This window comes from Loxodonta africana, chromosome X, assembly GCF_030014295.1.
Source record: "Loxodonta africana isolate mLoxAfr1 chromosome X, mLoxAfr1.hap2, whole genome shotgun sequence".
NCBI classification, from domain to species: Eukaryota; Metazoa; Chordata; class Mammalia; order Proboscidea; family Elephantidae; genus Loxodonta; species Loxodonta africana.
In genome coordinates this window covers 125,586,374-126,739,806 of record NC_087369.1, presented here as the reverse complement: position 1 = coordinate 126,739,806, position 1,153,433 = coordinate 125,586,374, and the positions used below count along the sequence as shown (strand labels likewise).

Genomic DNA, 1,153,433 nt, shown 5'->3' with positions numbered 1-1,153,433 from the left:
TGTGATTTCCCTATTTGAGTTGATATCAGGATGTTCTGTTTTGTGACCTTGTGTTGTGCTGGTATCTGACATTATTGGTTTTCTGACCAAACAATTTCCTTTAGTATTTCTTGTAGCTTTGGTTTGGTTTTTGCAAATTCTCTAAGCTTGTGTTTATCTGTAAATATCTTAATTTCTCCTTCATATTTGAGAGAGAGTTTTGCTGGATATATGATCCTTGGCTGGCAGTTTTTCTCCTTCAGTGCTCTGTATATGTCGTCCCATTCCCTTCTTGCCTGCATGGCTTCTGCTGAGTAGTCTGAACTTATTCTTATTGATTCTCCCTTGAAGGAGACCTTTCTTTTCTCCCTGGCTGCTTTTAAAATTTTCTCTTTATCTTTGGTTTTGGCAAGTTTGATGATAATATGTCTTGGTGTTTTTCTTTTTGGATCAATCTTAAATGGGGTTCGATGAGCATCCTGGATAGATATCCTTTCGTCTTTCATGATGTCAGGGAAGTTTTCTGTCAGCAGATCTTCAACTATTTTCTCTGTGTTTTCTGTCCTCTCTCCCTGTTCTGGGACTCCAATCACACGCAAGTTATTCTTCTTGATAGAGTCTCACATGATTCTTAGGGTTTCTTCATTTTTTTAAATTCTTTTATCTGATTTTTTTTCAGCTATGTTGGTGTTAATTTCCTGGTCCTCCAGATGTCCCAGTCTGCATTCTAATTGCTCGAGTCTGCTCCTCTGACTTCCTATTGCGTTGTCTAATTCTGTAATTTTATTATTAATCTTTTGGGTTTCTACATGCTGTCTCTCTATGGATTCTTGCAACTTATTAATTTTTCCACTATGTTGTTGAATAATCTTTTCGAGTTCTTCCACTACTTTATCAGTGTGTTCCTTGGCTTTTTCTGCAGTTTGCCGTATTTCGTTTCTGAGGTCATCCCTGATGTCTTGAAGCATTCTGTAAATTAGTTTTTTATATTCTGTATCTGATAATTCCAGGATAGTATCTTCATTTGGGAAAGATTTTGATTCTTTTGTTTGGGGGGTTGTAGAAGCTGTCATGGTCTGCTTCTTTATGTGGTTTGATATTGACTGCTGTCTCCGAGCCATCACTAAGATATAACAAGATATAAAAGTGGTTTATTCTGTAATTGCTCACTGAGTCTTGTTTTGTTTTCTTTCAATATACGTGGATGGGCTACTAGATTGTGCTGTCTTGTTTGTTGTAGCCCTTGACTTACTTATGACCTATTACCAGCTGGTTTGGGCTGTTGCCAGATATATATGCCTGAGTCTATTCACTATTCTTGAGTAGAATCTGATTTTGGGTCATCAAGTGTGTGGTGCACCCTAACACCTACCCACCTCGAGAAGTAGTGGTGATAGTTGAGTGCACCAGATTCTATTAGCAGCTGGTGTTCACCCTCCGGGGGGGCAGGATGCTGACAGGCTTCCCCCAAGTGTCAGTGAGGTAGGTGTGTCTCTATTCCTGTAGCACCTTGGTGGGAGGGCACTGCAGCTGTACCTTAGGACCCCAATGCAAGTTCCTCTACTGATTGGTAGGTGTCACCCTCCTTAGACCCCTAAGGCAAGAGGCTAGGTGGTCTGGGGGGAGCTTCAACCCTCAGTTCCCTGTTGTGGGTCAGTTAGGGCTCTGTTGAATAAGCAGAGATATCAGACCTGGGAAACTTGTTTTTTCAGAAAATCCACTAAAAAAAAAAAAATAAAGTCAGATCCCTATCAGAACTGCCTTTGGATTATAACCGCCACCTTGTTCCCTGTAAGGATGAAAGTCCGAGATTTGGATCATATATGCTTGGCTGTAGCTGTTTCTGTGTTTTTAGTCCAATTAGGGAAGGATTTTTGGTCCCTGGGTTTTTTGTGGTTCCTTCTCTCAGGCCGAAAGAATGGGTTAGGAAAAGACCAAAAAAAAAAAAAAAAGGGAAAAGCAAAGCTGCTGCGGAGCCGGAGCCGTTCTCCCTCTGGCTCAGGAAATTCCAATGTTAATGAAGCCGCCTGGGAAGGGTGGGGGAGGGTTCAGAGAAACAGGAGAGTAACCCCCCAGAATATAGCCAAAGTTGCTTATCTTGCTTGGAATGACTATTTTATCTGAGATTCCTGAGGGGCGTGTCGCCTATGTGTGCTGGCTGTGTGGAGATTGTCCCCGAGGGTCTGGCCCGCTGATGCCACAGTCAGATCCTCTGCTGCCAGTCCAACGCCCAGCGTCAAGGTTCCCCTGCTGGGACGCTGCACTCCCGGCTCCAAAATCAGTTGCTGCCTCCCGGGGACTTCTTGTCCCGCCAGCCGTGTCGCCGCGCCACCTCCGTGGACCGGCTGGGCCCCCTTCCGGGGTCAGTTCAGGGGAGTAGGGCTGCGCCCCTTGTTTACGTCGTCACAAGATTTTGAGTTTAGCTCCCCTGGGCCCAGACCTAAGCCCGGCGCCAAGGTTACCTGACTGGGACGCTGGCTCCAGGCTCCGAAAACAGTCACTGCTTCCCCATATTTGTTTGTTCTCCGTCTCTAAGTCTGTGTTTGTTGTTCAGGGTTCGTAGATTGTTATGTATGTGATCGATTCACTTGTTTTTCCGAGTCTTTGTTGCAAGCGGGATCCGAGGTAGTGTCTACCTAGTCTGCCATCTTGGCCCCGCCTCTTTATCAATTTTTTTGACTTTTTCAAAGAATCAGCTTTTGGTTTCATTGATTTACTCTATTGATTCCTGTTTTGTTTGTATATACTTTTTTTTTAATTTCCTTTCTTCTGTTTATTTTAGATTTAACGTGCTCGCCTTTCTTTAGTTTCCTAAGATAGAACTTCAGTTTTTTTTTTTAATTTTAGCAGAATGAGTAGGGAAAATGTCTGTATTCCATCTTATGCAGAACTTGAACTCTTTTTATATTTTAATAGTTTTTATTTATGAATGAGCTTAAAATGTTGAATATATTTTTGGTACAGATGCACCTGCTTATATTTTATTAGATAGATACATAATTATTGGCAGTTTCCTTAGCCTAAGTGTCCACAAAATGGAGCCTGATACAAGGGTTTGCATGTCAGTAGGTTATTTCGTACGTGGTCCTAGTGAGTCAGAGTGAGGGAAATGAATATTGAAACAACGAAGGAGGAAAGTCCAAACCAGGACTTTGAACTGGTTCATTCTGGTTTGACACCCTGCTGAAAATTTGCATTTCTAACAAGTTCGCTTCTGAGAATTTGCTTCTGACAAGTTCCCAGGAAGTTATACATAAGAATCACCTGGGAATCCTCAGGTGATTAGACACCACTACAGGCAAATGGTGCTCAATCCTATGGGGGCAAAGTTGGTATCCATTTTTTAAAAAAATTTTATTGTGCTTTAGGTGAAAATTTTCAGCTTAAGTTAGTTTTTCATTTAAAAATATATACACATTGTGATCATTAAGGTTGTGTGTCAACTTGGCTGGGCCATGATTCTCAGTGGTTTGGTGGTTATGATGTAGTTTGGCAGTTGTATGATAATGTGATCATTTCCATGATGAAATTTGATATAATATGATCACCTCCATGATGGGAGCCGCTGTGAGTAGCCGATCAGTTGAAAGGGATTATCCTTGGGGGTGTGGCCTACATCTAATATAAGTAGGCTTTCTGGCAAGGCTTGCAGGTTTTTGCTCACTCTGGATACTACAGCTGGCTCTTGTTCATCTGACCTCTGGTTCTTGGGACTCGAGCTAGCAGCTTACTTGCTGTCTTGCCTGTCGATCTTGGGATTCATCGATCTTCGCAGCCTGTGAGCAAGAGCCCTGCTGTCTGACCTACTGATCTTGGATTTGCCAGTTCCTGTGGCTTCGTGAATCAGGAGAGGCCTCTATCCTGACCCATGGGCTTGGGATGTTCCAGCTTCTACAATCACATGAGCTATTTCCTTGATATAAATTTCTCTCTCTCTCTCTCTCTCTATATTTATATACTTGTTTTGCTTCTCTAGAGAACCCAGCCTAAAACGCATATTGTTTTGTGACATTAATTGCAATCCCCCCAATGAGACAGCACTCTCCCCCCCCTTTCCATCTCAGGTTACCAGTATCCATTCGTCCAATTTCTGTCCCTTCCTGCCTTCTCACCTTGCTTTTGGGCAAGATTTCCCCACTTAGCCTTGTATATTTGATGGAACTAAGAGACACGTTCTTAATGTGTGTTATTTTTTGTTTTATAGGCCTGTCTAATCTTTGTCTGAAAAGTGGGCTTGGGGATTAGTTTCAGTTCTAAGTTAGCAGGGTGTCCAGGGGCTGGTATCTATTTTTGTAAGAATGAATAACTCCCACCTCCAAGATGGAATGGATGCAGTGCATTCACACTGGAATCAAGTAACTGGATGTTCTTGAGGGAAGGTGCTGAAACAAGAGCCCAACATCAGACATTGCCCTTTGAAAGTTATACATTTAGCAGTAGCAGGATCTTGATCAGCCTTGGTGAGAGAGAATTAATACTGTTAAGCCCATGCTTAGGACACATGCTTGCCACCAGGATAGTTTATGGATCCATGGTGCCAGAACTAAGATGATTAAGGAGAGAAGCTATTTTCCTTGTTCTTCTTGCTAAACTCAATAACTGAAGTTTCACCTTAGGAAACTAGAGAAAAAGCACATTAAATCCAAAAGAGAAAAAAAAAATTAAAATTGGAGCAGAAATCAAAGAAGTTGAAAATAGGAAAACAATAAATAACCACAGCATGAGTTACTATGTCCACTTGGTTGTTGGGTACCTTCTCTATATTAAGTTCTTCTAGATGGCCATTAATAAGGCACAGAGATTTACAGGCTTTGTTTCCATTCCCATCAGTCCACCCACATGCCTCTTACACAGATTTTCAAATTTTGATCCTTCTAATTCCAAGTCCCTGACATACTAGCCAAGTCATTATCCACACTCCAGGAGACCACCTCAGGCTATTAATCCTTCAATATAGGGAAGGAAGCTAAGTGTGATGCTTACATTTCTGTCCACTGGGAGTTTTTCCCTTCACTACTATTCTTTACAGCTACTCCAACTGAGGCTGAAGTATGGCAGCCGTCTGTTTTATAACTACCATAGTTTCATACTGATGTACCTGTAGACCAGGCTTGATATTTTTCTCTTCTGTTAGTTGTTCATAGATCACCCCCTATCCCATGAGGTCATAGGAGTTGTTATAGATTGAATTGCGTCCCCCCTCAAAAAATGTGCCAACTTGGCCTGGCCATGATTCGCAGTTTTGTGTGATTATCCACCATTTTGTCATCTGATGTGATGTTCCTATGTGTTGTGAATCCTGCCTCTATGATATTAATGAGGTGGGATTAGTGGCAGTTATGTTAATGAGGCAGGACTCAATCTACAAGATTAGGTTGTGATTTAAGTCAATCTCTTTTGAGATATAAAAGTGAGAAGCTAGCAGAGAGACATGGAGACCTCATAACACCAAGAAAATAGTGCCAGGAGCAGAGCATGTCCTCTGGGCCTGGCGTCCCTGCACTGAGAAGCGCCTAGACCAGAGAAAGATTGATAACAAGGACCTGCCTACAGAGACGACAGAGAGAACAAGGTTCCCCTGGAGCTGATGCCCTGAATTCAGACTTCTAGCTACTAGACTGTGAGAGAATAAACTTCTGTTTGTTAAAGTCATCCACTTGTGGTATTTCTGTTATAGCAGCACTACATAACTAAGACAGGAGAGATTTGAGGGAGAGGCATTATCGTAACAGTGGTCAATGCCATGGGGATCTGGGCCATCTGCTGATTGATTTATTTGTGCCTTCTCTGGCTGGATCCTGAATGTTTCCATCACAGAGTGGACTGTTCCTGAGCCTGCCAGATTTTATCATATCCAGCATATGATGAGCAGCCCCTGTCATACAGTTACTTGCTGTCCCATCGTTAGGCATTCCATAGCTACTAAAACCCAACAGCATACAAAGAGCTGCTTTATAAACGGCAAGTCATTTGCTAGCACACAGAGTGTATCTTTTTTCCAGCACCCCAGGATTCTGCTTTGCAACTCTCATGTTATGGCTTGCAAGTGAATAGATACCACATCCTTATCCATAGGTATCTTAAGCAGTATCAGCCATGCTGGACAGAGCTTGAGTAGCACAGCAACTTGCAGATCTGGAAACTGGGTGGGGGACCACAATTTTCCACTTCAGTAGCTAATAGACTTTGGCTTGTCAGGTAACATTTTAAAATTTTTATACAAAAAATAATACACCAGTCATCTGTGCATACACGTAGCTCAGGAATGCTATGATCTATAGGGCATCGCCATAGATCTCTGTTGGTCCAATCAGCCTGACTCCATTCTAATCCTGCTTCCCATTATGGTAATTATGCTCACCTTCCCCATGAGGTTTTGTGCCACCACCTGGGCCTTTCCATTCTGAAATCCCATCATCCCCAATGTCGGTAGTTCACTGTAATATCTCTTGGTTCAAACCATGGCTTTCAGAAGAGAGCCCACACTAAGGTTCTCAAATATGCTACTGTTCCCCCTCAGCAGCACATTATTAGCCTTTTCTCCTCCCTCCCAGGGAACAGAATTCAAATATAGGTCCTGTGTTCTCACACAATAAATTATTTCTAAAACCCCCATTCCCTTTGACCACCTCACGAATTCCTCACTGCTCTGTCAAGGTAGTTCCAGTATCTCCATCACATTTACTGTAGGCCTTTGTTATCCAGGCTTGAAGATACCACCCCAGCAGCATATTAGGCCAGCTCCAGGACACTGGACCCAGAATCAAAGGTGTGTGCTCTCATAAGCTCTCCCCTATCTTAACTTACTTTCTTTCCCCTTCCCTTGCCACCTTGGCACTCTCAAAATCCATTCCCACATATATTATCCCAGTTCATGCTAGTACATAATAGCCATGTCCTGCAGTTTCTTCTGAATATGTATTTTACCTAAACAGAGACTTTTTTTTTGCTACTTGTGCTGTGATGATACCTTCCCTTTGTCATGAGTTGGAGGCAATGAAAACCATCAGCCGTGAATGCTGAATAAGACATATGTCTTTTGAGGTAGCTGTCTTGATTTTTTTTGGTTTTGGTCTTTGCATGGTGTCCAGAAATGAGGAGCCTGCTCACTAACAACATGGGTTAGGGGGCTGCTTCTGCCAGGCTGAGGGTTCAGGGGATTGTAAGTATTCAAGACTCTCATGCTCAATGCCATTCCAGGTGTCAAGGTTCCATTGTTTCCCTATCAGCATCTATGTATTGATATAAAACCCAAAACCAAACCCAATGCCATCAAGTTGATTCCGACTCACAGTGACCCTATAGGACAGAATAGAACTGCCCCATAGCGTTTCCAAGGCTTTAAGTCTTTATGGAAGCAGACTGTCACATCTAAATGCTGTGCGTTCAGTTTCCTTGCAGCTCTGAAAAGCTTGCAATTAGAATCTGTGCCTGATATTTAGCAGTCTGCCTGTGACTGGAGGAGATCAGGGTCTTTGGAATCAACTAGGTTAGGGTGGATGACAGGTTAGTCTTTCCCATTAGACACACAAATCTGTTAAGAGATTCAGCTGATAGCCATCATACAACCCGCCTTAACAACTGCTCAGGCTAGAAAAGGATCTGAGTCCACACAGCCCCAAATCCATTCGCATGTGCAAATGTCATCTGATGGTCCCAGATCCAAAGAAGAGAATACATGCTTGTCTGAGGCATTTCTCTCGCACTTCAACCTATGCTATGATAAAAATGACACCCCAGGAGGCATCAGGCCCCTCCCTTCACCTCACACCAGACACACACAACTCACAAATATGGGGAAATCTGGGACTCTGGGAATTTCAAATTCAGGCAGTCAGCCCACAACTCTGATAAATATTTCTCACCATGAGAATGAAATCGTACATTCCAATCATCTTAGAAATTAGACTGTCCCCTGGGTCACAGGATTAACATATCCTTTCTATGGTACCTGGAATTTATCCTCAGAGCACAGCCTTAAACCACACCTCAGCTGGTCTCCACCTCACGATGCCAAAAAGAATTAAAACTTAGATACAGAGACGGTTCCGGAGAGAAAGCCAAAGCTAGGTGATACGTTGTAATCAGACTGACAGTGCTATAGATTAACTAAAGTGTGTTTTCCCAGGGAGTAAAGTCCACATAAGGTAGAGGGTCAGTGAAAAAGAAGACCCTCAATGAGATGGATTGACTCAGTGGCTGCAACAATGGCCTCAAACATAGCAATGACTATGAGGATGGAACAGGACTGGGCGGTGTTTCATTCTACTGTACATAGTGTTGCTATGGTTCAAAACCGAATCGATTGCACCTAACAACAAGGCCCACATATATAGCACGGTGATGGTCTGTTGTCAAATACTTCTCAGGGCCTGGAGCGAGTCATATGGATTTGCACAGGCAATATGCCAGATGAGTCTAGGTCTCTTTCAGACAGGGTCCAAAGGGGGTTCTGTGGGATCAGAAACTTAAGTGATTTGGAAAGTCCTCTTCTTAAAAAAAAAGACAAAATCGTACATGAAGGTGAGTATTTATTTAGAATGACAAGATACTTTATAATGAGCATGAAAAAGGTGACAATTACAATCAACAAAACTTCCAAGCAAATTATATGTATTTTTTTTTTAATATACAGACACACCATTTATGTGATTGTATAATCTGTACTATGACATAGCAGGAGACCTAGGTGAAAGATACAATGGATAAGTTGTTTTGTTTTGAAAACTGAGTACCTAACTTTTCCAAGTTAAACAAAAAACAGGTGGCCATGAGAACACATAACAAGAGCCCATGAATGACATATAACACACTCTAAGAGGTAAAAAAGCAGTCAGATTTATGTTAAGCCTTTAGGATTTATTTTCACATGAAGTTATTAAAATAAGTTAGCTTTTATAACATTCATTCTCACAGAAAGGCTCATCTCAAGGTAAGAGAAACCATTCATTAGCTTCAGATTGTAACTTATACATTTAAACATGCCTGAAGATTAACCACTGAGGCATAAAGAAGTGCACTATTCATCAACTCCTGTCGCCCACTTGTTGAGGGTAGCTCCTAGGACGTTAATTCCCCAATACTTTCAACCTACCCTGTGCACATGGGCCAGAGATGCTCCCAATTGAGAGAACATCCTCAGGCAGAGTGATGCAAGAGGTCATCAGTGCGTAAGGGAGCCATCGATGTGCAATCTGCCAGTGGCTTCTAGGCTAGATCTGGGGATGGCGGTAGAACACTGACATCATCTGCTCCAGAGTAATACATAGGATCTGTGGTATTGTTGCTTAGGTGTAATGGTTAACTTTGTGAGTCAAATGGTTAATTTTATTGCATTGGGAAAATCTGCTGCAAAAGACTTCTTTAAGGTGTTGAAAAAGCAAAGATGTCACTTTGAGGACTAAGGAGCACCTGACCCAAGCCATGGTGTTTTCAATCGCCTCATACACATGGGAAAACTGGAGAACGAATACGGAACACTGAAGAAAATTGATGCCTTTGAATTACGGTGCTGCTGAAGAATACTGAATATGTTACGGGTTGCCAGAAGAACAAATCTGTCTTGGAAGAAGTACAGCCAGAACGCTCCTTAGAAACGAGGATGGCGAGACTTAGCCTCATGTACTTTGGACATGTTATCAAGAGGGATCATTCCATGCAGGAGGACATCATGCTTGGTAGAGCATCAGTAAAACGGAGGAAGACCCTTGACGAAATGGACTGACACAGTGGCTGCAGCAATAGGCTCGAACGTAGCAATGATTGTGAGGATGGTGCAGGATTGGGCAGTGCTTCGTTCTATTGTACATAGAGGGACACTATGAGTCAGTGGCACCTAACAACAATGAAAAGAATATTTGGATAACTGCCATATTTCACTGAATGGAGCCTTTTTTTCTGTGACTCATTTCCAAATTCCCAGATTCTGGTCCGTCTACTCCTTGTAGCAGCCTGGAATGACTTACCAAACAGCATTTATACTGTTGGAACCTGTTAGAGATACCCTATGAATAAGCCAGATGATAAAGCTTGCTTGATCTGCGACAAAATGACTACATTTTTGAAGATAAAAGACTCAGAAAAAAAAGTGCTTTTCCTACAGTTTATATAAAACTAGAAGACCTCTTAAGAGGTCAGCCTGGACTCATAGGTCTAGAGCAGCCAGAGTGTAAATACAATGACTCTAGCTGCCTTCCACGTGGGGCAGACAGCTATTAAGAAGATCCAGTCACTTCCAGTTAAGACAGCCACTAGTCGGTCTCTTTTAAGAAACCATTCAGCCATCGAAGAACAGATGCTCCCATAAATGGAATTCCAAGGAAGTGAAGGGAGAAGAATCTTGCTTAAGGCTTCCAAAATGATCTTCCGCTTGCTGAGATGTCATTCACCCACTTAAGGACTACATGCAGATAATCCACTAACTTTATATTTGAATTTAAGTTTGTTTTCTTGCAAAAGCATTTGAAGTTATAATATATAGTAAAGCATGTCTATCTTTGGTTCTATGTGTTACAGATAAATTTTTTCCAAAAATAAATAGGCATGGCAGGAAAAATAATTCAACTATCTTAAGAGAAAACCTACTATTTTATAAAAATTAAGCAAAAATATATATACTTGATGCTTCTTTTCCTGGTTATCTTGCTTAATATCTGATACTAGTGCATTTTTAATATGAAAATGATTGCACACAGTGTCTTTAGCTATAGACACAAAAATGTCGTAAAGCAACATAGTATTTTCTCCCTAAAATTATTTAGCAATTACGCATTCTCAAAATGTACAGGAAAGCAGAATTGCTGAACTGTGTTAACAAAACTGATTTTGAAGAAGCACAAGGGAAGAAATTAAAGATATAGTGACAGCCACAGATACTATAGATCTCAAAAACTGAACACAATCCCCAAAGCCTTTCATTTCCAGAAAATATTTACATGTTAGAGAAAATGGTTGGGAGATTTTTTTAAATGAATATTTATGAAAACTCCCTGTTATGGTTTAGACTCTCAGGAGATTTAATGAAATTCGTTTGTTAGTGGTTTCCTTCTCTTTCCAAATAGGATTTTTGAATCAAATAATTCTCTTTCCCTGTAGCCTAGAGATGGCCCTTTTAGATACTTTGCTTCAGCCTCCTTGTAATCTAATCCATCAACAGCAGAAATTGAACAAATGATTGCTTCTGGCAGAAGAACTTCCAGGATAAATTTAATTTTATCAGTTTTTATCATCGTCAGCATGCTGTCGTCTATGTCTTTGGATATTTCTTGTAAATACTTTACCACCTCATCCAACTGATCTTCATCCTCAAAGTATGTTTCAATACTGGGGATGAAATTTTTGGCGTGCAAAAATGATTGCAGCCACCTGGACTTTTTCTTGCCTTTTAAAATGTCCAGGAGATGGCTGTCTGTTCCCCTTGCATTCACGATGAAGTCTACTAGGTTCTTGTTGGCTCGGTCTCGAGCAGCCTTCATTCGGTCAGGGAGAATTTTCTGAAAGGACATTTTCTTGGTCTGGGAAGTCACAACCATAGTTTCCACAGTACCTTGATTATGCAGTTTTGGAAAAATGTCCCTCAAGGTATCCTGTTTCATTTCTTTTCTAATCGGATAACTAATGTCAGCTCTGTAATACTCAAAAAAATTGCCCACAAAAGAACCACAACCTATCCTAACTCTGTAGTCACAAATGAGTGATAGGCACCAGTCAATACTTTCATGGTAAGCCTCCCTGGCTTTTTCCACTAGTGCTTGTTTTTCTTCACAATCAAATTTCTTTAGTTTTCTAAAGGGCACTCTAACGCCTCGCTTTTCAGGACTCATGTTCACCTCAACAAAAAGCACACTTGCTTTCCTTTCTTTTCGTCTGATGCTTTTTACCACTGCTGGCCAAAATGGGTATTTTTGATATTTAAACCAGACTATTGCTCCTGTCTCAAGTGGACGTGGCTCATAATGAAAAACTAGCCGAGGAAGTTCTTCATCTTCCTCATCTTCATCTAACACAGAAGTATCAATATGATTTAGATGCACTGACTTGCCTTGAAGTTCTTCTTCAAGGTTCTCAAAATCCAGTCTGTGAAGATTTATTCTATCATTCAAAAGATGGCATGAACTATCTAGGACACGGTTAGAGGTACCAGGTGAACACCAGGATTCTCCTGAACCATGCTTGGGGGATGTCATAACCTGCATCTCTGAATCTATGGAAGGTCGATTTTGGATGGCATCTATGCTTGAATTTGAGGGACCCTCTCCAGGATCCTCAGTATTCTCTGAGACAGTAGAGTATTCATGGGAAGTAGCCAGGGTCTCTGGGAAGGTGTCATCCGCCTCTTCTTTCAAAGCTCTGGGCACAGTGACAGTATCTGATGGGAAAAATGGAACAAACTTTTCATCTTTAACATATTTTTTCTCCTCTTTGATTGTGGAACACAAGGACGTAACTGTCGAGAAGTCAATCTTTATCTTGCTCTCTTTCTCATCATCATCCTCTGAAAATGAAGAGAAACTCTGGCACCAGCTGGAGTTTTGTGATGGCTTTGTTTCCATTTCACTTGTGTGCACCTGTGATTTATCATCATACAGGGTATCATCACTCTCTGAAGATGCCAACAGGAATGCTGGGTTTTCACTTTCCTCTAGACACTCCCCTAAGTCCCCTTTGCACTTCCGATACTTGTTCAGAGGGGGTGAATCAGATCGATTTTGTGGTACATCTTGAGAGAGTGCAGTGATCTCTTCTTCACCTGCAGGGCTGGCTTGACCGAAATGTGTTCTCTCATTCAGAATATCCAGTGCCACTTTAAGTGATCTTTCATAGGCTGTTCCTTCTCTATCACTGACCTCTGACTGTGATGCTAGTGAGGAATACATGTCTTCAATTTGAGACTTATTTAGGCTCTCTACTTCTGTGCTTTCCACTGTAATTTTTTCATCTAATGAGAATATTTGAACTTCTAGGGGAAGTGCCTTATTTATCTGATCAGTTGATGAAGGTTCAGATCTGGATAAAACCTTTGCTGGCCATAACTGGTTTTTATAGATGCATAAGACATACTCGTCATCCATTCTGACTTAGACTTGTGTGTCAGCAGGTTATTATCAGAGGTTGAGGTGTCTGACTGTTGTTGCCACTGCAGGCAGGTCCTTCCCAAAACAATATTCTTAATGAGGCCTCTTTTGTCTTAGTACTAAAAAGGGTTTACAATTTCTGCAGCCTGTCCTCTTCCACCTGAATCTCTGAAGGATTCTTAAACACGTGGTCTGAATGGAATAATACTGGAAGATACTGAAATGGGGAAAGGGAAAAGAAGTATCAGCAAATGAAATTATTTTGAAAAAGTAGAAGATGAACAACTGTGAATAGAAAAGAGATAAAAGGAAAAAGAACAATGTACAGTGAGGCATCAGACAGAGGAGGAAAAGGCAACATAATGCAGGGTGGGGGACAAGAACCAGAGAAGTGATTTTTAATTATCTCAATTCCAAGAAGGTGCTTTTATTACTGTACACGCTGATTGAGGAGTGAATGTGTGCACGTGCCAGTGGAGGTGGGGAGAGGCTGCAGTGGTGGGTCAGGGATTCTATGTATTAGACACTTTGGTAGTTTTGTGCCCTTAATTCTTCACCTTCGAGCAATGGCTCTCCTAAATTAGCATGCATCAGAACCATCTATAAGACTCGTTAAAACTAGATTTCTGGCCCCAATTTTAGAGTCTTATTCAAAAGATCTGGGTTGGACCGCAAATTTTGCATCTCTAAGAAGTTCTCAAATGATGTTAATGCTACATGTTCAGAAACACTTTTTTGAGAAGCACTGTTCTAACAGAATGCACAGTTTCATAATTTTAGGTTGTAGGTGCTTCCCTGTCCACCTAAAGCAGCCAGACACATCTACTAGAATCTGTACCTCCTGGACTCAGATAACTACACAATGAACTCATTAAAAGTGAGCTTAGGGGCAGAAATTGGGTATGGTTGTTATGGTCACTAACAGGATAGGGTAGTTACCAAGGATTTCTTGAGAGACTGACCATTGTCTGGAATGTCAGTTAGACACCTGAATGCCTCTTCAATGAGCTCTACATAGCATTTTAGTACATTAGATTCATTCCTGAAACTAGAAGCTCTGACTTTTAATTACAAAACGTTATGGCTAAAGAACAGGGAGCAAAATAAATTATGCCCCAATTCTCAACCTTATATGATTTCAATAGGAATTGTGACTCTTAATACAAAGTGCTTATGGCTGAAGAGCAGCAAGCAAAGTAAGTTACTCCTCAAGTTCTCAGCATGTTTGTGACACGAAATGTTTTGTAAAATGGGAACAGCCTTACCCGGTGTCAGGGTGTGGTGGTGGGTCTGGCCTGTGAGCAGGCTGCCTGGATTCTCACTCCAGCTGCTCATCCAGCAGAGCCCTTACCCCGCTGTGCGCTCCTGTAGTGGCACGGCCTTTCTGGGGCTCAACGGGCATCACGTGCAGACTGCCCAGGTACTTGAATCTCTGATACTACACTAGACTGTCCAAAGAGAAGACAGGAAATCAGATCAATTACCTGGAAAAGGTGTAAAGAAATCTCTCTACCAAAACTCTGGCAGGCATGCCATTCTGAAACACAGGAATGAGATGAAATCTCATCCACAATAGAGCTGTCATGATTATTTTCCTCCTTAATCTTATAATGTAGGACGTTCTGTGTCACAGGCATGCCGTTCATGTTGAAATTACCTCTGTCAGGAAAAGTATGAGGTTGGACAAGAGAGAAAGGAAGTAACAATCACCTTGTTTCTCCTATGGACCAGATTTTGTATGTTTTCTGTTTGAATCCTCACATCAGGGTATGAGGCTTTTCCTGTTACACACGTGCAATTTTTTCAATGGAACTGCAGTCATACCTTATATGCTGCCTCATAGTCTGCTAATACAAAACGCGTGCCATTACTTTTTTTTTTTGCCCACTTCATAAAAACGGTTGCCTAGGTTGCCTAGAGGAAATTTGGAAACCCTGGTGGCGTAGTGGTTAAGTGCTACGGCTGCTAACCAAAGGGTTGGCAGTTTCAAATCTGCCAGGCGCTCCTTGGAAACTCTATGGGGCAGTTCTACTCTGTCCTATAGGGTCGCTATGAGTCAGGGTCGACTTGACAGCACTGGGTTTGGTTTTTGGCTAGAGAAAATTTAGGAAACCTGACACACACCCCCTTGCGACCAGAGCCAGAACTGTGGCCTGCTCAGGGCCTTAACCAAACCAAACCAAACCCGTTGCCATGGAGTCGATTCCAATTCATAGCAACCCTATAGGACAGAGTAGAACTGCCCCATGTGGTTTCCAAGGAGCGCCTAGTAGATTCGAACTGCCAAACTGCCTTTTGGTTGGCAGTCCTAGCTCTTAACCACTATGCCACCAGGGTTTCTAAGGCTGTATATCACCAGGGACACAGACTGCCACATATGGAGCAATTGGTGGTTTCGAACCGCTGATTCAGTTCGCAGTTGATCACTTTAACCACTGCATCACCAGGGGTCCTTGCCCAGGGTCTTAGTCACTACCAAGTCTTTAAGAGAGAAGCTGGAAGCTCCAGTCAGCCAGGCATCTAGAATTTTCTATGCTAAGCTTAAGCATTTTGTTGTGTAGGATCATAACAGGATCATTGTCTTCATCTACAGTATTTCTGACTTTCTAAACCTCCAGAAGCTCATTGAAAATTGAAAAGATACAAAAACACATATAAAAAGTACGACTCTAGAACAATCACTATCAATATTTTCTATGTATTTTTTCAGAATTTTTTTACATATGTAGATGAATGCATATTATTTTGACCCCACTCAAAAGCATGGTCTGAACATCATCGTATATCAATAAGTATTTCCACATGATTTTTTACGAATTACTTCAAATGAGGTTTATCCCAAGTTGGTACCATTTTAAGTCAATATTTTCCCTGATGATGTAAAAAAATAAACAAGTATATGTTAATAAGCTTTTAAATAGAGAATGGTACAGCCTGCTCTGTCTCTCCAATTATACAAATAATGCCATTAACAATTCGGCAGTTATGTTTCCCAGTTTTGTTGCATATATTGTGCTAACATACATATACTAATACACATACTCACTTTTAAGTGAGATCATATGGTACTTGCCATTCTACAATTTGCTTTTCTACCTAATACTACTTCTCAGACTCCTTTTCCAATCACTACAGGCTCATGTTTCCATTTATCAGTTCACAGCATTCCATCGCATGGCTGCACCTTGCCATATATAATATTTTAGAAACTGCATTTACAAATAAACTAAATTCTCTGTCTCACTCTAAAACTTGGTAGATATAGAAAAATGGTTCTTGCTGTCCACAGCCATACCTGTGGCCTGAAAGAATGGTTTGCAAGGAGGACACATGCAGAGTGGCAGCTGACACAGCCACCAGCCTACCAGCTTCATCAGGTGCATGAAAAATGCCACTATTGACAAAAGACAAGAGGGGTATGTGTGTGTGCATGTCTCTGTGTGTCTATGTGTCTGAAACAAAATGGGTGCACAGTTTTCAACCTCAACCTCATTTTTCTTTATGATCTAAAAACAGTCATGAAGAAAACAACTCTGAAAATACTGAAATATGTTTAAAAATAATATTAAAATAGTAACCTGACCACCCAGAAATGCTGACTGTTATCCTGGGAGTTTATTTCCCTCCAGATGTTTTTCTAATCATACATACAGGCATGCGTATGTTATGTGGAAATGTTTTCACTCAACTGCATATTTGATGCCCTTTCCACGCTCATGTGGCACAGACATAAAATTGATTGCGTCACTCAACTGATAGGAGTACTTTCCCGATGCTGTCAAATATTCCTGTCAGTTATTTTTCTCTGTAAATTCACAAGTGCTTTAAAAATTCCAACAGTAACGGGGTGTCTTGCGAACACAGAAACATGGAATGCGAAGTCAATACATTAGCATGAACAGCCATGCCGCACTGAAGTCTTAATTTAGAGGCTGTAATCTGATCACCCGTTTTCTCACTGTGGACTTTTAAAGCATTGGGAGATACAAAAATTCCAGAGGATCAATTCCTTCAAAATGCCAGCAATTCTTTCAAAACCACACATCCTTCCCACCATTCCAAGGCCACAGTTTATATTTTCATCTTTACTCTGAGGCCCTGAGAAGTCCCAAGAAAATAACTAGCTTTAAGACAGCCATTACCTTGAAGCTTCTTGTCAGCTGCAGCCTCTGTGAAATGCAGCTCCTCCCACAAGACTGGCCAGGCTCAGCTCACTTCCAAGCTTCTCAGGGGATGCTCCGCCCCCGCCCTGTGATGAACAAGGCAGAAGGTCCTTCCCTGAATTTGAGGAGGGAGAATCGCCAAGTCAAACTGTTGAAGTGTAAAAAGGTTGAATGTTTCTTTTTAAAGAACTTTAAAGTAAAATGGCAACAAGTGGCTGTTTAATTTCCATACAAATCCTTAGGGTGGGCTGATTTCTTGGAGGAAAAGGGATAGCAAATCACTTTATCATATAAAATTAAGACCCAGTTAAAAATATTCCTTCTATATTTTTTTTTCTTGCCTTCTCTGGCACCTTATTTCTACAGATGAGTGTCAGACCCAGTTGGTCAAGCTTACTGCAAACACCCGCTAAGGATCTTTGGTTTGCACTGAAACTATACATTATTTTAAGGAGAATGACTTCCTTATACTAGTCATTTTTCTGTTTCTAGACATGGTATGTGTCTCCTTTTATATTCGGTTCTTCTCTTAAATCCTTCAGGAAAGTTCAGAGATTTTATCACGAACATGGGTATTTCTGACCAGAGGCTGAAAATAATTGGTTTGGCAGGAAAGTACTCGCATCACATGCCCTTGTCAATAACTTTGGCAATTCAATGAAGGGAAATTTTTTTATATTTGCATTTCTTTGTTTATTTATCTGAAATATATTTTATATACTTTGTTCATCAAAATTCTCCCATATTAAATTTCTGATTTGAATTTGAAAGCCAATTTTAAGTATCTTTAGTGGTAATTTGGGGGAATGAAAGTATCTGGGGATGAAGTGTTTTACTTGGCCTCTGTATCACATGTATTATGGTTGTTGTATGCCATTGAGTTGATTCCGGCTCATAGAGACCCTATAGGGCAGAGTAGTACAACTGCCCCATAGGGTTTCCTGTGGAGCCCTAGTGATGCAATAGTTAAGAGCTCCCTGGAAACCCTATGGGGCAGTTGTACTCTCTCCTTTAGGGTCGCTATGAGCCAAAATCAACTCTATGGCAATGGGTTTGCATTTGGATTTAATCTTTACGGAAGCAGACTGCCACATCTTTCTCCCATGGAGTGGCTGGCAGGTTCGAACCACAGACCTTTCAGTTAGCAGCAGAGCAATTAACTGTTTGCATCACCAGGGCTCTGTGGTGTATTATTAGGGGCTCTAATAATTTTTTAATAACTAGGGTATGTAATGCTTTGTACATGGTGCCCTGGTGGTACAGTGGTTAATTGTTCAGCTGCTAACTGAAAGGTCAGCAGTTTGAACCCACCAGGCGCTCCACGGGAGAAAGATGTGGCAGTCTGCTTCTGTCAAGATTTACAGCCTTGGAAACCCTATGGGACAGTTCTACTCTGTCCTACTGGGTCAGTTGCTACTATGATTTGGAAACTACTTGACGGTAATGGGATAGTGGGTAATGCTTTGTGCTATAAACAGCCCCTAAATCCCAGAGGCTCAGCCCAATTAAAGTTTCTTTCACTGATGCCAAAGTTCAATGTAGGCCATTAAACAGTCAGAATGGGGAGGAGTTCTATTCCAAGCCATCAATAAGAGACCCAGCCTTCTTCCAGCCTACGCTCTACCATCTTCTTGGGCCTTGGAATCCCCAATCGCATACTTTGCATGTGGCTGGCAGTCTAAAAAAGGGAGCATGGAGAATCCTGCAGAATGTTTAGGGACTGGGTCTGGCAAACATCATTTCCGGCCATGCCGTCCACTAGCCAGAACTCAAGCATGGAGCCCCAACTGTCACAGAGGTTGGGAAATGTGGCCTTCTTGTGGTCCCATAAGGAAAATGGAACAGTCTGGTGAACGTGTACCATTTTCTCTGCCACAAGACATTCTCCTTTTCAAACTTTATAGACATCTATTAGTTGAATGCTTTTTGTAACCATGTATCAGATTTATGATTGGGACAGAAGCCTCTATTTGTCCACTTTAGATTGACTCTGCATTCTTCCTCATTAGCAGGACTCCAGTTGTTTTGAGGTTGGCAATGTGAACTCTTAAACATATTACATTTCCCAGACTCCCTTGCTGCAAACCATGTGATGAAATTTCTTGCTAAAGAATGCAAGCAGAAATTTTTGTGAAGCTTCTAGGTAAAGCACCTCTAAAGGATACTTTTTCACTTTCTTCCTTCCTTTTGGCCCTCACCACCCCAAATCTGGAATTAGAGTTCAGACAGCCATTCTGGATCAAAAAGTAATTTAGAAAAAGGATGCAATTAGGGATTAAAGATCCTTGAGCCCCCGAATAATGGGACCACCTCATTCCAATCTCTTTAACTCAGCAGAACAATGAATGAATTTCCTTCTTATGTCAGTAACTGTGTTTTCCAGTCTCTTTCTAGCAGAATAGCTGATCACCAACCCAAAATAATGGACAGCTGATCACCAACCCAAAATAACATTATTCATATTATAGAATTAGTTCATTGAAAGCTTTCAAAGTATTACTATAGAATCTAAACATGATTATTAGAGCAATATATATATGGCTTTATTTAATGAAGAGGTCTATTCAATTACATATTTTATACTGTTAGATTACTCATTCTGCCTTCTCATTTCACATGCTTAGGAAATAGAAAAAACCAAATGCACATACAGTCATTACATTAAAAACTATACTTTATTATATTTACCTTGCTTATATGCTACATTGCATATAAATCAGGGAACACTACACCATCTCACCACTTTCCAAATAAATTGCAAAGAAAAAGACCACTTCCATGGATAATTGTTTACATTTCACTGTTTTGTGATGGAGGAAGGATAACCAATAATAAATGATGATGAATGTAGTTGTAGTAATAATAACTATAAAATATCTATATATCAGGCACTGTTCTCAGCACTAAACATATTACCTCATTTAATAATCAGATGGTTAACTTCATGGAGGAGAGTCCCGTAACAACGATAATATTAATAACGACAATGGTAACTGAAGTCAAATGTGTTTCTTTACAATGTACCAGGCACTCTGCCAAGTGCTTTATATACATCATTTCCCTAGATTCTCACAAAATCCTGTTAGGTGGGTATTATGATTATTCCCTTTTTGTGGATGAGCACTTAGTGGGGTTAACTTTTACAAGGGCACCTAGTGAGAATGTGGCACATGAGATATGAATCCAGGTAATTTGACTCCAGAGCTCATCCTGTAACCATTAAGATACACTGTACCCTACCTCATTGCAAATGGAAAATGTTTTAGATGCGTGTTAGATACATGGGTTCATGAATTTGAAATAGTTATGTCTCGGGAGTCACTGGAAATTAAGAGAACACTTCTGTACCTGGTTCTGCATCTACCTTACCATCTTTACACTTTTATACATCAAAGAAAGAAAGAATCACACTCATGAAGACTTGTGTATACACAATTTCAAAATGGTTTTGACAGGTCCTTTCCACATTTCTACCCTTGTCTTACAGGGTTACTATGAGTTGGCATCGACTCAACAGCAACGGGTTGGGTTTTCACATTTTACAATTCCTTGTCATAGGGTCGCTATGAGTTGGAATTGACTGGACGGCAACAGGTTGATTTTTTTTGGTCATGTGTGCTTGTGACAGAACTGCACTAGTTTGCAGGTGGGTGGCAGAATTCTCCTTTTGGAAGCAGTTCTTGTTTGAGGGCTGGAATAGAAAATGGTTGCCTCCCCACATTTTTTTTTTTTTTGCCAAACTGTATTCATTAATTTAACAAGTATTTATTCACTTCACATTTTATGTGCCAGGTAATGTTCTAGCCACTGGAGACACCCTGATAAGCAAGAAGCCTGGCTCTCATTAAGCCTATTTTGTGGTTGTGGGAGACAGAATATTAAGCAGGGGACATGAAAAGAAGGTTTTGGATAATATTTAGAATATTGTACATTTACAAAACGGAAATGGTCTCAGGGGCTTCCCACAGTTCCCTGCCATGTCACCCTCTCCACAGCAGTGCTCAACATGGCTGTTTGCTTCTTCAAAGCCAGTAGGAGAAACAGTCTCAATCAATCAAATCGCTCTCTTTCTCCAGTCTACTAAGATTGTGTCTTATGTAACATAACATAATCATGTGAGTGACATCCTATCACCTTTGTTGTATTCAATAAGTTAGAAACAAGTCATAGGTGCTGCCCACACTCAAGGGGAAGGGATTATACAAGGACATCACTCACTGGGGGGGGGGTCATTCCAGAATGTGTCTTCCACAATACTGTATGATTCCACTTACATGACATTTTCAAAAAGACAAAAGTATAGTGATTGTGAACAAATCAGTGCCTGCCAGGAGTCAGATGTAGGCGGAGGGTGTAACTATAAAAGGGTAGTACAAGGAACTTTTGGGGGTGATGGAACTTTTCTGTATTTGGGCTGTAGTAGTAGTGTTATGTACATTATAAAAAAAAAAAAACCAAACCCACTGCCATCGAGTCGATTCCAACTCATAGCGACCCTATAGAACAGAGTAGAACTGCCCCATAGAGTTTCCAAGGAGCGCCTGGTGGATTTGAACTCCTGACCTTTTGGTTAGCAGCCGTAGCACTTAACCACTACGCCACCAGGGTTTCCAGTGTTATGTGTATATGTGTTAAAATCCAGAGAACTGTGTATCTAAAAAAGTCAAGTATAGTGTAGATACTTTAAAGTACGATTTTAATGTAAAATAATTTTAGAAAATTTAAATGGGAAAAATACAATAATATCCAGTATATAAAATACAGTTCCTTACAAGTATGCTTCAGAAACCACGTGTCTTCCTAAAGCATATTTAAAAACAAAGAAAATAACACCGAGAACACACATTACTATAAACAGTCTTGCTTCTTAGGATGTAAAAAGCTATATAAGAATGCCACTCACAACAATGAGAAAAATCCCGACAATCTACAAAATTATAACTTTTCTTGAGCCCATCAGAGAACTGAAGGGAAGCTGAATTTCAAAGGGCGACCAGCCACTTTAAGGAGAGTCAGGGCATATGCACCGTTTTTCATCTTTGGCAGAGCATGGAGACAGAAGTGGCTGTCACATAAGCAGGTAAAAAGAAAACTGTAACGAATTCTTAAGTGCGAAGTACGGGCTACTGTTATCGGTTTGGGATATCTGGGAGCTCTAGATACTTAAAACTCACTGCCAGGTTCTTAAACAGGACCTCACAAAAATGAGAACAAAGCAGGAGAATGAAAAGAGTCCAGTGGATGGTTCAAGCATGCATGAGGCAACCAGCTGCTGCTACAGACCTAACACACAGCCTCACACACTTACCCAAACCACTTCTATCATGATAAGCAAAAGCCTTAAACCACTAAGAGAGAAGCAGCAAACTCTCTCCCCCAGGACACAAGCAAAAGTCCATTGCTTCTGGGAGAAGATGAAACAAAATCCATCAGCCTGGGGAGGGGAAAATAAATCCACCCATCCCCAGGACAAAGGCAAAGATCCACTGCTGCTGGGGAAGAAACAGAAGCAAAAATCCTCTGCCCCTGCTGAGGAGCAAGAAACTCTCTCAGGCCCAGGATCCTAGAGAGATAATAATCAGTGGTCTGCTACTGCTGGGAAAAGGAGAAGAAAATATCTCCCAGCAAAGACCAACCAAAGATACAAAGCTGGTCAGCTGTCATTCAGAGGTGGGGCAAGAATGCTGAGAAAGCCCTGCCCCTAAGGTCCAGGTGCATAGGGTTTCCCTGAGATTGAAGCTAGACAAAATATTAGCGAATACTCTTGCCCCATATGAGCCTAAAAAAAAACCTATTGCCTTCCTCAGGTCGATTCCGATCATAGCGACCCTACAGGGCAGAGTAGAACTGCCCCATAGAGTTTTCAAGGATTGCCTGGTGGATTCAAACCGCCGACCTTTTGGTTAGCAGCTGAGCTCTTAACCACTACACCACCAGGGCTCTACCATGAGACTAGCCTCTAATAATAACACTAGCCTAATTTTTTTTTTTTTACTGCTACAGAATGGGCAAGAGTATGGACAGTGACCCTCTCTGTGGCACAAGTGTGAAGGAACTGTTAAAATTTAGGATGAAGATGAGACAGGAAGAACTAGATGGTGCCTGGCTACCACCAATGACTGCCCTGACAAGGAACACAAAAGAGGATCCTTTAGGGAGCAGGAGAAAAGTGGGGTGCAGACCTCAAATTCTAGTAAAAAGACCAGACCTAATGGTCTGACTGAGACTGGAGGGACCCCAGAGGACATGGCCCCCGGACTTTCTGTTAGCCCAAGCTAAAATTATTCCCAAAGCCAACTCTTCAGACAAGGACAGACTGGACTATAAGACATAAAACGATACTGGTGAGGAGTGTGCATCTTGGATCAAGTAGACACATGAGCCTATGTGAGCAGCTTCTGCCTGGAGGCAAGATGAGAAGGCAGATGGCGACAGGAGCTGGTTGAATGGACATGGGAAGTACAGAATGGAGAGGAGGAGTGTGCTGTCACATAGTAGGGAGAACAACTAGGGTCACGTAACAATGTGTGTCTAAGTTTTTATATGAGAAACTGGCTTGAATTGCAAACTTTCACTTAAAGCACAATAAAAAGAGAAAGAGAGAAAAAAATTAGGATGAAGAAAGATCACTGAGAAAAATCCTCTGGCACTCCAGGCCCCACTCTAATCACAAATAACATAAGCCAGGCAACCCAGATTCAATGAGGTAAGAAAAGGTGGGAACAATCCTCCAAAACATTTTATGATGCCAACATAACCTGATACCAAAACCAGGAAAAAAAGAAAAAAAAAAAAAACAACCAAGTAATGAAAATTACAGACAAATATCCCTCATAAACTCTGACACCAAAATCCTTAAAAAAATACTAGTAACCAAATCCAACCATACAGGTAAAGGATAATACATCATGATCAAATGGAGTTTATCCTGAGAAGGTGAAGATGGTTCGATATTTGCAAATCAATCAGTTTAGTTCACCATTATTGACAGACTAAAAGGAAAAAAAAAATTTTAATCCATGAAGAAAAAGCATTTGACAAAATTCCCCCCATCCCCAGGACAAAGGAAAAGAACCATTGTTGCTGGGGGAGAAACAAGAACTCATGATTAAAAAAAAAAAAAACCTCAGTGAGCTGAGAATGAAATGGATCTTCCTCAACTTGATAATGGACATCTACAAAAAACCTACAGTTAACGTCAAATTTAACAGTGAAATAATAAATGCTTTCTCCCCTAAAATCATGAACAAAGCAAGGATATCTGCTCTCATCACTTTTATCCAACTATTTTATTTCTATACGATAAAAATTGGAAGCTGAAGTGAAAAAAAGAGTATTATTTATAATAGATCTAAAAACACGAAACACAGAGACCAAGTCTGACAAATTTGTAGAAGATTTGTATGCCAGAAACTTCAAAACACTCATGAAAGGAACTAAACAAATAAATGGAGAAACATACCATGTTCATTGACTGAGTCAATATTTTTAGAATGTAACTTCTCACCAAACATATCTATAGAATCACTTGATTTCAAACAAAATCCCAGCAGACTTTTTGTCGAAATTGACAAAGTGATGCTAAAATGTGTACAGAAAAGCAAGCAAAGAAACTAGAATACTGACACTCATTTTGAAAAGAAAATACAAAGTTGGAGGACTCTCACTAACTGATTTCAAGATTGTTGGTATAAAGATAGATATATAGATTAATGGAACACAAATAGACCAGAAAATATAGTCAATTGATTTTTGACAAAGGTGTCAAGGTAATTAAATGATTTAACAAATGATGCTGGAACAACTGGAAATCCATATGCGAAGACCTTTTATTCTCAGCCCCTTAGTTAAGACCATAAACAATAATTAGCTCGAAATAATAGATTACTGACCTAAATACAAGCCTAAAAACTAAAACCTCTGGAAGAAAACGGTAGAAAATCTTTGAGCCCTTGGTTTGGACAAATATTAGGACACAAAAAGCATGGACCATAAAAAAGTTCATACACTGCACTTTAAAACTTCTGTTCTTCAACAAAGAAAATGAAAAGAAAATCCACAGAGTGGGAGAAAATGTTTACAAAAGACATATCTCATAAAGGATCTTTTTTCCCCCAGATATATAAAGAATTCTTATAAGTCAAACAATAAGATTAACAACTTAATAAAAAATGGATGAACAATTTAAATAGACATTTCACTAAAGAAGATATATGAATGGTAAATGAACACATGAAAATATGCTCAACACTATTAATAATTAGCAATATACAAATAAAAGCATAAGGAGATACCACTAACACCTTTAAAACCAGTTGCCTTCAAGTGGATTCCAACCCCATGTGTGAGCACAGGGTTTACAATCACTGATTTTTTGGAAGTAGATGGCCAGGACTTTATATTGAGGTGCCTCTGAGTGGACTCCAGCCTCTACCTTTCATTTAGCAGCTGAGTGGGTTAACCATTTGCATCACCCAGGGGCTCCAAGGCATTGGACAGAAGAGTAGATTATTGGTAAGTAATTGTTAAAAAAAAAAAAAAAAACAACCAAGAAAACACCAGAGAATCCTACACCATTATATGAATGGCTAATATTAAAAAACAAACAAAAACCTGACTATCATCTGCTGGCAATGATGCAGAGAAACTGGATCTCTCATACATTGCTGGTGAAAAGTCCAATATTGCACATTCATTTTAGAAAAGTTTGGCAGGTTCTTAAAGGGTAAAACATACCCTTACTGTACAACACAGCAATCCCACTCCTAAGCATTTTCCCAAGAGAAACAAAAACTTACGTACACAAAAAGACCTGTCCTGTAATGTTTATAACAATTTTATTCATAATTGACCAAAACTAAAACTCTACTGGTGAGTGGATACACAAATTGTACAACATCCATACAATAGACTACCTCTCAGCTATACCAAGGAATAAACTACTGATATATGCAACACCACAGATGGATATGAAAAACATTATACTAAGTGAAAGAACCCAGATACAGAAGGCTATGTACTGTATAATTCCCTTTATATGACATTCTGGAAAAATGAGAAACTATAGGGACAGAAAGTAGAACAGTGTTTGCAGTGGAGTTGGGGTGGAGGGAGGCTACTGACTACAATGAGGCAGGAGGGAACTTTTGGGAGTGATGTAAGTGTTCTATATAGTGTGACTGCAGTGGTCGTTAAATGGCTGTACATGTTTGTCAAATCTCATCCAACTGTACACCTACAAGAGTGAATTTAACCATATGTAAATCACGCCTCAACACACCTGAATCTTTAAAGGGTATCGAATTAGGATATGACCTATGTAAGGAGTTTGCGTTTTACTTTGAGAGTATCAGGATATATAAAGAGACTGTGATTTGTACTTTAGATCAACAATTGCCAAAGAAGGTTGTGGGTACCACAAGGTATGTGTAAAAGTATCCTCTGGAGTGTTGAAAGAAAATGTTAGACATTCAAATTATTTTAATCTGTTTTAATTTTTATTAACTTCTATTTTTGAATTAGCTTTAAAATGCTGACATGTGACTTCTGATGCGGTTATATAGCTCTTTCTATAAATTTGTATCTTTGTGAAATATCTCTTTCATTGAGAGTTAGCACAGGACAAATGTCAAGAAGCCAGATGATATCAACACACATATTATAAAAAAAAACCCACTGCCAAGCACCTGAAATTTGTCCTTAATGGCAGAGCCTTTAACCACACTGAAGTTCTCACATGCCATTCAATCATACGAAGGGAAGGAAAGGGAGAAAGGGAGAGAGGGAGGGAGGGAGGGAAGAAGTAGAAGCTAAAGGGCTACAGTTTGGAGACAGAGATCTGGTTAAAAATGTGTCTCCTCCAAAAGGGCCACATGAACTAGAGACATACATCATCCTGAGACCAGAAGAACTAGATGGTGCCCGGCCACAACCGATGACTGCCCTGACAGGGAGCACAACAGAGAATCCCTGAGGGAGCAGGAGAACAGTGCGATGCAGACACCAAATTCTCATAAAAAGACCAGACTTAATGGTCTGACTGAGACTAGAAGAATCCCGGTCGTCATGGTCCCCAAACCTTCTGTTGGCACAGGACAGGAACCATTCCCGAAGACAACCCATCAGACATAGAAGGGACTGGACAATGGGTTGGAGAGAGATGCTGATGAAGAGTGAGCTACTTGTATCAGGTGGACACTTGAGACTGTGTTGGCATCTCCTGTCTGGAGGGGAGATGGGAGGATAGAGAGGGTTAGAAACTGACAAAATGGTCACAAAAGGAGAGACTGGAAGGAGAGAACTGGCTGACTCATTAGGGGGAGAGTAAATGGGAGTATGTAGTAAGGTGTATATAAGCTTATATGTGACAGACTGACTTGATTTGTAAACTTTCACTTAAAGCACAATAAAAATTATTTTAAAAAATGTGTCTCCAACAGAAAAACAATTGAAAGAATTAACAAAGCCAAAGCTGGTTCTTTAAAAAAAATTAACAAAATTGATAAACCATTGGCCAGACCGACTAAAGAAATACAGGAAAGGAAACAAATAACCCGAATAAGAAACGAGATGGGCCACATCACAACACACCCAATTGAGATTAAAAGAATCATATCAGATTATTACGAAAAATTGTACTCTAACAAATTTGCAAACCTAGAAGAAATGGATGAATTCCTAGAAAAACACTACCTACCTAAACTAACACAATCAGAAGTAGAATAACTAAATAGACCCATAAAAAAAAAAAGATTGAAAAGGTAATCAAAAAACTCCCAACAAAAAAAAAAAGCCCTGGCCCGGACAGCTTTACTGCAGAGTTCTACCAAACTTTCAGAGAAAAGTTAACACCACTACTACTAAAGGTATTTCAAAGCATAGAAAATGACAGAATACTACCTAACTCATTCTATGAAGCCACCATCTCCCTGATACCAAAACCAGGTAAAGACTCCACACACAAAAAAAAATTACAGACCTATATCCCTCATGAACATAGATGCAAAAATCCTCAACAAAATTCTAACCAACAGAATTCAACAACATATCAAAAAAATAATCCACCACGACCAAGTGGGATTTATACCAGGTATGCAAAGCTGGTTTAATATTAAAAAAACCATTAATGTAATCCACCATAAAATAAAACAAAAGACAAAAAGCACGATCTAATCAATTGATGCAGAAAAGGCATTTGACAAAGTCCAACATCCATTTATGATAAAAACTCTCACCAAAATAGGAATTGAAGGAAAATTCCTCAACATAATAAAGGGCATCTGTACAAAGCCAACAGCCAACATCACTCTAAATGGAGAGAGCCTGAAAGCATTTCCCTTGAGAACGGGAACCAGACAAGGACGCCCTTTATCACCACTCTTATTCAACATTGTGCTAGAGGTCCTAGCCAGAGCAATTAGGCTAGACAAAGAAATAAAGGGCATCCGGATTGGCAAGGAGGAAGTAAAATTATCTCTATTTGCAGATGACATGATCTTATACACAGAAAACCCTAAGGAATCCTCCAGAAAACTACTGAAACTAATAGAACAGTTTGGCAGAGTCTCAGGTTATAAGATAAACATACAAAAATCACTTGGATTCCTCTACATCAACAAAAAGAACATCGAAGAGGAAATCACCAAATCAATACCATTTACAGTAGCCCCCCAAGAAGATAAAATATTTAGGAATAAATCTTACCAAAGATGTAAAAGACCTATACAAAGAAAACTACAAAGTACTACTGCAAGAAACTAAAAAGGACTTACTTAAGTGGAAAAACATACCGTGCTCATGGATAGGAGACTTAACATAGTAAAAATGTCTATTCTGCCAAAAACCATCTATACATACAATGCACTTCCGATCCAAATTCCAATGTCATTTTTTAATGTGATGGAGAAACAAATCACCAACTTTATATGGAAGGGAAAGAAGCCTTGGATAAGTAAAGCATTACTGAAAAAGAAGAAAGTGGGAGGCCTCACTCTACCTGATTTTAGAACCTATTATACCGCCACAGTAGTCAAAACAGCCTGGTACTGGTACAACAACAGGCACATAGACCAATGGAACAGAACTGAGAACCCAGATATAAATCCATCCACATATGAGCAGCTGATATTTGACAAAGGCCCAGTGTCAGTTAATTGGGGAAAAGACAGTCTCTTTAACAAATGGTGCTGGCATAACTGGATATCCATTTGCAAAGAAATGAAACAGGACCCATACCTCACACCATGCACAAAAACTAACTCCAAGTGGATCAAAGACCTAAACATAAAGTCTAAAACGATATAGATCATGGAAGAAAAAATAGGGACAACGTTAGGAGCCCTAATACAAGGCATAAACAGAATACAAAATATTACCAAAAATGATGAAGAGAAACCAGATAACTGGGAGCTCCTAAAAATCAAACACCTATGCTCATCTAAAGACTTCACCAAAAGAGTAAAAAGACCACCTACAGACTGGGAAAAAATTTTCAGCTATGACATCTCCGACCAGCGCCTGATCTCTAAAAACGTATATGATTCTGTTAAAACTCAACCACAAAAAGACAAACAACCCAATCAAGAAGTGGGCAAAGGATATGAACACGCACTTCACTAAAGAAGATATTCAGGCAGCTAACAGATACATGAGAAAATGCTCTCGATCATTAGCCATTAGAAAAATGCAAATTAAAACCACGATGAGATTCCATCTCACTCCAACAAGGCTGGCATTAATCCAAAAAACAGAAAATAATAAATGTTGGAGAGGCTGCGAAGAGATTGGAACTCTTATACACTGCTGGTGGGAATGTCAAATGGTACAACCACTTTGGAAATCTGTCTGGCATTTTCTTAAAAAGTTAGAAATAGAACTACCATACAACCCAGAAATCCCACTCCTCGGAATATACCCTAGAGAAATAAGAGCCTTCACACGAACAGATATATGCACTCCCATGTTTATTGCAGCTCTGTTTACAATAGCAAAAGGCTGGAAGCAACCAAGGTGTCCATCAACAGATGAATGGTTAAATAAATTGTGGTATATTCACACAATGGAATACTACGCATCGATAAAGAACAGTGACGAATCTGTGAAACATTTCATAACATGGAGGAACCTGGAAAGCATTATGCTGAGTGAAATTAGTCAGATGCAAAAGAACAAATATTGTATAAGACCACTATTGTAAGATCTTGAGAAATAGTATAAACTGAGAACAACACATACTTTTGTGGTTACGAGGGGGGGGAGGGAGGGAGGGTGGGAGAGGGTTATTTACTGATTAGTTAGTAGATAAGAACTACTTTAGGTGAAGAGAAGGACAATACTCAATACACGGAAGGTCAGCTTAACTGGACTGGACCAAAAGCAAAAAAGTTTCTGAGATAAACTGAATGCTTCAAAGGTCAGCGGAGCAAGGGCGGGGGTTTGGGGACTATGGCTTAAGGGGACTTCTAAGTCAATTGGCAAAATAATGCTATTATGAAAACATTTTGCATCCCACTTTGAAATGTGGCGTCTGGGGTCTGAAATGCTAACAAGCGGCCATCTAAGACGCATCAATTGGTCTCAACCCACCTGGATCAAAGGAGAATGATGAACACCAAGGTCACATGATAACTATGAACCTAAGAGACAGAAAGGGCCACATGAACCAGAGACTTACATCATCTTGAGACCAGAAGAACTAGATGGTGCCTGGCCACAACCGATGACTGCCCTGACAGGGAGCACAACAGAGAACCCCTGGGGGAGCAGGAGATCAGTGGGATGCAGACCCCAAATTCTCATAAAAAGACCAGACTTAATGGTCTGAGACTAGAGGAATCCCGGCAGTCATGGTCCCCAAACCTTCTGTTGGCCCAGGACAGGAACCACTCCGGAAGACAACTCATCAGACATGGAAGGGACTGGACAATGGGTTGGAGAGAGATGCTGATGAAGAGTGAGCTACTTATATCAGGTGGACACTTGAGACTGTGTTGGCATCTCTTGTCTGGAGGGGAGATAGGAGGGTAGAGAGGGTTAGAAACTGCCAAATTGCCACAAAAGGAGAGACTGGAAGGGTTGACTCATTACGGGGAGAGTAAGTGGGAGTATGGAGTAAAGGTGTATATAAGCTTATATGTGACAGACTGACTTGATTTGTAAACGTTCACTTAAAGCTCAATAAAAATTATTAAAAAAAGAATGTGTCTCCGGTGAGAAAGCAGAAACTGAATAACATATAAGGGACAGACGGGGTATGAAACAAATAAATGTCAATATTTATAGTGCACAAGTTCCATATAAAAAAAATTTTTTTTACAAGTTCCATATATAGAGTAAAAATGATCCAATTAGAATACTCTCAAAGACCACGAGGGGGCTAGCTGCATTAGCAAAACAAGGTGTCATGGATTGAATTGTGTCCCCCTAAAATATGTGTATCATGTGTGATTGTCCATGATTCTGTCATCTGATATGATTTTCCTACGTGTTGTAAATCCTACCTCTATGATGTTAATGAGGCTGAATTAGAGGCAGTTATGTTAAGGTTGTGTCTTAAATCAATCTCTTTTGAGATATAAAAGAGAGGTGCAGCAGAGAGACATGGGGACCTCATACCACCAAGAAAGCAGCACCGGAAGCAGAACATGTCCTTTGGACTTGGGGTTCCTTCATGCAGAAGCTCCTAGACAAGGGGAGGATTGATGACAAGGATCTTCCCCCAGAGCCAACAGAGAGAGAAAGCCGTTCCCAGGAGCTGACACCCTGAATCTCGACTTGTAGTCTACCAGACTGTGAGAGAATAAACTTCTCTTTATTAAAGCTATCCACTTGTGGTATTTCTGTTATAGCAGCACTAGATGACTAAGACACAGGGTATCTTACATATTTCATCGATATTAAAAAAAATTCAATGATCCCTAAGACACAGGCACAGACAAATGACACTGCCCTGTAAACAAAGAGTTAAACCTTATTATTAATGTTCATGAAAAAGAGGAAGACCCTCGATGTGATGGACTGACACAGTGGCTGCAAAAATGGGCCCAAATATACAAATGATTGTGAGGATGGCACAGGACCAGGCAGTGTCTCATTCTGTTGTACATAAGGTCGTTATGGGTTGGAGCTGACTTGACAGCACCTAACAATAACATCAATTAATGTCCACTAGCTGAATGTCCGTCCATCTGAAAGGCAAGACCGTGAAAAGAAAATGTACTAAGGATGAGCATCCCAGGTATAGAAAAAGACAAGCCAGATGGTAAATCATTGCCAGGACTAAAAGAACTGAGTAATCTCTGGTCAAATATATGTGAACATGGTACAAAGAAAAAGAAAAAATATCAACCTGTGACCTAGGGTCCACAAGAGGATAAATCTGCTGTGCTGTATTCCCCAGGCAATGCTGAAATATACACAGTGCCAATGGATAAAGCTGCTAGGAATCAAGTCTCATAGGATGATGGAATGGAAAACATTTTTTAAAAGAATGAAATGAAAGTAAGGTTAATGAGGACCTCACAACCCCATCATCATTGCACATAGGCATACAAAGCTCTACTATGCTCTGGGTATTCTAGTAGAGAGACAGAGCTATAGGGTTCTTCCTGGGGTTAACAAACAACAAGAAAGACCTTTCTGTGGTCTATCTTGGAGAATTTAAAAAAATAAATAAAAAAGGTGCCCTCTTCCCATTACCTGAGACATCCATAGGAAAAGATCCAGGCTGACCATAATCAGTCCTGTAACCACTCTAAATTAACATATTTATCAGTTCTTTTGGAGCCCTGGTGGTGCGGTGGTTAAGAGCCATGGCTGCTAACCAAAAGGTCAGCAGTTCGAATCCACCAGGCACTCCCTGGAAACCCTAAGGGGCGGTTCTACTCTGTCCTATAGGGTCACTATGAATAGGAATCGACTGGATAATAGGTTTGGTTTTTAGCGTCAGTTCCTTATATAAGAGACTGTTAAAAGCCCAGTGCTAAACTTCAGAGTTTCTCAGGCAGGTATTATGAGAAGGTTGTTCTGTGTTTGAAGCTCTCAGACAGACATACGGACCTGTATTTAGGACCCAGCTCTATGTAACATGGGAATGAGTTGAAATCTTATCCATAATATAGATGCCATGATTATTTTCCTCCTTAATCTTATAATGTAGGACATTCTCTGTATCACAGGCATGCTGTTTAGTTCATGTTGAAATATCTCTCAAGGGAAGTATGAGGTTGGCCAGGAGAGAAGGGAAGTAACAATCACCTTGCGTACTATGGACCAGATTTTCTTTGTTTTCTGTTTGAATCCTTGTATCAGTCCTCACGTGGGGCTTCTTCTGCTACACAAGTGCAATTTTTGCAACGAAATAGCAATCACCCTCCTTACATGCTGTCTCATAGTCTGCTAATACTAATTAAAAAAAAAATACATTGCTTTATTTGCCCACTTCACAAAGATGGTTGCCTAGAGAAAATTTAGGAAACCTAACACACACCCTCTTGTGACAAGAGCCAGAACTGCTGCCAGGTCCTTCTTACGGGGGAAGGGTGGGAGCTACATCCTGCCAGTCAGCAGCTTTCTCAGGCTTCTGGAATATACCATGCTCAATTTTTGAGTTTTGTTATGTGTTGCACAAAAAACTGAATCATAGTGTTTTCATCTTCAATGTATCTAATCATTAAAAACATCACCACACTTACTGAAAATTGAGAAGATACATAAAAATAAAGTAATTCTGCAGAGAACCAATATTACTATTTCCTTTATGTATGTCCTTATTTCTTACATATATATATATATATTCCTTACATATATATGTATGCGTGTGTGTATATATATATATATATATATATATAAATTCAATCTAGCTTTTTACTCTTTTACTCAATGCATGGCTTAAACATCTTTTCATATCAGTAAGTATTTTTCTATGTGATTTGTTAATGATTAACTTCAAATGTGATTCTCCCACCAAATTTGTAAGATTTAATCTCAATCTTTTTTTCTGATGGGTAAAAAAAAAAGACTACATATGTATTAATAATTATTTGTACATAGAGATAGTAAATCCTGTCCTGTCTTGCCAACCACACAAATATTCCTATTAACAGATTGGCTTAGATATTTTTTATTTGCTTTTACATATTGTACTAACACATATTACTTTATATTTAAGTGACATCATACAGTGCTTGTCATTCTGCAATTTGCCTTTTCCACCTAATACTGCTTCTCAGGAACCTGTTGCTATCAAGTTGATTCTGATTCATAGCAACTCTGCAAGACAGAGTAGAATTGCCCCACAGGGTTTTCAAGGAGCAGCTGGTGGATTCGAACTGCTGATCTTTTGGCTAGCAGCCGAGCTCTTAACCACTGTGCCACCAGGGTTCTCTACTTCTCAGACACCTTTTCAAATGACTGCAGGTTTGTGTTTCTATTTGCCAATCTCCAAACCAAACTAAACCCACTGCCGATTCCAACTCGAGGTGACCCTATAGGACAGAGCAGAACTGCCCCGTAGAGTTTCCAAGGCTGCAAATCTTGACGGAAGCAGACTGCGGTATCTTTCTCCCATGGAGTGGCTGGCGGGTTCGAACCACCAACCGTTCGGTGAGCAGTTGAGTGCTTTAACTACTGCACTACCAGGGTGCCTTCTACTTACCAGTTCATAGTATTCCATTGTATGGCTGCACCACGCCATACAGTATTTTAAAAACTGCTTTTAGAAGTAAATTAAATCATCCCTCTGTCTCACTCTAGAACTTGGAAGATAGAGAAAAATGGTTCTTGCTGTCCATGGCCACACTTGTGTCCTGAAAGAATGACGTGCAAGGAGGACATATACAGGGTGGTAGTTGACAAAGCTTCATCAGGTCTGTGAAAAATTCCAGTATCGACAAAAGACAAGAGGGGTGTGTGTGTGCGTGTCTCTGTGTGCTTGTGTGTCTGAAACAAAATGGGTTGCTGTTTCATCTTCATTTTGGTCTTCTAATTATAAACATGATCATGGAGTAGAACAATTCTAAAAGTGCTGAAACCCAGCATGTATATGTGCATATACATATTTATAGACACACACACATTCAAGAGATTTTGACCACTACCATGGGAGTCTATTTTCCCTCCACAAGAAAAAAATACATATATTTTCCAAGTGTTTTCACTCAACAGCACATTTGAATCCCTTTCCATATTCTTGTACATTTACATTTGTGTTTGCAGATGTCAATCATTTTGTATGTTTACATTTTTCTACTAGTTAATTTTTTTGCATAGAATAACAAATGTTTAAATCAAAATGTAATAAAATCTGTAATGAAGATAGAAACATTAAATACCAAGTAAAAAATTATCCCGAACAGCCATGCTTCACTGAACTCTTAATTTGGAAGCTGTAATCTGATCGCCCATTCCTCGACTGTGGACTTTAAAAATATCAGGAGAAACAAAAATTTCAGAGAATTCCATCACAGTAATGGCAAATCTTCCCAAACCATATTCCATTCCCTCCTCTCCAAGGCAACAATTTCTATTCTATTCTTTTTTTGTTCACCTTAATGCCAGGGCCCGAAAAAATCCCCCAAACTAGCTTTGAGACAGCCATTACCTTGAAGCTTCTTGTCAGCTGCAGCCTTGTGAAATGCAGCCCCTCCTCCTAGACTGGCCAGGCTGAGCTCACTTCGAAGCTTCTCAGGGGTTGCCCCACCCCTGTCCTGTGCAGGGAAAAGCAGGGGGGGGGCTTTCCTTCAAATACAGGGAGGAGAATCATCAAGTTAAACTGAAATACACTTAATAAGAAGAAATGTTCATTTTTGAAGAACTCTGAAGTGGAATGGTAACATGTATCTCTTTAATTTCCATTCAAACCCCAGGAGTAGGTTATTTCCTGTAAAGAAGAGGCAGCAAATAAATACCTTTATCATGTAATAAAAAACACAGTTAAAGATGTCCCTTACTTGTTTTTCTTGCCTTTTCTGGCATCTCATTTTTACAAATGATTTTAAGACCCAGTCGGTCATTAAAAAGAACCGCTAGGTCCTTGTTTCTGACTGCAGTGAGCAAGACATTCTTTGGAGAATTAATCCACTACAATTTTAATTCTTCTCTCCTTTTAGTCAGGTCTTCTCATTCATCCTTCAGGAAGTTTTGGAGTTTTTTCAACTGAAGTCATTTCTAAATATAAAACATCAACTGTAATCCTTCAAGAAAAGAGGTATGTATCTGAAAATACCAAAATTGCAAACACGCACACACACACTATGGTAAAAACACAATATGCCAAAGTTGAAAATAAAAGAACCTGACAAAATTGTCTTCAATACAAAAAATATCTCTAGCCTGAAGTAGCTCTACAAATTAATAAAAAATACACAACAAGGTAAATAAAGGGGATCACCCCCCAAAAAAACCCAAACCCAGTGCCATTGAGTGGATTTGGACTCATAGTGACCCTACAGGACAGAGTAAAACTGCCCCATAGAATTTCCAAGGAGCGTCTGGTGGATTCGAACTGCGTACCCTTTGGTTAGCAGCTGTACATAAACAGGCAGTTCACAGTGCTCTGAGGGATTAATCTTCCTTACTCCTTATATTTACTTCCCCATGAAGCAAGTTCATGCAGTTCACCTACAGGTATCACTCTCCTTCTTACAGGGTTGCAAGCTTCTAGGCTGATCGGGTAACTTTGCTTAAATCTAGGGTTCTGTTACAAGCCCATTTGACCCTCACGACAATCAACACCCTGTAACTTACTTTACCTTTGTAATAAAGCTGATATTTTGGCTTCCATCTGCAATGCCATTTTTTTAAAATCATTTTGTTCAGTGGAGAAAGGAAGGTGTTATTTATCGAGGCCCCTCAAAACCCAAACATCTCAAATAAAAACTAAAACTAACACATAAAAGATATTCACCTTCTCTAATAATGCAAATATAAACAGCAATGAGATTCCATTTTCCCACCTAATTTGACTGATAAAGAAATCAGGAAATAATACATTGAACAGTTGGCAAGGGAATGAAGACACAGGCCCTCTTTCTCTCATGCCCGTGGTCACAAAGCTGGGAAGAGGGCAAGACAAAATCAAAGTCTATCTGACTCCAAAACAGGAGGACAGTGCTCTCTCTCTGCCAGTACTCACTGCCTCCTGGGCTTAGAAGCCTGCCTCATTGGTAGAACCAAGGATGACGGCATTTACCTTCAGATTCTAAGGAAACTGTGAACTGTGACCCCAGAATGGGTGCTGCTTCATCTCGTGTTCCTGCTGGCGAACACGCTGGTGATCTACAAATATCTTTAGTAATGACCATACTTACCCATTCACTCTTAAACAAACACATACATTCCCCCCATACAGATTAAAAAAATACTTCTTCTGCACCATGGTTTTGCACTTACAATAGTATTCACTCGGCCATTGAACAGTTATGATAGAAGTCTCTTCTATGCTGCAGGGGCCTGGCAGTGCCTCTTCTTTCAGAGCTATTCCTGGACAGGGACTGAAAATCATTTGTTATGCAGAGAAGTACCTACTTCAGTACACCCTTATTAGCAATTGGCAATGCCTTGTTTTTGTGCTTTTTCGTTTGCAATTGTCAACTCAGTATGGGAACATCGTATTTCTATCCTCATTTATTGAGCCTTTCTGTTCACAAAATATCCAAGAAATTAAGATTTAAATTTAGATTTTTTTGGTTTTAACTTATAGGTGTTATTTCCCGGGAAGTGCTAAAATCTACACACTGCCAATGGATAATGATGCTGCGGGTAAGTCTCTGGAGATAATGTTTACACTAAGTTTAAAAACAGAATTTATAAAAATGTTAAGTAAAGTTGGAGAAAACAAACCAAAAACAAACCCACTGCCGTCGAGTCGATTCCGACTCAAAGCGACCCTATAGGACAAAGTAGAACTGCCCCATAGAGTTTCCAAGGAGCGCCTGGCAGATTTGAACTGCCAACCCTTTGGTTAGCAGCTGTAGCACTTAACCACTCTGCCACCAGGACCTCACAAATCCATTATCACAATGAACAGGTAAACCATCTCTTGCCACATTCTGTGTGGTTTAGAGAAACTGAGCAGCACTATGACACAGCTCTTCCTGTGATTAACAGTGAGAAAGAAGGCATTCTGTGCTGGGGACTCTAAAGAAAGAAGAAGCATCATTCTTTGAAAGACCCATAGAAGAAGGGTCAGGCTGGGTCAGAATTATTCCCATAACCAACCTGAATAACAGACATCAAAGGTTCTTCGATGAGGCAATATGGATTTCTCTTGGCAGGACCCGATGTCTAACCTTTGAAAGTTTGTCACAGAAGCATTATGACAGGCTTACATTTTAAAAAATTTCCTATAGGCAGGCAGCCAGACAGACAGATGTGAGTTTGAGGCCTTTATTAGCTGAGTGGAGGAAAAACGGTCAAGTCCTTGACAACTATGCTACCTTGTAATCTATACAGACTACATAGCATAGTTAACGAAAACACATGGATCACAGTCATCTCTGACATTAACTTTTTGCTGCTGTCAGGTGCCACTGGGTCAGTTTTGACTCCTAGCAGCCCCACATTAATCTAGGCTGCTCAAATATTAAATATGAAAACATATTTAAATGTTAAATAATAAAAAGAGTTACCAGTCTAAGTGTGTGGTAAGAGAAAGATGAGACATAGGAAGGATGGGAAAAGCAGCCTTAAGTTAACCACAAAGAAACTGAATTTATACGTGTCTGGTTAGTGCAAATTAATACAGGCAAGAAATAATCAGTGTATACAAATATTATGGAAAAATCCATAGGTCACTGGTCTGGTTTTAGCTGCCTAGAGGAGAGGGTAGAACTGCCCCATATGGTTTCAAAGGGTGGCTGGTGGATTCAAACTGCTGACCTTTTGCTTAGCAATGCTGTAGCCTATTCTTATCTACCTGAAACTTCACAAGGTACCTGGATAGTGTTCGCAGTGGGTGATACCAGATTTGGGGGGAAAAAAAGGCAAAGAAGAAAAAGGATCAGAGAAGTTTGCTTTGCCAGAGTAGTGAGAAAGTGGACAATGAGAATGGAGAGATGCAAAGCAGAGGAAAAAACAGTGAGTATTGAACAGAGGAGCTCCGAGACTTGGAAAATATTTTGCGTGGATGAGAACAAAGTCAGAGAAGCATTATAATCCAAATTCAATATTCTATCTTCATTATTTCTGTTGCATAAGAAGGGGCTCTGGGGGCGTCAGGGACATTATTTGTGTTTCTGCATAATTTGGGTCTTTTGGACTCCCTGGTTTATTGTAAGGAATTGCTGCTTTTATGCTTTCTAAGCTGCCAGTGCTGCCCCATCTACCCAAGGCAACCACAGGAGGTCTCATGGACACAAGTTAAGAATATGAGCTTAGGAGTCAGGGATTTGTGATGGTTGCTGGGAAATAATTCCATGTGTTAAAACACTACAAACTATTACCTAAGAGGATATACAGGAGTCTAAGGAATGTTATTAAGACCTTAAAAGGGCCTTAAGAAATTTTTGTTAACTAAGCTATCTGGTGGTACAATGCTTGTTTGGCTGCTAAATGCACTGTTAAACAAAAGGCCAAGGGTTTGAACCCACCGGCTGTTCTGCAGGAGAAAAGACCTGGTGATCTGCTCCTGTAAAGATCACAGCCTAGGAAACCTTATGGGGCAGTTGTGCTTCGTCATGCAGGGTCTCTATGAGTTGGAATCTACTCAAGGGCATACAACAACAACAATATGCTACTAGTATGTGGTGATGACAACCTGGAATAGTCGTTAAGGATTTGAGAGACAGACTGTTGACACCCAGATGCCTCTTGTATGATCTATACATAGTGTTTTAAAACATTAGATTCTTTCCCAAAACTAGAAGCTCTGTCTTTTAATTACAAAACGTTATGGCTAAAGAACAGGGAGCAAGATAAATTATGCCCCAATTCTCAACCTTATATGATTTCAATAGGAAATGTGACTCTTAATACAAAGTGCTTATGGCTGAAGAGCAGCAAGCAAAGTAAGTTACTCCTCAAGTTCTCAGCATGTTTTTGACACGAAATGTTTTGTAAAATGGGAACAGCCTTACCCGGTGTCAGGGTGTGGTGGTGGGTCTGGCCTGTGAGCAGGCTGCCTGGATTCTCACTCCAGCTGCTCATCCAGCAGAGCCCTTATCCCGCTGTGCGCTCCTGTAGTGGCACGGCCTTTCTGGGGCTCAACAGGCATCACGTGCAGACTGCCCAGGTACTTGAATCTCTGATACTACACTAGACTGTCCAAAGAGAAGACAGGAAATCAGATCAATTACCTGGAAAAGGTGTAAAGAAATCTCTCTACCAAAACTCTGGCAGGCATGCCATTCTGAAACACAGGAATGAGATGAAATCTCATCCACAATAGAGATGTCATGATTATTTTCCTCCTTAATCTTATAATGTAGGACATTCTCTGTACCACAGGCATGCTGTTTAGTTCATGTTGAAATATCTCTCAAGAGAAGTATGAAGTTGGCCAGGAGAGAAGGGAAGTTAACAATCACCTTGTGTACTATGGATCAGACTTTGTCATGTTTTCTGTTTGAATCCTTAGATAGTCTTCACGTTGGGCTTTCTCTACCACATACATGGAATTTATTGAACAGAATTGCAACCACACTCTACACGCTTTCTCTCCTACATGCTGTCTCATTGTCTAATGCAAAATTCGTGTCATTGCTTTGTTTGCCCACTTCATAAAAAAATAGTTCCCTGAAGAAAATTTTGGACACTCGGCAAGCGCCCTCTTGTGACATGAACCAGAACTGCAGGCACCCAGGTCCTTATTGGGGAACGGTGGGAACTTTCCAGAAAGTAATCTTTTCAGGCTTCTAGAACTTTCAATCCTCAGATTAAGAGTTGTGTCATGCATGTTATACAAAAATGGGATCATAGTGTTTCATTCTAATGTTTTTTTTGTTATAATAGCTCTCTAATGCATATTATGTATTTTCCTTCATCTTTTGAATTTCCAAAGAAGGCAAATCCTCACTATAATTATGAAAATAGTTTGCACTATGTATTTCTGGATGTTTCCTATACATACTTATAGAAGTGCATGGCTTTCAAAACCAGCCTTTTTATACCGCCCAAGAGTATGTTTGAATATCCTTCCATATCAATAAATATTTTTCACATCATCCTTTGTAAACTACGTCACAAGATTTTTCCATGTTTCTAAAATTTTTAAATCTCTTTTTTCTCATCATGAAAATCATTCAAGCTTGCTTTTTTTAAAATAACATTTAAAAAATGGAGAAATGTTATATACAAGTTTAAAACGTCCTGTTTGTCCAACTACATTTATATTTCCAATTAATAAATTAGCATGTATATTTCCAGAGTTTTCTTGCATACATTATACTAATGCACACACATCCTTTTCTCTAAAAGATGGGATTTTTATGATACAGGCCATTCTGCAATTTGCTTATTTTTAGAATATACACTGGAAATCTTTTCTTATTACCTTTAGAGTTAATTCATTGTTTTTACAACAGCTATACAGTATTCAACATTACGGACGTACTGTCCTACATGGTATTCCATAATTCCCTTCAAACATTTTTAAAATTCTTTTTTCAAATGTACATAAAAATTCAAATAGATATCTTCTGCCTAAACCAAAGTCTGATCTTGGACTTTGAATTGCAAAGAAAGCACAAGCAACCAAGTAACCAGCCTTCTCAGATCCACAGAATAATCCACCTTTAAAGACAAGGGAAGGTGCCATGTGTGTGGATCTGCTTAAGTGTCGGTAGCAAAATGGATTATTCTCTTTTCAGCTTCAACGTGTTTCCAAAAAATGCAAAAGGTACATAAAATCTAAAGACGAAAACACACACCATCTAACCCCTAAGTTCTTCACTGCTTGTTTTTGAGTCTTAATTCTTTTGATTTTTTTCCCTAATCAAATTCATACTTGAGTACACTATCTGAAATTACATTTACTCACTGATATATTTTAATTTCTCTCCATGTTCATATATGATTACACTTGGGGGCAGAAACATTTCTCCCCAATGTTTTTAAATTCTCATGTTATTTTTGTGCTGACATACGTACTACATGCTAAGTGAAATGTGGAAGAAAGAAGTGCAAAATTTCCTCCTTTTTCAGGTGACCCTTTCCCAAGACATCCCTTATTGTTTGGAGTGTTTTGTTATGTTAATATATGTCTTGATTTTCCCCTAGTTTATTATCCTTCAGGTATTTTTCATATTGCAGTACAAATAAGAATATACCATTCCATTGACAGGTAGAGACGTAGACACAGATAATCTTTTGCGCATCTGTAAAAAAGCGATTTTTAAAAAAGACACTGACTATCCCCTGACGAGTAACCAAAACTCCTAATTCTGAGAGGTACTCGAATCTCCAGTTATCTATTACTTCAAATTATTACTATACAAACTCCACCAAAACAGTAAGATTTGTTAGAAACAGAATCAGCACGACCAAAGTAACGTAAAATGCCAACGGCCCCCGCCCCCAAACTAACAACTACATTTTCTATTTAGGATTATCACAAACATTTTTTCAAAATAAAATTAATTTTCCACGTTCTGTTTTGTCATTTATCTCAGCCACTACTGCTTTTTGGTTGCAATATAAAATGCCCTACGCAAAAGTCAGCTTTTGCAACCTAATGAGGCATTTTCCGCAGGTGTAATCTGATCACCGATTCCCCCCACTGTGGACTTTTAAAATATCTGGACAAATACAAATTCAGGTACTAATTCCCTCACAGTGACAATAACTCTCACAAAACAGCACTCCTTTCCCACTATTCCAAAGTAGTAGTCCCTTCTTCTTTTACCTTTACTCCCAAACCTCAAGAAATTCCGGAAAATAACTGCATTTAAGACAGCCATTACCTCCAAGGTTCTTCTGTTCAACCGAAGCCTGCGAAGCCTGCAGCGCAGCTCCTCCCACAAGACTGGCCAGGCTCAGCTCACTTCCAAGCTTCTAGAGGATGCTCCGCCCCCGCCCTGTGATGGGGAAAGCAGGAGGTCCTTTTCCTCCTTTAGAGGCAGGAGAATCGCCAGTCAGTTTAAGCCGAAATGCAGTTAAAGGGCAGAAACGTTCCATTTAAAGAACTTTAAAGGGTAATGACAACGCATGTTTCTTCAATTTCCATCCAGACCCCTAGGGTGGGTGATTTCTTGAAAAAAACAAACAAAAAGATACCAAATCTCTTTATCATGTAATAAAAATTCAGTTAAAAATATTCCTTATATATATATATTTTCCCCTTCCTCCTCTGGAACCTTATTTCTGGTGAATTTAAAACCCACTGGTCAAGCTCCATTAAAAAAGCATCCTAAGGACCTTGATAGGGATTGTAGTGAATCAACACTTTTATCTTAGGGAGAACTAATTCTTCACAATTTTGAGTCTAAACCTGGAACATAACATGCCTCTCCTATTTTTCGGGTCTTCTTGATACTTCCTTCCATAAGTAATTTCTGAAGATAAATCCTCGAAAAAAAGAAAAAAAATGATTGCATTGAAATTAAAAAAAAAATTGTAAAATCACAATAAACCAAAGTAAAATAGCAGTTACAAACGTGGAAATGCTTTTCAATGTATATGATTGAATAAATCGAAATATGCCTAAACTTGCTATTTTATGTCAATATGAAAGAAATGATAAACAGAAACGAGCAAAGGATACAAGCAGACAATTCACAAGGCTCTTCACTGCTCCTGGTATTTACTGCCCTGTAGTTTTTTTTTTTTTTAGAGGAAGTAGAGGAAGCTCAAGCTCAAGTAGTACAGCTCCTGGTCTCTTTCTGCTTTTTCTAGATTAGAGACAGATCTGTAAACTGATGGGTAGTTTTGCTTAAGTCTGGGGCTCTGTTAGTCCCATATCACTCTCAACATAAATAATATCCTGCAATTTACATTCGCCTGGTAATAAAACATGGTGGCACAGTGGTTAAGGGCTACGGCTGCTAACCAAGAGGTCAGCAGTTCAAATCCACCAGGCGCTCCTTGGAAACTCTATGGGGCAGTTTTACTCTGTCCTATAGGGTCACTATGAGTCAGAATTGACTCCACAGCAACTGGCTTGGTTTGGGTTTTGATAACAAAGCTGGGGGGAATACTGATCAGCTCTTCCACAGGCTCTGGTAACAAATATTTTAATCTCTCTCAGTTAAAGTCTATTTATTTTGATCTCAGTGTCTGATATGATTTTTAATACCAAATTCCTTCAAAGGTTCTGATATAATTTCAAAAACCAAGGCTTCTCAGTACTGCGACTCAATAAAAATAGTTCCTGTTGGTGAGAATCTCTGTAAAACTGTGGAACTGATTCTGCTAATGTGCATCAAGGACGTACTACTAAGAAACACTGTTCACTGAAGCCGTATCAATATCAGGAGACACTTTGTCCTTTAAACATGTAGGACTGTGATAAACGTTGGTGTTTAGAACAAAAAGATCCTGCTTGGAGTGGTTACTTTTTTGTTTTTGCTGATATTATTTGTGTTTTCTTTGGTATTACAAAATGTCACGAAGGCTGGATGAACCCCGGAAACTATTGCCCTGAGATAATGTTTAAACCTTAAACCAAAAATCTTCCCTGAAGTCTTCTTAAAACCAAACAACAGTTTTGCTTAACTAAGAAAAAAAAAGTGTTGTTGGCCTTGAGCTCTTTTAATAACTAGAGCGTTGTGCTCTTTTAAGAATTATCTTTGTGGGATCAAATTGACGACAGCAACTTGAAAGAAAGATTAGATAGGAACCTTAGGGGGCAGTGAGTTTATGTTAATGGGGGAGGAACAACTCGGAAAAGGAGAGTGAGAATGGTTGCACAACTCAAAAAATAAAATCAATGTCACTGCATCGGACATGTAGAAATGGTTGAATTGGTGTATGTTTTACTGTATATATTCTCAACAGAAACAAAATTTTTTTTAATGCTTTAAAATATCAAAAATGCCAAGTATTGGTGAGGCGAGGAGCTGTTGGAGGCTCATTACACTGCTGATCAGAGTATAAATTGGAATAAATATTTCAAAAAACATTTTGGCATTATCCCCTAAAGCTGAACCCTATAGGGGTTAACAGAACCATTTGGTGCTTTAAATAAGGGAGCCACATGTCTAAATTGACGCTAGAGAAAGGGTCTCCACAGAGAGCTAGGAGTACCCCGAGCATATGTAAGACTATCCAGTGGGACCTGAGAAGTAAATATTAAAAATTCAGTTTATTCATTGTGATTTCTTTAATAAGCTCTTATTTATGAATATGTTTTAGAATGCACATAATAAATTACTAGCACCATATTGGAGCTCTGGTGGCCCGGTGGTTAAGAGCTTAGCTGCTAACCCAAAAGGCCAGCAGTTGGAATCCACCAGCCACTCCTTGGAAACCCTACGGGGCAGTTCTGCTATCTCTACTAGGGCTGCCATGAGTCAGAATCAACTCGATGGCAACAGGTTTTTTGGTTTTATACTATATTATATACGTTACAAAAATAGGCAATTATTGGGGGGTACATATTCAAAAATTTTTACGGAGGTGATAATAAAAATATTTGGAGAGCTCTGCTTTATAGAACTCACAGCCCACATAGCATTCCCACTTGTCCTCTTCCTGATTTGCATGACTTGAAACTATATTCTCATAAAAAGACTAATTAATCTGAACTTCTTAGGTTTCCTGTATACTGATTCCACTAGTCAGAGAAGCTAACATTACTCCCACTAAATGTTTAAAATAGTGAGATACTGAGTTATATAATAAGTCATGTTTTTACAAAAGGATTCTTTCTTGCAAACTTCAGACAATGCTACAAAATATGTGGGCTTACGGTTATTCCATTTGGACTATATAAGAGTTTTCGATGCATAATGCCACCAAAATTTTAATATCAACAATGATTGTGTTGTTCTCTAATGTCAGCCCAATTTAATTTCTAAGTTCTCTGACTTTGAGACATTGAAAATAATTAGTGAATGATTTTTGGATACCTAGAAAATTTCTAAGAAAATCGAAATTTATAAACACAAAACATCAAACTTACCACGTTTCAATGCAATAATTTTTACTTAGATTCTCACTTACTTTGGTGCAGTGAATTATTTAATATGGCCCTTCTAACCATAGTCTTTGTAACTCACAATGATTGAGTGAGACTATACAAATAAGGTGCTTGTGGCCCACCAAGGGGATTGGACAGCTTGCTTCCAATGCAAATAAGGTGTATGGAACGTATGATGGTTAAGGTTATGTGTCAGCTTGTCTGGGCCATGATTTACAGTGGTTTGGCAGTTATGTAATAATGTAGTTTGGCAATTATGTAATGATGCAGTCATCCTCCGTTTTGTGGTCTGATGTAATTGTCCTCCATTTTGTGACCTGATGTAATTATCCTCCATTTTGTGACGTGTTGTAAATTCTAGCCTGTGGTTATGGTCCCAATTGGGTTGTCTGTTATGTTAACGAGGCAGGATTAGGGTGGGATGTATCTTGAGTCACCATCTTACTAGAGGATGTGACTCAAATCACCACCCTTACCTAGTTACCACCCTGATCACCTTATTCAAGTCACACCCTTGCACTGCCTTACCCAAGTAAGGAGGTTTTCCTTCAGGGTATGGCCTGCATCCGATATATGCAAATATTCTAGCAATTTCTCTCTCTTGATCTCAGATCCTGTGTCTGGCTCATCATCATCTGACCTCTGGTTCATGGAACTTGAGCCAGCAGCCTATTGTCTGACCTAATTCGCCAGCTTCCATAGCCCTGTGAGCCAGCAGCATGCTGTTTGACCTGCCAATTTGAGTTCATCTGCCTCTGCAACCATGTGAGTTAGGAGAAGCCACAGCCTGATGCTTGACCTATGGATTTAGGACTTGCCAGCCTCCACAACTGTGTAAGCCACTTCATTGATGGTTTGAGAGTTCTGTGAGACATCGCAGTGAATTACAGAACCCAAAGATGGGAGGGAGTGTACTGAGGGGAGGAGGAATAGTTGATGTTAGAAATGATGGAGTGATACAGCAATTTGGAAAAGTTGGGCATTTGGGACATCTTTAATCTCCACCTCATAGGAGCCAGCTTTGTACTGATTCTTATAAATTATTTTTTCACTTACATATAAGCACACTTGCTCTTCATAAGGCTCAAATTAAAATGGTAAAATCAATATGGCATGTGTATCGTCTTATAATATTTTGAGAAGGTTAATTATATTTTAAAGCTCAAATTTAAACCTTTCTATAATATGTATTTTTATGTGTTTATCTGGGTCTGTAAGTTTAAATATATACATTTAATGGTATATTGATTTAAATAAGAGCAGCTTAGTAAGAACAGAAGGGAGAAGATTGAAAAACTAAAACTTTAAATGGTCTTAGAATATACAATTTTGTTTCACGATGGGATCAGGTAGACTTACTATTTATTTTTTATATATTCTATCCAGATAGCAAACAATTTCATATGACCCAGCTGTATGCACATTTTCAATTGTTAAATTTTATCTTTTTTTGCTGTGTCTTATCATACTCATAGATTTCTCATCTTCAGGAAGAGTTAAAATATTTGTTTATTATGATGCTTCTTTCTGCAATGTTTATTTTTTTAATAAGTTTTATTGTGCTTTAAGTGAAAGTTTACAAATCAAGTCAGTCTCTCACACAAAAACCCATATACACCTTGCTACACACTCCCAATTACTCTCTCCCTAATAAGACAGCCTGCTCTCTCCCTCCACTCTCTCTTTTCGTGTCCATTTCGCCAGCTTATAACCCCCTCCACCCTCTCATCTCCCCTCCAGGCAGGACATGCCAACATAGTCTCAAGTATCCACCTGATCCAAGAAGCTCACTCCTCACCAGCATCCCTCTCCAACCCATTGTCCAGTCCAATCCATGTCTGAAGAGTTGGCTTCGGGAATGGTTCCTGTCCTGGGCCAACAGAAGGTCTGGGGGCCATGACCACCAGGGTCCTTCTAGTCTCAATCAGACCATTAAGTCTGGTCTTTGTATGAGAATTTGGGGTTTTATGTCACTGCTCTCTTGCTCCCTCAGGGGTTCTCTGTTGTGTTCCCTGTCAGGGCAGTCGTCAGCTGTAGTCAGGCACCATCTAGTTCTTCTGGTCTCAGGATGATGTAGTCCCTGGTTCATGTGGCCCTTTCTGTCTCTTGGGCTCATAATTACATTGTGTCCTTGGTGTTCTTCATTCTCCTTTGATCCAGGTGGGTTGAGACCAATTGATGCATCTTAGATGGCCACTTGGTAGCGTTTAAGGCCCCACACACCACTCTCCAAAGTGGGATGCAGAATGTTTTCTTAACAGATTTTATTATGCCAATTGACTTAGATGTATCCTGAAACCATGGTCCCCAGACCCCTGCCCCTGCTATGCTGGCCTTCAAAGCATTCAGTTTTTTCAGGAAACTGCTTTGCTTTTGGTTTAGTCCAATTGTGCTGACCTCCCCTGTTTTGTGTGCTGCCTTTCCCTTCACCTAAAGTGTTTATCTACTATCTAATTAGTGAATACCCCCCTTGCTCCCTCCCTCACCCACTCATAACCACAAAAGAATGTTTTCTTCTCAGTTTAAACTAAACTATTTCTCAAGTTCTTATAATAGTGGTCTTATACAATATTTGTCCTTTTGCAGCTGACTAATTTCACTCAGCATAATGCCTTCCAGGTTCCTCCATGTTATGAAATGTTTCACAGATTCCTCACTGTTCTTTATCATTTTGAAAAGGAGAAAATATGTTGCGAGGTATTAGGATCCCAATATGACATGCAGTCTGACAGATATGAATTTATTTCCCAACTCTGCCAACGTATTAGTTGTGTGATCTTAAGTTCCTTAACCTATGCGTGCCTCAGTTTCCTCATCTATAAAATGTGACTTATCTTAACACTTACTTCCAGAGTTGATAACCTAACCTAACCTGTTGCCATTGAGTCGATTCCAACTCACAGCGACCCTATAGGACAGAGTAGAACTGCCCCATGGACTTTCCAAGGAGTGCCTGGTGGATTTGAACTGCCCACCTTTTGGTTAACAGCTGTAGCTCTTAACCACTATGCTACCAGGGTTTCCAGAGTTGATAAAAGTAATCAAAACCATACTTCAGCTTACCTGAAATCAAAACAAATGTGTAACTTGGCTGTACCACAAAAGTCACATTTAAAGGTAAAATCACCTAGTCCGAATTGACGAGCCTGCCATTAAAAAACAAGAACCATGTTTGATAACAATGCCTAAAAACACCTCCCAGGAAACTGCCTGGTACTTGCTCTGTTGCCTAAAGAGTCCCTGCATTACAGGAGGTAAAGAATGTCTCTTTTCTGAAAGGTCAGAAACCTTGAAAAATCCGAGGGACGTCTGGAAATGTGGAATAACCTCACGGTAATAGGTATTGCAAGCAGATGGAGGTGAATTTATTGGTCTTTATTCTCTAGTTTTGGAGGAGATAAGCTCATAAAAATGATTAAAAACAAAAAATATGTTTCTGGAGTAAGAAGGACCACTTAAAAATAGTGCTTTGGATTCCTTTCATAATGTTCAGACAAAATGTATCCCTTCTTGATAGTTTCTTACCATGATAGAGTTGTTAACTATACAATAAGGAGGCTTTTTTTCTTTATATAGGTTTAGAAGCACTCTTGATGTACCTGTGTAAATGTATCAGGATATGTAGAAAAATAACACATTCAAAAAGCCCAGGTTCATAGACAAAATTAATTTGTTACCACAAAAATGGATTTACTTTGGGATTTTGGTGGGAAATTCTTCCTAGATGTTGGAAACTTTTAAAAAGAATAATACAAATATTAGTACCTTGCTGTAGTACTAATGGTCAAGGTTGTAATAACAGCATGAGGGTAATGGTGTTTCAATGGTAGAATTCTTGCCTGCCAAGTAGGAGACCTGCCTGGGTTCACTTCCCAGCCAGTGTACCACAAGTACAGCCACCACTCGTCTGTCAGTGGAGGCCTGCATGTTACTGTGATGCTGAATAGTTTTCAGTGCAGCTTCCAGACTAAGACAGACTATGAAGAAAGGCCTGGCAATCTACTTCCCCAAAAATTAGTCAGTTAAAACCCTGTGAATCACAACGGTCTGATCCTGTTGCGCATGGGGTTGCCCTGAGTTGAGGGCCAACTCAACAGCCACTAACAACAACAAATAACAGCATATAAAGTTAACCTATGTTTAAGTTTTGCTCTATTTAAAAAATTACAAAAAGTGATGAATCAAATAATTTGTTATAATAATAATGATTATTACTTTTTTTGAGACCAAAAGAAAGGACATTGAAATGAAAAAAACATTGTCCCTAAACTAAGAAACAGGTCAACTGTGTATTCAGCATTTTTGTTTGCAGCTTGAAAAAAAATCAGGGGCAAGAGCTTGTTACTTCCTGCTCTGCCTCTCATCTCTGTTAACTTTGTTTCATGGTTTCCTGCTAGAGGCCCCATTAGATACTATTGTTGGAGCCTGAAAACTTGTCATTGCAATCTCAGGCAGATATATTCTTAACATTTGCTACTTAAATATGCTGTTTTATATTTTCTGACTGATAGTGGCATGGACCATGCAGTCACAAGTTTCCTTTCTCACAACTGGCAGGAACATTATGTGTTTAAAACTCTGTGAAAGGAAACTTTCTTAGTTAAATATGCAACCATTCCAATTCCATATTCTCTCAGACTGGGCATACACTTAAAAACACACACACACACACATATATATATATATATATATATACTTTTTTTGGCATCCTGCTAGTTCTCTTGCTAGTGAGTTAATAAAATTTGACAGGTGTTGAAAATTGTTCCTAGTATTGGTGGCTGTTGGGTCAACCTCAACTCATGGTGACCTCATGTGTGCAGAGCAGAACGATTCCATGGGTTTTCAGGGCTGTGACCTTTCGGAAGCAGATCACCAGGCTTGTTTTTTGAGGCCCAACTGGGTGGCTTCGAGACGCCAGTCTTTCAGCTAGTGGTGGAGCGCTTACCTGTTTGCACCACCCAGGGAAATGTTGAAAATTCATTTGTCTAAAATAAATTTTTGTCAGGTGATATGTTTAGTTTGTAGCAACCCCTAATGCAGAGGCATTAACCAATATACACTACTGACTGCAAACAGTATGATCTTAAGCATGCATACTGTCTGAATGTCAGCCCATCTTAAGTGCAATTCCAGAAGAGATCTTACTGGACTTGAGTCCACCAGATACAGAGAAAGACAAACTAGTCAGTGAGTCACTGCTAGGGCTAAAAAGGGTCTGAGAATTGTCTGACCAAATGTGTGTGAACATACTGGAAAGAGAAAAAGTGCTTCCATAGAAAACGCTCTGACACGTGGCCCACAGGGATACAAGTTTGAGTTTGCCACATGTGGGGATTTTGTATTCCTGAGGCAGAACTAAAACCTGTACACTGCCGACGGTTAACAATACTACGAGTTACATTACTTAGGATATGATGCTCAGATTTTTTTTAAAATGTAAGTAAGGTCGGTGAGGACCTGACAATTACGTCATTATAGTTTTTTTGGGTTTAGTCATTGTTGTTGTTAATTGCCTTTGAGTCAACCCCATACACAACGGGATCAGACCACTGTGATCCACAGGGTTTTCACTGGCTGATTTTTGGAAGTAGATTGCCAAGCTTTTTTTTCTAGTCTCTCTTAGTCTGGAAGCTCCACTGAAACCCATTCAGCATAATAGCAATATGCAAGCTTTTGCTAACAGATTGAGTGGTTGCTGCCCTTAAGGTGCATTGGCTGAGACTCGAACCCTTGTCTCCCACATGGAAGGCAAGAATTATTGATGCACACAGTTTTAAAAAATAAAGAAAAAAATCTCCATCCTGCACTCTGAGACCACAGGTTAGAGAGACCGAGCTTCAGTGTGACATTAACTCTACTTGGGATTAACAAGGATAAAGCAGGGCCCTCTGTAGTCAATTTTGGGGACTCTAAACCAAGAAGGAAACCCTGGTGGCATAGTGGTTAAGAGCTACAGCTGCTAACAAAAAGGTCAGCAGTTCAAATCCACCAGGCGCTCCTTGGAAACTCTATGGGGTGGTTCTACTCTGTCCTATAGGGTCACTATGAGTCAGAATTGAGTTGACGACAATGGGTTTGGTTTTTTTGGTTTTACTCTAAATAGAGGTCATCATCATTTTCTAGTGAGGATATAGGAGACTGTTCACAAGGGCCAGTGTCTAGCCTTTATAAATTGTCGAGGAGGTATTATGGCATGTGAATTGTATATTTGATACAGTAAAACCTGTGAAAGCTGTAATTTGTGTTAGGCAGAACCTGTCAGAGCAGGAAAACTCAAATATTTTCCACTAACAGAAAGCAATAGAAAAGTGATAAGCTGTATCCTGACAAAGGTAGAAAACTTGTGAGATCTGGAAAAACAACACAGTCCCGTCAAGTTCTGGCTCTCACAGGTTTCACTGTCTCTTCAATACGACAAGCAGTCTGACAGACATAAATTTATTTCCCAGCTCTGCCGCTTATTAATTGTGTGATCTTAAGTTCCTTAGCCTCTGTGTATTTCAGTTTCCTCATCTATAAAGTGTAAGTAATTTTAATACCTACCTTTAGAGTTGATACAAATAATAAAAACAATTATTATTTTCCTCCTAAAGGTGTTTACCTGAAATAAAAATATGTGAGACTTGTCAGTAAACTTTGGGGAAAAAAGTGTAAGTAGGACAGACTAGCAGTGCAATATATGAAATGGTATTACAGAATTAAAATTGAAAAAAATTGTTATCAAGTAGATTCTGACTCACAGGACAGAGCAGAACGGCCCCACAGGGTTTTCAAGAAGCCGGTTGGTAGGTTTGAACTGCTGACCATTTGATTAGCAGCCGCAGTTCGCCATAGCTCTTAACCACTGCACCACCAGTGATAAAAAGTGTTAACTACCAACTTACCTAGTAATGTAGCAAGAGGCTAATGAAGACATAGCAAGAATGGGAGAAGGGGGAAAAGAAGTGCAAAATGAACCACAGAGCATCTGAAGTACATATATGGTCCTTTGACGCACATAAATATAGACTAGGAATCTAGCATGGATTCACTGTGCTCTGGAAAAATCCTTGGGACACTAGTCAATGTTTAATTCCTGATTCTCTACTAAAGCAGTGTTTTTAATCAGGCTCTTTGTTTTAGGATTACTCTGACCTTTGGTGCCATCTTCTTTTCCTTCTAAAACTCCAAGGGGACTTGAACATTTGTCTCAAATGGACAATGTCTGAGGTTACTGGATTAAGGACAAGGCAGAGGAGAAGGATTCGAAAAGGAATTTCTTACTTCTAAGTAGGAATTCGGTCAAGGAGAGTGCAGCGGAGATACCAGAATGAAGAGAAAAGAGTCAGAGGCGGCGTCGTACATGGACTAGGGGAAAAAAAAAAAAAAGAATCGTAAGAGTACTATTATAACATTTCAAGGCCAATATATTTTCATTATTGCTAATTTTGTCAGTGTCTGCACTCCTGTGTGTGAAAGAACAACACTGATGTTACTGAAGCCCACATGGTCAAAGTCACCTGACACTTTTGTCATCAGAGCTAAAGTCTACAAATGCTCTGAAGTTATGGGGATCAAAGCATACAAGTGCTATGCTACCAAAAAAAAAAAAAAAGGCTGCAGGAATTCCCGCTGCCACTGTTAAAACCAGAGCCAGGAGCACACCTCTGCCTAGACTGTCAGAACATCTGTAATTTGCCGCTATTGCCGGGACCATTCCACCTGAGCAGGAACCAGGAGACCACACTGAGGAAGGCACACTTCTGCTGAGGAGCCTACCTTTTAGCAGTTGTTACAGCTGCAGTTGCAGGAAGCATTGCCAAAAACAAACAAACAAACAAACCAAAGAAAAAGAACAGTGAGTTCTCTCTTCCTCCCACCTTCTAATCCCCTGCCAGTGCCTCTCATTGACCTAACCTAATAGATATCCAGCCGGCAAGGGGTTCTGGGAAAAGTAGTCTATAGGCTTCTATCCCCTGTAATACAGAAGGACAAGGAAAGGAACTGAGAGCAGCAGATATAATAGAATTATAATATTTTTATTGTCAATATTTTTTTCTGTAAAATAATTGCATATGCTCATGGAAAATACAAAAAATGCAAAAAATACAGAAAGATATAGAAGACAGTACAACACACCAGAGATGCTCACTGTTAATATTTGTAATGTTCATCCTCCAGAATTTCTCCTACACACACATATACTTGTGGATATTATTTGAAACTGTGTGTTTTATTCCCAATATATTTGAACACTTGCTCATCAAAAATGTTCTTTCATCACTTAAAAAATTTTTTTGAACAAGATATTCCCTATGTTTCTAAAATGCTATCTCACTGTTCTGGTAGCAAAAATAATAAATGTTACTTTCTTAAGAAACTATGAACAGTAGAGAATTGTGTAATACAGAAACTGCTACTGTCCTGTATTTCAACCACTCCCACCTACCTACCCAGATATACTCTGTTAGGAGTTGGCATATATTTTCCAGATTTTTTTGCATATTGGTCAAACACATGTATTCTGCTTCAAAAATGGGACCATAATATACATACCATTCTGCATTTTTTAACAAAAGATGACATTTTCCCATTTCACTACATATGTATCAGCCTCACTCTTTTTAGCGATTTCATACTGTAGTATTTTATGGTTATACCACATGTTATGGATTTAATTGTGTTCCCCAAAAATGTATGTCAACTTGGCTAGTCCCTGATCCCCAATATTGTGTGGTTGTCCACCATTTTGTGATCCGATGTGATTATCCTAAGTGTTTTAAATCCTAACTTCAATGAGGTTAATGAGGCAGGATTAGAGGCAGTTATGTTAAGGAGGCAGGACTCAATCTACAGGATTAGGCTGTATCTTGGGTTAATCTTTTTTGAGAGATAAAAGAGAGAATCGAGCAGAGAGGAGAGAGACCTCATACCACCAAGAAAGAAGTGCTAGGAGGGGAGTGTGTCCTTTGGACCCCGGGTCCCTGAGCTGAGAAGCTCCTAGACCAGGGAAGATTGATGACAAGGACCTTCCCTCAGAGCTGACAGAAAGAGAAAGCCTTTCCCAGGAGCTGGCACCCTGAATAGTGACATCTAGCCTCCTAAACTATGAGAATAAATTTCTCTTTGTAAAAGCCATTCATTTGTGTTATTTCTGTTACAGCAGCACTAGATAATGAAGACATCATGTTACTTAGTGCTTCATAACCTTCTTTTCTTTAAACATATTTTTGAGGCATAATTGACATAAAATAATATGCACATATTTAAAGTGTGCAATTTAATGTTTTGACATATGTGTACACCTGTGAAACCATCACCACAATTGAACATATGAACATATCAATGAACATATCTATCATGACCCAAAGTTTCCCTATGCCCCCTTGTAAATCCTCTTCCTACTCAGGGCCCACCTTTAGTCAATCACTGATCTGCTGTCGGTATAGACTTGTTTTTATTAGACTTTTATATGCAGGCACTGTCCCAAACCAAAAAACCAAACCCAGTGCCGTGGAGTCGATTCCGACTCATAGCGACCCTACAGGACAGAGTAGAACTGCCCCATAGAGTTTCTGCGGAGCACCTGGCAGATTCGAACTGCCGACCTCTTGGTTAGCAGCCGTAGCTCTTAGCCACTATGCCACCAGGGTTTCCAGGCACTGTACAGTCAGCAATTATTTCCATTTTCTGGCTCTTAAAAATAAATCTATGAACAGCCATGTGAAGTCTTCGTATGGACATATGCTTTTCTTCTCTTGAGTAAACATCCAGGAGTGAAATGGCTGGATTACATGGTTGCAAATCTTCTCGTAATAATAAAGACCAAGTTCTTAACATTCCCTTGAGAAAGAACATTCTTGGTTCTTGGTGTACCTTTACTTCGCCAGATGAATTTTATAGTATCTTGTCAAATATTTAAAGTAAGAAATCACAACAAGGCAAAATATAGTGCTATATAAACTTGCAATAAAATATTTTAAATATATAAAACAGGGAGTGATAAAACTTCAATAAAATTGACATGATCATTTTGGGAAATTTTAACATACCTTCCTCAGAAAATAAAAAGCAGTACAAAAAAAATCGTGTAAGAATATAGATGAATATAAAACCACAAGTACCAGGCATGGTCTAACAGAAACGTATAGAACTTGTGTCCAGAAGAAAGAGAATACACATTCTTACGAATATGTACTGGAAAACTGAACATATTTGACAAAACCCAAACCCACTGCTGCTGAGTTGATTCTGACTCATAGCGACCTCATAGGGTTTCTGAGGCTGTAAATCTCTACGGAAGCCTACAGCCACATCTTTCTCTGTCGGAGCTGCTGGCGGTTTCGAACTGCCAACCTTTCCGTTAGCAGTCGATTGTTTTAACCACTGCACCACTAGGGTTCCTACATTTGACAAGGCATTCGTAAAATATACCTGGAAAATACTAAAAGTTTGATACCACCCAGTCTACTGTTGTTGAACATAAGTTGTAACTCAATTTATCAACAATCAAATGCATTAAATAAAAACTGTACGTATGAAAATGTAACAAAGTAATATTTCTGAATTCAGAGAAAATAAAATATACACACACATAAGTATAAAATATACAAGAAACAGTATTGTCTGCAAAGTGATCATGATTTGGGGCAATTTAAAAAAATAATCAGACATTATAACTTCCAAAAAAGAGTTCAATGAGGAAAACCAAATGCCCAAAGAACACATGAAAAATTTACCTGACATTAATAGTAATTGGAAAACATGTATATGAAAACAGCAATGATGTACTGTTACCAAGGGCCCCTTCCTCGGTTGAACCCAACTGGAATCCTGCCGCCCAATAAGACTCGACGGCAGTGGATTTGGTTTTTTTTTTTTTTTTGGAGTCACAGAAGCAAATTTATTTTGCCAGCAGCTAGCAAAAGAAGACAGTAAGGGCTAGGACCTTCGGAGAGACTGTCTCACCGATTTGCCTACATGCCAAATGTTTAAGGGTTTCAGCAAGGAAGGGAGGAGGGGTTTTGATGTTAATTCATGAGGTTCTGGGGGGGCGGAGATTTCTGAGAAGGGGTTGGGTTATAGTCCTTCGGTTCCCCTTGACATAACTCATTATGGGATGTGATGCAGGCGCACTGGTTCCCTTCGTCACATCGCCCCCTTTGGTGGGCACGAGCAGGACAAACAGTGATCGCTTTTACTTCCTTTGCACACACTCTGCACCTGTGCGCTCCGGCAAGATCTACATTAACAGTTTATTTGCAACATCTTGGAACATTTCAGTTTGTTCCATCCCACAGCTGCAACATTTTGCCCCGAAGGGCCTGTGTGTTCTGTTCTACTCTCCCGGAGGTGGGTTATGGTTGCGCCAGGTTGTTTATTCCACTCTCAGTCCTGCTCGATTTCCCCCCCGCGCCTATATGCAAAAGGCGGGGGGGGGGGATGGCAACCGGCCCTGCTCCAGCCTAGTCCTGTCTTAGTACCACGTAACATCCAATAGGTTAAAAAAAATTAAAAAGTTTGGTAGCATTGTGTCTTGAGGCTGTGAGGAAATGGGTACATGCATAACCTCTGTTGGGAATTTAATTTAACAGACAGGGCACCTTGAAAGGAAAGTTGGCAGCCTTTACAGAAATTAAAAATAAGCCTACCTAGACTTCTGCTTTTGGAAATGACGAACTAATTTCTTTCACACCAAGTCTTTTGAGAAAAGCATATAGGAAAGTGGAATAAAGGATAACAACTATCTGCTTGAAGGTACAGAAAAGCTAACTAGGCAGTCGAGTGCAGGAGACAAGAATCCAGAGAAAGAAAGCAAGGATGTGAGGCCAAAATTTGGAGGGTATTTCCCCGTAAGATATTTGCTTATTTGAAAGCAGCGGCTGGGAGGTTGTGGAGCTGAGCAAACCTTCCAGCAGTGTCACAGAGCTTGAGGAACAAAACCTGGATTTCAGAGTCTGATAGAGAGAAAAATCCCTGATGTATGCCCAAGGATTTCAGTACAGAATCATGAAGGGCTAGAGACTAAGAACACAAACGAACTGAAAATAGATCAGCCTTCCAAAGATTGAATCCTAGCTATGAAATTCACCTGCCTGGGTTAAGGTCCTCTGCCTTAACAGATTACAGCCTTGGTGCAAAGAACGAGGGGATGTGTAATCAGTCTCAGAAGGAGAGGGGATACAGAATGAATGAGAGAAATATTGGAAATGAAAATAACTAAGAATTTCTAAAAATACTGAAAGATTCAAAACACGTATTCAATAAATGCTTCAAACACAAAAGTGAATACAAATAAAATCACACCTAACTACATTATAGTGATATTACTGAAAATCAAATGCAAACGGGGAAAAAAGTATAGCACACAGAAGTTACTTAAATACACTTTAATGATGAATTGGTTTAGAAAATGTTATAATTCCTAAAGGGAACAGAAAAAGACAAGGAAACATGGAGGTAGCACAGAGGAAGTAATAGCTGGAAATGACCTACCACCACCAGAGATACGGTGAAAAGGGCATCGAGATGGGGATTATTCAAACATGTTTAGGAATCTCTGCTTTCTAGAACTCAAAAATTATGAAAACTTTCCATTTACAGAATAAGGGAAAGACAGATGCTTCTTAGAGGTGAGGGTGGAGAGTCTTGCTTACTTTGAACATGTTATCAGAAGGAACAGATTCCTGGAGAAGAATATTGTGCTTGGTAAAGTAGAGGGTGAGTGAAAAGAAGGCCCTGAATCTTGGAGAGCTTGATTTGTTCTATAAAAATGGTGCAATATATTATTCTGCATAACCAACATACATACATTTTTTATGGTTTGCATTTTGTTGGCAATTTTTTCCAGCTTCTCTTTGGTATCTCCTTTTTGTATCTGGTCTTCAGCAGTATTTTCTAAGGCATCTAGAATATACGATCCCAGGATGGTACTCATTGCTATAGCATACACTTCTAACATGTATTAGAAAGACATTTTAATACTTGATTATTGCCTAAATATGTTTTAAGAACTGTCCATCAGTGAGTCAAAAAACCCATTGCCATAGAGTCGATTCTGATTCGTAGCGACCCTAAAGGACAGAGTAGGACTGCCACGTAGGGTTTCCAAGGAGCTCCTGGTGGCTTCGAGCTGCCAACCTTTTAGTTAGCAGCTTTAGCTCTTAACCACTACGTTAGCAGGGTTTTCCATCAGTGAGTAGAGGTGGCAAAAAATCTGTAGAGTAACTGAACAGTAGAAACAAAAATCAACTGCTTCCAGACAACAATCTACTGTGCAAGATTAAGTGAATGTACACCACGTGGTATGAAAATGGCATATTCATTACCTTCTAAAATCTTCTGTTGCATGCCTTTATAATGCCCTGACATATTGGCAGCATCATCATAGGACTGGCCTCTGCACTTAAAAAAAAATCAGTTTTGCAAACTGCACACAAATAGCGGTTCTTGTTGTTGTTAGGTGCTGTCCAGTTGATTCCAACTCATCGCCACCCTATGCACAACTGAACGAAACACTGCCCAATTCTGCACCATCCTCACAATTGTTGCTATGCTTGTGCCCATTGTTGCAGCCACTGTGTCAATCCATGTTGTTGAAGGTCTTCCTCTTTTTCACTAACCCTCTACTTTACCAACCATGATGTCCTCCAGGGACTGATCCCTCATGATAACATGTCCAAAGTATGTGAGATGTACTCTCGCCATCCTTGCTTCTAAGCATTCTGGTTATACTTCTTCTGAGACAGATTTGGTCATCCTTTTGGCAGTATATGTTATATTCAACATTCTTCACCAACACCACTATTCAAAGGCGTCAGTTCTTTCTGGTCTTCCTTATTTGTTGTCCAGCTTTCGCATGCATATGAGGCAATTGAAAACACCATGGCTTGGGTCAGGAGCACCTTAGTCCTCAAGGTGACATCTTTGCTTTTCAACACTTTAAAGAGGTCTTTTGCAGCTGATTTGCTGATACAACATGCTGTCTGATTTCTTGACTGCTGCTTCCATGGGTGTTGACTGTGGATCCAAGTAAAATGAAATCCTTGACAACCTCAATCTTTTATCTGTTTATCATGCTGTTGCTCGTGGGTCCAGTTGTGAGGACTTTCGTTTTCTTTATGTTGAGATGTAATCCATACTGAAGGCTCTGGTCTTTGATCTTCATCAGTAAGTGCTTCAAGTCCTCCTTTGCTTTCAGCAAGCAAGGTTGTGTCATCTCCATAACACAGGTTGTTAATGAGTTTACCTCCAATCCTGATGCCCCATTCTTCTTTGTATAGTCCAGCTTCTCAGATTATTTGCTCAGCATACAGATTGAGTAATATGGTGAAAGAATACAACCCTGATGCACACCTTTCCTGACTTTAAACCATGCAGTATTCTCTTGTTGTGTTCCAACAACTGCCTCTTGATCCATGTACAGATTCCTCATGAGCACAATTAAGTTTTCTGGAATTCTCATTCTCTGAAATGTAATTATTAATTTGTTATGGTCCACACAGTCGAACGCCTTTGCATAGTCAACAAAACACAGGTAAACATCTTTCTTGGTATTTTGTGCTTTCAGCCAGGATCCATCTGATATCAGCAATGATATGCCTGGTTCCATGTCCTGTTCTAAATCCAGCTTGAATTTCTGGCAGTTTCCTGTCAATGAACTGCTGCAGCTGCTTTTGAATGATCTTCAGCAAAAATTTGCTTGCATATGATATTAATGATCTTGTTTGATAATTTCTGCATTCAGTTGGATCACCTTTCTTGGGAATAGGCATAATTATGAATCTCTTCCAGTCGGTTTGCCAGGTAGCTGTCTTTCAAATTTGGCATACACGAGTTAGCACTTCCAGTACTACGTCTGATTGTTGAAACATCTCAGTTGGTATTCTGTCAATTCCCGGAGCCTTGTTTTTTGCCAATGCCTTCAGTGCAGCTTGGACTTCTTCCTTTAGTACCATTGGTTCCTGATCATATATTACCTCCTGAAATGGTTGAACCAATTCTTTTTGGTATAGTGACTCTTTGTATTCCTTCCATCTTCTTTTGATGCTTTCTGCGTCATTTAATATTTTCCCTGTAGAAACTTTCAGTGTTGCAACTTGAGTCTTGAGTATGTTCTTCAGTTCTCTCAGCTTTAGAAATGCTGACCATGTTCTTTCTTCCTTTTTGGTTTTCTATCTCCAGGTCTTTGCGTGTGTCATCATAACACTTTACTTTGTCTTTTCAAGCTGCCCTTTGAAATTTTCTGTTCAGTTCTTTTACCTCATCATTTTTTCCTTTTGCTTTAGCTACTCTGTTCAAGAGCAAGTTTCAGAGTCTCTTCTGACATCCATCTAGGTCTTTTCTTTCTCTAATATTTTTAATGACCTCTTGCTTTCTTCATGTATGATGTCCTTAATGTCATTCCACAACTCATTTATTCTTCTGTCATCAGTGTTCAATGCATCAAATCTATTGAGATGGTCTTTAAATTCAGGTGGGATATAGTCAAGGTCGTATTTTGGCTCTCCTTGACTTGTTCTAATTTTCTTCAGTTGCAACTTGAACTTGCACATGAGTAATTGATGGTCTGATCCAAAGTCAGCTCCTGGCCTTGTTCTGACTGATGGTATTGAGCTTTTCCATCGGCTCTTTCCACAGATGTAGTTGATTTGATTTGAGGTCCATGTGTATAGTTGCCATTTATGTTGGTGAAAAAAGGTATTTGCAATGAAGAAGTTTTTGGTCTTGCAAAATTCAATCATGTGATCTCCAGCATTGTTTCTATCACCAAGGCCATATTTTCCAACTACCGATCCTTCTTCTTTGTTTCCAATTTTTGCATTCCAATCACCAGTAATTATCAGTGCATCCTGATTGCATATTTGATCAATTTCAGACTGCAGAAGTTGGTAAAAATCTTCAATTTCTTCATCTTGGCTTTAGTGGTTGGTGAGTAATTTTGAATAATAGTTGTATTAACTGGTCTTCCTTGTATGCTTATGGATATTATCCTATCACTGATAGCGTTGTACTTCAGGATAGATCTTGCAATGTTCTTTTTGGCCATGAATGCAATGCCATTCCTCTTCAAGTTGTCATTCCCAGCATAATAGACCATATGATTATCTGATTCAAAATGGCCGATACCAGTCCATTTCAGCTCACTAATGCCTAGGATATGGATGTTCATGCATTCCATTTCATTTTTGATGATTTCCAGTTTTCCTAGATTCATACTTTGTACATTCCACATTCCAATTATCAATGGATGTTTGCAGCTGTTTCTTCTCATTTTGAGTCACCCTGCATCAGCAAATGAAAGCCCCGAAAGCTTAACTCCATCCACGTCTTTAAGGTGGACCCTACTTTGAGGAGGCAGCTCTTCCTCAGTCGCATTTTGAATGCCTTGAGGGGCTCATGTTCTGGCACTATCTCAGACAATGTTCTGCTACTATTCATAAGGTTTTCACTGGCTAATTCTTTTCAGAAGTAGACTGCCAGGTCCTTCTTCCTAGTCTGTCTGAGTCTGAAAGCTCAACTGAAATCTTTCCACCATGGGTGACCCTGCTGGTATTTGAATACTGGTGGCATAGCTTCCAGCATCACAGCAACACACGAGCCCCCACAGTACAACAAACTGACAGAATCATGGGGGACATAAATAGTGAAGTACTTGATTTCCAATTTCTTTACTGGTATGTGTTTTTAAGCTAGTAAATGTTATAAATCGTTTGACACATTTTCCATCTGTTGGAGATATATATCTTAAAACAATACTTAGCTAATCTGTAGGAGAAAGATCAGGAATGGAATCTACAAACTGAAATATTGAGCTATACTTATTTCACTGAAGACACTTAATAGAACTTTATCACTTATTAAGTTTGTTAATTCTTCACATGCTCTTTTAGAAATATATAATGGGTTGCTCTTTCCTATGTTACCATATTTTGAGATGTGGCCTGCCAAAAATAGATGAAACTGAGCAGCAAGTTCAAGTAAACTTCCCAAATTTACATTTTGTGAGGACTACAAATACTTAATTTCTTCCTCAAAAAAATAGTCCACATTCACTGATTGTTATGACAGCAACAATACTTTGTAAAATCACCTTACAATACTGACCTTCTTCATTAATTTGTGTTTCCAGTTCATGAGTTAATCCAAAATAATGTCTTTGGTTTAAACGTGACAACATGCAATTTCTGTGAATTGACCTGTTTTCATGTTTATCAATCATATTTTAGTTGCACCAATTGTTAAACTCATCAGTAGCAAATCTAGAAATAAATGATTTAGGACTGAATAGTTTGCAAAGAAAACAATATACAGAACCGACTGATGGAGAATACGGTAACCACTCCCTCTTATAATTTTCACCAATAGCTATGCACCCTAGAAATATATTCTGGCTACAGAACCTAGTTTGCTTACCATGCAGAAATTTTGACACCAATTTTCAAACGGTCTACTGTGATACGACAATCACTTGGCCTTCTTTTGAGCCAATAATTTACATCATTAGAAGAAAAATTATTCCACAAAGCAGAATGTATATTTCTGTTTTTTGGGGGGGTCTGCAAATGTTGCAATTTCAGTCTCTAAAATAGCTTTACTTTCTACACCATTATTAGTTTTTTTTTTTTACTACAGCAAGGAATGGACGCAGAATTTGGAACAAATTCTGTTATATTCATATTGCTATTAGTAATCAGCACTAGTGGTACTAGAACAATGATTTGCACTCATTAAACTAGTGCGTTCAACAGAAGTCTCTTCTGATTTTTTGTTTTAAAAATGAAGTTAATTTTGGAATTGTTTTTAGGGATTCACAAATCCTTTTCTTTTAATCTTCTGCAAGCTTTTGTTTTTGCACTCCCTTTGGTTGTTGCTGTTTCATTTTACCTGGATATAAAATCATGCCACTTTTAAAATGTGGTTCTACCATAACAAATAAATTTGAATAAATAAAATTTATAAAACAAGTAAAATTTATAAAATAAAATTTACATTCAAATTTAGATGTTGACAAAAAATTTTTATTTTAAAATTTATTTTAATTTTAATATTTGAAAATTAATAAGTAAAAATGATTTGGAACGTATAATTTTGTTGTTTCAATCTGAGATAGTCAAAAGAAATAGTACTTACAAGGCAGTCAGAAACAATTTCATTTTTTGTTACACGATGTTTGCAGAGCTCCAAGCGTGTTTTTCATCTTGAATAATACTTAAAAACTTGCCTACTTCTCTTCCGTCCTTTGATGCTGCATCTTCACAGTTCACTGGACTCCTACTGATAACCAATGGGGGCCAGAGTGATCACAAAGAGCATGATACAAACACAAGGGTATCTTCGATCTGCAGTTGATTTTTGGTTTGATTTGCACAGGACAGGACCATGCACATCAGGAGTCATGTGATTATAGCACCACTGGCACGTTCTTACCTGGTCCATGAGAAAGAACTGAGTGTGAGGTTATACCTGATCAGTCCGAAACGAAAAGGAAAATATAATTGTTATCACAATCAAAATTTATAAAATGTACATTTTATTTCCTCGTGGAATTACTTAACTCCCATATTTGGAGATATGCATATAATGGATGCAACAATAGCACCACTTCTCAGTGAGCAAGTTTATTTTGTGAGTCATGACAATACCAATCAACTTCTTAAAAGAAAGTCAGTCTGAAGGGAAGTGGAAAATAAAATACATTTATATAATATTTATTATCTAAATATTCATTTAATTTATTTCCTCAAGGAATTGTTCAATTTACTTAAGTGGAGATACACAAATATTCTGATAAAATATAAATGTAATATTCTGATAAATGCCCTTTGTTGCTTTCTTGGAAGACAAATTTAGAAACACACTCATAACACACTCGTTGCAAAACAGGAACATATTTTGCACAATAAATATTGAATTTTGTGTCCCCGTAATGTACCTAATACCACATTTATTAGCATACATAGAGTAATATCAAGCACTGTGTCCCACGCAACAGACAAAAAGAAAATGAAACTCACTTGATATATAAATTAAAACTTTTCATGTTAGATAAATAATGTCAAAGTTTCCAGTATTTTTGGACGTTTGCTATGTTAGTATTATATTAAATCACCACCCATGTTAGTATTATACTAAATGTTTGCTCAGTTGTGTCTGCATGTATGCAGAACATATTTTAAAGTTAAATTTATAAATATTATTGTTTACAAAACTTAGGACATAACTGTACATAAATGCTATATAGTTAAAAAGTAACTTGATTGAATTAATTGCAATGGTTGATTTATTTGAGTTGCCTCACTTTTTCTTATCATCTGGGACTGGAGTTCTCATTAGTTATTTACCAGAACGTATACAAGAGCATACCCTTGTGTTTGTGTCATGGCAAAGAGCTTTGCTGGCTGGAGTTGCTTGATCAGCAGAGGTTGATGTACAAGATAGTTCTTTCAAAAGGATCAGAGATCTGTTATCTATTAATATAATGAGTCTTTGCCCAGTAACCACTCATGGTGGATCCAGTTGCATATTGGGTGAATGTAGCAAGAGTTAGACTTGACAGCCCATCCCCACCTCTTGTTCATTAGAAAAAAATAGTATACTCCCAAGAGACCCATCAAGATATGGAATTCTAGTTACACAGGAAGGGACTGTAGGAGACAGATGTCAACAAAGGCGTTGAAGTGGTAGAAGCCTCATAGCTCAAACAATTTTGCGCATGGGTGACCTCATGATTCAGCATGAACTTTATTTCCGGCCAGCACATTCTCACACACTGGAGCCAGTATCAATTTAATTAAGCGCCCTTCCAGTTCCCTTCCACTGCAATACTTGATTTTCCTTGTGTCCTGTCTGCTTGGTATCTATGGGTCTTTGCTTTGGACACTGGTGTCCCTGTTTTGTCATTACCCTAAACATGTGCTTACCTGGCTTATTGGGTGATCCATCCTTGGCTCAAACATACCCACTCTCGTGAGGATGGCGCAAGTCTGGGCAATGTTTTGTTTTATTTACATGGTGTCGCTATGAGTTGGAGCTGACTCGATGGCATCTAACAGCAACAACAACAGAAGATGGCTAAGACGTCAGTCTTCTGTCAACAGGAGCATCCAGCTTCTCCCACACAACAGGAGTGGTCAGGTGGCCACTGACGGCAGTTATATCCTCCCTCTCAAAAAAATACAAAAGCTCACAGTAATAGTAGACAATCAGTAGATCTGGTGTTGATGTGGGGATTCCTCCTTTCTTGCTTGTAAATATGCTGTTAAAGATTTCTGCTTCCAGGATAGAAAGGCATAGCAAAATGTTATCATAAAGTTCTGATTGTTGTTAGGTTTCTATGAAAAGTGGAGAATATAAATTCATCCTCAGAGGTAGACACTTAATCTAGATGTCAACCATTTCTAACCCTCCTACTAATCCAATAAATGAATTAGTAGATAAAGTATTAAAAGTAATACCAACAATTCTCTCTCTCCTCCTCCTCTCTCTCTCTCTCTCTCTCACACACACACACACACACACACAAAGATGATGGCAGAGAAAAGCTTTTCAAACAATGATTTATGGAGGACACAAGGAAACATTAACAAGTTTGACTTTCCCAGCAGACACACTGACATGGGTTCCAGTCCCTTTTAAGGACCACCTTCTACCCTGCCGCAACCAGGGCTTTGAACCGGTTCGAAGTAGTTCAGTCATGGCCAATGAAGTGAAACCAGAACAGACCCAAATTTTTATGATTTTACAACTTGGGTGATCCGGAACCATAATCAGAATGGGAAAAATTACCAGTTGAAGCCAAACGGGAGATTCAGAAGTGGCATAGTGAGCTCTTTCAGAAGCCTGATGTGAGAGATTGGATTATTGGCAGGCCTGTGGAGAGTGACACACATTCTAAGTGGCACCGTCAGGTGCCATCTTTGAGTGGAACACTGCTGTTTCTGACTCTGCTCAAAATTTGTTGGGCAGGAGATTTGGTTGCTATGCAACGCGTACGCTGCCCTTGTTTTCTAAGAGGGAGATTAGGTTTCTAGCAAGGCTTCGACCCATAATTTTTCCCATTCCGGTTATCATTCCAGTTCACCCAAATTAAAAAAATTTGGATTTGTTCCAATTTCACTTCCTCGGCCACGACTGAACTGGGAAGAACTGGTTCAATGCTCTGGCTACAACAGATCTCGAAGTCCACACAGCCCCAAATCCAACTCAGTTGTCACAAATGACCCCAAGACTTAAAGTTGAGGAGAGTGGGGGCATGTCTAAGACTGGTCTGGTGCCTTTCCCCAAAGGCCTCAGATCTGAATCACTTTGCAAGGGGCTTTAGGTTCTTGGTCTCCACCCTCAAGTGAACACCCATTTAAAATTTACAAAAGTTGGTCCATCAAAGATTTCTGATATCAGATTCAGGTATTCAGCAGATCATTTCAGTGCATAACTGTGCTTAATAGCTGGACCTCCAGGCATAAATTACTTTATTCTTGTCTAATATAGAAATTAAAATGCCACATGGGTCACAAGATTAGCCTGTCTTTTCTATGGCTCCTTCACAAGCATAGCCTTAAACCACCCCTTGATGTTCAAACATTCCCCCCAAAGCTAGAAATGAATGAATTGATGAAGCAACAGTGAAAATGCTAGAACCTGGAGACAGAGATGACTTGGTTGAGTTTAGGATATATTGAGTTAGAGATACAGAGCTGTATTATGACCTGGGTTTGGGGCAATTAACAAGAAAACAGATAAACTCCTTTGTGTCCTGGCCTGGATACTCTCAACAAGATAAAGCAAACTCGTACCCCCTGGGACCCACAGAATAAGAGTCATCTTGGACCAGATTATGATTTAGCCAAACAGGGGTTCTCACTACTTTCAGTGAGAAAAAACAAAACAAGAAAGCCATATTCAGAAATAAAGTAATTAGAGAATAAATAGCAGTACGATTCCATTTTTTCAACCTACTTGGAATGGCATAGACCACTGGCAGGGGTGTGAGGAAACGGGCACTCTCAGGCATGTGCCCAAGTTCACACAGCTGGGAAGTAGGAGAGCCCAAGCTGGAATCCAGTTCTGTCTTTTTCCACAGCAGTCAGACATGCTGTCTCCACCACTCTTCCCTGCCTCCTGGGTGTGTAATTCAGGCATAGTAGTAGATCTCAGGCTTATGTTTACCTATAGACTTAGTGTGAGTTTTGCTTAATTCCATATCCCTCACAGGCATTTTTGGAAAGCTCTGGCCATTTTAATTAAAATAAGTCTTATTCATATTTCTTCACTATTCCTCTTACTCACATAATTTCACCCTTACTTTTGCACTCTCATGGTCATACTCACATACTCATTCTTACACTGTCACTCCCAAATTTCCACATTCTTACACTCTCACACTCATTGACACACATTCACATATTCTTAAACTCACTCTCAACCTTAAACAAAACACACGCTCACACATATCTTTATGAGCACTCATTTTACCCTTTGTAAGATTCTTTGTCCTGCTCTTAGGATGATCTTAGTCAGTGCCTCACAGACACTTTCAGACAGACAAAAGGCCTTCTAAGAATCAAAAAACACCTTTCAAATTAAGTTATAGAACTTATAATCTCAAGGGTGTTTCCATACACTAGCCTCATAAAAAGCCCAATGTGCAGGAGATATTTCTAGGCGTGACTTTTGTTTAACGGGGTAGATTAAAAATTGACACAGAGAAAGCCCATAAAAGTTTTAAAAGGAATTACTTCAGTTTGAACTGAAAGGGCCAGGGATTACACAAAATGAAAACAGGTGTTTGGACCATCAAACTTTTATGAGAGGGTAGAGTATTGAGGTTATTCAGTTTTAAACATAGGCCACTTCTTATGGAAAAAGGAAGATAACCCAGAGAGCAGAACCAAGACCCCACAATGCAAAGCCAAAGAGCCACAGAGAACAGCTCCCAAGGAGTAGGATTACTACTAATCAAGGAACTGCAAAAGATGCCTAGTTGGATTTTAAAACTGGTATGTTCAGTGGCTGCCGTGTGCCTCTTATTTCCCTCTTTTTGAATGGGAGTATCTGGAGTAATTTTCTTGCGTCTGTCTCACATTTCATGTTGAGAGTGGAGGGCAACAATAACTTGTCTCATTAATTCACAGCTCCTCAGATTGAGAGGAATGGTACTCAAAGAGATGAATCTGAAGAACCGTACTGAAAGAGCCTCATGTGCACCAAGATCTGATTTAAATGATGAGATAGTGGACTTGAGCAGATGCCCTAACTGTATAAGACATTTGAGAGGTCTTGGAGGAGCCAAGTGTAATTTACATGCTGGAAGGATATAAGTAGTTGTTTCCATAAGGCAGATTGGGGCAGATTGCATTTTCTAAAGATGGCCACCACATCATTTTACATCCCTCGTGCTCATCAAGAATCTTGTTGCATTACATTGACAGATGAAGTCTATGTCCCCTCCCCTTACAACTGGGCAGCCTTTCGGGAATGTTTCATCTAATAAAGTTTGGTGGAGGTGATTTCCAAGGATAGACCATGAAAGTCAATGCAGCTTCCATAGTGCTTTCTGGAACATTTGCTCTTGAATCCACAAGCCGCCATGTAAGAAGACTAAGTATCCTGAGGTCACCATGCTCCACGGAATCCAAGCCACATGGAGAGTTCGAATGCATGTATGTGCTCTGGTTAGCAGTCGTAGTCTCTGAGTACTGCCAGCCCAGGCACAGCCATCTGAGTGAATGTGCTTTCATTGTATTCTATTTTCCAACGACTGGGTGACCCCCTAAACCTCAACTGTGTCTAGATGAAGGCCCAGACATCATGCAACAGAGATAAATCTTCCCTGCTATGCCATTTCAGAATTCCTGACCCACAAAATCTAACAGCATAATAAATTGGCTGGTGTTTTACACCACTAAGTTTGGGATTATTTGTTACACAACAATAATAAATGAAACCGGAATTGGTATTGGAAGTGGTTCCAGAGGAACCAATCTGAGGATAGGTTCTCTGAATTAGTTCTTGGTTATTGGGAGTTGGTTCTCTGATCTGATTATACTTGAAGACTTTAATGACTCTGTTTCCATTGGTAAAGAGTATGCTGGTAGACCACGTCGTGCAATAGCAAAATAATTACTTATATTATCACTTGCAGACAGTTGGAAGTAAAAATGTATCTACATGGCAAGGCTTTAGGTGAACAAATAATATTTGTGGCCATAGAAACTTTTAGTGAAAATAAAGATTATAATGGGATTGGTTTGTTGCTTCCAACATTTTCCTGAGAGCTACATGCTGCAGAAGAACAAACAAATATGCCTTGGAAGAAGTACAGCCAAAATTTTCCTTAGAAGCAAGGATGGTGAGACTTCATCTCACGTACTTTGAACACGTTATCAGAAGAGACCAGTCCCTGGAGAAGGACATCATGCTTGGTAAAGTAGAGGGTCAGTGAAAGAGATAAAGACCCTCATTGAGATGGATTGACACAGTGGCTGCAACAATGGGCTTAAACATAGCAACGATTGTGAGGATGGTACAGGGCCAGGCAGTGTTGTTCTGTTGTGCATAGGGTCACTATGAGTCAGAACTGACTCAATGGCACGTAACAACAATAAGTTCCAGAGAAGTTGGGAGAGAAAGTGATGATCGCAGTGCTTTAAATTATTAGTTCAAACTCCAGGCAAGAGACTTAAATTCTTCCATCATTGCCCTAGAAGAAACAGTTACCTCTTGTAGCCATGGGCTAAGATTTCCAAAAGGCAAACCTAAAGCATAATCTTGTGGGTGACTAAAATACCATGTAAACTGATTTTCCAACCTCATGAGTTCTCTTATGTTAAAGTTAGGGCATTGATAGGGAAGGAATTGAATAATGAAAGTTTAGATTAGATGGGGGCATATGGAAAGATTATTATGAAGGTGGGGTCCTTGAAACCTTAAATTATGCCAATTTACCGTGGCAATTAGTAGCTAGCAGCTTTCCTACTCATGTCCAAGGAGATCATGAGCCCCTAGCATAAGAACCATGTAATGGACTTACCTAAGGCAGTTGCCTTGTGAGGGACTATTGAGCTTCCTCAGGGTTTACCTACACCACGTATTATTGCTTTTAGACCTATAATCAGACAGCAGCTTCCACGGGATGAGGTACAAAGGGTGACCTATGATGAGGTGTGATGCACGCCAAAAGAATTGCATAATTTGCCAATTTATGTTGACAGAAACCTGAGTAACTTGTGTGGCAATAGATCCTAAAGTTGTATGAGGGTGAAAAAAACATGTTATATCGGGTGAAATTATTGATATGATCTCATTAATCAAAGATTCTAGATTTTATTGGTAAGCTTGAGTGGTTGAAGTGGCTCTGACAGTTTGCTTGCTTGCTTGATTGAAATCTGGACCCAAAGATGTCCTACACTAAATGAAGTTAAAATTCCAGAACTTCCTTGGAATACTATAGAAGAAAGTATCCAAAGGCTTAGAGGTATTAGAATGATAGAGTAGGTTTATTATGCAAAACCTACCCCCCCACCCCACTATGACCTCTAGACAGGTCCAGAGGACACTCCCTTTACCAAAACTGTGAGAAGCACATTTGTGAGTGGAGCCCCAGCATCACTGAAGTGCTCTGTGATGTGTAATTTCTGTAGGGCAGCAATGACAGTGGGAACTCCCGTCATCAAATTGGACTCCCTGAATTGAATGGTGATAGACTCAACAGCACACAACAATAACAACAACGACACTGTTTTCCAGGTGTGGCATGGGCCAAGTAGCAATGTGTAATTACCAAAGACAAGGTGGATATGGTTACCGTAATAGGCAGCAGAGCTTAAACAGTAATCAAAATAGTCTGACCCACAGTGAACGTTGGTCTTGATGAGTTGATCATGGTGTCTCTAAAACTAAAACAGATGGGCAGATTACTAAATACTACCTCATCTGTCTGTATAGGTTAAACAGCTCTAGGTCTAGCAAATGGAAGTCTGATGTGAATCACTAAAACAGAGTTATAGCTCCACAACCAATTCCTAAACCTGAGCCACTTTAGAGACCCAGAGCCCCGTGAATGAAGGGGAAATCAGATTTCCTTGAAAAAGGACTCTGCAGTACAGCCACAACGAATATTGTAAATTTTCATACTGGCCTTGCCCAGGGTGCTTGTGCACTGGGGAAGGAGGGAAATAATCAGACGTTTCGGGGATTACTGGACTCTGAAATAACCCTAATTCCTGGAGATCCAAAATGCCTTTGCGGACAACCATTCAGAGTAGGGGCTTAGAATATTTCTGTATGGGAACACAACTTACTCTATGGCTACTTCCAAGGAAGTTCAACCATTCAGGTCAGGTGATTGGTAGAGTTTTTTTTTTCTTTTTTTATTAACTTTTATTGAGCTCCAAGTGAACGTTTACAAATCAAGTCAGACTGTCACATACAAGTTTATATACACCTTACTCCGTACTCCCACTTGCTCTCCCCCTAATGAGTCAGCCCTTCCAGTCTCTCCTTTCGTGTAAACTTTGCCAGCCTCCAACTCTCTCTATCCTCCCATCCCCCCTCCAGACAGGAGATGTCAACCCAGACTCAAGTGTCCACCTGATATAATTAGCTCACTCTTCATCAGCATCTCTCACCTACCCACTGTCCAGTCCCTTTCATGTCTGATGAGTTGTCTTCGGGGATGGTTCCTGTCCTGTGCCAACAGAAGGTTTGGGGACCATGACCGCCAGGATTCCTCTAGTCTCAGTCAGACCATTAAGTCTGGTCTTTTTGTGAGAATTTGGGGTCTGCATCCCACTGATCTCCTTCTCCCTCAGGGGTTCTCTGTTTTGCTCCCTGTCAGGGCAGTCATCGATTGTGGCCGGGCACCAACTAGTTCTTCTGGTCTCAGGATGATGTAGGTCTCTGGTTCATGTGGCCCTTTCTGTCTCTTGGGCTCCTAATCACCTTGTGTCCTTGGTGTTCTTCATTCTCCTTTGATCCAGGTGGATTGAGACCAATTGATGCATCTTAGATGGCCGCTTGTTAGCATTTAAGACCCCAGACGCCACATTTCAAAGTGCGATGCATAATGTTTTCATAATAGAATTATTTTGCCAATTGACTTAGAAGTCCCCTTAAATCATGGTCCCCAAACCCCCGCCCTTGCTCTGCTGACCTTTGAAGCATTCATTTTATCCCGGAAACTTCTTTGCTTTTGGTCCAGTCCAGTTGAGCTGACCTTCCATGTATTGAGTATTGTCCTTCCCTTCACCTAAAGCAGTTCTTATCTACTAATTAATCAGTAAATAACCCTCTCCCACCCTCCCTCCCTCCCCGCCTCGTGACCACAAAAGTATGTATTGTTCTCAGTTTATACTATTTCTCAAGATCTTATAATAATGGTCTTATACAATATTTGTCCTTTTGCCTCTGACTGATTTCGCTCAGCATAATGCCTTCCAGGTTCCTCCATGTTATGAAATGTTTCACAGATTCGTCACTGTTCTTTATCTATGCGTAGTATTCCATTGTGTGAATATACCACAATTTATTTAACCATTCATCCGTTGATGGACACCTTGGTTGCTTCCAGCCTTTTGCTATTGTAAACAGAGCTGCAATAAACATGGGTGTGCATATATCTGTTCGTGTGAAGGCTCTTATTTCTCTAGGGTATATTCCGAGGAGTGGGAATTCTGGGTTGTATGGTAGTTCTATTTCTAACTGTTTAAGATAACCCCAGATAGATTTCCAAAGTGGTTGTACCATTTTACATTCCCACCAGCAGTGTATAAGAGTTCCAATCTCTCCGCAGCCTCTCCAACATTTATTATTTTGTGTTTTTTGGATTAATGCCAGCCTTGTTGGAGTGAGATGGAATCTCATCGTAGTTTTAATTTGCATTTCTCTAATGGCTAATGATCGAGAGCATTTTCTCATGTATCTGTTAGCTGCCTGAATATCTTCTTTAGTGAAGTGTGTGTTCCTATCCTTTGCCCACTTCTTGATTGGGTTGTTTGTCTTTTTGTGGTTGAGTTTTGACAGAATCATATAGATTTTAGAGATCAGGCGCTGGTCGGAGATGTCATAGCTGAAAATTCTTTACCAGTCTGTAGGTGGTCTTTTTACTCTTTTGGTGAAGTCTTTAGATGAGCATAGGTGTTTGATTTTTAGGAGCTCCCAGTTATCTGGTTTCTCGTCGTCATTTTTGGTAATGTTTTGTATTCTGTTTATGCCTTGTATTAGGGCTCCTAAGGTTGTCCCTATTTTTTCTTCCATGATCTTTATCGTTTTAGTCTTTATGTTTAGGTCTTTGATCCACTTGGAGTTAGTTTTTGTGCATGGTGTGAGGTATGGGTCCTGTTTCATTTGTTTGCAAATGGATATCCAGTTATGCCAGCACCATTTGTTAAAAAGACTATCTTTTTCCCAATTAACTGACACTGGGCCTTTGTCAAATATCAGCTGCTCATATGTGGATGGATCTATGTCTGGGTTCTCAATTCTGTTCCACTGGTGTATGTGCCTGTTGTTGTACCAGTACCAGGCTGTTTTGACTACTGTGGCTGTATAATAGGTTCTGAAACCAGGTAGAGCGAGGCCTCCCACTTTCTTCTTCTTTGTCAGTAATGCTTTGCTTATCCGAGGCTTCTTTCCCTTCCATATGAAGTGGGTGATTTGTTTCTCTATCACCTTAAAAAATGTCATTGGAATTTGGATCGGAAGTGCATCGTATGTATAGATGGCTTTTGGTAGAATAGACATTTTTACTATGTTAAGTCTTCCTATCCATGAGCAAGGTATGTTTTTCCACTTAAGTATGTCCTTTTTAATTTCTTGTAGTAGAGCTTTGTAGTTTTCTTTGTATAGGTCTTTTACATCTTTGGTAAGATTTATTCCTAAGTATTTTATCTTCTTGGGGGCTACTGTGAATGGTATTGATTTGGTGATTTCCTCTTCGATGTCCTTTTTGTTGATTTAGAGGAATCCAAGTGATTTTTGTATGTTTATCTTATAACCTGAGACTCTGCCAAACTCTTCTATTAGTTTCAGTAGTTTTCTGGAGGATTCCTTAGGGTTTTCTGTGTATAAGATCATGTCATCTGCAAATAGAGATAATTTTACTTCCTCTTTGGCAATCCGGATGCCCTTTATTTCTTTGTCTAGCCTAATTGCTCTGGCTAGAACTTCCAGCACAATGTTGAATAAGAGCGGTGATAAAGGGCATCCTTGTCTGGTTCCCGTTCTCAAGGGAAATGCTTTCAGGCTCTCTCCATTTAGAGTGATGCTGGCTGTTGGCTTTGCGTAGATGCCCTTTATTGTGTTGAGGAATTTTCCTTCAATTCCTATTTTGCTGAGAGTTTTTATCATGAATGGGTGTTGGACTTTGTCAAATGCCTTTTCTGCATCAATTGATTAGATCATGTGATTTTTGTCTTTTGTTTTATTTATGTGGTGGATTACATTAATGGTTTTTCTAATATTAAACCAGCATAACCAGCATACCTGGTATAAATCCCACTTGGTCATGGTGGATTAATTTTTTGATATGTTGTTGAATTCTATTGGCTAGAATTTTGTTGAGGATTTTTGCATCTATGTTCATGAGGGATATAGCTCTGTAATTTTCTTTTTTTGTGATGTCTTTACCTGGTTTTGGTATCAGGGAGATGGTGGCTTCATAGAATGAGTTGGGTAGTATTCCGTCATTTTCTATGCTTTGAAATACCTTTAGTAGTAGTGGTGTTAACTCTTCTCTGAAAGTTTGGTAGAATTCTGCAGTATAGCCATCCGGGCCAGGGCTTTTTTTTGTTGGGAGTTTTTTGATTACCGTTTCAATCTCTTTTTTTGTTATGGGTCTATTTAGTTGTTCTACTTCTGAATGTGTTAGTTTAGGTAGGTATTGTTTTTCCAGGAATTCATCCATTTCTTCTAGGTTTGCAAATTTGTTAGAGTACAATTTTTCGTAATAATCTGATATGATTCTTTTAATTTCAGTTGGGTCTGTTCTGATGTGGCCCTTCTCATTTCTTATTCGGGTTATTTGTTTCCTTTCCTGTATTTCTTTAGTCAGTCTAACCAAAGGTTTATCAATTTTGTTAATTTTTTCAAAGAACCAGCTTTTGGCTTTGTTAATTCTTTCAATTGTTTTTCTGTTCTCTAATTCACTTAGTTCAGCTCTAATTTTTATTATTTGTTTTCTTCTGGTGCCTGATGGATTCTTTTGTTGCTCACTTCTCTATTTGTTCAAGTTGTAGGGACAGTTCTCTGATTTTGGCTCTTTCTTCTTTTTGTATGTGTGCATTTATTGATATAAATTGGCCTCTGAGCACTACTTTTGCTGTGTCCCAGAGGTTTTGATAGGAAGTATTTTCATTCTCGTTGCATTCTATGAATTTCCTTATTCCCTCCTTAATGTCTTTTATAACCCAGTCTTTTTTCAGGAGGGTATGGGTTCGATGAGCATCTTGGATAGATATCCTTTCGTCTTTCATGATGTCAGGGAAGTTTTCTGTCAGCAGATCTTCAACTATTTTCTCTGTATTTTCTGTTATCCCTCCCTGTTCTGGAACTCCAATCACACACAAGTTATCCTTCTTGATTGAGTCCCACATGATTCTTAGGGTTTCTTCATTTTTTTTAATTCTTTTATCTGATTTTTTTTCAGCTATGTTGGTGTTAATTCCCTGGTCCTCCCGATTTCCCAGTCTGCATTCTAATTGCTTGAGTCTGCTCCTCTGACTTCCTATTGCGTTGTCTAATTCTGTAATTTTATTGTTAATCTTTTGGATTTCTGCATGCTGTCTCTCTATGGATTCTTGCAACTTATTAATTTTTCCACTATGTCTTGAATAATCTTTTTGAGTTCTTCAACTGTTTTATCAGTGTCTTCCTTGGCTTTTTCTGCAGTTTCCCTTATTTCATTTCTGAGGTCATCCCTGATGTCTTGAAGCATTCTGTAAATTAGTTTTTTATATTCTGTATCTGATAATTCCAGGATTGTATCTTCATTTGGGAAAGATTTTGATTCTTTTGTTTAGGGGGTTGTAGAAGCTGTCATGGTCTGCTTCTTTATGTGGTTTGATATGGACTGCTGTCTCCGAGCCATCCCTAAGATATTAAAAAAAAATCTTTTGTTTGGGGGGTTGTAGAAGCTGTCATGGTCTGCTTCTTTATGTGGTTTGATATCGACTGCTGTCTCCGAGCCATCACTAAGATATTAAAAAAAAAAGATATATTAGTGATTTATTCTATAATTGCTCACTGAGTCTTATCTTGTTTTGTTTTCTTTCAATATACGTGGATGGGCTACTAGATTGTGCTGTCTTGTTTGTTGTAGCCCTTGACTTACTTATGACCTATTACCAGCTGATTTGCGCTGTTGCCAGATATATATGCCTGAGTCTATTCACTATTCTTGAGTAGAATCTGATTTTGGGTCATCAAGTGTGTGGTGCACCCTAACACCTATCCACCTCGAGAAGTAGTGGTGATAGTTGTGTGCACCAGATTATATTAGCAGCTGGGGTTCACACTCCAGGGGGGGCAGGATGCTGACAGGCTTCCCCCAAGTGTTAGTGAGGTAGGTGTGTCTCTATTCCTATAGCACCTTGGTGGGAGGGCACTGCAGCTGTACCTTAGGCCCCCAATGCAAGTACCTCTACTGATTGGTAGGTGTCACCCTCCTTAGACCCCTAAGGCAAGAGGCTATGTGGTCTGGGAGGAGCTTCAGCCCTCAGTTCCCTGTTGTGGGCCAGTTAGGGCTCTGTTGAATAAGCAGAGATATCAGACCTGGGAAAATTGTTTTTCCAGTAAATCCACTAAAAAAAAAATACAGTCAGATCCCTATCAGAACTGCCTTTGCATTATAACAGCCACCTTGTTCCCCGTAAGGATGAAAGCCCGAGATTTGGATCATATATGCTTGGCTGTAGCTGTTTCTGTGTTTTTAGTCCAATTAGGGAAGGATTTTTGGTCCCTGGGTTTTTTGCGGTTCCTTCTCTCAGGCCAGAAGAATGGGTTAGGAAAAGACCAAAAAAAAAAAAAAAGGGAAAAGGAAAGCCGCGGAGCTCAGGAAATTCCAATGTTAATGAAGCCGCCTAGGAAGGGGAGGGGAGGGTTTAGAAAAACGGGAGAGAGTAGCACCCCGGAATATAGCCAAAGTTGCTTATCTTGCTTGGAATGACTATTTTATCTGAGATTCCTGAGGGGCGTGTCGCCTATGTGTGCTGGCTGTGTGGAGATTGTCCCCGAGGGTCTGGCCAGCTGAAGCCGCAGTCAGATCCTCTGCTGCCAGTCCAAAGTCCAGCGTCAAGGTTCCCCTGCTGGGACGCTGCCCTCCCGGCGCCAAAATCAGTCGCTGCCTCCCTGGGACTTTTCGTCCCACCAGCCGCGTCGCCGCGCCACCTCCACGGACCGGCTAGGCCCCCTCCCGGGGTTAGTTCATTGGGGTAGGGCTGCGCCCCGTGTTTGCACCGTCACAAGATGTTGTGTTCAGCTTCCCTGGGCCCAGTCCTAAGCCCGTCGCCAAGGTTACCTGACTGGGATGCTGGGTCCAGGCTCCGAAAACAGTCGCTGCTTCCCCGTAGTTGTTCATTCTCCGTCTCTGTCACTCAGGTCAACTCTTTAAATCTGTGTTCGTTGTTCAGGGTTCGTAGATTGTCACGTATGTGATTGATTCACTTGTTTTTCCGAGTCTTTGTTGCAAGAGGGATTTGAGGTAGCGTCTACCTAGTCAGCCATCTTGGCCCCCCCCTCGATTGGTAGAGTTTTGATTCAAGTTTATTTCAAAGTGGGCTATGTGACGCATGTCCTGCTATCCTGTTTTTACCCCCATGCTAGAATACATTGTTGGAACAGCCATGTTCAGAAACTGGCAGAATCCCTGCACTGGCTCCCTGACCCATAGAATATGAGCTATAATGGAAGGAAAGGCCAAGTGGAAAGTACTAAAATTGAGTATCTACCAATATAGTAAACCAAAAGCAATACTCTATTCCTGGTGGGGAAGCCCTGGTGGGGTAGTGATTAAGTGCCACGGCTGCTAACCAAAGGTCAGCAGTTCAAACCCACCAGGCGCTCCTTGGAAACTCTACGGGGCAGTTCTACTCTGTCCTATAGGGTCGCTATAGGGTCACTATGAGTCGGAATCAACTTGACGGCAATGGGTTTGGTTTTATTTGGTTTTTATTCCTGGTGGGAACTTCAGAGATTAGCATCTCCATACAAGACTTGAAATATTCAGGGAGTGGTGATTCCCACCACATCCCCATTCAACTCCCCTATCTGACCTGTGCAGGATAGAAATGGATTTTGGAGATGACAGTGGATTATTGTAAAAGCAGTCAGATAAGGACTCCAATTACAGATATTAAAGATGTGGAGGGAGAAAAGCAACACATCCCCAGGCACCTGGTATGAAGCTATCTTTCTCTATACTGTCTTTGGTATAGTAAAACCTGCAAAAGCTGGTACCTGTGGAAGGGAGAAACCTGTGAGAGAAGGAAGACTCAAATATTTTCCACTAAAATTAGCAAAAGTGGTAACATTGCACCCTGTAAAAGGCCGAAAAGTTGTGAGGCCTGGATGTAGTCCTTGAAGGACTCCACGGGAGCAGAGTGTGTGCAAAAGTAGTAAAAGCGACCACTGTTTATCCTTCCTGTGCTGGCCAAAGGGGGCGATGTGACAAAGGGACCCAGAGCGCCTGCGTCACATCACATAATGCGTTATGTCAAGGAGAACCGAAGGACTTCCATCTTGAAGAAATCCTGCCTATGCACCTGTATTTGCATAACCCAATCCCTTCTCAGGAAGCTCCGCCCTTCCCTCCTGCCTCCCAGAACCTCATGAATAAACATCAAAACCCCTCCGCCCCTTCTTGTTGAAACCCTTAAATACTTGGCTAGTAGGCAAATCGCTGAGACAGTCTCTCTGAAGGTTCTAGTCCTTACTGTCTCCTTTTGCTAGCTGCTGGCAAAATTTGCTTGGGTGACTCCAGGCTGCCTAAATAGTCTTACTGGGCGGCATGAATCCGGTTGGGTTCAACCAAGGAAGAGGACCTCGGTAACACAGAGACACATCCTGACAAGTTTCTAGCTTCTTTGTCATTTCCTTGGTCTTTGCTATGAAAAATAAAACTGTTCTGTAGTGTATCTCAGTCTGTATGTAAGGAGGGAAAGATATCAAATAGGATACAGACAACTCAGACCTGAGAAGCACAATGTTCTTAGAAGGATTGTGCTGTTATTGAAGGGGAACAACAACAACAACAAAAAGATGCAAATACAGATTTAGGCCAGTGTTATTTAACTAAAAAATCTGCAGCTTCTTCATTTCAAAGACACTTTTTTTTGGGAGTTTAAGTCATTTATTGAATGAATAGCTTATACAAGAATACCAATAAAACTAATACTGCAAGCTACAATTTTGAAAATAAAGCCGATATAACAGGAACAAAATATACATAACGTGAGAGGATTATTTGATTTTGACCCATAATGCATTCTTTATAATTAACCTAAAGAAAATTGTATACTTCGGTCTAACTTTAGTGTTTTTTAAATAAGCAACAATACTACAGCATACTTTTTATTTTACTTTGTGATATTTACGATTCATGCATTTGTTTAAAAGTATATACTGTATTTTATGCAAATAACATGTACCTTCTGTTTGCTAGCCATGCCCTCCCTGCATGAGGCACCCTCACAACCACTGTCATGCCAATCTTCTTCCACATGTTGCTGTAAAAATAACTCGAGGGGGGAGGGCGCGGCCAGCAAACAAACACAGAAAGCATGTGTTATTTTCGTAAAAGTACAGTAGATTCTAATTCAACAGTAGATCTACATATCTTGTTATTCTCTTAATATTTTGAGTAATATGTACTCCTGAACAAGTACTACCTGAAATTCTAAAATTTCTGAGCTTTGAAATAAAGTTTATTTAAGTAGTGGGTTTTAATAAATGGAGATGAAAGTAAAATTAACTTTTCCCATAACCCCATGGCCAGGAACAAGGGGCTCTCATCAAAGTATAGAAACTAAGTCTATCTTTCTATTCAAAAGAATATTTCTTACTAACATTTCTGATAAGGCAATAAATGCACCAGGATAATCTTCAATATATGCTTGCATAGGTTACACTGTTTCGTGTCAACAACAAAAGAAAAAGGAAAGAAAGAAAAGACACTTCCAAATTTCAAGTTAAAATATGTATAAAACAGTGTTGTTGTTAGGTGTCATCAAGTTGATTTTCAATTCATAGTGACCCCATGTGACAGAACAGAACTGCCTCATAGGATTTTCTAGGCTGTATTCTTTATGGGAGCAGATTGCCAGGTTTTTTCTCCAGTGGAGCCTCTGGGTGGGTTTGAACCACCAACCTTTTGGTTAGCAGCCCAGCTCTTAACCATTGTGTCACCAGGCCTCCTTGCATAAAACATTAATGACAGTGTATTTTGAAATGATACAAATATTATATACTTATCAAATAACATCATGCTTATTAAAATTACAATTAAGGGATATATAGTAAAAACACTGCCGAGGTACATTTTTCTAAATATTAATAAACCAACAGAAACCAGTTGCTGCTGAGTCGATTCTGACTTGTGGTGACCCGGTGTGTGTCAGAGTAGACTTGTTCTCCATAGAGTTTTCAATGACTGATGTTTTGGAAGTAGATCTCCAGGTCGTTCTTCCAAAGCACCTCTGCGTAGACTTGAAACCACCAACCTTTCAGTTAGCAGCAAGCACGTAAATCAGTTGCACGACCCAGGGATTCCAAAATATTAATTGCTGCTAGGTGCCATGGAGTCCGACTCAGAGCAACCCCATGTGACAGAGTAGAACTGCTTCACAGAGTTTTCTAGGCTGTAATCTTTAAAGAAGCAGATCACCAGGTCTTTCTCTCACAAAGTGGCTGGGTGGCTGGGTGGGTTTGAATCGCTAGTCTTTCATTTAGCAACCTAGGGCTTAACCGTTGGTTAAGTCTCCTTATCACAATGTAATTATTGCCCCAAAGATGATGATGCTACTTGGGAACATAAATACTTTACACTTTTTATGCCGCAATGAAAAAATGGATAGAGAATCAATACATTGGAGTTTATAACAAAGGTGACTTTTCACGTGACTTCACTTTACATTCCAATATTTAATGAAATACAGTTAGTCAGTCATACACACTAAGAGAAATAAGTAACCAGCAACTTATCTAGCCAACCAAAAGGTAAAATGTTTTTCTGGTTGCTAGTGTCAAGCTTTGATTTTTAACCTGAACAAATGCAGCCAAATATATCTGAACAACTTAGGAGAAAAGTCAGATGTCAGTCTAAATCACTTTTTCAGTGATGAACCTTGGAATTAAACCAGGGCTGATAAAATTCCTGTGGGCTACAGGAAAACAGAAAATCTCAAATCTGTGACGAACGAATTCATTGTTTCTTCCTCCATCTCTGACTTTCTATGCCTTCCAACTGTAGGATGAAATAAGAGAAAATTAATAGTTGTATACCATTATCATGCACCAAAGACTTCCTGAGGCTAGGAAAACAGTCAATCTTATGCATGTCTATTGTTTTAGCAGGACAAAAGAGTAAACCAGACCCTCTGATATCACGGTACTCATGCATCCAAAGACTTCAATCATCTTCTTTGCAAACATTAGGAATTTTTTTTTTTTAACTTGAGAGACCATTCTGGGCTTTAAATAAGTCTTTCCACTTTAAAAGCTGATGCTCTTGCCATAAACCATACTCTCTTAATCTCCCACTTCTGAGTTACTTTATATGTAAAAAAGAAAGAGAAAGGAAGAAAGGACAGATGAGCTATAAGCTAACACATAATTACCATTTCAGTGATAAACAGTAATCTTGCTATGACTGATTTTCTTTTTTTTGACTGTCACATGAAATTCAAAATTTTACAAATGAATGAATAGTTAAGTATCAACCACTGAATGCGGTCTTTCTTGAAATTCTTAATTTCTTTCAACTTTGTAAGTAGTCACATTCTCAAAGGCATTGTCACCTAGTTAGTATAAGAAACGAAGGCCCAGGTAACACATGGTCCAATTGTTTTAACCACTTGTTCTTCTGGTAACCATTTTCTAAACAAGTACTGGTCTTGGCTACCAGGTCCGATAAATTTCCCACCTGTAGTAGTCTTACAACTATAGGTCAATAGACTTGTAACTGTGAATGAAGTATATTTCAGAATATGCTTAATTCTATGTTATCTGGTATTCAAGAGCACTGTTAACATTAAACTGGTTTTTAAATAAATTTTAACAATTTTTTAAATTATTTAGTTTACTGAAAAATTTAAAAATAAAACAGGTTGATATTCAAAGCCATGGGAAGATACCTGGATTCTCCGGTGCTGTCCTCTACTAGGATCAGATTCTTTTTGGGTCCTCCTTCTGGTTCCTCATTTTTGTCCTCTTTTTTTCCCTCCTCACCTCCAGCTTCATGACCCTCTTCATCAGAATTACATTCAATCGCCTCTTTAGTGAAGAATAACACAGGCTTTGGGATCAGAAGTTCACGGAAAATATATGCCAATTTGTAATCAACAGCAACACCCAGTAATCTACCCTGGGGAGAATCAGGAGGATAGAAGTAGGTAAAAAAAGAACGGCTGGGCACCTTGCTTCTGGTTGGCACAACACTTCCATGGCCCGCACACTGTTGCAGATTGAGTGTTTTCATGGTGACATTTTTTCCCTGTTTCCAGTAAATCTTACAACCTGAGCTGCTGATTATTTCTGGCCCTCGGGAGAAGAAGGGATCAGAATCATCTGGGTGTGATCGCATGTGGTATGTTTTTGTCAGAACTTTGTTGAAAAAATACTCAGTTGACATAAAGACAAATTCTATGGTGAAGCTCATTGGTTCCTCAACCCCCGAAAATTTAATTTTTACATCTTTCAAGTGTGCCAGTATCAGTTCATCATTTTCTTGGATCAACTTACGAAGAATCTTTATATTTTTAAAAGCTGTCAACCAAAAGCGAGGTATGCCATTTACTGGTGGTTTTCCTTCAGGCTCGCTTTCTGTTGCTTCACAAACTCCTTTCTGAATACCTACTTCCCACTGACACTCATCTTCTGTGGGCTCATAAATTGCATTAATGATATCAGATCTCTTATCGAACAAAGGTTGGTAGAAGGCAGCATACTTTGTCTCAAGACCGTAAAGGTCTCTGTAGAACTGGGCTTCTATCTGAGCATATTCTGCCTGAAGATTTTTGAGAGCATTGATCCGGCGCTTAACCACACGAGGCAAGCCTTGAGCCCGGCCTCCAAGTGAGCCAGCTGCCTCAATAGAGACTACAAGAGCCTGAGGATGTTGCCTCCCGCTGCCAGCGTCAGCCTCCTCGGGTGCACAGCCCCCCATCTCATCATAGGGCATGATGGCTCCAGTGATATCCTCACCCTCGCTGACCCTGGCCTCTGGTGTGGGTTCCTCTGCCTCTTGGGATGCAGCCCACTCTGTGGGTTCCTCAGGTTCCTCTGGCCCAAAAGGCAAGATTCCCTCTGCTAGGTCTGCACCTTCAGAAGGTGCGGGACCCTCTCCCGGGTTCTCTGGCTCCCAGGGGCGGTGCCTTACTGCCACTCGACCTGTGTGGGATCGGACCAGGATATGGTTGTTATGATGTAAACGGCGCAGAAGGGATCGCATCAGATCCCGGAACAGGATCCGAAACACTGCCACACGAAACTCACGGTCACCCAAGAGTAATTCTATATGATCCTCACCAACTACTTCTTCGTGGTCCTCCTCGTCCCAGTCTTCCTCGTTTTGTCTGTCCTCACTTACTGCCGCCTCCTCGTCTTCCCCTTCATCTTCCTCCTCCTCTTCATACTCCTGGTACTCATCCTCCTCGTATTCCTGGTACTCATCCTCCTCGTACTCCTCGTACTCCTCCTCCTCTTCGTACTCCTCATACTCCTCCTTCTCTTTGTACTCCTCCTCCTCCTTTTCTTCGTACTCCTCCTCCTTCTCCTCCTCATATTCCTTCTCCTTGTCCTCCTCATGCTCCACGGGCCAGAAATTCAGGTCCTCCATGCCTGTGGGCCGGGCACCCTCCTGCCTACCCTCGTCCCCTCCAGGAACTCTAACGACGGCCTGGGAAGTGTGATGGGTAGTATTCCCTGTGTCTCCAGCCACCCCTTCTCCAGTTACTGCGCGGGCCCTGAAGGACCAGGGAGAGCTGCTGAATCTACCAGCCTCTCTGTCCTGGCTATCTAAGACTGAATCCCGCTCCGCTGTGGCAGACATGCCAGAAGGGATGCACCAGCCACGACCTTACGTGAGCCGGCGATCAAGCTGCAGTGACGGCTGCGAAGATGGCGGCCGCTGTGGTGGCTGTCGCTGAGGTGAGGTCTTTGGCAGTGGGGCTTGTCCCTAGTCGATGGGGGCTGCTGAGGTGGCGTCCGGAGAGGGTGTAACAATCTGCGGCGGTGCCTGTGGGGACCCCACGACAGGAATGGAGGCGGCTGGCCCGGGGAGCCTCCCACCAAGACTGCGCCTGTGGTGGCAGCGGACCGGGCGGGAAAGATTCTGGTTGGCGGGTGACGGGGGCGGAGCCACCAACGGTCAAGGAAGAGCACCTCCCCCCCGGGCACGAGCTATAAGGTCATTTGCTGAGAGGGAAGATTGACAAGTCCTTCTTCCAATGAATCATCAAGTCCCTCACAGTCTGGAGCTCGGGTCTCACCTATTTCTCTTGGGTTAGGGTCCTGGGCTACCCTTTAGGCCCACACAAGTTCTGTCCTTGTAATTTTACGGTCGTCAGCAAAACTATAGTGTTCCAATGTGATCGGGCTTTGGGGCACTTAGAGGCTGCTCATGCCAGCAGGGACCAAAACCAAACCCACTGCCGTGGAGTCCGTTCCGACTCATAGCGACCCTATAGGACAGAGTAGAACTGCCCCGTAGAGTTCCTAAGGAGCGCCTGGCAGATTTGAACTTCCATCCTCTTAATTAATGGCCATAGCATTTAACCACTATGCCACCAGGGTTTCCCATGCCAGCAGGGACAGAGTTGTAAAAAACTTACATAGCTTAGACCTCGGCTGTGCAAAAACCTCGTAGAAGAAAGAGAAAATAATTTGGACGTTTTAACAGTTATTAAAGCTATTAAAGAGTAGCCCCGGTGGCACAAGGCTTGAGAGCTCGGCTGCTAACAGAAAGGTCGGGAGTTCCAGCCCAGGAGTTCGAACCCACCTTCCACTCTGAAGGAGAAAAGATATGGCCATCTGCTCTGGTAAAGATTCTTGTTGTTTGTCGTGGAAACCCTATGGAGCAATCTTACTCTGTAAGACTCTGGAATCCACCGCATCTAAGGACGACAACAACAGGAACAAATCTACTTAGTAAAGAACGCAAACATTGAAATGGGTGCAGTCAGAATGAAGAGTTGAAAAAGTGTTAATAACAGGAGCTGGAAGCTCTTTAACAAACTCTGTCAAATTCACTTCAAGCCTCCAAAGAAGAAAGCTGAGATACTTTTTTAAAAAGCAAACACAACAGACTTTAAAAGGGCATGTTTTCTAGGATAATTTTTTCAGTCAACAGTCTGAGACTTTTTGCTGTGTTCCACCCCACTTAGCCAAGAACGCATTGTAAATAATTCTTAAAATTATGGAGAAATCAATCGCTGTCTTATAATAATAAAAAAAAGTTTTGTAACTCTGAAATATTTTTTAAAATTAAAAAAATTTTATTGTGCTTTAAGTGAAAGTTTACAAATCAAGTCAGTCTCTCATACAAAAACTTATATGCACCCTGCTATATACTCCTAGTTGCTCTTCCCATAATGAGACAGCACACTCCTTCTCTGCACCCTCCATTTTCGTGTCCATGCAGCCAGCTTCTGTCCCCCTCTGCCTTCTCATCTCCCCTCCAGATAGCAGCTGCCCATGTAGTCTCATGTGTCTACTTGAGCCAAGAAGCTCACTACTCACCAGTATCATTTTCTATTTCATAGTCCAGTCCAATCCCTGTCTGAAGAGTTGGCTTTGGGAATGGTTCCAGTCTTGGGCTAACAGAGGGTCTGGAGCCATGACCATCAAGGTCCTTCTAGTCTCAGTCAGACCATTAAGTCTGGTCTTTTTACGAGTATTAGAGGTCTGCATCCCACTGCACTCCTGCTCCATCAGGGATTCCCTGTTGTGTTCCCTGTCAGGGCAGTCATCAGTTGTACCTGGGTACAATCTAGTTCTTCCGGTCTCAGGCTGATGTAGTCTCTGAATTATGGAGCCCTTTCTGTCTCTTGGGCTCATAATTACCTTGCCTTTGGTGTGCTTCATTCTCCTTTTCTCCAGGTAAGTTGAGACCAACTGAGGGATCTTAGAAGGCGGCTTGCTAGTGTTTAAGAGCCCAGAAGCCACTCTCCAAAGTGGGATGCAGAATGTTTTCTTAATAGATTTTGTTATGCCAATTGACTTAGATGTCCCCTGATACCATGGTCCCCAAACCCCCGCCCCTGCTAAGCTGGCCTTGGAAGCATTCAATTTATTCAGGAAACTTCTTTGCTTTTGCTTTAGTCCAGTTGTGCTGACCTCTCCTGTATTGTGTGTTGTCTTTCCCTTCACCTAAAACAGTTGTTTACGATCTAATTAGTGAATAACCCTCTCCCTCCCTCCCTACTCTCCTAACCACCAAAGTATATTCTCGTCTCTGTTTAAACTATTTCTTGAGTTCTTATAATAGCAGTCTTATACAATATTTGTCCTTTTGCAACCAGCTAATTTCGCTCAGCATGATGCCTTCCAGATTCCTCCATGTTATGAAATGTTTCACCGATTCATCATTGATCTTTATCGGTGCCTAGTATTCCATTGTGTAAATATACCATAATTTATTCATCCATTCATCTGTTGATGGGCACCTTGGTTACTTCCCTCTTTTCGCTATTGTAAATAGTGCTACAATGCACATGGGTGTGCATATATCTGCTCTTGTTTCTCTAGGATGTATTCCAAGGAGTGGGATTGCCGGATCGTATGGTAGTTCTATTTCTAGCATTTTAAGGAAGTGCCAAATTTATTTCCAAAGTGGTTGTACCATTTTACATTCCCACAAGCAGTGTATAAGTGTTCCAGTCTCTCCACAACCTCTCAACATTTATTATTTTATGTTTTTTGGATTAATGCAAGCCTTGTTAGGGTGGGGAAACCCTGGTGGCTCAGTGGTTAAGTGCTATGGCTGCTAACCAAAGGGTCAGCAGTTTGAATATGCCAGGCGCTCCTTGGAAACTCTATGGGACAGTTCTACTTTGTCCTATAGGGTCGCTATGAGTCGGAATCGACTAGCGGCACTGGGTTTTGGTTTTGGTTTTTTGGTTTGTTAGAGTGAGATGGAATCTCACTGTAGTTTTGATTTGCATTTCTCTAATGGCTAATGATCGTGAGCATGTCCTCATGTAACTGTTAGCCACCTGACTGTCTTCTTTAGTGAAGTGCCTGTTCACATCCTTTGCCCATTTTTTAATTGGGTTCTTTGTCTTTTTGTGGTTGAGTTTTTGCAGTATCATGCAGATTTTAGAGATCAGACGCTGATTGGAAATATCATAGCTAAAAACTTTTTCCCAGTCTGCAGGTAATCTTTCTACTCTTTTGGTGAAGTCTCTGGATGAGCATAGGTGTTTGATTTTTAGGAGCTCCCAGTTATCTAATTTATCTTCTGGTGTTTGTGTATTGTTAGTAATATTTTGTATAGTGTTTATGCCATGTGTTAGGGATCCTAGCATTGTCCCTATTTTTTCTTCCATGATCTTGATCTTTTTAGATTTTATGTTTAGGTCTTTGATCCATTCTGAGTTAGTTTTTGTGCATGGTGTGAGGTATGGGTCTTGTTTCATTTTTTTGCAGATGGATATCCAGTTATGACAGTACCATTTGTTGAAGAGACTGTCTTTTCTCCATTTTTCAGACTTTGGGCCTTTGCCAAATATCAGCTACTTGTGTGGATGGATTTATGTCTGGATTCTCGATTCTGTTCCATCGGTCTATGTATCTGTTGTTGTACCAGTACCAGGCTGTTTTGACTGCAGTGGTGGTATAAAAGGTTCTAAAATCAGGTAGTGCGAGGCCTCCCACTTTGTTATTCTTTTTCAGTAATGCATTACGTATCCGAGGCCTGGTTCCCTTCCATATGAAGTTGGTGATTTATTTCTCCATCTCATTAAAAAATGTCGTTGGAATTTGGATCAGAATTGCTTTGTATCTATAAATCACTTTTGGTAGAATAGACATTTTTACAATGATGAATCTTCCTATCCATAAGCAAGGTATGTTTTTCCACTTATGTAGGTCTCTGAGTTTCTTGCAGTAGTGTCTTGTGGTTTTCTTTGTATAGGTCTTTTATATCTCCGGTTAGATTTATTCTTAAGTATTTTATCTTCTTAGGGCTACTGTAAATGGTATGGGTTTGATGATTTCCTCTTTGATGTTCTTTTTGTTGGTGTAGAGGAATCCAACTGGTGTTTTCATGTTTATCTTGTATCCTGATACTCTGCAGAACTCTACTATTAGTTTCAGTAGTGTTCTCGTGGATTCCTTAGGGTTTTCGGTATATAAGATCATGTAATTTGCAAATAGAGATACTTTTACTTCTTCCTCACCAATCTAAAAAAAACACCCAGTGATCTAGATGCCCTTTATTTCTTTATCTAGCCTAATTGCTCTGGCTAGGACCTCAAGCACCATGTTGAATAAGAGTGGTGAAAAATGGTATCCTAGTCTGGTTCCTGTTCTCAGGGGGAATGCTTTCAGACTCTCTCCATTTAGGTTGATGTTGGCTGTTGGCTTTGTATAAACGCCCTTTATTATGTTGAGGAGTTTTCCTTCTATTCCTATTTTGCCGAGAGTTTTTATCATGAACGGGCGTTGAACCTTGTCAAATGCCTGTTCTGCATCAATTGATAAGATCATGTGGTTCTTCTCTTTTGTTTTATTTATATGATGGATTACATTAATTGTTTTTCTAATGTTGAACCATCCCTGCATACTCAGTATGAACCCCACTTGGTCATGGTGAATTATTTTTTTGATATGTTGTTGAATTCTATTGGTTAGAATTTTGTTGAGGATTTTTGCATCTAATTCATGAGGGATATTGGTCTGTAATTTTCTTTTTTTGTGGTTTCTTTACCTGGTTTTGGTATCAGGGATATGCTGGCTTCATAGAATGAGTTTGGGAGTATTCCATCTTTTTCTATGCTCTGAAATATCTTTAGTAGTAGTTGTGTTAACTCTTCCCTGAAAGTTTGGTAGAGTTCTCCAGTTAAGCTGTCCTGGCATGGCTTTTTTGTTGGGAGTTTTTAAATTACCTTTTCAATCTCTTCTTTTGTTATGGCTTTATTTAGTTGTTCAACCTGTGTTTCTGTTAGTCTAGGTAGGTAGTGTGCTTCTAGAAATCCATCCATTTCTTCTAGGCTTTCAAATTTGTTAGAGTACAATTTTTCATAGTATTCTGATGAGTCTTTTAATTTCATTTGGATCTGTTTTGATATCACCCATCTCATTTCTTATTTGGGTTGCTTGCTTCCTCTCCTGTTTTTCTTTTGTCAGTTTGGCCAATGGTTTATCAATTTTGTTGACCTTTTCCAAAAAACCAGCTTTTAGTTTTGTTAACTCTTTCAATTGTTTTTCTGTTCTCTATTTCATTGAATTCTGCTCTAATTTTTATTATTTGCTTTCTTCTGGTGCATGAGGGTTTCTTTTGTTGCTCTCTTTCTATTTGTTCAAGTTGTAGGGATAATTCTTTGATTTTGGCCCTTTCTTCTTTTTGTATGTGTGTATTTATTGATATAAATTGATCTCTGAGCATTGCTTCAGCTGTGTCCCAAAAGTTCTGATAGGAAGTGTTTTCATTTTCATTGGATTCTATTAATTTCTTTATTCTATCCTTAATTTCTTTTATAACATGGTCATTTTTGAGCAGGGTATTGTTCAGTTTCCAAGTGTTTGATTTCTTTTCCCCGTTTTTCTGTTATTGATTTCTACTTCTATGGCCTTATGGTCGGAGAAGATGCTGTGTAATTAGTTTGATATTTTGGGTTCTCTTAAGGCTTGCTTTATGACCTAATACATGCTCTGTTCTAGAGAATGTTCCATGTGCTCTGGAAAAGAAAGTGTATTTGGCTGCTGTTGGGTGGAGTGTTCTGTATATGTTTATGAGGTCAATTTCCCTGATTGTGGCATTAGATCTTCTGTGTCTTTATTGAGGATCTTTCTGGATGTTCTGTTCTTCACTGAAAGTGATGCATTGAAGTCTCCTACTATAATTGTGGAGCTGTCTATCTCACTTTTCAATGCTATTGGAGTTTGTTTTATTTATCTTGCAGCCCTGTCACTGGGTGCATAAATATTTAATATGGTTGTATGCTCCTGGTATATTGTCCCTTTGATCATTATATAGTGTCCTTCCTTATCCTTTGTGGTGGATTCAACTTTAAAGTGTATTTTGTCAGAAATTAATATTGCCACTCCTGCTCTTTTTTGATTGTTGTTTGCTTGATATACATTTTTTCCATCCTTTGAGTTTTAGTTTGTTTATGTCTTTAAGTCTAAGGTGTGTCTCTTGTAGGCAGCATATAGACGGTTCATTTTTTTTTATCCATTCTGCCACTCTCCATCTCTTTATTGTTGCATTTAGTCCATTTACAGTCAGCGTAATTATGGATAGGTATGAGTTTAGTGCTATGATTTTGATTTTTTTTTTAATAATTTTTATTGTGCTTTAAGTGAGAATTTACAAATCAGGTCAGTCTCTCACACAAAAACCCATCTACACCTTGCTACACACTCCCAATTACTCTCCCTCTAATGAGACAACCTGCTTTCCCTCCACTCTCTCTTTTCATGTCCATTTCTCCAGCTTCTAACCCCCTCCACCCTCTCATCTCCCCTCCAGGCTGGAGATGCCAACATAGTCTCAAGTGTCCACCTGATCCAGTAAGCTCACTCCTCACCAGCATCCCTCTCCAACCTATTGTCCAGTCCAATCCATGTCTGAAGAGTTGGCTTCGGGAATGGTTCCTGTCCTCGGCCAACAGAAGCTCTGGGGGCCATGACCACTGGGGTCCTTCCAGTCTCAGTCAGATCATTAAATCTGGTCTTATGAGAATTTGGGGTTTGCATCCCACTGCTCTCCTGCTCCCACAGGGGTTCTCTGTTGTGTTCCTGTCAGGGCAGTCATCGGTTGTAGCTGGGCACCATGTAGTTCTTCTGGTCTCAGGATGATGTAGTCGCTGGTTCATGTCACCCTTTCTGTCTCTTGGGCTCGTAATCACCTTGCGTGATGTCTTTTTTTGTGTGTTGCTGACAGTTTCTTTTTCCTGCTTAATTTTCTGTGCTGAGTACCTTATCTTTGTGTATTATCTTTTCCTTTTATTTGTTGTTGTAGATTTTGTTTTGGTGAGTATTTTTTTCTTGTATTTCATTTTGATGAGTAGCATTGTTAGTCTCCTTTGTGGTTACCTTAATATTTACCCCTATTTTTCTAAGTTTAAACCTAACTTTCATTTGTTTATATTGCCTTGACTTACTCCCCGTATGAAAGATCTATGGCTACATTTTTTAGCCCTCTTTATGGAAACACTGGTACTGTAGTGGTTAAGTGCTACAGCTGCTAATGAAGAGGTCGGCAGTTCAAATCCGCCAGGTGCTCTTTGGAAACTCTATGGTGCAGTTCTACTCTGTCGTATAGGGCCGCTATGAGTTGGAATCGACTCGACAGCAGTGAGTTAGTTTTTTTTTTTTTAATGTTGTCATCTTTTACATAATGACATCACTGTTTCCCTTTTTTGAGCATTTTTTTCATATTGATTTATTTTTGGGATTTCCCTATCTGGGTTGACATCTGTTTGCTCTGTCCTGTGTCCTAGTCTTGGGCTGATGTCTGATATCATTGATTTTCTAACCAGAGAACTCTCTTTAGTATTTCTTGTAGTTTTGGTTTGGTTTTTACAAATTCCCTAAACTTCTGTATATCTGGAAATGTCCTAATTTTGCCTTCTTATTTGAGAGATGGAAACCCTGGTGGTGTAGTTGTTAAATGCTACAGCTGCTAACCAAAAGGTCAGCAGTTCGAATCTGCCAGGTGCTCCTTGGAAACTCTATGGCCCAGTTCTACTCTGTCCTATAGGGTCTCTATGAGTTGGAATCGACTCTTGGTAGTGGGTTTTGGGTTTATTTGAGAGATAGTTTTGCTGGGTATATGATTCTTGGTTGGCAATTTTTTCCCTTTAATTCTTTATATAAGTCATGCCATTGCTTTCTTCCTTGCATGGTTTCTTCCGAGTAGTCCGAGCTTATTTATTTATTTATTTTTATTAACTTTTATTGAGCTTCAAGTGAACGTTTACAGATCAAGTCACACTGTCACATATAAGTTTATATACACCTTACTCCGTACTCCCACTTGCTCTCCCCCTAATGAGTCAGCCCTTCCAGTCTCTCCTTTCGTGACAATTTTGCCAGCTTCCAACTCACTCTATCCTCCCACCCCCCCTCCAGACAGGAGATGCCAACACAGTCTCAAGGGTCCACCTGATATAATTACCAAGCTTATTCTTATTGACTCTCCTTTGTAGGTGAATTTTCGTTTATGCCTAGCTGCTCTTAAAATTCTCTCTTTATCTTTGGTTTTGGCAAGTTTGAGTATAATATGTCTTGACGACTTTCTTCTGAGATCTACCTTATGTGGAGTTCAATAAGCATCTTGGATAGATATCTTCTCATCTTTCATAATATCAGGGAAGTTTTCTGCCAACAAATCTTCAACACTTCTCTCTGTATTTTCTGTTATCCCTCCCTGTTTTGGTAATCCAATCACTCGTAGGTTATTTCTCTTGATAGAGTCCCACATGATTCTTAGGGTTTCTTCATTTTTTTAAATTGTTTTATCTGATTTTTCTTTAAATATGTTGGTGCCAAGTGTTTTATCTTCAATCTCTCTAAGTCTGCCTTCCATTTCCTCAGTTCTGCTCCTCTGACTTTCTATTGTGTTGTCTAATTCTGTAATTTTATTGTTAATCTTCAGAATTTCTGATTATGTGTCTTCTTGTAGCCTATTAAAATTTTCATTATGTCCTTGAATAACCTTTTTAATTTCTTCAACTGCTTTATCTGTGTGTTCCTTGGCTAGTTCTGCATTTTGCCTGATCTGGTTCCTGATACCCTGAAGAGTTTTATGTATTAATCTGTTGTATTCTACGTCTGGTAATTCCAGGCTGCTTGAGGGAGCTAGGTTGATTATTTGTGCCTTTGAAGCTCTAATGTCCTGTTATGAGATGGCTAGAGCTGTTACTAGGTATATGAGCCTAGGAGTTCATTCACTTTCTTTGTATGGACTCAGCTCAGGTGTCCAGGTAGTTTCTCATCAAATGTGTGGTAGAGGCTCTGTCCTACAGTCTTAGAGGGGCAGGGGTGATTGGTGTAGGCACAGATATCTGGTTGCAGCAGGGGGTCACACTGTGAACCAGACAACGAGTTGACAACCACCCCCTGAGTGTCTGTGAGGAAAGCACATCCCTGTTCCCTAGAGCGTACAGGTGGGTGGGTTCTGCAGCCGGACTATGGGCACCCAATGCTTTTAGTTGTAAGGACTGGGAATTACCACTTATCTCCTTGGACCCCTGTCACAGGTGGCTAGTTGATATAGGTGGAGCCACCAGTGCTTAGGCCCCTGAAGTGGGTAGGTAAGAACCCTGTTTAATAAACAAAGTGGTGTCAAACATCAAAAACCCACCTCTCCACCGCACAGCTGAAACAGTTGCAGTATGCCAACAAGGGCCTATTCTCCTGAAGTACGCCCACACAGGTCCGTGCAGGGGTGAAATGTATTCTATGTCTGTGGAACATTTGTGCCTGGACAGGAGCTGCTTCTGTCCTGAGCTCCCCAGCTTAGTGGACCTGGCAGGTTATCTTTTCCCTCAGTTGTAAAGTTATTCCTTCTCCAAGGCTGGGAGAATGGCTCAGAGTGCACAGCAGGACCTATCTCAGGCCGAGGGAAATCAGCAGCCACTGAAGCCAGCTTGGGACCTGGGAGTGCGGTAAAATAAATGCAAGTACTTAGCTTTTTGTGAGAGCACCGTTATTCTTTGGTTCCGGAGGTGTGAGTAGGCTGTATGGCTCGCTGTCTGTCCCTGAGGAAACTAAGTTCAGAAAGCTACCTCCAGCCCCGCCGTGGTCGCCTCATGGGATCGTGCCTGAGGGTTCCCGCTGAGCCGGGTCCGGCAACTCCTCACTGGCTTCTGTACCATCTCTCCCTCCCCCTGCCACTCAGTCCATTTTCTAACTTTGCCTTTGGTGTTCAGGGCTCCTAGCTTATCATATATATAATTGTTTCACTTGTTTTTTCAGGTCTTTGTTGTAAGAGGGATCACCAGAAGTGTCTGACTACTCCGCCATCTTGTCCCTGCTTCTGAAATTTTTTTCTTAAAAAAAACAAAGCAAATGACTTAAGAAATATAACTTTTTTTTCCTTTTTTTTTATTGTGCCTTAGGTGAAACTTTTTTTTTTTAGGTGACAGTTTACAGCTAAAGTTAATTTCTCACACAAAAATTTATACAGATATTTTTCTGTGACATTAGTTGCAATGCCTACAATGTGACAGCACACTACCCCTTTTCATCCCAGGTTTCTTGTGTTCATTCAACCAGTTCCTGTCCCTTCCTGCTTTCTCATTCTGCCTCTGGACAGGAGCTGCCCATGTGGTCTCCTGTATCTGCTTGAAATAAAAAGCATACTCTTTGTATGCATTCTTTTATATTTTATAGTCCAGTCTAATTTTTGTCTGAAGAGTGGATATTAGGAATGGTTTCAGTTCTGCATTAACAGAGCATCGAGGGGGCATAGTTGTGGGTTTCCTCCAGTCTCTGTCAGACCATCAAGTCTGGTCTTTTTAAGTGAATGTGAGTTCTCGTCCACAATTTCTGCCCATTCCATCTGGGACTCTCTGTTGTGTTCCCTGTTAGGGTGGTCATTGTTGGTATCCGGGCACCATCTAGAACTTCTGGTCTCAGGCTGATGGAGTCTCTGGTTTATGTGGACCTTTTGTCTCTTGGGCTAATATTTTCCTTGTGTCTTTGGTGTTCTTCATTCTCCTTTACTCCAAGTGAGTTTGAACCAATTAATGCATCTTAGATGGCTGTTCTTAAGCTTTTAAGACCACAGATGCTACTCACTAAAGTGGGATGCAGAATATTTTCTTAATAAAATTTGTTATACCAGTTGACCTAGACATCCCCAAAACTATGGTCTCCAGGACCCAGCCCCAGCTACTCTGTCCCTCAAGGTGTTTGGATGTGTTTAGGAAACATCTTATGTTTTGCTTTGGTCTAGTTGTGCTGATTTCCTTTGTATTGTGTGTTGTCTTCCCCTTCACCAAAGATGATATTTGTCTACTATCTCGTTAGTGAATTTCCCTTTACCTCCCTCCCCACCCTCATAACCATTAAAGAATGCTTTCTTCTGTGTTCAAACCTTTCCTTGAGTTTTTATAATAGTGGTCTCATACCATATTTGTCCTTTTGTGACTGACTAATTTCACTCAGCATAATGCCCTCCAGATTCATCCAGGGTGTGAGATGTTTCCCAGATTGGTCATTGTTCTTTATCCTTTTGTAGTATTTCATTGTGTGTATGTACCATAATGTATTTATCCGTTCATCTGTTGATAGGCACCTAGGTTGTTTCCATCTTTTTGCTGTCATGAACAGTGCTGCAATAAACATGGGTGTGGATATATCTATTCCTGTGACAACTCTTATTACTCTAGGGTATATTCCAAGGAGTGGGATTGCTGGATCCTATGGTACTTCTATTTTTAGCTTTTTTAAAAAAAGTTTTTTTTTAAGGAAGTGCCAAATTGATTTCCCACCAGCAGTGCATAAGCGTTCCAGTCTCTCCACAACCTCTCCAACATTTATTATTTTGTGTTTTTTGGATTAGTGCCAGCCTTATTGGGGTGAGATGGTATCTCATTGTAGTTTTGATTTGCACATCTCTAATGGCTAAAATTTTTTTTTAATGGCTAATGATCGTGAGCATTTTCTCATGTGTCTGTTAACCACCTGAATGTCTTCTTTGATGAAGCATTGCTTCATATCCTTTGCCCATTTTTTAATTGGGTTATTTGTCTTTTTGTTGTCGAGGTTTTGCAGTATCTTGTAGATTTTAGAGATAAGACCCTTATTGGATATGTAGAAGCCAAAATTTTTCCCCCAGCCTGTAGGTTTGTTTTCTGCACTTTTGGTGAAGTCTTTCGATGACCATAAGTGTTTGATTTTTAGGGCCTCCCAGTTATCTAGTTTCTTTTCTGGTGTTTGTACACTGTTATGGTTTGCATACTATTTGTGCCATGCATTAGGGCTCCTAGCATTGTCCCTATTTTTTCTTCCATGATCTTTATCATTTTAGATTTTATATTTAGGTCTTTGATACACTTTGAGTTAGTTTTTGTACATGGTGTGAGGTATGGGTTTTGTTTCATTTTTTTGCAGATGGATATCCAGTTATGCCAGCACCATTTGTTAAAGAGACTGTCTTTTCCCCAGTTAATGGAGTTTGGGTCTTTGTCAAATATCAGGTGCTCATAGGTAGATGAATTTATGTCTGGATTCTCAATTCTGTTCCATTGGTCTATGTATCAGTTGTACCAGTACTAGGCTGTTTTGACTACTGCGGCGGTATAATAGGTTCTAAAATCAGGTAGTGTTATGCCTCCCACTTTGTTCTTCTGCTTCAGTAATGCTTTACGTATCTGAGGCCTCTTACCTTTCCATATGAAGTTGGTGATTTGTTTCTCCATCTCATTAAAAAATGTCTTTGGAGTTTGGATCGGGGTTGCATTGTATCTGTAGATCACTTGGGTAAAATTGACATTTTCATAATGTTGAGTCTTCCTGTCCATGAGCATGGTATGTTTTTCCACTTATGTAGGTCTCTTTTGGTTTCTTGCAGTAGTGTCTTGTAGTTTTCTTTGTATAGGTCTTTTACATCTCTGGTTAGATTTACTCCTAAGTAATTTTTCTTCTTGAGGGCTATTGTAAATAGTATTGATTTGGTGCTTTCCTTTTAGAAGTTCTCTTTGCTGGTGTAGAGGAATCCAACTGATTTTTGTATGTTTATCTTGTATCCTGAAACTTTGCTGAAATCTTCTATTAGTTCCAGTAGTTCTCTTGTGGATTCTTTGGGTTTTTTTTTTTTTTTTGATCATATCGTCTGTGAATAGGGATACTTTTACTTCTTCCTTACCAGTTTGGTTGCCCTTTATGTATTATTCTTGCCTTTTTGCTCTGGCTAGGACCTCCAGCACAATGTTGAATAAGAGTGATGATAAAGGGCATCTTTGTCTGGTACCTGTTCTCAAGGGGAATGGATTCAGTCTGTCTCCATTTAGAATGATGTTGCCTGTTGGCTTTGTATAATGCCCTTTATTATGTTGAGGAATTTTCCTTCTGTTCCGATTTTGCTGAGAGGTTCTATCATGATGGGTGTTAGACTTTGCCAAGTGCCTTTTCTGCATCAATTGATAAGATCATGTGGTTCTTGTCTTTTGTTTTCTTGACGTGATGGATTACATTGATTGTTTTTCTAATGTTGAACCATCCCTGCATACCTGGTGTGAATCTCACTTGATCATGATGAATTTGTTTTTATATGTTGTTGAAATCTATTGACTAGAGTTTTGTTCAGGATTTTTGTGTCTATGTTCATGAGGAATATTGGTCTGTAATTTTTCTTTTTTTGTGATGTCTTTAACTGTCTTTGGTATCAGGGTTATGCTGGCTTCATAGATGAGTCTGGGAGTATTCCATCATCCTTTTCTATGCTCTGAAATACCTTTAGCAGTACTGATGTTAACTGTTCTCTGAATGTTTGGTAGAATTCTCCAGTGAAGCTGTCAGGGCTCAGGCTTTATTTTGTTGGGAGGTTTTTTTTTTAAACCTCTTCAATCTGTTCTTTTATTATAGGTTTATTTAGTTGTTCTACCTCTGTTTGTATAAGTTCATGGAGGTAGTGTGTTTTTAGAAATGCGTCCATTTCCTCTAGGTTTTCAAATTTGTAGGAGTACCATTTTTCACCATATTCTGTTGTGATACCTTTTATTTCAGTTGGGCCTGTTGTGATATCCCTCATCTCCTTTCTTATTTGGGTTATTTGCTTCCTTTCCTGTTTTTCTTTTATCAGTTTGGCCAGTGGCTTATGGATTTTGTTGATCTTTTCAAAAAGCAAGCTTTTGGTCTTGTTGACTTTTTCAATTGTTTTTCTATTCTGTATTTCATTTCTGCTCTAAGCTTTATTATTTCCTTTCTCCTGGTGCCCGAGGGTTTCTTTTGCTTCTTTCTTTCTATTTGTTGTAGGGTTGATGTTTTGATTTTAGCCCTTTCTTCTTTTTGGATGTGTACATTTATTGCTATAAGTTGACCTCTGTGCACTGCTTTTGCTGCGTCCCAAAGGTTCTGGTAGGATGTGTTTTCATTCTCATTTGATTCTATGAATTTCTTTATTCAGTTCTTGGTTTTGATTTCTTCTATAACCCAGTAGATTTTAAGCAAGGTGTTGTTCAGTTTCCATGTATTTGACATTTTTCTCATTTCTGTTATTGATTTCTACTTTTACAGCTTTATGCTCAGGAAAGATGCTTTGTAATATTTCCATGCTTTGGATTCTGTTATGGTTTGTTTTGTAGTCTAATATGTGGTCTATTCTGGAGAATGTTCCAGGTACATGGAAAAAGAATGTATACTTGGCTGCTGTTGCGTGGAGTGTGCTGTACATGTCTATGAGGTCAAGTTGATTGATTGTGGGATTTAGATGTTTTGTGTCTTTGTTGAGTTTCTTTCTAGATGTTCTGTCCTTCACTGAAAGTGATGTGTTGAAATCTCCTACTACTATTGCGGAGCTGTCTATTTCTCTTTTCAATGCCGTTGTAGTTTGTTTTATGTATTTTGGAGCCCTGTCATTGGGTGTGTATACATATATTATGGTTATGTCCTCCTGGCATGTTGTCCCATTAATCGTTATATAGTGCCCTTCCTTATCTTTTACGGTGGATTTTGCTTTAAAATCTTTTTTTGTCAGAGATTAATATTGTCACTCCTGCTCTTTTTTGTTTGTTGTTTGCTTGATATATTTTTTTCAATCCTTGAGTTTTAGTTTGTTTTTGTCTTTGAGTCTAAGGTGTGCATCTTGTAGGCAACATACAGACAGATCATTTATTTTAGTCCATTCTGCCACTCTCTGTTTCTTTATTGGTACATTTAAACCATTTATATTTAGTGTAATTATTGATAGGTATGAGTTTACTGTTGTCAGTTTGATGTTTTTGTGTGTGTGTTGTTGACAGTTTCTTTGTTCCACTTAATTTTCTGTGCTGAATTGTTTTTCTTTATGTATTTTCTTTTCATCTATTTCATTATTGTTGATTTTGTGTTTGGTGAGTCTTTATGTGTTTCTTCTTTTGATGGGTAGATTTGTTAGTTTTCTTTGTTGTTACCTTAAAATTTACCTCTAACTATGTTGGCATCTCCTATCTGGAAGGGAGATGAGAGGGCAGAGGGGGTTAGAAGCTGGTGGAATGGACACGAAAAGAGAGAGTGGAGGCAAGGAAAGGGCTGTCTCATTAGGGGGAGAGCAATTAGGACTACATAGCAAGGTATATATAAATTTTTGTATGAGAGACTGACTTGATTTGTAAACTTTCACTTAAAGCACAATAAAAATTAGAAAAAAAAGAAAGATAAAAAATTACCTCTATTTTTCTATGTTTAAACCAGTCTTTTATTTCTCGATATTGGTTTAAGTTCCTCTCCATATGAAAATTCTATGATTACACTGTTTAGTCCCTCTTTTTTGTTTTAATATTGTCATTGTTTACATATTGACCCTTCTGTTTCCCTATTTTTAGTTTTTCAGCTTTGACTTATTTTTGTGACTTCTCCTCTGGGTTGATATCTGGTTGTTTTGTCCTGTGTTCTCATCTCTGGTTGTCATCTGATATTGTTTGTTCTCTAGCCAGAGAACTCCCTTTAAGATTTCTTGCAGTTTTGGTTTGGCTTTTACAAATTCTCTTGACTTGTCTATATCTGGAAATGCCCTGTCTTAGTCATCTAGTGCTGCTGTAACAGCAATACCACAAGTGGATGGCTTTAACAAACAGACGTTTACTCTTTCACAGTCCAGTAGGCTAGAGGTCCAAATTCAGGGTGCCAGCTCCAGGGGAAGGCTTTCTCTTTCTGTTGGCTCTGGAGGAAGGCCCTTGTGATGCATCATCTTCCCTTGGTCTGGGAACATCTTGGCGCAGTAACCTCAGGTACAAAGGATGCGCTGTGCTCCAGGCGCTGCTTTCTTGGTGATATGAGGTCCCCATGTCTCTTGCTTCCTTCTTTTATATCTCAAAAGAGATTGGTTTAAGACACTATCTAATCTGGTAGGTCTCACCAATATAACTGCCACTAATCCATTTCATTACATCATAGTGATAGGATTTACAACACATAGGGATATTACATCAGACGACAAAACGGTAGACAATCACACTATACTGGGAATCATGACCTAGCCAAGTTGACAGATATTTTGGGGGGACACAATTCAATCCATGACATGCCCTAATTTCACCATCATATTTGAGAGACTGTTTTGCTGGATATACAATTCTTGGATAGCAATTTTTTCCCTTCAAGCATTTATATATGTCATCCCATTGCCTTCTTGCCTGCATGGTTTCTGCTGAGTAGTCTGAGCTTAGTCTTATTGATTCTTCTTTGTAGGTGACTGTTTGTTTATTTTTAGCTGCTCTTAAGATTCTATCCTTATCTTTGGTTTTGGCAAACTTGATTATACGTCTTGGTGACCTTCTTTTGGGATCTACCCTGTGTGGGGTTCAATGAGCTTCTTGGATAGATATTTTCTCATCTTTCACGATATCAGGGATGTTTTCTGTCTGCAAATTTTCAACACTTCTTTCTGTATTGTCTGTTATCCCCTGTTCTGGTACTGCAATCACTTTTAGGTTTTTCCTCTTGATAGTGTCCCACATAATTCTTAACGTTTTTTCATTTTTAAAAATTATTTTATCTGATTTTTCCTCAAATAAATTAGTGTCATGGGGTTTATCTTCCGTCTCACTAATTCTGACTTTCATTGCCTCAATTTTTCTCCTTTGACCTTCTACTGAATTGTCCAGTTCTGAAATTTTATTGTTAATCTTTTGAATTTCTTTTTGCTGTCTTTTTATGGTTCCTAGCAGCCTGTTAAATTTGTTGCTCTGTTCTTCTTTTGTTTTCCTGAATTCCTCTATTGCTTTGTCTGTGTGTTCTTTGGCTTGGTCTGAGTTTTGCCTGATTTCATTCCTCATCTCTTGAAGAGTTCTGTATATTAATCTTTTGAATTTTAACTCCGGTATTTCCAAGACCTTCTCTTCCACCAGGACGTTTCCTGGTCTTTGTTTTGTTCACTTGCTGGAGCTGTCTTGACCTGCTTCTTTATGTGATTTGATATTGATTGCTGTCTCAGAGCCATCAATAAATTATTATATTTATTTTTTGTGTGTTTGCTTACCGTGTCCTAGCTTCTTGTTTTGCTTTGGTACGCCCAAGTAGGCTGGGCTTTTGAGCTAGTATGGTTATTGGTGTCTTTGAAGCTCTCACACCTTATTACCAGGTAGTTAGAGCAGCTACTAGGTGTGTGATCCCAGGAGTCTATTCACTTATCTTGTGCAGATTCAGCTCAGGAGTCCAGGTCATCAGTCACTGAGTGTGTGTTGCAGTCTCTCACCTACAGTCCTAGACTGGCAGGCCTCTTAGGGGTGGTTGAAGTAGGCAGAGGTATCTGGTTGCAGTAGGGGGCTATGTGCTGAGCAAAGCAGGCGGCTGATGGTTGCCTCTGAATACCTGGGTGGAAGGTGTGTCCCTGTCCCTTACAGTGTGTAGGTGGGTGGGTTTTGCAGCCAGACTTTGGGCACCCAATGCTGTTGGCTGTAAGGGCGGAGAGGTACCACTTATTCTCAGACCCCTGTCATGGGTGGCTAGATGAAATGGGTGATACTGCCAGCTCTCAGGCCCCCGATGTGGGTGGTTGAGGACCCTGCTTAATGTGCAGGACAATGTCAAGTGTCACATATCTGCAACTCCCCTGTGGCTGCTGAAGTTGCAAATAAGCTTCAGGTATATGCCCTATTGTTCTATGCTAATGAAGGCCTATACTGTTGAATTGGCCCACACAGGTCTAGGCAGGGGTAAAGGGCATTAGAAATCCACGGATGCCTTATGCCAGCACCTAGGCAAAGGGGCAGTGCCTGCCCTGAGTTCCTGGCTTAGAGGGCATGGCAATTTTTTTAAAGCCACGAGACTGGTTTGAGCTCAAATAGTCCTGGGTTCCCAGCTTAGGAGACTTGGCATTAATGAGGGCCTGCAGTATTGAATTGGTCCACACAGGCCTAGACAAGGGTGAAGGGTGTTAGAAGCCTGTGGACCCCTTATACCAGTGCCTGGGCAAAGGGGCAGTGTCTGCCCTGAGTTCCCAGCTTAGGGTGCTTGGCAGTTTTTTTTTCCAAAAGTTGTAAGAATGATCTGGGTGCAGGAGCCCTTAGTTCTGACTTAGGGGGCGTGGCATTTGCTGGATACTGCTGTACTGGTGTAGGAGTGAAGTAGGGAGGGTGGTGGGTGAGAGGAAAGTGGGACTTTCCTGTTACAAAATTCCCCGAGGTGGAGGGGTTATTTTGACCCCGTGCAGTAGGTTAGATGCTTGCACTTTACTTTTGCAGGTTCAGTGCTGCTTCTTCTTGGCTCCAGAGGCTTATGTAGGCTGCACCACCTGATCTCTCCTGATGCAGTGAAATGCATCCCGAGTGTTACTGCTCACCTCAGTCCACGTGTGCTGGTCGATCCAGTCTGCAGGGTGCTGGCTACCTCATGACTGGCACTTCTTCACTGCTTCTGAACTGTCTCTCCTTCCCCCTGCCACTCAGTCCAACTCCTCAACTTTGTCTTTGATGATCAGGGCACCTAGATTGTCATATATAATCAATTCACTTGTTTTTTCAGGTCTTTGTTGTAAGAGGGACCACAGGAAGCATCTGACTATTCTGTCATCTTGGCCCTGCCCCAAGAAACATAACTTTTAAGAAAAATAACATCAACAAATCCCTTGCATCATCCCCAACCAAACTTCAAAGTTTTTAATTTTGCCACTGGTGCCACCTCAACAAGGGAGCATGACAGTGTCATAAATCATGAATTTAAATTTTTAAGGGGATGGAAAAAATCTCTAATTCAAATTCTTCATTAAGAGAAAAACTGAGGATAATGTGAATCTGGGATCTAGAACTGGTTTTAACACTTCCGTATGTGAGTTTAGAAGGAGCCCTGGTTGCACAGTGGTTGAGCACTAGGTTGCTCACCAAAAGGTTGGCAGTTCAAATGCACAAGCCTCTCAGCGTGAGAAAGATGTGATTGTCTGCTTCTGTAAAGATTTACTGACTTGGAAATCCTATGGGGCAGTTCTCCTCTGTCCTATAGGGTCACTATGAGTCAGAATCAACTCAACGGCAATTTTTTTTTTTAATGTGAGCTTGGTGAGTTACTTATCATTTCTGAACTCAGTATTTTCAAATTATTACCTAGCTACTTCACAAGGTTTTCTAAGAATCAAATGAGATAATGCGCATGAAGATAAATTATAATGGGCCTGTAAGTAAACTATATCAATAATATCTTTGTCCCATTCTTGAATTAATGCAGAGAAGCTATTGATTGGTCACTGGAGCCTGCAAGGTGAACCCTCTAATTCAGTTTTGGTAGAATCATTTTTCCCAGGTACATGGAGTTAAAATGCTTATTTCATTCCTGACTGTGTTAGACTTTATGCTCAACCTTCATTCAAGGTTTGAGGTAGAAGGTGGGATGTGATTGGATTGTATTTACATTATGAACCATATGCAGAAACCATTTTTCCTAGCTTGTGCTTTGCATTCTAAATTCATTAATGTTTCTAAGTACACAGTTTTTTCATTTCTATCTTGCAAAATCTATAAACATCTTCTTTTTCAATGTTTCTCTTTCCTTTCCTTCTATTTTATTCTACATTTTCTTATTGTTTGAAAGTCACATGAATGTTTACATTCAACTCCTTAATCTGTCTGGAATTACTATTGACATATGAGATTAAAATTTCAGTTGGTGTCTTAGTCATCTAGTGCTGCTATAACAGAAATACCACCAGTGAATAGCTTCAGCAAAGAGAAATTTATTGTGTCACAGTCTAGTTGGCTACAAGTCTAAATTCGAGGCATCAGCTCCAGGGAAATTCTTTCTCTTGTCAGCTCTGGAGGAAGGTCCTTGTCATCAATCTTCCCTTGGTCGAGGAGCTTCTCAGTGCAGCGACCCCAGGTCCAAAGGATGTGTGCTCCTGCTCTTCATTCTTGGTGGTATGAGGCCTCCCCTCTCTGCTTGCTTCCGTTTCCTTTTTATCTCTTGAGAGAGAAAAGGTGGTGCAGGCTACACCCCAGGGTAACTCCCTTTACATTGGATCAGGGATGTAACCTGGTAACAGCTTTACAATCCCAAGGTAATCCTCTTTAACATAAAATTACAATCATAAAATGGAGGACAACCACAGACTTCTCGGAATCATGGCCCAACCAAATTGATACACACATTTTTGGGTGGACATAATTCAATTCATGACAATTCACCCTTTGGCCCCCCCCCAAATCACATCCTTGCAACATACAAAACATATTCATCCCGTCATATCATAGCAAAAGTCTCAACTCCAAGTCCAAAATCCAAAACTTCCTCTTCATTGGTGAAATGTAGAATACAAGTTATCTGCTTCCAAGGGTATAATGGCAGAACAGGCAACAGCTAGACATTTCCATTACAAGTGGGAGAATCTGGAGGAAAAGAAGGGATAACAGGCACCAAGTAAGTCAACGGAACACATTAAATTAGTCCTCAAGTCTTTGAAAATAATTCTCTATTCTCTGAGACAATTTACACAATGGCCGTGCCCTCCAGACTCTAGGTATTGGCCACACTCTCCGGATTCTGAGTGGTGGCCCCTTGGCGATGGGCTTCAGCTCTGACTTCCAGAACCACTGGGACAGCAACTCTGCTTCCTTGGCTTTAGGCACACCATTCTCCTAGTCCATCTGAGTGGCAATTCTACCGTTAGAAACACCAGAGGCCATGGCTCCACCGTATCGAGTGGCCTGTAAGCCTTCCACTTTTCAGTGCAGAACCGAGCAACAAAAGGCATGAGATAAATTAACCAGGCTACTACTTCAACTCTCCCACTAGTGCCCTGAGGGCAGAACTTAAAATTAGAACTTTCTGATACCCCAAAATTTGCTTCCTGGAGCCTTTTGTCCAAATAGACAGGTAAACACCTACCTATGGGCTTTTGGTGTAAACGGCCCCCAGACTCAGCTCAATGGTATTCGTCACTAGAGAGGCAACTCCTGGCAGCATACTGGGAACTTATTGAAACTAAAGTCTTTACTGAGGTGGAGTCAATTACCTTGTTGTTGTTCTTGTTAGGTGCCATCGAGTCGGTTCTGACTCATAGCGACCCTATGCACAGCAGAACAAAACACTGCCTGGTCCTGAACCATCCTTACAATTGTTGTTATGCTTGAGCTCATTGTGGCAGCCACTTTGTCAATCCACCTTATTGAGGGTTTTCCTCTTTTCCACCGACCCAGTACTTTGCCAAGCATGATGTCCTTCTCCAGGGACTGATCGCTCCTGACAACATGTCCAAAGTATGTAAGGCGCAGTCTCGCCATCCTTGTCTCTAAGGAGCATTCTGGTTGTACTTCTTCCAAGACAGATTTGTTTGTTCTTTTGGCAGTCCATGGTATATTCAATATTCTTCGCCAACACCACAATTCAAAGGCATCAATTCTTCTTCGGTCTTACTTATTCACTGTCCAGCTTTCACATGCATATGATGCGATTGAAAATACCATGGCTTGGGTCAGGTGCACCTTAGTCTTCAAGGCGACACCTTTGCTCTTCAACACTTTAAAGAGGTTCTTTGCAGCAGATTTACCCAATGCAATGCATCTTTTGATTTCTTGACTGCTGCTTCCATGGCTGTTGATTGTGGATCCAAGTAAAATGAAATCCTTGACAAATTCAATCTTTTCTCCGTTCATCACGATGTTGCTCATTGGTCCAGTTGTGAGGATTTTTGTTTTATGTTGAGGTGCAATCCATACTGAAGGCTGTGGTCTTTGATCTTCATCAGTAAGTGCTTCAAGTCCTCTTCACTTTCAGCAAGCAAGGTTGTGTCGTCTGCATAACGCAGGTTGTTAATGAGTCTTCCTCCAATCCTGATGCCCTGTTCTTCTTCGTATAGTCCAGCTTCTCGTATTATTTGTTCAGCATACAGATTGAATAGGTATGGTGAAAGAATACAACCCTGACGCACACCTTTCCTGACTTTAAACCAATCAGTATCCCCTTGTTCTGTCTGAACAACTGCCTCTTGATCTATGTACAGGTTCCTAATGAGCACAATTAAGTGTTCTGGAATTCCCATTCTTCGCAATGTTATCCATGATTTGTTATGATCCACACAGTTGAATGCCTTTGCATAGTCAATAAAACACAGGTAAACATCCTTCTGGTATTCTCTGCTTTCAGCCAGGATCCATCTGACGTCAGCAATGATATCCCTGGTTCCACGTCCTCTTTTGAAACCGGCCTGAATATCTGGCAGTTCCCTGTCGATATACTGCTGCAGCCGTTTTTGAATGATCTTTAGCAAAATTTTGCTTGCATATGATATTAATGATATTGTTCTATAATTTCCACATTCAGTTGGATCACCTTGCTTGGGAATAGGCATAAATATGGATCTCTTCCAGTCGACTGGCCGGAAGCTCTCTTCCATATTTCTTGGCATAAATGAGTGAGCGCCTCCAATGCTGCATCTGTTTGTTGAAACATCTCAATTGATATTCCATCAATTCCTGGAACCTTGTTTTTCGCCAATGCCTTCAGAGCAGCTTGGACTTCTTCCTTCAGTACCACCTCTTGAAATGGTTGAACATCAACTAATTCTTTTTGGTATAATGACTCTGTGTATTCCTTCCATCTTCTTTTTGATGCTTCCGGCTTCGTTTAATATTTTCCCCATAGAATCCTTCACTATTGCAACTCGAGTGTGTTCTTCCCTTTTGGTTTTCCATCTCCATCTCTTTGCACATGTATTATACTATTTTGTCTTCTTGAACCGCCCTTTGAAATCTGTTCAGTTCTTTTACTTCATGAATTCTTCCTTTTGCTTTAGCTGCTCGATGTTTGACAGCAAGTTTCAGAGTCTTGTCTGACATCCATCTTGGTCTTTTCTTTCTTTCCTGTCTTTTCAATGACCTCTTGCTTTCTTCATATATGATGTCCTTGATGTCATTCCACAACTCATCTGGTCTTCGGTCACTAGTTTTCAATGCTTCAAATCTATTCTTCAGATGGTCTCTAAATTCATGTGGGACATACTCAAGGTCATATCTTGGCTCTTGTGGACTTGCTTTGATTTTCTTCAGTTTCAGCTTGAACTTGCGTATGAGCAATTGATGGTCTGTTCCACAGTCGGCCCCTGGCCTTGTCCTGACTGATGATATTGAGCTTTTCCATCGTCTCTTTCCATAGATGTAGTCAGTTTGATTTCTGTGTGTTCCATCTGGCGAGGTCTATGTGTATAGTCGCCTTTTATGTTGGTGAAAGAAGGTATTTGCAATGAAGAAGTTGTTGGTCTTGCAAAATTCTATCATTCGATCTCCGGCATTGTTTGTATTACCAAGGCCATATTCTTCTTCTTTGTTTCCAACTTTCACACTCCAATCGCCAGTAATTATCAATGCATCTTGATTGCATGTTCAATCAATTTCAGACTGCAGCAGCTGATAAAAATCTTCTATTTCTTCATCTTTGGCCCTAGTGGATGGTGAGTAAATTTGAATAATAGTTGTATTAACTGGTCTTCCTTGTAGGCATATGGATATTATCCTATCACTGACAGCGTTGTACTTCAGGATAGATCTTGAAACGTTCTTTTTGACGATGAATGCAACACCATTCCTCTTCAAGTTGTCATTCCCAGCATAGTAAACTATATGACTGTCCAAATCAAAATGGCCAGTACCAGTCCATTTCAGCTCAGTACTGCCTAGGATATTAATGTTTATGCATTTCTTTTCATTTTTGACAATTTCTAATTTTCCTAGATTCATACTTAGTACATTCCAGGTTCTGATTACTAATGGATGTTTGCAGCTGTTTCTTCTCATTTTGAGTCATGCCACATCAGCGAATGAAGGTCCTGAAAGCTTTACTCCATCCACATCTTTAAGGTCAACTCTACTTTGAGGAGGCAGCTCTTCCCCAGTCATCTTTTGAGTGCCTTCCAACCTGGGGGCTCATTTTCCAGCACTATATCAGACAATGTTCTGCTTCTATTCATAAGGTTTTCACTGGCTAATGCTTTTCAGAAGTAGACTGCCGGGTCCTTCTTCCTAGTCTGCCTTAGTCTGGAAGTTCAGCTGAAACCTGTCCTCCATGGGTGACCCTGCTGGTAGCTGAATACTGGTGGCATAGCATGCAGCATCATAGCAATATGCAAGCCCCCACAGTACGACAAACTGACAGACACATGGGGGTCAATTACCTTATGGACTAAAATTTCTATTATCTGCTGGGTCATGGAAAAAGCTTCCTGTAAAATTGAATCGGCAACAGAGACGTTCGTACTAAAATGGAAATGGTATCTACAGGATCAGCAAAACCTGGCCCTACCGGAGTGTCACAGTTCCATGAGGAAATAGTCACATATGCTGCCAAAGCCCCTAGAATTACCCCTGCCTTCTACGAGGCAGTTCTACTCTGTCCTACACGGTTACTATGTATTAGAATCGACTCGATGGCAATGGGTTTCATTTGGTTTGCTCAAAGGGGACTGGAGGAAGGATAGTCAGTGCTGTCAAAACAAGATGGAGCAAGCATGGGATATAAGGTAGCCAGACAATGGACAATCAAAATCTATCACCTCTATTCAAATACTTCAGTTTTCATACAGGGGCTACACCAAGGGGCCCAATGGACTGAGCTGCATGCAATACTTTTAACAATAGAGTACACCCCCCATAAACATTTTCGTAGGATACATATTTTTTTTTATGGGCTATAGGGTCACTATGAGTCAGAGTCAACTCGGTGGCAATGAGTTTCATTTTGGGGGATTTTTCTTGGTCAGTGGCTAATATGCTGACTACTGGGTCTGTACTTTGTCAAAATCAGGGCTGGAAAATACAAGAATGAAACATTTGGGATAAAGAGATGTGGGGGAAAAAATCCCACATTGGCTCGTACTCTGTCCAGCTTGGTGCACCATATCTCAGCTCATACAAGACAAGACATGGAGGAGGCACGATATAACGCGAAAGTTGATGAACTAACCAAACCACCAAGGTGGGTAAGCCTCTTGAACTTTGGGATGAGCCACCCTACCCCTTCATGAAAGGTCAGGGCATTTGGGCATCATGGGATTGTGAAAATCGATTGTTAGAGAAGTTGACCCAGCAGAGAAACGTTTACACATGCCAGAAATCTAGACACTGGGACTACTGCATGGGAGAAGAAATTTACAAGGAAGAAGGGCCACATCATTGGGCCTTTCTCCGCAGCAGCAGAAGCCATTAAATATGTCTTAGCAATGGCAGATACATACACAAACCTATTGGCTTACCCATGTAAGGCATCAACCTCTGCTAATTTTATTGAGGGATTAACAAAAGAGCTTTTATAGCCTTTGGGAGTGCCACAAGTTATATAGTCAGATGAAGGCCTCCACTTCACCACAAAGCAAATGCAACAATGGGTATTACAAAATTACATTGCTTGGGTTTTTCACCTACCGTGTCACCTATTGCAGCAGGTGTCACAGAACAACAACGGGCTTTTAAAATAAGGGCTATTGTGAGATATTGGAAGGTAGTGGTCCCCAAAATGGATAAAAGTAACCCCAATGGTCCTAATCAATCTAAATCCAGCCTGTTATGGCATCCCTACACCATACTTAAATTCACAACAAATTAGGAGACCATCAACAGAGACACTGTGACCTCTGCTAGTGTATACATCCACACAGGATACAACACAATTACCAGTTTTAAGGGACATGGGAGTCCTGAAATTGCATGGTACTTTTGTTTCCCCCTTCTCCCTCACAGGAAATCCAGAGCTTAACCATCTCCCCTCAATCCTTTTGAGGACCTGACATGAACTACCAACTTTGGGATATACTCAGCCTGTGCCCATTCATCAGCCAGCATAAGCTAGCAAACTACCCACTATCTGGAGGGAGAGGTGTCTATACCTGCCACCCATGTACTACTTTGCTCTACTGAAATCATGGTGGAACAAACCAGGACCTCCTCCAGAACTGGGCAACACCATTTTGGCTATACCCAGGGGACAATCATATCCCTTACTGCGGACTGCAGATGACCTCCAACTTTAACCACTCTGTTGCTGTGTCCCTTTCTTACCTTAGCAGTTCTTACCCTCACCAGTGTTGACTACATGCTCATTGGTGGATCGTCTTAGTCCTGGTAATCTACGCCCTACTGCTGACAAGGTATGTCTGAAAACAACATGCCACATATACATCTTAGGGAGACACACAACATGGGTCAATGCTGTGGGCTACTCAAGTTGGCTAATCCTACTAACGCAACCACAGACATCAACACTGAGGCTAGCACTCCTCCTCCTACCTCTACTACTACTAGCAACACTCATTCTGGCTAAGACAGACTATTCCATTTGTGACTCATAAATACCTTTTAAGCAATATGGAGCAACTTTCACTTAAGACAAAGCACTATTCTTAAATGGTGTTACCAAACAAATAGAGCAATGGACCACTACCTATCAAGTCTCAATTAAGAAATTCCTAGAGTTAGTAAGCACCTAATATTACAACCAGTATGCCCATGATTGGTGCAAATAAAAAATGTAATCCAGAATCAATACCAACAATCTCTATTACAAAAATAAAATGATAGCTCTTAATAATGATAAATATAAACCCTGTGAACAGTGTATGCTCCTTATTTATTATAATGATCTTACTCTCCCTCCAGCACAAGCCCCATCTAGTGAGGTGGAGAGATATTGCAATAACTAAGTGGTCAATTTATTACAACAACTAAGTGGTCAAGGCAGGGACATTGGTGGTTCAGTAATAGAATTCCATGCAGAGACCTGGGTTTGATTCCCAGCCAATGAACCTCATGTGCCGACACCACTCATCTGTAAGTGGAGGTTTCTGTGTTGCTATGACGCTGAAAAGGTTTCAGTGGAGCTTTCCAGCTAAGGCAAACTAGGAAGAAAGGCCTGGTGATCTGTTGTTGTTGTTGCTAGGTGACGTTAGTCATTTCTGACTCATAACAACCCTATGTACAACAGAACAAGCACTGCCCGGTCCTCCATCATCCTCACAATTGTTGTTATGCTTCAGCCAATTGTTGCAGCCACTATGTCAATCCACCTCGTTGAGGGTCTTCCTCTTTTCCGCTGACCCTGCCAAGCATGATGTCCTTCTTCAGGGACTGATCCCTCCTGACAACATGTCTGAAGTATGTAAGATGCAGTCTCGCCATCCTTGCTTCTAAGGAGCATTCTGGTTGTACTTCTTCCAAGACAGATTTGTTCCTTCTTTTGGCAGTCCATGGTATGTTCAATATTCTTCGCCAACACCACAATTCAAAGGCATCAATTTTTCTTTGGTCTTCCTTATTCATTGTCCAGCTTTCACATGCATATAAGGTGATAAAAAAAAACCATGGCTTGGGTCAGGTGCACCTTTGTCTTCAAGGTGACATCTTTGCTTTTCAACAGTTTAAAGAGGTCTTTTGCAGCAGATTTGCCCAATGCAATGTGTCTTCTGATTTCTTGACTGCTGCTTTCATGGGTGTTTTTTTGTGGATCCAAGTAAAATGAAATCTTTGACAACTTCAGTCTTTTCTTTGTTTATCATGATGTTGTTTATTGGTTCAGTTGTGGGGCTGTTTGTTTTCTTTATATTGAGGTGTAATCCATTCTGAAGGCTGTAGTCTTTTATCTTCATCAGTACTTCAAGTTCTCTTCACTTTCAGCAAGCAAGGTTGTGTTGCCTGCATAATGCAGGTTAAAAAGCCTTCCTCCAATCTTTTTTTTTTAATTTTTATTGCGCTTTAAGTGAAAGTTTACAAATCAAGTCAGTCTCTCACACAAAAACCCATATACACCTTGCTATATACTCCCAATTACTCTCCCCTTAATGAGACAGCCCGCTCTCTCCCTCCACTCTCTCTTTTCATGTCCATTTTGCCAGCTTCTAACCCCCTCTACCCTCTCATCTCCCCTCCAGGGAGGAGATGCCAACATAGTGTCAAGTGTCCTCCTGATCCAAGAAACTCACTCCTCACCAGCATCCCTCTCCAACCCATTGTCCAGTCCAATCCATGTCTGAAGAGTTGACTTTGGGAATGGTTCCTGTCCTGGGCCAACAGAAGGTTTGGGGGCCATTACCACCAGGGTCCTTCTAGTCCCAGTCAGACCATTAAGTCTGGTCTTTTTATGAGAGTTTGAGGTCTGCATCCCACTGCTCTCCTGCTCCCTCAGGGGTTCTCTGCCGTGTTCTCTGTCAGGGCAGTCATCGGTTGTAGCCGGGCACCATCTAGTTCTTTTGGTCTCAGGCTGATGTAGTCTCTGGTTTATATGTCCCTTTCTGTCTCTTGGTCTCGTAATTACCATCTGTCCTTGGTGTTCTTCATTCTCCTTTGATCCAGCTGGGTTGAGACCAATAGATGCACCTTAGATGACCGCTTGCTAACATTTAAGACCCCAGATGCCACTCTCCAAAGTGGGATGCAGAATGTTTTCTTAATAGATTTTATTATGCCAATTGACTTAGATGTCCCCTGAAACCATGGTCCGCAAACCCCTGCCTCTGCTACGCTGGCCTTGAAGCATTCAGTTTATTCAGGAAACATCTTTACTTTTGGTTTAGTCCAGTTGTGCTGACCTCGTCTGTATTGTGTGCTGTCTTTCCCGTCACCTAAAGTAGCTCTTATCTATTATCTAATTAGTGAATACCACTCTCCCACCCTCCCTCCCTCCCCACTCTTGCAACCATCAAAGAATATTTTCTTCTCTGTTTGAACTATTTCTCGAGTTCTTATACTAGTGTTCTTATACAATGTTTGTCCTTTTGCAACTGACTAATTTCACTCAGCATAATGTCTTCCAGATTCTTCCATGTTATGAAATGTTTCACAGATTCATCACTGTTCTTAATCGATGTGTAGTATTCCATTGGGTGAATATACCATAATTTATTTATCCATTCTTCTGTTGATGGGCACGTTGGTTGCTTCCATCTTTTTGCCATTGTAAACAGTGCTGCAATGAACATGGGTGTGGTTATATCTGTTTGTGTAAAGGCTCTTATTTCTCTAGAATATATTCCAAGGAGTGGGATTGCTAGCTTGTATGGTAGTTCTATTTCTGGTTTTTTAAAGAAGTGCCAAATTGATTTCCAAAGTGGTTATACTATTTTACATTCCCACGAGCAGTGTATAAGTGTTCCAATCTCTCCATAGCCTCTCCAACATTTATTGTTTTGAGTTTTTTTGATTAATGCAAGCCTTGTTGGAGTGAGATGAAATCTCATTGTAATTTTTATTTGCATTTCTGTAATGACTAATGATCGTGAGCATTTCCTCATGTATCTACTAGCTACCTGAATGTCTTCTTTAGTGAAGTGTCTGTTCATATGTTTTGCCCATTTTTTAATTCGGTTATTTGTCTTTTTGTAGTTGAGTTTTTGCAGTATCATATAGATTTTAGACATCAGGCACTGATGGGAAATGTCATAGCTAAAACCTTTTTCCCAGTCTGTTGGTAATCTTTTTAGTCTTTTGGTGAAGTCTTTGGATGAGCATAGGTGTTTGATTTCTAGGCGCTCCCAGTTATCTAGTTTTTTTTCTACATTCTTTATAATGTTTTGCATATGGTTTATGCCATGTATTAGGGCTGCTAACATTGTCCCTATTTTTCTTCCATGATCTTTATCATTTTAGATTTTATATTTAAGTCTTTGATCCATTTTGAGCTCGTTTTTGTGCATGGAGTGAGGTATGGGTCTTGTTTCATTTTTTTGCAGATGGATATCCAGTTATGCCAGCATCATTTGTTAAAAAGAGTGTCTTTTCCCCATTTAATGGTTTTGGGACCTTTATCAAATATCAGCTGCTCATATATGGATGGATTTATGTCTAGATTCTCAATTCTGTTCCATTGGTCTATGTATCTGTTGTTGTACCAGTACCAGGCTGTTTTGACTACTGCGGCGGTATAATAGGTTCTAAAATCAGGTAGACTAAGGCCTCCCACTTTGTTCTTCTTTTTCAGTAATGCTTTACTTATCTGGAGCCTCTTTCCCTTTCATATGAAGTTGGTGATTTGTTTCTCCATCTTATTAAAGAACGTCATTGGAATTTGGATCAGAATTGCATTAAATCTATAGATAGTTTTTGGCAGAATAGACATTTTTATAATGTTGAATCTTCCTATCCATGAGGAAGGTGTGTTTTCCACTTATGCAGGTCCTTTTTGGTTTCTTGCAGAAATGTTTTGTAGTTTTCTTTGTATAAGTCTTTTACATCTCTGGTAAGATTTATTCCTAAGTATTTTATCTTCTTGGGGGTTATTGTAAATGCTATTGATTTGTTGATTTCCTCTTCGATGTTCTTTTTGTTCGTATAGAGGAATCCAACTGATTTTTGTATGTTTATCTTCTATCCCGATGCCCTACTGAACTCTTCTATTAGTTTCAGTAGTTTTCTGGAGGATTCCTTAGGATTTTCTGTGTATAAGATCATGTCATCTGCAAATAGAGATACTTTTACTTCTTCTTTGCCAATCTGGATGCCCTTTATTTCTTTATCTAGCCTAATTACTCTGGCTAGGACCTCCAACACAATGTTGAATAAGAGCGGTGATAAAGGACATCCTTGTCTGGTTTCCGATCTCAAGGGGAATGCCTTCAGGCTCTCTCCATTTAGGGTGATGTTGGCTGTTGGCTTTGTATAAATGCCCTTTATTATGTTGAGGAATTTTCCTTCTATTCCTATTTTGCTGAGAGTTTTTATCATGAATGGGCGTTGAACTTTGTCAAATGCCTTTTCTGCATCGATTGATAAAATCATGTGATTCTTGTCTTTTGTTTTATATACATGATATTCTAGTAATTGTTTTTCTAATGTTGAACCATCCCTTCATCCCTGGTACGAATCCCACTTGGTCCTGGTGGATTATTTTTTTGATATGTTGTCGAATTCTATTGGCTAGAATTTTGTTGAGGATTTTTTCATCCAAGTTCATGAAGGATATACTTCTGTAATTTTCTTTTTTAGTGGCGTCGTTACCTGGTTTTGGTATCAGGGATATGCTGGCTTCATAGAATGAGTTTGGGAGTATTCTGTCCTTTTCTTTGTGCTGAAATAACTTTAGTAGTAATGTTGTTAACTCTTGTCTGAAAGTTTGGTAGAACTCTGCAGTGAAGCCATCCGGGCCAGGGCTTTTTTTTGTTGGGAGTTTTTTGATTACCTTTTCAATCTCTTCTTTTGTTATGGGTCTATTTTGTAGTTCTACCTCTGTTTGTGTTAGTTTAGGTAGGTAGTGTTTTTCTAGGAATTCATCCATTTCTTCTAGGTTTTCAAATTTGTTAGAGTACAATTTTTCATAGTAATCTGATATGATTAGTTTAATTTCAGTTGGGTCTGTTGTAATATTGCCCATCTTATTTCTTATTCTGGTCATTTGCTTCCTCTCCTGTTTTTCTTTTGTCAGTTTGGCCAATGGTTTATCAATTTTGTTGAGTTTTTCAAAGAACCATCTTTTGGTCATGTTAATTCTTTCAATTGTTTTTCTATTTTCCTTAGTTCTGCTCTAATTTTTCTTATTTGTTTTCTTCTGGTGCCTGTGGGTTTCTTTTGTTGCTCTCTTTCTATTTGTTCAAGTTGTAGGGATAATTCTTTGATTTTGGCCCTTTCTTCTTTTTGGATGTGTGCATTTATTGATATAGATTTACCTCTTAGCACTGCTTTTGTTGTGTCCCAAATGTTCTGATAGGAAGTATTTTCATTCTCATTAGATTCTATGAATTTCTTTATTCCATCTTTAATATCTTCTGTAATCCAGTCTTTTTTGAGCAGGGTATTGCTCAGTTTCCGAGTGTTTAATTTCTTTCCCCTGCTTTTTCTGTTATTGATTTCCACTTTTATGGCCTTATGGTCAGAGAAGATGCTTTGTAACATTTCAGTGTTTTGGATTCTGCTAAGGTTTGCTTTATGACCTAATATGTGGTCTCTTCTAGAGAATATTCTATGTGCACTAGAAAAGAAAGTATCCTTGGCTGCTGTTGGGTGGGGTGTCCTGTATATGTCTATGAGGTCATGTTGGTTGATTGTGGCATTTAGATCTTCCGTGTCTTTGTTGCGCTTCTTTTTGGATGTTCTGTTCTTAACCGAAAGTGGTGTGTTGAAGTCTCCTGCTATTATTGTGGAGCTGTCTATCTCATTTTTCAATGCTGATAGAGTTTGTTTTATGTATCTTGCAGCCCTGTCCTTGGGTGCACAAATATTTAATATGGGTTTATCTTCTTGGTGTATTGTCCCTTTAATCATTACATAGTGTCCTTCCTTATCCTTTCTGATGGATTTAACTTTAAAGTCTATCTTGTCAGAAATTAATATTGCCACTCCTGCTCTTTTTTGATTGTTGTTTGCTTGATATATATTTTTCCATCCTTTGAGTTTTAGTTTGTTTGTGTCTCTAAGTCTAAGGTGTGTCCCTTGTAGGCAGCATATAGACGGATCTTGTTTTTTAGTCCATTCTGCCACTCTCTGTCCCTGTTTTGGTGCATTTAGTTCATTTATATTCAGCGGAATTATGGATAGGTATGAATTTAGTGCTATCATTTTGATGTCTTATCTTATGTGTTGTTGACAGTTTCTTTTTCCCACTTAATTTTATGTGCTGAGTAGATTATCTTTACATATTGTCCTTTCCTCATATTTGTTGTTGTTGATTTTGTTTCTGCTGAGTCTCTATTTTTTTCTTGTATTTTATTTTGATGTGTAGGATAGTTTGTCTCCTTTGTGGTTACCTTATTATTTACTCCTATTTTTCTAAATTTAAACCTAACTTTTATTTTTTTGTATCATCTTATCTTCTCCATATGGAATATCTATGACTAAATTTCTTAGTCCCTTTTTATTGTTTTACGTAATGACATTGCTGTTACCCTGTTTTGAGCATTTTTTTAAATCTTTCTTTGTTTTTTTGATTTCCCTTTCTGGGTTGACTTCTGATTGCTCTGCCCAGTGTTCTAGTCTTGGGTTGATACCTGATATTATTGATTCTCTAACCAAAGAACTCCCTTTAGTATATCTTGTAGTTTTGGTTTGGTTTTTACGAATTCCCTAAACTTCTATTTATCTGGAAATGTCCAATTTCATCTTCATATTTAAGAGACGATTTTCCTGGATATATGATTCTTGGCTGGCAAATTTTTTCATTCACTTTTTTAAATAAGTTATCTCATTGCCTTCTTGCCTGCATGGTTTCTGCTGAGTAGTCCAAGCTTATTCTTATTGGCTCTGCTTTGTGGTTGACTTTTCATTTATCCCTTGCTGCTCTTAAAATTCTCTCTTTATCTTTAGTTTTGGCAAGTTTGATTATAATATGTCTTGGTGACTTTCTTTTAAGATCTACCTTATGTGGAGATCGATGAGCATCTTGGATAGATATCGTCTCGTCTTTCACGATATCAGGTAATTTTTCTGCCAATAAATCTTCAACAATTCTCTCTTTATTTTCTGTTATCCCTTCCTGTTCTGGTACTGCAATCGCTTGTAGCTTATTTCTCTTGGTAGAGTCCCACATGATTCTTAAGGTTTCTTCATTTTTTAAAATTCTTTTGATTTTTCTTCAAAGATATTAGTGTCAAGTGATTTATCTTCAAGCTCAGAAATTTTGCCTTCTGCTTGCTCAGTTCTGCTCCTCTGACTTTCTAATAAGTTGTCTACTTTTGTGATTTTATTGTTAATTTTCTGAATTTCTGATCGCTGTCAATGGATTTTTCCTGCTTATTAAATTTTTCATTATGTTTCTGAATAATCTTTTTAATTTCTTCAATTGCTTTATCTCTGTGTTTCTTGGCTTGTTCTGTGTATTGCCTCATTTCCTTCCTGATGTCTTGAAGGGTTCTGTATATTAATCTTTTGTATTCTGCCTCTGATAATTCCAGGAACGCACTTTCATCTAGAAGATCCCTGGATTCTTTGTTTTCAGAGCTTGTGGAGGCAATCATGGTCTGTTTATTCAAGTGACTTGATATTGACTGTTGTCTCCAAGCCATCTAAAAGTTATTGCATTATTTTATTTTATGTTTGCTTACTGTGTCATAGCTTCTTGCTTTGTTTTGTTTTGATATTCCCAAATGGATTGCTTGAGTGAGCTAGCTTGTTTTTGCCTTTGGAGCTCTGATGTCCTGCCCCCAAATGGCTAAAGCTGTTATAAGATATATCAGTCTAGGAGTCCATTCCCTTTTCTTGTACGAATTCAGCTCATGTGTCCAGGTTGTTGATCATCAAGCGTGTGGTACAGGCTCAGTCCTGCAGTCTTACTGGGCAGGAGTGTTTAGTGTAGGTACCGGTGCCTGGTTGCAGCAGGGGGTCACACTCTGAACAAGGTAGAGGGCTGAGAGTCATCCTTCACCTGTCTCGGAGAAGAGCATGTCCCTGCTCCCTAGAGCATACATGTGGGTCGGTTCTGCAGATGGACCATGGGCACCCAATGTTTTTGGTTGTAAGGAGTGGGAGGTACCAGTTATCCTTGGACCCCTGTCATGAGTGGCTGGCTGACCTGAGTGGAGCTACCAGTCCTTAGGCCCCTGATGTGGGTAGGTGAGGACTCTGTTTAATAGGTAAAGCAATGTCAAACATCAAACACCCACCTCTCTGCCACACAGCTCCTGAAATAGGCCCATACAGGTCCATGCAGAGGGAAAAGGTTCTCAAAGTCCACGGACCATTTATGCCTGGACAGGAGCTGCTTCTGTTCTGAGCCCCCCAGTTAGTGGAGCTGGCAAATTATCAATTCTTCCAATTGCAAATTTTTTCCTTCTCCAAGGCCTGGAGGATAGCTCTAGGTGCTGAACAGTGCCTATCTCAGGCCCAGGGAATTCAGCCGCTGAAGCTGGCTTGGGGGCGGGGGGAGGGGGGAGGTGGTGGTAAAATATATGCAAGTACTTAGCTTTTGCCGAGAGCGCCGTTTTTCTCTGGTTCCAGAGGTGTGAGTAGGCTGTGTGGTTGGCTGCTTCTCCCTGAGGGAACTGTGGCCGAACGCTAGTATCAGCCTGCTGCCACCACTCTGGGAATAGTGTCTGAGGGCTCCCCGTGATTCAGGTCCGGTAACTCCTCTCTGCTTCTGAGCCGTCTCTTCCTCCCCTTGCCCCTCAGTTCGTTTTCTAAGCTTGCCTTTGATGCTCAGGGCTCCTAGCTTGTCATAAATATACTCGTTTCACTTGTTTTTTTTTTTTTTTTGGTCTTTGTTGTAAAGGGGACTCACTGGTAGCGTCTGTCTATTCCGCAACCTTGACTCTGCCTGTCTTTCTCCAATCTTGATGCCTGTTCTTCTTCATAGAGTCCAAAAAACCCCAAAAAACCCAAATCTGTTTCCATCGAGTCAATTCCGACTCATAGTGACCCTATAGGAGAGAGTAGAACTGCCCCATAGGGTTTCCAAGGAGCGCTTGGTGGATTCGAACTGCCGACCTTTTGGTTAGCAGGCTTAGTACGTAACCACTTATGCCACCAGGGTTTCCCCATAGAGTCCAGCTTCTCAGATTATTTTCTCAGCATACAGATTGAATAGATATGGTGAAAGGATACAACTCTGACACACACCTTTTCTGATCACCAATTAGAAGTAGCCTGGTGATCTACTTCCTAAAATCTACCAGTGAAAGCCCTATGGATCACAATGGTTTGATTTGCAACCAACCATGGGGATGGTACAGTATAAGGCAGTATTTTGTTTGGTTGTGCATTGGGTCACCATGATTTGGGGCCCAACTCGATGGCAGCTAACAACGACAAAATGGCTAAGGGCATGTTAACATAGTCCTCCTGCTTGGCTGGTAATCAAAATAAACAAGGAAGACAATGTATTCAACATAATGTTACCTGGGCTAAGGCATGTCTAAAACATCAGGGACTATGGCTAGCTTGGAAATCTTTCCCTAATCTAACTTTCTCATAGACCAACTACAAGGTTTACATAATGCTCAATGGAAATGCATTCCACAGGAATTGCAGTGCTAGCTGCCCATAGTAAACGATCATACCTTTTGGGTGTTATGACAAAGAAAATTCCTACAAAAATCATATTTGATTCCATAGAAAATCTGTCCTCTCTCTGCGTGGAAGTTTCCCTCACCCAAATTGACAACCACCGGCTTACAACTATTACAAAATTTGCAGGGCCAACCAAGACCATCATTAATTAGGACTTGGGAAATATTTGAGGGAAATTTCTGCCCAACATTGCTCTCCTGGGGATCCTTAAAAAACATACACATCCTACCTTAAAGAAGATAGAAATAATAATGAAAAGCCCAGTAGCACAGCTAACCTGGGAGAAAACTTTCTGGTGCAGTCACACTATCACCTTCCAAGGGGCCACCCTGATAGAGCCTTTTAAAGCTATACAAAAGAGTTACCTAGATAGGTTACCCCAAGAATGGAAGCTATGAAGCAAGTGGTCACTTACTGAAACACAACAACCTCTGAATAAACAGGGACAAAAATGGGCCAAAAATACAATTGATGTGTATTTTTGGGATAACTTGACCCATCTGTGAGCATGTCATATGTAAGTGCCTCATCATTAAGGATCTAGTTTGGTGTGTGGCTAAACTAGCAACTTTTTTCAAACCTCTGCAAGTACCTGTGAAGGGTATCCCATGCCATAGAAACTAATCGAAAGCACCCCTCTTGAGAACCAGGGCATCTATTCTGACAGACCCTAAAGTTTCAGGGATGGGAATGATGTGTGAGAGGAGGCAATCTGATTTTCACCCTTTGATACTCAGATTTAAAAAAAAAAATAGTACCGTAGATTTAGAGGAAACAGCATCAATTATGAGTTTTGGATTCAGTGCATACACCAGATCCTGGAGGAACATAGCCCAACTGTGCAAGGTATTGTACCTGAAATGATGCATTAGCTGAGCTGTTCCACATGCCTGGTGGAATGAAGCCAAACACAAAAGAATTGAAATTGATAGCAGTCACACATATTGTGATCATTAAGGTTGTGTGTCAACTTGGCTGGGCCATGATTCTCAGTGGTTTGGCAGTTATGATGTAGTTTGGCAGTTGTATGATGACGTGATCACCTTCATGATGAGATTTAATGTAATGTGATCACCTCCCTGATGGGATCTGCTGTGAGTAGCTAATCAGTTGAAAGGGAGTTTCCTTGGGGGTGTGGCCTGCATCCAGTATAGGACTTTCTGGCAAGGCTTGTGGGCTTTCGCTCACTCTAAATCCTGCAGCTGGCTGCTGTTCCTCTGACCTCTGGCTCTTGGAACTTGAGCTAGCAGCTTACCTGCTGTCTTGCTGCTGATCTTGGGATTTGTCAGTCTTTGCAGATGGTAAGCAAGAGCCCTGCTGTCTGAGCTGCCGACCTTGCGTTTACCAGACCCTGTGGCTATGTGAATCAGGAGAAGCCTCCACCTGACCCATGGACTTGGGATGTTTCAGCCTCTACAAAGGCATGAGCCATTTCCTTGATATGATGGCAATGGGTTATATATTTATATGCTTTACTGATTTTGTTTCTCTAGAGAATCCAGCCTAAGGCACATACTGTCACTGTTCATTATGAATGTAGTCTAAGGATAGACTGTTATCCATTACAACCTTGTAAGGAAGTTTAGATTGATTTGCTGATCTTCTAGAACATGTGCCATCTGGTTGGCTACAGTTCCTGACCATTGTCTCTAGGCTGTGGACACTGTTCAAGGAACAGTACTTGCACTGCTGTATGGAACCAGGAGTCAATGTGTACTGCAGGCAGTGCACCCTCTTTACCTAGCGGCCCAACAAGTACCCAAGGGGTGATGTCACTTTCAGTAATTACAGTGAGCAACACAAGAGCCAAACAGTCATTCCCATTCCTGATGGAAAGATTTCCTCCAGCCGATTCTACAAGATATCAAACATAAAACCCAAAGAGACACGGGGCACTCCAGCCTGAGATTTCTTGTTACACTTGATTTGGATCACCCTGACATTGATTTGGTTAAGCCACATGGGAGGTGTCATCGAGTAGATTCACCATTGATAGCCATCCATGTCATTAACCCAAGGCTGCCTGGGTGCCGGAGAAGCATATAAATTCCCAAATCTATATAGATGGAGATGACAAACCCAGCAGAGGATCAGATACTTCGCTTGACTCAGGCAGATCATAGGGTTGTTTTGCTTCTAAGAGTCTAAGGCATGCCACCCAGGTGCTGGGGTTGTTATTCTCCCACCATAGCCACATAGCCTATTTGTTCTAAGTCTGTACCTGTTACTTCTTCTTCCACCTAGCCATCTCCACCTATAACCAGAACTGTTCTGATAGATCAGGGGTCTTGGGGGCTTGGGCACAGTAGTAGAAATTTCAATGGTTCATGATATCCTCTATTGCTGCTTTAGTGGGTCACTGGAAGCTTCATGAATTCCTCCATGGACCATTATCTTCACAGTCTATAAAATACCATATCTAACAACTAAAACTCAGTAATAGTAGAAGTGATAGGTCACCCTCCCCTTGTTGTCTAAGTGCTACCCTAAGATAAAACCAGTTCAGTTTTCCAAACACTATGGTCAGTGAACAAAAAGAAAGGTGATGATTAGAAAGTGGATATTCCCTTGAGTGGAAAAGCCACATTCAATGCCCACACATTTTGACTATGGTAACTAGTCCACAATGCTGGTAATGAAGCCTGTTCAGCAATATTTTTTCTGTTTCCTTTTTTTGTAACATTTTATTGAGGTATAATTCACATACCATAAAATTCACCTATTTGTTGTTGTTAGGAGCCATTGAGTTGGCTGCAACTCATTTCTCCCTTCCATCTCCCTTATAACACTACTGTCACACATTTCAATTACCCAAAAGTAATAATAATCCAATATACATTGTTGCAATTATTACTTTGAACAAACTTTTATCTGTTAGATTACTTAAGAATAATAAAAAATATTTTATCTCCATTTATTCCTTCTCAACTGTTCTCCTTTTCTTGATGCAGATTTGAGTTTCTGACCTATATAACTTTGCTTCTCTCTGAAGAATTTTTAAATTTCTTACAAGGGAGTTCTACTGGCAACAAATTCTCTCAAGTGTTTTTATCTGAGAAAATATTTCTCCTTCACTTTAGAAAGATAATTTTACTGGTTTTAGAATTCTAGATTTTTTTTTCTTTCAATGTTTTAAATATTTCACTACACTCTCTTCTTGCTTTCATGGTTTCTAAAGAGAAGTCTGATATAATTCTTATTCTTGTTCCTCTCTAGGTAAAGTGAATTTTTTTTTTTGCTTTCTTGCTTCTTTCAAGATGTACTCTGTGTCTTTGATTTTCTGCTCTTTGGATGTGATATGCCTAGATGTAGGTTTTTTGATATTTATCCTGCTTGGTGTTCTCTGATCTTCCGTAATCTGTAGTTTGATTGCTGTCAAAAGTTTTGGAAAATTCTCCACGATTATTACTTCAAATATTTATTCTGCTCCTTTCTTCTTTCTTTTGGTATTTCCATTATGCATATGTTATACCTTTTGTAATTGTCCCACAGTTTTTGATATTCTGTTCTGTTTTCTTCACTCTTTTTTTTTCTCTTTGCTTTTCAGTTTGGAAATTTTCTATCGAGATATCTTCAAACTTACTGAGTCTTGATACTGTCTAGACTATTGATGAATCAACTCTAGAAACTGCTCTCTCCCCCCCCCCACTCCCCATCCAGGGATTGCTATTGTTTTTTGCTTTTTATTTGCTTATTAAATGGCTGGATTGTTTTAGTGAAGTCTATCCCCTCACCCCCTCCCCCAGAGTGTGAAGCCTCTGATGTTGCTCCTTAAGCAGCATAGCTTGGCTATGCCCATAGTCCCACAGTCACCATGGGATGACAGTGGTTTTGCCAGGGCTCCCTTTTGTCTCTTTCCCTGACTAGACTCAGCTGTTAACCAAAAAAAAAAACAAAAAAAACCAAACCTACTGCTGTTGAGTAAATTCCGACTCATAGCGACCACATAGATAGGACAGAATAGAACTGCCCCATAGTGTTTACAAGGCTGTAAATCTTCATAGAACCTGACTGCCATATCTTTCTCCGTGGTGGGTTTGAATAATTATTTAGGGCTCCTTATTTATGCCCTAGCCAGCCAGCAATTAGTGGTCAATACCAGGTCAAGAACCTTGGTGGCACAGTGGTTAAGTGCTCAGCTGCTAACTGAAGTTCAGCTGTTCAAACTCACCAGCCATTCCTTGGGAGAAAGATATAGTGGTCTGCTTCCGTAAAGATTACAGCCTTGGAAACCCTATGGGGCAGTTCTATTCTGTCTTATAGGGTTGCTATGAGCCAAGATCCACTCGATTGTAATAGGTTTGGCTGGGTTTGGTAGGGCATAAATTGCCCCACAGACTGATCTAATTAAATTCAGACTCCTTTGAAAGGATAATGTTTGAGTTCAGGTTTGACATTTATTCTGACCCCAGGAGGATTCTTATTAGCTGTCTATTTCTCTGGGTCTCTCTGGTAAATTAATTGTCCTACAGTTTAGTTTATATCTCTAATGGTTCTGGCAATTTCCCCTTAATTTCTTTTAACCGCAACCTCCACTGTTTTTAAGCATCTTTAAACTTTAACTTCATGCTCTGCTGTGAATAGATTCAGGTCATTTGGGAAGATTCTGAGCCCTGTATCTTATGACCTACTTCTACCCCTGGGTAAAATCTCTGAGCTAAAGATCTGGAGCTGGGGGTGAGGACAATAACACACTTCTCTATGAGTGACACCCCTGCTTTAGGAGCTGGGCATATGGTGAAGGACAGGTCAGTAGCTTCAGGTCATTTCAGCTTACTGCTCTGTCTTAGGAGCCAGGGCATGGAAGTTCAGAACTCCAGTATTCTCAGCAGTGTTGTACCCAAGGTGGGGCCTCCATCCCTTGAGCAGAGGCTGTACAGAAGGAGGCAGTCCCCACCTCTAGGCCACACTCACCTGGAACTTAGCTTCAGTAAATAGTAGCTGGGATAGGATGAGAAATGCTGATGTGCCTCCCTTCCTAGGAAGATAGCTCACTGACTGGAAGCTGCAGAAAGAGGGAGCCCTGTTATCTTGGCTGTACCAGTCTGGAGGGGATTTCCATCTTGCTGACAATGGAGAGGGGAAGGGGTTTGTGGGTCTTGGTCCAAACACCGTAGACTCTTGCTGTTCTTACCAAGTTTTAGTAGATTTCCTTGAATAAAAGTTTCTTGTTTGCTGTATGCCCTTAGAACCATTTCTAGATAATTAAATGGTTGGGTTTAAAAAAATAATTTTTACCAGTTTTACTGGCGAGCAGATAAGCACTGTCATGACAGAAGTGGAAATCCCAGAAATCTTTGTCAAATCTTTAAAGGCCCATTCTAACACTTGATAATGCCAGCAGCCTGAATATGAAAAGGGGCAGGAAATGATCACTGAATACCATGTCCATTAGAGTATTGTTGGGTCTCCTTCGCCATGAACAGCATGCTCTTGTCTGGCTGTAAGTGGCCCAGTTACCCAAAAACATGGCAGAACTTGATCTCAAGAGCTACCATTGTATGACCAGAATCTGCCACTGACATAGGAATGGAATCTCCATAGCCAGAACAAGTTGCAGTGCATGTTAGACACCAAGGAGAGCCATGCATTGGCAGCAGAGGACATATGGAGTCCATTTCACAGGAACAGGCAGGGCCCACTCCTTGAGCTACACGTTTAAGTATTTGCAGTACTTCTCTGTATTAAAAGGAAAGTTCCAAATGGAAAATATCAAAATTAGAATAGTGATAATGGGACAAGTGCACAACCAAGAGCTCATTGGTCCTCTTGAACTAGTTATGTGGTTACTGTGAAGCAGAACAAAACACTGGAAAGAGAGCTTGAAGCCCCAAAAGGGAAGAATTGAACCAAATATTTAACATGGCCCATACTGGAAACATTTGCAGGGTTAAGGAAAAACCTTCAATTGGGGCCTATATTGAATTATTTGAAATGTCTAACTCAACTAATAAACATTTCCTTCCATGACAAGTATAAGTTTATGTAGACCTGAAAGGCTAGGTTTGAATTTAGAATTCCTAGACTACTCTTAATTTCTGCACCATGATCCTACTTCCTCAGCTTGTTTTTTGTTCTCTTTGTACCCTGATTTCCATCTGCCACTCCGGGGGGGTGTCACCTGCATACATGTGACACTCCAGTCTCATTCATCCTCTGTTCACTATGTATGACCACCCTGTAGCCACTTCTCAGGCCTGACAGTACATATACTAGCAGTGCAGTCAGTCTTCAGAAGGACAACCCAATGAAGAGGAGCATGCAGTTCCTGAATCAGGCATGGGGACATCTGGGTAAAGAGTTAAGTGGTCCCACGTATCTGGAGGATGGTCTGGAGGGGGTACAGATTCTGAGTGCGCATATATTCCCTTGGGCCTACAGAGTGAACTCCAGGCTCAGTATGAAGAGTATAGCAGGAAGAGGGCCAAAGAGGGATCTCTAAAGCATGAAGTGTGGGATGGAGGCCCCTCTTGACAGGGTCTATGAGTAACACCATATTTAACAACTGGTACAGCATAAACACTAATCAGTAAGAAACAATTGAGGCCCTTCAAATTATACTACACAGAAAACTGTCTACTTGGTCTGCTTTTTCAGTTTAAAAAATGACAACAAAGGGCTAGGCATCTTCTGTTTCACCATGCAATTCAAGCCGTAATGAATAGTACATGACAATGTGTTTGAAAATGTCAACATTGGTGACAAAAGTGGAGTTGTGGATGCGTTGTTAACTTTAAAAAACATTAATAGAACATTTACTAAAGGGAAAACTCAGCGCTTAAAAAAAAAGATAAAGCCTTTTAAGATACCAATCACTTAAAATTTCACAATCCCTGGGATCTCAGGAGAATGGGAGTAGATTCACATATATACATAGTGGTAATATTAGGGAGTCCCTGGCTGGTGCAAATGGTTGTCCTTGGTTGCTTACCAAAATATTGGAAGTTCAAGTTCACCCAGAGGTGCCTTGGAAGAAAGGCCTGGCAATCTACTTCTGAAAAGTCAGCCACTGAAAACCCTATGGAACACAATTCTACTAATACACATGGGGTTGCCATGAGTTGGAGTCAACTTGCCAGCAACTGTTAGTAGAATTGGTACTACTAGTTAGAATGAGATGTGCTACTACAGAATATGTATGAATTACTGTACACTAGAGAGCATCTGGAAACCCTGGTGGCATAGTGGTTAAGTGCTACGGCTGCTAACCAAAAGGTCGGCAGTTCAAATCCACCAGGCGCTCCTTGGAAACTCTATGGGGCAGTTCTACTCTGTCCTATAGGGTTGCTATGAGTCGGAATGGACTCAATGGCAACGGGGTTTTTTTTTAAGAGAGCATCTAAGGAGACCCAGTGGTGCAATGGTTATGCACTCAGTTGCTAACTGAGAGGTCAGTGATGATTGGAACACACCAGCGGCTCCATAGGAGAAAAGACCTGGCGATCTGCACATGTAAAGATTTACAGCCTAGGAAACCCTATGGGGCAGTTCTACTCTGTCCTATAGGATCGCTGTGAGTGGGAATTGCCTCGATGGCACACAGCAACAACAGAGAGCATCTAGGCAGACTTATCTAAATGTAGAAACAAAGCCCTTTACTCTCAAATTCCTGGCTTTTCCCCTTTCTCTGACCTCTACTCTCGTCAACTACGACCTCATTTTTTTTTCTTAAACAGCTTCCAGATATTAGGCTCATTTTATCTTTTTTCTCTTTAATATTGCAAATACAGTTGGACTCCAAGGTACACCCCTCCTCAATTGAATTATCTGCCCTCTCTATGCACAACACTTAATCACTCTCATAAATAGTTTATCATTCTCATACATGTCTTTCTGCATACTCCGTACATATGCATTGCTCATATGCATGCCTTTTTCTACATATATATGTATCCAGACTCAATATACGGTGATCTGCATGTTTCAAAACTTCCTATACCAGGTATAATGTTCGTATCTTTCTGAAGCTAGTTTTTTCCCTTATCTATTTTTTCACTGTTACTGCCTGATCTTTGCTCCTCCAGTTGGTCTTTCTCTGTGTCTCAGGTCCCTGAGAATTGTAGTATCTTTCCCAGTCCAGCCCTTACCGCCCTATTCAGTTTATCTTCCACAGTCCCAGCTCAGTGAACTAAGGCTGATCCTACCTTGGTGATGCTCAACATTTTACCCTATTGCTTTAAACCAGTGGTTCTCAAACATTAGTGTGCTTCAGAATTACCTAGAGGGCTTGTAAAACCCTGATTGCTGGTGTCCTGCCTTCAGATTTCTGATTCAGTAGGTCTGGATTGAGGCCTGAAAATCTGATTTCTAACAAGATCCCAGGTGATGCTAATGCTGCTGGCCCAAAGCAGCGTAGGAGCACCATCTGGCCTCCAGCCAAGCTAGGGCACCCATTGGTTTCTTTCAATAAAATGCAGCAGATCGCCACCGCCACCACCACCACCACGGAAGGAGAGACCAGCAAGAGAAGCCCTGCAGCAGAGACTCGGCAGCAGGAGACTGTGTGGCAGGCTTCCCTGACCACGGAGAAAGCTGAGTGTCTTTGGGCAGAGACTAAGGGCCAGGGAGAGCCGTGTCTGTGAGCACAGCTGGGGAGAGGCTATCCTGATGGAAGAACTGTATCCAGAGTGTTCCCGAGCCTGAATTGTAATTGTTACTTCCCCAATAAATCCCATAATTTTGAATATGGTCTGTGAATTGTGTGGCCATTGCAATGAACTATGGAACGTGGTGGAAAGTGCTGTGGGAGGGAGGGCTGGTGTCAGGCTTAGTAAAGATGGCAGAGAGAGAAGGCTTGTCTGGGTGGCCTCCGCCTCATAGGAATTAGCCTTGGGCTGTTGATCCTGCTTCTCCTTCCCCCTTTTGGCTTTGAAGGAGGTCAGATATCGCTCCCCAAGCCATCTTTACAGACAGTAAAGTGGGACAAAACAAGAAAAAATGCAGAGATGTGAAACACTATTACTTACCAAATACAAATCTGCAGCTTATTCATTTCAAACAAACTTTTATTATTAATGTGAATAAATGCTGTCAAATATATCTGAAAAATGTTAATACAAAAGTCAGATGTCAGTGGATGTCACTTTTTTGGGTGATGAACTGTGAAACAACCCAAAATTCCAACAGGAATTTTGATATGGGAAACAGAAAATCTCAAATGCACGATGAACAAATTCATTGCATCCTCCTCCATCCATGTCTGTCTATGCCTGCCAACTGTAAAATGAGATAAAAGAAAATTAGCAACTGTACACCATTAACATGCACCAGTGATTTTCTACACCTTAGGATATAATTAATCCTACGTATGTCTGTTGTCTAAACAGGGGAAAACAGCATCTTTGTAACCCAGGCTTTTGGATATCAGGGTGCTCATGCATCCAAAGACTTCAATCACCTGATCACACCAATGTCATTTCCCTCTTACCAAACACTAGGATTTTTTTTTTACTTGAGAGGTAATTCTGGGATTTAAATAAGTCTTTCCACCCTAGAAGTCTATGCTCTTTCCATAAATTATACTCTCTTAATCTCTCAGACTCAGTTTCGGTATCTGTAAAGTGAGAAGGAGAAATGCAGAAAAGACAGATAAAAAATTTAATTACCACTTCAATGATAAATAATAATCTTGCCAGGACTAATTTACTTTTCTTTCGACTGCCACATGAAATACAAAAATTTACAACTGAACAAATACTTAGGTATCAGTCACTGAATATGGTCCTACTTGAAATTCTTCTTATAATTTTATAAGTAGCCACATTCTCAAAGGCATTATCTCCTAATTAGTACAAGAAACTATTTCTGTGGCCAAATGATGAAGACCCAGCTAGTGCACAGTCCAGTTGCTCTAACCACCTCTTCTGATAACTATATCCTAGACAAATACTGGTCGAGGCTACCAGGTCTGATATGTTTCCCACCTGTTGTAATCTTACCACTACAAGTCAATGGGTATTTCAGAACACACCACGTCCTATATCATCTAGTTTAAAGAATATTATTAACATTAAACTGGTTTTTAAAACTAAATAAAAAATTTTAGTTATTATTTCACTTACCAAGAAAATTAAAAATATAACAAGTATAGGTCAGAAGTGGTTAAGTAAATGCTCAAAGCTGAACAGAGATACCTGGATTTTCTGGGGCTGCCCTCTGCTGGGCCTGGATCCTTTTCGGGTCCTTCTTCTGGTTCTTCATCTTCTTCCTCTTCTATTTTCTCCTCCTCACTTCCAGATTCTTGGCTTTCTTCATCAGAATCTTCATAGTAACATTCAATCGCCTCTTTAGTGAAGAATAACACGGGCTTTGGGACCAGAAAATCACGGAAAATACATCCCAGCTCATAATCAACAGCAACACCCAGTAATCTACCCTGGGGAGAATCAGGAGGATAGAAGTAGATAAAAAAAGAATAGCTGGGCACCTCATAAATGGTTGACACAACACTTCCATGGCCCTCACACTGTTGCAGATTGAGTATTTTCATGGTGACATTTTTTCCCTGTTTCCAGTAAATCTTACAACCTGAGCTGCTGATTATTTCTGGCCCTCGGGAGAAGAAGGGATCAGAATCATCTGGCTGTGATCGCATGTGGTATGTTTTTGTCAGAACTTCGTTGAAAAAATACTCATTTGACTTAAAGACAAATTCTATGGTGAAGCTCTTTGGTTCTTCAACCCCCGAAAATTTAATTTTTACATCTTTCAAGTGTGCCAGTATCAGTTCATCATTTTCTTGGATCAACTTACGAAGAATCTTTATATTTTTAAAAGCTGTCAACCAAAAGTGAGGTATGCCATTTACTGGTGGTTTTCCTTCAGGCTCGCTTTCTGTTTCTTCACAAACTCCTTTCTGAACACCTACTTCCCACTGACACTCATCTTCTGTGGGCTCATAAATTGCATTGATGATATCAGATCTCTTATCGAACAGCGGTTGGTAGAGGGCAGCATACTTTCTCTCAAGACTGTAAAGGTCTTTATAGTATTGTGCTTCTATCTGAGCATACTCTGCCTGAAGATTTTTGAGAGCATTGACCCGGCGCTTAACCACATGAGGCAAGCCTTGAGCCCGGCCTCCAACTGAGCCAGCTGCCTCAACAGAGACTACAAGAGCCTGAGGATGTTGCCTCCCCCTGCCAGCCTCGGCCTCCTCGGGTGCACAGGCCCCCATCTCATCATAGGGCATGATGGCTCCAGTGATATCCTCACCCTCGCTGACCCTGGCCTCTGGTGTGGGTCCCTCTACCACCCCGGATATAGCCCCCTCTTCGGGTTCCTGTGCTTCCTCAGACTCCTGGGATTCCTCAGGTTCCTGGGGTGCATCTTCCTCTGTTAGGTCGTCACCCTCCCAATGTGCAGGTTCCTCCTCTGGGTCTTCGGGCTCCCAGGGGCTGCCTTCGAGCACGTCGAAGCCCGGGTGGGGCCTGACCAGGATATGGTCGTTATGATGGAAATGGTGTAGAAGGGAATGTAACAGGCCCCAGAGCAGAGACCTAAACCGTACCATGGGGTACTCACGGGGGCTCCCGATGGCGCCTGCGAGCTGCTGGCCATCCTCCTCTTCCTCTTCACTGTCTTCCTCTTCCTCGTCCTCACCGTCTTCCTCGCCCTCATCATCTTCCTCCTCTCCGAAGTCCTCCTCTTCCTCTTGATCTTCATCATTACGGAGCTCGTTGTCGTCATCCTTCTCCTCCTCCTCATTCTTATACTCCTCCCCGTGGGCCTCCACATCTACCTCCTCCTCCTTCCCATGCTCTGTCTGCTGGACATGCAGGGTCTCCTCTGCTGCGGCCCGGGCTGCCTCCTGCCCACCCTCCTCTTCCGGAGGGGCTCGCTCGGCCACCTGGAAAGCCTGAGGGGAGGCAGCCTCCTCAACTCTGACTTCTTCCGCAGGCACTGCGTGACTCTGAATGGGCCCGGGATCGCTGCCTGCCCCGCCAACAGCTCCGTCCTGGCCACCTGGGGCCAGATTTTGCTCCGCTGTGGCAGACATGGCAGAAGAAGCCAGTACCTTACTTGAGGCGGCGATCTGCTTGCAGTGACGGCGGCAAAGATGGCGGCCGCTGTGGTGGCTGTCGCTGAGGTGAGGTCTTTGGCAGTGGGGCTTGTCCCTAGTCGATGGGGGCTGCTGAGGTGGCGTCCGGAGAGGGTGTAACAATCTGCGGCGGTGCCTGTGGGGACCCCACGACAGGAATGGAGGCGGCTGGCCCGGGGAGCCTCCCACCAAGACTGCGCCTGTGGTGGCAGCGGACCGGGCGGGAAAGATTCTGGTTGGCGGGTGACGGGGGCGGAGCCACCAACGGTCAAGGAAGAGCACCTCCCCCCCGGGCACGAGCTATAAGGTCATTTGCTGAGAGGGAAGATTGACAAGTCCTTCTTCCAATGAATCATCAAGTCCCTCACGGTCTGGAGCTCGGGTCTCACCTCTTTCCCTTGAGTTAGGGTCCTGGGCTGCCCTTTAGGCCCACACAAGTTCTGTCCTTGTAATTTTAGGGTCGTCAGCAAAACTATAGTGTTCCAATGTGATCGGGCTTTGGGGCACCGGAACTATGATTTGTTCCCCCATTTCCACTTGGGGGCCGCTTGTGCCAGCAGGGGCAGAGTCGTAAAAAACTTGTATAGCTTAGATTTCAGCTGTGTAAAAACCCACTAGAAGAGATATAAAATAATTTGGACGTTTTAACAGATATTAAAGTTATTAAAGAGTATCCCTGTTGGCACAATGCTTGAGAGCTCGGCTGCTAACCGAAAGGCAGTTTGAACCCGCCAGCTGCTCTGCAGGGGAAAAGGTCTGCCAATTTGCTCTCCTAAAGACTACAGCCTAGGAAAATATATGGGGCAGTTCCCGTCATATAGGTTCGCTCTGAGTGGAATCCCCTCCACCCCATCTAACAACAACAACAAAAACAAAGCTGCTTAGAAAAGAACACACAAGGTTGAAATGGATGCATGCAGTCAGAATGGAGAGTTGAAAAAATGTTAAAAATAGGAGATGCAAGCTCTTTAATAAACTCTGTCAAATTCATTTCACGCTTTCAAAGAATGGATAAAGAAAGCTGAGATACTTAAAGACAAACATGACAGACATTAAAAGGGCAGGTTTTCTAGGATAATTTTTTGAGTCAAGAGCCTAAGACTTTTTGTTGTGTTCAGCCACACTTAGGCAAGAACTTGTTATAAATATTTCTTAAAATTATGGAGTAATCAACCACAATTTTATATTTATTCTGAAAAGAATAATGTTTTGTAAATCTGAAAATAATTTTTTTCTAAAAAAAGGCAAAGTAAATGATTAAAGTAGTATTACATTTAAGAAAAATAACATCAACAAATCCTTTGCATCACCTTCAACCGAATTTCAGTTTTTTAAAAATTTGCCTCTTATCCTCCCTCAGGAAGGGAACAGGGTGTTGTCATTAATCACTGGTTTAAAATTTTAAGGGAATATAGGAAACCTCTAATCCAAACTTTTCTTCAGTACAGTAAAACTGAGGCAGAAACTCAATCTGGGGTCTACAGTTGGTTTTAACACTTAAAAAAAAATTTTTTTTTCTTTTCTTTTTTTTTTTTCCCCTGATATGACTCCTCATTTCTAGTCCTCAGTATTATCACTTGTCAAGTTAGGATAATGATTCCCTAGCTACATCACAAGCTTGTTCTAATGGGTGTGAAAGCTCTTTTCCTATTGTGAAACACTATGCAAGTAAAAAGTTTTATTTTGTGTCTTACTTATCTAGTGCTGCTATAACAGAAATACCTCAAGTAGGTGGCTTTAATGAACAGACATTTATATTCTCACAGTTTGTTGTTGTTGTGTACCGCCGAGTAGCTTCCGACTCATAGCAACCCTGTAGGACAGAGTAGGGCTTCCCCATAGGGTCTCCTAGACGGTAACCTTTAAGGCAGCAGGTTGCCAAGTCTTTTCACTTGTGGAGCTGCCGACCTTTTGGTTAGCAGCCTAGCTCTTAAACACTGTGCCACCAGGGCTCCTTTCTCACAGTTTAGGAGGCTGGAAGTCTGAATTCAGGGTGCTGGCCCTAGAGGAAGGCTTTGTCTCTCTGTGGGCTCTGGGGGAAGGTACTTTTCTCTTTACAGCTCCTGTTCTTTGGTTCCTTGGTGATCTTCATGTGGTGTGGCATCTGTCTTCCCCTATCTGTGCTTCCTTGCTTCTGTGCTTCATCTGCTCTTTTTAAATCTACCCTATTCCCAAACGATATTACATCTACAGGTATAAAAAAAGAGGTTAGGATTTACAACACATAACATTGCGTCAACAATAACTTTATCCTACTCTTGAATTGTTGGAGAGAAGCTATCGATTAGTTTCTTGGGCCTTGAGAGTGAACCCTCTAATTTGCTTTCGGAGAATTCAGTGTTTTACAGGCACATAGTATATAAACACTTCTTCCCTGGCTGACTGGGCTAGAGTTTACTCCCTGCCTTAAGTCAAGCTTGAGAGAGGGGTTTGGATGTGATGGGATTGTATTCAGGATATTAACCATTTGCTGAAACCACTTTTCCTAGGTTGCTTCTTGTACTGTAAATTGGTTAGTGATTCTGTTTTTCATTTTTATGCTGAAAAAGCAATAAACAAGTTCTTTTTCAGTGTTTTCCTTTTAAACTTCTAAATTTTATTCTATATTTTCTTTTTGTTGAGAAGTCATCTGAATTATTACAATTACTTAATCCATGTAGAAGTAATATTGGCACATGGTTTTAGATTAAAATTTCAGTTGAATTTTATTTTAAATAGCAACATACAGCACCATTTGTTGAGTAATTCTCCTTCTCTTCCCCTATGTGTGACCATCAGCTTAGTCAAACTGACACATTACAAAGCCCTTGTGAACCTGGCACCCATACGCACCTCTTTAAACCATAATTTACTTCCAAATAAAGACAAGAGTAAAGCCATGCTCCCACTTATCCTGATTCAACTATCCCATGTACAACTGAAAACATGCAGAACCTCTCCACAAAAGAGAATACGTTTCTTTATCCATCTTTTAGCGACTCCTTCTTCTTCTGAGTCCACTCGGATATTCTATAATCTATATATTAACATATAAAATTAACTACATTTAACTTCTTATGTAAATAGGAAGAAATAGTAGAATAAGAAGATGGAGGAATAAAATGTTAATATACGTACAGTCATGTTCATAAGAAAATAAAGAAGAAATATGCATAACTGCTCAAGTCCTAGTTTTGTCAACTGGCCACATAATTATAACAGGTATATTTATTTACCTTCTTCCACTACCCGCTCCATATGCCCTTTGCCCTCAGCAATTACCATAGCTAGTCATGTTTCCTTGTCTGGTGGAGTGACCCAAACCTTCATTCCTGAAAGGTCTGAGCTGTTATGTGTCCCGCTTGTATAGATTACTGTAGTTTTCCATTGACCTAAGTCATAGGACATTGCAGTAAGTGTCTATTCTGGTGATATTTAAAAAAAAATTGCCACTTCAATGATGGAAATGGTCAAAAGTACCTGATCTGACACCAGGTAGCTGGATGGTCTCCTCCAGGAATGGTGCCATATTGGGGGCTCTGTGTTGATATCTGCAGTGGCTGTAGCCAGATCGACCTTGGCGAGTGGAAGTCATCTCGCTGAGCTGAGCCCATGCATAATCTCCCTTCCAGCTGATGTGGCCACTTTCTTCATGAACCCTTCAGATAAGGCTAGAGATGTTTAGGGAGAGAGGCTGACTGACATCTATGGAATGCATCATCTTATCCACTTGATTATTAAAATTATATTCTGCTAAGCTTGCACTTCGGTGAGCATTCACACTCTGTGCCCATTTACAGTGGCCTACCCACATACCTTTTTCCAGGCCTCCTTATCATATATGTTCCAATAGTGTCACTTCAAGTCTCTAATGACCCAGTAAAACTATTAACCAATACTCCTGAATCAGGGTAGATGCATACCTCTGTCCATGTCTCCTTCCGGGCAAAAAGAGCGAGCTTCCCTAGCATTCCTTTTCATTTTTTTATAGTCTCAGATCCTCCAGTAAATGCCTTTACCCTTTAGGCTAGCCGCAGTAAGTTCTGTTATTTGGAGCCAAGAACTCTGACTGATATAGACATTAATATCAGGAGTTAGGTTTCATGCAATAAAATTTAAGTGTATTGTGGAAACTTGAAGTTGGTTATCTGGTCTAGTAGGGCTAAAGCCAGTTGAAAACCTCATTTATATTATAGAGGGGGAATATGGCAGCCCATGGCATGAAGTGTGACAAGGCAAATCATTAAGTAGCCCTCTGAAAGGAAGAATCTTTTTTTTTCTTTTTCTAAACATTTATCAAAATAGAAGAAAATAGGAGATCCTCCTTGACTATGAAATCACTGCAGCAATTTCCATTCATTACACGTTTGCTTCTCAGTGCCTACTATGTAGTGACGTAAGAATGAATTCTTCTAACTTGGCCCATACCTAAAAAAATGTTTCTTCTGGTTCTGTTCTTTGTTCTCCTCTTGTTGTACACATTTAGATGATCTTCTCATCATATATGGCTTTAAGAATCATCTGTGTGCTTGTAACTAAAGAACCTTGATTTGAATAAACTTACTGACTTTATATTTATTTTGGAAAACAGGTTTCTCAGTAAGTATTTGTATATAACAAAACTCACGAATTTCAGTTGCATAAAAAATGAGATATATTTAATCTCATGCTGTGGTTCTGCAGGGCAGCTGGGGTGGCTCCTCTTCTTGCTGCAGGGATATAGGGCAGCTTGGGCAGCTTGGTTTGCACAGTAAGTCTTTGGAGGACCTCATTGCTGCCATAAATAAGTCTGGAGCATGTAAGGAATTCAAAGATTATGAGATGAGTTGGAAGCTTCTGATGGCACTAGAAAACTTACAAAAAGAATGACAAGCTCAAAATCCTAAATTCTTGGCTCAAGGGTGGATGGAATAACTGAAGCCAGGCAACATGCACATAAAATTTCTTAGCTAATGCAGGTGGAGGGCTAAGTTGGGCAAAATGTAAATGCCATGTTTGATCCTGTGAATTACCAACTTATAGAATTAGTTCATATCCCAGCCTTGACAAACCACTTTTCTCAAACTTAGTCACTGAAATAAAAAGATTGAGAACTCAAGACTAGGAAAATTGAGAGAAATAAAAGAAACTCAAGACCAAAATGCCCATTTAGCTTTCTTTTCCAGCAGAAGCATTCCCTCTCTTTCTCCAATGAGGCTATTTCTCTTTTACTTAAAGACTCAATAACTTCCTTGCCTGTAAGACTTAATTGCAAAAGGAAGAAAATTTTACTAATGCCACTGTCCCACACCTATTATTGTCTCCAGACCTATAACTAGAGTAAGATTCTACCACTTCCCCCCACACAGGGTTTGAGGGTTAAGTATCGCCTGGACGAGGAGAAAAATGCTTATACACACACACACACGCACACGCACACGCATATGGACAGCCCCCCCCCCCGCCACACACATAAAAAAATCCTGAGGAACTTTGAGCATTTTCAACAACAAAACTCTGAAGAATTTTTTTTAAAATTATGCTTTAGGTGAAAGTTTACAGCTCAAGTTAATTTCTTAAGCAAAAATTTATACACATATTGTGACATTAGATGCAATCCCCACAACGTGACAGCACAATTCCCCTTTCCACCCTGGGTTCCCTATGTCCATTCAACCAGTTCTGGCCCTTCCTGTCTTCTCATCCTGTGTCTGGTCTCATGTATCTGATCGAACTAAGAATCACATTCCTCACATGTAGTATTTTTCATTTTATAGTCCTACCTAATCTTTGAAGAGTGGGTTTCAGGAATGGTTTCAGTTCTGGGTTAACAGAGCATCCAGGGGTCATAGTTTTGGGGGTTCCTCCAGTCTCTGTCAGACCGTTAAGTCTGGTCTCTTTACGAGAATTTGAGGTCTGCATCCCACTGCTCTCCTGCTCCCTCAGGGGTTCTCTGCTGTGTTCCCTGTTAGGGCAGTCATTGGTTGCAGCTGGGCACCATCTTGTTCTTCTGGTCTCAGGCCGATGTAGTCTCTGGTTTATGTGACCCTTTCTGTCTCTTGGGCTCATAATTACCTCGTGTCTTTGGTGTTCTTCATTCTCCTTTGCTCCAGGTGGGTTGAGACCAATTGATTCATCATCTTAGATGGCTGCTTGCTATCATTTAAGATCCCAGATGCCATTCTCCAAAGTGGGATGCAGAATTTTTTCTTAATAGATTTTATTATGCCAATTGACTTAGATGTAGCCTGAAGCCATGGTCCCCGAACCCCGCCCCTGCTACGTTGGCCTTCGAAACATTCAGTTTATTCAGGAAACTTCTTTACTTTTGGTTTAATCCGGTTGTGCTGACCTCTCCTGTACTGTGTGTTGTCTTTCCCTTCACCTAAAATAGTTCTTATCTGCAAATTAGTGAAAATCCCTCTCCCTCCCTTCTTTCCCACTCTCGTAACCATCAAAGAATATTTTCTTCTCTGTTTAAACTATTTCTTGAGTTCTTATAATAGTGGTCTCATACAATATTTGTCCTTTTGCAGCTGACTAGTTTCACTCACCATAGTGTCTTCCAAATTCCTTCATGTTATGAAATGTTTTACGGATTCATCATTGTTCTCTATCGATGTGTAGTATTCCATTGTGTGAATATACCGTAATTTATCCATTCATCAGTTGATGGGCACTTTAGTTGCTTCCCTCTTTTTGCTGCAGTGAACATGTTTGTGTAAAGGCTCTTATTTCTCTAGGATATGTTCCAGGGAGTGGGATTGCTGGATCCTATGGTTATTTCTACTTCTAGCTCTCTAAGGAAGCACCAAATTGTTTTCCAAAGTGGTCGTACCATTTTACATTCCTGCCAGCAGTGCATAAGTGTTCCAATCTCTCCACAACCTCTCCAACATTTATTATTTTGTGTTTTTTGGGTTAGCGCCAGCCTTGCTAGGGTGAGATGGTATCACATTGTAGTTTTGATTTGCATTTCTCTAATGTCTAATGATCATGAATATTTCCTCATGTGTCTGTTAGCTGCCTGAATGTCTGCTTTGATGAAGTGTCTGTTCACATTCTTTGCCCATTTTTGAATTGAATTATTTTGTTAATTGCATCTTTTGTTATTGAGGTGCTGCAGTGTCTTGTGGATTTTAGAGATTAGACCCTTATCGGATATGTCATAGCCAAAATTTTTTTCCCCATCTCTAGTTTCTCTTTTAACTCTTGGAGAAATCTTTTGATGAGCATAAGTGTTTGATTTTTCAGAGCTTGCAGTTATCTAGTTTCTCTTCTGGTGTTTGTGCATTGTTATGGTTTGTATACTACTTACGCCATGTATTAGGGCTACTAGTGTTGTCCCTACTTTTTTTTTCCATGATCTTTATCATTTTAGATTTTATATGTAGGTCTTTGATCCATTTTTAGTTAGTTTTTGTGTATGGTGTGAGGTGTGGGTTCTGTTTCATTTTTTTCCATACGGATATCCAGTTATGCCAGCACCATTTGTTAAAGAGGACTGTCTTTTCCTTATGTAATGGACTTTGGGCCTTTGTCAAATATCAGCTGCTCATAGGTGGATGGATTTATGTCTGAGCTCTCAATTCTGTTCCATTGGTCTAAGTATCTGTTGTTGTACGAGTGCCAGGCTGTTTTGACTACTGCGGCGGTATAATAGATTCTAAAATCAGGTAGTGTGAGGCATTCCACTTTGTTCTTCTTCTTCAGTAATGCTTTACTTATCCGGGGCCTCTTCCCTTTCCATATGAAGTTGGTGATTTGTTTCTCCATCTCGTTAAAAAATGTCATTGGAGTTGGGATCAGGATCGCATTGTGTCTGTAGATAGCTTTGGGTAGAATTGATATTTTCACAATGTTGAGTCTTCCTGTGCATGAGTGAGGTATGTTTTTCCACTTTTGTAGGTCTCTTTTGGTTTCTTGCAGTAGTGTTTTGTAGTGTTCTTAATATAGGTCTTTTACGTCTCTAGTTAGATGTATCCCTAAGTACTTTATCTTCTTATGGGCTATTGTAAATGGTATTGATTTGGCGATTTCTTTTTTGAAGCTCTCTTTGTTGATGTGGAGGAATCCGACTGACTTTTGTATGTTTATCTTGTGTCCTGATATTTTGCTGAAATCTTCTGTTAATTCCAGTATTTTTTTTTGTGTGTGGATTCTTTGGGGTTTTCTGTGTATAAGATACTATCTGTGAATAGGTATTCTTTTACTTCTTCTTTACCAATTTGGATGCCCTTTATTTCTTTTTCTTGTCTGATTGCTCTGCCTAGGACCTCTAGCACAATGTTGAATAAGAGTGGTGATAAAGGGCATCCTTATCTGGTTCCCATTCTCAAGGAGAATGCTTCCAGTCTGTCTCCGTTTAGAATGATGTTAGCCGTTGGCTTTGTATAAATGCCCTTTATTATGTCAAGGAATTTCCCCTGTATTCCTATTTTGCTGAGAGTTTTTGGTGGGAATGAGTGTTGTGCTTTGTTAAATGCCTTTTCTGCATCAATTGATAAGATCATGTAGTTCTTATCTTTTGGCTTATTTATGTGATGGATTACATTGATTGATTTTCTTCTAATGTTGAACCATCCCTGCATGCCTGGTATGAATCCCACTTGGTCATGATGTATTATTTTTTTGATATTGCTGTTGAATTCTATTGGCTAGAATTTTGTTGAGGATTTTTGTGTCTATGTTCATGAGGGATATTGGTCTGTAATTTTCTTTTTTCTTTGTGGTGTCTTTACCTAGCTTGGCTATCAAGGTTATACTGGCTTTCATAGAATGAGTTTGGTAGTATTCCTTCGTTTTCTATGCTCTGAAATACCTTCAGTAGTAATGGTGTTAACTCTTCTCTGAAAGTTTAATAGAATTCTCCAGTGATGCCGTCATGGCCAACGCTTGTTGTTGTTGGGAGCTTTTTTAATCACCTCTTCAATCTCTTCTTTTTTTTTTATTGGTTTGTTTAGTTTTTCTACATTGATTTGTGTTGGTTTAAGTAAGTAGTATATTTCTAGAAATTTGTCCATTTCCTCTAGGTTTTCAAATTTGTTGGAGCACAATTTTTCATAGTATTCTGTTATGAGCCTTTTTATTTCAGTTGGGTCTGTTGTGATATTGCCCATCTCATTTCTTATTCAGGTTATTTACTTCCTCTCCTGTTTTTGTCAGTTTTGCAAATAGTTTGTTGATTTTACTGATCTTTTCAAAGAACCAACTTTTGGTCTTGTTGACTTTCTCAATTGTTTTTCTATTCTCTATTTCATTCATTTCTGCTCTAATCTTTATTATTTTCTTTCATCTGGTGCTTGAGGGCTTCTTTTGCTTCTCTCTTTCTATTTGTTGGAGTTTGTAAGGTTAATGTTTTTACTTTGGCCCTTCTTTTTAGGTGTGCATTTATTGCCATAAATTGACCTCTGAGCACCGCTTTTGCTGTGTCCCAAAGGTTCTGGTAGGATGTGTTTTCATTCCCATTTGATTCTGTGAATTTCTTTATTCCATCCTTAAATTTCTTCTATAACCCTGTAGTTTTTAAGCAAGATGTTGTTCAGTTTCCTTGTATTTGATTTTTTTTTCCTTGCTGTTTGTGTTATTGATTTCTTCTTTTATGGCATTATGGTCAGAAAAGATGCTTTGTAATATTTTGATGTTTTGGATTCTGTTAAGGATTGCTTTTTGGCCCAATACATGGTCTATTCTGGAGAATATTCCAGGTACATTGGAAAAGAATGTATACTCGGCTGCTGTTGGGTAGAGTGTGATGTATATGTCTATGAGATCATGTTGATTGATTGTGGCTTTTAGATCTTTTGTGTCTTTATTGAGTTTCTTTTTAGATGTTCTGTCCTTCACTGAAAGTGTTGTGTTGAAGTCTCCTACTATTATTGTGGACCTGTCTATTTCTCGTTTCAGTGCTGTTAGAGTTTGTTGTATGTATTTTGGAGCCCTGTAATTGGTTGAGTATATATTTATTATGGTTATGTCTTCCTGGTGTATTGCTCCTTTAATCATTATATAGTGTCCTTCCTTATCCTTTATGGTGAATTTTGCTTTGCAGTCTATTTTTCAGAGATTAATATTGCCACTTCTGCTCTTTTTTGGTTGTTGTTTGCTTGATACATTTTTTTCCATCCTTTGAGTTTTAGTTTGTTTGTGTCTTTGAGTCTAATGTGTGTCTCTTATAGGCAGCATATAGATGGAACATGGTTTTTAATCCATTCTGCCACCATCTGTCCATTTATGGGTGAGTTTAATCCATTTACATTCAGTGTAGTTATTGATAGGTATGAGTTTATTGTTGTCATTTTCATGTTGGGTTTTTTTTTGGTGGCGACAATTTGTTCCACTTAATTTTCTGTGCTGAGTCATTTTTCTTTATGCATTTTCTTTTCGTTATTGTTGATTTTGTGTTTGCTGAGTCTTTATGTTTTTCTTTTTTAATTTGATGGGCAGGTTTATTAGCTTCCTTTGTCTTTAGCTTAAACTTTACCTTTATTTTTCTAAGTTTAAACTAATCTTTTATTTCTTGATGTTGAAACTCTGAAGAATTTGTGTGGCAGTTGATTATAATGTTGTTCATCCAAAGAGGAAAATACATAATTTTAGATCTGATTGAATTTATTGACATGGTAACACTTCCTGGAGATTCTGTAATCCATGTGCTAGCTCCACAGCCCAGCAGCTTTACACAAGACAAATTATTGTGTTAAATATACATTTGTAAGAAGATCTTACACCTTAACAATCAATTTCTTCCTAAGGGGAACGCATTTCCAGTGAACAGAACTGAGCAGTAGTGAGGGGCCGTGGACTCCATGCTTGGCATGGAGAAAAAGAATCACTATAGCAGATGCAAGGGCAAGGAATTAACAGCTGATGGATACCTACTATGTGCCAAGCACTGTGATATGACATCACCTTTAAATTTCATTTGATACTGTCAATAACCACATTATGTGGAGGTTATTAGCATTTCTACTTCAAAGGTGAGGAAACTGAGGTTCAGGCATATTAAGTAACTTGCCGAAATCATACAGTTAGTACGTGGCAGAGACATGACAGGAGCAAAAGTCCAGTGCCTCTGACTCCAGAGCACATGACAGGGGAGCCTGGGAGGGAGGGATGACCTTCTCATATTTCAGAGACAGGCCTTGCAGTTACTAGCTGTTAGCAAAGCTCAGCTGACTCAGATGCAGCAGGAAACAAAGCTGTGTGATTGTCTGACTATGCCACCAGAGGGCACATGTTTGGACGTTTTCTTTTTAGGTAGTCTTTTCCTGTTTCTTCTGAAGGGACTTGCTGTAGCTGAGGGAGCCAACTGTGTATTGTATTACCAGGAGTGAGTATGGACTGGCCTCATAGCGGGGAGACTGAGCTTGCCACTGACCTGTTGTGTGACGCATGCACCAGTAATCGTCCTGTATGTGAGGTGCACCCTTTCCTATTCCAGTTAGGGTAGTGGGTGCCAGGTGGTCAGAAGGATCCCGTAGATTCAGGACCAATAGTTACCACTCCTGAAACCTCACTGCCTAGTGTGGTCCTTCCACATACTAGGAGCTTAGTTAATTCTTGGTTGAGAGAAACAATGTTGCAGGATAGTTACTCCTTATCTGCCTTGTGAAAGATCTCTCGGGGGCTTCCCAATGCCCTCCAGGTGAAGTCTGAGCTTTCAAGTCTCATCATGGACTACATCTGAAATTAGCTCAAAGTATGTCCATTGCCTCCACCCCTCAGCACACACATAACACATGTACATCTTAATGTAGTCCTAAAGCAAGACGTCTTTGAACCAGATGCTTTGCATCATGCTCTGCATATGGTAAATACTCAATCAGCAGGAGTAGCTGTTGCTGCTATTGTTGTTACAACTACTACTAGAGCTAGAAGGTGGCAGAGCCAAGATTGAACTCAGGTCTCTGACTGAGTCCACTGCTCTTTCCTCACACAGCTTCTTTGTGTTTTGTTGGTACACAGTTAACACTGAATGAATTGGATTCTTCTACATCCTTTTTTGGAGTCATGTGGCCCAGGGAATGGTACAGGGGGTTTTAGTGACCATAGGATGGGAATGGTTATCCCCCTAAGTAGGCATATGTGCGCTCAGCATCAGAAGCCTTGAGTTCAAAGCTGGCTTTGACATCATTGCCTCCAGGCCAATGCATACATAATTTCTAGTACACCCCTACGAGAGGCTCACCCAGCCTCTGCCTGTGTGCTCCTTTCCCTCAAAAGTCTGCAGATCCCAGCACTCTTTGGCCCTGATGGGAAGAACGGTCTTTTTCCTGCTGCTTCCTGTCACCTTTGCCCATGGCCTTCATTCAGCCTGCTTAAGAGACACTTTTGCTGGCATGAACCTGAACCTCCCCCAGCTCTGACAATCCTTTTTCTCTTTTGTTATAGATGAAGTATCTGGCAGCCAAAGCAATCATCCAAAGTTTCATCCTTATCGTTTTTCACTTTGTTCCTCTTGGCCTTGGTTTTGGGCATTGGCTTTGGAAATATCATCCCAGGGTTAATGTCAGGATTAATGAGTAACTATGAGTGTTCTAGTTTTGCAATACAGGGCACATTATAAAGATGGGAAGGTTTTGCTTTCTGAAAGATGCAAGTGGCTTCTTGGTGGTGTGCTGTAAGTACTTTTTTTTTCTCTTTGGGAACTTTGAACATCTCTGTCAGAGTCCCAAATCCCTATGAGCTCTGAACTCCTAGCATAGGGGGTCAACGTCTATGTGTGGTCATCTAATAATTGGCCTCCGACCAGCCTTGGTGATTTTTATAGAAAGAGGACCCTGGTGACAATGTGGAGACTGGAGAGAGTTGTGGAAGCAGGAGAGTTGGAGTAGAGAGACTGGAGGTGGTGTGACCTGCCAGGAGCTGATGCATTAGTTCAGGCCATAAACTGAAGCAGTGGCAGTAGAGGTGGAGATGAGGGAGAAATTTTTGAGAGGTGTTTAAGAGACAGTATTCATAGGGCATAGCTACGGCTGCTAACCAAAAGGTTGGCAGTTTGAATCCCCCAGGCACTTCTTGGAAACCCTATGAGGTAGTTCTACTCTGTCTTACAGGGTCGCTATGAGTCAGAATCGACTCGACGGCAGCGGGTTTGGCTTTTTTTTTATATTCATGGGGCAGGGAGCCCTGGTGGCACAATGGTTAAGTGCTCAGCTGCCAACTGAAAGCTCAGTGGTTCAAACCTCCCAGTTTCTCTGAGGGAGAAAGATGTGGCAGTCTGCTTCCATAAAGATTTACAGCCTTGGAAACCCTATGGGGAAGTTCTATTCTGTCCTATAGGGTCACTGTGAGTCAGAATCGACTCAGTGGCAGTGGGTATTCATAGGGCATCATGACTGATTGGATTATGAGAATGAGGAAAGCCCTTAAATGACTCCTAGGTTTCTGACATGGGGATCTCAATAGGCAGTGATGAGGAATGAAGGAGAAAGTAAAGGTTTGAGGAGTCAGGAAATGATGAGTTTGCCTTTGGAAACTTTGAGATTGAAGCACATATGGAACATCCTGGAGGATATATCCATTAGGCAGCTGGAGAAATAACTAGAAACTCAGGACTAGAGATATTCTTCTGTGAGGTGGAAGTTGAGTTCCTGGAAGTGAATGGGAAAACCCAGGAAGAGGATGGAGGTCTGAAGAAGGAGCCCTGTCCTGACTCCATGGAACTCTTCCTTCTGACCACTCATGACCACAGCTGACCCCTTTATCCTGTTGCATTCCACTGTTTCAGGCTCAGAGCATTTTACACCATATCTTTCTGGATCCCTCTTTAATAATTTAAAAATAATGTGAATGGGTGTTAAGATGTCTTACAATTTACAAATGCCTCTTCAGATGACAGTGATGTTGAAAGAGATCTAAAATGCACACAGTTACATTTTCATCTTCCTGTTGTTTGGAAATATTTCCATGGCTTCCAAGTGTTGCACAAATGAATGTATTTCAGCTCATGACCTTGTGCGTGACTACATAAACTATCACCCTTCCATTGCAGCTACACATATTTTATGAAAATTATTCTCCTGTTTTTAAGCCAAAGAAATTAGAGATATTTCCTCATCTTATCTCTTATAGATTTTATCTTAAGAAAATGTCAAATTAAAAAAAAAAAACCAAAAAAACACGATCCAAATTTCTAATCTACAAAGGATAATGTTGCAGAGGGGGTGTTAGTTTTGCCTCTCTCTCCAAAAGGTTGTCTCTGGTTCAAATAAAAAATGATACAATTTTCAGAAATTTAATTTACTCACAGCATTTTCATAATGTCCCTATTATATCTGAACAAAAATCCATTTAATGATTTCTGTGGTCCCAGCAAGCCACCTCTCCTACTTCCTGCTCCCATTAGATATGTCATCAGTTTTTCAGGGGTGAGAGGCCTCCACTGTCATTTTTTTGCTATTGTCTTATTAATAATGATGGATAATTATGTGTCTCTGGCTCAGAGAGTATTTCATCCAGTTAACGTTTCCCAATGGTTGTCTCATCTCATCTCTTATATAGATTACATTCCTTCCAAAATGTCACCGTCCCTCTGTCTGGTTTTCTTGTTACTTGGGCTTCATGTGACAATCCATTGTACATCACCTAACAGCTCTGAAGGCAAAGTAACCACCTGCCATTCCCCCCAACAAAATGTCACTCTTCATAAGATGTCATCCAACAATGCCGACTTTGCATTCAACCTGTACCGAAGATTCACTATGGAGACCCCAAATCAGAACATCTTCTTTTCACCTGTGAGCATTTCTGCTGCTTTGGCCATGCTCTCCTTTGGGGCCTGCTCTAACACCCAAACTCAGATCCTGGAAAGTTTGGGATTCAATCTCACAGTCATCCCAATAGCAGAGATCCAGCAGGGCTTCCAGCACCTCATCTGTTCACTGAATTTTCCAAAGAAGGAGCTGGAATTGCATATGGGAAATGCCCTCTTCATCGAGAAGCAGCTGAAACCACTGGCAAAATTCTTGGATGATGTCAAGAGCCTTTATGAGACCGAAGTCTTATCTACCGACTTCTCCGATGTTTCTGCAGCCAAGCAGGAGATCAACAGCCATGTGGAGAAACAAACCAAAGGGAAAGTTGTGGGCCTCATCCAAAACCTCAAACCGAACACCATCATGGTCCTGGTGAACTATATTTGCTTTAAAGGTAAGACTGTCAGATGTCTGTTTCAAGGTCAATGTTTATATAACTTTTTTTTTGGTAAGGGAGGGTTTCGGGGAGTAAGCTCATGGTCTTTTCTCATTGGCACAGCAGATGTCCCTCATACCAAAGTGACCTGCTCCACTGGGTATAGCTGCACATAGTGCTGGCTCTCCCAGGAAGGACAGACAACTCTGTGGATGAGCCCAGGAAATTTCTAGAGAGAGGACACTTTCAGGGAGGTGGGTGACAATGGCATGAACATCCTGCTCACATCTGGCTAGAACATCACATTTCCCAAACAATCCTGGGCTTGCAGGCAGACAGACTTGAGTTTAAACCCCACTGTGACCCTTGCTTATTGTGTACTTTTGGGCATGTTACATGAATATTTCTATCATATACTCGGCAGTCTCTATGTACCAAGCACCATGCTACATTTGTGGTTTACACAATTGTCTCATCTACTCCTCACAAAAGTTTCACATATTTAATACAGTTCAGAGCTGGTATTTCCATCCAGGTCTGTCTGACTCCAAAGCCGGTGCCTGTAACAACAAGAATCATTTAACTCTTTTCTGAAGGTGCTGTGCCCAAATGATTACTCCTGAGTCTACAGCACATCTCAGCCACATTTGGTGGATGAGTGAACAGATCGGTTGTCTCATTTCACCCTGTGTGTTGAATGTCCTTATACCTTTTTACAGAAGAGGAAAATGTGGCTTTGATGGGTTAAGTGTAAGTATAGTGGTTTTGAATACAGAACATAGAGCCCAACAGCCCTGAGTGTGACTCCTGCCTCTGTCGCCTGCTTGCTGGGTGACCATAGTCAAGTCATTTTCTCTTCCTGATCTTTAGTTACTCACTTGTAAAACTAGTTGACAGTTTGTACGTACCTCTGCCTTAATTATTAGAGTAAGAGGACTAAAAACTTTCATATAGGTACTAATTCTGGCTTGAAATAAACACTCTCTTCTCTCTGTATTTTAAGCACAGTGGGCAAATCCTTTTGATTCGTCCAAAACAGAAGAGGGCTCCAGCTTTTTAGTGGACAAGACAACCACAGTGCAAGTGCCCATGATGCACCAGACGGAACAGTACTATCATCTGGTGGATACGGAGCTTAACTGCACAGTGGTGCAAATGGACTACAGTGAGAAATCTCTGGCACTCTTTGTCCTTCCCAAGGAGGGCCAGATGAAGTGGGTGGAAGGATCCATGTCATCTAAAACACTGAAGAAGTGGAACCGCTTACTCCAGAAGGGGTAAATGCCTTAGAGATTGTAAGGGGTGGAGGGTGGGCATAAACAGTGCACCTGAGACTGAGCTCAATGAAAACGCAGAGATAGGAGAATCACTCTGAAACAGCTAACATCTGTAGGACCACTACAGCATGTTGAAAACATACCATGTGCCAGGCTGTTTGCAAGGCAATTTATATACTTTGTCTTGGTGATCTGTGCACATCAACAAACTTGCAAAAGAGGTAGTAGTATCATTTACGTTTTTCAAATTAGGATATCAGGGCTAGAAAGATAAAACGAGCTCCTCAAGGTCAGTGAGGTAGTAAATTGATGCCTTCCTAGAGGCCAATTAGAGCATGGAGGATGGATAATACCTAGATGTCAAGAGTTGGTGGGCAGCCATTCTGGGCTCAGAGTGCAATATGGAAAACCATGAGCTTCATTGACCTTTACATCACTGGCTCCCCAACTTTGTCCAACACCCCAGCCATGTTTCCTTTTGATTATAAGGGAGATCTATCTCATTACTCACAGTGCTCCAGCTCAACATTGGCTGAATCAGAGCTATTTCCCCCAGAATAACTTCTGTGGTTTTGTGCCATGTGTTGACCTACACAGCAATGGCTTTCAATGGCTGTCCAGGGGAGGAGAAGAGCCCAAAGTAAAACCATGGTGAGTGAGAGAAGAAGGGCATTATGAGCTTGGTGTGGTGATGGCCTTGTGTCCTGACCCTTTTTCCACAGGTGGGTTGACTTATTTGTTCCAAAATTTTCCATTTCTGCCACATATGACCTTGGAGCCATCCTTCTGAAAATGGGCATCCAGGATGCCTTTGCTGACCATGCTGATTTTTCTGGACTTGCAGAAGGCAATGGGCTGAAACTTTCCAATGTAAGTTGGTAGATTAGAATCCTTAAATTTCTTGACATAGAAGGGACCTTGGGAGTCAATTACTTCAACTCTCTCATTTTACCAATGAGGAATCTGAAGTCTAGAGAGGCAGTGTGACTGTCACCAGGCCAGGCTCATTGAGAGTCATTCTTGTCACTCCAAAAAAGACACTGTAACACAGTTCCTTCATTCCTGATGTTCATGTCCTGAAATGACTCTGATAGCAGAGTTTAATATTCAGAAGTTGCACCAGTGAGATTTAGTTCTAGAGGTGGGAGAAGCTGGAACGGTGACTCTGAGAGGCAGAGGGCCATAATGAAAGAGGTGGTTTCCGACAACTGGCCCTGAAAACCACCAGAGATTCATTTACCTACACTTAGCTGAGAAGCTCTGACGTTCAATCACCATCAACAGAGTATAGCACAAGGGTAATCGCATCTCTTCCTCGCATGCTTACAAACCCTCCCAAAGACTGTTTCTTTAAGGGACCAGCAGTGTTCGTTTTTCCCTGCAGGCCGCTCACAAGTCAGTGCTGCACATTGGTGAAAAGGGAACCGAAGGTGTAGCTGTCCATGAAGATAGATTCCTGGACCAGCCTGAGATGACTGCCGTTTACCCTATCATCCAATTTAAAAGACCCTTCTTGCTGTTGATTTTGGAGAAAAGCACCAGGAGCATTCTCTTTCTAGGGAAAGTTGTGGACCCAACAAAAGCATAGCTTGGGAAAGAGGCAGTTGGTTAATTGCATGTGCTTATTGCAATGGGATATAAATAAATAATATAGTCTGATGTGATCCATGTGGGCTTGGAGTCTCACCTTGTGCAGGGGTGAAGATTGGATACTTGTAGAACTGTGTTGGCTGTGGAAAAGGTCACTCCTGTGATTAAACTTTCAGATAGTCAATGAGTGATTCAATATTACCCAAAACACAGAAACCCCCCCAATTAGTTAACTCCAAGGAATTTGACTGGGTTGGTAAATGCCCCCTTCTATGCCCTCTGGGAAATAGTTGAAATGCAGATCCAGTACTCTTATCCCAGTATTCCAATCATCAATGAATATAAAAAAGTGCAAATGCAATGGCTTATATGTGAACCTTCAACCATCTTCCCCTGCCCCATCGGAATAGCTCCCAGTGCTCTTGCCAGAACTGCTATTGGTGGGCTGTGCAAAGGTGCTTCCACTACAAGCCTGGGTCACAGGCCCAGCCACTGCTGGGGATGTGGCTTTTGTGACCTGTACAGGCTAAGGAAAAGGAACAAAAGTGACAGAGATGAACTCCCCCTGTACAAGCCTCTCATCCCCCCTTCCAAAAGGAGTGAGTGGAGAGTCGAAGTCATTCATTCATATCTTATGTCCCCTCCTTATCTGCAGCCCAGTCAGACTCCTTTCCAAATGTTGCACTCCTCTCCCACTTACTCATGTAGCAACCCCCTGGTTAGTCTGTCTCTTGTCTCTACTGTCACTGAAGTTTGGTACTTCCCTATCCCTAGATCCTTCAACAATCTCCCCTTGCCTGTGCACGCCAACTCACCTTCAACTACCAAACTAGATTTCATCTCAGGCAAAATGCATTCGAGGCCCCAGTATTAGAATCTGGTACACGTAAAAGGCAGAGTGTTAGTGATATAGTATTCAGATAATTCTAGCCCTAAGATGCAACCCTTTAAAGACAGGAAAATAATAACAAATGAGTAAATGCCGTTGCAGATATTGTGTTTCTCGGTTGAAATAAATATGTACTGATAGAAAAGCATGTGGCCCACAAACCCTTCTAGTTTTTCAGTATCAGACCCATTTACATGCAGGTTTGTTTATTCTTGGTCTAGCTCACATTTTGGTTTTAAACGTGGATGAGAATCAGGGAATCCAGAGATGGAAAGTGGCTTGTGGCACAGAAAATTCTTTTATAACATGGTGTTTGGTTCCACTGAAGTTACATACAACCCTGGCTCTGTTACTTATACAATTTTGTAAACTTGCACAAGGCACTCGAACCCCGCACACCTTATTTTCCTCCTCTATAACACAAATAATATCCATCTAAACAGGATTTGGAGCCCTGGTGGCACAGTGGTTAAGAGCTCGGCTGCTAACAAAAAGGTCAGCAGTTCGAATCCACCATGCGCTCCTTGAAAGCCCTATGGGGGAGTTCTACTCTGTCTTATAGGGTGACTATGAGTCAGAATCGACTGGATGGCAATGGGTAATCATGATTTTGTGGAAATTCAATGGCGCAAAGTATGTAAAGTGCTTATCACAGAGCCTGACACCTAATAAGAGTGCAGTCCATATTAGTTGATTCAGTATTGTTGCTCAAGATCAGACAGCAGGCTGGTGTCAGAACCAGGGTTGTAATGTGAGCCTCCTGGTTTGCAGGCTTCTGTTCTCTTGCTCAGGGCCTATCTCCAGAGGCCAGAATAAATGCCATACAGGCCCCTTCCCAAAACTCCCCACATGAGTTGGACCATAGGTTGTTCTGGGAAAAATATCAGTATCTCCAGAGGGGACCCAGGAATTAACAAATGACTGTCCCCCAAGTAGTTCATGTATCTTGTCACGATACATGTCATTCAATCATTCATTCCTATAACTGGATCATGAAGGGCTACCATTATTCATCTTATAAGTCTCAGATCATTCTAGCAAACTAGGAATAGCAGATAACTTCCCTAAACTCATAAAAGTTACCCATCAAATACTATAGGGAACATCTCACTTAGTATTGAAACTTTAGCAGAATTTCTACTAAATATAATAAATGCCCAGAAAGCAAGAAGAAAATGACATGAAACTCATGACGAAAAAAGGGAAAAAAAAATTGAAAAGCCAGTCCTGAGAGGAAGAAAAATGATTGTCCAATAAACCTATGAAAAATGCTAATAAGTGGAGCCCCCACAAACGAATTGAAACCAAATCTCTGGAGGTGTGGCCTGAAGCACATATGGTTATTTGCTATTGAAGTAATTTTCTTTGTGTGTGTGCTTTAGGTGAAAGTTTACAGTTCAAGTTAATTTCTCATTCAAAAATTTATACACATATTGTTTCGCGACATTGATTGCAATCCCCACAATGTGACAGCATGCTCCCCCTTTCCACCCCAGGTTCCCTGTGTCCATTTGTGCAGTTGCTGTCCTTTCCTGCCTTCTTGCCCTGCTTTTGGACAGGAGCTGCTCATTTGGTTTGTATATTTGATTGAACTAAGAAGCATGTTCCTCATGAGTGTTATTTTTTTTTTGTTTTATGGGCCTGTCTAATCTTTGTCTGAAAAGTAGGCTTCAGAAACGGTTTCCATTCTGGGTTAGCAGAGCGTCCAGGGGCCATGGCTTCAGGGGTTTCTCCAGTCTCTGTCAGACCATTAAGTCTAGTCTTTTTATGTGAATTTGAATTTGAGTCCCTGCTCTGTTTGGGACTTTCTGTTGTGTTCCTTGTCAGGGTGGTCATTGGTGGTAGCCAGGCACCACCTAGTTCTTCTGGTCTCAGGCTGGTGGAGTCTCTGGTTCATGTGGTCCTTTAGTTCTTTAGGCTAGTATTTTCCTTGTGTCTTTGGTTTCCTTCATTCTCCTTTGCTCCGGGTGGGATGGGACCAATAGTTGTACCTTAGATGGCTGCTCACAATCTTTTAAGACCCCAGACTGTATTCACAAAAGTGGAATGTAGAACATTTTCTTTATGAACTCTGTTATGCCAATTGACTTAGATATCCCTCAAGACTATGGTCCCCAGGCCCCAGCCCCAGCCCCAGCTACTCGTTCCCTCAAAGTGTTTGGATGTGTCTGGGGCACTTCTATGCTTTTGCTTTGGTCCAGTTGTGCTGACTTCCCCTGTATTGTGTGTTGTCCTTCCCTTCACTGAGCTTGATCCTTGTCTACTATCCAGTTAGTAATTTCCCCTTCCCCTCCCATTCCTACCCTCATAACCATCAAAGAATTTTCTTTCTGTGTGTAAACCTTTTCGCTGAAAACCCTGGTGGTGTAGTGGTTAAGTGCTACGGCTGCTAACCAAAGGGTTGGCTGTTTGAATCCGCCAGGCGCTCCTTGGAAACTCTATGGGGCAGTTCTACTCTGTCCTATAGGGTCGCTATGAGTTGAAATCGACTTGACGACACTGGGTTTGGTTTTTTTTTTTTTTTTTAAATCTTTTCTCCAGTTTTTGTAATGGTCTCATACAATATTTGCCCTATTGTGACTGACTTATTTCACTCAGCATTTTGCCCTCCGGATTCATCCATGTTGTGAGATTTTTCGTGGGTTCATCATTGTTCTTTCTCATTGCATAGTATTCCATTGTGCATATGTACCATAATTTGTTTACCCATTCATCTGTTGATGGGCATTTAGGTTGTTTCCATCTTTTTGCTATTGTGACTAGTGCTGTAATGAACATGGTTGTGCATATGTCTATTTGCATGACTACTCTTATTTCTCTAGGGTATATTCCTAGAAGTGGGATTACTGGATTGTATGGTATTCCTATTTCTAGCTTTTTAAGGAAGCACTGTATCATTTTCGAAAGTGTTTGTACCATTTTACACGCCCATCAGCAGTGCATAAGATTTCCAATCTCCCCACAACCTCTCCAATATTTGTTATTTTGTCTTTATGGATTTGTGCCAGCATTATCTGTGAGATGATATCACAAAGTAGTTTTGATTTGCATTTCTCTAATGGCTAATGTTCTCAGGCATTTCTTCATCTGTCTGTTAGCCAGTTGAATATCTTCTTTGGTGAAGCATCTGTTTGTATCCTTTAACCATTTTTTAATTGGATTATTTGTCTTTTTGTTGTTGAGGTGCTGCAGTATCTTGTAGATTTTAGAGATTAGACTCTTATCAGATATGTTGTAGTCAAAATTTTTTCCCCAGTCTGTAGGTTCTCTTTTCACACTTTGGTGAAGTCTTTTGATGAACCTAAGTCTTTGATTTTTCAGCGCTTCCGGTTACCTAGATTCTCTTCCGGTGTTTGTGCATTGTTAGTTATGGTTAGTTATGGCCTCGGTGATAGAAACAATGCCGGAGAATGAATGATAGAATTTTGCAAGACCAACGACTTCTTCATTGCAAATACCTTCTTTCACCAACATAAACAGCGACTATACTTTTTTTTTTATACACATGGACCTTGCGAGATGGAACACACAGAAATCAAATTGACTACATCTGTGGAAAGAGATGATGGAAAAGATCAATATCATCAGTCAGAACAAGGCCAGGGGCCAACTGTGGAACAGACCACCAATTGCTCATATGCAAGTTCAAGCGGAAACTGAAGAAAATCAGAGCAAGTCCACGAGAGCCAAAATATGACCTTGAGTATATCCCACCTGAATTTAGAGACCATCTCAAGAATAGATTTGAAGCATTGAACACTAGTGACCACAGACGAGTTGTGGAATGACGTCAAGGACATCATCCATGAAGAAAGCAAGAGGTCACTGAAAAGACAGGAAAGGGAAAAAAGACCAAGGTGGATGTCAGATGAGACTCTGATACTTGCTCTTGAGCGTCGAGCAGCTAAAGCAAAAGGAAGAATTCAGGAAGTAAAAGAACTGAACAGAAGATTTCAAAGGGCCTCTCGAGAAGACAAAATCAAGTATTATAATGACATGTGCAAAGAACTGGAGATGGAAAACCAAAAGGGAAGAACACGCTCGGCGTTTCTCAAGCTGAAAGAACTGAAGAAAAAATTCAAGACTTGAGTTGCAATAGTGAAGGATTCCATGGGGAAAATATTAAATGATGCAGGAAGCATCAAAAGAAGATGGAAGGAATACACAGAGTCATTATACCAAAAAGAATTAGTCTGTATTCAACCATTTCAAGAGGTGGCATATGATCAGGAACCGATGGTACTGAAGGAAGAAGCCCAAGCTGCTCTGAAGGCATTGGCGAAAAACAAGGCTCCAGGAATTGATGGAATATCCATTGAGACGTTTCAACAAACAGATGCAGAGCTGGAGGTGCTCACTTGTCTATGCCAAGAAATATGGAAGACAGCTTCCTGGCCAACCGATTGGAAGAGATCCATATTTATGCCTATTCCCAAGAAAGGTGATCCAACCGAATGTGGAAATTATAGAACAATATCATTAACATCACACACAAGCAAAATTCTGCTGAAGATCTTTCAAAAACGGCTGCAGCAGTATATCGACAGGGAACTGCCAGATATTCAGGCAGGTTTCAGAAGAGGATGTGGAACCAGGGATATCATTGCTGATGTCAGATGGATCCTGGCTGAAAGCAGAGCATACCAGAAGGATGTTTACCTGTGTTTTATTGAATATGCAAAGGCATTTGATTGTGTGGGTCATAACAAACTATGGATAACACTGCGAAGAATGGAAATTCCAGAGCGCTTAATTGTGCTCATGAGGAACCTTTACATAGATCAAGAGGCATTTGTTCATACAGAACAAGGGGATACTGATTGGTTTAAAGTCAGGAAAGGTGTGTGTCAGGGTTGTATTCTTTCACCATACCTATTCAATCTGTATGCTGAACAAATAATATGAGAAGCTGGACTATATGAAGAAGAATGGGGCATCAGGATTGGAGGAAGACTCATTAACAACCTGCGTTATGCAGACGACACAACCTTGCTTGCTGGAAGTGAAGAGGACTTGAAGCACTTACTAATGAAGATCAAAGACCACAGCCTTCAGTATGGATTACACCTCAACAGAAAGAAAACAAAAATCCTCACAACTTGACCAATGAGCAACATCATGATAAACGGAGAAAAGATTGAAGTTGTCAAGGATTTCATTTTACTTAGATCCACAATCAAGAGCCATGGAAGCAGCAGTCGAGAAATGAAAAGACGCATTGCATTGGGCAAATCTGCTGCAAAGGACCTCTTCAAAGTGTTGAAGAGCAAAGATGTCACCCTGAAAACTAAGGTGCGCCTGACCCCAGCCTTGGTATTTTCAGTCACATCATATGCATGTGAAAGCTGGACAATGAATAAGGAAGACCGAAGAAAAGTTGATGCCTTTGAATTGTGGTGTTGGCGAAGAATATTGAATATACCATGGACTGCCAAAAGAACGACCAAATCTGTGTTAGAAGTACAACCAGAATGCTCCTTGGAAGCAAGGGTGACGAGACTGTGTATTACACACTTTGGACATGTTGTCAGGAGAGATCAGTCCCGGGAGAAGGACATCATGCTTGGCAGAGTACAGGGTCAGTGGAAAAGAGGAAGACCCTCAACGAGGTGGATTGACACAGTGGCTGCAGCGATGAGCTCAAGCATAACAACGATTGTAAAGATGGCGCAGGACCAGGCAGTGTTTTGCTCTGTTGTGCAGAGGGTCGCTATGAGTCGGAACCGACTCGACAGTACCCAACAACAACAGTTATGGTTTGTATGCTATCTATGCCATATATTAGGGCCCCTAGCTTTGTCCCTACTTTTTCTTCCATGATCTTTATGGTTTTAGATTATATATTTAGGTCTTTGATCCATTTGGAGTTAGTTTTGTGTATAGTACAAGGTATGGGTCTTCTTTCATTTTTTTGACAAATGGACATCATCATTTGTCAATGAGACTGTCTTTTCCCCATTTAACAGACTTTGCACCTTTGTCAAATATCAGCTGCTCCTAGATGGTTGGATTTATGACTGGGTTCTAAATTCTGTTCCATTGGTCTATGTATCTGTTGTTGTACCACCACCAGACTGTTTTTACTACTGTGGCGGCCGTCTAATAGGTTCTAAAGTCAGGTAGTGGGAGGCCTCCCACTTTGTTCTTCTTTTTCAGTGATGCTTTACTTATCCGGGACTCCTTTTCTTTCCATGTAAAGTTTGTAATTTGTTTCTCCATCTCGTTAAAAAATGCTGTTGGAATTTGGATTGGGATTGCATCGTATTTGTAGATTGGTTTGGGTAGAATTGACATTTTTACAATGTTAAGTCTTCCTATCCATGAGCATGGTATGTTTTTTCACTTATGCAGGTCTCTTGATTTCCTGCAGTAGTGTTTTGTAGTTTTCTTTGTATAGGTCTTTTACGTCTCTGGTTAGACTAGATTTAGTCCTAAGAATTCTTGGTGGCTACTGTTTTGTTTTGTTTTTTTCTTTAATCTTTTTTGGGGCTATTGTAAATGGTATTAATTTGGTGATTTCCTTTCAAAGTTCTCTTCATTGCTGTAGAGGAATCCTACTGATTTTTGTATGTTAATCTTGTATCCTGGTAATTTGCTGAAATCTTCTATTAGTTCCAGTGGCTTTCTTGTGGATTCCTTGGAGTTTTCTGTGTATAAGTCATATCATTTGCGAATAGGGATAATTTTACCTCTTCCTTAATAATTTGCTTCTTTTTTACAAATTTTTATTGTGCTTTAAGTGAAAGTTTACAAATCAAGTCAGTCTCTCATACAAAAATTTATATACACCCTGCTATATACTCCTTTTTTTTTTTTATATATACTCCTAGTTGCTCTCCCCCTAATGAGACAGCATATTCTCTCCGCCCTCTATTTCCGTGTCCATTCAGCCAGCTTCTGTCCCCCTCTGCCTTCTCATCTTCCTTCCAGACAGGCGCTGGTCACATAGACTCCTATGTCTACTTGATCCAAGAAGCTCCCTCCTCTCCAGTATCATTATCGATCCCATAGTCCAGTCCAATCCCTGTCTGAAAAATTGGTTTTAGGAATGGTTCCAGTCTTGGGCTAACAGAAGGTCTGGGGACCATGAACCTTGGGGTCCTTCTAGTATCAGTAAGACCATTAAGTCTGGTCTTTTTAACCAGAATTTGCCATCTGCATCCCACTGCACTCCTGCTCCATCAGGGATTCTCTGCTGTGTTCCCTGTCAGGGCAGTCATCGGTTGTACCTGGGCACTGTCTAGTTCTTTTGGTCTCAGGCTGGTGGAGTCTCTGGTTTATGTGGCCCTTTCTGTCTCTTGGGCTATTAATTATCTTGTGTCTTTGGTGTTCTTCATTCTCCTTTGCTCCAGGTGGCTTGAGACCAATTGATTTATCTTAGATGGCTGCTTGCTAGCGTTTAAGACCCCAGATCCCACTCTCCAAGTTGGGATGCAGAATGTTTTCTTAATAGATTTTATTATGCCAATTGACCTAGATGTCGCCTGAAACCATGGTCCCCAAGCCCTGCCCCTGCTATGTTGGCCTTTGAAGTGTTCGGTTTATTCAGGAAACTTCTTTGCTTTTGGTTTAGTCCAGTTGTGCTGACCTCCCCTGTATTTTGTGTTGTGTTTCCCTTCAACTAAAACAGTTCTTGTCTACTATCTAATTAGTGCATACCCCTTTCCCACCCTCCCTTCACACTCTTGTAACCATCAAAGTATATTTCCTTCTCTGTTTAGACTATTTCTTGAGTTCCTATGATAGTGGTCTCATACAATATTTGTCCTTTTGCAGCTGACTAATTTCACTCAGTATAATGCCCTCCAGATTCCTCCATGTTATGAAATGTTGCACAGATTCATCACTGTTCTTTATCGATGCGTAGTTTTCCATTGCATGAATATACCATAATTTATTTGTCCATTCTTCCGTTGATGGGCACCTTGGTGAACATGGGTGTGCATACATCTGTTCGTGTAAAGGCCCTTATTTATCTAGGATATATCCCAAGGAGTGGGGTTACTAATCCTATGGTAATTCTATTTCTAGCTTTTTAAGTAAGTGCCAAATCACTTTCCAAAGTGGTTGTACCATTTTGCATTCCCACCAGCAGTGTATAAGTGTTCCATTCTCTCCACAACCTCTCCAGCGTTTATTATTTTGTGCTTTTTGGATTAATGGCAGCCTTCTTGGAGTGAAATGGTATGTCACTGTAGTTTTGGTTTGTATTTCTCTGATGGGTAATGAGCGTGAGCATTTCATTATGTATCTGTTAGCTACCTGAATGTCTTCTTTAGTGAAGTGCCTGTTCATATCATTTGCCCACTTTTTAATTGGGTTGTCTTTTTGTTGTTAAGCTTTTGCAGTATCACGCAGATTTTAGAGATCAGACACTGATCAGAAATATTATAGCTGAAAACTTTTTCCCAATCTATAGGTAATCTTTTTACTCCTTTGGTGAAGTCTTTGGATGACCATAGGTGTTTGATTTTTAGGAGCTCCCATTTATCTAGTTTCTCTTCTACAGTGTTAGTAATGTTTTTTATACTGTTTATGCCATTTATTAGGGCTCCTAGCATTGTCCCTATTTTTTCTTCCATGATCTTTATTGTTTTAGATTTTGTATTTAGGTCTTTGATCCATTTTGAGTTAGTTTTTGTGCCTGGTGTGAGGTATGGGTCTTGTTTCATTTTTTTGCAGATGGATATCTTGTTATGCCAACACCATTTGTTAAAAAGACTATCTTTTCCCCATTTAACTGTTTTGGGGCCTTTGTCAAATATCAGCTGCTCATATGTGGATGGATTTATGTCTGGATTCTCAATTCTGTTCCACTGGTCCATGTATCTGTTGTTGTACCAGTACCAGGCTGTTTTGACTACTGTGGCAGTACAATAGGTTCTAAGCTCAGGTAGTGTGAAGCTTCTCATTTTGTTCTTCTTTTTTGGTAATGCTTTACTTATCCGGGGCCTCTTTCTCTTCCATATGATGTTGGTGATTTGTTTCTCCATCTCATTAAAAAAAGTCGCTGGAATGTGAATTGGAAAATTTTTTTTTTTTTTTTTTGTAGATCACTTTGGGTAGAATAGAGATTTTTACAGTGTTAGGTCTTCCTATACATGAGCTAGGTATTTTCTTCCACTTATATAGGTCTTTTTATATATAGGTCTATTTTGGTTTCTTGCAGTAGTGTCTTGTAGTTTTCTTTCTATATGTCTCTTACATCTCTGGTTAGATTTATTCCTAAGTATTTTATCTTCTTGGGGGCTACTGTAAATGGTATCGATTTGGTGATTTCCTCCTCGATGTTCTTTTTTTTTGGTGTAGAGGAATACAACTGATTTTTGTATGTTTATCTTGTATCCTGATACCCTGCTGAGCTCTTCTATTAGTTTCAGTAGTTTTTTGGAGGATTCCTTAGGGTTTTCTGTGTATAGGATCATGTCTTCTGCAAATAGAGATAATTTTACTTCCTCCTTGCCAATCCGGATCCCCTTTATTTCTTTGTCTAGCCTAATTACTCTGGCTAGGACCTACAGCACCATGTTGAATAAGAGTGGTGATAAAGGGCATCTTTTTCTAGTTCCCATTCTCAAGGGGAATGCTTTCAGACTCTCTCCATTTAGGATGATGTTGGCTATTGGCTTTGTATAAGTGCCCTTCATAACGTTTAGGAATTTTTCTTCTATTCCTATTTTGCTGAGAGTTTTTATCATGAATGGATGTTGGACTTTGTGAAATGCCTTTTCTGCATCAATTGATAAGATCATGTGGTTCTTCTCTTTTTTTTATTTGTATGATGAATTATATTAATTGTTTTTCTACTATTGAACTATTCCTGCATGCTTGGTATGAATCCCACTTGGTCATGGTGAATTTTTTTTTTGATATGTTGTTGAATTTTATTGGCTAGACTTTTCATGGGGATTTTTGCATCTAAGTTCATGAGGGATATAGGTCTGTAATTTTCTTTTTTTGTGGTGTCTTTACCTGGTTTTAGTATCCTGGATATGCTGGCTTCATAGAATGAGTTTGGGAGTATTCCATCCCTTTCTATGCTCTGAAATACCTTTAGTAGTAGTTGTGTTAACTGAATGTCTGGTAGATCTCTCCAGTGAAGCTGTCCAGGACAGGGCTGTTTATTGTTGGGTTTTTAAATTACTGTTTCAATCTCTTCCTTTGTTATGGGTTTATTTAGTTGTTCTACCTCTGTTTGTGTTAGTTTAGGTGGCAGTGTGTTTCTAGGGATTCATGCATTTCTTCTAGGTTTTCAAATTTGTTAGAGTACAATTTTTTGTAGTAGTCTGATACAATTCTTTTAATTTCATTTGGGTCTGTTGTGATATCGCCCCTCTCATTTCTTGTCCAGGTTATTTGCTTGGTCTCCCGTTTTTCTTTTGTCAATTTGGCCAATGGTTTATCAATTTTGTTAACTTTCAAAGAACCAACTTTTGGTCTTGTTAACTCTTTCAATTGTTTTTCTGTTCTCTGTTTCATTTAATTCTGCTCTAGTTTTTATTATTTACTTTCTTCTTGTGCCTGAGGATTTCTTTTGTTGCTCACTTTGTATTTGTTCAAGTTGTAGGGATAATTCTTTGATTTTGACCCTTCTTTTTGTATGTGTGCATTTATTGATATAAATTGAACTCTGAGTGCTGCTTTTGCTGTGTCCTAAAGGTTCTGATAGGAAGTGTTTTCATTCTCATTGTATTCTATGAATTTCTTTATTCCATTCTTAATTTCTTTTATAACCCAGTCATTTTTGTGCAGGGTATCTTTCAGTTTCCAAGCATTTGGTTTCTTTTTCCTGCTTTTTCTGTTATTGATTTCTTCTTTTATGGCCTTATGGTCAGAGAAGATGCTTTGTAATATTTCAATGTTTTGGATTCTGTTAAAGCTTGATTTATGACCTAATATGTCATTGTTACCACAAATCGTAAATTTGATCCACCTGCTGCAAAGCCAATACTGAGACAGAAGGAGGTAAGCAGCAAAAGGGCTTTATTGAACACCGGTGTACCAGAGACAGAGGGGTTAAAATTCTCCCAAATTCTGTCTAACTCTAAAGGCCTAATGGGAGGGTTTTATAGCTGGAAAGTCAGGGTTACCCAATGTTTTTAAGCACGTAGTCCACAGATGGTCTCATACCTCACAAAACAACTGCAAGAAACTCTTATTAAACTAAAGGTGTGCATGTCAGACATCTGGATTCTAATCTGTATGTTTGTAACAGGCTGAAAAGACTCACATAAGAATCTCTCGGATAGTGGAACTGTTCTGCCAAGTCTACTCTGACTGAGATAAGAAGCAAGAAAGAAAATTGTAGATCAAAAGTGTGAGGAAGGCTTTCTAGCTGCTGTCTTGAAGGCTGAAGGCCATTTCTGAAGAGAAGAAAGACCAAGTCCACAGGAGCTGAGAGAGCTCTGCACCCCTGTGGAAGAGACCAGTGCAATAAAAAAAATGGTTTTAGAGATTACTTATAGCATCATTATGGCGTTAGTTATGTCAACTCTTAATCACACATTTTGAATAAGAGAAACCATGTTGTAAGGTATTAGGGTGTTTGCTATGTTAAGAGTGGAACAGGCTGCTCAGCCATATCTTGAACAGAACCTGCACCATTTTCCAAAGACTAGAGATTAATCACAACTTATATAGCTATACTAAAACAAATGAGAAAATATATTCTCACTACTTTAATATTAAAACACTACAGAAAATGTATTTTCTCTAGTTCATCATCTATTCTACAGAATGTTCCATGTGTGCTGGAAAAGAAAGTATACTTGGCTGCTGTTAGGTGGAGTGTTCTGTATATGTCTATGAGGTCAATTTGGTTGATTGTGTTATTTAGATCTTCTGTGTCTTTATTAAGCTTCTTTCTGGATGTTCTGTCCTTCACCGAAAGTGGTGTGTTGAAGTCTCCTACTAAAATTGTGGAGCTGCCTGTCTCACTTTTAAATGCTGTTAGAGTTTGTTTTATGTATCTTGCAGCCCTGTCATTGGGTGCATAAATATTTAATATGGTTATATCCTCCTGATATATTGTCCCTTTAATCATTATATCGTGACCTTCCTCTTCCTTTGTGGTGGATTTAACTTTAAAGTGTATTTTGTCAGAAATTAATATTGCCACTCCTGTTCTTCTTTGATTGTTGTTTGCTTGATATGTTTTTTTTCCATCTTTTGAGTTTTAGTTTATTTGTGTCTTTAAGTCTAAGGTGTGTCTTTTGTAGGCAGCATATAGATGGATCACGTTTCTTTAATCCATTCTGCCACTCTCTGTCTCTTTATTGGTGCATTTAGTCCATTTACATTCAGTGTAATTATGGATAGGTGTGAGTTTAGTGCTGTCATTTTAATGTCTTTTTTTGTGTGTTGTTGACAGTTTATTTTTCCCACTTAATTTTTTTGTGCTGAGTAGTTTATATGTTGTCTTTTCTTCTTTTTTTTTCTTCTAATTTGTTGTTGTTGATTTTGTTTCTGCTGAGTCTTTATTTTTTCTTGTGTTTTATTTTGATGAGTAGGGTTGTTAGTCTCCTTTGTGGTTACTTTAATATTTACCCCTATTTTTCTAAGTTGAAACCTAACTTTTATTGCTTTATATCAGCTTGACTTCCTCTCCATATGAAAGATCTATGACTACATTTCTTAGTCTCTCTTTATTGTTTTAATGTTATCTTCTTTTACATAATGACATTGCTGTTTCCCTGTTTTGAGTGTTTTTTTTAATCTTGATTTAGTTTTGTGATTTCCCTATCTGTGTTGACAACTGGTTGCTGTGTCCTGTGTTCTAGTCCTGAGCTGATATCTGATACTATTGATTTTCTAACCATAGAACTCCCTTTAGTATTTCTTGTAGTTTTGGTTTGATTTTTGCAAATTCCCTACACTTCTGTTTATCTGGAAATATCCTAATTTCACCTTCATATTTGAGAGAAACTTTTGCTGGATATATATTCTTGGCTGACAATTTTTTTCCTTCAATGCTTTACATAAGTCATCCCATTGCTTTCTTGCCTGCATGGTTTCTGCAGAGAAGTCTGAGCTTATTCTTATTGACTCTCCTTTTTAGGTGACTTTTTGTTTATCTCTAGCCACTCTTAAAATTCTCTCTATCTTTGGTTTTGACAAGTTTGATTATAATATGTCTTGGTGACTTTCTTTTGAGATCTACCTTATGTGGAGTTTGATGAACATCTTGGATTGATATCTTCTCATCTTTCACCATATCAGAGAAGTTTTGTGCCAACAAATTTTCAACAATTATGTCTGTATTTTCTGTTATCCCTCTTTGTTCTGGTACTCCAGTCACTCGTAGGTTATGTCTCTTGATAGAGCCCCACATGATTCTTAGGGTTTCTTCATTTTTTTTAATTCTTTTATCTGATTTTTCTTTGGCTATATTGGTGCCAAGTGTTTTATCTTCAGTCTCACTAATTGTGCCTTCCACTGCCTCAGTTCTGCTCCTCTGACTTCTATTGAGTTGTCTAATTCTGTAATTTTATTGTTAATCCTCTGAATTTCTGATTGCTGTCTCTCTATGGATTCTTGTAGCTTATTAAATTTTTCATTATGTTCTTGAATAACCTTTTTAGTTTCTTCAACTGCTTTATCTGTGTGTTCCTTGGCTTGTTCTGCATTTTGCCTGATCTCCTTCCTGATCTCGTTCGTAATGTCTTGAAGAGTTATGTATATTAATCTTTTGTATTCTGCATCTGGTAATTCCAGGAAGGCACCTTCATCCAGAAGATTCCTTGATTCTTTGTTTTGAGAGCTTGTTGAAGCAATTGTGGTGTGCTTCTGTACGTGATTTGATATTGACTGTCATCTCTGAGCCATCTATATGTTATTGTAATAGTTTATTTTATGTTTGCTTACTGTACCCTAGCTTCTTCCTTTGTTTTGGTTTGATATGCCCATATAGGCTGCTTGAGTGAGCTAGCTTGATTATTTTTGCCTTTGAAGCTCTAATATCCTGTCATCAGATGACTACAGCTGTTACCAGGTACATGCACCTAGGAGTCCATTCACTGTTCTTGTATGGATTCAGTTCAGGTATCCAGGTAGTTGGTCATCAAGTGTGTGGTACAGGCTAAGGAGACTTTGGACAGCATGAGGAACCTGTAAATTAATATCATTTCTTATGATGAGGTCTGCTGAGGACTTGATTAATTTTTAGCTGAAGCTATACCCTTTTGACAGGTAGTAAAGCATGGGCAACTACATAAAGCTGCATGGTATAATAAGTGATAGGCCTCACTCTCACTCCATGTTCTTGAGTAAGAACTACTAAGGCCTGATTATTTTTCTCAGGGACAAATAAGGTAAATGGTTTCAAATGATTTTGTTGTCCTAATGTTGTTGGGACCTCAGAAGATGGAACACACAGAAATCAAATTGACTACAACCGTGGAAAGAGACGATAGAAAAGCTCAATATCATCAGTCAGAACAATGCCAGGGGCCGAGTGTGGAACAGACCATCAATTGCTCATACACAAGTTTGAGCTGAAAATGAAGAAAATCAGAGCAAGTCCACGAGAGCCAAAATATGACCTTGAGTATGTCCCACCTGAATTTAGAGACCACCTGAAGAATAGATTTGAGGCATTGAACCCTGATGACCTAAGATCTGACAAGTTGTGGGATGACATCAAGGACATCATTCATGAAGAAAGCAAGAGGTCACTGAAAAGACAGGAAAGAAAGAAAAGACCAAGATGGATGTCAGACGAGACTCTGAAACTTGCTCTCAAATGTCAAGCAGCTAAAGCAAAAGGAAGAATTGATGAAGTAAAAAAACTGAACAAAAGATTTCAAAGGGCCTCTCAAGAAGACAAAGTAAAGTATTGTAATGACATGTGCAAAGAGCTGGAGATGGAAAACTAAAAGGGAAGAACACACTCAGCGTTTCGCAAGCTGAAAGAACTGAAGAAAAAAATCCAAGCCTTGAGTTGCAATAGTGAAGGATTCTATGGGGAAAATATTAAATGATGCAGGAAGCATCAAAAGAAGATGGAAGGAGGGGAGGCGGGGCCAAGATGGCGGACTAGGTAGACACCACATCGGATCCCTCTTGCAACAAAGACTCGGAAAACCAAGTGAATCGATCACATACATAACAATCTACGAACCCTGAACAACAAACACAGATTTAGAGACGGAAAACGAACAAATACGGGGAAGCAGCGACTGTTTTTGGAGCCTGGAGCCATCTTCCCAGTCAGGTAACCTTGGCGCCAGGCTTCCGGGCCCCGGGGAGCTGAACTCAAAAATCTTGTGATGGCGCAAACAAGGGGCGCAGCCCTACCCCCCTGAACTGAACCCGGGAGGGGGCCCAGCCGGTCCGTGAAGGCAGCGTGGCAACACGGCTGGTGGGAGAAGTCCCCGGGAGGCAGTGACTGGCTTTGGAGCCGGGAGTGCAGTGTTCCAGCAGGGGAACCTTGGCGCTGGGCATTTGACTGGGCGCTGTCACGGCACAAGCATGGGGCGCAGCCCTACTCCCCTGAACTAAACCCGGGAGGGGCCTAGCCGGTCCGTGGAGGTGGCGCAGCGACGCGGCTGGCAGGACGAGAAGTCCCCGGGAGGCAGTGACTGATTTTGGAGCCGGGAGTGCAGCATCCCAGCAGGGGAACCTTGACGATGGGCTTTGGACTGGCAGTGGAGGATCTCACCGCAGCTCCAGCGGGCCAGACCCCCGGGGGCAATCTCCACACAGCCAGCACACGTAGGCGACACGCCCCTCGGGAATCTCAGATAAAATAGTCATCCCAAGCAAGACAAGCAACTTTGGCTATATTCCAAGGTACTAATCTCCTATCTCTCTGAACCCTCCCCCACCCTTCCCAGGCGGCTTCATTAACATTGGAATTTCCTGAGCCAGAGGGAGGACGGCTCCAGCTCCGCGGCGGCTTTGCTTCCCCCCCCTTTTTTTTTTCGGTCTTTTCCTAACCCATTCTTTCGGCCTGAGAGAAGGAACCACAAAAAACCCAGGGGCCAAAAATCCAACCCTAATTGGACTAAAAACACAGAACCAGCTACAGCCAAGCATATATGATCCAAATCTCGGACTTTCATCCTTACGGGGAACAAGGTGGCGGTTATAATCCAAAGGCACTTCTGATAGGGATCTGACTGCATTTTTTTTTAGTGGATTTTCTGGAAAAACAACTTCCCCTGGTCTGATATCTCTGCTTATTCAACAGAGCCCTAACTGACCCACAACAGGGAACTGAGGGCTGAAGCTCCTCCCAGACCACCTAGCCTCTTGCCTTAGGGGTCTAAGGAGGGTGACACCTACCAATCAGTAGAGGAACTTGCACTGGGATCCTAAGGTACAGCTGCAGTGCCCTCCCACCAAGGTGCTATAGGAATAGAAACACACCTACCTCACTGACACTTGGGGGAAGCCTGTCAGCATCCTGCCCCCCCGGAGGGTGAACACCAGCTGCTAATATAATCTGGTGCACACAACTATCACCACTACTTCTCGAGGTGGATAGGTGTTAGGGTGCAGCACACACTTGATGACCAAAATCAGATTCTACTCAAGAATAGTGAATAGACTCAGGCATATATATCTGGCAACAGCCCAAACCAGCTGGTAATAGGTCATAAGTAAGTCAAGGGCTACAACAAACAAGACAGCACAATCTAGTAGCCCATCCACGTATATTGAAAGAAAACAAAACAAGATAAGACTCAGTGAGCAATTATAGAATATAGAATTATAGAATAAACCACTACTATATCTTAGGAAAAAAAAATATATAGTTTTTTTTTTATATCTTAGTGATGGCTCGGAGACAGCAGTCGATATCAAACCACATAAAGAAGCAGACCATGACAGCTTCTCCAACCCCCCAAACAAAAGAATCAAAATCTTTCCCAAATGAAGATACAATCCTGGAATTATCAGATACAGAATATAAAAAACTAATTTACAGAATGCTTCAAGACATCAGAAACGAAATAAGGCAAACTGCAGAAAAAGCCAAGGAACACACTGATAAAACTGTTGAAAAACTCAAAAAGATTATTCAAGAACATAGTGGAAAAATTAATAAGTTGCAAGAATCCATAGAGAGACAGCATGCAGAAATCCAAAAGATTAATAATAAAACTACAGAATTAGACAACGCAATAGGAAGTCAGAGGAGCAGACTCGAGCAATTAGAATGCAGACTGGGAAATCGGGAGGACCAGGGAATTAACACCAACATAGCTGAAAAAAAATCAGATAAAAGAATTAAAAAAAATGAAGAAACCCTAAGAATCGTGTGGGACTCTATCAAGAAGGATAACTTGCGTGTGATTGGAGTCCCAGAACAGGGAGGGAGGACAGAAAACACAGAGAAAATAGTTGAAGATCTGCTGACAGAAAACTTCCCTGACATCATGAAAGACGAAAAGATATCTATCCAAGATGCTCATCGAACCCCATTTAAGATTGATCCAAAAAGAAAAACACCAAGACATATTATCATCAAACTTGCCAAAACCAAAGATAAACAGAAAATTTTAAAAGCAGCGAGGGAGAAAAGAAAGGTTTCCTTCAAGGGAGAATCAATAAGAATAAGTTCAGACTACTCAGTAGAAACCATGCAGGAAAGAAGGGAATGGGACGACATATACAGAGCACTGAAGGAGAAAAACTGCCAGCCAAGGATCATATATCCAGCAAAACTCTCCCTGAAATATGAAGGCGAAATTAAGATATTTACAGATAAACACAAGTTTAGAGAATTTGCAAAAACAAACCAAAGCTACAAGAAATACTAAAGGATATTGTTTGGTCAGAAAACCAATAATATCAGATACCAGCACAACACAAGGTCACAAAACAGAACATCCTGATATCAACTCAAATAGGGAAATCACAAAAACAAATTAAGATTAATTAAAAAAATGCTCATAACAGGGAATCATTGAAGTCAATATGTAAAAGATGACAATAATCAAAAAGAGGGACTAAATACAGGTGGCACAGAACTGCCATATGGAGAGGGATACAAGGCGATATAGAACAATACAAGTTAGGTTTTTACTTAGAAAAATAGGGGTAAATATTAAGATAACCACAAAGAGGTATAACAACTCCATAACTCAAGATAAAAGTCAAGAAAAACGTAACGACTCAACAAACATAAAGTCAAACACTATGAAAATGAGGATCTCACAATTTACTAAGAAAAACGTCTCAGCACAAAAAAGTATGTGGAAAAATGAAATTGTCAACAACACACATAAAAAGGCATCAAAATGACAACACTAAACACTTATTTATCTATAATTACGCTAAATGTAAATAGACTAAATGCACCAATAAAGAGACAGAGAGTCTCGGACTGGATAAAGAAACACGATCCGTCTATATGTTGCCTACAAGAGACACACCTTAGACTTAGAGACACAAACAAACTAAAACTCAAAGGATGGAAAAAAATATATCAAGCAAACAATAAGCAAAAAAGAAGAGGAGTAGCAATATTAATTTCTGACAAAATAGACTTTAGACTTAAATCCACCACAAAGGATAAAGAAGGACACTACATAATGATAAAAGGGACAATTGATCAGGAAGATATAACCATATTAAATATTTATGCACCCAATGACAGGGCTGCAAGATACATAAATCAAATTTATCAGAACTGAAAAGTGAGATAGACACCTCCACAATTATAGTAGGAGACTTCAACATACCACTTTCGGAGAAGGACAGGACATCCAGTAAGAAGCTCAATAGAGACACGGAAGACCTAATTACAACAATCAACCAACTTGACCTCACTGACTTATACAGAACTCTCCACCCAACTGCTGCAAAGTATACTTTTTTTTCTAGCGCACATGGAACATTCTCTAGACTAGACCACAAAAAAAAAAAAGACCAGACCACATATTAGGTCATAAAACAAACCTTTGCAGAATCCAAAACATCGAAATATTACAAAGCATTTTCTCAGACCACAAGGCAATAAAACTAGAGATCAATAACAGAAAAACTAGGGAAGAGAAATCAAATACTTGGAAACTGAACAATACCCTCCTGAAAATAGACTGGGTTATAGAAGACATCAAGGAGGGAATAAGGAAATTCATAGAAAGCAACGAGAATGAAAATACTTCCTATTAAAACCTCTGGGACACAGCAAAAGCAGTGCTCAGAGGCCAATTTAGATCGATAAATGCACACATACAAAAAGAAGAAAGAGCCAAAATCAGAGAACTGTCCCTACAACTTGAACAAAGAGAAAGCGAGCAACAAAAGAATCCATCAGGCACCAGAAGAAAACAAATAATAAAAATTAGAACTGAACTAAATGAATTAGAGAACAGAAAAACAATTGAAAGAATTAACAAAGCCAAAAGCAGCTTCTTTGAAAAAATTAACAAAATTGATAAACCATTGGCTAGACTGACTAAGGAAATACAGGAAAGGAAACAAATAACGCGAATAAGAAACGAGAAGGGCCACATCACAACAGACCCAACTGAAATTAAAAGAATCATATCAGATTATTATGAAAAATTGTACTCTAACAAATTTGCAAACCTAGAAGAAATGGATGAATTCCTGGAAAAACACTACCTACCTAAACTAACACATTCAGAAGTAGAACAACTAAATAGACCCATAACAAAAAAAGAGATTGAAACGGTAATCAAAAAACTCCCAACAAAAAAAAGCCCTGGCCCGGACGGCTTCACTGCAGAGTTCTACCAAACTTTCAGAGAAGAGTTAACACCACTACTACTAAAGGTATTTCAAAGCATAGAAAATGACGGAATACTACCCAACTCATTCTATGAAGCCACCATCTCCCTGATACCAAAACCAGGTAAAGACATTACAAAAAAAGAAAATTACAGACCTATATCCCTCATGAACATAGATGCAAAAATCCTCAACAAAATTCTAGCCAATAGAATTCAACAACATATCAAAAAAATAATTCACCACGATCAAGTGGGATTTATACCAGGTATGCAAGGCTGGTTTAATATCAGAAAAACCATTAATGTAATCCACCACATAAATGAAACAAAAGACAAAAACCACATGATCTTATCAATTGATGCAGAAAAGGCATTTGACAAAGTCCAACACCCATTTATGATAAAAACTCTGACCAAAATAGGAATTGAAGGAAAATTCCTCAACATAATAAAGGGCATCTATGCAAAGCCAACAGCCAAGATCACTCTAAATGGAGAGAACCTGAAAGCATTTCCCTTGAGAACGGGAACCAGACAAGGATGCCCTTTATCACCGCTCTTATTCAACATCGTGCTAAAAGTCCTAGCCAGGGCAATTAGGCTAGACAAAGAAATAAAGGGCATCTGGATTGGCAAGGAGGAAGTAAAATTATCTCTATTTGCAGATGACATGATCTTATACACAGAAAACGCTAAGGAATCCTCCAGAAAACTACTGAAACTAATAGAAGAGTTTGGCAGAGTCTCAGGTTATAAGATAAACATACAAAAATCACTTGGATTCCTCTACATCAACAAACAGAACATCAAAGAGGAAATCACCAAATCAATACCATTCACAGTAGCCCCCAAGAAGATAAAATACTTAGGAATAAATCTTACCAAGGATGTAAAAGACCTATACAAAGAAAACTACAAAGCTCTACTACAAGAAATTCAAAAGGACATACTTAAGTGGAAAAACATACCTTGCTCATGGATAGGAAGACTTAACATAGTAAAAATGTCTATTCTACCAAAAGCCATCTATACATACAATGCACTTCCGATCCAAATTCCAATGTCATTTTTTAAGGGGATAGAGAAACAAATCACCCACTTCATATGGAAGGGAAAGAAGCCTCGGATAAGCAAAGCATTACTGAAAAAGAAGAAGAAAGTGGGAGGCCTCACTCTACCTGATTTCAGAACCTATTATACAGCCACAGTAGTCAAAACAGCCTGGTACTGGTACAACAACAGGCACATAGACCAGTGGGACAGAATTGAGAACCCAGATATAAATCCATCCACATATGAGCAGCTGATATTTGACAAAGGCCCAGTGTCAGTTAATTGGGGAAAAGATAGTCTTTTTAACAAATGGTGCTGGCATAACTGGATATCCATTTGCAAAAAAATGAAACAGGACCCATACCTCACACCAAGCACAAAAGCTAACTCCAAGTCGATCAAAGACCGAAACATAAAGACTAAAACAATAAAGATCATGGAAGAAAAAATAGGGACAACCTTAGGAGCCCTAATACAAGGCATAAACAGAATACAAAACATTACCAAAAATGACGAAGAGAAACCAGATAACTGGAAGCTCCTAAAAATCAAGCACCTATGCTCATCTAAAAAAAAACTTTTTTTTTTTTTCTCATCTAAAGACTTCACCAAAAGAGTAAAAAGACCACCTACAGACTGGGAAAGAATGTTCAGCTATGACATCTCCGACCAGCGCCTGATCTCTAAAATCTATATGATTCTGTCAAAACTCAACCACAAAAAGACAAACAACTCAATCAAGAAGTGGGCAAAGGATATGAACACAAACTTCACTAAAGAAGATATTCAGGCAGCTAAGAGATACATGAGAAAATGCTCTCGATCATTAGCCATTAGAGAAATGCAAATTAAAACTACGATGAGATTCCATCTCACTCCAACAAGGCTGGCATTAATCCAAAAAACACAAAAGAATAAATGTTGGAGAGGCTGCGGAGAGACTGGAACTCTTATACAGTGCTGTTGGGAATGTAAAATGGTACAACCACTTTGGAAATCTATCTGGCGTTATCTTGAACAGTTAGAAATAGAACTACCATACAACCCAGAAATCCCACTCCTTGGAATATACCCTAGAGAAATAAGAGCCTTCACACAAACAGATATATGCACACCCATGTTTATTGCAGCTCTGTTTACAATAGCAAAAAGCTGGAAGCAACCCAAGGTGTCCATCAACGGATGAATGGTTAAATAAATTGTGGTATATTCACACAATGGAATACTACGCATCGATAAAGAACAGTGACGAATCTGTGAAACATTTCATAACATGGAGGAATCTGGAAGGCATTATGCTGAGCGAAATTAGTCAGAGGCAAAAGGACAAATATTGTATAAGACCACTATTATACGATCTTGAGAAATAGTATAAACTGAGAAGAACACATGCTTTTGTGGTTACGAGGTGGGGAGGTAGGGAGGGAGGGAGAGGGTTTTTTACTGATTAATTAGTAGATAAGAACTGCTTTAGGTGAAGGGAAGGACAACACTCAATACATGGAAGGTCAGCTCAATTGGACTGGACCAAAAACAAAGAAGTTTCTGGGATAAACTGAATACTTCAAAGGTCAGCGGAGCAAGGGCAGGGGTTTGGGAACCATGGTTTAAGGGGACTTCTAAGTCAATTGGCAAAATAATTCTATTATGAAAACATTCTGCATCCCACTTTAAAATGTGGCGTCTGGGGTCTTAAATGCTAACAAGCGGCCATCTAAGATGCATCAATTGGTCTCAACCCACCTGGAGCAAAGGAGAATGAAGAACACCAAGGTCACACGACAACTAAGAGCCCAAGAGACAGAAAGGGCCACATGAACCAGAGACCTACATCATCTGAGACCAGAAGAACTAGTTGGTGCCCGGCCACAATCGATGACTGCCCTGACAGGGAGCACAACAGAGAACCCCTGAGGGAGCAGGAGATCAGTGGGATGCAGACCCCAAATTCTCATAAAAAGACCAGACTTAATGGTCTGACTGAGACTAGAGGAATCCCGGCGGTCATGGTCCCCAAACCTTCTGTTGGCACAGGACAGGAACCATCCCCGAAGACAATTCATCAGACATGAAAGGGACTGGACAGTGGGTGGGAGAGAGATGCTGATGAAGAGTGAGCTAATTATATCAGGTGGACACTTGAGACTGTGTTGGCATCTCCTGTCTGGAGGGGGGATGGGAGGATAGAGAGAGTTGGAAGCTGGTAAAATTGTCACGAAAGGAGAGACTGGAAGGGCTGACTCATTAGGGGGAGAGCAAGTGGGTGTATGGAGTAAGATGTATATAAACTTATATGTGACAGACTGACTTGATTTGTAAACGTTCAATAGAAGCTCAATAAAAGTTAATAAAAAAAAGAAGATGGAAGGAATACACAGAGTCATTATACCAAAAAGAATTAGTCAATTTCAACCATTCAAGAGGTGGCATATGATCAGGAACCAAGGGCACTGCAGGAAGAAGTCCAAGCTGCTCTGAAGGCATTGGCGAAAAACAAGGCTCCAGGAATTGATGGAATATCAACTGAAATGTTTCAACAAACAGATGCAGCAGTGGAGGTGCTCAATCATCTATGCCAAGAAATATGGAAGACAGCTTCCTGGCCAACTGACTGGAAGAGATCCATATTTATGCCTATTCCCAAGAAAGGGGGTCCAACCGAATGTGGAAATTACAGAACAACATCATTAATATCACACGCAAGCAAAATTTTGCTAAAAGATCATTCAAAAACGGCTGCAGCAGTGTATCGACAGGGAACTGCCAGAAATTCAGGCCAGTTTTAGAAGAGGACTTGGAACCAGATATGTCATTGCTGATGTCAGATGGATCCTGGCTGAAAGCAGAGAATATCGGAAGGATGTTTACCTGTGTTTTATTGACTATGGAAAGGCATTCGACTGTGTGGATCATAACAAATTATGGATAACAGTGCGAAGAATGGGAATTCCAGAGCACTTAATTGTGCTCATGAGGAACCTTTACATGGATCAAGAGGCAGTTGTTTGGACAGAACAAGGGGGCACCGATTGGTTTAAAGTCAGGAAAGGGTTTTGTTCTTTCACCATACCTATTTAATCTGAATGCTGAACAAATAATGCAAGAAGCTGGACTATATGAAGAAGAACAGGGCATCAGGATTGGAGGAAGACTCATTAACAACCTGCATCATGCAGATAACACAACTTGCTTGCTCAAAATGAAGAGGACTTGAAGCATTACTAATGAAGATCAAAGACCACAGCCTTCAGTATGGATTACACCTCAACATAAAGAAAGCAAAAATCCTCACAACTAGACCAATGAGCAACATTATGATAAATGGAGAAAAGACTGAAGTTGTCAAGGATTTCATTTTACTTGGATCCACAATCAACAGCCATGGAAGCAGCAGTCAAGAAATCAAAAGACGCATTGCATTGGGCAAATCTGCTGCAAAGGACCTCTTTAAAATGTTGAAGAGCAAAAATGTCACCTTGAAGACTAAGGTGCGCCTGATCCAAGCCATGGTATTTTCAATTGCATCATATGCATGTGAAAGCTGGACAATGAATAAGGAAGACCGAAGAAATTTGATGTCTTTGAATTGTGGTGTTGGCGAAGAATATTGAATATACCATGGACTGCCAAAAGAACGACCAAATCTGTGTTAGAAGAAGTGCAACCAGAATGCTCCTTAGAAGCGAGACTGCGTCTTACATACTTTGGACATGTTGTCAGGAGGGATCAGTCCCTGGAGAAGGACAACATGCTTGGCAGTGTACAGGGTCAGTGGAAAAGAGGAAGACCCTCAACGAGGTGGATTGACACAGTGGCTGCAACAATGAGCTGAAGCATAACAACTATTGTAAGGATGGCTCAGGACCGGGCAGAGTTTCGTTCTGTTGTGCATAGGGTCGCTATGAGTCAGAACAGTCTTGACCGCACCTAACAATAACAACACAATGTTGGGGCAGTTCTACTCTGTCCTAGAGGGTCACTATGAATCGAAATCAACTTGATGGCAATGGGTAATGTTGGAGGTGCCTGAAGTGCAAGTTTTAGGTCTGTAAATGACTGCTCATGTTTTTTCTTCCAAGGTAAAGGTTGAGAAGTTGTTGCCTTGGTGAATTCATATAATGGTGAAGGCTTTAAAGAAAAATTGAGAACTCAATGTCTACAATATCCAGCCAGTCCTGGGGAAACTCTTGAATAGTTTGAATTCTTCTGGTGGATAAATGAATGCCTGTAGCATTTAAATCATGACCTAAATAGTGGACAATTTCTAATGAAAACTATAGTATTTCCTTTGAAAATTTATGTCCCTTGCGTACCAGCTGTAAAGAGAATCCTGGATGGATGGTTGTTTAGTGACAGAGCACAGTAGGATAGCACACACATATTGTAAAAGGGTTGAATTTTGGGGAAATCGTAAGGTGTAGCACTTGTGAAAAATAAGAAGGGGCTTCCATAAAACCTTGAAGCATAGCAGTCCAGGTGTATTGATTACATCAGGTGAAGGTAAACAGGCATTGGCTACTTGAATCTACAGGGATGCTTAAGAAAGGTGAGCATAAATCTGTCACAGTAAACCATTTCACATCTGGTGGTACCTGAGACAAAATTATGTTGGGGTTTGGAACAACTGGAAATTGAGGAATCACCATCTTTTTAATGATCCTCAAGTCTTGGATAAACATCTGATCCCATCTATAATGTTTGTGGACAGGTAATATTGGTGTGTTACATGGACTCATGCAAGGGATAATTAAGCCCTGAGAAATTAAATCTTCTGTTATAGGGGTAAAACCCTGAACATAGGGGTAAAACCCTGAATAGCTTCAGGTCTTAAAGGATACTATGGCAGTTTAGGGAAAGGTTTGGTTTTATCTGTTTTTATTTTTATAGGTTCGACACTCTTAATTCTTCCAATATCTGTGTTAGAGATTTCCCATAAATGTTCAAGCACCTTGGATAATTCAGGGATTATATAGGATGGTTTATTTTTTTGCACTGAGAAACAGGATGGAGAATCTAAACAATTTCCATTATTCCTCCTCCGTAACCAAAGGAGCACTGATGGTGCAGTGGTTAAGAGCTGAGCTGCTAACCAAAAGTTTGGCAGTTCAGATCCACTGGCAGTACCTTGGAAACCCTATGGGGCAGTTCTCCTCTGTCCCATAGGTTTCCTATAAGTCGGAATCGACTTAATGGCAATGAGTTTGGTTTGGTTTTTACGATAGGTTGAAGGGAGTGTAACAGTTGAGGTTCTGGTTGCGGAATAGAATTTCAAATTTTCATGGAATCCAGAATTTCTGGAGCAAATGAGACTGGATGAACCCCCGAAATTATTGCCCTGAGGTAATCTTTAAACCTTAAGGCAAAAAAAAAATCCCTTGAATATAGGTTAGCTTAATTGGTAAAGAATGTCTGACTTAAGCATCGTGTTTGTTTAAAGAACAATCTATATGGGATCAAATTTAACAACAGCAACTAGAAAGGTTAAATGGAAATCGTAGGGGGTAGTGAGTTTATGTTAATGTGGGAGGAAAAATTTGGAAAAGGCAATTGAGAATCGTTACACAACTGGAAGAATGTAATCAGCGTCACTGATGTGCATGCAGAAATTGTTGAATTGGTATATGTTTTGCTGTGTATATTTTCAGCGATAAAAAAATTACAAAAAATACCAAATAAAAAACACTGATGATTTATGGACACATATGCATGAGGGAAAAACATAGACTGGAGAGATATACATCAAATGCATGATAATGCTTCTGCGGAAAGGATGGCGGTGATGGCATTGAGTAGGAGAAAAAAGAGGAATTCATCCATATCTATAATTGTCCATTTAATTTTTCTTTCTAAAGAAATATGATAAAAAGAAAAATATTAATATTTTATAGTACTGTGTGATTGGCACCTAGGTGTTGTTATGTTATTCTCAGTATTTTTCTGTATTTTTGAAACTTTTAAACCTTAAAATAGAGAACAGTTCAAATATCACTTCTCTGGTGAAGGGTTAGGGGCCCTGGTGGTGCAGTGATTAAGTGTTCGGGTGCTAACTGAAAGATCAGCAGTTTGAAACCACCAGCCACTCCGTGGGAGAAAGATATGGCATTCTACTTCTGTAAAGATTTACAGCTTTGGAAACCCTATGGGGCACCTCTATTCTGTTCTATCGGGCCACTGTGAGTTGTAATTGGTTTGACACCTGTGGGTGCTGTGGTGTGGTAGTGGAAGGTTCCTGATTCTCTCAAACCAATTTAGTAGCTCCCTTCTCCCTATGTTGTTGTTGTTAGGTGCCATCAAACCGGTTCTGACTCATAACGTCCCTATGCACAACAGAATGAAACATCGCCCTGTCCTGTGCCATCTGTACAATCGTTGTAATGCTTGAGCCCATTGTTGCAGCCACTGTGTCAATCCATCTCGTTGAGGGTCTTCCTCTTTTCTGCTGACCCTGTCCTTTGCCAAGCATTATGTCCTTCTCCAGGGACTGATCCCTCCTGACAACATGCCCAAAGTATGTAAGATGCAGTCTCGCCATCCTTGCTTATAAGGAGCGTTCTGGTTGTACTTCTTCTAACACAGATTTGTTCCTTCTTTTGGCAGTTCATGGTATGTTCAATATTCTTTGCCAACACCACAATTCAAAGGCATCAATGATTCTTCAGTCTTCGTTTTTCATTGTCCAGCTTTCACATGCATATGATGTGATTGAAAATACCTTGGCTTGGATCAGGCGCACTTTAGTTTTCAAGGTGATATCTTTGCTTTTCAGCACTTTAAAGAGGTTCTTTGCAGCAGACTTGCCCAATGCAATGTGTCTTTTGATTTTTTCACTACTGCTTCTGTAGGTGTTGATTGTGGATCCAAGTAAAATGAAATCCTTGACAACTTCAATCTTTTCTCCGTTTATCATGATGTGGCTTATTGGTCCACTTGTGAGGATTTTTGCTTTCTTTATGTTGAGGTGTAATCCATACTGAAAGCTGTGGTCTTTGATCTTCATTAGTAAGTGCTTCAAGTCCTCTTCACTTTCAGCAAGCAAGGTTGTGTCATCTGCATAACGCAGGTTGTGTCATCTGCATAACGCAGTCTTCCTCCAATCCTGATGCCCTGTTCTTCTTCATATAGTCCAGCTTCTCAGATTATTTGCTTAGCATACAGTTTGAATAGGTATGGTGAAAGGATACAACCCTGACGCACACCTTTCCTGACTTTAAACCACTCTGTATCCCCTTGTTCTGTCCAAACAACTGCCTCTTGATCTATGTACAGGTTCCTCATGAGCACAAATAAGTGTCTGGAATTCCCATTTTTTGAATGTTATTCATGATTTGTTATGATCCACACAATCGAATGCTTTTGCATAGTCAATAAAATACAGGTAAACATCCTTCTGGTAGTCTCTGCTTTCAGCCAGGATCCATATGATATCCCTGGTTCCACGTACCCTTCTAAATCTGGCCTGAATTTCGGCAGTTCTCTGTCGATATAATCCTGCAGCTGCTTTTGAATGATCTTCAGCAAAATTTTGCTTGCCTGTGATATTAATGATTTTGTTCAATAATTTCCGCATTTGGTTGGCTCACCTTTCTTGGGAATAGGCATAAATATGGATGTCTTCCAGTTGATTGGCCAGAAGCTCTCTTCCATATTTCGTGGCATAAATGAGTAAGCACTTTCAACGCTGTATCTGTTTGTTGAGACATCACAATTGATATTCCGTCAATTCCTGGAGCCTTGTTTTTCGCCAATGCCTTCAGTGCAGCTTGGACTTCTTACTTCAGTACCATAGGTTCCTGGTCATATGCTACCTCTTGAAATGGTTGAACATCGACTAATTCTTTTTGGTATAATGATTTGTATAATGATCTTTTGATGCTTCCTGCATTGTTTAATATTTTCCCCATAGAATCCTTCACTATTGCAACTTGGGGCTTGAATTTTTTTCTTCAGTTCTTTCAGCTTGAGAAATGCTGAGTGTGTTCTTCTCTTTTGGTTTTCTATCTTCAGCTCTTTACATATATCATTATAATACTTTATTTCATCTTTTTGAGTCACCCTTTGAAATCTTCTGTTATGTTCTTTTACTTCATCATTTCTTCTTTTTGCTTTAGCTGCTCGATGTTTGTGAGCAAGTTTCAGAGTCTCCTCTGACATCCATCTTGGTCTTTTCTTTCTTTCCAGTCTTTTCAATGACCTCTTGCTTTCTTCATGTATGATGTCCTTGCACAACTCGTCTGGTTTTCGGTCATTAGTGTTCAATGCATCAAATCTATTCTTGAGATGGTCTCTAAATTCAGGTGGGATATACTCAAGGTCATAGTTTGGCTCTGGTGGACTTGCTCTGATTTTCTTCAGTTTCAACTTGAACTTGCATATGACCAATTGATGGTCTGTTTCATAGTCGGCCCCTGGCCATGTTCTGACTGATGATAATGAACTTTTCCATTGTCTCTTTCCACAGATGTAGTCGATTTGATTCCTGTGTATTGCATCTGACGAGGTCCATGTGTATAGTCACCATTTATGTTGGTGAAAAAAGGTATTTGGAATGAAGAAGTTGTTGGACTTGCAAATTCTGTCATTCGATCCCCGGCCTTGGCCATATTTTCCAACTACTGATCCTTCTTCTTTGTTTCCAACTTTCGCATTCCAATCACCAGTAATTATCAATGCATGCTGATTACATGTTCGATCAATGTCAGAGTGCAGAAGCTGATAAAAATCTTCAATTTCTTCATCTTTGGCCTTAGTGATTGGTGCGTAAATTTGAATAATAGTCGTATTAACTGACCTTCCTTGTAGGCATATGGATATTATCCTATCACTGACAGCGTTGTACTTCAGGATAGATCTTGAAATGTTCTTTTCGATGATGAATGCAATACCATCCCTCTTTAAGTTTTCATTCCCGGCATAGTAGACTATATGATTGTCTGATTCAAAACGGCCAATACCAATCCATTTCAGCCCACTAATTCCTAGGATATGGATGTTTATGTGTTCCATTTCATTTTTGATGATTTCTAATTTTCCTAGATTCATACTTTGTACATTCCAGGTTCCAATTATTAATGGATGTTTGCAGCTGTTTCTTCTCATTTTGAGTTGTGCTCCATCAGCAAATGAAATTCCCAAAGGTGTGACTCCATCCATGTCATTTAGGTTGACTCTACTTTGAGGAGACAGCTCTTCCACTGTCGTCTTTTGAGTGGGTTCCAACCTGGGGGGCTCATCTTCCGGCACTATATCAGACAATGCTCTGCTGCTATTCATGAGGTTTTCCTTGGCTAACCCTTTCCAGAAGTAGACTGCCGGGTCCTTCTTCCTAGTCTGTCTTAGCCTGGAAGCTCAGGTGAAACCTGTCTTCCATGGGTGACTCTGCTGGTATCTGAACACTGGTGGCATAGCTTCCAGAATCACAGCAACACCAAGTCCCCACAGTACGACAAAATGACAGGCACGTGGGGGCCTCCCTATGTCCCCAAGTTTTTCTTCCAAACATCTACTGTTGCAGTACAAATCATATTCTATTTTGATCATCTATTGCTCACATGTTGCTACCTTCGTATGAAAAAGTATACCAGGAACCAGCTCACACTATTTTGAGAAATTAGAGTTTAATTAAATCAGAATAACTGGGAATTGGGTCCAGCCATGAGTAGTTTTTAAAACACTTCAAGTGATTCTAATGTGGAGTCAGGGGTAAGAGCCACTGCTCTAGTTTTGAGTTCCCTGAGAGCAGGGATTCAATAAGAGTGGAGACCAGGTCTCCCCTGTCATTCTTTGTGTTTAAGACTTAGCACAAGGAATGGCATAAAGCTGGTTGTTTGTCTGGTGTCATCTTGGAACCCCACCTGTGCTAAAAAAAAAAAAAAAAGCACCTACTGCCGTTGAGTCATTTCTGACTCATAGTGACCCTATAGGACAGAGTAGAACTGCCCCATACGGTTTCAAGGCTGTAATTTTTACAGATGCAGACTGCCTCATTTTTCTCCTTTAGAGCAGTTTGTGGGTTCTAACGCTGACTTTTTGGTTAGCAGCCGAGCGCTTAACTGCTGCAGCACCACCTGTGCTACACCGAATATTTGCTTGGGTTCGTCCATTTCAGAAGACCATTTAGGACCAAAAACAAGTCACTAGCAGCTACAGACCTGGTAAGAGCAGCAGGCATCTCTGGAAAGTCATGTAAGTCACAGCTTCCCTCCTTTAGTCCTAAAGGCTATATCCTTGAAATCTCTGGTCTGGTTCCATGTAGGACGAGGTCCACTGATCATTGACTGCTTTCCACATTGTGGGGCCAAATACACTTCATATATAATTCTTTTTTGAAATTTATTCTCCTTTCTTATAGGGAAGTTTGGGACATTTCCCTGAACTAGTTTATGGAAGGTAAAAATAAAAAATGTCTCTCTTTTCCTATAATTGAACTGAAGTTTGTTCTTGATCACTCATCTTTTTTTTTTTTTTGGCAATACACCGTTTGATTTCTTTTTTTATTGTACTTTCAGTGACAATTTACAGAACAAACTAGTTTCTCACTAAACAGTTAGTATACATATTGTTTTATTACATTGGTTAACGACGTGTCAACACTCTCCCTTCTCGACCTTAGGTTCCCTAATACCAGCTTTCCTGTCCCCTCCAGCCTTCTAGTCCTTGTCCCTGGGCCATTGTGCCCCTTTAGTCTCATTTTGTTTTATAGGCCTGTCTAATCTTTGGCTGAAGGGTGAACCTCTGGAGTGACTTCATTACTGAGCTAAAAGGGTGTCCAGGGGCCATACTCTTGGGACTTCTCCAGTCTCTGTCAGGCCAGTAAGTCTGGTCTTTTTTGTGAGCTAGAATTTTGTTCTACATTTTTCTCCAGCTCTGTCTAGGACCCTCTATTGCATTCCCTGTGAGAGAAGTCAGTGGTTGGTAGCTGGGCACCATCTAGCTGTACTGGACTCAGTCGACCACTCATCTCCTTTAATATCACAAATACTGATTTAGTCATTTCAAATCAAGCTCAATTACTTATGAAGATTTCTTCTCTTTTGGGTGTATACATGCCAAATCCAGGTCTCTCCCCTACCTTATTTTCCCCTGCCCCACCCTCACAGTGATTTAACTAACATAGAAGGTGGGGGCTCCGTCATGTATTGCCCTGATATCAAGGGAGAAGTCTCTCGTTCGGGGTAGTTTGCTTCTGTCTACATTGGCTTCTTCCATCCCTACTGGCTGACATCCAACCCTCCTAGCATTGGCTGAGTAGGCTCCGGTCTTGCCATGACCACCAGTTCACAAGGGTACTGACTAAGCATTGTCCTGATCTCAATCTCAAGTACTTTTTGGACCCCTGATCCTACTTCAAACTTTTATGAGAACCCAAGGACAAGGGGACTGCCAGCTGTTCTCCCCACATCACACAGGGCTGCCAGGGACTCTGTGAGGTTGTCTTCATGCACATGTACCTCAACACATCTCTCAGTCATTGCTACTCTTCTGCAATGCAGCCATGTTAGATGTGTAGCTCATCCATAGGGCTTTCAGATTTCTAGGATAACATCCCAGAAAATGAATCAAGGTCCTTACAATTTATCTGGAGTTTATTTTGTGCTGTCCACCTGGAGCTCAACCAAGGCAAAAGGAGGATGCAGGATAGGAAGAGTGTGTGAGTTCCTTACTCAAGGGCTGGTGCATCTGCTAAACTCTGCTGCCCAGGAATGACACTGAAAAGGATCTCATGCACCTGGTCTGGTGCCTCCTGAAATGTGGGAACATATTCTATCCTGGAGAACCAAGATCATGGAGGTCTCTGATGTACCTCTGAAGAAGCCATGCCTGAGACCCATGGCTGAAAGGAGGGGTTCCATACACAAGGATGAAGGATTTTCAAGGACAAACAGGCTTGTCCTGAGGAGGCATGCATTGTGAGTCACACTCAAGACTAATGTACACGTGTGCCTTAGGAACACTGAACCATCAGAGCAGCCACCAGAGGATATTTGCTTGAGTAACCCAAGGCTTCCTGGACAAAAAGGTGAAGGTGACTTTGGAGCTGATGATCAGGTCTGAGGTCGCGAGGACTAAGGACACAAAGGCTTTCCCAGATAATCCAGGTTAATAATCCTCATACTGGGAAGTCAATTATCTTGGTTTTGTGTGGTTCTATCACGATGCCTTTGAGCCTTGCCCTTGAAAAATGGTTCCAAGTTCCTTGACAGGCAGGGTTCATTAAATGGCCTGAGAAAGTGACATGCCACTCTGAGGCAAGACCACCCCATTTGGGTGAAAAATGCTTCTCAATATTTATTACCCTTTTACCCAAAGAGTTAAAGGCAAAGCAGCAAAGGAGAGTGGATAAGACATAGTGAGAGAGTGGTAGCTGTGGATGAAGAGTAGAAATGACCAGAGTAATAATAGAGGATATGCTATATCAGGGGTTTAATTTGTGCCAGGGGCTGTGCTACATGATTAACAAATATTATCTGAAGTAACTTTTATGGCAACCCTATGGAGGAGTGTGACAGAATCAGCTAACTGTCCTGTTCCATCTCCATAGTGAAAGCTTGTTTCTGGTTAGTGGCTGCTCAGTAAGGGGCTACATTTCCCACCTACCCTTTTGCATTTAAATGGAGTAATGTGATCAGTTCCTATGGTAGGCTGAATATTCCACGGAATCTGTTAATGTCAATTTATATGGCAAAAGGGATTCTCTGCAAATGTAAGGATCCTGATATGGGGAGATAACTCTGGATTATGCAGGGGGACCTAAATGTAATCACATGTGTCCCTATAAAAGGGAAGTAGAGGGAGATTTGACAACAGGAGAAGGCAATGAGACGATGGAAGCAGACAGATATTTGAATATGCTACACTACTGGCTTTGAAGATGGAGGAAGGAGCCATGAAGCTGAAAAAGGCAAAGAAATGGTTTCACTCCCTAAAGATTTAGGAGGGAGCATGACCTGAGTGAAACCATTTTGGACTTCTGGCCTCTAGAGCTGTAAAAGAATAAGTTTTTGTTGTTTTCAGTCACTAAGTTTGTGGTAATTTGTTACAACAGCCATAAAAAATTAATATAGTTCCCAAGAATGATATATGAGTAGAAATGTCTCCAGGGCCACATTATAATATTAATGGGTCCTCGGTACTTTTGGCTTCATGGACCCTGTCTTAGTAACGTAGAGCTGCTATAGCAGAAATGTCACAATTGAGTGGCCTTAATGAACAGAAATTCATTTTCTTACAGTTTAGGAGGCTAGAAGTACGAATCAGGGTGCAAATTCTAGAGAAAGACTTCCTCTCTGTCAGCACTGAGGGAAAGTCCTTGTTTCTTTGTTCCTTGGTGATCTTCATGTGGCTTCCCCCATCTCTGACGCAGGCAGCCTCAGAGCCTAAGCCTTCTAAGAGACATCTGATTTGACTTATCCTCCTACACTGAGCAGAATAAGCTGCCCTTTCTTCTGAAATTGTCCTTGACAAGATAACCACAGAATGGGCCATAGATGGCCTCAATCTGCCTGTGGGTGAAGTTAACATCCTAATGAAGAAAAATTCATCCCTTCCTCCATTCTAGGGGATCAAACCCTTGTCTAAAGAAAATTCGTATTCATCCCCAAGCTTTGAGTGGATGTGTGAAAGTCAATCGTGAATATTCACGATGAATTTGCATTTCATTGTCAGTTCTCTGTAAAAGCCCACCTCCCAAAGCTTCCTGCAAGCAGTCTTGGAGACAGGAGCCCCGATTGCTCCTTTCCTTGTACTATGAAATAAAGGCATCTTTCTGATCTCCCACCTCAGCCTCTTGTTTATTGGCTGTAACAAGTCACGCCAAGCAAAACCTGGAGTTTTCACCTGGCAACATCTCTGCTTGCTTAATCTGCTCTTTTCATATCTCAGAAGAGATTGACTCAAGACATACTTTACACTAATGCAGCTTCGTTAACATAACAAGGAAAAAACATTCCCAAATGGGATTATAACCACAGGTATAGGGGTTAGGATTTACAATACATATTTTGGGCGGACACAGTTCAATCTATAACAAGCCCCTTCCCCCATAAAAATATATTAAAAACTATATTTTATGACATCTTTGGTATAAAGATTAATACGATCCAGGCCAAAGTCACTGTTACATGTTCATTAATATGATGTTCATTTTTCTTTTGCTTTTAAAATAAGTTAAATATATCTGTGGGCCACTGAGAATACCATGGAAACCCTGGTGGTGTAATGGGTAAATGCTACAGCTACTAACCAAAGATAGGCAGTTTGAATCCACTAGGGGCTCCTTGGAAACTCTATGGGGCAGTTCCACTCTGTCCTATAGGGTTGCTGAGTAGGATTCGACTCAATGATAATGAGTTTGGTTTTTTGGAAGAGTATCATGGGGTATTGGTGGTTCAGTGGTAGAACTCTCACCTTCCATGCAGGATACTGGGTTGTACCTCATGCGCAGCTTCCACCTGTCTGTCAGAGGAGGCTTGGAAATTGCTATGATGCTGAATAGATTTCAACAGAGCTTCCAGACTATGTAGGATTAGGAAGAAAGGCTCGGTGATCTACTTCAGAAAATCAGCCACTGAAAACTCTTTGGATCACAATGGTCTTATCTGCAAATGATTATGGGGATCACATAGGACTGGACAGCATTTTGTTCCATTCTGCATGGTGTCACCATGAGTCAGAGGCCAACTTGACAGCAGTTAACAACCAAAACAAGAGTATCTTGGGCCCTACGCACCGTGCCTACTGTGCCTAATGGATAAGCCACTGATGTATGTTGCTTCTGGGCAAGGAGCTAGTGTGCATTTTCCACTTTTTTCATCCCAGAAAAGAACTATCAGACTCCAGCAGCATGCACAAGAAAAATGGATTCTGTTTTCTCCAAGTCACCATTTGGAGGACAGTTACTTTCTGCCTGTGAACACTCACATTGTACTGTTAAATAAGGGAAAGTTAAACTACTGTGTTAACTCACAGAAATGTTGGGAAGTATTTGTTATAGCAGCTAGCATTACGCTAACGAATGTAACAATCTTGAAGTGGGATTCAACTAAAATTAAAACCTACAATATTTGGCCTTGGCTTAGTGGTCAAGTTGTGTGTAGCAAGGAAAGTGATATTGGAAACTGGAAAGATGGAGGCCCAAGTTTTGCAGTGGTAAAATATTCAGTGAATTTATCATGCATGATAACTTGAAGTCGGACCAAAGACCGACTAAGGCTGAAGTTCTAAGAGGAGGGATTGAAGAAAAGAAGGTTGGTAGTGGATATTGGTTGCTACTTGCTGCATTAAGTAAGGTGTATCAAGAAAGGAATTGCACAGGCAAGAATTGCCTGCTCTGAGGGCAAAATCAGAAAGCAATAGAGAGAGTCCAGCCATTGGTGGCTTGGCAGGGTTTAAAACATTAATTGCTGCTTGACTCCAAATAGAAAGAGTTCTCACTAAAAAAGTTCTTGAGCAAAAAGTTTCAATAAGACATCTCAGAGTGAAAAATGCAGAATAGAGAACTCCAAAAGTTCTGCCTCTCCAAAAAGTAACCAAAAACTGGCAAAAACTGTTAGAATCAAATTTTTTCAGAGCTCTAAAAACTGACCAAAATCCTGTAGCAACCAGGGGAATGCTTAATCAAGAAAAAAATCAGCTGGATTTAGGTAGGAACAGAGAGCTTTGTGGTATTTTAACTTAACATGATCCCATCCCCCACTTCTCAGCTCAATGAAGGCCTTGACGACAACAACCTGCATTCCTGGTATAGGTTCTTGTACCAGAGGGAGCAGAATAGACATTTTTCTCAAAGAAATGTGGTTATTTGTTTTGATGTATGTGGTGGCTCCCTGAAGGACCATTTCAAAGGGCTTACTTTGATCTTGCCTAACTCTGAACTCTCCCAGTCTGCGGTGGCTAGCTAGGGAGTGTTTGTCAAAAACACTTAAAGGAAAATGCTTTAGTCACTTCTGCCTAAGACAATGGATAAAAGTTGGAGCAAGCAATACAAAACCAGGTGCCATCGAGTCAACTCCAACTAAAAAAAAAAAAAAGCTCCCCTAATTGGCCTACAGATCCAATACAATCACTATCAAAATTCCAAGAGCCTTTTTTTTTTTCCAGAAATGGATAATAAGAATCTGACGCTAAAACTTATATGGGAGTGCAAGGGACTCCAAATAGCCAAAATAATATTGAAAAAGAAGAACAATGTTGGAGGACTCACACTTCAATGTTTTCAGAATTTATGACAAAGCTACTGTAATCAAAACAGTGTGGCACAGGCATAAAGATAAACATAGGTCAGTGGAATAGAATTAAGAGTACAGAAATCTACCCATACATCTATTTTCAATTGATCTTTGACACAAATACCAAGAGCATTCAATGGGAAAAAATTGTCTCTTCAACAAATGGTGCTGGTATAAGTGGATCTTCATATGCAAAAGAATGAAGTTGGACCCTTACCTCACAGCTTATACAAAAATTAACTCCAAAAAGAGTTCAGATAGAAAAAGTCTTTGAGCAAAAAAGACTCATTAGAACCTCTCAGTTAAACAGATGGACTCAGCCCTTCAACAAAGATTAGATTAAGAGTGTTTCCTTCTCACATTGGGTGTGGTTGCTGGCACAGGGGACTGATTGAATGCAAATAGACCAAAAGTTTACTGAGTTTTTCAGGTAGCCCCTGACTTACTATGGGGTTTGGTTCCTATGACTCCATCATAAATAAGTCAAATACCTCATTTTTTTTTTTTTTAGTTTTCATTATTATTTCCATTTCTCATCAGTATCTTTATAAATCTGCTCTCTATTTGTCTTTGGGGGTTGAAAACATTACATATAAACTTACAGATATATTTTAATACATACATACATAAAAATACATAAATCATAAAAATTTACTATGACAATGAAGAAGAGTTGGACAATGTTGGCATTTTGTTAGTTGTAGCAATAACTCTACTTGTGGAGGGTTCTATACCATCTGGATTATCCCTGGGAATGGGAATGGCATTTCTAGTCAAAAAACTAGTTAGAGTTGTCTGTATGGTCCCTTTCTTTTTTCTTCATATATTTCATGGTAACATCTCACTGCTTCCTGAGGCTGTATATCAACTTTAGCAAAGCGATCAGCGTTTGGGTCCGTGTTTTCAATTAACTGAAACCTCAGATTTAGTTTCGAAAACTAAATCTGTACGGCAGTGTTTTGAAGAGTAAATCATGAAGTCGAACATCTGTGAGTGAATATCTGAGAATGATAATATCAGCAAATTACATGCTAGAACATTGGATGTTGTATGCATTACTAATCATAAGATGTGGAAAAAAAACATGTCGTAACTCGAATATGATGTAAGTTGGGGACTACCTGTAATTGCATTGCCAAAGAAAACACAATCTTGATCTCTTTAAAAAGCCCATGATTGTATAACAATTTCCAGGCCTTCAAACTTTTACCAGTTGGAAGAAGGCAGTGAAAATTATGCATCTAACAAGAGGGCAAACTCCCCAAAACTCACTTAAGATGTAGCCAAAGCAATGGACAAGAGAGATTCCCACAGGGAGCAGAATCAGGATCTATTCAGGGACCCTTCCCCACTGCCAGGGTAGGGTGTCTTCAGAGTGCCTGACCAGCAGGAATCCATCATTACTACAGGTTAGCAATCATTGTATGTCTTTCATTCTTCTGTTTTCTACTGGGGTTATTCTGTCCCCATTCCACCATTGTATATTGTGGATGTGCAGGAGGTAGATAACGTATCTTTTAATTTAAAAGAGCCACCTGTGGACATGATTCAGAGGACTGTGCTTCACTTAGAACTCTTAGATTTTGAGCTGAATGTAGTAACTGGATTGTCTTCCTTGGGGAGGGGAACGTGTAGTCTAGGTGTGAGAAAGTAGGTGCATGCAGTTATTTGGTGGCCACAGGAGTCCCTGGGTGGTGCAAATGGTTAAGCACTTGACTACCGTATTTCTACGCAATTATCGCTCACCTTCTATGCTCGTTTGCCAACCGCACCCTCCCCCTGAGAGGTATTTTCATAAGCGCCCCAGTGCCAATTTTTTAAAACATGTTTCTGTAAAAAATACTGGCACGGGGCCCTTGTGAAAATATCTCGGTGGAACGAGGGGAGGGCATCGTTGGCAAATAAATGTAGGAAGCACACATTATTTGCATAAAAAATACAGTACTATCTGAAAGGTTGATGATTCAAACACACCCAGAGGCATTTCAGAAGACAGGCCTGGTAATCTGCTTCTGAAATGTTAGCCTTGAAAATCCTATGGAGCAGTTCTACTCTGCACACATGAGGTTACCATGAGTTGGAATTGATTTCACGGAAACCAACAACAAAAACAGGAGCAAACAGAGATAAGCAGCCGTCCTACAAAGATCTGTGCCCTGCTTTCTATCTGATAAACTTGTTGTGAAATAGCTGCCTAGCCAGGAACTTTATTTCAAAGACTGCCTTACACATAGGTGGGTCTTTATGAGTAGTGCTTGCCAATGAAATATGAGTGGAAGGGATTGGTGTCACTACTGAGCCAAGGAAATTAAGAGGAAGATGAGCCCTTTCCATCATCTCTTTCCTCATTTTGCCAGCTGGAAGCAGGCACCCCAGAGTTCTAGGGTGTGGAGGAAGTCATAAGATGGAAGGGGTCTCTATCCCTGAATCACCACATGGAGGGAACCACCCACCTATCATGAATACTGGTTTCTGACTCTTAGGTGAGAGTGAAATAAACTTCTAATTTATTAAATCACAGAAATATTGGATTTTATTTGTTAAAACAGCTAGTGTTATCCTTATCTAGAAGTGTACCAAGATTATCCACATTTTACAGGTGAGGAAATAAAAGCTCAGGAGGTTAAGGAAGTTTCCCAAAAGCAGATATCTATTTAATGGTATAGGTAGAATTCTCACCCAGGCCATCTTACTCAGGAGCCTCTGCTCTTGGCTAGGATCTTACTTGCCCCCTGGGCAATGGCAGGAACAAGGGCAGTGCCAGAAGCACTGGTCTCTTCTAATACTACTTTGTGCTGCAGCAGAGGTCACCCAGAAGCTAAAGAAAAGGGGTCAGAAAGCTTCACTAGTTTTTAGGAAGGACCTACGAGTTTCCAATGAGCCAACTGGAAAGTGGAACTGTGTTTTGGAGTCCCAACATATCTATCAGAAGGAGGGAATCACAAATCCTCATGATCATTCATGAATTCCTTTATTCAACCAACATTTATAGAAAACCTACCATGTGCCAGGGTCTGTTCCAACATAACAAAAATTCTCAAGGAGCTTACATTCTAAATGTGGGGTGATGGAATTTAAATTAACTAAGTAAAATATACCCGGTATTAGTAGGTAACGAGTGCTACAAAGAACAGTAAAGCCGGGAAGAGAGAAAATAAAGCAGGTCAGGCATAACTATCCCCTTCTGCTGGCTGGAGAAACAAGGGTTACTCTCTCTGTTTGATGCACCACACTTCCCAGAACCTGAGATGAAATGCTTCCACAAGGTCTAAGTTGATTTTTGCTCCCCATTATCTCTTATTTGTTTCATGTCCCTGCAAATGATTAACTTTGCAAGGTGAGATTTCGTAAGGGCCTCTCTCAGTCTGCATCCCCCTTCCTCCATCTGTTGTGGCAACTGTTTTATCTGCTTTCCATCTTCCTACTACCTACCCAACAGGCTTGCTCTTTGTTGACTGTGGGCCTACTACATGAACAAATTTTATTAACAACACAGGACACTCTGATCCTGTTGCATTTATTCCCTGCCTCCTTTCTCTGTCTCCACCTATTTCCTCAATGAGTCAGTCTAGCATCTCACCTGTAGGTTTTGGAGTCAGAGGTATCTGAATTCAAACCTTGGCTTTCTTGATTACTGGCTACGGGAACTTCGGCAAATTACTTCTTCATACCTGACTAGCAGTGTTCCCATTTGTGGTATAATGCTAGTAAAACATTCTGGAGTAGCACCTACATCAAAGTGTTGGTACTAGAATGTAAATCAATCCAGTACTTCTCATACAGGACATTCAAGGGGTCAGAGCAACCCATAATTAAAGTTTGGGTACACCACTGGGCAAGGAACTCCAAATGATGAGGTGCGGGTGAAAGGGATATTAAATGGACAGTGTAGGAAGGAGATCATAAATACTACATACGACCTCAAGACCAGCTGCAAAACTGAGGACTTTGGTCTTTACAAATGTGGCCTTTCTTGCTGGTCATGGATATATACCTAATTTTTTAAGTAGTGTATATTCAATTTCTTCTAAAACTATACATAAGTCATGATTATCATGGCTAAATTTAGTCCATAGGTTGAAGAATATTGAGACATGTTCACAATGGATCTAGAGAAGGTATGAACATCATTCCTTGCCCCTGGAATTTACATTGGGAGAGCTTGGAAGTGAAATAGTTTGTTTTGTGTTTTACGTGAAATAAGTGCATATTTTCAGGCAGGGACGTTTTTGAAAGCACGTGAATGGGAGGAAGGATGTGTAGATGCTGCACAGCCACAAGCATGGAGTGTAGTGGACATATATTGCTTTTTGGCAACACAACATCAATTTTTACTTCCTGATGGTGCTCTGATTGACTTTAAAAAACGACCCCTTGCCCTGTATATTAAGCCTGCTGAAATCAACAATACTACTCTCCTCTGGGAGTTCCTGGGTGGTGCAAATATTTAACCCACTCAGCTGCTAACCAAAAGGTTGGAGGTTCAAGGCCATCCCTAGGAAGAAAGCTCTGGAGAACAACTTCCACAAAACCAGCCGCTGAAAACCCCGTGGAGCACAGTTCTGTTCCGACACCCATGGGGTCACCGTGAGTCAGAACTGGCTTGACAGCAAAAGGGTTTTTAGTTTACTCTCTTCTAACAAGGGGTAGGCACATAATCCAAGTTGGGCTAATCTAATGCTTTGAGGCTAAATTTTAAATCTTAAGCATAGGGGAAAAAAAAAAAGACTGAAAGTGCATGAGGGCCAGTCAATCAACTTGTCAGTATCCTAATCAGACTAATCTTGCTACAACACCACTTTTGCCCATTCCTAGTCTCTTGATGGCTCTTTGAGTCCATAATAGCATTCTAATAAATTAACTTTTGCTTAAATTGGTCTGAGTGGGTTTCTATTTTTTCTAACTTCTACAGAAAATAAATAGAAAGGCAATATATAAAATACTGAGGACAAACATGGGTACTGGCATCAGAGCATGGGTTTGAATTCTGGTCCCACCACTTATTTATCCTCTCAGAGCCTCAGTTTCCTTATTTTTGAGAAGGCGTTGATAAAAATGGTACCTTCGCCATAGATTTATTGCATGGCAAGTGCCTGTTATGGATTGAATTGTGCCCCCCAAAAATGATTGTCAACTTGGCTGGGCATGATTACCAGTAATGTGTGATTGTCCACCATTTTGTCATCTGATGTGATTTTCCTATGTGTTTAATACTACCTCTATGATGTTAATGAGGCAGAATTAGAGGCAGTTACGTTAATGAGACAGGACTCAATCTACAAGATTAGGTTGTATCTTGAGTCAATCTCTTTTGAAATACAAAAGAGAAAAGTGAGCAGAGAGACAGGGTAACCTCATGCCACCAAGAAAGTAGTGCTAGGAGCAGAGCACATCATTTGGACCGGGGGTCCCTGCACAGAGAAGCTCCTAGACCAAGAGATGACCGATGACAAGGACCTTTCTCCAGAGCCAACAGAGAAAGAGAACTTTCCCTAGAGCTGGCACCCTGAATTTGGACTTCAGTCTACTAGACTTTGAGAGAATAAACTTCCTTTTGTTAAAGCCATCCACTTGTGGTATTTCTGTCATGGCAGCACTAGATAACTAAGACAGTGCCCAATAAATGTTAGTTTTTAGTATTGTGTAAAGGGACTAAATAAAAATAATAATAAAAAGTTTAAATATTCCATCCCTTTCCTCCTTCACTACCATGTAACAAAGGAATCATCCCCTCTTGGATGGGAAACTCCCAAGAATAGGATTGTGTTGTGCTGATTGGAATAAAAAAAAAAAAAAAATGGGTAGAGCTGTAAAACTAAAGGCCTAATAAGGTTAGCTGGTTTTACATTAGAAAGGGCCAGGAACTATGCCTAAAAAAAAAAATGCAAAAAAAGTGAATATTTAGATTACTTTTCCATGATGTTTGGCTATTAGCCTGGAGTCTTTTGAATATAACGCTGTAAGGTAACTGGCCAGTGACAACAAGCTTTATTTTGTATTAATTAAAATAAATGAGGTGTGTGTGAGATGGAGGACATCTTTCCCTTGATCTGGTACTGAATGGGACCTTCAACTGAAGCATTCTGTCTTGGGGCCCCTGGCAATTTCTTTTCCAAGAAAAAAAAAAGTCATCAATATTTCCTCGATCTGTGCCCATTTTCCTATTATGCATTTTGATCAAGTCTTCAGCATATATAGTTAAAATTTTGACCTGAATAGTTCCTATGGTTCATCAACTTTCTAAATGCCTGTCTCAGAGTTCTAAAACATTTGGCCAGCATTATTTCACTAGTGTTTACTTTGAAAACACTGAGGACCTTTAAAACTTCTCCCTATTAACCACTTTTCGTTTTTCATCTGGCAGCTCAGTGTTTTGCTCTAGGCAGGGTTCAAATGCCTTTCCCCGATGCTAGAACAGCACTAAACCAAAAAAACGAAACCCAGAGCCGTCGAGTCGATTCCGACTCTTAGCGACCCTATACGACAGAGTAGAACTGCCCCATAGAGTTTCCAAGGAGCGCCTGGTGGATTTGAACTGCCGGCCCTTTGGTTAGCAGCCATAGCACTTAACCACTATGCCACCAGGGTTTCCAGAACAGCACTACTTGAGAAAAATCACTGCTTTTAGTAAAAATGACTGAAACTATAAGGTGGATGCCATTTCCAATTGTTTACCCTAATTTATGTTTCCAGAATTTGGGAATTCTACAGAGGTCTGAATTTATTTAGCCATAGATCTTTCTAAAAATGCAGCCCTTTCACTCCTCAAAAATGCTGCATCTGTAGAGAAAGGGTTTGAAAATCAACTACATTTCAATATGCAGGCATACAAAACTTTTATGAGTAGTTGGCCCTGAGGAGTGGGGGGTAGAGGAGTTGGAGGTGTGGACATAAGAACTTCTACTTACTATTTTATGCATTTTTTTAAAAAAAATAAGGAGCATGTGAAGCTTTTACAATTATAGATTTTTTAAGGCAGTAGATTCTTTTTTCGAAGCCATTTTCATGAGAAGCCCATTATAATAGGGCATCAGTCAGTGTTCTCCAGAGAAACAGAACCGATAGGGTGGATATATATATATATATATATTTTTTTTTTTATATAGTGCCATTACTTACTTTTGTGTGTGGCCTTTCTAGCCAGGGTCTTGTAACTGCCACCCAGGTAATTGTATGATAGGGTAATTGTGGCCTACCAAAGGGAGATTGGTCAGTTTTGCCTTAAAAGAGAGCCAATTCCAGTGCAGGGAGGAGCATCCTACCACTACCAAGGAAGAACAGCCAGGAGCACAGAGCTTGTCCTTTGGACCTGGGATCCCTGCGGTGAGAAACTCCTGGAAGCAGGAGACAGAGAGAGAGAGAGAGAGAGAGAGAGAGAGCAAGCTGTAATCCTGAAGACGGTGAGAAGTGGTGGCAGGAGAGACTGGCAGCAGAGACCAGGCAGCAGGAGACATTGCAGTGAGCTGGCCCAGGGAGAGAGAAAGCTGAGTGCCTTTGGACAGAGGCCTAGGGCCAGTGAGAGGCCTGCTTGAGAGCATGGTTGGGAAGAGGCTGTCCTGATGGAAGAACTTTATCCTGAGTGTTCCTGAGCCTGAATTGTAACCTGTTACATCCCTAATAAACCCCATAATGGTGAGTACGGTCTGGGAGTTCTATGTGGCCACTGCAATGAATTATCAAACCCTGTAGAGAGTGCTGTGGGAGGGACAGCTGGTGTCAGATTTAGTAAAGATGGCAGAGGGAGAAGGCATGTCTAACCTCTGCCTCATAGGAATCAGCCTTGGGCTGTTGATCTTGGTTCTCCCTACCCCTTGTGAAGTTAAAGGATGTCAGACACTTCCCCAAGCTATTTTTACAACATATATACATAGAGAAAGAGAGAGGCAGAGAGAGAGAGAGAGAGAGATTTTAAGGCTTAGCTCAGGTGACTGTGGGGTCTGGCAAGTGCCAAATCTGGAGGGGCAGGCTTGCAGGCTGGAAACTCAGACAGGATTTCTATGTTACAGTCTTGAGGCAGAATTCCTTCTTCTCCAGGAAACCTCAGACTTTGCTCTTAAAGCCTTCTACTGATTGAATGAGGCTCACCCACATGATCAAGAGTAATCTCTTTTATTTAAAGTCAGTTGATTGTAGGTGTCAACCACACGGGTAATATAATGTAGCCAAGCTGACACATAAAACCAAACATCACAGTCCACTTCATCAACTTGGCACCCATGCACATCTCCTTAAATCTTACTCAATCTCCAAAAAAAGACAATACCAAAGTCATACTTCCACCTAACATGATACAACTATCCTATGTTCAACTGAAAATGTGCAAATCTTTCCCCAGAAGAGAGTGGAAAGTCCTTGGGAGATGTTTACTCTTCTCCTTGATACCATATAACTTAACTACCGTCATGTTACATTAACTATCATCAATGTGTTATATGATAAGGGGATAATAAGGGCAATAAAACAAAAATATTATACACACACAAATCTATTCATAAAAAATAAAGAAGAAATATAACAATTATAGTCCCTTTTTTCTGCAGCTGGTCATGTGGTCACAGCTGGTAATTATCACGACCTTTTTCCACTACCAATTCCATATTCCCTTTGCCCTCAGCAAGTACCTTAACTGGTTATGGTTCTTTGCCTGGTGGGGTGACCAAAACTTCATTCCTGCCTGAATTGGGTTGTTGTAGTTTTCCATTGATTTAAATTACAGGGCACGGTAGTACCAAGAGATACCCTAAAGGGTCTCCTGTATTTTAGACATACCCTTCTTTTTTTTTTCTTCTTTACCTTTATTGTGTAATAACAGTCCAATTTCCCCTTGGTAATCGGTATCAATAACACCAGCCAGTACAGTAACTCCCTTCTTTGCTGATGATTGTTGATTCAGAGGCATGAGGAACCCAAAGTGGCTGGGTGGCAGTCTTCACTTGCAGTTCAATGGAACCATTATCGTGTCTCCTGTGTAAGCATTCCTCCCTTTGGAACTAAGACCTCTAGACAAGCAGAGAATAATGTTGTGGGGGCAGGAAGCAACAATTTTGCTAGCGGATCACTAGGTATAATAGTAGGTGGTGCCACTCCCATTTTCACCACTTAAATCTTGAACCCCTATGGGAGAATCTCCCTATGGCTATGGGAGAAATGGCACCATATATTGGACACTGATTTAAAACATTATGCCAAGTGAAATAAGCTAGATACAAAAGGAAAATTATTGTGTGATTCCACTTACATGAAAGAGCTACAATAGGCAAATTCGCAGAGACAGTAAGCAGATTAGCATTTACCAGGAGCTGGTGGAAGGGAGAAATGGGGAGTTATTGCTTAATGGGTACAGAGTTTCTGTTTGGAGTAATGAAAAAGTTTTGGGAAATAGGTAGTGGTGATGGTTGCACAACATTGTGAATGTAATTACTGTTACTAAAATGTACACTTAAAATGGCAAATTTTATGCTAGCTGTATTTTAGCACAATACCTTTTTTAAAAAATTAAAAATACATAGATTGCCAGAAAGCATTGTAAGAGAGAACCAACTGTATGTTCTTTTCAAGAAACCCACTTTAAATATAAAGACTCTGGTTAAATTAAAAGGGTGCAGAAAGATATATACTAATCAAAAGAAAGCTAGACTAGTGCATTAATTTCAGATAAACAAAGGCTTCGGAATAAGAAAAACTATCAGAGATAAACAGGGCCATTACATAATGAAAAAAAAAAAGAAGGCATAACAATCCTTGTTGTTAGATATTCACCTAACAACAGAACATCAAAACACACAAGGCAAAAACTGATAGAACAGCAAGGAGAAATAGAAAAACCGACTATTACAGCTGGAGATTTCAAAACCCCCTGCCAATAACTGATATATCAAATAGACAGAAAATCATTAAGGATATAGTAGATCTGAACAGCACTATCAATCAAGTTGATCTAATTGACATTAATGGAATACTCTATCCAATGACAGAAAAGTACACATTCTTCTCAAGCTCACATCAAAAATTCACCATGATGGAACAGATTCTGGGTCACAAAACTCACTCAACAAACTAAAGTAATACAAATCAAGTTAAATATATTTTCAGACCATAATGATAGCTGAAAAAAATCCCCATATTTTTGGGGATTAAGAACATGCTTCTAAAGAATTCATGGTGTCTTAATTATCTAGTGCTACACACTATAACAGAAATATCACAAGTGGGTAGCTTTAACAAACAGATGCTTATTCTCTCACGGTCTAGTAGGCTAGAAGTCCAAATTCAGGGCGCCAGCTCCAAGGGAAGGCTTTCTTTCTCTGTCGGCTCTGGAGGAAGGTCCTTGTCATCAGTCTTCTCTTGGGATGGGAGCATCTCAGTGCAAGAACCTCAGGTCCAAAGGACACACTCTGCTCCTGGCGCTACTTTCTTGGTGGTATGAGGTCAGCACCTCTCTGCTTGCTTCCCTTTCCTTTTATCTCTTGTAAAATAAAAGATAGTGCAGGCCACACCCCAGGGAAACTCCCTTTACATTGGAACAGGGATGTGACCTGAGCAAGGGTGTTACTTCCTTCCCTAATCCTCTTTAACTACAGGCAGAGATTATGATTTATAACTCATAAGAAAATCACAAACTGGAGGACAGCCACACAATACTGGGAATCATGGCCTAACCAAGTTGACACATATTTTTGGGGGACACAATTCAATCCATGGCACATGGGTTGGGGATATGGGAATATAGTTTTTGTATGTTACTGAAGTTAAGTTGGTATCAACTGATCCCATGGACATTTGAAGGATAATAAAGAATATTATGAACAACTCTAGATCCATAAATTTGATACTTTTGATGAAATGGATCAATTTCTTAAAAAACACCAACTACAAGAATTCCAACTCATAGCGACCCCTATGTACAACAGAACAAAACACTGCCCCCTCCTGCACAACCCTTATAATCATTATTATGCTTGAGCCCATTATTGTAGCCGCTGCATCAATTCATCTTGTTGAGGGTCTTCCTCTTTTTCTCTGACTCTATACTTTACCAAGCATGATGTTCTTCTTCCGGGACTCATCCCTCCTGATAACATGCCCAAAGTATGTGAGGCCTCTCTAAGGAACATTCTGGCTGTGCTTCTTCCAAGACAGATTTGGTCATTCTTTTGGTAGCCTATTCAATATTCTTTGCCAACATCATAATTCAAAGGCGTGAATACCTCTTTGGTCTTCCCTATTCATTGTCCAGTTTTGCATGCATATGAGGCAATTGAAAACACCATGGCTTGGGCCATGCCTACCTTAGACCTTAAAGTGACATCTTTGCTTTTTGACACTTTAAAGAGGTCTTTTGCAGCAGACCTGCCCAATGTAATGCAGTCTGATTTCTTGACTGCTTCTTCCAAGGGTGCTGATTGTGAATCCAAGTAAAATGAAGTCCTTGACATTTATCATGTTTATCATGATGTTGCTTATTGGTCCACTTGTGAGGATTTTTGTTTTCTTTATGTTGAGGTGTAATCCATACTGAAAGCTATAGTCTTTGGTCTTCATCAGTAAGTGCTTCAAGTCCTCTTCACTTTTAGCAAGCAAGATTGTGTCATCTGCATAATGCAGGTTGTTAATGAGTCTTTCTCCAATCCTGGTGCCTCATTCTTCTTCATATAGTCCAGTTTCTCAGATTATTTGCTCAGAATAGAGATTGAATAAGTATGGTGAAATGATATAACCTTGACGCACACCTTTCTTGACTGTAAACTGTGCAATATCCCCTTGCTCTTTTCAAATGACTGCCTCTTGATCTATGTACAGGTTCCTCATGAGCACAAATAAGTGTTCTGGAATTCCCATTCTTCACAATGTTATTCATAATTTTTTAGAGACCAATATCTATCATAAACATAGGTGCAAAAATCCTTGCCAAGATATTAGCAAATGAATTGAACAGAGTATAAAAAAGAACAATATACCACAGCCAAGTTGGGGTTTATCCCAGGTATGCAAGGCTGGTTCAATATTTCCAAATCATTTAATGTTATTCATCTTATCAACAGCTTAAGAAGAAAAATCTTATGCTTATATCAATTGATGCAGAAAAATCATTTGACAGAATTCAACACCTATTCCTAATAAAAATTCTCAGCAATTTAGAGAAGACATTTCTTAACTTCATAAAGAACATCTATAAAAAATGTAAAGCTCAACATCCTTTCATGATAAAAGCATTCAAAAAGATAGGAATATTTGGGAAATTCCTTAATGTAGTAAGGGGCATTTATGACAAACCCACAACTAACATCATACTCATTGCAGAAAGACTGAGAGATTTCCCATTAAGGCCAGGAACAAGAGAAGGATGCCCACTGTTACCACTGCTATTCAGCATTGTACTGGAAGTCCTAGCCAAAGCAATTAGGCAAGGAAAAAAAAAGTAATCCAAAATCAGGAGGGATAAAGTGAAACTACTCCTTTCACAGATGACATGGTGTTATATATAGAAAATTCCAAAGATTCCACAAGAAAGCTATTAGAACTAATAAATAAATTCAGCAAGGTTACAGGGTACAAGGTCAACCGACAAAAATCAGTCGAGGTGCTATACATCAGCAATGAGCAAGGTGAAAAGGAAACTAAAAGGAAACAATGCCATTATAATGGCATCTAAAAGAATATAGTACATAGGAGTAAATGTAACCATTAAGGTAAAATCTTCTATGCTGAAAACTATGAAACATTGCTAAAAGAAATTAGAGCAGACTTAAATGAATGGAAGAACATTTCATGTTCATGGATTGAAAGGTTTAATGTTGTTAAGACGTCAGTTCTATCTGAAGCTATCTGTAAATTCAATACAATCTCCCACCAGTTTTTTTGCAGAAATGGAAAAGTCAACCTTCAAATTTATATGGAATGGCAAGGGACCCCGAATAGCTAAAGTAGTCTTGTAGAAGGATAGATTAGGAGTACTCACACTTCCTGATTTCAAAATAAACTATAAAACCCATTGCCATTGAGTAGATTCCAACTCACAGTGACCCTATAAAGCTACAACAATTAAAACAGCCTGGTGCTGGTATAATAATACACACGTAGACCAATGGAATAGAATTGAGAGTCCAAAAATAAACCCATACATCTATGGTCGACTGATTTTCGACAAGGTTGCTAAATCCATTAAATGGGGAAAGAAGGTCAACAAAAACTAAATAATAGGAGTGTGGACATATGTGTATGTGTGTATGCATACAAGTGTATGGGTATGTATATGTGTGTATATAGGTGGGCATACATAGATGTATCTATATGCATGTGTGTATATATATTAGTGTATGCATCCATATGTATTCATATATACACTAAAGCATATAAGTGGCATAAACATGATACTTATTAAACACCTCACAGGATTGGTTTATGGGGGTCTGAAGGCTTAGGACCAAAGCCTCGTGGGACAACTCAGTCAATTGGCATAATATAGTACTTAAATTTTATGTTCTAAATCCTAGTTTGATGAGTAGCATCTGGGTTCTTAAAAGGTTGTGATACTTTGGTCTCTGTGTGTCTGGAGTAAAAGAGAATGAAGGAAACCAAAGACTCAGAGAAGAAATTAGCCCAGAAGATTAATGATCCACACAAACCATGACCTCATCTACCCTGAGACCAGAAGAACAAGATGGTGCTCCTTCATTAGACATTTGGGAGATGCAAATCAAATGAGCTACCACCTCACCCCACTAGAATGGCTTTGATAAAAAAAAAAAAAAACAACAACAGGTATTGGTGAGGATGTGGAGAGACTGGAACCCTCATCCATTGCTGCTGGAAATGCAAAATGGTACAGCCACTATGGAAAACAGTTTGTTGATTCCTCAAAAAGTTGAACATAGGACTACTATATGACCCAGAAATCCCATTCCTGGCATATACACTACGGATTTGAAAACAGGAACACAAACAGAAGCACTATTCACAATAGCCAAAAGGTGGAAACAACCTAAACGTCCATCAACAGAAGAGGGGATAAGCAGAATGTGGTATTTAAATACAATACAATACAATACAATACAATACAATACAATACAATACAATACAATACAATACAATACAATACAATACAATACAATACAATACAATACAATACAATACAATACAATACAATACAATACAATACAATACAATACAATACAATACAATACAATACAATACAATACAATACAATACAATACAATACAATACAATACAATATTACTCAGGTATATAAAATAAAATAATTTTTTTTTATAATGAGAAATGAAGTCCTGATACATGCCACAACATGGATGAACCTTTAAAATATACTGAGTGAAATAAGTCAGTCACAAAAGGGCAAATACTGTATAATCTCACTTACATGAAATAGGCAAATAGGTACAAACCAAAGCTTAGTAGTGGTTACCAGGCATGGGAGGAAGGGGAAGGTGGGAGTTACTGTTTAGAAGCCACTGAGTTTATGTTAATGGTGATAGAATAAGTTGAAAAAGGATAGTGATAATGGTTGTACAGCATGAAGATTGTAATCAATATCACTGAATTACACAAACAAAAAATGTTATGTGTATTTTTACCACAATAAAAAAAAGTACAGCTGACATCATACTTAATGGTGAGAAACTAGATGCTCTCTCCATAAGATCAGGAACAAGACAAGTATGTCTCCTCTCACCATTCCTATTCAACATTGTACTGGAAGTAGTCCTAGATAATGCAATAAGACAAGAAAATGTAATAAAAGCTATACAGATAGAGAAGGAAGAAATAAAACTCTCTGTTTCCAGATGGCACGATTATCTATGAGAAAATCCCGAGGAATTGACCAAAAAGAAAAAAAATCCTGGAACTAATAAGTGAGTATAGCAAGGCCACAAACTTCAAGATTAATATGCAAAAATCAGCTGCTTTCCTATATACCTGCAGTGAACAATTGACATGTGAAATTTATGAAATACTATTTACGATAGCACCAAAAAATGAAATACTTAGGCGTAACTCAAACAGGACCTATATGCAGAAAACTATGAAACACTAATGAAATAAATAAGCAAGGTGTAAATAAATGGAGAAATATTTCGTGTTGATAGATTAGAAAACTCAGTTTTGTTAAGATGTCAGTTCATCGCAGATTCAGTGCACTTCCAATCAAAATCTCAATGTTATTTTGGAGATATCGACAAACTGATTCTAGAGTTTATTGATGGAAAGTCAAAATATCCAGAATAGCCAACAAAATGCTGAAGAAGAACAAAGTTGGAGGACTCACACTATCCATTTTCAAGATGTTTTTACTATAATACTACAATAATAAAGACATCATGGTATTGGCTAAAGAATAAACATTATATATATATTTATCAATGGAACAAAATAGAGCCTAGAAATAGTCCTACAAAATATAGCCAACCAATCTTTAACAAAACAAAGATAAACCAATGGAGCAAAGACAGTCTTCCAACAAATGGATAACTATATACAAAAAAAAAAAAAGAGCATAGACACAGGCCTTTCACAGAAATTGACTCAGAATCAATCATAGAGCTAAATGTAAAACACAGAAGTGTGAGACTTCTAGAAAAAATATAGAAAAAATATAGAAAAAGTCTAGGAGACTTTGAGTCTGATGATGAGAGCCAGAAGCACAATCCACATAAAAATAAATTGATAAGCTGGACTTTAATAAATTTTTTACTCTGCAAGAGACACTGTTTAGAAAATGAAAAGACAAGCCACAGACTAGGATAAAATGTTTGCAAAACACGTATCTGATAAAGGACTTATGTCTAAATATTCAAGTAACTCTTAAAATTTAACAATAAGCAAATAAGCAACCAAATTGAAAAATGGGCAAAAGATCTGAAGAAACACTTCATGAAAGAAAATATACAGATGGCAAATGAACATAGGAAAAGGTGCTCAACATCATTTGTCATTAGGCAATTGCAAATTAAAACAGCAATGAGATAATACTACATACCTATTTAAAAAAATACCTATTAGAATTGGTAAAATAATAATGAAAAAAATTGACAGTACCAATTATTGGCAAGAATGCAGAGCAACAGGAGCTCTCTATCATTGCTGGTGGGGATGCAAAATGGTACACCCACTTTAGAAGACAATTAGGCAATTTCTTACAAAGGTAAACATAGTTCTATCATATGATCCAGCAATTATTCTCCTAGATATTTGTACGAATGAATTGAAAACTTCTGTGCGCAAAAAAACCTGCAGGCAAATGTTTATTGCGATTTTATTCATAGCTGCCCAAACTGAAAGCAATCAAGATGTTCTTGTATAGGTGGCTGGGTAAACAAACTATGGTACATTCATACAATGGAATGTAATTCTGTGATAAAAAGAAACGAACTATGCAGCCATGAAAAGACATGGATGAATCTTAAATGCATATAAAAAAAAGACATGGATGAATCTTAAATGCATATTGCTAAGTGAAATTAGAAGGTCCTCAAAAATGAAGGAAAACGTCAATGAGATGGATTGACACAATAGGCCCTACAATGACTCAAACATATCAACCATCATAAAGACGGCACAGACCAGGCAGTTTTGTTCCGTTATACATAATGTCACCCTGAGTTGGAGCAAACTCTATGGCATGTAACAACAAGTGTAAAAAAAGCAACTCTGAAAACACTACATGCTGTATGATTCCAATTACAGGATATTCTAGAAAAGGCAAAACTACAGAAATAGTAAAAATACCAGTGGTTGCTAGGGGTTCAGGTTCAGGAGGAGGGAAAGAGGGTTGAATAGGTGAAGTTCAGGGATCTTTTTGGGCAGTGCAACTATTCTGTATGACACTATACTGGTGGATACATGGCACTGTGCATTTGTCAAAAACCATGAAACTTTACAGCACAAAGTCTGAACCTTAATGTATACAATTAGACAAATAATTTCAGAGACCAGAGAATCTCATGAAAGAATGCAGACTGTGACAAGAGAATTTAACTGTATTACAAATGTGTGAAATAACCTCACTGAAGAGGCGGATGTGGTTGCTGACTATCACGGATTGAATTGTGTCCCCCCCAAAAACATGTATCAATTTGGCTAGGGCCTGATTCCCAGTATTGTGTGATTGTCCACCATTTTGTCATCTGATGTGATTTTCCTATGTGTTGTAAATCCTACTTCTATGATGGTAATGAGGTGAGTTAGGTGGCAGTTATGTTAATGTGTCATGATTCAATCTACAAGATTGGATTGTGTCTTGAGCTAATCTCTTTTGAGGGGCCTCATACCACCAAGAAAGCAGTACCGGGAGCACAGAATGTCCTTTGGACCTGAGGTTCCTGTGCAGAGAAGCTTCTAGCCCATGGGAAGATAGATGACAAGGACCTTCTTCCAGAGCCAACAAAGAAAGCCTTCTCCTGGACCTGACACCCTGAATTTGGACTTCTAGCCTACTGGACTGTGAGAGAATAAACTTCTGTTTGTGCAAGCCACCCACTTGTGGTATTTCTGTTACAGCAGCACTAGATGACTAAGACACTGGCCTAACTAACTTTAGATATGAGTGGAGTCTGTAAGAAGAAAGGCAGAATGATCTGCACTTAAGCAGTATACTCTGGTTGATAAAGTTAGTTTCCACAAGGATATGGTTTGTTATTTCTGAAACTACTACTTTTGCATATTGGAATTGAACAAAAGGCAAATATATGGCATATGGTGAGGGCTACATTTCTCAAGATTGGAGTGGGAGGTTATAGATAAACAGAGGGAAGAGGCTAGAATGACCTATGTGGGAATGGACTGGAGTTGGTAACCATCAGTATATTTAGAAATATTTATAGATTCTTATATACAGTCACGTTGATAGTATGTGCACTTGATATATTGTGATAAAATGGCACTTTACCTCTGTGGTGTTCCTCAAAAAAACCCAAAATCCCAGTCAAAACAGGAGAATAACATGAGAAAAATCTGAATTGAGGGATAGTCCTCAAAACTATCAAAGTCAAAAAAAAAAAAAATGGGGAAGTGGAAGAAACTGTTACAGCCAAGAAGGGCCTAAGGAGGCAAGGAGATTAAATGTGATGTGGTATCCTGGATGGGATTCTGGAACAGAAAAAGTACATTAGGGAAAAACTAAGCAAACTGGAATAAACTATGGATTTTATTTCATAACAACGTATCAATATTGGTTCATTAAATATAACAAACTTCCCATCTTAATGTAAGATGTTAATAGAAGAAACTGGTTATGGAGTATATGGGTACTCTCTGTATTCTCAATTTTTTTTCTGTAAATCTAAAACTGTTCTGAAAAAAAAGTTTATTTTAAAATCTGAATAATTAACTTTATTGAGTTATAATTTATGTGAAATAAACTGGAGCTATTTAAAGTATATGAAGAGATCTTTTAATAAGGTTTTTTTTTAATTTTAGTTAATTGTAGATTCACGTGCAGTTGTAATAACACAGAATGGTCCCATGTAACTTTAACCCATTTTCCGCAGTGATGATATATTAAAAACTTATGCTTCAACATCACAACCAGGATATTAACGTTGATAGAGTCAAGATATGTAACAGTTTCATTACCACAAGAATCCCTGGAAATGGGATGAGAGGGAAGGGAGGGTGGGTAAGACTATGAAAGGGAAGCAGGAGGAATCTTTGCACTGATGAAACTGTTCTATATCTTGACTTGTACCAATGTCAATATCCTGTTTGTTATATTGTAGGATATTACAAGATGTTGCTGTTAAAGGAAACAGGATAAAGAGTACATGCAATCTCACTCAATTATTTCCTCCTGGCATTTTGATTCTACCTTAATCTTACTCTGTTTTTATTCTCCCCATAACCTTATTACATCATAATATTCTATATAATTTATTTATTATTTTTTGTCTGCCTCTACTAAAATCGGATCTTCATGAGGGCGTGAATCTTTGTATGTTTTGTTCATAGATGTATCCCAAGTGGCTTTAACAGTCCCAGACAATATTAAAATCCATTGCCATCGATTTGGTTCTGACTCATAGCAACCCTATAGGACAGAGTAGAACTGCCCCATAGGGTTTCCAAGGAGCAGCTGGTAGATTCGAACTGATGACCTTTTGGTTAGCAGCCAAGCTTTTAGCCACCATGCCACCTTGGCTCCCAGACAATATTAGGAGATCAAAAATATTTGTTTTTGATTCATGGGCTTTGGCCAATGGTTTGCCTCTATAGTCAGGGACTTGGAAGGAACACGATTGAAAAACTGGTGACAAGGAAGTATGGGGAAGAGTTATGTGGATAAATCTCTCTGATGGCAAAAGATGGGCAAAATATGTGAGGAAATTTGTGTCTTATGTGAATGTTCACCAAAGGGTGATCTCAAGAGAGGAAGATTTTAGTAATCAAGTGGATAGGAGAGTGCATTCTGTGGACACCAGTTAGCCTGTTTCCCCAGCCACTCCTGTAATTGCTCAATGAGCTCATAAACAAACTGGCCATGGTGGCAGGGGTGGAGATTATGCATGGGCTAAACAACATGGACTTCCACTCACCAAGGCTGATGTGGCTACAGCCACTGCTGAGTGCCCAATCTGCCAACAACAGAGACCAATACTGAGTCCCAGATATGGCATTATTCCCTGGGGTGACCAGCCAGCAACCTGGTGGCAGGTTGATTACATTGAACTGCTTTCGTCATGAAAAGGGCGGTGTTTTGTTTTTACTGGGATTGACACTTACTTTTGATACGAATTTGCCTTCCCTGCACATAATGTTTCTGCCAAAACTACCTTCTGTGGACTTTCAGAATGCTTTATCCACCATCATGGTATTCCACACAGCATTGCTGATCAAGGAACTCACTTTACAACAAATGAAGTGTGGCCAGGGGTCCATGCTCACAACTCTTAAGTACTTCTATTCTTCCTATGAGGTTTTCATTGTAATGATTATTTCCTGGCTATGGTTCTTGAAACTGTAAGAAAATGCCCCTATCATATCCGTACACAGGTTTAGACGGGTCTAATAGTAAATATAACGTGTTGCCGTCAAGTCAATTCTGACTTATAGTGACCCTATGGGACAGAGTAGAACTGCCCCATAGGGTTTCTAAGGAGTGCCTGGTGGATTTGAACTGCCAACCTCTTGCTTAGCAGCCATAGCTCTTAACCACTACGCAACCAAGGTTTCCTTTCCTTTCACCATACCTATTCAAACTGTATGCTGAGCAAATAATCCGAGAAGCTGGACTATATGAAGAACAAGGCATCAGAATTGGAGGATGACTCATTAACAACCTGCATTATGCAGATGAGATGACACAACCTTCCTTGCTGAAAGTAAAGAGGACTTGAAGCCCTTACTAAGGAAGACCACAGCCTTCACTATGGTTTATCCCTCAACATAAAGAAAACAAAAATCCTCACAACTGGACCAATGAGCAACATCATGGTAAACGGAGAAAAGATTGAAGTTGTCAAAGATTTCATTTTATTTGGATCCATAATCAACGGCCATGGAAGCAGCGGTCAAGAAATCAAAAGACGCATTGCATTGGGTAAATCTGCTGCAAAGGACCTCTTTAAAGTGTTGAAGACCAAAGATGTCACCTTGAAGACTAAGGTGCGGCTGACCCAAGCCATGGTATTTTCAATTGCATCATATGCGTGTGAAAGCCGGAAAATGAATAAGGAAGACCGAAGAAGAATTAACTCCTTTGAATTGTGGTGTTGGCGAAGAATGTTGAATATACCGTGGATTGCTAAAAGAACGAACAAATCTGTCTTGGAAGAAGTGCAACCAGAATGCTCCTTAGAAGCAAGGATGGCAAGACTGCATCTTACATACTTCGGACATATCGTCAGGAGGGATCAGTCCCTGGAGAAGGACATCATGCTTGGCAGAGTACAGGGTCAGTGGAAAAAAACCCTCAACGAGGTGGATTGACACAATGGCTGCAACAATGAGCTTAAGCGTAACAACGATTGTAAGGATGGCTCAGGACCGGGCAATGTTTCGTTCTGTTGTGCGTAGGGTCGCTATGTGTTAGAACCAACTCGACAGCATCTAACAATAACAACAGTAAATATGCAAAGGACTCCTGTAATATAGCACATATAGTTTTATGCCCACAGTAATTTCATTCCCAAGTACACAAAGATGCTTCTTGGGAGTAGGGCCAGGGTGGGTTCAGGCATCTTAGACTGAGTATGCCTTAATGTTGTCAGAATGCCACATACTGTACGGATGTCTTTTGTTCTCTAACCCTGGGTCTCTGTTGCATGGTTTGACTAATTTTGCTAGACTCTATGTGCTGCTGTCTTAGTCATCTTGTGCTGCTATAAGAGAAATACCACAAGTGAATGGCTTTAACAAACATTTATTTCCTCACAGTCCAGTAGGCTAGAAGTCCGAATTCAGGGTGCCAACTCTAGGGGAAGGCTTTCTTCTCTCTGTTGACTCTGGAGGAAGATCCTTGTCATCAATCTTCCCGTGGTCTGGGAACTTCTCTGTACAGGAACCTTGGGTCCAAAGGACATGCTCTGCTCCCAGCACTGCTTTCTTGGTGCCAGGAGGTCCCCCTGTCTCTCTGCTCACTTCTCTCTTTTATGTCAAAAGAGATTGACTTAAGACACTATCTAATCTTGTAAATCTCATCAATGTAACTGCCACTAATCTATTGCATTACCTCATAGTGATGGGATTTACAACACACAGAGAAATCACAGCAGATGACAAGATGGTAGACAATCATACAATACTAGGAATCATGACCTAGCCAAGTTGACAGATATTTTGGGGGACAAATTTAGTCCGTGACAGCTGCCATCTTGGATTCATTTGCAGGTCTCTGCAGTCCCTTCTGTGGTATCCTCCCCATAGAGTTCAGCAGATGTGCCTGTATACACATAAATCTTTAGTGCAGAGATAAGTCAGGTTCTTTCTTGGGAGATTAATTGCATCTAATAAGGGCCTTTGTCAAGGATAGCACCACCAAGGCCTGGTCAACACAGGCTCATTCTCCTTTTCCTGTCTGTGAAATGTGTCTACAAAGATGTTTGTGTGACAATTTGAAAGCAGATTTCGTTTCATGGAGTCAGATGCCTTTATCTCTGGAATATAGTGCCCTAGCAGTGTCGAAGAAAAAGGAATCCCAGGGTTTCTCTTTAGCTGTATCTGTTGAAATGTTATTGGGAAAAAAATCACTATAGACTTACACACTGGGTAGCCCTGTTCTGGAAAATAGTATTCTTGTACAGCCGATAAGGTCGAAAGCCTGACTGCCTTCCTGTTTTTGTTCTCCATATGAAAAACACTTTCTCTTTATTCTAGTTAGGACTAGGATCTGCTGCAAACGACTAAAAAAATCAAAATGTCATATGCTTGAATACTTGAGAAATGTATTTCTCATGTAAAAGTCCGGAGCTTCACAGTTCAGAGTTGATGTGGCGGCTCTGATCAATGAAGTCCTTGAGAATTTAAGCTACTCCAGCTCACTGCTCCACTGTGCCGAGTGTGGCCCTCATCCTTAGGTCTGAGGCATCAGCTGCTTTCCAGGTAGCAGGATAGAGAAAGGGATGAAGAAAAAGACACATAGTTCAAGCTCCAGCAGTTTTTTTTTTTTTTTTATAAGATATATTCTCGAAAGCTGCCACTTCTACTTACATTTCATTTGCCTCAACTGAATCTCCGGGCTACATGTAGGGAGGCGAAGGGATGTGTTTTATTCTGGAAAGCCACATTCCTAGCTAAAAATGCTATTACTTGTCTAATTAGTTCTAAGGGTCTGTATTAGGCTTAAAAAGAATGGATATTAAGAATAGTCTCTGCCACAAACATTTCCATCTAAGTTACTTTCCTTACAGAGATGTGGTGTAAGTTAGTATCTATATGTATATGTAAGTCTAATGTGCATGTTATATATGTATACGTACATACACATGTATATATAGTAGCTTTTATGGGATAGGCAGTATGAAATGAGACAGTGTTTAAAAACATGAACTTGAGTCAGCAGTTATCAGATTTAAACTGCAATTCTTCCTTTTACAATCTTTGCGATCTTGGGAAAGTAATTTCACCTGCCCAAACCTCAGTTTCCCATCAGTGAAATGGCGACAACACCAACTTTTGGTGTTACTATAATTTTACTATGAATAATGTCTATAAATTTCTAAGCACAGTGCTTGACACAGTAAGTAAAATAAATAGAAGCTTCTGCTATTATTTTCAATATTTATGTGTATGTGTAATTATTCATGCAAAAATTATCCACATATCCATAAATGCTGTTCAAATAATAGTTTCAAAATCCTCGTGACATTGTGTATGATTTTTCAGAGATGATGTAACTTTCTGGAAACACCCTAGTCAAGAGAGCTGAATTTTAACTCTGATGGCCTTGGGGAATTCACTTGCTATTTTTTTTCTCTACTTTTTTTAGTTTCCATTTATTCTTACTTTGCACTGTGGTATCAAGGATCATGAGAGATAATGCGGAAGCATTAGGAAGAGTATAAAGTAATTCCCTCATCATCACCCCTGGCCTCTATCCACTAGATATCAATAGCATCCCTCCAACTGTGATGACCAAAGCATGTCTCTCTTTGCCATTGAGTCAATTCTGACTCATAGCTACCCTATAGGACAGAGTAGAACTGCCCTGTAGGGTTTTCAAGGCTGTAATCTTTACAGAAGCAGGCTGCCACATCTTTCTCCCATGGAGTGGCTGGTGAGTTCGAAACGCTGACCTTTTGGTTAGCAGATGAGTGCTTTAACCACTGCGCCACCAGGACTCCTTAAACGTGTCCCTGTTGTTGTTAGGTGCCATCGCATAGATTCTGACTCATATCGACGCTATGGACAACAGAACAAAACACTGCCCCATCCTGTGCCATCATCACAGTTGTTATGCTTGAGCCCATTGCTGCAGCCACGGTGTCAATCCATCTCGTTGTGGGTCTTCCTCTTTTTTGTTGACCCTCTACTTTACCAAGCATGATGCTCTTCTCCAGGGACTGGTCCGTCCTGATACCATGCCCAAAGTATGTGAGATGAAGTCTTACCATCCTTACTTCTACGGAGCACTCTGGTTGTATGTCTTCCAAGATAGACTTGTTATTCTTCTGGCAGTCCATGGCATATTCAGTATTCTTCACTAACACCATAATTCAAAGGCATCAATTCTTCTTCAGTCTTCCTTATTCATTGTCCTCCTTTTGCATACATATGAGGTGAATGAAAATATCATGGCTTGGGTCAGGTGTACCTTAGTCCTCAGAGTGAAATCTTTGCTTTTTAAGACTTTAAAGAGGTCTTTTGCTGCAGGTTTGCCCAATGCAATACATTGCTTGATTTCATTTTAAGTAAGCATTTTGATTATTTTTAGTTAGAGAAAAACAGCTTTTTCCTAGGGCGACAAGTGAACTGAAGGTCAGAAGGAAGCCGGGTGTAGGTTTCTCACAAGCTCTTTCTCCAAACTCCAGAAGCGGTCAGAGGAAGGGTCCTCTTGGAGGGAACTTGGGAGTGGTTGGCACAGCATGCGGATTCCTTTGGTGGGCTGGGTGGAATGGTCTAGTCCACCCTTGGCCACTAGGTTAGTGAGAGTGGGCTCTTAGGTGATTTCCACTTGTGATAGGTTGGCACGACACTATTCTTCTTGGGGGCATTAAATTAAGGAATAACACAGGGAACCAAGAGAGTGTCTTATTCATTTGGATTCTGAATCACAATCAGGAAATGGTCTTTATCTGGTGCAACCACAATTTCATTTTTCTTGGAGTGAATTCGAAGGAAAGTGAGATTATTCTTGGGGTCATTTTTACGTATGGCATTCTGTACCTTCAAGATGCAGTTGTGCGTGAGGTTGGCGTACTGCGTGTTAGTGGAATTGTCCATGGTGTTCCTAATGGGAATGCCTTCTGTGTTCACCGTGATGATTCACTGCGTCCCCTTCTGGCTCTGAAGTCACTTCAGGGTTTTTTTCACCTCTGACTCATAGGGCTGTGGTGAGGATGAAAGAGGTAAAGCACTCAGCAGTGCCTAATACATATTAAGCTTCCAGGAAACATTATCATTATTGTTTTCACACAACAAGGCCAGGATGCCAGGACGCTGGTGCTATGGGCTGGCCTACCCCCTCAGTTGGTTCCTAGCCGAGGCCCCATGTCATTTGATTTCTTGACTGCTGCTTCCATGGACGTTGAATGTGGATTCAAGTTAAATGAAATCCTTGACAACGTCAATCTTTCCTCCGTTTATCATGATGTTGCTTATTGATCAAATTGTGAGGATTTGTGTTTTCTTTTTGTTGAGGTGTAACCCATACTGAAGGCTGTAGTCTTTGATCTTAATCAATAAGTGCTTCAAGTTTTCTTCTCTTTCAGGAAGCAAGATTGTGTCATCTGCATATCGCACACGTTGTTAATGAGTCTTCTATTAATCCTGATGCCACATTCTTCACACAGTCCAGCTTCTCGGAATATTTGCTGAGCATATAGATTGAATACGTGTGGTGAAAGATGCAATCCTGGCACACACCTTTCCTGACTTTAAACCACTCAGTATCCTCTCGTTCTGTTCGAATGAGTGCCTCTTGGTCTATGTACAGGTTCCTCATGAGCACAATTAAGTGTTCTGGAATTCCCATTCTTCACAATGTTATCCATAACTTTTATGATCCACATAGTCGAATGCCTTTGCACAGTCAATAAAACACAGGTAAACATCTTTCTGGAATTCTCTGCTTTCAGCCAGGATCCATCTGACATCAGCAATATCTCTGGTTCCATGTCCTCTTCTGAATCTGGCTTGAACTTCTGGCAGTTGGCTATTGATGCACTGCTGCAGCTACTTTTGAATGATCTTCAGCAAAATTTTACTTGTGTGTGGTATTAATGATATTGTTCGATGATTTCTGCATTCTGTTGGATCACCTTTCTTTGGAATGGGCACAAATATGGATCTCTTCCAGTCAGTTGGCCAGGTAGCTGTCTTCCCAATTTCTTGGCATAGACAAATGAGCACTTGCAGCACTGCATCCGTTTGTTGAAACATCTCAATTGGTATTCCGTCAATTCCCAGAGCTTTGTTTTTCGCCATTGCCTTCAGTGCAGCTTGGACTTCTTCCTTCAGTACCATGGGTGCTTGATCACATGCTACCTCCTGAAATGGTTGAACGTTGACCAATTCTTTTTGGTACAGTGACTCTGTGTATTCCTTCCACCTGCTTTTGTTGCTCCCTGCATCAAAATGAATCCTTCAAAATTGCAACTCAAGGCTTGAATTTTTTCTTCAGTTCTTTCAACTTGAGAAATGCCGAGTGTGTTCTTCCTTTTTAGTTTTCTAACTCCAGGTCTTTGTACACTTTCTTATAATACTTTACTTTGTCTTCTGGAGCTGCTCTTTGAAATCTTCTGTTCAGTTCTTTTACTTCATTATTTCTTCCATTTGCTTTAGCTACTTGTAGTTCAAGAGCAAGTTTCAGAGTCTCTACTGACACCCATTTTTGTCTTTTCTATCTTTCCAGTCTTTTTAGTGACCTTTTGCTTCCCTCATGTACGATGTCCTCGATGTCTTCCCACAGCTTGTCTGGTCTTCGGTCATTAGTGTTCAATGTGTCAAATCTACTCTTGAGATGGTCTCCAAATTCAGGTGTGATATGCTCAAGTTTGTATTTTGGCTTTCTTCGTCTCGTTTTAGTTTTCTTTGGCTTCAACTTGAACTTGCCTATGGTCTGTTTTGCAATTGGCCCCTGGCCTTCTTCTGAGTAATGATATTGAGCTTTTGTTTCATCTCTTCCACAAATGTATTTGATTTGCTTCTTGTGTTTTCCATCTAGTGGGGTCCACATGTATAGTTGCCATTTATGTTGTTGAAAAAAGGCATTTGCAATGAAGGAATCATTGGTCTTGCAAAATTCTATCATGCAGTCTCTGGTGTTGTTTGTATTACCAAGGCTGTATTTTCTGAATACCTATCTTTCTTCTTCGTTTCCAACTTTCGAATTCCAATCACCCATAATTATCAATGCATCTTTTTTAAAAAAAAAATTTTTATTGTGCTGTAAGTGAAAGTTTACAAATCAAGTCAGTCTCTCACACAAAAACTTATATACACCTTGCTACATACTCCCAATTACTCTCCCCCTAATGAGACAGCCCGCTCTCTCCCTCAACTCTCTCTTTTCATGTTCATTTCGCCAGCTTGTAACCCCCTCTACCCTCTCATCTATGCTCCAGGCAGGAGATGCCAACATAGTCTCAAGTGTCCACCTGATCCAAGAAGCTCACTCCTCACCAGCATCCCTCTCCAACTCATTGTCCAGTCCAATCCATGTCCGAAGAGTTGGCTTTGGGAATGGTTCCTGTCCTGGGGTACAGAAGGTCTGGGGGCCATGGCCACTGGGGTCCTTCCAGTCTCAGTCAGACCATTAAGTCTGGTCTTTTTACAAGAATTTGGGGTCTGCATCCCACTGCTCTCCTGCTCCCTCAGGGGTTCTCTGTTGTGTCCCCCGCCAGGGTAATCATCTGTTGTAGCCGGGCACCATCTAGTTCTTCTGGTCTCAGGATGATGTAGTCTCTGGTTCATGTGGCCCTTTCTGTCTCTTGGGCTCATAATTACCTTGTGTCCTTGGTGTTCATCATTCTCCTTTGATCCAGGTGGGTTGAGACCAATTGATGCATCTTAGATGGCTGCTTGCTAAAGTTTAAGACCCCGGACGCCACTCTTCAAAATGGGATGCAGAATGTTTTCTTAATAGATTTTGTTATGCCAATTGACTTAGATGTCCCCTGAAATCATGTCCCCCAAACCCCTTCCCCTGCTACGCTGGCCTTTGAAGCATTCAGTTTATTCAGGAAACTTCTTTGCTTTCGGTTTAGTCCAGTTGCATTGACCTCCCCTGTATTATCAATGCATCTTGATTGCATGTTTGATCAATTTCAGAATGCGGAGCTTGGTAAAAATCTTCAATTTCCTCATCTTTGGCTTTAGTAGTTGGTGGGTAAATTTGAATAATAGTCATATTAACAGTCTTCCTTGTAGGCATAGAGATGGTATCCTATCACTGACATCATTGTACTTCAGGATAGATCTTGAAATGCTCTTTTTGACAATGAATGAGATACTATTCCTCTTCAATTTGTCATTCCTGGCATACTAGACCATATGATTGTGTGATTTAAAATGGCCAGTACCTGTCCATTTCATCTTACTAATGCCTAGAATATTATGTGTTTCATTTCATTTTTGATGAATTCCAATTTTCCTAGATTCATACTTCATATATTCCACATTCCAATTATTAATGAATGTTTGCAGCTGTTTCTTCGTATTTTGAGACATGCCACATCAGCAAATGAAGGTTGTGAAAGCTTCACGACATCCACTTCATTAAAGTAGACTCTACTTTGAGGGGGTGGCTCTTCCTCAGTTGTATTTTGAGGGTCTTCCAACCTCAGGGGCTCATCTTCCTGCACTATATCAGACAATGTTCCACACCTACTCATGAGGTTTTCATTGGCTAATTTTTTTCAGAAGTAGACTGCCAGGTCCTTCCTAGTCTGTATCTTAGTCTGGAAGCTCTGCTGAAACCTGTCTACCAAAGATGACCCTGCTGGTGTTTGAAATACTGGTGACAAAGCTTCCAGTATCACAGCAACAAACAAGCAAGCATAGTACGACAAACTGACAGAGGCATGGTGGAAACATGCTCCTAAAACAAACAAACAAATAAATGCGTTGCCATCGAGTCAATTCTGACTCATAGGAGCTTGGCTGCTAACCAGAGGTTGGCAGCTCGAATCCACCTGCTGCTCCTTGGAAATGCTATGGGGGCAGTTCTACTCTGTCCTATAGGGTCACTATGAATCAGACCATGTCCCTAGAGTTTGCTAAATGTCCCCTAGGGGGTAAAGTTACTCACTGTGGAGAACCACTTCTCTAGGTAATAAGATATTAAAGAGCAAACGATGGAGTCAATTATCAATGTGAATGGTTTAAAGAAAACAGTATTAAATATGATACAAACTTAAGGCATTTTTCCTTTCCTGTCTCCTTGCGTATATAATTACGATATGTGTTCTCAAAAATCACAGATGCATAGAAAAATGGCAAATAAAATGCAGGAAGCTGGAGTTTTCAATACAAAGACAACATTCTACACTGCTGAAATTGTTGTAAATAACAGGGTATGACATGGAATAATGGAAATGAATGTCACCTAAGTATCCCAATTTTAGCCCTTCTAAATGACCACACCCAGCCCTTTGACATTATAGTTTCTGAATAGTCATTTTGAATAAGGGAGTGGAGTTTTGGTAGGAAAACGGACCTGCATTTTCGCTATTACTCTTAGAGAACTCCAAGAGCCTCATTATATTTATTTTCATAAAATAATTGAACTCATGGCTCACATATCTTATACTTGAGCCTATGGCTCCACTTAGTGGCCAGTATGGCTCATAGACTAAACAGGCTTAAAAGAGATTTTTCTTCCTGAATCTAGTAGGAAAACAGATGTTGTTTCTTTGTTCTGATTCTGGTACACAGCACTTACTTAAAATAATCAAGTGCAGTACAACTATAATCCAAATATCAAGCAATCGTAGTTTCATCTAAGCTCAGAGAGAAATTGTGCTCCCTGCTGCCTATAGATATGGTGTTGGGGACCTGAGCTCAAATTTCCAGGGAAGAGTTTTTTTTTCTCTCATCCTGCCCCATTTTTCTCCAACAGCCGCATTTAGACCAAGGTAGAGGAGTCAAACGAAAAAGAAGGAGCTGAAAGTAGGAGAAAGGAGCTTTGGGGTGAAGAGGGCGGTGGTGACATCCAGATATGCCATGCCGAGTTCATAGGAAGAAGATTTTTGTTTGTTTGTTTTGAGGAGAGAGGCCTTTATTGCTATTTTATTATGAAAGTAACAGATGCACATCAAATAATTTGGAAAATATAAAGAATAAATAAGATCATGTGTAATCCTACCCACATATAGGTAATTACTTCTAACAATTTGGTGTGTTTCCTTTTTCTATGCACAAGCTCTATAGAACAAAATTTTCTCTCTGGAACCAATAGAAAAGAGTATAATAAAGATCAATTTCAATTCCAATTGATAAGCCCAACATCCATTATTTATTTGTTAATTTTTCATAACTGAAAAAGTAGTATATGGGCATGATTAAAAATTCTAAGAATACAAAAAAAAAGAATACAAAGGGATAGAAAATGAAAAATAAGCATCACTCCCTCCTAGATCTGATTTTTCCTCCCCAGATGCAATATCTGTTAACATTAAAGTTATTATGTAATATAATGTATGATATAAATAAAGTAATCATCAACTTCACTATGTACATTTTTGCATCTTCCTTTATGTCTTTAATACAACTGAGAGATTTCCCCATATTCGCACACAAAGATAGATCAACAGAAAAGAATATACAAAACAAAACAAAAATAGACGTGTACAAACATGCCAACAAATTTTTTACAAAGGTACAAAAACAATTCAGTAGAGGAAGGATAGCATTTTTAACCAATGGCGCCAGAACAATTGGGCATGCATAGCCAAAAAAGTGAAGTTCAACCTAAGTCTCAAACCTTATACACAAATTAACTCAAAATGGATCATTGACTGAAATGCAAAAAAAGAAAGAAAGAAAAGTGGCAACACCAAATAATACTGGCAAGGATATGGAGAAACTGGGTCACTTATACATTATTGGCAGGGATATAAAATGGTACCGCCATGCTAGAAAACAGTTTCACAGTTTTCTTATAAAACTGAACATGCAATTACCATCCCACCCAGCGATTGCAATGCTGGGCACTTATCCTAGAAAAATGAAAACTTATGTTCTCACAAAAACCTGTACACAAAAGTTTATGGCAAATTTATTTGCAACAGCCCCAAACTGGGAAACAACCCAGCTGTCCTTCACTGGATGAATGGTAAACAAGCTGTGGTACATCTATATCAGGCAACAGTACTCAGCAATAAAAGGAACGAACTTTGATACATACAACAACTTGGATGACTCTCCAGGGAATTACGCTAAGTGAAAAAAAGCCAGCCCCAAAATGTTACATTCTGTCTGATTCTATTTATATAACTTTTTGAATGTTTACTGTGGTGGAATATATATAACATAAAATTTGCCAGTTTTTCTCATGGCTTTGAAATTCTTTCTTTAATATACACTAAATTCCCATATATTTTGGAAGTTTCTTTTACGTTCACTGATCTGTTTCCATTCATGTATCAATATCAAATTGTTCAATTATTGTCTTTTTAAAATAAGTGTATTGCTTGGTAGGGCTAATGCCCCTCTCATTACTCTTTATCAGAAATTTTATGACTTATCTTTCTTGCTCTAATCATGTACATAAATAATGATAACTTTGCTGACTCCTTACCAATTTTATCACCTCCTTCTTCTTTTTTATCTAATTGCATTGACCAGCACTTCTAGGAAAGCTTAAAATAAGAACGCTGATAGTGAGCATCTTTGTCTTCTTTATTCAGACTTTAACAGGAGGTTTCTCATCATTGAGCATTCTGTGGCTTTTTGTTTAAGATATATTTATCTATACCTATATATTTTTTATGTTTATATATCTATCTAAAATGCATGTATGTGTATAAGATACAAAACAGATCTTACAGAATATATAAAATTTATCTTATTTATATGTACATATACACATACAAGGAAACCCTGGTGGCATAGTGGCTAGGAGTTACGGCTGCTAGCCAAAAGGTCAGCAGTTCGAATCCACCAGGTGCTCCTTGGAAACCCTACAGGGTCACTGTGAGTCGGAATCGACTCAACGGCAGCAGGTTTTGTTTTTTCATACACACACACGCATACATACATACATATATATGTATATAGACAATGAGAAAGACAGAGAAAGTCCATGGGTGGCACAAACAGTTGACATGCTTGACTGATAACTGAAAGTTTGACGGTTCGAGTCCACCCTGAGATGCTTTAGAAGAAAGGCCTGGTGATTTACTTTTGAAAATTCAGCCATTTAAAACCCTGTGGAGCACAGTTCTACTTTGACACACATGGGGTTGCCATGATTTGGAGTAGGCTAGATGGCAAGTGTTTTGGTTTATATGTACATGTCTGTCTGTCTGTCTATCTATCTATCTATCTATATAATGGATGGAGGCCTGGTAGCATAGTGGTTAAGAGCTTGGCTGCCAACCAAAATGTCATCAGTTCAAATCCACCAGCAGCTCCTTGGAGACCCTATGGGGCAGTTCTACTCTGTCCTATAGGGTCGCTATGAATCAGAACCAACTCAACGACACCTAACAACAATATATTTTATGTTATATATATTCTACCACAATAAACATGCAAAAAGTTATATAAATAGAATCACACAGAATGTCACATTTTGGGGCTGGCTTTTTTCACTTAGCATAATTCTCTGGAGAGTCATCCAAGTTGTTGTGTGTATCGAAGTTCATTCCTTTTATTGCTGAGTACTATTCCATGATATAGATGTACCACAGTTTGTTTACCATTCATCCAGTGAAGGACAGCTGGGTTGTTTCCAGTTTGGTGCTGTTACAAATAAATTTGCCATAAACCTTTGTGTACAGCTAACTACTTGATGTCAGATTGGCCCCGTCTTATGCTGGATAAGGTAGCAATTTTTTTCTGGGATAGAAGATAATTCTGGATATGCATTTGACTTATCTTTCTGCAATACTTTTTCTGTGAGCATCACCATTTGTGGACTTACTGATCATCTTATTCACCATCATGATATCCCACACAGCATTTGTTTTTGACCAAGGAACTTATCTTAAAGCAAAAATCTGAGGCATTTGGCTGATATTCACAGGATTCATTGGTCTTACAATGTATCGTGTCACTTTGAAGGAATTGCTCTTAAAGAATAAATAAAGGAAAGGTCAACAAAAGACTCAAATATGTTGCCACTGGGCAACAACACCTGGAGTGATTGCACTGCCATCCTTTAGGATATAATATATGTTAGTTACCAATAACTAATATATGGTGATGTTTTTCCAATAGCTGGAACACATGGGAATCGTATTAGTTTCCTGGGGCTGCAGTAAAATATTATCACAAGTTTGATGGCTTTAAAAAAAAAGAATTTTATTCTCTCACAGCTCTAGAGGCCAGAAGTCCATAATCAAGGCGTTGGCAGTGTTGGTTCCTTCTGGAGTCTCTGAGGGAGAATACATTCCATGCCTTTCTCCTAGCTTCTGGTAGCTGTTGGCAATCCCTGGCATTCCTTAGCTTATAGATGCATCATTCCAGTCTCTGCTTCTGCCTTCTCTTCATTGTACTCCTCTTCTGTCTGTGTCTCCTCCTCTTCTTCTAGGACATGGGCCATTGGATTTATGGCCCACTTTTTTTTTGTTTGGTAATACAGGATGATCTCATCAAGATCCTTAATTATTTATCTGCAAAAATGCCTTTTCCAAATAAAGTCCCATGTATAGATTCCAGATGAACATATCTTGAGGGAGCCACCATTCAACTTACTACAGGAATAAAAATCAAGAGTGGAATTGGGAGATAACACCTTTCACTATTATACGTAATGACTCCCACCCTCAAAATTTTATCAGTCATCTTTATGACCCCGGACTTTGCTGATGTACATGTCTTAGTATCCAAAGGACTGCTCCCAATGGGAAAAACAATAATAATTACACTTATTTGGAAGCTGAGACTGCTATATGGCCATTTTGGGCTCTTCATGCTACTGGGAAAACAGACAAAAATGGAGTCACTTTGCTGACTGAAGTGAGTGACCCTGAAGATCAAAGAGATACTGAATTTTTAATACGCAAGGAGGGAGAGGAGGAGTGTATCCAGGACCTATGGGATCCTCTGGGGAAACTCCTAATTCTGCCATGTCTAATTGTAAAAGGACATGTAAAAATAGAAGTTTAAAGCAATTCCAAGGATGCAGGACCATTGGATCCTTGAGGAATGAGGATTTGGAACATCCCATCAGCAAAAGAATGCCAATCAGCTGAGGTGCTGGTTTTGGGAAAGAAAATATGGATTGATTGCTGAAAGTGAAGAGGACTTGAAGCACTTGCTAACAAAGATCAAAGACCATGGCCTTCGGTATGGATTACACCTCAACATAAAGAAAACAAAAATCCTCACAAACAGACCAATAAGCAGCATCATAATAACTGGAGAAAAGATTGAAGTTGTCATTGGATTCATGATTCTATAGAACTAAGGTGTGTCTGCCACAAACCATGGTGTTTTCAATCACCTCATATGCATGCGAAAGCTAGACAATGAATAAGGAAGACTAAAGAAGAATTGACGCCTTCAAATTATGGTGTTGGTGAAGAATGTTGAATATACCATGGACTGCCAAAAGAATGAACAAATCTGTCTTGGAAGAAGTACAGCCAGAATGCTCCTTAGAAGCAAGGATGGCAAGACTTTGTCTCACATACTTTGGACATGTTATCAGAAGGGATGAGTCCCTGGAGAAGGACATCATGCTTGGTAAAGTAGAGGGTCAGCGAAAAAGAGGAAGACCCTCAATAAGATAGATTGACACGTGGCTGCAACAATGGGCTCAAGCATAACAAAGGTCATGAGGATGGTGCAGGACCAGGCAGTGTTTTGTTCTGTCACTAAACATTCTAAATTTAACATGGCCAAACTTCTTTTTTATTCAGAAAACAAAATCAGATTTTTTGAAGTAAAAAAAGAAATATATATATATATATATATATATATATGAATGGGTAAAAGGATCTGTATGGAAGCTAAGTAGCCAAAGGGTGGACAGGGTTCGAAATGGTTATTTATCACTCAGTATCCATTCCCAGAATTTTCTAGTATGGCATCCTATATTGCAAAGGCTATGAAACCGAAAGTCACATTTCCCAGATTCCCTTATAACTTGAGTTCTAGATGCAGATTACGTTCCACCAATTATGTGCACTCATGTGAGATTTGGAAGGCAGAAGTGAGACAGAGGGCACCTGCCATCTACTTTTGACTATTGGCAAGCAAAGTCATCAAGATGTGAGACTAAGAGTCTGATGTTATGGGCTGGTTTTAATATCATACCAGTTCTCTAATTAATTAATGAGTTGAACACATTATTTGACATATGTTCATTTTACATTTGCGTGGCAGTCATGATTTTACTTTTTTGAAAACTGCAGTTTAGCAGTTTTCGAGGTCATTCACCAAGTGAAATCAGCTGAGGGTACCAATTAAACAGCATATTTTGAGAAGTGCTTCTCAGGGGCTGCTTGAGCCCAAGAAAAATCTTTTCTTGGCTCCCAGAATGAATCCCAAATGACAATACAACTCAACTTTGCTGATTTTCTCTTTTTCTTGGTTTCCTCCCTCCCCCCATATTGATTTTGGAAACTCTGGTGGCATAGTGGTTAAGGACTACGTCTGCTAACCAAAAGGTCGGCAGTTGGAATCCATCAGGGGCTCCTTGGAAACCCTATGGGACAGTTCTACTCTGTCCTATAGTGTCACTATGAGTTGGAATCGATTTGACGGCAACAGGTTTGGTTTTTTTTGGTTTTATATTGACTTTGTGTTTGTGTTTGTATCTATGTGTCTGAGGCTGGGTTCTCTAGAGAAGCAAAACCAGTGAAGCATATATACACACATACCTATCTATCTATCTGTCTGTCTGTCTATCTCTCTCTCTCTGTCCCTCGCTCTCTCTATCATCTATCTATCTATCTATCTATCTATCTATCTATCTATCTATCTATCTATCTATCTATCTATCTATCTATCTATCTATCTATCTATCTACCTATCTATCTATCTATCTATCTATCTATCTATCTATCTATCTATCTATCTATCTATCATCTATCTATCTATCTATCATCTATCTGTCTGTCTGTCTATCTATCTATCATCTATCTATCTATCATCTATCTATCTATCTAATCTATATCTATCTGTCTATCTATCTATCTATCATCTATCTGTCTGTCTATCTATCTGTAGAGAGAGATTTAGCTCAAGGAAATGGCTCATGCAGTTGTAGAGGCTGGGAATCCCAAGTCCCAGGCTGGAGGCTTCTCCTGACTCACATAACTGCAGAGGCTGACAAATCCATGATCGACAGGTAAGTTGCTAGCTCAAGTCCCCAAAACTAGAGGTCAGATGATGAGGAACCTGATGCAGAGTCTAAAGTGAGAGCTTTGTCAAAACATCCATTTATATGTTGGAGACAGGCCACACCCCCAAGGAAACTCCCTTTCAACTGATTGGCTGCTCATAGCAGATCTCATCATGGAGTTGATCACATCATTACATAGCTGTCAAATTACAGCATAACTGCCAAACACTGAGAATCATGACCCAGCCAAGTTGGTATACAATCTTAACCATCACACTGTTTCTGGTTTCAGTATGAGGATAAATTATTCTCCATCGATGTCAGCAGTGATTGGGGATTTCCTTTTATATATAGTCTGATTATTTGATGATCATTGTCCTATGAATGCTGGAGATATATTCTCTGTTGGATGAGAAATGGCAGAAAATCTGTTCTGTTAGTCTTTTTGTTTATTTGCCTCTTTGTTGGTGACTCCAACTCAATTAAGAAGTCCATCCTTTCTGTGAAGCAGAACAGTTCTCTGAGATCTGGAACAGTGAGATTTTTGTCTCTGTTTTTAGTTTTCACCTATGGCTGAATTTGTAGAACTGAAGCTATGAGCTCTCTATGCATCTCTATGTCTGAATGTACATAATTGAGCAAGGCCTTTACCTTTCACTGTGTGATTGTGAAATATTTTCCTACCTCTAGAGGGCTTAAATAAATTAGATTATAATATCTCTTATATTAAAGGAGATGTGTTCTGATTTGTTTATAGAGGTAAATTAATGCTTATATAAGTCAATAGTTCTGTAATTTACAGAAAATAAAGAGGTTGACCTACCCATACTTTAAATGTGCTAGGCTTTTAAGAAATAAAACCCTTCTTACAGAAACTACTCTTCAGAAACTATTTAAAAATCCAAGTTCACATGATTAAGGTAAATATTTGACATAACAGCTAAAAAGAAAAGCTGCATATTTTCTGTGATATATCAGAATTAAGTATAATAAAAGCAAATTAAAAAATTGCATTTGTTTTCTTAAGAAGAGACTACTTAATCTGAACTTCTTAATCTTATACAGGGGTACTCATCAAATAAGCAAACATTACTCTTACATAGGAGCCCTGGTGGCACAGTGCTTAAAGTGCGAGGCTTCTAACTGAATGGTCCGTGGTTTGAACCCACTAGCCGCCACCTCACCGGAGGAAGATGTGGCAGTCTACTTCTGTGAGGATTTACAGCCTTGGAAACCCTATGGGGCAGTACTACTCTGTCCTATAGGGTTACTGGGTTGGATTTGACTTGATGGCAATGGGTACGCCTACATAATATTTAAGATTAAGAAAAATAGAGATTGTTTTCAACCAAATTGAACCTTTGAATTGTGGTGTTGGTGAAGAATATGGAATATACCATGGACTGCCAAAACAACGAACGAATCTGTCTTAGAAGAAGTACAACCAGAATGTTCCTTGGAAGCAAGGATGGCAAGACTGCGTCTTACATACTTTGGACATGTTGTCAGGAAGGATCAGTCCTTGGAGAATGACATCATGCTTGGCAATGTACAGGGTCAGTGGAAAAGAGGAAGACTCTCAACAAGATGGATTGACACAATGGCTGCAACAATGGGCTCAAGCATAACAACAACTCTAAGGACGGCGCAGGACCGGGCAGTGTTTCGTTCTGTGGTACACAGGGCTGCTATGAGTCGGAACTGGCTTGATGGCACCTAACAACAACAACAACACAAATTGAACCATTATTCTGACAAAATTTTATAACAGCATTCATTATATTTTGTAGTTTACCAGTTTAAATATAATTTCCAAGATTTTTAGATAACTTTAAATCCTGGACTAATATTGAATTGAGTAAGCAAATGGATAATTCTTGGATGCCTAGATAATTTCTAAATAAACTGCCACACTGAAACATTGACTACTAAGTATAATTTTAAGCTACGCTTAGTTTTTCCTTTTTATTTGTAAATGTTACAGAGAAACTATAACTCTGGGTCATGTTTATGATACTGGCTGTATCACTGTGTCAGGAATGAGTACAGTTTTACTATTTTAAGAAAATATAAAAGTATTGCGTGTGACTGTAAAAAGTTGTGCTATGTCTGAACATGAGATTTGCTGGTCTGTTAAAATGCTTGTATATGACAGACAATTCTCAATTGCCTATATCCTAGTTTTCTCCCCGCCACGTGTCTCTCAGTTTGTCCTACTGTGGGGGCTTGCGTGCAGCTGTGATGCTGGAATCTATGCCACTGGTATTCAGATACCTACAGGGTCACCCACGGCAGACAGGTTTCAGCTGAGCTTCCAGACAAAGACAGACTAGGAAGAAAGACCCGGCAGTCTATTTCTGAAAAGAATTAGCCAGTGAAAAATTAATGAATAGCAGTGGAACCTTGTCTGATATAGTGCCGGAAGAAGAGCCCCTCAGGTTGGAAGGAACTCAAAGACGATCGGGCAAGAGCTGCCTCCTCAAAGTAGAGTCGACCTTAATGACGTGGATGGAGTCAAGCTTTCGGGAACTTCATTTACTTTTGTGAGACAACTCAAAATGAGAAGTAACAGCTGCAAACATCCATTAATAATTGGAACTTGGAAGGTACAAAGCATGAATCTAGGAAAATTGGAAATCATCCAAAATGAAATGGAAGGCGTAAACATTGATATCCTAGGCATTAGTGAGCTGAAAAGGACTGGTATTGGCCATTTTGAATTAGACAGTCATATGACAGCAGTGAGTTTTTTTTTTTTTTTATGGTCTACTATGCCAGGAATGACAAATTGAAGAGGAATGGCAACCCGTTCATCATCAAAAAGAACATTTCAAGATCTATCCTGAAGTACAATGTTGTCGGTGATAGGATAATATCCATACGCCTACAAGGACAACCAGTTAATAAGACTATTATTCGAATTTATGCACCAACCACCAAGGCCACATATTAAGAAACTGAAGATTTTTACCAGCTTCTCCAGTCTGAAATTGATTGAACATGCAATCAGAATCCATTGATAATTACTGGTGACTGGAATGCAAAAGTTGGAAACAAAGATCGGTAGTTGGAAAATATGGACTTGGTGATAGAAATGATGCCAGAGATCACATGATAGAATTCTGCAAGACCAATGACTTCTTCATTGCAAATGCCTTTTTTCACCAACATAAATGGCGACTATACATTGTGGACCTCTCCAGATGGAATACACAGGAAATAACTTGACTACATCTGTGGAAAGCAACTATGGAAAAGCTCAATATCATCGGTCAGAACAAGGCCAGGGGCCGGCTCTGGAACAGACCATCAATTACTCCTATGCAAGTTCAAGTTGAAACTGAAGAAAATTAGAACAAGCCGATGAGAGCCAAAGTATGACCTTGAGTATATCCCACCTGAATTTAAAGTCCATCTCAAGAATAGATGTGATGTGTTAAACACTGATGACCAAAGACCAGACGACTTGTGGAATGACATCAAGGACATCATCCATGATGAAAGCAAGATGTCATTAAAAAGACAAGAAAGAAAGAAAAAAAAAACACCAAAATGGATATCAGAAGACACTCTGAAACTTGCTCTTGAACTTCGAGTGGTTAAAGCAAAAGGAAGAAATGATGAAGTAAAAGAACTGAACAGAAGATTTCAAAGTGCTGCTCAAGAAGACAAAGTAAAGTATTATAATGACATATGCAAAGAGCTGGAGATAGAAAACCAAAAGGGAAGAACATGCTCAGCATTTCTCAAGCTGAAAGAACAGAAATAAAAATTCAGGCCTTGAGTTGCAATAGTGAAGGATTCCATGGCGAAAATATTAAACAATGCAGGAAGTATCAAAAGAAGATGGAAGGAATACACAGTCATTATACCAAAAAGAGTTGGTTGACGTTCAAGCACTTCAAGAGGTAGTATCTGATCAAGAACTGATGGTACTGAAGGGAGAAATCCAAGCTGCACTGAAGATATGGTGAAAACCAAGGCTCCAGGAATTGATGGAATATCAACTGAGATGTTTCAAGAAACGGATGCAGTGCTGCAAGTGCTCACTCATCTATGCCAAGAAATTTGGAAGACAGCTACCTGGTCAATTGACTGGAAGAGATCCATATTTATGCCTAGTCTCAAGAAACGTGATCCAACCAAAATCGGAAATTATCGAACAATATCATCAATAGCATACGCAAGTAAAATTTTGCTGAAGATTGCTCAAAAGTGGCTGTAGCAGTATCAACAGGGAACTACCAGAAATTCAGGTTGGATTCAGAAGGGGACGTGGAACGAGGGATATCATTGCTGGTGTCAGATAAATCCTGGCTGAAAACACAGGATACCAGAAAGATGTTTAACTGTGTTTTATTGACTATGCAAAGGCGTTCGACTCTGTGGATCATAATAAATTATGGATAAGATTTTGAAGAATGGGAATTCCAGAACACTTAGTTGTGCTCATGAGGAACCTGTACATAGATCAAGAGGCAGTTGTTTGAACAGAACAATGGGATACTGATTGGCTTAAAGTCAGGAAAGGTGTGCGTCAGGATTGCATACTTTCACAATACGTATTCAATCTGTATGCTGAACAAATAATCAGAGAAGTTGGACTCCATGAAGAAGAATGGGGTATCAGGAATGGAAGGAAAAATCATTAACAACCTGTGTTATTTCAGTTTCGACTTAACTTTGCTTGCTGAAAGTGAAGAGGACTTGAAGTACTTACTGATGAAGATCAAAGAACACAGCCTTCAGTATGGATTACACCTCAACATAAAGAAAACAAAAATCCTCACAACTGGACCAATGAGCAACATCATGATAAATGGAGAAAAGATTGAAGTTGTCAAGGATTTCATTTTACTTGGACCCACAGTCAACACCCATGGAAGCAGAAGTCAAGAAATCAAAAGATGCATTGCATTGGGCAAATCTGCTGCAAAGGATGTCTTTAAAGTGTTGAAAAGCAAAGATCTCACCTTGAAGACTAAGGTGCTCATGACCCAAGCCATGGTATTTTCAATCACATCATATGCATGCGATAGCTGGACAATGAATAAGGAAGACTAAAGAAGAATTGATGCCTTTGAATTGTGGACTTGGCGAAGAATATTGAATATACCATGGAATGCCAAAAGAATGAACAAATCTGTCTTGGAAGAAATACAACCAGAATGCTCCTTAGAAGCAAGGATGGTGAGGCTCCATCTTACATACTTTGGACACATTATCAGGAGGGATCAGTCCCTGGAGAAGGGCATGATGCTTGGTAAAGAACAGGATCAATGAAGAAGAGGTAGACCATCAACGAGATGGATTGACACAGTGGCTACAACAATGGACTCAAGGGTAACAATGATTGTGAGGATGGTGCAGGACCAGGCAGTGTTTCACTCCGTAGTACATACGGTTGCCATGAGTCAAAACTGACTGAAAGGCACCTAACAATAACAGCTGTTTTCTCTGAATTATGTTAGCTACTTTGGTTATAAATCATAGTAATATGAGTGGTTTAGATTCTATTAAGAACAATAGTTACAGAGAATGGTTTTTGTTTTCAAGAGATGGATAATGTAATTTTGTCTTTATGTGTCAATTTGTACCAAAATATGAGACAGAATAGTGAAGGACAAAACTCCAACGTGTATAGCAATTTCTAGAGGATTTGAGGGCGATGAATTTTATTTGCTTTCATTTATAATACTTGAGTCGGAAAAGAAGTTATGAAATATGTTTCAATCCGAGGGAAGTCCTCTCATTTACAAAGTAATTATTTTCTAAAAGGAGTTTGTGAGTCCTTTACTGCTAAATATTATACTAATGCTAAATCAGAACTTGGCTTTCGCTCTGTTAAAATGATAAATTCTTCTTAGAGATATTATGAAAGGATAGTAAAAGATTATTTTTTACTTTCAGTGTAATCTGTGTGGATAGCAGAAAGTCTGTATCCTACTAGAATAATTTTCTGTATGTTATGTTAACTTTATCGGATCCTAGATTATTTTAAAAAATGAGAAAATACACCCAACTGCTGCAAAGTATACTTTTTTTTCTAGCGCATATGGAACTTTCTCTAGAATAGACCACATATTAGGTCATAAAACAAACCTTTGCAGAATCCAAAACATCAAAATATTACAAAGCATCTTCTCAGACCACAAGGCAATAAAACTAGAGATCAATAACAGAAAAACTAGGGAAAAGAAATCAAATACTTGGAAACTGAACAATACCCTCCTGAAAAAAGACTGGGTTATAGAAGACACCAAGGAGGGAATAAGGAAATTCATAGAATGCAATGAGAATGAAAATACTTCCTATCAAAACCTCTGGGACACAGCAAAAGTAGTGCTCAGAGGCCAATTTAGATTGATAAATGCACACATACAAAAAGAAGAAAGAGCGAAAAACTGAGAACTGTCCCTACAACTTGAACAAAGAGAAAGTGAGCAACAAAAGAATCCATCAGGCACCAGAAGAAAACAAATAATAAAAATTAGAGCTGAACTAAATGAATTAGAGAACAGAAAAACAATTAAAAGAATTAACAAAGCCAAAAGCTGGTTCTTTGAAAAAATTAACAAAATTGATAAACCATTGGATAGACTGACTAAAGAAATACAGGAAAGGAAACAAATAACCCGAATAAGAAACGAGAAGGGCCACATCACAACAGACCCAACTGAAATTAAAAGAATCATATCAGATTATTACGAAAAATTGTACTCTAACAAATTTGCAAACCTAGAAGAAATGGATGAATTCCTGGAAAAACACTACCTACCTAAACTAACACATTCAGAAGTAGAACAACTAAATAGACCCATAACAAAAAACGAGATTGAAATGGTAATCAAAAAACTCCCAACAAAAAAAAGCCCTGGCCCGGACGGCTTCACTGCAGAGTTCTACCAAACTTTCAGAGAAGAGTTAACACCACTACTTCTGAAGGTATTCCAAAGCATAGAAAATGATGGAATACTACCCAACTCATTCTATGAAGCCACCATCTCCCTGATACCAAAACCAGGTAAAGACATTACAAAAAAAGAAAATTATAGACCTATATCCCTCATGAACATAGATGCAAAAATCCTCAACAAAATTCTAGCCAATAGAATCCAACAACACATCAAAAAAATAATTCACCACGATCAAGTGGGATTTATACCGGTATGCAAGGCTAGCTTAGTATCAGAAAAACCATTAATGTAATCCACCACATAAATGAAACAAAAGACAAAAACCACATGATCTTATCAATTGATGCAGAAAAGGCATTTGACAAAGTCCAACACCCATTTATGATAGAAACTCTCAGCAAAATAGGAATTGAAGGAAAATTCCTCAACATAATAAAGGGCATCTATGCAAAGCCAACAGCCAACATCACTCTAAATGGAGAGAGCCTGAAAGCATTTCCCTTGAGAATGGGAACCAGACAAGGATGCCCTTTATCACCGCTCTTATTCAACATCGTGCTAGAAGTCCTAGCCAGGGCAATTAGGCTAGACAAAGAAATAAAGGGCATCTGGATTGGCAAGGAGGAAGTAAAATTATCTCTATTTGCAGATGACATGATCTTATACACAGAAAACGCTAAGGAATCCTCCAGAAAACTACTGAAACTAATAGAAGAGTTTGGCAGAGTCTCAGGTTATAAGATAAACATACAAAAATCACTTGGATTCCTCTACATCAACAAAAAGAACATCGAAGAGGAAATCACCAAATCAATACCATTCACAGTAGCCCCCAAGAAGATAAAATACTTAGGAATAAATCTTACCAAGGATGTAAAAGATCTATACAAAGAAAACTACAAAGCTCTACTATAAGAAATTAAAAAGGACATACTTAAGTGGAAAAACATACCTTGCTCATGGATAGGAAGACTTAACATAGTAAAAATGTGTATTCTACCAAAAGCCATCTATACATACAATGCACTTCCGATCCAAATTCCAATGTCATTTTTTAAGGGGATAGAGAAACAAATCACCAATTTCATATGGAAGGGAAAGAAGCTGCGGATAAGCAAAGCATTACTGAAAAAGAAGAAGAAAGTGGGAGGCCTCACTCTACCTGATTTCAGAACCTATTATACAGCCACAGTAGTCAAAACAGCCTGGTACTGGTACAACAACAGGCACATAGACCAATGGAACAGAATTGAGAACCCAGATATAAATCCATCCACGTATGAGCAGCTGATATTTGACAAAGGACCAGTGTCAGTTAATTGGGGAAAAGATAGTCTTTTTAACAAATGGTGCTGGCATAACTGGATATCCATTTGCAAAAAAATGAAACAGGACCCATACCTCACACCAAGCACAAAAACTAACTCCAAGTGGATCAAAGACCTAAACATAAAGACTAAAACGATAAAGATCATGGAAGAAAAAATAGGGACAACCTTAGGAGCCCTAATACAAGGCATAAACAGAATACAAAACATTACCAAAAATGACGAAGAGAAACCAGATAACTGGGAGCTCCTAGAAATCAAACACCTATGCTCATCTAAAGACTTCACCAAAAGAGTAAAAAGACCACCTACAGACTGGGAAAGAATGTTCAGCTATGATATCTCCCACCAGCCCCTGATCTCTAAAATCTACATGATTCTGTCAAAACTCAACCACAAAAAGACAAACAACCCAAACAAGAAGTGGGCAAAGGATAGGAACACACACTTCACTAAAGAAGATATTCAGGCAGCTAACAGATTCATGAGAAAATGCTCTCGATCATTAGCCATTAGAGAAATGCAAATTAAAACTACGATGAGATTCCATCTCACTCCAACAAGGCTGGCATTAATCCAAAAAACACAAAATAATAAATGTTGGAGAGGCAGCAGAGAGATTGGAACTCTTATACACTGCTGGTGGGAATGTAAAATGGTACAACCACTTTGGAAATCTATCTGGTGTTATCTTAAACAGTTAGAAATAGAACTACCATACAACCCAGAAATCCCACTCCTCGGAATATACCCTAGAGAAACAAGAGCCTTCATGCAAACAGATATATGCACACCCATGTTTATTGCACCACTGTTCACAATAGCAAAAAGCTGGAAGCAACCAAGGTGTCCATCAACGGATGAATGGGTAAATAAATTGTGGTATATTCACACAATGGAATAGTACGCATCGATAAAGAACAGTGACGAATCTGTGAAACATTTCATAACATGGAGGAACCTGGAAGGCATTATGCTGAGCGAAATCAGTCAGAGGCAAAAGGACAAATATTGTATAAGACCACTATTATAAGATCTTGAGAAATAGTATAAACTGAGAAGAACACATACTTTTATGGTTACGAGGGGGGGAGGTAGGGAGGGAGGGAGAGGGTTTTTTACTGATTAATTAGTAGATAAGAACTGCTTTAGGTGAAGGGAAGGACAATACTCAACACATGGAAGGTCAGCTCAACTGGACAGGACTGGACCAAAAGCAAAGAAGTTTCTGGGATAAACTGAATACTTCAAAGGTCAGCGGAGCAAGGGCAGAGGTTTGGGAACCGTGGTTTAAGGGGACTTCTAAGTCAATTGGCAAAATAATTCTATTATGAAAACATTCTGCATCCCACTTTGAAATGTGGCGTCTGGGGTCTTAAATGCTAACAAGCGGCCATCTAAGATGCATCAATTGGTCTCAATCCACCTGGATCAAAGGAGAATGAAGAACACCAAGGTCACACGACAACTAAGAGCCCAAGAGACAGAAAGGGCCACATGAACCAGAGACCTACATTATCCTGAGACCAGAAGAACTAGTTGGTGCCTGGCCACAATCGATGACTGCCCTCACAGGGAGCACAATAGAGAACCCCTGAGGGAGCAGGAGATAAGTGGGATGCAGACCCCAAATTCTCATAAAAGACCATACTTAATGGTCTGGCTGTGACTAGAGGAATCCCGGCGGTCATGGTCCCCAAACCTTCTGTTGGCACAGGACAGGAACCATCCCCGAAGACAATTGATCAGACATGGAAGGGACTGGACAATGGGTTGGAGAGAGATGCTGATGAAGGGTGAGCTATTTGTATCAGGTGGACACTTGAGACTGTGTTGGCATCTCCTGTCTGGAGGGGGGATGGGAGGATAGAGAGAGTTGGAGGCTGGCAAAGTTTTCACGAAAGGAGAGACTGGAAGGGCTGACTCATTAGGGGGAGAGCAAGTGGGAGTAAGGAGTAAGATGTTTATTAACTTATATGTGACAGACTGACTTGATTTGTAAACGTTCACTTGAAGCTCAATAAAAGTTAATAATAAGAAGAAAAAAGAAAAAAAAATGAGAAAATGTTCCTCACTTGTGAAAGCACTGAAGTTCTGTGCATTACCTCCTTAATTCTTTATTTTAAAGGATTTTATTGTCAGTTCGACTAAATGGGTAACCAATGATTATTTCTCAGGTACCCATCATTCTCTCTTAATCAAGTGACTAAATCTCCTTTGATAACTTCTTTTGATTTTGGTTCTCAAGATCAGATACTAAATTTAGAAAGATAAAATAAAAACCTGAAGATATGCTTTGCAACTAAAACTATCTTTGAGATTTCCCAGAGGGTCTATGGAAAACCACCAAGATTTTCTTCTTTCACCTTATTAAAAGAGAATTACTATTCCATATTCTTAATTAGTTTAACAATATTGTAAAATCTTCATGGAAAAAGGTGCCAAATTAGATGAGAAACTCAGCCTTCTCTAGTTTAAATTTGTATCAGCAAAACATTATTAATATAAATATTTCAAAAATGATATACTTTATGGAAAGGCCTTGGAGATTGTGATGCCTGCACTGTCCATAAAATGCTCTTGCCAGTGCTTCAAATCGGTTTGTTTCATTTCGAACCCCTGCTGAAAATTTGCATTTCTAACAAGTTCTCTGCTGAGAATTTTCATTTCCATGCCAGATATACTGAATCAGAATCTATATTTTAACAAGATCCCTGGATGATTCTTACGTGTAACTTCCTGGGAACTTGTTAGAAATGCAAATTTTCAGGAGGAGTTCAAAGCCCTGATTCTTATCCTCAGAGGTAACATTGAATAAACCCTTATGAAATAGTTATGAACCATACCCTGATAGAGATTTTACTCTCCTCCATTCTGATATTGGTGACAGTAATAAATTAAGCACAGGCTCTCAATCTCATTATTAAATAATTTTCTGTTTTCAGTTCCTTGCCTGAAGTTGTTGCTATATACTACTTTTTTTTAGAATATGTGTTTTCCAGAAAAAAAACAGTCTTAGGGCCTCATGGGAAGATGTGCACCATGTACTCTGAATTATTGATACTTCAAAGAATGAAACTCTTGAGTACAGGCTTCCAAGCTGGAAACTTTCAGACTACACCAGTGTATTGAGTCAGGATTTCTAGGACTCTTTTCAGTCCAGAAATAAACATACTCCATGAAAGCAGACTGATAATTCAAGATCCAGTGGAGCAAGAATTAATTACATAGAAGCAAATGAATTTATGAGGAAATTTAAATTCTGAATATTTGTTTGGAATATTATTGGTATTATTTCTAACAGCATATGAATATATATCCTAATGTTTTCATGTTCTATGTATTATGTATACATACATGTTCTATTTATCTATTATGTACATTATATATGTCATAATATACATAATAGATAGATATATCTATTATATTTATATATAATATAAATATATATTATATATATACGATCAAGAGGAACCATTTCTCTTTCTTTTTAAGCTATCAGTAACCATCAAGTTAGTAGACTATGTTTTGTAAACAGAAATGAAACATTTTAAATGGTATCCAATTCTTACACCCCTCTCTTCTCAAATTCAGAGATATTTACTGTCTCTCTGCTTCTCATGGAAATATAGTTATTTGCATGTGTTCAATAAAAATACACCTTTCTTTTTATTGGGATATAATTGAACAATTTGATTGTGCAACCAAGGTGATATTTTAAAATGATTCTCATTTAATCGGGTATGACAATTTCACTGTTAATGAACAAAAGTAAACTTTATATAAGGAGCATAACCTGCAAAATCTACCTAGCCAGGTACCTAGCCTGGTACCTAGCTTCTAGGGTCCCAGCCTCACTGGTGGTAAGGAAAATCACTTTCTAGCAGACAAGAGAAGATAGGAATTCACACACATTTATAGGTACTGCAGATTAAATTTGGTGGAGAGTTTCTTGAGCTTGATTTCCTAACTTCAGAATAGCAAATGGCAGACACTTTTATAAGTTCAGTCAAAAAAACCTTATAAAACTTTCAGAAAGAAAGTAATTTCCTAGATTATTGAAGAAAATTAAAGAATGTCTATATGGATAATTAACAACCTTGCTGCATTCTTGCTGCGTATGTGTAAACAAATTGAGCTGATAGTGAGATTAGCCTTTTTGTGATCAAAGCTTACTTTTAGAGATTATTTATGATCACAAAAGGGGGACTGTCAGGAAAAATTGCCCAATACTTGGAAATGGGAAACAAGTTTAATTGATCCTTTTATTAAAAACCCAAAACCCATCACTATAGTGTCAACTCTAAGTCATAGTGACTCTAGGACAGAATAGAACTGTCCCGTAGGGTTTCCGATGCTGTAATCTTTACAGAGGGAGACTGCCACTTTTTCCCACAGAGTGGCTGGTGGGTTCAAACTGCTGACATTTCAGCTAGCAGTTGAGCACTTAACCACTGCTCCACCTTTTATTAAAGCATTGGGTATTCTCTAGTGTGCTCTCTGGGAATCATCTGATTCTAAAAGGTGTACGTATTTGATTGAATTGCTATTGACTAAGCTGTTTTATAGAATCGGTATGAGTCAGAGGAAACCCTGGTGGTGTAGTGGTTAAGAGCTATGGCTGCTAACCTAAAGTGGTGGCAGTGCGAATTCACCAGGTGCTCCTGGCAAACCCTATGGGGCAGTTCTACTCTGTCCTATAGGGTTGCTATGAGTCAGAATCGACTCAATGGCAATGGATTTTTTAATGAGTTGGAATCGACTTGACTACACACAACAACAAGCTAATTTTCAATTCTTTGAGGGTAGAAAAATGAGAGTAATGCAAATGCTTGCTGTCTACAGCAATGCAAATCATTCCTGTTCATAGGATTGCAAAATAATTTTTAGCCACAGAGAATGAAAATCTTTGTAAGCCTAATTTTCATTTGGACCAATTTTAACATCTCATTGGTTTCCTCATTAAATAATGACTTGAATAAAATCTTCAAAAAACAGTCTGAAAACAGATATATTCAAAATGCTGAGAGAAAATAACAATGAATCTAGAATTTTATATCCAACTAAATTATTAACATAAAAAAAGACATTTCTAGACAAACAAAAATGTTACCCCCAGGAATCCTTCACTAAAGGAACTTCTAAAGGTTGTACTTTTTAAGAGATGAAAATGAACCAAGAAGGAAGGACTGAGATATAACAAGGAATAGTGAGCCAAAAAATTTGTAAACACATTGGTAAACGTAAACAAATATTGGGCTTTTCAAACAATAGGAATATAAACCAATTTGAAATTTCAAAAACATTGGTGTCAGGATGATTATATGGGTCCTTTGTCTTCATACAAGAAATAGAAATTTATTCTCACTGAAGTAGTTTTTATTTTGAATATGAATTGCCTTCATTAGTAATAATGTAAATTAAAAAAAATTTTTTTAAAGCAACCATAAAATATTGAAACACACTATCGGTCTGGTGACAAATAAGCATCTGACAATACAAAGTATTGCCAAGCATGTAAAACAACAGATACTGTCATGTAATGCCCATTAGAATGTATCACAGGACTTGAAAAACTGCTAAAGTTCATTATATAGTTTAATATTTGTGAAGGCGAGTACCCTATCATTTCTTATCCAATGAGAGAAGAAAGGGGTGAAAAAAATACTTGAAAAAATAATGGCTGAAAACTCCCCAAATTTGGTGGAAAACATTAATCAACTCATTCCAGAAACTCCAAGTAGAATAACCTCAAAGGGAACCACGATTAAACACATCAAAATTAAATTGTGGAAAGACAAAGACAAAAGCAAATTATTGAAAGCAGCAAGAGAGAAATGACTCATAATGTACAGGGGACCCTCAGTTAGATTAACAGCTGATTTCTAATCAAAAACCATGGAGGCCACAAGGAAGTGAGTTGACATACTCAAAGTGCTGTAAGAAAAAGACAATCAACCAAGAATTCTATATCCAGCAAATTATTTTTCAAAAATATAGGCAAAATTAAGACATTCCTAGATTAAAGAAAAAAATACTAAGAAAGTTCCTTGCTGCCCTACAAGAAATACTACAGTCCTTTTTTTTTTTTTCAGATTGAGATGAGAGGACACTAAACAGTGACTTGAATCTACATGAAGAAATAAAGAGCACTGGGGAGCACTGGTTAAGGTAACTACATAGGTAAATATAAAACAGTATAAACATATTTTTTGTTTGTAACTCATTTTTTCTCCTATCTGATTGAAACCGTGGTGGCATAGTGGTTGAGAGTTTGGCTGCTCACCAAAAGGTTGGAAATTAGAATCCACCAGGTGCTTATTGGAAACCATATGGGGAAGTTCTACTCTGTCCTATAGGTCTGCTATGAGTTGGAGTCTACTCAATGGCAATGGATTTGGTTTTTTTTGGGGGGGGTTATCCGATTTAAAAGTCAACTGAATCAATAATTAACTATAAACCTGTGTTGACAGGCATACAGCGTATAAAGATGTATTTGTATGACAATAAAAGCATGAAGGAAGAGGGGATAGAGCTATATAGGAGCAAAGTTTTTGCATACTATTGAAATTTAGTTAGATTAATCTGAACTAGATTGTTATAAATTTGAGATATTAATTACAACCCTTAGGGCAACCATTAGTAAAATAATTAAGAAAATCTATAGTAAAGGAAATGACCAGGAAATTAAAATGGTACACTAGAAAAAAAGTGACATATAGAAAAAAATACAGCTACTCTTTACTTATCAACTATCTTGTTATCTGACATTTCAAATTTATGACAATAGTAAAAACTCTACTATCTGATAATTTTGTACATTAATGATGTATATCTGGCAGTAATGAACACTGAGGTGTGAGGCAAGAGTAACTGTCTGTGATGGTCATAGATATGTGTCAACTTGGTTGGGCCATGATTCTCAGTGGTTTGGCTGTTTTGTAATGATGTAATTTAGCAGTTACATAATGATGTAATTTGGCAGTTATACAATGATGTAGCCATGCTCCATTTTCACTTAATATTGATTTTTGCATAATAACTTGGTCTTTGGAACCTAACCATGTCGATAAGTGAGGAGTGAGTGTAGTAAAATGGCGGACCTAAATCCATAAGTTGGTCAGTTAAATTTCAACATGTGTAAGAAGATAATTCAATTGGCAAAAATAGTCTTCTCAACAAATGGTGCAGAGGCAACTTGATACCTCCATGCAAAACAATGAACTTGGACGTAAATGTCACACCACATACAAAATTTAACCCCGAATGGATCAAACACCTAATGTGGGAGCTAAAAGTATAAAAGTCTTAGAAGAAAATCCAGGTGTAACTTTTTGCGATCTTGGGTTATATAATGATTTCTTAGACATCACACTAATGATACAAGCAACTTAAGAAAAAATAGATATTTTAGACTTCATCAAAATTAAAAACTTTTGTCATGCAGTGACATCATCAAGAAAGTAAAAAAAAAACAACCTACAGAAGGGAGAAAATATTTGCAAATAATATATCTGATAAGGCACTAGTATCTAGAATATAAAAAGAACTCTTACAGCTCAATAATATAAAGATACATACAGGTGAGGCCAAGATGGTGGAATAGTCAGACACTTCATGTCATTCCTCTTACAACAAAGACCTGAAAAAACAAATGAATATATATGACAATCTAGGAACCCTGATCATCAATGACAAAGCTGAAGAATCGGACTGAGTGGCAGGAAGAAAGAGAGACAATTCAAAAACAGAAGAAATGGGGAGCTATGGATCACTGGCATCCTGCTAGCTGAATCTGCACAGTGCACACAGGCTCAGGCAAGCAGCAAAACCACAAGCTGAAACCTACCCCATCTAGTGCAGCCAAGCAGCAGCAAATCTGCATACACCTCCAGAACCAAACAGGTGTGACACCAGATCTGCAAAAGTTAAGTGCAAGCTCCCAACCCACCATGTATGCTGGCACCAAAAAGCCTCACCCCACTAGAGCTCCATGGCTGAGGTACATTCCCTTTCTCTCATCCACCCTATACCCTGCTCCGACACCAGTTTTGTGGCATTCAACAACTCCAAGCTCCCTAAGCTGGGAACTCACAGCAGGCCCGGAGGCACCTGCCCCTTTGCCCAGCCACTGGCATAGGGGGCCCACAGACTTGCAGCACCCTTCATTCCCCTCTTCACCCCCACTCCAGTGCCTTGTGAACCATTTCAAAACTGCATGCACTCATTAACATTAAATGAGCAGGGGATTCACCTGAAGCCCATTTTCACCTGCAGCAGCCAAGTAGGAGCTGCAGATTTGTGACATTTGACCCTAGGAAGGGGCCTCACCTATCCACACCAGGGGCCTAAGGACTAGCGGTACCACTCACTCCATCTAGCTGCCTAGGGCAGGAGTACCTCCTAATTCCTCTAGACAACAGCACTAAGTGCCCAAGGAAAGTCTGTACTATCCCCCCACTACGCACTCTAGGGGACAGGAACATGCCCAACATCCAGTCACCGGGGGGCACCTGACAATTCCCTGCCTTGCCCCACACATCACCCCCCACTACAACTAGAGACCTGTGCCTGCTCCAAACACCTCCACACAGCCCTACTTACCTAGGACTGTAGGTGAGACTCTCTGCACCAAAAACTCAGTAATGAACTACCCAGACATGTGCACCCTGAACAACTGCATCTCCACAAGAACAGTGAACAGACCCCTGGGCTCACACACCCAGTAGCTGTTCTGACCACCTGGGGATAGGTGAGAACTTCGTGATGCCAACAACCAAAGTAGCACACATTCTCAGCCTACTTGGATATATCAAATCAAATCAAAACAAAAATACAGGACTCAGTAACAAAAATACAATAAATAAAATAACTTATTGATGCCCCAGAGCCAACAGTCAATATCAAATTACATAAAGAAGGACAAGATGGACCCAGCAGCCAAAAAACAGCAGGAGTGGCAACACTGATGTCAGATAAAATAGACTTTAAAATAAATTCCACTGTAAAGACAAAGAAGGGAAGTATATAATGATTAAAGGGACAATCCGTCATGAAGACTTAACCATAATAAACATCTAGACATCCAAAGAGAGGGCTCCAAAATACATAAAACAAACTCTAACACTGAAAAGAGAAACTGACTGTTCCACAATAACAGTAGGAGATTTCAACACACCACCCTTGGTAAAGGACAGAATATCTAGAAAGAAACTTAACAAAGATACAGAAGAGATAAAGAGCAGAATCAGCCAACTTGACGTCATAGGCATATATAGAACACTCCACCCAACGGCTGCAAAGTACACATTCTTTTCCAATGCACATGGAACTTTCTCCAGAACAGACCACATCTAGGTCACAGAGCAACACTCAATGAAATCCAAAACATTGAGATAATACAAAGTATCTTCTCTGACCACAATGCCATCAAAGTAGAAATTAACAACGGGAAGAGTAAGAAAAAAAAAATTACGTGGAAACTGAATAACACCCTGCTTAAAACCAATGGGTAATGGAAGAAATCAGAGATGGAATAAAAAAAAAATTCCTAGAATAAAATGAGAATGAAAACACATCATACCAAAATCTTTGAGACACAACAAAGGCAATCCTCAGAGGTCAATTTATAGCAATAGATGCACACATCAAAAAATAAGGGACACAACTTGAATAATAAAAAAAGGAGAACAGCAAAAGAAGCCCACAGCCACCAGAAGAAAGGAAATAATAAAGATCAGGGCAGAAATAAATGAAATAGAGACTAGAAAAACAAAATTTGCTTCTCTGAAAGGATCAAAAAATCGACAAACCACTGGCTAAACTGACAAAAGAAAAACAGGAGAGGATGCAAATAACCCAAAGAAGAAATGAAATGGGGGGCATTGCAACAGACCCAACTGAAATAAAAACGATCATAATAGATTTTTATGAAAAACTATACTCCAACAAATTTGAAAACCTTGAGGAAATGGACAAATTTCTAGAAACACACTACCTACCCAAACTAACACAAAAGGATGTTGAAAATCTGAACAGACCCATAACAAGAGAAGAGATTGAAAAGGTAATTAAAAAAAAAAAAACTCCTAGCAAAAAAGCCCTGGTCCAGGTGGCTTCCCTGGAGAATTCTACCAAACATTCAGAGAAGAGTTTATGCCACTACTACCCAAACTATTTCAGAACATAGAAAAGGAAGCGATACTTCCAAATTCATTCTATGAACACAGCATAACCCTGATATCAAAACCAGGCAAAGACACCACAAAAAAAGAAAGTTACAGACCAATATCTCTCATGAATATAGATGCAAAAATTCCCAACAAAATTCTAGCCAATAGAATTCAGCACCATATCAACAAAATAATACACCATGATCAAGTAGGATTCATACCAGGTATGCAAGAATGGTTCAATATCAGAAAATCAATCAGCATAATCCACCACATAAATAAAAAGAAAGAAAAGAATCACTTGACCATCTCAATCTATGCAGGAAAGGCATTTGACAAAGTCCAACACCCATTCTTGATAAAAACTCTCAATAAAATAGGTATAGAAGGAAAATTTCTCAATGTAATAAAGGACATATATGCAAAACCAATGGCCAACATCATTCTTAATGGAAAAGGGCTGAAAATATTCCCCTTGAGAACAACAAGCCAAGGATACACTTTATCACCACTCCCATTTAACATTGTGTTGGAAGACCTAGCTAGAGCAATAAGGCAAGAAACAGAAATAAAGGGTATCCAAATTGGTAATGAAGAAGTTAAACTGTCCCTATTTGTGGATGATATGATATTAAACATAGAAAACCCAAAAGACTCCATGAGAAAACTACTGGAGCTAACAGAAAGATTCAGCAGACTAGCAGGATACAAGATAAACCTACAAAAATCAGTTGGACTCCTATATACCAATAAAGAGAATGATGAAAAGGAAATCAGGAAAACAATAACATTTATAATAGCCCCTAAAAAAATAAAATACTTGGGAATAAATCTAACCAAGGATGTAAAAGACCTATAGAAAGAAAACTACAAAACACTACTGCAAGAAACCAAAAGAGAGCTACAGAAATGGCAAAACATACCATTCACATGGATAGGTAGGCTCAACATTGTGAAGGTGACAACTCTACTGAAAGCAATTTACAAATACAAAGCAATACCGAGCCAAATACCAACAGCATTCTTTAAAGAGATGGAAAAACTAATCATTAACTTCATATGGAAAGGGAAGAAGCCCCAGATAAGTAAAGCACTTTTGAAGAAGAAGAATAAAGTAGAAGAACTCGCACTACCTGACCTCAGAGCCTCCTATATAGCTACGGTAGTCAAAACATACAGGTACAACAACAGATACATTGACCAAAGGAACAGAATTGAGAACCCAGATGTAAATCCATCCACCTATGGTCACCTGATCTTTGACAAGGGCCCAAAATCCAACGAATGGGGAAAAGACACTCTTTTTAACAAATGGTGCTGGCAAAACTGGATGCCCATCTGCAAAAATAATGAAACAGGACCCATACCTCACATCATACACAAAAACTAACTCAGAATGGATCAAAGACCTAAATATAAAGCCAAAAACCATGAAGTTCATAGAAGAAAAAATAGGATCAACACTAGAGGCCCTAATACATGTCATTAACAGGATACAAACCACAATGAAGAACACACAAGCTCCAGAGGATAAGTTAGATAACTGGAATCTTCTGAAAATTAAACACTTATGCTCATCAAAAGACTTCACCAAAAGAGTAAAAAAAGAATCTACAGACTGGGAAAAAAATTTTGGCTATTACAAATCAGGCAAAGGTCTAATCTCTAAAACCTACAAGAAAATCCAACACCTCTACAACAAAAAGATAAATAATCCCATTAAAAAATGGGCAAAGGAGAGGCGGAGCCAAGATGGCGGACTAGGCAGACGCTACCTCGGAACCCTCTTACAACAAAGACACGGAAAAACAAGTGAATCGATCACATACATAACAATCTACGAACCCTGAACAACAAACACAGATTTAGAGACAGAGAACGAACTAATACGGGGAAGCAGGGATTGTTTTCAGAGCCTGGAGCCAGCGTACCAGTCAGGTACAGCACAAGCACAGAGAGCTGCTACACCCCCCTGAACTAACCCCGGGAAGGGGACCAGCTGGTTCCGCGGGCGGCATGTGACGCAGCCGGTAGGAGAAGTCCCCGGGAGGCAGTGACTGGTCTTGGAACGGGGAGAGCAGCATCCCAGCTGGGGAACCGTCCTGCCGGGATTTGGACTGGACGCAGGTACGGCTTAAACACGGAGAGCTGCTCCACCCCCCTGAACTAACCCCGGGAAGGGGCCCAGCCGGGTCGCGTGGGCGGGGTGGGACGCAGCCGGTAGGAGAAGTACCCGGGAGGCAGCGACTGGTATTGGAGCAGGGAGAACAGCGTCCCAGCCGGGACACTCGGTCACGGCACAAGCACGGGGAGCTGCTCCACCCATCTGAACTAACCCCGGGAGAGGGCCCAAATGGTTCGCGGGGGAGGCACGGCCACCCGGCTGGAGGGACGAGAAGTCCCCAGGAGGCAGCGAATGATTTTGGAGTCGAGAGTGCACCGTCCCAGTAGGGGAGCCTTGACGCTGGGCGTGGGGCTGGAAGCGGAGGATCTGACCGTGACTCCAGCGGGCCAGACCCCCCGGAGGGAATCTCCACACAGCCAGCTCACATAGGTGACGCGCCCCGCGGGAATCTCAGATATAATAGTCATTCCAAGCAAGACAAGCAACTCTGGCTATATTCTGAGGTGCTACTCTCCTATCTCTCTGTTCCCTCCCCCACCCTCCCCAGGCGGCTTCATTAACATCCGAATAGCCTGAGCCAGAGGGAGAACTCTGATAGGGATCTGACTGCATTTTTTTTTTAGCGGATTTTCTGGAAAAACTAGTTTCCCAGTGATGACTCGGAGACAACAATCCATATCAAACCACTTAAAGAAGCAGACCATGACAGCTTCTCCAACCCCCCAAACAAAAGAATCAAAATCTTTCCCAAATGAAGATACAATCCTGGAATTATCAGATACAGAATATAAAAAACTAATTTACAGACTGCTTAAAGATATCACAAATGAAATTAGGATAAATGCAGAAAAAGCCAAGAAACACACCGATAAAACTGTTGAAGAACTCAAAAAGATTATTCGAGAACATAGTGGAAAAATTAATAAGTTGCAAGAATCCATAGAGAGACAGCATGTAGAAATCCAAAAGATTAACAATAAAATTACAGAATTAGACAACGCACTAGGAAGTCAGAGGAGCAGACTCGAGCAATTAGAATGCAGACTGGGACATCTGGAGGACCAGGGAATCAACACCAACATAGCTGAAAAAAAATCAGATAAAAGAATTAAAAAAAATGAAGAAACCCTAAGAATCATGTGGGACTCTATCAAGAAGGATAACCTGCGGGTGATTGGAGTCTCAGAACAGGGAGGGAGGAGAGAAAACACAGAGAAAATAGTTGAAGAACTCCTGACAGAAAACTTCCCTGACATCATGAAAGACGAAAGGATATCTATCCAAGATGCTCATTGAACCCCATTTAAGATTGATCCAAAAAGAAAAACACCAAGACATATTATCATCAAACTCACCAAAACCAAAGATAAAGAGAAAAATTTAAAAGCAGCCAGGGAGAAAAGAAAGGTTTCCTTCAAGGGAGAATCAATAAGAATAAGTTCAGACTACTCAGCAGAAACCATGCAGGCAAGAAGGGAATGGGACGACATATACAGAGCACTGAAGGAGAAAAACTGCCAGCCAAGGATCATATATCCAGCAAAACTCTCCCTGAAATATGAAGGTGAAATTAAGATATTTACAGATAAACACAAGTTTAGAGAATTTGCAAAAACAAACCAAAGCTACAAGAAATACTAAAGGATATTGTTTGGTCAGAGAACCAATAATATCAGATACCAGCACAACACAAGGTCACAAAACAGAACGTCCTGATATCAACTCAAATAGGGAAATCACAAAAACAAACAAATTAAGATTAATTAAAAAAAATACACATAACAGGGAATCATGGAAGTCAATAGGTAAAAGATCACAATAATCAAAACGAGGGACTAAATACAGGAGGCATTGAACTGCCATATGGAGAGTGATACAAGGCGATATAGAACAACACAAGTTAGGTTTTTACTTAGAAAAATAGGGGTAAATAATAAGGTAACCACAAAAAGGTATAACAACTCTATAACTCAAGATAAAAGCCAAGAAAAACATAACGACTCAACTAACATAAAGTGAAACACTATGAAAATGAGGATCTCACAATTTACTAAGAAAAACGCCTCAGCACAAAAAAGTATGTGGAAAAACGAAATTGTCAACAACACACATAAAAAGGCATCAAAATGACAGCACTAAAAACTTATTTATCTATAATTACGCTGAATGTAAATGGACTAAATGCACCAATAAAGAGACAGAGAGTCACAGACTGGATAAAGAAACACGATCCATCTATATGCTGCCTACAAGAGACACACCTTAGACTTAGAGACACAAACAAACTAAAACTCAAAGGATGGAAAAAAGTATATCAAGCAAACAATAAGCAAAAAAGAAGAGGAGTAGCAATATTAATTTCTGACAAAATAGACTTTAGACTTAAATCCACCACAAAGGATAAAGAAGGACACTATATAATGATAAAAGGGACAATTGATCAGGAAGACACAACCATATTAAATATTTATGCACCCAATGACAGGGCTGCAAGATACATAAATCAAATTTTAACAGAATTGAAAAGTGAGATAGATACCTCCACAATTATAGTAGGCGACTTCAACACACCACTTTCGGAGAAGGACAGGACATCCAGTAAGAAGCTCAATAGAGACACGGAAGATCTAATTACAACAACCAACCAACTTGATCTCATTGACTTATACAGAACTCTCCACCCAACTGCTGCAAAATATCCTTTTTTTTCTAGCTCACATGGAACATTCTCTAGAATAGACCACATATTAGGTCATAAAACAAACCTTTGCAGAGTCCAAAACATCAAAATATTACAAAGCATCTTCTCAGACCACAAGGCAATAAAACTAGAGATCAATAACAGAAAAACTAGGGAAAAGAAATCAAATACTTGGAAACTGAACAATACCCTCCTGAAAAAAGACTGGGTTATAGAAGACATCAAAGAGGGAATAAGGAAATTCATAGAAAGCAACGAGAATGAAAATACTTCCTATCAAAACCTCTGGGACACAGCAAAAGCAGTGCTCAGAGGCCAATTTAGATCGATAAATGCACACATACAAAAAGAAGAAAGAGCCAAAATCAGAGAACTGTCCCTACAACTTGAACAAAGAGAAACTGAGCAACAAAAGAATCCATCAGGCACCAGAAGAAAACAAATAATAAAAATTAGAGCTGAACTAAATGAATTAGAGAACAGAAAAACAATTGAAAGAATTAACAAAGCCAAAAGCTGGTTCTTTGAAAAAATTAACAAAATTGATAAACCATTGGCTAGACTGACTAAAGAAATACAGGAAAGGAAACAAATAACCCGAATAAGAAACGAGAAGGACCACATCACAACAGAACCAAATGAAATTAAAAGAATCATTTCAGATTATTATGAAAAATTGTACTCTAACAAATTTGCAAACCTAGAAGAAATGGTTGAATTCCTGGAAAAACACTACCTACCTAAACTAACACATTCAGAAGTAGAACAACTAAATAGACCCATAACAAAAAAAGAGATTGAAACGGTAATCAAAAAACTCCCAACAAAAAAAAGCCCTGGCCCGGACGGCTTCACTGCAGAGTTCTACCAAACTTTCAGAGAAGAGTTAACACCACTACTTCTGAAGGTATTCCAAAGCATAGAAAATGACGGAATACTACCCAACTCATTCTATGAAGCCACCATCTCCCTGATACCAAAACCAGGTAAAGACATTACAAAAAAAGAAAATTATAGACCTATATCCCTCATGAACATAGATGCAAAAATCCTCAACAAAATTCTAGCCAATAGAATCCAACAACACATCAAAAAAATAATTCACCCTGATCAAGTGGGATTTATACCAGGTATGCAAGGCTGGTTTAATATCAGAAAAACCATTAATGTAATCCATTACATAAATAAAACAAAAGACAAAAACCACATGATCTTATCAATTGATGCAGAAAAGGCATTTGACAAAGGCCAACACCCATTTATGATAAAAACTCTCACCAAAATAGGAATTGAAGGAAAATTCCTCATCATAATAAAGGTCATCTATCCAAGCCAACAGCCAACATCACTCTAAATGGAGAGAACCTGAAAGCATTTCCCTTGAGAACGGGAGCCAGACAAGGATGCCCTTTATCACCGCTCTTATTCAGCATCGTGCTAGAAGTCCTAGCCAGGGCAATTAGGCTAGACAAAGAAATAAAAGTTATCCGGATTGGCAAAGAAGAAGTAAAGTTATCACTATTTGCAGATGACATGATTATATACACAGAAAACCCTAAGGAATCCTCCAGAAAACTACTGAAACTAATAGAAGAGTTTGGCAGAGTCTCAGGTTATAAGATAAACATACAAAAATCACTTGGATTCCTCTACATCAACAAAAAGAACACCGAAGAGGAAATCACCAAATCAATACCATTCATAGTAGCCCCCAAGAAGATAAGATACTTAGGAATAAATCTTACCAAGGATGTAAAAGACCTATACAAAGAAAACTACAAAGCTCTACTACAAGAAATTCAAAAGGACATACTTAAGTGGAAAAACATACCTTGCTCATGGATAGGAAGACTTAACATAGTAAAAAAGTCTATTTTAACAAAAGCCATCTATACATTTAACGCACTTCCGATCCAAATTCCAATGTCATATTTTAAGGGGATAGAGAAACAAATCACCAATTTCATATGGAAGGGAAAGAAGCCCCAGATAAGCAAAGCACTACTGAAAAAGAAGAAGAAAGTGGGAGGCCTCACTCTACCTGATTTCAGAACCTATTATACAGCCACAGTAGTCAGAACAGCCTGGTACTGGTACAACAACAGGCACATAGACCAATGGAACAGAATTGAGAACCCAGATATAAATCCATCCACGTATGAGCAGCTGATATTTGACAAAGGAGCAGTGTCAATTAATTGGGGAAAAGATAGCCTTTTTAACAAATGGTGCTGGCATAACTGGATATCCATTTGCAAAAAAATGAAACAGGACCCATACCTCACACCAAGCACAAAAACTAACTCCAAGTGGATCAAAGACCTAAACATAAAGACTAAAACGATAAAGATCATGGAAGAAAAAATTGGGACAACCCTAGGAGCCCTAATACAAGGCATAAACAGAATACAAAACATTACCAAAAATGACGAAGAGAAACCTGATAACTGGGAGCTCCTAAAAATCAAACACCTATGCTCATCTAAAGACTTCACCAAAAGAGTAAAAAGACCACCTACAGACTGGGAAAGAATGTTCAGCTATGACATCTCCGACCAGCGCCTGATCTCTAAAATCTACATGATTCTGTCAAAACTCAACCACAAAAAGACAAACAACCCAATCAAAAAGTGGGCAAAGGATATGAACACACATTTCACTAAAGAAGATATCCAGGCAGCCAACAGATACATGAGAAAATGCTCTCGATCATTAGCCATTAGAGAAATGCAAATTAAAACTAGGATGAGATTCCATCTCACACCAGCAAGGCTGGCATTAATCCAAAAAACACAAAAGAATAAATGTTGGAGAGGCTGCGGAGAGATTGGAACTCTCATACACTGCTGGTGGGAATGTAAAATGGTACAACCACTTTGGAAATCTATCTGGCGTTATCTTAAACAGTTAGAAATAGAACTACCATACAACCCAGAAATCCCACTCCTGGGAATATACCCTAGAGATACAAGAGCCTTCATGCAAACAGATATATGCACACCCATGTTTATTGCAGCTCTGTTTACAATAGCAAAAAGCTGGAAGCAACCAAGGTGTCCATCAACGGATGAATGGGTAAATAAATTGTAGTATATTCACACAATGGAATAGTACGCATCGATAAAGAACAGTGACCAATCTGTGAAACATTTCATAACATGGAGGAATCTGGAAGGCATTATGCTGAGCGAAATTAGTCAGAGGCAAAAGGACAAATATTGTATAAGACCACTATTATAAGATCTTGAGAAATAGTAAACCTGAGAAGAACACATACTTTTGTGGTTACGAGGAGGGGAGGGAGGGAGGGAGGGAGAGGGTTTTTCATTGATTAATCAGTAGATAAGAACTGCTTTAGGTGAAGGGAAAAACAACACTCAATACATGGAAGATCAGCTCAATTGGACTGGACCAAAAGCAAAGAAGTTTCCGGGATAAAATGAACGCTTCAAAGGTCAGCAGAGCAAGGGCGGGGGTCTGGGGAACATGGTTTGCAGGGACTTCTAAGTCAATTGGCAATATAATTCTATTATGAAATCATTCTGCATCCCACTTTGAAATGTGGCGTCTGGGGTCTTAAATGCTAACAAGCGGCCATCTAAGATGCATCAATTGGTCTCAACCCACCTGGAGCAAAGGAAAATGAAGAACACCAAGATCACACGACAACTAAGAGCCCAAGAGACAGAAAGGGCCACATGAACCAGAGACCTACATCATCCTGAGACCAGAAGAACTAGTTGGTGCCCGGCCACAATCGATGACTGCCCTGACAGGGAGCACAACTGAGAACCCCTGAGGGAGCAGGAGATCAGTGGGATGCAGACCCCAAATTCTCATAAAAAGACCATACTTAACGGTCTGACTGCGACTAGAGGAATCCCGGCGGCCATGGTCCCCAAACCTTCTGTTGGCACAGGACAGGAACCATCCCCGAAGACAACTCATCAGACATGAAAGGGACTGGTCAGCGGGTGGGAGAGAGACGCTGATGAAGAGTGAGCTAATTATATCAGGTGGACACTTGAGATTGTGTTGGCAACTCTTGTCTGGAGAGGGGATGGGAGGATAGAGAGAGAGGGAAGCTGGCAAAATTGTCACGAAAGGAGAGACTGAAAGGGCTGACTCAAGAGGGGGAGAGCAAGTGGGAGTAGGGAGTGAGATGTATGTAAACTTGTATGTGACAGACTGATTGGATTTGTAAACATTCACTTGAAGCTTAATAAAAGTTAATTTAAAAAAATGGGCAAAGAAAATGAACAGACACTTCACCAAAGAAGACATTCAAGCAGCCAACAAACACATGAGGAAATGCTCACAATCTCTAGCCATTAGAGAAATGCAAATCAAAACCACAATGATATACCATCTCACCCCAGCATTACTGGCACAAATCAATAAAACAGGAAATAACAAGTGTTGAAGAGGCTGCAGGGAGATTGGAACACTTATGCACTGCTGGTGAGAATGCAAAATGATACAACCATTTTGGAAAACAATATGGTACTTCCTTAGAGGGTAGAAATAGAAATGCCATATGATCCAGCAATCTCACTCCTGGGAATATATCCTAGAGAAATAAGAGTCATCACACGGATAGACATATGCAGATCCCTGTTCATTGTAGCATTGTTCACAATAACAAAAAGATGGAAACAACCTAGGTGCCCATTAACAGAAGAATGGACAAACTGTGGTACATACACACAATGGAGTATTACGCAACAATAAAGAAAAACGATGAATCTGTGAAGCATCTCTCTCATAACATGGATTAATCTGGAGGGCATTATGCTGAGTGAAATAAGTCAATCACAAAAGGACTAATACGTATGATATCACTACTGTAAATACTTGTGAAATGGTTACATACAAAAAGAAACAATCTTTGATGGTTATGAGTGAGGGGAGGGGTGGGGATGGAAAAACACTGAATAGACAATAGACAAGTGGAGACTTTGGTGAAGGGTAAGACAGTACGCAATGCTGGGGAAGCCAGGACTACCTATACAAGGCAAGGTCCCTCCCTGAGGGACCGAATTGCTGGGCTGAGGGCTGTGGGGACCATGGTCTCGGGGAACATCTAGCTCAATTGGCATAATACAGTTTATAAAGAATATGTTCTAGATTCTACTTTGGTGAGTAGCATCTGGGGTCTTAAAAGACTGTGAGTGGCCATCTAGGATGCCCCCCTGGTGTCAACCCTTCAGGAGCAAGGAACAATGAAGAAAACTAAAGACCCAAGGGAAAGATTAGTCCAAAGGACTAATGGATCACATCTACCACGGCCTCCACCAGACTGAGTCCAGTACAGTGAGATCTAACCCGGCTACCACCAACAACTGCTCTGACAGAGATCACAATAGAGGTTCCTGGACAGAGCTGGAGAAAAATGTAGAACAAAATTCTAACTCAAAAGGAAAGACCAGACTTGCTGGCCTGACAGAGACTGGAGAAACCCTGAGAGTGTGGCCCCTGGACACCCTTTCAGCTCAGTAATGAGGCCACTCCTGAGGTTCATCCTTCAGCCAAAGATTGAATAGGCCCGTGGAACAAAACAAGACTAAAGGGGCACATGAGCCCTGGGGCAGGAAATGGAAGGCAGGAGGGAACAGGAAAGCTGGTAATAGGGAACCCAGGGTTGAGAAGGGAGAGTGTTGACATGTTGTGGGGTTGTTAACCTATATCATAGAACAATATATGTACTTTTTAATTAGAAACTAGTTTGTTCTGTAAACCTTCATCTAAAGTACAATGAAAAAAAAATTGTTAAAAAAAAAGATGGACCCAGCAAGTGACCAAAATAAAGAGCCAGGAAACCTGGAGGAAGATAAGGCAAAGAAAACTCCTGATAAAGATTTCAAAAGGCTAATATACGGAGCTCTCCAAGAAATGGGGAAGGAGATCAGGCAAAACTAAGTCCAAATCAAGGAACACACAGACAAAGCAATAGAAGAATTCAGGAAAACAATACAAGAACAAAACAACAGAATAAACAAGCTACTAGAAACCATACAAAGACAGCAACTAGAAATCCAAAAGATTAATAATAAAATTTCAGATTTAGACAACTCAATAGAAGGTCATAGGAGCAGAACTGAGACAATGGAAGTCAGAATCAGTGAGATTGAAGATAAATCCCTTGACACCAATTTGTTTGAGGAAAAATCAGAAGAATGAAAAATTATGAAGAAACCCTAAGAATTATGTGGGATACCATCAAGAGGAAAAACCTACAAATGATCAGAGTACCAGAATGGGGGTGTGGGGGGGGGGATAATGGAAAACACAGAGAGAATTGTTGAAGATTTGCTGGCAGAAAACTTCCCTAATATCATGAAAGACAAGAAAATATCTATCCAAGAAACTCAATGAACCTTATACAGGATAGACCCCAAAATAAAGTCACCAAGACATATCATAATCAAATTTGCCAAAACCAAAGACAAAGAAAGAATCCTGAGAGCGGCTAGGGATGAACGAAAAGTCACTTACAAAGGAAAACCAATAAAACTAAACTCAGATTACTCAGCAGATACCATGCAGGCAGGAAGGCAATGGGATGACATATATAAAGCCTTGAAACAAACAAACAAAAATTGCCATCCAAGAATTATATATCCAGCAAAGTTATCCCTCAAATACAATGTTCAAATTAAATCATTTCCAGGTAAATAGAAATTAAGGGAGTTTGTAAAAACCAGAGCAAAATTACAAGAAATATTAAAGGGAATCAACAACATCAGACAACAATCCAAGACTAGGGCTCAGAACAGGTCAACAAAATATTAACCCAGACAGGGAATCATAAAAACAAATCAAAACTAAAGACTGAAAATAGGGAACCAGTGACGTCAATACGTAAATGATAACAACATCAAAACAAAAAAGAAGGAAAAAATGCTGTAGTCATAGAACTTGCGTATGGAGAGGAAGTTAAGGCAATATCAGGAAATAAAAGACTGGCTTAAACTGAGAAAAATACATGTAAATTTCAAGGCAACCACAGAGCAAGCTAACAAAATTACCCATCAAAATAAAAAAGAAAAACATCAGACCCAGCAAACACAAAACCAACTATAATGAAAGAGATGAAAAGAAAATACATAAGCAAAAAGAACTCAGCACAGAAAATTAAGTAGAACAAAAAAACTGTCAACACCACACACACAGAAAAAAAACAAAAAACAAACATCAAAATGACAGAAGTAAACTCATACCTGTCAATAATTTTTTCTGACTATAAATGGCCTAAATGCATCAGTAAAGAGATAGAGAGTGGCAAAATGGATAAAAAACACGAACCATCTATATGCTGTCTACAAGAGGCACACCTAAGACACAAAGACAAACTAAAACTCAAAGGATGGAAAAAAAACATATCAAGCAAACAATAAAACAAGAAAGAGCAGGAGTGGCAATATTAATCTTTGATAAAATAGACTTTAAAACAAAATCCACCATAAAGGATGAGGAAGGACGCTATATAATGATTAAAGGGTCAATATACCAGGAGGACATAACCATAATAAATATATATGCACCCAATGGCAGGGCTTCAAAATGCATAAAACAAACTCTAACAGCATTGAAAAGAGACATAGTTCCACAATAATAGTAGGAGACTTCAACACACCACTTTCACTGAAGGACAGAACATCTAGAAAGAAGCTCAATAAAAATATGGAAGATCTAAATGCCACAATCAACCAACTGAACCTCATATATAGATTCAGGACATTCCACCCAACAGCAGCAAAGTATACATTCTTTCCGAATGCACATGGAACATTCTCCAAAATAGACCACATTTTAGGACAGAAAGCAAGCCTTAAAAAATACAAAACATTGAAATTATACAAAACATCTTCTCTGATCATAATGCCATAAAAGTAGAAATCAGTAACAGAAACAGCAAGGAAAAAAATCAAATACATGGAAACTGAACAACATCTTGCTTAAAAACCACTGGGTAATAGGTGAAATAAGGATGGAATTAAAAAAAAAAATCATAGAATTAAATGAGAATGAAAACACATCTTACCAAAACCTTTGGGACACAGTAAAAGCAGTGCTTAGAAGCCAACTTACAGCAATAAATGCACACATCAAAAAAGAAGAAAGGGCCAAAATCAAAACATTAACTCTACAACTTGAACAAATAGAAAGAGAGCAGCAAAAGTAGCCCTTAGGCATCAGAAGAAAGGAAATAATAAAGATTAGAGCAGAAATAAATGAAATAGAGAATAGAAAAACAATTGAAACAGTCAACAAGACCAAAAGTTGGTTCTTTGAAAAAAATCAACAGAATTGACAACCTATTGGCCAAACTGACAAAAGAAAAACAGGAGAGGAAGCAAATAACCCAAATAAGAAATGAGATGGGGATATCACAACAGACCCAACGGAAATAAAAAGGATCATAACAGAGTACTATGAAAAACTGTACTCCCTCAAATTTGAAAACCTAGAGGAAATGGACAAATTTTTTAGAAACACACTACCTACCTAAACTAACGCAAACTTAGGTACAAAAACTAAACAGACCCATAACAAAAGAAGCAATTGAAGAGGTAATAAAAGAACTCCCAACAACAAAAACAAAAAGTCCTGGCTTTTAAAATTTTTTAAAAATTTGAATGAGTTGCAAACTGTCACCTAAAGCACATTAAAAAAAAAAAAAGATAAATAATACAACTAAAAAGCAAGCAAAAGACTTTAATAGACATTTCTCTAAAGAAGATATAAAAAATGGCCAACAAGAACATGAAAAATGCTTAACATCGTTTGTAATTAGGGAAATGCAAATGAAAACCACAATAAGATACCACTTCACACCCACTAAAATGGGTATACAAAAAAAAGTATTTTACTCAATGAAGTAGGAATAAAGGTCGTTAGGTGAGAATGAAAGAGAGAGTTCTGGAGGAGAATAAGAATGAGAGAGGGAGTTTTGGAGGAATAAGGACAGAAGAGAAAGTATGAAATTTTCATCTAGGAGGGTGGGTGAATGAGTGGACTAGGAGAATGTAGTATAGGTTGCCGGATGGCATTGCCAGCCCACTGTGACTTTCATTCATAAATTTAAAATGAGATAAGTTAGCACTGTTGTGTGTTTTCTATAGCCACAGTGGACTGTGCTGGTGTGGGTTTGGAGGAGACAGAGAGTCCAACTCAAGGAAAGTTGTGATTTTTCCAAGCATTGGAATTAAAGGTGCATACAAAGAAGTGATTATGTTGACATATCATGGAATTTTAGCTGAGTAAGTAAGGGATTAAGAACTTATATGGGCGAGGGTGAAGAGGAATAAGAACGTATTATGATCAATGGAGCATGGGTCCATATAGAGTCAAATAACTTTCAGAGTCTAGTAATAGTGGAAGTCATTTCAAAAAATGAAGATAGTGAGACGCTAGAAAGTCATCTTGTGAGGAAGGTAGAGTTATTAGTAATGATGTGGTCTAGAGGGTATTACGGTGGAAGTGGGAGACAGATAATGTGGTCAAGCTTATTGGATAGGGAGTCATAGATTTCAGAAACAAAGATATTGGCAGAATCATTTAAGTAGATATTAACGTTATCAAGAATTACAGAGGGTGTATTTTTGGAGGAAATAGTAGATAACACATTACCCATTGCCATCAGGTAGATTCCAACTCATAGCGATCCTGTATGATAGAGTAGAACTGCCCCATAGAGTTTCCCAGGAGCGCCTGGTGGATTTGAACTGCTGGCCTTTTGGTTAGCAGCTGTAGCACTTACCTAAAATCTTTAAGTAATAAGGAGAAATAAAGTGGAAGTCTATATATGACTGCAATAAAGAGGGCTTGTTATTGTTGTTAGGTGCTGTTAAGTCGATTTTTTGACTCATGGCAACCCCATGTCCCATAAGTTTTTAAATATTTTCTTGTATTTTTGGTGAAAGTTTACGCAGCAGTTTAGGTTCCTTCAACAATTTCTACACAAGTTGTTCAGTGACATTGGTTTCATTCTTCATAAAGCATGAACATTCTCATTATTTCCATTCTGGTGATTCCGTTTCCATTAATCTAGTTTCCCTGACCCCTTACATTCTCGTCTTTAAAGTAATTGTTGACTGTTTGATCTCATATAGGTGATTTTTATTTTTTTATTGTACTTTAGATGAAGGTTTACAGGACTAGCTTCTCATTAAACAGTTAGTACACATATTGTTTTATGACATTGGTTAACAACCCCACGACATGTCTACACTCTCCCTTCTCGACCTTGGGATCCCTATTACCAGCTTTCCTGTCCCCTCTTGCCTTCTAGTCCTTGCCCCTGGGCTGGTGTGCCCCTTTAGTCTCGTTTTGTTTTATAGGCCTATCTAATCTTTCTAATCTTTGGCTGAAGGGTGAACCTCAGGAGTGACTTCAATACTGAGCTAAAAGTGTGTCCAGGGGCCATACTCCTGGGGTTTCTACGTATAGGTGATTTTTCAAAGGACCACAGTACTTACCGGTGGTAGTCATTATTTTTTGAGCCAATTTGTTCTTTAGCTACAAGATGACCTCAGGGGTTAGCCTTGGTTCAAGTTTTGAAGAGTATTTCAGGGCACTGGTCTTGGGGTGTCCTTCAGTCTCAACCAGTCCAGTAGGACTGCCTGTTTTTTGTTTTAAAAATTTGAGGTCCTGTTCCACATTTTTCTCCCATTCCATCAAGGCCCTTCTATAGTGGCCCTGATTAGGATGGTCGGTAGTGGTAGTCGGGCACCATCTAGTTCTTCTGGTCTCGGGGTAGATGAAGCCATGTTTTGTATAGACTATTTGTAATGTAGACTAGTTTCTTCTTTGAGTCTTAGGTTTCCTCCCATAGGATTTTCTAGGCTGTTTTTTTAATCTTTATAGGAGCAGAGAGGCAGGTCATTCTCCCAAGGAGCCGCTGCGTGGGTTTGAATTGCCAACTTTTCAGTTAGCAGAAGAGTGCTTTAGGTTTGCATCACCCTTCACAAAGAGAGGTAATGGATAGTATTGTCTGATATTGTCTGATAGCAGGAGATTTAAAGGTGAGAGATGTCAGGGAGAAAGGAGGAACAATGACCTAGAAGGGACAATGGCTTGGAATCTGCCACAGGGCACAGAAGAAGGAATTAGAGTACTAGGGAGAGGATCATAGATGGGGTGATTAGAGATGATTAAGAATTTCTGGCTTTCCTTGCCAATAGCAGTAATATTCTCATTTAAAAAGATTTGCATTTATCTGATTATCGGTTAAGTTGCAAATTTTTCATATGTGGTTGACAAGATAATCGTGGGCTTAATTTATTTTTTGTTCTCACTGAATTTCCCCTGCCCCAGTTCAACGAAGTTTCCTTTTCTCGGAAATGTGGGTTGTGCAGCAGAATCAAAAGCAAAAATTGTCAGAAAACTTCTTGTTAGCCTTTTTTAAAACCTAAGCTCTTTCAAGTCATTTTATTAGGTCATTCTCAAAAAGGCAAGTGAAAGAGGTAAGTTCCTATTATATGAGATGGGGTGGGGACAAGAAGTACTAGCTGAGGGGAGAGAGGGAGATTCCCCAAGAATGGGAAAGGATAGAGGAAACTGGTTTCTAAAGCAGCAGGGACTCATGCCTACCAGCACCCAGGGAGGTACTGGGACCACAGTGGCTATGACCCCCTAAGTGTCTTGGCTCCTTGCCTTGACAAGGATTTCCATGACCACACATGACACAGCAGTTCCAGAGCCACTGCAAGAGACTAAGTGAACAAAGGAACATATCTGCATGGACTGGTGTAGACTACAGATCAGTGAGGTACCTACCTCTGAATTTTCTGATCTGTAAGAGACGACTGGCACCTTTGTACGACTCTAATGGATGAATGAGGAAAGCTCATGGAATGTTTAAATTTCTTCTCAGCTTGGTGGGATGGAAGTTAAAGAGTTCAAATAACTGAGTTTTTTTTTGTGTGTGTGTGTGCGTGTGTTTTTTTTTTTTTTTGGTACGTTCAAGTTTGTGGAGTAAGTAAAATTCACACATTTTACTTCAAAAAAATTTTTTTTAATTATGATGACCGTATTTTCCCAGCTGGTCATATAATTTTACCTGTGCTTTTACTTTTTGCATAATCCAATTTTCTTTGAACTTTGTATATTAATTTCTATTTCAACTGTTGAGACTCAACTTCATGGTGTTGCGTGCTCACTTTTTAGACTTCTGGATAGATGGACCCATGTGACATGCGTTTAGTGGATACCTACCCACCTGCAGGCAGACTCTATTTCATCTGCTCAGGAGGCGTTTTTAGGGAATGCCTGAGATCTGATATATTTGTTTATGCAAACATATTTAAACATTTTTTGAATGAAAAAGTATCATACTGACAAGCTTCAAAGACCTTTAAATAAGTCTCAAGATGCCACAACATAAGAGTCTGTCTTGTGAAAAAGAAACACATTCAAACCAAACTTTTGTGTGTGCAAAAAAAAAAACAAAACAGTAGAGTGGCTTGATTGTTCATTTCTCACAGTTTTTATGTTTTTAAACATCTGCCATTACTCATGAGCCTTGGGTAATTAATTACTAAAGGGGTCTAAAACCAAAACCAAACTTGTCGCCACTGAGTCAATTCCGACGCACAGCGACCCTACAGTACAGAGTAGAACTGCCCCATAGGGATTTCAAGGAGTGGTGGATTCGAACTGCTGGTTAGCAGCTATAGCTCTTAACCACTGCGCCAAAGGGGTATAGTGGCTCCTAATGTGTTGCTTTTAAAGAAAACAACAATAATAATAAAGCCACGCCTTTTATATTGACTTATTCTTGCCCTCATTTCAGGTTTGAGGAGTGAGATGGTTGGAAATTACCCCAAACCGAAAAACCAAACCCATTGCCATTGAGTCGATTCCGAATCATAGCGACCCCCCGTAGGGTTTCCAAGGAGAGGCTGGTGGATACGAACTGCTGATCTTTTGGTTAGCAGCCAAGCTCTTAAGCGACTGTGTCACCAGGGCTCTGGAAATTACCCCAAGGAGGGCATTAGCCTTTGGTTACCAGAACTCTGATGGTGCTTTAATGAATCAGTAAATGGGTTTGTGAATTTTAAACCTTTGTAAATAAAATAGCACTTAGGACAATCCAGGCCAAAAAAAAAAAAAGGTCCATTTTTCCCTCTTAACTCGTGTGTTTATTGAGCCTTTGTTGCACATGATGCACCAAACTAGGCACTTTGACATGTGGGATGGTAAATTTATAAAAAAGAGTTAATCCCAAACCCGATTTTGTATTTGTCTACAAACTAGGCTGTGGACCAGCTTCTGAAAATACAAATCCATTTTTTACTCCCTCTGGAACTCTTCTGGTTATTCCTTTTTCATGGTTGTAAACAATAAAATATACAATGTGACAACGCGTTCTGAAATCTGCTTGGGCTTTAATTTCTTAATTGCTTCATTTTCTTATAAAATGAGTGGCCACACTCACTGGCTTTAGTATCTTCAGGAATCAGAGTTTTCTTAAGTGAGGGGAAAGAGCTTATGAATAAAAAGTACTGTTGGAATGGAAATCACAGTGCTGTTAAAATATTGTCAAGAGACTTGCAACATTAGGGTCCTTAAACCCACTGCTCCCTTTGTGAGTGAGAAAGTTACTAATAGTGATTTCTACTCATGACCTACCCTGTCTCCATGCCTTGGTAAATTTTCCCTAGGATAATGCCCTCTCTCAGCCTTGGGGATTCACTGTGCAATTCCAATTTGTAATGGCACTTTTCCTTGGCCCACAACACAGTCCGTTAAAGTAGTTGATGTCTGTGGACCCTATATATAGAGCTGAGTTCATCTGATTGTAATAAAACATTTTGAACTTAACCTCTAAAAGCCTGGACACACTTGATGGGTTTCGGTACCCCAGCTCTGGAATGCCTGGCCACAAATGACAAATTAGAACCACACCCAGCTGGCCCTAAAGGGAAGGCTTGATAAACATCTCTCCAGAATGACTGGAGACAATAGGACGTGCTTGGGACCCTGCCACTAATGCTTCACTGCTGAGACCTGCTGAAAGAAGTGCTGTTGCTTTTCTGGCCACAAAGGAAGGGCTTAGTTTTCCTGATAACTTGCAGGTTGCCATAATTACTCTACCTTCCGTTTTTCACCATCAGCCTGCCCTACATCCTTTCATGAATGGTAACCTAACCTAACCCAGTGCCATCGATTCCGACTCATAGTGACCCTACAGGACAGAGCAGAACTGCCCTATAGTTTCCAAGGAGTGCCTGGTGGCTTCGAACTGCCGACCCTTTGGTTAGCAGCTGTTAGCACTTAACCACTACACCACCAGGGTTTCCTCATGAATGCTAAGAAACTATAAATCTTTACTCCTCTCTCTGAAAGGGTTCCTTCTCTTTTTCTTCTCCACTGAACTCTCAGATACTGGGGTGGGTGGGAAGGAAGGCACCATTTAAATTTGTTTGGGTTTCATCCATACGTGTGAGACTGTACCCGTTTCTTATTCCACCACTGTAGCCAGAAAGTTCTCATCAGATTAACAGACCCCCTGCGTGGCCAGAACACCTAATGGTAGAAACAGGCAGAACCGCTAATACCTTCCCAGCAGTGCATTATTCCATTAAATAAATGAATTTTCAGACACTAGGCAAGTATATTTCAATAATGACATCAATCATTTGAATAATTTTTATTTTTACAGGATAAACACTGATTCATTGCAGATTTTCTGATAAAACAATTAGCAGTCTCAAAGATTGATTTGATATATTTTTAAGTTAGAACAGATTTAAATAGGCACATTTCTCAAAACTAATTGAAAAGAGTACTTAAAAGATCCCATTGAAGGCACGTGGCATTATTCCTAGTTTTATGCGTCCTGTTTCAATTAAATGAATCTTGGCAGAAAATAGTGATTAATTTATCTAGAAAGTGGTAGCACTGAAAATACTAAAATCTATGCGTGCTAATGCTTTGTGTGCATGTTTATGTGTGATTCTGTTGTGTTTATTTTCCAGTCTTAATAATGATTATCCCCCTCTTCCTTCTGCCTCCCCTGAGGAGCTTACCTTACCTCAACAGATGTAATCACTCAGAAATCTTCTTAGCACCCCTTTTCACCCATACTTTTCTAATTTGCAATAATGCCATTTATTTTGGAGAAGGGCTTTGGTGGCAAAATTAAATTGCACTAAAATAAGACTATATAGTGCTGTCCCTAATGCTGCTCATAACCAGGCAAACTTTTCATGCTTCAAATCACAGGACTAGGAAAACTGGCTTGCCAGGGTCCCCCACCCGTGCTTCTGTGATGGGCTGGGGCTTCCAGGTGCTATTGCTGCAAGGTGGGGTGTAGATATAATTTCCTCAAATACAAAGTGCACTGACTATGCACTGTCATTGTCCCTTCACTTTTGAGTTTTAGCTGGCAAAGGATCTAAAGGCTCCAGACGAACATTTCTGATTAAATCTATTACCTATGAACTACTTTAAATATTTCTAATCCTTTCTCTTTGGCCAGAATCCCTGGGTGGTGAAAGCAGTTAATGCAGTCGGCTGCTAACTGAAAGGTTAGAGGTTCAAGTCCACCCAGAGGTGCCTCAGAAGAGAGGTCTGGCAATCTACTTCCAAAAAATCAGTCACTGAAAATCCTATGGGCACAGTTCTACTCTGACACACGTGGTCTTGCCATGAGTTGAAATTAACATGGAGGCAACAGGTCTTCAGCTCTGTTTGGCCACCCAACCTTACAACCATCCTTCTTGATCTGTGCCCTGCTTCTTTTCTTCATTAACACCTTATCCTTTAAAGTTCAGTTATAAATCTGCAATCTCTCTTGCTTGGTTACTTTGGGACACCTTTGTAGATTCAGTTAACAATGTCCAATGTTTACTGGAATAACAGCCACAGAGCACAATGGGAGTTGATATACTAAAAGAGTTACCGCCCTTAACAGTATGATTTTAATATAAGATTTAATTTTGAACCTTAACTTTGAATAACTATTATGAAGAAAAAAAAATGAATTTGTAAAAGACTTGATTCTACACTACTTATATGAGAACAATTTCTGAAATTCAAACATAGCAAGCTCCATTTGCTCAGCGATGAGGTACTTGCACAAAGTTCCCCATGGCCTTTTTGGTGTACAAATTTATAATAGTGAAGATTATTTCTAAGGAAATAATTTGACGTAAAAGCTTGTTTGTTTTCTTTTTAAACTACTGTATTTAAAAAGTCATTCGAGTTGTAAACGCTCGTCAAGGGTAAGCCAGTTTTAGGGTCACATTATTGTGTCACAGTAACAGAAATGTGAATCACATTTATTTCTTTAATTCATGGATTCAGGTTCTCCTAAATTCTCAATATTGAGCTATGACACTCTTGATATAAGTTGTTAGGAAAATCCAAATCTTCAGTTCTGGCACCCTGGGTGCCAGAAATTATGTACTGTCCTGAAATCACACATAGTCAGCTGCTTTGGATTTTGGTTAACCAGGTAGTTGGAAATGATTATTCCACTAGCACTGTCTTCCAATTTTAGAAGCAGAACTAGAGGAATTACACTGAGGTATACTTTGTGGTAGTTCTGCTGCTTCTCTCCGGCCCCAGAACTAACCATGGTATTGAGGATGAATATGCAGAAATTATGCTTTTCACCAGGTAGCAATTACTGCAGGTGACCAATGCCACCTAGCTATGGCGTCTATATTTGGGTGATGGACTAATATGATTTTCAATAATCAGTCTAATTTTGTGGACTTAGATAGTGATGAGATTATATTACTTTTTTTCACAAAACCTTAGAAGTTTTTTAACCTGTAACATTGTCTCTAAAAAAAAACATTGTCTCTACATATGGACTTATCACTGAAATGTTTTCGGATTAATTTTTGATTTCACAGAAATAAAATCACAAAAAAGACAACTATCAGCAGGCAAAGTTTTTTGTTATTATGTTTTCTGGTTTTTGTTTAATAACTAGAAGGCAATTTTATATAGTTTAATATGGTGTTGGGAAAATATGTGTTGCTATCTGATGGTCACACTGTTGGCCAGATAAGAACCCAATCCATCTTTGTAGGAGGAGTTGACGCCTACTTTAAAGGATTTAAAAAAAAAAAAGCAAAAAACTCATTCTACAGTACACGTATATAGGAGATCAGTCCTGTATTCTGGCTTGCAAGTGTTATTATTTGGTGGTTTGTAAAAACAGCTATTGCACATCTTTGGGGTTCTGAGACAAAACAAGTATCTGAGGTTTTCTTCTTTATCAGGAGAAAACTAGCTTAATATGGGTTGAAAAGCACCCAACTGGTCTCTATCTGTGAGTTTAACTGTCATGGAGGTCCTTCAAACAGTGAGGAAATGGGTGGCTCTTCTCCCTTTATTGGGCATCCCTGGATGGCACTACCAGTTTTAAGTGCTTGGCTGCTAACTGAAAGGTTAGAGGTTCAAGTCCACCCAGAGGTGTCTGGGAAGAAAGGCCTGGCAATCTACTTCTGAGAAATTGGCCACTGAAAACCCTATGGGGTATAGTTCTACTCTGACACATCTGGGGTTGCCAGGAGTTGGAATCGACTCCATAGCAAATGTTTGCTTTTTTTTTTTCCTTGTTTTCACTGTAGCTTCTCTAGGTATGAACTAGTTAGACATTAGTCTGCTCTACAGCATAGTCCTTACTATTTTCATTTCATGATCCAACCTTTGATTCTTTATATGACTTTGGACAAATCACACATGGTTGGTTGCTGACTTTCTTTTCCTGAAAATTTTCAGTCAGGGCCAATTCTTCTGAAAACCACCTGGACTCTAGCTCATAACAGGTTTCTTGACTGCATGTTGTAAAATCTGGATATAGATACTGTCCAAACTGTCCAAAGAGTAATGTTTGAATTCACAGTAACAAAAGTTACAAAGTTTGTGCAAAAGACATTGTACACCATTGGAGTACATAGAGCTTGCTATAGTTAATTTTATATAAAGCTGCATTGCTCATTAAAACTACTCTGTGCTACATTAAAAGTTAATTCTCTGATTGAATTTTCCCTAACAACAACAACAACAAAAAGCTGAATGCTCATTTAATCTCAGAAATTTAAAGATGCGAATTACATATTTGTGATGCTTGTAAATGCTGTCATAATAAATCACTGGAATCTTTTAAACACCGTAATTGCTTTGGAGCTCTTCAAGTTTTCCGAGGGTCATAAAGTAAACCCGGCTGTGGTGATTGCGCAGGGTAGAGGTAAAGAACAGCTGCAAAAAAAAAAAAAAAAAAAAAGAGAGACACCATCAGTAGACATTTAATATATTTTAACCTTATATTTGATAGACAAAAGTTTTAAGTACTAGGATGCAACTATAATTTCAAGTCATCTTCATCTGCCAATAAAACTTTAAACCGTACTTTTTTTTTCTGAATAGAAATTAAAAAAAAAGAGTAAGAATTTAAATTAGTATGGAGTCTAAATTATATATGAAAAAAATAAACTCATATTCTATATAGTTTTAGTTTGTATGGCTTTAAAAAAGTTAGTTTGTTGTGGGTGGCATTCATCTGCTGAAGTTCTTGATTAGTTTTAGTTTAAAATTCCCTTTTTCTTTTTTCTTTTCAATAGTCTGCTATTGTTGTCTTTTCTTTTTCTTCTAAGATAAGGAAACAGTTACATTATTTAGCTGCTGTCTGCCATTGCTGCTGGTGTTACGTGACTACTGAAATTTTCTACTTTGTGATTCACTATTCAGTGACATGGACCAACACCAATAGACTGATATGCGTTAAACACAATGGCTCAGACAAGGACATGTTGGGTAAATGTGGTTTGTGCCATAAAGATAATCAGACTAGAACATGGACATAAATATCAAACAGGGGCCTCTTTGTCATGACTGGGGCTTTCAATATCTACAATGGTTATACTTAGGAGGGCTTGTGACATAATAATAATGATGATGATAATGATAAGATATACTATCTACTCTTGACTTAACACCTTTTATGTGCCAGGCACTCTGTGAGATGCTTACTATATACACATTACCATTAATTCTCACGATGATCTCCAAAGCAGTTATTAATATCCCCATTTTGGAGATGAAGAAACTAAGGCTGAGAAAGATTAGTCAAACTTTTCAGTTTCTCACACCTAGTTAGGTATCAGAGCTAGTACTGCATCCTGGGTCTGTCTGACCTCAAACACTGGCACTTTCCATGACATACATCCCTTTGCACTGTAAATCAGCACCTTTCCTTGATATGCTTTGCTTTACCCTAGTTGCTCTGATACTTGAATCCTCTGCAGTGTTGTTTAAATGTGAATGTTTTCTAATTCTAGCTTTGTGATTTTATTTCTCATAATGTGTAGGGACTGATTTTACGTAATGATCTTTTCAATATAAACCATCTGAAATGGCTGTCAAAACTGATTAAAGTTACCCAAGTAACTGCCAAATCTCAACTTCATTTTTCTTTGGTGCAAAATGGAGATAATAATGCCCACTCGCGATGATTAAACGAGATGCCTTTTCAAAGTAGCTAGCACAAGGCCTATCACATAATTTTTTCCGCTTTCTTTTATTGGATTATTATCTAAAGGTCTAAAAGGCAGATTTGCTCAAGCATTCTATTTAAAATATCAGTTTAATATGAAAATGCAAAGGGTTATGGATCAAATACAATAATGGATTTCACATCAAACAAGGTAATGGCAAAACTTCGCTTAGGACATGACTAGAATTTTTACCTTAAAAAAAAATGGTTCCCTTTTGAAACCAAATTTTACCATTTACCAAATCAATATTTGGATGCAAAATTTTACATTGTTTTTATCAAAAGTATGTCAGTTTGAAAAATATAGCACAAATGCTTTCATAACTGGAAGGAAAAGGATATAACTTTCTTTAGCTAATTTTTAATGTTTGCTTTATTTTTGTATAACTGGGAGATGTAAGCTATACCTTGTCCCCTCGGGTACACAGGAATCTCAGCTTCTTAATTGACCTGCGCTTCAGCTCGTTTTCCAGAACCCTTGATTGCAAAGAACGCACTTCAATGGCCTTTTGGCCCCATCCTGTGGTTCGCTGTGTACACTCATAAGCTACGATAAAAATTAACAATTATAAAAGCACAAAATTTTTCCAGCAGTGAAAGAAAATTACAACCACGGTCAATGTTTGATTATTAAGAGGCTCACTCTTTTTTTTTTCCTCCTTCTACAGTCAGTGATTTGGCAATTTTGCTGCTCAGGAATGGTGTTCGAACCAGCTATCTTATGATACCATTGTGACCAATACTGAATTTCTAGATCTCCTGGCTTTACCAATATCCCAGAAAAAGTCAAGGGTTACTTATGGACATTCAAATCTACCCAGTCATTCTTTGTTTTAGTCTCAGTAAAGTACAGCATTCCATATGGGTTCGTATTTGTACTCAAGTGGCACACATGGAAACCTGACTCTTAAAAATGAAAACTGTTAAGAAAAATGACTTGCCAAAAGAATGACGTTGGCAACTCTAATGCAATTCAATAAATTATGATTTATAAACAGAACTGAAGCTCGTTTGAATCTGTTAAGGCTTTCTTCTGCTCAGGATATTTTGATTTTAACTTTTTGGTCACGTTTATTTTACTTTGTGACAATAAAGATGATGATAATAATTACCTTAAAGCAGAAACCTCATTATGTAAATAGCCATACTTGCCAGCTGGTGTTGTAAGGTATTTTCGAGCATAGGGAAAAGCATAACTGTTAAGTGTCCAACTTTCAAGTTGATAATCTTTATATTTTTTAACAGGAAGAAAATTCCCATAAATAAATACAATTCTAGTATTTAAAATATCAAGGTTTTGATTAAAGTTGAAATAGTCTGGAAAACACCAAAACAAGGCACCCTCATTCCCATATCAACACATCAGAAATCAGTGAATTAACTGGACTTTCAATTTTCTTATATTATAGAAGTTCAATGTTGATAAAATTACTATATATATATAGTATTACATATATGTATGGAAACACTGGTTGTGTGGTGGTTAAGTCCTATGGCTGCTAACCAAAAGGTCGGCAGTTCGAATCCACCAGGCGCCCCTTGGAAAATCTATAGGGCAGTTCTACTCTGTCCTATAGGGTCACTATGAGTCGGAATCGACTCGACGGCAATGGGTTTGGTTTGGTTTTGGTATATATATAAAACCAAGTCCATTGCTGTCCAGTTAATTCTGACTCATAGCGACCCTACAGAGAAGAACTGCCCCATAGGGTTTCCGAGGAGCGGCGGGTGGATTTGAACTGCTGACCTTTTGGTTAGCAACCATAGCACTTAACCTCTTCACCACCTGGGCTTGGAAATTATATATGTATACACACACACATACACACACACACACACATACATACATATATGTATCAGAATCAACTCGACAGCAATGGTTTTTTTGGGTATATATATGTATATATATATTTCCTTAGCCTTTCTCAAATGTTCTAGAATGCCTTTGTTTAAACAAAAATTTATCTGGTGTGTGCTTGCATGCATTAAATATGGATAAAAGGACTCATGAAGATATTATTGAACTTGTATAAAAGTGGCTCTTTATAGGCATAGTATGAGCCATTTCGAATCCTTCAACTGAAACTTATGAAGCATTTATTATCTCCTCCTTCCTTTTACATTAAAATTCAAAATATGATGCATATGAAAATGATAGCAAAATTGTGATCAAATTACAATCTTTTTGATTCAGAAAAATTGCTCTCCTGGAAGACGACTTTATACGTTCAGTTTCAGATTAGACTTACAATCAGCGCAGACATAAGGGAAGCAAGGGAAATCACAGTGGCCTGGGTGACGGGAACAAGTTAATAGATTTAGTCTATCTGGACTTGAATTTATTCACCTATGTGACTACTTCATTAAAAAGTGGTATTTTTGTCAACAACCTCACAGGGCAAAGATTTCTACACTTAATGCATAGGCCACCTGCTGAATCCAAGTACACAATTGATATGGCATCCCCAAATTTCCACCTTAGTCTTGAAATCAAAGCCTGCTGCAGAATTTGACACATAAATTCACCACTTAAGCCTAGCTACTGAGTAGCTATATGGGACAGCTTGCTTTCTGAGGCTGGACACTTAGTAGTACTTGCTGTGACTGCTCTGCCTCTAAACATTTGTTTGGAAATTCAAAGCAATGATCCTATTACTAAAAATACTTATTATTGCTTGAGGAAGTATAAACTTTCAGACTGAGGACATCTGGATCTGGGCTAGTTTTAAACTGCTAAGAAGGTTTTTTTTTAGACAGAAAATTAGAGTAATTGATGTATTTGAAGTTACTATTATACTGGAATCTTTAGTACAGTCTCAAAAATTTTTAATAGGCCAACCAAAACATCGTGCTCTTATAGTATTATAATTTATTTTACATATAGATAGATGTCTTTCAAATTCTATCAAATTAAAATAGCCTTTTCTTTTAGGTCAGAAGGTGTCCTAATGACAAGAGCTGTGCCTGATGACTTTTCAAGATCTCTTTGATTTCTATGATTGTCTAGTGGCATAAATACAGGGGTCTGTTCAACCTCTCATTTGAGTTGAATTTCCTTATTCCCATTTCTGATTAACACGCTGATCACAAAATTACCACTCTAAAGATTAGAAAAATATTCTTTATTTTTAGTTCCTTTTGCCCCAGATCTGTCAATTATGTTGTAAGCGTATACCTACTGTCGCTTAGAACAGTTATAAGCCCTCTGTGAGTTCTTACCTGTTTGGAGATAACAGAAAAGGTTTTCAGGACAATCCTTAACACTATTGTATGCAAAAAAAAAAAAAAAGGGATTCTGCAGATGCAGTGCAAAGTGCCGTTATCCCATAATGAAAAATGACCATTAAAAGGTGGTTCTTTCAAATTGGTCCTTAAAGCCACATGAGAAACACATGTAGCAATTTCACAGAGATTTCAAAAGGCTCTGGGTTCTTTATTGACAGACTACTTTTTCTTCTTTCTCTTCTTCCTTCTCCTCCTTTCTCTCTTTCCTTCTCTCTCACCCCTTTATTTATTCCATTAAATTCCTCCTTATTTCATGAGTATTTATTGTCTATCAAATCTTTCTGCCTTCTCTAATATTTCTAACTTTCGTATGTATTCTATTCTCTATCTACAATCACCCCTACATTTACCAAGCCTCAGAGACATACACAAGAATTATTCTGATTTCCTAGTTCAGCAGCCCTGAATGGTTAGGAAGGAAAAAAAAAAAAAGAAGTCCTTGTCTGATGAAGATGAAAAGGCAGTTTACTTTGCCATCTGGGTGGTATCTAATAGGCATTCCAGTCAGTCATTAACTATCTTTTTTCTAAATGAGGAATGATGAAATTTTTGTGACAACCAATAGGTCACTTATTCAGTTTATATCTGATTCTTCACAGAAGTATCAGTCATTAAACAGAACACTACAGACTGTGCGAAATAGAAGCATTTTGCTCTTTTTCATGACCATTTGGCAGTTTCTTAAGTGTAAACCCCAAAAATCAATGTGATGGAAAGAAGCATTTTCAACATCTGTGTAACATCTGCAAGCAAAGAGAGTTAAAATAAAAGTATAGATTGTTGTGGAATAGCATTAGTTCCTGTTTCAATTATTTCAAATGAACAACAAAAGCAGCTTCTTAGTGGTATTCCTGTGAAGGCATTTAAGCATATCACACTCACACTCACACACACACACACACACACACACAGAGTTTGTCTTCCTAAACGACCAGGTGTGCAGGATCCCAAATTAACCCTACGTACCTTGAGAAAATGTGATAATAAAAGCAACCTTTTATTAGGACATATTTTTTACTCTCGCAAAGCTGCTCTGGGATCATCTAAAAGAGTAGGAAATTTTATACATACCTACAGAGGATGGTATGTCTTTCCACACTTCAAGGATCTTCTTGAAAAGTTGTTCATTTGCTTCTATAGAGAGCGCTTCAGCATTGAAGGTGAGCATCATGCCAATTCCCAAGCAATCAGGTAGAATGATGATATTCTGTGGTATAATGATTTCCAGGGGCTGGAATTACGTTTCATAAAGATTTATACGTCCAACATTTTATCACTATTACTTTAATTGAAGCAACTTGACTGAGCAATAAAGACCAAAAAGAGGTTCAAAGTGCAGGGAAAGGAAGAGAAAGCCTCTATTTCCAAATGAAACTACATGCCATCCCAAACTTGAAAAGAGCCTTCCTTATGGCCTAAAGTAGTCACTGTGCAATATTCCTTTACATTTCTGAGAAATCCCTTCTTGAAACAAGTTCAGATATATCTCCAACACAGAGAAAGCTGCTGCAATTTCGCAAGATGTTACATATAATAAAATAAGAAATGTTGCTTCTACAGAGTTGAATTTAAGATTCAATTCAGCACATCTATGAACACTTTAATAATAAATGTGTGAACCAATCACAATCACAGATTATCAGCCAATTCAAATCAGAAATAGAAAATTAACTTAAAAATAGCTTGAGCTGGAAATGTGTATAAAAGGGAGCTTTATAATATTCTTCACTGCTTGATACAGCAGTCACCTTTCCCTCCTCCTCACCAAACCTATGCTTTCTTATCTAACGTATATAGTCTTAAAATACATTCAATATGCAAAGGACTATGACTCACAAAAGCCAAGGAACTTACCCAATTCAGAGACTTAGTAGATGGCATGAGATACTATGAAATATCTAAGCACTCCTAATTTTTATGCTGCACAAAACAACACGTGACAAAATTTGCTTAAACTACAGAAACTGTCACATTAAACAGTATTTCCCCGATCCATGAGCAATTACACTACTCTATCATGTCTCGAATTTAGCAAATTACAGGAAGAAAGTCAGAAACTATACTTGCCAAACTGATCACACTTGGGCCAAGTGCTTGAGGCCATGTCTCAGCAACTACTATCCTTAAAACTAAAATGGGAATCCAGAGACGAAAAGCAATTTTAATGCGTTGCCTGGGCACTCGCATGAGCAACTGAATCAGAAAAGAGATAAAGAGAGAAAAAAGTGCCAGGAAGACGGCTGTCTTAAAAAAATAGAATAAGACAGGACTGGTGCAAACCCAGAAGGCTTCAGATATAAATTCTCTTACTTCTCAGATGATTCCTGAAGTAACCAATTAGTCTTTAGCACACATGGCTCCCTTTTGTGATCTAGCACTCTTGGGGAAAACACTATTTTTAGCATGTTCCATTTCAGAAGACACCCTTCCCTCTCTTGTATTAAGAGTCCTTTCTCTCTTGATGGGTCAAGACACTAGGGTATGTAGCTAAAAATATTATTTTTGAATATACATAAGACATCTTAATTAGGTCAGAAAACAGTTTTAAAGAAACTCATCTTCTCTTATTCTAGCTTCTACAATAATTTACTAATGATTGCCTCACAAGGAAATAATTCTCCTTACTTAGTAGTCAAGTGGCATATAGGACTCAGCTTTTTGGAATGGCTTCTCAAACAAGTGTAAACTTGGACCACTACTGTAATGTTCAGCACTGCAGTCACTTTTAAATAAAGGCTATCTGACACAACATTAAAAAAAAAAAGATGCAGAAAAAAATAAGATGCAGGAAGCTGTGGAAGACACACCCATCCAAAGAGTAATATTTATCTCAAAAATAACATGACCTCATAGTTAGGTGACTTGCCTGGGCTTGGTTCAGTATTTTCTACATTTTCAGGGTGATTTCTATATAATCGTACATGATAACTAGGTGATCAGCTAATTAGATTATTAATATGACCAAAACCCTTTTTTTTAAATGTCCCCACCATGATCTGACAATTGCTCTCTGTAATTTCTCAGAGATGTATGAGAAATCCTGAAATCTGTTCAAAATACCACACAGCTACAGTTATTTAATACCAATGGCCATGAATATGGTACAGGACTAGGGAATATTTTGTTATGTTATACGTAAGGTCACCAAGAGCCAGAGCCGACTGGGTTGCAAATAACAACAACAACAATCCTGAACCCATTGCCTTTGAGTCGATTCTGACTCATAGTGGCCCTACAGGACAGAGTAGAGCTGCCCCATAGGGTTTCCAAGGCTATTATCTTTATGGAAGCAGACTGCCACATCTTTCTCCTGTGAAGTGGCTAGTGGGTTTGAACCACTGACCTTTCAGTTAGCTGCTGAGTGCATTAACTACCGTGCCACTAGGGCTCCTTAGAAAAACACAGGGATTTAAAAATATTTAAGAGTTTTCTCCTGGAATTTTTATATAATACTAAACAGCTAAAAATTTTAGTTGTCTTTTTTTTTTTTATATAAAGTAGGGAATTAAGAAAAGGTGAAGCAGAGAAATGCTGGTCCAGTCTTTCTTTTTAAAAATAATTTTAAATAGTACAAAAGTCATTGCTATCATCAAATTTGAGATACAGTGGAATTATATTTTATATGGTATGTGTGTGTCTGTACTATGCTATGTTGGTGCTTTTCGTATAAATGATATTCATTGTATTTTTATAGCTAGTCATTTTTTAGGTGTTGGGCCATATTTTCACTATTTATAATTATTTTAGAGGTTAAAAGTTGAGGTACATTGGCTTTTAAAATACTGAATCCTTTAATCAAAAATCCCAACTATAATTGATACTATAAGAGAACACTGTGATAGTCTGTTATACAAAACAGTTAAAGTAATATGATATGGATAAAGACGAGGAATATACATACGAATGGTTCAGATTTTTATACTCACGTATTTTTAAAGAATCTGTTGATGCATTATGGGGGTGCTCAAGGATTGAAGCAAGGATCGCAGATTCAAATACCTAAAAAGGGCTAGTTATGCTAAATCCATAAAGTGGATGGCTAGGGCATGTACAGCACGGACCCCGTGTAAAATGGGGCAAGCACAAATCAATTCCAGTTGATAATGGCCAGATAGAAATGTGGACCTGGTTTCTCAACAGAAGTACAGATTTTCAAATGTAAATTTTATTCGCTAAAAACCAACAAAACAGACAGTTCTAGACAAACAAAATCTATCTATTGTATAGACTCACCTGTCTGGACTAAGAAAACATCAGCAATTTTTGTTTCTCCATGAACTACCTGCTGGTATTCTATACTTACCTTTTTGGTCTCAGTTCCCAAATATATATTGCTAATCATATTTTTGAACCTTTAAGGGTTTTGACGGTTGAAAAAACTCTAATACTGATGACTCATAATTTCTAGGGATCTGAAGGTATTATCTTACGTTATTGGGTAGGGTCACATCAGACATAACCTCAGATTCTGCATCGATAATGTGATATCCATCTGCTGAGCTGAAGAAAATCTTTAGTCTTTTTTCAGAACCAATAGCCAGGTCAACTGTCACTGGCTTACGACCAACTGTTGGAAATACCTGCAAATATAAAACCAAATATGGACAAAAGGCCAAAAATGATACTTTGACTAAGGCAAAAATTCCCCCACTATTTGCTTAGTAGGTTTTTAAAACTCAAGTTTATTTTTAAAATGGCACTATGTATATAAAGGACTATATAACTTCTCTTAGGTCTCTTATTGTAAAAAGGAACATATTTATATTCAGATTATAAATCTTGAGTTTCCCTTCAAAGAGCAAATTGCCAAGGATCATAAGAGCCTGGCATGGTAGTGCACTCTGTTTGTTATCTTTAAATTCCTTGCCTTGAGCTTCAGCAAATGAAGGAGCTCATCTGGTCTCTTAAACCGATTCGCTGGATCAGCTGCCTGTATTTTTGCGAGTATTCGTATATACGCTTCATAGGACATGTAGTCTCCTTCAGAGTCTGCTGATTGATCAATGCATACTTGGTAGGGAATGAAAAAAGTCAGACATGTTAACCTACCACAGAATGGGAGTACTCTAGGCTCCTATGGTTCCTAGTCCAAGGACACCGATGGCCAAACCAGGATTCACTGCCAAGGCAGATCGGCGTAGAAGACTGAGTATCATGGTATTCATCATACTGGAGTCACGAGGTGGGATTCAAGAACTGAAATGAGGACTTGGAACAGGAACTGTGTATCAAGCTAGACAGAGGTTGGTACTTATCTCTTTCCTTTCCAGCTCCATACCAGGCAGCTCTGACCAATCAACAGACCCCCAAGAACAAACCCATATCCAAATACTGACAGCTGACCCAAGGCTCAGTTTAGGGAGATCAGATCAGGGATGTAATCTGTGTCAGGGCAGACCCAGATTGCCTATATAGTTCTCTATGTGCTGTTTATTTATTGTGCAAATAGACATTGAAAGACAGTCATAAGAATTAGGCCATCTTTATCGTATACGTATGATGTATTGGCCTATAAAATATAACACGTAAACAGATCCTGATTGAAGGTACAACAGTAGTTCATGCATAAGTCTTGAGGTCTATCAGGATGTATGTATACCTATCAGTACTTTGTAAACACTCGTCCACAGACCAACTAGTTCAAAATCAACCAGGCATTTGTTAAAAATATAGATTCCCAGGCCCCACTCCAGACCCACTAATTTCATCTGGGGTTGGGTCTGAGATCTCAATTTTCAACAAATGCTCCTGGTGATTCTGGTGTACAGTTTAGGTTAGGAGCTACTGGACTCTATATAAAGCCACCAGTTTATTTACTCATCCTTATTACTATCAAATAAATGGAAAATAATCCTATTCAAGTGGAATGGCATTAATTTTGATGCATTGTAAGTTACTCTATATAAAACAGTCCTCAGTTTATGGAACATGATAAAAAAGAAATCATTAACTTCTGAAGCTGATCCATAGAAATTTAGCTAAACAACACTAACGGTGAAAATACTACTAGGAATCCACATAAACTTAACCACCATGCCTTACAATATTTCTAGAGAGAAATGTGTTTAGAGTTCCAGCTTGGAAGGAATACAGACCCACTCCTTTTCTCCCACCCCCATCTTTTGGAGTCCTGGTAATTGGAGCAAAGGCTTTGTTCTCCCTTATACCTCCTCCAATGGGATTCCACTCTCTACCATTGCTGCATCTTTTCTTACCTTCCCTCCGCTCCCCACCGCCCCCCCCACTAAGAGAGAATAAGGACTTTCTCAGTTTGAAGCCATTGTGGTGGTACCCAAAGCCTGTGTTTGGGGTTCTAGAAGAAAGCATCTTCATGTTGACTACAGTAATTGGGAGTAAGGAGCTGGTGGGAAAGGGAAAGGTCAGGGAGTTCCCTCATACTCTCTCTTGTTGTGGTGCCTGTGAATTGTCTAAAAAAGGGTTAAACAATAATTATTGAAATGATATATTCAAATTACATTAATTGTAGAAGAATGATGTATATTTTTTGCACTTATATTCCAAAACGTTGCTGTTTATAATTTCCTGTGAAAAGAAAAACAGTATAGTCCAAATGAAAAGGAGATCACTCACTTTAATGGCAGTGCTTTCATCAAAGGACTTTGGTGCCCACACATAAAGGTGAATTGATGATTTCAAAGCAATTGCAATATAAGTTGTTTCTTCATGTTGAACTACAATGATAAAATATAAAGAGGTAACAATTCCATAGAGTTAACAAAAATAAAGTATTTGTATTTGCCATTGAAAATGTCACAAGCACGATATAAAAGCACAGAACACGTATTTTGAGAAAAGCTACATGGTTAAAATTTGATGTCGCCATAAAGGTGAAAAAATTTATAGTTTCACCACTTAGGTCAAAACACTTTAAATTGTACACTGAAAACTGAAAGAAATTAAGGAAGACATAAATAAATGGAAAACCATTTCATATTCATGGATTGGAAGATTTAATATTGTTAAGATGACAATACCACTCAAAGCTATCTACAGATTCAATGTAATACTTATCAAAATCCCAACGACTTTTTTGTAGAAATGGAAAAGTTGATCCTTAAATTCATATGGAGTTACAGGGGCTCAGAATAGCCAAAAATGTCTTGAAAAAAGAAAACGTTGGAGGACTCGTACTTCCCGATTTTAAAACTTACTACAAACCTACAGTAATCATAATAGTGCGTGGTGCTGTCATAAGGATAGAAATATAAATCAATGAAATAGAATTGAGAGTCCAGATATAAACCCACCCATTTATGGTCAATTAATTTTTGACAAGGGTGCCAAAGATTATTCAATGGGGAAAGAATAGTCTCTTCAACAAATGGTTTTGGGACAACTGAGTAGTTACATGCAAAAGAATGCAACTGGATCCTAACTTCACACGGTACAGAAAAATTAACTCAGCATGTACCAAAGACCTAAATATAGGGGCTAAAACTATAAAAATGTTCAAAACAAACATAACGGTAAATCTTCATAACCTTGCATTAAGCAATGGATTCTTAGATATGAAAACAAAAGCACAAGTAAAAACAAAATATTGGTAAAGCTGTTAAACGTTAGAAACTTTTATGCAGAAAAGGGCATTGTCAAGAGAGTTAAAAGACAATCTACACAATGGGAGGGAGTATTTTACAAATCATGTATATGATAAAGGTGCAACATCCAGAATATATTAAAACCGTTTACAACTCAACAACAAAAAAGGCAAACAACCCAAATAAAAAATAAACAAAGGCTGGGGTGATGAAAAGTTTTAGAACCAATAGTGGTGATGGTTGTACAACATTGTGAACATAAGCAACGGCACTGAACTGCACACTTAAAATGGCTAAAACTGCAAATGTTATGTTATATATATTTTAGCTCAAAAAATGGGTAAAGGACTAGAAGAGACATTTCTTCAAGAAGATATGTAAATGACCAACGAGCACATGAAAACATGCTCAACATCATTAGTCCTTAGGGAAATACAATTCAAAACAACAATGAGATACTACTTCACACCCACTAGGATGGCTATATTATAAAAAAAAAAAATTGGAAAATAACCAGTGTTGCAGAGGATATGGAGAGATTGGAACTCTCATCCATTGCTGGTGGGAATGTAAAATGATTCAGCTGCTGTTGAAAACCATTTGAAAGTTCCTCAAAAAGTGAACCACTGCTCTAAACCAAATCTGGGCCCATGCCCAATAGCACCATCTAGCCAACAGGCAAGCAGGGTCATCCATAAGGTTTTCTTCAAAAAACATGATGTCTACCCTCAGAAAGTTAAGCATGGAATTATCATACGACCCGGGAATTCCTCTCATAGTTAGATACACAAAAGAATTGAAAACAAGTATTCAACCAAATACTTGAACAAGGATGTTCATAGCAACCAAAAGGTAGCAAAAATCCAAATGCCCATCACGTTATGAATGGATAAAACAAAATGAGGTACATCCACACAGTGGACTATTATTGAGTGAAGTACCGATACATGCTACAACATAGATAAAACTCTTAAACATTATACTAAGTGAAAGAAGTCAGACAAATGATTCCATTTATATGAAATATCCAGAATAGGTAAATCCAGGGAGACAGAAAGCAGGTTAGTGGTTTCCAGGGGCTGGGGGAAGAGGAATAGGGAGCGAATGCTTAGTAGGTACAGATTCTCCTTTGGGGGTGATGAAAATGTTTTAAAAGATCTAAACTGTTAAACAACATTGTGAGTGTACTAAATGCCACTGAACAGTACACTTCAAACTAGCTAATTTTATGTTATGTGAATTAAAAATAAAAGCACTCTAAATAAAGAACGATATTCCTATAGTATCTTCTCCCTGCCCTTTTTCTATTTTATTTTCCCAAAACACGTGGGTCAAATTACAGCCAAAATAAATACACACACTTTCTTTCTTCTTCTTCTTTTTTTTTTTTTTTTAACATATTGGGAAACCCAAGCTAGGTTGTAAAGCGTAACTAGGCCTCAGTCTAAAAGTACTGGCAACATCTGCCAGTTCTGGTATTTCTAATCACTTTACCTTTTTAGACTGTTATATAAACTTAAAGGATTTAAGGGTATCGCGTTATACAATATAATACTGGTGCTCTTCTCTCTTTTTATTGTTATTAATAACACTTCGGTTTCCATGGATATGGTATTTTGTACATTTATATACAAACTAAAAACATTATGGGTAGCCAGAATGAGCCACAAAACAGATAATCAGCATATGAATAATCAAAGTTATACACACACACACACACACAACATTAAGATGGGAAAAATAAATAGTAGTGCCAGTCACTATTCTAAGTGTTACACAAATTTTAATTCATTAAATCCTTAAAACTACCTTATGAGTTATTATTTTCCACATTTTACAGCTAAGAAAACTGATGAACAAAGAGGTTAAGTATAAATCATATATCTGATAAGTGACTTGCATCCAGAATATATAAAGAACTCTCCCAACTCAAAAATAAGGCAAATTACCCAACCAAAAAATGGGTAAAGGACTTCCGTAGACACTTCTTCAAAGACCATACGGCCAATAAGCACGTAAGATGCTCGGCATCATTAGTCACTAGGGTAATGCAAATCAAAACCACAACGAGCTATCACTTCATACCCACTTCATGGTTATAATAAAAAATATGCAATAACAAGTCTTGGGAAGGTTGTGGGCAAAATGGAACCCTTATACATTGTTGATGGGAATGTAAAATAATGCGTTTTGAACAACAGTTTGGCAATTGTACCTGAGAGAAAAGAAAACATACATATTCACAGACACATATATGATAATGTTCATAGCAACATTATTCACAATAGCTGAAAGTGGAAAAAGTGCAAATGTCTATAAACTGATGAATAGATAAAGAAAAGTGGTGTATTTACAGATTGGAATGTTATTCAGCCATAAAAAAGAATGAAGTACTGATACATACCACAACATGGATGAATCTTAAAAAAAAAAAAATCATTATGCTAAGTGAAAGAAGCCTGTCACAAAAGACTACATATTGAATGATTCTATTTACATGAAAAACATCCAGAATAGGCAAATCTATAGGGTCACTACGAGTCAGAATCAATTAGATGGCAACGGGTTTGTTTTCTTTTGTTTTGTTTTTCACAGAGAAAGAAAGTAGATCAGTGGATTCCTAGGAGTGTGGGAGGAAGAGAGGTGGAATGGGAGGTAACTGGTAATAGATGTGGGGTTTCTTTTTGGGGTGATGAAAATTAGATATTGGTGATGGTTACGCACCTCTAAACATACTGAATCTATTGAATTGTACACTTGAAAAGCATGCATTTTATAGTATGTAAATTATATCTCAATAAAGTTGTTTTAAAAAGAAAGGAAACAAAAAAATATTAACTAGCAATGTGCCAAGTCACACAGCTAGTAAGTGGCTGATTCCAAGCCAGCCTGTCCACCTCTATCTGCACCCTTAGTCACTACATTCCTCTGTCACTTTCTCCAGAAAAGAACTTTGTAAGACAGATAGTGCTACTTTTTCCCTTGATTCTGGACATAGCCTCTCTGTGCCTCCTCTTGTATGACTTCCCTGGACTCAAGTTCTTGCCAACTTGGCCTATGGTATCTGGTTGCTCTCAGTTAGCCCTTCTGGCTTTTATGGAATTTGTTATCTAATCTGCTAGACCTGAACCTTGTGTTAAAATCCCTTTTCCTTGGCTGGGGTATTGCTTTTGGCCTCACTAGCCAGACTTCATTGTAGACGAATACACAAGTTCTTTCCCTGTTGATCTGAGGCTAGCTTATTCTTTCATTGTTTTTTGTACTGTTCCCAAGTAGGTCAAAGAAATATGGTCAATTAACCCCAAAAAGCAAAGGAATTCCTTGTTAAGCAAATGCTTATTATAAATTTAATGTAGGGTAGTAATCCACATTATTTTGTGGGTCTTGGAAGGCTATGAAAATACCATGCATGTATGAGTACAGTGCTGTCCTGTGTAAAGGTGCTACTGTTCCACTTGTTAGTGGGATAAATGCTTTTAGTTGTTGCGAGCTGGGCTGGATTGATATGAGGTCAGCAAGGAAAACTGGAGTTACCTAGTCTATCATCTTACCAAGGACACAGATTTGCAAGATGACTACATTTGTAGTGATCTCTTATTGAACTAACAATATACAAGTAAACAGGAGGCAGTTCTGTTATAGAAATTCCTGATTTAACACATAGGGTAGGGTATCTTTCATTTCCGGGGCTTCCAAATTTACTTGGAGAGAAGTTGTGATACTTCAAACTAGAAGAAAGTGGTGTGTTTATTTAACGCCTAAATTATCTGAGTATCCGATTCTTCCTTTAATGGTGTGTGTGTTTGTATGGGTGTGTGTGATACCTATCCTGGGAAAGCTACTTTATGTGTAGAATGGAAATGACCAGTCAGGATAGAAGTATCCTGTTGCAATTTATATAATGGGATCCCAGCTATCTCCCACATATGTCACTACTTCTGCTTGAGGGGGCAATTAGTGAAGAGAGAAAGAAGAAAAAGAAGGCTGAGAGTAGCAGGGATTTGCTTCAAAATGGAACAGAGTGGGATGAAATTACTTCCCAGTTTCTGACAGCTGAGAAAAAGATTCTGAGACCCTGGAGTTGCTCCTCCATTTCGCAGTGGATGACTGTGAAGAGACAGGGTGTATGAAAACACTAACCAGACAAGAAATATCTGGCAATTATACTCATGAACATCGACAGTGCGAGCAGTTCACAGAATAATTTTCTTTTTGACATGCAACTTTTTTTGGTCAGTATTAAGAGGGATTTTACAATAAAAAATGAATTCTATTTTATTGCTGTTCCAAAGAATGAATATTTTGTGAAATCTCCTTGCAGGTTGCTAAGGATACATCAAGAACATTTATATACTTGAAGCTATCTAGGAGCAAGGAAAAAATACTGGTTTATCTGGAATATCTAGACTGCCTGGGAAGGGGAGAAAGGTGTGAGAGAAAACCAAATGTAACTTCAATAGCTATTTCAGTCAGTCAACATTTTCACAGTAACAGCCATGATTGTAGCATAAAAACCTAGACAATGTCTCAATGAAATCCATTCTTCTTTGTATTTGAAGTTGTAAGTCCTTTCCTTTCTCTATTTTGCTTTTCAAAACAATGTACTTCACTGGATGAAATGAAGGAAAATTCATATAGATATAATAAACTTTAAATGGGACTTACGGACACTGAAGTGTTCACAGCCTGTCAACTTATTAATAGCTTTGCAAGCTTCCTCTGTCTTTAGCATTTCCTCTTGCCTTTTCTTACTTTCTGGATCATCATTTAAAATCTTGTTCCTCAACCAGGTCAAATGATACACCCGAAGTCTGTTCTTACGGCCTGATAGATAAGAAAAGATACTTCAACTCAGTCTATGTTTCATGTATTAGAAGAACAAAAGAGTAAAAGTTATTTTGCCTTTTAACCAAATGTTTGCATTAAAGTAAAATTATTGTTAAAATACCCATTGCATCAATGTCTTCTCTTCTGTTTGGACATGTGATAGCAAAGCCTCTCTTGATTCAAAAATAAACTCACTTCTTATTTACCAGCTCCCTAGGTGCCTGTCGAACGTGGGCATAGCACACTCCTTTGGGGCAGGTTAAAAGTGTCACTGTGCAGACAACAGAATTACCATCCACTCATTTGTACCTTGGCTTTTGTCTAAGTTATGCCCCTTATGAGGTTCAGAGTCCCAGAAGGTGTCCCGGGTAGTGTCGAAACATCTGTATGTGTGAGAGGGGTATGTGACTGTTTGGGCTTTTGGAGCCAGTGGGATGAGGCACTTGTGGTCTGTCATTCTAGCATGCTTAAAACATAATCCAATTTACCTTTAACGCTAATTTTTAATTGTGAATCCTGTCAAATTTTATAATTTATTTAAGGAAAACAAACCATTGAAATTACATATTTATATTCACTTTTAAAGTCATTTTCAGGGTTAAGATTTCTAGGAACAACAATAAGATTCTTGTGTGATTAATCTTTAATGTTTTATATAACATTTTGAAACAATGTTAGGGTTCAGACATCTATGTCTATTGTCATTCTTTTCTAAAATGTTAAAATAAATCTAGCCTTTAAACTACTGGGTATCTTTCTAGACTGATCTTCTCAGTACAATTTGATGCAAATATAATCCACATATGAGAGAAATTCAAACATTAAAGGTCAAATCTGGGCTATAAAAAGCTGGGTAATAAGTCTCTAAACCACCCAGATGTTTTAAAAAACTAAATGTTGCTCTTGTGTACCTCAAACAATTTAAATGAATGATAACAAATGATGACTAACAAATCATGAAGTCTGAGAATACCTATAGAGGGTGTTATCTAATAAAAACGTAAAGCAAAGTTAACCATATTTAAGAATGTACATTATCATGTGCCACACGGCTGTTAGACAGAGAATACACAAACTGACATAACTGACTGCGATTAGCATCATTTGAATCTAAGATTTTTTTTTTGAGTTTTCCTCTTCTTTCGTTGGTCATCTTTTATCTTTCATCAATGAAAATGTTTTCCCGATATCAACTGTTTTGTAATCACTATCATTGTTAATACCCATTTACTTGCACTATCCTTGACTTGATGACAATGGGTCTCATATTCAAAGGTCCAGGTTCTGACAACCCCAAACCAAAAGTTCAACTACTATGTGAGGAGAGTGCAGAGGATTTTAGGGCTCCATGTTTGCTTCTGGCCCCATCTCCAAGATCTTGTGATAAGGCTGTGTTAGGGACAACAGAGTCACTTTCTTATCCAATTATTGTTCACTTTGTTTTCTGTTGCTTCTAATACATCACAAGGAACGGGTATGTGATTGTTGGTGGTTGGTCCCACGTGTATGAGTGGGTGAGCATTTGAGCTGTGAAGCTGTAGGGCGTTACTTCGGAAACAACCTTCAAGGATGCAAATGGTTTCATTTTTCTTATCCCTGACCTTGGCCAGGTGCATTACAATCGAATATCCAGGCATCAAAGGTGATTCAGGCTTATTGAGAATGAACGCCTGAAACTAATGCCCTGAGATAAGTAAACCTGAAATGGAAAATAGCCCCTGAGGTCTTCTTTAAACCAAACGATAGCTTAGCTTAATTAGTAAAGGTCTGCCTGAGCAGAGTGCTCTTTTAAAGAACTAACTAGATGGGATCCAATTGACAATAGCCACTTGAAAGATTAAATAGGAAGCTTGGGGGGGTAGTAAGTTTATGTTAGTGGGGGAAGAACAATTTGAAAAAGGAGGGTGAGAATGGTTACACAACTTGAAGAATGTCATCAATGTCACTGAATTGTGCATGTAGATATTGTGGACTGGTGAATGTTCCGTGTATATTTTCAACAAGAACAAGAAAAATCAATTATTTTTTAAAAGGCAATTCAGTTTTAACATAACCCAGAAGTTTTAATTTAAATTGTAAATAGATAAGAAAAATACAAATAGCCAAGTCTGGAGTCCCAATTAAATGTTATATTTAAAGTGTTCTCCTCTGAACACTTTAACCTGAGAAAATCTTTAACCCAGTTTGCAACCTAATTCATCTGCATAATTACTCAGTTAATTTTAGTTCTTAAACAAACCGGAGATGGTAATCAGCAAATTGAGTGGCTCTACAACTTGAATCTGACGGAATGGTCTTCGCTTGATAAGTTTAGTAATGTCTGCCTTTCCACTTCTGTCCATCAGATACAGGTTCGATCGGGTTCCCAACAGCAAATTCACTCCTGTTTGTATTTAAAAAAATATGATATATTAACTCAGATCATTTTTTAGAACTGCATTTCTGTTCATATTTTTGCTATTGCAGTGTGCTAATCTAAAGAGGATTTTTTATCACTTTAGACTGTTAACCTCACTCTGTGTAACTGTGAACTCTGCCAGCAGAAGAAATTTCATTCAAATACATTAAAATATAGAAGCTAATACCCTCTGGCAATATTCTACTGGCTGGTTTCTGGTTCACTGTCCCACAAATAGAACTTTACGTATACCTCAACACTCTTTATTAGTGCCCCAAACTTTATCAAAGTCTGTCAACCCTTTTGAAAGTCACCTCTATGCAGTAAAGCTGCCTAACACATACAAAGATTTCAATTCTGGTGGTTTCTCATTCCTAACTATACCCTAAAGTTTTAATGCTTTTAAAATAATTATATGTAGAATAATCATTTCTAAATTTAATGATTTATATGTTCATCCATAAATTAAAAAAAAACCCTGTTATACTGCTAAATGTCCATGAAATTAGTTCCTACGTTCATGTATATGTGTTCCTACACTCTTGTCAGCTGGCTCTATTTCTTCAAATAAAAGCACTGTTTAAAGACCAAATGAGAGGACCGAAATAAAAGTTGGAACTAAAGTTAAATTATACTTCAAACCACTGTGGATTTTCCCCCATAAACTGAAAGACAGGAGACAATAAGCCACAGTACTATAACAGTCTCCTTCCACTTGGACCATATTTGGATTCTGTGGGTAAAAGGAGCCCTGGTGGCATAGTGGTTAAGAGCTCCTCTGCTAACCAGTTCAAATCCACCAGCAGCTCCTTGGAAACCCTAGGGGGCAGTTCTGCTCTGTCTTATAGGGTAACTATGAGTCAGAATCCACTTGACTGCATCAAGTTTGGATAAAAGAATTGTCTTGGCCTTCATTTTCCCACTCTGTCCTCCATCAGTTCTTTAAGTCATATCCAATCACAGGTTTAGGAATTGCCTTTTCCTCCCACAGGAGAATCATGGAGGTGGGGGGAGGGGAGTGCAGTCAATTTTGATGACAACTTTTTTTTTTCCAAAGTATAAAATCATAAATTATAAAAATGAATTACTAGACAATAAGTGTAGCTCTGGGTAGTTGCCTGACTGAAATGTTAATAATGTCAACCTTGCTTTCTTGTTATCTGACACATTAGCAAAACTTTGAGAATGACATGTTTTTCTCGGTTGTTTGATCCATATAATTTTAATGTTTGCTACATGGCTCTATTTTTAATTTAAAATCCTGTCCCCCATTCAATCATATATCAAAATCTGTGTTGGAGGTTGGCATTTATTTCTCATTTCTCCTTGCCTTAAATTCATTTATTCTATTTCATTTATGATTCCAAGTGGCTTGAGGTAAAATATTGTCTCGGCACTATCAACGTGGCTGTAAATCTTCAAGGAAAAAAGAGTTGAAAAAGTCTGTCAAAGTTAAGACATTATATAAGGAACTTCCTCCACAAATTCTAAAGACTATTTAAAAACAATATCCTACAAAACTCTTCCTTGTAATATCTCATTATGTATCATATGTTGCATACTTCCCTAACTTAGAAATACTAAGCTCAAATTTTCAAATAAGTATTTTTTATTCCAATTTTGTATTTTTAAACTGGCAAACCCTGGTGGCATAGTGGTTAAGTTAATTCAGGTTAAAAATAAAATAGAATAAAAAGGGGAAGGGGAGTCAATTCAAATATCAAACTGCATTGAGTGAAAAAAAATCAGGCAAACCAACTCTGAGCAAATTAATTACTAAAAATACATGTAAAAAAATTGACTGGTCATGGTTTGGTAGAAATAATAGCAGCCAAGTGGCATAAGACTCTGCTTTTCAAAAGCTTGCTACGTAGTTAAAAATGTGTTCTTAAAACAAAACAAAACAACAATTGGCAACAAAACGAAATCGAAACTCACCCCACAAAGAACCACAGCAGATCTCAGAAGTGAATTCCTTTTCATACATGTGGATTAGTGGTTTTTTACATGCAGACGAAGCATAGAGTGGGTTAACATTGATATCAGAGGGTTGCTTAGGAGGTTCCTCAGGTACTTCCACTAATCCGCCATATGCTGGGAGAAGAAAGAAGTTATTGAGAGAAATTACTAGTCTATACACCGTATGTGCTTAGGGGTTTCCACAAATGAGACACCGCCTAGAAAAGTTCCTTTTATTTCACTGTATTTTATTTTCTATTGGAAGTATCATTTCAGTAACCCCTAAACCATCCATCAGATAGCACAAATCATGATGGGTTAAAATATACTGCTGAATATGAATGTATTTTAAGTTACTGTGACTAAAATCCAAAAAGAAAAAGACAATCCAGATGAAGGACTCAATTTCTCAATTGTTTTTTAAATTTAGGTATCATAAAGATTCAGTAAGGGGTAGATTTTTTTTAAAGCCCATATCAATCTGAATTTATGTCAAGTGAATATCAGAACGGTTTGATTATTTCCAGAGCCTGAACTGGTGGGTCAGGCACTGTATTTAATATGCAAACAGATAACATTTGGAGAGTGTAATGAATTGAACTGTGTCCCCCCCAAAATATGTGACGAATTCCTGCCTCTTGTATTTGTGGATGTGATCCTGTTTGGAAATAGGATTTTTTTCTTTTGCTGTGTTAATGAGGTCATGACAGTGTAGGCTGGATCCTAAGACTAGTCACTTTTAAGTTATAAAAAGACCAGAATACACACAGGGACAAACACACGGGGAAGACAGATGCCATGTGAGGATCGTCTAAAAGCCAAGGAACACCAAGGAACCAAGGAACACCTGGGGCTCCCAACAAGAAAGGAATCAACATGGCTGAGACCCCAATTTGTGAGCCCCCAGAAGTGTGAGAAAATGAATTTCTGTTCTTTAAAGACACCCACTTGTGGTAGTTCTGTTATGGCAGCACTAGGTAACAAAGAGACCATATCAAACACACAGATGGCACTGGTAAAATCACCATTAGCAGCCCTCCCAGAACCTTTGGAAGATGAATGGCTGGCAGAAAAACCTGAATTTGTTGATGAATCTGATATATCCTTACTGTCATTATCAGGTGCTGGGGGTGCAGCAACTGAGGCAATGATATTTGAAGCCTCACTTCCACCACTTGGCACCTAAAGGAACAAACAAAATCCATTTTATTAGGAGGTTAATAGCGGGAGAAATATGCCTGGGGGTCGTTTGAAAAAGGAACACAAAATTTGTACCATCTCTTTAATAGTCTTATAAAATCCACATTTCCTAGTAGAACTCTAGAATGTTATCAGAAGGGAGAGAAAAAATCTATATTGAGACGACTGATGTTAGAGGAGAAATGCCAAGGAGTTTCATGCCTCCAACTGTACAATTTGGGAGCTTAGTATTTGTGGGAGCCTGAGCGGCTTAAGCAGTTTGAAATCAGCTACTAACTTAAAGACTGGCAGTTTGAACCCGCCCAGCAGTTCCATGGAAGATAAGCCTGTAACACATGAAGTTGCTGTAAGTCAGGGCCAAACCGACAGTGGCCAACAACAACATCTGTGGAACTTTTACCATGTATCAGGTACTGTGCTAAGCATTTTATTCATATATTTTTGTGAATCCTTACAACAACAAAGTAAGTATAATTATTTTCATTTCACTAATAAGGAAACTAAAGCTCAGGGAACTTTAATAATTTATTCAAGGTCATAGAGGAACCAGAGTTTCAAAGCAAAGACTGATTCTAAAGCTTACATTCAGCTATGCATGTCAGATAGCCACTTAAAAAAAAAAAAAGCACCGGTGTGGGGGTATCAGTCCCAGAACTGGGAGCATGAATAATTCACAGTGAGGATTTTCATATGGCCAAGTTGGTGGATGATCTACCAACAGAAATTCTAGATTGGGAACATGCTCTTGTGCAAGCTATTCCCTCTGCCCAAAAGGCTGCCCCCTCACCACTCTGGCTTAATGGACAAATCATCCTTCACGATTCAACTCAAATATCATCCTTGACTTTTCAAGGCAGAATTACATACCCCTTTTTTTTCCTCTGTGCTTTCAAGTATTTTGGCCCTAGTTTCATTACAGTACTTACCACACTGTAGTTTAGTTATTTATTTACTTGCATTTCTGCCACATTGGATTCTGAACTCCTAAAAGGCAAGGAACTATGTCTAATACATCCTTGATTATTTCTCTTTATCCAGTCACTCAGCCTTAGGGCCCAGTCTAGGGCCTGGCCTTAATAACTATTGACACATAATAATTATGGAAGAAATCAATGAAGGAAGGAAACAAGAAAAAAGGGAGAAGGGGAACTTCCCAGATGGTTTTCAGTGGGAAAGCAGTAAAAGTCAGAAAGTTATCTATCTGTCTGTCTGTCTAGAGGAGCCCTGGTGGCGCAGTTGTTAAGAGCTCAGGCTGCTAACCAAAAGGTCCGCAGTTTGAATCCACCAGCTGCCCCCTGGAAACCCTATGAGGTAGTTCTACTCTCTCCTATAGGGTCACTATGAGTTGGAATTGACTCAACGACAATGGGTTTGAGATTTTTTGGTATCCATCTAGAGTCCCTGGGTGGTGCAAATGGTTAATGTGCTTGGCTGCTAGCCAAAAGACTGGAGGTTCAAACCCATCGGAGGTGCTTCAGAAGAAAAGTTTGGCAGTCTATTTCTGAAAGGTCACACCTTGAGCACCCTATGGTGTACAGTTCTGCTCTGTAATACATGGGGTCACCATGAGTCAGAATTAACTCCGCAACAACTGGAAAATATCTATTTATCTAATTCAAAGCATTAAAACATAAGTTTTATGGCACCCCAGGGTATCTCCAGTTATTATAAGGAGAATTTTTGAAATTTACGGAGTATGGATCTTCTTTTCGTTTTAAAAAAGTACATGACACCATACAGCACTTTTGTGGTTGGAAAGGTCATAAAACCTGTCTACGACAGGGCAGCACATCTCTCTCCATGCCAAGAATTACTACTTAGACACACAGAAGAGCTTATCAAACAGATAGACTGTTAGTTACTATGTTTTTCCACAGGTTACATTATAGCATCCCACATAAATTCTGTCACATTCTGTGGCTCTTATTCCTGAGTTTCTTCTCTGTACATTAGTGTAAGCAGGCTATATATTTCAGTGAAAAACATTTAAAGCTTTGTGGTAGAAGGTTAATATCTGCTTGGAATGGCTGGAAACACTACATATCACAAGAAGGAACATTCACGATGAGATGAGTTCACTCTCTTTTCTGAATGGTGCCTTACCTCCTGTTGATGTTCAAAATCCTGGGATGCTGGTCTCTCCAATCCTGGAACATCTGCCTCTGCACAATTTTCTCCTCCACTGAATTGGTGGGCTCCACTCTCTTCATTGGCTCCACTGACTCCTTTGCCTCCACTTCCTTCCTTGCCTCCTCTTCTTCCACGGTCTCCAATAGCTGCACTCTCTCCTTGGCTTCTACTGGTTTTATGGCTCCCATTGCCTCTATAGGTTCCTCCTCTTCTATCACTTCCATCTCTACCATCTTGTTTGCAGCTTCCACCTTTTCCATAGCTTGAACTGAAAACAAACTCCAATTAATGAAAGAAAGAAACCCAACAAAAATACATTTGAAAGGCACCAAATGAAACAGAATTAGGATGCCTCTTAAACATACCTACCACGTCCAGGCACGTTTTCGCTCAATGTGAACACTTCAACTTAGCTTACTGCTACAGCACAGGTAAGACAAACGTCTATATGTCCCGTCAATCTTAAATACCGAATTAACACCATAGCCATCTGAATGGCAGAAGCAAGAGAACTTGCATTGTTTGTTAAGAATATGTGTTAGGTTAGTAGCAAGAACATGTATTTTTCCTTAAATAAAACAATATTTCACACATTAATAACTTCACAACCATATGAATCATCAAGTCCATATTTTCTGCTCAGTCACAACATATTTAAACAGTTTGTTTTGCAATTCATGTAATTTATGGTATGATGATTTTAACATCTGCCTTGATTTTCTTAACACGTGTATAAACTGCTTTGCTATGCAATCTCATCGGCCTATTATTACCACCAGGAGGTTCAGTAACATAGATCTCATATCTTATAGAGCTATGATAGCGATTTACTTAGTTGCTAAGTACGCCAAACTTAACAAAATGTCCCAATGATCTATTTTGCATAAGAGACAACATTAAACACATGTGCCTTTGGTAATTTTAAAAGCAAATTTACTTGACAAAGGAATTCCTGATGGATTTTTTAGTTGGCAAAAAAAAAGAGCTCTTGGCAATTTCTCCCCCAATTAAACACATGAAGATCATCTTCCTACTCATTTACATTTTTTATACACATGTTGATATCTCAACTGTTTGAGAAGTGTATAACCATGGAAATTAAAATTGCTATGTGGAAATTATCTAAAAGTTATCCACAACGGTCATGCCTACTTATACATAAATTTTCTCATAATGATAGAGCACTCCACAACCACCCTTTTTAATAACGTTTTCCTCCTGAACTGTTCCTGTTGCTGCCCATCAACAAAAAATTGAGGCAACAAGGGAAAAATGAAGCATTGGAAAGATTAGCCTTTAGTGACTTCTGTTCACTATCCACTTGAACATTTGATCTCCCTTATATGACATTTCTAAATGTTGTTTAGATTCTGGAGACACAAGGGGCACGACAACAAGAGAAATGGGCCCTGAACTACCTGGTTGGCATTTAACAGGTCTAATACGATGGGGAAGAAAAATAATAAGTCTGGACAGACAGCCCAAAATTGAAGCAATTAAATCATTCACTCAAGCATAATTCAGATTAAATACAGGTAAATCAACAAAGAATAGTTTGCACAAAGTTCTTCAGTTTTTCCTGGGTGGTACAAATTCTTTCATTAAACACCAGATTTCCCCAATTCATTAAAGAGACATTGCTGGACACATGTGCCACATCTAGGAAAGCATTAGTGTGTACGGGAACGTTAATAAATTTTCTCAGAATTTCAGCTATAAAATATTTCCATTCCAGATCGAGCTGCAGGGGTTCTGATTTAATGCAGTGGTTAAGAGCTGGACCGCTAACCGAAAGGCTGGCAGTTTGAATCCACCTGTCACTCCTTGGAAACCTATGGAGCAGTGCTATTCTGTCCTATAGGGTTGCTAAGAGTCAGAATCGACTCGACCTCAAGGGCAATAGTTTTTTTTGGGTAGGGCCCAAGCAATAGCACGGTACTTTTTTAAAGCTGCTTCAGGTGAGTCAGATGTGCAGCCTGGATAGAGAACCACTGATATCAAGGATATGAGTTAACTGGGACAAATCTTTTGACTAAAACCATGCCCAGTAGAGATGGAGACATTAATATTAGACATGATGAGATCTTATTTGCAAGAACTAGTGCCCTGTTCAGGAGATAAGCTTTGACTTTCTTTTCAGACAATGAGCTTTTGTTTGCATAGCAGGAATAGCTTTACAAATGAACACAAATGGCAATGCTGTGCATCTCTAGGCCAGTGGCTCTGAAACTTTAATTTATAAGGGATGCTCTACTGTAGGACATTTGTAATGGGGCTAGTATTCTCCACTTTTAAGAAGCATCCTAACAGATTCTATTGCAAGTGGCTTTTAGACTAAAACTCTTCTATAAAAGAACAAGCTTCACAGACAATGATAACACAAATGGAGAACACTGTGATTTAGTTATATATACTCTGCACTGTGCACTTATTCCTAGAAGGTTTGATTTCACCACAGTCATAATTATTTAATGTTTTTGTTAAATTTATATCACAATTTATTTATATTTTATATACATTCTTGTCTTTGGGAAGTTTTTCTAAAGTGCTGAGTGATATGTAGTCTATTCTGGCACGTATGCTCCCCCAATAACATTATTCAACAATTTAGCAAAATGATATGTGAGTATTAATATTATAAAAAACAACAACAACGCCATTCTCCCACTGTGAATAATTTACCTAAAAATGCAAATATATATTATAGGGTGACTATGAGTCAGAATCAACTCGACGGCAACAGGTTTTTTTTTAATACTATAATGTTACCATTAAATATATACTATATACTAATGTAAATACTATACTATACTACTAGAGGAGCCCTGGTGGTGTAGTGGTAAAAGCTCAGTTGCTAACTAAAAGGTCAGCAGTTCAAATCCATCAGCGGCTCCTTGGAAACCCTATGGGACAGTTCTACTCTGTCCCGTAGGGTTGCTATGAGTCAGAACTGACTCAACAGCACTTAACAACAACATACTCTACTAGAATGTAAATACTAAAATGTAGATATATACTATATATAGATATAGTTTTTTTATATATAGATATATATGATACTATACTAATTTTCTTTGATGCAGTTTAAATGGAAACCGTGAGCATATGTAAAACAGAAAACACTATCTGATTAAAGATAAGCAAAGAACTTCATTGACAGCAAACAACTGGTGGCATGCTAAAAGCATTATTTCACCAAATATCATCACTTTGGGCAACTACTCTATAGGAAGACAAAAGTGATTGAGTACTGAATTGTTACAGCAGTTTCCAGAATTCTAAGAATAACACTACTTTAGTAATTCGCAGCCTGAAAATAACAAGCAATGAGAGTCAATTTTGCAATTCATTTTTCTCAACAAATTTAGAGCTTTTGTTTACAAATACCAGGGCTTCATCTTACAGTTATTAAATAGCACACTTCATTTGCTACATCCTTTTTTATGCCACTGTGTCTTTACAGGGTAGGATGACTTATTAATTTTAACAGAAACACCCAGACAGTTTCAGTTGTAAAGAACCCAATAAATACTTGAATGTTAGCAAAAATGTAAAAATAACACAAAATTAAGTGTGCTGCATTAAAAAACTTAAAAGCTCTTATTGAAAATGAAGCCATTTAGTATACACAAGTGCAATTCATTCATCCTCTTGGTAATGGATTTTTGAAGTAAATGAAATATGCACATAGTTTTGAGATTGTATAACATGTATAGTATAAGTCATCCCGAAAAACCAACCTTGGCCAACTAGGACCGTCATCGTGATAACTGTCTTCTTCAGCAACAGCCTCATCACTGTTGTCATCATCATTATAGTCTTCACGGACATCATCAGCCTGATCAATTTGGTTATCAAAGTCCTCGTTCTCATTTTCATGGTCATAGGTATCTTCGTAAGCGTCATTAGAATCATCATCATCATCATCACCATCAATATTAGCACCAGCATCGTCATAGAGGTCAACATAATCACCATCCTCTTCAGGTGGCTGAATGACGCGTGCAGGAGTTACCCAATCATTCCGGAAGATTTCAGAGAGTGCATTATAGCCTACCCACTCATTTGTCAGGTACACGGGGGGTGATATTTTTCCTACTTTAAATCCATCTGGTACCTGTGTGTACAAGAAAGGTTAATGTAGTCTCAGCAGCCTTTCATTTTCTTCTAGACTGGAAAGTTTCCAAGCTGAAAACATTAAAAAAATATATTTTCAACTGAAATGAAGATGTTCAGTCACTGGAGAGAGCCAACTTTTAGTGAGGATCAGATGGCAAAACCCAAACCTCAGACTGGCTTTTCTGGATCACACACGGCAAAATCTAGTCATTTTGTTTTTTTATTTCCACTTCTTATCTGCTTAAGAGTAGATATCTGATTTTGATGCAAGAGAGTAGGACAGGTAATCTGATGCTCTATAGATGCAGTCATTTTTTTCCTTTTATTTTATCCCGATATATTGGGATTAACACAAGGCTCTTAAATTGATACGTTAATTTCTCAGCCCTGGTTTTACAGGTCATGAGATGTCTTAATATATCTCAAATACCTCTAAAAAGCAAATTAATATAAATCCACATTTTAAATACGGTACGTACGATATAGCACCTTTGGAGTGCCTGGGTGGTGCAAATGGTTGAGCTCTCAGCTATCAACTGAAAGGTGGATGGTTTGAGTCAACCCAGAGGCACCTTGGAAGAAAGACCTAGCATCTACTGTTGAAAAATCAGCCACTGAAAACCCTATGGAGCACAGTTCTATTCTGACACACATGGGGTCACCATGAGTCAGAGTCAACTTGACAGCAACTGGATGGTTTGATTTTGGTCACATAGCACCTTTAGGCAGTCTGGAAGGGGTGCGTGTATGGTGGGGTGGGAGTAATTATAAATGCAAAACAAAATAATCTAAAAGCATAACTGCAAAAAAGTTGGAGAACCTTTTTATTTACGCATTCAGATGTCACTTTCTTTTTCACTACTTGTTTTATTATATACATTGCCTCATCCTCCAAGAAATTATATTAGACAAAAACTGAACATCTAACCTCAACCCCTTAATTTGAAGTTAGCTTCTATAAATAGCTCTTTATCATTCTCTCTCAAAAATGTTCTGACATAAGAGTGTAAAAGTAAAATATTTTCAGATCAATTGTTTTCCCATTTCAAATATAATTTCTAGATTTCATATTCTGCACGCTAACATACCAATGGAAATCTGTCTGAAAATGATTAATGAAAAAAATTAACTCTAACCCTTTCCCTCTTTAAGTGAAGATGAAAATGGAAGTAAGAAAGAATTAAAATTAAAAAGAACAAACATAAATGTGTTAAGATGGAAACCTACATGGACGTCAAGCAGCAACTTCTGGTCAATAGTGGAATAAGGTGGTGATGACTGGGACCTCCTCCCGGTCACGGGACTCTCCTCCTCAGAAGAAGATTCTGTGGAACGCCAAAGAGGCGTTAGCAACACTGAAGAGCACAGCCATTACCTTCACTGTGCAGTTCAATCCCCCAGTATTTTTTTCATATCCTCTTATGATTCTATTCAGAAATGTCAGCTGAAAAATTCTCATGAGGACAGGACCTTCAATTCTGTTTGCAGGGGCAGGATCAAGTTCTATTCCCTCTGTAGACCTACGTGGCCATTCCGTTTTCAATATTAAGCTTACACTGCTAAACATTTCTCTCTAATTGTCTAAGAAGGGGTGGCACACAAAGGAAGCTGACTGGTACCAGATAGTTCCATTAGAAAAAAAAAAGAATGTACAGTATCAAAAATAGGAAGGGCTGGGTGGTACGACTGGCCTCACATGCTAACGAGTAGAAAAAGGATCTAATGATGTGTTGGAAGATGATGGATTAGCCAAAAACCTCAAGAAAAGAGTTGACTCTGCAACCTTAATCCCCCAATTTACACTCAATGATATATCCTTAAGTATTTCAATACACCTGGGGAACGCACAACTGAAGAGAGAAAAACTTAACCTTTTATAAAGCCAGGAATCTTTCTATAGCAGGACTGTGCAATAGAAATTTCTGTGCTGATGGAAATGGTCTGTATCTGCATTGTCCAGTACAGCCGCCACTAGACACATGTGGATATTGAACAGTTTAAATGTAACCAACGTGACAGAAGAACTGAACTTTAATTTTATTTTAATTTTGATAGTCACATATGGCTAGTGGCTATCGTATTAGACTGCTCAATTTCATAGTGTGAACACTTGCATTCATAATACAAATTTATCTACTTTGGAAGTCTGGCTTTTGATAGTAAGAGCTGTGGTATGTTAAGTAACACCTGTGGCTAAAATCCAGTGTGAATGTCTATCAGGCTCAAGAATCCGAGAGGTCTTGGCATGCTTACTTAGAAAAAGCTTTACTAAGGGGACATTCAGGCCCTCATTTATTGTTGCTACGTGCCTGAATACTGCTGCCTCTCTTTTTTTTTTTTTTTTTTACAGCTTAGGTATATACAGGCAAGGTATAGGCACTACAACTCTAAAAAGCATGTATTTGCAAACACTGCTGTCTTTTGAGAATATTATACTGAACATATTCCACGTTATGTGTCCCCATACTTTGGCACTACTATATTTTTGCCATTTACTCTTTTTCTGCAGAAAAGCATTTTCTCCCAAGTCTCCTGGGATAGTATTAGACCAAAGAAGAAGTTTGGGTGATTGTTTGAGATTTTGAGATAAATTTGTAGTAAGGTACACTTATTTCCTGCATGATGAAGCATGAAGCTCATGGGAACCTCCAATGGTCTACGCAACACACATAAAATCATCAAATTTTAGAACTGGAAAGATCCTTAGCTATCATCTGCACAGATGTTATCCCCATCTCCCTCTCAGTACTACTCATGACTGCTCTGGGGCCTAATACAGAATTCCTTTATTTCAAAAAGTCAAAACTCAATACGCACGAATACATATGAATAAAACTTGAGTGTTTGTTTGCCTAGTATGAGCAAAATTAACCCTACTTAAATCTAGAAAGAAAAGATTCAGAGTGTGGTAAGGGAATTCCAAAATTACTCTACACTCAGGCTTCTCTTATTTTTCACAACATAGTATTTCTGAATGAGGTGATACTACTATTTAAAAGAATTTTGCCACTATTTGAGTCTCTTCAAAATAAGACCTATGAAGTTTTTAAGTTCAGATCTTTGAATGTTTAGATTTAATAAAGTGAGGTACACCTACATATCCTTTTTGTTATTAATGTTTTAATAAAAATCTGTATGATACATTTTAACAGATGATTCAGGCACTCAATCGGGCATGCATAACTTCCCTGGATTACTTAATTGGATATTGCCAGATTTTATGATCTAAGCCATACCTTTTTGCTTTGTTTATCCTAATATTCACAAATCTGTGATTCATCTAAACTCTCTCAAAAGCACGTGTTAACTGAAAGCACTTGTCTGAAATTTGTATTGCAATTTGTGAAGTTATTTTCTATGATTTGATTAGTTTATCATGTCTTCTTAGTAAAAACACCAATTTGTAACATTTAGAGCCCTGGTGGCACCAGGGTTAAGAGCTTGGCTGCTAACCAAAAGGCTGGCAGTGTGAATCTACCAGGCACTCCCTGGAAACCCTATGGGAAATTTCTACTCTGTCCTATAGGGTCACTATGAGTTGGAATTGACGGCAATGGGTTTGATGGGTATATATCTTACTTTGGTGAGGTGAAATTACAAATTGATAAATAAAACATATGCCCACAAGTACTCCATCCAATATTCTAAAGGTTGCTTATAAATTTTAATCTGCTGGAGAGGATTCTGCTAAGCTCTTTTCCCATATTTTCTCACCTGGTGCATAAGCTAATAAAGATGACTCCCCTACCTCCCTAGACACATTCCTAACTACTACAAAACTGAAAGAAGAAACTTCAGAAAAATTATGTTCCATTTCTCAAAGGTTTCCACTGACCACCCAATTGGCAAATACAATGGCCTCCTGGTGCTACTCCTACTTGGGCTTCCTTGACACTTTTGATCCATTCCTTCTTGGAATTCTTCTTTCTCAACTTCTGCAATATAAACATTAGCTCTATGTTTGACTGTTGAAACTTTGTGGTTTGAATCACCTGATGCTGCTGGAAAATTCTGAGCATTTGGTGAACTCCTTTGTCTGATGTCAATGGGCTTCTGAGCTTGTTCCAAAAGAGACTGCTGAGGAACACTAATGAAAAGACAAAAAAACATGTGACATGTTTAACATTCATAAAGAGAAACTAAAACTCAACAAGAAGACCAGCACAAAGTTTTTGCTTAAAGATATGGCTATATATCAAACTGAAAAGAAGTAGAACTTCAGTAATGTTTTCCAAATTCCGTTTTTCGCCTATCTCCTATCTTATTTAGAACTGAGAAATAATTTCCAAAATATAAAAGTAAAAAAAAAGTTTCCACATAGTAAATGTGTACTTCACACATATGATTTATTTCTTTAAAAATTTCTATAAACTTTCTCTAAGCTAACATTCAGACAATATTATTATCTAGGTAACACAACAATAAATATAACCATATAGTGTATGGGAGAATTTGAACATGATAAAAAAGCTAGGATGGATAGATGGATAAAAAAAAAAAAGTTTTTTTAAATTTTAAACACATTTTCTTTACACATTAGTTCTTACTATGCAAATTCAGGGAATATTTAGAAAGTTCCTTTGGATAAGTGCTGTTACATTTTATAGTTGCTTTGGAATTTCTATGTAGAAAGATTGTTGACTCAGGGTGGAACAGACAAAAAGTCTTTCTATGGCCCCACATTTCAGGGAAGTCTCACATTTCATTTAAATTAGTTTTATAAATTTAGCCATATTTAAAGGCAATGTATTTGCTATCTATAAACTCAAAAGTCCTTTTGTAAAATGAGCAATCACTTCTTAGTGTAAGAGTAAGTTTGATTTTTACATATTAGATTGTCTTATGATATCAAAAATAGCTACTCAAAACAAAACTAATTTATTTCCTTTGTGGCCAGAAGGACCATGCCAACCCATTCCTGAGTGCAGATAAGGAGAAAGTTCCCAGTTTGTTTCCTAATTTCCCAAGATTTCTGAACACCAGTTAAATCTGAGGGTATACATATAAGGAATTAAAAACTAATTGGGTAGGAATATACACACTCCATACTCTCAACTCTCAGCCATCTGACCATACTGTCCAGAACTGCAATACACTAAGAGCTCAATCAATATTTACTAAATGTCCGAGTGAATGGTTCTCTCCATTACCATTGTGGTTGGAGGGAATATGATTTTCAAGGAAAATCTACTTTAAAATTTGGCTTTCAAACATAAAACATTGCACACAACATCTAAAATATGAAACATGATCTTTAAAAATTACCAATCATCACTGGTATTACAGTGATAAAAAAAAAATACAGTGGCTAGTGTCAGGATTATAGAAAACCAGAAACCAAACTCAACCCGTTGTATTGCCGGGGAGTCAATTCCAACTCATAGGACAGAGTAGAACTGCCCCACAGAGTTTCCAAGGAATGCCTGGTGGATTCAAACCGCCGACCTTTTGGTTAACAGCCACAGCACTTAGCCACTATGCCATTTTATTATATAACATTTTGAGTTTTAGATTTGATTTTGATTATAGGTCATTTTCGATCTTGCTTATTCTGTGACATTAGCTTCTGAGGTTACGGATCATTTGTGAGAGTACTTTATCATGTGGTACATGCAAAGATAATCACTTTGAAATTTCACCTGTCTTTTTATTCTTTTTATGATGAATTAGTAATTTAAAGTTATCAAAGAATTCATTGTTTTGGTTTTCTTTTATTAAATAGTAGATCTCACTGATAATTGTGAATTTAAATGACACTGAAATTGTAATACACTCAAATGGGAAAAGACCTAGGTAATGAATCACTGAAGTTGAGATTTTAAATGTGGACCAGTGACGTCAATGATGATGACGTTGTCACTAGCAATTTAGTCTCGATTTCATTCAGAGCTTGGCATCAAAGAAACACCCTTTTGTTTTCCATGTAATGGGAAAATGTTGGTAATTTGAATATACGTACCTCGAAGAGAATGTGACACGGTGCGCACGATCCTGGTTGTAAGGCATAGAAGTAGATCTTTCCTGGACCTTAAAGACACAACTCAATACTTCAGTACAATTCTCAATCATAATTTCTTATGAGTTATTACTTTATAAGAAAATGTCTTTCTTCGGATATATTTTCCTAAAGGATCCAACTTGTAAAAATATGATTTCATACATAGAGATCCTACTTTCACAAAAGCTTGTAGCCATAACTTCTGATGATATCCTTGCCTCCAATCTCATCATTAGTTATAACATGACAGAATTTTAGTGCAAAAACAAATTCTGGATATCATATAATCAAATACCCTCATTTTATTGTTGAGGAACCTGTAGCCCAGAGAGAAAATGACTTTTTGAAGAGTTTTACATCAAGTCAGTGGAAGATCTAGAACCAGAATACTGGTCTCCCAAACTCCTAATTTAAAGATCTTTCCATTTTATCATATTGTCTTTTATATCAACGTTAAACTTCTCACACAGAATTCACTTACCCTTTTAAGCTGACCCTGGTAGCATAGTGGCTAAGCGTCCAGCTGCTAACTAAAAGGTCGGCAGTTCAAATCTACCAGACGCTCCTTGGAAACCCTGTGGGGCAGTTCTACTCTGTCTTATAGGGTTGCTAGGAGTCAGAATCGACTCAATGGCACTGGGTTTAGTGTTTTTTATTTTTTAAGCTAACCCCAGATTTTCAAAAGTTGTAACACATCATTAAAATCTCTCAAGAGTCAGTTTTCCCATCCTTAAGAAAGCACGATTTTTCACTTTACACTGTCATAAAGTGTTCCAAACACTTTTTCACTTCCAAATGAATTAATTTGGATCTTACTGAATACTCACTCATCTAATAACAGCAACACACTCAAGAGAGAGCCCATGTAATGAGCCATATTCCATCAGTGAGGCACCTTTTTTTTCTGCCAATATTGGTAGCCAGGGCCATGAGAAGTTACTTTGCTTCACTAAGATTTGTATCACCAGGTTTCTACACACAATAGTATTTAGCTGCTAAAAAAAAAAAGTTTATTCTGACATGCAATGAGGCAGTTACATTAGGTTATTTAGAAAGGACATTCAACGTGCTTCTTTAAAAAAAAACAACAAATCTACTATTTTCAGGCTGGTAAAGTCATTCTATAGTGTCTAGATACATATGATTTAGAAATTAATAAGCTACTTTGTTTCCTCTTTAAAAGTGACTTATCAAGTTTGTCTTTATACCCTAACAGACAGATAGGTAACAGATAGGTAATAAATGAAAAATATTGTCAATCTTGCACGTTTTGCTCATCAGTGTTTCCAAATATAACCAGATCTGTGGCAATATTCAGAATAAGCATCTGCCTAACTTTTTTTACTTTCAATTCAGGTGGCTGGCATCATATTAGCCCAACCTAGGTCTCCTGGTTCATGAAGAGCTGATCTCAGAAAGTTTATTGATTCCTATAAACCATAGGTCAAAACTACTTGGAATAAATAACAGCCAAAAATAAGACAATGCCTATAATGAGCTGGCAATATTTAGCCTGAAAAATAGGTAGAAAAAATTATTAGTAAGAATAGCATATAACTAGGCAAATGATGTATTCCAAACAAGTCAAACATAGCATATTATATTTCCCACTTAAGGTGCCATAATTAAGGTAAAAACTATTAGCTGAGAGTTTAATAGTAAATTCATCATTTAATAAGGCAGAGGAAGATATATTGCCTCTGCTAACTAATAAAATCTGGCTTATATTCCTTTTGCCAGTGGGTTAGTATTTAGAAAGGAATATATTTGGTTACTCATTTCACAGGACTATTGGTATCAGGGCGAACAGATTTAAAAAGAATTGTCCGGGAAAGACTTCATAGTAGACTTCTGTGAAGCATTCACAAAGAAGTAATGTAGTGATCTGGGGCCCTTCTGCTGATGAGGAACAACAACGAAGTCATGACTCAACATCAACAAGGGAATAATCTGAGTTCTTCACACACTCGCCTATTCAGCTTTGTTGCTATTAGGTGCTGTCAGGTGAGTTCCGACTCACAGCGACCCTAGGTGCAACAGAATGAAACACTGCCCGGTCCTGTGCCATCCTCACAATTGTTGCTATGCTTAAGCCCATTGTTGCACCCACTGTGGCAATCCATCTTGTTGAGGGTCTTCCGCTTTTGCACTGACCCTGTACTTTACCAAGCATGATGTCCTATTTCAAGGACTGGTCTCTCCTGACAACATGTCCAAAGTATGTAAGACGCAGTCTCACCATCCTTGCTTCTAAGGAGCATTCTGGTTGTACTTCTTCTAAGACAGATTTGTTCGTTCTTTTGGCAGTCCATGGTATATTCAATATTCTTTGCCAACACCGTAATTCAAAGGTGTCAATTCTTCTGTCTTCATTATCCATTGTCCAGCTTTCACATGCATACGATGCGATTGAAAACACCATCGCTTAGGTCAGGCACACGTTAGTCTTCAAGGTGACATCTTTGCTTTTTAAGACTTTAAAGAGGTCTTTTGCAGCAGATCTGAACAATGCAATGTGTCGTTTCATTTTCTGAGTGCTCCTTCCATGGGTACTGATTGTGGTTCCAAATAAAATGAAATCCTTGACACCTTCCATCTCTTCTCTGTTTGTCATGATGTTGCTTATTGGTGCAGTTGTGAGGATTTTTGTTTTCTTTCTGTTGAGGCGTAATCTATGCTGAAGGCTGTGGTCTTTGATCTTCATCAGCAAGCGCTTCAAGTCCTCTTCATTTTCAGCAAGGAAGGTTGTGTCATCTGCATAACGCAGGTTGTTTATGAGTCTTCCTTCAATCCTGATGCCCCGTTCTTCTTCACATAGTCCAGCTTCTTAGATTATTTGCTCGGCATACAGATTGAGTAAGTATGGTGAAAGGATACAACCCTGACACACACTTTTCCTGATTTTAAGCACCCACTATGCCCTTGTTCTGTTCGAATGACTGCCTTCTCTTGATCTACGTACAGGATCCTCACGAGCACAATTAAGTGTCCTGGAATTCAAAATGTTATCTATAATTTGTCATGGTCCACACAGTCAAATGTGTCTGCATAGTCAATAAAACACAGGTGAACATCTTTCTGGAATTCTCTGCTTTTAGCTAAGATCCATCTGACATCAGCAATGATGTCCCTCGTTCCATGTCCTCTTCTGAATCAGACTTGAATTTCTCGCAGTTCCCTGTTGAGGTACTGCTACAGCCACTTTTGAATGATCTGCAGAATTTTACTTCTGTGTGATTTTTTAATGATACTACTCAATAATTTCTACATTCAGTTGGATCGCCTTTCTTTGGACTAGGCATAAATATGGACCTCTTCCAGTCGATTGGCCAGGAAGCTGTCTTCCAAATTTCTTGGCACAGACAAGTGAGCACTTCTAGCAGTGTATCTGTTTGTTGAAACATCTCAACTTATATTCTGTCGATTCCTGGAGCCTTGTTTTTCGCCAATGCCTTCAGAGCAGCTTGGGCGTCTACCTTCAGTTCCTGATCATATGCTACCTCTTGAAATGGTTGAATATCGACTAATTCTTTTTGGTATAATGATTCTGTGTATTCCTTCCATCTTCTTTTATTGCTTCCTGCATCGTTTAATATTGTCCCCGTAGAGCCCTTCACTATAGCAACGCGAGGCTTGAATTTTTTCTTCAGTTTTTTCAGCTTGAGAAATGCTGAGCATATTCTTCCCTTTTGGTTCTCTAACACCAGGTCTTTGCACGTTTAATTATAATACATTACTTTGTCTTCTTGAGCCACCCTTTAAAATCTGTTCAGCTCTTTTAAGTCATCATTTCTTCCATTTGCTTTAGCTACTCTATGTTCAACAGCAAGTTTCAGAGTCTCTTCTGACATCCATTTTGGTCTTTGTTTTCTTTCCTGTCTTTTTAATAATATCTTGCCTTCTTCGTGTATGATGTCCTTGATGTCATCCCACAGCTTGTCAGATCTTAGGTCATCAGGGTGCAATGCCTCAAATCTATTCTTGAGATGGTCTCTAACTTCAGGTGGGATATACTCAGGGTCGTACTTTGGCTCTCATGGACTTGCTCTAATTTTTTTCAGCTTCACCTTGACCTTGTATATGAGCAATTGGCGGTCTGTTCCACAGTCGAGCCCTGGCCTTGTTCTGACTGATGATATTGATCTTTTCCATCATCTCTCCACAGAGCAGTCAAGTTGATTCCTGTGTATTCCATAAAAAAAAAAAAATCTGTATAGTCGCTGTTTATGTTGGTGAAGAATGATATCTGCAATGAAGAAGTCACTGGTCTTGCAAAATTTGATCATGCAGTCTCCAGTGTCATTTCTATCACCAAGGCCATATTTTCCGAATACCGATCTGCCTTCATTTCTAACTTTTACATTCATTGCATCTGGTGAGGTCCACGCATATAATGGATGTTGTTGAAAAAAGGCATTTATAATGAAGGATCGTTGGTCTTGCAAAATTCTATCATGTGATCTGCAGCATCATTTCTGTCTCTAAGGCTGTATTTCCCAACTACTGATCCTTCTTCTTTGTTTCCAACTTTCATATTCCAATCACCAGTAATTATCAGTGCATCCTGATCGCATGTTCGATCTATTCCAGACTGCTGAAGTCACTAAAAATCTTCAGCTTCTTCATCTTTGACCTTAGTGGCTGGTTTGTAAATTTGAATAATAGCCATATAAATTGGTTTCCCTTGTAGGCATATGGATATTATCCTGTCACTGACAGTGCTTTACTTCAGGATAGATCTTGAAATGTTCTTCCTGATGATGAATACGACACCATTCCTCTTCAAGTTGTCATTCCCAACATAGTAGACCATATGATTGTCCGATTCAAAATGGTCAATACTGGTCCATTTCAGCTAACTCATGCCTAGGGTATCGAAGTTTAAGTGTTCCATTTCACTTTTGATGATTTCTAATTTTTGTATTTTCATACTTCGTACATTTCACATTCTGATTATTAATGCATGTTTGCAGCCGTTTCTTCTCATTTTGAGTAGTGCCACATCAACAAACGAAGATCCCGAAAGCTAGACTCCACCCACGCCATTAAGGTTGACTCTTCTTTGAGAAGGTAGCTCTTCCTCAGTCATCTTTTGAGTGCCTTCCAACCTGAGGGGTTCATCTTCCACGGCACTATATCTGACAATGTTCCACTGCTATTCATAAAGTTTTCACTGGCTAATTCTTTTCAGAAGTAGACTGCCAGGTCCTTCTTCCTAGTCTGTCTTAGTCTGGAAGCCCAGCTGAGACCTGTCCACCGTGCGTGAACCTGCTGGTATTTGAATACCTATGGCATAGTTTCAGCATCACAGCTACACGAAAGCCCCCACAGTACAACAAACTGACAGATGTGTGAGGGTAATCAGCCTTAGTGACCAAGAATTTTTAAGATGGTTGTCTGTTAGGAATGTTGACTATGGTGATGCTACCTTGTCCACACAGGAACTGAACCTACAACTCTGGCCTTACCAATACCACATGCAAACTAACATTTATGATATGATTAATGTAGTAATGAAACACAAGTCAGTCAGGACATTAGGACTGACTTAATTATTCTTATAAATTTAAGAAAACAGACTACAGATGAGATGATTCAGATCATGTCGCAAACTGCATCCCAGGGCAGAGACAGTCGAGGAAAATTACAAGTCCAATTGTGTTACAAGCTGAAGTATCCACTTTTTTAATGGACAGCATTTTTTTCTTGAAGAATAACTAAAAAATTATGGTCATTCAGACTTTAGTATTAGCCAAACTCATTGCCATCGAGCCTATTCAGACTCATAGTGACCTTGTAGGACAGAGTAGAGCTGTCCCATAGGGCTTCCAAGGCTGTAATCTCTAGAGAACCAGACTACCACATCTTTCTCCTGAGGAGGGGCTGATGAATTCAAATTGCTGACCTTTGGGTTAGCAGTCCAGCGCTTAAGCACTGTGCCACCAGCACTCCTTCAATATTAGCAGATATGTTGTTTAAAAAGAATGAAGAAAGCCTATCAATTCAATGAAAAACAACTGATGGTATTTATTGGCAACGATACAACCAGAGCTTTCACATGAAGATTAGAAGTGTGAAAACTTGTATCTCCCACCGCACTTGATAGCTTCCCAATACTAGCAACTCCCACCACACACTTGATAGCTTCCCAATACTCAATAACTTTTATGATGAAATTAATGGTCATATAAGCAAATGTGATTTTTTGATATTGTATATTAAAATGTGTAAACATATCAAAGATTTGCATACACAGTGAACTGATATTTTCCAACTGACCAATGCATGATGTTAACAAAATCGTGCATGAGCAAAAGGTCTATTTATAGCACAAGATAGACCAATGGATTTTTTTCTTTAATTTTTTTATTGTACTTTAGATGGTTTACAGAACAAACTAGTTTCTCATTAAACAGTTAGTACACATATTGTTTTATGACATTGGTTAACAATCCCACGACATGTCAAGGCGTTCCCTTCTTGACCTTGGGTTCCCTATTACCAACTTTTCTGTCCCCTCTTGCCCTCTAGTCCTTGCCCCAGGGCTGGTGTGCCCCTTTAGTCTTGTTTGTTTTTTTTTTTATGGGACCTGTCTAATCTTTGGCTGAAGGGTGACCCTCAGTGGTGACTTCATTACTGAGCTAAAAGGGTGTCCGGGGGCCATACTCTTGAGGTTTATCCAGTCTAGACGAATGGATTTTAATGTTACTGAGTATACAAAAATTCACTGATGTCATTTTAGATTCCATTTCTCTAGTTTTGCTGTATTACCAAAGAATATCCACAATTATCTTAAAAGAGCTATGAAAATTCTGCTTTTCCAGCTTCCCATCTGTAAGAACCCAGCTTTTCCAAAACAACATATGGAAACAGATTTAATGCAGCAGCAGATATGAGAATCTAGTTGTTTTCCATTAAGCTAAATAGATTAAAGAGATCTGCAAAAATATAAAAACATGTCAATCTTCTCTCAATTTTTTTGTTTTGAAAAATATAGTTTAAAATATAGAAACCCAGAAACCCCAGTGCCAGAGTAGTTAAAAATACAGAGTAGAACTGCCCTAGAGCGTTTCCAAGGAGCAGCTGGTGGGTTTGAACTGCCAACCCTTTTGGTTAGCAGTCAAACTGCTTAACCACTGTGCCACTAGAGCTCCTACAATTAATGTCACAATACCTTGTGCTGAGAAATTTACCTCATTTCCTTTAGGACTGGAAACATACGGCTGCAATGGTTCTATTTGGACTTCAGCTTGAACGGAATGAAATACTTCATTTTCTGATGACTCATCTTCTTTGTCCTTTAAAGCAAAAAGGAAAACAAACATTTTAATTGCTGTTAAAATGCAGATGATAGGAATAATTACTTCATCCTAATATACAACCGAAAAAAGTAATTTCCAAGTATTAAAAATTGATTTAAGGGCCACATGAACCAGAGACCTACATCATTCTGAGACCAGAAGAACTAGTTGGTGCCCGGCCACAATCGATGACTGCCCTGACAGGGAGCACAACAGAGAACCCCTGAGGGAGCAGGAGATCAGTGGGATGCAGACCCCAAATTCTCATAAAAAGACCAGACTTAATGGTCTGACTGAGACTAGAGGAATCCCGGCGGTCATGGTCCCCAAACCTTCTGTTGGCACAGGACAGGAACCATCCCCGAAGACAACTCATCAGATATGAAAGGGACCGGACAGTGGGTAGGACAGAGATGCTGAAGAAGAGTGAGCTAATTATATCAGGTGGACACTTGAGACTGTGTTGGCATCTCCTGTCTGGAGGGGGGATGGGAGGATAGAGAGAATTGGAAGCTGGCAAAACTGTCACGAAAGGAGAGACTGGAAGGGCTGACTCATTAGGGGGAGAGCAAGTGGGAGTACGGAGTAAGATGTATATAAACTTATATGTGACAGTCTGACTTGATTTGTAAACGTTCACTTGAAGCTCAATTAAAGTTAATAAAAAAAAATTGATTTAAACCAGTGGCTTCTGTAATTTTTAGTTCTGGATCCCCTTCAGAATCTGAGGATTGGTCGTATTTAGTAAGCTGTTACAACTCTGAAGTTTGGGCTTCCTGCTGCAATGGGAGATCTGTAATGTTGCGGTGTAAATATTTCTAATTGAACCCTAGGACCTTAGGGAAGATTCTGTTTTCCCATTTGAATCAATTTTATCTCTTTGACTCGAAGAGAGTAATGAAAATTTGTTTTCTTTCCTGTTCGTGAGTGGGAACACCCACATATGTTTCTAATAAACTCTAATAGAATATCAGGTATTTCAAAAGATGTATGACTTTGACTACGGTATCAATAATTTTCTTTTCCTTTATTTTTTCTTTAAGGATCACAGATTAAGGTATGAATGCCCATACAATATTCTTGGGTCATAGAATTGGTAACTACTATTTACTGACTTTTTTTTCCATTTTACAACGGCTGCCTATATATATATTTAAAACATTGCATGGTAATAAATATGTGCCATGCTGGTAATATTGAGTCTTTCAGGGATGCATAACAGTGTCTTTCCTTTCCTAAATACTGTAATGGATGACAGTGGTATAATATTTCTGTTTAGGAGGTGGCAAACAAACATTCACAATACTCCCTAGTAAGTGGGAGAGCATTGTTGATAGTGACTATGTAAATTCAAAGCCAGAGATGAAAAACAAGGAAGATTTCTCCAAGGACATTTAGCCAGTGTTCCATTCTTTCTAAGGGCCTAAATTTCTCATAGCCAATTGCACTCTGTCATATTCCATCAGCCATGTTATCAGTGCTGCATAGCTTTTTTCTTCCTTTACATCACAAATGCAAACCCTTTTAGCTCTAATTTGTTACTAGGGCTCATTTGAGAAAATTTATTAGTGGTTAAGTGCTACAGCTGCTAACCCAAGGGTCAACAGTTCGAATCTGCCAGGCTCTCCTTGGAAACTCTATGGGGCAGTTCTACTCTGTCCTATAGGGTCGCTATGAGTCGGAATCAACTCGACAGGACTGGGTTTGGTTTTTTGGTTATTAGCATTTTAGATGCCCGACCCTAGTGATTGGGAGCCCTGGTGGTCAAGTGGTTAAGAGGTACGGCTGCTAACCAAAAGGTCGGCCGTTCGAATCCACCAGCCTCTCCTCGGAAACCCTATAGGGCAGTTCTACTCCATCCTATAGGGTCACTATGAGTTGGAATAGACTGCACAGTAATGGGTTTTATTGCGATCCACTTCCGGAAAACTAGTCATTGAAAATCCCATGGATCACATTACTCTGACACACATGGGATCACCGTGAATCAGAATCAACTCAAAGGCAACTGGTTTACCATCAGGTAAATACCACCATTCTAGACTCACACCTCTCCTCTATCTGGTTTCTTTCTCTTTTTTTTCCTCCCTCCATTTCTGGGAGCTAGGCATCCCTTTTCCCTTTTAGGCCTTCTCTGGTTCAACGTGTTCGACATATCTGGGAAACAGCATCTTTCAACTGGCTTAATGGACACAAACCAAAAGACTCACCATCCAGACACTCAGACAAGGTCCATTTGTGATTACTACCACATTATTAAGTAAATGGTTGTGGATACCAGGGCTTAAGTTAGGATCATCACAATGAGGTAAATGGATGTTGCTAAGAATTAGAAAACAACTCTTCTCCTAACCTTGTTTACCTTATTAATTTGCTTATCAGACCCACAAACCCTTCATTATCAGATTATATTTAGCAAATTAAATTCAACAACTCCAGCCAAATTGCATGTACTTATATTAAAAAAAAAAATGTACTTATATTAGAGGATTTCAAAAAAATGAAGTTTTATTGGCTGTTCATAAATAAGATAAAGAGGGTAATATACCACACCCCATATTTCAACTGTGCAGAGACCAATTTGTACTTTTCTCCATGTTTTGAGCAATTACATAATTGATTAATTGTATAAAATAGGTGGCAAAGTAGTGAGACAAGCCCTAAATATGATATCCATATAAAAAAATTTTTTTTTATACAGAGTGTTTTCAAAACTACTTTTTCTTCTCATTGTTTAACTTTGATTTAAATATCCTGAAGTACAAAAATGAGTGGAATTCAATTAAATAGTATATTTAAGTGAACTGTATGGAAAGAAAGAGCAAATAAACTTACAGGTTTAAAGAATTAAACAATTTTTTTGTTTATTTTGAATGAGTTATAAAGTTTTGAATTACGAAAGTAATTTTTAGATCAAAAATATTAATTTTCAAATTGAGTATGATGTCCCTTCATTGGCTGGTAACAGGTAGAAAACGAATAATTAAAGCTCTGTCTTTACAGAGTGGATAATCTAAGGAATTACCTGAAACATTCAAATAAAATTTTTTTTTTCCCTCAAATACAGTTGTAATTATCTGGACATTTCGGAACAATTTATTTGAAGCAGAAATTATTCAGGTAACCTCTGGAACACAAGGAATATTTATTTCATTTGGTTTTACAGAAGAACACCCGAGTATAAACCTAGTACATTTTCTCTGCACATTTGACTCCAAATAAAAATGTCAGAAACTCTTACATTTGCCACTTGTCCCAATTCTTCTTCATGCTGATTAAAGATATCCTCCCATCTGTACTGGTGCCTTCTTCTGCGGCCTTCTAAATCTGAGAGTTCAAACTCTTCAGGTCTCTGTGATGACTTTCCCCGAAACCTCTTTGGTGACAGTCGTTTTGCCAGTGCCTGCCTTAGACTAGAAACCTTTGATTTTTTCTTCCGTGCCTGTTCTGGTTGAGAGTAAAACACGTTTGCTGACAGGTTTTCCATCAAGGTTTGCAGTGGACCAAGTGGCTTTGAGTTATGCGAGCCTGGTGCTCGAAGCAAGTCTCTTGATAGTCCCTCTATCAGTGCTTGAACTGAACTAACTACCTGCGGGGGCTCTAGCGCCCAGGCCTGTGCCTGAGCTGACTCACCAGTTTGTCCCTCTACAGGAATAAGCACCTGAGTATCTAAATGTAGTGGCAACAGCACATGGTGGTTCTGGGACAGTAACGGCAAGAACACCTGGGCATGTATTTGTAATGACTCAGGTTCCTGTGCTTCAGTCTCTTCCTGGACAGGCTCAACAGCCTGCTCCTGTACCTCCTGCTGTTCATTCTGCTCCAGCTGCTGTTCAGGTACCTGCTGTTGGCCCTGCTGCAGTTCACGGGCCTGGCCCTGCCTTTGCTGTTGTTCAGGTACCTGATCTTGCCCCTGAAACTCCTCTGGAACCTGGTCCAGATCCTGTGGCTGTTCTGATACCGGGGCCTGGACCTGATCCTGCTGTTCTTTGAGTACCTGGGCCTGTACTTGTATAGGCCTAGGTGCCTTAACCTGAGCCTGTAGTGGCGTGAGCACCTGGGCTGCCCTCCGTAGTCGTGGAGGTGCCTTGACCTGCATCTGTAGAGGCCAAGATGCCTTAGCCTTCACCTGAGCCTGCAGTGGCATGAACACGCGAGCTGCGCCATGTAGTCGCTGAGGTGCCTGGGCCTGCCCCTGTAGAGGGCTAGGTGCACTGTCCTGAGCCTGTAGTGGCATGAACACCCTGGCTGCTCCCTGTAGTTGCTGAAGTGCCTGAACCTGTGGCTCTACTTGATCAGGTAACCACCGTGGCTGAGAGGGTTCTCCATGGAGGACTCTAAGTGGTCTGCATCTGCTGCTGGTTGGCAGTTTCAGAAGCTCATGAGTACAAGAAGGTCCTCTAAAATTAAACATACAAATGATTGTCGTGCAATTAGAATTTGCAGTGTATGAAGCCATTCAGGGCAAGTGATTTCATTTTAAAAGATGAACATTTTCTGTAACAAAGATATTTTCAGTAAACATTTCTTGAATCATTCCTGTAATGTCTAAAATAGCCTTTGTATTATTAACATACCCAGTTATTAATGGAGCCTGATAGTATACTTGATCATTCTATTGTCAGATATTAAAGAGCCTTTGGGTAGTAATAAAATATTCTCAACACTTCCACTTAATATCTTTTGAAAACAGAGACCTGTTATGTGTTGGATCAGAAAGGATTAATTCTTTCTGAGTGAAATGCAACAGTACAGAGTCAACTGCCTTACGTGAACTGTTGTCATCAATTTATATATGTAATTGGTTTAACACACCTGAATCTTCTCATGTTGTACTGTTCTTTGATAGCTTCTTCTCTTTCAAAGACCAGAGGTATCCCTTTTTATGCAAGAGAAAAGAAGTAACACATAAACAGTCAGCAGAGACCTGCAATCCACCTTAGTCACTGTGTACTCTTCAGTGCTCAGGACATGGAGTGAATTCACAAGGGCAAAAAAGTTACCCTCCCAATGACACTATGTTGGTGGTGTAAACAATATTCTAGTCCCTAGGCCCACTTGTGCAGCTATTTCATACAGATTAATTTTGCTGGCGGGTTCGAACTACTGATCTTATGGTTAGCAGCTGAGCACTTTAACCACTGCATCACCAGGGTTCCTTTCTCTCTGGGCATAGGAAAAAGAATTTAGCAATCTGATTGGTGCAATTGACAGGAGAAAGGAGAGGCAAAGGCAGAACGGAACAACAACAACGTTAGAAGGTAGGTAAGCATGGCTTGTAGCTGTGGGCCCTGCATGTGAGGACTTTAAGGTCTAGAATTGATCTTTTGTCTTTTCATTGAGAATGTAAAATCTTAATTCTGGGTTTACATTTAACACATTTAAAACATTCTGCTTCTTTGCTGTCAGCTGTGCTGCTACTTCTGAAATATATAAGCTTACAAACAAAAGAGCTTTCCTTCGGATTTCCTATATCAAAGTGTTTAGGGCAACTATATTTGCATCTTCCATACAAACGGGACTTTTCCTGCAGGTAACATTCTGGAAACCATGGAACTCTAGAAATTAGATAGTTCTCAAGTAGATGCATGGTCTTCTTGCACCCATCTGAGATTGGCTGGCCTCCGTGATATTGTTCCAATAAGTTATAAACCATGGTTGAATAAATTAATTCCTGCTGTTCCTCGCTTCAAACCAGGATACATATAGTTATGCAGACGGAAGAAGCTCCAGTGCAATAAACTTGCAGTAGATAAGAGGATGCCTGTTATCTTTTTCAGGTTCCCTCTTTTTCACTGGAAATCCTAGTGGTGTAGTGGTTAAGAGCTGCAACTGCTAAGCAAAGGTTAGCAGTTCCAATCCACCAGGTGCTCCCTTGAAACCCTGTGGGGCAGTCCTACTCTGCCCTATAGGGTCACTATGATTTGGAATCGACCTGAGAGCAATGGGTTTGATTTGGTTTTTTTCTTCACTTTCTCACCACTCTCAACCCTGCTTCAGGTCTCCCAAAGTCAATGTGGAACATGCCACATAACCTACATTTTAAGTTAGAGCAAATACTTTCCTCTGAATTTGGTGAAAATTCTTCCTGCCATTTTTGGTGTTAATAGATAGATGCTTACTTTTATCTAAGTTAGTTACTTTAATTACATCTTTTAGCTCTAAATTGGTATTATAAAACTTGCTTTCTATGGTGCATATACACTACTGCAGAATTAACAGACAATAAATGGTTAATTGCATATCCTATCTCAGTAGGGAGCTCTGGTGGCATAGTGGTTAAGATCTCGGCTGCTAACCAAAAGGTCGGCAGTTCAAATCCACCAGTTGCTCCCTGGAAACCCTATGGGGCAGTTCTACTCTGTCCTCTTGGGTGGCTATGAATCAGAATCAACTCGACGACAACAGGTTTGGTTTTTGGTATCTCAGTAGAGTTGATGAAAATATCAGCCAAAAAAGAACAATAAAATACAAATCTTTTTCCTTTCTATTCATTTTATTTCTTTGCTTAAGAGTTTACTTAAATAAAATTGGCATATTATAAAATTCTATTTAAGACTTTCAAGATCTTTGCAAATATGAATACTTCTTGCCAGTTGTAACTGGAAGCAATAAGTATACACATACATATTCAGGCCCAGAGAGGTAATGAGTTGCTTAGGCACCATTAGTGAAAAACCTATATATCAAAGGCCTCAGAAATATTACTTTCAGTCTAATTCTTAAACAAGTATTACTTTTTTTCCTGAAAATAAATGAACGAATTCTGCTCACATCTGAATACTCATTCCATTAAATGAAACTTCGCAAATTCTACCTTTTTTCTGTCTCTTTTTAATGATCCCAGTAAGATGCTTCTTAAATGACTCTACAATGTGCCTTTCATTTTTTATATCTTCAACAAATGCGTGATGAAGCATGTTAGCAGAAGTGGGACGAAATAGGAAGTTTTTTATCATGCACTTTTCCATGAAATTGTGGAATTTGCGGGACCTAAAAAAAAATGAATCAAAGGGAATAAAAGAGCATTCTCAGGCCTGCAATACCACCTCCCATTCCCATGCTCATGCCACTCTGTAGGTTATAGTTTCAGAGATGGTTGCCTCTAGCTATAATTGTCTTTTCAACTGCCAAATATTCTGCAGCTTTACAATATACACTATAGAGCAATGTCATTGAAACCTCAGAAAAAAGAGGCAACAGTCAGTGGCATTGTCTACCCAAATTGTAGCAGAAACTTCAGTGAGATCATCTGTCTGTATACGGTAAAAAGTGAAGTTGCAGATAAGGCAATTAAGTAATTAATATAATACATGTAGACTACAAGACTGCATTGGTCAGCCCAAAACCGTCATCCTCTGAAGCCTGAATGTTTCACTTTATACATGCACTTTGAACTATGGATGCACAGATATAATGATCCAATAAGTATGTGTTACTAGCACCAGGGCTAACTAATTTTATAAAATGACCCATAAATACAAATGTGGCCAGAGAGTCTGACTCTGTGGGCAGGGTTAAACAAAATTACAAAGAAGAATGTCAGCAATCAAGCCGTAGTCACCACTAAGCAGTAAATACTAAGAATAAATAAGAGTTTCAGGTATTAGGTAAACAAACTTCAGTTAGAAGGGTTCCCAAGTTTAGCTGACCTCTAGCATCTTGGGAGACGAAGTCCTCTGCTTAGGTCTGTGAATGTTTAATTTAATGGGCCAAACAATAGTGCTGTCAGTCACAATCACTGTTTATCTAAGTACAATGAGCAATTTCATAAACAGTTGCCATTGGTCCATCCTGTTACTGGAGAAACAACTGAAAATGCCCATTAAGGGCAGGGCAGTAATGCCATCATAATATACTATGAAATTACTTATTTCTACTTGGCTAGTTAGGGCTTCATTAAAGCTGTCATTTAGACCTCCCAGTTAAAATACTGTTGTTTTAGAAAATATTGTCCAACAAGGATGGTGAAGTAGGACTGACCAAGTGAATTAAAACTTCTTTGCTACATAAAAATGTCAAGTCAACGTGTTTAGGAGATTAAAATATTCATCTTTACCATCCACTGGATTTGACGGTGGGAGCTGATTCCCGCAAAATAACGAAGAGGGCTTCCAAGGGCTGAAGGTTACACAGGGCTGCAAAGGGAAACAGGTGAGTTTAGAAAAAATGACAAGTACAGAGTACATTCCTCATTCCAAAGGGGATTCTCAGTGTTCTTCGACATAGTATGCTGAACAGGCACCAAGGAACGAATGAGTACAAAAAAAAAGTGCGTGAAAGGAAAAGCTTATTTGCATTATGGAAGATTTTAAAGCTCCACCACCTCCAGGTGTGTAAAATGCAATTGACAAATCAATACTAAATGAAACTAAATAATTTTTTTGAAATGTGTCATTGATGATTTATATCTAGAGAAGTAACCCAGAAGTGGAGACAAACACACTTCTATTTTTGTATTGTAGGCAGGTATCTACCTTTGTACAATTGGAATATGTAATTTATAGGCTGAAAAAGTCAACTAGGCTGGTGTGTAAAATTATATATAAAGATGATTTAGTACTTTAAAAAGCTGAGAAGAATCCGTTTTCAATGCTGATAGTTCTAGGCACTAAGAGCACACCCTCTAGAATAACATTGCTGTTGTTAGTTACTGTCCAGTTGATTCTGACTCGTGGTGATCTCATGTGTGCACAGTAGTACTGCTCCCTAGGGTTTTCAAGGCTGTGACCTTTTGGAAGCAGATTGCTAGGCCTGTCTTACAAGGCGCCTCTGGCTGGGTTCGAACTGGGTTCAAATCCTACCTCTGTCTTTGTGACCCTGGGCAAATTACTTAAAGTATGTGCGCTTTGGTTTCCTCATCTGAAAAACAGGAAATATATCAGGAATTCCTTCACTGAGTTGCTGTGAAGATTAAAGGGCAACTTACATGTAAATGTGTCTGCCATATAGTAGGCACTTAATAAAAAGCGGCTATTAATATTTTAACAAAGATTTTAATTATCTGGCATTTCAAAGCTTTGCCAAATTACAGGGATTTCATTCTCTTTTTTATATACACAGCTACACACAGAAAAGCCTATTCCAGTATGTTCTACATAAATTAATTACCTCATTGATTTTGGAATTCTGGGTTTTCTATAAGCATTTAAATATGTGTCTAACTTCACTTATTCCTCCTTGTATTTTGATTAAAGAAAACTGGCAGTGCAAAAAAATCTCCAAAGGAGAGCCACAGTGTAAATTTCATCTAATGCTATCAGCGTGCCGTTCATGAGGACAGTTTGATACTAATGACTCTTTAGGGTCATCCTTCCTCTCCCAAAATACATCTGCAAGAAAACAATGACAAACTGGCCTCTCATAGTAGGAGAAAGAACTCTCTACTGTGATGTCATTAGAGTGATATAAATGCAACTGTTCAAAGTCAAGCTTTGTTCTCAATTACATGGATATAATTTAATAGAAGGTTTAAGTTTATAACTGAAGTCAGGATTTGCCCCAAGCTCAAAAGATCAGTATCATATTTGATGTGTTTCATTCCTTTACTGTTTCCAGTCAGTCACTAAGATCTGTTCTTTAAATGTAAGGGAGTTGTACAATATTAAACAGTTATCATCTATTAACATCTGCACATCATTCAGCCAACTATCAGCATCTTGAGGAGTCACGGGATAGGACATACACTAGGTAAGTTTCCATTAAGAGAGACTTTTTCAACATGGCGCTATAGACAGAAGCACTATGCCATCCCTCTTCGGCAAAAACCGGAAAAACTAAGTAAAGCTGATACAGATGTCAATCCTGGAACCCTAAGCATCAAAGGATAAAAAGAAGTTGATCAAGTACCGAATGGAATAAGAAACTCACAGAGAACGAGGAGAATTATGAAATGGAGATCACCTACCAGCTAACACGTAACGGATTCGCCATCTTGCGCTACGGCCATGAAGGAACGCAGACAGGGAGTACAGGAAGGTAACTTCACAGAGCTCCCAACAGGAGACAAAGCACCTGGTAACCAGGGATACACGGTTTCCCACCCACCACCCTTCTTTTCTGTACATGGCCTCCTCCGCTTTCCAATAGGCCACAGTTGCTCTGCCAGAGAGACACCAGCTCACTGCCACTTGGATTCTCCATCTGGGACCTCAGCCACCAAGGACTGTGGTCAGAGAGCACAAAGAACTTCCAACAGGAGACAGAGCACCTGGTAACCAAGGATACATGCTTTCCAATCCTCCACCCTTCTTCCCTCTATGCAGCCTCTGCTGCTTTCCAACTGGCCATGGTCACTCAGCTGGAGAGACACCAGCTTACTGCCACATGTGTCCGCCCCGCCCCCATTGGCTGGCCCCTTCATTGCCATTTTTTTGTTTGTTTGGTTTTTAGGCTTTTTTGTTGCTTCTCTCTCCCTTCCTTCCTTTTTTCTCTCCTGGACAGCTAGCCCTGTGTGCCATCCCCTTTCCTTCTTGATGGGCTGTGCCACACCACTCAGCTAGAGAGCCACCAGCTCATGGCCACCTCTGGTCTGCACTGCCCCTTCTGGCAGGCTCCCTCAGCACTTTTTTTTTTCTTTTCCAGTTTCTTTTCTCTGCCTTCCTTCCTTTCCTTTCTCCAGCCCACCTAGACCCGTGTGTTGCAGCACTCAGCTAGAGAGCCACTGGAACATGGCCTCCCTAGGTCTGGGCCACCCCCAACAGCTGGCTTCATTGGTGCTATATTTTTTTCTTTTTTTTCTTCTCTTTGTATCTTCTCTCTCTATCCCTTCCTTCCTTTCCTTTCTCCTCTCAACCAGGCCCCATGTGCCATCCCTGCCCCTTCTCGATGGGCTTTGCTGCACCACTTGGCTACAGGGCCAGCTCCCTCAGCACCATATTTTTTGTTTTGTTTGCTTTGTTCTCTCTTCGCTTTTCTTTTTCTTCTCTCTCTCTCTCTCATTTCCTTTTGCCATCCATCTAGCCCTGTGTACCGCCCCAGCCCCTTCTCTAGGTGCTGTATTATACCATTCAGCTAGAGAGTCACTGGCATGCAGCCTTCCCAGGTCTGCGCCGCTGTCACTGACTGGCTCCCTTGGCGCCATTTTATTTGCTTATTGTTTGTTTTTGTCTTTCTTTTTTTGGTTTTGTTGTTGTTCCTTCTTCTCTCTCTCTCCCTTTCTTCCTTTCCTTTCTACCACCCACCTAGCCCTCTGTGCCATGCCTCCCTTCTTGCTGGGCTCTGCTGTACTGCATGGCTGGAGAGCCTCTGGCACGTGGCCTCCCTGGGTCTGTGTTGCCCCCAAAGACTGGCTCACTCAGCACCATATTTTTTTTATTTTTCTTTATCTTTCCCCTTCTCCCTCCCATCTAGGCCCTGCACTGTCTCCGCCCCTTCCTGGCAAGAGAGACATCAGCTCGCCTCCACCTTAATCCCACTCTGCCCCTGAAAGCCGGCTCCTCCACCACGTATCTTTTTATCTATTTATTTATTTATTTTTGGTTGGTTTCTTGTCTCTCATTTCCTTTTTCCTTTCTCCCACCCCCTAGTCCCATGTGCCACCTACTCCCATTCTCAACAGGAGGAACTGCACTGCTAAGCTAGAGAGCCACTGGCACACTGCTTTGCTGGGTCTGACCCACCCCCACCCATTAAATACTACTGTGCCATCGTTTTATTTATTTTTCTTTTCTCCTTCAATTTTTTCTTTTTTTTTGCTTTTGTTTCTCTCTCTTCTTTTTTTTCTTTCACTCACCCATTAGCTCCACACGTCACATTCTGTCCTTTCCCTCCTGCCTAACTGTACCTACCATATGCCAAGTGCCGTGGCCACAAGCAGCACCAACATGGTCTCGCGGATCCACCCTGCACTGCCCCCTGGCCCCACCTCATCAGCCCCAGTTTGTGCTGCAATCTGCCCATCTCGCTCCTCCACCCCGGATGAACCCACACTGCTGTACCATAGCTGAGTGACTGGCCCTGTCCACTTGGATAAGGTGGTGAGAATTGTTGTGCCCACAGGGGAGAAAGCAACAAAACAGGCCCAGCCTGCCTGCCCAGAAATAACCAAATAAAACAAAAACGCAGGATGAAACAAACAAATCAACCATCAATAAATGAAAAAAAAAATGATTCCTGAATGTCCCAGAGACAGCAGACAATATCAAACATACTAAAAAAAGACAGGATGACTCCAGAAAGTGACCTATGTAAAACACCAGATGACCTTCTGGTAGAAGAAAATACACTGGAACTACCTGGTAGGGAATTTAAAACTCTAATATTGAGGGCGCTCCAAGAGATGAAGAAAAATGTAGACAAAAATTAGGAAAAAGTAGACGAAATCATGGAAAATACAGACAAAATCAGGGAAAACATAGACAAAGCAATGGAAGAATTCAGAAAAATAATACAGGAGTAAAATGTCAAAATAAATAAACAACTAGAAATTATACAAAAACAACAAATAAAAGTTCAAAAGATAAACAACAAGATTTCAGATATGAACAGTACAATAGAAGGTTTTAGGATCAAATCTGAAACAACAGAAGACAGGATCAGCAAAATTCAAGACAAATTCCTGGATACCACTTTGAGGAAAAATTAGAGAAAAGAATGAAGAAACCCTGAGAATAACGTGGGATACAATGAAAAGCAAAAGTCCCATGTGATTGGAATTCCAGATCAGGGGGAGAAAATGGAAAACACAGAGAGGATCACTGAAGATTTGCTGACAGAAACCTTCCCTAACATCATGAAAGATGAAAATTCAACCATCCAAGAAGCTCAAATAACCTCATATAGGATAGACCCCAAAAGAAAATCACCAAGACATATCGTAATCACACTCACTAAAACCAATGGCAAAGAAAGAATCCTGAGAACAAATCGAGAAAAATGAAAAAGTCATATACAAAGGGGAAATAATAAGACTAAGCTATGATTACTCAGCAGAAACCATGCAAGCAAGAAGGTAGTGGAATGACGTTTATGAAAGCTTGAAAGGAAAAAACTGTCAACCAAGAATAATATATCCTGCAAAAGTCTCGCTCAAATAAAATGGTGAAATTAGAACATTTGCAGATAAACAGAAATCAAGGGAATATGTAAAAACCAAACAAAACTTACAACAACTGTTAAAGGGAGTCCTTCGGTTAGAAAACCAACAACATCAGACAACAATCTGAATCTAGGACACAGGAGAGCATCAGCTAGATACCAATCTAGGCAATGAACTATCAAGTGTAAAACAAAACTAAAAGAATTACAACAGGGAATCAGAGAGGTCAATCTGTAGATGACAATAATGTCAGAACAATAAAAGAGGGAATGGAATAAACACTGTAGGTACAGAACTTTCAAATGCAGAGGAAGTCAAGGTGATATCAGGTAATAAAAGACTGGTTCAAACTTACGAAGATAGGGCTAAATTTCAAGGTAACCACAAAGAAAGTTAACAAACCTACTCATCAAAATAAAGAAGAAAAACATAAAGTCTCCGTAAACACAAAATCTACAAAAATCAAAGAAACAAACAAAAAATCCACAAGTAAAAGTAATTCAGTACAGAAGAGTGAAAGGAACAAAGAAAAGGTCAGCATCACACATACACAAAAAAAGCCCTACAAAATGACAGCAATAAGCTCACACCTATCACTAATCACACTGAACATAAGTGGCTTAAATGTACCCATAAAGAGACAGAGAGTGACAGAATGGATAAAGTAAAAAAAAAAAAAAAAATAGGATCCATCAATATGCTGTCTACAGGAGACACACCTTATAAACAAAGACATAAATATACGAAAAATCAAAGGACAGAAAAAATGTACCAAGCAAACAGCAAAGAAAAAAGAGTAGGAGTGGCAATAGTAATCCCAGATAATATAGACTTTAAAACAAAATCCACCATAAAAGACAAGGAAGGACATTATATAATGACTAAAGGGACAATCCACCATGAGGACATAACCATAATAAATATCTACACACCCAACGACAGGCTACAAAATATATAAAACAAACTCTAAGAGCACTAAAAAGAGGAACTGACAGTTCCATAATAACAGTAGGAGACTTCAACATACCATTCTTGGTAAAGGACAGAACATGTAGAAAGAAACTCAACAAAGATACAGAAGATCTAAAGTCCACAATCCACCAACTTGACCTCATAGGCATATATAGAACACTCTACCCAACAGCAGCAAAGTACACATTCTTTTCTAGCACACATGGAACGTTCTCTAGAATAGACCACATCTTACGCCACAAAGCAACCCTTGCCAACATCCAAAAGACTGGCATAATATAAAGTATCTTCTCTGATTACAACATGATAAAAGTAGAAATTAATAACAGGAAGGGAAAGGAAAATAAATGAAATACATGGAAATTGAATGACACCTTGCTTAAAAACCACTGGGTAATAGAAGAAATCAGAGATGGAATCAAAAAATTCCTAGAATCAAATGAGAATGAAATCACATCACACCAAAACCTTTGGGACACAGTGAAGGCAGTGCTCAGAGGTCAATTTATAGCAATAGATGCACACATCAAAAAAGAAGAAAGGGACAAAAATCAAAACATTAGCTATACAACTTGAACAAACAGAGAAGAGGAAAAGAATCCCACAGCCACCAGAAGAAAAATAATAACAAAGATCAGAGCAGAAATAAATGAAATAATAAAAAAAGACTAGTAATACAATAGAAAAGAATCAACAAAACCAAAAGTTGGTTCTTTGAAAGGATAAGCAAAATCGACAGACCACTGGCCAAACTGACAAAATAAGAACAGGAGAGGATGCAAATAACCCAAATAAGAAATGAAATGAGGGACACTACAACAGACCTAACTGAAATAAAAAGGCTCATAACAGAGTACTATGAAAAACTATCCTCCAGTGAATTTGGAAACCTAGAGAAAATGGACAACTTTCTAGAAACACACTACCTACCTAAACTAACACAAACTAAGGTCGAAAATTTGAACAGATCCATAACAAGAAACGAGACTGGAAAAAAAAAAAAAAAACTTGCAATGAAAAAAGCCCTAGCTCAGATGGCTTCACTGGAGAATTCTACCAAACATTCAGAGAAGAGCTTACACCAGTACCACTCAAACTATTTCAGAACACAGAAAAGGAAGGCATGCTTCCAAACTCATTCTATGAAGCCAGCATAATTCTGATACCAAAACCAGGCAAAGACACCACAAAAAAAGAAAATTACAGACCGAGATTTCTCATGAATTGCAAAAATCCCCAACAAAATTCTAGCCAATAGAATACAGCATCATATAAAAAATAATAATACACACTGACCAATTGGGATTCATACCAGGTATGCAAGGATGGTTCAACATTAGAAAATCAATCACCGTAATCCACCACATACATAAAACAAAAGAATCACATGATCCTCTCAATGGATGCAGAAAAGGCATGTGATAAAACTCCAACACCTACTCCTGATAAAAGCTCTTGATAAAATAGGTATAGAAAGCAAATTCCTCAACATAATAAAGGTCTCTACACATAACCAACATCCAACATCATTCTTAAGGGAGAGAGGCTGAAAACATTTCCCCTGAGAACAGGAACAAGACAAGGATGCCCTTTATCACCACTCCTATTTAACACCGTGCTGGAAGTCCTAGCTAGAGCAATAAGGAGAGAAAAAGAAATAAAGAGCACTCAAAATCGTAAGGAAGAAGTAGAACTATCCCTATTTGCAGATGATATGATGATAGTATACATAGAGAACCCAAAGGACCCCACAAGAAAACTACTGGAACTAACAGAGAGATTTAACAGAGTGGCAGGATACAAGGTAAACATACAACGCCCTGTATCCCACTTTGGTGAGTGGTGTCTGAGGTCTTAAAAGCTTGGGAGTGGCCATAGATACATCAATTGGTCCCATCCCAGTTGGGGCAAAGAAGAACGAAGATGACCAAAGACATAAGGAAAATATTAGCCCAAAGGACTAAAGGATCACATGAACCAGGGACTCCACTAGCCCGAGACCAGAAGAACTAGATGGTGGCTGGCTACCACCGATGACTGCCCTGATAGGGAACACAGGAGAGAGTCCTGGACAGAGCAGGAGAAAAATGTAGAACAGAACTTTAATGCATGTAAAAAGACCAGACTTATTGGTCTGACAGAGAGTGTAGAAACCCCCGAAACTATGGTCCCTTCACACACTGTTAACCCAGAACTGAAACCATTCCTGAGGCCCACTCTTCAAAGATTAGACAGGGATGTGCTTCTTAGTTCAATCAGATACATTAGACCAAACGGGTGACTTCTGTCCAAAAGCAGGATGAGAAGGCAGGAAAGGACAGGAACTGGTCAAATGGACATGGGGAACCGGGGTAGATGTGGGGAGTGTGCTGTCACACAGTGGGGATTGCAACTAATGTCACAAAACAATATGTGTATAAATTTTTGTATGTAAACTATCACCTAAAGCACGATTAAAAAAAAAAAAGATAAACATACAAAAATCAGTTGCGTTCCTATACACCAATAAAGAGAACCGCAAAAATGAAATCAGGAAAGCAATGTCATTTGTAACAGCCCTTAAACAAATAAAATACTTAGGAACAAATCTAACCAGAGACATAAAAGACCTATACAAAGAAAACTACAAAACACTACTGCAAGAAACCAAATGACACCTACATAAATGGAAAAACATACCATGCTCATGGGTAGGCAGACTCAACATTGTGAAAATGTCAGTTCTACTCAAAGCAATCTACAAATATAATGCAATCCTGATCCAAATACCAACAGCATTCTTTAATGAGATGGAAAAACTAATCATTAAGTTGACATAGAAAGGAAAGAGGCCCCAGATAAGCAAAGCACTTGTGATGGTTAAGGTTGTGTGTCCATTTGGCTGGGCCATGATTTTCAGTGGTTTAGCAGTTATGATGTAGTCTGGCAGTCTTATGATGTTGTGATCACTTCCATGATGAGATTTGATGCAATGTGATCACCTTCATGATGGGATCTGTTGTGAGTAGCCAGTCAGTTGAAAGGGAGTTTCCTCGGGCATGTGGCCTGCACTGAATATAAGTGGACATTCTGGCTAAGACTTGGGGGCTTTTGCTCGCTCTGGATCCTACAGCTGGTTCCTGTTCGTCAGACCTCCAGTTCTTGGGACTTGAGCTAGCAGTATACCCGTGGTCTTGCCTGACGATACTGGAACTCTTCGATCTTCATAGCCTGTGAGCAAGAGCCCTGGCTCTCTGACCTGCTGATCTTGGGTTCACCAGCCCCTGTGGCTAAGTGAATCAGGAGAAGCCTCTATCTTGACCCACGAACTTGGGATCAGCCTCTACAACCACGTGAGCCATTTCCTTTATATAAATCTCTCTCTCTCTCTCTACTTTTTTTTAATATATATGTATATGCTTTACTGGGTTTGCTTCTCTAGAGAACCCAGCCTAAGACAGCACTATTGGAGAAGAAGAATAAAGTAGGAGGACTCATACTACCTGACCTCAGAACCTACTATATAGCTATGGTAGCCAAAGCAGCCTGGTACTGGTACGACGACAGAAACACTGACCAATGGAACAGAATCGAGAACCCAGATATAAATCCATCCACCTACAGTCACCTGATCTTCAACAAAGGCCCGAAGTCCATCAAATGGGGGGAAAGACAGTCTTTTTAACAAATGGTGCTGGCAAAACTGGATGTCCATCTGTAAAAAAAAAAGAAACAGGACCCATACCTCACACCATACACAAAAACTAAATCAAAATGGATCAAAGACCTAAATATAAAACCAAAAAATATAAAGACCATGGAAGGAAAAATAGGGTCAACTCTAGAGGCCCTAAAACACAGCATAAATAGGATACAAGCCATAATGAACAATACACAAACATCAGAAGATAAGCTAGATAACTGGGATCTTCCAAAAATTAAACACTTATGCTCATCAGAAGACTTCACCAAAAAAGTAAAAAGAGAGCCTACAGGCTGGGAAAAATTTTTGACTCTGACAAATCTGACAAAGGTCTAATCTCCAAAATCTATAAGAAAATCCAACACCACTACAACAAAAAGACAAATAATCCAATTTAAAAATGGGTAAAGGATATGAACAGACACTTCAGCAAAGAAGACATTCAGGTGGCTAACAAACACATGAGGAAATCCTCACAATCATTAGACATTAAAAACAACAAAACCCAGTAGACATTAGAGAAATACAAATCAAAACTACAATGAGATACCATCTCGCCCCAACAAGGCTGGCACTAATCCAAAAAACACAAAATAATAAATGTTGAAGTGGTGATGGAGAGATTAGAACACTCACACACTACTAGTGGGAATTTAAGATGGTACAACCATTTTAGAAATCAATATGGCATTTCCTTAGAAAGCCAGAAATAGAAACACCATATGATCCAGCAATCCTACTCTTAGGAATATATGCTAGAGAAATAAGAGCCATCACATGAATAGAAATATGCACACCCATGTTCATTTCATTGCAGCATTGTTAACAACAGTAAAAAGATGGAAACAACTTAAGTCTCCATCAACAGATGAGTGGATAAAACAAACTATGGTACATACACACAAAGGACTACTATGCAACAATAAAGAACAATGATGAATCTGTGAAACATCTCAAAACATGGATGAATCCGGAGGGCATTATGCTGAATGAAATAAGTCGATTACAAAAGGACAAATATTTATGAGACCACTACTGTAAAAACTCATGAAAAGGTCTACACACAAAAGGAAACAATCTTTGATGGTTACTGGGAGTTAGGGGTGGGGAGTGGAAAGGGAAAAACATTAGACAATAGATAAGTGCTAACTTTGGTGAGGGGTAAGACAGTACACAATACTGGGGAAGTCGGCACAACTTGACCAAGGCAAGGTCATGGAAGTTTCATATACACATCCAAACTCCCTGAGGGACTGAATTACTGAGCTGGGGGCTGGGTACCATGGTCTTTGGGGACATCTAGATCAATTGGCATAACAAAGTGTATAAAGAAAATGTTCTACATTCTACTATGGCAAGTAGCGTCTGGGGTCTTAAGAGCTTGTGAGTGGCCATCTAAGATACTCCACTCGTCCCACGCCGTCTGGAGCAAGGGAGAATGAAGAAAGCCAAAGGCACAGGGGAAAGATTAATACAAAGGACTAATGGACCACAACTACCACAGTGTCCACCAGACTGAGTCCAGCACAACCAGATGGTGCCCGGCTACTACCGCCGACTGCTCTGACAGAGATCATAATAGAGGGTCCCAGACAGAGCTGGAGAAAAATTAGAACAAAATTCTAACTCACAAAAAAACGCCAAACATACTGGTCTTACAGAGACTGGAGAAACCCTGAGAGTATGGCCCCTGGGTACTGAAGTTACTCCTGAGGTTCACATTTCAGCCATAGATTAGACAGGCCCATAAAACAAAATGAGACTAAATGAGCACACCAGCTCAGGGGCAAGAGTGAGAAGTCAGGAGGAGAGAGGAAAACTGGTAATGGGGAATCCAAGGTTGAGAAGGAGAGAGTGTTGACGTGTCGTGGGGTTGGCAACCAAAGTCACAAAACAATATGTGTATTAATTGTTTAATGAGAAACTAATTTGCTCTGTACACCTTCATCTAAAGTACAATTTGAGAAGGGGGTGGGGAGGGAGCTGTCCATAGAGGAACAGAGTGTAGGGTGGGTACAAGAGCTATGACAACACCACCTGCGGATGGTTTCCAGTACAGTCTAATCTGGAATGCTGGTAAATGCCGCCTCCCTCATATCTCTTAAAACTGCCTAAATTTTCACCAGTAAGGGCTCATTCCTTTGAGATAGCGAACCTTCTTTAAAAAATAATCTTTTGAGGGGTGGGAAACCTCTTAAACTGCACTTAGTCTGCATTTGTTTAATGTAATTTACTCCTAATATATGTTGAGATCTGAAGGAATCCTCTGAATAATGAAGGAGAGGATCGCTTGATGGAGCAAGAGCAAATCTGAGTCCTGAGGCACTCCTGGAAAGACTGACATGGGGTGTGAGAGAGGGACACTACAAGGCATACAAGTAGGACTATAAACAAGCATGGCTGACAACCTTAGAAGTAATCTCTACAATAGCAAAGAAAATGCTAAAATACAGGATAATATAGTCTAGATTAAAATAAGTTGACCCTTACACCCTTGACAAGGTAAGGGAATCAGAGTAAACTGTGTACCCTATCCTGCTCCTCCCACCACACAACAATCTATCAATAGTAGACAGGATAGGTGAATATTCATCTACTCAACATTAGCCAGCCTGTGATAATCTGTCTTCTGGCCTTGGTTTAAAGGCTCCATATTAGGATTGAATTCCTACTCAGAGCCCAAGGACTGAAGGAGCTTGGAAAGGTTCTGGTATGCAAAGGTCCAGATCTTCTCTCTGCTTAGAGCCTCCACAGGGTGCTTTCAGTGAGAAGAAGCTGTTCTTCCTCTCTTTTTACTTCTCTGGAAGAGACTTACCAAAGAAATACCAAAGGGAAGGGTATTTTGTTATCTGAATCTCAGAGGCAATAGTTGCATAACTATCGTTTTGGAAGACCATCCTCTCTAAGATGATAATTACTATAACCTGGAGGAAATCTGCAGAATTATCCAGAGTTAATGCTCCAGGCAATAAAGGAGGTTGATAAAAAAGAAATGTTTTAGCAAGGTGGCTATTTCAAGCTGCTTGTGGTAAAAATCGTGCCATTCCAATTGCTTACACAGGCGGGTGGGCCCTATTTTCTCTCCTGTGAGTTCAGAATCTCCCGCTCCTTGCCTATCTTTTGCAAGAAGCTTGCCAGGTGAATACCTCAGGCAAAATTCCTTCTCTGCTCATCACCCCTTTTTCTTCCATGACTTAATATTTTAGACTGAAAAAGTGAAAAAAACAAAACAAAAAGATGAACCAAGAAGTGCAAACCTGCAAAGCACAGACAGCTGGTTGTTTGAAAAGATAGGGTGACAAACACTCAGAAACAATGGAAAAAAATATACTACTTGATACAGTTATGCATCCTAACCAAGTCCATGCTTCAAAACCAACGTCAAATACTATATTGTATAAAGTGAGAGAGAGGGAGAGAGGGGTTGAATTTAATATAATCTAAGCATGTTTCCCAAACAGAAATAATGGGGAGATGATGAGGAATAACAGGCTTCTCCCCAGTTTCCATTCAATTTTACTTATGCTGCACATGTAATTTTTTACAAATTATAATTTTTTAAAAAATTAGTCATCCAATTTTGGCCTTTGGTACTTTGTACATTTTGGAGCACTAGTATAGAGACATCGGCAACCCGTTCTCCACATCTGTCCTAGCTTTATCCCAGTCCCTCTGTGATACTCCAAGGGACACCAAAAATTCCCAGCAATTATGGGAATTTTTCTACTATTTCTACTCCTTGAAATTCCTCCCATTGGCCTTGAAACACAGTGATAAGATAGTCAAAGCTTATAGATCTTGGTGGGTGGACATTGTGCAGATGGGACATTTAGGAACATAGGAACCTATGGAGTCTGGAGGAGAAAGAAAGCATTTCCCCCACAAACACACCCAGGAATCTCCGCCACTTTTCATCCAGCAATACCAAGAATGCCTGTTTCATTTACACTTTGCATTTAGGTACTGAGGACAGCAATTGTGCTATCCTTATGGAGTTATACATTATTAGATGGTTATCAATCAATTATACCTAAGTTCACGTCTCATTTTCACTTTGCTAACTACAAGCAGTGCCTGGAGAGAACTAGATGCTGGCAGCCATTTAAATGATGACGAGGAGGGGGGGAAACACGAGGAACTGCTCCTATCTTCTGTGACAACATAATGAAGCCTTCTGGGTGGCTGGGGGCACTAAGGTGATTGAAAGGTGCAAAGAAGGAGTCAAAGGTGAACTGGATCAGCTCCAAGGGGATAAAAAGGCTTACTTCCCAAAATTGTTGAGGCTTTGCCCAATTTCAATGAACAACTGTAGCTTTTTCTCAGCTATCACAGAGAGTCTGAAGCAGCAGCAGTGTGTGACTGTAAATGTTCTGGAACCTCAATTTCTACCAGTCAATATAGACCGGAATTCTTTGGATTCTGGTTGGTCAGGATTGTCACGACCAAATACTACTGAAGCTAAATTGAAATGACACTCAGTGTAACATAAGGTATCATAAGAGAGGAAAGCACAAATATTTTTTATATACCCATATCTGGCCACTCAGATGATAGCGTTTGGTAATCACTGAGAAGGCAACCACTTACAGTTTCACACTTAATGTGGCACCTGTGTGGCCAATAAACTCTGAATAGTACAAGTGAACATTCCTCCTCTTCCACAGAGACAGATTTGTACAGTATGTTACCCTAACCTGTAACAAATATCAAACATTTTTACTCACGAGGAGCCCCTTCAGCCATTTCAATAGCAGTGATTCCCACAGACCACACGTCACTCTGCAAAGAAAAAGATGACAAACAGCATCACTTAAAACTAGAAAACTGGCAACAATCTTTGGATGCAGGAGGTGTCAAGCCAGAGCCATTTTATACTTTTTCTATAATGAAGCTTCATTACAATCTGATTCTCCAGGAAGACATTATCTGAGCTTATGACAAGCCAACATCTCACGACACAACTGCTTGATATGGGATGGGATTCAGTGTACGGAAAGTTCACCTTGGATATACCACTGTTGTTGCCTTAATTGAAATACCAAAAGAAACTTGCTACAGGAAGTCCTATCACATAGATCTACTAGCTGTATGATCTTAGGCAAATGATTTTATTCTCTGTACCTCAATTTTACCCTATGTAAAATGGAGATAATAATAGTACCCACCTCATAGTACTGTTATGATTATTAAATGAAATAATATATGTAAAGCTCTTTCAGCAGTTCCTCACATATAGTAAACTGAGGATTAGAATTATAGTGAGATGCTAGAAAATTATCCTCACTTCTAACTGTACTTAATTTTCTAGAATACAGAAAAAGAGTATAGGGCAGAGGTACACTGACTGGCTGTATGACCCTCAACAAGTTAACTGAATTCCCAGAACCCTACTTTATAGATTAGTTAGCTTCAATGCATTGCTGTGATAGTCTAAGCTTAGGCTCTCTTTTAGCTACAGGGGGCTAAAAAGTAAAAATTAACTAATATGAGTGAAGGTACTTTGAAGCCTACAAAAAATAATTACACAGCTATGAAAAAGCATTATTTTTACAGTAAACCACTTGGAAGACCATTATGCTTCCATATACTCCATAGTTCCTAATATAGCTGATTCTGACTCATAAAAAAAAAAAAAATTTATAGTGACCCCATAATAGGCCCTCAGTAAATATTTATTTTGCCAATCAAGCAGAGAGAATTTAAGGGAAAGGGAAAAGAGATAAAACTTAAATTAATCAATGTCAAGTATTGACTCCTAGGTTCCACTCACCGAGACCACAATGAATTGTTTGGATGACTTATGATGTGGAGACTGAGTGAGATTTTCCAGTCTATAGCAATGGAGAGTTTTCTTTCCACATCAGCTTTTTGAAATGTGTACGTAGATGTATATTGTCCAGATTGCCGCTTCAGTGGAAATTTTAATAAATAGTAAGAATTGTTACTTAATTTCCACTGATTTTCTGTGGTTTTGGAGGTGAACCATGCCAAGGACTTTCTCTGTTACCCTGAGTAATCAAATTATCTTTCATCTTGGAGCAAAGTTACTGTGGGGATTAATAATTGGCCTTACATTTATTCATTTTTAAGTTTATAGAGCCCTCTGCCCCTGGAAGTTAAATTTCCATATAAAGCCACATAATATAATATTTTTACCCAGACACTGCAAGCAATTTGAACTAGACATTCTTCCTCAAATCTGGATAACTCCCAATGGTCTACTTTGTCTCAGTTCTCAGAAAACATTATTTTTATGCATATGATCAAACCACATAAGGAATCAAGGCTAATTAGAGCGTAGTGTGAAAAGAGGAGCCACTTGCTTTTTATTCTTTTATCATTAAAAATAAACATTAGTCAAAAATCCTTTTCAAACGTTAGTCCTACTATTTGAATCTTCGCACTCACTCTGTAATCATAGGAGCGTCTTGGGTCCTCATCACAGTTAATCACCTCAGGTGCCATCCAGTATGGTGTCCCAATGAAGCTATTTCTCCTCCCATTAGTTCTGCTCACCTGAGCACTCACTCCAAAATCCACTGAAAAATTCGGCATATGTCAAAATAATTAATCAGTAACAAAAAGCATAATAAGTCATTGCTTTAACTTGGAAAGCCAATACAAAACCCACAATGGATAACAGATTTTCATTCCAGCCCAGCAAACTTTACCATGAAGTCTACTCCAGGAATACTGGGAAATAGGCTTATTCTGCTATTTATGTTGGAAAGAGATTCAGCAGTGCTACTATAAATCAATGGTAGGTTTGGCTGAATGTTTATCCTGAATATTAAAAATAAAGTTCCATCAGTACACCCTGAACCTCTGAAGTGATAACATATGTAGTGTTTGGACCTGCCACCAAGCTGGAGGAAGAACAGCACTATAAGCGACATCTAAGAAATGTAAAACCTATTACAGATGACTAGGGAGCTTCGCACATGACATTAGAAAGGCCTATCACATTGATGAAGAAAAATGAGTTTTCTGCTAGAATTTGGTTTAAGTTTTTCTACAGATCCTTGGAATCAAATGCAAATATAAATACTTCAGTGGCTTTTCACTTACTTCCAGTTTTTCTTCTGTGCTGCAAATACTTGGGTTGGCCAGCAACTTGACCGAAGTATGTGGAAATGTTGCTCTATATGAGAATATAGTGCTGAGCCTTGTGGTAGATTATCCACTCCGTGCATTTGAATGTGAAATCTATATGACCCTCATGTATTTTAACACCATTTCTTAAAATTATGTTTCTAGCTTTGTAGTGTTTAGACACAAAAGAGATAATACATTTGCTCGAAATTATCTTTCACTTATTTCAAGAACAATTACTACCTAATGCTTCTTCCACAAACATTCAGTGAATGAACAAAATACCTACTCTGGTCCTATTTTTTTAGCAGGAAAGTGGGAGATATCATCTTAAGGCTCATGTTAGGCAAGAGTGGATATAATTTTTAAAATCATAAATACAGCAATTGAGACCAATGATTTGTTCTGTATCAATGGGGTTATCTACCGTTGCATAATACTGCCATAATTAATATGGTATTATTCAAAAACTAACCCGAAATATAAATTTTAAATGTGACAGTATACAATATATTCTTCCTGTGTGCTTGTGAAGACAATAAGTGTGATTATTTTCAAATATATTGCACTTCTCTGAATCCTGAAATAGAAAGCCAGAGACTTCCTGGTCTTTTAATATCTTTTTCTTTTTTTATTGTACTTTAGATGAAGGTTTACAGAACAAACTAGTTTTTCATTAAACAGTTGGTATACATGATGTTTTATGATATGTCAACACTCCCCCTTCTCAAACTTGGGTTCCCTATTACCAGCTTTCCTGTCCCCCTCCTACCTTCTAGTCCTTGCCCTAGGCTGGTGTGTCCCTTTAGTTTTGCTTTATTTTATGTACCTGTCTAATCTTGGGCTAACGTGTCTGTCAGTTTGTCACACTGTGAGAGCTTGCGTGTTGCTGTGATGCTGCGAGCCATGCCACTGGTACTCAGACACCAGCAGGGTCACCCATGGAGGACAGGTTTCAGCTGAGCTTCCAGACTGAGACAGACTAGGAAGAAGGAGCCGGAAGTCTACTTCTGAAAAGATTTAGCCAGTGAAAACCTTCTGAATAGCAGTGGAACATTGTTTGATACAGTGCTGGAAGATGAGCCCCCCAGGTCGGGAGGCTCTTAAAAGAGGACTGGGGAAGAGCTGCCTCCTCAAAGTATAGTCGACCTTAATGACGTGGATGGAGTCAAGCTTTCGGGACCTTTATTTGCTGATGTGGCACGACTCAAAATGAGAAGAAACAGCTGCAAATATCCATTAATAATCGGAATGTGGAAGGTACCAAGTATGAATCTAGGAAAATTGGAAATCCTCGAATGGAACATGTAAACATCGATACCCTAGGCATCAGAGAGCTGAACTGGACTGCTATTGACCATTTTGAATTGGAGAATCATATGGTCTACTATGCCAGGAATGACAACTTTAAGAGGAACGGCATTGCATTCGTTGTCAAAAAGAACATTTTGAGATCTATCCTGAAGTACAATGCTGTCAGTGATAGGATAATATCCATACATCAATAAGGAAAACCAGTTAACACGACTGTCTTTGTCACCTAGTGCTGCTATAACAGAAATGCCACAAGTGGATGGTTTTAACAAAGAAAAGTTTTTTTCTCTCACAGCCCAGTAGGCTAGAAGTCCAAATTCAGGGCACCGGCTCCAGGGGAAAGCTTTATCTCTCTGTCGGCTCTGGAGGAAGGTCCTTGCAATGCATTAGCCTTCCCTTGGGCTGGAAGCATCTCAGCACAGGAACCTCAGGTCCAAAGGACTTGCTCTGCTCCCAGCACTGCTTTCTTGGTGGTATGAGGTCCTCCTGTCTCTCTGCTCAGTTCTCTGTTTTATATCTCAAGAAAGATTGGCTTAAGACACTACCCAATCTTTTAGACCTCATCAACATAAATGCTGCTAATCCATCAATCTCATTACATCATAGTGACAGAATTTACAGTACATAGGGAAATCACATCAGAAGATAAAATGGTAGACAATCATACAAGGGAATCATGACCCAGCCAAGCTGACAGATATTTCTGGGGGACACAATTCGTTCCATGACAACAACTATTATTCAGATTTATGTACCAACCACTAAGGCCAAAGATGAAGAAATTGAAGATTTTTACCAACTGCAGAACAGACCATCAACTGGTTATATGAAATTGAAAGAAAATTAGACCAAGTTGACGAGAGCCAAAGTATGACCATGAGTATATCCCACCTGAATTTAGAGACCATCTCAAGAACAGATTTGACATGTTGAACACTAATGACTGAAGCCCAGACAAGTTATGGAATGACATCAAGGACACCATACATGAAGAAAGCAAGAGGTCATTAAAAAGACAGGAAAGAAAGAAAAGACCAAAATGAATGTCAGAATAGACTCTGAAACTTGCTCTTGAATGTCGAGTAACTAAAGTGAAAGGAAGAAATGATGAAGCAAAAGAAGTGAACTGAAGATTTCAAAGGACAGCTCAAGAAGACAAAGTATTATAATGACACGTGTAAAGACCTAGAGATAGAAAACCAAAAGGGAAGAACACATTCTACATTTCTCAAGCTGAAAGAACTGAAAAAAAATTCAAGCCTTGAGTTGCAATATTGAAGGATTCTATGGGGAAAATATGAAATAACACAGGAAGCATCAAAAGATGGAAGGAATACAGAGTCACTATCCAAAAAGAATTGGTAGATGTTCAACCACTTCAGGAGGTACCATATGAGCACAAACCAATGGTACTAAAGGAAGAAGTCCAAGGTGCACTGAAGGCATTGGTGAAAAATAAGGCCCCAGGAGTTGACAAAATACCAACTGAGATATTTCAACAAATGGATGCAGCCCTGAAAGTACTCACTCATCTATGCCAAGAAATCTGGGAGACAGCTACCTGGCCAATTGACTGGAGGAGATCTGTATTTATGCTTATTCCCAAGAAAGGTGATCTCACTGAATGGGGGAGTAATCAAACATATCATTAGTATCACACACAAGTAAAATTTTGCTGAAGATCATTTGAAAGCGGATGCAGCAGTGTTATCTACAGAGAAATGCCAGAAATTCAAGCCAGATTCAGAAGAGGACATGGAATCAGGGATATCATTGCTGAAGTCAGATGGATCCTGGCTGAAAGCAGAGCATACAAGAAAAACGTTTACCTGTGCCTTATTGACTATGCAAAGGCATTTGACTGTGTGGATCATAACAAATTATGGATAACATTGTAAAGAACGGGAATTCCAGAACACTTAGTTGTGCTCATGAGGAACCTGTACATAGATCAAGAGGCAGTTGTTGGAACAGAACTAGGGGATACTAAGTGGTTTAAATTCAGGAAAGGTGTGCGTCAGGGTTGTATTCTTTCACCATACCTATTCAATCTGTATGCTGAGCAAATAATCCGAGAAGCTGGACTATATGAAGAAGAACGGGGCATCAGGATTGGAGGAAGACACATCAACAACCTGCGTTATGCAGATGACAGAACATTGCTTGCTGAAAGTGAAGGGGACTTGGGGCACTTACTGATGAAGATCAAAGACCATAACCTTCAGTATGGATTACACATCAACATAAAGAAAACAAAAATTCTCACAACTGGACCAATAAGCAACATCATGATAAATGGAGAAAAAGATCGAGGTTGTCCACAGTCAACACCCATAGAAGCAGCAGTCAAGAAATCAAAAGACGCATTGCATTGGGCAAATCTGCTGCAAAAGACCTCTTCAAAGTGTTGAAAAGCAAAGATGTCACCTTGAATACTAAGGTGGGCAAGCCATGGTATTTTCCAATTGCCTTCTCTGCATGTGAAAGCCAGATGATGAATAAAGTAGACTGAAGAAGAATTGACACCCTTCAATTGTGGCACTGGAGAAGAATACTGAATACACCATGGACTGCCAAAAGAACAACCAAATCTGTCTTGGAAGAAGTACAACCAGAATACTCCTTAGAAGCAAGGATGGTGAGATTGCGTCTCATATACTTTCAACATATTGTCAGGAGGGATCAGTCCCTGGAGAAGGACATCATGCTTGGTAAAATAGAGGGTCAGCAAAAAAGAGGAAGACCCCTAATGATATGGACTGACACAGTGGCTGCAACAATGGGTTCAAGCATAGCAACAATTGTGAGGATGGTGCAGGACCGTGCAGCGTTTGGTTCTGTTGTACATAGGGTTGCTATAAGTTGGTACCAACTCGATGGCACCTAACAATAACAAACAATCTTTGGCTGAAGGGTAAACCTTGGGAGTGACTCCATTACTGAGCTAAAAGGGTGTCTGGGAGCCATACTCTTGGGGTTTCTCCCATCTCCATCAGGCCAGTAAGTCTGGTGTTTTTTTGTTCTATATTTTTCTCCAGCTGTCTGGGACCCTCTACATGATCCATATCAGAGCAGTAGTCAGTGGTGGTAGCTGGGCACCATCTAGTCGTACTGGACTCAGTCTGGTGGAGTCTGTGGTAGTTGTGGTCCATTAGTCCTTTGGAGTAATCTTTGCCTTTTATCTTTAGTTTTCTTCATTCTCCCTTGCTCCTGAAGGGGTGCGACAAGTGGCGTATTTTAGAAGGCCGCTCATAGGCTTTTAAGACCCCAGACGCTACTCACCAAAGTAGAATGTACAACGGTTTCTTTGTAAAGTATGTTATGCCTGTTGAGCTGGATGTTCCCCGAGACCATGGCCCCACAGCCCTCAATCCAGCAAATCGTTCCCTTAGGGAGTTTGGATAGGTTTATGGAGCTTCCATGCCCTTGCCTTGTACAAGCTGTGCTGGCTTCCCCCGTGTTGTGTACCACTTATCTATTGTCTATTTAGTGTTTTTCCATCCCCGCCCCTCGCCTCCCTGGTAACCATCAAAGATTGTTTCTTTTTGTGTGTAAACCTTTTCATGAATTTTTACAGTAGTGGTCTCATACAATATTTGTCCTTTTGTGATTGACTTATTTCACTCAGCATAATGCCCTCCAGATTCATCCATTAGATGCTTCACAGATTCATCATTGTTCACTGTTCTTTACTGTTGCGTTAACACTCCATTGTGCGTATGTACCATAATTTGTTTATCCATTCATCTGTTGATGGGCATCTAGGTTATGCCCATCTTTTTTGCTATTGTGAACAATGATGCAATGAACATGGGTGTGCATATCTATTTGTGTGACAACTCTTATTTTGCTAGGATATATTCCTAGGAGATTGCTTGATCATGTGGTATTTCTATTTCTAGCTTTCTAAGGAAGCACCATATTGTTTTCCAAAACGGTTATATCATTTTGCATTCTCACCAGCAGTGCATAAGAGTTCCAATCTCCCTGCAACCTCTCCAACATTTGTTATTTCCTGTTTTTTTTGATTCATGCTAGTAATGCTGAGGTGAGATGGTATCTCATTGTGATTTTGATTTGCATTTCTCTAATGGCTAGTGATTGTGAGCATTTCCTCATGCGTCTGTTGGTCGCTTGAATGTCTTCTTTGGTGGAGTGTCTGTTCATTTCCTTTGTCCATTTTTTAATTGGATTATTTATCTTTTTGTTGTAGAGGTGTTGGATTTTCCTGTAGATTTTAGAGATTAGACCGTTGTCTGATTTGTAATAGCCAAAATTTTTTCACAGTCTGTAGGTTCTCTTTTTACTCTTTTGGTGAAGTCTTTTGATAAGTATAAGTGTTTATGCTCATCAGTTATCTAACTTATCTTCTGGAGTTTTTGTGTTGCTGGTTATGGTTTGTATCCTCTTAAAGCTGTGTATTAGGGCCTCTAGTGTGAACCTACTCTGTCCTATAGGGTCGCTATGAGTCGGAATCGACTCGATGGCAACAGGTCAACAGGTTTAGTGTGAACCTATTTTCTCTTCTGTGAACTTTATACTTTTTGGTTTTATATAAATAAGTCTTTGATCCACTTTGAATTAGTTTTTGTGTACTGTGTGAGGCATGGGTCCTATTTCATTTTTTGCAATGGACATCCAGTTTTGTCAGCACCATGTGTTAAAAAGACTGTTGTCATGGTTAAGATTGTATGTCAACTTGGCTGGACCATGACTCTCAGTGTTTTGGCGGTTGTATAATGTTGTGATCACTTCCCTGTTGAAATTTGGTATGTGATCATCCCCATGATGGAGTCTGCTGAGTGGTACCAGTGGGGGTGGGGCCTGTGGCGGCTCATCATCCCCTCAGCCTTCATCTCTCTGCCCTCTGCTGCCTACTTCCTTCCTGGTCATCTTGAAAAGGTGGTTGGCTTGTTCTAGATCCAGCAGCTATCTCTTGTCTGACCTCTGATTCTTGGGGCTTGAGCTAGCAGCTTACCTGTTCATCTTGGGATTTGTCGATCTTCATGGCCTGTGAGGAAGAGTCCTGCTCCCCAACCTGCCTATCTTGGGGTTGCCAGCCCCTACAGTTATGTGACTCAGGAGAAACCTTGAGGTCTTGCCTGCTGACCTTGGGGATTCCTCGACTGTCACAGCCTGTGAGTGGGAGTCCTGCTCTCCGAACTGCTCATCTTGGGTTCACCAGCTTCTGTGGCTCCGTGAATTGGGAAAGGCCTCTATCTTGATCCAAGGACTTGGAACGTTTCAACCCGTACAATCACGTGAGCTGTTTTCTTGATATAAATCTCTCACTATTTTTTTTTTATATATACTTATATGCATTACTGGTTTTGCTTCTCTAGAGAACCCAGCCTAGGACAACTGCCTTTTCAGCATCTGATGGACTGTGGGCCCTTGTCGAAGATCAGGTGACCATGGGTGGATGGATTTACATCTGGATTCTCAATTCTGTTCCACTGGTCAATGTACCTGTCATTGTACCAGTACCAGGCTGTTTTGACTACCATAGCTGTATAGTAGGTTCTGAGGTCAGGTAGTATGAGTTCTCCTACTTTCTTCTTCTTCTTTAATAGTGCTTTACTTATCTGAGGCTTCTTCCCTTTCCATATAAACTTAATGATTAGTTTTTTTCATCTCTTCAAAGAATATTGTTGGTATTTGGATTGGGATTGCATTGTATCTGTAAATTGCTTTGTGTACAGTTGTCATTTTCACAATGTTGAGTCTACCTATCCACGAGCATGGTATGTTTTTCCATTTATGTAGATCTCTTTTGGTTTATTGCAGTAGTGTTCTGTAGTTTTCTTTCTATAGGTTTTTTACATCCCTGGTTAGATTTATTCCTAAGTAATTTATAATAGACCCTAATTGTATTATTAGGGTCTATTATAAATGGTATTGTTTTCCTGATTTCCTTTTCATCGCTCTCTTTATTGGTGTATAGTAATCCAACTGATTTTTGTATGTTTCTCTTGCATCCTGCTAGTCTGTTGAATCTATTAGGTCCAGTAGTTTTCTCACGGAGTCTGTTGGGTTTTCTATGTATAGTATCATATTATCTGCAAACAGGGACAGTTTAACTTCTTCATTACCAATTTGGATGCCCTTTATTTCTTTTTCTTGCTTTATTGCTCCAGCTAGGACTTCCAGCACAATGTTAAAAAGGAGTGGTGATAAAGGGTATCCTTGTCTTGTTCCTGTTCACAAGGGGAATATTTCCAGCCTCTCTACATTAAGAATGATGTTGTCTGTTGATTTTGTATAAAAAAAATAGGTGTCCTTTATTATGTTGAGAAATTTTCCTTCTATGCCTATTTTATTGAGAGTTTTTATCAGGAATGGGTGTTGGAGTTTGTCAAATGCCTTTCCTTTGGTCTTTTAATTTCTAATTCTGAATTTGATTTGGATATTGTTAGGGCATCATTTTTGATCAATACAATTTCTTTAAATATTTGAGAGAAAATTCCACAGAAGAAATTCATTCTTATGTATTTTACAAACTGTTTGATATTCTGGGGGAAAATATGGCTCTGTGATAGAAGCACTATTTTTTTTAATTCCTGTATATGCACAGAAACTTGCACGTAGTAAGCATTAAATTAAATTGTTGAAATAAATATAATATCTATATCTAACAGAGGGCAAAACAATGACCAAAAAGTTGGAGAAACCTCTGTTATAATTAAAAACTTGTTTTATCTACATGATTTCAAAGAAACAGTTAAGTACAACCTCTTCTATTTGCCCTTCCTCCTTTTCCAAACAAATTTTCAAATGTTAACTGGCATTGCAGGCAGACACTATCAATAAGCAGAGGATACTGGCAATGACAAGATAGAAAGCACAGGTATCTTAAAGAAGTTTTCCTCATTAAGATATTTTGGGCGCCACATAAACCAGAGACTACATCAGCCTGAGACCAGAAGAACTAGACAGTGCCTGACTACAACTGATGACTGCCCTGACAGGGAACACAACAGAGAACCCCTGGGGGAGCAGGAGAGCAGTGCGATGCAGACCTCAAATTCTCGTAAAAAGACCAGACTTAACGGTCTGACTGAGACTAGAAGGACCCCGGTGGTCATGGTCCCCAGACCTTCTGTTAGCCCAAGACAGGAACCATTTCCAAAGCCAACTCTTCAGACAGGGATTGGATGGGACTATAGGATAGAAAACGATACTGGTGAGGAGTGAGCTTCTTGGATCAAGTAGACACAGGAGACTATGTGGGCAGCTCCTGTCTGGAGGGGAGATGAGGAGGCAGAGGGGGTCAGAAGCTGGCTGAATGGACACGAAAAGAGAGGGTGGAGAGAAGGAATGTGCTGTCTCATTAGGGGGAAAGCAACAAGGTGTATATAAATTTTTGTATGAGAGACTGACTTGATTTGTAAACTTTCACTTAAAAGCACAATAAAAATAAAAAAAAGATATTTTGGGTGCAATCTAAAGTATTACAAGAATAAACTTACCCAGTTTGACTTCAGCATTATGAGTCAGTAGCACATTCTGACCTTTGATGTCCCGGTGAATTACTCGGTGTGCATGAAGGTGAGCTAAGCCCTGTATATATGAATATATATAAAAAAAGCCACATCAGCATATGTTTTTCCTCTTTTCTGGTTCTGTTCTTAGTACTTTTTTTGTTAAAAAAAAAAGTCTAGATTTGATTTTACAGATGAAATTCTTTCTTTAAGTTGGAATTACTACAACCAGTTCCAAGAAATACTGCTTTTGGCTATATAAAAAGGAAAATAAATCAGGACACCCTTGAAAGAAAAAGAACACCTCCCTTTCTAGCCTCCATATTTCCAACTAACCATAAGAGTAAAGAACTGGACATCATAAATATCCTAGCTCAGCCATTGTGCTCTATTCCTCATCCAACCATTTGTTTAGTCCAAAATATTTTCTAGTCAGACTTGTAGGCTGAGAAAATTGGAGAATATGGAAATTCATTTTAAAGCGTTTGTAATTTGTATTGGCTTACCATACTGGCTTTAGCCCATTCACCACTAAATCTAATCAGTGACCTGGTATGTAATGTTAGGCTGCAGTGAGATCTCTCCAGATACTGAGGATTAATAATTGTTTTGGTGCACCATCAAGTTGATTCCAACTCATAGTGACCCTATAGGACAGAGCAGAATTGCCCCATAGGGTTTCCTAGGCTGAAGTCTTTACAGGAGCAGATCGCCAGGTGTTATCACTCATGGAGCAGCTGGTGGATTCCAACAGCAGACCTTTCGGTTAGCAGCTGAACACTTAACCATGTGCCACAATGGCTCCTTGATTAATAGTAGTAACCATAAAAACAGCTAACACTTATTATTGAGTCATTATTTCTGCCAGGCACTGTGGTAAAAGCTTTACATGGAGTAAATTATTAAATCCTCACAGCAACCCTGTGCAGAAGGTATAAGGAAAGTGAGACTTGGAGAAATTAAGTAACTGACTCAAGGTAACAAAGCTAATACGTGGTGAAACTAGAATTCAGCCTCAGCCGAGAGCCAGCACTCTTATTAACCATTACACTATAATCACAGGTGGATCCAGCCAAGATGGGAGAAAGGGCATTCCAACGCTGTGAGTGGAGCTCTTAAGTTCTGCTAATATCCTTCTTGGGTGACCCACTTCAATCAGGAAGAAAAACTTGAGTTCGGTAGGTCAAGTAGATTTTTGCTGTTATCAAATTTGGTGTTAGAAGTAAAGAAAAAAAGGGGGGGCAGTATCCATAGGAGATTGTCTTCAAAAAGGTTTCAGATGGTTTTGGATTTTTCTGGAAATCACTGACTTTTCCTGCCCCATCTTGGTCTCTAATGATAGTGCTATACTATTTTTTTTAAGAACTCTAAAAAAATCATAAAAACATAATAATACTCCAAGTCATTTCTTTGATCCATTGAACACAGTTATCTGACTCTGATAGAACCACTGAGGGTCATGGTTTGGAAGGGCCTGGTTACCCATTTTGCAATCTACCTTAAAAATTAAGAACATCACCTTGAAATCTGCTTTTTTGAAAGCCTTTTGCTCATCGTACATGTCCTGCTCCAGAGGTTATGCTTAAAGTTCTTAAATCATAGTGATTAAATGTGAGCAGGTCTAAGGTATGTATTTTTTTATTTTTGTAGAAAGACACATAACACAATGTTTGCCAATTCAACATTTTGTGTGCGTATAATTCAGTGAGACCAGTTACATCAATCATGCTGTGTAACTGTCACCGATATCTGTTGCGAAATTTTTCTATCACCATAAAAGTAAGCTCACTGATTCCTAAACAATTTTATACATTACTCTCAGGTTGTTTCAAAGTTATGGGAGAACGACTTTATGAAGACTCACCTGAAGGATTTCTCGGCAGACATAAGCAATCCAATCTTCTTTTAAACTCTGATTTCTGGTCATCCTCACCACATCAGTGACTGAGCCTGCTGCACATAACTCCATCACCATCTGCAGGGAACCCAGCAAAGTATCAAGAATTTGAAAGTTAATTCTTTGAAAATATCTGGAAATTCTTAGGCCATATGGTTGGTAATATTTAGAGATTAAGACTGGCTCAATAGTCTGGTAGAAGTCTCCAAAGGCTAGTGGAATCAGAAAGAGTTGGATAAATCTCGAAGATTTGTGGAGGGAGCGAAGCCAGGTACCAGACCAGCATACTTAACTAGAAGGTAAGATTTAAGCTAAGCCTTGTTTTTTTTTTTTTTTTGAAGGATAGATAGTATTTGTATAAGCTGTGAGGAAAAAAGAAGACTATTCAGCTTATGAAAAAACAGAATGAGCACATGCCCTTGGGAAGAAGTTTGTTGCAGGGGACAAGCTCAAGTGGTGACTGGAGTGTAATGGATAGTTGAGGGAACAGTTTGATTGGAGGCGAAGATGCAGGTTTTGGAGCGTCTTGAAAGAGCTTACACTTCAACATTGAGACCAGGTGTTTTTTTGTTGTTGTGTTGTTTTTAATTTTCAATTTCCAGATGATTTTTTCCCAAGAGACTGGCAAATCACAACTCCAAGGCGATAACTGTCAATCGAAATTCTTCCCAAATGGGATGACTGATGAGGCGACTCCATTTTAAGGCTACTATCCTTGACAGAAGGAGCCCTTGTGGTGCAAAAATGTTGGTGGTTCGAACCCACCAGCCCTCTCAGAAAGATGTGGCTGTCCGCTTCCGTAAAAATTACAGCCTTGGAAACCCTATGGGGCAGTTCTACTCTGTCCTATATGGTCACTATGAGTCGGAATCAACTTGATGGCAATGGCTTTTGAGGGTTTTTTTATCCTTGACAGTGTGTCATTCAGATTTTACCTCTTACTAACAAACTCAATTTCTCAGAAAATCTGTTTTTGCCACAAATGCATTGAATGTCCAACTAGTTGTTAATCTTTAGGCACTGAATTCTCCTCCAGATACTATTAGCTAACTGGAGGACTGATCAATGTGAAGAAGAATGCTAACTATTATAGTCAGCCTAGTGTTTAACAGGAACTTTTTCCTTCATGACAGGTTTATGCATTACTGCTCATATCAAAACTGCTTAATCAATACAATAAAACATATCTTTTCTTTTTGAAACTCTAAGGAATTTAATTATTGCCCAAAATCATGAATATTCAAAAGAAAATTACCTTATTTCTTTTTGGAATACTAAGATTTTCCTTCAGAAAACTACTCCCCTAATTTATCTTTTCTCAAAACTAATATTATTGCATTTCTTTCACCTGAGCACATTTTTTACCAAAAAGAAGAGGAGAAGAGGTGGCCAAGCAAAAGCAGTAATACAGATAAACCACGAAAGGAAAATGTTCATGTGGAGAATTCCGGGCTAACTATATTGAATAGACACAACATATATACTGTGGTAACGGAAGGAAAGGGGCTCATATTGAACCATGATGAAAGCAAACTAAAACCATTCACCAAGATGTATATCCTGAAAGATGTTCCTAATATGACCTGAGTCAGAACTCTCCTGTGAAAGGAAAGTACAGAATTCTCATTTTCCTAGGTTTTTAAGCACAGTGCCTGGTACATACTCTTTATACACAGTAATCATCGAGCCATTTAATTTCTATTTGTTGTTCTGATTTACTTGAGTAAGAAAGTGTGAATGAGTCCATGAAATTCCACAAATAATTAATTCTTCAAGTGCCTATTCATCTTTCAGCTTTATTTTCAAGCTTTATTTCTTCAAGGAAGTGTTTCTCATTCCCCAGCTTAAATCCGGTTCCTTTGTTATTCGCCCACATACCCACATAAAAAAAAAAATCTGTGTTATTTCCCTTCAGACCAATTATACTTTCATTTGTGTGATTAATATTGTCTGCACAAACAGACTGTAACCTCCAATGGGCCAGGGGCATATCTACTCAGTTTACCATGTATCCCCAGCATCTGGCAGAATGCCTGGCAAATAGATGGTGTTCAATGAATATATGCTGAATGCTTGAATGAATTGAGTACTAATAACATATATCCAATTAGGAGACTTCAACATTTCTCATAGTTTGTCATACTTCAAGAGGAAAACATTTCTAAGTAAAAATATATGAAAAGAGAAATGACTTATGTCAAAAAACAAACATTAGCCATTAAAGCTGTGCATCAATATTTAATAAAATGTCAACTGCAACTGTCCTAGAATAAAGGATTCCAGTTAACAGGACATTTGGGAGAAATTAAGGTTAAATGAAGATCTTTAAATTTGGTGGTTCTCAAAGGAGAGTACCCAGACCGGAAGCAACAGCACTACCCGTGAACTTGTTAGAAAGTGCAAATTCTTGGATCCACCCTCCAAACCTATTGAATCAGAAACTCTAAGGATGTGGACCAACGATCTGTATTTTATCTGGCCCTCCAGGAGATTCTGATGCGTGCTAAAGTTTGAGAACCAATGTTTTAATTCAATCCCTTGTTAAAAACCTTTCTATCATGTCCACTGTCCTCATTACCTCAAGTCCATTATATAGAATGTAGCTGAATCTTTCCTTGACACTTAAAGATCCTGAAAAGTCTGTCATTATTTTGAAAAGAAATTACTATTATGGACTTTGACTGGAAATAGAAACATAGCAAATATAGAGATTCTGGGTATTCTGACTCCAGCATATGTTCTAAATATTCTTTTTTCAGTATAAAGACATCCTTGACTAAAACTCACTTTCTTGTGATTTGCCTATTTTTCCTAAAGCAGATGGCAGCAATAATTCTTGATAACTGAGGCTTAGGTAGTGTGGATTACAGTTAGCCAAATTTTTCTGTAATTTATATCTCATTCATCTAGAATTTGTTATACTCTAGGCATGAAGACTAAGAAGAGAGTAAGTCAATTAACCATTTGGAAAAGAGATTCTAGGAGTTATGCTTATATATCAGTGCATATACTTCAAAATACATTCATTTGCTCAGGCCAAGTGCTAATTAGATTGATCCTGGTTCAGCCATTATTTGCCAAGCCAGTAGGTAGTCTCTTTGTCCATATCTCTAATTTACCAGCTAGTGTGGTAGTTAGATAAAGTTAAAAGCAACAAGCTGTATTTTAAGAGGAATATGTTAGATTTCTTCAGTGGTCATTTGAGTCCTTCCCCATGCCACTCCCAAGTCCCCTGCCAGACATTCCTATTTCCATATCCCTGCCTACCTAGCTCCAGGAATCAGAGCATATTTTGTCATACTACCTTAAGCAGTTGAGTGTTTAAGTTTTTCTGTGGGTACACAAAAGTGCCATCTCAGCTTGTGAAAGTTTATGTCCTTGGTTAAGACTTATTCTTATGGAATAAGAGTAGGGTAATTAAATACATACCCAAAGTTGGTGCCTCTGGCCAGGGGGACTCAGTTTAAAAAATGCACCATAGAAGGACACAATGTTTTTGTGAAAAGAGTATTTCTTCAGAAGGTTGAGTTCAGTTCTCAGATCCTCTTCCTCATCCTGTGGAATGAGAATAGACATTAAAGCTCTTAAGCTATGCAATTCAATGATATAAAAACCCTTTGTTCTCGAGTCAATTCCAATTCAGACAGGCCCTATAGCGACCCCACAGGACAGAGCAGAACTGCCCCATAGGGTTTCCAAGGCTGAAATCTTTAGGGAAGAAGACTGCCACATCTTTCTCCCACGGGGCGGCTGGTGGGTTCCAACCACTGACCTTTCTCAGTTAGCAGCCAAGTGCTTAACCACTTTACCACCAGAGTGCCACTCAATGACTACAGGTCCCTAAATTATAGTAGATCAAAGAAGGAAAATCCATTACAACCCACAGCAATGTATTTAAAAAGTCTTAACTGGAATTGTCAGCAAATGAAGATTAACGGGATTTGGGAGACAATAAGGGAAAATCGAAGATTTTTAATTCAGTGGTTCACAACGTGTGGTCCTTAGAGCAGCAACACTAGGTATTACATAGTTTTCATGGAATGAAATAATTGCTTTCATTCAACTTTTTGTTTGTTTTGTAACAGATTTTTTGAGATAAAATTTACATTTAAAGTGTACAATTTTATGATTTTTATTATATTTACAGAGTTTGAAACTAACAACACAATCACTTTCAGAACATTTTTATCACCCCAATTGAAGCTTCGTGGCTTTTAGCTATCTCCCCACCCTCCTCCTCCCCTCCCGGCCTCAACCCTATGAAACCACTAATTTACCCTTTCTGTCTACAGATTTACCTATTTTGGACATGCCATATAAACGAGGTCATATAATATATAGTCTCTTTTGACTGGCTGTTTTCAACATTCATCCATGTTACAGCATGTATCAGGACTTCATTCCTTTTGATTTACCGTTCATCAACTGATAGACATTTGGGTTGTCTCCCTCTTCTGGCTATTATGAATAATATAGCTATGAACATTAATATGGAAGTTTTTGTGTGGACATGTTTTCATTTCTCTCAGGTATTTACTTAGGAGTGAAACCGCTAGGTCAAATGGTAACTCTATGTTTAGTCTTTTGAGGAGCTGCCAGACTGACTGTCCAAGTGGGTGCACCATTTTACATTCCCACCAGCAATGTGTGAGGGTTCCAGTTTCTCCAGATCCTCACCAACGCTTGTTATTTTCCTCTTGTTATACCCATACCACTGTGTGTGAACCGATAACTCATTGTAGTTTTACTTTGCATTTCTCTGATGACTAACAATGTTGAGGATATTTTCACGTGCATATTGGCCATCTGTATATGTTCTTTGGAAAAATGTCTATCCAAATCCTTTGCCTATTTTTTAATTTGTGTTATTTATCTTTTATTACTGAGCTGTAAAAATTCTTTTATATATTCTATATACAAAGTGCCTTATCAGACATATGATTTGCAAATATTTTATTCTATCCTGTGGCCTGTCTTTTCACTCTCTTGATAGCGTCCTTTGAGGAACAAAAGTTTAAAATTTCGATGAAGTCCAATTTATCTACTTTTTCTTTGGCTGCTTGTGCTTTTGGTGTTGTATCTAAGGAATCATCGCCTAATTCAAGGTCATGAAGATTTACTCTAAGAGTTTAATCACTTAAGCTCTTACCTTTAGGTCTTTGATCCATTTTGAGTTAATTTTCATATGAGGTAGGGGTCCCAATTCATTCCTTTGCATGGGATATCCAGTTACCCCAGCACCATTTATTGAAAATACTATTTTTCCCCCACTGGTCTTGTGGGTGCACACTTATCAAAAATCAACTGAGTTTCGGAACTCTAGATTCTATTCCATTGATCTATATGTCTATTCTTATGCCAGGACCAAACTGTCCTGATTATTATTTGTGAGTCATTACATTTTAAAGGGGTTGATTTGATCCCTGTTAATCTCTTTTAAAGATACATTTAAAATTATTTATTTTCCTAATCATAACAGAGGTAAATACACAGAAAAAATACATAAGCAATGTGAAGTAAAATATGTAAGTGGTCTACTCTCACTGCTCATTTTCCCCAACCAATGGTAACAACTTAGCGTATATCCTTCCAGACATTTTTATGTGCCAGTGCATAGCTAAAGACGTGACAAAGACAGACAGAGATATGTTCTATGGTGTCAGAGACTGAATTGTGTCCCCCAAAAATATCTGTCAGCTTGGCTAGGCCATGATTCCTAGTATTATGTGATTTTCCATCATTTGTCATCTGATGTGATTTTCCTGTGTTGTAAATCCTATCTCTACGATGTTAATGAGATGGGATTACAGCAGTTATGTAAACTCAATCTACAAGATTAATCTACAATTTAAGCCAATCTCTTTTGAGATATAAAAGAGAGAAGCAAGCAGACTCGGGGACCTAATGCCACCAAGAAAGCAGCACCCGAAGCAGGGCGTGTCCTTTGGACCCAGGGTTTCTGTGCAGAGAAGCTCCTAGATCAGGGGAAGATTTATGACAAGGATCTTCCCCCAGAGCCGACAGAGAGAGAGGGCCTTTCCCTGGACCTGGCACCTGCATCTGGCCTTCTAGCCTACTAGACTGTCAGAGAACAAACTTTTGTTTGTTGAAGCCATCCACTTGTGGTGTTTCTGTTATAGCAGCACTAGATAACCATTTTTTTTAGATAACCAAGACAGACATATATGAATACATTAAGCATTTATTGCTACAATTCTACAACTTGAATTTTTATCCATAAATAAAGAGCATCTTTCTATATCAACAAACATAAATGCATATCCTTTATATGGTGCAAACAGTTAAAGTCTTGACTACTAGTGGAAAGGTTGGTGGTTCAAATCTACCCAGAGGTGCCTTGGAAGACAGGCCTGGCAATCTGCTTCCAAATGATCACAACCTTGAAAACCTTATGGAGCAGTTCTATTCTGCATACACGGGGTACCCATGAGTCAGAATTGACTCAAAAGCAACTAAACAACAACAACAATGGGATTGCATAACATGGAGATATGAGTCTGAAGCTCAGGACAAGTCAAAGATAGAGGTATCGTTTGAGAATCATCTATATAGTGGTAGTTAAAGTCATGTGGGTGGATGAGATCACGGAAGGAGAGCATGATATCAGGCAGAAAGTGCACCTACGTTGGGCAGTAGGTCATCTGAGTTTTGGCACTAATAGCCAAGAGTGGAAAATTCACTTAATCTTCTCAAGGTTCAGTTTATCCTCAAAACAACTGATGCAAAATGCTACTATCTCCATGGAACATTTGTGGGACCAAATGGGAAAATATACATAGTGTTCCTTGAAGTCCATGGGAAAAAAATGCTATAAGAGTAAGTTATTATCACACAGTATCTCCATTACTTGACCTAATCTGAATTAGTCAGGGTGCTGTCAGAATTACATACCTCTCTCTCCACTTTTTGCCCTAATCTGTAAACAACAATACTCTTTAGTCCTAGCACATCTGTTTCAGTGGAATGAAATGGGGGTAGTAATCTCTCCCTAAGCTTCAGCTATGTCTGCTTGTACACCAGGACAACCAAGTGATTTTGATAACCTGTTATTTCCCTCGACAATATTTTTTTAAAAAACTATTTTCTTCTAAAAACATAATTTAAAAATCGTCACATCAGACAGTTTTGTATAGACAGGTCTAATCCACTGGAAAAAAAAAGATTTAAAAACATTAAAACCCTTTAACTTACAAAAAATAACAAATTGTTGGGAATATTCTATGAACCTATCAAGAGGTTATCCATTTGGTGTTACAGTCCTAACTTAAAGGAATTCACAATCTAGGGAAATAAGATTAACATAACATGAATGACACAACAAGAGATGACTATAAGATAGTACATAATGAAGTGGAGAGTGATATTAGATAACTCAGAAAACAATACTGTACTTGACAAATGGATTCACCACTGGGCTCCTTTGAATTCCTTTTAGCTCTAAACTTTACTTGATTGTAAATAGAAAGCTCTCCTACTGAATCTATAGAAATTCAATTTGTAAAACCTTTACAGAAATACTATTGTACTAATTAGCATATAGTTGAAAGATACAAAGAAAACGCAACTAAAAATAGTTACGCTCCTATTCTGAAATCCAGTGAAAAAAGATACCTTTGACATATTTTGGGTAATGAATTAGGAAAGGGCGGATTGCTCATGAAAAGCAATTAAGTAGTTAACTTCCAACTACCTTTATCTCCTTGCCACCAGGTCATAAAGCCAGGGTAGCTGTAGAAAGTGCTTGGGAGAACTAGTCAGTCTTTTAGCCTTTAAGTTGAACTGAATATATAACTGAATATATCCACTTAGTTATCACCTCCCTTCTTAATCATCTCTAAGCCTCAGTAGGAAAGGTGTGCAATTGCTTTTTGCATTTAGCTATTCTGTGGCTGGGCTATATAAATTCTGATGAAATAAATACATAGCAATGTACTAGTTTCTGTAATGTCTCCAAGTTGATTTGATATTTGTTTGTAAATTACCCCTTTTCCCCTAGAACGTCCAGGACTCATAATACATCTTCTATAAAAAGTTTGAAATCTTAGAGAAATGGCTAGAAGCCCAAGAACATTCTTTAGCATTTCCCTAGGACTTTATAGTGGATTTATCCATAAACATTTAACTACTAGAAAACAAATCTAGATACCCATTTGTCTTTTGGGGGAGGGAGTAGAGCCTGATTTGTCTAATTGGAGACCCCATGACAGATTCTTTCTGTTTATTATGTAATAAAGGCATGAAAAAAAATCAACTTGTAGCATAATAATTATATGGAAGTTGGGTTCAAGCCACATTCTATCCTCTGAAGAAAGTTCATTTAATAAGTTTGTCTCAAATACCCCTCGCCCATTTTCTACAAATATAAAAGATGAATTGTGTGGCTTTTATTCTCATGTAGGGCCCTAAACTCATCTGCTTCCTCTGTAATGTGGCCCTCCTTTGAAATAGTAACAATATATGCCATCAGATAGAAATAAACCACAGGTACTAGCAATTCTGTATATAAACGGGCAATCTCAGTTTCCAGTAAAATACCAAGATCATGCTGAGAGGATATGAACTCATATAGTGCAATAAACAGCAATAAGATGATGATGTGAGGTTAAGAACAGAGAGCTCATGTTAAACAGAAGTGGGAGGAAAGACTGAGTCCACTGAATTGTTTGGTAGGTTGATGTCAGGGAGCTTCCCTTTCTTTCTGGGTTAGAAAGCTTATGTCCCCAAGCATAAACAGGAGAATGGCATGCCTTAGACTGGGCTCTAGGCAGCTATATAGTTGAATTTGAGAATACTTCCAACCCTTTTTATTGTTGTTGTTGTTGTTAGGCGCTGTCAAGTCAGCTCTGACTCATAGTGACCCTATGTACAACAGAACAAAACACTGCCCGGTCCTGGACCATCTTCACAATCATTGTTATGCTTGAGCCCATTGCTGCAGCCACTGTGTCAATTCATCTCATGGACGGTCTTCCTCTTTTTCTTTTTCACCGACCCTCTACTTTACCAAGCATGATGTCCTTCTCCATTGACTGATCCCTCCTGATAACATGTTCAAAGTATGTGAGATGTAGTGTCACCATCCTTGCTTCTAAGGAGCATTCTACCATACTTCTCCCAAGACAGATTTGTTTGTTTGGCAGTCCGTGATATATTCAATATTCTTCACCAACACCATAATTCAAAGGCATCAATTCTTCTTCAGTCTTCCTTATTCATTGTCCAGATTTCACATGCATATAAGGCAGTTGAAAATACCATGGCTTGAGACAGGCACACCCTAGTCTTCTAGGTGACATCTTTGATTTTCAACACTTTAAAGAGGTCTTTTGAAGCAGATTTGCCAAATGCAATGCGTCTTTTGATTTCTTGACTGCTGCTTCCATGGGTGTTGACTATGGATCCAAGTAAAATGAAATTCTTGACCACCTCAATCTTTTGTTCATTTATCATAATTTTGCTTCTTGGTCCAGTTGTGAGGAATTTGTTTTCTTTTTTTTGAGGTGTAATCCACACTGAAGGCTGTGGTCTTTGATCTTCATGAGTAAGTGCTTCAAGTCCTCTTCACTTTCAGCAAGCAAGGTTGTGTAATCTGCATAACACAGGTTGTTAATGAGTCTTCCTCCAATCCTGATGCCCTGTTCTTCATATAGTCCAGCTTCTAGGATTATTTGCTCCACATACACATTGAATAAGTATGTTGAAAGGATATAACTCTGACACACCTGTCCTGACTTTAAACCACGCAGTATCCCCTTGTTCTGTTCGAACGACTGCCTCTTGGTCTACGTACAGGCTTCTCATGAGCACAATTAAGTGTTCTGGAATTCCCATTCTTCCCAATGTTGTCCATAATTTGTTATGATCCACACAGTCGAATGCCTCTACATGGTCAATAAAATACAGGTAAACATCTTTCGGGCATTCTCGAATTTCAGCCAGGATCCACCTGACATCAGTTATGATATCCCTGGTTCTGTGTCCTCTTCTGAATCTGGCCTGAATTCCTGGCAGTTTCCTGTTGATACACTGCTGCAGCCGCTTTTCAATGATCTTTAGCAAAATTTTACTTGTGTATGATATTAATGATATTGTTCAGTAATTTCCACATTCTGTTGGATCATCTTTCTTTGGGATAGGTGTAAATATGCATCTCTTCCAGTCAGTTGGCCAGGTAGCTGTCTCCCAAATTTCTTCGCATAGACGAGTGAGCACTTCCAGTGCTGCATCCGTTTGTAGAAATATCTCAATTGGTGTTCTGTCAATTCCTGAAGCCTTGTTTTTCGCCAATGCCTTCAGTGCAGCTTGGACTTCTTCCTCCAGTACCATTACTTCCTGAGCATATGCTACCTCCTGAAACGTCTGAATGTCGACCAGTTCTCTTTGGTATAGTGACTCTGTGTATTCCTTCCGTCTTCTTTTGATGCTTCCTGCGTTGTTTAATATTTTTTCCACAGAATCCTTCAAACTGCAACTTGAGGTTTGAATTTTTTCTTCAGTTCTTTAAGCCTGAGAAATGCCTAGTCTGTTCTTCCCTTCTGGTTTTCTATCTCCAGCTCTTTGCACATGTCATTATAATACTTTACTTTGTCTTTTTGAGCTGCCCTTTGTAATCTTCTGTTCAGCTCTTTTATTTCATCATTTCTTCCTTTCGCTTTAGGTACTCGACGTTCAAGAGCAAGTTTCAGAGTCTCTTCTGACATCCATTTAGGTCTTTTCTTTCTCTCATGTCTTTTTAATGACCTCTTGCTGTCTTCATGTATGATGTTCTTGATGTCATTCCACAACTCATCTGGTCTTTGGTTATTAGTGTTCAACGGGTCAAATCTATTTTTGAGATGGTCTCTAAGTTCAGGAGGGATATACTCAAGGTCATACTTTGGCCCTCATGGACTTGTTCTAATTTTCTTCAGCTTTGGCTTGAACTTGCATATTAGCAATTGATGGTCTGTTCCACAGTCAGTCTCCGGCCTTTTCTGACTGATGATATTGAACTTTTCCATCGTCTCTTTCCACAGATGTAGTCGATTTGATTCCTGTGTATTCCATCCAGCGAGGTCCATGTGTATAGTCACCATATACATTGGTCAAACAGGTATTTGCAATGAAGAGTTGTTGGTATTGCAAAATTCTGTCATGGGATCCCTGGCATCATTTCTATCACCAAGGTCGTATTTTCCAACTACCGATCCTTCTTTCTTTCACATTCCAATCATTGCTAATTATGAATGCATTCTGATTGCATGTTAGATCAATTTCAGACTGCAGGAGTTGGTAAAACACTTCAATTTCTTCATATTTGGGCTTACTGCATAAATTTAAATAACAGGTGTATTAACTGGTCTTCCTTGTAGGAGTATGGATATTATCCTATCACTGAAAGCATTGTACTTCAGGATAGATCTTGAAATGTTCTTTTTGATGATGAATGCAACACCATTCCTCTTCAAGTTGCCATTCCCAGTACTTTTAGACTATATTATCTTCCAATTCAAAATGGCCAATACCAGTGCACTTCAGCTCACTAATGCCCAGGATATTGATGTTTATGCGTTCCATTTCATTTTTGACGATTTCCAATTTTCCTGGAATCATACCTCATACATTCCACATTCCAATTATTAATGGATGTTTGCAACTGTTTCTTCTCATTTTGTGTCATGCCACATCAGCAAATGAAGGTCCACAAAGCTTGACTCCATCCGTGTCGTTAAGGTCGACTCTACTTCAAGGAGGCAGCTCTTCCCTAGTCCTCTTTTGAGTGTCTTTCAACTTGAGGGGCTCATCTTCCAGCACCATATTAGACAATGTTCCGTTGCTATTCATAAGGTTTTCCCTGGCTAATTCTTTTCAGAAGTAGACTGCCAGGTCCTTCTTCTTAGTCTGTCTTAGTCTGGAAGCTCAACTGAAACCTGTCCACCATGGGTGACCCAGCTGGTATCTGAATACCACTGGTGTAGCTTCCAGCATCACAGCAGCATCCAAGCCCCTACAGTACGACAAACTGACAGATGTGTGACGGAATCTTTTTTATAGATAGGCCAAATATTCTGGTGCCATTTTATCTATGAGGAACTTGAGGCCTACAAAGGTAAGAAGACCTCTTGAAGCTTGATAAGCAGCAAGCAGATGATGTATAAGTCACACACTTCTTATCCCAAAATTCCAGATGATTTAGAGATGCTAGCTAAATGATCAGTTAACAGTTATTTTTTAAATAAAATATATGCTCGGAGGATTCAAAGCCTCTGAGTAGAAAAACTTCTAAGAGTGGGGTTCTCACAGTAAAATGTAAAGCCTCCCAAAACAAATAAACTAACCTGAGGTATGTTTGGAAGTTGAGATCGTGAGAAACACGTAAGTATATTATATCCATCAGGCCAAGTGGGTAATTTAAATCTCTCACACATCTCCCAGTAATATGATGCCGCAGCATTTTCTGGCTCAGGACCATTTGATCCCAGAGTGGCCTGAATATCCTGCTTTTTGTCAAGAAGAGGCAGCTGAAGGATACCAGAGCTTCCTTTGTAGCTGCACCCAGTTCTGGGTTCAAAATCCTTCTCCCTCTGGAAAGAACTATCAGACAGTGTTTGGGGGAAGATATTTAAAGGAGTTTCCAACACAACAGATGTTTGATGAGACCAGAATTGGTCAAATAATTATATTTTTCTTACCTTATCTCTTGCAGCTTCTTGATCTACCAACCCACCCATTGCCATCGAGTCGATTTCGACTCACAGCGACCCTATCAGACAGAGTAGAACTGCCCCACAGGGTTTCCAAGGAGCACCTGGTGGATTCGAACTGCCAACCTCTTGATTAGCAGCCGTAACTCTTAACCACTATGCCACCAGGGTTTCCTGATCTACCAAAGCATGTTATTAATCAGTTCTAGTTGTTTCCTTTGGATAAGCTTTGTCTCCTGAGATACATTATAAATAATACAAGAGCCTAGTGTACTTAATAGATGAATCTTGAAGCTGTTTCACAATATGAGTAGAGAAATTCTCTGAATGTGATTGTGAATGGGACAGGTTGTATTTAATGTGCCTGAGAGTAAGCCTATTTGTTAGGGCACACAAAGTTGAAAATATCTGCATCCCAAATAGTTGACAGCGGGGGAGAAAAGTAGCTGGAAAAAAAAAGATATGGATGAATTATATTGTTAGTAATAGAAATTCTTCTTTCAAGCCTGAAGAATATTTTGATAGATCACCAACATCTACCGAAAAAGGGCAACAGTCTTTGTCTGATTTTATTCTAGAAACAGAGGACCACTGGAATGAGAGGTGCTGCATTTTGGGGAGTCAAAAAAGTTTCAAGTAGAAAGCAACTTCATACTCCATCATGTGTTCAAATACACTGCCAGATGTATGCAGATTTTTAAGATGGGTAGACTGTCTCCTCTCTACCATTGTTTTTACAATTAAAAAATTCCATGCACATTTAGCTCATATACAATGGCGACGTTTCTTAGAATCATAATGGAGGAAAAACCCACTCATTCCAGAACACCATGTAAGAGGTTTGAAAAGGACCCTGCCATGGGTAATTTTAGGCAAAATTTGCTCTTGGTCCCAGTACCTCCTCATTGGTTGCTACCCAGCTATACATAGGGCTCTAAATTAGGATGGCAAAACTTAGCCTCACGTAGTCTGGACATGTTATCAGGAGAGACCAGTCCCTAGAGAGGGACATGATGCTTGGTAAAGTAGAGGGTCAGTGAAAAAGAGGCGGGCCCTCAATGAGATGGATTGACACTGTGGCTGCAACAATGGGCTCAAACATAGTAAGGACTGTGAAGATGGTGCAGGACCAGGTAGTGTTTCCTTCCGTTGTACACAGGTTCACTATGAATGGGAACCAACTCAAGGGCACCTAACAACAGTGCTCTGTAGGTTTACTCAATCCCTCACCTCCAGTTAACAGTTATCTGTTCAGGGACACATTTTTTTCTAATCCTGCTCTCTGACAGAGGCTAGTGTTCAAATATAATGAATGAATCTGTGTAAATATGTTACAGTATATAAATATGTTACCACTTGCAAGCAAGAATGTTTTAGTGGAGACCTTGTAGAGATAAGAACAGAACATGCAACACAAAGAGATGAGTTTAAAGCTGAAAATTAAAGGACAGAATATTTGGGGGCTAATGAGGACAATACTCACGCTGTATCTCCACCCGACAGATTTTTGATACTTATTCACTCTCACTCGCCTTCCTATTTCAGGTAAAGCGGTCTGCAAAACCAATAACAAAATGTTATTAGACCCATTGGTACTCCCTGAAAATGATTTATGCTTAAATACTTTGTGCTTCTTTAGTGCTCAAAGATAATATTATTCGTCTCTCAATTTTCACAGTTTTAATAAAAAATAATCAGATTTTTACTATATACAAAAACTTGATAACAAATTCTAGTAACAAATTTAACTGCAATAGCAATGAGACAATTGCAATTTGATATTAGTAAAGTCCGATTCTCCCTTACGAAACCATCTACAGGTTGAACATGACTTTTAAGTATTTCAAAAGTCTCAAGTATCTAAAAAGTTGATTAACTGTGGGTCAAGTTCTCTCAAGTTAAAACAAGGAAGCAAGTATAACCATTTTAGAGTGTGCCACTAAAAACGTATAAAGTTGGTCATTTAGAAGCCATGGTTTGTAGGGCAAAATGAATCCACGAAGAGTCAAAACCCTTGAAACTCACATTGGTTTGTAACATTTGGCATTCCCTGGCAAAGCAAAAAGCATGCAACTCTTTAAATAGTTTCAACAATTCACTCCCTGCACCAACTGGAAAAGAAGAATTTGTGGCATTGAAAATAGCTCAGTGAATCTGTATAGTTTTCAAACACAGTATTTGCGAGCTTTCCTTTAGGGTGTAGTGAAATCAATTTTTTTTTTGACCTTTGCTATGTTCATGCTAATATTATCTTGGGAAAGTGAGATAGTCATGCTAAAGAAAGAGAACAGAAATCAGTGCTTAGCAAATTCTATGACAATATGTTCTGAAGCGTGACAAAACTTCATGAATGTTAGCGGGAACAGTGCCAATTAAACTGTCTCTCTTGCTCATCTGTCAGAAAATACATGAAAAATGTGCATCTCTGAAAGTTCTTCTCTTCTACCTGTCATTGAGTCTCTAATGGCCTCAATTCTCAGAAGGGATGTTTGGTGAGGGAAAAGAATATTATGGAGAAACAGCAGGATTAACACAATATTAGAGAAAATCTCCTATTTGCTCTCCCTGGAAACAATCAACTAGAAATAGATAAGAATGCAGATCTTTTCCTCTGCATTATAGTATAGCAAAATATGTGGAACTTTCACTTGGAGTGAAGTCTTTTTATGTGAAAATATAATAAATACACTAATTAATATAAATAATATTGAATGATAAATATAATAAATCTAGATTGATATAATTTAAATTATATATAGCAACGATTTTAAACTAACTACACTAGTTCCTGAACTGTTTATCCCAAAGGCAGTGTCCCTTAGGGGAGTAGAATACAAAGTGGATATAATATTACCTTACGAGCACTCATTACTTTAACGGCTGTAAACGCACCAGTCTTTTCATGGAGACCCTGAAACACAGGATAGTGATAAGCATCAAATGCTGGCTAGATAACCCAGCAATCAAGAAGAAAGCAAAGTAAGAAAATAAAATGAAATAAAAATAAATAAGGTCAAACACTATAGCACCCTATAAAATATTACACAGAGATTAAATATAAGGTATTATATAGAGAAGAAAATAAGAAATTATTAACATTTTAAAAGATACCCCCACTATTTCACTTGAAGAGTCAAGCAAGTTTATGGAGTAAATTTGCTTTTTTGTTTGTATTAAATAGTGGATATAACTGGCCATTTAAATTACTGCTTTCTTATTATCTTTAGTCTAGGTTTATATGGCACCAAACATCAGATGAAGTGTGAAAAATTCAGGTTTCAGATGAGGAATAAAAGGAGATATTCTACTGAACAGTTTTTTTCAGCTGGTTATGTGGTACCATGCAGACATTTTTCCACTGGACCCTTCTTGATACACATAAACAAACTTCTCCATAATGATTACTATAAGAGTGATACATTATTAATTCAATGGTCTCCAGACCAGTACGTCCTAGATCATATAAAGCAGAGGTTATGAAAGGAGAAAGTTCTGGAAGATTCTTTCTTATTGAAAAATTATGAGTAGTAAGAACTTAGTCTTATCCTAAATGCAATTAAAGTTACAGATTTATAATTTAAAGAATGGACATATAGGTTTGGAATCAAAACTCTTAATTTGTAGCTGGTACCTTTAAAAAAAATAATTCAAGCTGTAGTCACAGAAAAAATTTTTAGTCAGCTGCAGTAAGGCTTCAACTTAAAACAGAATGCCTTCTCTGATAGTTTCCTAGCAGAAGATTTGTATCTGGGGCATTCGAACCAAACAACTGTCACTAATCGCTGCTCCCATGTGAAAGACAGCAACAGTTTTACGGAGAATGATCACACGAGGGCTGGTACACCCTGATACTATTGTTAATTAGTTTTGATAATATTGTTAATATTCCTGAAAAGAAGGAATTTATGTCTTTTGCAGATTTCCTCACTTCTGCAAATCTGCAAAAGACATAGATTGCTTAATTTCAGGAATTCGACATTCAAATATATTGATAGTTTGTTATCAAAACTCTTTTATAAATCATTTACTTGGAACTATGTGAATACCTTTTTTTTAGATCATCTCTACTGTTTTACCATCAAAATAAAGCCATTTGATCAAAAACTGCTCTAACATGACCACCAATGTTACATGTTACATATGAGTATCCACACTCCTCCACTTTGCTCACTGATCAGACAGGATTTGAGCCCATTCAATCCTAGCGAGCAACCTTCTCCTAGCAATACTTTTCCATGATCAGAAGCCACTGTCTGTGAATGGGGTCATGTGTCAGAAATGTATCAGAAGACTTTCCAGGAAAAACAGTAACTCTAGACACACTGGCACCTTGACTTAATCCCAGTTCTTGCCAAAAAAATTAAGCATTAAACAACTATACTGGTTAGATGGTTGTAGCATTGATAGGAAGTGGCGGCGGGTTGCTGATTGCTGGGAGAGCCAGGTCAGGGCTAGAAGAGACGGATGGAAACTAAGCAATTATGTACTGAACTTGGGATAGGGTTCATAAACTAGTTCTGAAAAAAAGGAAATGCCTAGAATCAGACGACAAGTTTAGGGTGGGACGTGCTAACTACCCAAAGATACAATTTCTAAAGGAAAAAAAAAAAGTTGGAACTTATTGATTGGAAAAGTAGAAATCCAAGATCGAGATCAGCTTGCTTAACCTAAAATCTTGGAAAAAATACCAAAGGCAAAATCAGGGCTACATGAGAAATGTAAATGAGTCAGAGTTTGTAAGAATCAATCCACAAAGCAATAGTACCAAGTTCTAGAAACAATCTTCTCTTTCCTCAGAGAACAATCAACTCCTCTGCAATCTGTTTAGCTGGAGTTTTGCTTTTACATTTTTCAAAAGAGCATGATCTTTTGTTATCTTGTCATTTATCTTAACTTGGGCAGCCTGTTTGGATGAGGTGAGATTATTTTCCACTGGACAGCTCCAGAAAGAGTTTTAAGGTGTTCTTCTTTTTATAGGATTATGACAAAACCTGCAGTTTAGCTGAGTTTATAAAAACATTTGAATATGTTGGATGTCTCTCAAGTTTATTAACTTCTCTGAGAGAAATTATATATTAATTTAGCCTTTTTCATGAACTAGAAAGTATTATTTTCCTAATTATTCATATAAACACTTCCTAGTCAAAAAACTTCCCACAGATGTATGCACAAATATAACATGTTGCAAACAGGTTGTCACACAGCCCTTAATTAGAGGAGATAAAGTGTTTCCTTCCTTGATTCTAAGAGCTCATTTACGGGCCAAAATACTATTTTGTACAACATAAAGTATTTGGCATGTCAGCAAACATATTAGCTATACATTGTCTGATCCAACCAATGGGAAGCGGTGGCCAGTAAGCTACCAAGTTTTCAATGTCTGGAATGTGCAGCCATCGTACTTACACATTAGCGAGATAACAGAATGTGACTGAAATACATCATCAACAGCCATAGAACAAAGAACATTAGGTTGATTCTATCCTCATTATCCAAGATTGTTTCTCTCACTTGAAAATGGCAATGTATCCTAAGGTGGGTTTGGGAAAATAAGCTCATTGTGCCTATAGAAGAATAAAACCCAAAGTCTTGGAACCATGTACTGGATTAATATGTCAAACCATTATATAACCGTCCACAGAAGTCTGGTATATCCAGATAACAGAAAAATGGAAAATTGCTATCTGTTAGCTAGCATTTGATAGAGTTTCCCCTGTGTCTTGACTTTTTAGAACTTTAATTTTGAAATAATTTTAAACTTAGAGACTAGTTCCAAAGACGGTAGAGAGAATTCCTGTATATCCTTCACCCAGCTTCCTCTGTTAATATCTTTTATGACCATGGTACAATTAACATTGATACAATACTCTTAACTGGACTGTAGGCTTTATTCAGCTTTCCTTAGTTTCTCCATTAATGCCACTTTTTCAATTTCTCACATTCAATTTAACTGCCATGTCTCCGTAGGCTCTTCCAATCTGTGACACTTCCTCAGTCTTCTTCATTTTTCAAGACTTTGTCACTTCTGAAGAGTACTGGTCAAGTATTTTGTAGAATCTTCCTTGATCTGAGTTTGTCTGATTTTTTCTCATGATTAGACCAAGATTATGGATTTTGGGTAATACCACAGAGGTGAAGTGACTTTCTCATCGCACCACACCAAAGGGTACATGGTATTAAAATGACTTATCGATGGGGATGTTACCCTCTGAAGAGGGATAACACTATTCTTGAGCATGTATCTGGAGAACCTGGAAGTCATCTTGAGATAAGTTAATTGTTCAGGGGTGCCATCTTGTGGTTCACTGACTGTATGGAAGCTGTTTTATGATCTAAACTGAAAGTCATGTTTTCATAGACAGATTGTCTCCCTAAATGACATGTTGAATCAGGATCTGCAAATCCAGTTTTTAGGACGTGCTTTCTTTCAGTTACGATGTCTATTTTACGACAAACTAATCTAAAACATTTCTTGTAAACACACACAGAATGACTGCTAAGAAAGAAGTTTGGGTTTTGATTCTAGATTGGATGTTAAATAACCTCACAATTGCTATTGGCCTGAGTGAACATTATATGGAAAATCACAAAGAGAGCCTTAAATTATAAATGTGGTATTTTTATCTTTTTCCTACCATCAATAATACCACCAACATGATACAGGAGCTACTAGCTGCACTGGTCTAACAATGCACCCTCAAATACTCCTTGAGTGCAAAGAGTGTCCTTTTAATTCTCCAGCATCAGAAAACAAGAAAGAGAAAATTCTCCTGGCTCTCATTCCTATCACAAGAAAAGAAATTGCTGCTTCAGTCTTTGTACAAGTTCATAGGCCCTCTCGTATTTGAGGAACAGAAGACAATACGCAGTAACAATTGCTTTATGGCCATTCCAACTCTAGGATCAAGTCTGTTGGCATTTGAAATCAAATAGTCTACCATGTTCACCTCAGTGAACTCTTTCTCTTGTCAGAAAACTCATTCAACTTATTCAAGATTAGTTATTAATATATGCAGCTCATATACTATGATTTTAGGGGCAACAGAAGGTCCACTACTCAAAATAATTCCCTCTATCACACAACCTACTACAAAACATAAAAATAATTTATTACATCCTCCATTTTATTAAGGTAATGAAATCCCTGATTATTCAAATGTTAGCTGTGGGAATGAAACATTAAGGTATTATTTGTCACTAACACTTGAACATAAATTAGATTATCAGATTAGGTGAACTGCAATGATGGCGATGAAGAAGGTAAGTTTTGATGGAAAGAGAAGCTGGAGGAAGGAAAGGAGCTCCAGGAGAGGTTGTTCCTCAGTGAAAGTGTCATACTTAAGGGAACAGGAGGGAAAAGGGGAGTGAGCATGGCTTCTCAAAACCGTGAAGGGAGAATAAAGCAAGGTGTGGGGTGATGGAAAGGTGGAGAGACAAACTGTGCCAAATCATAATTTTATTTGTGGAATTTCCAGTTTTTAAGATGTATACACTTGAAACAATTAGAGGACAAAGAAAAACGCAAGGACTAATTACTAACATAAATTCTTGAGTCCCAAATATTGTCTGTTTAAAAGGATCAAGAGAGTGTGTATATCCTACCGAGTGAAGGATTTAAGTAAGGTTTTGAGAAACTTCCCTGATGAATTTATCCCCTCACAACTATCTCTATTTCCTGGAGGCACACTCCAAAAGACAGTAATTATGGCAAACATGTATTCTCTTTGCAGGACCATTTGAAATGTTCAGTAAAGAACACAAATTTCTCAATATCGTACTTATTTCAACTTGGCAAGGATTTCTGTTCTTATTTAATTAGATAAAGAAATAAGCAACTTTATTTACTTTGCTCCCCTAGGAAAAGCAGAGTTCATTACTGTGCTATGGCTCTTCAATGGCTCCAAACTGAATCTCAGTACTTTGAATCTGTGCTATGAACAGAAAATGTGACATATCCCTGATTTTAGAATATTGGCCACATATAAAAAAAGGTTAAAAGGTACATTACTTTACACAAAAGCTAATGCAGGATAATCATTTTGTCCCTCCACCTCTCCACCATCCCCCACCTTGCTTTATTCTCCCTTCAGTTTTGAGAAGCCATGCTCACTTACCTTTTCCCGCCTCTCCATCCCTTAAGTATGACACTTTCACTGAGGAACAACCTTTCCTGGAGCTCCTCAATCACCAGCCCTTTCCTTCCTCCAACTTCTCTTTGATAATGATATATATAGTTGTATGCCATCAGTTGATTCCGACACATAGCGACCCCATATGACATAGTAGAACTGCCCATAGGCTTTCCTAGGCTGTAAACCGTATGGGAGCAGATCACCAGGTATTTTCCCCTGCGGAGCACAGAGCAGCTGGTTGGGTTTGAACCGCAGACTTTCTGGTTAGCAATCAAACGCTTAACCATTGCACGACCAAGTGCATGCTTTCTCTCTCTCTCCCTCTATCTATATAAAACAAAGGAAGGGTCATAAAAGATTTGTCCAGTTTATAGATAGAATTGTACTAATATTCATTTCAGCACCAAATTCCTCAAATCAATTTTTTTGAAAGTCAAATTGCCACATTTTAGGTTACTTCCAATTTTAGGGAATATCTCAAAAGTAATAAGCAAGGTAAACTTGTACACTGGGGAGCCAGATATAAAACTATAGGTTGTCCAACGATTGCAGAGGAAAGCTATGAATTGCAGTGTTCTGGTCATCTGAGATTTAGACCTGATGACCTTTAATTGCCTGACCAGTCCACCACGGTCCTCACCAATACTTCCTTTTGGCACACAGCTCCTCGAGAGTTCCACTTTTGTTTTTATAGGTCTGTGCTCTGCCTTTGGGACTGTTCTGATGGAGACAAACAGATAAATAGCTCTTCAGTTGTTCATTTTGCTTTCTGTTAGCAAATCTAAGAGACAGGCTTAGATGAATGCGGGGGCAAGGAGTAGTGGTAAAGCAGGGAAGAGGCGATTAATCTAGGTGAGACCCAGTCTTCTCAAATCCTCTGTAAGTACAGAACCATTGACCATGACCAAGGTACATGGGAAAATTAATTAAATATAGAAAGCGATAATGGAAAAATACAGTAAGGCAATAAAGCCTAGTTATCAAGCACATTGCTTTATCAAGGATTCAGTCACTCCGTCCATCAATAAAAGTGGGCAAACCATAAAAGTCCTTGAAGTCTGGAAATATATTTCTTTTATCTTGGTATTTCTAGTGCCTAGCACAGTGGCTGGTACATAAGACTCTTGATTTATACTGATGGAGTGAATGATGAAAAGGAGTAACTGGGAAAGCTTCCTGGAATAGGTGGAATGTCAATTTGGCCATAAAGATGGGAAGGCATCTGAACAGATTCAGAAGGGCAGGGTGGGCCCAGTGGGTGGGACTTCATGAGCAAAGCACTCTGAGGTAATGCGAGTATGAAGGCACAGTCACTGAGAAGAAAAGAAAAGGAAGAGGAGTGGGGTGACTGGTGTCCATGAAGGGAAGAGAGTTGAAAAAGAGAAAATGAGAGCATGCACTTGTTTTTTGTCACGCCAGAAACTTCCATGTACTTTTTTTAAAAAATAAAATTCTGTTTCAAAGAAGACACAGTGATCGTTGAGAAATGAGCCATCAGTAATTTAGCACTTTATGACTGGCTTTTGTTAGTTAATGGTCTGATGCAAAGTTCAGGGTTGTTAAGGCATTGAAAAACCAGCATTGAATTGTAGCAGTGATCAATTTCTTGGGGGATTACACATTTTAAACCATAACAAATGATTTAAAATAGCAATTCTGACAGCTGTGTTAGAAAAATCCATCATTCTGTGGCAGTTAATTACCACGTTTTGCCCTGGAAAGACTACAGGACAGTACTTGATGGGCTTGTAATTTGATTAGGTTAAAACAGTTTTTTAAAGAAACTGTTGTGGAAAGACTGCCGATTGCTCAGCGGTTCCTACATAGTCCTTACAGTATTTGCTTTGCCTTCTATTGGCAAATCTAAACCACATAATCTCCGAGACTTTCTTCCTTTTTAATTGGTTTTTGGTGATAGAAGGCCACAGGCACTCACTGCACTTATGTCCATCCTGTAGCCTTGTTTTTCATTTACGAAGTTTTGTCCCTCTAGTCATTTGTTTGGGTTCCAGATCTCTCCTAGCAAACAAACCAAGTGATCCTTCAAGGCGACCAAGGGTACAGCCTTAAATAGCATCCAGAGTACTTAGTGCTGTGCTGTAGAGTGATGAGACAAGGTGGCTAAGAGGATAGTTTATGTTAGCATCACATCCGTGTAGAAAAACAAAGATATGGGGCTAGAGAGGACTTTCCAAGGTCAGCAAGTCCATATCCCTGCCTCCAAGCAAGACCTTTCTGTATCTAATGCTTGAGATGGGAAGTGATGGTGGTTTGGTTCTTATTTAGAAGTCTTTACATTTTGCTTCCTTTCTTAGTCTTCATCACTATGAACAACTTCAATAAAGCCAATGGGACAGTTGGGTTAGGAGCAGTCAAGGTTAGAGGTGTGGCTGAGGTCGGAGAGGAAATAGTATAGATTGTTAGTAGTTGTGGGACAGTAGAGTGGAGGACAAGCAGGGGAGCAAATCAATCACCTTGCACCTCACATCTAATCCATCAGGAAGAATTACTTCTAATGATTGCCAAAGGAGGATATGTAGTCCCTTTGGGGAGCTCCTTAAAGGAATTAAAGAGGAAATACAGCCTATTTGGAGAGCTTCTCAAAGGGATTCTACAAACTTCAACTTCAGATTTGTTTTAAGAAACTTTAAGGAACTCATAGATGCGCAGATTTTGACAAGTGTTATTTGACAATTGACAGGTTATTAAATCTTACACTTTTTTTTAACTCCCCAAAAGCCTAGTACAGGCCACAAAAAATTATGCTTATTGCAATTTGAGGGAAAATAGTCATTTAGTTGCCAAAGGACAATAATGATTCTCTGATTCTATGCTTGTGTGAGTACCCCATCATCAAAAAGGTTTCGATACACCCGAATGCATCAAAGTTGAAAAATTCTTCTTGGGTATGACTTTCTCCTTTTGGAGAGAATTCAGAATAAGCAGGAGCAGATATTTCTGGATTTGAGCAGATGGAGCCTGGAGTTGAATAAATACTATTTTAACCTTGACACTTTAGGATTGAAGGCTTCTATAATCAACCTGCTACAATTTTCAGGGCAAGCCTTCAAAGTTACAGAGAGGGAAAAACAGAAGCTACTCTTCCTTCAAGAAGAGTAAGTCAGAGTTGTTGCTGGACTTATTAATATTCTTTATGACAGTCTTCACTTTGAGGCCACTGACAAGAAATTATCATGTCTTCACATAGATCTTAAGGGTAAATTTGCATTTAAGTTGTTTCAGCAACATAACTGAAACACATTATAAATGGATATTTTTTTTTATATTCCTGAGGCATTAAATTTCTGCCTGTTTGATCTGTTTACCTATCCAGTTCCTCCACTTGACTGGGAGCTCTCTAAGGCATATTTTCTATATATACAAATCTTCAGGGTCTAAGCACAGTGCCTGGCATATCACAGGCACTCAACAAATATGTGTTGAACTGAACCAAGGCAATCTGAACATGGAGCTCTAAATAGGGGATAAGATATATGGGCGATGGTGGGGGGCGGGAATGTAAGGATAATATTTACTCCAAGCTCTGTAGGAGAAAAGGTAGAGAGGGCCCACAATCCACTGTGCCCCAATGATACACTGGGGTTTCCTGACAAAGGCTGTGCAATGCTGCACCACAGCAGAGTTCTCCAGAAACTCAAAGGCCATTATTTGTCCATAGGTGAATTTCTTTTTACAACCTTATAATCATCTCTTTGAGTCCACTGTGAATCCACTCAAAGTTCCTCATATATCTCTTCAGTTAGAGACCCTCAAGGGAGAAGGTATGAGCTAATCAAGGCCAGAGGGCATGAGGTCACAAAAGTAATAGAAGTACCCAGGCTCTTGCCAAACTGGTACAGGTTTGGCTTGTCAGGTGACATTTTCTAATTCTCATTCATGCTTCCCCCAACCCCTGGCTGCTAATACCAAACCTCCTTCTTCACAAAATTTCTTCTGTTTATATATCCCTTGTTGTTATATCAACTATGGGGACATGAGATGGTGAGAGCTTCAAGTTCCTTACGTTTTTTTATTTTTATTTTTTCTTAGCAAATTAATTGCCCAAACCTTGGCTGGATGGAACTAAGGATTCTATACTGAAACAGAAATTTTTTAGCCAAAAAGCTACTGAAACCCCAGCATAATCCAACAGAATAATGTTTTTCCTCTTCCAGAAATCTGGGATACTCGTGGCCATGCTTATTAGAACTGTGAAAGGAGTCAGAAGAGGGCCTTCGTGGTTTCAGAGGCTTTGTAGCTTAGAAACTGTTCTGTAATTTGAGGCAGTTATGTGTGCTTATACTGCAGCTTCAACTGAGTTTTATTGCCCTTGTTATTACTCCTACAGGGAAAAATAGGTCAAAATACATAGTAACACCATTTGCAAATGGAGCTACTCTCTATTGCGCTACAGCACTGAAATGGCGAGCTGCACAAAATGGACAATACAGTTCAATGTTCTTGGCTGCAGGATACACACAACATTTTCTGGAAGTAAATAAAGAGCTACTAGTGGGCAACTAAGGGAAGACCTCAATACACTACTATGTGGCACAGCCAGGTCTACAGGGGACAAAAATACAAACCATTGTTCAGTGTTACAAACAGATGACATCTTAAAACCTTCGCTGCTGGCAACAAATTCAAGTTTAAAGTCACAGGTTGTGACTGTGCACATGCTGAGGAAACTATATAGGGATGATGTGAGATTAGGGCCCACACTCTCTGAAAACACTTCCAGGCTGCTTTATCTATAAGAGTATAATGGAATCATGATCAATGGAGAGCTAACTATTTAGTTCCCCAAGTGTGAAGCTTCCCCACAATGACATTCTTCTTTTTTCTCCTCTGAAGGATCATACACTACAAAAATAAAAAGGAACTCAGCTACCAGAAACCACTTTTGTCCCCAGATTTATTTCCTCTCAGTGCCTATTGTCTCTTATTGTTACAAAGTATATAATTTCGTTTTGTTTTATTATTTAAGGGTTGTCTGGGCTTGACTGTGGGGGAGTAGGTAAGGACATAGTCAAGGGTAAATAACCAAGCCCCCTATACGTAAACAGTTTTCAGCACACAGTGTTTTAGCACAGATTGTTTTCTTTATGAAATGCATGAATCAGTTAAAACTCATGCAAAATGCATTCCATCTGCTCAGACAGATGTAAGCTGCAGTGTTTCTAATTCTACCAAACAGAAAAACTAGTTAGAAAAAAAAAAACAAAAACACTGAGACAGATGGGCAGTAGGTGAAGAGAGAGGCTCAACCAAAAGAAGCTGCTTTGCCTCAGAATCCATCCAATCAAAACAGGCTTCTCAGTTCTCCCAAGTCTGTCCACAGAGGCACAAATGTAACAGCCGCAGATGAGTATGAAGGTAAGGTGAGAGGATGTTGATGCCTTAAAGAAAAATGTCCTTATAAACTGAATTGTCTCCATGATCTACATCAGTAATTAGTGGTTCTCAAAGGTTTTAGGAGCACCCTCAGGATCTAGTCAATGCTCTTAAGCATAGATGTAAAGAAAGTAAAGGACATCTTCAAAATCAATTTGGTAAAAAAAAAATTTTTTTTTCCATTCCAGGCCCTGCCAGCTTCAAAATGTTTGAGAGTCCTTATTTTATCCCCTATGTTGACATAGGGTTATTGCTTAATGGAGTCATCACCTTGAGTTGACCTTCATGGGTAATGTTCCACGCCTCACATGTTCACTCCCTTAACTCTCCACTTTGCTGCCCCAGACCTCTAGGATCCTGCTCTGGCCTTCTAACCTTCCTTTACGCATGTATTGGGAAGGTTTTATCTGGTGACATCCCCTTCTCATCAAGGTACTACGCGTGCAATTGGAGCAATCTGTTTTTTTGAGGGTCTTTTTAACTCTAAGGAATTACCAAGGTGGCAGGAATTTCAGCACATTTTGGCTACTACAGTGCTGGCTTTGCCCATGACAGGCTGTTTAACATCAACCCTACAGAAATGAAATCTGAAGAGTGTGAAATCAACTAAAAGGCCCACAGTTAAACCTCTCAGTATATCCTTCACAGTTGTGTGGGGGAGGGGGGGGTGTTGAGGGAAAGGGGCGGGGGAATATAGCCACACAGAGAATGCTGAGCGGAAAACTGTAACATGATAAAAGGAGAATGGTTCTAGTACACAGGACAATAAAATCCAAGCAGAGGGAGATCTTAGTTAAGTCTACCCAAAACAGGAAAGCCACGGAGGCCATGTCAAATCTAGAAGACAATATGGAAGACTAAGGATATACTTTAGCTGAAAACACACCTTTGTATCAAATATCTTGTTATTTCAAGCAAATCTATATGTACGTGTACCTATGGGAGGAGGGTGTAGTGGGTAGCAGTGTGTTCATGCAGCACTTATGATTCCTAGGTTGGAGAAAAGGAAGGGAAAATATCTAAAGGATCATAAACCTGTTGCCGTCAAGTTGATATTTTAGTATATTTGAATATTTTCACATCTCCAGTATATTCTTGAATTCAAGCACCTAATATAAGGTATAGGCAACATGGAAACGTCTAGAAACATAATGGCTACATTTTGTTAAGTCATAGGGTCTAGACCATCTCACACTGATTCTAATACCATATATCACTGTTTTAATCATAAGCTTCAGGATGGATCCGTGATTAAATTCTATGGAGCAAATTGCTAATATTTGGAAGATATACCAGCAAGCTGGTATAACAGACTGATTGACTTTTTTTTTTTAAGTTTAATTTCCATTCACAAAGAAAGAGTTTCAACTATAAAGAGCTTTGTAGAGTCAAATGCAAGCACAAATACTGTCTAAATATTACCTTAACTTGTTAAGTGTATGACAAAGTTTAGAGTTATTAAATAATAAAAAATATGCTTGATGACATTTATTTTCAAGGTGGACTTGTATACAAGGCAAGATTCAGGGATGGAGGTTCATTTCTTAGTCTGGAATTAGGGGTAAATTTAGGTGGCTTGTCTATAACCTTATCAAGATCATCCTGGTTAATCAGCAGATGTGTCCACATCTGGTTTATAGAACAGAGTACGAAGCCCGGAGAAGACACTTCACTTATACATGACATGAGCAAGACAGTATCTTTAGACGTAGTTTTGAGAATCACTTTGCTTATTCAAAGTTTTTTTAATAGACTAAACTATATTATATATAATTTAGTAAAATTGTCAAGAATGCGAATCTGAATTACTTCAAAATCTAAACTGAAGTAACTGCAATATAAAAATCAAGGGTGCCTAATAGAGAACCTTGGAAAACCCACTTCAATGATGGGGTAAGAATCACTTTTCAGTTGATTCATCAAGAATATAGCAACAAATTTTCGATTCTATACAATCCAACAAAAATTAAATGAATGCCTGTTTGCAAAGCACTGTGCTAGGAAGTATGTGATAGAAAATCTAGTGGTGCCAAAGGACTTGAAAAAAAATTGCTATCTTAGAGTAATTGTTCTTCTTACAATTTTATCTATTATATTAATTTGCTTTACAATGCTTTTTTTCCCCAAGCAATCAACACATATTTATGAGTCATTATGCTATGGACTTATTATTTCGTATGCATGGGGGATCCAAAACACTCTTTTCCTATTTTATTGAAGGTATATTCTAGTTAAAGAAATAATTATTTTTTGAATTTACATTAAAATATTCATTTGCCTATGAATTATTTAGACATGTGTTCAATTTCTAAACACAGGATTTTTTTGTTATCATCTTGTTGCTTTCAGAGAGTACATTTGAGATTTTCTTTACAGCCAAGCATATAATCAATCAGTTTTTTAAAATTTACTATGGAAACCCTTGTGGCATAGTGGTTAAGAGCTACAGCTGCTAAACAGAAGATCGGCAGTTCATATCCACCAGGCACTCCTTGGAAACCCTATGGAGCAGTTCTACTCTGTCCTATAGGGTCCCTCTGAGTCAGAATCGACTCGATGGCAACAGGTTTGGTTTTGGTTTATATGTGCTGGAAAAAAGAATGTGTATTTTCTAATTACTGGATGCAGAGTTATATATATTTCTAAGCAATCAAGCATTCTAAATGTATGGTTCAAATCTATATTCCTATTATGAATTTTGTTGCCAACTTGATCTACAGAGTTCTGAGACAGATATGTCAAACTCTTCCACTATGATTGTGGATAGATCAATAAAAAAAAATTAGCTCCTTGCAATTCTATCAATTTTGTTTCATTTACTTTTAGGGTATATTTCTAGGTGTGTATGCAGAGAAATTTTGGTTTTTAAAATATTTTATCAATAGATTTTTAATTTCATCACTATACTACAAGCCCCTTTTATCACTAATAAAAATAAATTCAAGCCAAGAAAAAATATTCATTCGGACTTCATAACAAAGATTAAAACGTACCATGAAAAAGTTCTGTTAACATTTATTGTTATTGTTTTTTGCTTTATGAGCCTGATTTGCACTTTTTGAGAGCTATGCCACCTAGAGTATTTGCAAGGTTAAGCAGTGTTCCTTGGGTCAGACTTTGAAAACAAAATACTGTAACTGACTGAACTGGCTTTCTCCTGATTTGACCGACAAGTGGCTGTGTTGGCAGAATCTAAATGAGAAAAAGATTATCTTGCCATAGCGATGCCTACAAGGCTGTAAAACCAAATATCTTTTCCCTAAATAAGGCTTCAACAGACAATAGAAGCAGAGCTAGAGGCCTGAAAAGAAAGGTGGCAAAGGCGGATGGTTTATTTTCCTTCTTTACTCCATTTTTATTTGTTAATACGCAAAACACAATTCCTTTCAGGCCCAAATTACAATATTTACATAAATAGCATCTCAGCAGCCTTTGCCACTTGTGTGGGTTTCAATGCTTGTTGCACCCCTTAACAGCTGCTGGAACATATTGCAGGGTTCCCACTTCAGCAAGCCAATTATAAAAGAGACCCCACTATCTCTCTAAGCCCACACCTGGGGCTTCACAAAACCAAAGTACTCTGACTCCAAGGGTCTTCACTGGCATTATGGCCATGACTCACTGTCTGTGAGCTAGTTTAAAGGCTGATCGTACTTATGGTGCACCGGTTAAGTGTTTGGCTGCTAACGTTTGGCTGCTAACCAAATAGGCCAGTGGTTCGAACTCACCAGCCGCTCTTTGGGAGAAAGATGTGGCAGCTGGCTTCTGTAAAGATTAATCCATTGCTATCGAGTTGATTCCGACTCATAGCAACCCTGCCTTGGAAACCTTATGGAGCAGTTCTACTCTGTCCTATAGGGTCACTATGAGTTGGAATTCACTCGATGGCAATGGGTATACCTTTATTCCATTGTGAACTATATAGTGACTCAGAAAATGCCTGTACTCCTTCAGGGCCTGTACCTGAAAGAGTGTGAGCTCAGGAGCCTCCTTAGGGAGGATACTGCCCCTATGAAAAGTAAGCCTTCCCTCCAAGGGATGCACTGCTACACTCCACTACCTTCCCTCCCACTACCCCCAACCCATCACCCCAGGTGTGGGCTTAGAGATATAGCGAGATCGTTTTATAATTGTCTTGCTGAAGTGGAACCACTGCAATATGTTTCAGCAGCTGTTAAGGAGTGCAACAAGGATTTAAATGCAGGGGAGATTCACAGTTTAAAATAAACATCTAAGCCAACTTGAAGGGGAAAAAAGTCTCCCAAGAGGAGCCTGAAGGGGAGCTTGGAGAGCTGTGTAGAACGGCGGAGGAGTAAACCCATCCACTTTGACTGGGTGATGGTGGGAGTGCTGATGGGCTGCTTAGCTGTAGGTTGCCTTCTTGCACTTCCTAATGAGAGAAGGACAAAGTGAGAGAGGGGAGGGGAGAGAGGAGAAGATAGGAGAAGGGGGAGGAGAGGAAATAAGGGGTGGGGAGGAAGAGAGGAGTGAAAGGAAGAGGAGAGGGAGAGAAGACTTATTCTCTGTGTGTAAGTGACAGAATGCTGTTGATTTGGTTGCATGCCCTGGAGTTGATTCTGACTAATAGTGACCCTATAGGACAGAGCAGAATTGCCCCATACAGTTTCATAGGCTGTAATCTTTACTGGAGCAGATATCCAGGTCTCTTCTCCCGCAGAGTGGCTGGTGGGTTCAAGCCATGACCTTCTGGTTTGCAGCAGAGCACTTAACCATTGCACCACCAGGGCTCTAGGGTGGGGCAATAAAAAAAAAATAGAGTGGGGCAAAGTTTGGGGCCAGACCAATTTATCTGGCTTGTTCTTTCTGCTTAATCTGTGATGTTTACTAGTCTCTCAGCAAAATCCATACACCCAAAATGACCTAGTTTTATTCCCACAAATATCCTCTGGCCTGATCAAGTCTTGTCTTACATAAAGCCAAATGTAAACCAGTTTTTCTACCCCAACAAGTTTAACCACCAAATTAAATCATTAAGATTGTTCAGGTGTTAATATGTGTGCGTCTGTGTATGTGTGCCTCACTTAATATGCGTGTATTCATTTAACTTTGAACAACTTCATAAATCTCTGCCACCAGCTAAAACTGGTTTCTTCCTCTACTTGCTGTATATGATGGTTTCAGAGTTTTTCAACTGATGCTTATTTTATTCCTTTACTTTTAAAAGATTTAAGAACTTCAAGCTCAAATGCTATGAAGAGATTTTCCTAGTAAATAAACCAGTTTCTGTTGAGTTGATTCCAACTCATGGTGACCCCATGTGTGTCAGAGTAGAACTGTGATCCACAGGATTTTAAGTGGCTTAGTTTTTGGAAGTAGATCACCAGGTCTTTCTTCCAAAGAGCTTCTGGATGGACTCAAACCTCCAACCTTTCAGTTCCAGCTGAGTGCATTAACTGTTTGGTGCCATTGAGTAGGCCCCCCACTCATGCTGACCCCATGCACAAAGGGATTGGACTGCTGGGATCCACTGGGTTTTCATCCACTGATTTTTCAGCAGTAGGCCACCAAACCTTTCTTCTTAGTCTTAGTCTGGAAGCTCTGCATCATAGCAACACACAAGCCTCTACTAACTGACAAGTGGTGGCTGGGCTTGAGGTGAATTGATTGAGAATCGAACCTGTGTCTCCCGCATGGAAGGCAAACATTTTACCACTGAACCACCACTGACCTCCTAATAAATAAAAAAAGAAAAAAAAAGAGTGAGTTAATTTTTAGAATTGGCCAGTTATAACTGGACAGTGGCCCAGAGATCTTTCAAGATCTCTACGTTTACAAGGTAACAAATGTACTACACAGCATTACAGGCTTAAATATCTCTGTATGGTCTGAGTTTCATTTAGATTTGTTATATTAAGTAGCACCGAGAACTGTGGAATCCTTTCTATACAGATTCATAACTCTACATTCTGCCCTTTAAATGTATGAATTCGATCCTGCATATCTCTGCAGTATACGTTCTAAATAAAGCCATAGAAACAGGAAAAAAAAAACTGTCTTAATTCAAATTTTAATTCCCCATCCAAATTACAGCTCTATATTGTCATGAATGGCACTGAATGACCTTGAATAAGGGAAAGCTTGTAAGATTATCCTCTTGTAAAAGGTGATTCAATTTAGTTAAACAAGTTGCTTTCATGGGTTAATGACCAAACTGACTCTAAAGGCAAAAACTTTTCAGAAGTGCTTTGGTATGATAAGCCTTGCTTATATAGCTGTCAGAAATTACCGCATAGGATGGTGAAAAAATGGCAGTCTGAGAAACGTCAGACTGAGAAAGTCTTCTAGAAGGAATTTTTAGAATGTAAGGCTCCCTCTTTCATCTGAAAAACTATAAATAGTGCAGACTCTCCTGAAAAGACTCTACTTAAGCCAATTTGAGCATTATTGCCTTTTAAAAAGAATATACTTTTATAGAGGATAATGAGAAGTGATTGAAGGGATGGAAAATGAATCTTTCTATAAAAGTTTGGTCCACTCCTTGGAATATACCCTAGAGAAATAAGAGCCTTCACACAAAGAGATATATGCACACCCATGTTTACTGCAGCTCTGTTTACAATAGCAAAAAGCTGGAAGCAACCAAGGTGTCCATCAACGGATGAATGGATAAATAAATTGTGGCATATTCACACAATGGAATACTACGCATCGATAAAGAAGAGTGACGAATCTGTGAAACATTTCATAACATGGAGGAACCTGGAAGGCATTATGCTGAGCGAAATTAGTCAGAGGCAAAAGGACAAATATTGTATAAGACCACTATTATAAGTTCTTGAGAAATCCTATAAACTGAGAAGAACACATACTTTTGTGGTTACGAGGCGGGGAGGGAGGGCGGGAGGGAGAGGGTTTTTTACTGATTAATTAGTAGATAAGAACTGCTTTAGGTGAAGGGAAGGACAATACTCAATACATGGAAGGTCAGCTCAACTGGACTGGACCAAAAGCAAAGAATTTTCCGGGATAAACTGAATGCTTCAAAGGTCAGCGGAGCAAGGGCGGGGGTTTGGGGACCATGGTTTAAGGGGACTTCTAAGTCAATTGGCAAAATAATTCTGTTATGAAAACATTCTGCATCCCACTTTGAAATGTGGCGTCTGGGGTCTTAAATGCTAACAAGTGGCCATCTAAGATGCATCAATTGGTCTCAACCCACCTGGATCAAAGGAGAATGAAGAACACCAAGGACACAAGGCGATTAGGAGCCCAAGAGACAGAAAGGGCCACATGAACCCGCGACTACATCATCCTGAGGACAGAAGAACTAGACGGTGCCTCGCTACAACCGATGACTGCCCTGACAGGGAGCACAACAGAGAACCCCTGAGGGAGCAGGAGATCAGTGGGATGCAGACCCCAAATTCTCATAAAAAGACCAGACTTAATGGTCTGACTGAGACTAGAGGAATCCCGGCGGCCATGGTCCCCAGACCTTCTGTTGGCCCAGGACAGGAACCATTCCCGAAGACAACTCATCAGACATGGAAGGGACTGGACACTGGGTAGGAGAGAGATGCTGATGAAGAGTGAGCTATTTGTATCAGGTGGACACTTGAGACTGTGTTGGCATCTCCTGTCTGGAGGGCGGATGGGAGGATAGAGAGAGTTGGAAGCTGGCAAAATTGTCATGAAAGGAGAGACTGGAAGGGCTGACTCATTAGGGGGAGAGCAAGTGGGAGTACGGAGTAAGGTGTATATAAACTTATATGTGACAGTCTGACTTGATTTGTAAATGTTCACTTGAAGCTCAATAAAAGTTAATAAAAAAAAAGTTTGGAGGTATTAGAGTTGTTAATCTGAGAGAAAAGAAGGTTCGATGGTAACCTGGAAGATTGTTTTCAAATATAGAGAAGGTCATTGATGTTGCGCTGAGTACAGGAAACTGATAAAAAGGCAATAGGCTTTAAACAAAGCAGGAAAGATTTTGATTAAACATCAGCAAGAATTCCTTGACAATTAGGATGATAACACACTGGAATGGGTTACTTCTTCACAGAGATTTTTTAAATTTGTGTTTAACTATCTAACTTGAAAGTATGATGACCAGCCAGTCTAAATAGAGGGAGCTGGAATAAAATAATCTGTTTCCTGATAGTAAGAGTATTCAATAATACAACTGCCTTCTTATCTTTTGCAACTTCATCATCCTTAGAATCATTCCTAGTGTCTTCATGGGGACTTTTCTTCTTGCCTTTTAGGAAATGCAATCTATGATATCTGTGATGTGAAATCATGGGCTCAAGTTTCATAAAAATTATATACCATACAACAACCACAACCACTACCACACCACACTATACCATATCACAGGGTCCTTAGGTTACGCAAACGGTTAAACACTCATCTACTTCCTGAAAGGTTGGCTGTTTGAATCCACCCAGAGGTGCCACAGAAGACAGGCCTAGCAATCTGCTTCAGAAAGGTCACAGCCTCGAAAACTCTGTAAGGCACAGTTTTACTTTGATACACATGGGGTCTCCATGAGTCGGAACTGACTTGATGGCAACTAACAACAACATTAACCATAACTTAACTATTGTTCCTTAGTCACCATTTATTTATACAATATTGGTCTTGCTTTTCCCTGGCCTATACTGGCAGATAAATAGGAAATAACCTCTTATGGTACTTTCTAATGATTAAATTTTAAAGTCTTAATTTTTGAAGGCTTTAAGAGAAGTTAAAGCTTGAATTCGCTAAGTACTATGCAGGGCCTCTCTGCCACAAATGTATTGCCCACTGAAAACATTAAGGACAGAATAAACACAAACTCCTCCACCCTGGTTTTAACATCTGCCATTAATTGTATCCATTATAAATGTTGACTGAGAGAAGTTAAGTCATGAACACACCCATTTCAAAACAAACTTTTTCTCTGTATAGTTTGTTTGTACATCAAATGATCCATATCCTCGTACCAAAATATTCTGTCACCCGTTGCTATTCTTTGGAACAAATCTCTGGATAATCTCAGCCAAAGAAAAATCATAAGGAAGGAAGTACTTCAGATACTCAGAAATGTATTTCTTCTTTATTTTGATGATGGGTGATGACTTTCCAATTATTCTTATTTATTTTTTTAAGTGTTTTATGATTAGGTTTAATTTGTGCAGTATAATTATCGGGCTAGCTTGTCTTTCTTGCCTGGAAATTTTAGAAGCTAACCAGTAATAAATTCTTCTTGGGTTTAACAGAAGTCTTGGATTTAGTAACACACGTACGTAGTATCTTATTCAAAAGCAGGTCGTGGGTAATCCATTTCACAGTTAAGGTTAAACTACATAAAATTTTTTTTTTTATAGCAGAGAATAATAATATATTGTAACAAAGCCATCAATACATTTAAAGCTGAAAACCACTAACTTTTGCCTGTTTGATAACAAAATTCTTTCAATAATTATTTTAAAGCAAGTAAGCACAATTTGTATATGTCACTCTCTGCTTTTGTGTGAAGTTCAAATGTCTCAATCAAATTTGCAGCAGGCATAAAAAAGTTTTTATATCTCGATGAAAATAAGTTAAATAAATATTCACATTTATGGTCAATTGATTTTTGAGGGTGCCAAGATTAAATTCAATAGGGAAGAAATAATCTTTTCAACACATGGTGCTGGGACAACATGCAAAAGAATGAACGTGTACCCCTCCCTCATACCACATGCAAAAATTAACTCAAAATGGATCAGAGACCCTAAATGTTAAGACCGAAAACTATAAAATTCTTAGAAGAAAATATAGGAGTAAATTTTCATAACCTTGAATCAGGTAATGATTTATTAAAATCAAACCAAACACATTGCTACTGAGTTGACTTCAACTCATAGTGACCCTATAGGGCAGAGCAGACCTGCCCCATAGGGTTTCCAAGGCTGTAATCTTTACAGACGCAGACTGCCACATCTTTGTCCTGTGGAGCAGCTGGTGGTTTCAAACTACCAACCTTTCGGTTAACAGCCAAATGCTTAACCACTATGCAACCAGGGCCCCTGAGTCACATCCTAAATGGGCAGAAAAAACAACACACACACACACAAACACAAACACACACCCAGAAAACAATGTCCGTGAGGATGTAGAGAAATTGGAACTCTCATACACTGCTGGTTGGAATGTAAAATGGTGGAGTTGCTGTGGAAAACAGTCTGACAGTTCTTTAAAAAGTTGCACACAGAGTTACCATATGAACCAGCAATTCCACGCAGAGTATATGCCCAATAACATTGAAAACATATACCCATACAAAAACTTGTATACACATGTACATTATAGCCAGCACAACTTGTACAAGGCAAGGTTGTGGAAGCTCCACAGACACATGCAAACTCCCTGAGGGACCGAATTGCTGGGCTGGGGGCTGTGCGTACCGTGGTCTCAGGGAACATTTGGCTCAATTGGCATAACAGAGTTTATAAAGAAAATGTTCTACATTCTACTTTGGTGAGTGGCATCTGGGGTCTTAAAAGCCTGTGAACGGGCCATCCAGGATACTCCATTGGTCTCACCCCCTCAGAAGCAAGGGAGAAAACAAAAGATGCAAAGAGAAAAGATTAGTCCAAAGGACTAATGGATCACAACTACCATCGACTTCACCAGACTGAGTCCAGCCCAACTAGATGGTGCCTGGCTACCACCACTGACTGCTCTGACAGAGATCACAGTAGAAGGTCCTGGACAGAGCCGGAGGAAAATGTAGAACAAACTTCATACACACACACACACACACACACACACACACACACACACACACACACAAACGACCAACTGGCCTGACAGAAACTGAAGAAATCCTGAGAGCATGGACCCCGGACACCCTTTTAGCCCAGTCACTCCTGAGGTTCGCCCCTCAGCCAAAGATTAGACAAGGCCCATAAAACAAAATGGGACTAAAGGGGCACACCAGCCTAGGGCAAGGACTAGAAGGCAGGAGGGGACAGGAAAGCTGGTAATACCAAACCCAAGGTCGAGAAGAGAAAGCGTTAACATGTCATGGGGTTGTTAACCAATGTCATAAAACAATATGTGTACTGTTTAATGAGAAGCCAGTTCATTCTGTAAACCTTCATCTAAAGTACAATTTTTAAAAAAAAGGATTTTATGAGACCCTGTCCAAAAAAACCAAACAAACTTGTACACACATGTATATTGCAGCATTATTAGTAACAGTCAGAAAGTGGAAACAATACAAATGTTCATCAATGGATGAAGGTAACAACAACTTGTGCTATAGCCATACAACGGAATATTATTCAGACATTAAGGGAATGATGTACTGATTCATGTGGGGCTGGATTAACCAGTAAGTAAAGTACACAGGGCTTACAATAAGGGAGGTACACCCAGGATTAATTGTGTTTACTTACTAATCTGTAGTGCACAATTTCACACGGGTTTCACCACATCTTTGGTACAGGTTTTTCCCCTTTCTCTAATTCAAAGCGATCTATATGCGCAAGTAATTACAGGAGAGTGAGACAGTAAAATATTCAGAAAATGATACCTACTTGTATTGGAGGCAATCTTTATTCTTTTTATACGCAGCAATTTTTACCCTATACTTTTCCCCGTTCTCTTGCACTGAGAATAACTTTTCATTAATTAACTTTCCATCTTCCCCCATTACCTCCAAGGAAAAATTCTCCAAAAATTAAAGAAAATGAAAACAATTCCAAAAACTATACAACTGAAAATTGTCTTTTTTTGCACTGGCCTAAACATCTTGGGCCAACTAGATTCTGATTTTGGCAACCCAATACATCACTTCGACCCAGGTGGCTCCACACTGACCCAGACACGACTATAGGCGAACAGATGTTTCTCAAATTTCACATTACATTATCCATTCCACCTGTTTTTGTGACAGATGATTTACTTTCTGACACTTAAACAAATCTCCACACTCACCCCTCCCACCTTCCCCAAAATCAGGCCACCTCAACAGAGAATTGCCTGAGCTTAATAAGAATTCTAGTCCAATCCTTTAAGTTTATAGAGGCAGAAACAAACTCCAGAAAAGGAAAGTAACTTTTCTGGTGTCACTTGAAGGAGGGGAGCGTACTTAGTAGTGTAGTTGAGCCTGAAAGTACACCTCTAGGGTCTCAGTCTCAGTGCTTTTCTGTAACTACACCAGCTTAGCTTTCTTCCTAAAAATATTTTATTTTGAATATCTATCCATTCATCGGGAGCCCTGGTGGCACAATGGTTAAACGCTTGGCTGCTAACCTAAAGGTCAGCAGTTCAAACCCACCAGCTGCTCTGCGGGAAAAAGGTGTGGCAGTCTACTCCCCTAAAGATTAAAAAAATTACAGCCTAGGAAACGGTATCGGGCAGTTCTACTCTGATGTATAGCATTGTTATGAGTTGGAATCAATTCAAAGGCAAAATGTTTTTTATTGAAATATAATTTACATTAGCAAAATTCACCCATGTTGGTGTAGAGTTCTATGAAAATTGACAAACATACGCAGTTGTGCAATGGCCACCACAGTCAGGACATAGAATAGTCTCATTACCCCAGAATATTCCCCTAGATGGCACTTTTTTCTTACTATACTGACAGTGTTGATAAAGAGACTTATCAGTTAATGGAAAAGTTCTGTGTGACTACATTTGTATCTTAACTGAGAGGTAACCACAAAGCCCTTTTAACCCCATTTGCTGAAAAGCTTTCTAAAATACCAGGGTTCATCCACAGCCTTAGCAGAGAGAAAAGTGGGAAATATGGGGCAACTTTTCTTGTCAGGTAGGTTTCCTCAGGTAACATGCCTGGGATACTAACACACAAGAAAAAAAAAAAGGGAGAAACAACAAAAGAAGGAGGGGAGATGGCAAAGGAAATTTTGCTTATTTATTAAAAAAAAAAGTTGCCAAGTCAGTAATTCTGACTCATGGTGACCCCACATGTGACCCCATGTGTGTCATAGTAGAACTGTAGAACTGTGTTCCATAGAGTTTTCAATGGCTAACTTTTTGGAACTAGGTTACCAGGCTTTTCTTCCCAGTCATCTCTGGGGGGACCTGAACCTCCAACCTTTCAGTTAGCAGCCTAGTGCATTAACCTTTGTATCATCCAGGGACTCCTGCTTATTAATACATCTTTCAAAAGATCGTTCTTTTTTTAATTGTTTTATTGTGGTAAAAAAAATATTCCGAAACATTTGCCAATTCAACATTTTTACATGTATAATCCAGTGACATTGATTACGTTCATGTTGTACAACCATTACCAGTATCCTTTTCCAAATTAGTTCATCGCCATTAACAGGAACTCAGGGCCCCCTAAGCAATGACTTTCTGCAAAGGATTGTTCTTTTTTTAAAAAAAAAAAATTTTATTGTGCTTTAAGTGAAAATTTACAAATCAAGTCAGTCTCTCATACAAAAATTTATATACACCTTGCTATATTATATACTCCTAGTTGCTCTTCCTCTAATGAGACAGCACACTCCTTCACTCCACCCTCTATTTTCGTGCCCATTCAGCCAGCTTCTGACCCCCTCTGCCTTCTCATCTCAAAGAGTTATTCTTGACTGTCGTAGACACAGGTTTGTGAAGCCCTGCTGAAGGAATGTTCTATCCCTCCCCAACACCCCACACCCCTCCACTGTCACAAATGCCTGGAAATAGCCTTTTAAGCTTATTTTGTTCTACAAGTTATTTATGTAACCAAACTCCCAGTATATAGAGAGGAAGAGGGGGACTCATTGCTTAGGGGGCATTGAGTTTCTGCTAATGGTGGCAGAATAGTTTGGAAAAGGATAGTGGTGATGGTGGCACAGCATGATGAATATAATCAATATCACTGAATTATACAGGTAGAAATTGAATTGGAAAATGTTTTGTTATATGTATTTTATCACAATTAAAGACAGTAAATTAAGGACTCCCTTTGGGCAATTGGGCTTAAACAATTAAGATTTTACTGCAAAAAATAAAATTAGCTTTTTTCTTTCTTTTAAGAAATATAGGTTCTGTATCTTTGGGGGGAGGGTGGGCCCTACGATGCCAGGAAACCCACATCATTAATATGTAACTGAATTCATTATCTTATCTTAGAGATACTTGGGATAATTCTTCTTCTAGTTGGTTTCTGATCTCTTACCTTGATCTTAAAAATGTGTACAAATTCTCTGACAAAAAAATTTTTAAAGGCACGGTTTAATCTATAAATTGTTTACAACTGGTTGCTTGGTGGAAACTCTGACGGTGTAGTAGTTAAGAGCTATGGCTGCTAACCAAAAGGTCGGCAGTTCAAATCCACCAGGTGCTCCTTGGAAACTCTACGGGCAGTTCTACTCTGTTCTATAGGGTCACTATGAGCTGGAATCAACTTGAGGGCAATGGGTTCGGTTTTTATTTTTTTGGTTGCTTAATAACTGCCTAAAAGAGTGCCATAAAGCATGAATCTGTACCACCTTTTCCTTCTTAACCACTAGGCCATATTTAAAGAGGTGTGTGATTCGAATCCAAGAGTATAGAGAAATACTATTTTCTTTATATTAGAATAGAGCAATAAACGATAACCTACAATGATACGGTGTACTATGCTGGGGATGACAAATTGAACAGGAATGACATTGCACTGATTGTCAAAAAGAACTTTTCAAGCTCTATCCTAAAATACAACACTGTCAGTGATAGGATAATATCCATACAAGTACAAGGAAGACCAGTTAATACAACTATTATTCAAATTTACGCACCAACCACTAAGGCCAAAGGTGAAGAAACTGAAGATTTTTACCAACTTCTACAGTCTAAAATTGATCGAACATGCAATCAAGATGCATTGATAATTACTAATGATTGGAATGCGGAGGTTGGAAACAAAGAAGGATCAGTATTTGGAAAATTTGGACTTGGTAACAGAAAAGATGCCAGAGATCGCATGATAGAATTTTGTAAGACAAATGACCTATTCATTGGAAATATCTTTTACAACAACATAAACTGCAACACAAAGAGACATGGAGAAGCTCAGTATCATCAGTCAGAACAAGGACAGGGGCTGACTGTGGAACAGTTCATATGCAAGTCAAGTTGAAGCTGAAAAAAATTAAAACAAGTCCACGACAGCCAAAATATGACCTTGAGTATATTCCAACTGAATTTGGAGACTGTCTCAAGAATAGATTGGATGCAATGAACACTAACAGCTGAAGACCAGATTAGCTGTGGGATAACATCAAAGACATCATACATGAAGAAAGCAAAAGGTCATTAAAAAGACAGGAAAGAAAGAAAAGACCAAAAGATGTCAGAAAAGACTCTGAAACTTGCTCTTGAACGTCGAGTAGCTAAAGCAAATGGAAGAAATGATGAAGTAAAAGAACTGAACAGAAAATTTCAAAGGGCAGCTCGAGAAGACAAAACAATGTATTATAATGAAATGTGCAAAGGCCTGAAGTTAGAAAACCAAAAAGCAAGAACACGCTTGGAATTTCTCAAGCTGAAAGAACTGAAGAAAAAAAATCAAGCCTCGAGTTGCAATGCTGGAGGATTCTCTGGGCAAAGTATTGAATGACAAAAGAAACATCAAAGAAGACGGAAGGAATACACAGAGCCACTGTAATAAAAAGAACTGGTTGACATTCAACCATTTCAGGAACAAGCATATGATCAGGAACCGATGGTACTGAAGGTAGAAGTCCAAGCTGCACTGAAGGCACTGGTGAAAAACAGGGCTCCAGGAATTGATGAAATAGCAGTTGAGATGTTCCAACAAACGGATGCAACGCTGGAAGCACTCGCTCATCTATGCCAAGAAATTTGGAAGACAGCTACCTGGCCAACAGACTGGAAGAGATCCATATTTATGACCATTCCAAAGAAAGGTGATCCAACAGAATGTGGAAATTATCGAACAATATCATTAATATCACACGCAAGTAAAATTTTGCTGAAGATCATTCAAAAACAGTTGCAGAGGTATATCAACAGGGAACTGCCCTGAGTTCAAGCCAGATTCAGAAGAGGATGTGGAATGAGGGATATCATTGCTGATGTCAGATGGATCTTGGCTGAAAGCAGGGAACACCAAAAAGATACTTACCTGTGTCTTATTGACTATGCGAAGGTATTCTACTGTGTGGATCATAATAAATTATGGATAACATTAGGAAGAATGAGAATTCCAGAACACTTAACCGTGCTCATGTGGAACCTGTACATAGACCAAGAGGCAGTCCTTTGAATAGAACAAGGGGATACTGTGTGGTTTAAAATCAGGAAGGGTGTGCGTCAGGGTTGTATCTTTTCATCATACTTATTCAATCTGTATGCTGAACAAATAATATGAGCAGCTGGACTATATGAAGAAGAGCATGGCATTAGGATTCAAGGAAGACTCATTAACAACCTGGGATACGCAGATGACCTAACGTTGCTTGCTGAAAGTGAAGAGACTTGAAGCACTTGTTGATGAAGATCAAAGACTATATAGCCTTCAGTACGGATTGCACCTCAACATAAAGCAAAAATCTTCACAAGTGGACCAATAAGCAAGATTATGATAAATGGAGAAAACAGTGAAGTTGTTAAGGACTTCATTGAGCAAATTTGCTGCAAAAGACCTCTTTAAAGTGTTGAAAAGCAAAGATGTCACCTTGAAGACTAAGGTGTGCCTGACCCAAGCCATGGTATTTTCAATCGCTTTATATGCATGTGAAAGCTGGACAATGAATAAGGAAGACCTGAGTACCGTCGATACTTCTGAATTATGGTTTTGACAAAGTATATCGAATATACCACGGACTGCTAGAAGAACGAACAAATCTGTCTTGGAAGAAGTACAGCCAGAATGCTCCTTAGGAGCAAGGACGGCAAGGCTTCATCTCATGTGCTTTGGACATGTTATCAGGAGGGACCAGTCCCTGGAGAAGGACATCATGCTTGGTAAAGTAGAGGGTCAGCAAAAGAGGAAGACCCTCAGTGAGATGGATTGACACTACGGTTGCAACAATGGGCTCAAGCCTAACAATGATTGTGAGGATGGCACAGGATTGGGTAGTGTTTCATTCTGTCGTACAAAGGGTCGCTGTGAGCCAGAACAGACTGGATGGCACCTAAGAACAACAATCATTGCTTAAAAAAGGAGGTAATTAATCCATCTCAATCCCAATTTGTTCAATATGCTGGTTATCGTGTCACAATTATTCCAGGAAAAAGTGCATTTGGACTCAACTAATCAATAACAACAATAATAATGAATTTAAAAACTAAGTTGATTTACTGTGTATTAGGTACTGTTCTAAGCTGTGTTACATATATTAACACAGTGATTCCTCACAACTACCCAGTGAGGAAAGTAGTATACTACACACACTTTACAGATGTGAAAATGAAGACACAGAGAAGTCACAAGTTCAAGATCACACAGCTGCTTAAGTGGCAGAGCCAGGATACAAATCCAGAAAATCTGACTCCGGATTCCATTTTCGTAACCATTTTACAATACTGCCTTTCGCTGTTTGTTGGGTCAAATCATATTCCCTTAATTGACTCCCCACAACCCACTTACTGATCAAACCTACTTAATTTTGCATCTATTTGAAACAGCCTCAGATGTATGGATAGTTAAATTTAGTTAATGCTGTACCTAAGGAAATCAGGCCCTTTTATCTCTATCAGTGGTCCTGAAGTCCCTATTACTATAGCTAGATAGTGGACTTATCTTTAGCCTGGTATATTATGTTATTTCCCTTTACTGAAACCGAAATGGCTTACAAGCATCATCAATATTGATATTACTTTGCGCTGCTGTTGCATCTATGAAGGTTCTTCAATAACTAACATGCACATTGGCAATATCCATGTGGTGCCATAACATTCAAATGTTGTCAAATATCCAGATGTTTAGCATCTTATGTACATGAGCACTAATCCTATGGTATAATGGACTAAAAAGAGATTTTCCATGGCATTCCAGGAGCATTAGTGTTACTTTATTACAGACTGTTTACATAGCATTGAAGATCAAGTGGCAGAAGTTAAGAATAAACACAGCCCCAGGATTTGGAATTCCTTTAAGGAAAAGGATTCTAGGGAGAGTTCTTTGTTAGGTATCTAAACACTTCCTCAGCAAAATTTTCTCATAAATTTTGCAGTTTTCAAGTTTATTTTAAGAAACTATTAATGTGTCTAAATAACAAAAAAATCATTGGCAAGACTCTCAAAAGATGTTTTTCTTTTTTTTTAATTAAAGAAAGAATGATCACAGGAATAGAGCAGTAGAAGCAATAAAAATGTTACTGCCTCAAATTTTCCTGTCTAGTGTGATTGATAGGAGCCCTGGTGGCACAGTGGTTAAGCGCTCAGGTGCTAACTGAAAGATCGGTTGTTCGAACCTACCAGGTTTTCAGAGGGAGAAAGAAGTGGCAGTCTGCTTCCATAAAGATTAAAAAAAAAAGATTACACCCTTGGAAATCCTATGGGGCAGTTCTACTCTGTCCTACAGGGTTGCCATGAGTCAGAATCAGCTTGACGGCAATGGGATGGGTTTTTCAGTGTGATTGATACAACTGGAAAAAATGAGTGAGGTAAAAATTACTATTTTCACGAAACAAATGGCTCTCAGCAAAATTAGAAATATTGTTGTTTGACTAATAACTATAGAATGACTATTACTTATAATGATCCTTAGTTTCTTCATTTCCTTTTTTGTTTCCTTAATGTCAAGTACATTAAAACGAGTTGCCATGGAGTCAATTCCGACTCACAGGACCCCACGCGTGCAGAGTAGAACTGCGCTCCAAAAGGTTTTCCTGGCTGTGACCTTTCAGAAGCAGATGGCCAGGCCTTTCTTTCCAGGTGCCTCCTGGTGGGTTCGACTGTCAAACTTTCAGTTAACAGCCCAAAGCTTAAACATTTAGGCCACCCAGAGACTCTAGGTACATTAGAAAAACAAACAACCTGCTGCTGTTGAGTCGATTTCAACCCTACAGGACAAGGCAGAGCTGCCCCACAGAGTTTCCAAGGAGTGCCTGGTGGGCTCGAACTGTCAACCTTTTGGTTAGCAGATGTAGCCCTTAACCACTACACCACCGGGGTTTCCAGGTACATTAGAGTGGTGTTAAAAGGTGAGGCATGAATTGAGACCTTAATTGCGTACTTAAACTTACACACGCACACACAAAATGATATGGACGGTGGTCTAGTGAGTCTCATGTTATCCTCTTTTTGTCAGAAGTTAAAATAAAGAATATTACTGTCTCCAAAAAAAACTGAGGTATGCATATCTATTGGTCCCTACTGCCAATAATTTTCTTCCATTCTTTTGTTTTGTAAGTTAGATAAAGATCATCATTCAGGAGATAGTTACCTGAGGAGATATCAATTATGTATGCTGCAGATGCAGACTTGTCTCCCAGCTAGAGGGCTTAAGGAGAAAGCTTCCAGAAACTCCCCTTCCCCCAATCTTCTCAATCAGAATAATTTCAATCTCTCTCCTTCCTCTCCAAACTCCCACTGTCCTTTGTAGCTCTCTTAATAGTATGTATTACAGTATGCATTGTATTCCTATGATTTCTGCATGTTAAAAAAAACCCTAGTTCAATTATAAGACTAGTTTCTCCTCCTTCCCTGTCTCCTATCCTCCCAATTCTATTTTTACTTCCTCCCTTAGAATCGTGTACTTTCATCTTACCTTTTCATATTGTTTCTTTCATTGAATCAAAACTGTTTTTATCCTTGTTACTACATCACAGCATAGGGGCCAACCTCAGGCCCTTTCCCCTCCTATTTCTCTCTGTCCAACCAACTTATACATTACTCATGCCTAGGACTCATGACTAACTGGCAGGAAGACAAGCAATATACTCTCTCCAGGTCACAGGGGCGACTCAGTGTTTATGCCTCTTTATTAAGATTAGATTTTCAAGTCAATATTCATCCTTTGTCCTGAAAGGGGGTTACTAGCATTTACTGAGCACTTCTTATTTGTGCAGTGGTTAAAGCGACAGCCTGCTCACCGAAAGGTTGGCAGTTCGAAACCACCAGTGGCTCCTTGGGGAAAAGATGTGGCAGTCTGCTTCCGTAGAGATTTACAGCCTTGGAAACCTTATGGGGTTGCTATGAGTCATAATTGACTCAATGGCAGTGGGTTTGGGGTTTCTTAGGTACCAGGCACAGTATCCTGGGAGGTATTGTCATCCTTAATTTTACCAATAAGGAAACCTGAGGCACAAATAAAGTAAATTTGCCCAAGCTCGCACAGTTAGAAAACGGCAGAATTAGGGTTAAAACCCAGGTCTGAGCAACTCCGAAAGCTCATGCTTTATGCAACACACTATGCAGCTCCCTAAGGCAATCCAGGTTTTATTTAAAAGAACAACAAAAAGAGCTGATACAACTGAGAAGTCCCTGGTAAATACTGAAACCCAATCTGAGAAAGAGCAGAAGAACATTTATCACCTGACATGTCCACTTAAAATGTTAGTTACCAGACCATAGTGAACCTGGGTTCAGTCAAATTGGGCGCGGGTTAAAAAAAAACACAGGTGAAGTATACCACTAGGCTGTAAAAGGTTTGGTATTTTCTCTGACTTAAATGATTGTTTTATCTGAAGCCCGTTAATCAAATACAAATAATTTTTATGTGGTTTGCAGATGTTAGTTTATTTATTAGGAGTATATCCAAACTTAAGCTATGACCTGAGGCCATTTGTCTTGGATGCAATAATCGAGAATAATTAACCAAGGATTAATTTCGTCAAGCAATTGGTTTGAGAAAGTATCTTTTTTTTTTTTAATTAATAAATTGGTCGATTGACCAGGATGATTGGAATAGACCAATATTTTTGGCAGCCAAAATGCAAAGTCCTCAAGTCATCTACAAAGTATCTCACTCTGTAAATCCTACCAGAAGGGACAGATCCTACAGCTCTTTCCATGACCTTCCTCAACTTCTGTCCTTTCTGGGAAATCTTGTCCACATTTCCGGATCTGAAAGTTCTGGAGAAACATTTAGTGAATTCTAAGTCATCATCCCTGCGAATGCTGTTACAGTACTCCAAACCATGCCACTAAGCTGCCACCAGTAAGTTGCCAAGTAAGAACTTTGTGGGGGGGAGGGGAACCCCAAACCTGTTGCCATCCAGTAGATTCCAACTCGTAGCAACCCTACAGGACACAGGAGAACTCCCCCACAGGGTTTCCAAGAAGTGACTGGTGGAGTCGAACTGCTAACCTTTTGGTTAGCAGCCGTAGCTCTTAACGCTATGCTACTGAATTGTGTACTAAGATGTAAGGTACAAATTGTTTAAGTTTCCAATTCATTAACAGGATATATATGCAAAGCAATGAAAAGTAACTAATTCTATAATCAAACCCAGGGCTACATGTATTTCTAAGCTTTCAGAGATTTGTGGTGTGTGAGTGGAGGAGTCAGGAGATTTGCTTTTATCAGTGTCTAAAGACATGCTTTCCTAGTATATATATATATAGTAAAATATATATATATATACATATTTAATTGTGGTAAAAATACATAACCTAAAGTTTTTCAATTTAGTCATTTTTAAGTGTACAATTGAGTGGCATTAATTACAATCACAATGTTGTGCAACCATCACCACTAACTATTTCCAAAAGTTTTCATCACCCTGAACAGAAACTCTGTACCCGTTAAACAGTAACTCCCCATTACCCTTCCCCGCAGCCCCTGGTAATCTCTATTTTCTGTCCCTATGAATTTACTTCTTCCATAAAACTCATATAAGTGGAAACACAGAATATTTGTCCTTTTGTGTCCAGCTTATTTCACTCAGTGTAATATTTTCAAGGTTCATCCACATCATAAAATGTATCAGAACTTAATTTCTCTTTATGGCTGAATAATATTCCATTGTATGGTTATACCACATTTTGTTTTTCCATCCATCTGTTGATCAACATTTGAGTTGTTTCTACAGTTTATGGTTTTTGTTGTGAGAGAGAGTCCTAAATACCTTTCTGAAGTTTATATTCTCTAAGCATTTAATCTATATAAATTGATATGCCTGACCTGGGGAAATTTTGCTTACTTCACACTTCTCCTAGGATTCACTGAGTGGGAGAGAAAGAACTATTCTGTTTGTTCTCCCATCCAAAAGAAATGATGAATATTTTTATCTCCTAACTCTGTGTGTGCATGTGTGTGCCTCTGTGTGTGTGTGTGCGCGCGCGCAAGGACTGTTGCCAAACCACCTTGAAATTCCAATGAAAATGTGATTTTCTTCTGTTAGCACCTGATTCTCATTGGAGGAACAAAAGGGCACCTTCAAGGATGGGATATGACTGAGGCATGTAGTTAAAGCACAGCTTCTCAAGCTTGTGCGTCAGGCGTCAGAATTACCTGGAGGGACTGTGAAAACACAGGCTACTCCCCTGCCCACCGCACTTCAGCATTCCTACTCCAGAGCTGGAGTTTCCGATTCAGTGGTTCTGGGGTGAGGCCCAAGAATTTGCATTTCTAATCAGTTCCCAAGAGTGACACTGATGTTGCTGGTACAGAACTGTTAGTGGTTTGAGAACTACTGTACTCAGATTTACATGTGAAAGCAGATCTATGAATCAACCACTCCAAAAGGACATAATGCAGAGAATGAAGAGTCCTTCCACAGACCGCTGGGACACAGTGGTGAACTCGAAAGAAAGAAACTGTTAAGCCAAAGTGGGGGGGCGGCTAATTTCGTTACTTGGCTGATAAGATTTCAAGGGTGTAGTAGGTTATTCAAAAATTTTTTAAATTACTGCTTCCATTTTCCTTTCCCACCAAGTCTTGGGAGTTTGCGGAAGCTTGAACAGATTTCCAGTGAATCCACAGTGTCTAGATTTTAATTCTACTATATTATCTGCCAAGACTTTAGGCCTGCGTCTGGGCTTCCCTTAAGAAAGCGGTCCACACTCGTGCCACTTCAACTGGGATAATCTCTGGCTTCCTTAATTGAAAACATTGGTGCTGCTTTAGAAAACAGATGTAACTTGGGGGGAGGGGGTGTGGGGCAAGCGTAAGAAATGTATTTGGCTTGCTTTAAATCCTGCTGTTTCGATTTGATACGTGCTTTAATCCCTCTTTTACATGACCAAATATGAAAAAAAAAAGTCCAAGGCTCAAGTCATCTGACCAACGAGCAAATGGATGATCCAAGAGCAGACAAATCAAAATCACATTTTTTTTTTTAAGGGAACGTAGTTCCTTAACTAGAAACCCTGGTGGCGTAGTGGTTAAGTGCCACGGCTCCTAATCAAAAGGTGGGCAGTTCGAATCCACCAGGTGCTCCTTGGAAACTCTACAGGGCAGTTCTACTTTGTCCTATAGGGTCGCTATGAGTCGGAATCGACTTGATGGCAGAGGGTTTGGTTTTGGCGGGGTTTAGTTCCTTAACTGTATGCTACTCTGAGGACATCTAGGTAAATGGGCTTTACTGATACCTGGAAAATATAAGAGCTAGAGTAGAATTTGTAGTTACTGATGTCCCAAAACTTCTTCTACAGCCATGACCAGAACTTTTACCATTTCGCTATTTTTCAGTTAATACAAAGCAGCCAAATCTACATGATAATTTCCCTCATTCCCTCTATCCCCCCTTCAGTCCCTGTGCTTGTTATCATTTCAATATTTTCAGCATATTGAAGGGTTCTGACAATATTTTCTTCTTTCACTCAAAGGTCAGTTCCCCTGTTCTACAGAGAAGTTAGTTGTTGTCATTGTTAGTTGCCATCAAGTTGATTCCTACTCACGGTGACCCCATGTGTGCAGAGCAAAACTGTTCCATAGGGTTTTCAAAGCTGTGAACTTTTGGAAGCAGATCGCCAGGCCTGTCTTCTGAGGCAGGTGTCCCTAGGTAGGTTCGAACCACCAACCTTTGGGCTGGTGCAGTAGTTGTGCGCTTAACCATTTGCGCCACCCAGGGACTCCTCCAGAGAAGTAAGAAGGCCCCACAACTCTGGCTGAGGTTCAGGTGAGCAAACAGAAAATGGCATTTGCAAAGAGATTGAAAAAGTTGTTTCTCCATTGGTCTAACATGGTTCAAAGGTTTTCCTTGAATTGACACATAAACTCAAACAATTGCTTTGAATGTGTGTGTGTGTTTTCACTGAGCAGGCCAAATCAATCAGCTGTTTAATACTGTGAAGTCTAAATGGTAGGATCAGGTTTCTCCAGCTTTCACCTTTTGTTGCTTTGCATTTAAATGAGCCAGGGTCAGTGGAGGGTCATTCTGAAAAAGAGACTTGAACCTGTAAGAGTGAGAGAAGCAGACTCCTTCCATCAAGGGCAAATGAATAACCTCTGGCAAGACTGTAGTTTGCCTTGCTCCCACCTGGCCCCTCCCGCATCACCCTTCAGGCTCTCTCCTCTCACTGAATCGCTGTATTTGGCCTTGCTTTCCCTGGGAACAACTCCCCAGGTTACAAATCTCTCTCTCTCCCGTCGCTCACAACCCTCACAAATAATTTACCTGCCTTGTGCCTCATTTCCCTTGGGATTAAGGTGAAAACTAATCTCATCTGGACTAAAGTGTTAATTATGGTGGTTTAATGCATTACTTAATGTAGTCTATGCCTGTGAACAGGTGATTTCTGCTAGGGAAATGACTTAAAAGTCCAAAGGGATAATTCTCTAATAATCGGAATTTCGAGGAATGTGGCAAGCTGGTCTGCAGGACATATTTTTGGTCCGAGATATCTTTCCTGAAAATCACAGCATATTGAGTCAAATATCTGCCTTCCCCAACACATGTGTTTGTTTTTTTTTTTCCTCCAGCTTATGAGAAAAGCAATAAAAACCCTATGTGAGATTTTTTAGTTTACACCTAGAACCTCAAGTTCAGCTAAGCAGTGGTTCCCAGTCAGAACCTATTAGGGTGGGTCTTGAGCATCTCCATTTCCAAATGATCTCTCCAGAGGATTCTGATGTACATCCCTGCTTAAGGACCGCTGAAACAGAGAAATGAGGCCTTTCCGCTTGGTCAAAGGGCAGCAAGCCCAGGCCTGCTACTGCCTCTGCTCACGACGTTGCGGAAAACAGTTTCTCAATTCATATCAAATTGGAAAGCATGAACCTTTGAGATCCGTGATCTAGTATATATTCTCATTTATTGTCGCTCCTTCACTCCCTCCTGTCCCTCTACACATCTAGTATCAGCAGTCATCTGACCTGCTACAGGACCACCTAAGGGACAATGCGGAGACACTTTAAGGCGAGGCAAGCCAGAGCCTCACTCCTGATTCAGTGCTTTCCAAAGCTCCTCGCCATCCAATATTCCTGAGAGAAAATACTCAGAATTTTACAGAACAATACAAAGCATATGCAGTTAAGCACGGTGCGAAGTCAGCTAATACATTTCTTTTATCTCCAGATCCTGTCCCAAGATATTAGACTCCATAGTAGTCAAAATTGTTAACCACACTAAGAATTGTTAGTATCTAAAGAAAAAATAAGGAGGGGGGATGTAAAATAGAAATAAAAGAACTTGTCAAGGGAAAGAGATGTGAAGTGGGGCTGAGGTGAGGTGAAAATGGAGGATTCATTTTGGGGGGCGGTGCTGGGGTAGCACAAGCCTCATTTATGAAATAATTCTCTCCTGGCATTTTCATCAACATCAACAAGCCCCCTTAACATAAACTGGATAATATTTTTTTTTGGCATTTTCATCAACATCAACAAGCCTCCTTAACATAAACTGGATAATATCCTTTAGTCATAGCTGTCACTCATATGATTTTGGGGGTACATTTGAATTTTCATTCCTGATTTCAAAAACATGGTTCCACTGGCATAATAAGACAATAGCTATTACTATAAACTTGAATTATCACCATTTTAATTATTCACAATCTGGAATGAGAAGAAAAAATAATGGTATTTCACCTTTAGCTCCCTAGAAATGAGTAGGATACTTAGAGGATGAGACTTAGAGGATAACTAAAAAAAAAGGAATTAAGTTCAGATCTGCGTCATACCAAAGCACATGCTCTTACTATGGCTGATTTTGATCATACAAAATGGATGAAAGCTGCATACTCCAAACTGTGTCAAAATAAGTCCCTAGATGAATTTTTAGCTGACTACTTAGAATGTATTCCATGAACCTAAACCAATACCTCCCCAGCCAGGGCTTTTATCAAAGGGATTAGTCTCTTTTTTTTTTTTTTTAATTTTACTTGTTTTGTTGTTGTTATTGAGAGTATACACTGCAGAACGTTCAACAGTTTCTACATGTACAATTTAGTGACACTGATTACATTCTTGGAGTTGTGCAACCATTCTCATCCTTCTCTTCTGAGTTGTTCCTCCCCCATTAACATAAACTATCTAAATCTTTCAAGTTGCTGTTATCAGTGTGTCTGCTGTCTAGTTTTTTGAGAAGGGCATTCCCTCTTGAAACTGTATAGCGCAATATTGATGGCATGTCTCATTTGTTTCTTTTTTGGTTGGTTCCAAAACCTACATTGTGCACAAGGCACTTTGCTACCGAAAGATTTTACATAAAATTTATCCTTAAAAAAAAAAAAAAAAAGCTAGCTCTCAGTGAGAAATTTTAATTGAATTCTTCTTAAATATTTACTATTCAGAACAGGCACTTTATGAATGGCTAATTAATTTCTCACGTAGCTTCTAATGTTCCCCACAAAATGTACCATGTAATTTGCCTTTGTCAATTGACTGAAAAGATAATTCTCTAATTCTCTCTGTCTTCACCAGAAAGGCTCTTTGAGACTTGACTGGAGAGAAACAATAAAGCTACTAGAACTGTGAGCATTGTGTATACTGGGGCCTCATTACAAACACTCCTTGGGGGTTTGGTGGTCCTTGGTGATGCACTGTATCATGCAGAAAGGCTTTCTATTTTGTATGCAACAATTCTCTTATAATTTCATACAGCATAGTTATGTGGGGGCTTTGCAGGTCAGACAGACTCGGCTTCAAAACCTGGCTCTGCCATGTACCGTGTGACTTTGGGCATGTCATTTAACCTCCCCATGCCTCAGTTTTTATATAAAATGGAAATAATATTTATAAAATTTACCACATGGGATTGTTATGAGGGTCAAATGAGTTAATGCCTACAAAGTATATAAAACAATGTCTGGCATACAGAACACAATTAATGGTAACTTTAAATTGTTATTGGCCATAACTCAAAATAGATTTATAATGCAGGGCCTCCCCAATGTTTTAATTAGGAACTACTTTTTTCCTGAAGCATTAGAAAGGGAGTTGATGATGAAAGAAGGTGCAGCAAATTAAGTCCCTGAGAGGGCTTGGAGGAGTGGCACTGTTGCTGGCTCTAATTCTTTCTCTACTGGGAGTCTTAGCAAATTCAGAGACGGTATAACTAACTTGTCACATGAACTAGAGATCTCCAGTATATCTACTTAGCTAAGTGCAGCCCCTTTTGGAATCTTTTCAGAAAGAAGCTACTGAAGCATTCTTCCTTTACAGATGGTCAGTTGTCCTTGAGGGAACATTATTTATAAAATGGAGAAAACGGATAATATATTCTTTGGGTCATGTTGAGGGAATTAAGAAGAGGTGTCGTGAAGGTTGGGTATAAACAATTCTGCTGGTAGTTTATCTCTGTTGCCCCCTATAGACCCAGTCACGCCCTAAGTATCCTTCCTTCAGGCAAGACTTCCAGTTTCACGGAGGATACAAATGGGTGATTTAACTCACAAAGGAAATGGACCACATGCGATCGGGCTCTAAACAACACAAGTGGTCTCTCTTTGAACAATCTGCAGATTGAAGCCAGTGATAGCTTGGCCTGTGAAAGAGCAGAACATAGGTCTTTCACAGAAAAAATAAACAAATCAGCATTATGATTAACATGATTGCAATTCTACTATGGAATTGGATCCATACTTGGTACAACCAAGCTGGAGAGTGCCTAGTCAAGTCGCCAGACTCGGTACAATCAAGCTGGAGAGTGCCTAGTCAAGTCGCCAGCCTGGAGCCCTTCCACTGAGCAGACAAAATACTCTTCTAAGCATGTCAAGGAGAAAACCTTCCTTCCTTCCTCCATCCGACTCCTCAGTTTGAGGAGAGAATTATTCACCTGGATTCAGTGGCCCCCCTACAGCTGCCAGCAAAGCAGCTCTGCTATGCAGCTCTGAGCGCAGCACAAAACATTTTCCAGAAGAATCTGGGAGGAGTAGCAGCTGTTTTGGGACCAGAAAACCACCCCCCTACCCACCCTTTGGCAGTTTATTAAAAAAAAAATGCCATCAAGACAATCCCTACTCATGGCGACCCTGTGTGTTTCAGAGTAGAACTGGGCTCCAGAGGGTTTTCAGTGGCTGCTTTCTTCAGAAGTAGATCACCAGACCTTTCTTCAAAGGCACCTCTGGTTGGACTCAAACCTCCAACTATTCAGTTAGCAGCTGAGCGAATTCACCATTTGCACCTCTCAGGGGCAGCTTCTTAGATCTGCTAAACTGGCATTCTCTGCCATATCACAGCCTCCCTCTTATTCTTAACACAGCATTGTTGTTGTGTGCCATCAAGTCGATTCTGACTCACAGCAACCTTATATGACAAAGTAGAACTGCCTCATAGGGTTTCTTAGGCTGTAATCTTTACGGGATGAGGAGCCCTGGTGGTGCAGTGGTCAAGCGCTCAGCTGCTAACTAAAAGGTCAGTGGTTTGAACCCACCAGCTGCTCCACAGAAGAAAGATGTGGCAGTCTGCTTCTGAAAAGATTACAGCCTTGGAAACCCTATAAGGCAGTTCTACACTGTCCTATAGGGTCGCTAAGAGTCAGAATTGATTCCATGGCAAATAACAGCAATTTTTATGGGAGCAGATCGCCAGGTCTTTTTTCCCACAGAGCCACTGGGTTGGTTTGAACTGCTAACCTTTCAGTTAGCAGTCAAGCGCTTAACCATTGCACCAGGTTAATGAGTGGCAAACATGACCCAGTAAAGTCATTAGTATGTACTTATGATAAAAAAAAATTGTTTATCTAAAATTCAAATTTAAACTGGGCATCCTATATTTTTATTTGTTAAAGCTGGCAACTCTAGTTCTGGGGTCTCTGTTACCCTTCTACATTGCTCCTTTTTTTCCTATCCCCACCCTCATCTGATAATCATCAGGGCCCTGGAATATAGGATTTTAGAAAAGAAAACCACAAAAATATAGAATTAACCAACAAAATTTGATTCCACACAGCGCTACTGCAGGAGTATTAAAGAAGCAATGTATATTATCTAGTTCTTGTTCTCTTAGCTTTATTAGAATGAAAACTTTATTGCGGCCAAGTGCAGTTGTTTGGGTCTACATCTCATTCTGCATGTTTTATTGCAAATTGAGGGCAAGTTGCATCCTTAAAGACTCAAGTGACTTTTGCTTCCATAAGAACCTCGAGACACATTCTCAGGCACTAAATCTCTGTTACTATAATTCATTCAAGCTGAATTGTAATTTCTCTACCAAGTGCATAATGATATATAAAATGGAGTAAATGGCAAGATAATTCACAGCACCAAAAAAACTCTAAAGAAATGTGCACTTACAAGGGAGATGAGAGCATATTACTAACCACCAGCTGCTGTAGAGAGGCAGCTCCTTTGCCTATTTAAAGAAAAAGCACAAATGCTCCTGTTTTGTAGCGCGAGGAAGGCTTTACAGCTCAGTCTCTATGCAATCATGGAAAGAGTTACTCTGTTATTTCTTTCTTTAAATGAATTATCTTGTATAAACTAAATGGCCATATTCTCATGAATTCTGTAAACTCTTTCCCCACTCAACCCACTTATTCCCCAAAGTCCAAAATTCAAAAACGTAGAAGGAATGGGGGTAGTTCATCTGGAAAGTTCTGACCTCATACTAGGGCATCCCATTTGAAGGGTCTCAGGGAAGTAGGCTGACAGCGAGTCATGCTTCTCTAGTCTCCCTCTCTGGAGTCCAGACATTCAGCTCTGCCTGAGAAGTCCCTTCTAAAAAGCATTTTGGAGGCACTGTAAGACATTCATTTTCCACTTTAGTAAGGGATTTAGTGTGTACTAAGTGCCAACAAACATTTTGGCAAATTCTGCCAACTGTCATTCGATTATGTCTGTATATTTTGGGGGGTGGTGGTAGCGGTGAAGAAATCAGTCAACCAATTTCCGCATTTCATTGGCTGGGATAAAAACAGAGTCCGCTCCCTACAAATATCAACATTCAGCTTTTTTTTTTTTTACTTCTCTTAAATTAGTTTGCACTTTTCTACTCATGTCTACTACTTCTGCACTGAGTGCTGGTAGGGGGAGGATACCACTATCTCTTACCAAGTGCAATATTCCATTCCAGTATGAAAGGGTATAAATCCAGCATATACATAAAGTGACCGACCATCCTGAAATAATGGGAGTTCCCAGGATGTGGAACTTTCACTTTTCAGATTGGGAAAGGACTCAGCAAAATAAGATGAGGTGGTCACCGTGCATATATGTAACAGCATAGGACCTGAAATATCCCTGCTACTGAAACTTTCAGAGTTTAACTTTTTTGTTCCCTTAATTTTTGAAACTTACTAAATCTAAGGTAGTTTAAAAAAAACCATTACAGTGACTGGCAAGCGTGGGTAGAGGACTAAGAGAAGCAAGGACATCTGTAAGCTTTTATTTATATGTGTTTTTCTTTCTAACGACTGCCAATCTTCCAAGTCAGGAAATATTTGCACATGTTCTAGACATCTTCCTGAAGGTATGAGGCTTTCTTGAAACCATCCTTATACTGGGCCATGCCAACAACACTACAGAAAACTACAGTACCCGGAGAAAAAATATACTCTTTCAAGCTTCCTAAATGACTCATTCAGCAGAAAGTAATAAAATAAGTAAGGCCAATATTTCCATCCTTTGGAAATATTTATCTCTACACAGTGCCACTTTTTTTTTATAGTCAGAGAAGAAAGTTACTTAGGTGGTATGATTTTGAAAGGCCAACACGTCTCCAGCATTGGCTTAACAGGGTGTCATTAGTCAATCCTTTCCATCAAGGTACATCTGCAGAGAGCCCCTGTTAAATATGTCATTTGGGAGAGGGTTCACACATCTTTTTATTCTCACAGGTAATGGCACCAAGCACCTATGTGTATAAATCATTGTGCTACTCCCAAAGAGATTGCAAAGGTAAGGAAAATAGATATTCTGGACGTACCTAACTTTGCTCACAATGGCTACTTGGAGAATGATAACACTAATAATAAAAGGAAAAAGAACATGAGTGTGGGCAACAGAAAATATACTAATAACTTGACACTGACATTTTTGCTTGTCACATATCCCTAGTGTTTTTGTCCCTACTATTTGCAAGACCCTTTACTAGGTGCTCTGGGGGTATAGCAGAAATGAACAAAACCTGATCCTTGACCCTGAAGAAATTTTCAAACTAGTTTTAATGACTACTAAATTCTTGGGCAGCCACCCCGAGTCTTGCTTCTGGTTTTCTATGGTCATTGCACCACTTTATTTTGTGACAAGGTAGGAGGAACTCAGGTGCTTGCAAAACTCTTGTCGAGGTTAACCACCAGAAAAGCCTTAAGCTGTAAGTGCTGTTCAAACCTGCAGTCCCATCTGATGGGAACAATACGAGAATTTGACTTGAACAACACACCTGGTATTCACATCCTCATTTCAATGCCAAGCCCTTATTGTCTCCATCTCAACTCTCTACCTCTGCCACCCTCTAACCTTCCAAGCTGTGCCCACTTTGCCCCTACATGTAACTTATTCCAGTCCAGACTCTGGTAAAAGTTCTTTGGCAGAGAACAATAAAGGCACTCCAAAGAATATTTTAACATATATATAATAACATATATACATGTTAAACCAATCCTTCACAAAGCGGACATTCAGGTTCTGTTTCACCTTTGAGCAGCAGTAACCTTCAACGATCCTTTGGTGTTTCTCTACTCCCTGGGGCTCCTAGTAGGAGTGCTAACTGAGGAAAAATGCCTCTGGCCCTGGAGCTGCGCACTAGATTAGACTCTTTTAGGCAGAGGGTGAAAGGGTAACATCAAGCTCTTCTGTGCCTTCCTGGTGCTTCCAGGAGTCTGGTTAAGAATTTGGTTGCGTGCTTTGAACATCCTCTAAAGTCTATCTGCTTGTCCCCATCCACTTCTACAATTCTATTAAGTCCGATTGGAGAGGTACTCCCTAGCACTTCCAGATTCCAACAGAGAAAGTCATCACGAAGCATTTCGGACTAGTGTGTGCCTTAGTGCCCATCACAAAGGAAACACATATGCTGGAGAGTCACATCACTAATGTTCTTCATTACTGACCTCGGCTCACCAGTTTCCAGTAAACTTTCGCACTTACACAGATCTTTTTTTTCCAACTGGCTGATCCAGCTGAATACTTTTTTCACCCTGACTTGTAGCAACAGTCTGCGCTCAGCTACAAACCAAAAGGTTGACTCTTTGAAACCACCCAGAGGAGCTGCAGAAGAAAGGGCCTGATGATCTTCTTCCAAAAAATCAGCCACTAAAAAACCCAGCGGAAATGCTGGTGGAGCAGTGGTTAAGAGGTACGGCTGCTCACCAAAAGGTTGGCAGTTTGAATCCATCAGGCACTCCTCGGAAACTCTATGGGGCTGTTCTACTCTGTCCTTTAGGGTCTCTATGAGTTGGAATCGACTGGACGGCAACAGGTTTGGGTTTCTTTGGGTTGGTTAAAAACCCTGAGGAGCACAGTTCTACTATAATACACATGAGGTTGCCATGAGTTGAAACTGACACAAAGGCAATGGGTTTGCTTTCTGGTTTTGTGCATGTTCAGCTGAATATAATACAGTGGTTGAGAGCACAAAGCTAGGGGCCGGGCAAATCTTGGTTTGACTCCTGACTTTGCACTTACTAGTCTGGTCAACTTGGCCAGTTACTAAGCTTTTAGGTCCTCAGTTTTCTCATCTATGAGATGGGAGGAGGATGATAACAATGATATCTACCTCATAAAGCTATTATGGGATAGGAATGATATAATGCAAATAAAGCACTAGACACAATGTAAGCACTCAATAAGCTCATTTTTAGGAAGTTGAAATCACAATCTCTAAAGTGACTGACATTTCAATCTCCATCTTTTATATTTCCGTCCAATCTGTATGCCAAATAATTTTATTTTTTTCCCCTCAGACTCAAAGAACAGTTGTCCTTCTCTGAGGACTCTTAGACTAGTCCTTTTTGATCATGGTGGTCATGGTGGTGTTTTTGTTTCTTGTTGTTTTTTTTTTTCCCCCTTCAGAGTTAATGATTTATACAAAATGTTACTGGCAGTGCTTAGAATATAATCAATCTTCTTTTCCCTCAGGGGACCCTGAATAATCCAACCTCCTTTTCTTAGCCATAAAGGGACTCTACCTAAAAAGGACATACTTAAAAGGAGCTTTTTAAAATATTTTTCCAGCACAAATTATACATAAGCCACCTCCATATCATTATTTCTTCAATTGAAATGACATACGACTTGTCCCTCCTTTTTTTTTTTTTTTTTAATTTCCCTCTCTTTCTCCGTGCTCTGGTAGAGGGGGAATTTATTATAACCTGGGTGGTAGCTGAGCAGGGAAAAATAAGACTAGAGGTGAGGAACTGCTGATATCTTTTTTCATATCCTTTGATAGTTTAGTGTAATTTTTCTTACAGGTCTTTTTTAGTAAGAATAGCTTACTGCCTGCCTTCAGAGTAGCTCCAGCCACATAAAACTGTAAGATTTTCCACTTTTCCTCTGGCACCCCAGAGAGCTACAGTGGCATATTAATTTCTAAACGCAATTTTTGCATCACCCACAAAAGCACTTTAAATAAAAACAAACCAAACCCATTGCCGTCCAGTAGTTTCTGACTCATAGTGACACTGTAAGACAGAGTAGAACTGCCCCATAGGGTTTCCAAAGCTGTAATCTTTACAGGAGCAGACTGCCGCATCTTTCTCTGGTGGAACGAACTGCTGACCTTTCGGTTAGTAGTCAAGTGCTTTAACCACTGTACCACCAGGGCTCCAAAAGCACTTTAGACCAGATAAACAAAAATTATAGAAAGCTGGAAAGTCTCATCCTAAAACTGAGTTAAGAGTCATTTTTATTTCAAGAGTAAGAACTGCCTAAATGCTATTTTCCAAAGGGTTTGTTTCATTAAACACAGTAAATACCTAGCTAACTAGTTTTTTTTTACTGTCAACTACTAGAGGATCAAAGAAATCAAGAACTCTTGATACTTCAACCGCCTTCATATTTCTTACAGTGCCCCCACCAACCCTGATGACTCTTTAAAGTGATTCATAAAAACTTTTTCCATATAAATTTCCATAGGACCGACATAAGAAAAAACACCTTTCAAGTATATAAGCTAAACATCAATCAGACAACTTTGTATGTCTATTTTTAAGTAACTACATTATCCCCCCCCACACACAAAGAGTTATACTTACATTTTATAAAGATTTGTATAATAATTGGGACTGTTATCTGACTAAAACCACCATGTTATAAAGAGTTTATTAGCCTTGGCTTTTATTTAGAAATGCATATTTCTCTCCAAACATTTAAATTTTTCTTTCCTGCCCCTGGAACAACTTTATAAAAACCAACTCAGTTAAGTTATCTGAATATATGAGGTAATGATTTTTGCCTTACCGTAACACGCCAAATACAGAATTTAAATTTCTCAGCAAGTACATCTGTGGGCTTATTAAACAGATTAGAGTAGTTGTGGAAAAATTTAATTGTGGCCTCTTGAGAACACAAACCTCCCATATGACTTTTACTTTCCCCTTTTTAGTTCCTATCACACTACTAACTGCTTCTTCCTCTCCCGAGATTCACTGGGAGCCGGATGTAAATTCTGGTATAATACTGAAAGAAAAAAGCAAGCCTACAACTCGAGGTCTGGGTGATATTTCAGGGCTGGAGAGATGTCATGGCCAAGATAGAAATATTACATTTTCTCCAAGGCCTTTAAGCCTCAGCACTTTCCACTCATTTGGTCCCCTGAGTCACAATTTTTTTATTCTGCTTCTTTTTACCCCCACTGCAAATACTTAACCTCTGTTCTCTTATTGAGGAAAAACTTGTTCCTGGGTTCTCATTTAGAAGGTTCATTAGGCATGTCTACATCCAGGATGAAAAACTGCACCACCATTTCCTCACTTCTTTTACCCCAAATGCATTGCCACTGAGTCAATTTCGAAGCATGGAAACCCCACATGTTTCAGAGTAGAACTCCACTGCAAAGGATTTTCAATGGCTGTAATCTTAGGAAAGTAGATTGCCAGGTCTTTCTTCTGAGACACCTCTGGGTGGATTTGAACCACCAACCATTTTGTTAGTAGTCTAGTGCAAATGATTTGCACCACTCAGGGATCCTTTCTTTTACCCCATCTCAACCTATCTCTCCCCTTCCTTTCTGTTATCCATCAATCCTTCCTCAAATACAGAAGCCATAGTCACATGGGAAATGCCTCTTCCTTGTCCCTACTAACACTGAATCAACAGGAGTGAGTCTCCCCCTAAATTTTTTCTGATCATTATAACTAGCACCTAGTGCCTTGCACAGTACTTGGGACGGAGTGGGCATTCAATAAATACATTTTTGAAGACATTTTATTATAGAAAATTTTAATCGTTCAACACAATGTTTTTTTGAATAGATATATTAAGTGTTTCCTATGCTGACTGAGGGTGACTTAGGAAAGACCAATCCGTCCTTCTGAGGCATATTATCTTTATTTGAGGCGCATTACAGGGGGTGATATCATAGGGAGAAGGTGGGAATGAAGAGGTGGCACTGGACTTATGGTACTGCACTAGGAAGAAACAACAACCTGGTATGCCTCTGGCCTCAACCCAGCTTCTGCTTCTGAGGCTTGCAATGTATAAAGAAATGCACAGTGTTATGCACTTTATGGGCGCTCAAGCAATATTTGTTGGCTGACTGAATTGAGCTATATTTGCAAAATGGCAAGGATGTGAGGAAACTTTCCTACCTAAAAAGAAAGCATTCACAGTGCTAGACATTTGGTAGGCAAATAAACAGTATAATTTCAGCCTGAAAGGAAAAATACTCAAACCCCTATCCAATAGGCCTAGTGGCTTAGCAACCCAAATGTCAGTACCATGTTTCTGTAACTTAATTTAAAATATCATAAATCATGTGTCATCAACTTTTAAGGACAGCATTTCTTCCTTCCCTTCTGTTCCCATTACCAGTCCTAACCTCAAATCCAGAAAACATTAACTAATAAAACCTAAACCTCACCTGTTTGGTGAGGCTTGCAAATAAAAACAATGTGTCAAGTAGCAATTAAAAAAAAAAAAACAAATTTAAGAGGGATTCATTGGACATTATTTTGAAAAGCATTTTTCATATACAATGGTACACTTTCAGAGTGTAAGGTATTCAGGAATTTGCTCATGACTGTAACGATACACCTTTATATACCTGACTTAATCTACTGACTACCATGGGACAGATGACTGCTCTAACCCCTTAAGAATGGATACTTACTTATGCCCAAGGTATGTTTTTAAGTTTTTGAACAATAATAAATTTATGACCATCTTTTTTCCACCTACTAGTATTAATTAATAAACTATGTGCCAGGCACTTGTGGCAATTAGGCTTTAGACCCAACCATAGAGATTTATCCTCTTTTCAGGTGAATTTTTCCTTTGTTTAAAAAGGTTGCCTTGAACCTTTTCCCATTCCTTTTTCTGTCCTTACCACCGGCAAATGCCAATGTGAGAATAGGTGATGGAGGTTAGGGATGTAGTCAAGACCTTATGAAGATCAAGGCAAGCTTTCATTCTACAGAGTCAGTTCATTGTCCTACCTTCCTAGTACTATGTTTAACAAAATAGTATTAGTTAAGAGTTGTATATAATGAAGCATCTCTTTCTTCCCAATATACCTGCTATCCAGTTTTGCATTAGTATTGGGTGTCATTGTAGTTAAAAGACTCATTGCATCGAGTCTATTTTGACTCATCATGACCCTATAGGGCAGGGCAGAACTGCCCCATAGGGTTTCCAAGGAGCAGCTGGTGGATTCGAACTGCTGACCTTTTAGTTAGCAGCCAAGCTCTTAACCACTAAGGCGGGGGGAAATATGAGGAAAATCATTTTATTTACTGAAATGTTTAACTACTGCAACTAATAAGCAATAATCAACTTCCATTATGTTAGGTGGTAAAAGGACTATTAAAAAAAAAACAACAACAACCCACTGTCATCGAGTCAATTCCGACTCATAGCAACCCTAAAGGACAGAGTAGAACTGCCCCATAGGGTTTCCAAGGAGTGCCTGATGGACTCGAACTGCCGACCTTTTGATTAGCAGCTGTAGCTCTTAACTGCTACACCACCAGGGTTTCCGAAAGGACTATAGGATAGTTATTACTACACTGATGGCTGTATGAATAAGAATAGCTTCCATTTTGTTGAGTGCCAGGCAATTCTCAGATCCGTAAGAAACCCTGAAGATTATCTAGTCTAACACATTTATATTATTGTTGAGGAAATGGGACCAGAAATGTGAAGCGACCTGTTTAGTGTCAATTAGAGGCACAGTCAGGTTGCCAACTCCCACTGGGCAACCCTAAAGAGCACTGGACTCTTTCTTAATAGTTTAAAAAACAACCGTGGTCTCTCTGTGTACACGGCTCTTTGGAAAATTGTTCTTTTTTTGTTTTGTTTTTTTTTAAAATAGTACCCTTAGAAAGTAAATTCCAGCCTAGTTTCTTTTTGCTAATATGGTTTCACAGGACCAAATTCTAAATACTCCTCCAATTCAAAGGATGATCCTTAAGCAGCTAAAGGTGAAGAGGAAATGACATTTTCTAACTCTACTGGGGGAATTCGGAAGAACACTATTTCTCTCTCCTAAAAGAGAGAGAGAGAAATAAAACCCACAATTTTAAGTGAGGTTTGTACTGGCAGGAGGTGGGAAAGGGTGGGAGGATAGGCACCTAATTAAAAGAAAAAGGGTTACAATGAGGAGTGTGCAACCTAGCCTTCACTGTAATGTGCACAGGCCTCAGCAGACAGCTGGAAACCTGCCAGGGACCGAAGCCTTGGAAACAAGCTGGAAGATACTGGAGAGATTTTAACCAAAATAAACACCAGTAGGGGATGCGGTTGGCAGCACTGAAAAATCAAAAGGACTCTATGAGTCACACTTGACATTAATTTTGAATGGTATCATGCTTCCATTTTCTTGTATAGAGTATTCATACAGCATTTGGTACTGTCTACAATATATACAAATATGCATAAGATAAATATATATTATATTTAAAGATATACTTTAAGATCTATACATACACGTGTGTGTTATGTTCTTTACCTAAGTAATATAACATTACAGACATTATAAAATGTAGAACGGAAAAAATTCAACACAATATCTCACTTCTGTAACCAGTTACTTCACCGTTTTTCATAAGCATGTTTTAACATAGCTGTAATCAGAATGTACATACAATATGTACGTATAGAGGTTTCTACTTTGAAGATCTGATGGTGGGGGTATTCTCTACCTCGGGATCTGAACATTTATACATAAAACTCTTAGGAATTATAAATGCGTGTGGGACCTAGCATATGGTAGATACTTCATGAAGATTCAGTTGAAAGGAATTGACATGGACATATGGCTTCTAATGAGGACGTGGAAAGCTTGAAAGACTGTCATTCCCACTCTAACAAAAAAAAAGCTGAATAATCTACAAAATCATAACTTTCTTGATTGAGCCCATCAGAAAAATGAAGTCTCAGGGCAACTAACTAGCCTGAAGTTTGAAGAAAGTACTGGCTCACCTGTGGCAGCAGGAGGAAGATGAAGTCACCATAGAAACAGGTAAAAATAATTCAGTTAAATTTTTAACTGAATTTCTAAAGGCCAAGTATGGGCTATCATGAGAGTACAGAACCCCTGGGAGTCACAAACACTGGGGAATCCATACACACTTGCAGGTTCTTCTCCACAGACTTGTGATTCAGGCGTGGTGGAGAGAAGTCACCAGTGTGAGAAAGGCATGAAATCATGCCCAGTTTATTTTTCCCTAAAGAACAAAAGCCTCGAACCCTAGGGGAAGGGCAGCAAACTCTGTCACCTCCAGGGTATAGATGAAGAGCTACTACAGCTGGGGAAAGGTAAAAGAATAAAGGCCTCTACTTCTAAGGGAGGGGAATTAGGTCTGGGCCCAGACCATTATAAGTGTCCCACTTTGGGTGGGGAAGGATAACTAAGAAAAACCCCACTCCCAGAGGCGTGGGGTCTGCCTAAGAGTGAGGTTGAATTAGGAAAACAGAGAATACACACAGACACAGAGACACACACCCACCCACCAGGCTAGCAAGCATTGAATGAGAAGCAGTATACCACTAAAAAAAAAAAAAAAACTAGTAGTATACCACTAGGGGAAGGGAAAGCGCATGGGGGCACAGGTGCACAGGGAAGGTCTAAAGCTGAGGGTGGAGCAGCAACATTGAGAAAAACCCTCCATCAAACCAGCCTCACTCTAAGCAAAAGGTAACAGGAATTTGAAGCAGGTGGTGAACTGAAAATAACCACAGAAACAGCATAAACCAAGCCTGGTTCATCTCCTAATTAGACTGGCTCAACGTCCCACATTAACTGCCTAGCAGGAAAAGTGTGCCCATTTTGAGGTGTAAATACTATTTACTTCATCTCTACTGTTCTATATACTATGTCCGGCATTCAAACAAAAATTTTGAGATACATAAAAAAGCAAGGGGAAAAAAAGCCCACTCTCAAGAGAAAAGTAATCCATATAACCAAACTCAGAGATGATCTAGACGCTGAAACTATCACAGAATTTAATAAAACTATGATTAATATGGAAACCCTGGTGGCGCAGTGGCTAAGAGTTTGGCTGCTAACCAAAAGGTCGACAGTTCAAATCCACGAGGCGCTCCTTGGAAACCCTGTAGGGCAGTTCTATTCTGTCCTATAGGGTCGTTATGAGCCGGAATCGACTCGACAGCAGTGGGTTTTTTGGGTTTGGGGTGATTAATATGTGAAAAGCTTTGGTGGAATATATAGAAAACATGCACAAATGGGAAAGTTCAGCAGGGCTATTAGCTATAAGAAAAATTCAAATGGGAATGCTAGAAATGAAAAACATAGCAATACAGATGAAAAATGCCTTTGAGAGTCTCATCAGCAGACTCAAAATACCTGAGAAAACAATCATTGACACTGAAGAGAGAGAAAAATAGTTGATCCAAATTGAAACACAAAGAAAAAAGAGAATGAAAAACAGACAAATATGCCCATGCACATGTGCGTGCGTGCACACACACACACACACACATATCCCCAGAACACAGCACCCAAGGGTGGTCCCTCCTGATAACATGTCCAAAGGACGTGACATGAAGTACACTTAAAGGGGTGAATTTTTACCATATATATATTACACCTCAATAAACCTGAGGGTTTTTTTTTTCTTCTTTTAAAGAAATTGTCATGCACAACTTACCTTTTTTACCTTCTTGACTTTTCTTCTTTTTTTATGGCAACACAGTTGATAGCTGATGATGAGAAACCATCTTCCCATGTTACCTAAACTTACCTTTGCTTTTTACTTTATGTGACACCGAGGTTTTTACTTCTAAAATCTGGTGGTGGAGAGAGTTCTATACCTCCTAATAAGAATGCGTACACACACACACACACACACACACACACACCCCCACACACACCCCTCAAGAATTAAAATACGTATAACCCAAACCACCAAACCCACTGCCATCAAGTCCATTCTGACTCATAGAGACCCTATTGGACAGAGTAGAACTGCCCCATAGGGTTTCCAAGGAGCAGCTGGTGGATTTGACTGCTGACCTTTTGGTTAGCAGCCGAATGTTTAACCACTTCGCAACCAGGGCTCCAAAATACGTATACAGCCATGGATACTATAAATATGACATAAAGACAAAGAATTTTTCTGTCTATGCATAGATGTCTCTATATAAGATGGCACAGCTGATCCAGATCACACAAATGTAAACTAGTCACCCAGTCTATGATACAACTGAGGTAACATGCACAACATATCTGCATCTGAATTACAAAAAATCTCCTTCCTCTGGGTGTACAACAAGACACCTCTACATAACCTATGTGTAGAAGACCTGTGATCAGTCTAGAGAAAGGATTGGCCTAGGGACAGTGATCTGGTTTTTGAGGAACAGGCCTAAGAAGGGCAGCACTGTGTTTATACAAAACTCCCCATATTAGAGAGTAGGGGAAGAGTACCTCTACCTGGAATGCATTCATATCATCCTACACAACCACATCTTGATTAGCTCATTTCTCCTCATGGTATCAGTTTAAATGTCACTTCCCCAACACTGACCCTTCAATATAAATCAAAACGAGGTCACCCTGTCCTATCCTTGCACATCACTGGGGATTTTCTTACAGACCATATCTTATAGTTGTAATTACTCAGTTATCTGTGTGCTTATTTACGTAACATATGTGCTTTCCCCCACCCCACCCTCCGCACATACACATACGTAACTACTTACTCATTTCTAGGCTATAAGACCCAGGAGAGCGTGAGTCTTGTCTGTTTTGTTCATCACTTTATTCCCAGAGACTGTCACAGTGCCTGCCACATACTCGGTGTTTAATAAATAATCATTAAATAAATGCAGAACTTTTTTTTGACGGATTCTTCCGCAAACCCTCTTACACATGTATACTCATGTACACAGTATGAAATGGAATGTAATGAAAACTTTTCATTTTAGAACACTCAGTTTAAAAGTTGAACATGGGTCATTAGAATGATACGGATGTATGACATAAAGCAAGTGACATTTTCATTTGGGTACACCTTACTTAAATTAGTTCCTTTTTTCCATTGTGATTTTATCTTATTCTCTTTCTGCTAATAAATTATAGATCTTACGTATGGTTGTTTGGTTCGCTATAGATTGAACAATCCATTCCTTTTGTAATAATAAACAATAATTCTTACTTAATTTGATTCATTTCTCAAGGTGAGGTATTGTATTTTACATTATTTGATTTGCAGTTTGGGGGTTTGACTCACAATTATTTCTGCTATTAGAAAATGAAGGATTAAGCTAACTCCACTTACCAAATAGATTCTGCCATAAGTACCAAGGCCAATGGTTTTGTCCAGTGAGAATATTCCAGTTGGATCCTGCAAAAAGTAGAACAAAAACTGTCATTCTTGTTGAAAATATAGGTAAGCATTCAAGTAGCTGGAGTGGTATTTCCAAACTGCTTTGTTCCCTTAGAATTTTCATGGGAAGAATCTGAAGCTTATTTAGCAAAAGAATACACATCACAATCTCCTTGGACTGAGTGTAATCATTTATAAAAAGGAAACAATGGTGTCTTAGTTATCTACTGCTGCTATAACAGAAACACCACGAGTAGACGGCTTTAGCAAACAGAAATTTATTCTCTCACAATCTGGGAGGCTAGAAGTCCAAATTCAGGGCACCAGCTCCAGGGAAATGCTTTCTCTCTCAATTGGTTCTGGGGCAAGGTCCTTGTCATCAATTCTCTCCTGGTCTAGGAGTTTCTCAGCACAGGGGCCTTGGGTCCAAAAGATGCACTCCCCTCTGGGTTCTTCATTCTTGGTGGCATTAGGTCCCTCTGTCTCTCTTCTTGCTTCTCTCTTTTATATCTTTAAAGAGATTGACTCAAGAAACAACCTAATCTTGTAGATTGAGGCCTGCCTCATTAACATCACTACGTCTAATCCTGCCTCATTAACATCATAGAGGTAGGCTTTACAACACATGGGATAATCACATCAGATCACAAAATGGTGGACAATCACACAATACTAGGAATCATGGCCTAGCCAAGTTGGCACACATTTTGGGGGGATATAATTCAATCCATAACATTCCACCCTTTGGCCCCCAAAATTCATGTCCTTGCCACAAGTAAAACACATTCACCCCATCATATTACAGCAAAAGTCTTAAATCAACTTCAAGTTCAAAATTCAAAAATTCCTCTTCACCTGTGAAACAGAGAATACATGTTATTTGCTTCCAAAGCACAATGGTGTAATAGCCACAAGCTAGATATTTCCATTACACACAGGAGAAACTGGAGGGAAAGAAGGGATAACAGGCACCAAGCAAGTCAGCAGAACACATTACATTAGCTCTCAAGGCTTGAAAATAATCTTCTGTTCTGAGACCACTTAGGCAATGGCCCTGCCCTCCAAACTCTGGGTGTTGACCATACTGGGTAGAGGCCCCTTGGCCCTGGGCTTCAGCTCTACCTTCCAGGCCCACAGGAACAGCAGGTCTGCTCCCCTTGGATTTGGGTGGCCCATTCTCCTAGCTCATCTGAGTAGTGATCCTACACCCTTGGCCCCTGCAGGACCATTCTTCTGCCCCTTGGGCATGACAGCCCCACCTCTCAGCTCTGGGCAGTGGATCTGGCCCCATCCCACTGGCACTCGTGAACAGCAGGCCCACACTCCTGAACTGAGTTGGTGAAGATCTGACTCTTTGAAATCTAGGAGGCCTGGACCCACCCTTTGATGCCCCAGAGGCTGCGGCCCCACCCTTTGACAACCCAGAGGTCGTGGCTCCACCCTTTGAGACCTCAGACTGTGGACCTACCCTTTGAGACTGAGGCAGCTCTGCTTCCTGGGTTGTCTCTTCATCTTTTACTTCCTGGTTTCTTGGCCTCTCAGCCCCTTGGGCCTCTCTGCCTGCCTCAGCCCTGCTGGGACAAGTGTTCCAAAGCTCTGTAGCTCCACCTATAAGTGCCTGGAGGCAACCTACTTCACCAGTAAACTTCGACCAGAAGCTGCTCAGCTCTCTTCCTCGGTGAGTCCGCAAACCTAGCTTCGTCAATAAGTGCCCTGAGGCACCTCACTCCTCCAGGAAGCCTCCTGCGCACAGGCACTCAGCTCTCTCGCTCTGTGGGTTGGCTCCAGCACTGTGCTGCACTGTTTTCCTGGCTCTGCTGCTGCTGGTTCTCTGCTGCTGCTTATTGCTGTCTGCACAGTCTCTGGTATAACAGCGCTCCTCACTTTCTTCTGAATACTCACCAGAATTGTCTTTGATGCCCATAATTCCACCAACAGTCTCTGCAAGGCAATCTAGGCTTTTATTATTAGGCACTTTAAAACTCTTCCAGCCTGCACTCATTCACAGTTTTAAAACAGCTTCCATATTTTAGTTATCTGTTAGAGCAGCACCCCACTCTCTCTGTACCAAATTCTGTCTTAGTTATCTACGGCTGCTGTAACAGAAATACCACAAGTGGATGGCTTTAACAAACAGAAATTTATTTTCTCACAGTCTAGGATGCTAGAAGTCCAAATTCAAGGCACCAGCTCCGGAGGAATGCTTTCTCTCTCAGTTGGTTCTGGGGGAAGGTCCTTGTCATCTATCTTCTCCTGGTCTAGTTGCTTCTCAGCACAGGGTCCAAAGGATGCATTCCCCTCCTGGCTCTTCATTCTTGGTAGCATGAGGTCCCTCTGTCGCTGTGCTTGGTTCTCTCTTTTATATCTCTAAAGGGATTGACTCAAAATACAACCTAATCTTGTAAATCGAGTCCTGCCTCATTAACATAGCTACCTCTAACCCTGCCTCATTAATATCCTAGAGGTAGGATTTACAACACAGAAGAAAATCACATCAGATGACAAACTGGTGGACAATCACACAATACTGGGAATCATGGCCTAGCCAAGTTGATACACATCTTTGGGAGACACAATTCAATCCATAACAAATGATATGAATGTTAAGTGGTTGTGTAATTAATTCTTGTAAAGTTGTAAAATGCATACAATTATGTAAAGCTGAACTATATTCATGATGTAATCAGAAAAATAATTAAAATAGAAATAAACTAATTTACTTACCACTGAAGTTCTTTTTTAATATCCATCTTTTGAGTGCTAACCAGACAGGCAGAAAGTTTAACATACAGCTATGATGAGTAAATAGCGGATATAAAATCTAGATGACTTATTTATGTAATAGAAATGCCTAAGAAATATTGTCTTTCTAAATATGATTAACAAAGCAAGATCATGGCATTAAAAGAATATAAATTTGGGGGGAAAAACTAGACAATGTTTTTGTTTATTTAAGTTAATCTTTGCTTCAGCTGAATACATTACCATGCCATACATTTACTGATTTTTTTTCCTGTGCTTTAATCCTAATATGACATCATAAGAGAAAAAATATATATATAATGTGTTTAGAGACAGCTTCTTAAGGCTTCCATATCCATCCTCAAACATTGTTTTCTTACCTTAAAATACAGGTATTCCTTTCTTGTTCACAACAAAACATAGTTTCTTTAGTTTTATCACTGCTTAAATTTTTAGGCTATCAGCCTGTTCTCCTATTTCAGCCAAACTGATATGAGACATGAGTAGATGCCTATTTATATATAATATGGTGGGGGCATTGGCAAATTTTTAGAAAGCACATTTTATGTACACAAACATTTTTATCATCTTTAAATGAGAGCTAAACAGAAAAACTGTTGAGTACATGCAAAGTACATGGCTGAAATTACAGACTACTTAAAATTGATGTGATATTTGCATCATCTAGCAGAACTGTCATAGGAAAATGACACAGCTCCGGGATTACTTCAGTCAACATGTACTCAACTGGACAGTGTCAGGCAACTTGAGTTTTAGCCCCAGCTCTGCCATTAATTATCTACATGAGCATCATTTACTCTCTCGGGGATTCAGTTTTCTTACATATAAAATGCAAGTGCTCTGTTAGGTGATTTCTCAGCTCTAAAGTTCTATAGGAAAAAAAAATCAGATTCCACCATTCTAAAATCCAGATGTTTCCAGTAGATTGATACAACTCTTGTTAGAGAAAGCAGCCATGTAATTCCTCAAAATTATCATCAAAATTAATGTCACAATACTCACAATAGTATTAATAAGCAAATAATTCAGGGAACAGGCTCCTAGGAAAATGTAAAAGTTATTTAAAATTACAATTTCGAGAATTCTGGGGACGTAGAATTAGATTATTACAGGACTCTTGATATTAAACATACCGTTTTTGTTATAAGTCATTGAGAGATACATAGGGAAATGTTAGCCAACAAAGGAGTTACTAAGGATTGGCTTGAAGACTTTATCACTTTGGCATATTTCTTTGGAGGATATGATTGAGGGACTTATATTAGAAATTATTTACTCTGGAGAAACAGTCGCTGGCCATCCGTTAAAAGAATCAAATATGTTAGCTGATTCCTACTGGTGAACCATTCTTTGTTATAGTCAAGGCTACATCTTAGCTGCAAAAAACACCATATAGTAGAGAATTACTATATTGTTTGTCCAACCTTTATTTCTGAATCTTTGAGCACAGTGTTACATTTCTTTAATCCTTTTTCTAGCCCTCAATAACATAGGTACCTTACGCAGATTTGGGCTCAGGTATCCAGTTACCGGGCAACGTTTTATACTATTATACGCAGGGTCTCTATGAGTTGGATCCAGCTGGACAGCACTTAACAACAACATGTAATTACTCAAAAGAGACACCAAGGAAATGAACTGGGACAACAAAATATCTGTGGAGGTTCATGGAAGCTTTATTTTATCCACATTCAACTTGTTAGGAAACAGCTTCCTGCTTGCAAATGATCAAACCGTCTTAATTGTCCTGGTGCTCACATTTAATAAAATAATGATTCATTTTTTAATCTACTCTGTTCTTAAAGGCAACTCAAGGAAGTACTTATCTATTCTAAGGCTATATTTTTATTAGTTTTAAGTAATATTTTTTGTTCCCCCAACTCCACGCTATTATGTCTCCAGATTAAATATTTGTTGAACTAGGAAAAACAGGCAAGAGACTAAGCTAATTACCAAGATAATAAGACTCAATTTTTTATATAATATTTTCCACTGAATTATAGTCAGAGCAAGTTCATTCTGGAACCCCAAGGAAGGAAGCATTGAAAAGGAACCTTCTTTTTGGTCACGGAGAAAGTAAAAGGTCCCCACCAGAGAAGTCTCCATGACTACTTGGTCTTCTCCTCTACTCTGCCACCCCAAGATAAGAAGAAAACTAGAAAATATCTTTATATGTATGACTGCTATATCAACATGGAGACCTGGGGGTTCGTTATGCTTTGGTGTCTCATTTGAGTAAACAATATGGGCAGAAAACAAGAAACCCTAGCTCTGTAAAAGCTGTTCTCAAATGTAATCCCTAAAAACCTGAGTCATAAAACGTTTCTGAACCATAAACTACTAGGCAAATAATTTATACGTTTTTTTAATCTTTCTGTGTATCTCAATTATCTCCTGCAATTTAGACATCCTTGTCTGGCTGCTCCCTAAAACCCAGAATTTTGGGGGTTGTTTCTGTCTTTTGAAATCAGAGGAAAGGGGAAAGAGTGAGCACCTTGATGGATACTTTTATTAAGGGTTGGGGGGGGTAATAGGAAGAAAAGAACCACTAGAAGGCAGTGTTTACTGGCCAAGGGAGGACTTTCAGAGGCAGAGGATGATCTACAGGACGAAATATGGCAGAGGTTAAGGAGAAAGGGGACCGATAAATGGTCAACAGGGGTAGCAAGAAAGTCGCTGGTCAAATTTGAGGTGATTTCAGATTTGGGACAGTAAAGAAGGAGAGTGAGAGAATATGTTCCAATAGGCAGGCAGCAAAAGGAAGGGAAGAAATTGCATAGTACCTATAAGGCGATAGCAGAGGTTTTCTTCTTCTTCTTTTTTTTTAATACTACAAATAGCGATTTTATGGGAAAAAATCATGAAGAGAGAGCCTGAAGGTGGTGGATATGGCAAAGTGAAGTGCCAGAATGAGTTTCAGAGACACTTGGAAGAATGGGCTTTACAATTCAAGTGGCGAGTTTAGAAAGGGAGGTCTCTTTCTCTAGACCAGTGTTTCTCAAACTGTGGGGTGCATGAACTCCCTCTACGTGTGACTCATCAACAGAATCTACTTAAAAATAAGGATTCTTTGGTCCTACCATGGAACTATGAAATCACAATCGCTGGGAGTAGGTCCGAGGAATCTTCATTGTAACAAAATCCCCAGATAATTTTTGTTCACCAACATGTGAAAACCACTGCTCTAGACTGGAAAAATAAAATCAAATAAATTGAAGTAAACTGTTATACTAAGGTGATGCCCAAGGATAGGTAACGGAGCATATGCTAAATGTATCAATCCTAGCAGACTCAAATGTAAAATTACTTCAAAACAGGTGGGCTAAGGGACTTGGTATGCTGGGAAGGTTTTCATGAGCGAAGTATGGAAAGCAGACTTGGTCTGGGAGGTAGAAGGCTGGGAAAGCTGGCAGTTATATTTAAATATAAACCTAATGTAATTCAAATATAGATTTTGGATCATGTGCTATTTCAGATCATCTCTGCCACTACTGCCCTCCAGGCCTGTCTAATCCTGACCCCAATATAGATTAGGACTACACATGGCAGTGTCAAATACCGAGACCACAGCCGTGAGGAATGTCATTACCATGCTGGGCACAGAAGGCAAAGGGAACTATCATAGAGAAAGACATGCCAGATTTGTAGATGAAGACACAGTTTCCAGTCTCAAGATTTGGGTAACACAGGCGTTATTGGGGGGGGGGGGAATACACACACACACACATGCATACATGCCCAGATACTGCTGCAGATATGGTGAATATGCAAACACACACACACACACACACACACACAGAGGCATGTATAAAAACGTAAGGTTTTACAATTCTCTTTTCAAAAAGGAACCACAAACCACAGATCTCTGCATTTCTTTTTTTTTTTTTTTTGGTTTGTTTTATCATCAATAAGAAATACTTATTAACTATTAACTCAGGAAAAATTGGAGCCACCCTTTAATTAACAAACATAATGGAGTTGACTGGTTGGTCTCTGATAATCGGGTTGGCTCTTTTATGTCTCTAACTTCAAGGCATTCTGAAAAGAAAAAAATCTAATCCTCCCCTTCCCTACTTTCCCAGCTTTCACTCCTGCTTACAATTAAAAAAAAAAATTATTTTGGTGAAAATATACATAGCAAAACATGTCCAATTTCAAGAATTTCTACATATATAATTCAGTGACATTGATTACATTCTTCAAGTTGTGCAACCATTCTCAATATGCCTAATCTTGCTTACAATTTAAAGTATAAAAATAATACCTAATGGCTATCTACTAATAAAAATTACAGATAACCTTCCTCAACTTTCTCTAAATCCCAATTGGCACAGCAAGTCTGGCCTCTCCCAAGAGGCCTTGCCTTATGGTCACTTAGCTGGCCAGCCTTATAAAGGGGATGATGCATCAGTGTTTAAACTAGACCCATCTTTAATTACTCTGCTCTTCTCTGCATGATTTTTTAACCGAAAATTCTTGGATTCTTTACTCTAAGGTCCTGAATCTCCCCTTGTTGTCTGACTATTGCCAAAATAGTATACTTGGTGTTAACAGATGCCAACTTTCTGCAATTTTATTGCAAGGTACCCTAGGACATGTAGGTTTCTTTACTTGCTTTGTCATCTCCATCTTCACTTTGCATAAAAACGAAAACTTCGAAACTGCTGACTTAGATAGCTCTTGGCCTCTTCATTTACTTTTACTTCTTCAGAGGCTCAGGAAATAAATTAAAAAAAAAAAATCCCAAACCTCCAGTATATACCTCAGTGGCCAAAGCAACAGTGGACTTTTCTGGTTTTCTGAATACTTGATCTAAAAGAAATTTTAAAGGGAGTGCTGTTCTTCTAGATTTCCTAGGGATTGAACCTGGGTGTTTGGAGGGGAGAATTATGCATAATGTGTTTGGATGGCTAAGCCTTCCACAATGAGACAAAAATGGCTTCCATACGCAGTTGAGAAATTTAGTAATTTTTAGAAGCAGAAGGCTCTATGAGGCGTTCCTGAAGTCTATAAAATGGGCGCAAGTAGCAATCCCTGAAGTTTTGTGTCCCTAAAGGGCACGTTAAAATGTCTTCTCCCTATTGCTCCTACTTTAAAAACCAACTTCATCTTTTTCCCTCACCCCATTTCCCCTCACCTCCAGAAAAGTAATACTCCACTGGGCCGCAGTGCAAAAAGGCTGGAGCCTTTCCTTTTATCTCCTCGGTTCTCACCAAATTCTTATATCCCAGAGCCCTGACCGGGTCAGTTAGTCTGGGCCATTTCCCCCCATTTTTGTGGCAATAAAATATTTTCTTCTTTTTCTCCTTGGGTTTGGAATTCCCTGCCCTATCATTTCTATGAGATCTTTCCTATTCCTCTCTTTGTCATTTTTAGAAAGCAGTTTATTTCAGTTTGCCCACGTGTGGTTTCACATATTTGCCCTAATTTGCTTTTTTTTCCCCTTTCCCCCACCATACACAGAGAAGGTTGGAGGAGGGTAACATTTCATTCTTTGGTTTTATACTTTTACTTGGGAGTAAATCTAATCTGGATATGAAAGTTCTGTTCAGAAAGGAAACCACCAATTGAGGCCCCCATATTCCAGAAATCTCTTGTGTGCACACAGAAAGGAATGAATTCTGGTGCAAGTGGGATGGAGAAAGGTTTAACTTTTATAAAGTTCTGCGACTTCACTTTATGAAGCAGCGTCAGTTAAGGCAATGCCAATATTCATAATTCAACATGTTTGCATCGCAGTTTTTTTTTTAACGTCTATTAATTTGCTAAAATATTACTCAGGTGGTGCAACACCTCCCGCTACCTCTACCCCACTCTAGTATAAAATTATATAGGCGAGGCTTTGGGAACACTCCATTTGTTGATGGGCCAGGCCTCTGACATCATCAAGAAGACAATCTTTAAATACTAAATATGTATAAAATTAAGGCAATGCTGCTTTGAATAGTCCTATAACCTCAAGGTTAATATTTAGCTTTCCCCAAAGCAATCAGGCCACTGCCCTGAACTACACTTGCCTGGCGATCATTCCAGCATGGTGCCTGCTTATTCCTTTTCTGAGAGTCCAGGGGCCCTTTGCATTCAAGAGAGGGTGCGAGTGAAATGCCAATCTAAAAAGGGAACTTAAAAAACGGATTTGGGTGGGATCCAATATCAGCCAGGAACCAGATGCCAATAAAATAAGCGACGCCACTAAAATAATAAATCTACTAATATCCACAGCAATAATAGCTCACCAATCAATTACAACACCGGAGGAAAGCTAGGCATTCGGGAACAGGAAAACTCACAAACGAAAACCACGAGAAACAGCAGTATCTGGTTAGCTTGGGAGCGCAATATTTTTTTTTAAGGGGTGAGGGGTGTAGAATTCACTTCTTCCCTCAGCAGCGTCGAGTTCTTTTGCACCAGCAACGCTAGATAGGGGAACATTGCCCTGGCAAGAATAAGGTTTTGCAAAGTGCTATTAAAGGGTGAGAAAGTAAGACTCCAAAACTTTGATTAATTTTCTAGCCGTGTCACTTAGAAGTAAAAGTCACGCGGGGAGTGGGCATCTCCGCTGGCAAAAGAACCAAGGACGGGGGGTTGGGGGTAGGGAGGGGCAGCAGGGTGTGCTCTCAGGAAGCCACGCGTCCTCACGCTGTTTGGCCTGGCCTTGCGCCCCACTAGGACAGGTACCGGAGCGTCGCTAGAGGCCAAGGGGGCCACGGGCGCGCTGTTTGGGCCTGCACCACCCCTGTGTCACTCCCTCCCCCAAATTTCTTTGCTTTTCGGAAGAGTTTGGCGCAGCCCGGTGCCCAGGGGGCGTCTTTTTACACGCCCGTTCCCGGGGTCCCCTCCCGCGCCCGATGCCCCGTCGAAGTCCTGGCCCAGCCCGTTTTACAGGCGTTCGCCCCCTCCCCTGGTGTTCAGAACCCTCATAAGAGAGCACTTCGGGGACCGTGGGCGTTTTCTACTCACCGGCAAGTGGCCCAGATCCGTGACCTCCTTGTCCCTCCAGCCCCCAGGTCCCGCCATGGCTTCGAGCCCTCCGGGAGCGGGCTACTGAGGTGGGCGCTCGCTGGGTGTCTGAAGTGGAAGCAGAGGAGAAGTTGAAGGGGAAGGGAGATGGGATTGGGAAAAAGAGTGGGGGACTAGGGTTGGGGGTGCTAGAGATAGAGGAGCAGAAAGTGGAGGGAAAAGAGCTGGGAGAGGAGGGAAGCCGGAGTTCCAGAGGCGGGAAAGCAAGTTTGGTTAGGAGAAGAGAAGCGCCTGAGCGTTGGTCCCGGAGACCAACAAGCAATAGGGGTGCTCCGCCGGCCAGAGCGCAGAGTCTGCCCAGGGCGGGTGCGCCTCTTTCAGGGTGGGGAGGGGGGCGGTGCGACGGGGGCCCCCGGAGCAGCTCGAAGGGGATTGGTGCAGCGTCACGTCGCCAGGTGGGCAGCCGCGCCGCAGCGAGGCTGGCGAGGGGGGGCACGAGCCCAGGGAGGTGCCGAAGGACTATAACGGTTTGCAAGCCGGCCCCTCGCGACCGCTCCCCCCTCCAGCCTTTCGCCTCCTCCCACGTCCACTGCTACACCCGCCACCCCCACCCCCGCTGGCGAGTGTTCCACAGGAAACTTTTTCGAGGCAGCTGCCAGCCCCGGAAAACCGGTCCCGCTCCGCGTCGCTCCCAGTCTGGGCCCCACAGCTCTGCCACAGTCCAAACAGCCCGCGTCCTCAGCTCCCCAAGAAACACTAGTGACTTTTCTCATGTCTACTTTTCTCTTTCTGCTCTTCTAATTTTATTGCTCCGTTTATTGCAAAGACATATCGAGTCAAAGAAGGACGCGACTCGCTACTGGGTTACGAATCAAACCTTGGCGAGCCCCGGTGCAGGCAGTGAGAGGGTACTGAGTGCTGCCGGAGTTCAGCCTTCGAAAGCTCTAGCGGAAGGCAGTGCAGCGTGGACGGGGCGCTGCGAAGTCTCCTGGCGGCGGGCCGCATTTCCTCTAGCCTGGGACGATTTGGTGCCAAGCTCGGGCCCGCTCACTCGGAACCGCCCCTGTGAACAGGTGCTAAGGGTTCGGGGAGACGGACTTAGGTTTCTGAAAGCCAGGTTGCCCCGAGTCCCAAGTTTGCAGATTGCCGCGTTCGCAGCGCAAGGAAAGTTCCTGTGTCCTTCCCAGTCTCCAGCGCTTGGGTTGAGTTTCATTCATTCGCTCATTCATTGCAAAACGTTTGGGCACCCAGGATGTTCGCCTCCTTTTCCCCCTAAAGCGCAGTGGGTCGAATGCACCATTTAAATGAATCTGACAAACACGATTTCGCCTTGAGAAGTAAGGCGCCCCTTCAAGCGATTATGGCAAAGAAGTCGGTGCGTAAAACTAACCACATTCTAAGCTTTTGCACTGCAAAAGCACTTCAGAAAATGTCCTGAAGCTGCTCACTTTCCCTGGAGCTCACAGGCTGCTTTCCGTGCACCGGCACTCTGGGGTCGAAACGCGATGTGGGGGGTTTATTTCCTGTTTCTCTTTCTTCTTTAATTACAGAATTTCTACCTCCTCTACGAAGATTTCTCGAAAAAACTCTTCTCACGGACCTTGAGCTCACCGTTTCTGACACACGCTCATAAGTTTTGTAATTATTCTCCTTACATATTGGTGGATTTTGTTTATTTCGTATCTGTTTCAACGCCGGAGTTTGAGTTCATTACATTCCTTAGCCTTCGAGCCTCGGTAAGCTCTGTAATGGCCACAGCCTGTCTGAGGAACCGGGTCTTGCTAAATGAAGAAAATTCCCTGTTAACGTGTGTGGAGAAATCAACCACCACCTCCACCACCCCCCACAAAAAATAAACCCGGGTATTCTGGATCGAATTTTCTCGTTAATTCAAACGTTATATATACCATTACAGAAATTACATTTTCCAAGAATGCTAATTCTGACGAGTCCACCGCATAAAATCTTGTCCCTTTAAAACACAATTGAAGAATTCCTAGATGATCAGTAAAACTCTGCTGGAACTTGTTAAATGTGAGTCTGAAAATCACTTTTTGTAACTAGAGAAAGGCAGGTGAACTGGTTAATAGAAAGTTACACTTTTACGTACATATTTAGTTTTTAGGCATCAAGTCATGAGAGTCAAGAAATACAACATTTAAAGGAACTCTGAAGAGAGTCATTGCTAAAGGGCAGAAGCGTTCATAAGTTAAGACTTTTATTTTTTTTTTTTTGACAATGCAGTTTGCTGAAAGTAGGGTGTGGGGAAATGCCCCGTGGCCCCCAATGGCAGAGGCTGTTTTAGCCTGTCTAAAGGGGCAAGTCAAGACCGGGCAAAAGAATCTAGACTAGATCGTTGGACTCTCTGGTTGCAAGGCGATGTGGGAGGCTATCGGCTTCATGACTCCATGGGGATTAATTAGCCACATTGCAGGTTGGGACCCCTGAAGAGGGGTGCAGGGAAGCTAGGAGTTTGACCAGAACTTGACAGAGGAACTACCTGTTTTAGAAGTTATTATGTTCAAGGAAAAGAGAGGCATGGAAACTTTGCCTTGTAAACTGACATTATGAGAATTTTTGTGGCAGACTTGAGGAAGGTCAACCCGGCTAGCAGAACAGAAGACAAATGGATAGCCCCTAAGCAAGGGGCTGAACCCTGGGCACAACCTTGAAATATGGCACTTATTTTTCAACTTCAGGGCTTCTTTCCCTCTCATCTCGCTGTAGTCTCTCCTCCCCTCTTCCAAGGCGTTCTTTCTTCTCTGTTTCTTTTCGATTCTCAAGCTGCACAATAATAACCCCCTCCTTTGCCCTAATCTGTTAAGGGTCCAGGATTTGGTCAGATTGTGTTTTACCCAGAAATGGCTCTTCTGCCAATACTTCGTGTCCCATACGTATTCCATCTTTTTTCCAATTTGTTCGGTTATCTTAAGGCTTGAGCTGTTTGTAACTTTTTGATTGTTTGCACTTTTTTAACAGCTAAGATTTACTGAGTACTTACTCTGTAATTTGGCTTAAGTGCTTTGCAAGTATCACCTCATTTAATCTGGACAAAAACCCTTCCAGGCTTTTATTATTATTATTCCCATTTCATAGGCAAGAAAAATTGAGGCACAGAGAGATGAAGCAATTTGTCTAACGCCTCACAGCTAGTAATTGGAGGAGAATGGCTTCCAACTCAGTCTGACTCCAGAGCCCACTTGTCAATGACTGTTGAAGGACCGGTGCATATTTTGAGACTGTGTGAAGAGGAGCCAAATTCAAAAAAGCCTCAGAGTAAGAGAGATCGGATGACATTAGCTAGGCCCCTGAGCTATCCAGTTCCCCCTTCCCCCTTTCAACTCTCAATCCCTGCTAACAGAAATAACATGGACTTTATAAAAAGAAATGGAACCCAGTCATAGCCTAAGAGTAGCCAGTGGTCTCCTGGAGCTGAGATCACTGAGTGGATCACCTCCCAGAGAAAAATCATGGATTTCAAGCTTAAGAAAATTCCAGAAAAAAAAAAAAACAGCAATTTTCTATTCTTAAAAAAAAAAATCCATTGCTGCTCCTTCCAGAGAATTTTTTTTGGCTAGGAACAAACCTTATTCAGTGAGAACTTGAAGGACACTGTGTTTTTGAGCAATCGTGCTTAGCAGACAGACCTGAGATGCTAAATGTTATTCAGTTGGTAGGAATCCTGCAGACATGGTGCCAAGGGCATGGGTTTGATCTCCCAGTGGGCCAGTGTGAATCTCTCCACACTATGGCCCCTGATAGTACCTCCCCCTGCCCAGACAGAGATGCCTTTTACTGGAAAAACAACTCTGAACTCAACACTTTCATCTTTGTATACTAAGGACTGCATATTTTTTTTTTTTATGAAAATTGAGAATCACTAAAATCTGGGGAAATTTACACTGCAAGAGCATATATGTGTTACGAAAAATACACATACAAGAGATTCTAAGCTTTTTTTTCTTTTCACATTTAAGATTGCAATGTGTATCTTAGTAGACACTTAAAAAATTGAACCTCATTAAGTACTTTATAAAAATTTTCAAGTGTACAAAAAGATTTATCATTTACTGGTTTTCCTCTCCTCTGGCATCTCACATATGAAAATGAGTTGGTATCTTGCAAACTTCTGTTAGCACATGTTTGCTGTCTAAATTACTGGGTCCTGGGTGGGGATAGTTAAGTAAGGTTGTTTAGCAATATTCTTGAAAAAATAAGTTCACATACTTGTGATTTCAACGACTCCAGGCCCAATATCTTCCAATATACCTATGAGGACCCTCAGGAAGTTCCTAGTTCATGGGAGGAATCTCCTTTGGAAACTACTGGGCTAAAGGACTTTCTCGAGGTTTTCTTTATCCTTTATGGAGATGCCTTTGCAATATAGAATTTCTGCCACAGTTCCCAATGCTTTTGTCGCTGCTTCTTTTAATTCTCCTATGTGCCACTCCTTAGGAGACAAACCAACAAGCCACCTGATGTTTCTTAGGCTAAAGGTCATGAAATGTGCCTTCTGACCATAGTTTGCAAAGCTTCTGTCGCTTGTCATGGAATGCTCTTAAGCTCGGTATGATTTGAGCTATGCTAGTTTCTAAAATGGGGCCCTAGAAACCTGATCCTAGCTGGACACGGGTCTCATTGCTATTGAAAACTGGAATGCTAACTCTAAAAAAAAAATACAATATTTTAAATAAAGAGAACTAAAACAGGAAAATTAAAACTAAAAGATAGATTTCTGAAGTTGGTCTTGAGGCCTCCTTTTTTTTTTTTCCTTAGCCTTTTCCAACTCTCTGGAGGCCATGCCATCTTAGTCCTGGAATTCCCAACCAAGCAGTTCCACCAGGCTACCCATCCTCCATCACCGGCCCAGATGCATACAGGCACAGATTTATTGGGACACTAATGAAGCTTAAGCTTTAAGACCTTTCACTTGTACTTCCAAGGCCCTGGGAGTATCACCAGTAGTTTTGTATTGATAATTTTTTTCCTTTTTCTCTTTTTGAAATGGACTCCTGCAAGTTATAAAAGCTTCAGATAAAAAAAAAAAATGGATTCAGCCCTGAATGTACAACATAGAGAATACAGTAAACTCGAAATATAAATATGTTGTTAAGAATATACATTTCAAGCTTAAGAAAATTCCAGAGAAAAATCCAGCAATTTTCTATTCTTAAAAAAAAAATTAACCATTCCCACTCCTTCCAGAGAGTTTTATATATTCTCAGTAACATCACCCCATAGATGGAAAGAAGGACTAGTACGGAGCTTTAAAAAAAGTAAGTATCTATGTAGAAAGGAATACATTCCATAAGCAGGATGGATATCATTTTGATTGAGAATAAAAAAGAGGAAACTGAAGTGGTATCATTATGGGATATACTACAGACTGACCACATAAACTATTATGGACAGTAGTTTCCTAAATCCAGATCACAAGACCGCCACAAGGGAGCAAAAGCAAGTAGTAATGGTACAGAGTGTATTTTTAACATCTCATATTATTGGATTAGAAAATTTACAAAACTAATATATGCTCATTGCAACAAGACAAAAATCAAAAGTGAATAGAGAAAAAGGTAATAGCCTCTACCTTCTCCATCCAATCCCCCGACCCCACCATCACCCCTTCTCTCAAGATAATCAATGTTAATGATTTGCTGTGTATCCTTTTACACCGTTCTCCATAACCATAAACTTTATGTAAATACACACACACACACACACACACACACACACACAGTTCTCTCTCCCTGTTATCTTGTTCTCTTTCATTTTGAACAAAAATGGGACCATACCAATACGTGTTACTCTGCAACTTGCCTTTTTTCTCAACAATATATGTAAGTATCTCTTCAGGTGAAACATAGAGATTTAATTCATTTAGATTTTTGTAAAAGAATTAAAAAAGAATCTGCTAAATTCTTCAGCTACCATGCAGTCAGTTTCACTTACTGGAAGATAAAGAAAACAATGAGAAAAGCTACTAGTCTGGATTTAATTCTGAGCAAAAACCAAAGCTGATTGGTGACCTTGAAATGACAGGATATGTAGGATAAAGTAATCATACTATTTTGGAGATTTTAATAGAGAAATATGTGAATACTGTGCACAGTCAATCATACACAATAGTTTGAAGGAATAAGGTGATTGTAAAAAATTCAGAATATGTGCATGCATGCATGTGAGTTTGTGTGTGCGTATGGCACCATTCCATCCATGCTGTACTCAGCAAATACTCTTTAAAGGAATGTGGTCCAAGAGGGATAGAAAAATCAAACCGGTAAAAGTCTTCATCTAATAATATATATGTATACGTAGAGATAGATATAATTAACATAGAAAAATAGTGTTCCTCCAGCTGACAGAACACCAAGTTTCTTAAAAATGCTAGAAAACTAACCCAAATTGTTTTGATTCTGTGTGTATGTGCGCATGCATACGTGCGTGTGTGCCTGTGTTGCTCAGTAAAAGACAAATCCATGGACAAGAATCACTCCTTGGGGTAGATTTAAGGTACAGTCATAATTGATCACAAGGATTAGGAAAATGGCAATTCCAATTTTACTTCTTTTTTTTATCAGTGAGAATAATATTATAATTGTAACGAGCTAACCAAACATCATTACAAGGAACTGATGATGCTCAAGATCCCAGAGAACAGTCGTTCAAGGAAAAATTATTGTCAGGCACTACACAAATTTTGGGGAGAAAAGAAAATGGATAAAGAATACTCAGCTATTGTGCAAAGGGCAAGTCTTCAGGCCCAGAAAACCAACCAACCAACAAACAAACAAAAAGCAAAAAATTCTGCAGATGTGATTGTGATGATTTTTGGAGCATAATAGAAGGGCCACAAGTTTGGAAAAAGGCAAAATTTCGATTTTCAAAACCGGACAAAACGGTAGAATCCAGAAACTATAGACCAGTAAACTTGATGTTGGCTCTAGGGGAAACTCTCGCAGAATATTATACAGATGGCTCCTGGAAGATACTTCCTAGGAGCAAGCAGAGGGTCCCTAAAAATGAGCTATGGAAAACTAGCTCATTTTTTTTTTTGAATGGTGTGATATCAAATCTTCAAGGTGGCATCCATTGGGTTAGATATCCATGACCTTGTGAGGTCTCCTCCCTCCAATAGAATAGGATGGAAGTGATAATGTATAACTTATAAGGCTAAGTCATAAAAGTCATTAAAGATTCTAGCTGGGTCTCTTTGATTGCTTGATTTGAGAGAAGCACTGAGGATTCTAACAGAGCAGTTTGGTGAGGCCTACATGGAGAGCTAATGCCCCTGGCAAACAGCCAACTTGCCCGTCATGTGAGAGAGCTAATTTGGAAGTGGATTTTCCAGCCCCATTCAAGCCTTAAAATGATAATAGTCCCAACCAACATCAGTCCCAAACAACATCTGACTGCAACCTCTTGGGAGGCTCTGAGCCAGAACCATCCCAGCCAAGCCACTCCCAAATTTCTGACCCACAGAGAACATAAGAAATAAGAAAGGATTATTGTCGTTTTAAGTCAATCGTATGATTTTTTACAAAGCAATAATAACTAATCGAATGGGTTGCTCACTGAGTAGACCAGTGTACTATTATAGTCTATGTATTTTTATTTCAGCAATGACTCTTAAGATATCAGTTTAGAATCTGCTGCCTTCAAGTCGATTCCAACTCATAGCTACCCTATAGGACAGAGTAGAACTGCCCCATAAAAAAAAAAGAAAAAATTTTTTAGGGATAGAAAAATATGGGCTGGATGATAGCACAAACAGGCAGATTAATGATTGGTTGAACTACACAGTTGACTAATGAATCATTGGAAAAATGAAATGAACTTGCGTTACTGATATAAAGTTATGCCAAAAACCCATTGCCGTTGAGTCGATTCCGACTCATAGTGATGCTATAGGACAGAGTAGAACTGCCCCATAGTTTCCAAGGAGCACCTGGTGGATTCAAACTGCTGACCTTTTGTTTAGCAGCCATAGCTCTTAACCATTATGCCACCAGGGTTTCCTAAAGTTATGCCAGGCATAATCAAATATATACTCTAGAGCAGCACTATCCAATAGAACTTTCTATGGTAGTGAAAGTGTTTCATATCTACATTGTCCAATACAATTGCCACTAGACACATGTGGCTGAACACTTGAAATGTGGCCAGTGCAACTTGGGAACTCAATTTTAAATTTTATTTCATTTTAGTTAAGCTAAATTTAAATAGAAACATGTGACTAGTGGCTACTGTATTGGACAGTGTAACTCCAGATTTTTAAGAAATCAGATTTTTTAAAATTTAGAGAAAAAATAAAGGTTCTTGGGTGGCACAAATGGTTTGTACTTGGCTGGTAACCAAAAAGTTGGCAGTTCGAACCCACTCAGTGGCACCGTGGAAGAAATAGGCCTGGTGATCTGCTTCCGTAAATATTACAGCCAAAATAACCCTATGAAGCGGTTCTGCTGTGTAACGCATGGGGTCTCCTAAGTCACAAATCAAAAATAAAATCAATAATGGTATTTATAAAAAGAATAAAGAGGGTCCAAAAGCTCTAAAAAGGAACAAAGTATAGGTTTTTCGTCCTTGCCCTGCTTTAGGTGACAACATGAAAAACATGCCATAAAGCATTGTTGATGAAGCCAAACTGGGAAGAATTATTAATATATAGGTTGAAAGTATTTAGGTTGAAAGTATTTTTCCTGGGTCTGGCACTCCAAGGTTGGAGCAAGAAGGGAGTAGAAGTAAGGAAGTGATTGGGCTGAGACATAAGGTCATCTTTAGGGTTAGTTCAAAGGAAAGTGTCCAAGACCAGAACAGAGCAGGGGAGGCAAGCCATAAATTGGACGTAGGTTTGGGAGGCAGCTAAGCAGACAAGCTGAGAAGATAAAACTACAGATGAGACTGCAGCTGACAGGAAACCAGAATGATGAACGAGCAAGGGGTTAGAAAAGGGAGGCAGGGGCCAAACTGAAATGGAGCAAGGAATAAGCACAGATGAAGGCGGGTTCACGCTGGCTTTTGGTGGCCTTGTCCCCCTGTTGCTATTGCTTATGGCTTTTTGCATTCCCTCTGGGCATGGGCCGGAACACTCTCGAAGCAGCAGGCATTCTGGACAAAATCAGACTAGTAGCCTGGAATTATTGACCTAAACCAACCAGATGGCATTTCACAGATAAATGTGGAACTCTTCACCTAAGTTTAAAAAACAAACGAACAATCCCATAAACATGGGATGTGATAAATCTAAGTTTAAAAGGCAGATTTAATTTAGGGTTGCAGTGATACTAGTGAGACCAGGATAATATGCAATCCAAGGGCAATTGCCTTGATTGCACCATATGCCAGGTAAAGAGATCTGAAGAGGCGTGATTCTTTAAGAGTATTAAATACTTTCCAAACTAGGGAAAGTAAGGTAGTGAATAATCTAGATATCATGACACATTTGGAAAGGTTGAGAGACTAATGGCATACAACCTTTTGACAACAAGGTTTAAGACAACTCAGTAGCTGTCTTCACATATTTTTAATGGGATGTCATAAGGACGATGAATATTACAAAATGGTAAAATTCAGAGCAATTTAAGGAAGAGCATTCTAACAATTGTCAGTACGAAGAGTTAGCTGCTTTATAAAGGAGAGAGCTAGCTTTAACTGGAAATATTTCAGGAAGAGACTAGACGGTCACCTGGCATGAATTTGTAGAAAGAACTCATGGATTAGAAGATAGCTAGAATTAAAGCAACTCTAAGTTTCCAATTCTGAGAAATTGCAATGACTAATTTTTTCCTTTATCATTGTGATACCTAGCTATTTACCCAGAAGACATTGCTTTTCTGTTTTCAACTTAGGGATATGTATTATCCTTAAGTCACACCCGTGAAACTACATTTTACATAAGGTCACAGAACAAATGCTACACTTGGTTAGAACTCAAAGGCATAACTAGCTATTTTTACATGTGAAGCAAGTGCCAAGCGATGCAAACATTGCCACCACTCCTTTTCCCTTTAAGCCCCTCCCACCCTCAGGCATTGCCCTGCAAAGCGCACTTTCCTCACAGTATTCGAATATCTACTTTCATCTCCTCTATTTTTCCCTTTAAGGTGTTGGAACAATAAGGAGGGTCTTCAAGATCAGGTAGTGTGTCACCTCTGGGAATATACCTGTGCTACTCAGCCCACCAAATGTTACGGAACAAATCCAGTCAATTATTCCTTTTATAGTGGTCCCAAATGGAATCTCTGATAGTGGTGCTTGCCCTACATGATACATATTCTCTTCTGAGGAAGATGCTGACAGCACAGCAGTGGTACTGTTTAAGATGTTTTCCATCTATTGGATGCTTTAAATTTCATAATAGTCATACACCCATGTTGTATCAGGTCAAACCATACAGGGATATGTAAAGAGAAAGTTAAAAATTGCTTCCTCTCTGCCTCCATCTCACCCTACTGAGATAATCAGCGTTAACAGTCTGGGTTATATCTTTCTATATCTTCACCTTTGCTCATGTACATATACACAAACATACACATAATGAGTTCTCTCTCTTTTTTTTAATAGGAACATAGGGTCATAACATACATATTAAAGCAGTAACTTATTTTGTTTCACTTAATATGCTACAGGTGTCAAGACATATAGATCTAACTTATTTTTTAAGAACTGCAGGAAAAGAATGACAGATTTGATCACATAAAAACTAAAAATTTCAATGAACCTGGGAAAATATTTACAGTACATAAGGCCAACAAATGATTAATATCCCTAACAGGCAAAGAGGTCTGACAAATTGATAGGGAAAAGGAAACTATCCAATGGAAAAAGGGGCCGAAGCTATGAATGAACAAGTTCTTCACAATATGAAAACTTGCTCAATTTCACTAGTAGTCAGGGAAATGCATATCCAAAGAAAAAGGAAATTTCATTAAAATTATGAAAGTATTAAAACCTCATTGTAAAAACAAGCTAACAGTCAAACTGTATGGAGGTATGTAAAGAAAACCCAGTTAGTCCCACCTTTGCTCCGGCAGTTTCACTCCCCCGATATAACCATATTTTCCAGTTACCACACAATTTTCTATGCTCTTATTATAAACACATGTAAATTCTTAACGATGGCTATTTTAAATAGAAGTGGAATCTACTATATCTACTGTACCTTGTAACTTAATTTTTTTTCACTTAATTTTTGCGGACATCTTCCTTGTCAGTGTGCAAATATCCAGCTCATTATTTTAATAGCTACATAATATTCCATAGGATAGAGCTATCAGAAATGTATTCAACTTATTGATGAACTTTCAAGTAGTTTTCAGATTTTATTTCTTTATAAATGATCCGTTAGTAAATATCCTTATAGGTATATCTTATGTAATAATGCTTTTATTACCTAGTCAGATTTCCACAACTGAAATTTCTGGGTCAAAGTGTATGTGCACTTCAAATTTTTAATAATCACTGCTGAAAGTGAAGAGGACTTGAAGCACTTACTAATGAAGATCAAAGACCACAGCCTTCAGTATGGATTGCACCTCAACATAAAGAAAACAAAAATCCTCACAACTGGACCAATGAGCAACATCATGATAAATGGAGAAAACATTGAAGCAGTCAAGGATTTCATTTTACTTGGATCTGCAATCAACAGCCATGGAGGCAGCAGTCAAGAAATCAAAAGACGCATTGCATTGGGCAAATCTGCTGCAAAGGACCTCTTTAAGGTGTTGAAGAGCAAGGATGTCATCTTGAAGACTAAGGTGTGCCTGACCCAAGCCATGGTATTTTCAATCGCATCATATGCATGGGAAAGCTGGACAATGAATAAGGAAGAGTGAAGAAGAATTGACGCCTTTGAACTGTGGTGTTGGTGAAGAATATTGAATATACCATGGAGTGCCAAAGGAACGAACAAATCTGTCTTGGAAGAAGTGCAGCCAGAATGCTCCTTAGAGGAAAGGATGGCGAGACTGCGTCTTACATACTTTGGACGTGTTGTCAGGAGGGATAAGTCCCTGGAGAAGGACATCATGCTTGGCAGAGTACAGGGTCAGCGGAAAAGAGGAAGACCCTCAACGAGGTGGATTGATACAGTGGCTGCAACAATGAGCTCAAGCATAACAACGATTGTGAGGATGGCTCAGGATCGGGCAGTGTTTCATTCTGTTGTGCATAGGGTTTGTTTGTTGTTTGTTTCTTTTTAAATTTGCTTTTTTGCTGTTCTTGTTGTTGTTAAATAGCAATGGGGTTTTCATGCTGCTTGCTTCGTGAAGAGCTATAAGCCTACCAGTGTTCATGCATGTCAGTTTGGCTAATTCTTCTGATTTGAAAACAAAGGCAACAATAGATGTATCCATTATTCAACTGTATGTGTTTAAATTAAAAATCATTTTGCAGGATCATAAATATTTTGATCTTTTAAGTATATGGGTTGGGGGTGGGGAGTGGTGATGGTGGGGTTGTTACTTGCTGTACAGTCACTCTGACTCACAGTGACCTTATGAATAACAGAATGAGATGTTGCTGGTTCTGTACCATGTTCATGATGTTTGCTATATTTGAGACCATTATAGTGCCTATTGTGTCAATCCATCTCATTGAGGGTTTCCCTCGTTTCCACTGGCCCTATACTTTCTTTTTCTAGCATTTGGTCTTTCCTGATAATGTGTCCAAAGTAAGTGAGCCATCCTCGAGGAGCACACTGGTTGCATTTCTTCTTAGACTGATTTGTTTGTTCTGGCTGCCCACGATATATTCAATATTCTTTGCCAACAACACAGATTGAATATATCAATTCTTCTCCTGCCTTCTTTTTTGCACTATCGCATGCATATGAGGTGATTGAAAAGACCGTGGCTTAGGTCAGATGCACCTTAGCCACCAATGTGACATATTTGTTTTCAAAACCTTTAAGAGGTCTTTTGCTGCAGATTTGCCCGATGCACTATATATCGTTGGCTTATCATTCATTCTATTTTATCTAATGCTGCAGAGTTTTTGGTTTCAGCTCATTTCTCTGGTAGACTGATGAGAAGTCTTGCAACTTATACTGCCAATGTACCTGTTGTTCTTAGGTGCCATTGAGTCGCTTCCGACTCATAGCAACCCTTTGCTATGTTTGAAGCATTGTTGCAGCCACTGTGTCAATCCATCTCATCGAGGGTCTTCCTTTTTTCCACTGACCCTCTATTTTACCAAGCATGATGTCCTTCTCCAGGGACTGGTCCCTCCTGATAACATGTCCAAAGTATGTAAGACATAGCCTCCCCATCCTTGCTTCTAAGGAGCATTCTGGCTATACTTCTTCCAAAACAGATTTGTTCATTCTTCTGGCAGTCCATGGTATATTCAATATTCTTCACCAACACCACATCACAGGTGTCAATTCTTCTTCACTCTTCCTTATCCATTGCCCAGCTTTGAAATGCATAAGAGGTAATTGAAAACACCATGGCTTAGGTCAGGTACACCTTAGTCCTCAAGGTGACATCTTTGCTTTTTAACACTTTGAAGAGGTCTTTTGCAGCAGATTTGCCCAATGTAATGTGTCATTTGGTCTTTTAACTGCTACTTCCATGGGCGTGGATTGTGGATCCAAGTAAAATGAAATCTTTGAGAACATCAATCTTCTCTCCGTTTATCATGATGCTGCCTAATAAACCTTTAAAGTTACCATTTCTGCACACTACCTGGCCAGTCCAGCATGAAAACTATCGTTTCTCTGAAGAATCTTTAAGTTATCATTATAGTAGTATGTTTTTTATAGAGATCACTGTAGAGACTAACGGCTTACTTGGTGCTAAATTTGGGGTAAGAGAAAAAATAAGAAATATTGAATGGTTTTCCAGATGTCACTTTACAATTTCTTATCAGAAATCCCTTAGTAAAAACATCAGGACCGCCAGTTAGGGCTTTTCATGCCCATACAGCCCAGCACTATGTTTGACCCAGAGACGACTATTTGTAACAGCTTTCATGTATTAAATTTGTAAAACATGTCAGACACTGTACTAATATTTTACATTCATTATCTCATTTGAATCCTATGAGGGTACTATTAATACTTTTTGAATAAGAAAACTGAGGCTCAAGAGGATAAGTAATTCACTCAAGGCAGATTTTAACTTCAAAGCCACTATGGTCAATGGCAGGATTTGGCAAACTTTTTCCATAAAAAAGCTAGATAGTAGATATGTTTGGATTTGCAGGCCATACAGTCTCTTTCACCAATACTTCACCCACTCTGCCATTATAGCATGAAAGCAGCCATAGGCAATATGTAAACAAATGAGCATGGCTGTGTTCCAATAAAACTTTATTTATGGACAATGAAATTTGAATGTCACATAATTTTTGCATGTCAGGAATTTATTCTTCTTTTGATTTTTTTCAACCAGTAAAAAATGTGAAAACCATTCTTAGCTCATGGACTATACAAAAACAGGTGATGGGCCAGACTTGTCCTGCGGGGCCATAGTTTGCTGATCCCTGCTCTATGGCATCTGAAAGTTTGCACAGCATATCACCACATAATTAAAGGAGTTCATCAACCCCCCTACTTTTCCTAAATAATTCAACATGGTTCAGTCATTCATGCACATATCTAAGTATTTTTTTGGAGCTGTCTATTCAGTACCATATATGTACTGATTTTATCTGACACAGACTAATCCTCTTCTAAAGATCCATTCCAATATTCTAGCATTTGGTGAACAAGCCTGTATTTACTGCATTCTTTTATTATTTTTTTTAAACCTGGCTCTTCTTTACTTCACATACCATGCCAAAGGTTTTCCATCTGTGCCAGCATTTGTTCTATAACATATTCATCCTCCAACACCTTAGGGGCATCTTGTATGCAACAATTAGTAACTCTCATAAAAATAACAAATAGGTAACTTTTTCAATATTGAGAGTGGTTTAAAGGATTATTGTCAGTGATTTCAACAATGGACAGCCTTATAAAAAAAGCTCTTAAACATTGCAGTACATTCCAAGAAATGCTCTTTTATTTTTCTTCCCTGATCCCGTTAACACTACACTTTTGCAGTATATCCCTCAATATGGAAACAATGAGATTCATGAAAGCAAAGGTCTTCCTCACCAGTGCCCAGCACAGTGCCTGTCACAGAGTAGGTGCTCACTTGTTGAATGTCTAAATCATTCAGTATTAACCATCCCCCCTCATTCAGATAACAGAGCACACAGGGCATAAAGCTAAGCCCACAGGTTAGCTGGAAGATGCATACACCCGTTAGAAATCATGTATTATGACGACTTTGGTGAGTCACAGCATAATTAACAGTTCCTCAACATGCTATAAAAGAGCCCTGTGGTACAATGGTTAAGTACTTGGCTGCTAACCGAAAGACTTGTGGTTCGAACCCACCAGTTGTTCCACAGGAGAAAGAGCTGGTGATCTGCTCTCATAAAGATTACAGCCTAGAAACCCCTGTGGCGCAGTTCTGCTCTGCCACTTGGGGTCACTATGAGGTGAAATCAACTTAACAGCACCTAACAACAACAGAATGCTATAAGATCAGGGATTTTCTGAAGTTTGAGGAGGGAGAAAAAACAGAAGGTGTTTTCTAGGCTTTCTCATCAGAGGGATTCTTGGTAGACCGGGAAATGGTTTACCAAGAGAATGCACTGTCTCATCATCCACAACTTGCCGTGATTGATGGGGTGGAGGATCTGTGGGCTTAGCTTTATGCCCTTGTGCTCGTGGAAGGGGGGAGAGGTTAATAAGACCTAATTCGTGGGTGTAGTTTCCATGTGAGTCTTTTAGTTTTTGCCGTGTTCCAGAATTGCTGGCTCTAGCATTAACCATGATCAACTCTATGGTGGAAATATGTCTTAAATCATAAGATAGGCAGAGAGAGTGTGCATGAAACAGTACAAACCTCTCTTCACTATCTTGAAAATAGTTCAAAGTGTATGTCTTACTAGTGATGGTGTATCAGAAGTGTCTGCCAACTTAGAAAAGATTTGCAAAGGGAAATGAAAATAAGTAGGGAGTGAGCAAAGGTTATCATTTCAGTGTGAAAAATAAGGAAGTTATCTGTCTTATCTACAGGCAATGATGGACCAAGGCAAGTAGAAAAAGGTCATTGAATTACATTTGACTTCTTTGAAAAGAAGTGGAATTAATTCATTTAAGGAATATTTATGAAACACCTGCTGTGTGCCAAATAGACAAATAAAATAATTGTGTCTTTGACAAGTTCTAGGAAAAAAATAAACAGGGTTCAAGAAAGAGAAAATTATAAAGGAGACTGACTGTCCTTTTATAAGGTAGGCAGATAAAGCTTCAATGAGGAGGTGACATTTAGCTGAGAATGCAAACTTCCAGTCATACTTCCTGCTTCATTTTGTCCTACTTTAAGTCCCTCTCTTTTTACTGGGGTGAGAAGAAGCTTTTCTAAAAGAGATTTTCTTCCATTAAGAGAATAATCTCCCTAGGACATTAAAGAGCAGTTAGTTAGGCTCTGTGAAGAAAGGAGCTGACATTTATTGAACATTTGCCCTGAACTAGGCCCTTTACATCCACCACGTGTCTGTCAGTTTGTTGTACTGTGGCGGCTCATGTGTTTCTGTGATACTGGAAGCTTTGCCACTGATACTTCAAATACTAGCAGGGTCACCCTTGGTGGACAGGTTTCAGCAGAGCTTCAGACTAAGACAGACTAGGAAGAAGAACCTGACAGTCTACTTCTGAAAAAAATGACCAATGAAAACCTTATGAATAGCAGCAGAACACTGATATAGTACAGGAAGATGAGCCCCTCAGGTTTGAAGGCATTCAAAAGACAACTGTGGAAGGGCTGCCTCCCCAAATTAGAGCTGACCTTAATGATGTGGATAGGGTCAAGCTTTTGGGACCTTCATTTGCCGATGTGGCATGATTCAAAATGAGAACAAACAGCTGCAAACATCCATTAATAATCAGAACATGGAATGTAAGTAGTATGGATCTAGAAAAATAGGAAGTCCTCAAAAATTAATAGGAATGCATAAAGATCAATATCCTAGGCATTAATGAGCTGAAATGAACTGGTACTGCCATTTTAAATCAGGCAATCATATGGTCTACTATGCTGGGAATGCCAAATTGAAGAGGAATGGCATCTCATTCATAGTAAAAAAAAGAATTTTTCAAGATCTATCCTGAAGTACAACACTGTCGGTGATAGTATAATATCCACAAGCCTACAAGGAAAACCAGTTAATACGACTATTATTCAAATTTATGCACCAACCACTAGTGCCAAAGATGAGGAAATAGAAGATTTTTACCAACTTCTGCAGTCCGAAATTGATCAGACATGCAATCAAGATGCATTGATAATTACTGGTGATTTGAACGCGAAAGTTAGAAATGAAGGAGGATTGGTATTCCGAAAATATGGTCTTGGTGATAGAAATGACACTGGAGACTGCATGATCTAATTTTGCCAGACCAATGACTTCCTCATTGCAAATATCTTTTTTCACCCACATAAACACTGACTCTACATGCAGACCTTGCCAGATGGAATATACAGGAATCACCTCCACTACATCTGTGGAGAGATAATGGAAAAGCTCAATATTATCAGTCAGAACAAGGCCAGGGGATGGCCATGGATCGGATCATCAATTGCTCATATGCAAGTTCAAGTTGAACTGAAGAAAAAAAGAAGTTCACGAGAGCCAAAGTATGACCTTGAGTATATCCCACCTGAATTTAGAGACCATCTCGAGAACAGATTTGACTCATTGAACACTAATGACTGAAGACCAGGTGAGTTGTGGAATGATATCAAGGACATCATATATGAAGAAAGTAAAAAGTCATTAAAAAGACAGAAAAGAAAGAAAAGACCAAAGTGGATGTCAGAAGGGACTCTGAAAATTGCTCTTGAACATAGAGTAGCTAAAGGGAGAGGAAGAAATAATGAAGTAAAAGAGCCGAAGAGAAGATTTCAAAGGGAGACTTGAGAAGACAAGCCTCTAGTTACAATATCGAAGGATTCTACAGGGGAAAACATTGAATGATGCAGGAAGCATCACAATAAGACAGGAGGGATACACAGAATCACTGTACCAAAAAGAATTTGTTGACATTCAACCATTTCAGGAGGTAGCATATGATCAAGAACTGATGGTATTGAAGGAAGAAGTCCAAGCTGCACTGAAGGGAATGGTGAAAAACAAGGCTCCAGGAATTGGCAGAATATCAATTGAGATGTTTCAACAAAGGGATGCCATGCTGGAAATGCAATGCGTCTATGCCAAGAAATTTGGAAGACAGCTACCTGGCCAATCAACTGGAAGAGATGCATATTTGTATCCATCTCAAAGAAACATGATCCAACAAAATGCAGAAATTATTGAACAATATCATTAATATTACATACAAGTAAAATTTTGCTGAAGATCATTCAAACGTGGTTGCAGCAGTACCTCAACAGGGAACTGGCAGAAATTCAAGCAGGATTCAGAAGAGGACGTGGAACAAGGGATATCATTGCTGATGTCAGATGGATTTTGACTGAAAGCAGAGAATACCAGAAAGATGTTTATGTGTGTTTTATTGACTATGCAAAGGCATTTGACTGTGTAAATTACAACAAATTATGGATAACATTGTGAAGAATGGGAATTCCAGAGCACTTAATTGTGCTCATGATGAACCTGTACTTAGACCAAGAGGCAGTCATTCAAACAGAAAAAGCGTATACTGCGTGGTTTAAAGTCAAGAAAAGTGCGTGTCAGGGTTGTGTCCTTTCACTGTACTTATTCCATTTGCATGCTGAGCAAATGATCCAAGAAACTGAGCTATAAGAAGAATGCAGCATCAGGGTTGGAGGAAGACTCATTAACAACTTACAATATGAAGATGACACAGCCTTGCTTGCTGAAAGTGAAGAGGACTTGAAGCACTTACTGATGAAGATCAAAGACTACAGCCTTCAGTATGGATTATACCTCAACATAAAGAAAACAAAAATCCTCACAACTGGATCGGTAAGCAACATCATGATAAACCGGGAAAAGTTTGAAGTTGTCAAGGATTTCATTTTACTTCGATCCACAATCAATGCCCATGGAAGCAGCAGTCGAGAAATCAAAAGAGGCATTGCATTGAGCAAATCTGCTGCAAAATACTTCTTTAAAGTGTCAGAAAACAAAGACGTCACTTTAAGGACTAAGGTGCATCTTACACAAGCCATGGTGTTTCAATTCTCATATGCATGTGAAAGTTGGACACTGAATAAGGAAGAACAAAGAAGAAATGATGTCTTTGAATTGTGGTATTGGTGAAGAATATTGAATAGACCATGGACTGACAGAAGAATGAACAAATCTGTTTTGGAAGAAGTATAGCCAGAATGCTCTTTAGAAGCAAGGATGGCAAAACTTAATCTCACATACTTTGGACATGTTATCAGGAGGGACCAGCCTCTGGAGAAGGAAATCATGCTTGGTAAAGCAGAGAGTCAGTGAACAAAAGAAAGACCCTCAATGAGATGGTTGAGACAGTGGCTGCGACAATGGGCTCAAGCATGGCAGTGATTGTGAGCATGGTGCAGACCTGGCAGTGTTTCGTTCTCTTGCACGTAGGTTCACTATGAGTCAGAACCAACTCGAGGGCACCTAACAACAACAAGGCCCTTTACACATATTATTTCATTCCTATAATAATCCCATGAGGTCTATATTATTATTTCTGTTTTGTGGATGAATAGGCTAGAAACTCAAGAAGGTTAAATAATTTTTGTCGATAACATGTTATTGTTGTAAGTAACATAGGGGGCTGGTATTTAAAATTAAGGCTGTTTTGTGTCTAAAATCCATGCTCTTGTCATCTTACAGTGATGGTACCCAACAGTGTGAGCTAATTCACCAAGACTATTAATTAATTGCTGCCATTAGTGAGGAGATAGTACACTAATAACTTTAGGAATATGATTTCAACCCTCAATTAGCCCTTGCCCGTGAGGCATGAAGCGCTAACCCATTCTATGTATGAATAAATTAAGGTTTAGGGAAATTAAGCAATTTGCTCAAGTCATATATATAGCTAGTCAATTATAAATACCCACATTCATCACCTGATAATTTTTTAGGAGTCGATCTGCTTTTCAAGATTTAGACATATAACTGTACCAATCTGGTGTTTCCAAAGTGGCTCTGTCCTGATGACAGGCTGAAGGGAACACTAGTCATTCAATTGGGTTCTCACATTTCTGCAGTTCAGGTCTAGCTTCTCTGGGACCGAGGTGAGGCAGTGAAGCGAGGTCATTCCTCAAATGAAAAACAAATGGAATGAGACAGAAAACACAACTTATATTTTCTTTTGTCAAAGGATTTGCTATTTTTCGCTAGGAAATGGAACAATCTATCAGTCACTTGGGAGCCTCAGTAAGCGAGTGAATGATACCTATAGTGGGAAGAAAGATGGCTGTCTGTGAGTCTCCCTTCCTTGTACGTGTAGCTTTTAATATAGTCTTCTCATTTTAGGTGTGTTTTTGAACATCGTTGTCATGAAGACAGAAATTTAGAAGCCACAGTTCTACCCAAACAAACAATAATCGAAAACCTGATTTGCCTAAGCAGCTGGAGAACATCTGAAACAAAAGGGAGAAGGGCTGGGTTGGGCCTTGGAAAAAATTGTGAGGTTGAGGGTGCATTTTAGGTTCCTTGCTGCTCTTCATGCATCCCCATCTCTCACTAGAGTGGTGATTTCTCCCGCGACCACGCACAGCCTCCTCAATAACCCAGTGTCCTCTTTGTATTTTCATCTCATCAGGATCTTCTCTGAAGAAGGAAGCTTCTAAACTAATCAAAAAATGACTGATAAAGTAAAATATGATATGTTTCTCTTCCTGGGGTGGTTGAATTTAATAATACTAATAGCTAACATGTATTGTGAACTTACTCTATGTTTGACATTGTGCTAAGTACATTATCTCCTTTAATCTACATGATAACCTGGTAAGGTAGATATTATTATTGTTATTGCCTTCATTTTATAAATTAGGAAAAATCGGCTCAGAGAGATTGACTAATTCTCCCAAGGACACTCAGCTAATAAGTGGTGCAGATGTGACTGGATCACAAACAAGTCTGACTGAATCTCAGGCATGTTCTCTTAACTCATTCTACACTACCTCAAGTCAAAAGGATAAAGCAAGAACTGTGAAATTTAGGTATCAGCAAACAGATGAGGAGGTATGTGTGGGGAGAGGGCAAATAGGAAGAAGGCAGAGGATGTTCTCTTGATATCCCCATAATCAAACCATGAGTTGGGGGACTTATTCCACTCAGTATTCACAATGATGAAGAACAGCTATTCCATCCCCAGTGTCTTCCATTTTCTATCCCTACTGAATGTGTTAGAATTATGATTTCTTTTTTAGTCCTAAACATGAATGATCCTGGCTGGTTCTATTGCTAAACTTTGCCTTTTCGGAGAAAGGGAAAAACAAAAAGAAATATTAAAAAATATATTTAAAAATATTTTTCCTAGGATGTACCCCCCCAGCCTCAACCCTCCCTCCCAAAAACAACAACAAAAAAACTTGCCATCACATCAATTCTGACTCATGACAACACCTTGAGTGCCAGAGTAGAACTGTGCTCCAAAAGGTTTACAAGGCTCTGGTGGTTTGGAAGCAGATTGCCAGGCCTTTTTTCTAAGGTGCCTCTGGGTGCATTCAAACTAACAACCATTTGGTTTGTAGTCCAGTGCTTAACCATTTGTGCCACCCAGAGACTCCAGGATCTGTCCCAAGGCATTTTATATTCGTATACCCCTTGATACTTACTTTGATTTGTTAGCACCCTTTGAAAGTGAAGAAACATTGTTCAGTGGTGTAAAAAAAAAAAATAGGATTCAAAATTGTACTCAGGTTTCCTTTTCTTGATTTGTGGGCTCTAACCACTTTGATCATTATGCCATGATCAGTTTGCAAGTGAATGAAATAGCTCTAATTCCCAGAAGAATGGAGATTAAATACTGAATTGTATGGCGCAGGTATGATTTTGGGGGTCTGTCTTAGTTACTAGTGCCGCTTTAACAGAAATACCAGAAATACCACAAGTGGACGGCTTTAACAAACAGAAATTTATTCTCTTACAGTTTAGGAGGTTACAAAGGTGCCAGCTCTAGGGGAAGCTTTCTTTCTCTCTCAGTTCTGGGAGAAGGTCCTTGTCATCAATCTTATCCTGGTCTAGGAGCTTCTCAGAGGACACGAGCTCCTGGCTCTTCGTGTTTGATGATAATGAGGTCTCCCTGTCTCTCTGCTCGCTTCTCTCTTTTATATTGCAAAAGAAATTGACTCAATATACAACCTAATCTTGTAGAATGAGCCCTGCCTCATTAACATAACTGCCTCTAATCCTGTCTAATTAACATCATAGAGGTAGAACTTATAACACATAGGAAAATCACATCAGATGACAAAATGGTGGATCATTTGGACAGGGAGAAGACAATGGAAATTTTATGTAAATATATGTGGAGATACTTTTGGGAGGCTGCAGATCAAGTAGTGAGGCAGTGCTCTGTTGGTTCTGAGAACAATCCAGGTAAAATCTACTAACCTTCACCAGGGAGATACTCCCTGCCTAAGCTCAAATGACAGATGGATGTTATTCAACTAACTCCCTCCAATGGTTATAAATTTGTTTTATTCATGATTTGCAGATATTCATGTTGGGTACAAGCTTTTTCCTGTCGCCAAGCCACATCAACTTTTGTGGCTATGAAATTGCTGGAAAATATCATTCCCTTTGCAACAATAGAGGTACTCACTTTACTGAACAAGTCATCACTGCTATTTGTAGAATATTTCCCATTTTCAGCACCCCATTGTCCTTGAACTTGTAGAAAGTCCTCTGGACTTGCGGAAAGGACCAAAGATATTATGAAGACCCAATTGGCAAAACTTTTGTTTTCAGTGGGTCTGACCTGGCTGTAGGTCCTGCAACTAGTTTTAATGAACCTGAGAGCCACCCTCTTCAGCCCGCATAAGTTGACCCCTTATGAGATAATTATAGGACAGCCAATGAATTTACCTTATTTATCAATGGCTGCTGATTCAAATTTGATCCAAGCCAATTTGTTAAAATATTGCCAGGACTTAATTAATTATGTCAAAGGTTATGCCAAACTCCTCAAGCAAGAATTTGACAGAAGGAGGCACTGAACAGCCCACAACATCTCTTCATGTGCCTGGCACCTATGTTTATTGGAAGAGATACCAGTTAAAGGATCCAGTTGAGTCTCATTGCAATGGTCCATACCTAGTCCTTCTATCTAATGCTTGTGCTGCCAAATTACAAGGAATTAAGGTGTGGATCCATTTATCTCAACTGAAAATGACCATAGCTAGTACCTGTTTGGACTAGTCAACCCAGAGAAGAACTCAAAGTGAAATTCACTCATTGCTCAGACATGAGGTATACAACTGTGAGAGTGGATAGCTTACCCCAGGCCACAGAACTAGACCATGCAAGTGGCTGAGGCCTTTAGACTTTGTGTTGTACTGCTATCCTAGCTTTAGCTATTCTGTATCAGTTGTGTATTTTAATAATTATTTTTTGGTAAACATTTATGCAACCTTTGAAGATTTTTAGACTTAGTTTGGTAATTATAGGCACAATTATTTTTTCTGAATGTTTGAGGTATTATTCCTTTTTGATATCCCTGTTCTAATGATGTTGTTGTTTCCTTTTTCTATTGCTTGGCAAGAAAATGCTTTTATCAAATTAACTCAATCAGTAGCCCCCTAGCAATATAACTGAATGCTAGATATGTTACTCTTCCCCTCGAACTACACAAGGTCATACTGATTCTTTCACTGTACTGGTATTAGATTATAAGTCCACACCTAATTTTACTATTGATTTTGAAAAAACGTTTACATGGACTATTGATGTCAAATTATGGCTACCTTCAGAATTGTCCACATATCCATCAGCTCCCTGTTTCAGTCTTACCCATGCATGTTTAGAATGTTTTATTCTATCCACATCATGCAATCTTTTTATTAATGACACTCAATATTATTACACAGTAGCAGATAAAAACCCAGTCCAGTGCCGTCAAGTCGATCCCGACTCATAGCGACCCTATAAGATAGCTGTCTTAAAAATAATCAAAATTTCTTAGTTTGTGCCCGACTCCAAGATCCCCTAGAATTTGGAGAATTATCCATTTTTGATGATTCATTATCTGAAAACTGGCTTGAAAAGGCCAGTCAGTTCATTCCATTTCCTAACGTTCAAATCAGGGGAGCTATGTTGTGTGCCCCATCTGGATATGTTTTTTTATATGGAGGATGAGCTTACTCAAGGAAAAAGTCTGATAATTCACCCTATACTTGGGCTTTGTCGTGTTTACATGGTTGGAATATGCTAGACCAATGTAACTTAGGGACACTAGAGTTCCCATGAGTATCCATATACACGATGACAGCTTCCTATGGACGTGCGACTTGAAATTAATATCCATACAGAAGAGAAAATTTATCCTCTCAGGTAATCTCATAGCTGATTGCCTGGAATGGGAGAGGCCTTTCTTACACACCACTGTGCCCTGGTTTGGGACTGTGCAATTAAAACAGTCCATTCACAAACTATCTGCCACTATGGCTCCAGTTACTGATGATGTGGCCAATGGAATGCCTACGCAACAAAAATCTTTATATCTTTGGCAAAAGCAGTACTGGACAATAAAGTAGCCTGTCTTAGTTATCTAGTGCTGCTGTAACAGAAATACCACAAGTGGATGGCTTTAACAAAGAGATATTTATTCTCTCACAGTCTAGTAGGCTACAACGCCACATTCAGGGCATCAGCTCCAGGGGAAAGGTTTCTCTCTCTGTTGGCTCTGGAGGAAGATCTTCTTGTCAATCTGTCCCTGGACTAGGAGCTTCTCTGCGCAGAAACCCCGGGTCCAAAGGACGCACTATGCTTCTGGTGCTTCTTTCTGGGTGGTATGAGGTCTCCAACTCTCTGTTTGCTTCCCTTTCCTTTTATCTCTTGTAAGATAAAATGTAGTGCAGGCCACACCCCAGGGAAGCTCCCTTACGTTGGATTAGGGATGTGACATGAGCAAGGATGTTACACCCCACCCTAAACCTCTTTAACCACAGGCAGACATTATGATTTATAACACATAAAAAAATCACAAAATGGAGGACAACCACACAATACTGGGAATCATGGCCTAACCAAGTTGACACATATTTTTGGGGAGCACAATTCAATCCATGACATAGCCCTAGATTTCCTCCTAGCCCACCAAGGAAGGGTTTGCACTGTTGCTAACACCTTCTGTTGCTTATGGATTAACGCCACTGGAGAAGATGAATCATATACGCTAAGATTCAACAAAAAGTTGTTTGTTTACATTGTACACCACCATCTTAGTTATCTAGTGCCGCTTTAACAGAAATACAAGTGGACGGTTTTAACAAACAGAAATTTATTCTGTCAGAGATTAGTTGGCTAGAAGTTCTAATTCAGGGTGCCAGCTCCAGGGGAAAGCCTTCTGTCTGTGTCGGCACTGGGGGAAGGTCCTTGTCATCAATCTTCCCCTGGTCTAGGAGCTTCTCAGTGCAGGGACCCCAGGTCCAAAAGACACACACGCTCCTGGCTCTTCTCGTTTGGCAGTAATGAGGTCCCTGTCCTCTCTGCTCACCTCTCTCTCTCTTTTTTTTTTTTGTGATACAAAAACAAACTTTATGTTTAATAATTAGAGGAATGGGACAAATATAAAAACTGTGGAGTAATAATACATAGAGAGAATAGTGAGTAGACATGCCACTTAACAATTATAACAATTTTTTAATCGTGCTTTAGTTTGAAGGTTTACAGAGCAAATTAGTTTCTCATTAAACAATTAATACACATACTGTTTTGTGACGTTGGTTGCTCACTTCTCTCTTTTATATCTCAAAAGAGATTGACTCAAGATACAACCTAATCTTGTAGATTGAGACCTGCCTCATTAACATAACTGCCTCTAATCCTGCCTCATTAACATTTTGGAGGTTAGGATTTACCACACATGGGATAATCACATCAGATCACGAAATGGTGGACAACCACACGATACTGGAAATCATGGCCTGGCCAAGTTAACACACATTTTGGGGGACACAATTCAATCCATAACATTCTACCCTTTAGCTCCTCAAAACTCATACCCTTGCCACATGTAAAACACATTTACCCCATCATATCATAGCGGAAGTCTTAAATCAACTCCAAGTCCAAAATCTGAAAATTTCTCTTCATTTGTGAAATCTAGAATATGAGTTATCAGCTTCTAAAGTACAATGGTGGGACAGCCACAAACTAGACATTTCCATTACAAATAGGAGAAATTGGAGGAAAAGAAGGGATTACAGGCACCAAGCAAGTCAGTGGAATACGTTAGCTCTCAAGGCTTGTGAATAATCCTCTCTTCTCTGAGACCACTTAGGCAATGGGCTTGCCCTCCAGGCTCTGGGCGTTGGCCACACTCTCTGGATTCTGAGTGGAGGGCCCCTGGCCTGGGGCTTCAGCTCTGCCTTCCAGGGCCACTAGAACAGCAACTCTGCTCCCTTGCATTTGGGCAGCTCTATTTTTTTTTTTATTCTCCTAGTATATCTGAGGGGTGATTTCACACCCTCGGCCCCAGTAGACCCCGTTCTTCTGCCCTTTGGGTATGGCAGCCCTGCTCCCTCAGCTTTGGGGAGTGGATCTAGCCCCATTCTGCTGGTGCTCGTGAAAGGCAGCTCCACACTCCAGAACCAAAATCTGACTCTTTGAAGCCTAGGAGGCCGTGGCCCCACCCTTTGAGACCCCAGAGGCCATGGCTCACTCTTTGAGACCCCAGAGATCATCATCTTACCCTTTGAGACTGAGGCAGCTCTGCTTCCTAGGCTTCTTGTCTCTTCAGCTTCTGCTTCCTGGTTCTTTGGCCTCTTGTCCTCTCTGGCCGCCCGCATCTGCCCTGCTGGGGCAAGCATTCCAAAGCTCTTTAGCTCCACCTATAAGTGCCTGAGGGCACCCCACTCCCACCAGCAAACTTCAGCAGAAAGGCACTCAGCTCTCTTGTTTCTTGAGTTGGCAAGCCTAGCCCCACCCATAAGTGCCCGGAGGCACCCCATTCCTCCAGGAAACCTCTTGTGCAAAGGCACTCAGCTCTCTTGCTCTGTAGGTCATGGGTTGGCGCCAGAGCTGTCTCTTGATGGTCTCCTGATTCTGCTGCTGTTCTTTCTCTGCTGCTGCTGTTTCTCTGCTGCTGCTTATTGCAGTCTGGCAGGCACCAGTGTAACACCTCTCTTCACCTCCTTCTGAGTCCTCACCAGAATTGTCTTTGGTGTCCATAATCCCACCAACAGTCTCTTCAAGGCAATCTTAAAACTCTTCCAGCCTCTACCCATTCAGTTTGAAAACTGCTTCCACATTTTAGGTATCTGTTGGAGCAGCACCCCACTCCTGGTATCAAATTTTGTCTTAGTTATCTAGTGCTGCTATAATAGAAATACCACAAGTGGATGGCTTTAACAAACAGAAGTTTATTCTTGGTTTAGGAGGCTAGAAGTCCAAATTCAGGGTGCCAGCTACAGGAGAATGCTTTCTCTCTCAATCAGTTCTGGGGGAAGGTCCTTGTCATCTCTTCCCCTGGTCTGGGAGCTTCTCAGTGCAGGGCCCTGGGTCCAAAGGACATGCTCTGCTCCTGGCATTACTTTCTTGGTGGTATGAGGTCCCTCTGTCTCTCTGCTCACTTCTCTCTTTTATATCTCAAAAGAGATTGACTCAAGACACAACCTAATCTTGTGGATTGAGTCTTGCCTCATTAACATAACTGCCTCTAATCCTGCCTCATTAATATCATAGAGGTAGGATTTACAACACATAAGAAAATCACATCAGATGACGAACTGGTGGACAATCATGCAATACTGGGAATCATGGGCCTAGCCAAGTTGACATACAGGTTTTGGGGACACCGATCAATCCATAACGGGATCTTAAATCATATTGGTCTTTTATCAGTAAGGGGGAATGACATTGGCTTTTTCTTCTCCATAGACCTACTGAGGAAAGGAATATTACTAATGTACTTTCTATTTAATATACTTACTTTAAAAAAACTTTAGGAGACAGTAATTTAAAAAAACTTGTATTTCTCTGAGACTACTGACTTCATTTCAATGAGAAATTTTAATTTCTCCAAAGAGAAATTTTAATTTCTCCAAAGAGAAATTTCACAAGAGTTATCCGTTACTCCCTATCCCTGGGTATTTCCCCCTGGACTAGGCAAGTTGGAAAAGGAGGGTCTTAATAATTTAATCATATTGTAACTTTGGAGCCCTAGTAGCAAAGTGGTTAAGAGCTTGGTTGCTAAGCAAAAGGTTGGGAGTTTGAATCCAGCAGCTGCTCCTTGGAAACCCTATGAGGTAATTCTACTCTGTCCTATAGGGTTGCTATGAGTTGGAATCTACTCAATGGCAACAGGTTTGGGTTTGGTTTGGGTTGCTGTAACTTTGGTCATCTTAATCCCGTTAGCTGAATTTGAGCTTCAGATCTCATCCAGGCTATTCATTGGACATTCAGAATGGTGCTCTTTGATGATTTATTAAAAAATATATACCCTATTGAGTCAAAAAATATCAACGCTTTCAATTGTGCAAAGTAGCATTTCTCAGCAACGTTTTTAGCTTCCTTAGAAAAAAATTTTTTTTTTTTTTTAGGATGGTCATATATACCTTTTGCTGACCAAATGATAGCCTCCGTGCTCGAAGCCTGCCCCGTGACATCATGACGTTATTTCAATATGCTGTTTGGAAACTTTCAAGTAATGCTGGTCATGGTGGTGCTTTGTTTGCCTTTTCAAACATACATTCATGCAATGAATTTTCCTCTGGGACAATTCTCCACAATATTCACACAGACCTGTCTGGCTATCGAAATCCTATATCTTTTGTTTAGTGGGCTAAGATTTGGTGTCCTTTGGTGTATGCCATCAGGTTCAAAATTCCACTGATTTGGAATTCAATTTAAACTATGCAAATGAGGGCCCCAACTTATCCTCAGCTTTGGGCTAATATAGATGTGTCTCCAAAACAAACTACTTCATCATGGGAAGAAACCGCCAAACTCATCAACAAAAATGCTGTATTTTGTTGATTTCTAAAAGACAAAAATTACTCTCAAGTCCATTTAACGGAGTTTCACTTTGACATACAGCTGTTTGTTTTCTAATATCCATGTTGTCAACTTTCCCTGTCACTGAAAGGCCAAAGGCATTATTATGTAATGTATGGTTACAGGATCAGGATAAACTAAGTTTCTGTGAAAAGAAAAATGCTTCCTAATTATATATCTTTGTTTTTCTCTAAATTTGTATTTGGAATAAATCACCATGGTGTCTAAATATTTTCTGCAGAAATTCTGGTAGAAAAATGTCATTCCATTTTAATTTTCAATTTGAATAGACCTTTAAAATCTTTTTTTGATTGTTTTTGTTTTGATGCCAGTGCCACTTCCCATATGAATCATTCCTTCACTCGGCTGTTAGAAACTATGTGATGGCAGCAATTTTATGAGGAGTGAGAGTACTTGTAAACCCGTATCATATCTGGATACCTACCCCTGGTTAGCTAGCTGGCCTTGGAAGGCGAAATGAGAGGCTTAGTTCTGTTTAGGGTGTCATGGGGAACACTCATAGAACTTAGTACCTTTACATAAATGGATATGTGTTTGCTACATTCCAGTTAACACTCTGCTCCTCTTGGGGAAAGTAGTCGACTTAATTCTTACTGCTCCCTGATTGATTCCTCCTTGTTTCGGTATCTTGGCCCTCCTTTGAAGAAACATCATTCTTATCTTTTTTTTTTTTTAATTAGAAACTTGTGCCATTTATTTATTTTTTTTTAGTTAGCTATTCCCAGTGATTGGAAGATTAGTACTTGAAAGGGTTGGGTTGGGTATGGGCTGAGAAGAGTAAAAAAAAGTAGAGCAGGAAAAATATTGCACCCATATTTGTGCTTTGTTGCATTAAGTCTGGTCTCTGGCCTTGAAGTTGCCCACTCATAGTTCCTGCCTCAGACAAGCGTTTTGCGCTCCTTTCTCATCAAGTGGCAAAATATGCATTGCATAGGTTGGGATGTTGAGGATATTAAATGATGTGTGTTATTGGGAGATATATTTTCTCTCTCTCTCTATCTCTGTCTTTCACCTCTCTTCTCTCTCAAGCTTTGATTAGTATTGAACTTGCGTTTGACTAATGCAGTCTTTGTAACCCCATTGTATTATTGTATTTGCTTTGTCTTATAGTTATCAACTTTTAAAATGGCCCTATTTCTCAGCAATTTGTAAGCAATTTGTACATTGATAGCAGGAGCCCACTCTATATGGGGTTCTCTGGTGTGAATTGAAAGGTGCTGAAATCCCTCCTTGCCCCACTCAATCGCTCTCTAGTTGGCCTATGCCATTGCATAAAATTCCTACCATTAGAGAATCCCCTAATCTCTTGGATTAAGTCTTTGCTGAAGTCCCCTGCTAAAATCTGTACATACCTGGGGGTAATAAATCACCTTGAGCCTTTTAATTTCTTAGTTTAAATGAATTTATCAGATTGTATCTAGTAGAAAACAGGCTACTAAAGGAATGGGGCACAGGGTAGAAAAGCTGTAATAGGAAGAATGGGGGAGGGAAAGATCTTGAATATTTTTGCAGACTGGGGAGCAAACTGGAACCCAGCTGGAAAAACCCAACAGTTTTGCCTACTGATCCTTATTTAAGGCATACTCAAGTGGCCTAACCCTGCTTGTGTAGCAACATTTTGTATTAAAACATTGCCAATCTCACATTATTGCTGTTATTTCTTTTTATTTGACATTGCTTTGCTTTTCCTTTCCCCATCTTGCAAATCACATTGGAGATCTTCTTTCCTTTCTTTTCATCTTCTTTTTAAGCCTCCTTTGGTCTCTATCTCTTGAAGGCCATTTTAAATGTTAAATTCCTCTCCTCCCCAAATGGTTTCTAACTTTGTGTAGAGATATGAGGCTGGAACTTGTTTACTGATAGGTTAAGACAGATAAAAACTGAGAAAATTACTTAACTTTGTTTAAAAAAAAATTACCCTTTGGCATTAAAAAAAAATTCAAGGAATGACTGAACATTTTTTTCCTTTCAGATAAGGGAATTTCTGTCTGCTGTCCTTGTAACTCACTGAAGTGAAATGCTACAGGAGATTTAACAATGTCTGCATAAAGGTTAACATCTTTCCCCCAATCAATAGAACTTAGTGTAATTAGGCTTACATTGTAGTTTCCAGTTTCTCATCATTGAGATCATGGTGGTCTCCTTCCCAAGCTTCTTTTTTTTGACATTTTAAAAAATTCATTGTGCTTCAAATGAAAGCTTACAAATCAAGTCAGTCTCTCATACAAAAACTTATACACACGTTGCTATGTACTCATAGCTGTTCTCCCCCTAAGGAGACAGCACACTCCTCCTCTCCACCCTGTATTCCCCATGTTCATTCAACCAGCTCCTGTCCCCCTCTGCCTTCTCATCTTGCCTCCAGACAGGAGTTGCCCACATAGTTTCACGTGTCTACTTGATCCAAGAAGCGCTGTCCTCTCTAGTATCACTTCCTGTCTTAAAGTCAAGTCCAGTCCATTCCCTGTCTGAAGAGTTGGCTTTGGGAATAGTTCCAGTCTTACGCTAACAGAAGGTCTGGGAGCCATGACCTCTGGGGTCCCTCCAATCTCAGTCAGACCATTAAGTCTGGTCTTTTAACGAGAATTTGAGGTCTGCATCCCACTGTTCTCCTGTCCCATCGGGGATTCTCTGTGGTGTTCCCTGCCAGGACAGTGGTCGGTGGTAGCATCTAGTTCTTCTGGTCTCAGACTGATGGAGTCTCTGGTTTACATGGCCCTTTCTGTTCCCAAGCTTCTTGGGTGACAATTTTATGATAATTAAGAAGTGAGAGTAAATGGTCAAAAAGAGAAAGGTAGAAGCAAATTGAAACATGTAGTGCTAACTGGAAGGGTACTTCTCACAAGGAATAAGAACGAGTATAAAAGAAAGATAAGAACTTGGTCATTCCAGAAGTATCTTCTACAAGACTTTATATTTAGGTTTGCGTTTATTCTTGGGAATAATAACACCTGCTTCATGGGTTATTATGGAAATTAAAAGAGATAATGTATGGGAAAATATTTTGTAAACTATAAAGAATCACACAAATGTAATTTTGAAAGTCAGTCAGCTAGTGTCTCTGTCTTTCTGTCTCTCTCTCAAAAGAACCTAGAGAAAACTTTGTGGTTCTTTCTTCTTTGGCTGTAACTCTCTCAGAGTTGAGTATTGGTTCTGGAGTCAGGCTATCTTCGATATGACTCTCAATTCTATCATTTTCTTGTTGGATATTATCATTAGACCAGTCACTTAACTTCTATGGGCCTTGATTTCTTCTTCTATAAAACTGGGATGATAATATCTGCCTAACACAAATATTGATAAGATTAAATAATATAATATACTCAAAGTGTATGCACAGTGTTTCGAACACAGTAGGTACTTAATACATTTTATGTCCCTACTCATTAGTCCCATTGTTGACAACAATCAAAAGCATGAAGAAAACTTTGCCCAAGTAGAAGTTCTGCTTTGCCTTACTTATTGAATCCCATGTTTTCCAAATGTCAAGATCTCCTAAGGACCTTCTTATTGATTTTAAAGTTTTGGTGGTAGTGATGATTACAGAAGCAGGTAAATTTAAACTGAAATCTGCAATAATCAGGCTGCAGCATTGCTCAGTCCTCCTTGTGGGTCTCCTGTGGAACTGCACACTTGTTGGAATAAGCTGGCCTTCACAGAGAGGCCCCATATTCTTTGGTTAAGGTTACAGTAGCAGCTGTGCAACCCTGTGAAAAGCTTCCAGATAAATACATTGGCACTTCTGATAACCTTTTCTCAGTGTGTTGACATTTCTGTTGGCTTTGAATAGCCCTTGATATTTTAATACATTTAGGTAGAGTTGATAGGCCATTTCCTAGCAAAGCAGGACTTAGCAAAAACAGGGCCTGCTGGTTTCCATATGTGGGCCTTAATATATGAATTACCTTCCAAGGTTTGATTTTAGGATGCTTGACAGGCCCATAAATTTACTGATAGCAACCTCATCTGTCATTATAATTCACAAATGAGGTTTTCATGTATGAGTGATATCCTTTCCTTTCTAACTAGGCATAATCTTCCAAGTATGCCATATGCTCTAGATTTCTTTTGTCTTTTAGGACCCTCATGGAAGATTTGCCAGAATTAAGGAATATCAAAGTTCTATTACAAACATGGTTTTATTACTGATGTGGGAGTTGAGACGTAGGGCAAAGGGTGAAGAACATGTCAATTAAGTTATAGCTGAAGTTGACCCTTTCTACATCGTAGTCCTGGTTATACACTCCCCCCCCTCCGCCCCGTGGTACTTATATACATTAGTGACCTACAGGCCCATTCAGCTTTTAAACATAAACTTGAGGACTTCTGCAAAGCAACTAAATGAAAATGGTAAATTTAGTGTGCAGGAGTATAGAACCACTTGATTATGGGGGCTTTTACATTTTTCCCTTTAAAATATCCTAGAGAATTCACAGAGAACTTTAATCTAAAAAATGGATCCTGTCAAGTTTAACCTGACCTGAGAAATCATTTGGGCCTCAGCCCATGTTCAGTAGGTGCAAGAATGGACATAATTCAGGTTTAGACTAAACTTGATATGGGAGGAAAGAGGAACATGAGTAGTTTTTTCCACTTTTCTTACCTTCTATGACCGGATATAATCTGCTTCCCATCGTCATAGGAGAGTCAAGTAGAGGAAAAAAAGGGAGTGGGAGGGAGATAAAACAAGGGAAAGGTAGAAAAAACTGGAAGGCAGAGACTGGAGAAAATATCAAGGAGAAGCCATACAGGGTGTTACAGTGTAATTTGTGCAGCAAAAGGAAGCTTGCAACCAGAAACTCCAAGGGACCAGTGTGGTCTTAAGTGTGTAGGTGAAGCATGGTCTTAGGGGACAACTTAGTCAATTGGCATAACAATTCACAAAGATAATGTTCTACATCCTAGATTGATGAGTAGTGTCTGGTGTCTTAAAAGATTGCGAGTGGCCATCAAAGATACAACCATTGATCTCTACTCACATGGAGCAAAGACAATGAAGGTAATCAAAAGCTCAAAGAAGAAAATACTAGTACACAGGACTAACAGCCCACACAAACCACAGCTTCCTCTAACTTGAGACCAGAACTAGATGGTGCCTGGCTACCACTACCAACCGTTCTGACCAGGGACACAATGGGAGGTACTGGATAGAATGGGAGAAAAATGTAGAACAAAACTCAAATTCCTAAAAAAGGCTAGACCTACTGGACCAATAGAGATTAAAGGAACCCCTGAGATTATCGCCCTGAGATAACCTTTGAACCTGGATTTGAAGCCATTTCTGTAGGTCACCTGTCAGCCAAATAATAGATTGGCTTATAAAATAAACAATATCACCCATGAGTAATGTGCTCCCTGAAGTGATTAACTTCATGAGACCAAATGGTCAACATTACACAAAAGCAAAGATGAGAAGTCAAGGAGGGGAAGGGATGCTAGATCAATGGAAACAGAACAAACTTAATGGAAATAATGAGAATGCTGACACATTGTAAAAGTTGTAACCAATGGCATGGAACAATTTGTATAAAAAATTGTAAACCGGGGAAAAATGTCACTAAAGGGCTTGCGGATTGTAAAAAAAAAAAAGAGTGTAGGCAACAAGGGGTTACTTGGTTTTGGTAAAGGTCTGGGAGTCTGAGCTCGCTTTCTTTGTGTAAACGTATCTCAAGTCCTAGATTTGGGTCTTTTGTTATGAAGTTGTATCCTGTTATACAGCACGAGATTCACCTATTGAAATAATTTTGCTTTCTCTTCTCAGGGTGTCCACTCAGGTGGGTCTATTGGAGCAGCCATTTGGATAATCATTAAGATCATAATTATTTTACTGTTAGGCATATTTTTCCTTCTGTATTGCATTTATCTATGCAAATTTTCAATGTGTCAATTAAAATATCTTCTGCTTAAAGGGAATAAACCCCATCGTACCCCATGAAGGGGGTACTACCAATACTGTACCTTCGAGAATTAAAAAAATGAGTCATGTACCGTACCCTCAATGAGTTCACAGCCTAGTTGGTCTTCTCCAAGCTTGTAGAATCCCCTTGGTTTTGCAGTTCTTATTGGGTAGGTTATACCATAATAATACGCCAAAATCACAATAATTAAAAATGTCTGATATTTGAGCAGGATCTCACACTCATCTGTATGGAAGCTTGATTTCTCTTAAAATAAGAGTGTGTGTAGTATATGGAAAGCGGGAGGTACTTGCCTGCATACAGATCTGAAGATTAGAGTGATTGATACTCAGCCAGCAAGGTTTTTCCATCCATTATCTCTTTTCTTCTCTCCACCCAAACAAGTTGGCTTTGTAACTCTGGAAAAGTTATTTAACAGTGACTGAGCCTTAATGTCCTTATTTTATAATGGGAATAATATTATTTACCTTACAAGGTGACTATGAAGATGGATGAAATAAAATACATAAGATACCTATGGCAGAAAATGTGAATTGCCCCCAATATCCAGAACTACCCTTCCTTCTTAATAATACAACCATTAACTTTATCTTGGCACATGGCCACCTGGATAGACTTCATTGTCCAGGCTCTTTTGCAGCTGAGTACAGCATGTGACTGAGTTCTGACAAATGGGATCATGTTGTAGAGGTAAGAAACTGGCAGGGAACAGAGGGCAGCCTCTAGGGAACTGCCAACAAAGAAGTGAATCTTGCCCTCTGCCATGTGAGTAAACTTGGAAGCGGATCCATCCCCAGGCAAGTCTTCAGATGAGGCTACAGCGTCAAGTGACACCTTAATTACAGCCTAGTGAGAAGCCATGAGACAGGCAGTGCAGTTAAGCAATGCCTGGATTACTGATGCACAGAGCTGTGAGTTGTTTTAAGCTGCTGAGTTTTGGGGTAATTTGCTACATAGGATAGGTAACTAATAGAGGGATAAAAGTGGGAGTGGGATATGTAACTTCCATGATGTGTCCTTAGAGAGAGAGGGTGTGCTGTGCCATTCTTCTGCTCCTTCCTCTTGATAGTTGGAATGACGATATAATGGCTGGAGCTCCAACAGCCATCTTGAACATGTGGTGACCTTGGGAACAAAATTCTAACAGAACAGAAACAACAAGTAAAAAAGGAACCTGGAAGTTATAAAAGTGGGAGTGGGATATGTAACTTCCATGATGTGTCCTTAGAGAGAGAGGGTGTGCTGTGCCATTCTTCTGCTCCTTCCTCTTGATAGTTGGAATGACGATATAATGGCTGGAGCTCCAACAGCCATCTTGAACATGTGGTGACCTTGGGAACAAAATTCTAACAGAACAGAAACAACAAGTAAAAAAGGAACCTGGAAGTTTACACACAAAAAGAAACAATCTTTCATGGTTACAAGGGAGGGGAGGGGTGGGGATGGAAAAACACTTAATAGATAAGTGGAAACTTTGGTGAAGGGTAAGACAGTACACAATACTGAGGAAGCCAGCACGACTCGTACAAGGCAAGATCATGGAAGCTCCATAGACACATCCAAACTCCCTGAAGGACCTAGTTGCTGGGCCGGGGGCTGTGGGGACCATGATCTCGGGGAATATCTAGCTCAATTGGCGTAACATAGTTTATAAAGAATATGTTCTACATTCTACTTTGGTGAGTAGCATCTGAGGCCTTAAAAACCTGTGAGTAGCCATATAGGATACTCCACTGGTCTTGCCTCTTTGGGAGGAAGGAATAATGAAGAAAACTAAAGATACAAGGGAAAGATTTGTCCAAAGGACTAATGGAGCACATCTACCATGTCCTCCACTAGACTGAGTCCAGTGCAACGAGATGGTGCCTGGCTACCACCACCTACTGCTCTGACAGGGATCACAATAGAGGGTCCCGGATAGAGCTGGAGAAAAATGTAGAACAAAATTCTAACTTAAAAAGAAAGACCAGACTTGCTGGCCTGACAGAGACTGGAGAAACCCTGAGAGTATGGCCCCGGATATCCTTTCAGCTCAGTAATGAGGTCACTCCTGAGGTTCACCCTTCAGCCGAAGATTGAACAGTCCCATGGAACAAAACAAGACTAAAGGGGCGCACCAGCCCTGGGGCAGGAACTGGAAGGCAGGAGGGGACAGGAAATCTGGTAATAGGGAACCCAAGGTAGAGAAGGGAGAGTGTTGACATGTTGTGGGGTTGTTATCCAATGTCACAAAGCAATATGTGTATTAGTTGTTTAATGAGAAGCTAGTTTGTTCTGTAAACCTTCATCTAAAGTACAATAAAAGAAAAAGGAACCTAGATTCCTGAGATTATTATGTGTAATAATACCCTGGATCACTTCTGAGAGAGAGCAATAACAACTTTTTTGTTTAAACACTTTTGTTTTGGGTTTTCTGTCACTTGAAGCCAAACCTAATCCTAAGTAATAATGGTGTCCAACCCTATGCCTAACACCAGATAGATATTTAGGAAATACTAGTTTTTTTTTTTTTTCTAACCCACCATCATGCATGAATAAATACAAAATATCTTGTGGCGTCGTTCTTGTCTTTCAGGAATATGCAGTCTAATTTCAAAAGAGTTTTAATATTTTAACTAACTTTTTCTCATTAACTTTCACCTCCAGCAGCCTCCTTCTTATGTAGTTAAACTCTTAACACTTAAATATACTGGGCTCTCTAAAGAATGGTGAATCCTTTTTTGTAACGGGGAAAAAAATCATTTTGTGATGGCGATAGTCCCTAATTCTATTGATTTAGAAATGGAATTTTACACATTTTACATAATCTTTACATAAAGTGAGTTCCAATTTTGTCACTGGCAGGTTATATGAACTTGCTCAAGTCCTTTACAATCTCTGAACCTCAGTACCCCCACTGGCAAAAGACGATTAATAATATCACCTTCCTTATATGATAGATTAAATGGAATAATACACTTAAAACCTTGAGCATATTTGTTCCACACAAGTAAACACTACTTGTTTGGTAACTGCAATTATCATATTTTTTGGAATGCTATTATCAGTGCATTTCCCTAGGGCAAAGACTGAGTGTTGATCCTGGCCTTATTTGGTTCTAAGATGTTAACATGTGGGCTTTTAACTCCCCTGGAGATAATGCCTGAACCTAAAAGAATGAGTCTAGGGTTGAAATTCTCAGGCACTAAGGCAAATTAACAGGTCAATTTTTTTTTTTTCCTCAGGGAGTGAAGCTTTTCATGTAACTTTCGAATCATTCTCCACAAGGAAGAGGCACCTTCTATTCTTGTGCCCAAGGCAGACTTAATAAGGGCAACCGATGATTACTTTTCTTTATTTCCTTTTTCTTGCTTTCTTGCTTTTTCTTGCTTTCTTTCTCTTTCTTTTCTCCCTCCATCCCTTCCTTTCTTTCTTCCTCTCTTTCTTTTTCTTGAAGAATTCCACAGATTAAAAACTTTCCACACCCTGTCTTGCCTTTCTTAGTCTTCCATTACATTGTCTTGACCCTCAGATGTTCAAAAAGCTCTTCCATAAAAGGGCCTGATTTATACATCTGGGCTCATGGAAAAATCTAGATACCTATGTTTCTTTATTATCTGATCAGTGGTATCATTTGCAGCTTATAGAGTGTATATATGCAAAGACAAAACGTTGCTCAAATTTTGGTCTCTGCCTGTGGATTTTGATGCTGCTTGTTGCTGTGGATCATCTGTGGGATAATTAATTTTGGCAAGTGTTTGCTGGCCTCATTTGCTGGAAGTCAGGGCTGGTCGTATAATCATATCCCTGGTTCATATGATTTGCTCTGTGCTGTTCTTCCAGCTGCTTTGGCTTGACAGAGACTGCTCAATATCAGAATTTTCATACAAAGCTCTTTGCTCTCCACCCCACCCAAGAAGCTTAGTTCCCTCAGGGGTGTGATAAGAATTGAAATCACTGGAAAATTATTGTAGCTTTAATTGATGATAAAGAAATCCTGTGCTGGCCCCAGGGCTTAGCAGGATTAGATATTTTATAAAATGAGCTTTTGACAGAGCAAATGGCATCTACAGGCTTTAATATTAATGAAGAAATTTATTTTTCACAGAAGAAAAATGTTCTAACTAGTTGCCAGTGATTTCAGTGTGATTTTCTTTCTTTTTCTAGTTGTGCGGTTAGGTCCAGTCACAAACTTTCACCTAGTCTCCTTTTCAGTATTGAGGTTAATATACGTATATAACCTCTAGATGACAGATTTCGTTTAAAAAAAAAATCCATGATATTCATGACTGATTTTGGCTATGGTTTTAACCAAAGGTGCCAGCTGTCTATAGATTTTAAAGCTCTTGGAAGAGACCAAATAAAGGCTTCACCTGCTTGACATAATAGCCCATCAAAGTGGTCTTGAAGTAGATTTTCTCTCCTTGTGTTGTGGCAAATTCTATTTTATTGTTTTAACAGGAAACTTCACTGACTTCTTTAAAAAGCAGTAGGCACTCATGTTGCTTTCATAGAAATGAGTGTTTTGGCAGTGAGGCTTATATTTCACATTTTTAAAATGATTTAGGTTTGGGGGCAAAAGATGTACAAAAAGACCTCCTTGAGGTAAGGTAGATATTTTTCAAAACTAGTGTTAGCCGTTTCACAGCCCCCATATCAAGTTAAAAGACTCTTTACAGGCCATCTGTTGTTGTTGTTTATTAAGTGCCATCAAGTTGGTTCTGACTCATCCGCAGCTACCCTATGTATAACAGAATGAAATACTGTCTGGTCCTGTGCCATCCTCATGACCATGGCTATGCTTGAGCCCATTGTTGCAGCCACTATGTCAATCCATCTTGTTGATGGTCTTTCTCTTTTTCACTGACCTCTACTTTTATGTCATCTAGGTCAACCTAATCCCTAATTATCACTCTCTTAGGTGTGATAGATTGTTGCCATTGAAAAATCAATGGGCCTAACTGAAGCACCAACTTTCTTCTGTTTAAATTATCATATGTTATGTTCCAGTACCAATATTCTAGCATGCGTAGTATTTCATTTCTTGATTCCATTGTATTTTATGTCCCTTTTGCCCTTCTTTCCCTTGGCAACCTAGTAAACTACTTCTCTTCTAGACCTAATTCAAAGTGTTACCTTCTCGAACAGACTTAGTTTTTCTTTCCACTGTTCTACCTGGCATCTTGTTCATACTTCTAGTAATTCACTTAATTATAATTACATGCTTGCATGTCTATTTCCCCCCACAAAACTGTGAGTTCCTTAAGAAGATGAACCATGTCCATTTTGCTCTCTGCTGTGTTCCTAGTGACAGGAAAAGTGCAGGCCGTATAAGAGAAACTCAATAAAGTTTGTTGAGATAATTATACAAAAGTAAGTATGATAGTTTCTTGGAGGCAGGAAAATAATGAAAAGATCCTTGGAAACCTAGTGGTATCTGAGGGTAATTTTGGCTGCAATAGAATTGTTTTTGAAAATTTTAGCCCCAAAGAATCCTGTCTCAAATCTTCAATAACTTATCTTCTCCCAAGATATGATGTCTCTGCTGGTTTGTTCCCAGCTTCTGCATTTGAGAAAGGTTCCTGATTATTTGTCCTGGCAAGAATATTTCCTGTAGATGCTCTTAATGTAAAATACAGCATTCTGAGATCATGGGATCTACACTGAAGAGCATTTTTTTCCCCCTACTTGTATCTGCTGCCATGGCCCAATTGTTCTGAAGACTTGGACACTTTTTTTGTGACCTGATTTTCTCCAAAAAAGAAAACTCCCTCATCCCTAGAGCCGTTGAAGGTCTCTAGAAGCTTTAGCAAGGCAGATGAGCCCGCCAACCTCAGCACTCTGCCAGTTTCCATCCTGTACATGTTTTAACCCTCAGGGTAGAGTGAATGCCTGGAGATATTCTTTCATAACATTTGTTTGGCAAGAAAAATAGAAAAAAACTGATAGCAGCCAAAGGTCACAATTTCTACATTCTGCAAGAATATCTTTAAGCACATTCTGCTTTTATTTTTGCAGAGTAAAAAGGCTCAGAGTTTTATGAAAATTCCTCATGTTATCTTTCTTTGCTTTGTTCCTGAGATGGAGCTATAAGCTATAATTTTAGATTGCACACATTCTTTGCATTTTTGTGTCACTTGAAAGTCTTGAGTTATATCCTGAACCTTCCCTTGTCCTAGGTGATCACATGCTTAGTTTTCAACTTCTGGAAGAGGCATTCTTAATCTGGGAACCACTGACCCTTAATGACATCTATGGATAGGTTTCTGGAGATACATGAACTCCAAATTATGAGAAAAATCATGTGCATTTTTTATGCCTGCATTTTTTTTTCTGAGGGAAAAGATCTATAACTTTCACCAGATTCTTAAAATGGTCCATGAGTCAAAAATAAGTTCAGAACCATTGTTATACAGAAACTTAAACAAATCTGTTTCAAGGGAACTCTTTGGAGAACAAAATAAGGGTCTCTGACTCAAAAGGAAGCTTTCTTCCAAGAGGAGCTTTATCTTTCTTTAGGGAGTTCTCATAAAATGGACTAGCAGTTTCTGGATTGTAAAAGCTGATTTTGGGATCGAACTCTCACACTCTGAGATTTTGTCTCCTTATTCAAGCTTCTGGAACTTAAAGACCACTAGCTGAGCTGTTAGAAGTCACATAAAAAATCACCAGATGTAGCTCCTAAAGGAGGAACAGCAAAGGAACTGTTGCTGGACTTATAAATCTTTTTTAAATATCTGAGGTCCAGTTGTTATTTGTAGGTTGCTGGAGAAAATGTTCCAGCATATTAATATCTGTGAATTTATATGTGTAAACCTGTGTACATTTCTTTATCAATCTGCATTTATTCAGCACTCTAACATGATTTACACTCTCCCAGTCCCTGAAAGCCCTGAGGACAGAGTGTTACACATACTCCCAATTATTTATGCATAAAAATATGAGGTTTGGCCATTGGACCCACTGACATAGCTAAACATTTTTGGCCTTCTCACAAGGTAAAGAGTGGAGATGTGGTGGTTTGTGGACTCACATTCCATAGTCTGCATTGGTCTGTGGGGGAAGTGAAGAGTGGGGAGAAAAAGAGCTCCTTCAATTTCTTGGGCTACTCTCTCAAAAACAGGGTTTCATCCATTGAGGCACAATATTGGAATTTTGTCATTTTCAGGTTGTGTCAACTTGGAGTTCTAATTTCTACCCTTAAGTCATCCCCTTCCTCAACACTGTTCCCCAGACATATACTTGGTTTGGCCTGGTGAAAGGGGTATATATGTATTAAGTGCTTATATTTCACACCTGGCACTCTTGTATCCGCAGCTATTCAAGTAGACCTGATGGACTTTTTGCTTACCTACCATATTTGATACATTTTATTCCTTATCTAGTATTACTAAAAGCAGGGGCCATGACTTATACTTCAGATTTCCTTGCATGTCTAGCACAATTCTCAGCTTATAATAGATACTCATTAGCTACTATTTGATTTTAATTTTCTTGTTGACTAGCTGTTTCTGACCCTTAAGACATCCAAACCCATTGCCATCAAGTCCATGCCGACTCATAGCAACCTGGAGGACAGAGTAGAACTGCCCTATAGGGTTTCCAAGGAGCGGCTGGTGATTTCAGACTGCTGACCTTTTGGTTAGCAGCCAAGCTCTTAACCACTGTACCACCAGGGCTCCTCCTGACCTTTAGTGGCTTAAAATATCTCTTACTCTTAGAGATGGGCAGGTCAGATTTTCATTTAAAGATATAAAACCAAAGAACAGGACTCATTGGACAGATGTGGCTTTGGACAGCCAAACCCAGTCATTCTGTTCTTAGTGGTAGTCAAGTTGGTTTGGATCTGATTAGACTGGACAAGACTGTAAGCTTCCAGGACTTACTTTCATTCACACCTGCATAGATGACCCTTCTAACGGGTACATTAGAACACAGGGGAGGGAATCCAGTTTCCAAAGTTGTTCCACATGGTTAGGTCAATGTTGTTTAGTTCAAGTCAGTTTGGTGGTATACTAGGAAGTTTTACAGAATGGCACATCAGACGAACTGTTCTTTCAACAAGTCCATCTTTTGTAGAAATTTTTCTCTTTATTTGTTTTAAAAGAGCTTATCCACCATCCATGAGTTCTATGGAGGTATGTATTTTTATCTGTTTTGCTCACTGCAGCATTCCAGTTACTAGGACAGTGCCTGGAAGAGATGGTGTTCAATAAAATTTTCCAAGTAGACTCAATCAATCAATAAGCGCTTACTGAATAGTACCTATGTGCATAACAAAGTGGTAAGATCTCTGGAAATTAAAAAAAATTTAATGGAGCAGCCCTTACTCTTAATGAGCTTAGAATCCACCTGAGAAGATGACCTGACCAACTGTAAAACAATTACATGCTAAAGCACCCAGACCAAGAACAGAAAGGTTTGAGTTCTCTTTCTGGTCCTGCTACTAACTAGCTGCATTGACTCAGATGAGTCACTTTATTTTGGGGCATCGAAGTTTCTTCATTTGGAAAATGGTGGATTGGATGAACACATACTAAAAATATGATAGTCTTTGTTTACAAATGCAGAGAAACAGGAGACACAGTGGGTTGTAATAGTCAAAGAACGTGTCAGGTAAAATATGGATCAGAATTTGGCCTTGAAGGATGAGTGACATTTAAGTTTGTGGAGAAAAGAATTGAGAGAATTTCATGAAGAAGTATAGCGCATACAAAGGCATGAGCTTGATATGGCTAAAAGCTAGGATGGCTTAAGTAGAGAAGAATGTTTGGGAGAAGAGGGAAAAATAAGGTTGCCGAGAGGAAGGAATTCAGGTAGTACAAAAACAACAACAACAAAAAAAAAACCATTGCCGTAGAGCCTATAGGACAGAGTAGAACTGCCCCATAGGGTTTCCAAGGAACGTCTGGTACATTCGAACTGCCAGGTTTTTTGATTAGCAGTCATAGCTCTTAACCACTGCACCACCAGGGCTCCGTTCAGATAGTACGAGGCACGAATGTCAGGAATGAGGTTTGGATCCCATGCAGTAGATAGGAGGCAGCCATATATAAAGTGTGTTTTTGTGTGTGTACACGTATGTGCATCCATGCAAGGGAGAGGAGAGAAGGATGCAAATAAAAGTTGAGTAGAAAAGATTAGTCTGAAGACAGTGGTGTTTATGGTGGATTAGAAGGCAAACCAGCTATAGATAATTATTTCAGCAATCTGAACATACAGCCATGGCGCTACAATCATAGATTAGAGTTGGAAATATTCTTAGATATCAACTATTTCAGCCTCACACTTAAACTAGAAATCCTTTCTCCATACCCAGTCTCTGACAATTTGTAGTGACGGAGTTTACTATTTTGCAAGGCAGCCCATTCTGTTTATGGGTAGTTTGTATCCTTAGACAGAGCTTTCTGATCCTGAGCTTAAATTTGTCCCCTCATGAATTCTACTTCTTTTCCTGGTTCTTCCCTTGGGATTACACTGAATATGTCTAATTTTGCTTCCACATCACATTCTGGCTAAATTTGCTCTTTTTCAGGAAAAAACACTTCCAGTTCCTTCAATCATTCTTTCCATGGCATGATTTCAGAAACTTTACCATCTGGACCATCTTCTTCTGAGATCTTTCTGGACTGAAAAAGTTCCTATTAGAATGTGGGCGCCCAGAAATTAACACAGCATCCCAGATGTGGTCTGACTAGTGCCTGGTTCTTCTCTTCAACTGGGCTCTTGACTTGAATTGCTTTATTCTAGCCCTGCATTTGCTTTCTAAGCAGCTACATCACACTATTGACTCATTTCAGCTTGTCAGTGCCTAAAAGCCACAACTATGCAATGGCTTGTTGACCTGGTAAACTTCCTCTTTATTATTTTGGCCTTTCAAGCCTGTTGAGATCTTTGTGAGTGGAAAATTCAGGGAGCTTGGCAGGTTGAAAAACTACTGCCTTGTAAAGAACGTCTAGGCTTATCATTATTTTTTGGGCTCGGGGTGTGTGGAGATACAATCACAACCCAATAATTCCGAGTAGTTGGAGGATCTATTTATCAAGTTAGTGAAAAGTATGAATTACAGTCTAATTTGAAAAAAAAATGCTATTTGAAATAAAATAGTAATTGTAATAAGACTATGATGATGTTTTTAAGGAAAGGACCTGCTCAACCAGCTCTAACGAATAGATATGACCAGTAATCAGCAGCACCCTTCCTTGTATAAACCGTATGAGTCCCCATAATGGTCAATGCTGAGCACTAATTTGTTGAGCCATCTTTTTTTTCCCCTGTATAGCACAGAGGTAAATATAAGTAACAGCTAAGACTTTTACAGAAATTACTAGAAATGAGGCTCCCTTCTAAGCACTTTACACACGCATTTAATCTTGCCAACAATTTTATGAAGTGAGCAGTGTTGTTATCATCATCCTCTTCATTCCTATTTTAGAGCTGAGGAAACTAAGGCAATGAGAGTTTAAATAGTTTTCTCGAAGTGAAATAGTAAATTGCAGATCTGGAATTTGAATCCAGGCTGTCTAGCTTGATTCGATGCTCTTAACATCATAGTTCTTCTCATATCCTAAAACTCACCTCAATCAGAATAGTAGAATCCAAATAATGTCTTACAGTTTCTAGAAAACTACTCAAACTTGCTATGGCAAGAAAGACCAAATTTAATGGCGCATTACGCTTCCATAGTCCAGACTAATATGTCTTTTCTCCTGCAGGTGGTGGTGGATATTTTCAGGGAAGAAGCTTCACAATTGATTCCGGTCCTTGTGTATATGTAGTATATTCAGTTAAATGTTTGAGGATCTCACAGAAGGCTCTAAGTGGCATAAAGATGTTTGAAGGGACAAAGTTTCATGAATTGGCAAGATATGTGGCTGCCCTCCACCTAAAAAGGTAGATGAATGGATGAATAGCTTAGGAATTCAGCCTATGAATCGTTGAGAGACTTAGAGGGATAGTGGAAAGACTATTGTAAATAAGGAATCCTGGATTCCAGTTTTGGCTCTGTCACTAATTAGTTCTCTGACTTTGGATAAGTCATTTAACCTTTCTGAGTCTCAGTTTTCACATCTTTAAAATAAGACTAGATGATCTCTCAGGACCCTTCCAACTCCAGCCTTCCATATTTAAAGAGATAAAAGGAAACCAACAGTAAAGAGTAAAGTTTAAAGAACTGCCATGAATGAAGGAATAAAGTGTAGGCTTGGCTCTACCATGCTTAATAATCCTTGGGTTGTGGCTGGAATTGAAAAGCAAGGAGGGAGATCGATGACCCTCATCCTCCACAACGTGGCTCGGAACTGGGTTTGCTCACATTAAAGGAAAGGAAAAAAGAAATCTTTCAACTCAATAAAGCTAGTATCATGTGAATTGGCATCATTGCAAAATAAATTAGATGAGTACTTTACAGTATATCTCCCATAATATTTTGGCTTTTCTTGAAACATTGAGCTTTTTAAACAAATTTTATTGCCTGGTCTATGGCTTTGTGGTTCCATCGTGCTCAAGGAAAAGTGCTGACAACTTGTTTTCTGTTTCCACTGGCAGCATTACTGTTTTGAAATTGAAATGATAAATGGTTGGGTATGGTGCAATGGTTAAGCCCTAAATTCTATACTGAGATTCTAAATTTCTCTTTAATGCACACATGTTTATTCCCAGGTAAATTTCCAATGTTAGACAAAATGGTAATCATGTGATAAGTGCAATAAACAAACAATTCTCTGGATTTTTGTCCTAATACTTGAAAAAGATATGTCCTAGTTTACGACTGTTCATTGTACGGGAGTACTTTTGAGAAGACCAGGGAACCCAGATGAGAAAATTCTTCTTTGTTTTTTCTACTTGGGGAAACCCAGGTGTGCAGAATATTTTCCCAATTTATTTTATCCATGCCTTTCAAAGCATTTGAGAACAGTTGATTTGTATTTTCTCCACATGCATTGCCAAAGAGTGGCTAGAGTCCTGGAAAGACTCACTTTGATCCGAAGGTAGTTTTGCTTGCCATGCGTTTGTGCAATTGAACACTACCTGATAATCAAAACCAACTCCCCAAACCTGAGCTTAGTTCTTCAACGCCTTGAGTCCTTGGAAAAAGCTTAAACATTTATTTCTTCATTTTTCAAATGAACTGATTCAGGTCCCAAGCAATATTATGCTGTCATTAGGTGCTGTCAAGTCGGTTCCAACTCATAGCAAACCTATGTACAACAGAATGAAACACTGCCCGGTCCTGTGCCATCCTCGCAATCACTGCTATGTTTGAGCCCATTGTTGTAGCCACTGTCTCAATCCATCTCGTCGGGGGTCTTCCTCTTTTTGGCTGACCCTTTACTTTACCAAGCATGATGTCCTTCTCCAGGGACTGGCCACTCCTGATATCACATCCAAAGTACTTGAGACGAGGTTCCACCATTCTCACTTCCAAGGAGCACTCTGGCTGTACTTCTTCCAGGACAGACTTGTTCATACTTCTGGCAGTCCGTGGTATGTTCAATATTCTTCACCAACACCACAATTTGAAGGCATCAGGTCTTCAGTCTTCCTTATTCATTGCCCAACTTTGGAACGCATGTGAGGCGATTGAAAATACCATGGCTTGGGTCAGGTGCGCCTTAGTCCTCAAGGTGACATTTTGCTTTTGAACACTTCTTTTGCAGCTGATTTGTCCAATGCAATGCATGGCTCGATTTCTTGATTGCTGCTTCCATGAGTGTTAATTGTGTATCCAAGTAAAATGAAATCCTTGACAACTTCAATCGTTTCTCCATTTATCATGATGTTGCTTATTGGTCCAGTTGTGAGGATTTTTGTTTTCTAAACAAAAAATATTTTACTCAATAATTTTTAACCACTGTGGAAGACAGGGCAATGACAAAAAGGTTGCTGTTTGTGTTGTGGTGTATATTGACAAAATTATTCAGAGATAAAGCTTATTTATTTTGGGATTCCTATGATTCCTCCGCTCGGTGTCCACCTAACTCCCACTCCTATCCTCAGCATATTCCCAGGATTCTCCATGTGCCCAGCGCCTTCATGAATTCCAGAATTCCTCCTACTCCTACTCCCTGTCTCTATTTCCTTCACCTTTATCAAAACTTACCTATCAGTTGCCTCATAATTGTAGGTTTCTGTATTACGTGGTAACAACATTTATCACCTGAGCAAGTCACTTAGTGTCCAGGACTTGGTTTTCGCATAAGTAAAATGAAAGAATTGAAATAGATGAACTCGAAGGCCCCATTCAGTTCTAAATTTCCATGCGTCAATACCTGCGTTAATGTGTTATCTAGCAAATGTTCCTCCCTTCTTGACAGGGGAATTGGTGGAACCGTAGGCCAGATTGTGGCAACCTCCTGGGAACATTATGATTTAATCTAGTTAAAATTCTTTTAGGACACTAATGATAGGAATTTCAGGGACTTCCTCATGAATTTTGATTTTCTTCAAATTGCGTTCCATAAATAACTAAACTAATCCATTGTGGTCGAGTCAGTTCTGACATATAGCAACCCTATAGGACAGAGTAGAACTGCCCCATAGTGTTTCCAAGGAGCGCCTGGTAGATTCGAACTGCCGATCTTTTGGTTAGTAGCCATAGCTCTTTTTTTTTTTTTTTTGGCTTTAACAAAGAGAAATTTATTCTCTCACAGATTAGGATGCTAGAAACACAAATTCAAGGCGTCATCTCCAGGGGTAGACTTTCACTGTCTCTGCCAGCTCTGCGGGAAGGTCCTTGTCATCAGTCTTCCCCTGTCCTAGGAGCTTCTCAGCGCAGGGACCCCAAGCCCAAAGGATGTGCTGTTTTTCTGGCTCTTGTTTCTTGGTGGTATGAGGTCCCCCATGTCTCTCCGCTTGCTTCTCTCTTTTATATCTCAAAAGAGATTGATTTAAGACAAGACCTAATCTTGTAGATTGAGTCCTGCCTCATTAACCTAACTGTGGCTAATCCCACCTTATTAACATCATAGAGGTAGGATTTATAACACCTAGGAACATCACATCAGGTGACAAAATGGTGGGCAACCACACAACAGTGGGAATCATGGCATAGCCAAATTGACAGATATTTTGGGGGGACACAATTCAATCCATGACAGTCACCTTTCAGCCAAATAATAGATGGGCTTATAAAATAAACAGTAACCCAAAAGCAAAGATGAGAAGGCAAGGAGGGGCAGGGAAACTGGATGAATGGAAATAGGACAGGCGGGGTGGAAAAGGTGAAAGTGCTGACACATTTCAGGGATTGCAACCAATGTCACAGAACAATTTGTGTATGAATTGTTGAATGGAAATCTAATTTGCTGTGTAAACTTTCACCTAAAACACAATTTAAAAAAAATTTTTATTGTGCTTTAAGTGAAAGTTTACAAATCAAGTCAGCCTCTCATACAAAAATTTATATGCACCTTGCTATATACTCCTAGTTGCTCTCCCCCAATGAGACAGCACACTCCTACCCTCTACTGTCTATTTTCATGTCCATCCGGCCAGCTTCTGTCCCCCTCTGCCTTCTCATCTCTTCTCTGGACAGGAGCTGCCCACATAGTTGCATGGGTCTACTTGATCCAATAAGCTCACTCTTCACCAGTATCATTTTCTATCCCATAGTCCAGTCCAATCCCTGTCTGAAGAGTTAGCTTTGGGAATGCTTCCTGTCTTGGGCTAACAGAAGGTCTGGGGACCATGACCTCCGGGGTCCTTCCAGTCTCAGTCTAGCCATAGCTCTTAATCACTATGCCAGCAGGGCTTCCAACTCCATAAACGGCTACCTATTTTTGTTTATGCCCACAGCCAACTCTCTCTGTTGGTTTCCAGGTAGTAAATTTCCACATTTATTTCATAAACAGAAGGAGAGATTTATATGCATTGTTTTGAATTTAACTCTTTGCACATTTAGTTGAGGTCAGATTCTCTTTAGGAAAGAAACAATATTTTTGAGGTGTTTCTTTAGCAAACTTTCCTTTACTGTTGGTATCATCCCAGGCATACTTTTCCATATAACTCCTCATGATAAACTCATCCAAGATATTGTCTCACTCTAGAAGCAACTGTCTCTCACAAATGCTACTCATGGATCATATGACTTCTTTAAGTTAAAAAAAAAAATCCCCGCTTGAAACAGACGTCATCTATTGATATTATCAACAAGCTTCCTACCTAATCAGATTTTGGGCATTTTAAACTTCTGTAACAAGAAACCAGCATGATTTTACCCTGGTTAAGGTAAAGACAAACTATGGTGAATTTTTGTTTGTTTGTTTTATTTCTTTTCTTTTGGCTTCTCTTTCTTTTAAAAGAAAGAACAAAATGACAGATCCAAATTCGAGACATCTGGATGTTTCCCATCATGTGGCTTAAACATCTGCATTTTTTCACTTCTCATCCAGATGTTTTGGTTTTATGTAAACCTAGCTAAAGTGAAGCAGAATATCAAGCAATCATCTGGGGACTTTGATTAACATGGACAGCAAATCTGAATAATCCATGTTCTGAGAGTTCTGTTTTTTGTCTAGCTCAGAACACATTACTAATGAGGTCAAAGTTACTGTAGGTTTGTTCCTTGTATGGTCCAGTTAGCTCTGATCTGTTCCGTGACCACAGAATGCACCTCTAGGCTCAGCCAGCTGTCTGGAAAACGAGTGTCCTTGGTCCTACAGGCAGTCAAGCAAGAAATAGAACAGTCAATCTCGACCACTTGGGATGTAAAATAAAAATGCATTTCCCATGGTTGGGGGGTCAGCAGTGGCATTTTTGTACAAAATAGTAATTATAATTGTTGTTGTTACATGCTGTTGAGTTGGTTCCAATTCAGGGACCCTGTGTACAACAGAATTAAACACTGCCTGGTCCTGCGCCATCCTCGCAATCATTGCTATATTTGAGCCCATTGTTGCAGCCACTGTGTCAATCCATCTCACTGAGGGTCTTTCTCATTTTCACTGACCCTTTACTTTATCAAACATGATGTCCTTCTCCAGGGATCGGTCCCTCCTGACAATATGTCCAAAGTATGAGAGACAAAGTCTCACCATCCTTGCTTCTAATGAGCATTCTGTTTGTACTTCCTCCAAGACAGATTTATTCAGCCTTCTGGCAGTCCATGGTATATTCAGTATTCTTTGCCAACACCATAATTCAAAGGCATCAATTCTTCTTTGGTCTTCCTTATTCATTGTCCGGCTTTCACATTCATATGAGGCGATTGAAAATATCATGGTTTGGGTCAGGTGTACCTTAGTCCTCAAGGTGACATCTTTGCTTTTTAACACCTTAAAGAGGTCTTTTGCAGCACATCGGCCCAATGTGCTTGACTGCTGCTTCTATGGGTGGTGATTGTGGATCAAAGAAAAATGAAATCCATGACAACTTCAATCTTATCATGATGTTGCTTATTGGTCCAGTTTTGAGGATTTTTTTTTTTTTATGTTGAGGGGTAATACCTACTGAAGGGTGTAGTCTTTGATCTTCATCAGTAAGTGCTTCAAGTCCTCTTTGCTTTCAGCAAGCAAGGTTGTGTCATCTGCATATTGCAGGTTGTTAATGAGTTTTCCTTCAATCCTGATGCAGTGTTCATCATTATATAGTCCAGCTTCTTAGATTATTTGTTCAACATACAGATTGGATAAGTATGGTGAAAGGACACAACCCTGATGCAAAGTTTTCCTGATTTCAAACTAGGAAGTATCCCTTGTTCTCTTCAAACAACTGCGTCTTGGCCCATGTAAAGGTTCCACATGAGCACCATTGAATGTTCTGGAATCCCAGTTCTTCTCAGTGTGATTCATAATTTGTTATGATTCACACATCAAATACTTGTGCATAGTCAATAAACATAGGTAAACATCCTTCAGGTATTGCCTGATTTAGCTAAAATCCATCTGACATCAGCAATGATACATGTTGTTCCACATCATCTTCTGAATCCAGCTTGAATTTCTGGCAGTTCGTTCTCAATGTACTGCTGCAACCATTTTTGAATGATCTGCAGCAAAATTTTACTTGTGTGTGGTATTAATGATATTGTTGGATAATTTCCACATTCTGTTGGATCACCATTCTTTGGAATGGGCATGTATATAGATCTTTTCTAGTCAGTTGACCAGGTAGCTGTTTTCCAAATTTCTTGGCATAGATGAGTGAGCACTTCCAGCATTTCATCTGTTTGTTGAAACATCTCAGTTGGTATTCTGTCAATTCTTGGAGCCTTGTTTTTCCACCAATGTCTTCAGTGCAGCTTGGACTTCTTCCTTCAGTACCGCTGATTCTTAATCATATGCTACCCCCTGAAATGGTTGAAGATTCATCAATTGTTTTTGGTACAGTGACTCTGTATATTCCTTTCATCTTCTTTTGATGCTTCCTGCATTGTTCAACATTTTGCCCACAGAATTATTTAATGTTACAATTTGAGGCTTGAACTTTTTCTTCAGTTCTTTCAGTTTGAGAAGTGCCGAGCATGTTCTTCCCTTTTGGTTTTCTAACTCCAGATCTTTGCACATTTTATTATAATATTTTACTTTGTCTTCTTGGGATGCCCTTTGAAATCTTCTGTTTAGCTCTTGTACTTCACCATCTCTTCCTTTAACTTTATTTACTCTATGTTCAAGAGCAAGTTTCAGAGTCCCTTCTGACATTCATTTTGGTCTTTTCTTTCTTTCCTGCCTTTTTAATGACCTTTTGCTTTCTTCATGTATGATGTCCTTGACGTCGTCCCATGACTTGTCAGACCTTAGGTCATCAGGGTTCAATGCATCAAATCTACTTCTGAGATGGTCTCTAAATTCAGGGGGGATATACTCAGGGTCGTGCTTTGGTTCTTGTCAACTCATTTTCATTTTCTTCAGCTTCAACTTGAACTTACATATAAACAATTGTTGGTCTGTTCTGCAATCAACCCCTGGTCTTGCTCTGACTGATGATATTGAACTTCTCCATGGTCACTTTCCACAGATACAGTCAATTTGATTCCTGTGCATTCCATCTGGTGAGGTCCACGTGTATAGTTGCCTTTTATGTTGTTTAAAAAAGGCATTTCCGATGAATAAGTCATTGGTCTTAAAAAATCCAATCATTAGATCCACCTCATCATTTTGATGACCAAGGCCATATTTTCTAACCATAGATCCTTCTCTTCTGTTTCCAACTTTTGCCTTCCAATCATCAGTAATTACCAATGCATCTTGATTGTATGTCTGAGCAATTTCAGACTGCAGAAACTGGTAAAAATCTTCAATTTTCATTTTTGGCATTAGTGATTGGTGTGTAAATTTGAATAATAGCAGTATTAACTGGCCTTCCTTGAGGGTATATGGATATTATCCTGTCATTGACAGTGTTTAAGACGGACCTTGAAATGTTCTTTTTGACAATGAATGTGATGCCGTTCCTCTTCAATTTGTCATTCCTGGCATAGTAAACCATACGACTGTCCAATTCAAAATGGCCAATGGTAGGCCATCTCAGCTCGCTAATGTCTAGGATATCTATCTTCAAGTGTTCCATTTCATTTTTGACAACTTCCAATTTTCCTTGATTAATACTTCGTACATTCCATGTTACAATTACTAACAGATGTTTGCAGCTGTTTCTTCTCATTTGGAGTCATGCCACATAAGCAAATGAAGGTCCTGAAAGCTGGACTCCATCCATGTCATTAAAGTCAACTCTACTTTGAGGAGGCAGCTCTTCCCCAGTTGTCTTTTGAGTACCTTCCAACCTGCGGGTCTCATTTTCCAGCACTATATCAGACAATGTTCCACTGCTATTCATAATGTTTTCACTGACCAATTTTTTTTTTTTTTTTTACAGAAGTAGATCACCAGGTCCTTCTTCCTACTCTGTCTTAGTCTGGACGCTCCTCTGAAATCTGTCCATCATGGGTGACCCTGCTGGTATATGAAATACAGGTGGCATAGCTTCCCACATCACAGCAACAGACTAGCCACCACTGTATTACAAAACTGACTGATGAGTAGTGGAATGGTTGTAATAGTAACCCTTATATAATGCTTACTCTGTGCCAAACACTGTTCTAAGCACTTTACATACATTAACTCATAATGTTCACAACTCTATGTGTATTATTTTTATCCCCATTTTACAGATGAGGAAACGGAAGCACAGAGAGGTTAAGTAGCTTGCCCAAGTTCAAAATGGGTGGGCATTCTCATTTTTTCTGTGCATTTTCTATGTATGTTCCCACATCCCCTCCATTAAGAATGTTGGGGGATAAAAGAAGATCGGGGACTCTCAATGTATTGGCTGTCTAGAAAACAGCAAAAGAGGATAGGAACTCGGAATTTTCTCCGTACTAAATTCATTGGTGGAACTGCTACTGTGGCACACCCCGTGCCCAGTAAAGTAGGTTAATCTAATCCCTATCCTTCCACCCAATAGACTAACTATAAGCATAAAATGTGTCCTTTGCAGAAAAGAAAGGCAATGTTTTTGTTGGCAATAAATCAACATATTAAAATATATATTTGGGAAAAAGGACTATGTGGTTAGGAGCAATGAATTACTTTGGGTGGCTTCACAGAACTAAATTGTCTGAATGCTCTGAGGAAGAAAGATTTGTTTGGCAAAATGCTTAAGAATCTTTGATCTCCAACCACAAATTGACTTAAAATCCTAAAATCCTAGACCTAGACATAGAGAGATAATCTAATCCAATTTTTTTTCTTTTCTCTCTCTCTCTCTCTTTTCCCCTCTATTACCCTGAAAGCAGCAAAAGAAAACTATATGCAAGAAAGACACTTCCCTTGCATATTTTTGGAGGACCCCAGGCATTGAAACTTCATAATTGTTCCCAAATTCATTTATCCATTTAATCAACAAATGTGATGTGAGCACCTACTTTGTGACCAGCACTGTTAGGGTGCTTGGACTACAGCAAGAAATAAAACATGGTGGCTGATCTTCAGAAATTTTCATCTATTCTGGTCTTTTCTCTTTCAGAAGGTCAAGGCTGTCCTTCCTATACACTTTTCTGCCTATTTTCTTTGTTTCTTCTTTTAGTATTATGGAAAACAATTACTTGGCATCTTATTAACAGAGGCCATGTTCATTATACCCATTTCCTTTTTCTTCTGGGCACAGAACTAGACTACATTTCCCAGTCCTCCCCTAGCCCTTCATCCCCTCAACCCCCTCACAACCACTGCTTCGAATGTGAATGTTTTATTTTTTTTTTTAATTTTTATTGTGCTTTAAGTGAAAGTTTACAAATCAAGGCAGTCTCTCATACAAAAATTTATACACATCTTGCTGTATACTCCTAATTGCTCACCCCCTAATGAGACAGCACACTCCCCTACACTCTCTCTTTTTGTGTCCATTCAGCCAGCTTCTGACCCCGTCTGCCCTCCCATCTCCCCTCCAGACAGGAGATGCCAGCATAGACTCATGTGCCTACTTGATCCAAGAAGCTTACTCTTCACCAGTGTCATTTTCTATCCCATTGTCCAGTCCAATCTCTGTCTGAAGAGTTGGCTCTGGGAATGGTTCCTGTCTTGGGCTAACAGAAGGTCTGGGGACCGTGACAACCGGGGTCCCTTTAGTCTCAGTCAAACCATTAAGCCTGGTCTTTTTACAAGAATTTGGGGTCAGCATCCCACTGCTCTCCTGCTCCCTCAGGGGTTCTCTGTTTTGTTCCCTGTCAGGGCAGTCATCGGTTGTAGCCCGGCACCAACTAGTTTTTCTGCTCTCAGACTGATGTACTGTTTGGTTTATGTGGCCCTTTCTGTCTCTTGGGCTCATAATTACCTTGTGTACTTGGTGGTCTTCATTCTCCTTTGCTCCAGGTGGGTTGAGACCAATTGATGCAACTTAGATAGCCGCTTGCCAGCGTTTAAGACCCCAGACGCCTGTCTCCAAACTGGGATGCAGAATGTTATCTTAGTAGATTTTATTATGCCAATTGACTTAGATGTCCCCTGAAACCATGGTCCCCAAACCCCTGCCCCTGCTACGCTGGCCTTCAAAGCATTCAGTTTATTCAGGAGACTTCTTTGCTTTTGGTTTAGTCCAGTTGTGCTGACCTCTCCTGTATTGAGTGTTGTCTTTGCCTTCACCTAAAATAGTTCTTATCTACCATCTAATTAGTGAAAACCCCTCTCCCTTCCTTCCTCCCCCCTCTCATAACCATCAAAGAATATTTTCTTCTCTGTTTAAACTATTTCTCCAGTTATTATAATAGTGGTCTTATACAATATTTTTCCTTTTGCAACTGACTAATTTCACTCAGCATAATGCCTTCCAGGTTCCTCCATGTTATGCAGCGTGTCACGGATTCAATATTGTTCTTTATCAGTGCATACTATTCCATTGTGTGAATATACCATAACTTATCCATTCATCCGTTGATGGGCACCTTGGTTGCTTCCATCTTTTTGCTATTGTAAACAGTGCTGCAGTGAACATGGGTGTGCATACATCTGTTCGTGTAAAGGCTCTTATTTCTCTAGGATATATTCCAAGGAGTGAGATTGCTGGATATTATGGTAGTTCTATTTCTAGCTTTTTAAGGTAGTGCCAAATCAATTTCCAAACTGATTGTATCATTTTACATTTCCGCCAGCAGTGTATAAGTGTTCCAGTCTCTCCACAACTTCTCCAAGATTTATTATTTTGTGTTTTTTGGATTAATGCCACCATTGTTGGGGTAAGATGGAATCTTATTGTAGTTTTGATTTGCATTTCTCTAATGGCTAATGATTGTGAGCATTTCCTCATGTATCTGTTTGCCACCTGAAAGTCTTCTTTAGTGAACTGTCTGTTTGTATCTTTTGCCCATTTTTTAATTGGGTTATTTGTCTTTTTGATGTTGAGTTATTGCAGTATCATGTAGATTTCAGAGATCAGACGCTGATTGGAAATGTCATAGCTAAAAACTTTTTCCCAGTCTGTAGGTAATCTTTTTACTCTTTTGGTGAAGTCTTTGGATGAGCATAGGTGTTTCACTTTAAGGAGCTCCCAGTTATCTGGTTTCTCTTCTGCATTGTTAGTAATGTTTTGTATACTGTTTATACCATGTATTAGGGCTCCTAGCATTGTCCCTATTTTTTCTCCCACGATCTTTATCGTTTTAGATTTTATATTCAGGTCTCTGATCCATTTTGAGTGCGTTTTTGTGCATGGAGTGAGGTATGGGTCTTGTTTCATTTTTTTGCAGATGGATATACAGTTATGCCAGCACCATTTGTTAAAGAGACTGTCTTTTCCCCATTTAACTGACTTTGGACCTTTGTCAAACATCAGCTGCTCATAAGTGGATGGATTTATGTCTGGATTCTCAATTCTGTTCCATTGGTCTATGTATCTGTTGTTGTACCAGTACCAGGCTGTTTTGAATACTGTGGCAGTATAATAGGTTCCAAAATCTGGTAGAGTGAGGCCTCCCACTTTGTTGTTCTTTTGCAGTAATGCTTTATTTATCCGGGGCCTCTTTCCCTTCCATATGAAGTTGGTGATTTGTTTCTCCATCTCATTAAAAAATGTCTTTGGAATTTGGATCGGAAGTGCATTGTATCTATAGATTGCTTTTGGTAGAATAGACATTTTTACAATGTTAAGTCGTCCTATCCATAAGCAAGGTATGTTTTTCCACTTATGTAGGTCCCTTTTGGTTTCTCGCAGTAGTGTCTTGTAGTTTTCTATGTATAGGTCTTTTACAGCTCTGGTGAGATTTATCCCTCAGTATTTTATCTTCATGGGGGCTATTTGTAAATAGTATTGATTTGGTGATTTCCTCTTCGATGTTCTTTGTGTTGGAGTAGGGGAATCCAACTGATTTTTGTATCTTTGTCTTGTATCCAGATACTCTGCTGAACTCTTCTATTACTTGCAACAGTTTTCTTGAGGATTCTTTAGGATCTTTAGTGTTTTCTTTGTATAAGACTCTGCAAATAGAGATATTTTTACTTCTTCCTTGCCAATCTGGATGCCCTTTATTTCTTTATCTAGCCTAATTGCTCTGGATAGGATCTCCAGCACAATGTTGAATAAGAGTGGTGATAAAGGGCATCCTTGTCTGGTTCCCGATCTCAAGAGGAATGCTTTCAGACTCTCTCCATCTAGGATGATGTTGGCTGTTGGCTTTGTATAAATGCCCTTTATTGTGTTGAGGAATTTTTCTTCTATTCTTATTTTGCTGAGAGTTTTTATCACGAATGGGTGTTGAACTATTTCAAATGCCTTTTCTGCATCACTTGATAAAATCATGTGATTCTTGTCTTCTGTTTTATTTATATGATGGATTACATTAATTGTTTTTCTAATGTTGAACCATCCCTGCATACCTGGTATGAATCCCACTTGGTCATGGTGAATTATTTTTTTGATATGTTGTTGAATTTTATTGGCTAGAATTTTGTTGAGGATTTTTGCATCTACATTCATGAGGGATATAGGTCTATAATTTTCTTTTCTTGTGGTGTCTTTAACTGGTTTTGGTATCAGGGATATGCTGGCTTCATAGAATGAGTTTGGGAGTATTCCATCTTTTTCTATGCTCTGAATTTCCTTTAGTAGTAGTGGTGTTAACTCTTCTCTGGAAATTTGGTTGAACTCTGCAGTGAAGCCGTGTGGGCCAGGGCTTTTTTTTTGCGGGGGGAAGTTTTTTGATTACCCTTTCAATCTCTTCTTTTGTTATGGGTCTATTTAGTTGTTCTACCTCTGTTTGTGTTAGTTTAGGTAGGTAATGTGTTTCTAGGAATTCATCCATTTCTTCTAGGTTTTCAAATTTGTTAGAGTACACTTTTTCATAGTAATCTGATATGATTCTTTTAATTTCAGTTGGGTCTGTTGTAATGTCACCCATCTCATTTCTTATTTGGGTTATTTTCTTTCTCTCTCTCCTGTTTTTCTTTTGTCAGTTTGGCCAATGGTTTATCGATTTTGTTAATTTTTTCAAAGAACCAGCCTTTGGTCTTTTTAACTCTTTCAATTGCTTTTCTGTTGTCTATTTCATTTAATTCTGCTCTAATTTTTATTATTTGCTTTCTTCTGGTGCCTGAGGGTTTCTTTGGTTGCTCTCTTTCTATTTGTTCAAGTTGTGGGGATAATTCTTTGATTTTGGCCCTTTCTGGAATGTGAGTGGTTTTTAACGGCCAACTTGGGCCAATGTCCTTGCTCTTTCTCTTTATCCATCTACTGGCTGAACGGAGAGGACTCCTTGGACCTAGAGGAGAGCAGAGTAATCAAATGGAAGCAATGAAATGGAGTAATCAAAGAGTGGTCTTTGAATAACCATATGGAGCACAGCCTATCCCCATAACCCTGTCCAATCCATACTTGACTATGATGTGAGCAAGCGGTACATTTTTATTGTGTTAAACTGCAGAGATTTTAGGGATTGTGGTTAATAAAGTTACCTACCCTAATACAATCTCTCTTATAACATTTCCTTCATAATTTTAAGAATGGTTATTAGCTAATCATTTTGTCATTAACTTTGGTGAAAATTGGGTTCCTTGGGTTCAAACATTACCAGATTACCAATCCCTTTCATTGTTTTTCACAGGGCCACTCTGTGCACTTCCTCCCACCACAACAACATACTTGAACATATCCTTTGTTACTCTTTGTGTGGCTTACCCAGTTTCTCTATGTTATTTTAAATATGGTGACAAATACCCCCAACCCCCCTGCCTCCTGGACTTTGTTTCCCTCTGATTCAATCACTTCAGTGCCTTCTTTTTAAGATCAGAACTCTTTATTCCAAAGTAAAGTACAGAATTTAAATAGAATAAGAAGATGAGACTCATCCGTAAACCAGTTTTGAAGGACAACTTTACCTTCCTTGACCATTACACTCCTCCAAACACTTCAGGGGTTGCTCCAGTGGTTGATACACCTATCACGGTGTTTCTATTCTTGTCCTTACAGTTTCAGGATGCTCAGTTAAGAAGGTATGTTAAACACTCAAAAGAAAAAAAATTTCCTTTGCTGCAACTGACACTCTTGATCCTTGGAGTCTTCGTTGACTCTTGCTTTTTTCTTCATTTTCCACTTTTTTCAAGAGCCCATCAGCCTATTTCTCTTCCTCCTCAGATCTGCCTTTTTCAGAGAATATTTTTACCCTATATCCATCTCTCATCACCTCACACCTGGACTATGATAACAGCCTCTTAGCTGGTCTCCCTGCCTCCAGTCTGCCTCCCTATCTAATTCTTACTTCATGTTGCTATCAGATGAATGTTCCAGCATATCTCCTAGCCTTATTTTTTATTATACCCTCACACAGATTTCTGCTCTTGCTAGCGAAATGCACTTGCTATCAGCTAAATATGACTTGTTTATTCTTCCCTCAGTCTTCACATGTGCTAGTCTCTGCATTTGGAAAATTCCCTGTATTCACCACTATTCCTTCTATTCCAAACTTATCTCTTGGCCCACGTCGGCACTGAATCAACCTACCTCACTTATCTACTCTGCATTTGCAATGTTAATTTTCATACACTGGAATGTGTTTTTGCAAATAGTCCTTTCTTTCATGCATATGATTTGTAAACTATTTGAAGACAGTGACTTCAATTAAAAAATTCCTTATACTTTATGCAGTGGCCATTATACAGTGGGCACTCAGTAAAGATTCATGATGACTTTAGTACCATCTGGAGAAAATCTGGTTGTGCAAACAGCAGTAAGCATTTAGGAAGACAAGTTTAGATGGGTGTAGGTGATTTTACAAGTTCTGATCTTATGGTAATTAAATAGAGCACTGAGTAACCGTCTTAAATTGCCTATGGCTGATTTCAGCTCTAAAAAGGTCAAGTTTGATATGAAAGTGTTTGAAGTGAATGATTACTGTTTATCAAACAGCCCCATACATTTATCAGAGAGCCTTACTGTTGAACTGTTAAACACTGTGACCTCCTATCAAACATCTTAGAACAAAAATGCATGAGTAATAGAGATATTGGAGCCAAACAATTTTCAACATTAAATTCTCTCCCCGAAAAAGAGCAACAACAACTGCAAGTGTTCAGTCTTAACTGGTCACTGTGGAACGATTTTGTGTCTTAACTTGACTCCGATTTTATCACTTCATTATCTCACCTCGGGAAATGAATACAAGGAGTGCAAAGATTTATATGTGCAATTCCTAGGATATTTCCCTTGGTCATTACTTAACTTTCTAGAAACACTTGGTGTAAACGAACCAGTTTATTTAAAAATAAAATGCCAAAGGGCAGTAAATGCTTTAAACCAGTGGTTCTATACTCTCATAAACCCTTCAAATACCAAGTGTGTCAGGGAGTCTTCTTTCCTTTCTTGCCAGAATTTTCTTCCTTAACATATGCCATTTTCCAACTTGTTGTTGAAGCAATCCTTAGGATGCTAGTCATTTCCATGTCCTCTTGAACTTCTTCTTTTTCATAACTAAACTCTGATTCTTCCTCTCATTGCAACCTGTCCCCTACTTTTAAGCCCCACAATGTTATGTGGCCATCAATTTTCATACAAAATGTCAACTTTTTCACTTTATGCTACCTTGGGTTCAAGCCTTAATAGAAGCCTGAAAGTAAATTTGTAAACCCCACCCTACCCCTTTTTTCTTTTTATGAGAGTGACTGAAAGTGGAACAGATTTGCATCTAATTCAATTAAGGCTTAGAGGACATGAGGAGAAATATCTTCTTACTTCTTTTTAGGAACCATCCAACTACCTTTGAGAGTCTCCTTAGTTAGACAAGCTCCCATAGATTACTCAACCCATCAGATTTCATATTTTGCCAAATTAAACCCACGTACATGTTGTCCATTTCCCTGAGCATTGTTTGTTCTTAACGAAGTTTTCATTTCCTGTGTTATCTATTGCTATTGTGCATTTGTCGTTTGCCTCATCATTTCTGACGTTTTCAGAATGTTTTGCTTTAAAGTAACCTCAATGCCAAATGATACGTGTATTGTTGATGGATGAGCTAAATAAATTTGTTAAGAATGTATCGGAACAATTACAACAGTATTTTTCTAGATCTCCAAAATCCATTTTGGTGAAAAATTAAGAAAAAAAAATTTTCCTACAGTTAAAGCAACTGGAAGAATACATCACGTTCTAGACTACATACATATTATACCTTTATGGGCTATATCTTTAAAAAAAAATCTCAGATGAAAATCAACTTTTGAATTGCCATCTAGAAATAAATTTTTATAGATAGTGTACACACTGGTTCCTGAAAATGGTAGAAAAGGTTTCTTGTCAAGTTCCCCAGCACAAGTGTGAATGCTCTGTTTTTGAGTACCTACCAGTAGTGAAAGGACACATTGTGGCCAGCCAACTCAAATTGCTACCCACGTTTAATCATTGTAAATAAAGGAAGCAGAGAGACCCAGGGTATATTTTCAGAACTGGCATGCTCAGTACAGAACTATTAGTTTAAAAATACCACCAAACATTCTATTTGAACTAATCTAGACTTCTGTGAAAAACAAGATACGAAAAAATACAATTGGTCACTTAAACATATACTATTCACTTCATGCAGGTGATTAACCTAGTAATTACACATAGCATTAAAGAACAAGAGTAAATAACAGTTTTATAACACTTGAAAAACAGGTCAAATTGACAAATGTCCATTTTGAAATACTTATAGTTTTTTTACAGAAGAAAAATCACCTTTGTTGGTGGGAAAAAGGAATACATCTATGAAACACCTACATGTGTTGAACAGGACTAACCATCCCACTGTGAAATGAGCCTGTATTACTGCTAAGCTTTCACGTACTGTGGGCGCATAATGCATCTTCTGAAAGGCTGGATATAGAGAGGCAACAGAGAAATGAGCACTTGGAACAAAACCCATGGATCACAAGGAATCAATAATGAAAAGATGCTGAGAGAAATAATCAAAGCGTATTACCTAATGATCTCTTACACATTTGAGTTTCACAATTACAAGGGCTGGGCAAGCTCTTCATTTTTACATACCGTGTGCATTTGTCCTTGTTTCCATTTGTCTCCAAATATGATTTAAAAACCATTTGCAAAATGTCAGAATCAAACTTGTTTAACCATTGACCCCCCCACAGGCATCTAGGTGAGGAGCACACCAAATGTGACTAATTGAGAAGAACATAAAGTAGTAATCCACAATAGATACTCGAATAGGGGCACAGTCCTAACAGCAAATATGCAATATCTTATTCACAGGGATTTCCTGGTGTGGCACAGTCACAGTCACTACAGGAGAGTGTGAGAAGTTCAATCTATCAAACACACTATTGGAAGCACGAGGAAGAGATGTACTTCTGCAGGAGCCTTGCACACATGGCAGAGCAGATACCGTGTATGTACAGGATTGTCTGTTTCACAACGTTTCAGATGAGAATCGCTGCAGTTGCTGCTCCACCCCTAGTAACGGGAATCATTTAACACTTCATCTATATTGAATATCGTCGTATTAATTTCTTTTCTATTGCTGACACTCGCAGTCAATATGTATTTAGTTCAAACTCCAGTGATGCTGGGAAAAAAAAAAAAACTAGGAAGATGCTCACATCTTCGTACAAAGCTTATAGCAGCTCAAAAGATCTTTTGGGGGAAAAATCCAAATGTGAATTTGTTATCAAACAATAAAATGTGCACTTTAAATGTGTTTTCAAAGTTGGAAAACTTTTGAAAGAAGCTAGAAAGCCATAAGGGTTGCACAAAATCATCCTAAAAGAACTAACAGGTTGTCTATTAATTTGCTTAAGAAATGCACGTCATTTACCTACCTACCAGTTTGCCTACAGAAGTGACTGCCTAATGAAACTAAAAGCTGTGATTATAAGTTATTGATTTAGTCTACAAAAGTTGTCCATTATGTTGAAGAAATTCTAAATGTTTCAATCACATTTTTCACAGCTGATCTTCCTTTACAAACAATCTTCCAATGGGGATGCCTCAATATTTCTTTCCTGAGAATTCCTGGCCTTTCAGTTACTCTCTAAAAGTATTCTTTCCCCATTAAACTTAGTTGAGAATTTTTTAATTCAATGGAAGTTTTTAAGTTTTCCTTATTTTAAATACCCTGTAAATACTAACATGTTCATAAACACAGTGAAGATAGCTCACCTACTAAGCTTCCAGTTCATGTATCATAAAATGTCCTCTAAAACCACAGGGTGTGCATTTTTTTTCTTTTCAAGAAGAAACCAAAACTGTACATTGGAACAAGGTACCATACTACAAAAGCGGGTCCTTCTTTACCCCCACTATTCTGGAAATGTAAACAAAAATATTTAAGTACAAAACAATTTCTGTGCCTTTTCCTTTAAACACTTTTGCAGCACCTCAGTGATATTAGGTGAACTTTCTGCTTGGGTTGGCAGAAGCTATGTATGCTCACGTAGCTGTTCAGAGGAATTCGGATTTCTCACTACCAAATATCACTGGTGAAGCTAAGCTCTTTGGATGATAAAGGTAGCAGAGAACTGTTCTTATGAAATTCCTGGGCATCTTTCAGGCTGTTATTAACGGGTAGCTGTCCATTGAGTAGTGTGAGAGGCAGGTTACAATAAGTGTGGTGGTTGCCTAAGGAAGGTAGCGGCAAGGTAGATGCTGGCATCTCATGTTTATAGCCTCTGCAACAGTGCCTCATTGGCATGGAATCCGAATGTTGGAAATCAGGGAGATCAGCTTGAGAGGACACCAGAGTGGCCGAGGTGCTGGTCATGGCAATAGAGGGTATAGGCTGCAGTTCTCCAAAGAGTCCTTGTTCTGCAGAGTCCAGAACATGGCACCGAGATAGCATTTCCTTTTTCTTGATGGGCATTTCATACACTAAATGCTTCCAAAATTTAGAATTTATTTTGCTGCTTTCGGGTCCCTTCCACTTGATCAGGGACAGAAGTTTGATGCTGCGCTTTAGTGATTCCAGTTCCTGGTAATTCACCTTCCCTTTTAATTCTGTACACTCAATCAAAATCACTTTGATTTCTCCACTGACTAGCATATTATGGAGTCTGCTTTCCAATTCGAAAATACTCCATCCTCGTCTGAGAATATAGTCTGGAGTTAGCACGATAATAAGTCTTCTGCTTTGCTCAACACATCTTGTGAGATCTTCAACGTATGCTACAAATCACAGAAAGAGAGAAAGAGTAAAACAAAGACATTTCCAGTCTTTAAAGCATTAGGTTTGTACTCTAATATAGCAAAGATCCAGTCTTTCTCTAAGGTACAAGACATTTTCTTTTCTTGTACTGCACATTCAAAAAGCCCATTTCCTTAAAATTATTTTTTTTTTGAAAACTAATGGCTTATAATCCTTATTTTCTTTCCCCTCAGCATTACTTACAGTGTTCTTATTGGCTAACATAAGCTCTGACTTCTTCAAAGCTTAGGTGTATTTCAGTGATTTCTATTTATTTAATCATTTAATTCCAGGCAGGCTTCCAGGCTAGTACTCTAAGTGAACAAGCAATCAACAGGTTGATGAAAAGAGAAACAGACCGTTTTAGTAAATGTGGGGTTACAGTATTTATGGGCAGGTTTGCTTCCCGTCCACCCCAGTTTTCAATGACTAAACAAGTACAGGATCTACATATGCCAACTACATAGAAGATAGTTGTGATATAGAGATGCTGGAAAATCTCTTCTAGAATCACAGTCAGCTTGTTTCCCAGAGTACCTTCTGGCATTTGCAACCTAGGTCCTCCATTTTGCCTTTCAAAGCCAGAGATAGGGAAGTGGTGTGTGTGCCCATGAGTTTAATTTGAACCAGCTGCTTTTTCTTCAGAGGGAGAGTGGAGGGGGTGCTGGAGCTGGGGGATGGTGTGGAATGAGCAGTGAAGGAGGAGGGGAGGAGTCTACCAACTGAGAAGTCTTTGCCCTACTCAGTGGAGCCCTTCTGAAAGTGAGATGAATACATTATGGCCTTTTCAGGGTAGAAAAAACACTCAAACTAAGTCTAGATTTATTTATTACGTGGAATAATCCCTTTGTAACCATGCTTCCCAAAGTCTGATCCACCAAAAAGGGGAACACATGCATGTGTTAACAAATGGAGACTTGGACACAGGTGCTGCAACAGAAAGCTGTCTTTACTAAGCAAAGCACAGGCCTTGTCTAATATACAGTGCCCTCTAGCAGAAGCAGTGATCACAGAAGCAAGCATTTGTCACTGCAAATCTGCCCAAGGTTACAGACTACTTTCAAGGAGTCACGTCCGGTACATAGTGTGGGGGCCACCAAACAGCCCAGTACAAGCCATCTGAAAAGAGCTTAAACTTATTTTACAGACGCATATTTTACAGATGATCTCTCCTTTCCAGGGTTATATTTCCACCATTTGGCAGCCAGAAAACTTTCACAAGTGAAAATGAGCAAACTTTCTACATACCCTATAGATAAACAAAAAAACTTTTGAAGAGATACACATAGACATGGCTATTTAACAAGTTGCTCTTACTGTTGTTTTCATTTTTACTTAACACATTTCAGGATTTTCTTATGCAGTAGGTACAAGGAATTTTATCTGAGGGGAGAAGTGAAATTCTAATTGGGGAGGGAACCTCTAAAGAATTTTAAATGTTTTATTTTAGAGAGTACGGACTCACGGGGGAAAATCAGCAATGAAATCTGAAAACAACAAACAAACGAAAAACCCCAAACCAAAAACAAACAAACAAAAAACACCACACCGGTAGTAATGGGGAAGTTATCACTCAGAGAAGTGGTGAAACAGAATGGAAGGAAAGGTAGAAAGTTTCAATAGAGTGGAAAAATATCCCAGTGTATCAACAGCTCTGACTCTTCATTTTCTTCCTTTCTTTCTGCTCCTAAAAACAAAGAAGTTATGTGGAAAGCTTCATCATTAGGAGTTGGATCTGTAAGATATAGTAAAATAAACTATCATGCATCTTTCCCATTATTCTTTTCACCTTTTCTCAAAAAACAAACAAAAAAACCCAAAACAAAACAAATCCAGAATCATGGTATTCGTGCAGGAATTCATGAAAGTACAGTTTTACCAGATAAATTATGGGTCACTTATTAATTTTATAGAAGGTTTCTTTACAAAATAATTTATTGAAGGGTTATCCTGAGTATTATTCATCCCTCATTAATTTCATTTATTAATTTAAATTTTCAAAATTGATTTGTACAAAGCTTGTCAGGGGCACTTCTGTCACATAAATTATACCCCTACGCATAACACCATCCGTATGTGTGAGGATGTAGTCTAAATTTATTTTTTTTAATTATACTTTTAAAAACAAAAATTGTGTCTGTATATCTATCTCCATTAATTTAAATAAGCAATAAGCAACATCATAATGAATGGAGAAAATATTGAAGTTGTCAAGGATTTCGCTTGACTTGGATTCACAGTTAATGCCTATGCAAGCAGCAGTCAAGAAATCAAACGGTGTTTTGCATTGGGCAAATCTGCTGCAAAAGACCTCTTTAAAGTGTTAAAAAGCAAAGACCTCACTCTGAGGACTGAGATGTGTCTAAACTAAGGCGTGGTATTTTCAATCACCTTATAGGGTCGCTATGAGTCAGAATCGACTCAACAGCAGCAGGTTTGGTTTTGGGCATATGCACGCCAAAGTTGGACAATGAATAAGGAAAACTGAAGAAGAATCAACACATTTGAATTATGGTGCTGGTGAAGAATCTTGGCTATAACCCGGACTGCCAGAAGAACAAACAAATCTGTCTTGGAAGAAGTACAGCCAGAATGCTCCTTAGAAGCAAGGATGGCGAGACTTCATCTCACTTCCTTTGGACTTGTGATCAGTAGGGACCAGTCCCTGGAGAAGGACATCCTGCTTGGTAATACAGAAGGTCAGCAAAAAAGAGGAAAACCCTCAAGGAGATGGACTGACACACTGGGTACAGCAATGGTCTCAAACATAGTAACAATTGTGAGGATGACACAGGACCAGGCAGTGTTCCACTCTGTTGTACACAGGGTCGCTATGAGTTGGAACTGACATGAAGGCACCTAACAACAACAATATCTACTTAAAAAATTAAAAAAAAAAAAAAGACATCCCAGCTGTCCATAGTCTTAAAAGAAAATGTACAGATACACACTAATTACTTTGATTGGGATCTCATCAATTTTGACTTTGCTATTCTCTTTCTGAAGTGAGAATGGCAACAGGGTAACATTTTTTCCCATTAGTAGAGTCCTCCCCCCCTTCACCCTTCTACTGTATTTTGCCATTTGACAGCTAAGTAAAAGGCAACATTTAGGGTTCTTGGGGCTTCTTAGGGACTCATTAGACAGAATTTACATTTGCCCCCAGAAGGAATGCCTGTCAGGACAGATCCCACTCAGCTCAGCTGCACAGGGTGTGGGTGTTGAAGGGAACCTTGGAGAGAGGGAGTGGTCCCTGTCTCCTGCATACTACACTGGCTGTGTTTATCCTGGCAAAGTCGAATGGAGAGTTGAGGCAACCATCCAGATAATTCCGGCTGAAAACCTGCTGTGGAAGAAAAAGGTCTGAATTATCCTGGTTTGCCCTATATATACATTAATCATATGCATTGGAGTCAGTCAGTCAGTACATCAAAATTTTCCCTGGGTAGATACAGCCCAAGTGTCCCAAAGAAAACATGAACCATTTGCTTGGGCCCCGACTCTTATGTTCCATTTCACTTGGTGAAAAACCAAGTGGAAGTTTTCAGATGTGAAGCCCACATTTCACTTCTTGGGATGGTGATCAGTGGCTGGGCAGCAACCTCAGTGTTTGAAAGCAGCTGGGAAGGTGCCTCTAAGTGCTGCCTGGCTCTAAGGAAAAGAAGGAGAGACTGTGCCGTAGCTTCCATACTCTGGCTCTCTCTCTGTTTTTCCCTTTTTCTCCCCCCTTTTTGCATGTCTACCTCTCTCTTTTTCCCTTTCTTTTTACTTTATCTTTTCTCCCTCTTTTCCTTTTACCTCCTTCTTTGCTTTCTTTCATACTCATTCTTTTTACCTTTCCTCTCCTCCTGTCCCTTCCTCTCTCTCCTATCTCCCTCTGCCACATTGCTCCGTCCCTTCTTATGTTCTTTCTCTCTTTCTGTTTTTCTTTGGGAAAACAAATAGTAACCTAGCCGTCATGGAAGATATAATTAGGAAGAGACAAGGTAGTGTTAATATTTTTTACTTGCTAGTCTTTTTTTTTTTTTTTTAGTCTTTAGCCAGGGAGTTGTTGCTGGCTTCTATGCAGCAAGTGCCCAAAACAATTTTGACTTCATCCTCGGGGGTTGCATGTCTGCATTTAACGACTGAGAATTGGAGCCTGAGCCATAAGGCCCATGTCATATTTTTGTATGGCCCATGAACTAAGAATTTTTTTTTACATTTTTAAAGAGCTATTAAAAAAGAAATAAAAGAAAAAGATGATGCAAGAGACCATATGTGACCCACGAAGCCTAAAATATTTACTGTCTGGTCCTTTACAGAGAAGTCCTGGTGGTGCAGTGGTTAAAGCACTTGGCTGCTAACTGAAAGGTCAGCGGTTCAAACCTACCAGCCGCTCTAAGGGAGAAAGATGTGGCGGTCTCTTTCTTAAAGATTGTTGTTGTTGTTTGTTAGGTGCCTTTGAGTCGGTTCCAACTCATAGCGACCCTATGTACAATAGAACAAAACATGGAACACTGCTCAGGTCCTGGGTCATCCTTAAATTGTTGGCATGTTTGAGCTCATTGTTGCAGCCAAGTCCTATGGGTCAGTTCTACTCTGTCCTAAGGGTTGCTATGAGTCAGCATAGACTCGATGGCAGTGGGTTTGGTTTGATTTTGGTTTGGACCTTTACAGAGAAGTTTTGACGGCCCCTAAATTAGAGAGCAATCAGGCTGTTTGGGTTTGGAAAAGTTCCAAATAAACTAAGCAGAAAAAAGGTATCAAGTTAAGACATCGCTAGTCCATAGCATAGTGTAGTCCGTGGTGTAATCCATGACGGGCAGTGGGGTTTGCCATGGTAGGGTTGTGGTTTTGTGGGAGATTTTAGAAACCTTTAGGAACTATTAAAAAAAAAAAACTTGTTACCACGAAAAGATAATATGAAAACTTAAAAAAAATCCCTAAATCTACAACACATATGAATACGCATTAAATGTTGCCCTGACTTGTTCAGGCAAATTTAGCAACTGAGTAGCAGGAATCCCTTTGAAGACTTTCCAAGCAAAAATGTAGAATATTTCTTAAATAAAAGGTCATTAAGTCAGTTCTTTGCGAAATTTGGGTTAAAGTCAGTCCATTATGATGACAAAAAAAGACCAAAGGGGTCTGTGTCTGATAGTCTTCTGTTTCTCTAGACCAGGCTGTGAAACCACACCAGATTATCACGTATGAAACAAAGCCAATTAACCTATCCACTGTGATTTTCACAATTAGGTATCAAGAAAAAACCCCATAAACATAGTTTTTACAAAAAACAAAACAAACCCATTGCTGTCAAGTTGAATTCCGACTCATAGTGACCCTCTAGGACAGAGTAGAACTGCCCCATACGGTTTCCCAGGCTGTAGTCTTTAGGCAAGCAGACTGCCACATCTTTCTCCCGTGGAGCGCCTAGAGGGTTGAAACAGCCATTCTTTTGGTGAGCAGCCAAGAGCTTAACCACTGTGCAACCAGGGTTCCTTGTAGTTTTGATAGGGGTGCTTAATTTGGTATAAATTTATTTTTCACATTAAAAGTGCAACTGCAAAGAAACTTTTGCATTTATTTATGATGGGAGCTGATAGAGGAGAAAATATTCTAGAAGAAAATACATTGTCATTAGGCTCTTCTTGGGATATGTACTTACTTATGAAATGTACTTACTTATGAAAGGCAGAAATGACATGCCAGTAGCATCAATGTTAGGAATAGCAGGAAGTAAGGAAAGTGACTACCTAAAACCTTATTAAAAGCAAAGCTAACTTAATTTTAAAATCTCTTCCAAGGGGCAGTTTTAGAAACCAAAATTCCAGTGCATTTACAGGAGAATCTGAATTCGATATAGAAATGTGACTTGAAAACAAATTAGGAGGCCCCTAACATTTATTAACGAAGCAAAAAAGCAAACTGAAGGAGGAAACACAAAGGCAAAATAGCAGGAGGAACGGCAGCCCCAAGAAAATGGTCTTAATGGGATGCATATACTTTTCCGTAAGGACTCAGAACTCTCCTAATTTTTTTCTAGATCATGCTGAGTCAGCTGCAGCTGTAGGCAGAAGGACAAGGGAGAAAAAGCTCTATATTCATGAATTTCCTTGTGGCCTTGCTACTGCCTACTAACTATCTGATTTCTCAAACTAATAAATTCCTACTTGTAAATTATCTTTGTGTTGGCGCTTATACTCATGTCAAGGTCATTATTAGGGGCGGTGAGCATAGTTAAAAAAAATGAAAGTTAAAAACCAAATACTTAGCCTATAGACAAAAGCATAATTTATTACTTTTCAGGCTCAAATAATAGTAATTTGATATGCTTATATCCACAGTTATGCACAGCAGTCATTAGTTAAATAGACATGTTAGAATGAGACAGGATGCATCAAAACAGATAATATTCCACTAATTTTTGGTGAACATTAGCTACTTAATAACTATCAGCAATGATATCTATAAAGCCTATAGGTTAATATTTTAAGACTTAAAATCAAGCTTTACATTTTTGACAGTGATTAAGATGGATCCTTCCTATGCCTGGTATTGGGAAAACAGGAAAAATACTGTAAGTTTCACATATGTATATATATAACATTTTGCCATCACTACACATAGGGAAATAATCAGACCTTTGGTATAATTAGAGGTTTACAGCGAGGCACTTTATAATGTAGTCTTATTAAAAATACTATCTGTTTTTGAAATAATGATATTAAATACTAACCTACTGAAAGAGCTACACGGGTTGACGATCTGACACTTTACCTTGGCATACGTTGCTAAGGCTTTTGGGTCTTGATTCTGTGTTGTCTGCCATATAGATGGAGGCCGCATGATTTTTATTCAGCCACGTTGGGGGATGGAGAAGGGACAAACTTTCTAAATTGTGTGTGACATTGCTTGCCCTACCAAAACATTCCCTACTCCCCTCCTCCTCCAAGTCCTTGGCTTGATAATTCACAAATAATTAGCTAAGCTAAATTTCTTCAGCAGAAGTTTAGTTCTCTACTGGTGTGAGGGTCCTAATTAATTCTGATTAATAGGTAGACCGATAGTCAAGATGGATTTTCTGAGACCTCATGGATGCAGGGAACTACATTTATTTATAGTTCTGACTTTGGAGGCTGTATTTCTGGTAATGAATCTTTTACTCTTGCTATTCTATTACACCTGTGGGGGTGCAAGGGAGCCTGAGAGTTGGCAGAGTCCACTCAGAAATATTGTCCACATCTATTTTGCCTTGTAGATTGTCCCCCAGTTGTCTGTGCCGTACACATATTTTTTTCTTTCCTATCTTCTCTTTCTTCTCTCCTCACTTTCTCACTGAGAGCAAAGGTGGATAATTGGGGAAATATAAGAGAGGGTAGACAAAAGCCAAGAAAGAGAGCTTGCAAAGTATCCTTCCTCTTCTCTTTTTTTCTTTCACCTCATGCCCTAGAAACCTGTAGATATTAACTAATCCAATCAGTGTAATCTTACTGAATATGGGACAAGGCTCCTTGCTACTTATACCGTCTTTTCTGTGGTTCCTTCCGTGCTTAAGACAATTAATCTTGGCCTTTTGCTCTGTTTTTTTTTTTTTTTGTTTGTTTTAAGCCTCCCTGTTCTTTGTGCCACCCAAATAGTATGTCTCCTGATTGAAATTATACCCAAGTATTCTACTTCTACCTCAAATTCTCATGAGAAATTTCAGTCCAATAACCTCACTCCGTTTCTGGGCTTATAGTTCTCTCTCTCTTGGCGCTAATATGAAGGGGATGGTGGGTATACCCAATTTTACCCCGTGTAAGGAGCAAATTGCACACAATGTGTTAAATTTCCATGGTCGTTCATGTCACCCCTGCCTCACACTTTTTAGGTCACAGACATTAGATTGCCTGGAAAAAGATTTTATTACTCCCCAAGGACAATTTATTTGAATGGTATCCAATCTGTCCGGCTATTAGAAGAGCTATTGGCAACGAATACTTCCAGATCCATGTACAAAAATGTTTTTTGCATGCCTCACTTTAGAAGTGACTAGGGATCATCTGATACCAGATGTATTCTCCAGTCATTTGTCATTTCATTGTCAGCACAATCACATGGCTAGTGCTAAGCGCTAAAGAACTAAAGATTAGACTGGTGAAGAAAGTCTTGCAAATGCAAGAACGTAATCAGACATTATAGTATTTCCCTTAAATTACTGAAGGAGTCTTAGGATTCTTGAGATAGAGAAACCCAGGGAAAATTGGGCATGAAAACAAATGGAAAGATAACTTGTCTTTCTCTGGTGAAGCCATGCATGGGTAACTAGCACAGAGACAGTCTGTGTCTGAGTAGAAGGGAAAGTTGAGGTAAAAGCCTTTGAATGTGGAACAACCAGAACTAAAATCAAGAGAATGTTCACGCATTGTGAAGAATATAACCAGTCACTGAACAATTTGTGCAGGATAGCAACCTAAACTGCTATATAAACCTTCATTGAAAACACAATAGAGTTTTTTTTTTTAAAAAAGGTAAACTTTGAAAAAATTAGACTTTGAAGGGTTTTTTCTCTTCAAAGTCCATTTAGACATCAACAGCTTTTTAAAAAACTTCAGTCAGAACTGGCTTAATTTATAATTGTTAATATATTTGCATATACACTTATAAGCACCTTCGTTGCTTTCTCTTAAAGGGAAACAAAGGCTACAGGATTGGCCTATTTCTACTTTCAGTCTTAGAATGCTATTTTCTCTATCTGACCAGTGGCCCTCAGCCCAATTTAATAACCTTTTATATTTTTATGTTTTCTAGTTTTTTTAATCTCTGCAGAAACACAAGGAGATATATGGGTCCAAGAGCCTAATTAGTACTCATCCAAAAATGTCCCCAATCTCAGGATCTCAATTGCACAGCTGGGTTCTGTTGGTCACATGTCAGCTTCAGGGCACATCTGTTCATTCCTCAAGGATCCATGAGGCCCCGTGAACACAATGTGCTCTGTGTAGAGTACTTTATACCACAAAATCCAGCAGCTGCAGGAGTGAGAAAATCTCTACTTCTCAAGTTTGTGTCTCTAGGCAGTTTGAGTAGGGTGTTTTCTATCTGGCTTTCTTTGGGTTGCCTGTCACTTCTGACATTCAGACGCCTGTTTGGCAACAAAATTGCTTTTGCTATTCTCAGGGACAGATGTTTCTAGCCTGGGAAGAGACAGACCACATTTTTACTGGAAAGTAAGAATTTTTGCCACATTCAGGCACCCAAACTGAGAAAATACGAGTGTATCCTAGCCACAGGCTCAAGAATGGAAAGGTAGGTTACTGTCAGGAAAATAATGTCATGATCTGAAGACTTGGTTTCAGCATTTAGAAAAAAAATATATTTGCATCCAATGTCCCCTTCTCTGCTGGGTCATGATGGTCAAAGGACAATGCTTCTCTGGTAGGGCATGTGAGAAGGGCACAGACATCTCCAGCTCACCTTGGAAAGTGACATCTTTGTATCTAAACTTTACAAAAACTTTTGTAATATGAAAGAGAAGGAGAGAGACCTATTTCTGTTCTTTAGAGAACTGTATACGTTGGAAACTTTTATGGGTTGATAAGGTTGAGTTGGGGTACCATGAGAGTGGTGCAAAGGAAACTGAAGATACATCAAAAGACATTAAATATAAATGAGTTTATGTCACAGACTTTGCAAACTTGATTCATAGAAAATTATTGTTATAGATCAAGAATAATCTTATGAAGTCCGCTTTTACAGTCCTCAAGGCTTCATTGCTACTGTTTAGAGGAAGGAGTAGTCTTGGGTCAACATGTCTTAAATGAGATGTGAGGGACAAACATAGCTTATAATATTGTAACTAGTTCCTCCCCCTCAGGAATGTGTCTATATTTATATAGCATAACCTGTTAAATCTGTACCAATGGCTGCAAATACAGACCACAGAAGCTTCTTTAATAACATACATACTCCAAGTCCAAAATGTTCTACTCTGTCATTCATGTGTAAATCAAGTATATTATTCATATACTTCATCAGCTTCCTGAATGTGTGCTAAAAATGCCAAGGAAAAACTCGTTAATCGTGACATGGTGACTGCTCAGCTAGCTCTGAAATGTTGATGGAAAAGAAAAAATTGTCAAAGGGCCTTTATAAGAACCTTTGCAGGTAATACTCGCAAATCGGAATTCAGAGAACATGAATTTCCTCATTCAGGAAGGAAGGATTAAAATCAAACACCCTCCAGTGGATGCATCTAAAAACTGCATAGTTGTCCCAATGGTTTATTTTGTAAAAGGAGTCTTCCTGTGCACCATTGAGTACTCAGGGTTCAAGTCCCTGCTCGGTCCCATGGTTATACAATCTCAAAAAAATTAAAGTGATCTTCTACAGACTAAAGAATCTCTGCCCATCCTGACAACATCTTCTTAGGTGTTTTTACGTTTGCGTTCCTTTAAGTGCCAGAGTAAATTAGGTGGCTACCTCCTATCATTTTTTACTCAGTGTGTTACAGTCTTCAATACTAAAATCTTGTAATTTTGAGCTAGGAAATGAGGCTTGGGTAAGCCTCATAACTCCATGGTCAAGGAGGGCTTTCATATCATCTATGATATACCAAACAACTAATCAGTTTCAAACAATTTAGCCAAAAAACCAATTGACTCAATGAAGTGAAAAATATTCTATTACCCATCTGGCAGACAATCCCGGAGCTCTAAGAAGACACAACTTTGGAATGAATCTCTCTTGCGCTCACTCTAAGCCATGCACAGTCCCTGCTTCTTTGACACAACAAGCCATTGTCATCTACTGAGTCTCAGGTATAGTGGGTCACCTCTATTTCATATGGTCCCAATTTCCCTTTCAAATGTGTCTGATGGTGAAACAATGTTTTCACATTCAGAAGAAAGATAATTAATGTTGAAATGTTAAGCCATGAAGACTGACATTTTCCACTCGCTTGGTGGAGCTGATAAAGACTGCATATAGTACTGCTCACTTTTTTGCAATGCAAGAAGGTAGAAAAGTGCAGCACCATATTGAATCCTATTAAGGATGACTTGACATATGATTGAAATTCCAATTTGGCAATGATTTTACTTTAATGCAGTTTAGGATATTTTCACTTTAAATATGGATTTTGAAGACTTTTTACACTTAACAAGATTAAAAAAAAAAAACCAAACCCAGGGCCTTCGAGTCGATTCTGACTCATAGTGACGCTATATACTCTTGGCAAAAATATAGAAGGCATACACAATGTAATGAATTAGGCCAAAAATTAGGTAGAGAAGTATTTTTAATTTTTATCAATGATTTTTCAACCCCTTATAGGTAATCTCTCTAATATCTAAAATAATAATAAAAGCAATATTCTTACTAGCTTGTTTTAAGAACTTAGATTTTTTTCTATGAATTACCCACAATTTTTTTTCCTCCAGTAGACAGATCCTTCTTAGCTTTCACATTCATCTTCTTAAAAGAAAATGCCATTCAGATACTGTCACACGAAAATATAAACCCTTATTTATTTCATCCTTATTTTTTTCTCCTGTCTCAAATTAACACTGTTCAGATAAAATCAGCAAGTATCTGTGGAGCACCCAATGAGGTCAAGGCTTCTGCTAGATGATAACAGCGGTGTGAAGACAAATGAGACATAGTCCCTGCCTTCATGGAGTTTATAGTCTTGCTGACCAGACAAGATATAAATAGATGGAAAGCTACATAAAATTATAAAACAATACAAAAACATCACAGATCACAGGAGCACAGGATTTATAGTCAAACAAGTGATTGAGATGTTATACACCATTAACTCCAGGGCTGGAGAGAGTTGTATGGACTTTTCACAGAGGTAGTGATATCAAGAAGGATAAATAGAATTTGTAAAGGCAAAGAAGACTAATGTGAACAAAAGCGCTGCAGTGGGGTCGTAGGGACATACAATACATGCTAAAGGCACAGTAAGTAAGTCAAACTAGTTAGGCTAGAATGGAGGGTATGAGTAGGGGAAATAGTGGGAGACAAGGATGAGAGATACTCTGGGGTGACACCAGACCATAGAAGTGTTTAGCTAAGGATTATGAATTTTATCCTATAAGAAATGGTAAACAATGAAAGGGTTTTGAACAGGGGAGTGGCATGATCAGAGGTGTACATGATATTAGGAGGGCAGGATGAATGGGAGGAAAGATAGGGCATATGGAGAGATAATCAACATTGCAGAAGTGGGGTGATTAGGACCCATACTAGGATAGTACAAGTGGGAATGGGAAAGACGTAAAGGACATTGGATTTGGGACAAAGGTACAGAAGAATCAAAACTTACTCTGAGATATCATGATGTTCCTCAGAGATGAATCAAAGTAGAAGTGGTATTTCAAGTCATGAAAACGGAGAAAATTACAGAAAGAAATGGGACGAATCTTGGGGAATTTTTACATTTGTGGGGAAGAAAAGTAATGGACAGTAAATATGGTCTTTTTTGTTCTTTTCCAGGCACATGTAAGTGTGCATACTCACATGCACACAGAAACACACACGTAGCCTGAGAAAATAGATGAATAATCGAAATTCAGGCATTTTGTCTCATGTCAGTTTAGTGACCATGGCGGATGGGTGGTAGCCTGAATGAATGTTACTGAGGGACAGCATGGTCTAGCTGAATGAGAACCAGAGTCAAGCAGATCTAGGTTCTAATCTCAGCTCTATCGTTTGCCAGCTGTCTATTCGTGGACTTGTTTGAGGCTTTGTTTCCTCATCTGTAAGATAAGGATTACAATACTTGCCCTCTCTCAATATACGGTTTTTGTAAAAATGGAAGAATGTATGTGAAAGCATTTTATCTACTGCCAATTACTGAAAATATAAGTCTTTTTGTTTTGTTATTATCATATGTGTCTAAATTACCATGTTCTGATTTGTGGTCACCAATTCAATCTCCCTCTCCCAAGGAAATTAACACAGACATACATGCAAACTTATTCTAGCACTTTTATTTCCCTTCAGTGGCATTTAAAGCTCTTTGAGGGCAGGGACCATATCCTTGGCTTGTATGTATTTGCCTTATGCTATACAGCACTCTTTGACTAGAAACTGAATTCATTCTGAAAGCTCGAATGTAGATTCCAATACATAGTATAACTTAAAGGTGTCATTCAATCCCATAGTGTCCATCACTTCTTGAAAATAATTTGAATACACAGTGAAAGTGCTGTCCCCAATGGCTTTATATACCATTTTAAGTGGATTTTTCCCCATAAATCTGAGAATGAATAACAAGGTTGAAAGGCACAGATTCAGAGTTACTAGCGACAGTGATTATAGGTATAGAACTGAAATGCTTTGAAAGGCTTTAACTGAGTTGTACAGTTACTTTTTTTTTTTAAAGGATCATCATTTTCTCAGAATACTAAGGAAAAATAATACAAAGGACCATCAAGGCACAGCTTCAATTTTAAAACCTAAAATACAAGTGAGAGTGCCTTTTAAAACATTCACATGCTAGTATATCAGAACACAGACTTTGGGTAGAAGTGTGAATTTAATAAAATCTTCTGTGAGAAGCAAATGTCTACATACTTAACTCTGATGTTTGAAATCTCCATATAACTTGCTGAAAAAAAAAAAACAAGCATTTTCAATACAAACTTGAAAGTACTTACTTCCACTTGGAATCAGGTCCCTTTCTGGGATGAAGAGTTTATATCCATAGTGTTTTTCCAGGACATCTGGCAGTATTTCAAGAGCGAAATGCTCTTCTTCAGGATTGTCACAATCTAAGGTATCTTGGTCCACTTTTGTGTAAGAGAGATAGGCATCATATTCCTTGTTGTCTTAAATGTAAAGAACAATAAAAGGGTTTTAAGTATTTACAGGTTTTCTTTAAGTACTAAAAGTCTATAACCACTAACAGGTTTGAATAAGCACTATACTTAGTGACTGTCTTTAATAATTGGAAAAAAACAATAAGTCACATGCTGTTACAGGAAACATGGTCCGTTTCAACATAACCTAGTCATATAATACGGAATTAAACTGCTATGCAATGGGCCACCTGCAGTCAAGACAGAATAAGAGACAGAATTATTATTTGTGACTTTAGTGACTCTACCTACCTGTGATTTTCAGTAACGTGTGAGTGATTAGCTCAGTGCGTTTGTATGCAGGACTAAATAGACCCAAGTCATGGATTTGAACCCTTTCTATGCCAGTTGGCTTGGCTCTTTTAGTTGGTCACAGACTATACCTTGTTTGTACAAACATGTGCAAAAGATCCAAGAGGGGCTGGGCTCTAGAGTGTGGAAGATGGAAATAATCCAGCCTTACTCCTGGAGACACTACTCACAGCACATACCACATGTCCAGTTGGTTACTGTCGTCATCTTCATATACAAAAAGCAGTTCATTACCAAATATTAGAGACAGCAGCTGGGTTTTATACAAATGCACTCCCTATTATTCTTGTTCAATCCATGGCCAACTAATTTGACACAAGCTTCCAAAAGAAACCTTTGTTTCGAAATATACATCCTTCCAGTGTTGCCAAATTAGGTTTTCCCCCCTCACACATTTAGTCAGGGAGATAACTATGCTTTGCAAGTGGATTTTTTTCTCCTTTGCTGTATTGGCTCACAGCCAGCCTCTCCAAAAAGAAAATATGTGCGTGCATGCACGCACACATACACACATGCATTTCTTTTTCTGAAAATGTTACTAAACACAGCTATTCAAAGTATTAGTTACCATAAATTTTAGAAGGGCCACATTGGAAAAGCAACAGTATTTTCAAAATTCCCTTATTTCTTAGTCATCTACTGCTGCTGTAACAGAAATACCACAAGTGGGTGGCTTTAACAAACAGAAATTTATCTCCTCATAGTTTAGGAGGCTAGAGTTCCGAATTCAGGGCGCTGGCTTTCTCTCTGTCGGCTCTGGAGGAAGGTCCTTGTCTCTTCTTAGTTTCTGCTCCCGGGCAATCTTCATGCAGCTTGACATCTCTCTTCCCCCATCTCTGCTCTGCTGGCTTGTTTAATCTCTTTTATATCTCAAAAGAGATTGACTCAAGATACACCCTACAGCATCCTTTCCTTTCATTCTTTCTCTGCCTCCTTCAGTTTAAGCTGATGGGTTTTCTGCTGTGGTTAGTTGGTTAGATCTATCAGTCACAGTCTTAATCTCTTTAACAAAAGACTGTGTAGCAATGTCCTTGGTGAACATTCTAGGACATGTGTCCCTAGTTTGTACAATAGAATTTTCCAAATCTTTAAGTTTTGTTTTCATTTTGCACAGTTCATTTTTGAGTCTATTTCTTTCGTCTCACATTTTACTACAAGTGTTAAGGAGAAACCAAGCCACCCCTTTAAGATCTTAGAAATCTCCTCAGCCAGATATCCAAGTTCATCACTTATAAGTTCTACCTTCCACCAAACATTCAGACAAGCTCTTTACCACTGCATAAAAAGCATTGCCCTTCCTCCATTGTCTAATCACATGTTTATCATTTTATTTTAAAGTCTCACCAGAAGCACATTTAACTTCCACATTTCTAGCAACATTCTGTTGCGGGTGCCATAAGTATTCTCTCAGACAATAGAGACTATCTCTATAGCTCTCCTTCTGAGCCCTCACCAGAATTGCCTTTGACATCCATAATTCTGCCAACAGTCTCTTTAAGCCAATCTCGGCTCTTACTATTAAAAAAACCAAAAACCAAACCCAGTCCCATCAAGTTGATTCCAACTCATAGCTTTTAATATTACTCTTCCAGCCTCCACCCTTTGCCAAATTCCAAACCTGCTTTCACATTTTAGGTATCTGTTAGAGCAGCACCCCACGCTGCTGGTGCCAAATTCTGTCTTAGTTATTTAGTGATGATGTAACAGAAATACCACAGGTGGATGGATTTAACAAACAGAAATTTATTTTCTCACAGTTTAAGAAGCTAGAAGTCTGAATTCAGGGCATTGGCTCTAGGGAAAGGCTTTCTCTCTCTCTCTCTCTGTCGGGTCTCTATCTCTTCTGAGCTTCTGTGCCTGGACAATCTCCATGTGGCTTTGCATCGCTCTTCCTCATCTCTGCTCCGTTGGCTTGTTTAATCTCTTTTATATCTAAAAAGTGACTGACTCAACATACACCCTACACTAATTTTGCCTTATTAATATAAAAAAGACAACGCATTCCCAAATGGGATTATACCCACAGGCACAGAGGTTAGGATTTACAACACCTATTTCAGAGAACATAATTTAATCCATAACATCTTATATATAGAAAAAAAGTTTTTAAAAAGTTACTGTAGAGAGCATAGAATCATATGGAACTGTTAGTAGTTATTAAACTCAGTTATCTGTAAATAAAAACTTTGAAGACTGGCAGACATTTCTGGATTTGTCTCTAAAACTCATGAATCTTTTCCATTGATACATAGGTGATTTAAAATATAGCTAAAACCTAACTAAAAGTTAATTTGTAGAATGAGGCAGACCCTCACTTACCCACACCATTAATGATTTGGGTCTACCTGCTGAAGGAGGAATAAACTACAGACACACACAGAGGTATAAATATCCCATGGTAGGATTAGGTGGGACCTCCCCCCACCCACTATCCAGAGATATCTAAGGTAGGATAGTATTGTTCCAATTCTAATAAGATTCCAGCCTTCACCACCTCACGTGAAAGGAACTCTGGTTACTTATGTAAAGACAGTGCCTAAAGCCAGGAGGAAGGGTTAATGTTCTTTAGCATGTCCTCTGCCTGGAAAAGGGCTTCCATTAACCTCGATTGGGTTACTTAGTTGCCTAGAAGCAGATGCACATGAAGGACTGCCCTGGATAGTTGAGAAGATCACTTGGCTTACAACTGGGGCACATTCTGTTGTTAAGCATAAAACTCCATTTGGAAGTGAGAATGTTCATAAGCAATGCTAATGTAAGAACCTCCTGGTAATCCTATCACCTCTGCCCCTGTTCCAATCAAGAGCAGGATGCACCTGCAGGCCCTTGACTTTCTCCTACTATAATTACACACCTGGGACTCAGGGCTACAGATGATACACAGCTGGAAGAATAAAATAGGCCAAAGGACAAACAGCTCCATTCCTATAAGCAGAGTATATTTTTGTGTTCTTGGTGGATACTGTTGCTGCCTCAAACTGGATCCTTGTTTGCTCTGATTTGGGTATCTTCCCTATCTCACAAACCTCCCTAAACTCAACTATTATTAATTCTTTCAACAAACTCTAAGCTATCCCTCTGTAATGGCTACCCGACTCCTTTACCACCTGACGAGACCTTCTAGACTCCTGCCCCATTGCTTGTCATGACTACAGCTTTTTTTTCCCCCTCCAACTATGTCTAAACTCACATATGCCTTGTCCTACCCTCACTTGCTCCCATTTATATCCTGAGATTACAGTTCAATCCTGCAAGAAGACTTTCCTCTGGAAAAGTATTGCTATATTTGTATATCCCCTATCAAGTTATGACAAGGAACATGGATGCTTTCGATATTTGTTAACCATCCAACACGTCTGGATAATATATTTTACCTAGAATTCTCAAAGCACACTATTCTTTAGAAAATGTTTGCTTCTGATTTCAGTTATGTCCCTTTAAGATGAACTAAAGTTGAAGAGCTCATGGTAGCTGGCCAGAGCAGGAAGACAGCTCTCAAAGCCACCATGTCAGATGTCCCAGAAGTTCTAGGATGCCAGCTAGTAAGCCAGCAGTGACGCAGATGGCCACAGTATAAAAAAATGCACTTCAGCCTTATGTAGACAGCCAAGAAAACCTCATGAATAGCCACAGCTGTTGTTCACAAAGAGAAGCAAGATGGATAGAGCAAAAGCAAGGACATGATGCAAATAAGGTTAACAGCAAGGCCTGAAAATTGTTTTAAAACTGAATGGCAATTCTGCGACCCCAGTTTGCTAGGAAGGCTAATGAGCTTTCCTCTGTGCTAAATCATGCTGACTAAGCTCATCTACGGAACCAGAAAATAGAGCACAAAGCAAACAGCATTATAAGGAAGAAGGCCGGCACAGTGGTCACCATAGGTATTCTGTTCCTAATGAAGAGAGGAGTCATGAGGACGAGAAGAGAGCCAAACTATCTGTGGAAGAATTTTCCTGTTGTCACACCTGTCCTTCCCTGCTTATAAATCTAATTTTAATCCTATGCACCATCAGGAAGCCATTCCTGTTTACAACCCAGTTCTTCTGGGGCTATACTAAACATAGTGTTAAACCCTTAGCTTCTTAAGTGCAAAGACTGTGTATTTTGTTGATTACTGTATCCCTAGTGCCTACTGTGGAGCCCTGGTGGCACAGTGGTTAAGGGCTCATCTGCTAATCAAAAGGTTGGTAGTTCAGATCCTCCGGCCACTCCTTGGAAACTCTATGGAGCAGTTCTACTCTGTCCTATATGGTTGCTATGAGTAGGAATGGACTCAACAGTAATGAGTTTGGTTTTTTGGTTTAGTGCCTACTGTAGTGCCTAGGATTCATATTTGTCATCAATCTTTCCTTGGTCTAGGAGCCTCTCAGTGCAGGGACCCCAGGTCCAAAGGACACACTCTGCTCCTGGCACTTCTTTCTAGGTGGTATGAAGTCCCTCTCCTCTCTGCTAGATTCTCTCTTTTATATCTCAAAAGAGATTGACTCAAGGTACAACCTAATCCTGTAGATTGAATCCTGCCTCATTAACATAAACATAACTACCTCTAATTCTGCCTCATTAACATCATAGATGTTATGATTTACAACACAGGAAAATCATATCAGATCACAAAATGGTGGCCAGCCTCACAATACTGGGAGTTATGGCCTAGCCAAGTTGACACACACTTTTGGGGGCCACAATTCAATCCATAACAAGTAGGCTTGTCAGAGTATGGAATTATACTTTGAACTGGCCCTAATTTCCCATTTTGAGAATATGTCTGAATAAGAGTTGGTCATACTTTTAAACAAGCTACTGTGTTAGGTAAATGCACTGCTTTGAAAATGAGCATGCACACAGACTCATCAAACAGCATTTCTCTAATTTACTATGATAAAAGTCAATGTAGCACAAAGTCATCTTATTGTTTACATAATAGTAACAATAAGACCTAAATAAAAGATTAGTCAGAAATTTTGACGTTACAGTCACCCCTCTGCCCTTCATCTACCACTACAAAAATAAAGCAAAATCACATAACTGTTTCCTTTGAGGCAAGACCATCAAAACAAAACAAAACAAAAGCTCTAACCCTCATTATTTCAATACAATGAAAACTAATTTTTAAATCTGTCTTTTTAAAGTAATGACTTACAATGGACTTCTTTTTTTTTTTTTTATCTTGACTTACCTAAGGCACTCCAGGCACATGTTCCCAAAGCTTATGGTAGTTTGTGGCTGAGGATTTTATGCATAAGGAGCAGCGTGTCATGATTTCTTATTGTTATTGATTATGTACATTCTCTTGAAAAAAATCAAATCATTTTTGGATGTGCAAAGAAACAAGGCACCACACAATGCTTTACTGATATATTTCATTTGCAAGATTTCCAAAGGTCATCATAAATGGAAAACACACGAAAATTAGAAGTCACAGTCTGAATTTCTATCCTTTGAGAATGGTGTTATAATCATCCAAAATACGTGGGTCCAGATGTCCTTTGGATTTTATAAGGCACACCTCTACAACTTTGAATTTGTTTCTTGCATGATTGATTTATTTTCTTAATGCCAGGAATAGATAAAAATTATTTGTATCTAAATTTGAATTTTCTGGAAGAAAAAAATGGAACTGATTTCTAATTTCTTTCTTACTAAGGGAAAGAGCCTTAACAGCATTTGTCTCATCTTCTGATCAACTAGTAATGTTTCCTTGTTAAATACTGTATTTGGAAATAATTTCAAACATACAGGAATATTAGCAAAAATTTTCAAAGAATAACCATATATCCTTTACCCACATTTATATTTGTTAATATTTTCTCTCCTTTGCTCTTTCTTGATAGATACAGATTTTTTTTCTGAGCTGTTTGAGGGTTAGTTGAATATGTCATAGCTCTTTACCCTTAAATACTATACTATGTATTTTCTAAGAATAGGGGTATACTCTTACATGGCCATAAACTCATATCTTTTAATTGGATTTGAACAATAGAAGACAGCCTACCATCTGTAGTTTCATCACCTCCAAAATGCTGTCGGTAGAAGAGCATTAATTCAATGTTGTAGCATTTATAGATGATCACTAGCAGTATAAGAAGAAGGAAGATTGCTCCCAGGCCCCCTGCAAGCTCAATTTTGTAGATTAAATCTGGAACAAATAGAATAAACAGGAAACAGTAATTAAATCAGAAACACTTGGAACCTTCCAATATTTTTACTCTCTAAGATGCACTACCCATCCTGCTCCCCCCGCAAGAAGATTCTTGTTTAACACAGTACCTTTGCTCTTGATAAATTTGTATCAACCAAATTTTTATAAAATTTATTCTCTTCTAAAGATTCAAGTAATATACTAATGAAAGTGGTAAATCCATCTGAAAAGGAATAGTCACATCCCAATTCATTCGGAATCCATCTAGATTTTCGCATATATACTCTTGCTTTAAGTGTATTTCAGGGAACTATTAGGGCTGTCTTATTCTGAGTCCAAGGCCAATATTTTGTTGTTTCTGTTAGATTATCTTATTGGTTTAGCAAGATTATTATCTAGTACATCGCAGGGCACAGGTCCTATTCTTCTACAGGGAAACAGCATCATAAAATTACTCTCAGAATCAAATAAAATCTAATGAGCTTGCAGGATTTAACTGTTTCATTTAACCCCAGTACAAAGTAAGCAGGGGAAATTAGCTTATCCATTTCCCCTACTTATCTGAATAAATGACTATAATATGCATGTGATATAATACACCCAGTGGGGCTAAAAGAGAATGAGAAATCCAGGCTAATCACTTAGCATATCCAGCTATCGCTGGCTACCTGGTAGTACTCATAGGCTACTCCAGTGCGGCACCCCTAGAACTCTGAGATTTGGAACAATTAAATCAACACATAATGGAAGAAGACATAATGTCTCCCAGGCTCAGGGAACAGTGACTTGCCTGTAGCTTAATTAGTGACTTAAAAAAAAAAAAAAACTAAAAATGTATCATCAAAAACAGGGATGACATCATGGAATTTAGAGAAATGGGAAGTCAGAGGAGAATCTAGAATATGAGTTTAGCCATGTCTGGGGGAGAAATGCCGAATCTGGGAAACACCAGACCAGAGACATATTTTTCACCGTGGGACAGGGATATTTCATTGGTCTCAATACAGAATTAATTGTCTATAAGATTAGTTAATCTCCCTTTAATCAAAATGCATAATTACCAAGTGATTTTTTTTTATATGAATTCCACTTACCATGTAACTAGAAACTGGGAAAGGGAGTGGCATTCTAGTTTGTACCTCAGTTGTTTGTGAGTTTGGTTGGCATCAGTCAGTCTCCCCAGATGGATCACTTCTGGGGCACTGTCAAAATCAAATTTCTGGCCATCTTGAAGGTCTCTTGACAACCAGATAGACAGTCTTTCTTTGGGAATGTCCCTCACCTCTTATGGCTTATTGCTTAAGAAAAATTAGTCAGATTCAATATAACACTTAGGATCTGTTTAGCACTATACAGTTTATAATAAAGATAAATATATTACAAATAACTTCAACCAGTCTATGTTCTCCAAATAATCCTTTAGGACAAGAATTATTACTTCATATTATAGATGAAGGATCTGAGACTTAGTATCTTAAGTCACTTACCCAACATCATACGCCTAAGAAGTGGCCAAGATGGGAATTGAACCCAGGTCTCCTAACTTCAAAATCAAAGCTCTTTGTATTAAGCCACAATTTTAGAAGCTCTTGCCTGGAAAGCAGCAACAGAAAGTCCTCTCCCTTTTCCGCCATAGAACTGTTGGTAATGCTTTCCAAGAACATTTGAGTTACAATGAATTTTGTCTCTTTCTTCCCTTTCAGATCCAAGGGAAGAAGATACAATTCACCAGGCTGAATTAAAAGGACTAGGCAGATTTCTGACACTCCATTGACAGTTATTGGAGAATCCTGTAACTGCAGCCGGGGAGGAAGGAAAGGCTCCCTGGAGTCCCGCGTAAGAAGAGCGTTAAGTTTTGTGGGGAGAGAAGGAATTTGGTCTTGAAAAGGAGGTGGAGTGAGGGAGGAGATGATGGTGGCCAGGGAGAAGACAGCTAATCAGAAGAGCCATGGAGTGGAAATGTTAGAAACACAAATAAATGTCACTCTGTGAATAAGAAGACAGGGGGAAGGATGGAAAAACGAAGTGAGCTGGGCTGCTGTAAGGACAAAACATGGCAATAAGCAACATTATGAGGAGACACATAATGACTGGGGTAGGATACTGGAATCGATCTTTGTCCTACCTGCTGCAAGTGGTTTTCATTTTGAAAATTAAGTAACAAAATTTCAGGTTAACAACAACAACAAAAGAATCCCACCACACATTAGCTTTGCCTACTGGCTTCGATATAGAATGCGGCTCCCCAGGCCTCTACGTGGGTGGTGATAAGGCAAGCTTGCTTCTGAGACCTCTGCGAGGCTGCAATATCACAATCTTTGCTTGTTCTCTCCCCATCTTACATCAATTATACATTCTTAATAGCCAGTGTTACATTGACAGAGCAATACATTCTTTTCCTACTCTGAAAACCGACTTCCCTTTCATCTCTAGGGCACTGATTGTCTTGATTCAATATGTTTTTTTTTTTTTTCCTGTTCTAAGATGTTCATTTTATGCTGTAAATTTTTTGGTCTCTCTCTCTCTCTCTCTGTCTGGTCAGAACAGCTTTCAACTCTTTCCAAAGTCATCAAACGGGAATTTTTCAGCAATTTCTATCTTATTTACAGTGTAGAGTTGCTATTAGGTAGATGGAAAACTTCAGCAGCAGAAACAATTTGCACTTCTAAGTAGGATTCACCTTTTTCAGCAGTAAATTTACAGAAGAAAAGCGTGGCAAGAAAAGTACCTTTGTGGTTTTGGGGTCCATTTTATAAAAATGTCTCTGAAAGATATTACCTAATGATGGCTGTTTAAGTTAAAAACTGTGGCCCTAGGCCCTGTGATTCAACCAGTATTCTTTGATTTAGCCCAGGCAGTCACATTGAAAGGGAAACATCTATCCTATAATCACAGTGCAGAGTTGCCATCACCCAAATGACACCTGGCTTTTCTCTTGACTTCTGTTTTCATCTGCCATTTTCCATCTCAGCAGGACCTATACTTCTAGGGGCATTTCCTGACTGAGAAGCCGCAAGTAAGTTTTGGGGGGCTGAGTCTTGGATATGCTTCACAAGGATTGCTGTAGCCAAAACAGCAAATATTTATGGGGTTATGACTTTTTCTAGGCACCCAAAGTACAAGCATAGTTCTTTTTAACCTTCTTAGTTTGACCCAACTATTTCTCCGCTGTGAACACAAAGATCAGATACTTTAGGATGGGCCAAAATAGCAGCTGAAGGCAAGGGACTGAGGAGAAGGCAGGCTGAAATGTCTTGAGATAATGAGCTTGTTTCTCTGACTCATAAATTGGGAGGCAGGTTAGCAGATCCCACCTTAGGGCTTCCTTTACATGTTTAGTGTCAGGGTGGGGTAGCAGCACTGGGAACAAAGAGATTCAGTGATACAGCTCTATTTTTGTGGGAAAAGGAGTGTGTTCAGAGAAGCAGAATGAATTATCAAAATTTCTTTAGCAAAAGTTTAAATTATTAGTTCACCAAAGAAAAAAAATTAGGATGAACTTCTTAGTAAAATGTTAGTTGTACTTACTGGTGAGTAGTTCATCAGGGAGGGAGAGACTGGATAGGTGCAGGTAGAAGGTGCAAATGTAAGGGGCAGTTTGAACTTAGAAAACCTGAACCTGATAATCTCATATAGTAGGAGTTTTCATTTTACCAAAGGCCTTTTCACGTGATGAAAGGATTCATCACGTGTTTCTTCTCCACAGTGATTGCTTTGGGCATCTTAAATACTTGACTTACAGTATATCGGGTAGTTATTGTTCCATCAAAAAGCCATACTTGTATTTCAGGCAGAAGCACTGCAGCCGCTGAGGCCAGGCTATGATGTGACAGAGACCTAAAATGTCCAACTCCAAAGGAAAGTTCTCCTGACTTCACTTTCCATACTAGACTCCTTTAAACTTAAACTCTATTTTTTTTAAGACGGAATTAGGTCCAATAGAATAAGAAATGGCACTAGAGAGATAAAAGCTTTATTTTCAGAATAATGACATTTCCCTGCTTCTTCTAGAGCTGCTTGTCAAGGTCAAGTATTAGGATTGGCTGGAAAAGAGAAATTTCATCCTGGCCAGGAGGTACAACTAGTGACCTTGCTGATTGGATCTGTTGTACTGCTCTATAGCCTAGGCAACAAGAACACTGATTGAGAACATTTGTTTTGCTACATTTACAAAACCTTTGCCAGACCCACACAGACAGAAACTATTTAGTCTTCCGCAATAATCAAGACAGAGTCATGGCAAGGTGAGAGCCAAGCTCAGATGCTGCTCTAGCTGCTGAGATTATTGTTCCTACGCCTACTTTTATCTTCTTTATCTGTAAATTTAGAGCTGCTTTTGTTTGCATGTTATATACAATTTCCACCCATCTGGAACCAACTTTAGAGAATGATCTCCATAAATGTCAAATTATTTAGAAATATATACACCTGCTAAAGGCCTCTTAACACAGGGTCATATCATGAAATAGTGGTTAAAATCTGTATAACACTTGTAGGAATATTATATGGGACTATTCGTTATTTTTATTTATTTTTTCAGTTAGGGAATAAAAAAGTAACATTGCTTCTAATTCAATGGTAAAATCTCTAGCATTTCATTTAAGCAATATAAAATTATACCAACCAAACCAAACCTGTTGCCATCGAGTCGATTCCGACTTATAGCGACCCTACATGACAGAGTAGAACTGCCCCATAGAGTTTCCAAGGAGTGCCTAGTGGATTCGAACTGCCAACCTTTTGGTTAGCAGCTGTGGCTCTTTGCTACGCCACCCGGGTTTCCAATATAAAATATAGGAAGGTAAAATATGGAGAAAACATGGGATGTTAATGTTTATCAAATTTTACATAACACTTACAATCAAGGTACGTTTTATCTCGCTTGATTTAAGACAGAATAATACTCCATTTAATTTATCCACTCCCTAATGACATTAAAGCTCATAGGCATTTTACACTAATATCCACAGCAAGAGAGAAATTTGTCCTTAAAAAGACAAAAATGTTAACAGAAGTTTATACTAAACGATAAAATAGGGCCAGGAAACTTATCTCTCTTCACTTCAATAATTACTAGTAGCTAAACAAACCGTAGTGAAAAATAAATACCCTTTTTACGCAGCAGAACGCTGGCATGTTTTCGTCCATTTCGGTTTTCTACATGGCAAGTATAATTCGCCAGGTCAGCCTCCACCACTGAGTCAAAGATGAGTGCCAACTCAACTTCTTTTTCTCCAAGATGCTCTTTGAGGAGCCTGAAATAAACACAGTATACTGGGCTTAATTAGTTTGATTTGGGGATAGAGCAGCCAGGCAAAAACTACAGATGGTTATCTAGCTCACAGGAGTCTCCAGTGGGCACTCAAAGTCCTGGATTGGTGTAAGTGTGGGACCTTCAACAAGAAAACACAAAAATGGTTCTCGACCTGAAGACCAGATGGAAAAGAAAGAAGTGAGGAATTCACTCAGCAAAATGAAATGTTAAAGGGGACCACTAGGCTTAGTGTGGAAACCCTGGTAGTGTAGTCGTTAAGAGCTATGGCTGCTAACCAAAAGGTCGGCAATTCAAATCCACCAGCCGCTCCTTGGTAACCCTATGGGGCAGTTCTCTTCGGTCCTATATGGTCTCTATGAGTTGAAATCGACTCGACAACAATGGGTTTGGTTTTTTTTTTTTAAGGCTTAGTGCAAATTGTTAAGCGCTCCACTACTAGCTGAAAGGTTGGTGGTTTGAACCTACCCTGAGGCACCTCAGAAGACAGGCCTGGTGATCTCCTTTCAGAGAGTCACAGCCTTGAGAACCCTATGGATCAATTCTACTCTGCACACATGAGGTTGCCATGAGTCAGAATCAACTCAAAGGCAATAAAGAACAACTCACTACCAACCAACGACAACAACAAGCTTTGATAAATGAAACCAACGTGATTTGTGTGGCAAAAAAGAGGAAACATTGGTTCCATGTTCTTGCTGAACTTATCAAACATAATTGGATCTTTGTACCATGGCATGAGGGAAAAAAAATCTGTAGGTGTGTAGGTTTTGGTTTTGCGTTAGAGGTTAGAGTTTTGATAATAGTGGAGGGAAGGGGGTAAAGAATGGGATCTTGAAAATGGCTGCCTTATGAGAAGTGAACTAAGGGTGGTGAGGGGATTTACTATGCCCAAATACCAGGGAGAAACCTGTTCTCTACTTCTTTTTTTTTTCCAATGCAACCATGTGTCCTGCAGCCCTAATCCCCCAACTATGTTAGCACACCTTCACCCTCCCACCCTCAGCCCTGTTTTCTTCGGACTCTGCTTTATCACCCTCATCCCCAGAAGAAAACCTGCCCAATGTGCCATTTTCTCAGTTCTGCTTTTTTTTTTTTTTTAATCTTTCAAGGGAACTTGCAAAGGGCCTTGAATGGCCAGGAACAGGTGTTCTCAGAGAAGCTGAGTTGCCAGGAAACTTTCCTGAGGAGTATGTCTCCTGTTTCTTTGGAGAGTTATACTCTCGCCAATGACCAGCTACCTACTGGTTGAAGTGAAAGTAAGTACCCTGTTAACTTTTGCTTTTCTGACTCCTCCTCCTGCTTTTGGTCAAAGAAGGGGGAAATAATGATTCCACATGGTGGCAATCCTGCCCTTAAGTTGCTGGGTGAGGTTCTTCAATACATATATTTGCAAGTATGGAATATTTTAGATGGAAAACTGAGGCACCATAAGTAATTATTTTCTTTGTTTTGGACACCTGGGTGTGAATGCAGAGAAGGCCCCTCTGATTTACTGGAATTTAGCATGAAATTGGAAAAGAACACTGAACTCAGAGAAAACTATGTTCTAATTACAGACCTCCCATTTACAAGCCGGGTCCTTACAAAGTCATTAACGTAATGGTGCCTTAATTTAACTCATCTTTAAATTGGGAAAAAAAATACCTATCATACTTAACTATGTTGCAATTTGAAAAGTAACACTTCGTACACGCACAGGAATGTTATTAAACACCACTCTTCATTATCCAAAGGTCAGTTGTTTACATTTTGGATCTTCCAAGTAAATTTGTACTTACATTTATTGACATTGAAGATTGGCTTGCCTTAATCCCTCTGGTTCCCATTTAAGAGAAGGAATGCCTTAAAGTTGGGTTGATGGAAGAGAGTTCCTAGAATCTGAGCATCTCCCATACTGAGATCTGAGGTCCAAATTACATTCCAAATAGATATGCTTTTAAAACTAAGCCTATTTAGATTCAAACAGATACATGTACACCAATGTTCATTGCAGCATTATTCACAATAGCCAAAAGGTGGAGACAATCCATCTGAATGGATAAACAAGATGTAGTATATACATATAATGGAATACTACTCAGCCATAAAGAGAAATAAAGTACTGATACATGTTATAACATGAACAAACATTGAAAACATTATGCTGAGTGAAGTAAGTCAGACATAAAAGGTCAAATACTGCATGATCCCACTTATGTGAAATATCTAAAATAGGAAAATGCATAGAGACATAAGTTTTTTAGTAGATGCCAGGGGCAGAGGAAAGAGAGTAATAGAAGTTATGGCTCAAGTACTGAGTTTCTGTTTCAGGTGCTGAACAACTTTTGGAAATGGATAGTGGTGATGGTGGCACAGCATGGTGAATGTAATTTCTGTCACTGGATTATACACTTAAAATAGTTAAAATGGCATTTTTTTGTTATATCTCTTTCTCTGCAATAAAATAAGAAAAAATTAAGCCTATTTCTGCTCTCTTCCAATAAAAACAATTTTTTTTTTCCAATAGGATAAATACTTCAGAGTTGTCAATGCTGGTGTTTGTAGTTTCAGTACGCTTCCTTCTCCTGCCCTTTATATTTATGGATTTCTTAGTACCATCACCAAACTAGATAAGGGATGAAGTGTAAGCTGCCCAGACTTTTGTTAACCAGATTTTTGGGACCACATTTGCCAGTAGCCTCTCTATTAATTGTCTTTCTTCCTGCGTAAAGCTCTGGTTTTCTTTTTTCTTTCCTCTCCCAACTTACACTTGGCCAAAAAAAAAAAAAAAATTGAGAATTTGCTGTCTTTATGGCTGACTTTGACTTTTGCTCTCTCCAATTTTTCTCCTGCTAGGGAGCCCTGGTGGAATAGTGGTTAAGAGCTTGTCTTCTAAAAAAAAGGTCAGTAGTTTGAATCTACCAGCCGCTCCTTGGAAACCCTATGGGGCAGTTCCACTGTTTCCTGTAGGGTCGCTATGAGTTGAAATCAACCGGATGGCAATGTTTCTTTTTTTTTATTTTTTAAATTGGTAATTCCTAGCACACTCAAGTACTTTAGCTCTAGGTAACCTGCTGTGGAAGAACCCCCTTTAGTTTCAGAAGCTGCTTAAACACCACAAATCCAGCTTGATTTAAAGCTTCACATGTAGGACAGCCAGGCACAGGGCAGAAAGCTGATACTGTCCCTCTGGACCAGGACTTTCTCTCTTCATTTCTAATATAGTTTCCAAAAACAGCTCTTCACGGACTGCAGAAAGAATCTGAAGAGAGGATTTGAAAAATGATCCTTGGTCCATCTATTAATACATATGAGGTGTCTTAATTATCAGCTCTTGAAAATCTAGAGGTGACTTGCTTTTTTTATTAGAATTAAAGAACAGATTAGTGTTTGTCTATAAATCACTCTGTAGAGCAGTCAGTTATTTCCCAGCAAACATTGAATATGTAACAATTTATCAACGATTCTTTGTCAATCCCCTAATGAGCGCCTAGCTCTGTGATAGATAGTTGCTGTAAGAGAAAAATAAAAATTAAAAGACCTGGTCCTTGCTCTCATGAAGCTTCAAAATTTGAATGAGGAGAAAATGAATTGAAAAAATGAAAAAAAATTATAGAGAGAATAAAGTAAGGCACTGTGATCCAGCCACGCTCAAAATGGAATTTCAAAAAAGCCAGAGGCTATTGTAGACTAAGCTAGCTGAAAAAGATTGAGAAGATACTGGCTAGGCAAAAGGAAGAAGGAAGGGCTTACCAGAGGGAAGATGGGCAAGTCTTTGCAGAATGTGTGAAAGAAAGACACTAAGAAGACTGGATTCAGAATGGATGATACAGGTGAGGGCATCATGGGATATCCTTCAAATAACTTAGGATGTATCTCATTCCAGTGATTACCACTTAAGGCAAGTTACATGTAACAGAGAACACTGGCATAATAAAAAAAAAAACAATAAATTCAGGCAGCAGAAATCCTATCTTCAAAAGTTTTATTTAGTTAGACCCTACTATCAAAAAGTAATGCTAGAAAAGCACTTTATTAATGCAATTTGATATAATCCAATGCCACCAAATGGATACTTTAAAAGCTCTATGTGCCTAGTATTGTGATGTGCTGGGACATATTAATAAAATGAAAGCTGTCTCAAAATTGTTTCACATTACCACTTACTGACTTCCTCTAACAAAATTTAGCTATGGCAAGGAAAGGAAAATGTAAAAAAGGAAATACTTCATGAACAGGGAAAGTCCAAACTATTTTTCAGTTTTTTTTTCCAGCTACGAGGGTATTTTTGAAATGTTTATATAGATGCTGAATTGCCACCAGAGAGCCCACAGTTCACATTTCGTAGTGCCTGCCCATATCACCAACACAACTACTACCACTACCACTGCCGTCATCGTTGAAAAGTATTTATTAGTAACCAGCAATCTGCTCTGCTGGACACTGTACTAATCTTTGCATAGAGATGCTCCCTGATCTCCTAAAGGTTTTATAATCTAAAATAAACAATTCCAAACGGAATAGTAACATACCATTCAGAGAAGGATCCAAAATACAATGAAATTTTGGTTAATGGAATTGTTCAGGGAAGGGGATTCTGGCTAATTAGATTTCCTGTTCACCTGTGATTTAAATAGAAAATCCTGTTTCTTCCATTGATGTAAATAATTCTAAAATATCTAACGCCAACTTCCATTCATAATACATAGTTCCTTGAGTCAAACTGGGAAGCCCTGGTGGTGTAGTGGTTAACAGCTACAGCTGCTAACCAAAAGGTTGGCAGTTCAAATTCACCAGGCGCTCCTTGGAAACTCTATGGGGCAATTCTACTCTGTCCTATAGGGTCGCTATGAATCAGTAATTGACTCGACAGCAGCGAGTTTGGTTTTTGGTTTTGAGCCAAATTGAGTTCTCTGACACGGAGCTCTGGTGGCGCAGTGTTTATGCATTTGGCTGCTAACCAAAAGGTTGGTGGTTTGAATCCACCAGCCACCCCTTGGAAACTCTATGGGGCAGTTTTACTCTGTCTTATAGGGTGGCTATGAGTTGGAATTGACTCGATGGCAATGGGTTTGGTTTTTTGGTTTGACATGTAGGTATGCTGCAGTTATTATCTTGATATGAGTAATCATTGTCCAGGAATGATGGGGAATATGAAGGATAGCAGGTATGTTTTTTTTTTTTTTTAGGAAAAAAAAAACACTTAAACAAATGCTCTCTTTTGGTGCCATTTATTTTTTTTTCCCGTTAATGCCTAATTAGCCAAAAACCAAGGACAAGTTTGTAGTCTAGCAAAATCATATTTGTTGATTCAATGTATCAAGGGAGGGAAACTCCTGCGGAACAGGATTGCTCTTTGATTGGAGGGAAGAATACAGCTTCTTGTGTAAAGTCTGGGTCCCCACTGAAGGATTCTGAGGAGGGTCTAGGGAAGCTAGGATAAGTTCTGTGTTGGTTGTGCTTTCTGAGGCAGGATTGGGCGAAAGGGCGATTGGCTAGGGATTGGATGGTGTCATGAGGTGAGGGAGACTTAGCAGTTGGGTATCCCCAGTAATAAATGAAAATAGCAAAGCAGGTCTGGGGCACCATTAGTAAGAAAGCAGTAGTCACCCAAAGAATGAACAGGAGCATTATGGCATTTTACAACTGCTGCCTGCCCTTGGGAGAAACAGTGTTTTCTGTTAACTGTGCAGCTGGCTTTATCTGTGTCTGTCCTCCCAGCCTGATTAATGGCAGGGCTGCTTTTTCTCAGGCCAAGCTGATTTTCACTCTTTCAGTCCCAGACAGGTTTTGACTCTTGAAAGCCTAAATATGAAGTACGATAGAACATTCTGGGCAACTGAGCATTCTTGCTAAGTGCGTTTTCATCACTTTGATCTAGCCCCACTGGAACTGTGAACTGCTCAAGGGCCCCTCTTCCTTGGTCTCTAAACTTCAGTTTCTTTATCTGTAAAATAAAAGCTAACATTGTTTATCTCAAATGGTTGCCATGAGAATCCAATGTGATTTGGGACGCCGAAATTCTTTAAAAATTAACTGAGCATTGTAAAACATGAAATGGAATTTTTATTATTATTTACTAATTACAGGTTCTTGTCTAGAGCAGTTTATAATCCCAGATAATATGGTTGAGGCGAGGCATCTAGAGCCTGCTCAGTAAATGAAGAGAGATGACAAATCTTAGGTAGGCTTTAATATTTTCTGTATAGGCCAAGGCTAAGACCCACTGTGGAACTGTGACTAGCAGCATCACCACCATTCCCCAGACAACATCCTTCAGATGGCTGGAAATTAAGGCTTACCCTAGGTAAAACTAAGCTGTCTATCAAGCTTATCTTTTCCACTGAAGCTTCCTCATGTCTTATAAAATCCGCATTCATATACAGATATTATGAGATCTGAAACTTATTCAAGGCATAAGCGAAGTGATTGATTAAAGTGTTCCTTCTTTAAGTAGGATGGGCTGAGAGTGGCGGGGGTGGGAAGGAGAGGTGGCATTTTGGGTTTTATACCTCAACTTTGGGAAGGCCAAGACAGGTGGAGTGCTTCAGGGCACTGAAAAGAGTGGTGAGAAGTTGCTAAAATGGAGCCCATCATCTTGCCCATGCTGCCTAGGACTTGATAAACCAGTTGCCTTCTAATTGACTCTCACTCATGGTGACCCCGCGTGTGTCAGAGTAGAACTGTGCTCCATACGGTTTTATTGTTATTATGTTATTATCATTTTATCATTGTAAAGATATATATAAAACACCAAAAACAAAACAAACAAACAAAAACAAACCAAACCTGTTGCCATCGAGTTGATTTTGATTCACAGTGACACTACAGGACAGAGTAGAATTGCCCCATACGGTTTCCAAGGAGCAGCTTGTGGATTCGAACTGTCGACCTCTTGGCAGCAGAAAAATGCTTAACCACTGTGCCACCAGGGCCCCATATATAACACACATTTGCCAATTAAAGATTTTTTCACAGGTACAATTTAGTGACACTAATTACATTCATCATGCTTTGCAATCATCACCAATACCCGCCACCAACTTTTCTATCACCACAAACAGAAACTCAGTGTTCCCTAAACTATGCTTCCCATTTCCTTCTTCTTTCCTGCCCCTGGTAACCACTAATAAACTTTGGTCTCTATACATTTGTTTTTGTCTAGATATTTCATATGAATGAGATCATACAATATTTGTCCTTTCGTGATAGACTTAGTTTACTCAGCATAATGTTTTCAAGGTTCATCCATGTTGTAGTATATAAAAAAAAATTATATATTATATTATTAGGACTTAATTTCTCTATGGCTGAGTAATATTCCATTGTATGTACGTACCACATTTTGTTTATCCATTCATCTGCTGAAGGATATTTAGGTTGTTTACACTTTTTAGCTATTGTGATTAGTGCTGCAATGAACACTGGTGTACATATGTCTGCACGTATTACTGCTTTTGAATTTCTTGAGTATATACCTAGGAGTGGAATTGCTGGGTCATATGGTAGTTCTATCACCACAGATTATATATATATAGAACTGAGCTGTGGTGGCACAGTGGTTAAGAACTCAGTTGCTAACCAAAAGGTTGGCATTTTGAATCTACCAGCCGCTCCTTGGAACCCTGTGGGGCAGTTCTACTCTGTCTTACAGGGTCGCTATCAGTTGGAATTGACTTGACTGCAACAAGTACGGTAGTTCTATATTTAACTTTTTGAGGAACCGCCAAACTGTTTTCCACAGCAGCTGTACCATTTTGCAGTCCCATCAGCAACGGACAAAGGCTGTAATTTCTCCACGTCCTCACCAACATTTGCTGTTCTCTGAGTTCTTGATCTTAGCCATCCTAGTGGGGGTGAAGTGGTATCTCATTGCAGTTTTGATCTGCATTTCCTTAATGGCTAATGGTAGAGGCCTGGTTGTGCAGTGGTTAAGTGCTCAGTTGCTAAGTGAAAGGTTAGTGGTTGGAACCCATCAGCCACTCCACAGAAGAAAGATGTGGCAGTCTGATTCCATAAAGATTGCAGCTTTGGAAACCCTATGTGGCAGTTCTACTCTGTCTTATAGGGCTGGTATGAGTCAGAATATACTCGACAGCACCTGATGACAACAACAACAACCTATCTTCTTTGGCGAAATGTCTATTCAAAGCCTTTGCCCATGTTTTGATTGGGTAGTTTGTCTTTTTCTTGTTAAGTTGTAGGGTTTTTTTTTTTTTTTTAATAGTTTCTGGATATCAATCCCTTATCCGATATATGGTTTACAAAAATGTTTCCCCAGTCTGTGGGGTGTCTCTTCACTTTCCTGATAAAATCCTTTGATGTACAAAAGTTTTTAATTTTGATGAGGTCTCACCTATCTATTTTGTCTTTTGTTGCTTGTGCCTTTGGTCTCATATCTAAGAATCTGTTGTTGAAGACTAGGTGCCACAGAATTACCCCTATGATTTCTTCTAAGAGTTTTATGGTTTCAGGCCTTTCAGTCAGGTCTTTGATCCATTTTGAGTTACTTTTTGTATACGGTGTGAGGCATGGGTCCAACTTCATCCTTTTGCATGTAGAAATCCAGTTATCCCAGCACTATTTACTAGAAAAAAAAAAACTTTTTTATTTACTAGAGGGACTATTTTTCCCCCATTTGATGGATTTAACACCCTTGTTTAAGATCAACAGATCATAGATGTACATGCTTATCTCTGAACTCTAAATTCTATTCCATTGGTTTTTATATTTATCATTATACTGGTATCAGATTGATTTGATTACTGTAGCTTTATAATATGTTTTGAGATTGGGAAGTGTAAGTCCTGCTACTTTGTTCAGCATTTTCAAGAATGTTTTGGCAATTCGGGGCTGTTTGCAGTTCCATATAAATTTGAGGATTGGCTTTTTCATTTCTGCAAAGAAGGTTGTTAGAATTTTGATGGGTATTACATTGAATCTATCAATTGCTGTAGGATCTTGACAATATTAAGTCTTCCGATTCATGAGTATGGAATGTTCTTCCATTTATTTAAATCTTCTTTAATTTCAGTAATGTTTTATAGCATTCGGTGTATAAGTCTTTCACCTCCCTGGTTAAATTTATTCTTAGGCATTTTATTCTTTTAGATGATATTGTAAATGGACCTTAGTCTCCTTCTCAGATTGCTCATTGCTGATGTATAAAAACCTGAGTGATTTTTATGTGTTGACTTCATATCCTGCCACGTTGCTGAATTCATTTATCAGCTCTAATAGCTTTCTTGTGGAGTCTTTGGGGTCTACTATATGTAGGATTATGTCATCTGAGAAAAGGGATCATTTTACTTCTTACATCCCAATTTGAATAGCTTTTATTTCTTTTTCTTGCCTAATTGCTCTGGCTAAAACTTCCAGTACAATATTGAATAGCAGCGGTGATTGTGGGCCTCCTTCTCTTGTTTTGATCTTAGATGAAAAGCTCTCAGTTTTTCTCCACTGAATATAATCATAGCTGTGAGTTTTTCAAAAGTGCCCTTTATCATACTGTGGAATTTCCCTTCTGTCCCTTGTCTTGTTGAGTGCATACTAATCACATGTCTTGCAATAATTCCCCAACAGTGACCATAATGACTATACATTTTAGCTAATTGTTGCATATTGTTACCCTTTAGTTTCTATAAACTCTTGGATGGATGCCATATCATGAAAGGGTGTTGAATTTTGTCAAATGCTTTTTCTGCATAGATTGAGATGATCATATGGTTCTTTTCCTTCGTTCTATTAATGTGGTGTATTACACTGATTGATTTTCTAATGTTGAACCACACTTGCATTCCTGGGATAAATCTCCCTTGATCATAGTGTATAATCATTTTAATACGCTGGAGCCCTGTGGCATAGTGGTTAAGAGCTCAGCTGCTAACGAAAAGGTGGCAGTTTGACCCAGTTTAACCCTATAGAGCAGTTTTACTCTGTCTTATGGGGTCGTTATGAGTTGGAATCGACTCCGTGGCAGTGGGTTTAATATTTTGTTACGGATCTTTCCTTCTGTATTCATAAGGGATATTGGTCTGTAGTTTTCTTCACTTGTGGTGTCTTGTTCTGGTGTTCATATCAAAATAATGGTAGCCTCATAGAATGAGTTAGGAAGTTTTCCTGCTTCTATTTTTCTTGGAAAAGTTCAAGGATTGGAGTCATTTCTTTAAATGTTTGTTAGAATTCTCCAGTTAAGCTCTTTGGTCCTGGACTTTTTTTTGGAGGTGGGAGATTTCTGATTACTGATATAATTTCTTCACCAGTTACAGGTTTGTTGAGATCTTATATTTCTTCTTGAATAAGTGTAGGAAGTTTATGTGTTTCTAGGAATTTGTCCATTTCACCTAGGTTATCTAATTTGTGGGCATGCAGTTAACTGCTCATAGCAGTCTCTTATGATCCTTTTTACTTCTGTAGGGCCTGTTGTAATTTACCCACTTTCATTTCTGATTTTAGGTATTTGTATCTTCTTTCTTCTCTGTCAGTCTAACTAGTCTTGTCAATTTTATTGATCTCTTTTTTAAAAAACAATGTCTTAGTTATCTAGTGCTGCTATAACAGAAATACCAAAAATGAATCACTTTAACAAACAGAAATTTATTCTCCCACAGTCTAGGAGGATAAAAAAAAAAAAATTATTTATTTATTTTTTTTTAGAAATCCAAAATTAGGGTGCCAGCTCCACAGGAAGGTTTTCTGTCTCTGTCAGTTCTGGGGGAAGGTCCTTGTCACCAATCCTCCCCTAATCTAGGAGTTCTCAGTGCAGGGACCCCAGGTCCAAAGGATGCACTCCCCTCCTGGCTCTTCATTCTTGGTGGCATGAGGTCCCTCTCCTCTCTGCTCTGATTCTCTTTTTTATATCTCAGAAGAGATTGACTCAACATACAAAATAATCCTATAGATTGAGTTCTTCCTCATTCACATAATTACCTCTAACCCTGCCTCATTAACATCATAGAGGTAGGATTTATAACACCTGGGAAAATCATTTCAGATCACAAAATGGAAGACAACCACACAATACTGGGAATCATGGCCTAGCCATGTTGATACACATTTAAAAAAAAAAAAAAAAAGGGGGGACAAAATCCAATCCATAACAACCAACATCTGGTTTCATTAATTCGCTGTTATTTTTATATTCTATATTTCATTTATTTCTGCTCTCATCTTTGTTATTTCCCTCCTTCTAGAAACTTTGGGCTTGGTTTGGTCTTCTTTTTCTAGTTCCTCAAGGTGTCTAGTTAAGTTATTTATTTGAGATTTTTCTTCTTTTTTAGTGTAGGCATTTACTGCTATAAATTTCCCTCTGAACGCTGCCATCGCTGCATCGTCTGGGTTTTGGTAGGATGTGCTTTCATTTTCATTAACTTTTATTTTGATTTCTTCCTTGGCCCACTGGTTGCTTAATTTCCATGTATTTGTGTATTTTCCAGTTTTCTTTCTGTAATTAATTTCTTATTTCACTCCTTGTGGTCAGAGAACATACTCGTATGATTTCAATCTCTTGAAGTTTATTAAGACATGCTTTGTGACCTAACATATGGTCAGTCCTGGAGAACATACACTGGAGAAGAATGTATATTGTGCTGTTGTTGTGTGGAGTGTTCTATAAATGTCTTCTAGGTCTAGTTGATTTACAGTGTCATTCAGGTCCTCTATATCCTTGCTGTTCTTCTTCCTAGATGTTCTTCCATTGTGGGAAGTGGTATAATGAAGTTTCCTACCATTATTTTAGAACTGTCTATTTCTACCTTTAACTTTGTTGAAGTTTGCTTTATATATTTAGGGGCTCTGGAGTTAAAAAAATTTTTTTTTCTGGAGTTAGGTGCATATATATTTGTAATTTTTATATCTTCTTGACAAATTGACCTTTTAATCATTATATAATGTCCTTTTTTATCTATTAGAACACATTTGGACATAAAGTCTATTTTGTCTGATATTAAAATCATCACACCAGCTCTCTTTTGATTATTATTTGCATGGAATATTTTTTCTATCCTTTTCCTTTCAACTTATTTGTGCTCTTGTGTTTGAGACGTGTCTCTTACAGGCAGCAAACAATTGGGTCTTGTTTTTTTTTTTTAATCCATTCATCCACCTCTGCCTTTTGATTGGGGTGTTTAGTCCATTTATATTCATTGTAATTACTGATGAAGAAGGACTTAGTTCTGCCGTGTGTGTGTGTGTTTTAATCTTATGTGTTCTTTGTCCCTCATTTCCTCAGATACTGCTAACTTTTGTGTTTTATTTTTTATATTTTGTAGTGAATCATTTTGATTCCTTTCTCCTTTCCTTTTCTGTATATTTTTAGGTATTTTCTTTGTGGTTACCATGATGGTTACATTTAACAACTTGCATTATAGCTACCCTACTTGTTATTAATTGATAACTTCAGTAACATACAAAAACTCTTTACCTATACCCTTCCTTCTCTGTTCCCCAATTATTTTATTGCCATCACCTATTGCAGCTTTATATATAATATGCCCTGTAACATAAATTTATACTTACATTTTACGCATTTGCCATTATAAGGCATGATGAACATAACATTTGAATTATTAAGCCGTGATTCCTTAAAACTTGCTGGACCACTTGGGCTATTCCTCTGCTGTCGTGGAATGGGGAGAGGGGGACACCCTGAATAGTCCATCACTGAGAGCTCTGCTTTTAGTATTGGAGCCAGAGATTAGGGGCCCTTCCCTGTGAACCAGAGATCACTGTGCCAGCTGGTGGTGGTGGGGGGGGGGGTTCTGGGTGTTCCTCTGTTATGTTGGGAAGGGGACAGGTGAGGGCACCCTGAATAGTCTTCCCAGGAGATCTATGCTTTTAATTTTGGGATCAGTGGTTAGGAGGCCCCTTTCTGTACATCAGAGCTCCATGAGATGGCTGGTGGTGTGGGGCAGCTCCAGGGTGTCCCTTTGCTGCGCTAGGAGGGGTGAAGCAGGAGCAGTTTGAATGTCTGCCGGGGAGATATGCATTTTGTTTTGGAGCCAGAGTTTAGGAGGCCTCTTCCTGTACATCTAAGACACTGTGTGCTGGTTGGTGATGTGGGTCAGCTCCCAGGAGTCTCTCTGCTGCCCTGGGCGGGGAAGGGGTGGTGGCACCTTCACCCATCTGCCCAGGAGATCTGCTTTTGTTTCTGGAGTTTGAGGTTAATAGGCCCCTTCCTGTGCTCCGGAGATCTGTGTGCCTACCGATGGTGTGGAGCAGTTCCCCGCATGTGGTTGGGTGGCTTTCGGGCTTTCCTCCACCGCGCTGGGAGGGGGAAAGATACGGGCATCCTAAACCATCTGCCGAAGAGATCTGTTTTTGGTTTCGGAGCCAGAGAAGAGGGGGGCCCTTTCCTGTGTGCATCCCTCTGCCACACCGGGGAGAGAAGGGGCAGGGACAGTGAAAGGGCTGCCTTTTCTACTTTGTGATTTATCCTCGTTTTAATTCAGTTTTCAGTTCCTGGTTGCTGTCCATTGTCCATCATTTTAGACTTTCTGTAGGGCTGAATGGAAACCCTGGTGGCCTAGTGGTTAAGTGCTACGGCTGCTAACCAAGAGTTTGGCAGTTCGAATCCACCAGGCGCTCCTTGGAAACTCTATGGGGCAGTTCTACTCTGTCCTGTAGGGTCGCTATGAGTCAGAATGGACTCGACAGCAGTGGGTTTTTATAGGGCTGAATATGGGATTCTAATTTTATAGTTGATTTTGTGGGGAGAGTTGGGACTTTGGCTCTGCCCATGCTGCTCTCTTCTGGGAAGTCTTCTCCGTGGGTTTTCAAAGGCTGATTTTCTGGAAGTAGATTGCCAGGCCTTTCTTCCAAGGTGCCTCTGGGTGGACTCGAACCTCCAACCTTTCAGTTATCAGCAATGTACGTTAACCCTTTGCATTATTCAGGGACTCCAGGACTTCAATAGTTTCCTCTATGTTTGGGGGAAAACTACATACGCACAGCACTATGTATTTTTTAAAAGGGTAGGTTATTAGTAGGTTATTTTGCATCTTTAAGACTGACTCACCTTATTTCATGAATAAAATCTTTTCAGGTCTATATCATTCCCTCTTTTTAGGACATTTTACTCATTCAAGGAAAGGATGTTAAGGTAAAAGGATAGAACAGAAGGCCAGAAAGTGGTGGAAGCAAGAGTGTGGGAACAAAAGCAAAAAAACAAACAAAAAAGAAAAAAATCAAAAACAAAAGAATCATATTCAACTTGCAGCCTTTCATGAATTGAATGTAAATGAAATTATTTGCATTTTAAGGAGCTTTTCTGAAAAATTGAATATTTTTTTTTAAAGTCAAGAATTATAAAAGATTTGGTAAACTGTTTTATGGTATTGCCTGAGGAAGAAAACATTAGGTATTGATAGGATGATTTGTAAAGTGAGATTTATAATCGAAGATGACTCCCTGCTGGGGCAAAGCAATTGTATTGAAATCCACGCAGTCTCCTTCAGCAATCAGATGCAATTTACAACCCTACAGGCAAGCTTAAAAGACTATTATTTCTTGTTTAATAGGACTAGTTCAATTTCTATGGCATTTTTTATTAGCACTGTGGAATACATACCTTACTAGCACATTCTTCTTCTTATTTTTATTCTTAGGCCTATTGTAAGACTAATTAAAAGGAAGTTCTGTAGAGGTGTGGAAGTGGGGTTGCCGTCCTAGAATGTTCACCTTCAAAGGCTACTCCTTTTCATGCATTCTCTCATCCCATGTTGCAAGCAGTTCCCACTAAGCTTTAGCAGAGGAACAACAATTAGGAAGTCCTCTCCTGATGATGGTTCCCACTGGGTCTCCTCCAAATAATTATTTGACTTTTCTGAATAGACATTGTAGAGCTCGCAGAGAACAGCTTGTTGCAATGACTTTTAAATGCTAGATAAATATACTTGAACTTGTACAATTGCCACGTATGCTTCTGCACACACCAAACTCCCCTATCACTTCTACAGATTACAGCTTCTGGGGTCGGTGGAAAGTTGTGATGCAGTTGTGTGGGACAGGCTATAAGTCGTGAATGGTACTACATTTGGGTTCAGATTTCCTTGGTGCTCAATCCTATGTCACCATTTGTCTCTTAGCAGCATCAGAGATACAGGAAGTCTTTGCTAATATCTACTTAAGGGAAGACAAAGGGGAATCTGCATGCCCAGAGTGGGGCTTAAGTGCTGTGGCAATGGATTTCATGTTTAGGAGCTGATAGGGACCAGGGCGGTCAATGAGACCCAGAGAGGAAACCAATGAGTACTCCAAAATTCTGCTCAGGCTTTTGTCAAATATGCTAGCCAAGCTGCAGGGGAACTGCTGAATATAAAGGCTATACTTGCTAAAGTCTGAGTGACATTATCTAATCAGGCCCTCTGTAAATATCCAAGCTTTTTCTCTAGGTAGAATTTTTTTCAAAGTCCTCTTTTTCTATTCTCTGGGCAATACTAAGAGATAAAAAGCTATAACACATACTTCTAGGATAAAGCTGGTGCCCAGGAAACAGAGAACCTAGGCTGCATGGTCAGTCTTCCTGTCAGATCCAGTGCCTCTGGGGCAGCTTCTCAGCAAGTCCACTGTGTAAGAGTAATTTATTTACATCCCCACTTAGATCTACTGGGCAGTGCACTTCTGACACGCATCACAACACTAGCGCTATGATTCAACTAAAATATGAGCCCGCTAAGATACACTGAAGGAGAGCCATGCATCCAGAAGCAACATTTGTTTCCACAAATGCTTTGGAGAGGAATCCCCAAATTAGCATCCTCAGCACTCTGGTGTCAGAACCTTTCCCTTTCGGAGAAAATGCATGTCACTATGAGTCGGAATTGACCTGAAGGCAGCGGGTTTGGTTTTTTTGGTATGAAAGAATAGTGGATCTTCTGGCTGAAATAATGGTATGATTAGCACTTTTTGTTTCAATTAAACTACCAGATTTGTTCCAATCTGCTATGCTGTGTAAAAATCTTACCTGCTTTGTTTCAAGGACATTGGCTTTCGAGGCTAGAAGACATGATCTACTAATTAACTCCTGTGTTACAATAAATGATCATAGCTTAAAGGAATTCCCACACCCACACAGCTCCCAAATAGATCATAGATCACATAATTAATATTATAAGATGGCCAACTGTGTGTTTATCTTGGCCAGGAATTCCTGCCTTTATGTTTGCACTTCTCTGAAGGTATCTCTAGTTGGTTAATGGGATCTCGTGAAATTTTAAAAACAAATTCCATGTTAGTTTTCTCCCCTGCAAATATAGAAATGTACCCTCCTTTTATCGGGGGGATGAGGGAGAGTTGAGAAAGGAGATGTAACATAATTAAATAGATAACAGCATTTTGCAAATCCTGAAAAGTTGGCTTCCCATAGCACTTACTATCTGGTTCACTCATTTGGCATCTAATCATATGGCGACTTGGGCTGGATTGAACTGTTTCACGTATGTAAGTTTTGTCTCCTACCGCTGTATCATTTGCTCCTAGAGAACAATAGCAGTGCCTAACTTTTGTCTTGTAAAATGGTATAATCGGTTTGAAAAACAGTTTGGCAGATTCTTAAAATGTTAAAAGATCCTGGAGCAGAAAAAGGGCATTAGGTAAAAACTAAGGAAATCTAAATAACGTATGAGTGCAAAGGTTAATATGCTTGGCTGGTAACCAAACGTTTGGTGATACAGTCCTCCCAGAGGCACCTGAAAAGAAAGGCCTAGGTGATCTACTTCTGAAAAATCAACCGCCGAAAACCCTAAGGCGCTCCCGGACACCCTGCTAACTCAGAACTGAAACGACTCCCAAAGCCTACTTTTCAGACAAAGATTAGACAGGCCTATAAAACAAACAGTAACACACGTGAAGAATGTGCTTCCTAGTTCAATCAAATATACGAAACCAAATGGGCAACTTTGCCCAAAAGCCAGACGAGAAGGCAGGAAGGGACAGGAACTAGACGGATGGACGCGGGAAACCCAGAGTGGGAAGGGGGAGCATGCTATCACATTGTGGGGACTGCAACCAATGTCACAAAAAGAGTATGTGTATAAAGTTTTGAATGAGAAATTAACTTCAGCTGTAAACTTTCACCTAAAACAAAACAAAATTAAAAAAAAGAAAGAAAACCTTACGGAGCACAGTTCTACTGTGACACACATGGAGTTGCCATGAGTTGGACTTGACTCCATGGCAAATAGTACTGGTTAGTTAATATAATGTATTGATGTTGGCTCATTAATTGTAACAAATATACCATAGTAACATAAGATTTCATAATAAGGAAAATTGGGTGCAGGGTATATGAGAACTCTGTACACTCTATTTGCAATTTTTCTGTAAATCCCAAAGTATTCTAAAAATAAAGTTTGTTCCAAAAAAAAAAAAAAAAAAGATAGCTGAAAACAAAACAGAACAAAAGTTAAACATATACCTACCATATAATTCAGCCACTCCACATCTAGGTATTTACCCAAGAGAAAAGTACTATATGTGCATATAAAGACATGTACACAAATGTTCATAGAAGTTGTATTTGTAATAGCCCCTAAACTGTAAACAACCCAAATGCCCATCAACTGGTGGATGGATAACAAAACTGTCGTATATCCAGGCAATGGACTACTACTTCACAATAAAAAAATGAGTGAACTATTTATAAATATGATATGGATAAGTATAAAAACCATTATTTAAGTGAAATAATCCAGACAAAAAAGAGTATATACAGTATGATTTCATGTATAAAAATTCTAACAAATACAAACTAACTTATAATGACAGAAACATCAGTGGTCCTGGCAGGAGGACAGGAGGTAGGGATTACCAAGGGGCACCAGTAAACTTGGGGATGATTGATAGGTTCATTATCCTGATTGTGGGAATCACAGGTGAATTGTACACTTTAAATATGTACAGGTGATTGTACACTTTAAATATGTGCTGTTTACTGTGTGCTGATTATACTCCAATAAAACCGTTTATTAAAAAAAATGATTTTTTGGGCTCATATAATTACAGCGCTTGATCAGCAAATAGCTCAGGGGTTTTTTGGTAGTGGAAACTCTGCTACTATGTACCTACCATTGTAGCTATCACTAGCCTTTTTGGCAACCAGTTTCTTTCCCTAAAAATGAACAGTGACCCTTAAGGTCTTTTACAGGTAGCTACGTTAATGCTAATCCTAAACATATATCTTCTAAAATAATTTAAAAGAAATTCAGTTGTATATATTTCAAATAAACTTTAATGTCAAGTAGACTAACAAAGTGTAAGTAATTACCAAACCAAACTCACTGCCTTTGGGTCGATTCTGACTAATAACAATCCTATAGGACAAAGTAGAACTGCCCCACAGGGTTTCCAACGCTGTAATCTTTACAGGAGCAGACTGCCACATCTTTCTTCTGAGGAGCAGCTGGTGGATTTGAACTTCTATCCTTTCAATTAGCAGCCGAGTGTTTAACCATTGTTGCACCAGGGTTCCTTTGTAACTAATTAGGAGTCCCTGGGTGGTGCAAGGTCCTGGTGGCGTAGTGGTTAAATGTTTGGCTGTTAACCAAAAGGTTGGCAGTTCAAACCCACCAACTGCTCCTTGGAAATCCTATGAGGCAGTTCCACTCTGTCCTATTGGGTCACTACGAGTTGCAATTGATGCGATGGCAATGGGTTTTTTTTTTTTTTTTTTTGAGTGGTGGAAATGGTTAAAGTGTTCAGTCCCTAACTGAAAGGTTGGAGGTTTGAGTCCACCCAAAGGTGCCTCAGAAGAAAGGTGTGGAGATTTACTTCCAAAAAATCAGCCACTGAAAACACTACGGAGCACAGTTCTACTCTGACACACACGGGGTCTTTATGAGTTGGAATTGATTGAAAGGCAGCTGGTTACTGACTAACTGGTTAAAGGTCAAATGGGAATCAATTGTTGTTAGGTGCCATAGAGTCGATTCTGATTTATAGTGACCCTATTTACAACAGAGCAAAACACTGTCCGGTTCTGCACAATTCTCCCAATCGTTGTTATATTTTAGCCCACTGTTGCAGCCACTCTGTGAATCCATCTTGTTGAGAGTCTTCCTCCTTTTTAACTGACCCTCTGCTTTACCAAGCATGATGTCCTTATCCAAGAACTGGTCCTCTTGATGACATGTCCAAAGTATGTGAGATGAAGTCTCGCCATCCTCATTTCTAAAGAGCATTCTGGCTGTACATCTTCCAAGACAGAATTGTTCTTTCTGCTGGCAGTCCATGGTACATTCAATATTATTTGCCAATACCCTACACCAAAGGCATCAATTCCTTTTCGATCTTCCTTATTCATTGTCCAGCTTTCACACCTTGGTCCTCAAAGTGACATCTTTGCTTTTCAACACTTGAAAGAGGTCTTTTGTGGCAGATTTGCCCAATGCAATATGTTGTTTGATGGCTTGACTGATGCTTCCATTGGCGTTGGTTGTGGATCAAAGAAAAATGAAATTCTTGACAACTTCAATCTTTTCTCCGCTTATGACGATGTTGCTCATTGGTCCAGTTGTGAGTATTTTTGTTTTCTTTATGTTGAAGTGCAATCCATACTGAAGGCTGTGGTCTTTGATCTTCATTAGTAAGTGCTTCAAGTTCTCTTCACTTTCAGCAGGCAAAGTTGTGTCATCTGTGTAATGCAGGTGGTTAATGAGTCTTCCTCCAATCCTGATGCCCCGTTCTTCTTCATATAGTCCAGCTTCTCAGATTATTTGTCCAGCATACAGATTGAATAGGTATGGTGAAAGAATACAACCCTGACACACACCTTTCCTGACTTTAAACCAATCAGTATCCCCTTGTTCTGTCTGAACAACTGCCTCTTGGTCTATGTACAGGTTCCTCATGAGCAGAATTAAGTGTTCTGGAATTCCTATTCTTTATAATGCTATCCATAATTTGTTGTAATCCACACAATTGAATGCCTTTGCATAGTCAAGAAAACACAGATAAACATTTTTCTGGTATTCTCTGCTTTCAGCCAGGATCCATCTGACATCAGCAATGACATCCCTCATTCCAGGTCCCCTTCTGAATCTGGCTTGAATTTCTGGCAGTTCCCTGTTGATGTACTGCTGCAACCCTTTTTGAATTATCTTCAGTAAAACTTCACTTGCATGTGATATTTATAATATTGTTTGATAATTTTCACATTCTCTTGGCTCACCTTTCTTTGGAATGGGCTTGTATATATATGGATCTCTTCCACTCAGTTGGCCAGTTAGCTGTTTTCTAAATTTTTCGGCATAGACAAGTAAGTGCTTCCAGCACTGCATCCATTTGTTGAACATCTCAATTGGTATTCTGTCAATTCCTAGAGCCTTGTTTTTCGCCAGTGCTTTCAGTGCAGCCTGGACTTCTTCCTTCAGTACCACCAGTTCCTGACCATATGCTACCTTCCAAAATGGTTGAACGTTGACCACCTCTTTTTGGTACTGTGATTCTGTGAATTCCTTCCATCTTCTTGTGATGCTCCCTGCATTGTTCAATATTTGCCTATAGAATCCTTCAATATTGCAACTCGAGGCTTGAATTTTTTTCTTCAGTTCTTTTGGCTTGAGAAATGCTAAGCTTGTTCTTCCCTTTTGGTTTTCTATCTCCAGGTCTTTCAATATTTTATTATAATACTTTACTTTGTCTTTTTGAACCACCCTTTGACATCTTCTGTTCAGCTCTTTTACTTTATTTCTTCCATTCACTTTAGCTACTCTACATTCAAGAGCAAGTTTCAGTGTCTCTTCTGAGATCCATTTTGGTCTTTTCTTTCTTTTCTGTCTTTTTAACGACCTTTTGTTTCTTCACGTATGAAGTCCTTGATGCCATCCCACAATGAGTGTTTCAAATCTATTCTTGAGATGGTCTCTAAATTCAGGTAGGATATACTCAAAGCCATACATTGGCTCTAGTGGACTTGTTTTCATTTTCTTCAGCTTCAAGTTGAACTTGTATACGAGCAATTGATGATCTGTTTGGCAGTCAGCCCCTGGCCTTGTTCTTACTGATGATGTTGAGTTTCTCCATCATCTCTTTCCACAGACGTAGTCAATTTGATTTCTGTGTATCCCATCTGGTGAGGTCGACATGCATAAAAAAACCAAAAAAAAAAAAGTTTTAGGTGCTGTTTATGCTGTTGAAAAAGGGTATTTCCTTGGTCTTGCAAAATTCTATCATGCAATCTCTGGCATCTTTTCTGTCACCAAGGCCATATTTTTCAACTACTGATCCTTCTTCTTTGTTTCCAACTTTTGCATTCCAATCACCAGTAATTATCAATGCATCTTGACTGCATAATTGATAATTTCAGACTGCAGAAATTAGTAAAAATCTTCAATTTCTTCATCTTTGGCATTAGTGGTTGGTGCATAAATTTAAATAATAGTTGTATTAACTGGTTTTCCTTCTGTTGTTGTTGGGTGCTGTCGAGTCAGTTCTGACTCACAGAGACCCTATGTACTACAGAACAAAACACTGCCAGGTCCTGCGCCATGCTCACAATCGTTGTTATGCTTCAGCCCATTGTTGCAGCCACTCTGTCAATCCGTCTTGTTGAGGGTTTTACTTTCCTTCGCTGGCCCTCTACTTTACCAAGCATGATGTCCTTCTCCAGGGACTAGTCCTGACAACATGTTCAAAGTACGTAAAACGCAGGTTGTTGCTGAGTCTTCCTCCAATCCTGATGCCACATTCTTCTTCACATAGTACAGCTTCATGGATTACTAGCTCAGCATACAGATCAAATAGGTATGGTGAAAGGATACAGCACTGATGAACACCTTTCCTTACTTTAAACCACGCAGTATCCCCTTTTCTGTCTGAACAACTGTCTCTTGATTTATGTACAGGTTCCTCATGAGCACAATAAGTGTTCTGGAATTCCCATTCTTTGCAGTGTTATCCATAATTTGTTACAATCCACACAGTCGAATGCCTTTCCATAGTCAATAAAACACAGGTAAACATCTTTCTGGTATTCTCTGCTTTCAGCCAGGATCCATCTGACATCAGCAATGATATCCCTGGTTCCACATCCTCTTCTGAATCCAGCCCGAATTTCTGGGAGTTCCCTTTCAATACACTGCTGCAGCAGCTTTTAAATGATCTTCAGTAAAATTTTACTTGCGCGTGATATTAACGATATTGTTCGATAATTTCCACATTCAGTTGGATCACCTTTCTTGGGAATAGGCATAAACATGGGTCTCTTCCAGCCTGTTGGCTAGGTAGCTGTCTTCCAGATTGCTTGGCATAGATGAGTGAGCACTTACAGCGCTGTCTCCATTTGTTGAAACATCTCAACTGGTATTCTGTCAATTCCTGCAGCCTTGTTTTTTTGCCAATGCCTTCAGTGAAGCTTGAGCTTCTTCCTTCAGTACCATCAGTTCCTGATCATATACTACCTCTTGAAATGGTTGAATGTTGACCAATTCTTTTAGGTATAATGATTCTGTGAATTCCTACCATCTTCTTTTTTAAAAAATTTTTTATTGTGCTTTAAATGAAAGTTTACAAATCAAGTCAGTCTTTTATACAAAAATTTATACACACCTCGCTGTATACTCCTAGTTGCTGTCCCCCTAATGACACAGCATCCTCCTTCCCTCCACTCTCTATTTTTGTGTCCATTCAGCCATCTTCTGACCCCCTCTGCCCTCTCATCTCCCCTCCAGGCCAGAGCTACTCACATATTCTCATGTGTCTACTTGATCCAAGAAGCTCACTCTTCACCAGTATCATTTCCTATCCCATAGTCCAGTCCCATCCCTGTCTGAAGAGTTGGCTTTGGGAATGGTTCCTGTCTTGGGCTAACAGAAGGTCTGGGAACCATGATCCCTGGGGTCCTTCTAGTCTCAGTCAGACCATTCAGTCTGGTCTTTTTAACCAGAATTTGAGGTCTGCATCCTACTGCTCTCCTGCTCCCTCAAGGGTTCTCTGTTGTGTTCCCTGTCAGGGCAGTCATTGGCTGTAGCCGGGCACCATTTAGTTCTTATGGTGTCAGGCTGATGTAGCCTCTGGTTTATGTGGCCCTTTCTGTCTCTTGGGCTCATAATTACCTTGCATCTTTGGTGTTCTTCATTCTCCTTTGCTCCAGGTAGGTTGAGACCAATTGATGGCCGCTTGATAGCATTTAAGACCCCAGATGCCACTCTCCAAAGTAGGATGCAGAATGTTATCTTAATAGATTTTATTACGCCAATTGACTTAGCCTATCTCCTTTTGGTGCTTCCTGCATCATTTAATATTTTCCCCATGGAATCTTTCATAATTGCAACTTGAGGCTTGAATTTTTTCTTCAGTTCTTTCAGCTTGAGAAATGCCGAGTATGTTCTTCCTTTTTGGTTTTCTATCTCCAAATCTTTGCACATGTCGTTATAATACTTTGTCTTCTCGAGCTGCCCTTTGAAATCTTCTGTTCAGTTCTTTTACTTCATAATTTCTTCCTTTTGCTTTAGCTACTTGATGTTCAAGAGCAAGTTTCAGTATCTCTTCTGACAGCCATTTTGATCTTTTCTTTCTTTCTTGTCTTTTTAATGACCTCTTGCTTTCTTCATGTATGATGTCCTTGGTGTCATTCCACAACTCATCTGGTCTTCGGTCATTAGTGTTCAGTGTGTCAAATCTACTCTTGAGACGGTCTCTAAATTCAGGTGGAATATACTCAAGGTCACACTTTGGCTATCGTGGACTTGTTCTAATTTTCTTCAGTTTCAACTTGAACTTGCATATGAGCAATTGATGGTCTGTTCCACAGGCAGCCCCTGGCCTTGTTGTGACTGATGATATCGAGCTTTTCCATCGTCTTTTTCCATAGATGTAGTCCATTTGGTTCCTGTGTATTCCATCTAGTGAGGTCCATGTGTATAGTCACCATTTACGTTGGTGAAAAAAGTATTTGGTTTTTTTTTTTTTTTTTTTTTTGGTCTTCCTTCTGGATGTATGCATGTTATCCTACCACTGACAGCATTGTATTTCAGGGTAGATCTTGAAACGTTCTTTTTGATGATGAATGCAACACCATCCCTCTTTAAATTGTCATTCCCAGCATAGTAGACTATATGATTGTCTGATTCAAAATGGCCAATACCAGTCCATTTCAGCTCACTAATTCCTAGGATATCTATTGTCAAGCATTCCGTTTCACTTCTGACAACTTCCAATTTTCCTAGGTTCATACTTCGTACATTCCATGTTCCGATTATTAATGGATGTTTGCAGCTGTTTCTTCTCATTTTGAGTCGTGCCACATCAGCAAATGAAGGTCCCAAAAGCTTGACTCCATCCATGTCATTAAGGTCAACTCTACTTTGAGGAGGCAGCTCTTCCCCAGTCATCTTTTGAGTGCCTTCCAACCTGGCGGCTCATCTTCCAGCACTATATCAGACAATGTTCCGCTGCTATTCATAAGGTTTTCACTGGCTGATTGTTTTCAGAAGTAGACTGGTGCGTCCTTCTTCCTAGTCTGTCTTAGTCTGGATGCTCAGCTGAAACCTGTTCACCACAGGTGATCTTGCTGGTATTTGAAATAATGGTGGCATAGCTTCCAGCACCACAGCAACACACAAGCCCCCACAGTATGACAAACTGACAGATGTGCGGTGGGGGAATTAGTAGTGAAGAGTTATCTGTAAGCAGAATATTAGTTTTTCATTTTCTTTTCTCCACAACTGCTCTATGGCAGGCAATCAACTCAAAGGTTTTTTTTTTTTAACAGCATTATTGTATAATTCATACAATATACAATTCACCCATGTAAAGTGTACAATTCAATGGTTTTTAGTATATTCACAGACACGTACAACCATCACCATAATCAGTTTTAGAACATTTTTATCACTTTAGAAAGAAACTCCAGGAACCCTCATGTATTACTTGTGAGAATGCAAAATGGTGCAGCCACTGTGGAAAACAGTTTGATGGTTCCTCAAAAAGGTAAACATATTCTTTTTTTTTTATTAACTTTTATTGAGCTTCAGGTGAACATTTACAAATCAAGTCAGACTGTCACATATAAGTTTATATACACCTTACTCCGTACTCCCACTTGCTCTCCCCCTAATGAGTCAGCCCTTCCAGTCTCTCCTTTCGTGACAATTTTGCCAGCTTCTCTCTCTATCCTCCAACCCCCCCCTCCAGACAGGAGATGCCAACACAGTCTCAAGTGACCACTTGATATAATTAGCTCACTCTTCATCAGCATCTCTCACCTACCCACCGTCCAGTCCCTTTCATGTCTGATGAGTTGTCTTCGGGGATGGTTCCTGTCCTGTGCCAAGAGAAGGTTTGGGGACCATGACCGCCGGGATTCCTCTAGTCTCAGTCAGACCATTAAGTATGGTCTTTTTATGTGAATTTGGGGTCTGCATCCCACTGATCTCCTGCTCCCTCAGGGGTTCTCTGTTGCGCTCCCTGTCAGGGCAGTCGTTGATTGTGGCCAGGCACCAACTAGTTCTTCTGGTCTCAGGATGATGTAGGTCTCTGGTTCATGTGGCCCTTTCTGTCTCTTGGGCTCTTAGTTGTCGTGTGACCTTGGTGTTCTTCATTCTCCTTTGATCCAGGTGGGTTGAGACCAATTGATGCCTCTTAGATGGCTGCTTGTTAGCATTTAAGACCCCAGACGCCACATTTCAAAGTGGGATGCAGGATGTTTTCATAATAGAATTATTTTGCCAATTGACTTAGAAGTCCCCTTAAACCATGGTCCCAAAACCCCCGCCCTTGCTCCACTGACCTTTGAAGCATTCATTTTATCCCGGAAACTTCTTTGCTTTTGGTCCAGTCCAGTTGAGCTGACCTTCCATGTATTGAGTATTGTCCTTCCCTTCACCTAAAGCAGTTCTTATTTACTAATTAATCAGTAAAAAACCTCTCCCACCCTCCCTCCCTCCCCTCCTCGTAAAAAAAAAAAGAATATAAGCTTCTAACACAGGGCCACAAACAGAGCTGGAGAAAAATGTAGAATAAAATTCCAACTCTAAAAAAAGACCAGACTTACTGGCCTGACAGAGACTGGAGAAATCCTGAGAGTATGGCTCCTAGACATGTTTTTAGCTCAGTAATGAAGTCGTTCCTGAGGTTCACCCTTCAGCCAATGATTAGACAGGCCCATAAAACAAAATGAGACTAAAGGGGCACACAAGCCCAGGGACAAGGACTAGAAAGCAGGAGAGGACAGGAAAACTGGTAATAGGGAACTCATGATCAAGAAGTGGAGACTGTTGACATGTCATGGGGTTGGTAACCAATGTCACAAAACAATATGTGTACTAATTGTTTAATGAGAAGCTAGTTTGTTCTGTAAACCTTCATCTAAAGTATAATAATAAAAGAAAGAAAGAAAAAAAATAAAGCAAGGACCAAAGAGTGACCTCAAAAAAAAAAAAAAAAAAAAAAAAAGGTAAACATAAAACTTAGCATATGACCCAGCAATCCACACCTAAGTATATACCCAAAATACTTGAAAGCAGGGACTCAACCAAATACTTGTACACCATTGCAGCACTATTCACAATAGCCAAAATGTGGAAACAACATGTCCATCAACAGATGAATGGATAAACAAAACATGGTCTATCCATACAGTGGAATATATTTCAGTTGTAAAGAGATACATGCTATGACATGCATAAGCCTTGAAAACATTATGCTGAGTGAAATAAGTCAGACACAAAAGGATAAATACTTCATGATCCCACTTATATGAAATAATTAAAAAAAAAAGATGAAATAATTAGGATAGGCAAATTCATTGGGAGTGAAAGAAGATTAGACTTTACCAGGGGCTTTTCAGAGGTGAGAAGAGTGACTTATTGGCTAGTGAGTACTGAGTTTCTCTTTGGGGTGATGAAAATTTTTAGAAATAGTGGTGTTGGTTGCTCAACATTGTGGATGCAATTAATGCCCCTGAACTGTACCTGTAAAAATGGTTAAAATGACAAATTTTATATTATATGTATTTTATTACAATAAAAAAAAGAAACTCCAGACTCCTTAATGCGTACAAGGTTTCCTTTTGGTGTGATATTCTGGAACTAGATAGTGGTGGTAGTTGCACAGCATTGCGAATGTACAAAATACCTCTGAATTGTACATTTTTAAAATGGTTAAAATTGTAAATTTTATGTTATATGCATTTTACTACCAAAAAAAAAAAAAAAAAACCTTATATACTTTGTCACGCCATCCATACCCTCCAGCCTTAAGCAACTACTGATCTACTTTCTGTGCTCTATAGATTTCTCTGTTCTAGTCATTTCATATAAATGGAATTAGATGTGTAATCCTTTGTCACTGGCTTCTTTCACTGAGAATGTTTCAATGTTTCAGGGTGTTTCAGTACTTAACTAATTTTCATGATCAAATAATAGTTCATTCCTATGGATATGCCACATAGTATTTATCTATTCTACAGTTGATGGACATTTGGGTTATCTTTACCTTTTGTTTTTTATGAATGATGCTGCTATAAACACCCATGTGCAAGTTTTCGTGTGGATATATGTATATGTTTTGACTTCACTTGGGAATATATCTAGGTGTGGAATCACTGAGTCATATAAACTGCCAGGTTGTTTTCCAAAGTGGCAGCACCATTTTACATCCCCTCCAGCAATGTGTTAGAGTTTCAATTTTTCCACATCCTCATCAACACTTGTTATCATCTGTTTTATTATTATTACTATTCCCATTCTAGCTGGTATGAAATAATATCATACTATGGTTTTTATTTGCATTTCCCTGATGAACAATGATGCCAAGGATCTTTTCATGTGCTTTTTGGCTATTTGCATATCTTCTTTGGAGAAATGTCTATTGAAGTCTTTTGCTCATTTTTTAATTGAGGTTTGTGTCCTTTTATTATTGACTTCTAAGAGCTCTTCACATATTCTAGTTATGAATCCCTTATCAAATACATGATTTGTAAATATTTTCTCCTATTCTGTGAGTTTTGCTTTCACTTTCTTTATAGTGTCCTTTGATACATCAACATTTTTAATTGTGATGAAATCCAATTTATCTATTTCTTCTTTTGTCACTCATACTTAGGATGTTCTATCTTAGAATCTGTTGCCAAGATCAAAATCAAATTAAAATTTACCCCTGTGTTTTCTTTACATTTAATTTACCCTTGTGTTGTATAGTTTTATAAACACTTAAGCATTTCATGGCTCTAGTTTCTATAATTTGGTCTTTGATCCATTTTTAGTTAATTTTTGTCCATGGTTTGAGATAGGGGTCCAACTTCATTCTTTTGCTTGTGGATACCCAGTTGTCCCCAATACCATTTGTTGAAGAGATTATTCTTTCCACCGTTGAATAGTCTTGGCACCCTTGTCAAAATCATTTCTGGACTCTTGATTCTATTCCATTGGTGTATATGTCTATGCTTATGCAGGTAGCACACTGTTTTGATAATTGCAGCTTTGTATTAAATTTTGAAATTTGGAAGTGTGAGTCCTTCAAATTTGTTCTTCTTTTTTAGTGTTGTTTTAGTTATTCTGAGTCCCCTGAAATTACATACAAATTTTATAATCAGCTTGTCAGTTTCTACAAAGAAGCCAGCTTGGATTCTGATTGCGATTGCATTGAAATCGTAGGTTACTTTGGGAAGTATTACCATTTTGAGAACATTAAGTCTTCTGACCTGTGAACATGGAATAACTTTCCATTTATTTAAGTCTTTAATTTATTTCAGCAAGTTTTGTAGTTTTTAGTGTACAAGTCGGTCGACTTTATTCCCAAGTATTTTATTCTTTTTGATGCTATTGTAAATAGATTTTTTAAATTTCATTTTCTGATTTTTCAATTGTATACAAATTGAATTGATTTTTATATAGTGATCTTGTATCCTGCTATGTAGTTTCTCCTTGCTGCTTATAGTAAAATGTGAGAGGAAAGGGATGGACTTAACATTCAACTGTGTAAAATGAAAATAAAATTTAAAGATTTAGAAAATTCTGTTATACAAACTGGATCCGACCAACTACCATAGCAGAAAACCCCTCAGCTTAGACTGAAGGGGACAGAGAAAGAACGAAAAGAATGCTATCTGCCTCCTGTAATTCTACAGGCAAGAAATAAGCCAAAGGAGCTACATCTGTTGTCCTCCAAGAAAAGGACCATTCCTGGAGCAGCTTGGAGATCATCAGAACTGCTGGAAGAAGCATGGGAAGCAGGGCTTTCTAGGTTTCAAAGGGTGAGGCCACAGTCTCCTGGATCTCAAAGGTTGGAGCCACATCAACATAGGTTTCAAAGAGTCGGATCTTCACCAACTTGGTTCTGGAGTATGGGGTTGCCATCAAGGTGTGCTAGGGGTTGGGGTTGCCACCCAAAACTGAGGGGGCAGGGCTGCCATGCCCAAGGGGCAGAAGGATGGGGCCTGCTGGGGCCAAGGTAGTGGGGTCACCACTCAGAGGGACTAGGAGATTGGGGCAGCCTAAAGCCGAGGGAGCAGAGTTGCCATTCCAGAGGGCCTGGAAGGTGGAGATGAAGCCCAGGACTGAGGAGCCTCAACCCAGAATCCAGGGGGCATGGCTAATACCCAGAGTCTGGAGAGTGGTGCCATTGCCCAGATAGTCTGAGAGAAGAAAGGATCATTTTCAAGCCATGAGAGCTAATGTAATGTGTTCTGCTGGGTTTTGAACTTGCTTTGTGCCTGTCATCCCTTCTTTCCCTCCAATTTCTCCCATTTGTAATGGAAAAGTACAGCTTGTGACTGTTCCGCCATTGTACTTTGAAAGCAAATAGCTTGTATTTTAGATTTCACAGGTTCTCAAATGAAGAGGAATTTTGCCCCAAGGTGGACTATGCCTAAAGTCTCATCCATAATTGATTTAGATGATTCAGATGATAAGATTTTGGACTTGGGGTTGATTTAAAATTTTTGGGACGATGTGATGGGGTGAATGTGTTTTACATGTGGCAAGGACATGAATTTTGGAGGGCCAAAGGTGGAATGTTATGGATTGAACTGTGTCCCCGTAAAATACGTGTTGTAAATTCTAATCTCTGTCCCTGTGGTTATAATCCCATTTGTGAACGGGTTGTCTTTGTTATGCTAATGAGATAGGATTAGCATAGGATGTGTCTTAAATTAATCTCTTTTGAGATATGAAAGAGATTAAACAAGCAAGCGAGAAAAGAGATGGGGGAAGACACGTGCCAAACCACATGAAGATCACCCAGGAGCAGAAGCTCAGAAGAGACAAGGACCTTCCTCATGAGCTGAGTGAGAGAAAGCTCTCCCCTAGGGCTGGCACCCTGAATTTGGACTTAGAGCTTCCTATCTGTGAGAAAATAAATTTCTGTTTGTTAAAGCCACCCACTTGTGGTACTTCTGTTATAGTATTGCTAGATATAACCGAAACAAGAGTTTACCATATACATCTTAATTTAATAGAATAAGCTTCAGATTGATACTAATTTAATTCTAGTGAGATATCAAGAGGTTATTCCTGTATAGCTCTATTACCTTTCCTCCTTTTCTGGTATTATTGTTGCACATATTACATCTGTAAAATTTACCAACCCAATGTTACATCGTTATAAGTTTTAGTTTATGTAATTTTATGTATTTTAAAGTAGCTGAGAGAAGAGGAACAGGAACATATTTATAGCTTTTATTATATTAGCCTCTTTATGTATCATTTCTGAATCTCTTCATTTGCTCCTGGGGCTCTGAGTTACCATCTAGAGTCATTTCCTTAGCCTGGTACAGCTCTGCTCCTGTGCATCACCTTTGTGCTGTTATTGGCAAATACATTACATTTCTACTTGGTATAGGCCCAACCATATAAGTATATACATATTTGTTTTATACAATTGGTTTTTTAAATCAATTAAGAGATGATAGAAAAAGAAATATGCATTTATGCTTTTTTTTTAATATAATTATATAACTACCTTTGCTGGTGCTCTGTGTGTGTGAATCTGAATAACCACCTGTAGTCACTTGCTTTCAGCCTGAAGAATTTCCTTCATTATTTCTTGTAAGACATGTCTGCTAGCAAAAAAGAAAATTCTCCCACTATTTGTTTATCTGGAAATGTTTTATTTTGCCTTCATTTTGAAAGATAGCTTGGTTGACAGTTTTTTTCTTTGAACCTCTGAAATATGTTTTCCCACTGCCTTATGGCCCCCATTGTTTCTGATGAGAAGCTAGTGTTAATCTTATTGGGGTTCCCTTGATAAGCGACAAACCATTTTTCTTTTGCTGCTTTCAAGTTTTTCTCCTCTTTGGCTTTTGGCGTTTTTACTATTTTATGTTTGTTTATGGATTTCTTTTCATTTATCCTATTTGGAGTTCACTGAGCTTCCTGAATGTATAGATCAGTTTTTTCAATAAATCTGGGAAGATTCCAGCATTATTTCTTTTTTTTGCAAATAGATTCTTAACACATTTGAAAACTGTTTATTTTCTTACCTTGTTTACATTTCTTCTCAAAGGGCAATTCAGCAGGCTAAGTGAGGAAGGAAAGATGACCTATTCCTCCTTTTTACAAATGAAAAGGTACTACATAGGATTAGAAAACCAGCAGAGTTAATAATACACCAGAGAGGTATCTATATACAATGGAGTGAAAAGATGTCTAGGGAGGAGCTAAAGTGAAGAATCAGTCATATTCAGGATGAGCCATGGCTACTGGGAAAAATAAACACTATTCAACAAGAGTCAACAGTTATTTTGGCTGAGTATCCACTTACTACTGCCACCACAGCTTTACACCTATGACATATGAAGGCTGTCCTCAGGGAATGAATGAGCATTTGCCTAGTGGTCTGAGGAGTCACCTGCAAATTTTGTACTTTTGCTGTGACCGAGTGAAACAGCAATGACCTAAACTTTAGAAACTCAAAGGAGTTTGCTTAGGCAACTTTATGGGGTCATTAAACCTTGACGGAATATTCTCAGAACATGAGAAAAACCTCCTTATAGTGGGAGCCTATACCTTTGCATTTCTTAGGGCAGTCAGCTTCACTCACTCCACAAGAGAAGCTTTGAGAGAATGGAACGATTTGGAGTTGCAATTAAAGCACTGAGTAGAAGTGCTTCTAGGACATTTCATTTCTTAACTACAAAGACAGCAAAGAAAAAATAAGCAATTCAAGTCCTGTACCTTATTTCACCTTCTCTAATGTGACCTGCCAGTTCTTCAATAAACTTCTCCCCTTTCATCCAGTAGATCATTGGTCCAGACTCTCCACTGAATCCAAAGAATGCTTTGCAAGGTATGTTCAAGGGTTTTCCTGAGAATGACAGAGAAAAGTAAATGAGCAAATGGCTCCTGGTTATCACTGAGAGACAGGAAGGGGCCATTTAACATCCAAAGGAAAACTCAGAAATGACCCATTTTTCAACTCCTCTTCCAATCATCTTTGCATTGTACATGAGAACAGTTTTAAATAGTTATGAGGGCTTCTGGGAAATTTTAAAATTCAAGGCTTCTAAAAAATAATGTTCCTCGATTTTTAGAACTGCTTATTTTTATTGCCTTCCTCCCAGGAACTAATATGAAAGAATCAAATAGACAGGATCACTTTTTATTTTTCTCTTTTGAGAGTATTAATTACTGCTTACGTTCTACTTGTACTTGTCTTTGAAGCTACCATTAATCAAAAGTATAAGTTAATTTCTGATTGGTGAAAAAACATCATAATAGGGTTGCTACTACTATTAAGATTGCACAGGGAAATATGTTTATTCTATTCTAAGAAAAATTGGATAATACAAACCAAAGGGAGATTTTTTATTACAAAAATACCCATAAAAAGTATATATACAGGGAAAATTCAATTTAACCAACTCTTATACATTCTTTATGTCACTTACAGTACTTAAATAATTCTAGGCAACACTTGAGCACTTTTTATTATGAATCTTTGTGATTATAGCTAAAACCTTTGTTTAACTGTAAATTACTCATCAAATACATAAGAAATTGTTTTTTGCTGGCATTGATTTTATTTTCTTCTTGCAAAAAAAAAAAAGATCAATAAGAGAAGAATGGTAGAGAACAATCTTGACATTTCTGACACCTACAGGAATTGCTCAATTCATAAATTGTATGTATATATATATATATCATATCATTTTCTCTATAACACGAAATTTTTGCCCCGGCTGGAGCACTACTAGTTGCCATCAAGTCAATTCTGACCCATAGCTACCCCATGTGTTTCAGCGTAAAACTGCGCTCCATAGAGTATTCATGGCTATGACTTTTTGGAAGCAGATTGCCAGGCACCTCTGTGTGGGTTTGAACCACCAACCTTTCAGTCAGTAGCCCAGAGCTTAACCATTTGTACCATCCAGGGACTCCTGGCTGGAGTGCTAAATAATACGATTTCACAAATATTGTTTCTTGCAGAGTACATGATGAACTTGTTCCCATCGTTGCTGTAAGCCATGGACCAATTCTCTATTCTATTCTTAAATTGATCCTAAACTTCCACGTTCTAAGAACCATTACTTCCTGAGATCCTTTCATTTTAATCATTAGAACCAGTAGATGGGTTTCTTTGAGAACTATTGTTACAAAGAAACAACTTTAATGGGAGTTAGGGTCTACACTAAGAAAAAACAGAGATTGAGAAAACATAAAAATGTTTTATATTACCCATATATTTATACGGGTAACAGGCTGGGCTTACCCACTAATATGTGACTTGTTGCCAAATATCAGTCTCATTCTGGTGCGAATTTATACCTCAGCAAAATGACATGTCATCGACATTTGAAAGCACCCAGTAATTGTCAAAACCTTTGATGCCAAGAGTCTGTCATATGTATCTAACACAAATCTAAGACAAGGTTATTCATTGTTGCTTTGAATATGTGTTCTGTCATATAAACTTGTGTAAAAGTAAAAGGCAGCCTGGTACAATGGAAAGTATACTGGACTAGGAGTCAATAGACTTGAACCCTAGTTTTGGATCTATCACGGACCAGCAGATGGTCTGGCCCTGAGCAGATTACCTAGCCTTTTGGAAACTGATTTCTCATACATGTAATGAGGGTAATAATAACAATAATTGCCTCAGATAAGATAGTATATGCTAAAGGGTTTGGTGAACATATAAATTCTGGTTGCCATTCCATTCCTTTGGGCTATATTGAAGGAATATATCAAATAAAATACCTTTTAGTGATTCCTATGGGTACCAAGTGGGCGCACAGGCCTGGGTTAATTTTAATGAAAAAAGACAATTATAGCAATGTACAAAAAGTGCCCTCCTCAAGGTGGTCTATCAAAAATGACAGCATTTGCCTTTCCTTGGCTGTCCATACTGTGTACTGACTACTGCAGCAATCTCTCCTGGAACTTTTTTTACTCTCCCATCAGATACATTCTTGCTAAATAAATGCAAGAGATACAGATATTTCGGTGGTCTAGTTTATACAAATGCTGAATAAATATGCTGAAGCCCTTTGCCAATGGTAGAAACAGGAAAATCAGCCAACCATCATACGCAACACTCTGAGGAGAGTCCCAAAACAATCAGCTCTTGATCCAGATAGTGAGGCTCAATGTGTGCCAGGGAGTGGGCCTCTCCTCTTCCAGAACGCGTGGGTGGGATCTCTGCATTGATTGGGCAAATAACCTGAAACAGAATCTCTTCAGGCATTGCTAAAGTTTGGCTTGTGTGTAAGCTCTTATCTACCATTTGCATCTGTGTGCTACTGTACTGCTTTGCCTCCAGACATTTTCAGTCATTCCTGTATTACTGTATGCCTTACTAATAGGGATGGCCAACTCATATTTGCATCTAAAAGGGATAGCAGTGTAGGTTGAAAACTATCAAAATAAAAAGAAAGGGTGGTAGGTAATGAGGTAAGTGAGGTTTGCTGGAAAGTGGCATACATGGAGAGGATTGGATCTCCATTGTCCTAGCATTCCTTCAATTCCCTTTCTCACAGAGCTCTGTGGGCATCTACATTGGAGAAGCGTGCTTAGAGACCTTAAAAATCTAGAAATTTCAACAGGTTCAAATCTTTATAGCAATATATTTCCTGGGCACTTGTCCTGAACTGGATAAACTCAGATTATCAATGTGTTTGAGAGTCTCTGAAGAGAGCTCAGACACGTATATCACATTAGGTTTTCTCGGGTGTCAAAGACTAAACTTTTCAAAATCAGATTATGAGGTAACAAAACCAAGTGTAGGGGAGGTTTTGATGATGATAATCGCAGTGGGGTTTGTGTGCCTATGTACACAAGTATGTATGTGTTTGTGTCAAGGTGGGGTTAGGAAGGGAGTGGGAGTTGGAGATAGATGGATAAGACCCAACCCACTGCCGTCACGTCGATTCCAACTTATAGTGACCCTATAGGACGGAGTAGAACTGCCCCATAGAGTTTCCAAGGAGCGCCTGGCAGATTCAAACTGCCGACCTCTTGGTTAGCAGCCATAGCACTTAACTACCATGCCACCAGGGTTTCCAGAGGTGGATAGGATCCACATCTTACAATTCCTTCCATTTCTAAATAAAGAAGATATACATCAGGGGTGTGTTCATAAATATTTAACAATCAGCTTTCTGGAAAAAAACATATGCATATAATTACATACACAAGTTTATCATAAACTATACTGATATAAAATATGTGTACCACACAAGTTACAAATAATAATAAAATACAGAATATTCATTACTGTGAATTCCTTATAAAAAAATTGATTTTCATAGAGTGCTTTCGTTGATTTTTGCTGAAATTTTTATCTGTTGCCAACCTATGTCTGCAAATGACAAACAAGTGTAGTTCCAATATGAATGTTAGTTGATATTTTCATTTATATTAATGATGAGATGAAAGTGAAACAACAGACAAATATCAGAACTCTACTCACTCTTCAATTATGTGAGCAACTTTGCTGAACTGGATAGTGTTTTTGAATACCAGAAGATTATTTTCTCAGTTTTTTTGTGCTATTCACAAGGTAATGGCTATAGATATGAATCATCTTTAGTTTTATTCTGCATTCTTAACATTTTCTCTATCACTTTCTTAAGTCTAGACAGTCAACAAAACATATGTCCATACAAAGACTTGTAAGTGAATGTTCAAAGCAGCTTTACTTTTGATAACTCAAAACTGGAAATAGTTTAAATATCCATTAGTAGGTGAATGAATAAACAAAATGTGGTATACCCACATGATGGCATGTTATTCAGCCATACAAAGGAATGAAGAACTGATACACTACAACATGAATGAATCTCAAAACAATTATGCTGAGTGAAAGAAGCCAGATCAAAAAACAAAAAAAACAACTTTATAATTTATATAAAATTTTAGGAAGTAAAAATTAATCTATAGCTTTCTTTAAAAAAAATGAAATATATACCTACCATATAATCCAGTCATTTTATATCAAAGTATATGTCCATACAAAGACTTGTACATGAATATTCATAGCAACTTTACTTGTAACTTAAGAGCTCAACTGCTAACCAAAATGTCGGCAGCTCAAATCCACCAGCTGCTCCTTGGAAACCCTATGGGGCAGTTTCTCTCTGTCTTATAGGGTTGCTATGAGTCAGAATCCATTTGATGGTGACAGATTTGTTTATTTGTAATAGCCCCAAACTGGAAACAACTCAAATTTCCATTAATAGGTAAATGCATGTTGTTGTTGTTGTTAGCTGCTATTGAGTCAGCCCTGACTCATGGCGACCTTATGTATAACAGAACAAACTGTTGCCCGGTCCTGTGCACATAAACTGTAATATATCCATACAGTGGAATTCTACTCAGAATAAAAAGGAACTGATACATGCTACAATGTGAGTAAACCTCAAAACCATTATTCTAAAGGAAAGAAATCAGACACAAAAGGCTACATATTGTATGGTTCTATTGATATGAAATTTTTAGAAAAGGTTATTACTATAGAAACAGAAAATATATCAGTAGTTACTTGGGTCTGGATGGGAGCAGGGACTGACTGAAAACCTTTAAGAGAAAACTACTGGGGAATGATGGAAGTATTCTCAAGCTGTATTGTGCTGATGGCTGTACAACTGTGTAAATTTACTAATAACCATTGAAGAGTACATTTGCGATGGGTGAATTGTATGATGGACACTACACATCAGTTAGGAAAAAAATTCCTGGCCTCAGGAATTTTACATCTGGGGGGGTGGGAATAGGTGATGAACAATAAGCAAAAGAAGTACAATGCATGTTGTACACAGGTTCTAAGAAATCTCAATCCTTGTGTTTTCAGAGCTGAATGCATCACACTTGCCATTGAATGGTCTATGGATACGTCTCCAGCCAGGCCTCTGAGAATTTTTTTTTTTTTTGCATCTCGAACCCATATAATTGCTCTGAGATAAACTTTAAAAAAACCAGAGACTAAATTACCTGAATTGGTAATTGTGGTGAGACAGCCCTAACAGTACTATACTAAAAACCCTATTTTCTTTGCTGGGCTTCCTCCCCCCACCCCCACCCCCACCCCCAGCTTTGCATTTGAATTCTGCTTTTATGTAAACCACATTGTGCTTACTTAGTATGATTAAGAATGTTGCTGATGTAATTTTTACGGAGTCGCTACTTGTAAACCCCTTTAAAAGTAACTGGCCTGTCCACCCTTGGCGAGAAGTCTTGGCAACAGCAGCTCTGACTGGTTCCTTTCCTCGGACAATGAAACACAGGTGCCTTTCCTATTCTCCCACTTCAGTCTCTTATTTATTGGCCAGTATGAGTCAAAAAAAAAAGTTTTTTTTTTTTTTTTATGAGTCATGCCAATCAAGAACCTGGGGTTTCTACCTGGAAATAGATAAAATCTATTTTATTTTGGCCACATATCTTAATCTCTTTATCTACCAAGACTTTTAAAGCATTTCTCACTGTCATAGGCAACGATACGATTTTCAATTCCTTTATTTAGCTTTGGAAACCCTGGTGGTGTAGTGGTTAAGTGCTATGGCTGCTAACCGAAAGGTCAGCAGTTTGAATCCACCAGGCACTCCTTGGAAACTCTATGGGGCAGTTCTACTGTGTCCTATAGGGTTGCTATGAGTCAGAATCGACTGGATAGCAATGGGTTTGGTTTGGTTTTGGTTATTTAGCTTTGTCCTCATCATATTAAAAAAAAAATTTTTTTTTTTTTACGGGCTATGAATTCTATAAAGGCCACAGATAACCATCGATGTCCTAATTCTTGCCACATGGTTTTCTTTTTTCATTCTTTGTTTTTCTCTTTGAACAGTTTCCAACGAACCTCTTTTAACATCTTTTAAATTGTTCTATTATCTCTATTTCTTGTGATGCAATTTTTTTCCTATATGTGTCAGTGGAAGCACCCTCATGGTGGTTAATTTTCTTGTGAGGTTTGTAATGTTAGTACTGTGTTTTCATCTACAACAGGGATTGCTTTCTGTGGGAGTCCCAGGTGCTGAGGGCTGTGGAGTCATTCCCTTAGAGTGCTTTCAAGTTTGCCTCTGCCAAAACTCTACAAGTTTCACTGGTTGGGAACCAGTTTTTATGTTAATTTCTTAGCTTGAAGGTTTGTGCCCCATGTGGGTTGTGTAAATTTAGAGTCCGCACCCACGCTTGGTACAGGTTGAGTTCTGATTTCTCCTGTCTCTTTCTATTCATGGTCATGGCTCTGGACAGAATGTGAATTTCCTGGCTGCTTCCCTGGGCTAATGAGTAGTTTTATAGATCCTATTTCATAGACTTTAAAACCTTTCAGAGTTTCTAAATTTTTGCTGAGATGTCAGTTCTAGCTCTATGCTTTACACAGGTCTATGGCCTTGTATAATGTCGCTATGAGTCAGAATTGACTCAAGGGCAACAGGTTTGGTTTTTGGTTTTGGTGGCCTTATTGGAACCCCGGTGGTGCAATGGTTAAAAGCTTGGCTGCTAACCAAAAAAGTTGCCAGTTTGAATCCACCAGCCAGTCCTTGGAAGTCCAATGTGGCAGTTCTACTTTGTCCTATAGGGTCACTATGAGTCGGATTCAACTTGTCAGCAATGGGTGTGTAATGGGTGTGGCCTTATTGTCTGAGCTGGAGCCCAAGGCCTTAGACACCTAAGGTCCATATCTGGTTCCAATATACCCAGGAGGTATCCAGCTGGAATTTATACTCCCTTCCCTGGCTTTGCATTCCCATTTCATTCCCGGAACCTGGGAATTTCCTTTACTTGCTTTCAAGCTAGGCTCAGCATCTTACTGTATTTTGACCAGCATTTTTCTGTGTTTAGAGAGGTGGGTCTTTAACACATCAATTCTGTTTACCATATTGACTACATGTCCGAAGGTCTGCCGCAGGAATCTATACACTGTATATCTTTGTCCCGAATGACCAACTTAACTTTCATTTTCACCATTCTGGCCGAGGAGTTGCACCTAGAATTTCTATTCCTGTTCCTGCTAACATAAACAGAGGTTTTCATTTCTTCCCCGGGCTCACAGAATGAGTTGATAAGAGGATTAGATAGTTGTGATGCTAATTGTGAAGCCATTTACTTTCCCGCTGTGCTTTATGTTCCTAAGTTTTTAGCTTCAACATTCTAGAGTTTTATTCCTTCCATAAGAAGGAAATCCACAATTAAGATACACAACTTTTGTTTTTCTGTACACTAGGTGCTGAGAGTGCCCTAAACCACTTGCTCCAGTCCAGTAGGTCAGTGTTAGGGTACATGAGACACAGGGGCATGTTACGCTCAGTTGTGAGATATGCTTTAAGAAGTTCGTTGTTAATAATGTACCCAAGTTTATGAATTAGCTCCTCAAAAAACTAGAGCAGTGCTTAGGTCATCATTATATTAATGTCACTCTTACTCATATGCATTCCAGTATACTTTTCCTTGAGTGGGAAGTAAGGGGTGGAGTTATAACTTGCACATGGGGAACACCTATAAGAATGTCTCCTGAGGTGAATGTCATTTGTCAGGTGTGTTAAGAGGAAAAAAGTTAAAAACTACTGATCCTCGTATATGGTTTGCCTGGGATGTAGAGAAACATACATTCCCTCATTCTGAAAATTATATATATATATATATAAACTAAACCCATATATATATATAAACTAAACCCATATATATATATAAACTAAACCCATATATATATATATATATAAAACCAAACCCGTTGCCGTCAAGTTGATTCCGACTCATAGTGACCCCACAGGACAGAGTGGAGCTGCCCCATAGAATTTCCAAGGAGCACCTGGTGGATTCAAATTGCTGACCCTTTTGCTAGCAGCTGTAGCACTTAACCACTATGCCACCAGAGTTTCCACTGCACCACCAGGGCTCCACACACACACACACACATACACACACACACACACATTTATTTATTTATAAACATATATAAGACAAAATAACTGTGGTTTTGTCAGAGATAGTGCCTCCTTTCTCACACTGGCCTTTCTTATCAGTCTAATCAGATATGTTAAGCACCCATTTGCAGCCAAAGCTATACTGGTGAAAACAGTAGGATCCTCACTTTCTCTGATATTCAAGTCTCAAACTGAATGGATCACTGAAAGTGAAACAGGCTTAGACAGAAATCAACTGACTTTCTCCAGGTCAAAGAATGAGCCAGCTTCAAGGTTGAAGAAATACTTCATGTCTTCTGATATCTAGTCAGTGTTCAATCTACTAGAGACTGTGGTGCCTCTCCATTTTCATACACCAGGAAAAGAGAGCAGCCTGATATTTCAGGGTGATTCTGTGCAGCTTTTTTTCCCTCCTTTCTAAAGAAGAGGCCTCTCCCCATTGCTTTCTTTCTAAATTAAATGATACAGCTATTGAGGTAAAATCTAAATTATAGCTGAGAGCAAGATATTATGAAGCTGGAGGCATGAAGAAAGAATATATTTCTTTGAGTAAAACCCAAAGGGAGATAAAAAGTTGATGAGGCAGAGAGACATGAGTTAGTTGTCCCAGATGGTGGGGATTGTAGAAAAGTATGGTTTTCTACTAAAAAAAATTATAGGACTTTGCGTGAGAAAAACGTGGGTACAAAAGCTAACTGATCTGGGAAAGAAGAAGACTGGGAAAAGATCCTTGAGTGCCCTTCAACCAACAACCAGTTACTGTGGAGTAGATGCCTACTCATGGTGACCTCATGTGTTTCAGTGTAGAATGGTGCTCCACAGGGTTTTAATGGCTGATTTTTTGGAAGTAGATTACCAGGCCTTTCTTTTGAGGTGCCTCTATGTGAACTCGAAACTTCAACCTTTTGTTTAGCAGTCGTTTATACCTCCCAGGACTCCTGAGTACCTGTAGATTAGAATAATTATTTAGAAATGGTTAAAATTGTATGTGTGTGAGAGAGAGAGAAAGGGAGAGAGAGAATGAATAACCCTCAAACTTTCTACTGTTGCTTGTTTTACAATGCATGTGAAGCCAGAACAACCTTTTGGGGTAATGGTGGGAAACATGCCTATAGTTATTTGCCTTTGCTAGAGGCAAGTAGTACAGCAGCAGGCCTCAAAGTAAGATGAGATAGCAACAGTGATATGGTTGCTTTGGTCTACAATTGACTCAGAGGTATAAGTGGTGCAAAATTCCACCTGAGGAATTGTTCAGACTTAACAAGAGCTACCTAGTTGAGCCATCTAGTAGCCTCAATTCCCAACGAACAAAAGTTTCTGTTACTGAATTTGATCAAGGGTGAATGAGCAGAACCCCTAATTGTGACTACATATCATGCTGATAAATCTTGCTTACTTTCTCCTCTTTCATCTCCTTAGACTAGGGATTGGTTGGTGTAATGGATCGAATTGTGTCCCCCCAAAATATGTGTCAACTTGGTTAGGCCATGATTCCCAGTATTGTGTGGTTGTCCTCCATTTTGTGATTTTCCTATGTGTTACAAATCATAATCTCTGCCTGTGGTTAAAGAGGATTAGGGTGGGATGTAACACCCTCACTCAGGTCACATCCCTGAGAGAGTTTCCTTGGGGTGTGGTCTGCACCACCTTTTATCTCAAGAGATAAAAGGAAAGGGAAGCAAGCAGAGCGTTGGGAACCTCATACCACCAAGAAAGCAGTGCTGGGAGCAAAGGGCATTCTTTGGACATGGGTTCCCTGAGCAGAGAAGCTCCTAGTCTGGGGGAAGATTGATGAGAAGCTGACAGAGAGAAAAAGCCTTCCCCCGGAGCTGACACCCTGAATTTGGATTTCTAGCTTACTTTAAGGTGTGAGAATGAATTTCTCTTTGTTAAAACCATCCACTTGTGGTATTTCTGTTATAGCAGCACTAGAAGACTAAGAGAGTTGGCTCAGTGTCTGAAGACCCTAGTTTTTTCAGTCGTATCACCCACTGAAGGGTAAGGAAGCAAAATTCCACGGAAAGAACACTAGGGTCAGGACACATAAGTTGTAGCCTCAGCTCTTCCACTAACTCAGTGTATGATTTTTTTTTTTTTTCTTCTTGGCAAGCCCACTTCTCCAGCGGGCCTCAGTTTCTTCTTCTGAAAAATGATAGAGTCAGCTGGGGGAATCTCTAGGGACCCTTTCAGGTCTGATATTCTTGTATTTTAAGTAGCTGGCCTAAAATAGTGAATGTTAGGATTTTCTAGGTGGACAAGTTGCTTCATTTGGAGTCCTAACCCTGGAGTACCAGTCATTGGTTCTCTTTGCGAAAGGAAGACAATATAAGTTTCTCTGCTTAGGGTGGGTTTTGGCTTCAGCTCCAAGGTCCCTTGGCCCTGGTGTTTTGTGTCTGAGTCTGCCTGCCTGCTGTGCTTGGAGTCCCAGTTCCTGTGTATCCCCTAACCTCTGACTGTTTACTGCAGAGTGGGTTTCCTGCCTATGTACCCTACCTTGCACTGAACCCTATTTCCTCTCTGCCCCGTTGGCCCCTGGCTGCTTATGTTGGCTCTGCTGATCTTGGCTTATGGCCCTGCTTTCCTTGACCCAGTGCTTTCCATATCTCAGTTTGACAAAAGGATTTTCAAAAGTTCCCCAGGGGAAAAGACAAAGTCCTTGGATATTAACTCATTACACTAGCAAGTCCAACTCATACTCAGGAAACTGAGATGTCAGGAGAGTTGATGTAAGCAAATATTACGTGTGTGTGTGTCTGTGTGCATGTGTGTGAATGCAAGTGTGCTTATGGTTGCACAAGAATTCATTTGGATTGAATTAATAGTTCAAAATTAAATGCACATGATTCTCTACGTTGTGTTAGGTGAAGGAAAAAACACACTACTTCCATAAGTACTTTAAGATTAAATGACTTCATTTTTAACATTTCCTTATTGATCTAGAAATATAGGTTTGTAGAGCAGCCAACCTGTGTAATCATAGCAATTGAAAAATGATATATTTGATTCATATCTAAATTAAAAAAAAATTCTGTTATGTTTGAAAGCTATTTATTTGGTTTTAAATGACATGAAATTAAGTGTTAAGGCCTAGCCTAGCAGTCAGACAAGAGAAAAGTAAAATTAAAACATGGAGTAACCCTTGCTTCCTCTAAATGAGGCCACCTTTGTCATTTGAGAGCATTTGATTGGAAACAGAAATCTTTTGCCCTTTCTGCATCATCAAAAGTATTTGTGAATCCCTCACTGATAAGATCACAACCGTGGTACTAGGAATGACTTGCTAGTCAAATCCTGCTGTACAGGTTCGGAGGAGAAATGCATCAATACAACCACGGCAATTCCTATCGTGTATCTGAAGATTGATCCAGGTATTATATGGTGACTGAAGAAAATACTGGTGTGTTTTCTGAACATAATAGTGTGATTTAAAATGTGGCTGTGGTTTTAACACAGGTGCCATTCACTTTGATAAGTCTTGTTGGCTGTCTGCAGAATCTGACTCCAGAAATGATGTTTAAAATAATCCCACAAGGATCCTTTAATCCTTCAGAAAATGGAATTATCAAGGTTTAATGCCTAAAAAAAAAAAAATTTTTTTTAATGCCTAGTTGAGAAAATGAAACTGAAAGCTATCCACAGATTACTGATCAGATTCGTGTCACACTATTGATCTTCCAAAGCCCTATGTGGTTCTTTTGGACTATTAATTTTTCTTGGCCACAAATCCCCCTGCTCTTGCCATTTATTATACTCTATTTTACTGCCTATTTGATTGGCATGCCTTTACCTTCCTCCCTTGTCCATTTAAAGTCTCACCCTTCAAGATGTAGCTCAAGTGTCACCTATACCATGAAGCCACCCCTGACTGCCCTAGGTGCACATCGCCTTCTCTCCTTTCTCTGAATCTCATTTGCAGATGGTCACAAGCAGTTAAAAATGTAGTTGTGATCTGCTTCATATAATTATTACAACAAAAATAATACCTACCTTTAAAATTGAGCACTTGTCTTGTGCTAGGCATACGGCTAAGTGCTTACTATGTTTTATCCAAGTTAATCCTCACAGAAACCCACTGAGTAAGGTATTATTATTCTCACTTACAAATGGGCAAACAGAAACAGAGAGAGGTTAAATAAATTGTCCAAAGCCACAAATACAGTAAGTGGCAGAGATTGACAACCAGACAGTTTGGCTCAAGAGCCAATGCTCCTAACCACTCTTCCATACTGCCTTTCACAGATGTTTGTCTCATCTTCCCAATTATGTGTAATGGCCTTTAACGGTGGAAACCATATCTTATATTTCATTTGTATTTTCTTATAGGGCCTGGCATGGTGCAAGGTACATAGTTGTATTCAATTAGACTTGCTTGATTCTCGAAAGTCTAGCTCAAGTTTCCCAACTTTTCATATTTTTTAATTGCTTTATTTTTCTTACAGTTTTAAATGCATGTTTGTAAGCCATCAGAAACCCATTGTGGAATAAAGCTAGGTATAGATAATAAATGAACTACCTGCAGTTCAAAGTTCTCCCTTTTTTACTTACTCCTCTTAAATAGGGAGTAAGGAAGACAGTAAAAAGGAAGAACAACTGTGAGCCTTTGGAAAACTTCTACCAAGGCAGGGTTAACAACAAAATGGGAGGAAAGAACTTCAATGGTTATAAACCAGACCAAATCTGTTGCTGTCAAGTCAATTCTGACTCATGGTGACCCCATTTGTTACAAAGTAGAACTGCTCCATAGGATTTTCTTGGAGGTAATCTTTACAGATCACCAGGCCTTTCTTCTGCATGCTACTGGGTGAGTTTGAACTGCCAAGCATTAGGTTAGTAGGCGAATGTAAAACATTTGCACCATAGAGTGCTGTGTTCAGGCAATACTAGTCAGAGATGGTCACCACCTCTTTTTACTTCAGTTTTGGATGTTTGTCTGGAATCACTCTGTGTATGGAATCTTTCCCTCCCCATGTCCGTAAGTTCCAGAGAAGGGAAGGGGATGAGTAAAATAGAACCAGAAATGGAAGTGAAACAGTTACATTCCATTCATGTAATAAATTCAAATAAAGTTTCTGTTCTTTGAAGATAAAATACAGAAACAATAAAAATAGAAGATTTTGAAGCTAATTATTACAGTTAGCAATATCGGAATACACCAGAAGTCACCTCCTCTTTATGCCTCTGCTGAAAGGCGTGATAATTAAAGGAAACAAATCTCTATCATTGCTCACAAGAGGAAGTTAGAAATCAAATTCTGAGTCTTATGCCAGGAACATCCTAACACCAAATTCTGAAGTCAGTGAAGTATGCTTTGGGGACCTCTTGTGTCTTCTGTGCTTTAGCCCCATTCCTTCAGCCAAATAATCCCCAGCTCTTGGTCCTCACTTTGATCCTCCAACACTGAGCCAACCACCTTGATAGGAAGGATCCTCAGCCCCATCCTTGCCCTGTTGGCCTCGTGCACTGCCTCTAGCCATCCAGCCTTGCTAGCTTAAACACCCCTTCCCCACTAGAACTTTCCACTACTAATCCTTCCATGGTGAAGCAATCAGCTAATTTTATAAAATAACCCCTGATCATTTGCTAATTTGGGATAAAACTAAAGAAGGGCGTGCTCTATACTTTTCCACACAGTGTGTAGCTTTTTTTTTTAAAGTAATATGTCTTTAGCAGTCTCAAATGACAAGGAAATATAAGAATCGCTTAACACAGCAGAGCTTTCTAGAAGTCCTCTCACTCATCTACTGACTCAAAGTCCTCAAAGCAGCTGTTCAACAGTCTTTTCTCTCCTCCAAAATTCTCTCCCCAATTCAGGGAATTCTCCTCTCTCCGTAGTCATCCCCACCCTTTCTGTCCTCTAGATCCATGAATAGTTCCCTACCCTTTCCTTTAGAAAGGTTCTAGAAAGCTGTGATTTTTAAATATAAAACAATAAATGTCTATAAAATTAAAACGCTGTATAAAAAAAAATCAAAGTCCCCTATTCTCACACACTGCAATCTCCTAATTCCACCGTTAATTGTTTTAATAAATATTTTGTAAGTAGGCTTCTAGAAACAACAATCTCCCTCTATTTTGAATTTCTATAGCTTTTGTGGCTGGTTCCCAATACCACTTGACTTCAACAAACATGAAACAAGTGTCTACTTGGGGCAAGTGAGGCATTGGTGGTTCAGTGGTAGAATTCTCACCTTCCACGTGAGGGACCATGATTCAGTTCCTGGCCAAGGCACCTCATGCCCAGCCAACCATCTGTCTGACAGTGGAGGCTCGGATGTTGCTATGATGCTGAACAGGTTTCAGCAGAGCTTCCTAGATAGGCTAGGAAAACAGGCCTGGAAATCTAGGAAGAAAGGCCTATCAATCTACTGAAAAGTAGCCTCTGGAAATGAAAACCCAATGGATTACAAGGCTCAATCGACAGCTGATCATGGGGATGGCACAGGACCAGGTGGCATTTAATTCCGTTGTGCATGGGGTCACCATGAGTTGGGGGCAACTTAACAGCAGTTAACAACAACAACAGCACTATGGGTAAGGTCCATTTCCTAGGTGTTGAAGGGATATACAGTTAAATATACAGGAACAGTCTCTTCAAGGATTTCAAAGTGTCACTAAGAACTCTATCAAAGATAGCTTCATGGCATTTCTTTGATAGTTGTCATTTCACCTGTTTTTCTTCAGTCTTCCGAACTATTCACAAGTTTCCTGGGGTCATACCATACCTTTGACTGTCTCATATTTCTCATAGTATGAATGTTGTACAAGCAGTAAGCTAGGAGTGACCTAGTTGGAAAAAAATCTCAAAGCCAGGTTTTTCTGTCACCTCCTTCTCTCTATTTGACTGGAGCCCTACCAATATTCATGGTCATCAGATAGAAGAGGTGGCCTACCTATTTGCAAGGAGGCATGTCAGTTTTGGTTGAGGAAAATTTGCCAGCTAGAAGTGGGCTAGGAAGGCAGCTTGTAAAAACTGAGGAAACATGTACACATCTCTAGGGAGAAATATTCAGGTTGATAATGACGGCAATGGGTTTTTAATGTCTAACAGCATCTGCCACTCGGAGTACAGTGCTGATGCAAAAGACCCAGTGCTCTTGTTATCTCTGTTCCTTGTATTTCTCATCAGAACCACACAAACCTGTTGCTGTGGAGTTGATTCTGACTCACAGCAACCCTACAGGACAGAGTAGAGCTGCCCCATAGGGTTTCTAAGGAGTGGCTGGTGGATTTGAACTGCTGGCCTTTTGGTCAGCAGCCAAGCACTTAACCACTGTGCCACCAGGGCAGTTCTCAATTTTGTACTGTTCTGCATATGATTTTCTCAAGAGGATCACACATTGAGCTCCATGAGGATAAAGAACTGATCTCTTTAGTAAACAGCACAGTGCTAGGCAACCAGAAGTCTTGAATTGATTTGCTGACTGGAATACTCCTAGTTTTATTATGGTTGGGATTGCATATAGAAAAGGAAGGTGTGCTTGTTTTAATTAAATCCTGTGTTTTGACTATCCTTTTCCTCTTTAAGGAGATTGTGCTCTGGGTCACAGTTCCGTTTTCATTATTCTCACTTTTTAAATATCTGAACAACCACCACTTCCAGGCCTTGTTTAGCAGTCTATTCTCAATTACACTTCCTCTTAATTCCTTATTCCTAATGTTTACCCTAAACCTTTCCTTTCTTACCTGGAAATGGCTGGTCTTAGCTTTCCCAAGTTCTGTGAATCATTTTCTTCCTGTGTTTCTATTGCTACCTTGAGTGTATTTATAGGTCTCCACTAGAATAACCTCTTAGACTTAGCAGCTTCTTTCTCTCCCTAAGTTTTTCCTTAGAACATTCTTGGTTCCTGTCTTTGTGTTTTAGATTTTCTTCTGTTTATCCACACCCTTCCTACATAGGTTACAAGAAATACATGCAACATTCTAGATGTTGTCTTTTCAAGGTCAAAATTACCTGAACATAATTACTCATGGTTATCTGCAAAGGGGGTACAGGGAAAGCAGAGTTTATTGAAATCCATAAATAATATAAAACCACATTTCGTGTATTAGTTTGAACTTCTCTTCATAGTTTCTTTCTCCCAAAAGATCGCTAAAGGGGCCAAACTGCCCTGACTGTTAACTCCATTGTCGGAACCATTCACTAAATAAGGAAAGAAAACCAGTGCAATAACTTAAAAAAAAACAAAAACCAAACCCATTGCCATTGAGTTGATTCCAACTCATAGCAACCCTATAGGACAGAGTAGAACTGCTCCATAGAGTTTCCAAGGAATGCCTGGTGGATTCGAACTGCTGACCTTTTGGTTAGCAGCTGTAGCAATTAACCACTACACCACCAGGGTTTCCAGTGCAGTAACTTAGCAGGTAAAATAAAATTAAATAAGGCATCCAAACTATGTAACTAATTCCTGAATAGTTGCCAGTTGCCTGTATTTTTTTCACTTTTGCCTAGTTATATACACATCTATTCACACACATATATCCACTCGTGTAGCTATTTTTATTTAATATATATGTATATGTGTGTGTGTGTGTGTATATATATATACACACACACAACACACATACAATCATATATATGAATGACATTTGATTTTCTCACTGAATTCATTACATCTGTCTCTGTCACAGCCTCCTTACACAGTGTATGTTGCACGTGAATGTGTATGTATCTTAGAAATTATCTCAAGTATGACCTATTAGCCAACATGGCACATCTGCTATGTTCATAGCTCTACTAATAGCCTGAAGAGAGGACAAAAAAGCAAATAATAGAAAATAACTCAACAGGAGAAGTATTCTTACAAAATTTCTACTTTGTTATATGACATACAGTAAAGTCTTAACGTGATTTAGAACAAAGGTTGTTAAAGCAATAAACAAAATAGTATAGATGAAGACTTTAGAGAGGTATTTAAAGTGCCAGATACTTTAAAAAGGAGAATGCTCTCACGGTCTTTAGAAGCACCCATTCACATGTAAGCGATGTACTAGTTTCCAACCACTCGTGTCTATTTGTTAAGGCTCCACAGCAAATGAAGTCAGCCTGTGTGCAAAACGATTAACAATTAAGTTACATGTTACTCACACATCTTAACTGAGTTAATGGATAATTGTTCAGCTTGTGCTTTTTTTTATTTTTATTCAAATAGCTTTAGCAACTCGATGAAAAAGTCGGGCCTATTTTTAAGAATTGATTTGATTAGTTGTTAAACCCTGAATTCATCTGTATTCTATACTTTTAAACAATTCGAAAATCAGCCCGTTGATATATTTGAGACTCGCATACACTTTTGTGTGGTTTGTTTGGAATGTACTGCACTCTGCTGTATATTATATTTAGTTGCGTTCATGGCTGATCTCCTTTACTGTAAGCTCCATGGCAGGTCCTCTATCTAACCTATCTTTGTATCCTCTGCAAAACCTAGCCCAGTGTGTTGTACTTAGAATGCTTCCCGTAAACACTAAATTAATTCATTAAAGCTAGCTTCCAAAAGACTTCACCTAGACAACATTCAACATCTATGTTCTCAGTACTCCATGTACTTGAAATTAATACAACAACACATCTTTAAAATTCATTTCATGATTCAGATTTTTCACTATTTATGACTTGCCTTTTCACCCAGCTGAATCTGAGACAGTGAGGTCATGCTATTTGTCTTTACACAGAGAAGCCAGACACACACTTGATACCCACCAAGATTCTTTTAAATGACATATGAAGAAGAATGGAAGCAGTTAAAGTTAGTGACAGCATTTGTATATCTGTCTCTGACAGACACAATATATTTATTGGAGCTAGAAATGAACTTTGAGATCATCACATCCCATCTGCTCACTCTGTAGATGAAAAATGGAGAGCACAAAAGTTTAAATGACTTGTCCAGGAACATGTAGCTGACTGTCGGCAGAGCTTTCAATGCAGTCCAAGTGCCCTGGCTCTTAAGTTTAATGTTCTTTCCAGTATGGCAGCTGCCTCTGGCCCTTACACTGAAACTTACTGTTGTACCCTCCTAACAGGACTTTTTTTGCCTTCAGTCTCTTCCTCCCTTCAATTCATCCTGTAGGCTTCTGTCATATTCATGTTTTGAAGCATAGATGTATTTATGGCACTTCTCTAATTAAAACTCTGAAACCGCTCCAATAATCTACCAATTTAAGTGTTCTCCACAGGGGACAATTTTGCCCCAGAGTGGACATTTGACAACATCTGAGGACATTTTTGGTTGTCACAAATGGGAGATGTATGTGTTATTGGCATCTAGTGGGTAGAGGCCAGGGATGCTGCTAAACACTTAAAATGCACAGGGCAGCCTCCTCACAACAAAGAATTATCTGGCCCCAAAATGCCAATAGCACTGAGGTTGAGAAACCCTGTTCTTGAATTAGAGGACTTTTTAAAAAATTTTTTATTGTGCTTTAAGTGCAAGTTTACAAACCAAGTCAGTCTCTCATAAAAAACATTTATATACACCTTGCAATATACTCCTAGTTGCTCTCCACCTAATGAGTTAGCATACTCCTTCACTCCACTCTCTATTTTTGTGGTCATTTGGCCAACTTCTGACCCCTCTGCCCTCTCATCTCCCCTCCAGACAGGAGCTGCCCACATAGTCTCATGTGTCTACTTGATACAAGAAACTCACACCTCACCAGCATCTCTCTCCACCCCATTGTTCAGTCCAATCCACGTCTGAGGAGTTGGCTTCGGGAATGATTCCTGTCCTGGCCCAACAGAATGTCTGGGGGCCATGACCACTGGGGTCTGTCTAGTCTCGGTCAGACCATTAAGTCTGGTCTTTTTATGAGAATTTGGGGTCTGCATCCCACCAATCTCCTGCTCCCTCAGGGGTTCTCTGTTGGGTTCCCTGTCAGGGCAGTCATCGGTTGTAGCCGGGCACCATCTAGTTCTTCTGGTCTCAGGCTGATGTAGCCTCTGGTTCATGTGGCCCTTTCTGTCTCTTGGGCTCTTAGTTGTCGTGTGACCTTGGTGTTCTTCATTCGCCTTTGCTCCAGGTGGGTTGGGACCAATTGATGCATCTTAGATGGCCGCTTGCTAGCATTTAAGACCCCAGACACCACTGAATTAGAGGACTTTTATGTCCTGGTCTCAACTTTCTATTCCAATCTTATTTTCCACTACCTCTCTACTGAGAATGATTGAACTACTTCCTGTTTCTTGCATATGCTCTACACTTTCCCATTGTCCTTATTTTACTTAATTTCGAATGGTCTTCTTCATCTGTCTACATTCTTCCTATCTGTTAAAGGCTGAACTATACATGACTTCCTCCATAAAAACCTTCCCTGACGCTCACAACCAGATCATCTTTCACTCTACTCAAGCCTCATAGAAATTTGCAAGACTTTAACAAAATATATATATATAATTTTGGCAAAGTGTGACTATTAGACTATGAAGCAGTTGTGAGAAAGAAAAGTACATTAAGCTTGGAGTCCAAAGACTTATAACTCTACCATTTGTTAAGTGTGCTTAACCTTGGACATGTCATTTAACCTCACTGGGCCTCATATTTTTCATCAGTAAAACGGGACAAATCATGCCTATTTCTTAAAGATGGTGAGAAGAGGAAGTAAAATTATATGAATGAAAGCACTCTGTAAGCTTTTTAAAGCATTATTCAAACATGAGGGAATGTTAATTTTTTTACCTCTTGTAAGCAATAAGCAATGCCACTGACCATACTGGAAATTTTCTGGTTGACCTTGTGAGAGGGCAGTGCTTGATGCTCAAGTCTACTTGAATTTTGCCCACTAATGATACGGCATGTTCTTTGTGCTTCGTATCTACTCAGTGTGGTGGTAAGGAAAACACTTTTCTTTCTCTGAAGAAGAAAGAGAACAGGTGAGTGCACCAGCCAATTATTCACAACAGGAATGCCAGAGGCAACAAGAGACCCTGCAAAACACTTTTTCTGCAGTGAAATACAACCAGCTCATACAGAATGTCTTGATTTACTTCCAGTTCCTTGCAAGGGCACTTTTGGAAGTGTTGTCCTTGCCATCTCAGAGTCCCCAGAATGCACCTGTCCTTTAGTAGCCGAAGTTTGGAAATAAAATAGATGAGCAATAATAAGAGGAGACCTGACTTAGGGTTTTTATTTTTGGATAATAATAATTTCTCATATTTGTGGAGATCCGGCTAGTTATATTTCATACAATACCAACATCTGCTAAAATTAGGGCTGGATAAGAGGCCCTGGAGCTTGAAATTATAACTATACAGATGTTTCACACTAGAGGTCACCCTTGCAATCTAAGAACAAAATTCTGGAAATAAGAAAACACAGCAAAACAAAACAAAAAGCAAATACCCATCAACAACAACATCACAACATGCACACAACATCGATGAAACAAGAATATGGTTTTCCATTTTAAATCTATGAAAATGCTCTTAAAAATGATCAAATGAATGGGATGGGCAATCATAGAATGCAAGGGAGGGCTGAAAGATAACAAGTGCTCTACCTGGCAGGCAGGTGAGCGGCCAGGTAAGCCTTCCATTCTTCCCTGACTTGGATATCAACCCACAGCTGCACCGTAGTGATCAGCTTGATATAGATCTAAGTAGACTGGAATGACATACACATTTAAAACCAACTGAATAGCTTATAACAGCAACTGCAGGAATTCGACACAGCAATATACTGAAGAATAAGTACTCTGTCTGGATGTTTAAAGAACAGTATTTTATTGTGAAAATTCACTTCTTAAACAGATGTCAATGTCTAAATAAATGAGCTGATTTAGAATCATCCTGTGAGTTGCCTCAAGGGCTAGGCACATACTTGTGCACAACAGACTACTATCTACGTGTTTAATGATGTAAAGGATCAACCTCTTCTCTTGTTTCTCCATACCCTTCATTCCTCCTGCAAACCTAACTGACCTTCAGTTGTCCCTTTTTAAAATTCAAAAACTCCTGGGAGAAGAGAACAAGAGTGGTAACAGAGAAAGTTATTCTCATCATTCAAACCTCAGTTCATTTTTAAGGTGGACTCTCAATAGGGCACCTGACAAAAAAGCCCAAAGGAGACAGGACATGTGGCCCAAGAAGAAATATTGAGGTGGTAGTTCAAAGAAGAGGGAGGACAGGCTTGGAGAGCAAAACATGGGCACCACCGGGGAGTACATGAGGAGGGAAGGAGACACTGAAAAAGGAAAATGGGATAATAAAGATTTCAAATGCTGTCAGGCTAGTAGCATGAAAGAGATTTAAAAACCCTACTTTTCATCTGCAATTCAAATCAACATGATCATGAAGAGATCTTTTTAATTTTTCTTTATGAAAGAGAGAGGTAACATAATAAAAAATATTATTAAATAGACCTTAGTCAGTTTTCAACCAGTAACAGATTAAAGGATTACTGAAGCAGTAAGTTTGATCTCTCTAACACGTCCTCTTTCTTGAAGACATGTTTAAAACAAAACCATAGAAGTGGGCTTTGGTTTCAAAACCTAGAATGTTTTGTTCACCAAAGCACATTAGCTAAATGTCACTGTAGAGACCCACTGGGATTTCAGCACTTTTCAAGAACTTCAACCTTGAGTGCCTGGCAGAATGGTAGACAGCTGTGCTGGAATGAGGGAATCAAATTATAGGATATGAGTCCGGAAGAATAGGTGAGTCATTTAGGGAAATTCTTTTCACAACGTATACCTTTGAATCAAATGAGATGATGTCTAAGGTTCTGTCTGAACATGGAGAAGAAAGTGGTTACATGGTTCAATTATCTCAGTAATTCAAGCCCAAAATAACCCACTCTTGTCTCAGTTTAAGTTTTAGTTCCCTGACAAATTTTTCCAGGAAATTGACTTCAGCATATGCTTTTCTCTGAATGCATTGATGGAGGAAAGGTACTGCAGAAAAAGTGACTCTTACTGAACAGCTTACCCAAAAAACCCAATGCACAGCTTAGCCTACTCCAATTTATATTGCTGCTTTTACTGTGTTCCATAGCCTTGGCACTGTTTTTGTTGCCTTGGGAGAATTTACCCTTTCTTATTATTACCAGGCATTTCCACAATGAATGTGAAAAGTGGAAGAAATTGCCAGAGAGAAAAACTGTTGGCAAGCAAAAACAAAAACAGCATATATAAAACAACAGATAGACTGAGAAAAAAATTCAATGGCTGCTGGAAGACATTTGAAAGGAGTAATCTCCTATTCTTCTTTACCTAGAAAGTCCAAGAATCTGTTCTCTGTAACATGAGCTAACTGCTACTTGGAAACTCAAAAAATCTAAGCGGTGACCTGGAGATAAAGACAAAAGGGCCCAATAAGTTTACGTTCTGGATGTGTTTCATCCAAAAGAGAAAATAAAGCCTTCTTAAAATTATGTAAGCCTCTCTAAGAAATGTAACTTGCTTACTACTAGGACCCTTCAGAAGGTCTCAGGGATAGCAAAGATTTGTCGAATTGTTGTGGTGTGCTGGCTTGCCTATTGCGGTGATGCTGGAAGCTATGTCACCGGTATTTTAAATACCAGCAGGGTCACCCATGGTGGACAAGTTTCAGTGGAGCTTCCAGACTAAGACAGACTAGGAAGAAGGACATGGCAATCTATTTCTAAAAAAATTGGCACGTGAAAACTTTATGAGTAGCAGCGAAACAAAAAAAAAAGGAAAAAAAATTTTTTTTTTTTTATATAGTGCCAGAAAATGAGCCTCTCAGGTTGGAAGGCACTCAAAAAATGACTGGACAAGAGCTGCCTCCTCAAAGTAGAGTCAACCATAATGATGTAGATGGATAAAGCTTTAGGGACCTTCATTTGCTGATGTACCATGACTCAAAATGAGAAGAAACAGCTGCAAATATCCACTAATAATAGAAATGTAAAATGTATGAAGTATGAATCTAGCAAAATTGGAGGCTGTCAAAAATGAAATGGAACACTTGAAGATAAATGTCTTAGTCATCTAGTGCTGCTATAACAGAAATACCACAAGCAGATGGCTTTGACAAAGAGAAGTTTATTCCCTCACAGTAACGTAGGCTGAAAGTCCAAATTCAGGGCACCAGCTCCAGGAGAAGGCTTTCTCTCTCTGTCGGCCTTCTCATCAATGTTCCCCCAGACTAGAAGCTTCTTCATGCAGGGACCCTGGGTCCAAAGTTCCCGCTCTGCTCCCAGTGCTTCTTTCTTGGTGGTATGAGATCCCCCACTCTCTGCTTGCTTCCTTCTCCTTTTATCTCTTATAAGATAAAAGGTGGTGCAGGCCACAACCCAGGGAAACTCCCTTTACATTGGATCAGGGATGTGATCTTAGTAAGGGTATTACAATCCCACCCTAATCCTCTTTAACATAAAATTACAATCACAAAATGGAAGACAACCACGCAATACTGGGAATCATGGCTCAGCCAAATTGATACACACATTTTTGGGGGGGACATAATTCAATCCATGACGATAGATATCCTAGGCATTAGTGAGCTGAAATGGACTGGTATTGGCCATTTTGAATTGGACAACCATATGGTCTACTATGCCGAGAATGACAAATTGAAGAGGAGTGGCATTGCATTCATTTTCAAAAAGAATATTTCAAGATCTATCTTGAAGTACAACACTGTCAATGACAGGATAATATCCATGTGCCCCCAGGAAGACCAGTTAATACGACTATTATTAAAATTTATATCCTAACCACTAATGCCAAAGATGAAGAAATTGAAGATTTTTACCAACTTCTGCAGTCTGAAATTGATCAAACGTGCAATCAAGATGCATCAATAATTACTGTAAGTGGAATACGAAAGCTGGAAGCAAAGAAGAAGGACCAGTAGTTGGAAAATACGGCCTTGGTGATAGAGTCACTGTACCAAAAAGAATTGATCGACGTTCAACCACTTCAAGAGGCAGCATAAAATCAAGAACCGATAGTATTGATAGAAGAAGTCCAAGCTTCACTGAAGGCACTGGCAAAAAACAAGGCTCTAGGAATTGATGGAATAATAATTGAGATGTTTCAACAAATGGATACAACAATGGAAATGCTCACTCATCTGTGTGCCAAGAAATTTGGAGACAGCTACCTGGCCAACTGACTGGAAGAGATTCATTCATATTTGTACCCATTCCAAAGAAAGATGATCCACAGAATGTGGAAATTATCCAACAATATTACTATTACACACAAGTATAATTTTGCTGAAGACAATTTTAAACTGGTTGTAGCAGTACACAGGCAGGGAACTACCAGAAATTCAAGCCAGATTCAGAAGAGGATATCCTTTCTCAGGATATCATTGTTGATGTCAGATGGATATTGGCTGAAAGCAGAAAATACCAGAAAGATATTTACCTGTGGTTTATTGACTATGCAAGGTCATTTGACTGTGTGGATTATAACAAATTACAGATAACCTTGCAAAGAATGGGAATTCCAGAACACTTACTCGTGCTCACGTGGAACCTGTATACAGACCAAGAGGCAGTCATTCAAACAGAACAAGGGGATACTGTTTGGTTTAAAATCAGGAGAGGTATGCGTTAGGGTTGCATCCTTTCACCGCACTTATTCAATCTGTATGCTGAGCAAATAATCCGAGAGATTGAACTACGCAATGAAGAACAGGGCATCTAGATTGGAGGGAGGCTCATTAACAACCTGTGATATGCAGATGACACAACCTTGCTTGCTGAAAGCAAAGAGGACTTGAAGCACTTACTGATGAAGACCGAAGACTACAGCCTTCGGTAGGGATTACATCTCACTATAAAGAAACAAAAACCTTCAGAGCTGGATCAATAAGCAATATGATAAATGGAGAAAATGCTGCTATTGTCAAGGACTTCATTTTATTTGGATCCACAATCAGCACCCAAGGAAGCAGCAGTCAAGAAATCAAAGGATATCTCGCATTGGGCAAATCTACTGCAAAAGACTTCTTTAAAAGTAAAGATGCTACTTTGAGAACTAAGATGCACCTGACCCAAGCCGTGGTATTTTCAATCACCTCATGTGCATGCGAAAACTGGACAATGAATAAGGAAGATCGAAGAAAAGTTGATGCCTTTGAATAATGGTGTTGGTGAAGAATAGTTAATATACCATGGACTGCTACAAGAAGAAACAAATCTGTCTTGGATGAAGTACAGCCAGAATGCTCCTTAGAAGGGAGGAGGGTGAGACTTCATCTCACGTACTTTGCACATGTTATCAGGAAGGACCAGTCCCTGGAGAAGGACATCATGCTTGGTAAAGTAGAGGATCAGAGAAAAAGAGGAAGACCCTCAATGAGATGGATTGACACAGAGGCTGCAACAACGGGCTTAAACATAGCAACGATTTTGAGGATGGCACAGGACCAGGTGGTGTTTCGTTCTGTTGTACATAGAGTTGCTATGAGTTGGAACCAACTTGGGGCTGCCTAAAAATAACAGAAATGGATAGACTCCAAATGCCATTACACAGAGGAGCATAGTAGCTACAGTAAGAGTCACTGTAGGTTAAGCTAATCAAAGAAAGAGAAAATAACTGGAGGGAGACCGTCAGGGCTGTAGTAGAAGATTATTTACTCATTTTTAATTCTATGACACAGGATAAATAGCAACAAACATACTATTTTAGATAACTTCACTAGAATGTATGACTGTGGGGGGGGATTTTTGTCTGTGATGGTCATTGCTATAATCCCTTGGTCCAGAATAATGCTTAGCACATTATAGGTCCTCAATATTTACTTAAAGACTGAAAGAGTGAGGTGCATCTCTGTAATCTGTCAAATGTAATATACCAAGTAATATTGTGAAGGTTAGGTGACAGAATGCATGTATAGGAACCAATCCAGATTTTGTGGCGTAAAGCTTATACAACTCAAGAGGATGTCTTTAAGAAAGAGAAAACAGGATCACAAACACAAAATTGGTATGAAAGTGAAAATATTTTTGAGAATGAAAGAAGAAACCATCTTATATTACATGTTTTTAAAAGCTGATAAATGCCACAAATGTCACAAAATTCCAAATATATATATATATCATTATTAATTAACTGCCTGACACACTTCTATAATTCTTCTATTCCTTATGTTTTTTGACTGCATACTCTTTGTTTTCCTCTTCACATGACAAGTTTGTAATATTTTCTATAGACAGAATGGAAAGATACATCAATCTTTCCTTTAGCATGGCTGATTGATTTGTTTTTATAATTGGCAAGTTTAGAAAAGTTCCCTTTGGCTTCACAACTGGTTATTAATGGCATGTATAGTTTGAGAATTGCTGTCAAATTTGGAGAATCATCTAGCAATTTTTGAAAATCAATTTTCTATTAGATACAGGAATAATTTCCCACAGACTGATTCTAGCTGTATGCATTTCAAAGCTTATTTTGCATACGCTCCCTTATACTTCTGGTGCCAAACACCTTACCAAACCCACTGCCATTGAGTCCATTCTGACTCATTGTGACCCTATAGGACAGAGTAGAACTGTCCCATAGGGCTTCCAAGCCTGTAAATCATTATGGAAGCAGACTGCCACATCTTTCTCCTGCAGAGTAGCTGGTGGGGTTCAAACTTCCTACCTTTTGGTTAGCCACCAAGCGCTTTAAGCACTGTGCCACCAAGGCTCTCCAAACACCTTACCCAAAAAACACCCCATAGGATATGCTATTATTGTGCTATAACTTCGGGTTCTGCACCTTCGTGTTACTGGGTGAGTGGATGAGTTGGCACAGGGCGTGGTAGGATTATATTTTGGAAGCCATTCCATACAGGGGTGGCTAGTCTAATTTAAGTATATGCAGAAGAGACTGTGAATCCCATGAATATGTTCTACTAAATGCAAATTAACTTTTTTTCTGGCCCACCTTCTCCTCAGCTGGATCCCTAAAACACTCACGGCCACTCTAATGCCACCAGGCAGGAAGGGAAGTGTCATAACTGAATTCAGTTAAAATATCTTCTGCAAATTTTACAAAAACATATGACCAGGCAGATACATTGTTAAGGCCACTCACAGGGACCTGGAGGAGGCCTATGACGCTTACAGTGTTCCACTGCTGTTTATAAGGTTTTCACTGATGGCACCTAACAACAACATAAGGCTAACACTTCTCATTAGCTTCACAGTAAATCTACCTCTGAGTACATGAGTGTACTTGGTAAATTCCAGAGTGTTTTTTTTATACAAATATTGGTATGATGATGATGATGATGATGATGATGATGATGATGATGGCTGTCTTGTATAAAATGTGACATAGTAACATTTGTAACAGGAACAAGTTATTGGAGAAGGCACATTCAGCCATGGAACAGCCAGTTAGATACTGCGCACACTCTCATCCCTTGAGCTTCACTGGAAGGAACCACATTCTGATGGTCTGGCCTGGATCTCAGGAACCAGGAGAGGAAACCGTTGGCTTACATAAGTGTGTCATTCATGCAGTGATTCTTTTTAAAGGGGGCTTCATAATATGGCCCCAGCAATGTCAAAAATTCCCTGAATTAACTCTTTTAGTATGCAATTTTTGAGAAAAATATATAATGACAGAGTGTTTACTAATTCAGTAATGCTTTGAAATAAATTGGTATTTTATTCTTCACAACAGCATTTTCATGCAACTAAAAATGTCAGTGGCACATATATAAGCAGGATGTATTATTGATTCACTCCTCGGGTATACTTGCGTGCATATGGCTTCATAAGCCCCCTGCAGTTTCTAAGGCAATTCTGACCTGAGCGGAGAGCACACTAGGACTCTCCAACTCATGAATGGGCGGGGTCTGGACTTCATCTTTCTATCTTGATATCCCTTAAGCTACCATATCCACTACAACACTCAACCAGTCATCTGGCATCATGTAAACACAAGGCTCAATCAATCTCTCACTACACACAGCTGTAGCCCTGAACTGCTTGCCCCTACCTATTCTGAGCACTTTATCTTACTGAACTCCTGATTCCTCTGCCCTAATCTCCTTATTCTTTCTCCTATTTATGTCCTGCTTCAACCTTCAGGCTTGGCATTTGACATTGCATTTTTACTTAGGACCTTGCCTTCCCTCTTCGACAGCATTTTTGCTTATCTTTTTCATCTTTGTTACCTCATGCCACTCAAAATAAATAAATACCCCATTCTGGCTATACCTGGTTCCTAGGGCTTCCTATTCTGGCTAGATTTTCCCTGGTCCCAGGAGTGGAAACTGGATAATAGGGCCAGTGTATGATGATATGCTTAAGATGAGCCCTAGATGTTCACATGGGCCCCAAGCCACAGACTTTTTCTTATCCCTGCCATGTTTACCCAATTTTAAAACTTCCTTGATGAGATTGGTGACTGGCCCTTAACCCTAGACCATTGGCCAGAACCATGATCCTCTGCCTAATTTTTGCCAGTCCCTCAGCCCTTACTTGGGGGCTAGGTGTAGTACCCTAGCCCCCAAGTTATTCATCATGAAGAATCACAATGTACCCACCAGACTGGAACTTCTTAACTATTAACCATAGTCCAGATAGGCCACATTTCCTTTACATGGTACAACTTTTTAGATGATAGTTTCTCACCTAGAATCAAGCCCTCCTGCTGTGTTAGCTCCCCCTCACAGTAGTCCTGGGCTGGCCTACCTGTCCTTCTCTAACTGTTTTATGTAGCTGCATTCTCACGTGCCTCAAGATATGACATAGCCAATTAAAACATTTGCTTTTATATAGTTTTCTATGATTCTCTAGGTACTTCGTGTGTTAGGCTTATCTCTCTAACTAGATCATGAACTCTTTGAGGAAAGGAACCATAAATTATGCTTACTTCTTTCCACAATCCTGGATATATAATAAGTATTAACATACTCTGTTTGAGTTTTCCAAAGCAGAGAGGAGAGAGAGTTGGGATTCATGGGTTGGTAAGGTAACAGGACTGGGGCGGGGGGAGGGTGGTGAGAGGAGTAGCAATTGAACGGGGGTCCAAATCCCAGTCCTCCAATTCCACTCCTGGACTCAGATGGGCACTACTCTAGAAGCTCATGTACAAACATTATAAAAAAAAAAAGAAAAAAGATCAGTTGACTAAGTACATGGCTTTGGAGTCAGGCAGAAGAGGATTCGAATCCCGAATTCAGTTTCCAGCTTTGTCACTTCCTAGTTGTGGGTATTTGGTCAACTTACTTCTCTCCACTTCAACTTCCTCATTAATAAAATTATGAAGGTAACAGTATCTACTGTACAATGCTTTTATGATAACTAAATGAGATGGTACCTTAAAATGCCTAGCCACTGCCTGGCAAATAGTAAGCTCATTAAGGGGTATGTTTTGTATTATTGGAAACCCTGGTGGTGTAATGGTTAAATGCTACGGCTGCTGCTAACCAAAAGGTCAGCAGTTCGAATCCATCAGGTGCTACTTGGAAACTCTATGCGGCAGTTCTACTCTGTACTGTACGATTGCTATGAGTTGGAATCGACTCGACAGGAACGGGTTTTTTTTTTTTTGTATTATTATTATAGCTACTTGGTTTGTAACCTAAGGCCTACACAAGGCCATAGAGGTACCAAGGAGGCAGCTGCGTTTCTCTTCTTAGATTGCTTTCTATAAACTTCTAAAGATAATAACGATAAGACTAGCAGCTACCATTTAGTGAATACTTATTGTATGTTGGCTCGGTTTTCTATCATAGAAAACAGCCCCTAGGCTAATACCATTTAGCTGTAAGCCTCATGGAAGTAATATGTGTATTCACTATACTCTGTATTTGGTGGCATAGGGATTTTAAATGTGAAAGTTTACTTTGGATCTGACAGTTTTTTCCTTGAAAATAGGATAATTTTTTTTTGTTGCTTGACTACCTCACGTATTTATTCATAAAATAATGTTAGAGTAACTGTCTACCAAGATTGAACAAAAAAATAGAATGTAGCTTTTTACATGGAAATTCAAAGTAGGAACATTTAGAAGCAATTTTTTTTTGATAACTTTAGGAACAACACCATTTACCATACTCATCTTTGCAATTTTCCAGATACTATATGGAGAGATACATACACAGTTGCTAAGGAAACTAGCTACATGATATAATAGTTCTTAAGAAATGAAGCTAACCTCCCTCAACTTTGGGTGTTTGTTACTTCCTGGCTCATTAATGATTCCCAAAGAGAGAGGAAAAAAAAAATCTCATTTCCAGGGAAAGAAGTCTTAAAGGCCATTCCTTCCTTTATAAGCCAGACCCCATAAAATGAAATCCTAGTCAACTCAGCATCTTATGTCTAGTGTCCTCTTAGTGTGATTACCAAAATAAAGTTTTATTTGAATCTGCATTTTCATTATTAACATCTCCTTCAATTTGCCCACACTATCTGGCTTGAAATGGATTGCTGTTGCTGTACCAGTTATATAAAATCCCAAGAGTTAAAGTAAGAAGAGTAAAACCAAAAAAACCAAACCCACTGCCACTGAGTTGATTTGAACTCATAGCGACCCTACAGGACAGAGTAGAACTGCCCCATAGAGTTTCCAAGGAGTGCCTGGTGGATTCAAACTGCCAACCTTTTGGTTAGCAGCTGTAGGTCTTAACCACTACGCCACCAGAGCTTCCAATAAGCAGGGCATATTTCCATTAATCTGGGATCTCAGGTGGGGCAGGGATATGGGGATATATAAGCAACATAGTCCAGCCAGGAGAAAAGATCAGGGGGTCAGGAGTCTTGTGTTGTAGTTCAAGCTACGGGGTATCTGACAAATCATTTCATGCCTCTGGGTTTCAGTTTTCTCATATTCTAAAGGTAGGTGATAATGTTTACTTGACTTCACAGGTTTGATGTGAAGCTCAAATAAGATAATAAAAGCTTTGGAACATAAAAAGTGCTGCTTTTGAGTAGGTTGACTCTTTTCTTCTCCCTCAACCACCATATCTAACTAACCATCAAATTTTGATGATTTTACCTACTAAATATCTTTCGAACATCTCCCTTTTTTTCAATCCTCTTATACCGCTAGGTGCTCCTTGGAAACTCTGTGGGGCAGTTCTACTCTGTCCTATAGTGTCCCTATGAGTCGGAATCGACTCGACGGCACCGCATTTGGTTTTTGGTTTTATAACAACTTGGGGCCCTCGTGGTGCACTGGCTAAGAGCTATGGCTGCTAACCAAAAGGTTGGCAGTTGTTCGAATCCACCAGCTGCTTCTTGGAAACCCTATAGGGAAGTTCTACTCTACCCTACAGGGTCGCTATGAGTTGGAATTGACTCAATGGCAAGGGGTTTAGCAACTTAAAGGAGGCCTGGTGGTGCAGTGGTTAAGCACACAGCTGCTAACCAGAAGGTTGGTGGCTCAAAGTCACCAGCTCCTCCATGGGCGAAAGATGTGGCATTCTGCTTCCATAAAGATTTATAGCCTTGGAAACCCTATGGGGCAGCTCTACTCTGTCCTATAGGGTTGCTATGAGTCAGAATTGAATCGACAGCAGTGGGTTAATTTTTATAGCAACTTAGTTAAAGCCCTTTTTACTTCTTATTTGGATTACTCTGCTTAACTGGTTGTGATGGATTTTAAAAAGTGACAAATTCTTTACAGTTCTTCCTGTCAAGAGATGGAATCTATTTCCCCACCCCTGAATCTGGACTGGCCTTGTGACTTGCGTGGCCAATAGAATGAGGCAAAGTTGATATCGTGCCATTTCTGAGCAAGGCCTCAGGGGGCCTGGTAGCTTTTGTTTTATTTACTCTCTTGATGCCTTGAGATTGCTGTGTGTATTGGTTTCCTATTGCTGGTGGAACAGATTACCACAAACTGAGAGGCTTAAAACAACACAAATTTATGTCATACAGTGAACCCTGTGAGAGCCAGAACTCAACAGGATTGCCTTGTTTTTCCAGGTCTTGCAAGTTTTTCCCCTTTGACAGGGTGCGGTCTTACCATTTTTCTAACGTTCATTTCAGTGGAAAAATATTTGAGTTTTCCTTCTCTGACAGGCTTTTGCCTTACTCAGGTTCTGGCTTTCATAGGCTTTACCGTAGTTCTGGAGGTCAGAGTCCAAAATCAGCCTTACTGTGCTAAAGTCAAAGTGTTGGCTGTGCTACATTCCTTCTGGAGGCTCTAGGGAATAATCAGTTTCCTTGCCTTTTCCAGCTTCTAAAGGCCACCTGCATCCCTTTGGCTCATGGTTCTTTTCTCTGTCTTCAAAGCCAGCCATGTAGCATCTTCAAATCTCTCTCCAACTCTCTCACCTTTGTTTCTGTCTGTCACATTTCCTTCTCTGACTTTGACTGTCCTGCTTCCTTCTTATAAGGACCCTTGTGATTACATCGGGACTATCCAGATAATCCAGGATAATCCCATCTCAACATTCTCTACTTAATTACATGTGAAAAGTCCCTTTTGCCATGTAAGGTAATATATTCACAGGTTCTGGGGGTTAGGACATAGATGTCTTTGGGGGGGGGGTCATTATTCTGCCTACCAAAGTATGTAGAGAAATATAGGATAGGCTCCTTGAAGGTGAGAGACTATGGGATAGAGTAGCCCAGGAAAAAGCTAGCACTAATGATCAGACATGTGAATGAGGCCATCTTGCACCATCTAGCCCTGGCTGAGCTGCTATAAGTGACCCCAGGACAGAGCTACAGAAGAACAGCCCAGCTGAGCACAGCCTAAATTGCTAATCCACAAAATCTAGAGCAAATAAAATAGTCCACTAAATTTTGAAGTGCTTTTTTTACGTAGCAACAGACAACTAATACACAGGCCTCTCTGGATCCAGACTTCCAAAAACCAAACCTGTTGTCCTCAAGTCAATTCCAACTCATAGCGACCCTATAGGACAGAGTAGGACTGCCCCATAAGGTTTCCAAGGCTGAAATATTTACTGAAGCAGACTGCCACATCTTTCACCCTGGAGCCTCTGGTGGGTTTGAGCCACTGAAACTTTCAGTAAGCAGCTGAGCACTTCACCACTGTGCCACCAGAGTTCCTGAATCCAGACTTCCTGCCTGTTTAATCCTTTTTCCACACTGTTGCTAGAGTGATTGTTCTAAAATGCAATTCTGATTATGACACTTCCTGCTTAAAACTCTGCAATAGGTCCCCCATGGCCTTCAAGATAAAGTCAAAGTCACGTAACATGGAATTTAGACCCTCCCCAAACTCACCCATATCCATCTCTCCTACATTTTTCTATGTCAGTAAACTGCTCACTCCTGTTGCTGTGGAGTCGATTCTAACTCATAGCGACCCTGTAGGACAGAGTAGAACTGACCCATAGGGTTTCCAAGGAGCGGCTGGCGGATTCGAACTGCTGACCTTTCGGTTAGCAGCTGAGCTCTTAACTACTTAGCCACCACGTATCGTGCCTTATAATTGTCTAGGTACATGTTTTTCTCTGTCTCTAGGCTGGGAAATCAAAGCCCTGTACACTGTTTCACTTATAATCTGTATTTGCAGCACGTAGCATGGTAGAGAGAATAAAGTAGCATTCAATTAATAATTATTGAATGAACCAATGCAGGAATAAGGGAGCATTCTGTTTTCAGGGATGTTTAGTTTTCTGCACTTTGTAGATCCTATGAATCAACTTTTAAAACCCAGTTGAGATTCACCAAATAACCAGCTCACTTCTCAGTGGCCTTGCTACTACCACTTGCTAGCTGTATGACTTTGGACAGGTTATTTCAATTATCTGTGCCTTAGTTTCTTCATCTATAAAATGGGGATACTATTAGTGCTTATGGGACCCTGGTGGTGCCATGGTTAAGCGTTCAGTTGCTAACCAAAAGGTCAGCAGTTCAAATCTACCAGCCGCTCCTTGAAAACCCTGTGGGACAGTTCTACTCTGCCCTATAGGGTTGCTATGAGTCGGAACCAACTTGATGGCAACGGGTTTGGTTTTGGCTTATTAGTGCTTAACTCATAGAGTTGTTCTGGGGAATAAATTAATGTATGTATGTAAAGTGCTTAAAAGCATGCCTGGCACAGAGTAGGTGATATGTAAGTTCTAAGTCTCGTTATTATTATTGTAGTTGTGGTGGTGGCAGTGATGGTGGCTCTTACCCCCAAATTCTATGGGTATGTGTAAACTCAATTGAAGATTAGCCTGAACAAAACCATGTTAGGACTGTAATCGGCAATATTCCCAACAAAACTAATTACAAAAGCTATTCTAAAATAGAACAGTTCAAAATTATTTCTATTCTTATAAAAAATTTTGTGTTTAAGTGGAAAACTTGTGGTTTGTCTGATTCTTTTGTTATTAGCTGCCATCACCTTGGCCCCTGACTTGTGGTGACCCCCTGCACAAAAGATTGGGCCGCTGCCATCCATATGGTTTTCAATGGCTGATTTCCAGAAGTACATTACCAGGCCTTTCTTCCTAGTCCGTCTTAGTCTGAAAGGTCTCCTAGAACCCGTTAAGCATTACAGCAATGCTCAAGCCTCTACTGATAGATGGGTGGTTTAAAAAAAAAATCCATTGCTGTCGAGTCGATTCTGACTCATAGTGACCCTACGGGACAGAGTAGAACTCATCTCAACATTCCTTTACTCCATATACATTTGTAGTCTTCTGACTTATCATTTAAACCTGTTATAATATCTGCCTGGTTAAAGTCTTTAATACATATGCTCATTTTTATAACTGTATGAGAGCCAAGATGTTAACATTTTCTGAAAATTATATTTTAACAGTTTTAGCCCAGGCTTGTTTTTTCTTGGCTCCCAGGGGTGAATCCAAGTGGCAATAGAACTTTGCTGACTGTTTCTAATTTAAAATTTTGTTCTGTACAAATTCATTTTTATTTGTTTATGGCCAATAAGTTATTCCGCACTTATGATTTGGTTTTATGGTCTGTCCACTTGGTGATCTCTGTAAATAGATTAATGGTTTGTTGAGATCTATTCTTTGTTGGGAGAGAGACAACAGTGAATCTGATTTGTTAGCCTTTTTGATTGGGACTTTGGTTTTATGGTCTGATCCTTTGGCAATCCCCATAAATGGATTAATAGTTGTACAGAGATCCTTTCTTTCTGTTGGGTGAGAGACAACGGAGAATCTGGTTTGCTAACCTTTCCTGTGTGTTTGTCTATTTTGAGCTTAAATCAATTAAGAATCTGTACCCACTAACAGAGAACAGCTCTTTGATATGGACCAGTAAATTACATAATTCTGTGTTTAACCCACGGATGCAATTTTAGAATTGAAGTTATAACCTCTCTCTCTCTCTGTGTCTGCATGTCTTTGTGTCTTACTTCAGAAGGGCTTTTACTTCTTTTTGTGTGAGGGTATAATATTTTCCTACATTTGGACTGTATTAACAAATTAGACTTAAAATTAGTTATTGTTGTTGTTGTTACTGACTGACTCATAGGTTAGAGCAGAACTGCCCCATAGGGTTTCCAAGGAGCAGCTGATGGGTTTAACTGCTGACCTTTTGGTTAGCAGCCGAGCTCTTAACCACTACACCACCAGGGCTCCAAATTAGTTATGAAGTCTCTTAAATTAAAGGACCTCTATTCCAATTGACTCACAGAGCTTATAGAGATAAATAAATGCTTATATAAGCATTTTCTGGTCTTCCTTATAGGTGCATGGAAATTATCCTACCACTGACAGCATTGTACTTCAGGATAGATCTTGAAATGTTCTTTTTTTGATGATGAATGTGACACCATTCTTCTTCAATTTGTCATTCCCAGCATAGTAGACCATAATGTTGTCCAATTCCAAATGGCTAATATCAGTCGATTTCAGCTCACTAATGCCTAGGATATCTGTATTTATGCATTCCATTTCATTGTCACTTTGAGGACTAAGGTGCACCTGATCTAAGCCATGGTATTTTCAGTCACCTCGTATGCATGTGAAAGCTGGACTATGAATAAAGAAGGCTGAAGAAGAATTGATGCCTTTGAATTATGGCGTTGCCAGAAGAATGAACAAATCTGTCTTGGAAGAAGTACATCCAGGATGCTCCTTAGAAGCAAGGATGGTGAGACTTTGTCTCATATACTTTGGACATGTTATGAGGAGGGACCAGTCCCTGGAGAAGGACATCATGCTTGGTAAAGTAGCGGGTAAGCAAAAAAGAGGAGGAAACTCAATGAGATGGATTGACACTGTGGCTGCAACCATGGGCTCAGGCACAGCAATAATTGTGGGGATGGTGCAGGACCAGGCAGTGTTTCAGTTTGTTGTACATAGGGTTGCTATGAGTTGGAACTGACTTAATGGTACCTAAGAACAACAACATAAGTATTTTCAGTGTCCTAGATTTAAAAGGAGCCCTAGTAGTAGACTGGTTAAGAACTTGGCTGCTAACCAAAAGTTCAGCAGTTTGAATCCACCAGCTGCTCCTTAGAAACCCTGTAGGGCAGTTCTACTCTGTTTTATAGGGTCATTATGAGTCAGAATCGACTCAGACGTAATGGGTTTGGTTTGGGTTTTTAGGCTTAAAAAGTATTCTTACAAAAACCAGTTCAGAAATGTTGTAAGAATTCAAATTCTCATAATTTAGGTAAATCTTTGGCAAATGAGACCAGTTTAATATTTTTATTTGAATAAAACAGCTATACCCTCTCTGATTGATGAGTATTAATATAAATGCAGATTTTCATTCTATTTGGGTATGTTCTTCCTAACTTATAAAGGTTTACTGATCGAATAAGTTATCATTGTTGCTGTTGTTGTATGCCCTCAAGTCGATTCTGACTCATAAGAACCCTATCGGACAGTGTAGAACTGCCCCATAAGGTTCCCAAGGCCGCAATCTTTATGGGAGCAAATCGCCAGGTCTTTTCTCCTGTGGAGTCACAGTGGGTTTTGGTGAGCAGCCTAGTACTTATCAACTGCTTCTACTTAATGTTTAACATTATGAAGAACGTAAATTTGTACTTAACCAAATGGGATCACTATTATGACAAACTTTATTTCAATAGTAATTATGTTCTGTAGTATGTCAGTTTGAAGGTAATTTCCAAGATCTTTAAGTAACTTATAGTCTTAGGCTGATACTAAATTGAGTTAATTAATGGATATTCATTAGATATCTAGGGCAATTCTAAGTAAGATGGAATACTGAAACATTGATTACTAAGCATAATATGAAATTAATAGGCCTTGCTTCCTATTTTGATATGCTACAGAGAGATTATATCTTCATGTCTGTTAATAAACATGCTCATTTTTGTCACTTTGAAAGAAATTGTATAAAGTATGGCTGTAGAAATTTGTGTTACGTGTACTCATGAACTCTGCTAGACTCCAAGGACATGATGTGTAACACAGTTGTGCATTTCTCTACCCTCCACCCTCCCTAGCTACCCATCTCTCTACTCCTCTTCTCCCTAACCACCCCAGTTTTCTCTGTGATATAGAAGTAATTTGGGTTAAAATTTATAACTAATATACATGGAGGAAACTCTACTAGGAACATTAGTTTCAAAAGAAATACAACTATATACATAATTTTATTTTTCAAGGAAAAGGATAGTTTTTTAAAAAATTTTTATTGTACTGTAAGTGAAAGTTTACAAATCAAGTCAGTCTCTCGTACGAAAATTTATATACACCTTGCTATTTTTTTTTATGTACTCCTAGTTGCTCTCCCCCCTAATGAGAGTGCACTCCTTTCCTCCACCCTCTATTTCTGTGTCCATTCAGCCAGCTTCTGTCCCCCTCTGCCTTCTCATTTCCCCTCCAGACAGGAGCTGCCCGGATAGTCTCATGTGTCTACTTGATCCAAGAAGCTCACTCCTCACCAGTATCATTTTCTATCCTACAGTCCCGTCCAATCCCTGTCTGAAGAGTTGGCTTTGGGAATGGTTCCTGTCTTGGGCTAACAGAAGGTCTGGGGACTGTGAATCCTGGGGTCCTTCTAGGCTCGGTAAGACCATTAAGTCTGGTCTTTTTAACCAGAATTTGAGGTCTGCATCCCACTGCTCTCCTGCTCCCTCAGGGTTTCTCTGCTGTGTTCCCTGTCAGGGCAGTCATTGGTTGTAGCTGGGCACTGTCTAGTTCTTCTGGTCTCAGGCTGATGGAGTCTCTGGTTTATGTGGCTGTTTCTGTCTCCTGGGCTCATAATTACCTTGTGTCTTTGGTGTTCTTCATTCTCCTTTGCTCCAGGTGGGTTGAGACCAATTGATGCATCGTAGATGGCTGCTTGCTAGTGTTTAAGACCCCAGACGCCACTCTCCAAGATGGGATGCAGAATGTTTTCTTAATAGATTTTATTATGCCAATTGACCTAGATGTCCCCTGAAACCATGGTCCCCAAACCCCTGCCTCTGCTACGCTGGCCTTCGAAGCATTCAGTTTATTTAGGAACCTTCTTTCCTTTGGTTTAGTCCAGTTGTGCTGACCTCTCCTGTATTGTGTGTTGTCTTTCCCTTCACCTAAAATAGGTCTCCTCTACTATCTAATTAGTGAATGTCCTTCTCCCACCCACCCTCCCTCCCCCCTTTCGTAACCACAAAAGAATGTTTTCTTCTCAGTTTAAACTATTTCTCCAGTTTGTATAATAGTGGTCTTATATAATATTTGTCCTTTTACAACTGATTAATTTTGTTCAGCATGATGCCTTCCAGATTCCTCCATGTTATGAAATGTTTCACAGATACATCATTGTTCTTTATTGATGCATAGTATTCCATTGTGTGAATATACCATAATTTATTTACCCGTTCATCTGTTGATGGGCACCTTGGTTGCTTCCATGTTTTTGCTATTGTAAACAGTGTTGCAGTGAACATGGGTGTGCCTGTTATCTGTTTGTGTAAAAGCTCTTATTCCTCTAGGATATATTCCAAGGAGTGGGATTGCTGGATCATATTGTAGTTCTATTTCTAAATTTTTGAGGAAGTGCCAAATCGATTTCCAAAGTGGTTGTAGCATCTTACATTCCCACCAGTGGTGTATAAGTGTTCCAATCTCTCCACAACCTCTCCAAGATTTATTATTTTGTGTTTTTTAGATTAATGCCAGCCTTGTTGGAGTAAGATGGAATCTCATTGTAGTTTTGATTTGCATTTGTCTAATGGCTAATAATCGTGAGCATTTCCTCATGTATCTGTTAGCTACCTGAATGTCTTCTTCAGTGAAGTGCCTGTTCATATCCTTTGCCCATTTTTTAATTGGGTTATTTGTCTTTTTGTAGTTGAGTTTTTACAGTATCATGTAGATTTTAGAGATCAGACGCTGACTGGAAATGTCATAGCTAAAAACTTTTTCCCAGTCTGTAGGTAATCTTTTTACCCTTTTGGCAAAGTCTTTGGATGAGCATAGGTGTTTGATTTTTAGGAACTCCCAGTTATCTGGTTTCTCTTCTGCATTTTTAGTAATGTTTTGTATACTGTTTAGGCCATGTATTAGGGCTCCTATCACTGTCCCTATTTTTTCTTCCATGATCTTTATCATTTTAGATTTTATATTTAGGTCTTTGATCCATTTTGAGTTCCATTTTTGTGCATGTTGTGAGGTATGGGTCTTGTTTCATTTTTTTTGCAGGTGGATATCCAGTTATGCCAGCATCATTTGTTAAAGAGACCGTCTTTTTCCCATTTAACTGACTTTGGGCTTTTGTCAAACATCAGCTGCTCATATGTGGATGGATTTATGTCTGGATTCTCAATTCTGTTCCACTGGTCTATGTATCTGTTGTTGTACGAGTACCAGGCTGTTTTGACTACTGTGGCAGTATAATAGGTTCTAAAATCAGGTAGTATAAGGCCTCCTTACACTCATGGAAACTCTCGTGGTGTAGTGGTTAAGTGCTACGGCTACTATCCAAGAGGTCCACAGTTCGAATCCACCAGACGCTCCTTGGAAACTCTATGGGGCAGTTCTACCCTGTTCTACAGGGTCTCTATGGGTCGGACCCGACTCAATGGCAACGGGTTTGGTTTTTGGTAAAGCCTCCTACTCTGTTCTTCTTTTTCAGTAATGCTTTACTTATCCGGGGCCTCTTAAGGAAAAGAATAGTTTTGTCCTAAAGGATTAGTTTTGTTGGTTTCCAAATGAGTAATACCTTTGAGATCTTAAAGTTTACTGAGGACCCCAGAGATTTCTTTTTGTGGGTTATAATTATTGATATTTACCATATTGGAAATTTAAACAAATAAAATTTTAAATGCTTCATTCAAAGATAGCTATGATGAGCACATTGCACATTACTAGCACTTTATTAACACTATGAAATTAGTTCTGATCTTGTGGACATCCTGAGATTGTTCCTAAATTGTCAGTTTTTTCCCAAAATGTGAAAGAGCATAATGGACAACAACATTTGGAAAAGAATTTTATTTACCTTGGTTCATAATACCTGTGTTTGAAAACTATGAACTATGTTAAAATCTTAGTAGTGTTTGCTCAGTTTTGGTGGGCTTGTTTGTTTGGTTTACTGTTCAGTGCCTTCATTTACAAAATAAAGGGTTATTCACTGCTTTGATTTGTTTTGCATTGTTTATTCTGTTAATCTTCCTCGATAACAAAGATTCTGTGTCCTATCAGAAAAACCTTCTGTGTTGACTTTATGATATCCTTGATTATTTAATAAAACAAAGGTTTCTCACTTAGGAAAGAGCTAAGGGTACTTTACAATCATGTTAACTTCTATATTGTTTCTGTTTATTTTTGTTTTATTGTCCCTTTGGAATGAATAGCCAAATATTGTTTCTCATGTACCCATGATCCAATTCCTATCTTAAATATTCAAATGTCCTGAAAATATTTTACTTTGCCTTCCAAAAATTGAATCCTAAATGGAAAATAAAGTAAAACTTTCAGGATATCTTTTACACTTAAAATTATCATTAAGATTTCCCAAAGGCTCCCTGGAAAGTCACGAAGATTTGTTCTTTCATTTTGCAAAGAGAAATGCCAGAAATAATAGGGGCCATGGTGGCGCAGTGTTTAAGAGTGGTTATAATTTTTTTTTTAAGAGCTACGGCGGCTAACCAAAAGGTTCAGCAGTTTAAATCCACATGCCACTCCTTAGAAACCCTATGGGGCAGTTCTACTCTGACCGACTCAATGGCACCTAACAACAACAGGAATAATTAGGTTTCCTTGATATGTTACTAATGATGAGTTGCGTGGAAAAAGTTGTCAAATTGGAAGAGATGCTGCATCATCTCTAGGTTAAGTTTGTATAAGTAAAATATTATTAATATAAATATTTCAGAAATTATATACTGTATCTATGGTAAGTTCTAAGGATCCCTGGTGGTGTGATGGTTAAGTGCCAGGCTGCTAACCGAAAGGTTGGTGGTTCAAGCCCACCCAGGCACTCCTCAGGAGAAAAGACCTGGGCGATATGCTTCTGTAAAGATGACAGCCTAGGAAACCCTATGGGAAAGTTCTACTCTGTCACATGGGGTCTCTAAGAGTTGAACTCTCTATTAGACAGCACCTAATAACAACAACAACGACATGGGAAGTTCTAAGAGATTTGTCAACATCCTCACTATCCATGATATGTTGCTATTTATTAGCATCCTGATAGTAAAAAAAAGTAGATCACAGCAATATAGTGTTATCAGGCATATTGCACTTATGTTTAAAATGTTAATTTGGTTGCAACTTTGCTTCTTTAATTTGAATCTAGTGTCTTCTGGGCCAGTTGTTTTTGAATGGGGATTCAAATTACTTACCTATGGAGTTTTCATAATATACAGATGTTTAGGACCTACTCCAGACTTACTGAATCTTTCTACTTGATATTTATGTATCCTTACTACATGTTTAGTGTATTCATGGTATATTATGTCAGCATTGGATTATGTTACATCTCAAGGTATTTTTTCTCTGTAACGATTATGTTCATTTTTATAAATTAGATGTAACCTTCATGGTCTTTGTTTGAAAACAGAGCTAATCACTATGCTTATAATTCTGTCCAAAACTTTTAGATTGACCTTCTTATCTTATTTTGCATGCCACAGATAGATACAACCAAATATCCTCACCAGTTGCATTATTCTTACAATGAACTCTCCTCAGATCTTTCACTTTTGAAAATTATCAGTAATAAGTTAACCGCAGCCATTTTAAGTCTTGCCATTTGTAAATATCTTTGTTTGTTTTACTCTGATGCTTCCCCGAAAGCACTTGAAATCAGCTACAGGTTTAGTGCTTCATCTTCCACAAAAAGACTGTCTCAGAGCCCAGTGCAAAAGGATTATGGAAGATACTTTTGGGTACCGGCTTTTGCTAACACAAGGTCCATTGGAACAAGAATTAATTATGTAGGTCTAAATGAACTTATGTGGTTATCGTTTACAATATTGTTGATATTTTAATGTTTTATTTTCTCTCTGTATACAGAAGCCCTTTCTCTTTCTTTTTAAGCTATCTATAAACCAGTTGCTGTTGATTGATTCCGACTCATAGAGAACCCATGTGTGTCACAGTAGAATTGTTCTTCATAGGGTTTTCAATGGTTGATTTTACAGAAGTAGATCACCAGGCCTTTTTTCTGAGGTGCTATGGATGGGCTCAAACCTCCAAGCTTTCGGTTAGCAGCTGAGCATGTTAACTGTTTACACCACCCAGGGATTCTAACATTCCTTTACTCCATATAAATTTTTGCTCTTTTGACTTTTCCTTTGAATTAACTATAATATCTGACTGGTTCCCTCATATCATATGAGTAAAATAAAATCTTTAACACATGTTCATTTTTAGATCTGTATGAGAGTCATGATTTTACCTTGTTTTTGAAAATGAACTTTTAACAGTTTACTTCATTCTTAGTTACCCTTCTGAATTTAGATCATAGAGTTGACTGTGTTCTCTTTTTCAAGGAACTTCATGGTTTAAAAAAAGCGATCATGAAAACAGGTGCCTGACCTACTGTGATGTATGGCTTGGGTGACTACTTAACAAGTAGAGCCCCAGGTGCCATTTTAGTTTCACAGTCTGTTCTGTATCCATCTTTCACTATAATTCTGTAAAACAAACATGTCTAGGGCAACAAAGCTGTGGAGAATAATCAAGGAACAGCTCTAATAAAAATGAGGAAGACTTTTCTGGAAGCCACCCCTTGACATATTTGGAGGATATAATTCACCCCCTAACCAAATTGTATCTGTATCTATACTTATTCATTTATGCTCCATTTCCTCTTTTCCTGGTTGCACATGCATATTTTAAAATTAATGTTTCTGTGTGTTCGTTTAGAGAAAATTATTACTATTAGATACTGAATACAAATTAGCCTTTATAACCTTCTAGTTATAGGAGTCCTGGTGGCGCAGTTGTTAAGTGCTTGGCTGTTAACCAAAAGGTCGGTGGTTTGAACCCACCAGACGCTCTGTTGGAGAAAGATGCGGCAGTCTGCTTCCACAAAGATTACAGCCTTGGGAACCATATGGGACAGTTCTATTCTGTCCTGTAGGTCGCTGTGATTCAGAATTTTTTTTTTTTTTGTGGTTGTTACCTTTCGGTTGGCTTAAGAAAGAGTTGTTGCTCTCTAATAAGACTTGGAGATCCCCTTAGGGCCCTGCGTAGGCATTGAGAGGGTGAAGTATCAACAGATTCTAATCTAAAAACACTTGCCACTGTGGCTACTCCCCTGTTGACTCCTAGTGTAAACTACTCAGAAGACAGTACATGACAAAGAAATCAATGGTGGTCAATTCTATAACCTGAAGAGCAGCTATCAACTTAGACTTTTCTATAAAAAATGGATGACCGTCTCCTACTTCCATTAAGTCTATTGCTCCTTTATTACCCATGCAATCATGTTAGTAATGAATCTTATATATTAAAGTATCTATATAGTATTTCTATTTATTCTCTTTTCTATCTACCTCTACTCACTATTCAAAATATTAAAAATATCAGGAAAAATTTCTCTTCATTACAGGCTTAAACCTTCCTGTTTCTTAGTTTGGGTCACTAATCAGTGGATTATGGATTTATACTGTTGATATCGAGTGAGGACTAGAGCTTCCAGCAGTGACAGATACTCCCTCTTTGTACTTCACTAGAAAAGGGCAGGGGATACAGTTTTCCTCTCAGGAAACTGTCCTCCTGGAATAGCTTAGCCTCAATAATAGGCTATGATTTGTAGTAGAATTTGCCTTTACTACAATCTCCAACAGAACTTTAAAAGAAAAAAAAACTTCCATTGAAGCTTCTCGCAGTACGTGTGTAGTACCATAGTTCCAGGAAATTTTATCCTCCAGGGGATAGTTGGCAACGTCAGGAGCCATTTTGGGTTGTCACAACTGAAGAGGAGTGCTACTGGCATTTAGAAAATAAAGGCAAGAGATGCTTCTAAACAATAGCACAGGACAGCCTCCCACACACACACAACAAAGAATTACCCATCCCTAAACATCAATAGTGCCAAGATTGAGAAATCGTGGCCTAGAGTACCAACCATGTTATCATCCTCCTGATATTGAACTGCTTTCATTTCAAATAAGAACTATCCTGAAAAAGCACTTTTCTGCCTTTCTTAGAATCAGAATATTAATGTTGTCTGTGATTTCTTCTCTCTTATTCTATAGAGCCTGGTGATAAGGAGGGTGGGGTAATTACAGAAGCATAAGTGATACAGAATGTGGGAAGTAGTACATGTTTTCCAATGTGCAGTACACACAGATGCTCAGCGAATGAAATCATTCTATAAAGTTAAGCAAATTTTACTTATCCTATGGGTTCCAATGTGTGCATTTCATGCAAACAGGCAATCTATCAGGAACTGTTAGAACTGGTGACATTTTCTTTGATCTAGCAATTTCTCACTGATAGCAATTCTCCCTTATAATCGAAATTATTGACTTTAAAAATTTTCAACACACAGGGCTAGAAACTATACTAAATTATTTACATTATTCAGTTACAGAGTAAAGTGCCTCTTAAATGCAACACAAGTGTTAATAAAAAGCTGTAATAAAAAAACAACAATAATCATAACACCCTCAAAAGACATTTGAAACCCCAAAAAGTGGGAAGTTTACTTTATGTAGCAAACAGCAGAAAATAATGAAATTATAAAAATTCTTCAAGAAAAGAATTTTATGTCCTACCTGGTTATTTAGTAAATAAATATGTAGCCACGAAAGCATTGTGACTTAGTATCTTGCCGCTTCTCTGATATAATAGTACTACTTGAGGGAAATGTAAAAATACTGTGTAATTATTACCCAGTTTTGACAAGGTGCTGTGTAGTTACACATGCGGTTGTTGCTATGTAATTATTGAGGAAGCCATTCATCTAACATGTTCTGTGCCTTGGGTGGCAGTCCCTGCAATATGGTACCAAGCAGAGGGTAATGGTGAAACAAATCTCCCAAAATTTGTAACAGTAATCTTTAGCAGATCCCTCCAGGGATGTAGATGTTCAAGTCATAGAGATTCTCTTTGGCCAAAGGGGGAGTCATAAGGTACAAGGGAATGCCTTTTCTTACATTGCTTTAATTGGGCCCATTTTGCTAGCCTGTGAACAGTACCTAAGTGGATTCTAATGAGCTTAATATCATCAAGGAAAAGACAATTTTTTTGTGGCCTCTTTGTAATAAACTTCTACCACCTATGGAGACTCTGAAAAGCTCTCTTGCCTTCCAACTGACCAATAAAAGAGAAATCGTGTCTGAGAGAATTTTTTCACTACCAACAGACTATATCAAACTACCATGAGATGAAAGCTACTATGGATGGGCTCAAGTCTGGTCTGTGATGTTTCAGTGATCTTGAAAGAGCTATTACCTTTTGTCAATGGGCAAGGAACCCAGGTGAACACAATTTGTATTTTTAAAAAATGCTTTAGAATGTTTCTACTTCTGGGAAGATGGAGTAGATGTACTTTCCCTATTCCTCCTGCTTAGTATAACTAAGAAACCTGGACATTATATATAAAACAAACTTAAGACTCTGAAAGGTGAAGAGTAGAAGGCAGACACTCTAGGGACCTCAGAACAAAAGGAATGACATGGCGATAAGTTCCCTGGTTTTGTGTGTGTGTGTGTGTGTGTGTGTGTTTCCTACATCTTAGGCTTATTGCTGAAGAAGCCAGCAACCCATAAATGCCAATGAGCACAGACAAAAAGCCCCCAAGACAGGCCTGGTTCCTCTAGCTAAAGGACAAGGAAAGGGGTAGCTTCACAGGACAGGAAACTTTTAGACAATAACCACTCTACTCCAGCCAAACACCACAGGAAACACTGTGGCCCCACCCCCAACAACACCAGCAAAGGCTGACTGGGGAGCCTAAACAACCATCCTTATGAGGTACAAGATGCCCTGACATTCCTATCAGGGTGGTGTCAGAGAAGGCTAAATAGGGAGTCAGGACTTTTATTCTTACTAGCTGGTAGTGAAGCTTATCCCTTCTTCCCATGACCCGGCAGTGTTACTGGAGACCACATGGAGAGTCTGTATTCACCCTCACCCAGCTGTAATGAGGCACCACTCCATCTTCCCACTGGGAAGGTATCAGAAGAGGCCTTTCACCATAGCTCAGTGGTAACCAGGCCATGCCCACCATGGTGCCAATGGAGACCAGTAGAGAATCTGAAACTCCCACCTCCATCTAGCAGTAAGGAGGAACTCTCTACCTTAGGTGTTAACAGAAGCTGAGTGGGGAACTTGGACTTCTGCTTCCACCTGGCAGCTAGGTGGTCCCCCCTTCTCCTGCTGGATGGTATTAGAGAAAGCCAGCTAAAACAGAAGGTTTAAATAAGAACATGATATAAAAATTTCTAGGCTTAAATTGAAAATCACTAGTCATATCAAAAGCTAGAACTATCTCAAAGTGAATGAAAGAAGGCAATCAATAGATGCCAACACCAAGAAGATATAGATGTCAAACCTATCTGAAAAAGATTTCAAGCAGCAATGAAAAAAATGCTTCAACAATTAAGAACATACTTGAAACAAATGAAAGAAAAAAAAAAGTCTTAGCTAAGAATTAGAAAACCTATAAAGAACCAAACGGAAATTATAGAACTTAAAAATAACATAACTGAAATAAACAGGTCAGTGGAAGGACAGACACATAGATCAATGAAACAGGAGAGAAATATACCCAGAGAAATACGTGCCACTGATTTGTTTTTTTTTTTTTTTTGGGTAGCTTCAAACAACAGAAATTTATTCTCTCACAATTCTAGAGGGTAGAAGCCTGGAATCAAGGTGTCAACAGAGCCATGTTCCCTCTTAAAATGCTAGGGAAGAATCTGTTCCATGCCTCTCCCCAAACTTCTGGTGACTGCTGGGAAATCCTTTGAGTTTCTTGGCTTGTAGATGATCACCCAAATCTCTGCGTCCATCTTCACATGGCATTCTCCTCTATGTGTCTCTGCGTCTCCTCTGCTCTTCTTATAAGGATACCAGTCATATTGGCTTCAGGACCCACCCTAATCCAGTATGACCTCATCTTAACTTTAATTATGTCTGCAAAAATTTTATTTCCAAATAAGGTCATGTTCTGAGGCTCTGCGTAGGCATGAGTTTTGAGGGGGCACTATTCAGCTGAATACATATCTTTATAGCCAAGGTTCTTAATAAAATAGAAAATTTAAAAAAATTAGTATTTACATAGTTTTAAAGTACAGGAATACCTCACTTCATTGTGCCTCACTTTATTGTGCTTCACAGATACTGCGTTTTTTACATATTGAAGGTTTGCGGCAACCCTGCGTCAAGCAAGTCTATTGATGCCATTTTTCCAACAGCATATGCTCACGTCATGTCTCTGTGTCACACTTTGGTAATTCTCACAATATTTCAAACTTGTTCATTATTATTATATCTGTTATGGTGATCTGTGATCAGAGATCTTTAATGTTACTATTGTAATTGTTTTGGGGTGCCACAAGCTGCACCCACATAAGATGGTGAGCTTAACTGATAAATGTTATATGTTCTAACTGCTCCACGGATCGGTTGTCCCCCCATCTCCTTTTCCTTGGGCCTGCCTATTCCCTGAGACATGGCAATATTGAAATTAGGCCATTTAATAACCCTACAAGGGCCTCTAAGTGTTCAAGTGAAAGGAAGAGTTGCATGTCTTCTCACTTTAAATCAAAATCTAGAAATGATTAAGCTTAGAGAGGAAGGCATGTCCAAAGCCGAGACAGGCCAAAAGCTAGGCCTTTTGTACCAAACAATTAGCCAAGTTGTGAATGCAAAAGAAAGGTTCTTGAAGGAAATTAAAAGTGCTACTCCAGTGAACACACAAATTATAAGAAAGTGAAAGAGCCTTTCTGCTGATATGGAGAAAGCTTTAGTGGTCTGGATAGAAGATCAAACCAGCCACAACATCCCCTTAAGCCAAAGCCTAATCCAGAGCAAGGTCCTAACTCTCCAATTCTATGAAGGCTGAGAGAGGTGAGGAAGCTGCAGAAGAAACATTTGAAGCTAGTAGAGGTGAGTTCATGTGGTTTAAAGGAAGAAGCCGCCTCCATAACATAAGAAGTACAGGGTGAAGCAGCAGGTAGTAATGTAGAAGCTGCAGCAAGTTATCCAGATCTAGCTAAGATAATTGATGAAGGTGGCTACACAGAACAACAGATTTTCAATGCAGATGAAACAGTCTTACATTGGAAGAAGATGCCATAGCTGGAGAGGAGAAGTCAATGTCTGGCTTCAAAGCTTCAAAGGCCAGGCTGACTCTCCTGTTAGGGGCTAATGAAGCTGGTGACTTTAAGTTGAAGCCAATGGTCATTTACCATTCTGAAAATCCTAGGGCCCTTAAGAATTATGCTAAATCTACTCTGCCTGTTCTGTATAAATGGAACAACAAAGCCTGGATGACAGCACATCTGTTTACAACATGGTTTACTGAATATTTTAAGCCCACTGTTGAGGCCTACTGCTCAGAAAAAAAAAAAAAAGATCCCTTTCAAAATATTACTGCTCATTGACAATGCACCTGGTAATCCACAAGCTCTGATGGAGACGTACAAGGAGACTAATGTGGTTTTCATACCTGCTAACACAACAACCATTCTGCAGCCCATGGATAGAGAAGTAATTTAGCCTTTCAAGCCTTATTATTTAAGAAACATTCTGTAAAGCTATAGCAGCCATAGATAGTGATTCCTCTGATGGATCTGGGCAAAGTAAATTGGAAACCTTCCGGAAAGGATTCACTATTCTAGCTGCTAGTAAGGACACTTGTCATTAATGGGAGGAGGTCAAAATATCAACATCAAGAGGAATTTGGAAGAAGGCGATTTCAACCCTCTTGGATGACCTTGAGCCGTTCAAGACTTCAGCGGAGGAAGTAACTGCAGATATTGTGGAAAATAGCAAGAGAACTAGAATTAGAAGTGGAGCCAGAAGATGTGACTTAATTGCTGCAATCTCATGATAAAACTTTAACGGATAAGGAATTGCTGCTTACGGATGAGCAAAGAAAGTGGTTTCTTTGAGATGGAAACTACTCCTGGTAAAGATGCTGTGAACATTGTTGAAATGACAACAAAGCATTTAGAATATCACATAAACTTAGTTGATAAAGCAGCAGCAGGGTTTAAGAGGACTGACTTCAGTTTTAAAAGAAACTCTACTGTGGGTAAAATGCAATTAAACAGTACTGCATGCTACAGAGAAATCTTTTGTGAAAGGAAGAGTCAGTTGACATGGCAAACTTCATTGTCTTGTTGTAAGAAATTGCCACAGCCACCCCAACCTTCAGCAACTACCACCCTGATCAATCAGTGGACATCAACATCAAGACAAGACCCTCTACTGGCAAAAAGATTACGACTCGCTGAAGGCTCAGATGATGTTTAGAATTTTTTAGCGATAAAGTAATTTTTAATTAAGGTATGTACTTTTTTTTTAGGTATAATTCTATTGCACAATTAATAAATAGACTACAGTATAGTGGAAACCTAACTTTTATATGCACTGGGAAGCCAAGAAATTGGTGTGACTCGCTTTAGTGCGATATTCACTTAATTGCGGTGGTCTGGAACCAAACCTACAATATCTCCAAGGTATGCCTATATTTGTTTCAGAAAAAAAAAATCAAAATCCTGTTGAAATTTTTATATTTATTTTACAGTTAAGTAATATTCTTATTTAGAAGTGAGTATTTTTTTTTAAGTAGGAGAGGCAGAACCATAATATTTTTAGTGCTTATGACCCCAATATGGGCAGGTCTCATGCTTGATATCACTTTTTTCAACATTTTATTTTTTGTTAAAGTTTACACAGCAAATTAGTTTTCCATTCAACAATTCATACATAAATTGTACTGTGGCATTGGTTGTTATCTCTGCAATGTGTCAGCACTCTCCCCTTTTCCACCCCGACTTCCCCATTCCATCCCTCCAGTTTCCCTGCCCCTTCTTGCCTTCTCATCTTTGCTTTTGGGCAAATGTTGCCCATTTGGTCTCATATACTTAATGGTTCTAAGGAGAACATTCCTCACAGGTGTTATTATTTTATAGGCCAATCTGTGATTTTCCTGAAAGGTGGACTCCAAGAGTGGCTTCAGTTCCAGGTTAAAAGTGTGTCTTATGACCATAGTCTCGGGGGTTCCTCTAGTCTCCATCAGTTGATTAAGTCTGGTCATTTTTATGAATTTTAGTCTTGTCCTACATTTTTCTCCCATTCTAACTGGGACCTTCTATTGTGTCCCTGGTCAGAGCGGTTAGTAGTGGTAGCCGGGTACCATCTAGTTTTTCTAGTCTCAGGCCAGAGGAGGCTGTGGTTCATGTGAGCCATTAGTCCTGTGGACTAATTGCTTCCCTGAGTCACTGGTTTCCTTCACTCTCCTTTGCTCCAGACGAGAAGAGACCAATAGCTGTATCTTAGATGGCTGCTCACAAGCTTTTAAGACCCCAGACACTACTCACCAAACTAGGATGTAGAAGAATATCTTTATGAACTGTTATGCCAATTGACCTATATGTCTCCTGAGACTATGTTCCTTAGCCTTCAAGCCCAGTAACTCAGTCCCACGAGGTATTTGGATATGTCTAAGAAGATTCTGTAATTGTGCCCCCTAAATGCTCTATTATATATATCAATATATATGTAGCACATACAAATATGTACAAATGCCCACATCTATACCTATATATGCATGTGCATGTACTCCCATATGCCCTACTACACCTATATAGCACACATATATACCTATGTAACCACTCACAGATTTTTGGATATATTTGCAGCATGTACAAATATGTATACAGAAACCTCTGGCAAACCTATTCAGCTTACATATCTACCTATGTATCCACTTGTAAGTTATTATTTATTACTGTTATTGCAGGATTTTGTTTGTAATAGTATTACAAATAGTATTTGTAATAGTATTCACCATTGTTACCTTTTACTCTTGTGTACCTTCCAGTGTCTTCCTTTGCTAACCTCCCCCTTATTGTATTGACTTTGCCTTCACCCAAGTTAATGTGTCTACTATCTAGTTAGTGATTTTTCCTCCCTTCCCCTGCCATCCCTAGTAACCATCAAAGAACGTTTCTGTGTGTAAACCTTTCCTTGACCTTTCATAACAGAGGCCTCATACAATATTTGTCCTTTTGTGATTGACTTATTTCACTCAGCATAATGTCCCCCAGATTCATTCATGTTGAAAGATGTTTCACAGACTCATTATTATTTTTTATTGTTGCATAGTATTACATTGTGTGTATGTACCATATTTTATTTATCTATTCATCCATTGAGCACCTGGCAGATACTCCTTGGAAACTCTATCGGGCAGTTCTACTCTGTCCTATGGGTCGCTATGAGTCGGAATCAACTTGATGGCAGTGGGTTTTTTTGGTTTATTCATCCATTGATGGCCACTTAGGTTGTTTCCATCTTTTTGCTATTGTGAATAATGCTGCAATGAACATAGGTGTATGTATGCCTATTCCTGTGACAACTCTTATTTCTCTAGGATATATTCCTAGGATTGGGATCACTGAATCATAGAGTATTTCTTTTTTCTGGCTTTTTGAGGAAGTGCCATACCGTTTTCCATAGTGGTTGTACCATTTTACATTCCCACCAGCAATGTATAAGAGTTTCAGTCTCCCCACAACCTCACCAGCATTTGTTTTTTTCTATTTTTGTGATCATTGTCATTTTTGCAAGGGTGAGATGGTACCTCATTGTAGCTTTGATTTGCATCTAATTTTTTTTTAATGGCTAATGGGAAGCCCTGGTGGTATAGTGGTTAAGTGCTACGGCTGCTAACCAAAGGGTCGGCAGTTTGAATCCGCCAGATGCTCCTTGGAAACTCTATGGGGCAGTTCTACTCTGGCCTATAGGTTCGCTATGAGTCAAAATCGACTTGACGGCACTGGGTTTGGTTTTTCTGGGAATGGCTAATGATCGTGAGCATCTCTTCATGTGTTTGTTAGCTGCCTGAATGCCTTCTTCGGTGAAGTGTTTGTCCATGTCCTTTGCTCATTTTCGATTGGATTATTTGTCTTTTTGTTGTTGAGGTGTTGAAGTTTTCTATATATTTCAGAGATTAGACCCTTGTCAGACACATCGTTGCCAAATTTTTTTTCCCTTTCTGTAGGTTCTTTTCTTAGTCTTTTGGTAAAATCTTTTGATGAGCATAAGTATTTAATTTTTAGGAGATCCTAGTTATATAGTTTATCTTCTGTTGTTTGTGCATTTTTAGTTATGTTTGATAGTGTATTTATGTCATAAGTCAGGACCCCTAGCTTTGTCCCTATGTTATCTTCTAGGAACTTTATAGTTTTAGGTTTAATATTTAGGTCTTTGATCCATTTTGAGTTCGTTTTTGTGTATGATGTGAGGTATGGATCTTGTTTCACTTTTCCGCAAATGGATATCCAGTTTTGCCAGGATCATTTGTTAAAGAAACTTTGACCTTTTGTTGAAGGTCAGCTGTCCAGAGGTGGATGGATTTACTTCTGGATTTTCATTTCTATTCCATGGGTATACGTGTCTGTCATTGTACCAGTACCAGCCTGTTTTGACTACTGTGGTTGTACAGTAGGTTCTGAGGCCACCTATTTTGTTCTTCTTCATAATGCTTTAACTATTCGAGGCCTCTTTCCTTGCCATATAAAGTTGGAGATTAGTTTTTCCATTTCATTAAAGAATGTTGTGGGGATTTGGATCAGGGTTACATTATATCTATAGATCACTTTAGGTAGTATTGACATTTTCACAATGTTAAGTCTTCTAATTCATAAGCATGGTATGTTTTTCCATTTATGTAGGTCTCTTTTTTTTTTTTGTAGTAGTAGTGTTTTGTAGCTTTTCATATAGAACTCTTTTATGTCCCTGGCTAGATTTATTCCTACGTATTTTATCCTTTTAGGGGTATTGTAAATGGTATTGTTTTCTTGATTTCCTTTTCGGAGTTCTCCTTTTTTAGTGTAGAGGTATCCAACTGATTTTTGTATGTTGAACTTGTACCCTGCCACTTTACTGAACCCTTCTATTAGTTCCAGTATCTTTCTTGTGTAATCTCTGAGATTTTCTATGTACAGGATCATGTCATCCACAAATAGGGATAGTTTTACTTATTTACCAATATGGATGCCCTTTATTTTCTTTTCTTAATGCTCTTCCTAGGGCTTCCAGTACAATATTTAATAAGAGTGGTGACAATGGTCATCCTTGTGTTGTTCCTCCTCTCAAGGGAAATGCTTTCAATCTCTCTCCATTGAGAATACTGTTGGATGTTGGTTTTGTATACATGCCCTTAATTATGTTCAGTAATTTCCGTTTTATTCTTATTTGCTGAGAGTTTTTATCAGGAAAGGGTGTTGTATTTTTTCAAATGTCTTTTCTGTATCGATGGAGATGATTTTGTGATTCTTTCCTTTGTTTTAATTATGTGGTGAATTACGATGATTGATTTTCTCACATTGTACCACCCTTGCATCCCTGGTATAAATCCCACCTAATCGTGATGTATTATTATTATTATTATTATTATTATTATTATTATTATTATTATTATTATTTATATGCTGTTGTAGTCCATTGGCTAGAATTTTGTTGAGAATTTTTGCATCTGTATTCATGAGGCATATTGGTCTGTAATTTTTGTGTGTGTGTGTGTGTGGTATCTTTGCCCGCTTTTGGTATTAGGGTTATGTTGGCTTCATAGAATGAATTAGGAAGTATTCCTTCCTTTTCTATATTCCGGAATAGCTTGAGTAGAATTAGTGTCAACTCTTCTCTCAATGTTTGGTAGAACTCTCTAGTGAAGTCATCTGGGCCAGGGCTTTTTTTTCATTGCGTTTTTTTTTTTTTTAAATCACATCTTCAATTTCTTCTTTTGTTGTGGGTCTATGTAGGTTTTCTACCTCTGTTTGTGTTAGTGTAGGTAGTGTATTTCTAGAAATATGTCCATTTCTTCTAGGTTTTCAAATTTTGAAATTATACAATTTCTCTTAATATTCTGTAATAATCATCTTTATCTCAGTTGGTTCTGTTCTAATATCGCCCATTTCATTTCTTATTTTGGTTATATGTGTCTTCTCATTTTTTTATCTTTGTCACCTTGACCAGTGGTGTGTCAATTTTATTGATCCTCTCAAAGAACCAACTTTTAGTTTTATTGATTCTTTCTATTGTTCTTCTATTTGCTATTTATTTCTTCTCTGATCTTTGTATTTCCTTTTTCTGGAGACTGGACTTCTTTTGATGTTCCCTATCCATTTGTTCAAGTTGCCAAGTTAAGTTATTCATTTTGGATCTTCTTTTTTGATGTGTGCATTTATTACTATACATTTTCATCATAGGAAGCACTGCTTTTGCTGTGTCTCAGAGGTTTTGGTATGTTGTGTTGTCATTTTCATTTGATTCTAAGAATTTTTAATTTCACTTTTAATTTCTTCTATGACCCAGAAGTTTTTAAGTAAGGTGTTATTCAGTTTCCATGTATTTAATTTTTTCCTTGCTTTTTTTGTTATTGATTTCTAGTTTTATAGCATTATGATCAGAGAAGATGCTTTGTATTATATCAATGTTTTTTAATTTATTGAGGCTTGCTTTTGCCCTAGAATAGGGTTCTACTCTGGAGAATCATCCATGTTTGTTGGGGAATAATGTGTAGTGTACTGCTGTTGGTTGGTGTGTTCTGTATACATCTATGAGGTCAAGTTGGTTGATTGTGTTATTTAGGTCTTCTGTATCTTTATTGAATTTCTTTCCAGTTGTTCTGTCCATTGTCAAAAGTGGTATGTTAGAGTCTCCTACTATTACTGTAGAACAGTCTATTTCTCTTTTCAGTTCTGTTAGAGTTTGCTTTATGTATTTTGGAGCTCTGTCATTGAGTGCACAAAGGTTTATTCTTCTTATGTGTTCATGGCGGATTTACCATTTAATCATTATATAATGCCCGTCTTTGTCTCTTATAATGGATTTTGACTTAAAGTCCATTTTATCTGAAATTAATTTTGTTCCTCTTGCTCTCTTTTGGGTATTGTTTGCTTGATATGTATGTCTTTTCCATCCTTTGGCTTTTAACTTGTTTATGTCTTTGTGTCTAAGGTTTGTCTTGTAGGCAACATATTGATGGCTCCTTTTTTAAATCCATTCTGCCCTTCTCTGTCTCTTGACTGGTGCATTTAATCCATTTACATTCAGCATGATTAATGATAGATACAGATTCATTGCTGTCATTTTGTTAAAGTTTTCTATGGTATTAACAGTTTCTTTGCTCTTAAATTTCCGTGCTGAGTTCTTTTTGTACATGGATTTTCTTTTCCCATCAGTTGTTGTTTTTGTGTTTGCCGAGTCTTTTTGGTTTTCTTCTTTATTTTGGTGAGTAGATTTATTATGTTTCTTTGTGGTTACTCTGAAGTTTACTTTAATCCTTGTTATGCATTGAATTGTGTCCCCCCAAAAAATGTGTGTCAACTTGGCTAGTCCATGATTCCCAGTAGCGTGTGACTGTCCACCATTTTGTCATCTGACGTGATTTTCCTATGTTTTGTAAACCTTCCCTCTGTGATGTTAAGGAGGTGGGATTAGAGACAGTTATGTTAAGGAGGTAGGACTCAATCTATAGGACTAGGTTGTATTTTGAGTTAATCTCTTTTGAGATATAAAAGAGAGAAGTGAACAGACAGACATGGGGACCTCATTACCACCATGCAAGGAGAGCCAGGAGCATGCATCCTTTGGATGTGGGGTCCCTGCACTGAGAAGCTCCTTGACCAGGGGAAAACTGATGACAAGAACCTTTCCCCAGACCCAACAGAGAGAGAAAGGCTTCCCCTGGAGCTGGCACCCAGAATTTGGACTTCTAGCCTCCTAGACTATGAGAGAATAAATTTACCTTTGTTCAAGCCATCTGCTTACGGTATTTCTATTATAGCAGTGCCAGATAACTAAGACAATCCTCTTACAATTAGAACAGTCTGTTACATCTTGAAATCAGCTTGACTTCTTCCCCATATGGAAGTTCTATAACTACATCTTTTATTCCTTTTTTGTTTGTTTGTTTGTTTTGAAGTTGTTGTGTATATCTTAACTCCTCTGATTCCCTGTAGACAATTTTTTAGCTTTAAGCTTTATTTTGCTTTTGTGAAGCTTTTATCTAGGTTTGTATCTCGGTGATGTTCCTGCGTGTCTTTATCTCAGTTTGTTTGCTAATCTCACTGGTTCTCTGACCAAAGGACTTCCTTTAATACTTTTTGTAAGGCTGGTCCAGTTTTTACAAATTCCCCAAGTTTCTGCTTCTCTGTGAATTAGTTTCACCATCATTTTTGAAGGACAATTTTGCTAGATATATGATTCTTGGTTGGCAATACTTTTCCTTCAGGACTTTATATATGTAATCCCATTACTTTCTTGCCTGCATGGTTTTTGATGAGAAATCAGCACTTAGTCTTATTAGTGCCCCTTTGTAAGTGATATTTTGTTTTTCATGAGCTGCTTTTAGAATTCTTTGTCTTTGGTTTTAGAAAGTTTGATTACAATATGCCTTGGGGATTTTTTTTGGGGGGGGGGTGGTCTATCCTGTATAGGGTTCATTGAGCTTCTTGGATGGTAAACTTCTCATCTTTCATGGTATTTGGGGAGTTTTCAGCCAATATATCTTCAAAAATTCTCTCTGAAGTTTTCTTTTTTTTTTCTCCTCTTCTAGAATTCCTATTAAGCATAAATTATTCCTCATGATGGTGTCCCACATAATTCTTAGGCTGTTTTCATTTTTCTTCATTCTTTTTTTCTGATTGATCCTCATACAAATTAGTATCAAGGGATTTGTCCTTTATTTCACTGACTGTCTTCTATTCATTCAATTTCACTTCCATGTCCTTCCTTTGAGTTATCTATTTCTGATACTTTATAGTTAATCTTCTGAATTTCTAGTTGTTGTTTTTGTATGGTTTCTAATTGTCTACTGAGTCTGTCATTTTAGTCTTGTATTGTTTTCCTGAATTCTTCTAAGTTTTTTTTGTTTGTTTGTTTTCCTTGATCTCTTTGAGGATCCTAAATATAAGTCTTTTGAATTCCTTCTCAGGTTTCTATTACCATTTCTTCCTCTGGAAGGTTTCCTTTCTCTTTATTTTGTTCACTTGTTTAAGCCATCTTATTATTTTTTTTTTCATGTGATTTGTTATTGTCTGCTGTCTCTGAGAAATTAAGGTGTTATTTTATTTATGTATTCATTGATTGATCATATGCTTGTTTTGTCCTGATTTTTGTTTTGTTTTCTTTTGATATATCAGAGTAGGCAGGGCGGGAGTGCTCCACTGATCACTGATCTGGTGGCGCAGGAGTGCTCACCACTGTTGCTGGGTGTGTGGGGCAGTGGTGGGTAGGGTGAGTATACATTGCTGTTCACTGGGCATGTGTGACAGCCGGGGGTGGCTAGGTGGGTGTGGGCTGTCTCCTGTCATCAGTCCAGTGCTGTGGGAGCATGGGCAATGGTTTTTACCAGGTGGGTGGGGCAGTGGGCCACTGGGAGTGGCAGGCGACCAGCAATGTGGGTGCGCTTACTGCCGCTCACCTGGTGGGGGGAGTGGTGGGGGGATGGAGTGGATGAACAGTGGGGCAGGTGTTCTTCCTGCTGCTTGCTGGGTAGGTGTGGCAGTGTGGGGGGTGGGGTGAGTAACTGGGTGCATGCAAGTACTCTCTGCCACTTCTGTGGGGTATGGTGGCAGGTGGAGGGACGTGTCAGGCAGCCAGTGGCATGGTCATGGCCTCTGTTGCTCACCTGGTGTGCGGGGTGGCAGGCGGTGGTGTGGTGGGTGACCGGGGGCATGGGGCACTCTTCATTGCTTGCCAGGTGGGCACAGCAGTGGGCAGGGGTATGTGGCAGCTGATCGGTAGCGCCAAAGCACATACTACCACTTGTTGGGTGGGCAAGGTGGTGGGATGGCAGACAGGGCTGGATGTGGTAGGGAAGGGAGTCTCGTACCATGGTCACTGGGTATGTGGAATGGCAGGGGTGAGGGGGTTCATTCCGCTAATCACCAGGAGGGTGGGGTGAAGGCATGCTTCTCTGGTCACCAGGCATATGTGCCTGGGCACTTCCCGTTAGCTGCAGCCAGCAATTGGGACTTGGACCCAATCAAATGTGAGGAGGGGGAGCTACCCTGAGTCGGTCAGGAGGGGGCCCTCTGCTGACACTCTGTGGATCTATTACTCTGTGTCTGCCACCCACCCTAATGGTCAGGGACCTCTACTGGTAAGCAGTTCTGTCTCTGGATCCTGGCTCTCTCCATGCTCTGTGGAGGCCAGGATCCCTGGAGCTCTCACCATCCTTCATGTATTGTCCTTCTTTAGATCCAGTTCATGTCCTGCTCACCCTGCTTCACTCCAGGTATGTCTACACAGTTTCTCTGTCTCCTATTGGGAATTCTATGAAGTTGGATTTCTGTGCTCCTCACCCAGGATCACTGCTAGCTTTGTCTCAAGGTGGCCACACTGTGCTAGTCTGGCTGGCGGGCACCTCTGCTCCATATTTCTCTTCAATTCCTGTTTTTGTTCAGTTTCTTCTTCCAATTGGTGTTTGATCTCTTTTTTGTTTATTTTATTGTGCTTTAGGTGAAAATTTACAGCTCAAGTTAATTTCTCATGCAAAAATTTATACACATATTTTTATGTGACCCTAGTTGCAATCCCTATGATGTGACAGCATACTCCCCCTTTCCACCTCGCATTTCCCGTGTCATTTCAACCAGCTCCTATCCGTTTCTGCCTTCTCATCCCACCTCCAGACAGAAGCTGCCCATTTAGTCTTTTGTAACTACAGGAATTACAAAGCACACATTTCACGAGTATTATTTTATGTTTTATAGTCCAGTCTAATCTTTGTCTTAAGAGCTGGCCTCGGGAATGATTTTAGTTCTGGGTTAACGGAGACTCTGGGCACCATGTCGTCTGGGGTTCCTCTGGTCTCAGTCAGACCATTAAGTCTGGTCTTTTCACATGAATTTGAGTTCTGCACCACACTTTTCTCCTGCTCCATCAGGGACTCTCTGTTGTGTTCCCTGTCAGGGCGGTCATTGGTGGTAGCCAGAAACCATCTAGTTCTTCTGGTCTCAGGCTGATGGAGTCTCTGGTTTATGTAGCCCCTTTGTCTCTTGGACTAACGTTTTCCTTGTGTCTTTGGTATTCTTCAATCTCCTTTGCTCCAGGTGGGTTGGGACCAACTGATGCATCTTAAATGGCCACTCACAAGCTTTTAAGACCCCAGACGCCACTCACAAGCTTTTAAGGCCCCAGATGCCACTCACCAAAGTGGGATGAAGAATATTTTCTTAATTAACTTTGCTATGCCAATTGGCCTAGATGTCCCCCAAAACCATGGTCCCCAGACCCTAGCCCCAGCTACTCTGTCCCTCAAAGTGTTTGGTTGTGTTCAGGAAACTTCTCAGGTTTTGGTTTAGTCCAGTTGTGCTGACTTCCCCTATATTGTGTGTTGTCCTTCCTTTCACCTAAGATAATTCTTGTCTACAAGTAATCTCAAATATTGTATGAGATCACCATTATAAGAACTCAAGTAAAGGTTTAAACACAGATGAAAACATTCTTTGATGTTTACTTGTGTTTTATTGACTATGCGAAGGTATTCATCTGTGTGGATCATAACAAATTATGGATAAGACTGGGAAGAATGGGAATTCTAGAACATTTAATTGTGCTCATGCAGAATCTGTGCATAGCTCAAGAGGCAGTTGTTCGAACAAAACAAGGGGATACTGCCTGGTTTTAAAATCAGGAAAGGTGTGCTTCAGGGTTGTATTTTTCACCATACGTACTCAATCTGTACGCTGAGCAAATGATCTGAGATTTTGAACTATATAAAGAAGAATGTGGCATTAGTATTGGAGGAAGATTCATTAACAACCTGCAATATGCAGATGACACAACCTTGCCTGCTCAAAGTGAAGAGGACTTGAAGCACTTACTGATGAAGATGAGAGTACAGCCTTCAGTACGGATTACACCTCAACATACAAGAAAACAAAAATCCTCACAGCTGGACCAATAAGCAATACCATGATAAACGGAGAAAATGTTGATGTTATCAAGGATTTCATTTTACTGGGATCCACAATCAATGCCCAAGGAAGCAGCAATCAAGAAATCAAAGGATTTATTGCCTTGGGTCAATCTGCTGCAAAAAAAAAAAAAAAAAAAAAGCTGCAAAAGACGTCTTTAAAGTGTTAAAAAGCAAAGATGTCACATTAAAGATGTCACTTTGAAGACTAAGGTGCACTTGACCCAAGCCATGGTACTTTCAATCGCCTCATATGCATGTGAAAGCTGGACAATGAATAAGGAAGACCAAAGAAGAGTTGACGCTTTTGAATTGTGGTGTTGGAGAAGAATATTGAATATACCATGGACTGCCAGAAGAACAAACAAATCTATCTTGGAAGAAGTACAGCCAGAATGCTCCTTAAGAAGTGAGGATGGTGAGACTTCATCTCACGTACTTTGAATGTGTTATCAGGAGGGCCCAGTCCCTGGAGAAGGACAGCATGCTTGATAAAATAGAAGGTCAGAGAAAAAGAGGAATACTCTCAACCAAATGCATTGACACAGTGGCCACAACAATGGGATCAAACATAGCAATGATTGTGAGGCTGGTGTAGTCCTGGGCAGTGTTGTTGTTAGATGGCACCTAACAACAACAACAATTCACAAAAAATAAATATATTTTACTTATATATGATTGTGGAAAACATTGCAAAAATAACAAAGAAATCAGCTAGTTCTGAGGTATATATTGCTACTAAAATAATGTTAGATAAGATCAAAGCTTTATGAAATGGATCACGAAAACTAAGTGTTTTCGATTTTTTTTTTTTTTAGCTTTTAAGTTGGGGCAGGTTAGTAAACAATTCCATATTTTGCACTCCACGTTTGCTCAAAGAAGCAAAAATCCATTTGGAGAAAACTACAGTAAACATATACTCAGCTAGTGAATCAATATTTTTACTTCAGTCACTCAGTAAACAATTTACAGTGAAATTTAATCTTTTCTAATCTGTCAAAATGAAGGAAAACATCTTGTTATTTGTCTTTTTCAAAAAAACAGTAATGTTAAATAGTATTATGGTGGATATAGTTTTTAAAAAGGTCAAATGTTTTAGAAGTTTATCCATAAAAATGTATCAGGTTTTCTCTTATAGTTAGGCTTCATTCTCCCAAGTGATAGAAGGAAAACAGTACGACATGCTGCTGTATTAAGGTGGCTAAGGGTAGCAAAATTTTATACATACACAAAAAAAAAGCTCATTAAATTTCATTTTATGTAAGACCTAGCACCTTGGTTTATAACTATTCAGGACAAAGGTCAGAATATGCCAAGCCATTCTGCTTGACAGCTTGAACTATCATCTATCAACTATAGGTAAGTATCATATAGAAAATACCCTTAGCTTTTTTTGAGAGATGATAGTCTAATTGATTAAACCTATTAAGGTCTGTATTAATTATCTATTGCTATGTAAGAAATTACCCCTAAGACTTAGTGGCTCAAAACAACAAACATTTATTTTTTCACAGTTGGGAGCAGCTTTGCTGGGTGCTTCTGGAGTGGCATCTCTCATGTCATTATAGTCAAGCTCTTGGCCAAGGCTTCAGTCAACTGAAGTCTTCACTGAGGCTTTGGGATTTGCTTTTAGGATGGCTCACTCACATGGCTGTTAACAGGAGGCCTCAGTCCCTCACTATGTTGAGTCTCTCCATAGCAGTTAACTTCTCCCAGAGTGAGCAATCTAAGAGACAGCAAGTGAAGTGGAAGCCAGAGTGCCTTTTATCTAGTCTCCAAAGTCACACAGTCATTTCTGCTTTATCCTATTCATTAGAAATGAGTCACTAAGTCCAGCCCATGCTCCAAGGGAGAAGAATTAAGCTCCGCCTCTTAAAGAGATGTGTTTCAATGCATTTGTGAACATATTTCAAAACCACCGCAAGTGGCCTACTCCAGTTTATTCTTTGTATCCTGCCTTGCACTCAGTTAAAACTCATATTAGTCACATATCAGATAAGATTTTGGTCACACAGAACTCTAATCATACAAAACAAAGCTCAGCGTCAGTCAAAGAATGGAAACCATGATGACTCAAAACTTGGGATTTTAAAACAGAGGCTTCTGAGAGTTCTGTCTAAGATGTAGAATCACCTTGTAAAGTGATGTCCTGCTAACAGAGGTTTCCCAGGTGGCATCCCTACGCATAAGCATGGGAGTTCTTTTAGCATTCTTACAAGAGCTTTCTATGTACATAAAAAAAAAAAAAAAACATTGTTATCCTTTCAAGGGCTTTGGTGGAGAATAAAGGGTAAAGTAGGAAGGCAGGAGTGGAAAAAAGGAATGAGAGGGAAACGCTGATCAAAATACTGAAGATTTGGGTAACACAGGGAAAGTTTCTATGAGTGACAACAGGGGAGGTACGCTTTAGATTTGAGTATATTACTAGACAATTGGCTAGTGTTTTAATAAATTGTTTTTATTGCATTTTTTTAAATCTGACGTTTGTAATGGAATGAATTTAACTCAGTATTGCCAAATGTTACTTTGCAGTAAAGATTTAAGAACACAGACTTTGTAAGTAACTCCATGTCCTTACTAAAGAAAAAGAAACAGAAAAAGGAAAAAAAATAAAATCACATTAATGTCTATGGATTACTTTTAACTACTTTTACAGTTAAACTAGGAATTCCAGTTTTAACTGGGAAGTAGGAAGGGTTTGTAGAATGTCTAACTTCATTTTTTGGAAGATGATAGAGTGCTCTATGAACAAGCTGATAGAAATGAGATAGCTGACAGGTATTAAACAACCATGGTATTTGGGGCTCTCAGAATTGCATTGTATCTCTCAAGGAAAGCAACAAACTTACAAAATCCTTTCTCCAACTGATGCATCAAAGAATGAATCGTTTCTCAGGATCAGGGAAAAGATGGTTTGACTTTTTATATAAAAGGATATTTTCTTATTCAAAAAGAGAAATGCATACTGTAGGACATGGAGACTTGAATGCCAGTCATATTCCACATGTGACAGAATCATTCTGTTGGTTCATTCTCTGTGTTAATTATGAGCCATGTCACAATCTCATTGCCCACAGGCTGCTACTGCCACCAACAACAACATTAGGAGTAGCGAAATCTCACCAGATAAGCCATACTTAGGAAACTGGGCTCAAGATAATGTAAATAACCAATAACTTGAATAGGTTCTTTTGTGACTTCTTAGTTTCTTTTTTTAGTCCATGCAGCTTCCTGGGACAAGGGCGGGTCTTATATATTATTAGCTCATTTTAGTAGCTCACATAGGCTAATAGCAATTAATATACTGTAAGGTCAAAAAAAAATTTTTTTTAAGGTCTGCTTGGCCATGCATGTTATAATAATCTTATTAATGGGACTGTTTAAGAAGATTCTCGAAAGTCCATTTTCTTACTTGCTGCTCCAAACATAATAGATCCCTCACTGTACAGGCTATTATAATGATGATGATTTAAATCTTTTAATACACTACTGCATGCTGAACTCTCTACTGAAAGGTGAAAACGAAGTAAGATATACCTCTCAGTCTAAGACACTATAGCCTTGAGAAAGGTAGATGTTCACAAAATCATGACAGAGACAAATGAGCAAACACAAAATTGTTCACCAAATCATTCAAGACTACTCAAAAGAGAGAATCTTCTTTGTAGATAATTTTTGGAAAACTGAACAGAACACTTACACTTCCCACAGTGGGTAGTAGACACATAGAGCTTGTTATGTCAAGAGGTGGAACTGGCTGAGAGTATAATTAGTCTCAAGGAAGATTTAGAATAAATTCCTAGATGATAGACTCATAATAAATTAAGGACAGAAATATTTTGTTCTGTTATACATAAGGTCACCATGAGTTGGAGCCAACTTGATGGCAAAAAAACAACAACGGAAATATACAGGAAAATCCCTTACTATCTGAGGTTGACATCGTGGATAACGTCATCCTACTGTGACCATATACCTCATTGCTCTTGTCAGGAATAGCATGAGTGTGAGTGTGTGTAGGGGTGTGGGTGATGGTAGATTTTGTACGGCCTATTTTTTTATAAAAGAAGGAGGGAATAGACTATTCACAAATGTAAAAAAAAATCTAGAATTGTTTGCCATGGTTAAGGATATTAATGGAAAATCACGTGCAACTTGTGTGTGATCCATGAGCCTAGAGCAAGCCAGAAGTAGAACAAACAACATCTGAACAGTGAGTTGTTGCTGTCTTTAGAACAGAAAATGAATGCTTTTTGTGTCGTTAAATCCAGGACTGCTGGTTTGAGAGACAGAGGACTCTGTGATATCCTTTATAAACTATACCCTGTGAAAAGAGAGGAAAGAATCAGAAGATCTCATGAGCAAAAGGTACTTCCAAAAAGGCCAGTAGAAACCAAGATACTACATTTTAACAGGGACACACATGAATCATGGGTTAGGTCTTATGGTCTCCACCTTGCACAGAAAACAAAACAAAAACAAAGATAATGCATATACTTGAAGAGAACAAATAATAAAATAGCCATTGGACAGTACACTCTTTGGAGGCATAGCTCCATATCTCAGCCATCTTGGGTCTCCCAGAGCACTCAGTATAGTGCTTTGCACAGAATGGTGCTCAATAAATATGTTTTGTTTTTTCTTGTTTGCTGAATAATATATATTTTTTAAAGGCTGTCATATGAAGACTTGCTATTAAGGTTTGGTAATTCTTTTCCTCCCATTGTCTACTCTCCACCCCCAAAGAAAGAAATAATAGCAGTATGCATACTCTCCATCAAAAATTGGTTCCGTTTATACATCAATGTTCATAGCAGCATTATTCACAACAGCTAAAAGGTAGAAAAAAGAGTGTCCACTAACAGATGAATGGATAAACAAAAGATGGTATACACATGCAAAGGAATATTATTCAACCATAAAAATAATTGAAGGTCTGATACACACTACAACATGGATCAACTTTTAAAATGTTGTTGTTGTTAGGTGGCCTCGAGTCGGTTTCAACTCATAGCAACCCTTTTCACAATAGCTAAAGGTAGAAACAACCCAAAATGTCCATCAGCAGATGAATGGATGAACAAAATGATGTATACATTTTGTGCTATACACATACAATGGAATATTACTCAGCCAGAAAGGGAAATAAAGTCCTAATGCATGGCACAATATGAATGGGCCTTGAAAACATTAGCTTGGGTAAAATAAGCCAGTCAAAAAATAACAAATATTGTACAGTCCCACTTATGTAAATATACAGAATAGGCAAAGGCTTAGAGCCATAAGTTTATTAGTGCTTACCAGGGACAATTAGGAGGCGGAAATGGGGAAATATCGCTTAAGGTGCACTGAGTTTCTATTAAAGGTGATGAACAAATTTGGAAACAGATTGTGGTGACGGTTGCACAACATGGGAAATGTAAATAATCTTACTGACTGGTACATGCAAAAATAGTTGAAATGACAAATGTTTTGTTGTATGTATTTCACCACAGTAAAAAAAAAAAGCTCTGTTTAATACCCCAAATTTGAAGTAATATAGTTGCAAAATAACCTGGATCTATTTTTGAAATTTTTGCAGCCATGCCAGTCTACTGGAACACAAGAAGAACAACATATTTCATGGACAATGATATTATAAAGCCCAACAAGCTCAAATGTTATCAAGTAATTGGCCATATAGGAAACAATTTCAGGAATAGAAAAGAAATGCTTATTTTGTAATAAAATAAAATATGTGTGTATATGGAATGGTATGGGTTGAGAGAAGACGAAATGGGTTAGAGTAGAGGGGAGAGATGGGGTGTCCTACAAGTCTTAGTGCTCAAGATACATGTTTGGCTTCAGTCTAGAAAAGTGTTAAGAACAGAACTGCAGGCTCAATAGATCAGGGGTATGACTGAATGGTACTTTCCTTATGCTTGGCTCCCAGCAATAAGGAACATGCAAATAAAATTCCAAAGTACCAAATGGAAAAGAGTCGGCCTGCACGGTCCTATTGAAGAAGCTTCACTTTCAGAACAACATGAGGGTTTTCCACCATTTCTAACACTGTTTGAAAGTTCCACATTTCCCCTGAGCTTCTGCCTACTCTGCCCCAGGGAATAGGCCAGAAAGGGAGAATTAAACTGGAGTGAGCTGTTCCCAGGTCTCACAGACCGTACAAATTCATTTTCTTTCAGTCAGAATTCTGATGACAGGAAAAGAAGTTGATGCGTTTCTGAGAGCCACAGTGGAGTGTTCTGAGAAGCAAAGACCGAATTTTTTTCTAAAATGAGAAGTCAATAAATCCTACAACCATGGCCTTGGGTATAGTATTAAAATGCGGCCTGCTTATTTGTTGAAGAACAAACAAAGAAGTCTTTAGTCTGGGAATAGGTATTCATACACACACAGTGGAGGACAAGAGGGAAGGTTCGGGCATTTTACTTGTTTAATAAGGAAAATATTGTGACTCAAAATTGTTGAAAAAGACCATATTTGATACAGCTTCCGAGGCAAGTCACTTATAAACTTCTTGAGTTAATATGGATATAATCCATGTTAATATTGGATAGTGAATATGATATTTATTCACAATATCAGAGAAAAAAAACCTCTTCATTTCAGGCTTAAACCTTCATGTTTCACAGGCTAAGGAAAAGAGTTGAAAGGAGGTGAAAGAAAAGTGAAATTTGAGCCTATGAAGTGTTGACCTAAAGAGGAGATAAACGGCTTAAAAGTAAAACTTTAGCTCTTGCTCCCCTGTTTGGGTAAGGGAGAAGGAGACCTAAGTCCTATTTTCTCACTGGCCTCCAGTAATATTGACAGTTCATGACGCTTTACAAAGTTTTTCTGGAGGGAGGAGTTCAAAAGCGTGAGTATTCAGTTTCAGTCAGTGCCTCAAAGGTTGAAGGATGACTAACTCACAGCCCAGTCACTGGACTCTCCAGGGCTTGCTTGTGACTTTTCTCTGGCTTCTTTTTTGGCTCTGGAACAAATTGGGCACATTTGAATCATGTTATTTGTTGCACTTCTGTTCTCTAGCATGTGGGGTGTGTGTGTGTCTGTGTGTAGTGGGAGCTACAAAGTAAGGCCTCAAAATCGATTCATAAAGGAGACTGGTATTCAGTCTCCTGAAACACCCCTCACTAATACATGCACAGGCAAATGCACACAGACACTCAAAGTACTGAGAGGTCTTGGTTCTCTTAAATCAAAACGTTTTACCTCAGAGCAGAAACAACATTTACCTTGAGAAATTCTGAAGACATAGCTTACAGATAAAACTTCATATGGATAATAATTGTCTGGGGGTAAGAAAGGAAAAATATTTTTCTAGATTTTAAAAAATGCTCTGTTTCCAGGGAAAAAAAATAACATGACTATCTACCTCATTAAAAGAAAAATTATCAGGAAAGAAAGAAAGACCACCTAATTAGACACACAAAGTATCATTTTTATATGAGGTAAGGTGTGAATCCCTATGCCTGGATTCATAATCTCATTGAGTTTGAAAATGTTTCATTTTATGCTCGCATAAGTGATATGCCCTTATTATACCAGTGTGTAGAGGTTCTGCTTTTCAGCATCATAAATTCTTATATAATTCTGTCGTTTCATATTCTCATGTACTTTTGTATGCTAGGTATAAGGAAAAGGGAAAATCCAAGTTGTCAAAGAGAACTAAAATCCTAAAGGAGAGTATTTCCTCTGGATCCCAAGATATTCTTCTTCCACTCCAGTACTGCATAGTTCAGTGCCATGTTGGTGTTGTTTCTTTTTGTTTAGTTAACCGACTTATTGTATTGTCCTCTGTAAGTATAAATTTCTTCTTGCTTTCCCATCTAGACTGTGGACAGAAGCAACATTTCTTCCTTCCCTTTTATCCTTCACAGACCATAGCATGGTATTGGGTATACAGTAGACACCTGGTAAATATTTATTAATGCAGTGATAATACACCACTGGAGCTATATCCATAAAAACAAGCCAGTGCTGTCCAGTCGGTTTCAACTCATAGTGACCCGAAAGACAGAGTAGAACTGCCCCATCGGTGCTACAGGATGCAAATTTACCAGATCCTGATTGCCCCTTCCATCCTCCTCCTTCCCTCCCTCCCTCTCTCCCTCCCTTCCTTCGTTCCATAGAATACCATACAGGTAGTTCCTGACTTAGGACATATTCAAGTTACAACAAATCGTACTTATGACTGTCCCTTTTTTTTGTACATCTTATCATTAGTAATATGTACTATGTACAATGTCGCAGTGCATAGTTTGTTGATGTTTTTATTCTCATGCCAACCCCCAAAGACAAATAAAGATTGGATTTATAAAGATACTGATAATAAAAGGCAATAATAATGAAAACTAAAAAAAAAAAAGAAATGAGGTATTCAACCTAGGCCAGAACCCATTTATGACAGAGTTGTTGGAATGGAACCCCACCATAAGTTGGGGACTACCTATATTTACTGTGGGCCTACTCTGTGTTTTGCACTTATACTAGTATAAAAATAAATATAAGCCACAACTGTTCCCTTCAATGAGTTTACAGTTTAATCAGGGGAAAATATTTACATGAGAAGCTAACCCAGTGTGTTATTCAATAGGTATCATGAGTTCCGAGAAGGGGACTTTACTGGGGCTTAATTGGCTAAAGAGGTCTCTTGGAAGAGGTGCTACTAGAAATGAGCTCTGATCGATAGTGTCTACCTCACAGTGTTCTTGCACATACTGAGATAATAAATCTGAAGGCTTGACACACTGTTGTAAACAGAGTAAACCATCAAAACCAGTCAAACTCATTGCCATTGAGTCGTTTCTGATTCATAGCAACCCTGTAGGACAGAGTAGAACTGCCCCATAGGGTTTCCAAGGCTGCAGTCTTTATGGAAGCCGACTGCCACATCTTTCTCCCATGGAGCGGCTGGTCAGTTCAAACCCCTGATCTTTTGGTTAGCAGATGAGCGCTTTAGCTAGTGTGCCACCAGGGCTCCTAAGCAATCAAAAAGTAGTATCTGTGATGACGATGATGATGGGAGAAAGATGAAAGGAAGGAAGATTGACTTGATGGAGAGGCTGATAATTTCCATGTAGTGAAAGCACCTGAGCAAGCAACTGTTTTAAGATGAGCCTGATATGATGGGAACAGTTAACTTATAAAATGGTAATTAGATATAAAATTGTCCTAAAACACTCTAGGTGCTAAATGTTGTGCAAAGTCTTCAAGTGCTCTCTGGAAGTTTATGCAGGAGAGTGAACACATAACTGAAAAGTGGATAAATTAGAAAAAAGAGAAAACAAAGAGTTTAAAAAGAGAGGAAGATCAGTGAGGCAGTTAGTTTTCCATCATTCAAGGGAGTAGATAAGTCGCATAAACTTCCATAACTGGGAGTGACTGAGCAACTGAAACTTCATCAAGTGGAAACAATGCAAAAAGCACATTGCAAAACCAGCACTTTAGGCGACATGGTACAAATAATAAAGACACAGACTTCATACAATGATAGGACTAAGAATCTTCAGAAATCATTTTATCCATTCCCCTGATCTTCAAGCAAAACCTCACCTAAACCATCTCAGAGAAGAGAGAATCCATCCTGTTTGAAATCAAAATGTAAAACAGCCCGGAGGTCATTTCATAAGCTTTATAATACTTTATTCCGATGTTCGACAGCCTTCACTGCCAGTAAATACTCCCTTAAACATTTGCATGCTATAGTCTCATTTCCTGTGGTTCTGCCCTCACTGCAGATGAGGAGCATCTGGTCCCAATGATTGTCCTTCAGGTCCTAGAAGATCATTACTAAGTCACCTCTTAGCCAGCTCTTCTATGGGCTGAACAATCTCAATTCCCCTTGGTTTTCTCTTCTTCAGCTTATTTTTCTGCTGTTTATCATCTAGGCTCTGGGATAGCTTCATAATAAGAAAAACAATCTTGCTGTCTTTCATGCCAAATAGTTATACAATTAAAGCTCTAACTTAAAAAAAAAAAAGCATATATCCGTCTAGGTTCCTAAGGCCAAGAATATTAAAAAAACTAGCCTCTTTTCCTTCTCTACATGACAAATGCCAGTGGAAAATCTTACTTAACCTAAAAAACAGTATTTCTCTAAGGAGTTGAGCTGTGCAGAAGAACTATTTCTGCTGTGGACAGAGATCAACTTTTTTTTTTTCTATCTTCATGGGTAAATTGTGGTTACATAGAGGGAAAAATTACTCAAAGGGCCACTGACATAGAAAGTTTTACCAACTTACACAGCCTCAGGCAAAGGTTATATTCTTGAACTCTGAACCTGCCTTTCCTAGTTCTTCTTAGTAACCCAAGTAGAGCTAACGGTAGAGGAAAAACCCCAGGCCTTTAAATGATAAAGTTAACTTTCCCAAAACCTAAGGGACAAAGACTAACTGTCCTAGGGTTGAGAAAGCCTTAACCAATTTTTAAAAATATCTGACCCATAAAATATAGTATGCCAACTCTAAACCACTACCTAACCCCTGCGATTCAGGGGAAAGCTTTACGTATTATGCTTCTAAGGCAATACAATTTACCAACACAATTGTATATTATATAATTTACACCACTTAGAACTTGGGTCCCTGCACCCCTGCTAGAATTTAGCTATTAGCCCCATAATAAAGAGGTCAAGAATGTAGCTTGATGCTCATGTGAGTTTTTTAGCTTCACCCTGTTACGTGGGCACTGGAAACCTTGTGAATCTCTTCTATAGAGCAGGTGATTTGCAAATGTTCTGTTATTTACAGAAGAAGTTGGCAAGAAAGTGTGGACAACCCAGAGTAAAACTCCATCTTTCTTTTAAGAAGGGCAGTGCAATATTATTATTTCTATAAAGAGAGTAATTTGGGAAAATGTCACTTTTTAAAATAAATAACAGATGTTTTCCTCAAACTTCACCAGTTTGATTTGGTAAAAATTCAAAGAATATGAGTTCCAGTAACATTGCTCACAAACAAACAAAAACACATAAGGAACTTAACTCTGTTAGAGTAATAGCTGGAACTCAGCAGCCCTGGGAGAACACCGTCACCCCCTATGACCGTGAGAGTGTCTCTCCAAATATTCCTGTAAACCAATGGTTGTCAAGTGGGGGTAATTTTGTCCCCAAGGGACATTTGGTAACGTCTGGAGACATTTTTCTTTGTCACAACTGAGGTGGTGGTGGTGCTACTGACATCAACTGCCCCAAGGCCAGGAATGGGGCTAAACATCGTATAAGGCACAGGATGACCTCTGATAACAAAGACGTCAGGAATGCTGAGTGCAAGAAACATTGGTCTAGTCTAAAGAATGCCCCTTGACCAGTACTACTATCTAGTCAGGGTAGTTCTCGTTGTGGTCTCAGCCCTAAGTCAGTCTGTCTAACTCGGGCTGCTGCTTCTCTGTCAATGTGCTATCTGCTTGACCCTACTACATCTCCCCTGCTCCCTATTTTCTGAAGGATGGAAAGACCTGAGAAGTCCAAAGATACCTCTCCTCACTTCCTTGGGAAGACAGTGCCAAATCCCACCCCAATGGCTGTATATACTTCCTACTGCATGATGCCCAATCTTTAGTCTTGTGGGAAATTCCAGAGGGAGCATGTGTCCTTGCCTTTATGAGTTGACAGCAGTGTTCTTTCTACTGCACAGAGGGCCAAACTTCTCCTCCCCACCCTTTGAGCACTTCCATTTCTACCTCCAAGCACATATCTTATACTCCCCAGATTTGGCCTATATCTCTCTGTAGCTGTTGGGTACACTTGTACGCACTCAACTAAAGTATCTTTTGGGAAGTTTCCTATAATATGATTTAAGCCTGACTAATATGTTTTCAAGTTTGTAATGACTATAATTTAGTACTGGAAGCAGCATGAGTCATTCTGGTTAATCAAAAAGTCTGGTTAACTGAGAGTCATTAGAGATGCCAGACAAGAATCGACTGTTTTATCAAGGAGTTGGAAAGAAATCGAATATACTAAACACTATAACTAGAGTGAACTTCATTTAATCTTTAACTGACAATTTAAATGGCTCATTAGGATCTTTTATTGCCTTCGGGTCATTGTTAGAAGCCTGTCTCCCTATCCTTTTGCTTGACTGATGCTGGGTAGAAGAATTGGTTTTGTTAAAGAATTCTGGGAAACAGAATTGGGCCCTTAGCAAATATTATTGGCTGACTAAGGCAAGGCAAGAGGATAGAGGCGATCCAATTGTGGAAACCTGTTGCCTAAATCTTGATACATTTTTCATCTGGAAACATGAGAAGCAAAGAGCTAAATATGGTGTGCTATTTTTTTACCCTCGGTTGTGTGTTGGATCTAACTCTCAGTTACAATTTCCTATCATCATGTGCCATTAACTTAGAAAATGGTATTTTTGCCATCAATCTTAGCTTTAAAAAAACATACTGCCTTCCCTCACCCACTGCTGCCCCTAGGTGCATTGTATTCTGCTTTGGCACTTGGGGGATTGACTGCACTGGAAACCTCACCCTGTTCCTCCTTCACTGGCCCTTTTGGTCACCTTACATGAATTCTCCACACTCAGGCAAGTACATGAACTTGGTGACCAGCTTGTCTGTGCCTTTTGCCAAAGGAGGGATCACAGTTTTGTTTTGTTGCCTTGGAAAACATAACACACTACGATAGCTCTGTGCCAAGTATGTTAAACACATAACAGCTTCTCCTTCCCTTACAGCCAACGACACAATGTCATAAAGATGCAGCCCCAAGTGGATCAGAATTCAGGGTTTTGGTTTGTTTGTTGTTTTTATTTTTTTCTTCTTGCAGAGCACCTCACATAGTGTGTGTAACAAATTCTCTGCAGTATCACAGGCTCGGCAAAGTTGTTGAGGAGAGTTCACATAGCCAGGTCTCCAAATTTGATTATAAATTTGTATCTTAGACCTTGAAATTCACTTTTTTTTAAAAAAAAGTCTCCATTTCTTTGTTTTCTAGTCCCTGGCCAGCCTGCACAAAGCAAGCTGGACAAGTTCCTAGCATGTTAGGTCACAGTCAGATTTTCCAGGAGCCCAAACCCCTATATAGAACATCTTCTACCTCTCTTCATTTCTACCAGAAAAGAGCAAAAACTACAGTGATAAGCACCATAAAAATTCCTGATTCCTATCTTCAGATTATCTACCCTTTTCCTAGTGAGAAAGTGGTGTCATTCATTTGCAAAGTTGCTGCATGAGATCTGCTAATAGTAGGAAAGTTATTTTCTCACTAATATGCATAAACGTATCAAGTGCTTACTCTGTTATGGAGATTTTGCACACGTTATTATGATTCTTCTCCAAAGCACTGCAAGGCAGTATTATGAACCCTGTATTATAGATGCTATGGGTTGAATTGTGTCCCCCCAAAACATGTGTAGAATTCCTGGCTCTTTTACCTACAGGTGTGAATTTATTTGGAAATAGGATTTTTCTTTTGTCATGTTAATGAGGTCTTACCAGTATAAACCTAATCACAGTTGATATAAAAATAACAGAAGAGACATAGAGACACACACACGGTGAAGGCAGACACCATGTGAGGGCTGTCTACAAGCCAAGGAAAGCCAAGGAACTAAGGAATTCCCAGGGCTACTGACAAGGAAGGAATCAACACAGCTGAGATCTTGACTTGGACTTTTAACCTCCAGAACTGTGAGAAAATAAATTTCTGTTCTTTAAAGCCACCCACTTGCAGCATTTGTGTTACAACAGCACTAGGTAACTAAGATAATAGATATGGCAACAGGCTCAAAGTACTTAAGTGAAGGGTATCTGTTCTTTTTCTTATACTATGCCATGGCTACTAAATTATTGGACTGCTCAATTGGTCTAACTTGTGACCAAGACACAGCAGCAAGTCAGCTGGCAGAGCTGTAGGATGTGTTAGTTCAAGTCCTTGAAGAAGATGCCATGACAGGATTAGACTTGAAAGAGATTTATTGGGGTAGGGGGAGATTCTGTGAGAGAAAATAAGGAAGGAGACAAAGGAGTTTGGGAGAGCCAGTGGACTGGGAAGCAGGTCTGATCCTTGTGGAGGACAGAGGGAAGGAAAGAGGGTTAGTTAAGAAGAGTCTTAAACTGCGAGGCAGTTCTAAGAAAGTTTCGGCAAAGGCAATGGGGAGTCCTTGAGCTAAAGTCATCCATCAGAGGAGTTCTGCACCTCCCAGGAATGGAACGCCTGGGTGTCCTTGGTCAGTCATTGACTAGGAGCAGCCTGTGTTGAGTGCGGCCCCTAATGCAGTGGTAGGTTCAGAGTACGACAGCTGGGGGCTGTCAATTACACTCCCCACATTAGGAGAAAGGGCCCTGGTGTTGCAATGGTTAAGTATTTGGCTGCTAACCAAAAGGTTGATGGTTTGAACCCAACCAGTGCCTCTGCAGGAGAAAAGACCTGGCAATCTGTTTCCATAAAGATTACAGCCTAGAAAACCCTATGGGGAAGCTCTACTCTGTCACATGGGGTCACTATGAATCAAAAAGTGATTCCATGGCACACAACAACAACACAGTAGAAGTTAGAGGCACATTTTCATTGCTGTCACAGCGATAAAGTCTAGGCTAGATTCAGGGGTTGACTCAGGCCTTTCAGGCCTTTGCCCTCATTAGGAAAGTCAATTTACCCACCTTTTATCATCCAAACACTTTTGAGAGCAGGTTATATCTTTTCATATCTTTAACAGTAACTGATTAGGCACAAAATAGGTACTCAGTGACTGATATTGACTCAATATGATTTGGCCAGCAGCAGTCTGCCCTCTTGCAAAGTAATGAAAATGATTTGATGACACTTTGCAAATAGGGATGATAATTTCCTTAAACGGCTCCTAAAATGACTAGCCCTAAAAAAAGCAAAGCTGACAAATACTGCTAATTGCTATTACAATCATTAAGAATAAGAGCAGTAATTATAATCCTTTGCCCTTCCTGATCTAGCCCCTCTTCACAGAATGAAAAGTCTGAAGATCTTAACTATTAGACAAAGCCTTAAAAAATCACAAATAAATCGAAGCACACAAACCCAGATGCATGCACACACACGTGCACACATACTTACCCTCCCACACAATGCTGTGATTTAATTTCAACTTAATATAATACAGTCAAGCCTTCACTCTGAACACAAAAGAGTTTTCCTCACCTCCGGACTTCACACTAAAGAAAAATGGAGAGCTTAGGAAAGCTCCTGGGTACCCAGTGTGGAATAAAGCCTGTGCCATGGGAGGGATAGGAAGAGAAAAAGGGAGCAAGAGAAGTAAGGAGTTAGGGAGAGTTGAAGTAATGGGGCGGGGGGGATAGGTGAGAGCCCAAGAGGAGAGAAAGGAAAATAAGGCCGAACTATGTTGGAGATAGTAGCATATCTGTAACGATAATCTTGGGGGGCAACAGGGCAGATCAAGGCCACAGATTGCCCATGCTGGTGACTGTAGATACTAGAGCTCAATGGTTGGGCAGTTAATCTGAATAAACTTCAACCATAGTAATAGCTGCCAAGTATTTTTAATACACATTTTGTACCAGATACTGTGTTAGGCATTTTACATGAGTTATCTCAAAAAAAATCTTTTCATAACCTTCTGAAGTAGATATGAATATACCCCATTTTCAGATGAGACAACTAAGGCTCCAAGATTGAGTACCCTGATGAAAGTCACACAGCTTCTAAATGGCAGAGCTCAAATGTGAACCCAGTTCTGTCAGATGCACTTACCCTCTACACTATTTTGCTTCCTTGCCTAGCAAGACTATTCATATTACTCATTTACATTATTGTCAGAGCACATTATATTTGATACTATGAGTCTATAGCTAAGATTAGATACGTATCCTGCTATCAAAGATCACAGATTTTACCATCCGACTGGAGAAAGTAGACTCAATCCCTTAAAACAAACACCCAAAAGCAACCAGGAATTTAAAAATAATTCCAAAAGTGTATTGGCAGGAGGGAATAATTATGGCAGGTTGAAGACTGAGCTGGGTTTATCAGGGGAAGCTTCTTGAGTTTGTGGCAACCTTGAGCTACAAAATCAAAGAAGGAAGAAAATACAGTACGATTGGATGTTTAGGACAGAAATTTGCCATCATTTTATGAAAATAAATGATACAAGAACTGTTGCAGGACTTCCTGGAAAAGGAGTGCTGAAAACTAAGACAGCAGACCTGGGAACTTATTCCTGAAACAAGAGGTGCGATGGAAAAGATTGCTTGAATATATAGTATTGTGCCATAAGACAATGTTGTCAGTGTCAATATGGGCCAGACAGGTTATCATCAGAAAGTGTTACCACTTGATGTGATCAAATCACCAGCACAAATGGCACCCTCTTGAGCAGTTTCAGCCAAGATGCCAAAGGTTGACTGGCAGGTGGACAGCGCCAACAAGAAGCTTGCCCAGCTGCTGACGCTGTATAAAACTGTCCAGCTGCTAATTTTTTTCTGGGCCAGAGTAGGTAAAATTCTAGGACCATCAACCTGACTCCAAGTTTCTTGCCAAGAAGCAAAGAGCCAGAAGCAAGACTCAGGGAGGGCACACATTTGAAATGTTTTCTGAAAACCTCTGGTGTTTTCTCTGTTCCTGTGCCTGGTCCTTTACATAGGTTTGGTCCATCTCTGCAACATGCTAAAAGAAGCACACAAAAGCCCAAGTGTAGGCAACAGCACTCTGCCTCAGGTATTTGCCCTCTTGCTCTTCTACTTGCCCATTTCAGCCAGGTCTTCTTTTACCTGACTCTCAGACCCTAACCCAATGGCTCTGTATTATGACTGCTAATGCTTGCCTTAGGCACTCCTTGCTTTGACAATCTATTTAGACTTGTTTCTCTGGTTTATTTACCTCGGCTCTCCATATATGATTTTCAGCTTTCAACTTTGTACATGCAATAAGCATCACAAACACCTGCAGCTCTGGGCAAAAGAGAGCCTTGCCACCTACCGCAGCCCTGTAGGGCCTATACCAGCTATGCCAGCTTGCCTGGAATCCTTGCCAAGATAAAAGATGGGACACCTGGTATAGAAGAATATTTCTCCATCAGAAAGGTAGCGTGAAAAATCCAAAAGTTGTATTTAGTTGCCTGCTCAGGCTTCTAAAAGCCCAAAGGAGAGTCACGGGGAACAGAGTCTTGCCAACTGAGATAATTAATTCTAATATGTGAAAGGAAATTGTGTCTAGAGCAAAACGGGTGATGGCAGCAGGATACCCACAGAGGCAATTGTGATACAGTAGAAAGGAAACTGGCCTAGGTATCAGGACACCTGGGTTCCAGCCATAATCGGCTACTAATAGTCATGTGAGCTTGGATCAGTCCTGTCTCCTCTCTGGGTCTCAGTTTTCTAATCTAATAATGAAGGGATTGGGTTAAATGACTTTCAGAGGTCAACTCCACTTCTCATCTCCTAGGACTAATTAATTTCTAGAACAGGCAGTCACAGGTCAAGAGGGTAGAAATGACTCTTGTGGGTGCCCTGAGCCTGATCGTCGATGAGGCAGCTTTACTGTTGGAAAATAAAACCAATAAATTGCCAATCTGAATAAGAGAGATCAAGAATTGGTTGTTGGTTGTGTGTTGTGGGTCAAGAGAAGGGGTGTGCCATTACTGAGGGATAATTCACTTGCAGTAAAGACTTTTGGTGGATTAAAAGTCCAAAAGTTGAGTTTTTAATGAAGCTGGAGTACATATGTTCAATGACGTTTAGGTGTTTAAGATGTTTAAAGTGCTTAAGGAATACTGACGGGACTCAACTGATGCCAAATGCCTTCTCTGCTATTCAACCATTACACTTGTAAATTCCACGTTGTTTCTGTTAGAAATCAGGTATATCACTGAGTAGGTATGGCAAACAAAGTCAGTTTTGGTCACTTACACCTGAGCACAAACTAATTTTTTCAGATTAGCTGACCACCTACCAGAGCTCTGAGGGTATGTGACTCAGGATAAGTAAATGTTCATGGGGGCAGGGGTGGAAGGCAGGGGATAATGTCCCAAAGTGTGGAGGGTTATTTAGAAGTAGAGATCAGGTAACACACTCTGCCCTTCTCCAGTACAGATCCCTAGGCAGTTAGTGAATACTGTGAGGACAATAAGGAACTTGAAGAAAGCTTTTGGGGTTGCTGTTGTTGTTGTTAGTTGCTCCAACTCTTGGCAACCTTATGTATAATCTAACGAAATGTTACCTGGCCCTGCACCATCTCCATGATCTTTGATATGTTTGAGCCCACTGTTTTGACTACTGTGTCAACGCCATCTCGTTGAGCATTTCCCTTGTTTTCCCTGACCCTCTACATTATCAACCACGATGTCCTTTTCTAGTGATTGGTCTTTCCTGATGATGTGTCTGAAGTAAGCAAGCCAAGTCTTGCCATCCTGGATTCTAAGGAGCATTTTGGTTGTATCTCTTCCAGGACTGATTTGTTCCTTCTTGTGACAGTCCAGGGTATGTTCAATATTCTTCACCAACACAATTCAAATGCATCAATTCTTCCTTTTTCATTGTTCAGCTTTCGCATGCATATGAGGTGATTAAAAAGGCCATGACTTGGGTCAGGCACACCTTAATCATTAAAGTGACACCTTGGCTTCTTAAAACTTTAAAGAGGTCTTTTGCAGCAGATTTTCCAGGTAGAATACATTTGATTTCTTGAATGCTGCTTCCATGGATGTGATTGTTGATCCAAGTAGAATGAAGTTGTTGACAACAATTTATCCATTTATCATGATGCTGTTTATCAGTCCACTTCTGGGGTAATACAGAAAGTGTCAGAAAGTGAAAGCAGAGGCACAGGCTTTGTAAACAGTTGTTATAGACATACAATCAAGTATAAAGTTTATGACCTTTTGCCCTGGTGGCATAGTGGTTAAGAGCTCAGCTGCTAACCAAAAGTTGGCAGTTTGAATCCACCAATCACTCCTTGGAAACCCTAATGGCAGTTCTACTCTGTCCTATAAGGTCGCTATGAGTCGGTTGGCAGCGGGTTTGGTTTTGGTTTTGGCCTGAGCTCCAGACTAATATATTCAATTATGTACTGGAAATCCACATTTGGACGTCATACCAAGCACCTCAAAAATGAAACATAACTAAAATATAAGGTATCACCAACATCTTTGAATATCTTCCTCTTGCATTCTTCCATCTTGATTGATGGGACCACCATCCAATTGCCTTGTCACCCAAGGCAGAAACTCAGAAGTCCTTCTAGTTTCTTTCCTTTTCCTCATCACTCTGACTCTCCATTCAACTATCACCAAGACCTTAGAGTCTAGCTTTTTTTTTTTTTAAAGCAATTCAGATATTTGTCACCCCTTCACCATTCTCTCTGTCATTGCTTTAGTTCAAGTCTACCTTGCTTACTGTCTGGATTACTGCAACAGCCCTCTAACTGATTTGCCTGTATCTACTTTCCTCCTCACTAGCCCCCATCCTTCATAATGCTGTCATAGTAATATAAGATATAATCCTACTCATGTCATACCTTTGCATGTCTAGTTACCTATAGGATAAACCCTAAACTTCATAACATGGCTTATAAGGCATGATTTGGAATCTGTCTACCTCTCTACTCTTGTCTTCTATCACTTTCCCACATGTTGCCTCTACTCTAGCCTACACCAAATTACTTCTTTACCCAAACTTGCAATGCTGTTTCACATTCATGTGCCTTTGAATTTACAAAATCCTCCGTCCGTCGTCCACTCTGAGCAAGTTAACTTCTCATCCTTTAGGACTCAGCTCAGGCATTACCTCCTCAAGGAAGCCTATATCTCTTCCTCCTCTACTCTTCCCCCAAATTCATGAAGTAAGCTTCTACTATGTTCTCACAGCATCTTATGCCTAGCTCTGCTATTGTTTCTGTCACTGTATCAAGATTGTCTAGTTATTTTTCTGGCCTCTCTACTAGATTGTGATCTCCTCCAAGACAGGGGCTATATCTTGTTCATCTCTGTACCCTGCAACTAGTAGAGTGCCTGGCATAGAGTTTGTCCTTAGTAAATGTTTGCTGAATGAATGAATGAGCAAATGAACAAGTAACTCAAGGATTTTATTTTAAAACAAGTTGTTGGATCTCATCTTCTAATGAGCAAAAAAAAAGCTTCAAGTGCAAATTAAGGGTTTTTGTGGGTAGACATATCAACTCAAGAAAATCTATTTTTCCCAATGGCCTCACATCCCTATAGGCTGAATAGATTGTAGAACCTGAGATGTTAGCCTAAGGTCTTCTAATCTTTAGTATTTATAGTCTAAGTCTAGCTACTTTGTGCTTAATTTTCCTGAGTTTGCCATCTATTTTCAATACTGTATTTACTCAGCTATCAGTTCCCTTTGTAAAGAGCTACTCAGTTAGGGTTCCCACAGTGCTTACGCTGGCATTGTTGCGCCTGTCAATCAGTTCCAGCCATTAACAGATTAGTTGGGAAGCACAAGAGCCTAGGCTTAAAGGAGGAAAAAAAAAATAACACAAAAGGCCAAACCAGTCTGGCTGTCTTAATATATTTTTATGGAAAAGCCTTTACGTACCTTAATGACCAATCCTTGCATTATTTTTTTAAAACTTGCAAAACAGTTTGGGGCTTTTAGGTAAATAGCTTGTTGGTCCACCCCAGTCTTTTTGGTCATATCTGTGCACAATGAAAGCAAACATGATCAGCAGTTTAATCTCCAAACACAAAAATCTGGCCTATATGATCCTCTTGTAACCGGGCCTCAGTGGGTGTGGGTATTTTGAGCCTGTTGCAGCATTACTACACTAAAGAAAATACACTGAAATAGCAAGAGAATTCTGTCCTGGCTGATACAGACAGGGGAGGAGGGAGGGTTCTGGGGGCGATGTCTGGCAGTAAGTCTGTGACTGGTCCATGCTGATGCTAGACATTCCTGAGCAGCCAGGCAACTAAAAGTTTTCTGCAAATTCATTTTTTTCAAGTGAGTTCTTGGCTCTAGTTCAAGTCCCAAACACAAATCTGAATGAATTGTTGTTGTATTTAGCTGCTATCCAGTTGGATCCTGACTAATGGAGACCGCATGTACAATGCAATGAAATGTTGTCAAGTCCTGTGCCATCCCCATGATCGGCTGTGGATCAAACCTTTGTGATCCACAGGGTTTTCATGGGCTGATTTTTGGAAGTAGATCACCAGGCCTTTGTTCCTAGTCTGTCTTAGTCTGGAAGCTCCACTGAAACCTGTTCAGCATCATAGTAACATAACATGTAAGCCTCTGCTGACAGATGGGTGGTGGCTGTGCATGACGTGCTTTGGCCAGGAATAGAACCCGGGTCTCTCTCATGGAAGGCAAGAATTCTACCACTGAACCACCAGTGTCCCCTAGAATGAGTTTAAGCATGCATTATATCAATAGGAACAACTACTAAAAGCCCCTCCCATATATGCCACAAAACTTAATTACTATAGTCTTCAGCAGGATATAAACATGATAGAAATGGATAGATAGATACGGTTGTGGCTTTTCACAAAACCTCTTTGGAGCTTTAGCAAATGTAAATGACGGTAAAGGGCAGACTCCAGGTTCGACATGACTTGATTGGCTGCAACGGGAAATGAATGACCCCTCAGAGGGTCATGAAAACTAGTATGCCATACGGTGCCCGTTCTTTCTGCTAATGTGCTTCACACCTTGGGTATTTTTATCTCGTGGCTTTTTTGTGCGTGAGTTTGGGTTTTGTTTTCTTTTTTTATTCTTTCTTTTTCCTTTCTTATTTTTTTTTGGGGGGGAGGAGTTAGAGGAGGTAGATGATAGGAGAATTTAGTTAGAAAAAAATGGAGCTGGGAACGGGTAGTTATTCTACAATAAAGATGGCCAATGATGATTCTTGGTGTGAAGGTAAACTACATTGTAAAATTAAAAAGCTTCTATGGGGAGAAAAAATAATTCCAGTTTTCTATGAGGGTTAACCTTTTTTTAGGCTCTCCATTTCTAGAAGATGCTAGCTTTAATTCCGAGCACAGAGCTCTTCTGCTTTCAGATGTGTTCTAGATCTCCTGTTATTTGCCCTTTTAGAATTTCTATTTTCAGTATCTTCTTAATGGTGGCATTCTCAAGTCTGCACAAATGTTCACATCTTACATGTGCCCAACTTCACAAGAGCAAGAATTAAACTTAGCCGTGTATGAAAAATGCCCTGTGGGGAGTTATAATAGATTATGTCCCATGCAATGCAGTGAGTTTCCTGATGGCTAGTCAATGAAGATTAAAAATGTTATAATCATGATCTAAGATCAATGCGTGAAATAAGTGTTTGAGAAATTATAAACTGATATAGCACAGAGATATCCAGAGTGGTCTTAAGTTAAAAATATCTACTGGCTTTTCTCCTAAGCACAAATCTAACAAAATCCATACTGGATAGTAGTATCTAATACTAAACTACAAAAAAACTAGACACTACTTAATACTAATTGGAAAGCTCTGACAGGAAAAGGAAAAATAAACCTCTCCAAATGGAACTTATATTTCTACTTAAGTCCCTCTTTGGCCAAACTATTAAATGCTCTACATGCTAATTCAGATTTAGGAATAAAATATTCACTTGGTCATTAATATAATTTTCTTCTTCTTTTTTTTCCCAACAGGCATCATTCTAGGATGATTATGGACAAAGAATAAGAAAAAAATATAACTCAAGTCAACATAAAATCCTGAGCCAGATCAGGGGAACCTCAGCATATGAATAAAAAAACCTCTTTTTTTTTTTTTTTCAGAAAAAAATCTACCCTGTACCATATATGGTATCCATAAGTGTACAAAATCCCTGGTACTAAAACTGAACTCTTTCTTTTTTTAAATAAGATTTAACTCAACAGCCATTCAATTTCCTCCAACCATTTTAATTATTTAGACTTATACCGCTTTTTCCCCCCTTTTCCCTTGAAAAGCCATATTTGAAGCAGGAGTTCATTTCCAAAGCTTTTGTATTGATTAGAATTATGCTTCTTCTAACTGTTACAGGGATCTCTAAAGGAGGATACCTTTCCAGGTACAAGAGACAATTTTCAGTGTTGCAGGGCTAATGTGCATCTGTAGGTCACCTGAGGATCATAAAGCAGAACCTTAGACTTTTCAAGGTGAAAGATCCCCTTCTTCCCTGTTCAAACCGGTAAGCCATCCAGGATATATGGCTGTGTCTTTTCCCCCTCAAATTGTCTTTAGTAAGCATGTGTTCTTTTATAAACAACTCCTCTCTCCCCCTGACATTAAGAATAACAACATAGAAAAAAAGAGAAGAAAACCAAGGACCTTTTTAAAATCTCCAGGAGCACAAAGCCCACGATGTCTTCCAGCGCCACCAAACCTTGTATTTTATCTATTAGGTGTTCTGCGTTAAGTCTAAACACAGTCCTTCTTGCTTCATTTTAAGGTTACATATTATGGAAATAACACACGCTTTCTACGTTTTTATTGTCAACCACACACTCCTCCCATGATGTATTTTCTTAAACGCGCTATGCAACATTAAAAAAATTCTTTTTTTGTAAAAAAATCAGCACAGTGTGCTTATGAAAATACCTGGGTGGAGGGGGCACAGTTGGCAAAAATAACATAGAATGCCACGTTATTTGCGTAAGGAAAGAAAATAATACGAGAATTTAAAAAGCAAACTGTTTGAGGTGAGTCTTTCAATCAAATGTCCAAGTCTGCAAATGAATGGAGATGGGAGGGTATGTGTGTCAACGAATTTAATACTAAGAACAGACAATTGCTATTCAGAGTTTCTTCTGAGACTCATCACCATGCCAGGGCAGAAGGATGCAACAGAGTATGTCTGATCAGATTCAGGGAGTCATTTCAGAATTTCCTCTTTATAAAATTTAAATTTAGCTTTGAATTTCCTAGAGTGTCTGCTCCAGATGGGCCAAGTGGTTCAGATAAAATAGAAACTGACCTACAAATCATGTTTCCTGCTTCAGAGAAAGGAGAAATAGAGTTTGGTTGAGGCTGAGGTTGTTTTTCATTTCTAAGGTGAGATATATTCACTACCGTTTTCATGTAGAAAAGGGCGGAAGAATAAAGATGAAAACAAGGTGAGTGGTGTGTATGCAGAGAAGGCTTTCTGCCCAGCAAGCAGAAAGATCTAATAGGGAGGTGGCTGTTCTTTCCTTCCTTCTTCCTCTAGCCCCTCTCCATTTCCCTTTCCACTTTGTCACCTTCTCAACCCTAGAAAAGGGAATGTTATCCATTTAGATTATTATTTAGAACCTATAGTCCTCATCTTCTCCTACAGCCCAATAGCCCGAAGGTTATATTTAGAGTCCTTATATACCACCCCCCTTAGACTTTCAGTTCAGTGACCTTGATATCAGACACTGAGGATGAAGGAGGGTGGTAAGTTGCAGCTGTTGCCTGTAACATGATACCTTAGGGGAATGCCTGGCCCCTTGTGCTGGTCCCTATAAAAGAAACAGTACAAGGTCAAAATGCAGCTCAAATTGGGAAGCCTTCCCTGAGCCCCCGCCCCTTCCTTACCCTGTGCTCCAGTATTTCACGGTTTTTACCTCTATCACAGCATCCATCATGCTGCACTCTACTGTGTTGATTCTCTGCTTCCTCCACTAGGCTGTGAGCTCTTTGGAGATATGAGTTCTTTTATCTCTGTCTCCCCGACGCCTAGCACTGAGCCTGGCACAGAGCAGACTTCCAATGAATGTTTGCTGAATGAATGACAGGTTCACACTAACACTGTCTGTGTGTGAGAGTCACCTGGGGGAGGTATACATTTCTTCTCTGTTTCCAACATTTCTATGAAAATTCAGCTATCAGAGAGAAATAGCACATTATGTTATTATCTAATACATTGGCACCTTTAATTTGTTCATTATAACACCTAATTAATTATGTTTAGTGTTTCATATTCATTTTCTATTTTATTTATCATATCCATGTGAATAACAGTTCATATAATATATACCAATTATAAGCAATTATACTCACCCAAGTAAGGTGCTAACTAGGAAGTCACATTTTGATGGGATCAGAGAGAGGAGGAAAAGTTAGGAAAATGGGTTACCTAAAAAATGCCTTTCTTTTTTACTAAATTGAAACTTTTCCCTTGTCCTCTTAATCTTACCCTTCCCTTCTCCCCCACATTCCTATTCCGTAAATTATGCCCTTTCTCTCTCTGTCCGTTGGCTACTCTTCAACCAACAATAGGCTAGTCCTCCCCTATCCTAACAGATGCTTCCCTTGACTCTTCTATACCCTCAAGCTACCCACCCGCACTATTTACCTTTCTTTGCCAACCCTTCTGAACTGTAGACAGAATAAGTTGATACTCCTAACCTCTGGTGTCTCACCGCCCACTCATTCCATAATCATTCTCACATCTGTCCAATCGATTTTCCAATCAATCTTTGCTATCTGACTCCTACCCTTATTATTCTGCTGAAACCTCTCTCTCAAAGGTGACCTCCTGGTCAATAAATTCAATGGCAGCAGCTCTTAGAGATTAAGAACATAGATTTCAGAGTTAAACAGATTTGGGTCTGAGTATACACACTGTGCCTCTTAACTAACTATGAGAACTTGAGCAAGTTTATTAACCTCTCTAAACTTCAATTTCTTCATCTGTAAAACGGGGAAAATAATAGTCCCTACCTCACAAGATAGATTAGGAAGAAAGGCCTGGCAGTCTACTTCCAATGAAAACCTATGGATCACAATGTTACGATCTGCGACTGATCACGGGGATGGCACAGGACCAGGCAGCGTTTCGTCCCATCGTGGATGGGATCACCATGAGTCGGGTCTGACTCATCGGCAGCTAGCAACTACAACCTCACAAATAGTTCTGAGGTTTAAATGGAACAATTCCTGTAAAGTACCTAGCACAGTACTTGGAACATAGAGAGTAATAAATAAGTGGTAGTAATTTAGTCAACTATAAACCCTGATTCTTTCTAATTTTTACAGCATTTGACACTAGGGGCTAAATATTATTTTTGGTCACCCTGGCCTTCCATGGCCTCCACCACACTGTTCACCTCTGATTTTCCTCTTACTATTCTAACTGCTTTCTATCCATCTTCATTGCTAATGACTCTTCCTCTTCCTACCCCTTCAGTGTGATCACATCCTCTGGTTCTGTTGTTGGCCTATTCTATATTCTCTCTAAATCTCTCTCTCAGTGAAGATGGAAATATGGGTCAGGAATTCAAGAGTGAGGTTATTGCATGTCCACAGCCATACTCACCTTTCCTTCCAAACTGGTTGTCCTCCTGATTTTGCTCTTTCTGTTACTAGCACCACAGATTTGGCTTTATTCCAGGTAAATTTTACCATTTGCAACCCTCTAAACACATCACATTTTTGCTTGTATTAGTCTTTCTTTCCTGTTAAAATCCAACCCATTCCTCAAACACCATGTCAAATGTTATCTCTTCTGTGAAATCTTTCCTGTCAACATAGGCTCTAAAATAATAATCCCTGTTCTACCACTTTCCAGCTGCGTGACCATGGGAAAGTTACTAAATCCCTCAACCTCAGTTTCCTCATTCAGAAAAGGAGGCTACTTATGTTCCCTAACTGATCAAATTGGTATGAAAATTAAAATGAGAAAATTCTTACAAAAGTGCTTTGCATTCCCATTGCTATCCAGTCGATTCTGACTCATAGCGACCCTATAGGACAGAGTAGAGCTACCCCGTAGAGTTTCCAAGGCTGTAATCTTTATGGAAGCAGACTGCCACATCTTTCTCCCATGGAGCAGCTGGTGGGTTCGAACTGATGACATTTTGGTTAGAAGCTGAGCACTTAACCACTGTGCCACCAGGGATTCTTTTATAATAATAATAAAAAAATCATTGTCATTGAGTTGATCCTGATTCATAGCGATCCTATAGGACAGGGTAGAACTGCCCCGTAGTGTTTCCAAGGCTATAATATTTACAGAAGCAGCCTGCCACAACTTTCTCCCGTGGAGTGAGTGATGAGTTCAAACCACCGACCTTTTGGTTAGCAGCCAAGCTCTTAGCCACTTTGCCACTACTTTGCATAGTATGTGAAATATAATAAAAGCTCAATAACCAACCAAACAAAAAAGTTGCCGTCGATTCTGACTCAAAGCTCAATAGAAACTAGTAATTATTATTGTTGATATTTGAAACTCCAAAACAATTAGGTTTTGCCTTTTTTATTGAACTTATCTAATTCTAATTTTTATTAGGACTGTTTATCTACATGTTTGACACCTGTCACTAGCCCCCTCCAATTATTAGAATATGAGGACAAAGACCACATTTTGCTTATATTACCGGGTAGGGCCCCAATATGTTTTTGTCATTGTTGTTAGGAAATTGAAGCCCATTTCCTGTTGGTCCCTTTTGGCATTTTTTTGTTCCCTCCTCTTTTGTTCAGTTCCAAAGGAAGCAGTGATTAGTGTAAGAATGTAAGACACTACATTGTAATATGTTCCTTCTGCTTCTGAGTAGATTCTGCCTTTCCTTTGCCTGGTGTCTCACGGCAACTTGTTTATTTAGGGATTGTGTTGGCTGGAGGTAAGCGGGCAGGCAGCTTAACCTTATAGTTCATGGTAGAAATTCTAAGGAGGGGAAAGCTTACCTTTCCTTTCTGTGCTGTTTTCAGATACTATCATTTATGCTTCTCTTTTTGGACTGGAAAAGTCAGTCAATATTGTTCATTGACTCACTTTCTGTGCAGTCCTTTATGCACTGAAAAGCATATAAGAGAAGCAGAAGACACGCTTTCAACCCTAAGAAGAGCTTAATTTAGCTCCACAGTCCCTTTCCTGAGCTGTCAGAGAGCAGACTAAAAGATGAGGGAAAGGAAAGGAACTCCAAGAGTAAAAACCAACACCACTGTAGGCATTATTAGAGTCAAATCTAAGCATAATCACGAAATAATCGCATTTGTCGTGTGTCCATGTACTTTGCCCCCGATCCCTCTATGTGACCATTTCGTGGCTTACTTCAGGTTCTGGGCACCAAATATTTTCTCCCTAGAATCCAATCCAAAACCAATTATCACTCTCTCATTCACACTCAGGTATAAATCACTGAGAAGAGTTTAGGGAGTTTCTCTCTCTCTCTCTGTGTATGTGTCTGTGTTATGTTTTTAGTAAGAATCAAAATGTTAAGACCAAAAGATGACACTTTGATGACTGAATTTAAACACTAGTCAATAGCTGAAAGTGGGATAGGAAAGCTATTCCAGGGCTTTTGTGTTCACATTACATAGGTCACCTTCTCTGCCTACACGTAATGCTCACCCTAGCAAACTGCTTTCAAATGGTATAAAGCTCAATACAAAACTGTTAGCTTTGATCTTGCATTTTGGAATTTCAAAACTTAAAGTATAGAGTTGTTCCTATATTCACATTTTCTGAAGATCTATAAACAAGGTGGAAATTGGTATGCAATTAGACAAGCTTAAGTAAGATGCTAACTAGAGGTCACTTCAGGTTTATCATATGTCCCTGGGGAAAATATAAAGCAAAGAGTAATTATCAAAAACATCCTGAGTAAGGACTTAAGAATTTATAAATGTGTTCATTCTCTAATATGCTGCATAAAGACCCAGATGATTTAATTCTTAATTGCCCCCTTTGTCTGCAAGGTCTTTTGGACTAGATGCCCATATGAAAGTAAGGAATTGTTTTGTTTGTTTGTTTGCAAGGAATAAAATAGTAAAAACGGGTGGAGAAACAGCATCTTTAGGCTCAATCCACTTAATCTGGCTTCATGCTTGGTTTGTAAGTCCGTATTTCTCTTTTCCCTCTGAGGGATGAGAGAAGAAGTTTCCCTAACTGGGAGGAGAACGAGATTAATGGAAGTGTTGATGGTGCACCTCCACACTTAAATACTAAGATACAGTTCTGTGCCAAACTGCTTTCTTCAAGGCAGCGAGGGCGAGAAACCGGGTTTTGCGTAAAACTTGCACAACTGGATGTGGCTGAAACTCCCCTCAGTGAGAACTGGCATGTGTGATTAGATCTGTCTGGGACTATGGCTTTCCCAATTGAGAAAGTTAACCATTTTGATTTGTTGTATTTTGAGCCGTTTCCTCAGTAATGACAAGTTTTACATAAGTCAGATTATATGGCCTCAGTGAAGGCATGTTATAATGGGAGGGTGAAAGATCCCACAGCCTATTAGAACTCAAGTATTAAAACTTCTGTCCTATTCAGCAGAAAGAAAACTTGGATAACATCTTCCTTAAGAATTTGGAGTCACTTTCTAAAAGTGAGAGGTTTGTTTGGGGGCAAAATAGAAGAGTGATTGTTGCCAAGACTTGTTATAAAGAAGTTCCTCCAACTCCTTGCTCCACTACCTTCAATAAAAATGACAACTTTGACTTTCCTCTTGAGGGTGTTAATGAGCCTCATTCAATACTGATAAGGAACATTAAAAATCTGTGGTCCCTCAAGCAGGCCAAATTCTGAGTCCTCACGTCAATGTCAAATTCTGCCAGCTGTTGAAAAGCTAAATGTCTTATTCCCAGAAACATGCGGAAGCCTAGAGAATGATTCGCCCATTACATTTAGCTAAAAAGGATTTGTTTACCATTTGCTCAACATGCAGTCCTAGACACTGTGGAGAATGCAAAAGTATATGTCAGGGTCTTTTTTAATCTCAGGTAGTTTATGAAGACTACACGTGAATATCCTGAAGGTCAGGGGCCAATGACTTCTTTAGTTCCGTGTGGCTGTCAGCAGAGTTAAGCCATAGTGAGCCCAAACAGGCTTAAGGCACAGGTAGAAAAGAAAAAAAAAAAAAAAAAAAAACCAATGGAGGGGAATAAGAGAGGGCCTGGGAGAGTAAGAGGAGACAAAGGAAAGATTGGGTGAGAATGAAAAAACTGACGGTACAAAAGATGTGGGTGAGGGGAACATTGGTGAGGAAGAGGAAAGACTGTTTTAGGGACTTAAACTTCAGGGATTTCATAGGTGGCACAAACATTTAAGTGCTCAACGACTAGCCAAAATTTGGTGGTTTGAACCCATGCAATGGTCTCTTGAAGACAAGCCTGGTGCTCTGCTTCCAAAATGTCACAGCCTTGAAAACCCTAATGAGCAGTCTTACTCTGCAGACACGAGGTCACCATGAGTCAGAATAAACTCGAAGGCAACTAACAACAAGAATAACCTCTTTAATATCCATACCAACTTTAAAATGGCTGAATTTCTTAAGTCAACACTCAGGATCCACAGGTGGGTTAGCTGTAGTTTTGTGCTAAAGGCAGCTGAAGGAAGGAAAAGGGACAGGGATCTTTAATGTAATTGAATTCCTTTACTGCCTATTACAGTGTCAAGGCTTTGGAAGTTCCTAAGCTTGCACTGTGAGTGAATCTTGCCTTCTAATTGCAAAAGACATTACAGCTTGAAGAGTGCCAGACCATGTTACTTTTTACAGGGAGGCTAAATTTTTGGTCCATACACAGCTGGGCTACTATATTGCTCCCTGCAGAGGCAAGCCTGAGTTTGTTTGTTTGTTCATTCCTGAAATTGGATTCCAGATGCTAGAGGAAGGAGCGGCTGTTTTTTTTCAGGAAATCAGAGACTGTGTCAGGGCAGCATGCCCTCACCATCCCTCTCCATTTGCTGTGAAGAGGGACCAGGCGGGATGATGGATGGTTGGGGCATTCGTGACTGTTGAATATGCCTAATGTGAATTCTCGGCAATTAGGCCTATTCAGCTTTAACCCTTTGGCTGGGCTATTTATTTCATCAGATGCACCAGATGCACTGACTAAATCTGTCTTCACTTCTCTGGCATCTCCTGTTTGCCTGGACACTTTCCCTCAGCCACAAATGGGTTCTATTTAAAAAGACACTATGGACACATTTCAAAGAATAGTTGTGGTATGTACAACTTTTTTTTCCCCTATCACAATTAGGTTTTGTACAAAAGGGATTATTCAAGTTCCCTGCTGCTTTTCCAGACATATACATTTCCTTAAAAATTTCTTACCCCACAATCAGATCAGATCCCTGAATGAAATCCCCATATTCTGTCTCCGTTGTTAAATTCCAGGTGATGGAGGCAAAAGAGCCCTAAGCTATCAAATCATCACAGAATCTCAGCCAGAGGAACTAGAGGTCATTTAGTCATCATCACTTAAGAAATGAGGAAATAAAGAACCAGAGAAGAAATGAAAGTTGCCCAAATTCACACAGCAATTTATGGCAGAGCTGGGGCCTCTGACTTGCACAGGGGTGTATAAGTAGGTTCATAAGAAGTTTCACACTTAATGTCTCTTAGGTGATTTATTCATCTAATACTTCAATTTTCAATTAATTGGCACTTAATTCACTTCACATTTATTTTCCAGACAGCTTTTTTTTTTTTTCCTTCCTGAAACCAGAATGAGTAATCAGTTTTCCACTTTGGTTAAAACCTCTTTAAGGATTGTGGTTGAATCTTGTACAACTTTTTGTTCTCTACAGTGCCCATCGTAGTTCTTGTGCATAGATGGTTTGATAAATACACGGGGGAAGGTATGCAAGGATAGTTCAACATCAGAAAACCAATCAATGGGATGTACAACATAAATAAAACAAAAGGGAAGGACCACATGATCTCATCAATCGACATAGAAAAGGCATTTGATAAAATCCAACACCAATTCCTGATAAAAACTTTCAGCAAAATAGAAATAGAAGGGAAATTCCTCAATATAATTAAGGGCATATACCAAAACCAACAGCCAACATTACTCTCAATGTTGGCAGATTGAAAGTATTTCCCTTGAGAATGGGAACCACACAAGGATGCCCTTTATCACCACTCTTATTCAGTATTGTACTGGTAGTTCTAGCCAGAGTAATAAAGCAAGAAAGGGAAATAAATTTCCCTTGAGAATGGGAACGAGACAAGGATGCCCTTTATCACCATTCTTATTCAATATTGTACTGGTAGTCCTAGCCAGAGTAATAAAGCAAGAAAGGGAAATAAAAAGCATCCAAATTGGTAAAGAAGAAGAAAAACTATCCTTATTTGCAGATGCCCCCTCATGTCTGTCAGTTTGTCATACTGTGGGGGCTTGTGTGTTGCTGCGATGCTGAAAGCTATGCTACCGGTACTCAGAAACCAGCAGGGTCACCCATGGAGGACAGGTTTCAGCTGAGTTTACACACTAAGACAGACTAGGAAGAAGGACCTGGCAGTCTACTTCTGAAAAGAATCAGCCAGTGAAAACCTTACGAATAGCAGTGGAACATTGTCTGATATAGTGCTGGAAGATGAGCCCCCCAGGTTGGAACACACTCAAAAGATGACTAGGGAAGAGCTGCTTCCTCAAAGTAGAGTTGACCTTAATGACGTGGATGGAATCAAGTTTTTGGGACCTTCATTTGCTGATGTGGCATGACTCAAAATGACAAGAAACATCTGCAAACATCCATTAATAATCACAACATGGAATGTAAGACGCATGAATCTAGGAAAATTGGAAATCGTCAAAAACGAAATGGAACACATAAACATCAATATCCTACCCATTAGGGACCTAAAATGGACTGGTATTGGCCATTTTGAATTGGACAATCATATGGTCTACTATGCTGGGAATGACAACTTGAAGAGAAATGGCATTGCATTCATTGTCAAAAAGAACATTTCAAGATTTATCCTGAAGTATAATGCTGTCAGTGATAGGATAACATCCACATGTCTACAAAGAAGACCGGTTAACACAATTATTATTCGGATTTACGCACCAACCACTAAGGCCAAAGATAAAGAAATTGAAGATTTTTATTAGCTGCTGCAGTCTAAAATTGATAAAAAATGCAATCAGAATGCATTGATAATTACTGGTGATTGGAATACGAAAGTTGGAAACAAAGAAGAAGGATCAGTAGTTGGAAAATAAGGCTTTGGTGATAGAAATGATGCCGGAGATTGTATGACAGAATTTTGTAAGACCAACAACTTCTCCACTGCAAATACCTTTTTTCACCAATATAAATGGCAACTATACACATGGACGTCTCCAGATGGAATACACAGGAATCAAATCGACTACATTTGTGGAAAGAGACGATGGAAAATCTCAATATCATCAGTCAGAACAAGGCCAGGGACCGACTGTGGAACAGACCATCAATTGCTCATGTGCAAGTTCAAGTTGGAAACTGAAGAAAATTAGAACAAGTCCATGAGAGCCAAAGTACAACCTTGAGTATATCCTACCTGAATTTAGAGACCATCTCAAAAATAGACTTTACACACTGAACACTAATAACCAAAGACCAGATGAGTTGTGGAATGACATCAAGGACATCATACATGAAAAAAGCAAGAGGTCATTGAAAAGACAGGAAAGAAAGAAAAGAACAAGATGGATGTCAGAGGAGACTCTGAAACTTGCTCTTGAACATCCAGTAGCTAAAGCAAAAGGAACAGAAGATTTCAAAGGGCAGCTCGAAAGGACAAAGTATTATAATGACATGTGCAAAGAGCTGGAGATAGAAAACCAAAATGGAAGAACACACTCTGCATTTCTCAAGCTACAAGAACTGAAGAAAAAATTCAAGCCTCAAGTTGCAATAGTGAAGGATTCTGTGGGGAAAATATTAAATGACACAGGAAGCATCAAAAGAAGATGGAAGGAATACACAGAGTCATTATACCAAAAAGAATTGGTCGATGTTCAACCATCTCAAGAGGTAGCATATGATCAAGAAGACCAAGCTGCTCTGAAGGCACTGGCAAAAAACAAGGCTCCAGGAATTGACAGAATATCAATTGAGATGTTTCAACAAATGGACGCAACACTGGAAGCGCTCGCTCATATATGCCAAGAAATCTGGAAGACAACTACCTGGCCAACTGACTGGAAGAGATCCATATTTATGCCTATTGGGTAATCCAACCGAATGTGGAAATTACTGAAAAATATCGTTAATATCACAAGCAAGTAAAATTTTGCTGAAGATCATTCAAAAGTGCCTGCAGCACTATATCAACAGGGAGCTGCCAGAAATTCAGGCCAGATTCAGAAGAGGATGTGAAACCAGGGATATCATTGCTGGTATCAGATGGATCCTGGCTGAAAGCAGAGAATACCAGAAAGATGTTTACCTGTGTTTTACTGACTATGCAAAGGCGTTTGACTGTGTGGATCATAACAAATTATGGACAACATTGCGAAGAATGGGAATTCCAGAACACCTTAGTTGTGCTCATGAGGAACCTGTATATAGACAGATGATAGATAGATAGATAGATAGATAGATGATAGCTAGCTAGCTAGTTAGATCGATCGATCAAGAGGTACTTGTTGGGACAGAACAAGGGGATACTGCACCGTTCAAAGTCAGGAAAGGTGTGCGCCAGGGTTGTGTCCTTTCACCATACCTATTCAGTCTGTATGCTTAGCAAATAATCCAAGAAGCTGGACTATATGAAGAAGAATGGGGCATCAGGATTGGAGGAAGACTCGTTAACAACCTGCAATATGTAGATGGTACAACCCTGCTTGTTGAAAGTGAAGAGGGCTTGAAGCACTTACTAATGAAGATCAAAACCACTGCCTTTGGTACGGACTGCACCTCAACATAAAGAAAACAAAAATCCTCACAACCAGACCAATAAGCAATGTCATGATAAATGGAAAAAAGATTGAAGTTATCAAGGATTTCATCTTCCTCAGATTCACAATCAACACCCATGGAAGCAGCAGTCAAGAAATCAAAAGACTCATTGCATTGGGAAAATCTGCTGCAAAATACCTCTGAAAAAGTCTTGAAAAGCAAAGATGTTGCTTTGAAGACTATGGTGCACCTGACTCAAGCCATCTTGTTTTCAATAGCCTCCTATGCATGTGAAAGCTGGGCAATGAATAAGGAAGACTGAAGAGGAATTGATGTCTTTGAATTGTGGTGTTGGAGAAGAATGTTGAGTGTATCACGGACTGCCAAAAGAATGAACAAATCTGTTTTAGAAGAAGTACAACCAGAATGCTCCTTAGAAGCAAGGATGGCGAGGCTACGTCTTACATATTTTGGACATGTTGTCAGCAGAGGTCGGTCCCTGGAGAGGAACATCATGCTTGGTAAAGTACAAGGTCAATGAAAAAGAGGAAGGACCCCAATGAGATGGATTGACGCAGTGGCTTCAAAAATGGGCTCGAGTATAACAATGATTGTGGGCGTGGCTCAGGACCGGGCAGTGTTTCGTTCTGTTGTACATAGGATAGCTGTGAGTTGGAACTGACTCGATGGCACCTAACAACAACGACATTTGCAGATGACATAATCCTATACATAGAAAATCCCAGCGATTCTACAGGAAAGCTACTGCAACTAATAGGAGGATTCAGAAAAGTGGCAGGGTACAAGATCAGTATACAAAAATCAGTCGGATTCCTCTACACTAACAAAGAGAAGTCTGAAGAGGGAATCAAGAAAACAATACCATTTACAACAACCCTCCAAAAGATAAAATACTTAGGAATAAACCTAACCAGGGAAGTAAAAGACTCATACAAAGAAAACTATAAAACACTACTGCTGAAGCTCCATAGACACATCGAAACTCCCTGAGGGACTGAATTGCTGGGTTGAGGGCTGTGGGGACCATGGTCTTGGGGAATATCCAGCTCAATTGGCATAAGATAGTTTATAAAGAAAATGTTCTATGCTCTACTTTGGTGAGTAGCGTCTGGGATCTTAGAAGCCTGCGAGTGGCCATTTAGGATACTCCACTGGTCTCACCTCTTTGGTTGCAAGGAATAATGAAGAAAACTAAAGATGCAAGGGAAAGATTAGTCCAAAGGACTAATGGACCACATCTACCAGGGTCTCCACCAGACTGAGCCTAGTACAACTAGATGGTGCCCCGGTACCACCACTGACTGCTCTGACAGGGATCACAATAGAGGGTCCCAGAGAGCTGGAGAAAAATGTAGAAGGAAATTCTAACTCAAAAAGAAAGACCAGACTTGCTGGCCTGACAGACACCAGAGAAACCCCAAGAGTATGGCCCCTGGACACCCTTTCAGCTCAGTAATGAAGTCACTCCTGAGGTTTATCCTTCAGCCAAAGAGTAGACAGGCCTATAAAATGAAACGAAACTAAAGGGGCATGCCAGCCCTGGGGTAAGGACTAGAAGGCAGGAGGAGACAGGAAAGCTGGTAATAGGGAACCCAAGGTTGACAAGGGAGAGTGTTGACATGTCATGGGTTTGTTAACCAATGTTATAAAATAATATGTGTACTAACTCTTTAATGAGAAACTAGTTTGTTCTGTAAACCTTCATCTAAAGTACAATTGAAAAAAAAGAAAGAAACCTGTATAAATGGAAGAATATATCATGCTCACGGATAGGAAGACTCAACATTGTGAAAATGTCAATACTACACAAAGCAATCTATGGATATAATGCAATTCTGGTCCTGATTCCATCAACTTTCTTTAAAGAGATGGAAAAACTAATCACCAACTTTATACGGAAAGGAAAGGAACACCAGATAAGCAAAGCACTACTGAAGAAGAACTAAGTAGGAGGTCTCACACTTCCTTGATCTCAGAATCTGCTAACAGCCACAGTAGTCAAAACAACCTGGTATGGATACAGTGACAGACACACAGACCGATGGAACAGAATTGAGAACCCAGAAGTAAATCCACCCAGCTACGGGCAGCTGATCTTTGACAAAGGGCCAATATTCATTAAACGGGGAAGAAATAGTCTCTTTAACAAATGGTGCTGGTAAAACTGGATATCCACTTGCAGAAAAATGAAACAGGCCCATACATCACACTGTACACACACACACACACACACAAAAAAAAAAAAAAAAACTAAATGAAAATGGATAAAAGACTTAAATGTAAAACCTAAAACTATAAAGATCAAGGAAGAAAAAATAGGGGCAAACCTAGGGGCCCTAAAGTATGGCATAAAAAGACTATCAAAATTAGCTAAAAACGTACAAAGAGCAGAAGATATACTATACAATTAGGAGAAGATATACTATATGATTGGAACCTCCTAAAAATTAAACACTTGTGTGCATCAAAAGATTTGTCCAAAAGAGTGAAAAGAAAACCTACTGTCTGAGAAAAAATTTTGTGCGATGACATATCTGACAAAGGACTAATCTCTAAAATTTACAGAGAACTTCAACACCTCAACATCAAAAAGTTAAATACTTATGTTCATCAAAAGACTTTACCAAAAGAATAAAAAAAGAACCTGCAGACTGGGGGGAAAAAATGGCAATCAATGATGTACCTGACAAGGGTCTAACATCTAAAACATATAGAAAACTTCAATACCTCAACAACAAAAAGCAAACAATTCACTTAAAAAATGTGCAAAGAACATGAATGGACGCTTCACCAAAGAAGACATTCGGGCTGCTAACAAACACTTGAAGAGATGCTCGTGATCATTGAGATGCAAATCAAATCTCCAATGAGATACTATCTCACCCCTGCAAAAATGGCAATGATCACAAAAACAGAAAGCAACAAATGCTGGTGAGGTTGTAGGGAGATTGAAACTCTTATACAGTGCTGGTGGAATTGAAAAATGGCACAACCACTATGGAAAATGGTATAGTGCTTCCTCAAACAGCTATAAAAAGAAAAACCAGATGAACCAGCAATCCCACTCCTAGGTATATATGCTACAGAAATAAGAGCAGAACATGAATAGATATATGCACACCCATGTTCACTGCAACATAATTCACAATAGCAAAAAGATGGAAACAACCTAAGTGTCCATCAATGGATGAGTGGATAAACAAAATGTGGTACATACACACAATGGAATACTATGCAATGACAAAAAATAATGATGAGTCTGTGAAATATCTTATAACATGGATGAATCTGGAGGACATTATGCTGAACGAAATAAGTCAATCACAAAAGGACAAATATTGTATGAGACCTCTATTACGAAAAGTCAAGAAAAGGTTTACACACAGAAAGAAACATTCTTTGCTGGTTACCAGGGATGGGAGGGGAAGGAAGGGAAAATCACTAACTAGATAATAGACACGTATTAACTTGGGTGAAGGGAAAGTCAATACACAGTAAGGGGGAGATCAGCACAACACGACCAAGGCAAAGGAAGACATGGGGAAGTATGCAAGAGTAACAGGCAACAACAGTAAATACTATTACATACACAATCCTGCAATAACAGTAATAACAAACAATAATTTATAAGTGGATACATAGGTAGATATGTAAGCTGAACAGGTGTGGGATGGTGTATGGGAGTACATCCACAAGCATATATAGGTTTGGCAGAGGTTATTTCTACATAAGTATTTGTATGTGCTGCAAATATATCCATGTATATCGTAAAGCACATAGTGGGCAAAGTTATAGAAACATCTTAGCCATAACCAGACGCCTTGAGGGATTGACTCACTGGGCTTGAGGGTTTAGGACCATAGTTTTGGGGGACATTTAGGTCAATTGGCGTAGTATCATCCGTAAAGACAATTTCTACATCCTATTTTTTTTTATTTTGTTGAGTAGCGACTGGGGTCTTAAAAGCTTACGAGTGGCCATGTAAGATACAAATTTGGCCTCTTTCCATCCGTAGCAAAGAAGAGTGGAGAAAATCAAAGAATCAGGGAGACAATCAGTGCAAAGGAATAATGGACCACACAAACCACAGCCTCCACTATCCTAAGACCAGAAGAACTAGATGGTACCTGGCTACCACTACTGGACACTCTGATCGGGACCATAGTGGAAGGTCCTGGACAGAGTGGGAGAAAAATGCAGACAAAATTCAAATTCATAAAAATACCAGACTTACTGTTCTGACAGAGATTAGTGGCACCCCCGAGATTGTGGCCTTTAGACACCCTTCAAACCTGGAACTGAATCCACTCCTGGAGATTACCTTTCAGCCAAAAAATAGACCTATAAGAGGGGCATTCATTAATTAGATAGCAGATAAGGACTACTTTAGGTGAAGGGAAAGACAGCACACAATACAGGGGAGGCCAGCACAATTGGACTAAACCAAAAGCAGTTTCCCGAATAAACTGAATGCTTTGAAGGCCAGCATAGTGGGGGCAGGGGTCTGGGGACCATGGTTTCAGGGAACATCTAAGTCAATTGGCATAATAAAATCTATTAAGAAAACATTCTGAATTCCACTTTGAAGAGTGGTGTCTGGGGTCTTAAATGCTAGCAAGCAGCCATCTGAGATGAATCAATTGGTTTCAACCCACCTGGATCAAAGGAGAATGAAGAACACCAAGGACACAAGGCGATTACGAGCCCAAGAGACAGAAAAAGCCACATAAACCAGAGACTACATCATCCTGAGACCAGAAGAACTAGATGGTGCCCAGCTACAACCGATGACTGCCCTGACAGGGAACACAACAGAGAACCCCTGAGGGAGCAGGAGAGCAGTGGGATGCAGACCCCAAATTCTCATAAGACCAGACTTCATGGACTGACTGAGACTAGAAGGACCCTGGTGGTCATGGCCCCCAGACGTTCTGTTGGCCCAGGAAAAGCCAACTCTTCAGACATGGATTGGACTGGACAGTGGGTTGGAGACGGATGCTGGTAAGGAGTGAGCTTCTTGGATCAGGTGGACACTTGAGACTATGTTGGCATCTCCTGCCTGGAGGGGAGATGAGAGGGTGGAGGGGGTTAGAAGCTGGCGAAATGGACACGAAAAGAGAGAGTGGAGGGAGAGAATGGGCTGTCTCATTAGGGGGAGAGAAATTGGGAGCATGTAGCAAGGTGTATATGGGTTTTTGTGTGAGAGACTGACTTGATTTGTAAACTACCACTTTAGGCACAATAAAAATTATTAAAAAAAATAGGCGTATAAAGTGAACAATAACACCCATGAGAAAGGTGCTCCTCAGAACAATCAACTACACAAGACCAAAAGGGCAGCATTTGCCCAAAAACAAAGTTCAGAAGGCAGGAAGGGGCAGGAAAGATGAGTGAATGGAAATGGGGAACCCAGGGAGGAAGTATGTGGAGTGCTGTCAAATTTAGGGGATCGCAACTAATAAATTGTTGAATGGGAAACTAAATTTGTTCTGTAAACTTTCACCCAAACCACAATAAAATGTTCCAAAAAAAATATGTATGTATGGGGAGGTGGCATATTTTGGTGAATAAAGCTCTGGATTTGAAGATAGACAGACTTGGTTTGCATCCCAGCACTGAAGCTTACTAGCTTTGTGGACTTCTGTAAGCTATTTCCCATATTGGAGCCTTATTTCTGCATTTATAAAATGGAACTAATAATAGATAGGTGATAACCAGTCCAGTAACTAATAATATTATCTATCTCTTGGGGTTGTGATAATTAAAATAATGTGTATAGAGTGCCTAGCAGAGTGCCTCCACTGGTAAGTGCTCAATAAATGGTAGCCATTCACATGACTAAGTAACTGAAGGGGTGTGTGAATACTTGAAAGTAAAACAAAAAACCACTACCGTCGAGTTGATTCTGACTCCTAGTGACCCTATAGGACAGAGTAGAACTGCCCCATAGAGTTTCCAAGGAGTGCATGCGGATTCGAACTGCTGACCTCTTGGTTAGCAGCTGTAGCACTTAACCACTATTCTCAACAGGAAGGGCATAGGGAAGAGTTAAACAGAGGGTCAAAATGGGAAACTGAATAGCTTCCCGGTGTTCCCTTGAGCTAGACTTCGAATTACTTTTGTGCTTCACTCTTGGCTTAATATCCCACCCTAGAATATTCCAAAATTCTCAGAGCTGGAAGGGGCTTTAGAGATCACTTTGTTCAAATCTCTGGTTTTACAGAGTTGCAAACTGAGACTCAGAGAGGAGAACTGAATTTGTCTTGGTCATAAACCTAGTTGAGATAGGGCCAAATTTTGAGTCTTTAGGATTCCTTTCCCGTACTTTTTTTCAGTATAATTTAACGCCTGCTTCCATAACACACATCTGATTTCCAACATCATCACAAAACTACACTCCAAAGCCACACCTCATGTTTGGGTATCACCTGCCATTTTAGATCAGCCATGTCTCTGCTCCTCTTCTTTAATGTGAATAATTGGATGGATGGTAATATAATTAGAGGGTAAACTTGAACATTTAGTTCCTAAAGGATGCATCTATGTGTGTATGATGTGTGTGTATCAGGCCTGTCTGCATATACTCTTAGTGAATGAAACACACAGAAAAGAAAAACAGAGAATATGTCAAATATAAGACTGAAAGGAAGCACCAAATCAAAAGCAAACTGCTATGACAAACTGGGCCTTATGGCATGGAAACCCAATGGGGAAAATGTGACTTTTTAGGTGAGGTCATTAATCTCCTGTTCTATTCAGTATTCCGTGATATTGCAATGGAACAGTGCCATTTCAAAAGAGAGACAGGGAGAGAGAAAAATAATCCAGTGGCAGGCTGAAGGCATCCTAAAATAAGGTTCAAGGAATGTTTTGTAACTTGGCCAGTGCAGGTATACAGGAATCAAGGAGGATCCAGAGTCTGTGGCTTCTAGCCCAATGGTTAGTCATGCCAAGGCCTGAGTCATTTCCTCAAATACAGTGTAGGGAAAAAAAAAAAGTCTTTCAATGGAAAACTATGCTGTGTTTAGATGACACTCTTTCAGGTTATCTGATGACAGTCATTCACTATTTTTGAGCAATTTTAAAACTCTGTAAACTGTAGGTAACGGAGAGCAATGTAAAATGATTCTTGTTCATAGACATATAAATTCTGTCTAGTGGATGTTCAGTTAACACTGCCCCTATTTTGACAGAAGACAGTTTGCCTCCATTGCACATCTATTTCAATATTCTTGATCTATAAATATGTCCTTTTTTTTTCTTGAAATCTTTCTGGGACTGGTTGTAACACCTCACCAGTTTCCTCATTAATAAGTTAAACAAAATTTTTAACATGTGTTCCTTTTTATATCTGCATAGGAGTCATGGCTTTACTTTTATTAACAGCCATGGGGAGGATAGTAAAAGCCCCATTCCTTAGATATGCAGACAACATATGTAGCAGAAGGTAAATTTTAAAGTTAGGAAGGCTTCAGCTAATAATTCAGACCCTTCAGATTTAGTTATTGGCAAGTCGTGATTTCCCTGTGTTCGGTGGACTAATCTCTTTCTTGAGCTAGAGTAAGCAAGCTGGATCTTTTCATTGTTGAAATGGGTGGCAAGACCAATGCACCGTGGCATCAAAGCAGCTCTCCCAGGGCAACCTGCAAGCTTATTTGCAAATGGAGCAAAAGGTACAGTCAGCATCTGGAAAATGCCCCTCCCATTCCTACTGTATTCCCTCCATCCCCCAGACACACAAGCCCCAGTAAAATAAAGGAATTCTGCTGATACAATCTCGCCTGAACAGAGAAAGTAAACTTTCACAGAGATTCTATACTCAATGATTTCAGCAACTTAGGTGCCATTCCTGAACCTGCCATATGTAGAATGGCTGATGAGAGCTGACTTTGTGAAGTCAACTAGCTTCCTTAATTATTGAATGGAATTCTGGGATGCGTGCTCAGCACACACCTGTGGGCCAATTCATACCTAAGCTAAAAAATGATGTGATAGAATTGCTTTGTTCAGGCTCTGGGATTGATCTGATTTTAAATGTTGATCAGCACAACTTCATGTCATCAAGAGAACAACTTTCTGGCTTGCCAAGGATTTTAAGTAACACAGTGAATCCTTGAGGAATTGAAAGGGACTTTTAAGTTAAAGTTAGATCACAGGAGTGGTAGGGGCAAGAGTTAAGGGGGTAAGGATCCGTGGAGTGAGGCAGGGAAACATTTTAGTATAGCGTGGCTCAAAATGTCAATTTCTAAAAACACCCATCCAAATTTTCTAGCTGAAAACAGCACTGCCCAAGAAAATACAAGATTGGGGTTCAAAAACATAGGTTCTAGCCTTCTCCCAGGCAGTGGTTACTATATGACTTTAGGCTAGTCACTTCTCTGCAGTTTTGATTTTTTACTTGTAAAATAGGATTATAAATGTAAAATGGATAGTGTTTTTTCCCCATACACTTGGCCAGGATGTTCTGAATTAGCAAAACAAAACCATAGTCATAATAAAAGGAGGATATGCATTAGAAGATAATCTTTAAATTTAAGTCATTGTGGACAATATGACAATAAGTTATCTTTTATTAAAGCAATAAATGCCAGTCTGGCTCAAATTATAGTCATGTTGTTGTTGTTGTTGGGTGCTGTCCAGTGGGTTCCAACTCATAGTGATCCTAGGTATAACAGAAGGAAACATTGCCCGATCCTGTGTCATTCTCACAATCATTGCTATGTTTGAGCCCATTGTTGCAGCCACTGTGTCAATCCATCTCATTGAGGGTCTTCCTTTTTTTCACTGACCCTCCAACTTACCAAGCATGATATCCTTCTCCGTGGACTGGTCCCTCCTGATAACATGTCCAAAGTATGTGAGATGAAGTTTTGCTTCTAAAGAGCATTCTGGCTATACTTTTCCCAGTACAGATTTGTTCATTCTTCTGGCAGGCCATGGTATATCCAATATTCTTTGTCAACACCATAATTCAAAGGCATCAACAATTTTTTAGTCATGCTTATTCACCGTCTAGCTTCTGCACACATGTGAAGTGATTGAAAATGCCATGGCTTGGGTCAGGAGCACTTTAGTCCTCAAAGTGACGTCTTTGCTTTCGAATACTTTAAAGAGGTCTTTTGCAGCAGATTTGCCCAATGCAATACGTCATTGATTTCCTGACTGCTGCTTCCATGGGCGTGGATTGTGGATCCAAGTAAAATGAAATCCTTGAGACTTCAATATTTTCCCAGTTTATTAGGATGATGCTTATTGGTCCAGTTGTGAGGATTTTTGTTTTCTTCATGTTGAGAAGTAATCCATATTGAAGGCTATGGTCTTTGATCTTCATAAGTGCTTCAAGTCCTCTTTGCTTTCGGCAAGAAAAGTTGTGTCATCTGCATATCACAGGTTGTTAATGAGTCTTCCTGCAATCCTGATGCCCCATTCTTCTTTATATAGTCCAGCTTCTCAGATTATTTGCTCAGCATACAGTGTGAATACGTATGGTGAAAGAAATGACCGTTACACACATCTTTCCTGATTTTAAACCACACAGTATCCTTTTGTTCTGTTTGAACAACTGCCTATTGGTCTATGTACAAGCTCCACATTATCACAGTTAAGTGTTCTGGAATTCCCATTCTTTACAATATTATCCATTATTTATGATCCACACACATGAATGCCTTTGCATAGGCAATAAAACACAGGTAAACATCTTTCTGGTGTTATCTGCTTTCAGCCACAATCCATCACATATCCTGCATTCCATGTCCTCTTCTGAGTCTGGCTTGAATTTCTGGCAGGTCCCTATCAAAGTACTGCTGCAACCGTTTTTGAATTATCTTCAGCAAAATTTTACTTGTGTGTGATATTAATGATATTGTTGGATAATTTCAGCATTCTGATGGATCATTTTTCTTTGGAATGGGCACAAATGAGGATCTCTTCTAGTTGGTTGGCCATGTTTCAGTCTTCCAAATTTCTTGGCATAGACGAGTGAGTACCTCCAGTGCTGCATCCATTTGTTGAAACACCTCCATTGGTATTCCATCAGTTCCCGAAGCCTTGTTTTTCGCCAATACCTTCAGTGCACCTTGGACTTCTTCCTTCAGTACCACCAATTCTTGATCATATGCTACCTCCTGAAATTGCTCAATGTCGACCAATTCTTTTTTGTACAGTGACTCTGTGCATTTCTTCCATATTCTTTTGATGCTTCCTGCATCATTCAATATTTTGCCCATATAGGTGTGGTTAGGTGCCGTCAAGTCAGTTCCAACTCATTGCAACCCTACGTACAACAAAATGAAACGCTGTCCAGCCCTGTGCCATCGTAACAATTGTTGTTATGCTTGAGCCCATTGTTGCAGCCACTATGTTAGTCCATCTCATTGAAGGTCTTCCTCTTCTTCACTGACCCTCTACTCTACCAAGCATGATGTCCTTCTCCAGGGACTGGTCCCTCACGATTACATGTCCAAAGTAACCGTGACCAAGTCTCACCATCCTTGCTTCTAAGGAGCATTCTGGTTGTACTTCTTCCAAGACAGATTTGTTCATTCTTTTGGCAATTCATGGTATATTCAATATTCTTCACCAACACCACAATTCAAAGGCTTCAATTCTTCTTTGGTCTTCCTTATTCACCGTTGAGCTTTCGCATGCATATGAGGTGATTGAAAACTCCGTGGCTTGGGTCAGACGTACCTTAGTCTTCAAGGTGATATCTTTGCTTTTTAACACTTTAAAGAGGTCTTTTGCAGCAGATTTGCCCAATACAGTGCATCTTTTGATTTCTTGACTGCTGCTTCCATGGGTGTTGATTGCAGATCCAAGTAAACAGAAATCCTTGACAACTTCAATCTTTTCTCCGTTTATCATGTTGTAGCTTATTGGTCCAGTAGTGAGGATTTTTGTTTTCTTTGTGTTGAGGCGTAATCCATACTGAAGGCTGTGGTCTTTGATCTTCATCAATAAATGCTTCAAGTCCTCTTCACTTTCAGCAAGCCCATAAAATACTTCAATATTGCAACTTGAGGCTTGAATCTCTTCTTCAGTTCTGTCAGCTTGAGAAACGAAGAGTGCGTTCTTCCTTCTTGGTTTTCTAACTCCAGGTCTTTGCACATATCATTATAGTATTTGTCTTCTCAAGCCACCCTTTGAAATCTTCTGTTCAGCTCTTTTACTTCATCATTTCTCCCTTTCACTTTAGCTACTCTACTTTTAAGAGAAAGTTTTAGTGTCTATTTTGAAATCCATTTTGGTCTTTTCTTTCTTTTCTGTCTTTTAATGACCTTTTGCTTTCTTCATGTATGATGTCCTTGATGTCATCCCACAACTAGTCTGGTTTTCACGTTCAATGCATCAAATTTATTCTTGAGATGGTCTCTAAATTCAGGTGGGGTATATTCACAGTTGTACTTTGGCTCTTGTGGACTTTATTTTCTTGAGCTTCAACTTCAACTTCCATATGAACAACCCATGGTCTGTTCTACAGTTGGCCCCTGGGCTTGTTGTGACTGATGATATTGAGCTTCTCCATTGCCTCTTTCCACAGACGTGTTTGATTTGATTCCTGTGTTTTCCATCTGGTGAGGTCCACATATGTTGTTGCTGTTTATGTTTTTGAAAAAAGGTTTTTGCAGTGAAGAAGTCATTGGTCTTGCAAAATTCTATCACGTGATCTCTGGCGTCATTTCTATGACCAAGGTCATATTTTCTAACCACTGATCCTCCTTTTTTGTTTCCAACTTTTGCACTCCAATCACCAATAATTATGAATGTATCTTGATTGTATTTCTGATCAATTTAAGGCTGAAGAAGTTGGAAAAATCTTCAATTTCTTTATCTTTGGCATTAGTGGTTGGTGCATAAGTTTGAATAATATTCATATTTACTTGTCTTCATTGTAGGCATATGAATATTATTCTATCATCAACAGCGTTGCACTTCAGGACAGTTTCTTTAAATGTTCTTTTTTACAATGAGTATGACTCCATTCCTCTTCAATTTGTTATTCCTGGCATGGTACACCATATGACTGTCTGATTCAAAATGGCCAATATCAGTCCATTTTAGCTCACTAACGCCTAGGATATCAATCTTTATGCATTCCATTTCATTTCTGACAACTTTGAATTTTCCTAGATTCATACCTCCTACGTTCCACCTTCCGATTATTAATAGATGTTTGCAGATGTTTCTTCTCATTTTGAGCCACAGCACGCCAGCAAATGAAGGTCCCAGAAGCTTGACTCCATCCAAGTTGACTCTGCTTTGAGGAGGCAGCTCTTCCCCAGTCGTCTTTTGAAGGCCTTCCAACCTGGCAGGCTCATCTTGTAACACTATGTTAGACAATGTTCTGCTGCTATTTATAAGGTTTTCATTGGCCAGTCTTTTCAGAAGTAGATTGGCGGGTCCTTCCTGCTAGTCTGTTTTAGTCTGGAAGGTCTGGTGAACCTGTCCACCATGAATGACCCTGGTGGTATTTGAAATACCAGTGGCATACCTTCCAGCATCACACCAACACATAAGCCACCACAGTATGACAAACTGATAGACTAGTGGGGAAATTACAGTCATGAGGTTTTCTAAAAGGACATGTTAGCTCTTACTAAAGAAAGAAAGACTCTTAAAATACAGAACATGCTTGCTATTCAAATCAATTCCATCAAAAATGATAATAAATATATAGGCAGTTTATAAGATAAATTGAAAGGCTGTTTTCCTCTTAAGTGTTATTTTATGTTTTCTTGTCACTAGTCCTGCAGATTTCTGGGCATTATCTCTGGTGGAAAGGAGAGCAGGAATCTGCATTCTGCACAATTTCTCCAAGTGATTCTGATGCACATTGAAGTTTGAGAACTGCTATGCCAAGGAGAAAGGACTAATTTTAAGCATAGGTAGAAAATAATGTTTCTGTGGATTTTAAATGATTATCTTAGAGAACTTTTAAATTATTTGTACGTTTTCCCCAAACCTCATAAAATTTTTCTCCTCTTAAATACAATTGCCATTACCATGTTTATACATAAAATCTGCCCCCCAACTCAAGGAGACTGAAATTTCCATTTATCATATTTAGCAGTAAGGGGTAGCCTGAAAGCCACCATCAGATTTACCTTTTTCTTTTTTCCATTGCTTTGGGCTGGAAAGGGAGTCGTGGGTATGTCAGCACAAGTTCCACCAGGGACCACTCTGAACTCAGATAATAGATTTAATGAGCTCGAAATGGGTTGTTGACCTTCTTCTAACTCATTAATGCCTTTCAGCAGCACTCATTTCTTACTCCCCATCAGCTTTTCCCCAAACACACCTTCTTGTGTCATTTCACTGACAAAGGATGTGTGTGCACCTCAAAAATTCAAAACGCCCTTTTCAAAGGCTCACCTGACAAAAAGCAAGATTTTAAAGAATTTCATTGCACCCCTGCTTTTTTCTTATGTCAGTTCTCTCCTATTCTGAAATATACACAGCTCTGAGACTCTATAAGTCTATTATCTTTGCTAATACATGCTTAACATACCTGTCCTTTGGTCCAGCTCAGAATACTCCAGCGAAAGTTTTTAGTAGAATTAAAAAAAAAGCAGTCCTAAAGCAATGTAATGTAAATTCAAATTAACAAGCATTGGGAGAGATTCTGATACACTGAACTTATTTTTCTCTTTTGTGTATTATGCAATGGAGAATATCTGAATGGCTCTCTAAACATCTGTAGGTAGTTTCTAGAAGTCTGAACTGATGTTTGAATGCGCTAACACAATGATATGTGCTCTTTTCTAACTATTCCAACTCACTCTGTGATCTCTCTTCTTTGAACATGCTCAGAGGCATCTCACACTGACTCCTCTTTTATTGTTCTCTAGTTTTGGGTTTAATTAGCATCTAGGGGGACTTCTGGCTCTCAACTGAACTGTAGGCACCTTGAGGGCAGGGATCAAATAATCTGCTTCTCTTCTGTCCTCCACAATCCCTAGCACAAAGTGCATAGTCAAGAAAGACTTGTTGATTGATGGCTTTGAGGAAAATATGCTCCAAATCAGAACAGGTTCAGTAGTTACAAGATGAAATGCAATGTTTAAGTTGCTGTGAAGCAAGTGAGTCTGGAGGCGTCAATGTGCCTACTGACGTCAGACACACATAATAAGAGGTCTAGTTGTGTGGCCACATCCACAGGAAGAATTCATTGCTCCTTCCTGAGTTCCTACAGCATGTACTTAACCCTCATAATATAGTTTGCTCCACACATTTCTGTCATACCCACTGAACTAGGAACTTCTTGAGGGTATAGATTTTATTTATTCATCTTTATTTTCCCAGGATCTAGCACAGAGCATTGCACAAAGAAAGCAACCAATGAATATTTTACTATATGTATGTATACATGCATTGTGTATGTTTCAGGGTTAAGACTTTCCATTACTATTTTCACTGGTCGTTACTAAAAATAATTACTAATTCCAAAGTCTGTATGTGGTGCAAATAGTTCGTGCTCAACTACTAACCTCACTTATTAGAGATAGCAGACCACGGTGGTTAAAAGTGAAGGCTCTAGAGCCAGAGTGCCTGGGTTCAAATCCTTGCTCTGCCACTATTAGTTCTGTGACCTTGGACAAGTTTTTTATTGTCTCAACATTCTTATGAATTAAATGGGGGAAATAATAATAGTAAGTACATCATAGAATTGCAACCACAATTAAATGAGTTAATATGTGCAATACAGGTAGAACGATGTTTGACCAATAATATTAAATATGCGTTACCTGTCAGTTTAATTCTCACAAAATCTCTTAAGGTAGAAATAATTTTCCTCATTTTATAGATCATAGAGTAGAGGATTCAGAATTTGAACTCAGGTCTTTGTGGTTCCAAATTGCGAGGGAATCTAGAAGAGACGGCCTCAAAGAATCCTATGCACTCTCAGATTCTACAATTGAAAGATAATAACAAATATAACAACACAGCCCATTTACAATACCCAGAACCAAACGGCTGAAGACAGAAAGGTTCCTGCTGAGAAACACATTCCTGCTGTTCTAACTGGTGTCTGACAGCTGCTATGTATTTAGCTGTGCATTTGCCCACAGGATACGATGCTTAGCTGAACTGATATTTTGAAAATCCTGGGCTGTCTCTGCTGCTATAATACTAAAAATAATAATATTAATAGCTATTATTATTATTACCACTTTTAATTCAGCTGATGAAAACGGACATTATTTACTGTGCTTCTACTGAATACATGTTTAAAATGTATATAAGTTCGTAAATATTTTAAAACATTTGTTTATCAGACAGTTTTCAGATTTGGTATAATTGTTGCGTGATTAAAAAGGCAGGGGACTTGAAATGAGTCAAGTGCAATCTTTCAATCTGGAGCACTCTTAAAGAATACTTACTAGTAGCATTTGAACTTACCTGATAATGATGACAGAGGGGTGAACGCCACTGAACTGAGGCATCATTACTCTCATTGTCCACTTTCCCCCCTTCCCCACAAGCACACACACATATTTAGGCCAGAGGGAATACTTAAGATGATTCTTTGGAGCATTGGCCTGACTGAATGTGGTGAGCTGCCCAGATGGGTCAGCTTAATGTCCCCATCACTAGTTCCTAAGGACATGTGTGTGTATGGTAATAGTTTCAGAGAATACTCTCTCCTCACCAAGGACTATAATTGTCCATCAGTATTCACACTTCATTTACCATTATTTTAAGCCAAACAGCTAAAATCAGTGACTGCTATAGGAGATTGGCAACAGCTTAAAAAAAAAATTAAAAAGAAGCAAACAGAAAAAGATTCTGTACATGTTCCTTCCTTGTTGTCTAGCATGACTGTTTTGTGGAAAGCATTAGATTTTCCTTTCATCCATTCAGCCTTTAATATCTTGTTATACTGATCCCTTCAGACCTTTGTTTTTGAAAAGGTCACAGGCAATAATGTACCCAATTTACCTTGGGTTTGAGCCTTATTCCAGAGGAGGGTCTCACTACTTATAGGAGACATACCTGGTTGAAAATCAATGAACTTGCCATGATGTCTTAAGTTCACACTCTTGGTAGGAGGCCCAGTAAGATGGTGAAGTGACTGGATGCTCCCATTCACTCTCCCAGCAACAAACCCACTGAGCCAGAAATAAAAACAAGCACAGACTGAGATCTCAGAACTCTGGATGGCAGCTGAGGTGTTTGAGAGTCAGGGTGAGCCCAGAAGTGGGGGAGAGGAGGAGCAGGGACAGCACAGAAGCAAGGAGAATCTACTCACTAACATCACAAGCACTTACTCATCACAGCCATTTGGGGATAGGGCTGGGCAGCACCCCAAAGAGGAAGCACAGAAAGAGAGCAAATCTGAGGAAGCTGTAGCCTGATTTTTTAAGGCAGCACAGATTGGCCATGGAAATTCAAGGGCCACACAATTTGGAGGGGGTGAAGGGAGGCCGTGATGCTGCAAGAGAGTACTGTTGAATCTCATCGAGGCCCAAGACAGATGAGCAATAGGACTGGGAGTAGGACTGGGAGAAACTGCAAGGGCAGCAGAGCGAGGGGAACACTTCGGACGGACAGCGACACAGAGGAAAAAAATAGCTATCTCTTGCCCATAGTTGGACACTGTGGAGGAGCCTATGAAGGGCACCTGTGAGGAAAAGCCATAAATAGCCCCCATCTCTGCCTCAGGAAATTCAAGCCCCACTGTTTATGTCAGAGTCTGCAACCAGCTAAGCCCCCTCTTCCCATGCATGTATATTGAATTCCAGAGATCAAGCATCAAGAACTGAATCAGCACTGGAAAAAAAAATATGAGGATAAGCGTGCCCTTTAGTGGTGGGAACCCTGGTGGCGTAGTGGTTAAGAGCTACATCTGCTAAACAAAAGGTCAGCAGTTAAAATCTGCCAGGCACTCCTTGGAAACTCTACGGGACATAGGATCAATATGAGTCAGAATCGACTCAACAGCAATGGTTTTTTTTTTTTTTTTTTTTTTTAGTGGTTCTCAGGAGAAGATAACAAGCCTACTGCTGCTGGGTCCATTCTGACTGGTAGTGATCCTGTGGGGTGGATTGAAGCTGCCCTGTGGGATTTCCAGGGTTATGAGTCTTTGCTGAGGCAGGCTGCCATTTCTTTGTCTCATGGAGTGGCTGGTGGGTGTGAGCCCTGGCCTTTCAGTTGGCAGATGGGTGATTGGCTGCTGTATCACCAGGGTACCCAATCAGAAAAACTTTCCTCAAAAACCAAAATTAAAGTAAAAAAAGAAAATAAAAAATAGCAAAATCACCCAAATTCAATGAAAAATAGTAAAACACAAAAATCACAAGAGAAGAAGGACCAATTAAAAGCAAAACATGAAAAAGAGAAAATTTCTCCTATGGAGGCAAGAATAATGCAAAGAATTGATAATTTTCAGACTATGGTGCTAAATATGTTTAAAGCCAAGCATACAGAAAACAAACTAGTGGAGATCAAGAAACAAACGGAGGAACAAAATAAGAGACTCAACAATGAAACTGAAAACAAAAAAAACCCAAAAAACAGAACTACTAGAACTGAAAAATAAAGGAGCTGATTAGAAAAAGCAAAGGAAAAACACTCAACAATAAAGTTGAACAGATAGAAGATAGAATAAATGAACTAAAAGACAAAAACAACTGAACTTACCAAGTTTCGAGAGAAACAAGAGAAAAGAACAAAGAAAAGCAACAAACCCAAAAGGATATATGGGATTCAATTAAGAAAACCAACATTACAATCATTGGAATCCCAGAGCACCGTGACAACAATAAAAGCATAGAAATGATTTTCCAAGAGACAGTCAGAAAGAATTTCCTATATCTGAACAGAGAACAAAGCCTGCAGATACAGGAAGGAACACAAACTCCAATTAGAAGAGACACAAAAAGATCAACTATGAGTCATGTCCTAATAAAATTCTTGAAAACCAAAGACTAAGAGAGAATTCTTAAATTAGCAAAGGAAGAATGCAATATAATATATCAAGGAGCTTTCATTAGAATCAATGTGGATTTCTCCCCAGAAACTCTAGAGGCCAGAAGACAATGGTGCTACATATATAAAATACTGAACCAAAACAATTGCCAACTGAGAATTCTTTACCCAGCAAAGTTGTCGTTCAAAAACAAGGGGGGAAATCAAGCTATTCCCAAACAAACAGAAGCTCTGGGTATTTGCCACTACCAGACCAGCTCTGCAAGTATTACCCAAGGGAGTACTCCAAATGGAAAGGCAAGAGCATTAAATAAATACTTGCATGTATACACAGGAAAAAAACAAAAAATAAGAGAGATATTTAAAAAATGTAACAACACAATCATAAGGACCAAGTATATGATATTTTCAGGGAAAAAAATCAATAATTAAACCCCACATACAATGCAACATCAAGTTTGTAAGAAATAAGTACAAAGTAAACTTATTGAATATTGATTATAGTATTTTACGCAAATAATGTGTTTCTTCTGGTTTGTTTATGGGTTGCGCCCTAGCCCTGTGAGGTATTTTCATAGGTGCTGCATGCCAGGTTTTTTTAAAAATAGTATTCCCAGTATTGTCTGATTGCCGTGAAGAAAAATTATCATAGTGCGCTTGTAAGGATGCCTCATCGGGGAGGGCATGCTCAGCACAGAAACACAGAGGGAGTGAGTTATTTGAGTAAAAACGTGGTATAAACCAAAACCAAACCCAGTGCTGTCGAGTCGATTCTGACTCATAGCGACCCTATAGGACAGAACCGCCCCACAGAGTTTCCAAGGAGCGCCTGGTGGATTCAAACTGCTGACCCTTTGGTTAACAGCTGTACTACTTAACCACTACACCACCAGGGTTTCCAAAAATATGGTATATATAGATGTTAATAGAGACACACCAACAGAAATGGTGGAGGGAGGAGTACATCAGGATTAGATGTATTATGTTAAGTTTGTGTGTCCACTGTTGTTCATATGTTAAATGTAATTACAATTGTAAGTTGTGTAATGTAACATATGTGGTAACCACTAAGAAATCATGAAGAAGAAAGATAGCAAAGAGGCCCATCACAAGAAAGCAGCCTAATACAAACAAAAACAGAATTAAAAAAAAAAAAAAAGATATGAAGCATGCAAAAAACAAATTGCAAAATGAGTGAGGTAGACACTTTGTTTTCAGTAATAACCTTAAATTTAAATGGTTTAAACGACCCATGCAAAAGGCAGAGAGTGGCAGAATGGATTAAAAAAAAAAACCCATGATCCATCCTTTTTCTGTCTACAAGAAATACACCCTAGACATAAGGAGACAAACAGACTAAAAATAAAAGGATGGAGAAAAATATTCCATGCAACCACTAAGAAAAAAAAGAGCAGGAGCGGCCATACTGATAACAGATAAAAGAGACCTTAAATCAAAATCTGTTATGAGACATAAAGAAAGACATTAATGAAAGAAAAAAAACCCATTGCCACTGAGTCAATTCCAACTCATAGCAACCCTATAGGACACAGTAGAACTACCCCATCGAGTTTCCAAGGAGCAGCTGGCGAATTCAAACTGCTAACCTTTTGGTTAGCAGCCAAGCTCTTAACCATAATAATGAAAGGATCAATCCAGCAAGAAGAAATAACAATTATAAATATACATGCAAGTAATGGCAATGCACAAAAATAAATGAAAAAATACTACCTAATGTGAGAGGAGAAATAAACAACTCCACAATAATAGTAGGGGACTTCAACATACCACTTGCAATTATAGACAGAAAGTTTAAAAAAAAAAAAGATCACCAAGAAAATTGAGAACTTTAATAAAACCATAAGTCAATTTGACTTAACGGACATATACAGAACACTCCTCTGGCATGGGTTGAGTTGTGTTCCTCCAAAATATCTGTCAACTTGGCTAGGTCATGATTCCTAGTATTATATGATTGTCTACCATTTTTTCATTTGATGTGAGTTCCCTGTGTGTTGTCAATCCTATCACTATGATGTAATAAAATGGATTAGCGGCAGTTATATTGATGAGATCTACAAGATTAGATACTATCTTAAGCCAATCTCTTTTGAGATATAAAAGAAAGAAACGAGCAGAGAGACATGGGGACCTCACAGCACCAAGAAAGCAGTACCAGGAGCAGAGTGCATCCTTTGGACCTGAGGTTCCTTCGCTGAGATGCTTCCAGATCAAGGGAAGACTGATGACAAGGACCTTCCTCCAGAGCCAAAAGAGAAAGAAAGCCTTCCCCTGGAGCCAGCCCCCTGAATTTGAATTTGTAGCCTATTAAACTGAGAAATAATAAATTCCTCTTTGTTAAAGTCATCCACTTGTGGTATTTCTGTTATAGCAGCACTAGATGACTAAGACACTCCATTCAGCATCAAAACAATACACATTTTTCTCTAGCACACATGGGTCATTCTCCAGAATAGTCCATAAGCTAGGGCCCAAGACAAGACTCAACAAATTTAAAAAGATTGAACTCATACAAAGGATCTTCTCTGACTACAACAGTGTGAAGCTAGAAATGAACAACAGGAAAAACAAGGAAAAAATAAACAAATACATGGAAACTAAATAAAAGAAAAAAAATAATACACTACTAAAAAACTACTGAGTCATAGAAGAAATCAAAAGTGAAATTAAAATATTCCTAGAATCAAACAAAAATGAAAACATATCAAAACCTTCGGGACATAGCAAAAGCAGTACTCAGAGGGAAATTTATAGCAATAAATGCCTATATTAAAAAAGAAGAAAGATCTAAAATCATTAACTTAAAATGACAACTTGAACAAATAGAAAAAATAAGAACAAGTAAGCCAAAAGCTACCAGAAAAAAGGAAATAATAAAGATCATGGCAGAAATAAATGAAACAGAAAATAGAAAAACAATAGAAAGAATCAACAAAATCAGAAGTTGCTTCTTTGAAAGGATCAACAAAATAGGCAAATCACTGTCTAGATTGATATTAAAAAAAAAAAAAACCCAGAAGAGGCAAATAATTAAGCTAAGAAATAACATTGGTGGCATTACAACTGATCCAACAGAAATAAAGTAGATGATACCTGATTACTATGAAAAATTGTACTCCAATAAATTTGAAAACCTAGATGAAATGGACAAATTCCTAGAAACACACTACTTACCAAAACTAATATAGGCAGAGATAGAATATCTAAACAAACTCATTACAAAAGAAGAGATTGAAGATGTCATCCAAAAACTGCCAACAAAAACAAAGCCCAGGACCAGATGGCTATACTGAAGAATTCTACCAAACATTCAGAGAAGAGTCGATACAAATCCTACTCAATCTCTTCAAAAACACAGAAGAGGAAGGAACACTACTGAACACTTTCTGTGAAGCTAGCATAACTCTGATGTATAAACTAGGCAAAGACACCACAAAAAAAAAGAAAAGAAAATTACCAACCAATATCTTTCATGAATATAGATACAAAAATTCTAGCCAAAAGAATTCAGCATCGTATCAAAAAAATAACATACCATGTCCAAGTGGGATTCATACCAGGTTTGCAAGGATGGTTCAACATTAGAAAATCAATCAACGTAATCCGCCACATAAATAAAACAAAGGGATCATATGATCATCTCAATCGATGCAGAAAAGGAATATGATAAAGTCCAACATCCATCCCTGATTTTAAAGAAAACAACTCTCAATAAAACAGATATAGAAGGGAAATTTCTCAACATAATTAGGGGCATCTACACAAAACCAAAGGCCAACATTATTCTTAATGGAGAAAGATTGAAAACCTTCCCCCTGAGAATAGGAACAAGACAAGGATGCCCTTTATCACCACTCCTATTTAACATTGTGCTGGAAGTCCTAGCTAGAGCCACAAGGCAAGAAAAAGGAAAAAAAAAAAAAAAAACAAATGTATCCGATTTGGTAAGGAAGAAGTAAAACTTTCCCTATTTGTGGATGATATGATACTATATGTACAGAACCCAAAAGACTCCACAAGAAAACTACTGGAACTAATAGAAAGATTCAGCAGAATAGCAGGATACAAGATTAACATACAAAAATCAGTTGGATTCCTATACACCAATAAAAAGAATTACAAAAAAGAAATCAGGAAAGCAACACCATTTATTAATAGCTCCTAAAAAACCAAAATACTTAAGAATAAATCTAACCAGGGATGTAAAAGACGTATACAAAGAAAACCACAAAACACTACTATAAGAAACCAAACTAGACCTACGTAAGTGGAGAAACATACCATGCTCATGGATAGGTAGACTCAACATTGTGAAAATGTCAATTGGGCCCAAAGCAATCTACAAATACGATGCAATCCTGATCCAAATACCAACATCATTCCTTTAAGAGATGGAAAAACTAATCACTAACTTTATATGGAAAGGGAAGAGGCCCCAGAAAAGTAAGGCACTATTGAAGAAAAATAAAGTAGGAGGACTCACACTACCTGATCTAAGAACCCACTATACAGCTACGGTAGTCAAAACAGCCTGGTACTCGTACAACAACAGATATATTAAATAATGGAACAGAATTGAGAACCCAGGTGTAAATCCATTCACCTGCGGTCACATGATCTTCAACAAAGGCCCAAAGTCCATTAAATTGGGAAAAGACAGTCTTTTTAACAAACGGTATTAGTAAAACTGGATGTCCATCTGCAAGGAAATAAAACAGGACCCATACCTCACATCATACACAAAAACTAATTCAAAATGGATCAAAGACCTAAATATAGAAAAAAACTATTAAGATCATAGGAAAAAAAATAGGGTCCATGCCAGAGACCCTAATACATAGCATTAACAGAATACAAATCAAAACTAAGAATACACAAACACCAGAAGATAAGCTAGATAATTGGTATCTTCCAAAAATTAAACACTTATGCTCATCAAAAGACTTCACCAAAAGAGTAGAGAACCCACAGACTTGGAAAACAACTTTGGTTTGACAAATCCGAAAAAAGTCTAAAATCAATGAGAAAATCCAAGACCTGTACTATAAAAGACGAACAATCCAATAAAAAATAAGCAAAAGATATGAACAGACACTTTACCAAAGAAAACATTCAGTTGGCTAACAGGCACATGAGGAAATGCTCATGATCACTAGCCATCAAAAAGAAATACAAATCAAAACCACAGTGAGATACCATCTCACCCTGACATTATTGGCACGAGTCAAAAAAGTAGAAAATAACAAATGCTTTAGAGGCTGCAGGGAAATTGGAGCTCTTATGCACTGCTGGCAAGAATGCAAAATGGTACAACCATTTTGGAAAACGATATAGTGCTTCCTTAAAAAGCTAGAAAGAAATACCATATGATTCAGCAATCCCACTCCTAGGAATATATCCTAGAGAAACAAGAGCTGTCACACGAATAGACATATGCACACCCATGTTCATTGCAGCATTATTCACAATAGCAAAAAGATGAAAACAACCTAAGTGCCCACCAACAGATGAATGGATAAATAAAATGTGGTACATACACACAATGGAATACTACACAGCAATAAAGAACAACAATGAATCTGTGAAACATTTCACAACATGGGTGAATCTGGAGGGCATTATGCTGAGCAATCACAAAAGCACAAATACCGTATGAGACCACTATTATAAAAACTTATGAAAAGGTTTACACACAAAAAGAAACAATCTTTGATGGTTATGAGGGAGGGGAGGGATGGGAAGGGAAAAACCCTAAATAAACAACAGATAAGTGGTAACTTTGGTGAAGGATAGGGCAGTATACAATACTGGGGAAGCCAGAACAACTTGAGCAAGGCAAGGTCATGGAAGCTCCATAGACACACATCGAAACTCCTTGAGGGGCTGAATTACTGGGCTGAGGGTGGGGACCATGATCTCAGAGGATATCTAGCTCAACTGACATAACATAGTTTATAAAGAAAACGTTCTACATCTTACTTTGGTGAGTAGCGTCTGGGGTTTTAAAAGCTTGTGAGCAGCCATCTAAGATACATCTACTGGTCCCACCCTATCTGGAGCAAGGCAGAATGAAGAAAACCAAAGACACAAGGGAAAGATTGGTCCAAAGGACTAATGGACCACAACTACCACAGCCTCTACCAGACTGAGTCCAGCACACCTAGACGGTGCCTGGCTACCACCACCGACTGCTCTGGCAGGGATCACAATAGAAGGTCCTAGACATAGCTGGAGAAAAATGTAGAACAGAATTCTAACTCACAAGACCAGACTTCCTAGCCTGACAGAGGCTGGAGAGACCCTGAGAGTATGGCCCCTGGACACACTTTTAACTCAGTACTGAAGTCACTCCTGAGATTCATCCTTCAGCCAAAGATTAGACAGGCCCATAAAACAAGACTAAATGGCCACACCAGCCGAGGGGCAAGGAGGAGAAGGTAGGAGGGAACAGGAAAGCTGGTAATGGGGAACCCGAGGTCGAGGAGAGTATTGACATGTTGTGGGGTTGGCAACTAATGTCACAAAACAGCATCTGTATTAATTTATTAATTGTTTAATGAGAAACTAATTTACTCTGTAAACTTTCATGTAAAGCACAATAAAAAAATGTCTCTCACACATACACAAACACAAAACCTACTACAATGAGACACCATCTTACCCTGGCTAAAATGGCACTGGTAAAAAAAAAAAAAAAAAGAAAAAAAAAACAGATAATAACAAATACTGGAGAGAATGTGGGGAGATTAGAACCCTTATCCATAGCTGGTGGGACTGTAAAATGATTCAACTACTATGGAAAACAGTATGACACTTTCTCAAAAATCTAGAAATAGAACTAACCTATGATCCAGCAATCCCATTCTTAGGTAGATACCTTAAAATAATTACATGAACAGACATATACACACCTATGTTAATTGCTGCTTTATTCCCAACAGCAAATAAATGGAAACAACTGAAGTACTCATCAATGAATGAACGGATAAGCAAATTGTGGTACATACATACAATGGAATACTATGCATCCTTCAATAATAATGATGAGTCCACGAAACATAACATGGATAGACCTGGAGGGCATGATACATAGTGAAATAAATCAAGCATATAAGAACAAATATTGTGTGATCCCTCTTTTATAAGAAAACAAGACTAGATAATAGCCAATGTTTGTTGGTGGGTACCAAGGAGAGGAGGGGGGAGGGGAAAGTATGCTTTAGACCATAAAAAAAAAAAGAGACCATAGAGACCAGTTATTTCTGGTGATGGGAAAAGTGGCACCAAATGTGGATGTAGTGAGCACAGCACAGTAAAAACGAGTGTTTGAACACATATGGATGGGTATAGGCAAATTTGTATATGGGTAGGTACAGGTGCAGGTGTGTACATAGGCGAGAACAGATAGAAGTATCTATAAAATTTTTTTTTTTTAGGTACGTGTAAATACAAATATGTAGGTGCAGGCACATATAGTCATTGAACATACAAATACGGATACTCCTCAGACATAACCAAGCACCTTCCAAGATTGGTTTTCTGGGTTTGAGGCTTAGGACCATAGTCTCATGGGACAACTCAGTCAACTGACAATGAAGTTCATGGAAATCATGATCTGCATCCTAGTGAAGTCAGTAGCATTCGGGGTCTTAAAAGCTTGAGACTGGCCATCTAAGACACAACTATGGATTCTACTCGCCAGGAGCAAAACATTAAGAAGGTAAACAAAAGCTCAGAGAAGAAACAAGTCTACAGGAACCACAACCTCACCTATCCTGAGACAAGAAGAACTAGGTGGTGCTCAGCTACCACCACTGACAGTTCTGACCGGGGTCACAGTAGTTGGTTCCAAATAGAATGGGAGACAAATATGGAGTAGAACTTAAATTCTTATATGTGTGTGTGTGTGTATATATATATATATATATATATATATATATATATACACACATACATACAAAAACCCAAACTGGAATAGTAAACAGAGGACTCCCTGAAACTATTGCCCTAAGAAACTCTTTAAGCTTAGAACCGAGCTTATCCCTGAGGTCACCTTTTAGTAAAATAGCAGAGTGGTACACAAAATAAAGGGGCCCTGGTGGTGCGGTGGTTAAAGTGCTAGGCTAATTGAAAGGTCTATGGTTTGAATCCACCAGCTGCTCTGTGAGAGAAAATTGTGGCAGTCTGCTATCCTAAAGATTTACCGCCTTGGAAACCCTATGAGGCAGTCCTACTCCATCTTATAGGGTCGCTCTGAGTTGGATTTGACTTGACAACAGTGTTTTTTTGCTTGTTTTGTTTTTTTTTACCGGTAAGATTGGTGCCCTACTTAAAAACTATCAGTATGAGACCAGAAGGTCAACAATTACTCAAAAGCAAGAATGAGAAGATAAGTGGGCAGGGAAACTAGAGTATTGGAAAGGGAACAAACAGAACACAATTAAAGAGAATGTCGAAGCATGGTGTTAAATGTAACTAATGTTGCTGAACAATTTGTATGGAAATAGTCAAGTGCGAACGTGAGTTGCTGTGTAAACTTCCCCACCAAAAAATCAATACAATATTATTAAAATAAAAAAGATTCATTAAAAAAAATCACACTGTCATTGTTGTTAGTTGCTGTTGAGTCAACCCCGGACTCATGGTGACCCCATACACAATGGGATCGGACCATTGTGCTCCATAGGATTTTCACTGGTTGGTTTTCAGAAGTAGATCATCTGGCCTTTTTCCCTAGTCTGTCTTAGTCTGGAAGCTCTGCTGAAACCTGTTCTGCACCACAGCAACACTAAACCTCCACTGACAGACAAAGAGTGGCTGCGCTTGAAACGCATCAGCCAGGAATCAAACATAGGTCTCCGGCAAGGAAGGTAAGAGTTCTACCGCTGAACCACCACTACCCTCAAATTCATGCTACTAGACATCATTTTGGCTTGAAGTTTTGAAGGTTCATTTATTATTTCAACAAATATTTATTGAATATCTAGTAAGTTTCAGACTCTGCTAAGTGTTTAAGAAAAACAAACAGATCAATTGAATATTTAAGGAACTTCTAGAGATAAATTTGTTCATCCTTAAATTGCCTCATGAGACTCATTCGAAACATTCAAAAACAATTTGGTGTCCTCCAGGAAATTATTAACGTGCTGTAGATACTACATGTGTTCATTACATGCCTGTTGAGTTTAGATTTATCTATGACATGTTTAGAAACTCTTTCCTTGGGAGCCAAAAAACTGAGTGACAGAAGAAGAGAAACTCCAGGTGTACCTTTAAGTTGAAGTCAAGCTGAGGGTTATCGGACTCAATCAAATAAATCTCCTTGCCTTTGAGACATCCCCTGGTCTTTCCAAAATAGCTAATACAAGGATCTTCAAGTCCAGTCGAAGTGTTTCAGAACACTGTCCTCACAAGTGTTCAATCCCATGTTGGTTGGTTATGTTCATTCTGTTCCACGCCCATACACAATTTAGACTCAGAGGCAAATTCTGAGTCACATTTTTACCATTGCTCATGTAAAGCTGATAGCTTTAGAAAATACTTGAACAGATGCTTTCCACATAGCTTGTTGATTTTTCACCATCACTTTTAGTTTCTTATTTCTAATCAAATTTATTTTTTAAATATAATTTTATTTTGTTGTTGAGAATATACACAGCAAAATATACACCAATTCAATAGCTTCTACATGTACCATTTAGTGACATTGATTACATTCTTCAGGTTGTGCAAGATCATTCTTACTCTCCCTTTCTGAATTGTTTCTCTACCCATTAACATAAATTCAGTGCCCCCTAAGTTTATATCTAATCTTTTGAATTGCTGTTATCAATTTAATCCCATATAGATAGTTCCTAAAAGAGCAATGCTCAATGCAGATATTTTTTACTCATTAAGGTATTTTTTTTTATTGCTTGGTTTTAAGAAGACTTTAGGGGATATTTTTGGTTTAAGGTTTAAAGACTATCTTAGCGCAATAGTTTTAGGGCTTCTTCTAACCTTCATGGCTCCAGGAAGTCTGGAGTCCGTGAGAATTTCTGTTCTGCATTTCCCCCTTTTGATCAGGATTCTTCCATGGAATCTTGGTTAAAATGCTCAGTAATGGTAGCCGGGCACCATCCAGTTCTTCCGGTCTCATGGCAAAGGAGGCAGTTGTTCATGGAGACAATTAGCCACATAGTCCATGTCCTCCTCCTATTCCTGATTCTCCTTCCTTTGTTGTTCCAGGCGAATAGAGATCAATTGTTGTGCCTTGAACGGCAGCTTGCAAGCTACTACGACCCCAGGCATTACACATCAAACTAGGAGGTAGAACAGAGGCACTAAACGTGTTATTAGGCCAATTAACTGGTCTGTCCCATGAAACCATGACCCTAAACCACCAAACTAAGAAACCAAATCCCATGAGATTTTTGGTTGTACATAAGCAGCCTCAGCAACTACTCTTATTTTTTTTTGTCATTGTTGTAAACATACCTATCACACAACTTTTGCCAAGGTGGGGGTGGTTAATGGTGATGAAGCTATCGCATTAAGGGTACAGCCGATTATTGTAATTGCTGTCACTAAGTTGTACACCTGTAAAAAGTTGAATTGAAATACCCATCATTTTTAATGTTATGCTTAACATTTGGGGAGATTTATTTTCTCCTCTAGGAGAAATTTTTCCTTTTTACTTAACTAAGGTTGTTGAAGGTTGTAATAGATGGAAGGCAGTATAACAAAGCGTATGAGCTCTGGACTAAGACAAATGTGGACTTGAAATGCCACTCTGTCATTTACTAGCTGTGAGATTTGGGCCACATTACTTACAATCTCTAAGCCTTAGTTTCCTCATCTGTAAAATGGGAATGATAAGTAGAGTTTCTACGAGATGAGCTAAACCATATAAAACACTTTAGCACTGGACCTGGACATACCTGGACATTATTTCATTAATAGCTGCCATTACTGCTGTTATCATAAGGTATCTTGGGTAATCTTGACAAAATTTCTTCACTTCTCTGACCTTCAGTTTCCTCTTCTGGATGAAGATAATAGTAGTGCCCACCTAGATTTTTATGAGAATTAAATAAGATGCACATACATCATTTAACACCTGGTAGTCACCGTCTGTGCAGCACAAGCTTTTAGAGCGTTTGGCTGTTAACTGAAGGGTTGGTGGTTCAAGCGCATCCAGGGAAGCAACCCTTGACAATTATTTTGGAGCCCTGGTGGTGCTAGTGGTTAAACGTTTGGCCGATAACCAAAAGGTCAGCAGTTCAAATCCACCAGTTGCTCCTTGGAAACCCTATGGGGCAGTTCTACTCTGTCTTATATGGTCGCTATGAGTTGGAATCGACTTGATGGCAATGGTTTTTTTTTTTTTGGGGGGGTAGGAGCTCTATAATTGTTAGCTTAAAGAAAATAATAGCAAAACCCCAAATCTCTTCATTTTAATGAGACCTCTCTCTAAATAGTCAAGCTAGTAAATTTAAGCCATAAGGTTGATGAAGTGCCGTATTTCTACAACTGTACAACTGTGAAATCAACAAACAGTTCTTTGTATATGTGATACAGAGACCCAGGTTCCCATAACCTAGGCAGGTAATCTTCTCTAGTCTCATACCCTTATGCAGATAATCCCTAAATCTAGATATTTCCTGACCCTGTTTCTCTTGTGAGTTCCAACTCATATATCTACCCATCTTCACTACTCTAGGCCAAGCCTCCATCATCTCTCACCTGAACAACTACAATAGCATCTTTACTCATCTCCCTGCTTCCACTCTGGGTCTTAATATATCTCTTTGCCCAACCAGTCATTGAATGTGGGCCTCCCAGCAAAGGGCATGAACCATGTCTGTGCAGAGAAGGCAGTCTCTGAAGCAGTTAAAAGCTGAAGACTGTCTGCTGATAGCACTTCTGATGGCTGGGGTAACAAGTGCCCCCCACCCCCGAAGTCAAATCTGGACAGAGTAATCATCAGGTCAATTAGGATATCATTACAGTGGATATTCTAATTGAAAGCCCTTACCTGGGTGATTCCAGGATATAAGTGGGTAATCCTGTGATATTCCTTTACAGTTGTAGAACATTCAGATTTTTACAAAGATTTTATGCTTTTACTTGAAGTCTCTCAATGGCTCTGTGACAGAAGCATTCCTATCCCAGTTTTTCACATGGGGAAACTGTGAACCAAAGAGGTTGTGACTCAAGGTTACACAGCTAATAACTGGTGAGAAAACCCAGTGCCGTCGAGTCGATTCCGACTCATAGTGACCCTATAGGACAGAGCAGAACTGCCCCCACAGAGTTTCCAAGGAGCACCTGGTGGATTCAAACTGCCTACCCTTTGGTGAGAAGGGGACTTAAATCCTTTACTTTTGACTCTAAACTCCAGCATTCTTTCTTCTGTTTTTCACTTTCTCACTAACCAAAGAGTTTAGTTGTGCAGAAAACTCCATTTCCCACCATGTTTTTTAACTGAGGCTTCTTGTACACTTTCTCTCTCTCTTTTTCCATTTGTCTTTCTACTTAGGGGTGTGTGTGTGTGTGTAATTATTTTTATTACCAGAAGTGTGGATAAAACTGACACATGAGTTAAAAAAAAAGGCAGTCTCCAAATTATATCGGGTTAAGGCCTTCTTGAAAAGGAGGCTTGTCTCTAGTTAACATGTTTTGAATGGTATCATTAAAAAAATAAGTTGTTCTTTATGAAACATAGTTAATGATAGTGCTCTGAGTAGGTGTTTATCAATGTGGAAGTAGTTGATGCTGCATCTAATTCCTAACAGATGACTCATTAAAGAGAACTTCACTATGGCCTTGTATGCTGAGCACCCACTGAAGACAAGCTCTCAGATTCAGCAACCTTGTGTTTATTATTCACATACAGTAGGTAAGATCGGTAAGTAAGCTTCAAAGAATGTTTTCAGTGTCAGAGCCCAAAGCCTTGCCAGCTGATTTGAGACGGTGGTCAAACCTTGTTAATTAGTCAGCCTGTCAGAAGAATTACATGGAGTTGCAGGTAATAGCTCATTAGCCAGAAAGAGCTATTTTTAATTATGACAAGGTCAGGAAAGTAACATCTTTCCGAATTTGAGAGGATATTAAAAATAATAAGGAAAATGTCTTAGAGCAGAATGAGACGCAAAATCAAGTACAGGATATGATGTGTGAAGAAAGGGAGCTTGATGGACTCCTATAAGTTCCATGATGCCCAAAAAGCGAGGTCTCAGATTTGTATAGGTGCTGCGTGAGGAGTTCAGTGGCCACCTGGAGGCCTGCTCACTGGCCCCTATGCTTCCCCTTGTTTTCAGGGGAGTGTCAGCTTGACTACTTCACTAAGTGCCAGAGTGTGTCAGAGCCATCTTTAGTTGCAATCCCTTCGTTAAGTTGGCTATTCAGTGTGTGTGGAGAAGTTTTCTTGGCTGCCTGCCTAGGTTGGGTGGGAAAAAGAGACAGGGGTTTAAAAAAGATGATGACAAGGTCCCAAAGACACATATTTGCAAATAATCATAACAGCTACTATTTAATAAAGGTCCATAGATGGGTGCAAACAGTTTGCACTTGACTGCTGACTGGCACTGTGGGAAAAAAAAGGCCTGACAATCTGCTTCCACTAAGATTACAGTCAAGAAAATCTGATGGAGGAGTTTTACTCTGTAACACGTGGGTTCACCATGAGTTGGAATCAACTTGATGGCAACTAACAACAACATCCATTTAATAAGCTCTCACTATGTACCAGGTACTACATCAAGTATTTTAATATATTACCTAATTTAATTCTCATAAAAGCCTTGTAAAGGTAAATAATAGAACTGTCCACATTTTACCTATGAAGAAACTGAGAAAGAGGTTAGGTCACTTGTTCAGGGTCACATAGTAAGTGGCAAAACCACTGGAACCCAGGCCTGAGTAACTCCTAAGGCCATATTCTTAGTAATTTTTAACATAATACTAACACTACTACTACTAATAGTTATTATTTCTTAATTTAATAATTTCTTAAATAGAACAAAAAGTATGAATCATAAAAGAAAAACTGATAAAATTGAACTTCATCAAAAATTAAAAAAAAAAAACTTCTACTCTTCAAAAGATACCACTACCCACCCACTGCCGTCTAGGAAAATGAAAAGTCAAACCATAGGTCAGGAGAAAATACTTGCAGCACATGTATTTGACAAGCAACCGATGATACCCAATATATATAAAGAATTCCTCCAACTAAATAATAAAAAGATCACCCAATAAAAACAGGCAAAAGACTTGTACAGACATTTCACAAAAGAAAATACATAAATGTCCCGTATGCCTACGAAAAGATGCTCAAAAACATTAGTCATCAGTGAAAGCAAATTAAAACCACAATGAGATACTGTTACATACCTATTATAATGCAAAAATTAAAAAGAATGATAATATTAAGTGCTGGTGAAGAAATGGAACAATTGCACTTCTCATACACTGCTGGAGGAATTATAAAATGGTACAATCATTTTGTAAAACAATTTGGTTGTTTCTTATAAATGTAAAGATACATTTATCATAAGAGCCAGGAATTCCAACCAAGAGAAATGAAAACATATGTCCACAAAAAAACTTGTATCTGAAGGTTCATACCAGCATAATTCATAATAGCTAAAAGGACCCAGCAGCTGTTCAACCGATTAAAAAAACAAGTGTTATATTCACACGATTACAAAAAAAACAAAGAATAAACTGTGGGTATATATAAAACATGGATAAAGCTCATAGACCGTATGATGAACAAAAGATGCTGGATACCAAGGAATATAGTCTACATGATTCCACTTACATGAAGTTCTGGAACAGACAAAACTAATCTATAGTAAGAGAGAGGAAAAAGAAAAAAAAAAAAAAGATCAGTGGGTGCCTGGGCTAGGGATGTAGGAGGAGTTGGAGATTTACTACAAAGGGGCACAAAGGAACTTTCTAGGGAGATGTAAATGTTTTACTCTTGACTGGGGTAGTAGTTACATGGGTGTTTACATTTGTTAGACCTCATCAATTTGCACACTTAAAACGTGAATTTTGTCATATATAAATTACACCTACAATAAGTGTTTTTAAAATCACTACAAAAGGAAAAATGTCTTTAAAATGGTATCTAAGAAATCAATCTTCTACCCTAGCAAATCCAACCTAACAGCTAAAAAAAAAAAAATTTTTTTTTTTTTTTTACATTAAAACAAAACAAAACAGAACAAAAAACAAAACGAAACCCAGCGCCGTTGAGTTGGTTTCATCACATAGTGACCCTATACATAAAGATACATGTTCAATAGTTACTGCCATAGATAGTGTCTTCATTTTTTTCCACTGGGAGCTCTTACCAAAGGGAGTCACAGGTAGGCAAAGAGTCCAGTAATTTCTCCTTTTGGCAGTTCTCATAAGATATACCACGTCTCCCCCAGTGTCCATGTTATTTCTTAAAAAACTCATGGAAGTTGGCAAGATTCCTGCATCTCTAAGCATGGATCCCAAGGGCAGTCCACAATCAGTCCCCTGCTGGCCCTCTGAAGGCAACTAGTCCTGCTGGGATCAAAGAAGACATGCAAAGGGCCCTGGTCTTGCAGTAGCAAACGACCTTGATTATCCCTATACTGTGTCATTCCTCATTGTATCTTGTCTCTCCTACTCTGTATCTAGACGCAGGGCATTGGGCTTCTGACTCGTCTTGGCTCAAGATGAGCCCTCAAACTTTCTGAGGGGCCCCTCTTAGGAATTTAAGCATGGAATTCATTAACATCTCCTGGCAATATCTGAGCTCAGGGGAAACAAAGTTCTCTTTGTTTTGCCATCAGGCATAGGAGCGTGATCACAGATATCCCGTCATTTTCAAAATTTGAGATACAAACTAAACTTCAATTATGGTCCTAATTTCAAATTCAGAGTCCTTAGAGAATAAAAGAAACCCCGGAGAAAAGGCATAATAAGAGTTCAGTGAGGTTGCTCAATAGAAGGGCATTTCTCGTCATAACATGCAAACATAAATAGAGTAGAAGTCCCATTGCATAGAGTGCGATATGGAAGATCTGAGAAATACAGGGTATCTGAAAAGTACAGAAACATAAGAAAAATATTTCATTTCTGTGTTGTAATTTTTCACATTAGTGATTGTCCCCACGGCTTATATTTAGTGGCACTTTGTCTGCAAAATGTTTGGAGGTTGAAGGGAAAATAAAAATACCCTATGTTTCCAGATTTTTCAAACATTCTGTATATTAGTCATGTCCTTGAGAGCTGGGTTATTTTAGCCTATTCAAATAAACCTGCAAATCAGGTAGCTGCTACCATTTGGCGGTGTAGATGAGGGTTATCCAAATAAGTCTTACTCTTCAGTTTCCTGCAGGGATGAGTCACTAATATAAACTATAGATAACCATATCTCATTCTTTTCTGCCTACATATAAAAAGCCTACATATAGTCTCTATTAAAGATAACTCTATGAACTTGATGGCTAGATGATATGAATTGCCAAAAGAAAAATCATAAAGCAAAATACCTAAAATAAAAAGAACATCCGGCACAATAAAACAGATTTTTATCAATCTTAATTAGCCTAATGAAATGCTGGTATCCCCCCAAACTAATGAGAACTCACTGTGAACAAACCTCATTTTGAAAAGCTGCCCTAGGTTTTGGCCTGGGCACAAGCGCTGTTTGCTGCCTGCCTGATCTGTTGGCTGTGCTCGGGGCTGTGGGGCATCAGGGCTTGGCATGAAGCTGGTCACTTTAGGCACTGAAACCTTTAATCACTTGCTAACTATAATTACTCTTTGCTAAGACCTTATCTATTCCTGACTCACAGGCTGTCCTCACTTCAGTTTAAACTGCCGGTATTCCTCCTGAACAGAGGGTGGAAAGGAGAAAGTCTTTACTCAGATTCCATGTGCTTAAAAAAGGAAAGGCTAAATCTTAACAAAGATGGCGAATCATATAGAACGATCATTCCTCTATCAGATCAAACGCTCCTTTCTGGGGATTCTTCGTGATTACCCCTAGCTCTATCTCTCCTTTAATGAATAATAATATCAATTGTTAATTATTGCCTTATTGAAAAACATCTAGTTTCTGGCCAAGTTATTTGCAGTCTATAATTAACTGACTTTTAAAGACAGTTAACCATCAGGCCCCCTTTCCATTTTTTTTTCCTCTCTAGACACTTTAAAATATTTTGAACATACAGAACCAACCCATTTTTAAGCAGTTGCTCAGAATAGCAGTTTACTCACAGAGATACATGGCACAAGGGGTGTGATATTTTTGCATGATTCAGAGGACGAGGTTTCCGAACAGCTCCAAGAGAGGAGTTGGGTTTCTCCCTACTGAGCACTGCCTTTATTTCAGGAAGTTGCCACTGGGTAATTTGTGGTGAATCATCAGGCTAGAATAGCAGGCATAGCAGTTCGGATTTTCCTAGGCATTGGCAAACTAAGAAAAAACAGGTATAGTCCACTCTATATGCTCACCAAGATCTTTAAAAATTATTTTGAAGAAAATAAATTATTTAATATCAGCAAATAATCAGATTGAAATTCCACATAGAGCAAGTGGGGGGAAAAAGTAGACATATGAAAGCTTTCCAACTTTTGCTTTGCTTATCCTATTTCTATCAACAGGTTGTTCCAATCATACTTTTAAAGAACACTGGCATTATCTATTCCAGATTAATAACAGTTTTTAAACACTTAAATGTCAAGGTTTAAAATGTCCCGTTAACACTTTTTTGCTCTGTACTAGAAGTCAGAAACATTTAAGACAGAAACAGTAATTCTCTGGCCTCTTGGTTTCCTGCCTCCTGTAATAACTCATTTCTGCCTAGCCTTCAACTTGAAGTTCGTTTTTATGTGCCCACTTTCTCCTTCCTTCAAGTCTGAGTTTCCAAACTGCCTTTTAAACTGGAGGCATGTCTGTTCTTAACTGTTTTAAACTTCTCTCAGGACTGCTTTCTTTTGGCAAGTGAAAAATTTTCACATTTTAAAGCTTGATTTCTTAAAGGAGCCATGCTGCACCACTTTATAATAAAGACAGCCTTGGCTTAAGTTGAATTGCGTGGTATAATATCCTTACACAACTGAATTATTTACTTTATAACTCACCTTATTCTAAAAAAGATATTTAAAAAAAAAACCCCAAATCTGTTGCCATCAAGTCAATTCTGACTCATAGCAACCCTATTGGACGGAGTAGAACTGCCCCATAGTTTCCAAGGAGTGCCTGGTGGATTCAAACTGCTGACCTCTGGGTTAGGAGCCATAGCACTTAACCACTACACCACCAGGGTTTCCAAAAAAAGATACAGAATGGCAATAACACAAATATAAATTAAGTAAACATATAGCTTTCGCCTCCTGAGTTCTCCTTAAATTAACCACATCCTTTCTTTCCTTCACAGTTTTACAGTTCCCTTATAAAGCTTCTTCCTGACTAATCTAGCTCACAAAGGTCTCCTCTTTACCTAAATTCTTACACTGATTGCATATGCTCTTTTTACTTTAAACCATCCTCACAATTCTGCCAAGTACAGCTGATCATATTATTCTCCTGCTCAAAAGCCTCTAATAGCTCTACCATGCCTGGAGGATAATTCTAGAATCTTTATCAGAGCAAACAAAGCCCCTTATAATCTGGCCCTGACCTTCCTTTCTGGCCTCAAAATCTACCCTGCACTGTAGGCACTATTCTGCAGGGAAATCACACAACTCGAGAATCCTCTAATGTGCCACAAGATTTCATACCTCTGCATACGGGCACATGCAGTTTCTTCTACTTGTTATTGGCCTGTTCCCTTTTAATTGCCTGGTAAATGTTTGTGCATTTTTTAAACCTGGTAAAGAGTCATTTCCTTTGTGAAAACTTCTCTGACCCTCATAGGCCAAACTAACATATTATAAAGTTATCATAATTAAAAGAGTATGATTCTGATGTAAGAATAGCAAACAAATCAATGAAACGTAACAGACCCAAAAATGCTGAAACAACTATCCATTTTGTAAAAAAAAGAAAGGAGAAAAGGTACACCCATACTGTCTTAGTCATCTGGTGCTACTGTAACAGAAATACCGCAAGTGGATGGCTTTAACAAACAGTTTATTCTTCAACAGTCTAGTAGGCTACAAGTCCAAACTCAGGGTGTCCGCTCCAGCGGAAGGCTTTCTCTGTTGGCTCTGGAGGAAGGTCCTTCTCATCAACCTTCCCCTGGACTTGGAGCTTCTCTGCGCAGGAACCCTGGGTCCAAAGGACACACTCAGCTCCCGGCACTGCTAACTTGGTGGTAGGAGGTCCCCCTTTCTCTCTGCTCACTTCTCTATTTTATAGCTCAAAAGAGATTGGCTCAAGAGACAATCCAATTTTTTAGATTGAGCCCTGCCTCATTAACAAAACTGCCAACTATCCCACCTCATTAACATCACGGAGGTAGGATTTGCAACACAGAGGGAAATCACATCAGATGACAAAGTGATGCACAATCACAAAGTATTGGGAATTGTGGACTAGCCAAATTGATACACATATTTTTGGGGCACATGATTCAATCCATGACACATACCTCTTACCATTAAATAAGCCAGATTGATTAAAAAATGAAACATTAAAAATTGTAAAAGCTAACATCATACACAATGGTGAAAGAAAACAGCATTCTTCTTAAGATCAAGAAAAAGACAAGGATGCCCACTTTCACCTGCTATTCAATACTGTACTGGAAGTCCTAACCAGAGCAGTTAGGCAAGAAAAGGAAATAAAAGGCATCTAAATTAGAAATAGAAGAGAGAAGTAAAATTTTCTCTATTTGCAGATGGCAAGACCCTGTATGTAGAAAATCCCAGATTCCACAAGAAAGCTAGTAGTGCTAATAAATGAATTCAGCAAACTTGAAGGTTACAAAACTCAAGATACAAAAATTAGTGGTGTTTCTGTACAACAACAATGAACAATCCAAAAGGAAATTAAGAAACAATTCCATATACAATAGTATCTAAAAGAATAAAAACACCTAGGAATAAATTTAACCAATGAGGCAAAAGACCTGTACACTGAAAACTATAAAACATTGCTGAAGGAAATTAAAGGTGGCAAAAACAATTGGAAAGATATCCCGTGCTCATGAATTAGAAGACTGAGTATTAAGACATCAATATGACCCAAATCAATCTACAGATTCAACACAATCCCTAGTAAATTCCAACAGTCTTTTTGCAGAAATTGAAAAGCCAATTCTCAAATTCATATGCAATTGCAAGGGATCTCAAATAGACAAAACAAAGTTAAAAAGAAAGAATAAATTTGGAGGACTCATACTTCCTAATTACCTAAATACTACAGTGAAACTTGCGAGAGCCAGAATTTGACGGGACTGCCTTGATTTTCTGGGTCTCACAAGTTTTCTACCTTTGTCAAGGTGCAGCTTACCACTTTTCTATTACTCTCTATTAGTGGAAAATATTTACGTTTTCCTTCTCTGACAGATTTCCACCTTACATATGTTCTGGCTTTTGCAGGTTTTACTGTATAAAAAGACAGTACCATATTTTACGCAAATAACACGATAGCATGTGTGCTATACATTTGTTTGTCAACTGTGTCCCCCCATGAGGTATTTTACAGTAACATGTAAAAAAAATTAGCATAGTACACTTATGAAAATACCCCTGGGGGAGGGCGAGGTTGTCAAAAAAATGTTAACACAAGTATTATTTGAGTAAAAATACGGTAATCAAAACTGTGGTACTGGTATAAGAATATATATATATATATAAATCCTTAAAAACTTGGATGGAATCAAAATTTCAGGACCTTCATTTGCTGATGTGGCACGACTCAAAATGAGAAGAAACAGCTGCAAACATCCATGAGTAATCAGAACATGAAATGTACAAAGAATGAATCTGAGAAATTGGAAATCATCAAAAATGAAATGGAACACATAAACATCGATATCCTAGGCATTAGTGAGCTGAAATGGACTGGTATTGGCCATTATGAATCAGACAATCATATGGTCTACTCTGCCAGGAATGACAACTTGAAGAGGAATGGCAGTGCATTCATCAATAAAAAGAACATTTCAAGATCTATCCTGAAGTACAATGCTGTCAGTGATAGGATAATATCCAGATGTCTATAAGGAAGACCAGTTAACATGATTATTATTCAAATTTATGCACCAACCGCTAAGGCCAAAGATGAAGAAACTGAAGATTTTTACCAAATTCTGCAGTCTGAAATTGATCAAACATGCAATCAGGATGCATTTATAATTACTGGTGATTGGAATGCAGAAGGTGGAAAAAAAAAAGGATCGGTAGTTGGAAAATATGGCCTTGATAATAGAAACAATGCCAGAGATCGCATGATAGAATTTTTCAAATACCTTTTTGCAACTTCTTCATTGCAAATACCTTTTTTCAACAACATAGATGGCAACTGTACATGTGGAGCTGGCCAGATGGAATACACAGGAATCAAATCGACTACATCTGTAGAAAGAGATGATGGAAAAGTTCAATATCATCAGTCAAAACAAGGTCAGGGGCTGACTGTGGAACAGACCATTAATTGCTAACATACAAGTTCAAGTTGAAGCTGAAAAAAATTAAAATAAGTCCAAGAGAGCCAAAGTACAACCTTGAGTATATCCCGCCTGAATTGAGAGACCATCCCAAGAATAGATTTGACACGTTGAACACTAATGATTGAAGACCAGATGAGTTGTGGAATGACATCAAGGTCAGCAAGAGGTCACTGACCAGACAAGAAAGAAAGAAAAGACCAAAACGGATGTCAGAAGAGACTGAAACTTGCTCTTGAACATCGAGTAGCTAAAGCAAAAGAAGAAATGATGACGTAAAAGAGTTGAACAGAAGATTTCAAAGGATGGCTCAAGAAAACAAGGTATTATCATGACATGTACAAAGAGCTGGAGTTAGAAAACCAAAAGGGAAGAACATGCTCAGCATTTCTCAAGCTGAAAGAACTAAAGAAAAAATTCAAGCCTCAAGTTGCAATATTGAAAGGTTCTATGGGAAAAAAATTAAATGACACAGGAAGCATCCAAAGAAGATGGAAGAAATACACAGAATCACCCTACCAAAAAGAATTGGTAGACATTCAACCATTTCAGGTGGTAGCATATGATCAGGAACTGATGGTACTGAAGTAAGAGGTCCAAGCTGCACTAAACACAAGGCTCCAAGAATTGATGAAATACCAATTGAGATGTTTCGACAAACACATACAGCACTGGAAGTGCTCACTCTTCTACACCAAGAAATTTAGAAGATGGCTACCTGGCCAACCGACTGGAAGAGATCCATATATATGCCTATTCCAAAGAAAGATGATCCACCAGAATGTGGAAATTATTGAACAACATCATAATGTTACATGCAAGTAAAATTTTGCTGAAGATAATTCAAAAGTGGCTGTAGCAGTACATCGACAGGTAACTGCCAGAAATTCAAGCCAGATTCAGAAGGGGACCTGGAATGAGGGATGTCATTGCTGATGGCAGATGGATCTTGGCTGAAAGCAGAGGATACCAGAAAGATGTTTACCTATGTTTTATTGACAACGCAAAGGTATTTGACTGTGTGGATCATAACAAATTATGGCTAACATTGCAAAGAATGGGACTCACAGAACACTTAATTGTTCTCATGAGGAACCTGTACATGGATCAAGAGGTAGTCGTTCAAACAGAACAAGGGGATTCTGCATAGTTTAAATTCAGGAAAGGTGTGCATCAGGGTTGTATTCTTTCACCATGCTTATTCAATCTGCATGGTGAGCAAATAATCTGAGAAGTTAGATTATATGAAGAAGAATGGGGGATCGGGATTGGAGGAAGACTCATTAACAACCTACGTTATGCAGATGACGCAACCTTGCTTGCTGAAAATGAAGAGAACTTGAAACACTTATTGATGAAGATCAAAGACTACAGCCTTCAGTATGGATTACACCTCAACATAAAGAAAACAAAAATACTCACAACTGGACCAATAAGCAACATCATGATAAACGGAGAAAAGACTGAAGTTGTCAAGAATTTCATTTTACTTGGATCCACAATCAACACCCGTGGAAGCAGCAGTCAAGAAATCAAATGACGCATCGCATTGGGCAAATCTGCTGCAAAAGACCTCTTTAAAGTGTTGAAAAACAAAGATGTCACCTTGAAGACTAAGGTGTGCCTGACCCAAGCCATGGTGTTTTCAATCATCTCATATGCCTGTGAAAGCTGGACAATGAATAGGAAAGACCAAAGAAGAAAAGAATATTGAATATACCATGAACTGTCAAAAGGACAAACAAATCTATTTTGGAAGAAACACAGCCTGAATGCCCTTAGAAGCAAGGATGGCGAGACTACGTCTCACATACTTTAGACATGTTATCAGGCAGGATCAGTCCCTGGAGAAGAATGTCATACTTGGTAGAGGGTCAGTGAAAAAGAGGAAGGTCGTCAACCAGAGGGACTGACGCAGTGGCTGCAACAATGGGCTCATGCATAACAACCATTGTTAGCAAGGCGCAGTACTGGGCGGTATTTCGTTCCATTGTTTATAGGGTTGCTATGAGTCGGAATCGACTTGACGGCACCTAATGACGACAACAACTGTACGTGTGTGTGTGTGTGTGTGTATATATATATATATATACATATACACACACACACACACCAATGAAATAGAACTGAGAGTCCAGAAATAAACTCATGCATCTATGGCCAACTGATTTTCGACATGGGTGCGAAGTCTATTCAATGGTGAAAGAACAGTCTCTTGAACAAATTGTGCTAGGACAACAGGATTTCTACAAGCAAAACAATGAAGTTGGACCCCTCTCCAAGTCACATCATATATGAAATTTAACTCAAAACTTAGATCTGCGATCTAAATACAAGAGCTAAAACCATAAAACTCTTAGAAGGAAATATAGGGGTAAATCTTTAGGACCTTACTTTTGGCAATGGATTCTTAGACATGACACTAAAAGCATGAGCGACAGAAGAAGAAACAGATAAAGTTCCTTCATCAAATTTAAAACCTTTTGTGTGTCAAGGATCTTATCAAGAAAGTGAAGCAATAACTTACAGAATGGGAGAAAATATTTAGAAACTGTGTATCTGATAAGGGTTTAATATCCAGAATATATAAAGAACTCCTACAACTCAACAACAAAAAGACAAAGAATCCATTCAAAAAATGGGCTAAGGGCTTGAATAGACATTTTTCCAAAGAAGATATAGAAATGGCCAATAAGCGCTTGAAAAAATGTTCAACATCATTAGTCATTCCTATCTCCTCCTAGTGCCGTCGAGTCGATTCAGACTCATAGCGACCCCATAGGACAGAGTAGAACTGCCCCCACAGAGTTTCCAAGGAGCGCCTGGCAGATTCTAACTACCAACCCTTTGGTTAGCAGCCGTAGCACTTAACCGCTACTCCACCAGGGTTTCCGTTTAGTCATTAGGGAAATGCAAATCAAAACCACAATGAGCTAGCACTTCACACTTACTAGGGTGGCTACTATCAAAACAAAACAAATAAAAACTCAGAAAATAACCAGTGTTCATGAGAATGTGGAGAAATTGGAACCCTCACACATTGCTGGTGGGATTATTAAATGGTGCGGCCCTGTAGAAAACAGTTTGGCATTTCCTCAAAAAGTTAACTATGGAATTACCATATGATCCAGCAATTTCATTCCTAGGTATATACACAAAAGGATTGAAAGTGGAGACTCAGACACTTGTACACCAATATTCATTGCAGCACTATTCAGAACAACTAAAATATGGAAACAAACTAAATGTCCATGAACAGATGAATGGAGAACCAAAAGCAGTATATATATATATATTTTTTTTTTTCATATATATATATATATATATATATATATATATATATATATATATATATATATATATATAGTGGAGTATTTCTCAGCCATAAAGAGAAATTAAGTCCTGACAGGAGCCCTGGTGGCTCAGTGGTTAAGAGCTACAGCAAGCTACGGCTGCTAACCAAAAGTTTGGCAGTTTGAATCCACCTTGGAGACTCTATGGAACAATTCTACTCTGTCCCATAGGTTTGCTCTGAGTTAGATTGAACTTGATGTCAGTGGGTTTTGTTTTGGTTTTGGACGTGGCACAACATGAACGAACCTTGAAAACATTATGCTGAGTGAAATAAGTCAGTAACAAAAGGACAAATAGTGTATGATCTCACTAATTCAGACTCATGATGACCACATGTGTGCAGAGTAGAACTGCTTCCATAGGGTTTTCAAGGCTGTGACCTTTTGGAAGCGGATTGCCGGGCCTATCTTCCAAGGTGTCTCTGGGTGTGTTCTAACTGCCAACTTTTCAGCTAGTAGTCAAGCACTTAACCATTCGTGCTACCCAGGGACTCATGAAGTACCTAGATACGACATCTGCCAATTCAACACCTGCATGAATAGGCAAATGTATAGAGACCAGAGTTTAATAGAGGATACCAGGGGCTGGAAGGAAGGGAAAAGGAAGCAGCATTGTTTAGAAAGCATTGAGTTTCTGTTTATGGTAATGGAAAATTCAGCAATGGATATTGGTGACGGTTGCACAACATAATTGATGTAACTGATCCCACTAAATGGTATATGTGAAAAATGTTGAATTGGTAAATGTTGTATTACTTATATTTTTACAATAATAAAAAATAAGGAGCAGAAACAAATGAAACAGAAATATAGAAAATAAATGGAAAAAAAAGCCAATTCTTTGAAAAGACCAATATAATTCATAAAATTCTCGACAGAATGATCGGAAAAAAAAAAGATAGAAATTACTTATATCAGGAATGAAAGAAAAGACATCAATACATATCCAACAAGCATTAAAAGGACAATAAGTGAATCTTATGAACAACTCTATGCTAATAGATACAATAACTTAGATGAAGCTATCAATTTCCTTGAAAGATGTAAACTAATAAAGCTCACTAACAAAGAAATAAATTACCTGAGTAGCCTTATATCAATCAAAGCAATTGAATTCTTAATTAATAACCTTTTCAAAAAAAGGAAAAAACAAAAAACTCCAGACCCAGATGGCTTCACTGGATAATTCACTCTAAGATTTAAAGAACAAACAAATAATACCAATTATGCAAAAATTCTTTCAAAAAACAGACGTGGGGGGAACACCTCCCAACTCATTTTATGAGGTCAGCTTCACTGAATTCCAAAACCAGGAAAAGACATTACAAGAAAGGAAAAGTATATACCAATATTGCTTATGATGATAGATTCTTTTTTTTCCCCCCAGAGCTTTTTTAAAAATAAACTTTATTTTTAGAACAGTTTTAGATTTATAGAGAAGTTATGAAAATAATTCAGAGGTCCCATAATTCCCCATATAATACTCAATTTCCCGTTACTAACATTTAAAATTAGTGTGACTTTGTTATAACTAATGAACCAATGTTGATATGTTATTATTAACTAAAAAAAAAAAACCATTAAAGTCCATACTTTATTCGTATTTCCTTAGTTTTTACTTAATGTCCTTTTTGTGGTCCAAGATCTCATACAGAAAACCACATTCCGTTTAGTTGCCATGACTCCTTAAGCTCCTCACGGTTGAAATAGTTTCTCAGACTTTGCCTGTTTCTGATGATAGTTTTGAGGAGTGCTGGTCAGGTATTTTGTAGGTCGTTACCTCAATTTGGATTTTTCTGATGTTATTCTAATGAATAGACTGTGGTGAAAAATTTGTGACAGGACGACCACAGAGGTAAAGCGCCGTTTTCATCATATCATATCAAGAGTACATATGATCACCTGGCTAAGTAGTGTTTCTCAGGTTTCTCCACTATAAAGTTACGGTTTGTGTCCCTCTCTCCATAATGTACACTTTGAAGGAAACCAGAGATTTCTTTTTTCTGAAAGATTTAGGTAAAGACACATAGATTCTTAGCAAAAATTTAATACATCAAATCCAGAAATTTATTAAGTGATTATACTTCATGACCAACTGGGATTTATCCTATGCAGGTTATTATAACATTGTGAAAAACAGTGAATAATTCATCATGTGAACAGACTAAAATAGAAAAACAAAACAGTATGATCATGCCAATAGGTGCATTTGACAAAATTTAATATCCTCATGATACAAAAAAAAAAAAAAAAAATCTCGGCAACTATGGAACTTCCTCAACCTGATAAATGACCTCCATGAAAAGTCTACAGTTAACATCACAGTTAATGGTAAAAGACCGAAGGTTTCCCATAGACTGGGAACAAGAGTGGGATTTTGCTCTTAATATTTCTATTCTATATTGTGTATCCTAGACAGTGCAATAAAATAAGAAAAATAAATAAAAGACATATGGATTGGAAAAGAAGCTTGCTTCATAACCAGATGGCATGATTATCTAGGTAGAAAATCCTAAAATAATCTACTAAAAAAATTCTATAACTAGTAAGTGGGTATAGCAAGATCACAAGATAAGAAACAAAGTCCACTAAGAAAAACCAATTGCATGTCTACATTAGCAATGGACAACTGGAAATTGAAATGTAAAAAGAAATGCTATCTACAATGGCATAAAAATATGACATAATTGTGGATATATTTAGCAAAATATCTTCAAATTTGTACCCTGAAAACCCCAAACATTGCTGAAATTAAAGAATATTTAAATTAATGGACAGATATACCATCTTCATAGAAGACTTAATATTATTAAGATATCAAGTCTCCACAAATTGATCTACAGGTTTTATGTAATTATAATCAAATTTGTAGTAGGCATTTTTATTGTAAAAATTGACAAATTGATTCTAGAATTTATACGGAAATTCAAAGGACCTAGAATAACAAAAACAATTTTGAAAAAGAACAAATTCATAAGACAGTACCAGATTTTAAGACATGCTATGAAGTTATTGTAATTAAGAAACTGTAGTACTGGGGTAAAGACAGATGTATAGATGAACGGAATAGAATAGAGTCCAGAAGTAGATCGACATATACATGGTAAATTAATTTCTACAAGAAGTGTCAAGATAATTCAAGGGGAAGAGAAAATCTTTTCAACAAATGGTCCTAGAACAATTCAATATCTGAATGGGGAAAAAAAAAAAAACTAACCTGAACCCTTACCTGACACCATATATAAAAATTAACTCAAATTGGATCACAGACCTAAATGTAAAAATTAAAACTATAAAACTTTTGGAATAAAACAAGTAACCTTGGATTAGGCAAATATTTATTAAAAAGGACACAAAAGACCAGGAACTACAAAAGAAAAATGGATTAATTGTCCTTCACCAAAATTAAAAATTTTGGATCTTCATAACATACTATCAAGAAAATGAACAGCAAGGCCCAGATTGGAAGAAAATATTTGCACAACATCTGATAGAGAAGTTGTGTCTAGAGTATATAAAGAACTTTTACAACTCCACAGTAAAGACGCAAACTCTCTGACTTAAAAAAAAAAAATGACCAAAAGATTTGAACAGTTACCTCACCAAAGAAGAAATAGGAATGGAAAAGAAGAACATGAAAAAATGCTCAACATCATTAGTCATTCCAAAAAAAAAAAAAACCCTGTTGAACACAACAGAGAACCCCTGAGGGAGCAGGAGAGCAGTGGGATGCAGACCCCAAATTCTCATAAAAAGACCAGACTTAATGGTCTGACTGAGACTAGAAGGACCCCGGTGGTCATGCCCCCAGACCTTCTGTTGCCCCAGGACAGGAAACATTCCCGAAGCCAACTCTTCAGACATGGATTGGACTGGACAATGGGTTGGAGAGGGATGCTGGTGAGGAGTGAGCTTCTTGGATCAGGTGGACACTTGAGACTATGATGGCATCTCCTGCCTGGAGGGGAGATGAGAGGGTGGAGGGGGTTAGAAGCTGGCGAAATGGACACGAAAAGAGAGAGTGGAGGAAGAGAGCGGGCTGTCTCATTAGGGGGAGAGTAATTGGGAGTGTGTAGCAAGGTGTATATGGGTTTTTGTGTGAGAGACTGACTTGATTTATAAACTTTCACTTAAAGCACAATAAAAATTATTTAAAAAACAAAACAAAACTCTGTTGTCGTCCAGTTGATTCTGACTCATAGTGACCCTACAGGACAGAGTAGAACTGTCCCATAGGGTTTCCAAGGAGTGGCTGGTAGATTCAACTGTCAACCTTTTGGTTAGCAACCGAGCTCTTAACCACTGTACCACCAGGGCTCCTATCATTAGTCATTAGGGAAACACGAATTAATACCGCACTGAGATGTTACTACACAGGGAATCCAAACCAAACTTTTTGCCGTCAAATTGATTTTGACTCATAGTAAACCCAAAGGACCAAGCAGAACTGCCCCATAGGGTTTCCAAGGAGCGGCTGGTGGATTTGAACTACTGACCTTTTGGTTAGCAGCTGAATGCTTAGCTAGTGCACCGCCAGGGCTCCATTCATGCAATAGAATGGCTAAATTTTAAAATATTGACAATATCATGCACTGGTGAGGATGTGGAGCAACTAGAACTCATTGCTTTAGGCAATGCAAAATAATACAGTGCTTTAGAAAACAGGTTAGTTGTTTTGGCATCTTGGAAGAAAGGCCTGATGATCTACTTCTGAAAAATCAGCCATTGAAAGTCCTATAAATCACAGCTCCACTCTGACACACATGGGGTCTCCAGGAGTTGGAGTCAACTTGACAGCAACTGTTTTGCTCCTATTAAGCCTAAACTTACCATATGACCTAGCAATCCCATTCCTAGGGTAGTGATAACTTGAGTCCTCACAAAGAATGTCTATATTTCACGAACTAGTGAATAGATAAACAATGCGTGGTATGTCCATGCAATACAAAAGAATAACTGGAACTACAGATACACGTAACATGAATGAATTTCATAAAAATTATGCTAAGTGAAAGATTCCAGATACAACCAAATACTGTATTTATTTTAATGAAATCTAGAAAAAGCAAAGCTGTAATGATATAAGGCAGATTATGGCACTAGTTTTTTTTTTTACTGGTTACCTGGGGCTGGATAAAAAAAAAAATTTTTTTTTTTGGCTGGATAGGAACAGAAAATTGACTGCAAAGGAGAACAAGAGAACTTTTTAAGGGTGATGGAAATATGCTACACCTTGATGTGATAGTTACACAACAATTACTAAAATTTATCCAATTGTATACTTAGGTGAATTTTATTATATGCTAATTATGCCTCAATAAAACTAGGATAATTATGGTACCAGATATGGCAGATGAAGGGTTTATACCCTTGACATATAAATAACTAGTATAAATCCACTGCCATCGTCAATGACAAAAGGATTAACATTTCAATTAAAAATTGGCAAAGCACATGTATATATAACTCAAGAAAAAAATACAAATAGCCAATAAACCTAAAACCTAACTCAAATCAAAGAGATGCAAATGCTAATAACTGCAACGCCCTTTTCTCACATAAATTATGCATGTATATGGATGTGTGCGTGTGTGTGTTCCAGACCTTGAAGGATATAGCAAAATGGACAATACCATATTTTTATGCAAATAATAATGCATACTTTGTTCGTTTGTTTGCCAGTCATGCCCTCCCCTGTCGAGTCATCCTCACAAGTGCTACCATGGCAATCCTCTTCCACATGCTGCTGTAAAAAAAAATTAGTACTGCACCCTTAGGGGTATACCTCACTGGGGCAGGGCACGACCTGCACACAAATGCAGAAGGTGTGCATTATTTGCCTAAAAATACGGTAGTATGTTAGAAAAAATGTTAGTATGGTTTAAATTTATACATTTCTGGAAAGCAGTTTTGCTAAATTATCAAGAGCCTCACAAATATATATTCTTTTTGATACCACAATCTCCACATCGAGGACCATATCCCAATGAAATAAACAGAGATGCAGTTTAAAATTTATTTATAATAATACTCATTATGTTAATGACAATTTTGACAGCATAAATGTCCAAGAAAAGTAGAATTATAAAGTAAATAATGTATATCCAGATGGTTAAAAAAAATACATACCAGTTTGCTTATGAAGAATATTTAACTACAAAGGGAATGTCTGTAATAATATATTTTAAAATCCATAAAAATTAAGCATACAATTATATCTCAAGTTCATGGTCTATCTATAAAGTTATAATTATATATGAAAACTGACTTGAAATATTTACAGCTATTATCTTTGAATGGTAAGATTATAGGTGATTTTTATTTTCTTTATCATTTCACGCACTTCCCAAATTATTCCATAGTGAGTGTTTATAACTTTTAAAATCAGCAAATAAGCAAAAATTGGCATTATTTTTAAAGTGCAGAAACATAACAAATGTTTAATATTTCTTTCTGACTGTGGAAAGGGAAATTTCACTAGCATAGCAATACAGTCAAGCCCAGGTTAACTGTGTGCACTCAATCCCCTCTGTAATTCATCTCCAGCGGGTAGCACATCCCAGGTGCTGATTAAACCCTTGCTTCTACGGTCCCCATCCCATGCCAGTTGGTATGTATCAGTGACTTCCAACTACTTGGGGTATTAGTCTGATCAAAACCTAAGGTGAGGGGCGGAGCCAAGATGGCGGACTAGGCAGACGCTACCTCGGATCCCTCTTACAACAAAGACACGGAAAAACAAGTGAATCGATCACATACATAACAATCTACGAACCCTGAACAACAAACACAGATTTAGAGACGGAGAACGAACTAATACGGGGAAGCAGCGATTGTTTCCAGAGCCTGGAGCCAGCGTACCAGTCAGGTACGGCAAGAGCACAGAGAGCTGCTCCACCCCCCTGAACTAACCCCGGGAGGGGGACCAGCCAGTTCCACGGGCGGCATGGGACGCAGCCGGTAGGAGAAGTCCCGGGGAGGCAGTGACTGGTCTTGGAGCAGAAAGAGCAGCGTCTGAGCCAGGGAACCGTCCTGCAGGGATTTGGACTGGACGCAGCTACGGCATAAACACGGAGAGTTGCTCCACCCCCCTGAACTAACCCCGGGAAGGGGACCAGCCGGGTCGTGTGGGTGGCATGGGACACAGCCGGTAGGAGAAGTCCCCGGGAGGCAGCGACTGGTATTGGAGCGGGGAGAACAGCGTCCCAGCTGGGACACTCGGTCACGGCACAAGCACGGGGAGCTGCTCCACCCATCTGAACTAACCCCGGGAGGAGGCCCAACTGGTTCTCGGAGGCGGCACGGCCACGCGGCTGGAGGGGCGAGAAGTCCCCGGGAGGCAGCGACTGATTTTGGAGTCGAGAGTGCACCGTCCCAGTAGGGGAGCCTTGACGCTGGGCGTGGGGCTGGAAGCGGAGGATCTGACCGTGACTCCAGCGGGCCAGACCCCCCGGGGGCAATCTCCACACAGCCAGCACACATAGGCGACGCGCCCGCGGGAATCTCAGATATAATAGTCATTCCAAGCAAGACAAGCAACTCTGGCTATATTCTGAGGTGCTACTCTCCTATCTCTCTGTTCCCTCCCCCACCCTCCCCAGGCGGCTTCATTAACATCTGAATAGCCTGAGCCAGAGGGAGAACTCTGATAGGGATCTGACTGCATTTTTTTTTAGCGGATTTTCTGGAAAAACTAGTTTCCCAGTGATGGCTCGGAGACAACAATCCATATCAAACCACTTAAAGAAGCAGACCATGACAGCTTCTCCAACCCCCCAAACAAAAGAATCAAAATCTTTCCCAAATGAAGATACAATCTTGGAATTATCAGATACAGAATATAAAAAACTAATTTACAGAATGCTTAATGATATCACAAATGAAATTAGGATAACTGCAGAAAAAGCCAAGGAACACACTGATAAAACAGTTGAAGAACTCAAAAAGATTATTCGAGAACATACTGGAAAAATTAATAAGTTGCAAGAATCCATAGAGAGACAACATGTAGAAATCCAAAAGATTAACAATAAAATAACAGAATTAGACAACGCAATAGGAAGTCAGAGGAGCAGACTCGAGCAATTAGAATGCAGACTGGGACATCTGGAGGACCAGGAATCAACACCAACATAGCTGAAAAAAAATCAGATAAAAGAATTTAAAAAAATGAAGAAACCCTAAGAATTATGTGGGACTCTATCAAGAAGGATAACCTGCAGGTGATTGGAGTCCCAGAACAGGGAGGGGGGACAGAAAACACAGAGAAAATAGTTGAAGAACTCCTGACAGAAAACTTCCCTGACATCATGAAAGACGAAAGGATATCTATCCAAGATGCTCATCGAACCCCATTTAAGATTGATCCAAAAAGAAAAACACCAAGACATATTGTCATCAAACTCACCAAAACCAAAGATAAACAGAAAATTTTAAAAGCAGCCAGGGAGAAAAGAAAGGTTTCCTTCAAGGGAGAATCAATTAGAATAAGTTCAGACTACTCAGCAGAAACCATGCAGGCAAGAAGGGAATGGGACGACATATACAGAACACTGAAGGAGAAAAACTGCCAGCCAAGGATCATATATCCAGCAAAACTCTCTCTGAAATATGAAGGCGAAATTAAGATATTTACAGACAAACACAAGTTTAGAGAATTTACAAAAACCAAACCAAAGCTACAAGAAATACTAAAGGATATTGTTTGGTCAGAGAACCAATAATATCAGATATCAGCACAACACAAGGTCACAAAACAGAACGTCCTGATATCAACTCAAATAGGGAAATCACAAAAACAAACAAATTAAGATTAATTAAAAAAAAATACACATAACAGGGAATCATGGAAGTCAATAGGTAAAAGATCACAATAATCAAAACGAGGGACTAAATACAGGAGGCATTGAACTGCCATATGGAGAGTGATCCAAGGTGATATAGAACAATACAAGTTAGGTTTTTACTTAGAAAAATAGGGGTAAATAATAAGGTAACCACAAAAAGGTATAACAACTCTATAACTCAAGATAAAAACCAAGAAAAACGACTCAACTAACATAAAGTCAAACACTATGAAAATGAGGATCTCACAATTTACTAAGAAAAACGCCTCAGCACAAAAAAGTATGTGGAAAAATGAAATTGTCAACAACACACATAAAAAGGCATCAAAATGACAGCACTAAAAACTTATTTATCTATAATTACCCTGAATGTAAATGGACTAAATGAACCAAAAAAGAGACAGAGAGTCACAGACTGGATAAAGAAACACGATCCATCTATATGCTGCCTACAAGAGACACACCTTAGACTTAGAGACACAAACAAACAAAAACTCAAAGGATGGAAAAAAGTATATCAAGCAAACAATAACCAAAAAAGAAGAGGAGTAGCAATATTAATTTCTGACAAAATAGACTTTAGACTTAAATCCACCACAAAGGATAAAGAAGGACACTATATAATGATAAAAGGGACAATTGATCAGGAAGACATAACCATATTAAATATTTATGCACCCAATGATAGGGCTGCAAGATACATAAATAAAATTTTAACAGAATTGAAAAGTGAGATAGATACCTCCACAATTATAGTAGGAGACTTCAACACACCACTTTCGGAGAAGGACAGGACATCCAGTAAGAAGCTCAATAGAGACACGGAAGCTCTAATTACAACAATCAACCAACTTGACCTCATTGACTTATACAGAACTCTCCGCCCAACTGCTGCAAAATATACTTTTTTTTCTAGTGCACATGGAACATTCTCTAGAATAGACCACATATTAGGTCATAAAACAAACCTTTGCAGAGTCCAAAACATCGAAATATTACAAAGCATCTTCTCAGACCACAAGGCAATAAAACTAGAGATCAATAACAGAAAAACTAGGGAAAAGAAATCAAATACTTGGAAAATGAACAATACCCTCCTGAAAAAAGACTGGGTTATAGAAGACATCAAGGAGGGAATAAGGAAATTCATAGAAAGCAACGAGAATGAAAATACTTCCTATCAAAACCTCTGGGACACAGCAAAAGCAGTGCTCAGAGGCCAATTTATATCGATAAATGCACACATACAAAAGGAAGAAAGAGCCAAAATCAGAGAACTGTCCCTACGACTTGAACAAATAGAAACTGAGCAACAAAAGAATCCATCAGGCTCCAGAAGAAAACAAATAATAAAAATTAGAGCTGAACTAAATGAATTAGAGAACAGAAAAACAATTGAAAGAATTAACAAAGCCAAAAGCTGGTTCTTTGAAAAAATTAACAAAATTGATAAACCATTGGCTAGACTGACTAAAGAAATACAGGAAAGGAAACAAATAACCCGAATAAGAAATGAGAAGGACCACATCACAACAGAACCAAATGAAATTAAAAGAATCATTTCAGATTATTATGAAAAATTGTACTCTAACAAATTTGAAAACCTAGGAGAAATGGATGAATTCCTGGAAAAACACTACCTACCTAAACTAACACATTCAGAAGTAGAACAACTAAATAGACCCATAACAAAAAAAGAGATTGAAACGGTAATCAAAAAACTCCCAACAAAAAAAAGCCCTGGCCCGGACGGCTTCACTGCAGAGTTCTACCAAACTTTCAGAGAAGAGTTAACACTACTACTTCTGAAGGTATTCCAAAGCATAGAAAATGACGGAATACTACCCAACTCATTCTATGAAGCCACCATCTCCCTGATACCAAAACCAGGTAAAGACATTACAAAAAAAGAAAATTATAGACCTATATCCCTCATGAACATTGATGCAAAAATCCTCAACAAAATTCTAGCCAACAGAATCCAACAACACATCAAAAAAATAATTCACCATGATCAAGTGGGATTTATACCAGGTATGCAAGGCTGGTTTAATATCAGAAAAACCATTAATGTAATCCATCACATAAATAAAACAAAAGACAAAAACCACATGATCTTATCAATTGATGCAGAAAAGGCATTTGACAAAGTCCAACACCCATTTATGATAAAAACTCTTACCAAAATAGGAATTGAAGGAAAATTCCTCAGCATAATAAAGGGCATCTATGCAAAGCCAACAGCCAATATCACTCTAAATGGAGAGAACCTGAAAGCATTTCCCTTGAGAACGGGAACCAGGCAAGGATGCCCTTTATCACCGCTCTTATTCAACATCGTGCTGGAAGTCCTAGCCAGGGCAATTAGGCTAGACAAAGAAATAAAAGGCATCCGGATTGGCAAGGAAGAAGTAAAGTTATCACTATTTGCAGATGACATGATTATATACACAGAAAACCCTAAGGAATCCTCAAGAAGAGTTTGGCAGAGTCTCAGGTTATAAAATAAACATACAAAAATCACTTGGATTCCTCTACATCAACAAAAAGAACACCGAAGAGGAAATAACCAAATCAATACCATTCACAGTAGCCCCCAAGAAGATAAAATACTTAGGAATAAATCTTACCAAGGATGTAAAAGACCTATACAAAGAAAACTACAAAGCTCTACTACAAGAAATTCAAAAGGACATACTTAAGTGGAAAAACATACCCTGCTCATGGACAGGAAGACTTAACATAGTCAAAATGTCTATTCTACCAAAAGCCATCTATACATTTAACGCACTTCCGATGCAAATTCCAATGTCATATTTTAAGGGGATAGAGAAACAAATCACCAATTTCATATGGAAGGGAAAGAAGCCCCTGATAAGCAAAGCACTACTGAAAAAGAAGAAGAAAGTGGGAGGCCTCACTTTACCTGACTTCAGAACCTATTATACAGCCACAGTAGTCAAAACAGCCTGGTACTGGTACAACAACAGACACATAGACCAATGGAACAGAATTGAGAACCCAGACATAGATCCATCCACGTATGAGCAGCTGATATTTGACAAAGGACCAGTGTCAATTAATTGGGGAAAAGATAGCCTTTTTAACAAATGGTGCTGGCATAACTGGATATCCATTTGCAAAAAAATGAAACAGGACCCATACCTCACACCATGCACAAAAACTAACTCCAAGTGGATCAAAGACCTAAACATAAAGACTAAAACGATAAAGATCATGGAAGAAAAAATTGGGACAACCCTAGGAGCCCTAATACAAGGTATAAACAGAATACAAAACATTATCAAAAATGATGAAGAGAAACCCGATAACTGGGAGCTCCTAAAAATCAAACACCTATGCTCATCTAAAGACTTCTCCAAAAGAGTAAAAAGACCACCTACAGATTGGGAAAGAATTTTCAGCTATGACATCTCCGACCAGCGCCTGATCTCTAAAATCTACATGATTCTGTCAAAACTCAACCACAAAAAGACAAACAACCCAATCAAGAAGTGGGCAAAGGATATGAACACACATTTCACTAAAGAAGATATTCAGGCAGCCAACAGATACATGAGAAAATGCTCTCGATCATTAGCCATTAGAGAAATGCAAATTAAAACTACGATGAGATTTCATCTCACACCAGCAAGGCTGGCATTAATCCAAAAAACACAAAATAATAAATGTTGGAGAGGCTGCGGAGAGATTGGAACTCTCATACACTGCCGGTGGGAATGTAAAATGGTACAACCACTTTGGAAATCTATCTGGCGTTATCTTAAACAGTTAGAAATAGAACTACCATACAACCCAGAAATCCCACTCCTGGGAATATACCCTAGAGATACAAGAGCCTTCATACAAACAGATATATGCACACCCATGTTTATTGCAGCTGTTTACAATAGCAAAAAGTTGGAAGCAACCAAGGTGTCCATCAACGGATGAATGGTTAAATAAATTGTGGTATATTCACACAATGGAATACTACGCATCGATAAAGAACAGTGACGAATCTCTGAAACATTTCATAACATGGAGGAACCTGGAAGGCATTATGCTGAGCGAAATGAGTCAGAGGCAAAAGGACAAATATTGTATAAGACCACTATTATAAAATCTTGAGAAATAGTAAACCTGAGAAGAACACATACTTTTGTGGTTACGAGGGGGGGAGGGAGGGAGGGTGGGAGAGGGTTTTTTATTGATTAATCAGTAGATAAGAACTGCTTTAGGTGAAGGGAAAGACAACACTCAATACATGGAAGGTCAGCTCAATTGGACTGGACCAAAAGCAAAGAAGTTTCCGGGATAAAATGAATGCTTCAAAGGTCAGCGGAGCAAGCGCGGGGGTCTGGGGGACATGGTTTGTGGGGACTTCTAAGTCAATTGGCAAAATAATTCTATTATGAAATCATTCTGCATCCCACTTTGAAATGTGGCGTCTGGGGTCTTAAATGCTAACAAGCAGCCATCTAAGATGCATCAATTGGTCTCAACCCACCTGGAGCAAAGGAGAATGAAGAACACCAAGGCCACACGACAACTAAGAGCCCGAGAGACAGAAAGGGCCACATGAAGCAGAGACCTACATCATCCTGAGACCAGAAGAACTAGTTGGTGCCCGGCCACAATCGATGACTGCCCTGACAGGGAGCACAGCAGAGGACCCCTGAGGGAGCAGGAGATCAGTGGGATACAGACCCCAAATTCTTATAAAAAGACCAAACTTAATGGTCTGACTGAGACTAGAGGAATCCCGGCGGCCATGCTCCCCTGACCTTCTGTTGGCACAGGACAGGAACCATCCCCGAAGACAACTCATCAGACATGAAAGGGACTGGGCAGCGGGTGGGAGAGAGACGCTGATGAAGAGTGAGCTAATTATATCAGGTGGACACTTGAGATTGTGTTGGCAACTCTTGTCTGGAGGGGGGATGGGAGGGTAGAGAGAGAGAGAGAAGCCGGCAAAATTGTCAAGAAAGGAGAGACTGAAAGGGCTGACTCTAGAGGGGGAGAGCAAGTGGGAGTAGGGAGTGAGATGTATGTAAACTTATATGTGACAGACTGATTGGATTTGTAAACGTTCACTTGAAGCTTAATAAAAGTTATAAAAACAAACAAACAAAAAACCCTGTGGATCACAACAACAACAACAAAAAAACCTAAGGTGATTCCACAGAAGGAAAAAAAATCCCAGAATACATTTTGAAGACAAATGTAAATTATTTCGGATTATCTGTTCCCCCTTTTGAAATTATTACACTTCTCCTTCCTGCCTAGCCTTCCTGCTTAGTGGCATGGAAAATGGAGATTTTCTAAATTTATATTGAAAAATAAATAAATAAATAAAATGCTTTCTTTAAGTTGTACAAAGTTTGGCCTAAAGAGGCCTAGCAGAATTCACTCCAAAGCAATCAAATTAAAAGAGTAGCCACAGCCTCTCCTTTTAAAGGTTATCCTAGAGATCCTTTCTTCTGCCGCGCTCTCTGAATAGCCTTTCCTGGAGGAGCTTCAAGGTCTTGGTTTGATAATTCTTTGGTTTGACAAATTTATTTCCTTGTCCTGTCCTTCAGCTCTTAGGTAACTTAAGTTGTGAAACCTATCTGCTGCTGGCTTTTGTCTTACAGAAGTCAGGTTATTCTGATATTGTTGTGAAAGGTCCTGCATTAGCAGAATCCCCAGCTGACCCTGGGTTAGTGAGACAAGCTGATTGCCCTAGGTTCCTTGTCAGGGGAAATGGGCATATATACTGTTGCCAGGTGTATGGTGATTCAATTGATGGCAACAAGGGAAATGAACTTTGCCAGAGTACGCCAAAAAAAAATACATGAGGCTCAGTTAACTTAAGTCCTTATCTTTGCTCCTCCTCCCATCACCGAGTCACAAATATTACCTAGGAATATCCTTCTCCAAGTCTATCATCCTATACAGATAATGATGAGGATGCTTATTTAAAGCTCTTTTTAATTTTGGTTCATTTTAGCATGATTTCACTGGATACAAATGTGGAGATTGTGGGGTTGGAGCAGAAAAGCACACAGGAGGACCTGTCAGTGTTCCATTGAATAGCCTTAACAAGATCATAGAAAGGAATTTCTGGGTTGTGCAAAGGATTAACATGCTTGGCTACTAACCAAAACGTTGGCGGTTTGAGTCCATCCAGAAGAGCTGATGAATAAAGGTCTGGTGATTTACTTCTGAAAAATCAGCCATTGAAAACCTTATGGAGTACAGCTCTACTCTGACACACATGGGGTCGCTGTGAGTTGGAACTGACTCCATGGCAGCTGGTTTACTGATTTTATCTACCAAGACATATGTATCAAGCGCAGAGTAGAAAGATGCTTTTATCTGAACGATTGACTTGTAGTAAATAAGTTGTAAAATTAATCTGTGGAGAGAGAGAGAGAACAATATGGATCCTGTTCACTGGTGTGCATGGTAAGGCAAAAGAATAAGACCTGAGCTCCAAAAATTATATTGGCCTCTTAGCTGTCAATGTAGCAGTCTTACAGGGCATCTAGCCATCCCAAATTATTTATCTTGGGTTTAGGCAGGCAGTCTGATTTTTGTTGATGTTCTGAGGCAATATGGACTAATACACTGTGGTATTACATAGAGTCAGATTTGAGTATTGGCTTCATGTTTTCATACTTATGTGATCATGAGCAAATGAATATTCCTTGTTGAGCCTTAGTTCCTTATCTGTTATGCGGAGTAATAATGCCTATTATACAGATTTGTCATGAAGAGTAAGTGTGATAATGAACAGAAAGCAGTTAGCTTCGTATCTGGCTCATGGTAAAGTCTCAATGCTTGCTAGTAGAAGTGGTAGAGTTGTTGTTATTGCTGTGGCTGTTATTATTATTTGTTTTCAGCCTGCTATTTCAGTGAGTACTAAATACAAATTACTGGATGTCATGCTGGAGGCCAATTTGCTAATATTTATGCAGAGAAATGAAAAAGAAATTGCATTTGGTGACTTTTTTTTAAGTTTAAGGTATTTAAAAAATTTTTTCACCATGGTTGTTATTTAAACATTAGTCTTGTTCATTTGGAGTTATTTTAGGGATTGAAAAAAAATCACCATATGGTTTTCATTTTTTTCCCTGAAAGTGTAACTAAAAAGTCATTAGTATGACAAGATAAACATGAAAAGGTAGTTGAAGGAAAAAAAAAATATTACTCTATTCAATGTAACTAGGCAGTAAACTCTTTCCCCTGATGGAAAGCTCATTCACAAGGCATGCAAGCCAAGCAAAAATCAGGCAGCTGGGAAATACCACGTGTCTACCTCTAACATTCTTGAAGATGGCACAGGACCAGGCAACATTTCGTTCTGTTATATATAAGGTCACCATGAGTCAGAGCCAACTCTACTGCAGCTAACAAGAATACCTCTAACATTCTTCCCTGAGGAGGAAGCTGGATACTTAAGTAGCTGGACTTTCTATCCAATGGAATTCATTTCCTGAAAAAACAGAAAGCCCTCAATATAAAATGGATCTCAATTACAACACAGCCCTACAACATGGACCTTGATGGCAACGTGGACTCGTTATTCTATTCATTTATTCCAAAAACATTTATTCATTGCAAGGCTCTGGAAAGGTATTAAGGAGCCCTAGTGGCACGGTGGTTTTAAGTACTCGGCCGCTAACTGAAAGGTTAGAGGTTTGAGCCCACCTGCTACTTGCTCCTCAGGAGGAAGATGTGGCAGTCTGCTTCGGGAAAGATTTACAGCCTTGGAAACCCTCTGGGGGCAGTTCTACTGTGTCCTACAGGGTTGCTATGAGTCAGAATCGACTCGACAGCAATGGGGTTTTTTAGAAAAGTATTAAAGCAAGAGTCTAGTATACAGACGTTGGAAGTCACTGACGGATTCTCAGTGTCTTCTATTAACCCAGTGACAGGAACGTATGAATCTGTCTGATAAGTATTGGGCCTGGTGTTTGACTTCTTCTCTCTTTGTAATTATTAGCTTTGAAAGCATTGTACCCCACCTTGAACTCCAATAAGGCTCACATCAGGGTTTTCTTGCCTTCTCTGTATTTTTACCTTTGGTATTTGGAAATCTAAGAGGTAAAAACTAAAAAGGAAATATTCCAATCCCAGTAAGGTAGACTGCATTACATCAGAAATGGTATTAGTCACTGTGATTTAAAGTGATTTAAGGCATAGTTAAAGGTACTTGCAGGAAAAATGCCAAATGTAAATATTAAAATATAAAACCAAGCCCAGCAGGCATGGTCTATGTCTTTTATAACCCCTATGTTTGACGTATCACTTAACCTTGAACGTAGTAGGTGATTCCTCCCTCAAAAACATACTGTTAGCTTTAGCACCTGTCCCTAGTGTAAGACAATCATATATATTTGTTGATCTATAAGTATGTGCATGGACCCCGGTCAGAAGAACTTACAGCCTTTTTGCTGTTACAGATGATTATGAAGTATGCCTTGTACGAAGAAAGTGAAATTTTTCCTACAACTGGGAACATCTTGAACTCTTCAAGGCTCACATAACTTCAGAGCAATGGAAACCACATATTTGACTGAGTCCTAGGTCCTACCACAGAATGGAAAAAGAGATGGGGTTGGGTGGGGGGAGTGGAGGAGTGTGGTCAGTAGAGGGAAAGCTATTATATTCTGGCACTCTGAACTTCTTCAGTATAGGGTTTTGAGTCAGGGTGGTAGGAGGGTGGGTACATGCTTTCTCATGGATCAGTGCAGTCTGGAAAATGTGCTCTCAGTTTCAGTTGAGGAGAGATGTATCTAATATTTTAAAAAATAAGACCATTAATCGAATCAGTCACAATAGTATGTACGGAATGTGTATAATATGGAAGGAAATGGGAGGTAGAAGAGACACTGTCTTTGATACAGCTACAAACTAGTTGGGGTGACAAAACATCCACAAACTGTGGTATTCACATGTTTCACTGTGTGAGGGCCATGAGGGCAAAGACATGGCTCGAGAGTTATTGGCAAGTAATTCTCTGGCTCAATCCTTTTACAAACTGTTCCATCAAGCAATATTCAATGAGAAGGACCTCAAAGTGTAAGTACTAGACATCCTCTCTGTTTTGCAGCTTAAGTAACTTTCCGTTAATGTCAGACAGCCCAACTGAAAAAGATGGTGGGATTTTTCAGACTTCACCTCCATTATCAATGAAATGCTCTGCCCATAGTAGGTGCTTGATAGAAATTTGTTTAATGAATTTCTGACAGATGCCTTCTCCAAAAGAAGTAATCACATAGCTGGCTTACATTACTCTCCGCGATTCTCTCATGCTGTCTGCTATTTCTTGGGCTTTTCTGCACTTTTTCCCATTAACTCTGACACTGACCAGGTAGTAAGTAAGGCCATATAGGTATTGTACAAAAGAGTTCTTTGACATACTATGTCTTAGATCCCTAACAGATCATAAGTTCCTCGAGGGCAGTGACTGGTTTAAGCCTTCTGAATACCCACAAGGTTACTACTACTGGAATCTGTGTGCAGGGAGTGATCACATTGTATATTGCTGACCTATTGACTTATTGGAGGTTTGGAATATATATTCAGAAGGCTTAGTAAAGCCAGACTGATTCCTCATAGGTGGTATTTGGTCTCAGAAGCAAAACATAAAATCACCTACTTCTGTATCTTTAATTCTAACTTTGCACTGATGGGTAATTTGGTTAATGTTATGAGAGTCAGGGGATATTTTAATAAATTGTATCCATTAGCATGTTGTATAGAATGCTTCCTTTTCCCATCACACATCTAGCAGTGTGCACTGCTGCAGTCTCCTAAAATCGTACCATCTGCCACAGGGGAGGAACGGCTCAGGTTGCTCCCAAGTATATTTAGCACTACTGTTTTATTTCTCTAAACACAGCATTAACATAGAGCTGACTGCATGTTCAAATGCCATCACAGGCAAGCAAAGGTGTCATTCAGCACTCCACAAGTTCACTTGCTATCTAGCCTCCTTCTGGACCTTCCAGTGATTCCTACCTGATGCAAAAGAAAATTAAAACATGTTCCTCTTAGTTGGTCCTTCTAAAGAAAAGACAGCTCTGGGAAACCAAGTGTTATTCAGCTGCGAATCATATTCTCAGCCATGTGATTACCATCCAAAGTCTGTAAATGTCAGCTCTTTTTGGATTAGCCTGGCTGACAGTGACCTGAGAAAAACTAGAAGATAGGACTGTCACGCATAGGAATTTGCCTGGCCTGGTAGCCTGCAGCTGCAGTGGGTCTTCTCCTGTATTTTCTCCCTTTCCCCTCAAAATAAGAAACACTCCCTTGATTTAACAACGCTGTTAGCTATTGCCTCTAACTACCATTTACGTAGCTTTCTAAGTCACAGATCTGCAAGTCAGCCCACACTCCTCCCTTTCACTTACAACTAACATCCATTCACCAAATCATGTTGAATCTGCCTTCTGAGTGACATTAGCATGTGTTTCCTCCAACTTTACTGCTACTTCATTTTTATTACCTAAATTCACACATTCATAATTTCTTGCCTGGCTAATTGATCTCCCTCTAATCCACCTGCCACACTGACATCACAGTGGATCATGTCATTGCACTGAATTAGAAGCCTTCCATGGTTTCCCACTACTTTCAGTATAAAGTTTAAACTCTTTAACTAAGCGCACAAAGCTCATCACGATGTGCCTTCTATCCACTAGCTTCATCTCTACCACTTTGACACGAGTACGCTTTACCCCAGAAGACCTGGTGGCACAGTGGTTACTGGTAAGTGCTCAGCTGATAAATGAAAGGTTGGTGGATCGAACACACCAGCTGCTCCACAGGAGAAAGGTGTGGCAGTTTGCTTTCAGGAAGATTAACAGCCTTGGAAAGCCTGTGGGGCAGTACTACTCTGTCCTGTAGGGTCATTATAAGTTGAAATCGACTCGATGGCAATGGGTTTACACTTTTCTCAAGCACATCCAAATATGTTTAATTCCTTCAAATAAATCAAATTAACATAATTTTAATAACATTTTAATGCAGAAGAACAGGGGTCAAACTTTTTATACAAAGGAACAGATAGTAAATATTTTCCGCTTTGCACACCATCTGGTCTCTGTCAAAACTCTGCCATCACAGTGTGAAACAGCCATAAACAATTCATATAAACTACATGAATGAGTGTAACTGTGTTCTAATAAAACTTTATTTTAAAAAACTCAGGGGCTGGCTGGATTGGAACATGGTATGTAAAGAAATCCTGTCTTGAATATTTTTATAGAGCTAAGAAATAATCTTGATTTTTGTGTAAATTATGACTTATAAATGTTGGATTTGCTTAAAACAATACATACCCGTACCTAAGAAAATATGTAAAAGTCATGATTCACCTTAGGAGGATCTAGGGCAATTAATTTTCATCCATGTACTATCTTCCTGGCCACAGTACAGATTTAAGCTTTCCTAAGCATTCCATAAATCTGTACTTTCACTTAGAAAACAATCTTCTAGGAATTCTTTGCTTCATTGGATTTCATATTTTCAATTAACCTTATATTGTCTTTTCTTTTTTCCTGCTGCTAATGTTTCTTGCACATCATTTTCTCTCACTTTCTAGATATTTATAGTTTCAGACTAGGGGGAAATCCAGAGTCTGATAAATACTGGGCATGTCAGGAGGAAGACTGATTTGACCAAATCCTCCTGTGACCTGTTACATCATCAGGCAGACAGACTGAGTATCCTTAATCTGAAGGAAAAGTGCAAATGGACATCCTTGGGATGTTTTCATTCCTAGGGATGGAGTTAAAAATAAAATTCTGATGGTGAAGTCTGGTCTGGGGACTAATAACTAAGGAAGACTTTGATAATTTCTTCCTTTGTAGGAAGAAGGAAAACTAGGGACAAAGAAAAGATTTGATCCTGTAAAGAAGTAGAGTGCTTAGTTATCTGTGGGCTAGTTTATGTACCTCCTCCAGGCCTCCCTCACCATACTGTCAAATTACCAAGCACTAGTAGACTTGTGTGCTCGCCTTTACAGAAAACAAATCTCATAAGCCTAATGTGTTAATTATTCTAGGCAATATTCCATCGGAATTAAGGCAATGTGCTTCAAGAATAGCCCAAGGAAAAGTAAACTGCAACCCATTATTACCGTAGTATTAAACGGTCATCTTTGACTCTGTCGATAAGGGCAATGGGGGTAGCAGAGCCACAAGAGAGAAGGATCCACCATATCAGCCCTGGGTGATTTACATGTGGACTATTATGTGAGGGGAAAAGATCTGCTTTGATCTTGTTTAAGACATTACGTATTTGAGTTTCTTCATCACAGGAGCCCAACGTATATCATAACTAATTTGAATGATAAATCATCAAAATTTATCATCATCATCCTCCTTTATCAACATTCAAGGGATCCGGTTTATATTTCGAGCTACCAAAAAGACTCATAGCAAAGGTAGGAATGTGGCTATGGGATATTTTTCAGATTTTTATTAAATAGATATGAACTTTGACATTCCTAATGTATGTATGCAGGAAATGTAGATATAGTTGTATATAAACTGAGCCAAGTCTCTTCTTTCTGGTGTCAGTTTATCTGTGAAAGAGGGAGTTGAACCAGATAATTTCTAAGGCACTTTACATCTCTAAAGACTATAATTCTAAGATTCTATTAGCCCTTCTACATTTTTACTTGTGAGTGATTTGGTAAGATCAATCAAAGAAAGAGGATGGGATTTTCAATATGACGAGGGAAAAGCCACATTAAAGCTTGAATTATGGCCAGCACAGCTTGACCAAGTCAAGGTCATGGAAGCTCCATAGACACATTCAAACTCCCTGAGGGACTGAATTACTGGGCTGAGGGCTGGGGACCATGGTCTCGGGGAATATCTAGCTCAATTGACATAACATAGTTTATAAAGAAAATGTTCTACCTCCTACTTTGGTGAGTAGTGTCTGGGGTTTTAAAAGCTTGTGAGCAGCCATCTAAAGTACTCTACTGGTCCCACCCCATCTGGAGCAAGGAAAAATGAAGAAAACCAAAGACACGAGAGAAAGATTAATCCAAAGGACTAATGGACCACAACTACCACAGCCTCTACCAGACTGAGTCGAGTACAACTAGATGGTGCCCACCTACTGCCGCTGACTGCTTCAGTAGGGATCACAATAGAGGGTCCCAGACAAAGCTGGAGAAAAATGTAGAACAAATTTTTAACTCACAAAAAAGACTAGACTTAATGGTCTGACAGAGAATGGGGAAACCCTGAGAGTATGGCCCCCGGACAGTCTTTTAACTTAACACTGAAATCACTCCTGAGGTTCACCCTTCAGCCAAAGATTAGACAGGCCCATAAAACAAATTCAGACTAAATGGGCACACCAGCCCACGGACAAGGACAAGAAGGCAGGAGGGGACAGGAAAGCCGGTAATGGGGAACCCAAGTTTGACGAGAGTCTTGACATGTTGTGGGGTTGGCAACCAATGTCATAAAACAATATGTATTAATTGTTTAATAGGAAACTAATTTGCTCCGTAAACCTTCATCTAAAGCACAATAAAAAAACAAACAAAAAAATTAACTATTAAGTTTTTTTTTAATGTTGTGGTGACAATATCTGGCATTTACACTCTCCAAAATGATCCATTATATGCAGAGAAACCTGTATATGTCTTGATAGTGCAAATTTTTGGTTCTAAAGCAGTTTAAAGGTAACTGTCCTCTCTTCCCAATTCATCCACATTCTCTTCCCTTTTTCTCTTTCATAAGTGATATCTGAAGTACGCTTAAGCTCAATAGTGCAAAGCAGTCTCCAAATGCCTGGCATTGTGATCACTGCCATGCTCTTCTTCTCTGCCTCTATCCACAATCTTCCCCTTTCATGTCAAATATCTTCCTTTCTGATGCAAAGTATGTATGATGGGGGAAGAGAAAGTGCTCACCTGCTTAAAAGTGGAAGATAGACTTGCTGGACTCAATGACATTCGTTGAGCTCTGAAGCTGTAATTAATCTATCATCTCTACACTTAAAGAGATAGGCTACTGTTATGGATTGAATTGTGTCCCCCCAAAATAGATGCTGTAAATTCTAACCTCTATGCCTATGGTTACAATGCCATTTGGGAATGGTTTGTCTTTGTTATGTTAATGAGACAGGATTAGTGTAGGGTGTATCTTGAGTCAATCTCTTTTGAGATATAAAAGAGATTAAACAAGCAAGTGAAAGAAGCAGAGATGGGGGAAGAGAGATGCAAGCCACATGAAGATCGCCCAGGAACAGAAGCTCAAAGAGAAAAGGACTTTCCTCCAGAGCCGAGAAAGAAAGCCTTGCCCTAGAGCTGGCACCCTGAATGCAGACTTTCAGCCTCCTAAACTGTGAGAAAATAAATTTCTCCATGTTAAAGCCACCCACTAATGGTATTTCTGTTATAGCAGCACTAGATAACTAAGACAGAATTTGGTACTGGGAGTGGGGTACTGCTTTCATGGATACCTAAAATGTGGATGTGGTTTTGGAATTGGGTAGAGGCTGGAAGAGTTTTAAGGTGCCTAATATTGCCTTGTTTTATATTGCCTTGAAGAGACTGTTGGCAGAACTATGGACATCAAAGGCAATTCAGGTGAGGGCTTAGAAGGAAGTAAGGAGAGCTATAGAGAAAGTCTCTATCATCTTAGAGAATACATACGGTGCCGGCAACAGAATATTGCTAGAAATGTGGACATTAAATGTGCTTCTGGTGAGGCTTTAAAAGAAAATGATGAACATGTGACTGGACAACGGAAGAAGGATGATGCTTTTTATGCAGTGGCAAAAAACTTGTCTGAATTATGTTCAAGTGTTTGGTGGAAGGAAGAACTTGTAAGTGATAAACTTGGATATTCACCTGAGGAGATTTCTAAGCAAGATCTTTAAGGAGCCAAGTGGTTTCTCCTTGCCACTTATAGTAAAATGCGAGAGGAAAGAGAAAGACTTAAAAATGAACTGTGCAAAATGAAAACAAAATTTAAAGATTTGGAAAATTCTGTTGTACAAACTAAGGACATGTGTCCTAGAATGTTCACCAGCGATATGGTTACATAATCTTTTGTTAAAGAGATTAAGCCTGTAACTGATAGATCTAACCAACTAGTACTGCAGAAAACCCAATGGCTTAGACCGAAGGGAACAGAGAAAGAGCAAAAAGAAAGAATGTTGACTGCCTCTTGGAATTCTACAGGCGAACAGGCTAAAGGAGCTACATCTGCTGTCCTCCAAGAAGAGAAAAGGACCATCCCTGGAGCAGCTCGGAGATTAGCAAAACTGTTGGAAGGAGCACAGGAAGCAGGGCTGACTAGGTTTCAAAGGATGGAACCATGGTCTCCTAGATCTCAAAGGGTGGAGCCACAGCCTCCTAGGTTTGAAAGAGTCAGATCTTCACCAACTCATTTCTGGAATGTGGAGCTCCTGTTCATGAGTGCAAGGGGAATGGGACTACTGCCCAAAGCTGAAAGGGCTGAGCTGCCATGCCCAAGAGGCAGAAGATTGAGGCCTGCCAGGGCTGAGGGAGTGGGGTCATCCCTCAGATGGACTAGGAGAATGGGACCACCCATAGCTGAGGGAACAGAGTTGCCATCCCAGTGGGCTTGGAAGGTGACGCTGAAGCCTGGAACTGAGGGGCCTCTACCCAGAATCTAGAAAGGATGGCCAACACCCAGAGTCTGGAGGCAGGGCCATTGTCTAGTTGGTCTCAGAGAAGAGAGGATTATTTTCAAGACTTGAGAGCTAATGTAAATTGTTCTTCTGGATTTTGGACTAGCTTGGTGCCTGTTATCCCTTCTAATTTTTCCCATTTGTAATAGAAATGTATGACTTGTACCTATTCCACCACTGTATTTTAGAAATAGATAACTTGTAGCCAAGATTTTACAGGCTCTCAGATGAAGGGGAATTTTGCCCCAGGATGGAATACGCCTAACATTTCACCCATATTTGATTTAGATGATTCAGAAGATGAGATTTTGGACTTGGAGTTGATTTAAGACTTTGGGGATGATGTGATGGGGTGAATGTGTTTTGCGTGTGGCAAGGACATGAATTGGGGGGGGGCAAAAGGTGGAATGTTACGGATTGAATTGTGCCCCCCCCCCCAAATATGTGCTGTAAATCCGATCTTTTATGCCTGTGGTTATAATACCATTTGGGAATGGGTTGTCTTTGTTATGCTGAGGCAGGATTAGTGTCGTTTGTGTCTTAAGTCAACCTCTTTTGAGATATAAAGTGAAAGAAGCAGAGATGGGGGGAGATGCCAAGTCACATGAAGATCGTCCAGGAGCAGAAGTTCAGAAGAGACAAGGACCTTCCTCCAGAGCCATCAGAGGGAGAAAGCCTTCCCCTAGAGCTGGCACCCTGAATTCAGACTTCTAGCCTCCTAAACTATGAAAAAATTAATTTCTGTTTGTTAAAGCCACCCACTTCTGGTATTTCTGTTATAGCAGCACTAGATAACTAACACAGACACTGACTCTCCTTTTAGCACATCTAACAAATCTAAAATGCTTCAGTCTGAGGATGGTCACAAAATGTTACTAATGTTGCTGTGCAAGAACAGTAGTGGCCCTACAGGAACAAGGTTTGCCAGATATGAAGCTATGAGGAAAAAGGTGTACTTAAATGAGAATATACTAGTTGTTCCTATGTAAAGAGTGTATCTGTAAGTTAGGAGAGGCTAGGTTATGCCATAACAACAAACGATTCCCCAAATCTCATTGGCTTAAAGTGACAAAGGTTTATTTCCTATCCAGTTTTCATGTCCATTGTAGGTTGGTGAGGTGAGATGCTCTTTATATGGTACCCACACAAGGACTCAGGCTGAAGGAGACATGCATACACAATCACCACAACAGGATAGAAAACGGTTGGAGCTGAGCACTAGCAATTAAATACTTTAACCAGGAAATGACACATGTCACTTCTGCTCATATTTCAATGGCCACAGCAAGTCATATGGTCATCCCTAATGTCAAGACTCCAGGAAAGTGCAATCCTACCATGTGGCTGCAAGGAAGACTGAAATATTTTTGACGGTCTTATTGAGTATAAGACCACAGAGTATAAGACTGCAAGTCATGAGACCATGGTTCCAATTTTAGTTCTGCCCTTAGATACGTGACCTATAGCATTTAAACTCAAAGGGCCTCATACACTTTCACACTGGTTTGCTATGAGGATCAAAGAAGTAATAAAAAAGAAAAGTATAAACCATTAATCGAATTAAGACAAAGTTGTAATTACCCATATGTTCATGATGTTTTTTTAATCTAAAATAGGGGCATGAATGGCTTTAATGTACTCCGATTTAACAATTCAGGTTGTGGGGATTTGGGATGGCAATCATATACAGTGAAACCTGTGAAAGCAGGAACTCAGTGGGACTGCCTTGTATTTCCGGGTCTCACAAGTCTTCTGCCTTTGACAGGGTGTAGTCTTACCACTTTTCTATTGCTTGTTTTAGTGGAAAATATTTGAGTTTTCCGTTTCTGAGAGGTTTCCACTTTACACAGGTTCCAGTTTTCACAGATTTTAGTGCAGCTGCCAACCATTCAGCCAATAAATTATTATTTATAAAAGGTACATGCCCCATTACTTCCTTGAGATGGCGTGATATTTGACCCTTTATAAAAAGCCAACGTGACGCCAGTGTAGCGTGGGGTGAGTGGCCATGCTCAAGAGATCAGGGTCTGCGTTGTGAGAGTGCTCGACGCAATGGCGATGATTTCACGCATTTTACAAAAGTGGTAGCCCCGCTCACATTCAGCCAACATCTATCTTGAAGCCAGCTTTCCATGCTACGCAGAAATTGAGAGTACTAATTCAATGAATTGCTGCAATTAAAACTGGCCTCAAGTGAAATTCGCCCAGCTGATATTTGCTGGATTGACATGTATAGGGAAAGAGGTAAGGAGTTTAACAAAGAGGGTAACAGAAAATTCCCTCCCTTTGCTTCTCTGAAGGAGCCAAGGAACCATCAGTCTTTAAAATGTGTTGAGCTCCAGGGATGCCTAAAATGTAACAAATACGTATCAGTCACACCCTATGCTAGCACAGCCTACACAGGGTCTTATGACACGCCCCACCCCCATTCCTCATGGCCCATGGATGCTTTCAGTTAACCTCAAGAAATGTCACAAGATTCTAATAAAAATGCTAAAGTAAAGGGATTTTAACTGTCTCCTGATTTTTTTCTTTTTATTGAGACATAATTCACATACCTGATTTTCTTTGTAATAAATCTATACTACGTGGCACATCTAGGAGAGGCAGAGAATGTCACAAAACTGAACATATAGTGACAGGGTATACCACTCAAAGAAAGAAGAGGATATCACTCAAAATTTGACTTCTGGAGCAAAGATTGTTCTTTCTGAGGAGGCAGCTGTACCATAAAAGATGTAAGGGCTGCTGAGTTTATGGCTGTTGTTTTTATGTCTCTGTCTCTCTTACAGTTCTGACAGTTTAATTATCTTATCCTATTTAAATTATGTTAATATGCCCTGAGGCCTGATGTCATAGGGCGCCCTTTGTAAAATCTAATAACTAAGTGAAAGAACTAAAGAGAAGTGACTCCATGAAGGCAAACCTCTAGAGTGTTTCCTTTTTTAGGGCTTTATTTTCGTTTGAAGAAAATTCTTCACAAATCCCTTGGTAAATGCCATAGGCCATAGATATTTAGCAAAAATTGCCTGAGGAAAAAAGTATGAGTTTTCTAATGCATCAATAATGTTATATTTAACAAAGTCTGTAAAACTTTCCGGGCTAAAAAAATCCAAAACAAATTGACAAATGAGATTTTATGTATCAGTCTTCAGATTCACCCACAAATCCTGGTATGATAGAAGATACCAAATAATTTAGAATGACATAATCCATTGCAATGGAATTAATGATTTAAATGTAAGTGAACTCTTTAGAAGAAAGGGAAAACAGATAACCCATTAACAAGAGATCTTACCTTGGGTATGAAGCTGTTTGATTTAGCTGGAAGTCCTCTGTACTCTTTTGGCAAAATTCTCCACTGGGATCATAGCTCATCTCTAATCATTAAAGGACATTGTTTGATTTTCTGCTAGAAACATGGTTTAGCAATGTGTATTGTTTGTGTATGAAAGTGTATGAATGCCTCCCTGCCTGTGTGTCAGACTATGGAGAGCACTCATGCTTTTCATAGTCCATGGACCTCAAATCTAAGCTACTTTCCCCATAAATCTATAGCCTTAGCCTTGAGGGAGTGTACTTCTCTGGTTTCATGCTTAGTGAAGTGTTCAATTCATTGCTTTGCATCTCTCTCTCTTTACCACTCCTCTCCATCCCTTTTTATCTTGGATAGCTAATTTGTCCTAAATTCTGGCTCTTGGGTGTATTTTTTCCTCTAACAGAAGCTGTCCTTAAAGACTCCACTTAAAAAAAAAAAACTTTCAAAATTGAAGTAAGCAATATTCTCCTTTCGATCTCTATCTCCATTTCTACACCCATCAAGGTTAGATTATCTCAATTATCTGCTGCTCTCTTCCCCTCACCCCTCATTGCATCTACTTGGTGAGATCAATGAGATGATAGTTCCTCTGGGGACATCTGGGGGCAGAGCAGGACATTTGCAGAATGGGTGCTCTGGGACATCTAATCGAGGTCCCTGCCTTCAGACTGGTGTCTAAATTATTCAGGTCTCAGGATTATCTCCCCCTGAAGTTCTCCATAGTTTATGTTCAGTGGTTTCATCCTAGTCTGTTACCCTGGAATAGTTAAAATCATCTTCCTATGTCCCACTGACACGTTCCTTGCTATAATTTTATCTTGTTTCCTCATTTACTCTTCTGTATAGATGGAAATCAAAGGTTTAAACATTTCCTTTAAAAAAATCATTCCTACGCAAAAAAAAAAAAAATCAAACCCACTGCATTCAAGTCGATTCTGACTGATAGCAACCCTATAGGACAGAGTAGAACTGCCCCCATAGGGTTTCCAAGAAGTGGCTGGTGGATTCAAACTGCCGACTTTTTGATTAGCAGCTGAACTCTTAACCACTGTGCTGCCAGGGCTCCTATCCTAGAAGACATTAATTTGGTTACTCTTCAAGCCATAACTTCTCAGACCGTGGGTTCTCAGATGTCCTTAATGTGTTGTGTTCTGGGTTTCTCAAACCTCTTTGCCAACTTCTTGTCAAGGGATTATCTGCGGTAAGAGATGGAGAACAGCCAATAATGAAGAATGGAAAGGGGAAGAAATAGAGTAGGTGGTGTGGGTAGGGGATACACCTTTCCGGAACTGCCATTCACCCACGGGTAAAAATCAGAAACCTGGACATCAGCCTCTACCGCCAAAACAGTAGTTACTAAGCCCTGTTCTTTCTACTCGTAAATATCTCTGAAATCAAACTCCTTCATTCCTCTCCCACCATCTCTCACTCCCCACCCTCCACCACCACACAAACCCGATATACTACTCAGATTTAAGCCTTCAGCAGTTTGAACGAGAATTGCTGTAATGGCTTCTTAACCAGTCTCCCTATCTCCATTATTGCAGTTATTCCAATTCACCTTCTACACAAAACCACAATACCAGATTCCTAAAATGTAAATCTGAACATGTCTTTCCCTGTTTACATATTTTCAGAGGGTCCCTATTACTTCAAAATGAAGTCCGTTTTTCTTAGATTCTAGGCATAGGAGTCTTTACATGAGCTTGATAATTATCATTTTTCCATCAGTACTGCATATATATTATTCCCCATTGCGCTGGGCTACTTGTGGCTTCTTAAACAGGCCACACCCCTTTAGGCCTTTGTGCCTTTTCTCTAGTTGTTCTCCTCTGCCTAGAATATGTTTCCCTCATGTCTCTGCTTGGTAAACACCTACTCTTCCTTTAGCCTGCTTAAAAGTTATCATCTCTGTGGCACTCTCTCCAATTTCCCAGGCATACTTTTTTACATGCCTCTTTTAACTCAACACATTATATTTCAACAATTTCTTTATAGCTACATCTCAACTGCTAGACTGAGAGGGACTATATCTTATTCAATTTTATTCAATTTGTATTTTCAATGTTTGGTATGGTACCTACCATAGAGTTGGTGCTCTAGAAAATTTGAGTGAATGGACGAAAATGTTTTGAGAATCAGGAAGAGGAGTTTTAAAAGAAAGCTGTTCGGACTGGTGTGGTTCTATAAGCAGGTATCTGCACCACATCTGGAAGGCTGGCCTATGTCAGTTTGAGAAATAAGGAACTTCAGTTTTCAAAATTCTTAGCATAATCAAAAGGCATGGATTGTATTTCAGTTTATCAAGAGATAGAAACTATGGACCAATTTTCTAATTCGGGATGATTTGGGAAGAATGCAGAAGCCAGGATCACCAGGATGAGTGGCCAGTGAGCTAAAGGCAGGAATGGAAAGCCACTTAGAAGCAAGGTAAGAACAATGACAACACACAGGTACCCATTCCTGGGGCCCTTCTTCCTGCCCCACAACTTTCAAGTGAACTGCGCTTTGGAGCTTCACACTAGATTTCTGCATCAGGCTCTCCCTGGGTTGCTGCCATTAAGAATATACATGTTCCAGTTGGAGTTGGCGACGGTTTATTTCCCTGACGGGACTTTTGTAAACAAAGCACTTTGTTTTGTTTTCCTCTTGTCTGACCTCCCCACAAACTGACTCTCCCCTCCCTTCCATCCCCACATGAATCACTGCAAGTTGAGTTAGGATTGCAGTTCTCTGATTCTGAAGCTGACATGACACTCCGAAGATCTTCACCAGCCAAATTACTCTCCATGGATTGCCTAATTTGTGGAACATGTTCCATAATCACATTTTTCTCCTGACTACCCTACAACCTTTCCTTCTCCTTATTTCTCTGCCCCATTTCATTTCCCCTGCTGACAGCAGGTGGTCAGTGGTATCTTGGAGAGAGAACCTGGCACCAATTCAACCCAAAGCAACAGAAACTGTGATTCAATTAACTAGTATTTGCCAAGTATGTGCTTTGATGGGAGACTAGGCTTTTCCATATTTGACTGCATAGGTGGCTAGACCTGCAGGTGGAGGAATCATGTGAGAAAGTGGTACAGAGGCAACAGCATCCAGATGTGCAGCCACAGCATGTTGGTCTATTAACAGTCAACCCAATTCTCTCTTTTTTTTAACTTGGTGTGGTAAAATGTGCCATGTCAATCATTTCTATATGTACAATTCAGTGACATAATTACATTCACTATGTTATGCAACCATTATTCGTTTCCAATTTTTATCATCCTTAACAGAAACTCAGCACCCTTAAGCAATAATTCTCTACTTCCCCCTTTCACCCACCCCTGGTGACCACTAATAAACTTCAGTCAACCCAATTCTCCTGTACTTTGTTTATAAATTGAGATAAAATTTTCGGGAGATACTGAATAGGAAGATTTATGGTTAATGAGGCACTGCACTTGTCTTAGAGATGGACCACTAGTGAGAGGAGTTGTGACCGAGGTGGTCTACATTTGTCCCTTATGGCAGAATTGGAAAATCCATGGCAGAGTAGAATCTCTTGGTGTCTAGATCCTCAAAGCCTATGTACTTGTCAAAATCTTCTCAAAATAGATTCCATTTTATTTACATTCTACTCCTAGTTCTAGTTCAGTTTTCAAGAGACATTGCATTATAAGCCTGGAATGTAACTATTCTACAGAGCCAAAGGTGAATCTCAATGGTTTCTCTGGTCCCCTGAGAACATTCTAAAAAGGACTACATTTTCCTTTTAAAACGCCAATTTTCTCAACACCTAATGAATTCATAAACATCTAGTTCTCAAGCATGTGTAACGAATTCTTGAAAGTTTTGATAAAGCCAATAGCTACTGAAATAGCATTTTACAGCTGAAAAAAATGGAGGCTTAAGAGTTACCTGAAGAATACCAATGATGGAGCTAGCTAGCTGCCTGCACTCAGCCTTCCTCAGCTTCCCTGTGCAGACAGCCACCCAATGCTCTGGTAAAGACAGAACAGGCAAGGCTCTTTGCTGCTTTGTTTGTGTGTCTAATATTCAACAAAAATCAAAGCCTTTGACTGTATGTGGGAAGAGTAGGAGAGGCAAGGGAAGGGAAAGGCAAGACAGAGCAGGCATGGGGTGAAAGGCTGACTTGCTGCTCATCCAGAATAATGAATGGGTGAGTCAACCCCGTCCCACAAATGATCTGACCACATCCTGGTTTGTCCACATCACACAAAGGATATGGCACAAGACAGGCAGCGCTCCGTTTGGGTTTCCTTACTAACACTACACATCAGCCTATTATTCTGACATTCCCACAGTCTTTCTACTGTACTATTAGAAAGGGAAAGGTTGGCAAGGTATATCTAAAGTTATTTCATTAAGGCTGACAGCTTTAAAATGTGCTTCTGAGTGAAAAAAATCAACTAGTTATCAAACAATTACATGTTATTCCTTAAATACCAAATGGTTCTTAAATTTTCCTTTATGCCTTTACTTACTCTACTTGCCTCTCTTTCCTGGAGCACCTGGTTTCAATGACAGTAGCAACTATGGAAGGTGAGGTACTGCTCAAGGACTATTCACATGTAAAAGCCAGGTCCTGGTGAGAAATTAGACATGACAATCCTTGAAGTCCCAACATCATAGAACCTCTCAAGAATCTACCTAATTTGGTGTGGGGGGAGAGGCTGAGGATGAAAGTACCATTAAAAGTTCCTTAAGCCTGTAGTAAGGTGTATATAAGTTTATATGTGAGAGGCTGACTTGATTTGTAAACTTTCACTTAAAGCACAATAAAAATTATATATAAAAAAAAAGTTCCTTAAGCCACTGCCATTCCTCCAGCCCTCAACACTATTAGTCTTTCTTTTGCAGTCTCTCCCTTTTTCTCACTTTGTCTCCATGTATTTCTCTCTGGATTTTTTTGTCTGTCCTTTTCTTCTCTCTGGAGACAGCATGGTATATTAGAAAGATTCTCATGATAGACTGCCTAAAATTCATAGTCATGGTCCTTTGTTGCCACGGGATCTTGGGTAATTTACTTAGCCTGTTGTACCTCATTGGGTTGTACCTCAATATTCTCACCTGCTAAATAGGTATATTTATAAACACTTCAAAGTTTTGTTGAGAGCATTAAATGAAACTATATGTGTAAAACAGCTGACACACAGAAAATGCTCGAATATTTGTTATTTCATTCCTCCTGCCCTCTCCCTGCAAATGACCTCCCTATCTTCGGTAACTGCTGCTTCTTATATAGTCCTATTGGTGTCTTGCAGGACTAATGAGACAACAGGGCCTTCATCTATTGCACATCCCTCTGCCTTTAGGCAGAGTCCAAAATGCCAAATATCACAGTGATTCCAAGCATGGGATTTGGTTCCAGACTGCTTGAATTGAAACTCCAGTACTACCACATGCTAGCTGCATTTCCTCAGACAACTTACTTAACCTCTTTGGGGACCAATTTCCCCACTTGTAAAATGAGGTTACTAATTGGCCTCTACCTCACAAGATTTCAATGAAGATGGGATGAGTTAATTCAAGCGGCTGGCACATGATAGGTACTCAATTAATGTGTGCTGTTTCAAATTACCAAAACCAACCCCACTGCCATCGAGTTGATTTCAACTCATAGCGACCCTATAGGACAGAGTAAAACTGCCCGATAGAGTTTCCAAGGAGCGCCTGGCGGATTTGAACTGCCGACCTCTTGGTTACCAGCTGTAGCACTTAACCACTATGCCAGCAGGGTCGGCAGTTCAAATCCACCAGGCACTCCTTGGAAACTCTACGGGGAAGCTCTACTCTGTCCTATAGGGTCTCTATGACTCGGAATTGACTTGACGGCACTAGGTTTGGTTTTTTTGGTTTGGTTTCAAATTAAATGTTACTTTCTCTGGGAGGTCTTCCCTGAATACCCCATTTAAAATAGTAGCCATCCAGGGGTTTGGGGACCATAGTTTCAGGGGACATGTAGATCAATTGGCATAATAAAATCTATTAAGAAAACATTCTGCATCCCACTTTGGAGAGTGGCATCGGGGGGTCTTAAATGCTAGCAAGCGGCCATCTAAGATGCATTAATTGGTCTCAACCCACCTGGATGAAGGGAAAATACACCAAAGACACAAGGTAATTATGAGCTCAAGAGACAGAAACGGCCACATAAACCAGAGACTACATCAGCCTGAGACCAGAAGAACTAGATAGTGCCCGGCTACAACCAATGACTGCCCTGACAAGGAACACAACAGAGAACCCCTGAGAGAGCAGGAGAGCAGTGGGATGAAGATCCCAAATTCTTGTAAAAAGACCAGACTTAATGGTCTGACTGAGACTGGAAGGACCCTGGAGGACATGGTCCTCAGACCTTCTGTTAGCCCAAGGCAGGAACCATTCCCAAAGCCAACTCTTCAGACAGGGATTGGACTGGACTATGGGATAGAAAATGATACTGGTGAAGAGAATGACACTGGATCAAGTAGACACATGAGACTATGTGGGCAGCTTCTGTCTGTAAGGGAGATGAGAGGGCAGAGGGGGTCAGAAGCTGGCCAAATGGACAAGAAAATAGAGAGTGGAAAGAAGGAGTGTGCTGTCTTGGGGGAGAGCAACCAGGAGTATACAGCAAGGTGTATATAAATTTTTGTATGAGAGACTGACTTGATTTGTAAACTTTCACTTAAAGCACAATAAATTTTTTTTAAAAAGCAAAAAAAAAAAAAAAGTAGCCATCACCTGCACTTTCTCTTACCTTACCTTGCTTCATTTTTATTCATAACAATTATCGCCATCTGACAAAATGTTTACACATTCGTTTATTTTTGTTTCACTACCTCTACCACTAGAATATTACCTCCACAGAAGCCAGGGCTTTATTATATTTAATCCTCCAAGCCTAGAATAGTGCTTGGAATATACCAAAAAAAAAAAAAAAACCCTTTGACATTAAGTTGGTAGTGGCCCAATAGGGTTTCTAAGGCCATAAATCTTTATGGAAGCAGACTGTTCCATCTTTCTCCCATGGAGTGGTTTGTGGGTTTGAACTGCCAACTTACTGGTTAGCAGTGGAGTGATTTAACCACTGTGTCACTAGGGCTCTTTACCTGGAACAAAAAAAAAACTGCTGCCCTCAAGTCATCCTGACTCATGGCAACCCTATAGGACAGAGTAGAACTACCCCACAGAGTTTCCAAGAAGTGGCTGGTAGATTTGAACTGCCAACCTTTTGGTTAGCAGCCAAGCTCTTAACCACTGTGCCAGCAGGGCTCCATGTGGAGTATAAAACCAAAGCAAACCCATTGCTGTTGAGTCGATTTTGACTCATAGCAACCCTATAGGACAGAGTAGAACTGCCCCATAGAATTTCCAAGGAGCACCTGGGAGATTCAATGTTCGCTGACTGGATGAAGGAATTCTACTTAAAGCATTCCAATGAGAGAAGAATCTCAGCTCTTTCAGAACAATGGAGGCCATAACCTGAGTGTGGAAGCCTCTCTACCATCTTTTGATCGTCTTCCTGGAAATAGCAGTCTAAAAGTCATGCTATCCCTGCTGGCTGACTGAAAGACTTGATTTCTTTTCCTAAGCGCAAGCATAAACTCCTGCTTACCTGGCCTCCTGGTTATGAGGCCTATATCTCCCCAATTATGTGGCTTTTTTGGTAAACAATTTAACTTTCTTTAAACTTTTTTTCCCAGGTCATGAAGAATTTTTCAAGTGGTTTATCACCTTAGTAGTGTAACTCTAGATCTCAAACCTTGGTTGTCCCTTTTTAGTAGTCAAGTCCCAGAGCAGGTACAATATCTCAGTGGGAGTCAGAGCAGCCCTATGTACATTGGGAAGTGGGGAGGGAGAGGAGTCCAAGCCAAGTACTTCTGGCCATTTCTATAGCCCATGAATACTTATAAATCACAGGAACTTTGAGGTGCTACTCCTCACAGTCAGCTTGTTTTCTACCCTAACAGTGAGGTCTTCTGGTTACTTCACACCTTGCTGAGTATTGTCCGTTGGGTATCTGTCAATCTGTTTCCCTCCTACGATACTAAATCCTACATTTGTCCCCAAGGCTTCATTTTGCTTATTTCTGCATAGCACTATTATTTTTAAGAAATACAGCAAAGGTCAAGGGAGAAAAGGGGATCAGGCACAAGCTTGGGAGAAGCCAGGCTAGTGTGCAGTGGCAAAATCAAGCAGAGGCACTCTATCTACCTAATTGTGAGAGGAAATAGCTCTGAGCTTTAGCATTACTCATATATACTTTGTACGCATGACCTTCAAATGGCAGTAATGGATATCACTTTTCCTGTTGATAAATATTGATTCCTCTGTGCTGGTGGGAATCTCAAGTCCATTTGGATTTGATAACTACCAGCTGTAATTTATTAAGAACCTACATGCCCGTCAGCATGTATGGTTGCTTGGGTAACTCCTGTTCTTATATACCTACCAAGTCTAGCCCAGGACTTGCAAAACAAATATAAATCAAAGAAGATTTCTGCCAGCTTTTCTTTACTTTGGACCTGACTTCAAAGTTGAAGCTGAAACTTAATGGCTTCTGAAGGTAAGCTGTGGGTATTGACACTTATTTGGACACATCCTTATTAATGGTTAGCATTTATATCTCAGTGAGCTTATGGCACGAGGGCATCCCATCCCTCTGGGTACTGTAATACCCAAAATCTGGTCTCAAAATCCATGTTGTGAGCCATTTTCCAGAAAAGACATTCTACTACTGACCTTTTTCTGGAGGATAAAATCTCTTTGTAGAGTCCAAGGCTGACCTGGTTTAGGAATGATGGATTCTCTGGCTCAAGTGAATTTATGATGAGCTAACTTTCATAATGTCGTAAAAATAAAAAGCAGCCCACTTGGGTCAGGCCTGAAAGGAAATAAAACTGTGAGGCCCTAAGGAGTACCTCTTAATGAAACCTAGGCAGCTTAGCTCTGGACTCTACTTCTCCTTTCTATCTCTTCTCTTATTTGGTGTCATGGAGGTTGGTTTTATGGTGAGGTCTTCGCTTTATTTTTTTTATTTTTTGGTGATGATGGTGATTTTCTGATTGCATTAGAAGATGGTAACAGAGGAGGGAGGGTGAAAGAATGGGTGAAATTCCCATAAAATGGACAAAATATCATCATCTTTTTTTACAGGCATCAGAATAACATTTGGAAAAGAAAAAATTGTATCCCACAGTAGATTAGGACACAGAATGTAGAGTTAGAGATTTGGCTAAAGGGCAGTGTGCTCAGCGAAGGCTTAGTCCTCAGAAGGCACTGTGAAGTCAGTCAGGTCTATCTTCATACTCACAGCCTGACTGTCCTTCTTTTCTCCTCCCTCTGGAGTCCATACTCCACCTTCCCTCTCTGGGAGCAGCTGCTCTCCTGGTCTTTTCCTATCAAAGCCTGCCCAGCTCCTTCATTTCTACTCAGCTGTGGATGACTGATAACAGTGCCACATGTTCCCTCTTCCAGAGAGACTTTTGTGTAAAGATCAAAGGACTTAAGTGAAAGGAAACATCTCTGGGAGTAAAGTCCAGGCATCCAGCCAACAGGGACGACTGGGATGCATGTGTGGGCCACAGCTGGACATCAGTGTCTTCCCTGCTACCCTGAACTCCTGCCATAGAGTATATCTTACTCTAAGCTGGCCTGGCTCAGAACAACAGTCTCCGTACAGATTCTTGATGAGGTGGCATTCTTTAAATATGTGCTAGGGATCTCAGTTTGAGTCTTGTTTATGTCCAGTACTAGAGTTCAGGCAAGTCTGGATGCTTATATTGAACTGGTTGAGTTTACTTGCATGGGGGCTGAAGGAAGAGGGAGGTGTTTGTCCATTTTTTTTACACAAGTTCCTGAGGAAATAAAGAGAAACAGAGAGGCCAAGATGGTGTACTACCCAGTCTCAAGGAACGGTATCTGGGCCCCCACAGAGAGCAGGGCTGAAGACTGAAGCCAAAGGAGCTAGTTTTACAAGAGCAATAGGGAAAGACACACAAGCAATGCTGCCTAAATATGCAGGTGACAAAGTACTATAAATAGGGGGCAGAGTGACACTCTCCCCATTTCTACCCAGAGTGGCACTAACACAGTGAGGCCTGGAAAGACCCAAAGTGTTATTTTAGCTCCTCACAAGTTATACTCCTTTGGAGGATAAAGAGGAGATTACCCGAAGCAAGAAACCATGGTCTCACAAAAGAGTATGGCAACAGTGACAGCAGCACAGTGCCATTTTTCAAGTGGCTTCTTGGGGAATTGACCTCAGCAAAGGGCTGAAAGTGGAAGGATATGAGAATACTTTTTGTGAGCACAGGTGAGACACCTCTAGGGATTCTCCTACATAGCTGGGTGATACTTTGGGGGAAGAGTCCAGAAATCCTGAAATACATAAGTGCAAATAATAAGACCGTGAAATTGGCATTATTATAGTTAATGTAGGCTCATTCGTAACCACAGGCTGGTGAGGTCTAGGGTATTCAAGTTACATAAACAAAGGTGGCTCTACTGATTCACAACTTGTCATATATTCATCTGAGGTTTATTTTTTTGTTTTGCTTTAGTGACGGAGATGGCTTTCTGTTTATGAATCCATGTATCTCCCTTTTGGTCATGTGTACATATTTGTGGCACATCTATCTCGGTGGAAAAGGATAAAGCTAACTGGCCCTTACAAGACTCAAATCCACAGCTTTGACCTCATTAGTACTATGTTCCAACCATCTGAGCTAACTGGCCATGATCCTGGGAAACATTTTCCTTCTGAACTTGGGAAACTCAACAGTTTGTTACGTGATAAAATAAGTTGGGTTATGAGTAAAAATTAGAAGACTCTCTGAGTCAATGGCCCTAGGCTTAGAAGAAGCAATGTAAAACAAAGATAAATGTCTGCTCTGGGCAGGGATTAAAAACTATACCAAGAAATAGGGTGGAACCTACACCCAGGGAATAAAAAAAAAAAGTAACCAAACTTGAGGTAAACAGATTTAATTAAAACACAGACTTCCTAAATCCGTTTTCTGTGATTATTTGTTATCACTCTTGGGAGCTGATTAAGCAGTAGCAGATGTCACTAATACACAAATCTCATTACACATGTAAAATGTGTTCAGTACATAGAAGAAGACCATGATTAGAACATTTCTGAAAGGTACAGCTAACAACTTCTTACTTGATTTGAAAGGAAAATGTTACTTTAGAGTTCAGGAAGTACATGAAGTTTGAGTCCAACCTTGAGTCCCTTTCTGAGAAATTATGAGCCAAATTGAGGTTGTCCTTTTTATTCAGATGAATAAATATTTATTGAGTGTCCGTATGTGCACAGCAATCAGAATGGGAAAATAATTATTTAGAGAAGTTGCCCTTTGCCTTCAAGAACAAAGAGGGCACAAAAGTAAGAGTGGAGTGGAAGGAATCATCCCCTTATAGCCAATCGGGAAATAGCTTCGCCTAGACAACATTCTGCAATAAAGGCAGTAGGGAAGGAGAACCACGAGCTCTGTGCCTTTTGCTGTGGGGCACTTCCTCTTTATAGCTAATACCTGTGTAGTGCTCAGTATGGGGCAGCCATACTAAGTACTTTGCATATGTTCACTTGTTACAACAAACCTGTGAGGTATTTTCTATCATTATCCCCATTTTACAGTAAAGGAGATTGAGGCACAAAGAGGTGATATGACTTGGCCTAGATCACAGAACCAGTAGCTGGTAAAACTAGAAACCGAATGCAGACAATTTGCCCCCAGAGTACACACAATTCGCCATCACACCATGCTACCTCTCCATACAGGTGATGGGAATGTCCGGGGTACAGGACTGAGCGTGAATGAGCTTACCTGTCTGAATGAGCGAACGCCTTTAATAGATGCATGTATTAAAGAAAAGAAATGTCCCAAAGACTGTTATGCATGCTCCCTTTTTAACTTCTGATACAAATATGTAAATAAATAACAGCATGCAGATTATTAGAAAGTTAACAGTTTTATGGAGTGTCCAGCAAATTCTTATATAAAAGCATAACAAATATTTTTCCAGTGTCATGAACTATTCAAAACTATATGAATTGCCATCTAGAATCTTTTTTGTTGTTGTTGTTGCAGAGTGGGGAGGAGGGCTACTCTTCCTAACTCTTATCCATTGTTGAGACGCACCTTATGTAAAATACAAACAACATGAAAAGGAGCGCAATTAATGTTACTGGTTGAAGTTGTGCTCTAGGATGAATGAAGAAGAAAGCCTTTTTTCTCGGTCCCTTTCTATTTCAGGGAAAAGGGAGCAGCATAAAACCTGGAAAGGAACAATATAATTTGTTGCCGAAATTAAATTGTACTCAAAAGACATAATTTTTGAATTAACAGAGACATAAGCATCGAGAAGCTGCTTTTGTTGCCTGTAAAGCTGCTAACATTTGTATTTAGTGACGAAAATATGTAGACTCTTGGTATTTCTTTCACGATCTGGCAGAATGTAATATTTACGTCAGAAAATATTACTTCTTTTAGGATCTCCAGAAAAAAAGAGTTGCTTGCTAGGATTACATTGTACGATTCCAGTGTCTCTCTTTATTTCATTTAATAGGCTTTGGTAAAAGGGTCTCTCATCTCTTTGGAAATATGACAGCTTACCACTAATGGCAATGCTGGTGAAGAGGAGGACTGTGAACAGGCTGATCCAAAGTTAGAAAATCTGCAGGACAGCTCTCTAAATCTTCTCTAAGCCACAAACAGGCGGGATGATGTGATTCACTTTTCTAAAATGCAACAAAAAGACTTTCAACTTCAAACAACCCAAAAATAAACAAACAAATTTCCATTTGAGAGATAAAAAAAGAAATCGTATAGCTCTATGGTTTGTAGCAATACGGCAGAAAGACTATAAGAAGCCGACCACTATTTTTATGTCCTTCCCTGATTCCCTGAAGTAAGGAGAGATTTTTTGCTCTCTCATGTTTCTTTATTGTTACTTAATTTATCTTCTGTACTAGTTTCTATAACATTAAGTTAGCAAATTAACTATTGCAAATATAATTTTGATGCCTATAAAAGAGCTGGGCAAATCTTCCAGTCAGCATTAATAAAATGTGGTCAACAAAAACAAAAGGAAAGACTGAACTTTTCCTTGGACATGCAGCTTGCTAGTCAAAATGGTGGCAGTGGTAGTTCAGTGGTAAAATTCTTACCTTCCATGTGGAGGACCTGGGTTCAATTCCTGGCTAATGCACCTCATGTGTAGCCACCACTCATCTGTCAGTAGAGGCGCATGTCTTGCTATGATGCTGAACAGGTTTCAGCAGAGCTTCCAGACTAAGACTGACTAGGAAGAAAGGCCTGGAAATCTACTTCCAAATATCAGCCAATGAAAACCTTATGGATCACAACAGTCCAATGCACAACCTATGCCAATCCAGGGATGGCACTGGACTGGGCAGCATTACCTTCTGTTGTACATGGGGTCGTCATGAGTCAGGGGCCTACTTGACAGCAGCTAACAACAACGGCAGGTCAGTCAAATACGTGTACCGCAGTGTTTATCAACAGAGACTCCTCTGCAAACACTGGAATGAGGGAACTAAAGGGATATAGCAATTCATATGCAACTTGGGTGGTATGATGGCGCTGGGGGTGGTATGATGGTGTTGGGACAGGTTGTATTATTTTCATCAAGAATATCAGGGAAAGAAAGTAGCTTGGCTTAAAGGCTCAAGAGATGCATTCTAATTTCATTTCTTGATTGCTGGATGACCTCAAATCTTATTTTTTGTGGATCTCATCTTTCCTGTGGGAAAATTACATTAAGTGGTGGTACTATCAAGTAGTTGTGGATAAGTCATTATTGAAAATTACTTTAAAAAAAAAAGCTTTACAAAAGCCTAACTAAACAATTACAGAAAAGCCATGATAACAAGCAGGCATACAAAGCATCTGGTGATGTCTCCCTATGACGTGGCAAAATGTGACAATGTAAACATGATAGTCATCAAATTCATTAGCTCTTCTATCTAAGGCAAAATTCTATGTTGTGGTTGGGATGGACAGCGGGTAATGCCTCTGGTTCAAAGAAGGAAAAACTGAATGACTAACATAATATTGGCCTGTTTGATCACTTTCTTACAAAGACCTCTGAAGTCCAAATGATTTTAGTGATCATTGCATACTAAAGGTAGATAATGCAAATGAGAGATGAATAAAATAAGACCTGTATTTCAAGCTCACAAAGGTCTGAAGCATGCTCTCTAATAGAGGAGAAAAAGGTCTTGTTCTTTTTCTGGAACTCCTAATAATTTTTCAGACGTAAGTACAACTCACACAGATTTAGTTACCTAGTGAGGACAAATGAATATATCTCTCATTTGAAACTTTAATCTGAAAAAGCTTTTCTCTAAAGCTGAAGCTTCAATGTAACCTCATAGCATGTTGTTGGTTGGGGTGTGTAGGGAAAAGGGTATGTAGAAACAAGACACCGAAAGACACTTAGAGCTTATCCTTCTTCCCATCAATTGTTGTTGTTGTGTTGTGCCCTCAAGTCCATATTTCAACTAATGGGAATTACTGTTGTCTAGAATAAACTTTGATCAAATCAGGACTCTCAAGAGACCAGCTTTTATGCTAAGACACAAAATTTTATGAGTGGGCAGCAATCTCTGAGGTATGATTGAGAGCTTTCAAAAAGGATACTTGGGACTTCTACTTCTGGCCATGAAAGAGTAATTGTTACAGGCCTTACTCTCTCACCATAAACAACTAGGAAAGTGGACAAAAATATATGAAATGGCTGTATTCAGACATTGGATAATAGTTAACATAGGACTTTGATTCTGAAGTAAGAGAAAGCAGCAAGTTCACCCCAACAATAACCCTGACTTTCTACCTAGGGGCATTTTCTGAATTGCACAGTAGGGCAGTAGAACCCAAGCAGAGCATGGCAGTCTTGTTGAGTTGAGGAGACAAGAGAATGGTGTTTGGGAGACTGAGTTGGCTGGGACTCGCAAGGCAGAATGCTGGAAAAATGGAGTTACTCAGAGAAATAGCTTTAGAAATATGTATGGGATCCCTTTGAATCTCTGTCTGAATATTAATCAATACATGCATAGGGTGAAACTCTATAAGGCCAGGCAAAGAAGAACTATAAGGGAGCTATAAACTCAACAATTCCCAGAGCTCATACAAGGTCAGGAGATGTTTGAGTTCTGATCATCAAGAGTGGAGAGACCTCACGGAATGCCTAGGGCAACTAGTAGATAACATAGAAGGGTCTAGCCTTAGTAATAAAATGTCACTCATAACTAGAAGAAGAATCAATCAATACAAACAGACCCATAAATGAGAGACATGATAGAATTACCAGATGAGGATTTTAAAACAGCTATTATAAATATTATCAAGGATTTACAGGAAAATAAAAAAATAAGGAGGGTAGATGGAAAATACAAAAAATGACCAAGTAGAATGCAAAACATTACTAACAATGCACGAACACCAGAAGAGAAACTAGATAACTGGGAGCTCCTAAAAATCAAACACCTATGCTCATGCAAAGACTTCACCAAGAGAGTAAAAAGATTATCTACAGACTGGGAAAAAGTTTTTAGCTATGACATTTCTGATCAGTGTCTGATCTCTAAAATCTACATGATACTGTAAAAACTCAACTACAAAAAGACAAATAACCCAATTAAAAAATGGGCAAAGGATATGAACAGGTACTTCACTAAAGAAGACATTCAGGTAGTTAACAGATACATGAGGAAATGCTCACAATCATTAGCCATTAGAGAAATGCAAATCAAAACTACAATGAGATTTCATCTCACTCCAACGAGGCTGGCATTAATCCAAAAAACACAAAATAATAAATGTTGGAGAGATTGTGGAGAGACTGGAACACTTATACACTGCTGGTGGGAATGTAAAATGGTACAACCACTTTGGAAATCAATTTGGAGCTTCTTTAAAAAGCTAGAAATAGAACTACCATATGATCCAGCAATCCCTCCCCTTAGAATATATCCTAGAGAAATAAGAGCCTTTACATGAACAGATATATGCATACCCATGTTCATTGCAGCACTGTTTACAATAGCAAAGAGATGGAAGGAACCAAGGTGTCCACCAACGGATGAATGGATAAATTATGGTATAGTCAAACAATGGAATACTATGCACCGATAAAGAACAATGATGAATCCTTGAAACATTTCATAACATGGAGGAATCAGGAAGACATTATGCTGAGTGAAATTAGTCAGTTGCAAAAGGACAAATATTGTATGAGACCACTACTATAAGAGCTCTAAAAATAGTTTAAACAGAGAAGAAAATATTGTTTGATGGCTGTGAGAGTGGGGAAGGAGGGAGGGAGAGGGGTATTCACTAATTAGACAGTAGAGGAGAACTATTTTAGGTGAAGGGAAAGACAACACACAATACAGGAGAGGTCAGCAAAACTGGACTAAACCAAAAGCAAAAAGCTTCCTGAATAAAGTGAACACTTCAAAAGCCAGTGTAGCAGGGGCAGGGGTTTGGGGACCATGGTTTCAGGGGACATCTAGGTCAATTGGCATAATAAAATCTATTAAGAAAACATTCCGCATCCCACTTTGGAGAGTGGGATGTCTTAAATGCTAGCAAGCGGCCATCTAAGATGCATCAATTGGTCTCAACCCACTTGGAGCAAAGGAGAAGGAAGAACACCAAAGACACAAGGAAAATATGAGCCCATGAAAACAGAAAGGGCCACATAAACCAGAGACTCCATCAGCCTGAGACCAGAAGAACTAGATGGTGCCTGGCTACAACCAATGACTACCCTGACAGGCAACACAACAGTGAGTCCTTGAAGGAGCAGGAGAACAGTGGGATACAGACCTCAAATTCTTGTAAAAAGACCAGACTTAATGGTCTGACAGAGACTAGAAGGACCCCGGAGGTCATGGAACCATTCCCAAAGCCAACTCTTCAGACAGGGATTGGACTGGACTATGAGATAGAAAATGATACTGGTGAGGAGTGAGCTTCTCGGATCAAGTAGACACATGAGACTATGTGGGCAGCTCCTGTCTGGAGGGGAGATGAGAGGGCAGAGGGAGTCAGAAGCTGGCCAAATGGATATGAAAATAGACAGTGGAGGGAAGCAGTGTGCTGTCTCATTAGAGGGAGAGCAACTAGGAGTATATAGCAAGGTGTATATAAGTTTTGTATGAGAGACTGACTTGATTTGTAAACTTTCACTTAAAGCACAATAAAAATTTAGGGAAAAAAAAAAACAACCAAGCAGAGCTAGAGCTGAAAAATGAAATAGTCACTCAAAAGAAAAACAAAAATATTCACTAGATGGGCTTAATAGCAAATTAGACACTGCCGAAGAAAATAACAGTGAAATTTAAGTTTAAGCAACAGAAACCATCATAACTGGAGGAAAAAAGTTGAAAAAAATTGAAGAAATCATTAGTGACCTCTGGAACAATATCAGTTTAACATACAGTTAGTAGGGGTTTCAGAAAAAGGGGAGGCAGAAAAATTGTGTGAAAAAATATTGGATCATTTTCCAAATTTGATTAAAAACATCAACCAGAAATTTGAGATCAATGAATGTCATGTAGAATAAACACAAACAAAACTGCAGCAAGATACATCAGAATTGAAATTGCAGAAAATCAGCAAAAATGAAAAAAATTTTTAAAGCAGCCAGAGGAAAATAAGTTCCCTTGCTCTCAAAGGGCACTGTCTTTCTCAGAATCCATTGCTAAAATGTAAATACTCTTGAGGAAACAGTATTTATACAATTATACATTATATAATTCAAACTATTGTATGGAAGAAATTCAGGATTACGTTGCAACAAGACACCTGATGTAAGGCAGGGCCCTAAGAAAAGGGGGCATGGGTTAGATATATTAGAATTTGTCCTGGTGTGTAGGGTAACACTAGGTGATGCTACAAAGAAAAAAAAATTTTTTTTACAAAACGGGTGGTAAAAAGATGTTTGTGTTAGTTATCTAGTGCTGCTATAACAGAAATACCACGAGTGGATGGCTTTAACAGAAGAATGTATTCTCTCACAGTCTAGTAGGCTACAAGTCCAAATTCAGTGCGTCAATTCCATGAGAAAGCTTTCTCTCTCCATCAGCTGGAGTAGGAGCTTCTCTGCGCAGGAACCTCGGGTCCAAAACACATGCTCTGCTCCCAGGGCTGCTTTATTGGTGGTATGAGGTTCCCATACCTCTCTGCTCACTTCTCTCTTTTATATCTCAAAAGAGATTGGCTTAAGTACTGTCTAATCTTATAGATCTCATCAATGTAACTGCTACTAATCCATCTCATTTTTTTTATTAATCCATCTCATTAACATCATAGCGATAGGGTTTATAACACATAGGGAAATCACATCAGATAGCAAAATGGTAGACAATCATACAATACTGGGAATCATGACCTAGCCAAGTTGACGATATTTTGGGGGGACACAATTCAATCCATGACAATACTACAGGCACGTTTTATTAACTTTGAAATTTGGGCTCAGGGTGATTGTGTTACCTCAGACAAAGGGCCCTGGTTGAAGACAAAAGCTTTTAAAACTGGGAAAGAACACGTAACCTTATAGATTGGATTCGTAAGGTCAATTCTATTGAGGTAGCTTATTTTCCTCAAGGCGCTAAGCCTAAAATTTCCATGTCCTGCCCCCAAGTGATCAGTGGTATCCTGGGTTATAAAATATGAGCCATATGGTCGAGGTTGCTGCAAGTGTGGAAACTTGAGAGAGGAATAAAATGTGATTCTTTTTCTATGCTTGAATAGGTTTTGTTTTATAAAAAATTTAGTGAAATAATAACACAAATATTGGTTAACTAAACTCTTCATGTAAGTAAAGCTATCACATAGGGTAATTTTTAAAGAAATGTAAAAACCTGGAAACAAGTATTATCTTGGTTTATTATTTGAACACAGTGACTGTTAATCAGCTTGACTAAATGGGGGCTCTCCTTTACATGGCACTAGTTTTTTTTTTTTCTCCTTTACATACTATTAGAAAAATAGGTAACTTTTAAAAAGCTTTGGGCATTGGCTCAGCCCACTGTAAGTCAGTCATTTGAGTTAAAATTCCCTCTACTTTTTCCTTTTGCCAGTATTAAGTTTTCTTCGGGAGAGTTTCCTCTTGATTTGCCTGCTGCAGATGCTAACATGTCCCTGTTCATGTAGTTTCTGTGTCCTGATATAGATGGCTCTCTGCTTCAAGGTCCCTGTAGTATTTTCCTGCCAACTACTCACAAAGAAACTCCTCAAACATGTAGTCACTTAAAATCCTCTGGGCCATGTTTTTTATGGTTATCTTTTTACCAATCTTTGCAACCATCCCCCTATGGTTTATCCCTTCTCTAAGGATGCTCAGATTGAGTGAGGGATCTTTTGTACACAAGAGCTAAAGATCACCTATTCACTAAGCTCTGCCAAAAGACAGAAAATTCTGGTTGAAACTGCTTCTTAAGGAGTGAAGGCAATTTTTTTTCTGTGAACTTCTCAGAAAACAATTTGGCAGATAGCAAAGCATTATATACTATAACACTAGAAAATTAAACCTATCAGAGTATAAAAAAGACCTCATACAATTTTAAATTAGCACAATGGATTTTAAATTTGATAGTATGCCAACAAATGTGTAAACCCTACTCGAAAGTGTTCCAGACATTGAAAAATTAGAGTAACATACTGATATTAAATATCATAGACATGCATCAGTTTAAGTAACACTAGCACTTGAGGGCAGTTAAACCAAGAAATCTCAACGGATTAACATAATAGAAATTTACTTATCACTTATTAAGAGGCTCAGGCTCTGCCACTTTCAAAACATGGCTTCCAAGGTTATCTTGGGACTTGACATCTACCAATAGATGGGGGAGGAGAGAGAGGAAAGGGATTGTTTGGGAGGTTTTTATGTGCCAGGCCTGGAAGTAGCTTACATCACTTATATATTCCACTGGCCGGAAATTCAGTCACATGGCCGCATCTAAGTTTAAGGGAGGCTGGGGAGTATATTCTAGCTATGTTCCAAAGAAGAAAAGGAAATGAATTTGGTTCAGTAATTAGTCTCTGCCAGAAGGCATGCTAGCTCTCTGTCCATCATAGAAGGGGAGTGAGGTGGGAGGGGATTATATTAGATGAAGGTTAAGGTTTCTGTGAGCCCTAAAATTTTATTGTTTTAATAATAATATACTGAATGCCAGGTTGGGGTCATCATAAAAACACAGTTCCTGTTGTTGAGAGAGAAGAAGTGGGGATGGGGGAGTTAATTACCAATCAATGTTTGTCACAGATTTAAGAAGTCCACCCAACAAATCTCTAATAAGTGCCTACTGTGAGTCGGGCACTGTGTTAAATATTAGGATTAGAGAGAAATAGAATATACTCACTGTTTTTCATCTGTTTTCATGGTACAGTGAAGGAGAAACACAAATAATCTGATTTTTGCCATTCAGAGCATAAAAGTTACAAGAGGGAACAGGGTATCAAGGTCTTGTCTCTAAAGAAAATTTTTCTTATTCACCATTTCCCATGTCTTCAGCTCAGGAGAGAGGGCATTTTTCACTGCATATTAAGGGAGTGTGAGCTGGGTAATTAGAGAGAATTCATAACTTTTATCACTTCCCTGCTGCATTGTGAACATTTTTATTTGCAGCCCAGCAGTTATACACACTTTATGGAGCTAAATGCTTGCTTATTTAACATTCACTAAACATTCTGCTTTCTGTGTGTTACTAACATTGTCGTTAAGTGAATGGGAGGAGAATTTTTACCGAGTAGGTTTTTCGTTCTTTTTTTTTTTTTTGAGCAGTTCTGCTGTTTTGAGAGACATGAAGGCAATGGGACGGGGGTGGGGGGGGGGAACTGTTCCACTCAAATGTCCAAAGGTGAAAGAGAAAGACATTCATGAGTTTAATAAAACTGTGCTTATCAAGAATGGGACATCTGAGGTCCTTAAAATCAAAAGCTTCTTTTATTTTCATCATAAAGATTGAGGCTTCTGTGAAGACTGGGTACCAGCGGTCTTTTTTGGAAAGTGCATTGGTTCCACCTCCTCAAGCTCTCTCCCATTCCATTAACATAGGTGAAGTCTATAGACAATTTCTAACGATAAGCACGTTCGGAGACATAATGGGATCCTTAAATTTTGAGTAAAATACTCTTTGAGGCACCTCTCTACTGCTCTTTAAAACTAGCATGGGGTTGTGGAAATAACATTAGGGTGGGTGTCATAGGAAGAAAGTTTTCGTCCTGCTGCATGTCTACTCGCTGTGAAACCCTGGGCAGCACATCACTTAATTTCAACTGGCTGCACTTCGATTTCCTTATGTGCAAAGTATAATGAATAATGGCAGTCTTGTGTATGTGTGCATATGTATGTGTATAATGTATATATGTATGTATACGCATATATATGCATATACATATACACACATATAGATATAATTATAGCATGGGGATTTTAGCATGCAAATATTACTTTTCTTTTTGCCCATCACCATCCAGTCATTCCGACTCATTGCGACCCTACAGGACAGAGTAGCCAACTGCCCAGCGGGGTTTCTAAGGAATAGCTGGTGGATTCGAACTGCCAACCTTTTGGTTAGCAGCCAAACGCTTAACCACTGCACCATCAGGGCTCCAAAGGTTGATGGTTTGAACCTGCCAGTGGCTCCATGGGAGAAAAGACCTGGTGATCTGCTTCCATGAAGATTAACCCATTGCCCTCGAGTTGATTCTGACTCATAGTGACCCTATAGGACATTGTAGAACTGCCCTATAGGGTTTCGAGTAGTTGGTAGATTCGAACTGCTGACCTTTTGGTTAGCAGCCATAGTTCTTAACCACTGCACCACAGAGCTCCCCTCTTTCAGCATAAAAATTTATTACAAAAGCAATATATTTATTATATAGACTATAACTAAGCCCAAGAAAAATTATTTGTAATCCTACTATGCACAGACAGCCACTCTTTATGGAGTTTCCGCCCACACTTTTTGTCCTATGATAAGCACTACTTCTCAAAATCTTTGACAGCCTCAGTTTGCCCTGGGACCACACCTTGAATTCTAAAAAACCCTTTTCTGCTTATCTAAAGTACATCGTATTTTGGAAAATAATCTACAAGAAACCAGGGGAGCACTTTTCCCATTATCTATGTTAGAGGCATCAGGTGTTTTCAGTTTGAAAGACCCTATGAGCTTGCAACAAAGAGCGGAAACATGCTGATGACTTCAGGGTAAAGAACAGGGATTGTATGGATAGGGCTGTAAATAATATTAAAGCTAGTGAAATGACCTGAATGGGACAGAAAGATTTATTTCGTAGTTTATCTGTACACTCTTAGGAGATAGACAATGGAATATAGCCTGAGTGTTCAATTTCATCTCTTTTTTATTGAGTCGGGGATGTTTAAAAAAATTTATAGAGCTCTTTGAAAGTCAGCATTTTTAATAAGTGGCACTGAGAAAACATTACACTGAGAGAGATCCGGGTGACAACACAGAACATGAGACATGAGTGAATTTATAATGGCTGAGCTAATTGTGGTGGAGGACACGTATGGGGGCGGACCCCAGTGAATCATCTGCTCACCTACCTGCCTACTGCCTCTTCCCCTGCCGCTCCTTCTTTGTCAGTGACAATTTCAGAGTTCTCAGGTTCTATCTTCTGGAATGAGGTACAATGTAAAAGCCACTGGTTTGTATAACACTGCCATTGTAAAACCCAGAAATCATTCAGGATATAGAAATACATCTCAAGACAAAGCCAGGCAAGTCCAACAGGCTTGGGAACTTATGAGGAGTCCACATTTTTTTTTCTTTTGGATATCTAGAAGAGCAATACAAAACAACTGAAGAAATAAAAAACTGACTCTATGAAGAAAAATTTAATAAAGGTGTTGGTCAGAGTGGCTACAGCCTACGATTTGGAATTAAGAGATTGGATTCTACACCCAGGCCCATGAGTAAAGGTGAGTCTCAGGAGTTAAGAGATGTTATAGGTTGGATTCTCTGGAAGTAGACATTGAAATGGAGTTTGGCATGTTGGGTGCTTATTAGGGTTCAACACTTGTGGAAGGGAGGGGGAAGAAACAGGACTGGGCAAGGAGAGAAAAACTGCCATACAGGCCCAACAAAGTCTCCTCAGCTAACACCACAGGGAGCTTTGGAGTATATATGGCCCATGAGCATGTCCCACTTGAGCCCAGATGGCTGGGCCTTTATACCCCAGCTGTAATCACTCATTGGCTAGAAAGGGTGTACCCATGGGCGAAACAGTTCTGTGTAGCTGAGACAAACCTTGAAGGAGCTGACAGTTGGAGGTTGTTTACTCACAGCCCTCTCACAGCTGGACCAATAGTCATTCCTTTAGGGGGGATCTGGGAGCACATCTCTCTGTTTAGGAGAGTGAGGTGACAGAGGGTTAGATTAGAGGAAGGTTAAGGTTTCTGCTGGCCCTAAAATTTATTGTTTTAAGAATAATAATACATATAATACCAGATTGGATGCATTAAAAAAAATCAATCCCTGTTGTCGAGAGAGGAGAATAACCATCATATTATAGAGAAAGAGATTCCAGCCATCACTATTAACTTGGAGATTATGACTCAATTAGTGATAAATACACACATGCACATGCACGTGAGGAAATAAATAATAAGATAGTGCATACCAGGGTTTATAGGATAGAGTATCAACTGCATGATCTCTATGCCCAGAAAGAACCAAATTCAAGGCATTCGGTTTATTTTATAACACAGCATGAAAGGCTCATATTGGCTTTTTGGATGATCTTCCTATCAGTGAATTCAAATCATTGTGGATACTCAAAAAAAAAAAAAAAGCCCAGTTAAAACCCCTGTGTTTAGAATACATCTAAAGGAGAATGACCCCAAGTGGTGAAGGGACAGAAAAAAAGATTGATAATAATACTAATAATAAAACCAGAAACCAAACCCAGTGCTGTAGAGTCGATTCTGACTCATAGTGACCCTACAGGACAGAGTAGAACTGTCCCATAGAGTTTCCAAGGAGCGCCTGGTGGATTTGAACTGCCGACCTCTTGGTTAGCAGCCGTAGCACTTAACCACTACGCCACCAGGGTTTCCATACTAATAATAAAAAAAAATTTAAAAATTAATAATAAAAAAATAATAGCTACCATTTATTCACCATTTATTGTGTATCAATTACTGTGCTAAACCCTTTGCATAAATTATTTTGCTCAATCCACAAAACCACCTCTGAGGTAGTTATTATTATCTCCATTAAATAGATGAAGAAACATTGGTCCAAGATCACACAGTAAGTGGTAGAGAGTGTGGATTCTCATCCAGACAGTCTGACTCCAGAGCTGCACCATGAACCACCATCCTATACTGCTACCACATAAAAAAGGGATTTAAATTGCTCTCTCTGATTCCACGAAGGAAACAACAGTACTCCACAAGTTCCTGCACCATCTGCCTGCTGCCAACTTCTCCAACAGTACTTTATACTACTCTCTACTTTGCTCACTTTGCTCCAACTACACTGGCTTGAAACAAGAAAAGCTCTTTCCACCTCAGGACCTTTGCATATGCTGTTTGCCTGAACTAACTCTTTCCCTTGCTCTTCATTTCTCTAATCCTTAGGTCACTTTTTCAAGTCAGCTTCCCCTGCCCCCATCCCTAAGACTAGTTAGGACATTCCTGTTACATGTTTTCATGGCTTTCTTGACTTCTCGAAGGCTGATATAACTTTTTCAAAACACATTTGTTTTTCTTTTGTTTATTTTCTGTCTCCCCCCAGCAAAGTACAAGTTTATTGTGAATTTATGAGTAAGTTATGAATTATGAGTGAGTAAGTTATGAATCATGAGCAAGGATCACATCTGTCCTAGTCACTATGTTCTTCTCTGCTCTTTAGGGCTTAGGACATTAGGTGCTTGCTGGCTGGCTGGCTAGATGGATAACTGTGTGCAGAGATGAAAAATTTATCTCCAATAAATAGAAAAGACAGGGAGTCAGAGCTGAACTACGATAAAAGTTATTAGGCACATATTATATATGGCACAAATTAGGGTATTTTGGAAGGTACTAATTTTCATTCCACTGGAGATGTTCAAGCAAAAGATAGCCAATCACAATGAGAGAATGTGATAGATTATTGAATAGCCACATATTCTTCCCATCCTTGCATACACATCCCTTTGTATTATGACTTTTCCACTCTTCCAATCAAGCGATAGAATCTGTTTCTTCACTCTTTAAAGCTCGGCTTGGCCATGTGATTTGGTTTTGGAATGAGACATTAGCAAAAATGACAGGGTAGAGGCTTGAAGAGTGTGCGCACGTTATAAACTCGTCCTCACTTGAAACACGGCCCTACTGCGTGAAGTTTGGGACTGACTTCCTTAAGAATGAGAGATCACATGGACAAAGATACAGCCAACAGCCAATAGCAACCACCAGACGTGTGAATGAGGCCATATAGAACATTTGCTAGACGGTAGAGCCACCACATGACTGCAGTCACATGAGTCGACCTGAGTGAAAGCAGCAAAAAACTGCCTAGTGACCCATAGAATCATGAGCAAATAATGTTTGTTGTTTTAAGCCTATAGGATTTTGGGAGCGCTGATTATGCAGCAATATAAACTGAATTTGGATGTTTAGAAGGTCTTCCAATAACAGGTAGAGGGGTTTACTAGCTGACCTTAAGTGGTCCTTTCAAACTTGAGAATGTATGATTATAAACTGAATGTCTTTTTGAAAATTTCATTCATCTTATTTGAAATGGCTAACAAGTTTGTTTTTATTTAAAAAAAAAATGCTCCATAGGGGATATTCATCAGTTTGTTTGGATTTACTGTACACGTCATAATTAAAGAAGTATTTCAGCATTTGATCTGTACTTAAAGCTCACAAAATTTTAAATACATTCTCTAAATCCTTCCTAGCAAGCAAAATAACATTTATGCTGAAATCTGTCTCATGGCCTGTTCTATGTCTCCATGTACAGACTGCAGGAGGTATTATTCACCCATAAAAGACAGCTGAAATATGCACTGCTTTGAATTGTTTTACTATTGTGCACAAGGGACTGGAGGGGAGAATTAACTGCCGTATGCTGCCTCATTCAAAGTATCAGATGGATAATAATAAAACAGGAAACGTATAAAATCATTTAGAGCCATTTTAGTACCATATGCTCAGTTTCACTGACAATAATCAACTGTAATATATTTCAGAAAATAGAAGTGGGGAGAGTATAACCCTGCTCATTATATTGGGTGTTAGACTCCAAATCATTTGAAAATCTCATGGATCTATAGGAAATGTAGTTTGTATCTAGAGATAACTAGGCCTCTGATAAAGATGAATTCAGTTACTCATGGGGCATGTTTTTCCTCCTTCTGCCGTAACTCAGGTTTCTCCTCCTTTAAAGGTCAGGCTTCAAGCTCACAGTTTTTATGAAATCCATACAGATTTCACGACTTCTCATGCAGATTCCCCCTTTGCACTGCACCCACCAAATTCTGTGCTTGTCCTACAGACATATTAGCAGGCAGTGAATATTAGTAGCTTTACCAAAGCTCACCATAGGATTCCTGCAAGCAGCAGGGGCCCCCAGTGTTACCTTTATTGTTTGACCTTCCCACTCTCTCCATTTTAATGATCTCACTGTACTACTGTTATATATTTACATGTCTGTTTCCCTGACTAGATACGGAGTTCCTAAAGGTGTGTATTATCATGTGACTTGGAATATTGGATAAAAAGATGGCACATATTAGGTGCTCCAGAAATTACTTGTTGAATTAATGAATATTCAAATTTAAAATACTATGTCAATTAAAAAACCAGTTGCCTTTGAGTCGATTCTGAGTCATAGCAACCCTATAAGACAGAGTAGAACTGCTCCATAGGGTTTCCAAGGAGCAGCTGGTGGATTCAAACCACCGACCTTTTAGTTGGCAGCCTGAGCTCTTAACCACTGCACCACCAGAGCTCCCCAATGTTAATTAGAACCTTCAATTTACATTCAACAAATGCCCTGTGAAAAGCACTATGCGGTTCTACTCTGTCCTATAGGGTTGCTATGAGTTGGAATTCACTCGATGCCAATGGTTTTTTTTTTTTTTTTTTTTTTTTAGATAAACCTATTTATTAATTGGGACTAATAGGGTACTTTGTTTATTTCATTTTATGTTTATGACAGCCTAACTCTTGTGTAAGAATTCAGCTACTTGAAAAGCAGAGCTGGTGGTGCAGTTGTTAAGAGCTCAGCTGCTAACCAAAAGGTTGGCAGTTCAAATCCACCAGCTGCTCATTGGAAACCCTAAGGAGCAGTTCTACTCTGTCCTAAAGGGTTGCTATGAGTCAGAATTGACTCAACAGCAATGGTTTAGTTTTGGATTTTTTAGAAAATCAGAGAAGCAATACAGGAGATGCTAGTTCTGGCTATGGCTGAGTAAGGTTATTGGCAAACCCTCTCCCCAAAAAGCATCTGTAAAGATGGACAAAATTGATTTAAAAATAACCATTTAAGCACTCTGGAGGTTGATCAATGGCATACACAATCTGAGAATTGTTTATTTTTGAAAAACTGATGACTTTTGACCAAGAACAGTGAGAATCTGTGGTGAGGTTTCCTCCAGGACCCCCTCTCCTCCAGCACAGCCAAGGCAGAGGTTTTTTCAGGGTGGGGCAGGTCATGAGGACAGGCAGCCTCTCTGCCATTTTGAAAGGGGACTCACTTGATTTGGAAAGGTAGGTATTAGTGACACTCATGCCCAGCAGTGTTGCCAGTTGAAGCGATAATCTCAGAAGAAGATGAGTGGGAAGGGCCAACAGCTCTATTAACTCAAGGCTGCCATCATAGCTGCCTACACTAGGATGAGGGTCCAAGCCAGCTACTTACTCCTGGCCAACCCTGAAGCTTCAACCCTGAAGTGGATTCTGATAAAGATGTGAAAGGCCTAGTGGAAAGGAAGGAAGGAAGGAAGGAGGGAAGGAGGGAGGGAGGGAAGGAGGGAAGAAGGGAAGGAGGAAGGAGGAAAGGAAGGAGGGAAAGAAGGAAGGAAGGAGGGAGGGAGGGAGGGAGGGAAGGAAGGGAGGGAGGGAGGGAATGAAGGAAGGAAGGAAGGGAGGGAGGGAGGGAGGGAGGGAGGGAGGGAGGAAGGAAAGAAGGAAAATTGTCTTTCATCTGCAAATAAATTTTAAAAAATCTACAAAGGTACTTGGAATCAGCAAAAAAATCTAGTAAAGCTAATAAACTTAGCAAGGTTGCAATATGCATGTGCTTTGAAATTAAATTCTGGTTCATGTTAAGGTAAGTATCCAGTTTGAGGATGCTAATCAGGATTAGAATGAGGTAAGTGAAGCTGGAGGTGGGGGAGGGTGCACAAAATTAAGGAGGCACTCACTCTCAGGGTCCTACAGATGCACTTTCTCACCCTGGTACCAACCTTGCACTTGCATGACCCTGAAAGTCAGTGCCTCCATAATTTTGTACACTAGGCACTTCATTTCCCTCCTCCTAGGCCCGACCCTGAGGAAGAGTCAATTGAGAGAACTATAAGCCACTTACTAATCACTAAATGCACATATGTCCACAAGCATAAAAATGAATGTAGTCCCTAATCTCACACCATATACACAAATTACCTCAAAATGGATTAAAGACCTAAATGCTAGAGCTAAAACTATAAAACTTTTAGAAGAAAATATAGGGTTAAATCATTGTAACCTGAGATTAGGCAATGGTTTCTTAGACATAACACCTAAACAAAACACAACCAACCAAAGAAAAATAGATAAATTGGGCATTACTAAAATTGACTTTTTTTTTCCTTCAAAGAACACCATCAATAAAGTGAAAAGACAACCCACAGAATGGGAAAAATATTTGCAAACCATATGTCTGATAAGAGACTTGTATCCAGAATGTATAAAACCCATTGCCATGGAGTCGATTCTGACTCAGAGCAAGCCTACAGGACAGAGTAGAACTGTCCTATAGCGTTTCCAAGGCTGTAAAATATTTACAGAAGCAGACTGCCACATCTTCCTTCTGCAGAGCAGCTGGTGGGTTCAAACTGCCAACCTTTCAGTTAGCAGCCAAACGCTTTAACCACTGTATCACCAGGGCTCCTTAGAATGTATAAAGAACTCTTTAAAAGAAAGAAATCTTAAAACTCAATAAAAAGACGAATAACTCAATTTAAAAAGGGCAACGGATCAGAATAAAGATTTTTTCCAAAGACTATTTACTAATGGCCAGTAAGCACATAAAAGGATTCCCAACATCATTAGTCATTACCGAAACCAAAAAACCCATTGCCGTCGAGTTATTCTGACTCATAGCCACCCTACACCACAGAGTAGAACTGTCCCATAGGGTTTCCAAGAAGCAGCTGGTGGATTTGAACTGCAGACTTTCTGGTTAGCAGCCGAGCTCTTAACCACTTAAAAAAAAAATTCAAAACCACAATGAGATACCACTTCACACCCACTACGGCTGCTATAACCAAAAAAGACAGATAATAACAAGTGTTGGTGAGCATGTTGAGAAACTGTAACTCTCATATCTTGCTGGTAGGATTGGAAAATTGTGCAACCACTCTGGAAATCAGTTTGGCAGTTCTTTAAAGTGTTTAACATAGAGTTAACGTATGATGCAGCAATTTCACTCCTTAGGTGTATGTACCAAAGATACACGAAATGAAATTAAACCGCATAGCCATACAAAAACGTGTACATGAAATGTGTATAGCAGCATTATTTATAATAGCCAAAAAGTAGAAAAAAAAACAAATACCCACTGAGTGATGAACGGATAAATAAACCCGAACCCATTGCCATCGAGTCAATTTAGACTCATAGCAACTTTACAGGACAGAATAGAACTACCCCTTAAGGTTCTGAAGGAATGGCTGGTAGATTCAAACTTCTGATCTTTTGGTTAGCAGCCAAGCTCTTAACCGCTGTGCCACCAGGGCCTCAATGGATAAATACAATGTGGTATATTCATACAATGAAAGAATAATTAGCCATAAGAAGGAATGAAGTACTGATACATGCTACAACATGGATGGACCTCAAAAACATTATGCAAAGAAAAAGAAGGCAGATGCAAAGACTCCATGTTGTATTACTCCATTTATAAACCAGAAAACCAAACCCATTGCCGTCGAGTTGATACTGACTCATAGAACCAAAACCTGTCACCGTCCAGTCGATTACAACTCATAGCAACCCTAGAGGACACAGTAGAACTGCCCCATAGAGTTTCCGAGGAGCGCCTGGTGGATTTGAAAAGCCAACCTTTTGGTTAGCAGCTGTAGTTCTGAACCACTACGCCACTAGGGTTTCCCTGATTCATAAACCAAAACCCGTTGCCATCGAGCCAGTTCCAACTCATAGCGACCCTATAAAAAGGCAAATTTATAGTGACAGAAAGTACGTTAATGGTTGCCTTGGGCATGAGATGGCAGTGGAAATTAACTGCGAATGGACATGTGGGAACTTTCTGGGGTGAAAGACATGTTCTAAAATTTAATTTAGTGATGGTTGCATTACTCTATAAATTTATTAAAAAGCATTTAATTGTACCCATATTTTGTACCTTAATAAAGTTGTTCAAAAAACAGAGTACATGGTAAACTGTATTAGGTGTTCAGTGACCATCTTTCTCGTCTTAAGATGTCTTATGTTGATTCTTCGGAAAAAGTTCACAGCCTCAGCCAGCCCTCCAGGTTATGCATGAGCACAAATGCCATCTAGAAGAGACCTTGTAAATAAACTCAGTATATTTCACACTCAGTACATTTGCGTAGTTCCAATTTATTATCTGGGAAAGAAGGAGCCATTGTACAAGGTATAGGAATGACCAGAAGTATTCATATTTGGGTTTCTTCTCTCACTCTATAGCACTCATTCAAATATTTTTTCAACCCATTAATGCAATGTCCCTGGGTTGATGAATATTTTTATATAGCCATAATTTCTTGTATCTGATCCCTTACGGGCTTGGGACATGAAGTATGTACTTAAAACTTATTACTTGATTCCCAGGTTGAACTTCGCAGATGAGCTCATTATTTTAACAGGGTTAAGATGAGAGAAGATGCCAGGTCACTTCCTTGAAAACGTATTTGCATAAGGAGTTATTTTTCAATGTTTCCATAAAAGAGCAATGTTTCCCTACAGAGAGACGGATATTATAAATTCTCAGAAATCTATAAGAACTTTCTCTCCCCAATGAACTAATATGCTTATTTCTATTAAATAGTGGCAGCTATGTAGTGTAGCATAGTGGTTAAGTAGAGGGCACTATGTAACCAAACCAAACCAAACAAAAAAACCCAGTGCCGTCAAGTTGATTCCGACTCATAGCGACTCTATAGGACTGAGTAGAACTGCCCCACAGAGTTTCCAAGGAGCACCTAGAGGATTTGAACTACCAACCCTTTGGTTAGCAGCCATAGCACTTAACCACTACACCACCAGGGTTTCCTACTACGTAACCAGACTGTGTGAATTTTAATCCCAAATTCTCCGATTACTAAAAAACCCAAAAGTGTTACTGTCGAGTCAATACCAGACTGTCTGAATTTGAATCCTGATTTGTTCACTACCTCAAAGCTTCAGTTACCGATCTATAAAATGGACATAATTAAGAAAATCTATTTTACAGGATTGTTGTGAGGAATAAATGACACAAAGCAAGTGTTCAATAAACGTAGGCCACTCCCACCCTTTCTCTTCCACTACACCCCCAAAAAGGGGGGGAAAAGAAGAATGTAAGACTTCAAAGACATCTCTGTATCATGATTAGCATTTTTCACAATGTTCCTCATGGTATAGAGAGGATATATAGTCTAGCATTTCAAATGAAAGCTATTTGTATTTTCTATTTTCCACAGAGGCCAAGAAGAATACTTACTCTACATTCATTGGAAACAGTTTCTTGACTACAATGGGCTGTGTCACACAGTCTCCTAAACTCTTGATCCTTAAAATGTAGCATCATATAAAGAATAATGTAGGACTGTGTCTTATTCACCACTGTATCCTCAATGGCCAATACAGTGCTTTCCATGAGAAAGGTACAGTTAAAATGTTATGAAAATTCAGAGCAGAGACATTATTACCAATTTGGGGAAGTGGAAAAGTAGTGAAAGCTTTGTGGAGATGTTGGAGCTTTGTGGAGAAGATTCCAATATGCCCAGCTGGAGAGAAATGGAACTAGGAGATGGCATTACAAAAGGGGTCAACTGCATGAGCAAAGGCAGTAAGAGAGAGAGAAAAAAAGCACAAGATGTGCAGAGCACACAGTGTGACGGGATGTGGGATTCATGAAGAGGTGGGTAAATAGAGCAAAGGCTGGAAATGTAGATTAAATTGTATGGTGGTGGTGGTGAGGAGCCTTGAAGTATTCCGCTATGGAGTTTGAATTTTATACTCTGGGCAAGACAGAACCACAGAAGGTATCTGGGGAAGAGTGTGGTGTGATCAGAGATGTGCTTTAGGGAGAGTAAGCTGATGCAAAAGAAGTTGGGGGGAGAGCAGGGAGAGGAGGGACTAGTTAGGTGGTTGTTTGAATAGTCCAGACAAGAGTTAACGTGGGCTAGAACCAGGGCAGAAACTGTGGAGGATGGAAAGGAGGAGACAGACTCGAGAAATTGCAAGGGGAAGCATAAAAGGATTTGATAGTCTAATAATGTCCCTCCTTTTTCTGCTTAGACTATGTTGCAGCTTGGCGTTCAATGTTCTCCACAATCTATCCAGCTACTTTTCCAAAATTACCTTTCCCTTAAGCATGCCACATGCCTCATTCTCCAAGCAGTACAGGATCACGGTCCTTTATCCAAGGATACCTTGTGCTTTTCCATTTACTCCCCTTTCCTTTACATGCACAAACCTGACCAGGCCGTGAAGGTCCAGCTCAAATGTGATCTCTTGCATCAACCTCTTGCTTCTCTATTGTTTCATAGCACTTAATTTTGTACTTTTCGCAATATTTTATCACCCACAGAAAGAAGTTCAAAAGCATTAGAATGATATTCAAGGCCTTTATCAAAACAGGCAATTAGTTATTCGCTCATTCATTAATTCATTCGTGCAACAAATACTGAAGCACCTACTACGTGTCAGGCACTTTACCAAGCCCTGTAGATACAATAGGAACAAGATAAATATACAGTACCTAATCGCATAGAGGAGCCCTGGTGGTGTAGTGGTTAAGTGATACGGGTGCTAACCAAAAGATCGGCAGTTCAAATCCACCAGGCGCTCCTCAGAAACCCCTCGGAAACCAGTTCTGCTCTGTCCTATAGGATCACTATGAGTCAGAATTGACTCAATGACAATGGGTAATCTTATAGAGCATGCATTCTACTGGAAGAGGCAAACAAAAACAAAAAAGTAAACAAACAAATTGATTAAGAGTCTCCTGCATCCCACTTTGAAGAGTGGCATCTGGGGCTAGTAAGCAGCCATCTAAGATGCATCAATTGGTCTCAACCCACCTGGATCAAAGGAGAATGAAGAACACCAAGGACACAAGGTGATTACGAGCCCAAGAGACTGAAAGGGCCACATGAACCAGCGACTACATCATCCTGAGACCAGAAGAACTAGATGGTGCCCGGCTACAACCCATGACTGCCCTGACAGGGAACACAACAGAGAACCCCTGAGGGAGCAGGAGAGCAGTGGGATGCAGACCCCATATTCTCTTAAGACCAGACTTAATGGTCTGACTGAGCCTGGAAGGACCCCAGTGGTCATGTCCCCCAGACCTTCTGTTGGCTCAGGACAGGAACCATCCCTGAAGCCAACTCTTCAGACATGGATTGGACTGGACAATGGGTTGGAGACGGATGCTGGTGAGGAGTGAGCTTCTTGGATCAGGTGGACACTTGAGACTATGTTGGCATCTCCTGCCTGGAGGGGAGATGAGAGGGTGGACGGGGTTAGAAGCTGGCGAAAAGGACACGAAAAGAGAGAGTGGAGGGAGAGAGAGGGCTGTCTCATTAGGGGGAGAGTAATTGGGGGCTTGTAGCAAGGTGTATATGGGTTTTTGTGTGAGAGACTGACTTGATTTGTAAACTTTTACTTAAAGCACAATAAAAATTATTTAAAAAAATTGATTAAGAGTCATAATCAGTGATGTGAAGGATATGTACAACGAGCTGACATTAAGAATAATGCATGGATAGAATGAGCAAGTCCTATTTTAAATAAGGTGAGCAAAAAAGGCCTAGCTAAGGATATGATTTTTTTGTTGTTGTTGTTAAGAACTAAAGCATAGGAAGGAAGTAGCTTTGTGAGGAGTGTGAGGAAGGAAATTCCAGCCAAAGTGAATAGGATGTGCAAAGGCACTGAGATAGGAAAGGCCTTGGTATATTTAAAGAAATGAAAAACAAAACTGATGTGAGGTTGACCATAGTAAATAAGAATGGCATAAGGTGAGGATGAAGAGATAGGTTTAGGATTTATGAGAAATGGTAAGGACTTCAGTTCTTTCTATAATTCAATGAGAAGCCATTTAAGAATTTTAAGCAATAGAGTAAAATGATTTGATTTATGTTATGGATTGAATTGTGCCCTCCCCAAAACATGTATTGTAAATCCTAACCTCTATGCCTGTGGTTATAATCCCATTTGAGAATGTGTTGTTTTGTTATGTTAATGAGACCAATTAGTGTAGGGTGTGTCTTGAGTCAATCTCTTTTGAGATACAAAAGCGAAAACAAGCAAAAGAAGCAGAGATGGGGGAAGGGAAATGCCAAGACACATGGAGATCTCCAAGGAACCAGGAAGCAGAAGCTGAAGAGAAGAGAACCTTCCTCCAGAGCCAACAGAGACAGAAGGACTTCCCCTCGAGCCAGCCCTCTGAATTCAGACTGGTAGCTGAGAAAGTAAATTTCTGTTTGTTAAAGCCACCCACTTGTGATATGTCTGTTATAGCAGCATTATATAACTAAGACAATTTATAATTTAAAACAATCATTTTTAGTGTTCTTTGGGTAATGTAGGATCGATAATGATTGCACAGAAACCGGGTAGGAGGATACAGCACTAATCTAAGCAGGAAATGATGATAGTCTAACCTAGGGCAGCAGAGATGGAGAAAAGAGGGTAGATTTTTTTAACTACTGTGCCTGGAATCTTATTTTATGACTTTTCTAAGCATTAGCAAATGTTTTGTATAAACCAAAAAAACCAAACCCACTGCTGTCGAGTCGATTCCAACTCATAGCTACCCTATAGCACAGAGTAGAACTGCCCGATAGAGTTTCCAAGGAGCGCCTGGCAGATTTAAACTGCCGACCTCTTCGTTAGCAGCCATAGCACTTAACCGCTACACCATCAGGGTTTCCATTTTGTATAAGATTATTTTTTATAATAGCTTTGTAGAGCTGTAATTCACATATCATATAAGTCACCTATTTAAATTGTACCCATTCAATGGTTTTTAGTAGATTCCCAGAATTGTGCCACCAACCACAATCAATTTTAGAACATTTGTATTACCTCCAGAAGAAACACTGTGTCCGTTAGTGTCACATTCCCTTTCCCCCCAGCTACTCAATTCCTAGCCCTAGGCAACTACTAGTCTGCTTTCTGTGTCTATAAATTTACCTATTCTGTACATTTCGTATAAATGGAACTATACAATATGTAGTCTTTGTGGCTGGCTATATATAAGATTCCACTACCCATCTGTCAGTGTGTTGTACTGTGGTGGATTGCTTGTTGTTATAATGCTGGAAGCTATGCCACTGGTATTTCAAATACCAGCAGGGTTACCTATGGTGGACAGGTTTCAGTGGAGCTTTCAGACTAAGATAGACTAGGAATAAAGACCGGCAATCTACTGCTGAAAATTAGCCAGTGAAAACCCTATGGATCACAGCAGAAAATTGCTTGATCTAGTGCTGTAAGATGAGCCCCCTAGGTTGCAAGGCACTCAGATACAAAATGGCTGCAGTAACGGAGTCAAGCATACCAGCGATAGTGAAGATGGCGCAGGACCGGGCAGTGATTCATTCTGTTATAAATGGGGTCGCCATGAGTCAGAGCTGACTCAATAGTAGCTAAAAACAATATTTACAAGATTATTTTAAGAAAAACACATTGCTGGCTTTAAATAAAAAATTATAACCATGTTAGGATATCTGCTATATAATTGTTCTAAAGGATATTATAGTATTAACTTTTTTCTTTAATATTTTTATTGTGCTTTAAGTGAAAGTTTACAAGCCAAGTCAGTCTCTCATACAAAACCTTATATACACCTTGCTATATACTCCTACTCTCCCCCTAATGAGACAGCACACTCCTTCTCTCTACCCTCTGTATTCGTGTCCATTCAGCCAGCTTCTGTCCCCCTTGGCCTTCACATCTCTCTCCAGACAGGAGCTGCCCACATAGTCTCATGTGTCTACTTGATCCAAGAAGCTCACTCCTCACCAGTATCATTTTCTATCCTATAGTCCAGTCCAATCCCTGTCTGAAGAGTTGGCTTTGGGCTAACAGAAGGTCTGGGGACCATGACCTCTGGGGTCCTTCTAGTCTCAGTCAGACCATTAAGTCTGGTCTTTTTACGAGAATTTGAGGTCTGCATCCCACTGCTCTCCTGCTCCCTCAGGGGTTCTCTCTTGTGTTCCCTGTCAGGACAGTCATCGGTTGTAGCCAGGCACCATCTAGTTCTTCTGGTCTCAGGCTGATGTAGTCTCTGGTTTATGTGGCCCTTTCTGTCTCTTGGGCTCATAATTATCTTGTGTTTTTGGTGTTCTTCATTCTCCTTTGCTCCAGGTAGGTTGAGATCAATTGATGCATCTTAGAAGAGGGCAGATTCAACACATATTTTGGAGATAAAATTGTCAGGAGGTTCTGAAAAATTTGGCATGTAATTATAATTACAGTTGATAGTTAAGTTCCTGGTAACAAAAGTAGAGGATAGGGCCTTTTATTGAGATGCAGACTACTCATTTAGGAGGTAAGTTTGGGGAGAAAAGATGAACAGTTCAATTTTGCACGTTTTTATTCCAAGGTCCCTATTAGATACCAAATGAAGGCATCAGTTTGACAACTGAATATGAGCCATGAGTCTGGATAAGAATACTTAAGGGAGAAAATACAGAGAGAGAAGAGAAAGAGACCAAAGGCTGAGTTCTAAAGAACTTCAATATTTAGATGGTAGAGGAGGAAAAGCCTACAAATAAGGTGTTTTTTTTTTAAGCAGCTGTGTAGGAAGGAGCCCTGGTGGTACAGTGGTTAAGTGCTCGGCTGTTAACTGAAATGTTGGTGGTTTGAAGCCACCAGCAGCTCCACAGAGGAAAGATGTGGCAGTCTGCTTCTGTAAAGACTGTAGCCTTGGAAACCCAATGGGGCAGTTCTACTCGGTCCTATAGGGTCGCTGTGAGTCAACATATACTTGATGGCAACGGGTTTGGTTTTTGTTAGTGAGCTTAGGGGTAAAAAACAGGACAGAGATGTTGCTGAAGGCAAAAGAACATTTCAAGACAAATAGTGAGGTCAACTATGCCACTTGCTATTGAGGTCAAGTAAGATGATGACAAATAAGGGCTCACTGATTTTCTATTTTTATTGTGGTAAAATGCATTTAACATAAAATTTACCATTTTTACCATTTTTAAATGTACAATTCAATGGTATTCATTACATTCACAATGTTGTGCAACTATCACCATTACTTCCAAAACCCTCTCATCACCTGAAACAGAAACCCTGTAACCATCAAGTGACAACATCAAATCAACCCTCCACCCCCCCTCCCCCACAGCCTCTGGTAACCTCTAACATACTGTCTGTCTCTATAAATTTGCCTAGTCTAGATATCACATATAAGTAGAACTATACAAAATTTATCTTCTTGTGTCTGGCTTATTTCACTCAGCACAGTGTTTTTTAAGCTTCATCCATGTTGTAGCATGGATGGGCCCATGGAATTTTGCATCATGGAAGTTGTTGCTGACTTTAACAAGAGTGTTCTCAGTTGAAAATTATGGGGAAATAATGCAGACTGAAGAGGGCTGAAGGTTAAATGGAAGCTCAGAAGGTGAAGAAAATGAATGTAGATACATTTTTCAATGATTATGCCCGTGAAGAGTAGTAGAGAAATGGGGTAATAGTTGGAGCAGATGTAAGGTCAAGAAAGGTTGTTTCTTTTTTGTAAGATGGGGGACTTGGAAATAATACCTGCCAGACATAGTCCTGAGTTTGTTTATATATATATATATATATATATATATATATATATATATATATATATATGCATATATAATTCATTCAAATTTATGAGGGAAGTACTATTAGTATCTCCATCCTATAGATAAAGAAACTGAAGTACAGAAAGGTTAAGAAACTGAAGTACAGAAAGGTTAATAAACTTTCTCAAGGTCACACTGCTGGTAGGTAGTTGAGCTGAAATTCACACCCAGTCAATACAGACTGAAAGCTTATGCTTTCACTATACTATTGTTGTAGTGAGGTATGAGATAAGGTAATTAGATACAAAAAAAAAAAACAAACAATCAAGCTCACTGTCATTGAGTCGATTCCGACTCATAGCGACCCTATACAAGCAAAGGCAAAAAATCTTGGATGAAGGAGGAAAATATGTGAAATAGTCACCTTAATAAGGGGGAAAATGTGTCTACTAGAGAAATATAGTAGAATTACCAAATAGTATTAAATGCCTATTTTAGGTTTGAGATCTTAAACAGAAACTGGTCAGCTACGATTAGCAGGAGGTTCAGAAAAGTCACGTATAATGAAAATATGGGCTGTTTGAAATGAAGGATATGTCCTTCTTGTCTGTGTATTCACTACAGCATCTTGCAAATAATAGGAACTTAATGTCTATTTAATTGAGTTTGTTTGATCTATTGCTCCCAATTAAAATCATATGACAGAGGGTTCATCAAAACCTTCAGACTCGGTGGGAAAAGACTTTCTAACTATGATTCAAAATCCAGATGCAGTAAAAAACAAATTAATAAATTTGATTACACAAAAATTCCTGCATGGTAATAAAATATCATAAGCAAAATTAAAAGTCAAATGACAAACTGGTAAAAATAATGTTATTTGAAATTTATTACAAAAGAACTTATATTATATATGTATATCTATATTTCAAAATAGAAGCCAAATAAAATATCAAAACTGTGTTAGAGAAATGGGCAAAAGACATGAAAAAACAATTCACAAAAATATGGATACTTGCCCCTTAAGTATATAAACAGATATTCAACTTTACTTGCAATAAGAGAAATGCAAATCAACAATATACTGAGATACAGCTTCTCATCCATCATGTTGAAAAAATTCAAAGGCCGAGCAATACACTGTTGGTGAGGCTGTGGGGAAACAGGAATTCTCATACATTGTTGGTGCAAAATGATATCACCCTTCAGAACTGAATATAGAAATAGCCAGTGATGTGCTGACACTGAGGTCGCTGGGAGAAAACAAAACAAAAATGTCCTAATTTCCCTGGTGAAAATACTCCCATTTGCTGATTTCCCTGGTTAAAATACTCCCACCATGTCCAGTTTTAAGCTACCAAGGTGAAGCTACTGAATGCAAATTGGGAAGAGACGCACATTAGCACACCATTGTGTAGTATTTCTACCATACAGATACAATGAACATAAATAACTGTAAGAAAATGGATAGTAGTAAAATGTAGTTAAAAAGAATTAGGTTGTAATGAGTTTAGAGTATTTATTACCTCCATTTGAAAGTAATTTATTTAATTGTAAGGTTAGGTAATTTAATTTTTACTAATTGGCTATGTTTAACAACTGTTGTTGGTAACGCCTAGCTCACAAAATTTCTGAAAATGTACCAATTGACTCGTTCTAGTAATATAAGCTACCTTCAACACATCACTGAAATAGCTGAAAAGTTATATACACATTTATCCTTTGACTCAACCTCCCCATGTCTAGGAATTTACTTTGAAGATACACACACACACACACATATGTGTGTGTGTGTGTATATATATATATATATATATCTTTGAACAATACAAAAATATCAAAAAAACCCACTGCCATCGAGTTGATTCCGACTCATAGCGACCCTATAGGACAGAGAACTGCCTCATAGAGTTTCCAAGGAGCGCCTGGCGGATTCAAACTGCCGACCTCTTGGTTAGCAGCCGTAGCACGTAACCACTATGCCACCAGGGTTTCCATACAAAAATACATATACACAAAATTATTCATTGCAGGATTATCTATATTATCAAAATATTGGAAACAACCTACTTACCCATACATACATAGGAAATACACACAATGAAGTTCTATGTAGTTATAAAAAAAAGAATGAGGATACAAGATCTTGTACCCACATGTTCACTGTGGCTTTATTTATTATGCTCCAAACTGGAAACTACCCAAATGTTCTTCAGTGGGTGAATGGTTAAACAAAAGTGACACCTCCATCCCGTAGAATACTATTCAGCAACAACAAGGAACAAACTTAATACACACAAAACTTGAATAAACCTCAAGGCAATTTTGCTGAGTGAAAAAATCCAACCTCAACAGAACACACACTGCACTATTCCATTTATGTAACATTTGTGAAATAATATAATTATAGAGACAAAGAACAGCTTAGTGGTTACCGGGGTTAGGGATGGTGGGAGAAAGGGTGGGTGTGGTGATAAAGGGGAAACGGGAGGGGGTCTTGTACTAATGGTACAGTTAATATCTTGATTCTGGTGGTGGTTATGCAAGGCTCTACAAGTGATCAAATTTCATAAAGTTACACACACAAATGGGTAGAGGTATAACTGATGAAATCTGAATAAACTCTGTGGAGTGTACCAATGTCAAATTTCTTGGTCTTGATATTTCACTGTAGTTATGTAAGATGCTAACAGTGAGGCAGACTAAGGAAGGTTGCACAGGATTTCCGTTTACATTTCTTTGCAACCTCTTGGGAACTGATACTTCAAAATTGAGAAAAAAAAAAACTACGAGGAAAATCTCTACGAACCGATATGGACTGATTTTCCGGGATGTATCTGTCAAGAGAAATAAAAGATGCAAAAGGGAATGAATGTATAATACACTACCTTTTGTGGATGAAAGAAGGAAAACTTCAAATATATGCATTTCTTTATTTGCAAAATGTAAGAAAGGAAGAGTAAAGTAGCAATAAATGAAATTGTTTACATAAAGGGGATATTTGAAAAATGGGGTGAAATGGATAAGGAAAGTGGTAGAACTTCTCTGAATTTACTTTTTATATAGTGTTGATTTTTTAACTATGTTGAAATATTTAAATATTCAAAAATATAAATGAATAAAAGATAAGGGAAAACCTGAAAATTGAGTACAAACAGAAACAAATGTACCTAACTTCACATCATATAGATAACCCCACTGAAGAAAAGAAAATTAATCACAGTAAATTTTGAACAGGATTCTATGACTATGCACATTCAGTGGATATTTTCTAAAACCAAAATAACTTCGATGAACATGTGATCTTTAAAAGGTTTATCGTTGCTATTAGTATTGGTTCAGAAATTCCAAAGCTGTTTAGCGTGTACTGTAGTATTGACTGAACAAATAAATAAATATATGAATGATTTAGGAATCAGGGTTCAAACTGTGGGAAAAGGGATGGAAAAACATGAAATGAAGGAAAGACAAAGAGCCCCATGGTGTTAGACCAGAATCAGAAGTATCACTATGAACTCAGAAGTACATCTGTTTATGTGTTTGCATGTGTAGGTATGTACATATGTACATGTGTATAGTCCTCACTTATGGACATAATTAGGTCACAAAGACCAGGTCCTTTGTGTGAAAATTGGCATTAAGCAAAAATGGAGGCTTTTTTTTTTCCCTCTTTTCAGACCATCCATTTGTCCTTTTTTTTTGTTTGTTTGCTTTTTCTTTAGAAAATATATCATAGAAATAACTAAAATAACTAAGAAACAACGAAGATTTACTGATGTGGTCATCACTGTGATGAGGCCAGTTATGGATTATTCCTCTGCAGAGAAGGAGGCTTGGAGGAGACAAAGCTGGATAAAGCCAGGCTGTGTGACTGGCGGGACCGTGCCTTAACTACTTCACCTTCCTCCTGTGCTGAGTCAGATCTTCCCTTGGGGAGCCACCTTCAGGGCTCCACTCCCACCCATGGAAGCCCTGTGTTCATGATCCCAGAGCCTGCTCTGCCCTCCAGGTCTGGAGAGTCACCAAGGCCCGGGCTTCCTGTGAGGGTGCACAGCCCCACCAAGGTAGAGGCTTCAGGCCCAGTTTGGCTCACTTTGGGATGTCATTAAACTTGCACACATTTTTTCCAAACACCCTCCCCGATGCCTCTTTCTTTCCTCCCTTCCCACCCCACAGCAAATTTTGAGCTGCAGGGCCTCAGGCCACATAGGAGCTGGTAACCCAGAACAAGCACCCACTGGCTTGGTGGTGTCTGTGTGTCTGCCCAGAGTCCGTGGCCACAGAGGAGGCTGGCTCCTAGCGGCACCTGGACACAGTGTCCCCCACCAGCAGGAAGGAAGGGAGGGCATGAGGAAGCATGGCCCAGCTTCCTGAAGGCCGCCCAGAGACCCTCCTCAAGGAAGGGGATGCTCCCTAGGTACTGCCTCCATATCTTTCACCTCATTAATGTGTAAAATAGTGGGAGAGTAGACTTTTTTATTATTGTTGTAAGTGCAAAATATTGGATAATAAGAGAGTCTATCAGTGAGGAGTGTGTATATATATATATATATATATATATATATATATATATATATATCCCCGGGTGTCACAAATGGTTATGTGCTCAGCTACTAACCAAAAGGTTAGCAGTTCAAATCCATCCAGAAGCACCTCAGAAGAAAGGCCTGGCAATCTACTTCGGAAAGATTACAAGCATTAAAAACCCTATGGAGCAGAGTTCTACTCTGATGACTTGACAGCAACTTGTTTGATATCTGTCTCTATCTCTATCTCCCTTCTAGTCCTATCCACTTAAAAGGTCCAGAATCAACAATATCCCAATAGCAATGAGCACAACTGTGCCCAGATCTTGGTTTCTAAATACTATTCCCCACTAAAATGAACCCAAACTGTTTAATGTATTCTGTAGGACTGATTGAACAAATAAATAAATATATTGATGATTTAGGGAGCCAGGGTTCGCACTGTGGAAATAGGTTAGTATGGGAAAAATATACAATGAGTCTGGTACATTCGGTGCCAGAAAGTAAAAAACCAAACCAAACCCATTAGTGGCAAGTAGATTCCGACTCACAGCGACCCTAGAAAACAGGGTAGAACTGCCTCATAGGGTTTCCAAGGAGCGGTTGGTGGATTCGAACTGCCAACTTTTTGGTTAGCAGCCAAGCTCTTAACTACTGCACTACCAGGGCTCCCCAGAAAGTAAGGAAGTATTAAAAAAAAAAAAAAACTGTTGGAGATATTTCAAAAGAACACAGGGACCAGCTTAAGAGGTTCCCACTGGCCTAATTTGAAGAAGAAAAAAAAATTGAGCACCAAAAAAGGATAATATGAGCTTTATTAAAATTCAAAACTCCTGCTCATCCAAAAACATAATTAAGAAAGTGAAAAGGCAAGCCACCAACAAAAAGAAAATGTTCAGTCCCAGTTTCTCTTTTATACTCTCTGTCATTCAGAATATATAAAGAACTCCTAGACTTCAATGAGGAAAACATAAACAATTAAAAAACGGTCAAAGTCCTGGAAAAACACTTAACCAAGAAAGGTATGTGAATGACCAATAAGCATATGAAAAGGCGGTCAATATAATTTGTCATCAGGAAAATGCAAATGAAAACCACGAGATAATACTAAATACACCAGAAAGACCAAAATGACAAAAAAAAAAGTTGCAATACCAAGATCTTTCAGCCACTTTGAAAAAAGGTTTCACGGTTACGACCTAGTGTTTCCACTCCTTTTTACAGAATATCAACTAATTCATGTAGGAGTTTTACCTGTTTGCAGCCATTATTGTAATAACCAATTTAGGAAAGAGTCATTAGCGAAAGGTTTGGGAGAAAAGAATATTCAAATGGTCTCAAAGTATCACCCAACAGATTACTTATTAATTATAAAGGATCAAAAGGTGCTTTTACAGTGGGTTAACCTGGCAGACACCACCTTGAGTAAATGATCAAACTCAGAATAACCAATAATGGGACAAACAAACATCATGTGCTTCTTGATGTGAGGCACTAAGAAGGGCACATGACTCCTGTCAAAAATGTGGAACCTGAATCTAACCAGGAGGAAACAATCATACAAACTCAAATTGAAGGTAATTTTACACAATTTGCCTGGCTAATTCAAAAAGGTCAATATCAATAAAGGCAAAAAAAAAAAAAAGACATAAAAAATAAAAAAGGCTAGGGAACTGTTCTAAATTAAAGTGGAAAGAGATATAAAAATTAAACTCAATGTGTGATCTTTGATTGGATTCCGATTCAGGAAATAAAACAACCATAAAGGACATTATTGGAACAAGTGGGAAATTTGAATATAGAGTATGTACTAATATATGATTGTATCAATGTTAAATTTCCTGAATTTGATCATTGTATTCTGGCTATGTAGCAGAAGGTTCTTACTCTTATAAGACACATTCTAAGTTATTTAGGGGTAAAGTATTATATTTGCAACTAACTCTCAAATGGTTCAGAAAAAAAAAACATGCAGACATACATAGGCACCTAGATATAGAGATAATACAAATGTGGCACGATGTTAAAAAGTGATTAACCCAGGTGAAAGGTACATGGATGTTCATTGTAATTTTCTTGCAGTTATTTTGTGGGTTTGAAATTTTTCCAAATTAAAAAAAAAAACAGATATAGTGGAAAAGTAAAAGAAAATTAAAAGCTTAAAAAAATATACCCACTCTCTTCCTTAAAAATAACTAATATGATGGGGGTGAAGCTGATGTATTTGAAGGAAGAAAGGAATGACTGAATGGCTGGATAATAGCTCAGAGTCAGTTCCCTTAAATTAGAGTCCAGTTTCTGTCATTACCTTGTCACTTCACTTGAGTTTTCTTATGGGTCAAATAGGGGGTGATAATACCTCCCTGCCATGCCTGTTTCGTAGGACTGTGGTGAGGATTAAATGAGATAACAGATGGGAAAGTACACTGACAAGGAGAAAGGTGCTATTGAAATTCTGAACAGTTACTGGTATTGTGATCTTAGAATATTTTCACACTGGCCACTACCAAATCCATTTCTGGAAACTGACAACTACTGATTTGCACATTTAGAATGGTGTGCATTTACCGCTTTGCTTTTGAAATCTCTGTATCCTCTGACATGGGTATTCCCTGAAATGATTGCTGGTTCTTGCAGGCTATCATTAGCACTGAATGAGACCAGTGGCGTCCAAGAGGATTCTGCCACATGCCTGCTTTCTGGGCAGTAGTTCTGCATATTTTCCATTTGAGTCAGTGGTAGGAGGTCTAGTTAAATTAAGTGTAACCAGAGAATACAGTGAGCAGAAGGGAGGTTGGGGAAGAAGAAAGGAAGAGAAGGTACCAGGGTCATGGCACACTTTAAGGGAGAGGACCAGAAAGTTCTGACGCTGTCACATACAGATATCTATCTCCTGAGAGTGTCCTGATTTTTCAATCGAACAACCATTTACCACACACTGGTCATCAATTTGCTATGTGGTTAGTGGCGAAAAAACTATCCAAAAGTAACTGTCTGTATTTGGAAATACTCTAGTTAGTTCTTTCAGTAATCATTACATGGGACAGGATTTAGAATCAGGGATATCATTGCTGATGTCAGATGGATCTTGGCTGAAGGCAGAAAATACCAGAAAGACATTTACCTGTGTTTTATTGACTATACAAAGGCATTCAACTGTGTGGATCATAACAAATTATGGATAACATTTCGAAGAATGGAAATTCCACAACAGTTAATTGTGCTCATGAGGAACCTGTACACAGACCAAGAGGAAGTCCTTCAAAAAAAAAAAAAAAAAAACAAAACAAAAAACAAGGGTATACTGCGTAATTTAAAATTAGAGAAGGTGCGTGTCAGGGTTTTATCCTTTCATCGTATTTATTCAGTCTGTATGCTGAGCAAATAATCCAAGAAGCTGGACCATATGAAGAAGAATGCAGCATCAGGATTGGAGGAAGACTCATTAACAACCTGTGATATGCGGATGACACAACCTTGCTTGCTGAAAGTGAAGAGGGCTTGAAACACTGTTCAAGATCAAAGACTACAGACTTCAATATGGATTACACTTCCACATTAAAAAAAAAGTATCCTCACAACTGGACCAATAAACAACATCATGATAGACAGAGAAAATACTGAAGTTTTAAAGGATTTCATTTCACTTGGATCCACAACGAACACCCATGAAAACAGCAGCCAAGAAATCAAACGACATATTACATTGGGCAATTCTGCTGCAAAAGACCTCTTTAAAGGGTTAAAAAGCAAAGATATATCACTTTGAGGACTAAAGTTCACTTGACCCAAGGCATAGTATTTTCAATAGACTCATATGCATGTGAAAGCTAAACAATGTATAAGGTAGAAGAAGAATTGACGGCTTTCAATTATCGTGTTGGCGAAGAATATTGAATATACCACGGACTGCCAAAAGAACGAACAAATCTGTCTTAGAAGAAGTACAACCAGAATGTTCCTTAGAAATGAGAATGGCAAGACTTCGTCTCTTGTATTTTGGACGTGCTCTCAGGAGGGACCAGTCCCTGGAGAAGGACATGACGCTCAGTACAGTAGAGGGTCAGTGAAAAAAAGGAAGATCCTCAAGGAGATGAATTGACACAGTGGCTGCAACAATGGACTCAAGCATAGCAACGATTATAAGGATGGCACAGGACTGGGCAGTGTTTCCTTCTCTTGTACATAGGGTCACTATGAGTTGGGACTGACTCAATGGCACCTAACAACAACAATGCCATATTTTTGGCACGCGAATTGGACCACAGTTAATCTGAGGGTATCTTTTGGTCAAAAAATGTTAAGATTCCCAAACTATTGCAGAAAGAAAACACACACTCACATTCAATATCTGCCTTCTTTCTCCTGTACACTTTGGGAAGAAAGCCACATTTGTGACATATGGTTCAGTTAGCCACTATTTACTTGGTGGAGACGCTGATCTACATGGTGACCAATAGTTGCCATCAAGTTGACTCATGATGACCCCATGTGTGTGTCAGAGCAAAACTTTATTCTATAGGGTTTTCAATGGCTGATTTTTTGGTCTTTCGTCTGAGGTACCTCTGGGTGGACTCGAACCACCAACCTTTTGGTTAGCAGCTGAGCCCATTATCCATTAGCAGCAAAATGCATTAACCATTTGCACTACCTAGGGACTCTGACATAAATAGTAAAGACCTAGAAATACAGGTCCATTCAATCATACCATCTTATGAATAAAGGTCACTGGTCAATCTCACCCTAAATTATGTCTGCTGCCATTCATTCATTCAACTCCTACAACCAACTCTAGTTGCTAGTTTCCTGGCTGGCAAATTTTCATTAATATAACCAAATTAGACAGCTAGATTCCAAACCAAATCAAAGCCATTGCCATGGAGTCGGTTCCGACTCATAGCGACCCTATAGGACAGAGTAGAACTGCCCCATAGGGTTTCCAAGGAGCGCCTGGTGGTTTCAAACTGCCAACCTTTTGGTTAGACGCCGTAGCTCTTAACCACTATGCCACCCGGGTTTCCAGACAACTAGGTTTGGAGGCAGTTATTCTGCATTTAGCCAGAATTCAAGAGAATTGTGCTGTCTTCCTGGCCTTTGTGATATTATGAAATTATAACAAAATTGCTCTTAGCTTCCTCATCTTTACAATAGACCTAATAGTTCTTGCCCAACCTTAGTGTCATTGCGATGATCAAATGCTTTTTTTTTGCATATTTACAGGATTCATATTATCAAATTTAAACATTATTACTTTGCATTAAACTTTGACATATGTGAAATACACATCTCCTGTCCAAGAAAGCATTTGACAGATCAGAAACTAAACCAGAAAAACAATCAGACGACGCAATCAAAGACAACTTAGTATATCTTTTCAATTATGACTTAATCAGCACCCAAGATGTCAAACAGAACTCCTAAAATCCCTGTATAGCCAAGTAGGAAAAGCTTAGGAGAAAGTTTAGAGCCTGGCAAAAAGAGCATCTGCCAAAATGCCACAGTCCCTTTTTCCTGGCAGCATTAATTGAGCCCATAATAGCAAAGAATGACAGTAGTCCTGTCAATAACCACCAGCACGGGAACAAGAGTTGCACAGTGCTTGTCTAGGCATGATGGAACCCACCCATGCTATTTCTAAATGTGATGCTTTGTCAAAGACTCAAAATTTGACTCGAGATTGAATCTTTAATACATGGGAGAACACTATCAAGGAAGAATGAATTTGGGGAAATGCTGATGAAAGTTGAGATGCATTTTCCTGTGGTGAAGCATTTTGAGGAGTTTGATCTCTCCAATAGCAATATTTTGGACTGAGTTCCCCTAGATGGAGAATGTTGTGATTAAATCATATATTTCTTAAAAACAACAGGCAAAGCCTCTAATGGGCAACACACTGGTCATATCTGAAAAATTCAAGGAGGTTTCATCTCTCTAGCATGCAGAGAATTATTAAATATTTTCTACAATGACAAGAGAATAAAAGGAACTATAAAGAAAAGAGATAAACATATTCTATGGGAAAAGGCGGAAAAATATTGGTGCTAGTGGTTTTAGTGGTTAATGAGGCTTGTGTTAGAACAACACCTGCTGCTTAGAGTTCATTCATATAGTAACAGCTTTAGTTATTACTAAAAAAATTCATTTCAACTGTGGGGTTAAGAAAGCTCTGGGTATATACTACACCTTCCATCTACGAATGTGAAAGTACCTAACAAACATTAACTACCTCAGTTCGTGAGAAGAGGGAAGTCAGTGATTTTTGCCAGTGGGGAAAGGGTTATTAACTTGCCTACAGAAGCAGGGTGCCACTGGCTGGGGCAACCTCTATCAGTTTACACAGGGGGAGAGGAATTTAATTTCCCTTCATTCTTTTCACTCTTCTTGACCAGGGAAGCAGGAGGGAAGAGAGAACAAGAGCAGCAGAGAAGGGTTTTCTATCTTTTTTGTGCTCTAGAGGAAAGGACTGAGCAAATATAATAAAATTACATGAAGCAATTAATTGACAACTCAACTCACAAAGATACTCTGAGCACATATATCCACCGAAATGTAAGAGTGTAGAAGCCACCACTCCTGCCCTTCAGGGAGTCCATCACCCACCAAAATGGGAGTCCATAGTCTCTTAAAATTCACTAATTCATATAGTTAATTTTGTGAGGGCTTTTTAAAAAAATTATATTGTGGTTACAAAGGAAAATGTCCTTATTTTTAATACATGTATGTTGAATTATTTAGGGGCCATGCATTATGATATCAGTAACCTGCTGCCATCTAGTCAATTATCACTCATAGCAGCCCTACAGGACAGAGCAGAACTGCCTCATATGGTTTTCAAGGAGCACCTGGTGGATTCAAACTGCTGACCTTGTGGTTAGCAGTGGTAGCTCTTGACCACTGTGCCACCATGGTTTCCATGATATCAGTAGTTGCTTTAAAATAAATCTAGAAAAAAATAAAGAGGAAGCAAATGAGGCACAATTTTAGCAACTGTAAAATTAACACACGTGGCTGCTAACTGAAAGGTTGGAGGTTTGAGTCCACTAATAGATGCCTCAGAAGAAAGGCCTGGCAATCTACTTCTGAAAAAGCCATTGAAAACCCTGTGGAGCACATTTTTACTCTGACACACGTGGGGTCGACATGAGTCAGAATTGACACTATGGCAACTGGAAAAGATGCTAGCTAAATGGGTGTTCATTATACTACTCACTTTACTTTCCTATAGGGTTTCAAACTTTTACAATGAAAGGTAAAACATTTTTTACCAATTCAGATTAATGGGGAAAAAAGCCAATCTAAATCAGAAAGAAAAAGTCGGAATGAGCACATATTTTGAAAGGGATTATTTTTCTTTTGATCTCTCACAGTAACTGAACCTAAGCTAGGTTGGCCTTATCTTTTATTGATTGATTGGTTGATTGATGTACGCCTTGTTCTGAAAGGGATTTATGAAGGTTTGAACAATTCAATAAAGAAAAAGAAAATTAAAATGATGGTGGGAATATAAGAAGGAATCACACCGTGCAAGTGATAAAGTCTTCACCCTCGTGAGAGGTGGGCCACAAAGAACCTTAAGCTGTCTGGCAGCAACACAAACACATGAAGAGGAAAACATTCATACAATGTTTATATGGAAAAAAATAGTTACTGAAAAAACATAATACTATTATAACCAAAACCAAACCAAACCTATTGCCATCCAGTCGATTCCGACTCATAGCGACCATATAGGACATAGTAGAACTGCCCCCATTGAGTTTCCAAGGAGCGCCTGGTGGATTCGAACTGCCAGCCTTTTTAGTTAGCAGCCGTAGCACTTAACCACTACTCCACCAGGGTTTCCAATACTGTTATAGTTAATATTAACTGGGTATTTACCATATGTGTCAGGTATAGTTCTAAGCACTTTTCATGTATAAATTCATTGATTCCTCCTCATTTTACAGGTAAGGAAGCTGAGACTCTGAAAGTTTAAGTGGCCTGTCAAAGGTCACTTAGTCATGAAGTGACAGAGCTGATATTTAACCCCAGGTAGTAGGAGACATTGGTGGTTCAGTGGTAGAATTCTTCTCCTTCCATGTGGGTGACCCAGGTTTGACTCCCAGCCAATGTACCTCATGTGCACCCATGTGCATTTCTATGCTATCTATGCTCACGTGTGTTTCTGTGATACTGAACAGGCTTCAGTGGCGCTTTTAGACTAAGACAGACTAGGAAGAAAGGCCTGGCAATCTACCTCTGAAAATCAGCCAGTGAAAACCCTTTGGCTCAAAATGGCCTCATCGGTAACTGTTCATGGGAATGGCACAGAATCGAGCAGCACTTCATTCCAATGTGCATGGGGTTGCCATGAGTCAGGGGCTGACTCCACGGCAGCTAGAAACAACAACAATCCTGACTAGAAAGCCCACGCTTTAATCCCTATATAATACTATCTCTTTCCCTGGTAAGTGCAACATTTCCTAACAATAAGACAAGAAAGAAATGTATATTCCATAGACTCTTTTGTAGAGCAAATAATGAATAACATCCCTAAAAAACATCTTTACTGCAAACACAGTGACAGACTTCACTGGACATGTCATGATGATTTATAATTATCATATCCAGTATTCATAGCACGTGAATTCTTCTTAGGTGCCTGAAAACAATGTGTTTTTCAGTAGCTTAAACACTCCTCCTTCCGTGTGCTAACACCGTTGATCTGCTGAGAACTGCACCCCCTTTTATCAGAGAGGTTTGTTATATCACAAATTCTGAATTACTGAAGCCTGAATCTCTGACATGTTTAAAGTGGCAAGGCCTGTTTAGACTTAATTTATACTTATCTTTGATAGGATCACGTGTGGCAGACTTTGAATGTTGTGATAGATTAAATAATGTAGTCAAACGGTGGGAAATCAATGCCGGGTGACCTGACTAAATGTTAAATCCATGTATGTTAGCATTCTGTGAATCTGATCTTGAATAAATCAGCTAAGCACTCTACTATCTGTCCACCTCTGTCTTTGTTCCTCTACTTATTTCTTATTCATCCTCTAAGTGGGGCCTTTGAGCCCAGAACTTCTACCTAGAGGATATCTCAATGATGACTGTACAATAAAAATGATAAGCAGGACACGGATCTCTTCTTACAATCTAGAATTATCTGATTAGGTAAGATTCAAAATTGAGATGAGCTGTCATTAAATTACAACATTACTGCATTTCAAAGTCTGGGTTTGTTCACTTCAGACAGCACTAGTCATTCATATACTGAACTGGGAAGGAAGCAGGTGAAACAGGTGGCCTATTACTAGATCCATTAAACAAGAGATTTATGCATTACATATCCATCTTGAGGCAATTAGGCTGATCATTTTTTTTTTCTTTTATGGCTTCATTGAAAACTCCTGGCAATAAAGCATTTATAAAGTAAGTATCCTAGCGTTTATCCATCATGCCAAAGGCAATGGCCTTCTCATGCATTAAAAGTAGTGGACCCCTGTCCACTTTTTCCCTGAGACATTCAGTACTTCCAAGGCAAATTTGCAGTTCTGATAGATGTGCCAATATGGGTATGCCTTGTGTATAAATGAGACAATTTGTTTTGATTCTCAAGTTATCATCTGTGATTTTAAGAAAATCCCAATCATTAACTGTCAAATTTTTATCATTTAAAAACAGACGTAGTTGCTAATATGGATTTGAGCACTTAACTATGTACTCTGTGCAAAACACGTTATGGGCATTATTTCACTTAATGCTCACAACTCTACAAATTATGGTTATTATCTCCATTTCATAGATGTGGAAACTGATGCTAAGAGAGGTTACATAAGTGATACAAGGCCACACAGCTAGTAAATGGTGGAACCAGGATTTCGATTCAGGCAGCCTAACTCTGTGCTCACAGCATTAACCATCATGCCATACCATTCGTGGCAGCATGATGTCAAACCATTTGTGGGAAAAAGAAAAATAAATTCCATAATCATCTAGATACCGATGGCGTAAATCAAATTTCAGGTGGTAGGATGCGGCAGACTGAGTAATGTCAGAGCTGAAAGCCTAGTCAGATTCCTAAATTTGGTCAAAGGTCAGGGATCAGAACATGGCAAAAAGGCATGGTATTCTGGAAAAAAGGAGACTGGTCATCAAAGAATCAGATTCCAAGACTTACCGTTTCTAGCCAAGCAGGATTGGATCAAGCAAGTAATTGGAGTTTTAAACGGAAACTGATTGGTGTCCAAGCAGGAAGGTGATTTATATGAGAGAAATAAGTTTAAGAGACTCAGTCACTGAGGACCTCTAGAGAAATGATAAACCAAAGAGAGGACTGATTATTGGGGAAGTACTGAGCTACCAGGAAACCCTGGTGGCATAGTGGTTAAGTGCTACAGCTGCTAACCAAAGGGTCGGAAGTTTGAATCTGCCAAGCGCTCCTTGGAAACTCTATGGGGCACTTCTACTCTGTCCTATAGGGTCGCTATGAGTCGGAATCGACTCGGCGGCACTGGGTTTGGATTTTGGTTTACTGATCTACCAAGGGCAGAATAGGACCAGCAGGTGAATTAACTATATTCGTGGTTTTTAACCTTGTCTTCACATTAGAAATACCTAGCCAACTTAAAAACAAAAAACAAAAAAACCCTGATATCCAGGCTATGCCCCAGACAAATTACATCAGAATTTTCCCAGGTGAGATCAAAACATTGATATTTTTAAAGCTCCCCTTTGACTATAATGTGCAGACAAGGTTTAGAACCACTCAACCAGGGACTGAGTCATGTGGCAACTGTTGTTGTTAGGTGCCATCCAGTTGGCTCCAAGTCACAGCAACCTTATGCATAACAGAGCAAAATGCTGCCCAGTTCTGCATCAGTGTGGCAACTAGAGCTCCTTGTTGTTGTTGTTAGGTGCTGTTCGAGTCAATTCGGACTCATAGCGACCCTATGCACAACAGAACAAAACACTGCCCAGTCCTGAGCCATCCTTACAATCGCTGTTATGCTTGAGCTCATTGTTGCAGCCACTGTGTCAATCCACCTGTACTCTGACCCTGTACTCTGCCAAGCATGATGTCCTTCTCCAGGGACTCATCCCTCCTGACAACATGTCCAAAGTATGTAAGACGCAGCCTCGCCATCCTTGCCTCTAAGGAGCACTCTGGCTGCACTTCTTCCAAGACAGATTTGTTCGTTCTTTTGGCAGTGCATGGTATATTCAATATTCTTCGCCAACACCACAATTCAAAGGCGTCAATTCTTCTTTGGTCTTATTCATTGTCCAGCTTTCACATACATACGATGCCATTGAAAATACCATGGCTTGGGTCAGGCGCACCTTAGTCTTCAGGGTGACATATTTGCTCTTCAACACTGTGAAGAGGTCCTTTGCAGCAGATTTACCCAATGCAATGCGTCTTTTGACTTCTTGATTGCTGCTTCCGTGGCTGTTGATTGTGGATCCAAGTAAAATGAAATCCTTGGCAACTTCAATCTTTTCTCCATTTATCATGATGTTGCTCATTGGTCCATTTGTGAGGATTTTTGTTTTCTTTATGTTGAGATGCAATCCATACTGAAGGCTGTGGTCTTTGATCTTCAGTAGTAAGTGCTTCAAGTCCTCTCCACTTTCAGCAAACAAGGTTGTGTCATCTGCATAAGGCAGGTTGTTAATGAATCTTCCTCCAATCCTGGTGCCCATTCTTCTTCATATAGTCCAGCTTCTCCGATTATTTGCTCGGCATATGGATTGAATATTGAATAAAGTATGGTGAAAAGATACAACCCTGATGCACACCTTTCCTGACTTTAAACCAATCATTATCCCCTTGTTCTGTACAAACAACTGCTTCTTGATCTGTAAAGGTTCCTCATGAGCACAATTAGGTGTTCTGGAATTCCCATTCTTCCCAATGTTATCCATAGTTTGTTATGATCCACACAGTCGAATGCCTTTGCACAGTCAATAAAACACAGGTAAACATCCTTTTGGTATTCTCTGCTTTCAGCCAGGATCCATCTGACATCAGCAATGATATCCCTGGTTCCACGTCCTCTTCTGAAACCTGCCTGAATTTCTGGCAGTTCCCTGTCAATATACAGCTGCCGCCGTTTTTGGATGATCTTCAGCAAAATTTTCCTTGCGTGTGATGTTAATGATATTGTTCTATAATTTCCACATTCGATTGGATCACCTTTCTTGGGAATAGGCATAAATATGGATCTCTTCCAGTCAGTTGGCCAGGAAGCTGTCTTCCATTTTTCTTGGCATAGATGAGTGAGCACCTCCAGCGCTGCATCTGTTTGTTGAAACATCTCAATTGATATTCCATCAATTCCTGGAGCCTTGTTTTTCGCCAATGCCTTCAGAGCAGCTTGGACTTCTTCTTTCGGCAGAAGCTCCTTATATTCCCCTTTTTAGAGCTCCTTATATTCCCCTATTTAGACACAGAAAGTATTCTGGAATCTGGGGTGGGACTGAACCTATAGGTATGTAATTATTAGTCCCATCTCTGAAGGTTAGAATAATGTATGCAGGCAAGTGTCTCATTTTATTTGTTTCCAAATAATGCCAGATACCCAGATGGCTCCAAATTAGATTGATGCATGGTTCCAAATATCCAGATGCTTGACATCATGGAGGAAATTAATTTTGATAACTAAGTAAAATTTGGCTTTTTATCTAGATGTGTTTATACATGAAAGTACTAACATAGCCATAAGATTTATCATTATGTTGAACTCAAATATATTTTACGCCAAATCATTTTTCTCAAACCAAACAATTCCATATAGTAAAAGCTTGGTAACACTACCTACAAACTTGCCATAGTCATAGAATAAAGCTCCAGTGCTTGAAGTCCAGGGTTTGGATTCAATTAAAGTTCTCCAGTTTGATGGCCCATGACGTATCAAATTCTTGATATTTGCTTTAATATATATTAGGGATGTATGATATTAAAGCTATATGATATTTGCTAAGTCACAGAGTTATTGAGAGTATCAACTGAAATAATATATGTGAAAGTACTGGTCCATGGTAAATGCTAGGAAATGTTAAAATTAAAATGAATTTAATAAAATTTCCCCAAACCATGTATGCATCCGGTGAGCCTCTGAGCTGTAGTTGTATAAACGTAGCCTCTTATGTAACTCGATGGTGAGGATGGTTTGCATCACCAAGACGTGCAGCTTCACGACGTGCGTCTAAACATCAGAAGACTGTTTTCTTTCCTCCTAAGTGTCTTGGTGTCATATAACATAAGTTAGAGACTGCTAGAGAATTATAGTGAACCCTGGTAGTGTAGTGGTTAAGAGCTATGGCTGCTAACCAATAGATCGGCAGTTCCAATCCATCAGATGCCCCTTGGAGACCCTATGGGGCAGTTCTACTCTGTCCTATAGGCTCCCTGTGAGTTGGAATCAATTCGACGGCAACATGTTTTCAACAGGTTTAGAGAATTACAAATGAATAAAAGGCACAGTCAGTTTGCTCTGTGCTGGTTCCATTTGTTGTTGCCCTCCGAATCTCTGTGTAAGTACTCAACCCATGTAATGTAGCTGGCAAAATCCATATGCCCTGAACTCAAATTCCCTTGCTTTGTTAGAAATAACTAATAACTACAATAGAAGCATAATCTGGTTTACATCATGAGATCAACGAAGCCTAATCTAATATAGCAGTCTAAACAGTTGAAGTCTTCTCAAACACAGACGCATAGTCATATCCCTGATTTGTGAGCTTCCCTTCAGTTCATTTGCGCACACAATCACCTTTGAACTTACTGAGTCTTCCTAGTTAAAGTGCTGCATGACTCTGTAGCTAACTATCTGTATGTATCTGAGTAATTTGGCGAAATGGGCGGACCATAAACTGTTGCTTAAAAAATAAATGAGTATATGGCATTGTTTTTTAAGTTGAAAAGAGGTAAAATCCACAATCTTGACTATGTTGCAGTTTAAAATTGGGTAAAGAATAATTTAAGGCTTTGGGGATAGTTTTCTTACGTGGCTGACAGAAGTCAAATGGTCTCATTTTTATAAATCAAATTTGACAGGTGATTAGTCTGTAATAAGTACTAATCAAAATGGCTTGGAAAACAAGTGTGAAAAGTATATTAAGACGCAACTGAAAAAGCAGTATCTGAAAAATCACCTGAGCGTGCGCGTCTCAAAATGCAAATGATGATACCAATTCGTTGAGAAATGAGGTGTATGCAGTATGGGTACAAAGGAAAGATTGATCTGGTTCAAAGTGATCAGAAGGTAAATGGAATGATCCATTGCAGACACTTAATTCTTGCAGCACTAATGCGTCCTCAATTAAAAGCTTTACAACTTGAGCAGTTCTCAACAGGGCAAGTGACCATTACGTAACCTATAAGAGAAAAATCCTAGTCAGGCAAAATGGTTCGATTACCATTGGAACAACTGCTACCACTTGGGTAAGGATACTTGGTGCCTTCCATTCAACATTTTTAGACTATTCCTAACTGGTCAGCTTCTGAATAGGTTCCAAAGAAGTATGCATTTTAGAGAATGCAGAGTTTTCCAGAGTGTTTAAAGTGAAAAACATATTCTAGAGTCAGATTCAAACTAAACCCATTGCCGTCGAGTCGATCCACCTTAAACCAAACTTCCAATTCTGTCCAAAGTCTGTCTTTACCTTCCCCGCTCCCAGACACCACCTAAGCTTTGTGGAAGTGGTTTTCACCTTTACTGCAGTAAGCAATAAACTCACTTTGTCTTATCAACAGGTTGTGCTGGTGATACCTGGAGAAACCTCATGACAGAATCATCAAGAGAGAGGTATAGGGCACATCGCTTTCTAAATTTATTTGACCACTCCTCCAATATATGCGTGCATGTATGTGTACATGAATGTGTACGCAGGCACATGGGTGTGTGTGTGTGCACGGCATCTTGCACATTCACACACTCTGAGAAATGCTGATATAGTGGAAAGGATCTTGGACTAAGATTAGGAGATTTATATTCCAACCTTGGTTCTGTGTCTATTTGTGTGTTCTTGGGTGAGTGCCTCCCCTTATCTGGGCCTCACTTGCCTTACTTTCAAAACGAAAGAATAGGATTGGATAGTCTCAGAAGCCATGGCTGAATTCTCAATCATTTTTTTTCTGCCAGGATACTCGTGGTGGAATGTTCAGATGCCTGGATTTCAGCATAGATAAACTGGTTGTAGATTATAAATAATTCCTGGCATACTAGCCTTTCTCTCCCATTCAAGAATTCAGATCTAACTGTAAGTCAGTGAGTCATGTTATTATAGGGCTATTCTTGAATATATTTATGATTTTTTATTAGTAACCAAGTACTTGAAATATTTCACTAGTATATGGTAACTTGGAGGCTGAGAACTACTGGTTTGAAACACTTTGTTCTGTGACTATAATTTTTCCAAGAAGTGTTGGAAAGAGCTACACCAATCCTAGAGAAACTCACAGATAAATCTCTTTCTTTCTTTTAATAAATATAATAATTGATTTTCCAAAGCAAGATATACGACATAGCTCTCTAATGGGATCTTAACTGAAAATAAAATCCAATACATAACAATAGCTGGGACTGAGCTCATTTCCAGCAGACACACAGCAAGTCATGACAACTGTTTACTGGAGCTCTACAAACTCATTGTCCCTAATATTTTTAGGGCAAGGTGATTGAATGCCTTCTCATTTGTGGAGTACATTGAAATGGTGCTAATTATTTTTTTTATACCACCTTACATTTGTATAGCACTTTTCATTTTGCTAGTCTCTATTGCTTACATTCTCACAGAATCTGTACAATACTCCTGGGATGTAGATGAAGTAGGTGGTTATTTACCTCATTTTACAGATAGGAAAACTTTCTCCAGAGAGGTTAAGTAACTTACTCAAGGTTACACAGTAGACCTTGAAGTCCAGCATAAATTTTCTGATTCTGATTCTGTATCTTTTTCCTTCCCCTCAAAATTTATCCATATTGTCACTCTTTGCAAAAGACCTTTTCATTCATTCCTTTTTTCATTTGTTCCTTCTTTCTTCATTCAACAGATATCCATTGTTCATGCCTCTTTCTTGACCTCTCTACCTTATTCAGCCCTATTAAGCATCCCTTTCTTCTTGTTCTCTCCCTCTTTGTTCTTTTCCTACTTACCTGACCCCTCCTCAGTCCCCTTCTCTAGCTTCTTTTCTCCTCAGACCCCCTAAGTGTGTTTCCCTAACCTTTGATCTTGGTATTCTTCTTTTAGCTCTCTGTACTTTGCCCTTTCGCAATTTCATTTTGCTTTAAGACTTCAGTTATTGTCTCTGTTTGAATGACACCCAAATCTCTCTTCCTAACATGAGAGAAGTACAGATAAAATACCACAAAATCACGGAGGAAATAGTAGTCACTTGCAATTTTGGGGGGTGTTGTTTTTGTTTTTTAAAGAATGGCAGAGTGGCAATCAGACTTCCAGGAGGATGTGGCTTTTGAGGGGGGCCTTAAAGTCTGGGGTAGAATTTGAATATGCAGAAATGGAGGAAAAGGTTTTCCAATAGAGGAAACATCATGAATAAAAAAAGCACATTGGTGACGAATATGCATCTATGTAACTGCAGGTACATATACTCATATATATAATAAAGCACATAGGGGCACAGTTACACACACTTCTTAGACATAACCAAACACCTCGTGGGATTGGATTTCTGGGTTTGAAGGATTAGGATCATAGTCTTGTGGGATATCTTGGTCACTTGGTATACTACAGTTCATAATGTTATGTTCTACATTCTAGTTTGGTGAGTAGTGTCTGGGGTCTTAAAAGCTTACGAGCAGCCATCTAAGATACAAATATTGGTCTATACTCAGTTGGAGCAAAAGCGAAAGAAGGAAACCAAAGACTCAAAGAAGAAACTATTCTACAGGACTAATAGTCTACCTGTACCACAACCTCATCTACCTTGAGACTAGAGGAACTAGGTGGTGCCTGGCTACCACTACTGACCATCCTAATCATCAGAGCCACAATAGATGGACCCTGATAGAATGAGAGAAAAATGTGCAACAGAATCTCAAATTCCTAAAACAAAACACAACACAACACAACAAAAAAACCCAGACTTTCTGGACTGGTTGAGACTGGAGGACTTCCCAAGACTATTGCCCTGAGATACTCTTTAAACCTCGAACTAAATCTAAACCCTGAGGTCACCTTATAGGTAAATAACAAATTGGCTAAAATAATAATAACGAATATCACCCATAAGTACTGTGCTCCTTCAAAAAAATAAATCGCCTATTTGAGACCAAAGATCAACAATTGCTTTAAAACAAAGATGACAATGTAAGGGGGCTGGGAAACTAGATTAATGGAAATGGAACAATGAGAACGGAAATAATGAGAATGTTCACACATTGTCAAGAATGTAACCAACATTACTGAACAACTTGCTTAGAAACTGTTAATGGGAACCTAATCTGATGTGTAAAACTTCACCAAAAACACAATAAAATATTAAAGGAAAAAAAAAAAAACACATTGCTGGGAACCAACAGGGCATGTGTAGGGAAACAGTAAGCATTTCAGTTTGCATTACAGAATGAAAGAATGGGACTGGGGGAACCAATGTTTCCTGATATTTTGAGGGGAGTTGAGTACCAGCTAGAAGAATTTTGGCTGTATTTCAATGACAAGTTCTAGCAGGACCACTACGTTGAAACATACAGTAGAGGGCTGTATACATGAAATTGGAATTAGGGAGAAAATTCACCACTGTGCTTATAGTATTACACTTGGCTTAGTTATTTGTCTTTTCTCTTTAGACTGGACTGTGAGTTTCTTGAGAGAACGATCCATGGCCATTTCATATTGATTACCCACCACATCCGCAGCATTTAGCGCAGTACCTTACAGTCAATAAAGGAACAAATCATGCCCACTCAATTACTGCCAACATTACCTTTCAAAACACTCTTGTCTTTTGATTTCTATGACCTTATAAATATATCCTTGTGTCTAGCAGAAGATACATGATTTCAAAATTTGAAGCCCAATTTCAAGTCATCTACTAAACAGCACCCTACTAGTCCTGTTCAGGAAACCCTAGTGGTATAGCGGTAAAGTGCTACAGCTGCTAACCAAAAAGGTAGCAGTTCAGATCCACCAGGTGCTCCTTGGAAACTATGAGGGCAGTTCTACTCTGACCTATACGGTTGCTATGAGTCGAATCAACTCAACGGCAGTGGGTTTGTTTTTTTGTTTGTTTGTTTTTGTTTTTTTAGTCCTGTTCAACTCCCCAATCTGGGTCAAGCGCCCTTCCTCTGAAATATTTTAGAACCTACACACATCTTTAATATAGCATTGCTCATCATGCACTCTATTTACTTGTCTGTCTCTTCTACCAGGCTGTGAGCTCCTTGCAGAAGGGGACTACATATTTTATTTCTGTACCCCAGCACCAGGCGTGTGCCTAGCACACAGTAAGTACTAAAAATGTCATTCAGTGAATACAAGAATGATTGTTCCAAAGTTTATCTTGAATATTACTACTCACATTTACATTTATTTGTTGTCTCCTATGTGTGTAATGAGTCCCCGAGTGGTGCAAACGGTTATGCACTTGGGCAATTAACCGAAAGGTTGGCTGTTAGAGTTCACCCAGAGGTACCTCAGAAGAAGGGCCTGAAGATCTACTTCAAAAAGTCAGCCATTGAAAATCTTATGGAGCATAGTTCTACTCTAATACATATGGGATTGCTGAGTTAGAATTTACTTGATGAAAACTGGTATGTGCATGACACTCTGATCGGTATAGTGACGTATCACATGGATTCTGTCCTCAAATAGCTTTTGGTCTACTGAGGGAGATGTGACCTGTACTAAATACACACACACACACACATATATATATATACATACATACATACACACACACATATATAACTAAAAAGATCAACCAAACAATTTCCAAGCAGGTGCTTTCACTGCCCCCTAAACATCTTCTATTGGATCCAGGTGTTTGGCATCCTGGATACCGAAACACCTGGATGATTTCTGAATTCTCCTCCAGATGTCGTGCCACCTTGTAATCATGGGGTAAGTCTCCCCTGTGTTCTGCGGCTGCTATCAAAGGCAACCCTGAATAACTTGCTGTGACTTTTGAAAACAGTGCAGCAAGTTCAGAATGATGTATTAAATGAAAAATCCCTGGCCAATGCAAGAGGAATAAAGCTACTTCTTGCCAAATCACTGCTGCGTAGGGTTATTCGCTGTCTAAATAAACAATATGAACTCGGTGAGAACACGGTCTGGCTGGGGAAAATCTTCACAACCAGCTGTCGCCAGGCTCTGAATCACACATTCAAAAGAAAATGTTTGAGCTTCCATGTTATTTATTTATGTCCATTTCCTCCTCCTTCCCTTGACTCGTGGGCTTTGAACTTTTCACAGGAACACATTCCTGCATCTTACAAACTCCCAAGCCCTATGGACAACCACTCAACTTCTCTAGGAATAGACTTTCTGTGAATCAGAGCACAGCTCAGAATCTGCTCTTGTCACATATATTAGAGCAAATCACAAGGATAAAGGTGTACTTCTTACAGGTTTGTATGGTATTTTCCCAGTTACTTTTATCAGATAAGCCAGATCAATTTCCCTAATGCCAAGCTACAAAGCAGATGCCGAGGGGCTCAGTTCATAGCTGGTCCCCCCTCCCACTCCCGGTCACAAATTCCTGGTTTTCTTTCCCACATTTCCTAACAGGCATCTCTGCCCAGTCAAGAAAGTCTTATTAATAACCTGAGCAAGTCTTTTCTTCCATCTTTCCTGCTTCAAATGCTCCAAGGTCCAGTTCAGATCCTTGAGGTTCACTGAAGATTCCCTGACCACTCCAGCCTCCAGTGAGTTCCTAAAACACTTACAGTCTGTTGCATTGATGTTGTTTTCCATCTTGCCAATCCTTGAACTGACAGTTGGTTAAAATTTCTTTAAGGCCTAAATATCTAAGTCAGAATAATTTTCATATACTTACTAAGCTTCCTCCCCAATGGTGCAGCTGGCAAAAGAGCATCCAAGAAGACATAAGAATAGTCTGAGGATAAACAGAGGTTTCTAATCTGGGGTCCAAGGTACCATGAACCTCCTGAAATTATACGCACAATTTTGAACTTATGGTCATATTTTCTCTTGCAGAGTTTTTGTAGTTTTTATCAGATTCTCAAAGTGATCTGTGATCTCCAGATGGTTAAGAACTATAGAGGTTTGTGTCTCCTGGCCTTGTCAAGAAAGTCTTGGTTTGTGGTTCTGTCTTCAGCCAAACAGATGTCATGATCAGTGAACACACTTCCTCTCTGACTTCCCAGGGACTGTGGAGGAAGAAATGTCTACAAACCCATAGATGTCCCAAAAGAAAAGAAGTGCTGTGATCAGAGCCTAGGAATAGCATTATTATTAGTTGTTGTTGTTGTTAGGTGCTGTCAAGTCTGTCCCAACTGATAGTGACCCTATGTACAACAGAACAAAACATTGCTCAGTCCTGTACCATCCTCATAATTGTTGCTATGTTTGAACCTATTGTTGCAGCCACTGTGTCAATAGGAGTATTTATTTTCTTCCTGACGTGTTTATGTTGTTGTTGTTAGTTGCCATCAAGTTGAGCCCAAGTGTGTAGAGTAGACTGTGCTCCATAGGGTTTCAAGGCTGTAATCTTTTGGAAGCAGATCTCCAGGCCTGTCTTCTGAGGAGCCTCTGGGTGGGCTCAAACCAACAACCTTAAGGCTAGTAGCTGAGCACTTAATCATTTGCACCACTGAGAAACTACCAGACATGTTCATCCTGCTGGACAATTTACAAAGCTCTTTTTCTATGTCACCTCCACTCCTAACTCAGTCCTCCCTACCACAACCCCTTCTCAGCTCTGATTAGATTGATTTGGTCTAACCGTATCTGTCCTGGGGGCTTACAAAGGTTAAAGTTTTAAACAAATTAAAGGAAGCAGAACTTTGTTTACAGTAGCTTACAGGTGTAGCTAGTTCTCAAGGAACTTAATTAAGTAGAATTGTAAAGTGAAGCCTCTATTTAACCCTTTACTTCCATTTTGCTGCTACCCTTATCCCACGAATCCACCAGGTGCTCCTTGGAAACCCTATGCGGCAGTTCTATTCTGTCCTGTAGGGTCGCTATGATGCTATGATTTGGAATCAACTAGATGGCAATAGTTTGGGTTTTTTTTTTTTTTTGCTTTTATCCCATTGGGCCACAATAGTTTCTCCTTATGAGCCTCCTCTTATTGCCCACTTTTGCTTCTTGGACTACCACGTAGGGAAGTTTCTGCCTGTGTATCTTAGCTACACTGAGCACTGAGAGTTACAACATAATGTTTTGTTTCTAACAACACTTTATGTCTTTGGACTTTTGTGTTGTCTTTGTTCCAAAGTATTTTAACCACATATAAGTTTTTGTTTTTATCCATGCTTTGGCAGGCATTTCCCCTATTTGGTAAATGAATAAACTAAGGCACAGGAGAGTGTGGTAACTTGATGAAGATTCAGGAAGGTTGAAACCAAAGTCTCCTGATGACCTACCTACCTCCAGGTTGCACTGGATCACATGGTTTCTAAAACACTCAAAAAATTCAGCCCCAGTGCTGAATTTATCCAATGGTTTAAAAAAAAAAACCCGTTGCCGTCGAGACAATTTCTACTCACAGCAACCCCACAGGACAGAGTAGAACTGCCCCATAGGGTTTCCAAGGAATGGCTGGTGGATTCGAACTGCCGACCTTTTCATTAGCAGTCGAGCTCTTCTTAACCACTGTACCACCAGCGCTCCATCCAATGGTTACCGCTTGTAAATCTCAAATTGGGATGGACAGCTGTGCAGGGTGTTTATATAATGAGAGTCTTTGGGTAGTTGACCAAAGCCTGCAGGTAGAAAACTAGCCAGACACCCAACTTTCCTTATAGTAGATTGATATTTGTTAAAAATTGAGGATTTTTTGACCCATCACTCTTCTGACAAGCCACAGACTTGCAGTTAGTGAACATCAGCCTTCCTTGTTCTATTGCAATTTGATATGATTTGATAGAGAACCTAAATTAGATTTGATGGAGTCATCTTAAACTTTTAAAAATTGCGGTTTTCAATCTAGGGTATAGCTAGAAAATTAAAAGCTCGTACACATGCCTGCCAGCTGTTCTCTTGCCCCCTACCTAATTCCACAATCATCTGTTACTATCAACAGAAAAGTCAGATGTCTTTGCTTCCTTCTTAAATTTTCATGAGCTCTAGAAATGCCCAACATATGCCATAAACAATGACAAAGGATGGTTACAAATAAATTCAATGAAATTAAGTGGGGGCAGAGCACTAGAAAAGTGCTGGATTGATACTCCTGAGAAGGAGTAGATTTAGAGGTGGTAATTTCATCCTGCATATCAACTGACCCAAACCTAAAGGTAAATGGAATCGTCAGGTCCTGTATAAACCAGTTTGAGTGATTTAGAAAGTATTCATAGAACTTTTTATTAAAAATGAGATGCTGCTGTTTTTGGGAAGAGCAATTCTCAGTCAAGAATGACATCTAACCTAGGGTTAGACTCCTTCAGAGGGCATTTGCCCATGCAAATCCATTTTTCTCAAATGATATAATTCAAACAAAGAAAACAAGTCAAACAAAAAAATTACATCAAATTATAGAAGCACTGGATTATTGAGTACACTCTCTTGATTTTTTTGTTCCCTTTGTGCCTTCAAGATTTGAGAAAAGCCCTATAAACTAATACAGGGCTGGCTGAAAACTTAAATATACATATATATATAGAGAGAGAGAGAGAGAGTCATCTGGATTTTTGTTTGTTTGTTACTGTATGTTAGTATATAGAAAAAATGGTCTGACATTGCTGGAATTTTTTTCTTTGCTTTGTGGATACTGTCATGGATTTAATTGCATCCCCCCAAAATATGTGTTAACTTGGCTAGGTCATGATTCCCAGTATCGTCTGATTATCTAACATTTTTTCATCTGATGTGATTTCCTTATGTGTTGTAAATCCTATCACTATGATGTAATAAGATGGATTAGTGGCAGTTATAGCAATAAGATCTACAAGAGTAGATAGTATCTTAAGCTAATCTCTTTTGAGATATAAAAGAGAGAAGTGAACAGAGAGACAGGGGGACCTCATACCACCAAGAAAGTCTCACTGGGAGCAGAGCGCGTCCTTTGGACCTGAGGTTCCTGTGCTGAGATGCTCCCAGACCAAGGGAAGACTGATGCATCACAATGACCTTCCTCCAGAGCTGACAGAGAAAGAAAGCCTTCCCCTGCAGCTGGTGCTCTGAATTCAGACTTCTAGCCTAGTGGAATGTGAGAGAATAAAATTCTCTCTGTTAAAGCCATCCACTTGTGGTATTTCTGTTATAGCAGTACTAGATGACTAAGACACCGTCTGACCCTAGTTTAAAGGATGACTCTTAGTGCTTGAATTTTCTGTAACTGTTCTCATCTTATGAATTTTACTCTGTTCAGTAAATGTGGTGTGTTGTTTATCCAAAAATAATTTAATTTTTACCTTTATAAGACTTTCCATATAAATAAATTTACAAAACAGACAAAAAACAATATTAGATAATGTATTCTCTTTTTGGTTTGGAAAATATGGTTATTAATACTTCATTAGGTTTCATGAAAGTAAAAAAAGCCTTAGTTGAAGCACCACGTTGGTTTTTATGTTTCCCAAATATACCAAGAGCAGCTTCCTAACTATAGGAAAACACCAAGGAAATGCCACCTTGTGAATTCAGAGACATGGAATGGAACCCATCAAAAGATTCTAGAGCTAGTTTTTACCCTGACCTGAGCTCAATAAAAAAACATGGAGAAGAGGTGAAAGGCCTATGTCCAATTATAATATCTATCCTGAGAGCTGTTCAATTGGAATAAATTTAATAATCCATGACAACAAAAGCTGCCTGTGACAATTTTTCATCCAGAAACACCAAACGGTAGCACTGAAATAACGGAGAAAGATTAAAAATTTGGAATGAGAATTGCTAAGTGTTTACATCACATACAATATGTTATGCTTGTATTTTATACTCCAGTTTTCAGTTTCTTTGTTAGTTGTCACTGAAGGTCCTAACCACCAGAAAAAAAGACTTGTATACATGTTGTTGTTGTTGTTGTGGGTTGATATCCGGCAGATTCCAACTCATGGTGACCCCATGTGTGCAGAGTAGAATAGCTCCATAGCATTTTCGAGGCTGTGACCTTCGGAAGCAGATCACCAGGCCTGTCTTCCAAGATGCCTCTGCGTGGGTTTGAACTGCTGATCTTTCAGTTAATTGCCCAGTACTTAGCCATTTGCATCATCCAGGGATGTACATTTAGTATATAGTATATAAAATACACAGGAGTTCACTTAAAAAAAACACACACACATGCACACACACAAAAAATATATTCTTCATAAAATACTCAAATGAGCATGAGATATTAATAGAGTCTCATCTACTTGGATGTTTATTTCAAGATTTTTGATAGAAGGGAGGAGAGTCTTCTGCTCAACACTGGACTAACCAGAAGATGCTCAAAGCTAAAGTAAGAATATCTATCTTCTTTTCCCATGAGCTCGTCTGGCTATTAATGAGGCCAAGCTCATGGATCTAGTTGTAAGGCCAGTGAGCTTTTTTCTATCTGTGTACATGGTCATGATCCCAGTCTGTAATTTTGACCTTGGCCAGTAAAATGTCAGCTACTTGTTATAGAGGGGACACATGAGTGGGTGGTTGGTTCAGGGAAAATTCTTCTTTGGAGCTAGAAAAAACAATCAGGGCACATGTCCTTACTGAGGCTAAGTCAATTGAACTCTTTTTGTATACACAGGATAAACCAAACCAAACCCGTTGCTGTGGAGTTGATTCTGGCTCGTAGCAACCCTAGAGGACAGAGTACAACTGCCACATAGGGCTTCCAAGGAGCAGCTGGTGGATTTGAATTGCCAATCTTTTGATTGGCAGCTGAGCTCTTAACCACTACACCACCATGGCTCCACATATAGGATAGCACATAGTATTCGTTTCCCTGCCTTATCCAGCTCCCAGCGGCTACCGCATTCCTTGGCTAGTGGCCCCTTTCCTCCATTTTCAAAGCCAACAATAGCAGGTTGTGTCATTCTCACATCGCATCGTTCTGACCTACTCTTCTGCCTCCCTCTTCCACTTTTAAGGATACTTGTAATTACATTGGGCCCACTCGGATAACACAGGATAATTTCTTCTGCAATCTTAATCCCCCTTTGTCATGTAAGGCAACATATTCACAGGATCCAGGGTTTCCATCCATTGCCATCAAGTCATCCAGGGATTAGGACAAGGAAATCTTTGGGGGGAGGGGCATTATTCTATCTACCACATGAGGTAAAGTTGGGTGATACCCAAAATAGAATCTATTTGGTTTTCACACAAGTTACTGAAACGCACATAATATTCCTAAGGTGTGCTCAGTGAGATGTTGGTGGATATAACACACATACACATGCACACATGCAAACACGCACGTGCATGCACCCACAACCACACACACTCCCAGGCAAGGTATTCCCTGGTAAAATATATTTAGGAAATGATGCATTAAACAAAATCCAGAAGGTTTCTTTACTATATGATACCACAGTGATTTTGATGGATCAACATTCACTATAAATGTATAAGAGGGAAAGGGTCTGAGACCTTTTCCCAACTTAACTAGTTATAAAACTCTTGTTTCCAAGTGTATCTTGCTGGACTAGAGAAACACTACTTTATAGTTTGTGGCAAACAGTTCAAGTTGCCTTTGGAGACCTGTGCTAATAAGATCAACTGGATAACAGGCCAATTTGTCTATTCTGTGGCTACCAATTACATCTAATCACTAATCTTCCCTCTTTGAAGTGTTCTCTCATTGGTTACTGGCCCATTGTCAGTAGGAAGAACCTAGCACACACATACACATAGATACTCGTATCTCTTACCTTATAAAATTATACATGTTTCATTTATTTTCAAACATGTTAATGCATGTGAAAATTGTGTTTGTTTTCTTGTTAGCTAGAGGCTACTAATGAGACCAAGTTCATGGGTCCAGTTGTTATAAAAACCAATCAGCTTCTCCCTAGTCCATGCCCGCAGTCATTGTCCCTGTCTGTAAACCTTATGTTAGTCAATGAAAGATTGGCTTTTTGTCATAAGTTCTTCAAGATTTTTCCATGGCTAGCTCAATTCTCAGCATGAATTTCATCTCTTCATCAAGGTCTTCTCTGATCACCCCTTATGAAGTTAGTTTCTATCACATCAGCTTGTTCTTTTCCTTCGTAGAACTTGTCAGAATTTGTGAGTATCTAATGTATTTGTTTGTTTACCTAAAAAATAACCAATGAAAATGCATGCTCCAAGAGGCAGGGACTTGGTTAGTTTATTCAATAAATAAATATCTGTTGAATAAATGAATGAATCCCTATTTTATGGGTCAGAAAGAAGAAGCTGAGTTACAGGGGTAAAATTACTTGCCTGGTACTGCTGAGCATCTTTGTGACACAGCTAGTACTATATCCCCTGTTTCCTGACTGTTAGAGCAGTGTTCTCTGCTTTATAGAAGGTAATTTGCTAATTACTGGTCTGTGGATCTACTGTGATTTAGTTGTTAGTTACTAGTCAATACTTTCTCCCACGGTTATGAGAGAGAATCTGTAAGCACTGGGGCTTGATCAATGAATAAAGCTCCCACTATTTTTTTTTTTTATTGGACACAGGTAGAGAAGAACGGGGAAGCTCACAGTACTTCCATTTTAGAAGTCAGCAGTAAAGAAATGTTTTGCCTTTTTCCTTTCTGTAGCTCCTGAAGCTCCTGTGGGTAGTCCCACAATTATTATTTCTAACTTCTGAAGCCTAAGAGCATCTACTGAGATTGTTTTTTTTTTCCAGAGCTGGCAAAAAATAGCTAATTAAGTAAACCTTATCACATGCAAGTAGCAGAGTGGAGGCAATGTGAAATTCAAACACCGTTATATATTCATTTCGATAAAAGAGAAAGGCTTCACAATTAAAGCTAAGTGACATAAATCCTCTAGCCCTACGTCTATAGTTTATGGCCATCATTACCTCTGGTTATAGAAATCAGTGACTTAGGCTTATCTAAGTATATAGTCTCTGAAAATGTTCCTAATTGTTGAAGGATGAGGTTTGTAAATAGCGCCAAGTGTTGAAAGGGGTCTACCTATGAGCCTAGCACTGTCGAGTTTGCTATATGGGGTCTAGAAGAAATAAAAAATACAACTCTCCTGCACTCATGGAGTTTCCGGGCTTCATCCTTCCTTGGTGCAAAATAATGAAAGATCACTTTATAGATGGTCAGTGGCTCTTTCAGGCTGCTGTACAGTGCAGTAGAACAGAGATTTTCAAAAGCCACTATGTACAGTCCTAGGAGATTTATAGCAGTGGCTAGAGGTCGACGGCACTGGGTTTAGGGGATCAGTAGGGTTAAGACATAATTAGGGATCTCCTCCTTCACTAAAACTGCTTCCCCTCAATATGTTTTCATATTGGGCTCCTACTTTAAATCACCTTTGTGGAAATGGTTCCAATACTAAAAGGGAATATCTCTGAAGTACATAATGATTCGTAACTTTTGTAAATTCCCAAAATTACTAGTATTTTGATTTCAGGACATATCTTGTCCTTCTAAGCATGTTCCAAGTGGTTCTTCAATATTAACATTAAAATCAATTAAAATTAAATTTATAATTAAAATTTTAGAAAATGGAGATAATTAGAGATGCCTAAGAAAGTTTGAAGACCAAGATTAGTCACGATAAAATCCATTTGTGAAATGGACCTACAGCCTGCCTAAACGTGGTAAAATTTCCTTTCAAAATGATGTTCAAAAACTTAGTGTAAGTTTAGTAATTATATTATTCGTTTCTGCTGGCCACATCATCATCATGTGCACCGTCTTTCAAATATGATGTTCTTGTGTGTGTATGGGGGCGGGGAGCAGGGAGGTAGTAATAGGACAGATTTATCCTTACTTTGAAAAATAGTCTCGTGATACATTATTTTGACCTTCTCAGTATTGTATATTTTGATTTGATGGCCATTCCACCTCTTTTCCACAGTTCACTGAGGCTGTAAACAAGAGATCATGTGCAATGGCATACCCTGAAAATTATACGTTGTTGAAAAGGTCAAAATAATAGAGCCGAATGTTACTATTTGTAATTTACAGGATATATGAGGCATTCAAATTCAAATAACTCATTCTCTTAACAGGAAGAGTAAGAACAGCAGAAAATGGCACAACATGAACCCATTTGGGAAACAGGCACTAGAGATAAAACAATCCAGGGCCTAATGTCTTACCTGGTTTCTTAAAATGGTTCTCCATTTGCTTACTCTTCACAGGTACAAGAAATTCACAAGGTTATCTGGAAATGAGTTACATTTCCTTTGCATGTTAGCTTGAAAAATGCTGAAGGGAAAATTCTAGAATATCTTACATTTCCTGACACAAAAAGGTATCAGGAATGTAGTGTAAAACTCACTGGCCTACGGATCGGAGACCTGGGATAACTGTACCTGGGATAAAAATACCACGTACTAACTAATTGTATGACCTTAAATACACCACTTTTCCTCTCTGGGCTTGAGTTTCCTCCTGTGAAAAATGATGTGACTGGACCAGATGTTCTCTTAGGGTCTTCCTAGCTCTAATATTCTAATTTTTCCTTTAGTCTTCTGATTTATAATCCAATACCCCTACCAGACTTTGCTGCTGTGGTAGATTGTTCCTAAAGATGGCCACCCACGATTATGTCCATTCAGTTTCTTCTTCTATCAAAAGGTGGAATAAATTTTTCTTCTGCTTGAATTTGGGCTTGCCTTCTGACTTGCTTAGACCAAGAGAATGTGCTAAAGTGATGACACCATTACAGCCTTAGTCTTTAAGAAGCCTGGAATCTTCCACCTGTCTTAGAAAATATTCACTAAGTAAAGAAGCTTGGATTCGAAGAATGATAAATGAAATACCATGTGGAGAGAGAGAAGCCACGTGGAGGAGAAATGGGGTGCTCCTGATGAAGGTCAGCACCAAAGACTCAAACATTGAGGGAGGCCTTGCTGGATGTTCTAGGTCCAGTCAAGCTGTTGGCTGAATGCAACCACATGAGTGCATTTTCATGTTGAAGGATGAGGTTTGTAAATAGTACCAAGTATTGAATGCAGTCTAACTATGAGCCTAGCACTCGAAGTCATGTGGAGCAGAAGAACCACTCTTGTGCCCTAGTTGCCCTACAGCATCATGAGAAGTAACAGATCAATATTATTCTAAGCCACTAAATTTTAAAATTACAAAATCCCTAAACTATACCAAACCCATTGCCGTTACGTTGATTTTGACTCTTCAAGACCTTATAGGACAGAGTAGAACTGCCCCATTGGGTTTACAAGGTTGTAATCTTTACAGAAGCAGATTGCAATCACTGACCTTTTCCTTTAGCAGCTGAGCACTTAACCACTGTGCCACCAGGGTTCCTTAATAGTGTAGGGTAGTTTATATTATCTCATAGAACTTTCTTTTTCCCATTTGTAGCACTTAAGCCAGTCTTTAATTTTACATTCATGTACAATAGTAAGCTAATTTACTTAACCTCCATCTTCCCTGCTAGATAGTAATCTCCATGACAGAAGAGACCATGCCCGTTTCATATCCCTAGTGTTTAGAACCGCACCTGGTACATCATTGGTACTTGATAACTCCTTGTTGAATGAATCAAATCTAAGGGACCTTCAATGAAATTATCTACTTGCATAAAGTACTATTTATAGTTTATGCAATTTAGAACACATTGGATGAAGCCATGCTTGTGGACATGAAGGAGAGTTCTCGGGTAAGGGAGGGAGGGTGAGAAGTGATTTTATGGCTCTAGACAGAACAAAGACTCAACCATCCCACATCGCCACACCAGCACTAAAAGGACCTAGTAATCACAACAGAAGCAGATACTATACCTTAATTTACTGGATCATGGTTAAATTAGTTTGATTCATTCAGCACCTTTTGATTGTCTATTGTGTGCATGGCCATGTACTAGGTGTTAGAACGAAGAAGACCCAGTTTGCATCATATGTTTAGACCGAAAGGAATATCAGTGGTATCACTTTTACGCAGCAAGAATCTAGAAATTCAGCTTATAATTATCTGCGATCTGCTTCGAGGAGAACAATAGATATGTGTAGGCTGTTATGCTCTACTTCCCAAACTAGACCTTTTCTCCATCACTTTTTGTGCTATTATAAGAAAGAAATTGAACTTGCTTACTATACATAAAAGGTTACATAGGCCAGATTTTGCTCTCCCCAGTGCTTTGTTATGATGAAAGATTTTTATTCAATTTTTTCTATTCTATTAACTCTATAAACACATCAGGATATCAGAAACTTCCAGGTCACGAGGAAGTAGTTCTGTTAAGAGAGACTGCTAAAATGAGTGAGCCTTTATGCCCTTAAGACAGGGAGCAAAAAACGATACTTCAAATGAGTACTAATTTTGAATGGGGCTTCATATACATGGAGGGATTTTCTCTCGTGGGCTTGGTAAGGTAGACTTGTAGATTCAACACAATGGCTACGGCCTCCTTACATTGCTGTTGTTGTTGTGAGGCGCCGTCAAGTTGGTTCCAAATCATAGTGACCCTATGCACAACAGAACGAAACACTGCCTGGTCCTGTGCCAACCTTACAATCATTGCTATGCTTGAGTTCATTGTTGCAGCCACTGTGTCTATCCACCTCATTGAGGGTCTTCATCTTTTCCCCTGACCCTGTTCTTTGCCAAGCATGATGTCTTTCTCCAGAGACTGATCCGTCCTGACAACATCTGCAAAGTATGTAAGATGCAGTGTCGCCATCCTTGCTTCTGAGGAGCATTCTGGTTGTACTTCTTCTTTTGGCAGTCCATGGTATACTCAGTATTCTTCACCAACACCACAATTCAAAGGCGTCAATTCTTCTTCAGTCTTCCTTATTCACTGTCCAGCTTTCACATGCATATGATGCCATTGAAAATACCATGGCTTGGGTCCGATGTGCCTTAGTCTTCAAGGTGACAACTTTGCTCTTCAACACTTTAAAGAGGTCCTTTGCAGCAGATTTACCCAATGTAACACGTCTTTTGACTTCTTGACTGCTGCTTCCATGACTGTTGATTGTGGACCCAAGTAAAATGAAATCCTTGACAACTTCAATCTTTTCTCCGTTTATCATGATGTTGCCCATTGGTCCATTTGTGAGGATTTTTGTCTTCTTTATGTTGAGGTGCAATCCATACTGAAGGCTGTGGTCTTTGATCTTCATTAGTGTTTCAAGTCCTTTTCACTTTCAAAAAGGAAGGTTGTGTGTCATCTGCATAACCCAGGTTGTTAATGAGTCTTCCTCCAAACCTGATGACCCGTTCTTCTTCATATAGTCCAGCTCCTCGGATTATTTGCTCAGCATACAGATTGAATAGGTATGGTGAAAGAATACAACGCTGGCACACACCTTTCCTGACTTTAAACCAATCGGTATCCCCTTGTTCTGTCCGAAAAACTGCCTCTTGATCTATGTAAAGGTTCCTCATGAGCACAATTAAGTGTTCTGGAATTCCCATTTTTTGCAATGTTATCCATAATTTGTTATGATCCACACAGTCAATATAAGATATCCCATTTAGGATCTGCATGATATTCACCTATGTGTTTGTTTAATGGTATATCTTTCCAATGAAATGAAAACTCAAATGTCCAGACTTCCAGATGTTCAAATTTTAGTACAAAAAACTTCTCCCTTTGGGACTGAAGATTTTAGTTCTCATACAGATGTTCACTGCCTTATGGATATCAATACAAACAGACATTTCAAGGCTAAGGGAAAGTGTGACAGTTAAGGTTGTGTGTCAACTTTGCTAGGTCATGATTTTCAGTTGTTTGGCAGTTATGATATAGTTTGGCAATTTTGTAATGATGTAATCATCTCTATGATGAGACCTGCTATGAGCAGTCAATCACTTGAAATAGAGCTTCTTTGGGGGTGTGACCTGCATCCAATATTATGGACTTTCTGGCAAAGCTTCCTGGCTTTTGCTCTGTTCTGGATCCTGCATTCAGCTCATCATTATTTGACCTCCAGTTCTTGGAACTTGAGTTAGCAGCCTGCCACCTGACCCGTCAATCTTGGGTTAGTCAGCCCTGCAGCTATATGAGTCAGGAGAGGCCTCCCACCTGACACCTGACCCATTGACTTGGAATTTTCTAGCCTCTACAACCTCCTAAACCATTTCCTTGATACAGATTTCTCTCTCTCTCTCTATATATATATATATACATACATATATGTCTTTATACATATACATACACTTCACTGGTTTTGCTTCTCTAGAGAACCCAGCCTAAGACAGAAGGTAAAATGCAACCACTCCACCTACATAGGATGCACCCACCACTTTTATCCTGTGGTAAATATTCACAGAGCTGTTGTGAGATTTATAAGCCAAGTCAAAACTATTGTGTACTTTTCTGTATCCAATAAGAAGGCTGGTCTTTTCCTCTTTTCTCTTATTTAGAAAACTGGAAATTCTTGTCTACCAAGACCAAAGAAAGTTAATATACTTCAAACATTATGTAATGTATTTGCCTTTTACTGACTGAAGTAGTCCAACTAATTTATTGAGAACTTTTTTCTAAAGCTTAATATTTGAAAACACCATCACCATTCCCTATGGAGAAACACAAATAGACAAAGCAATTAAAATGACTACATTCAAAAAATTCTGATCCTTATTATGGACTGATAATCTTGGACTTAAGAGATGGCTTGGCTTTATGTGCTTGAGAATAAATGATCCAGAACGTTCCTAGAGAGGGAGAAGAATATGATGGAAAAGGTATGTTCTTTTTTTCATATTTCTGCTTTAACTGTACTAATTATGCCATCTCAAGACTGCTATTATTTATGGTTTCTGGTGCTTCTGTATAATTTAAATTGCTCACACTGTTCCAAAATTCCAAGAAAATGTGCAGTTCTTGACCACAGAGAGCAGTTAATGAAAACAAAATCATTAGCCATTGAAAAGGAAATCAAAAGTTGAAAGCCGTCTCTACACCAACGCCACAAGTGTATAAAAGGCTTTAAATCAGGTATTTGTTGTCGTGTGGGCAAAAGAGAGAGAGAGTGCAAGCTAACTGAATTCACACTCTTTTTAAAAAAGTTAATTTTGGTCAAAGTGGTTTGTGTGGGTTGACAGGATCTAAAACTTCTCAAGAATTTTAAACTGTAGTTAGCTCTGGAAATCTAGACACTGTTAAGGGCATTTTCTCAAAGGCAAAAAATGATTGGTGTATTTATCACTGACCATGGAACAAATGATTATGGGGCTCTTTCATATAGCAATTCCTGTGAAAAAGGTTTGGAAGTTTAGCTAACCACAATCTTCAAATACAAGCCAACAGTGTGATGTGGTTGCTGAATAAGCTCACACAATCTCAAGCTACATTTATAATAATAATGATACCTTCTATGAGTGTGCTGCTTTACATTGTGAAAAGTGCTTCCATACAGATAATCTTATTTTACATAGTGGCCATACTACAGGAGGTCAGTATCAAGTTCTCCACATGAGCTAGGCCACATCTGGAGTATGGTTTCATATTTTAAAAGTACACTGACACTGTTCAATAGAGTATATCCAGAAGAGGGTAGCCACAATAATGTAAAGTTCCTAAAGAAATTATTAAAAACTGGAATTATTTATCCCAAAGGAGCTAAGATATGGGGGAAATTTTCTAGTTTATTCAAATATTTGAAGGGATATATAGAATTAAAAAACAGGTTTACACTGTCGTGCTACAAGAGGGAGATTATGGTTCAGTGTAAAAATGAAGTAGCGGAGGTGTCTAACCTCCTCTAACCTCAAAAGGGGAAAGGAGAATCAAGAGCAACAGCCCAAGGCTGATTGCTATGAGGTGGAGGTCAGACATACCTCCTCTTGCCAGCCCTTTTTACCAATTCTGACACCAACCGTCCCTCTCACTGCACTCTCTACTTCTCTGCTGAGTTCAATAATTCATTGCAATGGCCACATAGAACTCACAGACCATACTCACAGTTATGGAGTTTATTAGGGAAGTAATAGGTTACAAGACATTATGCCTATTCCCAAGAAAGGTGATCCCACTGAATGTGGAAATTATCAGACAATATCATTAATATCACACAATCACATGCAAGCAAAATCTTGCTGAAGATCATTCAAAAGCAGCTGCAGCAGCATATTCACAGGGAACTGCCAGAAGTTCAAGCCAGATTTAGAAGAGAATGTGGAATCAGGGATATCACTCCTGATGTCAGACGGATCCTGGCTGAAAGCATAGAATACCAGAAAGATGTTTACCTGTGTTTTATTGACAATGCAAAGGCATTCGACTGTGTGGATCATAACAAATCACAGATAACATTGCGAATAATGGGAATTCCAGAACACTTAATTGTGCTCATGAGGAACCTGTACTTAGACCAAGAGGCAGTTGTTCAAAGAGAGCAAGGGGATACTGATTGGTTTAAAGTCAGGAAAGGTGTGCATCAGGGTTGTATCCTTTCATCATATGCATTCAATCTGTATGCTGGGCAGATAATACGAGAAGCTGGATGATATGAAGAAGAACGGGACATCAGGATTGGAGGAAGACTTATTAACAACCTGTGTTATGCAGATGACACAACCTTGCTTGCTGAAAGTGAAAAGGACTTGAAGCACTTACTAGTGAAGATCAAAGATCACAGTCTTCAGTATGGATTACACCTCACTATAAAGAAAACAAAAATCCTCACAACTTGATCAATAAGCAACATCATGATAAAAGAGGAAAAGATTGAAGTTGTCAAGGATTTCATCTACGTGGATCCACAATCAACACCCATAGAAGCAGCAGTCAAGGCATCAAAAGACACATTGCATTGGGCAAATCCACTGCAAAAGACCTCTTTAAAGTCTTAAAAAGCAAAAATGTCACCTTGAAGACTAAGGTGCACCTGACCCAAGCCATGGTCTTTTCAATTGTCTTCTATGCATGTGAAAGCTGGACAATGAATAAAGAAGACCTAAATAGCACTGATGCCTTTGAATTGTGGTGTTGGAGAAGAATATTGAATATACCACGGACTGCCAAAAGAACGAACAAATCTGTCTTGGAGGAAGTACAACCAGAATGCTCCTTGGAAGCAAGGATGGCGAGACTGCGCCTTACATACTTTGGACATGTTGTCAGGAGGGATCAGTCCCTGGAGAAGGATAGCATGCTTGGCAAAGTAGATGGTAAGCGAAAAAGAGGAAGACCCTCAATGAAATGGATCAACACAGTGGCAACAACAATGGACTTAAGCATAGCAGCGATTGTGAGAATGGCGCAGGACCAGGCAGTGTTTCATTCTGTTGTACATAGGGTCGCTATGAATTGGAACTGACTTGATGGCACCTAACAACAACAACAATGATAGGTTACAATTCAAGTTCAGGAACTCTCAGGATATAGGTCTTTAATCAGGACAGCTTCTTCTCAACCGTGCAGGCACACCTTTCTCTGGCCCCTTAGCCTCTACCCTCTCAGGCAAGTGTTACAAAGCTCTTTTAGCTCTGCTGCTAAGTGCCCAGAGGCACTCTACTCCACCAGCAAGCCTCCTGCCCCAAGGCACTCAGGTTTCTCCCTCTGGCGGCTGCGCAGTCTCCTGTTGCTCTCCTAGCTCTGCTGCCACCGTTATTCTGCCACTGCTTTCCACTGTCTTTGGTGTTATAGCTCTCTCTCTCTCTCTCTCTCGGTCTCCTGGTTTCAGGAGCTTCTCAGTGCAGGGATCCCAGATGCAAAGGACATGCTCCACTCCTGGCTCTTCTTTCTTGATGGTGGTGAGATTCTCTCCTTTTCCCCTCTGAATGGCTCATTTTAAGCCTGACAGGATGGCGAAACTAACCAATCTCTTTGTTAGGGCTCCATAGACCTTATTTGCATGACTCCACACATGCTATGAACTTTATTTGCATTATAGCAAGCTACCCAAGCCCCTTGGTGGGCCACAATCACCTTACATTCATAGTTCCACCCAAGTGATTACAAGGTTATGGCAAGAGAGGCCATATAAAAGCAATGCATCACACTGCACTCAGCATAAAGAAGAACTTTCTAGTGACTAGGTTTTTACAATATAAATAAACAGTATGTTATGGCTGCTGAATAAGCTAAACGGTGGGGATAGTGAGTTCTCCATTGCCATAGAACTCTTTTCTTTCAGACAATCCTCTTTTATGGATGATCCCAGAGCAATTTCCACATTGGATAAAACTAGAGTACTGCTGTGGGGACAGCTAATGTTCAACCATATCCATGTGTTTCTACACATTCTGCAGCCTCCCTTGAAATTAGTTTGGCCAGATGGCTAATCTCTGGACAATAAAATGTGATTGGAAGTAACGTATACTACTTTCTGGCCTGGCACCATGAAACACCCATGCAACCTTCTACACACACACTCTCTCAGCTGGATAAATACAGAAGACCCAGCAGAAAACTCTGAAGGGTCACTAGGGGATGGTGGAGCCACTAGGTAGAAGGAGCTTGAACTGCATAGAAAACCAGCTTGAACATCCAACTATACTTTGTGCAAGCAGGAAGTAAACTTTTCTTATGTGAGGCTACTGCAATTTCGTGGTTATTTATTGTACTGACTGGAGTTACTAACCTTTATAAATAAAATTTCTAAACTCTTTAGAATATTAAGATTTATAGTTCTAGATAGCACTAAGTACAACTATAAGTTTGTCTTCTAAAGAAAAGTTGGATTTGTAAAACATTTAAAATTCATGGCGGGGGCAGCAATGAAGGATGTTGCCAACAATCAGAAATCTTGTTCTCAAAAACTTGTTCACTTGTTTTTTCATTCATTTGTACGTTATTTTATTTGTTCATACATACGGATATGCATACATACATACATACAACAAACATTTACTGAACATCAGACACTGTGTTAAATGCTGGGGAAGCAATGTTGAACAAAATATATAAATATCAAACTCACAGTCTAGTAAAGGGAGACAGGTATATCGACAAATGAAGCTATACATGCCGGGACAGAAGAATTCATAAGATAGAGTACGGACCTTTTCATGATAAAAAGGCTCAATAAACTAGGAATAGAAGGAATTTCCTCAACATGATGAAAGCTATGTATGAAAACCACAGCTAACATCATACTCATTGGTGAAAGACTGAAAAATTTTCCCCTAATACCAGAAACAGGAAAAGGGTGCCTACTTTTACCACTTGTATTTAACAGAGTACTGAAAGTTCTATCCAAAGTAATTAGGCAAGAATAAAAAAGGGCATCTACGTTGAAAAATAAAAAGAAGTAAAACTATCTCTATTCACAGATGACATGATCTTAAATCTAGAAAATCTAAAGAATCCACAAAAAAATTGTTACAGCAAATAAACTAATTCAGCATAATTGGAGGGTACAAAATCAACACACAAAAATCAGTGGTATTTCTATAGACTAGCAATTAAGAATCTAAAAAGGAAATTATTCCATTTAAATAGCATCAAAAATAATAAAATACTTAGGAATAAATTTATCCAGCATACACAAGACTTGTAAACGGAAAACCACAAAACACTGCTGAAAAGAAAAAAGAAGAATACTTAAATAAATGGAAAGAAAGATATCCACATTCATGGATTGGAATACTTAATACTATTATGGTGAAAATACTACTCAAAGTGATATACAAATGCAATGCAATCCCAATCAAATTACAATGGCCTATTTTTTTTGGGGGGGTGGGGAGGCAAAATGGAAAAAAAACTCATCTTAAACCTTATATGGAATTTCAAGGGACCTAGAATTGCTAAAACAATCTTTAAAAAGAACAAATTTGGAGAACTCATACTTCCCAAATTCAAAACTTACTTAAGAGCTACGGAATGAAAACAGTGTGGTACTAGCATAAGGATAAACATGTAGACAAATGGAATAGAATTGGGAGTCCAGAAATAAACCCTCATGTCCTTGTCAACTGATTTTCAACAAAGGTGCCAAGACCATCCAATAGGGAAAGAATAATCTCTTTAACAAATGGTGCTAGAACAACTGGATTTCCACATGTAGAAGAATGAAGTTGGGCTCCTACCTCACGCCATATACAAAAATTAAGTTAAGATGGATCAAAGAGCTAAATTTAAGAGTCAAAACTAAAAAATGCTTAGAAGAAAACATGGAGGCAAATCTGCACAATCTTGGATTTGGCAATGATTTATTTTACGTGATACCAAAAGCACAAGTAACAAAAGAAAGTAATAGATAAATCAGACTTCATCAAAATTAAAAGCTTATGTGTATCAAATGACACTATGAAGAGAGTGAAAGAACAACCCATCAAATGGGAGAAAATATCTGCAAATTATATATCTAATGAGGATTTAGTATCCAGAGTCTATAAAGAACTCCTGCAACTCAACAGCAACAACAACAAAAACAAACAATCCAATTAAAAAATAGGCAAAGGACTTGAATAGACATTTCTCCAAATAAGTATACAAACGGCCAATAAGCACATGAAAAGATACGCAATATCATTAGTCATTAAGGAAATGCAAATCAAAACCACAATGAGATACCACTCCACACTTAACTAGGATGGCTGTCATTAAAAACAAAACTGAAGAGGATGTAGAGGTATCAGGACCCTCATGCACTTCTGGCAGGAATATAAAATACTTCAACAGCTATGGAAAATAGTTTGACAGTTTCTCAAAAAGTTAACATACTCAAAAGAACTGAAAGCAGGAATGTAAACAATGTACACTGCAGCATTATCCACAATAGCCAAAAAGTGGAAACAACTCAAGTGTTCATCAACAGATGAATGGATAAACAAAATGTGCTACATACACAAAGTGGAATATTATTCAGTCATAAAGACAACTGAAGTTCTGATACATGCTAAAACATGGATGAACCTTGAAAATATTATGCTAAATGAAATAAGCCAGACACAAAAGGACAAATATTCTATGATTCATTTATATGAAATATCTAGAATTGAAAGGAGCCCTGGAGGTGCAGTGGTTAAAGAGCTCGGCTCCCAGCCAAAAGATCAGTGGTTCAAACCCACCAGCTGCTACACAGGAGAAAGATATGGCAGTCTACTTCCTAAAGATTTACAGTCTTGGAAACCCCATAGGGCTGTTCTACTCTGTCTTGTAGGGTTGCTATGAGTTGGAATGACTTGACAGGAATGGGTTTAGTTTAGTTTCTTTTTTTTTTTTCCAATGTAGAATTGATTAATTCATAGAGAAAGAAAGTATACTATAAGTTACCAAGGGCTAGGGGTAGGGGAGATGGGGAATTATTCCTTAAGAGGTGTAGAGTTTCTATAAGAGACGATAAATATTTTTGGAAGTAGACTGCATGTATGGTTATACAACATTGTAAATGTAATTAATGCTACTGAATGTACACTTTAAAATGGCAAACTTTTTGCTATATATGTTTTACCACTATACAGAAATAGTAAAAAAAAAAAAAAAGACATACATTATTTCTGGGAGAGTGGATCAGAAAATGTTCTCTCTTTAGGAGGTGATGCTTGAATTCACTATTGATTTATTTTTTGAAAAGTGATTGCCAAACGATTGGGGGAGGGGAAGGGCATGAGTGACTACACAAGCAGAAGTAAGGAACATAGTTTCGTTTCCATATCTTCCACACCTGGAAAAATGGGTACAAGGGAAGATGGGACTGGAGGAGTCAGTGACAGCCAGTATCCTGGGTAGGAGTTTGTGTTTTTTTTCCCCAGGTAGATAACGGGGAGTTATTGAAGTAATTTAATCAGGAACATTAGATGATAAGATTTATATTTTTACATTTTACTGGTTATAGTAATGAGAATTGATTGAAGATGAGCAAGGCTGGAAGTGAAGAGACTTACTTGGAATCAATTATAATAATAGTCTGAGTGAGAAATATAGGAGCCTGATCTAAAGCTGGAAACCCTGGTGGTGTGGCGGTTAAGTGCTACAGCTATTAACCAAGAGGTCGGCAGTTCAAATCCACCAGGTGCTCCTTGGAAACTCTATGGGGCAGTTCTACTCTGTCCTAAATGGTCGCTATGAGTCGGGATCGACTCGACAGCAGTGGGTTTGGTGGGTTTGGTTCTGAAGCTGTTGAAACAATGGTACAGAAAATTCTAAGTAGGTAGAATCCTTAAGCATTGTTGGCAGGATATACAAGATGAGGAAGAGAGGTGTGTACTTTAAGCCTGAGGTTTCTGGTTCAGGAGCTCTCTGTTAGAACATTTCTTACCAATTGTCCTACATTGTTTTCCTTATCTCTCTCCTCTCAACTAAATTCTAGTCTCTTGAGAGACTGTTTCTACATCTTAGCCATCTTTATGTCTCCACAGAAACTTACACACAGTAGATGTTCAATAGATATCTCATTGACTGGATAAGTCCTATTATTAACCATCCCAGGTAAGAATGAGAGAGTCCCTTCCTGAAGTTCCCCTTAATTAAGAGCAGTCATTTCTCTTTCTCAAATAAACCAAAGCAGTTACTCCTATCTTCTTTAGGAAAGGCCAACACATTACCCAATCCCATATTCTCATGATTCAATTTTGTGAAGATTTTAGAATTATTTTTATGTTTGTAAACTTGTACTCATCCAACATTCTCACTAAAACCAATTAAAGAAGTAGTTGCAGGAAAAGAGGTCAGAAAAGAGAGATTTAGAAAAAAATAACAAGATAATTAGAGTGAGAACTAGGAGACCAAACAAAGGAGAGTATGAAGAAAGAGCAGGTGTTCATCGCTCCATTTTTCGTTCTGTTGTAAATAGGGTTGCTATGAGTCAGAATTGACTCAATGGCACCTAACAACAACAACTGAGAAATGGGCTTCAACAGAGGGATAGGCTGAAAAATGAATGAGAAATAATACAACAGACTCAATGTAATTTTTTTCAAGCACTTGAGTGGGGCCGTGCACCTTGAAGAGAAAGCAGGATCAGGAAAATAGAAGTTTGTTGGATCAAGTAGACACATGAGACTATGCAGGCAGCTCCTGTCTGGAGGGGAAATGAGAAGGCAGAGGGGGTCAGAAGCTGGCTGAATGGACACAAAACTAGAGGGTGGAGAAAAGGAGTGTGCTGTCTCAGGAGGGGGAGAGCAACTAGGAGTATATAAAAAAAAATTTTTTTTTTTAGCAAGGTGTATATAAATTTTTGTATGAGAGATTGACTTGATTTGTATACTTTCAATTAAAGCACGATAAAATTTTTAAAAAAAGAAAAAAGAAGTTTAAAAATACATATTTATTTAGGGTGGAAGAGAATTTAGTATACGTATTGACTATGGGACACAGTTTGCAAATGCAATAGAAAGAAGGGATAATTGATGGTTACTAAAACATATGGGAAGGGGTGGATACAAGAGCGGAGGTGAACAATTTAAATTTAGAAAAACGCAGGGGTACCTCTTCTGCTTAGAATAGAGGGAAGAGGGAAAAAAAAAGGATAAAAATAAAGAGGCATTGTGAAATAGAAGGGAAGAAAATTTAGGCACTTCACATTGAATGATCCTGGTCTGTTTTTTCAGTGACTTTGGATATGACACTGATTTCTGTATCTGTAGAATTAAACAAATAGCATTGTTTCCTTCTGCTAAGAATAAAGACCACTGGGATGGGGTTGGAACAATGAGAAGAGTACACAAAATACAATAAAACAATTCCTTTGAAGGATTCAGCTAGAAGATTGTTAATAGAATTATATATTGGCGTATTTAGACATAATAGAAGTTAAATAGAATGCTGAAAGAGCCAAGAGCCTAATGGACCTACAGAACCATGTACTTGCCTTTGACAAATGAGAAATTCATTATTACTGAGCTATTTCTACACATTACATAAAGGTAGGGCCTCCCTTTCATCTTCTACAAATTGCAACCTTGTATCGACTGCTAATGCCCTTGTTTGTTTAGCTGTACATAAAAACCAGCTGCCATTGAGTCGACTCCGACTCATGACTACCCTTTGTGTGTTAGAGTATAACTGTGCTGCATAGCGTTTTCAATGGCTGATTTTTTGGAAGTGATCACCAAGCCTTTCTTCTGAGGCGCCTCTGGGGGAACTCAAACGTCTCACCTTTTGGTTAGCAGCTAAGAGCGCTGTCTTAGTCTGAGTTCTCTAAAGAAGCAAAACCAGGAAAGAGAGAGAGAGAGAAAGAGATTTATATCAAGGAAATGGCTCATGTGGTTGCAGAGGCTGGAACATCCCAAGTCAGTGGGTCAGGATAGAGGCCTCTCCTGATTCACGTACCCGCAGGGGCTGGTGAATCCAAGATTGGCAGATCAGAGGGTAGGGCTTCTTCTCACAGGCTGTAAAGATTGACAAATCCCAAGATTGGCAGGCAAGACTCCAAGTAAGCTGCTAGCTCAAGCCCCAAGAACCGGAGGCCAGATGAACAGGAGCCAGCTGTAGGATCCAGAACAAACAAAAGTCCCCCTAAGTCTTGCCAGAATATCCACTTACATTCAATGCAGGCCACGTGCCCAAGGAAACTCCCTTTCAACTGATTGGCTACTCGGAGCAGATCCCATCATGGAGGTGATAACACTATATCAAATCTCATCATGGAAGTGATCACAACATCATACAACTATCAAACCACTGAGAATCATGGCGCAGCCAAGTTGACACACAACCTTAACCAACACAAGCATTAACCTAACCATTTGTACTACCCAGGGACTCTGTATGCACATGAAAAGAATAAACCCAAAAAACCAAACCCAGTGCCATCGAGTCGATTCTGACTCATAGCGACCCTATAGGTCAGAGCAGAACTGCCCTGTAGTTTCCAAGGAGCACCTGGTGAATTTGAACTGCTGACCCTTTGGTTAGCAGCCGTAGCACTTAACCACTATGCCACCAGGGTTTTCATGACAAGAATGTAAATTAAAAAAAAAAAACAAACAGAAATCAACACTGGGAATCAAAGAGTAAATACAAGCACACAGTACCGATTTGCAAATTTTAAAACCTACCATTTTGATAAACTAAGAGGTCAGTCATGAGAACAGCTGTTATTAGGTTAATAAGCTAACTACTAGGCTGAGAAAGGGAGTAGCAACACAGCCACAAGTGACTAGAGAGATCAACCCTTGTACATATTTGCACATACATAAATACAGAGTCATAGTACATCTGAACTAATAATAGCCAGGCTAATAATCATTAATCCCGTTCTGATCTAGGTGATTCCTTTGTTTAGTTAAACTGCCTGTGGGTATCATGAAAAAACTTAATCTCCACATGTGCCAATGGTCAATAATGTCTTATGTTCATCCTACTTTATAGAACTATTAAAGAAATTAATAAAATACTACCTGAAAAAATGTTTTGAGGTTTGGAGAAATACAATACATAAATATGAGGTATTACTACTAAAATTAACCCCTCCCCTTCTGCAATTCCCTTATCTAGAGCTAGTAGAGGGTCAGTGAAAAAGAGGAACACCCTCAATGAGATGGATTGACACAGTGGCTGCCACAATGGGCTCAAACATAGCAATGATTGTGAGGATGGTGCAGGACTGGGCAATGTTTTGTTCTGTTGTGTACAGGGTCTCTATGAGTCGGAACTGACTCGACAGCACCTAACAACAACAACAGAGTACTTTCATTTTCCCATAATTGAGCTAAGGAGGTTTTCAAATTGGGCTTTGACAAAAATTACCTCTTCTCTGGCGTAGAGCCCCACTCCACATGTTCACATTGTTTTGTTTCCTTTGCTGAATCATCATCATAATCAGCCTTAAGACACACCATGGTTATTGTCTCACCAAGTTAAAATCTTATCAAACAACTTGACTATATATGGAAAATCATCATTATAGCAATGGTGGACTCTCAACACAGTCACAACTGGGAGAACAAAAATCAAACTATCTGATACAGGCTCCCAGTGGGCAGTGGGTCAGAGCTTTCCTTGTTTTTAGAAAACAAGGGTCTATAAGTAAATTTTCAACAGACAGAAGCTCTACGCCTGATGCTGAATATTTAAACAAAACAAAGTGTATGTTTGGACACTATGCATACACTATTAATTCAATTTCCAATTCAGATATTGGCAAAAAAAAAGAGATGGTTTCTATCAGAACAGGTTTCAGGTCAAGTTTGCCCTTCACTATTTTTGATGGAGCCCCTTCTCCCACCTAAGGAGTTTTATTTAAATTGATCCTAATTGCCAGGTTGGCTCTCCTCTGCGTTACCCTAAGCCCCATTTCTTTCTGAATCTCCTTTTCAGAGCCCTGTGGTGCAGTGGTTAAGAGCTATGGCTGCAAACCAAAAAGCTGGCAATTCGAATCCACCAACCGCTCCTTGCAAACCCTATGGCCAGTTCTATTCTGTCCTATACGGTCACTATGAGTCCAAATCGACACGATGGCAGTGGGTATACCCACAGACATAACAGCTTTCTCTTCTAGGAATCAGGTTTCAACTTTTACAGATCTAGTGCCTATTTATTGCCTGATTTCTGATCACTTCTCAGCCTTTGACTTCTTACCTTGCTAAAAACCCAAGATTGGTGTGTTCTCTGACCTGACCTATTAGCTCACCTACTCGCTTGGGCCTCTGCAACCTCTAAGCTTCCAGACTCTATGTTGCTTCCTTGACTCTTTACTTCCAGGTTTGGCTTCACCAACCACTGAGTTTTACCTCTAGATCTCTTTCCTGGTCTCTATTATGTGTTGACCCTCATCTATGACTACTCACTGTAGCAATAGGAAGAGATTTCAGGATAAGAATGGGAAGGAAAGGGAGAAGATATCTGATATATCCTAAGTCACAGAAACAAATATAGCTATTAACAGGCCCAGATATTTACATACCATTCCTAATATCTCTAAGTATTTTCTGGAAGGAACTATTTCTAAAGAAGCAAAAGATCTTCTAAAAGTCAAGCTATGTTTATATAAATAAAGTATAGAAGATACTTAAGGGAATTGTCTAAATGATACAAAGCCATCATTCTACCTTAGTTATGAGGACACTTACAAGTGGTTTATGTATGAATTAGCCAGAGGCCATTTCTCTCAATTTTCTACAAATTTACCTATAATATGAAATACATTTTATTTATATAAAAGAATATAAAATATTTTAGTTGGAAAGGGAGTACATAAATTACTTTTTTTCCAGTATATGTTGCATGTTTAAACACAGCCATATCTGCAGCTTTTTCCCCCTTTTCAGATAATTAAAAAGCATCTATTCCCCACTCATTAAAATGGGTTAGCATATGGAACTGCTAAGGAGTACTGTAAAGCTGACGGTATTGACATTAATAGAGACAGAACATGCCGCCGAAGAATAGCGCCCTCAGTTGCACATATTCCTAAGAAATTTCAACAGCAGAGAGTGCCTTAATTTCTTTTTTAATAACTAATCTACCCTCCCCATATTTGAATGACACAAATGGATTTCTTGATCTCTCTGTTCAGATGCTGGAGTACATGCAGCTTTCTGGCCATTTAAGTAAACATCCCTCCAGAAAAATTATCTTCACTGCCTATGCTTCACGGTCAGTTTTGAGGCATGTTTGCAGCTTCTAGGTCAGTTTGCCATCTGAAAAGAAGTTTGAGCCTGAGTTACAAAGGGCAAAAAGTCAAAATAATGATTTCTTAATTACTTGTTTCCCCAGTAAATCAATTCATGCTAGACACTCCTTTAGCTTCCTCATATATGATCATTTACCTTCTGTCCAAAAATCTGTTAAATAAAAAAAAGAGAGAACAGAAATAAGGCCTAGGTGCAAGAGGACAGAGTAAACGATGGTACTAACATTAACGGGCTTTATGGTAAGGGTTAAGAATGTTGACTTTGGCATCATTACCTATAAGTTTCTCACTAGCTGGAGTAAGTTACATGACTTCTCTTAGTATAATTTCCGCATTTCAAAATGGGACATAGACATTTCCCCAAAGAAGATATAGAAATGGCCAGCGAGTACATGAAAATATGCTTAATAGCATTAGCCACGAGGGAAGTTCATACGAAAGCCACAGTGAGATACCACTTCATTCCTACTAGGATAGCTATAACCAAAAAGACAGTAACAAGTGTTGGTGAGAGCATGGAGAAATTACAGCCCTCATATACTGCTTGTGGGAATGCAAAATGGTGCAGCCACTTTGACAGCCTGGCAGCTCCTCAAAAGGTTAAACGCAGAGTTACCATTTCCTAGGTATATACTCCAGAGAAATGAAAACATATATCCATATAAAAATCTGTACATAAATGTTTGTACAGCATTATTCATAATAACCGAAGAGTAGAAACAATCCAATGTCGATCAACTGATGAACGGATAAATAAAATATGTTATATCCATAAAGGAGCCCTGTTGGTGCAGTGGTTAAGAGCTTGGCTGCTAACCGTAAGGTCAGCAGTTTAAATCCACCAGCTGCTCCTTGGAAACCTTATCGGGCAGTTCTACACTGTCCTATAGGGTTGCTATGAGTCAGAATCGACTTGATGGCAATTGGTTTGTTGGTTTTGTTTTGTTTTTTTTTTTTGGTATATACATAAAATAGAATATGATTCTACAATAAAAAGGAATGAAGTACTGATACATGCTACAACCTGGATGAACCTTGAGAACATTATGCTAAATGTAAGAAGCCAGTCACGAAAGACTACGTATTGTATGTGTATTGATATTTATGGTAATTGTCCAGAATAGGCAAACCTATAGAGACAAAAAGTATACTAGGGCTGGGGTGAGGCAGTTGAGAGGAACGAAGAGTAATAGCTACTGAGTACGGGTATTTTTTTTTGGGGGGGGGGTTGAAAATGTTCTAAACTTGATTGCAGTGATGGTTGCACAACTCTATGAATATACTAAAAACCATTGAAATACGTGCCTTAAATCAGTCAATTGTATGTGATATTGAACAATATTTCAATTAAGGTGTTAAAAACTAGGGCAATGAGTTGTGTCTATTTCATAGACTTGGGATGATTACATAAAATAATTCATACAAAGTATTTAATATAGTACCTGGTAAGTAATCAATAAATGATAGTTCTATTACTACTACTAATAACAAAACAATAATAATTATTATAATTTAATTGCCCCCTACTAGACTGATAGGAGTCCCTGAGTGACACAAACAGTTAAGTGCCTGGCTATTAACTGAAAGGTTGGAGGTTAGAATTCACCTAGAGACAACTCAGAAGAAAGGCCTGGTGATCTACCTCGAAAAGGTCACAGTCATTGAAAACCCAATGGAACTCAGTTCTACTCTGAAACACACAGGGTCATCATGAGTTGGAATCAACTTGATGGCAACTGGTTTGGTTTAGTTTTATTAGACTGATACAACTAAAGCCATAGAAACTTAGACAAAGTAAGGAAACCCATTTCAGTCTCAAATATTAACACTGCAGCCAATTCTTAGGGAAAAGGCTTGGCCCAGATTTTCCAAAGTTGTAAATAATGCACATGTTGTACAATCTGGGCAGTAGAAGAGTTTGCAATATACGGTAGCCCATGCTAAGCTCATGCGTGTTATTCTGAATAAATAAATCTTTTGGAAACAACTTGCTAACCCTAGAATGTCTGTGAGGGAAAGGGAAAGGTGCCATAAACCAGCTCCAATAACGCTTGCCAAGAAAGCTGAGTGAGCTCAGGATACTGTCCTTCTTCCCCTCTAAAGTCTTCAGTTATTCGAGATCACATGAAGGTTTTCAAAGAGTTTTTGAAGTTAAGAGGGTAGGGAGAGTACAAAAAAAAATACAAAGAAATCCCATGCTACCAGCATTATAGGAGCCCTGGTGGCACAGTGGTTAAGCACTTGGCAACTAACCAAAAGGTCAGTGGTTCAAACCCACCAGCCTCTCCGTGGGAGAAAGATGTGGCAGTCTGCTCCCATAAAGATTTAGTCTTGGAAACCCTGTGGAACTGTTCTACTCTGTCCTTTAGGATCTCTATGAGTTGGAATCGACTTGATGGCAATGGGGACCACCATTATACACATAGTACCTATATCAAGTCATTACACCAGCTAATGAAATCATCATTATTGCTCTTTGTATTGACAGTAATTCCAGTTGGTCATTATAGTTCAATTGGTTGGTGACTTGTTTTGGATTGTTTGATCTCTGTCAATCTTAGCGACAGTTGACTGATTTTGTTAAACTGAAGAGACTCAAGGGTATCATGAGACTCCATTTTTAGTGTGTCTGCCATATTGAAGCAAATGGTGGACAAGTTATAATTTCAAAAAGTTATATCTTTGGTAATTATTAATTATTTTAAAATAAATTGTGTGTTTCGGTTGAGGTTACAAAAATGTTATTCCATTAAGTGTAAGCCACATAATATAGAGCTGTTAATATATGAGATTTTGCCACAAAAAAAGTCACCTCTTGCCATCTCTGCCTTGACAGTTACACACTGCATTTTAATTCAGCTTACATATCTGTCTTCTTCACTATACGGAGAACTCCTAAAGCCAAGGGCCTCATTTTATTCACCTCTATATCCCCAGGATGTAACAAGTCTCTTGCACTCACTCAGTAAGAACTCAATAAATGTTTTCAGGTGAATAAAGTTTTAAAAAATAGATTTGGTTAAACAGCTAATTTCCTAATTTGGGTTCGATTATTTATTTATTTTTTGCCTTCTAGTCCTGAGTATTGCATTAAATATTATATTTTTCTTTATTCTCTTGCAGTCTTTTACAGTGGTCTCTTAGGGGATCTAATATAATTTTCAGGAGAAACTGATATGCTGGGGAAATCAATTTCTGATGAAGATTAACAGTCCTTATACACATAAAGAAAGTCTGAGCCAGTAGCACATAACATAGTCATGAAATATGAATTTGAATAGCCTATAAAAATAAAATAAAATCTGAATGAGACTAGAAAAGAAAGAAAAAGAATATTTCATTTCAGATCAGATTCATCTAGAGATCAACTATTTGGCTTTTTGAAACAACTGAGGTAATCCAATTAGTTTGGACTATTCTATCGATCTGCGTTTTTCTGATATGTCTTGGGCCCCTAGGCCATTTTTTACTCTTTGACCCAGAATGAGAATTTAAACAGTGTCTATATACTTGTTCTAAGCATAAAATTGACGGGCTTATTTTAAGTTTCAGAAAGCTGCCAAGAAGAAAATTATCATCATCAATGAGAAGGCAATGGTTTCAAATCCATCCTTAATCTAAGTTAGATGGCAAATCGCAAATCTTTGCGTGGAAATTTTTCATGGCCTTTTCAAAGCTTCTAGGAGTGCGTTACATTTTATAAACCATGAATTTGGGTCTTATGAAAAGCAGTGTATAAAGCAGGGTCGACCTAGCATGAATACATTTCAAGTTCAACACATGTCACTATGATGTTTTAACACTTCAGTATTCAAGGTGTAATATAATATAATGTAATGCAGTGTTATTTTTCCTTAGAAAAAATATTGAAAATATATTACTTTTCAACTGCCAAGAAAAGAACTATCTCTGGTATATAAAGAGATTCGTTTGTTAAATTTAAGACTAAATTTATCTTCAGAGAAAGAAAATAAATTGAAGATAAAACCCATTGCCTTCAAGTTGATTCTGACTCATAGCGACGACTAAATTGGACTTCTCTGTGCATTTTATACACTGTTTTTGTCTTTATGTTTCATACATGAACACAGGCAGCTTCAGCTACATAGGCCTGCTTTGTGAGAGCAATAGTTTTCAGATTATTTTGTTAAGAACGTGTCTATCATCTCAAAATATACGGTTATTTGGTTAAGATTAATCATCTTCCAGCATTACAATGTGAATGCAATTTAGCAACAACCAAACTGTCATCACCATGTCAGCAAACACGTATGTAAATTTCTAGAACCTTGTGGATGACCAATGGATCACACTATAGGAGAGAGAAAGTCAAGATGTTTATTTTCCTCTAGAGATTCAACAAATATCTGTACTGATGCCAACTCCATGCACTGAAAAGTATTTCTATTGAAAATCTTCATTTATTCGACTGCATTTAGAAATATGCAGAACTGAAAAATGACTGCAACCCTCAAACACATAAACAATTACTCCAGGCCATGTTTTCCAAAACTACCTTAAAGCTGATACTCAAGTATTTCCCATATTTCTCATTTTGCATAAAATGGCTCCATGGGATCCCTGCCCGTAGGAAAAATTGAATTAAGAATGCTCTGGAGAAAACTAATTATTGTTTGTTCTGTTTATCTATTGTTGCTTAACAAACTACCTCTAACTGGGTGGCAAGTGCCAAACTATTTTGCTCATGATTTTTGGGGTCATCAATTTGGGAAGGGTTCTACTGGGTGATTTCTCTTGAACCTACATGGCATAAGCCAGGGCAGTTGGAGCTGGAGGATTCACTTCCAAGGTGGCTTCTTCACTCACATGTATGGTGCCTTGGCCTCTCTCTCTCTCTACATAGTGTCTTACCCTTCAGAGCCTTTCAATATGGTTTGAGCTTCTCACAGCATGGTGGTTTTTGGGTAACTAGACTTTTAACATTGTGGTCGACTTCCCCCAGATTGAGCAGTCCAAGAGACCCAGACAGAAGTTACAAGGTATCTTTTGACACAGCTTCAGAAATCCCGGAACGTCACTTCTGCCATATTCTATTGTTCAAGCATTTCCCTAAGGTTAACCCAGATTCAAAGGGAGGGAAATCAGAAACTACTTTCAGATGGTAGGAGTAGCAAAAAAAAAAAAAAAAAATCTACGGCCAACTTTAATATACCACAATGTTCCCTCGAATTTTAAGTGTCAGGATTTGAGAAACTGAAGCTTGGTAAAGTGCTTAGCCATTTGAATTGGATTGCTGTCATTTTTTTTTAATTCAAGTTTGAGGATGTCTATAGCTGAATGTGCTTAATAAAATGTAGAAACAGAAGGAAAATCATTTCCAGAAGTTTTCATTATCTTACTGAATTCTGAAAGTTTTCCAGCCATGGACAGGGATATCCAATAGCCCCAGTTATCCTTCCCTATCTCTTTTTACACCTGAGGTTTTCAGAACCGTCATCATTCTGACTGCAGGTCTCCCACCTAAACCGAGGGGCTCTCTAACACTTATACTGCTCCTAATGCCACTTTACTATTGAGGTATACAATGAGTTACACAATGATTTCCAGTTATGAATAAATAACACTGTGGAAAAAGTTAAAATCGGTTAAGATTAACCAGTCATGTGCGCACTGAAATGCCAGCGGTCTGGTTTGACTGATGTTGTTTTTCTTTCTCTGAATTATATGGTTGTTTTAACATCTCAGAGAAACGGCCTTTCTGGGATGAAAAATGGGCAGGTCTCCATTCTTCTGTCATTAAGTTATTTCAAACTGTGTTACAGACTGAAAACTGAAAGGTTCAACCTTGCATCTAATGTAAATTGGAAGCAAATAATTTAATTAATTGTACAGGATGGTGGTGGGGTGGGGTGTCTTGGCAGATATGTTGGAATTCATATTTATACAAAAAGCACACATCTTAGAGAAGTCCTGAACAGTACATACAGGCGCTGTACCCAGGGAACCCAAATGAAATATACCCTCTACAAAGGTCCCCCTCCTTCCTTTAAAGCAGTATTTCTCAAGCTTTTCTGTTAAAGTTTACCTAATGGCACAGGAGAATGAAGCGTATCCCCCTTCCCAAGGGCCACAAGCACAAAATTTACTCATGCTTTTTCTGAAACATTTGAGTGAACTTTGTTTTATACTCCATAATACATCAGTTTCCATGTAAAAAACAATTTCTCCACTCAAATTTCCATGTAAACTCATGATACAAGATCATTTTATTACTTCATGCAACCCCTGATATACCACAGAGTACCCTTGAGCTATTTTTATCGAAGTTTCAGATGGAGAAATGTAAGTAAAAGTTATTGAGGGTGGTCTGCACATCTAGATTTGGCATTAACAAAATATAATGACTCCACAAAATAATATGGGGGGGTGGGGAGGAAAGAAATAGTCTAATATTTCAAGGATTATCTACAAAATTGTCACCACTTCCTCAGGCCACTCTTGACATGTTTCTTTTATCTTCCCACTTTTTTTTTAAATACTTAAATTCAGAAAAATTTCACTTCAGAAAAATGAATAAGCTCTTAGTAATGTAATTTTCTCTCTCCCATTTTCAACATAGAAATACGCCTCTAACAATCCAAGCTGGATTGGAAAGATCAAAAGTTGAGTACAAGATTTCCAAAATGATTGAAATACTGGGGCCAATTCATCTTCCTTGGCTGTATAATAGGTAGGTACCACTATGGTCACAGGTTTCAGTAAATCATATACCCAAAACAAGCCTAATATACTTCCAGCATAATTACTCAGTTCTCTTGTGGTTCTCTCAGAATGCTAGGATGAAACCCAAGACAGATGAAAGTTCATAGATGCTAAAGGAAATGGTTTCGATTAAAGGCTACGGTTTAAAAGAGATCCTAGCAAGCCTTGGAGTTTCAAGCTCACAGTTCTTGAAATATAAGGATTTGTGGTAGAGGACTCAAAAAAGAGGCTCAACATCTTACGTCCTTATTTGAGTCGGCAAAAAAAGCAGTAGTACCCATAAATCAACTTGTTACATTTCCCAACACCATATGATTCATAAATATTCAGGATCCCAACCTAAAAAGAAGTTTTAAATAGTCATGGATTGTTATTGGAAATAATATTATTAAGTCATTTTAAAGGCTGTACTGATGGGCTGTCTTTTATTTTAAGAAATGCTAGGTCTCTAGGAGTAAAAACTCGTCAAATAAAAAATTTTGGGCTGGCATATATGAAAAGTTTTCTGTACCAATCATCAATGCAAGACACCCATGAATCTATCAGTCACAGAGTTAAAAAGCTCTGTCGTACTGCACACTTAATACCCAGTGTAACCAATTAGCATTACCATTCCTTGACGCAATACAAACTCATTTCCTTAAACTGCTATTGCACTGAACTCCAGGGTTATAAATGAGCAAACGCAAATTGATTTGCATGTAATAGCAGTGGCAATAAACCTTTCCTGGTTCATGCAATTTTCCTCATCTGTTAACAGAGAGCAAGTTTAGGATCTATTTTTCCCAGAAGGGGACTTACCCAGCTGGACATCTATAACACTTGGCTGATTCTCCATGGGGAACAATGGCTTGGGAGGCTTGTCTGTGAGTAAAGCTAGAAGAGAAAATGAAAGAAGATAATGGAAAAATTGAGATAAATTACAGGATAAAAAAGAGTCTATCGTGTATGATATTTAATGCTCGTAGACTTGATGGTGTATAAACATTTATTAGACAGTGCTCCTACTTGGGTTGTTACTCTATCCATACAATATCCATTTCCCAGCACATTTAGAGCACCACTGATTCACTGTAAATCGGCCATTTCGACAGCTACATTCTCCAACAAGATCAAACAAATGGACCATTTTTGAGTGGTTTTTATAAGCTTATGAGTGTAAAAAAATCTAGATTTTAAAAGTACAACCAGAGAAACACAACTTTCTATATCTATTTTTTAGTAGTTCTAAATATTTTCAATGAAATGTAATGTTAATGGGTGACTCTGGTGGAATGAATCCTCTAAGCCTCTGAATAACCCCTGTACGCCCTCTCCAACCCCTAAAACAATATATTGATCAAAAATCCTGACTGAGCATCTTTTGAGCTCCAAATCCTGTGTTAGGTGCTAAGGGAGAAGGAAATAAAAGTCTTATCCTTGTCCACGATTAATTTATAATCTAGGATTAGGAACACAGTATTGACACACCAAAATAAACAGATTACAAGACAGAACACAATCTAGTGAAGAGCTGTAACATCTGAGCTATAAAGCTATATGTGCCAAAGGAATGGAGAAAGGAAAGGTCAATATTGGCTAGCACGGCTGGGGAAAGTTTTATGAAAGAAATGGGTCTTTCCTGTCTCTTGAGGGATGGAGAAGATTAGGAAAGGCAGAGAGTAAGTAAGAAGAATTTCAGGGCAGATTAACAATACAAACTGAGGCACAGAGGTAGAATTTAAGAAGCATAATGTGGTTAGGGAAACCCTGGTGGTATAGCGGTTAAGTGCTACAGCTGCTAACCAAAGGGTCAGCAGTTCGAATCCACCAGGCACTCCTTGGGAACTCTATGAGGCAGTTCTACTCTGTCCTATAGGGTTGCTATGAGTCGGAATCAACTTGATGGCACTGGGTTTGGTTTTAGGTTTTAATGTGGTTAGAAGAGAATGATCTGATGAGATGGGGTTTGGTGGATTGGGTTGGAGGGCGAGTTGCTTCATGATATATAGCAGTTAGAAATGAAACTGGATACACAGGGTGGGACTTGATTCTGGAGGGTCCTGAAAACCAAGCAGAGGAATTTGGGCATGATATGGTAGACTGGAGAGTGACTGTAGATTACTGGAACAAAAAGATAACTCAAGGGAAGTGGTGTCTAAAGACAATTGGCTTGATATATAGCATGGGGTGGAAAAGAATAAAACCAGCTAAGAGGAGGGAGGTAACAATGCTGCATTGATGGGATGAGGAGTCAGACTAGGGTGGAGTCTGGGGAAATGAAGAAAAAGGAATCAAATCTGACAAAGTACCTAGAAAAAAGAAATGACAGGACTTGGCACACAGGTACATAACGCCTATGCCAACCCTTAGAGTGAACTAATATTTATTTCCTGAATTCCTGTTTAATTCTTCTTCTCCTGTATTTGTGTCTTGCTTCAACTATCCAACTAGACTCTTACCTATCAAACAGACATGTCTTACACTTCGTTGTAATTCACAAGAGGCATAGCATAGTGCTGGGCATGTAAGAGACAGTCATTACAGAAGAACTAGATGGTGCCCAGCTACCACCAACAACTGCTCTGACAGGGATCACAAGAGAGAGTCCTGGACAGAACTGGAGAAAAACGTAGAACAGAATTCAAATTCACGAAAATAGACCAGGCTTACTGGTCTGACAGAGACTGGAGGAATTCCCGAGACTATGGCCCCCGAACATTCTGCTAACCCAAGACTAAAACCATTCCCAAAGCCTACTTTTCAGACAAACATGAGATAGGCCTATAAAACACACACACACACACACACACACGAGGAACATGCTTCTTAGCTCAATCAAATATACGAGACCAAATGGGCAACGCCTTCCAAAAGCAAGACGAGAAGGCAGGAACGGACAGGAAATGGATGAATAGTTGTAGGGAACCCAGGGTGGAAAGAGGGAGCATGCTGTCACATTGTGGGGATTGTAACCAATGTCACAAGAAGTGCATAAATTTTTGAGTGAGAAATTAACTTGAGCTGTAAACTTTCACGTAAAGCACAAAAAAAATTTTACAAAAAGAGATAACCATTAAATCATTGTTAATTGACTGATTAAAGAATTCCTGCTGGCATTAGAGAGGCTGATCTCATATTAGAAGGATATTTAGAAGAGAAAGAGAGAAACAAGAGTTGATCACAGGACAGGTTAGGGAAATGTACAAATTTGGTGAGATCCTCAAAGCAGGAAAGAAACAAATGCACCAGAAATTCACTTAGGGAAGAGTTTTACGTAACATTAGCTTCATCTTCCTGATATTCAAATGCCTGCCTGAAATGGGAAAATTTTAGTCAATTAATTATTTTCATTTTTCCAACAAGTCATTATTGATGGCCTACAAATGTCTTGGCTGAGGAATGGTTGGGGAGTGGGGAGGAATATTTGGGGAGTAGGGTGAAATGGGCAGGAATATTCAGTTTTCACTGTAAACCTTCTGTGCATTTTGAATTTTGTATAACATACATATACTGTGTGTCATGCATTGAATTATTTCCCCTCAAAAATGTGTGTATTAACTTGCTTAGGCAATGATTCCCAGTATTGTGTGGTTCTCCTCCATTTTGTGATTTAATTTTATGTTGAGAGGATTAGGGTGGGATTGTAACACCACCGTTACTCAGGTCACCTCCCTGACCCAAGGTAAAGGGAGTTTCCCTGGGGTGTGGCCTGCACCAATTTTTATCTCTCAAGAGATAAAAGGAAAGGGAAGCAAGCAGAGAGTTGGGGACCTCACACCATCAAGAAAGCAGCACCGGCAGCAGAGTGCATCCTTTGGACCTGAGGTCCCTGTGCCTGAGAAACTCCTCAACCAGGGGAAGATTGAGGACAAGGACCTTCCTCCAGAGCCTAACAGAGAGAGAAAGCCTTCCTCTGGAGCCCACACCTTAAATTTGGACTTGTAGCCTACTAGACTATGAGAAAATAAATTTATCTTTGTTAAAGCCATTCACTTGTGGTATTTTTGTTACAGCAGCACTAGATAACTAAGACACTGTGCATTCAAAATATGAATAAAATTAAAATTGAAATAAAATAAAATTCAGCCACTCTACATTGCATTTATAAAAAAGTCATTTTGGATACGAAATATCCAGAATGGGCAAATGCAAAGAGACCAAAGATTATTAGTGGTTACCAGGGGCAGTTCGGAGAGAAAAATGGGGAGGTATTGCTTAAGGGTACTGAGTTTCTGTTAAACAAAAACCAAGCCCATTGTCATTGAGTCGATTCCAACACACAGTGATTCTACAAGATAGAATCACCATCTATAAGATAGAGTAGAACTGCCCCATAGGGTTTTCAAGGAGTGGCTGGTGGATTCGAACTGCCAACATTCTGGTTAGCAGCCAAGCTCTTAACCACTGTGCCACCAGGGCTCAGAGCTTCTGTTAACGGTGATGAGAATATTTGGAAATGGACAGTGGTGATGGTTGTACAGCAAGTGAACATAAGTAACATTCCTGAAATGTACACATGAAGACGGTTGTAATGACAAACGTTTTGTTATATCTATTTCATGATGATTAAAAAAAAAGTCACTTTGGTTTCTTTGTAGACTCAGTTTTCCTTACACATCCAGATAACAGACATTTAGCTTGTAGAACACTGTTCTTAGACAGTCTTATTTTAAAATATTTCTGGCCTTCAAATCAATTAATGGGAATGTGACAGGTGGGAAGCAACTATTAGTAATGTATTTCATGAACAGAGATGATGACCTTTTCCTATTTTCAGTGGAATATGAATTTGGGGTCATTGTTGTCCCCCACCCTTACCTCCTGCCATGGACTATGGATATATTTACCCTGATTTTATTATTGTTAAATGTTAATTACTGAAGTGACATTTATTAATTTTAATGATAATTTTAAGTGTCTCACATTTATAGGTGGCTCATAATTTTCAAAGTGCTTTCAGATACATTACTTCAGGTGATCTACGCAATGACCTTGGAAGGTAAGGAAGGCAGTTACAATTACGGCCAGTTTAGACACGAAGCTAAATGAAGCTTACGTTGTCTCATCTGGTGTCCTCTTGTGATCAAAAGCCTCCATTTGCAGGATAGACAGGAAGATGGGTACAAGTTGTAGGTAGGAGACGGGTAAAAACGCTTAGTACTGAATGAACGGCCTTCGCCTCTTGGACTCCACACTAATTAACTAAGCTAAGGTTCCAAGATCAATGGGAGTGGCTTTGCTGCAAAATTCCAGCGAAATATGATTCCTGTGGGACAACTCTACACGTGGACTTTTTCCCCCTAAACCCAAGAATGGGAGTAGATGAACTTACACGTACCCAACACATCCTGATGGGGTGCATGGGAGCGGAGCCTCATTAAATTCCAATATCATGTCTAGGCCTGGAAACTGCCAAGAAGTGCAGAACATTTGTGATGATAAAGCAGCAACTGCAGTAATTCATCTGAATCTTGACCACCAGCCCAGAGTCAAATCTATCAGCACCCAGCATAATTACAGCATTTGCAGATTAGCCAGGGCACATGCTGCCACGGGCAGGCAAACTCATTTCTTTCTTAGTGTTTTAATCTCCTCTGAAACTCACAGTTACTATTTGGGGAAAGAACAGGAGAACTGTCAATTCCAAGGCCCCTAAACAACAGAGAGTAGATTTACAATTTTATTAGAAAGCTTATCCTGGGCCTCTAGAGAGACTAATTGGGGTCTGAGCTAGTCTTTGAATTTGCTGTTCAAGCTTTATGTTTTGATTGAAAGAATAGGAGCAAGGGATGTAGCTTGGTACTAATGTTTCAGTCCACAATTCCTCCCCTGCATTTCCCTCTGTAGCTGCTTATGTTTAATTATCCTTAAATATAATTGCTCACCTGAGTATACCACGACATCAGTCTTAATGCGCCAGTAGAGCTACTACTGTTTAATGCCTGCTTTTTCCTAAAGCTACGTTTTATATGTTTGACACTGGCTTTCCTAGGGAAGATGTCCAAATTAGCTCTTTCTTTTCTACTATAAGCAGTGGCTGGATCTTACATGTACAGCCAGATCAATTGGTTTTACTGAAATGACTGGTCAATTTCCATGAACTTAGTTAAGAAATCAGTTGAATTTTTTTTTCTTTTGCTTGACTGAACAAATCAGTTTATTTCACTACATTGCCGAAGTGTTACATATTACTATAACCGTTTTCATTGTCTTGTTGTTGACTTTAAGTGGAAGGGAGTAGAAGGACAGCTTGATGCAAAGGACGTTAAGTATGTGAACCCACTATGATCATAAACTCGTTGCATAAACTCATTAGTTTTGAGAACTAAGCCATTTAGAAATGTGCATATTATGGTCAATGAAATGGATCACCCCAAATCCATTCAACACACCAGCATTGAAATCACATTTGTAAATCAGTATTTTCATCATAACATTTAACCATTCAAAAACTACCAAAATGTCTCCTACATTTACAAGAAGATAAACTCTGGATTTATCAGTTACCTGGGAACCTAACTGCAGGTAAAATACCCACTCCTCTTGCAATTTATCAAGTCAGGAACTCTGGTTAAAAGCTCAGGCTGCTAATCAAAAGGTCAGTAGTTCAAATCCACCAGCTGTTCCTTGGAAACCTTATGGGGCAGTTCTACTCTGTCCTATAGGGTCGTTATGAGTCAAGATTGACTTGACGGCAACTTTTTTTTTTTATAGTCAAGTCACTTTCATCATTTGCCCCGTTAACATGCTTCATTAATTTGCAACTCTGCACTACGCTTAAACTCTTCCCCTAAGCTTGGAAACAAATAATAACAGTTACCATACCAGTATCAGTTATCATCAAGTTGACTCCAACTCTTGGAGATCCCACGTGTGTCAGAGTAGAAATGTGCTCTATAGGATTTTCGATGACCGATTTTTTGGAAGTAGATTGCCAGGCCTTTTTTCCAAAGCACCTTGGGTGGAATCGAACCTCCAACCTTTCGGTTAGGAGCCAAGTGTATTAACCATCTCCATCACCCAGAAACTCCTACAGTTACCATAAAAACCCAGTGCCGTCGAGTCGATTCCGACTCATAGCGACCCTATAGGACAGAGTACCGTTTATTTAATATCCATTGTGTGCCAGGCACTGTTCTAAGGCATTTCATATTACATTTTACAAATAATTTGCTCAAAGTTAAGCAGATTTGAATAGAAAAACTGGAATCTGAACTGAATTCTATCAGGTTTCACCATGATCTCTAAGACTTTTCCTTTCTTTTTTGCTATTCCAAGTCCTATCTATTCTCTAAAAGCCAGGTGAAGTTCTACATCTTGCAGAAAGCCTTCCTAGTAACATCACAAGATAATATTTCCCCCCTCTGAAACCCTAAAGCTTTTACTATTTATTTGAACCATTAATTTGGTTTATAACATACACTGCCTCGAATACAAATTATCTCACTTTATTTTTGAACATTTTATTGCGCTGTAGGTGAAAATTTACATATTGAATTAGCTTCCCATTTAATATTTCATGCACAAGTTGTTCCGTGACATTGGCTGAAATTCCTACAATGTGTTAGCACTATCCTCCTTTCCACCCCGGGTTCCCTATTTCCATTTGTTTATTTTCCCTACATCTTGCTGCCTTCTCATCTTTGCTTTTATGCAAATGCTGCCCCCTTGGTCTCATACAGTTGATTATTCTGTGGAGCACATTCCTCATGGGTGCTACTGTCTACATTTTGGGCCTATCTATTATTTTTTTTTAAATATTTAGTTGAAAGGTGATTTTCAGGAGTGGCTTCAGTTCCAAGTCAGAAGGGTGTCTTAGGGCTATAGTTTTGGGAATTCCTCAAGTCTCTGTGAGGCCAGTAAGTCTTTGTTTGTTTTTGTGTGTGCGTGTGTGTGAATTTGAATTTTGTTCTACATTTTTCTCTCACTGTAAATGGGACCTTCTATTGTGTTTCTGGTCAGAGCAGTGGGTAGTGAGTGGTAGCTGAGCACCATCTAGCTCTTCTGGTCTCAGGCTAGTGGAGGCTGTGGTTCCTGTGGACCACTACAGTCCTTTGGACTAATTGTTCCCTTGAGTCTTTGGTTTTCTTCACTCTCCTTTGCTCCAGACAGGAAGAGACCAATAGTTGTATCTTAGACGGCTGCTCACAAGCTTTTAAGACCCCAGACACTACTTACCTTGGTGGGATGTGGAACATTATCTTTATGAACTATGTTGTGCCAGTTGACCTAGATGACCCCTGAGACTATAGTTTTTAGCTTTCAAGCCCAGTATCTCAGTCCCACGAGGTGTTTGGTAATGACTAAGTAACTTCCATAGATGCACCCCCAGTGTGGTCTATTATATATATGAATACACCTGCAGTACATACAAATGAGTATATAGAAATATCCACCACCATACCTATACATATGCATGGGTATACTCTCATACAAGCTTTCTCACCTACTTAGCATACATACCTACCTATGTATCAACTCATAAATTATTTCTTTTTCTTATTGATGCTGTAGGTTTATATGTGCTCTAACATTTACTTAACCATTCATCTGTCAGTTTATCATAATGTGGTGGCTTGCATGTTGCTGTGATCCTGGAAGCTATGCCATCAGTATTTCAAATACCAGCAGGGTCACCCATGGCGGAGAGGTTTCACCAGAGCTTCTATTCTAAGACAGACTAGAAAGAAAGACCTGGTGATCTAATTCTTTAAAAAATCGGCCAATGAAAACCTTATGAATAGCAGCGGAACATTAATATAGTGCAGGAAGATGAGTCCCTCAGGTTGAAAGCCACTCAAAAGATGACTGAGGAAGAGTTGCCTCCTGAAAGTGGAGTCAATCTTAATGATGTGGATGGAGTCAAGCTTTTAAGACCTTCATTTGCCGATGTGGCATGACTCAAAATGAGAAGAAACAGCTGCAAATATCTATAAATAATTGGAAGGTGGAAAGTATGAAGTATGAATTAGAAAATTGGAAGTAGTCAAAAATGAATAGGAGACCATAAAGATCAATATCATATATATTAGTAAGTAGAAATGGACTGGTATTGGCCGTTTTGAATCAGACAATCATATGGCCTACGATGTTGGGAATGACAAATATAGAGGAATGACATCACATTCATTGTCAAAAAGAACATTTCAAGATCTATTCTGAAGTACAATGCTGTCAGTAACAGGATAATGTCCATATGACTACAAGGAAGACCAGTTAATATGACTATTATTCAAATTGATGCACCAACCACCAATGCCAAAGATGAAGAAATTGAAGATTTTTACCAACTTCTGCAGTCTGAAATTGATCAAACATGCAATCGAGATGCATTGATAATTACTGGTGACTGGAATGTAAAAGTTGGAAACAAAGAAGGATCGCCCGCCCAGTGCTCTCGAGTCGATTCTGACTCATAGAGACCCTATAGGACAGAGTAGAACTGCCCCACAGAGTTTCCAAGGAGCGCCTGGTGGATTCAAACTGCTGACCCTTTGGTTAGGAGCTGTAGTACTTAACCACTACACCACCAGGGTTTCCAAAAATATAGTATATATAGATGTTAATAGAGACACACCAACAGAAATGGTGGAGGGAGGAGTACATCAGGATTAGATGTATTATGCTGAGTTTGTGTGTTCACTGTTTTTCATATGTTAAATGTAATTACAATTGTAAGTTGTGTAATGTAACATATGTGGTAACCACTAAGAAATCATAAAGAAGAAACAGAAGAAGAAAGATAGCAAAGAGGCTCATCACAAGAAAGCAGCCTAATACAAAAACACAACCTTGTTTGCTGAAAGTGAAGAGGACTTGAAGCACTTACTGATGAAGATCAAAGACCACAGCCATCAGTATGGATTATACCTCAACATAAAGAAAACAAAAATCCTCACAACTAGACCAATGAGCAACATCATGATAAACAGAGAAAAGATTGAAGTTGTCAAGGATTTCATTTTACTTGGATCCACAATCAACAGCCACGGAAGCAGCAGTCAAGAAATCAAAAGACGCGTTGCATTGGGCAAATCTGCTGCAAAGGACCTCTTCAAAGTGTTGAAAAGCAAAGATGTCACCCTGAAGACTAAGGTGCGCCTGACCTAAGCCATGGCATTTTCAATCGCATCATATGAATGTGAAAGCTGGACAATGAATAAGGAAGACCAAAGAAGAATTGACGCCTTTGAATTGTGGTGTTGGCAAAGAATATTGAATATACCATGGGCTGTCAAAAGAACAAACAAATCTGTCCTGGAAGAAGTACAGTTAGAATGCTCCTCAGAAGCAAGGATGGCAAGACTTCATCTCACATATTTTGGACGTGTTATCAGTAGGGACCAGTCCTTGGAGAAGGACATCGTGCTTGGCTAAGTAGAGGGTCAACGAAAAACAGGAAGGTTCTCTAAGAAATGGATTGACATAGGGGTGCAACAATGGGCTCAACCATATAAACAATTGTGAGGATAGCACAGGACAAGGCAGTGCTTCTTTCTGCTGTACACAGGGATTGGGCAGTGTTTTGCTCTTTTCTACATAGGGTCACTGAGAGTCAGAACTGATTTAGCTGTCCCCTTACAACAACAACATGAACTTAAGACTAAGGTACTCAGCTGCTAACTGAAAAGTTGGAGGTTCAAGTCAATCCAGAGTCACCTCAGAAGAAAGGCTTGGTGATCCATGCCCAAAAAATCAGCCACTGAAAACCCTATGGAACATAGTTTTACTCTGATATACACGAGGTTGCCATGAATTGGAGTCAACTTGACAGAAGCTGATTTTTGGTTTTATGAACTTAAGATAACTATGCTTCCTCTCCCAAAGCCAGATGTTTTTGAAAGATTGTCTCTAAATGTATAATGGAGGGCTTTACTGACCCTATAGGACAGAGTAGAACTGCCCCCATAGGGTTTCCAAGGAGTGCCTGGTGGATTTGAACTGCTGCCCTTTTGGTTAGCAGTGGTAGCTCTTAACCACTGTGCCACCAGGGCTCCATCTTACTAAAGGAAGTAGGGGGCTAACCAGCAGGCACAATTTGGGCTCTACAGCCCTTCCCTGAACTTCTATCTTCACAATGTTGTTGGCCAATGGAATGGCCTTCAGCAGAAATTAATGAAGACACAAAGTTATTTTCCTCAAGATTTCGATCAGCGTTATTAAGAGTGATCTTCCACTTCTTAAAGTCTTAGGAGAGACAGCCCAGGAACATTTTAAATAAAAAAAGTCAATGGCCATTGAAAGTCAAGCCTTGTTTTCACTTCAGCCTCTTATTACTTCCATCAACTAAGCACTACATCAATCATTTTATAAACATTTTCTCTACAAAAACTCTAATATTTTCTGCTTTATTTATAGCAAGAGGGGATAGACTGCCCTGGATCATTAACTCCATTCAGAGAGAAGTTGTACTCCCCATGGCCCAGCTACAATAGAAAGGTTGTGATGGGTTCAGATAAAAAAAAAAAAAAAGCCAGTGATTCCCGGAATCACTTAGGGATTTGTTTTCAAACTTTCGGTGGCTCAACCATGAGATATTTTCGTTTGTATCTCCCATACCTCCCTGTCCCCTATTGAGAAGAAATCCCTTTTGTAAGTCACTATTACTGATACCAGAGCCCTGGCTGCACAGTGGTTATGAGCGTGGCTGCTAACCAAAAGGTCAGCAGTTCAAATCCACCAGCTGCTCCTTTGAAACCCTATGGGGCAGTTCTACTCTGTCCTCTAGGGTAGCTACTAGTCAGAATCAATTGGATGGCAACAGGTTTTTTTTTTGTTTGTTTGTTTTGTTTTTTATTACTAACAGCAATGGCTCATGTTCGTCATGCATGCATTTGGAATATAAAATTGTTGAGAAATGCTGAGAGTTAAAAGGATAGAGAGGTCATGTTCAGGGGATTAAATTTCTTTTAAAAAGCACATACATTCTCGTTACACTCAAAACTTTTCTTTGAATGAATAAGTGATCCTTTAACAGGCAGATGCTAAGTTGCCAGGGAAGTGCTGTGTAACCCACCTGGCTGTAGTGCGTGCACAGCACTGGGCCCCCCTAGCAATGCTCTGGGCAGGTATCTGGCTCAGTTATCTGCCTCTTGCCTTGCAGCTCATCAAATTTGCCCTGAGGGTAGCGAATGGCCAGGGCTGCTATGAAGTTGCCCTGAGGTGCCCTTGCCTGTAGATCCCATATTTATTTCCACTACTATTTGAGTTTTGAGCAATGCATGGACTTTGGGAAAGCTTGAGCATAAAGGCAGGGCAATTTCTTCTCAATGCTATTTGACACAGGGCCTTTCTCTGGAGAGAAGAATGTTTATTCAGCACAAATGTGGCCAGACATTAAGTAACTTCTTCAAACTTGAAAAGAAAACAACCTTGGGGGGAAATGGAAACTCAAACAGAGGCTGGGATGGTAGATTTTTTTTTCTTTCTTAATAGTGAATACTTTTTCTTCACTCTTGCCTTTTCTCCCTCAAGTAAGATGTTGCCTTCTCTCTCTAAAATAGTACACTCAGATCCTTATATTGTTGATGTCTAACAAATTCCAAATGTGGTTACTATCAAAGAAATTGCACAAGAGCGTGTACTTCAGGGTTCTACACAGAAAATGGGGTGTAATTAGCATTAAAATACATATGAGAGTTTAAACAAAGGAAATGGATCAATTTTTCATCTTGTATCAGGTGGTGACTGATCTCTCAGGTTCTAGAGAAAGATGTGGCTGTCTGCTTCCACAGTCTTGGAAACCCTATGCGGCAGTTCTACTCTGTCCTAAAGGGTCGCTATGAATTGGAATCGGAATCGACTTGATGGCAATGGGTTTGGTTTTGGTTTGAGTGATGGCTATGAATAAAATAAGATACTCAAGCATGGATAATTTTAGAGCTAGACAACCACTTAGTGGTTTAATTTATCTGGTTATTTTGATAGATGGAGAAACTACCCTGAATTAAAGTCCACTATTCTTGCCAATGCCCCATGGCTAACATTGATTAAGCACGCATTGCATGGCAAGCACTTTTACATTCATTCCCTCATTTAATCCTCACAATAATGTATGAAGTAGGTCTTATTATTATCAAAATTTGATAGATGAGAAAACTGAGGCTCAGAGAGATTAAATGACTTGCCCAAATCATTTTTCTGGTAAAAACATTAGGGTTCCAAGATTCAACCTAAGTCTGACTCTTGAGTACAAGTTCATAGCCACTACTCTATGGTATCACCTTGCCCTTTAAGATTGTTTCTTTTTTACTCCAGTTGCATCTTATGTCTCCATACAAGCATCACAAATATATGTATAAATATATTTTTTTTCCTGAATTAATGGGAATGAATTGACTGAATACCTTTAACTGTGTCTAAACAAATCCACAGGACCAAGAGTAAGAGGCAAAATGGATTATTTGGTGTCATTCATTCTTTCAACCAGTCATCGAATATTTACAGTTTGTCTATTACAGAAGGTTACTCTACTAAACAGTGTGTGTCTGTGTGGGGTGGGATGTAAAGGTACAAATCTGAAGAAAACGGTCATATCAAGAAGCTTGGTCTGGTAGGAGAGAAAGACTGCATCCTTTTCTGGAGCCCCTGGGGGAGAATTCATCTTCTCGACTTTTCTAGTTTTTAGTGGCTGCTGCATCCCTTGGCCAGGTGGCCCTCTTCCATCTTCAAAGTCAGCAATAGTGTGTTGAGTTCTCCCATTGCATCACTCTAATCTCCTTTTTTGTCTCTCTCTTCTATTTTTAAGGACCCTTGTGATTACATTGGGCTCACCTGGATAGTCCAGAATAATCTCAAGGTCAGCTGATTAGCAATCTTAATTCCATCTGTAACTTTAATTCCCCTTTTCCATGTAGAGTAACTTACTCACAGGCTCTAAATATTGTGGCGTGGACAAATTTGGGCTAAAGTAGAGGGTCAGTGAAAAAGAGGAGGACCTTCAATGAGATGAAGTGACACAGTGGCTATAAAAATTGGCTCAAGCATAACAACGATTGTGAGGATGGTGCAGGACTGGGCAGTGTTTCATTCTGTTGTACACAGGGTGGTTGTGAGTTGGAACTGATTTGAAGGCACCTAACAACAACAAATTATGCCTACCACCGCACCACAAGAGGTAATCAAAATACGAATCGAGTTTAAAGAAGGGGAATATGACATCTTGGCTGTCATATAGAACAATGTACACTGCATGAGGTATATTTTTATGAAATGAACTTTACTGGTCCCATCTCAGCCAAATTAGTTTGTAAATACAGAAACAATCTTTGTATTTCAAACAAAAGTCCATCAAGACAATTATCCAGATTGATTGGGCTGGTATTGATGCTTCCGTTTTCAGCCTAAGAACTTATTTATTTATGGCTTCTGAACTCATTAGGCATTCATAGATGTCATGGATTGAATTGTGTCCCCCAAAAATATGCGTGTCAATTTGGCTAGACCATGATTCCCAGTATTGTGTGGGTGTCTTCCATTTTGTGATTGTAATTTTCCTATATGTTGTAAATCCTAATCTCTGCCTGTGGTTAATAAGGTAAAACTGGATTATGTTAAAGAGGATTAGTGTGAGACTGTAACACTCTTACTAAGGTCACATCTCTGATCCAACGTAAAGGGAGTTTCCCTGGGGTGTGGCCTGCACTACCTTTTATCTTACATGAGATAAAAGGAAAGGGAAGCAAGCAGAGAGTGGGAACCTCATATCACCAAGAAAGCAGTGCCGGGAGCAGAGCATGTCCTTTGGACACGGGGTCACTGTGCCTGAGAAGCTCCTAGTCCAGGGCAAGGTTGATGAGAAGGACCTTCCTCCAGAGCCGACAGAGAGAGAAAGCCCTGGAGCTGATGCCCTGAATTTGGACTTCTAGCCTACTAGATTTTGAGAAAATAAATTTCTTTTTGCTATAGCCATCCACTTGTGGTATTTCTGTTATAGTAGTACTAGGTAACTAAGACAATAGCCTATCAGCATAATACTTTGTAATGCAAGAAAATAAGCAAAATTTCACTTAAGTTTAACTGTTTGTATGAGTAATAGTCCCTAATGAGGACTACAAATGTGAATGTTAAATAAGCCATTTCTTTAGAATCAAAAGTTTCATGACAAGGCTAATTTTCTAATTCACAGAATAATCTTTTGGTAGATGTTAACCATGATGCGACACGTAGAGCTCAGGAAGTAGTAGTTCTTAGTGGAGAGCCATTCTGACATAAAGACTTAGTTATTTTTGGGCCTGAAGTAGAAAATAGAGTTGGTGTCAATCACAAGGCATTATCTCATTATTCCCCTCCATGTCAGCTTTGCATTTTCAGAGCACTTTTCATGATTGTGAGTAACCCATCTGCTTGTGTGAGAGCTAGCCTCAAAGTATATGGTCACCAAAAGCCTATAAATTACAGGGTGTTAGTTTCACTTTGCAGATGAGGGAACTCAGGTTCAGAAAGATTACACTGCCCACCTAAGGACACACAGTTAGGAAGACTCAGAGCAAAGATTTAGGCTCCAATTTCTTGATTTCTATTCTGTAGTCTCCTAGTCTCATTTATGCCTCACAACATTCTAATGAGGAGAACACTACTAGTTAGGGTTCAAAGAGGTTAGTTAACTTGGGCAAGGTCACCCAGCGAGTAAGTGGCAGAGTTGTTATCCTAATGCACGTCTGTATGGATTTAGAAATAAGATCTTTCCCCCAAATCTCTAGATAATGAATATGTAACAGTATTTCAAATGAACCCAATCATACCAGAACAATACCTGAAAATAAAGTCATTTTGCTTTCCATTTTCATCACTGAAGTCAGAATCTGGACCTTAGAAATCTTGATTAATTTCCTGATGGTAGTCTTCTGGGAGGTTTCCAAGCTTGTTCTCTGTCTTCGTAACACTGATGAGTACTAATTTAATTAATCAAATATAAGTTGATGACCTATGATGTTGAAATTGATTTCCAAATGAAGCCAATTATGACTGATCACGGTTCCAAGAAGAAAATATAAACTAGGTGATTTCAAGATGTGATTACTGAATGCAGGATAATCAAAGAACAGGAAAAAAAACTGAATTGATAAAGCACTCCCTCCTTTTCACTGTTATCACATTAAGTCCAACTGGGAGGCTAGTGGGCAAGAATTATCTCCAGAAACTGAGGAATGCAAGCTCAGGAATTTTTCAAAGTAGGACCTAAGGCTCCTGAAACAAGGTACTTTGCCTTTTCAGTCAGCCTCATAAACTGCCCCTCTAACTGTGGAACTTAAAGATGGCTCTGTATTTTCTGATAGGTTAACCATTTCCTCAGCTGCCATTAGCATTCATCTCCTCACATAACTTTGTCAAGATATTGGACCCAGTGCTCAGAAGGAGAACCTGAATCTACATAGCAGTCTTTACATAGCCTAAAACCAATTGCCATAGAGTTGACTCCAACTCATGGAGACCCCGTAGGTGTCAGAGTATAACTGTGCTACACAGGGTTTTCAGTATCTAGTTTTTTGCAAGTAGATCAACAGGCATTTCTTCTGAGGTGCCTCTAGGTGGACTCAAACTTCTAACCTTTTGGTTAGCAGCTGAGCACATGAACCGTTTGCACTACCCAGGGACTCCATGCAATAGCATTGGACAGCCTAATGCATTGACAGAGAAGTCACTCTTACCATAGAGTCTTTTCTTTACTGGTTTAAATGAAGCAGCCCCCAAGTATGGTCTGATTCACATGAGAGTCTGCACATTTCCACCCTCCCCACCCCTGCCAAGTATCATCCCTAGGTTTGGACTAATGCTCCCCCTGCAGAACATTCTAGAACAGATGGAAACTCAGGCGCTCCAGGCTTCTGTGGACTTATGCCAAATTGATTTGATGCCATTGGATGTTTCAACAGCAAATATGCACTTTCTCTGAGAGTTTCTTTAGTCAAGAAGTTGTCAGGTCATTTGTGAGAGAACAAAAGGCTTTTCAGGAGATTCTCTTCTGTGGGGGTGGTTACTTGGGGTTACAAACTAGATTGATCTTGCTGCATTAGGGGACTGTTTCTACTGCCCTGCTGTTACCTGACAGGCTAGTTATGTAACAGAAACCCAGGCTTTACGATCTTTGTCTAGGGGCTGATGCCCCCATCAATGCTTTAGCATGAACTTGACAGCTAGAGTTCACTATCATATAGCCATTTAGTCCAAGAGAGCCCAAAAAAAGAGAAACCAAAAACCAAACCAAACCCACTGCCCTTGAGTCGATTCTGACTCAGTGACACCATAGGGTTTCCAAGGCTGTAAATCTCTAAGGAAGCGACTGCCACATCTTTCTCCCATGGAGCCACTGATGGTTTCTAACCACCGACCTTTCCGTTAGCAGTCGATTACTTTAACCACTGTGCCACCAGGGCTCCTTAAAAGAAGAGAAAGGAACTACCTAATTCCTGAGGAGGGAATTTCAGCTCTTGGGACAGCAAAAGCTCCCCGTCCCTGCCTCCTTATGTATATCCAGACCTTGGAAATGTCTGCAATGTTCATCAGCATCGGGCTGATCTCACTCTAATTCAGAGCAGATGGCCACTTATATGTTATGATTTTATAGGGAAAGCATCTCCCAACTTTCAAAAACACCTGCTACCCACTATCTAGGTCACAAAACTTTGTCCTAGTATGTAACGTTGCATTTGAAAGCATAGGCTGTGAATGCAGAATACCTGAATTTGAATCCTGGCTCTGCCACTCACTAATTGTGTGACCTTGATCATGTCTCTTGGCCCTTCTGGGACTCCATTTCCTCAATAAACAACCATAGATAATAACAGTACCCACTTTTTAGGATTGCTGTGAGGATTAAAAGAGATCATGATTTTAAAGCGCTAAGCACAAGCCTGATTCCCAGTTTCAATACATTATAGTCATTATTGTTAATTTACCAATTGAAGAAACATTTAGCTATATCTACCTCCAGGGAAGGAACCCTGTGAATTATTCCACTGAAAATGAATGATTGAGAACAGGTATTATGAAGAGATGAAGGTTGAAAAGACAGGGGTGTGGGTACTGGAAGGAGAGGTGGGAGCAAGCTAGATATAGATACAGAGCACTGGGATCATCAAAGCAAATCTCACTCACTTCAAAAATTCCATTTTCCAACACCTTGAACCATCATTATACTCGCGCAGAGAGGTTCAGACCTAGAACTCACATAGCCAGCTTCTGTCTTGAGAAGGGGATCACATTTTTCTGTACAGGCTTAAAAATCAGCTATCCTAACGTGTAAGGTAATGTGTAAGGAAATGGATGAGCTGGCAAATGTGTTGCAATAGTATCTATGCGGATAACACACTAAACCTAAGTCAATTAATTTTATTGACTTCCCCTAACCTCTACAAAACCAAAAGGAAATTAAACTGGGTGGCTAAAATTTTAGGTTGATATCATTTTTTCTGGAAAAGAAATAGGCAAATTATTGACAGAATAATAGAAGCCACCTCATCAACTTAATGAAACGTCTTCCACAAACTGGATAGGCTAAAAGCAGCTCACTATCCATGTGGTATATGGTCAGAGTCCTGGGCTGGAATTCAAGAGATCTGGGTTCTAATTCTGGATCCACTTGTAATTTACTGTGTGACTTTGGGCAATTCAGTGTACTTTTCCGTTGCTTAGCTTCTCCATCTGCAAAATGGGGATAAACGTCCTAGGTATTTCATAAGGTTGCATATGAAGACCAAATGAACTAAGAAATACGAAAGGAAAGGAAGTCCTATGAGGTTTTATATATATATATATATATAAACTATAGAAATATATAAGCTGGAAATCTGGAAACGACCTCCCAAAGTTGCAACTTCCAAGAATGCATTCCAGAGATATAGCTAGCTGTCTTATGCCATTCTTAGGCCCCCGAGGAGAAAACTTACAGGACCATTTTGGTTGCTTGTTCAGTGTTCTAAAAGGTTTTGCCACTATGACATTCTATTTTATGTTTATTGTAAATTTCTCTAACTGCAGTGAATCATCACCAACTACGTTTCTGGAAAATAATATCTAACGGTTATGGAGCACTTACTATAAGCCAGGTTCCATTGTAATTATATTGATTACATTTAATGATTCATTCAATGACTACAACTCTGTGTATGAGGTATACACTATTATTACCCCATTTTACAGATAGGAAACTGAGGCATCAAGAAATTAAGTAACCTGCCTAAGGTCACAAAGCTAGTAAGAGACAGAGCTGAGCTTTGAATTCAGGCAGTCTGGCTCCAGAGTCCTTGTTAAGTATAAGCTTAACAGAATTTTGATTAATTCACCTAATTTCAACAAGCATTTAGTCCTACATACTTTTATAATTAGAAAGACTCTAGTCCTCCTATCTACCACTTGATTTCCCTGTACAGAGTCCTCAGTGACCAGCCTTGGTTTTTAGAATTTTTCTGTAATAGGGAAGCCAGTGCCTCAGAAAGGTTGCTTGCTTCAGTTTTTGAATAACTGTGTTACAGTTTTTCTTCTTTACAGTCAGCTAACATTTGCCTCTTTGTACATTTTACTTCTTGGTCCTACTTCTTTCTAGATTAGCAGAGAATAAACTCAATAGGCCTTCTACATATCAATGACTAAAATATTTGCAGACAGAGTTCTTGATGTCTTTTACTCCCTGCCCCACTGCAAACCTCCCCCTTCCCAGCAAAACACTCCCAATTCCTTCTATTGTCCATTGTCCTCTAGGTGACATGTTTTTCAAAACACTTTACCACGCTAGACATCCTTTTTTGGGTATAATCTAGTCTGTCAATGGGCCTCTTAAATATGGCACAATAAACTGAACACACCATTTCAGATGTCATCCGAAGTGCAGTGGAACCAATACTTCTATTGTTCTGGACCCTACCTTTCTGCAATTCAGGCTAAGACTGAATTAGCATTTTTGGCAACCGAGTATCCCTGCTTGTGCACTTAGCCAAATAAAATCACGAGACTGTACTTTGCAGTTGGATTTTTGGACCTGAGTGAAAAGTTTTACATTTTTTTCCTATTATATGTCATCTGGTTAGTTTCAACCCATCATTCCAAACTACTGAGATCTTTTTGAATAAGAATCATGTCTTCCAAAGAATTAACTGTCCCTCCCAACTTCCTCGCATCTGCAAATGTGACAAGTATAATTTATGTGTCATCTAAGTCACTGATAAAAAATGCCCAGCAGGACAGCACCCCGAGAGAGGGCTCTCTGGTGATCACTAACGTTGGTTTGTTAACCAGCACTTCTGAAGTACAGTGCCTGCTGACTTCCTAGAGCCCCTGCACTGTGCCATACTCATCTGGTTCTGCCTCATGATCCGGGCCATTCTTTCCAAAACCAGACCAGCTACATCATTTGTGGGGTCCAGTGCAAAATGGAAATACGAGGACCCTTGTTCGAAAATTATTAAGAATTTCAAGACAGTAACAGCTGATCATTCAAACATGGGGGGGCCTTCTAAGCATGGGGCCCTGTGTGAACGTACAGCTCACATACCCATGAAGCTCACCTTGTTCCCAGATTTTCCTGTAGTGCACACTGCTAGCTATTGAGGAAAAGCCGTCTCTTTTTCTGTCTGGGTATACACCTAGACTACATTTCCCAGCATCCCTTGTGGTTAGATGTAACTATGTGTCTGAATTTTAGCCAAAGCAATATGAGTGAAAGTGGCCCATAAACATTGCCCACAAAAGATTTTTCATGCCATTTTCTCTTCTACCAGCTTTATTCAGATGATAATGGTAACCTTGGAAGATACATGCTGAAGATGGTAAAGCTTCAAGAATGAAGGAGCCAAAGTCCTTGAATTCCTCCTTGAGGGAGAGGTGTCCATCACTCAAGAACACTTGTTTTTTAGTTTGTGCAAGCAAAAATGAAATTTTTATCATGCCTGAACCATTATAAATCTTCGGGTTGGTTTGCTACAGCAGTTAGTGTCACCCTAAATAATACATTGCCTGATCATCAGAATTTCCTCGAGGGCTAGTTGACATTTAGAATCCTAAATCCCTAGGAATACAATCTAGTGGATGTGGGGTGGAAAGCGGGAATCTATGTTTTTAATAAGCCCCCCAAGCTGCTTCTGATAATAAGGTAAGTTTGGTGATCCCTTGTTCTAGGCTTTCCTTTCCACATTTCCTATCACAATTTTCCTGTCCTATGTTCCATTTCCTCTGGATTCTTATTTTCAAGGTGACATTTACCTCATCTAATTAATTACTCTGTTCCATGGAATAGACTTCATGGCTGAAGCGCTGGCAGTCATCTTGTCAATTTGGGGATGGAAGTCATATGCAAATGATGGGCAGAAAGAAAGTAGAAGCCTAGGTCTCTAGTGATACCCTGAAGCTCCCATACAAACCCTGGATTGTGTAACTCCTAATTATTTGTGCTTGAGAATGAATGTTTATGTGTTTAGGCAATTGTTAAATAGGATTTTCTGTTATATGTAGTACAATCTAATACTAACCTACAGAGGAATTACGTTGGAATATAGTGCTCTTTCAGGGCCCCCGATATACTTTCCTTATGCTGGTGTTGGCTGTCTGCATTCACAGAAAACCAGGCCTTCCCTGAGTTGAGGCAATTGAATGGCATGGTAGAGATATGGAAGGCTGTGCTTCATTTCACTAGGATCTTAAATCAGGTAGTGTTTCTCTTTGATCAACAAGGAATGTGTCATAAGAGGTTAGAGCTAATCACCATTAAAGTCTTAAAATCTCACAGCCAATACCCTGTGTTTGATATTTTCACTGAATAAAGGCTTCACCTTACATCAGTTCATGCTTTTCCTAACCTGATGAAGAGTAAGTAAGTAAGTATGCTTTATGAGAAGCAAGAAGATGATGGGGGTTCCCTGTTTGCTTCAAGGAGATTTTGCAAATCATGCTTGAGGATGGTCTGTCTTTCAGTCTCCTTTCTTTTTCATCTATAAAAAAAAGTAAAGAAAAAGTGACGGATGAAGCAGGATCTGATCATCTGTCTTGAAGGGACAGTTGGAGCTTTTGCATACAAATGAAAGCTATCATTCTTGTCAAACTTATGTTGGAGCTCCAAACACTAGTCTGCAGCCAATTAATATTCCATGACCAATCAGAGCATTCATGCAGACTGTTCTCCCATCCTGAAACATAATCCCAGTGCCAAGAATTATTAGCTACAGAAGATAGAGTAGTTTTAACTTGTGATTTCCAACCAATTTGAGTCAATGTATTATTCATTTATGCTAAAAAGCATGTATTTTCCAAAAATATTTTGACTGGAGAGGTCTTGACAATGAAAAGCAGCTGAATAAAATTACTTGAGATTAGGCATTCTGAAAAAAAAAGCCACCAAGGAGTCCAGTCCCACAAAGGTCAGCTTCCGAAGGACCATACTCATGGCTGGGAACTTGCAGAGTACTGATTCCTGATTCAGGAGACAAAATCGTCACTTGGCTAGGCAACTCAGATGATCAAATCTGGTTTTCCATGTGCCACCTCCATTCCTTGCAAATCCTTGGAATATGCCAAATAGGATGGTCTAGGAAGATATATGTGTGACATCAATAATGTCAGGGATAAAGTATGCCCGCTGAGCATGTTCAAGGGATCTTGTGTCCTTAAAAGATCGAAAAGCTACAGAACAAAGCTAACAGGCTTATTGACAGCTAAGGAGCAGCCACAAGCAACTTTTAAAACCAGAACAGACAGAGAAGCATTTGCTTAAAAGCCCACTGTCCTTGAACAAAGAGAGAAAGTGCTTTGCACAGAACAGGTAGGTCAGTTCTCTTACTCTGAAACGTTGCCAGCACTTTCCTTGCTGGGGTAGCAATCTGTTAGGTGGCAGAACGATTAATTTCCTTACTTTTAAAATTTGCAAATATATCTATAGGAAATCCCTCTGGTTATCCAGATTCAGGCTAAAATTCAGGAGTGGGTGAAGGGGTGTGCATCAATTGATTCCATGCCTACAAATCCAGGGTCCATCTCTACTAAAAGTTGAATTTTGAGAAGAATGTTAGCATCTTTGTTCATTTATTTCAATGCCTGTAATTTAGTCTGTTTTTAAGTAATAGCAGAGGAAAATAAATCAATAATTGTTTACAACTAATACTCTATATTTTAAATAAGAACTGGCTCAAGATCCATAATTATTTCTTTCCATGACTTCATCAGTACGAAATGAGAATATATCTTCTCCATTCAAAGAGATCCCTGTTCCTAAGTTCACTTTCCTTGCCCAGGAAAAAAATCCTTTTTCAGAGTCAATTTCAAAGATAAAAACATGGATTTCTCTCAGGGTTGAAGCTTGAAAAAAAAGTGAATGCTATGTTGTTTTCTTTATAGTTTGGGAGAGGAATTGGAGAATACGGAATTAAATAACTGCCAGTTCAAAGTATCTGGTAAAAGACTTTCCTTTAATGCCAAGTAGTCAAAACAACAGTGGTTAAAGGCGCAGGCTTTCCAGCCAGACTAGGGTTCAAATCCCAGCTCCACTGTATTTTACCTATATGTCCTTATGAAAACTATTTAATTGCTCTATGCCTTAGTTTCTCCATCAGTAAATGAAAATATTAGCATTTATCTCAGAGGGTTGTTTTGAGGATTAAATGAGATAACATATGTGCAATGCTTGGAATACAGTAAGCACTTGATAAATTAGAGCTGATGTGATTTTGATTACACCACAGTCTTATTCAATTGGTCCAATTTACAACATTTTCAAAATTCAAATATGAATGCCCAAACACTGGTACCATATCTCAATGTAATCTCCCAAAGATAACTATGTCAGATGGTATTTACTGAGTATCTACTATGTGCCTGGCAGTATGCTAGGTACTGTAAAGAATCATAAGAGAGAAAGGTTTTATAGTCGCTGCCTTCAAGGAATGTACCATGAAATTTGGAGTATATCATCTATAGTTTTGACAGAATGCTATAAATGATCTCTGGCAAAAGCTAGGAATGCTTAATCCATAATGCCTAGGATAAGTCCAGGACTAGAAGAGAAAACTATTCCAAAGTCCTTTTTGTCTGCAGAACTGAAGTGGGGGTATAGACACTAAGATTATATTGAAAAGTGATTTATTATATAGGTTTTAGATTAAGACTGAAACCTGATTTAGGTAAGGCAAAATTTTCCAGCACAGCCATTATCCTACACACTTGAGAAAACAAAATTTCAGGGTTACCTTCTACAAGGTGCTTCCTTTGACTCATTATCATTACCGACTGCTTACTTTGCATGTCTTTAGTATGTGCACGTGCATGCTTGCGTGTGTGTTTGCAGGTTCATGAGTGTATGCGTGTGAGGTGTTAAGCATGGAGCTCAATTCCCTGATTTTATATATCTGGGGACCCAAAGAGGTAAAGTGACTTTGCCTAAAGTCAAATAGCTGGTTGTTAGCAAAACCGGAATTAGGATCCCGAGGTCTAAATACCTACTACCTCTCTCAAATCAACAACCCAGTTCCTTCAAAGGAAGCCAAGAGCTTATCCATGCCTTTATGACTGGAACCCACATCTTCAGCATCCTTTGCTCCCATTTATTTTCTCACTCCCATTGTCCACTGGATGGATGGCACACTGAGTGCTCAATAAATGATTATCTAATGTTAAGTGAAAACCTTGTGGCTTGAGTTAACATTGGTGAAAAAAAAATCCAGGGACTGACCTATTCCACAGAGGGTAATCTTATTGCTGTTAAAGAAAAAGCCAATATTGTCACCGAACTGTACATGTGAAGATTGTTACGATGGCAAATGTTTTCTTACAGGTATATTTACCACAACAAAAAACAAATTAAAAAATAAGGCAAGATAAAGAAAAAGCCAGTGATCCTTTCTGCTATCCCAAACATACCAACCTAACAAAATTTCTATCTGTTGTTATATCAAATAATTACATTTCACAGAGTGAACCGTTCAGGTAAGTGGATTACCCAGTGATTTCAAGGTAGAGGTTTCATGACATGAGACAGAAAACTGAACCAGAAGGAGGAAAAAATGGGTATCAGGGTCACAGATGGTAGATCAGGAGAGCATTCTAGGGATTTGAACCAAATGTGAGAAGTATAAACGGACTGAGTTGGGCAAAAAACCATGTGGGCTGGGGCAGGAGAATTTAACCTCTAATTTTTAAAAAATTTTTATTGTGCTTTAAGTGAAAGTTTACAAATCAAGTCAGTCTCTCACACAAAAAATTACATACACCTTGCTACATACTCCCAATTACTCTCCCCCTAATGAGACAGCCTGCTCTCTCCCTCCACTCTCTCTTTTCATGTCTATTTCATGAGCTTCTAACCCCCTCCACCCTCTCATCGCCCCTCCAGGCAGGAGATGCCAACATAGTCTCAAGTGTCCACCTGATCCAAGAAGCTCACCCCTCACCAGCATCCCTCTCCAACCCATTGTCCAGTCCAATCCATGTCTGAAGAGTTGGCTTCGGGAATGGTTCCTGTCCTGGGCCAACAGAAGGTCTGGGGGCCATGGCCACGGGAGTCGTTCTAGTCTCTGTCAGATCATTAAGTCTGGTCTTTTTATGAGAATTTGGGGTCTGCATCCCTACCCTCTAAATTTTGATGTGGGGCCAAAAAATTATATTGGAAAAGAGGGGCGGGAAAAAGATGAGGGAAAACACTGATGTTAAAGCAACTGGGCTGCCTCTCTCAAAGGCCCTGGCTTGATGAATTGCCATGTAGAAAGCGAATTTACAGATTTGTCTCTGAGAACAATCATTCTGACCTTAACTTTTTCAATAGCTATTTTAACAAACTATTCCTTAAAAGTCCTACACAGATAGCAAATGGCTAAGTGCAAGAAGATAATTTTTTCCTCTCTTCACACAATGGCAAAGTGTAATTAAAACCAGAAGCTATTTCAAGAGCCTTCTGTAATAAAGAAGGCCAAGATACAATGCTGTTTATGTATAAATTCCAAGCATTCCTCATTTTAACTAAACCGACATGGAGAATGCAAATCCATAGCTTCAGCAAATTTTCTCCTTCTAAAAGTGATTCATCACCGTCAGATTACTTTGCAATTTCATGAAATGGGCTTTGCTGGCATTTTGAAAAATTAGGATGAGGGACTGCAACTGGAATGGAATAAAGAAAATATTACATAACCCCAAGTGAGATATTAATCTCCATCCAGATGGCCATTGTGCTTTCATTATCAGGAAACAAGGCCTCACACAGCTCCTTAATAATCCCAATTTTGATAGCACTAAGCAGTCCAGTAATGAAATAATTTGGGGACTATCCCCAGGCAGAAGGAATTAATGATTCAGTATGAAAGATTTGCATGGTGGAAAGGGGCGGCAGGGAGGCAGGACGTGCAAACCAAGAGTACAGATGAAGGAGGGCGTTTTCCAGTGTCCTGTTTATTTAGGAATCAAAAAAGCAGCATCTCTAACAAGATACACAGTGCTTCGTTCCTATACAGCTGCATTTTATAAATTACACAGACACATATGCACACTCACACGTATTCCCACACACTCCTATATACACATACAACACACACAATACCTATATATTGCTTCTTTATTCTGTATGTTGCATTAAGTATTTGCATACCTCTTGCCTGCAGTTCACCCATCTCCTTTCTTGTTATTAAACTATACTCTTCTATTATTACTCACTTCCTTTCTATTGCAGTGGGTTTATGACAGGATAGGATTTTTCCTTTGCAGTGAAAAAAAAAAGAAAGTACTTCTGAAGGAAGGTTCAGCAATTTGCCTAAATGTAGATTGCTGGAGAGAAGCTAAAAGCTTCAGACAGCCTGAGCCTTTAGTGCAGATAAAGAAGTAGGCTGAAATTAATTTACACAAATGTGTAGGGATTTGTGTTTTTTTTTTTTAGGGTCTAATGTACTCTATTTGGAAGTGGTATTCACTGTTTAAATCTACCACGGTGACATTTAATATGACAGGAATTCTAACCCAAGTAGATTTGGATAATGATAAAAAGACTTAAAAGAAAATATCCACGAGGATTAAGCTCATTAGCACTAGCTTCTTCCTGCCCTAGTCCTTAATTACCTTCCGTATGTACACTAAGGAGTCCTGGTGGTGCAGTGGTTAACAGCTTGGCTATCCAAAAGGTCGACAGTTCAGATCCGCCAGCTGCTCCTTGGAAACCCTATGGAGCAGTTCTACTCTGTCCTATAGTGTTGCTATGGGTCGGAATCGACTGGATGGCAATGGGTTTGGTTTTCTGAGATTTTATGTAGAGTAAAGCTGAAGAGGACTGTATTCTTCTCCTGCTAGAAGGCGCTAAGAACAACTGACTGTAGAGAAAGTCTGAAGTGTGGATTGGCTCCATTTGGGGATCCACAGGACTGGGAGCCTTGGAAAGATTCCTTGAATGTCAGCAGCAGCCAACAATAATCACTCAGTGCTTTACTACGTGTCAGGCACAATGTTAGGTACTTTGTATATATTATTTCATTTAATCTTCTCAACAATTATATGAGAGGAAATTCTCATTTTATACAGCAGGAAATATGTGTGTGTGTGTGTGTAAAACAGAGCATAGATAGTCTATGTCTGTCTGAATCAAGTGCCTGTACTCCTTCAACATTCTGCAGCAGAAGACTGAGATGACCCATTTTAACTATATTGCTCTGGTATATGCAAAGATATGTTGTTATTCTGGGTGAATGAGTTGCCTGCTATTTGGTCAGTATGGATAAGTGACAGAGTTCTAGCTACATGCTGGTGTAAAACTTCATGATCTGCCAAATACAAATGGTTTTCCAAGAGCATTAAAATAAAAATGGAAGAGACCAGGAAAACTCTTCTTGCCCATTAGTAACTAAGCAATATCAGATGTTTTGGTCTGTTTAGCATTATAATATTCTAGTCTCAGATCCCTGCCATTTTATTTCAGAGTGAGGGAAGAGGAAGAGTTACAGCAAGCTAATTATAGAGCTTTCTAGCCTCCTTGGCTTGGAAAAATTCCCAGATGAACAGTGTGTCATTATTTACGTGCTTATGTGATTAATACTCTGTATTTGAGAGACACAATGTAAAAAGAAGTGTTTCAGGAAATGTGCCTGGAAGGAAGGAAGGGAGAGAGGGAGGGAGGAAGGAAGGAAGGGAGGAAGGAAGGGAGGGAGGGAGGGAGGGAGGGAGGGGCGGAGGGACGGAGGGAGGGACGGAGGGATGGAGGGAGGGAGGGGAGGGAGAAGAGGAGAGAAGAAAGGAAAAAAGGGAGGGAGGGGGGAAAAGAAAGAAAAGGAAGGAAGGAAAAAAAGAAGGAGGGAGGGAATTAAGGAGAGAGGGAGGGAGGGATGAAAGAAGAAAAAAAGAAGGAAGGAAAGAGAGAAAGAAAGAAATGAAATCAGAGCATCAGCAGCCTTTGTTTTATAAGGAGACACGTGGCAAGATTCTTCAGAATGGGGATGTATTCCCTTTTATCTTCCAGTTTTTGCCTTCTTTCTCAGAGGAGAATGCCTACTCTTAAAACATTTTTGTGGTAACTTGGAGAGCCTTACACAAAGTGAGGACACCTGCTTGTACAGAAGAAACACAAGGAACTGAATCTGGGGATTGGTGGGTGATGAAGACAGAACTTTGCCTGCTTTGCCATTTTGTCAAGAGCAGGCCCTGAGCAAATATTAACTGTTGGACAATCTAATAGTGAAGGATCCTTTAATATTCCAGGGGCAGTAGTGGCATTTCAGCTTAGCATGGCCAAAATAACTGCAGTACAGGACTAATATTGGTAAATTACATATATTCACACTTGGGTTAGTAACATTTTTTTGTCAACTAAATTTTCTCCATGGGGATTTAATAAGTGTATATTTATTTTTTCAAGTATTTGTGAATTTGGATCCTTGGTTTGGATCATGATCCTGGCTGAGATAGCAAAGCAAATTGGAAAAAGAAACTCAGAGGATTTTGATAATAAAGTTTTATTTTTTGAACAGAAAACACACACTTATACACACATGCCCCAAACATTCATGCTATTTATGATGGGCTTTCTTTGGTTTATACATAAGGTTCTGCTAAATATATTTAAACAGATTTTCTATTATTACTGCAACTTGCTTGCTCTCTTGAAAACATGTTGGGTTATTATCCCTTGTGTCTTGCTCATGTGCCCAAGTCAGAAAGATGAAGTCAGGAATGTTGCACTGAAGATAAAAGCCAAACACAGATGCATGGATAATGATATAAGAGGAAAGGAGCCTGACCTTTAAAGGAGAACCAGAAAGATTTTGCTAAAATAACAAATCTTTAAAATAAACATTCAAGAACCAACATACAGACAGAAGGTATACAGTCTAAGAAGATGAAAAGAATAAAAAATTACATATGTATTAATACACACAGATGCACATATATAAATATAAATGTTTCATATATATATATATATATATATATATATATATATATATATTCATTCTACGGTGAACTAAATATTTTAAAACCATTCATTCAAGAGGGGCACTTCTGCAATCCTCCAAAAATCTGTCCCTCCATAAAAGCAGTGAGAACACTGCCCAAAACTGTCAAAATCAACTTTATCAGAACTCTGGAATATACTAAAGGCTTGCAACAGTCCAAGGGGTGCTTATTCAAGAAAAATGGCTGAATCTCAGCAAAAATAATGCACTTTGTGGAATTTTAATTTGCCCTAATTCCATCACCCTTTCCTCAGCTCCATGGTAGCCTTGAAAACCAACAACCTTGCAACTATGGTAGTTGTGAAAACCAGTAGCCTATGGAAGACACAGACTGGGTTTGGGGCAACCCGAAATTCTCATTGTCACTCTTTGACCTGTCTGGTAGCTCAATGAAAAGTTCCATTTTCAAGGCTTGTCTTTATTGGACGTGGCACAGAGCTCACTCTATTTGAAAGGCCTTATCCCCAGGGCATTTATCAAAAACATTCAGCAACAATTGTTTAACATAACAGCTGCATGGAATGGCATTACCATTTGGAATTAACAAGAGCCTAGCAAATGAAAGATGTAAAAAGAAAAAAACAAACTGGGAAATGAAAAGCTCTGAGATATTCCTCAGCATCTAGAAGATCACACACACGAGCAAGACTGTGTTCATACCTAAGAAAGGCCAAAGAAGACCTGATAATGGGTAAGGGTTTCTTCCTGGGGTGATATCAGTGCCTAAAATTGATTGTGGTGATGGTTGCACAATTCTGTGAACACACTACATTAGCATATGTTTTCAAGGTTTATCCATATTGTAACATGTATTAGTACTTCACTTTTTTATTGTGGAATAATATTCCACTTTCTAGTTACACCATGTTTTATTTATCCATCTATCAATTGATAGACATTTGGATTATTTCCAGCTTTTTGGCTACTGTGAATAGTGCTATTATGAACATTCATATACAAGTTTATGTGTAAATGTATGTTTTCATTTCAGCAGTACCATGTAAGCCAAGTAGACCAAAATAGCACTATAAAAAAAAAATAGATTGTAAAAATTAAATGGTCATTGGAACTACAGCCCACAAATGTAGGCCAGAACCTGGGTGCTAAATCTAAATAGAGTAACTGCTTGCTAAAATAAAAGATTTAAATAGGTTCCAGAGTCTTCTAATATAAGAGATATGATGTCCAGGAAATAATAAAAAATAATTCATCATATCAAGAAGCAGAAAAAACACAAAGTGAATGAGAAAATACAAAACATATGCCAGAACTGAGATGAACTGGATGTTGGAATTATCTGAAAAGGATTTTAAGGCAAGCATCATAAAAATGCTTCAACAATCATTTACCAATTCTCCTGAAACAAATTAAGAAACAGAAAATTTCAGCAAAGAAATAGAAATTATCAAAAACGAAAATCATAGAGCTGAAAAATACTATACAAAATTAAAAAATATATATGGATAGATTCAACAGTTGAGTGGAGAGGTCAGCAGACAGAATCAAAGAACTTGAGGACAGAATAATAGAATTCACCCAACCTAAACAACAGAGAGAAAATAGTCTGAATAATAATGAACAGAGCCTCTGGGACTTGTGGAATAATAACAGAGGATCCAGTATTTGGAGTCCCAAAGGAGAGAAAAAAAGAAAGTGAGGCTAAAAGACTATGTCTGAAATTTTCCCAAGTCGGGAAAACTTCCTAATTCTATATCTGATGAAACTATCCATTAGGAATGAACATGAAATAAAGACATTCTCAGACAAGGAAAATGAAAAGAATTGATTGCTAGCATACTTACCCTTAAAGATTGGCTAAAGGATGTTCTTCAAACAGAAAGAAAACAATATAGAATCTTAGAGCATCAGGAAGGAAGAAGGAACAATGAAAAAGAGCAGAAGTATGAGTAGATACAACAGACTATCCTTTTCCTGTTGAATTTTATAAATCATACTTGATTGAGAAAAATTATAAAATAGCCTGATACTGAAAACAATGATATTTAAAAGTGGGGAAGGTAAAGGAACACAAATGGAAGTGGGATTTCCACAACATTCAAAGTAGTAAAATGTTGATATCAATAGATTGTTAAAGTCACGTTTGTACATCATAATACCCAAAGCAAATAGTATGAAAGTTATTCAAGTATCCACACTCAAAAACATTTTAAATAAATCAAGATGTAATCCTGAAAGTGTTCAAATAACCCACAGTAAGACATTAATAAAATAAAAAATAAGAACAAGAACTAGAGGATACAGAGAAAAATAAAATGAGTCATAAATAATAAAATTAATAACGACTATAAAAATAAATGGTCTAAATATATCAATCAAAAGACGGAGATTGGCAGAGTGGATAAGAAAGCACAACCCAACTAACTATATGCTGTTCACAGCAAATTCACTTCAAGTACAACAGCACAGGCATGTTTAATGTAAAAGGATGGAAGATACACCATATAACGATTAACCAAAAAAAAAAAAAAGAGGAAGAGTGACTACATTAATTCTAGATAAAATAGACTTGAGAAAAGAAAACCACTAGAGACAAAAAGGGACATTACATCATTACATAATGATAAAATAATCAATTCACCAGGAAGACACAATGATCCTGAATGTGTATGCACCAAAAAACAGAGTCTAAAAAAGTATATGAAGCAAAACTTGATAGAGATGTAAGGAAAAATAAACAAGTCAACAATTATAGTTGGGGACTTCAACACTCCCATTTCGGCAACTGATAGAACTGCGAAAGAGAAAATCAGCAATTATTTAGAAGAACTAAAAACAAAATGAACCAACAGGATCTAATTGAAATCTACAGAACACGCCACCAACATCAGAACATGCCTTTTTTTGTTTTTAAGCATCCAAAGAACATTCACCAAAATAGACCATATCCTGGACCATAATACAAACAACAATGAATTCGAAATAACTGAAATCATACAGATTATGTTATCTGACCATAGTGGAATCAAAGTAAAAAATCAATGACAGAAAGACAACAGGATAATCTCTAAACACGTGGGAATTAATACACTTCTAAATAATATGTGAATCAAAGAGGAAGTTTCAAAAGAAATGTAAAAATACATCGAACTGAATGAAAACAAAATTATAACATACCAATGTATGGGGTATAAATAAAGAAGTGCTGAGAGAGAAATTTTGGGCACTAAATTCTTACGTTAGAAAAAAAAGGAAAAACCTCAAATCAATAATTTAAGGTCCTACTTCAAGAAACTAGAAAGAGAAGAGCAAAATAAACCTGAAGCAAGCAGAAGGAAGGAAATAAAGAGTAGAAATAACTGAAATTTGAAACAGGAAAACAATAGAGAAAAATCAATGAAACAGAAAACTCGTCCTTTGAAAAAAACCAATAAAATTGATAATCTGGCAAGACAAACAAAAATTTGAAGAGAGAAGACATAAATCAACAAACCAAAAATGAAACAGGGAATATTACTACAGATTATATAGCCATTCGAAGGATAATAAAGGAATACTAAAGGAGCCTGGAGGCGCAACGGTTAAGCACTTGGCTGCCTAGAAAGGTTGGCAGTTTGAACCCGCCAGCAGCTCTGCAGGAAAAAAGACCTGGTGATCTGCTCCTGTAAAGACTGCAGCCCAGCAAACCCTATGGGGGCAGTTCTACTCTGTCATATAGGGCCGCTATGAGTTGGGATATGCAGGACAGAATGGTATACAACAACAACAATAATGAACAACTTCACACTCACACATTCAACAAATTAGATGAAACGGGCCAATTCCTTGAAAACTACCCAAATCAAGTAAAAATAAATAGATAATCTGAATAGTTCTGTAACCACTACAGAAATTGCATTCATGATGAAAAAGCTCCTGGAAAAGAAAACTTCAAGCCCAGATGGTTTTACTGGAGAATTCTACCAAATATTTAAAGAAGGATAAACGACAGCTTTATGCAGCCCCTTCCAGAATTTAGAAGGTAGGGAACACTTCCCCACTCTTTTTTTTTAATAATTTTTATTGTGCTTTAAGTAAAAGTTTACAAATTAAGTCAGTCTCTCACACAACCCCACTCATTTTTTAAAAACAGTATTGCCATGATACAAAAACCTGAATAAGGCAATACAAAAAACAAAAACTAATGACCAATATCTCTCATGAATTTAGATGCAAAAAAATCCTCAACAAACTATTAGCAAATGGAATTCAACAATATATAAAAGAATTATACACCATGACCAAATGTCATTTATACCAAGTATGCAAAGCCGGTTTAACATTTGAAATTTAATCAATACAATCTACCATATTAACAGGTTAAAGAAGATAAATTGTAAGATTCTATAATTTGATACAGAAAAAGCATTTGACAAAATCCAATACCAATTTATGATAAAAACTCTCAGCAATTAAGTGATAGAGGACAAACACCTCAACTTGAGAAAGAGCATATACCTAAAATATACAGCTAACATCATACTTAACTGCGAAGACTGAATGCCTTCCTCCTAATATCAGGAACAAGGTGGGGATGTCTGTGATTATCACACTTATTCAACATAGTACTGGAAGTTCAAGCTACAACAGTAAGTTAGGAAAATGAAATAAAAAGCATACAGATTATGAAGGAAGAAACAAAACTGTCCCTATTTGAAAATGACATGATTGTGTATGTAGAAAATCCCAACGAATCTGAAAAACAAACAAACAAAAAAACCCAAAAGCTAGAAGAGTTAAGTTCAGCAAAATAACAGGATATATGATCAATACATGAAAAATCAATTTCATTTCTATACACTAAAAATGAACATGTGGAAAATACAACTAAAAACCATATCATGTATAATCTCTCAAAAACTGAAATAATTAGGTATACACTTAAAAATGTACAAGTTAACGGTGATGGAAAAGTTGCATTGGTTAAGGGTAGGGTTGCATAGCTAATTATTGTAATTCCTATCAATAAGTTGTACACATGCAAAAAGTTGAGATGGCAAAAGTTATGTGATAGATATAACAACGACCAAAAAGAAAAAAAAGAGAGAAAGAGAAGGTGCTGAGGCTGCTTATGTACAACCAAAAAACCTCGTGGGATCTGGTTCCTTGATTTAGCATCATGGTTTCATAGAACATCCCAGTTAACTAGCCTAATAACGTGTTTAGTGCTTCTCTTCTACCTCCTAGTTCATTGCGTAGTGCCCGGGGTCTTAAAAAGCTTGCAAGCGGCCATCTAAGGCACAACAATCGGTCTCTATTCACCTGGAGCAACAGAGGAAGAAGGAGAGTAAGGAATAGGAGGAGGATATGGATTGTGTGGCTAATTGCCTCCATGAACAGCTGTTTCCTTTGCCATGAGACCAGAAGAACTGGATGGTGCCCAGCTACCATTACTGAACATTTTGATCAAAGATTCCATAGAGGAAGGCTGATCAAAAGAGGGAATATGCAGGACAGAATCTCAAATTCTGATGGACTCTAGACTTTCTGCAACCATGGAGGGTGGATGAACCCCTGAAACTATTGCCCTGAGATAATCTTTAAACCTTAAACCAAAAACATTCCCTGAAGTCATCTTAAAACTGAGCAATAGTTTAGCTTAACTTATAAAAAAGGTCTGCCTTGAGCATTATGCTCTCTTAAGAACTATTTATATGAGATCAAATTGACAAAAGCAACTCGAAAGATTAGAAAGGAACCAAACAGGGCAGTGAGTTTATGTTAACGGGAAAGGGACAACTCTGAGAAGGAGGGTGAGAATGGTTACACAACTTGCAGAATGTAATCAATGTCTCTAAAATTGTACACGTAGAACCTATTGAATTGGTGTATATTTTGCTATGTATAGTCTCAACAACAGAATAAATAAAAATTAGGAAAACATGTACAGGATCTATATAGTGAAAATTACAAAATGCTGATGAAAGAAATAAAAAAAAAACCTAAATAAATAGAGAGACATATTAAGTTGATGGATTGAAGACTCAACATAGTAAAGATGTGAATTCTCCCCAAACTGATTTATAAGCTTAATGTAATTCCTTTTAAAGACTCAGCAAGATATTTCATAGACATAGACAAGCTTATCCTAAAATTTATCAGACAAGGCACAGGCCCTAGAATAGTGAAAACAATCTTGCAAAAAAGAATGAATTGAGAAGAATCACTCTACCTGATATTAAGGCTTATAGTATAACTACAATTGTTAAGACAGTGTGGTATTGGTGGAGGGACAGAAACACAGATCAATGAAACATAATATATAACCCAGAAGTAGATCCACAAAAATATGCCCAAATGATTTTGACAAAGGTATGAAAGAAATTCATTAGAAGGATAGACTTTTAAATAAATGGTGCTGGAGCAATTGGACATCCATGGGCAAAAAAAAGATCCTAAAACTAAACCTCAGACCTAATACAAAAATTAACTCAAATGGCCATGTACTTATTAAATACGAAATCTAAAACTAGAAAATTTAAAAATTGCATAAAATCTTCAGGATATAGGGCTAGCCAAAGTGTTTTTAGACTTGAAAACAGAAGCATGATCCATAAAAAGAAAAAAATACTAAATTGAACCACAACAAATTAAAAAATGTCTGCTCTGCAACAGACCCTGTCAAAAGGAGGAAAAGACAAGTGTATATGGGGAGAATATATTTGCAAAACAGATATCCCAAAAAGGAATTGTATACAGAATATTTAAAGAACTCTTAAAACTCAACAGTAAAAAATAAATAAATTTAAAAAAATGGGCAAGAGACATTCCTCCAAAGAGGATAGATATACTGATGGCAAATAACCACATGAAAAGATGTTTGGCTTTCTTAGCCATCAGGGAAATGCACATTAAAACCACAATGAAATATCACTACAGACCTACCAAAATGGCTAAAATGTATATATAACACCATATATGTAACACCATATATATAACACCAAAAGCCGGTGAGAATGTGGAGATGGATCATGCATACATTGCAGGTAGGAATGTCAAATGGTACAGCCACTCTGGAAGACAGTTTGGTAGTTTCTTATAAAATAAATATTCAATTACTATACAACTCAACAATTGCACATCCCAGAGAAAAGACAATTTATGCTCACACAAAAACATGTGCATGAATGTTTATAGTGGCTTTATTCTTAACAGTCAAAAGCTGGAAATTGTCCACATGTTCCTCAACAAGTGGATGGTTAAGCAAACCACACTCATACGATGGAATACCAATCAGCAACGAAAAGAATGAACTATTGATACGTGCATCATCTTGGATGAATCTTCAGGGAAATACTCTGAGTGAAAAAAAGCCACTCCAAAAAGATCACATACTGTATGATTCCCTCTACATAATATTTTTTAAATGACAATTTTTAGAAACGGAGAACAGATTGGTGATTGCCAGGACCAGTGTGGGGAGGAAGGGGCAGGAAACAGGAGGGAGGCTGGTGTAGTATTAAAAGGGTAACACAAGAGACCCTTGTGGTGATTGAACTGTTCAGTATCTTGACTGTGATGGTAGACACGTGAACCTACAAATGTGATAAAACTGCATCGAGCTAAACACACACACACACACACACAGAGTGAATGCAAATAAAATCGGGGAAATTTGAATATGATTGGTTGATCATATCAATGTAAAAACCCTGGTTGTGATACTGCACTATGATTTTGCAATATATTATCTGTAGGGTAAACTGAGTTAAGGGTATATAGAATCTCTCCCTGCATTATTTCTTATAACTGCATGTGAATCTACAATTACTACAAAATAAAATATTTAATTTAAATAAGGCTGCTGAAAGAGAAAAGGATATACCATGGACTGACAAAAGAACAAACAAATTTGTCTTGGAAGAAATACAGCCAGAATGCTCCTTAGAAGTGAGGATGGCAAAACTTCACCTCACATACTTTGGACATGATGTCAGGACGGATCAGATCCTGGAGAAGGACATCATGCTTGGTAAAGTAGAGGGTCATCAAAAAGCAGGAAGACCCTCAATGAGATGGATTGACACAGTGGCTGCAACAATAGACTCAAGCATAACAACAATCATGAGGATGGCACAGATGGGGCAGTGTTTCCTTCTATTGTACACAGGGTTGCTATAAGTTGGAAGCAACTCGACAGCACCTAACAACAACAAGATAACTGAAGACAACTGGCACCACAGCCTGCCTAGTCCCACCCATTCTGTATTCTAGTAATGAAGTAGATACATAGTCTTTAGGATATTTTTATGATTTGGTGTGTCCTAATCAACTTGTCATTGTTGTTAGTTGACGTTGAGTTGATTCTGACTCATGGTGACCCCATGTGGGCAGAATAGAATTGCTCCATTGAGTTTTCAAGGCTGTGTGACCTTTTAGAAACAGATCACCAGGCCTATCTGGGTGGGTCTGAACCACCAACTTTTCAGCTAGTAGTCAAGTGCTTAACTGCACCACCCAGGGACTCCTAATCAACTTGTACTCTGTTGGAATTTGTTCCTTCCCTGATAACTTGGCATTATAATCCCACTTCAGAGGAATCAACATAGCAGGTGAACACGAGTGTGAAAGAAAGTACCCAAGATGTGTCAGTCTTCTTTCCTTGTCCTAAAAGAGAACTGAGAGAAACTAAGAGGAAAAGAGACTTGCTATTGTTAATCTGCATAAGGCTGCATCTTTACTCCTGGCTGGATTTGGCTGCTTACAAGTTGACCGTTAGTTACAGATTTGACTCCAAAAAAGTCGATCTGATTTGCTTATTCAAACATCCAAAATCACTAGACTATAAATTTTGGCTTGGTCATCTGATGGATCTTAATGATTAAATAAGACTGAACAAGTATTTTGGATCAGATTCAGTGTCAATGGTCAGAAAGAATAAATAGACCTCAGATGACTGATTTAACATGGTATATAAAGCCTGGTGGCATAGTAGTTAAGTGCTACGGCTGCTATCCAAAAGGCTAGCAGTTCGAATTCACCAGGTGCTCCTCGGAAACTCTACGGGGCAGTTCTATTCTGTCCTACAGGGTTGCTATGAGTTGGAATTCACTCGAAAGCAATGGGTTTGTTTTGTATATGAAGCTTAAATTACTATAGAACCCTGAACCTAGAACTCCTGATGAGGCCAGCTTTGTGCATTGGGGAAAGTGTCTGAAATGAGGCCAATGGGATCTTCATCCTCAGCACGAGTCAATATTTACAAAGTGTTTACCCTGTGTTTTTATAGGTTCGCTATGAGGAGGAATCGACTCAACGGCAATGGGTTTGGTTTTTGGTACCCTGTGTCTAAGATGTGGAACATTCTGTGTGGGCTTTTGTGTCAGTGTGAAGACATAACGTACCTGGTTGATGGGAGTTCACAGAAAACAGGGTATGGAGAGTGAGATGGAGGAATCCTAAAAACGTACTTAGGCTATTTCCCGATTTTACTCCCCAGTGGAGGTAGAGTACATCAAACATGCCAATGTACCTCCTCAACAGCAGATAACAACCATCTAATGATTTTCTACAATGTTCAACTTGTATTTTTGCACTGAATGTGTACCATGTATCATCTCACTACCCTTGTCAAGTCACTTCAAATCTCTGTTTTACAAGTTTTTACAAATACTTCCAAAATGCCAGTAAAAATGTCTATGGCAGAGCTGAAGATATTAAACTCTAAACCCAATACCAAATCTGTAAGGATTCTCATTTTTCATTCTTTAGTGAGATGGACAATCGGGTCATGCCGGCTATACATGACATGTAGAATTGAGTCTGGAAAAATCTTCAATTGAGATTTTGGTCCTTTGAGAATTTAAGATTATCAATTATAACATTGAGAACAATAAAAAAAAAAGAGCCTGATAAAAGTAGGAAAGATATTTCAGATATATCAACAAAGTCAGGTCTCCCCCAGAAGGATCCTTTTTCTATTGCCCTGAGGTACAAAGGGTCAAAATAAGATTTGTTATATGGAGTGTCAATTGCTAGAAAGTTCTCTGCATAGGAATTTTACTGCAGCTTCCGTAAGCAGTGTTCCTCAAGCACCAGTTAGCTAGACAGCTTAATTCACTAGATTGGGCAGGAAGGTGGATATGATCACCTCTGAAACATTCTTGAATCTGAAGCCTATGATTTCTGATACCGTGTTCTGTTATAACCCTCATCGTTGGAAAAAGGAAGTTTAAAAAGAGTATTGATGTAAGTTTTAAAAACAGGGGAAAATTTCAGTTTGGTTCTAAAGTTGGCTGAAATTGCAGGAGTTTCTTCTTTTATACATAAATTGGTTTTTCCACCCTTTATTTTAATGTACACTTTAAGTTTAGATCATCAGCAAGTGACGCAAACCTTTTTCAATGGTGTTATTTATCCTAACGGGAAAGATTTAACATTGGAGATTTTGCCAGGGATGAAGCATAGTTTTAAGTATCTCCTATATCAAAAGGTACAATTGAAAATGTAGCCTCAGGAAGTGTCTCAAAGTGTTATAGAGTTGTTTTTTTTTTTTTAGCCACATGACTATATTTGGATTAGTAATTATATACTATTAAGACTTTTTTTAAAGACTTTTCTCAGGACAATCGGATGATAATGTCTATAAGTTCATGGTTATCAGTGAAGGAAAATGCTACCCACCTCCCTATTAAATGTGGTTAACAGGTAATTCACCAAATATCTTTGTACCTTTCATTTAGCATGCACAAAAAAGCAGCGTTAAATTGGACCTGATGACAGCGGTACCTGCAGATAATATGTATGCAGCAGTGGTTTTAACCTCTCTTTATAGATATTATGCTTACACGCATACCTCATCTCTTCACAGATGTTATTATGTAATCAAAGCACAGATGTTCATGGAGGGAATGGCAGAAATGCAGGCATGCCTAAAGCCAGTGGGGATCACTAAGATGGCTAAAAGAGACTTCAAACATTATCTTTCTTTTCTCTTACTCTCTTTAACACTTTAATACCTGCCCTATACACTACTAGCTACCATGTATTGAGTACCTTACTATATGCCAGATGCAACATCAGGCACTTTTGCAGTCATTCGCATTCAACTCTTACAAGTCCTGTAAAATCGTAATTATTATCCCCACCTGGCAAGCAAGAAAACTAAGAGAAAGATAAATCTGACACTTTCTTGGTGGAGGAATAATTACAGGCATGGGCCATCAGATAAGCCCATGGGAGTAAGGTGAGGGTCAAGGGATACAGAGGTTTAAAGGCCACTTGTACAAAGAGAGAACTTTTTATTTCATTCCTACCGTTCACTTTGGACAAAATATAAGAGAGTAAAAATTAAGTGCAAGATTTTATAGTACAAGTTTTGTAGCAGTTCTGAGAAGGGAGAGATCCATGAATGATCAGAAAAAGGCTTCATGGAGGAGGTGGGAAAGGGAGAGGCCATGGTCAAGAGATGACACTGTGAAAGGATAAAACAGAGGAGATACAAATGAGCAATGTCTTCAATTAGCCCATCTCACTAAAAAAGAGCTGATACCAACAGTGACAGCCACAATTCTAACAGGGCAGCACAAAAAGCAGAGAGCCCTTGGACTGAGTTGTGGCCTCCATCATTTATGGTCTGTGTATCCTTGAAAAATTCCTTAAGTTTCATCATCTGTCAAATAGGAATATCTGTCCTACTCTCCTCACAAGGTTGTCAGAGAAATCAAATCCAGTAATGTGTGTGGACATGTTTCGTAAATATAAAGATTTATTCAATGGATTAGATTATTTTTCCATACTTTGCAAAGTTGATTTTCCTCATAAACATGCACTCTTGGAAAATCCCCAGAAATACACATTAAAGACTTTAATAATATGAATAGCCTTGCTCCTTCATCTCAGAGTTTTTACCAAAACCATTTATGAGATACTCCATGTGGGCAATTGAAGGAATGAGGCTACCTTTACGACAAGCAAAGTCTAAATTTATTACTGATTTTGTGGATTTAACTGGTTACTGATTTGTTGTTAGTCTCAATTAGAAACCAGTCATATAGGTTTAAGTTATCAATCCAATGAAGACACTGCTTGTGAGTTGCTTATAGGTTATGATCTAACCTTTGAACTAAAGATTCTTTGTCCTCACTCAAAGGAGAAAGGACCCAGCATATGAGCAAGTGTCAAAACAGGACACAGAGCTTCTGCTGCACAGTATTAGGGGGCTTGGGTGGGTGAATACCACAAAGAAGAGGATGGTGATAATGGAAATTAGGCAGAGTTTTATGTGTGTTTCTTTCAGAGCTGAAAATTATAATCATGCAGGAGATGTGAGGCTGGAATCATCTGAAGGCATTAGAGGCCAGGGATAAACAACAACAAAAAAAACCCACTGCCGTTGAGTCGATTCTGACTCATAGCTTTTTAAATATGCTGCCAAGTTTGGGGATAATAGAGAGCTAAGATTTGTAGGTAGTGATAGAGGGTAGTACTGAAGAAATTAAATAGAGTTTGCCTCATGAATTTACTTGTTTGCTTGGGACTAGGATCAGAAGACTACACATTCTTATATTCCAAGTATACAAGAACTCAATTCAAAATAATGAGCCTTGATTGTGCTTGTCGTTACTTACGAATGCTATAAACCAAACGCTTTGGGTAGAAAACAGTTATGATAAAGAGGATACTTCAAATCTAAATCAGAATAGGTCAACCACGGCAATACTATGTTATCAGAGAAGAATCAGAGATAAATATGATTTATCTAGGCACAAAATATCCTTCTAAAGACATGACTTGCAAAGGAATCCCATCTCTCACTCCTGGACACCCTGTTATCTCCCTGTACTTGATGCAGTGCCATCCAAAGGCTCCACAGAAACATGGAGCAAAGATGTGGATAAGTTCACACACTTATAAAATCAACTTTGTGCACACATGCACATTCACAAACACACACGTGCCAGATCTAGAACAGAATGGGGTTGCTATGAGTCATAATCGACTCGATGGTACACAACCACCTGTAAATAAAATTCCAGCTCCCAGCACATGCATTAGTCAAGGTGATGTTTACATGTCCCTGAGAACATGTCATATCTTATTTTGACATTAATAAGCTAAAGGTTGTCTGTCAATATGAGAGAGAGAATGACTTGAATCTTGTGAATATAATACATAAGAAATAGCATGTTTTAAAAAAAAAATTATGTTTTAGAGCCCCCAAAAACCAAGACACCAAACCCAGTGCCATTGAGTCGATTCCGACTCATAGCGACCCTACAGGACAGAGCAGAACTGCCCCATAGAGTTTCCAAGGAGCACCTGGTGGATTCGAACTGCTGACCCTTCGGTTAGCAGCTGTAGCACTTAACCACTCCACCACCAGCGTTTCCTGGGTAGTGCAAATAGTTAAACACTGAACTACTAACTGAAAAGTTGGTGGTTCAAACTCACCCACAAGCTCCTCAGGAGTAAGGCCTAATGATCTGCTTTTGAAAGGTCGCAGCCTTGATACAACCCTATGGAGCACAGTTCTACTCTACACACCTAAGGTTACCAAGAGTTGGAATCAACTTGATGGCAACTAAGGAAAGCAACAAGCATGTTTTAGGAGAAGCCTGGGCTTATTCAATATTAGAAATATTGAGAGGTCTCTTCAAGGCCTATAGCCTTAAGTGAATACTTGATTATCCAGCACTACAGAGAGATAACCCTGTCTCTTATCAATTAATTTCCCAAATGGTCTTTTCTTCTCCATTTACAAAACTCAGCTACTGTTCCCAATTGGACGAAGAGTCATACAATACTGTGATGTGGTAATTGCACCGAAGGAAACTATGTGGGCAAACCCTTGTATATTCTCCCCCACAGTGATATTTATTAACAGCACAAACCATTATTCTAAAAAAAATTTTTTTTAAGGAATATACTAAGTGGAAAATAACCTTCAGTTGATGCCATTACTCCTAAAACTTTAGGGTACTTGTGCTAAATCTGATAGACATTGACCCCAAAGAATGCTGTCTGAGGTAAGACAGCAGCCCCACAGTCTGCTGTAATTCTAACACTTCACATTGTGCACAGTTATATTTATAAACCTTTAAACTGCTTGAACATTCCATAGCCAGTTTTTAGGGATGTTGGTATTTCTGAGTAAAACTGTTTCTTTAGTTCTGCTGTTTATGTTAAAATTACAACTGTTGGTGTTTTTTTTTCTTTTTCTCTCCTCAAGAGCATGTTTGGCTCCAGCTGTACAAACCACTTAAGTTACTGTTAGTGGCATATACAGATTTTGCCAGGCATTCAAAACTCCAAAGTCATTTCTTCAAAGCAATGTAGCCTTCGGCTTTTGCATCTCTGAATGATGAGCAACATTACTTTAAATGACATCATTTTGTCAGAGTTGCATGGGCTAAAGACAGAACGAATCCATTTGTATAAATTGTGGCTTCACTATTGAAGGATTATAAAAATATATTGTGCTACCCTTAAACCTAAAACTATTAATATAGTTAAAATATGCCATCTTTTCACCAGAAAAACTAGCAAGTGCTTAAAATGCTATCATCAATCACAACTAATTCACTAAATATACAACTGAGGCTGCAATAGAAGAAAGAAAACACTGTTGAGCAGATCATCTGTCACTAAGTCAAACATCTCCATTTTTCAGTGGACGAAGTGACTAAAGACTTTCAAGGTCTATAGTAGAGAGAATTCAAAATTGAATTTCTTTTCCAAGGGGACACCCTTCATATGCTGTCATTTTCGGGGATGTTTTCTGAGTTGGTATATGAATTTATTTTGAAAGGTAAACCTCCACAACTTTTTTTCTACCTGAAAATATATGTTTCAATGTAGCTGTGAAAGGCATTCACACAGACGGCCTCACCTTGTTTCTGCACTCACAAGCAGTTGTCAACAGGGAAAAATACCTGGGACTTTTGTTCCTAAAGTCTCAAATCATCTTTTAAGTCAGGTTTAATTTAGTATTCTAAGGTCACCAGGTATTTTTCATTAGGCAGGATAATCTTGGATTTCAACTTCCTATCCTGTTCTCCTTGATATCTTCTATCCTTGTTGGACCTGGCTCCTTTCCAGACCTAAATAACACCACTCTAGGCCAGAGCAATTATCCATCCTGTGCAGTATTTTTTTCTCTCTGACCTGTACCAAAAAATGTCTTGCAAAAGAAGACAGTTCTTGTTGCCTGTGGAAAAAAAATACAAAACTCTAAGGAGGTTCTCTGAGCTGCCCTAATGACCCCTCAGTATCATTTTCCCTTCTCTCCTTCTCCTTGCCCCATTTTTCCTGTTCACAAAAGCTATACTAGGGGAAAAGGTCTTGGGTACTTTTGGCTGAGCTACTGTCTTGGGATTAGCAGGAATCAGAGCACAGTCTAAGTAAAAAAAAAAAGCCAAACCCAAACATTCATGCAAGGGGCAATTAGGACTTGTGGCTAGGCTGTTAGGATCAGAAATATAGGATTTAATCAAGACCTGAGGTAAAGCAGATACAGCAAAAAGGAAGTGAGGTCATAAACACACAAGAGCTGGGCCAACAGCCAAACCAAGATCACAGTCAGAAGAGGTAGGATTAAAGTTCACAGATGGCAACAGGGTAGGGCCAAAAAAGCAGCTCATCAACTAAGAGGAGAAAGGGCACTCTGTGGCTCCTCATCCTCTACACGAATCTGAGGTTGGCATAACTTCCTTATGCCCAGTTATTTGTCTTCTCCTTGGGGTCTTGAGGACTAATGGGAGAGAAGGGAAGTCACAACAATACCCTATAATATTAACAGTCTTATGTATTTAAAATAAAAAAATCCACTGCCGTTGAATCGATTCCAACTCATAGTAACTGCATAGATCAGAACAGAACTGCCCAAGAGGGTTTCCAAGGAGAGGCTGGTGGATTCGAACTGCCAACCTTTTGATTAGCAGCTGTAGCTCTTAACCACTGTGCCATCGCGGCTCCGTGTATGTATGTATGGAGACTTATATACGGACAGACTCAATTTTAAATAAAGCAAACTTTGTTGGTGTTCACCGCAAATCAGCCTATCTGGCAGGAGCAAAAGCTGCAATAATGTCAGTTTAGTCCAAATTATGGGCACAAAAAGGGATTCTATATATCCATGACCTCTTTTTTTCCAACATACCATTGGTCTCTGATGCATACAAATACCCTGTCCCTAACTCACGTCCCCAAATCACCCCAAAACAAAGAATTTTCAATTGGTTACTCTATTGAGTTACCAAGTTTGGTCTTTTACTTCTTTCCCCTAATTCTCTTCTGATTTAATATCTCTGATCCTCTTATCTGGAGCTGGCTGCTTCAGGATATTATGTTATGCCAATTCAGTCTTCCCCCTTTTCCAGGCCAAAGTCTTTTCTCAATCTTTGGCAAATACCCCTTATCTGGTGCTTATCCAGGTCTGTATTTCTGAAGTCCTGCACTTCTGTGCCATTGCTCAAGTCTTTGTATAATCTTAGATGTTCTCCCTAGTTAGAGGGCTAGAGGAAGGTGAATATTGCTTAAAGTTGGGGGGTAGGGCATAGAATACCTGGAAAAACAAGGAGCTGATAATATTTAAACATTAAATTACAGTCATTTTATTTTGATGAAATGGGAATATCTAGGTATGCCCTGACTGTTAATTTGGGGGGAGGGGGTGAGGGAAATGACATTTTTATTTTGGCTAACCCCTTAAAGAAATTTAGCATTTCCTTCTGAATGTGGGCACATGAAGGTCTTCTGGCTTTGTTGCCAACTGAAATTTCTGATTCTTTTGATATCACACTATGGTAGTTGTAGCTATCTCGACATGATTCTTGGGCTCAATGTCTTTATTTTATTGTGGTAAAATATATACCAGAAAAAATTGCCATTTCAATCAATCGTAACCATAAAATTCAGTGATGTTAACCACATTCACCATGTTGTGCCACCGTCACTACTGTTTCCAAAAAAAACTGTATCACCCCCAAAACAAGCCTAGTACCCCTTAAGCAGTTAACTCCCCATTCTTTCCCCCAGACCCTGGTAACCACTGATAAACTTTTTTTTTGTCTCTATACAATTTCTGTTCTAGGTATTTCATATAAATAGAATCATTCAGTATCTGTCCTTGGGAGTCTGACTTACTTCACTTAGCACAGTGTTTTCAAGGTTCATCTATATCGGAGCATGTGTCAGAAATTAATTTCTCTTTATGGCTGAATAATACTCCATTGCATGCATAAACCACAGTTTATTCATTCATCCACTGATAGACATTTGAGCTGTTGTCATCATTTGGCTATTATAAATAATGCTGCGATGAACACTGGCGTTCAAGTGTCTGTTTGAGTCCCTGTTTTTGAGCCTTTTGAATCTCTACCTAGGAGAGGAATTGCTGAGTTATATGGTAATTCTACATTTAACTTTTCTGAGGAACTACCAAACTGTTTTCTACAATTGCTGTACCATTTTACATTCCCACCAACCCATTTAGAGGAAGGATCTAGGAACTCCCAGTCTTGGGTTGTATCTACCCAATCCCAACATCACGGATTAATTCCATTTAAAACCACTCCAATCGTGATTTTTCCTTGAGGAGAACAGCAGTAAAACAAAGTGTTGCAGCAGGTTTACACACACACTCACACACACACACAAAGTTGATTAGCGAATATTTAGTCACATCCATTAGCCTTCAATTTGAATGGTTAGGATTGAAGAAGAGGGATAAGGTAAACACTGTCATAATTTATAGTTTTTGTTTCCAGTGCATCTGATATGGAGAGTAGCAAACAAGTACAATGAGGAACACATGCCTTACGCACTCATCAAGTACACTGGAAATATTTTTCAAACTTGACGTGAAAAATGAAAATCAATATAGGTAAAATATTCCAATTCAGACACATTGTTACTGGGGTCACTTTAGAAAGAACAGCAGGTCTAATTTATTTTGAGTTCTTTTATTACTTTTACTAAAATCTAATAAATATGAATTTATATGATGGATGTACAGACTTTCCATATACTCTTTGCAGCAAGGCTTGCGAAGTCTGGTTTACCCGCATTTTATATCAGTAAGAATGGAAGAGAAGTAAGTAATAAATTTTGCCATGCTCGAATCCTCCCAATTCTTGCACGGGGGTTCCTCACTATAAGGAAACCTGACATGCAAATTTAGCTTTAAAAAAAAAAATTTAAAGAACTGATAAATCAGTGGGTGAATTTTTTGCTTTAAAGGTTCTGCATTTTGCAAAAGGATGCTCACGGTTAGACAATTTTTAAAAAGCAATTTTTTTATAGCTACTCAGCTCTCAGAAAGTGACAGCAACAAAAATGATGTGCGCATATACATTTTTTTACAGTATGCTTGCATAGTTTCAGAATCTTTTTGTAAGAAATACACCCATTAAATAATTTCTTTTATTAAGAAGTTAAGATTCAAGACACTTACTTTCATTGTTCAGTCTAAGATTTCACTTCTTGGTCTGAGTGTATTCAGTGTATAGGATCCCATAGATTAGGTCATAGTCTCACATAATTTCCCAGATAAAATTTGGAAAGCTAAGCAAATATGCTGTAGTTTCAGAAATGCAAAGAAGGCTGTCCTGGCTCTTCCTCCTTACAATGTGTTCTAGAACTGCTGGCTGATGCTTGAAATCTCACCAGTTGACAGAGATGCATCATTTTAAGTTAAAACTTCAATGACCTGCTCAAATCAAAATGACCCTACCAGAGAAAATACTTGTAGCTACTAGCACTTGTCTGAACTTTTGAGTGAATTGGTTCATCAGATCATATTCTGGAAAGCAAAGAAAGAACTAGGAGACTAAACACCTAAAGGAATATTGCTGATAAGATAAAAGGAGTATGCAGTGCTGAATTCAAACCTCACTTACTTTTAAATTTTAGCTAGGACCATTTTCAACTCTCAAGGTTAATGTGTACTAATCATCTTATTAACTCTTTAGGTTGAGTATTTCTGTGAATTTTCACACATGCATAGATTCTTGTAACTACCACCACAAAGAGGATAGAGAACAATTCTAACACTTCAAGCTTCCCTTGTACCGCCCTTTCGAAGTCAGTCCCTTTCCCCACCCTTAACCCACTGGCAACACCGATATCTTCTTTCTCCATATAATTTCTCTTTTTCCAAGACCTCATCTAAATGAAGAAATAACTGGGTGGTGCAAATGGTTAAGCACTCAGCTACCAATCCCAATGTTAGTGGTTTGAATCCATGGAGGCACCTTGGAAGAAAGGCCTGGCAATCTATTTCCAAAAAGTCATAGCCTTGAAAACCCAATGGAGCAGTTCTACTTTGTACACATGGGGTCGTCATGAGTTGGAAGTGACTCGACATCAACTCACAACAACACACGTCTAAATGAAATCATGCAGTACGCAACCTTTTGTGTCTAGCTTCTTTTACTCAGTATAATGTATCTGAGATTCATCCATGCTACTGCATGTATCAATAATTGGTTCCTTTTCATGGCTGAGTAGCATTTCATTGTATGGGTGAACCACAGCTCATTTATCCATTCACCTGTTGAAGGACATAGGGGTTGTTTCCAGTTTTGTTTTGTTTTTTTTTTTTTGGCAATTATGAATAATGCTGCTATAAACACTCATGTAAAGGTCTTTTGTGCAAACATGATTTCCCTAATGACCAATGATGTTTAGCATACTTTCATGTGCTTATTTGCCATCGGTATATCATTTTGGTGATATGTCTATTCGATCTATTTTTAATTGGGTAGTTATTTTTCTTATTGTTGAGTTTTGAGGGTTCTTTATATATTCTGGATTCAAGTCCTTTGTTGGATATGTGATATGCATTATTATCTCTCAGGCTGTGACTTGTCTTTTCATTCTCTTAATGTTTTTCACAGAGCCAAAGTTATAAATTTTGATGAAGTCCTAGTTACCAATTTTTTTCTTTTATGGATCATGCCTTCAGTGGCATATCTATGTCATTAACTTCTGCATTTCAGGATAGTCCATGCATATGTACACGAGAGGTAAAATGGAAGTATCAAGAGGTTAAGTCAAAATTCTTAAGAGTTCCGTGAGCTCTCTGACCTTTGGTAAATCACTAAAACTCTTTGAGTCTCTGATTTCCCTTCTCCAAAGTGTGGATAATATTCCTGGACTGTCTACCTCAGCTTCATACTCTCAGAGGCTAATAACATTGCGGACACTTAGTGGGCATTCAGTAACTATGTAAATATGTAGGGTAATTGCAAGGATCAAATAAGGTAACATAAGTAAATTAGAGAGTGCTAAGGAAACCCTGGTGGCATAGTGATTAAGCGCTACGGCTGCTAACCAAAGGGTTGGCATTTCGAATCCGCCAGGCGCTCCTTGGAAACTCTATGGGGCAGTTCTACTCTGTCCTGTAGGGTCACTATGAGTCAGAATCAACTCAACGGCACTGGGTTTGGTTTTGGTTTTTGGACCAGATGTAAGGCATTATTGTATTGGAACCAAATGCTTAGTGCTCGAAGGAATATTAGAAGACATTCCTCTGGTGCCTTTTATCCATCCCACTGAACTTGCTCATGTTATAGATGCAGCAACTAATACAACTATTTAACTCATTTAGGTTGGTTTATTTTTGCTCCGGTAAAATGAACTAGGGGGTCCCTACCACTCAGGAAGCAGTTTTAATAAGCTAAGAGAAGTAGAACAAGCCAAATATTTGATGATGTTCAGTTTTCACAGGGTACAAGTATAGACACAACAGAGGAAAAAACACATTGCCGGTCAATATTATTCTGCTCGGTGATAGGCACATGTGTCAATTTTATAACCAAGCATGGCTAGACTGGATTATTAAACCATGAACTATATGCAAAGTAATAGAAAGGATAATAGAAATATATCTTCTATACCAACAAGCAAGCCATTTATTAAAGGCAAGAATAGCTCTGTATATTAAAATTCAAGTTGATCCAATGATTCATGCTTAGGCATGATCTATAACGTTGCAAGTGTAAGTTTCCCAGCCGCCACCAAGACAAAAAAAAATCAGTTGTTATACCCACTGACAGATAATTGTTTGGATAGAGAAAATGACTTGATGAGAAATAACTTTAGGTTAAAAACAACAAATTGTTCCTTTAATTTAGCAGTGGGCTTCCTGGGTGTGGTAAGTAGCTTCCCCAAGTTCTTGCTGACACTATAATTGGTGTCTATCTCCTTGGGTTTGCTCTAAATTCTCTGAATGATCTCCCATTCCACTCCTCAAATAACCTTGCACAAAAAAAGTACATTGTTTTCTTGTCGAAAATCTTGAATAGGTCTTTCAGGATTCTCTAACATTCTTATCAGAGTTCATTTCAAGTAAATTAAAATCAAACCAAACCAAAACAAAAAAGGGGCTCAGCAATAGTGCCAGGTCACACACTGAGAGAACCAGCTCCTCCCAACGTCCCTGCCTATGTTCCCGTGGCCACCCACAGGGCCGACTTTATGAGTGGGCAATTGCCTATATGTGCTATGATTTCAGTGGCAGTAGAAAGTCTAGCTGTATCACCAATAACTCCCTCATGTAACTGAGGGATGTCTAAAGTCTCACAATTAGGTCATTTCTTGGACCCAAGACACATTCTCTTAGGAAAGGCAGTATATTGAGCCCTCTCACCTATCGTTAACACCTTAAAGTGAAGGAGCTCCCCAAGTCTTTTCCAGAAGCTGTGATTTGCCAGAGGTGGGGTTGAATGCATGGGGGAGGATACTGGGCACCAGATGTGATAGTTATGGTGGGAACATTCTGGGGTGAGAAAAGCACAAAAAAGGCAGATTGAGGATACTGAATCTGCTGCCCAAATCTGCTGGGGGCCAGTCCTGCGTAGCAAAACCTTGAAATATGAGGGTACTTTTTTTTGTGTTTGTTTGGTAATCTGAGCCTTCCACTGTGCAGTTTACAAGCCTGGACAAAGCTTTAGCCAGAACTTATCAAAAAACCACCGGGATCTGATTTCCCACTGTATGCGGAAAGCCCTCATCACAGATTTCTTAACCCAACTATCTTTTGAAAGCCCCTGTTGCACCAACATTTCATTCCCACCGTCTCTTCTTCTCCCTATGATTTGCACATTATTTCCATGCCTTTCATTATCCTACATTTGCTTATAAACCCTCCTTACTTCCGACATGGTCTTGGTAAGTGTCAAGACTAGATAATACCTACAGCAGACAGGTTCATGTCTGTCTGTGACAACGATAAAAGCGGGGAACATGTTATTTCTGGAGATGGCTCTCCCTAGAGCCTCTAACAGATGCCCTCTCTTTGCCTAAAGCTGTTGACAGTTTTGTTGAGTAGCTGGAAGAGATTTTCCATGTTTTAAGAGAAGGAAGTTGGTTAAAAATAAACACAGTCAGACCCTGTTATGAACATTTGGAAATATCAGAGTGCAGATCATGTTCCCTGAGGCCTAACATGGGCCTGTAGGAAAAAGTCTAGAAAATGCGGTTTTCTCTCTCTAAGGGAGGTTTTGGTGCTGAAACGCCAATACTAGATATAAAGAGATGTCATTATCTGTTTCATTTTGTTGTTTGAGCCTCCATCAGATTTGTCAGGGGTAAAGCTAAGTCTCTGATGGTTACTGCCTCTTGGATGACAAGACACTGGCAAAGTCCCAGTTACTGGCTGTCCTGTGCTAGAAACTTTGGAGCAAGCCACCTGGTTGGACTGCATTAGTCCTCTTCACTTAGCTTTAAATCCTATTTGAGTTTCAGGTCAAATCCTTCTTCGTGACTGATCCTGCCAATAGTAAACCACTAGCTACCAGCTCGGTAAATATTTAGATGCTGTCATATTACACATGAGCTTTATGTACCAGGATAAAATTACAAATGCACTGAAAATTGCTTTGCTTTGTTAAATGGTAATTTTTTTCCAAGTTGTACTAAAATAGCTAGCATACAGTTTCATGAGTTTGCAGAGTCAGTACTATGCCATGGAACAAAATCCATTTAATGTTTTAAACTACATTGTACTTCGTAAGTGAACATGTTGATTATGTAGCCAAACAATTCTTTAACAGGAAGTATTAACCCAAATTGATCTAAGATGCTATTTCTAAGAATATTCCATGGATTCGTAGATATCTGACCATAAAACAGAATACCAGTTTCTTCAGTTTCCAAATTGCCAATAACATCAGTTGTTGTTATTAAATGACCTTTCATTGGTTAACTATTAGTAGAAGTTTTTAGTACACTAATTACATCATAGTCATGAATATATATTGACATTTTAATGAGAAAAGATGCTCTATAAACCTGGCAACAAGTGTCTCTGTCCTGTTCCCAGGATACAACATGATAAATTAGGTATAGTCCCTGAATTGAAAATATGTATGTTCTAACAGGAAGACAATGACAACCAATTAGAATATATACTATGAAACCCCACTGAGGAAGGTCCATAATTCCATGGATTAAGATATAGTATAAGTACTATCATACACCCCCGAGTAGAATAACCACAGATAATAAAAACACCATATAGCAAGGCTAACTTATTGAGGGATGGCCCATCAGTTTCATCTAGCATGTCAACTCTGGTTGGTTGCTAATGAATATCTGGAATTCTTCAGAAAGATTTTGTGGCCATAGATGTACTCAGAGTACTATAATGAGTTGGCAATGTCTACCATGAATATAGGAAATGAAAATGGCAGCACAAATGCCAGGTATATTCTATCCTTGCTCTATTAAAATGGTCCTTTACAATATTGTTGCCCTATACCATTGTCATAGATGGGTTCAGAATTATCAGTGTGAATCATGGAGAAAACATAGGCAAGAGAATGTGTCGGCTCACTGGAGATTGGTCTTGGTTAATCCAGGAAGATTTTCTAAAGAAAGTGAGTCATGAAATTTCCTCTTTATTTCGTGCACGTAACTCAAGGAATTTTAATATACCCTTTATTTGGTATTTACACTAGTAAATAGGGCTGCGCTGCAGTATCACACTTTATCAATAGATAACTCCTCTCTAAAATAAACTGTACACTAGCTACAAAATTACTCCTGAGATCTGAGGTTTTAGGTTTATAAAAAAGAGTTAATTCTTTAGGTCAGGGGTCTGGACACTGTGCACACTGTGGCCCATGGCCAATCCAGCCTCTGGCCCATTTTTTAAATAAAGGTTTATTGGAAAACAGCCTAGGCCATTTGTGCACACATAGTTTATGGCTACATTTGTGCTACAGTGGCAGAGTTGAGTGCTTTTGACAGAGGTCGTTTGGCTTGCCAAGGAGAAAATATTTACTATCTAGCCCTTTACAGAAAATGTTCCTGGATCCCTGACTTATTAGGTTCTTGTTTCTCAAAGGTAGTCTGCAGTCAACTTCCTTTAGAATCTCCTACCTTGACTGTTAAAATGCAGATGCCTTGGCCAACACCAAACCCACTGAAAATGAGACTCTGGTAAAGACCAAGGAATCTACATTTATCAAGCATGACAGGTGATTCTGAAGCACATTAAAATTTGAACACCACTGTTGTGTGTCACCAAATTGTCTAAGTACGGTCTCTGAATCAAATCTCCTGATAGTGAGGAATGCCTACAGTATCATTAATCTGCCGGATTGATTGAGTACTTTCATGGTGTTCCTAGAGCTAAGTAACTGAAATTCCGTGTCTCTCCCTGAACATTCAGCATTCTGCCTATGTGGAAGTTCAGCTACAACTCACTGATAACTTGAAGCTCACTTTTACAGGTATTGATGAATATTATGTAACCCCGTTTTTATTTAGAATCTGCACAGCATTAAACCAAGTGCCAAGTGGTGAATAATTTCTGTGACAATAAGTAAATAAATAAGATTGAGCCTAGGACTCTGGATTCTTATGGTAATCTTATTTTTATATTCCAAAACTTTCTTCATTAATGTCTGGCTTGGCTTTCCCTTCAGATCAAGATATTTCTGGGTGTTTTCGAGTTTCTTGTCCTTGAGCCAGAACGTGTCTCCATCTAATTCAGCAGACCACCTCCAGGGAAGGAAAAAGCAAAGGTTTTTCAGATTTAGTGGAGGGAGTGGGGGAAAAACACAGTTCACCTCATTTACAAGTCACTCAACCAGATCTGAATTCTCATGGCAACTGACCTTTTTGCACTCATCTTACATAAACCACAGTGATCTTGGGAGTAAGAAAATAAATGAGGGCTAAGCAGCATGAATGGCTAGTTCAATAAGGGGAACACCATCGCCAAAGTGCCTGGATGAGGAGACTGTATAAAAGTGCCACAGATTTAGTACTGACTAAATCTTGGAGGTCTGCCTCTATAAGACACAGCTTCAAATCCTCTCTGCTTTGATTGCCACTTGGTTAGGTATGTTGGAAATTGTAAATAGTATTGGTTTCTTTCATTTGTTAAAGGCAGAGGTGAATGAGAGGAACAGAAGATGTACAGTGGAGCTGGAGCCAAATGACCCCTGTAGCTCTAGAGGGAGTCTCAGACAGAGCTGGTTGCTGTCAGGAACTCTGAGGGAAATGGCTTCAGAGATTATCAAAGCAAATGGTATTTGTAGGAAGTATCAAGTCTGAGTTAGCAAAGCCTTGACCCCAGAATGAAAATAAAGCTGAGTGTTAGTGAAATTCAGTTTCAACAGAGAAAGGGAAAGCTACCTAATTTATTTGTATCCCTGGGGTCAGGAACTGGGGAGTTTTTACAACTTACAGAGATTTTACATCACTAGTACCCTGGTGGAAACCCTGGTAGCATAGTGGTTCAGAGCCATGGCTGCCATCCAAAAGGTTGGCAGTTTGAATCTAGCAAGCGCTCCTTGGAAACTATGGGGCAGTTCTACTGTGCCCTATAGGGCCACTATGAGTTGGCATCAACTCGATGGCAATGGGGTTTTTTTTTTAGTGTCCTGGTGGCACAGTGGTTAAGAGCAACAGTTGCTAACCAAAAGGTCAGCAGTTTGAATCTACCAGCTGTTCCTTGGAAACCCTGTGGGGCAGTTCTATTCTGTACTATAGCATTGCTATGAGTCAGAATTGACTTGATAGCAGTGGGCTTTTTAGTGCCATGTAAGGAGCCCTGGTGGCACAAAGATAAAGAGCTCAGCTGCCAGCCTAAAGGCTGGCAGTTCGAATTGACCATCAGCTTTGCAGTAGAAAGACCTGATGATCTGCTTCCATAAAGATTACAGCCAAGAAAACCCCATGGGGCAGCTCTACTGTGTAACGTGGGGTTGCTGTGAGTCAGAATCAACTCTACAGCAGCCAGAAACAACAACAGCGTCTATATGTAAGAAACTAGGCTGTTGGCACTCTGTGAGAGTTCAGTTTATTTAGTGTATGAAATATTTTGTAGTTTTCTGTTTTAGATATATATTTTATTTCATTTCGATACTACTTTTTGAAAATAGGAAACCTAGATATTACCATATGATTCAATTTTATTTTTTGTAACACTAAAATGTTTTGTTCATGGTTCTCATTTTCTTTTCACTTTTCTCATGGAGTGTTTTGAATTTGTATATATTGAAACCATACTTTCAATATTTTAAACCAAAATCCTTGTGGAGATATTCTAACCCCCCAACATCTAGTTATGATAACTTTGTAGGTAAATTATTTTAGATGCCTTCAGTAGAGACTGAAGCAGAAACTCAATCACAGATTTGCTAAATGTCCCTTCTAGTTAGTCTTAAATCATAATCCAAATCTCACCTACACACAGGTTGACTACCCAAACGGAGGTCTAGAAATGTAAAAGGGATGCTTCTTCCTTCTAAGTGGATAGTCTTTTTGGAGTCTACCTCCTCTAATGATACCAAGAAGCCATCAGATTCAATCCAGTGCGATGAAACAATAGTTACTGGATGTCTACTAAACACACGGACTGGTGCCAGGAGCTGCAAATCAGCGAGCTCTATATGTAGCACATACATCTGCTGCGTTTATAAACATAACTCCAGAAAGCTTAGAGACATAACACTTACTGGGAAGGATAGGGAGGCAGAATGGCATATTCTAAAGTAAATAAAGTATTTGAGGTGGGTCCACTTGGGAAAAATCCCTCCCAGGGCCTAGTGATATAAACCCCCTGTTGGACACATGCCTGACTCAGAGGCTGAGACAACAACTGCTCAAAGTCAGGGAGTGTTAGAGAGTCCCAGAACAGGTGGGGGATGAAGAATCAGAGGAGAGAGGGAGACACCCTAGTGCTGGCAGCAGTAAGACTGACCAGGAGCCTGCATAGGCCCTGTCCCTAAACCCAACAAGAGAAAGAATGGAGTCTGGGATGGCAACTAATCCAAGGTGACCCGATTAAAATGCCTTGCTAAGCTCACTAGCCAAATTCCCAAAGGACTTTGTGGCACCCATTAGGGAATTCGCTGCTTGTGACAAAAGTAACATGGTATATTGTATTGCTACAAGTATGGCATATTTATAAAGAAAATCCAGCTTTGGACCCAAACTACTTTGAGCATAAGAAATGAAATAAAAGTGTTTCCCTTCCTCAAATTTCTTCCTTTCAAAATGAATTATTTTTGTAATCTTCATTTCAAATCATTGAAGTGTGATTGGGACTATCCAGGCTTTCCTAACCCAAGGTTTCCTCTGGTGTGGGCTGAGAGTATACGGCCATATTTAGAGTAGCATAAAAATGCAAGGTTTCAGGATTGCATGTCTGCACATTGAGTGGAGGGGCAAGGAATACTAGCAATTCATGTATTCATTCACATACTGAGTTACTCATTCCATCAACAAATATTTACATGTCAACTTTGCACCAAAGATTGTGTTCAGTGTTGGGGACACAACCAATAAAAACCAGTTGCCATCTAGCCAACTCTGACTCATGGCGACCCCATGTGTGTCAGAGTAGAACTGTGCTCCATAGGGATTTTTCAATGGCTGATTTTTTGGAAGTAGAAAACCAGGCATTTCTTCAGAGGCACCTCCGGGTGGACTTGAACCTCCAACCTCTCAGTGAGCAGTTGAGTGCATTAACCAAGAGGTAAGCAAAAAGAGACACAGTTTCAGTCCTCATGGCTAGCACAATGGCAGGGGGTGGGGGTTAAAAGACAATAACCAAAAAAACCAAGCCCGTTGCCATCGAATTGATTCTGATTCATAGCGACCCTACAGGACAGAGTAGAACTGCCCCATACGGTTTCCAAGGAGCATCTGGTGAATCTGAACTGCCGACCTTTTGGTTAGCAGCCGAAGCTCTTAACCACTATGCTACCAGGGTTAGCAGCAAAATAAATAAATTTACAATTACATTTTTTTTAAGTGCCTTGAAAGAAACGAGAGAATAACAAGTAGGGAAGGGTTACATAGATGGGGGGGTCAAAGAGGTCTCACTCAGGTATCTTTCAGAATCAGAACTGAAGGATGAGAGGTTGCCAAGCCAGGGAAAAGCATCCCATGTAGACGGAATGGCATGTATGATGCTCTGAGGTAGGAAGACCAAGGTGTGTGAGAGGAGTTGAAAGGCCGGGGCAGAGTAGACTATGAGGCTAGAGAGGTAAACAGGGGTCAGACGACACAGGGCATTGTAGGTTAGTGGCTTGGATCTCAAGGGTTTGCTCTGCCTGTTCATTGAGCCTCACTATTTATTCATTTATTCAATAAATGTTGGAAACCCTGGTGGCACAGTGGTTAAGGGCTGTGGCTGCTAACCAAAAGGTCGGCAGCTCAAATCCACCAGGTGCTCCTTGGAAACCCTACGGGGCAGTTCTGCTCTGTCCTGTTGGGTCGCTATGCATCAGAACTGACTCGACCACAATGGGTTTGGTTTGGTTTTCAATAAATGTTTATTGAGTACCTGCAATGTCCATGCACTCTTCTAGGCCCTGGAATATATGCAGCAGGGAAAAAAAAACAGTCAATGGTGCCTGCCCCTGTGAAGCTGATATTCTACTGGAAAGGAGACAGACAATAAATAAGAAAACAGGGAAACTAGTCAAGATAATTACATATTTTAATATGTGCTATGGCAGAAATAAACAAGTGCTGTAATAGTAACAAGGACAGGGGAAGCTTTTAATCAATTTCATCTGCTGGCATGGGCAAAGGCATAGCGAAGAGGGGCAGGGGGAGGCACTTGTACCCGGACACAAGGCCCTAGGCGCAAGTCCAAGGAGGCGCCAGACAAAGTGCAGAATGACATTCCCAGGTGCCACAAATATGAAAGACTCCTGATCGAGGCAGCTGGACAAGGGGTGGTAAGGCATTTCTACTGACTTGATGCTTCTATCAATGTCTACTCATTTTGAAATTGGGGGGGGGCACAATTTAGAAATTGCCTCTGGCTGCTCATTACCCTTGTTATGCCTCTGGGCATAGGGCTTTGTGCTTAGTAGGTTTCTTGTTGTTTTTGTTGCTGCTGGGGTTTTTAACTTTTTTTCTAATTGAAATAAGCTGAATTCAATCTAGAAAATTATTGGTATTATTACAGAAAGCAGAAACCCTGGTAGGGTAGTGGTTAAGTGCTACAGCTGCTAACCAAAAGGTCAGCAGTTCGAATCCACCAGGTGCTCCTTGGAAACTCTATGGGGCAGTTCTACTCTGTCCTTTAGGGATCGCTATGAGTCGGAATCGACTGGACGGCAGTGGGTGGTGGTGATGTGGTTAGAGAAAGCAGAAATTCACACTTTTGCCTTCTAGTTCCCCAACTTAAAAAGTAAAACCAAAACTTCACTCCAGTCCTACGAAGACCTCCTGAGAATAATTAGGGATTGAAGTAGGCAGTGTAAAAACACTCTCCCAGCTCCCCTCACCCAGATAATGGGCCTGCTCACATCAACCAGCAGGAGCGGCAGGGGGTGACAGTTACACTGAGTCAAAAAACTGGTTAGTGTATTTTGATTTCAAACTTGCTAAATCCTATCCATAGAAATTGGCTCCAGGAAAGAAATAAAAAAAAAAAAAAACAGTCGAAGACCAGTTGTAGCACTGACAATTTGGGGGAGGCATGTACCCACCTCCTTAATTATATCCCTTTCCTTTCCCTACTCCTCTGCCTGTCTTTGCCTGAGGACTGCCAGGTACTTACTTAGGAGGTGACACTGTCCTCTCTTGTTGCATTCAGTGTGAAGAGAGATACTGAGCTCTAACCCACATAATCTCCTTTATTCTGCCCACATCCCTCCATGGTTCAGTCACCGTGTTGTTTTTAGTTAAGAGTCTGTGACAGCCTCTCCTTAGCAAAGTGCTATTTAGACATCCTTCTTCCAGATTGGCTGCCCTCTGGAACTAAAGAAGCCAGTTCATCTGTAGGGGCAGACTCTGAGCTGTCCTGGATTCCTTTCAAGCCAGACCCTGCTCTGGTGGCTCAGTTGGATGGAGACTCAGTGTAAACAGCCTGTCCATCCAACCCTAGCTGGCCACCAGAATAAGACTCCCCTGGGTGGTGTCCAAGGAGCGCTGGTGGCAGTGGATAAGTGCTCGGCTGCTAACTGAAAGGCTGGTAGTTTGAACCCACTAGCCACTCTGTGGGAGAAAAATGTAGCAGTCGGCTTCCATAACGATTTACAACCTTGGAAACCATATGGGGCAGGTCTACTCTGTCCTATAAGATCTATGCGTCAGAATTGACTCAATGGCAGTGGGTTTTGTCTGGGTTTATGTCGCTACGAGTCCGAATTGACTTGATGGCAATGGGTTTTTGGGTGGTGTCCCACAGGATCATGAGGCATGGCAGAGCTGTGAACTGAGTTAAGCAAGAGACGACCTTACTGGGAAGGAGCAGGAGGTGGAAAGAAAAGGCGTGGTGGTACACAGTTCCTTTGTTCGCTGTTTAACCAGCTTCCCCGCTACCACCTCCCAGCTTCAACATAAATCCTCCTTATCATTCCATTTCCTGCCCCAATTGTATACTACTCTTATCCCCAGTGGCATGATATTCTTGGCAAAGGTTTCCCAGGCCTGTCTTTCTTTCTTAAGGGAATTCAAAAGTAGATTTTTTTTTTCTGTCCAGGAGCAGCCTGAAAAAAGCTGGGGTTAAATACAATTGCAACCCTGATACCTGTGAGTAGGTTAGGAGTTTTTGCAGTCAAACTTCCAAAACTTTCCAGTACTGGCTGAGTTGTTGCTGTAATTAAAGTAGCAAATCACAATCTTAAATACTTAGCCAAGATTCAAGTTGTTATTTGAAGCTATCGCTGAGAAAACATTTCAATATATAGCACAGCTATTAATTAAGGATTCCACTTTATTGGATCCACAATCAACGCCCATGTAAACACTGTTCAAGAACTCAAATGCCATATTGCATTGGGAAAGTCTGCTGCAAAAGACCTCTTTAAAATGCTAAAAAGCAAAGATGTCACTTTGAGGACTAAGGTGTGCCTGACCCAAGTCATGATATTTTCAGTCACCTCATATGCATGCATGCAAAAGCTGGACAATGAATAAGGTAGACCAAATGAGAATTGATATCTTTGAATTATGGCATTGGCAAAGAATACTGAATATACTATGGACTGTCAAAAGAATGAACCAATCTGTCTTGATACAGCCAGAATGCTCCTTAGAAGCCAGGATGACGAGACTTCGTCTAATACACTTTGAACTTGTTATCAGGAGGGACCAGTCTCTGGAGAAGGATCAGCAAAAAAGAAGAACCTCAACAAGATGGATTGACACAGTGGCTTCAACAACGGGCTTAATCATAGCAAATATTGTGAGGATGGTGCAGGACTGGGCAGTGCTTCAGTCTGTTGTACACAGGGTAGCTATGAGTTGGAACTGACTCAAGGCCACCTAACAACAACAACTAATTAGGGGCATAAACCTATGTATACTTTGTCTCATCAATATAAATCTATCTTGCATTACAATTTTGTTTCTTGATCTGCCTCTTGATAGGCCCTGAGAGAATTAGCTAAGCAAAACAAGGAGGACCCATGGGCCAACTACATGTCTGACTGTGGAGGGTTCATTGTGAGGTTGCTGGACACGCTCAATAGGGAGAAGTTTCTAGGACTTTGGTTTAACATGCAAGAGCTTTCTCTCAATTAGAATTGTCTAACAATGGAATGGCCTGCCTTGAGTGGTTCAATGACCACATGTTAAGGATCCTGTGAGGAAGGCTCAACATTGGGTAAGGAGTTGGACTAGATCAGTAGTTCTGAAACAGTGCACAGACCCGCAATATTGAAAATACCCAGTGGGATTGTTTATAATGTAAATTCTCAGGCCCCATCTCAGTTCTCCTGAATCAGAATCTCAGAGTGAAGCCCAAGACTGGGATTTAGTTTTTAAAAAAGTGATTTAGATGGTTTATAATATGAAGACATGTTTGGGAATCAGTGAACCAAATGGCCTCAAAAATCCCAGACTACATTTTACCTTTATTTATTGCACTAAAAATAAGAAAACTGGTTTTCGTTTTCACATCTCAAACCTATTTTTTAAACGTGAAGGAGACTCTGAAACAGTGGCTCATACGTAACGTCATTTATCAGTAGCTAATATGCATTTGTATCTATTCCCTTTTCTCATAGATGGTCTTACAACAAACTAAAAAAAAAAAACTCAAAAAAACCTACAGATAACATTTCATATGAATTCCAAGTTGTAGTCTGCAAAAAAAAGGTGTGACAAGATGAAGAAATGTCTGAAAATAGAAGATGCAACTGGTTTTAAAACTCCCACTTGATTTCATTTACCGATCAAATATTACCCAGCAGTTTGGAGTTGCCTCCGGGTTAGACTTGCTGAGTCTGCACTCCAGCAGCTTTGTAGGCCAAGCTGTCAGCAAAAGAATGTATATAATCATTGGCACAAATTTGCTGTGATACTTGCATTGCTCTCTGGGTTTGAAATAAATATAGCACGTTTTTCTTTACATCTGTTGCCTTCTCAAGTGGATGTGTTTATGGTCATCTGCCCAAAATATAGTAGCATGCAAGTCTATTTCAGGGAAACAACAAACAATGTCACCACTCTCAATTCAGTAGAATTCTGGCTTTGAAGAGCTTTTATGGAAATAGTCAAGACATGGAATCCTCGGTACACACAGAATGAAAGCAAATACTCAAAGTAACTGTGTATATGGTGACTGTAAAATGCTTGTTATGGCGAATAATATATCATTGGTCTTATCTAATTCTCACAAAATCCGGAAAATCTAAATATAAACTTTGTGGTTTCAAAAAATCATTGTCATATTTCCAAAGTAATAGTGGACTAGTATTATAGGCCAAACTCCACAAAAACAAGTACTAAACCAGTGAAATTTTCCTTTATAACAAATGGATTTTCAAGATGTGGCTGCTGGCCCACTTGTTTCGGGACAAATTTTAACTAAACAATATCCCTGAGCAATTACACACTGTAGATGCCCCTTGTCAACTGTTATAATGGAATTTGCCATGTGCTGTTCTGAATTTTTAAAGCACTCAGATGCAGAACCAATCTATTTTTTGTGGTGGTAACTAGGTGATATACTTCTAGAAATTCTGTTTTCATTCCCAAGCCAGTGATTACAGAGATTAAGGACTCTGTTAATGTTGGTAGAGCAAAACAGTCGTGCTATTGAGGATGGTGATCCATTGTAAGGTTTTTGTAGTTATGGTTGAACCACTTTCAAAATATCTCCTTTTATCAGATCTCCAAACAACTGGAAAACAAAAATAATTGCGATATCTACTCTTGCCTTTTATAACAAAAAGGTAATACAAGTAAGCAAATTGCCAGGTATTTTTAAAAGAACAACTCCCCATGTGCATTTTTGGATTAATATAGATTCAAATCAATCTTCTCCATTGCCATATTTGCCATCCAATGATCACAGAATGCCTGACCAAATGCCAGATGAAAGATTCAACTATGCTTAGTATAATTGTAATGGTGAGTATATAATACCAAACCAGCCAGACCCACCACCGTGAAGTCAATTCCGAATCATAGCAACCCTATAGGACAGAGTAGAACTGTCCCATAGGGTTTCCAAGGCTGTAAATCTTCAGGGAAGTAGACTGCCACATCTTTCTCCAGCAGAGCCACTGGTGAGTTCAAACCGCCGACCTATTGGTTAGCAGCTGAACACTTTAAGCACTGCACCACCAGGGCTCCTCGAGTACATAATATTGCATTCTAATTGCATGAAAAGTAGTCACTGATTATTCCCTGCATAAGGATTAATCAAAATATGTAATTAACCAGACCATCCCACAATTAGTTATGCATATTAACATTATGCTTCAGGTGATGTAATTTCAGCTATGGTTAATTTTGTTTTGTTTGTTTTTCTACACACGTCTGTGCTAGGTGCTCATGGAGCCGACTATAATAACAGGTAATGGTGACAGCTAAATCAAGGAGAGGCAGAAAGTATAGGAAATGACAAAAGAGGAGTGGGACTGAAGGCAAACTTTACCCAAGAAAAGGAGAATTTGAACTTGGTACTTGGGACCATTCTGCATAGTTTAACAATCATTCATAACCTTATTGTACTTAGAGCATTTTCCATAATTATTGATTGAGTCATTGATTAATTCATTCATTCATTTCTTATTCACTCAACCACGCGTTAGGTACTAACTATATGCCAGACACTGTTCTCAGACCAAGAATTACAAACGTCAATTAGATAAATCCCAATCCTTTTGGAGTTCACAGTAGAGCTCAAGAGATGAAAAATGAGTAATCATGGTCCAATGTTCTAAGTGCTAAGAGAGGTACATGAAAAGTGTTACAAGTGGCAGAGGAGGGAGGATTAGTTCTGCTTGGGGGAGAGGATTTGCTAAGACTTCACTGAGAAGATACTATTACAGTTATACCTTGATAAATGAGTAAGAGTTCACTAAGCAGGAAATGGAGGGCAGGGTATTCTAGGCAGAAGAAACCATGGAAGAGAGGTATAAGGCTACATGGAGTATTCTCTGTGGACCGGGGCATGAGGGAGTGGAGGAGAGAAGAGACTAGAAAGGTAGGCTGGGGTGAAGATTACTGCTATGTATGTATACAGTGGGTCTTTTCTATTAGACTCTGTTTCTTGGGGTTAAGATCCAGGTCTCATTCACCCATCCTTCCATCTTCTCATTCAATAAACATCTTCTTGTATCTCCTAGAAGGCAGAGACTAGAGCAGATAGACAATATTACTGAGACATCGACTTTGCCCTGAAGGAACTCAAGGTGATGGAGAAAAACGTAAAAACAAATAATTGCAGAGCATGTGATGAGTGCTGACCAAATGAATAAATATCCTTTCTTGGAAGATTTACGAATACTTTCAAATAGATTTTATACAAATCTAATTTCCTGTTTAATAAGAGAAGAGGTGGTGCTTCATGATTTTTTGTTTCTTAGGGACCCCCTCCCCTTCCCACATCCTAGCACAGGCCCAGGCACTGAGCGAGGTGCTCCTTAAATACTTGTTCACAAATGAAATGAGAATGAGCTAACTACAGAAGAAGGGGGAAACAAAGGGCTGCAATTTGCAAAACTGAGCTAGGTCATGGAGATGTGGGACAGGTAAACACTGTGGTCTAGGTGTCAGAAAGCTGAGGGAAATGGAAGAGTTACTAAACAATTCGTTTGGATGTTCTGGTTTGTTTTCAGTACATTGCTTTTTGGGTTCCAATTATATTTGCCAAATACGTGCCTGTTACCTCTGCCGGTCACTTTTTTCATGGCAATGAAAAGGAAATGAGACTGAGGTAAAAGTGGAGTGAAATAAGAGTCATCGTCACTTCTCTTTAATCCAGGAGGGCTATGGAGAGGAGGGTGCTGTAAGGGCCTGTTTAATAAATGTGGGGAATTTAGAGGGCTGGTGGTGGAAGAACAGTGGTAGTAGCATTAATAGCACAATTAAATTAATAAAAATAATAGCTTACATATTTTGCCAGCATTGTGCCAAAATACTTTACATCCATTATTTTTCATTTCAGAACAATTCTGTGAAGTAGTACCATCATTTTCCCCACTTTACAGATACAGATACTAAAACACAGAGAGGTTAGGTGACTTGTCAAGGCCACATAGCTAGTAAGTGGTGTGCTGGAGACACTAGGCTTAGAGAAGGTACTGAGGCAGAGGTGGGGCACTTTGGATGCTGTGCCAAAGATAAAATAGGTAGGTCTGTATGGGTGGAGGTGGGGATTGGTGGCAAAAGAAATACAGAGACACATCTAAGGCAAACAATGTCGGGGATCCAGGAATCATGAAATAGAATTTTTTGGATTGTGGCTTATAAAAGGATTATAATGGTGTCTTGTAATAAAAAGAACGCGCTTCTATTCTTCAAAACTGTCTTGAGTCTCATTATATCTATATCGATATCTGTATCTAACAAATACAAGCTAAAAAGCTTCGAGTTTGCCTTTGGCTTTCCAAATCTCAAACGAGCAGATCAATCTTGATTTTGAAAGCATCATTTTCTGGGTATTATTTTTCAAATATCGAATTAGGAATTTCCTGTTAAAGGCAGAAGACTAGTTCTGTTCTGATAACTGTTTCTGGAGAATTTAGTAAACTCAAAAAGAGGCCTTAAAATTTTGTCTAAGACATAGAGAGGTTACAGTATAGGAAAACACAAAAACGAAACCCAGAAGTACAACTTTTCTAACATAAGTAATTTTTTATGTTGCTCTTTAACCACATCCCATTTAAATGCAGATTGTAACATGCTACTAAGCACGGTGGACTTTTTTTGGCTATTAAAATGCTAATGGGAAGGTTAACATTAAGTCAGAAACTGTTGTCGAAAAGGTGCAAAGTAGGAGAATTTAAGGTCACTTAAGAAAGTTTTTTTTTTTTTTTAAGAAAGTCTAGGCTTACACTTTATGACTTTGTTAGTGGAAAAAGGAATTCCTTCTTAGAAAAAAAAATGAAATAAGCAGAGTACAATTATCTTGTTTATAGCCATACTGCTGAGCATTATGCTAAGGGACACATTTTTTCATTTTTGGTGTTGCAAGAACTAACAGTTTCAAGTGGATATACATCTCTGGACAGCTTTATCTTGACTACGAATAGTGAATTGACAGATGGTACAAATATTAGTTACCACTGCACCTACTCTCCTAAATATGATAAATTGCACAAGGCCCTAATATAGTAGGTACACCATGGCTTCAGATATATTTGAGGCCTCCTGAATCTCCCCAAAGCTTTATCTTCTTCAGTATTCAATTTCTTATTTTAGGCCAGAATATTGTGACTGCCCACTGAAATGGTTTGTAAAGGCTTTCTCAACCCCTCTGTGTATCTATCCAGGGCGACTAGATCAACCTCTCCAATGGAATTCAGTCAAAAAGCTCTGGTTAATGATATTGCCAGTGACATATCCAGTTACCGAAATGACCAACGGGTGATGGCATAAGAGCAGAAGGAGAGACTGGGCAAGGAAGAAACCGAAGGTACTGACGAAGGATAGAATTTTTTTTTACTGATCCGTTTCTTTCTTTATTCAGATATGGTGTGAATTCCTATTCCCATTGCATGCCAACTGTTACTAAAATATCTATAAAGGTGTTTTTGCTTGTCCTTCTCCTAACCCTCCAATTCTATTCCCATGTTGTCCACCACTGCTGGAATAGGGATTACACCTTACAAAAGCAAACGAGAACCTGAGTCACTAGCAAACAGTTTGGCAAACTTCCTTTAAGATGAAACTGGAATATGTTTTTGAAAATAGTAGTTTTTTTTAAAGTCAGTGGAATATAAACCCATGGCCTTCGAGTCAATTCCAACTCATAGCGACCCGAATATAGCTACCAAAAACCCAAACCTGTTCTGTCCATTCCAACACACAGCGGTCCTATAGGTCTGAGTAGAACTGCCCATAGGGTTTCCAAGGAAAGGCTGGTGGGTTTGAACTGCTGAACTTTTGGCTAGCAGCTGAGCTCTTAACCACTGCGCCACCAAGGATCCTATAGCTACCTATATAGTGCTATGTATTCCCAAGGTTTGAAAATATAACCCAAGATGTTAAGAAAATCTATTTAAAAATTGATGCAAGGCAAGATTTTAAAACTATTGCAATTTCTTTTCTTCCTCTTTCTCCCACTTTTCCTATTATTACTGTACAGCTATTTCATGTGTATAGTATATTACAGTTAACTAGTGTTTACATAGATATTGCCTCACTGGATCATTCTACATTCATTTAATAAATATTTACTGAGCATCTATGCCTTGATTGGCCTTAAGTATACAGTGATGAATAACACATATGTTGAGCTTACTATTTTTGAAGAGAATCTAAAAAATAAGCAAATAAATTTATCATGATAACTTGTGAGAAGTGTCAATATGAAAAGGAACAGGATGCTATGAATGAGAGAGCTCAATGGACCTATTTTCACTGGGATGCCAGAAAAGGTTTCTCTGAGCGACACTTGAACTCAGATGGAAGAACGAGATGTTGTCAGTCAGATGAAGAATGGAATGAAGAGTTTTCCAGGCCTAATGAACAATGTGTGTAAAGGCCCTGGGGCAGAAATGAGCTTGGCCCATTAGAATAGAGCACAAGAGGCAAAAGATGAAGCTAGATAGGTACCAGAAGCCAGATAATACAGGACCTTATATGACACCTTCAAATTACTCTGTTGGCGAAGAATATTGAATAAACCACAGACTGCCAAAAGAACAAACCAATCTGTCTGGGAAGTACAGCCAGAATGTTCCTTAGAAGTGAGGATGGTGAGACTTTGTCTCATACACTTTGGACATGTTGTTAGGAGGGATCAGTTCCTGGAGAAGGACATCATGCTTGGTAAAGCAGAGGATCAGTTAAAAAGAGAAAGACCCCCAACTAGATGGATTGACACAATGGCTGCAACAATGGGGCTTAAGCATAAAAACGATGCTTGGGGATGCACGAGGATGGCGTAGGACTGGGCAGTGTTTCGTTCTTTTGTGCATGAGGTTGCTATGAGTCAGAACCAACTCCATGGTACCTAATAACAACAATACTAAGCTTTTAAAATTCAGTGTGTATTTTTCAAATACAGCCTATTTCATTTCGGATCATTTACCACATGTGGTTAGTGGGTACCATACTAAACAGTACAGATCTAGAAAGTTCACTCTGGCTGCTGTGTAGATGATAAATTGGAGAGGAATGGTTAAAAAAAAAGTATATTAGTTTCCTATGGCTGCTATAACAAATCACCACAAATTTAGTGGCTTAAAACAACAGGAATTTATTATCTTAGAGTTCTGGATGTCAGAAGTCTGATATGGGTCCTGATAGGCTAAAATCAGTGTGTCAGCAGGGTTGTATTCCGTCTGAAGGCTCCAGAGGAGACTCTGTTTCCTTGTCTTTTCCAGATTCTGGAGGCCACCCACATTACTTGGTTTGTGGCTCCATCTTCAAAGCCAGCAACATCAGGTCGAGTCCTTCTCATGCTGCCATCTCTCTGGTTCTCTCTTTTCTGGTTCTCTTTCTTCTGTCTCTCTTTTCCACTTATAAAGATCCTTGAGATTACATTGGGTTCACCTGGATAGTTCAGAACACTCTTCCTCCTCTCAAGGTCAGCTAATCAGCAACTTTAATCTGCAACCTTAATTTGCTTTTGCCACGTGCAATGCAATGAGTTTCTCTTTATTTCTGGCCTTTCCAACCCTGGGCTTGTAGTCCTGCCAAGACAACTTGCTAGGCCACAATCCCACCAGAGGATTGGACAGTTTACTATGCAAATAAGGTACATAAAACCCTTGCAGGAACTGGAGAATTTATTACACAAACAAGGTTGACTGTGGCCTACTAGGGAATTGGTGAGTTTTACCATCCAGCTAGGCTCATAAGAGCTAATCCTGCAGAGGCTGAGGGGGACCTCGCTATCATCAATAAGAACCTGGAGTGCAGTGCATCCTTTGGACCCAGGGTCTCTGCTTGGAGTACTTCCTAGACCCAGGAGACAGACAGAACTGTAACACTGGAGATACCAGGAGATGACACAAAATGACACAAGATAACGCAAGATGGCACAAAATGGCATGAGCGGCAATAATCAGCAGACCAGTGCCAGACAGCTGTGGTGGGCTTCCTGGCCCATGGAGTGAGAAGCTGCAGCAGATTCATTGACCCATGGAGGGACAGAGCTGAGCACCTCCGGGCAGAAGGCTTGCTGGCAGAGTCGAGTGCCTCTGGACACTTGACACAGGAGCCAAAAGAGTTGTAACGTTTGCCTGAGGAGAGGGTGACAGAAGTCAGCTCCGAGTGGGGACAGGTAGCAGAGGCCATGCCAGAGTGGGGCCCAGCTGGGGCCATAGCAGAGAAGTGCAGCCTGCCTGTGGGTAAGGCGAGAGGGAGCTGAGAGCTGTCTTGGTTGGAAGCTGTCCTGATTGACGTACTTTAGCCTGTCTCCTGAGTTGCTCCTATTACTTCCAAGTTGAACCTGATCCTGACTTGTAGCGTGTTACTTCCCTAATAAAACACATAACAGTATGTATGGTCTGTGAATTCTCTGTGGCCACTGCAAAGACTTATCAAACCCAACAGAGAAATAGTACCGTGGGGAAGATGGCTAGTGTCAGAATTGGTAAAGAGGTTGGAGAGTGGAGGTATGTTTGGCCTTCACTGCACAGGGATCAGCTTTGGGCTGATGGTGATTCTCCTCCCCCCTCATGCATGTAGGCAACTTCTGATGCTACAGCTACATTATACCATGTAACCTAAAATAGTCACAGTTTTTGGCAGTAGGATGTGGACATCATTGGAGAGGGGCATTATTCTGTCTACCACAGTAAGGAAACATGTTATCCACATTACAATAATGTTCTGAAGGAGTCCCTGGGTGGAACAAATGGTTACTCACTCAACTACTAGCCAAAACGTTTGCAGTTGAAACTGAAACCCACCCAGAGGCACCTCGGAAGACAGGCCGGGAGATCTGCGTCCAAAAGTTCGCAGCCTTGAAAATCCTACGGAGCAGTTCTAATCTGCACACATGGGGTCGCCCTGAGTCAAAATCAACTCTATAGCAACTAACAGCAACAGCAATAACAAAATGTTTTAAGATGATAATGAATTTACTATTTAATGTAAACAACACCTCCTCATGACAAAAATTCATAAAATAGAGACAAGCACACAGAAGAAATTAAGTGACAAATACCACTGCACAAAATCTCACCACCCAGACACATTTATTATTAACATTTATTAAACACCATTCCAGTCATCTCTCCATGCACAGATATAGATACAGAGATGGAGAAAAAATTAATTTTACAAAAATAGCATCACATTCTATATTCTATTTTAAGTAAAAGTGTTACATTTAATTTTACCTGAATTTAACAGAAGGAAAATAAATTGAACTGAATTAGAAGCAATTACTGAATTTCAAATATATATATTCACCAGAATAAATATTAATTCTTAACATATCACACTGAGGTTTAAAATTTTTTGAAGGTCTGAGCTGTGAACACATTTAAATTCCATATTTCAACCCTAAGTACTATCTTCTGATGCTCACATTTTAGACATAAAAGAATCTAAAGCTTAGAGAGCCCAAGCGACTTGCCCAAAATCAAAGAGTACATTATTCTGTTTTGCTTAGTAGATTCTCTTTTGCATAGTCCACAACTGCTATTTCATCCCTTCTCTTTTTTCTTCAAACCTTCTGTATCTCCTCATCTGCACCTTTGATCTTGGTTAATGACCTTGCCATACTTCATTAAGAAATTGGGAGTAATCAGAAAGGAATTTCCTCCCTAATAAATACCAGTTGCCCCTGAGTTGATTCCATGGCGACCTCATGCGTTTCAGAGTAGAACTGTGCTCCATAGGGTTTCAATGACTAGTTTTTCAGAAGAAGACCACTAGGCCTGTCTTCCAATGCACATCTTGGTGGATTCGAACTTCTAACCTTTCATTTAACAGCCGAACATATTAACTGTTTACAGAATCCACGGACTGACTCCTCTTTACTAATAACCTACTCAAGCTGGTGAATTCGAACTGCCAACCTTTTGGTTAGCAGCTGAGTTCTTAACCACTGTGCCACCAGGGCTCCATGAATGCTCATACTCTTCCTTCATTCCTATGGCTATGGATCAAAAGTTCTCCTACTATAAGGCTAACATTTTCTTTGTGCAATGGATAACACAGCTTTCATTTCTTCGTGAACGTTGCTCCTACAATTATTATGCCCTTTTCCCCCTCTTTTTTTTTTTTCCCCTCTAGCATAAATTTTTCCCTCACTACTGATTTATTTCCATTAACAAACATCAAACTGAAGTATCTCCAATCTTTAAATGAATTTGAGGGAAAAAACAATCCTCCTTTGATTTCATAGGCCTGCCCTGATGGTGCAGTAGTTAAGCATTTGGCTGCTAACCAAAAGGTCAGCAGTTGGAATCCACCAGCCACTCCTTGGAAACCCTATGGGGCAGTTCTACTCTGTTCTATACGGTCACTATGAGTCAAAATCAACTCGACAGCAGCAGTTTTTTTTTTTTTTTTTAAATATCTGCAGTCTTATATCTTTCCTCCTGTTCATAGAGAGTTGTATTGAATTGTTGATTCCATTTCCTCATTCCACATCCTCTCTTCAATCTACATTAACTGGGCTTCCTTTTCCACTGCTCAATGATCTCCATACTTATCCTATCTTCTCAGCAACACTTGACACAGTTTACTACTCCCTCTCACTTTGCTCCTGTAAAGATTACAGCCTAGGAAACCCTATGGGTCAACAGTACTCATAGGGTTGCTATACATTGGAATAGAGTCAGGGATACCCAACAACAACAACAATCCACTTGGCATGCTTTCTTTCTCTTCAATTCTCTAGTACCACCGTCGCTCCTCATTTTCCTCCTATCTAAGCCAATCCTTTCTTTGCTAACTCCTCCTTTTCTGCTTAAACTCTAAATATTGGAGTGCCTAAGATTCTGTTCTGGAGTCTCCTCTCTCTAGGTGATTTTATCGAGTTCCATAGCTTTATATAACATGTATATGCTGATGACTCCCGTGTATACATCTACTGACTTGATTTCTACCCAGAAACCCTGGCTTGTATATCAACTACCCACCTAACATTTCTATTTGGATGTCTAATAAGCATCTGAAACTTAATATGACCAAAGTAGAGCTCTTGCTCTTTGCCTTTTTGCTCCCCACCAAACCTTCTTCTCAGTCTTCATTCTATCAGTTAATTGCACCTACATTTACCCAAGTGCTCAGGCCAAACCTCTAGGAGTCATCCTTAATTTTTCTTTTTCCTTCACTGTCCACATTTAACTATTAATAAGTGCTGCTGACTCTATGTCTAAAACATATCCAACTCTATTCCTTTATCTCTACTTCCATTACTACCACCTTTGGCTAAATCATCATCGTGCCTTGCCTGGAGAATTGCAATAATTTGGTCTCTGCATTCAACACTACTTCTTTACAATCTATTTTCCACACACCATATTAGATACATATGTGTGTATGTGTTCTTGTTGTTGCTGTTAGGTGCCATCAAGGTGGTTCCAACTTAGCGACCCCGTGTACAACAGAACCAAAACATTGCCTGGTCCTGCACCGTCCTCAAAATCATTGCTATGTTTGAGCCCAGTATTGCAGCCACTGTGTCAATCCATCTCGTTGAAGCTCTTTTTTTCGATGACCCTTTACCAAGCATGATGTCCTTCTCCAGAGACTGGTCCCTCCTGATAACATGTCCAAAGTACATGAGACGAAATCACACCATCCTAAGGAGCATTCTGGCTGTACTTCTTCCAAAACAGATTTGCTCATTCTTTTGGCAGTCCATGGTGTATTCAGTATTCTCTGCCAACACCATAATGCAAAGGCATCAATTCTTCTTCAGTTTTCCTTATTCATTGTCGAGCTTCCGCATGCATATGAGATGATCGAAAATACCATGGCTAGGGTCAGGTGCACCTTAGTCCTCTAAGTGACATTTTTGTTTCTTAATACTTTAAAGAGGTCTTTTGCAGCAGATCTACCCAATGCCATACGTTGTTTGATTTCTTGACTGCTGGTTCCATGGGCATTGAATGTGGAGCCAAGAGAAATGAGATTGTTGGCAACTTAAATATTTTTTCTGTTTATCATGATGCTGCTTATTGGTACAGTTCTGATGATTTTTGTTTTCTTTTTGTTGAAGTGTAATCCATACTGAAGGCTGTGGTCTTTGATCTTCATCAGTAAGTACTTCAAGTCCTCTTCACTTTCAGCAAGCAAGGCTGTGTCATTTGCATATCACAGGTCGTTAATGAGTCTTCCACCAATCTGGATGCTGCATTCTTCTTCCTGTAGTCTGGCTTCTCAGATAGTTTGCTTGCTCAGCATACAGAATGAATAAGTATGGTGAAAGGATACAACCCTGATACATACCTTTCCTGATTTTAAATCACCCAGTATCCCCTTGTTCTCTTTGAACAACTGCCTCTTGGTCTGTGTACAGGTTCCACATGAACACAATTAAGTGTTCTGGAATTCCCATTCTTCACAATGTTATCCATAAACTGTTATGATCCACACAGTCGAATGCCTTTGCATAATCAATAAAACATAGGTAAACATCCTTCTAGTATTCTCTGCTTTCAGTCAAGGTCCATCTGACATCAGCAATGATATCCCTCATTCCACATCCTCAACTGAAACCGGCTTGAATTTTTGGCAGTTCCCTGTTGACGTACTGATGTTATTGTTTTTGAATTATCTGCAGCAAAATTTTACTTGCATGTGATATTAATGATATATTTCCATAATTTCTGCATTTTGTTCAATCACCTTTCTTTGGAATGGGCATATATATGGATGTCTTTCAGGAGGTTGCCCTGGTAGCTGTCTTCCAAATTTCTTGGCATAGATGAATACACATGGTTTTTAAATATATATACACCATGTGTATATATATTATATATAATATGTGTTATATACAATATGTATTTTATATATGTACAACTTGTTGCCATCGAGTCTATTCTGACTCATAGTGACTCTATAGGACAGAGCAGATCTGTCCCATAGAATTTCCAAGCAGCGGCTGGTGGATTTGAACCACTGACCTTTTGATTAGCAGTCAATCTGTTAATCATTGCACCACCAGGGCTCCATATATATGGATATATATCCTACCAAAACCAAACCCGCCACAAATTCTGACCCATAGCGACCTTATAGGATAGAGTAGAACTACCCCATAGGGTTTCCGAGGAGTAGCTAGTGGATTCAAACTGCCAACCTTTTGGTTAGCAGCTGAGCTTTTAACCACTGCGTCACCAGGGCTCCATATACACACACATATGTGTGTGTATGTATATATATATATACATATATATACACACACACACACCCCAAAAAATACACACACATATACGTATATGTGTATGCATACAGGCCAATTTGGCCCCTGTCTAACTTGTTGACATCATTTCCTATCATTCTCTACTTCTCCTGCTAAGCTTCAGCCTCACTTCTTTCGATTCCTCGATCATGTTGAGCTCATTTTTGCTTAGGGCTTTTGCATAACATCAGCCTGGAACGTCTCCTCCTCTCATCTTCATGTAGCTGGCTTCTATGCCACATTCATACCTCAGCTTTCTCTTACTTCCTAATCCATCCTATCCCACCACTCTGTACTACATCACATATATTGTTTCTCCGGATGGCATTTACCACTAGCTGGTATTTTTTCTTGTTTGTTTTCTTACCCATTTTATGTCTCTCTCCAATAGAATACAAGGTTGGTAAGAGCAGGGATCTTATCTGTCATTTTTGTATCACTAGCTCCCACATGGAAGACCAGTTAATAGAACTATTGTTCAAATTTACACACCAACCACTAAGGCCAAAGATGAAGAAACTGAAGATTTTTATCAGTTGCTGCAGTCTGAAATTAATCGAACATGCAATCAGGATGCATTGATAACAACTGGTGATTGGAATGCAAATGTTGGAAACAAAGAAGAAGGATCGGTAGTTGGAAAATATGGCCTTGGTGATAGAAACAATGCCGGAGATCGAATGATAGAATTTTGCAAGACCAACGACTTCTTCATTGCAAATACCTTCTTTCACCAACATAAACAGCGAGTATACACACGGACATCACCAGACGGAACACACAGGGATCAAATTGCCTACATCTGTGGAAAGAGGCAAAGGAAAAGCTCAATATCATCAGTCAGAATAAGGACAGGGGCTGACTGTGGAACAGACCATCAATTGCTCATATGCAAGTTCAGGCTGAAACTGAAGAGAATCAGAGCAAGTCCATGAGAGACAAAGTAGGACCTTGAGTATATCCCACCTGAACTTACAGACCATCTCAAGAAAAGACTTGACATGTTGAACACTAGTGACCGAAGACCAGGTGAGCTGTGGAATGACATCAAGGACATCATACATGAAGAAAGCAAGAGGTCATTAAAAAGACAGGAAAGAAGGAAAAACTAAGATGGATGTCAGAGGAGATTCTGAAACTTGCTCATGAACGTCAATCAGCTAAAGCAAAGGGAAGAAATGATGAAGTAAAAGAACCGAACAGATTTCAAAGGGCGGCTCGAGAAGACAAAGTATTATAATGACATGTGCAAAGAACTGGAGATAGAAAACCAAAAGGGAAGAACACGCTCGGCGTTTCTCAAGCTGAAAGAACTGAAGAAAAAAATCAAGCCTCGAGTTGCAATAGTGAAGGATTCTACGGGGAAAAAAATTAAACGATGCAGGAAGCATCAAAAGAAGATGGAAGGAATACACAGAGTCATTATACCAAAAAGAATTAGTCGAGAGGTAGCATATGATCAGGAACCAATGGCACTGAAGGAAGCGGTCCAATCTGCACTGAAGGCATAGGTGAGAAACAAGGCTCCAGGAATTGATGAAATATCAATTGAGATGTTTCAACAAAATGGATGCAGTGCTGGAAGTGCTCACTTGTCTATGCCAAGAAATAGGAAAGACAGGTTCCTGGCCAACTGGCTGGAAGAGATCCATATTTATGCCTATTCCCAAGAAAGGTGATCCAACCAAATGCGGAAATCATAGAACTATATCATTAAATCACATACAAGCAAAATTTTGCTGAAGATCATTCAAAAGCGGCTGCAGCAGTAAATCGACAGGGAACTGCCAGAAATTCAGGCTGGTTTCAGAAGAGGACGTGGAACCAGGGATGTCATTGCTGATGTCAGATGGATCCTGGCTGAAAGCAGAGAATACCAGAAGGATGTTTACCTGTGTTTTATTGACTATGAAAAGGCATTCAACTGCGTGAATCATAACAAATTATGGACAACATTGTGAAGAATGGGAATTCCAGGACACTTAATTGTGCTCATGAGGAACCTTTACACAGACCAAGAGGCAGTTGCTCAGACAGAACAAGGAGATACTGATTGGTTTAAAGTCAGGAAAGGTGTGCGTCAGGGTTGTATCCTTTCGCCATACCTATTCAATCTGTATACTGAGCAAATAATCTGAGAAGGTGGGCTATATGAAGAAGAATAGGCATCAGGATTGGAGGAAGACTCATTAACAACCTTCATTATGCAGATGACACAAACTTGATTGCTGAAAGTAAAAAGGACTTGAACACTTACTAATGAAGATCAAAGACCACAGCCATCAGCATGGATTGCACCTCAACATAAAGAAAACAAAAATCCTCACAACTGGACCAATGAGCAACATCACGATAAATGGAAAAAAGTTTGAAGTTGTCAAGGATTTCATTTTACTTGGATCCATAATCAACAGCCATGGAAGCAGCAGTCAAGAAATCAAACGACGCATTGCACTGGGCAAATCTGCTGCAAAGGACCTCTTTAAAGTGTTGAAAAGAAGTCACCTTGAAGACTAAGGTGTGCCTGACCCAAGCCATGGTATTTTTGATCATATCATATGCATGTGAAAGTTGGACAATGAATAAGTAAGACCGAAGAAGAATTGACGCCTTTGAAATGTGGTGTTGGTGAAGAATATTGAATATACCATGGACTGCCAAAAGAATGAACAAATCTGTCTTGGAAGAAGCACAACCAGAATGCTTCTTAGAAGCAAGGATGGTGAGACTGCATCTTACATACTTTGGACATGTTGTCAGGAGGGATCAGATCCCTGGAGAAGGACATCATGCTTGGCGAAGTACAGGGACAGAGGAAAAGAGGAAGACCCTCAACAAGGTGGATCGACACAGTGGCTGCAACAATGAGCTCAAGGATGACAACAATTGTGAGGATGACACAGGACAGGGCAGCGTTTTGTTCCATTGTGCATAGGGTCGCTATGAGTCAGAACCAACTTGATGGCACCTAACAACAACGACAAGCTCGTAAAACAATGCCTAGAACATAGTAAGTTCTCAGAAAATAATTGTTGAACATATAAAATTTTTAAAGAACATCTTAATCTATAACATTTTCATGGACCAATGGTAATTTATTTTGACTTTTACATATGTGTTCAACAATGTCGTTATACATAGAAATTATTTCACTGGTTTAGAACATCTTAATCTATGAATTAGAAGCATAGATACTCATAAATTAAAGCTACCAAAAATGTTAATAATGGTAAACATGCAGGTTTTCTTTGATACTTTAAGCTGATTTGTTCATAGACATACCTAAGAATTTCAAAAGAGAGAGGTTTGGGAAACAAACCCAGTGTCAGTCATAAGAAAATTTTTGGTGTCAGGGCTGTGACTTAAAATCAGCTATTGTAACACTGCATTTTACAGGTAATGGCACTAAGGCTCAGAGAAGAAAACTAATTTGCCCAAGATTATACAGCAAGTAAGCGAGAAGAAAGTCTCAGGGAAGAAGAAAGCAACATCGTACAGTGATCACCAGTTACATATTAGACATCGTCTACAACAGAAGCGACAAATACTAACGTTCTAGTTTATGGTGGTGAGATGAAGTAACCTAGGGGTTGGGAAAAGTGGTGAGAACATATAATGCCATTACTCTAGTCTATTTGTTGAGCTGTAAGGCCATAGGAAATGAGAACATGGTTAACATCAACTAGGCTAAGTCATCTACAACAGTCTCATGCTCTGTGAGACAAGAATGAAGTTGACGGTTTCTTCTTTCTGGTGCTTCCTCACTAGGTGGCTTGTATCTCTGTGGTTGGAGAAGCCATGAGGCAGTAACCCTGCTCTATCTTCTAAACATAATGTCTAAGACTTGTTGAGTGATAGGACACAAGGATCAATCTATTAATAAGTCTTTGATGGACAACAGTGTTATAACTAGCACTGTTTAACGCACTTTGAGAGAGAGAAGCATAGGACTCTGTACATATTCATAAGAAGTTTGCCATCTAAAACACTGCATGCAAATATCAGAGCAGACAGCAATATACATTTATTTCCTAAGTAGAAATTAGTTGGTACATCATTCCATTAACAAAGAAGGAGACAAAGAATTTGGCAGCAGCAGGTGTGTAGGTGGCACAAGCAATTTGCCATTGGCTGCTAACCTAACGTTTGGTGATTTGGACCCACCCAGCAGTTCTGTGGGAGAAAAGGCCCAGTGAACCGCTTCTATAAAAATTACAGTCAAGAAAACCCTATGGAGCAGTTCTACTCTGTAACATATGGGGTCGCCGTGCGTTGGGAGCCGACGCCATGGCAGGCACAACAAGAACAGGACTTCAAAAAATTATGGCCTCTTCGAAGGTTTGGAGAAATTGGTTAGGGCCAGCATGTAGGGGAAGCCTCAAATCATCCAGGCTGAGATAGGGAGTAACACAAAACTTATCACATGAGAGCCTTCTGGGAGTTTGACCCTTAACTACTCCCCAGACATCTTGAGGTCACATAGCATGAATCCTAAACACTCCCCAAGATATTAAACTGACATGACAAAAACATGATGAATGTGACTCATACCGCATGTGAGTTACCTAAAGCCTTTGTTTTGTTTTGGTTCTCTGTACAGAGTCTATTTCCATGAGCTTTTCTATAAATCAAGAGTATCTGCAACCAAATTGCACCAGTAAATCTCATAAAGCTGCTTCCCTGAGACTGGATTCAAGATGTTAACACAACAGGAAGAGTTTCCTCATTTTATGTAACGGTGGGGTGAGTCTTTTATACTTTAGAAAAAAAAATCTTTCAAAATGTCATTTACTTGGTGGAGAAGCGCCAGGAAGATGGCATTGTTGAATCTTTTTAATAAACTGTGCATTTGTACTCAATCTTCGAAGGCATTTGGAAAGAAAAATGTTACATTAGCCTCCAATTGTTTCACCAAATCTCCCATTGTAAAAAAGGACAGTATTCTCCTTTTCCAGTTGAACAGGTACTTTGAAATACAGAGTTCAAATGAAGAACTTGGAGCCCTCTAATCACTATATGACTAGGTGAAGTTGGCTGGTATAATCAAGCAGGGAAAGAAAAATAAACTCATATAAATCATGCAGTCTTCCATGCATCGCATGATGGTTCTATTCTTCCCACTGCGTTGCAGTACACTTTAATTGACAAAGTCGTTCCTTTAACAAGTGCAGGATTTTCAAGATTTGCAAAGCTCTGAGTGGAACAGGTAATAAGAGAAAGATAAATAAAATAAGCTAGAAATATGAACAGCTTGAGCCTCTGTTATGAGTTCATAAATGCCTTAAATTAGGAAGAATTACAGTGGGATTTAGAGCACTGGGACATATTTGCATCTTGAGCTGATCTTTTAACCACTGAGTAGGCCAATTTACTGACTCATTCCTTTGTAGGAAACAAAGGCGTATTGTTACCTACTGTAATCTGTTATCATAAAATATTTGGAATGCACCATAACGTGGGCACATAGAGTTTGAGACATATGTTCAGAACTGGAATCTGTACAAGATTTTAATTTTAATCAAAGCCAAAGCAGTCCATGACTTGGGTCACTGTCTGTCCTCCAGCAACAAAGACAATGTAGAAATTCTCAGTAGTTTTGTTTCATCCTATTTTCATCACATAAGAGCAGAGTTGCTATGATGGAGACATAAAAGATATGAACAAAAAGAGACCTAAAAGACATTTATTCAGGGAATAGCTACAATAATACATTCTTACAACCCTCTCACCCTTTTAAAATTTATATCTGCTTTGAAAACAGGCTAAGAAAGTACGTTTTCTTGTTACCCTTATCTTGCTGATAGCATTGCCAGTATTCAAAGTTGAGATGTCTGTTGACAGAAGCTCTGGCACACAATCATTAATATCTTGAAATGAGTGTATCATAGCAGGATAGTATACTCTTTTGAAAAATTCTTATAATTTAATATGAATGCCTTGTGACTTTGTAATGTCCTGGATAAAATAACTGAAGATTAAAAAAAAAAAAAGATTCTCAGTGGATATTAGGATTTAAAAATTTTTACTTTCATTTTTCCAAGATTTGTTGACTGCTTCTCTATAACATCTTTGGGAAACAGATGCTGATATGATATGTTCCACTGAATTAAACACAGTCATTGTTTGATTTTAGGAGCATTTTTCTTCAAATGTCAGTTCAGGAAAGGAGAGATTTTTTTTTCCCCCCAAGCACCTAAACTCTGCTAGTTACTTTCAGGATGCTTAAAAAGATATGCCGATCAATACGGTGACTGGCTTGATGTGTTCCCTCCAACAGGATAAGGCTTTAGTCAGCTCCAAGCACTAGAGTGAATATTCAGAATTCTATATGCTTGGCCAAAACCTTGCTGTTAAAAAAAGGGGGAAAAAAAAGGCTAATGCTCAGTGGCTGATTGCTGCACTCTTATCAGTGGACTTTTCTACAGATTGTTAATGGCAACACAAAGGAAATAAGAGACCTCAGAGAACCTGGAGTCTGGATTGCCTCACAATGGGAAGCACTATGAAGTTTTTCGTACTGTAGTAGCTTGTATGTTACAGTGATGCTGGAAACTATGCCACCAGTATTTCAAATACCAGCAGCATCACCCATGGTGGACAGGTTTCAGTGGAGCTTCCAGACTAAGACAGATGAGAAAGAAGGACCTGGCAATCTACTTCTAAAAAAATTTGTACATGTTATCAGGAGGGACCAGTACCTGGAGAAGGACATCGTGCTTGATGAAGTAGAGGGTCAGTGAAAGAGAGGAAGACCCTCAGTGAGATGGAATGACACAGTGACTGCAACAATGGGCTCAGACATAGCAACAATTTTGAGGATGGCACAGGACTAGGCAGTGTTTCATTTGGTTGTACACAGGGTCACTATGAGTCGGAACCAACTCAAGGGCACCTAATAACAACAATATGAAATTACCTGGTTTTAGTGAAGAATGTATATGAGTTGCTATACCTAGAAAACTGCTTTTCAAATAACCTGTACGGTGCTGAGAGGCTCAGTATCAAGAACTATAATAATGACAGAGGGAATTTTTTTGTTGCATTACTTTAACGCTAAATGCATTCTATAATATCCAGACATTTTGTTCCTAATATTTTGGTAAGGCTTCATTTCCCATGAAAACGGAATTCATCATTTGCAAATTGCTTAAGGATTATGACTGTCAACCAACCCCATATAATCCTTTTGGGAACTGAAATGTGCTCTTTGCTAATAGTTATGAATACCATAGTTTTGAGCTTTGTGTTGGTCAAGACCATGTTATAGTCACCTTTTAATTTTCAGTACCTCATGGGATGGCTCATTCATAGCATGCATTCAATATATTCTTGTTGAATGACAAATGCAGTAAAGAGACAAGTTAACTTAGTGAAAGAACTGTGACGATGTAGCCCATAAAACTAGTTGATGTGATTGTATTTTTCATTTTCAAATAGTTGCTCTTATGAGATCAAAACGGTATTAGTGTCAAAGTATTTCCCTTCATCTATTCCTAATATTGGTTTCTATCTGGTGTCATTGCTCAATATATTTTGGGAATGCAGTATGAGTAAAGTACTGGGCTATGAAGTTTAAGAGGGCTCAGAAGATAAATATTCTACAGTCTCGTAAGCCAAAAGCCATATATGAAACCATTATAAAAATGCAAGGTAGGATGATATAAGAGCCCTTATAATGAGTGTATGAGTAGACAAATCAGTGCTATACAACTTCAAAGATTACTACAGCTAGACTGAAATAATCAAGGAGTAATCTTGAAGGACATAAGACTTGACCTAGACAAGAACAACAAAAATATTTGAATAAATGGAAAGGAGTAATGACTAGAACAGAAGTATAGTGTGACTATGCTTTGTAGTTTTAGAAGGATACATTTACCATTGTTTTAACTCCTTAATATGGCCCATAAGGCACTACATGATCTAACACCTACCTATTTATCCAGCCTCATCTTTCCCTTTTCCTGCTGCTTATCCAGCCTCACAGGGCACTTGTACCTACCGTTCCCTCTTCCTGGAACATTTTCTTCTGCATTTTGCCTGCCTAGGTAACTCCAACTTATCTTTCAGATCTCAGCTCAAACGTCACTTCCTTCCAGATTAGGTCAACCCCTTAGTCCACCCCATTATTAGCTCCCATTTTTTATAGCACTATATACCTCTCCTTCATGACACTTACCACAATCATAATTTTACATTTATTTGTGTAATTATGTGTCTGTCTCCTCCACTGGACTATTAGTTCTATAAGAGTTGGGATTGTTTCTATGTTCATTCACCAGAATATCCGCAGTACCCAGTACAGTGCCTTTCTCATAATAAGCGCTCATAAGTAAACGAGTGGCGTTGAATAATAAAAATGTGGTCAAATTAATAAAGACTTTGAAAGTAGGCTGGCAAATTTGGCTAAAATGGAGGATCATTCATTCTTTCATCCAACAAATATATATATAGAATATACATTATGCAGCAGACTTTGTACCCAATATAAGAGACATAAAGATGGAAGATAGTCCCTGCCTTTTCATGGTCTTATTCAGACAATGGGGGGAGACAGACAAAAATAACAGCAATTATAATATAGAACAATCTGTGCTGTGAAGGAAGCATGGAGTAATTTTGGAGCACCAAGGAAGGAACCTTTAAAAAAGATTGGGTGGTAAGGGGCAATAGTCTGCTAGAGGTAATATTTGAGTTGATTTTTACCTTATAATGTTTGTAAGGACAAAGACAAAAAGTAACCAGCCACATGGCATTAGTAGATAGAAGCAGAATGACTATCAAAGTTTACAGATTAAAAAAAAAAAAAAACAACCAGAAACAGAGGAATAAAAAATGGCTCAAAGAATTGGAGCCTGGAGCATTGATGGTACCAGTGAGAAACCAAGAGTTAGGAGGATGAGTTTTCTGGCCTCCTATTCTTGTAGTCCTTTCAAGGGGATTTCTGAAAATTATACAAATTACCTCATCACTTTCCTGAATTTTTGTTCAGTATGCATGGGAACTATAAGGAGCATCTGTTCTACAGATATAACCTTGTCTCTAGACTTAGAAAAGAACCTATTTTCTAAATACAGTGTCGACAAGGATATTCTCAAGGAGGAGATGGAGGACAAGATGTTGATTCTGTAAATTTTCAAGTCAACAAGTATGGACTGAGTTTCAACTGTTTCTCTTGCCCTGTGTTCGACACCATGGAGAAGCCAGGAAAAGGCGACATCTTTCCCTACAGGACGGTTAATGTGTGCTTTATAACAGCTGGGACACTAATTAGCCTTCCATTTGGTACAGAAGGGCACTGAAAAGGAAATAGTCCTTTTTATATTTATAATGTATTTAATTTATAGGCAATGATTAGAATTTTTAAAGAAAACATGGAAGGGTTAAAAATGAAACAACCGAATTGTCTTAAAACACATTGGATCAGTTCCAAGGCATTTCCTAAAATTAGTCATAGGACCTTACTTTGAAATAAATATAGCAAATTACTACTTTGAAAATTGGGCTCTTGGGCATCTCTGCTTCTGTTTCAAATGGTCATTCCTAATTACACACACACAAAAAAATCATCTATATCTTTAGATCAGTTTTTCTCTTGGGACAAAAATACTTATCCTGCTTCAATCTGTGTATAATAGTCCCCCTTTTACTGTGAAGCTGCTTATTTCTTTAAGCAAATGGTAACTCAAAGTCAAAACAAAGTAAAATCTATTGGAACAGGCAAGCTACTCTGATTCATTTTGGAATCATCATTTCTAAGATTTTCTGAAGCTCTTCCCAGACCAAGAAGGTACACAACAAGGGTTACTTTATACTGACAGAACTAAGAGGGGAGGAAAATGGAAAGTTTCTGTGGAAGGAGGGTTTGGGAAGGGGCCTGGCATGAAGACTAAAAAGTAGAACTTGTGTATATCAGGTGTCTGCAGCATAGTTGATCCTTACCCTCAAAGCCAATCCAATTCTACTTATCAGAGCTCAATGGGAAGGCAAATAGGAAGCCACGAAAAGAGTTACCTGGAGTATAAAATATCTAGTGACAACTCAGCCTCTCTTGCCTTAGAAAGAGAAACTTTGGGCATGGATGAGATTTCCTAGAGAGATTATATATAGTGAGAAGAAGAGAGAAAGTTGGGGATGAATAATTGGGAAAAACCAACAAATACTAAGTTGGGGAGAGGGGAAACATCAAAAGAAATTGAGAAGTGGTCTTTGTTCATTCAGTAAACATTTACTGAGCCTTGCCTATTAGGGACTGAATAAGATTCTTTCCATGCATTTAAGAAGTTCTCAATCTAGCTGGAGGACATAGACACATTACCAGAGAATGATGGTACAATATTCAAAGTTACTACCTTCACTTATACCCTGAGATTTTATTCCATTAAGTTACCTTCTGTCTTCTGTATCTTCAAACTTTCCTTAAGTCACTTTTTCTTTCAGACTGTAAACATACACAATTCTTTGTTAATAAAAGAAAATTCAACTGCTGTTGTGTCTCAATCTGTCATTCCTCCTCTCCTTCTTTTCATACACGTTACATTTAAAGTTTCAATTTTCTGTATTCCAATTAACTCCTGAATCCACTGCTATCTTCTGCTTTCAGAACTTCCCTGAAGCTGTTCCTGCTAAGGACATCAGTGTTGCCCTAAATGGCAAATATAATTACTTAGTTCTTATCTTACTTGACCTGACTATGGCATTTGATACTGTTGATCTTGCTGAAATTCTATCCTTTTTCTACCTCAATAACATCAATTTTCTGGTTCTCTCCCTAACTCTCTTGCCATTTCTGCCTTCTCTGAAGGCCTGCTTTAAATATGTGTTCTCCAGGACTCCAACCTTTGTCCTGTTTTTACCTTGAATAGTCTTCCTGGGTTATTTAATCCATTCAGACAATATCTGTTACCATTCAGCACACTGCTGACTGCAAAATCTTTATCTGTAGGCCCAATCTTTCTCTTGAAGTGGACTTAAATATTCAAATTTTGACTAACATTTACACCTTGTTACTCTAAAGTATGAGTCAGAATCAACTTGATGGTAACAGTTTTTTTTTAATCCAAAAGTTATCCATCTCAATGTATCGGGAAAGCAAAGCATTGATGACTTTTCCTAAACACTGTCCATTATATTTACCTAGTCTACAAGACCAGAAACTCTGACTACTCCCTCTCATTTACCCTGTGTAGTATCCAAATGGGAACATAAATCTATCAATTTTATTTATTTAATATCTCATAAATCTATCTTCACCTCGCCATATTCACTTTTACTACTTCAGTACATTCCTTCATCATCTCTTTTTGGAATATTTGTTGCTTCCTACTAACTGGTCCTGTTCCCCTCAGTTTTAGCCCCTTCCAATCTTTTTTCCACATAAAATACCAGAATGACCTTTCTAAAATGCATATCCTACTAGCCCACTTACCTGCTTTAAGCCTCTCAATGATTCCTCATTGCTGCCGCAGTGGTGCTCACACCTCAGTGTGCATGAGACTCCTCGGGGATCTTGTTAAAACCCAGTGTTGGGCCTCATCCCCAGGTTTGTGATTCACGAGAGAATGCTGGGCCTCTGAATTTGCATTTCTAACAAGTTCCCAAGTTGATGCTGATTCAGCTGGCCTGGGGACTTTTCTATGAGAACCATGGGCCCACAGGATAAAATCCGAAATTGCAGAAGTATATCATGCTAGGGAAAGTGGCAAGAGATGAAGCCAGAGACATAGATAGGGTTTAGAGCACACAGAGCATCATACAGTAGACCATGTGAATTATTTGTGTCATTGTTCTAAGAGCAATGAGAAATTATTGAATGTTTCTAAGGAAGGATATGACAGGACCCAGTTTGTTTTAGAAAGACAGTTTTGACTAGAGTGTGAAAAATAAGTTGGAGAAGCAGTAGGATTAGAAGAACAGGACTGGTGGCAGAGATGCAAGCAGAAGACTGTTGCAGAAATTCAGGTGAGCGTGATGAAGGATCCAAGTGAGCAATCCAGGCTTGAAGGATGATAATGGTTGTAGAGATGGAGGAAAGTGAATGGATTAGAGGGTTAATTTGGACATATACTCAGCAGAGTTTAGAGTTTGGCTAGATGGAAAAAGAGTCAAGAATGAAATCTCAGATAGTAGAAACATGTTAATGCGATAATATTAATGTGACATATTAATGTGATAGTAATCACTAACTACATAGTAGACACATGTTAATTTTGGTGAACAGTAAGGCAATACACAATATGGGGGAAGTCAGCTAAACAAAATAATAATAATAGAAGACCGAAAGCTCAATTTCTGGCTTAAGAAACTTGGTAGATTATCCATCTTGTTTTAGAAGGAGGATATAAGAGGAGGAGCTTGGAAGAGGAGAGCAAATATAATGAATTCAATTTTGAACACATTGAGATGTTTTTTCAAACAGCATCCTTTATTTCCCTACCCTTACTCACCTTGAACCAAATCTAGATTCCAGCCATATTGTACCATTCACAACTCACTAGATGCACTGGAGATGCATCATGTCTCTCTTCCAGGACTCTACATCCCTGGAACGCCTTAGCCCCTCACCTTTCTTTGCTTACGAATATAGTACTCCTCTGTCATGACTCAGCATAAACATTTCATCCTCATTTTAATCTTCCCTTCTCAGCTTCTATTTTCTCATCTTTGAAATTATCTTCAGAAGAATATCTATTTCTTTGTGAGAGCTAAATAAGGACGTATTGGGAATACTTTCAGCCCTAAAGGAGACAGAATGATGGGAGTAGTTTCTAGTTTCTTCTAGTGCTAAAATTTGAACATTTAAAAAAGCCTACACATTTGTGAATGACAGAAAGACAGACATCATCCTATAAACCATTCCTAATTCTATCTAGTCACATTCTAAGCCCATTGCCATTGAGTCCATTCAGACTCATAGTGACCCTATAGGACAGAGCAGAACTGTCCTACAGGGTTTCCAAGGTTGTAAATCTTTATGGAAGAAGACTGCCACATCTTTCTTCCACAGAGTGGCTGGTGGGTTCAAACCACCAAGCTTTCAGTTAGCAGCTGAGCACTTTAACCACTGAACCACCAGGGCTCTGCCTAGTCATTTAAAAAAAAACCACTGCTGTGGAGTAGATTCCAACTCATTGTGACACCATAGGGTTTCCAAGGCTGTAAGTCTCTATGGAAACAGACTGCCACATCTTTCTTCCTTGGAAGGTAATGTTCAAATTATAGACTGTCTACACAGCTTAGCTAATAAACAATATATCTATATATCGAATTACTGGGTATTTACAATGCTAGACTCTCTAGGGAGTTACAGTCTGGTTGTAGGCACAAAATCTACACATATCAAATAATTAGAGAGCAATTATGTACTAAAATATGTGCTATAATTATAATACGGTAATCAGAGGAAGAGAAATACTGGTGGAGCAGTGGTTAAGTGCTTGGCTGCTAACTGAAAGTTCACCAGTTTGAATCCACCAGTCGCTCCACAGGAAAAAGATGTGGCAGTCTGCATCCATAAAGATTACAGCCTTGGAAACCCCTTGGGGCACTCCTACTCTGTCCTATACGGTCGCTATGACTTGGAATTGACTCAACAACAATGTTTTTTTTTTTTTGGTTTAAGCAGAGGAAGGAGAGCTGAGCATCACCTGGAGTTAACAGGCAAGACTTTATCAAAATTCAAAGCTTGATCTGGACCTTGGCAGTTAGTGAGAATTTGGAAACACAGAGATGAGAGAAAACATTGCATGTCAGGGCAATAGCAAACACAAAATCATAGAGACAAGAATTAGCATAGTTTGTGTAGAACACAAATGAGGACATCAGGTTAACTAAAATAGATTAACCCATTAAACCCACTGCCATCCAGTCAATTCCGACTCATAGTGACCCTACAGGACGCAGTAGAACTGCCCCATAGAGTTTCCAAGGAGCGCCTAGCAGATTCAAACTGCCGACCTTTTGGTTAGCAGATGTAGCTCTTAACCACTGCACCACCAGGGTTTCCAAATAGAAGGTTAGGGACAGTGAAAAAGAGACTATAAAGACAGGCAGGAGTCAGTGTTTGAAAGGTCTGGAAAACAAGGCAAAGGGATTTGTCTTAATACAGTAAACAACAAGGATTCTTTACAAGTTCTTGAATAAAAAAATAATTTTGGTAAGGTAAGTCTGTAAGCACTATATAGTATGTTAGAAGAAAAGAGAGACTGGAGAAGGGAGTCTAGTTATGAGGCTACAATAATGGTTCAAGCCTGAGGTGAACAGACCAAACCTAAATGTAACCCATTGCCATCAAGTCGGTTCTGACTCATAGAGACCCTACAGGATTGAGGAGAACTGCTCCTTAGGGTTTCCAAGGAGTGACTGGTGGATTCAAACTGCTGACCTTTTGGTTAGTAGCCAAACTCTTTAACCACTGCTCCACCAGGGCTCCCTAGAGGTGAAAAGGGCCTGAATTAATGGAATGATGGTAGACTATCAAAGGAGGATGATTCTCAGAGAATTTGAGAGGGGAAAAAAATAAAATAAAAAAATCCAAAAAACAGGACATTGTACTAATGTCCTATGATAAATGAATGCCTAAATCCCAAGAGTTCAAGCAGGCTTAGATTAAGACCTTTAGAGACCTCAGTTCTGCAAAGATGGTATCTATAAACATAAGTAATTCAAAGTAAAAAAAGATTCTAAATTATAAACTAAGTGTTAAACCAAAAAAAAAAAAACCAAACCCACTGCCATCGAGTCGATTCCGACTCATAGTGACCCTATAGAACAGAGTAGAACTGCCCCATAGAGTTTCCGAGGAGCATCTGGCAGATTCGAACTGTTGACCTCTTGGTTAGCAGCTTTAGCACTTAACCACTATGCCACCAGGGTTTCCAAACTAAGTGTTAGCAAATCTAAAAAAAAAAAAAAAATCTACTTTTTCTCAGGACCACTTCCATGCTTTAAAAATATTCATCAGTATTGTTATCAATGCATTGCTAATGCTGTAAGCACAATTTTAGTCTGTCCATTGGGCAATCCAGCACAGGTTGTAAAATTAGAGAACAACATCTCATGGTAGTTCACTGTACAAAAGCTGTTTCAAAAACATCATCTAATCTGATCAAACAATTTTATAGGAAAGCACAGAATTCATATGAAGTGACTTGTCAAAGAACTTGTGATCAGGGACAACTCATTTTACTTCTCTGCGCCTCAGTGTCCTCATCTATAACATGGTGATAATGACAATAATTCCCTCACAGTGTATCTGCGAAAATTAAATGAGATGAGGTTGGTCTAACTGCCTAAGTTAGTGACATATATATATCACTATACATATATATATATATATATATACATACATATATATATATATACACACACACGGATACATATACACACAAGGCCCTGGTGGCACCGCGGTTAAGCAATTGGCTGCTAATCAAAAGGCTGGCAGTTCAAATCCCCAGCTGCTCCTTGGAAACCCTATGGGACAGTTCTACTTTTTCCTATAGGGTCGCTATGAGTCAGAATAGACATGACAGTAATGGGTTTGGTTTCATATATATATATATGTATATTTGTTGTTGTTAGGTGCCATCTAGTCGGCGACCCCGTGTACAACAGAGCAAAACACTGACCAGTCCTGTGCCATCCTCATAATCGTTATGCATGAGCCCACTGTTGTAGCCACTGTGTCAATCTATCTCATTGAGGGTTTTCCTCTTCTTCACTGACCTTCTACATTACCAAACATGATGTCCTTCTCCAGGGACTGATCCCTCCTGATAACATGTCCAAAGTATGTGAGACATAGTCTTGCTGTCTTTGGTTCTAAGGAGCATTCTGGCTGTACTTCTTTCAAGACAAATTTGTTCGTTCTTTTGGCAGTCCATGGTATATTCATTACTCTTCACCAACACCATAATTCAAAGGCATCAATTCTTCGGTATTCCTTATTCATCGTCCAGCTTTAGCATGGATATGAGGTGATTGAAACCACCATGACTTGGGTCAGGTGCACCTTAGTCTTCAAGGTGACATCCCTGCTTTTTAATACTTTGAAGAGATCTTTTGCAGCAGATTTGCCCAATGAAATGCTTCTTTTGATTCCTTGACTGCTGCTTCCATGGATTGTGGATCCAAGTTAAATTAAATCCCTGACAATTTCAATCTTCCCTCCATTTATCATGATGTTGCTTATTGGTCCAGTTGTGAGAATGTTTGTTTTCTTTATGTTGAGGTGTAATCCGTACTGAAGGCTGTGGTCTTTGATCTTTATCAGTCGGTGCTTCAAGTCCTCTTCACTTTCAGCAAAGACGGGTGTCATCTGCATAACGCAGGTTATTAATGAGTCTTCCTCTGATCCTGATGCCCCATTCTTCTTCGACTGCCTCTTGATCTATGTACAGGTTCCTTACGAACACAATTAAGTGTTCTGGAATTCCCATTCTTCACAATGTTATCCATAAATTGTTATGATCCACACCATCGAATGCTTTTGCATAGTCAACAAAACGCAGAGCAACATCTTTCTGCATATTCCCTTTCAGCCAGGATCCATGTGATATTAGGAATGATATCCCTGGTTCCACATTCTCTTCTGAATCTCATTTGAACTCCTGGAAGTTCCCTGTTGATGTGCTACTGCAGCAAGTTTTGAATGATCTTCAGCAGAATTTTACTTGCATGTGATGTTAATGATATTGTTCAGTAATTTCTGCATTCTGCTGGATCACCTTTCTTGGGAATAGGCATAAATATGGATCTCTTCCAATTGGTTGCCCAGGTATCTGTCTTCCAAATTTCTTGGCATAGACAAGTGCGCACTTCTAGCACTGCATTTGCTTGTTGAAACATCTCAATTGGTATTCTGTAAATTCCTGGAACCTTGTTTTTGGCCAATGCCTTCAGTACAGCTCGGACTTCTTCCTTCAGTACAGCTCGGACTTCTTCCTTCAGTACCACTGGTTCCTGATCACATGCTACCTCCTTTAATGGTTGAACATTCACCAGTTCTTCTTGGTATAGTGACTCTGTGTATTCCTTCCACCTGCTTTTGATGCTTCCTGCATCGTTTAATATTTTCCCCATAGAATCCTTCAATATTGCAACTCAAGGCTTGAATTTTTCCTTCAGTTCTTTCAGCTCGAGAAATGCTGAGTGTGTTCTTCCCTTTTGGTTTCCTATCTCCAGGTCTTTGCACATGTCAATATAATACTTTGTCTTCTCAAGCCACCCTTTGAAATCTTCTGTTCAGCTCTTTTACTTCATCGTTTCTTCCTTTCGTTTTAGTCAATGTTCAAGAGCAATCTTCAGAGTCTCTTCTGACATCCACTTTGGTCTTTTCTTTCTTTCTTTCCTGTCTTTTTAGTGACCTCTTGCATTCTTCATGTATGATGTCCTTCCACAAGTCTCCTGGTCTTTGGTCATTAGTGTTCAATGCATCAACTCTATTCTTGAGATGGTCTCTAAATTCAGGTGGGATATACTCAAGGTCATACTTTTGTTCTCGTGGACTCGTTCTAATTTTGTTCAGCTTTGACTTGAACTTGCGTGTAAGCAATTGATGGTCTGTTCCTCATTCGTCCCCTGGCCTTGTTCTGACTGACGATATTGAGCTTTTCCATCGTCTCTTTCCACAGATGTAGTAGTTGATTTGATTCCTGTGTAGTCCATGTAGCGAGGTCCACATGTATAGTCGCTGTTTTTGTTGGTGAAAAAAGGTATTTGCAATGAAGAAGTCGTTGGTCTTGCAAAATCCTATCATGCGATCTCTGACATCATTTCTAACATCAAGGCCATATTTTCCGACTACCGATCCTTCTTTGTTTCCAACTTTTCCATTCCAATCACCAGTAATTATCAGTGCATCCTGATTGCATGTTCGATCAATTCAATTTCAAACTGCAGAAGTTGGCAAAAATCTTCAATTTCTTCATCTTTGGCCTTAGTGGTTGGTGTGTAGATTTGAGTAATAGTCGTATTAATTGATGTTCCTTGTAGGCGTATGATATTATCCAATTACTGACAGCACTGTACTTCAGGATAGATCTTGAAATGTTCCTTTTGAAAATGAATGTAATGTCATTCTTCTTCAAGTTATCATTCCCAGCAGAGTAGACCATGTGACTGTCCAATTCCAAATAGCCAATACCAGTCCATTTCAGTTCACTAATGCCTAAAATATCAATATTTATGCATTCCATTTCATTTTTGGCAATTTCCAATTTTCCTAAATTCATACTTTGTACATTCCACATTCTGGTTATTTACAGATGTCTGCAACTATTTCTTCTCATTTTGAGTCACGCCACATCAGCAAATGAAGGTCCCAAAAGCTTGACTCCATCCACATCATTAAGGTTGAATCTACTTTGAGGAGGCAGCTCTTCCCCAGTCATCTTTTCAGTGCCTTCCAGCCTGAGGGGCTTATCTTCTGGCACTATGTCAGACAATGTTCTGCTGCTATTATTAAGGTTTTCACTGGCTAATTATTTTTAAAAGTAGGTTGCTGGGTCCTTCTTCCTAATCTGTCTTAGTCTGCAAACTCAGCTGAAACCTGTCCACCTTGGGTGACCCTGCTGGTATTTGAATACCGGTGGCATAGTTTCCAGCATCACAGCAACACACAAGCCCCCACAATAATAGGAACTGACAGACACAGAGGGAATATATATATAAAATGTTGTTAGGTGCCATTGAGTCAGTTCTGACTCATAATGACCCTATATACAACAGAATGAAACACTGCCTGGCCCTGTGACATCCTCACAATAATCGCTATGCATGAGGCCACGATTGCAGCCACTTCGTCAATCAGTTTCATCGAGGGTCTTCCTCTTTTTCACTGACCCCCTACTTTACCAAGCGTGATGTCCTTCTCCAGGGACTGGTTCCTCCTGATAACAAGTCTAAAGTAGGTGAGAAGTCTCACCATCCTCACTTCTAAGGAGCATTTTGGCTATACTTCTTCCAAGACAAATTTGTTTGTTCTTCTGAAAGCTCATGGTCTATTCAATATTCTTTGCCAACACCATAATTCAAAGGAATCAATTCTTCTTCTGTCTTCCTTAATTACTGTTCAGCTTTCACATGCATATGAGGTGACTGAAAATATACCATGACTTGGGTCAGGTGCACCTTAGTCTTCAAGGTGAAATCTCTGCTTTTCAACACTTAAAAGAGGTCTTTTGCCTCAGATTTGCCCAGTGCAATATGGCATTTGATTTCTTGACTGCTGACTCCGTAAGCATTGATTGTGGATCCAAGTAAAATGAGATCTTTGATAACCTGAATATTTTTTCTGTTTATCCTGATGTTGCTTATTGGTCCAGTTTGAGGATTTTTGTTTTTCTTTATTTTGAGTTGTAATCCCTACTGAAGGCTGTGGCCTTTGATTATCAGTAAGTGCTTCAAGTCCTCTTCACTTTCAGCAAGCAAGGATGTGTCATCTGCATATTGCAGGTTGTTAATCAGTCTTCTTCCAATCCTAATGTGGAGTTCTCCTTCCTATAGTCCAGTTCCTCAGAGGGTTGCTAAGCATACATATTGAATAAGTATGGTGAAAATATACACACACACATACATATATATTCAGGTATTACATATTTATATATATACACATATTTTTTTTATATATGTATATGTGTGTTTGTGTGTATGTATATTATATATATATATGTATATGAAAAAATTATTGAAGTCTTCATGGGATCACCAGAATCTTAGAAAATTCCTCTTAATTCGGGCATTAGTTCTAATTGTTTTGCTGCAGGTCTCACAATTTTAAAAGTGGAGGCCCGAAAGAACCAGAGATTTAAACCAAGAGTATAGCCACCAGGCGTTCACTAAGACTTCTTAACCTGAAAAAGGAGTCCATTAGATATTCTGAATGTTTTCATCAAAGTCAAAGTCTGGAGGAAACACACAAATGTACTCACTCACTCATTCACAAATCCTTCAGCACAACCATCCGATGAGAATACTGAAGGTATACATATATCTCCATACAAGAATTTGAGAACATTGCACATTGCCATGGCAGATTTATGAGACTCTTTCACTAAGAGGGATAAATGTATTATTAGGACTACTGAGAATAAGGCTCATAACTCACAAATATGCCATTTGTACCTTTAAATATATGTCACTGTCAAAGTTCCTCATCTTCTCCTGGGATCTGTGGCATGCTTCACAATGTCTTAAATGTGAAAAATACTTGATATACATTTTGGTGACAATTTAGTAATTCAAACACTGGTAAAGTGCCAGGGGATTGTACTGGCCTAGATTCTACTTATTTTTCATCAACTGAGGTCAAGATCAGAGGGTATTGTTTTTTATTTTTTGTTTTTAAGAGTGGAGAGTAGCACAAAGATTTTTCTGAACAACCTCTGCTTGCTAAGAATGTTTCAAACTAGCTCTGTGAATCAGGGCTCATGAGAGGTCCTAAAGAGACAACTGAATAAAACATACTGGCTTCTGATTCTCCTGATTAAGTACTCAGAGTAAATAGCCAACAGAACCTGCCTAATCTTTATCTTCTTAATTTTCAGGCAGGTCAGTCTTCTTCAAGCCTAGTGGTTTGGTTTTGCAGTTCAGCATATTTTAAATAACCAAAGTTATGCTAAGGAGACTCCTTAAATGCCATTAATTCCTTGGAGCACCCTACTACATGATTATTATTCACTCTGGAGTCTTATAAATAATTGAAGCCTAGCTACATTGGCTGAAAGAAATGAACAAAATATCACAAGCTAGTTTCCTCATGTGTAAAATATGGATTATAATAACTACCTTGCCTACCTCACAGAATCCCTCCCCCCAAAGTCCAAGGATTAAATGAAGAAAACGTCTGTGAAAGTGTTCTGTATGCTATAATGTAAAGCATTATATGTATGATGATAGCAATTCCAGCTCTTTAATTTATTTCATCATATATTTTCTCTACTTATTGATTTTACACATCAATATGTTTTTGTCAGTAAGCCTCTTACCATACTTAACCTGAAAATAGCCATCTGGAATACATATTTATGAAATATGCATTTTACCCTGGATATATCAGAGACAAAAACTTATACCTTGGGTAAATTTAACCCTGTGAGGATGTTTCCCTCATAAAGAATTCCAAAGAATGAAATTTGGTTAATTAAAGTCCTTGTAATTGGCTTCCTATTACTAATATATTAACTTTCCTTAAGCCTGTTAAAGGCCCATAAGACAGTGGGAAATACTATGTTATAAAGCAAGCTCTCTGCTTTGCTGTAAGCAAAAACAATATAGGATGCTCTGAATTAAACAGGTCAAGAGGACTATTGATTGCTACATACTGATTTATATTACAATTAGATGGTCTTAAATGAAATTTCTCTTAGGGCATTAACTCTTCATTTATTCTTTTATTCATCAAACATTTATTAAACATCATTATATGTCAGGCACTACTCTAGAGGATGGGGCAATTTTGATGTAGAGTCATACTCATTATCCTCTGAAAATGACACTTGGTGGGGAAAGAAACATTGTTGACAGTACAGAAAGGTAAGACAGAATGGCATGAAGGAAAGTACAAGGTTTTTGTATCGTTGGAATGCCAGCTTGTGAATGATGAGAAATTCACGGCTGATGAAAGGAAGGAAGTGCGGAGTGGTTAGACATGAGCTAGGGGTCAGATGGTCAGACCACAAAGGCCATGATGATGGTGACCCATTGAAGTGTCTTATGAAGTGAAGTGATTAGATTTGCATTTTAGAAAGAGCATGCAAGTCTGTTAAAAGGGTCTTTTTTCTCTTTCCTTCTGTAAGTCTGTTAAAAGGGTCACACAGCAGCAAAGGAGGAGAACATGGAGACATATGATGAAAAACCCTATTTTGATTGATTTGAAGACAGATGAGTGGGAGATGTTTATTTTTAAGTGATTCCTGAGAGAGGAACACAAATCAATATAATTGAAGGAACCCTGAGCTAAGTTTGTCTCAAAGAACATCTCTATAAAGCAAGGCGGGGGGGCAGGGGCAGTCTCCATGTTTTCTTAAGGTGATGAAGAGACCATATAATGCAGTTTGCTTGGACAGACTCAATTTTTGCCAGTTCCCCCAGCATAATTATTAATAATAACCCATTTCACTCTCAAAAGTTTTCTAGTTTGAATAATAAATTATATGGGCAACTACCTAAAGAGGAATGCTCAACTAACGAAATATTTAATTTGCCACTTTGGAAGTCATTAAACATATATTCAAGATTCCAATTTCTGGTCTAGACAGAGCAAAGTGAAGCATCCTTTACATTTGATCCATTCTGGAAGACCAGGAATTCCCAACAAAGAAAAACATGAGATGAGTAATTGGTTGTCAGAACTGTGGCTACTGAGGCTACAGTTCCTACTCTGAACACAGGGAGTGCAACTGCCCTGAGGAAACTTCTCTAGGCATTCAGAGCTCCTGAATGGTACTTGCTTAACAACCAGATACAATCAAAGTTAAGCCATCACGACAGCAGCACTCGGTAATTTGCACAGGGACTACAACGGACCATCTTTTAGGGGAAACAGCAATTTGATGCTGTCATGCACTGAGTTGTGTCCCCCAAAATTGTGTGTCAACTTGGCTAGGCCATGATTCCCAGTATTGTGTGATTGTTCACCATTTTGTCATCTGATGTGATTTTCCTTTGTGTTGTAAATCCTACCTCTGTGATGTCAATGAGGTAGAATTACTGGCAGTTATGTTAACGATGCAGGACTCAATCTACAAGATTAGGCTGTATTTTAAGCCAATCTCCTTTGAGATATAAAATAGAGAAGCAACAGAGAAACATGGGGACCTCATACCACCAAGAAACAAGTGCCGGGAGAATAGCTAGTCCTTTGGACTTGGGGTCCCTGCACTGAGAAGCTCCTTGATCAGAGGAAGATTGAGGGCAAGGACCTTCCTCCAGAGCCGACAGAGACAGAAAGCCTTCCCCTGGAGCTGGCACCCTGAATTTGGACTTGTAGCCTCCTAGGCTGTGAGAGAATACATTTCTCTTTGTTAAAGTTATCTGCTTGTGGTATTTCTGTTATACCAGCACTAGCTAACTAAGACAGATGCCTATGCCCAGCTCTTGGCTGAAAAAGAAAGTGAGGAGGCCAGGAAATGGTAATACCCTTTTGGGTTATCTGCAGACAGGGCCAGTAAGTGCCAACTGGTGATTGATAATAAAATTATAATTTGATTTCAAATATAAACAGAATCTAACTCAAGCTGGAGATCCACTTTATATCAAGAAAAGCTTTAAAATTACTAATAAAATATTCTCTAAATTGCCTATTGCAAGAAAATTATGAAATCACGGCACCGTCAAGCAAGTGGTATATCTTGGCATCCACACTAGGAATGGAGACGGAAGGCACAAAATAATCTTTTACCAAAACTAAGTAGGAGAAAAATCATTCCTGTGAGCATATTTTAAAAACACATTAATATTAAAACATGATAATTTATGCTGATAATATATCATGGTAGGAATTCCTTTGCAGCCAATTATTTATAATCAAAAATACAAGCTTGCATCTCAAGTTGCAAATCTCAATTGACTCTAATAAGGAACTAATTTCCAAAGATTAGTACCCCTTTTATGTAATAAGGCACAAAGCAAATTCAGACAAAATGATAACAAGATGCAATCAAGATGTATTAAATAAAGCAAAATTGTGGATAAGAGAGATACTCTACGTAAAAAACTCTGATAAATCTAGACACAAGAAATGCAGACTTTGTCCTAAGTAAAAAAACAAAAAAAGTGATTTAAATGAGCAAAATAGTCATTGATTGAGAGATTGAGGGATGCATGCCTTCCACTATTTTCAGTGGTAATTGAGACCATTACTGGATGGATCTCTTCAAAGACCGTGGTTACTGTTCTGTCCTTTTCCTCTTCCAATGGTCAAGCTGGCTTGTTCTTAGAACATGGTGAAATTAAGCTGTAAGTTGTAAAGACCTATTAACAAATAGGCATAAAGGTGTAAAAAAAATTTTTTTACAATGTTTTCAGAAAATCTGTGGTCACGGGAATTCATTTTGTCTTGTTAATAGTATTAACTTTGAATCGTTATTAATGGAAAGAAGCTTTCTATTTGATAAAGTATTTGTTTTGACATAAAACTTCTTGTGGTATTTCTCAGTATAAACATGTACAGTCTAATGCTTTGTTTAGGCAGGCAAAATTGTGTCAGCTGACATAGTGAGAGTTACTAATTTATGCTTTTATAGAATAGCTTGTTTTTTTCAATTATCCATTTTCTAGAGGATGACAGCATAATATGAACCAATCACTTTGTGTTTTATACATTAACCTAAATTCTTTTGAAGCTGAAGAGGGCTTAATATTTTAAAAAGTGTGTTGCAAATGCCAAGTTCTTTATTCCCTCACTTGAAAAGGAATTTTTATTAAATTATATGTCACGAAGAAATAATTATATTTTGCAACTACATGTTATACATACAGTGCAATTTTATGTTTCACAGTAAGTAAAGGGTCCCGATTACTGTGATAAGATAAAGAAAATGAAGTGGAACTGTCCACTCATAGCCATTAGGTTAGACAATAGTTTGTACGGAAAATGCACACATTGAAAGTTGTTACGAAAGATATGTAGGTGACAAGGTTAACAAATAGGTACACAATTTTTGATTACAGGTCCGAAATTGAAGCAAACAGGATATTCTTTATAATGAATTTGGAGTCATGCTCTGCCTTGGCATATAAACTGAGGTGCCTGCTGTAAAATAAAGATTATATGAGTGAGTTGACGGAAGGCATTTATCATCTACTCTGAACCTCAAAAGGATAGTGGATTTGAAAAACAGGAGGGACCTTAAAGATCATGTAGCTTATCCTGTTTCTTCCTCCCCAACCTCCATTTTACAGATGAGGAAAATTTAGTCCAGAGAGGTAAAGCACTTTCCCTAAGATCCCATAATAGTATAGTGATAGGTTGAGAATTCATGTCTTAAATCCCACTTTCTTTATATAAACATATAAAACCCAAACCAAACCCATTGCTACTGAGTCTATTCTGACTCATAGTGACCCTATAGGACAGAGTAGAACTGCCCCATAGGGTTTCCAAGGAGTGCCTGGTGGATTCGAACTGCCGACCTTTTCATATGCAGCCTAGCTCTTAACTACGGCCCCACCAGGGCTCCATATGGACATATAGACAGGGTTACATTAACAGTGCTAGAGTTGCATTCTAACTTACTAAGTCACAGTAGAAATGTGGATATACCTCCTACCTTCAAATTAGTATTTCTCAAACAGGACTTTTCTACGAGAATACTGTGTGTGTGTTTCAATTAAAACAAACAAAATAAATTTTGGATATCCTAGGTGATCATTTCAGTTTTGAGTTCTGCCATGTGATTTAAGTGCCAGCTTTTGTACATTTGTTTATATTTATACTGGCAACAAGTAATATTCCCTGGGTTAGAAAAAACAAGGGAAACTCTTAATGAGATAGATTGACACAAAAGCTGCAACGATGGACTCAAACATAACCAAGAAGATGGTGCAGGATCAGGCAATGATTCATTCTGTTATACGTATGGTCACCACGAGTCGGAGCTGACAGCACTGCCTGAGAGCAGAGAAAACTTAATATAAAAATGATGCCTTCATGTCAAATGAGAACCAATGGCACACTATAGTTCAAATAATAAGAACCAAAACCAAACCTCTGCCATCAAGTTGATTACAACTCATGGGAACTCCATGTGCTACAGAGTAGAACTGCTCCATGGGGTTTTCTTGGCTGTAATCTTTCTGGAAGCAGATCACCAGGCCTTTCATCCATGGTGCTGTTGGGTGGGCTCAAACTGCCAACCTTTAGGTTAGTAGACTAGTGCAAACTGTGCCACCCCAAAAAACAACCCAGTGCCATCGAGTCGATTCCGACTCATAACACAGGGGCCCAATAATAAAAAGGGGTAGAGAAATTGGAAGGACCTCACAGCATAGAGTAGCCCAACCATTTGCAACTCAAAAGAACCTACACTTAACAGTCGGTACATATTCCTATTTCAAGCAGTGATGTTATTTCAGTAAAATCAAATTAATTAACATTAACCTAAAATTTAGCATTTTGTAGGTTTATTTATATTTCATTTTTAAGTCTGTTTTTGCCATAGAGTTGTATAAAAGTTATCAGTTTAAGCATTTAAAACTAGCCTAATATCTGTTTGGAATTTTAAAGAAGGTAAAATAAACTGAATTTAAGGCCACAATAGAGGTCCACAAGAAGTTTTCTTTCTTTAGAGGGTAACTGTAAATGACTCACGTTTGAGAAATATTGGCCTAATTTGTCAACTGCTCCCTTTTCTGAATGGAACTACCGTCCTACTGCTGTCTCACATTGGTGGAGACTGGTCTAAGGAAGTGAGGGAACTTCCTAGCCTGGAAGAAGTTAAATCTGATGTTGAATCCTATTGCAGTACTAACACCATGGCAAAGAGAAGAGGAAAAAATCTACATGCTGTAAGCCTTTACTTCTTCTGTGTCATCATCAATTTTCTTGACTTCCACAATCATCTCTCACACCGCCCCCCCCCCTTTTTTTTTTGCCTCCAGAGCCTGGTTCTCTTTTTACATCTGAGCTTCTGTCTCATATTTCTCCTGCTTAATCATCCTTCTACTTAGACATTTTACCATCAGCTCAATCTCAGAATGTCAGAAACCAAATTATTTTCCCTCCCAAGTCTTTGATCTCTTTGGATTAAAAAAATCTATCGATGGTGCAATCGCTGTCCTTGTCACTCAAATCTTAACAAATCCAGTTGCTTCATTCTCTAAAATATCTATTGCCTTGAATGCTTCTGTCTGTTCTCAGTGTTACTGCCCTAGTTTATTTCTTTATCTCCTCAAACCTGGATTATTTTAAATAATCAATTAATTATAATACTATGTACTATGTTGTATGTACTGTCCTGGTGATTAAGAGCATAGATTCTGGAAACTGCCTGGGTTTAAATCTCAGTTCTGCTACTTATTACCTGGAGGATTTTAGCAAGTTATTTAACCTCTCTGTGCCTTAGTTTCCCCACCTAGATAATGCAGGTAATAAGCATAACAAAACCTATGTTATAGGGTTGCTGTAAGAATTAAATATATTAAAATGTACAAAAAGTACAGTACCTGGCATATAATTAGTTAATAAATGTTACCTATTAACATAAAAGGAAACCTTGGTGGCATAGTGATTAAGCATTCGGCTGCTAATCCAAAGGTCGAATCCACCAGGTGCTCCTCGGAAACCCTATGGGGCAGTTCCACTTTGTCCTATAGGTTCGCTGTGAGCTGGAATCTACTTGAGCCAATGGGTTTGGCTTTTTGGTTTTATGATCATAAAAAAGTCTCCTATCTGATCTCTCCAAATCAGCTTCTACACACTGCCCTTCCTGTTTAGTGTGTGGGCAAGCCTATGTACATCTTGCTTCAACAACATGAATGCATTTTACATTTCTATCTGTGGTTTCCTGACCTGCAAGTTTTCAGTACCATGACTTAAAGGAACGAGGGTTACAAGAGGGAGAGGGAGTTGAGAGTAATGGCAGAAAGAAAATCTCTGGTGAGAGAGAATGTTGTTTTTAGTTGCCCTGGAGTCGATTCCAACTCATGACAACCCCATGTGTACAGACAGAACTGCTCCGTAGGGTTTTCAAGGCTGTGACCTTTCAGAAGATCACCAGACCTGTCTTCCAAGACGCCTCTGGGTGGCTTTTTGAACTGCCATCCTTTTGCTAGTAGTCAGGCACTTAACTGTTTGAGCCATCCAGGGACTCCTTGGTAACCCAGAACAGTGGAGAATTAAAGTAGGATGGACTAATAGGACAAAAACGCATTTAGGAGTCAGATAGATCTTGATTCAACTTCCAAGTATGAAATACCTGGCTGTGTGACCTTGAGCAAGTAACTGATCAACTCTGTTTGTACTTCCTCATTTGTAAATTGAGGGTACCAACCCTACATGATTGTTGTGAGGTAATCCACATAAAAACACTTAGAACAATAAAATGTGAGCTCCATGAGGGTAGGGACTCTTGTCTGTCTTGTTCATTGCCATATTACTTCCTAGAATAGTATGCAGCCCACAGTAGGCCCTCAACAGAGTTGTATGAACAAAGTTCCTGGCATATGGCGGGCACTAAGTAAGTGATAGTTGCTGTTATTACTCATTCTCCTCTTCCCTCTGCACCTGTTGCATTTGTTTTAACTTTGCAGAGTGAAGTGGAACCAGAGAATTCTCAGTAGAGATTCAGAGCAGGAAATGGTGATCTGGGCTGTCAAGTCAATAAGGAAGTCAATCAATACAAAGCAGACCTGTGTATGTTAGCTATCTGTAAGTCTCTAACTGCATTTTCATTTATCCTCTAACAAGTGTTTTCTTTCTTTGACAAGAACAGTTGAGGATTAAAATCAGGCCAAGGGAAATTCTACTATGGATACTGTGACAAACTCAAACAAGATGGCTATTTCTTTGCTTTGGAGTGGAGAGAGCTATGGAAAGGAGTCATGAGACTAGACTGAAATAGTGGCTCTACCACAAGCCGCATCTTTCAACACAGCCAATTCCTTCCATCTCTTTAGCCCACAGCTTCCTCACCTCCTTCTCACAAGGAGAAACTACAAGTCATGTCTTCATCTCAAGCACATTTATTATGTGAAAAAAAAATTTATCTTTGGCACTCCAGTGATGCAGTGGTTAAGAATTAGGCTGCTAACCAAAAGGTCAGCAGTTCGACTCCACCAGTCGCTCCTTGGAAACCCTATGGGGCAGTTCTACTCTGTCCAAGAGGGTCGCTATGAGTCGGAGTTGACTCGGCGATAACAGGTTTGATTTGATTTGATGCCCCACTCTCCCAGACTCAGCGAGAAACCAACGTATAAAGTAGTGGTTCTCAATCTTTTCAGTGACAAATAAGCCTTTTATTTTTCTTTTACGTTCTGCCACGTTTTGAAAAAAAAATCTTCCAGATCAACTGCATATATTATATAAAATCCATTTTCCCTGTTTCTATTCATCAAAGACAGATAAAGCTGCCAATCAGTTTCCCATCAGCATGAGATGGCTAGTATTACCAAAATGAGTTGATATAATTTCAGGCAAAAGCAAAGAAACTTGACATTTTAGTTAGGTCGTGTAATTTATCACAAGTAAATGAATGTTCTCTGTTAGCCTCCTTTCAAATATTGAAAGTGACTCACAGATTCTCATTATTACCTTCAGAGATCCCCCTGTGGAGAGGATGTGGACCAAAAACTCAGGCTAGGAATCACTGGTATAGTAGGAAGAAGAGTGAGTTCTAATAAATGATGGCATCGCAGAGCCTTGGTTTTGACTTCGTGTTAAAAGGGGAGAACAATACCTGACATACTAACTCATAGCTGCCATCTTCTGAGTGCTTCAGTCACTTTGCTAAGTGCTTTATATAAATGATCCTATTTAAACCTTACAACCATCTTCTGAGGTAGTTGTTTTCCCCATTTTACAAATGAGGATATTGTGGCATAAGAGGTCAGTGACTGCGAAAGGTTACACTACTGGTAAATGGCAGAGCTGGGATATAAACCCAGGTCTGTTTGAGTCCAAAGCTGTGCTCTTAACAGCGCTGTCATACTGATTCTTATAGTCCCAAGATAAGAGATATCAAAGCACTTTGTAGACTGTTAAAATTTACACAAATGTAAGGGACAATCCTATGACCCCTCCCTAGACTCTCAATCCATCATCTCCCTTTTAGCTCCATTGCCTATAGCTCCAATCTAGGCCCACTGGCTATGGACTTCAAAAACACACTGATAATAAACCTTCAAAGGCTGACCTTTTACCATCTTTGTTTTGCCATTAACAAATTCTGGGTAATAGCCAGGATGGAGAGTATCTACAAATGGAGCAGAGTAATTCCCATGGCCTCTATCTCTGCCTATCAAAAGCCTAATCCCTGAAGGCCACTCCCTCCATGAAGCTATTAATGACCTAATCCATTGATATGATAGCTCCTTTCTTTGAAACCCTACATCATTATGTTTGAAATTACCAATATTCTTCCTTTTCACATAGTTATTTCCCTAACAGCTTTAGCCCCCATAGAGGACTATAATCTTCTTGGAGACATAAACTGTTTTCTTCATTGGATTGATTCATATTATGGATGAAAGGGACTTTAGAGATCACCTAATCCAGCCCCTAGGTTCTGAAACGGGGATTGAATTTCTTTAGGTCATATAACTAGTAAATGGCAGAGACATGATTAGAGGACAAGTATCCTGACTCTAAAACCAGTGGATTGCCTCTTGGGTTTGCACTCTCCACAATGTCTATCATGTTTGCACATAGTAGCTATTTAAGAAATATTTGTTGAATAGAATAGAAAATTTGGGGAAGCAGTACATTTTTGAGAAGCTGATGCACTTTGTACTTTATTAAATGTTAGACCTTATGCTTCTAGTTGGTGAACATATTACAGAGAATAGGAGGTAAATGGCTGACTGAAATATTTATTTGAATGAAATAATATATTTCACCAAAGTTTACAGTCCAAATATAAAACCTGTTCCAGGCAAGTCATTTTTTTTCTATTCGCTGTTTTCATCTTAACTAAATGTACTCTGTGAAAGCTGCTCATCCATTCTGTTATCATAATACATTTTCCAAAATTCTGAGTACCCAGCACAGCATGCTTTTCCCCAAATGTATTTTATCATCTTTTACCACCATATCATTTTGCTCAAATGATTTTGTTAGCACAAGGGAAAATCATATAAGTCTATAACTCACCAAAATGTTGGATTCTAATCTCTACCTCATCCATCTTTCAAAGGTTCCCACTTTCCCAGTTTGGAAATATAAGCTGAAGGATATAAGTAAAACAAAGCATTCTGAGTAAAATAAAAATGGTGATACCTGTCTACTCTCAAACCTTTACCCTTTCATTTCTAGGTACCGTATTTTAAGCCTCAAGAATCTACCCTCCATCTAAAGCCTCAAAGATTTAGCAGTCAACGACCTGCTAAACCTCCTCTACTATTATTTCTTCTCCTCTGCTTGTTTGAAATGGGGACTATTTTGTTCCTGACCAGCAATTTCCAGTGAAACAAGTAGAATATGCCATTTCGAAAATGAATCAGAATGGTCCTGCCACTACATCTACACAGTATAGGTAATCTCACATGTATTCAGCTTTTCTGAGAGCAAAATCACCTTGGTACAAAGACATACTATTTCATTTTGAAGTTTTTATTTTTCAGATTTGATTACTTCTTATAAAACTATTTCTGTATGATGAAAGCAGTCTCATGGTCTTCAAAATTTGCCCGTAGTCTTCAAAGCTGGGTTTAGACTAAACCTCAGTTGTCCCAGAAAGGCAGGTCGTGTTCCCAGTGTAGAATTTATCTGAAGGAAAGGGTCATTTCAGTTGCCCTACACAAATAGCCTGCTGCCGTTCTGGGAGTCTCCCTGTTTATATTGAACACACCTCAATGAGTTCAAACTGGAGCTCCTTTTCCATTGTATCCAATACGATACTATTCTCCATAGATTTTATATGTGTAAGTCTGGTCTTCTAACTACCAAGTAAAACATGTGTGGGCAGGAACTCTGCCTGACAACTTTTTTTTTTATATATATACAATAGTGTCTAGCACAGTACTAGGTACAGAGCAAACCTTCATAAATATTTATGGAATTGAACTAATTCCCAACTGGCATAGCTGTCAAATGTCAAGAAAAAGATCAGATTCACAAATGGTCAATCAGTATGTTTGGCAAATTCATGCATTAGGAAAGTGAATATTTAAGATTCTCAGCACATACACACAAGCACGTACACGACATGTGTGTATACACATACATACACACACAATCACATCAAAATGTCCATCAATGGGGAGGTGTTAAAATAAATTATGAAACATCCACATACAGAAATTCTATGCAACGGTTTAAAAGAATGATGTAGATCAATATGTGCTGAAATGAAATGATCTTCAAGACATATTGCTAAAGGGAAGGGGGGACAAGGTGTACTTCATATCAGATTTGCCCCCGTTTGAGTAAAAGAAAACAAAAGGAAATAGACAACACAGACACACTCCTATACGCTTATGTTAAGTACAAAAATTTGTGGGAAGTTTAGACAAAAATCTTTTAGGAGTAGTTGCTTCTTGGAACTTGACTGAAGGTCTGGGCTGGAAGACAGACTTACTTTCCTTACATGAAATGTTATAGTGCTTGAGCATTTTACTTACTACACATATTCATCTGCTTCTCAATTAATATAGCTAATTAAAACTTGATACATTCATAAGTCAATGACTAATGGTATAGCTGATTTGGCAATTCTGTCCACCATTTATCAATCAATAAACCTGTTGCTGTCGAGTCAATTCCAACTCATAGCAACCCTACAGGACAGCATAGAACTGGCCCATAGGGTTTCCAAGGAGCACCTGGTGGACTCGGACTACCAACCTTTTGGTTAGCCGCCATAGCTCTTGACCACTGCGCCACCAGGGTTTCCAACAATCAGTATACAGATCCTTCAACAAGCCAAAATTACTGCAAACTTCGCTTTAAGAATTCCTATAAGAGTTTGTGTTTGGGGTAATGAAAAAGTTTTGGAATCAAATAGTAGTGATGGTTACACAACATTGTGAATATAACTAATGCCACTGAATTGTACACTTAAAATGACAAATTTTAGGTTATATATATATATTTTACTACAATAAAGAAAAGAATTTCCTGTAAGTTGATGTCCTAAAACAGGACAGACCCAAAAATCCTTTTAATCAAAAATTAGCTTCCCTTTCTCATTTTTTTTTTCTCATACACATACAACTATGATGCTGATATGACTTGGAAAAGAAATGTTAGAGTACTTGTTTTTTAATACCCAGACTAGTAACGTTTCAGTGGCTCTTTTAGAGTAGTGATAACTTATGAAGTAAGACAGAATCTAAGGGTTTATCTTCTACCATGAAGAACAAAATCTCAGGTACTTTGAGAAATGCTGAGTAGCAGTCTTAGAAGCATGAGAATGAGGAGGCTGCCATTTTTCAGCCGATCAAAGCAGAAACAGCAGAAAAAAGGATTTTCTTCAGTAAAGATTGAAAAATAGGTTAATATAAAATCTTTATGACCAGAGACAAATTTCACATTTCTTATACTAGGGAAAGGGAAGAATACTTGCCAGGAGGAGGAATAAATCTCTCAATGTAAACATGTAAGCCCTAACTTGGGGGAGCACTTGGCCTAATTTTTAAACACTCTGTCAATGGTCCACGAAGAGCATGTTATAGCTACTTTCAAAGCCTTAAACTCTCTAGGACCAGCTAGCCTCAATAAGTGCACTGTCTGTATGAGCTTGGGCTTCTGACATCTGAACAGCAGCACAAGAACCTTTAGTTGTTTTATTTTTCCCCCTTCAGCACTGAGTCCTGCCTTTGCTAATTCATCTAAACTCTCTGCCAGTCCCCGTGTGACTGAAGTCTTCCTAGAATGCTGGGTGAGGCTAATGGTACAAACTGGAATGTTAGAATGGAGCCAAGCTACCCAGCCCACATGCAGATCTTGTCTGGTAATTATTAAGTGCTTACTGTACTACATATTGTCGGGGCGGGGGGGGGGGAAACACTAAAGAAATAGAAGAAATGAACCTTGGTTTCAAAGAGCTTACAAAACGGTTGGCAAGACAAGTCTTGTGCACATGAAACAAATGGAGAACAATAAAAGGCATTATGTAATCAAGTGCTAGGTTATGAGGAACAGATTATAAATATTATAGAATCAAATTTTGGTGATAAGCTTTAACAAATTCAGTTAGCTTCTAACATCTCATAAATTAGGGTAGATATCAGTTATCTCAAAAGCAAACAATGTGGCAATAAATGGTTAACATGCCTCCTTCAAACAAGTTGACCAATTCCAATAATGCCAAATCTAGTTTCGAGTTATAAATGATGACTTTTGACTCTCTCCCAAATACTCTGAAAAATATAGCAGGTGCAGGTTGTTCTTTAGGCCATTTGGCAAAGGCTTGATGGCCCTCTGGGACTCTGACCCTGTCAGGATAGAGGAGTTTTTCAGGCAGTATGCCTTGAATGACTCACCAGGCCTCCTGTCACTAAATTTTCAGACACCCTGGTGGCACACTGTTAAGTGTTTACGGTTGCTAACCAAAAGGTCGGTAGTTTGAATCTACCAGCTGCTTCTTGGAAACCCTATGGGGCCGTTCTACTCTGTCCTATAGGGTCACTATGAGTTGGAATTGACTTGACAGCAACGGATTTGGTTAATATTTTAAGAAGAGTTGTTAGGAACCTCACTTCTATGAAGTTAATTTTAAAAGACAGAAATAGTATGATACTGAATTAATAAAAACCCATCGCTGCCAAGTTGATTCTGACTTACAGCGACCCAATAGGACAGAGTAGAACTGCCCCATATGGTTTCCAAGGAGTGGCTGGTAGATCTGAACTGCCGACCTTTTGTTTAGCAGTGAGTACTTAACCACTGTGCCACCAGGGATCCACTGAATTAATAAAGACCCTTGAAATTAGGTGAAATATTTAAAGGTGAAGCGCATACCAAAGCTGTCTGCAACAGGTAGAATGCCATGAAAAGTTGATGCAATTGCTTGTGTGACTGAACACCATCTGGCTAATAACACCAACAAAAACAGGTTCCAATGAAATCTCAAAGAAACTAGATTCTTACTAAAATGGGATCTTGTTTAGTACTATTTTTTTCTCCTATGGGTACTAATATATGAAATATTGGTATATTACAGTATCTTCAGAAGAGTATGCCAAGATGATAAAGGGACTGGAAATCATCCCATCAAAAGAGAGACCACTGTAGGAGCTGAGGCTTAGGTGTAAGGAAGAAACACTTAAGAGTCATAACAGCTCTCTTCAGGTATCAAGAGGAATGATGTGTAGAAACGGAAGCAGATTGATTCTCTGTGGACCCAAAAAGTAGAACTAAAACCAATGGGTAGGATGTTATAAAGAGATAGATTTTAGCTTATTAAAAAGAAAGCCTTTTTAATAGCTGACCAAAAAGGGTAGGTCATGGCTCAGGAGGTAATACGTTCCCTGTTGTTGGAGGCATTCCAACAACAATGATAATGATGCTATAGAGAGAATTGCAGCATGGGAAACATGAGAGGGAAAGGATTTATGTGAGCCTCAAGTTTTAGGTGATATTCTAAACTTGGTACTGGTCTACTGTATCTTCCTCATCTACATCCATTTTCTGAATAACCACCAAAGATATTACCAAACGAGGACTGTAATGATTTTAAATGCAATCCAGTCAATGAATCCATTTCAATTTTACCACCATATCACTAGTTTATTGAGAAAACCCTGGAATGCCATATTCCCCATGGCAAACACTGAAATAAAAGATGTTTCTACTCATTTCTCAGTTTTTTAGGAAGCTAACCAGAACCCTCATTCTCTGAGCAGTCTCTCTTCACTGAAGTGCAATAAGGAAAAATAATAAATGATACTGATGTACCATCATTACTATAAAAATATATTCTAAATCTGTCTGTCTGCCTGCCTGTCCATCTATGGGACTTGACTGGAGGAATATACACCAAAATATTAATTATGGTTGACTCTGGGTAGTGGGTCTATGGATCGTTATTATTTTCTTGTTGCTTATTTTTACCTTCTACTTTTTCTACAATAATTGTCCACTTCCTACAAAATAATCAGGCTTTCCAAACTCATATGCTCTAGGAGTCAGGCTGGTAGTATAAATGAATGAATGGGTCAAGGTGTAATACAGTAGGGAACAGTAAGGGCTAGTATAATCTGGAGACTATATTCCCTTTTTACATGGGTGGTTACTACTCAGCTTTTGCTTTAATGACATAAGGGAATTGAAGAAAAGCTGTAAATTCAGATTTTATGTGTTTTAGATGTTTAAATGTTGGCAACTAATGCAAAGATTTTAAAAACACTGTAGGTCAAATAAAACAGGCATGTGGGTAAATTCATCCTGCACATAGTCAGTTTACCGCTTTTGAAATAAATAGAAACTTTGTAAATCTGAAAAAAAGAATCATCAGGTCCTGGTTTTGTACCTAGTCCCACAGAGAAAACTCAAAGTTCCTCAACAAGAGACTTACATTCAAATTAAAACACACAGCGATATTGTATGATCAACAAACATAAACACACAAACAGGTGACTTTTGGAAAGTGTTTTTAGTAAAGAAGACTACTATTTCAACTGCAGGATCATGTATTGGAAACTTACTCATACATGTTTAGGTTCTTCAAATCATCTAAGTAAACAAATTATGTTTGCCAGTTGAACTCCATTACTCTTTCTTGCATAAGCACCTCTGGTACTAAAGTGCCAATGTCTAAGACTGGAAAACAAGGTCCCTTGTTAATAAAATCCAGAGGCATTCATTTATTATGACTCTTCAAAAGAACTCTGTATAAGTGGTACTTCTTTTCATCAAATAGTTAATGTAATAGTAGTCCAGATATTGTCACTTTGCAACAGCAAGGCAGAGCAGAGTCCTAGAAAAATTCTCAATTCATTTTCTATAAAGAGTTAATATTGGACATAGCATAGGTCAGTCTTGGATCCTTCTGGCTGCTAAATACCTCCACTGAGGAGATTATATGCCAGCAGTATACAATAGGTGTTAAAAGCAGGGACTCTGGATTCAGGCAAGTTTAGGTTTGAATCCTAGTTGGTGCTAGTGAATGACCACGGACAAGTCACTCAACCTTTTTGTTGCTAAGTTTCCTCATCTACAAAATGAGAAGGAGAGTAACAGTACTCACTTCATAGGTTTGTTATGGGCATAAAATGTAAAGAACTTGGAATAGGGCCTGGCACATATAAACATGATGATGATTTTTTTTAATCCTCCCATCAAAACTGACTGCACTAAATTTTAATTTCCCTAAGGGCATAGCTTTCCACTAGGAATGGGTTAATATTATGCCAATGTGTGAGCATACATATTCAAAAAGTCTCTAAAAGCTAATGTTAATGATTGTATGTCAGACCTGTGGAAAGACATTTAGTCTCAAGGAAGTCTTCTGGTGTCCCTCAAGCTATTTCTAACAAAGTCTGCCTAGCCTGCTTGAAGGTTGGGTTGGGCTATGCAAGTAATTAACAATCATGGCTAAGTAATGACAAAGATAATTATACAATAATGTTATTATTGATAATAATAATAGAGGATAATCTTCACTGGGTACTTATTCTGGATAAGGAACTGTGCTAAAGACTTTACATGAATTGTCTCATTTAATGCTAACAATAACTAACCTTATGAGGTAGATACAGCCAAGAACTCCAGGTAAGGAAACTGAAATTCAGAGAGGTTAAGTAACATTCCCAAAGTCATACATCTAGTATCACAGATTACTCTGACTTCAAAGCTTATGATCTTATTATTCCCACTTTATAGATAAGAAAACAGAGAACACAATAGGCTATGGCTATGATTCAGGAAAACTGGCCTTTGGCCTCAGTTCTACCCATGTGAGCTTGGGCAACTTACTTAACTTCTCTCAGCCTCATTTTCCCTAACAATAAAAATGGAAATAATAATAGGGCTTACAGTATAGAATTATTGTGAAAACAAAATGCTGGGCAGAGAGTAGGAACTCAATAAATGCCAACTATTGTTATTGTTGGAGCCCTGGTGGTGCAGTGGTTGAGAGTTTGGCTGCTAACCAAAAGGTCAGCAGTTTGAATGTACTGTTCAACTCATAGCCACCCTATAGGACAGAGTAGAACTGCCCCCATAGGATTTCCAAGGAGCAGCTGGTGGATTAGAACTGCCGACCTTTTGGTTAGCAGCCGAGTTCTTAACCACTGTGCCATCAGGGCAATTTATTGTCTACTTTAATTGAGAAAATTATGTAATTCCATCAGTCTCCTGCATGATTAAAAAGTATTAATTTGGAATAAAATTCTCCTTCCCTTTTTCCCTTTTAAATTAAATGGAACCCTTGAACAGTAGCTATGGGTTTTATTACACCGAACTGTAAAGCAAAACGCACCCATCCACTTTTGCATTTTCAAGGATTACAGCAAAGATTGGGGAATGATGAAAATGCTACAGCAGGGAAACCGTTCTGTTTCACATGTGAAAGAGCAAAGTAGACAAGTATATGTGTTAATTATAAGCTGAAAAGCTTTAAAGACATTCTGCAGATCAATGAGAATCTGACATAACTGTTTTTGAACAGATGATTATGTGTCTAGTGATAAAGGAATTCAGCAAATGACATTTATTGTTTAGCAGTCAGCAGATTAATTACATACTCAGTAAAAGTGTGAAGTGTTCAAAGTACAAAAAAGTTGATGGATACCGTATAAAAGAGAGTCCCATGTGGACGATGACAGACCCATTCCATGAGATTCTGTTTGCTGCACTCAAGTATCTCAAAAGCCAATACAAGGTTCTGAATGTGAGCGAAGATCTTCCAGAGGCCTTAAGCTATCACATAGACTATTTATCTTGCTTCTACATAAATCTGAATCTAAGCCCTCTGTGAGAAGTGCTTGGTGAGTTGCGTATTCTTGAAAAGCTCTATGGAGAGAAGTTCCCCAACTTCCCATTGAGATTTATCAAAAAGTGCTAGTTGAGAGATGTTTTGAGATAGAGCTTACTGGTTTCAGATAATACATGTTTAGTATCTCATAACTTCTATGGGCCAAGTATCTGGGCATGGCTTAGCTGGATACTCTACTCCCAGGTCTCACTAGGATGCAATCCAAGTTTGGGCTAGGGCTACAGTTTTATCAAAGGCTTGACTGGGAAAATATCCCCTTCCAAGCTCATTCTTCTTGCTGGAAGAATTTATTTTCTTCTGGTTGTAGGCTTGATGTTCCATTTTCTTTCTGGCTGTCAGCCAGGGACCACTCTCAGGTCCTAGAGGCCACAGGCAGTTTCTTGCCACACGGTCCTCTCACAACATGAAAGCTTATTTCTTCAAAGCCATCATAGTCTCTTGCTCCAACCTACTAAGACATAGTCTTATATCACAATGTGGCGCTAGAGTGACAACTCATAGCCTTTGCTATACTCTGTTGATTAGAAGGAAGTCACAGCTTCTGTTTGCACTCAGAGGGGAGGATTACACAGAGGCCTGGACATCAGGACATAGGGACTCATTGGGGGTCACCTTAGGGTCTATCCACCACAAGCACAGACAGGGCAAAATTTCTCTCATGCCTCTCCTGAACCTCAGGTTAGTTTTTATTTTATGGAACTACATATCAAGAAACTGACCACTTCCTGGACTTTTTCAATGGTTTCTAGAAATCTCAGGGCTAATGATATATGGACCACATCTAGTGAAGTGTACACAATCTTATGGCATGCAGTTTAGGCATTTATCTTACCCCTAACGTGATCTTATCTTATTTCTATTACTCTTATCCTTTCTTCATGTTTTCATCACGTTATCTTGTGTATTATATACATAGCTCTATAACCTGCTTTGAAGGAGCTCTGGTGGCACAAATGGTTAAGTACTTGACTGCTAACAGGAGGGTTGGCAGTTTGAACCTACCCAGAGGATCCATGGGAGAAAGAACTGGTAATCTGCTTCTGTAAAGATCTCAACTCAGAAAACCCTCTGGGGCAGTTCTACTGTGTCACATGAGGTTGCTAGGAGTCAGAATCAACTCAACACCACCCAACAACAACATAACCTGCTTCTGTTTCTTTTTGGAATGAGATAGCACATAAATATGTACATAAACAAATAACTGAATGAATGGGCCAATCAATCCTACCTTGGAAGCCATTTTCATGCTTACTCACCTTAACATCAAGCTGGCCCTTGTCTCTAGGAGAATGTTATTCACACCAAAAACTCAATACAAGCCAGTAAAACTGAGTTTTTAGAGTTTTTCCACTTTGTATCTAAACCCTTAGTTCAACTTAAAAAATAAAATTGAGGCAGTGCCAGGATGGTGGAGAGGTAAGACGCTTCTGGTGATCCCTCTTACACCAAAGATCTGAAAAAAAGTGAAATGATGATATTTATGACAAGCTAGGAGCCCTGAACATCAAAGGCAAAGTTAGAAAACGGACTGAGTGGCAGGGGGTGGGAAAGATGGTTCAGAAGCAGAGAAAAGCTGCCAGACCGGAATTACTGGGAACCCTCATGCACAACTCCCTGGAGCGACCATGGAGGGGCTGGCAGTAGCGTTCTACATGCGGTTTCCTCAGGGAGAGACAGCGAGCCACACAGTTAACTCACACCTCCAGAAGCAGAGAAGAATGGTGCTCTCAGGAAAAGCTAAGTACTTGCATTTATTTTACGGTGCCTGAAAAAGTCCCAGCTGCATGCCCTGAGCCATTCTCCCAGCCTTGGAGAAGGAATAAATTCACAACTGGGGGAAAAGACAATCTGCCAGCTCCACTAAGCTGGGGAGCTCAGGACAGAAGCCCCTCCTGTCCAGGCACAAATGGTCTGTGGACTTTGAATAACTTTCACCCATGCATGGACCAGCGTGGGCCCATTTCAGAAGAATAGGCCCTTGTCGGCAGACTGCAACTGTTTCAGCTGTGCAGTGGAGAGGTGGGTGTTTGAGTTTTCACAACGCTTTGCCTATTAAACAGGGTCCTCACCTACCCACATCAGGGGCCTTATAGACTGCTGCCTCCACCCATGTCACCTACATACCCACAACAGGGGTCCAAGGATAAGTGGGACCTCCCAGTCCTTATAACCAAAAGCACTGGGTACCCATGGTCCGGCTGCAGAACCTGGCCACTTGTGTGCTCTAGGGAACAGGGACGCACTTTCCTTATAGACACTCGGGGCATGGTTGTCAGCCCCGTGCCTTGTTCAGAGATTGACCCCTGCTGCAACCACATACCTATACCTACACCAATCACCCCACCCCTCTAAGATTGCAGGACAGAGCCTGTACCACAAACTTGATGACCAACTACCTGGACACCTGAGCTGAATCCATACAAAAAAAGTGAATGGACTCCTAGGCTTATATACCTGGTAACAGCTCTAAAAATCTGGTGACAGACCGTTAGAGCTCCAAAGGTGAAAACACCTAGCACAGCAATATTTGGGCATATCAAAACAAAAGAAAGCAAGAATCTGGGATACAGTAAGCAAACATAAAATAAACTAATAAATAACTTATAGATGGCTTGGAGACAACAGTCAATATCAAATCACATAAAGACGCAGACCATGATCCTTCAAGAAGCCCTCAAAAAAAAGACTCAAGGAATCTTCCAGATGAGGATGTTTTCCTAGGATTACCAGATGCCAAATACAAAAGATTAATATACACAACGCTTTAAGATATCCGGAAAGAAATCAGGCAATATGGAGAACAAGCCAAGGAACACACAGATAAAGCAGTTGAAGAAATTAAAAAGGTTATCCAAGAACATAACAAAAAAATTAAATAGGCTACAAGAATCTATAGAGAGACAATAATCAGAAATTCAAAAGATTAACCAAAAAATAACAGAATTAGACAACTCAATAGGAGTCAGAGGAGCAGGATTGAGGAAGTGGAAGGCAGAATTAGCAAGACTTAAGATAAAACACTTGGCACCAATATATTCAAAGAAAAATCAGAAAAAATAAATTTCAAAAATGAGGAAACCCTAAGAATCATGTGGGATGCTATCAAGAGAAATAACTTATCAGTGATTGAAATACCAGAACAGGGAGGGATAACAGAAAATACAGAGAGAATTGTTGAAGATCTGCTGGCAGAAAACTTCCCTGATATTGTGAAAGATGAGAAGATATCTATCCAAGATGCTCATCAAACTCCACATAAGGTAGATCTCAAAAAAAGTCACCAAGATATATTATAACCACACTTGCAAAAACCAAAGATAAAGAGAGAATTTTAAGAGTGGCTAGGGATAAACAAAAAGTCACCTACAAAGGAGAGTCAATAAGAATATGCCCGTACTACTCAGCAGAAATCATGCAGGCAAGAAGGCAATGGGATGACTTATATAAAGCACTGAAGGAAAAAAATTGCCAGCCAAGAATAATATATTCAGCAAAATTGTCTCTCAAATATGAAGGCGAAATTAGGACATTTCCAGAAAAACAGAAGTTTAGGGAATTCGTAAAAACCAAAACAGAACTACAAGAAATACTAAAGGGAATTCCCTGGTTAGAAAATCAATATCAGATATCAACCCAGGACTAGAACACAGGACAGAGCAAACAGATGTCAACCCAGATAGGGAAATCACAAAAATAAATCAAGATTAAAAAAATGCTCAAAACAGGGAAACAGCAATGTCATTATGTAAAACAAAACAACATTAAAACAATAAAAAGGGACTAAGAAATGGAGTCATAGATCTTTCATATGGAGAGGAAGCCAAGGCGATATAAAGAAATAAATGTTAGGTTTAAACTTAGAAAACCAGGGGTAAATATTATGGTAACCACAAAGGAGAATAACAATCCTACTTATCAAAATAAAACACAAGAGAAAAATTAAGATTTGGCAAAAACAAAATAAAAAACAACGAATAAGAGGAAAAGACAATATATAAAGATTAACTACTCAGCACAAAAAATTAAGCGGCAAAAAGAAACTGTCAATAGCACAAAAAAAAAGACATCCAAATGGCAGCACTAAACTCATACCTATTCGTAATTACACTGAATGTAAATGGACTAAATGCATGAATAAAGAGACACAGAGTGGCAGAATGGATTAAAAAACACGATCTGTCTATATGCTGTCTACAAGAGACACACCTTAGACTTAGAGACACAAACTAAAACTCAAAGGATGGAAAAAAAATATATTAAGCAAACAACAATCAAAAAAGATCAGGACTGGCAATATTAATTTCTGACAAAATAGACTTTAAAGTTAAATCTACCACAAAGGATAAGGCAGGACACTATATAATGATTAAAGGGACAATATACAAGGAGAATAGAGCCATATTAAATATTTATGCACCCAATGACAGGGCTACAAGATACATAAAACAAACTCTAACAGCAAGGAAAAGTGAGATAGACAGCTCCACAATTACAGTAGGAGACTTCAACACATCACCTTTGGTGAAGGACACAACATCCAGAAAGAAGCTCAATAAAGACACAGAAGAGCTAAATCCCACAATCAAACAACTTGACCTCATAGACATACACAGAACACTCCACCCAACAGCAGCCAAGTATACTTTCTTTTCTAGGGCACATGGAGCATTCTCTAGAATAGACCACATATTAGGTTATAAAGCAAGCCTTAACAGAATCCAAAACACTGAAATATTACAAAACATTTTCTCTGACCACAAGGTCATAAAAGTATAAATCAATACCAGAAAAAGGAGAGAAAAGAAATCAAACACTTGGAAACTGAACAATACCCTGTTTGGACATGACTGGGTTATAGGAGACACTAAGGATGGAATAAAGAAATTCATAGAATCCAATGAGAACGAAAACACTTCCTATCAGAACCTTTGGGACACAGTGAGTGCAGTGCTCAGAGATCAATTTATATCAATAAATGCACACATACAAAAAGAAGAAAAGCCCATAATCAAAGAATTATCCCTACAACTTGAACAAACAGAAAGAGAGCAACAAAAGAAACCCTCAGGCATCAGAAGAAAGCCAAAAATAAAAATTGGAGCAGAATTAAATGAAATAGACAACAGAAAAACAACTGAAAGAGTTAACAAGACCAAAAGCTGGTTATCTGAAAAAATTAACAAAATTGATAAACCATTGGCCAAACTGACAAAAGAACGACAGGAGAGGAAGCAAATAACCAGAATAAGAAATGAAATGGATGACATTACAACAGATCCAACTGAAATTAAATAAATCATACCAGACTACCACAAAAAAACTGTGCTCTAACAAATTTGAAAACCTAGAAGAAATAGATGAACTCCTAGAAACACACCACCTACCTAAACTACACAAACAGAGGTAGAACAACTAAATACACCCATAACAAAAAAAGAGATTGAAAAGGGAATTAAACTCCCAACAACAACAAAAAAAAAAGCCCTGGCCCTGACAGCTTCACTGGAAAGTTCTACCAAACTTTCAGAGAAGAGTTAACACCACTACTACTAAAGGTATTTCAGAGCATAGAAAAGGACAGAATACTATCAAACTCATTCTATGAAGCCAGCATATCCCTGATACCAAAACCAGGTAAAGACACCACAAAAAAAGAAAATTACGGACCTATAATCCTCATGAACATAGATGCAAAAATCATCAACAAAATTCTAGCCAATAGAATTCAACAACATATAAAAAAAATATAATTCACTGTGACCAAGTGGGATTCACACCAGGTATGCAGGGATGGTTCAACATTAGAAAAACAATTAATGTAATCCATCATATAAATAAAACAAAAGACAAGAATCATATGATTTTATCAATTGATGCAGAAAAGGCATTTGACAAAGTCCAATACATATTCATGATAAAAACTCTCATAAAAATAGGAACAGAAAGAAAATTCTTCAACATAATAAAGGGCATTTATACAAAGCCAAGAGCCAACATCATGCTAAATGGAGAGAGCCTGAAAGTATTCCCCTTGAGAACAGAAACCAGACAAGGATGCCTTTTACCACCACCCTTATTCGACACTGTGCTGGAGGTCCTAGCCAGAGCAATTAGGCTAGATAAAGAAATAAAGGGCACTGAGGTTGGTAAGGAAGAATTAAAAGTAACTCTTTGCAGATGACGTGATCTTATACACAGAAAACCCTAAGGAATCCTCAAGAAAACTGTTAAAACTAATAGTAGAGTCCAGCAGAGTACCAGGATACAAGATAAACATACAAAAATCAGTTGGATTCCTCTACACCAACAAAGAGAACATTGAAGAGGAAATCACCAAATGAATACCATTTACAGTAGCCCCCCAAGAAGATAAAACACTTAGGAATAGATCTTATCAGAGACATAAAACACCTATACAAAGCAAACTACAAGACACTACTGCAAGAAATCAAAAGAGGCCTACATAAGTGGAAAAACATACCTTGCTCATGGATAGGAAGGCTTAACATTGCAAAAATGTCTATTTTACGAAAAGCAATCTATAGATACATTGCAATTCTGATCCAAATTCCAATGGTATACGGAGATGGAGATGGAGAAAGAAATCACCAACTTCATGTGGAAGGGAAAGAGGCCCCAGATAAGTAAAGCATTACTGAAAAAGAAGGACAAAGTGGGAGGCCTCACACTACCTGTTTTTAGAACATATTATACTGACACAGTAGTCAACAACAGATACATAGACCAACGGAACAGAATTGAGAATCCATCCACGTATGAACAGCTGATATTTGACAAAGGCCCAAAGTTAGTTAAATGGGGAAAAGGCAGTCTCTTTAACAAATGGTGCTGGCATAACTGGATATGCATCTACAAAAAAATGAAACAAGACCGATACCTCACACCATGCACAAAACCGAACTCAAAATGGATCAAAGACCTAAATATAAAATCTAAAACAATACAGATCTTGGAAGAAAAAATAGGGACAATGCTAGGAACCCTAACACATGGCATAAACAGTACACAAAACATTACTAACAATGCAGAAGAGAAACTAGATAACTGGGAGCTCCTAAAAATCAAACACCTATGCTCATCCAAAGTAAAAAGATTACCTACAGACTGGTAAAAAAATTTTTTTGGCTACAACAAATCTGATCAGAGTCTAATCTCTAAAATCTACAAGATACTGGAAAACCTCAACAACAAAAAGACAACCCAATTAAAAATGGGCAAAGGATATGAACAGGCACTTCACTGAAGATGACATTCAGGTAGCTAACAGATACATGAGGAAATGCTTAAGATCATTAGCCATTAAAACCAAAAAACCAAACCCATTGCCATTGAGTCGATTCTGACTCATAGCGACCCTATAGGACAGAGTAGAACTGCCCCATAGAGTTTCCAAGGAGCGCCTGGTGGATTTGAACTGCCGGCCCTTTGGTTAGCAGCTGTAGCACTTAACCACTACGCCACCAGGGTTTCCCATTAGCCATTCGAGAAAAGCAAATCAAAACTACAATGAGATTCCATCTCACTTCAATAAGGCTGGCGTTAATCCAAAAAACACAAAATAATAAATGTTGAAGAGGTTGTGGAGAGACTGGAACACTTATACATTGCTGGTGGGAATGTAAAATGGTACAACCACTTTCGAAATTGATTAGGACTTCCTTAAAATCTAGAAATAGAACAGCCATATGATCCAGCAATCCCATTTCTTGGAATATATCCTAGAGAAATAAGAGGCTTTACATGAACAGATGTATGCACACCCATGTTCACTGCAGCACTGTTCACAATAGCAAAAAGATGTAAGCAACCGAAGTGCCCATCGACAGATGAATGGATAAATAAATTATGGTATATTCACACAATGGAATACTACACATCAATAAAGAACAATCATGAATCCGTGAAACATTTCAGAACATGGAGGAATCTGGAAGGCATTATGCTGAATGAAATTAATCAGTTGCAAAAGGAGAAATATTGTATGAGACCACTATTATAAGAACACAAGAAATAGTTTAAACAGAGAAGAAAATATTCTTTGATGGTTATGAGAGTGGGGAGGAGGGAAAGGAGGGTTTTTCACTAATTAGATAGTAGATAAGAACTATTTTAGATGAAAGGAAAGACAACACACAGTATAGGAGAGGTCAGCACAACCGGACTAAACCAAAAGTAAAGATGTTTCCTGAATAAACCGAATGCTTCTAAGGCCAGCGTATCAGGCGCGGGGGTTTGGGGCCCATGGTTTCAGGGGACATCTAAGTCAATTGGCATAATAAAATCTATTAAGATAACATTCTGCATCCCACTTTGGAGAGTGGCGTCTGGGGTCTTAAACCCTAGCAAGCGGCCATCTAAAATGTATCAATTGGTCTCAGCCTACCTGGAGCAAAGGAAAATGAAGAACACCAAAGACACAAGGTAATTATGAGCCCAAGAGACAGAAAGGGCCACATAAATCAGAGACTACATCAGCCTGAGACCCGAAGAACTAGATGGTGCCTGGCTATAACTGATGACTACCCTGACAGGGAACACAACAGGGAACCCCTGAGGGAGCAGGAGAGCAGTGGGATGTAGACCTCAAATTCTCATAAAAAGACCAGACTTACTGGTCTGACTGAGACTAGAAGGACCCCAGAGGTCATGGTCCCCAGACCTTCTGTTAGCCTAGACAGGAACCATTCCCAAAGCCAACTCTTCAGACAGGGATTGGACTGGACTGTAAGATAGAAAATGATACTGGTGAGGAGTGAACTTCTCGGATCAAGTAGACACATGAGACTATCTAGGCAGCTCCTGTCTGGAGGGGAGATGAGAAGGCAGAGGGGGACAGAAGCTGTCTGAATTGACATGGAAATAGAGGGTAGAGAGAAGGAGTGTGCTATCTCATTAGGAGGAGAGCAGCTGGGAGTATATAAAAAAATATAGCAAGGTGTATATAAATTTTTATATGAGAGACTGACTTGATTTCTAAACTTTCATTAAAGCACAATAAAAATTTAAATAAATTAAAAAAAATGGATTCAGTTCTGGGTTAAGAGAGTGTCTGGGCACCACAGTTTCAGAGACAGGACTGTAAAATAAAAAATAATACACAAGGAGTGTGCTTCTTAGTTCAATCAGATGCAGGAGACCAAATGGACAGCTCCTTTTCGGAGGCAGGACGAGAAGACAGGAAGGGACAGGAACTGGTCAAACGGACACAGAGAACCTGGAGTGGAAAGGGGGAACGTGCTGTTACATAGTGGGGATTGCAACTAATGTCACAAAACAATATGTGCATAAATTTTTTATGAGAAATTAATTTGAGCTGTAATCTTTCACCTAAAGAGCAATAAAAAAGATCCCCTCCCCAAAATGGAGATTAATTCAGTATTGAAACTGCTTAATTCCACCTCTTTAATTTTTCCAACCCCCATGTGTCTGTCAGTTTGTCGTACTGTGGGGGCTTGCGTGTTGCTGTAATGCTGGAAGCTATGCCACTGGTATTCAGATACCAGCAGAGTCACCCATGGAGGACAGGTTTCAGATGAGCTTCCAGACTAAGACAGAGTAGGAACAACAGCCATGGAAGCAGCAGTCAAGAAATCAAAAGATGCATTGCATTGGGTAAATCCGCTGCAAAGGATCTTTTTTTTGTTGTTGTTGTTGAAGAGCAAAGACGTCGCCTTGAAGACTAAGGTGCGCCTGACCCAAGCCATGGTATTTTCAATCGCATCATATGCATGTGAAAGCTAGACACTGAATAAGGAAGACCGAAAAAGAACTGATGCCTTTGAATTGTGGTGTTGGCGAAGAATATTGAATATACCATGGACTGCCAAAAGAATGAACAAATCTGTCTTGGAAGAAGTACAACCAGAATACTCCTTAGAAGCAAGGATGGCGAGACTGCGTCTTACATACTTTGGACATGTTGTCAGGAGGGACCAATCACTGGAGGACATCATGCTTGGTAAAGGACAGGCTCAACAAAAAAGAGGAAGACTCTCAACGAGATGGATTGACATAGTGGCTGCAACAATGATTGTAAGGATGGCACAGGACCGGGCAGTGCTTCGTTCTGTTGTGCATAGGGTTGCTATGACTTGACAGCACCTAACAACAACAACAATTTTTCTAAATTTCTCACCTGTTGACTGAATTCTACCACCCTCCTGCTTCCTAGCTCCCTCAAACAATTCTCATATCACCAGAGACCACATTCTTTCCTGACCTATTTTCTAATTTGTACCTATCTCCTAAGGGGAAAGAATTTAGTCTTTATAAGGCTATTCCACTGCTCCTTTGAAAAACCCTGCATGGAGCTTCTATAGTCTTTAAATGACCTATCTCATTTATTTCTTCTTGATGAGTTTGTTCTGAACACTTTAATTTTTCCCCATTGGTCCTATTTTCTAACACTTTCATCTTTTGCCAACTTTGCTCTAGCAGGAAATGCATAGCTAATTTTTGGAAAGGGATTTTAAATCTTTTATGACACTTGTGAGTCATTTGGCAAAATATTATGATGAGACCTGATTAATTGAATGTTGTTCCTCTAGCATGCCAGGTAAACTCCTGCCTCCAGGCCTTCACATTTACTGTTCCCTCTGCCTATAATGTGTTTCCCCAGCATATGTGCATGGTTCATATCTCTGCTCATATATCATCTCATCAAAAAGACCTTCCCTGACCACTCTATCTAAAATATCAACCCCTCCCCCGATCTATCTCCATTCCCTATCCTCCTTAACCAGGTTTTTATTTTTCTCCATAACATCCCTTGCATCTTGAGATATTATATATTTAAACATTTAGTTTGAATCACCATGCTCTAGAATATAAACACCATGAGGTCAGGGACTTTGCCTTGTTTTTTATAGTACCTCCACCATCTGAGAACAGTGTCTGGCATACAATACCAATTGCTGTCAAGTGAATTTGGACTCATGGCGATCCCATGAGCATCAGAGTAGAACTGTGCTCCATAGGGTTTTCAATGGCTGCTTTTTCAGAAGTAGATCTCCAGGACTTTCTTGCGAGGCATCTCTGAGTGGACCTGAACTTCCAACCATTCAGTTAATGTTTGCACTATACAACAGGAATCAGTAAACACTTGTTGAAATAAAGGATGGATAAATGGTGGGCATGGATCAATGAATAAAGTCAATTCAATTAACATAGGCTATTTTTTTTTATAGGGCCTAAAGCCTGGAAGAAATCAGGTAGAAACTCACTCCTTTGGGATCACTGGTTCACTCTCTGGTCTTATACAACATTCCTGTTAGCCAGGGGCAGGTATTGTTCTACCCTAGTGAAAACTGTGGACACGGAATCAGAGAGGCAGTGCTACTTATCCCAGGTTGCTAAGGTGATGAGTAATCATTAATCACCTACTATGTTCCCAATGATGTGCCAAGAACTAAAGAAGATACAAAGAAGAAGGCTTAAAGTATAGTGTTTGAAGTCATTTAGCTTTGAGAGTCAAAGAGATCTGGGATCTAATCTCAGCTCTAGCACATTGTACCTACGTGACCTTGGACAGTTTTCTTATACTGAGTTTCAGTTACCTCATCCATAAATAAGGAAAAGTGTACCTACTTTAGGTTTGTTCAAGGAATAAATGCAATAATCCACAGAGAGAAAGAGAGAGCAAGTGACTTTAACATAGGCTTGGGAATCATAATAATAATATAAAATTATCGCCCTGAGATAAATAGAGATCAACACAGTAAGTTATGGGGACCAAGAATCAGAATGTCTCCTATAGACTCAACACAATTTTACCTCTACCTTTTGCAGGCATATTTCTCAGTATTCAGTCACATGAGCATGGTATAATAGAAAGAGCAGAGGCTTTGAAGCCAGAAAACATAGGTTTGAGTGCCAGCTCTACCTCTTTTATGAGTGACCTTTGGCTGTTCATAATCTCTCTGAGATCGATTTTCTTCATCTATGAAATGGAAATAATATCTACTTCAAAGGGTTACAATGATGACTAAATGAGATGCCATGTTATGAAAATTTCAAGCACAGCAACCTTCAAAAAAAAATCCATTTCTGTTGAGTTGAATTCTGACTCATAGAGACCCTATAAGACAGAGTAGAACTGCCCCCATTGGATTTCCTAGGATGTAATCTTTATGGAAGCAGACTGCCACATCTTTCTCCCATGGAGCTGCTGGTGGGTTTGAACCACTGACCTTTTGGTTAGTAGCCGAGCACTTAACCACTGTGCCACCAAGACTCCTTTACCCAGTAGGAGTTCAACAAATGTAAGTTGAATGAAAACCATATATATTTCCTGTCTTCATCATAAAACTTGCCCATGTCCATACCATTCTCCACCTAATACTGCATACCTGTCAATTCCCTTCAACACCTATATAAATTCTATCCAACCTTCAAGGGCCAGTTCAAGTTGTAATGCTTTATGGTAGATGCTCTGGTACTCTGGTACTCTGCCTGGGGACTTGCCCATCCCCTTACCCATTGCTGTCAAGTCAATTCCAACTTATAGTGACCCTATAGGACAGAGTAGAACTGCTCCCATAGGGTTTCCAAGGTTGTAAATCTTTACAGAAGCAGGCTGCCACATCTTTCTTCCACGGACTGGCTGGTGGATTCTAACCGCTGAGCTTTTAGTTAGCAGCCAAGCACTTAACCACTATGCCCCCAAGGCTCTTTGTCTATCCCTAGCTCTTGGGAATTTTAGGGTGCTGACTCTGGAAGTTAGACCCACATTGGGAACTGCCCTTGGCTATAAGGCGCTGACTATTTAAGTGGCCCCTGACCAAAGACTGATTGATGCAGGGATTCAAAAGCCCAACCTCCTTGTCTCAATTTGGGATAGCTCCCCAAGGCCCACCCCAGCTCCAAATCTCCCCCTTAAGATCTGCTGAGGCCTCAGGAGCAACCACATTGTGGGTCACCTTCTCCCTTTGCCCAATCTTGCCTTTCTTACTTTCTTACAGGTGTATCTCCCAAGAGCACTTCCCAATAAGCCTTACGCATGCAAATCCATGGTTTACAATCTGTTCCCAGGGAACTCAACATAAGACATCCCCCATGTTCTGTATATTTCTATAATGATCTCAAATCCCATAAAGTATAAGTCACCATCATGATTTCAAAATACATTTGTATAAGCACTCATAATATGAATATATATATACAGAAAAATGTATACCTTTGTGAAGTTCTCTAACATTAACTATGTCATTAAAAACTGTAAGTCATGAGAAAGTTATTTAGAAAAATTCTGAATTTAGACATAGAAACAGAAGTATATGAAGAATGTAGTAAATAGCTTTTAAGTTGACTCTGACCTGACATGCTGTGATAAAAGATATAACATAGCTAATCTTTGTATACTAGCCTTGAGACATAAGTCTAAAGAAACACCCTAATCTCTAACCCTGAAGAAAAGACAGAACATACTAATCTTTGACATCATATTTACTCTTATCATGTGAAGCCAAGGTAAGAATTTCACATCAGTTCTACTCACTGAGAGAAGGCAGAAAAAAAAAAGTTTTTCTACTCACTGAGAGAAGGCAGAGATAGAGCTGAGATTGTGTCTCTTGCCACTGACCTTTAACCCTAGCTACAAGGTTTCTCTGCAGAGTCCGGGCCATGGTTTAAGTCTTCCTCCTGAGACCTCATGTTAAAGGTCAAAGCCTGAAGTCCAAAGATGTGAACTCTAACCACTGAACTAACCCTGTAATTGTTAATTCTGATTCTCCTATTCTAACAAATATTATGAGGTCTTACTTATGTGCCTTGCCATGACAACCTGGCAATAAACTAAATGAGTTTATGCATGTCAAACCTTAGTATCTCTCCATTAATTTTCTAAAATTAAATCCTACACGACACCCAGAAATCTTTTTTTTTTTTTAAAGAGCAGAGACAGAGCGTCATACTTTTTCCATTGACTCCTATACAATGGGACACATAGTAGGTGTTTGATGAAGACTCTGGATTTTTTATTGGTTCACTAACTATAACATTAAAAAGCAACCTGTTTTCATGATTTAAAAAATCAGACTATGTTTGTTAATGTGTAAATTTGTTTTCTTCTATATATCCATTCAATAGCATACTGACATAAAATTTATGAGATAGTGAAAGGAGAATGTGTGGAAATAAAACATATAAGGCCGAATTTGAAAATAAACCTGGAGAACAGCAGAGATATCTTTTTAAAGCCTGCAAATTTGTATTGGCTCAGTTTTTGGTTACCAATAGCAATTATCACTTGCCTAAACTTCTGAGCTGTGCTTGCTTTAACTATTTCCCCATGATGGGCCTAGGTAGCAAACATTTTAATGCTATCTAGCTATCTAGCTATCATCTATCTATCTATCTGTCTATCCGTCCGTCCGTCCGTCCGTCCGTCCGTCCGTCTATCTATCTATCTATCTATCTACCTATCTACCTATCTACCTATCTACTTATCTATCAGAAACCCTGGTGGCGTAGTGGTTAAGTGCTATGGCTGCTAACCAAAGGGTTGGCAGTTCGAATCCGCCAGGTGCTCCTTGGAAACTCTATGGGGCAGTTCTACTCTGTCCTATAGGGTCGCTATGAGTCAGAATCGAATCGATGGCACTGGTTTTTTTGGTTTTATATATATATACATATAATTGGATTGACACAGTGGCTGCAACAATGAACTCAAGCATAACAATGATTGTAAGGATGGTGCAAGACTGGGCAGTGTTTCATTTTGTCGTGCATAGGGTCGCTATGAGTCGGAACCAACTTGACGGCACCTAACAACAACAATATATACAATTACACACACATATATGTATACCCACGTTCAGAAACTGGAGAAATCTCACATTCATGGAAAAACAGACATCCTTTAATGAATCTGAGGGTTCATCAAAGAAAGGAAAAATCATGTAGCTATTATATCCAAATCCTACTTGAGGTTGTTTTTCCAACCGTCCAGGGTTAGAACAACCATATTGTTTAATTGGTTGATTTCTGAAAAATCTACATGAATGACAAGAACATCAACCAATGCCTTTATAGACTTAAATGAACGCTATCCCACATCTACCTCAAACACTTGAAGAAATAACAATTACTGCAATTAAGACTAATAATGTGTGCTCAGTAATAGCAAAAAGTACAATTTTCTCCCCGTGAACATCCTATAGAAAATAATTAAATTTAAATAACAGAAAGATATTATTATGATGATAATTATAATACAGCTAACTGAAAAAAAGTAAATATTCAATAATTACAGCTAACAGTTATTGAATATTTACTATTTCCCAGAAACTTAAGTTTGTTATATGCTAATAACAAAAATGATAATAACAAAAATAAAGATAGTTACTATCTACAGAATACTTTCTGCCAGGCACTGTTCTGAGCGTGTTAAATGTGTTATCTAATCCTCACGACTGTCTTACAAGGCTGCTATGATATGATTTCTACTTTCCAGGCAGAGAAAGCAAAGCTTGGAGAGGTTAAGCAACTTTTCCAATGTCACGTAGCTCAACTAGTGAAGTCAGGATTTGAATCCAGATCTTTCTGGATCAAAAAACTATGGTCTTATCAGCTCTACATACGGTCACCTAGCAGTATCAACAAGCCTGAAATTTATAAGCTGCATATTGTGGCTAAGAATGCCAGTGTGTATTATCCCCAGATACTTATTCTTTCAAGAAATATTTACTTACAACCTACCATGAGCCAAGTAATAATACTGGGGTTACAGTGGTAAGTGAATTCTTGAATCCTCTTCCCTTTGCCTCAGTCACATCCAACCCATTGTCAATGCCTGTTGGACTTGATATGGCATTATAAACGGCAGAGAGAGGAACACTGACTTACACTGGGAAGTCAGAAAGACTTTTTTTGAGGATGGGCACTGAAGCTTGTCACAATTCCCACCCCTGAGACTAACATATCTTTTGTCACTGTCCACTGCCATGGTCAATGAAGTGTCACTCAGATAGGTTATTTAAAAGTGAAAAACAGTATTACTCATCATACTGTTTCCACTTGGCCTGAGCAGGAAGAACCCTTGTGAGCAAAAGGAAGGAATCAGGGTTGGGGCATGATCTGCAAAATAAACAACACCAGTGTTGATGTTTTGTTCACCTTTTATAAAGAACATTATCCATTTAGGTTGGTTTTGTTGAAAACGAAAAACAGAAGAGAAGTTTCCTGTCTTATAGTTATTTTGTGGAACAATTCAGCTATTACGATGCATACAAAAGGAGCCCTGGTGGCACGGTGGTTAAAGCACTCTACTGTTAACTGAAAGGTCTGTGGTTTGAACCTACCAGCTGCTCCATTAGAGGAAGATGCGGCAGTCTGCTTCGGTAAAGATTTACAGCCTTAGAAACCCTCTAGGGCAGTTCTACTCTGGTGTATAGGGTTGCTATGAGTCAGAATTGGCTCCTTGGCAATGGGTTTGGTATGAGTCAGAATCAACTCCATGGCAATGTGTTGTTTTGGGTTTTGGTATATACAAAGATGCTGAGATTAGAGCCCATTATATGTAATGTGAAGCTGAGTATGAGTGTTTACATTACCTGTGACTGAAAATATCTCTGGTATGTTCTGGATGTTGAAAACAGAATTAATAAACAGGAAGTTCAAAAATATCTTTTCAACAGATAAAATTTCCACACCAAAAAAAAAAAAAAAACTAGGATGACTTTTGGATTATTAAACTAAAATCTTTGTTTTCAATGCGCAGCTATCATCCTTACCATAGCTTCCTGGGAAATGCACTCTGAGTTCAGTCCTCAGGAAATACACACACATATACACATACACAAACGAAGGCCAGGCACCCTAGGTCACCTGTAAGATTGGCACAATTGTTCATAAATTACTTTAAACTACCGCGGAATCCCTATTGGAAAAGATCTATTTTATCTTGATGAAATTACAGGTTATTTCCCAATTTAAATTTTTTTAATATACGGATATTTTATTGGCGGGGGACACCCGAAATGCAAAGGTACAAACAATCAATACTAGTACCAGCCTAAAAGCCTTGGATTGTATGGCACATTTGATTGTGCTACATCCTGGATTTATTATAAATATCCACTGTAATTCTTACCCCTGGCTATACCCCATTCCCTGGCCCCTCAAGAAAAAATAGCTTAATCATGTATTTAGGAAATATTTATTAGCAGTTATAACATGTATGATGCTATAAAATGGTATTAAATCATAAACAACTGCCTCTGACTTACAGGGAATTATAACTGAATGAAGGAAATAACATAGGTATGCAAGTATCAATAGTAAGACGAAATATGATGGATACAGTATGAACCAGAGTGCCTACTACATGCCAGAGCTAATACCTGAGAATTCACTGGTGAGCAAGATACTTATGATCTCTGACCTCACTATTCTTACATTCCAGCTAGAAAGGAAATCAATTAAACAAGCAATTACAGTACGATGTGGTGAGTGAAAGATATTGTGCCATGGGGGACCAAACCACAACTTAGGGCCTCAAGGAGGGCTTCCCAGAGGAAGAGTGTTCCTGACAATGTAAACAGCATGTGTGGAGGTCGAGAGAGGTAAGAGGGAATTAGAGTCAGCAAGCAAGAACTCGCTACAGCAAGAGTGAGAAAGATGCATTTAAAGAATTGAAAGTCCAGTAAGGCTGAAGCACAGAGTGCAAAACAAATAGCAGCAAGAGATGAGGCTGGAGAACATACTAAAGATTCTGGACTTTATCCTGAAGGTTATGGAAAACCACTGAAGGATTTTATGAGGAGAGTAGCCAGAAACAAAAGTGGCCACTGTGTAAGGAATGGATTGCAGGAAGGATCAAGGAAACACAGGAAGATTTGAGTAGTCCAGTTAAAGGAGATCAGTGCACATGTGCAGGGTCAGTTTTGGAGGGAGCGATGACAAGGCTTTGTGATTAGATAATGGGGTAGGAAGTGGTAAGGGATGACTCCAAGGTTTCTTGAGCACTTGGGTAGACGGTGAGCTATTTACTGAGATAGTGAACACAGGACGGGGTATAGACCATAGATGATGACAGCCTGGAAAAGCTATTATATGCTGATAAGTAGTATAAATGTGTGGGAGTACAGAACGAAGGATCCCTTTTGACACTTAGTGAGCAGCACTTGGAACTTTGGGAAAACAGGTAGTGTAGCAAAAGAATGCAAGGCACATTCAAACAATGGCAAATAATCAGGACAGGTTAGAACACAGGGCTTCTTTCAGGGCATTATGATGATAGAAATGCAAAGGCATGTTGCTGTTATGTGCCCTGGAGTTGGTTTTGACTCATAGTGAGCTTATGTACAACAGAAGGAGACACTGTCCAGTACTATGCCATCCTCACAATCATTGCTACGTTTGTCTGAATTGTTGCAGACACCGTGTCAATTCCCTTTACTGAAGATCTTCCTCGTTTCGGCTGACCCTCTACAAGCACGATGACCTTCTCCAGCAATTGGTCCCTCCTGCCAACATGTCCAAAGTACATGAGATGAAGTCTTGTCATCCTCACTTCTAATTAGCATTCTGGCTGTACTTCTAAGACGGATTTGTTCATTGCTTTGGCAGTCCATGCTTTATTAATATTCTTCACCAACACCATAATTCAAAGGTGTCAATTCTTCTTTGATCTTCCTTATTCATAGTCCAGCTTTTGTATGAACATGAAGCAGTTGAAAATAACATGGTTGGGGTCAGGCATAACTTAGGCTTCAAAGTGATATCTTTGGGCAGCAGATGTCTCCAATGCAATACATTGATTTCTTGACTGCTGCTTCCATGGGTGTTGATTGTGGATCCAAGTAATATGAAATCCTTGACAACTTCAATGTTTGCTCCATTTATCATGACGTTCTTTATTGGACCAGTTGTGAGGATTTTTGTTTTCTTTATGTTGAGATGTAATCCATACTGAAGGCTGTGGTCTTTGATCTTCATCAGTAAGAGCTTCAAGTCCTCTTTACTTTCAGCAAGCAAGGTTGTGTCATCTGCATATTGCAGGTTGTTAATGAGTCTTTCTCCAATCCTGATGCCCTGTTCTTCTTCATACAGTCCAGCTTCTCATATTATTTGCTCAGCATACAGACTGAACAGGTATGGTGGAAGGATACAACCCTGACACACACCTTTCCTGACTTTAAGCCACTCACTGTCCCCTTGTTCTGTTCCAGTGACTGCCTCTTGATCTATGTACAGGTTCCTCATGAGCACAATTAAATGTTCTGGAATTCCCATTCTTCACAATGTTATCCATAATTTGTTATGATCTACAGAGTCGAATGCCTTTTCATAGTCATAAAACACAGGTAAACATCTTTCTGGTGTTCTCTGCTTTCAGCCAAGATCTATCTGACATAAGCAATGATATCCCTCATCCCATATCCTCTACTGAATCTGGCTTTAATTTCTGGCAGTTCCCAATCAATGTACTGCTGCAACCTCTTTTAAATTATCTCCACCAAAATTTTATTTGCATGTGATATTAATGATATTGTTTGATAATTTCTGCATGCTGTTGGATCACCTTTCTTTGGAATGAGGACAAATGTGGATCTCTTCCAGTCAGTTGGCCAGGTAGCTGTCTTCCAAATTTCTTGGCATAGGCGAGTGAGCACTTCCAGCGCTGCATCCATTTGTTGAAATATCTCAATTGGTATTCCATCAATTCCTGAAGCCTTCTTTTTCGCCACTGCCTCCAGTGCAGCTTGGACTTCTTTCTTCAATACCATCAGTTCCTGATCATACACTACCTCTTGAAATGGTTGAACATCGACGAATCCTTTTTGGTACAGGGACTCTCTGTATTCCGTCCATCTTCTTGTGATGCTTCCTGAGTCACTTAATATTTTGCCCACAGAATCCTTCAGTGTTGCATCTCAGAGCTTGAAATTTTTCGTTAGTTCTTTCAGTATGAGAAATGCTGAGGATTTTTTTTTTTTAATTTTCTAACTCCAGGTCTTTGCACATATCATTATAATATTTACTTTGTCTTCATGGATGTTATCCTTGATGTCATCACACAACTCCTCTGGTCTTTGGTCATTAGTGTTCAATGCATCAAATCTATTCTTGAGATGGTTTCTAAATCCAGATGGGATATATTCAAGCTTGTACTTTGGGTCTCAGGGACTTGATTTAATTTTCTTCAGCTTCAACTTGAACTTGCATATGAGCAATTGATGGTCTGCTCCACAGTCGGCCCCTGGCTTTGTTCTGACTGATGATATTGAGCTTCTCCATGGTCTCTTTCCACAGATGTAGTCAACTTGATTCTTGTGTATTCCGTCTGGCAACGTCCCTGTGTATAGTCGCTGTTTATGTTGTTGAAGAAAGGTATTTCCAATGAATAGGTCTTTGGTCTTGCAAAAGTCTATCATGCAATCTCCGGCATCATTTCTATCACCAAGGCCATGTTTTCCAACTATGGATTCTTTTCTTTTTTTCCAACTTTTGTGTTCCAATCACCAGTAATTATCAATGCTTCTTGACTGCATGTTTGAACTATTTCAGACTGCAAAAGTCGGTAAAAATGTTCAACTTATTCATCTTTGGCATTAGTGCTTGATAAATTTTAATAATAGTCCTATTTAACTGGTCTTCCATGCAGGCATATGGATATTATCCTATCACTGACAGCGTTGTACTTCAGGATAGGTCTTGAAATGCTTCTTTTTGAGGATGAATGTCGTTCCTGGCATAGTAGACCATATGAATGTCGTTCCTGGCATAGTAGACCATATGATTGTCCAATTCAAAATGGCCAATACCAGTTCACGCAGGTCACTAATGCCTAGGATGGAGCCTTGGTTGGTACAGTGGCTAAGAGCTCAGCTGCCAACCAAAAGGTCAGGAGTTCGAATCCACCAGCTGCTCCTTGGAAATCCTATGGGGCAATTCTACTCTATTTTCAAGCTTTCTGTTTCAAATGCAAAGGCATACTGGGGTTTAAATTCAGAGGGCTCTGAATATCATTGCAAAGAATTGACGCTAACATCAGGGTTTTCAATCTAGCATTACCAGTATCAGTATGACCTTAGGCAAGTAATTTAATCCCTCTTTCCTCAATTGTCTCACTTATGAAATGAGTGGCTCCCAGTCTTTTGGATTTCATGGATCGGTAAAATTTCAAAAGGGGGGGGGAGCAAAAAAGGTTGCCAACATAATTTTGCCAAGTATGGACATTAAAAACAGAAAAACAAAAACTATTCACCTATTATCACCATTATTTCACAAAATAAAGAATATTTCAACACAAAAATCCGAAATGCTTTCAAAGAATTCTTTAAATGAATAAATTTAGCTTTATGAAACACTCACTTCATTGTTTTTCTCATTCCACTGAAGACTGGTGCAAACTTCTGGCACTCATCCAGAGACCAGAGTTTGGCAACCACTGAATTATACTCCAGGAATCTTTCCAATACTGACATTCTAGGATTTCTATGATTCATATGAGTTTACTCATCAAACAGCAGGGAGCCATTGAAGGTTTCTGAGTAGGAAAATAATATTATCAAAGTTATGCTTTAGGAGGCTAAGATGTGAGGTCTTGGAAAAGGAAAAGCAAGCAGCTAGTTGTATGGGTATCACCATAGTCAAGGTGTGAACTAACAAAGGCCTAAACTAGGACATTGACAAGGGGAATGGAAAATTGGGATGAATGTGTTCAGTGCTACAGATTCTTGTGGGACTGACAGCATGCTCTGTAGGTCAGTTCTTGATTAGAGTAGTTTGCTTCTCCAGCCAAAGCCCTGCTTTATCACAGAAGGACCCTTTGCACCATCCTTCTTTTGTCTATAAGACTTTTCAGGAAGTGGACTCAAAAACATTTTTTTTCCTGGTTTACCATATTTGGAATGTCTCTGGGAAGAAGACAGTATATTATTCATATTGTGCTGAAGAGAGCAAGCAATCAATCGCTTGAATGGGGTGAATCATGAAGAGGAAGCATATGCTAACGAGTTGCTTAAAAATCTGTGCTTGGAGAGGTCACAAATGAAAAACAGTTCTATTATGCCATAAAATCAAAGCCACAGGACTCAAAGAGAAAATAGCCCTTTTTCTATCCTGAGCTATTTTTACCCCAACCCTTTCCAAAGAAAATGACAAAAGAGAAAGAGTGGGTCTTTCTGTGAAATTTGATCGAAGAGCTGCTCTTCTGTAACATTACTGGGTTAAATACTCATACCTCCACAGCTGTGGGAATTGGTAGATTTTGAGGTTTTAGAGGAAAAAAAATGCATATATATATGTATATATACATGTATAAAGCCTCAAGATATTCAACAGAAGTTGTTTCTGTTTTATTTTAAATTGTTTAAGGAGAAAAAAAAAGGGAACCCACAAAACACCTATTGCCCTTACAAGGCCTGTGGACCTAGAAAGTACAGGCATCTTAAGTGTCAAAACTGGAAATCCAAATTTCTAATTCAGTCACCATTTGGAACTTCTCTCCTTTAATTTTGAAAAGCCTGGTGCCAAGCTTCCAAAACCAGAGTGCTGTGGCACACTCTGTCATGAATGGGTTACACATGGCTGAGATACTGATCTCCTCAGCCCTTACCCTTCACCTCTCTGCCCTTTACTCCAGTGTGCTGGACAAATATTTATCATTTGCAATACATACTATGGTGTGAAAAAGGTTGGCACCCTTGTTGGAGCACTGAGATGGAGCCTGGAAGTTAGTTAACTCTTGTGTTACGCTAACAATTCTCATATGTGAATCTTTATGAGACTACTACTGATAATAGTTTAAACTTACATGGTATTTACCATGTGCCAGGCAATATTCTAGGTCCTTTACAAATCTTATCTAATCCCACAACAATCTTATAGGTAGTGGCTATTAATATCCTTGCTTTACTGATGGAGGAAAATACAGAGGTAAAGGGCAAGGTCACTGTCTTGGTTACCTAGTGCTGTCATAACAAAAACGCCACAAGTGGGTAGCTTTAAAGAACAGAATTTTATTTTCTTACAGTTCTGGAGGCTGAAAGTACAAATTAGGGTCTCAGCATGTCAATTCCTTTTGTGAACCTTTCTCCTACTTCCTGGTATCTGCCGGAGATCCTTGATGTTCCTTTGCTGGTGATTGACCCTCACATTTCATCTGCCTTCCCCCTGTGTGTGTGTGTGCATATTCTGTATCTATTCTGTTTATTTTATAACTCAGAAGTGATCAGGTTTAGGAGTCACCCTATACTGCTATGACCTCATTAACGTAACAAAGAAAGCTCTATTTTCAAGCAGGGTCATATTTACAGGTACAGAGGTTTGGATTTCAATACATATTTTTTTCTGGGGGGGGTAGGTGGGCACAATTAAATTTATAGCTGGGATTCTAACCCAGACTGTCTGACTCCAGAATCCATATTTTGACTGCCTTTTACACAAAAGTTTACAGCAAAGGCTCCGTTAGGAGATTACTTATCTAGCACTAGGGATTGGCAGATAAGGGCTGAGAGCCCAAAGAAAGAAACAATAAGTAGTTAGTCCAGAAACATATTAAGGTTCATAACTGGCTGTCATGTAGTAGCTGCTTTGGAAGAAGAAATGTAGAGAATAGGATTTAGGTTGAAAATTAAAGCCAAGTTTGAAAAATTATACATTAATGTTCAAGACAGTACTATTTACAATATCCAAAAGGTGGAAACAACTCAAATATCCATCAACGGATGAAGAAATAAACCAAATGTGGTGATCTATACAGTGGAATATTATTCGACCATGAAAAGGAATGAAGTAACGATACATGCTACAAATGGATGCCCCTGGAAAATGTTACATAAGTGAAAGAAGTCATACACAAAAGGTTATATATTGTATTATTCCATTTATATGAAGTATCCAGAATAGGCTAATTCATGGAGACAGAAAGCAGAATGATGGTTCCCAGGGGCTGGGGGGAGGAGGGATAGAGACTGACTGCTTAATGAGTGTGGGGTTTCATCTTTGGATGACGGAAATGTTCTGGAACTATATAGTGGTGACAGTTACACAACATTGTGCATGTACTTAATATCACAAAATTGTATACTTTAAACAGGTCAAAACAGTGAATTTTATGTTCTGTATTTTTACCACATTAAAAAGAACAAACCTATGTGTCCATCACCCAAATTTAATAAATATTAACATATTACTGAAAAAAAACTAAGACAAAAACCAGAGGACTTCAAGGAACCAAAAGGACAGTTCAGGATAAAGATCCAAGGTTGTCAGATGAAACCAGAGTCAAGCCAATGAAGCACAACATGTATATGAATGGTAGAATGGCAGATAGTTCTCATGGAAGTTATTAAACCAAAGAATGTCTAGAGCAATGGTTTTTAATTGGGGGCAATTTTGCCTGCCAGAAAACATTTGGCAATACCTGGAGACATTTTTGGGGCCCTGGTGGCACAGTGGTTAAGAGCTCAACTGCTAACCAAAAGTTGGCAGTTGGAATCTACCAGCCACTCCTTAGAAACCCTATGGTGGAAGTTCTACTCTGTCCTATAGAGTCCATGACAACAGGTTTGGTTTTCTGGTTTGGTTGGAGACATTTTTTGGTTGTCCCACTTTGAACAGCAGTGGGGCTGATGGTTCTACTGCTATCTACTGGGCAGAGGTAAGGGATACTGCTACGCATCTTGTAATGCACAGGACGGCCTCCCCCAACTCCAACAAAGAATTATCTAGTGCAAAATGTCAAGAGTGTTCCTGTTGAAAAACTCTGGCCTAGTGGCTTCTTTTTGATTCTATGACTACCTCTGATCAGGCAGCCCCTGTAAGTGATGTTGCCCTAGGATGATGATGATGATGATGATGACAAAAAGTATGAAGTACCAATACTCCAACAAAAAAACAAAAACAGCATCTACCACATTTTGAATGTTCACTAGACCTTGTGTAAAGCATTTAATACATTATCTCACTTAATCCTCAAAGCAAACCGATGAGGGAGGTGCTTTACACATATAGAAAATGAGGCTCAGGGAAGTTAAGTACCTTGCCCAAGATGACAGAGCTAGTAAGTGATTCAGTCAGGACTGATACCCAAGTCTGCCTGATCCCACAGATCCTTCTACTCCACAATATGAGTGCAATTGGCTAAGGGTTTACACTTGGTCCAAGCGTCAGGAGCAAGGACTAGACATAAGATAAACACTTTCCAGGAACTTGGGGGGTGCCAGGGAAGAAAATTTGAGAAAGAAAAAACACTGATATAAATCAGTGAATTTTCAAAAAGATTCTGCATCACTAGACAAGCAGGTCTGTATGTCATTTTATGAAAAGGGCTGCTGGGAATCAGTTTACTTCAAACTCAATTCCATATTCACTTTCCTTCTGGACTTGGCAGCCAGCCTTCTTTCTTACCAAGGACAGCCTGTGTATTATCTCTGCTAAAAGCGGAGAAGGCTGTTTAAAATTGCCCCTTTCAACAATTCTACCTGGAGAAAAATAGCTACATTTACTATTCTTTTCAATGCTAATTACACAATGAAGTCCTTTTAAAAAGAAAAACTGCTTTTAAACTAGAGTAGGGCCCCCTTACACTTGAGCTGCTTATGATATTTCAGAGGCCAGGCTGCATCTTGGAAATATAACAGCCCCATTCAGTCAAAGCCAGCTCTACCTCAGCCAGCTTGTGACACTGATGTTAGTCCTGTCCCCCAAAACTAGCTCTACAAAGGCCTGATGTTCTTCTTCAGGTTCTTTCAAGTCAGATGCTGTTTTCCTGCTGTCACAAAATGAAGTCTCAGTCAGTACAACATCTACTTCCCCATTTGGCAGAAGGCTCTTCAGTAACAATGAAAATGAAGGTACTTTCTTTTCTGATAGATTTTAGAGCTTTTTCATTGGCAGAGCTTTTGTTTCCTTGTGGGTTATACTAATACAGGGAAGTGAGTATCTGAGCACTCCAGTAGTTTTCCTTTTTCTTATTTTTATAACCAAAAAAATCACTGCTCATAGAAATCAAAAATGAAATGCCTGGAGTTCATTCACTGTACTGTGTGTTCAAAGCTCTCAATATTACCCAACTCTTTTCATTTTATTTTATTTTCCTGGGACAGAGAATCATTGACTCCTGGTTTATGGGAGTTATTAAACTGCATTTCCTAATACAATCAGAGTTTATTAGGCCTAAGTGAGAGGCAGCTCATTCAAAAGCCTCACAGGCTTTAAACTCAGTGGTTTCTGCTTAAGGTAAGGGGTGTGTGTGTGTGTGTTTTAACTTTACAGCACTTCATACATTAGTAAGGGAGAGTTTAAGGAAAGCTTAGTGAAGGATTGTGTGATGTCAGTTATTGGGTACACTACCCTCCTTGATGGTCCAGATGATAACTTCCAGTCTGCAGCCTACCACAAAGGAGACAAGAGATATGCCCTGAGCTTCAAGTGCCTTCTTATTACTCTTTTGGAATGATTTTCATATTGGCCCCAGGAATAGAAATGCAAACAACAGACTTAAGGCTATTTCTGTGCTCATGCCAAGAAAAAACAAAAAAAGCCAAACCCATTGCCATTGAGTCAATTCCAACTCACAGTTGATGTCTTTTGATTTGAGGGTCAGGGGAGTCAGCAAATTAAATTTCTGCCCTCCTCCTGAGGACACATTCAGTGGTATATCCTTGGGTATGAAAAAAAGATGGTAACATCTGGAGGAATGAGGAACAGCAAACACACTGTTTGGTGAATGGCCTAAAATGCCATTATCATGCCCAGAGCAAGAAGATTCTAACTGGAAAATATTGATTTGGTGTCCATTTCATATATGCTATAAACCTTTGAAATGAAAATAAAAAAAATCTTGCTAACTAGATGGATATTTACTTTTCTTTCTTCAAGGTATTAAAGCATCAGAAGACCGGGAAAAGCTCACATTAAGAAGACCCCATCCATGTGATATTGTGCAAGTATATTATGAGTTCCAGAAACCAAACCAAACCCAGTGCCGTCGAGTCGATTCTGACTCATAGCGACCCTATAGGACAGAGTAGAACTGCCCCATAGAGTTTCCAAGGAGCACCTGGCGGATTCAAACTGCCGACCCTTGAGTTAGCAGCTGTAGCACCTAACTGCTACGCCACCAGGGTTTCCATATTATGAGTTACATATATGAAAATCCTGACCTTAACTACCCAGCGCAAAAAAAAAAAATAACGCTTAGATAAAACAATGATTATACACTGTATGAAATAATCTCCCTGGTGACCCTTCATATAGTGACCTTCTCTAGTATACCTTTTTGTTTATAGATTGTTATGGAGAAATAGAAAGGTGAGATGTAGATAATTGAGTCGGCGTCCAGTAAATGATTTTTTAAATGGAGGTGATTGTGATGAAAGGCATCAACTTCTCAAATCCATTCAAGAACTTATTAGATTATTGCCCAGAATTAAATGTGAGTCTCTAGGTAGAGTACTCATCCTGAAATTTAAAATAAATGAAATTCAGCTCTCATTTCTATATTTATTGCTAGGTTGCATCTTATAAATCTTTGGTATATGGGACAGTAAATAAGAAATTCAGCTTTGCAGTGTTTGATGAAGCAAGACAATCCATTCTGCTTGTAGGAGAAAGCCACCTTTGAAAATTACAGAAATTTGTACCAAGACACATCCACTTCTGCCCATTTTCAGATTTATATTTCATGGCATTCCATTTAAGCTTAATTGTAAGGTACGTGAAGATTACCTTTGAAAGCCTATTTTACATTTCTCCCTTGCCCAAGCACCCAGAGCTTTCAGGATATCTTGGTTTCTCCTTCAATGAAACTATTCTGGAGAACAGAGAAGATGGCTTTAACAAACAGAAACATTTATTCTCTCACAGTCTCAGAGGCTAGAAGTCCAAATTCAGGGCACCAGTTCCAGGAAAAGGTTTTCTCTCTCTGTTGATTTGGGGGGAAGGTCTTTGTCATCAATCTTCCACTGGGTCTAGGAGTTTCTCAGGGCAGGGACCCTGGGTCCATAGGACACACTCAGCTCCTGGCTCTTGTAGAGTGGTGAAGGACAATGACTCAAAATACATCCCACCCTAATCCTACTTCATTAACGTAACAAACGTAACCTAATTCTCATTAACATGACGTAATCCTGCCTCATTAACATAACAGACTGCTCTCTCCCAGATGGGACCATAACCACATGCATAAAAACAAACAAAAAAATCTATTGCCTTCGAGTTGATTGTGACTCACATATGACACAGTAGAACTGCCCCCTAGGGTTTTCAAAGAGTGGCTTGTGGATTTCAACTGCTGGCCTTTTGGTTAGCAAACAAGTTGTTAACCATTATGCCCCCAGGGCATAAAGGCTAGGATTTATGACACATCACAAAATGGGGGATAATTGCATCACAAAATGGAGAACAACCACAGAATACTGGGAATCATGGCCTAGCCAAGCTGACACACATTTTGGGGGACACAGTTCAATCCATCATTTGTGGTATTCTGAAACTGTTTAGAAAAGTCAAGTATATTTGTCTTATCAATGGACTGTACTGGATTGAATTGCTGACATTAGAATTTCAGTGGAGGTGATCATTGTGAAGGGTGGAAGTTTGGAAGGGCTGTTCTGGTACCAAATAATAATGATCCACCACCACCACCAGTGGCTGTCAAGTCACTCCTGACTCACGACGACCCCATGTGTGTCAGAGTAGAACTGTGTTCCATAAGGTTTGCAATGGATGACTTTTTGGAAGTAAATCTCCAGATTTTTCTTAGGATTCTCTGCGTGGACTTGAGCCTCCAACCTTTAGGTTCACAGCTGAGTGTGTTAACTGCACCATCCAAGGACTCCAGCTGGCATTTATGGGATGTTTATCATATGCCAGACATTGTTCTCAGCACTTTACATGGATTAGTTCATTAATTCTCATGTCAGAGATATGAGGTTATTAGATTTTTGAAGTATGCATTATTATTATCCTCAACTTACAACAAGAAAGCTGAGGCACAGAGAGATTAACTTACTTGCCTAAGATTACAAAGCTAGCAAGTGGCTAAGCAGAAATTCCAACCTAGACAGTCTCTAAGTCACTACACTTTACTCTGCTTTTGTCCTATAATCATTTCTTAAATAAACAAGTAATACATATCCATCGTAGAAAAATTTAACAGTAAGGAAAACAGAAAAACCCATTGCCATAGAGTTGATTCTTACTCATATATTCAACCCCATAGAAAAGTATTTATTTGTAAACCCACCAGCGGAAATTATCACTGTTAAATATTGCATATGTATGCCTCTTTCCAGACACACATGCATGCACAATGCATGTACACACACACACGTAACTTTTGCAAAAACCAAATTTAAATGTGCCATATAAAGTGCTATATCCTTTGACCCAACAATGTGATTTTTGGGTGTCTAGACTACAGGAAAAGTTCCTATTATGGAGAGATAACTATGTGAATACTATGCCCATCAATCAGTTATTTACAAAGGCTCAACGGAAAGAATCCAAATGTCCATCATGGTACATTGATTTAATGGGCCATTTATACAGCCATTAAAATCATGGTTATGAGAATTTTGAAACAGTTTGGAAAATGTTTATGACATAATATTAAGTTAAAAAAAGCAGTATAAAAAATTGTAAGGAGAGTGTGATTATAACTGTGTAACCTTTACAGGTAGGAAAAAAGCTGAAATGAAATACACCAAAATGCTAACAGAAGTTTCATAAGAACAGTGACACAAGGGTAAATCTTTTGTAATTCATCTTATAATTTATAAATGTTACAGTACAGTTTTTGTAATTAATTATTTTCCATTTTGTGATCATAAAAGGAAGAAAAAAAACCATATTACCTACCTATAAGGCTTTATAAGGCTAGCCTTGCCTTGCTTGATAAAAAGTCAGAAATTTACTAGCTACGTCTAATGACTTTCTGAGGATAAATGGACCTTCCAAAGACTATGACTCTTCAACTTAGCTACCCAACCAATCTTATGTGGAATATTGTCTGTTTTAGAGGATTCCTCATTTTTTTTTCCAAGAGAGTAAGCTATGTCAGGTCTATTGCTTAGGTTTCACAACATACCCAATTGCTGTACTTTCCTGTTTTTCTTTTAAGATAAAACATGATATATGAGACCTTGGAAAGAGAGAAATGAGGTTTTCCTTATTGTGAAGTAGGTGTTTTCACAATTTATTCCCCAAAGTAATTCAGTGTCAGACCAAATTGCCAAAGCCTCCTGACTTAAAAGTTAAATTTAATTGCAACATGCTTCTTCTTGTTTCTCTTTAAATAAATCAATAAATGGTCTGCTGTGCCTTAATGAGATTAAATAAATAAGAAACAAATGCAATCTTATCACAGAATTGATAGTTTGAACATTTTGTCCTAGAAAGTAATACTCTGTCTGTTTTGACTGCTGGCTCAGTTTCATAAATATAACTAGCTTTTCTGGTTCCTTAATGGTTAAACAGGATGAACTGAATCTTTTCTGATGTTGTATTTCATCCCATTCTCTTCTGTCCTAGGAAATTGGCCAGTGAACTTGCCTTTTCCTCAACAAAAGCCTTGGGGGACAATTGCACTAGATGCAGCTAAAAGCATTAGTAGGATTTCCTTGTGAAGAGCTATGAAGAAAATTGGGAGAAAAATCATGGATAATGATAGACAAGAAAAGGATCAGATAATTTAAAAAGACATTGGTAATGAAGTATTTCAATATAGTCCTCCCTAAGAGACTCCTGAATTGCATTCTTTGCCTGTAACATGAAGATAACAACTCATAACATTTGTCATGTGGCTAGAGGGAGATCTCATAAGGTTGTATGAAAAAGGCTTTTGGTTTATACACAAATCAAAGCAGTAAAATAAGATCTTGTTTATAGGCCAGTTGGAGACTAAAGGTTAGTTTAACATGTTAGTTAATTGAGAGTTAATTCAGGTTACTTTCTAGGCGATTTCTTTCCTTTGCATTCCTTAGTTTTCACTGGAAATACCTGGATGAATGAGAAACACCTGGATGAATTGTAGGTAACAATCATTGATAATTAAAAGAAAAGCCCTGTGTAACTACTTTCAAAACAATCCTCAGTAAAGGACAATACAAACTACAAAAAGAGTATGCACACAAGTGTGTAAGAGAAAATGAAAGCAACTGGCATTTGTCAAACCAGGGGAATTCTTCTTAAAATATATTCTTCATATAGGCTTGCAAATGGGTATTAACAACTATTTACAGTTTCTTTCAAGAATGCAGTTATAATGTTAATGAGACAACACACAAACATCCACAGCCTTGAGTGCAAGAAAGTCTGTGTTGGAGTGCCTGGTTATGATGTGTAGCCCTGCCAGTCACCTGTCTTTCTCTAACTTCAGTCAGAGTAGTTAAGTCACTTTTATAAGCAATGAGATAAAAAAATTTTTTTTTGAGATAGCTATAGTTAAATAAGAGTGATTTATTCATTCAACAACAATTTCTTGAACACTTACTATATGTCAGTGTCTTAGGCTGAGTTCTCTAGAGAAGCAAATCAGTGAACTGTATAAATAAATAGAGATTTATATCAAGGAAATTGCTCACATGGTTGTAGAGGCTGGGACGTCCCAAGTCCATGGGTCTAGTTGAAGGCCTCTCCTGATTCACATAGCCACAGGAGCTGGCTAGCCCAAGATCAGCAGGTTAGACAACAGGGCTCTGGCTCACAGGTTGTGAAGACCGATGAATTCCAAGATCAACGGGCAAGATGACAGGTAAGCTGCTAGCTCAAGTCCCAAAAACTGGAGGTCAAATGAACAGGAGCCAGCTGCAGGACCCAGAGCAAGCAAAAGCCCAAGAGCCTTGCCAGAAAGTCTACCTATATTGGATGCAGGCCAGACCCCCAAGGAAAGTCCCTTTCAACTGACCGGCTACTCACAGCAGATCCCATCATGGAGGCGTTCACATCATTATACGACTGCCAAATTACATTATAACTGCCAAACCCCTGAGAATCATGGTCCGGCCAAGTTGACACACAACCTTAACCATCACAGTCAGGAACTATTCTAGGCACTTGGAATATGTGAGTGAACAAAAGGGACAAAAATCCCTGCCTTGTGGAGCTTTTGTTCTGGTGAAAGAAGATAGACAATAAACAATAACCAAAGTTAATAAGTAAATTTCCTTGAATGTCAAAAAGTAATACATCGTAAGAAAAAAAATAATAAAAACCTAGATCAAGAGATATGTCAAGAGTGTGGGGAGGTAAGAGTGGAGTGGAAGTTAACTGTATATTAAACAGGCAGATCAGAGTAGATCTCATTGAGAAAGGTGATACTGGAGCAAAGACCTGAAGGAGCTGAGGGAGTGAAGCATTTAGATAACCAGGGTGGAAGAGCATTCCAGGTCTAAGGCTGGGGTATGCTCTATGTGTTCAGGGAACAGCAAGGTGACCAGTGAAGGGAAGGAAAAAGGGAAAGGAGATGACGTGACAGGGGTATCAGGATGCTGGTGTACATGGTTCTGTGGGCAATGTTATAGGCCTCAGCTTTTACTTTAAGTTAAAGCAGAGAGACCAGTCAGACTTTTGCAGGAAATCAGGCAAGAGATGATGACAGCTCCGACCAGTGTGGTAGCAGTGGGGGTAGTGAGGAGTTGTTGGATCCTGGATATATTTTAAGTTACAGCCAAGATGATTTCCTGATGGATTGTTAGTGATGTATGAGAGGAGAATGAGTCAAAGATGACTCCAAGATTTTTGGTCTGACCAACTGGGAGGATAAAGTTCCTATCAACAGAGATGAGGAAGACTGAAAGTGAAGGTTTTGGAGAGGCAACAGGAAATCAAATTTGGAAATAATGTTTTGTTTGAGCTATTGATCAGACTTCCTCATGCAGAAGTGGAGTTGGCACTTGGACAGATGCAGATATATTCATTTGAGAGCCATTAGCATATAGAAAGTAGTTAAAGGAGTAAATTTAGACAGAAAACAAAGGCAATCTAAGGATTAAGCCTGGGGGACTCCAAGATTTAGAGGTTGGAGAGAAGAAGAACCACTAAGGAAGACTAAGTAAGGAGCAACAGGCTAAGAAAGGTCCAGGGGCATCTGTGTGTGTGTGTGTGCGTGCGTGCGTGCGTGCATGCGTGTGCGCGCGCACACGCACGCACGCAAATGTGTGTGTGGTGGGGGTGCAGTTTAGGAGTGGGGTGGAAGGGAGCAAAGGGGGAATATTTCATCACTGGCATTGTTTAGAATTGCTGGCACATGGTGATAATAAAAGTAGACCGGTTTAAGTCCATTTTGTCACTGTTTTAAAGACGTGCACTCCTTTATTGCCTGCACCCAGAGCGGACCACTCCCATCGCCCCACCCTCAGTATGCCAATGAGTATATGCTACAAACTCTAATTTAAAATCTGAAATAATTAAGCAACCTGGCTTTTCTTCTCCCTGGATTCTCCATCGGTTTTGCGTCTGATTGTTATCTGCCTTTTTTACTCTTAATTCCAATCAGAAGTCTCCCTTACCAGACTTCCTTTGCGCTTCTGAGCAGGCAGGTAGGTGGTTTCTGAGATGACATATCTGCGTGCGCTCAGCCTAGTAGAAGCATAAGGGCCTCTTAAAGATAACATGGGATTATTAATAGAAAAATCAGGTGTTTTAAATTTTTAATATCTTTTATATTATTGTTAAAAGTATACACAGCAAAACATACACTGATCCAAGAATTTCTAAATGTACAATTCAGTGACATTGATTACATTCTTCAAGTTGTGCAACCATTCTTACCCTCTGTTTCTGAGTTGTTCCTCCCCCATTAACATGAACTCACTGCTCCCTAAGCATCCTATGTGACCTTACGAATTGCTGTTGTCAATTTGATCCCACATCTATGTCTTTGTCTATGTCTAAGTCTATCTCTATGGAGGCCTGGTGACGTAGCACTTAAAGCACTTGGCTACTAACCAAAGGTCAATGGTTCATACCCACCAGCCACTCTGGGGTAGGAAGATGTGCCAGCCTGCTTCTATAAAGAGTTACAGCCTTGGAAATCCTGTGGGGCAGTTCTACTTTGCTCTATGGAGGTCTCTATAAGTCGGAATCAATTCGACGGCCGTGGGATATATATCCCAGCCCAGTGCCCATGAGTCGATTCCACTCATAGTGACCCTATAGGACGGAGTAGAACTGCCCTATATATATATATCCTGGCAGCAATGCATACAATCTTTCAGTAGTGGGCACATGTGAGTTTGCTGTGCTACTGTTTTAAATGAACAGGTAGTTAAACTGAAGCGGTTTAGATCACAAGCTCTAGGGAGACATGGCGACAGTAAAAGATGTTGACAGAGAACACAAATAAAGATGGAAAAGTCATTCCTTAGAAGCCTAACTCTATTTAAATTCAGTATTGCTGGGCCCAGATGGAGTAACCAAAACCAAATCAAACTCGTTGCTGTGGAGTCACTTCCACCTGCCCTTGACATCACCATAGCACCAGTCTGTCTGCAATGCTATGATGACGGAATTGATAGTACCATCAAAAATGATGATGTGTAGGACACCACAGGCTCTGGGAAAGGGGGCATGGTGGGAGAGCGACAAGCAGAAAGCAGTTATAATCTGTGTTTGAGCCTAGACAATTGTTTGGGGCCCACTAAATAACACCGAACCTTTAGATTCAGCCAGAGGAAATCCATCAAAGAGTTTAGGAAAAGCCTCTGTGTTTGTAACACTAGTCTAGTTGCTGTGACCGATAAAGAAGTAAGGCATAGTCTTTCTCTCAAACTGTTGACAGGCTGACCTCTTCATCAGCAAAGGGTATCTGGGTACCACTAGCTATAATTGTAGCACTGTGATGAACTAAGGCAAAGTCCTCTATTGTATTCCATTCCATACTAGTAAAGAGTGAAGGTAATGAGAACATCAAAACTGAACTTCTGGGCTTACAGTGTTATACAACTCAGTCCAATATTTTGTCTTTTAGTGCAGCACAAAAAAGCATCTAATGGGAAGGTGCGATTAATTTTCTCAGAATCTTTTCTCAAAACATTCTAGTTTCCCTGAAGATCCGTGATGGTTTGTCATTTATTTAATACATTTATTGAAAGTTCTGAATTTATTTGAAGCTATTGATACTTTCAGAAATGTACTTCTTGCTAGTTAAAGTAACACCTCCATTTATTCGTTTTATATTTACTGCTTCCAAACTTTAAGGGACCTGCCCCATTCGTTCCAGAGTTTGAATAAAATATGTACTCATTCTCTCTCTCAAATCTCTCTGTACACACAGTGTTTGCAAACTGTTATTGTGTGCTGTGGAGTCAACTCTGACTCAGTGACCCTATATGACTAGTAGAACTGCTCCATAGGGTTTCCTAGACTGTCGGCTTTATGGGAACAGATCATCAGGCCTTTTCTCCCATGAAACTGCTGGCGGGTTCAAATACACCGACCTTTTGGTTAACAACTAAGTGCTTAACTTTTGTACCACCAGGGCTTCTTATTTGTAAACTACCCTTTATTTCGGATACAAACATCAAAATAAAGCAACTTTATTTCATATTTTATATATTCAGTCCATCCTTAAAGGCTCAGGTCAAATCCTTTCTTCTCCGTAAATCCTTCTCTGATTACTCCCAACCAAAGTGACCTCTTCTTTCTCTGACTACATAGAGAATGCCTTATCCACTTTTATGTAGTATTCCTTATATTCTGCTTTACGCGCTACTAAATTTTTTCACATACACGTATTTCATGTTTTCCAGCTTTGTTATAAGCTCAATTCTAAATATTGCTTGAATACTTATTAAATGCAAGATACTGGTGAGACACCATGGTAGACAACAGAAATACGGTGAACTACAGGCTTCATATCTGTTTTAGCAGCAGTTGCATAAAAAATAAAAACAAACAAGCAAACAAAAACCACATCATGCTGTTGAAACAAAAACACCCGGCCCGAAGACTGCCAGTTTATAATTGTTGGTATAAGCTAAAGTTTTAGAGATGGATGGAAAAGAGAGAGCGCACAGCAAATGTGGAATTAGCACAGTTTGAGAACTTACTAGATGCGTGATGGGAAGGAAAAAAAAAAGGGGCATCAGAGATGCCCAGGTTTCTAGCCTGGAGGACAGGGAAGATGGTAGTGACATTTATCTATAAATGATTTAATGAGGGAGGAGCAGATTTCGAGGTGGAGTTGGGGATTAAGCAGAATATGCAGGGTTTAGAATATGCAGTGTTTGGAACACGGAGAAGGTATCAGCAGAGTGGACATGATGACTTCACCAATAGGGCAGCTAAGAGTTTATGTCTGGAATTCAGAAGTAAAGCCAGAGGAAGAAGTTTAGATTTTAGGATCATACAGCTAGACATCTAACGCCCGTCTGTCAGTTTGTCATAACGTGGTAGCTAGCATGTTGCTGCGATGTTGAAAGTTATACCATTGACATTTCAAATTCCAGCAGGTCACCCATGGTGGAAAGTTTTCAGCAGAGCTTACAGACTAAGACAGAGTAGGAAGAAGGACCTGGCAATGTACATCCAAAAATACTGACCAGTGAAAACATTTTAAGTAGCAGCAGAACATCATCTAATATAGTGCTGGAAAATGACCCCCTTCAGGTTGGAAGGCACTCAAAATACAACTGGGGAAGAGCTGCCTCCTCAAAGCAGAATCATCCTCAGTGATGTGGATGGAGCCAAGCTTTTGGGACCTTCATTTGCTGATGTGGCATGACTCAAAATGAGAAGCAGCAGCTGCAAACATCCATTAATAATCAGAATGTAGAATATATGAAGTATGAATCTAGGAAAATTGGAACTCATCAAAAATGAAATGGAATGCATAAAGATCAATATCCTATGCATTAATGAGCAGAAAGGGACTGGTATCAGCCACTTTGAATCAGATAATCATATGGCCTACTATGCCAGGAATGACAAATTGAAGAGGAATGACCTCAAATTCATCATCAAAAAGAACATTTCAAGATCTATCCTGAAGTGTCAGTGATAGGATAACATTCACATGCCTGCAAGGAAGACCAGTTAATATGACTGTCATGGATTGAATTATATCCCTCCAAAATGTGTGTATCAATTTGGCTGGGCCATGATTCCCAGTATCCTGTGGTTGTCCTCCATTTTGTGATTGTAATTTTATGTTAAAGAGGACTGGGGTGGGATTGTAACACTCTTACTAGGTTACATCCCTGATTCAATGTAAAGGGAGTTTCCCTGGGGTGTAGCCTGCACCACCTTTTATCTCTCAAGAGATAAAAAGGAAAGCAGAGAGTTGGGGACCTCATACTAACAAGAAAGCAGTTCTGGGAGCAGAGCTCATCCTTTGGATCCGGGCTCCTTGCACAGAGAAGCTCCTAGTCCAGGGCAAGATTGATGAGATAGCCGACAGAGAAAGAAGGGCTTCCCCTGGAGCTGATGCCCTGAATTTCGACTTGTAGCCTATTAGACTATGAGAGAATAAACTTCTGTTTGTTACAGATATCCACTTGTGGTATTTGTTATAAAAAAAAAAAAAAACCCAGTGCCATCAAGCCGATTCCTCTATAGCAACACTAAATAACTAAGGCAACGGCTATTATTCAAATTTATATACCAATTGCAAAGAACAAATAGGAAGAAATTGAAGATTTTTACCAACTTCTGCAGTTTGAAATTGATCAAACATGCAATCAAGCTGCATTGACAATTATTGGTGACTTCAATGCAAAAGTTGGAAACAAAGAAGAAGGATCCATAGTTGGAAAATACGGTCTTGGTGATAGAAACGATGCCAAAGATTGCATGATTGAATTCTGCAAGACCAATGACTTCTTCACTGCAAATATATTTTTTCAACATCATAAACAGCAAGTATACACATGGAACTTGCCTGGTGGAATACACAAAAATCAAATCAACTACATCTGTGGAAAAAGACAATGGAAAAGCTCAATATCATCAGTCAGAACAAGGCCAGGGGCCGACTGTGGAACAGATCATCAGTTGCTCATGTGCAAGTTCAAGCTGAAGCTGAAGAAAATTAAATCAAGTCCATGAGAGCCAAAGTACGAACTTGAGCGTATCCCACCTGAATTTAGAGACCATCTCAAGAATCGATTTGATGCACTGAACACTAATGACCGAAGACCAGATGAATTGTGGGATGACATCAAGGATATCACACAGGAAGAAAGCAAAAGGTCGTTAAAAAGAAAGAAAAGACCAAAATGGATGTCAAAAGAGACCCTGAAACTTGCTCTTGAATGTAGAGTAACTAAAGGGAGTGGAAGAAATGATGTAGTAAAAGAGCTGAGCAGAAGATTTCAAAGGGCTGCTTGAGAAGACATAGTAAAGTATTATAGTGAAATGTGCAACAGCCTGGAATCAGAAAGCCAAAAAAAAAAAAAAAATGAACACGCCCAGCATTTCTTGAGCTGAAAGAACTGAGGAAAAATTTCAAGCCTTGAGTTGTAACATTGAAGGATTCTTTGGGCAAAACACTGAACGACTCAGGAAGCATCACAAGAAGATGGAAGGAATACACAGAGTCACTGTACAAAAGAAATTGGTCAACGTTCAGCCATTTCAAGAGGTATCATATGATCAAGAACTGAGGGTACTGAAGGAAGAAGTCTAAGCTGCACTGAAGGCCTTGGCAAAAAACAAGGCTCCAGGAATTGAAGGAATACTGATTGATATGTTTTAACAAATGGATGCAATGCTGGAAGTGCTCGCTCATCTCTGCCAAGAAATCTGGAAGACGGGTACCTGGTCAACTGACTGGAAGACATTCTACATAGGGTCTCTATGAGTCGGAACCAACTTGACACCACTTAACAACAACAGAACGAAACAATGCCTGGTCCTGCGCCATCCTCACAATCGTTGCTATGTCAGAGGCCACTGTTGCAGCCAATATGTCAATCCATCTCTTTGAGGGTCTTCTCATTTTTTGCTGACCTTCTCCTTTACCAAGCATGATGCTTTTCTCCAGGGACTGGTCCCTCCTGATAACATGTCCAAAGTACATGAGATGAAGTCTCACCATCCTCACTTCCAAGAAGTACTCTGACACAGAAAGGGCCACATGAACCAGAGACCTACATCATCCCGAGACCAGAAGAACTAGGTGGTGCCCGGCCACAATCGATGACTGCCCTGACAGGGAGCACAGCAGAGGACCCCTGAGGGAGCAGGAGATCAGTGGGATGCAGACCCCAAATTCTCATAAAAAGACCAAACTTAATGGTCTGACTGAGACTAGAGGAATCCTGGCGGCCATACTCCCCAGACCTTCTATTGGCCCAGGACAGGAACCATCCCCGAAGACAACTCATCAGACATGAAAGGGACTGGTCAGCGGGTGGGAGAGAGATGCTGATGAAGAGTGAGCTAATTATAACAGGTGGACACTTGAGATTGTGTTGGCAACTCTTGTCTGGAGGGGGGATGGGAGGATAGAGAGAGAGGGAAGCAGGCAAAATTGTCAAGAAAGGAGAGACTGAAAGGGCTGACTCAAGAGGGGGAGAGTAAGTGGGAGTAGGGAGTGAGATGTATGTAAACTTATATGTGACAGACTGATTGGATTTGTAAATGTTCACTTGAAGTTTAATAAAAGTTATAAAAAAAAAAAAAAAAGAAGTACTCTGGCTGTATTTCATCCAAGACAGACTTGTTCATTCTCCTGGCAGTCCATGGTATATTCTTCACCAACACCATAATTCAAAGGCATCAATTCTTCTTTGGTTTTCTTTATTCATTGCCCAGTTAACAACATCTAGAGATCATATTGAATATGGTGTGTTACCCAGAGAATATGTAGGGCAAGAATAGAAAAGAACCGAGACAAAGTCCTGGGGAACAGTTGCATTTCTGATGTAAATACAGCAAAAGAAGCCTGCATCTATAACTAAGGAGGAGAACCAGGAGAATGCAGTATCTCAGAACCCCAAGGAGGAGAAAGTTTTAAAGAATAGCATAGCCTTGAAAGACTACCAAAGTGCTCAACACATAGTAGGCATTCACTTGTTAAATGAATGGGTGATGCATTGAAAGGATTCAGAGCATAGAAGGCAAGAACACCAGGTCACATCTGAGCCCTTTTCAGAAGGACAAGAGCATTTTAGCTACCACCAGCAACTGGGCATCTCAATTATAACTCTACAGTGAGTAAGTGAATGATGCTACTATTTTATAACTTTACCTTATTTATTTTATAAGGTTCAACACACTTTCTGCTTGAATGACAATCATTTTCTTTTGAGCTGAATGGGTCTCTGACCACTTGTATTTTCAAGTGGAAAATGTGGCTATTCAGTAGTGCTATATAACTCAGTAGGTTTCAGTCAGTTTCAAGGTTTATGAAGGGCTGCTGAAATTTTCTTCATAACAGACATGAAAGTTCTAAATGAGAAACATTTAATCTCAACCAATAACTGTAGTAATTTGGGTGTACATTTTTATTGGCAAACATTTTTCTCTGTTACAGCAAAAAGATCTCTCCAAAGGAAAACTAAGAACATTAACTTTTCCCACTATGATATCCATTATTGTACAGGGAGGCCAGAATTTGCTGTGTAAAAGTTTTGCTAGATCAAGACATCATTAAAGCTTAGTTTGTGCTTTCCTGGGAATCTTCTGTTTTCAGTCCTTTCACCACAATCTAGTCTATATGGTCCAAACTCAAAAGTGGTTGCCTCAAAATAGCACATTGATTAAAAATGGATTCAACTATTTGAGGTAGTCGACTGGAAAGATTTTCATCTAAGTTTTTTTTTTTTCCTGGTACAAATGGGTTTTATATGCATGTGTCTATTCTCTCACATGCTTGGATACCTCAGACATTTATTTTAAATCTCTGTCCTGGGCCTTAACTATGTCCTGGTTCAATACCATGGCTTCTTTTCTAAGCTTGAAATAATAAGGCCAGGAAATAGGAGCTAAAGCAATGTCATGGCTGCTAGAAGAAAGGTATAAGCACTCATCTTTTCCTCTGCCTCAAAGAGACCACTGAGGGCAGATCTTTGTATGACACAGCTCTCTGTCTTATTGTGGCACCAGTTAGCTCTGAGGGAGTCAGGTTAATCATCAGTTGGCAGAATGTACCTTCTTATATACATACATATACCTGTTGAGAGGAGGGATCTTGCCCAGCCCATGGTACAGCTATGGTACAGCTAATTTGAGTAAGAATGAGAGGCCAGGGTCTGGAACAAGGGCATCAAAAGCCAAATTCTTGGCAGAGACATCAATGTGGAACCAATGTAAGGTCACCAAACTGAGGGCACCAACACAGAAGCCTTTGGCATACAGGAGACAGAGGAATAGAGGGTCTGAGCAGAAGGCCAGGCTAGAAAAAATCTAGAAGAATATATCTTTAGGCTTTATTACACCAAGCTGCACCCAGTTCTACCTTTGTTTCAAGGATTCACCATGGCATGTCCAGTTACCCTGCTGTGTTATACCATCACTTCACTTTAAGAAAACCTGTATATGAAATTTTATTCACTTTTTCTTTCAATAAATTCATTTTCAAGTTCTGTCGCATGTCTTCTCTGTATGGAGGATGGTATGTGTGTGTATACACGCACATACAGGATGTGAATGGTGAATAAGATTGAAGTCCATCATAGGATGGATAAGACTAAAATGGTAATTCCAATACCAGAAGGCCAAGTCAGTATGGACAAGATTCCATGAGTGTTACACTCAGTGCTTTAACAGAGAGACTGCTCCCAACCCCAGGGTCCAGAGAAAGCTTTAGAAGAGAATAATTGAAAATAAAATAAAATAGCAAAAGATGAAAAAAAGAGACAATGGGAAGAGAGGGAGTGGATCAAAGGCAGAGGAACCAGCACAAGCAAAGACAGGCAGAAAGAAAAGGAACAACGCACATGCAAAGAATCACCATAGCAATCCCAAGGAGTTATAGCAGAAGGTTCTTGTTTGGGACCAAGCAGCAAATCCAGATGAACCAAATTAAAGCCTTAGCCAAGTAGTTCTCAAACATTTATGCACATCTGTATCACTTGGGGGTAGTGCTTCTTAAAAACGAAGGATTTGGGACCCACCCAGAGATTCTGTTTCGTAGATCTGGGGCATGCCGAGGAATTTGGACATTTAACAGGCATTCACAAGTGATGCTGATGCAGGTGGTTCAGAGCCCACATTTAAGGAAACATTAATCTTGGAGATGATATCCCGGTAGGATTAATTACCAGGTTTTTTTTATATTCCAAATTTGCCTAATGCTGTTATATTATTTTATTTGAAGTAATTTGTTTGGACTACAGCTCTTCTAGAAGAGATATATTTTGTAAAGTGAATTAACCTTGTAATTCTAATTGGAACTACTTATTTTAAATGAAACAAGAGAAAACCAACAAATGACAGTGCTTTAAAATTTTATCTATATATATATAATGAATAGGCTGGCCAAAATCATTTTTTTCAAGTAGTCAGTGTCTGTTTGAAGGTCACAAACAGCTCCTTTTCATTTCAGTTGGTATAAATTAGAGGACCACCTGCTGTTCTGTTTACAAAAATTAGCTGTTCAATTCACAGTCTAGGAAAGCTTTGGTTACTTTGAATGTTCATGGGAATGGGATCTGAAATGTTGCCATACATTCCATTTGGAGAGCATTGTACATCTATCAAATAGAATATATGAGCTCCCAGCATTAGATAATCATAGTTCAGGATGTATTTCAATAAACAGGCATGAGATGTAGGTAAATTTTATGATTAAAAAGAGGCCTTGAACACTGAGCTTCTATTAAGAGCGATGGAAAAATTTGGAAACAATAGTGGTAATGGTTGCACAGCATGATGAACTTAAGTGTCATGGAATTGTACATGTAAAAAATGTTGAAATGGCAAACGTTTTGTTTTATATATATGTATCTACATATATATATATAAAATTGTGAGATGTATGTGTATATATATGTATATACATGTGTGTATATATACACATACATATATGTGTGCGTGTATATGTATATGTATACGTATACGTATATGTATATGTATATATGGATACCTGGTGGTGCAGTGTTTAAGAACTTGGCTGCTAACCAAAAGGCAAGCAGTTTGAATTCACCAGCCGCTCCCTGGAATCCCTGTGGGGCAGTTGTACTCTGTCCTATAGGGTTGCTAGGAGCTGGAATTGAACAGCAACAGGAGATATATATATATATACATACAGACATATATATAATATATATATGTGTATATATACATACAGACATATGTATGTATGCATTATATATATAGATATATATGCTATTTTTTTTTAAAGATACCTTGAAGGCCAAGGTCTAACTCCAACAAAATAAATAAAATGTTAAATATTATTTTTTCAAATCCAAAAATAAAGTGAGGATACTCTAGGCAGAGCAAACACTATAAGGGAACATGATAAGCTATAAAGTGCATTGTGTGTTTTAAGAAATGGATAGAATGCTGGTTTCATTAGAAAGGTAGGTTGAGGTCATATATTGTAAAGAGCCCTGAATAACCATCATAAAACTAGCTAATACCTACACAGCACTTACTCTGTGATAGGTACTGTTCTAAGTGCATTCAATTATTACAGCAAACCTTTGACATGGGTGCTATTATTAACTCCCTTTTACAATGAAATTGAGTTACTGAGAGATCAGCAAACAGTTTTAGGTGTAAGCAGATTCATATTTGAGAAAGGTATTTCTGGCTGCAATTGTCGAAGATGGCTTAGAAAGGAGAGAACTAGAAGATTAGGAAGGAGGCTAGTGTAATAATTCAGGCAAGACTTAATGAAAACTCTGAATTAGGGCAGTGAAAATGGAAAGTAAGAATATAGTCAAGAGAGACATCTGAGGCAAAATGGACCATACTAGGTGACCAATTAGATTTCAGGTTTGGGAGGAGCAGTGAAAGATGGGTTATTAATTATGACCTCCAGGTTTCAAACTTTGGTGTGTAGGGAGATGGTGGGGACATTCATCAAGAAAGAAAATGTATAAGAAAGCGTATTTTACAGGGAAGGTCGTGAATAGTGGAATATTGTTTTGGATATCTTGTATTGGGATTCCAGTAGTAGCTCAAGGGTAAATATAGACAGTTGTCTGTCCTGATTTAGAACCAAGGGAGATATCTGGGCTAGAGACAGATTTGGATATCGACAGCATTTTCACTTTCATCTTTGGCCTACTGAAGTTCCTGCCTTCATCACTCTGTCAGACTTAGTAAGAATGCTATTGATGTGAAAGGAGGATGGGGCTCCTTAAGAGCAGAAGACCTGGGCAAATAAAGGCAACTTAACAATCTACCAAAGCCTAAAACGAGCATGTCTTGGGTTTACCTGACCCTAATTACCATATGTCAGATCGGAAGGACTCCAACAAATTCTACATGAAGAACTAGGAAGTACCTAAACAAGAAGTGCTTGTGCTAGATGAGTATTTATCAAGTTTTAAAGTGTATACAAATCACCTTGGGAATTTTGTTAAAATGCAGTCTCAGATTCAGGAAGCTTGATGTGGGACATAAGATTCTGCATTTATTTCAAGCTCCTAGGAGATGTCAATACTGCTGGTCCATGGACCATACTTTGAATAACAAGAATCTAGATAAGCACTGTCAATAAAAATATAATGTGATTCATATATGTAATTTTAAATTTTCAAGTAGTCACATTAAATAATTAAAAAGAAAAAGATGAAGTTAATTGTAATAATATATTTACCCTAATAGATCTTAAGACAGTATGATTCAAATATGTGTACAATATAAAAATATTAATGAGATAGTTTACGTTCTGTTTTTCATACTAACTATCTGAAATCCAGCATGTAGTTTATACCCACAGGACATTTCAGTCTGGACTAGCCACATTTTAAGTGCTCAAAGCCACATGCACAGGACAGCACAGGCCTAGAGACACAGTTCCAAACCAGGTGTCATGAATCAATGATGAACAGCCTGAAATCACCTCCAGGAAAATACACTTCGATTTTCCACAATGCGTTTGACAATTTTCATCCCACCCTGCCCATAGCCGTCTTCTCTCCTAGCTATCAATATGAAGTGAAACAATTGTTTAGCTCAGATAATGTCCAGTTTCAAATTCAGTGTAAAACCCAACCCAGATTCAGTGTAGCTCCCAAATATGTGATAAACTCACTTCAAAATAGACCATTTAAGACATCATACAGGAAGTAGAATGAGCACTAGTATAAATTCAGGCCCAAGAAAATTTTGCCCCTATTTACTTACCATGTGACTTGAGTTACACAAAGTTTCCTCTCTGGTAAAATGAGGGGGCTTAGGTCAGATGGTCTCTAAGGTTCCTCCCAATTCTCTCTTTCTACTAATCTGTATTTAACACTATGCATTTTTATTGTAAGCAGATTCTATTTACAAGTCAACACTTGAACCAACAAATGGGCTCAAACCACCACTTCCAGGCTCTGGGTCATCTGAACAATATATCAATTCTGCTGATTGATGAGCTTGGAATGAGAATCCATAGTCAAATATTTTCTAATGACTGAGCCTATATTCAATCAACAAAGAAAAATAGCCTTTCCTATGGCATCAGTGATCTGCCAGAAACAGAGCTTGTGATAAACACCACTCAATAATTCAATCATAATTAGCTATCCAAACCCTCAGCTGAATTCTGTAGGAAGCAAGGAGATACAAACCAAGAAGAAACAGATGAAATTACCATACTTATTATACCCACTATCATTGTAAAACCCTAACAAGTTAAAACCTCTTCTCCATTTCAAGTCAATAAAATTTTGTTTAATACAATCTACTTAATAGAGCTTCATGCAAGTATTTTGGAATGGGTTAGAGCTATGAGAATTAAGCTACTCTTAACTAAAATTAAATCAGAGCAGTTGAAATAATACAAAGTAAAGCATAATTTTACTTCAAAAAGGTGAGGTTCCCCATGGCTTTCACAAAAGATTGATAATATTTTTGTAATGTTAATGACTTTTTTTGAAGGATACTGGGCAATTTGAGGACTGTTAAGACTTATTCCTAGACTCAGAAAAGTATTTAACAAAGGGACCAAACAAAACCAAACCCATTGCCGTTGAGTCTATACTGACTCATAGCGACCCTATAGGACAGAGTAGAACTGCTCCATAGGGTTTCCAAGGCTGTAAATCTTTATGGAAGCATACTGCTGCATCTTTTTCCCATAGAGTGGCTGGTGGGTTTGAACTGCCAACCTTTTGGTTAGCAGCCACGGCTCCTTACAAAGGAACCAGATACACTATTTAAATTAGGCCAAATTCTTTGCCCAAAACAGCACTCCTGCTTCCTTCAGAGTATTGATTTATTTTTATTTTTTCCACTGCCATGATGTAAGAAGAACTTTCCACTTCATAACTCATCTTGTCTCCACTGGTGGCTGAAAACACACCATAATGGAAATAAGGCTGAAATCACATGATAGCATGGGGATCCTTGGTAAGATTGATTTTTAAAGATATGAAAAGATGAAGAACTAGCTGAGAAAGTATGCTTTTCCCAAACTTCGCCAATTCGAATGCATAATTCCCAAGTACATAAAGAAGGTGGGATACCACTTAAGTGCCCACTACAGAGAATACAACTTTTCAGCAACCACCTTACTCTACCGATATGCTGCTTTCAATGTTATGATTCTCATCTACTTAGCTCTTTCCATATTATTAATCTCAATAGGTACAAAGTTCACATCCTCTGAGATGAAGCCCTTCCATCAGCACTTATGGACTTCTTAAATAGTAGTCTACTCCATGGTATAAAAAAGCGAGAGGCACAAAAGTAATCTTATCTGTACAGTTCCTTAGCAGGACCTAAATAATCAATGTCGTTGAGGTCTAGTCACATTCCCTTTGCTACTGCTCCAGAAAAAAAACATTGCTCAGCCAAGCACATAAACACAGTGACAGCCTGAATGTAGAAGACTGTACATTGCAAAGTATTAGGGATACAGTAAGACTGAAATTCAAGAAAAACTGGTCCTGAGCCAAAGTGATCAGATTCTTCTTCTGAAGTTCTCCTGGAAAGGGAAAAGAGTGTTGCTTGGTCAAGTACTGTGGCAGCCTGAGAATGTTCCTCACAGGTCTCCAACTATTAAGAATGTAATTGACCAAGGGCTCTAGTTGCTGCATTCTGAAATCCATACTCACACTGGCATTGGGGCCACATGTTCCATGGACTGCTCCTAATCAGTGACTGAACATGGCAGTGATACGAAGGAAGGCCCATTCCTAGGAGACAGAAAACTCCTTTGTCAGCTGACTTTGGCTCTAGGACTCTCTGTTGGCCTTGCCAAACTTCCCTTAGACTGCCCTAGGACACTTCTACCCAACCCTCCTTCTGTCTCTCCTTCACTTAGGCTCAAATTGGCATTGCATTCTGATGACTCTCGCAGCCTCCCCCTGGCTTCCTTTCCATTTTCTCTTTCCAGAACAGTCCCCCTAATAAAATCACTGCATATTGAATTCTGTCTTGGCATTTGCTTCTCAGAGGATCTGGACTAACAAACACACATCCATTATAGACTAGCTCATCTGGCAAACTCTTAATCATCCTTTAAGTCTCAACACAGATGTTACCTCCTCTGTGAACTTCTTATTCTCCCAAGTGGACTTGGAAATGCCTTCTCCTATGCTCCTACTCTACTTTGTCATTCCTCCATTGTAGTAATCATCCTATTTCAATAGGTGCCTCCTAATGAAGCTATAAACTCTTTAAGGATAAAATCATGCTCCCCCTTTTTACTCATAATGCCTAATACATGGTTAAGCATTCAGTGGATCTTTGTTGAATGAATGAATGCAATAAACCAATCACACAACTTTGGTTAAGTTCTCAAAAAATGTTAGCTAATATAATTTGTATTAGTCTACTTTCCAGTACCGTCTTTTATCATAAATGCAGCCCTTGCTAGAACCAAACTGGGAGACCCAAGCTACCTTACAGAAAGGAGTATTTCATTTGTATACTCATCTAAGAAATATAAATTATAATAGAAGATAAGTAAATGCAGAGACATTCCATGTTCATGAATTAGAAGACTTGATATTGTTAAAATCATAATTATCCCCAAATTGATTTATAAATTCAATATAATCCCTATTAAAATTACAGCAGGCTCCCTTCCACCTCCCCCACCCCCAGAATTTCACAAACTAATCCTAAAACTTATATGGAAAGGCAGAGGATTCAGGCTGGCTAAAAATAATCTTGAAAAAAAAAAGAACAAAATTGGAGGACTTACACTTTACAAGTTCAAAAGGTACTATGTTGTTGTTGATAGGTGCTGTCAAGTTGTTTCCAACTCATAGCGACCCTACGTATGACAGAACGAAACATTGCCCAGTCCTGCGCCATCCTCTACTTTACTATGCATGATGTCCTTGTCTAGGGACTGATCCCTCCTGACAACATATCCAAAGTATGCGAGACATAGTCTCGCCATCCTTGCTTCTAAGGAGCATTCTGGTTGTACTTCTTTCAAGACAGGCTTGTTTGTTCTTCTGGCAGGCCATGGTATATTCAATAGTCTTTGCCAACACCGCAATTCAAAGGCGTCAATTCTTCTTCGATCTTCCTTATTCATTGTCCAGCTTTCGCAAACAGATTAATTGAATTTCATCAAAATTAAAACTTTTGTGTTTCAAAAGACACCATTAAGAAAATACAAAGGCAAGATACAGACCAGGATAAAATATTTGTAAATCATATATCTGATAAAAGACTTTTACCCGTAATGTATAAAGGACTCTTACATCTCAAATAATATTAAAAAAATAATAACCAAATTAAAAATGGGCAAAGGATCTGAATAGACATTTCTTCAGGGAAGACATAAATATGGTCAACCAGAACTTGAAACAACCTTCAATCTAATTAGTCATTAGCAAAATGCAAATCGAAATCACAGTGAGCTACCACTTCACACCCACCAGGATGGCTATAACCAGAAAGTCAGATAATAGCAAGTACAGGCAAGGACTGGGAAATTGAATCTGTCATACAATGCTGATGAGAATGTAAAATGGTACAATCACTTTGGAAAACTTCAGCAGTTCCTCAAAAAGTTAAACATAGGGTATAACTTGACTCAGCAACTCCATTCTTTTGGTAAATACTCAAGTGACATGAAAACATGTGTCAACATCAGAACTTGTATATGAATGTTCACAGCAGCATTATTCATAACAGCCAAAAAGTGGAAATAAGGCAAACGTCCACCAATGCGTGAACAGATAAATAAAATGTGGTACACCCATTTTTGGCAATAAAAAGAAATGAAGTACAACACGGATGAACCTTGAAAACATTATGCTAAGTGAAAAAAGCCAGTTGCAAAGGACCATATATAACTCTATTTATGGATCATGTTGCAAAGGACCACAAATGATTCTATACATAAGGCAAATCAATAGTTACAGAAAGTAGACTAGTGGTTCCCTGGGCCTGGAGAGTGACTGCAAATTTACACGAGGGATCCTTTTGGGGTGAAGGAAATATGCTAAAATTGGACTGTGGTGATGGTTGCATAAGTTCCTGAATTTACTAAAAATCACTGAACTATGCTCTTAAAACTTGAGAATTTTATGGTATTTAAATTAACCTGGATAAAACTGTTAAAAAAGAAACATCCACCTTAAAAGAAATGTAGTGATGTCAAGTTGAATTAGACTTACTCTTTCCCACAACTTGCTTATGAGGAAGATGATTAATAAAGGTGGACCTGTCACATGAGTTCAACGACATTTTCACTTGACCTCTAAATTGAACTGGTCAGGATGAGCAACATTTTAAATATCAGCAAAAATTTCTTCTTGTCACCTTCATAAAAATTTTAATCTACCTATACACACAAAGAATGATCCGGTAAAAACAAACCACAAAAAAGAAAACAAAAAGACATACACAACATCAACTGGAAAGATTAGATAGGAATGTTAGTGAACAGTGAGTTTATATTAATGGGAAGGAACAATCCAGAAAAGGAGTGTGAAAATGGTTACATGACTCACTGGCACTGAATTATACATGTAGAAATTCTTTAACTGGTATATGTTCTGCTGTATATATTCTCAACAACAAAATAAAACAAATTAAAAAAAAAGACACATTGGGTTTGAATTCTTGAAATGGGAACTCGTATCTGGGCTTTACTGCTCACTAGCAGTAAATTGTAGGGTGCCATTTGGCCTTTCTGAGCTTCAGTTCCTCATTTGTAACCATGAGTTAGTAGAAAATGTATGGGAAAAAATTTTTTGACAGAAATTATAATATATAAATAAAAGAGATTTTAAAAAATAGTGGTGATTGCTAAACAGCAAAAAGTGAACTTTGCACAGTCACTAAAACACAGGTAAACATCTTTCTGGTATTCTCTGCTTTCAGCCAGGATCCATCTGACATCAGCAGTGATATCCCTGGTTCCACATCCTTTTCTGAATCTGGCTTGAATTTCTGGCAGTTCTCTGCTGATATGCTGGTGCAGCCGTTTTTGAATGATCTTCAGTAAAATTTTGCTTGCATGTGATATTAATGATATTGTTCTATAATTTCCACATTCGGTTGGATCACCTTTCTTGGGAATAGGCATAAATATGGATCTCTTCCAGTCAGTTGGCCAGGAAGCTGTCTTCCATATTTCTTGGCATAGATAAGTGAGCACCTCCAGCGCTGCATCTGTTTGCTGAAACATCTCAAATGATATTCCATCAATTCCTGGAGCCTTGTTTTTCGCCAGTGCCCCCCCCCAAAATATATATATATATATATTTTTTTTTTTCAGAGCAGCTTGGACTTCTTTCTTCAGTACCATCGATTCCTGATCATATGCCACCTCTTGAAATGGTTGAACATCGACTAATTCTTTTTGGTATAATAACTCTGTGTATTCCTTCCATCTTCTTTTGACGCTTCCTGTGCCATTCAATATTTTGCCCATAGAATCCTTCAGGAATGCAATTTGAGGCTTGAGTTTTTTCTTCAGTTCTTTCAGCTTGAGAAATGCTGAACATGTTCTTCCCTTTTGCTTTTCTAACGCCAGGTCTTTGGACATTTCATTATAATACTTTACTTCTGTCTTCTTGAAATGCCCTTTGAAATCTTCTGTTCAGCTCTTTTACTTCATCATTTGTTCCATTTACTTTAGCTTCTCCACATTCAAAAGCAAGTATCAGAGTCTCTTCTGACATCCATTTTGGTCTTTTTTTTTTTAATGGCCTTTTGCTTTCTTCATGTATGATGTCCTTGATGTCATTCCACAACTCCTCTGGTCTTTGGTCCTTAATGTTTAATGCATCAAATCTATTCTTGAGATAGTCTCTAAATTCAACGTCATACTTTGGCTCTCGCGGACTTGTTTAAAGTCAGCCCTGGCCTTGTTCTGATAGATGATATTGAGCTTTTCCACTGTCTCTTTGCACAGATACAGTTGATTTGATTCCTGTATATTCCATCCAGCTTGGTCCACATGGGTAGTCCCTGTTTATGTTGTTGAAAAAAGGTATTTGCAATGATTTTGCAATGAAGTCATCGGTCTTGCAAAATTCTATCATGGGATCTCCAGGGTCATTTCTATCACCAAGGCCATATATTTTCCAAGTACTGATTCTTCTTGTTTCCAACTTTAACATTCCAATCACCAGTAATTATCAATGCATCTTGATTGCATGTTTGATCAATTTAAGACTGCAGAAGTTGGTAAAAATCTTCAATTTCCTAATCTTTGGCATTAGTGGTCAGTGCATAAATTTGAATAATAGTTGTATTACTGTTCTTCCTCGTCAAAAAACAAACCAAACTCATTGCCGTCGAGTCGATTCTGACTCATAGCGACCCTATAGGACAGAGTAGAACTGCCCCATAGAGTTTACAAGGAGCGCCTGGTAGATTCGAACTGCTGACCTTTTGGTTAGCAGCCATAGCACTTAACCACTACACCACCAGGGTTTCCATTCTTCCTTGTAGGCATATGGATATCATCCTATCACTGACAGCATTGTACTTCTTGAAATGTTCTTTTTGACAATGAATGTGACGCCATTCTTCCTCAAGTTGTCATTCCCAGCCTACGGAGAGGGTGCATGTAACTAGGACCTGAAGGTAGTCTGGAGAAACTAAGAATGAGTCCCAGGACAACAGCCAACAAAAAAACTCATTCTAACAACCTCAACAAATTAAGTTCTGCCAACAACCTAAGTGAGCTTGGGACAGGAACCTGAGCTTCAGATGTGAGTGCCACCCAGCCAACAACCCGATTCCAGCCTTGTGATATCTGGATCAGAGAAACCAACTATATTGTACCTGGACTTCTGATCTACAGAATCTGCGGGATAATAAGTAGGTAGCTTAAAAGCCGCTAAGTTTGTGGTAATTCTGGTATGCAGCAACAGAAAACTAATAAAAACATAAATTAAGATCCTGTGGGCTAAAGAGCTAATGTGGACCACTCAGACGATATTCCACAGCTGCGGTGGCTTCCAGGGGTCAGATGGTAATACAAGGATTCTGGCAGATTCCAGACACCTCAAAAGTTTTGATTATTCTCTAGGCCTAAGTTTGACCAAGGGATATAGCTACACACCAATTTCCCAGGTAGACTTGATCTAATAAACCCAGATGATTTATTTTTGCACCCAAAACCAATCCTTATGATATATACAGTTGTCCAGTCCTCTGTCCTGATGTGGCTGCAAAGCCTTCTACCCAGTCATGGTTGCTAGTTATTTGAAATTCATTTTTCTTACCAGTCAGAAGCTCTCTGTTAGTTACTTTGCTATTGCTTGTACTAGACAGCCCTTGTAGCAACCTCAACTCACAATGCAAAAACTCAGGTACAAAAATTTCAACACAAACGTGGGTATCCCCAGGTCTCATGTTTCAGACCTATTTTTCTCCTCTTCTCTCCTATGCTTCCATCAAAGCATACTTATCTAGTGTCCTACTGTCCTAGAGTTCTGGCAGATGAGAAGTGTTAATCTGATCCATCCATTCACCCAACAAGTATTTTCAGAATGGCCCATCACATGCAAGATACAGTCAACATTCTCTGTGGGACAAAGCCAGCTTCATGGTTGTATGAGCTGTGCAGTCAGTCGTACAGGGCACTGTACTTAGAAGGCCATGTACTTGGTTTCATGCTCTGCTCTCACTGTATTGAATTCTTAGTAATTTTTTAAAAAGGGGCCCTGCATTTTCATTCTACACTGAGCTCTTTAAGTTATGTAGCTTGTTCTACTGTGGGAATATAACAAAAAAAGGAAGATATAACTGGACTGAAAGTATAGTGGAATACCTGTCCACTAGTCTTGGTTCTGTCACGAAGTGATTGTGTGATGTGGGGCAAATCAAGTCCCCTCTGTGTGCCTCGGTCATCTCATCTATAAACTGAGGAGATCAGACTCAGCCAATGTTTACCAAACTTGTCTGATCATTAGAATCACCAGGAGTGCTTGCTAAGAAAACAAAACACTAACTGTAAGTACAAACTTCCAATCCTTCCTGCCAGCTTGTTCCCATCCCAGTGTCCCCAGCATTCCCTTGCACCCCAGCACTGATGCCTCATCCCCACCCCCATCCCATAGCCACAGGAGAGGTCACATCTGGTGGGGATGGGGCACATGAAATCAGGCAAAGCTTTATGGACGAAGCTGTACCTGAGCTAGGCCTTCAGGGAAAGGGCAGGATTTCCCAGACAAAGACAGAGGAAAAGAATGCCCAGAGAAAGATGATTTTCATGTACAAAGCCAGGGAAGGTGCAGGGGTACAGAGCATGAGTCCCACCCACCCACCCCCCACCAAAGTGGATGTTACCAATAGTCCCCGCCTCCACTTTACTGTACATGTGCAGTTACTTAGTGCACAGCCATCTCATCTCTTTATCCCCCAGACCCACCTTGTGAAATAACTGTCAATCCTCCATGCCAAACATGGAAGTTAAGTGGTTAGAATCCACTGTTCTGACCATTAAAAATTTTGATTGCTTTGTAGTTGATGATTCACAAAGCTTACATCTCTTTAAGGAACCTCAACACACATTCATAAAATCAAGGGTCAAATATCAGTGTAATTTAAGAGTCTTCCTTCTAGCTCTATCACAGCTGCGTACCCCTGTGTTCCCAACCTCCCTCATCCAATACTGATGCTTCCCTATATCCTTATAGTTTAAAATCTATTAGTACGCCATGATCATCTTATAAAACACTCCATCACTCCAGTCACATACTAATCCACTCTCTCCTATCTACCATTTACCTTATTCAATTATGTACTGTATATACTCTATCTATATTTATATATTTATTGTTGTTATTACGTGCCCTCAAGTTGGTTCTGACTCATAGCGACTCTATGCACAACAGAACGAAACACTGCCCGGTCCTGCGCCATCCTCACAATTGTTGTTATGCTTGAGCCCGTAGCTGCAGCCATTGTGTCAGCCCATCTCACTGAGGGTCTTCCTCTTTTTTGCTGACCCTCTCCTTTACCAAGCATGACATCCTTCTCCAGGAGCTGGTCTCTCCTGATAACGTGTCCAAAGAACGCCAGATGAAGTCTCACCATTCTCGCTTCCAAGGAGCACTCTGGCTGTACTTCTTCCAAGATGCACGATGGTGTATCTATATATACATACATATATACGTATGTATACTCGGAAACCCTGGTGGAGTAGTGGTTAAGAGCTACAGCTGATAAATAAAAGGTTGGCAGTTCGAATTCACCAGACACGCCTTGCAAACCCTATGGGGTAGTTCTACTCTGTCCTACAGGGTTGCTATGAGTCGGAATCCACCTGACAGCAATGGGTTTTTTCCTTTTTGTTTGTATGTATGTGTATATATACAAATGTGGGAGATATATATATATGTATATCTCCCATATTTCTACATTCTGGTTCTGCCGCTTTCCAGTTTTGAGAATCTAAGCCATTCCAGTTGTTTTGTCAGTAGAAATGTGAGCTCTGCCTTTTTTGCTGGCATTCTTTTTTAATAACAATCAATGAAAACTGCCAGCTAAGGGTTCTCTGAGTCCCTCAAGATCAGACTCCTGCCTGCATGTATGTGTATTAATATACGTAGTGTTGTTTCTATTACACGGCCATTTTACTTGTGATATTCTGGCGTTAGTCACACATTTTTAGAACATCTACATAGGTTGTACAAGCAGCAGTAAAATCATCAAATAGTAAACAGCACGAATTATATTTGATTTGACTGACATCTAGACTATCGTAAAGTAAAAATTGGGTTTAAAAAAAATCAGTAGCAGGAAAGCAAGCATGAAAGCATCCTTTTTTAATCCCCCATGTTCCATAATTGCATGGTACTTTTCAGAATCATTTCGCTTGTTTCATGAACACATTCCCATCACAATGGATGAAAATAGCCATATCAATGCCAGTAATTCCAAAGTTATGATGTTCCCGCCCTTAAGCTCAATTTCCTAGAACCACCGCCTAATGCTTCATACCAGGCACAATTCGGATGCCTGACTTTGCAAATGCGGGCATCGACATTTAATACATTGGGAGTTTTGCTCTAGCTTGGATCATTTCATGTAATTCGACAAGCTACCAGATTTGTGAGTGACCTTGCTGTGGCATTACAGGGAATAAGCTTACTGATTCTCACTCACTCAGTGATATCAGAATAAGTTGCAGGTCAACCTGAGATTTTTGTCAGGTTGAAACCTAAACATCAGCCAACACAGAGAGAACAGCTCATTTCAAAGCTCCTTTTCTGGGCTGTGGGAAAGTTGGTGCAGTGGCACAATATCCAAGCTCCACAAAGGCCTTATTAAGTGTGACAGCAACAGCTGGAGCCGCTAGAACTGGCAGAGCATTGAAAGAAACACTGGCCCATTAGAGAAATGAGAAAAAAAGGTATAATTTTAAATATTAAATAATATATCCCTGGGCTGCTGGTGGGCATGAAAATCCCAGCAGCCTCAGGAGCAATTTATATTGTATTGAAGGCAACAGCAATGACTCCCTTTGGACATCTGGACTCGTCCTGTCACATTTCCCCTTACAAACATATATAACAGCACTTTGGAAAGCAAACGCATCTCATGTTCCACTTGATGGATAACAACTGTGAGAGTGTCCGGGTGAAGCAGAAATTTGCTTATTCAATAAACAGCTCAGAGGCAGAGAGAAACCCCTGAGACTGGCATTTGAGGCCTTCTGTCTGGGTCTGAGATCTGCCTAGCCTACCCTGCCGTACCAGACTTCACTCCTCTGCTCCCTACCACCACTATCGTACCAGGCCAGAATCCTTTCAGCACATGATCTATGTACTCTCTTCTCTGTGCCTTCATTCTACTCCTAATGGCCTCAAATCGCTCCATCTTCTGCCTCCACCTTTTCCTTCGAAAGCCAGTTCAGGTCCTATCTTCCCCAAGAAGCCTTCCCTGCCTGAGCAAATCCCAGTGATGTCTTCTATTTATTCCGTAGTACTTACTACCTGTGCCACATAATCTGACCCCTGCTTCTACATGATCTTGTACAGTTCTGTAATATAAACTCCTTGAGGCCAAGGACTTATACTCCCCATAATACCTAAGACTGGCCAACACATAGGAATTTGTAAAATACTTACTGCTTATTAGTAAAGTTTGTGGCCTTTGAATCTCAACTCTAACACTTACTGTGTGACTACAGGCAAGTTATTTAACTTCGATAAGTTGGAAACTTTGGAAACTCTGTGGAGGAGTTCTACTCTGTCCTAAAGGGTTGGTATGAGTCAGAATTGACTTGACAGTGATGTGGGTCAGTTTCCAAACGGAAATAATAGTAACTACCTCACAGAATTAGTTCTGCTCTGTTCTCATATGTCATTTCAGCCATCTAAGTTATAGCACTGCTTTTGTTTCTCAGGAAAAACAAAATGCCACCTCAAAGATTCTTTGGTCTACCTTACTCAGTAAAGAAGGCAGTTGAAGACAGATACAAATCATTGGGTTAAATGGCCACCAATTAAGATTTTTTACCTTAAGTGTCTTAGTTATCTAGTGCGGCTGTAACAGAAATAGCACAAGTGGATGGCTTTAACAAATAGAAACTTATTTTCTCACAGTAAAGTGGGCCAAAAGTCCAAATTCAGGGCATCAACTCCAGAGGAAGGCATTCTCTCTCTGTCAGCCTTCTCATCAATCTTCCCCCGGACTAGGAGCTCCTCTGCACAGGGACCCTGGGTCCAAAGGATGCAGTCTGCTCCTGGCACTGCTTTCATGGTGGTATGAGGTCCCCCTGTCTCTCTGCTCACTTCTCTCTTTTATATCTCAAGAGATTGCCTCAAGACACAATCCAGTCCTGTAGGTTGAGCCCCGTCTCGCTAACACAACTGCCGCCCATCTCTCCTCATTAACATCAGAGAGGCAGGATTTACAACATATAGGAAAATCACACAATACTGGAATCAAAGTCCAGCCTAATTGATACACACATTTTGGGGGGTACATAATTCAACATGACAATAAAATAGGAAGCTTTTCATCCTTATTTTCCTTTTCTTCCCATATCTCATCCTCAAGGTGCCTACAGGGATGTAAGGAATCATTGACATGCATTCATATTTCAAAAATAGGCTCTTGAAAAGGGCTAAGAAACATAGCCTTAGTAGTACTTGTGATAGTCAGCTACAACTAATGATAATAATAATAACCATAACAACCAAACAAATAAAATTTCCTGACATGTCTTGGGTACTTATTAAGTGCCAGGCACTGTTCCAAATAGTTTGTATATATTAACGCATTTGGTCCTTACCACAACCCTACGAGATAGGTATTAAACCAAACCCACTGCCTTCGAGTCGATTCTGTCTCATAGTGACCCTATAGGACGGAGTAGAACTGCCCCATAGAGTTTCCAAGGAGCGCCTGGAGGATTTGAACTGCTGGCTTTTTGGTTAGCAGCCATAGCACTTCACCACTACGCCACCAGGGTTTCCAGGATAGGTATTATGATTATCTTTAATTTACAGATGAGGAAACTGAGGCACACAAAGATTAAGCAACTTTCCCAAGGTCACACAGTGAGTAAGAACAGTGACTAAGCCAGGGTTTGAACCTAGGTCTATCTCCACAACCTGTGTTCTTAATCATTATGTTATATTGACTCTCCAGTAACATTTTAAAAAAGAAAAAAAAATTATGAACACACTGAAGTTTTCCAAATCCATTTGGTTACAAGGTTAACTGGCTGTTGGTTTGATTTTAATTTATATGAGTGATTCTAGAAACTTGGATGTTATACTTACCTACTCTTTCTCCCTGATCCCCTATGTGGAATCAGTCACCAAGTCCTATCGATTTCACCTCCCGACCAGCTCTCAAATCCATTTACTGTTCTTCACCCCAGAACCACTAACTGAGTTTATGCATCAGCTTCATCTCTCACCTCTTAACTGGTCTCTTTAGCCTTTCCCGCCACTAGTTCAGAGGTCAACCAGAGTGATTTTTTAAAAATGTAAATCTGATATCACATCAGGCTTAAAATTTTTAAGCGGCTCCCCAGAACCTTAAGAATAAAACCTAAACTTCTCTTATTCTGGAGCATATCATATAAGATCCTTTGTAATCTGGATTCTGTCTACCTCTCTAGTCTAATCTCTTGCTACGATACCTTTGCCCCAGGTATGGATCACAACAATAAAAAACATCACTTACAATTACTTCAAAATGTCTCGGTCTTTCTAAAATCATAGGACATACACAGAAAATATTGTGGGTTAGGCAGAAGGGATACAGAAAGCTGCCGAGAGCTTTACGGGAAACTATGTCAGAAGCTCAGAGCAGTAAAGTGGAAATCCTTTGCAAATGGATAAATACCATCAGCGCTTCTTCATATTTTCAAACCTTATCAAAAAACCAGTCTGAACTACTAGTGACTGCACTTTACAGAGGAATTCAATGCTAGTGAGTAAATCCTTAAGGAAAGATTTTTTCCCTTATTTTCACAGGCCTAACAAACAGACATTCGTAAGTATTCAAACTAAAAGTTGCTGAGTTCTATTTCAAAGTGTTTTTTTTTTTTTTTTACATATATACTATTTTTACTTGAAAAAAGAAAAGACAAGAAATACCATGCGATGGACAGGGTGAATTACTAGGTGAAGGTGACCAAGTAAATTATTGAGCCTCTAGTGATTCCTAACGCAGCTATCTCAAGTTTGGATTTATAGATATTATGCTTCTTACCTAAAAATAAAATAAATTACTGGAGACCTTCAACCTTAAATCATGCATTAAAATTGAATGCTTAATGAATATCCCCCCACTGCCACCAATGGTTTTCGTACATCTGATTCCAGGCGGTTTAAGAGACACTGAGTGGTAGAAGATGAATTCTACCATTAGGCAGTGAAGGCAAATTTAGGTCTAATCTGACATTAAATGGCTCCTCCAGTTTATATGCACTGTCACTCCCATTAGCCTCTGCCCCTCAACAATACACACAAAGATTTGAATATGAATTACACTGAATCTCCTTCCTACAAGTAAGTTTCTTCATTTGATGTTTCTTTGATTTTGTCTTCATCAAGTTTTCATGCTTTTCAGGGGAGAGAGAGCAGTGTTTGTAAAATACAATAACCGACTCTCTTTTCCTTAAGGCAGAAATTCTACACATAATAATATCCAAATTTTCTGACTCCCTTTTTTTCTTCTCTGCCCGGTTTCATCAATAACTATTTTTGCAGTGTCTTTATTATATCCAAATTGTCTACATATACTCATTTTTTCTGTTTAAAGCTGGATAACTAATGAGGACACAGTCTTGGCCATCAGTCATTTCATGCCTTTTTTCATTGATTAGCAAGCTGATTTTTCTTTGATGGCCCATCACCAGCTATATTTATTTTTTAATACCCTTGGTTATTCCACCAGACTAATTTGCCTACAGTTAGTTCCATCTGTTTTTCAGCAGCCTCGTTAGATAGCATACAGTTAAAAATGAGTGCACAACAGAAAGCAGACTGGTGGTTGCTAAGGGCTGAGGGGAGAGGACAATGGAGTTGTTGTTAGGTGCCATCGAGGTGGTTCCGATTCATAACGAACCTATGTACAACAGAACAAAACACTGCCCAGTTCTGTGTCATGCTCACAATCGTTGTTATGCTTGAGCCCATTGTTGCACCCCTGTGTCAATCCATTTCTTAGAGAATCTTTCTGTTTTTCGCTGACCCTCTACTTTACCAAGCATGATATCCTTCTTCAGGGACTAGACCCTCCTGATAACATGTCCAAAGTATGTGAGACGTAGTCTAGCCATTCTTGCTTCTAAGGAGCATTCTAGTTGTACTTCTTTCAAGACAGATTTGTTTGTTCTTTTGGCAGTCCGTGGTATATTCTTCACCAACACCACAGTGCAAAGGTATCAATTCTTTTTCAGTCCTCCTTATTCATCGTCTAGCTATTGCACACGCCTGACCCAAGCCATGGTGTTTTCAATCGCCTCATACGTGTGCAAAAGCTGGACAATGAATAAGGAAAACGAATGGGGAGTGACAGGGTTGATAGGTACAGAGTTTCCTTTTGGGGTGATGAAAATGTTTTGGAACTAGATACAGGTGATGGTCACAAAACACTGTGAATGTACTAAAGACCACTGAATTGTACACTTAAAAATTGTTAATTTTATGTTACGTGAATTTCACCTCAATGGAAAAAATGTAATTAAAAAAAAACAATCTGTTCTTATGGTATTATATTCTAGTGGGTGAAGACAGACAATAAAGAAAATAAGAAATTATTTTCTATGTTAGGTGCTAAGTGCCACAGAGAAAAATTAAGCAAGGTTGTATTGAGGAAGGGAGATGCAATTTTCAGTTGGTGATCAAAGAAGGTCTCATTGAAAAGAAGACATTTAAGTAAAGACTTCAGGCTGTTGAGGGAGCAAGATACATAGGTATAAGAAGAAAAACATTTCAGGCAGAAGGAACAGCAAGTGCAAAGGTGCTGAGGTCTCAGAGATATCTATAGGATTCTTTCTTCAAAGCTGCTTTTACCTGACATTAAAGCAGACAGCAGGGGCTAAGAAAACATCACCAACATCTGGCAAGGTGTCCAGCCAGCATCTGACGTCAAGTCATTTTTTGTTTGATGGACCAGGCTGGTTTGCCTGGCCAAAGCCACACAGAATAAGATTGTCATTCTGGACCAGGGACTAGCATTAATTATCATGCAGGCCTGTTATTTCCACAAGTGGACAGAAGCATACGTACGTTTGGCTCAAATTCCAATTGTCGTTTTGGTCATTGGTCATTTTCATTAAGTCAAGAGCCTCTCAACAGAAGAGCTAAATAACTCTAAAGGGTACATTAAGATTCAAGGGGCTTTAATTGCCTGTTTTGTGCTAAATTATTTTTGTAACAACAAATAGATTCATTTGATAATTTTTTTTTAAATGAATGGACACTCTTTCTGGTCCTCACCCTTTTACTCCCTTTTCCAGAAAGACTGATATTCCTCCTAAAGAACTAGACTAAGATGGCCCCTAAAATGTTCCAAACATTAAGCGCTTTTGTGCCCCATCCCACCCCATCTTGACCCCAGTTGCATCTTGCTATGTTGAGAGAGGTTCTCTGTACTTGCAGTTGAATCATCCAGCAGCATGGCTTGCATTTGCTTACTGAACTTACCTTGTCTTCATCTTTGCTTACTTACTCTTATTTTCCTTTTCCCATTTCCAGAGATTTTATGTATTTTCATAATCTGGCTCAAGGCCTTTGAGGAATAAGGTGGGGGGGTGTGTTAAAAAATAATAGGAGGGGAAAAAATGGAGAATGACTTAATAAGTCAAAAGATATCACTAGATGGACAAAAACGCATCTTTCTATAACTTGCTCTGTGATATGAAACAGTCTGCCTTAGCCTCTTTTGTCTACTTTGTTCCCCCAGCAAAAGAAGCAAATAATCATGTGAACACATACAAAGAAAAACCATTTTCAAAGCTCAGAGTATGTTGAGCTAAGCATCACCCTTGGAAACATCGAGATCCAATAGAGGGTAAGTTCACTCCCTAATCTCACCAATATGAGTAATTTTTTTTTTTAAGTAAATAAGAGCAAATTATGTAGATCCTGGTCCTGGAAAGAGAGCCCACTAAAGGAGACACTGGTGGCAGAGGTGACACTCTATGTTGCCACAGGTAAGGATATTTGCTGTGGCATTTATTTTTTTGCTTCACCTAAGATCTAACTGACATTCTGAAGGCTTTAAGAGAGACCTGGTTCATAAGATATTATGATTCAGTGTATTCAGATAACTAGTCAACAGGACATTTTAGAAAAAGGAACACACAGTACCCCATGTGGGATTTGATTAGAGTTTACTTGAGCCAAAATTTCCATCTGTAAGTGAATTGCTACATAATCCTTGCTGATACCATAAGAACAAAGGTCCACTGCCATAGGGTTTCGGTGGGTTGGGGGGGGACCTCCCTTTGGTGAAAAGCATGGCTTAAAAATATGAACGTTTGGTGGGCTGTGGGTCTCCCCACCCACCCACTCACCTCCACACACCAGAAATGTATTTACCTAAAGTTTCATGAGTAAAAAAAGCATTTATGCTTTTAAACTTCATATTAAACCATGTGTATTCACAAGTTCTGAGTAAAACTTAGAAAAGTCATCGCAAAGAAACGCTATTATTGAAGGAAATCATTTCTGTCAATTTTTTTTCCCCATAAAGAATAGCCCAGCACAATGAAATGTCACTGGTAGGACCCATAGCTGTCCCCTGCATGACATGGGAGAGTAAACAATTTGTGAAAAAAAAATGATAACAATGAGCTGCACCTCTTCAGGAGCTTATTGACCTGACTGCAAATGCTCTTACCAAGATTAATCAAAAGACCTTATACTACTAATTTTTCTCTGCTTTCTATGAGAAGAAATGTGGCTAAGAGATGAAAAGGACCAATTCCTGATGTCAGTCCCCTGTTTCTGTTATATCTATTTTGAGCCCTAAAATCATTTTTGATTCCCTGGGTTTTAAGTTTATTGATAGGGAATGCCCATGGAACCCTGTCTAATTATTTCATCTGTTAAAACCCCGCATCACTAGTTACTCTCACTTTTACAAGTTCCAAGAAAGGTCTCTGAAACCTCCTGTTGCTGCTCCGGGGAGTTTTAAGGCAGTTCAGCATAGTCTACTTCTGGGAGACAGCAAAGAGAGGAAGAAAAAGCTATCCTATTTCCAGAAATGATTGGGCATTGGGTCAGAATGGGAAACTGGACAACTTTATGCTGAGTTTTTGGAATTTAAATGCTTGCAGCACGAATTCTGACAATATTAAAGTATGTATATGAACACATATTCCAAAGTGAAGTAATTTGGGAGAAGAAGGTGGTATTCCATATCATTTCATTATTTTATACCTCTTGTTCATTCAGTTGGAAACCCTGGTCCCATAGTGGTTGAGTGCTACAGCTGCTCATCAAAAGGCTGGCAGTTCAAATCCACCAGGCGCTTCTTGGAAACTCCGTGGGGCAGTTCTATTCTGTTCTACAGGGTTGCCATGAGTCAGAATTGACTCGGCAGCAATAGGTTTGGTTTTGGGTTTGGTTCATTCAATTGGGAATTAACTGTGGTTTAAATCTAGGAGAAATATCTTGAGCATATGAGTATAAAGTAAAGGTCCAAAATTGCCATTCACATTATTTGCCATATCAATAAAGTTCTGAGAGTTTTTGTAAAATTATTAAAGTCCTATTAAGCTTTTAAAAATTCAAAGATTTTATACTATTTCTGAGCCTTCCTCATGTGTAATGCTATACAACTTCAGGAAATACACCAACTATTTTTGAATCCAAACAGATTTTCCAGCAAAGAAGAAAGAGTATTTTCTAAAGGCACAATGGCAGGACATAGGTTGTCTGATTATATTGCTCGGGGTTGGAAATTAAAGGCTTTTTTTCCCATAATGGAACCATTTTGAGCCATTGACATTACTGCTGTAACAACAGATAATTCATAGTCATCTTTAACTGACTCTTAAAATCTCTAGATACTGAATTAGATAATTAAAACATGCAACAAGAAAGACTAGACTGCAACTTGTTGCTTCAGCTGAATTGTGGATTTCATTTTATTTTTTCTTAGAGGGAATGGTCATATTGCTGTGAATCCTTTGTAACTAGGGTCAAGTTGTCTAGTCCTAACCTGAAACAATGCTTTTGTTTCAGGCTGCCTAGGTATTAAAGGAACAACTAGGTTCAGATGGTCAGTTTGCAAAGAGGGTGTTTAAAGGATGTGTGCAAAGAAGAGGTCACTTACCACCCCCAACACCAGTAAAAGAAACACTTGAATTGATAATTCCCTGGCCCAGTTTCCTTGTGAACAATGTCATACAAATTAATTTGCACACATACATACTGTTTCTAAATATACTCATGAATTACCTTGAATTAGCAAAGAATACATTTTTCATATAAGCAACATTTCCAGGCAAAGAAATCATCAGACTTTTGGAATTGAAAGCGTCCTAAAATAGTGTTGTGTACTATTGCTTAACAGCATACCAGAGAGAGCAGAGGAAAAGTCAACAAACTTAAAAACAAATCCACAGAAATTATCCAATTTGAAGAGTAGACAGAAAAAGATTGATAAAAGTTAACAGAGCATCAGTGACTAGTGAAACAATATCAAACAAACATATATGAAGCTTGAATACCTGAAATAGAAAAAAGACATAATGATGCAGAAAGAAAAATACATGAAGAAATAACGGCCAAAATTTTCCAAATTTAGTGGAAAACATAATTTTACAGATCCAAAAAGTTCAGTGATATCCAAGCAGGAGAAATACAAAGAAGACCACACCTAGGCACATCATAGTCAAATTGCTAAAATCCAAAAGTAAAATTTTGAAATCAGCTAGAGAAAAAAAAGATGATACATTATATTCAAAGGAGAAACAATATGAATGATGGCTTACTTTTCATCACAAACAGTGAAGACAATAAGAGAACAAAAACTTAAAAGTGCTTAAAGAAAAAAGAAACATTTGTCAATCTATAATTCTATATCTAGCAAAAATATCCACCAAAGACAAAGAACCTTAATTGCTGTGAAATTTTCACCTTAAACACAATAAAATATTATTTAAGACTGAGTCCAGCACAACCAGATGGTGCCTGGCTACCATCACTGACTGCTCTGACAGGGCTCACAATAGAGGGTCCCAGACAGAGCTAGAGAAAAATGTAGAGCAAAATTCTAACTCACAAAAAAAGACCAGACTTACTGGTCTGACAGAGACTGGAGAAACCCCGAGAGCATGGACCCCGGACACCCTTATAGCTCACTAATGAAGTCACTCCCGTGACTTCAGACAGGCCCATAAAACAAAACGAGACTAACTGGGCACACCAGACCAGGGACAAGGCTAGAAGGCAGGAGGGGACAGGAAAGCTAGTAATAGAGAACCCAAGGGCGAGAAGAGAGAGTGTTGACATGTTGTGGGGTTGGTAACCAATGTCACAAAACAGTATGTGTACTAAATGTTTAATGAGAAGCTAGTTTGTTCTGTAAATCTTCATCTAAAATACAATAATAAAAAATATATATATTTTTTAAAAAAAGATAAAATGAACACATTTCCAGATAAATGAAAACTGAGAATATTTGTCGCCAAAGATTTGTAATACAAAAATTGTGAAACGAAGTTCCTAAGCCTGAAGAGAAATTGTACCAGATGGAAACTCAGATTCGCAGAAAGGAATAAAGACTACCAGAACTGGTTTCTAGATGGATGGATATAAAAGACTAAAGAGAATTTTTATTTTATTTCCTTAATTACTTTAAAATACATCTATTTAAAGTTTAAAATTTAAAACATACTGAGATTACAATGTATATAGATGAATATAAACTAAAATCGTCCATAAAGGATGAGAGTGGATCAAAATGAAAATATACTGCTGCAAAGTTCCATATAATGATCTCAACAGATGCAGAAGAAGCATTTGACAAAATGCAAAAGTCATTCATCGTACTAGGAATTCCCTCAGAGTGAAAAAGGGAATCCAGAAATAACCTACAGTTAACATCATAGTTAATAATGAAAGACTGAATGCTTCCCTGCTAACATCATTTCTACTCAACATTGATCTAGAGGTCCTAGCAATCACAACAATGCAAGAATTTTAAAAACAATAACAAAAAATAAAAAGCATAAAAATTGGAAATAAAAAGTAAAACTGTCTCTATTCACAATCTGATTGTTTACATAGAAAATTCTAAGGATTCTATTTTTATGTATTTATTTATCACTTTTTAAAAAAAATTGTGCTTTAGATGAAGGTTTACAGAACAAATTAGTTTCTCATTAAACAATACACATACTGCCTTTGTGACATTCGTTGCCAACCCCGTGACATGTCAAGACTCTCCCCTTCTCGACCTTGTGTTCCCCACTTCCATCTATGTACAAGGTAATATCTGACATGGGCCTTAAAAGATGAGAAGGGCAAGCAAATGGGGAATGGCATGAACAAATATGTGGAGGGTAAAGATGTATTCTGGAAAGAGCAAGTAGTGTAGTTATCTGATCCATGGGGTCTCTGCAGTGCTACAATAATCAATATAGTTGGAAAGATCATTTGGGACAAGAATATAAAGGACTTTGCACATCTGACTAAACAGAGTTTGGGCTTCATTTTCTAGGTGCTCAACCATCAATTGATGAATGAATATTAAATAAATGAAACAAGGGCCATTGTATCTTTTGGAAAAGGGGAATGGCATGATGAGAATAGTACTTCAGAAAGATTTATCTGGCAGCTGGGTATAAGACGGATTGGTAGTGGAGCAAGAAGTAAAGAGGAAAAGAGGTCCTGAGCTAGGAGAGCAGTGGTGGGATTTTTCTATTAATGTTCTAATCAATCATGTAGGCTTTGACAATTTATATGGTTGGAAAAAGAATTAATTCAGTGCTGTGCTCTACATCAGAGACTGTCAACTTTTTTTTAACTACAAACCAGTAAGAAATATACTTTACATCATTACCAATACACGTGTGCACACATACATACACACGCAATTGAAGTAAAATATCATAAACATACTTCCTCCACAACGCACACTGATAGTTTCTATTCTATTTTCTATTTCACTTAAAAAAAAATACTGGTCACAACCTTCTACACTGATTTATAAACTATTAATGAATCACGAAGGAGCCCGGGCAGCTCAGTGGCTAAAGCTCTTGACTGTTAACCAAAAGGTCAGTGCTTCAAACCTACCAGCTGCTCCACAGGAGAAAGATGTAGCAGTCTGCTTCTGTAAAGATTTGCAGCCTTGGCAGTTCTACTCTATCTTATAGGGTCGCTATGAATCAGAATCGACTTGATCGCAATGGGTTTGGGTTTAATGAGTCACAACCCACAGTTTGAAAAACACTGCCCTAGATTTAGTCCTAGTGATTTGGGCATCACTAACTTTTTTTTTTTTTTTAACTCACACTTAGGAGTCCCTGGATGGCACAAATGGCTAAGTACTCAGCTACTAACTAAAAGGTCCGTGGTTTGAATCCACCCAGAAGCACCTTGGAAGAAAGCTTTGGAGATCTACTTCCGAAAGATCTCAACCACTGAAAACGCAGCGGAGCATAGCTCTACTCTGAAGCATATGGATTTGCCATGAGTCAGAATCAACTCAACAGCAACTGGTTGTCTTTTTTCTTTTTTAACTCACACTTACCTTTAGGCTATGAGATTCACTTTACACTTGTCTAACCACCTACGAAGAGTTAATCAATTTGATCCAAAGTAAATAATTCAAAGCCTTGAGAAATCATGCTTTTAGAGAACTATCTCTTTCAAATGCTTTCACGAGATTCACCTACCTCACACTGTACTACACTTCAACAACCTCAGGCCTAGTTACCTTGCCACCGACCTCACCACTGCCCAAGTAAACTGCCTACAAACATTTTCTGCATGTAACTCCCTTCCTGTTCAAAAACCTTCCATGGCTCCCTATTGCCTAGTCCAAAAAGTCTAACTATGTGCCCTGACTTTCAAAGCCCTCCATAATTTGCTTCCACTCTTCCTGTCTGACTTCATTTTCCATAATGGCACAATCCACCTGTTCATGTTAGATTGCTCTTAATCCCACAAAAGCATATAGCTTATTCCTTCTTCTATAATGTGATCATATTGTTGTCTCTGCCTTGCATGCCCTCTTCTTATTTCACCACCACTCATAAAACTGCCTACCTTACCCCGTCTACTTCATGAGGTGTCTGCTGCTAACTATTCTACCTTACATTTAATCCCTTCAAACCACACACATGTGCACACACACGCGCACACCCACACCCACACACACACACAGAACCAGAGTGTTTGATTTTACTGTATGGTGCTCGCCACTAATTTCCATTGTACGAGTGGTATCTGCATAACCTGAGGCAACACAATTTAGTGGAAAGAGTGCAAACTTTGGAGCCAGAGAGATCTAAGTTCAAATCTTGACTCTCTCATTAATCAGTCATGTCTCCATTGGTAAGTTTTCTTCTCTTAGGCCTTAAACTGTATATTCACTAAGTATAAATAATAGTACCTACTTCACAAGGTTCTTATGAGCATTATATGAGATAGCATATATAAAGAATCTAGCAGAATGCCTAGTAAACACTCAACAACTATTTCTCCCTGCATGCTCTTTTGATGTAAACAGGTATCATCTCTCATACAACATCTAACACTGGGTTGAGTATAGGATATGTACTTACTAAAAACTTGTTGCTTAACTGGTTGGTCACTCAATTCTCTTCTCTTCACTATGACTGTATCCAAGTAAATAAAATTTTCCCAGTCAACATACTGAACTAAACAACTAAGCCAGAGATAAAGATAAACCGTCTACTTCTGCATTTGGTTTACTTTTGTTGAGAATTAGCAATGGGAGCTTCCCAAAGATGTTTTTAGACATAAGTACAGCAGACAGACTGGTGCTTTCACTGGATCACGTTATCTGTTGCTGTGACTCTTCCTCTGCCTCACAGTTCCCTTTTTTGCGCCATCCTCTGCTGGCTAAATTACACAAGGGGCTCAAACCAGACATGTCAATTATGTGGCCATAATCCTTTTCAGAAAATCTTTGCATCTGAGTTGGTGAGAAATCCCACTAAATTAAACAAGATAGTACCTCTTACACATTCTCATTGTCTCATACAATATGCTAATTTCTGAAACTATTCCAGTTATAATTAAGCTCAATGTTTTTGTTAAAAGTATGCAGAAATTTCCCCTTACTTTGGCGCCAAGAAAGCTGAACCCTTGTAAACTGAAACTGCAGGATCTTGAGGGACTTATCCGCTGAGCTGATGGAAATGGTAACAGATCCAGGTCAAGAACAGGTCAAGGAAACATTACATCACTTACATGTAGAACAAAATATGTTTTTCATTATATTTATAACCTCTTCTTAGAAACTACTTTTGCTCAACTCTCTAGTTTTCCTTAAATGATATTACAAACAGTTCCATCTCTGTGATGTGAACATGCAAAGATAACTTTTTGCTTAATCCAAATGTATCTGTCACTATTTTAAGACTGAATGTCAGAGCTGAAATGGTCCTTAGAGTTTGAGGAATTGAATTCATTTCTAAAGGGCACCCCATCCAAAGTTAAAGGTTTATATTAATTTGTCTAAGATTAACCTGCATCAAGGTGCCAAGGCTCTCTTTAAAGAAGTAAGCATATATAGCTTGCAGAAAAGGAAAATATGATTGTTTTTAAGTATACAAAAACATGTTTAACAACAATCATAAGATAAATCAAAAGAAACCAACAAGGGCGGGGCAAAGATGGTGGAATAGACAGATGCTTCCAGCGAGCCCTCTTTACAAGAAAGACCCGAAAAAACAAGTGAAACCAGTATATTTATGACAAGCTAGAAGTCCTGAGCATCAAAGGCAAGCTTAGAAAATGAACTGAGGGGCAGCGGGGGAAGAGACATTTCAGAAGCAGAGAGGAGTTACCGGACCTGAATCACAGGGAGCCCTCAGACACCATTCCCGAGTGGTGGCAGGCTGGTAATAGCATTTGGCCACAGTTTCCTCAGGGAGAAGCAGCCAGCCACACAGCCTACTCACATTTTCAGAACCAGAGAAGAATGGTGCTCTTGGCAAAAGCTAAGTACTTGCGTATATTTTACCACCCCCAAGCCGGCTTCAGCACCTGTTGATTCCCCTGGTCCTGAGATAGGCTGGGTTGAGTGCCTACAGCCATCCTCCTGGCCTTGGAGAAGGAATAAATTTACAATTATTTGCCAGCTCCACTAACCAGGGGAGCTCAGGACTGAAGTGGCTCCTGTCCAAAAATAAACGGTCCATGGACTTTGAGTACCTTTCCCCTCTGCATGGACCTGTGTGGGCCAATTTCAGGAGAACAGGCCCTTGTTGGCAGACTCCAACCATTTCAGCTGTGTGGCGGAGAGGTGGGTGTTTGATGTTTGACATTGCTTTGCCTATTAAACGGGGTCCTCACCTACCCACATCTGGGGCCTAAGGACTGGTAGCTCCACTCTGGTCACCCAGCCATCCGCAACAGGGGTCCAAAGATAACTGGTACCTCCCAGTCCTCACAACCAAAAACACTGGATGTCCACGGTCCGTCTGCAGAACCCACCCACCCACCTATACGCTCTAGGATACAGGGACACGCTTTCCTCAGAGACACATGGGGGATGATTCTCAGCCCCCTCCCTTGTTCACAGCGTGACTCCTTGGTGCAACCAGATACCGGTACCTACACCAATCATTCCTGCCCCTCTAAGACTATAGGACAAAGCCTGTACCACACACTTGATGATCACCTACCTGGATGCCTGAGCTGAATTCATACAAGAAACCCAAATGGACTCCTAGACTGATATACCTGATAACAGCTCTAGCCATCTGGGGACAGGACAGCAGAGCTCCAAAGGTGAAAATAATCAAGCTAGCTCACTCAAACAACCCATTTGGGCATATCAAAACAAAACAAAGCAAGAAGCAACGACACAGTAAGCAAACATAAAATAAACTAATACAATAACTTATAGATGGTTCAGAGACAACAGTCAATATCAAGTCACATAAAGAAACAGACCATGATCGCCTCAACAAGCTCTCAAAACAAAGAATCCAGGGATCTTCTAGATGAAAGTGCCTTCCCGGAATTACCAGAGGCAGAATACAAAAGATTAATATACAGAACCCTTCAAGATATCAGGAAGGAAATGAGGCAATACGCAGGACAAGCCAAGGAACACACAGATAAAGCAACTGAAGAAATTAAAAAGATTGTTCAGGAACATAATGAAAAATTTAATAAGCTGGAAAAATCCATAGATAGACAGCAATCAGAAATTCAGAAGATTAACAATAAAATTACAGAAGTAGACAACTCAATAGAAAGTCAGAGAAGCAGATTTGAGCAAGTGGAAGGCAGAATTTGTGAACTTGAAGATAAAGCACTTGGCGCTAAAATATTTGAAGAAAAATCAGGTAAAAGACTTAAAAAAAAAAAGAAGAAGAAAACTTAAGAACCCATGTGGGACTCTATCAAGAGAAATAACCTACAAGTGACTGGAGAACCAGAACAGGGAGGGATAACAGAAAATACAGAGAGAACTGTTGAAGATTTATTGCCAGAAAACTTCCCTGATATCATGAAAGATGAGAAGATATCGATCCAAGACACTCATCGAACTCCACATAAGGCAGATGTTAAAAGAAAGTCACCAAGACATAATCAAACTTGCCAAAATCAAAGATAAAGAGAGAATTTTAAGAGCAGCTAGGGACAAACGGAAAGTTACCTACAAAGGAGAGCCAGTAAGAATAAGCTCAGACTACTCGGCAGAAACCATGCAGGCAAGAAGGCAATGGGATGACTTATACAAAATATTGAAGGAAAAAATTGCCAGCCAAGAATCATACATCCAGCAAAACTGTCTCTCAACTATGAAGGTGAAATTAGGACATTTCCAGATACATAGAAGTTTAGGGAATTCGTAAAAACCAAACCAAAACTATAAGAAGTACTGAAGGGAGTTCCTTGGTTAGAAAATTAATTATATCAGGTATCAACCCAAGACCAGAACACTGGGCAGAGCAATCAGAAGTCAACCCTGACAGGGAAGTTAAAAAAAAAAAAATCAAGATTAAAAAAAACGCTAAAACAGGGTAACAGCGATGTTATTATATAAAAGAAGACAACATTAAAACAATAAAGAAGGACTAAGAAATGTAGTCATAGATCTTCCATACGGAGAGGAATATAACGCGATACAAAAAAAATAAAAGTTGGGTTTAAATTTAGAAAAATAGGGATAAATAATAAGGTAACCACATGGAGAAAAACTACCCTGCACATCAAAATAAAATACAAGAAAAAAAAACAGAGACTCAGCAGAAACAAAATCAACAACAACGAATATGAGGAAAGGACAATATATAAAGAAAATCTACTCAGCACATAAAATTAAGTGGGAAAAAGAAACTGTAAACATCACACAAAAAAAGACATCAAAATCATAGCACTAAATTCATACCTATCCATAATTATGCTAAACATAAATGGATTATAAATGTACCAATAAAGAGACAGAGAGTGGCAGAGTGGATTAAAAAACAGAATCTGTCTGGATGCTGCCTACAAGAGACACACCTTAGACTTAGAGACACAAACTAAAACTCAAAGGATGGAAAAAATATATCAAGCAAATAACTATCAAAAAAGAACAGGAGTGGAAATGTTAATCTCTGACAAAATAGACTTTAAAGTTAAATCCACCAGAAAGGATAAGGAACGACACTAAATAATGATTAAACGGACAATATACCGAGAATATATAACCATATTAAATACTTATGCACCCAATGACAGGGCTGCAAGATACATAAAACAAATTCTATCAGCATTGAAAAGTGAGATAGACAGCTCCACAATAATAGTAGGAGACTTCAACACACCACTTTCAGTGAAGGACAGGAAATCCAGAAAGAAGCTCAACAAAGACACGGAAAATCTAAATGCCACAATCAACCAACTTGACCTCATAGACATATACAGAACACTCCACCCGACAGCAACCAACTATACTTTCTTTTCTAGTGCACATGGAACATTCTCTAGAATAGACCACATATTAGGTTATAAAGCAAGCCTTAGCAGAATCCAAAACATTGAAATATTACAAAGCATCTTCTCTGACCATAAGGCCATAAAAGTAGAAATCAACAACAGAAAAAGCAGGGAAAAGAAATCAAACACTTGGAAACTGAACAATACCCTGCTCAAAAAAGACTGGATTATAGAAGACATTAAGGATGGAATAAAGAAATTCAGAGAATCCAACGAGAATAAAAACACTTCCTATCAGAACCTTTGGGACACAGCGAAAGCAGGGCCCAGAGGTCAATTTATATCACTAAATGTACACATACAAAAAGAAGAAGGGGCCAAAATCAAAGAATTATCCCTACAACTTGAACGAATAGAAAGAGAACAAAAAAAGAAACCCACAGGCACCAGAAGAAAACAAATAATAAAAATTAGAGCTGAACTAAATGAAATAGAAAACAGAAAAACAATTGATGGGATTAACAAGACCAAAAGCTGGTTCTTTGAGAACATCAACAAAATTGATAAACCATTTGCCAAACTGACAAAAGAAAAACAGGAGGGAAACAAATAACCTGAATAAGAAATGAGAGGGGCAATATTACAACAGATCCAACTGAAATTAAAAGAATCATACCAGATTACTATGAAAAATTGTATTCTAACAAATTTGAAAGCCTAGAAGAAATGGATGAATTCCTAGAAACACACTACCTACCTAAACTAACACAAACAGAGGTAGAATGACTAAATAGACCCATAACAAAAGAAGAGGTTGAAAAGGTAATCAAAAAACTCCCAACAACAACAACAAAAAGCCCTGGTCCTGACGGCTTCACTGCAGAGTTCTACCAAACTTCCAGAGAAGAGTTAGCACCACTACTACTAAAGGTAATTCAGAGCATAGAAAAGAATGGAATACTATCAAACTCATTCTATGAAGCCACCATATCCCTGATACCAAAACCAGGTAAAGACACCACAAGAAAAGAAAATTATAGACCTATATCCCTCATGAATGTAGATGCAAAAATCCTCAACAAAATTCTAGCCAATAGAATTCAACAACATATCAAAAAAATAATTCACCATGACCAAGTGGGATTCATACCAGGTATGCAGGGATGGTTCAATACTAGAAAAACAATTAATGTAATCCATCATATAAATAAAACAAAAGGCAAGAATCACATGATTTTATCAATTGATGCAGAAAAGGCATTTGACAAAGTTCAACACTCATTCATGATAAAAACTCTCAGCAAAGTAGGAATAGAAGGAAAATTTCTCAACATAATAAAGGGCATTTATACAAAGCCAACAGCCAACATCACCCTAAATGGAGAGAGCCTGAAAACATTCCCACTGAGATCTGGAACCAGACAAGGATGCTCTTTATCACCGCTCTTATTCAACATTGTGCTGGAAGTCCTATCCAGAGCAATTAGGCTAGATAAAGAAATAAAGGACATTTAGATTGGCAAGGAAGAAGTCAAAGTATTTCTATTTGCAGATGACATGATCTTATACACAGAAAACCCTAAGGAATCCTCCAGAAAACTCCTGAAACTAATAGAAGAGCTCAGCAGAGTATCAGGATACAAGATAAACATACAAAAATCAGTTGGGTTCCTCTACACCCACAAAAAGAACATCGAAGAGGAAATCACCAAATCAGTGCCATTTACAGTAACCCCCAAGAAGATAAAATACTGAGGAATAAATCTTACCAGAGATGTAAAAGACTTATACATAGAAAACTACAGTATACTTCTGCAAGAAACCACAAGAGACTTACATAAGTGGAAGAACATACCTTGCTCATGGATAGGAAGACTTAACATTATAAAAATGTCTATTCTACCAAAAGCGATCTATACATTTAATGCAATTCTGATCCAAATCCCAAAGACATTCTTTAATGAGATGGAGAAACAAATCACCAATTTCATATGGAAGGGAAAGAGGCATTACTGAAAAAGAAGAACAAAGTGGGAGGCCTTATTTTACCTGATCTTAGAACTTATTATACTGCCATAGTAGTCAAAACAGCCTGGTACTGGTACAACAACAGATACAGGGACCAATGGAACAGAATTGAGAACCCAGACATAAATCCATCCACATATTTTTTTTATGAGCAGTTGATATTTGACAAAGGCCCCAAAACAGTTAAATGGGGAAAAGACAGTCTTTTTAACAAATGGTGCTGGCATAACTGGATATCCATCTGCAAAAAAATGAAACAAGATCCATACCTCACTCCATGCACAAAAACTAACTCAAAATGGATCAAAGACCTAAATATAAAACCTAAAACGATAAAGATCATGGAAGAAAAAAATAGAGACAATATTAGGAACCCTAAAACATGGCATAAAGAGTACACAAAACATTACTAAAAATGCAGAAGAAAAATTAGATTACTGGGAGCTCCTAAAAATCTAACACCTATGTCCTTCCAAAGACTTCATTAAAAGAATAAAAAGATTACCTACAGACTGGGAAAAAGCTTTTAGTTATGACATTTCTGATCAGTGCCTGATCTCTAAAACCTAGATGATGCTGTAAAAACTCAACTACAAAAAGACAAATAACCCAATTAAAAAATGGGCAAAAGATATGAACAGAGACTTCTCTAAAGAAGATATTCAGGTAGCTAACTTAACAGATGCATGAGGAAAGGCTCACGATATTAGCCATTAGAGAAATGCAAATCAAAACTACAATGAGATTTCATCTCACTCCAACAAGGCTGGTATTAATCCAAAAAACACAAAATAATAAATATAGAAGAGGCTGTGGAGGGATTGGGACACTTATACACTGCTGGAGGGAATGTCAAATGGTATAACCACTTTGGAAATCGATGTGGTGCTTCCTTAAAAAGCTAGAAATAGAACTACCATATGATCCAGCAATCCCACTCCTTGGAATATATCTTACAGAAATAACAGCCTTTACACGAACAGATATATGCACACCCATGTTTATTGCACCAGTGTTTACAACAGCAAAAAGATGGAACAACCAAGGTGACCTTCGATGGATGAATGGATAAATTATGGTATATTCACACAATGGAATACTATGCATTGATAAAGAACAGTGATGAATCTGTGAAACATTTCATAACATGAAGGAATCTGGAAGGCATTATGCTGAGTGAAATTAGTCATTTGCAAAAGGACAAATATTGTATAAGACCACTATTATAATAACTGTAGAAATAGTTTAAACAAAGAAAATATTCTTTGATGGTTAGGAGAGCGGAGAGGAGGCAGGGTGGGAGAGGGGTATTCACTAATTAGTAGATAAGAACTACTTTAGGTGACGGGAAAGACCACAGAACACAGGAGGGGTCAGCACAACTGGACTAAACCAAAAGCAAAGAAATTTCCTGAATAAACTGAATGCTTCGAAGGCCAGCATAGCAGAGGCAGGGGTTTGGGGACCATAGTTTCAGGGGACATCTAAGTCAACTGGCATAATAAAATCTATTAAGAAAACATTCTGCACCCCACTTTGGAGAATGGCATCTGGGGTCTTAAATGCCAGCAAGGAGCCATCAGTTGGTCTCAACCCACGTGGATCAAAGGAGAGTGAAGAACCCCAGGGACACAAGGTAATTAGGAGCCCAAGAGATAGAAAGGGCCACATAAACCAGAGACTACATCAGCCTGAGACCAGAAGAGCTAGATGGTGCCCGGCTAGAACAGATGACTGCCCTGACAGGGAACACAACAGAGAACCCCTGAGGGAGCAGGAGAGCAGTGGGATGCAGACCCCAAATTCTCGTAAAAAGACCAGACTTAATGATCTGACTGAGACCAGAAGGACTCCCGTGGTCATGGCCCCCAGACCTTCTGTTGCTCCAGGACAGGAACCATTCCCAAATCCAACTCTTCAGACAGGGATTGGACTGGACAATGGGTTGGAGAGGGATGCTGGTGAGGAGTGAGCTTCTTGGATCATGTGAACACTTGAGACTATGTTGGCATCTCCTGCCTGGAGGGGAGATGAGAGGGTAGGGGGAGGTTAGAAGCTGGTGAAATAGACAGGAAAAAAGAGAGTGGAGGGAGGGAGTGGGCTGTCTCATTGCGGGGGAGAGCAACTGGGAGTATGTAGCAGGGTGTGTATAAATTTTTGTGTGGGAGACTGACTTGGTTTGTAAACTTTCACTTAAAGCACAATAAAAATAAAAAAAAAAGAAACAATGAGATACAGTTTTTACCCTATGTGCTTCTATGAGAACAAAAAGTTTGAGAAAACACTGTGTTGACAAGGATGTGGGGAAGCAGATGTTCTCAGACATTATTGGTGGGAGTATAGATTAAGGGACACATCAGCAGTTTCTATCAAATTTGAAATGCGTATATCCTTTGAGTCAGGAATTATAAGTCCTGTTGAGTCAATTTTTGACTCATAGCAACCCCATGTGACAGAGTGTATATACGTATCCATATATATATAAAAAAAAAAAAAACTCATTGCCCTCAAGTTGATTCCCACTCATAGCAACCCTATAAGACAGAGTAGAACTGCCCCCATAGAGTTTTCAAGGAGAGCCTGGTGAATATGAACTGCTAACCTTTTGGTTAGCAGCTGTAGCTCTTAACTACTACATCACCAGGGTTTCATATATATCTATATGTGTATATATATACACACACACACACCATTATATATACATTACATATATATATGTTGTTGTGGTCATGTGCTGTTGAGTCTATTCCAACTGACAGTGAGCCTACATTAACCCTGTAGAACTGCCCCATAAGAATTCCTAGGCTGTAATCTTTAAGGGAAGAGATCATTAGGTTTTTTTCTCCTGCAGACCCACTGGTGGCTTCAAACCCACCATGGGGGTTCTATATATATATATATAGAACCCACTGCTGTTGAGTCGATTCTAACTCATAGTGACCCTACAGGACAGAGTAGAACTGCCCCATAGGGTTTTCAAGGAGTGCCAGGTGGATTCAAACTGGTGACCTTTTGCTTAACAGCCAAACTCTTAACCACTACACCACCAGGGTTTCATATATATATATATATATATATATATATATGTGTGTGTGTGTGTGTGTGTGTGTATATGTATATATATATGTGTGTATATGTATATGTGTATATATGTGTGTGTATATGTATATGTGTATATATGTGTGTGTGTATGTATATATGTGCATATGTATGTGTGTATATATGTACGTATATGTATATATATGTATGTATGCATATATGTGTATATTTTATAAATACACATATATAGTCACAAATGAGTATAATTACATACAAGGATATTCACTGATTTTTTGCAACGGAAAAAGTACTCCCATCTATAGGAAACCAGTTATATAAATTTTGGCTTACCCATACCATGGAACGCTATGCAGCTATTTAAAAGTAACATGATTATTGATTTGGAATGATAGCCAAACAACATTAAGTCCAAAAAGTCAAGTCAGATGACGATATGCAAAGTATGTGACCATTGTGCATGTATTAAAAAATATACACATACACATATAGAATGATAGATATAATAACCATATCCATGCATATATTTTTTATGTGTCAGTAGTTCTCAACCGTTTTGGTCTCAGGATCCCTTTACACACTTAAAAATTATTAAATGTTAAATATCCCAAAGAGCTTTTTTTTTTTTTTAATGTTGTTCTGGTTGTTGTTGGGTGCTATCGAGTCAGTTCCAACTCATAGTGATCCTATGTACAACAGAATGAAACACTGTCTGGTCCTGCTCCTTCCTCCCAATCATTACTATGCTTGAGCACATTGTTGCAGCCACCGTGTTAATCCGTCTCATTGAGGGTCTTCCTCCTGTTTGCTGACCCTCTCTTTTACCAAGCATGATGTCCTTCTCCAGGGACCGGTCCCTCCTGATAACATGTCCAAAGTAGGTGAGACAAAGTCTCACCATCCTTGCTTCCAAGGAGCACTCTGGCTATACTTCTAAGACAGATTTGTTCATTCTTCTGACAGTCCATGGTATATTCAGTAATTCAAAGGCGTCAATTCTTCGGTCTTCCTTATTCATTGTCCAGCTTTCACATGCATATGAGGCGATGGAAAACACCATGGCTTGGGTCAGGTATACCTTAATCCTCAAGGTGACACCTTTGCTTTTCAACCCTTTAAAGAGGTCTTTTGCAGTGGATTTGCCCCATGCAATACGTCATTTGATTTCTTCACTGCTGCTTCCATTGGTGTTGATTGTGAATCCAAGTAAAACAAAATCCTTGTCAACTTCAATATTTTCTCTGTTTATCAGGATGTTGCTCATTGGTCCAATTGTGAGAATTTTTGTTTTCTTTATGTTGAGGTGTAAATCATATTGAAGGCTGTAGTCTTTGATCTACATTAGTGCTTCAAGTCTTTTTTTGTTTTCAGCAAGCAAGATTGTGTCATCTGCGTATTGGAAATTGTTAATGAGTCTTCCTCCAATCCTGATGCCCTATTCCTCTTCATATGGTCCAGCTTCTCGGATTATTTGCTCAGCATACAGACTGAATAAGTATGGTGAAAAGACACAACTCTGACACATGCCTTTCCTGACTTTCAACCATGCAGTATTCCCTTGTTCTGTTGGAACAACTCCCTCTTGGTCTATGTACAGGTTCCACATGAGCACAATTAAGCATTCTGGAATTCCCATTCTTTGCAATGTTATCCATAATTTGTTATGATCCACTCAATCAAATGTCTTTGCATAGTCAATAAAACATGGGTGAACAACTTTCTGGTATTCTCTGCTTTCAGCCAAGATCCTTCTGACATCAGCTATGATATCCCTCATTCTATGTCCTCTTCTGTATCTGGCTTGAATTTCTGGCAGTACTCTGTCGATGTACTGCTGCAACCTCTTTTGAATTATCTTCAGCATAATTTTACTTGTGTGTGATATTAATGATATTGTTTGACAATTTCTGAATTCTGTTGAATCGCCTTTCTTTGGAACAGGCTCAAATATGGATCTCTTCCAATTGGTTGGTCAGGTGGCTGTCTTCCAAGTTTCTTGGCATAGATGAGTGAGCACTTCCAGCACTGAATCCGTTCATTCACACATCTCAACTGGTATTCCATCAATTCCTGGAGACTTGTCTTTTGCCAATGCCTTCAGTGCAGCTTGGACTTCTTCCTTCAGTATCATCGGTTCTTGATCATTTGCTACATCCTGAAATGGTTGAACATCGACCAATTCTTTTTGGTACAGTGACTCTGTATGTTCCTTCCATCTTCTTTTGATGCTTCCTGTGTTGTTCAGTACTTTGCCCATACCAAATAAAACCAAACCAAACCCACTGCTGTCGAGTCAATTCCGACTCATAGCGAACCTATAGGACAGAGTAGAACTGCCCCATAGAGTTTCCAAGGAGCGCCTGGCAGATTTGAACTGCCGACCTTTTGGTTAGCAGCCGTAGCACTTAACCACTACGCCACCAGGGCTTCCGATAGAATCCTTCAAAATTGCAAATTGAGGCTTGATTTTTTTCCTCAGTTCTTTCAGCTTGAGAAATGCTGAGTATGTCCTTTCCTTTTGGTTTTCTAACTCCAGGTCTTTGCACATTTCATTATAATACTTTATTTTTTCTTCTGGAGCTGCTCTTTGAAATCTTCTGTTCCGCATTTTTACTTCATCATTTCTTCCTTTCACTTTAGCTACTCTGCATTCAATAGCAAGTTTCAGAGTCTCTTTTGACATCCATTTTGGTCTTTTCTTTCTTTCTTGTCTTTTTACTGACCTCTTGCTTTCTTCATGTATGATGTCCTTGATGTCATCCCACAATTCATCCGGTTTTCTATCATTAGTGTGCAGTGTGTCAAATATATTCTTGAGATAGCCTCCAAATTCAGGTGGGATATATTTTGACTTGCATATGAGCAACTGATGATCTGTTCCACAGTTGGCACCTGGACTTGTTCTGACTGATGATATTGAGCTTTTCCACGTCTCTTTCCAGAGATGCAGTTGATTGGATTCTTGTGTTTTCCATCTGGTGAGTTCCATGTGTATAGTCACTGTTCATGTTGTTGAAAAAAGGTATTTGCAATGAATTACTTGTTGGTCTTGCAAAATTGTACCATGTGCTCTCAGGCATCATTTCTATCACCAAGGCCGTATTTTCCAACTACTGATTCTTCTTCTTTGTTTCCAACTTTTGCATTCCAATCACCAGTAATTATCAATGCATCTTGATTGCATGTTTGATCAATTTCACACTGCAGAAGTTGGTAAAAATCTTCAATCATCTCATCTTTGGCATTAGTGGTTGGTGCATAAATTTGAATAACATTCATATTAACTGGTATTCCTTGTAGACCTATGAATATTATCCTATCACTGACAGTGTTTACTTCAGGATAAATCTTGAAATGTTCCGCTTGACAATGAATGTGACGCCATGCCTCTTAAATTTGTCATTCAGGGCATAGTAGGTCATATGATTGTCCAATTCAAAATGGCCAATACCAGTCCATTTCAGCCCACTAATGCCTAGGATATTGATCTTTATGCATTCCATTTCATTTTTGATGACTTCCAATTTTCCTAGATTCATACTTCATATATCCCACATTCTGATTATTAATGGATGTTTGCAGCTGTTTCTTCTCATTTTGAGCAATGCCACATCAGCAAAATGAGGTCGTGAAAGCTCGACTCCACCTATGTCATTAAGGTCGACTCTACTTTGGGGAGGCAGCTCTTACTTCCCCAGTTGTATTTTGAGTGCCTTCCAATCTGAGTGTCCCATCCTCTGGCACTATATATATCAAACAATATTCCGCTGGTATTCATAAGGTTTTCATGGGCTAATTTTTTCAGAAGCAGACCAGCAGGTCCTTCTTCCTAGTCTGTCTTCATCTAAAAGCTCCCTGAAACCTTCCCACCATGGGAGACCCTGCTGGTATTTGCAATACTCTTGGCATAGCTTCCGGCATCATGGCACCATGCAAGCCACCACAATATGACAAACTGACAGATGCATTTGTCTGTGTAGGTTATATCTATTGATATTTACTGTATTAATAACTAAAACTAAGAAATTTTAAAAAATATTTATTTAATAATTCATTCAAAATAACAATAGTAAAACCATTATATCTTAACAATGTAACAAAAAATAGAATAGTGTAATTATTTTAGCCTTTTTGAAAATCTATTTAATGTCTGGATTTTAGAAGACAGAGATATTTTCATATCTGCTTTTTTATTCAACCTGTTGTGATATAGATATATAATTTTGCTTGAAATATATGAAGAAAACTAGCCTCACATAGATGTGTAGTTGGAAAATGAAGAAATGTTTTAATAGACTTTTCAGAAAATTGTGGATATTCTTCTTTGATACTACACCAGACTTGACAAATGGTAAATTCTTAAGGATCAGTTGCAATGTGAAATCTGAAACTATAAATTAACTTTTTTTTTTTACTTCGGTACATTAAAAATTCATTGGTCTTTATAGCTCTTTGAATGCATGCATGATTTTGTAACAATGTGCATTGGTCATTAAGAAAATACTGGTTCATTGAGTTATCCAGATCTTCTAGTTGTTGACATATTTCATGATATTTCAATATAAAAACATCATATTTTTTAATATGACTGATTTTATCAGTATGAAAATATATTTGAACTTGTGGACCCCACGATAGGGTCTTGAGGCCCCTAGAGGTCCTTGGGCTATACTTGGAGAATCCCTGTTACATGCAATAGAATAAATATGGAAGGATAGCTAAGAAATTGGAAAAACTGATTACATCTGGGTAAGGGGTCAGGGGCATCAAGAAAATTTTTCAGTGTACACATATATATACCATTTGAATTTTTTTTAACTGTGTGCAAGTATTGCACATTCAAAAATAAAGAATTACAAAGGTATTCTCTTTGCTTCTTTAATAAAGATAAGTAACTTCACCAATAATTCTTAATGGAACAAATGGCCTATGTTTAAGAATTGGGGCTTATATCCCGATGACTCTTGTGATCATTTCATAAATGCTATGAAGCCATTATGATTGTCTGAAGAGTATAATGATCCAGTTGGACACAGGTCTTCATACTAAAGTTTCACTCTTGCTTCCCCTGGCTTTCTGTCAAATAGTTAATGAAATATAAACAAATACGTAATGGTAACAAGTAGCTTTTTTTCATTGAAAAGACACACCTCTAATATATCTGCTCTGTTAAGATTCTCATTCCTTTTTAAAAAGCACAAAAAGTTGTACAAAGGTCCTGGTGAACGTGGATCTCAAACATCCTGTTCTAAGTAAGAGTCTTTAACAAGTAGCGATTCAGTACAAAATGTAATAATTCATTACAGTTCAAAATGGTTTTGATTTTGATCAAGCCTAGAGGAGGCTTTAAATAGGCAGAAGCAGCCTTTATGAGGGGCTAAGGGCCCAGCTGTGGATCTCATTCGATGGCCCTTCAGAGCCATGTGTCCCAGCACTTGACCCACTTTTGACTTAGCTCACTGAGAAAGAGAAATGTTCCTATTAGAAAAGTAAAGTTCTATGAACTTGGATGGTTCACATAGAGGAAAATACAACCTCATCAAGTGTTAGTGAGGCATCCGATTATTCTGTATTCACCTCTCTAGTGTAAGTACACTCAATTCTAATCAAATTTGAAAGAGACCTGTATTCCTAAGAGATTCAATACTGGAGCTTCAGTGTTCTAGGAAACTCTGGCATAAACATCAACTCAGTCATCCAAACAGGAAACACAGAAGTTATTCGCTTGACTCCTTTTCTCCTCCTGCTTCCTCATTTGTCACCAGCAACTCCTCTAAAATAGAAATCTTTCCCCACTTAAAAGTCTTCAGGAGGAGGCAGAGCCAAGATGGTGGAATAGAAAGACGCTGCCATCGAGCCCTCTTTACAACAAAGACCCAAAAAAACAAGTGAAATGAGTATGTTTGTGACAAGCTGGGAGCCCTGAGCATCAAAGGCAAGCTTAGACAATGAACTGAGGGGCAGCGGAAGGAAGAGACCGTTCAGAAGCGGAGAGGAGTTACCGGACCTCAATCGTGGGGAGCCCTCAGGCACGATTCCCAGAGCGGCGGTGGTGGAGGCCGCGGCAGCAGCGGGCTGGTCCTAGCGTTTGGCCGCACTTTCCTCAGGGAGAAGCAGCCAGCCACGCAGCCCACTCACATCTCCGGAACCTGAGCAGAAGGGCACTCTCAGCAAAAGCTAAGTACTTGTGCATATTTTACCGCACCCGTCCCACCCCCAAGCCAGCTTCAGCAGCTGAACCCCTAGGCCTGAGATATACCCTGGTGAGCACCTGGAGCCGTCATCCCGGCCTTGGGGAAGGAAAAAAATTGCAACTGGGGGGAAAAGGTAATTTGCTAGCTCCATTAACTGGGGGCGCTCAGGAAAGAAGCACTTCCTGTCCAGGTATAAACCATCTGTGGACCTTGAACACCTTTCCCTTCTGCATGGACCTGTGGGGGCCTATTTTGGGAGAATAGGCCCTTGTTGGCAAACTCCAACCATTTCAGCGGTGCGGTGGAGAGGTGGGTGTTTGATGTTTGACGTTGCTTTGCGTATTAAACAAGGTCCTCACCTACCCACAAAAGGGACCTAAGGACTGGTGGCTTCACTTGGGTCGCCCAGCCACGTGCAACACGGGCCCAGGGATAACTGGTTCCTCCCAGTTCTTACGACAAAATCTTTCGGTGCCCATGGCCCCTCTGCAGAACCCACCCACCAGCACACTCTAGGGAACAGAGACACATTTTCCTCAGAGACACTTGGGGGTCGGTTCTCAGTTCCCTGCCTTGTTCAGAGCATGACCCCCTGCTGCAATCAGAATGGATTAAAAAACAAGATCCGTCTATATGCTGCCTTCAAGAGACACACCTTAGTCTTAGAGACACAAACAAACTAAAACTCAAAGGATGGAAAAAATATATCAAGCAAACAACAATCAAAAAAGAACACGAGTGGCAATATTAATTTCTGACAAAATAGACATTAAAGTTAAATCTATCAGAAAGGATAAGGAAGGACACTATATAATGATTAAAGGGACAATACACCAAGAAGATATAACCATATTAAATATTTATGCACCCAATGACAGGGCTGCAAGATACATAAAACAAACTCTATCAGCATTGAAAAGTGAGATAGACAGCTCCACAATAATAGCAGGAGACTTCAACACACCACGTTCCGTGAAGGACAGGACATCCAGAAAGAAGCTCAATAAAGACACGCAAGATGTAAATGCCACAATCAACCAACTTCACCTCGTAGACATATACAGAACATTCCACCCAACAGCAACCAACTATACTTTCTTTTCTAGAGCACATGGAACATTCTCTAGAATAGACCACATATTAAGTCATAAAGCAAGCCTTAGCAGAATCCAAAACATTGAAATATTACAAAACATCTTCTCTGACCCTGAGGCCATAGAAGTGGAAATCAATAACAGGAAAAGCAGGGAAAAGAAATCAGACACATGGAAACTGAACAATACCCTGCTCAGAAAAGACTGGATTATAGAAGACATTAAGGATGGAATAAAGAAATTCATAGAATCCAATGAGAATGAAAACACTTCCTATCAGAACCTTTGGGACACAGCAAAAGCGGTGCTCAGAGGTCAATTTATATCAATAAATGCACACATCCAAAAAGAAGAAAGGACCAAAATCAAAGAACTATCCCTACAACTTAAACAAATAGAAAGAGAGCAACAAAAGAAACCCGCAGGCACCAGAAGAAAACAAATAATAAAAATTAGAGCTGAACTAAATGAAATAGAAAACAAAAACAATTGAAAGAATTAAGAAGACCAAAAGCTGGTTTTTTGAAAAACTCAACAAAATTGATAAACCACTGGCCAAACTGACAAAAGAAAAACAGGAGAGGAAACAAATAACCTGAATAAGAAATGAGATGGGCGATATTACGACAGATCCAACTGAAATTAAAAGAATCGTATCAGATTACTATGAAAAGCTATACTCAAACAAATTTGAAAACCTAGAAGAAATGCATGAATTCCTAGAAACACACTACCTACCTAAACTAACACAAACAGAGGTAGAATGACTAAATAGACCCATAACAAAAGAAGAGGTTGAAAAGGTAATCAAAAAACTCCCCCGCCAAAAAAAAACCCTGGTCCGGACGGCCTCACTGCAGAGTTCTACCAAACTTCCAGAGAAGAGTTAACACCACTACTACTAAAGGTATTTCAGAGCACAGAAAAGGATAGAATACTACCAAATTCATTCTATGAAGCCACCATATCCCTGATACCAAAACCAGGTAAAGACACCACAAGAAAAGAAAATTATAGACCTATATCCCTCATGAATGTAGATGCAAAAATCCTCAACAAACTTCTAGCCAATAGAATTCAACAACATATCAAAAAAATAATTCACATGACCAAGTGGGATTCATACCAGGTATGCAGGGATGGTTCAATACTAGAAAAACAATTAATGTAATCCATCATATAAATAAAAGACAAGAATCACATGATTTTATCAATTGATGCAGAAAAGGCATTTGACAAAGTTCAACACTCATTCATGATGAAAACTCTCAGCAAAATAGGAATAGAAGGAAAATTCCTCAACATAACAAAGGGCATTTATACAAAGCCAACAGCCAACATCACCCTGAATGGAGAGAGCCTGAAAACATTCCCCTTGAGAACGGGAACCAGACAAGGACGCCCTTTATCACCACTCTTGTTCAACCTTGTGCTGGAAGTCCCGGCCAGAGCAATTAGGCTAGATAAAGAAATAAAGGGCATCCAGATTGGCAAGGAAGAAGTCAAAGTATCTTTATTTGCAGACGACATGATCTTATACACAGAAAACCCTAAGGAATCCTCCAGAAAACTACTGAAACTAATAGAAGAGTTCAGCAGAGTATCGGGATACAAGATAAACATACAAAAATCAGTTGAGTTCCTCTACACCAACAAAAAGAACATCGAAGAGGAAATCACCAAATCAGTGCCATTTACGGTACCCCCAAGAAGAGAAAATACTTAGGAATAAATCTTACCAGAGATGTAAAAGACTTATACAAAGAAAACTACAGTACACTTCTGCAAGAAACCAAAAGAGACTTACATAAGTGGAAGAACATACCTTGCTCGTGGACAGGAAGATTTAACATTATAAAAATGTCTATTCTACCAAAAGCGAGCTATACATTTAATGCAATTCCAATCCAAATCCCAACGACATTCTTTAATGAGATGGAGAAACAAATCACCAATTTCATATGGAAGGGAAAGAAGCCCCGGAGAAATAAGGCATTACTGAAAAAGAAGAACAAAGTAGGAGGCCTTACTTTACCTGATTTTAGAACCTATTATACCACCACAGTAGTCAAAACAGCCTGGTACGGGTACAACAACAGATACACGGACGAATGGACAGAATTGAGAACCCAGACATAAATCCATCCACATATGAGCAGTTGATATTTGACAAAGGCCCCAAAACAGTTAAATGGGGAAAAGACAGTCTTTTTAACAAATGGTGCTGGCATAACTGGATATCCATCTGCAAAAAAATGAAACAAGACCCATACCTCACTCCATGCACAAAAACTAACTCAAAATGGATCAAAGACCTAAATATAAAATCTAAAATGATAAAGATCATGGAAGAAAAAATAGGGACAACGTTAGAAGCCCTAATACGTGGCATAAACAGTATAGAAAACATTATAAAGAACACAGAAGAAAAACTAGATAACTGGGAGCTCCTAAAAATCAAACAGTTTTTTTTTTTATGCTCATCCAAAGACTTCACCAAAAGAATAAAAAAACTACCTAAGGACTGGGAAAACATTTTTAGCTATGACATTTCTGATCAGCACCTGATCTCTAAAATCTACATGATACTGCAAAAAGACAAATAACCCAATTAAAAAATGGGCAAAAGATATGAATAGATAGACACTTCACTAAAGAAGACATTCAGGTAGCTAACAGATACCTGAGGAAATGTTCATGATGATTAGCCATTAGAGAAATGCAGATCAAAACTACAATGAGATTTCATCTCACTCCAACAAGACTGGCATTAATCCAAAGAACACAAAATAATAAATGTCGGAGAGGCTGTGGAGAGACTGGAACACTTCTACACTGCTGGTGGGAATGTAAAATGGTACAACCACTTTGGAAATCGATTTGGCACTTCCTTAAAAAGCTAAAAATAGAACTCCCATACAATCCAGCAATCCCACTCCTTGGAATATATCCTAGAGAAATAAGAGCCTTTACACGAACAGATACATGCACACCGATGTTTATTGCAGCACTGTTTACAATGGCAAAAAGATGGAAGCAACCAAGGTGCCCATCAATGGATGAATGGATAAATAAATTACGGTATATTCACACAATGGAATATCACGCATCGATAAAGAACAGTGAGGAATCTGTGAAACACTTCATAACATGGAGGAACCTGGAAGGCATTATGCTGAGTGAACTTAGTCAGTTGCAAAAGGACAAATATTGTATAAGACCACTATTATTAGAACTTGAGAAATAGTTTAAACTGAGAAGAAAACATTCTTTTGTGGTTACGAGAGAGGGGAGGGAGGGAGGGTGGGAGAGGGGTACTCACTAGTTAGATAGTAGATAAGAACTACTTTAGGTGAAGGGAAAGACAGCACACAGTACAGGGGAGGTCAGCACAATTGGACTAAACCAAAAGCAAAGAAGTTTCCTGAATAAACTGAATGCTTCGAAGGCCAGTGTAGCGGGGGCAGGGGTCTGGGGACCATGGTTTCAGGGGACATCTAAGTCAATTGGCATAATAAAATTTATTAAGAAAACATTCTGCATCCCACTTTGAAGAGTGGCGTATGGGGTCTTAAACGCTAGCAAGCAGCCATTTAAGATGCATCAATTGGTCTCAACCCACCTGGATCAAAGGAGAATGAAGAACACCAAGGACACAAGGTGATTACGAGCCCAAGAGACAGAAAGGGCCACATGAACCAGCGACTACATCATTCTGAGACCAAAAGAACTAGATGGTGCCTGGCTACAACCAGTGACAGCCCTGACAGGGAACACAGCAGAGAACCCCTGAGGGAGCAGGAGAGCAGTGGGATACAGACCCCAAATTCTCATAAGACCAGACTTAATGGTCTGACTGAGACTGGAAGGACCCCGGTGGTCATGGCCCCCAGACCTTCTGTACCCCAGGATAGGAATCATTCCCGAAGCCAACTCTTCAGACATGGATTGGACTGGACAATGGGTTGGAGACGGATGCTGGTGAGGAGTGAGCTTCTTGGATCATGTGGACACTTGAGACTATGTTGGCATCTCCTGCCTGGCGGGGAGATGAGAGGGTGGAGGGGGTTAGGAGCTGACGAAAAGGACACGAAAAGAGAGAGTGGAGGGAGAGAGCAGGCTGTCTTATTAGGGGGAGAGTAATTGGGCGTGTGTAGCAAGGTGTATATGGGTTTTGTGTGAGAGACTGACTTGATCTATAAACTTTCACTTAAAGCACAATAAAAATTATTAAAAAAAAAGTCTTCAGTGATAACCAATCATCTAGAAGCAAAATCTGAGCCCCTTGGCAAGGCATCCAATACCCTCAATGATCTAGCCCTTGTCTATCTCGTCAGCCCTTCTCGAACTTGTCTGCTTGATAAATTATAATCCATCTTTGAAAACATTACTCAGATATTTCAGCTCTGTGAAGTGTTTCTGGGTCAGTTTTGCTGTTGCTTACTGGATCTTTACTTATCACTGAAATCTCTTTGTAAAAAGTCATCTCTTTTGCAAAGCCTTCCCCCGTCCCTCATCCACCCACGGTGAGTTCTGGGTTCCCATTATATTTTGTGCCTGTCTTTTCTGTAATTAACACCAAAGGTACTGTATTACCATTGCCAATGCATCTTATTCCTCTATTAGAACATGGATTGCCTAAAGGCAAAGACTATATCTTATTTATCTTGGGTTTTAGCATCTAGAACAATGCCTGGAATACAACAAAGTCTTAGTAAATGCTATATAAAGAAACAAACAAAAACACTCTCAAGGTCAAAAACCTGGAGGGGCAGTGTTGTATAGTGACAACAAAACAGATTTGAGGATTAAGATCTTGCTAACTAGCAAAGGGTCAGCTCTGATTCCCATCTTACATAATAAGTCAGCAGCATTCAATAGAGTTCTTCACTCCCCTCTTTTTGATATACTGTCTTCATTTGACTTTCTAGAGACTACTCTCAGTTTTCCTTATGCTTCATTGGATGCTTCTTCTCAATTACCTTTGCTGTTTCCCTCTTATCTTCCCAGCCTCTAGTGCTGACATGTGCCCATGGCTCAGAACTTGGACCTCTTCTATATTCTATGCACATTCTTCAATGGCATCCAGTTTCATGGATTTGCTTACCACTTACATGCTGTTCACTCTCAAATTCATTTCTCCATGCTAGACTTCTCCCCTGAACTCATATATCCAACTGGCTACCCAGCATCCCCACTTAGATTTCTAAGACATTTCAAACTTAGCATGTCTAAAACCAAACCCCTGATATCTAGCCTTCTCCATTTCAATAATTAGCAACTCCACCCTTCTAGTTATGCAGGCCAAAAAAAAAAAAATCTGGAATCATGTGAATTATCTCTTTCTCTCATTCCCCATACTCAATATATCCAAGAAGCCTGTTGGCTCTACCTTCAAAATATAACCAGAATTTTTTCAGTTCTAAATTCTTTCACTGATAACACCCTGGTTCAAGCCACCATTATCTTTCCTCTGGATTATAGCAATAGCCTCCTACTTGGTGTTCCTGCTCTACTAACTCTTGCCATCTTCAGTCTATTTTGCATACAGGATCCAGGGTAATCCTTGTAAAATATACCAGATCATGTCAAACCTCTGTTCAAAACCTTCCAGTGACTTTCCATCTTACTCAAAGCCAAAATTCTTACAATGGCCTATACAGCTCTATATAACCTGATCTCAACACCACCACCTCTCTGACCTCATCTCTTAATTCTCTCTCTACCGCTCATTCTGCTCCAGCTACTCTGGACTCTTTGATGATCCTTGAAAACTTGAAGGTTCCCACCCAGGGCTTTGCACTTGCTATTCTCCCTGCCTAGAATAATCTTCCATGAGCTATCACTTTTTTCAGGTCTCTGTTCAAATACTGTCTTATCAAGGAGTCTTTCCTTGATGATTCTGTGTAACACAGTCACTCTCAAAACTCCCTACCTCCTTGCTTTATTTTTCTGTATAGTACCTCTCTCTCTCACACACACACACACAGTTTATTTCGTTATTGTCTATCTCCTCCCACTGGAATATGTGCCCCATGAAGGTGTTTGTTTGTTTGTTTGTTTGTTTGTTTTTGGGAGGGGATCACTGCTAAGTCTTCATCCCTGAGAACATTATCAAGACTATAGTAAAACCAAACCAAACCCACTGCCACTGAGTTGATTCCAACTCATAGCGACCCCATAGGACATAGCAGAACTGTCCCATAGAGTTTCCAAGGAGCACCTGGTGGATTTGAACTGCCGAACTCTTGGTTAGCAGCTATAGCACTTAACTACTATGCCACCAGGGTTTCCAAGAGTATAGTAGGTACCCAATAAGTATTTGTTGAATGAATGAATGAACACACTGTTGGCCTTAAACAAGTCACTTTACTCCTCTCTAGCTCCTTTTATCTCCAGTAAAGTGAGAGGTTTAGACTAAGGTCCTATCAAGTTTTAATATTCAACATTCTATGAACTTATAACTTACTCTTCTGAGTCCTTTCAGAGCTTCCTTAGCACACTACCAGGAAGAGTATTCAGTAAATACTTGTTGATGGACTACGATTTGGGATAAGAAGTAGCTGCCATTTATTATTGGGTCTTCTGTGCTAGGCAGCATTTATGTGAAATATACATATTTTTAACACTCCCAATACCCTATAGTGAAGATATTATTGTCCCCACTTTACAAACAGGGGAAACTGGGGCTCAGAGAGGCTAAGTGCCTTGCCCAAGTTCACACAGATAACAAGCAGATGGGATAAAGATTTAAATTCTGGTCTGTATGAAAAGTCCTATGCCCATTCTAATAAACTACCCTTGACTTATAAAAGCTAAAAATGACCGTTTTAACAAAAAGAAAAACAGAGTATAAATACATAATGATAACTTAGATTTTGAAGGAATAACTAACTGTCAGCCTGTAAACAAAAGCCCAGTGTTTTATAGCCCCCACACATTATCCTTCCCAGGATCCCCTCTTTGAAAACTGCCACTATCAACATGACCCTAGGTTCATACTGAAACAAGCATGACATCAGATTTTTTCCCCTAGTCTATGTAGTCACCCATATATAGCCTTAAGGTTGGGATATAAGAATTCTGATTTAAAGTAAAATAAAGGAAGTGGCTTTCCTCCAGTATATGCTTACAACAGCATTCATCAGAGGCCATTAAAAGTGAGCCTAGACAAAACTAATCCATAGTGACAAAAAACAGATAGATGGTTGCCTGCCACCAGGGTTAAAGAGGATTAAATGCAACCTTTTAAGGTTACAGGGATACACGTATTCATCAGAGCTCATTAAAATGTGAAATTAAAATTGATGCATTTTATTTACTTTAAATTCTACCTCAGTGAATTTGATTTAAAAATAAACGTGTAGCACGGGGAACAACAGACAAAATAGAAAAAGTGGACTTCATAAAAGTTTAAAACTTTTGTTCATCAAAGGACTTTATCAATGATGTGAAGGGACAATCTACAGAATAGAAGAAAATATTTGGGAACCATAGTTTGATAAGGGTTTAATATTCAGACTATATAAAGAACTAAAACTCAAAAACAGAAAGACAACAACGCCCCCTCCAAAAAAAATGGGCAAAGGATTCTGCATAAACAGCGTGGGGGTTGTGTCTGACCTCCTCAAACTTCACAAGGGGGAAGAAGAACCAAGATCAACAGCCCAAAGCTGATTCCTTTGAGGTGGGGGTCAGGCATGCCTCCTTTCTCTGCCATCTTTACTAATTCTGACACCAGCTGTCCCTCCCACAGCACTCTCTACTGGGTTTGATAATTCATTGCAATGGCCACACAGAACTCACAGACCATACTCACAATTATGGGGTTTATTAGGGAAGTAAGAGTTACAATTCAAGCTCAAGAACACTCAAGATACAGTTCTTCCATCAGGATAGCCTCTTCCCAACCATGCTCACAGGCATGCCTCTCCCTGGCCCTCAGTCTCTGCCCAAAGGCACTCAGTTTTCTCTCTCCTTGGTCCGGGAAGCCCAACGCACTGTCTCCTGCTGCTGGGTTTCTACTGCTGGGTCTCTCCTTCCTTGGCGGTGATGGGCTCCTCCTTCCTGCTCTGGAATTGGCTCTCTTTAAGGCAAAACTGAGGAATCCCCTTAGTAGGCCACAATTACCCTATCAAACAATCACCTGAGTGGGCGCTACAAGACCATGGCTAGAAAGGCCACACACAAAAGTAATTAATAGCTCTGCAGATTCAAACAGATATCTCTCCAAAGAAGATATGCAAATGGCCAATAAGCACATGAAAAGATGCTCAATGTCTTTCCTCATTAGGGAGATGCAAATCAAAATCACAATGAGATACCACTACACCTCCACGAGGATTGCTATGATCAGAAAAATGGAAAATAACAAGTGTTGGTGAGGATGTAGAGAAACTGGAACCCTCATCCATTGCTAGTGAGATTGAAAAATGTTTCAGTCATTGTGGAAAACAGTTTGGGGGTTCCTCAAAAAGTTAAACATAGAATTACCATATGACCCAGCAATTCCACTCCTAGGAGGGAACAGGGACGCAAACAGCTATTTTTATACTAATGTTCACTGTAGCATTATTCATAACATACAAAAGGTAGAAACAATCTAAGAGTCTATCTAGAGATGAATGAATAAACGAAATGTGGTATTTACATACAATGGAATATTATTCAGCCATGAAGAGAAATGAAGTTCTGATACATGCTACAGGATGGATGAACTTTGAAAACATTTTGCTGAGTGAAATAAGTCAGACACGAAAGGACAGATACTGTATGATCCCATTTATATGAAATATCTAGAACAGGCAAATGCATAGAGGCCAAAGTTTATTAGCGGTTATGAAGGGCAGGTAGGAGAGGGAATGAGGAGCTATTGCTTAAGGAGTACCGAGATTCTGTTAAGGGTGATGAAAACATTTGGAAATGGAGACTGATGATAATTGCACAATGTGGCAAACTGAATGTTAATGTCACTGAATTGTATATGTAAAAATAATCAAAATGGCAAATGTTTTCTTATAAATCAACAGCATATGGTGAAAGACTAGAGAATGATGATTTATATTACGGAAGTAAATAGCAAACTACTCAGTATGTTTAAAGAAAGATTTAATTTACCCAAATGTGATTTACACATCACTTTTCAGGAACCTATTAATTCCTGTAATGGGAGAGAAACACGTGCACAGTTCTGCCAGAAATGGAGAAATCGCAGTCAGTGACTCCAGGCATTGCCTCTTGACTCATAGGCATGGGATTCACGGCCTAAGTGCTTATTGTACTAAACGGAGGATGGAGATGAGAAAGGAGAAAAACTTGTCTTCATCCTTTCAAGGCTTAATGTCTGGTAGGCAGGTCTGACAAATGAGTGCATACCGAATCCAAGATAACCCAACTCCCCAATGCTCTTTGGCCTCCCCCAACAGTTCTCCACCTCTGGCCAGTCTCTGTGAAATTCCTGTCATTTGGGCTTCCACAGCATGCTTGGTGTACCTCTACCAAAGCATTTAGCCTATTGTTAGATTGTAACTACCTGTTGATTGTCTGGACCCTCTCCCTCACTAGATTGTAAGCTTCTTAAGGGTAAGGACAATAATTTATTCATCTCTGAATCTCCAACACCTAGCACAGTTCCTGGCACACAGCAGCACACAGACTTGTGACTGAATGAATCTCCCCATACCTGGGCCTCTCAGTAAAATGCACCACAGTCCCTCCAGTAGATAAGCAAGAAACCTAAGAATCACCTAGGAGGCACCCATCTTTTTTGCACACTCTTCATCTAATCTATCACCAAGTCCTATTGAACTTACCTTCTAATTAGCCCTCAAATCCATCCACTTCTCTCCATAGTCATATCTCCCCACCTTTGTCCAAGTTACTATCACCTCTAGCCTGGACTAGGGCAATAGCTTCTAACTAGGTCTACCTGCATCTACTCTGGCTTCCCTCCAATCCACTCTCCACACTGAAACATCTGATGATGTCGCTCCCACATCCTTCCTTAAAATCACTTTAATGGCTTCCTAAAAAAAAAAAAAAATTTTTTAATTGCTCCTAGGAAACCCTGGTGGGGTAGTGGTTAAGTGCTATGGCTGCTAACCAAAAGGTCGGCAGTTCGAATCTGCCAGGCACTCCTTGTAAACTCTATCGGGCAGTTCTACTCTGTCCTATAGGGTCGCTATGAGTCGGAATCGACTCGATGGCAGTGGGTTTTTTTTGTTGTTGTTGTTTTGAATTGCTCTTAGGATGAAGAACAAATCTTTAGCGTAGCATAAAGGCCCTGCATTATCTGTCCCGTTACCACCACTCCAGTCTCAGTTTGTTCTGTTCTCCTCCTCTCCCACTTCACTTAACCAGCTGCAATTGGCCTCATTTTAGCTCCTTGTATTCATCATGATCTCTCGAAAGGGTAAGTTTGCACATGCTGATCTATCTGCCTGAAAAGCTCCTCTTCCTTCTTCTTTCCTATTTAACACCCACTTACTCACAGGATCGCTGCTTAAGCTTTACTTCCTCTATGAGAAACCTTCCCTGACCTTCCTGATTAGGTCAAATCCACCTAACACATGTTCTTTTAGCCCATGTACCTCTTCATGGTATTTTCACAGTTAAAACTTGATATTTATTCACATAATTACGTAAGGTCTGCTTCTTCCTCGACTAGATTTAAGCTCTTAGAGGCAAGAACTGTGCGCACTTTTGCTCACCACCACATTCCCAGGGCTTAGCACAGCGCTTGGTATAGAGTAGGACACCAAATATTAAAAAAAAAAAGCATGGATTTAGTTATAAAAAAAAATAGCAGCTATGTATATACATAAGGAGCCTTGGTGGCACAAAGGTTAAGCGCTTTTCTGCTAACTGAAAGGTTGGCAGTTCAAGCTCACCCAGCGACTCTCCAGGAGAAAGACCTGGAAATCTGCTCCCATAAAGATTACAGCCTAGGAAACCCTATGGGGCAGTTCTACTCTGTCACATGAGGTAGCTGTGAGTCACAATCGACTCGATGGCACCCAACAACAACAATACAAATACATATTTTTATCTTTAGGGATCTCTCACTGAATTAAAAATAAAGACAACAGTTCATCTAATAAATATTCTTTCATTTCCTGCTCTGTGTCAAGCACTGAATTAAAGTGATAGGAATACAAAGAAACAAGATAGATATGATTTCTGTCCTCACGGAACTTACAGGCTAGTTCCCAACAATTTCATTTTTAAAATTGTATTTCCTATAACTCAACTAAGGTACTCTTTTTATTAAGTAGGCTGTTGGAACTTTCTGGTTTGTAATGTGTTATTAAATGCTATTCTATCATTGTTTGTCTTACCCCGTCTCAAGCTTTTTTTCCATCTTAAGTTGATCCAACCTGCCGGTATATACATGGGGGAATTTTCCTCATTTGCATTCTATTTAGCATAGCAGTAGTAGTAGAAACAGTATATAATAATCATAGTGATAGTGGCAATGGTAGAAATAGCTATCATTTTACTGTTATCTCAAATTCTCCTAACAACTGTGCAAGACAGAGATGTAGAGAAAGATATAGAAATGGAGGCTCAGAGAAGTTTAGTAACCTGCCCTCAGGGTCACTCAGCAAGTAAATGGTAAAGTGGGAATTTGAAGCTAAATATTCCTGACTTTAAAACCCTTGCTCTTTCCACTCTTTCATACTGCCTCTGAGGTAAGTGAGGCTGCTAGAGTGGTTTTCTCAGTTCTGCTTCCTGGTATGTAACTGTTAATAGACTTTAATGCCCATGAAGGAGTTCACAAGATGATTTTGTATTGCATATAATCACTAAGGAAAGGTGCAGGTTTCAAGGGTCAAAACATCATTGGATTAAAAAATTAACTTATGAACGAACTAAAATGTAATAAATATGGAATCTGCCAAGGCCAGCTTGAAAATTATCTTCTTTGGACATAAATTCTGAGAGTTATTGAAGATTGTAAGCTAATGGCCTCCAGAAAATGTCAAAAATCCCATATACTTCCACAGTTTTGCTTGAATGACTTTTATAAACCGTATCAGTAGAACTCTCTGAAGCCTTTACATTAATTTGACTTAAATATTTCAGTTATAACAAAGACACTGATGAAATTTGGCATTAAAAAAAAAGGTCTCTAAGGCAAGAGTCAGGTCTAAGTTAGAAAGACATTGCAGAGTGGTAGAAAGCAGCACTATATTGGGAAAATCCCCAGCTTAGCTATTCCCAAGCTGTGTCTTTGGGGCACATAAGTTAACCTCTCTGGGCCTCTGCTTCCTTATCTACAGAATAAGAGGATCATACCATTTGCTCTTCAAAGTCCCTTCTAGCTCTTAGAACCCATGTGTCCACTCTTGAAGCTGCCTCCAGTTTGCAAATGTTTCTGGCTAAATGAAAATCTGTGTAGCTAAAATTCCAAGCTGGCAGAGATTACTTAATTGGTTAGCTAATTAATTTAAAAATAAGCCTCTGAAAGTTGGAAAATATTCGGGGAACAGGAGAGGATAAACTCATGCTCTCTCTTGCAGAACTCCAAGAAAGTGATACTCTCAAGTATCCTTCCTACTCCTATCCCCAGGCGAGAGCTACACAGATGGACCAGTTGATGCGATGAGATGTATCCACACGCTCCCAACAAAGAATGCAGTAGCGGCTAGCTATTCTATTTAAGTGGATGCCTAGAACAGCGCCTTGGCAGAAAGGGGATACTCAGAAAATGTTCCTTGAACTGAGTTAAAATGAGGAAAGATGAGCAACGAAATGAGCAAACCAGACAGCACAAGGGAAGAAAAGCCTCTGGGATCTCGTGGCATAGGTCTAAGGAGCTTGACTTATACACAGCTGTGAGGGATTTCAATTTGGAAACAGGTACGTGGTGTCCAAAAGCTGGATCTTCTTCATTAGTGAGGACGAATTATAACCAGTTCGTGGCACGTATTGCCAAATAGGCTAAGAATAAGACGTATTCTCCCTGGCATTCAAGGCCCTGCAGTAATCAAGTCTATGTTATCTATTGATAACATAGACTGTTCTCCAATGCAGTACCCTGGCTTCACTTGATTATTAAACTTGAGAGTGCAAAAATCATAAGCTTAGAAATCAGGGAAGTTGATGTTGAAGTTCCAATGTAGTCCCGTATGAGCTGTGTGACCTTGGGCAAGTTACTTAACCTCACTGAGCCTTGATTTTCTCATCAGTAAGAAATAACAAGTAATAACACCTACTTTAAAAGGTTTTTCTGAGTATTCAATGAGATGATGAAAATGATAATAATAGCTGTAATTTTTTGTGAACCAATTATTTACTGACAGGGAACTGCCAGAAATTCAGGCAGGTTTCAGAAGAGGACGTGGAACCAGGGATATCATTGCTGATGTCAGATGGATCCTGGCTGAAAGCAGAAAATACCAGAAGGATGTTTACCTGTGTTTTATTGACTATGCAAAGCATTTGACTGTGTGGATCATAACAAATTATGGGTAACATTGCAAAAAATGGGAATTCCAGAACACTTAATTGTGTTCATGAGGAACCTTTACATAGATCAAGAGGCAGTTGTTCAGACAGAACAGGGGAATACTAATTGGTTTAAAGTCAGGAAAGGTGTGCGTCACGGTTGTATTCTTTAACCATACCTATTTAATCTGTATGCTGAACAAATAATCCGAGAAGCTGGACTATATGAAGAAGAACGGGTCACCAGGATTGGAGGAAGACTCATTAACAACCTGTGTTATGCAGATGACACAATCTTGCTTGCTGAAAGTGAAGAGGGCTTGAAGCACTTACTAATGAAGATCAAAGATCACAGCCTTCAGTATGAATTGCACCTCAACATAAAGAAAACTAAAATCCTCACAACTGGACCAATGAGCAACATCATGATAAACAGAGAATAGACTGAAGTTGTCAAGGATTTCATTTTACTTGGGTCCACAATTAACAGCCATGGAAGCAGCAGTCAAGAAATCAAAAGACGCATTGCATCGGGTAAATCTGCTGCAAAGGACCTTTTTAAAGTGTTGAAGAGCAAAGTTGTCGCTTTGAAGACTAAGGTGTGCCTGCCCCAAGCCATGGTATTTTCAATCGCATCATATGCATGTGAAAGCTGGACAACGAATAAGGAAGACTGAAGAAGAATTGACGCCTTTGAATTGTGGTGTTGGCGAAGAATATTGAATATACCATGGACTGCCAAAAGAATAAACAAATCTGTCTTAGAAGAAGTACAACCAGAATGTTCCTTAGAAGCAAGGATGGTGAGACTGCATCTTACATACTTTGGACGTGTTGTCAGGAGGGATCAGTCCCTGGAGAAGGACATCATGCTTGGCAGAGTACAGGTTCAGTGGAAAAGAGGAAGACCCTCAAGGAGGTGGACTGACACAGTGGCTGCAACAATGAGCTCAAGCATAGCAACTACTGTGAGGATGGCGCAGGACCGGGCAGTGTTTCATTCTGTTGTGCATAGGGTGCTATGAGTCGGAACCGACTCGACGGCACCTAACAACAACAACACAGATCCTTGTACCTTGCTCATTTTTCTTCCCCTCTGGAGCTATAATTTCCTTGATAGAGGGTTTTCCTTTGATGGAACATTTTGGGGGTGAAGGGAGGAAAGAGTAGTTGTTCATGAATTGGAGGATTTGGTGTTGGTGTGGGTGAGAGTCTTTGCAGTTCTGTCAAAAGAAAATACACCTCCCCTTGGTGTAAAGGAGCCCTGGTGGAGCAGTGGTTAAGCATTCGGCTGCTAACCAAAAGGTTGGCAGTTGGAATCCACTAGCCACTCCTTGGAAACCCTATGGGGCAGTTTTACTCTATCCTATAAAGTCGCTATGAGCCAGAATCGATTTGACAACAGCAATGGGTTTGGTTTGGCTTTTGGTTTTTTTTAAAGTGTGGGAATGGAATGGGAAAAAGATCACCACTTATTTGCTGTGTGGCCGTGGGCAAGATGTTTAATGTCTCTGAGTTCTAGTTTCTTCATCTATAGGTAGGGGCCCATACTTTCCATGGCTGTGGTAAAGATAAGAAATAATGTAGGTGAAGTGACTAGTTCTGTGTCTAGCATATATAATAAATAGCGACTGTATTTAAAAAAAAAAAACTTTTTTTTTTTTTGTATTTACTATGGTATTAGTTATATTCTTCTAGCTGTGAAGGATTCAAATGTCAGCTAAATGTGGGATGCCATCCCATATATCAGCAAAAATACAAGCACAAATATCATGCTTAAAATTTAACAATTTGATGAGGTTTGGAAAAATCATGACAAGTGGCTTTCTTATACTGTCATGATTCTGGGGAAAATATATAGCATAGGGCCTAGGAACTGTAGTTTGCATTGATCTCCTATAGTAATCATCAGTTGTCCCACACAATTTAGTACTTCATTATAGCCTGTCTTATATACCATGCAGACAGCTACAAAATCTGTACAGCCAGCCCAGACATCTTTCTGAATGCCAGACTCACATAAGCAATTGCCTACTCAACATCTCCGTTTGGGCATCTAATAGGTATCTCAAATAAAACATGGCTAAAACAGAACTCTTGAATCCTCCACAAAATCTTGCCTCCCTCAGCCTTCCCCATTTCAGTAAATAGCCTCTGCTGTCTACCCTATTGCTAAAACCAAAAACCTAGGGATCATCGGGAAAAAGTCCAGTCATTTCTACCTCCATAATATTTACTGAATACATCCACTTTTTTCCATCTCTATTATCATCACTCTGGTCCAAACTACCATCATCTTTCTTTGAGATGCTGTTAATAGCCTCTTAACTGGTCTCCCTGCCTCCCTCCATCTCTTCTCCATGGAAGAGCTAGAGGTATTTGTTTTCAGTTTTGATTTTTTGGTTGTTTTTTAATGTAAGAAGGAATATGGCATTTTGCCACTTAAAATGATCCAATGGCTTCCTTCTGCTCTTAGGATAAAGATCAAAATCTTATAAGGTGCAGGCAGAGCCAAGATGGTGGAATAGACAGACGCTTCTGGCGAGCCCTCTTTACAACAAAGACCCCCCAAAAAACAAGTGAAACGAGTATATTTGTGACAAGCTGGGAGCCGTGAGCATCAGAGTCAAGCTTAGACAATGAACTGAGGGGCAGGGGGAGGAAGAGACCGTTCAGCAGTGGAGAGGAGTTACCGGACCTAAATCACGGGGAGCCCTCAGGCATCATTCCTGGAGCGGCCGCGGCTGCGGCAGCGGGCTGGTACTAGCGTTTGGACGCAGTTTCCTCAGGCAGAAGCAGCCAGCCACACAGCCTACTCACACCTCTGGAACCTGAGGAGAACAGCGCTCTCAGCAAAAGCTAAGTACTCACGTATATTTTACCATGCCCCCCACACCCCCAAGCCAGCTTCAGTGGCTGAATCCCTGGGCCTGAGATACACCCTGGTGAGGACCTAGAGCCATCCTCCCGGACATGGGGAAGGAAAAAATTTTGCAACTGGGGGGAAAAGATAATTTGCTAGCTCCATTACCCAGGGGAGCTCAGGACAGAAGCAGCTCCTATTCAGGCATAAACCGTCCGTGGACCTTGAGCACCTGTCCCTTCTGCATGGACCTGTGTGGGCCTATTTTGGGAGAATAGGCCCTTGTTGGCAAACTCCAACCATTTCAACTGTGCGGTGGAGAGGTGGGTGTTTGATGTTTGACATTGCCTATTAAACAAGGTCCTCATCTACCCACAACAGGGACCTAAGGACTGGTAGCTCCACTCAGGTCACCCAGCCACCTGCAACAGGGGTCCAAAGATAACTGGTACCTCCCAGTCCTTACAACCAAAAACTTTGGGTGCCCATGGTCCCAGTGCAGAACCCACCCACCAGCACGCTCTAGGGAACAGAGATGCATTTTCCTCAGAGACACTTGGAGGTCGGTTCTCAGCCCTCTACCTTGTTCAGAGTGTGACCCCCTGCTGCAATCAGATACGGGTATATACGTCAATCACCCCTGCCCCTCTGAGACTGTAGGACAGAGCCTGTACCACACACTTGATGATCAGCTACCTGGAAACCTGAGCTGAATTCATACAAGAAAACTGAATGGACTCCTAGACTGATATACCTGATAACAGCTCTAGCCAGCTGGGAACAGGACACCAGAGCTCCAAAGGCGAAAATCATCAAGCTAGCTCACTCGAGCAACCCATAGGGGTATACCAAAACAAAACAAAGCAAGCAGCTACGACACAGTAAGCAAGCATAAACTAATACAATAACTTAGAGATGGCTCAGAGACAACAGTCAATAACAAGTCACATAAAGAAACAGGCAATGACCACCTCAACAGACTCTCAAAACAAAGAATCCAGGTATCTTTTAGATGAAAGTGCATTCCTGGAATTACCAGATGCAGAATACAAAAGTTTGATATATAGAACCTTTCAAGACATCAGGAAGGAAATGAGGCAATACACAGAACAAGCCAAGAAACACACAGAGAAAGCAACTGAAGAACTCAGAAAGATTATTCAGGAACGTAATGAAAAGTTTAATAAGATGGAAAAATCCATAGACAGACAGCAATCAAATTCAGAAGATTAACAATAAAATTACAGAATTAGACAACTCAATAGAAAGTCAGAGGAGCAGAACTGAGCAACTAGATGCTAGAATTTCTGAACTCGAAGATAAATCACTTGGCACTACTATATTTGAAGAAAAATCAGGTAAAAGAATTTAGAAAAATGAAGAAACCTTAAGAATCACGTGGGACTCTGTCAAGAGAAATAACCTACGAGTGACTGGAGTACCAGAACAGGGAGGAATAACAGAAAATACAGAGAAAATTGTTGAAGATTTGTTGGCAGAAAATTTCCCTGATATTGTGAAAGATGAGAAGATATCTATCCAAGATTCTCATCGAACTCCACATAAGGTAGATGTTAAAAGAAAGTCACCAAGACATATTATAATCAAACTTGCCAAAATCAAAGATAAAGAGAGAATTATAAGAGCAGCGAGGGATAAACGAAAAGTCACCTACAAAGGAGAGCCAATAACAATAAGCTCGGACTACTCGGCAGAAACCATGCAGGCAAGAAGGCAATGGGATGACAAATTTAAAATATTGAAGGAAAAAAACTGCCTACCAAGAATCATATATCCAGTAAAACTCTCTTAAATATGAAGCTGAAATTAAGACATTTCCAGATAAACACAAGTTGAGGGAATTCATAAAAACCAAACCAAAACTATAAGAAATACTAAAGGGAGTTCTTCGGTTAGAGGATCAATAATATCAGGTATCAACCCAAGACTAGAACACTGGGCAGAACAACCAGAAGTCAACCCAGACAGGGAAATCCAAAAAAACAAAGCAAGATTATTAAAAAAAAAAAAAAAGCCCAAAACAGGGTAACAGCGATGTTAATATATAAAAGAAGATGACATTAAAATAATAAAGAACTAAGAAATGTTATCATACACCTTCCATATGGAGAGGAAAATACGGCGATACAAAGAAATAAAAGTTAGTTTTAAATTTAGAAAAATAGGGGTAAATAATAAGGTAACCACAAAGGAGACAAACTATCCTCCTCATCAAAATAAAATACAGGGGAAAAATACAGACTCAGCAGAAACAAAATCAACAACAACAAATATGAGGAAAGGACAATATATAAAGAAAATCTACTCAGTACATAAAATAAAGTGGGAAAAAGAAACTGTCAATAACACACAAAAAGACATCAAAATGATAGCACTAAATTCATGCCTATCCATAATTACTCTGAATGTAAATGGACTAAATGTACCAATAAACAGACAGAGAGTGGCAGAATGGATTAAAAAACAAGACCTGTCTATATGCTGCCTAAAACAGACACACCTTAGACTTAGAGACACAAACTAAAACTCAAAGGATGGAAAAAAATATATCAAGCAAACAACAATCAAAAAAGAACACTAGTGGCACTATTAATTTCTGACAAAAATAGACTTTAAAGTTAAATCTATCAGGAAGGACACTATATAATGATTAAAGGGACAATACACCAAGAAGATATAACCATATTAAATATTTATGCACCCAATGACAGGGCTGGAAGATACATAAAACAAACTCTATCAGCATTGAAAAGTGAGACAGACAGCTCCACAATAATAGTAGGAGACTTCAACACACCACTTTCAGTGAAGGACAGGACATCCGGAAAGAAGCCCAATAAAGACAGGCAAGATCTAAATGCCACAATCAACCAATTTGACTTCCTAGACATATACAGAACACTCCACCCAACAGCAACCAACTATACTTTCTTTTCTAGTGCACATGGAACATTCTCTAGAATAGACCATGTATTAGGTCATAAAGCAAGCCTTAGCAGAATCCAAAACATTGAAATATTACAAAGCATCTCCTCTGACCATAAAGCCATAGAAGTGGAAATCAATAACAGGAAAAGCAGGGAAAAGAAATCAGACACTTGGAAACTGAACAATACCCTGCTCAAAAGAGACTGGATTATAGAAGACACTAAGGATAGAATAAAGAAATTCAAAGAATCCAATGAGAATGAAAACACTTCCTATCAGAACCTTTGGGACACAGCAAAAGTGGTGCTCAGAGGTCAATTTATATCAACAAATGCACACATCCAAAAAGGAGAAAAGGCCAAAATCAAAGAATTATCTCTACAACTTGAACAAATAGAAAGAGAGCAACAAAAGAAACTCACAGGCACCAGAAGAAAACAAATAATAAAAATCAGAGCTGAACTAAATGAAATAGAAAACAGAAAAACAATTGAAAGAATTAACAAGACCAAAACCCGGTTTTTTTGAGAACATCAACAAAATTGATAAACCACTAGCCAAACTGACAAAAGAAAAACAGGAGAGGAAGCAAAAAACCCGAATAAGAAATGAGAGGGGCGATATTACAACAGGCCCAACTGAAATTAAAAGGATCATATCAGATTACTATGAAAAATTATACTCAAATTTGAAAACCTACAAGAAATGGGTGAATTAAACTAACACAAACAGAGGCAGAACAACTAAACAGACCCATAACAAAAGAAGAGGTTGTAAAGGTAATCAAAAAACTCCCAACAAAAAAAAAGCCCTGGTCCGGATGGCCTCACTGCAGAGTTCTACCAAACTTCCAGAGAAGAGTTAACACCACTACTACTAAAGGTATTTCAGAGCATAGAAAAGGATGGAATACTACCAAACTCATTCTATGAAGCCACCATATCCCTGATACCAAAACCAGGTAAAAAAATAATATAAGACAATATATCCCCCACGAACGTAGATGCAAAAATCCTCAACAAAATTCTAGCCAATAGAATTCAACAACATATCAAAAAAATAATTCACCATGACCAAGTGGGATTCATATTATGCATGGATGGTTCAACACTAGAAAAACAATTAATGTAATCCACCACATAAATAAAACAAAAGACAAGAATCACACGATTTTATCAATTGATGCAGAAAAGGCATTTGACAAAGTTCAACACTCATTCATGATGAAAACTCTCAGCAAAATAGGAATAGAAGGAAAATTCTTCAACATAACAAAGGGCGTTTATACAAAGCCAACAGCTAACATCATCCTAAATGGAGAGAGCCTGAAAACATTCCCCTTGAGAACGGGAACCAGACAAAGATGCCCTTTATCACCACTCTTATTCAACATTGTGCTGGAAGTCCTAGCCAGAGCAATTAGGCTAGATAAAGAAATAAAGGGCATCCAGATTGGCAAGGAAGAAGTCAAAGTATCTCTATTTGCAGACGACATGATCTTATACACAGAACACCATAAGAAATCTTCCAGAAAACTACTGAAACTAATAGAAGAGTTCAGCAGAGTATCGGGATACAAGATAAACATACAAAAATCAGTTGAGTTCCTCTACACCAACAAAAAGAACATCGAAGAGGAAATCACCAAATCAGTGCCATTTACAGTACCCCCAAGAAGAGAAAATACTTAGGAATAAATCTTACCAGAGATGTAAAAGACTTATACAAAGAAAACTACAGTACACTTCTGCAAGAAACCAAAAGAGACTTACATAAGTGGAAGAACATACTTTGCTCGTGGACAGGAACACTTAACATTATAAAAATGTCTATTCTACCAAAAGCGATCTATACATTTAATGCAATTCCAATCCAAATCCCAACGACATTCTTTAGTGAGATGGAGAAACAAATCACCAACTTCATATGGAAGGGAAAGAGGCCCCAGATAAATAAGGCATTACTGAAAAAGAAGAACAAAGTAGGAGGCCTTACTTTACCCCACCACAGTAGTCAAAACAGCCTGGTACTGGTACAACAACAGATACATGGACCAATGGGACAGAATTGAGAATCCAGACATAAATCCATCCACATATGAGCAGTTGATATTTGACAAAGGCCCCAAAACAGTTAAATGGGGAAAAGACAGTCTTTTTAACAAATGGTGCTGGCATAACTGGATATCCATCTGCAAAAAAATGAAACAAGACCCATACCTCACTCCATGCACAAAAACTAACTCAAAATGGATCAAAGACCTAAATATAAAATCTAAAACGATAAAGATCATGCAAGAAAAAATAGGGACAAGGTTAGGAGCCCTAATACATGGCATAAACAGTATATAAAACATTATAAAGAATGTAGAAGAAAAACTAGATAACTGGGAGCTTCTAAAAATCAAACACCTATGCTCATCCAAAGACTTCTCTAAAAGAGAAGAAAAGACTACCTACAGAGTGGGAAAACGTTTTTAGCTATGACATTTCTGATCAGCACCAGATCTCTAAAATCTACATGATACTGCAAAAACTCAACTGCAAAAAGACAAATAACCCAATTAAAAAATGGGCAAAAGGTATGAATAGACACTTCACTAAAGAAGACATTCAGGTAGCTAACAGATACCCGAGGAAACGTTCATGATCATTAGCCATTAGAGAAATGCAAATCAAAACTACAATGAGATTTCATTTCACTCCAACAAGATTGGCATTAATCCAAAAAACACAAAATAATAAATGTTGGAGAGGCTGTGGAGAGACTGGAACACTTCTACACTGCTGGTGGGAATGTAAAATGGTACAACCACTTTGGAAATCGATTTGGCACTTCCTTAAAAAGCTAGAAATAGAACTCCCATACGATCCAGCAATCCCACTCCTTGGAATATATCCTAGAGAAATAAGAGCCTTTACACGAACAGATATATGCACACCCATGTTTATTGCAGGACTGTTGACAATACCAAAAGGATGGAAGCAACCAAGGTGCCCATCGACGGATGAATGGATAAATTATGGTATATTCACACAATGGAATACTACTCATCGATAAAGAACAGTGAGGAATCTGTGACACACTTCATAACATGGAGGAACCTGGAAGGCATTATGCTGAGTGAAATTAGTCAGTTGCAAAAGGACAAATATTGTATAAGACCACTATTATAAGAACTTGAGAAATAGTTTAAACTGAGAAGAAAACATTCTTTCATGGTTACAAGAAGGGGGAGGGAGGGGGGGTGGGAGAGGGGCATTCACTAATTAGATAGTAGATAAGAACTACTTTAGGTGAGGGGAAAGACAGCACACAATACAAGGGAGGTCAGCACAACTGGACTAAACCAAAACCAGTTTCCTGAATAAATGGAATGCTTCGAAGGCCAGCATAGCAGGGGCAGGGGTCTGGGGACCATGGTTTCAGGGGACATCTAAGTCAATTGGCATAATAAAATCTATTAAGAAAGCATTCTGCATCCCACCTTGGAGAGTGGCATCTGGGGTCTTAAACACTAGCAAGCAGCCATCTAAGATGCATCAATTGGTCTCAACCCACCTGGATCAAAGGAGAATGAAGAATACCAAGGACACAAGGCGATTATGAGCCCAAGAGACAGAAAGGGCCACATAAACCAGAGACTACATCATCCTGAGACCAGAAGAACTAGATGGTGCCTGGCCACAAGCGATGACTGCCCTGACAGGGAACACAACAGAGAACTCCTGAGGGAGCAGGAGAGCAGCGGGATGCAGACCTCAAATTCTCATAAGACCAGACTTAATGGTCTGACTGAGACTAGAAGTACCCCGGTGGTCATGGCCCCCAGACCTTCTGTTGCCTCAGGACAGGAACCGTTCCCAAAGCCAACTCTTCAGACATGGATCGGACTGGACAATGGGTTGGAGAGGGATGCTGGTGACGAGTGAGCTTCTTGGATCATGTGGACACTTGAGACTATGTTGGCATCTCCTGCCCTGAGGGGAGATGAGAGTGTGGAGGGGGTTAGAAGCTGGTGAAATGGACAGGAAAAGAGAGAGTGGAGGAGAGAGCGGGCTGTCTCATTAGGGGGAGAGTAATTGGGAGTGTGTAGCAAGGTATACATGGGTTTTTGTGTGAGAGACTGACTTGATTTTTAAACTTTCACTTAAAGCACAATTAAAATTATATTAAAAAAAATCTTATACAGCACTGCATTATCTGGTCCTTGCCTACCTTTCCAATCTCATTTTTCCCCATTGTTCCCACACTCACTCTCTTTCTGTTTTATGAGCATGAAAAGATCTTTAGCACATCAGAACTGACATGTGCTGTAACAGCTGCCTGAAACATTTTTCCCTCAGTCTTCACCTAGATGGCCTTTATGTAACCTTCGGGATTCAGCCTAGATATTATTTCCTCAAGTAGACCTTGCCCAGTGGTCCAATATAGAACATCCACCTACTTCTCAGTTACTCTCTGTTATTTTCCTTTTTATCACTTACTGTAATTTATAATTATACACTTATCCATATGTTTGTTTAATCTCTATCCCTCCCCCCCACCATTACACTCAAGTTCATGTGTCTTTTATTTTACCTCTATTCACCCAGGACAATGAGTATTTGGTGGTTGTTAAAAGAACATCAAATACATTCATTGTAGAACCAGGGTTGACATCAAGTATTTGTCCACTTAACAACGCTCAAAATGTCCTTTTCACCTTTCACCTCATACACTCATCAGGAAATAAATAACATCATGAAGATAATTTTATTGGCACAAAATATAAGTATACAGATACCAATGAATGTTTGACATAAGGAGCAAGGGGGACTCCAAACCCAAAAACCATTGCCCTTGAGTCAATTCCAACTCATAGCAACCCTACAGGACAGAGTAGAACTGCCCATAGGGTTTCCAAGGCTGTAAATCTTATGGAAGCAGACTGCCACATCTTTCTCCCACAGAGCAGTTGGTGGGTTCAAACTGCCAACCTTTTGGTTGGCAGCTGAGGGCTTTAACCACTGGACCACTAGTGCTCCCAAGGGGGACTAGGTGAATTGAAACATGACTTACAATATATTTTATCAGAAAAAAAAATAAAAACACTATTATTTCCTATACAACTATTTTGCTAGAGTTTATAGTAAGGTTCTGATGCCTTGACTATCAAAGCTGAGCAAATAACTCAGGGTATTGTTCCAATAACTTCTAAATATTATCATCATTGCCTTTCCATCTCCTTTTCCTAGAATACAAATGGGGAGAATTATTGGACACTATGGATTTTATGGATGGACTCTGATGCGAGGGATTCAAAACACACAAAACATTTGAATTAAATTCATTCAACAAGCACAGTGTAAGCGACTATTATGTGCTAGACCCAAGTGTGGGTGTTTTTCCTGGCCAGTCAGAGGGGATTGAAGCAACAAGCCCAGAAAGGGATCAACCTTCTATTCCAGTAGACCCATGACCATGTAGCTCATCCCTTTGGCTTCTGCATCTGGTGGTTCCCAGTTGTTCCTCAGGATCCCCACAGGAGTATAGTGCCATATCACGGAGTGATTTCTAGCTATATAAAGCACTGCTGGTATCAAGAAATGATTTATGGACTTGAACTAATGAATTATTTTCCTATTTGACAGCCAAAGGAGGCCATTTAACTGCCTTTATAAACCACCAGTGATGAATCATAATGACATAAGAAATTGCTGGACAGGAAAAGGCTACTCTCTTCAACAGGCTTATCCTCAAGACTCATTTCCACCTCAGTTTTGTCTTAGCAGCTTTCACTCTTGGCTCACACATCATTAAAATGTCTTGCTGGCTGCAAAAGCTCATTTATATAGACAACAATATTTGCCTTGACCATCTTAATTGACAAATTACTCCACATGATTGCGTCTCCTTGAATGAAATAGTTCTGTCTGAAATACCTATTTATGTGGCTCTTTGCCTGAGTTCTTCATATTCCCTGGTTAACTTCCTAATTTTTTTTTTAATTCATCCCCTATAAATGAAGCATCCTATCAACAAATGCAATTTGTCTGAGGCCATCTGTCAGACAGCTTTTTTGTGGCAAAATGACTCTGAGGTCATCTTCGCAAGCTTTGCAATAATAATAATAATTATACATTTAATATCATTTATTGAATACTTAGTACCTCCCAGATACCACTCTAAGTGTTGTACATATATTTTCTTCACTCAACACAGCAACACCATCCCCAGTTTACATGGAGAAAAAACTGAAGTTCAGAAGGGTAAATTAATTTTCTCAAAGTCACACACCTACTAAGTGTGAGACTCATGATTTGAATTATGGTTTCTAGTTCTGAAGCAGAATCCAAGGGAGAAAATTGAGTTTCCATATTTTTCCATGGGTCTTCTCTTAGAATCAAGTTTTTTGTTTGAGCTAAAATTATTTTATGTTATTATCTACATTTTTAGAAGCTTCTTCATCTAGACATTTTGCTCAACAAAAAGTCTTATCCTTCTACCTTTGACAAAATTTGTTCTATTCAATTCAGATCATAGTACTATGAGCAATGAATAGTTTTATCAGCATTTACTAGTGGGAAGGTTTCAGGTTTGAGAAAAACTGTAACAACAATCTGAATCTTCGGTCCAGTTATAATGTAGCTGCTGTAGAATATTGAGAAACTCACTTAACTTCTCTGGATTTAAATTTCCAAATGTCTAGAGTGTAGCCAGAGCCCTGGTGGAGCAGTGGTTAAGAACTATGGTAAGCTACAGCTGCTAACCAAAAGGATGGCAGTTCAAATCCACCAGTGCTCCTTGGAAAACCTATGAGGCAGTCCTACTCTCCTATAGGGTCTATAGCAATCAGAATCAACTTGACAGCAATGGGCTTGGTTTTGGTTTTAGAGTATAGCTAAAATGATCTGCCATACAAGAGTTTAAGAGGATTAAATGAGATCACGTGAAAGCAGAGCCCAGCTCCTAGCTCCATAAATACATGTTGTATCCAGAAGTTAAGGTAAACCTTAATACGGGGAGCAGAAGATCTTGGAGAATCTTAAGCTAATTGGTGAGTCAAAACCTAAGCAAAGAAAAACTCTGAGGTAATTATCAGACAGTGTGGTAAAGACTTTTGCAAAAGTGCCAAAGGAATTCAGGAGAAAGAAACAAGTGGTTTTAAGATGAAGTTAGTCTGTGAAGGCTTCATAGGGGAAGTGTAGAAGTGCAAGATGCATGTTGGCAAAGAGGAGTGGAAAGGGCATGCAGCAGGTGGGCAAGCTGGGAAGTCAGGACCTAACAACATGTATTGAGCTCCGCTGTGTGCAGGTGTCATGCAGGTAGTTGATAGCAGGCTGCTTTAAGAGCAAGAGTTTGGAATAAATATGGGTTCAAATCCCAGTTCTACCACTTATTAGCTCTGTGATCAAAGACAAGTCACTTATCCTCTCTGAATCTCAATTTTTCCCCTTGGAAAATATCACCAACCTTCCAAAGTTGTTGTGAGTTTTGACTGATTGTAAAGTACAATGCCTGACCCAATAAATGGTAGTTTTCTGAGCATCTGATCCACCCTCATGGAACTAGTTAACAGCTGGTCTCTCTCCCTACCAAGCTCCTGGTTTTCATTCCTATAGAAGAGTGTAGCTTGTTCCAACTACTGCTTTCAGCTTGGAGGAGAACAAGGCAGCTCCCACTCTCACAAATGAGCATAATGGACCTAAGAAAACCTGTGCCTATGGATCTTATGGGCCTAGCCACCTAGGAGTCACAATGCAACCCCTTCCGAAGCACCGCCTCCCCTCACCCCTAGCAGAGTCAGAGCAGTCAGCCAAAGAGTCAATGATCACCTAAGGTGCTAGAAGAGAGCCAATGGTGTAGAACTGGCCTGGATTGGGCACGTTTGCCATATCCTGCTATCATGTGTTCTAACTTGCTCACCCTCAGCCCTCCAACTGGTCTCCTGTACAGCCACTAGCAAAATAAGCTCACAGGAATGAACTTTCTCACAGTCCCTGACTTTGCAGAGTAACAAGACAGTCTTTCTGCTGATGGGACAGTTAATACTGTTCGTTCATCTCCCTGTAGGACATAGAAACATGACAAACATTTGCCTAGAACAGAGATCGGCAATCTTTTTGACCCTGGCTGTCACCAGCGGGGTTAATTGATAGCCCTGTGGCATAGTAAGCTCATTCCATTAGGCTGGGGTTGGGGAGGGCAGGAGGGAAATAATGGAGGGAAGGGAAAGACAAAATAAGAGTGGCAGGAGATGAAGGAAAAAAAATCATTGTTTATACTGACATCCAAGGTCCTTCTTCCCATTAATTCTAAGCACGCTTTTTTTTCCCCTCCTAGTTGTCACTTATTAGTCTCCCAAGGTCATAAATAGGGTTGACCTTGTGTCTAGATGGAGCAAGCAGCCACCTGCAGGGTATGAATTATGACACTCTGGGAAAGGCCCCCCACAGGCCCTACAAAGTTGCCAGAAATTCCCACCATTAGTCATGCCTATGACTTACAAAATTGAAATATCTATTAAACTGTAAATATGTTAGCTGAGAAGGGAAACATTTCTGGTCATTATCAGTCAGGAATTCTTTAGTTCATGGAGGTATCAGATTAGCCCTAGCAGACAGCAAGGATCTGAGGAGATGGGCCACAGAGAAGACAGGACATTAGGACATTGAAAAGAAGCAGAGAAGGGACAAAGAGGTCATCCAGAGTGGGCTGGGTAGACTAGGAAAGGCCAGGGCCACCCGGAAAGGGGGAGGGACGCTTAGCAGAAAAAGCAAAGGGGCTGCTGCAAGCCAATTTGGGTCATGAGATTTCTGCACCTGCGACTGTGCAAAAGAACAGTCATTTATGAAATGCACAGTCAGTCATGTGAAAGTTCCCTTAATGCAGCCAAGAACTATTGACTGCTGATGTCGCTCCTTATTAAGGCACACAAAAGGTATAAACGAGATACATTCTGTGATAATCAGGGCACACACATTCACGTCGTGTTAACTGGCTCCTCAGAGAGGACAGGAAGGAGAGTGAACATATGCTAGTGATTTGCTCTCCTTGGTGCTTCACATCACACTGCTTCGGGGGAGCTTCAAGGCGGGTGGTTTCTCCCCAGGGCTCTTCGTTTCTCTGTAACATTTGAGACCAACTTGCTTCATCATCTAAATCGCTCTTCTCTGTACGGTGATCAATTTGTCAATACCCCTCCTGTAGTATTACATCCATAAATTGTGCCCTTCACTCTCTGCTTGGATCGACCAGCCTATTGGATGGTGTGATTAGGATGGCTTCTGAGTGCTGTTCTCAGTTTGTCTATTAACTGCTCTCTAGGTGGGGTTTTTTTTGGCATTTTTTCCCCACTGTCTGCTAGAGTCTGAGCCAGCCACACAGTCAGTTGCCTACTGCCTACTGAACCAAATCCTTTAGGGCAAAGGTCACAAACAGGCAGCCCCTAAACTGAATTTCTCCTACAGACATGTTTTATTTGGTCTACACGGTAATTCACAAATCAGGAATTTCCAAATAAAAATCCAGACTGCCAGTATCTCTCGAAAAATTAGAGGGCCAAGCAATATTGCACCCTCAATGCGACACGGCAGCAACCACCTAGGGCTGAGTTGGGGTTGGCATTACCCTCCAATTTGTCCCTGCCTGTTGCCCTTTCATGGAACCCTAGTGGCACAGTTGTTAAGAGGTCAGCTCCTAACCAAAAGGTCAGCAGTTTGAATCCACCAGCCGCTCCTTGGAAACCCTACAGGGCAGTTCTACTCTATTCTATAGCATCACTATGAGTCGGAATCGACTTGACAGCAATGGGTTTGGGTTGCCTTTCACAACCTGTTCACCTCACTCATGTACATGATCTGCCTAGCCTCTAGAAGCATTTGAGCATTGATTAAGGGGTTACCCCTTTGCTGATTCAGCTTCAGCTATCAGGAGCAAACGATTTTCCTTTTGGAATCAAAGCTATTTATACTTAAGGCCAAAGGAATGGAGTGGCAAATTAACATTTTAAATAACAGGTTATTTCAATGCTCCTTAGACCTGAACCCTGGAACTGCCAACTTTGGACTCCTTCTGGGGTTGTATCTCCTCTTCTTCTGGCCTGAAATCCAGGATTATGGTAAGTGACTTGGGAAAGAGTAACAGTGGAATAGGGTAGAAAGAGCACTGGACTAGGAGCAAGAAGATGGTGATTCTAGTCTTGACCATGCCATTCATCAGCTGCCACACCAGGGCAAATGGTTTAAACTCTTTGAACCATAGCTCACTCTTCTGAAAAAAACAAAATGTAAAGAATAACACTATCCTTGCCGCTGACTCCATAAAAGTTCCTGTGAACAACAGAGTGATATCCCAGAAGTGAAAGTGCTTTGAAATTATAAAGTTCTCTACAAATATAAAGCTGTCTTATTTGTTCCTAACCAAAGTACCACCAACCAACTACCCAACCAAACCAAGACACAAATAATTTTTGAGTACCTAGTATCTGCTCAACACTTGGGGAGATAGAAAAGAGAGTCAACAAATCCTTGCCCTTAAGTAGTCACAGGCTAATCAAGAAAATAAGACAAACAATAAGCCAAAACCAAACTCGTAGCCATTGAGTCAATTCCAACTCGTAGTGAGCCTATAGGAAAGAGTAGAACCACCCCAAAGGGTTTCCAAGGAGCAGCTGGTGGAATCCAACTGCCTGCCAACCTTTTAGTTAGCAGCCAAGCTCTTAACCACTGCACCACCAATAGAAATCAATGAAAGATCATAACCATAACATGAAGCGAATGCCCAATAAGTATTTTATCCTCTGCTAGCAGGATGACAATAGAGCTGGGTACTCACTTGGTATGTAGTAACTTTGCTTTCCCCAAATTTTTCCCCCCTGTGGAAACAGCACCGTCCGATGCTCTGGGCGTTGGGGAAAGGTGCTATATGGTTGAACAAGTTTAGGAAGTGTCCTAAACTATATCCTATTCCCTTTTTGAAAATGAAAGTACACATTAGAATATTATAGGCACTGCTCTTTACCAACTGAGCCAACACTGTTTAACTGGACTGTTCTTTGACACACGTCCATTAGCTTGAAATAATTTTCGTAGCTGCAATGAACCACGCAGGAATTTATTTTTTCTCAATATGGACTGTCATATTAGTAAGACCAAACGGCACCAAAACATGAAACTTGGCAAATTCCATCTTTCATGCATTCTCATTTTTCCTGTCAGTGCTCCTTGCTTCTTTCCTGGCACCACCCCAAGCAAGGCCTGATTCAATTTGGTGCCCCATTCCTACTGATTGTAGCCAAGGTGCTCCCTGCGAGCTAAGGACTGGACCCAAAAATGTCAAGTTTATCCTTTTAACTCCAACAGGGAATTACTGAAGATCAAGAAGTGAATGCCTAAAAAGGACGTTATAGTAGAATGACTGACATTGTGACCGATAATTTGGCATCTGTTTTCAAGGTACACAATATACATTTGGTGAGTGAAGCTGTATGATTTGTGCTTGCTGATGATTAAAAGGTTATATTTGAAAATCAGAAAGACCTAGGTTCATGTCCCTACTCTGCCAGTTACTAAGTAGGTGACCTTGGGCAAGTAACTTCACCTCTCTAAGTTTTCGTTTCATTCTCTGTAAAATGGGGACGAGAATAATATACATCCTCCTAGGTTATTGTGAAGTTTAAATGAGAAAATGAATGAAAAAACTAAGCACAATATCTGCCATGCATTAAGTTCTCAATAGATATTAAATCTCTGGGAGCCCCTATTATGATCATTTTGTATTTGTTGGCTTAGAGATCACATCTCTTGTATTATCATTACTCGGTCAAAATCCCCACTTCTGTTTTTATTCCCCCAACTCCCCACCATATTGCTCTCTTCCACTCTTTTTTTCTAACCCCTCCCTCACTCCAGTGCCTTCGTCTTAACAGTAGAGGTATAAAGGAACAAAGAGCCAAAGCCACAAAAAGCCTGTTTTCCAACCTGAACGTTAAATTGCTTCCTCTGTGTGTAAATAGTTACCATTTTCCACACCAGAGGAAGGTTATTCTAACAAGTTAGTCTAAGTGACACTGGCAACAACGCACTACAGTTTGTTTTACCTTTGCAAAGTGAAAATAAAAGCACTGAAGCCATACATTTGAACATCTTCACCAAAGACTGGTCCCAAATCAGACTCTGTAATTTTTACCAAGCTTTGCATTTCCAGGTTGAAACCCTGGAATAGAAACCCAGCAGCAAATCTTTGAAACCTAAGCATAGAATAAACCCGTCATTCTGGCCATGGCGTTTAGACACCAATGGGTTAAGAGATTATCCTTAGCGTGTGAAGGGTCCCAACTCAAGAGTTCAGGAGAGGTCTACAATAATCAGGAGGAGGGGGTATTGCTTGCATACTCATGAGAGAACAGATTTTATTTGTTTGTTTTTTCTTCTAAATAGGCAATGTACATTTTTAAAGAGCTGCATAAAATCATGCATTTGTGAATGATTTGCCAGGTGAATGGTGAATGACCTTCCAAATACAGTTAATTAGTGCTGGCTTTAAAAACATTTTGGGGAGCCCCTATAATTTATGTCTGCCTTTGACCTTCTCCAGGAAGACCTTCTCTTTTAATCCCAGGAGACCCTATTCCATTATCCTGCTCACCCTCTCCCACTCCTCTCCTCTGCTTTCTTCCATTATCACCTGGTCTACATTCTTACCGTGGGGTAACCAAACCTCCCTTCTCTCCTTATCACTTCAGCTAGCCCTTGTACAAATTTGATGTGAGAATAAAGAAAAAAAAACTTTAAAATAGTAAAAAGCTATATATAATATCCTGTGGGAAATAAAACTGTTAGGTGTTGGCATCTTTGGAAATGACCTAAACACGCTATTGTGCATGTCTATGTGTTATTAAACCTCTCCCGACTCATCTGCAGCCTCCAAGGGAATAATAATAATAAAAAATCACAATAAAATCACACAGGTCTGGTATGACTTATACAATAAGAGTGTTCCAGAAAAGTTGCATTTAAATCAAATCGTACCTTAATATAGTAGGAAAGTTGACTATTTAAAGAAATCTTATGGTAAATTCTTTTCATTGGAAAAATTAATTGTTTCATAAAGCAAATGATAACCTTCTAATTTATCAATTTTGAATACAAGTATCCAACGCTTTTCAAAAGTTCACTTTATGCCACTTCACTTGTGTGACAGAAGTACATTAGTACCTGTTTTCATTAACCTAGAGAAATCCAAAGAGGATTTTCGCTTTTACAAAAAAAGGCGACAGTGTTTGTTTTGCATGGAGCCATTAAAGGGGCATTGCCCACCCCTAGCAGCCACTCCTAGCAGCAAGAGTGTCACGGCCCTAGGTGGGGGCTGGCCTCCGCCCCCTTCCCCTAGGAGAGGGAGCCCAGAGGGGGCACCTGCAACTGAGGCCAATGCCCACCCCCCCCCGCAACCTGCCACCTATCAGCCTATTTTTTTTTCAATCCCAGGTGCCAGTAAAGGTGGGAGGAAGCAGCTGATTCAGCACCTCCTTCCTGGTTCGTGGTTTCTTCCCAGGCGCCTCATGGCCTCTGCCCTTGCCTTGCCCCATCACCGCTTAGCCCTGGCCATTCCTGGGCTGGAGAGGAGGGCGGCTCCCAGTCCCTCCAGGAAGGCCGACATGCTAGACACTCTCAGAGGCATGAGCAGGGGAGGGCGGTGACCTGGGGGTGGTAGCCCTAACCCCAGAGAAGGGGCAGCCCTCCGGGCCTGTGTCTCAGTTAAGGGATGTCCCGGTCCTGGTCAAGCTCGTTCCCAGGAACTACACTCTGCATCAAGCTGCCATAGCTTAGAACTGTATCCGTGAGCATCTGTGCTTTATCTCAACTTATTTAACCTATCAATCATTCCTGCTTTTACTATATGTTAATGGAGCCCTGGTGGCGCTGTGGTTGAGAGCTCAGCTTCTAACCAAAAGGTCGGCAGTTCGACTCCACCAGCTGCTCCTTGGAAACCCTATAGGGCAGTTCTACTCTGTCCTATAGAGTCCCTATGAGTTGAATTACCTTGAGGGCAACAGGTTCGGTTTGGTTTTGGTTTCGTGTTATTAGGTTTTATGTGCTATTTGGTATGATTTGGTAGGTTACTTTTTGGGTCTGGGAGTGCTCCAAAATGTTTCCCATGTAAATTAATGGTGACTGCATCTTCACTTTATGCCATTTCAGCTTAGGAAAGTTTCATAGCAATGCTGTACTTTTGGATAGTTGGAGAGCAGGAGAAACCTGTTTCTGGATCTTTTTATAACTGATCTTCTTAAAGCAAGTAGCACCTATATAGCTTAGAACACTTGTTTTACTGCTGAGGTAGTTCTCAGATTTATACGTTGAAAAAGAACCATCAGAAAATAACCTTTTTAAAATTGGATAATCTTTTAAAACTTGCATACTTGCAAAACACAATCTTAAAGAACCTCTATCTGCATAATTTCTAATTAGCCAATTCTATGAATTTCCCATATTAATTCACATATATATTAATTTCTAATAAAATACTTTTAAACTCCCCGTGTTGAAATTCTTATCCCATGCCTGCATATTGCTAAACTCAAAACAAGTATGAGTTGGTTACTCTTTAAAAAATCTCAGCCTTACATTTTGAATTATGAGGGAACAACTGTTTGTTAATTGCCTTTACAATACTGAGCATACAAAGCACAGTGTAACATGTAATACTACAAATAAGAAGCCCTCCAGAGCAACCACCTCTTGAACCTCCATACCAAGAAGCTGTATTGTTTCTACATCAAGCAGAGTTTGAACTGTGTGAATACATAAGAACTTAACTATTTTACATGAATGATGACCTCTGTCCTAAGGATAATCATGACTGCATTTTGAATTATTTTTTCCAGCTCCCAGCTCGTTGCCTGGCATGCAATAGGTACTCAGTACGTTTTTATTTAAATGATATATGAATAAATGACTGTTTTCGATGGTTGAGGTTGCTTTACCCAATGTCTTGACAGCTTTCCCCTTGTGACCAATGACCTACGTTTTCATGACAGCTCTTAGGAGTTCAGGGAAAACAACTTGGGGCCCATGTAAATTATTGCTTGTTTTGTTTTATCCTACGCATGCGAACGAACATGTTCACAAGGAAATAAATCCTCTGACTTTGACCTTTTTTGCACCATTCTCTCATCTAGTGTTTCTCAGAGCATGGTGTTTGGACTGCCTGCAACAGAATCACCTGGACACAAAGGCAAATGTCCAGCCTTACTGATGTGATAGCAATGAACTTGACTCAGCAAATGTTAACCCTACCCCAAAAAGGTTAGCCAGACATAAACAAAATAATATAGAACGAAATATATATTCTTAACATTTGTGAGAGTATGTCATAATTAACCAACTGGTTGATTAGAATTTGAGGGAGGAGGCTGAGAATCTATATTTAAAGACCCCCATCTCCACTTTACCTGGGTGCTTCCTCGTGATTTTGATGCACATTAGTTTAAGAACCTCTGCTTAAGGTAGAGTTCAGATGGATTTTTTTTCTTTTGTATTTTAGGTGAAAGCTTACAGAGCAAATTAGTTTCTCATTCAAAAATTTATACACAAATTGTTTTGCGACATTGGTTGCAATCCCTGCAATGTGTCAGCACTCTCCCCCTTTCCCTTTACATCCTGGGTTCCCTGTGTCCATTTGTATAGGATTCCTGTCCCTTCCTGCCTTTTCATCTTTGCTTTTGGGCAGGTGTTGCCATTTGGTCTCCTACACTTGATTGAATTAAGAAGCACATTCCTCACATGTGTTATTGTTTGTTTTATACGCCTGTCTAATCTTGGCTGAGAGGTGGACTATGGGAGTGGCTTCAGTTCGGAGTTAGCGGGGTGCCCAGGGGCCATAGTCTTGGCGGTCCCTTTAGTCTCTGTCAGGCCAGTAAGTCTGGTCTGTGTGTGTGTGTGTATGTGTGTGTGTGTGTTTGAATTTTAAATCATAGTTCAACTAGATTAAAAGTTTAGAGCAAGCAAATTAATGTCTTATAAAATACAGAAAATGGGTAACTATAGCTCCGCGTTCCCAAAATCTGAGAAGAAACTAAAGAAGCAAATATATTGTCACCATAACCAGTGTAAAAGTGGTTTGGTGTTTACTCTGGTCCAACTTAGAATCCAAGCCAAGTACTATAATGTTACAAACTTTAGTAGATGATTTCCAAATAAAGGTGCTCTGCAAGCGTCTGATAAGGATTGGGTGATCGTGGTCAAAGGGATGATGCTGCAAGGAATTGTGCATGGCCACTCATTACTGATGTGTAATTGCCTATGATTGACTTTTCTGCCACGAATGAGGCAGGGAAGTCAGGTTCACGTTGAGGAAATCAGGGACTAATCAAAAGCAGATCTTTGTTGAGATTGGCCCAATATGGTAGTTATTTTTAAAGCCCACAGGGGAAAGAACATGCAATTCTAATAAAAAATTAAATCTTCCCAGAATGTACTCTACAAATTTTGACTAAGAAGGAAAACTGTCATGTATTAGGATAAAGAGCGAGCTAAAGCATATATATTATATTCTAATAAAATATTTTTGAACTACCTCCGTTAACATTCAGAATTCTGTCATAGACAAAAATAAACAATTGGATCTCATGGATCAAGAAATTAAACATACGCATTATAGCAATAACTAGGCTCGCAAATGTTAACTCTACCCCAGAAGGGTCAGCCAGACATAAACAAAAACAATATAGAAGGAAATACATATTCGTAACACTAGTGAGAGTATATTAAAATTAACCAGTTGGTTGAGGTCAACATTAGATGGTGCACGCGCACACACACACACATATACGTGTACATCTAAGACACGTATTATAATAACAGGAAAATTTATCAAGATTTGCTCAGGAGCAATAGCAGGTAGACAGTTGTCATCCAGTGTCTTACGGTCTTTTAAGGTATTTGGTTCTGACCTATGTCCCTGAAAGACTTCCTAACATTCTCTGCCAAGTAAGAATATCCTAAGTTTATCTTTTCCACACTTCACTTGTACTTCAGATTTAAAACATAAAGGTTTGCACTACTGTCTTGGGTTGCTCCATTTAAAAGTCACTTTGTTGTTGTTGTTGGGTGCCATCGAGTCAACTTCAACTCCTAGCAATCCCATGTGACAGGGCAGAACTGCCCCATAGTGTTTTCTTGGCTGTAATCTCTAAAGAATCAGTTCCCCAGGTCTTTCTCATGCAGAACTGCTGGGTGGGTTTGAACCACCAATCTTTCAGTTAGCAGCCGAGTGCTTAACCAGTTGTGCCACCAGGGCTTGAGCGCACAATAACATCACTCACTTATGAAGAATTTTGTATAAATGATATTTTAGGTGCAATCCAAGATTATATCATTCCAAAAGCCCAAGAGAACTTCATTTTAAGGAAGCCTCCAACTACAAGGAGATTTCACATACGGGTCAAGTTAACATCCTACAGAGGTTCCAGTATACCTTTTCTGAGAAGCTTAGTAGCAATAGTAGCAATTAATGATGCTTTGAAGAGTTAAGAGCCTTTTATAAAGAACAGATATGCAGCAATCGGGCCCTTGTTCCATAAATAATTGTTCATACTGTTTTGACTCAGTGCAACTTATTAATAGTGAGCTTCCCAACTGTTTGATTTGCAGCCAATTCTAAATTCACAGCAAGTTGGCTCTTTGTAAGAAACTTTCTTCCCAAATTCAATTATATTTAAAATCTCATTTGCCATAATTTGGTAGAACCAATTCCTACCTGTAACTTTCAATTCAGTCGTTCGTCTTACAAGTTTTCCTTCATACTTAAGTTCACAAGTATAATTTCCTCCATCTTCTTCTTGAACTTCCTGGATTAGAAGAGCATTTCCTTTCTGTATTATTATGCTTCTCCACATTTTTGGCTTGCATTCCTACAGAAAAGATAGTAAGAAAAAAAACCCCACATCACTAAATCTTAGTACTGATAAGTTAGTACTTTCACTTTCTTATGCTCTGTTCTTTAAATCTTCAAAATATATAACTGATAAGTTAAGCCAATGACCAGGCAATGTCACAAATGTGTCTTATTGTGTCCAACTCAAACATCACAAGTATCACACTAAAAGCCACATTAAAAAACCTGACCCTAAAATGCCCTTTAAAGGCATTCTAAAAAATAAAAAAAAGTAAAAATAGAAAAGCATACAAGTCCCCCAAATGCAAGAGAGGCAAAGCAGCAACTAAAAAGTCACTAAATATTATTATAATGCCCTGGTTCTTTCTATTTGACAAAACTATTTTATGAGTCCTTGGAGGATAGTCTTCACTTAGCCACATAGTAGACTCCAGGGGAGGTTTAGGGATTATTAAACATTCATAATATGCTTTTACATTGGCAACAAATCTACAATGATTTCATTAATTACTCCTTACAGAAAAAAAAAAAAAAACACTAATCCTTCCTCCAGAGACTCCCTCCTCATAGTCAAGAGACCCATTTAAGAGTGTGTGTGTTCGGAGGTGGGTAGAGGAGATATCAGTATCTAGAAAATTAGACCTAAGGAGTTCTCTAAAAACATAAAACTAAAAAAAAAAAATTCCGTCGAGTCAATTCCGACTCATAGCGACCCTATAGGACAAACTAGACCTGCCCCACGGAGTTTCCAAGGAGTGGCTGGTGGATTTGAACTGCAGACCTTTTGGTTAGCCGCTGAGCTCTTAACCATTGTGCGGTAGCTAGGTAAAACAAGGGCACACTTTTTATAGTAACAACATGGAGATATCATTCACTTACTTTCTGAGTTCAGTAATGTACAACCAGAGAATAAGATTTGTGTGTTGAAGCCAATTTTCCTACTTTCCTGATAGGAATGTGAGAGAATCTTGCTACCAGGATTTAATTTCTTTAGAATGGAATATTTAACATTTATCCAGAGAGTATCAAGGATATAGCAATAGCTTTAAGAAAGGAGCCTGGAGGCACAATGACTAAGCGCTCGGCTGCCAACCAAAAGGTCAGTGGTTTGAATTCATCAGTGGCACCATGGGAGAAAGATGTGGTAGTCTGCTTCTGTAAAGATTACAGTCTTGGAAACCCTATGGGACAGTTCTCTGTCCTATAGGGCCACTATGAGTCGGAATCCACTTGATGGCAATGGGTTTGGTTTTTCAGGTAAGTATCTAAGAATATTCAGCCAAGTCGCTTTGCCTTTTGGGAGCTTTCTCAGGCTACATTTTAGATATTATCCCAGTAAGTCTACCACTCACCCCAAAAGTCCAACCAAAGTGGGGGTCAAATGCTGTACGAACATCAGTAGAGGCATGGGGGTAGCTGTAAGGGAGTGCTGATTAATCAAGGCAAAAAGAGCTCTGTCATCTGAATTCTTATTCTGTCAGTTGAGGCAATAAGAGAAATTGATTATGAGGCAGATGAGGTAAATAGTAGTTGAGAGTACTTTCCACCTTCCCCACCATGAACGGTGTATACTACATTTGCATCTGCCTCTTCTCCACCCCCTCACACATACATGGCATGAACATGCATGTAAAAGTAGAATTCATGCTGACTCTCAATTCCCCAGCTCTTAGCATTTGTGTATGTGCGTGTGTGTGCCTGTAAAATGATTCAGGAGAGTGCCCCCATTTATTAGTTTTTCACTATAACTTTTTTTTTTCTTTTATGTTAGCAGGAGTTTGAACAACAAAACACAAAAACTGGCAATTACGTTCTCAGGTATAATATTTAACAGATATGCTTGCTTTATGTCCAATACAACTACCCACGCACATTGTCCAAGAGTAAATAAAAGTAATGCTATCTAGAGCATCTAGATATAAGGCTGGTTCACCCCCCCAAGGGCCTTTCTGAAGAACAGTTAAAGGTCTGTCTGAAATTATATTACATACCATGTCTGGCAAGGTTTATCACCTATATGAGATTTGCTTCTGAGTTAAACCTTGGGATATAAGGTTTCTGGGAAAATGAAGAAGAAAGTCTGAACTGAGAGAAAAAAGCCCAGCCCAGCTGCCACTGCCGTCATACAATAATAATCCACAATTATTTTCGCATTGCTTCCAACTCTGATAGCCTCAGATTTCTGAAGAATCATTCTGAAGGTCATTAAACAAAAATATGGTCCCTCTGGGCATTTTGAAGGGAAAGCAAAATGAAAACTGAGCTGTTGTGCTTTCAAATAGTGGTGGTGGGGGCGGGCAAATGAGCCCACACACTCATTTTATTCAAAGACAAATGGCAGTGTTTTCTATTGTCATTTTGGGGAAAGTCCATATGAAGCAGGGCTTTGAACCAGTTTCCTTCAGGTTTCAATCCCTGCTGAGAATGTGCATTTCTACTCCAGATACACTGAATCAGAATCCATAGTTTAACAAGATCCTCCGGTGATTCTTATGTATAACTTCCTGGGAACTTGCTGGAAATGCACATTCTCAGCAGGGGTTCTAACGGGATAAAATGGTTTAAAGCCCTGATACGCAATTAGTTCTAAACATTTCCTTTTTCTCTGTTCACTGCTTTGACCAACGCCCCCCCCAGAAGTAAAAACCAAAGAGTAATAGGAGTTAGAAAACACTCCTCATGAAGAACAGCCTGGTAAGTTTACACATCCTTTGAAGAGATCTAGGTAGTCCCACATGCTTTCCAAGTTGTCACCTAGCCTAGTAAAGGATTCTTTGTGTTCAGCAAAGATTTTTTTTTTTGGAAAACTATGACATAGGAACACATTGTCTTCAGGTCACCTCCCTTCCTCGAGAGGTAATGTAGTATAGATGAAAGGGCAAAATAGCTTTAGAACAAGACAACTATGTTCACATCTGGAGTTCAGTCAAGTTCTGTGATCTTGGGCGAGTTTGCTTACCTTCTCTAGGTCTCCGTTTCCTAATCTGCAGTGCAGAGATAATAGTAACTACCATGTGAGCAGTCATAACTCAGAGGATTGCAGGGTTTATTCACTATGCTCCTGTCCAAAAAAAACCAAAACAACAAACCCGTTGCCATCCAGGCGATTCCAACTCACAGTGACCCTAGAGGACACAGCAGAACTGCCCCACAGAGTTTCCAAGGAGTGCCTGGTGGATTTGAACTGCTGGCCTTTTGGTTAGCAGCCAAATGCTTAACCATTGTGCCAACAGGTCTCCACATTCTTCTTGGGCAGCACTAAATATAGTGGTCATTCAGCACAGAGAATGATTCCCATTCCTGAATTTTTCCCTATCCTGGATTCTGTTTCCTCAGAACCTCCTGCTCTGCTTGGTGAAAATTGGTGGTAACGGACTAATCGGATTAAAGAAAATCTTCACTAATGGGTTAAACCCTCGCCCCCCCCCCAGCAACATAAACTTTAACTCTCTGAAAACATATAGCTCTGAAGAGGCAACCCCAGTACAAAGGAGCTACTTTTTTTTTGGTCAGAACAGCCTTTAAACTACCCTTCTTGTCTCACCATATAGATGACCATCTTGCCCCCACCAAGTCACCCTTAACGAGATTACCTTGTTGGCTTTCCTACCCATGTCTGGGTGTCTACGAAATCTCTGAAGTCATCCAGACTCTTGACTTCATTAGTTTCAGTGTTCATCCCTAAGCTGATAGCTGCTGGGCTTGCTGTTGTCGATGCTTCCTTCCTGCCCCAGCTCTTCCCGCCACCTCATTCCTTGTGGACAGGCAGCATTTCCAGACCTCACTGCCCCAGACCTGTTCCATTTAATCCTGACAGCCTGTTAGGCAATGGAGTTTGAAACACATAGGTCAAAGCTCAAGCTGGTTGTTTGAGACAAAGACAAACCACCAAACCTCAAATGTGAGCAGAACTCTAACATTGACCCCAATGTACAATTTCCCTATTATTTAATGCCCTTGGGGATATTAAAAGAAACTTCATCAACTTGAAGGTTTTGCTGAGGGCCAGTCTAGCTGGAGGTGCTTAAATTAAAGTTCAACAAGCAGCTCCAGTTCATGGCCTGGCTATTCCCTCACTGAAACAGTTTGTTGTAATACATCCTTACTCAGTCAACACAATGACAGCCCTTAAAGCCCAGCTTCCTTTCTTCCCTCCCAGTCTCTCTGGGTGGCAGATGTCACTTGTCAGCAGTTGCTGGGATGGGAGCCTGGAACGCACAACAGAGATATCTGTTAACCCAAGCCCCTCCAAGTGAACTTGATGCCAGCCACATTGAGATCTGGGAGTCTCTACCCTGAAATATTCACCACTGTATTCAAGGTCCACTTTTGAGATACCGTCATCATATCTACAGGTACTTTGTAATCAGTTTGGTAGCTGTGGTTACTTCAGTGCTATTCAAAGCACATGGCACATTTTTCATTGCCAGAATATCAGGAAGATTGATTTAAATATTTCTTCTGATTTTGAGTTTCAGCTATTAAACAGATGTACAACCATAAGCCAATCATGTAACCTCTGTTCCTCAAAGCATCTTTGCTTCAATACCCAACATCTACCTCCTTAGACCCAAGTCATTCTCTTTTCCCCAGGAGACTGGGCTGTCCCATAGAACATCCAGACATCTGCCTAACAGTGTGCAGGGAACCTGAACTTTTTCAGTCTAAAGATGGAGGAGATGGTTAGGAGCACAATTATGAATAGGGTATCAACCTTGCTCTTTTTGGCCCAAATTCCTAGGACAACCCATTCCAGGGAGCCTTTCCTCTCTCTTGCTCTATTTCTCCAAGTTCCTATTTTCACAATCCTAATGGTGAAGATGGTAGTACTCAGTGGTTGAGAACATAAATTCTAGACTCAAGCATTTGGATTGGGATTGTAAATTGTATATTCTTCAGTACACTACTTAATTAATCTAAGCCTCGGCTTCTTTACCTGTAAAAAATGAGCGGTGATAATATTCTTTATCAATTGGAGTAATTATGGGAAGAAATGAGGTAATGCATGTAAATGGCCTGCAATAGAGGGTATCCCATGTTGAAATCACTCAATAAATATTAATTATTATTCTGTGATTGTTATTACCCTCAGTACTCTGCTTTCGGGAATACACACATCTATTATGATACGTTAATGACTGTCAGGGGTTAAATGTGACTCACATTTCTATAGGAGTCTGGAGGCAATGCCTTAATCCAAAATTATAATTCTAATGCTTGGTCAACCAAGTATTCTAGCAGGCTGGGCATGGACAGAAGGTCAGGCGTGCAGGTTGGCTACCATTAACATCAGAGGAGAGTTTTAGACAATGTATAGAAATTCGGCAGGCAGATGAGAGGTAGGACATATCAGACAGTGGGAACAGCCAGAGAGAACTTCCCATTTGGAAGCACCAGGGTGTGAAAAAGCATGGAGTGGACATAAAATTAGAAATAGTTTTGTTCAGTTGAGAGTGGCACTGAGTAGGCTGAGGCCATGTATGAAAAGCCTTAAATTCCATCCTAAGATACTTACCTACTGCCAGAGTTCAAATTCCAGCTCTAACACTGTGTAATCTACCTCATAGGGCTAGTGTGAGGACTGAATTAGATAATGCATGAATATGCTTGCCACAATGGCAGGCCCTGTAAACACTCATTAAAAAGAAGCTATTATCTAAATGGTTTTATGGAATCATTGGAGTGCTTTAAATAGTCGCATCCTATGATCAGATCAGATGTGTGTTTCCAAAAGATCATTCTGGTGGATCTATAGAAGGTGGTCAGACTATAGAAAGGGACACTGCTTAAGAGGCTTTAAATTGCTCTGATTGCTTTTTATCCCTTAAATATCGTTAAAGATATCCTGAAGTCTCCTCTAGGCCTGGATTCTTACAACTACCTGGGGAAAAAAGTCAACAGCAAACTACTGTTAAATTTGAAAAAAAAAAAGCATCCACGTTGAAAGAAGATTACAAAAGTTGATAAAAATCGAGTTGATAAATCAAGAAATTATACAGTCAAAACTCAACTTTATAAGCGCTTTATTCCTAATCACCAAAAACTGGCAGCAACCCAAATGGTCATCAACTAGTGAATGGTTAAACCAACAGTAGTAGTACACCTATATAGTGCAATATTGGAATACTTAATGTCACTGAATGGTACATGTGAAGATTACTGAAATGTTCAAGGTTTTGTTATATATATATACATATAACCACAAAAGAAAAAAAAAAGAACTATTGATACGTACCAGAGTATAGATGAATCTCATATGAATTGTGCTAAGTGAAAGAAGTCAAACACAAAATACTATGTATGTGTATGTACACATACATACACATTATGTTATTCCATTTATATGGCATTCTGGAAAATGCAAAGCTATAGAAACAAAAAAACAGTTGGGTTTTTACCAAGGACTGAGAGTGGGAGGAAGGAATTGACTACAAACGGGCATGGAGAAACTTGGAATGATGGAAATATTCTATATCTTGATTGTGATGTATACATTTGTCAAAACAAATATCAAATTATACACATAAAATGGATGAATTTTACTATTTGTAAATATACACGACTTAAAAAAAAAAAACTCAACCCTAAATTCTCGATTAGAGTCTGAGATGTCTTAGATAGTTGTATTTCTAGCTTTCACAAACTTTTCTCTTCCTATAACAGCAGCTAATATCACGTAATGATTTTAGTCATTCAATTTTTATAACATGTCTAGGATACATGGCAAATATTATTACATATGTTTTATTTGTGAGGAAATTGAGGCCCAGTGAGATCCAATTAGTTATCCATGTTAATGGTGGAATGGTGGCCACAATCGAGGTTCCCAGACTGAAGTCCTAGTGCTTCTTACATCTATTACATACCCATTCCTCCCACATTAACCTACCTTTTCTCTAATTTACAATCAGTAAAGAATCCCTCCCCCACTTCTAATGCCATATCTATGAACAAAAACAATGACAAATGGATCTTAAATCTGGTGTCATGACTGTGGTTTCAGGGCACACTAAACTGAAACCATGAGCTTCACATCTCATTTCTTCTAAACAAAAGCATCTTTGAAAATCCAGCTGACAAGATAAAAAATTCAAGAATGGAATATAATTTTATGGTTAGAAGGGAAGGCACTGATGAAATTTTACTTCATTTCCAAAAGAGATTCAAAATCCTGAAGCATTTTGGCAAACTTTTTTTTTTTTTTTTTTTTTTAAGCACGGATGCAGTAGTCATCTGGGCTGCGGTATTACGGGGTCTCCAATGACCGTTTTCTCCCTTTTAAGAAAATTGCCAGTATGTATAGAAAGATAAATCAATGTACAGCTCATGTCCTTGGAAGTTTAACTCATCTAGATGAGTGATGGCATTTAGAAATGGCCATTCCTAAACTATTATTTTTGAAGATGAAATTGACTCCTTACAATCCATCTGGAATTTTTCTTAAACATGGTATGAGTCAGAGATCAATTATTTTTTCCCAAGTGCATAGTCAATTACACCCACCCATATTTTAATAAGCCATTATCTCCCCTCCACAACCATTAAAATGAAATGTTACCTTTATCATATACTAAGTTCTCATGTATATCTATATCTATATATATATTTTTTAATGTTTCTGACTTCTCTGTTCTATTCTACTGATCTATTCATCATTTCCTAAACTTACTGTTTTAACTGCTGTTGCTTTGTGTAACTGTTCCTGAATGGGAGACTAAGTTCCCTCCCAGGAATGTTTTTCCCCAATATTTTCTTGGCCATTCTGGCATATTCATTAATCCATATGAATTTTATAATCATTTTGTCCAGTTCCAAAAAATTGATGTTCTAGCAAAGTATGTTAAATATTTATATGAATTTGGCTGGGAAAGATTGGCTTTTTTATTCCATGAAGAAACATGTTCTGAGTCTCCATTAATTTAGTCCATATTTTATGTCCTTTGGTAAACTTATATTTTATGTAAGTCTCTTCCCATCCTTGTTAGATGAATTCCTAAGTGTTTTATAGACTGCTATTAATGCAAATGGGACAGTTTTATTTTTTGCTTTTACACGTTTAACTGATTATTGCTAACAAAAACAAAAGCTATTGAATTTTTTGTATTTTTTTATTAAGCTACCTTAACCAAATTCTCTCATTAGTTCTATTTTTTTTGTTGTTGTTGAGTCTCTTGGTTTTCTAGGTATTCGATCGTATCTGAAAATTAATATTTATACAGCACATTTCATTTAATTTTTTATTGCATCAGCTAGAACCTCCAATACAATGTTGAATAAAGTAGTGGCAGAGTATTCCTGTCTTGTACGTCATGGATGTAAGCACATATGTGCATTTACAAGGATGTTTATAGCTACATTGTGATTATAAAAAACTAGAAAGAAACACGAATACCCATCAGTAGGAGAATGATTGAATAAGATACGGTATTTCCACTCTATCAACTATTATGCAGCTATCGAAAAAAATTGAAATACATTATTGACATGAGAGGATGTTCATGGTAAGTATGCGTGTGATAGGAATGCTTACAAATGATATGTATAGTATGTTCCCATTTTTACTTAAAAAAAGATATATGTGTATGTGTGAATATGTATGTAATATACAGATATATATTTTAGCATATAGTGTTAGCATAGAGGAAAGTGTGGAAGGATATAACAAAACGGTAACATTAATGACCTTAGATGGTGAAAATGGAGGGAGAAAGGAGAAGATAACTGACTTTATACTCCTCTATATTGTTTACTGGAGCCCTGGTGGTGCAGTGGTTAACAGCTCGGCTGCCAACCAGAAGGTTGGCAGTTCCAATACACCAGCTACTTCTGGGAAATCTTTTGAGCCAATTCTACTCTGTCTTATAAGACAGAGTTGCTATGAGTCAGAATTGACTCGATGGCAACAGGCTTGGTTTATACTGTTTACTTTGTCAACATGGTGATAGTTCTTAGATACATATATACAGACAACATACATTCACTTCTTTTGGGTGGTTTCAGAGCCTCTTGTAAAACTCAGTAAATGCCAAGAAAGAAAGAGGAACTCCTCAAAAAGTTGAACGTAGAACTGCCCTATGACTCAGCAATCCCAATTCTGGGTATATGCTCAAAAGAACTGAAAGCAGGAACACGAACAGAGGCTTGTACACTGGTGTTCATCGCAGCACTATTCATAACAGCCAAAAGGTAGAAACAACCTAAATGTCCATCAACAGATGAATGGATAAACAAAATTCAGTACATACATACAATGGAATACTACTTTTCCATAAAATTTGTCATATAATTTTTACCTGCAGATGACTGAGATACTACTCAGCCATAAGGAGAAATGAAGTCCTGATACATGCTACAAAATGAATGAGCCTTGAAAACATTATGCCGAGTGAAATAAATTGGATACAAAGAACAAATATTGTATGATCTCACTTATATGAAATAGACATAGGTATAGAGATCAAAGCTTATTAGTGGTTACCATGGGTAGGAAGGAAGGGGACAGGAGGAGTCATTGCTTAAGGGGCACTGAGTTTCTGCTAATAGTGATAGAATAATTTGGAAAAGGATAGTGGTGATGGTGGCACAACATGATGAATGTAATCAGTGTCACAGAATTATACATATAAAAATTGTTGAATTAGAAAATGTTTTGTTATCACAATTTAAAAAAGGGGGGAAATGGGTTTCATTAAACTTAAGCAAGTCACTTATCTCTTTGGGTTTCAGCTTCTTCATGTGTAAGAGGAACGAGTTGTGCTAGATGGGCTCTAAGATCCCTTGTAGTTGTTGTTAGGTGCTGTTAAGTTGGTTCTGACTCATAGCAACCCTATGCACAACAGAATGAAACTGCCCGGTCCTGCGCCATCCTCACAATCGTCACGTTATAATTCTTTCTACTTAGTTCCAGCTTCATCTTGAGAAAATCTCTCTTTTTTTGTTCGAATCCCTTTGGACACTTTGAGTCATTAGGGAGTCCTTAGGGAGGATTTCAGGGACTATTTCCAAAGTAACAATTTTGTGAGCTCTCGCATCTGTTTGCATCAGTAATGCAAGTATATTATAAATGCATAAGATATGCATTTAGCAGAGCAATCAGAGTGATGTTACTAGAAGAACACGTATTAGAAGCCAGGAGTTCAGGGTTTGAACCCCCAACTGGCCAATGTTAGTTCGGTGATCCCCTGTAAGTTACGTTAGTTTCCTCATCTGTAAAAAGGTGATGATAATGGCCACCATGAGTGGTTTCATCTCCTTTTTCTGGCTGACGGACATTAGAGGAGATAAGTTCACTTCCATATACCCCTTGTGATGTAAGGACAACTAGGATTGGCTTTCTCAGTCATCTTTAAGTAAGACTCATATGACAAATTTTATGGAAATGTAGACCGCAGCTTCCAAACCAATAGGCCACAGCACTCTGAAGCATTTGGGGAAGGTTATGGGTATAGAAACAGATTGATCTCCTTTTTCTCAACCCTAAATAAGTCAGGTGGGGACTGAAGCAGCCAAAGCCCTCAGAGCAGGCCATTCGCTCACCTCACTGTGCTATACTATCATCTCTATGTGTGCTATGGAAACCCTGGTGGCATAGTGGTTAAGTGCTACGGCTGCTAACCAAAAGGTCAGCAGTTCGAATCCCCCAGGCGCTCCTTGGAAACTCTATGGGGGCAGTTCTACTCTGTCCTATAGAGTCGCTATGAGTCACAATCGACTCAATGGCAGAAGGTTTGGTTTTTTGGTTTATGTGTGCTATAACATGAAAAGATTTGGGAAAGATTGCTGTTGACTATTATGTACCATGCAAATATTAACTGATTTTATTTAGTTTTGAAAGTTTCCTTTGCAAAGACACTCATGTCTATCCATGGCTAAAAAGAGAGGTATGTCTGCTGCCCTATACTTGATACAAGGATGATGTTGATTAAAAGTAGGACCTGTTCTTTAGATGTTTTCATTTATGTAGCTCCTTCCTAGAGTATTGAGAATAAGTTGTGTATCTGTTTCCCTCCATGAGAGCATGGAAATATATTTATTGTGGTCATGTCAATATCCCTACTTCTTAGCATGGTGCCTGGCAAATGGTAGGCATCCAATATATATGTGTTGAGTAAATGAACAGTTGTACAAATGAATTAATGAATTTGCCTTGAACCATTCATCATACCCCAACCCATCTATAACCCATGGTAGACAACTGAAATTGAGATAGCTGTGGCAAGAAAAGTAGGATTCAAATTTGACCTCATTAACACTTGGCTTTTCCCAACTGAGGTTAACAAACTATACCAATGAATGCTTTATCGTAAAATGTGTATTTCTGTTTGCTGCTGATGTCCTATTGAGGTTAGGCAGGTGTCTGGCTCAGAAATAGGATAAAAGGACTTTAAACTCTTCCAACAGTGTGCTCAGTGAACAGTGAGGATGTTACAGTGTTCTTCTTAGGTCAACAAAGAAAAGAATCTTTATCTTCCATTTCTAAAATGTTTCTAAAAACACTATAATGATTGAACATTCTGCTGTAATATCTAACCCCCCCGCCCCGCTTCGTGTAGTGTCAGGAGGGACTGTCAAAAAGCATAATAGCCTCTCACCTCACCTCCTTTCGTTGACTGATGGAATTCAGATAGAGTAGTTACAGTCCCCTTCCTCACATCCCTTGCATTCCAAGGACCAACAGAATTGGCTTACTCAGCCATCTTTACGAACATACCCCAATGCCACTTGATCCAGCTGTACCTTCCTACCCAGCAACTGACTACACACAGGCATGGAATGACAGTCCTCAGAGGCCTACCATAATATATTCCAGACAAGATGTAAAGCTAAAACAGGCGAGAGGGATACAAAATTACAAAACAGGAAGTAAATGGCAGAGATGAATGGAAGTCGGTTAAAGATTACATACATTTGAAAAGATGGCTAGAAAAAAGGATCATACAATACACATACTTTTCACTGTCAAAACACTAGATATAAACCATTACACATTTCTAACTTTTCTTGTACACCAGAATGAACTCTGGATAAGTACGTGCTCCCCTTTGTATTCCGGAAACCATAGCAAAATCACTGGTAAAGAATGCACAGACTGCAAAGTGGGCAGGGTAGATTTTCAGCCATTGACTGGAAAAGAAAACGTTTTACCAGTACATCGATGTATTTTTTTTCCCAGGGGTCTATTTCAAACTTTGTATGAGAAGTGATAATTAACAAAGCGTTTGTGAGCTTCAGGAGTTCTTTAACTTTTGGTTCTGGTTTCTTATCATGACCCGTTAGTATGATGTAGCGGCTACGAGTATGGGCCCAGTAGCCAAGCTGCTAATGTTTGAATCACTTACTAACTGTGTGACTTGTGCTCAGTTGCTTAACTTCCCTGAGTCTCCAGTCACTTCTATAAAAAATGGAAATAATAATAATACCCACCTCATATAGTTTTTCATATAGTAGTTCTAATGATTCATTTAACTCTCCAAACACTTAAAATGACATTTTAAGTTAACATTTATTGGGTACTTACTGGCATATAGTAAGTACCCAATAAATGTTAGTTACTGTAATGATTATTACTTATCAATTGTAAAATATTATAGAAATATTAAATATATTATTATCCAGGCAGACCTGGAAAAGCCTTTTGCTTCACCACTGTTGGTCCATTTCAAGAAAGAACAAGGGTTAATATTTCCCAAAGAATAAATTGCTTTGGTATATAATGATGACAGTGATGTCTAGAGATATTGGGAGAGAAGAAAGAATTTACCAGAAAGATAAGATGAGATAGCAGAAGGAACACTGTAAGAAGAGGCTCATGACCTGGATTTTACTCCTGGCTGCTCACTCTTCAGTAGGTCGACTTCCCCTTTCTGATCCTTAGTTTTCTCAACTATAAATTGAAATAAAACCTTTTTACTCTGTCTTTTGCATGGCTCCTCTATTCCAGTGCTGCATCTTAAAGAAGTGCCCAGTATCATGGCTGGGTTTAGCACATTGCAGGAGATGACGGTCATTAAGAAAATGGCCTCTAGAGTCAGGCTGTCTTGAATTCAAAACCTGGCTTTATTAGCTGTGAGACTTTGGACAATTTTCTAAATTTTTCTAAGCTTCAGTTTTTTCACTATTACATAAGGATAAGAGCACCCATCTCTCAGCGTTACATTGAGACTTAAATGAGATAACGTATAGAACAAACTTAGCACAGCGAAGGCCACACAGTAATTCCTTAATAAATACTAATGAGGTTGATGATAACATGAAGGGTTCTACTAAATTACGCATATCCTATGTGCGTGCATAAGGAACATCATGCCCTTTTTTGGCACAATATTGTCTTCATTAAGAAAAAAATGGGGGGAGGGCAATTCACCTAGAGATTTGGATGTCCTAGTTTAGAACATGCCTTTGGTGGATATTGGTGTGAATTTTCCCCAAGTGTAAAGATAGAGAGGGTTCCAAATTGGAAAAAGCACATGACAGCTATGGGAGTTATAGCTGAGACTTCCCTGGAAACCTGAGGGTCGGTCAGATCCTATACAAACAACCTGCTCCACCTTCTTTGACAGGTGCTTGGTTCCAACAATGCACACAGCACCTGTGCAGAAAGCCTCCTTGGTCACCTCCAGCCCTCACATATAAAACGTACAGCTGTGGCCCAGAACTGCCAGGGGGTGCTCCTGTAGGACCACAGGACTCCAGGGTAGCAGCCAGCATCTAACTGGGATGTTTGTGTTTATTCTCTGTTTTCTTGCCTAGATCCATTCTCCACCCTTTTCTGTCCTCCTTTATCCCAGGAAAGCTGAACACTACTGATTTCTATCATCTGGTCTCTTTTTGCCTCTGGCTTCTGTTTGAGTTCAACCAAAGGGTAGGGGGAGGCACTAGCAGGAGATTGGAAGGCAGGAGTTAAGGTGGGTTAGGGTATCTATCCCACCCACTCCCTCCCTACTTGTCAGAGTTCAATAGTAGTTTTATTCCTCGAAGGCCATAGTTCCTGACAGGACCCTGCTCTTGACAGGCTACCTTCACTCTTGCCAGGTTCCAGTGACACTGCTGCTTCCCCTGCCACTGCAGGCCTAAGGCTGCTAACTAACACCTCTCTTGTTGGTTCCCTTAACCCTGCTCACACCTTCGTCATTAGTCCCTTAATTCAACTCTCTTCTGTTCAGCCTTTGACTGGGGCTTATTTCCAGCTAAACCTAACCTTAGCGGTGTTCACACATCCTGCACTGGGCCCATTTCTCTCCTCTACATTTACTGCAGTGGCTCTCACAGTGCAGACCACAATAACGGTTGTTATTCTTTACAAGTACTACTACCACCTGTAATGGTGGGTCTTTTTTCCTAACAGTAAATGATAATTTTATGTCCTTAAATTATTTCTCTCATGTTTTATGTAAATCTTCACCCTTCTTCCCATTTGTTTTCATGAGTTGACGTGGAAGGAGATTTTATTTATTTTTAGCAGCTGGATTACATGGGATTGCTTCTGACACCTGCTGATGGAAATGCATGAAAACCAGTGTTACACAGGAGTCAAAGCTCCAAATGATTTAGTTGCAGATCTGTTGATTCTTTTGAGTGAAATGCCTAATACAAAAAGCTAGAAACAAGACCTCTCTCTTTCCCTTTGCCCCAAGCCAGCTATTGACTGACGGAGAGGGAAAAAAATGCATTTGACAGCATGCTGAGTTACCTTGTACCACACAACGTCAGGCTCCTGATCGGACTTTTTAAAATCATCCATGTCTGGGCACGAGATCTCCTTTCTTTTAGTGACTTCAGATTTTTCTAAATAGCGGATCCTGCTATTGTAGCACAGGCCTGATTCATTTTCTGCCACAGTCAAGGACATTGACACCTTCATGCAATATGTTGAGTTTCTGTAGGAACAGAGAAATAGCAAAATGGCTTTATTGGGTGTTTACAACTTTGTTTGCACCCTATATATTTCAAGAGTATTGACTTTTCCATTTAGGGCCTTGCCTAGAAATCAGAAACAACATCAAAACAATACAGAGCCGTTTTCTACTTCAACTGGCAGGAAGATATGAACCAAAATGCTAATGTGGACATCTTTGGCCATGAGACAGCCACAGACAGCAGCTGTATCCATCTCTGAACTCTAAGACTGTCAGCTTTCTTTACCCATGGTAAATATTGGTACGCTGATAATCTGGTAGTGAAAACCTTTGAGAAAGTCTCTCTATAACCATGGCTATAGCCATTTCTGTTCTGCCCCGGTGACCAGTCCCTTACTGAATATTCCAGAAGTTGACTCATTTTGCCATTGGTTTCTAAGCCAACATTTTTTGAGCTACACCACTAAAAACCAAATCAACATGCCAATGATACCTACTAACTTACAAAGGTTTTTAAGGTGCTTGATGAGATGTTTCGGAGGTCAAATCCGGGCTCCTATAAAGAACAAATTCTAGTAGAGTGTAGTCAGTCTAGATTAATTTTATCTACCAACACTAACATTATAAAAGAATTTCAGCATTGATTTTCACTGTAAGGCCACTTCAGAAGTTGGGCATTGACTGGTTGACTCATTACCTAATGGTATTTATGAAATGAAATTCTACTTTCATCTCTCTATGTACTCCATGATTCTTCTCTATTCTACCCTATCCTACCCTACCCCACTCTGTTCTAACCTCCCCTACCCTAAATGGACTCCAGATATCAGTCAAAAATTTGGAAAGTGTGAGGAAAAGATCAGAAGTAGCCTGGTAAAACTAGGAAGAAAGTCAACTATAAATCTTGGTGAGAGTGTTTAATCTTACTTTATAGAGGACGTTTCAGGACCATATCTATTCTAAACATTAAGGCATGCCTGTTGTCAAAAATACAGTGTCAAGGACAGCTATTCAAAACCAAGTGTTTTTACAACCAAGTGATAACAATCCTGACAGATGGGATTAGCATACCAATGAATAATTTTAAGATGGCTCCAAATGATGGCTACTATTCATATTATTTAGTACCCACTCACTGAAAGTTCCAAACGTGCCAGGCATTATGAGAAACACAGGTATGTAGACAGCTCCTGTCCATTGGGTTTACAAACTAAGTTAATCAAAATGACTCCTACTTAGGTTTCCACGGAAGCACTCCTGATTTTGCCCATGTCTGTGTCATCTGAAAAGGATGCTATGAAAGCACTCCCATTTTGATATGCAGATGCAACTTCATTACACAATGAAGATTATGAGATAAACTGTTTTTCTGCTTTCCTTGGTGTGGGTTCTCAGAGTCCAAAAGGCAAAAGATATGCCCACTGGTAGTCAAATGATAGAAACTTTCATACTCTTGTCAGATGTTGGGCAGCCTCTTTAAAAGCCATGAAGCTAAAGCTACTAGAATTAAAAAAAAAATCTTAGGCAAGAAGGGTAAAGTTTCGCTCAATCAGTTTAGCTCTCCTTAACCCTACGTTCAATACTTCAGTGCTAGACACTTCCATTTCTCCTTGCATCCTACAAGGCCCTGTGCAATCTGGCCCTTCATAACACTCTCCCCTTCACTCATTATGGTGCAGCCACACTGGAATTTTCTCCGTTCCTTGAATACACTAAGCCTATTCCAGCCATGGGCCTTTGCACTTGCTTTTCTCTTTGCCCAGAATGTTCATCTCCCAGAACTTTTTTTTCTCTTCTTTTTTTAAATTGTACTTGAGATGAAGGTTTACAGAGCAAACTAGTTTCTCATGAAACAATTAATACACATATTGTTTTGTGACACTGGTTGCCAACCCCACAACACATCAACACTCTCCTCTTCTCGACCTTGGGTTCCCCATTACCTGCTTTCCTGTCCCCTCCTGCCTTCTCATCCTTGCCCCTGGGCTGGTGTGTCCATTTACTCTCATTTCCAGATCTTCTAAAGGTTCTTTTATTAATCAAGTATAATTTCAAATTTGCTTCCTCTGAGATGCCTTCTATGATCTTCCCATCTCTCTCATACCCTATAGCTCTTATTTCCTTATTAACAGTTATCACTCTGATCTTCCATCATTTTTTTACTGGTAAATGTAAGCTCTTGAGGGCAAGGACTTTGTTGCTCTTATTTACCACTTTATTCCTAGGATCTAAGTGAATAGATAGTAGGTGCTCAGTAAATGTTAGTTGATTAAATGAATGAGCGTCAAAATAACTGCACGTTGACAGATATGTCTTCTCTGCTCTACTTTTGTATCAACCCCTTATAGCACAAACCTCAGCACTCTACAGATTCAGGTACATAGCTGGTCAAATTTCACATGTCCTTTATAACTACGATCCAGGATAATTTGCAGGTGTCCTTGGATCACCATTAGGGGAAGGATTGTCCAAGTTTTGTGCATCAGCTTATTGACAAAGAACAGACTATACTGGTTACAACTGGGAGACAAGGACAACTGGGGCAGGAGTTGAGGATGGAGGAAAGATAAATGGTCACAGTTTTTAAGAGGTGAACACAGAAGAAAGAGAATCCCCTCTGCTGGATATCCGAAGTATTCTGAAGGATGCATGATATTACAACCTGTGATCGCATCTGCTCCACAGTGCTCACACAAGTCGAAGAGACTTACTTGTTAAATATCTTCCATTATTATGTTATAACCCCAGGGAAAGAGAGCTGTTGACCAGAGGTCTCAGCAAAGAATGGAGTAGGTAGGATGTTCAATGCCATGAAAGAAGCTTACTACCTCAAATGTGTTGAGCCCTGGGCAGAAAACAGGGTAGACAAAACAAAAGGCCAGTATAACATAGTGGGGAAACCCTGGTGACGTAGTGGTTAAGTGCTATGGCTGCTAACCAAAGGGTCGGCAGTTCGAATCTGCCAGGCGCTCCTTGGAAACTCTACGGGGCAGTTCTACTCTGTCCTATAAGGTCACTATGAGTCGGAATCGACTCGATGGCACTGGGTTTGGTTTTGGTTTTTTTGTATAACATAGTGGTATCTTTAACGAGGCACCAGCTTTGAATAAAGACCCACTGGGTTCAACTAGCTCTGTGACCTTGGGCAAGTTATCTAACCTCTCTAAGTCTCGGTTTTCTCATCTGAAAAATGAGGATAAGAAGCTCTTCATGGTGATTCATTGGGGGTGGGAGGAAGGAGTTCACTTCACTATATAACTATGAAAAAAATATATTTTATCATTTTTTTTAGTTGGGATGATTATAAGATCTGACCTCTCCAGGCTGTTGTGAGGATTAAATAATATATATGAAACACCTAATACAGTATCTGACACATAGTAGGTATTCAATAAACTTAGCTATAATTAGAATTGTTAGTATTGCTAGTATTGTTATATGTATTGTTAATAAATAATACTTATAATCTATATGAGATATAATAATCATGAACAATCACCAATATAATAAAAACAACACACTGACTGTAAGGGGTTAAGATATGACTCCTGATTAAGAGTGCTACTTGATAGGGAAGAGGCTGGAAGAGGTCAGTTCGGCAAGAGGTTTAGTACCAGAGGGTCATATAAGTTTGAAAGGAACAGAAAGATACATTGACTGTGGCACAAAAAGAAGTGAATGGAGAGAAAGTAGCTAAGGCAGGAAGAAACTGCTAGGTACTAAGAGTACTAGGTACTAGGCAAAGACTAGAACCTTAGAGATCAAAGGGTTAGTAAGAGCTCCACTAAGCCTTTGGGAGCTTCCTAAATGCCTTCTATAATAAAGCCCAGAACTCTAGGCAAGGCTTCTAGGGACAAAAGACACTAGATGCTCCTATACGTTCACTCCTCAATACCTCCAGAGTATAAACTATGTAGGCCATGTTGGCAGCACTTGCACTGACTTGGGATGGGAATGGCTGGGGACAGCTGATGGGTTGAAGGAGGTAGTGTTTCCCTACTCCCCAATCCTTACCCACAAAACAACCCTAGGCCAGGGCCCTGCATGAATTCCCTCTCACTCTGATCTCTGGCATGTGAATGGGTGCTGAGAATTTGCTTGTTAACCCATGAACGAGCCGTGGAATGAAGTCCTTGATGATGACCAAGGTCCCTGGAACCTAAAGACAAGGCCAGGTTTGAGTCCTGCTGTTGCCATGGCTGACCTAGGGGAAGTGTGATCAAGGTTGCCTGACAGTCTGAGACTCAGGTTGATTTTTATTAGTCCTGTAATCCAGCCCTGGCACAGTTCCTGCTAACAATCTTGCATTATTTAGATTTTATTTTGAAAAATGCCCCAGGCCAGTTCTATTTAAAATGTTTCCTACAACTGGGACCTAAAAATGTTCCTTTTCTTTCATTAGGTACAATTAGAGCTATGCAAAGTTGAGGAGACAGACTGATGAGTGTGCTAGAATGGGGACTGTTCTTTTTTCTCTCTCTTCCACATCCTCAGGAGGACAAGGAGAACATTCAGATTCGATGTGAAAAAAGGGCCCTGGCAGTGATGCTGCCGCAACTCTTTGCAGTTGTATGCATTTATAATCTTTCAATGTAATTCATTAATTTCACCAATAACCCAGGAAAATGGTCAGGGTGAATATTATCTACATTTCACGGAGGTCATAGAGAGAACAAATAACAGGGTCAAGCTCTTATAGATGGTCAGTGGATTAGAACCAAGTTTTCCTGACCACTAGCCTCTGGTTCTTTTGCTAGACTAATGTCAGAACTTGATGCTAAAATGGGTTAACAGCCAAACTAACACTTGGTTATCCATACCAACTTGGGGAAGCTGCTAGAAAGAAAACCAGGTGTGAAAAACATAACATTTAGAGAATAATGTTGGTAATGGGCACAGCACAGAATTCACAAATTTATAAATAAACCTGGTTTTCTATTCCAAAGGTTCGATGTTAGTTAGTTCGCATCATAATTTATACTTTTTTTTTCAGAGTTATTTCCAAGGGAAAATATTGACCGATCTTGGATTCTCTGCAGGGAAAAGCAAGACTTGGATTTTAAACATACAAGAAAAATCCAGATGCACCTTCCTAACTCCCATTTACAAAACATATGCTTATACTATAAAACCTAAAGTTTTGTTTTAGAATTTGAGTTTAAGTGAATTTTTCGTATCACCAGGACTAAGCCAAAGAAAAGAAACTAAATAAATTAGGGAACTTCTTCATACCTAAAAGCAGAAGCCCTAGATAAAATGCCTCAGGATATAGTTGGAACTTTTCTAAGTGGTTCCTTCGATTGTAGGGACCTCGAATCCTCATTTCAAAATGCTTACCTTGCAAATTCCAGAGCCATCTAATGATCAGTAAACTAAAACTTCACTTTCTGACATTTTTGAAATGTGAGTTGACTGCTATGCATAACTGTCAATTAAACAATCTACCCTTTTTTAAAGAGAGTGTCCTCCCCAAAACATAAGAACTATGAACCCATATTGCAGCAAATTTAGGGAAGGGAAACAAATGCATAAACAAACAGGATCTCAAGCCCCTGGATGAAATTCCAATAACAAAATTCTGTAGAAAACGCTTTTAACTCGTAACAAAGTACAGAAACAACTACATGTAAGTGCAAACATGCACTGTTTATGTTTTCAAAGGCCAAGAGGATCCAAAGTTCTGACCAACTTATTAATATTATCATTCTATGAAGAACCACAACCCTTCAGACTCACTCAAATGACATTTGCTGAGCATCTACCATGTGTCATGCTGTTATAAACGTTGTAAAGTAGGTTTAAACTTAATACAATAATTTAAATACTTGTGCTATAGTAGGTTGGGGAAACACAAAATCTTTCAAAAAATTTCCTTTTATCAGTTGTAATCTATAAATAAATAGCCTTATTTCTAGGTTAGTTGTGGAAACACAAAATCTTTCAAAAAATTTCCTTTTATCAGTTGTAATCTATAAATAAATAGCCTTATTTCTAGGTTAGTAGTAGAGCAGTGAAAAGTTCAGGGTTTTGTTGGTTGGTTGGTTTTCGCCTTTCATGGATGATGTCTCTAGCTTACAGCAATGTCAATATAATAGCTTTTAAGCTCATGTACATTTTTATACATCAGGCAGAAACCTGGTTAGTGAACAAAAAAAGGGGTTGCTGAAGGAATGAACAAAGAATGCTTTATTAACTGCTTTTCTCTCCTGCTAACATGAACATGCAGCCTTTGGCATGACACTGATAACATTTCTGATGATTACTCAAAAATAATTTCCCTACAGTTTGTGATGCAGTAAGAAGAAAGGTTGACCCAGGGACTTCAAGTGAACTAGAATTGAGCAGCTCACTGCTTGAAAAGATGGCCTCTGGAGACAGGAGACATGTCTCCTAACTATGGATCTTTGGACAGGTTACTGAGTCTGTTTTTCTCATATGTAACATGGGAACAAGTAAAACAGCTATCCTTATCTCCTTTCCTAAGAAAGCCTTTTGCTCTGGAGGGAGACACTATTTGTATCTTCCAAGACTGTTCTCCAAACCAACGTTCTTAAAAAGATAATCCAGGACAAAAGACAATAAGAGCCTCTGCTCACAAGACATGGAGAAATGTGAGAGACCCATGGAGAACTGTCTCCCAACAATGAGATAGTTCACTTAAGACACTTAACACAGTACCTGGCATATACTAAATGCTCAGTAAAAAGTAATCACTGCTGGAATCATCATTTACTATTACCACATTAATCTACTGACTCCCATGCCAAACTGTGAATCAAGGTATTTTATTTTGTTGTTTAAAAAAAAACAAACTGCAGCCAGTGGACCAGGTTACAGTAGAAATTATATATATATATATATATATATATATATATATATATATATATATATATATTTAAAACTACTCACTAAAGATAAAATTTTTCCATCAAAATATCCTCTGAATTCAAAACAATCTATAATTTATTTGGGGGTTAAACATTTAAATTAGAAACCTATTCAAGAAAAATAACTATATACACATACATACATATGTATACATATATACACATACACATGTATGCATATATATGCTAATCTATTTATAGATAATTGACTATTGTGGATCTTTCTAGTGGTAAGTTCAAGTTACCATTCCCAAGGAAAGCAATTGCAATCTGCCACCTAAGGGTACAGGTAGCTTGTTCAAAATCTAGCTGCCAGTGACTGACCGAGAGTGTGGGGAAAGGTAAGGGAACAATCAAGGTAAATTAAAATATATTTCCTTCTACCATGGTGTAACTGATCCCTGCTTTCTTGTCCAGTTGAAGACATGTTTAAGAGTGTCAATCTTCTGTGACACATCATATTGTAGCGAGAAGACTTTAAGTCTGGGGAAAAGTCTGATGTTTCTGTTAAAAAAAAAAAACTCCTCTACAAAGCCTTCCTTGACCAACTCCACTAACTCTAATGATGACTTCTCACTTCCTTACTGCTTCTTATTTAGATTACACCGATATTTTTGCTTCTGCCAATATGCCGTTTTGCTTTAATGCCCGCTGGGTTACACTGCCAAAGCAGAGTTTTCTTTATATGTGGTTACCTTCCTCCCCATACAGTAGTTACCAGAGTATTCTCCCTTTGTGTTAAAAGCTATATAACTCAATTGTCTCAACAACTAAACTGTCATACTCTATTAATCCATTATCTGTTCTCTGACTCCTGCCTACCCACCATAATTGTCACTGCCAGAGGTCTTGAAAAAATTGTCCACACTCAAAATTTCTACTTGCTCCTCTAACTTTACTCCACAACACTCTATCATCTGGCTTCTGCCTCATCATTCTACTGAATTTCTATCACTAAGCTCACTAAAGATACCTTGTTAGCCAAATCTAATGACCTCTCTTTCCTCACCCTACGTGACATCCCTGAATTATTTGAAACTAGTAGCCACTTTTTCTACCTTCTACATCTCTCCTTACTCCTAAGATACCTCCCTATTCTGATTGTTTACTTCTCTGACTACTCCTTACAACTTTATTGCTGGTCCTTACGGCTCAGTCTATTCCCAAAATGTTGGCCACCTTCTCCAGGCCTCAGGATTACCTTCCTCTGTTATTTTCCTTTTATTTTCTCCCCCAATCTTCATCTCCAGTAATTTTATTCAGACGCTAGGCTCCAACCACTAACCACTGATGACAGCCATAATATGAATCTCCAGTTCTGTCCTCCAAAGTTCCAGCCCAGTATAGTCATCCAACTATGACTCCATGTGCCTGTCTTGAAGGCACTCAACTTATCAGTATAAAACTGAACCCATTATCTCTCCCCTACAATCTATTCTTCCTCACCAATTCTTTGTCTAAAAGAAACAAAATGCTTAATTTTCTAGAAGAGCTTTTAAGCAGAAGTGGAAGGATGAGAGCATACAGAGCCAAATGATCACAAGCTGAAGTCCATGTTTCAATTATTACAGACGGAATAAAAGAGATAGGGTAAAAGCTATTCTGAGGCTGGAAGATAAAAGAATAAGGGGGTCAGTGGTAAAACAACCAATGACATTGGTGGACAATGGTAGAAAACAGAGATTCACAGAAGCAGGGCAGGGCTTTACCTTAAGCCCTCTGTTCTTCTGGTGCTACATCTTCTCCCCGGGTGATCTCAACTCCTACTATGAATTCAACTCCCTCTTTCCAATACTGCATCTCCAGCCCTGATGTCTCTCCTAAGTTCCAGTCTCATTTATCCAATTACCTGCTGAGCATCTCTACCAGGATGCCCTATAGGTATCTCAACATCAATATGTCTAGAGGAGAACTCATCCCAAACAACTTCTCCTTATCCCCCATCTAAGTCTACAGCATCACTATCTACTTGATCCCCTATACCAGAAACCTGAGAGTTATCCTAAGCATTCCCTCATCCTCATCCCTGACATTTCTATGAATTCTACTTACTAAATGGCTCTCCATCCCTGCTTCCACTGTCTTAGTTCATGTCTTGAACTACTGTGGCGTTCCCCTAATGGGGCTCTCTGACTCCAGTCTCTCGACCCTTTCCTCATCATTGCATTTTCTACATTATCCCGAATGCTCTTTCTGTAGAAATCACTATCCAACAAGTCAGAACATGAACTCTTTCCACTGAGGATTGATAAATAAAACACACAAGTCGAGATGGAAAGAATACACAAAACAGTATTTAAGAAGAGAACTAAAACAGTGCAACTTCAAAACTCTGGGATTTAACCACCTTCATAGGTAATATTTTAATGCCTGGTTATTTTTTCTCTCTCACTATCTGACATAAGATGCTTAGAGAAGAAATGTTGTCTTTTTCAATGTAGTTCATAGAACAGAACATAACGTCCATATAATAAGGAATGCCTTGATTTTTCAAGATGAAAAATAACTTAAAATTCAAGATTAGTTTATCTCTGCATGGCTGGTCCCTAGGATGTATAAACGGTGGAGGAAATGAGAATGGAAAGAGTTAAGTTAGAAGGGTAGGCTGGAGTGAGACTCTAAGTAGCTTTGAATATGAAGCCAAGGAGTGTATTATAGGGAACCATCAAATATTTTTAAGCTTAAGAGTAGCATGATCATTAAAAAACAATTAGGAAGAGATTAGGAATTAAGAGATTAAAGCCAGGGAGACTATTTAGGAAAGACATGAGCATTCCCTAAGTGGGAATGAGTGTCAAGAGAAATTTCTGAGGTAGTCTTAACAAGACTCAGTGACTGATTCAATATAAATTATTAAGGGGAAGGTACGTGTTGATGGTTTTCAGGTTTCTGCATTGAGCAACTAGATAAAATATTTACAAACGTACGGATGTAAGAGAAGGCAAACTACAGACCAAATGTTGCCAGCTGCCTGTCTTTCTTTATAAAGTTTTACTAGAACACAGTCAGATGTTGACTATGGCTTCTGTGCTGTAAATACTTGGGACAGAGACTATAACGCCCAGAAAGCCTCAAATATTTACTTCCCGGCCCCGTACAGAAAAGTTTGCCGCTCTCTGTACCAGAATTCAGAAGCTTCTGGAACAGGAGCAGCAGCTACAGAATCTTTTCTAGTGGGTGGCACCAGAGGCCGCTGAGGAAGTGAGGCTGTTTCCTGTTATGGAACATTCCACCGTCGGGAGGAGGGGGTCTCCTCTGAACGGGGTGGGACAAACTATTATAATGGGGATGCTATTTTTACTTGATTCTAAGAATCTTATTTTCTTGGTGGCAAGGCTTTTCTGACCACTCCTGTTTCCTCCTGACTTCTAGAGCCTTTGGATCGGCAGCTATGCACTCGCACTCACCCCCACAGACTCTGGAAGTTGGAACAGCCCTAGGGTAGTCGCCTCAGGGGTTGGGACTGAGGCGTCTTTTCCCAGGAGGCTTTGCGAGGAGAGAGGCGCTTTCTCTCCGTGGGCGTGGTAGACGGGGCGGTTGGCCTGCACCTCCTCTGGCCCCGGAGAGGTGAGGCAATCTGGTCAGAGCGTCATTTCAAGGGTGGGTGGCGGAGAGGGAGGGACGGAGAGAACCTAACAGGTTGATCCTTCCCCGTAGGGCTGGAAAAGCCGCTAAGGGCCTCAACTCTCATGGCCTTGAACCCTGAGGACCCCTGTGGTGGGTTCCACCATGCCAAGGTGGCGGACTTCATCAACGAGAAGATGGCTGGGCACGTGAAAGGCCCCGAGTTCTACATCGAGAATATGTCCTCGTCCTGGGAGGAGGTGGAGGGCAAGCTCAGGGCCATCCTGGAAAACAGCACTGTGTCCAGCGAGGCCAAGGAAGCCTGCGCCTGGGGCGGCCTGGCCCTGAGCGTGCGCTTCGCCTGCAGGCAGAGCCATTTACAGGGGTGCAGGGTGCAGTGGCTGCATGACTTCGCCAAGCTGCATAGGTCGGCCGCGCAGTCCCTGGCTGCAGACCTGAAGGTGCTCACTGCGCAGCAGGAACTGGAGCGGAAGGACGCGGCTTCTCAGCTGCAGCTGCTCCGGGCCTCTCTGGCGGAAGTGCAGGAGGAGCGGGACCAGCTGAGGGGGAAGCTCCTCCAGGCTGTAAGAGCTGCTCCAGTGCGGGTCCTCCACTCTCCTGGCCCCGCAAGTCCCTCCTTTTCCGCCCTCTGGCCCCACCCCCCACTCAGCCCCTCCCTTCACCCCCAGAACATGTCTTAATTCTGTCTCCTTCTCCCCAGGAACTGCGGCAGCCATTGGAGCGGACCACAGGGTGGCCAACTGTGGCCGCTGATGATGGGGCTGGGACAGAAGGAGAAGGCGAAGAGGAAGAGAAGGCGATGGCGGCTCCTGCTACCACTGCTGCTGCTGATGCCACAGGAGGAGAGGAGGAGAGGGATGCAGCAGGAGCTACTACCACCCCTGCTACTGAGGCGACACGGGAGCTGAGCGGAAGCTTCCTGCAGCTTCTTGGAGCTGTGAAACCGAAAAATTTCACCTCCGAAGGGCAGCGGGAGGGCGAGCTCAGGTCATTGGGAACAGCCAAGGTTTATTTCTCTGGGGCTGTGAAACCTGGGCCCACAGCCTCGCCGGCACACTTTCCTGTCCAACTCCCTGCCTCATTCACATACTCATACCCCTGCCCCTCATCCTCATTCCCAGACCCACCCGCACCCACACCATCCCCACGAACAGCCACGTTCACAGCATCAGTTCCACCTCAGATGGCTCCCCATCGGGGGGCCTCTGATGTTAGCTTTTGGTCTGAGGGAGGGGCCCAGGGAATAGATCCTCAAGAACCCCAAAGAAGCAGGAGAGACCCCAAATTCCATAAGCAGAGAAGAGCTCCATTAGTGCGCAGGTTGGGAGATTGGGACTGCTCTTGGTGTAAAGCTGTGAATTTTTCACGGCGGAAAACTTGCTTCCGCTGTGGGAGGGGAATCTGGCTACAAAAGTCTGAGTGAATGCGGAAATGTGAGCTGGAACAGAAACATATCCTAATGGGAAATCAGTTTTCCGAGGGAGGGGGAGTGGGGGTAAAGGAGGCAGGAGGGAGGTGAAGTGGGGTGGATGGTGGGGGTGGGGGTGGGGTGACCTGTAGCGGGTGGGGCAGACGGTGGGGGGGCCTGGGAGGGTGTAGATCCAGAGGTTAGGGGGAGAGAGCAGAGACAGAGTTGTATTTTGATGACCCCTTTTGTGTTCCAGGACATTAGCATTGGCCAGTCCAGAACTACTACAGCTTCTATTTGTGTGTCTCCTTGCCACTTTAGCCTTTGGTGGACCTAGGCAGGCATGTTTATTAACACCCACCCGCATGTAGGCCTTAGATGATTAGGAGTGGACATTTGACCCATCCTGAGCCTAGCAGATTCTCACACTAGAGGCAGATTCCATAGTCACGATGGTGTTGGGCAGTGGAGCAGTGGGTTACCTGGTGTTGGGGCCAGGGTCCAGGCCATGGATGCTGAGGCCTGGCCCTAACTAGGGGAGGAGAACCATGTACTTTACAGAGGCAAGTGTCTTAGAGGATGCCAGGATGAGGTCCCGGGGAACAGAGAGGTGTAAAAAAGCAGAAGTTGATCCCATGACCCCAGAGAAAGTGGCTGCCTAACCACCTTCCCAGTTCCTACAGTTATGTTTCATGAAAATGCACTTGTCAGAAATGCCTTTGGGCTTGTTTATATCCCTTGAGGGCAGACTTTTACAAGCTAAACACTCTGGACTTTTGGGGCCGTATAATTCATTGATGTAGGGGGCTAGCCTGTGCATCGTAAGATGTTTAGCAACATCCCTAGCGTCTACCCACTACATGCCTGTAGCAAGCCTCCCCTCAGTTGTGACCACCACAGATGTCACCAGATATTAACACATGTTCACTGGAGGGCAAAATCGCCCCTGGTTGAGAACCACAAAGGAAATGAACAGTAAGAACAGGAAAAGAATCAGAAGAGAAGAGGATCAAAGAAGCTGAGAAGAGAGTTTCAAGGGGAGCGTGTTCAGCAATGCCCAGGGCTGCAGAGGGGCCCCGTGTGTCCACTGACCCAGGGGCAAGATAGGGGCAGAAGCCAAACTGCAAGGGACTGCAGAGTAAGTGTGAAGTGAGAAGTCCCAGGTGGAAAGCTCTTTTTCAAGGACCTTTGGCTGTGAAGGGAAGGAGTAAGGGAGGATATACCGTTGAGAGAGGGTTTTTTGAATATGGGAGGAGCGTGAGTCACGGAAGACATAGCTAAAGAAATCTTTAAAATGCAAGAAATATAGAAAAGAATGAGGTAAATCCTGCATACTGTATTGGTGACATATCCACTGTGTTGTTACATGAAAAATAATCATATGACAGGTTCCCTTTTGTTTTTTGCAGAACTCCCCAGAATTTCTGTAAGTCTGTACATATATGGAGCCCTGGTGGTGCAGTGTATAAGCACTTGGTAGCTAACCAAAAGGTCAGCAGTATGAATTCACTAGCTGCTCTTTGGAAACCCTATGGGGCAGTTCTACTCTGCCATATAGGATCACTATGAGTCAGAATTGACTGGAGGGCAATGAGTTTTGGGTTTTTTTGGTACACGTATAAAATGCATTATTGTAGATTGTTTGACTTACAGATTTATGTCTGACTAAGCATAGAAAAAGGTCTGAGAAAAACATTTACCAAACAAGATGTTAGCAAGGGAGGGGTGGGATGAGGGTCAGGGATGGGAGGCAGTGGGGTGTGGGACAATAGGGGGGTTTGGGTGGGGAAGAGGTGCATAGGGTGGGGGACTTTTACTTGTTTGTATACTTCTTTGATGTGTAAAGTGAAATAATTAAGTGTTCACAAGTTCTTTTTTTAAATAAATGAAATAAATCTGTTGGATGGATTTGGAAAGGCCACCTCTTCCTCTGGGACAGAAAGGGAGAAGGAGAAGAAACACTGATGTGTGTGGCAGCGGCGGGGAACCGAGGGGGCTCCTGCCTGCATGTCCATGATGTAGACAGACAAGGCACCTGAGAGAGAGAGGACGGGAGGTCAGGGTGGGGTGGAGGCTTCTGGGCAATGGCACTTTTTGGAATAACTGTGAGGGTGGGAGTAGGGAGTGAAAGGAAAGGAACATCACTGCAGGGAGGATCCAATTTGATAGGACCAAACTGAAAAAAAATTTAAGGAGGAGGGCAGTGGGAGCAGACGTGTATCTAAGGTATGGTAGGTGTGGCATGTGCCCTGGATGCCACTTGAAGGTGGGGGGGAGCACACACACACCACTGAGCAGTTCTTATTAACTATCACAGTTTCCATCACCGGCTGTGAGATCATTCAGCAAGTTCACACTAATACTTCCATATTTGAGAGCCTCCATGGGTCAAGGCAGACTCTGATGTTGCTCTGCTGAGTGTAGAAAGAGAAGAAACTGACAAAAACGACTTTGAGCACATGATAGACCAATTTTCATCACTGAAAGCAAGGAAGATGCAGTTGTAATTTTCTCGTAGTATCATAACGTGTTAAGTAAAAGATTGAACGAGCTCGACTTGTATTTTTGAGCTGATGATATGGTAAAGTTATATAAAAGATGGGTGTCAGATGTTTGGACAGGGGTGCAGAGGCATAACGAGTGGGAGGGCAGAGGGGGAACTTGCCCCCGGGTGCAAGTCCAAGGGGGCACCAGACGAGGTAGGAATGACATTCTAAGTTGCCAAAAATATGAAAGGCGCCTGACTGTGGCAGCTGAACAAGAGGGAGTAAGGCGTTTCTGCTGATGTGTCACGGTTATCAACGTGTATCTTGAAATGGGGGAGCGGGGGCGCAACTTAGAGATTTTGCCGCGGGTGCTCGCTACCCTCGCGACACCTCTGCAGGAGTGCAATTTCAGTGCTTGCCACAGGCGCCGTTTCCCATAGATAAGCCTCTGAGCCTGGAAGGGAACGCTGGAAAAGGAAGATAGTTCTAGGAGGGGCACCAGACCCAAATCTCTCCAGTGTCACAGCTTGGTTTCATGACTTTTTTTTTTTTTTTCATTAAAAGAATCAGTCAATTTGTTTAGATTTGGGTTTTATGTTTGGTTGCCGTTGTTAGTTGCTGTTTGGTAAGAATAAGGAAAGACATCGACATTTTCATGGTTTCATGTGTTATGCCCATTTTAAAGTTTTCTCTGTGTAAGGACAAAAGAAAAGAATTTATAAAACTAAAATGAATTCCCTTCTGTCACTGAACATCCTCAGCAAACCCAAGTGATCTGACTTGGCCTTTGAGTCCTTGAGCTTAGTGAGATGGGCAGCAAATGAGTAGGAATGCTTTAAACAATGTTGCTGGAAGACAGATCCAGCTCTGGTGGGTTAGGGAAGGGGATGGAAATTCCATGGGGACTAAGGCCTTGGTCAAAATCAGTGATTTTTCCCTCTGGAGAAGATTCAGCGGTCCTCTCTGGGCTTCCCATGTGGAATAACAGCAAGCAAAGTGGTGAAGGGGAATGACCAGGGAAGGCTCCTCTGTTGACTTCCCTCCTCTTTCTGATGACGCATCCACATGCTGGGAAGTCAAACTTGGCTATACCTGTTTCTAAAATAATGGAAAGTAAAAACGACTCAAACCATGCTTTATTGGCAAAAAAAAAACAATGCTTTTTCATCTCTGTTTATATGGGATCACATTCAAAAGTTTGCCAGGGTGTTTGTACAGAGACATTCCCTACTAGGAAACTTTCTTAGAGGCCTTAAAAATCAGAATTTTCCATGACTTCGCACCCTCCCCCAGCGTCATTGTTTACACTCTCACCTCATACTAACTGCCTTCATGCCGCCTATTTCTGTTGCTATTAGTACCACTGGAAACCCTGGTGGTGTAGGGGTTAAGTGCTGCAGCTGCTAACCAAGAAGTCAGCAGTTCGAATCCACCAGGCACTCCTTGGAAACTCTTAGGAGGCAGTTCTGCTTTGTCCTGTAGGGTCACTGTGAGTTGGAATCGACTCAATGGCAACAGGTGTATTAGCATTACTTAGCATATTACAAAAGAAAAGGGTTCATTTGATCAAATTAAGAACCCTCCAGACCCTAGTGATCTGAGGGCTACAGCCAATAAGTCAACACCAACATGTATGGAAAGCCTGGTCATACATATATATGTATGTGTTATGTGTGTGTGAGGGGGTAATTCAGGCATAAGCTTTAGACTGAGTTTAAAAGGAGGAAAGAGATACTGCTTGCCTGAGAGTAAAAGGGAAGAATGTCAATCTGAAATCTGGCCAAACCACCCTCTTTAAACAGTACCTCTTTATGGGGAGTTAAGGTGTTGGAAAACAGTCAGGATATGGGGGCTGAAAAATTAAAAATACATATAGTTATCTGTCTACACAGATAAGTGCATAATGCCTTCATGTTGAAAAGTCTGATCTGGTCTGGAAATGAGCCTGTGTAGATTGCTGTGACCCTGAGTCTTGTTTTAATGAGATCAGGACTATGGGGTGGGACTACACATCACCCTTCTACTTAGTTTTTCTCTATTTCATAGCCATAGATACAGTCTGTACCCATCAAACTTTAAGCTGCTGTCTTGCCAAGGTGGATGACTTGTGAGAATGGTAAGAGAATGGGGATGGCTCCATGTGGATTCATCTCCCTCCCTGAGAAAAGAAGTTGGAGTCCATCCTGTGATTGACAGCACCATCTCCTTTCTTTAATAAGGGTAGGGTCATAGAAAGGACTTTACACCCTTTAAATATACATTTTCTCCATGGAAACATCATCTATTGAAAACGTGCATAGTTATCTGACTGCAAGTTAAGGTGCACGTTAGCTGTGTCTTTTAGCTTCTTTTTTAAGAATTGGTCGTTGTCTTAAAGCCTCATGCTCCTAAATTATATCTGAAACCTCCACAAAGCAGCGTTAGTTATTGTTAGAGTCACATTCAGAAAAAGGTCTTGGTAAACCCAAGTTCCAGCCAAGTGCACCTCCCCATTTTTCCTGGGGCATAGCCCAGGTTTTACTGCCTCCTTGCCCTTGAATGGAAACCCTGGTGGCATAGTGGTTAAGAGCTATGGCTGCTAATCAAAAGGTCGGCAGAATCCACCAGGTGCTCCTTGGAAACTCTATGGGGCAGTTCTACTCTGTCCTATAGGGTCGCTATGAGTCGGAATCGACTTTGACGGCAATGGGTTTGGTTTTGGGTTTTGCCCTTGAACACTGTTTCATCTGTCTAGATGAAACTATTGCCACCTGTTTAAATCCTCAAGCGCTGTCTCAACCACCACTTCCTCTAGGAAGCCTTTCCTGATTCCGTAAGCCAAAAACTATTTTTCCCTACTCTCAACTCTACTACTGCTTTATCTCTTTTTTTTTTTATATAGCATATTTTCATTTTATTCTCATGTATGATGGAATAAAAGACATTAAGTTAGCACTTGCAGCTCCCCCCACCTTCCCCACCCCCATCCTCCAAAGGTAAGCCTCTCTTTGGCTACAAGAGCCTCTCCCAATCCAGCAAGTTTTAGGGAGATTCTTGTTGTTCCCGAGCAGTTCCTGGGCATTTACTATGCTGAATAGCGGTAACGGGCAGAAAGAGCTGATGGATTGCAAGCAGTCAGGCTAGTTTCATTAAATTACATTTGAAGTAGAACAAGAGTTTCTCAGAACGAAAAAGAAAAAAAAAAGAAGATAGAAGATGAGAAGGGGCAAAAAGAAAAAACTTGCAGAGGCTGCATTCCAGGGAGGGTTTTTTTAGTTGGGGATGAGAGTGAGAAGTGATGGGAGTGAGGAGTGATGAGAGAAGCTTCTGGGCAGCTGCAGCATGTCAGAGATATTGAGAGTGAAGGCAATATGAAAAGATGGTTGTAAGAAGTGTTGCTGGGGGTTACAAATGGGCTCCCCCTTGATGTTTTTCAAGGGACTACAGTAAATTCTTATTCAAACTTTAAAAATTATTTTTGGTTTCTAGACTGTCTTTTTTGTTTTCTTAATAGATTTTATTATGCCAATTGACTTAGATGTCCCCTGAAACCATGGTCCCCAAACCCCTGCCCCTGCTTCGCTGACCTTCGAAGCATTCAGTTTATTCAGGAAACTTCTTTGGTTTAGTCCAGTTGTGCTGACCTCCACTGTGTTGAGTGTTGTCCTTCCCTTCACCCAAAGTAGTTCTTGTCTACTATCTATTTAGTAAATACCCCTCTCCCAACCTCCCTCCCTCCTCCCTCTCATAATGCACTATGTTTCTTAAAAGACAGTTCTATGTTGGACAGTATAGGGTCCTGTCTTTTATTTGAGTTATGCTTGCTCAATTGTAATTTGCACAAATGTCTTAATTCCCCCCTTTTAATCTAATAGAAGGCAGGAGCCCTGCCATTCACTTTTGCCTTTTTTAGTATCTTTCCCACAATAGGTACTCAATAAATATTTGTTTAATGAATAATAGGTGCCTGAGAGTTGAAATGGTATTGGCTGAAAAACATCCCTTTCATTAAAAACAAAACTGTACTTAGGAAGGAATGAGCTCTTATTTCTGTGCCGCTATGAAATATTTCAGCTTTAGGGTGAACGAAGGGAACTAGTTTCATGCAATGAGCTCTTGAAAAATATAACCATATATTTATGACACCTGATTTTATTCATCTTAGCACTTGGTGCCACTGCTATTCATAAAGTTTTCACTGGCTAATGCTCTTCAGAAGGAGACTGCCAGGTCCTTCTTCCTAGTCTGTCTTAGTCTGGAAGCTCAGCTGAAACCTGTCCTCCATGGGTGACCCCGCTGGTATCTGAATACCGGTGGCATAGCTTCCAGCATCACAGCAACACGCAAGTCCCCACAGTATGACAAACTAAGGATGGCGCAGGACCAGGCAGTGTATCGTTCTGTTGTGCATAGGGCCGCTATGAGTCAGAACCGACTCGACAGTACCTAACAACAGCAGCAGCAGCACTTGGTTATATACTGATGTATATGCTCCTTTAAATGATTCACGTGCCAGTCTTGTATCCTGGAGGTTTGGGAGCCAGAGTAAACAAAAAGAAAGCCAGTTAAGGGTATACATCTTTCACAATTCTTCAATCTCTCTTCTTTGGTAGAAAGCAACTTTTAAGCATTTCTGTATAATGTTTGGAAAACTGCATAATGATTACAAAAGGTTCAAACATTGTAAGACAAGTATTCTGGCTCTGTCTCTGAAAATTACTGCTTTAACTAGATTTCTCACTTTTCATGAACTTATAACCTCTATCTCATTGCCCTCTGTTGTCCATCTTTCTTTTTTTGGTTGTTGTGGTAAATATACATGTAACAAATCGTTTGCCTTTTTAACATTCCTTGCATGCACAATTCATTGACGTTAGTTACATTTATCATGTTGTTCAGCCATTACCATTATCTGTTTCCAAATTTTCCCATCATCCTTACCAGAAGCTTGGTGTCCCCTAAGCAGTGAGTCCCTTTTCCCCTCCCTCCTATCCACCTTTCTAATCAATAGAATTCCATCCTTACCACCAGACAGTATTATGCACTAGGACACTGAAAACATACAGAACCACAGATCTTCACACAGGCAGTAATTAACATAAGCAACCATGTCTCATTTGCTGTGGTGTACAAATACAGATACCTATTAGGGGGGAAAAAAACCAAACCCACTGCCGCCAAGTCAATTCTGACTCATAGTGACCCTCTAGTACAGAGTAGAACTGCCACATAGGGTTTCCAAGGAGCACCTTGTAGATTGAACTGCCAACCTTTTGGTTAGCAGCCGAACTCTTAACCACTACGCCATGCAGGGTTTCCATTAGGGATATTAGGGACAGTAAAAACAGGTAATAAACAAGAAGACAGTAGAGCAAACTGATATGTGCAGGGCTCTGGAGTCAGATAGACTTGGGTCCAAGTCTTAGCTCCACCACTTACTAGCCATGTTGTCATTGGGAAAGTTCCTTAACCTCTGTGAGTATAAGTTTCATTATCTTCAATAATATTACCTACTTCATAAGGTTATTATAAATAAGGGCTAAAATATCTAGCTAGTGGTGGTGGTGGTGGTGGTGGTGGCAGAAGTAGAAATAAGAGAACGAATTGCATGTTGACTGCATGCCAGCATCGGTGCTAAGTACTTGTCAACATTCTCTGTGGCACGTATTATTCCTGCTCCTCCCAAGTGTTCTCTCAGTTAATAGGACCATGATCACTCAGTCACTTAAGCTGCAAACACAGGAGACATTCAATTTACTTAACAATTCTTCTAATTTCTCACATCAATATCTCATTTCTCACATCATGTCAGTATGTCCTGTTGGATCATTCTTCAATACCTATCTAGAATCCATTCACTTCTCCCCTTCTCCACAGCTACTACCCCAATCCAAGCCACTGTCACATCTGGCCTCGTTGGTTGTCTTACCACAGCAGCCAAGGTGATCTTTTTTAAGATGGAAATCGTATCATGTCATGTCCCTGCTTAAAGCAAGCAAACAAAAATGACGACAGCAGAAACACTCTCTATTTGCCTCTGACACCACTTAGAATAGAAATCAATCTCTTGTAATTAATGTCACTGAATTGTACACTTACAAATGGATAAGATGGCAAGCGTTATGTTATATATATTTTACCACAATAATTTTTTTTTTAAATTTCTTATCCTGGTCCACAATATGCATCAAGATCTGGCCTCTGTCTCCCTTTCTAGATTCATCTAGTACCATTTTCCCCTGCTCACCGTGCTCCATCCAGACTTGCCTTCTTCAGCCTCCTTGAATATAGCAAGCCAGTTCCAGTTTAATGATTTTTGCATTTGCTGTTCCTTTTTTTCTGATAGAAACACTCTTCCCCAAGATATTCACAAGGCTGGCTCCTTTTTGCCATTCATGTCTCAGCTTATATGTCACCTTCTCTGAGAGTCCCTTCTTTACCACCCAACCTAATGTAACCTCCAGTCATTCCTGGACATGACCCCCTTTTATTCTCATCATAGTCATGTATCATTATCCAAAGTATTTGGAATTTGTATGTTTCCCCCACTCTAGAATGTAAATCCTGAGAGAGTAGGAACCTTAATCTCCCTCATTTAATACTTTTTAGTATTCAAAAAATTGTCAGTTTAATACACAAATGAATCCTCATTTTCCAGACGAGGAAACCAAAGCACAGCATGGTCAGATAAACTGCTCAAGATCACACAGCTAGTAAGTGGTACAGCCAGGATCCAGCCCTACACTCTCCAGCTCCAGAGCCTATACTCTTACTCAGTATGATACAGTGATGTAGAATACTGCACCATATAGTCAGGTATGGAAGAAGTATAGCTAGTCCATATCCTTCCTTAGTAATGCCTTAAAGGCAGATGATGTGTCATAATTTTCTCTTGGATTCACCATAGTAAATGGCACTTGTCCATACTCATTGCCGTCGAGTGGATTCCGACTCATAGTGACCTTATAGAACAGAGTAGAACTGCCCCATAGGGCTTCCAAGGAGCAGCTGGTGGATTCAAACTGCTGACCTTTTGGTTAGTGGCTGAACACTTTACCACTGCATCACCAGGGCTCCATACTCGTCCAGAGAGGTACCTAAATGGATACTTTTTCAAGCCCGAGATTAAAGTAATTGCATATCTTCAGTCCTTTTCTTTTTGAAGGAGTTGGGAATGATATATACATTTTGTTTCATCACTAACAGGCAAGAAGGTGGAGGAGAAGTGCCAATTTATAGCAATAGAACCCTCCTGAAAGAATCCCATCTCAATACACCGTAGATAACAGTAAGGGTCCCTGTGCTGACCAGTGCATTCTTCTCGGTGACTTCCATAACTGCGCAAGGGATTAAGCTTGCATGCAGCCAGTTGCCACATACAGAGGAACCATTTGACCTTACTGACTGTTTATATGTACTCTAGGGTTAGTGGCAATATTCCTCTAATCCTAGGAATGCTCATTCCTAGGAATTTTATTTTATAAAATCTGCCCCAGCCCTGGCCTGAGATGACTCCCCAAGTTAATGTTGGAGCCCAAACTCACTAGTTCCAAGTTTGCAAACTGTAAGTCCATTGGTTCCATCTAAGTAGGAATATTTCATGGGGGTGGAGGTCCCAAAGAGTAATTTTAAAATTTGGGAGATTTTACATAAATATCTAGATTTCTGTTTTGGGGGGGGCAAAAAATAGAAAGATCTGGCAATATTAAGCTTGTGTTTCTACATGGTAACAATCATCTGGATCTGTCAGGTGGCTGCCTAACTCTGAGGCACAGCACATCCACTAATTCAATAATTATTTATTAAGCACCTACTATGTGCTGTATAGAGTGCTAGACCCTGTAAATGCTGTTCTAGGCCCTGTGGATACATCAGTGGACAAAACAGACAAATATTTCTGCCCTTAAGGGGTCTATATTCTAGCATGGGCAGATAGAAAATAAATAACAAATATGATAAATAAATAAATTATAAACCAAAAAAAAAAAAACCCAAACCCAGTGCCGTCAAGTCAATTCCGACTCATAGCGACCCTATAGGACAGAGTAGAACTGCCCCATAGAGTTTCCAAGGAGCGCCTGGAGGATTTGAACTGCCGACCCTTTGGTTAGCAGCCGTAGCACAAAACCACTATGCCACCAGGGTTTTATATAATGTCATAAAAGGTTATAAATGCCATAGAAATAGAAACATTAGAGCAAGGTAAGAAGTATCAGAAGTACAGAGGGTGAGAATTGACTGGAAGAGAGTTGAGAGTATTAATAGTATAGTCAAGAAGGTACTAATTGATAAAGTTACAATTCAGTAAACTGTAGAATTGAAAGTAACGAGGGATAAATGGAGAAAAGATTGAAGTTTTCAAGGGTTCATTTTACTTGGATCCACAATCAATACCCGTGGAAGCAGCAGTCAAGAAATCAAACAACACATTGCATTGGGCAAATCTGCTGCAAAAGATCTCTTTAAAGTGTTAAAAAGCAAAGATGTCACCTTGAGCAATAAGGTGTGCCTGACCCATGCCATGGTGTTTTCAATTGTCTCATATGCATGCGAAAACTTGACAATGAATAAGGAAGACCAAAGAATAATTAATGCACTTGAATTATGGTGCTGGTGAAGAATATTGAATATACCATGGATTGCCAAAACAACAAACAAATCTGTCTTGGAAGAAGTATAGCCAGAATCCTCCTTAGAAGCAAGGATGGTGAGACTTCATCTCACTTACTTTGTTCATGGTATCAGAAGTGACTAATCCCTAGAGAAGGACATCATGCTTGGTAAAGTAGAGGGTCAGTGAAAAAAGAGGAAGACCCTCCACAAGATGGATTGACATAGTGGCTGCAACAATGGGTTCAAACATAACAATGATTGTGAGGATAGCGCAAGGCTGGGCAGTGTTTCATTCTGTTGTACGTGGGGTCGCTATGAGTCAGAACCAACTTGATGTCACCTAACAACAATGGAAACCCTGGTGGCGTAGTGGTTAAGAGCTATGGCTGCTAATCAAAAGGTTGGCAGTTCAAATCCACCAGACAATGTAGATATAGGAGGGGAAAGCATTCCAGATAGAGGGAACAGCCAGTGCAAAGACCCTAAGTTTGGACTGTACCTGCCATGTTGAGAAAGAGCAAGGAGGTCAGTGTGTGACTGGAATAGAAAAGCAAGGGAAAAAGTAGTATTAAGTCAGAAAGGTACCAGAACCCTGATCACATAAGGCCTTGTATGTCATGGTAAGTACTTGCCTTTAATCCTGAGTGAAATGGGAAGTCAATGGAAGGTTCTGAGCAGAATGGAGACGTATGCGACTTATGTTTTAAAAAGATCTCTCTTCTGTGTTAAGAACAAACTGCCGAAAGGTCAACATTTACTCTAAGGCAAAGATGAGAAGATAAGGGGGCAGGGAAACCAGAGTATTGGAAACGGAACAATGAGAACACAAAGAAAATGTTGACACCTTGTGAAAAATGTAACTAATGTCACTGAACAATTTGTATAGAAATTGCCAAATGGGAACCTAATTTACTATGAAAAATTTCACCAAAACAATAAAATATTATTATTAATAAAAAAAGAACAAACTGAAGGGAGACGTGGAAAAACAGAGAAACCAGTTAGGAATTTATTATAACAATAAAGGTAAGAGATGGTGAGTCAGACCACAGTTGTGGCAGTGGGGTGGAAGCTACTTATGCACAATCCCCTTTGACCAATGGGAGATAGGAGCTGGCAGAAAAATTCTTCTTTTCTCCCCTGGGTCAAGTATCCTGAAGTATACTTCCTTCATCCCCTGCCTCACTCATGTTTCCTTGGGATTAAAATCTCTAATATTCATTAGCTTTTGCCTCAAGATTTATTTTCTAGGAACCTAGAGTAAGATAGGAGGAAGATCAGAAGTTCAGGTTTGGGGCATATTGATTTTGACAACCAAGGAAAGATGCTAAGAAGACTGTTAGATAGAGGAGTCTACAGTTCAGGAGACAGGTCTGGTCTGGAAGTATAAATGTTGGAGTTGTCAGTGTACAGGCAGTATATAAAGCCATGAGATTATATAAGATCATGGAATAAGTGTAGATAGAAATGAAAAAGAACTAAGGACCAAGCCTTAAGGCCTTCGAATATTAACAGGTCAGAGAGAATAAGACTAGCCATCAAAGGAGATTAAGAAAGAGTAAACAATTGAATGGGAAGAAAACCAGGAAAATGTGATTCTCTAGAAGTCAGGTATAGAAGGTATTATCAAAAAGAAACGTGTAATCAATTGTGCCAAATGCTGCTGATAGACCAAGTAATAACCTGCTGACCAAGTAATAGGAGGACTGAATATTGACCATTGAATTTAGCATTATTGAGGCCACTGGAGACTTTGATGAGAGCGGTTTTGGTGGAGCTGTGAAGGTGAAATTTTGATTGGAACGGATTTGAGAGAGAATGGGTAGAGGGGAACTCAAGACTGAGTGCAAACAACTCTTTTTTGAAGGAGAATTACTACAAATGAGAGCAAACAAAATGTGGGCAGTGGCTAGAAGTGGAAGTGGCGTCAATAGGATATTTTTAAGATGACAAATATCGACATGTATGTACTTTGATGGAAATGATCCAGTAGAAATTGAAATTTCCATGATATAGGTGAGAGATGGGAGAGTTGCTGGGGTGATGTTGTTGAGGAGTCAAATGGAGATAGGGTCTAGTCCACATGTAAATGGATTGGCCTTTAGGAACAAGGACAATTCATCTATGGTAACAAGCTTAAAGGCACAGTGTTTAGGTACAGATACCAATAGGTGAATGAACGTAATGGAAGTTCTCTCCTGATTGCTTCAATTTTTTTCAGTGAAATGGGAAGCAAGGGAGAGAAGATGTTGGAGGTTTAAGGAGAGAAGAAAGCCAAAAACCAAACCCATTGCCATCAAGTCAATTCCGACCCATAGCGACCCTATAAGGAGAGAAGAGAGGATATGAAATAGTCATCTGGGAGGACAGGAGACTGAATTGACCGAGAATATATAGTAAGACTATCTGGCTTCATTAAGAGTCTATTTGAAGGTCATGATAATGAGTTTAAAATAAGACCAGTCAGTATTTTCCTCCAGCCAAGTTCAGTTGCAAGAATATAGGCACAGCATAGATGGAGACTTGAGTTTAAACAGTGCTGTGGTTTTCACAAGTGAGGAGGATGAAGGGAGAGAGTCATAGGAATGAAGGGGATACGTATGGGAGCGATTATAATGATTAATCATGGAATTTAAACTATGCTAGGAGGGAACAGAACAAGGGGAAGTGAAAAGGAAAGATTGTGGCATCAGTGAGCTGGAGGTCTGGAAAGGGTCAGTGGATTATTGGAATTGGCAGATAGAAAGAGTGAGCTAGAAAAATAGGAAATGGTAGCAAGGCATGAAAATGAGACTACAGGAGAATTTACTACAGCTTCCAACACTCCAAGGCCTGTCACACTCATTACATTATCTTCTTGGCTCCATTATCTTCTTGGTTGAGTTTGCAAGCCCGGCAATAGGTTAAAACCTTGATTAGGAGTAAAATAACCAAAAGTAAAATGTCACTGAAGACGGTGTAATGATAGAAAGAGCAAAACTAAAAAATATATATGATTACCAGTGTTAACCAGCTAACTAATGATTATTTGAAATCAATTTTTTTATGGTTGTCAAATATGACCCATTAATTCTTACAAAGTAGGTAATCCTGCTAACTGACTAAGCTGTAAACATCTGCTTCCCTCCAGTAAACAAACTGAATGAATAGAGTTTAAATTAATAGATATTGTACAATAGAATGATTATAGTTCAGAGTCTTACCTACCTAATATACAACAATATGGTTATATTTCTAAACATTATAAAAACATTATAGCACATCTAATTCACTGTTAATGAAATAAAAATAAATTACAATTGCCACTTTTTTGACATTTTAAGTTACCTATAGTAATATAAACAATGATGGTATATTACCAATTTGGAAGTTGAAAAATAATTCTTCAAGTTATAAATGTGTTCCATTATGCCTAGTTGCTACAAAAAAATAATGAAATCAGGGACTCCTGCTTATGACTGAAAATAAAAATAGATGGAATAAAATAATTAATTGCCTTGCATTTTAGCCTAGAGGAGGCATTGCTGCTGTCCTAAGGCTCTGCTGTACAATCTTGATCTTTTCTGAGGTCAATTAATTCTATAAGATCTAGACTCTCATTTTTCCTACAAGAAACTATCTGCTTTCCAAGAAATAGCTACCCAGGCAACCGACTTGTTGACACTTAACTTTAACTTTTCAAGGATCAATAGTTAAGTTGGAATTGAATTATGAGAAATGTTCACTGCCCTTGAAAAGTTCTTGGTAACCATGGTGGGGAGTAGGATAGGAGGGTGGAAGGTGATAAAAGCTATTTCTTAGTGTCTGAGGTAGACTAGGACAATCACTTTTCTCTCTAAAGACACAGGTTTTCTTGTAATATGGGACAAAGCAAATCTCACAATAAATGCTTGATGTTTTTTGACTGAAATATAAAAAATCTTGCCTATATAGTAACAGCTTTTATATATGAAAAAAAAAATTTTTTTATATAGGTATTTATAGATGAGGATAACTTAAGGGCCATTAAGATCAGGCAAGATTATTATAAAACAAACAAAAACCAAACCAGTTGCCATCCAGTTGATTTCAACTCAGTGACCCAATAGAACCGAGTAGAATTTCCCCAAATGGTTTCCAAGGAGCAGCTGGTAGATTCGAACTGCTGACCTTTTGGTTTAGCAGCCCAGATCTTAACCACTTGGCCATCAGGGCTTCAAAAGTATACACTTCTTTTTTTTTTTTTTTAAAACTATGGAATATTCAAACATATACAAAAAATTAGTGTGATGTAACTCATCCTCATGTACCCATCACACAGATTCAGTAATTAACAACTTTCTACATTTCTTGTTTCAAATACCCCAGCCCCCTCAGCTTTTCTGTTGATGTTATTTTTCTGGAGTAACAGTATTCTTTGGAATGTGATTACCAGCAATGTAGATGTCCGCCTACCTATAGGTTGGGGCTGGATAAACATACCAGGAATGATCTTTTAGAAAAGTTTATGAGAATTAAGAAGGGAGTTCTTTGTTCATTTACCTCATTGAAGAGGTCATAGTGGTTCTGAAGCTATAACTGGTTCTCTGCACTTGGCCATGGTTAGCCCCAAGCATGCAGGTTTCTGCAGATGTTCAATTATATTTAGTCATTCTTTTCAATATCTGTGAATTCAATTTAGGATTATATGAATATATCTATCTTCATCCACAGCCTAAGTCACCCCTAGTTTCAAGTTGCTGAAAACGTGATATGTGGGATTTTGTCAAATAAGATTACTCTCATCATTTTTATCCTGCTAAATTCCTCCACTGAAAAGATTAGGGTGGGTAGGGGCAGGGTACAGTAATTCCTGGATTGGCACTACCTCTTGAAATACGACATAATCCTCCACCATTCTTCTTTTACTAACCCATTAACACGCTAAGAAATTCAACCAATAACTCTTGAGACTGACCAAAGAAAAATACAAAAATGGGTAATTGCCTACTGAAAGATCACAAACAAAACTTTTCTTGTTATGATTCAAAGAGGTGGAGAATGTTGCTAGTTATTTCATATCTGCATATTAAAGCACACTGAAATCAATAGAGTAATTTTAATGAGGTCATTAAAACATTTTAAAAAAATCTACGATTACCTTAAAGTGGTATCAAATTGGAAATTTAGGTGAATATCAAACCAAAAAACCAAACCCAGTGCCGTTGAATCGATTCCGACTCATAGCGACCCTATGTAGACATTGTCAAATTAAGAGCCTTTTTTCACTATGAATGTCTCTTGACAATTGCATTAAAATCACCTCTATGGATTGAGTTTCTCCCTGAGCACATATCTGGAGTCCGCAGCATCTACTAGGTCTAAAAAATAGGTTCATTATTCACAACCAAATGCTAGCAATTTCACTTATTTCTATCTGGAAGAGATTTCTATATCTCTGAGTTGACAAAAGACTGGTTGCTTCCTTTGGAATGGTGGCTCTCGAACTCTCTTTTTCTTACCAAGGTACATAAGTTCCACCTACTTCCATGATGCCCAGTCACTCCTCAGGGCATGTTGTATGAATTAACAAGGTCACCAGTATGCTAGAATCTAAGCCTCTGCTCAGTGGAATGTCAATCCCTTTCTTTTCTACTGATCTAGATATAGTTAGGAGCCCTAGTAGCGCCGTGGTTAAGAGATCACCTGCTAACCAAAAGGTCAGCAGTTCGAATCCACCTACTGCTCCTTGGAAACCCTATGGGGCAGTTCTATTCTGTCTTATAGGGTCGCTATGAGTCGGAATCAACTCAACGGCAACGAGTTTTTAGATACTAGTTGAGGACCACTGACTCAGATTGCATTTACAGTGGGTACAAGCAAGGTCAATCTGATGTGTACTTGAAAGAGGACCAGCTACAGGAAAATATTTCATGAGCATTGGGAAGTCCTACTACACCCCCAAAGTACTCCCTCACCATCTGTGGACTTGTGCATGAAATTAATGCAAAGCTGTGAGCTGAAAGGGCCTAGAAGCAATGATGCCCCGGTAGCAACAAGCACACCCAGATCTTGGCTTCTAATACCATTCTTCAACAAAAGGAACTAGAGCTCCCCAGAGAAATAAATCATTTGAGGACTGGGGCTGGAAATATACAAGATGAGCCTGGAGCATCTTGTAATGCTAGAAGGTAAGAACTTGCTTAAGAAAGAAAGAGAGAGGGAAAAGGAGAGAGGGAGGAAAGGAGGGAGGAAAGAAGGGAAGGAAGGAGAGAGAGAGAGAGGGAGGGAGGCAGAGAGGGAGGGAAAGAGAGAGAGAGAGAGGAAGGAGAGGAAGAAAATATCTTACAATGATGGTAGTGTGGCCAAAAGGATACAGATGCCAACTGAAAGAGCTCTAATGGGCAAAGCCAGAACAATTTGAGCAACAAAATAAATAAACTAGTATTGGATTATAACTCAAAGTATAAACTAAATATGAGTCCATACTGACATAAATAAATGACTGAATAAATAAATAAATTGAGGAGAACAGGCAAATCTCCCATGCAGAAGAATTTCAAATACTTTGTGATACTCAATCCTTAAAATGGTAGAGCATAACTTCCCATTCATTAAGTGTGGGCTGTGAATAGCGACTTTCTTCCAAACAGTACAGTATGGAAAGGGGGAATAAAATAATAACTTTACAGTGGAGAAAAACACTTCCTCAAGTCAGGCGATCAAGGTCAACATCAACAGTGCTAAGTCGTATTGATACTTTGTACTCTTTATATGATGTGATAAAAATGGTATCTTACCCCCGTGGTCTTCCTCCCCAAAACACACCAGTCTAACCATGAGAAAAAGATTAGATAAATCCCAATTCAGGGACGTGATAGATAGGAAACACCTGAGCAGTACTCCTCAAACTGTCAAGGTCATCAAAAACAATGGAAGTCTGGGAAACCATCACAGCCAAGAGGAGCCTAAGGAGACATGACAACTAAATGTAACATGGTGTCCTGGATGGGATCCCAGAACAGAAAAAGAATATTAGGAAAAAAATGAGGAAATCTGAATAAAGTATATACTTTATTAATGTATCACTGTTGGCTCATTAATTGTAACAAATGTACCATAGTTATGTAAGATGTTAGTAAGAGGAAACCAGATGTGGGGTGTACAGGAATTCTCTGTACTATCTTTGCAATAATTCTGTAACTCTCAAACTGTTCTAAAATTTAAAAGCTTATTAAAAAGCAAACAGGAGTGGGGACAAAAGGTGTATTTAGATTGGCAGAATGGAGAGGGGGTGAGCAGAGAAACAATAGCAGAACCCTTGAGAATACAGGAATGCAGTGTTAGTCACTGAAGCTGAATTATACCCACTTCCCAATTATGCCAAGGGCTGCCCAAGTAGGAGAAAATACTGCTTCATTACTAAGGGTGTGATCAGAATAAGTGCTGCTTCTACCAAGATCCTAGGGATTTAGCCCACCACAAACAGAGACTAAACTTACCATTTGCTCCCCCAAGAGCCTCCCCCCTCTTCCTGCCCAGCAATTCTTAAAACATCAAGAAGGTTCTCTATACACCACCTTGTTCTCTTGGCCTTTTGAACAATGAGGCCTCACAAGGGGTTTCCAAGTGCTTTTGATGAAGAGGAGACACAGCTTTGGCATTAGAAAAAGTCCACAGGAGACAAAAATAGGAAGGGTCTGCATTTCCAAGAAGTTAAAATCAAATAGAGTACAGGCCCCTGGTGAGCAAGATCAGAAACTTACAAAATGGCAGAATTGCAAGATGGTTTAAAGGTCATCTGAGTTAACTATTTCAGTATCTAAAGCAATGACTGAGATGCTATATCCTAGATTCTAGCACTGGGGTGGAGGGCGAGGAGAGGATATATTATGGAATCCCAGGGAGCCCGTGTAGCACAAGAGGTTTGCAATTGACTGCTAACCTAAAGGTTGGCAGTTCAAACCCACCTATCGGCTCCATAGAAGAAAAGTCCTGGCAATCTGCTTCTGTAAAGATTACAGCCAATACAGCCCTACGGGGTTAAAAACAAAAAACAAAAAAACCTATGGAGTAGTTCTGCTCTATAACACACGGGGTTGCCATGAGTCAGAGGCCAACTTGATGACAGCTAACAAGAACAAAAAGGATAAGGCAGATTCCTTTTCATTATACACATCTTGTAAGCAGGAACTGTGTCTACGATACCTTCACAGTATAGTACCCAAGAAGACTATGTGTTTACAGGGCTCCATGTTCAATATTTAGGCACAGTGGACTCAAGCTCACATTGCTAATTCTATGAAAGATTTTACAGCTGCTCCCAGAACCATTTGAGGCTATTTTTTCATCAACAAGCAAGGCGAGACCTTGGCCTAAATGATATTTTAGGTCATTTTTATGGCCAGTTATCAAGATCAATGAGCCAAGTGGCTCTATGCAAAGAAATTATTAATGTAAGACCCTGGAGGCAGGGGTGGGGTGGGGGAAGCTATAAATCACAAAACTTTCTAAATTAAATGAGCACACATGGTAAATGAGAGTCCCAGTTTTTGAAAATCGATAAGGATTTGCTATGTGGTTTCAATAAATAATTAGAATTGAATTTACTGAAGCTCTACGTATACTGTGATCTTTCAAGAACACTTCCACTGTAGAATACACTTCAGCCCCAGTCAAAACTTCATCAGCTCTGTGATTGAGCAAAATTTCCACATAGCACTCACCTTAAAACACAAGTGTAGAATCCACTGTCTTGTGCCTCAGCTGAGTGAAACCATATTGAATCTTCCTCTTTGCTCATCCTGACCTCTGAAAAGATGATGGGTTCTTCCAAATCACCTTTGTTTTTGTACCACATGAGCCTGAGGCCAGTGCTCTGGGCCATGCTATAGTTGGTGCGAATGTAACTGTAGAAAAGGGCACATTTCACTCGGACTGGTTCGCCTGCCAAAGCCATGTATGTCTTGAGATCCACTGACCAGTCAATGCAGCCATCCACTGAAAGAAAAGCAGACAAGGCATGAGATGCAATGAGCATTGTTGGTGATGATGGTAAGAGAGCAATCATTGCCAACATGCACTGAGGACTTACTGTGAGGCAGGCTTTACCTAGTGCTTTACATAGATAGATTATCTCATTCTATCTTCCCAGTGACCCTATGAGATATACCAATATCCTCCTGAGAGCTGGGCAGCAGGGCCCCTGCCCTGGCCCTTTGGGGTGTTTTCCAATCCTCTACACCAACCTTCTCCTTGGGGTTGACTAGCTCCTCCTAAAAGCTCCAGTACTCATGTTCATGGGGTAGCCCTGTACCAAGTCCCAATCCCAGGAAGGTGGCCATATGGTATTTCCTTCAGGATCGTGTGAGATTGGACTGCCAGAATAATGTTGACATGTTGATTTTAGGCGACTCAAATTTTTTATACACTAAGTCCCCAGATTACAGAAGTCTGACTCAGGGACAACTTGTACTAGCCCTTTAATATTATGTAAATTTGCCCTAGCTCTGAAATGATTGATCCAACGTCTACTCAGAATGAATTCTTCATCACAGTCACCTTCACTTGCTGCACGTGCAGCTCCTAAATCATTGAAAAGGCTTCATACCCCTTCTTGCACTAAAAGTCAGGCTAAATAAGAACCGTAAGCACCTGTTCCGACTTCCCTACAAATTCCACTTAAAGACAGTTAGGATAAGTATCTCATTCATAAGCCAGGAACTTCCTGTATAGACAGGAACCCTACCAAAAAAATATTTGCACAGGACCCCCACATAGCTTAGGGCCTACCCTGAGATTGATGCTTTTATTATTCCTATTTTACAGGAGGAGTCCCTGGGTGGTCCTGAGGATTAATGTGTTTGGCTCCTAACTGAAAGGTTAGAGGTTAGAGTTCACCCAGAGGTGCCTCAGAAAAAAGGCCTGGCAATCTACTTCTGAAAACACAGCCATTGAAAACCCTATGGACCGGATGCTCTGCTAACCCAGAACTGAAACCATTCCCAAAGCCCACTCTTCAGAAAAAGATTAGACAGGCCTATAAAACAAAAAATGACACACGTGAGGAATGTGCTTCTTAGTTCAACCAGATATATGAGACCAAACGGGCAGCCCCTGTCCAAAAGCAGAATGAGAAAGCAGGAAGGGACAGGAACCGGACAAATGGAACTGGGGTGGAAAGGGGGAGCATGCTGTCATATTGTGGGGATTGCAACTAAAGTCACAAAACAATGTGTATAAATTTTTGAATGAGAGATTAACTTGAGCTGTAAACTTTCACCTAAATCACAATTAAAAAAAAAAAAAACCCTATGGAGCACAGTTCTCATCTGACACATATGCGGTAGCCATGAGTTGGAATTGACTTGACTACAACTGGTTATCTTACAGACAAGGAAACTGAGCTCAGAGAAGTTAAGTGACTTTGCTTAACATCACATAGCTAATCAGTGTTGGAGAGATAGTCTCTGATTGCAGAGACTGCGTTCTTAGCTCCTACCATATATACAGCCTCTGCCTACGATTGTGACAGGAACCATTATGTTACTTATTTGCCTTTGAGAAACTAAATGCTGAGTTAAAAGCAGTAGTCACCCAAAGTGATTATTTGCTATTATCTACATGCCAGTTTTCCACAGAATGATCTATTAATAGATTATTTAAGCACAGGTTGATTGCTTCTTATACCCTTAGGCCTCCTTTGATGCTTAGCTGGTGTGTGCTCATGGGAATGTACTATGTTAATGTCAGCTTTAATCAAATAATATTAGGTGGGTAAATCTACCATTAAAGAAAGACAAATACAGTAAATTCCTTCTTTTCCAGGGGGTTGGAAATGAGTCATAGTGGCTAATATGCAATCAATCTAATTAGCATAGATATTCTACCTCAAATTGCTTATTTTCAAAGAATTTCATCAAATTATGCTATAACCCTTTTTCTTGAGTACCCTTTATAAAATAATCCTTTCATAAAATGTATAAAGATTGCCATTTAAAAATTATGTTTCTCTCATGAAAGTTGTGAAGTGATCTGATTTTTATTGGAGATATTGAGAACTCTCTAATCTGGTGTGTTTATCTTTTAACCTCAGTTGACAGGAAGCTCAAGGCTAAATGCAAGGCTCAAGTGTAATAACTGTCTTACTTAAGAGTATTGCAAGGAATTCTTGACCTGAGGTTCAAGGATACCCTGAGGGAGGGTGCCCGGATAGACTTCAAGGTTATCAGCAAAACGTTGAGCCTATTTGCATAGGTACACTTTACTGGGGAGATTTTCCACAGCTCTTTATGAGATCTTCAAAGGGGTCTCTGACCCAGGAACATTTTTGAACTCTGTGGCTTCCGATCTCTCTTTCTGACTTCATTTTTCACTGCCCTGCTGGATGTGTGTTTATTATAAGGTGCTGCAAATCCTTTTATAGCATATGAGGTATAGTAAATAAACACTCAAACAACTTATTTTATATTTATACTAAAGGCCATTTGAGTGTTCTTTGAGGATTCAGAGGGCACCAGATTCGTCACTATGGATTTTGATTACCTTTGTGCACTGTTAAAGCCATGAAGGTAGAGTGGATTGGACTAATATGTACTGATCACTTAATATTTCCTACAGTCTTTTTTATTTATTTCCTGGCATTAGCTTGTTTACCTGTCATTTATCACTCTAATAACTGTCAAGAACAGAGGTAAATCTTCATTAGTTGAACTTTCTGGGTTATGGGAATTTACTGGTGATACATCTCTGGATTAAATGCAATTTTAATATCGAATGCTTTTATCATCTGTCAATGAATTTTACAGTATTCCTTCTTTATGGATTATCTGTGATACTTTTCTTCATGTATTAGCACAACTCAGAAATAATAATATAAATATTTTTAAGAAAATATATATTTTCTTAGAGCTTCTTTTTAAAAGTTGATTAATAGAAACATACAGAACATGGTGATAATAAACAAAGACTCTCAAATAGAACTTTTTTGTTGCTTTTCCTTAAGCCTATGATGCACAGCACGTGTTTTTGAATTAACAAATTTGGCTTGACAAAGTAGCCTCAACCTCAACAACCCCCTACCTGACAGATAAAATAATTTCAATTTTTTTTTTTCAATTCGCTCCCGAAATCCCCTTAGTTAACCATCTCTAAATGACCTCTTGTACAATCTGCACCTTTACAACGTTAGCAGGCTGGTTTGGCCCATTAGTGACGAGGTATGGTTGGTATTGAAAATAATCAAAATATCTGTTCCTGAGTCACAATAATCATGTTCAATGGCAATTTAAGATATTTAACTGCCATTACAATTAGCTTTATCATACAGACCTGGAGAGTACACTGAGAAAAATTTCCTTTTAAGTAATGTCTGAGCAACATGTATTTGATTTAATAGATTTATGGTCCCTTTTCTACTGTTCAATTGCTTTCGCTAGCGGAAAGGTAGTATTTAGTTATAGTCAATAGCCAGAGAACAGAAATGCAATAATGGGGGAATGATTTCTAAATGCGATCCCCTTTATTTATTTATTTATTTATTTATTTACCCTTAGTATCCACCGTACAAAGTAACAGTATAAGAAATCTCAAAAGACCTGAGGGAATTTTTTCCACAAAATAGACAAAGGGTATGATACTAGGGATCCATGAAAGCCCACTTGCCCCCAAATGTTTTCCCATACTAAACTTTCACCACTAGAAATCCATTTTCATAAGTCCAGGCATGAGGGCTTTACATCTAGAGAGCATTAGATCACTAGTAGAGTCCAATAAGTTGGTATGATTTTTTTTTAATTGGATTGCTATTCTTAGCAAAACAAACCAAGAGTAGGGCAAGGAGGAATGGAATAGGATATAGTGTATATATTTTTAGACCTGGGACTAGTGACGCAGCTAAGAAGGACAGGCCGAGATAAGAGGCCCAAAGTCAGGTGGCAAGGCAGCGTGAAGGGATTGGACATCTTGAGGTTAAGAAAGAAGTAATGGGAGGTGGGAGAGGGCCATGAAAAGGCAGGAAGAGGTAAAAGGTCATGTACAACTCAGTTTGCCAAGAGCCGTTCCGGGAAGCAAAGATGGTGCCATCAGAAGTCATGAGCATGAGTCACGTTTCTGTCATGAGGAGTGTGCAGTAACATGCCACACTTTCAGAGTCCCTTGAATGTTGTGGCTGCACCGTACGTATCTGGCAAACGGCTGAATGAATAAGATCTGTGACGTAACTGACAAGCATACAGGCTATGGGCAGCTTGCAAACACAGTGGATCTGAGTAGGCCACAGAGGGAGACAGCCTGTCAGCTTGACCTCATTAGCATAGCCTCCAACCCATAGAGCCATTCGGCCCTACTCTGTTCACAACTTCAGTGGTGCCTGTTTAATCAGGCCCCTACAGGACTCCTGAGAAAAGTGATTTTCTGACAGAATGTCTTCTGCCACAGGTGGTCTGATAACTAACTGGTTTCACTGACCAGGCACAAGTGTAAATGGAGGCACCTCAGGAAGAAAGACAACCCCCGCGCCCTGAAAAAAAAAGTGAAATTATGCAGTTAGACTGAAACTTTCCACAGAGTAAACCCAACAACACTATTAGTAGAATGCGTGTCTGTCCTCTGCTTCACAATGAGGTTATAAATATTCCTGTCACTCCATTAGAAAACACCTCTTCCTACATTATCCATTCTCTGTTCACTCTCCAGTTTTATGAATAGCAATTCAGGGATTTCAAAGAACAATTGTGTTTCTTCAGATTCTCATCTCTACGCTCTTGATTTAGATTTCTTTAAGGCTCACGAAGTTATTACTCTCGGTTTAGTCTTGCTGGCAGAAACGCTTTAATATCTGAGCTATCCCAAATAATTATAATGGAGGAAAGGAAGCCACTTCTCTAAAACTTAGTTCTTTATTTTAATCATTTCATTCCCATCTGCAAAACAAGTATGTGTTTAGGGAGTTTGACATGCAGATTCACGAAAGAAGTATGAAAGGTGTATAGGGATATGCCAGTGTCTATGCAATTTATTTTGCCAGGAGGAGAGTCCTGGGGGTAAAAACTAGTGCAGCGCTCTGGAAAGTGCCCTGGGTGGCCTAACCTGGGAAGTGCCCTGGGTGGCCTAAACTGGAAAGTGCCCTGGGTAGCCTAAGCAAACCCATTTAGCCTCTTTATACATAAGCCTCTCTCCCTCCTCAGTACATCCAGGAGAGCAAATCCTGACACTCCCACCTGCTGTGAAAACAAAACAACATAAAGCCCTGTGAAAAGTTTATAAATCCTTATAACCTTTAGGTTAGCAGCTGAGCTCTATCCTCTTATCCAATAAGAGGATAAGGTATTATTATTAACAACAATGATTATAATATTATTTTAGAAAAAAAAAAGAATATTGAGTAAAGTAAAATTATAGACTGTCATCTCTATTTACATCACAATTTTTTATTTGGGGATAAGCTATGTTTAAAAGTGCCAATTCCGGATTTTTTGCCCCAAATTAGAAATCCTCTGTTGGGTAAAATAGCTAATTATCACATGAGGAAAATACACAAACTAGATATCTTGACGTTCATGTCAACATGCATCTTGTACCAGAGATGTACCCCAGACTTGTTTATAATGTGTTTTTGATTAATAAATTCATTTACTAGGTCTGTTTTTTTCTTCTAACTACGTCAACTATATCCCATTCATTTTTATGACCAGCTGTCCTGTTTGTAAATTAATAGGGCAATTATTGGGGGCAATTCACCAGATTACCACTAGAGGGCGGGCTGTCCAAGTTTTTGTGCAGCGCTTCAGTTTTCCCCGTCTTAACCTCTGAAATGAAGGATTCACTGTCTGCCAACTACTGATTGCCGAGGAGGGATCGCAGCACGCTGATGGGAGTCACTACTTGTGGGTAATAGAGGGGCCCAAAAGTTGAGCACACAGGCAGCTGAGATCTTGCTCAAACTGGGAAACCAGGCTAGATACACACAAGCTGGATGACCCAGCACAAAAATCTGCAACAACAGCAGCTACTGGCATTCATTGAGCACTTAGGACAAACAGCTCTGAGCACTATGCTCTCCATTTTTCTCATTTCATTCTCCTGACAACTCTGGAAGGTAGTGACTCTTGTTATTCCCATCTTACTGACAAAAGTCACAAGTTCAGAGAGTTTATGTGACTTGCTCAAGGTCACTCAGGTTGTAGTGGCAGAGTTCGGACTCCATCCCAGGTGAGTGGAACTCCGGAACCTAGGCTGTTAATCTACTGTGTGTTCTGTATACCCACCCACTGCCTTCTAGTGGATCCCGACTCTTAGCGACCACAGGGTTTCCAAGGTTGTAATCTTTACGGAAGCAGACTGCCATATCTTTCTCCTGGGTAGTGGCCGATAGGTTCGAACCATCGACCTTTTGGTTAGCAGCCAAGTGCTTAAGCACTGCGCTACCAGCTGCTCGTGTTCTGTATACCAAAAACCAAACCCATCGCGGTCGGGTCAATTCTGACTTATAGCCACCGTATAGGGCAGAGTATAACTGCCCCACAGGGTTTCCAAAGAGAGGTTGGTGGATTCGAACTGCCGACCTTTATGGTTAGCAGTATGTGTTCTACATAATACCTCCTATATTTCTTGTCCCAGCTCATGAGCCATTAAAAAATTAAAATTTTCTTGGTGCTGTCCAAATTTTCCTATATATTCCACAGAACTCATGCCTGTCCAACAGAGCAGACCTTTCCAGCTGAGTGATATTATATCAAAAAATAATAACCTTTGTGGGAGTAATAGCATCAAATAATGCATGCCAGTTATTTATCTATGAATTACACTCAGTATTTACACAGTAATGAGTTATTAATAATTCATTTACTTCATCTAACCTCTGAAGATCAGATCTAAATCTTGGATAAATTTTATCTGACCCTTACTAGTTTATTTAAAATTAAATATCTGGGGATCACCCAATTCCTAACACTATCATCAAGGAATACAGTTGTGTGCTTATCTTAAAATTTACACTTATTATGTATTATACTTATTGAATAGAATTTTATGCTCCCTGTTCTTAATTTTTTTAATGTGGGAATGGAAGGCCTTCTATTGCTCTCTTAGCTCCTCCCTACCTAAAGAGAAGTTTCTTTTTATTGATTTCATCTATGCATCAGTATCCCTCAACAGAAAGATTTCCCGCCCTGGCACCATAAATACAATGAATGATTACTGTTTCAGGTTTTGAAAAGCATTTATACATTTTTTTATGAATTGGATTATATGCTTTCCTTTCACACTTTTACCCCCTACTCTTATTCAACGGGAAACTTCTGCCTAAATGAAGTCCTTCATCTCATTTCAACCTAGTTATTATGCTTAATAATGGGCTGGCAACCATCTTCATTTCCCTTTCATTACTGGATCTATGCTACGCTTTGTCAAGATCATTCTTTCAATCTGTATCTGATGAATGAGCTCAATTGCCTTCTGGAGATGAAGCCATGAGAGGCATTACGACCAACTTCTCAACTCCTGATTACCTGAGGCCTGATGAGCCTCTTTGGGAATTAACCACTAGCCAGGAGCTCTCCTCAGATGCCCTCATGTCAACGCAAAGGCAGTGGCAGCAGATGTGCCTATGGGAGACAGAGTAGCAGCACTGCTGGCCAACTCCACTAGCAGGTTTTCTGCTGCTCTCTCACATCCGGGATGCTTGGAGTGAGTTTACAGTCTCCCCAGCCAAATCTGCTCTGCCTCCCATGTTCGCAGTCATCCAAGCCAAAAACTTGGGGAGTCACCGCTGACTCTTGACTTTCCCTCCCCACTGGCCTCCTCCTAGTCCTCCTATAAGACATTGTCTTGCCTTTTTGGAAAAAAAAATATTCAAATCTGTCCTCTCCTCTCCATCCTCATAAATATATTGAAGTCCAGGCTCTTTTCCTTTGAACTGTTGATATACACTTCTAAATGACCTTCCAACCTTTCTATTTCAATCTGTCCTTTAAGCCACTACCAAAGTGATCTTTCTAAAGTGTATGAGCATGTCCCTTTACTGCTCAAAACCTTCCGTGGCTCCCTGTATGCAAATCCCTAAACTTAGCTCATGCAGCTTATCCCAGACTGCCTGTCTTTTTGGCCCCCAAGCCACTCCTCTTCATGCGTCCTACACTTCAGCCGAGTACTCACCATTCTCTGAGCATGCAATACACTTCTCTGCCTTTGCTTTTCTGGTTCCTTCCACTATAATACCCTTTGCCTCTGTGCCTGCCTGGTGAAATCGTGTTCATCCTCCAAGGCCCAGCTTCAAATACCACTTCTGTGCTTCCCTGCCCCATGAGAATTCTTTTCCATGTGGCTGTTGTCTACACATCTCCTTCCCAGTTAGATGGGTAACTTACTTAGGTTCTATTCCTAAGACAAGACCAGTGCATTGCACATAGTAGGCCCTGATTAAATCTTTATGGAGTTAAATCGTGCGGGTAATTGTTTTCCAAACAGATTCACTGAAAATCAAAAGTTGTTTGCTTTTGTCAAAGACACTTGAAGATACCTCCTGCTGCTTCCCACTGGAGCAACGAGTGATGTAACTAAACTCTGATAGGAATGCCAAGGGATAGACCCCAGCAGACAACATGTATTCATATGAATAACAAATGGCTGCCAGCTTTCCATTAGCTAGCATCATGAGAAACAGGAGTAACACAAGAAACTTTCTGCCACATCCCTACGCCAGAACTCATGATTCCCTGCTGAGTAAGTCAAGACCACCAAGTCTGCCACTCAGGCCCTCCCAAATCGGGTCCTGCCCTATCAAAGCAGTGGTCCACCCACTCGCCAAGAGAGACTCCCTGCTCTGGAAAGGTTGGCCTCCTCCCTTCTTGCCCCACCGCCCTAATCCTCCTTGTCAGAGAGCGGGTATGCTGTGGTCCCTTGCCCATGCAGCCCTTTCCCATTTGCACTCTCACACCATTTCTCACACCTTCAATGCTTCTCCCAACCAAATCCTACTCATGCACTGAGCTTACTTTGCCTAGGTGTTAAGTTAGACATGGAATCTTGGTTTTTCTACCATATTCATCAAGGTCAGAGACTCCTTATGTTTTTCTTTTTCTTTCTTTTTCTATCTTCCCTTAATATCCCTGGGCCCAGACACTTAATAGGTCTTACTGAATATAGATTTACATATGATCATGCTGTGAGACCTCACTCAATTAAATGTTAGTAGAGTGAACTTCTTTGGTTAATTTTCACATCAGCTGGAGATTAACTTTTGTATTGTTGAAAATCTTTTCTAAAACATCGGAATCTACTTTTCTGCTTTAGTAAGTAGAGAATCGTAAAGGGAATGAAATCTTTCTGGACTGACTGAGGATTTGTCAGGCCCTCGGGGTCATCACTCTGGACCCCAATGCCAAGGCGGTATAAGAAGATGAAATGGCAGTATGGGTTCTCATTCCACCTCTGTCTCATTAACTAGATACATGACCTAGGGAAAGTCAGTTTCTACTCCTGAAAGAAATGAAGAAGTCAAACTAGATCAGCTCTAACCTAGCATCAGTAATATGAATTAGCCAGGGGCTGCTGAGGTCAAGAACACTGAGATGCATACATGCTCAATTAGAAAACCTTCCCCTGGAGATCTTCTATTTGGTTTTTTACTTAATTTCAAAGTTACAAAGAACTAAAAAAGAATAATATAAGCAGCCCCCAGGTTATGAACAAGATCTGTTCCTAACTGTCTTTAAGTCAAATTTGTAGGGAAGTCGGAACAGGTGCGTTAAGGTTCTTATTTAGCCTGACTTTTTTTTTTAGTGCAAGAAGAGGCTCCGAAGCCTTTTCGGTGATTTAAAAGTTTCACGTGCAGAAAATGAAGGTGATTGTGATGAATTCGCTGTGAGTAGGGGTTGGTTCAGTCGTTTCCAAGTGACGACAAATTTACATAACATTAAAGGGCATGCAGGAGTATTTTCTAAGGCCGATCTTCATAACCCAGGGACGGCCTGTATAACAGAAACTCATGATTTGATTTCACCATCCAGAAATAATGTTAACCTTTTCTTTTTTCCAATTTGCCTCAAGTAGCTTGGTTTTATTACGGAAATAAAACATTGACGATATAGCTAATGTCCTCTTTAACCACCACCCACAGTTCCACCCTCACCTCAAATCCCTCTCTGGAGGTAACCACTGCTTTTCCAACTTTTAGACTTTTACAAACATACATAAAAAAAAAAAAAACATTGCTGTCGAGTCGATTCCAACTCATAGTGACCCTATAGGACAGGGTAGAGCTGCCCCATAGGCTTTCCAAGGAGTGGCTGATGGATTTGAACTGCTAACCTTATGGCTGGCAGCTGAGCTCTGAACCACTGGGCCACCAGGGCTCCACACACATATATAGGTACATGAAGAAAAAAAAAAAAACCTATTTTTTAGTGATTAAAAGTTTATCCTATAAGGGAGGGATGGGTTAACTGGGGGCTCTTATGAGGAGGGTTCCACTGAACTGCAGTCTAAGTGGGTGTACCTGGAGGCATTGCACACGCTTGCTACAATGGGCACCCTGCACCTCACACACACAGCCCTAGGCATGCCTCAGAGCCTGGATGATGTTTTTGACCTAAGTTATAGTCACTTACATGCCATGTGCTGCCACACAGATATCAGGATGAGGCTACTGATACTGTTTGAGTTGTGGTCTATTACGGGGGGAGTTTTGATTTATGGCAGAGACCTGATTGTTACTCATCAAATAGCAAGGCTGTAAAACTTATAAAGATGGGGCAGGGCAGAGACCCAAAGTACTGTTCAACACACGTCTTCCACTCTACACTTGGTTGTTCCTATTTCAAATCGAATTCTGGGTCAAGAAGAAAATACTGATTCCAAAGTAAATACCAAAACGAAAAACCAAACCTGTTACCATCGAGTTACTTCCAACGCATAGTGATCCTATAAAAAAGCAGGGCTAAATCTTCTTCCTTACTGTTATTGTTGTTAGGTGCCTTTGAGTAGATTCTGACTCATAGCAACAAAACAAAACAACAAAACACCGCCCGGTCCTGTGCCATTCTCACAATCATTGCTGTGTTTGAGCCCATTGTTGCAGCCACTGTGTCAATCCATCTCATTGAGGGTCTTCCTCTCTTTCACTGTCCCTCTACTTTTCCAACATGATGTCCTTCTCCAGGGACTAGTGACTCCTCACAATATAACTCACTTACCTATCCATTTGCAAGGTTAGCACAGTATCAGCTACCATAAAACCCTCCTCTTCCTGAGCTAACCAAATAATGGAAGCCCTAGCCTACTCTGTCAGAGGCTGGTGAGGATTAAATATAACTCAAGTGCTTAGAACAGTGCCTGGCATACAGATGGTGCTCATTAAGTCCTTCCTATTACTACTACCATTATATATCTAACTATTTTGTTAATTCTTCTCCTGTAGGTCGTAAGCCTTTAAATATAGTAATACATCCTATTACAATATAAAATACTTTTATTTCATCCTTGAATTAAAGTTAGGTCATTCCATTGCTTTTTCTAATTTGGGACATAGGTAAGTCATATTACCTATAAATTTCATTTCAGGACAGTGAGAAGGGCATTATGAAATATTAAAATATATGATGTGTTTTAATATATTAATTTTATATAATGTTATACAGTAACATATGCTTAATACTCTAATATTATAATATTGTGCATACTTGGTTATGTTATATGATAATTATATTACAATTTTTAATTATTATAGATTGAATATCATACTTACATTTTATAAATTATATATATTATGGGTTGAACTGTGTCCCCTAAAAATGTGTGTCAACTTGGGTAGGCCATGATTCTCGGTAATGTGTGATTGTCCACCATTTTGTCATCTGATGTGATTTTCCTATGTGCTGTAAATCCTGCCTCCGTGATGTCAATGAGGCAGGATTAGAGGCAGTTACGTTAATGAGGTAGAACTCAATCTGTAAGATTAGGTTTATCTTGAGTCAATCTCTTTTGAGATATAAAAGAGAGAAACGAGTAGAAAGATGCGGGACCTCATATCACCAAGAAAACAGCACCAGGAGCAGAGCGGGGTCCCTGTGCTGAGAAGCTCCTAGAGCAGGGGAAGATTGACAATAAGGACTTTCTTCCAGAGCCGACAGAGACAGAAAGCCTTCCCCTGGAGCTGGCACCCTGTATTTGGACTTCTAACTTACTAGACTGTGAGAGAATAAATTTCTCTTTGTCAAAGCCATCAACTTACGGTATTTCTATTATAGCAGCACTAAGTAACTAAGACATATACTTATATAATGTTTATTTTATACTTTAAATAATTATAAATGTATGATCATAATACAAAATATATTGTTATAATAAACCTGTTGACATTAAGTTGGTTCTGACTCAAAATGACCCTATAGGACAGAGTAGAACCATCCACATCAGGTTTCCAAGGCTGTAAATCTTTGCAGAAGCAGAATGTCACATCTTTCTCCCACATAGTTGCTGGGTGGGTTCAAACCACTGGCCTTTCGGTTAGCAGCCAAGCACTTAACCACTGTGCCACCATGGCTCCTTATTATTATAATAGGTAAATATATTTATAACGATATTTATATATTAACTATAATAGGATTGTATGAAATTGATGTTTTGTAAGTCAAAAAAGTCAAATACTGACAACTTTATGATTCATCCTAATACGTATCTTATATAAAATAAGTATGATAAATATAAACATTTATTACATAAAATTGTAACTATCCTAAAAAGGGAGAGTAGTGCCAGATAGAAGGAGCCCTGGTGGCACAGTGGTTAATCGCTCAGCTGCTAACGAAAAGATCAGAAGTCCTAACCCACCAGCTGTCGCGCAGGAGAAAGATGCAGCAGTCTGCTTCTGTAATCATTACAGCCTTGGAAACCCTACAGGGCAGTTCTACTCTGTCCTGCAGGGTCACTGTGAGTTGGATTTGACTCAATGGCAACTGCACCTGGCAATGCCAGATACAGTTAAGAACTTCTTCGTTAGTTCGTAAATATTTTTATTATTTGTCAATACAAATTGTTCTGAGCTATTTTATTGTTCTTAGGTGCTGTCCATTTGATTTTGACTCACAGCAATCCCATGTGACAGAGCAGAACTGCCCCATAGGGTTTTCTAGGCTTAGCCGTTATACCACCAGGGTATTCTGAGAGCTAAGAAATAATAGGGGCAGGAGGTTGTAGTAAGTTTAACAATGCTGTTGTTGTGTGCCATCAGCTGATTCCAACTCATAGCAGCCTCGTGTGACAGTGTAGAACTGACCCATAGGGTCTTCTAGGCTGTAATCTTTACTGGAATTTGACTGTTTTTGTCACCAGGGCTCCTTTGGTCCATACTAAAAAACAAAACCAAATCTTTTGCCATCCAGTGCATTCCGACTCATAACGATCCTATAGGACAGGGTAGAACTGTCCCATATGGTTTCCAAGCCTATAATCTTTACAGGAGCAGACTGCCACATCATTCTTCCCACAGAGGGCCTGGTAGGTTCAAACCCCTGACCTTTCAGTTAGCAGCTGAGCCCTTAACCACTGCACCACCAGAGCTCTTAAACCACTGCCGCAGACTCGATTCTGACCCATAGTGACCCTACAGGACAGAGTAGAACTGCCCCATAGGGTTTCCAAGGCTGTAATCTTATGGAGGCAGACTGCCACATCTTTCTCCTGCAAAGCAGCTGGTAAGTTTGAACCACCGACCTTTTGGTTAGCAGCTGAGCGCTTTAACCACTGTGCCACCAAATCTCCCCCCCCCAGGGCTTTTAGGACCCTTCAAATAGTTCATTAAATCAGTACGTGTTCTTCTAGCCCCCAGGCCTTCGCAATGACTTGCCCTATGCCTAGTACACTGTCCCCCCAGATACCCACTAGGCTCACTGGCTGCCAACCTTCTTCATGTTTCTGTTCAAATGGGGTGGATGTGAGGGGGCATTTACTGGTTTTTGGATTGATCCCAGGACTGATCTGGTAAAGGCATTGGTGACTTAACAACCTCCCTAACCCTCCTCACCCACACCTCCCATCATCTCCAGAACCAGTTCTGAGACCCTGAGCACTTCCCCTCCCACCTCCACCCCCAACATGCATGTGGTTACCATTGCAAACCCTCGAACCCCAGCCTCACTTAGGTCTGTGACATGGAAGGGTGGTACTAAGGAAAGGACAAATTCTCATCCCTGTCCTCCCCTAGTGGCAGCTCGTCTCCCTCCCCTCCCTGTACGTGCTCTCCTTGACCCCAGTCGAGGGGCAGCAGCCATGGGGCACCCAGGAGGGTTGGCAGCCCCATATGCCCTCAAGGAGTAAGAGCCCATGCCACTGGCACCATAGAACACCAATCCTTGGCAAGTACCACAAGAAGGTAGTGTGCTCTGGGAGAGTGTTCAAAGGGGTGCCCTGGGCTGAGGGGGCGGTGAGGCCTTCAGGTTGAATGCCAGGGCTGAGGGGTTATCTGGGGGTGCTGTGCAGCGAGGGTAGGTACCTGCAGCACCAACGTAGCTCAGACTGATGTGCAAAAGGGCTCCACTAATGGCTGGGCTGGGCCCAGCCTTCCGGACCAGGAAAAATGGCCCAATTGGGAGCACTTTCTAGATATAGCTCATGTCTGTATAGTATTATTGCTACAATCATAAATAGTTTCACTGCCCAGGATGCTGGCCTTGCCTTTTCCTTTTGGGAAATGGGTATGGTTACAGGATATTCAATAATGTTACTATGTACATTTTAGATTAATGTCCTAGGATTCATATATGTCACTGTGCCTGGATACTGACTGTCCCCACTGTGAAAGGAGCATAATTATTTGTAGTTACAGTAATATTATAAAATAGTTAACACCATCACCAGGAAGGCTTGTGTTAAATGAAGATCATTACTATACATTCATTACTATCATTTGTGTTTATATTATTAATTATATTTGATAATTTTACCTTTATATTATTAATTATTATAATCAAGGTCATAACTAAATGATTATACCATGAGTCATTATAATTAGTACCATAATTGTATTATTACCTTATTATTTATACCATAATTGTGCTATTAATTGTAAGCATTGCAGTAAGTACAGCAATTTTAATTAATAATTTTCTAATAAATATAATTTAAAATAGATGAATTCTATAATGGCTAAGAAACTCTCGTGTTACCTCTTCATCTCTTCAGAATCAGGATAACTGATATAAAGCATTAATACAGTTATTTACATTATTCTAATATATTTTAAAAAAACAAAAACAAAACAGTAACAGCCATTTCTGGAAATGCTGGTGTGGTCTTTCCCCCTCTGAGAAATGGCTTAACTCTTTTTTTTTTTTAATAATTTTTATTGAGCCTTAAGTGAAAATTTACAAATCAAGTCAGTCTCTCACACAAAAACCCATATAGACCTTGCTACACATGCCCAATTACTCTCCACAGCCCGCTCCCTCCCTCCACTCTCTCTTTTCATGTCCATTTCGCCAGCTCCCAGAAATGGCTTAATTCTTAATGTTATTATTATTACTAATGTTGCTTTAGCATTTATCCCAATAATGCATACTAATATGAGAACAATGGTGTTATCTTTTCCTGCCTGTGAAATGGGGTTGATTTTAGAATATCATTAACCTACATTAATATTATAATTGCGAGGTCCCTGGACAGTGCAAACAGTTAAGTGTGCAACTACTAGCCAAAAGGTGGGCAGTTAGAACCTACTCAGAGGCACCTTGGGAGACAGGCCTGGTGATTTGCCTTGAAAACCCTCTGGAGCAGTTATACTCTGCACACATGGGGTCGCCATGAGTCAGAATTGACTTAACAGTGACTAATAACAAAAACAATATTGTAACTATAATACCACTCCTGAGAATCTTGGCATCAATAAAATGGACGTGATTATGAGGCAATGCCGATAGTGTTATTATTATTTGGATTTATGTTAATACTATAATTGCAGCTAATGCTATTATTAGAAATGAGGTTTTTGGTAAACTAGAGGGAAACCCACACCTTACAGGGATTTTGTCAGGTTTAAATGAGTTAGAACCTGGTACAGAACAGTTATAATGACAGTAATGATGATAATATTGATACAATTGTTGTTAGGAGCTGTCAAGCCAGTTGCGACTCATAGTGACCCTGTGTACAACAGAATGAAACACTATCTGGTCCTGTGCCATCCTCACAATCGTTGCTATGTTTGAACTCATTGTTGCAGCCAGTGTGTCAATCCATCCCGTCGAGGGTCTTCCTCTTTTTCACTGACCCTCTACTTTACCAAGCATGATGTCCTTCTCCATCCTACCATCCTCGCTTATAAGAAGCATTCTGGCTGTACTTACTCCAAGACAGATTTGTTCATTCTTCTGGCAGTCCATGGTATGTTCGGTATTCTTTGTCAACACCATAATTCAAAGGCATCAACTCTTCTTCAGTCTTCCTTATTCATTGTCCAGCTTTCACATGCATATGAGGCGACTAGGAGAGTTTATTGACTCCTTACTGTGTATCAGGCATTGCTTTAAGCAGTTTACCTGTATTGACTCAATAAATCTTGACAACAACCTTATAAGATAGGTATTATACCCATTGCTGTTGAGTTGATTCCAACCCATAACGACCCTGCAGGACAGAGTAGAACCGCCCCATAGGGTTTTCAAGGCTGTAATCTTTATGGAAACAGATCACCACATCTTTCCCCCATGGAGCGGCTGGTAGGTTTGAACTGCCAACCTTTCAGTTAGCAGCTGAGTGCTTAACCACTGCACCATTAGGGCTCTGATAGGTATCCTAGATAGCCCCATTTTACATTTAAGAAAACTGACATACCAAAAAAAACCAACCAAACCCAGTGCTGTCGAGTCGATTCCAACTCATAGCAACCCTATGGGACAGAGTAGAACTGCCCCATAGAGTTTCCAAGGAGCGCCTGGCAGATTTGAACTGCCGACCCTTCAGTTAGCAGCCATATCACTTAACCACTATGCCACCAGGGTTTCCAAGGTATCCTAGATAGCCCCATTTTACATTTAAGAAAACTGACATACAGAGAGGCTAAATGTCTTGCTCGAGATCCCACAGCGAGGGCAGTTTGAGTTCAGGACCTGTTCTCTTCACTACTATTACTCTCATAGTTATTAACAAGTATAATTATCACACATAACTAATATTTTTATCTAAGTTATAGCAATCTTATTATAATGGTGGAACAGTGAAGAATGAGGGTATCCCTCTTTCTCATCTACAAAACAGTCATAGGCAGTGGCTAGTGTTGAGGTGTTGTTGCTGGGGATTCAGTCAGGGATGGGTGGCCAGTGTGTAGGGTGAGGGGGCACTAATCTCTCCCTCCTGATGTCGGGAGGATCAGATGAAGTAGCTCAGGCCCAAAGGACCTGGTGAAGTGTTGGTGTACAATAAATGCTTCTCAGAGATATGTTAATATTTCACTATAGCACTTAGCTTCCGAGTATCCCAGTTAAAAAGGGTAAGCAAAATTTAAAAAGTAAAAATGCAAAGAGACTGTTCTTGGTGCTCAGTGAGTGAATGACAACTGCTCTTGTCTCTCTCCAGCCACACCACCACCTCTTCACCTCTATCCACCTGCCCTGACTGTCCTGCCCAAAGGAAGACACATCATGTCACCAGCCTGTAATTTATGGCTGTTTATGAAGCCAGTATTTGACATCACTCAGTGGTACAAGGCTTCTAGCCTGCTTGTGTCCAATATACACTTGGGTAAGGTCCAGCTCAATCGATATGGCCTGGAAGACTGCCCAGGGAATGGAGTGAGTCTCCATTCCCTGGGGAGATGAAGGGGTGAATGAAAATTATGGCTAGGTGAATGAGAAATTGAGAGAAGGAACAGGAGAGATCTGTTAATGGGGTGGAAGTTTGTCAGTCCCTCATAGAAAGGAATTGGAGGCAGGAGTTCCCTCTCTAAGTAGTGGGAGAGTAAAAGTGAGGTTTAAAGAAAGGATTGGTTGGAAGTGCGTTTAAGAAGCTATTAGAACTCTCCAACATGTTCCACACTCCAGAAGTCTGGAAGGCTGGATGAATGATCTCTAGAGAAAGTAAAACAGAGGGGGTGTGGTTAACATGGGCATGCCTGCCTAGGCCAGGCCATAGACTCCTGTTGATGATTATTTATCCAACCCTAAGCTTTTTTTTTTTTTTTAAGCTTGGGCAAGGAGCCCTGGTGGCACAGTGGTTAAGAACTTGGTTGCCAACCAAAAGGTCTGCGGATCGAACGTACCAGCTGCTCCATGGGAGAAAAATGTGGCAGTCTGCGTCTTTAAAGATTACAGCCTTGGAAACTCTGTGGGGCAGGTTGCTATGAGTTGGAATTGACTCAATAGCAATGGATTTGGTTTGGTTTGGTTTTGAGCTTGGGCATCCTGCAAAACCTTCAAGAGCAACACAGCCTAGACTGACGGGGGTAGGGCCGATAGGTCAAGGAGCCCCAAACTCAGTGCCTTTTCTTCCTACCAGACTACGGAGGCCTGACCATCTCCTTCTCCTTCTCCCAGGCACCTGGAAAACATAAGGCAGATGCAGGAGACTTTATTCTCCTGCTGGCCTCTGCTTTGCTTCTGGCCCTGTCCATGGCAACTCATGAGTAGCCTGCAGTTGTTATCTACCATATCTCTAAGTCGTTTACAGTGATGCTGACATGGGTGATCCTGGAGAGACACCAGAGAGATCCCTATCACATGGGTCTCATCATGAAGTTCTAGAAGGGTGAGTACCGCCCCCATTTAGGTGGTTTGGTGGAGACGGAGGCTCTGCACACTCTGTGTCTCTGTGTTTAGAAAACTTGGGGGTTGGGAACTCTCGAGTCTCAGAACCATAAGGGCCCTCTTGACCCATTTCTCTTTCCTTCTACCCCCAGTCAGTCACCATAGCTCAATTTCTGGGGCCCATCATCATCACCTAGACCACAAATTGTTCTGAGACCAACATCACCAGCATAGGTATACCCACCATCTCCTCCCCACACCCAAACTCCTGCTCTGGTTGAAGGTGTGGCAGGATTTCTAAAATGCCCTGATTTCAAGCTTCAGAACCTGTGAATATGATGAGATAGTCATCTGTAATTTTTTATATTATATGGCACAGTTGACTGTAAGATAGGGAGATTAGACTGGTGGGCTTGCCCTAATTACAAGGGCCCTTAAAAGCAGAGAGCTTTCTCTAGCTGTGGCAGAAGGAGAAGTCAGAAAGATTTGAAGCAGGAGAAGGACTTGACACAGGATTTCTGGATTTGTAGGTAGAGGGAGACACTTGCAAAGGAATGAGGACACCCTCTAGGAGCAGAGAATGGGCCCTGGCTGAAATCCAGCAAGGAGACTGGGCACCTCAGCCTTACAGCAGTCAAGGACTGGAGTCTGAGAACAACCTGAATGAGCTTGGAGGAGGTTTCTTTCCCAGAACCTCCAGATAAGAGCCCAGCTTTAAGTTTAACCTTGTGAGACCCAAAGCAGAGAACTCAGACAAGCCCATCTAGATTTCTGCCCTTAAGAACTGTGAGCTAATGAATGAGTGTTGTTTCAAGCTGCTAAATTTGTCACAGCAGCAATAGAAAACTAATACAACTTTTCTGTCCCATATTCCCCTTCTCTTTCCCCTCACAGACTATTTGGGCCCTGAGGGAGCCCCAGACATCCAGTTCCTCTCCTAGCCCAACCAGGAGGATGACTAGTTTTTCCGCAAGGTAATGTTTCCTAGAGAGGATTCCTCCTGAATCAGGCCTCCCATCCCCAGCCTCTTGTCCTTGCTGCCTTTTCCCTGCTCAAACTCTTTGTCCTCAGCCCTCTACACATGCCTTGGGGGTCTTTTGCCCACTGAGTTTCCCCCATCTCTGCCAGTAGTATAGACTAACCATAGCTGATTCTTTCCCCACCCCAGGAAATAGAATTCTGGACCGTCTGGTGCTGATGGTTGGCAGACAACAGCCATGTCCTTGTCTAAGAACATTCTAAATCCACTGTGCTAACCCTTGGGACCTGGTCTCTTCCCCCACTCCAGGGTCTTTGAGGGCCGGATATACACACTTCACAAAATATAGTATGGTGTGCTTCTGTTGGAAACCCTGGTGGTGCAGTAGTTAAGTACTACAGCTGCTAACCAAAAGGTTGGCAGTTGGAATCCACCAGGCGCTCCTTGGAAACTCTATAGGGCAGTTCTACTCTGTCCTGTAGGGTCGCTATGAGTTGGAATGGACTCGATGGCAATGGGATTGGGTGCTTCTGTTGGAGCTCAGCAGAAACAGGGCCTCCTGGAAAGAATGTGACTGTTCAATGGGTGCACCTCCCTAAGGGTTCCTGCAGCCTTAGGGACTGATCCCTGCTTCTTCCAGCTGTTCTTGGCCCAGACACTCCTTGGAAACTCTATGGGGCTGTTATACTCTGTCTTATAGGGTCGCTATGAGTCAGAATCGACTCGATGGCAGCGGGTGTGTGATGTGGGAAGAGACTATCCCCAAAATACAAACCTATCCTCTTCCTCTGCTTCAGTATAGTTGGGCGGGGGGCAAAGAGAGAATGGGGAACAAACTGGCCTGAGGGGAGCCTGTTGTCTCTGCCAGCTTCCATGAACCCCATATTCATCCTGGCTTCTGCAGTTCTGTTGCCTCTATACCTGTATGTGACCATCTAGTGACATGTGTCTTTTCTGTGTCCACATTTACAGACCTCGTATTTAAAGTAAAAGGTAAGTGATTCCAAAGATGCCCCAGTAGCTTCTTCCACTGTGGGCCCCAGAGAACTCTGTTACAAGCTCCATAAGGACAGTCTAGGGATAGCTGCTGAGAGTATGGTATGCCCCCAGAGACACCATGGCTCACAGTCAAATGAGACCATTCTCTTTGAATTCGGAGATCAAAAGGGCGAATTTCCAGGAGGTCTGGACTTCCTTTATTCAGCGGTGGTGGGGCCTGAGAGAGTCTTAGACCCCTCTCCACCCCCTGAACTTTCTCCTCTAAATCACCCTGTCTCTTTTGCCACAAACCTACTGGCTCAATTACTTCTTGAAGTAAGATGAGCATAACATCTCCAGGGTAATTCTACCACCCTCTCTCCATACCTATCCCCTTGCTGAATGGGGGACACCAGACCCAGGCCCCAGTCTTTGTACCTTGCCTAATATTCTGTGACTTTTGGCTAGTGTCTGGACCTCTCTGAACCCCACTTTAAAAATTTTTAAAGGAATAGGGCTTCATCCAAACCCTCACAAAGGCCAGGTTCTTCTTGAGTCCTTTACCTTCTTCTGCCGAATCCCAACAGATTTTCACATGGAATGAGACACTAGAAAAGTCCCCAAACTCAAGTCTGTCTATAAGCTCCTGCATATGTCACTCTGTGACAATTACCACTTGTGGCTCTATCCCATGCCTGAACTCAATGTCACTGGTAAGCCGCTGTGCCCAGTACCTCCCCCGCACCTCAGGAACCCCACCCATCATCTGTCCACAGAGGAGGTGCCTGAGGCAGATTTTCAGTCTGGAGATACTTCTGGGAACGTGGTCTTCCCGCAGCCCACCCGAGCAGTCAGAGACAAGTAGAGGTGTTTGTGTACTGGGGACATGTCAAGACCGGCCCACACAGCCACATATATCCTGTTTTGTTTCCCCCCTGAAGCATCCGTGTCCCTATGACTGACTGTATGAACATTCTATCTCTGCCCTGGGGTGGCCAGAGCCTGCTGGCTGGAAAATCGGAAGTGACATCTGATTCCCACCCCGACCAGGCATAACGCGCTCCCCCAAGTGCACCATCAGGTTGCCTCAGTATGGCTGGCCAGCTTGCAACAGTCTAGTTTCTTGTCTGTGTATTAAAGTGGCTGAAGCTGTTTGGTGAATGATGGGGCCCTGGTGTTTTTCTGTACCTCTGACCAGTCCCAGACCCCTGGGGCTATCTTGTGAAATCTCTAGATGTTTTCAGGACCCTTTACCGTTCCCCAGTCAGCAACTGTTCCTTGGAGCTCCTGGCAATTTTTCAACCCCAACACCTCGTCCCTCTGAATGGTTGTTCGTCCTAAGTTGAGTGTTCCCTGGTTCCTCTGGCAGTTCAATTGTTGTCTAGCTGTTCTTTCCATTTCCTGGTCGTTCTGGTTGTTTCCTTGTTTTTCTGGCTACTCCCTCAACCATCGGTTCTATTTTGACAGCTTGAAAGCAGCACACTGGGGTTAAATTGTGTGATGTGGGGAGTGTGGATTTCAGCTCCCTGAGCCGCTGGAAATAATACTTCCCTCCTCTGAGCCTCAGTATTTCTCTTTCTTCCCCCCACCCAAAATGGGCGTTAACACCCAAAACTTTCAGAGGTCTGTGGTAAGGATGGAGGACATTACATGGAGGCAGTTATCCGTGGGTCTTTTACATTGCATTTCTGCACATCTTGTGACGAGAGGCACCGACTGCCTTTGTTCTAGACTATCTCTTCAAAGATGTTTGCATAGTACATACGCTTGAAAGACAAAGATAATGTCTCTCACCAGGGCAAAGACCAGACATGCTTATTGTCCCTTATAAAATATTCTGGCTCCCTAATCTCAGGGCTCCTCTCCAGTAAGGCAAGCCACCGTATATGTATATATTATCTGGCCCTATTTGCATTGCCTTGTGGGAATCAGAGCTTGGGAACTAGCACATATGTTGATACTCTGGCTACAGGTATCACTTGAGTAATGAAGTCCTTTTTCTCTGACCTAGAAATCTGATGTCTCCTGCCAGTATCCATGAAACTGTGGCAGGCTCACTTGTTAGCTGGCAAATAGGATAAAGGATCAGGCCCTTCATGGTTCTTGACAATTAACAGATATAGGTGCATCTTGGAGATTTTGCAGATCAAAAGACGTGAAGCTCTTTACAAATTAACCTACTGGCAAATATTACCAACGGTGACAATTTCTAGACAAGTAGTATAGCATGGGATTATAGATTTGGGCCTTGGGACTCGGTCCAAATCCCACCCCTGCCATGTCCTAGCTGTGTTTTGTAGGGGAAGTCAGTTTAATATCGCTGTGCCTCAGTGTCCATATCAGCAAAACATAGATAAAAATTGTGCCTACTTCACAGGGTCACTATGAGAATTTGATGAGTTAATACATATCAGGCACTTAGAACAAACATTATCTAATACATACAAAGCCCTCAACAATTACTGTTGTTGTTTTGAGGTGCCATCAGGTCAATTTTCCACTCAATACAACCCCAGGTGACAGGGTAGAACTGCCCCATAGGGTTTTCTAAACTGTAATCTTTAAAGGGAGCAGATAGCCAGGTCTTTCTACCAAGGAGCTGCCAGTGGGTTTAAACTGCTGGTTGGCAGTCAAGCACTTACCCATTGCTCCAACAAGGGCTCCTTTAAACAATTATTAGTTATTGCTAATAGTAATAATACAAAATAAAATTTGATTTATAACTTTTCAGTGATTGTTTTTATCAGTAATGATAATTTATGATGCTGGAAATAATGCTTAATCCTAAGAATGATAATTTATTATCACTGGAAATAATGTGTAATATCAGTAGTGACAATTCACTTCACACTGGCAACCACACTTTAACTCATTACCCTGGTGATCTCTTTTTAAGATGTTAAAAACATTTAATACATTCGTTTGTAATTTTTCCCGTTATGTTGTTTGCACACTGCTTTCTGGCTGACAGATATCAGAAATTCAAAAGACTCTCTCCCTCTGTTTTATGTCTCTTTGAGTAGGGTCATCATTAGCAAGCTACATGGCAGCTCTTTGTAACAAAGCAGAAGCTGTGGCTACATACGTCCTTTTTGACATTGATCCTAATTTTATGAGGTGTCTGGGAGAGAGGACAATAGAGAGAAACCTGAAGTGAATGAAATGGACACTTCACCAGTGTCTGCAGAGTACAAAATCTGTCGCTTTTCCTAACTGTGCTCAGGGACCAGCTGAATTTACAGAAGTAACAAGCAGACTCCCCTGACCACTCCACCCTCATCCCTGCCCACAGCCACCAAGTCTTGTTTGGTTTGAGAGGCACTGAAAGGCTTCCCTACCAAAGGGTTTATCTCGTTTATCCCACTATCTAGGGTCTTTGGGAATCATGTATTTTTACTGAATTAGGGTGTCTTGCTCCCTAGGAAGAGTGACAAACCGCCTAACAGGATATTATTATTATATCTTAGCATGGATTCCTTTATTACCCCCTATTATTATTTTATGCGTAAACCTGCTGAGGAAATGGGACCCTTGATAGATAGTTTGGATTGGGTAGAAGAGAGAAGAAAAAAGAGGAGGAGTAGTTGATCCTTAGATGTTTTCTGGCCTCTAGTAAGTCACACCATTCATCAAAAAGTGGCATGAAGTTATATGGTATAGTCAAAAACACTCAAGATTTGAGAATATCTGGGTTTAATCTGACTTTCTTATCTGTAAAATGGAGATATTAGCCCTACCTACTGGGTAGAATCATTGTAAAGACAGAAAGGGGATCTAAAGGGAGAGAGCTTTAATTAAGTCCTTAATATGTGTCAGACATCATACTAGATGACTGTCATGGATTGAACTGTATCCCCCTTAAATATCTGTCAACTTGGGTAATCCATGATTCCAAGTATTGTGTGATCATCCATCATTTTGTCATCTACTGCGGTATTCCTTGTGTTGTAAATCCTATCTCTATTATGTTGACAAGATGGACTTCCTGGCAGTTATGTTAATGAGGCAGGACTCAATCTACAAGATTAGGCTGTGTAGTGAGCCAATCTCTTTTGAGATATAAAAGAGAGAAGTGAGCAGAGAAAAATGGGGACCTCATACCATCAAGAAAGTAGTGCCAGGAGAAGAGCGCATTCCTTGGGCCCAGGGTCCCTGCACAGAGAAGCTCCTAGACCAAGGGAAGATTGATGACAAGGACCTTCCTCCAGAACCGAGAGAGAGAAAACCCTGCCCTGAAGCTGGCACCCTGAATTTGGGCTTCTGGCCTACTAGACGGTGAGAGAATAAATTTCTCTTTGCTAAAGCCCTCCACTTGTGGTATTTCTGTTATAGCAGCACAAGATAACTAAGACAATATGTACGTGCATTATCTTATTTAACCCTCACCAAAATCCTAGCAAATAAATATGATTAGTTCTCCATTTCAAGATGAGGGCGCTGAAGCTCACAGGAGTTAAATTGTGTTTCCCAAACTTTTTCCATGTAATTTTACATATAGAAAGGATCCCTGGTGGCACAGTGGTTAAGAGCTCAGCTGGTAACTGAAAAGTCAGCAGTTCTAAGCCACCTGTAGCTCCACAGGAGAAAGATGTGACAGTCTGCTTCCATAAAGATTACAGCCTTGGAAGCCGTATGGGGCAGTTCCACTCTGTCCTATAGGGTTGTTATGAGTCAGAATTGACGTGACAAAAATGGGTTTGATTTTGTTTTGGTACACATAGAAAATGATAAAATACGTGGACTCATTAGGGTAAAATTGCAAGGCTTCTTAGCAACCTGAAGCAACTGGCCATCCCAGGCCTCACTGACCACCACAAGAGCTGAGGGATCAATGTCTTGGCATCCCTGTAACCTATCTGTGGTACATAGGTTGGGGAACTCAGGGTTAAATTACTGGTCTAGATTACATGTTTGTTAGAAGAGGGTAAATGTTAAGAATTTGGGTATTAGAATCAGACACACTTATGTTTGAATTCAAAATCTGGCATTGATTGTGGTTGTATGACTTTGGGCAAGTAGGATAACCTCTCTGTACCTCAGATTCTTCATCTATAAGACAGGGATTGTATTAGTACCTTTCTCATGAGTCATTAGAGAATAAAATATAAGTTACATAAAGCATTCAACATAGATCTTGGTGCCTAGTAAATACTCTATAAATACTACTAATAATGGCAACAATAATACTAAAGTGGCAAAGCAGGGTATCTGGCCCCAAAATCCATGTTCTTTCCCTGCCTCTCCTGAAGACACACTTCCCCAACTTTACATTTTTTCTGATGAAACTGCCCTACTTCTATTGTAGGTAAGGCTGGTGTGGAAGCTGCTATGTTGTGTGTGTGTATGGGGCGGGGAGGGGGTCCTGCATGCTCTCTCAGCTCTGCAGTCCTTCTAAAGCTGTCTCCACAGAGCTGTCTTTGTCATCTCCCGTTAAAGTGAGTGACCAGTGGGCTGACTGAATCAACCAGATCGATGAGGTGCTTTACTATCATTAGTAACAGTTCAAGAATGTGGTGTTGCAGCTGGAGCAAGTCCACAAAGGAGCGCGCCTGAAGACAAAGGAAAAATAAAACTGAGAAGAAAGGTAAAAATATTTATCTCCTGAAAATCTCATCTCAGCCCATCTAGCTGGCTTACAGAGCTAGAGAATCGTTCCTTAGGAAGAAGCCCATGGGTGAGGAACCAGTAAAAGTATTGGGTCATAAAATAATAAACACTCCCACCTCTTCATCCTGGAGCACTGGGCCAACCCTTCCCCCACCTCATTATATCTGAAGATCAGAGTCAAACTGTTACCTCATTGCTCCAGTGAGTCATCTGGGGACTCCCTGACTGTGGGTTCAGACAAGAGGTGAGAGAAGTTGGAACACTAAGCCCAGCTTGCCTAGTTATTTGGCTGAAGAAAGGCAAGATCAAATCCCACAGCATAGTAATAATGACAAAGAGAAACGGATGGAAGTGAGGTAATAATTTATAATAAGGCTTGTAACATTTGATGGCATTTTAAAAAATGGTTTTGCAGTGAGTTTGGACTAAATCTTAATTATAGAAGAGTTGCCAATTGAATAGAAGATTTCTTCCCATTCCCCATTATATGCGTCATCCAAAAGGCTCCTCTTGTGTAACTGTACAGTCTCAAATCTAGGTCAGCCTGTCTCCGTTTATGTGAAGCAGAAATGTTCTTCTTACTGTGCTGTCAGTTATCCCAGTTCATGTGCTTTCTGATTAATCTGGAATCTGGCAAATTCTCAAAATCATCGCTTCAAGTGTCTAGAATGAGCGGGATGGAGTACAGTTCCATTATTAAGAAGTCTTTCTACCCTTTTTCTCTTGGGATTTGCTAGGATTTCACTTTTGGGATAAGGGATGGTCTCATTCTTTGATTATTTTCCCCAAGGCTTAAAATGATAGTGAAGGCAAAAAAAAGAAAAAAATTCTGGCATTTGAAAATGGAGCCACGCCTGGAAAACTGCATACTTTCCTCCAAATAGCACAGTAAATACTGCATATGTAAAAAGGGCCAGCTGAAGTCATTAGCCTCCGCCTGATTTTTCCGGATATATAAGGCTAAAGGGGGCTCAGTGGGCTGGGGGTGTTAACTGCTTTTGTTGGGGGGAGGCATTTCAGTTCTCCTTTATTTCATTTCACTCCCTCACTCATTTTATAAACAAGCATTTATCGAGCAACTATGTGTCAGACACTAAAGTAAGGCCCTGGGGCTACACTCTCAAATAGTACATGGCCTTTGCTTTCAGGGAAGCTTACAAGACAGTGAAATTATTAAATAAACAATTATGGTAATAATGATATTAATGGGTGAATTAGTTACTTAATAATGCTGTGACAAAAAAATACCAGAACTGAGTGGCTTTAAAGAATACAATTTATTGTCTCACAGTTTTGGAGGCCAGAAGTCCAAATCAGGGCATGGGTTCTAGGGGAAGGCCCTTCCTTGTCAGTAGCCTAGGGCTTTTCTTGGCTTGTATAGGGATCTTCACACACTGTCTTCCTCTGTGTGTGTGTCTGTGTCTATTCTGCTCTTTTTATAAGACACCACTCGGAAGGGGTTAGATTTAGGACCCACGCTACTCCAATGTGACCTCATTAAGATAACAAAAGGAAATCTCTATTTCCAAACAGGGTCATATTTTACAAGTATGGGGCTAGGACATCAACGTAACTTTTGGGGGTGACAAAATTCCACCCACAATTGGTAACACTTACAAAGTGTTTACAATGTGCCAGGCACCATTTTAAGCATTTTACATATATTAACTCATTTAATCCTCAAAACAATCCTTTCAGGTTATTGTTGTTGTTGTTAGTTGCTGTCGAGTCACATCTAATTCATGGCAACCTTATGTATAACAGTGTGAAACATTGCCCAGTCCTGTACCTTCCTCATGATCGTTGATATGAGTCCATTGTTGTAACTATTGACTCAATGAATTTCACCGAGGAACTCCCTTGCCTTCATCGACCCTTCACTTTACCAACCATGATGTCCTTTTCTAGTGATTGGTCTTCCCTGATAACATTTCCAAAGGAAGTGAGCCAAAGTCTCACCACCCTCGCTTCTAAGAAGCATTCTGGTTGTATTTTCTCAAAGACAGATTTGCTCATTCTTCTGGAAGTCCGTTATTATTGTTAAGTGCCATCGAGTCGATTCCGGCCCACAGCAACCCTATAGGACAGAGTAGAGCTGCTCCATAGAGTTTCCAAGGAGTGGCTGGTGAATTCGAACTGCCGACCTTTTGGATAGCAGCAAAGTGCTTAACCACTGCAACACCAGGGCTCCAAATCCATAGTGTATATTCAATACACTTTGCCAACATCACAATTCAAATATATCCATTCTTCTTTTGCCTCCCCTTTTCACTGTCCACCTTATTATTATTATTTCCCCCTTTTTATAGAGAAGGACACTGAGGGCTAAGTAGCCTGCCCAAAGCCGCATTATTGGGAAGCGTTAGAGCCAATATTCAAATCCAGGGAAGGCTGCTCCAGAGGCCTGTTCTTAACCATTAAACTATACTGCCTTTCATTAAGGTACTATAGAGGAAAGCACAAGGTGTCATGGGAGTTAATAAACCAGATTGGAAAGTCAAGGAAGGCTTTGCAGAGGAGGTGACACTTGAACTAAGTTTTGAAGACTGAGTAACCAATAGCTAGATGAATAAAAGGGAGAGGACATTCCAAGCACAGGAAACTACACATGTGAGGTAATGGAGGGATAAAACAATGCAACATGTTCAGGAAACTACAAGTTGTTCCATATGGCTGGAACATATGGGAAAACATCAGGAGAAGATACCAGAGAGGTAGATGAGAGGCAGATCATAAAAAGGCCTTCTGTACTAAGCCAAGAAGTTTGAAAATTATCCTGAAAGCTATGCAGAGCCATCGAAGGATCTTTAGTTTTTTACAAAGATCATTCTGGTAATAAGTAGTTTGGAGAAAAACTGGAAGGGGTCAAGACTAGAAGCATGGAGATCTTTTATAAACTCATTGCTGTAGTTCAGGAAAAAAAAAATGTGAAGACAAACCAAGGCAGTAGCAAAGAGAATAGGAGAGGGGGTGGATATAAGTGATGTTAAGGAGGTAGAAGAACTGAACTTGGTGCGAGATTATAAGTGCAGAGTGAGGGAACGTGGCTCCCAAATTTCACAGCACAGTGGGTGGCAGCCAGTAAATGTCTTATAATAAATGAAGAATATATGAATTAAAGAATGAGTGGTCAAGTGTTAGGCATTTAGGGAATATAACAAATAGCACTTGATCATTGCCTAAATGTAGAGGGTAAAGAAAAGGAAGGAGTCAAGAATGCTCTGAGGTTTTTGACTCAGGTAGCTTCCTTCCTTCATTGAGAGGCAATACAGATGGAGGAACAGTTTGGGGACATGGATGAGGAGTTCGAGTTGAAATATTTTGAGTTGGAAGGGCCTGTGAAAGATCTACCTGGTGGTGATACATGCTAAGAAGAAGAACAAAGCAGGATAGAGATGATTATCATAATAGTAGCTAACCCTAAGTCCTTACTATGCTTCATGTACTGTTCTAAATGCTTTGTCTGGAATAATTTATTTAATCTCTCCCTAAACTCTACAAAGTAACTGCTGCTACTCATTTCCTGATTTTACAGACAGTGGAATTAAGGCACAAAGAAGTTAACTGCCCAAAGTCACAAAGCTTATAAGTGGTAGAGCCAGAATTCAAACCCATGCTGACTGATTCCCAAGACGGAGGTTTCAAACACTATGCTATAGTACAATACAATCCATAGCAGAGATAAAATTCAAAATGCTTAAAGGAGGATGTGCCAAAGCCAGGGAGCCCCTGTAGTATGCTAGCAATGGCAATACCCTGATAGAGCTTCTACCTTTGCCTTATTCATTTTGCTTGTTAGCATATCTCACTTCTGCCACTAGCTGGCATTTGATCACCTGTCTTTTTCCACATTTCTTTGCATAGTATCTAGGGTTGAGCTGTTGTTTTAGCGCATAGTTACACATAGGCTGACCAACTGGTCCCAATTAGCTCAGGACTGAAGAGTTCCCCAGAATGTGGGACTTTTAGTTTTAAACCAGGACAGCCCTAAACAAAAGGTGACAAGTTGGTCACCCTTCACATACACTTAACCATAATCCAAAAAGGGAAACTCTGGGGTCAGCTGAGGACAACTTCAATCTTACCAACATCTCCTATCCAAAAAGAATATGAGAACTAGGTCAATCGCTGCTTCAGAGGCACGGCTTGATTATAGACAACATGCTGTCAACTCAAGACAACGCAAGATTTGTTTTGTTTTACAAAATCAGTTGAAATCCTTTTAGGCTATTCTTGCTCCCTTCAGCTGTTGACAGGAACACATGAATGTCCTCAATTCATCACATCAAATGTCTAGTTCATCAGCTGCCCAAATGGCAAACCCTTAAATAGAGCTCATTGACATGACAGCAAGTGCAAGCAGGAAAAAGACCTTGGACGAGTCTCTTCCTACTCTGGGCCAGGACTGAGTGTGAGCAGTTACTGCCTTTCCTTAGATTGAAATAGCCATCTTAGGAATGAGGTGTGGGACCTGGGGGTCCAGAAATTATAGAAGCTTCCAGAAACCAGGGTAGAAAGCACAGAGGGCATTTGTTGGGGGATCTCATATGTGGGCTCTAGTAATTCAATGTGAAATATGCTTGACATATTAGCAGAGATTTCAAAGATTCTAGAATACATGGTATACCTACTTACAATACTTGTAAGAAAAAAAAAAAACCTTCCAAACTTATTAAGAAACTCCACTTAGTGAAGATTAGCTACTATTCTTATTGGCTATACAGGAAAAGTCGGAAAGACAACTGGAAAGAACCAAGAGCAAAAACAGGAGCCTTGTCAGCTGACCCTTTTATGTTCTTTCCTCAGGCAAAATAAAAAAAAAAAAGGGCTAGATAGTAAATATTTCAGCTTTGCAGACCATACTCATAACTACTCCACTCTGCTGTTGTAGTGTGAAAGCAGCCGTAGACAGTACATAAACAGATATGCAGGGTTGGGTTCCAATAAAACCTTATTTACAAAAGGAGGTGGTGGGCCAGATTTGATCCCTGGGCCAGATTTGGACTGCTGGGCCATAGTTTTCAGACACCTGATCTTGGGGTTAAAAACCCCAAGAGACTTGCCTAACTTTCCCTCCGTACACAGCTTTACACAGTGTCCACATTTTCGTAAGACAGTGTGTGAGTGCGTGTGTGTGTGTGAAAGAGCCCTCTAAGTTTCTCTCATTAAGTGTGTTTAAAAAACATAATAATTCAGTTACATGAAATAATGGATGAAACAATTTTGTGCTAATATTGTTTGAAACACAGAGAAATAATTGCTTAAGGAGATTTGTTGTTTGTTTTCTCTTCAGACAAATGTGGCCACTATATATAACATACCCTGAATTACTTCTATGCCTGATTTGAGAGCTTCCTACATTCCAAAGTTGTCCCTGGTCACACACATGTTGAATAATATCATGAAGCAATTGATCTTCATTTCAGCATCAAAAGGAATACCCTCTATTTCTACATGGCCTTATTCACAAAACATTTGCACATGAATTTTCATTTCTTCCTTAAAATAGTCATGGGTGGTAAACAGAGTATATATCATTACTCCAAGTTACATAGGAAACTGAGGCATAGAGAAGTTATGCAACTTATTCACGTCACACAAGTTAAAACTCCATTCTTGACTCTGCAGCCATAGCTCTTATTACTATGACATAAGTGAAGACAACTTAATAGTCTATACTATTATATAATTCTTGAACTACAGTGTCATCTAACAATGGTGGGTGGACAGAGACTGGGTTGAATAACTAGGCATTTATTCCTGGGCTAAGGAAATTTATTCCAATCATAAAATTCAGTTTAAGAAGCTACCCAGAGAGAAGCCAACCAAAACCTCGCATAACACTGTTTTTAGGATCAGAGCCAGGAAAGCCACATTATAAGGGAAAGAAGCTTATATGCTATCCAGTTACTAAATTCCCTCGGAGAGGGTCCAAGACATACCCACCTGATAATAAACTCTAATTTATGACAAATAATATTTTAGTGAGATTCCAGCATCATATTTTTCTGGTGTGGTTTTGCCAAGTGATATGGTCTTTAAAGCTGTTAGGAAATGAAGATTTTGACAGATAGGTGATAACAAATGAAAAAAAATTGCACACAAATTGCTAGTTTCCACTGTTAGTAATCATTTTATAACGCAAATTATATTTTCAAATTTGCAATTTTTTCTTATTTAAAATAAACCGTGTAGCCTAGCAAAATGGGAGAATTTTAGCATGAACCATAATAATTTATGAACAATTATAGAAGCACATGTACACAGTATCTGAGTAATTTGTCTTTCTGCTTGCTGTCAAATAAATAATTTTTGCATCTTGAATCTGCCTGTAATAATTCTGCTATGGCATCGTCACCTGGAGCAATTTATACTGTGCAGTTGTTACACCCATTTGTCTATCTCATTACCGAAAATGCAGTTTTGAATTTGAAGTAAATGAGAAAAACCACAGTAATTTGTTTACGTACTTTCTAAAACAGGGCCGTGACTTATATGGCAACTCATTTTAACCCGACGCAATTCAAAGGGAACAGGATCTTCCTATCAGGTAACACCTAGAAGTTACAATCCATACGGATCCTTTCAAATATTTTCATGTTTTGGGCCAGGAGCCTAAATTTTCAATTGGTTATTCTGTTGTGTTTCTTATCTTATAATTCGATGAATTAAGTCTATAGGCTTCTCTAGTTTAAAAGCAGAGTGGATGGGAACCTAGATGCCTTTTTGGAGATGTCCAGATAAATCAAAATCCATCTCCTTCTCTCTCTCTATCCCTCCCTCCCTCCCTCTCCCTCTCCTCTCTCTCTTAGATTTATGGCTCACTCATTTTAAATTCCAGATGACTAGTTTTGGGAAGGATAAAATGAAGGACAGATGGATAAACTAGTTATTCTCTCTATCTCTTCCCTCTCTCGCTCCCTCTCCCTCTGACAAACTTTTCGGAGCACTTGCATAATTGAAATGGGGAAAGCCCTTAAAGGCATAAGCAGCCATTAAAACAAAAAAACTAAACCCGCTGCCCCTGAGTCAATTATGACTCATGGCGACCCTACAGGACAGAGTAGAACTGCCGCATAGGGTTTCCAAGGAGTGGCTGGTGGATTTGAACTGCCAACCTTTTGCTTAGCAGCCGAGCTATTAACCACTACTCCACCAGGGCTCCCAAGCAGCCATTAAATTATGTATTATATATGGTTCTAAATCCATTGTCACACCCTTCTCTTGAGTGGTACCACTGCCCCTAAATTGTGCAGGCATTCCTGGATGTGATGTAAAAACGTCCATAAAATGTCATCATATTACATAACAAAAATGATGTGGGAGAATGCATCTAGAATGCCAGGACGATTTCCATATCTGGTTGTACTGGGCTGTGGAATGAATACAAGGACCGATGGGTGAATGCAAGGATCAATGGGTAAATGCAAGGACCAAGCTCAGAATCATCCATAAGAAACTTAGGATTGAATCACACATTTGCAAATGGACTACAAAGAAAGTTTAAGAACTCTATGGATCCTCAACATCAACTTTTGTGAGATAGGAACACAAGCGGCAGAAGTTGGTAAAGGCTTTCTTTGGACTCCAGTTTACAGCAAACGCTCAAGGTTGAATCATTAGGTCATGTTCCAACAAATTATGTTCTGTGCAAGTACAAACAACAACAACAAAGTAAGTTGACCCTTAAACCGTTTGCATATAATCATTAAACCTTAGGCAAGTCACTTAACCCATGTAGTCTGTTTCCACTCATGAAAAACGAGGGGATTGGGTTACATGAACTTTAAGGTCCCTTCCAATTCAAATTCTTTTATGATGAGAGCAATGCAGTCCCCTGTTCTTTGGAATCAGGTTAAGCCAAAGGTCAGAGAGCATGGCCAAGATTGCAGAAATCAGAATAGACAGCTGCTTATGTGGAGTGAAGTGAAATGCAGTAGTATGCCCAAAGTACTTCACATGTCTGCCTTCAAATGGTTCCCCTGCTGCCCAGCCTTGGCACTTAAGTTTTTTTTATTAATTGATCTGTGTGCAGACAATGTGTTTCCAGAAGGTCCATTCGGAAATTTATGAGACGCAGGGCCTATTGGCCCATTGCCACCAATTTAGTGCAGATTAGCTTATTCCTAAACAGAAAGAAGGTCCCAGAGAGAATTGGGTGCACGGCAAACCTAACCATTCTTTACTCCATTTCCTGCTTTTTCTTTTCTTTGTTGTTTGTTTTGGTCACAGAGGAGGCAGGGAAAGGCCTCTAGTAGGAATCTTTGGGAGGAGATGGGAATTTCTAGATTGCTCAGCTTCTCCATCTAAAGGGAACCAATGTCAGTGCTTGCCATTTTCCTCACCTCTACTCTGGACCTTTATAGTCAGAATTCCCCACTGACCTCTAGGATCTAGAGAAATGGAAATATATTCCCTCTTACAGGCAACCTGGCAGGGCCTGGTTCACCTCTTATTAGCTTTACAACTTGAGTAAGTTGTTAATGCCTCTAGAGCCTACATTTTTCATCTCTAAAATGGGAAGAAAATAATACCCACTTCATAGAGTTTTGGAGTAGTTTAAACGAGATAACGTATGTAAAGCACCTGGTACGATGCCTACACAGTGAGTGCCACAGTTGATAGATCCCCTCTCCCACTAGCACCAGCCTGGAACATTGGGTGCTCTGAAAGGAGGGTCCCTCCAGATGGCCAGTGGCTAGCACCCAAAGAGATTCATAAACACAGTGACAGAGCAAGAACGGTGGGAAAATGCAATGCTGAAAGAGAAAAGAGATACTTTAAGAAATCCCTTCAGGTTACACAAAGAGGTGACGTGACTTGCCCCAGTTTGCACAACTAGGTAATGGAAGAGCTGGAACTAGAGCCCTTGTCATTGGGATCTCATTCCAGAGTTCTCTTTCCTATTCAAGCCACCTCTTAAGATCTTACCTACATGATTATTTCATTATATAGCTGTCTTAGTCATCTAGTGCTGCTGTAACAGAAATACCACAAGTAGATGGCTTTAACAAAGAGAAATTTATTTCTTCACAGTAAAGTAGGCTAAAAGTCCAAATTCAGGGTGTCGGCTCCAGGGGAAGGCTTTCTCTCTCTGTCAGCCTTCTTCTCAGTCTTCCCCCAGACTAGAAGCCTCTCTGTGCAGCGACCCCAGGTCCAAAGGACAAGCTCTGCTCCCAGCATTGCTTTCTTGGTGGTATGAGGTCCCCTGTCTCTCTGCTCACTTCTTACTTTTATATCTCCAGAGATTGACTCAAGACACAATCCAACCTTACAGATTGAGTCCAGCCTCACTAACACAACTGCTGCCCATCCTCCCTCATTAACATCATAGAGGCAGGATTTACAACATACAGGAAAATCACACAATACTGGGAATCATGGCCCAGCCAAATTGATACACACATTTTTGGGGGACATAATTCAATCCATGACAATAGCCAAAGGCAGGAATATCATAAAGTCTTCCTGTCCAGCCACTACCCTAGGTGCAGTAGTGAAAATTTCAGTGATTTCAGATGGGAAATAAATGAAAAACCCTTGGAAATGTTGTACCACATGCAAAAATGACTAATTGCTCTCCTGCCTCTGAAACTCCTTTCGTAAGGTTACCTGTCAACATTGGCCTCAGCACCAGGATTCTCAGAGGGGCAGTGGTTGCAAATTTTGTAGGGCGGCAAGCTTATCCTCAACTCAAACAACTATTCTCAGCTATGCTCAGCTAGCTTGAAATTTTTGTTATAAAATCTTCCTTTTCCTGACTATGAAAGTAACTCTTACTCATTGTTGCAAACATACTAAGTAGAGTGAAAAATAAGTAGGAAAAAAAAATCACCAATAATCCCACCAGAGAGATATAATTGTCATTCATATTTTGGTGTTTCTTACTTTCTATAAAAATTATTTTACATGTTTTGCAGCATATGGTACATATAAATTTCATGCTGTAATTTTCACTCAAAATTGTGTTAAAAGTGGTCTCTAATATGTTTAAAAATGTGTTGATTTTTTAGCTGTTTAATATAATAAAACCAAAAAACCAAACCCGTTGCCGTCGAGTCGATTCCGACTCCTAGAACCCTAAAGGACAGAGTAGACCTGCCCCATAGAGTTCCCAAGGAGCGCCTGGTGGATTTAATATAATGGCTGTGCTATAATATACTTAACCTCATTTGGGGGCATTTTGTATTTTCCAGTCTTTTTCTCTCCTAATTTTTTTAATACAAGTAATGCATCAATGAACAGTATAGTGCATAAGTTTTTGTCTACATTTTGAATTCTTTCTTTAGGGCAGTTTCCAACAAGCCGGGTTCCTGGGTCAGAGGATACTTATTCAAAAATGATTTACTGAGTACCGACTATATAACAAGCACTGAGGACAAAGCAAAGAGCAAAACACAGTCCCTATCACTATGGAGCTTATATATTTTAGTGGGGGAGAAGAATAAATACACAACATAACACCAAATATGATAAGTGCTGTGAAGAAAGATAAAACAAGGTTAAAGAGTTATAGGTTTAGATAAAAGGGTAGGGAAGGCATCCCTGAGCAGATGATGTTTCCACAGAGATGTGAATGAGATGAAGTAGCCAACCAAGTAAATATCTGAGGGAAGGGCATGCCAGGAGGAGGGAACAGCAAGTATAAAGACCCTGAAGTGGGATGTGTTTGGCATGTTCAAGGAATGATAGAGTCCAGTCTTGCTAAAACTCATTGACAAAGGGGGAAGGTGGTAAGAAATGAAATTTGGACAGGTAGTCAGATCATATAGAGTCTTGTAGTTCATGGTAAATGTGATAGGTAGCTTCTGAGATGGCCCTCGACAATCTCCTCTTCCTGATATTCATAACCTTGTGTAATCCCCTCCTTTTAAGTGTGGGCTGGACTTGATGACTCTCGTCTAATGAACAGAATACAGTAGAAGTAAAGAGACATCACATTAAGATTAGATTACAAAGAGACGGTGATTTTAGTCCTGCTGGCTCTCTCTCTTGCTCTCTCCATTTCTTACTCTGAAGCAAGCCAGGTGTGATGTTGGAGAGGCTCATATGACAAGTAATTGAGGAAGGTCTCTGCCCAACAGCCAGCAAGGTCCTTGTTGTTGTTGTTGTTGCTGTTAGGTGCCGTCAAGTCGGTTCCGACTCATAGCAACCCCAGGTACAACAGAATGAAACACTGCCTGGTCCTGCACCATCCTCATAATCATTGTTATGTTTGAGCCCATTGTTGCAGCCACTGCGTCAGTCCATCTCATTGAGTATCAATTTAAGGTAACATTTAAATTTATGTTTATAGAAACTGGCATCGGTATATGAGGGAAAGGTATTTGGAAAAAGACTCTCAAGGTCAAATAAATATTTTGTTTATAGATATTCCTTTCTCTGTAATATTGGGATCATAAAGCAAACTGTATTTTTCAATAGCAAATTTCTGCAGAGATGAATAACCACATAGTTCACTTGAATAAAAAATATTTTGGAAATTAAAAGAAATGAAAAAAAAATTACGCAGTTTACAAAATTAAACCAACAAGATCTGTCATATGTGTAAACACATTCACTTTCTGGAGTGTTTCTAAACTATGCAAATAGAGCTGAAGCTGCGTTAGCTATGAAGCACAGCCCACACCACAGTCAGGAATCTTAGAATAAAGTTGAACAACATTTACCAAGCACCTACTGAAACAAAATATGTGATCTAATTCAACAAACACCACTGGAAGAAGAAAAGAGAGTATGGAAAAAGAAACATTAAAAGGCATTATGAATTTTGATCAAGGATTCTATAGATGAATCCTGCTGATTAGATGAATCCTGATCAAAAGAGGGAAAATGGAGAAGAGAATTTCAAATTCTCATGGACTCCAGACTTTCTGGGGTCATGGAGGGTAGATGAACTCTTGAAACCATTGCCCTGAGATAATCTTTAAACCTTAAACCAAAAATATCCCGTGAAGTTTTAAAACCAAATAGTTTAGCTTAACTAGTAAAGAATGTCTGCCTTGAGTCTTATGCTCTTTTAAGATCTATCTATACAGGATCAAAGTGGCAACAGCAATTCAAAAGATTAGATAGGAACCTTAGGGAATAGTGAGTTTAAGTTAATGGGGGAAGAACAACTCAGAAAAGGAGGGCAAGAATGGTCGCACAACTTGCGAAATGTAATCGATGTTAGTGAATTGTACATGTAGAAACAGTTGAATTCGTGTATGTTTTGCTATATATATTCTCAACAAGAAGAAAATTAATAAAATGGGGGTGGGGGGTGTCTCTGTAAGTACCTGAGGCCCCAAATGCGGTAAGACAGTTAAGCTGTATTCTCTATCACATAGTGATGGACAGGGCAGTATGCCTGTAAGATAACTCATCCAAGCCTCCTGAGAGAATTAAAGGAAACAGTCAAAGAAAAAAATATTTTTTAACTGCTACGAGCCTACAGGAGTCCCCTGGTGATGCAAACAGTTAAGTGTTGGACTACTAGCCAAAAGGCTGGAGGTTCAAACCAAGGCTTTGGACCAGTTCACTCTGGTTTGAGCCCCTGCCGAGAATTTGCATTTCTAACAAGTTTCCTGCTGAGAATTTGCATTTCCATCCCAGATGTACTGAATCAGAATCTACATTTTAACAATATCCCCAGGTGATTCTTATGTATAACTTTCTGGGAACTTGTTAGAAATGCAAATTCTCAGCAGGGGTCTGAACTCACCCAGAGACACCTTGGAGGACAAGCCTGACAATTCTACTCTGCATACATGGGCTCACCATGAGTGGGAATAGGCTCGACTACAACTAACAATAACAACACAGGCCACAACTGGACTAGGTAGGATAAGGATCTAAGAAATAAGACATGGTTTCTTCCCTCAAGAGGCTCCTCAAATTAAAAGTCAATTTAGTGGAAGGCATACAGTTCAGGCTAAGTGCCTACTAAACGTAGGGAGGATAGACCTCTAGGAGTTCTGAGCCTGCAAAGTCACTGCCAGTTAGAGTGGGTTTTCACTTCATCTTGTTTGAGCATCTATTACCAGAAAGGCTCCTTGCTCCCAGTGCTCTTTTGGGACAAATCTTATTAGAGGAGAAAGCACTGAAGCTTGAAGGATGAGAGCATTTTGATGGCTCTTCCCCTGGTCAGCTGGACTCCAGCCCTCCTACTTCCTCGCCCTGCTCCCCCATAGAACCTCTCACCAAACCTTATCAAATCTCTTTCCATAGTGCTTCTCACATCTGCATCCATCTCATCAGTTCTGTTCCTACTGCCGTCCTATTCAAAGCCCTTATTAACTCACATCTGAACTCTATTTTAACCTCCTAACCAGGCCTCCTCTCTCCAGTCTCCCCTCCCACTAATCTACCCTGAGCACAGCTGCCAGTATCATCTTCCTGAAATGCCACTTTCATCATGCTGCTACCCATTTCCTACAGGATACATTTTAAATTCCTTTGCCTGGCATTCAAAGCTCCCTACAATCAGTGTCCAGGCTACATTTCAACCTCATTTTTTCCTACAATACCGTTGTGCTTCAGCCAGGACCCACTGTCCCCAAACATTTCTTACATTTCCTTCACAAGCTTATGTTCACACAGTTTTCCCCAATCTTTAATGCTTCCCTCACTCCTCTTTCCCGATATAAATTCTAAATTCCATCAAGCTTTCCCTGAGTACCCTGACAACAATGAGAGCTGACTCCTCTGACTTCATACTACTCTGTTAGCACTTGGTTTCTTTCTTTTTTTTTTTTAACTCTAGTTTATCATGCATGTATTCCTACACTCAGCAAGCAGGTGCTGGAGATATGAAATCAGAAAAGACACTAGGGGGTAAGCACCAAGAAAGCCTGAAGACCAGTTAGGCAAAAGATAATGACATCTAGAAAATGTTAAGGCCCTGGGAATACAAGGGGATTATTGGGTAAGATACACTACAAAAGAAGATCAATGGGACTTGATGATTGATGAGATAAAGGAACAAGAAGGAGGACTAACTGATGAGTCAGATGTTTTGAGGCTGGCTGGTGCTATTAAAATTAAAAAGAGAGTGTCAAACCGAGTTGGTAAATAGGGTGATGAGTTTGTTCTTAGGCTAACTGAGCTCCTGGTGGGGTGTAGGAGGTTATTGGCAAGAAAAGAGCTTAGAAAAATGATTAGAGAACCTATTATACTGCCACAGTAGTCAAAACAGCCTGGTACTGGTACAACGACAGAGACACAGACCGATGGAACAGAATTGAAAATCCAGACATAAATCCATCCACATATGGGCAGCTGATATTTGACAAAGGCCTCAAAACAGTTAGATGGGGGAAATGACAGTCTCTTTAACAAATGGTGCTGGCATAACTGGATATGCATCTGCAAAAAAATGAAACAGGACCCATACCTCACTCCATGCACAAAAACTAACTCAAAATGGATCAAAGACCTAAATATAAAATCTAAAACGATGAAGATCATGGAAGAAAAAATAAGGATGTTAGGAGCCCTAATACATAGCATAAACAGTATACAAAACATTACTAACAACGCAGAAGAAAAACTAGATAACTGGGAGCTCCTAAAAATCAAACGCCTATGCTCATCCAAAGACTTCACCAAAAGAGTAAAGAGATTACCTACAGACTGGGAAAAAGTTTTCAGCTATGACATTTCCAAACAGCACCTGATCTCTAAAATCTACATGATGCTGCAAAAACTCAACCAATAACAAAGAAAAATAAGCCAATTAAAAAATGGCAAAAGATATGAACAGACACTTCACTAAAGAAGACATTCAGGTAGCTAACAGATACAAATGTTCACGATCATTAGCCATTAGAGAAATGCAAATCAAAAGTACAATGAGATTTCACCTCACCACAACAAGGCTGGCATTAATCCAAAAAACACAAAATAATAAATGTTGGAGAGGCTGTGGAGAGATTGGAACACTTATAGACTGCTGGTGGGAATGTAAAATGGTACACTTTGGAAATCAATTTGGCGCTTCCTTAAAAAAAGCTAGAAATAGAACTACTATAAAAAGAAATATACGATCCAGCAATCCCACTCCTTGGAATATATCCTGGAGAAATAAGAGCCTTTATACGAACAGATATATGCACACCCATGTTTATAGCAGCACTGTTTACAATAGCAAAAAGATGGAAGCAACCAAGGTGCCCATCAACGGATGAATGGATAAATAAATTATGGTATATTCACACAATGGAATACTACCCATCAATAAAGAACAGTGAGGAATCTGTGAAACATTTCATGACATGGAGGAATCTGGAAGGCATTATGCTGAGTGAAATTAGTCAGTTGCAAAGACACAAATATTGTATGAGACCACCAGTATTAGAACTTATGAAATAGTTTAAACAGAGAAGAAAATATTCTTTGATGGTTATGAGACGGGGCAGGGAGAGAGGGTGGGAGAGGGACATTCAATAATTAGATAGTAGATAAGACCTACTTTAGTTGAAGGGAAAGAGAGCACACAATACAGGGGAGGTCACCACAGCTGGACTAAACAAAAGCAATGAAGTTTCCTGAATAAACTGAATGCTTTGAAGGCTAGCGTAGCAGGAGCAGGGGTCTGGGGACCATGGTTTCAAGGGACATCTAAGACAACTGGCATAATAAAATCTATTAGGAAAACATTCTGCATCCCACTTAGGAGAGTGGCATCTGGGGTCTTAAACGCTAGCAAGCAGCTATCTAAGATGCATCAATTGATCTCAACCCACATGGAGCAAAGAAGAATGAAGAACACCAAAGACACAAGGTAATTATGAGCCCAAGAGACAGAAAGGGCCACATAAACCAGCGACTACATCATCCTGAGACCAGAAGAACTAGATGGTGCCCGGCTACAACCGATGACTGCCCTGACAGGGAACACAACAGAGAACCCCTGAGGGAGCAGGAGAGCAGTGGGATGCAGACCCCAAATTTTCATAAAAAGACCAGACTTAATGGTCTGACTCAGACTGGAAGGACCCTGGTGGTCATGGCCCCGAGACCTTCTGTTGGCCCAGGACAGGAGCCATTCCCGAAGCCAACTCTTCAGGCATGGATTGGACTGGACAATGGGTTGGAGAGGGATGCTGGTGAGGAGTGAGCTTCTTGGATCAGGTGGACACTTGAGACTATGTTGGCATCTCCTGCCTGGAGGGGAGATGAGAGGGTGGAGGGGGTTAGAAGCTGGAGAAATGGACAGGAAAAGAGAGAGTGGAGGGAGAGAGCAGGCTGCCTTATTAGGGGGAGAGCAACTGGGAGTATGTAGCAAGGTGTATATAAGTTTTTATGTGAGAGACTGACTTGATTTGTAAACTTGCACTTAAAGCACAATAAAAATTAAAAAAAAATGATTAGAACTGGTGATACCAGTTGGAGAGAAATCTGCACAGAGGTAGTAACTGATGCTGTGATTATGAATACATTTACAAAGAGAAAGAATGCAGGAAGAGAAAAGGGGGAGAAAGAGAAGAGGATCCAGTGGAGACACAGGAGGAAAGGAAAGAAAAAGGACAACGTAATAAACGGAAGGAGCCCTGGTGGCGCAGTAGTTAAGAGCTCAGCTGCTAACCAAAGTTTGGCAGTTCGAATTCACCAGCTGCTCCTTGGAAACCCTATGCGGCAGTTCTACCCTGTCCTACAGGGTCGCTATGAGTCAGGATCGACTTTAGGGCAATAGGTTTAATAAACAGAGAGTTTGAACACAATGAGTGAGAAAAAACTAAAACTAAACACTTAACAACCCTGATTCTTGATCTATAAGAGAACAATAATAACTTTTAAGGTGCCAGTTTTAGGGAACAAAGCCATCAGCATAGTATACAGGACGTTCTGTTGTTAGCTGCCATCGATTCAGCCCCACTCACGACGGCCCTAAGCACAAAGGAAGCAAGTGCTGCTGGTACTGTGCTGTCCCCATGACTGGTTGTGGGTCAAACCTTTGTGATCCATAGGGTTTTCACTGGCTGATTTTTGGAAGGAGATCACTAGGTCTTTCTTCCTAGTCTGACTTATTCTAGAAACTCCACTGAAGCCTATTCAGCATCATAGTAACATGCAGCCCTCCACTGACAGATGAGTGATGGCTGCACAAGAGGTGTTTTAACCAGGAATCAAACACAGGTCTGGCTTATGGAAGGTAAGAATTCTACCACTGAACCACCATTGCCACACGTGTGATGCTCTCAGTGGTGAGGGGAAATGTTTGCAATAGATGTTTGGCACTGAGGATGGGGGGGAGCGGGTAGGATAGGGTACAAGGTAAAGGGAAAACCAATAATTCTGGCATAATGGGGCTCTACTGTATCACGTGAAGACATTGCTGAGTTGCATGCTGCAGTGATTATGAGGGTACACGTTAGTGTTCGACTGCTTGAGTTCATATCCCAGGTCTGTCACTTTGTAACGGTGCAAACTTGGGCAATTTATTTAACCTCCCTAGATTGCCTTTTCTCATCTATAAATTGGGGAAAATAAAAATAATATCTACCTCATTGGGCTGTTGTCAGAATTAAGTAATTATAGGCCATGTGATTGGAATATAAATCAGGCTCAATAAACGTCAGCTATTTTTTTTTTATATTATAGTGGTGTTTACCATTAGCACATGATCCAGTTCACATATGGCCCTTTATAGATACCTGCCCATTTGCCCAAAAGGGCTCCAAGTTAGAACTGCTCAAAATTAACCCCAGTGTTAATACATACTGTAAAAGGACCAACATACAAATGTCAAGTTGTCCCACAGCTCAACTGAGCCAAATAAACAAATCTATTAACCAATTAAATTAGACTTGTGATATTTAGGAATTGAGAAGTTTTTTTGTCTAAACTTTTAAATGCCCTTGAATAGGGCCCATGTAAGCTACCTATGAACAGGCAAGATTTTGCATATAATCTCCAACACGTATGATGGTTTAAGTGAGCTTCAGGGCACATAAAATGCCTCATTTAATTTGATCAGAGAATTGAGTAAACAACAAAGAAAGCAGTTGTCGCTATGCAGTGCCTCCTTAGAATAATGCTGTATCTAATAATAAAAATGTTCCTTGTTAAATTTTATGGGCCATAGAGCACATTCAGTGAAGTATGAACAGGATGAGAGTCAACCAACTGAAAATTCTAGCTTTTACAAGATGAATTGTATGCACCTATGGTCAGCAGTACATACAAGAAAAATAATTTTTCTAGGGGTCAAGGTTTTTCATGTAATCATATAGCCCATTGGATAGTATCCCAATTTTATTATTTATATTTATTATCTTACCCCCACTCCCAGCAGTCAGTAAAATAAAGGAAGTAGAGTTTTCCTTCCAGTGAAATTCTCTCCTGTCCACTGTACCTGTAGACCTTAAGAAAAAAAAAACTTTTACCTTGTAAATGTGTCCCATTGAGTGGACATCATTTTTTTTGTTATTGTAATCTCTCTGTCTCCCTAACTCTCCTTCCCTCCCACCCTCTCCCCCTCCAATTATTCTACTAGAGTAAAATCAAAATTAACTCAAAATGAATCAATGACCTAAACATAACAACACCATAAAATTACTAGAAGAAAACATAAGAGTAAAACTTCAAGACTTTGTTTTTGATAATAGATTCTTAGATATGACACCAAAAGCATGAACAACGAAAGAAAAGAAAGATAAACTGGACTTCATCAAAATAAAACATTTTTATACATGAAAGGACTTTGTCAGGAAAGTGAAGAGACAATCTACAGAACAGGAGAAAATATTTAGGAACCATATATCAGGTAAGGGTTTAGTATCCAGAATATTTAAAGAATTCTTACAACTCAACAACAAAAAGTCAAACAACCCAATTAAAAAATGAGCAGAAGAACGGATAAACAAAACGAGTACATACATACAATGGAATAATACTCAGCTATTTTTTTTATAAAGAGAAATGAAGTTATGATGCATGCTACAACATGGATGAACCTGGAAGACATTATGCTGAGTGAAATAAGTCAATTACAAAAGGGCATATACTGTCAGACCTTAGTTATATGAAATGACAAGAGTAGGTAAAAAAAAAAAATAGAGACCAGTGATTATTAGTGGTTACTTGGAGTAGGACAGGGGAGGGAGAGAAGGAATAATTCTTGGGGAAGTAGTAAGTTTATGTGTATGGTGATGGGAAAATTAGCATCGATTAAGGGTAATGGTTATACAACTTGACTAATGTAATTGATATCACTACGTTGTACACCAGAAAAATAGCAAATATTATATATAATTTTACAACAACAGCAGCACCACCCCCCCCCAAAAAAGAGAATGAGTTGCTGAAACTACTTAGGTACAACCAAACACCTCATGGGGTTAGTTCTCTTGGTTGTAGGGCTTAGGATGATGGCTTTGTGGGCCTGTCCAGCCAACTGGCCTAACACTGTTTTTAGAGTTTCTCTTCTACCCCCCAGTTCTGTGAGTAGTGCCTAGGGTCTTAAAAGCTTGCCAATAGCCATCCAAGATAACAACAATTAGAACAGCTGAGGAAGAAGGAGACCCAGGAATCAGAGAAGAAATTGGACTGCAGGTCTAGTTGCCTACATGAACTACTGCCTTCTTTGCCATGAGACCAGAAGAACTGGATGATACTGAGCTACCGTTACTGAATGTTTTGAACAAGGATTCAGTAGATGAGTCCTAATCAAAAATGGGGAAAATGTGGAACAGAATTTCAAGTTTCATATAGAATCCAGACTAACTGGACCCCTTAAGGCTGAGGTCTGAGAAATCTGTTATCCTGAGAAAAATTTTGAACCTTGAACCAAAACTGTACCCTGAAATCATGTTTAAACTAAACAACAGTTTAGTTAGCTGAATTAGTAAAGAATATTCACTTTGAGCACTGTACTATTTTAAAGAATTACCTGTATCAGATCAAATTGATAACAGTAATTCTAGAGCACAGATGAGTAGTTTAAAGGGCAGTGAGTCCAAGGCAATGATAGTGAAACAATATGGGGAGAGATAACGAGAATGGTGACACGACATGAAGAATGTAACAAATGTCACTGAACTGTATATGTAGCAATTGTTGAACATGTATGATGTGCTGTTTATATTTCACCCAAAAATAAAATAAATATTTCTAATGGGGAAAGGACATGAATAGACATTACCCCCCAAAAGATATGCAAATGGCCAATAAGTTCATGAAAAGATGCTCAGCATCATTAGCCATCAGAGAGATGCAAACCAAAATCACAATGAGGTATCATCTCACACTGTATAGTGGCTATTACTAGAAAAATGGAGAATAACAAGTGTTGGTGAGAATGTGGAGGAACTGGAACCCTCCTGCACCGCTGACGGGAACGTAAAATGGTGCAGCCACTGTGGAAAACAGTCTGGCAGCTGCTCAGAAAGTTAAACATAGAATTAACATATGAAATTACACTCCTGGGTATACTCTCAAAAGAAATTTAGGGACTCAAAAAGATATTTGTACACTAATGTTCGTGCAGCATTATTCACAATAGCCAAAAAGTGGAAACAGCTAAATGTTCATCAAAAGATGAAAGGATAAACAAAATGTGGACTACACATGCAATGGAATGTCATTTAGCCATAAAGAGAAATGAAGCCCTGATACATGCTGCAACACGGACGAACCTTGACAACACTGCGCCAAGTGAAGTAAGCTGGACACAAAAAGACAGATACCATATGATCCCACTTACATGAAAAACCTAGAAGAAACAAATGCATAGAGACAAAAGTTTATTAGTAGTTACATGGGCCTGGGGACGAGAGACGATGGGAATTATTGCTGAAGGGGAGCTGAGTTTTTCTTTGGGATGATGAAAAATTTGGGGAATGGATACTGGCGATGTAGCACAACATAGTGAGTATAATTCATGTCACTGAATTGTATATGTAAAAAATGGTTAAAACGGCATTTTTTGGTTATATATATTTCACCACAATACTTTTTTTAAAGTTAAAAAAAAATTTCAATTCACGATTTGAATGCTCCACTTAGAAAAAAAAAAAAAAGGAAGTAGCAATTCACAAGAGGACAAAAATCATCGCAGTAATTTCATTAAAAATACTTCCAGGGAATGAAGGGCTCAGGGCAATGCAGCCCAATCTCCTAAGCCTTCTACAGCTCCATCTATGACTCTGGACACTGTTCACTGATGGTCAGATCAGTGGTCCACAGACACTGGGCACAATCATTGCACAATAAAGTTGCTCAGTGATACTGTAAGAGTTTCCATCGTTAAAGAAAGCTTTATTTCAGTTGGATCAGCTTTTCATTAAGACAGGAAAGTAGACACATTTTAGAAAGATTTCCTAACAATTTAAAAATATAAATCAAATTTTGAAACAGGGTGACCCATACTTAAAACAATCTCTTTACAATGATAGTTGCCATGTGTATTTTCCCTTAATAATACGATTCTGTTTCTCCATAAATGCTGAGCATTCCTATTATTTGGTTCTTTCCATGTTTTCTCACTTTCCAAGACAGGTCAAGGAAATAGTGGGCCAAATGCTATAAGCTCTGTTTGTCACCTGTGGTGATTTACTTTGACATTTCCTTGTTTTATTTGTAATACAAGTGTTGTTTCTAAGTGCATAACCAGAAGGGTAATTTGTTACGTTCCATGATGGATTGAGTGCCAAAGCCTGAGTGGTATGGACAAACTAAGCAACTAGAGGAGCGCTTATTAACCTCCATGAAAGACAAAGCACTTAGTTATTTCCCTTACGGCCGAGGCAGCCTGAGAACTGTCAGCCCAGTCCAGCCTGAGACAGACAACAGATCTCCCTTCTACCGAGGCAGCTGTTCATTTACTCAAAGGAATGAAGATGTTTAACAGGATCAGGAAGCGAAGAAATGCCAAAATGAATTCACTGTGCAGAGAAAGAAAGGCACCTGGGGGCCCTTTGAACAAGCAGTTTCCAGCTCGAGTGAAATATTTGAACAGATGGGTTTTTAACCCTCAGTGGGCCTGGTGGAAACAGATCCAGTTGGGCCCTGGCTTGTTCATATCAGAACCCTGGAGGTAGAGGTGGCTTCACCTTGATATCACTTCACCAGACTGGTAGACAGGAGTTGAAGGTTGAACTCTGACACAATTACCAAAGAGAACGACTAAAATCAAAAGTCCTGAAGATATATTGTGTCTTTGGATAACAGTATTTGGATGATTTAGTGCTCAGTTCATTAACTAGTGTTTCGTTTAAATGTGTTTTGACATGATTTCCCTCCTTGGCTGGTAAGTCTATATTGATGTTGAACTAATCTGATACCTGAAAGTCTCCATTTCATATACTTTACTGTGAAGCAGTAAAGGAAACAGTACAAATGCTCTGATCTTAAGAGGAACATGCGTTAAATGGTCAAGATTTAAATTCATGTAAACCCATACTGCCCCTTCGTGTTACCCAGACACCATAGGAACACCCTTCTATGAAGAACAATGTGCTATTATCATTTAAAAAAAAAAATGTTGCCATCGAGTGTATTCCAACTCATAGTGACCCTATAGGACAGAATAGAACTGCCCCATATGGTTTCCAAGGAGCAACTTGTGGATTTGAACTACCCGCCAAACCCTTAACCGCTGCGTCACCAGAGCACTGCTATTATCATTAGTAATTAAAATTTAAATTTGTTTCTAAAATCATCACTTAAAACATATATTTGTACAGTAAATTACCATTTACACAGCGCTTTCATATCTGCGTCCTCGTTTGATCCCCACAAGAACATTACGAGGTAGGTGTAATTCTTACTACCCCATTTGGATACTATGGCACAGAAAAGTTAAACGACATTCTCCTAGTCACATATCTAGGAAGAGGCAGAAGTAGGACTCAAACTAGATGTTAAGTCTACTGCTTTTTCTCCCCTATTCCTACTACCTTTTACAGATTATGCAGGTCTTTCACTGAAAGTCTTTCATTTTATCCTCCTTTCCAGGCCCTCAGGTCACTCAAGTGCATTTCCGATCTATGAGAATCATGCATATTACCAGCTGCCTTGAAGTCCATTCGGACTCGTGGTGACCCCACGTATGTCAGAGCAATACTATGCTCCACAGGGTTTCAATGACTGACTTTTTGAAAGTAGATCACCAGGCCCTTCTTCAAATGTGCCTTTGGGTGGACTCCAACCTTTTGGTTAGCAGCCAAACGTATTAAACACTTGCACCACCCAGCGACTCCCATCATGCATATAAGTTAAAACTACATGTTTGGCATTTAAAGAGTTTTTGTAGCTTCTTCTCACACACAAAAAAAATCAAAGATAAGGACTTCAGACTAAAAGAGAAGTGTGGTCGTTGTCTTTAAATGTCTCAGTCTCTGAAAAGTAGGCTTCTCCTTGTGTCATCTTCTCATCCCTCGTGAATGCACTGCCTGACAGTGATTTTTTTCTGTCTCACAGACAGAGCCAAAGGGCACATACATTTGGTGACCTATGAGAATCTCTCTGCTAATCAAGGCAAAACTTTCTTTTAAGAACAGAGAGAAAACTTGAGCTCATTCATGGGTGTGAAATGGCAACTTAGAATTCTCTTTAAGGGGAAACCTGAAATCACAATTTTCCCCATCCTTTCCCTGCCTCCAAGAGATTGCACTTCTAATTCCTTGGCACCAAAACAGGCTTCCTAGATTCTAAAAAAACATTAGGAAAAATTAAGAGGAAAAGATAGGTTTCATGAAATCTGTCAGATGACACAGTCATAACATACTACATATACAATTCGCACAGAAAAGTACATTTTCAGGTATACTGTCAACCCACTGCCACTGTTCAGGTATAAAATAAATGTTAGGACATCATTACATTTGCCATTAGAATTGTAATTTCTACAGAATCCAGAGAACACAGAATGTGTGTTACAGCCTGTAGGTGGCCATAGGCTCATTTTCTAATTAGCTTTGTCCTTATGTGGAGAAAAGAATAGTTTCCTAGGAGAAGAGTGTTTTATCACTTTTAAATAGGGTGGTTAGTAATGCAAATGTCAACTTATAATGGACTGTTTTTAACAACTTTATTGAGATATAATCCATATACAATATAACCTACCCATTTAAAGTATATAATTCAGTGGTTTTTGGTATATTCACAAATACATACAACCATCACTACAGCCACTTTTAGAACATTTTCGTCACTTCATAAAGAAACCTCGTATCCTTTAGCAATCATTCTCCTATATCCCTGTCCCACCCCTTGCCCCGCTAACCCCGCCGCCCCCGCCACACACACACAAAAGAAACCACCAATTTACTTTCTGTTTCTAGATTTTCCTGTTCTGGACATTTCATAGGAGGCTGGGTGGCACAAACTGTTTGCAATTAGCTTTTAACCTAAAATTGGTGCTTAGAACCCACCCAGTGGTGCCGTGGAAAAAAGGCCTGGCAAACTGCAAACTGCTTCCATAAAAATTATAGCCCAGAAAACCCTATGGAGCACATGGGGTGACCATGAGTAAGAAATGACTTGACGGCAAATTTTTTTGGGGGGGGGAGGCGTTTAGATACTTCATATGAATGGGTTCATATAATATGCAGTCTTTTGTGACTGGCTTCTTTCACTTAGCATAATTTCTAAGGTTCATCTATGTTGCACTCTGGTGGCATAGTGGTTAAAGGTTCAGCTGCAAACCAAAAGGTTGGCAGTTCGAATCCACTAGGCACTCTTTGAAAAGCCTATGGGGCAGTTCTACTCTGTCTTATAGGGTCGCTGTGAGTCAAAATCAACTTGATGGCAAGGGGGTTGGTTTGGTTTAGTTTTATGTTGCACATCATTGACTTTGATAAGCAGAACAAATAAAACAATTACCTCATTATATGGGGACTTGTAAACCCAAGAATACCCTGCTTTGTTTAATTTGAATGCAGGAAAAAGGCAACTTCCTTTAACAGGTATGTGTGCCCTACTGACTTAGAGGGTGGGAGTGGCAATGCCTTTCTCCTCCCACTTCCTGTTAGGGAACATAACAGATGAATTGGTGTTTCTATAGAATTCTGGAGCCTTAATTTTAAAAGTGGATTAGCAATTCCACGCCTAGGTATATATCCAAGAGAAATGAAAACGTATGTCCACTCAAAAACTTGTACATGAGTGCTCATAGCAACAATACTCCCAAGAGCTATAAAATAAAAACAACTAAATGTATATCAATGGATGAATGGAGAAACAAAATGTGGTATACCCATATATAGTGAGTTTGAGGGAATTTGAGGCTGATCAAGAAAAGAGATATGATCACGAGACAGCATTGCACAATAAGTTATTTATGGGGGCCTACAGCTGCTGCTAATCAAAGATTGGCAATTCAAACCCACCCGGTGGCTTTGCTGAAGAAAGACCTGGCAGTCTGCTCCCATAAAGATTATAGCCAAGAAAACCCTATGGGGCAGTTCTACTCTATTACATGGGGTTGCAGGGAGTCAGAAATCAACTCAACAGCACCTAACAACAGCCAACGACAAAGCTGTTATATTAAAAAAAATATTTTAAGTGAATTAAAATCAGGAGAGGTAGCTTCTGAAATACTACTATAAGTCATACTAGCCAGATGAGAAAATCTGGAAAACTCTAGGCTGCTCAGATAGAAGGAATAGGTGGTGCTGAGAATCTTCCCCCACTCCCTCAGAGGTCAGGACTGCAGCATGCTTTCTAAGACAACTTTATTAGGCCATCAGGAACAGGAAAGAGAAGCCCTAGAGTACAAATTCAGAGCCAGAAGAATATGGAATAGAATTAACAGGAGAGGGAACAGAATCCCCTTGAAGCAGCCCAGACTAGAGGCAGAGCAGAATATATCTAGTTTGCGGGAAAGGAAACAACAGGGTTAATATAATACACAGCTCAGAGCAGACTTCTTAGGATCTTAGTTTTTTTTTTTAGTAGCAAAGGAAAGAGCCCTGGTGGGGCAGTGGTTAAGCACTTGCCCACTAACCAAAGGTCAGCGGTTTGAACTTACCAGCCACTCCACAGGAGAAAGATGCGCCAGTCTGCTACCATAAAGATTACAGCCTTGGACACCCCAAGGGGCAGTTCTACTCTGTCCTATAGAGTTGCTACGACTCGGAATCAATTTGACAGCAATGGGTTAGTCGCAAAGGAGATGGCTCTGACGTCAGTGCAGGCTGAATCACTGTGGTAGACCTGTGCCCCAGAAAGAAATAACCAGACTCCTACAGGGACAAAAGAGGGAACATCCCTACCCCTCACAAAGCCTGGGAAGCAGATTAAAAGTGACCATGCTGGGAGTAGGTCCTCCTGCCCCCACATTGCCGTGGAGTCAATCCTGACTCATAGTGGCCTTATAGGTCAGAGAAGAACTGCCCCATAGGATTTCCAAATAGTGGCTAGTGGATTTGAACTGCCCACGTTTTGGTTAGCAGCTGAGCTCTTAACCACTATACCACCAGGGCTTGGTCAATCTATTTAATATTACTTTGAAATTCAAGTCCTCAGGGCCATCTTAGCAGTGGGGTGATTTTGAATCTAAGAAAGGTAGATCCTCACAAGGCTCCTTTTCTCTGTAAATAATCCCCACTCTAACAGTTCCTCACCAACCTCCCTGAACTACTGCAGGACAATGCTTGGAGTTTTAGGGGTGAAAAGGAGCAGGAGAAGGCAGAAAGAGGCAAGGACAAGGCCCTGGACTTGACTGGTAGTGGTCTGTGTAGCTTTTCTCATTTGACATGTACACAATAGATGATACTGCAGCTCATCCATATAGTACTTTAGAGCTAATAAAACAACTTTTTTCAGACTATTAACAGCTTAATATCCAAAACAGAGGCCACTATTAAAAGGCATAAAAGATCTTCTGACTTCAGGAAGCTGCTTCAAAGAAGAAGAGCCAAAATTAGGCTTCACTTGACCAGTAATTTGCTGATCCTTATTTCCAAAATAAGAATTAGGTTCAAGAAACATTTACTCAGCACCCCTTCTAGGCCAGGCCTTGTATCAGGCGTTGGGGACACAGAGCAGACTAAAACACGCTCCTTACCTTCAGAGAAGCTCACAGCCTTACTCTATGGTAAATATTATGATGGGGTGAATAATGGGTGCTTTGGGAGCAAGGAGAGGTGCCTGCCTAGCTTGGACTAGTGAAGAGTGGGTGTGATGTAGTCAGTGAAGGAACTCCTGACCAAAGTCATGAAGGGGGTATACAAATCATTCATTCATTCAAATCATTCAACCAGTACAATTTTAACAGCTACTAGGCCCTGCGCTAGGCACTGGGAAGGGGTAGTTGGCCAAAGAATAAGAAAAAGTGTGTTCAAGGTAAAGGAAACACTATTAACAAGTACATGGAGGTATCAAACCAGACGGGGTGCATGGGGAAAGTAGAAACATCTCTTGCATGACTAGAATCTAAAGTGAAAAGACGATAGGTGCTAGAAAGATAGAGATAGAAGAGAGAGAAAACAGGTGCTAGGGCCAGGTCCTGAAGGGTCTTAATGCAGTGCTAAGGAGCTAAAACTGCATCCTGTAAACAGTGGGGAGCCACTGAAGGCCCTGGTTGCACAGTGGTTAAAGCACTCGGCTGCTAACTGAAAGGTCCGTGGTTTGAACCCAACAGGTGCTCTGTAGGAGAAAGATGTGGCAGTCCCTTCTGTAAAGATTACAGCCTTGGAAACCCTATGGGGCAGTTCTACTCTGTCCTATAGGGTCTCTATGAGTCAGAATCAACTTGATGGCAGGGGGTAGGTGTGTTAGTCATCTCGTGCTGCTATAACAGAAATACCAAGAGTGGATGACTTTAACAAAAAGAAATTTATTTTCTCACGGTCTAGTAGGTTACAAGTCCAAATTCAGGGCGTCAGCTCAGGGGACAGCTTTCTCTCTCTGTGGGCTCTAGAGGGAGATTTCTCATCCTCAAACTTCCCCTGGTTGAGGAGCTTCTCAGGTGCAGGGACCCCGGGTCCAAAGGATGCGCTCTGCTCCTGGTGCTACTTTCTTGGTGGTATAAGGTCCCAAACTCTCTGCTTGCTTCCCTTGACTTTTATCTCCAGAGATAAAAGGTGGTGCAGGCCATACCCCAGGGAAATTCCCTTTACACTGGATCAGGGAGGTGACCTGAGTAAGGGTGGTGTTACAATCCCACCCTAATCCTCTTAACATAAAATTACAATCACAAAATGGAGGACAACCACACAACAATGGGAATCATGGCCTAACCAAGCTGACACATATTTTTGGGGGGACACAATTCAATCCACGACAGTGGGTATGTGAGTTTTAAAAAGATCACTCTAGCTGCAGAGTGGAGAATAAACTTGAGGGGTACACACTGGGGTTTGGGGGCTCCTGAAATAAGAACTTGCATAAGGACAGTGACATAAAGAGGTAGATTACACCCTTCTCGTAAAGACCCCATGCACTGGCCCTTTCCATCCTACTCGGCACCCAAACTTACCCACCTTGAGCCCCACCCTATCAGGGCCTCCTGAGGTATGGCTATCCTCTGACAACCTAACTAGTACAGACAAGTTTATAGCTGACACTGGTTTAACGTGAGGCCTCCTAAGATTTCCACCTAAACTGAGGATTTGAAATGTCTTTGATTCAAAGAAATGAAAAGAAAGATCAAAGTGTCTTAGCCCAGAATCTTCTGGGATTGATGGTGAATCTGATCATTTACCTATCACAGGTAGACAGGAGGAAGGACATAATAAAGTAGAAAATAACTCAAAGAAATGAAGTGTTGGGAATGATGAAGCTGTGGTGTCAGTAAGCGGCTGCTTCCAGCAAGGGAAGAAGGCAAAGAAGCCATGGTCACAGGAAAGGTTGGCAGGAACAAATGGGGGAGGTGAAGAAATAGAGGGAAGACAAGAGACTCTCAAACCCCCAGCACATCCATCTTCAAACGGAGATGCTGACTGTAATCTTTTCAGTCTAGAACATACACCAGGAGAACTAAGTATTCTGAAAGTGAGAACACAGAAGTCCCACATACTGAAAACGTCTTCTGGAAGTCATCGAATTAAAAAAAAAAAAAAAAACCCTCACTGGAGCTGCAGAGGGACTGTTTCCCCCTGGCATGTGCCTAATGGTGGCGCAGCCACTGCATCTGGCAGGACCTCTCCACCACGGACCGGAAGATGGGGATGCCCCGGGGGCTGTTGGCTTATGAAATGAGCCTAGGTGAGTGATGTGGAAGTTGCCGGAAAAATGAACGAGACAAAACATTATTCCTGTTTAAGTGATGAAGAAGAAAAAAAAAAAAAAGAGAGAGAGATACCTGCAAAATAATAAAAAAAAAAAGCAATAAGATCAAATATTGGATAAGAATAAAGGTAGCTGTATGGAGTACTTTACTGCAAAGTCCCCTTCAAAAGTGCCATTTGTCTTAGCAGAAGTTTTGTGCACATATAGGACTCTCAGGATAGAGATGAAGACTAGTGAGAAAGTCTGAATGTCAACATCCTGCAGTGATCAGCCAAACACAATTTTTTTTTTCAAAGGGGGGTAGGGGTGAGACAGCACATATCTGAGAGTAAAAGAAAGCAACTTCAGTGACAAGAGAATTTCTTCTGCTTATGAACTCAGTGATGAAAAGCAGTCATTTCTCTTATTTTGTGTGATGTGCTGGGTTGTAAAACAAAGAACTGGTATTTGAGCTTGCATTTGACAGTGTAATAAATGCAATTATGTTAATTTGCATATTAAAGGCATTATTATTACTTCGTGGCAAATATTTCCAACAAGATGGGATTGGAAAGAATCCCTCCTCCCAAGCAGGCTACACATGCTTTTGTCAGATTTGACATAATCTGAGCCCATGCTGTGTCAACCTGTCGATTGCAGGATTTCGCCAAAGCTACCACAAATCTTATTCTAATCTCTTTTACGACTCATTTGATGCTACATAATTGAAAATAACCAATGGCTGTGATGTGTTAATTTTATGCAAGGAAAATAATAGGGTACTGATTTTATACTTCCAGCCAACCACTTCTGGGGGAAGACTGTACTAAATTTTTAGTCTCTATGACAGCTTGCCTTAGGCTGCATAACGCTTTATAATGTCATTTTGTGTCTCTATTTAAAACCAAATGTTCTGAAATATAGAATCCAAAATTATGAGATCTGAGGTTTCCTTTCTCTGGGACATAGCAGCCTGCCTTGGGTACTACACACTAAAAAAAAAAAAAAGTAACCTAATTCATCCTGAATTATAAACTTAAGACAGGCAACAGATCCCTCTTTCTTTTTTATAGTAACCTAGGATACCATTGGTTATTTCTGCTTGACATCCGTAAGTGACCTATAAAGATAAACCTCAAAGATTTGCAACACTTGTAGCCTTCTAAAGTAATGTTCACCTATGGGTTTCAAACACTCCTTTCTGTCGACCTAGGGCATTTCAATAGAATTACAGATAGTTATATAAAAGACATAGCTTAGATTGAACCCTGGGAAAATGAAGTGAAAAGTTAATGAGATTTAAGTTAGTAACAGCTAAAGCTTTCCCTTAAAGAAAAGATTATTGATTTTAAAGAACTTACTAATGAAAAAGAATGGCGTTCATTTAGGCTTGGCCTGAGACACATTACAGATTAATTTATGAGAATGAATGAGAGCATGAATCCCAGGGAAGGGGCTTTGCATCCTGGCTGGGTTACTGCACTGCAACCGACCTCTTTCTGGACTAAGACTCTCTAGTTAGTGTTTTGGACCTTTGCGTTCTGACCCTCCCTCTCCATCTCTTCTCCTCCTCTCACTGCGTACTCCTGCTATCAATGCATTCCACACCTGGCTTTCTTTAAATGTCTCCCGCTGTAAACATAATTCCGCATCGTTAGCACTTGCCATTGAACATCTGCAATTACTCCTTTAATCCTTCAAACACCTAGCTTAAAAATTCTTCCATAAAGCCTTCTTAGGGTCTCATCATTTACATATTCATTTGCATATTGGGATAGGCTGCTCCATGTATATTCTTTCAGTTGGGTTAGCATTTGGCAGAAAATCCAACTACGGTGGTGACTGAAGCAAAAAAAAAAAATTTTTTTTTTCCTCTGAAGAACAAAAAGGCCAGAAGTAAACAGCCCAGGGCTGCTGCAGCTGCTTCATAGTGTCATCAGCATTTCAGGCTCATTCTATCCTGGTACTCCTCTACCCTTGGCATTTGATTTTTGTCTTAGTGCTTGTCACTTCAAGATCCCAGGATGGCTACCCCACTTCTAGCCTACTGTTTGCTTTCTCGTTTGGCAGAACTCTGTCGTTGCCAACAACAAAATTAAGGCTCTGGTAGAAAGGTGGAAAAAGGAGCCTGGGTGGCGCAAACAGTTTGCGCTGACAGGTTGGTGGTTTGAACCCACCCATGGCATCTTGGAAGAAAGGCCGGGCAATCTGCTTCCATAGGATTACAGCCAAGAAAACCCTATGGAGCAGTTCTACTGTGCAACACATGAGGTCGCCATGAGTTGGAGGCCGACTCAGCAGCAGCTAACAACAGCAACAAAAAAGCAGAAAGGAGAATGGCCATTGAGATTTCAATAACATTCTTCAATCGTGTTAAAGGTGGCCACAACTTACTCCCTAATTAAACTATAAACTCTCTGAGGTCATTAATTTTATTTCTTTTGTGTTTCCCTCAATTTAGCATTCCTGAACCATTCCATGCCTGAGGGTAATTGAATGAATCAAGCGGGCAGCTCTACCACACCTCCTCTTTTACCACGGTGACATTTGTCTGTGTGAATGGGAGTTTAGACCATAAAAAAAGAGAACAAGTAATACGTGTCATTTGTTAAACAGCTAGAGTCACATTAGATGACAGTTTGGCTCCTTGCTTTCTACCAAATAAATTCTAACCATGTCCTTGGCATTTGAGACCTTCCCTAACCTAGTCTCTCCCTACCAACCTTTCCAGCTTTATGTCCCACTGCTCCCTTCCGTATTCCTTTCCCTTTTTCAAATTGAACAACCACTTGTTCTGAATGCAATCTACATATGACATTTTGTTTAATATGCTGGGTTGAACACAAAGAAACACACAGGCAATGAAAATGATGATACAAACCTGGCATTTGAGTGTGCCCCTTTGCTCATACTGTCTTCTCCCCATGTTCAATATCTAAATTCCTTGATTTCTTCCATAAAACCTTCTCTGGCTAAATGAGATAATGCGTGTTTGTGAGTGTTGGGGGAAGAAGCAGGATGAAGTTCTCTGCCCCTATAGTTCTTTTCCAACCTTACCCTTTAAGGTAAGGATTAGTTTTAGCACTCTGAGGAATCAAAGTTATACACAAGAAAGTGTCATTATTAGCAAGGGAGATTTATTTATCTTTATAGCTGTTCAACCATCAAAACCCTAGAGGCACTGAAGCTTATCCCTGTGAAATCTGAAAAGCACCCACATGGAGCCAGGAAGGATAGTCTCCTAGGCTTCCACCATAGGGGCCAATACAGGGGCATGACGGAGCCAGGACTCTGGGGAAAGGGCAGAGGAATAGAAAAGGGAAGAGGGAAGTTACTCCCAAGTACTATTTTGAGGCTGACTTTCTATGGGCTACAAGGTCAAGGCTATACACCATCCTCTGGACTCTAAGAGCTTTCATATTTAGCTACTACTGAAAATGTCTTCTTTCTATAACAGAATGAATCTTTCAGACATGGTAGAGCGTGAGAGTAGATATATTTAGGTTAAAAACTTGGCATATAGTAGGTACTCAATAAATGGCAGCGAGCTTTCCAGTTGCCCAGCTCCAAAAAAGTTCTTTTTTCCTCTGTTGTCTCACAGCACCTTGTCTATGCCTCCCTTTTGGTGATTTTCATTTTCCCCATTTTTTGTAGCTATTTTTATATCCTCATAGGGACCTCCTACCACCCAATGGGTCAAATAGTTATTTCTGCCCATCGCTGCAGAATAGTGCTGTTCAACAGAACTTTTTGCAGTGATGGAAATGTTCTATATTTGTGCTATCCAATAGCGGTTAGCCATATGTGGCTATTGGCCATGGGAAACGTGGCTAGCGAGTATAAGAAACTGAACTTTTAATTGAATTGAGTTTTATTTCCTTTAAATGAAAATCGACATGTGGCTAATGGCTATTGCGTTGGATAGCACACCTCTTGAATGTCTGGAAAGACAGGCCACTTCTTACGCTGCTGTCTGCTCTCTACCTGTCTTAGGCAATCTGGTATCCCTCCTTCCCATTCATCAAGGTTCTTTTCTCATAAATCTTCATTCTCCCACCATAAGTACAGAATGTCTTGGATGCCACATTCCTAATTGGCTTACTTAGCAGGGCGGGCATGGGGTGGGATGGGGAGAATGACTCTATCCATAACTAGTAAAACAGTTGCCTTCAAGACAATTCCAACTTATGGTGACCCCATGTGTATAAGAGTGGAACTCTGCTCCATAGGGTTTTCAAAAGCTGATTTTTTTGGAAGTAGATTGCCAGCCCTTTTTTCCAAAGAGCCTCTGGGTGGACTCAAACCTCCAACCTTTGGGTTAGCAGCCCAGTGCCTTAACCGTTTGCACCAAGGGACTCCACTCTATCCACAGGAGTTTATATAGTTTTCTCTCTGCCCAAGGCCTCTCCATGCCAGGGCACAGTAGTACCTAGCAGGGTGCTGTAATTTGGCTCTACTGCCCTCTCACCCATGTTCCTCTCATCTTACAAGCTTGCTTTGAAGTTGACTTCTCCAGAAAATTTTTCCACATTAGTTCTGCCCATTCTCTAGTCCTGCTCTATGAATTTCTTATTACTCTATCTTAGTATGCAACGCACAAACTCAGTGATGCAAGCGGGAGGGGCTAGAAGAAAATGGGAAGGTTTGTTGTTGTTGCAACCTACTGTCAACTAAAATATTGAGATAATAGTGTAATTTTCTGATGATGGCTTCAACTCCTCCAAAGAACCTGAATACATACACTATGGGCAAATTATGATCACAGAACACTCTTCAGAGCCAATTACTGCATGTAAACAAACCCCATACTTGAGCACACCCTCCTTAACAGGGTGACTCACCACAGTCATTCAAATGCACGTTTATTCCACAGCATTCGTGCACTGCACAGAGCAGAGGGTGACCGAAAATACAGACCACATTTGTGCGTGCCTATGTGGAGGTTATTTACTATACCTATTTGCAGCTGCCCAGAAAGGAGGGTTCAGGAGGAACAGGCAGTAAAGGTTAAAGTAAGCAAAACTAATACTAGGGAAGATCTAAGCCTGGGCCTTATAATAGTCAATGGATACAGAAATGTACATAGCATTTTCTGAAGTCAGCTGGATCAATGTGAATAAACACTATCCTAATGAAATCTCCTTCTTTCAATAAGAAAACATTAACCTGGATGCGTATTCAGGTGCAATGAAAAATCATCTTATTCACACTAGAATACATTTGATAACACACTAAGTCACAAAACACTTATCTGCCTTGGTGCTGGTGGTTAGTCTTAATTGCAAGCTTTATTTAAGATACATGGAGCTGATTCCATTAAAGCTGATGAGACCACCTTCCAGGTCTCTGTGGAACTCTTTTTCTCTCAGAGATCTCACTGTGGTGGCAATCCCAAGAAAGTACAGAAGTGTGGCGCTAGTTCCAAATCCACAGCTTGTGTTTTTAGAACCTCTGCTTAAGGTTTCAGTAGAGCAGAACGACAACTAGTAATTAAAAACCCCAAACCCCTCCCAACACAGTCTGCAAAGGCAGGAGCCTTTAGGCGGATCTGACCATCTGCATAAAATATCTCCTTGTGGGAGACTACAAGAGTTGGATATTTCCCAAGCATTCTGTGAAATCTCTAAGCTAGAGCAGGCACAAATGATTAATTCGATCATTTGGACATTTTTAAATCATCAAATCATTTTTGACCATATATGTGCCCATCACTGTGCTGTTTCTGGGGATTAGAAATTCCATTTAAGATATAGCTCATATTCCCAAAGACCTTGCTCTAGTTCTACCATCATGTATTAATTAGCAGTGTCAAAAATATTTATTTAGCAATTATCTGTACCATTGCAGAATAAGCTTTTTCCAATCATGCAGCCTGCTAATGGATAATGAAATGCTTGGATGACATAAAGATTTGCTCTTGAAATTCTTCTTTTATTTTAAGCTAGATAAACACCCAACTAGTTTGATGTTTTGCCAGTCTTTGAAAAAAAGGAACTAAATGACAATAATAACATATGTGTTTGCAGGAGAATCATTTAATGGATGCTCTAACTACTGAACCACCTGTCACCAATTACAGCAATAAAGCTCCTGAGAACCACTGAGAATAAATCCCTGATGCTAATGTATCCCATAGGCTGTGTCAAAGCATACTTATTAAATATATTAAAAACTAACATTACTCTTTAGGGAATTTTTAATTGTTATCCTGAAGGTGTCATGGACAAATAGTGAAGTAGCAAGTGGAGATTTCGTTTTTGTTTTACCTCTGAATCCAAGCAGGATATGCCTTTTCCAAAGTTAGCACTACTCTTTTTCTGCCCCCTTTTCCTCCAACCAACAGAACAACTCTGATCCATGTAGAGAGACTCGAGAGATTGCAAACGCCAGTTGGAGATGCAAGTAATTTCTGGAGTTATGGACCAGAGATGAAGTCTTAGAATTAAGGGTGTCCAAAGGAAAAAAAAGGGGGGGGCAGATATTATACTCAGCGAGATAGGTGTAAACATAGGGCAAAGAGAAGATCCATACTTAGCCAGGGCTAGCACTAGTTCCTTTCTGAATAAATGGAAGCAATATTAGAATTGATTGTATAGGCCTTAGAGTTTGTAAAATGTATATGGTCCTCATTACAGAGTATGGGCTCCCACAATTATCAATTCATTCTTTCATTATTCATGAAGTCTCCCCCATTCCTTGGTTAAACAGCCCCTGTAGATAGTATTGAATACTTGATCTGGGTGAACCCTACACGGCTATTAAAATCACGATGTTGATACCAGAGTGGGTAAAACAAAGCAAGCAGCTGCTCTTGAATAATTCTGTCTATAAGCATACGGAAAAGAGTGCTGTTGTCTTATTCCTCATTGTATCTCTAGAACATGGTGCCCAACACGTAATAGACAATCCTTAAATATTTGTCGAATGACCATGTTCATTGCAGCATTGTTCACAACAGCAAAAAGATGGAAACAACCTAGATGCCCACCAACAGATGAATAGATAAACAAACTACAGTACATACAATGGAGTACTATGCAATGATAAACAACAATGATGAATCTGTGAAGCATCTCACAACATGGATGAATCTGGAAGGCATTATGCTGAGTGAAATAAGTCAATCACAAAAGGACAAATAATGTATGAGACTACCACTATAAAAACTCATGAAAAGGTTTACATACAAAAAGAAATAATCTTTGATGGCTATGAGGGAGGGGAGGGGTGGGGATGGAAAAACACTAAACAGACAAGAGATGAGTGGTGATTTTGGTGAAGGGTAAGACAGTGTGCAGTACTCAGGAAGCCAGTGCAACTTATCCAGAGTGGGGTCATGGTGGCTCTGTAGACACATCCAAACTCCCTGAGGGACTGAATTGCTGGGCTGAGGGCTGTGGGGACCATGGTCTCGGGAACATCTAGCTCAATCGGCATAACAGAGTTTATAAAGAAAATGTTGTACATTCTACTTTGGTGAGTAGCGTCTGAGGTCTTAAAAGCTTGTGAGCAGCCATCTAAGATACTCCACTGGTCTCACCCCATCTGGAACAAGGGAGAAGGAATAAAATCAAGGACTGAAGGTAAAGATTAGTCCAAAGGACTAGTAGACCACAACTACCACAGCCTCCACCAGACTGAGTCCAGCACAACTAGATGATGCCTGGTTGTCACCACTGACTGCTCTGACAGGGATCACAGCAGAAGGTCCCAGATGGAGGTGGAGAAAAATATAGAACAAAATTCTGACTCCCAGAAAAAAAACAGACTTACTGCCCTGACAGAGACTGGAGAAACCCGAGAGTGTGGCCCCTTGTCACTTTTTAGCTCAGTAATGAAGTCACTCCTGGGGTTCACTCTTCATACAGGAATTAGGCAGGCCCATAGAACAAAATGAGACTAAAGGGGCACACCAGCCCAGGGGCAAGGACTAGAAGGCAAGAGGGGACAGGAAAGCTGGTAATTGGGTACCCAACGTTGAGAAGGGAGAATGCTGACATGTTATGTGGGTATATGTGTACTAACTGTTTAAAGAGAAGACGGTTTGTTCTGTAAACCTTCATTTAAAGTACAATAAAAAAATTCATAGAATGAATGACCGATTGTGCTACACATTACACTAGATCAATGATTTGGGATGGGGGCGGAAGCCCACAGTATGGCTGTGTCTACACAACACTACTGGCTCTACAATTTTGTTTGAATTGACCAGTCATTTCTTTCAGCCTTGGCCGATTCCACGAAAAAAAAAAAAAAAAAAGAGTTCGAGATGAATTTGCCCGCTAACTTGATCAGGCAATTTAATATGACTGAATCAACTTCGGATTATTCTAACATCACGGGTAAATGTTTACAGTTACTAAAAGTAGTCTGTGGTATCAGAGGAGCAGTGGTTGCCTAGTGGTTAAGAACTAGAGTCCTAACCAAAAGGTCAGCAGTTCAAATCCACCAGTCACTCCTTGGGAACCCTATGGGGAAGTTCTGTTCTGTTGTGTAGGGTCACTATGAGTTGAAACTGATTCAACAGCCATGGGTTTGGTCTTTGTTTTTTATGGTGGCATCAGAAATCACCCAATCACCCAAGCAGAAGCAGTCAATCAGAAAAATGGAAATAGAAGAAAGTTTGAGATCAGCAAGACAATTTTACAAACGCTACACCACAGAAATAGAAAAGCAGTAGAATGTGTCATTTTCTGAAAAGAAAGTATCGACAGGTCTTTCTGTGATGGTATAGTATAAAAAGTAATATAATTTGAAATTATTTCATTG

At 39.3% G+C, this 1,153,433-nt stretch overlaps 5 protein-coding genes and 1 long non-coding RNA gene across 6 annotated transcripts; 2 read left to right on the top strand and 4 right to left on the bottom strand.

The window, feature by feature from the left end:
- Positions 1–8,514: 8,514 nt before the first annotated feature.
- On the bottom strand, positions 8,515–17,307 carry PWWP3B (PWWP domain containing 3B). The gene is made up of 3 exons (XM_010594736.3): positions 17,195–17,307; positions 14,318–14,500; positions 8,515–13,269 (listed from the first exon to the last, which is right to left on the bottom strand). Exon 3 carries the CDS (start codon positions 13,047–13,049, stop codon positions 10,995–10,997), a length of 2,055 nt encoding a protein of 684 aa, XP_010593038.3. The 5' UTR covers positions 13,050–13,269; positions 14,318–14,500; positions 17,195–17,307; the 3' UTR covers positions 8,515–10,994.
- An 18,671-nt stretch (positions 17,308–35,978) lies between these two features.
- Positions 35,979–43,141, bottom strand: LOC135228976 (uncharacterized). Its single transcript, XR_010319830.1, has 3 exons — positions 43,111–43,141; positions 40,288–40,470; positions 35,979–37,704 (listed from the first exon to the last, which is right to left on the bottom strand). It is a non-coding gene; the product is annotated as an uncharacterized LOC135228976 (long non-coding RNA).
- A 104,907-nt stretch (positions 43,142–148,048) lies between these two features.
- SERPINA7 (serpin family A member 7) lies at positions 148,049–152,285 on the top strand. Its single transcript, XM_003414820.4, has 4 exons — positions 148,049–148,889; positions 149,875–150,148; positions 150,871–151,018; positions 151,533–152,285. The coding sequence occupies exons 1-4, from the start codon at positions 148,154–148,156 to the stop codon at positions 151,734–151,736; spliced, it is 1,362 nt and encodes a 453-aa protein (XP_003414868.3). The 5' UTR covers positions 148,049–148,153; the 3' UTR covers positions 151,737–152,285.
- Positions 152,286–267,102: 114,817 nt separating this feature from the next.
- Positions 267,103–423,152, bottom strand: NRK (Nik related kinase). The gene is made up of 29 exons (XM_064278653.1): positions 422,866–423,152; positions 413,095–413,160; positions 360,304–360,360; positions 358,933–359,004; positions 348,175–348,300; positions 344,713–344,823; positions 342,837–342,927; positions 333,370–333,500; positions 331,686–331,740; positions 317,328–317,406; positions 316,086–316,261; positions 314,084–314,147; positions 312,510–313,668; positions 309,161–309,265; positions 301,929–301,996; positions 299,962–300,056; positions 297,197–297,294; positions 295,591–295,967; positions 291,824–292,118; positions 289,525–289,702; positions 288,500–288,655; positions 286,403–286,546; positions 284,002–284,160; positions 278,365–278,469; positions 276,645–276,787; positions 276,208–276,357; positions 272,849–272,984; positions 268,900–269,039; positions 267,103–267,198 (listed from the first exon to the last, which is right to left on the bottom strand). Exons 1-29 carry the CDS (start codon positions 422,920–422,922, stop codon positions 267,103–267,105), a joined length of 4,689 nt encoding a protein of 1,562 aa, XP_064134723.1. The 5' UTR covers positions 422,923–423,152.
- A 64,144-nt stretch (positions 423,153–487,296) lies between these two features.
- Positions 487,297–1,089,300, bottom strand: IL1RAPL2 (interleukin 1 receptor accessory protein like 2). Its single transcript, XM_003414874.3, has 9 exons — positions 1,088,957–1,089,300; positions 1,057,149–1,057,335; positions 1,042,322–1,042,475; positions 807,515–807,589; positions 545,713–545,842; positions 513,460–513,605; positions 508,204–508,347; positions 501,699–501,869; positions 487,297–488,048 (listed from the first exon to the last, which is right to left on the bottom strand). The coding sequence occupies exons 1-9, from the start codon at positions 1,089,298–1,089,300 to the stop codon at positions 487,351–487,353; spliced, it is 2,049 nt and encodes a 682-aa protein (XP_003414922.1). The 3' UTR covers positions 487,297–487,350.
- On the top strand, positions 1,067,794–1,069,231 carry TEX13A (testis expressed 13A). Its single transcript, XM_023553923.2, has 2 exons — positions 1,067,794–1,068,349; positions 1,068,487–1,069,231. Exons 1-2 carry the CDS (start codon positions 1,067,891–1,067,893, stop codon positions 1,069,207–1,069,209), a joined length of 1,182 nt encoding a protein of 393 aa, XP_023409691.2. The 5' UTR covers positions 1,067,794–1,067,890; the 3' UTR covers positions 1,069,210–1,069,231.
- Positions 1,089,301–1,153,433: the final 64,133 nt, after the last annotated feature.

What these genes read in the sequence shown, in the direction of transcription:
- PWWP3B (XM_010594736.3), bottom strand. Translation starts at nt 13,049, where the DNA reads ATGGATGACGAGTATGTCTTATGCATCTATAAAAACCAGTTATGGCCA.
- TEX13A (XM_023553923.2), top strand. Translation starts at nt 1,067,891, where the DNA reads ATGGCCTTGAACCCTGAGGACCCCTGTGGTGGGTTCCACCATGCCAAG. An exon ending in GGGGGAAGCTCCTCCAGGCT is followed by an intron (nt 1,068,350 to 1,068,486) that starts GTAAGAGCTGCT and finishes CCTTCTCCCCAG; the next exon opens with GAACTGCGGCAGCCATTGGA.
- NRK (XM_064278653.1), bottom strand. Translation starts at nt 422,922, where the DNA reads ATGGCGGGACCTGGGGGCTGGAGGGACAAGGAGGTCACGGATCTGGGC. An exon ending in TAATGCTGAAGTCAAACTGG is followed by an intron (nt 333,501 to 342,836) that starts GTAAGTTTATTC and finishes CGAATTTTTCAG; the next exon opens with TGGATTTTGGAGTGAGTGCT. An exon ending in AGTTGCTGCTTGACGTCCAT is followed by an intron (nt 295,968 to 297,196) that starts GTAGGTTTCCAT and finishes TTGTACACACAG; the next exon opens with GTACCAGATGGATTTAAAGT.
- SERPINA7 (XM_003414820.4), top strand. Translation starts at nt 148,154, where the DNA reads ATGATGGATAATTATGTGTCTCTGGCTCAGAGAGTATTTCATCCAGTT. An exon ending in GAACTATATTTGCTTTAAAG is followed by an intron (nt 148,890 to 149,874) that starts GTAAGACTGTCA and finishes CTGTATTTTAAG; the next exon opens with CACAGTGGGCAAATCCTTTT. An exon ending in ATGGGCTGAAACTTTCCAAT is followed by an intron (nt 151,019 to 151,532) that starts GTAAGTTGGTAG and finishes TTTTCCCTGCAG; the next exon opens with GCCGCTCACAAGTCAGTGCT.
- IL1RAPL2 (XM_003414874.3), bottom strand. Translation starts at nt 1,089,300, where the DNA reads ATGATTGCTCTCTTACCATCATCACCAACAATGCTCATTGCATCTCAT. An exon ending in ATTAGAGAAGGTGAAATAAG is followed by an intron (nt 513,606 to 545,712) that starts GTACAGGACTTG and finishes TGTTTATTTCAG; the next exon opens with GCTCCTCAAAGAGCATCTTG. An exon ending in CGTTCTGCTGCGTAAAAAGG is followed by an intron (nt 508,348 to 513,459) that starts GTATTTATTTTT and finishes TATTTGTTCCAG; the next exon opens with ATTTAATCTACAAAATTGAG.